Raw genomic sequence first — 1153433 nt, forward strand, 5'->3', positions numbered from 1 at the left:
CAGGAATACCCCATCTGTTGTGCTGCTGTTTGGACTATGGGAAAACAGATTATCTACATAATCCTCCATTCTTATTCAATCCCCAATGTTAGGCTGCATCTACAACATGCACCCTGAATGTTGCCAAACTCCAGGATCAGTGGAGTGTAGCTGAAGGAAATTTTATATTTAATGGCCATAGGGTACAGAGGGAGACCATAGGGGCCATTCGCATGGAGTAAAGTGGCGCTGATTCTGGCACGATAACTCGCGGAAGAATCAGCGCTGATAAAAAGACTCCCATTTAGTTCAATGGGTTTTGTCTTCCGCATGGAACACATTGAATTCAATGGGTTAAAAAGCCCCCCATTGATTTAAATGGAAATCATTTATCAGCGCTAATTATGCCGCGAGTTATCGTGCCAGAATCAGCGCTACTTTACTCCGTGTGAATGCCCCCTTACTGTCAAAGCGAAGCAGACTTGTTTCTCTTGAGGCCCAATCACAGACCTCACTGATGACCCCAGGGCACTTGACATCAGATGCAGGCTGGAGGAAGCCTGACGAGGATGTCGGGGTTCACTGGAAACCCAGGAGAAGTGGGTATACCTACTTATTGTTTTCACTCACTTCCCCTGGTGCACACAAGTTCGGGCGCTACCCATTGAATAATTCCAACAGGTAGTAACTCATGTTTTACTCACTGATCCCGGCTCCTGTGGAATAGGGATTGGTGAGTAAAATATCATTGGAATAAACCAATAAGTAGTAGACAATTAGAAAAATGACACCCCTCAGTTTATGCCAGGGGGTGCTGCGTTAGTCTGTAGCCTCAGGTCACCTCATGGCGAGTGCGGCACTGAATATAAGTCAATAAGCTGAAATCTACTCATTAGTTTAGGAGTCTATTATTTCATTTATACATTAGCAGATAATACACTATGCTCCTCTGTTACTATTTTTTGGATATTTATACGACAGATGTTACTGCTCTGTCTGTATGTGTACCCATCTCTGACATGAAAAATGGAATAAGTGAAATAAAAACATATGTATTGATGTTTTATTTATATATTTTGAGGAAAAATAGTATTTTTCACAATGAAACCGTGTAGTTGCAATGCAGTAAAAGAAGTGGATGCAAACTGATGCCAACTGTGCAAGTGTTTCATTCAAGGTAACAAAAAAGATTGGAAAATTGATTGATGAACCACTCTACAATGATGGCAACTAATAGCAGTGTACGCTTTTGTTCTGTGGTTTAGTTTTTATTGGTAAGACAATTCACTCATTTGTTTACTGAGTCTGCAACATAAGAGCAAGTATTTAAAGCCTAGAGATACACAAGAAAAAGGAAGACCAAGCTTTTATTTCAGCCTCTTTTTTATAGCTTATAGCCTCATGTCAATCAATGACTTTAACCAGTTTTTTTCATGTCACACAAAAATGATCTGATCATACAGTATTCACCAAATACAGATGGGCGAACTCATTAGTTCTGAATTGGGTTCAACATGAATATTCCAAATTGTTTGTTTTTTAACAAAACTGAATTGGGGATTCACCTCAGTTGAATTAAAATGGCCTGGTGACAGGCATTGTGGTAAATTATTATATCTGGGGTAGACCCTAGATTATAATAGGAGGAAGCACAAGGGAGGTGAAAAAAAACCCCAAAAAAAACATTTATACTCACCACGCCTCTTCTGAGCCTCCTCAAGTGTCTGATGCTGTCCTGGTGATGTCATGCGCTCTCGGTCACCACTGAGGCCTGTGATTGGGACACAATGGTCACATGGGCATGCTGAGTGTCATAACTTTGTATTTTTTTACACCTTTCCTGGGTCTCCACCTATTATACTCTGGGGTTTGAAGAAACCACAGAGTATAATCATTTTACTTCCAGTTCTCTCTGAACTTTTTCAACCCAAAACAAATCAGGGATCCATCTCTGCAACCAAATCGTCTCTATGACAAGAGCTTTCTAAAGGAAACAGGATTCATTGCAGTCGCAGAAAACAATAAACAAGATTTCAGATGATGTATCTGGGGTGCTGAGCCCGTAAAGATGTCATGATGCAGGGCAATTACTTTAGTTTCACAGTGTGACAGAATAATAAGGTGCGAATGAATTTATGTTACATAGTTAATATTTCCAGATTGAACAAGTTACATTTACAGTGGTGTATTATTTGTTCTATGCTGTTTCTCAGAAAACAATCAGGTTAGGCTTAGAGACAATTATATTGGAAAAAAAACCTACCATGGAGAGGGTGTCATGATAACCACAATGACCATTGCGAGGAGAATTGTTTAAGTTTTCCCTCTCGACAAGCAAGCATGTGTTCCTGTATACAATTGGTTGAAATAATAGATAAGAGTTTGGTAAGGGATGAGATGTGCGAAGATTTCCAATGTCGGGCAATTAATAGGCGGGCGGCATGGAGAAAGTGAAAGGTAAGGGTCCGATGGTGAGGAGGAAATTTGTGAATTCCCAACAAAAGAAGAGCTAGAGGGGCAGACAGAGCAATTGTGTATTGAATATAGTAGTTGAGTGTGTTGAGAATGGCATGCCAAAATGGATCTATATGGGGACAGCTCCAAAAACAGCTAACAGGATACCTCTACTTTTTGTTACGTTCGTGTCTGAGTCCAGACCCAGATTCCAGATTGCAGGTTGCACCGCTAAGGAAACAGGGGAGGGAGACTATCCCTGGCACTACGGTGGCTAGCTAGGCCCTGCCTACGGGTGGTGGTCAGCTGTCCCCAAGCTAGTCTTGGCCCCGACAACTCCTGGCTCTCTAGCACGAAGACCTAGCAGACAGATAGGGAAAGAGCTATAGGAGAGCTAGGGACTGGGGTTTCTAAAGTGGTGACCCCTACAGAAACCAGGTGCAGCTGCAGACAGACAAACGGGCTGGGAGGTGCTGGACAACAGACACGCAGCACAACACAAAACAAAACAAGAAAATGAGGAGAGGGACAGTGGAGAGGTGAGGAAAGGGTAAACACAGGACTGGGGAAAACACTGGAACCCAAAACCTCTCAAACCACAAGAAAGTGCCAGGCAAACAGAGCAGAAGGATAGGGTGGAGATGAAGTGTGAGGGAACAAACCAGATACACACAACAGGCAACTCTCACACCACTTCCTAATCAGTTGGAACTTTCACCAAAAACAATCCTATAAGGTGTAAACCACAAAAACCGGCAACATGTGGGGCCAGCCCTCTTCCTTAAAAAGGACCCAGAATCCTCCCATAGGATGATGGCAATATTAAACACCTGAGGTTCGATTCCTGGAACCTCAAGTATGCTAAGAGGACTGACCCCAATACCAAACCAGATGGTCCAGTGGCAAAGCAACCACCAGCAGAAAATAGGAGCCTGGATCAAATCCCCAACCGAAACAAAATACACAAACAACCAGGTCATGACACTTTTCAGAGTTTTCCATAATCCTCTACAATGCACTTGACGACACAGAACACTCACTATAATAACTTGCTTGTCTGCCCCAGCAGGTTGTTCCCTTCGATTCTCCCCCACCCTATTACTCCCTTCATGTGTTTTTTCCTTACCTCTCTTGGCCACATGATATATATACTGGTATCTATATATTGATGTGTAATAAACGTCTTCATCGAGAGACGCCTGTCAATAACAAATATTTATAACATTTCTGCTATTACGGTCCTTCATATGACCTTCTGTTATGTAATGTTTTGTATTTTTATTTTGAAAAATTCAATAAAAATTATTCAAAAGAAAAAACCTACCAAGAAAAAATATTGTGTTACATGTAAATCTGTACAAACATTATTAATCACAATCAGGTTTTATATACTCCGAAGACCGTGTTAGTTACCTGTCCAAGATTCACCGCTGTGCACTGACTTCTCCTTTCCCTCCAGTTGCCTATGCTGGGCTAAGTGTTTCCACAGCGGTCTTTTCTGCAGTGTTCTTTTTTGCTTCAGCTCACAATGTAGAGCCTTAGCCTTTGTACATCCCCAATCAATTGAACAGTGCAATGTTGTAATTCCCAAAACAGGGGGAAATTTACTAGCCCATTTATACCAGTTTTCTGGCATAGATGAGAGCAAATGTAGCACATCTTTAGCGCTTATCCCTTTCTTGCGCCAAACAAATAAATTTCCCACAATACATGGCTGAGATCACCACTGTGCAAGGTAAGACTGTAAAGGGGAATGCAACAGTCAAGCAGCGTCGCTTCATTCTCAGGATCGTGAGGGTCCTAGCTACTGTATATGCCATTACTTTCTGTAATGTGATGACCCTGTGCGAGATTAATAAATTCTAAGAGTTTGGTCATAAACCATAATCCATATAACTTCTGCAGAATATCTGAATTGTAATGACTTTTTTTATTTTTGTCAAAGCTTACATATCCCTGTAGAGTGCTCAGGAAATAAAAGCTGACATGTTGGGAGAAACACAACTACAGTACATGTTCAATGCTGCTGCTAAACTACAAAGGCATCATTATATTACATGCTCTATTTGTTGTTCGGCGATCCTTTAAGTCCTGTGTAAAGCCAGTAACACATACTTATAAAAGGTGTTCCTGAGTCAATGTGAATCATCTATAGCTATAAAACTAGGGCAGCAGGCGTAGTAAATAAAAAGGAGTATATTTCAATATTATGGCAGCATCATGGATTTAGCAAGGTGACAGGGTTATGTTGTTATTGATACATCTGTAGGCCACATACCTAAAAGGGCTAGCTACAATAGTTTTTGGCAAGGCCTTCATGTTGGAAGCTTCCCCTGATGATAAGCTGGTAACATATGTTGCCACTCTGCTGCTAGGAAATCACATTGCATTTTTGAGAAATGTAGAATGTCAATTTTAGCTTCGGAAATGCAAACATTTTGGCTATAAGTTTAATAAAGGAAGAAAAACTACAAGGAAAAACTCTGTGATGAAAAATGTGATGCATTTTTGCTATGTTTTTTTTTTCCACAGCATTTTTAATTTGGCTATGTTGGGGCCTTACCCTAAGGGTAAGTTTACACGGGGATTTTTGGTCAGGATTTTGAGGTCGTTGTGGAAATGCAATGGGAAACAAACTGCGTTTTACAGTACCAGTAAAGTGAATATCATTCTGCTTAAGCTCATCCACATAGTGCAGTCTAAAGAGCTGGGAAAAAGCTGCATTTTCAAAAACACGTTTTGTTTTGTTTTTTAAAAAAATACAGCATATGAATTTTAGCAGTGGAATTGCAAGTGTTTTCCCTGTATATTGAATGGAAGAAAAAAAAGCAGAGAAAAGCACAGCAAAAAGTCAATGCCAAATGCTGTGGGAAAAAAAACATTTATCGTGTATTTTCCTTATGTTTCTTTTTCATTGTGTTTTTTTAGCTGTCCTTCACTATGTGGGGCATTAACCAAAAACATGTGGCCATTTGTTATTGCCAGGGTTTTAGTCGCATGAGGCATCGATGCCTGTGGTCTTATAATAATCATAAGGGTTTTATACTGAGGTTTTGTTAAGTAGATATTATAAATAGTACAGTAATTTTACATTTCAGTGGACTCACCATATATACTAACATTAGGTTTCTTCTGTATAATTTATTTTAATAATTTTCTTGGCATCATTGATATTAAAGTTTTAAGGAATTGTGGTCATAAGTAATATTCCTAATTAAAGCCAGAAAATAAACACAATGTAATTTTATGTTTTAGTGATAATGATATCTTGATTTTAAATGAATTATGGTTTTGTAGTGTAGTTTCTATTTCATTAAGCAGAGAGCGTAATAATACAATTTATCTCATTAACATTGTAATCTGATGTAGTACTAAGAAATTGATTGAGAACTTTTAAGTAGATTGCTGCTGATGAATTAAATGAATCACTGTGACAGTCCTGCAGCTTCAGTATATATGTCCTTAAACCAACACTGACTAGCTGATAGACACAAACTAATGGTAGTTAAATAAATACTATATATATATATATATATATATATATATATATATATATATATATATACTAGCTGGTACCCGCGACTTCGTCTGCGGTGATTGTAGAAGTGGGTATATACAGGCATGGGTAAGGTTTTCGTACTGTGTATAAGGTATGGGATATGAAATGTAAGTTTGTATCTTATTTTTGCTGTAATTCAGACAATACATGAGACTTTTGTGTTGAAGTTAATTTGTATTTGAGCTGCTATACGGTGTTGTGAGAAACTTTACATAGTGACTTTGGGACAGAAGTATTTGAAGTTCCCGCCGATGGCATTTTTTGATTTTCGTTTTTGACTCCCCTCCCTCTAAACCCCATAACTTTTTTATTTCTCTGCTCCCAGAGCCATATGAGGTCTTAATTTTTCCTGGGACAAGTTTTGTTCATGATGCCACCATTATTTATTCTATATAATGTACTGTGAAGCAGGGAAAAAATTCAGAATGGGGTGGATTTGAAGAAAAAATGCATTTCTGCGACTTTCTTACGGGCTTTGGTTTTACGGCGTTCACTGTGCAACCAAAATGACATGTCCCCTGTATTCTGTGTTTCCTTTCGATTCTGGGGATACCAAATTTATATGGTTTTATTTACATTTTGACCCCTTAAAAAAAATCCAAAACTGTGTTTAAAATTTTTTTTTTGAAAAGTCGCCATATTCCGACAGCCGTAACTTTTTTATACGTGCGTGTACGGGGATGTATAGGGCGTCTTTTTTTGCATGACCGGGTGTACTTTGTAGTTCTACCATTTTTGGGAAATGTTATTGCTTTGATCACTTTTTATTCAAATTTTTATCAGAATCAAAACAGTGAAAAAACAGCGGTTTGGCACTTTTGACCATTTTTCCCGCTACAGCGTTTACCGAACAGGAAAAATATTTGTATAGCTTTGTAGAGCGGGCGATTTCGGACGTGGGGATACCTAATATGTATGTGTTTCACAGTTTTTAAGTACTTTTATATGTGTTCTAGAGAAAAGGGGGTGATTTGAATTTTTAATCCTTTTTATTTTTTTATTTTTATTTTTTTTTACTTTTTTTAAAAAAAAAATTTTTTTGCATTTTTTAGACTGTTTAGGGGTATTGACATGGGTGGGGGGTGTCGTGGATTGTCAGAGCGGTGGGGGTCGGCAAACATGGCTGCTCCGGAGCGTTAAAGAGAGCCTCCTGGAGTATCGTTAAGGTGAGGGGCAAAGTGGTAAAGTATATGTATATGTGATTGTGTGGGGTTAGGGGCGAGGCTGCAGAGGACAATATGAATTTTGTGGCTTGCTATGGTCCAAAGTGTGTGAGATTGCAGAGATGGTGGTGTGAGTTTGGGTTTTGTGGGGGTCCTGGCACAAACGTATGTGCGCTATTGTGACGAAAAGTAGCCTATTGTTTAATCGGGTGTATTAGCTATGTTTGTGGAAAATTTCAGCCGAATCGGTCCAGCGGTTTTTCCGTGATTGAGGAACAAACATCCGAACATGCAAACATCCAAACACACAAACCCACAAACTCACAAACTTTCACATTTATAATATTAATAGGATATATATATATATATATATATATATATATATGTATATATATATATATATGTATTATATCCATTACTAAATAGGAAGTCATAACAAGGAATAAAATCATATTATTATTCTACAATATTGGTTGTGAAATAAATTAGGGCAGATTTACTAGTTAATGCACCAGAATTCTGTCCTAAGGCTAAGGTCACATATTACGGAAAAACTACTATTTTGTCACAGATTTTGCTGCGTTTTTTCGAGCCAAAGTCAAGATTGGGTTTAACAGAAGGGAAAAGTATAAAAGCTTCCTTTACATTTCCCAATTCTTTAAAACCTGACTTTGGCTCAAAAACTGCAGCAAAATCAGCAACAAAAAAATCAGGCTTTTCCTCAACGTGCGGCCTTAGCTTAAAGAGGACCTTTCACCACTAGGGGCACATGTGGTTTTATATACTGCTAGAAAGCCAACAGTGCGCTGAATTCAGCACACTATCGGCTTTCATGTTCTGTGCCCCGGGTGAAGAGCTATCGGTGCCAGTACTGTAGCTCTTCACTGTCAGAAGGGAGTTTTCACAGCAACGTCTATTCCCCTGTACTGTGAGAGAGATGAAGCACCCCCCCCAGTACTCGTCTATGGATGAGCACTATCCGGAGGGGAGGGAGAGTCTGTCAGCAGGAAAATCAGTATCAAACTAAGGACACTACCTGTAGGGTGACTTGTACACTTTCCAAAGAAAGCAGCTGCAATTTCATGAAAATCAGGATTTTATATTTATGCAAATTAACTGAAAAGGGCTTTAGGGTGTTTCTTCAGCCACCAGGGCTTTGCTCTCTGCTGTAGATAACTGAATCTAACTGCAGGCAAAGCATGACAAAATATAAGGTGTCACTCAAGCACTACGGGTTTGGTAGTTAGGGGCAGGAGCAGAAAGTGAAGCTCCAGCAGGAGAAGAAACACCCCTAAAGCCCTTTTCACCTTATTTGCCTAAGAATACAATCCTGATTTTCATGAAATTGGAGGTGTAATGCAGAATAAGCAAGGCATCTTTGGAAAATGTATAACAGGGGTAGGCAACCTTCGGCACTCCAGCTGTTGTAAAACTACAACTCCCAGCATGCGCACTTGCTTTTCTTTTCTTGAAACTCCCTTGGAAGTGAATGGAGCGTGTTGGGAGTTGTAGTTTCACAGCAGCTGGAGTGCCCAAGGTTGCTGATCCCTGGTGTAGAAGCTGCCTTACAAGGTGTTGTCATTCATTTGGTATGGATTTTCCTACTGAAAGATTCCATTTAGAGAGAACCTTTCACATCCTCGGGGCACATGTGGTGTAATACACTGCTAGAAAGTCAACAGTGCACTGAATTCAGCACACTATCAGCTTTACCGTTCTCTGCCCCCGCTGAAGAGCTATTGGTGCTGTTACTGTAGCTCTTCAGTGTCAGAAGGGCGTTTCTAACAGTCTGTCAGGAACGCCCCTCCTCACAGTAGCATCTTTTGTGCTGTACTGTGAGAGGGAGCATTCCTTACCACCCAGCCATGACGCTGAGCAGTGAGGAATGCCCCCCCCCCCCCAGTACTAGTCTATGGATGAGTACTATCAGAAGTAGGGGGGCATTCCTCACTGCTTAGCATCATCACTGGGCAGTAAAAAACACCCCCTCTCACAGTACAGCGCAATAGATGCTACTGTGAGGAGGGGAGTTCCTGACAGACTATCAGAAACGCCCTTCTGACAGTGAAGAGCTACGGTATCGGCATCGATAGCTCTTCAGCGGGGGCACAGAATGGGAAAGTCGATAGTGTGATGAATTCAGCGCACTGTCGGCTTTCTAGCGGTGTATTACACCGCACGTGCCCAAGGACGTTAAAGATCCTCTTTAAAGAGTTAATGTTAATAAAATAAAGATGATGTGTATAAAAAAAAACTATGTACAATTTATTTGTTTCATTTAACAACAAGGAAAAAGATGTAAAATCTGAATATATTAAAAGTTGTTAGTCAATTCCTAGTGGTCATTAAAGAGAAAACACTATATTATTGATGTGACAGGTAACAACATTATAACATATTTCTATTGTAGACAATTTATAAAGGCATTCATTTAAATTCCATTAATCCAGCTTCCAATAATACAAAACAGTAATAATATAGTTATCTTAGCAAATCTGCATTTGTTCACATTGTATATTCTACCCTGGGACATAGTGAAGCATTAATTCCTCACAATGCTTCATTATGTATGGTCTCTGCATATAAATGTTATACAATAGGAACAAAAGCATATTTCTGTTAGTTGAGAGAAACAAATTTTCAATGTAATCATATATTTTACATTGTGTTTCATTCATGTGATGCTTAGTACATAAAGATTTTTTTGTTATATAGCTGTTCATGCTTTGTGACTAATGCTTGTATATACTCCCATCAGGGTTATTTCCTATTTCATTTTGCTACCGTTAGCTTATGTTATTATCGACTGCAAATGTTTGAGATTTTTGTGTTTTGGGGATTTAATAAAGGGAGGTCACTAGGGTGTGAATATAAGTATATCATATAATATCTACAACTGCTTGAAAATGGGGGCGCATCTTATAGTCCAAATATGGGGTGTTTTGGCTGGGGGAGTGGGGTTGCATCATCACCCCACTCTTGCCGCCACTGGCTTCCTACAGCAGGAGGTGTGGGGCGGTGTTGTGGGCCCTGGGCTGAGAGGGTCTCCTAGTGGTTTATCGTTGTACTGTCTGATACAAAAATGTATGGTCACTTTCCAAACCAGTGACCATAAGACATGTACAAAACATATACTCCTATCTCCACTTCTGGAAAGCTCTACATGTCACAGTGGGGAACTAGAAACTATAAATGTTCAGTGTATACTATGCAGGTCAACCCATTGACATCTGCTTGACTTGCAGGTCTTGAGGTGTCAGCATGCATGACATTGGGTTACCCAACCCTGAGCAAGTTATTGTTTGTATTCTTGTTCATTATCTTTTTTTTTTTCTTCTGGATTGTATCTTATTATCTTTTATTTTATGAAAATTATGTAATTCAGTGAAGTGTGGCATTCCTGCTCTCACTATCCTTAGAACTCACCGTTTACAAAGAGGCAACAACCATAGCAGTTACATAAGTGTTACAAGAGTCAACTAGCTTGGTGGTTACAGATAATATGCCAATAATGGCACAGGCTTGACAGGGGCACAGTTTACAGAGGCATATTTCTTAGTAGAGGTGGAAACAGTAACAGTGGTGATGCTATTAAGGAGAATGAAACACTTTGCACCAGATTTCCTGAGAGATTACAGATATAGTAGGTTTCCTGTGATCATTACTATGATTGTTATTAGTGTGAGAGACTACTAATAAACTACTAATTCTCTTAAATTTTTTTCTCCATTCTGTATTTCTGAAATGAGTCCTAGTTGGTTTACTGGAACCATTTATCTTTCCAGTAAATAAATATACATAAGCCTTCTATAAGACTTATTGGAAGCAAAAGTATGAGAGAACCAGCCATTGTAATTTACTTACTGTACAGTGATCCACTGTAGCAAACCCTTATGACATATCCAAGTTCTCTTCTGTTTATATACTTAGATTATATGGAATAACCTCAGTTGAATACATATTACATACTGTATATACTGAATAAATTCCACCTGAAACTGTGTAGGTTTCAATCCCAGTGAATGAGACCTCGCGAGGGGTGTTTAAATGATTAATAATTATAATATAATTATTTAATAATTATGGCGCATCTTACACCAGCTCTGAAAACATCCCTCTTTATGCACCAGCCCCATTTACTATTTACATTTATGAGACTAAAAATCTCTTCCATTATTATAATAATAATAATAAATTTTATTTACAGTCCTATGAAAAAGTTTGGGCACCCCTATTAATCTTAATCATTTTTAGTTCTAAATATTTTGGTGTTTATAACAGCCATTTCAGTTTGATATATCTAATAACTGATGGACACAGTAATATTTCAGGATTGAAATGAGGTTTATTGTACTAACAGAAAATGTGCAATATGCATTAAACCAAAATTTGACCGGTGCAAAAGTATGGGCACCTCAACAGAAAAGTGACATTAATATTTAGTAGATCCTCCTTTTACAAAGATAACAGCCTCTAGTCGCTTCATGTAGCTTTTAATCAGTTCCTGGATCCTGGATGAAGGTATTTTGGACCATTCCGCTTTACAAAACAATTCAAGTTCAGTTCAGTGTGATGGTGGCCGAGCATGGACAGCCCGCTTCCAATCATCCCACAGATGTTCAATGATATTCAGGTCTGGGGACTGGGATGGCCATTCCAGAACATTGTAATTGTTCCTCTGCATGAATGCCTGAGGATTTGGAGCGGTGTTTTGGATCATTGTCTTGCTGAAATATCCATCCCCGGCGTAACTTCAACTTCGTCACTGATTCTTGAACATTATTCTCAAGAATCTGCGGATGCTGAGTGGAATCCATGCGATCCTCAACTTTAACAAGATTCCCGGTGCCAGCATTGGCCACACAGCCCCAAAGCATGATGGAACCTCCACCAAATTTTACAGTGGGTAGCAAGTGTTTTTCTTGGAATGCTGTTTTTTTGGACGCCATGCATAACGCCTTTTTGTATGACCAAACAACTCAATCTTTGTTTCATCAGTCCACAGGACCTTCATCCAAAATGAAGCTGGCTTGTCCAAATGTGCTTTTGCATACCTCAGGCGACTCTGTTTGTGGCGTGCTTGCAGAAACGGCTTCTTTCTCATCACTCTCCCATACAGCTTCTCCTTGTGCAAAGTGCGCTGTATTGTTGACCGATGCACAGTGACACCATCTGCAGCAAGATGAAAGTTAAATCTCTGAGACAACTTTTTGTATCCTTCCCCTGAACAACTATGTTGAACAATCTTTGTTTTCAGATCATTTGAGAGTTGTTTTGAGTAGCCCATGATGCCACTCTTCAGAGGAGATTCAAATAGGAGATCAACTTGCAATTGGCCACCTTAAATACCTTTTCTTATGATTGGATACATCTGGCTATGAAGTTCAAAGCTCACTGAGGTTACAAAACCAATTTTGTGCTTCAGTAAGTCAGTAAAAAGTAGTTAGGGGAATTCAAATCAATAAAATGATAAGGGTGCCCATACTTTTGCACCGGTCAAATTTTGGTTTAATGCATATTGCACATTTTCTGTTAGTACAATAAACCTCATTTCAATCCTGAAATATTACTGTGTCCATCAGTTATTAGATATATCAAACTGAAATGGCTGTTGCAAACACCAAAATATTTAGAACAAAAAATGATTAAGATTAATAGGGGTGCCCAAACTTTTTCATAGGACTGTATATAGGGACAACATATTCTGCAGCGCTGTACAATTTGTAGGGTTCAAATACAGACAGAAAGATACATTACAAAGAAAGTCGATTCACACAATGGGACTGAGGGCCCTGCTCACAAGAGCTTACATTCTTCTGAATATGATTGTGTTGCAGGACAGTACATGAATTTCTGCAAGGTATATTAAGATAAATAAAATTGATGCTTAGTCGTCAAAATTTCTGAAACAAAACTTGGTGTGTACAAAATCTCAAAAAGTCCCTTCAGTATATCCCAGCCTTATGTCAATTGAAGGTGCTTTAAAGGGGTTTCCCCTGTTTCAGCAACTTGCATGCTGTCTCTTCTTCTCACTTCCTGTTTCTCCCCCCTCCCAGAATGCCAAACAGGACACAATGAAGTATCACAATATTCATGATTACTAGATATCTAATATAAATGCTTATCAGATAATAAGCAGATGCTTGTACATAATGGACTCAGTGTTATCTGTGTGTTTACATAAAGAGATAATAGAATCAGCTTTATCAGGAAACTGCAATTAGCTGAACTGATTGTCCTGCTGGCAGAGCTGTAGATAGCGGTGAGAGCATCCAGTGATGTCACTTGTCTTATCACGTAGCTCCTGCGCTATGGAAACACTGTGTAAGCAATAGGAGGAATAATTTCACAAAGCAGGAAAACAAAGCAGCGAAAGCAATGTACTTAGGAAAAGTCTTCAATTTACACAATCTACCAGTATAGATAGGATCCTTGAGATGGGAATACTCCTTTAAATTTGATAAAATGGTGAATAGAGCTGTATTTGTTGTTTGAACACTCCAGGTGGTGCCGAGGAGTTAGTGAAATATTGGTTAGTAATTTACTTTGAATTAATTGTGTTTGAATTTGTATTATAAAATGTAATAGTTAATTAATCATATAATATAACATTTAAATGCTGGCTTGCTTTGGGCTGAATTCTATCCATCTTGACATTCTGCATCCAGTGATCCATGGCAGGCAGTGAAACACATTGCCTGTCATTTGCTAAGACAAGCCATGACTTTATATTAACACTATGAACATATTTTCAATATGAAAATAAGAGAAAACAATATCTGGGTCTCTCTTTATTCTATAAAAATAACAGGTCGATAAATTGAACTGTTCTTTGGTTTATGTTACCTTGACAAATAATGTGCTGTGCCCTCCAAACCAAATGCAACTAATCCATTTATTTGCTTCTTTTATTTGCAATATATATTCACTGAGAAATCCTAGGAGGACTCTGATACACTAGTATAAAACTTAACTTTTAATAAGATAAATAATTAAAAATGTAGTTCAGAACAAAGAGTGGTCAATCTTTCTTTGTCACACTCAAGACCAACATGATTGCCGTAGCAGATCAAATGCCTATGGACTTTGGCATACCACTCCCACTCACTGCACTCGCAGCAACTAGGGGGAATGAAAATTCAATCACAGGGATAGGGATAGGGGCTTTGACCAATAGTCATTAATGTCTAGAGCTAGATATATACTCTAAAGTAGGTACAGACCTCTAGCCCTTTCCTCCCTGTAAATACCATGTCATAGCTAATCCAGTGGGAGTGTGATCAAATAGCATGGGATTCCAAATAAATGATACCGCCTTCAACACAGCACTTGCACCTGAGGATACTGGCCTAATGCCACACCAACAGGACTCATGCCAGATGAAAAGCTGAATTTGGATCCACTAAACTCCCCACAGAGAAGCTATATATGACAAGTAGCTAAATAGCCCTGCCACCATTCAAATGCTCAACGCGTTTCCACTATTCAAAGTATCATCAGGGGCTGTCTCAGGGTTTTTTCTGCAACAGTTGATGCCATTGCTGGGAAATAAATTGTGTAGCGTGACCGCAGCGTGACCGCTCTGATGTCGGCGGTAACCTCCGCTGCAAATGAACCACTATATAAGGCACCCGGCTCCTCCCCTCCTCACACCCTCCTCCAATCCGAGGGCTGGCACAGACGCAACGTCACGCATGCGCGCCAGACCCATCTCGTGCGTCCTCACACTAACTCCGTGCGGGACACTCGCGCATGCGTGAATGAAAGCTCTGCTACATAAACTACATCGGAGCCTGCTACATACACGTCAGCGTGCCTCACACGCATGCGCCACTAAGACCAAAGCGCCATGCCCATGTTGCAGTGTCCGTATGAGCTAAGCAATGTACGCACTAAGGCACTGGTTTACCTCCTTCTCTCAAAGACATGGGGTAGCAGATCAAGGCTATCTCCCCACTGTACAACACCAGATTTCTGCCACAAGTTGCATACCATTCCCCAAACGTACTGCCAATGTGCCAGCAAGAGGATCTCTTGGGGGAGCCAAGTTATAAGATGATATCTCCAGTCCCTATATGGCAGACTTCAATGCTGAAAAAACCGTTACTCAAGAAATGATCAGCTATTACCCTGTAGATGTTAACCCCTACTAGACACACCACCCCTTTTTTTAAAACAGATATATACTCATTTACAACAAAACGTGTGAATGTGGAACCACAATTCACACAGCATAATACCCCTTTTATAGTGCCTTATATAGTGGTTCATTTGCAGCGGAGGTTACCGCCGACATCAGAGCGGTCACGCTGCGGTCACGCTACACAATTTATTTCCCAGCAATGGCATCAACTGTTGCAGAAAAAACCCTGAGACAGCCCCTGATGATACGTTGAATAGTGGAAACGCGTTGGGCATTTGAATGGTGGCAGGGCTATTTAGCTACTTGTCATATATAGCTTCTCTGTGGGGAGTTTAGTGGATCCAAATTCAGCTTTTCATCTGGCATGAGTCCTGTTGGTGTGGCATTAGGCCAGTATCCTCAGGTGCAAGTGCTGTGTTGAAGGCGGTATCATTTATTTGGAATCCCATGCTATTTGATCACACTCCCACTGGATTAGCTATGACATGGTATTTACAGGGAGGAAAGGGCTAGAGGTCTGTACCTACTTTAGAGTATATATCTAGCTCTAGACATTAATGACTATTGGTCAAAGCCCCTATCCCTATCCCTGTGATTGAATTTTCATTCCCCCTAGTTGCTGCGAGTGCAGTGAGTGGGAGTGGTATGCCAAAGTCCATAGGCATTTGATCTGCTACGGCAATCATGTTGGTCTTGAGTGTGACAAAGAAAGATTGACCACTCTTTGTTCTGAACTACATTTTTAATTATTTATCTTATTAAAAGTTAAGTTTTATACTAGTGTATCAGAGTCCTCCTAGGATTTCTCAGTGAATATAGTTTTGATAGGTGGGCACAATATTTTTTGAATTCAGTGAGTTTTTTATTTGCAATATCTGTATATCTAGGCTTCAATTATTGTTTCCTCTGGAGCCATACGTAGTAGAATAGCTGCATGAGGATATGAGGATAAAACCATGATCTGTGAAGCATCAATACATATAGCTTCTGCCAGACAAAAATCAATGTCAGACAAACGTCTTCTGAATAAAAAATTGTGGTCTCCCTCTATCTGCTTTAGTTGAAGTATTATATATTGAGTGGAAATTCACATTAAAACAATAGAACTCCATAATAAGAAATATACATGTATGCCTCCATAAAGGAAAACTTGAGGACTTTCAAAACATGAAATCCCCCCCCCCCAATAATCATCTCTGAAAAGATCACTTTCTAATCCAGACAGATTTTCAGTTCCTCCATATACTATGCATACTGCCTCTACTAAGACTATTAAGCCCTCGTTCACATCAGCATTTGGATTCCATCAGGGGAAGCGCGCATGCGCCCCCCCCCCAGACGGAATACCAAACGCAAGTGCAAGCTCTGGAGTAGTTAAAGCACGCGGACCCCATAGACTATAATGGGGTCCGTGTCCTTACCGCCAGATCTCCGCAGGGATTGTGCGGACAGGAAAGTACGTCATCATTTACTTTTCTGTCCGCATGATTCGTGCTGGCAGTGCACGGAAAGCACATGGACCCCATTATAGTCTATGGGGTCCGTGTGCATTTACAACACTGCACTTGCAATTGCATTTGTATTCCGTTCGGGGGGTCTCCATGCGGTCTCTCCCCGGACAAAATACAAAAGCAGATGTGAACCAACCCTTATTTAAAAGACTATTTTCAGGCTGAGAACATATGTTGTAGAAACTCAGCTTTTCTATTGTAGATTTTGCTGTGAGTTTTTGAGCCAAAGTGGATTGACCAGAAAATAGTATGCTTCCTATATATTTCCCATTCCTTTTGTAGCCATTCTTGGCTTTGGCTCAAAAAACTAGCAAAATCTGCAACAAAAAAGTAGTGTTTCTGCAACATGGGGCCTCATTTTCAAAGTGGTTTTGAGTAGTCGTCTTGGGTCTGGTTCACATCTGCGTTCGGTATTCCGTTCAGGTAGTCTGCTTTGGGACCCCCTTCCCAAAAGAAATTCCAAATGCATTAAAAAGCGGTTAGCTAAGAAACCACACGGACCCCATAAACTATAATGGGGTCCGTGTGTAGTTACTGCTTGCCTGTAGCTCTATTGTCCTGTACTGTAGTTGTGTGTTCAATACAGGACAGTAGAGCCCGGGGAAGACTCTATGATGCTGGATGAACTCACCATTGAGAAGCAGGCTCTAAGAGACTTCACTGTACTAGGGCACAAAACTAGAGTTACAAGGAAACCTCCAGTGGAAACACAACTTTCTATCATCTCTATCAAGTTCTGAAAGTGTTTTACACTATTTACACTGTTAAAGAGGATCTGTCAGCTATCTTGACATGTTTGATTTAGCAAATAATTTTATTATCCATAGTATAATACATTTATCTTGTGTAGTTCCTCTGCTATTCCTTCTCTAGATAACTGAATGAATAAATGAATGAATGAATAAATGAATGAATGCATGCTCTCACACTGTCCAAGTGCTGTATAGACATATCCCTTTGACAATGTTAATGGTAACACACAGTTGTCAATTTATTCATAAATTTCTAGGAGAGATAACAGAAGAGCGACACATGCAGATTTATAACATAAGATTTCCCAAAATTGACATTTCATGGCATATACAGATATTCAATAAAATAGGCAAAGATTCTCTTTAACATCATATTACAAGTTTTTACACAACAGTATAACATATGAAGATATAGTGGTTCATTGCTGAGCAGTGGATACGCCATGTCCATTACCCTACCTGGTTGTCTATTATGTTCTGGACTTTGTCTATGTATAGGGTACTCATTTTCTTTCAGTTCAGACTCTGGTCTGGCTCTGAATAGAAATGTTCCTGAATTTTACCATGATTGTTCTTTTTCTTTGCTTTGTTATCAACTAAACAACACTCTGGTTCACAATAAAGTATCATAAAATGTATATTGCATAAATACATGGTTTCCTCCATTTCCATTAATCTGGTGTGGTTTTTCTCGTTCCCAGTGCTCTTTTTATTTTGGACTTCTGTGTTCACACTGTGCTTTGGTATCCTAGATAAGATAAGATAAAATAAGATAATCCTTTAATAGTCCGACCATGGAGAAATTCAGTGTGTTACAGCAGAATGGATAATACGGTAATATATTACAAGTGAGTACACATATAAGCTCAGGATAGCAGATAGATAAAGATTAGAGATGAGTGAGTAGTACTCGATCGAGTTGGTATTCGATCGAATACTACGGTATTCGAAATACTCGTACTCGATCGAGTACCACTCGCTGTTCGAATGTAAAAGTTTGATGCAGAATCAGAATTGATTGGCCGAATGCTATACAGTCGGCCAATCAACGCTGGTTCTTCTCCTACCTTTAGAAGTCTTCTCCGTGCAGCTTCCCCGCAGCGTCTTCCGGCTCTGAATTCAGTCTGCCAGGCATCGGGCCTGGGCAGAGCCGACTGCGCATGTCCGCTTGTAGTGCGGGCATGCGCAGTCGGCTCTGCCCAGGCCCAATGCCTGGCAGAGTGAATGAAGAGCCAGAAGACGCCGCGGGGACGCTGCACGGAGAAGACTTCTCGGAGGATCCAGCCCGACCCTCACTCGTGGACTTGGTAAGTATAATTTGATCGAATGTTGCCTACCCCTGAAACGAGCATTTTCCCCCCATAGACTATAATAGGATTCGATATTCGATTCGAGTAGTCGAATATTGAGGGGCTACTCGAAACGAATATCGAACCTCGAACATTTTACTGATCGCTCATCTCTAATAAAGATACTAGGAATCATAGCAACTAAGAAGAAAGAAAGACTTCAGGATCATTTAGTTCTCTGTGCGGAGTGATCTCCGCTTAGCCTGTTGTTGATTATACAGAAATTCCCCCTTGCCCTGTGTTGGCCCATCATAATATGCATAGACCGGTCCAAGAAGATGGTGGCCATTTTACAAAAATGAAGAGGAGAGTGAGAGTTTAGCTCAGCTGTTGTGTCTGATTCCAACGTTGTAGACTGTTTCCAATGACAACCAGTAGAATTGTGAATGCAGGTTAAGAATATAGTGAATGCGATGTATTTACTCTGCTGCTGGGCTTATTGTAGAGATAGAAACTCAAGCATAATGCAGACAGCAACATGTAAAAAGACTAGAGGACTAATATTTTCAAATGTATTGTTTTATTCAGTATACTTTGTGAATACATATAAGATATGTTAGATAGAATAGATTTACAAGCGTACAATGCTTACAAGCCTACAGCAAATTAATTAAATCCCATCCATTTAATGCTTAAAAATAGATCAGAGATTTCTTAGAGTTGTGCACAAAAGCTCTAAGGATCACCCACAGAGAAAATTTGTGTTTGCATGGAATACTTCTGCAGTCATATAATAAAGAACAGAAACTTTTTGTTTTAGCCTTAATTTATTTCCAAACCTGATAATTGACATAATGCTATACTTATAATGGAAACATAGTGTGTAGGCAAAGAGGATGAACACAAAAAAAAGTAACCTATTGTATACCAGTGAGGTAGCGGGTGTGAGGTGTTAGGCGATCACCTGACCATATTCTACACAGGTTGGCAAATTGTTTTGGAAATTGTGGCATGTCCGTACAGCGTTTTTTACTGAAAAGTGGGCATGGGATTTGGAAGAATCCCTTCTAGAGATGAGCAAATAGTATTTAAAACTCTAGTTTCGAATACCTCGCTCCATAGGAATGAATGGAAGCGGCCGGCACGCGGCTGGCACTTAACCCCTTGGTGTTCGGCTGCTTCCATTCATTCCTATGGGAGCAAGGTATTTGAAACTAGAGTTTTAAATACTATTCGCTCATCTCTAATCCCTTCCACTTTGCACTTACTATAAAACACTGCAATTTTTCCCACGGTGTTTCCGGCCTAAAGGGGATCTCTCTTTTTAGGCACCACAAAATAGGAGATAGTGTCTGATCACCATGATCTATCTGTTGGGATCCCTAGAAATAAGAACACAGGACCATGAGTTTGGCAAAGTTGGAAAAGAAAAACTACAAATGGTAGTTGGAAACAAAGCACCACAGGCCTAACTAAAATAAATGGAGGAACTTACTGTATGTACCCTATGGAGAAGGCACCAATGTCAACTAGAATTTTCTGTTGGGGCTTTTTGGAAGGCCCTTTGTTATTTGGCTTCACTGTAAGGGCATTACTCTAATTTTGGAAAGGAATATCACTATTATATTATAACTTTTATTATTAGTAGTATCATCGTTATTAATATTATTTTAGTATATTTTTGGAAAGAAATATTATTATTTAACATTATTCTTAATTATTCTTATTATTCTTATTTACAATGGCAAGGTCAGCAATGGCCAATATGTCTTTGTTGATAACCGAATCCCATACCATGCCATAAATGTACCGTATAACCGTGAGCATGGTTGAGCACCATGACATTTATTGACATGTAAAAAAAATAATAGAGGACAACTGTGACAAAGTTACATACTGATACCTTTCAATATTTATATCAATGCAATTTAACCTTAGCAGTAACATTTGTTTCCATTGCAGTGTTGGTAAATTTGTGCCATTAACCTCCCTATAAGTAGTAGAAATAACATTCTCTAATATTATTATAGTAGATTATGAATCACTACAAACTGAAAAACATGTTGAGTACAAAATGAAATTACAGCAAATTCCAAGCAATGTGTATCTACTCTCTACTGCCATCTGGTGACGGATATCATTGCTGCAAATCTCAAGCCCTTTATAAAAGAAAAAAAATGTAACGAGAATCATTCTAGAGTCTAGAATACTAGGAAATGTTTAATTTTCGTAGTATATGGATTAATGATTATGCTGTGCGCTGTTCTATAATATGCTTTTGTCTGTGCTCCTGTTAATTCTGTGTATTAATATATAGCTGCGTTTCCATAATGTGGGACCTTGGCCTAAAACCTATAGGGAAACCTAACTGACATCCTTCGATTTTCAAAAACACGGACGTTTTTGATGAAGTGGCTTTTTTCTGCAATGTGTGGATGGGAATAGCCACAATCTCATTCACTTTGCAGGGAATGTAAAACACTGCGTTTTTGTCCATGTTACACTATGTACTGGAAAACTAGAATAAAACAAGTCTGAAAAAACTGCATTTGCTCCATTATCTTATTGGTTTGGTTTTACAGCATTCACTGTAATGACATGATATTCTGACGTTTTCTGTATAGGTATAATAGAAGCAGGAATAGAAACAGCCTTTTTGTAAACAGTGATGGGGAAAAAAAAATCACAATGTTAAGGCCCTACATTGCAGAATTTCAGCATTTTTGGCTGCTCCTGAATTGCTGCAGAAAGAAAGGATGCATTTTACAGCACCAGCAAAGTGAATGAGATTCTACTTAATCCCATCCACATAAAAAACAAAATACATATAAAACTAGGGGGGACCTGGAGACCCAGCCTTGTCAGGTGCAACTTAGGCACTTTTACCAACATGGGTATGTTGTCTTTACTAGTTTAAAGGGGCTCTATCAGCAAAATTTTGCTGTATGAGCCCCACATATGCGTGAATAGCCTTTAAAAAGGCCATTCAGGCACCGCTAATCTTATTTTAAACTCCGCTCCCGTTTTAAAATAAAACTATAAAAACATATATGTAAATCATACCTTTGCATGCACGGGGGGCAGTCGTGCATGATCCGATGTCATCTTCGGTCCCACCTTCGTCTTCTTTCTTCTTCCAGCGATGTCCTCCTGTCCTGGCTCTTCTCCGCCTTCATCTTCTGTTCTTCTGGAGAGAAGACGTTCGCGAGCGTACTGCGCATGCTCACGTAGTTCTAAGGGATACTTAGAACTACAACAAAAATGGCGCCGGCTCCGTAGGGAGCGCAACTGTGCACGTGCGGGATTTGAATGCAACCCGCCGGAAAAACAGAAGATGAAGGACCAGGGATCGGTAAGTACACAGGACCTGTTACCTGCTGGGGTTACTCCAGCAGGTAATGGCCTATTAAAAAAAAAATGTCCCGGGCCCTGAGGCAGCCGCTACTGCTACTACTCCAGTAGTTACACCCCTGGGATGTTCCATATATCTTCTCTAGAATAAGAACATGATCTAATATCACAACTACTGCTGATGAAGAGATGGCTCCAGTGACACAGTTATAATGAAAACGATGACAGTTCAGCCTTTTAACTATTAGCAGCGCAATTTGAGGCTTTTGGTCCCGAATTAAAATCTATAATGGGTTTCCTAACCATCTGCTACCTATAATATTGTTTTCTTCTGTTGTTGAGAGGCCTTTATGTCACTTCAGGCTTCAGGGCCTTGCAGTGATTGCTACCGCTGCATTCCCTATAGCTACTCCACTGCAAACTATATATGATTATCTACTAATAACTTATACCTGTATGTTGGTTAGCTTTTGAAGGAAATTATAGAGTTCTTCGAGCAGGCAAAGTTGATTCTGGTTTGAGCTGTTTATATGATAGTGAAACATCATGGAACTGATAGCAGAGCAACCCCTTCCTGACATCCACTGTATTATTAGGATGCATACCAAGCCTTTATAGATAGCAGCTGCGCTGAAGCAGAGCTGCCATCATAGCCACTGGGTCATTGCTGTATTGTACTGTGGAGACCCGGCAATAATGCTCAATATCAGAGTTCACTCAGAATGCAGACAATGCATTTACTGGCATCCCTCAAAAAGTAAAAACAGTTGCAGGATGACTCGAGAGGCACAATGTTTCTAAGACATCCAGTAGCCTAATGAAGACTCCCAGGCATGTCACAGGACTATAACTATTGAAGCTGTTCTGTGACCTGCCTCAATAGTTATGCAATTTATCTCCCATAGTCTGCAATACAGTTGTATTGCAGCCTGTGGGACTTGCAAGCAAAAGACTGCAGGTTGCAGACCCCTAGGGGGGGCTGATAAAATAGTTAAAAAATCTAGCATGTGATATACTATTAGTACTACTAAGTGAGGTTAAATTGTTACAAAAATGTATTTTTGTTTGTGTTGTATAAAGGTTACAGTAAGTAGGATTAAACTGTAAATCTAGGTTATACCTGTCCTGTGATTTTTTTTTCCCCAAAGGCTTTATTTTGCTGCAGTGAATCTATGAGATAGAACAAGGTGTTTAACTGTTTAATTGGTCGCCTAGACCTTCTCTATGTAACTCATACTGTTATCAGTAAGGAGAAATTTTGTTATTAAGCTACTTTCCTTTTTTTATTGTATTATTAATAGCACTTTAGTAAGTACCTGTTGGTAAATACTATATTAAGACTTACATAAAGTCTTCATGAGACGGCTTCTTTATTGTATTAATACAAATACATTGTATGATCTTCTGCAGAACTGAGCAGGTGATTCTGTGACTATATTTAGAAGCCGCGTAACATTATACATTACACAGATAGCATATTGTTTGGATGTGGCTGATTTAGATTCAGCCTTCCTCTGGAAACTAGAAAGAGCACAGCCTAAAAAAACTACAGTAACAGATAATCACTATATAAACCTGAAAGGATCTGGTCTGGTGGAAAGGTGTCTAAATGTAGGAGAAATGTAATGGAAATTCAGCTTTGTGAATAACCATAGACTAGCAGGAACCATTATCCTTCTGTGATCTGCACACGGTTTATTCGGATATGGTCATGCTCCTGTTTTCCCGTGTATGTTCCCAGGTTGATATAGTAGCTCAAACAATATAAAAACTCAACAGAATACAATATTGAAGTGAGGAATATAGATGATAATGATTTGGGTTGGAAAATTCAATGTGGAAAATTGAAAAAATAAAATAAAATATGAGCAGTACAAAAATAAGTGTATGTGTGAATATGAAAAATAATGATTCATGATTCTTGAATAAATAGTAAGTGTATTCCTTTTTGCGACTTTTAAAGTTCTTTGCCCACATTTACTTTTAAGCCCTATGTAGCATCCCGCAGCAAAAAAGCGTTGGGGGAAAAGCCGCGGCGGCAACATATCACAGTTCTTCCTGCAACACTTTGCACAGAGTTCACAGAGGTTTCATCTGCAGACTTTCTGCTTCAATTACATCTATAGGGAAACCGCTGGTTTGATTGATGATCAATTTCCAAAAACGCAGCATGTCAATGAAAACAGCAGAATGTCAATTATACATAAAGAAACGCTGGCGTTTTCTGTTTAGGTCTTATAGGGGCAGAAAGTCCGCAGACTATCATAAAGGATAGTACATACCACGATAAGAACCATTAAAAAACTTTTTTTTTCTCCCTAACATGTTGGAATAGCCTTAAGAAAGGCTATTCTTCTCCTACCTTTTAGATGTCTTCTCTGTCCCGCCGCTCGGTTAAAATCCCATTTTCCGCCGGTATGCAAATTATTTTTCTCGCAGCACTGGGGGTGGGCCCCAGCGATCAAACAGCACTGGGGGCATCCCCAATGCTGCCAGTGAACTCTCCAGTGCCGCCTCCATCTTTTTCAGGAATGGGGTCTTCACCGCGTCTTCTTCCAGGAGTTGGCTTCAAACTTCTAGGCCTCGGGTCTAGAGCAAAGCCGACTGCGCATGACCGCCGGCCACAAGAAAATGGCCACTTACACAGTATTGTAAGTGGCCATTTTCTTGTGGCTGGCAGGCATGCGCAGTCAGCTGTCCGAGGCCTAGAAGTTTGAAGCCACCGCCAGAAGAAGACGTGGTGAAGACCCGTTCGTGAAGAAGATGGAGGCGGTTCTCTGGCAGCATTGGGGACGCTCCCAGTACTGTTTGAGCACTGGGGCCCGCCCCCAGTGCTGCGAGAGAACTCATTTGCATGCCGTCGGAAAACGGGATTGTAACCAAACGGCGGGGCAGAGAAGTCATCTAAAGGTAGGAGAAGAATAGCCTTTCTTAAGGCTATTCCGACATTTTAGGGAGAAAAAAAAGATTTTTAATTGTAGAATCCCTTTAAGGCTAAGAGCCCACGTAACAGGCAGTATGCTGTGGGAAAAACCGCTGTGGAAATGAATTGCAATTTTTCCTGCAGTGATTTTGCCAGAAAGTCTGCAGAGTTTTCCTCCAATTATACCTATAGGGAAACCATTGGTGTTTCTGTAGATATAATTGACATGCTGCGATTTCCAAAACCCGCAATGGTTTTAGAAATTGCAGGATTTCCGCTGCGCATGTTTTGTTGCAATGTGTGGATGGGATTCCCTAAATCACCAGTGTGTGAATTATATCTACCAAAATGTTGGCGTTTTCCCTATAGGCGTAGTATGGCCGAAGAGGAAAAGTCTGCGAAAATACAATGAAAAACACTGCGGCAAAAAGTGATGCATTTCTATCAGGTAAGAGTGTTTTGTTCCGCTGCTGCGTTTCACTATATGGAGCCTTAGGCTAAACGATCAACACTTAAGATCCTATAATATATTATCAGTGATAAAAAAAGAAATGTTTCCCTCCCTTTGTGCCAAAAAAGTGAACAGAGAGGCTGCTTTTGATTCACCGGAGGCCAAAATTGTGGACGGAAGCCAAACGAACATAAATGGTATATACAGTACTTGGCAGGCAAAAACTGCATGGCAGTAAATCTTCATTGTGCATTTATGTCAGGATTTGCTGGGTAGTAATAATATGCTACAATGTGTAAAAGAAACGATGAAAGAAATGCTCGCAGCGCTGTTTGCATCTCAGCAGAGTAATTACTGGATTCTCTCACATCAAGGTACCAAGAACGAAAAACATAGAAATCCATGAAAATGAACTTCTCAAAGTGTCTGGGAGTCAAAATGCATATTTGTGTGTAATGAAAAATAAAACCATCGATTGTAGAGAATAAACTAACAATTTTATAAGGTTTAGTATATGTACATATGATTCGGGAAGAGATCCCAGAGCAGAACTGGGATGGCAAGCAGTAACACAGTCTAAGATTATACATGGTATAGTCTAAGGTTGCAGATGGGGCAAAAAAAATAAATAAATAATTAAATGATTTAAAATATAAAAATCCCCTACGTCCTTTTAAAATGCTTAACTATGCATTATCTATTCAGTACAGTGAACACAGTAAAAAAAAATATATAAAAAACATGAAAAAAAATTAATAAAAGTGATAAAAACATTGCATGCACTGCACAATGGTACCAATGAAAAGTATAGCTCTATGGTATAGTAAAACATTTAGACACTTATGGTGCAAATGCAAATTATTATTATTTTTCAAACATGAAAAAAACGATATAGTTATCTAAAGTCGCCTTTTTAGGACCAGCCAATTTTCATTTTTGTCTTTTTCCTTTCATTTCAAAAGTGATATTTTTTCTTCTTTTTCTGTTTTGCAGGACAAATTGGGCTTCACAATGACAATGTTTTATACAATGTACTGGAAATCCGGAAAATTCAGAATTGGGTGCAATTGGGAAAAAAACTACAATGAGGGTAAGATCCCACGTTACGGAAATGCAGCTTTTTTGTTGCATTGTGTATTGTGTTGGTAAAAACTACGATATGGGACTATAGTTACACAGCAAGACCTCGTGTAAACCACTTTCTTTGGGGTACTGTAGGAAAAGATTTTTTCACAAAAGAACCACCAAAAAACAGGTTTCTAGATACCTGTACTATAAAGTTTCTCCGATTTTCAACAGATACATATTCTTTAAATATACATTCATATTGTATTTAGGTTTATACAGATATGACAAATTAAACTTTGCAACTTTGGATATGCTCATATGTTATACATATACAAATTTTACATAGTACATACAAACACAAAAATATACATTTACATACGTGCAATAAAACTTTTTACGTTAGGTGTCCCAGCAAGTGCTGCACCACTAGATGGCAGGATCATTTTATTTTACAGTTAAAATGGACTCTCACCAAAGCCCATGTATGCCTGAATGAGTACTTGTGCGCTGTGAGTAGCAGGATGCAGCAACGTACAAGTGTGTTTCTGACAACCTCAGGCTGCTCAGCCTCAATGAACTAGGCAACAACCACAGTTTTTTAGCTGGAAAAGCCACCCCTGCCTGCAGTAAGCATGAGTGAGTGATGTCTAGTTTGGAAACCCTTGCTTTACTGAGATGGCGCACTCTTATCCCTGATCTCACAGACAATACTTCTCTGATCTTCTGAAGTCAGCACAGATTGTTTCCCCTGCTGCTAATAATAAGCTGATACAAGTTTACATCCTGCATCAAAGCTATCTGACTCATGCACGCTTACACAAAATGGGAGGGTTGAGACACCCTGCGTGCTTGCGATGTACTGGTATATATGCTGATTTTTGGCACATGATCTAGTAGTGTCCAATCATTAAAGGTTTCTGGTCTGAGGTCGTAGGCCTGTTATCTGATGTACTGGGCACTCCGATTCCACTCTTACCTGAAGTATGTTTGCTCAGAGTTTTAGATGAAGAGGTATGGCCGCACCACTCAATTATCTTTTTACAGGAATCGCTTTTCTTATCCAGGAAGGCGATTGCCCTGCAATGGATGACTCCCAGACCCCCCTCCCTCCCCACGTGGTGGAAGCTGGTGAACTCCATTGTCCCGTATAATAAAGTTGTATATAAAGGCAGGGGCTGCCCTCAAAAATTTTGTAAGGTTTGGGGCCCGTGGTGTGACTCTCCCTTGACCTTTCTTTTTGCTCTGCCCTGAATGCACTTGTTCCTTAGATGTTCAAGGGGTGACTCTGGTCCATGCTTATACTGTATTTGGAGTAATGTGTATGTTCCTGTGCATGTTTTTCTGTTGTCCCTCTTGTTTTCTACTCTCGTCCTCTGCAGGTTGGATGGAGATTGATACCTCTCTCGACTTTCTGGATTTGGACTTTCTACTGGATGATTTTTGCAAGCCTTCAATTACTAATATGGACTTTGCAGCATGGTTTTTGGTTCTTGTTCTGTTTGACAAGACTTTTTGGTCCGAGTTTGCTTTGGATTGTGAACCCTTTGCCATCTCTTATGTCTTGTTTTTACTTGTACTGTAATTTGTTATACACTTTCTCAACAAAACGAGTTTAAAAGAAAAGTATCAGTGAGTGAAGAGTCATTTGATTTTGGGTTTGGGTGGTTTGATCCAACAATTTATCTTGGGTCAAATAAGTTTGGTAAAATACAGAGGTTAAAATTAGCTTAAAAGTTATTATATGACACTGTCAGGGCTCTAATAGTTCAATGTACCCCATTTCTTTCTCAGTTAGGGTTAGTTCACATCTGTGCTCTGGGATTCCGCTCCCCATCCCACTTTAAAAATGTAGAGTGAAAAACCTGCAAACAGGACTTTTCTATCTGCATTTTATGGGTGGAAACCCAGCGGACCTCAAAGCCTATAAAGCGGATTGGATTTCAATTTTTCGGGTCCCCAAGCAGAACTGAAGAACGGAAACCCGAGCGCAGATGTGAACCTAGCCTAAGGCAAACACAGCCACAGTAATGTCAAAGTGACAATGGTATGTTTGTCTACTAGAAATTATATGGCAACCAGTGGATATACAGTATAATCCTAGTTTAACTATATACTGTGCTGCCACTCGCTTTTAAACATTTTAACTTCCAATATGCTCCAAATATTAGCCTCTTCCTCTGCCGGAAGGTGCTACCCTTTAGTTTTTAATACTCACATGGCACTTATATTGAAAAAAGTAATGGTTTTACATAAAAATTAGCCCATTTTGGGGACTTGGTGCAACAAGCTTGTTATTTTGGAGAAAAATTTGTTTCACCAACAGTGTGAAATAGAATAATGTGATGAATCAGGCCACAGGACAAGTCTGGTTGAGGGGTGGTAACAGTGGCAACATGTGTGGCATTACAGCATAGAATAGTATGATGGACCAGGCCACAGGACGTGTCTGGTTGAGTGATGGCAGTGGTAGTAGCTATAGGAACATGTATGGAATTACAGTATGGAAGAGGTGATGTCTGGTTATTTAGTAGTAGCAAAAATGAACCTCCATTTGTTTCAGTTTCATAAAAAACAAACAATTTGGGATATTCATGTTGAACCAGGTTAGTTACAAACAGAGTAACCCATTTATACTAGTTATAAAGTCAATCCTGTTAATATACCAATTTTCCTTCCTATTCCCCCGATATGACTTTATAGTGAGGATCTAAAAACATGGCGACCCAAAATTCTTATCTCTGCTTCATGCAAATAATTTTTTTGTCACTGTGTAAGTTGTGAAGCATACAACCTGCCATGCTTGCAAACAAGTGCATGGACCCAGGGACCTGCCATGGTTGGTCTTCTTGGCCACTGTAGTGGTCGTTATCATCATCTTGAAATAAATAAGGGCCAGCCTCCTCTCCTAGTTGTGACTTATCAAGGTCCCCATCTGCATCCAAAGGACAGACTTCTCCTTATAGTCTAGGAGTTCCAGGGAATACTGGAAATTTATCTGCCACTGTAGCCACGAGTGTCAAGACCCCCACCCTACAAGGCTTTTGAATGTTGGTGCTTTGCATTGTCTAGAATTGTTACTATTCCTGTGTTTAAACGAGTGACTACCCAGCCCAAATATGCAGGATTTTGATTGAACATATCTACATTTGGGTCTAATCCTCCAGTGTGGAATTAAGTAGTCCACGCTACACATATTCCAGGCTTGAACTTAAAGGGGTATTCCCAACTCTCCTGTTCACCAACTTGCAGGCTGTGTGCTCTGTTCACTTCCTGGTTTTCTCAGTGAATTGGTGGGCGGGGTTTCACTTGCTGTCTCACAGGCAAAGCAAGCTCTGCTTAGCTGTCTTCATAGCAGTACATGTTTGCAGTCAGTAATGAGGGATGGTTGTAAATAAATTAGCAAAGTATCACTAGAAGATGCACAATATGAAGCTGATGTAGCAGAGTTGGATTTGATAGGTGATGAGAATCCTAAATTTATATGCTACAGGACCAAGAGTCAGCTTGCAATAAACTCAGTTTTAGGTTTGTGCTTACATAGAGGTAACAGACTCCCTGTCTCAGCCCTTATCAGCAAAATTCAATTAGCCAACCTGATAACTGGGAGATAAACATCTCAGAAATACAAGCTGCTCCAAGTCCCGGGCACTCAGTTTCCCCTCCCCTCCTGAGAGCAGGAAGCTACATCACTTGTCCTGGGCGGAGCGATAAGATCATCCCAGGTCCATAGTTATGGAAACACAGTGTAAACAATGAAGTGAGTAATCTCAGATAGTAGTCAAACAAAGCAGTTTTGCTGAAGCAATATATTTATATATTTAGGAAAAGTCTTAAATCCACATAAGCTAGCAGTATGGATAGGATCCTTGAGATGGGACAACCCCTTTAAAGAGGACCTTTCACCACTTTTGGGCACATGCAGTGTTATATACTGCCAGAAAGCCGACAGTGCGCTGAGTTCAGCGCACTGTCGGCTTTCCCGATCTGTGCCCGGTGTAAAGAGCTTACGGTGCCGGTACCGTAGTGCTCTATGGTCAGAAGGGCGTTTCTGACCATTAGCCAGAGACGTCCTTCTGCCTCGCGGTGCCAATCGCTCCTGATAATACTCGTCTATGGACGAACACTACGAGCAGAGGGAGGGGGCGTTCCTCCCGGCTCCACAGCACAGCGCGATTGGCGCCGCGAGGCAGAAGGACGTCTCTGGCTAATGGTCAGAAACGCCCTTCTGACCATAGAGCACTACGGTACCGGCACCGTAAGCTCTTTACACCGGGCACAGATCGGGAAAGCCGACAGTGCGCTGAACTCAGCGCACTGTCGGCTTTCTGGCAGTATATAACACTGCATGTGCCCAAAAGTGGTGAAAGGTCCTCTTTAAGCAAAACCATCTGCCCATCAATTACTGATTGCTACTCACTGCTAATGTATTTTCATTTGCCTGATGAAGGGTGTCCAACCCGAAATGCAATTATAACGCAATTAAAATATAAATAAACATAACCTTTACTGGAGTGTGGTTCAGTTTTATCTTTTTGATATATGCAAAAGAATCACTGTGCCTAATGTTATCATCTTCCTTGCTTTTTTCTGACTTATCATAGCCGTGGGATTCTCGTACACCCTCATAATTTCCACTATCAGGTTTCCCCCTAGTGCCCTACCAGGACAACTACCAGTATCACACCTATCACTACTATCTCCACCACAGACAATCCATGTCTTTCTCTTCCACCTCTGCTTCCTCTTTTTCCCAAAAATGCTGACTGATCTCATCATAATAGTTTTAAAAAAAGTTAGCAAAGTCCTAAACGCACTGAAAAGATAACCTGGTCAGTAAGTATTAGACTTGAACATAACTCACACAGCACTAATAAGCATAGCCAGTAATAAAAAGCATACAGAATAAAGAAAAGGGCTAATGACTAAGGGAATCCTATTAATATTATAAATGTGAAAGTTTGTGAGTTTGTGGGTTTGTGGGTTTGTGTGTTTGGATGTTTGCATGTTCGGATGTTTGTTCCTCAATCACGGAAAAACCGCTCTACCGATTCGGCTGAAATTTTCCACAAACATAGTTAATACACCCGATTAAACAATAGGCTACTTTTCGTCACAATAGCACACATACGTTTGTGCCAGAACCCCCACAAAACCCAAACTCACACCACCATCTCTGCAATCTCACACACTTTGGACCATAGCAAGCCACAAAATTCATATTGTCCTCTGCAGCCTCGCCCCTAACCCCACACAATCACATATACATATACTTTACCACTTTGCCCCTCACCTTAACGATACTCCAGGAGGCTCTCTTTAACGCTCCGGAGCAGCCATGTTTGCCGACCCCCACCACTCTGACAATCCGCGACACCCCCCACCCATGTCAATACCCTTAGGCAGTCTAATAAATGCAAAAAAAAATTTTTTTAAAAAAAAGTAAAAAAAAATAGAAAAAAAAAATAAAAAGGATTAAAAATTCAAATCACTCCCCTTTTCCCTAGAACACATATAAAAGTACTTAAAAACTGTGAAACACATACATATTAGGTATCCCCACGTCCGAAATCGCCCGCTCTACAAAGTCATACAAATATTTTTCCTGTTCGGTAAACGCTGTAGCGGGAAAAATGGTCAAAAGTGCCAAACCGCTGTTTTTTCACTGTTTTGATTCTGATAAAAATTTGAATAAAAAGTGATCAAAGCAATAACATTTCCCAAAAATGGTAGAACTACAAAGTACACCCAGTCACGCAAAAAAAGACGCCCTATACATCCCCGTACACGCACGTATAAAAAAGTTACGGCTGTCGGAATATGGCGACTTTTCAAAAAAAAAATTTTAAACACAGTTTTGGATTTTTTTTAAGGGGTCAAAATGTAAATAAAACCATATAAATTTGGTATCCCCAGAATCATAAGGAAACACAGAATACAGGTGACATGTCATTTTGGTTGCACAGTGAACGCCGTAAAACCAAAGCCCGTAAGAAAGTCGCAGAAATGCATTTTTTCTTCAAATCCACCCCATTCTGAATTTTTTCCCTGCTTCCCAGTACATTGTACAGAATAAATAATGGTGGCATCACGAAGAAAAATTTGTCCCAGGAAAAATTAAGACCTCATATGGCTCTGGGAGCGGAGAAATAAAAAAGTTATGGGGTTTAGAGGGAGGGGAGTCAAAAACGAAAATCAAAAAATGCCATCGGCGGGAACTTCAAATACTTCTGTCCCAAAGTCACTATGTAAAGTTTCTCACAACACCGTATTGCAGCTCAAATACAAATTAACTTCAACACAAAAGTCTCATGTATTCTCTGAATTACAGCCAAAACAAGATACAAAGTTACATTTCATATCCCATACTTTATACACAGTACGAAAACCTTACCCATGCCTGTATATACCCACTTCTACAATCACCGCAGACGAAGTCGCGGGTACCAGCTAGTAGGTTTATAAAATGGTAATATTAATAATAAATAGATACTTACTAGGTCTAGAGGAATGGCATAGTGAACCAAGCAGGAGGTCACTTACGTGAACGCTGGCTTAAATAATCGGCACTAGGTTACTGACACGAGAAACTGCTTGAAGATTAATTATCCATGCACAAACAGAACTGCAGTACAAAATCACAGACATGCAAAATTGGCAAAATTAAGGATATGGGAAACCCCTTATTGAAGAATGGAGGTGAATAATAATTTATAATAACAAACCAAGGAAGGAAAATATAAGTGTATGAACTTTCTATTGGGAGTAATGAAAATGTGGTGAATGAAATTGTGAATAAACTTGTATGTGCTGATGAATTAATGTATACAATGAATAATAGTATAAAATGGGTTAAAGGGGCTCTATCATTGGGAAAAGTAATTTTTAACTAATCACATTCTTACATAGCCTTTAGAAAGTCACACCTACCTTTAGTATGTAGATTGCCTCAGTGGTCTCTGAATAAGTCCGTTTTTATTCATATGCTAATGAGCTTCCAGCCAGCACAGGAAGTTCCCAGCAGCATTAGTCTCTTCTATTATCTCCTATGTGTGTGTGCAAACAGGAAGCTTAGTCCTCCTCATCATCATCAGCAGCCTGTGCTGTATATACCGATATCAGCTTGATAAAGTGCTGAACAGCACGAAACAGCTGTCGCTCTTCCTCACTGAGTGTGTCTCCTCCCATGTATGTGTTTTTACCTGGACATCTACAATAAAGTTTGGACTTTTTAACGCACAGGGTGAGTGCCAAGTTTTTTTCTATTTTTTTCAATACTATTTGGACTTTTTTTTTTCACTTAGAGCACCACCCTTATACAGCGTTTTTCATCACCCCTATCCAGGCTATTGCTCATTCAATAGTGCCACCTCGCTCCATATATGAAAGTCAGACATTGCTTTCCACTTCAACAGAATTGTTTAAAAAATAAATCTCATGAAACAGGCCAGGACAGAAATGATGGTTCCCTTAACTTAATATTTTGTTGCACAAACTTTTGAGGCAATCGCTACAATCACACGATTCCTGTAACTGTCAATGAGACTTCTGCACCTCTCAGCAGGTATTTTGGCCCCTCCTCATGAGCAAACTGCTCCAGTTGTCTCGGGTTTGAAGGGTGCCTTTTCCAGACGGCATGTTTCAGCTCCTTCCAAAGATGCTCAATATATGTTCTATATATGACTTTCATTTGTTCATTTTCATAGAATTTTTATTTATTATTACTTTTGTCAGATTCAAGTTATTTCTGTGAGCATTGTGGTTTTTTCTTTCATTAAACAAGGACTACCAACAAATCTGTCCACGTGTATATACCGTTTTCATTTGTCTCTCCATATTGGTCTGAAAGAGGCCAACCCCTTTAAAGTACATTCACATGAAGATTTTGAAATGGAGGGCCACATTTTTGCATGTTTTTTTTTCATGTATCCATTAACAAGATCTAGTAAATGGATGTAAAAAAACCTGACGTGAATGCACCCTTATTCCATCACTATATGTATAAAGTTGTGTCATTGACTAGCTCAATAAGCTCAATAATATCCAGTATGGTGCTGTATAATATATGGTACTATGGTCAATATATGGTGCTGTGCAATATATAGTGCTATGGTCAATATATGGTGTTGTGTAATATATAGTGCTATAGTCAATATATGGTGTTGTGTAATATATAGTGCTATGGTCACTATATGGTGCTGTGTAATATATAGTGCTATGGTCAATATATGGTGTTGTGTAATATATAGTGCTATAGTCAATATATGGTGTTGTGTAATATATAGTGCTATGGTCACTATATGGTGCTGTGTAATATATAGTGCTATGGTCAATATATGGTGTTGTGTAATATATAGTGCTATGGTCACTATATGGTGCTGTGTAATATACAGTGCTATGGTCACTATATGGTGCTGTGTAATATACAGTGCTATGGTCACTATATGGTGCTGTGTAATATATAGTGCTGTGGTCAATATATGGTGCTATGTAATAATGGTACTATGGTCAATATATGGTGCTGTGTAATATAAAGTACTATGGTCAATATATGGTGCTATTATTTAGTCACCATACTGTAGTATTATTCAGTCACTGTTCAGTTACATAATTCATTCACAGTATGGCAGTACCATTCAATAAATACATGGTGGTTTTGTCTAGTTTTTGGATGTCCATCATACATAGTAAATTCTTGTGCACTTTTCTGGGCCTCCCTATTATGATCAATCCTTTTGAACAGTTACTTGTTCTATTCGGCTATAGGCTCTTAGATTCCATTTCTTTACTGGTAATAGAGCTGATATCTTGTAATTTACATGTCATTTGCTGTTTTTCCAATAGAACGAGGGCACAGATAATTGTACAAAATGTTCCATGCATACAGACTAAACATGTCTGATGTAAAAGGAAATGTACAAATAGACTGCCCAATATTTCTGTGTCTTTTATGATAAATCTTTCTTATTTACAAGTATATATCCCCTCACACCATGGTCAGTTATAGCACAGCTCTGTAATACGGAAATGCTCATATAGATAGCTAGGAAGAAAATTACAGCAGAAAATATTCACTCACAGAAAGGAAAAAAGTTGTTGTGCTGAAAATAAATTGTCTATTTAGCATTCATGTCTTTGCGCTCAAGTTCTGGCTCACTGACCTGAGCGGAAAGGCCAAAAGCATTTTCAGCTGGCAAAAAATAACGGCTTTTGTTTTCCATTTGTGTTTAAAATGTCTATCATGAAACATTGCTCAACTTCTCTACTGCCTCGACTGACAGCATTCCAATAGGAAAAGACAAACATGCATACAGCGATCAACCATAACATCAATGGGGTTATACATGATCCTTAACCTCTTCAAGACCGACCCTAAAAGTACCTAGATGACCAGGCCTCATTTTTCAAATCTGACATGTGTCACTTTAGGTGGTAATAACTTTGAGATGCATTAACTTATCATGGTGATTCTGAGATTGTTTTTTCGCAACACCTTGTACTTTGTGTCAGTGGTACATTTTAGTCAATATGTTTTGTCTTTAATTATGAAAAAAATGGAAATTTGGTGAAAATTTTGAAAAAAATGCAATTTTCAAACTTTGAGATTGCATGCCTTTCATGTAGAATGTCATACTACCCAAATTACTTCATATATTTAATTTACCATATCTCTGCTTTATATTGGCATCAAACTTTAATTGCCCTTTCATTTTTTTCAGATGTTATAAGGCTTACAATTCAAGCAGTAATTATCCAAATTTTTAAGAATATTTTCAACACACATTTTTCAAGGGACCAGTTCAGTTCTGAAGGGGTCTTGAAAGGCCTCTCTAATAGAAACCCCCATAAATCACCCCATTCTAAAAACTTCACTCCTGGAAGAATTCAAAACTGCATTTAGGAAGTTTCTTCACCCTTTCAGCATTTCACAGCAATTAAAACAAAATGGAGGTCAAATTTACAATTTAAATTTTTTTTCACTAATATATTCATTTCGCCCTAGAACTTACACATTCACAATGGGTTAAAGGAGAAAACGCATTCTAAATTCTATTAAGCAATTTCCCCCAAGCATAAAACTATCTCATGTGAGAATGTTAAATGATGTATGGCCACACTGTAGGGTCCAGAACAGAAGGAGCACTATTGGGATTTTGGAGGGCAGATTTTGCTGGAATCTGTTTCAGGCACCATGTCACATTTGCAGAGCCCCTGAAGTGCCATAACAGTGGAACCCCCCTCAAAATGACCCCATTTTGAAAACTAGACCCCTCAAGGAATGTATCCAGGGGTATAGTGAGCACTTTGACCCTACAAGTGTTTCACAGATTTTTTTTACCATTGAGACATGAAAATTTTAAAAAAAAATTCTACTATTATGTCACTTTAGCCCCCAATTTTTCATCTTCAAAAGGGGTTAAAGGAGAAATTGCAACCCACATATTGCTACACACTTTCTATTGAATGCAACAATACCCCATATGTTCTGGTATACAGATATATGGACACATGGCAGCGCCCAGAACGGAAAGAGCGCTAATTGGGTTTTGGAGGCCAGCTTTTGCTGCAATCATTATCAGGCATTATGTCCCATTTAAGAGCCCTCTAGGTGTCGAAACAGTAGAAACCTCCAAATTGTGACCCCATTTTGGAAACTAGACCCCTTGACGTATTTATTGAGGGTTATAGTGAGTATTTTGACCCCATAGGTTTTGAAAAAATTTGCATCAAACAAAAGTTTTGCATATTTTTTTACACAAAAGTGTCATTTTAAAGGCAGCTTTTTTTCCCCATAACACAGCAAAATAAAGAAAAACATCCCAAAATAGATGACCCCATTTCTCCTGTGTTCAGAAAATGTACACTTTGTGGCCTTAATCCTATGTACGGACGCACAGTAGGGTCCAAAAAGAAGGGAGCACCAACTGGATTTCAAGACACAATTTTTGCTTCAAAATGTTTCAGACCCATTGCACATTCAAACAAGATTTGCGTTACCAAAATAATTTAAAACCCCCATAAATGACACCATTTTATAAACTAGACCCCTTAGGGTATTCATTGAGGGGTATAGTGATCATTTTGACCCTATAGCCATTTCACAGATTTTACTAACCTTGGGATGTGTAGGTTAAAAGTTACTAAAATGTCCCTTTATCTCCAAAGTTTTCATTTTCACAAGGGGTTAAAGGAGAAAAAGCCCCCCACAGTTTGTTAAACAATTTCTCATGAATACGGCAATACCCCCTATGTGGCCATAATCTGCTGTATGGGGACACGGCGGGCTCATAATGGAAAAAGCGCTATTTGGCTTTTGGAGGGCAGATTTTGCTGGAATAGTTTTCTCGTGCCCAATGAGTTGCACCCACTTTGTGTCATCAGAGACCTGCACTCATAAAACTATTAAGGGGCCATCCCGGGTAGAAAGAAGTTATATATGTGGGTGTACACTGCTGCTTGGGCACACAGCAGGGCTCAGAAGGGAAGGAGCAGTGGGCTTTTTAGCTTTTGGTGTACAGATTTGGAGGGGTTTCCTGACGCCATGTTGTTTTTGCAGAGCCTTGGAGGTGACAGTAATTTGGAATTACACAACAAGTGACCCCATTTTGTAGGGGAAATTTTAGAGTCTCTACAAATGTGACATGGTGTCCAAAAACCAACAATCTAAATCAGCTGTCCAAAAGCACATATCGCTCCTTCCCTTCTGCGCCCTGCTGTGTACCCAAGCGGCAGTTTATGCCCACATGTATGACACTGGTGTACCCCGAATAACGTACTTAATGCCATATGTGGGTAGAAATGGCTGTTTGGGCACAGCCGGCACAGAAGGAAAGGAGCGCTATATTGGTTTTTGGATAGCAGATTCAGATGTTTGGTATCTGGTTGCCCATGTCAGGTTTGTAGAGCCTATAAAGTACCAGTAAAGTGGAATCCCTTAGAGAATCACCCCGTTTTAAAAACTGCACCCCTCAAAGAACTTATTAGGGGGTGTATCGGGCAATAGTATCCTAAACGTGATTGCACGGCGGATGGTGAATAGTAGATATGTAAGCTGTGCGGACTACATTGGGAACACCAAATTACCTACTATATCCCCAGTAGCTACTATGTTTGAGGGGAGGTCACTCTGGGGTGCAGTTCTGGTTTATTTTCCCTCGTAATCTCTAAATCTGGTTTGTACCCCACTATCCGCTCGCACAGCTTATACATTCCCTTCCTGCCGTAGCCAGTTGTGTTCTTATGATTTGGTGATTTTGGGTTTTTTTGTCTTCACATTGTACAAGCTATAATTTATTTTTTATTTTTCTGGTGATGTGGCCGCATGAAGTCTTGATGTTTGCGGTATGAGATGTATTTTGTTATAACATTTTGGGGTGTTTTTAACATATTGACTTTTATTAACTCTTTCTTGTTGAATTAAAAAAATCCCTATCAATTCTGGTATTGTGTTTTGCCTTTAAATTTCTTTTCTGCAAGGCATATAGCATAAGTAACATGTGACCTTTATTCTGTGGGTCGGTACGATTACGGCGATACCTCATTTATATTCTTTTTTATGTGTTACTAGTTTTGCAGAATAAAAAATCCATTTGGGGACGTAAATCAATTACTTTTGCATCACCAACTTCTGAGAGGTATAACATTTTTAGTTTTCGGTTGACAGAATTGGTTTATGGCTTATTTTTTGCGGGACAACCTGTGCTTTGTATTAGTGCTGTTTTGGGGTACATGACTTTTTCATCACTTTTTATAGCATATTTTGTAAGGTGAGATGGCGAAAAAACATTACTTTTGCGGGTTTTTTTGCGTTTTTTTTTTTCCGGTATTCACTGTGTAGGTTAAATATTGTTTCAGTTTTATTGTACAGGTTGTGACAGACGTGTTGATACCAAATATGTTTTGTTTTTATTAATATTTTGTTTTTGTTTTTTTATATCATTAATTTTATATAAGAAAAGGGAATTTGGGGTTTTTTATAACTATATAAAAAAATTTACACACTTTATTTTTTTACTTTTTATTTACATTTTTTATTTGTCCTATAAGGACACTAGAACCAGCGATCAGAGGGGATCGCTGGCTCTATGCTATAGACTGCAATACAGTGTATTGCAGTCTATGTAGGAAGCCAGCCGATACAGACGTATCGGCTGGCTTCCTCAATAGTCGGCAGGATCAACCAGGTACTGGGGGCTCTTAGCAGCCTGGGGTGACTGGTCAGACCTCAGGCTGCAGAAGGTAAGAGCACCCCCCAATCTCAATCTAACCTTTTCTAAGCCCCTTGGATACGGCGGTGATGTTTCACCGCCGGCATCTAAGGGGTTAAAACCTCTGTTCGGAGACCAGCTCTGAGCGGAGTATATAGAGCACAGTGTTAGCTATAAGATATAGCTAACACTTGCTTCCGATGCCGCCCGCAGGATCATCTAACCTGCGGGCGGCATCGCATGTCAGGATAAGTTTGTTACTGCAACAAACTTTCCCTGACATGGCCACTACATGATCGGGACCTGAATCTATCAGGTCCTGATCATGTCTCCGTGGACCCCAGCAGCTATTAGCGCTGGATCCACGGAGCTCCCGACCCTCGGGGAGACCCGATCCCCATTTTAAAAGGGGCCGTTAATTAACGTTGGCGCGGCACAGAGCCCAAGCCGTGCCGACGTTAATCTACAGGGGCCGGTCGGGAAGCGGTTAAGATACTATAGGCCATCAATTTTAGATTGATGGGGGTCCAACTCAAGAGACCCCAACAGATGAAGTGTTTCCTGAGTGTGCAGCTCTTGGCATTGTCTACTAAATGCTGGGCGCTGAAGAACAGTCCTGTGACGGCCATTTTAAAAACAATGAGACTGAATGAGCGTTCTCACATGTCCGTTTTTTAGATACACTATTTGGACTCCATATATGGAAGACTGTATGAAATAAATGCAATCCCCCAGTCATCCGCTAACTACAATATGCTTATCTATATTAGAAAAACTGTCTAGTGTTATAACCTAAACTATCCTACTAGATAACATTTCAGGAAAAAAAAATCTATACTACAGTAAGAAGCAGATTTATGATTTGCAAAAATGTATTATGTAATATTCATAAGCCAATCAGCATAAGTGGCAATGCCTGGTTAATATTTTAGATGAATATGAATATTTCAGAATTTAATAACAGTAATAGAATGTATTAAGCTGGGCAGCCTGGATTGATTTTATGATGTGGAAGATGTTGTACAAAGTAGGAAGAGTGTTACCAGAAATACTAGGAAGAACACATTCTCCATTACCTGAGAACACTTCAGTAGAAAAGGTCAAGTCTCTAAGGTCCTGGCATTTGTGATCATCAGCTTCGGCATCAGACTTAAAGGGATTCTAGCAATAGAATCCTGTTTTAAGCTAAACCCACGTCGGAATAGCCTTAAGAAAGGTTATTCTTCCCCTACCTTTAGATGTCTTCTTTGCACCACTATCCATATGCTAATCAGTTTTTTCACAGCACTGGGGTCATCTCCAGTGCTGCGAAAAAACTATCCAACGCCACCTTCTTCTTGTTCACCTCCTCCACTTCTTCTTCCTTGTCCCATCACGTCTTCTTCAAAATGCCCCAACTGCACATGTCTGTCATCATTTTCCTGTGGCTGAATGGGAGAGACCACAGAAAAATGGCCGATAGACAAGTGCAGAGGGCTCAGTCAGCCATTTTCCTGTGGGCGAACAGGAAGGAAGAGGCGGAGGCGGTGAACAGAAGAAGGCAGTGCTGGATAGTTTTCAAGCAGCACAGGGGACGCCCCCAGTGCTGTTTGAGTGCTGGGGACTGCCCCCAGTGCTGCAAGAAAACTAATTAGCATATGGACAAAAACTGGGATATCTAAGGAACGGCGGCGCGTAGAAGACATCTAAAGGTAAGGGAACAATAGCCTTTCTTAAGGCTATTCCAATGTGGGTTTAGCTTAAAACGGGATTCTAATGCTAGAATCCCTTTAAGTACAACCTCCTGTACAGAGAGGAGTCCCTGCAGTGAATGCCAGTCCTGATGATTCTGCTAATAATCTGTAAATCCCGTCCTGACATCCGAGCAGTGTCTTCCTTGTGCTAGTCTTTTTACAGATGTCAAAAGGTTGCGTCTGGTGGCTTATTCTGCTTTCCTGTATCCTTTTTACCGTGTTTATACTTTTGATGCTGCATAATCTGCACACCTTGGGCACTTATTCTAAAAGTGGGCATATCTAAAATGTTCATTCCCAGGGTCATATTTACAGCTCACACTGCCCTAGGCGCTAAACCTTAATATGCCCCATTAAAAACCACTTACAGTTGCCAATTATCAGCATTTTTAGCCAGTATTAGGGTATGTTCACACAGAGTTTTTTGCAGGCGGATTTTGACGCGGAATCCGCCTCAAAATCCACCTGCAAAAACGTCTCCCATTCATTTCAATGGGAGTCCCTTGCTTTTTTTTCCCACTAGTGACTTTTTTTCAGCTTGCGGGAAAAGAAACCGACATGCCCTATCTTCTTGCGGATTTCCGCAAGAAACATACTCCTGCTTACGCCCATTCATTCGGGCCTACTCAGAAGCGGGATGCCACGACGGGATGCCAATGCACTGCATCGGCATCCTGTTGCGGCTAGTGATGCAAAAAAGTCACACGGTGGAAAAGGTTTCTGCCATGTGAACAAACCCTTAGGTGTGTACTAGCAGATGTGGGTAATGGGCAATCTACCACTGATTTCTGAGCACCAACTGGGCTTACAGTTTGAAATGAAAAATAATCAATATTGTATTGGCAGTGTGATTGATAAATACTGCCTGTTATAGTCCTGGTGTTCAATGATGTGGGTTGTGTACCCCATGAGTTGTGTCCTATTGGGGAACACAGGACACACTAAGCTGTACCAGAATCTGGAATCTGTACACATAGATCAGTGCCTCTAAATAATAAATATAATAACTAAATTATACCACTATACCATAACAAGATAACATCGTCAATCCATTGCGGATACTGTGGCACAAATGGGGGGGGGGGGCACCGTCAGGGTATGGAAATGATGGCAAGTTTGTGTACACAGAAAAGTGGTGAACAAATCTTCACAGTGGCCTGGGTCTAGATAGAGAAAAGAAATGTAAATGCTGCTAAAATAAACTTATAAACCTTAATGAAGAACTTGCTGTTTTATATACCTTCAGAAAGCCGACAGTGCACTGAATTCAGCACACAGTCGGCTTTCCTGTTATGTGCCTGGGAGATATCAGTGCCGTTAGTTTCAGCACCGATCTCTTCCCGTAGTCAGAAGGGTGTTCCTGTCGGCTTTCCAGTGGTATATAAAACCGCATGTAAACAACTTTTCAGAAATAGTGCAGGTGAAAATAAGTAACTTGTTGTCCATGATCCATAGAATTGTCTATGTGTATCTTTCTCCGTTATTAACACCAGCAGAGGTGTGCAAACTAAAGAACAGCAGCAAGAGCTGATTAACTTCAGAGTGGTTTCTTGTGTTGTCTGTCTGGAATGGATCTCCTGTACAACCACTGTTTCCATAATCTCTAGTTGAGTTCAGGAGTATTTTTTTAATGTATTTTACTCCCTCACCCAATCTCTTTTAACAAACCCTGCTCCATGTTTGAGCAAAACACATTGCAGTTTACTCTGTGCAGGATATTCAGGAAAACTACAGAGATAGCAGTCATGATAAAATGCTCTAACTCCTTTAAAACACGACCAAGATCTTGTCTGTAGCCCACCTAGAGTTTGAGATACCAGTGGTTAAAGCAGATCTGCCTATGGAGTTTTCTGCAGACTTTCTGCCCTCATTATACCTACATATGGTATAATATGCAAATGGGAGTCTGGAGCACCAAGGGAAGCTACATTGCTTCAAATTACTATGCCACACACTGCTTTAACACAAACACAAGAAAAGAAGAAAGGCCTTGCTAGATTTTAGCATAGCTCCCTGGCCCAGTCACTAAAAGAAGGAAGGGGGAAGGAGGGCGTTCTTGGGTAGTGTGGGGCACAGCAGCTTTAAGTAAAGACTCCACCATTGCTCCAGAGAGCTCATTAGTATATTTCAAAATTAATGAACATCTTGGCAATGGAAGCATGAGTTTTCATGGGGAAAAAGGAGTTGCATTCAGGTGAACCTGATCTATCTAATTGTATCGCTGGTGTAAAATGCTTCACCCCTTTGGCAGATTCTATTTTATTTATGTCTTTCCGGCAGCCTGGTTAGGTGCTAGGGGCCATTACTGCTGTTCCCCATCTCAGCACAAGAGTGCAGGTTAGAATGCAATAAATTGCTTTGCAACAAGTTTGGGGTTTAAAGCTGAAGAAATGACAATTCCTCTCGGATGAAGAAAAATGGCTGCCACCATTTGTTTGATCAGGAAATACAGAAGAGACAACTGCAACACCTAACAGCCACTCAGTTAATAGACAGTGAAAGGTGGACACCTCATTGTGTTGATGCCTCATGGACTATATAGGGGGGTGCACTTGTAATCAGGGTCTAGTTGATGTAATGGTGGACATATGAATACATCTATGATTATTATTATTATTATTATTATTATTATTATTATTATTATTTATATAGCACCATTAATTCCATGGTGCTTTACATTTTCGGGTTTACATACAGTACACAAAATATACAAAACATATATAAAACTAACAGTGACCAATGGGTACAGTGGGTTAGAGGGCCCTGCCCACAAGGGCTTACAGTCTATGAGGGAAGGGGGATAGAGACAGAAGGTGAGGGGAGAGAATATTCATTAGAGGATATGGTGGCAGTAGTGCTATTGGGGGTTGTAGGCCTTCCTGAATAGGTGAGTCTTCAGGGCCTTCTTGAAGGCTTGTGATTGTGGGGGTCAGTCTTAAGTGCCTTGGTAAGGAGTTCCAGAGTATGGGGGACGCACGGGAGAAGTCTGGAGATGGTTGTGTGAAGAGCAGATAAGAGCAGAGTGGAGTAGGAGATCTTTGGAGGATCTGAGGTTACGTGAGGGCAGGTAGCGGGAGATTAGGTCAGAGATATATGGAGGGGACAGGTTTTGGATGGCTTTGTGTGTTAATATTAGTGACTTGAACTCTTTTAGGTCAATTATCACTCACTATACTACTTGGTTGGAAGGTGAAATGCACATTGACAGGCTCTGTCACATATACTGGAGAGTCAGTTTGAGCAGCAGTATATGGTGAATGATTACTGTATGCCGTAAACCACAGACACAATGCAGTAGAACAAGATCAGTTGCTGGTTTGCTGCTACCTCAGTCATGACGACTATGATCCGTTTTGAAACATAGTCCAGCTTTTTCAGCTGGCAGCCAGACCTGGAGCACTGATAAGCCTGGAACACTGATATGCATACCCCAAATGTTTCTTGAAATTCTGTCAATTGTCACTCTTCCAATACAATGTTTATGTGGCATTTGCTCCCATACAGAGATAACTGACAGGATCATCTATGATCTATTCTGCCTCCCAAGTGATGTTCTCAGAGTCTTACGGGGTGTTCACACTACCGTCGGTGTCCGACAGCTAGTGTCCACTGCTAATGTCTGTGCAAAATCTTGTGCGGACATTAGCATCGGACAGTAGCTGTGTCCGTGACATTTTGCATTGATTTAAATGGACATCGGGTGTGTTCTTTTACTGTCCATGGGTGTCCTTAAGTGTCCGTTCCCAAAGATGTACGACTTTTCAAGCGGACAGCAAAACCGACATGTAGGTTTTTGTCTCGGAAACAGCTAGTGTCCAATGCTAATGTCCGCACAAGATTTTGCACGGACATTAGCAGTGGACACTAGCTGTCGGACACCGCCGGTAGTGTGAACGCTCCCTTAGAATTGTTTCCATTTCAGAAGCTTTTTTAGCTGTTAGGCCAGACATGTCTCCTTTATCTTCCATTTATTGTACTGCTGTTGATGCTGACTGCTTCTCCTAAAAAGCTACCACTATTCAGCCAGACATGTCCTGTGGCCAGGTCTATTATACTATGCCCAGCTGTACTGCCACACATGTTGCGACAGCTATCACCACTGCCGCCACTCAACCAGACATACTGTATTCTGCAGCCTGGTACGTCATATTATGCCCTGCTGCTCATGTTGCCACAGCTGCCTAAAACCACTGCACCACTCAGGAAGACATGTCCTATAGTTGAGTCCATCATATTGTGCACTGCTGCACTGCCTCACATGTTGCCACAGCTACCACCATTGGCACCATCAGTCAGACATGTCCTGTGGCTTGGTCTATAATATTATACTGTGTTGCACTGCCATACATGTGAAGAAGCCTAAGATAACTTAAGAAAATTTTGCTGATATGAATCTGTTGATAACTTTTTTGATTGAGCTCTATTATAGATGGTCTTATATTTGGGAAAGATGGTAATCCTGCATCAGATATGCCACAGTCACCGTATATGAGGTAAACCAAGCGTAAGGAGACCTATTATGGGACTCCACGGGTCTCAGCTGAACTTGAAGCCATCGCTTGAACATGGTACAATGTCTGAGGGTAGGTGTTTGATATAGTAGAATTATGGTCCGATCTGGAGGGCAAGGACTTTTGTGTGATAGAGACCCTGCGGCTGCTCATAGGTTGGTATAGTCAGAAGTCATGGCACACACCAAGGCTGATACGAAAGAAAGTAGGGGTAACGTGGGCAGACACTGCCATTAGCCCAGCTGCGGAAGCCTAGGGGACATGTTTTACTGATAAGACCCAAACCTTTTAGCTCTCTTTTCAGGTTTTATGACACTGATCTGATGCACCGAAGATGGTCCAGGAGGAAAGGAGACTTGGAAAGAGGATGTACAAGTCCTGGTGTCCGGTGGTAAAAGAGAGTATGTACTGAAAGCACTGTCCCCATTGATGGCATAAGCAGATTATTACTAAGTGTACTGTTTAGAAGTAGCCGTGTGTGACCTGGTGAGCGGAGGATGGGCAGCTGCAGGATTTAGCATCACTATAGTCAGATATATATGTGAGCCCGCATGGCATGTGCTAGGCCAGTGAGCCAGGCCTGAAGCCCTTGTACCTGTTCCAGAGATTGCAGGTTGAGTATATACAGCGAGACGGTATGAGTACGTGCTTGTGTGTAGTTGTCTCCCTTCAGGATGGCTTGGGGCATATCTGGTGAGGAAAAACCACCACAAACAGTCTGTGTACAAAGTCCACTAGTTCCGGGGCAGACGTGTCTATGCGTGTCATTATTGGTTACCTGAATCTATTGTCCATAAGTATGCGGTGTGTTTCACACTAAGTTGAAAAGAGGAAAATTGATATTTAGCCCTGTCTTTGGATTGTATTTTTTATAAATGTTCCAGATGTAATATGTTGTGCTGACTGATTATGTGACGAATCATCAGACGTATATGATTAATGTATATTCTCGAGTTTTTCCCTTTTCCCTCCAGATTCTAAGTCAGTGGAAGGAACTTATAAACTAAAACCCAAGGATTGGATGGTGATAAGGAGATATATGAGATTCAATGGTCACTTCCGGTTCCTGTTGATCGCCAGTACAGCTGTGAGAGTATAAGGAAAACCTTAAACCTTTGCACACTTGATGATGTTCTTAAAAATAAATGGGACAATAAACTGTTAGAGGATATGGACCTTGAGAAGAGAAAATTTGAAGACTGTTGGATCCATCTGAACTTATATTCCTGTTATGTTTCTATAGTTATTATATTCATATTGTTTATAGGTCTGACAATAGTCAATGTATATGCTTTTTATAAGATCTGAAGGGTATTTCCTTACCGTCCGGTAGTGAGAGATAGGGACAGACATCCCACCCTGCATCTAAGAGATGTTGAAATTTAAGAGCCAATGACTGATCGCCAGTGTATTTGGATACAAGACGTATATGCTTACAGCCTGCCGTTATCTTATCTTTCTTGCATTCCTGTATAAAAACTGTAACTTCCTCAATAAACCTCAGTACTGTGTGAGCAGCCAGAGCGCCCATGCATGGACTGGGATGAAAACTGACTCAGTGTGTCAGAATCTATCTTTGTCAGCGCGCACATGCATGATTGATTTGGAGCAGGTGACTGACCACTGGAAGTGACCCGTATTCTGGCGGAGGTCACTACCTCAACAAAACCACTGCACCACTCAGGAAGACATGTCCTATAGTTGAGTCCATCATATTGTGCACTGCTGCACTGCCTCACATGTTGCCACAGCTACCACCATTGGCACCATCAGTCAAACATGTCCTGTGGCTTGGTCTATAATATTATACTGTGTTGCACTGCCATACATGTTGTACAGCTGCCTACCACAACTGCTACCACTCAGACAGACATGCCCTGCAGCCTGGTCCATCGTACTGTGCCCTGCTGCATTGCCACACATGTTACCATAACTACCACCACTCAACAAGACATGTCCTGCAGTCTGATACATGACATTACACTATACCACCCTATTGGTGCCACAGTTTTGGCATAAAAATAATAATAATAATAATAATAATAATAATAATAATTAATTTCACATATGTTCTGATCAAGAAATAATTTTGGTGGCTTTTTTGTTGAAAAGACAATCCTTCATCACCTTTCAAATGGCACACAGCCACAAATATGTCTCCCAAGTAACAACAAGCCTTTAGCACTTCCAAGTCATCAAAACAGGCTATTTATTTTTATAAAACCATTGTTTTTTGCAATATAACTACTATGTGTGTCTAAAAAAAAATGTGTGCAAGAATGGGGTAAAAGTCACCTTGATTGTTCCCAACTCGCTGTACCCACAGTGCCTGTATACCCCCCTCTGGCTCTCCTTCTGTCCTGTCAATCACTTCTTCTGAATATATTAAGTTACATTATTCAACAGAAGCTTTGTTGTTTTTAAAAGTAAAATCCGTAATGGGAGGGGAAAATGCAGCGTCCAGGATATACTGTCAGAGGCAAGGTTATCATCATACAGTGGAGAAGCACGGCTTGTTCTGTCCTCCATTTCCTGTTGGCCAAACAATACCGCCTTCCCCCAGCCTCCATGACATGACATTGCCCCTGCTCCTTCCCCCTCAACTATATACTCCAGTCACTACACCTGTAGTGTCTAGGGGCAAATACACTAGAGAGTTATAGTAACACAAGTCTCCAGTGGAAACAGCACATTTTTTTCATGGGCTTTAAACAAAAGTTCATCTTAAACCTGGTAATTCTGCAACAATTGAAATTGCCCTATATACCATAAAGCATATTGAGGAGAGATTAAATAGAATCTCATTATTCTCTTGTCATTGAATTTCATGTTTTGTTCATGCTATGATAAACATTACTGTACAAATTGGACTTTGGCTTCTGTGTAATGGATTTTAGCAGTGATTCTATGAAACGTATGAAAAGATAAGTATCTACAAGAAGCTGTTCAACCAGATAAAGGGAAGAAAACCATTTTCTTTTCATGATCACTGAACAAAACACTATGAGTTTATAGTATTGGAAGTTGTAAGATACAATGTAAGTGTACTCGGCTAAATGCTGGTAAGCGAAGCATCTGTAATATTGTGGATAATTACCTGACTCCTTCCTTTTTCTAGAAAATGCCTATTACTTCTCTCTGAAAGTATATTACTGAACGTAAATTTAATTTCTTATATAATCGAAACTATTTTTAAATTCACAGACATACAAAGAAGATCATATTACTAGGAAAAGTGTGACCTATAATTATTTGCCATATAACCCTAATGCTGCACCAGAGTGCTACAAAAACAGTTGTGTTATCTGGTTGGTAAAGGAACTGATTGACATGACTCTGCTTCTAGATATCATCTCAACCACCCACTGTGTCTACAGTATATAAAAATAATCTGCACCATTTTTTTTTTTTTTTAAATCTATTTATATGCTTGCATATCTTGATTGAGACATACCTTTTTTTTTGTTTTATAGTAGGCCGCTACCTGCTGGAGTATCCCCAGCAGGTAGCGGCTTATTTACCTACCTCCATGGGCCTGCTCATAGTCTCCCCTCACTTCACCTTCTACTAGTGAGCAAACACACTGCTGCTATTATTATACTCGGGGGGTGTTATGGAATTGCTAGGACAACAATTCCCCAGTAGCTGCTGGAAACCCTGGAGCGGGGCACAAGAGACAGTGAGCCCTAAGCTGAAGCCCCCCACTGTGCCTTCCTATTGCTAGGCCCTATCCTATGTAATAGGCGGCAACTTGAAGACGATCCCTTCCTATATATGTGATACACAAAACGCAGATAAGACAAACAACAACAAAGGGAGGTCAGCTAGCCAGGGTTCGGTAACAGTCGAGCAATGCAGTGCCAAATCAGAGTCCAAAAGAATAGTCAGTAGGGAAAGCCAGAGGTCAAGGATTACAAGTAATAACAGCGACAGAGAAAAGCAAGTACGCACAAGGCAATAGCAAGCACCAGTGTGAATGTGAGCCTAGAATAAATAGGGAGGAAGAACCCGCCCAGAACATGATAGGAAGGCAGGCTGTCAATTACAGGGCAATACAAAAATTAACCACTTAATGGACAGAGGCAACAAGGGCAGAAGACAGGTGTGATGCAAATTCAATTACAGAACTAGAGCCGTGTTCACACAGTGCAACTGAAAACTCTAAGCAAATTATCAAACTGCACACGCCTCCTGCGCCGCAGCATGCAAGCAGAGGGTGGCACAGAGACCCGAACAGGCAGAGATGTTAAAGAGGGTCTTTTCAAATCCCCGAGTATAATAATCGGAGCCCCAGGGCAGGTGAGGGAACATAATAAACAGAGTTACTCATCTCTCCACAATCCAATGTTAATCCTAGCAGGCTTTGGGCCTGTATGGTAATGTTGGAGACATCACGTGGTCTGGGAATATTACCATACAAGTCTGAAGCCTGTGCTAGCAATACTATACAGGCCCGAAGCCTGTACTAGTAGTAAAAGCCTGTTACTGCTAGCACAGGCTTTGGGCCTGTATGGTAACAGGCTGTTACTGCTAGCACAGGCTTTGGGCCTGTATGCTACTGTTAGCACATGCTTCGGGCCTATATGGTAATATCCCAGACCATGTGATGTCTGTGACATTACCATACAGGCCCGAAGCCTGCTAAGATTAACATCAGATCCCGGAGAGGTGAGTAACAGTGTTTATTATGTTCCCTGATCTCCCCTGGGTCTCTGATTATTATATTCAGGGGTCTGAAACCCCCCCCTAGTATAATAATAGTTCATGGGTGTGCACCTGTGGGGCATAATAGTTGTGTGGGAAACTGCGGCGCATAATATAGTTTGAAGGGTCCACTGTGGCCTCTGCAACCTCTATTATGCCCCTATATATATGGGGATTGGGTGCATGGAGAAGTGAGGAATCAAAGATGCCTACGCTGCAAACATGTCACAGCTGGAAGAAGTAGTCATGGCGGTCCAAAGGGTAGAGATGGGAAATGTGGGAAGACATCTCCTGTGAGTATAACTGCACAAAATATTACTGCATTGTATTCACTGTAATGTTACCACTTGCAGCCCTAACCCCCCCTCTCCCCGCTGCCTAAAGCGGACAATCAAACAATGGGGGACATGTTTTGATCGTTCACCTCAGGCAGCAGAGAGGCTAGGTTCACCACTGCAAACAACTACCCCAAATACACATGTCCTCGAAGAGGCGATATGGCCCCTACAGTGCCCTGATCTTAAGATTATCAAGTCTGTCTGGGATTACATGAGGGGAAAGAAGAATAGGAGCAAGCCTACATTCCCAGAAGATCTCCAAGATATTTGGATCAGCCTCGCTGCTGAAATCCTTCAAAAACTGTGTGAAAGTGTAACCTAGAAGAATTGATACTGTTTTGAAGGCATAAGGTGGTCACGCCAAATACTGATTTGATTTAGATTTCTCTTTTGTTCGTGCAGTTTGCATTCTGATAATTGACAATAATAGATTATTAACCTGTGAAAAGCGATGCTGAAAAACCGCAATGCATTTCCACCAATGTTTTTCCCGCATTGCCTTTTTGCTGCCGCTTGCTACGTGTGTCCTTAGCCTCAATTGCTCTTATTAAATATCTTTTCATAATACTTTGGAAGGGATTCACTTGTAATGTCACAAATCCAACAATCCATAAAATATTAATTATACAAGTTTCCAAATTAATTTACAGCAGGGTTTGCTTAAAGCCAGCTTAGTGTTAGCTAAAATAGATTGCTGGTGTATAATTACATTGATTGCTATAAGATGACGAATTTGCTTTCACATGCTTCTTTTCTAATGTTTTAAGTTACCTTTAGTGATGTCAAATGTGTCCTTATCCACCTTATCCTAAAGCAAAGTTCTTCATTTTAACAAATTAAAACTTAAAATAGAATTCACTTGAAATCCAAATTAGCAATAAGGACATCAACATGACACTTCGTAGAATAGTGAAAGGGAGATAACCTCGACGTTACTTCTCATGGACGAGTGTTAAACAAATACAAGAGGAGGCAACACAATACAACATCAATTATTGAAACCCATGTTGCTTGTTTTTTGTCTCATTATGTTACAGTTTCCTTTGATACAAGTCCTTTTATTTAAGACTTGATGTTCTGAGAATATTGAAAATAGGGAATAACGATGAAACAATTCTGGAATATACTTCATGTACAGGCAGAGAGGCTACAATATAAAAGTTAGCTGACTCGCAGACATTACAAATACTTGACACAGATGATTAATTTGTTTTATCTCTCCTCATTAATAATGGATCCCCTTCAGTAGTAACCTTTCAGCTGAAGAATGATGCACAAAAGAAATTGTCGAGTAGGAATGGAAAAGTAAAATATCAATGTCCAGACAATGGATGCATTTCATCTGAAACAATGGACCATACAAATTACAGCTTTAAGAAAAAACACTGAAAGGATTCCTCCAGCCCTTTTAGGCTGAGAGATATCAAGTTCTTATATTATTTATCTTATTTTTATTAAATCAATCAGATTCTGAAATAAAGGGAACAAGAATGTCAGTGGATGCCATCTTTAATAGTACGTTTGACTGTAAAGCGTGGTTGAACTGTCAGATGTTTTATGCATGACATTTGTAATACAAGGCATACAGTGTCAACCTTTTACTGAATATGATGAAGATCTTAGCTGATAGTTTTTTTAAAACCAAAACAGAAAAAAAAAACAAAATCAAAAGGGATATCAAATATGGACGACAAATGACAGTCTTTGGCAGGAATATCGTTTTTTTTGTATTTTTCAAAAACAAATGTAATTTATTATATGATTTTTTTTAACAGGTCTTTGAAGTCACATGATCTTGATTACTTTACCTGGAGGTGGGATATTGTTAGGCCTTATTCACATCACGTGTTCCGTCTGTATGTTTTATGCATTGAATTCAGACACAGGGTGAGAGTAATGTAAAATAAAGTATGATTAAGTAATATGTGCCAAAAAACTGTCTAACGTGATGTGCCCCACATTTATTAAGTATTTTAGACATTTTTAAGACAATAGGGTATGGCTTCATGAAAAGGGGTGTGGTTTCATGGATTTCACATTTTTAGGCAATTTTGTGGCTTAAAACAAGATAACTAATGATTATTGTTGTTCGGATTCCGATCGGCGATCGAGTAAATTTCAAGTTCGCGATCGCAATTCCAATCCCGATCTTTTCGGGCGGGATCGAGATCGGAGGTTATTTCTCACAATGCTTGGCTACTGGCCAATCATTGTGGGAAAAGCTTAGCACCCATAGGAATGACCAGCCGCTTAACCCCCTGCGTGCCGGTTGTGTCCATTAATTCCTATGAATTTACCGCAGCCTGCCACTCTTCTGCTTCATCCATTTTTTGCCGTATACTCAGCTGAATATACGGTAAAACAGGGACGAAGAAGAAGAGTGGTAGGCTGCGGTAAATCACTGTGTGCTGCAGTGCTATGAGGATGACAAGGAAATTACAGTATAATCTATCTACTCGCGAACTTCACTCAACTTACCTGCACAGAAGTGCTGTCGCTGCCCTCTTCTGGTCCGATCCTCTCTCCTTCACAAGCCTTCAGAGCGCCCTGTGCCCCCCTGCCTCCCTAGACTAATATTATAGAGATGCTGGTGGGGCTTGTGGCTTAGGAGAGTGTGGGTGGGTACTGGGAGGGGAGACGTGAGTGATGCACTCACGTCTCCCTGCCCACACTATCCTAAGCCACAACAAGCCCCACCTACTCCCATCATCTCTATCACTAGCCTAGGGAGGTGGTGGCGCTCTGAAGGCCTTTGAAGGAGAGACCAAGACCGGACCAGACCAAGAAGAACTGGGAGCGGCAGCGGATCTGTGCAGGTAAGCGGACACCGGGGGGATTTTTTTTAATCACTACACAGCGTGGAATCCAAAAATTGTTTAAATTTGTTTAAAATCGGAAATCGGATTTTAAAAACGATCCTGAAATTTCAAGATTGGCTCAACCCTACTAATGATGTAAAGCTAGACTAGACAGGCTAAGAAAACAACACATTTCTCAAACAGCATCAGACAGTTTAAGAATATCTAGAATATCTAGTCTAAGTATGCATTGTATAACTTTTAGACACTATAGATTTCAATGCGCTTATTCACATGTCTGTTTTTACTTATAGACTGTAAATCCATAAAATTAAAAAAACAGATATACTGTAGTGTGGTCCATTTTACTTATCAAAAATACACATTAAAATCTATGAGTCATTGTAAAAAAAAGTACAACATACAGATGTCATCTGATTCTGTCCATTTTCACTGATCATTTCAACACCTCAGGGTGTAAGGGATCCTGCTGCTGTTTTCCGCCCAGAGAGGAACCCTCTGCTTAACTCCGTTCCATTGTTAGTAACAGTGGTTGCGACTGTTATCACAACTCCCCAAGGTGAGAGGATTTCTTTACCCGTGTGACGTGTCTTTCCATATCTTATGGTTTTACATTATGGGATGCTCAGCGCTGTTTTCTTGTTTTATCCAAAAAGCACAGTTGGCGTCCCCTGTGTTGTTCAAAAACTCTCCAGCGATCTTCTTCTCCGGACCGCCTCTTCTCCTGCGTCACCTTCATTTCTTTATCTAAAAGCGCCCCATGTGCATGTTCGTTGGCCGTTTCCTGTGGGTGAACAGGAAAGGCCACAGGAAAGTGGCCGATGGACATGCGCTGTCGGCGCTTTTGGATGAAGACGTAAAGGTGACGCAGGAGAAGAGGCAGTCCGGAGAAGAAGATGGACCAAAAGCAGAGAGAATTGGAAGGCCCATAAACCCTCCATATGAATAGAGCACCAGTGTGCTTGCATTATCTGTACTCCATTCATCTCTGTGGGGCTGCCAGGACAGTAATGTCTAGCAGCATCCACAGCCACATAGTAATGAATGGAGTGCTGATCATGCAAGCACACTGGTGCTCTATTCATATGGAGGGTTTATGGGCCTTCCAATTCTCTCTGCTTTTGGTCCATCTTCTTCTCCGGACTGCCTCTTCTCCCGCGTCACCTTTACATCTTCATCCAAAAGCGCCGACAGCGCATGTCCATCGGCCACTTTCCTGCCAATCACAAGGAGGCTTTAGAGGAACTTTCCTCCTGATTACTGGGAGGACCTGGTATTTGGGCCCAGATTGATTGGACACTTATACTCTGTCCTGTAGATAGACACAACCCTTTTTAAGCATGTTATCCACTTTACAATTTATATCCTAAGATAGGCAATTTGTTTTAGATCAGCTGATTTTACGTGACCATGGCTCCCTGCATTGTTTACAGGCTGGGACCTACAGTGCTCTTTTTTTTATAGTGGCGGTTATGTGTACTGCAGGAGTGTCCCATATACTTGAGATGGTGAGTGAGTATTGCAGCTCCTACCAATTTTGCCATTTAGTTTGTGAAACTGCACAATTTACTGTAATATCACAATGTGTCATGATTCTACATATACAGTGAAGTCACTCCAAATGGCCAACTCTTAGAGATCATCTTCATATCCACACCAGGGTTTCTGTGACAGATTTTCAGTTCCACTATATATTATACATACTAGCCATCTTCTTGAAGATGACCCACCCCACAGAAGGTGATGTTTTGATTTGAAATACTGTTTTCAAAACGTTTTAATGTAATTGTATGTAAACCTATTGTAATACTTTATTTTGCCAAGAGGTCCTCAATTATTTCTCCTGACTTCTTCTTTCTCCTATACCTCCTGTCCTGAATGTACTTTGTAATAGGCACAGTTTTCATCTGTAATGAGCAGTGGCATAACTAAAGACCTGTGGGCCCCGGTGCAATCTTTTGTCCGGGGCCCCCTACCTCATCCCTACAGCGAATTCATGATAGTGATGGTTATGGGTGATAAGGAGTTTAATCCTCCTTAGTGTGGTTAGGGTAATCTGTGGGTCTCCTTGGTTTATGGGCCAGATGGAAGCCGTAAACCTCAATACTGATGCCAGCGCTTATGGGCTCCTGGGCCCCAATGCGACTGCACCCCTCAAGTTACGCCCCTGGTACTGAAACCATTGGTCGATCACCTTGTCAATGAAGCTTCATAAAAATGCATTCCTCGTCATTCTGCTCTCTTCTCTCTGTGCCTCATACGTCTAGATTTAGATTTTACATTAAATAGAATACATTCTGACAACCTGGGCTTTGAAAGGTAGAAACATCAAGTAAGACATTTATTATAATGATTTTTTACAGCAAAACCCTACTAAAAATCCCAGAGGATAACTATACTGGATGTTCTATAGCAGTGTCTTCACCACAGAAATTCAGAAAAATGCTTGTACTATATGTGTAAATGAGTGAAAAACTACATGAAAATTTTTCCCTAAGTGTAGATGTTCTGTGCTAGTAAAATCTGTTCTTGTGACCCCAAGTCTTATCTGTGTTTTATTAACACAATGATACCAGAACATTTCTAGTAAGAATATAGTCAAAGATAAAAGTCATGAATTGTGCATTTCTCCATCTGATCCCGCGTGTTTTCCTTCATGTTTAAGTGATATGCTATGTAATCTAATAGCCCAGGTGCAGCACAGGTTGAAACGAGAAGGAGATCAGGCGATAGATCAGGCTGGAGCTGAATGAAGGAACCAGACTGAGAAAGAGAAAGTTGTAATGTGCTCTGCTGTCAAAACATGAAGGAAGTCCAATTATATTAAGCGCAGTTTGTCGAGATAGTGACTTCTGTCTGGGGTCATTCAGTAGAAGACACTCCAAAACATCAAACATGGGGAAGAAAAAGAAGAGTCGTTTAGAGATTATGATGGAGGATGGTAAGTACCAAAGATCCAGTGTACTACTGAATATGTTATATAGATGCATACTCTATGAGAATATATTATCAAATATGCATATTTGTGTATCTATTATGTTTACAATATCATAGGTATTTTTTAAAGTTAGAAAGATCCAATTCTTGACTGTTAGATTAGTATTAGAATAGTTTATGCCTCTGCTTTCAAGTAAACTCTCTAAGTGAAAGGTAAACCAGCCAGACAAAAATCAATATTGTACTGAAATCACTTATTTCATATCTAGCATATATAGTCAGTATTAAAGTGGGTGTTCTAACATAACATCTTAGCACTTATTTACGGGATAACTGTTTAGTTGCAGGAGACTCCCACCATTCATGAGTACGGAAATCCCGTGTCACTTTTTTTCAGTGGAGCGATGGTCACTCGTATGCTGTTGTTCGCTTTCTTTGAGATTGATGAAGATAGAAACATTGTAATATACAATAAGATGAATTTTTAGCCCCCAATGTAACTGTAGGGTGTCAAGACTTCAGGAGAAAATGAACTACTTTTTTATGCACAGGGCAATTCTTGTACTTAGCAATCAATGCACAGTAGACAAATATAGGGAAACTTCTTTAATGTGATGACCCATAATTACATTATAAAATGGTCTGATAAAAGGATCACCCTCACAAAGACCACTAACCATGAATATAATGGAAATGAAAACATGTGAATGGCCCAGATATCCTTATTTGAGGTCAAAATTTCAGAATTTTCCATCCAGTTTGGCCTACAATCCTACAATGTTGATTCAAAACACTCATGCAGTAGAAGCAAATTTTTCACTTTTTTAGGTGCTGCATGTTCGCTTTCCTCGGCCTTCTCCCTCTGTCCACCATACTGTTGTGGGCACTGAGAAAAGTATAAAATTCTTCTGTTTCCAGTCACTCCCCTGCAGTTGTAGCTTATTTAATGCATGTTCCCCTAAAGGATGATGCCTGATCAATAAGGTACCTAGGTTCCTGTGAAGGTGTATTTTTTTTCCTCAGCTTCTTTAACCGACTCTGAATCTGTTCTGTCTTTCCAGAGCTCAGCCTGTTTACTTTGCTGTCTCTATTTCCCGACCTTTGCCTATTTAGCATGGTTATTAACACTGCCTGCCCTGACCTTGACTTGTCCCCTGACCATGTCTCTGTCTGTTCTCTTTGGGGCTATGCACATGTTGGCTTGGTCATCTGTCAACAAAGTGAGACTACTTGTAGGTGTAGCAACCTGAGATTATCTACAGCAAAGGACAAATTCCTAGATGGGGGTTAAAAGGAGAAAACCAACATCCTCAGGAGTAGCCCAAAGTCAGATTAGTTTTTGTTGCACATTGGGTCATCATTGCTACATTAAAATTCTCTCCTGGAAATCACATTAATCCTTGGATCAGTGTAGCAACACCAAAAATCTAACAATTATAACTTGTAATATTACCCTCAAGAGACGCATCTAGGCCTTTCGTGAACACTTTTAGTGAACTCCTGATGAAAACATTCACTGGAAAAGTGTTCATAATGTCACTGCTTTTCCACTTATAACTCATTAGTATGTTATGCAGAAACCATCTTTCCTCCAAATGTAGTTAATACCTTTTGTAACAGTCCTTTGTATGAAAAGACCCTGGAAATGATCATGTACCAACCTTTAATACATTTATTCATAGATATTAGGTTGTCTCTCCATCATCTATTTTGATAATTAAATAAGCCTAGGTTTGATAATTTCTCTAGATCTTGTATTCTACCCATTCTATTTGTTACTGTGATTGTCTATAAAACTGTCACCGAACTAGTACGTGAGCGTTCCTTGATAATACGTTAGACCATGGCCCATTATGTGTTATATCGGATTTAAAAATATGGAATTTATATTTATATATTAAAACAGAAATCTATGCCATAAATGAAAGCAACAAAAAAGCTCTTATAAGCATAGGAAAGTCAACATATTTACATCTTGTACGTCTTTTTTTACAGCTGGCATTGAAATTGATGGATATTTGGGTACAGACTCTGATACTGATGGTGAGTATTCAAAGCAAAATAGTTTTGTGAATGTGAATAATCTGGTGGTTATACTTTAGAGATCTATGCTGATATCAATGACAGACAACTCTGTGGGAGACATCAAGAACAGATGAATATTTCCCACTTAAAGGGGTTTTCTGACCACAAACCGATTTTTCATACTGCTGACCTATCCACAGCAGCCTCATCTATTACAAGTAATACGAGTATCCTAGTAGACCCATTCGCTACATAGACCACTGAAAATATTCTGAAGAAGTCTGAAATATAGCTTTTAATAATAGCCAACAAACTATATGAAGGTAGAATGAATTTAGGAGTGCTCAAAATAAACGAGCTACAAAAAAGAATAATAAAATGATTATGAATAAAGAGATTGATCTGTGCAATATTTGTGGGTTCAGATCGGTCCTTTATATTGACCTTATCAGGGTGTTACAATTGTTCGATATTCTCAGCATGCAGCTATAGTGTAAGAGAAGAACTCTCCTGGAGTTGATGATAATCTCCAAGTTTCTAGTCCATGGGACAATATGGACCAGCCTACTCAGAAGATTGGACAATGTGGGCATTGCCCAATAAAGCATTTCCAGTTATTCCAGGTTAGCGCTGTTCCTTGCCGAATCTTCTGAGGAGGCTGGTCCATATTGTCCCATTGTCTTGACGTCTTCGTGGCATTTGTAAAGCAGCTGTCTTGTCCTACTCATCCCTCCATTATCTTCTATTTTAGTGGTAATACATGAGGATCCACTCGGTGCTGTTCTCTCTGTCTTTGCAAGTTTCTAGGCCCTCACACAAGTACCTCGTGCACCTGCAGAAACAAGTTCCAAATATAAAGACTTTACGCATTTCTAATACTGATATTGTGATCAGGGGTCAGATATAAAGAGATTGTCAGATGTATAGATACATTAGTAGTGTGTCTTCTTTCAGAGTTAGGGACATGCTACTAGTGTGCCTATACATCTGACAACCTTGTTATATCTGACCCCTGATGACAATATCAGTATTAGAAATGCGTACAGTCTTTATAACAGGGACTTCTTTGTGCATGTGCATAAGGTATGACTTGTGTGAGGGTTCCTACATAATCTGGCATATTCTTTGCTAGAAGTAATACCTCTCTGAGGGTACATTCAAATATGTCTTGTGTTATCAGCTTTTCTGTTTTGTCAAAATAACAGAGAAACTGATAAACAGTAACTTCAATGGATGCTTAGGGCTAGTTCACACGGAGTACAATGCTCCTGCTGGGGCTAGCCGCAACTGTTGTGGCTTCCGACAGTCATGGCTTTCCGCTCCGGATTAGGCCCAAATGAATGAGCCTAGTTGGGAGGGAGGTGTCGTGAGGCGGATGTCCGTGGCTGAATCAGCTGCAGAATACGCCTGAAGAAAGGGCAGCTCATGGAAAAAGGAAATGACCGTCTCCCATTGAAATCAATGAGAGCCATTTTTTTTGAGCCGGATTCTGACATGGATTCCGCGTCAAAATCCAGCCCATTTGACTTCATGTGAACTAGCCCCTTAAACTGCTCAGTCGTTCTCTGTTTGCATCCTTCCACAGTGAATCTCTTTTTTGGAGGGAGAAAAGAATTTGTACATGGGAAGCCTTTTTAATTTGACAAAAAAGAACAGATTCATAATGGAAAGGATATCAGATATTTTTTATACATTACAGTCAGTGGTACATGGATACGAATAGAAGGTTGTCCATTTATATCCATCTGTCCGTCTGTTTTTGATAGTATCATTTTTTCTCTTTTGGCTGATCCATCAAAAATGGATTACCAGCAGAGATGTGAGTATATAATGAAGCAAGTCATGATTTATTTTTACGGGCTTTAAAAAAGCAAACAGAGATAAAAGATGAACCCATGGATTTCTAAGGGTACTATACGATGTATTTACAATATGGGTTCGCACACATTGCACATAAGGGCTTATAGCACAACCTGCACTGAGATAACTACATCCCATGTGGCCCCAAAAACACTACATCTCCTTGACCTCCTCTAAGTAGATGTAAATTGTTCAGAGGTACAGTAATTATATAAAATGGCCAATCAAGAAAAAAGTCACAATTTTCATTATATACATTAGTCATAGACATAGTCAATAAACACTTCTTTAACTAATAAGAAAATGAATAATAGGTTTTCTACATAAACCAAATTACTTTCTCTTCTTTAAACAGAACACAAGGTTCTTGCTTGCATAAAACGAGAAAAAATTCACAATTCAGAATCTGATTTTAAATTTACTATGAAAAAAACTAATAAAAGCTGCTAAAATGTTTCATAGCGATTTCTTAAGATGCAAGGATTACCAATGTGTAGTAATAGCAGGTGGTTAGAAAAGACTGGTCAAACTAAACTTTGACAAAAATATACATTTACCAAGTTCTTTGTACTTCTGACTTCTAACAACTTCTAATACAACCAGAGTTCCATGTTGAAAAAAAATTATCCTGCAGAAAATTGCAAATGGTGTTTGATGGTACAGAGCTGAGTTACAGCTCAGGGAATTGCTGTCAGATGTATTCCTTTCAGAAGTTTTCTTAAGATTAATCTGAGATTCCTTACTTTTGCAATTGGAAGACTTTATTACAGAAGCCTGCGGAATTGAATAGGAGGAGAATGAGAATTAAACATGAAAATATCTTGAGAAAAGAATCTGCTCTGCAAGACATTAAAGAAAAAGACATGGCTTTGTGAAATTACTGTTACCAACATTTCAAAATTATTTCTAGGAATATTGTCCCACTATCTTATACTATCTCCAGTGACAACACAGACCCCCAACACACTAAAAAAGACATTTTTTTTTTAATTCATTTTTTAAATTTTGATTATGTATTAATATAATAATTGATTCAGGTTAAGACTGAAATCTCACGTGGTAGAATAATCTAGATCAAGAACAGAGGTCCATCTGTTTGGTGAAGTGGCCGCTTCTTCCTTGATTCTTTACCACGTGTTGACTGGTGGTCACCTCTCCAGATGGGATGGGGAATCTCTGTTCTCAACATAGGTGTGGGTCCCGTAGGCAGGACTAACATCTATCAGACATGTATGCAATAACCTGTGCATATATGACATAAATGCCTTTAACAGGAATACATTAATAATATCCCACCATTTTATACAACCAAATCTTACACAGATCTGTCTGTTCCATTGATGGGATATATATTCAAACATACATTGTGTGTGTGTGTGTGGGGGGGGGGGGTTCATCATTTCCCTTTCACCAGTGTTTCTGCAAATGTGGGGGGTAGGGACGGCCTAAGCAGGGACTGATTTATCATAACTAACAGGAACTTTCTGTTGTGAGTTATGAATGGATTACCAATGTATGCAGGATCTGTAGATCACTTAGATTCAGTTGTGTTCATCAGTCCTTATAACTATGATATATAAAAAAACAAACAGTCAAATACAACAGAATTCCACAATTACTTTATTGCTAAATTTACTGTGTAACATCACAAATATTTGTTTAACATTGTATTATAGATGATGAGGAAGAAGAAGAGGACACATCAAGAAAGGTGACTGGCAGAAAGTTACCCCAAAAAGAATCTCAAAGGAAAAATGAGAGTGAAGAAGAAGATAGCGATGAAGATATATCTCCGAGACCAACCAGAAATGCTAGGAGTAGAGCTAAATCAAGACAAAATAATGATGATGATGATGAGGAGGAGGAAGAAGAAGATGGAGCTGTTAAGAAAGGTTACAGGAACAGGGGAAGAGCTAATGCTAAAAAGGGGGTGAAAGAAGAGAAAAATGATGGGAAGAAGGGAAAGAAAGGTGTGCAACAGAAGGATCAAAAGAAAAATAGCAGGTATTGTTGTGTACTGTAGAAACTACTGAACATACTCTTAAGGGGACATTAAACTTCAAGTCTATCTTATCTCCATTTGTTGCGATTGAATATAATATAATATAATATAATATAATATAATATAATATGTTTTTTGTCCTCAACCTCTTCACTCTAGGGAGACTGACTTATTTAATGATTTTATTGACAGAAGATATAGAAAGTTCTTTGTGCCACAATGTCTCCTTTATCACATATATCCTCACACTTGGGTTGCTTTGGTCCAGATATGCAAAATATGTCAAAACTAATAAATAAGTAAAACTATAAATCTCACTGTACATTAATCATCATGTACAACATTTCTTATAAGACTATGCATAGGTGAAAGATAAAAACTGAAGTTCAGGTGTCCAAATGTTTTTGTTTCTGTTAAAGCTGAGAAATATTAGCCATCAATATATAATCTTATATAATGAACATATTAGTGTAGTAACATGTCAACTATAACAGAACAGGGAAGCAAGAGGTTACATTAATTCATTTCCATGTATAAAGTGTAAAAAAACTAACAATGGGAGCTGGAGAGAAAAATACCTGATAATGGTAAATATGGTAGATATTAATAATAATTAGTAATATATACAGTATGATAAATAGGTTCTCAGGGAATACTTGTTGGTATAGGTAATATTACAGGCACAGCTCCCTAGGTAAAAATAAAGAGAAGGAAGACAATACCCTTTTTTTTGAAGAGAGCTAGTTTATGTAACTCATATAAAATATTACAAATATATAAAATTGCCTGATATAACATGTTAACAGGTTTTGCCTCCTGAACACAAATCCTGTTCATATGATCTTTTAGAGCCTGTGAATGTCATAGAGGACAGTGGCCCCATAAACTATTTGAATGGCCACCTTACAATGCTATTCATTGCCATGCTGGCTTCCAATTTATAAGGAGTTATCTTCATTAAATAATCAGAATGAAACCCATTCACCAGTCTTCATATACCACTAAACAGTATGTCAGTGTGCAAAAGCAGCGCTGAGGAGGTCTGTAGTCATATGTTAGTGATTTGGTCGGTATTTCCAAGCATAAATCAGGGTGTAAAACACAAAACATGGGCAAATTGTTCTATTTTAGCTTATCTCTGAGTAAGGCCTGGTTCACATCTGCATTCGGTATTCCATTCGGGGAGTCCCTTTGGGGATCCCCAGAATGGAATACCAAACACATTGACAAGCGGCGAGCTTATGAAAGCACACAGACCTCATGGACTATAATGGGGTCCGTGTGTTTTCCACATGCTCTCTGTACGAGTCATGCGGAGAGGAAAGTAGTTCATGAAGTACTTTTCTCTCTGCAAGATTCATGCGGACAGTGTGTGGAAAACAAACATTATAGTCTATGGGGTCCGTGTGCTTTCAGAAGGACTGTGGCAGAGTTTTAAGGGGATACTCTATGATAAGATATTGAAAAACAAGGGGCCCACCACCCTCAACAGTCTCTGTTCATCGCAAGCTCATCTGCAATGTTAAATGGTCCACAATGACTCTAATCCTTGAGGGAAGGGACGTGTTGATATGTAGGAGAAGTACATTATTGTTGACCAGTGGCACATATAATATTTGGTAGAAACTGGTCCCCATAGTGGACAAAACTTCAGGCTGTACTATGGGATTATCCAGAGGCATAATATGAAATCACTCCTGACTATAAAGTATTGTTTATAGTACTGGTCTGTTCAAAATGGGAAGAGACACCTTATGGACCCCTATAGTTCCTGAGCCTGGAAGTGACTGCACTTAATAATCTTAATAATGTCATGCTATATACTTTCTATCTATAAAATCCAGTCTAGAAGTTGCTCCATAAGGAGAGTTGAAAAATATAAGCAGGAACCTAAGAGTGGATTCAGCACTCAGATCCCCAGAAGTCACATCTCTACTACATGTCAGCTGTTTTATGAAATTACATTTTCTAATGACTGAAATAAGTCATTGAATCCGATCATCTTAGACCATAGACCTTATGATTATGTGTAAATGTACCCTAATGTACATAAATGTCCCCACATAGAATTGGATGATAGTTATTATATCTATAGTTATTATATCTAATATCCCATAACATAATAATAGCCTAACGGAGAAATAGCGCAGTAGACTCACCTACAGCCAGCATGCTCTATGCTTCTTACCTGATGCTTAACCGGTGCCAGACTGGAGATCCTCATGGCCAGTAAGGCTGGTGCTGTACATTACTGAACTTACTGATATCCAGCAGCAGTCTCATACTGAAGACGTATTTGTTCTTCCAGTAATTGCTGGGATATTAACATGATACTAATTAACATATATTTGCATCACCAGAGACTTCATTAGTTATTAATCCCTAATATCTATCTATCTATCTATCTATCTATCTATCTATCTATCTATATATTAACAATTCTGCATATTATGCTTGTCTATAAATTACAGAAACTGAAGCTAAATTATAAAATAGACACTACCGGTTCCTTAATATTTGTACGCCTTAAATCAAAGATAACAAATGACCCATTTGATTAAAGTACAACTTTGACCTATGTTTTTCACTATATAAAATAGCCCTGAATTACTAATGGATTGCAAAGTTTTAAGTCATTAAATCATATCTTTGGGGTATAAACAAACATGAGATAAATCCTGTATAGGGCATGCACATACTGTATAGCAGGGGTCCTCAAACTGCGGCCCAAGGGCCACATGCGGCCCGCCAAGCACTTCTGTCTGGCCCCACCAACAATGCTGGCAGGCGTGCATTTATAATGAAGTTCCTGGGGAGTTCGGGCCAGGCCATGGAGCACACTTCACTTTACCTATTGGAGGACACTGCTCCCGATGTCTGTGCGATTTGCTCTGCCTCTGGCCCACTATTTAAAAAGTTTGAGGACCCCTGCTGTATAGTCACAATTGCTGCAGGCGGGTCAGGAAGACAGATACTGAACGCTTACCCATATCCTGGTTACCACTTTGCTATTCTGAAAAATCTGATTTTGCTGCCAGCCTGAAAATATTCTTGTTTAATGACAGATGTATTGCAAATAAATGTGATAAGATATTAATTACCAGATCTTTAAGGGTCTATGCTACAGCTGCAATACCCATTGATGTGGAATAACCAGGAGCCAGTTCTGGTTTAGGGGTTCTTGTATTGCCACTGAAATCCGTAAAAGTTACATAAGGCTAAGTATATGTCAAATTATAAAACCACTCTTATAAATGAATAGTTGTTTCCGCTTAGAGGTCTATATAGAAGAGTGAGGGGATAAAGCTGTTGGGAGGGTCTGACCTGCCGCTAAGTTCAGCTGCACTTAGTGACTGAGAGCTCTTTTGGCACGTCTTACTCTGTACAGCGGTAGGGAATTATTTTTCTTATATTCACATAAATTATTCATTCATGAAAAGCCGTTTTATAGTCGGAGGGACTCTCTAAAGGCTTCTTTCTAGGCATTTGTTGTCCCAAATGCCAACCCCCACCGCCATAACACGCATGACATGTCTGACTGACTCTGTAATGTAATTAATCATCTATTAGTTAATATCGAGTACAGTAATTTTATGCTGTTTTACCACCGTTTCCTTCATGTGTTGGGAAGCATTAGTCTTCTATTTTTATATGGATTTATTGTGTTCAGTTGTTTACTGCTGCTCCTGTAATACTGCACAGCATGTAACATCTCAGGGATGCGAGTGACTTATTCCCTCTTAAAAGCTTATTGATTTTCTATTGATTTAGCAGTAGTTTTTATTGATATTGCTGTAGTTTACTGTACTTATTGCTATAGAGTATATTATGAAATATATTCCCTTTTATGTGAACACAGTGATGGCTGGTCTGCAGTTATGGACTGTTAGTTTTTACAAAAAGACGCGTATTATACCTGAATTGAATAACATAAAGCTTATGGGTATGGGGAAAGTTGTAGGTTTGCATAAGCTGAAAAGCCACTAACTAGAGTTTTTACTCTGTATGCACTTGTATATGTCAGTATGTATGGATCAGTATTAATATAAAACAAGGGGACAAGGAAGGCACAAAATGTGAAGGATCATCTGGTGCTACAGAAATGAATGTAGATAATGTATTCCCACAAGAGGAGGCACAACACTCACAGCAACCCAATACAGCAGTAGCTAGTGTTTTGCCAATCCACTTTGGTTATCACATGATGTCGCTTCAATCAGAGGAACAAGAGCGGTAGGGAAGTAAAAGACCAGTACTCGGGCCAAAAATTCTCCAGTGTCAAAAGGATCCAATCCTAGGAAAGCTGACTTCTGTATTGTGCTCCTCAAACAAATACACTAGGGGATCCATATTCTGGCTGAAACATTGTGCTTCACGACACTTCATCAGGTTTATACCAATAAGGTGCTTTTAAGTATCAAACACATAGCTGCTATAAACTATTGATCTAGATATGGTTAATCCCAGTGCATTCCTTTGAGCCATTCCATTCAGCACCCAACTTTCCCAGGATTGGATCCTTTTGACGTTGGAGAATTTTTGTCCCAAGTGTTGGTTGTTTACTTTCTCTACTGTTCTTTCTGCTCTATGCATGGATTGGAGGAGAAGGGATCGGTCATTATCAGTAACCCAGAAAATTCCTTTCAACAGATTGTCCCTTGTCATAGACTCGATTTGATCCATGGATAACATAGAGGGGTTCTCCTACTCACAACACTACATTTTAATAATTCTTCTGCATCTTCCATTTAGCTTATTGTTAGTGGGTCCTCAGACAGAAAACTAGTTAGCATAGATGGATGCCACAATCTGCAAATGTGGGTCTTGCAGCACAAGGATTTGGAAGGGCCATGACAGATTTATCCGAACTCACAATGGTAAGTTACAATGGAAAGATACGGTCAGTTCCTAATTAGCATAGCTGGCAAATCTGGGGCTTGTGTCAAAGAATACAGGTGCGTGTTTTCAACATATAGTGCTGTGCTCATGGATCTCTGGGAACTCCCCTTTGCTCTGAGCACCTAATATCCTTAATGAAGAAAACGTCTTCTTTTTGGCATCCACGGGACTGTGAAACATAATGAAGGTAAGATACGTAAGCATGTCACATGCCTATAGCGCTATGGTGGCGGCTTGAAGGGGTTAAGGAAGGTGATAGACTCCCTTTAAAACTACAAAACACAGATGCCTTTAAAAACAAATTAGCATTCTGATTGTGTTTTATCCAGGTGTTTTTCTTGCGTTTTTAAATGCAAAAAAATGCACTGTGTGGAACGAGCTTGAATGGTTTAGGATTTATTAACTAGCTGAATATAGTTGATGGCTACTCGAATATCTATGGTTTTTGCTTCCATAATGGTAATGTAGATTGTGCAGTGCATTTGACTGGCGTTGTAGCTGATATTCCCATGACTTCCCATGACGCAAGCCTAAATTTTTGTAAATTAGCCTCTATAGAATTATTCTCCTTCACAATCAGCGGCTCCTTGTTTTCTTATTACTGTCCCTGCTGTGCAAACCTTTCTGCAAATATTTAATCAGTTCATGGCAAAGGCCAATTAACTGAAATCTGCGGGATTCTCTCCAGCTCCTGACAATCACAACATATTTCCTCCAGAACTTGCCTTATTTCTTGAGAGCGGAGGACCATTTTATATAGCAAAACAGAAATATAAATATTTAGCGGTTATCATATTTTTATTGTAGCATTAATGGTCCTTGATGGAGTGTAAATGGTTAAATCCTCAAATCAGACATCTGTATAATAACGCTAAATAGAAAAAAGATGGCAAATATGTATTAAAATCCCATTAACCTGAATTATGAATGTGATGTGCAGCAGAGCTGTCAAACAATTTATTGGAAAAATGGAATTTAGTGTGTAAATGTTTAACACCTGTAAATCGAGTACGAGTAACCAATCTGTATACGCTTAGGAATAGAACATTGTATGAATAGGACTTATAGGTTCTCTTCTCATAAACTTATCAGTATGCTTTAACCCCTAATGCAGACGTACATGACGTACATGACGTATCATGAGCATAGCACATGATTCAGCTATATTTGATGCATATTAACCTCTTAGTGATTCTGCCATTTTAACTTTAAGGCCGGGGCCCCACGTTGCAAGGATGCCATATAGGTATAATAGGGATAGGAAGTCGGCAGAGGAAAAGTCTGAGGACTTTTTGAGAAAAGCGCTGGCCATCGTGCATGCATATTATTTTTACTGGGTAGGGGGAACTAAAGATGAGAAAAAACAGCTCACACTGCTGCCCAAGAACAATGGTCAGACAAAACAGTATTGTAATTTTCCTCCTGTCCATGCATGGCCCAATATAAAAAGAAGGAGGGTTAAATGGTAAAATACATATATTTTCAATAACCAAGAATCTACTTCATGAACCCAAACTTTGAATTTGTCTTTTGTTCACATGGTTGTACTATATAACAATCACCATAGAAATCTTAAGCTTTAATTTTGAAGTCTTTATTTGTTTTATTGTACAGTGATGACCATTCTTCTGCTTCCTCATCGGATGAAGAGTCAATGACTGAAGAAGAGATGGAAATATTGATGGAAAAGGTTGAAGAAAAGAAGAAGTTGATCTCTACCATCAGGAATAAGCCATGGCGCATGAAGAAAAAACTTTCCATTTTAAGGTACTATATGAATAACACGTTCTGCCACTTTAGGAGGAATTTTCTCTTTGGCTTTCTTTGAATTCTGTTCCATACATTGCCCTCCTTAGGCCCTCACTAACCATTCATAAAAGTGATACTTCTTAAATACTTGTATGTTCTTACTAAAACTTTTCTACAAACAGTCTCCTCTCCTCCTTGCCTCTTTGTCATAGTTGGGCTCCTGTTAAACTGTTGTAAGGTGTTACCTCAGGAATTTTAAAAGGCCATTGTGCGTCTCAGCGTTCAGCCTGGGAATGAGCATCCTTGAGTATATGAGGCTACCTGAGAACTTCTTTGTGCCTTTGTGTCTTAACAATAATTTCTGAAATCTGCGTGCATTTCACTAGCCCTGGCCATGACTAGAGATAAATAAATTGGTTCTTAGGTAACTGGATTTCACCCAACGTTTGCAAAAAGTTTGGATTTCATGACTGATTCAGTTTGCAACTAACTACAATGGTAGCTGCCATGTAAAAGTATAGAAAAAACAGAGATGAATGATCACATGACTTCTAGGATTAAGTGGGCTTTCCGATAAAGGGTGCATTCACACGGACTAAAATGGAGTGTAATTTGGAGCGTTTACGGAGCGTTTACGGAGCGTATACGGAGCGTTTACGTAAACGCTCCGTAAATGCTCCGTATACGCTCCGTAAACGCTCCAAATTACACTCCATTTTACTCCGTGTGAATGCACCCAAAGATTTACAAGCAGGGACAGCCAGGTAGAGCATATTATACAATGTGTGGCCCATTGTGGAGCATTATTCTTGTGGGGCAATTGTGGATCATTATACTGTGTGGGGCCCCTCTGGAGCATATTATACTATGTGGGGTCACCATGGAGTATATTATACTGTTTGAGATTTCTTCACTATTTACATTATACCCAATCTGTTTTATAGCAGCTTTCCCATGTTATTACAGGCTGAAATTACATAACATGCTCATTATAAAACAGATATAAATAGTGACGGGGTTAAAGCTCTTGCAAAAGCACCATAGTACCTTCAAACAGTTGATCATCAGGTTCCCTGTTTGTTGGACCTCCATTGATCTCTTAGACTATTAGGACCATTGCAGATCAGCTGGTTCCCAGAGCTGTGGTGCTCACCCACCGTATTCTTGATAACTGCAGTTCTGGTTATAGTTGTGTCCATTTCAAGTATCTAAGATATTGCTGCAATAGCCATAGCCATATCTCCTAAGAATATACCATATGGAGGGGTTTGGGAGCTCCTGTCAAAGTTTGCATCGGGGGCCATAAGACTTTAGTCATGCCACTAGTTAGAACTGTCAGCAGAATCAGTTGTGCAATCACAGGCACTGTTCTGGAGATAGTGCCCATGTAACTCTCTGCAGGCAGTTATGAGCTGCAACTTCCAACCTTGACACATACTTCACAAGCTCAATCTTCAGTTTATCAACAAAAAATGCAAACAAAATTAAGAGATGTAAAAGAAACCTACAAAAATAGATACAATTACAGCAACTAGTGCAAAGCATTTGAAACAGCTAAGTCCTGTCTTCCTCAGGCACAGCGTAACCCCTTAAAATGCTTTGAACCAGTTGCTGTAATTTTTATGTATTTTTGTGGAGTTTTAATACATTATTTCTACATCTAGAGTAATGCTTATGATAGCCTTTTTTTTTTTTTGCTACTGGCACACAATGAGGCTCTGTGACATTACAAGGGGGTAATGGGATATCACAATTGAGGAATGGAATGGAATATTAAATGGCATGATTACAAATAGGGCATAATTAAAGTCTTGTGGACCTGATGCGTATTTTGGGCCCTCTACCCTCTCCTTACAGCGTATTTTTCAAAGTGAAGGTTATGGGTACTGCAGAAGTATCTCAGATACTTGAAATGGATGGTCCCACACAGTGTAATATGTTCCACAATGGTCCTACAAGTATAATGCTTCATAGTGGCCCCACACGGTATAATATGCTCCACAAAGGCACCATATAGTATAATATTCTCCATTATGGCCCCTCACAGTGTAACATGTTCCACAATAGCCCCAGACAGTATATTGTTCCACAGTGGCCCCTGGAGCCCTCTTACCGCTCTGTTAACACAAAAACAGAAAAGCTATGACTTTTAGAAGGTGGAGAGTAAAAAAATGGTTGGGAAGGGGTTGAAGTGAACAGAACACTGCTTCCTTATCGGGTATATCTGTAATGTGTTCTATATCATCTATGCTGATAATCTCCTAGAAATCCATTATATAAATTACACTTCGTAGAAGTCACACGGACTGAACTGAAACAATAGAAACCTAAACAGAGATTCAAAATATGTGGTGGACGGGTCTTTGAAACTGGAGATGACGTGACATCCAATGACTTTCTCTTACTGCTATCTAGGCACAGATCACTTTTACTGTTTTAATTAATGGCACACAGGAATGTAATACGGCAATCCTTGTTACCTGGAGTTGTAGATTCTTAGAAAGTCTGCTATACGCATAAGACAAAGAACCTAGTGAATTTGATTGATATAATAAGACATTTCCACACAGCTTTTGTAAAGTCATTACAACCTATTAACTGTTTAATACTGCAGCTTATTTTTTGCATGGTGAGTTGTTTTTAATGATACCATATTGTGAGGAGATTAAAATCTGCAATGTTAGCGTTGTGCTTGTTTTACTGGTGTTCTCTGTATAGAATTAATGATTTGAGGTTTTAATAGTTGACTTTTTTGGATGTAACAATACTCATTGGGGAGATTTACTAAGTACATGAGTAAATACACTAGGATTGTGGTGTCATTCACGCTAAGCACTTTTATGACTTGTACAAAAAAGTGATATGGCTTCATGGGAAAGGGACATGGCTTCACAACAAGTGGGCATAGTAACACATTGTGCCAAGCACTCGCCAACATTTTGAGCATTTACTCATGCAAACTAAGCAAACTGATAGAAGGTGGCAGTCAAGGAAAGGACTTATGTAAAAAAAAGTTTCTTTGAGGGCTAAAGGAAAACTGTTTGGAAGTCAGCGCCCTATACATTAGTGCTTGGCCTTCAGGAAACCTAGTGACATGATCTAGGATTAAAGTCACACAGAAAGCTGTTTCTGGGTGCTTGCTGCACAGCAGTGTGACACAGCTTACTGGTTAATAATGAGAACAGATTTATCATGTAGCATCAGACACGATCATAACTTTGCACTGTCTAAATTTTATATGCACAATGGAATGAATGGGTTGATTTAAAATTTTTCCCTTTTTTTGTATTCTATACACGTGTATTATGCTAAAATGTGCTCGCTTAAACTCCGCGTGCACGGGCCCTAAGATAGTTTTTTTTTTTTTTTTTTTTAAATGTAGATTGTGAGCCCCACATAGAGCTCACAATGTACATTTTTCCCTATCAGTATGTCTTTTTTTGGAATATGGGATGGAAATCCATGCAAACACGGGGAGAATATACAAACTCCTTGCAGATGGTTTTTTGCCCTTGGTGGGATTTGAGCACCAGGACTCCAGTGCTGCAGGGCTGCAGTGCTAACCACTGAGCCACCGTGTGGCCCCAAGGGCCCTAAAATAGTTTTAATGTGGGCAAAAACAGCCTTTATAGGGTTAGACCTGGATCCATGACATTAAAGGGGTTCTTCCATTAAAACAACTTTTTTCTAATTACCATGTCGGAATAGCCTTAAGAAAGGCTATTCGTCTCCTACCTTTAGATGTGGTCTCCGTCGTGCCGTTCCTTAGAAATTCCGGTACTTACCGGTATGCTAATGAGGTCTCGGCAGCAATGGGGGCGTCCTTCTTCTTCATCTGTCTCCTCCCCTTGTCTGTCGTCTTCTTTCTTCGTCATGTCTGACGCCTGTGCAGTCGGCTCTGACAGCCAAGATCCTGTTAGAGCCGACTGCGCATGCTCAGTAAGGTCTGTACAGCCCTCTGAAGACCTTAGAGCAGGGGTAGGCAACCTTTTTTGTTCAGCGTGCCGATTTAAATAAAAAAATCAAAGATGAGGTCCTCGGTGTGCCGGTCAATAATTGTAAAGCTGACGACACCTACACTAAAGTCATATAGCACAAACCACAACATACAGGTGCTGTCATACTGCGCTCCAAGCCACATGCGCTTACCACTATTTGCTTGGATACACATGTTCTTTTCCATTAGAAGCAATGTAACATACGTAACCCACAATTAGAGGTAATGTATGTGACTGGGAACAGAGTGAGGTCATACCTGTAAAGCGCTGACACATAATGTACTTGGATGCTCCATCCAGTCCCTTGGCCCTTCAGTTTTCTGTAAGTGAAACGCAGATTAATTTCAGTCACTTTTAGTTCCTGGTGATGCAGTAACTGCAAAACCCCAGCCAGGAATTAATGGGTGTCACACTTACACCAAAGTGACCGCACTGGTGCCCAGGAACTGGATTTGGCTATAATTGCATCTAGTTACAGTGTCACCACCCAATAGAATCACACTACGGCTAAGGCCCCACATTACAAAAATGCAGCTTTTTCTGTTGCAGATTTAGCTGCGTTTTTTTTCCGTCAAAGCCAAGAATGGCTAGAAAAGGAATGGGAAATATATAGGAAGCTTCTTATATGTCTCCCTTCTGCTCAATCCACTCCTGGCTTCGGCTCAAAAAACACAGCAAAATCTGCAACAACAAAAAAAAGCTGTCTACAACATGGGGCTTTAGCCTAAGGCTGAGGCACAGGGAACACAGCTTTTTTGTTGAATATTTTGCTGCGTTTTTCTGAGCCTAAGGGCTCGTTCACATCTGCGCCTGGTCTCCGTTCTGCAGGTTTCCGTTTCCTGCACAAAACAGAGGCAGGAGACGGAAACCTGCAGGAGTCATTCTCACCCATTCATTTGAATGGGTATGAAAGATGTCCGGCCGTGAGTGGCGGTGAGCATTTTATGCTCTCCGCCGCGAAACCGTTTATTTTTTAAATTGGACACAGAGTCGGACATGCAGTACTCTGTGTCCGATTTTAAAAACCGGTTTCGCGGCAGAGAGCATAAAACGCTCACCGCCGCTCACGGCTGGACCCGGTCTGACAGCTTTCCATCTTCTGCATGCAGAAAGCTGAGAACGGAGACTGAACGCTAGTGTGAACCTAGCGAAAGCCAGGAGTGGATTGAGCAGAAGGGAGACATATAAGAAGCTTCCTATATATTTTCCATTCCTTCTGTAGCCATTTTTAGCTTTGGTTGAAATAAACTGCATCAAAATCTACAACAAAAAATGCAACGCGGGGCCTCAGCCTTACACCTCCTGCACGCAAATGGCACAGATGTGGTTTTCACTGACCTATATGTTAAAAATGAATTGACAAGGCGGAAAATGCAGACAGATATAGGGGATGTATAGGACAGATATAGGGTACGTATAGGACAGATATAGGGTACGTATAGGACAGATATAGGGTACGTATAGGACAGATATAGGGTACGTATAGGACAGATATAGGGTACGTATAGGACATATATAGGGTACGTATAGGACAGATATAGGGTACGTATAGGACAGATATAGGGTACGTATAGGACAGATATAGGGTTCGTATAGGACAGATATAGGGGATGTATAGGACACATATAGGACCTGCTCCATAATTTTTAGCTCTTCATTTTGGCCCAGATACACAGCCACAAAAAATGGCTGTATATATGGGTCAATTGAAATGTATAGGTCTGTACTCTTATCCAAAGTTGTGGATAAAAAGTCCAGTCATGTACATTACAGCTTAGTAACTCCATGGGCCTCATATTAATAGCAGTTAACCCCATCATGTCCCTCACATTAACCCCCTGTGAGCTTTACATATGGGACACTGATATGTGAGATAATAAGTGAATATCTTCATTATGTAGATCCTTTATTAGTACCTCCATATGTCTCACATATCAGTAACCCTTATGTGAGCCACATAGGGGTTAATGTGAGGGACATGATGGGGTTAACTGTTATTAATGTGAGGCACATGGAGTTACTAAAACTAAATTAATAAAACCAAATGCCTGACATTAATAAGAATAGTTAGTAACACACACGTACCTGGTGTTGTGTTTGCTTTCACTTTGTTCAGCTTCCTTTCCTCCTCAGGGCTGCAGACGGCAGGAGCTCCTCCTCACGTGTAGCAGCAGGTCCAGGGAGCCCTTATCCTGTGCATTGAGAGGCTCACCTCTGATTGGTGGCAGTGAGAGAAGGGGGCGTGTCCTACACCTCGGCTTTAGCAGAGCTTCTGAAGGGACGCTTTCTCAATTTAGTGCATGAAGGTTGCAAGCTGGCTGCCGTGCCAGCAAAATATGCCTCGCGTGCCAGTCTTGGCACGCGTGCCAGGGGTTGCCGACCCCTGCCTTAGAGCATGCGCAGTCAGCTCTAACAGGGTCTCTGCTGTCAGAGCCGACTGCGCAGGCATCAGACATGACGAAGAAAGAAGACAACAGACAAGGGGAGGAGGCAGATGAAGAAGAAGGACTCCCCAATTGCTGCCGAAACCTTATTAGCATACTGGTAAGTACTGGTATTTCTAAGGAAAGGCGCGACGGAGACCACATCTAAAGGTAGGAGATGAATAGCCTTTCTTAAGGCTATTTCGACGTGGTAATTAGAAAAAAAGTTGTTTTATTGGTAGAATCCCTTTAAAGGGGTTCTCCCATCTCAGACTTTCTCCAGGCTGTATGCAGCGTCTGCTTCTCACTTGATGAATTTCTCTCTCTCCCCCTCCCTCCTGCTGAACGGAACATACAACACTTCTGTGGGTCAGATAATCTGCAGATTCTTGTACAGAATGGACTCAGTGTTATCTGTGTTTACTTATAGAGATAAGAGACTTGGCTTTATCAGCAAAGTGCAATTATCTCAATGGATTGTCCTGCTGGCACTGAGTAAGTGACGTCACTTGTTCTAACTCTCAGGTCCGTGGTTATAACAACACCGTGTAAACAATGGGAGGAATAAATTCATATACCAGGCAAACAAAGCAGAATTTCTAAAGTAATATATTTGGGAAAAGGCTTCAATTTACATAAGCTACCAGTATAGATAGGATCCTTGAGATGGGACAACCCCTTAACGTTCTCTACATCCGTCTGATTTTGTGGTGTGAGAAATCACAATTAACTAGAAGTAAGTTGATGACTATTACTACTAGATATAATTCGGCACATATAAGATGATCAAGGCCATAATAAAATAGAGGTTTTGGAATAAATGTTGATTATAAACGGTAAATAACATTACTTATCATCAATGTCGGGCTGGGAGCCCTTGGACTTACAATGATATCTTTGTTGTTACTTTTGCAAACTCAAGACTTATCATGAGTGAGAGATATTAAATTATTGTGTTTCTGAATTCAGTCATTTCTGAATGGGGTTGTCATTTGCTAAACCTTTGCGGCCCATTAGAGGGTCCTTTGGTACTCTATTGGGCGAGTACTACCCTTCTTATCATGATTCCTTTCTACTAGGGATGCTCAAAAATTTGTGGAGAAATTTGAAGGTGCACTGGGAAAAGGAAAAGGAAAGAAATTCTATGCATATAAAGTCATGATGCTAAAGGTACGTCTGACTCAAGGGCACTGCTATAAAGCTCACATGTCCTGCTAGGGGCATGTTAATATGTAATATTTTAAACTGTAGTAACTTTTATGTGCAATTGAACACAGCACTGATATTGAGAATATATCTGGTCCATAAATCATGAGGTAAGTGACAGAAGACAATTGTAAAAACTGATAACAATGAGGTTAGGCCAATGCATGCTTTGTAGTGTAAACCCATGTACTACAATTAGGAACATAAACCTTTTCTATTGGTTATATGCAATAACATAGCCTGTACTAGAAGTAAGTATTATTGTTTATTTATATAGCACCATTAATTCCATGGTGCTTTACATTTGGGAGTTACATACAATACACAAAATATACAGGTAGATATAATACTAATAATGACCGACTGGCACAGTGGGGTAGAGGGCCCTGCCCGCAAGAGCTTACAATCTATGAGTCAACAGAGAGTTCCATGCACATATAAAACCATGGCCACAGACTTTTATTTCAATCATGGGTTATAACAATTTTTCTAACATTATTCCTTACAAAATACAACTATGCTACTACACAAGCAGTCTTGAAAGAAAAAGCAGAGACTTCTTATTAACTCCTGCTGTGAGGATGTGAGTTAGGGAATGCCCAGATGATGGGGTCCAGCCATTCAATCCTAGCCATGGTTAGATCAGCCTCAATGCCCCATGGAAAAGCCATTATGTCCTTCAAATGCCACTGCCAGCCACAGCTATAATATGTCTCAGACAGGCAAGAGATGAGCAGTGTAAGGCCCCCTAGCGAAGTACAGCTAAAAAAACGTGATGTAAAAGCGTTTTTTCCACAGTGATTGCGATTTCACAGAGTTTCCCTCTGCGTATTTTCTGCCTTGATAGTACCTATACGGGAAACAGCAGTGATTCCGCGGGTATAATTGACATGCAGTGTTTGAAAATGCTGATTTTCTGCCGCCATGTGTGAATGGGATTAACCAGAGTCCTATCCACTTTTCAGGTACTGTAAAATGCAGCGTTTCATTCATGCTGCACCGTTTCTGCCGCAACAATATGCTGCGATTTCATAACGACAAGTAATGGAAGAGCTTTGTTTTGTTTTTCAGCTTGTTTAGATAGATATTCCAATTTGAAAATAAAAAGAAGTTGCTTTATGGTGCCATTTTAAATGCACTTCCCATTGTATTATCATTTCATAATTGATCCCTAAAGACACTCTAATTGTGGTGAGGGTCAGCGGTGACATGATATACTGGGAAGGTATGGGAAACCAGGCTGAATAAGCTGTGTGATTTTTGTTAATTATGGTAAATCAATATAGAGCTAAATGTATTAACCTTTATTGTTGATTCTCGTCATTAATTAACATACCTGCAAGGAAACAAAAAAGCGCTGATCCACATATAATTGATATTGGTGTATTAGAAGTCGCTGTAAGATCTGCCTAAAAGCTTGCGCGAAGACACATGATCGATTAGAGGCTTTTATCTACATACCAAGCCATAATAAAACATAACCTCACTATGCTGCATTACCAGGCAGAGTGTATGGGAAAAAAAATGGTGAAAAACTTAATATTTTTTTACATCCTTGGATTGCCCCTTTGATAATTTTTTACAACCACTTTAATTTCCCCTCTATTTTATCCTAGTTCTAGCTAAAACATGAAGGCTACATTCAATTGGCATATACATAGTCATTGGTTTCCCTGTATACGATATACGTTGTATATAACGTACAAGACAATCTGCGGCAGAAGTCAGCTTATTGATGATGTAAAGCTCATCAGTGGTCCAGATTAGAGATGAGCGAACAGTGTTCTATCGAACTCATGTTCGATCGGATATTAGGCTGTTCGGCATGTTCGAATCGAATCGAACACCGCGTGGTAAAGTGCGCCATTACTCGATTCCCCTCCCACCTTCCCTGGCGCCTTTTTTGCTCCAATAACAGCGCAGGGTAGGTGGGACAGGAACTACGACACCGGTGACGTTGAAAAAAGTAGGCAAAACCCATTGGCTGCCGAAAACATGTGACCTCTAATTTAAAAGAACAGCGACGCCCAGCTTCGCGTCATTCTGAGCTTGCAATTCACCGAGGACGGAGGTTTCCGTCCAGCTAGCTAGGGCTTAGATTCTGGGTAGGCAGGGACAGGCTAGATAGGAAGGAGAAGACAACCAACAGCTCTTATAAGAGCTAAATTCCAGGGAGAAGCTTGTCAGTGTAACGTGGCACTGACGGGCTCAATCGCCGCAACCCAGCTTTCCCAGGATCCTGAATGGAATACACTGTCAGTGTATTCCCGTATACCCGATATATACCCCGATACCCGTTCCAACGGTGTGCCCCCCCACCTTCACCCCAGAAATACCCTGCAAGTCCCCTAGCAATAGAATTGGGGCTATATACACCCACAATTTTTACTACTGGTATACAGTGCCATTGTCTGACTGGGAATTCAAAGAATATATTGGGAATACAAATACCCTCATTTCTTGCTACTGCCATATAGTGCCAGTGTCTGACTGGGAATTCAAAGAATATATTGGGGTTACGTGCACCCACAATTTTTACTACTGGTATACAGTGCCATTGTCTGACTGGGAATTCAAAGAATATATTGGGAATACAAATACCCTCATTTCTTGCTACTGCCATATAGTGCCAGTGTCTGACTGGGAATTCAAAGAATATATTGGGGTTACGTGCACCCACAATTTTTACTACTGGTATACAGTGCCATTGTCTGACTGGGAATTCAAAGAATATATTGGGGTTATAAATACCCTCATTTCTTGCTACTGCCATATAGTGCCAGTTTCTGACTGGTAATTCAAAGAATATATTGGGGTTACGTGCACCCACAATTTTTACTACTGGTATACAGTGCCATTGTCTGACTGGGAATTCAAAGAATATATTGGGGTTATAAATACCCTCATTTCTTGCTACTGCCATATAGTGCCAGTTTCTGACTGGTAATTCAAAGAATATATTGGGGTTACGTGCACCCACAATTTTTACTACTGGTATACAGTGCCATTGTCTGACTGGGAATTCAAAGAATATATTGGGGTTATAAATACCCTCATTTCTTGCTACTGCCATATAGTGCCATTGTCTGACTGGTAATTCAAAGAATATATTGGGGTTACGTGCACCCACAATTTTTACTACTGGTATACAGTGCCATTGTCTGACTGGGAATTCAAAGAGTATATTGGGAATACAAATACCCTCATTTCTTGCTACTGCCATATAGTGCCAGTTTCTGACTGGGAATTCAAAGAATATATTGGGGTTACGTGCACCCACAATTTTTACTACTGGTATACAGTGCCATTGTCTGACTGGGAATTCAAAGAGTATATTGGGAATACAAATACCCTCATTTCTTGCTACTGCCATATAGTGCCAGTGTCTGACTGGTAATTCAAAGAATATATTGGGGTTACGTGCACCCACAATTTTTACTACTGGTATACAGTGCCATTGTCTGACTGGGAATTCAAAGAGTATATTGGGAATACAAATACCCTCATTTCTTGCTACTGCCATATAGTGCCAGTTTCTGACTGGTAATTCAAAGAATATATTGGGGTTACGTGCACCCACAATTTTTACTACTGGTATACAGTGCCATTGTCTGACTGGGAATTCAAAGAATATATTGGGGTTACGTGCACCCACAATTTTTACTACTGGTATACAGTGCCATTGTCTGACTGGGAATTCAAAGAATATATTGGGGTTATAAATACCCTCATTTCTTGCTACTGCCATATAGTGCCATTGTCTGACTGGGAATTCAAAGAATATATTGGGGTTACGTGCACCCACAATTTTTACTACTGGTATACAGTGCCATTGTCTGACTGGGAATTCAAAGAGTATATTGGGAATACAAATACCCTCATTTCTTGCTACTGCCATATAGTGCCAGTTTCTGACTGGTAATTCAAAGAATATATTGGGGTTACGTGCACCCACAATTTTTACTACTGGTATACAGTGCCATTGTCTGACTGGGAATTCAAAGAATATATTGGGGTTACGTGCACCCACAATTTTTACTACTGGTATACAGTGCCATTGTCTGACTGGGAATTCAAAGAATATATTGGGGTTATAAATACCCTCATTTCTTGCTACTGCCATATAGTGCCATTGTCTGACTGGGAATTCAAAGAATATATTGGGGTTACGTGCACCCACAATTTTTACTACTGGTATACAGTGCCATTGTCTGACTGGGAATTCAAAGAGTATATTGGGAATACAAATACCCTCATTTCTTGCTACTGCCATATAGTGCCAGTGTCTGACTGGTAATTCAAAGAATATATTGGGGTTACGTGCACCCACAATTTTTACTACTGGTATACAGTGCCATTGTCTGACTGGGAATTCAAAGAATATATTGGGGTTATAAATACCCTCATTTCTTGCTACTGCCATATAGTGCCATTGTCTGACTGGGAATTCAAAGAATATATTGGGGTTACGTGCACCCACAATTTTTACTACTGGTATACAGTGCCATTGTCTGACTGGGAATTCAAAGAGTATATTGGGAATACAAATACCCTCATTTCTTGCTACTGCCATATAGTGCCAGTGTCTGACTGGTAATTCAAAGAATATATTGGGGTTACGTGCACCCACAATTTTTACTACTGGTATACAGTGCCATTGTCTGACTGGGAATTCAAAGAGTATATTGGGAATACAAATACCCTCATTTCTTGCTACTGCCATATAGTGCCAGTGTCTGACTGGTAATTCAAAGAATATATTGGGGTTACGTGCACCCACAATTTTTACTACTGGTATACAGTGCCATTGTCTGACTGGGAATTCAAAGAATATATTGGGGTTATAAATACCCTCATTTCTTGCTACTGCCATATAGTGCCAGTTTCTGACTGGTAATTCAAAGAATATATTGTGGTTACGTGCACCCACAATTTTTACTACTGGTATACAGTGCCATTGTCTGACTGGAATTCAAAGAATATATTGGGAATACAAATACCCTCATTTCTTGCTACTGCCATATAGTGCCAGTGTCTGACTGGGAATTCAAAGAATATATTGGGGTTACGTGCACCCACAATTTTTACTACTGGTATACAGTGCCATTGTCTGACTGGGAATTCAAAGAATATATTGGGGTTATAAATACCCTCATTTCTTGCTACTGCCATATAGTGCCAGTTTCTGACTGGTAATTCAAAGAATATATTGTGGTTACGTGCACCCACAATTTTTACTACTGGTATACAGTGCCATTGTCTGACTGGAATTCAAAGAATATATTGGGAATACAAATACCCTCATTTCTTGCTACTGCCATATAGTGCCAGTGTCTGACTGGGAATTCAAAGAATATATTGGGGTTACGTGCACCCACAATTTTTACTACTGGTATACAGTGCCATTGTCTGACTGGGAATTCAAAGAATATATTGGGAATACAAATACCCTCATTTCTTGCTACTGCCATATAGTGCCAGTTTCTGACTGGTAATTCAAAGAATATATTGGGGTTACGTGCACCCACAATTTTTACTACTGGTATACAGTGCCAATTTCTAACTAGGAATTCAAAATGCGCAAGGCTCCCGGAAAGGGACGTGGACGAGGCCGTGGGCGAGGTCGGGGGAATGGTTCTGGGGAGCAAGGTAGCAGTGAAGCCACAGGGCGTCCCGTGCCTACTCCTGTGGGGCAGCAAGCATTGCGCCACTCCACAGTGCCAGGGTTGCTTGCCACATTAACTAAACTGCAGGGTACAAACCTTAGTAGGCCCGAGAACCAGGAACAGGTCTTGCAATGGCTGTCAGAGAACGCTTACAGCACATTGTCCAGCAGCCAGTCAGACTCTGCCTCCTCTCCTCCTATTACCCAACAGTCTTGTCTTCCTTCCTCCCAAAATTCCGAAGCTTTACAGAACAATAACCCAAACTGTCCCTGCTCCCCAGAGCTGTTCTCCGCTCCTTTCATTGTCCCTCAACCTGCCTCTCCACGTCACGATTCCACGAACCTAACAGAGGAGCATCTGTGTCCAGATGCTCAAACACTAGAGTCTCCTCCATCTCCGTTCGATTTGGTGGTGGATGACCAGCAACCCACCCTCATCGACGATGATGTGACGCAGTTGCCGTCAGGGCATCCAGTTGACCGGCGCATTGTGCGGGAGGAGGAGATGAGACAGGAGTTGGAAGAGGAAGTGGTGGATGATGAGGACACTGACCCGACCTGGACAGGGGGGATGTCAAGCGGGGAAAGTAGTGTGGATGTTGAGGCAGGTGCAGCACCAAAAAGGGTAGCTAGAGGCAGAGGCAGAGGTCAGCAGCTTAGGCGAAGCCAGGCCACACCCGGAATCTCCCAAGATGTTCCAGTTCGTACCCAGCCCCGAAAAACTCCCACCTCGAGGGCACGTTTCTCGAAGGTGTGGAGTTTTTTCAAGGAATGCGCCGAGGACAGATATAGTGTTGTCTGCACAATTTGCCTCTCGAAATTGATTAGGGGCTCTGAGAAGAGCAACCTGTCCACCACTTCAATGCGCCGTCATTTGGAATCCAAGCACTGGAATCAGTGGCAGGCAGCAACGGCAGGACAAAGGCCGCCTGCCGTTCACGCCACTGCCACTGCCTCTGCCACTGCCTCTGCCTCTGCCACTGCCACTGCTGACTGTGCTGGCGATGCACTCCAGAGGACGAGCCAGGACACCACTTCATCTGCCTCCGCCACTTTGTTGACTTCTACCTCATCCTCCCCTGGTCCTGTCTTATCTCCTTCTCCTGCACCATCAAAGGCACCATCAGGCGTTTCTTTACAACAACCCACCATCTCTCAGACATTGGAGCGGCGGCAGAAATACACTGCTAACCACCCACACGCGCAAGCCTTGAACGCCAACATCGCTAAACTGCTGGCCCAGGAGATGTTGGCGTTCCGGCTTGTTGAAACTCCCGCCTTCCTGGACCTGATGGCAACTGCGGCACCTCGCTATGCCGTCCCTAGCCGTCACTACTTCTCCCGGTGTGCCGTCCCCGCCTTGCACCAGCACGTGTCACTCAACATCAGGCGGGCCCTTAGTTCCGCGCTTTGCACAAAGGTCCACTTGACCACCGACGCGTGGACAAGTGCATGCGGACAGGGACGCTACATTTCACTGACGGCACACTGGGTGAATGTAGTTGAGGCTGGGACTGCTTCCCAAACTGGCCCGGTGTACCTCGTCTCCCCGCCTAACATTCCTGGCAGGGACACGAGAAGAACACCCCCCTCCTCCTCCTCCTCTACCGCCTCCTCCTCCGCCACCGCCTCCTCCTCCGCCACCGCCTCCTCCTCCGCTGTTAGATTGACCCCAGCTACGAGTTGGAAACGTTGCAGCACTGGCGTTGGTAGACGCCAGCAGGCTGTGCTGAAGCTGATCAGCTTGGGGGACAGACAGCACACTGCCTCCGAGGTGAGGGATGCCCTCCTCGATGAGACGGCAATATGGTTTGAGCCGCTGCACCTGGGCCCAGGCATGGTCGTTTGTGATAACGGCCGGAACCTGGTAGCAGCTCTGGAGCTTGCCGGACTCCAACATGTTCCATGCCTGGCCCACGTCTTCAACCTAGTGGTGCAACGTTTCCTAAAGAGCTACCCCAATGTTCCAGAGCTACTGGTGAAAGTGCGGCGCATGTGCGCCCACTTTCGCAAGTCGACAGTAGCCGCTGCTAGCTTAAAATCTCTCCAGCAACGCCTGCATGTGCCACAACACCGGCTTTTGTGCGACGTCCCCACACGCTGGAACTCAACGTTTCAGATGTTGAATAGAGTGGTTGAGCAGCAGAGACCTTTGATGGAATACCAGCTACAAAACCCTAGGGTGCCACAAAGTCAGCTGCCTCAGTTTCACATCCATGAGTGGCCATGGATGAGAGACCTTTGTGACATCCTACGGGTCTTTGAGGAGTCCACAAGGAGGGTGAGCTCTGAGGATGCGATGGTGAGCCTTACAATCCCGCTCTTGTGTGTTCTGAGAGAATCCCTGATTGACATCAGGGATAACTCAGATCACACAGAGGAGTTAGGGATAGCATCCGATCCGTCACAGCTGGAGAGTAGGTCCACACATCTGTCCGCTTCACTGCGTTTAATGGAGGAGGAGGAGGAGGAGGAGGAGGAGGAAGAAGAGTTGTCCGATGATGTGATGGTGATACAGGAGGCTTCCGGGCAACTTCGAATCGTCCCATTGTTGCAGCGCGGATGGGTAGACATGGAGGATGAGGAGGAAATGGAGATTGAACTTTCCGGTGGGGCCAGAGGAGTCATGCCAACTAACACTGTGGCAGACATGGCTGAGTTCATGTTGGGGTGCTTTACAACCGACAAGCGTATTGTCAAAATCATGGAGGACAACCAGTACTGGATCTTTGCTATCCTTGACCCCCGGTATAAAAACAACATCTCGTCTTTTATTCCGGTAGAGGGGAGGGCCAAGCGCATCAATGCTTGCCACAGGCAATTGGTGCAGAATATGATGGAGATGTTTCCAGCATGTGACGTTGGCGGCAGGGAGGGCAGTTCCTCCAGTAGGCAACCAAGTTCTCACCGGTCCACACAAACGAGGGGCACACTGTCTAAGGTCTGGGACACCTTGATGGCACCCCCTCGCCAAAGTGCCGCCACGGAGGGTCCTAGTGTCACCAGGCGTGAGAAGTATAGGCGCATGTTGCGGGAATACCTTTCCGACCACAGCCCTGTCCTCTCCGACCCCTCTGCGCCCTACACGTATTGGGTGTCGAAGTTGGACCTGTGGCTTGAACTTGCCCTATATGCCTTGGAGGTGCTGTCCTGTCCTGCCGCCAGCGTCCTATCTGAGAGGGTGTTCAGTGCAGCCGGTGGCATCATCACTGACAAGCGCACCCGTCTGTCAGCTGAGAGTGCCGACCGGCTCACTTTGATAAAAATGAACCACCACTGGGTAGAGCCGTCATTTTTGTGCCCACCTGTGTAAAGCACCCCAACATGAAACTCCATGTCTGTACTCAACCTCTCCAATTCCTCCGCATCCTCATACTCATCCACCATAAGCGTTGCACAATTCTGCTAATACTAGGCTCCCTCCACCCTGATTTCCCCCAACTCTGCTGGTTAGAGGCTCCCTCCACCCTGATTTCCACCAACTCTGCTGGTTAGAGGCTCCCTCCACCATGAATTTGCCCAAACTGGGCTGTTTAGAGGCTCCCTCCACCATGAATTGGTCCAAACTGGGTTTTTTAGAGGCTCCCTCCACCATTAATTGGTCCAAACTGGGCTGGTTAGAGGCTCCCTCCACCATGAATTGGTCCAAACTGGGCTGGTTAGAGGCTCCCTCCACCATGAATTTGCCCAAACTGGGCTGTTTAGAGGCTCCCTCCACCATGAATTTGCCCAAACTGGGCTGTTTAGAGGCTCCCTCCACCATGAATTGGTCCAAACTGGGCTGGTTAGAGGCTCCCTCCACCATTAATTGGTCCAAACTGGGCTGGTTAGAGGCTCCCTCCACCATTAATTGGTCCAAACTGGGCTGGTTAGAGGCTCCCTCCACCATGAATTGGTCCAAACTGGGCTGGTTAGAGGCTCCCTCCACCATGAATTTGCCCAAACTGGGCTGTTTAGAGGCTCCCTCCACCATGAATCTGCCCAAACTGGGCTGTTTAGAGGCTCCCTCCACCATGAATTGGTCCAAACTGGGCTGGTTAGAGGCTCCCTCCACCATTAATTGGTCCAAACTGGGCTGGTTAGAGGCTCCCTCCACCATTAATTGGTCCAAACTGGGCTGGTTAGAGGCTCCCTCCACCATGAATTGGTCCAAACTGGGTTTTTTAGAGGCTCCCTCCACCATGAATTGGTCCAAACTTGGCTGTTTAGAGGCTCCCTCCACCATGAATTGGTCCAAACTGGGCTGGTTAGAGGCTCCCTCCACCATTAATTGGTCCAAACTGGGCTGGTTAGAGGCTCCCTCCACCATGAATTTGCCCAAACTGGGCTGTTTAGAGGCTCCCTCCACCATGAATTTGCCCAAACTGGGCTGTTTAGAGGCTCCCTCCACCATGAATTGGTCCAAACTGGGTTTTTTAGAGGCTCCCTCCACCATGAATTGGTCCAAACTGGGCTGGTTAGAGGCTCCCTCCACCATTAATTGGTCCAAACTGGGCTGGTTAGAGGCTCCCTCCACCATGAATTGGTCCAAACTGGGCTGGTTAGAGGCTCCCTCCACCATTAATTGGTCCAAACTGGGCTGGTTAGAGGCTCCCTCCACCATGAATTGGTCCAAACTGGGTTTTTTAGAGGCTCCCTCCACCATGAATTTGCCCAAACTGGGCTGTTTAGAGGCTCCCTCCACCATGAATTGGTCCAAACTGGGCTGGTTAGAGGCTCCCTCCACCATTAATTGGTCCAAACTGGGCTGGTTAGAGGCTCCCTCCACCATGAATTGGTCCAAACTGGGCTGGTTAGAGGCTCCCTCCACCATGAATTTGCCCAAACTGGGCTGTTTAGAGGCTCCCTCCACCATTAATTGGTCCAAACTGGGCTGGTTAGAGGCTCCCTCCACCATGAATTTGCCCAAACTGGGCTGTTTAGAGGCTCCCTCCACCATGAATTTGCCCAAACTGGGCTGTTTAGAGGCTCCCTCCACCATGAATTGGTCCAAACTGGGCTGGTTAGAGGCTCCCTCCACCATTAATTGGTCCAAACTGGGCTGGTTAGAGGCTCCCTCCACCATTAATTGGTCCAAACTGGGCTGGTTAGAGGCTCCCTCCACCATGAATTGGTCCAAACTGGGCTGGTTAGAGGCTCCCTCCACCATGAATTTTCCCAAACTGGGCTGTTTAGAGGCTCCCTCCACCATGAATCTGCCCAAACTGGGCTGTTTAGAGGCTCCCTCCACCATGAATTGGTCCAAACTGGGCTGGTTAGAGGCTCCCTCCACCATTAATTGGTCCAAACTGGGCTGGTTAGAGGCTCCCTCCACCATTAATTGGTCCAAACTGGGCTGGTTAGAGGCTCCCTCCACCATGAATTGGTCCAAACTGGGTTTTTTAGAGGCTCCCTCCACCATGAATTGGTCCAAACTTGGCTGTTTAGAGGCTCCCTCCACCATGAATTGGTCCAAACTGGGCTGGTTAGAGGCTCCCTCCACCATGAATTGGTCCAAACTGGGCTGGTTAGAGGCTCCCTCCACCATTAATTGGTCCAAACTGGGCTGGTTAGAGGCTCCCTCCACCATGAATTGGTCCAAACTGGGCTGGTTAGATGCTCCCTCCACCATGAATTTGCCCAAACTGGGCTGTTTAGAGGCTCCCTCCACCATTAATTGGTCCAAACTGGGCTGGTTAGAGGCTCCCTCCACCATGAATTTGCCCAAACTGGGCTGTTTAGAGGCTCCCTCCACCATGAATTGGTCCAAACTGGGTTTTTTAGAGGCTCCCTCCACCATTAATTGGTCCAAACTGGGCTGGTTAGAGGCTCCCTCCACCATGAATTGGTCCAAACTGGGCTGGTTAGAGGCTCCCTCCACCATGAATTTGCCCAAACTGGGCTGTTTAGAGGCTCCCTCCACCATTAATTGGTCCAAACTGGGCTGGTTAGAGGCTCCCTCCACCATGAATTTGCCCAAACTGGGCTGTTTAGAGGCTCCCTCCACCATGAATTGGTCCAAACTGGGTTTTTTAGAGGCTCCCTCCACCATGAATTGGTCCAAACTTGGCTGTTTAGAGGCTCCCTCCACCATGAATTTCCCAAAACTTGGCTGTTTAGAGGCTCCCTCCACCATGAATTGGTCCAAACTGGGCTGGTTAGAGGCTCCCTCCACCATTAATTGGTCCAAACTGGGCTGGTTAGAGGCTCCCTCCACCATGAATTGGTCCAAACTGGGGTTTTTAGAGGCTCCCTCCACCATGAATTTGCCCAAACTGGGGTGTTTAGAGGCTCCCTCCACCATGAATTTGCCCAAACTCTGCTGGTTAGAGGCTCAATCCACCCTGATTTTCAAAACAAATGTTGGTGCCAACCTCAACTTACTACAAGGGCCAAATTCACTGCTGGTGACAAGCTCTCCTCACTGCAAGTGCCAAATACACATGTTTCAAGGTGTTTTCCTACTGTCAGAGAGGTGGTATTGAGTGTGTAAAGTGTGTAGTTGTTAGGCTGTGATGTTGGGGTAATAGAGGGTCTTTGGTGTGTTAGATGCCCCCAGACATGCTTCCCCTGCTGTCCCAGTGTCATTCCAGAGGTGTTGGCATCATTTCCTGGGGTGTCATAGTGGACTTGGTGACCCTCCAGACACGGATTTGGGTTTCCCCCTTAACGAGTATCTGTTCCCCATAGACTATAATGGGGTTCGAAACCCGTTCGAACACACGAACATTGAGCGGCTGTTCGAATCGAATTTCGAACCTCGAACATTTTAGTGTTCGCTCATCTCTAGTCCAGATGGTCTTTCATGCATAACACTGCAATGGCCCCACAAGAGCCAGGAATACAAATGGCATCTCACGCATGGCAAGTCAACCTACACATTTTTAATCCGAGCTTTGACAATTTCAGGGATTTTTTGTTAAAATGCGATAACAAATAACAATAAGAAAGTCTTGGTGATTGCAGCTGTCATGGAATGTGAGCTTTCTGTATAATTTAGATGCATCCTATCATATTTTAGTTGTTTGATTGTAGTTGGTTTTCTAAGAGAAGTAAATTACATCTTGCTAAGAGCATTGAATTATAATGGATACATGGAGGAGAATATGCTTTACAGCACCGTTAAGTGTATTCATAACTCATTGTTATTCCTTGAGTAATGGAAAATACCAGACAGAAATAAAGTATGGATCGGTACTCACAGTAAGTCACATCCTGAAAATATATGAATTATGGAACTGGTCTATGTGTTTCATTCATATTCAAGGAATAAGATAACAACATGTTAAGAACACAGTGAGGGAATAGAAAGATCAAAGGGTTTCTCCACCAAAAATACTATTATGGCAAATGTATTCTGAGCAGGGAGTTATAACAGTCCTAACAGTTCTGTCTATTAAGTTGCTAGTTCTTCCAGGGTGTGGGGACTGGGGGCTTTTCACCTTTAATGCCACCCATAGCTAATATACACTGCTCGAAAAAATAAAGGGAACACTCAAATAACACCTCCTAGATCTGAATGAATGAAATATTCTCATTGAATACTTTGTTCTGTACAAAGTTGAATGTGATAACAACAAAATCTCACAAAAATCATCAAAGGAAATCAAATTTATTAACCAATGGAGGCCTGGATTTAGAGTCACCCTCAAAAATTAAAGTGGAAAAACACATTACAGGCTGATCCAACTTTGATGTAATGTCCTTAAAGGGATTCTACTAGAGATGAGCGAACACCGTTCGATCAAATAGGTATTCGATCGAATATCAGGCCGTTTGAGGTATTCGTTTCCAATTGAATACCAGGCAGCATACGCTGTAAAAATTTGTATCCCCTCCCACCTTCCCTGGCGCATTTTTTGCACCAATAACTGTGCAGGGGAGGCGGGACAGGAAATATGACAACGTAGGCATTGAAAATTCACTGTTGAAATGCAGTCGGGAATTGATATCTACAGTTGGACCTCAATGCCAAATAGTGTATTCAACAGTGAATCGGTCCAAAACTATAACTTCTATCAGCAAGTGCTAGGTATCATTTTAAAGATGAGATTTTCATCTTTAAAATGAATCTTAAAGCATCCAGATATTTGCATGCAGTCATGAGATATTGGCATTAGTAGGGAGGACGTAGTAGCTACGTCCTCTGCTACTCAAGTGCCACCTTGGAAGCATGTATAGCTACGTGCTCGGCAGCGAAAGGGTTAAAAATAATTTTTTTCTCGTTAACACATCGGAATAGCCTTAAGAAAGACTATTCATCTTCTACCTTTAGAAGTCATCTCCAGCCCAGTTCTTGTTGGTATGCAATCCTCAAACAGCACTGGGGGCATGCCCAATGCTGCGAGAGAACTCTCTCCAGCGACACCTCCATCTTCTTCAGCAAACACCTCTTCGTCTTCTTCTTCCGGCTGGGGGTCACACGTCGACACCTGGGCAGTCTGCTCTGCCATTCAGCGGCCAGCAGAGCCGAGTGCACAGGCCGGCGTCCATTTTTTGGAGGCTGCTTACGTGCGCATGCGCAGTTCTCTCCTGTAGTTCTATGGAGTACTCCTTTTGCATTCTCCTGGTGTACTGGCCTGGTAGTGCCTCCAGCCTCTGGACACTACGCTGACAGACACAGCAACCCTTCTTGCCACAGCTCGCATTGATGTGCCACCCTGGATGAGCTGCACTACCTGAGCCACTTGTGTGGGTTGTGGGTGCTACCATGAGTGTGAAAGCACAACCAACATTCAAAAGTGACCAAAACATTAGCCAGAAAGCATTGATACTGAGGTGTGGTCTGTGGTCCCCACCTGCAGAACCGCTCCTTTATTGAATGTGTCTCGATAATTGCCAATAATTTCCATCTGTTGTCTATTCCATTTGCACAACAGCATGTGAAATTGATTGTCAATCAGTGTTGCTTGGAGTTACATTATGTTACTAAAGTGTTCCCTTTATTTTTTTGAGCAGTGTATATTAACAGCAGAAAACATGTACAGTTGCTCTTTTGGATGTAGCTATATGCTGCAATGTAAAGGGAATCTGTTAGCAGTAAATTGGTCATAAACCTAATCCCAGTATTCTAAACTTTCCAATTATGCCACTATATTATAAACTTTAGCATTATGTCTCTGTTATTCAGCATTGCAGCCCCATTTTCATGTAAATCACTGTTTTAACCATATGCAGATGAGGGAAAAAGTGCTTTAGCTTGACAGAACTTTGGTCTCTGCTCTAGATTCCAAGGTAAAACATGGTTTCAGTCATCTGAAAAATTTACATGAAAATAGTGCTCTGTAGCTGAATAACAGAGATATATTTGGAAAGTGTAGAGATACTGTGAATAGGTTATAACCAATTTACTGCTGACAGATTTCCTTTAAGGGTATCTTCCTGAGACTATATTTATTCTGTATTAACGGGATAGGGGATACGCTTATTGTTTCTCTCTGATGATGTGAGTGAGATCCTGAGTCTCCCAATTTATTTGGAGCAGCAATTACACACGTGTGTGCTTCTGCTGTAATTTACTTTGAGATTCATGTTTATATCTGATTCCTGTACTCACCGATGTTTGTCAGTTCTGCAGCGTTAAATGGAGTGTGCATACGCAGTGTGCATGTGTGATCCTTTTACACAGGTGAGGTAAGGACCATTTTTCTCATGATCAGTGAGGGTCAGGTATCAGTGGGATCCCCGGATATCAGAAATGTATCCCTTATTCTATGGAATACTATAGCTCATTAACAATATTTCACATTATGTACTTTGTTATGTATAGTATATTATGTTACTCTATGTAATATATGCAGATTTTATTATTCATTCTTGAGTAAAGTATGATCCAGTTTTGATAATACACCCCAAGGCATATGTTCACATGGCAGAAATTGTCCCTACAGTTTTCCACTGCCCTTCACAGTGACCTGACATTGCCATAGCTGCAGAAAAAATGGTCACTCCATCATATATTTATGAAAAAAAAATATGCAATCGAGTCCCAGACTATGACACAACGCCTGAAATTTTTTTGTGTTCACTGAACACCTTACATCACTTTCATTACAGTCTCTAGCTCTTGGATTCTATCCCCTTTTACCAATGTCATACAGACCATACAGATAAAATACTCTATAGTGTTGGGGAGCCACAAAACAGTGCTAAAGGGTATGAACAGTGGATCAAACTTTTGTGTTACTGTATTGCTTCATGTTACTGTATGGAACCTAAAACGCATGAACAACCAATCCACGGTGGTCTTTACATTTTAATAAATTTATTATCACTAATATTTTTATTTGCAGAAATGGATCAAATTTAAAAGGGACTTTGAAAATTTTAAAACAGCCTGCATACCATGGGAAATGAAGATTAAAGAGGTGGAAAGTATGTGCCATTCTGGGTCTGATACACACACAAATCACAATACTTTCACATGTATTCTCCAAGAGAATTAGAGACCTTGTCAGATGCAGTACATGTCCCAAGATGATCACACAACATTAAAAGTCTCCACTTTGTGATGAAGGGAAGCAGTTAGGTGCACCATACTGCGGATGTCCTTAACACGGGCAACACGATATGGGACAGTAGGGGGGGATTTTCAGCAGTATCAATCGGAATTTTTTTTAAAAATTACTTTTTAATAAAGACTAATTTTTGTTGGATTCCATTTGATTCTGATAGAAACACATTACTTACATCTTATTTCATATAATATAATCTGTCCCTATGGACTGCTATGAATACTGTATTATAGATCCACACAACTCCTAATACTGCCATGTGAAATATTTCAATAAAAAAGTTATCTATTATTTTACAAAATAAGGCAGACTGGATCAAACATGGCAGAAAACCAGGAGGATGGCCCAGGTGCCAAAGGATTAGTAGTACAGTCTACTGTTCCCAATGCATATCTACTATTAGAGTCATCTGCAACACTGAATATTATGCCTGGGAAGAATATGCAAATCTGTCTCCCATGATGTAAATATAGGGAGACAGTGTCTCAGTCATGCAGCCCACTAGGGGGCACTCCCTTTAACATCATGCCCAGCCTTGCCAGAGGCCTTTACTGCAATGATGTGGTATTTTACCAAGTCAGTCTGGGTTGAGGAAAGCCTAGCTGTGTATGTTTCATGGGGGTCTTACTGTACTATACATCTATAAGCCCCTCATTTCTTACAGTGCAAGTTTTTCCCTATTGGATTTCCTATGTGTCTGAAAGAGAAATGTGCCATGTTCCATCCACCATATTATGGTGGTATTTTCCCTTAAAAACACTGTAGAATAACATGATATGTGCAGGAGGCTTCTCGGTTCTTATTTATAACTTTGTGTAATGATTTTGTACTTAATCTTTTTTTTTTACTTTTTATAAGGTCACTTTGGGTCATCAGTTGCCTCTTACTTTATATTTTTGAGGTGGATGTATGGTGTAAACTTGGTGCTCTTTGGTCTAATATTTGGACTTGTGGTAATTCCAGAGGTATGGACATTTCTATTCGTATTTTCATAAATGAATTTTTACTTGTAGAAATACTCTGTGGTGATCAGAGATGTATTGATCATGGACAAAGGGGGTACGACCGCAAGCAGGCCAGTTCGGGATGATTGGGACCCAATAGCATCTTGACAGTAGTTGGGAAAATGCTGAAACTCAACTGCTGTCTTTCTTACAAAACAAATGTAGCACCAGTAGCAGAGATCGGCACTCATCTCTGCTGCCAGTGATGGTCCCTGTGCTGCACTGTCCAGGCAGCAGAGATGAGTTCCAATTTCTGGTGTACTGTCTTTGCAAGGGAGACAGTGGTTGGATTGTAAGTGTTTTCCCAATCGCTGTTATGAGAATAGAGATTAGAACCCTTAGTGGATTATACCTTTAGACTAAGGCTTCATGTACCAGGTAGTTGTCAAAAAGCGATGCGAGTAAAAACACATTGGGGATACAACACCTGGGCCCCCTGCTGAACAGCTGTTTGAAGGGACTGTGACATTGCATGCCGTCTGTTTTATAGTATGCAAGTATAGTATGTTGTGCAAAGTAATTACAGCCTCATCCTATAGAAGTGAATAGGATGTAATTGCAGTGCACAGTCACTATAAAACAGATGATGTGTATACAGTGAAGGGGTCACATTGCTAACATGAGAGTAGCAGTCTCTTCGAATAGCTGATCACCAGGGGGCCCAGAAGTTGGATACCCTAGTTACCCCACTGATAATGAAAGCCTATAGTACCTAATTCGGGCTGGAAATGGTAATATGAACTTGATCTCTCCAGCAGCAAAACAACATACAAGTTATCTGTTCTGTTTATTTCTACATGTAATTTGCTATCTTCACTTCTAATTAATATTGTTTGTGTTTCTGCTGCAGTTCCTCAAATCAAAATTAGAAAAAATAGTCAGATCTTTGAAAAAAAAAAAAAATCTTTTTGGCAATTTAGGGATAGGCTTGTTACAGGATCATAACACAAAAAATTATATTAATCTGATTATTCAGTATAATATAATTATTAATAGAACAGAAATATAATGTGGCTGTTAGGCCTCATGTTGCAGAAATGCAGCTTTTTTTGTTGCCGTTTTTGTTGCCTTTTTTAGAACTAAAGTCAAGAATGGTTACAAAAGGAATTAGAAATATATAGAAGGTATTTATACATCTAACTTTTTGCTCAATCCACTCCTGGCTTCGTCACAAAAAAACGCAGCAAAATCGGCAAAAAAAGCTTCATTTCCACAATGCGGGGCTTTAGCCTAAGATTTCCAATTTTTAAGCTACGGCACCACGTTGCATAAACACAGCAGAAATTTACAGTAGTGGCACTGCTGGAAAAATGCAGCAAAAACAGTGAAAAACACAGTCCCAAAAATGTTTGCATTTTTCAATGTTTCTCTGTTGCATTTTGCATTTTTGTGTCTCCTCCATATAAATCTATGGGGAAACACCGATTCTGTAAGTCTAGCCTCCTCTTCAATGATGTTTCCACAAAACCCAATACTCAGCATATTCGATAACCTGTCACTCAGCTGGATTCAAATAACTCTACAGATTTTACATTGTCTTGCTCTTTCTTACTAGATTTTAATGGGCTTGCCATATGGCAGTTTACCACGAAAGACAGTGCCTAGAAATGAAGAAAACACTGCCATGGATTTCTCTGTCCTTTGGGACTTTGAGGTATAAAATACTATAAAACATTAAGGGGGAAGATTTTTAAGAAACTAAATTATAGAACAATCACAATGCAGCTTTTATTTCTGCGGTCAGAAGTTAAAGCTACACTGTGGTTGGTTGCCATGGATAACTATAAAAAACAAAAAAAAAAACTTTGCAAGTCTTCAGTAGGTGATACCTTTTTTAATGGCTAACTCATAATGATGACAGAATATGACGTTTCGAAGCTTTCCTCTGAGCTTCTTCTTCAGATATAACTAAAAAACACTCTGTAGAGGCTGCATATTTATAACTGGACACATAGGGGTAGGATTACAGGAGGGAGGGGGGGAAGAGGCTAGTTACTATATACTTATAACAACAAACAATCAATTGCCAGATCCCCCAGTTCTTATCTTAATGGCTGTCTTAATGATGTGTATAAAAAGACATAAACCCACGTGAGATGTTCATCATGGATAACTATGACTGTTGGATTTTTTAAGGGTAAGTCCCCCCTTAGCGGGCTGCAGCAAAAATCTCCCACACCCCTTCTTTACATAAAGTCCACAGAATTTTTCTCTGCGGATTTACTGCTTCCATTATATCTGTAGGGAAAACTGCTGGCATTTCCGTAGGTATGACTGACTACAATGGTTTTGGAAATCACATGTATTTTTCCACAATGTGTAGATGGAACTCACTAGAATCCCATCCACTTTGCAGAGACGGTAAAATGCTGCAGCGTTTATGCCACACGAGTTCCCGGCCTAAGCCAGTTTTTAAACAGTTTCATAAATTTCCCATATTATATGTTACAAATTCTCCACATTTCATTGTTTGTAACTTAGAATTAATTTATAAAATATAAAAAGAAATACATGGTTGATAAAGGTAAGTGATAAAATGTTACATAACTGAAAATCGTTGTGTCAAATGAAGATTATTACAAACTAATTTCTCTTTGTCTCTGAAAATTACAGTAGAATGTAAAACATTAAACAGAGTTGTCTAGTCAGAAAAAAATTATTTTAAACAAAGTTTGGCATAAAGTGCCACTGCCCTTACTGACTCCATATTGTCCTTCCAGTGCTCCCTGGTCCTTTCCTACTGATTTCTACTTCTTGGACCTTCTTGACACAAAGGAGTTGCTCAGCCAATAAGTCATTGCAGCTGTAGAGGCCAAGAAGTAGAGACCTGGGAACCATGGGCAAATGTGTTTATATATATATATATATATATATATATATATATATATATATTTGTTTTTTTGACCCACCCTCCCTTTTTATATTTTTCCTAAATTACCATCTGAGCAACACTTTACAGAATGGGTTTAATTTATAGAAGACTTTTGAAATGATATCCAGATAGTTGTGTAGAATAATCTATTCACATTTTATGTTTCAGGGTTATGCCAAATATTCTGTTTTGTTCTATGGTTTCTACAATAACCAGCGCACAATTGGGTGGCTAAAGTTCAGACTGCCGCTTTCCTATTTCTTGGTTGGGGTTGGTGTCTTTGGATACAGCCTGATGGTGGTTATTAGAACGTAAGTAGCATAACTTGCAGATAATGAGTATATAACATATATTGTTTATATTTACTGTTTTTGGAGCCTCACAACAGCACTGGTCACACTTTGACTCCAGCTTTATCTAAGTGACCACCCCTAGGGACCACCTCCCTAGGGGTGTAGGGATATACACTTTCATAGAATTGTTTAAAAAAAATTTTCCTAATGAAATTGAAACTTTTGTAATTTATCTCTGATGATCCTGTAAAATGGCCTTGTAACATGAGGTAGAGGAGCACAAAGTGTGTGTTTGACCTAGCTGGGCATCATCACATGACAGCCTCATAGTAGTGCCCCCCAGTGAAGTAATAGTTCCCCAAAGGTAATACCCCCCCATTAGTATAATAGTACCCCGACAGTTAAAAGTCTTTCCCATTGGATGATAGTAGGTCCCAATGGATAATAGTGTCCCCCATAAGTAATGCTCTTAAACAGACCTGGGCAATGTACGGCCTGCGGAATGTTATACTGGGGCAGAGATGGAGATGGAACATGAAACTGGGGGGAGATGGGGGGCATGAAACTGGGGGAGAGATTTAGGGGGGCATGAAAGTGAGGGAGAGATAGAGGAGGATATGAAACTGGGGCAGATGGAAGGGGGTAAATGAAACTGGGGGCAGATGGGGGGACATGAACCTGGGGGTAGATGGAGGAGGGACATGAAACTGGGGGCAGATGGGGGGACATGAAACTGGGGGGTAGATGGAGGGGGGACATGAAACTGGGGATAGATGAAGGGGGCATTTAAACTGGGGAGGCATTAAACTGGAGACAACTGGAGGGGGAATTAAACCGTGGAGGTAGCTGGAAGGGGACCTGTCTACCTGTCTGCCTCTAGTTGCCCCCAGTTTAATGTCACCCTCCAGCTACCCCTACGGTTTAATGTCTGCTTCTAGCTTCCCGAGTTTAATGTCCCCTTCTAGTTGTCCCCAGTTTAATGTCCCACTTCAGCTGCCATTAATTTATTGCCCCCCTCAAACTACCCCCACTGTTAATTTTCCCCCTCCAGCTGCCCCAGTTTCAGATCCCCTCTAGTTTCCACCAGTTTAAACTGGGGCACCAGGAGAGGGACTTAATACTGTGGGGCAGTTGAAAGGGAACATTATAATGTGGGGACATATAGTGTACAGGTGACTGTAGGAGGATTATACTTTGTGGGGGCACATGGAAAGATGATTGAGAATGGACAAAGTCAACATATAAGTGGGTGGAGTTACCTTTGCCATGGCGCGGCCCTCTAGAATAGTTTTAATTTCTTATGCGGCCCCATGGGAAAATTTATTGCCCACCCCTACTCTTAAGGCATTATTGTAATAACACCATCCAGCTTCCTTTCCCCAACATAGTTCTATATCTATTGAGGTACTTCATAGTGTCCTGTACATCAAACAGTCAAAGACACACCAGCTTGTTGAAAAATATAGGAAGTGAGAAGAAGAGAGCAGGCAAACTGGTGAGAGAGGAAGATGGGAAAACCCAAGTAATATGATAGGATAAAGGATAAAAAACTTGATTGCCAAGACAACCAGTATCGTGTGGTGCAGCCAGTATTGTGTGATAACTAGGTGCTAGAGAATATATATCCCCAATCCCCCCGGGCTAGGAGACTAATATAACTGCAGTCCTAGTATGGGGTAACCACTAAGGAGGGATATAGGCAATTCCTAGAAGCACCGTCCCAACACACAGCCCAATAATAGGGTAAACATCCACACACTAGCTGGGATCAGTAAAGGACCGATCAGGACCCTAACTGACCACTAACTTGAGGGCCCACATTACTCCCCCAGCCCTAAGTCTCGCAATCACATACATAAAATCAGTCACATTTGGTGACTCAGTCGCACACATAGAAAGTCCCAGTTGTAAGTCTGACGCATTTCTACTGGTTAATATTGCCAGCTCATCAAAGACTGAGAGGACCTAAAGAACGGGAACGGTAATGGTCCGACTCCAACATAGATAAAGCAATGATGCGATACGAGTGAAAAAAACTATAAAAACAGAAAAAATGCAGCAAAAACGCAATGAAAAATGCTGTGTAAAATACCCTCCTCTTTTTCACAACATGCTTTCTGCAGCATTTTTTTTTTTTTTTTTTTTGCTACCTGGGGCCTTAGCTCAAAGCTACACCAACCTAACATTGTACAAGATTTATCAACTAGCATTCCAGACTGCCCGTCTTCATTTATATTGTCTATTAGTAAATGTGATTACCTGTAATATGAACTATGACTAAATATTATTTGTATTTCTATCTAGCGCCATTTACCAATTATCTGATCACGAACGAATAAACCAGAATTAGAAAACCAATCTAATCTTGAAACCAATCTAATATTGCTCTATCACCTTGTTAAGTCATGCAGATTATCAGTGTATGCTTTTGCTCCTGATTTTTGATGAAGTGCTTCGCAAGGTTAACTGGATCATTAGAGAAAATACCAATGAATGAATACAAAGACAAGAGTGGTCAATGCATAAAATACCTTCAAGCACATTCAGTAATAATGTTAAAATAAATGAAACAAAACACCTGTTAAAATGTAAAATTCCGAGTTTTTTTCTCTTCCAAAATGTCAGCAAGCTAGTGGCAATGTGTGACAAATATGGTGCTCAAGCTAGACTATTCTTTTCATCGCAATCCATGTTAGTACAATACTAGATGTGATCCGTGTTTTATAGTAAAGTAAAGAAGTGAAGATTGGGGTATGTCCCTGGGCTTAATGTTTGACAGACTCCTCTTTCCTCTCTTGTTAGTGCCATTCAGCAGCAATTACAACACACTACTCTATTGCACTTATGCAGCACCCCAGAGTAAGACACCTGCAGGGTAGGAGAGGTGGCCAGTAGTCATGGTCATAGTGGTCCTGGCCTTCCAGCCAAATGTTCTGTGGGCGGAAACATCTGAAATGGAAAATTGGGGAAGGAAATTCTGGATACAGTCAGCTTTGTTGGTGTACTGGGGCTGTCATGTGTGCCCTTGATGGTGCAGAGAAAATAAGGAATCAGTAGGTGACGTTGTGGAAGGGGTAGGTGACATTGTGGGAGTTAGCTGGCTGGCTCACAGCTCTGTATTCATGCCTAAAAGTTACATGACCATTCAAATGGAGGCACAATCTCTTAGGTATGCATGTAGTTTGGTAGCTGAGGTAGCACACTTTCTCACTAGCCCTTTCCTAAAGCTACTTCTACTGTAGGTGAACCTCCAGACAAGCAATATTTGGCAGAGTAAGGGCCGGAGAAACTGGACAGGAGACGGAAACCGGCAGACAGTTTTCAAACCCATTCATTTGAATGGGTTTGCAAAGTGTCCGCCTTTGAGCACCCGTGAGCATTTTCTACCCCCCCAGGCGAACACGGCACCAAGCCGATCCTGGTGTAACACCCTAGGTATACGGGAGAACAATGAAAATTAACAGGTGACTACTCACCTGATTTGTTTGTGTGGTACACAACAACCAATACACATGTCAACCAATGTAGCAAAAGAGGACAGCTGCTAGTCACCGTCACTTGAATGGGTTTGCAAAGTGTCCGCCTTTGAGCGGCCGTGAGTGTCTTCTACCCTCCGAGGCAAAATCGTTTTTTTTAACCGGACACAAAGTCAGACATGCTGGACTTTGTGTCCGGTTAAAAAAAACAGTTTTGCTGCAGAGACCAGAAGACGCTCACGGCAGACACTGAATGCCGGGTTTCCTATTGGCAGAAGACGGAAACCCACAAAGCGGAGACCAGGCGCAAATGTGAACCTAAGACTACATTCCTTGACTTCTTCATTACTTCTCAGTAGCTATAGTAACAACTGCGATTGTCTAGATGAATTCTGGTAGAGCAGCCACAGTGCCCTTCTGGCCTTGATGATGATGGTACTCGTGTCTGGCCTATATCTAAAGAGGACTGATCGTTGGAGGCCCCATGGGCAATTACCTCTTCTGCCCTAAATAATTGGACCAAATTAATATTGTGAATATTAGCTCATAAATTTGGTTAAACAACAAAAAAGTGACTTGATAACAATCTGCCCGTATGTGCCATGACCACCAACAGCTGGAAAAGGTAAGGTAAAGCATAGCCTTTTTGAGGATTTTTTTTTCTATAGCGTTCAGTGCTTAGCTTTAATATGAAATAGGACTAAATATTATTTGTATTTCTATGTAGTGCCATCTACCAATTATCTGACCATGAACGAATAAACTAGAATTATAAAAGTAACATTTACTTCTCTAACAGTCTCACATTATTCCCCACAGGTCTTATATCTAGTGACACCGCCGCCGACGTAAATGCCATTCAGATATGAATTATTTATGGCCGCTTATAATGCTACATTCTAGCTGCTATGTAATTGTTTTTTGTTATCGCAACTTATGAGCTTTTAGCTTAAGTAAAAGGGCAAATGTGTTCTCTTGGAAATATCGGTAATGGCCTGTTATTACTTATTGCTTTATTCAAATGTACATCAGGAAGTCTGTAAAATGATGTACACTCATCGGCCACTTTATTAGGTACACCTGTCCAACTGCTCGTTAACACTTAATTTCTAATCAGCCAATCACATGGCGGCAACTCAGTGCATTTAGGCATGTAGACATGGTCAAGACAATCTCCTGCAGTTCAAACCGAGCATCAGTATGGGGAAGAAAGGTGATTTGAGTGCCTTTGAACGTGGCATGGTTGTTGGTGCCAGAAGGGCTGGTCTGAGTATTTCAGAAACTGCTGATCTACTGGGATTTTCACGCACAACCATGTCTAGGGTTTACAGAGAATGGTCCGAAAAAGAAAAAACATCCAGTGAGCGGCAGTTCTGTGGCCGGAAATGCGTTGTTGATGCCAGAGGTCAGAGGAGAATTGCCAGACTGGTTCGAGCTGATGGAAAGGCAACAGTGACTCAAATAGCCACCCGTTACAACCAAGGTAGCCAGAAGAGCATCTCTGAACGCACAGTACGTCGAACTTTGAGGCAGATGGGCTACAGCAGCAGAAGACCACACCGGGTGCCACTCCTTTCAGCTAAGAACAGGAAACTGAGGCTACAATTTGCACAAGCTCATCGAAATTGGACAATTGAAGATTGGAAAAACGTTGCCTGGTCTGATGAGTCTCGATTTCTGCTGCGACATTCGGATGGTAGGGTCAGAATTTGGCGTCAACAACATGAAAGCATGGATCCATCCTGCCTTGTATCAACGGTTCAGGCTGGTGGTGGTGGTGTCATGGTGTGGGGAATATTTTCTTGGCACTCTTTGGGCCCCTTGGTACCAATTGAGCATCGTTGCAACGCCAAAGCCTACCTGAGTATTGTTGCTGACCATGTCCATCCCTTTATGACCACAATGTACCCAACATCTGATGGCTACTTTCAGCAGGATAATGCGCCATGTCATAAAGCTGGAATCATCTCAGACTGGTTTCTTGAACATGACAATGAGTTCACTGTACTCCAATGGCCTCCACAGTCACCAGATCTCAATCCAATAGAGCATCTTTGGGATGTGGTGGAACGGGAGATTCGCATCATGGATGTGCAGCCGACAAATCTGCGGCAACTGTGTGATGCCATCATGTCAATATGGACCAAAATCTCTGAGGAATGCTTCCAGCACCTTGTTGAATCTATGCCACGAAGAATTGAGGCAGTTCTGAAGGCAAAAGGGGGTCCAACCCGTTACTAGCATGGTGTACCTAATAAAGTGGCCGGTGAGTGTATATGTACCTGAATAAAATGGGCTTGTGCAGAAAACATAGGCTAATATAAAGCATTAAATTAAGGAGGACCGCTTACCTCTCCTGACATGTCTGCTTTAATAAATACTTGTATTCCACATGAAACAATTCCAAAGCATCTTCTCTTATAACTGCGCTGTCCTGGTCCTCTGTTATTACCCCTAGAAATTTAGGAATAAATGGACATCTGGTGGAGTAACAGAGGAACAGCACGATCAGGAGTTGTAAGAAAATGCAGCTAAGTTGTTATTTCATGGGGAATACAATTGACGCTAGGTTCACACCTGCGTTCGGGTCTCCGTTCTGTGGTTTCCGTCTTCTGCATGCAAGAAGACGGAAACCACATACCGGGTCCGGCGGTGAGCGTTTTATGCTCTCCGCCGCGAAACTGGTTTTTTAAACCGGACACAGAGTACTGCATGTCCGACTCTGTGTCCGGATTAAAAAAAAAACCAGTTTCGCGGCGGAGAGCATAAAACGCTCACCGGCGCTCACGGCCAGACAGCTTTAAAACCCATTCAAATGAATGGGTGAGAAAGAGTCCTGCAGGTTTCCGTCTCCTGCCCTGTTTTGTGCAGGAAACAGAAACCTGCAGAACGGAGACCGGGCGCAGATGTGAACGAGCCCTTACCTATGAGCCTCATAATAGACTGAGAGTTTTTTTTTTCGCTTGGGAGCACAGTGAGTAAAATATTTTGAAGGGGGGTGGGGCACAGGATAATGTGAAAATTTTTTTAACAGAAAGCCGTGCCCCCTTTTGAAGCTTTTCCTACAGTGCCTTCCAGTCATTCAGAGTGGAGTGGAGTACTCCCTCTAATTCTAAATTAATGTTTCCCCAATATAAACCATGTCTTGTATATTAAATGGCTATTCAACTTTTCTAGTATTTATGCCTATCTTTAAGATAGGCCGTACCAATATTACATCTGCAGGGGTCTGATAGCCAGGTTCCCTGCAGATCAGCTGTTCCAAGAAGGCATGGGTACCAGTAATATTAACATGCCAGGAACTGTGCCTGCCATTGTTTGGCTACTGGCATGTTAACAATACCAGTAGCTGTCCCGGAACAGCTGATCTGCAGGGGTCCTGGCTGTCAGATTCTCAAATATGTAATATTGATGGCCTATCCTAAGGATAGGTCATCAATATTGGAAAGGTGGCTAACCCCTTTAATATTTCCAGACAGGTTAATGTCCCCACAGGATGTTGATCCACATCATCAATAACACAGGATATTGGCCCCTATCATTCCTCAAATACAGTATAATTGCCCCCATAAAGTATTAAACCCCCCTTAAAACTGTCCCCATGAAGTATAATGGTACTAGAATTTCACGTCATGATACTAAATTGACTGAAAAATTAGTGACCATTTAAAGGGGCTGTGCAAGGCTGCATATTGATGGCCTATCATTATCACTTAAATAGGTAATAAACTTTATTAGCTCGGCCACTAGACAGTGTATGGAACCATCTGCTTTCTACTTTGTGCGCTGTACAGACCTCAGTTGATCAGAGGAGATACCAGGTTTTGGGACTTCACCAATCTGATTAATGATCTGTCCTCATAGGCCATCTAAATATAGTCTTGGACAACTTATTTAACAATATATTTTTTAAAGTGTGAGTAAAAGCTAGACAGGACATCTATGCAAGCAGTGAGCTTATTGAAATTGTATACTTACATTTTACTAAAATCTAAGCTTAGTTTTGGAATTCCCATACAGTTACTTCCTGCCTACTGACTTACAGTATTTTAGGCCATTTCCTACAACTTTCATTAACTGACTTTCTCATTCCTATATAGAGGAACAGCAAAACTTGATCCGCAGTGTCTACAAATGTAGCAAATAAATTTTGTTTGTCATCTGTTCCAGTTTTTTGTTTTACCATGAATATTTTAATAGAACTAGAGAGCGTCTTCTGCAGGATGTGAATTATGTGTTTACAGATACAAGTATGCAGTGCATTTAACCGGCAGCAACAGTATGTATCTAAATGCAGATACTTTAGAAATGGCAGCATATTGCATAGACGTCTAAAAAGAATCAGAATCTAAGGGGAAGTTCACACTACCATTGTAAATGTCCGTTGCTGTCTTCTATCATAGGATGACAGCAAAGGACATTAAACTGTCGCAGAGAGAATGTTTCTTTACTAGAGATGAGCGAGTAGTGTTCAATCGAGTAGGTGTTCAATCGAATACTACGGTATTCGAAACACTCGTACTCGATCGAACACTACTAGCTGTTCGAAGTTTAAGGTTTGATGCAGAACCAGTGTTGATTGGCAGAATGCTATACATTCTGCCAATCAACGCTGGTTCTTCTCTTACCTTTAGAAGTCTTCTCCGTGCAGCGTCCCCGCGGCGTCTTCCAGCTGGAATTCACTCTGCCTAGGCATCTGGCCTAGGCAGAGCCGACTGCGCATGCCCTCACATGCGCATTCAGCTCTGCTCAGGCGTCGGGCCGGGCAGAGCCGACCGCGCATGTGCAGTCGGCTCTGCCTAGGCCCCGATGCCTAGGAAGAGTGAATTCCAGCCGGAAGAAGACGCGGGGACACTGCGCCGGGAGAAGACTTCAAGGAGAATCCAGCCCGACCGTCACTCGTGGACTTGGTAAGTATAATGTTATCGAATTTTGCGTACCCCTGAAACGAACATTTCCCCCCATAGAATATAATGGGGTTCGAAATCCGTTCAAACAGTGTCACGGCTGTTCAAATCGGATTTCGAACCTCGGACATTTTAGTGTTTGCTCATCTCTATTCTTTACCTTTGTAATGGAAGATGAAGTCTTGAATGCATCCCTTTATCTTCCATTACAAAGATAAACTAACATGATGAAAACTTTACATTAGTGTCAATGTGAACGGACACAGAATCAGTCTATAACCATTCTCTGTACCACTTTAATGTCTGTTGCTGTCATCCTATACATTTATAATGGTAGTGTGAACTCCCTCTAAGCCTTATAGAAAAAAGTAGTTCAGTGTTATGCACAGACCTTATTTTATTATTTCATTTAATAAAATCAATTTAATAAATTAATTGATTTATTAATAGAATAACAAGACACAGAAGAGAAATGTCAATGGAAAAGTAATACACAAGAAATTGTAATCCTGATATTCTAGCTTCCGGCATCTACCAGAAGTGGTGGCTGCAGATAGATGCATATGATACATTTTAGGTATCATGATTTTCTAAATAGACAATCCTATAATAAGTTTATGTATCTCATTTCTCATGCTTTGATGTGTTTTATGTTTTTTAGGATGGCGAGTAATGCCAATGAAAATACAGCTGATGGAGATGATGGGAATTATAATTTTAGCTTTAAAATGTTCACTAGCTGGGATTATTTAATAGGAAACCCAGAGACAGCGGATAACAAATATGCATCTATAACTACCAGCTTTAAGGTACTAAGAAAAGCCTATTAATCTTGGTGCTTGAGGGCAGCATTACTTAACTTCAATGCAGAACATAATTCACTTTTCTCCATTAATGTATATGAAGCCAACGATTCACTGTTACAATCAATTTTTATAGCCAGTATCCCCATATTTCAATTGAAATGTTAATGTGAACAGAAAAGTAATTATGTTATTAGTGATAAGAGTCTTAGAACAGGATTACGAATTTACACTTAGAAACACTTTCAAGCAAGTATTTCTTTAATGAATCTTTGTGAATGTTTAATAGACACTGGTGAGCAAAAGGGTAACAATGTTTTGAACGTTGGACTCTCAGGCTCCATATCTCACAATCCACTACAGTTTGGAATGTGAGACTACCATCATTATATAGACAATCATCTTGGCTATCTCATACAGAAATTTGACTTGCAACTAATTAGCAAATTTATTATTATTTATTTATTATGCTTACTTATATAGTGCCATCATAATCCGCAGCGCTTTACAGACATTGAAAGTCACTGTCCCATATAGGGCTCACAATCTACAATCCCTATCAGTATGTCTTTGGTGTGTGGGAGGCAGCGCAGCACCTCCCATGAGGCGACCTGAAGCGACCGCTTCAGGCGGCGCTATGCCAGGGCCCCAGGGAGAGCGGCATTTTTGCTTACCTAAGCCAGTCTGAAAAGACCCCTGAGTATAATAATAGCGGTAGTTGGGGTTCGCGGCCTGGGCCCAGGCCTGATGATGGCCACACCCACATCCTATAGCAGAAGGGGAAGTGGGGGCGGCCATGAGCAGGCCTGGGGATAGGTAAATAGGCTGCTACCTTCTGGGGATACTTCAGCAGGTAGCGGCCTATTTAAAAAAAAAAGGTTGTTACTTACCTACCACCACCGCCTCCTCCTTTCACCCGGCAATAAGATGCCTGTGTCTCAGCACAAGCAGCGTGATGATGCTGCTTGCGCTGAGACGCAGAGGTCTAAACCAGCCCAGGATAGGTCCACTTAGTTTGTTTTCACAGCGGCCCTGTCCTGCGCTAGTTTACAAAAAAAAGTTTAAAAAAAAATCAAATTGCGGCGGCACAGCCCCTTCCGAAAGTGCCATGTAAGGCCGCCACCTCATCTCGCCTCATTAGAGGTGCAGCCCTGCCTTAACTATGAAAGTGCATCATTAGCCCCTGATCTAAGGAGGCAGTATTTCAATAATGTAGGGCTGCCTACATGCAGATAGAACCAGGTAAGCATTTGAAAATCAGCAATTGTAGCAGCACCAGAAAAGCTGGGTATCATCCCATAAATGATACAGAAGTAACTCCTCTGCAGCCAAAAGGGCTCTTAATAGAGAAAAACTTATTAAATATATATATATATATATAGAGAGAGAGAGAGAGAGAGAGAGAGAGAGAGAGAGAGAGAGAGAGAGAGAAAGTGTCCATTTATTGGAAAAGTAGTACACCACTTATCAGTTAGATACAATACATTTTCCATCTACACAAACTGCTGGCAGATTGGATTGTATTATATATAGTAATAATCTGCAGGATGTAATTGTCTGAACCCACGAGTTAAAGAATCTTCAGAGGTTCGCCCATCTCTACTAATGGTACTTTCTGTATCAGTAAAATACAAAGCTCTAATGGGATGCTTCTGGGCCCCAATGCGAACTCTGTAACAAGAATATTCACACCTACAATATTCTATTCTACGTATTGATGTCTTTTACTATAGTAAAGGAGCCTCTGGAACACTTGAGGCACATGGGCCGATTTGCCTGCTACTTTTACACTTATTTAGCTACAGTATATTCCTGTGTGGCTCCCTGTGTCTTAATGGTTGGACGATATCAAGAGCCACAAATTGTACATTGTGCACCACTTGCTTTTAACCATTTAAATATGGAGGAGAGTACATGAATTTTTCACTTTTGGTAATTATAAAATGTATTAAAATCCAGTAGACTAGTTACTAAAACTTAGGTATCATGAAGCAAAATTGAAGAAGTTTTTGGTAATATAACATTATCTAGCACAAATTTTACTACATAGCATTCAGAACTGGGGCTTGAACTCACAATTTGCTATTAATGCTATGTATGTCTGACCTACATGACTCAACCACTTAAACTCACCTTCGCATTTCTGTTACTAACATATTATAGAGGTCTTATTACTTTGCTATAATACTATAATATGCCATTTACAGTAATATTTTGTGATCCCTTTCAAGTAATGTATTGATCCCAATTATAGGTTTATTACTTTGTTGACACAGCTTTGTATACACAGTTAATGTTCTTCATGTTCCTTTCAAGAACTAATGACATTCTGTGCTTTGTGTTCTTTCCTTCAGGAATCCATTGTAGATGAAGAAGAAAGCAACAAGGATGAAAACATTCATCTTACTAGATTCCTCCGGGTCTTGGCCAATGTAATGATAATATGCTGCTTGTGTGGGAGTGGTTATCTTATCTACTTTGTTGTTAAGCGCTCACAGACATTCTCCAAGATGCAAAATGTTGGCTGGTATGAAAGAAATGAGGTAATGAAATATTTTGTATAATAAGCTTCTAATTCTTACCAAGAAGACACAATGTTATAGTTATAGCCTACAATGACATAGTTAGCAAACTGCCACCTGCAGCCGGAGCTATCAGGTGCTCACTCCATACAAATGTATATAGTTCTCTCTAAGTATAGCACTTGTTATATAAATCTATATGCAGTACGTTACCCTTAGTGATGACTGCACCCACCCAAAATTATGTCATTTCTCATGTTATAGAACAAAAATTATTCAATTAATCAATACAGATATTTGGAAACAGAGTCATGGAAGTGAACCCTTAATAAAGGTGCTTGGCAAAGCTGTCATTGTTCAGAAGGTTCCATGTTGAACTTTTCGATATATACCCTGATTAAGACAATAGATATAGATATATGTTATTGAAAGGACTTTGTTCGTCTCATGAACATGCAAAGAGAACAATAAAGAGTACTAAATGTTGATCTTGTCCTGACATTTAGTGGTGGTACTTATCCCAAATCTATTGGTTTTTGGAACATGTAGGCATGAATTAGTTTGCAATTAGTTATAGGTATATTGATAACAAAATCAGTAGTTCACAAAAATCTATGTAAATATTATTGGTGTAACTATTTTATTGATATCACCGTCTAAGGGGTTAAACATCCAAAATTAAAGTTATATCTGAACCAGCTGTTAGACAGGACTATCAGCAACCACAAGATATCATGCTGGTAAAATTATTGAGTCTGTGCCATTATCCATATGACTATATCCAAGAAGCACCAGAAAAACAAAATAAGGGTAGGTATATATCCTAAGATCAATCTCCAACGACCATATAATAAACCTTCAAAAAATAGTGGCCCCATAATGTCCCATAGTGGACCCTCCACCCGTTACAATGTTGCATAGCAGGCCCTCCACATAGTATAATGTCCCATAGAATGTAGACTGTGAGCCCTGCATGGGGATCAAAACCTACATTACAAAAATAAATAATGTCCCAGAGTGGCCCATGCACACAGTATAATGTTCCATAGTGGCCTCCATACAGTATAATGTCCTACAGTGGTCCCTCCATAAATTATAATGTTATATAACGGCCCCCCACACAGTACAATGTCCTATAGTGATGGCTCCACACAGTATAATGTCATATAGTGGACCCTCCACATAGTATATTATTCCATGGTGGCCCCTCCACAAAATATTATGTCCCATAGTAGCCCCTCCACATATTATAATGTCATATAGCAGCCTCTCCACACAGTATAATGTCCTAAAGTGACCCCTCCACACAGTATAATGTCATATAGTGGACCCTCCACACAGTATTATGTCCCATCATGACCCCAACGTTTTTCGTTGCAAATATTGCAAAAATTTCGGGGTCAGCAGAATTCAAAATTTTTGGAGTACACTATCCAGGGGAGGTGTCAAACAAAAAAAACCCTGTTACTCACCTCTCCTGGGCTCCAGCGTGACTTCTGGCTGTTTTCAACCCTCTTCACTGACATGACAGACGTAGGTTACATGGGCATCATTATGCACCGTGATGCCAGCCTGACTCACGTGATGTCTGTGAGGCCAAAGCCTGCATTGTGTCATGCTGGAGAGGTGAGTAACACTGGTTTTTATGTTTGCTCACCTCCTCTGGGCCTCCAATCATTATACTATGTGGTCCGAAGTGACTCCAGAGTATAACACCACACAACAACAAAAAAAATTTCATCTGCTACTTGACAAAAACCATTTGTCCTATAGTGGAATCCTATTGTGTGTGGATTCCAAATCCAAAAATTAGAATTGTTGTAACATGTCAGGAAATTTTGCTATGCATAAGTGTGCCTAAATTAATTAAGCACTTGGAAAGCATTGAACAATTTTGAACAGAACGAGTTTTACTCCAACAATTACCTGATCTAAATCAAAGTTTTCATAATAAACAGTGTATGAAAATGTAATGGAATAGCAAAGTTCCAAAAAGTCTCATTTGTCGGTTTAAAAGTCTTACTTGAACAAGGCCCGGGGACTGCTAAAAGTGCTTCAGGCATCTTCAGTGCTTTTGTGTTTGTGAACGGTCATATTTTCCCGTTGCAAAAACCAGCAGTAGTCCCCCATCATGTTGGGATTCCTGCGGCCTTGGTATCTGTTCTCCATTGTAGAAATAACTTTATGGAATTGCTCTCCATGTTCGTGACTCATGTGTCCCAAATTGGGTGGGAAAAAGTCAAGATGGGAATGTAAGAAATGTATTTTCAATGGTATTCAGCAGCCAAGTTGTTCATATGCTGTAAGCCTGTTGTCTACTAATATAGGTTTTGACTGGAGTTTTCTGCTAAATGTTGACAAATCTGTTCACATCTTTTAAAATTGATATATAATATGGGAAAACTAAGAGTTAGCTTTTTCTGATAAGTCTTTAAGAGTTTTAATCTTGGTACTTTAATGTGGTTCTCTGCAGGTTGAGATTGTGATGTCTTTGCTTGGAATGTTTTGCCCCCCACTTTTTGAAACAATTGCAAATTTAGAAGATTACCATCCTCGGGTGGCATTAAAGTGGCAGCTGGGAAGAATCTTTGCTTTGTTCCTTGGCAATCTATACACTTTCCTGCTGGCTTTGATGGATGATGTTAATGAGAAAGTAAGATCGGAATAATCACAATGCTGTCTTTATACATTTATATACCTTAGGATACCTTAGTGCATGTGACTATTTTGTTTTTTATTTTTTGGCAGCTAGCACACGAGGAAGACATCAAGAATATAACTTACTGGACTTTGTACAACTACTACAATTTAAGCACCAACATTAATGGAACTGACACTACGCCACCACCACTGCATCCTGCTGATGTACCCAGGGGTCCCTGCTGGGAGACGAATGTGGGAGTTGTAAGAACAATTATTATCTTATCCTAGTATAATATGCTGTTTCATGGTCTCTATATACTGGCGTTAAACATTGTTCACTTCTGGACCTATTATCGCAATTGTGAGATTTTAAATAATTTTGTGCAACCTGTAAAATACACCAAAGGCAACTCTGAAATGTTGATCTCTGGGCTGAGGACACAATAAGAAATGAACTAATATAAGAAATAGGTCTCATTAAGGCCTAGACTATAATGTGGTCCATGTGCTTTCCGCACAAAACATGCGGACAGAAAAGTACTTCATTATTTACTTTCCTGTCCGCATGAGTCCTGTGGACACCGCACGGAAAGCACACGGACCCAATTATAATCTATGCGGTCCGTGTGCTTTCACTGCTCACCGCTTGCCAATGCGTTTGGTAGTCCATTCGGGGATTACCAATGCAGTTGTGAACGAGGCTTAAGAGTCTATTCACACAGGTCAAACAGAACCTTTAAGATCTTTAAAAAAAAAATAGAATTTGTTCTATTTTTACACAGCTCGGACTATCATGACTGTTTTTATGGACCCGATTCACACATTGAAGTGAATGGGTCTGTGAAAATAATGGCTGCCACATGAATGCTGCTAAAGACACAGTCTCAGCTGTATTGTGTAAATGAGGCATGACACTGAATTTATATGAGAATAGCCTGGGGTTACGTATCACAATTCTTACCTTACATTGATGCTAGAGCATGGGAATGTACTATATAAAAATCCAGACACATTAACATTGTGAACCCTGGTTCTAGTATTATAGCTGCATAGCGCAGTATATTGATATACGAGAGCTTAACCCAAAAGGACTGAAATCCATATGCCTTTATGGCAAACAGGTTATGAGCGTTGAGTATGCTCTTAATAAGGATTATGCCTATGATTAAGGGGTTTCTACTCAAAACACTGTCTGCATAATAACCAACAAGTGTGCTTATGCATTTCAAGTAGTCTGCTCTTGATGATAGTCTATTGTATGTCTTAGTTTTGATGGGATATTATACGCCATTCAATAGATTTCAGCCTGAATAGAATAATTTCTTATCTCTACATTTTACAGATAGAAGATTTTTTTAGACAAATTGAGTAGCAAAAATGTGGTGGAAGATTTTACAGTACTATCATATCACAAGCAGGGAAACATTTGTGTCTACAATGGTAGATCCACTTTACCAAGTACACGCATGTCACAAACAAATATTTCTAGATTTATTTTTAGATTAAAGAGGAGCTTTCACCACCATCTACAACTATCCTTTAATAGGTGCAACTCTACTGATTCCAGTGCAGTTGGATTTTTCTTCTCTAAGCCCTACCATTCCCAAGCTATCGTTTCTATTGGTTTCTCTCGTTTCTATTAGACTCTCTTCTGTCAGGTGGGCTGTCATGGGGCTGGAGCAGACTGTCTTGGATGGCCCACCTGACAGTAGAGAACCTTGGATATTGGGTTCTGAAACTAACAGCACCTAAACAGGATATGATCAGTGCCTTAAAATGACTATGTAATAAATAATAATACTACTAATAATAATAGTAATATGATTATGATGATGGCTTATCTTTGAGGACTCCTGGCACACCTGCCATCAGCCGACTGTAGGGACTATAGTGTTTCTGGTGTGTATTTGAATAGAACTAAACTGGATTCAGCTGCAATACCGGGCATAACCACTACTGAAAGTATAGCGCTGTGCTTGGTATGTAAACAATAAATAGGCTGCCAAGACACTAAGATAAACTTTACTGTATAGATTGATAGGAAAAATGCATTAAAAATAAAATAAGTATCATAAACCTATTACAATTCACTGTAAGTTAGAGTATTTTGAGATAAAAAAGAAACTTTCACCCGCGGGCCTTAATGCCTATACAGACAAAATGTGAAAACATGTAGCGTAAGAACACTTGAAATGCATCGACTGTCATGTACTTTGAACTATGTGAAGTAAAGATATTGGATGTCATCCTTAAAGAGGACCTTTCATGTCCTCAGGCACATGCAGTTTTATATACCGCTAGAATTCAGTGCACTGTCGGCTTTCCATGTTATGTGCCCCATGGCTGGAGATATCGGTGCCGTTAGTTAGACAGTCCTGCTGGGCTGTGATGAACGCCCTCCCTGACAGTACTCGTCCATAGCCTTGTACTTGGGTAGCGTTCCTCATAGCTCAGCATCATCACTGGTTAGTAAGGCTATGTTACAGTACTGTCAGGGGGAGCCATTCCTCACAGCCCAGCTAGACTGTCAGGAATGCCCTTTTGATGGTGGTCAGAGATCGGTGACAAAACTAATGGTACTGATATCTCCAGCCACAGGGCACATATCCTGGAAAGCCTACAGTATGCTGAATTCAGTTCAACTCTCTAGCAGTATATAAAACCACATGTGTAGGAGGACATGAAAGGTTCTCTTTAATAGTGCTGGACCAATGTAAACTTTCCTAGTACATGAAACCAGGAATATGATGTAATTGCATGTTCCAAAGATGTATTTTCCACAATAACACAAAATAACGGATCAATATGCCAAAGAAAGATAATAATAGACTGTATCTTTACCTACAATTCCATGACAATAAATCATAAGGTAACATCTAATAAGTATAGTTACCCAGTTCACATAACTGAAGTACTAAGAAAACACAAATCACTAACTTAGCCATATCATAATCCATTCACAGAATGCTATCTGAAAAATCCATGGTGAAAATCCCATGTTACTATTTTCTTTGGCTTATTGTTCAATTATTATTTCTTTTTCTATTCTTTGTATTTGCTATGCCCAGCACCTTTTTAGACCCATGTTATTACAGTACACGTTGTGTATGTATACTTCTGTGTTTTGTGTATAGGCTTGTACCATACTAGCAAGCTGGTGTCATTTTTATTTCCAATTATTGTGATTTATTGCTTTTTTTTATCACATCTAGTTGAATTCTTTAAATTGTTACCAAACTGGAATGTTATGATACTAACCTATTGTTACACTGTCTATATATTACTGTAGCTGCTCAATATAATCCTACCCATATCAGAAAATATTCTGCTTTATTTTTCAATGCTCGCCTTCCAATTAGGAATTTGTGAGACTGACAGTTTCTGACATTCTAGTGACATATGTCACCATCCTGGTTGGGGATTTCCTCCGTGCCTGCTTTGTACGCTTCATGAATTACTGTTGGTGCTGGGACTTGGAAGCTGGATTTGTAAGTTATTTTATAAGCATAATAATAATAATAATAATATCTATTATATTTTATTGTATGCTAAATTTCTATTGTATGCTAAAATATCTATATTATTTTATTGTATGCAAAATTTTCACACATCTGAATTTTTATTATAATATGTTTCCTTGTACATTGCTTAATAAATTATTATTAAAGAAAGTGCACCGACTTCCAGTCACGGCACTCCGCTCCGGATTAGGCCCAAACGAATGAGCCTAGTCGGGAGGGAGTGTCTTTAGGCGAACGTGAAATGACCATGGAGTCCACCTGAAGAAAAGGCATGCCGCTTCTTTTTTCCTCAAGAGTTTTTTTTGGTCAGGATTTTGACGTGGATTCCGCATCAAAATCCTGACCAAAAACCCCATCTGAACTCAGCCTGTGTTCCAGTCTCGTTCACATCTGATTCGGTATTCCGTGCAGGGAAGTCAGCATGAGGGCCCCCCTCAAATGAAATACTGAACACAAATGCAAGCAGTGTGCCAGTAAAAGCACATGGACCCCATAGACTAAAATGGGGTCCATGTGCTTGCCGCCAGATCTCTGCAGGAAACATGCGGACAGGAAATTACTTCACAATCTACTTTCCTGTCCGCATGATTCATGCAGGCAGCTCGTGGCAAACACACGGACCCCATTATAGTCTATGGAGTCCATGTGCTTTCAATGGCACACCGCTTGCAGTTGCGTTCGGTATTCCCCATGTGGACTCCCCCGGACGGAATACCATCGCAGATGTGAATCAAGCATCAGATCTATCAACTACGATATATATGTGTACTATCGAAGGTTAACAAATGTAGGTAATGTGCTTTTAGACCAATAAACTGTGACAATGACCCTTTTTCACTATAATCTCTAATTTATTCATTTTCCCTACAGCCGTCCTATGCAGAATTTGATATCAGTGGTAATGTGTTGGGGCTAGTCTTCAATCAAGGAATGATTTGGTAATATAATTATGATATAAATGAGTTTGAGTTCCACACTTTTTTTACTTTGTTGTATTCAGGGAGCCATATCTTTGTAGGTATATTTTTTATCCCCATATAGGGATCACAATGTACATTTTTTTCCTATCAGTATGTCTTTGTAGAATGGGAGGAAATCCACGTAAACACGGAGAGAACATACAAACTCCTTGCAGATGTTGTTCCTGCCGGGATTCGAACCCAGGACTCCAGCATTGCAAGGCTATTGTGTTGCCCCTTGATCAGATACATATTTATTGAAAGCTTTACAAACACAGAGTTCAGTACATCAGAAGAACAAAGAGGAAATCAAATAACAATGAGCCCAGAAGAATCCAGTCCAGCTCACTATATGGAATAATATGGGCCTTGGCCTTATGGTAGGCAAGCTATCAAACTAATAATAATTCTGGAACCTCAGTGAGCAGAAAGTTTTCAGCAATAACGTCATGCAATATATTTTAATACTTTAATAATGTAATAATTAATCTTAAAAACGCATTCATTTCTCATTTTAAAAATTTAATAATTTTGTGGCTGATCGGGTTATTAAAATGATTCAGTTATTAAAATAAGATAGAATTAAGATAGAAATGAGATAAAATTAAGATATAATCATAGGATAAAGAGTAATACGGGGTTAAAATAAATTACTTTTAATGTTTCAATTATTTTCTAGCATAAGTGTAGACATTGGATAATGTGAAATTTTGTTAAGTAATTTTTTGTTCTAAAATATTGTTTAGAGAGCAGAAGTACTAGTAGAAGTGATGTTATAAACGTTTTACTTATATAAGTGACAGGTAAACACAAAGCAATAGCAGACCTCCTCCTCCGCCTCAAGTTCTGGTCCTAAAAACCTTGTGTGAACTTAGCCTGAGTCCATTCATACAGAGTTTTTTTGTCGAGGAAAAAATCCACTTCAGAAATTAGGAAATGGCACAGTGTATGGACCTTGAAAAAAACGCTAGCGGTTTTTCCACGCAGTTTTTTGCCAATTCCACGCCCAAATCCACGACGTGGATTTTCCACCTCCCATTGACTGCGTTGGTTTTTACAGGCCAAATCCGCCTGAAGGAAGCTTTTTTTCCGCAAAACCCAACTCTATGGGGAGGCGTTTTTTTTTCCACGTGGATACAGAGCCATATTTTTTTATTCTTTCTTCAAAGTAGCTGAATTTGGTCTTGGCTTTTTTGGAGAATATAATCATACTTTTGTATTGAAATATTTTGGAGTGAATTTACATGATTATTTTGGGGGTATAAAAAAGTGATTCCAAATTGTTGTTTTTTGTTGTTTTTTTTGTTATTTTGATGTTTTTAACCATGCAGTTCACACTTTTTTTTACAGTTTGTAAGAATTGTGGCAAAATCTTATATGTAGATTTTAACACTTTTGCAAAATTCAGCCAACTTTACATGGGAATGTTATTTTTAACAGCAAACGTTTTACTTTTTTAAATAGTTGTATTCAATAATGTTTAAGTCACAACACTTCACAATGCGATCTGCTGAATGAATATATAATGCATTGATATACTGACAATACTAAAAAGTAAGATACAACCTATTACCCCATAACTAATAGGCACTCAGCTGCCATTGCAACCCATTGGTATTTGTGACATTGGGGTAACACGTAACTCTCTTCCTATTTTTAACCAGCTAAATGCTATTGTTGCTTTGGATGGGATCAGAGTTATTGTCAAATCCTTTTGCAGTAAGATATCATCTGTATATTATAGAACCCATTTATGATGGAGCAAGTGCTGTGTCTTTGCAGCAGTGGACCCAATAACTTGTGTTCTAACCTTATTAAATACAGTATACACATCAGCAGTTTGTTACCTTCAGCTGAACTACTAACCTATTCCCTTCTCTTAAACACATGAAGTACAAAATATTCTCATTAAACTAATTGCTATGCTTGTGACTCTTATAGTCAATTCCGAGTGGTAACCTTCGCTGACAAAGCCAAAAGATTGTAAAGGGCAAAAGTGTCTCCGTTCTAACTTTATTCCTGGTCATATCTGTAAGTTCTTTCAAAAGCGGGAGAGCAGCATTGTTTTTGATAAATATATCAGTACAGATGATGTTTATAAAGTCTAATAAAAATATTTTCATTTCCTCACTTTTTGTCACAGTTGTGTCAATGCCCGAGCAACCGCGATACCGAATGCCGCTAGCACCTCTATGGAAATGGGGAAGGAACGCTGTCCCTGGCACTAAGATGGCTGACTAGGCCCTGCCTGAGGGTGTTGGTCAGCTGTACCCAAGCTAAGCTTGGCCCCAACAACTGCTAGCTCTCTAAACATGGAGACCTAATAGACAGATGGGGTGAGAGCTGAAAGAGGCTAGGGACTGGGATACTAGAGGCGGTCACCCCTAATGAAAGGATAAGTGCAGCTGCAAACAATACTAACTAGGATGGGATGTGCTGGAAAACTAACAGGCAGTGGTGGATCCAAGGTTTGCGGGGCCCTGGGCAAATGACTTTGGCGGGGCCCTACTTACTGGGGGTCTCGTACTTCTAACCTGTACTTCCCAACTGTTGAAGACTAGAAAGAGGGAATAAAATGTGCGGCAAATTAGGCCCCGCCCACGTTTATGTTGACTCCACCCATTCTCATTCAATTTTCATGTGATTCCACACAGTATAAATCTCCTACAGTCACCCGTAAATTATATCTCCCCCCATTTTCATATACACCCTTCATCTACCCCTAGTTTCATGTCCCCCCCTCTATCTCTGTCCCCAGTTTCATGCCATTCTCCCCCTTTATCTGCCCACAGTTTCATTTCCCCCCCGTCTCTGCCCCAGTGTCATGCCGTTCTCCCCCCTTCATCTGCCCCAGTGTCATGCCGTTCTCCCCCCTTCATCTGCCGCAATGTCATGCCATTCCCCCCCTTCATCTGCCCCAGTGTCATGCCCTCCCCCCTTCATCTGCCCCAGTGTCATGCTGTTCTCCCCCTCTTCATCTGCCCCAGTGTCATGCCGTTCTCCCCCCTTCATCTGCCCCAGTGTCATGCCGTTCTCCCCCCTTCATCTGCCGCAATGTCATGCCATTCCCCCCCTTCATCTGCCCCAGTGTCATGCCATCCCCCCCTTCATCTGCCCCAGTGTCATGCCGTTCTCCGCCCTTCATCTGCCCGTGTCATGCCGTTCTCCCCCCTTCATCTGCCGCAATGTCATGCCGTTCTCCTCCCTTCATCTGCCCCAGTGTCATGCTGTTCTCTCCCCCTTCATTTGCCCCAGTGTTATGCTGTTCTCCCCCTCTTCATCTGCCCCAGTGTCATGCCGTTCTCCCCCCTCCATCTGCCCCAGTGTCATGCTGTTCTCTCCCCCTCTATCTGTCCCAGTGCCATGCCGTTCTCCCCCTCCATCTGCCCCAGTGTCATGCTGTTCTCCCCCCCTTCATCTGCCCCAGTGTCATGCCATTCTCCCCCCTTCATTTGCCCCAGTGTCATGCTGTTCTCCCCCTCTTCATCTGCCCCAGTGTCATGCCGTTCTCCCCCCTCCATCTGCCCCAGTGTCATGCTGTTCTCTCCCCCTCTATCTGTCCCAGTGCCATGCCATTCTCCCTCCCTTCATCTGCCCTAGTGTCATGCCATTCTCCCCCCTTCATCTGCCCCAGTGTCATGCCATTCTCCCCCCTTCATCTGCCCCAGTGTCATGCTGTTCTCCCCCCCTCCATCTGCCCCAGTGTCATGCCGTTCTCCCCCTCCATCTGCCCCAGTGTCATGCTGTTCTCCCCCCCTCCATCTGCCCCAGTGTCATGCCGTTCTCACGTTCTCTCACACACACACACACACACACTCACCATTCCTCATTCCCCCGCAGCTCTCTCCCTCATACACATATTGTAGCCGCGATGTGATGACGTCACATCGCGGCTACAAATGCCAGAGCTCAGTGTTAAAGCAGGACCTGAGCTGTGACAGCTCCTGCTTTAAACGCCTATGTATTTAGCTCATCGGCGTCCTACCGCCGATGAGCCGAATACATAGGCATTTAAAGCAGGAGCTGTCAGCTCCTGCTTTAACGCTGAGCTCAGTTGGAATCTGGACATGCCGACCGGGACCATTTTGTTATGTCCCGGCCGCGCCGCGGGGCCCCGCTAAGCGCGGGGCCCCGGGCGGTTGCCCGGCTCGCCCGGCCCTGGATCCGCCCCTGCTAACAGGCGCAGCACAACCAAAACAGAAAACAGGAATTTGAGGAGATGAAAAGTGGAGTAGTGAGGAAAGGGTATCACAGGACAGGAGCAAAAATAAACCTGAAGCCCTAAACAAAATCTCACTAATACAAAAACAGTGACAGGCAACCAGAAATGCAGGACAGGGGTTGAGTCTGTTGAGGGTAAAACAGACTCTGACACAAGACAAAACTCACACCACTTCCAAATCAGCTCCTGAGACCGTGCAACTCCACAAACCATTCCTACTATACTGGGCCAAGAATCCTAGCTGGTAACAACAAAAACCGGTGAGGACTAAAGCCAGCAGTCAGCCTTTTACAGACCCCGGAAATACTTGATAGATTGATGACAATGTCAAACACCTGAATCTCGCATCTACTGAGACACCAAACTATATATATATACAGTCCTATGAAAAAGTTTGGGCACCCCTATTAATCTTAATCATTTTTTGTTCTAAATATTTTGGTGTTTGCAACAGCCATTTCAGTTTGATATATCTAATAACTGATGGACACAGTAATATTTCAGGATTGAAATGAGGTTTATTGTACTAACAGAAAATGTGCAATATGCATTAAACCAAAATTTGACCGGTGCAAAAATATGGGCACCCTTATCATTTTATTGATTTGAATTCCCCTAACTACTTTTTACTGACTTACTGAAGCACAAAATTGGTTTTGTAACCTCAGTGAGCTTTGAACTTCATAGCCAGATGTATCCAATCATAAGAAAAGGTATTTAAGGTGGCCAATTGCAAGTTGATCTCCTATTTGAATCTCCTCTGAAGAGTGGCATCATGGGCTACTCAAAACAACTCTCAAATGATCTGAAAACAAAGATTGTTCAACATAGTTGTTCAGGGGAAGGATACAAAAAGTTGTCTCAGAGATTTAACCTGTCAGTTTCCACTGTGAGGAACATAGTAAGGAAATGGAAGACCACAGGGACAGTTCTTGTTAAGCCCAGAAGTGGCAGGCCAAGAAAAATATCAGAAAGGCAGAGAAGAAGAATGGTGAGAACAGTCAAGGACAATCCACAGACCACCTCCAAAGAGCTGCAGCATCATCTTGCTGCAGATGGTGTCACTGTGCATCAGTCAGCAATACAGCGCACTTTGCACAAATAGAAGCTGTATGGGAGAGTGATGAGAAAGAAGCCGTTTCTGCACGTACGCCACAAATAGAGTTGCCTGAGGTATGAAAAAGCACATTTGGACAAGGCAGCTTCATTTTGGAAACAAAAATTGAGTTGTTTGGTTATAAAAAAAGGCGTTATGCATGGCGTCCAAAAAGAAACAGCATTCCAAGAAAAACACATGCTACCCACTGTAAAATTTGGTGGAGGTTCCATCATGCTTTGGGGCTGTGTGGCCAATGCCGGCATCGGGAATCTTGTTAAAGTTGAGAGTCGCATGGATTCCACTCAGTATCAGCAGATTCTTGAGAACAATGTTCGAGAATCAGTGACGAAGTTGAAGTTACGCCGGGGATGGATATTTCAGCAAGACAATGATCCAAAACACCGCTCCAAATCGACTCAGGCATTCATGCAGAGGAACAATTACAATGTTCTGGAATGGCCATCCCAGTCCCCAGACCTGAATATCATTGAACATCTGTGGGATGATTTGAAGCGGGCTGTCCATGCTCGGCGACCATCTAACTTAACTGAACTTGAATTGTTTGTCCAAAATACCTTTATCCAGGATCCAGGAACTGATTAAAAGCTACAGGAAGCGACTAGAGGCTGTTATCTTTGCAAAAGGAGGATCTACTAAATATTAATGTCACTTTTCTGTTGAGGTGCCCATACTTTTGCACAGGTCAAATTTTGGTTTAATGCATATTGCACATTTTCTGTTAGTACAATAAACCTCATTTCAATCCTGAAATATTACTGTGTCCATCAGTTATTAGATATATCAAACTGAAATGGCTGTTATAAACACCAAAATATTTAGAACTAAAAATGATTAAGATTAATAGGGGTGCCCAAACTTTTTCATAGGACTGTATATATATATATATATATATATATATATATATATATATATATATATATATATACATACACTGTATACAATGAGGCAGATACTCAACCACCAAGTGAACAGCTCAGTGGCAAAGAGAATTACCAGAGAGCTACAGGACACCAGCCCAAATCTCCAGATAAACACCACCAGCAAACACGCAACAAGAAACACAACTCAGATCCTGGCGCTTTTGTTTATAAAAAAAAAATGCATCAAAGACAAAAAATACTCTTCCGTTTTTAAACTAGAAATTTTGGAAGATAATATTTTCATATATTTTTTTTTCAAGCTATGCAACTCTTCGGTTATTTCAGTATATTGTCAATAGATGCCAAAATGTTCACTGACAATTGGTTTGCTTTTATTTATTTTTTATTTTATTTTATTTTATTTTTATCATACTGAAACATTTGTTGTTCCTTTATTTCCTCTTGGGGTGGGCATTTCCATATCTGTGTACCACAATGGATAACTAGTTTTTCAAAACAACATGATTTATGATATTCTATCACACTATGCCAATCCTATGGTGCAACCATCCAGTGGTTGTGTTGTCATGAGATGATACATGGTGCTATATGTTTGCGGTTGTTTACTTATCTTTTATGTTTCTTCATTGTAGGATGGGCTCTTTTTATGCTCCTGGACTGATAGGAATCAATGTGCTCAGGTTGCTGACCTCTATGTATTTCCAATGCTGGGCGGTTATGAGTAGTAATGTTCCACATGAACGTGTTTTTAAAGCTTCTAAATCAAATAATTTCTACATGGGACTTCTTCTGCTCATCCTTTTTTTGAGTCTACTGCCGGTAGCCTACACGATCATGTCTCTCCCGCCCTCATTTGACTGTGGACCTTTCAGGTACAATAGCATAAGTGATAGCATATTAATGTTATTTATTAATGTTTTTTGTTAGGATCAGAATTAGAGATTAACGAGTAGTATTGGATCGAATACCTCCCCTGCATAGATATTGGTGTGAAAAAAAGCACCAGGGAAGGTGGGAGGGGAATCAAATTTTTACAGCATTTACCACGTGGTATTCGACCAAGTACAGCAATGACTATGCAGGGGAGATATTTGATCCAATACTACTCGCTCATCTCTAATCAGAATAATATTGTGATTGAGCTCTCTTCACATCTGCATGGTGACTTCCATTATAAACTCAGCACCAGACCCATTATATGATGGATACCAACAGTGTCCGAAATACCTCACTGACTTATAATTGGTCCTGTTCTAGTTCTTTTGTTGTGTCCGTCAAATATAACACTGCACTGCATGCATTACTATTCCTACTGACAATGCTAATGGAATGAGCAATGGTACCTCCAACACTATTGTGAACACAACCTAATACATGGTTTGTAACTTGCTTTAATACAATATTAATTGATTTTTGTTGTCAGAATGGGCAATGTCCACTGATCTACTGATACGGTTGTTTTTATCCTAAAGCTGTATCTTCGGTATGTCTGTATAAAACTAAAATTGACCACAGGCAGTCGGACAACTATGCAAATTCTGTGTTTAATCTGACACAAAGCTCTAGCCCTTTTTTTTTATCTAGCCCTATATTCTCTTTTTACAGTGAAAGTGTTAAAGGATATTTCTTCTAGGGAGCTGCTTGTGATGTTTCTCATGTTCCTCTGTGCTATATATTTAAAGTAACACTTTCTTGCTCCTAGTGGGAAAAAGAGAATGTTTGATGTTATCCAAGAAACAATGGAAAATGACTTCCCACCATTTGTTGGCAAAATACTCAGTTCTATAGCAAATCCTGGACTAATTATACCAGCCATTCTCCTTATGATGTAAGTAGTGATATTTACAACCTTAGCAGGTTTACTGAAAGGATTATTATAGTAAATGATATCAGTTTTGGTGGGGCTCTATTAGTAAATATCCTTTATGATTTGATCATTCATATGTATTACACTGACAGGTTATCAGCACAATGTTTCTGGAACTAGTATTAGTGATATGTTATTTTTGATCCCTTAAAGGGAAGGATATGGGATCCTTCTTAAAGGGATTGTGTGGGGAATATTTTTTTTTTTACTATGCATTCACTGCAATGTATAAACATACTTATTGCATAGGATATGGACCCCCAGCCCAATGATATTTAACTTTGTAGAGTGTAGCAGGTGGAGTCCCTTTCTTCAGCCTCTACTGCAGCAGCTCCGTCTTCCTGTGACACCACCAACTCTGCTTTTCTCCAGCTGCAGGTCCATAGAGTACAGCAGAGTCAGTCATGTGATCAAAAGTTAGAGTGTCAGCAGTGAAGGCTGAGGAATGACACTTCCAACCTCATTGATGCGCTCTGTAATGATAACCATTAGGGCATCAGAGAAACTTCTATACAGTAAGCAAGGTTTTTTTTGTTTTTTTTTAAAAGAAGTTCTTTATTTCCGGATTTGCATTACATGACAAATTACATGGGGATGGCAATGCATCCAGAAGAAAGGATGGGTAAAATAAACAATTCACCAAATTAATAAAATATTTCCAGGGAACAGGCACTAAATGTCACAGTATTCTCACTCATGATACTTGCTATCATTTAGGTCAAACAGAATACAGCATCTATTATGACATACACTGACCGGCCACTTTATTAGGTACACCTGTCCAACTGCTCGTTAACACTTAATTTCTAATCAGCCAATCACATGGCGGTAACTCAGTGCATTTAGGCATGTAGACATGGTCAAGACAATCTCCTGCAGTTCAAACCGAGCATCAGTATGGGGAAGAAAGGTGATTTGAGTGCCTTTGAACATGGCATGGTTGTTGGTGCCAGAAGGGCTGGTCTGAGTATTTCAGAAACTGCTGATCTACTGGGATTTTCACGCACAACCATCTCTAGGGTTTACAGAGAATGGTCCGAAAAAGAAAAAACATCCAGTGAGCGGCAGTTCTGTGGGCGGAAATGCGTTGTTGATGCCAGAGGTCAGAGGAGAATGGCCAGACTGGTTCGAGCTGATAGAAAGGTAACAGTGACTCAAATAGCCACCCATTACAACCAAGGTAGCCAGAAGAGCATCTCTGAACGCACAGTACGTCGAACTTTGAGGCAGATGGGCTACAGCAGCAGAAGACCACACCGGGTGCCACTCCTTTCAGCTAAGAACAGGAAACTGAGGCTACAATTTGCACAAGCTCATCGAAATTGGACAATTGAAGATTGGAAAAACGTTGCCTGGTCTGATGAGTCTCGAGTTCTGCTGCGACATTCGGATGGTAGGGTCAGTATTTGGCGTCAACAACATGAAAGCATGGATCCATCCTGCCTTGTATCAACGGTTCAGGCTGGTGGTGGTGGTGGTGTCATGGTGTGGGGAATATTTTCTTGGCACTCTTTGGGCCCCTTGGTACCAATTGAGCATCGTTGCAACGCCAAAGCCTACCTGAGTATTGTTGCTGACCATGTCCATCCCTTTATGACCACAATGTACCCAACATCTGATGGCTACTTTCAGCAGGATAATGCGCCATGTCATAAAGCTGGAATCATCTCAGATTGGTTTCTTGAACATGACAATGAGTTCACTGTACTCCAATGGCCTCCACAGTCACCAGATCTCAATCCAATAGAGCATCTTTGGGATGTGGTGGAACGGGAGATTCGCATCATGGATGTGCAGCCGACAAATCTGCGGCAACTGTGTGATGGCATCATGTCAATATGGACCAAAATCTCTGAGGAATTCTTCCAGCACCTTGTTGAATCTATGCCACGAAGAATTGAGGCAGTTCTGAAGGCAAAAGGGGGTCCAACCCGTTACTAGCATGGTGTACCTAATAAAGTGGCCGGTGAGTGTATCTCCAGTGTGTATCTAGGAGTATTAGGGTATTGAGTCTGTGTGTCTTTGGTCAGGATGGTAGGGTGTGTTGGCATCATGGCCAAATCGCAGTGGCCAGTAGTCAGGTCTGTTTGAGGATACCCAGGGTTCCCTTGAGGTTTTCAGAGTGATACCAGGAGGTTTGCTGATATTTAGACATTATATCAGGGATCTCATCATTTGTTGAGGTGATGGGTGAATTTTTTGGCCTCAATTCTATCTGTAAATAAGTATTTTTTTTACATCTGTAAATTTATTCAATTTCTAGTAATTATAAGTATTGTGATACTTTGTAGTGTCTTGTTCAGCAAGCTGGGGGGTGTAGTGGTTTTGACTGATAAGGAATATAGGAAGTGAAAAGAAGAGACAGCAGGCAAAGCTGCTGAAACAGGGAGATGGGAAAATACCGATCATATAATATCTACATTCTTCTAGAGAATGTACTCAGTGTTATCTGTGTGTTTACATAGAGAGATAACCGACAGGGCTTTACAGCAAACTGTAATTAGCAAAGATAGATAGATAACAGTGAGAGCATTGAGTGACATCATTTGTGACTGTATTATCACACAGGTCCATCTCTATAAAATTGACCAATAAGGCCAATCAGTGGCCTCAGGAAGAGGACCTGTGATGTCACAGGTAGTCATATTCAGGGCCTTTGCTAATTGGCCACAGTGGTCCCATGACTGCCTTGGCCAATCAGCAGCTTCAGCAGAACTCTGGTAGAGATCCGCTGGAACAGAAGAACTGGGATGCGCAGGAGAACACTGGAGCATCGGGGACAGAGGAGTATGCATTTTTTAAAATTTTTCACTGCCCCTGGCTTTTGTCTGTTTTTGCCTTGGCAACTCCTTTAAATCTATAGGATCCCCTTTCACTGAATGTTTTACTTTATCACACCATTGTTGGTATACTCTTGTCTTGGGACTTTCTCTTGCATCAGAAAGTCCCATGAGTTTGAAATTTCTGAGATACAGTCCCCAAATTGTCTAATACAAATGACCAAAACTTAATTTTATGCTGGACTCCATAGTCATGTGTTTAATTTCCACACAAAACGTGAAAAGGCAGACCATTAGCAAGCCCAAAATGGTGTAATTGACAAAATCCAATTCTTCCTTTAAAAAACAAGTCTCTGTACAGCTATGTAAAAAGAAAAATATTTTCTGTGGTCTTTGTACGTGAACTATGAGAATGTATCCCATAACATTTATAATGTTGATTTATGTATACACATCAAATATATGTCTTCCAGATTAGCAATCTATTACCTCAATGCTGTATCAAAAGCCTATCAGCAAGCAAACATAGATTTGAAGAAGAAAATGCAGATGGTAAGCTCTTATTATATTGAATGATAAATATCCCAAAGAGAGACATTTTTAATTCTAAGAAGCAAAATGAAGACAACTTGGAAAGACAAAAAATCTGCATGATTTTTCTTTCCTCCAATTGAGAAATTAGTCAAGCATTTGTTATTTTACGGAACATTACACAAGGTCTGCCAAAGTCAATTAGGCTTAAATATTTAGCATGTGCCTAATTTAGATGTAATAGATTTTCACATGGAGTTAATAAGAAAAGACCATAACTTCTACTTGTCATATATTTCAGCTGTAATCCTGTTATCTTCTAATTGCACGGAGATCTAACCAAAATTTCCATCCCCAGCAAAGGGAAGAGGAAAAAAATAAGCGAAATAACAATACACAAGCTAATTCTGTTTTGAGAGATCTAGAAGAATTACTTCCCCCAAGTGCCAGAAATGCCATCAGGCTACAAAATGCAGCAACAGGTAAGAAAACCAAAACTGGAGGGTGTTTATGTGCATTTCAGTTGTTGGAACCATGTTTGTTAGATGCATTAATATTATTACAAAACATTCTCATTGCACTGATATACCATGGTAACCTAAACTAAACCTAAACTAAACCCAAACTAAACCGAAACCTGAACTAAAGGGAACCTATCATTCATCTTGGCTTCAGTCAGACTATATGCACAGTTGGGGGAAAGGACCCATCCCACCGTTCTCAGAATTTTAAGGGGTCTCATTGGCCAGACTCCCATCGATTTTGTATTTATCCTGTATATTATGGATAAATACTTAAAGGGGTTTTCCAGGCAAAAAATGTTAAAAAAAATAATAATAATAATCTATTGGTGCTATTAATGGGTTAATAAATGTACCTATATACTTTTTAGTGTGTTTTGAGTGATTTCTGGGGGTCTCTGGGGGCCCTGGTGTCTCCTACTTTTGTTTAACCTTCTGCTTCCTGTTATGTAACTTCCTAACCCCTCTCACCTCTTTCCTCCCTCCCATACACCCCCTCCCTGTCTAGCTATCCTTCCTATCCTAGCTATCCTATGTGTCCTACCTTACCTACTCAGCCCAACCCCCGACCCATATTACATACTTACCTTCTTTCCCATGAGACGGCCTCTTCTCCTGTACTGTGTGCACACTCCTTCTCCAGAGTCATCTGTACTGCCTCAATGTGCCTCAAACACCTCAATGCACACACCCTGCCAGTACAGGAGGAAAACTCATCTAACCAGAAGAATCCATGGATGGGTAAGTATGAGTGGAGTGGATGGGGGGAGTTGTAGTGACACTCTTTTTCCAGAAATGGGGAAACGGATTGTCACTAGATTATCAGAAATTGTCCTGTGACCGCCCAAGGGATATGGGTAAATATAATTTTTTTTATTAATAATGTTATGTAGAAAGTAGGAGGGGAAAGGTGTTTAGATTAGTGTAGGGATTTCAAAATATCCTGGACAAAACCTTTAACAAGGCATAACCCATTTAAGGTAAATTTGCATATGCCAGTCTAGGCCTAGGTTCACAGCTGTGCCTGGTCTCCGCCTGGGGATTCCATACCGATTCCACTTTTCTCTCTACATTTTCTGGCCTTTTCAGGAGGAAACCAAAAGTAACTGCTTCCCCAAATCCCCAAGTCGACCCCCCAAATGGAAATCCAAACGCAGATGTGAACCAAGTGTCAGGTTCTTATAATTTGACTTTTCAAAAACAGAAAGCTTAGTGAGTGTTTCTGCACATGGTGGGACCAGTTTAGGGTGGAATAACCACCTCACAGGTTCTCTTTAAAGCGGGTACCTCAATAAAGAGATCTTACCAGGATATTCCATCAATGTTTGATAAGTGGAAAAGCTGAAGATAGACAGCACAGTAATTCCGGAGCTCTCACCTCCCCCTCCCCTATCTGAGGAGCTCCCTTGCTTGTCAGCCCCTCCCTCCCCCTTGAGAGCAGGCAGCTATGTCACTTGGGAAATGAGCAGATAAGCTCAGTGGCCATAGAAACGCAGTGTCAACAATGAAGTGAATAAATTAAGATAGCGGCCAAACAAAGCAGTTTTGATAAAGCAATGTCTTTAGGAAAAGTCTTAAATCCACATAAACTAGCAGTATAGATAGGATGCTTTTCATGAGACAACCCCTTTAAGCAATGTACCCTTCAGTTATTGAGAGACAAATGTTGTTTGTATAATTACTAGTTATATAAGTTATACTCTAAAAAACCAGATATGAACATTTTAGGACAAAAAGCTAAATAATTGCATTTAACAGAGAAAATATCCATGGATTTTTTAAAACTGTTTTATGTTACTTTAACTCTTTTCCTTTCTAAGAGAACCAGGCTAATTCAGGAAACACAAGCATGTATCCAGGTAATGGAGCAACCTCACCAAGTCACACCGCACCAAGAAGAGATGGTCCAATGATGCCAGCGCCACGCATTGCTGTCACCAGTCCCCCTGTGCCAAGACCCATGGGGCCACACATGGGAGGATCACCACGTTTTCCTCACCCACAGGCTTCACATCCTAGATATTAAAGGATTGCACTTTGTTTCATGTTGTAGCACAAAGCTTCATCACAATGGCACCAACTAATATGCAATAAATTTGGTAAAACTTTGGGAAAATAAATGAACTGTTGCCACAATAAGCAGCCATGGATTGTATTAATGAAATCTTTTTGGGACATGTTTTGGAACTGCTTACTTTGAAAACTGATTTTTACAAAAAAAATGTTCCATTTGCATTTTTTTCACCATTGAAGATAATGATTGAAATCAACACAAAAATTGCATCAGAACCTAAAAATGCACAGATGTTTCCACCCTTACTTTTGGCGAGACAGGTTCATATATTTGTGTCATGAGATGACAGGCATTTCGAAAAATGATTTTGTGATACTCATGAGAAATTGTAATTCTTAACTAATTTTGTGCTAAAATATGGATGAATAATTCTCTACGATTGAGTTTTCAATTACAAATGTGAATTAAATTTTTACATATTTAATTACATTAATGCATATGAGTTATTTCTCACTCCAAAAATACCTTATTTTTCTTCCATGTTTTTATATTTTTTCTCAAAAAAGATTTATTTCTTAAACCTTATGTGCTGCCGCATATTCACTGTATTTTCAAGAACATTGCTTTGTCTCAGAAGCTCTGGCTTGTGCATATATGCACATCTTCAGAAGTTATTAAATTAAGTATATGTCATATGTAGTAACGTTTTCCAGGTCACGTTGAACAAATTAGATGCCTGTTAAATGGCTTAAAGCAAAGGAGTCATGATTTAAAATATTTTATGATCATTTATACTGAATATTCTGGAGCCCTTACAATAAAACCAATGTACTATGGATAAATTAGCTGACTCCGAATGACAAATGTGCACATTATTATAAATGTTAGAAGTTTATTGCTGCAAAGCCAACATAGTGGAAGCAGCCTTATCATGATATAGATAACCATATAGCAATATGACTATTTAAACATACATACACACTGTACTTCTACATATACAAAAGTGCATAGAGACACAAACAACGTGCTTGAGATGGTGAACTCACTATACAAGTCACCTTCACTGCCCCATTTACTACACCACAACTAATAGACCTTATGATGAGCCCGCTTGTTGACTTTGATATTTTGCCTCGATGTCCACCTTTTGGCTTTTGAATGGAAGGACGGACTTCATTTCATATTATTCCAACTGTCATGGCACTGACATGATTTGACAATTTTCTTGGCCGGGAGACTGGTATCTACGACCTTCTTCATGTCTGATCCTTGATTTGAACCAATGACCCTTCACTTGGGAATTAACCTAATAACACACTGATATATTACATAACATGAGAACAGGTTGTAAGTTGTAGTCTACAAGAAGAAACAGATTTTCCACCAACAGGAGCAAAACAATGACAAGAATCTGCATAACTAATCATATGCTAAATAGTTGTGAGTTAAATTTATAAATGATATAGCCAAGATGATTGTCTATAAAATGATAGTAGTCTCACATTCAAAGCTGTAGTGAGATATGGAGCTTGAAAGTCAAAACATTGTTGCCCTTTTGGTCTTCAGTGTACTGGCAATATACATAATATATATGGATTGTTCCTGACAACTCTTAGCCATAGGGTTACTAGGGAAAGAATTTAGATCATGTGTCAGTTTCTCAATTCAGTTGCAATAATTTTAAAGTTACCACGTCAACCTAGGAAGCTTTTGCAGTTTCAGGGGTTCCCTGGGCTTGTCCGATCAGCAGCTGAGGAAGTATATAAAGTACTCCTCCATCCTGACCCAGGTTGCCTACTAATTTGGTTCTCTAGTTTGGCTCTGAACCTGATTGTGTGAATTGGAATGCTTTTCTGACCCTTGGCTTGTTTTTTGGTTACTTTTTTGCCTGCTGATTCTGCTATTGATGTTCCCGTTTGGATTTGACCCTTGGCTTTTTATTGAAAATCGGTTTTGTCTCCTGATTCTGACTTTGATGACTTCTGCTGGTTTTGACCCTTTGCCAGAACAATTATTCTCCCATTTATGGTTAGCTCTGTAAATTAATTGCAGGTTCTGGTTTGGTTTCAGTTAGTGGAGAATTTATTTCCTGTATAGTTTCTGGTGGTGATAATTTGGACACCCAAATTCAGCAAAGCCTATCAGGCCTTTCAGCTGGTACTGATGAAGATGTTTGGGAGTCTGTCTCTATCTCGCAGTTGTGTGCCTTTTTTAAATAGCTTGTTCTTCTCCTCTTTGTTATCAGCCAGTTTCATATCATAAGTGACTATAACGCAGTGACTTCTATGCACATGACCGAATTCAGTCTGGGTACTACACACACATACTGTTTTCTATGGATGGGACTCAGTCATGTGCAAGGGCCTTTAGTAAATGGAACACTGATTAATCACCTCTGTACCTTATGGCCATGCGGTAACAGTAAAACCAAGTGACCAAGTGAGATATAGCTAAAATTAATTGGCGTTTTGCTTACTAAGAAATGAATAGCCTTATTCGAAATGCCTTGTGGCAGCTTCCTTAATCACTAGTATCAGGCTGGTTAAGATCACCATCTGGTGGAGTCCTCAGGGCAATTGATTCATTTGCTCACTCTAGAATACAACCTAGCCCCTGACCACATCTCATCAGTTATTTATGTACCATAATATGAAACTATTTTTCAAATCAATAGTTATAAGCCAAAATTATTTTGTGACCCATTTTATTCAATAACTACGAACATGGTTGAAGTATTTTAATTTCCCATGGCTCTTTGAGACTATAAATTATCTTTCTTTTAGGATCTGTAATGCTGAAAGTCATTTTACACTTCTGTAGTTTTAATTGTGTGGTCAGTACCTAAGGAATAGGATTTTTTTCATAACATTTTACCTATTATCATATTACTAAAGTGTTATGTCAAGCAGGTGTTATTAGGAATTTAACACAGATCAATTCTAAAATGCAGTAACTTCTGTGTATAATCTATACCAGTGGTTCCCAAACTGTGGGTTGCAACTCCCTTTGGAGTATAATTGTTTATGGGAGTCCACAGTGGGGCATAATACTGTGTGCAGGGGCCACTATGGGGGATAATACTGTGTGCAGGGGCCACTATGGAGTATAATAGAGCGCGCAGGAATGCGTAGGAGGGGGTCGGTCGAGGTCTTCGGCATTGGTGTCGGTCGGAAAGGGGGGGCCCCATGTCAAAAGTTCGCCTGCCATTCCTAGTTACACCACTGCATTAAGTGACAACTGGAAAACAGATTATATAGACCCCAATTTATTGCTCATGACTTCAACTGTAAATATCTTAAAGGGGTTGTCCAGGAATTACATTTCTGAGCCAGGAGGCCGGAGAAGGTCTCTTCTTCTGCTTGTTTTGGCAGAATTCCTCGCCAAAACTGACTGCTAAGGTCGATCAGTGTCCTCAGCGGTCACAGGCAAGGAGTCGTATACATCACCAGTGAGGTTCCAGGTCATGTGTGGTGAGGACTTGTTTTTTTTATGTTGCACCTTCCCCAACCTCCTGGCCCAGAACTATAATTCCTCGACAACCCCTTCAATAGTTGAAAACCAATGAACACTGCTACATAAAGTCTAACTGCAGCCCTGGCCTGACATAATCCAAAGCCTTGGATGTCAAAGAGTTTTGCTGTCACGCACATTACACATTCCTATTTTTTTCTTACTTGTTATCATCAATATCTCTTTACTTCTCTGAAATGGCAGATGTGTGTCTACCTACGGAGTATGATTCCTGCTAGCATGATGGGATCATTTCATACCTTACAACTGTACCTAATGAAGTGCTAAGACTTACTGATTTCCCCCTTTGCAGTGTTGGAGGCTACATAATTATAACTGAATTTTCTTCAATATTAAGTTGCATTTGTCGGCACTTTTCCTAGGTAGATTGCATTATAAACTTTTTGCTTCCAGGAGAAACTACATAAAATAAATCAAGACCAATGTCTGCCATGCAGGCCCAGGAGAATCCTTGAGATTGATTTTTGTGACAAACTGCAAGCGGTTAGCATATATAATGTAATGAGGGTAGTGGGAAGAGAATACTAAATCCTACCCGGCTTTACTAAGTTTAATGTATGCTACTGTTTATTATATGTCACAGCTTTATCAGTCAATGACATGCCATAGCCACATTTATAATACAAAAGGGGCAAAAGGCAAAGACAATGAAAAATAAGTCTGCAATTGTAATCATATTATTAAAAAATTCAGTCTATTTAAAGGGGCATCCTGAGATTTTCAAATTGATCACCTATCTTTAAGATAGGGCAACAGTATCAGATTGGTGGAGTTTGACCCTCCCACTATCGGCAGGCTGAAGGTGCCGCAGCACTCCGGTGTAGTGACTGTGACTGGTATAGTTCTATTCATGTGAATGTGAAGGTTCAAGTTACTCGCATAGATGACCTCAGTCACTAAATAGAGACCGCAAGGCTCGCTTGTGATCTGGGACCATAGTCAGCTGATCAGTGGAGTATAAGGTGTTGGACCCCCATTTATCTGATACATATGAGCTATCCTAAGAAAAGGTTATCAATACAAAAATCATTTAATTAATTATTTTGACATAATTGCAGTTGCAATTTTTACCTAGACACACTAGCTTATTTGGTGTTATTTGGAGAGTTGGCACACAATAAAAACTGCAATCCTACGAAATTGTTAAAGTGCTGTAGAATAGTTTTAAAAGAAAAACTTCAGTGCCTCCAAATTCATATTTCTAGTAAAATCTTTGTACTTTCTGAAATATTTAATATTTTAATAACTGATGTCCTGACCTATTTTGAGCTTTGAGATCAATGAGAGGGACTGTATGTAGCATTGTTCCTCACTCCCAAGTTATAGAGGGAGTGACTACTATGCATAACTATACCACTTAGGGCTAGTTCACACGGGGCAAAATGGTCAGGATTTCTGCCGCCTCCCATTGAAATCAATAGGAGCCGGTCATTTCCGTGGTAAAAAGAAGCGAGCCATGCTTTCTTGAGGCGAATTCCGCAGCTGATTCAGTCACGGCATCCGCCTCGCGACACCACACTCCGGACTAGAGCCATTCATTTGGGCCTAATCCGGAGCGGAAAACCGTGACGGGATGTCGGGGCACTGCACCAGCATCCCATCGCGTCAGCCGCGACGGAATGTGTTCACGCGGAACCCCATGTGAGCCAGCCCTTACATATGGAGACAATGCTATTACTATGTGTGATGAAAGAACCCCAATTGAATATGTCTTTAGTGAATTATATTGTTTATGTATGTATCATCATTGAATTGTAGTGTTTATTTATGTATCATCAGTGTATTACATTTTTATGTGTGTATATATGTATTGTCTGGAATTAGTTAGAAGTGAGACAATTATCTTCCTGTGACCACAGGATCAAATCTCCTGACCAGATCTTATGACCAGGTCTGAGCACAGTACGCTCTTTGAAGTCATGCAGAGCAGACCATGTGTAGTGCTATAATGAATTCCTGTCACTATCAGAGGGGGATTGTAACCAAAAATTGACCTTAGAAGTCCAAAGGTACTCAGCCAGGCAGAGATGAAGCAGTTCATCTCTCACCTCATGAAGGGGGAAAAAGAAGGCACTCTTATATGGGTTGTGCCAGAATAGGATCCAGGTGCTCACTATTACAAAGATTGTGGTTTCTGGAAGAACTATGTCACACCTTAGGAGTCAGACACAAGCTGAGTGTGGCCGTCCAATCTGAGATCCTCCAAGCTTCATGAAAACAAAATGATTCTAAGGACTGGTTCACACTAGCGCTTGTATTCCATCTGGAAGGAGTCCGCATGGACACCACCCGAACGAAATACAATTGCAATTGGAAGCGATGTGCTGTCAAAGAACTCGGACCACATAGACTATAATGGGCTCCGTGTGCTTGCCGCTCAATGCTCGCACAAATGATTCGCGCGGCAAGCACACGGAGCCCATTATAGTCTATGGGGTCCGTGTGCTTTGACAGCACATCGCTTCCAATTGCGATTGTATTCCATCCGGAGGGTGTCCATGCGGACTCCTTTCGGACGGAATACAAATGCTAGTGTGAACCAACCCTAACTCACAAGGTGTTTCTGTCTTTTTCCGCCCATTTTGTCACCATTATTTGTCTTGTTTTAGATATACACACTGAACCCTTGGGTATACAACTTAATTATTTGTGTTTGCTTTAGGAACCCATTACCTTTTTAAAGTGTGTTTGCTGAATGACTTCTGTGAGCAGTGAGTGTGTTTCCTGGGATCCTATTGGTCCAGAATACAATAGGTGGTGGCAGCATAAATTTAGGTCGTACAGACTGAGTTGAGGTGTGATTTTTGCTCAATATCTAGTGAAGACTAAGTATAAGATTAAGATAATGCACTGAATTAACCCCAGTGGCACCCACATCACAGGATTGGATGGTCTGTATGTGACACTATGTATGTCAACACTATTTACAAGTCTGCAATACTAACTTTATTGAGGATAGAGGGAGACGGTATTATCTGTGCCTACGTTATTTACAAGTAGAGAAGGAGGCAGTAATATCTGTGCAAACATAACTAACGCTAGGTTCACACCTGCGTTCGGGTCTCCGTTCTGTGATTTCCGTCTTCTGCATGCCAGAAGACGGAAAGCACAGACCGGGTCCGGCCGTGAGCGGCGGTGAGCGTTTTATGCTCTCCTCCACGAAACCGTTTTTTTTTAAATCCGGACACAGAGTACTGCATGTCCGACTCTGGGTCCGGATTATAAAACCCGGTTTTGCGGCGGAGAGCGCAAAACGCTCACTGCCGCTCACGGCCGGACATCTTTCTCACCCGTTCAAATGAATGGGTGAGAAAGCCTCCTGCAGGTTTTCGTATCCTGCTCTGTTTTATGCAGGAAACGGAAACCTGCAGTACGGAGAGCAGAACGCAGTGTGAACGAGCCCTTACAGGGACATAGAGAGAGGCAATACTATTTGCATGTATATCAATTACATGGAGAGACAGTGAGGCAGCTCTATATGTGCTTACAAGCGATGAGTGAACCTCTCAGGAGTCATTTAATTTCTGGTTCAGGTGACTCAAGGCCTAGATTGGTTTTGAGTCAAGCAAGTTGAGTATGAACCAGACCTTAATTTGCTTAAAACATAGTGTATAACTCCAAGGAACCTATCGATCCAATTTCTAGTTTTTTAAGGCAAACACAGCTGAAGTTATGCCAAAGTGAAATTATTAATAGGTGGAGGCTATTCATTCATATTCGCCTTCACTTACCTCTTTTGGGCCCCCTTGTAGCATCCAGCAATCTCTCAGTCTCCTGGTGATGTCATGTGCCCAGGGTCATTGCTGAGGACTTTGATTGGGTCTCAGCGGCGACATGGGCACACCGAGTGTCATGACGTCATGACGCTTGGTGAGCCCATGTGACTGCTGGTGGTACCAATCACAGGCCTCAGCAGTGATCCCAGGCACATTACATCACCAGGAGAGGGCCAAAAGAGGTAAGGGAACATAAACATGAATGTTTTTGATTCTTTTATTACCTCTGCTGGGCCACCACCTATTATACTCTTGGGGTCTGAAGACACCCTAGAATTATTATTAGAGATGAGCGAACAGTGTTCTATCGAACTCATGTTCGATCGGATATTAGGCTGTTCGGCATGTTCGAATCGAATCGAACACCGCGTGGTAAAGTGCGCCATTACTCGATTCCCCTCCCACCTTCCCTGGCGCCTTTTTTTGCTCCAATAACAGCGCAGGGTAGGTGGGACAGGAACTACGACACCGGTGACGTTGAGAAAAGTAGGCAAAACCCATTGGCTGCCGAAAACATGTGACCTCTAATTTAAAAGAACAGCGCCGCCCAGGTTCGCGTCATTCTGAGCTTGCAATTCACCGAGGACGGAGGTTTCCGTCCAGCTAGCTAGGGCTTAGATTCTGGGTAGGCAGGGACAGGCTAGGATAGGAAGGAGAAGACAACCACAACAGCTCTTGTAAGAGCTAAATTCCAGGGAGAAGCTTGTCAGTGTAACGTGGCACTGACGGGCTCAATCGCCGCAACCCAGCTTTCCCAGGATCCTGAATGGAATACACTGTCAGTGTATTCCCGTATACCCGATATATACCCCGATACCCGTTCCAACGGTGTGCCCCCCCACCTTCACCCCAGAAATACCCTGCAAGTCCCCTAGCAATAGAATTGGGGCTATATACACCCACAATTTTTACTACTGGTATACAGTGCCATTGTCTGACTGGGAATTCAAAGAATATATTGGGAATACAAATACCCTCATTTCTTGCTACTGCCATATAGTGCCAGTGTCTGACTGGGAATTCAAAGAATATATTGGGGTTACGTGCACCCACAATTTTTACTACTGGTATACAGTGCCATTGTCTGACTGGGAATTCAAAGAATATATTGGGAATACAAATACCCTCATTTCTTGCTACTGCCATATAGTGCCAGTTTCTGACTGGTAATTCAAAGAATATATTGGGGTTACGTGCACCCACAATTTTTACTACTGGTATACAGTGCCATTGTCTGACTGGGAATTCAAAGAGTATATTGGGAATACAAATACCCTCATTTCTTGCTACTGCCATATAGTGCCAGTGTCTGACTGGGAATTCAAAGAATATATTGGGGTTACGTGCACCCACAATTTTTACTACTGGTATACAGTGCCATTGTCTGACTGGGAATTCAAAGAATATATTGGGGTTATAAATACCCTCATTTCTTGCTACTGCCATATAGTGCCAGTTTCTGACTGGTAATTCAAAGAATATATTGGGGTTACGTGCACCCACAATTTTTACTACTGGTATACAGTGCCATTGTCTGACTGGGAATTCAAAGAATATATTGGGAATACAAATACCCTCATTTCTTGCTACTGCCATATAGTGCCAGTGTCTGACTGGGAATTCAAAGAATATATTGGGGTTACGTGCACCCACAATTTTTACTACTGGTATACAGTGCCATTGTCTGACTGGGAATTCAAAGAGTATATTGGGAATACAAATACCCTCATTTCTTGCTACTGCCATATAGTGCCAGTGTCTGACTGGGAATTCAAAGAATATATTGGGGTTACGTGCACCCACAATTTTTACTACTGGTATACAGTGCCATTGTCTGACTGGGAATTCAAAGAATATATTGGGGTTATAAATACCCTCATTTCTTGCTACTGCCATATAGTGCCAGTTTCTGACTGGTAATTCAAAGAATATATTGGGGTTACGTGCACCCACAATTTTTACTACTGGTATACAGTGCCATTGTCTGACTGGGAATTCAAAGAGTATATTGGGAATACAAATACCCTCATTTCTTGCTACTGCCATATAGTGCCAGTGTCTGACTGGGAATTCAAAGAATATATTGGGGTTACGTGCACCCACAATTTTTACTACTGGTATACAGTGCCATTGTCTGACTGGGAATTCAAAGAATATATTGGGGTTATAAATACCCTCATTTCTTGCTACTGCCATATAGTGCCAGTTTCTGACTGGTAATTCAAAGAATATATTGGGGTTACGTGCACCCACAATTTTTACTACTGGTATACAGTGCCATTGTCTGACTGGGAATTCAAAGAATATATTGGGAATACAAATACCCTCATTTCTTGCTACTGCCATATAGTGCCAGTTTCTGACTGGTAATTCAAAGAATATATTGGGGTTACGTGCACCCACAATTTTTACTACTGGTATACAGTGCCATTGTCTGACTGGGAATTCAAAGAATATATTGGGGTTATAAATACCCTCATTTCTTGCTACTGCCATATAGTGCCAGTTTCTGACTGGTAATTCAAAGAATATATTGGGGTTACGTGCACCCACAATTTTTACTACTGGTATACAGTGCCATTGTCTGACTGGGAATTCAAAGAGTATATTGGGAATACAAATACCCTCATTTCTTGCTACTGCCATATAGTGCCAGTGTCTGACTGGGAATTCAAAGAATATATTGGGGTTACGTGCACCCACAATTTTTACTACTGGTATACAGTGCCATTGTCTGACTGGGAATTCAAAGAATATATTGGGAATACAAATACCCTCATTTCTTGCTACTGCCATATAGTGCCAGTGTCTGACTGGTAATTCAAAGAATATATTGGGGTTACGTGCACCCACAATTTTTACTACTGGTATACAGTGCCATTGTCTGACTGGGAATTCAAAGAATATATTGGGAATACAAATACCCTCATTTCTTGCTACTGCCATATAGTGCCAGTGTCTGACTGGGAATTCAAAGAATATATTGGGGTTACGTGCACCCACAATTTTTACTACTGGTATACAGTGCCATTGTCTGACTGGGAATTCAAAGAATATATTGGGAATACAAATACCCTCATTTCTTGCTACTGCCATATAGTGCCAGTTTCTGACTGGTAATTCAAAGAATATATTGGGGTTACGTGCACCCACAATTTTTACTACTGGTATACAGTGCCATTGTCTGACTGGGAATTCAAAGAGTATATTGGGAATACAAATACCCTCATTTCTTGCTACTGCCATATAGTGCCAGTGTCTGACTGGGAATTCAAAGAATATATTGGGGTTACGTGCACCCACAATTTTTACTACTGGTATACAGTGCCATTGTCTGACTGGGAATTCAAAGAATATATTGGGGTTATAAATACCCTCATTTCTTGCTACTGCCATATAGTGCCAGTTTCTGACTGGTAATTCAAAGAATATATTGGGGTTACGTGCACCCACAATTTTTACTACTGGTATACAGTGCCATTGTCTGACTGGGAATTCAAAGAATATATTGGGAATACAAATACCCTCATTTCTTGCTACTGCCATATAGTGCCAGTGTCTGACTGGGAATTCAAAGAATATATTGGGGTTACGTGCACCCACAATTTTTACTACTGGTATACAGTGCCATTGTCTGACTGGGAATTCAAAGAATATATTGGGAATACAAATACCCTCATTTCTTGCTACTGCCATATAGTGCCAGTTTCTGACTGGTAATTCAAAGAATATATTGGGGTTACGTGCACCCACAATTTTTACTACTGGTATACAGTGCCATTGTCTGACTGGGAATTCAAAGAATATATTGGGGTTATAAATACCCTCATTTCTTGCTACTGCCATATAGTGCCAGTTTCTGACTGGTAATTCAAAGAATATATTGGGGTTACGTGCACCCACAATTTTTACTACTGGTATACAGTGCCATTGTCTGACTGGGAATTCAAAGAGTATATTGGGAATACAAATACCCTCATTTCTTGCTACTGCCATATAGTGCCAGTGTCTGACTGGGAATTCAAAGAATATATTGGGGTTACGTGCACCCACAATTTTTACTACTGGTATACAGTGCCAATTTCTAACTAGGAATTCAAAATGCGCAAGGCTCCCGGAAAGGGACGTGGACGAGGCCGTGGGCGAGGTCGGGGGAATGGTTCTGGGGAGCAAGGTAGCAGTGAAGCCACAGGGCGTCCCGTGCCTACTCCTGTGGGGCAGCAAGCATTGCGCCACTCCACAGTGCCAGGGTTGCTTGCCACATTAACTAAACTGCAGGGTACAAACCTTAGTAGGCCCGAGAACCAGGAACAGGTCTTGCAATGGCTGTCAGAGAACGCTTACAGCACATTGTCCAGCAGCCAGTCAGACTCTGCCTCCTCTCCTCCTATTACCCAACAGTCTTGTCTTCCTTCCTCCCAAAATTCCGAAGCTTTACAGAACAATAACCCAAACTGTCCCTGCTCCCCAGAGCTGTTCTCCGCTCCTTTCATTGTCCCTCAACCTGCCTCTCCACGTCACGATTCCACGAACCTAACAGAGGAGCATCTGTGTCCAGATGCTCAAACACTAGAGTCTCCTCCATCTCCGTTCGATTTGGTGGTGGATGACCAGCAACCCACCCTCATCGACGATGATGTGACGCAGTTGCCGTCAGGGCATCCAGTTGACCGGCGCATTGTGCGGGAGGAGGAGATGAGACAGGAGTTGGAAGAGGAAGTGGTGGATGATGAGGACACTGACCCGACCTGGACAGGGGGGATGTCAAGCGGGGAAAGTAGTGTGGATGTTGAGGCAGGTGCAGCACCAAAAAGGGTAGCTAGAGGCAGAGGCAGAGGTCAGCAGCTTAGGCGAAGCCAGGCCACACCCGGAATCTCCCAAGATGTTCCAGTTCGTACCCAGCCCCGAAAAACTCCCACCTCGAGGGCACGTTTCTCGAAGGTGTGGAGTTTTTTCAAGGAATGCGCCGAAGACAGATATAGTGTTGTCTGCACAATTTGCCTCTCGAAATTGATTAGGGGCTCTGAGAAGAGCAACCTGTCCACCACTTCAATGCGCCGTCATTTGGAATCCAAGCACTGGAATCAGTGGCAGGCAGCAACGGCAGGACAAAGGCCGCCTGCCGTTCACGCCACTGCCACTGCCTCTGCCACTGCCTCTGCCTCTGCCACTGCCACTGCTGACTGTGCTGGCGATGCACTCCAGAGGACGAGCCAGGACACCACTTCATCTGCCTCCGCCACTTTGTTGACTTCTACCTCATCCTCCCCTGGTCCTGTCTTATCTCCTTCTCCTGCACCATCAAAGGCACCATCAGGCGTTTCTTTACAACAACCCACCATCTCTCAGACATTGGAGCGGCGGCAGAAATACACTGCTAACCACCCACACGCGCAAGCCTTGAACGCCAACATCGCTAAACTGCTGGCCCAGGAGATGTTGGCGTTCCGGCTTGTTGAAACTCCCGCCTTCCTGGACCTGATGGCAACTGCGGCACCTCGCTATGCCGTCCCTAGCCGTCACTACTTCTCCCGGTGTGCCGTCCCCGCCTTGCACCAGCACGTGTCACTCAACATCAGGCGGGCCCTTAGTTCCGCGCTTTGCACAAAGGTCCACTTGACCACCGACGCGTGGACAAGTGCATGCGGACAGGGACGCTACATTTCACTGACGGCACACTGGGTGAATGTAGTTGAGGCTGGGACTGCTTCCCAAACTGGCCCGGTGTACCTCGTCTCCCCGCCTAACATTCCTGGCAGGGACACGAGAAGAACACCCCCCTCCTCCTCCTCCTCTACCGCCTCCTCCTCCGCCACCGCCTCCTCCTCCGCCACCGCCTCCTCCTCCGCTGTTAGATTGACCCCAGCTACGAGTTGGAAACGTTGCAGCACTGGCGTTGGTAGACGTCAGCAGGCTGTGCTGAAGCTGATCAGCTTGGGGGACAGACAGCACACTGCCTCCGAGGTGAGGGATGCCCTCCTCGATGAGACGGCAATATGGTTTGAGCCGCTGCACCTGGGCCCAGGCATGGTCGTTTGTGATAACGGCCGGAACCTGGTAGCAGCTCTGGAGCTTGCCGGACTCCAACATGTTCCATGCCTGGCCCACGTCTTCAACCTAGTGGTGCAACGTTTCCTAAAGAGCTACCCCAATGTTCCAGAGCTACTGGTGAAAGTGCGGCGCATGTGCGCCCACTTTCGCAAGTCGACAGTAGCCGCTGCTAGCTTAAAATCTCTCCAGCAACGCCTGCATGTGCCACAACACCGGCTTTTGTGCGACGTCCCCACACGCTGGAACTCAACGTTTCAGATGTTGAATAGAGTGGTTGAGCAGCAGAGACCTTTGATGGAATACCAGCTACAAAACCCTAGGGTGCCACAAAGTCAGCTGCCTCAGTTTCACATCCATGAGTGGCCATGGATGAGAGACCTTTGTGACATCCTACGGGTCTTTGAGGAGTCCACAAGGAGGGTGAGCTCTGAGGATGCGATGGTGAGCCTTACAATCCCGCTCTTGTGTGTTCTGAGAGAATCCCTGATTGACATCAGGGATAACTCAGATCACGCAGAGGAGTTAGGGATAGCATCCGATCCGTCACAGCTGGAGAGTAGGTCCACACATCTGTCCGCTTCACTGCGTTTAATGGAGGAGGAGGAGGAGGAGGAGGAGGAGGAAGAAGAGTTGTCCGATGATGTGATGGTGATACAGGAGGCTTCCGGGCAACTTCGAATCGTCCCATTGTTGCAGCGCGGATGGGTAGACATGGAGGATGAGGAGGAAATGGAGATTGAACTTTCCGGTGGGGCCAGAGGAGTCATGCCAACTAACACTGTGGCAGACATGGCTGAGTTCATGTTGGGGTGCTTTACAACCGACAAGCGTATTGTCAAAATCATGGAGGACAACCAGTACTGGATCTTTGCTATCCTTGACCCCCGGTATAAAAACAACATCTCGTCTTTTATTCCGGTAGAGGGGAGGGCCAATCGCATCAATGCTTGCCACAGGCAATTGGTGCAGAATATGATGGAGATGTTTCCAGCATGTGACGTTGGCGGCAGGGAGGGCAGTTCCTCCAGTAGGCAACCAAGTTCTCACCGGTCCACACAAACGAGGGGCACACTGTCTAAGGTCTGGGACACCTTGATGGCACCCCCTCGCCAAAGTGCCGCCATGGAGGGTCCTAGTGTCACCAGGCGTGAGAAGTATAGGCGCATGTTGCGGGAATACCTTTCCGACCACAGCCCTGTCCTCTCCGACCCCTCTGCGCCCTACACGTATTGGGTGTCGAAGTTGGACCTGTGGCTTGAACTTGCCCTATATGCCTTGGAGGTGCTGTCCTGTCCTGCCGCCAGCGTCCTATCTGAGAGGGTGTTCAGTGCAGCCGGTGGCATCATCACTGACAAGCGCACCCGTCTGTCAGCTGAGAGTGCCGACCGGCTCACTTTGATAAAAATGAACCACCACTGGATAGAGCCGTCATTTTTGTGCCCACCTGTGTAAAGCACCCCAACATGAAACTCCATGTCTGTACTCAACCTCTCCAATTCCTCCGCATCCTCATACTCATCCACCATAAGCGTTGCACAATTCTGCTAATACTAGGCTCCCTCCAACATGATTTCCCCCAACTCTGCTGGTTAGAGGCTCCCTCCACCCTGATTTCCACCAACTCTGCTGGTTAGAGGCTCCCTCCACCCTGCTTTCCCACAACTCTGCTGGTTAGAGGCTCCCTCCACCATGAATTTGCCCAAACTGGGCTGGTTAGAGGCTCCCTCCACCATGAATTGGTCCAAACTGGGTTTTTTAGAGGCTCCCTCCACCATGAATTGGTCCAAACTGGGGTTTTTAGAGGCTCCCTCCACCATGAATTGGTCCAAACTGGGCTGTTTAGCGGCTCCCTCCACCATTAATTGGTCCAAACTGGGCTGGTTAGAGGCTCCCTCCACCATGAATTTGCCCAAACTGGGCTGGTTAGAGGCTCCCTCCACCATGAATTTGCACAAACTGGGCTGGTTAGAGGCTCCCTCCACCATGAATTGGTCCAAACTGGGTTTTTTAGAGGCTCCCTCCACCATGAATTTGCCCAAACTGGGCTGTTTAGAGGCTCCCTCCACCATGAATTGGTCCAAACTGGGCTGTTTAGAGGCTCCCTCCACCATTAATTGGTCCAAACTGGGCTGGTTAGAGGCTCCCTCCACCATGAATTTCCCAAAACTTGGCTGTTTAGAGGCTCCCTCCACCATTAATTGGTCCAAACTGGGCTGGTTAGAGGCTCCCTCCACCATGAATTTGCCCAAACTGGGCTGTTTAGAGGCTCCCTCCACCATGAATTGGTCCAAACTGGGTTTTTTAGAGGCTCCCTCCACCATGAATTGGTCCAAACTGGGCTGTTTAGAGGCTCCCTCCACCATGAATTTGCCCAAACTGGGCTGTTTAGCGGCTCCCTCCACCATTAATTGGTCCAAACTGGGCTGGTTAGAGGCTCCCTCCACCATGAATTTGCCCAAACTGGGCTGTTTAGAGGCTCCCTCCACCATGAATTTGCCCAAACTGGGCTGGTTAGAGGCTCCCTCCACCATGAATTGGTCCAAACTGGGGTTTTTAGAGGCTCCCTCCACCATGAATTGGTCCAAACTTGGCTGTTTAGAGGCTCCCTCCACCATGAATTGGTCCAAACTGGGGTGGTTAGAGGCTCCCTCCACCATTAATTGGTCCAAACTGGGCTGGTTAGAGGCTCCCTCCACCATTAATTGGTCCAAACTGGGCTGGTTAGAGGCTCCCTCCACCATGAATTGGTCCAAACTGGGGTTTTTAGAGGCTCCCTCCACCATGAATTGGTCCAAACTTGGCTGTTTAGAGGCTCCCTCCACCATTAATTGGTCCAAACTGGGCTGGTTAGATGCTCCCTCCACCATGAATTGGTCCAAACTGGGTTTTTTAGAGGCTCCCTCCACCATGAATTGGTCCAAACTGGGTTTTTTAGAGGCTCCCTCCACCATGAATTGGTCCAAACTGGGCTGTTTAGCGGCTCCCTCCACCATTAATTGGTCCAAACTGGGCTGGTTAGAGGCTCCCTCCACCATGAATTTGCCCAAACTGGTCTGTTTAGAGGCTCCCTCCACCATGAATTTGCCCAAACTGGGCTGGTTAGAGGTTCCCTCCACCATGAATTGGTCCAAACTGGGGTTTTTAGAGGCTCCCTCCACCATGAATTGGTCCAAACTTGGCTGTTTAGAGGCTCCCTCCACCATTAATTGGTCCAAACTGGGCTGGTTAGAGGCTCCCTCCACCATGAATTGGTCCAAACTGGGTTTTTTAGAGGCTCCCTCCACCATGAATTTGCCCAAACTGGGCTGTTTAGAGGCTCCCTCCACCATGAATTGGTCCAAACTGGGCTGGTTAGAGGCTCCCTCCACCATGAATTTCCCAAAACTTGGCTGTTTAGAGGCTCCCTCCACCATTAATTGGTCCAAACTGGGCTGGTTAGAGGCTCCCTCCACCATGAATTTGCCCAAACTGGGCTGTTTAGAGGCTCCCTCCACCATGAATTGGTCCAAACTGGGTTTTTTAGAGGCTCCCTCCACCATGAATTGGTCCAAACTGGGCTGTTTAGAGGCTCCCTCCACCATGAATTTGCCCAAACTGGGCTGTTTAGCGGCTCCCTCCACCATTAATTGGTCCAAACTGGGCTGGTTAGAGGCTCCCTCCACCATGAATTTGCCCAAACTGGGCTGTTTAGAGGCTCCCTCCACCATGAATTTGCCCAAACTGGGCTGGTTAGAGGCTCCCTCCACCATGAATTGGTCCAAACTGGGGTTTTTAGAGGCTCCCTCCACCATGAATTGGTCCAAACTTGGCTGTTTAGAGGCTCCCTCCACCATGAATTGGTCCAAACTGGGGTGGTTAGAAGCTCCCTCCACCATTAATTGGTCCAAACTGGGCTGGTTAGAGGCTCCCTCCACCATTAATTGGTCCAAACTGGGCTGGTTAGAGGCTCCCTCCACCATGAATTGGTCCAAACTGGGGTTTTTAGAGGCTCCCTCCACCATGAATTGGTCCAAACTTGGCTGTTTAGAGGCTCCCTCCACCATTAATTGGTCCAAACTGGGCTGGTTAGAGGCTCCCTCCACCATGAATTGGTCCAAACTGGGTTTTTTAGAGGCTCCCTCCACCATGAATTGGTCCAAACTGGGGTTTTTAGAGGCTCCCTCCACCATGAATTGGTCCAAACTGGGCTGTTTAGCGGCTCCCTCCACCATTAATTGGTCCAAACTGGGCTGGTTAGAGGCTCCCTCCACCATGAATTTGCCCAAACTGGGCTGTTTAGAGGCTCCCTCCACCATGAATTTGCCCAAACTGGGCTGGTTAGAGGCTCCCTCCACCATGAATTGGTCCAAACTGGGGTTTTTAGAGGCTCCCTCCACCATGAATTGGTCCAAACTTGGCTGTTTAGAGGCTCCCTCCACCATTAATTGGTCCAAACTGGGCTGGTTAGAGGCTCCCTCCACCATGAATTGGTCCAAACTGGGTTTTTTAGAGGCTCCCTCCACCATGAATTTGCCCAAACTGGGCTGTTTAGAGGCTCCCTCCACCATGAATTGGTCCAAACTGGGCTGGTTAGAGGCTCCCTCCACCATGAATTTCCCAAAACTTGGCTGTTTAGAGGCTCCCTCCACCATTAATTGGTCCAAACTGGGCTGGTTAGAGGCTCCCTCCACCATGAATTTGCCCAAACTGGGCTGTTTAGAGGCTCCCTCCACCATGAATTTGCCCAAACTGGGCTGTTTAGAGGCTCCCTCCACCATGAATTGGTCCAAACTGGGTTTTTTAGAGGCTCCCTCCACCATGAATTGGTCCAAACTGGGCTGTTTAGAGGCTCCCTCCACCATGAATTTGCCCAAACTGGGCTGTTTAGCGGCTCCCTCCACCATTAATTGGTCCAAACTGGGCTGGTTAGAGGCTCCCTCCACCATGAATTTGCCCAAACTGGGCTGTTTAGAGGCTCCCTCCACCATGAATTTGCCCAAACTGGGCTGGTTAGAGGCTCCCTCCACCATGAATTGGTCCAAACTGGGGTTTTTAGAGGCTCCCTCCACCATGAATTGGTCCAAACTTGGCTGTTTAGAGGCTCCCTCCACCATGAATTGGTCCAAACTGGGGTGGTTAGAGGCTCCCTCCACCATTAATTGGTCCAAACTGGGCTGGTTAGAGGTTCCCTCCACCATTAATTGGTCCAAACTGGGCTGGTTAGAGGCTCCCTCCACCATTAATTGGTCCAAACTGGGCTGGTTAGAGGCTCCCTCCACCATTAATTGGTCCAAACTGGGCTGGTTAGAGGCTCCCTCCACCATTAATTGGTCCAAACTGGGCTGGTCAGAGGCTCCCTCCACCATGAATTTGCCCAAACTGGGCTGGTTAGAGGCTCCCTCCACCATGAATTGGTCCAAACTGGGTTTTTTAGAGGCTCCCTCCACCATGAATTTGCCCAAACTGGGCTGGTTAGAGGCTCCCTCCACCATGAATTGGTCCAAACTGGGGTTTTTAAAGGCTCCCTCCACCATGAATTTGCCCAAACTGGGGTGTTTAGAGGCTCCCTCCACCATGAATTTGCCCAAACTCTGCTGGTTAGAGGCTCAATCCACCCTGATTTTCAAAACAAATGTTGGTGCCAACCTCAACTTACTACAAGGGCCAAATTCACTGCTGGTGACAAGCTCTCCTCACTGCAAGTGCCAAATACACATGTTTCAAGGTGTTTTCCTACTGTCAGAGAGGTGGTATTGAGTGTGTAAAGTGTGTAGTTGTTAGGCTGTGATGTTGGGGTAATAGAGGGTCTTTGGTGTGTTAGATGCCCCCAGACATGCTTCCCCTGCTGTCCCAGTGTCATTCCAGAGGTGTTGGCATCATTTCCTGGGGTGTCATAGTGGACTTGGTGACCCTCCAGACACGGATTTGGGTTTCCCCCTTAACGAGTATCTGTTCCCCATAGACTATAATGGGGTTCGAAACCCATTCGAACACACGAACATTGAGCGGCTGTTCGAATCGAATTTCGAACCTCGAACATTTTAGTGTTCGCTCATCTCTAATTATTATGCTTCTGCCATTTTGGTTTGTCCAAGATGAATCTCTGTTTGGTTGGTTTCGTGAAAAGCTTAACTGAAAGAGTTATGCAAGAATACTGTACTGTCTGTGGCTGTATCATTTAAAGAGGGTAGTAATGTTATCTATGCCTGTATTATATACAGAGAGATGATACTATTTGGTGTCTATGTTATTAATAGTACAACATAGAAAACAGTCCAAAACTAGGTCAGATACTGCTGGAAATTATTATTAGTTTAGTTTTTTGGTAGGCAATTAAGCGACAACACCTTTAAAGGGATTGCCCATTACCAGATTGGCTGTTTATCCAGAGACTTGGGAGCTGGACCTATGGTGATCAGCTTATAACTGAAGTGACTCCCAAATAAAAAGGGGTTGTCAGCAATGAGACAACCCATTTAATCAACTGAGACAATAGTTCCCCAGCTCATTCATACACAATGTAGCAAACGTTACATACGTACGTTAGTTACCTGAAAGCACAGTGATACATTTCTGCAGCTCTGCTGTGCTGAGAATACTTGTCATAAACTAAATACAAATCACGTATGTTCCCTTTGCTACAGTACAGGCTCCTGTAGGCGTGCAGGTGACTTCAGGGCACAGAGACAGTGTCATCACACTCACAATGGAGAGCATTTCTCTGATGTTCTACAGTAAGAGCTCTTGTGGGAGTAAAAGCATCTAAAACATAAGATATAGACAAAGCCAGTATAAAATATTCTTCTATAACTGTGATCTGTCATCATATGCTATTTATAATACTGGTTTATTCTTTTGTTACAGCATGACCATTAATCCCCCTAAGACATCAGTCTCCTATCTGTGCATCCCATATAGCCAGAGTCGGACTGGCCCGCCGGGGAACCGGGGAATTCCCCGGTGGGCCCCGAGCCTGACTATTAGTGTTCATTTAACCTATCCAAATGCACTTGTCGTCAGTGACTCGATCGGGATCTTTGGGGCCCGATCGGGCTCCTGACTGTCCCAAAATGGGCCCCTGTACTAATCACTGCGAGTGTGTGAGACCATTAGAAGGTGCGGGGTCTTCTGCTCCCTGCGCTGTACACTGCCGTCATGTAGCAGGATCTGTGCTGCCCCTCCCCCACTCCCCCACACCGATCGGAGTGTGCAGGGGGAAGTCTGCCAGCTGCTGCAAATGAAGCAGAGCTTTCACCACTGCCAGACAGGACAGAGCTGCACATAAGCCTTCATACCCAGTGCACCCAGCAATTCAGCCAAATGTAAGTACATTTTGTGGGTAAAATATGCATATTTAATGTGTGTATATTTGTATAAAGTGTCTGATATACTGTGTGAGTCCTGTATGTTTGTAGATAGTTGTGTATGTATGTATATATATGAATGTATGTGTGTAAATGTATGTTATATGTATTAGGCCTGGTTCACATCTGCGTTCGGTATTCCTTTTCAGGAAGTCCGCTTGGGATCCCCCGAACAGAAACCTATATACATTAAAAAGCGGTGAGCAATGAAACCACACGGACCCCATAGACAATAATGGGGTCCTTGTGTTTTCCGCGCGGTGTCCACACGAATCACGCGGAGAGAAAAGTAGTGCTTGCAGCATTTTTCTCACCACACGATTCATGCGTACACTGCATGGTAAACACATGGACCCCATTATAGTCTATGGGGTCCGTGTGGTTTCTTTGCTCATCGCTTTTTAATGCATATAGGTCTCTTTTGAGGGGAACCCCAAGCCGACTTCCCAAAAAGGAATACTGAACGCAGATGTGAACCAGGCCTAAGTATATCCAGCATATGAGTGTGTTTCTGTTTTCTTCTGTACATGTCTACCATTATGCATACTAGAATTGTATTTTATAGTGTGATGTTCAGTATATTGAGATGTTAAAGGGATTATCCAGGAATTACAGTTCTCTGCAAGGGAAAGGTGACAAGTAAGAAAAAAAGCAAAACCCATACTCGCCTGTCCCCGGTGTCTCCCACATCCGTCTGGTCCAGTGGCTCCCAGAGCATTGTTCTGGCATATGTCATTGCCACACATGACTGCTGAGGCCAATCAGCGGCTTAAGGAAAGGACACGTGACGTCACACGTGACATATGCGAGTGATATCATGGTTTCTTTCCTTAGGCTGCTGAGGCAGATGATTGACTTCATCAGTTACGTGTGGCGAGGACTGAAAAAACTCTCTGGCACCGCTGGAGCGGACAGGGGTAGGAGAATCAGGGACAAGTGAGTGTGGGTTTTATTTTTTTCCCTTCACTGGCCTCCTTGTAGAAACCTGTAATTCCTGAGCAGCGTCTGGTCTCCGTTCTGAGGTTTCCGTTTTCTGTATGCAGAAGACGGAAATCTGTCGGACCGAGTCTGGCCGTGAGCGCCAGTGAGCGTTTTATGCTCTCTGTGGCAAAACCGTTTTTTTTAAAACCGGACACAAAGTCCTGAATGTCCGACTCTGTGTCTGGTTAAAAAAAAAACGGTTTCGCCGCAGAGAGCATAAAACACTCACCGGCGCTCACGGCCGGACACTTTCCAAACCCATTCACCAAAACCATTCCATTTTGAATGGGTTTGAAAAATGCCTGCAGGTTTCCGTCTCCTGCCCAGATTCGGGCAGGAAACAGAAACCTGAAAGCGGAGACCCCTGGTGCAGATGTGAACGAGCCCTTAAAAACACTTTCTACTTTTTTAAGCACACAAGCATACTCTCCTGTTTCCAGTGTCTCCCAGCGCGGTCCAGTCCGGCATGTAACTACCAGCAGAACTGCAGGACCGGAGCACTGGGAACAGATGAGTGTGGGGTTTTTTTTATGTGTACTTTGTTTTTCACCTCACGGGACTAATTATAAACAAAAAAAATAAATTATGCTGGACAACCTCTTTAAAGTGTGGGGCATTCGAGGGGAAAATTAAAGGGGTTGTCCAGGCATAATTTCCTATGGTTTATCGTCAGGATAGGCTATAAATGCCTGATCTGTAGGGGACCGACACCAGCCCTCAGACCGATCAGTTGTATGGAGCCACTTCTGGCACCAGTCCTGTATACAATACAGGGCCAGAAGCAGAAAGCTCTGTCCACTGTATATCAGCCGGCACCTTCTCTGCATCTGGGCACTTATTGAAGTCAGTGGGAGCTGAGCTGCAGTGAATCTGCCAGGCAACTAAACAGCGGGTGCAGCTTTCTGCTTTCAGTCCTGTATTGTGTACAAAACGGGCGCCAGAAGTGGTTCCGTACAGCTGATGGGGCCGCATATCAGCCCCCTAGAGATCAGGTATTTATGGCCTACCCTGAGATTACGCCATAAAAATAATTAAGCCTGGACATCCCCTTTAATATGTATATGTATGAGTGTGTAGGTAACTGTTGCAGTTTTTGGAAATCGCAGCATGTCATTCATACCTACAGAAGCACTTAGTGTCCCTATAGGTATAATGGAAGCAGAAAGTCCTCAGAGGAAACCTCTGTGGAGTTTCTGCAAAAAGCGCTGCAGGAAAAACTGATGTGTCGGCACCAGGGGTTTTCCCGCAGCGCTTTTTTGCGGGACTGCGGGACGCTGTGTTAGGCCTTATCCATATAGTGTGATGTACAGTATATTGAGATGTTAAAGAGGAGCTCTCACCTCCTGGGACACAAGCGGTTTTATACACTGCCAGAGAGCTGACACCGCGCTGTTCACTTTCCATACAGTGTGTAGCAATAGGTTTAGGTAGTGCATTGTTGCACATCGTATGGCGGGTGAGCAGCATGGCTCCTGATATGTTATTACCTTCAGCTGCCCTGTCTTGGTATCGCTGGTTTGCAGGGATCCTGATGGTGGGCCCTTAGAAATAATTCCACTGGTGGGCCCTAGACACCCCAGTCCGACACTGTCTGTCTGTGTTTGTTTCCATACATGTCTACCATTATACATACTATTTTATAATGTGATGTTTAGGCCCGGTTCACATCTGCGTTCAGGTTTCTATTCGTGGAGACTGCTTGGGGACCCCCCCAAACAAAAACCTATACGCATTAAAAAGTGGTAACCTTCAGGAAACCCGCAGGCCCCATAGAATATATTGGGGTCTGTGTGGTTTCCGCACAAAAAATGAGGAGAAAAAAGTGTTGCTTGCAGGACTTTTCTCTCCACATTTTTCATGCAGATAGGGGAACGGAATGGCCCAAATACAGATGTGACCCAGGCCTTTGTATATTGAGATGTTAAAGGGGTTAGCCAGGAATTACAATTTTCTTCAAGAAGGTCCAGGAAGGTGCAAAATAAGAAAAAGAAAACCCGTACTCACCTGTTCCTAATGTCTCCCCCGGCTGTCCGGTCCAGCGGCGGGGTCTTTGTCTGGCAGAAGTCCTTGCCACACGTGACTGCTGAGGCCGATCAGCAGTCAAAGGAAAGGACACGTAACATCACAGGTGACTTATGTGAGACATCCCAGTTCCTTTCTTTAGGCTTCTGTGGCCCCTGATTGGCCTCATTGGTTACGTTTGTCGAGGACTGCCGCTGGAACAAGCCCTGGGGCGCCATTGGACCAGATAGGGGTGCAATGACCAGGGACAGGTGAGTGTGGTTTTTATTTTTCACCTTCCCGGCCTCCTTGCTGAAACCTGTAGTTCCTGAACAACCTCTTTAAGGCTGGGGCCCCACGGGAAAAATCTTGGCATTTTACAGTCAGGGAAAAGTGGATGGAATTAAGAGCCAAGTTACAACTGGAAGAAGTGGTCATGGTGGTCCAAAGGGAAGAGACAGGAAATGTGGGAAGACGTCTCCTGTGAGTATTACTGCACCAAATATTACTGCATTGTATTTACTGTAATGTTACCACTAGCACACCCCCTCCCCCACTGCCTGAGGTGGACGATCAAAAGATGAACACCCACTCCCGATATTCAGTCCGGGGGGGGGAATCGTCTTTTGATCGCCCGCCTCAGGCAGCAGAAAGGCTAGGTGCACCACTGGTGTAGACTATAGAACATCTGCTGCTTATTGACGAAATAATGAGCATGACGTGAATGTGAAAATGTGTAGAATGCTGATCAGTGCTGATTATTTTCCCTGCTACGTGTTGATGGCATTTTGAAAGCCCCATCCACATGTACTACTATATATGTACTGTATATTGCCACAAGGTACCAATTCCACATATACAGTACATATGGACCAGGCCTAAGATATCACACTATTATAGAAGGAAGAAGCCGTATAGTGAGAAATGTACTGAAGTACACAAAACATAAAGCAGAGTGACATGTGTAACTGCGCCCAACTATCATGTGCTATTTGTAATATACGCTAATCACTTTAGCGTATCAATTTAGTATCAGGGCCTGGATGTGACTGCTACCCCTGAATACCCTATAGATAGAAATCTGCCATACAGTGCAGTTTAGTTGTATTGTAGATATGAAAAGTTGTGGCCGACTGTAACTGCTCTATTAACTTTATTTGGGAGTCAGAAAGAGCCTTTAAAATGGGACTCACGTTACACAACCCTCACTCACATCATCTACATTCTGGGTTTAGTTTGTAAATTAAATATTTTCACACACAAATTTTTCACAAACAAAAATAGAATAAATAATGCAGACACAATAAAGAAAGTTAATGTGAAGTTTATTCTATGTATTTTATTCTATCTATTTTATATGTGCTGGTTACCTCCCATCACTCACGAAGAGCGTACAGCAACACTCAGGGCAGGAAAAACCCCCAGTGGAGGAAACCTGCAGGGAAACCATGGCCACTGTATTGCCCCTCCTCTGGGCATACTAAGGGAGGCGACCGCTAGAGCATGTATCAGTGTATATGTGTATGCATGTGTGTGATGATTGTGTGTATGTGCAGTGACTGTGTATAGTGATGTAACGAGTACGTGTGTGTGACCATGGAGGATACTTCTCTCGTTGGTTTAGGTCTTCATCCATCCTGTGTTTTTCTTCTCTTTGGACGTGTCCATCGTGTCTTCTTAGTTCTTCTTCTTCTTCTTCTTGGTCTGGTTGCTGTATATGTAAGTAGAAATGATAGAAAGAAAACTTAAGTAACACATTTATTATAGAATAGAAGCACAGCAATGTTACCAAGCTCTTCTGCATCAACTTCTTATTGAAAAGGTATTTCAGGTCCTACAATATGCCATAACAGTCCCATAGATGTGGTTCCCGACCTCCAGTATGAAGAATAAAGGGGTAGGGGGTCTCTGCAACATTGCCACAGAACCTCATTCTACTGTTAGGGTTTGGCTTCTAAGATTTGTATGTTAGGAGCCATTCACATCACATATTTTCTTTCAGATGTGCAGACATATTTAAATCCAAAAAAAGTCAAAATGTGTTGTTCAACATCCCCATAGACTTCTGTTTGTAAAACAAATGTTAAAAGTATATACTGTACTTCTGACTCAATTATAGCTCCAGTACGTCATATTCTGTTGTATATAATGGACAGAGAAGTGCGGCATACCTCACTTTTCATCATCCTTCCAAACGAACAATGAATAGAAATATATACCGTGGGGACCTCTCAGACCCTAGATTACAATATGTGGAGGCCCAGGGGAGGTGAATGAAAATAACAATCATCTATTCCTCACTTCTCCAGTGGCCTCCTGGCATCTTTTTTGGTCTCTTTTGGTCCCTGGATGATATTATGCACCTCCAGGTCACCACTGAGGCCTGTGATTGGCCCTCATCGGTCACATGGTGTGTGACGTCAGAATGCCCCATGTCACCACTGAGGCCAAAACACAAGTCTCATCTGGGACCCAGGGGCACGTAATGTCATCCAGTGACCGGATGAGGCCAGAATAAGATGCAAATGGACTGTTTGTTATTTTCATTCACCCCCTTGGTCTTATTATATTTTGGGGTCTGAGGTGACCCAAGAGTATAATAATAGCACTTTTGGAAACCATGTGGGGGAGGGGTGAACCTCACGAATATTTGTCAAAAGAAATCTTTTGAGATTTGTCCATGTCTACACACCAGTATTCATGGCTCTGTTCAATCAAACTGATCTGTATTTTAATGTAAAAACGGATGAATATTTGTATTTCTATCCATTTTTACTATTTAAAAATCATATCTGTTGAACAGATCTGCTGAATGGACAGCAGAAATGTCATGTGAATGGCCCCTTACTTGAAGTTCTCTTTCACACAATGGATACACTTACCTGAGATGATTATAGCTGATGTTCCGGGTTCCTCCTCTGCGTCTGTCTGATGATGAGAGTCTTCTGCCTCTTCTTCCTTGCTCGACTCTAGAATGGGGTTACAAAGAGAGCAGGTTGGAAGGGTGGTCCATGGGCCTCTTATGCTGAATTCTGTAAAATCCCTCCTGAACCAGCGTATAGCCAGGCTGTGATGGTCTTCTCTCTGTCTCTTCCATGCCCAGTGGTCGGGGTCTTGTGCCATGATCTAGAATTTAACATAATCTAGAATTATTATAATCATCACAAGCTTTAGTTCAAAGTTTACATCTTTCTGTTTTATGCTACACACCAGATCGCAGGTTTCTTTTTCTACCCAAGCTCTGAAGTCCATCTTGATGAGCATTAGGTCACGAAGGTGAAGCAGCTGGATCCTCTTCATCTTCAATGTCCGTCCAGGGGTCCAGGCGTAGATCTCCCGTTGAAATTCCAGATCCTCTTCAAACTGGTTGGCTAAAAACCTGGAAGAAATAAAAAGTAGGGCAAAGAAATGATAGAACATGTAAAAAGAAGATAATGAGGAGAAGAAGGTGGTGATATCACTAATGTTAAAGGGGTTCCCAGGCAATTAAAATAATTTTAAAAACAGCTCAGTTTTGTAACAAATAACACAAGACGTACTTACCTTATCGATCCCCTCCTGCTCCAGTTGCAATGCTGCTAGGGACCCCACTGGTCTCTGCTGTGCTGCAGCAATGATGTCCTGACACAGGAAGATGTGACCACTGCAGCCAGTCACTGGCCAGAGATAGGGTGCGGTGACATGTTCTGGTGTCAGGATGTTATTGCTAATATACTGCTGGTATGTAGTAGTGTATGAATGGCATGCTATGTTATTAGTATACAGTGCTGTGGTGCACTACATTAACAGCACGCCGATCTATGGTTGTACAATTAATGGCTGTTATAAGCCTATAAAGGGAATTTGACGACTGTCTTCTCTGAAACACATATCATAGGTACAGATAGGGTTAATAATAATAATAGAAACTTACAGAGAAGGAAAGAAATACTGGCGATATTCCTCTACACGTAGCTTGGCTCTTCTGAAGTAGATCAGGACCATCGCCAGGAGATACTAATGGGATAAAAGGAGAGTTAGTAGTTTGTCATAGATTTCCTAATACATAATAGTATGCAGTACAGATATATGAGCTCAGTATATTCTTGTGTATACTGATATCTAGTTACAACCTGACATACATTATCAGTTATATTTCTTTGTATAGTATCTACTACTGATATCAGGTCATAGTTTGCAGAGCTCAGGAATATTTTCTATTCTTTCCCTCTATATAATAATACCTTGTCCGAGGTCTTAAGACATCTGTCCCTGTCTAGGTATAGCTTGATGTCCTCGTCGTCTATCAAAGTAACAAAAATAAGATAATAGGTTAATGTTAGAGATGAGCGAACACTAAAATGTTCGAGGTTCGAAATTCGATTCGAACAGCCGCTCACTGTTCGAGTGTTCGAATGGGTTTCGAACCCCATTATAGTCTATGGGGAACATAAACTCGTTAAGGGGGAAACCCAAATTCGTGTCTGGAGGGTCACCAAGTCCACTATGACACCCCAGGAAATGATACCAACACCCTGGAATGACACTGGGACAGCAGGGGAAGCATGTCTGGGGGCATAAAAGTCACTTTATTTCATGGAAATCCCTGTCAGTTTGCGATTTTCGCAAGCTAACTTTTCCCCATAGAAATGCATTGGCCAGTGCTGATTGGCCAGAGTACGGAACTCGACCAATCAGCGCTGGCTCTGCTGGAGGAGGCGGAGTCTAAGATAGCTCCACACCAGTCTCCATTCAGGTCCGACCTTAGACTCCGCCTCCTCCGGCAGAGCCAGCGCTGATTGGCCGAAGGCTGGCCAATGCATTCCTATGCGAATGCAGACTTAGCAGTGCTGAGTCAGTTTTGCTCAACTACACATCTGATGCACACTCGGCACTGCTACATCAGATGTAGCAATCTGATGTAGCAGAGCCGAGGGTGCACTAGAACCCCTGTGCAAACTCAGTTCACGCTAATAGAATGCATTGGCCAGCGCTGATTGGCCAATGCATTCTATTAGCCCGATGAAGTAGAGCTGAATGTGTGTGCTAAGCACACACATTCAGCACTGCTTCATCAAGCCAATACAATGCATTAGCCAGTGCTGATTGGCCAGAGTACGGAATTCGGCCAATCAGCGCTGGCTCTGCTGGAGGAGGCGGAGTCTAAGGTCGCTCCACACCAGTCTCCATTCAGGTCCGACCTTAGACTCCGCCTCCTCCGGCAGAGCCAGCGCTGATTGGCCGAAGGCTGGCCAATGCATTCCTATGCGAATGCAGACTTAGCAGTGCTGAGTCAGTTTTGCTCAACTACACATCTGATGCACACTCGGCACTGCTACATCAGATGTAGCAATCTGATGTAGCAGAGCCGAGGGTGCACTAGAACCCCTGTGCAAACTCAGTTCACGCTAATAGAATGCATTGGCCAGCGCTGATTGGCCAATGCATTCTATTAGCCCGATGAAGTAGAGCTGAATGTGTGTGCTAAGCACACACATTCAGCACTGCTTCATCAAGCCAATACAATGCATTAGCCAGTGCTGATTGGCCAGAGTACGGAATTCGGCCAATCAGCGCTGGCTCTGCTGGAGGAGGCGGAGTCTAAGGTCGGACCTGAATGGAGACTGGTGTGGAGCGATCTTAGACTCCGCCTCCTCCAGCAGAGCCAGCGCTGATTGGCCGAATTCCGTACTCTGGCCAATCAGCACTGGCTAATGCATTGTATTGGCGTGATGAAGCAGTGCTGAATGTGTGTGCTTAGCACACACATTCAGCTCTACTTCATCGGGCTAATAGAATGCATTGGCCAGCGCTGATTGGCCGAATTCCGTACTCTGGCCAATCAGTGCTGGCCAATGCATTCTATTAGCTTGATGAAGCAGAGTGTGCACAAGGGTTCAAGCGCACCCTCGGCTCTGATGTAGCAGAGCCGAGGCTGCACAAGGGTTCAAGCGCACCCTCGGCTCTGATGTAGGAGAGCCGAGGGTGCACTTGAACCCTTGTGCAGCCTCGGCTCTGCTACATCAGAGCCGAGGGTGCGCTTGAACCCTTGTGCACACTCTGCTTCATCAAGCTAATAGAATGCATTGGCCAGCGTTGATTGGCCAATGTATTCTATTAGCCTGATGAAGTAGAGCTGAATGTGTGTGCTAAGCACACACATTCAGCTCTACTTCATCGGGCTAATAGAATGCATTGGCCAGCGCTGATTGGCCAGAGTACGGAACTCGACCAATCAGCGCTGGCTCTGCTGGAGGAGGCGGAGTCTAAGATCGCTCCACACCAGTCTCCATTCAGGTCCGACCTTAGACTCCGCCTCCTCCAGCAGAGCCAGCGCTGATTGGCCGAATTCCGTACTCTGGCCAATCAGCACTGGCTAATGCATTGTATTGGCTTGATGAAGCAGTGCTGAATGTGTGTGCTTAGCACACACATTCAGCTCTACTTCATCGGGCTAATAGAATGCATTGGCCAATCAGCGCTGGCCAATGCATTCTATTAGCGTGAACTGAGTTTGCACAGGGGTTCTAGTGCACCCTCGGCTCTGCTACATCAGATTGCTACATCTGATGTAGCAGTGCCGAGTGTGCATCAGATGTGTAGTTGAGCAAAACTGACTCAGCACTGCTAAGTCTCTGCATTCGCATAGGAATGCATTGGCCAGCCTTCGGCCAATCAGCGCTGGCTCTGCCGGAGGAGGCGGAGTCTAAGGTCGGACCTGAATGGAGACTGGTGTGGAGCGATCTTAGACTCCGCCTCCTCCAGCAGAGCCAGCGCTGATTGGTCGAGTTCCGTACTCTGGCCAATCAGCGCTGGCCAATGCATTCTATTAGCCCGATGAAGTAGAGCTGAATGTGTGTGCTTAGCACACACATTCAGCTCTACTTCATCAGGCTAATAGAATACATTGGCCAATCAGCGCTGGCCAATGCATTCTATTAGCTTGATGAAGCAGAGTGTGCACAAGGGTTCAAGCGCACCCTCGGCTCTGATGTAGCAGAGCTGAGGGTGCACAAGGGTTCAAGTGCACCCTCGGCTCTCCTACATCAGAGCCGAGGGTGCGCTTGAACCCTTGTGCAGCCTCGGCTCTGCTACATCAGAGCCGAGGGTGCGCTTGAACCCTTGTGCACACTCTGCTTCATCAAGCTAATAGAATGCATTGGCCAGCACTGATTGGCCAGAGTACGGAATTCGGCCAATCAGCGCTGGCCAATGCATCCCTATGGGAAAAAGTTTATCTCACAAAAATCACAATTACACACCCGATAGAGCCCCAAAAAGTTATTTTTAATAACATTCCCCCCTAAATAAAGGTTATCCCTAGCTATCCCTGCCTGTACAGCTATCCCTGTCTCATAGTCACAAAGTTCACATTCTCATATGACCCGGATTTGAAATCCACTATTCGTCTAAAATGGAGGTCACCTGATTTCGGCAGCCAATGACTTTTTCCAATTTTTTTCAATGCCCCCAGTGTCGTAGTTCCTGTCCCACCTCCCCTGCGCTGTTATTGGTGCAAAAAAGGCGCCAGGGAAGGTGGGAGGGGAATCGAATTTTGGCGCACTTTACCACGTGGTGTTCGATTCGATTCGAACATTGCGAACACCCTGATATCCGATCGAACATGTGTTCGATAGAACACTGTTCGCTCATCTCTAGTTAATGTATTTCATCAATACCTTCTGATATGTTCAGAACACCTTTATATCTGTTATATCTATACCAGCCAGATATAACAAGTAGCAGAAGCCTGAAATTATCAGGGTGGGAAAGGTCATGGTTCAGTCCTTCCCAGCCTTATAATAGTAGCCTGCGGCCGTCCCACTATCCAATAGTCTCTTTAGACCAGGGGTCGGCAGCTTTTTTTGTATGGTGTGTCGTTTTAGTTTAAAAATACAAAGATGAGGTACTTTGGGTTCCGCACAATAATTGTGAGGCTGGCGACCCCTATACTAAAGTCATATACCACAATCCATAACACAGAAGTGCTGCCATGAGATGCTTCTGGACGCATGCGCTTACTGCTATTTCCTGGGATAAACCTGTACTTTCCCATTATAAGCAATGAAAGTCCATGTATAGCCCCAATTGGTGGTAAATGTATGTGTCCAGGAGCACCGTGTGGCAGCATCCTTAGACTGGTGACATACTATGTATCTGAATGTAGCTGTAGCTGCATACAGTCTGAGGCCACTGGTACTTTCACTTCACTGTAAAGTTGCATTTACATGGTGCGGTTTTGCACAAAAAATGCATGCATTTTTTACTGGAAAACTGTCTGTGGTTTTCTGAAAAAACAAACCGTCATACAGAATAATGTTCCACAGTGGCCCCTCCACACAGAATAATGTTCCATAGTGGCCCCTCCACACAGTATAATGTTCCACAGTGGCCCCTCCACACAGAATAATGTTCCACAGTGGCCCCTCCACACAGAATAACGAACCATAGTGGCCCTCCACATGGTATATTGTCCCATAGTGCTCCCCTATATGGTATAATGTCTCATAGTGGCCTCTCCACACAGTATAATATCCCATAGTGACCCCACCACACACTATAATGCCCCATAGTGGCCCCTCCTCACAGTATAATGTCCCATAGTGGCCCTCCCCAACATAGTATAATGTCCCATAGGGGCCTCTCCACACAGTATAATGTCCCATAGTGCTCCCCTATATGGTATAATGTCTCATAGTGGCCTCTCCACACAGTATAATGTCCCATAGTGACCTCACCACACACTATAATGCCCCATAGTGGCCCTCCCCAACATAGTACAATGTCCCATAGCGGCTTTGCCACACAGTATAATATCCCATAGTGGCCCCCACATGGTATATTGTCCCATAGTGCTCCCCTATATGGTATAATGTCTCATAGTGACCTCACCACACACTATAATGCCCCATAGTGGCCCCTCCTCACAGTATTATGTCCCATAGTGGCCCTCCCCAACATAGTATAATGCCCAATAGTGGCCCCTCCTCACAGTATAATGTCCCATAGTAGCCCTCCCCAACATAGTATAATGCCCCATAGTGGCCCCTCCTCACAGTATAATGTCCCATAGTGGCCGTCCCCAACATAGTATAATGTCCCATAGTGGGCTCTCCACACAGAATGATGTCCCATAGTGACCTCACCACACACTATAATGTCCCATAGTTGCCCCCTCACATGGTAAAATGTCCCATAGTCGCCTCGCCCACATAGTATAATGTCCCATAGCAGCCCTTCCACGTGGTATAATGTACTATAGTAGCCCTTCCACACAGTATAAAGTTAAATAGTGGCCCCTTCACATAGTATAATATCCCATATTGGCCCCCTCCACACAGTATAGAACCCCCTTGTGGCCCCAACAAATTTTCCAAAAATTTCAGGTTCAACTGAACTGGAAATTTTTGGGGTTTGCCACGGGCTGGAAGGAATATCTTACCCAGGAGTTTGAAGAAAGCAGTCTGTTCTCTCTGCAAGCCGTCATCCATCTTCTTCTTCTTGGATTCCTCCTCGGGGTCAGGCCGTGAACTGTGAGAGAAGAAACAGATATTAATTCCCATGTGACCCATTACAGTTTATCCAAGTTGCATAATATGGTAAAAAAGGACATGTATGGGACAATAGTGGGCCACAACATGGCTATGAATTAATATTATGGCATATAGAGGTTTCTACTATTTATTCTTATGATATCTGAGAGATTGTATACAGAGCCATGTGTCATCAGATGCCATTTTAAGATTTCCTTCTCTTAAATACACTGCATTCATCTAGGAGAATAATCTTCCATTGTATAAAGGGCCCATTCATAGGTACAAGGAGTGCATATGGCTCTGTAGTTTAAAACCCTACAAACTCCAAGTGACAAAATAGGTGAATCTGTACATAAGTCTGGTTTTTGCAGTATAGTATGTGTAAGGTGCAGACACTTAATAACAAAGGGCAACATTCACCCTGGTCTCCTCATGGGTAAATCTTGTATTAAAGTGGCTGTCCAAGATTAGATATCGATGTGCTCTCCTTAGGTTAGGTCATTAATATTAAATTAGTAGCTCCAACATCAGACCGCCCCCTTCCCACATGGATGAGATGGTATGGGTACAGAGTTGGCTCCTTAGATGGCTCCTTAAACTGTGTAGTATCTGTGCTATACGTGAATGGGAGCTGAGCTGCCATAGAACTACAAGGCCACTACATAGTGGATGAAGCCATCTTCTACTGGCTCTGTGTGGAAATTAGATGATGGTGGTGGTGTCAGTTGGCGGACTCTTACTGATCTGATATTGATGACCTATTCTAAGGACAGGCCACCATTGACAGATCTTTGTAATACAGTGATAAACACTATTGCACTTACGACTCCTCTTCATACTTCATAAGTTGTCTCTTCCTTTTCCGCTTCATCTTCTCTTCCTCCAGGGAAATGTAAAGAGAAAGAAAATTATACACAAATACTTGGTAATATGACTTAACAAGACCTTACAGAGAAGTTTAAGCATAAACTTAGGAAAATCTAACACCACAACACCGATCAGTTTACCAATATGGAGGTAGTAGCTTGGTGAGGGGGATGGGACCTACAAGGTCCTGTGGTAGCTTAACATTGAATATTCAGATGACAGACTCCCTTTAACCTCTTAGTGACCAGCCTATTTTGGACCTTAATGACCAAGCCACATTTTGGAAATTTGCCCTGTGTGACTTGATCAGTGAATAATTCTGTAACAGTATAGCGCATCCAAGCGATTCTGATATTGTTTTTTCGTGACATGTTGTACTTTACTGAGAAGGTACAATTAGACTGATATAGCTTGTGTAAATTTATTAAAAAAACTCGCAAATGCTGAAAATTTTGAATTTTTTTCAATGTTTTCCATTTTCAGTTGTGATATCTCACATATGCACAATAATACAGGGCAAAAAAAATTAGTAGTTATATACTTCCAAATGTTCCTTTTGTGTTTCAAGCATATTTGAAATAATTTTAACATATTTGAGTAACTTAGACAATTTACAAGTTTATCAAGTTTATAAGCAAATTTTGGAAATTTGGAGTATGTGATTTTTTCCTGTACCAAGCTATGTTTGCAGACAGGAGTAAGTGGCATAATGACAGAAACTCCCATTAAATGACCTAATTTGTAAAACTAGACCCCTTCAGGTATTCTTTGAGGGGTATAGTGAGCATTTTGATCAAATAAATATTATTTTGCAAGAATTATTACAAATGTTAAAAAAAAATTACATTTTCATTTTCTTCAAATATGTGTCATTTTAAAGCCAGTTTTTTTTGCACACAACACATCAAAAAGAAGAAACACACCCCAAAATATATCACACCACTTCTCCCGTGTTAAAAAATGTCCATTTTGTGGCCTTAGTCCTATATACGCACGTACAGTAGGGCCTAAGAGATAGGGAGGGCCAAATGGATTTCAAAGCACAAATTTTGCTTGCAGATATTTTAGGCCCATTGCACATTTGAACAAGAGCAATTGCAATTGAAAACCCCCATAAATGACACCATTTTATAAACTAGACCCCTTAAGATATTCATTGAGGGGTATAGTGAGTACTTTTACCCCATAAGTTTTTAGAAATGTTGCGTCAAACAAAAAAATTTCATATTTTTTTACACAAAAGTGTCATTTTATAGACAGTTTTTTTGCAAATAACATATGAAAATGAAGAAAAACACTCCAAAGTAGATGACTCCATTTCTCCTGTGTTCAAAAACGTACACTTTTTGGCCTTAATTCTATGTACGGACGCACGGTAGGGCCCAAAAAGATGGGAGCACCAACTGGATTTCAAGACACAATTTTTGCTTCTAAATGTTTCAGGCCCATTGCGCATTCAAACAAGATTTGAGTTACCAAAATAATTTAAAACCCCAATAAATGACCCCTTTTTATAAACTAGACCCCTTGAGGTATTCATTGAGGGGTATAGTCAGTACTTTGACCCCATAGGTTTTAAAAGAATTTGTGTCAAACAAAAAATTCTCATATTTTTTTACACAGAGTCATTTTAAAGGCAGTTTTTTTGCACACAAGGCATGAAAATAAAGAAAAACACTCCAAAATAGATGGCCCCATTTCTCCCGTGTTCAAAAATTTACACTTTGTGGCCTTAATCCTATGTACGGATGCACGGTAGTGCCCAAAGAGATGGGAGCACCAACTGAATTTCAAGACACAAACTTTGCTTGCAGATATTTCAGGCCCATTGCACATTCAAATAAGATTTGAGTTACCAAAACAATTGAAAACCCCCATAAATGACCCCATTTTATAAACTAGACCCCTTAAGGTATTCATTGAGGGGTATAGTGAGTAGTTTGACCCTATAGCCATTTCACAGATTTTACTAACCTTGGGATGTGTAGGTTAAAAATTACTAAAATGTCCCTTTATCTCCAAAGTTTTCATTTTCACAAGGGGTTAAAAGAGAAAAAGCCCCCCACAGTTTGTTACACAATTTCTCCTGAACACGGCAATACCCCATATGTGGCCATAATCTGCTGTATGGGGACATGGTGGGGCTCAGAATGGAAAGAGCGCTATTTGGATTTTGGAGAGCAGATTTTGCTGGAATAGTTTTCAGGTGCCATGTCGCATTTGCAGAGACCCTAAAGCAGCGGTCCTCAAACTATGGCCCGCGGGCCACATGCGGCCCGCCGAGGACATTTATCCGGCCCGCCGCATGTGGCCCGCGCTGTCGCCTGGATCCCCATTAGTGAGCGGATCGCCGCTTTCAGTTGTATGTGCATTTGCACATACAACTGAAAACTGTCAGGGGCCGCCCGACCGCGGCGTACACTGATGGCAGAGAGTGACCTCTGCCCCCAACGCAGGCGCGATGACGTCATCGTTCCTGCAGTCTGGAAGGAGGAGGACGCACCGCGTCGGCTCTTCATGGGTAAGTATGACAGTGTGGGTGTGATTGTACTGATGAGCATATAATACATCATAATACATATGCTCATCAGTACCCTGCCCCCACTGTATTATATGCTCATCAGTACCCCCCCACACACTGTATTATATGCTCATCAGTACCCCCACTATATTATATGCTCATTAGTACCCTCCCCCCACTGTATTATATGCTCATCAGCATATAATATAGTGGGGGGAGGGTACTGATGAGCATATAATACAGTGGAGGCAGGGTACTGATGAGCATATAATACAGTGGGGGGAGGGTACTAATGAGCATATAATACAGTGGGGGCAGGGTACTGATGAGCATATAATACAGTGGGGGGAGGGTACTAATGAGCATATAATACAGTGGGGAGAGGGTATTGATGAGCATATAATACAGGGGGGGTACTGATGAGCATATAATACAGTGGGGGGAGGGTACTGATGAGCATATAATACAGGGGGGGTAGTGATGAGCATATAATACAGTGGGGGGTACTGATGAGCATATAATACAGTGGGGGGAGGGTACTGATGAGCATATAATACAAGGGGGTACTGATGAGCATATAATACAGTGGGGGGAGGGTACTGATGAGCATATAATACAGTGGGGGGAGGGTACTGATGAGCATATAATACAGGGGGGGGGTACTGATGAGCATATAATACAGTGGGGGGAGGGTACTGATGAGCATATAATACAGTGGGGGGAGGGTACTGATGAGCATATAATACAGTGGGGGGAGGGTACTGATGAGCATATAATACAGTGGGGGGAGGGTACTGATGAGCATATAATATAGTGGGGGGGTACTGATGAGCATATAATACAGTGGGGGGAGGGTACTGATGAGCATATAATATAGTGGGGGGGTACTGATGAGCATATAATACAGTGGGGGGAGGGTACTGATGAGCATATAATACAGTGGGGGGAGGGTACTGATGAGCATATAATACAGTGGGGGGTACTGATGATCATATAATACAGTGGGGGGAGGGTACTGATGAGCATATAATACAGTAGGGGGGGTACTGATGAGCATATAATACAGGGGGGGTAGTGATGAGCATATAATACAGGGGGGTACTGATGAGCATATAATACAGTGGGGGGAGGGTACTGATGAGCATATAATACAGGGGGGGTACTGATGAGCATATAATACAGTGGGGGGAGGGTACTGATGAGCATATAATACAGTGGGGGGAGGGTACTGATGAGCATATAATACAGGGGGGGGGGGGTACTGATGAGCATATAATACAGTGGGGGGAGGGTACTGATGAGCATATAATACAGTGGGGGGAGGGTACTGATGAGCATATAATACAGTGGGGGGTACTGATGATCATATAATACAGTGGGGGGTACTGATGAGCATATAATATAGTGGGGGGGTACTGATGAGCATATAATACAGTGGGGGGTACTGATGAGCATATAATACAGTGGGGGGAGGGTACTGATGAGCATATAATACAGTGGGGGGGTACTGATGAGCATATAATACAGTGGGGGAAGGGTACTGATGAGCATATAATACAGTGGGGGGGTACTGATGAGCATATAATACAGTGGGGGGAGGGTACTGATGAGCATATAATACAGTGGGGGGGTACTGAGGAGTATATAATACAGTGGGGGGGTACTGAGGAGTATATAATACAGTGTGTGGGGGGGGTACTGAGGAGTATACTATACAGTGGGGGGGTACTGAGGCCTAGATAATACAGTGGGGGGTACTGAGGAGCATATAATACTGTGGGGTGGGGGCATACTGAGGAGCAGGGGTAAACCTAGCCTTTTTGCCGCCTGAGGCGAAATATTTCGGCCCTCCAGTGTTTTGAGGGACAGTGCTTCCCAAAAATTTATGTACAAAATGAAAATTGAAATTTTGAAAGAAATATGCCATTTCGGTGCCCAATACGTTGCACCCACTTTGTGTTGTCAGAGACCTGCACTCCTGAAACTATTAAGTGGGCCATCCCGAGGGGCCAAAAATTATATATGTGGGTGTAAACTGCTGCTTGGGCACACAGCAGGGCTCAGAAGGGAAGGAGCACTGCGCTTTTTAGCTTTTGGGGTACAAATTTAGAGGGACCCTCTGGGCGCCATGATGTTTTTGCAGAGCCCTGGAGGTTCCAGTAAACTGGAATTCCCCAAGAAGTGACCCCATTTTGTAGGGGCAATTTTAGGGTCTCTGCAAATGTGACACGGTGTCCAAACACCAACAATCTAAATCTGCACTCCAAAAGCACATATCCCTCTTTCACATCTGGGCCCTGCTGTGTACCCAAATGGCAGTGTATGCCCACATGTATGACACTGGTGTACCCTGGATCACGGACTTAATGCCATATGTGGGTAGAATAGGCTGTTTGGGCTCAGCCAGGCACAGAAGGGAAGGAGCGCTATTTTGGTTTTTGGCGCACAGTTTGGTTTTTGGACGTCACTTTTGCAAAGACCCTTAATTGCCAATAAAGTGGAATCTGCAGACATGTCACCCCATTTTGGACGCTAGCCCACTGATGGGATTTATCAAGTGGCGTAGCGAGCATTTTTAACCCTTGAGTGTTGCATTTATTTAGTTTCCAGGAATGAAATCGCAACTGATAATGAGAAGTTAAAAATGAAATTTTTCTAGAGATTCGGAGCCTCCTCCGATGGAGGGTTATGGAGCAGGGTCTTAGGTGTAAAATACAGCTAAGACTTGCTCCAATTACATCGGCACTGACAGGGAATCCTTCCCTGACTGCCCGACGTAGTTTTCCTACACAGAATGTCCCATAGACGGCAATACAGTTGTATTGCCGTCTATGGGACTTGCAATCAAATGACTGCAGGCTCAAGCCCCCTGGGGGGGAATAAAATAGTAAAAAAAAAAAAAAAAGCTTTAAAAATATATAATAAAAAAATTAAATAAGTAAAAGTTCTAAATCACCTCCCTTCCCTAGAATATATATATAACAGTAGAAAATCATATGTCAAACACATACACATTAGGTATTCCTATGTCCGAAACTGCCCGGTCTACTAATAGTTTTCCTGTACGGTGAACGTCAATATCACAATTGCTAAACCGCCGTTTGTTTTTTCAATAAAAGGTGATCTAAGCAATAGACATTCCCCAAAATGGTATAACTAAAAAGTACATCTGGCCCCGCAAAATAAAAACACTCTATGCATCCCCGTACAGCTGCAGGGTCACCTGTCAATGTGGCCTTGCAGCTGTTGCAAAACTACAACTCCCATATATTAAATATTTTACCATTTTTTGCTTCAAAATTTTTTTCCCTATTTTCCTCCTCTAAAACCTGGGTGCGTCTTATAGTCCAGTCCGAAAAATACGGTAATTACAGGGGGGCCCTCACTGTCACATTCCAGGGGACATAAATCCGGATTTTAACAATAAAGTGATGATATCTTACCTCTGGTGACTCGCTATTAGCGGTTCTCTTCGTAATCCGCAGGTGTCGATCAGGAATCTGTAGTAAAAAAAACTGTCGCTTCTGTCGCTTTCTCGCAAGTGGGAGCAATAGGGAGCCGGTCTAATCTCTATAAGAGCAATCGCTGACTGGCACCAACTGACGTTTCTTTTCCAGGTTTGTAGCCGCATGCTGGGATTCTATTGCGGCACATGCCAGGATAAGTCATGCGGCACATGCCAGTGCCAGTTATACTGCAGTAAAATATATTACATGTATTCTGTATCATGAGATCTTGCTAATTAATAGAAATTTAGAAAAAAAACTCAGCATTGAAAGTCACATATAAAAAACATTAACATTAAAGTCATGTCAGGAGAGAAATGTAAAGAGCTTGAAATATAAATATGTTACACATGGCCGATAGTGTGTGCATCTCCATTCTTATTATACAGTAAGGCTTCATGCACACAACCAGGCGCACAGTCAATGTGCTAGCCGTGTTTTTCATGACCCATTTATTTCTATGGCGCCATAGGCACGACAAAGTATTTTCACAGCCTGGTGTATGGGGTCGCAAGTCGTAAGCAAAACTCAGGATAGGCCTTATTTACTTATTTATTACTTGGCAGCACTGTAAGTGACCGTCTGCTTCACCCCAAGTGTGAGAAGGAGCGCTATCGCAGGTCCTTCCTTCCAACCGCGACCAGGCTGTATAATCTACATCAAACCAAGCGAAGATCACTCCGCACTGAGAGCTAATTGATTATGACGATGACCATGAGGTCTTCCTCTGTCTCTTCAGTTTTTCCTTAGCTGCTATGGACTCCTAGTATTTCTTCACAGCATATGTGTGTCTACGTCTGTAATATATTACTGTGTATTATCCTGTACCTGTATTACTATGCTGCTGTAACATGCTGAAAATTCCCCAATGTGGGACTATTAAAGGATTATCTTACCTTATCTTATTCCTGTCCATTTTGTGGACTGTGGTCACTGGTCCCAATGAATGGAGCTGTGGAAGTATGGGTGGTGCAACATGCACCGTCGTGTTTAAGTTGCCTAAAGCTCTGTTCACATTTCCAGCACATTGGGTGCGCCGACTAATACTGGTTGACGCAATGATGTATAATTGATCCTTTAATTTGTTCTTTTGGAGACTTTCATTTAGCATGCAGGCCTGGGAGGCTTGACACACCAAAGTATTTATGACTCTATTTTTTCATTATTAGATTATATTTATTTTTTTTATTATTCTTTTATTTTTTATTTTTTCATTATTTATTTTTTTTTCAATTTTTGTCCGGTCCCTTTATTCATCTAGCCTCCCTATATAGTTTCATTATATAGATCTATACTAAGTGTTTTCCCTCTAATAAACTATGGAGTTTCTTAATCATATATAGTAGACCTTGCTATTTTTTTTAGAGATACAATATCAATTTTAATTTAGCGCTAGTAACTGGCAGTCATCTGCTATTAGTTGGTCATCTATAATTGAAGCACTTACTCACTGCTCTGCCGGCAGGACAATCTGTTCAACTAATTGCTGTTCAACTATGCTGTGGAGAAGGACGTACCTGACTGACTGTCAGGAACACCCTTCTGACTTTAAAGAGCTACGGTACCGGGACCGATAGCTCTTTACCTGGGGCACAGATCAGGAAAGACGACAGTGCACTGAATTCAGCGCACCGTCGGCTTTCCAGTAGTATATAAATCTGCATGTGCCCAAATCGGTGAAAGGTCCTCTTTAAGGTTTTGGACCTCCTTCTCTGTTCCAAGATTAAAAAAAGAATAGAAAGATGATAATAAAGGGCTTGTACATGGACAAATTATTTAGCTTTATCTATAGTTTTAGTCATCTTTTGTGGAAAGGTTAGCACCATGTGAATTAGAATATATTGAGTTTGTACCCAAACCAGAAGTCCACCTTAAAAATGAGAAAATGTCAGCATTCCAATGACTGTAATAAAAATAAATAAATCTGTCATCATTCAGTGCCGCACGTTGACTATATTATTAAATATATTATCTATAGAGTTATGTTGTCAAATTCATAGTCTTAAGCTTCCCATACAATTAGTCCTGCGCATAACATTAATGAAACATCTTTTGGAGAGATTGGCGGGTCTGCTAATGTGTATGGCATTACACCCACAAGGAATCAACTGCTTTCTCTCCGCTCCTGATTCTTCTCTTTGGCACAATGCTGCCATTTCTACTGGAGGGTTACTGTGCGGGAAGTGCTTTGGTGACAGTGGATTCAAAAGGAACAGCGGCTAATCTGGAACCGTCTTGATCGATATTTTCACAGTTGCTTCCACCATTTTCAACCAATCTGTGAGCTCAAGTGCCATCCGATGCAGAGCATCACATTTCATATGAACCGGCACTAGCTGGACCAATCTAGCCACTTGCAATTATCTAGCCACCTGGGGTACATCAGTGTCAATATAGGGATGTGAGTAGGGAGTGATCAAAAAGCACATAGTAGATCAAGCGATATATTCTTGTTAACCAATGCAATCCTACCCAACCAAGACACCGTCAAGGTATCCCAATGGCATGGGTTGTCATAAAACTGAGGAGAGAAATGACAGAAAAGCCTCATAAAGGGTGGTCACTGATAGGGTCATATAGATGCCCAAATAGAGTAATCTCGACTGATTCCACCAAAAGTCAACGTTCAGTTTCAAGAGTTTGACCAACTGTGTAGGTTGAGTAAGAGCTTTAGATTATACAGCATTGATCTCTAAGACAGATATTGGAGAGCTGCAGGGCAGAGCTAGGCAGACTCCCCTATGGCTCACCATACAGAAAAGGGCGCTAGCTTTCCAGGCACACATCCAGGGGAGCAAGCCCGACTCCTACCACCACCAAGCCTGGCTAAGCCACCTGAGCAAACCAGACACCCACCAACCAAACAGCCAACCACCAAACCAAAAACACCAACAGATGATAACCAAGGCCAAAATAAAGGCGACCACAGAGGCAAACAAAAGTACATTGAAGAATGGAGAAATGAAATAAATAACTCCAAGAAACTCACTGTGTACCAATCCCTACAAAGGGTCTACACCATGGCCACCTACCTGGAGAGAATACACCACCCCAAACACAGACAGACCCTGAGCCGGTACAGACTGAATGCCCACAACCTGGAAATGGAGACACAGGGTGACACAGGCAGACATACAAGCCACGGGAGAATAGACTGTACCAGCACTATGACCAGGGGACCCTAGAAGACGAGACCCACTTCCCGCTACACTGCACCAAATACTCAGCTGTGAGGGCCGTCTACTACCAAAGACTCTCTGCCCACATCCCAGACTTCATATCTGTAGACGAGAAGAGGAAACTCTACATCCTACTGGGAGAAGAAGAGGCCACTGTGGAGATCGCTGCCCAATACGTGTCCAGCTGTCACCAAACAAGAGGAAGATGAGACACCACGGACTGTTATACCCCAATACACCCACCCCACCTCCCCATATAGCGGTCACCAACTAAGAGGAATACGAGACTCCACAGATTGTTATACCCCAAAACCACCCACCCCACCCCCCATACCCACCACTCACCCATCCAAATCCAACTCCCCCCCCACACACACACACTTTACTAGCTTTGGCAATGCCAAATATCTATTCGGACTTGCCAATAAAGCTTGTTTGATTGATTGATTGATTGATTGATTGAGCTTTGATATCAGATAGAACAAGTTGAAAAACAAAGTTAAAGGGAACCTCAACAATAAATTGTTAGCAAACAGAGCACATTTATGTTTGTTCCTTCCCACTAAAAAACCTTTAACATTATGGCTGCTACTAGTGGCTCCATTACCAACATGAGTAAAGCAGAGAACAGTAGGCATCCATGCCTGGTCTCTCTAGCTATGGGAATAGTGAAATGTGGTCCAAAGCAACATCTTCTCAGAATGTACTCCATAGCATTGCATAGGGGCCTTCCCAGTTTAATGTCCCCCTCCATCTGCCCCCCAGTTTAATATCCCCCCTTAATCTGCCTTTTAGTTTAATTGCTCCTTACATCTACAGTTCCATCCTCTTGCTCACACATACTCTCTTCTCTCGTCCTTATCTTCCATCAGTCTCCATTCCCGGCAGCTTCCTCTTTCTGTGTAACACCTACCACACTGTCCTGTACAATCAAGAATAGCTCCGCCCACTAAAAGGTATACCCTAGTGAGCTAAAGGACCTTTGATGATGTCATCAAAGGTCCTTTAGCTGACTTGCCATTCAGCATCTAACTTTATCCTGCACTATATGTGAGCTGGTCAGAGGCAGTTAGAGGGCCGAATGTGGCCCGCGGGCCGTACAATGCCCAGGTCTGTTCTAAATTATTCAAGATAGTGACCCTAACCAATTAGTATCTCCCTAACCAGGAAATTGTAATGGGAAACTTCTTTGTGAACTGATTTATCTGAGGAGGTGCTAGTAACTGTTATAAATAACAGAGATACAAGGAGCAGCAAGTAAAATAAAGCCAAACCAAAGCTGAGCAAGGAAACAGTGAGTATTTTGCACTTCTGTGGATGTATTTGCAGATAATTTTTGGAACCTGGATAACCCCTTTAATGCATGGTTTTCAACGAAACCTAAAGCATACTCTGAGAATAATAGCCAAACCACAATAAGTGACTCCTGTGGTGTACCTCTACCGCCGCAGGTAGGGCCGCACCTCTAATGAGGCAAGGTGAGGCGACAGCCTCAGGCGGCATTTTGGAGGGGGCTGCAGTTGGGCCAATTAGATTTTTAATTTTTTTTCTAAACAAGCGCAGGAGAGGGCTGCTCTGAAAACAAACTGAGCAGCCGGGCAGCCCTCTCCTGGGCTGGTTTAGACCTCTGGGGTTCTACTGACCGGTCTCTGCACTCACAGTCGGATCCACCGTATTCTCCTGCTTCTGAGGCTCCGGTACCAGATAGATGCAAACATCGCCCTGAGTATCACAGCACCAGAACTGGCCACATGCTGCAGTGTGTTCCGGACACTTGCTTTCCTTACTAGTTAGCTGTGTTTGACCAACTTATAAAACTGACCTTATTTGTGTACTATTATAGTAGTTTCTAATGTGCATGCATGTGCATGTGTCGGGAGCGCGCACGCAAGGCCAGCGGCATAGAATCAACGTCATCTTACTGCTGGCTTTACATATGAAACCCTGCCCACCAATTGACGCAAGAAAACCAGAAAGAAAGAAGAGTTTACAGCAGCGAAGACTGGTGAGTAAGGGACATGGGAATACCCCTTTAAGGTCCTCGCGCTTCTAACCGACCGACCCGACCTGCGTTTTGTTAGGTCCGGGCAGGGCCGGCTCCAGGTGTTTATGGGCCCTTGGGCGACAGAGCCTCAGTGGGCCCCCTTGTGGAGCAAATCATGTAGCGACAGTAAAACAGCAGGTACCACAGAGATCCAAATATTTTACGCTATACACAGATACGCTATATTCAGCCAGGCTGAGTTCCAAGTGTGGGGAAAAAACCCCAGTCCTCAAACTCAGGGAAGGGGCAGACAGACAACCAAAACAGGCTGAATATAGCAAATTTGTCGTGCTCCTATTAACCCCTTCCCGACGGAATAGAACGCTATATTCAGTAGACTGGGCACTTTCAGACACAGGGATACCTATTGTGTATGTGTTTCACAGTAATTTTGTACTTTGAGGGCCGGTTCACACCACGCCCAATCTCCGTTATGCAGGTTTCCGTTTCTTGCCTGAGAAACTCAACAGGAGACGGAAATCGGCAGGCAGTTTTCAAACCCATTCATGCCGGTGTGCGTCTTCTACTCTCCGCAGCTAAACCGTTTTTTTGTACCAGACACAAAGTCGGACATGCAAAATTTTGTGTCCGGTAAAAAAAACAAAACAGTTTTGCCGCGGAGAGCAGAAGAAACTTATGGGCGCTCACTGGCGGACATTGAATGTTGGTTTCTGTCTTTTCTGCAGACAGAAAATGGAAACCTGCATAACGGAGATCGGGTGCTGGCGTGAACCCGCCCTTATATGTATTCTAGGGAAAGGAGTGATTTACAACTTTTATTTATTTTAAAACTTTTTTTTTTTTCACTATTTTATTAGCCCTCCCTCTAGGGTACTTGAACCTGCAATCATTTGATTACAATTCAGCGCACTGTTGGCTTTCTAGCGGTGTATTAAACCTCATGTGCCCCAGATGGTGAAAGGTCTTCTTTCAGGATTAGGCGCAACAGCGAGATGCAACTAAAAAAAACATTGTGGGAAAAAAATTGCAGTGAATCTCAATATATATAATTAATGTATTAAAAGAGGGGTCAGAGTGTAAAAAAGGGGTCAGAATTAAAGGGATTCTATAATTTAAAAAAAAAAAATATTTAAACCATGTTGCGGTGGTCTCTTACATGAGTCCCACACAAAATGATGACGGAACATGTGCAGTCCACTGTTCCGTCAGCCATTTTGCAGTGGTCTCGTGTCAGAAGAGGAGTGAAGAGGAAGAGACACGTCAGAACACAGAGGCGACGCTGGAAAACTGGTGTGAACCTGCAAAATAAAGGTAAGAGATGAATAGCCTTTCTAAAGCCTTCAGCCTTTTACTGATAGAATCCCTTCAATGGATCTACCAGTCTGACTTTCTGATCTGCCTAATGTTGTCTACACATGGAGGAAATAACGTCACTAAATCTGAAATTCCCCTTTAATGGGGGTTCACTAGGATTTTATTTTTTTTCTAAAAGCAAGTAGTGTGTTAAAATAAAGGATTGCTTAACGATGTTTTCTAAGACTTTATGCTCAAAACATATCTATTGATATGAGGCTAGTATAGGTCCAATAGCCCTATTGATCAGCTAATGTCTGAGCAATGTACGGAACTGTCTGCTTCTGCTGACTGATGGAATAACTACCACTGACCTCATATTATTGACCTATTCTAAGGAGAAGCTACCCATATGAAGTCTTGGACTCCCTTCTAATGTCTTACCTCTCCATTGGTTCCTGCCATTCTTGCTGTGCACTGAAGACATACTGAGCACGTTTGCTGCTGCCAATCACTGGCCTGTGAGACCTGTTGTTACTGCAGGACAAGTTGACAAGACTAGCTGGTATTATGGCGGCACTCAGGTATGTGCAATCTAGTACTTAAACCTCCATCCAAGGGGTTCAGAAGTTGTTGAGTAGATTTTTTCTATCTCTTCTATTGATGCACCCTGCTTATGGCTTTATTATTGAGTTTATAGAAGCCGTATAGTAGCAGCCAAATCTGGGGCTTAAAATAGGCAAAATGACATCACTGAAACTAAAGTTTGTGTGGTGTTCTGCGTGTGACCCCCTACAAAGAATTTATAACCTATTTAGATTAAATGACAGAATTTACTGTACTATTTTCTTCCTGGACCACCTCCATTAACCACTGAACAATTTCAAACTACCTGCAATATTAGATGTTAACCTGTTTATGGCCCCTTATCTGATACATATCTAGATACACATGTGGACGAAATTGATGGACCCCTAGTTTAATGAAAGAAAACCCCACAATGGTCACAGAAATAACCTGAATCTGACAAAAGTAATAATAAGTAAAAATTCTATGAAAATGAACAAATGAAAGTCAGACATTGCTTTTCGCTTCAACAGAATTAAAAAAAAATAAAATAAATCTCATGAAACAGGCCTGGACAGAAATGATGGTTCCCTTAACTTAATATTTTGTTGCACAACCTTTTGAGGCAATCGCTGCAATCATACAATTCCTGTAACTGTCAATGAGACTTCTGCACCTCTTAACAAGTATTTTGGCCCACTCCTGCTCCAGTTGTCTCAGGTTTTAAGGGTGCCTTTTCCAAATGGCATGTTAAGGGCTCATCAAAGGCCACTTCAGTATAGTTCAGTGTTTTCCTCTTGGCCATTCTTGGGTGTTTTTACCTGTGTGTTTTGGGTCATTATCCTGTTGCAAGACCCATGACCTGTGACTGAGACCAAGCTGTCTGACACTGGGCAGCACATTTCTCTCTAGAATCCCTTGATAGTCTTGAGATTTCATTGTACCCTGCACAGATTCAAGACACCAGATGCAAAATGACATCATATAGCAGCAAAGCAGCTACATAACATAACAGAGCCTCTTTCACAGATCCATCTTTCACAGTAGGGACAAAATTATTTTCAAGATATGCTTCATTTTTCCATCTGTGAACATAGACCTGATGTGCCTTGCCAAAAAGTTTGATTTTTTTGTCTCATCTGTCCATAGGACTTTCTCCCAGAAGCTTTGTAGCTTGCCAACATGTATTTTGACAAATTCCAGTTTGTCAGATTCAAGTTAATTCTGTGACCATTGTGGGTTTTTCTTTCATGAGGGATACCAACAATTTTGTCCACATGTGTATGCCTGTATTGTCAGCTGTAATGCTTCGTTTTCTGCATCACTTTCACTTCAAGTGTCTACAATGTGTGCAGAGGTTCTGAAGTCTGGACTATGCCTGCATTGACTTCACAAGTAAAAAGTTCATGTTTTTTGATCTAGGATAAGTCTCAATTCCATGGTCAAAGAATAAATTTCCCAAATGCAGAATCCATTCTCAATTCTTACATATGTCTCTCAAGTCATCCACAGAACACTTGATAAAATATTTCTTATAGTGCCTCATTTCATCTCAGTCTAGCTGCTCACCTATGAGGATGCTGGTCTTCTTATCAGCCATTTATGCATCCCTTGACCCAAAGCTTACATTCACTCCCTCCAAACCAACATCTTGTCTACATAGAGCAGATATCAAGATTCCTAAATAGAGTGATTTCTCTCCCATCACATGTAGAGAATTAATGGTGCCAATAAAGCTGGGCTTTACGCTTTCTTCTAATTTGTGGAACTCAGAGACACCAAGCTGATCCTTTTGGGAGCTTCCAGTTCAGCAGGATCTTCTCTTCAAGCAAGTGTTGCTTTATTCTCATGTCAACCCTCTTCAACTAACTTAAAGGGGCTCTATCAGCAAAATCATGCTGATAGAGCCCCACATATGCGTGAATAGCCTTTAAAAAGGCTATTCAGGCACCGTAAATGTTATATTAAACTATCCCCCGTTTTAAAATAATACCCTAAAAAAGAATGTTATCTACTTACGGATCGTGCACGCTGGGCGGGCATTCAGGGTGTGTCTTCTTCTTCATCCACGCCTCTTCTTCCTCCGATGTCCTCCTGTCCTGTCTTCCTCCGGCGCTCACGAGTGGACACTGATATAAACAAAATGGCCTGGGCGCATGCGCAGTAGCATGCGGCTTCTACTACAGTTACTGCGAAGGCGCCCAGGCCATTTTTTTATATCAGTGTCCGCTCGCGAGCGCCGGAGGAGGACGGGACCGGAGGACGGGACCGGAGGACATCGGAGGAAGAAGAGGCGTGGATGAAGAAGACAGTGCACCCTGAATGCCCTCCTACAGTGCATGATGCGTAAGTAGATAACATTCTTTTTTAGGGTTACTGTACAAAGATACTGGGGCTCAGTATCTTTGTACAGTCCATGGTCAACAGTTCCAGATTCATCTTAAAGCCATGCTTTACATCAACATCTTGACCAGAGTTATCGTAATTCATGTTTCTCAGTTCCTGTAGTTCGGAGGCAGCACAATATACCCATCCTTAATTATGTTTTCATTACATACAATACAAGTGCGGTGTTGTCTCTCCAGCGTTATATAGGTTATATAAATTAATTAATTACTGCTTATTTACCCTTTATCTTTTAATTGTACCCAGGGGGTATTAACCTATTGTGTGCCGCCCCTGGACTACAGGAAATAAAAATTTTGGTAAGTAAAATTTCTCAATATGTATTATAGCTGTTTGTACTGTGGGTACTAACTGATATGTCACTGTGTATCTGATTTTACTGGTTATGACTTGTGACCTTAGCTTATAACTATACATACACTATAGGCACAAGTTTTATTTTAGATATACAACTGACAATTATAATATGTATTGTGCTGGGGACATTCATTATTCTACATTGGGCCTTCTGTTTACTGTATAAGTGCCTGATAGTAATTACCATGTAGTATTGTTTTTCTGACTCACCTAGAACTACTTGTGACCATATAGTAGACACTTATGAAGTAACTAGTCCATGGAAGAAACATGACATTACACTATCATGTTCACATCTATAATTGCTTCCTCGCACTTTTGTAAATTGCTCCTTTTCTGTACGCGGAGTCCAATTATAGCCATAAACAGTAATTCACATCCCTGTTATTGTACTCGCTGTTCCATTTTCCTGCTGGGAGATAATCCACCAATTTATTAGCAGAACGTATTTGTAAATAGATACCGACAGATACACACATCTCTTATGTGTACCACAGTTAAGATGGCTTCCTGTCCTAATAATATTAACCAAATTAATTTATTAGAACTAAATTGGATTTTTCTAACCTCTTTTAATTGGATGCATTATACTAATATTCTTTCAAGGTAGGAACTAAATGAGGTTGTAAATGTATACTGCCTGTCCATTGTTTCATTTATTGTTTTTTCTTTTTGCAACAGCTCCACCATGTGGCCACACAAGTCATTTTATAATGACTACTAATTCTACAAAAACTATTCTCTTATATACAGGATATCTACTCTAATGAGACATTATATATAAGCACTCGAGTTTTGAAAGAAACTTTGGCTTTAGCTGCACCATCTGTCTCTCTTTATGTTCCCCTTGGGAACTGCTCACTCTTTTCCATTTAAACTGTCATCATTTCTGACGTAATGTTGTCTCTTTTGTCTCTACTTGATACACTGTTATCTGAATCCATCAGTTTCTGCACTTAACAATCGTAGACAATACGTTTTAACTGTTTTAGGGCGGGTTCACACCTGTGCCTGGTCTCCGCTTCGTGGGTTTCCGTCTTCTCCCGACAGGAGACGGAAACCCAGCATTCAGTGTCCACTGGTGGGCGCCTGTGAGTGTCTTCTGGTCTCCACGGTGAAACCTGATTTTTTTTTAACACAAATTCCTGCATGTCTGACTTTGTGTCCGGTTAAAAAAAACAAAAAAAAAACAGTTTCGCGCGGAGAGCAGCAGATGCTCACGGGTGGACACTTTGCAAACCCATTCTAATGAATAGGTTTGAAAATTGACTGTCGGTTTCCGTCTCCTGTCCAGTTTCTCAGGCAGAAGACGGAAACCTGAAAGCGGAGACCGGGCGCAGGTGTGAACCCGCCCTTACTGGCAAAAATCAGGATACACAGTGTAATGTACGGGGGATTCAGAAGCTCTGGTTTGTTTCCCAACAGCAGTCTTTATTGCAGCAGACAAGCTTACAGGTACAGGTAGTGCTGCTCAGCATGTCAAAACAAACAAATGAAATTAAAGACCTACGCCTGTCCGGCGGCTTACTAAACTTGTTATTCCCTCACTAACCAGGGGGTCAGCCTACTGCTGACCTCCTAACAAAAAAAGGTTTACAAGTAAACTAGGGGTAAATATACCCGGCACTTTAACAGTGTCCTTTTTGGCAGAGTTTTCTCTCCGGCTGGTTGACTGTGTCAGTGTTTCAGTCTCTCTCCTCTCTCTCACTAACCAGCACACCTGTGCTACTTACAGAGCTCTGCTGGTCTGTTTCCAAGCCTGGAATAGATGGCCCTGCAGGACTGGCCTGAACTTTACTCCAGTCTGGGACCTATAAGCTAAACACCTGTGCATTCTGCAACAGTCTTGGGGAAAAATAGCAGTTCTCCCACACTATACCCCTCTCCACTTCACAACAGAATAAAGCAAAGAAGGCAAGAGTCATTGACTCAAACTACTTGCTGCAGTGTTTACAGGTGAGCATGCCAACTTTGGTTCTTGCAGACTCCTCTAAACTAGCCTGCCTATGACTCTATTGAAGCTACTTGGTCACCTTCCTCACTGTCTGTGAACTAAGCCTTGTGGTGTCATCTGGCAGAGGTCTACACTTCATGGATGAGTAACATCATCTCTAGAAGTAGATGGAGTTTCCCATCACTGAATTGATTTGTTGTACTGTTTACAATGGTTCCTCATTTGAGTGTAACTAACTAGCATCTATAGGATAACGCTACTAAGTGTTTACAAAGATTCATTTGGAATTGTAAAAATCACACTCCTTTAACTGTGTTATATTTGGACTTGTTCTTGATATATTTTGAGACACTTTTGCTAGATTCCACAACCTTTGGATGTACATTACTGTTGCTCAACTATACTAATAGGTATTGATGGAACATGATTACATGTGCAATATTTATATTAACTGATGAACCTTTTTACTTCTGCCGTACAGTACAAACCAAAAGTTTGGACACACCTTCTCATTCAAAGAGTTTTCTGTATTTTCATGACTATGAAAATTGTAGATTCACACTGAAGGCACCAAAACTATGAATTATCACATGTGGAATTATATACTTAACAAAAAAAAGTGTGAAACAACTGGAAATCTGTCTTATATTCTAGGTTCTTCAAAGTAGCCACCTTTTGCTACTTTGCTACAGCCTGTAAACAAAAGTAGGAGACACTAAGGGCCCCCAGAGACACCCAGAAATCACTCAAAACACACTAAAAAATATATAGGTACATTTATTAACCCATTAATAACACCAATAGAAAGTAAGTAGTGAGACTGTAAGATTAGGATTATATATACAGACATTACAGATTTATAAGATTGTAGACGTCTCATAGTAACAGATGAATAATTTATTATAAGTGGGTAAAGAATTTTCTTTGCTTTCGGATTTCTTAAGGCCAAGACGTAAATGGTGGAGACTAAACTGTTGCAAAAAAAAAAAATAGAAGAGCTGAGGACAAAAAGATGTGAGTATTTTAACCGATTTCCACAAATAAACAAGCCTTTATCTCCTAATTTCTGTCTTCTAGAATATAACAGAATCTCCTAAGGATCCCACGGGCAATAAAGCTGTGATCATGCCAACCAAATTGGCATTGCCACAGAGAACCCTCTGTCTGGTCCTATCTACGAATAGGACAGGTGATAAGTGTCTGATTAGTGAGGGGCATCTGGGTCCCCCAATGCTGATAAGAATAGGGTCCTGTGAACGGAGTGGTGGTGATTAGAGTTGGGTGAGCTGATTCGTTCCGAGACAGATCTGACTGCAATATCCCAAATTGTTTTTTTATGATAATAAACAATTGGGAATTTCGCTATAACAAACCATCTTGGCTTCTGTGACATGCATTGCAGGAAATTATACTCTTCAGACCCCAGAGTTAAATATGTAGAGGCCCAGGAGAGTTGAAAGAAAATAAAAACATTCATACTCACTTTCCATGATCTCTTTTGCGCCTAAGTGCTCTGCTGGTGACATCATGCGCTTAGGATCACCACAAGGCCTGTGATTGGGTCATAGTGGTCACATGGGCACACTGAGCTTGGTGACATCATGAGTATAAATGTTTTTTCACACTTTCCCTGGACCTCCAACTATTATATGCAGAGATATGAAGAGACCCCAGAGTATAATAAATTCACATTTGGTTCATACCAAACTTTCTAGACCCAAGAGGAATCAGGGACTCGAGCCACACAAACCTGAAACAAAACAAATCTTGAGAGTTTCATCCATCTCTACTGGTGAGCAAGTCCAGTATATGGGACTGCAGAAGAGAAACTCAGTGCAGCGCTCACATATCTATTTTTTGCCCAGAAAACCCCTTTAAGAGATATATTATGTAGATGACATTTTCTGTAGATTTCCTAATCTCACTGATTCTAACAAAAACTATATTTGTTTACAGGCTGATAAGAATATACACTGCTGGAAATCTGACAGTGCGCTGAATTCAGCACACTGTTGGCTTTCCCAATCTGCGCTATCGGTCCCGGTACTGTAGCTCTTTACAGTTAGAAGGGCATTCCTGACAGTCAGTCAGGTACGTCCTTCTGCCCAGCAGCGCCTATTGTGCTGCACAGTGTGAGCGAGGAGGAATGCCCCCTCCCCTTCTGAAAATACTCGTCTATGGATGAGCACTGTGAGCAGAGGTAGGGGGCGTTCCTCCCCGCTCACACTGTACAGCGCTATAGGCGCTGCTGTGGAGAAGGACGTACCGGACTGACTGTTAGGAACACCCTTCTGACTATAAAGATGTATGGTATCGGGACTGGTAGCGCTTTACCCGGGGCACAGATCGGGAAAACAGACAGTGCGCTGAATTCAGCGCACTGTCGGCTTTCCAGCAGTATATAAAACTGCCTGTGCCCCAGACCATGAAAGGTCCTCTTTAAATCAAACATTATTTTGTCAGGGTCGTAATCGACAATATCGGGTCAATTAATCAGTCCAAATTAGTGAGAGCATGTGTGCACGTTCGCTTTAAGAAATGAGTCAGACACAATCTGCTTCAGAACTTAGATCATACTGTTTTGCCTCGGGCTAGCACTGAACTGCCTTTATTTCACGCCCCCATACCCTAGTCTATAGTCTCTCACTCTGCTAAATCAGTATCCCTACACTATGCTGAGGATGGCCCAATAGGCCGAAACAGCGCTGTCCATAGTTGGGAATCTGTTCCTTTTGGGACAGAAATACTGATTTAGCAATTAAATCCACATTATGATTAAAAGACTTTATAACTGAGTCGTTCATGATGTTAAGGATGCCGCCCTCTATAGGGTGGTGTACAGAGTGCACTCTGTTCTCCTAATTCCATCCAGGAGATTAGATTTGCATATTTTTTACGTCACACATAGTTATACAGGAAAGGAAATGGTTAATGCATAATATAACATGAAATTCTTCTGACCTCCCAGAACTGCACACTCATGATTGGCTCTTGATCTTGACGCATAACAGGTTGTAGTCTTGGTTACAATCTAAGGAATTCAGCAAACCAGGGAGTCACCACCATCTTAGATACACTCTTTGTTCCAAAGCTGATTTCTTTAGTAGCAAGGAAAATTAGTATTTCAAACATACCATAAGGATACATGTACATAAAAAATATAGAAGTATAAATCCAGTAATAAGGTGTTAGCGATTGTGACCTGAGATCTGACAATTTATTAATTATTACAGCAGATCAATTAATTGTAATGTCCTTATTACAATACAAAAAAGCAAAAGGTACAGTTTTAAAAGGATTCCCATATGGACAAGAGTGGTTACCTGCCCCCCTGCCTTGCCATGAGTGGAGAGGTGACAGCATGTGTGTCACTTTCCATTCACTTGTATGGAAGTTTAGAGAATATTGCTTGATTACACAAGTCAACAAATTAGATTTTTTTTCTGTATCTGGTTTGTAAATGGGCGAATTTAACTAATTTTGGGCTCCTGGATTCAGTGGTGAAATCAGATTTTTTTCTATCACATCACGTTTAATAAATACACAGCAATTATCAAAGAACCATTTCTGCTATTCAAAGGCAAAAAAAACATTCATACATGAAATTACATGTTACAGATTGACTAAACTAGAAACTATAGCAAACCAAAGATTATATGAAACACATTATACATGTATTTATAAAGTTTACAGTCAATTTCCTTTAGCAAAATATGATGAGGAGGCTTTTCTTTTGTAAAGTATTTCATCAGTCTGTCTCAAAAGAAACCAGCCGTAATCCCTCATCATTGCAGAGTCCCGGTGTCCTTGGTAGTGTTGCTCAATGTCAAGAATGTCTTGGTGAAAGCGTTCATGCTGTTCATTACTCACAGCACCCAAGTTTTTGTGAAAGAAGTCAATGTGGGAGTGCAAAAAGTACATTTTCAGAGACATTCTACAACCCATGTTTTTGTAGATCTCCAGTAGACTTGTGACTATGGAAACATCTGCGCCCGTACTCCGTTCTGCAGGTTTCTGTTTCCTGCACAAAACAGGGGCATGAGACGGAAACCTGAATGGGCTTCAAAAGTCTCTGGCCGTGTGCGCTGGTGAGCGTTTTATGCGCTCCGCGGTGAAACCGTTTTTTTAAACCGGACAGAGAGTCGGACATGCAGTACTCTGTGTCTGGTTTAAAAAAAAACGGTTTCGCCGTGGAGCGCATAAAACGCCCACTAACACTCACGGCCGGACTCGGCATGACAGGTTTCCGTCTTCTGCATGCAGAAAACGGAAACCTGAAAACGGTGTTCAGGCGCTGGTGTGAACCCAGCGTCGGCATGTTTTCTGTTACCCAAAAAGCCATGAAGAATTGCTTTGAAGGAGGACCAGGCTGCTAACTCAAGATTCTTTAGCTTAGCATCAAAATTCGGATCTTTCAACAATTTTCTTATTTGAGGCCCAATAAATATGCCCTCCTTTAGCTTTGCTTCACTTAAACTGGGAGTAGGGTTAAGCCGATCTTGACTTTTCAGGATCGATTTTAAAATCCGATTTCCGATCATTTTTCATTCGAACCCAATTCCGATCCCAATGCAAGTCAATGGGAATTTTTTATTAATCGGAGATTGGATTTTAAAAGCAATCCTATTCACTATACAGCATGGAATCTAACAATTGAACGCTTTAATTGTTAGAATCCACGCTGTGTAGTGAATCACTAAGTAGCCAGAGGATTTTTTTTTTAATCCTCTGGCTACTTAGTCCCCCCTGGTGTGCACTTACCTCCAGAGATGGCTGCTCCGCTGCTCCAGTGTTCTTCTCACTGACACTCCACGCTGCAGTCTTCTTTGCCTTGCTGCTCCCTGCCTCCCAGGTTAGGAGAGTGTGGGCGGGTTAGGAGAGTGTGGGCGGGTACTGGGAGGGGAGACGTCATGTCTCCCCGCCCTGTACCCGCCCACACTCTCCTAAGCCACAAGTCCCGCCTTCCTAACTCTTTAAACACTAACCTGGGAGGTGGGGCAGTGAGGCAAAGAAGACTATAGCGTGGAGTGGCAGCAAGAAGAAAACCGGAGCAGTGGAGCAGCCATCTTTGGAGGTAAGTAGCTACGAGACATGTTAGTTTAGTCTCCCTTTAGAACGAATGGAGGCAGCCAGCGCGCAGGGGGTTGAGGCTGTGTGCCGGCTGCTTCCATTCATTCCTATGGAACCACAGCAGAGCCTTCACACTGAGTATACACTATATACTCAGTGTGAAGGCTAAGGGGAAATACTGGGGAAATAATCCTCGATCTCAATCCCACCTAAATATATTGGTTCTACCAACAGAGTATTTTTCACATTTTCTTTTCCAACAACAAACGATTTTCTCGCAGGCCATTTCTTCACTTCATAGTGGTTCTTGCTGTCTCAACTGTCCCACAAGCAGAAAAAACAGCAGAATTTTGTCCACCCACCCTGAAAACCTAATAGTAATGCAACAACTTTTAAGTCATAGAAAATCTGCCACTCATGATCTTTATATTTTATTTCCTCAAGCATTAAAGTCATGTTGTCATAAGTTTCCTTCATTCCAAATGCATAAGCCAAGGGCACTGATGGAAGTGTGTTGCCATTATGCAACTGTACTGCTTTCAAACTAGTTTTATATGCATCAATAAAGACTCTCCACTCCTTTGGATCGTGCTGAATACCTAGCTGACTCAGCAACCAAACTTTCTGTCGAAACAACAAATCTTTCTGCAGACTCACCAACCAATCTTTCTGCTGACTCAGCAGTCACTATTTCTGCTGGTTCAACAACCTAACTTTTTGCATCTGGTGACTTTATGATGTCTTTCACTGCACTTTTCATCCAAATAATTATATCACACCATTAAAATTCATTTAGTTATTGATTTAGCATTTCACACTGAAGACTGCAGAAGGATGATATTTTAGGCCAATATTTAGAAATAAAATAAAATATTTCAGAATATCTCAAAAACCCGATGTGATAGAACAATTCTGAAAGTAGATTCGGATTCTACACACAAAAATACATAAAAATGTATGTATTACAACCCACATGCAAAATCACTGTTGACTAGTGTTATTCTTGGAACCAAGTGGCTTGGAAAGTATAAAAGTAGTTTTACAAAAAAAAATTTGCTTATTCCATCACTTCCATTTTTGCAATGCCTGAAAGATGAACTTCATCATGACCATCAGCAATACCAAGAGTCTTAGCAGCTGCATACCTGCAAATAATATATAACAGTATACATTAAACAGAGTTCCCACTAACGATTCATATCACATCTATTCACATTTGAATACTGTGTAGCCTCTCAGGGTGGGGCATAACGTTGCGAATAAAACAATACATTTTGTATTACCTGCAGAGACGATCGGATTCTGGCTACATATTGTAGAAAAAAATATACATTGGAGAAGCTGCGATTTCAAAAACGCTCACATTTTTGCTAATAGCATCAGCAATTATACCAATGGAGACGCTTGTGTTTTCCATACAGGTATAATAGGGGCAGAAAGTCTGCAGTGGAAAACTCTGCAGACATTCTGTAAAAAAAATGTTGCGTTTCTGCACGGTCTTTTCCACACAATTTATTCACTGCAGCGTTCTACATGGGGCCTTAGCCTTACAGAAGATTTTCTCTTGTTTCCTCCAAGTTACACCAAGGAGAAAAGAATACTTGTGTTGGCCGTATGCTAAGCAACACACTTTGATCACACATTGCATCCGTCATAAGACTTTAGCCAAAGTAAAATGAAGAAAAGAAAATGTCCACAGTCAGCTGTTCATGACCTACAGAGAACAAAAGTAATTGCTGAATGAGGCTCAAACAAATCTAAGAGTCAGAAGGACTAACCTGAATATGCTTAAAGGGGCATTCTAGAATTCATTTCTTACAGTTACTCTTCATACATTTGGAAATCATAGAATTTACAAATATACATTCATTTAATATTCTACTCAAATGTTATCAGTACAGTAAAATTGTATAACTAGAGGCGTAGCTAGGGGTTCAGCACAGGCAGTAGGGGGGAGAGTATTTTTAATTTTACAATGCCCTTATGTGCCCCTTTAATTAATAATTAGAGATGAGCGAGTACTGTTCGGATCAGCCGATCCGAACAGCACGCTCCATAGAAATGAATGGATGCACCTGGTACTTCCGCTTTGACGGCGGCCGGCCGCTTAACCTCCCGCGTGTCGGCTACGTCCATTCATTTCTATGCGAGCTTGCTGTTCGGATCGGCTGATCCGAACAGTACTTGCTCATCTCTATTAATAATGTCCCTCAATAGATAATTCCCCTTAATTAACAATGCCCTGTGTAACACTTAAATCAATAATGCCCTTAAGAGTCACCTAAAATTACTAATACCCAATTCCTTTATTATTAATTATACCCTCTAATGTCTCCTTGTATAATTTATGCCCGATTCCCTTTTACATAATTATTACACCCTAATACCCACAGACTCGCCTTCTAAACCCTATAACACTATAACATGTGTTACTTTTCTGCTCACAGAGCGATATGAGGGCTTAAAGGGGTTGTCCCATCACAAGGATCCTATCTATACTGCTTGTTAATGTGAATGTAAGACTTTTCCTAAATACATTGCTTCAGCAAAACTGCTTTGTGTGTCCACTATCTTACTTTATTCAATTCATTGTTGACAAAGCCCTGACTTATTTGCTCAAAAGTCAAGTGATGTATCTGCCTGCTCTCAGGGGGGAGGGAGGAGGGGCTAAGTGTTCGGAAGCGAGCCTGTGTCTCTAGCTATTCCTGTGTAGGGGGGTAGTTCACACTTTTGGGGGGAAGGGGCTGCCAATACAGACCTGGCATCCGCTGCAATAGAGAGGTGGATGCCAGGGAGGGTTAGACGACAGCACAGGTGCCGAGGCCTGCGACATCGCTACGCTCCTGCCCTGCATGAAGCCAGCAGCGGCAGGAGCGATGCTGCTATTCCGGAGGGGGGGGCAGAGGAGTGGAATAGCAACATCGCTCCTGCCGCTTCTGGCTTCATGCAGGGCAGGAGCGTAGCGATGTCGCAGGCACCTGTGCCGGCGTCTAACCCTCCCTGGCATCTGTCTTTCTATTACAGCGGATGCAGGGTCTGTATTGGCATTGTGAAGGCTGGGGAACTGACTGGTCTCACATCTATTCACTGTATGTCCCTCGGGAGCGCGCACGCAAGGCCAGCAGCATAGAAGCGAAGTCATCTCGCCGCTGGCTTTGCATATGTAACCCCGCCCACCAATGACGCAACAAAGCAGGAACAAAGAAGATCTTACAGCAGCGAAGACTGGTGAGTATGCAACGTGGGAATACCCCTTTAATGTTTGCAAGACAAATTGTTCTTTATACTGTTACCGTTTAATACTCTGTATGATGTACTGGGAAGCTGGAAAAAAATTCAGAATGTGGTACAATTGGCGAAAATCTGCATTTGTGTGAATGTTTTTATAGCGTTTACTGTGCAGCCAAAATTATAGGTCACCTGTATGGGTCACTATGATTCTGGAGATACCAAGTTTATAAGTTTTAACTCCTTAAAAAAATCTAAAACTTTGAGCAAAAGAAAAGCCATATTCTGACACCTGTAACTTTAACCCCTTCCCGACATGCGCCGTAATAGTACGGCGCATGTCGGGTCTGTAACTATGGTGACCTCCCGGAAGCCGGGCGGCCGCCATAGCCGCCGGGTGTCTACTGCATTAAGCAGTAGACAACCGGCTCTAATGCCTCCGATCGGTCCCCGGATCGATCGGAGATATTAACCCCTCCGGCGCCGCGGTCAAAGGCGCCATGGGCGGTCATGGGCGCCGCCATTTTGTCCAGGATCGCCAGCTCCTGGAGCATGCTCCAGGGCCGACGTCATGTTGCCATGACAGCCGGGAGCCTGTACAAGGCTCCCAGGCTTGTCTGCAAATTGTCTCTTTTGCAGGCTGCTCTATGCAGCCTGCAAAAGAGAGGATGATTTTTTGCAATGCATTGCAATGCATTAGCATTGTAATGCATTGCATTATTGATCAGACCCCCTGGGGTTCAACACCCCTAGGGGGTCTAATAAATGCAAAAAAATGTTTTTAAAAAAAGTAAAAAAAAATATAAAAAAATATAAAAAGTATTAAAAGTTCAAATCACCCCCCTTTCCCTAGAACACATATAAAAGTAGTTAAAAACTGTGAAACATATACATGTTAGGTATCTCCGCGACCGAAATCGCCCGCTCTACAAATCTATAAAAATATTTTTCCTGTTCGGTAAACGCCGTAGCGGGAAAAATAGTCAAAAGTGCCAAACTGCCGTTTTTTTCACTGTTTTGATTCTGATAAAAATTTGAATAAAAAGTGATCAAAGCAATAACATTTCCTGAAAATGGTAGAACTAAAAAGTACACCCAGCCCTGCAAAAAAAAGACGCCCTATGCATCCCCGTACACTTACGTATAAAAAAAGTTACGGCCGTTGGAATATGGTAACTTTTAGAAAAAAATTTTTTAACACAGTTTTGGATTTTTTTAAGGGGTCAAAATGTAAATAAAACCATATAAATTTGGTATCCCTGGAACCGTACTGAAACACAGAATATAGGGGACATGTCATTTTGGCTGCACAGTGAACGCCGTAAAACCAAAGCCTGTAAGAAAGTCGAAGAAATGCATTTTTTCTTCAAATCCACCCCATTCTGAATTTTTTTCCTGCTTCCCAGTACATTATATAGAATAATTAATGGTGGCATCATGAAGAAAAATTTGTCCTGCAAAAATTAAGACCTCATATGGCTCTGGTAGCGGAGAAATAAAAAGTTATGGGGTTTAGAAGGAGGGGAGTCAAAAACGAAAAACGAAATTCAAAAAATGCCATCGGCGGGAAGGGGTTAACATCTAATGTTAACCCTCTCCTTAGTTGCTGTAAAATAAAAATATTCTGACTTAATTGAGACACAACTACATAAAGAAGAAAATTCTTAAGTTTTTAAACTTTTTCACAAATGAAATGATTTAATGGGGCACATGACACTGACAGGCCCACTTTTAGAAAGCGATTTGGCAAAATTTATAGCATGCGAGTGATATTGGATGTACTACCTTTTAACAAGTCTTAATCCATTTTCAGCCAAAGGTTCAACCATGTCAGCAAATCTGCTGCCATTATTTTCGCTATAATTTCCAAGTAGGAACTTTGCAGAAATTACCTGAAAAACAAACACTTGAAATACAATATAATAAAGTTAGAGAATGCACAAGTTGTTACACAAGGGTCCCGACTACTCACATAAATACTCTCCTCCATTAAGAAGGTACTCCTCCACTAAGCAGCTCCTTTCAGCTAAAAGAGTGACATGTAATAAAATATCTTCTTTGAAGAGGAAATATGGGGCAGCTTATCAGTATCTTATCAGAGACCCCACTTATAAAAGGGTAAACACGTTTTAAACAAGCCTATAAAGAAGGCTTTTTTATGTTTTTTATGTTCAACATGTAGTTTTAGAAGGATTTTATGTTCAACATGTAACAGATCCTATAGTATTACGTACAATGGAGCCAACAATTTTACACACTTGTGCATTAAAAATGGGGCAGGTTTATTATGCCTTGTATGCCAGGCAATGAATAAAGGACAAGGAAAAAAAAATTCTTGAATTCTGCACAAAAAATTGTGCCTTTCTTTGTTTCCCCAAAAACGAAAGGCAGTGGGTGAAGCCAACAGCCCCTCCAGTTATACCATCATATATACCAGATTTCTAAAACCCGGCTTATATTTCCACCCCGAGGTGCACAGATCGGCAGAAAGTGACCCTCATTTAAGAGGATGTGTTTCCCCCCATTTATAAGGCACACCTTCTGCTATTTCCAAGGATATGAAGAAATGCGTGAGTACACCAGTCTTCATAAATATGCCCCAGTGTTTCTATAGCACTCACAGCAAATATTCATCAGGATTACAAGATAACCAACCAGGAGGAAAAAACTTCACAACTTTCCTGCTAGATTTTCTGCATGTTTTATAGCAGTTCTATTAGTTGGATTTGGTTATTGGGACAGGAGAACACTTACTATTACTTACTATTGCTTGTACTGGATTAGATATTAGATATATTTTTAACTATTCATCACTTCATTTTAATCTTATAAAACGTTCCTTGATCTACTTTGGAATCGCTTTGGCTGAGAGTTGCTCTGCTTCGTTTTGGAGGATGAAGATGACATATACACATGAAAGCATAGGTATAGTGTTTTACTGTCCTTACCTGTAACATTGCAGCCATCTTAAAAAAAGTAAGTGCAAGAAAATAATTCCAGTCATGCACTTGTAATGAAACACCTCGACATCGACTATAAATATTAATCAGATCCTCAAATGCTGGAATTCCTTGCAAAAGACAAAAATATGCTTTATACCATCATGTCTTCTAAGTTGTTATGTAAATTCAGACAGTAAAGATGCATTACCAATTGTTCTTGCTTTTCTATGTGATCTTATAGGTGTCTGTACATCACCCAAGTAGGTTGGTTTTAATGACTGTTCAAAATTGGTTTTGTAGTCAGTTTTTGTTTTATTGAAAGGACAGAAAACCTTATAATAATTGATCAATTTAAACACCCATTGAATTCAATGGGTATTTAACCCCATCCCACCACAGTTATTTTATTTAGAATTTTTAGTCGATGCCTTCCAAAAGCCATATTTTTTTTTATTCTTCTGTTCACAGACTTTGTATGGAGGGTGTTAATTTTTGCAGGACAAATCGTACTTTATAATGGTACCATTAAATATTCCGTATTGGCAAGCTATAAAAAAAATCAGAATGGAGTGGAATTAGGGGAAAAACTGCATTTGCATGACTTTCATTTAGGTTTTGTTTTTATGGCATTCACTGTGCAGCCAAAATTACAAGTTACTTTTATTCTGTGGGATGATACAATTACGGTGATGCCAAATTTATTTTGTTTTTGCAGTGTTTTAACACCTGTAAAAAAAAATTATAATTTGAAAAAAAAATTCTTGGAGTTGCTATGGTCTGACATTTTTTTTTATTTCTGTATATGAGGCTGCATAAGACAACCTTTTATTATGGGGTGTACTTTTTATCTATACCGTGTACTCAAGCGTAAACTCCATGTGAAGGCTCACTAAAAGCGGTAGATACCTGCCATACCCCATTATAGTTTATGGGGTCTGCAGGTGTCCGTGGGCAACTGCTGTTTTAGCAGAAGCAGCACAAGTGTGAACCTAGCCTGAGCCATACTTAAAGAGGACCTTTCACCATATCTGGGCACAGGCAGTGTTATATACTGCCAGAAAGCTGACAGTGCGCTGAATTCAGCGCACTGTCGGCTTTCCCGATCCATGCCCGGTGTAAAGCGCTATCGGTCCCGGTACCGTAGCGCTTTACAGTCAGAAGGGCGTTTCTGACCATTAGCCAGAGACGTCCTTCTGCCTCGCGGCGCCTATCGCGCTGTGCTGTGGAGCGGGGAGGAACGCCCCCTCCCTCTCCTGATAATACTCGTCTATGGACGAGCGCTGTGAGCAGAGGGAGGGGGCGTTCCTCCCGGCTCCACAGCACAGCACGATAGGCGCCGCGAGGCAGAAGGACGTCTCTGGCTAATGGTCAGAAACGCCCTTCTGACCATAGAAGAGCTACGGTACCGGGCCGTAAGCTCTTCACACCGGGCACAGATCGGGAAAGCCGACAGTGCGCTGAACTCAGCGCACTGTCAGCTTTCTGGCAGTATATAACACTGCATGTGCCCGGATATGGTGAAAGGTCCTCTTTAAGTATGTTCAGTTACCAATTGAGCTACCTTCACTAAACCCTACTCACTTATTTTACCTAGATTTAGGCAACAGGATAATAATTAGGCGTAAAGAATAAGAAGATGAGTAGAGACAAGATACAAAACTTTACCATGTCTATCTTCATTACATACCTTCAATATCCCCAAAGGATTTGTCACTAGTATGTCCAGACAGCAAAGCATTCGGAGGCCAAAAATAAAGTGCAGTAAAGTAAGTCAAGTCAGACATAGGATGTCCAATAGAGGAGAGTTCGAAATCAATAAGAGCAATGACACGAGCCTGCAGAGAATTGTATAATGTTAGATCATATAGATCTACAGAGCTGCATTCACATTTTGTATTGGAAAGGACACTCCTAATGAATGTGAAGTCCAAAAGAAGTTCAACTAAAAGCAACTTTCTTCAACAGTATGGCATCATAGAGTACAGGGAAACGTTAATACCCCTTACTTCATCTTACCACACAGTTGGGGTACAGCAGTAGACCCAGTTACAGAGCTTGTCCAGCCTGGAGGACTGTCTCCACTTCTCATATGCACCAGCCCCATATACTACTCTTTCACACCTTACCATCAGAGGTCTTCAGTTACTCCTAAATTTTGTACCCAAATCTAGTTGGTTAAAAAAAAAACAAAAAAAAAAAAAAAAAAAACCACACCTATTTTTACTGTGGCATATTTTTTCCAGGATCTACAGTATGTCACTGAAGTGAGCTGCCTTAGTGACACATACATATCATGCAGGACTTTTCCTCCTGGACTATTACACCAGATACACTTTTTGCTGAGTAGACGGCTCATGTAAGAGACACCTACTGACCACAGGGAGTTCCATCAACCAGCCTCAACTTCATGGTTTATCAATATTGTATAACGTCTGCTGGTATAGGAAATTCAATGACATTAATTAACATTGAGACACAAAATGTTATTGTTTTGTGAGCAGAAAAAGGAACCCATTGAAGTCAATGGGAGGCTTTTCTTCCGTGCGGATTCTGACACGGATTTCGTGTGAAAATTGGCAAAAAACTCTGTGTGCATTGACCCTTAAGCACTTGGAGTAATTCAGCTTAATGTCTAATAAGAGGTGTCCTATGTGATTACACAAACACAGAGAAGAAAGTATTCTGGTTAAAGTTGGTTTTATACTGTGTAGAGCTGTATGTACTGGCCTGTATGCTATCTACGATGCTAGGAGAACAGGCCAATAAATCCAGCGTAAACAGACCGTCTCATGTCTGACTGTGACTAGTAGGATATTGGGGGTGGGAGGGGGATAACAGGAAGGGTTGCCAACATTTCTCCAACACTTTTTGTTCCAGAGCTTACCAAGACTCCTGCTGGTCTCCATTGCCTGGTCCCTTTGCATGCACAGAAAGCTACATTCAGCAACTCGCTGACTGCGGCCACTAAATGGCTGAATGGAGATTTCATGTGTGTCAATATGAAGCAGAATGTAAAAATTGGCAAGAGATCAAACATTGTCATAACGGGGAATGTTGGGGATTTGGTGAGTATGGCTGCTTTTAATTATTTCACTTTTTCTTAGCTTCTTAAGAACAAATTTATCCATTGGACAATCCCTTTTATATCAGAACTAGCAAACAAAAGTAAAATATTTGCATCAAACATCTGGTGGTGAAGATATACTTCTTCATGAGCTTAAGTAAAAAAACAAAGAACTACCTCAGTTTGATGGAAAATTACATTATCAATCCTGAAGTCTCCATGGATCAGTCTCTTCATTGTCATTGCTTGGCACATTGCTGAGTAACCAGTTTGCCAGCTGGTTCATTGCAGGTATATCTCTATGGGCATCCCTTTCATATTGCTTCTTCCATGTAGAGATCTATCAGATATAATAATTTACACAAATGGAACATGATGGAAAGTAAAATAAAGGTACCACACACCAAATAACATGAACAGACATTGAAGCATGGGTGAATTTTGTTCTTGGCCAGTGTATAGTTGACGGAGAGTTTGAAGAGGAGATGCATGTAAATACTTTCATACTGTAGGTCATAACTGCAGACAACCTACATATATATTATATATTACTGTACATATATCCCCTTGATGCACTACAGGCAGATTTCCGTCTCAGCACAACAATTAACAGAACATAATTAGGAATAGATGGAAATTGAATAGGAACAAGTTGAAAGGGGTGCAAGTGTCATAAAAACCAAACAATTTGGGATATTTGGGTTGAACCAGGCTTGTAATGAAGTGGTTCACCAATCTCAAGTCACTGGCAAGACTGCCCAGCTGCACTTGGAAGAGCCATCCAGTGGGATACTTGTTGCAGAACACAGCGTAGTGCCTCCTTCATTGTGTGGCTATGATGCACGCTCATTAATTGTAGAATCGCATGGCAGCGCTATACCTTACACCCATGAAATGAGGGGAGATGAGCAGCAGTGGAAGCAATGCCTTGTCCTGGAGAAGATGGTGACAGGAAACAATCCAGAGAGGAGAATCCAGAGAAGGTGGATGTGCCCTGCATGGTCTTGGAACCAGGACTGCAGAAATGGGGCTGAACTAGCACCTGGCCTTGTTGCATTTCTGGACTGTTGCTGCTGCCGCACAAGACATTGACCCAATGGGCCATGAAAGCCTTATCTTGCCTTTGCTGGGCCATAAATGCTGCTCCACGTGTCCATGGTGACGTCTACCTTTCCCCAGACTGACATATACTGACAGAGACAGCTTTCCTACAGAAATAATGGCAGCTGCGTATCCACCACCAAGGTTGAGGGCATGCCAATAGTTGGCAAATGCAGTGGAATACAGTAAGTGGTATGGCAGTGACTGTGTAAGCCGTGTACCGAGGTGGGCTCCCCAGGATACAGCGAAGTCACGAACAAAGGAAGTGAGTCCAATTCAATTTAACCAAGATAGGACTTTACTTAGTTTAGATAACCTCTCTTGTCCAAAAGAACACTCCCAGGTATTACATTTACACAGCCTGGAGGCTGGGACCCTGGTGTTATACAGCACGGTGCCCACTAGTGTGGCCTTCAATATACTCCAAGCTTTTACCTACATGCAGGCTGCGCCTATGCAGCTGCCTGTTACCTGTTATTACCCTATTACACAGGAATAGAGATGAGCGAACACTAAAGTACAGCACGGTGCCCACTAGTGTGGCCTTCAATATACTCCAAGCTTTTACCTACCTGCAGGCTGCGCCTATGCAGCTGCCTGTTACCTGTTATTACCCTATTACACAGGAATAGAGATGAGCGAACACTAAAATGTTCGAGGTTCGAAATTCGATTCGAACAGCCGCTCACTGTTCGAGTGTTCGAATGGGTTTCGAACCCCATTATAGTCTATGGGGAACATAAACTCGTTAAGGGGGAAACCCAAATTCGTGTCTGGAGGGTCACCAAGTCCACTATGACACCCCAGGAAATGATACCAACACCCTGGAATGACACTGGGACAGCAGGGGAAGCATGTCTGGGGGCATAAAAGTCACTTTATTTCATGGAAATCCCTGTCAGTTTGCGATTTTCGCAAGCTAACTTTTCCCCATAGAAATGCATTGGCCAGTGCTGATTGGCCAGAGTACGGAACTCGACCAATCAGCGCTGGCTCTGCTGGAGGAGGCGGAGTCTAAGATCGCTCCACACCAGTCTCCATTCAGGTCCGACCTTAGACTCCGCCTCCTCCGGCAGAGCCAGCGCTGATTGGCCGAAGGCTGGCCAATGCATTCCTATGCGAATGCAGAGACTTAGCAGTGCTGAGTCAGTTTTGCTCAACTACACATCTGATGCACACTCGGCACTGCTACATCAGATGTAGCAATCTGATGTAGCAGAGCCGAGGGTGCACTAGAACCCCTGTGCAAACTCAGTTCACGCTAATAGAATGCATTGGCCAGCGCTGATTGGCCAATGCATTCTATTAGCCCGATGAAGTAGAGCTGAATGTGTGTGCTAAGCACACACATTCAGCACTGCTTCATCACGCCAATACAATGCATTAGCCAGTGCTGATTGGCCGAATTCCGTACTCTGGCCAATCAGCGCTGGCCAATGCATTCTATTAGCCCGATGAAGTAGAGCTGAATGTGTGTGCTAAGCACACACATTCAGCACTGCTTCATCACGCCAATACAATGCATTAGCCAGTGCTGATTGGCCAGAGTACGGAATTCGGCCAATCAGCGCTGGCCAATGCATTCTATTAGCCCGATGAAGTAGAGCTGAATGTGTGTGTTAAGCACACACATTCAGCACTGCTTCATCACGCCAATACAATGCATTAGCCAGTGCTGATTGGCCAGAGTACGGAATTCGGCCAATCAGCGCTGGCTCTGCTGGAGGAGGCGGAGTCTAAGGTCGGACCTGAATGGAGACTGGTGTGGAGCGATCTTAGACTCCGCCTCCTCCAGCAGAGCCAGCGCTGATTGGCCGAATTCCGTACTCTGGCCAATCAGCGCTGGCCAATGCATTCTCTTAGCCCGATGAAGTAGAGCTGAATGTGTGTGCTAAGCACACACATTCAGCACTGCTTCATCACGCCAATACAATGCATTAGCCAGTGCTGATTGGCCAGAGTACGGAATTCGGCCAATCAGCGCTGGCTCTGCTGGAGGAGGCGGAGTCTAAGGTCGGACCTGAATGGAGACTGGTGTGGAGCGATCTTAGACTCCGCCTCCTCCAGCAGAGCCAGCGCTGATTGGCCGAATTCTGTACTCTGGCCAATCAGCGCTGGCCAATGCATTCTATTAGCCCGATGAAGTAGAGCTGAATGTGTGTGCTAAGCACACACATTCAGCACTGCTTCATCACGCCAATACAATGCATTAGCCAGTGCTGATTGGCCAGAGTACGGAATTCGGCCAATCAGCGCTGGCTCTGCCGGAGGAGGCGGAGTCTAAGGTCGGACCTGAATGGAGACTGGTGTGGAGCGATCTTAGACTCCGCCTCCTCCAGCAGAGCCAGCGCTGATTGGTCGAGTTCCGTACTCTGGCCAATCAGCGCTGGCCAATGCATTCTATTAGCCCGATGAAGTAGAGCTGAATGTGTGTGCTTAGCACACACATTCAGCTCTACTTCATCAGGCTAATAGAATACATTGGCCAATCAGCGCTGGCCAATGCATTCTATTAGCTTGATGAAGCAGAGTGTGCACAAGGGTTCAAGCGCACCCTCGGCTCTGATGTAGCAGAGCTGAGGGTGCACAAGGGTTCAAGTGCACCCTCGGCTCTCCTACATCAGAGCCGAGGGTGCGCTTGAACCCTTGTGCAGCCTCGGCTCTGCTACATCAGAGCTGAGGGTGCGCTTGAACCCTTGTGCACACTCTGCTTCATCAAGCTAATAGAATGCATTGGCCAGCACTGATTGGCCAGAGTACGGAATTCGGCCAATCAGCGCTGGCCAATGCATCCCTATGGGAAAAAGTTTATCTCACAAAAATCACAATTACACACCCGATAGAGCCCCAAAAAGTTATTTTCAATAACATTCCCCCCTAAATAAAGGTTATCCCTAGCTATCCCTGCCTGTACAGCTATCCCTGTCTCATAGTCACAAAGTTCACATTCTCATATGACCCGGATTTGAAATCCACTATTCGTCTAAAATGGAGGTCACCTGATTTCGGCAGCCAATGACTTTTTCCAATTTTTTTCAATGCCCCCGGTGTCGTAGTTCCTGTCCCACCTCCCCTGCGCTGTTATTGGTGCAAAAAAGGCGCCAGGGAAGGTGGGAGGGGAATCGAATTTTGGCGCACTTTACCACGCGGTGTTCGATTCGATTCGAACATGGCGAACACCCTGATATCCGATCGAACATGTGTTCGATAGAACACTGTTCGCTCATCTCTACACAGGAACAATTCAGTGTGTGTGACACAGGCATCCGGCGGTGTAACACCAGGGTTTACAATCTTATCACAATACTACTAAATTCTCCCCAAACCAAGTACAACTAAGCAAGTATAATAGTTGGTTAGCTTGCAAGCCAAACAGTGTAAAGTTAAACTAAATGTTGCTCCCAGACTTCCTTAAAAGTCCCTCTCTGGGAGATATAACTCTGTAGAAATCCTCTGTGACTTAGTCCTTTTATCAGACAGGTAGATAGTTCACCAGTATTGCAGCCTGGGGTGATGATTATACCTAACTAACTAACTACAGGCTTTTTACTCAGTCCCAGCAATATGGTGCAAAACTTGCAGTGTGGTGCGTGCACGCTTACTTCTGTTGGGTACCTTTTAGTCTCTGTTAGCATCAGGGTGAAGAGGAGCTCCTCGGACAGCATGCGGTCTCACTGACAGTCTCACTTCTCAGCCAAGTCTCTGACAGTAATCTTCTCCTTAGGATGGTGTCTGGACAGACTCTGAAAGTCTCAAATTCTCAGCTATTCTTGCTATGGCTTCTCCCTCCAAGGACCCTCTCTGCACAGTGATGTCTCCACAGCTCTCTCTTCTCCTCTAGAGTCCAGCACACTCTGACTCAAAATGGCTCCTAGAACCTTCCTACAACGATCAGGGTCTCCACATCAATCTTCCAGGGGCATACAGCCTTTTTCCTTTTACTTGTTATCTCGCAACAGCGACCTCTTGTGGTCAAACAACAAAATGTCAGGTTATGAAAACACCAACTCAATTACACATTGCACATTCACTACACAGGGGCTGTTTCACCCTCTTACAACTGCACCACCAGCAGCTTGGCCAGGTGCAAGTTAAGTTGCAAAACTGCCTAATGACTGGGCAAATATTGCTGTTTCCTGGACACACATTCTCTTATAGTTGACTGACGTTGGCGTTTAAGAGAAGGAAACAGCTGATAATGATGATGCCCATGAACATGTGTAGCCTGCCTACATGGAAGGTCACAGGGAAAGGAGTAGGATGGGCTTGCTCACTTTCCGGTGCCATTGCCAAGTCTATTTTCCCAAATAAGCTGATGATGCCTTCTAATGTGAGTGTATATGGATATACTATCTGCACAACCACTGTTAAATCCTTGGCAATGTGCAATGCAGAAGCTTATTGTTTGGCAAAATGCAAACAAATTTTTATTAATGGGAGATAACTGAATGTAGTTGCTGCCACCAACACCAATTGCAATAGAAACATGTTACCACCAATGCCTCTGCCACCACCACACCCCTCCAGTTTTCCCTATCTTTGCCCCAGGCAGGCTTTGATGTTGGGGCGGCACATTGGCTGGGATCACCATACCACCATCCTCTTCCTCTGATATCACCTTGTCACCCTGACCCAGTTGCCTGGTCCTATCTGCAAACAAATCATCATTGGCAATGTCATCATCTTCCCCACTTATTTGACTCAACATTGTCATGGCATTACTGCACACCCTCATGATTTATACCTCCAGATTTACCCCTAGTGCCTCTACCAAAATGACTAACAGAACTACAACCCTGCCACTATCACCTCTACCACCAACCTCTGACTCCACTAATTTAAAAAAAATGCTGACTGTTCTCATCCAATTCATCAAAAAGAAATGAAAGATTGCACTGACTAGGAGAAATAGCTTTCTAAGGAGGTGCCACATCAATAGGAGGGATCTGAGTCATTGAAGAAGATAAATAAGACATGGTTAAAAGTCCAGAAAGGACTTACAGTAAATTACATGTTACAACATTAGAAGAAGAGGAACACACAGAAGCCTGACACAAGAACAAATCACACTTGGATGCAATGTTCACCAGTGACTGACCCTTTGTTCACATCTGCATTCGGTATTCCATTCGTGGAGTCCACATGGAGACCCCCGAATGGAATACTGAACACAACTGCAAGCGCTGTGCAGTGAAATCACACGGGCCCCATAGACTATAATGGGATCCGTGTGCTTGCCGCACGCTGCCCGCACAAATTATGCAGACAGGAAAGTAGATTGTGAAGTACTTTCCTATCCGCATGATTCCTTGTAATTCTAGTAAGACAATGGGTTCTTTATTTTTATTCAAGTCTGTGGGTTGGGTCTCTATACCCACGGTTTTGAGTATTATAGCTTCAAGATGTAGTATTTTTTGTCATTCATTTGTATTAGTTTATGAAATTTTAACAAATTTATATTAAAAGTTATGTCATTTTATTACTGAACAACTTGTTAGATTTGGATACTTCCTTGAAGGGATCATTTTTAACGGCTTTTTGTTTTGGAAAGTCGCATCTTCTTCCATTTTTCAACCAGACAGAAAGCTACAAACATTTCTCCAAAATAGCAAGCCTATAGTACAAGTCATATTGCAACACTCAGGAAGGCCAGGGTTGGTATCACGGGTAATATCAGATGTGGCCGGTATTCTGCCACAGATGCATGTTAGAGAAATCTCTGAAGATGTGAGATTGTAATTCCCGTATGTAAGCTAATGGCAGATAGCAGAACGCGCTGACATTTCATTCCCTGCGTTCCCAGGTTGCATGTGGAGAGATGCAATGGAGTTGCTTCAGGTAGTTTATTTGTCTTTACCTTGAGAGATGATATGCCATACGGTCAAAACACAATTCCTTTCTCAGTTCTACAAGATGGTTGCTCAGTGGTTACAGACTGAATAACACATATCCAGGAAGAAGATGCAACAAGAAGGGAGGAGTAACAGAAACAGAGAATTATGGGAGAAAACTACTTAAAGAGCCCTGCACACAATATCAATGTCTATGCACCAGCATTGCACAAGATATGTAAAAACACTGTATGAAAGTCAAACAATCAAGCATGAATGATACAATATGAACAAGAATCATTACTTCAGCAATACCCCTGCTGTAACAGCATACTCCCCGTCTGAAATCCTTGGATTTCACTACTTAACATAAATGTCCATCTGGTATATTCTGGAACCCTGAAAGACAAAATGCAAAAACAAGGAAAAATAACAATAACTGTGAACATGTATTCAGGAACAGTTGAAAATATTGAATGCGTCAAATGCACGGTATATCGCTGTTCCTGGGATAGTCCAGTGACGAGTCAACTGAGTCAATGTACTTGCAATGTTTTTTGCTTGACTCATTCCTCGACAGGTAACAGGAGGACAGTCTCAGATACAGGTCTGATGAATGTCTTGGAGTCACCTTGTCGTGTGATGGTTACTTCCACCTTACGGACTCTACCATCCTCGCTGGGAAAGATTTTTGAGATGAGTCCCATAGGCCATGCATTTCTTTCCACTTTCTGGTCCTTCATCAAAACGACATCTCCCACCTGTAAGTTAGGTTTAACCTGCTGCCACTTTCTTCGTCCTTGAAGAAGAGCCAAATACTCCTTTTTCCATCTGCTCCAGAAGCAATTGGCCAGATGCTGAACGTGTTTCCACTGTTTCCGATAGATGTTTCCAGATGAAAGTTCTTCAGGTGGACTAGGAACAGATCCGAGCTTCTGAGTGAGGAGAGTCGCTGGAGTAAGAATAGCAGGAGAATCCGGGTCCACAGATACGGGAACAAGAGGTCTAGAATTGACAATAGCGGAGACCTCGGTTAGGAAGGTAGTTAAAGTCTCATGGGTGAGCCTAGAGGAGTTTGAGTCCATAAGCATACAGTCCAGTATTTTACGGGTAATGCCTATCATCCTTTCCCATGATCCGCCCATATGAGATGCATGAGGAGGGTTAAAGATCCATGTACAACCGTTGTCGGCCAAGTAGTTCTGAACTGGCTCAGAGTTGATTTGCAGTTCTCTGCAAGCTCCTGTGAAGTTGGTTCCACAGTCGGATCTCAATTGCTTTACTGGTCCTCTGATGGCAAGAAAACGTCTTAAAGCATTGATAAAACTCGAAGTGTCCATGGATTCTATAACTTCAATGTGTATGGCGCGTACACTCATGCATGTAAATAACACTGCCCATCGTTTGCTCTCAGCATGACCACCTCTGGTTCTACGAGCAGAGACTGTCCATGGCCCAAAAACATCCAGACCAACGTAGGTAAATGGTGGCTCAGTGCTGGTCCTGTCAGCTGGCAAGTCAGACATTTGCTGTTGCTGCAACTTTCCTCTAGACTTGCGACATAGCACACAGTAGTGAATTAATCGAGCAATCTGCCTTTTTGCACCTACTATCCACAGGCCTGCAGCTCTTAAAGCTCCCTCAGTGAAATGTCTGCCCTGATGCTTGACTTTCTCATGATAATGCCGTATGAGCAATGTAGTAACATGGTGGTGAGCAGGAATAATGAGAGGATTCTTTTCAAATGTCTCTAACTCGGCCTTGTTCAGGCGACCACCTACCCTTAGCATACCATGTTCGTCAATCACTGGCTTTAAGTTGACAATAGGGCTGTTTTTAGGAATGTCCAGTTTGTCACGGAGACATTTCAGTTCCATGTGAAAGGCACTCTGCTGTACATTACGTATCACTAATTTCTCACTTAGTGTAATATCTTCTGCAGAGAGGGGCTTGTGACAGATGTGCCAACCATGACATTCAGAGTTATCGTTCTTGGTGTGAAAACACTGTGCAATGTGAACTAACCTTGCGATGGTGCGTACAAGCTTCAGCCATCTAGAAAAGCGTTCAAAGCGGTGACAGTCAAGGCCGGACCTCCTTACAGACCTGGTGATGAGGGTACTCACTTCAGGACGAATCTCAGGATCATTGTCAGGATCTTGAAGATTGAAGACGTCTTGACCAGATGTTTCTTTTCCTTCGTTCAGCAAGAATTCTGGACCTGTTAACCAAGAGGATTTAGCAAAGGCACTGACCGATGATGGTCTGGTGGCACAATCTGCAGGGTTGAGATGAGATGGAACATAGTGCCACTGCTCAGGTTTAGAGGATTTCCTAATCCTTTCAACGCGGTTACTAACATAGACGTAGAAGCGTTTTGTCTGGTTGTTTATGTAACCCAGGACAACCTTGCTGTCTGTATAGAATTGAACATCGTCCACATGAATGTCCAGCTCATACTGTATAAAATCTGCGATCTCTACAGCCAGTACAGCGCCACAAAGTTCAAGCCTCGGGATCGTATGTTCAGGTTTAGGGGCTAGTTTAGCTTTCCCAAACAGAAATCCAATGTGAGCTTTAGTGCAGTTGTCGATTACCTTCAAGTAGGCAACAGCTGCGATAGCCTCAGTCGATGCATCCGAGAATATGTGGACTTCCCTTCTCTGGCTTGTGGTGAGAGATGCTGGAGTGTAGCAACGTGGTATGTGAGTTCTGTCCAAGGCATGTAGGGATTCTTTCCAGGACTCCCACTTTGGCTGCTTGTCATGTGGCAGTGGAGCATCCCAGTCCTCAATCGTCTCTGAGAGCTGCCTAAGTAGGAATTTGCCCTGTACAGTCAATGGTGCTACAAATCCCAGTGGATCATACAGGCTATTCACCACTGAGAGAACTCCACGCTTAGTGAACGGCTTGTCTGCACAATTAACCTGGAAGCCAAGAGAATCGTTTAACAAGTCCCATCTCAAACCCAGACTTCTCTGCACCGGAGGATCGTCTATGCCTAGGTTTAAGTCTCTGAATTCTGTGGCATGATCGCTGGGCTGGAAAGCTTTCATGACAGCAATACTGTTGGAGGCTATTTTATGCAACCTCAGACAGGCTCTGGACAGCATACCTTGAGTCCTTCTCAGCAAGTCTATGGCTTCCTCAGCAGTGGGCAAGGACTTGAGTGCGTCGTCCACGTAGAAGTCTTTTTCAACAAAGTGACGAGCATCCTTTCCAAATTCTGATTCACCATCAGAAGCAGTCCTTCGTAGGCCATATGTTGCAACCGCAGGTGAAGGACTGTTGCCGAACACGTGCACTCTCATGCGGTATTCAATCATTTCCTTGTTGGTATCACTGTCTCTGTGCCACAGAAACCTCAGGTAATTCCGGTGGTCTTCTCGTACAATAAAACAATGGAACATTTGCTCAATGTCAGCTGTAATGGCAACTGGCTCCTTTCTGAATCTCATTAGCACCCCTACCAGGTTGTTGGTCAGGTTTGGACCCGTGAGGAGAACGTCATTCAGAGATACGCCATGATGTTTGGCACTTGAGTCGAATACCACCCTGATCTGCTTGGGTTTTCGTGGGTGATATACTCCAAAGGAAGGAAGATACCAGCATTCTTCATGCTCTTGCAGAGGTGGAGCTGGCTCTGCGTGATTGTTACGGAATATCCTTTCCATGAATGCCACAAAGTGATCTCTCATCTCAGGCTTGTTTCTCAGCGTACGTTGCAAGGAGATGAATCTAGATAATGCTTGTTCCCGGTTGTCAGGAAGTCTGGCCCTCCCAGTCCGAAAGGGTAAAGGTGCAACCCAATGGTTAGATTGATCTTTGAAGCATTCACTGTCCATTATTTTGATAAAGTCTTTATCTTCCATGGATAAAGCTACTCTGTTGTCATCTTGTGTTATGTAAAACACTGTGGCTCCTAAGTCGTCATAAGGTGTAGGGACGATGTCTGGTGCCCTTTTTAAGTTAGGAAGATGCTCCTTTGCCTCATAGTGATGAAGGCATGGCTTGAAGTAGGTTGTGCGTCCATTGTTGAGCACAAAGGTTTTAAAGGAGTTCACTTGAGATGACATGAGACTCTTATCCTGACATACATTGCCAATGATTACCCAACCTAAGTCAAGTCTTTGTGCATATGGGGCATCATGTGGACCATTGCATTGTTGACGTACCTTATGTACTCTGAGAATGTCTCTTCCGAGCAAGAGCAGGATGTCAGCATTCACATCCATAGGAGGAATCTCCTTAGCCAGGTGTCTCAAGTGGGAATGATGATATGCAGCTTCCGGCGTAGGAATTTCTTCCCTATCATCAGGCATCTGGTCACATTCAATTAACGTTGGTAGGGATATGTGAATATTCCTGTTAATTGGAGAGATAACGTATCCAGTGGCTCTCCTGCCAGAAGTCTCTATGCGACCAGAACAAGTGTTAAGAGTGTATGGTATTGCTTCTCCTTCTATACCGAAGATCTCGAAGAACTTAGGCTTTGCTAGAGACCTGTTGCTTTGTTCGTCTATTATGGCATACATCCTTATGGCCTTTTCAGATTGCCCTTCTGGGTAGACATTCACCAAGCACACCTTGGCACAGCACTTGGGACCATTATCCTTGCCACATACTTCCATGCAGGAGGAGGAGACAGTGGTAGTAGCTGAAACTTGAGCCGATGGCTCCCCGCCATGCGCAGTGACGGCTTTAGATGCTGCTTGAGGATGTGAGTTGTCAGATGAAGAAGTAGGATGCATGGCTGCGACATGTTTGTCGCTACTGCATTCAGTACACTTGATGACAGCCTTACAGTCTTTAGCAAAATGTTTTGAAGAAGCACAACACTTGTAACACACTCCTAGCTCCTTGAGCATGTCTCTGCGTTCTTGCAAAGTCTTTGCCCTAAGTCCTCTACACTCTTTCAGGGGATGAGGCCTTTTGTGGATAGGGCACGTACTATTAGGGTCTTTATCTCTAAGGACAGGAGTGTCCTGTTTGGTGGTGCAGAGTGCAGCGATTGGGACGTCTGTCTTCCTAACAGATACTGTTCCCCTTAAGTCTCTACGTTTGCTTGTTTCATACCTTGAACATGATGATGAAGCTGGTAGAGAGGATTCTGTGAAGTCAAAGCTGGGATCATTCTTTTTCCGAGCTTGGTCACTGATAAATCTGGAAAAATAAGAGAAAGGAGGGAAGGACACATTGTGGTCTCTTTTGTATCTGGAACCTAGGTCGGCCCATTTTTCTTGCATGACATATGGTAGTTTGGATACCACTGGATTAACACCATGAGATGTGTCAAGGTAACTCAGACCTGACAGACGTGGGTCCATTTTGGCTAACTCTAATTCCTTTAGTAGGTCGCTCAGATCTTGAAGCTTGCGGCTGTCCTTGTTGGTGATTTTTGGGAACATATGAAGTCTCTTAAATAAGGCACTTTCTATAGCTTCAGAACTGCCATAAGTCTGTTCAAGTCTCTCCCATGCCGCAGCAAGACCTTCCTCTGAGTGGCCCGCATGAACTGCTCTCAATGTCTTTATACGTTCTGCAGAATCTGGGCCTAACCAGTTAACAAGCAAGTCAAGTTTTTCTTTGGCAGTGAGGTTAAGATCACTGATCACTGCTTCAAAGGTGGATTTCCAGGCTCTATAATTCTCAGCATGATCATCGAACTTTGAGAGACTATTGTTTATCAGCTCCCTGCGTATCATATATCTGGCAAAGTCCGACATGTCTGATCTCCCACCTTGTGTCACCAGATTAACTTGTGATATCCCTGGGACGTATAAATTCTCTGGCATATGGGGCCGAGATGAATCGGGGTGAAATGATGTAGCATAAGGGTTGAGCTGTGGTTTAGTTTCTGGAGGATCTGCATGTGTGATGCTGGAAATTACCTTGCTCTGGATAGGTGGCATCATCTGATGCTTCACAGGTACAGCCATGTAGTCGGTTTGGAGTGGTGCTGGTGCATGTAACTTAGCAGGCGGTGCAGGAGATGATTGCTTCAGCACATAATTGGCAGTGCGGTCAGCTGGGTCTTCCACTTCTGCAGGGATGGAGCAGTCTAGGTCGGCGTCTTGATCTAATGCTTGTTCAAGAACCTTTAGCTTGGCTAAGGCAGCTGCTTCCTCCCTTTCCATTTGGAGAATTTTTAGTTGATCTTCTGTCTCTGCTTCCTTCTTCGCCATTTCAGCTTTTGCCTCTGCTTGCCTTTGCGCCATTTCTGCTTCCTTCTTCGCCATTTCAGCTTTTGCCTCTGCTTGCCTTTGCGCCATTTCTGCTTCCTTCTTTGCCATTTCAGCTTTTGCCTCTGCTTGCCTTTGCGCCATTTCTGCTTCCTTCTTCGCCATTTCAGCTTTTGCCTCTGCTTGCCTTTGCGCCATTTCTGCTTCCTTCTCAGCAAAGGACCGTCTGACACTGGCCTCCTCTGCGTCAGCACGGATCTCAATAAGCTTATCGTGTAATGCTGACCTTCTGGAACGAGAGGATCTGGAGGATGACAGCGTATGTTTGGATGAAGTAGACCGATGGGACCTTACTTCTTGTAGGTGTGCGATGCGGAGTTCTGCCTTATCTCTGGCGCTTTTCACTGCGGCATCTTTCGTTTGGAATAGGTTCTCCCTCTCAGTTAGCTCTGCTATAGCATCATCAAAATCAGCGTTACTCAGGAATGTGACGTATTTTGCAGACAGTCGCTGATGGCGTTCATAGGCGGCAGATAAGCGGTTTAGTGTGGTGACCAATTTTGCTGCGTCACTGTCATGGCGTGAGAGCGCTGCTATATAGTGTTCAGTTCTTCGCCATAATTCATCAATATTATCACAGAACTCTTCTTTAGTTATTTCAAAGTTCTCTCTAATCTTTTGCGTGGGTTTACTGACACGTTTTAATCGCTCAATTTGTACATCCTGAAACATGGAGTCTGTTTCCTGCACATCTGAGTCCCTGATAGCAGGATGCACTGTCCCAGATGCAGTGACAGGGGAATCCACATAGCTCCTTGTGGACATGGTACCTTTGTGTGGAAAATGTCAATAAAGATGGCGCTGCCCCTTATTTCACTGTGGTGAGGAGAACATGTGCTCAAGATGGAGGACAGCTGTGAGCTCACCTGCAGGCTGTGTGGCGTGCTGCAGATTATGCTGTATTCTCACTGTGCTTGCTTGCAGGCTGTCTGTAGATCCTGCAGGAGCTGCAGATATAGCTTGTTTTAACTAGAAAGTTGTGTTTTGACTATTCTGCCACAGATGCATGTTAGAGAAATCTCTGAAGATGTGAGATTGTAATTCCCGTATGTAAGCTAATGGCAGATAGCAGAACGCGCTGACATTTCATTCCCTGCGTTCCCAGGTTGCATGTGGAGAGATGCAATGGAGTTGCCTCAGGTAGTTTATTTGTCTTTACCTTGAGAGATGATATGCCATACGGTCAAAACACAATTCCTTTCTCAGTTCTACAAGATGGTTGCTCAGTGGTTACAGACTGAATAACACATATCCAGGAAGAAGATGCAACAAGAAGGGAGGAGTAACAGAAACAGAGAATTATGGGAGAAAACTACTTAAAGAGCCCTGCACACAATATCAATGTCTATGCACCAGCATTGCACAAGATATGTAAAAACACTGTATGAAAGTCAAACAATCAAGCATGAATGATACAATATGAACAAGAATCATTACTTCAGCAATACCCCTGCTGTAACAGCATAGCCGGATTTCAGGGGGTCCCTGGGTCCCAAATGTGCACAAAATTTCCTTTTTGATGTCCCCGACTACCCGCCCCCACTCTGATATCTGACAGTGACAACAGACAACCAGGCTTCGGGGGTAATCGTTGCTCTTTTTACTAGCAGGACGAGTTGATACAAATATACAGATGACGGAGTGATTCTTCACATACAATACAGCGATCTTTTTAGACAGTGTCCACTTAATCAGGTGATGGAGCTTTGAGCAAGAATACCTTGGGCTTGGTTAACTCGTAGTTGCTTTGGAAGTTAAACTTGTATATACTTGTAAGGATGGCCTGTATCCAGGGGGTTAGACCTCAACAAAGCTGGGTACACGTATATAGAAGAGGAGATACAAGTTGTCGACGGCGGGGGACCCTCAATTTCCGTCGGACTAGCTATGGGCTCCTTAAATATAGATTTGTCCCAAAGACTTACTTGAATAGAGAGATATGTGTGGAGTTCCCAGATGTATGGATAACAGGACGGCCTACTCGTAGAGATGTGGAGCTTCAGAGGAAAACACTCTCTGAGGAACATCTTGGAGGCAGAGGAAAAGACATCTCTTCTTGGAGATTCAGAAGAAAGTATTATCTGAGAAGAATCTTGGGTACAGAGGAAAAGACGTCTCTGTTACAACTTCCTGGAGACTTAGCTGCCATTTTTACAGCTTCCCATGTGCTCAGCTCCACACCAAAGACAAAAGACCAAAAAGTTCCCAACCCCCTCTCTAGAGAGGGCAGTCACTCAGCTCCGCCTCCAGGCCAGCCAAGCTGTTACAACTTCCTGGAGACTTAGCTGCCATTTTTACAGCTTCCCATGTGCTCAGCTCCACACCAAAGACAAAAGACCAAAAAGTTCCCAACCCCCTCTCTAGAGAGGGCGGTCACTCAGCTCCGCCTCCAGGCCAGCCAAGCTCCCTTGAGTGGTCCTGGAGGTCACCTAATTATAATGGACACTCCCTTTACAGTGCCAGCTCAAATTACATTGCAATGGTAAATATAGGCAGGTGTAATACACAAAAACATCCACAAGATGGCGCATTAATAGACCCCCCTGTGTGCTGGCTCTGGAAAAATAGAAATGAAGGAATGAAGGGGGAGTAAACGCTTTACTTTATATGCAAATGTCCATATCATCTCGGCCTGAAAGGACTATAAAAGGGAATTGGACTAGCAGTACCGGGACATTACAACATGGTGAGAGCCATATATGAATCACTGTCTGAGAATATTGACAATACAGTCATTACTACCTTAACTCTTCCTAGATCTGCTGCGACTTTTTCCTTTCTTCCTTGCTTTTCCTCTGCTTCCTTCCATTCCTTTACTCATCCCCTACCTTAAACATCTTTTATATACTATTATATAATTGTAAGGCTGAGCTCATATGTAACCCATTGTTTGATATATATCACTGCATGCGGTCTTACTGACATGTAATTCATGGTCTCTGTGCGCTTATCTTTCAATAAAAATATTTAGAAACTAAATATGAATTTTATCTTACCTGCCCCAGGCAATATCCTTTTCCTTTATCATATCCGGTAAGATTTAATGTGCGTATGTTAAATGAATGGAGCCGGGCAAGAGTTTCAGAGAGGGCAGTGTACAAGGCTGACCTTTCTGCAGGGCTGACATCTGGCAGTCTTGAATTTCGGAAAATGCGTCCCTGATAAAAATAAAGGTAACCAATTAGTCTGTAAAATATAGAAACACAAAGTGTAACTATAAGGGTATGTTGACACTGAGTTTTTTTGCAGGTGCCAGCAAAATTGGATCCCATTTACTTCAAAGGGAGTCGCTTGCTTTTTTTTCCCACTAACTAGTAGTGGAAAAAAGAAGCGACATGACCTATCTTACCGCGGATTCCGCAACTGAGTCGGCTGCAGTGTCTGCAGCTTGAGACACTCTCCTGTTTAGGCCCATTCATTCAGATCTAATCAGGAGGGGGATGCCATGATGGAATGTCGATGCACTGAATATGCTATACAAAATGTTGATTCTTCTTAGAATACTTTACTATTTGAGTATCCCGATACCCACTGTTTTCCGGGAATTCCAAAAGAAGATGATGTCTTTTTCTATGGAATGTCTGTAAACCCAGAGTGGCCCTACACACACTCTTCAAAGCAAGGGACAATGGAGGTATGGGAGTACTGAATCTGTATCACTACCATTTAGCCATTGCCTTGGGTCAGCTTAAATTCTGGTTTTCATCGACTCATGATAAATTATGGCCGGCTATGGAGGAGATTAAGTGTTGGGAGGATTTCTTGTTATCACTCTGATCCTCCATACATTTGCCCACCTCTGCGCCACCGGCTACTGCTCGGGCTTGGCGTGCTTTCTGTGCTGTTTCAGACAGCGCTATCCCTAGGGTCTCCCTGAACCTGCCTCTTACAACACTACCGCACGTGGTCCCACTTCTCTCCCTAGATGTGTGGAGCAGCTGTGGGATAAGATATATGTCTGACCTATACAGTGGTGGTATTACCTACAAATGAAAAGTTTACTTATACCAGGTTGGTTTCATATCTGTCTGAGTCTCCCTCAACTCAGGTACATGTGCTGCAACCTGCTGCTGACCTGTTGCACCCGCTAACTTCCCCAGCCACATATCATACTAAAACTCTGTATCATACTGTAAACTTAGATTCTACTTTTCAGAAAACCAAGCAAATATGTTTCTGGGAAGACAACTTAGGCAGAAGATTTCAGGCCAACTGTTGGCGGGAGGCCATTAGGTGGACAAAGAAGTCCACCATGTGTGCCTCACATTGGAAGCAATATAGCAAGTTTCTGCTACTTTGGTACTACCCCCCTCCCCTGTAACCCTGTAACTTGCTATATTGTGTGGCATATATGTGCTTGTATATGATACAGCCTTAGCTTCAAGCAAAACATTAAGAAACAAGATCCTGCTCCTCTGAGCAACTGAGTAAACAGTAATAAACCAACTATATGTGTTGCTCACTAACAGCCTCACAAACGAATGAACACAACACTGTCTCAGCAAACTCAGAATAACAGGACAGACACAGACGCCTCCCTTCACTCCCTAGATCTGCCCTGCCAATCTATTGCCTTTGCACGTCACTTCTGGTTTTCCCCGGAAGTGATATAACATACCCCCTTGCAGCGCCTCATGTGTGTCTTATGCTGTGAATGCCAGATAAATAGATAGATAGATAGATAGATAGATAGATAGATAGATAGAGTGAAAGGTGACAGGCAAAGTCCCACTATATCAGCCCCAGGTTTCTGAACTATGTTCGGTCCAGGGTGGGTCTGGAGTAGTCTTCAGCCCAGGTGTGGTACTAGCTAAGCTGTTTCCTACATGTCCCTCTAGTTGTTGGAGAGGCTGTGGAGGAGTTGGCTCACTATTTCATGTTTTTGCACTACCCACTCATGGGTGGGCAGACCACTCAGCCCCATTAGTCATTATAGGGTGGCCCGATTTTCATTAGGCCTGTTTGTTTTTTCCTTCTTTCTTCTCCCCGCTTGTTGAGAACTTTCCCCTCACGGCCACAACTTGGTGATTGCACCTTCATACTTGCTATGTTTAGCTACTTCTTGTATCTCTGGATTAAAATGTTATTGGAGTACATCTCACTATGTATTCATCTATATACTTGATGTTCATCTCAAATATTTTGTACTCTATACCTATGTGGATTGTGATGCCATGAACATATCCTGTGTATCTTGTTTGACTTTCTGTATTGTATTCATGCAAAATTTAATTTAAAAAAACTATTGACATAAAAACAAAACCAGAAGAAGATTGTAAACTGGGTGTCTGTTGGACATAAGGGGGCCACTAGAAGAAATTTCACATTAAACATCACCGGGTGAAGAGACTGCCCCAAAAAAGGCATGCAATGGAAGATTCTGAAATGTGCAGGAATTTTAGAGGCTCTAAAAAACAAAATTTTAGGCTGCACTACATCAGGTAAACATGTAGAAGAACACTGTCTAAAGCAGTGGTTCTCAACCTTTCTAATGCCGTGACCCCGCAATACAGTTCCTCATGTTGCGGTGACCCCAAACCAAAAAATAATTTTGGTGGCTACTTCATAACTGTAAGGGCTAGTTCACACAGGGGGCGGTATAGCGGATCTATAGCGGATTTAGGCACTGAGAGTGACGCGGGGAGCCGTGTCACTCTCGGGTCAAAACACGCTTGCCACGACTGTCGCGGCTCCCCCCCCGGAGTCGGCTCAAATTAATGGGACGACTCGGGAGGTTGCTACCGCCAGGCGGACGCCACGGGTCACCGAGCTGTGGAATCCACCTGAAGAAAGGGCAGCCCACTTTTTTTTTCTGTGAGCGTCAGCATGCCGCTCACACAAAAATCAAGCCTGGTGGTCTAAATAGACCTCCATTGTGAGAGGGCGGATTATGACGTGGATTTCGCACCATAATCTGCTCCCTCTGTGCCTGTGTGAATGGGCCTTAATTTTGCAACAACCCATACCTCCCAACTTTTGAAAAGTAGAAAGAGGGCTAAAATGTGCGGCGCGCACAGCGCGCCGTGACAATTTGGCTCCGCCCACTTTTATGTTGACTCCGCCCGTTCTCATTCATTTTTCCCGTGCTCCCACACAGTATAATCCTCCTACAGTCACCCGTAAATTATATGTCCCCCCCTCCATCTCTCCCCCAGTTTCATATAACCTCTTCATCTGCCCCGTTTCATGTCCCCTCCATCTCTGCCCCCAGATTCATGTCCCCCATCTCTGCCCCCAGTTTCATGTCCCTCCATCTCTGTCCCCAGATTCATGTCCCCCCTCCATCTCTGCCCCCAGTTTCATGTCCCTCCATCTCTGTCCCCAGATTCATGTCCCTCCATCTCTGCCCCCAGATTCATGTCCCCTCCATCTCTGCCCCCAGATTCATGTCCCCCATCTCTGTCCCCAGATTCATGTCCCCCATCTCTGCCCTCAGAATCATGTCCCCCCATCTCTGCCCCCAGATTAATGTCCCCCCCATCTCTGCCCCCAGATTCATGCCCCCATCTTGCTCACACACAGCCTGAACCCCACTATTATGCTGACACACAGCCTGAAACAACCCCATCTTGCTCACACACAGCCTGAACCCCTCTATCATGCTCACACACAGCCTGCATCCCCTCCTATCATACTCACACACTACTTGCATCTCCTTCCCACCCCTTGCTTACACATACTGTCTCTTCTCTCCATCTTACCTTCCAGTCTCCACTCACTGCAGCCTTCCCTTTTTGTGTAACTCGGCACTGTACTGAATAGCTCCGCCCACACCAGAGTCCGATCACATGGTCATGACATCATCACAGGTCCTTTACCCCACTAGGATCTACCCTGCTGCAAAGGCAGCGCGGCTTCTCAGCGGCTAAAGCCATCGGAAATATGTATTTTCCGATGGCTTTAGGCGACCCCTGTGTTTTGGTCGTTCGACCCCTGCCGGGGTCACGACCCACAGGTTGAGAACCGCTGGTCTAAAGAGTTATTCTGATTTTTATTTTCTAATGATAGGTATATATTTGCCACATACAGTCCTATGAAAAAGTTTGGGCACCCCTATTAATCTTAATCATTTTTAGTTCTAAATATTTTGGTGTTTATAACAGCCATTTCAGTTTGATATATCTAATAACTGATGGACACAGTAATATTTCAGGATTGAAATGAGGTTTATTGTACTAACAGAAAATGTGCAATATGCATTAAACCAAAATTTGACCGGTGCAAAAGTATGGGCACCTCAACAGAAAAGTGACATTAATATTTAGTACATCCTCCTTTTGCAAAGATAACAGCCTCTAGTCGCTTCCTGTAGCTTTTAATCAGTTCCTGGATCCTGGATAAAGGTATTTTGGACAAACAATTCAAGTTCAGTTAAGTTAGATGGTCGCCGAGCATGGACAGCCCGCTTCAAATCATCCCACAGATGTTCAATGATATTCAGGTCTGGGGACTGGGATGGCCATTCCAGAACATTGTAATTGTTCCTCTGCATGAATGCCTGAGGATTTGGAGCGGTGTTTTGGATCATTGTCTTGCTGAAATATCCATCCCCGGCGTAACTTCAACTTCGTCACTGATTCTTGAACATTATTCTCAAGAATCTGCTGATACTGAGTGGAATCCATGCGACTCTCAACTTTAACAAGATTCCCGATGCCGGCATTGGCCACACAGCCCCAAAGCATGATGGAACCTCCACCAAATTTTACAGTGGGTAGCATGTGTTTTTCTTGGAATGCTGTTTCTTTTTGGACGCCATGCATAACGCCTTTTTTTATAACCAAACAACTCAATTTTTGTTTCCAAAATGAAGCTGCCTTGTCCAAATGTGCTTTTTCATACCTCAGGCAACTCTATTTGTGGCGTACGTGCAGAAACGGCTTCTTTCTCATCACTCTCCCATACAGCTTCTATTTGTGCAAAGTGCACTGTATAGTTGACCGATGCACAGTGACACCATCTGCAGCAAGATGATGCTGCAGCTCTTTGGAGGTGGTCTGTGGATTGTCCTTGACTGTTCTCACCATTCTTCTTCTCTGCCTTTCTGATATTTTTCTTGGCCTGCCACTTCTGGGCTTAACAAGAACTGTCCCTGTGGTCTTCCATTTCCTTACTATGTTCCTCACAGTGGAAACTGACAGGTTAAATCTCTGAGACAACGTTTTGTATCCTTCCCCTGAACAACTATGTTGAACAATCTTTGTTTTCAGATCATTTGAGAGTTGTTTTGAGTAGCCCATGATGCCACTCTTCAGAGGCGATTCAAATAGGAGATCAACTTGCAATTGGCCACCTTAAATACCTTTTCTTATGATTGGATACACCTGGCTATGAAGTTCAAAGCTCACTGAGGTTACAAAACCAATTTTGTGCTTCAGTAAGTCAGTAAAAAGTAGTTAGGGGAATTCAAATCAATAAAATGATAAGGGTGCCCATACTTTTGCACCGGTCAAATTTTGGTTTAATGCATATTGCACATTTTCTGTTAGTACAATAAACCTCATTTCAATCCTGAAATATTACTGTGTCCATCAGTTATTAGATATATCAAACTGAAATGGCTGTTGCAAACACCAAAATATTTAGAACAAAAAATGATTAAGATTAATAGGGGTGCCCAAACTTTTTCATAGGACTGTATTACATTGCTGATATATAAAACAAACCTGAATGTGTTCCATTACGTAAAATTCAGTACCAATAATTGTCACATCTGAGCAGTACAGGAAAGGCCTTGGAACAGAAAATCCATTGAAAAATAAAGCTTTCTGCAACTCGTATTCTCTTTCAAGCTAAGGAAAAATACAAGATGTTATTAGATTTTATAACACACTATAACATAACAAATCATCAAAAGAAACAGTATGGAAACAAAGGGTTTTGAAACTTTTGATTTATATAATTTATGGAGACACATAACAATTTTTCTTGTCTCTGATTTTCATGGCCTATGCTTAGGACACGTATCACATTGGTTGTGATGCGACACCAAGAGTAGGAAAAGTAGAGCAAAGTTTAGTCAGATTTAATCAATTACAGGGGAGAATATCTTGTGCTGTGAGCCAGACTGCTGCAGTAATGAAGACAAAGAACAGGTATCCTCTTTATTGCCAATCTATTTTTTTTTTAGCCAAAGCCAAGAGTGGATTGAGCAGAAGGTAGACGTATAAGAACTTCCTATTTGTTTCCCATCCCTTTTGTAATCATTGTTGGCTTTGGCTCAAAAAACTGCAACAAAATCTGTAACAAAAAATGACTGCTTTTCTGCAAAGTGGGGTCTTAGCCTTACATTGTTTTCTAGCCCGAACATTTCAAATTGCTTTGTTTTTAATGAAAACATTCTACCATCACCTGACAGCCAATAGTCAGTGGTAGGTGGACACCCTACAGTGCCGATGTCATATACAGAGTATAAGGTGCTGTAGGCAGGAACACAAGGCATTTCAGTGATGGTGGAAGTAGGGAATGGATGTGTTATTCATCACTGCATGTTCCAAAGCTATGAATCCATTTTCTTAAGCAATACACCACTTAGTACAGCATAACTTGTAATACAGCTAGAGGATCTTAGGAGTAGGAAAATTAGAGCAAAGTCAGATTTAATCAATTACAAGCAACTTAGTGATATAAATCATAGATAGGAGTGAGGGAGAATATCTGTTCTATGTAAGCCCTACTGCTGCAGTAATACAGACACACAAAAGAAAGTTAACCTGTTCATTGCCAATAATCTAATATTGTCTATATCTGTTTTACAATAGAGCAGTTTAACATGTGATTGTCCGCAGAGTGTTTAACATAATTTTGTTTACTGACAGTCAGTCCTGTTAGTGAAGAATCTTTCTTAAGAGTTTTCTGGGGCAATAATTTTTTTCCGTTAAATACATACAAACTGTTGTTCTAACGGCAAAAAACTGATACTGCCTGCACTAATGTAAGGTCACAGAGAAAATGGTGTTATAATAGGGAAAAAGTGTAAAACCTAACTTTTATTAGATGACCAATAAAATCAGTGTATTCAATATATAGATGTCCATGAATCAACAATCATATGCAGGCATGTAGGGCAGTGGATAATAACATATACATATTGGGGGGTAACTCCTGTTTGGGGAGAAACACCTATCATTCCCCTACTAAATTCACTCCCATAAACACAAATACCCCACCACAGATACAAGTCCGCCACCAAACTTAAAGAGATCGGGACACAAGTTTTGTTGGTTAGCCAATGTTGTGGTTAAAACCACTCACAGTGTACATGATAGATATAATTGCTAAGCCCCTACAGCTTGTATGAGTGCTTAGCTGGTGTCAACACTTACACCTAATGGCCAACTCACAAAATATACAGTCCTATGAAAAAGTTTGGGCACCCCTATTAATCTTAATCATTTTTAGTTCTAAATATTTTGGTATTTGCAACAGCCATTTCAGTTTGATATATCTAATAACTGATGGACACAGTAATATTTCAGGATTGAAATGAGGTTTATTGTACTAACAGAAAATGTGCAATATGCATTAAACCAAAATTTGACCGGTGCAAAAGTATGGGCACCTCAACAGAAAAGTGACATTAATATTTAGTAGATCCTCCTTTTGCAAAGATAACAGCCTCTAGTCGCTTCCTGTTGCTGTTAATCAGTTCCTGGATCCTGGATAAAGGTATTTTGGACAAACAATTCAAGTTCAGTTAAGTTAGATGGTCGCCGAGCATGGACAGCCCGCTTCAAATCAACCCACAGATGTTCAATGATATTCAGGTCTGGGGACTGGGATGGCCATTCCAGAACATTGTAATTGTTCCTCTGCATGAATGCCTGAGGATTTGGAGCGGTGTTTTGGATCATTGTCTTGCTGAAATATCCATCCCCGGCGTAACTTCAACTTCGTCACTGATTCTTGAACATTATTCTCAAGAATCTTCTGATACTGAGTGGAATCCATGCGACCCTCAACTTTAACAAGATTCCCGATGCCGGCATTGGCCACACAGCCCCAAAGCATGATGGAACCTCCACCAAATTTTACAGTGGGTAGCATGTGTTTTTCTTGGAATGCTGTTTCTTTTTGGACGCCATGCATAACGCCTTTTTTTTATAACCAAACAACTCAATTTTTGTTTCCAAAATGAAGCTGCCTTGTCCAAATGTGCTTTTTCATACCTCAGGCAACTCTATTTGTGGCGTACGTGCAGAAACGGCTTCTTTCTCATCACTCTCCCATACAGCTTCTATTTGTGCAAAGTGCGCTGTATAGTTGACCGATGCACAGTGACACCATCTGCAGCAAGATGATGCTACAGCTCTTTGGAGGTGGTCTGTGGATTGTCCTTGACTGTTCTCACCATTCTTCTTCTCTGCCTTTCTGATATTTTTCTTGGCCTGCCACTTCTGGGCTTAACAAGAACTGTCCCTGTGGTCTTCCATTTCCTTACTATGTTCCTCACAGTGGAAACTGACAGGTTAAATCTCTGAGACAACGTTTTGTATCCTTCCCCTGAACAACTATGTTGAACAATCTTTGTTTTCAGATCATTTGAGAGCGGGCTGTCCATGTTCGGCTACCATCAAACTTAACTGAACTTGAATTGTTTTGTAGAAAGAAATGGTCCAAAATACCTTCATCCAGGATCCAGGAACTGATTAAAAGCTACAGGAAGCGACTAGAGGCTGTTATCTTTGCAAAAGGAGGATCTACTAAATATTAATGTCACTTTTCTGTTGAGGTGCCCATATTTTTGCACCGGTCAAATTTTGGTTTAATGCATATTGCGCATTTTCTGTTAGTACAATAAACCTCATTTCAATCCTGAAATATTACTGTGTCCATCAGTTATTAGATATATCAAACTGAAATGGCTGTTGCAAACACCAAAATATTTAGAACTAAAAATGATAAAGATTAATAGGGGTGCCCAAACTTTTTCATAGGACTGTACATTGCAGTAAAAATCCACAGATATATGGCCGTCATATCTGAGGTTGATAGAAATGCCTATGCAGCATGGCTAAGAAAATGTTATGTTACATAGCAATTGTCAAGTGGCCATCAAAAAATGAATGAAAATGGCTCACAGCATAGGCATACTGAAGGAATGTCAATGTGAAATAGCCAGCAGAGCAGCGTGGCTTACAGCATGTTCTAACTCAATGCATTTCCCCTGCATGTTATCAGGTTCATCAGGAGTCTAGCTCAGAATTGTCCCTGATAAAAATATGCAGACCTCAATAAGAAAAATAACAAATCTGCAGTGATAACTGCAATTCCCGACAGGATCTGATGGCAGCCTCTGATCCCTGTATCTGCCCTGAAATAGAGGCTCTTCAGCCTTTTATGGGCCAGTAATGAGTCTATGACCCACACCTGGGCTGAAGCCTACTCTATACCTGCCCTGGACCACACGTAGGCCAGAAACATGGGGCTGATATAGCGGGACCCCCGCACTTTGCCTGTCACCTTCTCACTATATATATATATATATATATATATATATATATATATATATATACTGTATATATATATATATATATATATATACTGTATATATATATATATATATATATATATATATATATATATATAATTCACGGCATCGTAAGCCACACGCAAGGTGCTGCGAGGGGGTATGTTACATCACTTCCAGGGAAAACCAGAAGCCCCATTTGGCCCCATTGTAAAGACAATGGGGCCAAAGTTGCTGGGGACAAAAATAAAAAATAAAAATTAAATGTAACGATAAATAATAATAAAGTACATTACTAAAAATATAGTAAACTAGCCTCGTCTAACTTCGTCTGCAGGTTGTTGGCGTCAATGATCCACCTATATTCAGAAAATTGCTGCCATCGTTAGTTTGCCTGCTCCGGCATTTCGGTAGCTCTCAAGCTGTCCTGCTGCTGACCTTGTTCTTCAAACTGTGCCTGTGATTGTTCCGGCATCTCGGCAGTTCGCTGGGATGCCACATAATGAGCGTGCTGTTGGTGTTGATGATCCGCCTGCTCCGGCATTTCAACAGTTGTCAAGCTGGCCTGTTGCTGAATGTGTTCCTCGTGCTGTGCCCGTGATTGTTGCTGTATCTCAGCAGCTCGCTGGGACACCATATAATGAGCATGTTGTTGGCGTTGATGATCCGCATGCTCTGGCGTTTGGTAGCTCTCAATCTGGCGTGTCGCTGAACTTGTTTGTTGCACTGTGCCTGTGATTGCATCTCAGCAGCTCACTGGAACGTCATATAATGAGTGTGTTGTTGGCGTGGATGATCCGTCTGCTCCGCTGCCACTGAACTCATTCCTCGAGTTGTGCCCATGATTGTTTCGGCATCTCAGCGGCATGCTGGGACGCCATATAATGAGTGTGTTGTTGGCATCGATGATCTCCCTCAGCTCAGATTGAGGAGAACTCTGTGACTTCTGTCTTCCTTCATAACTCTCGTTGTTTGTGACAAATTAGATTTTCTTTTTCCGGGCATGTTGAAAATTGACAAAACTGCCAATTTGGATTAAAGGTGTTTGCCCATGTCAGTTTTTCAGCAGTGCCTGGAGCAGATCAGTTAATATACAATTGTGTGAACACTGAGGGTTAGTGTGTGATTACACAGAGAGATAACAGCCCTGGCTTTCTCAGAAGCTGAGATAAGAGCAGTGTAATATAGTATGTGAACAAAAATTCATAACAGTCATGAAGCCATGTAATTTATCGGGATAAAAAGTAGCCTATGTTTTAATTGAGGTTACAATCTATCTATGTGCCAAATTTCATCCAAATCCGTTCAGCCAATTTTGCTTGATTGAGGAACAAACATCGAAACACACAAACATCCAAACATTTCATCCAAATCTGTTCAGCCATTTTTGCTTGATTGAGGAACAAACATCCAAACACACAAACATCCAAACATACAAACTTTCACATTTATAATATTAGTAGAATTAGATTACGAAAAGTATACAGTGGTACATGAATGGTATAGTTACAATGAGCTAGAGAGGGACCAATTCCTTACTCATCTCTTGCAAATGTATAGTAAGGAGTTTCACAATTCACTGCATTTCATGCTTCAGTAGGAGTGCTTTGAGGTCACCACCATGTCTCGAGACATGTTCCTGATCAATGACCTAGAACCAGAGTTGTTGTGGTGTCTGGTTGACTGGTAAAGTGGTAGGGGATAGGGAGGTCATTTTGTTCCTTACAATGGACTTTCAAAATCACTGTGGAGTTATTACTCAAGTCTACAAATATTTCACTAAAAGGAGTAATGACTAAACTAAAACATAACCTTTACTGAGTTAGAAATTAAAATAAGGAGTTCCAGTGGACAAGACAAACAAACCTATAAAAGGTTCTCTGTGAACCATATGTTGCTCACCAGCCCAATAAGCCACGAAATGGAATAGAAATATTAATTATAAAACATAACTTTTAATAAATATGCATTAATAACAATCCTAAAAGGTCATCTGTTGCCACCTCATAGTCACTAAGGTTGGTACAATTTCTGCGGAGGCAGGGCTGGTGGGAGAGGGAGGTGGTCTTCAGGGACAGTATGGAAAAATGGTCAACATCCATGCTGTTGTGGGTCAGATTTATTGATGATGTTTTGCTGATCTGGGGAGGTACAAAACAGGAATTTGCTGAATTTGTGGATGCTCTTAATATCAACAACTTAGGGCTTTTGTTCACATCGGAAATCAGGGATGAATCCATCACTTTCCTCGATTTGACTATCCATAAATCACAGTCAGGCCTCTTAAGTACAACTATTTTCAGAAAAGATACTGCCATCAATAGTTTGTTGAGCTGGAACAGTTGGCACCCGCTCCCTTTGCATCGCGGGATACCAAAGGGGCAGCTCCTGCCCCTCCGCAGAAATTGTACCAACCTTAGTGACTATGAGGTGGCAGCAGATGACCATCGTAGGAGGTGTAGAAACCGTGGATACCCAGATGGGGTTTTGAGAAAAGCACATCAGGAGGCCCTGTGTCGGGATAGATCATCCTTACTAAAACCAACAGAAAAACAGACCTCGAGTGATATGATAATAGTAGCAACCTTTGATTCAGCTAATAAAGAGGTTCTGCAGGTCCTGAGGAATACTTGGGAAATTCTTAGAGCTGATCCTGACATTGGCCCCCAGATTGGCGATCACCCCATGGTTACATACAGGAGGGGACAAAATCTACGGGATAAATTGGTGAGGAGCCATTTGGCACCTGTTGAAACCGACAACTGGTTAGGTAGGCATGCAAAAAGACTGGTGGGCACATATGCATGTGGCTCATGTAAGGCATGTGAGTCTATTAAACCTGGGAAGAGTTTTACTAGCAATGTCACCAAAATGTCATATATAAACAAGAACTTTATTAACTGCAAATCGCAGGGTGATCTATCTTGCGACATGTTCCTCCAGGAGGATCAGAGATCACATAAATGACATAGGTAGATCCCAATTGCTCGACATTTTTGTGAAAAACATGGGGGTGATTCTACATTATTAAAGTTTCATTGGGTAGAGTTGGTCTATCCAGCCCCTAGGGGTGGAGATTATGATCGGAAGGTGCTGCAATAAGCTGCATAATATTTGTCTTTAGGCTAGATAGGTGTTATCAGCCATAGTGTGGCTGGAGCACTTAATGTGATAGCTGCAGTTAGCTTTGCAGCTGTCAGTAAACACTGGAGTCAGGCTGTGGGACTAGTGCAATAGCTGTCATAAATCAATACAGCTAGATACTTTAACCCTATCATTTATATGTTAGCCCTCTGCTGCAAGAGTTATACATCAGAACCAGCAGCTGAGCTTTTAACCTGATTATCCAGATTTTTGTATACCCTTGGGGATTTTTTTGGTCTCTATATTGACTTCTTGCCATATATTAATTAGAGCTTTACAATATATCTCTTTGACATGTTAGTCAATTGCTACTGAGTGAGGTCACTCAGTTTTGGTGGATTTTTATCCTATCATTCACCTGGGTTTGACACTTTATCCTATAGTGTGTCTTTTTTAAACGATTTTCTAATAAAGTTTATATTTTAAACGTCCCCTTATAGTTCACTCACCTATAATAATTTTCCTTGCTTTTTCTTTGGTATTCTTGGCAGCCCTAAGGGTAGGCAAACTAGTTCCTCAGAGTGCCAAGTTCTGATGTGTTTGCCATTCAAAGACCAATTAGCAAGCAAGGGATCAAATAATTATTTCTTTCACAGTATGCGCGTCTCAGTAAAGTGGCACATTGCAGAAAAGAAAATAAATACGCACAGCAGAAATGGTGCAATTTCTTAAATTTTCCAAAATTATTGCATTGGGGCTCAAGATGTTGGGGCTCATGGTGGAGGTGACACCTGTACCTTGGCTTACTGTTTGTTCTGGGTATGAATTTTGCTCTATATGAAATTATTTGTATTTAATCATGTCTTTCTCTATATACACACTTACACACGATCACAATGTTATAATTATTTTTGTAGATCTATGCACAATTATGCTATTTCAACTTTTACTATTTAATTTGATGAATTTAGTGTATTTGTTGTTTTATTGGGATATGTGACTATAATTGTTGATATATACACTCACCGGCCACTTTATTAGGTACACCATGCTAGTAACGGGTTGGACCCCCTTTTGCCTTCAGAACTGCCTCAATTCTTCATGGCATAGATTCAACAAGGTGCTGGAAGCATTCCTCAGAGATTTTGGTCCATATTGACATGATGGCATCACACAGTTGCCGCAGATTTGTCGGCTGCACATCCATGATGCGAATCTCCCGTTCCACCACATCCCAAAGATGCTCTATTGGATTGAGATCTGGTGACTGTGGAGGCCATTGGAGTACAGTGAACTCATTGTCATGTTCAAGAAACCAGTCTGAGATGATTCCAGCTTTATGACATGGCGCATTATCCTGCTGAAAGTAGCCATCAGATGTTGGGTACATTGTGGTCATAAAGGGATGGACATGGTCAGCAACAATACTCAGGTAGGCTTTGGCGTTGCAACGATGCTCAATTGGTACCAAGGGGCCCAAAGAGTGCCAAGAAAATATTCCCCACACCATGACACCACCACCACCAGCCTGAACCGTTGATACAAGGCAGGATGGATCCATGCTTTCATGTTGTTGACGCCAAATTCTGACCCTACCATCCGAATGTCGCAGCAGAAATCGAGACTCATCAGACCAGGCAACGTTTTTCCAATCTTCAATTGTCCAATTTCGATGAGCTTGTGTAAATTGTAGCCTCAGTTTCCTGTTCTTAGCTGAAAGGAGTGGCACCCGGTGTGGTCTTCTGCTGCTGTAGCCCATCTGCCTCAAAGTTCGACGTACTGTGCGTTCAGAGATGCTCTTCTGGCTACCTTGGTTGTAACGGGTGGCTATTTGAGTCACTGTTGCCTTTCTATCAGCTCGAACCAGTCTGGCCATTCTCCTCTGACCTCTGGCATCAACAACGCATTTCCGCCCACAGAACTGCCGCTCACTGGATGTTTTTTCTTTTTCGGACCATTCTCTGTAAACCCTAGAGATGGTTGTGCGTGAAAATCCCAGTAGATCAGCAGTTTCGGAAATACTCAGACCAGCCCTTCTGGCACCAACAACCATGCCACGTTCAAAGGCACTCAAATCACCTTTCTTCCCCATACTGATGCTCGGTTTGAACTGCAGGAGATTGTCTTGACCATGTCTACATGCCTAAATGCACTGAGTTGCCACCATGTGATTGCCTGATTAGAAATTAAGTGTTAACGAGCAGTTGGACAGGTGTACCTAATAAAGTGGCCGGTGAGTGTATATATATATATATATATATATATATATATATGTATTTATTGCTGGTTTGGGAATCGAAACGCGACCTTCATCTCTTTTTATTGTTTTTACTGGATGTCTGTTAGTCCTATTTATATTACAATAACATATTGGTCCTTTTGCTTTTTAGTTATTTTTCCTTGGGATTACATATATAGGCTGTGTTTGTAAATTATTGTTTCAGTATATAAAATGTTGGGTGTTTACATGACTAAACTGCACCCCCAATCTGTGCAGATACTGTAAGCTGTTTGGTGGGGACGTCAGGTATAGGACCCCCTCCAATCTGATAGTGATGACTTATTCAATTGATAACTTCTTCAATACAGCACAAGAAAACCTCTTTACAGCTAAAGTCCCATGTTGTGGAAAAGCTGCTTTTTAGCAAATTTTGATGTGTTTTTCTTGGGGGGGCAGAACCTAAGAGTAGCTAAAGAAGAAATGGGAAATATCTAGGAAGTATTTATACTTCTCCCTTCCGCTCAATACACTTTTGGCTTTGGCTCCATAAAACACAGCAAAATCTGTAACAAAATAAGCAGCTTTTCCGAAATGTGGGGTCTTCGCCTAAAGCTAAGGTGCCACAATGTGGAGAAATGCCAACAGAAACTTTTTTTTTTCTCACTACATCTATCCAAGTGGAATTAAATGATAAATGTAGTTTTCATACTTTGTCCCTAGATGTCAGAAAATACCAAGTAAATAAAGAAGAGGAGCTCGTATTACGGCCTATGGCACTGATGGCGAGTCCGAGTGTCCAAACTGCAACCAAAATTCCCAAAATTATTGCAAAGTGCCAACATGGCAATTTATCCTTAAAGAGGACCTTTCATCAGATCGGGCACATGCAGTTCTATATACTGCTGGAAAGCTGACAGTGCGCTGAATTCAGCGCACTGTCGGCTTTCCTGATCTGTGCCCTGGGTAAAGCGCTATCGGTCCCGGTATCGTAGGGCTATACAGTCAGAAGGGCGTTTCTGACACTTAGCCAGGATCGTCCTTCTGCCCAGCAGAACAGACAATGACTGAAGTTTAAATAATTCATTCTTAATTTAAACAGAAGCCATCCGATTCACATTTTTCTTAACTAGAACATATACAAAAAACATATACAAAGAAAAAAAGATGTTTATATCGGGGGCATCCTGAGTGTACTTAATTCACCTCTTACTGACCATGTATTCAAAATCCATCAAAAGGCATACAGAACTGAGAATAAACCCAGCCCCTAATGTTTATTCTCAGTTCTGTATGCCTTTTGATGGATTTTGAATATATGGTCAGTAAGAGGTGAATTAAGTACACTCAGGATGCCCCCGATATAAACATCTTTTTTTCTTTGTATATGTTTTTTGTATATGTTCTAGTTAAGAAAAATGTGAATCGGATGGCTTCTGTTTAAATTAAGAATGAATTATTTAAACTTCAGTCATTGTCTGTTCTGCTGAGTTTATATATAAGTATAAATACATCTTACTGTTATCGAATTCTAAATATCATGAAGGCTAGTATATGATCAATCATCATTAGAATTATGCCTAACAATTTAGGCTTAAATGTCTCCTAAGAAACTTTGATCAGGTAATGCTAACAGGTAAAGACAGGGGATTCGTCATAGATATTAAGAATTAACAATGGGTAATAAATAAACATAAAATTTGTAGCTTAAATATGCTTATATATATTCATACCTGATGTTAACAATTTACAAGACTATCGTTATAGTCAGAACAAAAATATTGTATAAAGCTCTGTTGTTTGACAAATGCAACTTTATTGTACTCCAACCTGTTTCACTTTGCATGCGAAAGGGCAATTATGCATTACACCTGTGTATAGCATTTATAAGTCCGCAGACATTGTAAGGTCAACATGCTATGACTAAGGGGGTAACCCCGAAACGCGTAAGCGTCTTTTTTTAACGCACCGTGTGTTTTTCTGATGGACACTTTCTGTATACTATCTTTTAAATCTATTATGGAATAAAGAATCTGATATTTTAAGGCTCAAGAGTGTCAGCAGACCATCTCTCCACTTGATCCTCATCAGCTGATTTCCTCTTTCAGTCCAGAGGCAAGGTCTTGCACCTCTAACGAAGCCATAGAAAGTGGTAAGACGCAGCTCCTTTTATTCTATATATATTACTGGTAGCTTATGTAAACTGAAGTTTATTCCTAAATATATTGCTTTTGCAATGCTGCCTTGTTTTCCTGCTATGTGAAATTATTACTCCCATTGTTTACATAGCGTTTCCACAACGTCAGACCTGTGCAGTAGGACAAGTGACATCACTACTGCTCTCACTGTTATCTACAGCTCTGACAAAGGCAATCAGTTCAGCTAATTGCAGCTTGGTGATAAAGCCCTGTTTGTTATCTCTATATGTAAACACACACATATCACTGAGTTCATTCTCTACAAGCATTATCTGACCTGCATTTATATTAGATTTCTAATGTAATAAGATAATCTAATAATCAAATATTGTGTGCATGCTAACAGAGAGGGCGCTGCGTGTCTCCTCTGGCACACGCGCCATAAGTTTGCTATCATGGGCCTATGGCAAAACTATATTATATATTAAAAGCACATGATGTAATTTGTAGAGAAGTTAATCTTTTATTAGGAAGCTAAATTTGTAAGCTATTCTCTTCCTCTTTGCAATAGCACTCCACTTTCCACAGTGAAGATTTATGAATACTGATATATTCAAGTGTACTGATAGATAAATCTGGCACACCCTCATGTAAATTACAATAAATCTATTGTGCTCCCTATGCCATGCCTCCATCAATAAAAATGTTGTGGGCAGCAAAAAGAGTTGCAAAAGTTTGGGAAAAATCTGATTTGTGCAAAAAAATAAATAAAAAATTGCTAGATAATTAGCATGCATTCAGTGGCATAATTAGGAATGGCTGGGCCCCATGGTGAACATTGGACATGCCCCCCTTCCCCCAACCTCAACTAACCCACCCCCAGCTCACAAACGACTTTCCCACTATGCACTATTCACCATAGTGGCCCCTGCACACAGTTTTATGTCCAATAGTGACCCTGCACACAGTATTATGCCCCATAGTGACCCCTGCACACAGTATTATGCAACCATCGTGAACAATCTATGAACAATTATTATACTCTGAGGTCTTTTCAGACCGCAGATTATAATGATTGGAGACCCAGGGGAGGATACAAACATAAAAAAACTTTGATACTTATCTCTCCTGGACTCTTGTGAACTCCCTGCTGACTTCCTGTCCACCCTTAAAGGGGTTGTCCCATCACAAGGATCCTATCTATACTGCTCGGTAATGTGAATGTAAGAATTTTCCTAAATACATTGCTTCAGCAAAACTGCTTTGTTTGTCCACTATCTTACTTTATTCATTTTTTTTTTTTGACACATCCCTTGACTTATTTGGTCATAAGTCAAGTGATGTATCTGCCTGCTCTGAGGGGGGAGGGAGGAGGGGCTAAGTGCACGGGAGCGAGCCTGGGGGGGGGGTAGTTTACCCTTTGGGGGGGGAAGGGTCCGCCAATACAGACCCAGCATCCACTGTAATAGAGAGGCGGATGCCAGGAACGGTTAGACGCTGGCACAGATCCCTGCAACATCGCTGTTGGCTTCATGCAGGGCAGGAGCATAGTGATGTTGCAGGCATCTGTGCCGGCGTCTAACCGTCCCCGGCATCCGCCTCTCTATTACAGCGGATGCCAGGTCTGTATTCACATATGCAAAGCCAGCAGCGAGATGCCGCTGGCCCTGCGTGCACACTCATAGATGGTGAGACCAGTCTAGCCCTCACAATGCGAATACATACCCGGCATCCGCTGTAATAGAGAGAGGCGGATGCCGGGTCTGTATTCGCATTGTGAAGGCTAGACTGGTCTCACCATCTATGAGCGTGCACGCAGGGCCTGCGGCATCTCGCCGCTGGCTTTGCATATGTAACCCCGCCCACCAACGATGCAACAAAGCAGGAAGACAGAAGATTTTACAGCAACGAAGACTGGTGAGTATGCGACGTGGGAATACCCCTTTAAAGCACTGTATCTGAAGAATCCTAATACTGGTCATATGATATGTTAAGGACCAGAAGGCAACAGATCACTCACAAATATAGCTAGTGGATAAAAAATTACATTCACTGCAACTTACATTATGTACCCTTTTAGCAGGCCAGAGAATATTTTTTTTTGTGTGTGTGATTGCTTCTTTTATGCAATGAATGGTACATTACCCGATCAGCTCCTGGCAGCAGGGGACTGTGTGGCGTCTTCCTTAGAACACATTTTTTCTGATCTTTTTGCAGGAAGAGTGTAGAGTTGGACTGTCCAAATCTATAATATTTATAATGATAAAAAAAAAAAAATAAGAATTTTAAATTATTAATTTTAGAAATCTATAACAATGGATTTATAAAACAAATTAGACAAAATAAGTCACTGCCCCTCATTCTGGAGCCAAACTAGACAAGGGGGTTTGAGGGGACTAAACTATAGGCAAGTTGTAGTGTAACAGAGTAAATGGAGTGAAAATGAAACACTGTTGAACTCTGTTTGGTCCATTTCCATTAAAGTCTATGGGCAAGTCAGCATATTTGTCTGAATATGGTTTTAGGCTATAGAGACATATACACTTGGCAGACAGAAAAAAAACAGGTATGTAAAACTGAACTATTACATTGCTGTTCCTTTTTATTTGTTTCTCTTGAGTAAGTGCCATGTTAATGACTGATCAAGATTTACATCAGTTTTACAGTTAAACCAGTGGTTAAATAATCTACTATGCATTTTCAGTTCACCTTCATTACTAAAATAACCTCTTTCCCGACATGTATACTTTACATGTTATACAGGTTTTACTTGACTGCTCACAGTTGTGGTATTAAATCCATAAACCTTTGTGATTATGTGGATCTGTAGCTATTTTTTTCTTTCTTTTACCTGACTAAAGATGGGCTAACCCCAGAAGATCTGTTTTGTCCTGGTTTGGATGAAGTGAATCCCCAGTTCGGTCCAAACTTGTTCGGATAAAACAGGAAGGGAAATTATTATATTCTGGGAATTCTTCAAACCTCAGTGTATAGCTGGAGGCCCAGGGAAGGTGAAAAAAACCCAAAAACATTTATACTCCCCTTCTGTTACCATTTCTGGGCCTTCTCGTTGCATCTGGTACTCTGTGTCTTCCTCATCAAAGCGTCTGGGTACATGACCTCACAAAAGGGCCCCAGATGCCACAAGAAGCCACACAGATAGCCAGATGCTGCAAGAAGGCACAGAAGAGGTAACAAAAGGCAAATATAAATTTTGGTGGCCGTTGTAGTTCCTCCAAGATGAATTCCAAATTGTTTGGTTTTGATAAAATAGAGCATTAGAATATTCCGGTCGAATCTACTTATGATGGGTCCAACTCCTGCTGCCGAGAAAATTCCCAAAACCAAGACACTTCCTTCTCCACCTTACACTGTCTTGAATTCTTTATACACTTTGGGTTCAGTCTTTTCCCAGTTTGTCGACGAACATAATGTTTCCCATCAGACCCAAATAAATTCAACTTACTTTCATCACTAAAATGAACTCTGGAGCACTTCTCATCTGTCCACACAACATGCTCCACAGCAGAGGTGAGTCTAGCGTTGGTATTCTTTCTGCTATGAGAAGTCTTGGTCACGTCTTTCAGTCTAAATGCTCTTAAACATCGAGACACTGTATGACCAGACAGATCCTTACCCTGTTCAGTACTGAACTGGTGAGCAATTCCAGCTGCAGTTTTGAATCGATTACCCATGGAGATTCTCAATTATCTTGTCCTCTCTGGCATTTGTCTTTCGAGGGCGACCAGCCTTCTTGGGGGACTTGAATTAGTTTGTGATGTTGTGAAGATGCAATATTCTAGCAATCACAGTGTAAGGGAATTGCTAGGACAGCAATTCCCAGTAACTGTTAAAACCCTGGGACGGGGCACAAGAGACAGTGAGCCCTAAGCTGAAGCCCCCAACTTTCCCTTCCTATTGCCAGACCCTATTCTAGGTAATAGGCGACAACCACGAAGACAGTCCCTCCCTGAATACGTGAAACACAAAACGCAGACAAGACGAACAACAACAAAGGGAGGTCAACAAGCCAAGGGTCAGCAACAGTCGAGTGATGCAGTGCCAAATCGGAGTCAAAAAGAATAGTCAATGAGGAAAGCCAATGGTCAAGGATAATAGTATAAGCAAAACAGGGACAGTAAGAGCAGGTATGCACATGGCAATAGCAAGCATTGGTGTGAATGGGAACCAAGGCTAAATAGGGAGGAAGAACCCGCCCATGGAGTTGACAGGAAGGCAGGCTGTCAATCACAGGCAAGACATATTAACCACTTAATGGACTGAGGCAACATTGGTAGAAGACGGGTGTGGTGCAAATGCAATCACAGAACCAGAGCCGAGTTCACACAGTGCAACCAAAAACTTTAATCCAAGAACCAAACTGCACCCGCCTCCTGCACTGTAGCACGCGAGCAGAGGGTGGTGCAGTGACCCGAACAAGCAGAGATGTTACAGTACCCCCCCTTTTATGAGGGGCCACTGGACCCTTACTAGATAAACCAGTTCTAGAGGAATTCAGCATTTTCTCTGCCTTGTATTTACCATCTGTTTGAACAACACCTGACGTTTTTGACACTGTTGGGTTTTAAGACTGGAGGGACGGTCCCAACTTTTAGTCGCTGAGACCTTCCCCTCACTGTCACAGTCTAAGGAATGCAATGCAATACATTGGGATGAGCACTGATCTCCCCACTTTACCAACTCCTTTTTACCCCAATCAAAAATAGGGTTATGAAGCTTCAGCCAGGGGAACCCCAAAATAACATCAGCAGACAGATGCTCCATAACAAAAAGGCTTATGACCTCTGAATGTGTAGAACCCACTTGCAATGGAATTAAGGGGGTCTTATATTGAACCTTACCCCTGGCCAGTGGGGCAAAGTCTGCTCCAGTAACAGACAGAGGGGTATCAAGTGGCAAAAGATCAATGCCCAAAGATGAAACAAACGAGTATTTAATAAAATTAGCTGCAGACCCAGAGTCAACTAGGGCCTTACCAGAAACAGATCTGTCCCCAGAGGACAAAGACACAGATAACATCATCTTATTGTTATTCCCCCCAAATACCTGGTTGCCTGAGTGGTTCTTCTGATTACCACTCAAGCACTGAAGTTTTTTCACTGGTGTCAGGGGTTTGATCGAGCAGTCTCGGATGATATGACCAGAGGAACCACAGTACAGGCACAGGTTATTCCTGAGACGATGCTCTCGTCGTGTCTTGGCGTCCATAGCTCCCAGTTGCATGGGTTCCTCACCAGAAGTGATGGGAGGAAAGGCGAGTTTTTCAGGAGAGAGAGAGGAAGAGACAGAAAACGTGGAAGAAACAAGTCCTACTCTCTCTTTCAAATTTTCCCGGATCTTACGGTCAATACGGACCGCCAAAGTCATGGCCTGCTCAAGTGTAGGGGGATCTGGGTGACCAACCTAGAGCTCCTTAACACGATTACACAAGCCTTGCTTAAAGTGAGCTTTTAGTGCTGACTCACACCACCTGCCATTACACTGTACTTACGGAACTCTGCGCAATACTCCTCCACAGAGCGTTTTCCCTGCCACATGGTGAGAAGTTGAGATTCCGCAAGCACAATGTGGTCTGGTTCAGCATAAATAGAGCCCAGGGACTTAAAATTTTTTTCCACATCAGACCACTCATCAGCATCAGGAGGGAGTTTAAGGGCCCAAGCTTGTGGATCCCCCTGTAGCAGAGATATAACCACTCCCACCATTTGGGCCTGAGTCACATGTGGATTAATCCGAAAATACAAGCGACAAGACTCCCTGAAAGTTTCAAATTTTGCACGGTCCCCTGAGAAACGGTCCGGGAGTAGCATCTTGACCTTATAAGGTGCCGAAACAGCTGGGGATGATGCAGCAGCCTCAGTTAGGGTCTGAACCTGTTTAGCTAGCTCAGCTATCAGGCCTGTCAATCCCTCCAACTTTGCTGCAAGGCACTGAATAGGATCCATGCTATCTGTAGGGAAGCAATGGATGTAGGTTTTTGGGCTTGCTATTATGTAAGGGAATTGCTAGGACAGCAACTCCTCAGTAACTGTTAAAACCCTGGGACGGGGCACAAGAGAGAGTGAGCCCTAAGCTGAAGCCCCCAACTTTCCCTTCCTATTGCCAGACCCTATTCTAGGTAATAGGTGACAACCACGAAGACATTCCCTCCCTGAATATGTGAAACACAAAATGCAGACAAGACGAACAACAACAATGGGAGGTCAGCTAGCCAGGGTTCGGTAACAGTCGAGCGATGCAGTGCCAAATCGGAGTCAAGAGAATAGTCAATGAGGAAAGCCAAAGGTCAAGGATAATAGTATAAGCAAAACAGGGACAGTAAGAGCAGGTATGCACACGGCAATAACAAGCACTGGTGTGAATGGGAACCAAGGCTAAATAGGGAGGAAGAACCCGCCCATGGAGTTGACAGGGCAGGCTGTCAATCACAGGCAAGACAAATTAACCACTTAATGGACTGAGGCAACATTGGTAGAAGACGGGTGTGGTGCAATCACAATCACAGAACTAGAGCCGAGTTCACACAGTGCAACCAAAAACTTTAATCCAAGAACCAAACTGCACCTGCCTCCTGCGCCGCAGCACGCAAGCAGAGGGTGGTGCAGTGACCCGAACAAGCAGAGATGTTACACACAGACTTGGAACAACCAACTTCTCTTGCTATGGCTGATAGGGTCAATCCTTTGGCCTTTATATGGACAACCTGCTTCAAGAGGGTTCCAATATCTTTGGAAAGGCACACCATTTTTGCAGTCAGGGAGTCAGGGAGCCTTCACATGGAGTTTACACTCCGCTCATTCTGAACGTAAACTCGTTCAGAGTGAGCGGCTTAAAAAACAGATTTCATTGACTTGAATGTGTGCCGGCATACGCATGCTCCCCATTGAAATCAATGGGAGGCTTTTTTACCTTTTGCTTTCAATGTGATATGCGCATAAACTCCGTGTGCAGACTACCTTAGTGAAAACTGGAAAGTTAGGCTGCCAGTTAAATAGGGTTTGTCTGATAATTAAGGAAATTAGTGCACGGTGCAAGATTAACACCAATAACTTGCAAGCATCTGAAAGTGTTCTCTAATTTCGATCAGTTCTTTTTCAATAATCTCATTTACATTTTTATTCTGTGCTTTAGAATAAATATAATTTATGAAATAACCTTATAATACTGCAATTTTACTTATGTTAGGATATATTCACATAGGACTACACAATGACCTTGACATTTAGTAAACTGTGTGCTGTTCTCCCATTATGATCCCCAGTGTAGATCAGTAACGTATATGTGTTACTGATTGTAGCTAAAAGTTAACTAGAAACATATAGACGACTTCTATCTAAAAAGTGATTCTAACTATTCTACCTATTAGAAAAAAAAACATGTGCCGAAAAAACTGAACACAAATGCTATCAGTAACGTATGTGTTACTGACCAGCACAAAAAAGACTTGGACAATAAAAAAAAAAAGTTTGTGCTGAATCTTAATTAATATGTATTTACAAACTGCAAAGTAAAGGAAGAGCCAAAGAAAGTGTAGTCTTTTCCAAAAAAAGGAATAAGGACAGACCCCTGGGCTGTACACGAAGGAGTGATCCGACTGTACCACATGTCCATGGATTAATAGTTTTATAATTTACTAGCAGAAGGACCTGACTTCACATGGGTACATTTCATTTTTTGTTTGTGTAATGGGCCCCATAATAATTGCCCAGTTTTGCACTGGTGTATTTTGTATGTTGTTTGTGTGTCCATAACGTCATGTGATCATGTGGTATCTCAGTTTGGATATCAGTGAAAAACCTGCGATCAGTTGTTATGGAGACCTGGAGTAAAGCTGTGTGAATGTGAGTGAACTTGTGTAAAAGTGTCATCCACAGCACCCTACCCCTTTAAAGCTGACATACAGCAGTGAAGAAAAATGGCAGGGTTGCTATGGAAACCTGGAGTAAAGCTCTGATGTGTGATACTGTGTGCTGAGCTGTGTATCTAATCCTCCAGCGTGTGGTACTGTTTGCTGAGGTGCGTATCTATAGCTCCAACGTGTGGTATTGTGTGCTGAGCCACATATCTAATCTTCCGGCATGTGGTACTGTGTGCTGAGCCGCTTATCTAATCCTCTGGCGTGTGATACTGTGTGCTGATCTGTGTATCTAATCCACTGATGCGTGTATCTCAGTTTGGATATTAGTGTTGGATTGTGCATGTGGAGTGACCGTGTGTATGGCAGTTGGAATATGGTTATTTTGACTCTTTTCATGACTTTTTTTTCAGTTTCAGCAGCTTCTAATAGAAGAACAACAGCACGCTGTGTAATATGCATAACATGGGTCATAAGACACTGGCATTGAAAATGTAGGTGACAACCCAGAGGTAAACCAAGCCGATCTCTCTCACCTGTATTTCCTGACTGTCAGTGGGACATTTGGACTGGTGCTGAAGCCTGGCAAATGGCTGGATAAGTAGTCGTCTAATTTGTCCTCGTCAAATTTGTGCACATCTCCAACTGCAATGGTGTCTGCTTCTAGGGCTGCCATCTCTGCATAAAGACAACAGAGGCTATATAACGCTGTGTCTAGAATAGTTTTTTTCAGGTGATATGAGGTGATGAGAAGAAGTGAAGCCTCTGAGGAGGGGCAGAGTCTACAATTTTGTGCTCAATACAGTAAGCAGGAGCTGCAGCTGAAGCTGGTAGAGAGGTATGAGGTATTGCATATGAGATAGGGCTAAAGGGTCAGGACTCAGGAGTGATGTACTTTACATGGGACTGTATGATGGAGGGGCTGAAGGAAGAGGGGCCAAGTTTATATGGTGGTGCAGGTCGGAGGTGGGTGATATTAGTTATATGGTATGATATTGGTTCTGCATATTTGAGGAGCTACAAGAGTCATTTTGTTCACATGGGACTATATGTTGGAGGGGAGGGGGATTACTTTTTACATGGGGGGAAGAGTTTTGTTTTTTTTCATATTTGACAGTGTGTTGGAGTAACCTGAGGAGAAAATGGTGATATATACATGTTGTAGGAAAGTAAAAATAAAGTGTGATCCCAAATCCTCTGGTCCCATAAAGTGTGATCCCAAATCCTCTGGTCACTCTATTCGCTAATCGCATTTTCTTAAGGTCTGGGATCTGCTGTGCTCTAGTGGACGATTGGTTCGAGTTCCGGGCCCTCTGACTCCCCTCTTTGATAATCTCATGTTCCCTCCAAGGTGCTCCTTGGATAGAGTTCTCTGCTGGAGGGGCGATGATACTCACCTCCAACAGGTAGCAGGAGGCTCTCCTCTCCTTCTGTTTGCTCAATTATGCCTCTCTCATCCTGGCCTCCACCTATCCTGTCTGGAGCATAGTCAACTTTCATCCTTCCTGAGGAATTTTCCCTCCCACCCCAGCTTTCCTCACCCTTGTTAGCTCTGTAGTCTATCCTCGAGTGTGAAGACCCCCCCAGCATCCGCTCTGTATGACATCCACATGGATGGCGGAGGACGCCGATGAGTTGAAATCGGGACATACCTCCCACCGACCGGGACCGCGGGACAGGACACCAAATTTGTGAATGTCCCGCGGAAATCGGGACGGTTGGGAGGTATACAAAGATCTGGAATTTGTGGCCTATTAATTTACGCTCCTTGTAGGATACTGGAGAACAAGAACATGAGCCTTATAAAATTCTGATCTGCTATATCTTTTTACATTGATCCAGTACTTAAAGGGGCTCTATCAGCAAAATTATGCTAATAGAGTCCCACATATGCGTGAATAGCCTTTAAAAAGGCTATTCAGGCACCGTAAATGTTACATTTAATCCCGGTCCCGTTTTTAAATAAAAGTATTAAAACATATATGCAAAACTTACCTCAACGTGCACCATGGGCGGGGATAAACGATGCGACGTCAGCTTCGGGCACGCCTGCCTCTTCTGTCTTCTTGGAGCGACGCCCTCTGGTTCCGTGTCTTCCGGCTTCTTCTCATTAAATCCCGCACCTGCGTAGTAGCGCATCTCTCCGAAGCACTACTGCACAGGCTCACTCACCATTTTATTTAATGGCAGTTCACGAGTGAGCCTGCACAGTAGCGCTTCGGAGAGATGCGCTACTACGCAGGCGCAGGATTTAAAGAGAAGAAGCCGGAAGACACAGAACCAGAGGGCGTTGCTCCAAGAAGACAGAAGAGTCAGGCATGCCCGAAGCTGACGTCGCATCCTTTATCCCCGCCCATGGTGCATGTTCAGGTAAGTTTTGCATATATGTTTTAATACTTTTATTTAAAAATGGGACCGGGATTAAATGTAACATTTACGGTACCTGAATAGCCTGTTTAAAGGCTATTCACGCATATGTGGGGCTCTATTAGCATAATTTTGCTGATAGAGCCCCTTTAAGTACTTATCCAGTTTGTATTTCCTTCAAAGTTCTTTTCATCCTTTCCACTATGCCTGTGTTCCCACACCTATAGCATTTTCAAGGAACTTTGCCCTTGTACTTTAAAACCTCAGATATTTTCTTTTGAGGTTTGCTGTCATGAACATTCTCCTGAATACAGTCTTTCCATATTTTCACAAAGACTTGATCTGAGTTTGCATTCCTTAAAGCAACATTTGTTGTATTTGTTGTCTAGTCAACAAAAGCGCATTTGTTATCCATTAAATATATAAAACTGCTGTCATCAGGAAGCATGGCAGGACAATTATAAGTAGAACAATACAGTTTTTTTTTTTAATCAGGCTTGCAGAGGTGAAAAAAAAGAAACAAAAAAACCCATACTCACATGTCCCAGTGTTTCCATGCCTCACAGCGCGGTCCAATCCTGCTGGCCCATTGTCTTCTAACGGAAGTCCTCACCGCATGTAATTGCTGACACCAATTAGCGGCCACAGGAAGGAACCTGAGACATGTCCTTCACCGAGGACGCTAATTGGCCTCAACAGTAACGTGCAGTGAGGACATCTGCCATAAGTCGACAATGGACCAGTAGGACCGTGCTGGGAGGAACCAAAGCACATGGGACATGTGAGTATTAGCATCGGGAGAGGTGATAAAAAGAAAATTCACCTTTCATATTCACCTTTCCCTGTTGCTCCGGAGTCTCCACAGCACGGTCCGGTCCTGCAGCTCAGGTGTCTTGAAGTGAAACTTCTCACTGGCTGTGACATCCCGAATCCCTTCCGATAAAGCAGTTTTTTTTGCCTGGACAACCTGTTTAAGCTCAGCAAACAAACCTCGAACAGGAGGCTGTAACATTTAACAGTGCTAGGGATGGGAGCCACACAAAGTAAAGCACATGCATCCCTATTATTCACGTTATATTGTGTAACCACTGCTTTCAGGCTATTGTAAAGACTAATGGTTGAGGCACTTGTAATTTCCACAATATCTGACATAGTTTTGTTTTATCTTGTATGGAGAGTTCTGTGTGTGTGTGTGTGGGGGGGGGGGGGGGGCATGACATCTACCATTGACTTGTGAACTGTCCCTTTATTTGTCTCTTCCCTCTGACGTGGGAGTAAAGAGAGAAGAACCCTTTTTGGGGTTGATTTTAGACCCCCTGGCATACAGATGGGTTGCTCTTTTCCAATCTCTTTTCTCTTGGTCAGTAGCTTTATATGAGGGATAGTGTCAAATGCCTTTGCAAAGTCCAGGAACCCTACTGTATATCCACAGCCCCCCTCTGTCCCACCTTCTACTCACCTCTTCATAAAAGCAAATCAGGTTAGTCTGACAACGTCAGTCTTTAGTAAAGCCATGCTGTCTGTCACAATGTTACGTATAGTCACACACTCCTGTATATAGTCACTTAGGAGCCCCTCAGTTTCCCCACAATGGATGTTATACTCACCGGTCTGTAATTATCTGGAGAAGACCTACTGTAGATTCCTTCTTGAAAATAGTCACCACAATAACCTTGTGCTTCTCTTGGCACTGTGCCAGTCACTGGAGAATCCCTAAAAATTAAGAATAGGGGTACAGCAATGGCAGGACTGAGTTCTTTAGTACTTGTCTGTGTAATCCACCTGGACCTGGAGCCTTACTCACATTTGTTTTGTTGGCTTGGCCCATTTCTGTGTTCATCCAGTTTAGTATATTAGTTGATGTATTACCAGGATTGGTGACACCCACATCACCTACTGCCTGTTCTTCTGTATACACAGATCTTAAAAAAAACATTTAGTCTCTTCTTTTTCTTGATCCCTGGTGACCAATTCTCCAATACCATTATTTAGAGGACCTACTTGTTCTATTTTTTTTATTTTTTTTTGCATTAACACCTTGTCACGGGATGGTTAGAGTCTATACTATAGGCAATGTGTAATATATATTTCATGTGGAATGTATTCTCTAACCTGTTATATACATCAATGTGTAGTTGGCTGATTAGGGTCTAGTGTGTTAGCACATTGTATGCAAATCCCTCTAACTAGTGAGGACCAGTGAGGACAATGGGTGGAGATAATCTGATCAGTGTCTCCAAGAAGATGTTGGACGGTGCATTGTCCATAGTAGACAGGGAGTCTGCTCTCCTTGGTATAGGTGAGGGGGGAAGGATCTGTGACTCAGCCCTTCCCACCCACAGATAGAGGAAGTAACAGTTTAGTATATAGTTGTAGCTTGCAGTTAGTATGTGTTAGCCGGCCTGTGCACAGCTCTGCAGAGAGCCAGGACTTAGTTACAGGACCAAGGAACCAAAGTTATCATTGGATTGTGACTTCTGTGGACTTATTGTTATTACGGTTGATGTGACCGCCGCCGGCTACTAACTTTGTGGATTACAATAAATTGCTGTTGTCTCCCGACCTCTTGCGTCCGTGTTGATTCAAAAGACCATCCGGAGGAAGACGTATACCTTTGCTCCGTGACAACTGGTTGGCAGCGGTGGGATCAACAGCGGACAGCGAGATGGACTACAGCAGCCCAGCGATTAATGGAGCCACAACCTCAGAATACAGGAACTGGACTATGGCACGTCTACAAGTAAGGGCCCGGGAACTAAACCTGAGTTACCAGGGAAGAACGAAAGATCAACTGATCGAGGCACTGGAGGAGATGACCCTGCAAAGCGACCATGAGGAGGGCTGCCCCCAGGAGACTGGAGAGATACGGGAGTGGCAGGTACAGACCCAAAAGAGCAGATGGGTTGTTTTGTATGAGGAGGAGTTGGCAGTGCTGGGGCTAGGAGCAACTGCAGAGCAAAGGAGTAGAGCATTACAGAGGGCTCAGGAAACGGAGAAGGAGGAACAGAGAATGGCGCATGAAAAGGAAAGAATGGCGCATGAAATGCGAATGGCTGAGATAACTACGCGGAATTATAATCAAACGTCGGCCCCCAGCCCAACAGTGAGAGAACCACCATATGTCTCCCATAAACACTTCAAGACCTTTGATGAAGCGGCTGGGGATGTTGATGGATATTTTCAGGACTTCGAACACCAGTGCCACCTGATGGAAGTCCCAGAGAAGGATTGGGTCCGGTATCTGGTGGGGCACCTACGAGATGGGGCTGCGGAAGCTCTCAGAGCCATGGACCCTAGTGATCAGCGGGACTATGAGGCCATTAAAAGAGCGGTGCAGAAGTATTATGCCGTCACTCCAGAGACCTACCGAGTTCAATTCCGCTCTTTGTCTTACAATGGGGGAAGCTCCTTCCACATGTTCGCCCACAAGTTGAAGCAAGCATGCAAGCGCTGGCTAGAAGGAGAGGAGGCTGTCACAGTCGATAAGATCCTCCAAGTCATACTTAAGGAACAGTTCTTTTCCCAGTGCCCCGCTGAGATCCGTGAGTGGGTGCTGGAACGGAACCCAGCCACAGTGGAGCAAGCTGCTTCCCTTGCAGATGAGGGCCTGACCATCAAGCCGCAGTGGAAGAGGTTGTTTGCAGAGGAGCGGAAAACTACCACAGTCCGCCAGACACCCTTCATCCAGCCACCCACCTTTCGTGCCCGGCCTCAGGATTACAATTCCCCCTCTACCCCTGCCCCAGCCCATCGGCCTCCAGCTATGAACAACCCTGTCCCTAGACAACGACCTACTGGAAGAATGCTAGAGCGCAGATGTTTTGGGTGCGGGCGGCCTGGACATTTGCAAGCTAGTTGCCCTGTTAACATGGGGGCACGGGCCACCGTGGCATCCCGGCCTATTCACTACCTGGGAACCACCCCTAGGACTGAAAGTTTGGCCCCATTTCCAGATGACTCCATGAATGACCCATCTGTTCCACCTCCAGGGGTCTATGGGATTCAGCCTTCCGCCACACATCCCGCAAACCTTCAGCGGAAGCACTTGCAGGAGGTCCTACTGGATGGCCGAACAATTGTTGGATTCCGGGACTCGGGAGCTTTCCTAACGGTAGCGGACCCCCGAGTGGTTCGACCCGAGGCCCTAGAGGAGGGCCCTGGCCTTTCTATCGAGTTGGCAGGAGGTACTCGGAAACGTATTCCTAAAGCTACCGTGGAACTCGACTATGGTTATGGACCAAAACGATGCACAATTGGTGTGATGAGCGGGCTGCCGGCCGATGTTCTGTTAGGCAACGATGTTGGAAATCTACAGTGCCACTTTGTGGGAGCAGTGACCCGAAGCCAAGCTCAGAGAGACGCCAACATGGATCGACCGGATTTTTTGCCAGATGCCAGCCCTTCAACTCTACAACTTTACCATTCAGTACCGCCGAGGGAACCAACACCAGAACGCAGATGGGTTATCCCGGCAGGAGGACATATGAGCTATAGAGACTGATGTGCATTCCCCAATTTACCTGTGTAGGCCAATTGTGTCATGCACATGTTTTGAGAGGGGGAGGGGTTGTCACGGGATGGTTAGAGTCTATACTATAGGCAATGTGTAATATATATTTCATGTGGAATGTATTCTCTAACCTGTTATATACATCAATGTGTAGTTGGCTGATTAGGGTCTAGTGTGTTAGCACATTGTATGCAAATCCCTCTAACTAGTGAGGACCAGTGAGGACAATGGGTGGAGATAATCTGATCAGTGTCTCCAAGAAGATGTTGGACGGTGCATTGTCCATAGTAGACAGGGAGTCTGCTCTCCTTGGTATAGGTGAGGGGGGAAGGATCTGTGACTCAGCCCTTCCCACCCACAGATAGAGGAAGTAACAGTTTAGTATATAGTTGTAGCTTGCAGTTAGTATGTGTTAGCCGGCCTGTGCACAGCTCTGCAGAGAGCCAGGACTTAGTTACAGGACCAAGGAACCAAAGTTATCATTGGATTGTGACTTCTGTGGACTTATTGTTATTACGGTTGATGTGACCGCCGCCGGCTACTAACTTTGTGGATTACAATAAATTGCTGTTGTCTCCCGACCTCTTGCGTCCGTGTTGATTCAAAAGACCATCCGGAGGAAGACGTATACCTTTGCTCCGTGACACACCTGCTTTTCCTTATGCATTTTAGCTAATTTTATTTCCCTTGTACTAATTGTATCAAGTGCTTTGTAATTCCCAAAGGCTGCAGCTGGCCCTCTGGATTTAAACAATAAAAACAGGCATTTAAAAAAATCTATCGCCCTATTAACCAGAGTTATAAGCCATGGGGGGTTTCTTTAAGGTGTTATACTTGTTCCCTATGTGTATACATTTTGTTATGTACTTGCTCAATGTAGATTTAAATGTCTCCCACTTAATCTCTATATCACTATTTGACAATAGCTGCTCCCAGTCTATAAATTGGTCTGAAGAGACTGCACAGTATAATAAGAGCAGTTTCAGCAAGGACTCGGGTTCTCCCTGCTAGGGAAATAACCAAGAATTGCACACGCGTCGGGGGTTGCCGATCCCTGCCATGGACTATAATAGGGTCCACCTTGTGTCCGCCATTTTCATACTGAAAGGTCCTCCATGTGGGAATTTTCTCCCCACTGATTTCTGGCAGTTTCTGTTTGAAGATTCAGTGCAGGTGTGAACTTAGCCTAAAATGGCAATACCTTCTGCCTCTGCAGACTAAACAGAATGGAATTACAGATAACAGTTATTATATGACAGCAAGAACAAAGCTCTGGAACACTTTAATCTTTCATACCAAAAGTAAAAAAATGTAATAACTTTCATCTGTCTTATTTGGTTGATATTAAACTAATGCCATCACTCCCTTGAAATTCTTGTGGAAATCCCCACATATCACTGAGAGATATATTTCAGATGGGTTAAATATTATTGGCACCGTGTAACTCTCTATTTATACATGGCTATAGCTCTTTGGAATTTCTACTAATTTCCACCAAAAAAAAGCAAAAGAGAGATGAAGGATAACCCAAACTACTAAAAGAAACCCAAATTGCAAGGCGGAGGGCCTAATAAATCAATACTAACGGAGGGTTAGTATTGATTTATTAGGCCTTATTCACATGACTGAATACCGGGTTTATTATTTTTTTGATGGACTGTGTTTCATTTTTGTCCGTTTCGAGCCATTTGAATAGACTCCAAGATGTTCATCGGATTTAAAAGGGCTGTGTGATTGCAGTTTGAAAAAGGCCACCACAAGGCGGTTATTCATTGTCATGTGAATAAGCCTCTTCAATGGACTTCAACAGACCAATAGCGCTATTTTTCAATAATTTTAAATATGTCTCACAGTCTCAATTTAGTATCAAAAAATATAAATTTATTGACAAATGCAAGAGAAAACACATTACAATGGATGCAATCATCAGAGGTATAGACAAGAATTACAGCATCCAAGGGATTACATTCCAAGGCAAAATATTGCAAAATATACAGTAGTACAATGGTAGAAAAATAGTCAAAAGATGGCGCAGCCCCCCAAACCTCATTGAATTCATCCACTGTGATAAAACGGATAGAATTCAATTTCTCATTAATCATGATATCAGTAACCAAGACAACAACTGCCAAGTATCGTACGGACGGAGAGTGCCATTGGGAGGTAATATGGATCGTGGCAGTAGTATAAATTGGGTAAGACGGAACTCTTTGAAACGGTCTGTCGTGGGGTTTAAAATCCAGGAGGCAAAGGGATGGAAGTTTCAGGCATTGCTGATGAGTTACTGTCCGGACAATCCTTAATACTACATCCCAGTACTGGTACACCAGCAGGCGTGACTACCTCAAACACAAGGGAGAGAGAGCCGGTGGACAGATGGCATGTAGTCTTGTCGGGACATAATATGAGTGATGGAGGACTCATAGGGAATTCTCCATCAGCTAGGCCTACCAACTGCTGCTGATAAGGTCATAGTCGCGTTTATGACTAATTGACCAATAATCTCAGGTAACTGTCGTCATCCTAATTAATAAGGCTGAGGGCCGGCGGTCAAGAAATCACACCACTCTATGTATTGGTATTCATTCAGTAGGTATTGCACTGCTGTCGCATAGATTTCGAAGGGACAGTGCTGCAGTACCTACACTCACTGCTACAGTTTGTACACCGAGTGAGCAGCGCGGCTTATGGTATGTAAACAATACCGTGAACATCGCTGTTTAGTAACCGTTGACCTGATGTCCCAGATGTCGAAGCTCCACAGATCTAATATTGATGGTCTAAGTAGGATAAACACAACATGGCAGTCCAAACCTGATAATGCAAAAATAGTTTCCGACCATACTATGAACAAAAGATGTTGATTCACAGTTTGGGACTGGCTGGAAGGTTCAATACTGGTCACCCGACTGGGGTATGTGTGAGGCAGTTTGGAGTTACAGGGGGACTAATCAATGGTTTCATTCTTGGCAGGGTCAGTGTTTACAATCTTGCTGGAAAAGCTGTACGTAGAGTCATGGTGCAGAATCCCATGAAATCCCCACAGTAGGAAGAACATCTTGGGCGTACTGTAATGTGCTCTCTGTGTATGTATGGGAGTTCAGTGGAGGGAAAACAAAAGCCCCCAACTGTACAAATGTGTTCTCTCTGGGATGCCAAGTAAATAGGCCGGAGCTGTTGTCTTCTCTCCAGTGAAGGAACCAGGTTAGAGGTTGTAGGTTGACGTGAGACGGCATCCTGGGTAATACAGTAAGGTTACAGACAGCTGCTAGGATGGGGTCCATTACCTAATAGTGGAAATGGAGGATGGCATCTTGGAGAGTATCCAAGTTGCGCAGGCAGACCAGGGCCTGGTTTATGTGGTCAATGTATAACAGCTCAGATGGACTCTATGGAAGGAGGGCATGGAAAAGGGTAGTAATGGTGTTCTTCAGCATTGTGATAGTCTGCGGGAGACCTCTAATACATACAGTTAGGGCCAGAAATATTTGGACAGTGACACAATTTTCGCGAGTTGGGCTCTGCATGCCACCACATTGGTTTTGAAATGAAACCTCTATAACAGAATTCAAGTGCAGATTGTAACGTTTAATTTGAAGGGTTGAACAAAAATATCTGATAGAAAATGTAGGAATTGTATACATTTCTTTACAAACACTCCACATTTTAGGAGCTCAAAAGTAATTGGACAAATAAACATAACCCAAACAAAATATTTTTATTTTCAATATTTTGTTGCGAATCCTTTGGAGGCAATCACTGCCTTAAGTCTGGAACCCATGGACATCACCAAACGCTGGGTTTCCTCCTTCTTAATGCTTTGCCAGGCCTTTACAGCCGCAGCCTTCAGGTCTTGCTTGTTTGTGAGTCTTTCCACCTTAAGTCTGGATTTGAGCAAGTGAAATGCATGCTCAATTGGGTTAAGATCTGATGATTGACTTGGCCATTGCAGAATTTTCCACTTTTTTGCACTCATGAACTCCTGGGTAGCTTTGGCTGTATGCTTGGGGTCATTGTCCATCTGTACTATGAAGCGCCGTCCGATCAACTTGGCAGCATATGGCTGAATCTGGGCTGAAAGTATATCCCGGTACACTTCAGAATTCATCCGGCTACTCTTGTCTGCTGTTATGTCATCAATAAAGACAAGTGACCCAGTGCCATTGAAAGCCATGCATGCCCATGCCATCACGTTGCCTCCACCATGTTTTACAGAGGATGTGGTGTGCCTTGGATCATGTGCCGTTCCCTTTCTTCTCCAAACTTTTTTCTTCCCATCATTCTGGTACAGGTTGATCTTTGTCTCATCTGTCCATAGAATACTTTTCCAGAACTGAGCTGGCTTCTTGAGGTGTTTTTCAGCAAATTTAACTCTGGCCTGTCTATTTTTGGAATTGATGAATGGTTTGCATCTAGATGTGAACCCTTTGTATTTACTTTCATGGAGTCTTCTCTTTACTGTTGACTTAGAGACAGATACACCTACTTCACTGAGAGTGTTCTGGACTTCAGTTGATGTTGTGAACGGGTTCTTCTTGACCAAAGAAAGTATGCGGCGATCATCCACCACTGTTGTCATCCGTGGACACCCAGGCCTTTTTGATTTCCCAAGCTCACCAGTCAATTCCTTTTTTCTTAGAATGTACCCGACTGTTGATTTTGCTACTCCAAGCATGTCTGCTATCTCTCTGATGGATTTTTTCTTTTTTTTCAGCCTCAGGATGTTCTGCTTCGCCTCAATTGAGAGTTCCTTTGACCACATGTTGTCTGGTTACAGCAACAGCTTCCAAATGCAAAACCACACACCTGGAATCAACCCCAGACCTTTTAACTACTTCATTGATTACAGGTTTACGAGGGAGATGCCTTCAGAGTTAATTGCAGCCCTTAGAGTCCATTGTCCAATTACTTTTGGTCCCTTGAAAAAGAGGAGGCTATGCATTACAGAGCTATGATTCCTAAACCCTTTCTCCGATTTGGATGTGGAAACTCTCATATTGCAGCTGGGAGTGTGCACTTTCAGCCCATATTATATATATAATTGTATTTCTGAACATGTTTTAGTAAACAGCTAAAATAACAAAACTTGTGTCACTGTCCAAATATTTCTGGCCCTAACTGTATATTGGCTCTAAGTAGACCGTTCTCAAGGACCTCCAGTTTAAGCTTGAGGGTCTCAATCTGGTTGATGTGTTCTAAAATGTTGTGTCTATCAGTCTCAAGAATCACTATCACTCCATCTATCTTGGTCTATAGGTCACACAGTCTCTGGCCAAACTCCTGCACTTGATAACTAAACTGTCATAACTTTTGCCAACTCATCTTGAAACATCTTTTGTGTGTTGTGGAACACTTCAGAGGAAGAGAGGTGAGTTCCTTCCACTATTGTGGCCTCCTGGCTGTAATCCTGCACTAGGCCATGTGGTGGGATAGAGGTAAGTAGAGAATCATCAAGCACCATGATGGCCAAGGCACCGGAGTGAAAAATCTTGTTTAGTCTACGAGAAGGCCATAATAGCAACGTAATCCCAGCTTGTTGAGTTGACACCTGCGCTATAGATGGCATTTTCAAGTGAGTGGCATGGAGCTGCTCCTGTGTGCTGTGCCTCTGTGCCCTGTCAACGTCGCATTTTGCCTATACATGAACCCTATGATTTGTAAATGCTGCAGAATATGCTGATGCTGTATAAATAAAAACATATTATTCTAAATGATGTACAGACAAAATTGTGAGCAGACGTTGGCTATATTACTTCCATTAAAGCAAGTTACTATACAGTTGCATTAAGCAAATTTGGAGAGTGACAGTGAATTTTGGTCATGTAGCCTCTGTATACCAACTCAATAAATCTAGAACAAAGCCATCAGGGAGTGATGGAAGTCTATACTATTAGCTTTAATTTTAAGGGTTTAATAAAATATTTCTTTGAAGCTCAGTCGGTTTGAGTTCATCTGACAGACTTGGCCATTAAAGCATTTTTCTTTGCTTTAGCAAGCTGTTGGGTTACTATAGCAGTGTTTATTGGGCCATTACCCATCGGTATTATGAAGCACTGAGCTATCAGTTTTAGAGCATTTAAATAAATAGGAGCAGAATGTATACACTGTACACTACAGACGTTATCTTGCTATTGTATTTCTACTGACAGCCATGTCATCACTGAACACCATTGATCATTGGAAATGCATCAGATTTGAGCCTTTGTCTACTTCTCCATACTGTTCTCTTCCCATCAATCTGGTATAAATTTATCAAGTCCAAATGAACTTTTTTTTTTTTTTAATGTAGATTGTGAGCCCCATATAGGGCTCACAATCTACATTTCAACCTATCAGGGAGTATGGGAGGAAATCCACGTAAACACGTGGAGAACATATAAACTCGTTGTAGATGTTGTCCTTGGCAGGAATTGAATCCAAGACTCCAGCGCTGAAAAGCTGCTGTGCTAAACACTGAGCCATCGTGTTGCCCTTAGTCCAAAGGATTATATGTTGGGTTCCATTTAACCCACTTTTCACTGACTTTGTCCTCTTTTGCTGGGATGTGTGGCTTTTCTCTTAACAGAAACTACACTTATATATATGTATGTACTAGATATATAGAGTAGCATTATAAAGTAAAACCATGCAAGTTGTAAGAGCAATTCTTCAGTTTTATTTAAATATTACAAACATTTATTAAATCCAGTATTAAGTACATGGAGAATCAGTATTCAAGCGCAATAGAAAGGCACATAGAGAGAATAGCAGTCACCCCACCTGTCTGGCCAATGTGGGTGGAGAAGTGACAGCGGTGGCTCTCTCCAGTAAATTGTATAGAATTTCAGAGATTAGTGGCACCTGCTACTTCACGATTTTTGAAAGTGCCACAGAAGTGAATGGGGAGATTCGCACACGTATAGTCACCTCTCTGCTCACTGTGGCTGCGAGACAGGGGATCCTGGAAATCCTTATTTAATTTTGACAGTGTTATAAAAATCATTGTATAATTAATAGCAGCGTAATAATAGATACAAATATAAAGCACATTACAAAATCTACTACAGTGAAAGAAACTAGTATTCTACTGAGAGATCAATTTCTAAATGAGTTCACTTTTTTTTCAAATGAAATGGAAAAATGTCTAACTTTCATCTTCTGATATGTGATTTATTGTGAATGAACTATGGTTATATGAGATTTCCAATCATTGCATTTGTTACAGTGTACCTACTTTTTTGGGATTGTATACATTTATATATACCGTATTTTTCGGACTATAAGACGCACCTAGGTTTTAGAGGAGGAAAATAGGGAAAAAAAATTTTGAAGCAAAAACTGGTAAAATATTTAATGTATGGGAGTTGTAGTTTTGCAACAGCTGCAAGGCCACATTGACAGGTGACCCTGCAGCTGTACGGGGACGCATAGAGTGTTTTTTTTTGCGGGGCCAGAAGTACTTTTTAGTTATACCATTTTGGGGAATATCTATTGCTTAGATCACCTTTTATTGAAAAAAAACCCCGGTGGTTTATGATATATGATTTTCTACTTTTATATATATATTCTAGGGACAGGAGGTGATTTAGAACTTTTATTTATTTCATATTTTTATTATATATTTTTAAAGCTTTTTTTTTTTTTTTTACTATTTTATTCCCCCCCCCGGGGCTTGAACCTGCGGTCACTTGATTGCAAGTCCCATAGACGGCAATACAACTGTATTGCCGTCTATGGGACATTCTGTGTATTAGTATTACAGCTGGTCATAGAGACCAGCTGCAATACTAATATATAGCAGGGACAGGCCGGGGAGCTTCATTAGGCTCCCGGCTGTCACCCGAACAGGTCGGCTCCTGCGAAGGGGAGAAGGGGCCGCTGATACTGACCCGGCATCCGCTGTACTAGAGAGGCGGATGCCGGGGAGGGATAGACGCCGGGGCCTGAGACATCGCTGCCCTGCATGAAGCCAGCGGCGGGGGGACGGAGGAGCGGAATAGCAGCATCACTCCTCCCGCTGCTGGCTTCATGCAGGGCACAGGAGCGCAGCGATGTCGCAGGCCCCGGCACCTGTAATGGCGTCTATCACTTGCCGGCTTCCGCCTCTCTATTACGGCGGGTGCCAGGCGCCACATTCGGCCTATAAGACGCACCCTTCTTTTCCCCCCAAATTTTGGGGGAAAAAAGTGCGTCTTAGGGTGAATTCACACTGAGTAAACGCTAGCTTATTCTGAACGTAAAACACGTTCAGAATAAGCGGCGTCTAAAGCAGCTCCATTCATTTCTATGGGAGCGGGGATACGAGCGCTCCCCATAGAAATGAATGGGCTGCTTCTTTCACTCCGTGCAGTCCCATTGAAGTGAATGGGGAGTGCCGGCGTGTACGGCTCAGCATGAGCAGAGCTTGCCGTATACGCCGGCACTCCCCATTCACTTCAATGGGACTGCACGGAGTGAAAGAAGCAGCCCATTCATTTCTATGGGGAGCGCTCGTATCCCCGCTCCCATAGAAATGAATGGAGCTGCTTTAGACGCCACTTATTCTGAACGTGTTTTACGTTCAGAATAAGCTAGCGTTTACTCAGTGTGAATGCACCCTTATAGTCCGAAAAATACGGTATGTGTGTGTATATAAATGAAAAATCAGTCAGCACCTTAGTCTTGGTCCCGAATCTTAGCTAAAGATCTATTCTATTAGGAAATATAGGTTCTCTTCTCTCCTACCGGCAGCAAAATACGGAATATTTCTGCTGTGCATACTATTAGGAGAGATGGAAATTTTACTATTTAATTCAATTAATCAATTTTACCCACACCCTAAAGCTATGATTTTTTTTTCTGTCCTGTGTCTACAGGGAACAGTTGGGATTCTTGACACTGTTGTATTGTGTCACCCTTTTTCTCCTTATTTCTACTTATTTTCCTCTACTTTATGCGCACAGTTCCATTACACCAGATTTGTTAAGCAGCCTCTTGGATTTAAATGTAATCTTTGTAAACCAATATAGGGTGAATTCCCGACTTATTGAAGCCACCGCCTTTGGATAGTCATCATTGAATCCTATAACTCAGGAGAACGCTCGCAACAGGAAAAGCAGACACTAGTTCCCCATTCTTGCTACTTCCCCATATTGTTACTGGTCAGACATAAGGGAAGGGTTGATTTCTAACGTTATCTGTATTCCTTTAGTCCAAACAGCAGCACAAGTCTCCCTCCCTTAGTAGTAAGATTAATCTTTACAAAAGCAGATAGTGGGTGGGGTTTAGTCCCTACTTATAGGATTAGTGGGTGGGTAAAATTGATTCATTACATTAATTAGTCCTACCAGTACCAAGGGGCATAAATATCCCATATTGTGCTGCTGTCAGAACTAAGAGAAAACAAATTAAAGGGATTCTACCATTAAAACCTTTTTTTTTTTTGGATAACACGTTGGAATAGCCTTTAGAAAGGCTATTCATCTCTTACCTGTAGACGTGGTCTCTGCTGCGCTGTTCCTTAGAAATACCAGTTTTTACCGGTATGCAAATGAGTTCTCTCGCAGCGATGGGGCGGGCCCCAGCGCTCAAACAGCAAAGAGGGCGTCCCCACTGCTGCCAGAGAATTGTCTCCAGCGCCGCCTCCTTCTTCGTCCACAGCGTCATCTTCAATGGCTTCTTCTGGTGCAGGCTCGTAACTTCTAGGCGTCGGGCCTTGAGCAGAGCAGACTGCGCAGGCGTACAGGCCACGGAAAAATGGCCGCTTGCACAGTATTGTTAGCGGCCATTTTCCTGTGGCCTGTGCAGTTTGCTCTGCTCAAGGCCCCACGCCTAGAAATTACGAGCCTGCGCCGGAAGAAAACATTGAAGATGACACTGCGGATGAAGAAGGAGGCGGCGCTGGAGACAATTCTCTGACAGTGGTGGGGATGCCCTCATCGCTGTTTGAGCACTTGTGCCAGCCCCCATAGCTGCGAGAGAACTCATTTGCATACCGGTGAAAACTGGTATTTCTAAGGAACGGCGCGGCGGAGATCACATCTAATGTTAAGAGACGAATAGCCTTTCTAAAGGCTATTCTGCCGTCTTATCCACAAAAAAAAGGTTTTAATGGTAGAATCCCTTTAATGTTTGAAATCAATGCTAGTTATTGCAAACATGCAGGGTACAACTTAAAAACATGCATGCAATATATGTAAATGAGCCATTCAACCTTATGGGCTGACAGGTACAACATGGTTCCAGATATGGCACTTTAGTGCTTTCTGGAATTGTGACTGGAGCCACAAGGTGCCTCACATCCAATCAGGTTGTTTGGTACAGTATTTTCCATATTGCAGACACTTTACATTGCCACCAAAGTGCAGAGATTTGGCATGTCTATCAGTAGGTAAACAGAACTCAATAATGTACTTCCTAAGACTGTGCCCTTACAAGGACTCCTTTACTCAATTTTGCTTGGAAATAAACATAGGATTTACATTTTAGCAAACAACTTTGCTTGTTCCATCAATTCCATTTTTGCAATGGCTGAGAGATGGACTTCATCAGGACCATCGGCAATGCGTAGAGTCCGGACAGCTGCATACCTGCAAACGATATGTAATATTATACATATGTAATATACATAAATTACACAGAATCCCAATGCTTCATCTCACTTCTATTCACATGTATAATAACTTGAAGCCTTTTTTTTTTTTTTTTTTTTTTTTAATAGATTTACTTTTTATTCTCTTCAAGTGTCACCCAGGAGAAAAGAAACTTATTTTTATCATATGGCAAAACCGTGCTCAAACCTTGAACCTGCAATAAGACTGCAACAAAAGTAAAAAAAATAATAATAATAATTTAACAGTCATCTTTTTATGATCTACAGAGAACAAAAGTGGGCGTGTGGTCACTTCCTTTTTGTACTGTCTCTGGTGGTATTGAATCTGGTCATGCTGTGCTATTGTTCTGACGTCCCACTTCTGAGACGATTGACAGAGCCCTCACTGCACCAAGTAACTCACTTCCATATGGAATAAAAATTGATTTAAGGCTTGGCTCCCCACATGCTGTAAATGCTGTGAGACAAAAAAAAAAAAAGCAGCGTTTTACAGTCACCGTAAAGTGGATCTCATCCACACATTGCGGAAAAATATACGCAGTAGACATGCTGTGATTTCCAAACCATTGCTTTTGGAAGGTTAGATTCAATTTACCAAAGTTTCTTAACCCCTTTCGGCCATCCGTCAAACTATTACAACGGATGTGGCATATCTAAATATGGCAGCCTCTTAGTATCAGTGCCCGTATTGATAGCAGACATTAAGGCCACTAGGCCTCAATCAAAACTGGCCAAGTGCCATGTTCCCGTCGGCGCATGGTCACCAATATTTTGGGGAGGATCGTCCCTGAAACAAGATCCAATGCAATTCGTTGCTATGACAGACGTAAGCCTATTGAACGCTCCCAGGCTTGTCTTGGTAATTTTTATACAACAAGCTCATCTATGCAATCTCTAATACAAGTAATGGTATTTTGTAATGCATTGAATTAAAAATTAAACTCACACCCTTTTCCATAGAACACACATAAAAGTTAAAAAAATAAATAAAAATGCTGAAACATATTAGGTATCCCCGTGTCCAAAAACTTTTTACCGCCCCTTATTGAAGTCCTAGTGGGATGGAGTACACAGTACACTTAAGACAGTCTTTTGAATTTCAATATCAAACAATCCAGCCATCTTTTTACTATGTCACTGAATATTAAGTGGTATCATTATAAAAATCTATTTATCCCGCAAACATTAAACCCTCATATGGCTTTGTGAACGCAAAAATAAGAAAAGTTATGGGGTTTTAAAGACAAGGAGTAAAAAACGAAAATCGCTTGCAATGGGAAGAGGATAAAAAAAGAAGAAAAAGAAAAAGCAACAAGAATACAAACAGGACATTCACATTTTGAGCTGTATCTATCTGTGTATAAACAATTTTACATTAACAGAAACAACCACTTACATGAAAGCCAGTGGAAAATCCTGAGATACTCCAGCTCCTCCAAATACTTGGATTGCCCGGTCAGCGACTTGGCATGCCATTCTAGGTGCCACAACCTTAATCATTGCAATCTGCAAGGGAAAAAAAATCTTACGTACATCAGAAAACTAGAGTATATGAACACAATAAGACATTTAGGATGTACTAGTGTTTTTAGTGTTTCATATGCAGAACGATTTCATATGAAGAACGATTTTTAGGCATGGATACATTTTAGGGTCCAGACAGCTAGCTAATGTCTTAGGGCCTCCATTTCTTATATGATCCCAAGGATGGACTGTTGGACTGAACTGTAACCAAGAGGACAGAGAAAATACTTTTTATCTGGATAACCTCTCTTGTACACCTAGAATCCTGTCCACCATAGAAAGAACTGTGTGGCTTTTAGGCTAAGTCCCCATATTATGGAAAAACGCTGTGTTTTTGTTGCAGATTTTACTTCATTTTTTTGAGCCAAAGTCAAGAGTGGAATGGTAGAACCTCCTCTATGAAATCCATATGTCCATATGTTGTAATATGACATATGGTAAGGGGTTGTTTTTGTGTCATGTTAACTTTTTTTTTCATTTATCCAGTACAATTTGTAATATTAACATTATTTAGAGCAGAGTTTATATAACTATAACTTTTACCTCTTTCCGAGCCTTTGCACTACCAACTGTGTCTATGGCTTTTGCTGCTCTCAGAGTGAGCAATCTGGCTTGTTCAATTGCGATGCGACTCTCAGCTATCCAGTGTGCGACCACTTCCTGCATGAAGAGAAACACAAGGACCACATTTGTTTATCTATGTGAATGGCCTTCCTGTAAACCATGTTACAAAAGTCAATATAAATTACATGACTGGGAAGTGAACAACATGCTGCTTATTACAGGAAACAATAATGTACGACCTCGACATCACGTCATTTACCATGCCATCCCATCTCTCTACCTTTACTGATTCTATAATGCTTTGTACACACCATACATCTAAATTAACCCACTTGCCCTCAAAGTTTCTATTGTATCTACCAATAAGCAAATTGTAGAATATTGTTTGCTTATTTTTATAACCATCTACCACATACTCATATTTCATATAGGAGACTAAAATCTATAATCCTATTTCAGCATCAGCAAGAGGAAAAAGTGTTTGAATCCCATTGAATTGATAGGGAAGCAGAGTATTTGTGGTTGTACACCAGAACATTTTCCTTGGAAAATATGTAAAAGAAATTCACTTTATATGGAATTTACACCAGGAAACAATAATAGTGTTTCATTTCAAGGTATTCTGCTTAAAAGAGGTTGTAAAAAAAGGGGCCACATGCTGCAGAGCTGGTGTCCTCGGTTGAAATCCTGCCAGGGACAAAAAAACATCTGCTTTTGTTGGTATGCTCTCCACGTGTGTGCATGGATTTAAAAAAAAAAAAAAAAAATTAAAAAAAGACTTACTGATAGGGTAAAATGTACATTGTGAGCGCTATGTGGGGCTCATAATCTACATAAAAAAAAATAAAAAAAAAAGTAGTAAAAAAAAAACGACAAAAACAAAGGAGGGGTATTTTGGAATCTTACACAAGCAATGCCCTTCAGATAGTGTTAGCACTCATGTCCTGGTGTCTGCTTAATATTACTTTGACTAATTTATTTTCATGAGTTGTAACCAATTCCACTAACCTATAATAGGTCCTTAACTTGTTATTGTGCTCATAAGTAAGATTAATACTAGAGGAACTACAGCCTTATGCAATACTAGCAAAAGTACACAGTTTTTCCATAGGAAAAAGTGCAGAGGATTCCATCGAAGTCAGGAAGACCACCTGGGACTCACCGCCACTCTTCAAAGGTTATTACTGAAGACTAATATGTGCTGAAAAAGTAAAAAAGATTTAATGGGGAATGATCTAAAGTGGTGGAGGTTGGTCCAGTGATTTGGCCATGCATAAAAAAAGAGAATTATAAGTGGTGCTTCTATACGATTAGCCCATGTATACTCTAAAAATTACAACACTGAAATTCAGTTCTCCTTACATGATGATATAGTTTTTTCCCAAAAGTTGTTCTTTGTGCCGCTCTGGCACACATAAGCTGAAGAGCACTCTCAGCTGCTCCAATGGTCCTCATGCAGTGATGTATGCGGCCAGGACCAAGACGACCCTGAGCGATCTCAAAACCTCTTCCCTCTCCTGGAAAGGAGAAAATGTTATTAGATTACAAATGTTATTGCACAATGCAGGGTGGCATAAATATAGTCTAATGTAGCCAATACTGAAGAATATAGTGAATCTTACACAATATCTCAGAATGAAGGTCACCGCAGTAATAACCCATTTAAAGAAATAATAGTTGGCATAAATCTTGCGCATTGAATACCAATATTTTGTTAAACATAGCTTATTCTCAAGTTTAGACTGGAACTTTAAGAGAATAACATATATAAATAAAATGCATACAAATACGGTCTAAGAAAATAGATAACGTACTATCAACGTAGGCGGAGGAATGAGACTTATGATCCCCTGTCATGGTCTGCAAAACATCAGGACAACAGGGGATGCCACTTTTGCCAATGATAGAGCTCCTTTAACCCCTTCCAGCTACAGCCATTTTTCAATTTTGTTTTGACTCCCTGCATTCCAAGCCCCATAACTTTTTTCATTTTTCTATTCGCAGAGCCATATGAGCCCTTAATTTTTGCGATGTACTAGACAGGTGTAAAAAAGATTCAGAATGGGATGGAATTGGAGAAAAACTGCCTGTCTGACTTTACAGTGTTCACTATGCAGCCAAAATGATAGGTCACCTGTATTATGTGGGTTGGTACAATTCCAGGGAAAACAAATTTTATATACTTTTTTTTAAACCCCTTTAAAAAAAACAACAAAAAAACTTTGCAAAACAAAAAATTGTTGGAGTAGCAATATTCTGATATCTATAACTTTTTTAATTTTGTATTTTAATAGAATAGATGCAAACTGTTGCCAAAGGTAATACTAAAATCATTACCATTTTTTTGGCTCTTAAAGAGAACATAAAAACAGCTGCCAGATGGAAGTATGAACAGATCCTCATAAAGTTGTTTTTATTGTTTTTTTGCTACTTTTACCCAATAAACTCTTAGAAAAGAAAAATCTGTGTTTGTATTATATATTCTAAGAGTCATAAAATTTTAATTTTTCCATAGATGATGCTGTGTGAGGGCTTGTTTCTTTGAGGATAGACTCTAATTTTTATCTGTATACTCTTCAGGTCTATAAAACTTTTTGATCATTTAAATTCTGCTGTTGGGGAGATGGCTGTACATGGCTGTTGGATAAAAAAATGGCTAAATTTTATATACTGTATGGTATTCTTATTTATTTTTTACCCTGCTCACTGTGGGATTAAATAAAATAATCATTCTTTAGCTTGGGTCTTTTTTTTTTTTTTTTGCTGTATTATAGCAAAAATTAAAATACTAACGTGGGGGTGGAGGCATTTTTTTTTACACTTTTCTAAATGTTTTTTTAACATTTTATTGAAACTATTTTTACATTTTTAGAAGTCCCACTAGGGCACATGAAAATGCAATCACAGGTATAATACATTGCAATATTTCTGTACTGCAATTAACAGGACCTAATGAGCGTCCATAGCTGGCAGACCTGGAAGCCACTGTTAGGGCCCGTTCACACAGGCACAGAGGGGGTGGATTATGGCGCGGAATCCACGTCATAATCCGCCCCCTCACAATGGTGGTCTATGGAGACCACTAGCGTTCTTTTTTCTGCTAGCGGCATGTTGGTGCTAGCGGAAAAAAGAAGTGAGCCGCCCTTTCATCAGGTGGATTCCGTGGCTCGTGGAGCCGCGGCGTCTGCCTCGCGGCAGCAACCTCCGGAGTTGGCCCATTCATTTGAGCCTGCTCCAGAGAGAGAAGCCGCGACTGTCCGAAGCTGCAACAGTTATGGCAGGCGGATTTTGGCCCGAGAGTGATGCGGCTCCCCGCGTCACTGTCGGTGCCAAAATCCGTCCTTTTGCCCCCCGTGTGAATGGGGCCTTAGACCTCTAGAAAGTGCACAATTGTGACACAAGGTGGCAGAGAGGCTGACAGATGGAAATGTCTAACACAAATGCTGTGGGTGCTTTTGATTGCTACATCTAAGGAGTTAAAATGACCCTGGAAGTTGCGTCAATGTGAATTAACCAGATTCCTGTAATTGTTCTTGCAGGTGCTGTGGCAGTACCCATGAGATCAATATGATAGAAATATCTATTATAGAGCATTAAAATACTCATGAAGAACAGATCCATCATATAGCATTAAAGGACTTACCATGTATACTCGAGTATAAGTCGACCCGAATCTAAGTCGAGGCCCCTAATTTTACCACAAAAAACTGGGAAAACTTATTGACTCGAGTATAAGCCGAGGAGGGAAATGCAGCAGCTACTAGAAAATTTCAAAAATTAAAACGGTCGGCGTTTTTGGGTGCAGTAGTTGCTGGGTGCTGGGAAAGGGGAGTGGGTGTTTTGGTTGTCTGTCTGCCCCTTCCCTGAGCTTGAGGACTGGGTTTTTTACCCCCACTTGTAATTCAGCCTGGTTGAATATAGGGTATCTGCAGTGTTCCTATTAACCCCTTCCCGACAGAACAGGAGCACTGCAGATACCCTATATTCAGTAGACCGGGCACTTTCAGACACAGGGATACCTAATGTGTATGTGTTTCACATAAATTTTCTACTTTTGCATGTATTCTAGGGAAAGGAGTGATTTACAACTTTTATTTTCTTAAAGCTTCTTTTTTTCCCCCACTATTTTATGGGAGATTCTATACATTGATATTGCAGCTGGTCATAGACTCACCCCCTCCATAATTCTTTTTTTGCTGACTCGAGTATAAGCCGAGGGGGGCTTTTTCAGCACAAAACTGTGCTGAAAAATTCGGCTTATACTCGAGTATATACAGTAAAAGGTTTTCTGCCATCACTGTGTTCTTTATGAGTATTTTATTCAGAATTTTGTGAGACTACTTTTGTATACGATGTCAAATAATCCAAAATGAGTTAATTTCCTGAAAATTATATAACTTGACCATATGCGGAATGTTTCAGAATAGTTTCTATCTACAACACACCCATATACTAGGGATACTATGCTGGTTTTACTTGTGTTGACTTCTGTTTTTCCTATATGAATGGGAATGACTAACACTAAAAACGCAAAACACATGAGTATTTTCTTAAAATGCATGTGCTAACGTAAGTTAAAAGGCAGATGTGTAAGCTAAAGGCATAGTTGGGGTTGCACAATTATACACACAAGGGATTCAGAAGAATTTTTAGTAATTCCAAATTGACAGATACAGTCACATCTCGGCTGACAGTGTGTTGGAGATGGCTTTTAAACAGGGGAGTGCGACGGGTCTAATTCCAGTCCTATATGGTGACTTAGCTTCTGCGCTCTTAAAGAACTAACCCATTCTGGTACAATCAAAATGTCACAGGATTTTCAGTTATTTCGAGGCTTGTCTGTTAGTGAGTCACAGTGCTTGTCACAATTATTCTCAGTGCATATAACACAGCAGAGGTCCATTTATTACATGTGGTGCTTACTTGGGGCTCAAAACAGATCCCATTCATTTCAATGGGTTGTTACAGGCGTATAACGCATGTCATTTTGCATGCATAATTTTGTGGCCTCAAAATTATGCGCATTATACGCCCGTAACGACCCATTGAAATGAATGGGATCTGTTTTGAGCGCTCACATTCTGACACGCATATACGTGCCAGAATGCGAGCGTGTTAACTCCGTGTGAACTGGCCCTAATCCTACACAATGGGCCCGTTCCATCCGCTTAGCTTTATTCAATTCCAGGGCCTGAGGCAAGTCCAATTCACAAATACACTGTAAGGCCTGTACTGGCACACTCTCTCCGGTAAGCCCACCATGTGCAATTTGTCACATCAAGAGCGGTTTTCCAGATCCTCTATGCACTCAAAAACATGTGAAATCGTCGACTCATGTCTGCCACTAGTATCGATCTCATCCTCCACATTGGAAAGGTATTGTTCATCCTCTTTTAGAAATCCCTCATGTTGTTTGACCATAGTCTGGAGGAGACTTAAAGTAGTTTGTACTGTCTGAGACAGGGAGGAGGTAAGATCAAGGACCAGTAGAGCAGCAACCTCAGTGCCAAAAATTTACAGAAACTTTCCTCAACCAATGGAGCCAGTGCAGACTTGTCCAGGCTCACCTCAGGTGCTTACTGCAAATGTGGTGTCATCAAGGAAGAAGGGTTCTTCATTACTGTACTGTCCATATCATCCATGAAATATAGCGATCCATCAATTTTGCACCCACAGGCAACAGGGAACCAGCAATCTCAATTTTAGAGGCAAAAGGGGTGATATGATAGGTGCAGAATGTGCTGTCCAGGCCAAGAAACCAGAACATGGGAAATATACCTCACTGTATATCAACGCTGGAACTGGAAGTCCCGATTCAACGTTTATATTTTGTATTGGGGGGGGGGGGGGGTGAAATGTGTGTAGTTTGTTCCACACTTAGGTTCCAGGTACTCTATAACTCATCCAAAACTAGTTTTTATGTGTGTGAATTTTCTCTTTATGCAAATTGCAATTCCTTTAAATGCCATCATCATTTCTGTGGAAGTCACATTAACATGTCTATTAGGTTTCATTTCAATAAGGATGTTACAAAATCTACAAATTAAAAAGTGAAAGCAATGGCAAGCAAAAGCATGTGTGGGAAACTGGCAAAGTCATGCCATTTACAGGAAAGACTTATTGAAAGGTTTACCAAGGTACACACGAATACCATTAGAACAAAGCAATACAATACACATACTGTATATACACAATATATAACCAGCAACCACAAGGCTACGTAGTATATCAGAAGGCACATAAAACAACACGTTCTTCCGTTAAGTACTGTTTTGTTATTTGGCAGAGACGATGAGAAGTGAAAAATAAAATTAACAAGGAAATAGGACTACAAATACTTAAAAAGTCCCTCGTTGTCTGGGCCCAAGGTTCACACGGAGTATTCTGGCTCGTGATTTGGTACGTAGATGCTTTGGACAGGAGCTTTTGCGGGCCATATACGCGGCGCTATTTTGCGGCCGTGAATTTGCGGCGGCCGCAAAATAGCGCCGCGTATACGGTACCGGCTCCCATTGAAAACAATGGGAGGGTATACGGCCCGCAAAAGCTCCCGTGGCGTCTACATACCAAATCATGAGCCAAAATACTCCGTGTGAACCCGGCCTAAGGCTTTATGCACATGAATGTGTGGAGTGTATGAGGCTGAAACCCCCCCCTCCTCAAAACAAATGGCATATGGATTAATATGTCAGTACCATCTGTGTTTTTCACTGACCTTAACAAATAGACGGAGCTGCAAAAATGAACATGAATAGGACGTTGTCCATATTTTGAGGCTCAGACATATTTCTGTTAAAACTATTGATGTGTGTATGGGGCCATAGAAATGAAAGAGTCCATATATTAAACCTGTAATTGTTGATAATATACAGCAACAAAATATGGTTCTGTGTATGGGGCAGCACTGCATAGTGTACACAAGATTATTGGGGGTATTTAATATGTCTTCATGTGTACTTATAAAAGGTGCAGTGTAACTTTGACTTAGGGTACAAAAATGGAATTTATCTGAGTAAGGGCTAGTTCACACGTGAGTATAAGGGGAGGTTTTTGACAGCGGATTTCGCGTCCAAAACCTCCCCTTAATGGTGGTCTATGGAGACCGCCGGGCTTCTGTTCTCCGCTAGCGGCGAGCTGCTGCTAGCGGAGAAAAGAAAGGACATGTCCTTTCTTCAGGCGGAAGCCGCGCAGGCTCAGCCGCGCGGCTTCCGCCCCCGGCAGCTCCCTCCTATGTCGGCTCATTCATTTGAGCCGACAGCAGAGGGTTAAGCCGCGACAGCGATGGTCGCGGCGGGCGGGTTTTGACAAGAGAGAGACGCGGCTCGCCGCGTCTCTCTCTGTGTCAAAACCCGCGCGGGCAGTTCACGTGTGAACTAGCCCTAAGGGTACCTGGTTTTGAACTACTGGTCTAGAGAAGTGGAGGGTTTAATGTCACTAGATTTTTGACTCTGGTCTTCTCCAGTATTGTCCAATTCTTCAAAGGAGTTAGGGATTCTCTTCTATAAGTCAGACTAAAGAGTGTATCCCATTCTGACAGACATTAGACATCCTTAAAGGGATTCTATCATTAGAATCCCATTTTTTAAGACTAACATGTAGGAATAGCCTTAAGAAAGGCTATTTTTCTCCTACCTTTAGAAGTCTTCTCTGTGCCTCTGTTGCGGTGATATTCCCAGTTTTCTTCTATATGCAAATGATTTTTCTCGCAGCACTGGGGGGCATCCCAATGCTGATTGAGAAATCTCCAGCGCCGCCTCATCTTCTTCTGGAATGCCTCTCCGCCACGTCTTCTTCCGTCCTGGTCTTCAAAATCCTAGGCATGCGCAGTCAACTCTGCCATCAGCTTTGGGCAGAGCTGACTGTGCATGTCTGTGGCCATTTTATTGTGGCAGCTTACACAGTCTGCTTGTGTCCAAAAGCACTGACTGCGCATGTCCGTCGGCCATTTACCTGTGGCCGAATGGGAGAGGCCACAGGAAAATGGCAGACCGCATTCGGCGCCTTTAGACCTAGAGAAGAGGAGGGTGAGAAAAGAAGGCAGAGGCGGTGAAAAAGACAGGCCAACGCTGGAAAGTTTTCAAGCAGTACTGGGGACGCCCCCAGTGCTGCAAGAAAACTCATTTGCATAAGGAAGAAAGACGAAATTCCTCAGGAATGGCGGCGCGAATCAGAATAATTAAGGTAAGAGAAGAATAGCCTTTCATAAGGCTATTCCTATGCGTATTTATTGTAAAAAGGGTTTCTAATGATAGAATTCCTTTAAAGCCTGCTTGGTCCTAATGAATAAAGTGAGGTGAGTGGCGAGGATCTTAGAGAATAATTTTAAGATCAACTTTAAGGAGGGAAATATATTTAGAAGCTATAGAGGGGTCCTTGCCCTCTTTCTGAACCTTATAATACCTCAGCAGCTACAGAATCTCTTTTTGGAAAGTTACAGGAGTCCCTCCGCACGGATTGAGTGATATGAGATGACTATATTAGAGCATTGTTACTTGCAAAAACACCACCACTTGCTTTAGAGAAGAGATTTATGGCAAGCAAAAGATAATACAATCAGATTTTAGTGTCCGGTTACATCATTGGGTGTATTTTGGCGGAAACTACATTCCATCAGTCTGTATTGTAAGATATGCAGAACACAAGTATTTTTAATATCGCCACTTAACAATTTGGCTCTAGCTTCCTTTCTTCTTCATGAAAGGGGATTTCCAGAATTAGTCTGTGACTTGGCTGACTTCTCATGCAGAATTGCTAATAACTTCTACAGCGTTAAAAACTTCAGCACAAACAAAGCCAGCAAAACAATTATAACAGCTTTGTTCCAATGGAAAAAAAAAAACAGAGCACGCTCTAATTTCTCGCTACATAATAACTTACAACTTACCCAGAATCAGGTTATTTACGGGAACTCTCACATTATTGAAGTGTACTTCAAAGTGTCCTCCATGTGGTGTATCTGAAAAAATATACATGTTAAGTGCCGCAAAACAGAACTAGTGAGAAAACAAAGACGCAACAAGTCTCAGTGTTGGCTGAATCCATTATGTAATGGGTGTGGAGTGATAAATTGTATTCCCAATAGGGTGCATTCACACTACGTAACGCCAGCGTGTATCACAGCCGTACACGCCGACGCTACAGCAGGGCTGCCGAACACTTCCCATTCATTTCTATGGGAGCCGGCATGCGAGCGCTCCCCATAGAAATGAATGGAAAAAAGCAGTCCATTCATTTCTATGGGGAGCGCTCGCATGCCAGCTCCCATAGAAATGAATAGGAAGTGTCCGGCAGCCCTGCTGTAGCGCTGGCGTGTATGGCTGTGATACATGCTGGCGTTACGTAGTGTGAATGCACCCTAAGTCAGGACATTTAGACCTATGTGATTGTAACTTATGAAACATGAATTTAGGCATTGAATTAAAATATTATATTCCTATTATAATAGCTTCCTTTACAAAAGAAGCAAGTCTGGTATTAACCTTTCTGTGAAGACATTAATATCTTTGCCAGTGCCCTGTAGACCCTTTCAGCAGAATATAGGCATTATTTATGGCAGTGTGCAATGGGTAAAAGAATCTGCCCAGATTGACTTTTGTAATGATGGAAACTGAACCTTAAGGGCTAGTTCACAAGTAGTTATTTGGTCCAGATTTTGACGCGGGAAGCTGTGTCAGAATCTGGACCTGAATGTGTCTGCCGCGGCTTCCGACAGTTGCAGCTTTCCGCTCTGGACTAGGCCCAAATTAATGGGCCAAGTCCAGAGGGATTATCTTGACACAGACACCACGGAATCTAAGTCAAGATAGAGCAGGAAAAAGGAAATGACCGGCTCCAAATAACTACGTGTGAACTAGCCCTTAACTATCATTTTACTTCTAGACTTACTGTTAAAGGAGACATAGATCTGATAATTATTGGCACTAAACAAAGCATCAGAACCACTCTCAGGTTCTATAGCAACAAAATAATGTGAGCAATTCTATCATTTTCATCATTACCTTCGTATCCAAACACTTTCAGCGCTCTGACAATCTCTACACCTTGTGTGTTCATGGGAACAAGGATCATGCTGTGCTTCTTATATCTGAAAAATAATACTATTTGAGGCACAGTATGATGTAACAGAAGACATTGTACAATTATAAATGTTATAGTTCAGACTAAATTGAACTACCTCCTTAAACCTAATAGCATTATTAGACCATAGTCATGTTTATGTGATACAGGTACTAGACCAAGTTTGAGAGAATCTTAAAGGGTTTCCCACCAATGACATTTATCCTCTATACACAGAACAGAGGCCCACGAGTTCTTTCAAATGCTCTACATGAATAGGACACCATAGTGCATAGGTGCGGGCATTACGGTACTCTGTTAACCTCTACAAGAATGCCGGAGATTGCCAACTCAGAATTTTGCCAGAAGTATTAGCCATTTACAAGTGCCAGGCACCACTTAGCGAAAGCAAAGCATATTACATTATTTGCAAAGTGGATGGGATTCTGCCTAATCCCATCCACACGTTGCAGAAAAGAAATCCACAGCGGAAATTATGCGGTTTTAAATAATGGCATGTCAATTATACCTACAGAAACGCTGGTGTTTTCCATATAAGTATTATATAAGCAGAAAGTCCGTACAGGAAAACTGTTTTGATTTTCTGTGGAAAACACTGGGAAAAATGCAATGCTTTTCTGCTGCAATCTTTTCTGCAGCATTTTTTTTTGGCTGCAGCTCGCTACATGTGGCCTTAGCCTAAAAGTCTGTTTACTTGGTCGACTACTTCAGTTTCAATACGCTTAACCAGATACTGACCGTCTATTGACTATATATGTCCAGGCAGTTGGCATCGGACGCTGCAAGGTCGTGGAGCTGCAGGAGCAGGTTACATGATGCAGCATCCCGTCCAGATTATGTGATCTGCATGACCTCCTGAGTTATATCAGCTATGATCATCTGAAACAGGGCACTAAGACCTGAAATCTGCACCTTGATGGTAGATAAAGCTAAACCCTTGTCCAAACCGTTTAGTAAAGTGTAGACAACTTTGTCAGACAGATGTCCATGTTTTAGGAAAGACCACTCAGTATCCGTGCTGAGATATGTAAATTCTTTACTTTCAATGGTAAACTGGGCCCTAGGACAGAAGATCCTTTTGCTACAGGAGAAGTCATGGATCTGCAACCAATATCTTCTGTAACCAAGTTGAATCATGCTCTCCTGGGCCAAAATCTGTATGACACTTACTGTTGTCTCTATTTTTCTTTATGACTCATGGTAACAGACCAAGGAGAGAAGGCATATGCCAATTTCCAGTTTCAGTTTGCTTGTGCTGAAAACAAGCCTATTTCTGGCATGTCCCATAATCTTGTGATCTTGTTGAATATTGTCTTGTTTAAGCACCATTCTGCTTGGGCTGGCCTGAACCTGCTTAAGTAGTCCACTATCTAATTGTTGCATTCTTTTAATTAAAGTGCCGCCAGGAAGGAGCGGTTCTGGTCTGTTATCTGAAATATCTCCAGAGTTATAGACAGTGCAGAATTTCCTCTGTTTATGTGGGAAACTACTGTAGTGTTTTCTGAAAACACTCTACATTTCTTCCTGTCAGCTTAGGAACAGATGTTAGCAAAACTGTTTTGATGCTCATTAGTTTCTTTGGATTTGAAGACAGTCCTCTTTCGGTCTGACAGCATTGACCTTGACAAAAAAGGTCTTTCACAATACCTCTCCACCCCCCTGGACTGGATCCAGAAGGGACCACTATTAGTCTTCCACCAGAGTAAGGACAGAACTGTTTGAGAGAATAGAAATAATTTCTTGTCCAGAGATAGGGAGTCTCTGTCCCATTTCTCAAGAATGTTCATCTACAGAGTCCTGGTGTGGACCTAAGGCCAGGCCACAGCAGGAGTGCATGCTGTAAGAAGACCGAAGGCTGACACTGAAGACCTAAGGGACACATTTGGGTTCTGTGGCAGTGTTACACAACAAAAGATATAATGAAGACAAAAAAACCCCATGTGCATACACAGCGCCCGGCTCACGCGTTTCGGAGATGATCTCCTTAGTCATAGCCTGACACTCAGAACTTCCTGTTGCCTTATAAAACCACTTAATCAAACAGACACGTAAGACCCATATTGACCCATTAAGATACAATAAATGGGACAAAAAACAGATGTCTTCATTGTATCTTTTGAGTTTTGATTAGTTATATTGTGTTTTTTGTGTCTGTTATTTGTCACATTTATTGTATCTTAATGGGTCAATAGGTTGTTGTTCAGCGTTTTCACTGAGGTGTTTTTTTGATTAAGTGGTTTTATACGGCAACAGGAAGTTCGGAGTGTCAGGCTATGATTAAGGAGATAATCTCCGAAATGCGTGAGTCGGGCGCTGTGTACGCATATGTTTTTTTTTTTCCTTTTTTTTCTCCCATATTTTTTAGCTTTTGTAAGATGTTGAATTAATAAAAAATTATGTTTTATTACCGGGAATGGTCTTTTGCTGGATATCATCCTTCCTGTGGTTATCTCGCCTCAAAGCCGATGAGTTCCTACAAGTCCGTGCAATAGTCATCCCGGATCAAAGGTGTTACCATGAATTACGACTGAGTGGGTGGGCTGTGCTTTTCCCTTCCCTTTCCCTATTTGTTGGCTGTGGTTGGGTTATGCTAGGCTTTAGGTACCACATGAGACAAAATTTGTTTTCCTAATGATAGGTGAGGATGTCAGCTGTGTGATATTTATGGGATGTATGTAATATTTTTTAAAGTTACGGTAAATTCCTGACCCCTTTCAAAATGTTTTCTTTCCATAAACATGTTTATATAGAATAGATACAACAATAGGTTTCTATTAATATGTACCTGGAAGAGGAGCCATTTTCTGTTTTACCCATTACAATTGCTATTTTGCAATTGGGGTTTCCAGCACCTATAGAAAAGGGGAGAAAAATGAAAATGAGGCATCAAAATGAGTAACCGAAATATATGAAGACACTGGGGTGGATTTATTCAAATGGTCTAAAAGCAAAAATGTCTTTGTTGCCCATAGCAACCAATTGCAATGTAGCTTTAATTTTTTAAAAACAGAAAACAAAATGAAAGCTGTGCGGGGATTGGTTGCTATGAGAAAACTTAGAAAGTTTTGCTTTTAGACCATTTTACTAAATCTGTGAAGCTAATTTGATAAAAAATGTTCTAAATAATTTACCTATAATATTTTTGATGAAACCTTTACACTAATAAACATCATAAGGGCAAGTTAACTATATTATGTTATAATTGTCACGATTTTTCGCTCTACTTGTGGTCCTTATTCTCTGTATGGGGTGTAAGTGGACAAGTCAAATGACACAAATTATATTTTATATGCCTGTATTATCATTATTTATTTTTAGACCACCATTAATGCAATGGTGCTATACATAACATGGTGCTTTACATAAAATACACAAAGCAAGTAAAATACCAACAGTGACCAACAGGAATGGTGGGATAGAGGGTCCTGCCTGCAAAGCCTAGGAGTAGGAGTAGGAGGTCTTAAGAGGATCAGAGGTTACGTGTGGACATGTAGAGAGACAGAGAAGGTCAGAGATGTATGGAGGGGACAGGTTGTGGATGGCTTTTTATGTCAATGTTAACATTTTAAACTCTATTCATTGAGCAATGAGTAGCCTGTGAAGGGGTTAGCTGAGGGGAGCGGCTGATGAAAAACAGTGAGAGGTGGATTAAGTGGGCAGCAGAGTTTAGGGTGGACTGGAGGAGGGGGCGAGAGCATTTGCTGGGTGGCTATGGAGAAGGAAAAATTTAGTACATTGTGGTCAAAGAGCATGGTATGAGAGTTAGAAAGGTTGGATAGAGAAAAGGAGGCAAGTGAAGATGAGGTCCAGTGTGAGTGTCCCTGTGTGAGTGGCAGAGGAGGAGCACTGAGAACAAGGAGGAAGTAAGACCAAAGGAGTTAGAGAGAAATAGCAGTTTTGAAGCAGAATGGTGGTTTGAGCCAATAGAGATGATGAAATCGCCCATGAGGATGATGATGATAGTGGAGGTGTCAGTGGAGAGGAAGTACATTAGCTAAGTGGTGAAGTGATCGATGAAATTAGTGGCAGGTCCTGGCGGTCAGTATATGATGCCCTCTAATCTCCAAATGACACTTCAAAAAAGAGGGCAGGGTGAGAGCAGGTAGCGGTTGGATTGGGGTGAAAAAGCACTTGTCAGACAGGGGAAGGCCAACACCTCCACCAGTTTGTTGTTGGGGTGGGGAGTGTACGAGAACTGGAGAACACCATAGAGGAACAAAGCAGGTGAGGCAGTCTCTGAGGGTGTCAGCCATGTTCCTTTGATCCCAATAAAAGAAAGTTTGTGAGGAATAAAAAGATTATGGGTGTAATAGAGTTTATTACATATGGAACAAGCATTCTATTACATGTCTCAATTAATCCTTCCTTTTTACATTTGCTTTTCATAACAGATTTTTTTTGCTATAAATTCATTTCTGACCCCTTTATTCAAGTTAAAAAAACAAAACAAAACAAAAAAAAACTAAATTTGATATTAAAGGTATAGGTGGTTGGAAAGATTTTTTTCCCTGCAACTGGACAATTAGAATTCCCCAAGGCATCTCCGGGCAATGTCAAAATATTGAAGCCAGTAGGGAGTTTACACAGTTCTGGTAAATGAGAAATGACTGTTACAAGACAAAAGCCAGATTTCCGAATGTGTACACATTCCAACATTACACAGGGCAACTGATGGCAAAAGGAAAAGTCTATGGAAGGGAGTATTACTAGTCCAACAGTTTATCTACTAAGGAGAAATCTGATTTCTATCTACACTACTAACCAATGGTAATTGATCACAGTTTTCACTGCATTTGTATTGGGAAAAAAATAACAGAAACATAAAACAAACCAGATGTGAGGCGTAGTCTGGTTATAGTTGGGAAAATACATATATTAAGCATTTCTTTTAAGTGAAATTTTGCTTCAAGCATACTGGAATACTAGATGAATAAACAATTGTAATTACATTACACTGTTTCCGTTATGTGAACTTTGTGATGTCTCAAATTAGTTTTCTTTAAAGGGAACCTGTCACGTGTGAATTGTAGTGCGATCTGCAAGTAGCATTTTATATACTGCTCAAAAAAATAAAGGGATCACTCAAATAACACATCCTAGATCTGATTGAATGAAATATTCTCATTGAATACTTTGTTCTGTACAAAGTTGAATGTGATGACAACAAAATCACACAAAAATCATCAATGGAAATCAAATGTATTAACCAATGGAGGCCTGGATTAGGAGTCACCCCCAAAATTAAAAAGTGGAAAAGCACACTACAGGCTGATCCAACTTTGTTGTAATGTTCTTAAAACATGTCAAAATGAGGCTCAGTAGTGTGTGTGGCCTCCACGTGCCTATATGACCTCCCTACAACGCCTGCGCATGCTCCTGATGAGGTTGCGGATGGTCTCCTGAGGGATCTCCTCCCAAACCAGAACTAAAGCATCTGCCAACTCATGGACAGTCTGTGGTGCAACGTGACGTTGGTGGATGGAGCGAGACATGATGGATATAATATACTTGAATTGATGGAGGTGGTGAAAGGTCACTAAGGGCTCGTTCACATCAGCGTTCATCTGTCCTTATTGCAGGTTTCCGTTTCCTGCATAAAACAGATGCAGGAGACGGAAGCCTGCAGGAGACTTTCTCACCCATTCATTTGAATGGGTGAGAAAGCTGTCCGGCCGTGAGCGGCAGTGAGCGTTTTGCGCTCTCCGCCGCGAAACCGGGTTTTAGAATCCGGACACAGAGTCGGACATGCAGTACTCTGTGTCTGGATTAAAAAATCCGGTTTCGCGACGGAGAGCCTAAAACGCTCACCGCCGCTCACGGCCGGACCCGGTCTATGGTTTCCGTCTTCTGCCATGCAGAAGACAGAAACCGTAGAACGGAGACATGAACGCAGGTGTGAACCTAGCGTCAGTATTCTTTTCTATATTTTTAACTTCCTTTCCCCACAAAACACCTTTAATATGGTGACTGGGACAATTACCCTGATACCATATATACTAATGGATATTCCAACTATTTACAATTATCCTCTATAACCAGGACTGGTAATATTTTGCTGATCGATAGGGTCTGACTACTGGAACCCCTGACTGATTATAAGAACACAAGTCCAAATACTCCACTTGAATGCTGCCTTTTTATCCTAACATTTTTCTGTAGGTCAATATGATTATGGTTATGCAAAATTTATATAGTTTTTGTGACGTTTCACTACTTGCTACTAGAGATGAGCGAACAGTGTTCTATCGAACACATGTTCGATCGGATATCAGGGTGTTCGCCATGTTCGAATCGAATCGAACACCACGTGGTAAAGTGCGCCAAAATTCGATTCCCCTCCCACCTTCCCTGGCACCTTTTTTGCACCAATAACAGCGCAGGGGAGGTGGGACAGGAACTACGACACTGGGGGCATTGAAAAAAATTGGAAAAAGTCATTGGCTGCCGAAATCAGGTGACCTCCATTTTAGACGAATAGTGGATTTCAAATCCGGGTCATATGAGAATGTGAACTTTGTGACTATGAGACAGGGATAGCTGTACAGGCAGGGATAGCTAGGGATAACCTTTATTTAGGGGGGAATGTTATTAAAAATAACTTTTTGGGGCTCTATCGGGTGTGCAATTGTGATTTTTGTGAGATAAACTTTTTCCCATAGGGATGCATTGGCCAGCGCTGATTGGCCGAATTCCGTACTCTGGCCAATCAGTGCTGGCCAATGCATTCTATTAGCTTGATGAAGCAGAGTGTGCACAAGGGTTCAAGCGCACCCTCGGCTCTGATGTAGCAGAGCCGAGGCTGCACAAGGGTTCAAGTGCACCCTCGGCTCTCCTACATCAGAGCCGAGGGTGCGCTTGAACCCTTGTGCAGCCTCGGCTCTGCTACATCAGAGCCGAGGGTGCGCTTGAACCCTTGTGCACACTCTGCTTCATCAAGCTAATAGAATGCATTGGCCAGCACTGATTGGCCAGAGTACGGAATTCGGCCAATCAGCGCTGGCCAATGCATTCTATTAGCCCGATGAAGTAGAGCTGAATGTGTGTGCTAAGCACACACATTCAGCACTGCTTCATCACGCCAATACAATGCATTAGCCAGTGCTGATTGGCCAGAGTACGGAATTCGGCCAATCAGCGCTGGCTCTGCTGGAGGAGGCGGAGTCTAAGATCGCTCCACACCAGTCTCCATTCAGGTCCGACCTTAGACTCCGCCTCCTCCAGCAGAGCCAGCGCTGATTGGCCGAATTCCGTACTCTGGCCAATCAGCACTGGCTAATGCATTGTATTGGCTTGATGAAGCAGTGCTGAATGTGTGTGCTTAGCACACACATTCAGCTCTACTTCATCGGGCTAATAGAATGCATTAGCCAATCAGCGCTGGCCAATGCATTCTATTAGCGTGAACTGAGTTTGCACAGGGGTTCTAGTGCACCCTCGGCTCTGCTACATCAGATTGCTACATCTGATGTAGCAGTGCCGAGTGTGCATCAGATGTGTAGTTGAGCAAAACTGACTCAGCACTGCTAAGTCTGCATTCGCATAGGAATGCATTGGCCAGCCTTCGGCCAATCAGCGCTGGCTCTGCCGGAGGAGGCGGAGTCTAAGGTCGGACCTGAATGGAGACTGGTGTGGAGCGACCTTAGACTCCGCCTCCTCCAGCAGAGCCAGCGCTGATTGGCCGAATTCCGTACTCTGGCCAATCAGCACTGGCTAATGCATTGTATTGGCTTGATGAAGCAGTGCTGAATGTGTGTGCTTAGCACACACATTCAGCTCTACTTCATCGGGCTAATAGAATGCATTGGCCAGCGCTGATTGGCCGAATTCCGTACTCTGGCCAATCAGCACTGGCTAATGCATTGTATTGGCTTGATGAAGCAGTGCTGAATGTGTGTGCTTAGCACACACATTCAGCTCTACTTCATCGGGCTAATAGAATGCATTGGCCAATCAGCGCTGGCCAATGCATTCTATTAGCGTGAACTGAGTTTGCACAGGGGTTCTAGTGCACCCTCGGCTCTGCTACATCAGATTGCTACATCTGATGTAGCAGTGCCGAGTGTGCATCAGATGTGTAGTTGAGCAAAACTGACTCAGCACTGCTAAGTCTGCATTCGCATAGGAATGCATTGGCCAGCCTTCGGCCAATCAGCGCTGGCTCTGCCGGAGGAGGCGGAGTCTAAGGTCGGACCTGAATGGAGACTGGTGTGGAGCGACCTTAGACTCCGCCTCCTCCAGCAGAGCCAGCGCTGATTGGCCGAATTCCGTACTCTGGCCAATCAGCACTGGCTAATGCATTGTATTGGCTTGATGAAGCAGTGCTGAATGTGTGTGCTTAGCACACACATTCAGCTCTACTTCATCGGGCTAATAGAATGCATTGGCCAGCGCTGATTGGCCGAATTCCGTACTCTGGCCAATCAGCACTGGCTAATGCATTGTATTGGCTTGATGAAGCAGTGCTGAATGTGTGTGCTTAGCACACACATTCAGCTCTACTTCATCGGGCTAATAGAATGCATTGGCCAATCAGCGCTGGCCAATGCATTCTATTAGCGTGAACTGAGTTTGCACAGGGGTTCTAGTGCACCCTCGGCTCTGCTACATCAGATTGCTACATCTGATGTAGCAGTGCCGAGTGTGCATCAGATGTGTAGTTGAGCAAAACTGACTCAGCACTGCTAAGTCTGCATTCGCATAGGAATGCATTGGCCAGCCTTCGGCCAATCAGCGCTGGCTCTGCCGGAGGAGGCGGAGTCTAAGGTCGGACCTGAATGGAGACTGGTGTGGAGCGACCTTAGACTCCGCCTCCTCCAGCAGAGCCAGCGCTGATTGGCCGAATTCCGTACTCTGGCCAATCAGCACTGGCTAATGCATTGTATTGGCTTGATGAAGCAGTGCTGAATGTGTGTGCTTAGCACACACATTCAGCTCTACTTCATCGGGCTAATAGAATGCATTGGCCAGCGCTGATTGGCCGAATTCCGTACTCTGGCCAATCAGCACTGGCTAATGCATTGTATTGGCTTGATGAAGCAGTGCTGAATGTGTGTGCTTAGCACACACATTCAGCTCTACTTCATCGGGCTAATAGAATGCATTGGCCAATCAGCGCTGGCCAATGCATTCTATTAGCGTGAACTGAGTTTGCACAGGGGTTCTAGTGCACCCTCGGCTCTGCTACATCAGATTGCTACATCTGATGTAGCAGTGCCGAGTGTGCATCAGATGTGTAGTTGAGCAAAACTGACTCAGCACTGCTAAGTCTGCATTCGCATAGGAATGCATTGGCCAGCCTTCGGCCAATCAGCGCTGGCTCTGCCGGAGGAGGCGGAGTCTAAGGTCGGACCTGAATGGAGACTGGTGTGGAGCTATCTTAGACTCCGCCTCCTCCAGCAGAGCCAGCGCTGATTGGTCGAGTTCCGTACTCTGGCCAATCAGCACTGGCCAATGCATTTCTATGGGGAAAAGTTAGCTTGCGAAAATCGCAAACTGACAGGGATTTCCATGAAATAAAGTGACTTTTATGCCCCCAGACATGCTTCCCCTGCTGTCCCAGTGTCATTCCAGGGTGTTGGTATCATTTCCTGGGGTGTCATAGTGGACTTGGTGACCCTCCAGACACGAATTTGGGTTTCCCCCTTAACGAGTTTATGTTCCCCATAGACTATAATGGGGTTCGAAACCCATTCGAACACTCGAACAGTGAGCGGCTGTTCGAATCGAATTTCGAACCTCGAACATTTTAGTGTTCGCTCATCTCTACTTGCTACTAAAAAACAAAGGCATAAATGTATGGCTACCATATCTCTAAAAATGAAATAGAAATGAAAAAAAAAAATCATGTAATCATACTGATCCACAGAATAAAGATTACATGATATGATATAAAACCTCATAAGTAATGATGGAATAGCAGTTTATCATCAACAATCACCACAGAAGACCACCACTCCAATGTTATGTGGCAAATCCAGGGTTTGCACCTCATCTATCATACATACAACCAACTATTGAAGAAAACAAAAGAAATTAAAATCTGCCCCTAAAATGTTTTTATATTAAAAGACAATTTATAAAGCCAAGGAAGAAAGATTTCATTTGTCCTGCAAAAACAAAGCAGGTCTTATAATCTGTCCAAACTTCACACCAAAGGAACATAATTGTCATTTCATAAAAATGAGAACGGTTTCCAGAAATTCCCGCTAATAGCTTAGTATGTTAGTTAGCATATGTTAGCAAAGAATATATCTGAAAGATATACTGAAGACAAACAACGGATTATTACAATGTTTTTTTTTTTTAATAAAATGTTACTGTTAGTTCCTTTACAGAGATTTTTCTACTACTTGTCTGCAGTGACATCATAGCAGATAGTCTCCACGTACCAGCTCAACTGAGAATTAGAATTGGATTCTGTAGAGTGGAAAATTGTTAGGGAGCGTTCGCACTACCGTCAGTGTCCGACAGGTAGTGTCAGATGCTAATGTCCGTTCAAAATCTTGCACGGACATTAGCATTGGACACTAGCTGTGTCCGTGACCTTCTGCATTCATTTAAATGGAGATAGGGTGCGTTCTTTTACACTCCATGCCTGTCCTTAAGTGTCCGTTCCTAAAGATGTCCGACTTTTCAAGCAGACAGAAAAACCCGACATGTAGGTTTTTGCTGTCCGCTTGAAAAGTCGGACATCTTTGGGAACGGACAGTTAAGGACAGGCATGGAGTGTAAAAGAACGCACCCTATCTCCATTTAAATGAATGCAGAAGGTCACGGACACAGCTAGTGTCTGCTGCTAATGTCTGCGCAAGATTTTGAACGGACATTAGCAGTGGACACTACCTGTCGGACACTGACAGTAGTGTGAACACTCCCTTAGAAAATGCAGAACGCAAGTCATAAAATGGCCAGAAAATGTAGTACTTCTCATGTATACAAATAACCCTGAAAATTTGTCAAAAGGATATGTATACTTTAATCTCCTCCTCTACTATATTGACCTGTCACAAAGTAGAAAATGCTAAAATTCAATCAAAAGATATTTCCCCTGAAGGTTACATGTACAGTTAGGGCCAGAAATATTTGGACAGTGACACAATTTTCCCGAGTTGGGCTCTGCATGCCACCACATTGGTTTTGAAACGAAACCTCTACAACAGAATTCAAGTGCAGATTGTAACGTTTAATTTGAAGGGTTGAACAAAAATATCTGATAGAAAATGTAGGAATTGTACACATTTCTTTACAAACACTCCACATTTTAGGAGCTCAAAAGTAATTGGACAAATAAACATAACCCAAACAAAATATTTTTATTTTCAATATTTTGTTGCGAATCCTTTGGAGGCAATCACTGCCTTAAGTCTGGAACCCATGGACATCACCAAACGCTGGGTTTCCTCCTTCTTAATGCTTTGCCAGGCCTTTACAGCCGCAGCCTTCAGGTCTTGCTTGTTTGTGGGTCTTTCCGCCTTAAGTCTGGATTTGAGCAAGTGAAATGCATGCTCAATTGGGTTAAGATCTGGTGATTGACTTGGCCATTGCAGAATGTTCCACTTTTTTACACTCATGAACTCCTGGGTAGCTTTGGCTGTATGCTTGGGGTCATTGTCCATCTGTACTATGAAGCGCCGTCCTATCAACTTGGCAGCATTTCGCTGAATCTGGGCTGAAAGTATATCCCGGTACACTTCAGAATTCATCCGGCTACTCTTGTCTGCTGTTATGTCATCAATAAACACAAGTGACCCAGTGCCATTGAAAGCCATGCATGCCCATACCATCACGTTGCCTCCACCATGTTTTACAGAGGATGTGGTGTGCCTTGGATCATGTGCCGTTCCCTTTCTTCTCCAAACTTTTTTCTTCCCATCATTCTGGTACAGGTATGATCTTTGTCTCATCTGTCCATAGAATACTTTTCCAGAACTGAGCTGGCTTCTTGAGGTCTTTTTCAGCAAATTTAACTCTGGCCTGTCTATTTTTGGAATTGATGAATGGTTTGCATCTAGATGTGAACCCTTTGTATTTACTTTCATGGAGTCTTCTCTTTACTGTTGACTTAGAGACAGATACACCTACTTCACTGAGAGTGTTCTGGACTTCAGTTGATGTTGTGAACGGGTTCTTCTTGACCAAAGAAAGTATGCGGCGATCATCCACCACTGTTGTCATCCGTGGACGCCCAGGCCTTTTTGAGTTCCCAAGCTCACCAGTCAATTCCTTTTTTCTTAGAATGTACCCGACTGTTGATTTTGCTACTCCAAGCATGTCTGCTATCTCTCTGATGGATTTTTTCTTTTTTTTTTCAGCCTCAGGATGTTCTGCTTCACCTCAATTGAGAGTTCCTTTGACCGCATGTTGTCTGGTCAAAGCAACAGCTTCCAAATGCAAAACTACACACCTGGAATCAAAGACAGACCTTTTAACTACTTCATTGATTACAGGTTTATGAGGGAGACGCCTTCAGAGTTTATTGCAGCCCTTAGAGTCCATTGTCCAATTACTTTTGGTCCCTTGAAAAAGAGGAGGCTATGCATTACAGAGCTATGATTCCTAAACCCTTTCTCCGATTTGGATGTGGAAACTCTCATATTGCAGCTGGGAGTGTGCACTTTCAGCCCATATTATATATATAATTGTATTTCTGAACATGTTTTAGTAAACAGCTAAAATAACAAAACTTGTGTCACTGTCCAAATATTTCTGGCCCTAACTGTAAATTAACCCTTATTCTCCAAGTGGGTGGCAATCTTCTTTGTAGAATAAGAGAGAATTTATTTATTTACTAGCTGGTACCCGCGACTTCGTCTGTGGTGATTGTAGAAGTGGGTATATACAGGTGCGGGTAAGGGTTTCGTACTGTGTATAAGGGATGGGATATGACCATTTTTCCCGCTACGGCGTTTACAGAACAGGAAAAATATTTGTATAGCTTTGTAGAGCGGGCGATTTCGGACGTGTGGATACCTAACATGTATGTGTTTCACAGTTTTTAACTATTTTTATATGTGTTCTAGGGAAAGGGGGGTGATTTGAATTTTTGATCCTTTTTATTTATTTTTTTATATTTTTTTTACTTTTTTTAAACTTTTTTTTTTTGCATTTATTAGACCGCCTAGGGGTATTGACATGGGTGGGCGGTGTCACGGATTGTCAGAGCGGTGGGGGTCGGCAAACATGGCTGCTCCGGAGCGTTAAAGAGAACCTCCTGGAGTATCGTTAAGGTGAGGGGCAAAGTGGTAAAGTATATGTATATGTGATTGTGTGGGGTTAGGGGCGAGGCTGTAGAGGGCAATATGAATTTTGTGGCTTGCTATGGTCCAAAGTGTGTGAAATTGCAGAGATGGTGGTGTGAGTTTGGGTTTTGTGGGGGTCCTGGCACAAACGTATGTGCGCTATTGTGACGGAAAGTAGCCTATTGCGCAATCGGGTGTATTAACTATGTTTGTGGAAAATTTCAGCCAAATCGGTGGAGCGGTTTTTCCGTGATTGAGGAACAAACATCCGAACATCCAAACTCACAAACCCACAAACTTTCACATTTATAATATTAATAGGATTCTGCTAACATATATAGTGCCATCATATTCCACAGTGCTTTGCAGATATTCTCAATACTAATTTAGATACAGTGGGGCAAAAAAGTATTTAGTCAGTCACCAATAGCGCAAGTTCCCCCACTTAAAAAGATGAGAGGCGTCTGTAATTTACATCATAGGTAGACCTCAACTATGAGAGACAAAATGAGAAAACAAATCCAGAAAATCACATTGTCTGATTTTGTAAGAATTTATTTGCAAATTATGGTGGAAAATAAGTATTTGGTCAGTAACAAAATTTCATCTCAATACTTTGTTATATATCCTTTGTTGGCAATGACAGGTCAAACGTTTTCTGTAAGTCTTCACAAGGTTGGCACACACTGTTGGTGGTATGTTGGCCCATTCCTCCATGCAGATCTCCTCTAGAGCAGTGATGTTTTGGGGCTGTCGCTTGGCAACACGGACTTTCAACTCCCTCCAAAGGTTTTCAATAGGGTTGAGATCTGGAGACTGGCTTGGCCACTCCAGGACCTTGAAATGCTTCTTACAAAGTCACTCCTTCGTTGCCCTGGCGGTGTGCTTTGGATCATTGTCATGTTGAAAGACCCAGCCACGTTTCATCTTCAATGCCCTTGCTGATGGAAGGAGGTTTGCACTCAAAATCTCACGATACATGGCCCCATTCATTCTTTCATGTACCCGGATCAGTCGTCCTGGCCCCTTTGCAGAGAAACAGCCCCAAAGCATGATGTTTCCACCCCCATGCTTTACAGTAGGTATGGTGTTTGACGGATGCAACTCAGTATTCTTTTTCCTCCAAACACGAAAAGTTGTGTTTCTACCAAACAGTTCCAGTTTGGTTTCATCAGATCATAGGACATTCTCCCAATACTCTTCTGGATCATCCAAATGCTCTCTAGCAAACTTCAGACGGGCCCGGACATGTACTGGCTTAAGTAGTGGGACACGTCTGGCACTGCAGGATCTGAGTCCCTGGCAGCGTAGTGTGTTACTGATGGTAGGCTTTATTACATTGGTCCCAGCTCTCTGCAGTTCATTCACTAGGTCCCCCCGCGTGGTTCTGGGATTTTTGCTCACCGTTCTTGTGATCATTTTGACCCCACGGGGTGAGATTTTGCGTGGAGCCCCAGATCGAGGGAGATTATCAGTGGTCTTGTATGTCTTCCATTTTCTAATTATTGCTCCCACAGTTGATTTCTTCAATCCAAGCTGGTTGCTTATTGCAGATTAAGTCTTCCCAGCCTGGTGCAGGGCTACAATTTTGTTTCTGGTGTCCTTTGACAGCTCTTTGGTCTTCACCATAGTGGAGTTTGGAGTCTGACGGGTTGAGGGTGTGCACAGGTGTCTTTTTATACTGATAACAAGTTTAAACAGGTGCCATTACTACAGGTAATAAGTGGAGGAAAGAGGAGACTCTTAAAGAAGAAATTACAGGTCTGTGAGAGCCAGAAATCTTGATTGCTTGTAGGTGACCAAATACTTATTTTCCACCATAATTTGCAAATAAATTCTTACAAAATCAGACAATGTGATTTTCTGGATTTGTTTTCTCATTTTGTCTCTCATAGTTGAGGTTTACCTATGATGTATATTACAGACGCCTCTCATCTTTTTAAATGGTGGAACTTGCACTATTGGTGACTGACTAAATACTTTTTTGCCCCACTGTATAACCTTCCCTAGCTTAGATCCATCCACCTGTATCATGAATGGTGAAATGATGTATGTCATTTAGCATTTTCTACTTGGTGACAGGTCCTCTTTAATTATTATTAAGTCCTGCCATTAGGCTAAGCCATACTCTTCTGTTTCTCTTTTTGCTGAGGAGTGGATGGGGGAGAACAGCAGGAAAAACACGGGGGAAAAATTTATCTCCGGCTTAATATTGTCATTTATTTCTAGGCTTAGTGTTCCTTTAAGCAGTAACTGTCCAGCCTATGCAAAGGTACTGAAATTAAACGTAACCTCTGATTCTGTAAATAATCTGAAACACTGTACAAATAGTCTTTATATAATCTAATATTGTAAACTATGTGCGCAGAATAAAACAAAAATCTCCTACTCATATATATTTCCTGGCATTGCAGGAAAGAAAACAAGGAGGGAAAGCTTTATCTAACTTTCCAGAGAAGGGAGGGGTATTGGCTGGACGACAAAAAAGGCTTGTAAACAGACAGACATTCTTATAGTCCTGCACACACTACAGAAAAGGAAGACTCCATGGCATAGAGGTGAGTGGTACTCTTATTTGCCTTGTAAATGTTGCCCTATTTGTAATGCAGTTACAGATCAGCCAGGCTGATATATAATAACAGAAAGTATTAGGATGACTATATCTACTGCAACTACTGACATCTGTTTTATATTGTATGACTTAATGATCTTGATTTATTACCATAGACCTCGCCTAGAATATGAAGACACTGTTTTGCTTGTCTACTTAAATATTACTGATATGTATAGGGCTAATATGAGGTTTATACAATGTATGTCATGAATATATGATACAAGTCTATAAAGCATACAAGAAGAAAAGAGAAGGGAGCAGAGTAAAATATCCTGCTGTAAAACTTGTCTGAAGCTATAGCACAATCTGTTTCTAATCCACATTTCCATGTGTTGTACTGTTTAACCTTCTTCACTGCGGGAATGGAGCCAATGAGTCTTTTAGGAAGCTGTTGTGCACTTGATTTGTTGATACAATTCCATCTAAACTGACAAGTGGGTCATTGTGTTCTGATGAAAAAATGTAGAAAGGACAGAGCCAAAACCAAAAAGAGGACCTAGGGAAGTCTTAGTGTCTGTCTGTTAAAGTCAATTCACAAAACAAAAAAAGTTTCCAATTCATTATAAACTTCTGAATGTGACGCTTATAGTGTTGATAGATAACCCTTACACATTAGTTGGCTCATGAGAGAGATTATATATAGAGAGAGAGAGAGAGAGAGAGAGAGAGAGAGAGAGAGAGAGAGAGAGAGAGAGAGATCAACATTCTAACTAAGAAAGATAAAAAAGGCTAATTTATTGGGGCACATAAAAATAAAAAGAAAGTTGCAATGAATCACAAATGCTGCACACACACACATAATGTATATATATATATATATATATATATATATATATATATATATATATATACATAAAAATAAAAAGAAAGTTGCAATGAATCACAAATGCTGCACACACACACATAATATATATATATATATATATATATATATATATATATATTATGTGTGTGTGTGCAGCATTTGTGATTCATTGCAACTTTCTTTTTATTTTTATGTGCCCCAATAAATTAGCCTTTTTTATCTTTCTTAGTTAGAATGTTGATCTCTCTCTCTCTCTCTCTCTCTATATATATATATATATATAATCTCTCTCATGAGCCAACTAATGTGTAAGGGTTATCTATCAACACTATAAGCATCACATTCAGATATATATATATATCTTTGATATATATATATATATATATATATATATATATATATATATATATATATATCTCTTTGATGGGAGGGCAGGGTGCTGATACTGTATGTACAAAGGACTTGCTCTTCTCCTGATTTGTTAGAGCGTGAATGTTCTACTAAACTAAATCCAAGTCTGAGACAAATGAGTACTTGCTGGTACAAAGCTGAAATGAGGCGCAAAACATGGATTTACATATAGGACATTCATTAGTAGAATGAAAAGCCTTGACATATGTGCCCTCTTGTCACTTCTGACTGGTGTGGAGGGATCACTGAATATGTATGTAACACACTTCATTATAGCAATTGTAACGGCTAATAGTAAAAAAGAATCATCTCTATTTATATAGCGCCAATATATTCCACAGCATAGCATTAAGTATTCTGGAATAGGACACGTGCTAGAACCCAAAATGCTATACCAGTGGTTCTTAACCTTGTTTGAAGTACAAACCCACCAGTTTCATATGCACATTCACCGAACTCTTCTTTAGTAGAGATAAGCGAGTACTGTTCGGATCAACCGATCCGAACAGCACGCACGCATTGAAATAAATGGAAGCACCTGGTACTTCCGCTTTGACGCCGGCCGGCCGCTTAACCCCCCCGCGTGCCGGCTACGTCCATTCATTTCAATGCGTGCTGTTCGGATCGGCTGATCCGAACAGTACTCGCTCATCTCTATTCTTTACTGATAAATTTTTTTCAAAATTCAAGACAAAGGTATATGTTTTTTACTGGTACTTGAATGAACCGTGCATATGGCCTAGGGTTCAGAACCACTGTGCTAGAGCATAAATTGATCTGTGCCTCAGCTTTATGGACATGTCGTTGTACTCAGGAATTACGTAATAAATGTTCTAATACACTCAGTACAGCAGGAGAGGCACCAAAAAGACATTTTGTCTGTAACCCAAAATACACACTCTAGTATATGAGAACCAGGGTTTCCCTAACATAGGCTTCTTTTTTTCAATGTAGGGGATCTTCAGCTTTCACAAAGATTCTGGGCAAGAGATAGACAAGGCTTTCAAGTATAAGAGACAGATTTCTGACATCAGAGGCACCAATTGTCAGTATTAGCATATCAGTTAGTGCGTGTTTAGTACATTCATCATACTGGATGGGCAGAGTTTGCATACTGTCAGCAGCATATCCTGCTTTACATGGGGGCTATGCTGCTGACAAATAATTTTATACCAACATAAAATATACAATCAATGGAAAACACGCTTTCAGAAATTGGTGGGCATGTGTACGAGGTACAATGATCATCCAAACATTCATTTGTCCGGACTGCGTAGAAGAACCCTGAAGCAACTGTGGCATTCAATTTATTTCTACACTCCCATCTATTCCCCTAATATAGTTAATTCCATGAGTATTAACTTATTTATAACATAATCCTTTAATAGTCCCACCATGGGGAAATTCAGTGTGTTACAGCAGCATGGATAATACGGTTATATATTATAAGACAGAACACATACATGCTCAGGATAGCAGATAGAAAAGATACTAGGAGTCATAGTGACTAAAAAGAAAGAAAGACTTCAGGATCATTCAGTTTTCTGTGCGGTGTGATCTTTGCTTAGCCTGATGTTGATTATACAGCTATTTCTATCTAAAAATAATGGACAGGGGCCACACGGTGGCTCAGTGGTTAGCACTGCAGCCTTGCAGTGCTGGAGTCCTGGTGATCAAATCCTGCCAAGGGCAAAAAAACATCTGCAAGGAGTTTGTATGTTCTCCCCGTGTTTGCATGGATTTCCATCCCATATTCCAAAGACATACTGATAGGGAAAAAAATGTACATTGTGAGCTCCATGTGGGGCTCACAGTCTACATAAAAAAACAAAGAACAAAACAATGGACAGAATACACACTTATATAGTTAGGTGGCTGGGCTGTGAGCCTCTTCATTATATTTATAATTCCTTAGAAGAATATAGAGAGGAGGATAATCTACATTATCCTCAGCGGGCAGAACTGGTACTGTCTCTAGCTCCCTAAGTGATGCAGCGCTGAGGCTAAATCAGATTGATAGCAAAGCACAAACAATGAGAAAGTGTAGAGTGTGAAAGACAGTCAGGTTAGGGATGCTGGAGTAGTGCTTCTTTAATCTATTTAAAGGAAGTCTGTCATATCAAAAATGTCTCTCAATTCTCAAATCAATAATAGTGCCATGTAGGGCCATTTAAAGGGGTTGTCCTATAACAAGGATCCTATCTATACTGCTAGTTTATGTGGATATAAGACTTTTCCTAAAGACACTGCTTTATCAAAACTGATTTGTATCTTAATTTATTCACTTCATTGTTTACACTGTGTTTCTATGGCCACTGGGTTTAGCTGCTCAGTCCCCAAGTGGCGTAGTTTCCTGCTCTCAGGGGGGAGGGAGGGGCTGAGTGCTGGGAGCAGCCCTGAGTTGTGCATGTCTGACAAGTAACAGAGCTCCTCAGATAGGGGAGGGTGGAGGTGAGAGCTCTAGGACTTCTGAACTCTTTTATCTTCGGCTCTTCCACTTATCAGTCGGTTTAATTGGATTTTAATTGAATTTGGCTGATAAGGGCTGAGATAGGGAGTTCGGTACCTCTGTATGTATTACAAACTGACTGAAATCCAGCTCTGCTACATCAGCTTCTACATTAGATTCATAATGTGGTAATTCATTTACAACCAATCTCTCATTACTGACTGCAAACAGCATATAGCAGAGCAAGTGAAACCCCGCCCATTAATGTGCCAAGAAAACCAGGAAGTGAAGAGAGCACACAGCCTGCAGGTTGGTGAACAAGCGTTATGGGAATACTCCTTTAATAAGTGCAGAATTAAATCTGTGGCCACACATTTAGGAATCAATGAAGAGATAATCATCTTTTATACATAGATAGATATAGATATTCAGCTGGTAAATGCATCACTATTGGGGCTTTATTTGCCAGAGGTGCCTAAAAATCTCTGCATGTACCCTGGTTCTCCCTAGAAATAATGCCCTTATCAGCTGTGATTAATATTTTCAGCTTCTGTCTGTGTCATGGATGCCTTGTAGGCAAATCTGGCACACATAATGCACATGTCGGCTGATTTGCAAATCTATTAAAAAAAATGACTCACTCTGCATTGCTTCATCAGTCTGTGGTCACAAAAATATGTTTCTGCTCCTATTAAAGGCCACTACAAGGCCTTTAATCCCTCTTGTGCCCTCACCCAGTCTCTAATGCTGCTGAAATAAGTACAACGCAAATTGAAGAAGAAAAACTAATAAATGTGCAATATTCTGGTGTATTTTGTGGCAAAAAACTAGTGTACATGCTTAACACCTCATTTTCTGTGTGTTTTAGAACACATTATAACAGTATGTGTGTCTCATACAACATATGAGCAGGGTTTGTTGAAAAGTGGGTGGCTTAACATGCTAAACGTTGAGCCAGAAATCAAGGCAAAATCTCAGGCACTGTGCCAAAATTGGCAACTTTTTGATCTCTCACAATTCACTTTAAGTTTCAAAATTGGGTGGGAAAGTGGGTAATGCTAGCCTGTCTATCAATCCGTACTCCATAGTTATCAACTGTGACTTTTAAAAAAGGTTTAAAATTGTTAGAAACTCACTTGGTCAGTGGGTGGGTGGGGTAAATATAATATATAATAAATATATAATATAATACTAATAACTGAGTTATGGGGATCACTCCTTAAGGATAGAGCACCTTTGCAGGCATATGGAGACTTACAAAGCCATTTTCACTCCACTGGGGATTATGGGAAATATGCAAATCTGTTGCTATGATGTGGGGTTTAGGCAAACCAATAAATTTATTACAAAAGGAAGAGAATCCCAGCTGTGGACAGCGCTGTTTCGAGCTGTTGGATCTCATCAGCACAGTGTAGGGAAAACTGATACAAACAAAACATAATCTGCTATATACAGAGCTGTAAATGTTGTTGTCGGATTCGCAGGACAATACAGGGAAATCAGTTAATATAAAACTATTTTCTGCTTTAGACTTCTACATATTAAATATCGGTAATTAAAATGAAAGCAAATAATTCTCTAGTAATTTGCTTTTTTCCTATTTCACAAAATAGTTTTCTGGTGAAAGGTTTAGTAAAAACCTAAATAATCTAATGTGACTTATCGTATATATACAATAAACATGAATTTGTACAGGCTGGTGGGAAGTATGCTGAATAATGCAATTAGTTAATATAAGGTTTTTCACACCTACATGCCATTACTACCACTTTATGCTTGCTATAGACTAAAGCAGCCCATAAACATTAGACTTCTGCTTGCTGGTAAATCTCTACTCTATTGTGTATTGGGACCTATTGACAGTCCACCTTGGTCAGCTGTAGGAAAAAGAAAGATTCAATATTATGACACTATAAATTTGCTACTTAATAAGATTAAAAAACCCCCAAAACAATGAATTTATTGATATTTAATCCCTACCTTTCTTTTGATCATTGCTGCATTTTAGTGCCAGGTAAACCTTGAAGGACTGTATAAAGTATCATATTATGCATTTATCCCATGATTTTGCAACTTTTACTTAGTTTAAAACGATAAGCAAAGCTCGAAAATAAATTCTGTGAAACTGTCCTTTCCACTGAATGGCATGTAGCATCTGGAGGCTTAGGTCATGTGCATAGTATATAATAGGAAACACTGATTTCCTATAACACGTCCCTGATCCATGGAAAGTCATAAAAACAAATGGTGATTTATATCCTGCACATTCTAGATAATTTTCAATGCCAGAAACACTGGATGAGAATGTAAGTTTTGTCTTTAACAGCTATTTGGCACAATTATTTATATATACACAAAACAGTGCAAATGTTTCAGGCAGGTATGGAAACAAAATACAATGTAACAATGTTTTAAAAAATAGAAATGTGATTTTATTTTACTTTTGCTAAATTATTAAATTGCAAAGTGAATTAACAAAATAGAATTCTAAATCAAGTAAATATCTGATAACTGGCCAGTGTAAATGTACAAATGATCACCTGGAAAACAGGCAAAACACTTGTCAGATGATAGCATTGCTTATAATACGTAAATGATGCAAGATTGTTGTCAGCACATTGGTGCTCTGGGGGTCATATCTAGAGATGAGCGAACACTAAAATGTTCGAGGTTCGAAATTCGATTCGAACAGCCGCTCAATGTTCGTGTGTTCGAACGGGTTTCGAACCCCATTATAGTCTATGGGGAACAGATACTCGTTAAGGGGGAAACCCAAATCCGTGTCTGGAGGGTCACCAAGTCCACTATGACACCCCAGGAAATGATACCAACACCCTGGAATGACACTGGGACAGCAGGGGAAGCATGCCTGGGGGCATCTAACACACCAAAGACCCTCTATTACCCCAACATCACTGCCTAACAACTACACACTTTCCACATTCAAAAAAACCTCTATCAAAGTGGGAAAATACCTGGAAACCTTCTTTACTCCCCAAATGGATGGACACAAACCCCAATTTAAGCTCAACAAACAGTAACAACCACCCCTTTAAATCACGTTCCCCATGACAACCACAAATGGAATAGGCAATGGGAATTCCAAAAGCCCTCACCCTTAACTGTCATTTTGAGTGTGTGTGTGTGTGTGTGTGTGTGTGTGTGTGTGTGTGATGTGGTAAGACCTTCCAAAATTCACTTTTCTAGCCCTTAACATGAGCCCTTCCAAACAAAGTTACATGACCTTAAGCTGAGCTACCAGCAGAGATTGAGGCCCTTGGCATGAGTAGAGCCTTGCACCAGCAGTGTTTTTGGCACTTAGGGTGAGTTGAGCCTTGTACCAGCGTGTGTCCCTTAACATCAGGCGGGCCCTAAGTTCTGCGCTTTGCACAAAAGTTCCACATTAACTAGGCTGAATGGTACAAAGATTAGTAGGCCCGAGAACCAGGAACAGGTCTTGCAATGGCTGTCGGATAACGCTTAAAGCACATTGTCCACCAGCCAGTCAGCCTCTACCTCCTCTTACCCAACAGTCTTGTCCTCCTTCCACCCAAAATTCCCAATCTTCTCAGAACAATAACCCCAACTGTCCCTGCTCCCCAGAGCTGTTCTCCCTTCCTTTGACTGTACCGCAACCTGCCCCTCCATTTCGCGATTCCACGGACCTAACAGACGAGTATCTGTGTCCAGATGCTCAAACACTAGAGTCTCCTCCATTCCATCTCCGGTCGATTTGGTGGCGGATGACCAGCAACCCACCCTCATCGACGACGATGAGACGCAGTTGCTGTCAGGGCAGCCAGTTGACATGCGCATTGTGCAGGAGGAGGAGGCGAGACAGGAGTTGGAAGAGGAGGTGGTGGACGACGAGGACACCGACCCCACCTGGACAAGGCAGATGTCAAGCTGGGAAAGTAGTGTGGATGTTGAGGCAGGTGCAGCACCAAAAAGGGTAGCTAGAGGCAGAGACATGTCCAGAGGCAGAGGTCAGCTGCTTTGCCGAAGCCAGGCCAGACCCGGAATGTCCGAAGATGTTCCCTTTTGTACCCAGCCCAGAAAAACTCCCCCATCGAGGGCACGTTTCTTGAAGGTGTAGAGTTTTTTCAAGGAATGCGCCGAGGACAGATATAGTGTCGTCTACACAATTTGCCTCTCGAAATCGAGTAGGGGCCCTGAGAAGAGCAACCTGTCCACCACTTCAATGCACCGTCATTTGGAATCCAAGCAATGGAATCAGTGGCAGGCAGCAACGGCAGGACAAACGTCGCCCGCCGTTCATGCCACTGCCTCTGCTCACAGTGCTGGCGATGCACTCCAGAGGACGAGCCAGGACATCACTTCATCTGCCTCCGCCACTTTGTTGACTTCTCCCTCATCCTCCCCTGTTTCTGTCTTATCTCCTTCTCCTGCACCATCAAAGGCACCATCAGGCGCTTCTTTACAACAACCCACCATCTCTCAGACATTGGAGCGCCGGCAGAAATACACCGCTAACCACCCACCCACGCAAGCCTAGAACGCCAACATCGCTAAACTGCTGGCCCAGGAGAGGTTGGCGTTCCGGCTTGTTGAAACTCCCGCCTTCCCGGACCTGATGGCAACTGTGGCACCTCACTATGCCGTCCCTAGCCGTCTCAACTTCTCCCGGTGTGGCGTCCCCGCCTTGCACCAGCACGTGTCACTCAACATCAGGTGGGCCCTTAGTTCCGCGCTTTGCTGCAAGGTCCACTTGACCACCGACACTTGGACAAGCGCCTGTGGTCAGGGATGCTGCAGTGCTTATCTTTAATGACAGGCAGGGTGAATGTGGTGGAGTCTGTTCCCCGGGTGCAAACTGGGGTGGCCTATCTCCTCTCCCAGGCCAAAATTCATGGCAGGAGTAGACTGAAACCCTACGACGCTGCAACCTCCACCACAGCTACTAGCGGCAAACGCTAAAACACTGGTGTGGGGAGACGTCAGCAGGCGGTGCTGAAGCTCATCAGCTTGGGGGACAGACAGCACAGTGCCTCCGAGGTCAGGGATGCCATCCTGGCTGAGATGGCATTTTTTTTTCCCTGCTACACCTGGGGCCTGGCATTTTTACGCCTGTGATAATGGCTGGAACCTGGTAGCGGCTCTGGAGCTTGCCAGCCTCCAACACGTTCCATGTTTGGCCCACGTCTAACCTAGTGGTGCAAAGTTTTTTAAAAACATACCCAAATGTACCGAAGCTACTGTTGAAAATGCGGCGCTTGTGCGCCCACTTTTGCAAGTGCACAGGAGTCGCTGCTAGCCTAAAAACACTCTAGCAAGGCCTACATCTGTCCAAACACAGGCTGTTGTCCGTCATTCACACACGCTGAAACCCTACAATACCATATCTTGAGCAGGGTGTGTGAGCTGCACAGACCTTTGATGGAGTTCCATCTACAAAACCCAAGGGTTCCTCAAAGTCAGCAACCAAAGTTTCTGCACCATGAGTTTCCAGGGGTGGCAGAGTTATGGCTAGGGGAAGAGGCATGGATAGGGATGATGTCTAGGGGCAAAAGCAGTGTGGATGTGGAGGCAAGCTAAGCAGGAAAAACTGGGGGTACAAGCTAAGGCATGGACTGGGGTGATGTCTAGGGGCAAAAGCAGTGTGGATGTGGAGGCAAGCTAAGCAGGAAAAACTGGGGATACAAGCTAAGGCATGGACTGGGGTGATGTCTAGGGGCAAAAGCAGTGTGGATGTGGAGGCAAGCTAAGCAGGAAAAACTGGGGGTACAAGCTAAGGCATGGACTGGGGTGATGTCTAGGGGCAAAAGCAGTGTGGATGTGGAGGCAAGCTAAGCAGGAAAAACTGGGGGTACAAGCTAAGGCATGGACTGGGGTGATGTCTAGGGGCAAAAGCAGTGTGGATGTGGAGGCAAGCTAAGCAGGAAAAACTGGGGGTACAAGCTAAGGCATGGACTGGGGTGATGTCTAGGGGCAAAAGCAGTGTGGATGTGGAGGCAAGCAAAGCAGGGAAAATGGTGGCTAGAGGCAAAGGGATGTCCATAGGCAGCAAGGGCAAAGATGCAAAACTCTCCCGTTTCAAGAATTTTCCTGACTTGTTTCCCCACAAAACATTCCTGGGAGGAGGGCTGAAACACCACCCTCCTCCTCCTCCGCTGTTAGATTTACCCCAGCTACGAGCTGAAAACGCTGCAACACTGGTGTGGGGAGACGTCAGCAGGCTGGGCTGAAGCTCATCAGCTTGGGAGACGGACAGCACACTGCCTCTGAGGTCAGGGATGCCATCCTGGATGAGATGGCAATTTGTTTATCCCCGCTGCCCCTGGGGCCAGGTTTTTTAGCTTGTTGGAGGGCTCTGGAGCTTGCCAGCCTCCAACACGTTCCATGCCTGGCCCACATGTTCAATGTAGTGGTGCAATGATTTTTAAAAACATACCCCAAATTAGCTGAGCTAAGGGTGAAAGTGCGGCACTTGGACACCCACTTTCCCAAGTCTACAGTACCTGGAGCTAGCCGCAATACACTCCAGCAAGGCCTACATCTGCCTGAAGCACCTACTGTTGTGCGAGGTCACCACACGCTCTAACCCTAGATACCGTATGTTCAGCAGGGTGTGTGAGCAGCAGAGACCTTTGATGGAGTACCAGCTACAAAACCCAAGGGTTCCTCAGAGTCAGCTCCCTCACTTTCTGCACCATGAGTTTCCATGGGTGGCAGACTTATGGCTAGAGGCACAGGCATGGATAGGGGTGATGTGTAGGGGCAAAAGCAGTGTGGATGTGGAGGCAAGCTAAGCAGCAAAAACTGGGGGTACAAGCAGCCGGTGACATCATCACTGACAAGCACAGCTGTCTGTCAGCTGACAGGCTGACTTTCACCAAAATGAACAGACAATGGATAGACTCATCATATACATGTCAGTTACATGACAAATTTAGTGCAATTTGCAAGTCCAAGATGGTTTGGAGATCTGCGGAGAGGAATCTCACCACCTCTTGCGGGTGCCATCATTTGGAAGGCAAGCCCTGGGCTCAGTGGGTGAGAGCAAGCGCAGGATAATCGTCGTTTGGCCTGGCGGCCACTGCCTCTTCCACTGTTGACAGGGCTGGCGCTGCAGTCCAGACCAGGAGCCAGGACACCTCCACATCTGCCTCTGACACTTTGGGGAGTTCACCCTTATCCTCACCTTTTCCTGCCATTTCTCCTTTTGCCCGCGCCATCATGCGCCTCTTCCCAGCAACTCCCCATCTCCCAAGCCTTTCATTTCATGCTAAAGTACAGCGCAACCCACCCACATGCCCAAGGCTTCAATGGCCTCATCTCAAGAAATCTGGCCCAGGAGATGTTGGAATCCCGGCTGGGGGACACTCTGCCCTTTTTAGGCAGAGTGTCTACTGCGCCACCGCACTGTGCCGTCCACACCAGCACTTTCTCCCAAACATGAGGCGGTCCCTAAATTCAGCGCTTAGCCCTAAAGTTCCATGTGACCAGTTACGAATGGACAAGTGCATGCGGACAGGGACGCTACCTTTCAATTTGGGCACAGTGGTTGAATGTAGTTGAGGCGTGGACCGGGTCGCAAAATGTGGTGGCCTGACTTGTCTCCCCACACAACATTCCTGGGAGGAGGGCTGAAACACCACCCTCCTCCGCTGTTAAATTGACCCCAGCTACGAGCTGGAAACGCTGCAACACTGGTGTGGGGAGACGTCAGCGGGCCGTGCTGAAGCTCATCAGCTTGGGGGCCAGACAGCACACTGCCTACAAAGTGAGTCATGCCATCCTCGATGAGACGGCAATGTGGTTTTTGCCACTGCACCTGGGCCCAGGCATGTTGTCATGTGTGATAATGGCCGTAACCTGGGATTGGCTCTGTAGCTTGGCAGCCTGCAACATATTCCATGCCTGGGCCACGTTTTTAACTCATTGCTGCTAATCTTTTGAAAAAGGTACCCCAATGTTCCTGAGCTACTGGTGAAAGTGTGGCGCTTGTGCGGATAGTTTTTAAAGTGTATAGTTGCCGCTGCTAGCCTCTATGCACTCCTACAACGCCTGTACCTGCTGGAACAACGGCTGTTGTGCGACGTCTCCACACTGCTGGCACTAAACATATCATGTGTTGAGCAGAGTGTGTGAGCAGCACAGACCTTTGATGTAGTTCCAACTCCAAAACCCTCGGGTTCGTCAAAGTCAACTCCCTCAGTTGCTCAACCATGAGTGGCCATGGGTGGCAGACTTATGTGAAATCCCATCCCATCCATTGCACTGGACACGAAACATTAGCATGCGCTCAGCACAACTTCGGATATGGCAGATGCGTTAAGCAGGGTGCAGGGTACAACACAGACCAGGCCCGAGCACCAGGAACAGGTGTTAGAAATACTGCAGCATCTGCCATTTCCTTCCAATTTTGGGGTTTTGGACCCGCCACCGACTTGTCTGGACCTAAGTGGGGATCATGAGACACAGTTGCCATCAAGGCAAGCTGTGGTCATGTGCGGTTTGCAGTAAGGAGGCAGTGCGCAATTGGAAGAGGAGTTGGTGGATGACGAGGCCACCGACCCCACATGGACAGGGGTGATGTCTAGGGGCTAAAGCAGTGTAGATGTAGAGGGAAGCTAAATCAACAAAAAACCTGGGTAGAAGCAAAGGCATAAACTGGGGTGATGTTTAGGGGTGAAAGCAGAGTAGATGTGGAGGGAAGCTAAGCAGCAAAAACAGTGGGTAGAAGCAAAGGCATGCAAAACTCTACCCTGTTGGAAGACTTATTCCTAGGTCTGGAACACGTTAATGGCCCCCCTGGACAAATTACTGCCACTCAGGGGCCTAGTGTCACCAGGAGGGACAAGTATAGGCGCATGTTGTGGGAATACCTGGCCGACACCAGCTCTGTCCTCTCCGATCCCTCTGTGCTCTACAGCCTAAACTTATTTTCTCATCTTTTTTTCTGAACTGCACATCTCTTGCCTGCTTCCTTTGGGATCTTAGAAATGGTGGTCCACTTCCACAGATGGTAACTTCAATAGACAGTGTAACGGGAGTAGCTGAGGGATCGCTGTCTTAACCACTTTTTGGCACAAAATTAACTTCCAAAGCCAAATATGGTGCAAGTATATGATGCAAGGACACCTACACACCTATCTCTGACACATTGGGGAGTTCACCCTCATGCGCCCTTTTGGCCTGCACCATCATGCGCCTCTTCCCAGCCACTCCACATTTCCCAAGCTTTTCATTGCAGGCAGAAGTACAATACAACCCACCCCCATGCCCAAGCCTGTAACAGCCTCATCGATAAACTGCTGGCCCTGGAGATGTTGGTGTTTGTTTATGCTTCTGGAGACCCAGGCCTTCCGTCAGCAGATGGCAGCTGGGGCACCTCCCTATGCTGGGCCTAGCCGTTACTACTTCTCTTGGTGTGCTGTCTCTGCCTTGCGCCTGCATGTGTCCCATAACATCAGTCGGGCCCAGAGCTCTGCGCTTTGCTGCAAGGTCCACTTGACCACCGACACATGGACAAGCGCCTGTGGTCAGGGATGCTGCAGTGCTTATCTTTAATGACAGGCAGGGTGAATGTGGTGGAGTCTGTTCCCCGGGTGCAAACTGGGGTGGCCTATCTCCTCTCCCAGGCCAAAATTCATGGCAGGAGTAGACTGAAACCCTACGAAGCTGCAACCTCCACCCCAGCTACTAGCGGAAAACACTGTAACACTGGCATGGGGAGATGTCAGTAGGCCGTGCTGAAACTGATCAGCTTGGGGGACAGACAGCACAGTGCCTCCGAGGTCAGGGATGCCATCCTGGCTGAGATGGCATTTTTTTTTCCCTGCTACACCTGGGGCCTGGCATTTTTGCGCCTGTGATAATGGCTGGAACCTGGTAGCAGATCTGGAGCTTGCCAGACTCAAACACGGTCCACGCATGGCCCACGTTTTCCAACTTGTTGGTGCCATGTTTCTTTGAAACCTACACCATTGTGCCTGATATACAGGTCAAAGTGGGGCCATTTTCGTAAGTGAGAACTAGCCTCTGCTAGGCAGAAAACATTCAGAGCACACTCCTCTCATCTTCGCACCGTTGGCTGGCGGAGGAAGACGAGGGGGTTGGAGTGGCATCTGATGTCCCTATCCCACACGAGGCTAGAGGGTGCACTTCAGTGCATCCCATTGCTTCACCACAAATGGTGTGAAGGGGAGTGGAAAATGGAGGAAATGGAGAGTGACCCTTACAGTTGGGGCCAGCAAAGGCATGCCAAGTAACACACTGGCACACATGGCTGACTTCATCTTGGGTTGCTTTTCAACACATATTTCACATCATGAAGAACAAATAATACTGGATTTTTTCAAGCCTCGAACCCCGGTCTAGGTCTAATGTCTGTTCCTTTCTTATATTAGGGGAGAGGGAAAAAAAATTACTTCAGTGATATGTTTAGCGTACATAGACTGACTATTAATGTGTATCCCACTTAGTGTTGTTAGGGTTACACACCGTCACAACCTGGCTAAAGCTTCTATAGCTGTTAATAAAGTCAACATAACTTTACGGTATCCAAAAAGACAGCTGGTACCGACAGAGAGCAAGACAAATGTCACCCAAAGCTGTGAGCTCTGAACACCCATAGTGACTTTGGCGTCATCATCATTATAAGGGAGCGGGTGGTAATAAATAACTTGGCAGTGCCTAAAACCCAAAAAGCTTATACAACTATATTTACATTAAGATACACAAATGAAACTTTTCAGTAGCATGTCATGAGACAAGCTGATAAGCTCTTCCTTTGTGCAGTGCTATTTGAAAGTTAAACGCTGCCTTTATTTTAATTCTGGAGAAGGTGCAGACATTAGATTTAGAACATGTTGTCTTCATTGTCCAAATCCTCTATATAGGTAACGTGTTTTTCGGGCCGAGCTGTCTGGGAACGAGCTGGTGCAGCACTGACAACCTGGGTGAATATGGCAAGAGCCTGAGATGTAGGGTGAATGAATCCCCAAATTATTTGTGGAATTCCCAGTGAGACAATGGCACTGTATACCAGTATTAAAAATTGTGGGTGCACATAACCCCAATATATTCTTTGAATTCCCAGTCAGACAATGGCACTGTATACCAGTATTAAAAATTGTGGGTGCACATAACCCCCATATATTCTTTGAATTCCCAGTCAGACAATGGCACTGTATACCAGTATTAAAAATTGTGGGTGCACATAACCCCCATATATTCTTTGAATTCCCAGTCAGACAATGGCACTATATACCAGTAGTAAAAATTGTGGGTGCACATAACCCCAATATATTCTTTGAATTCCCAGTCAGACAATGGCACTGTATACCAGTATTAAAAATTGTGGGTGCACATAACCCCCATATATTCTTTGAATTCCCAGTCAGACAATGGCACTGTATACCAGTATTAAAAATTGTGGGTGCACATAACCCCCATATATTCTTTGAATTCCCAGTCAGACAATGGCACTGTATACCAGTATTAAAAATTGTGGGTGCACATAACCCCCATATATTCTTTGAATTCCCAGTCAGACAATGGCACTATATACCAGTAGTAAAAATTGTGGGTGCACATAACCCCAATATATTCTTTGAATTCCCAGTCAGACAATGGCACTGTATACCAGTATTAAAAATTGTGGGTGCACATAACCCCCATATATTCTTTGAATTCCCAGTGAGACAATGGAACTGTATAGCAGTAGCAAAAATTGTGGGTGCACGTCACCCCAATATATTCTTTGAATTCCCAGTCAGACAATGGCACTGTATACCAGTAGTAAAAATTGTGGGTGCACGTAACCCCCATATATTCTTTGAATTCCCAGTCAGACAATGGCACTATATACCAGTATTAAAAATTGTGGGTGCACATAACCCCCATATATTCTTTGAATTCCCAGTCAGACAATGGCACTGTATACCAGTATTAAAAATTGTGGGTGCACATAAACCCCATATATTCTTTGAATTCCCAGTCAGACAATGGCACTGTATACCAGTATTAAAAATTGTGGGTGCACATAACCCCCATATATTCTTTGAATTCCCAGTCAGACAATGGCACTGTATACCAGTATTAAAAATTGTGGGTGCACATAACCCCCATATATTCATTGAATTCCCAGTCAGACAATGGCACTATATACCAGTAGTAAAAATTGTGGGTGCACATAACCCCAATATATTCTTTGAATTCCCAGTCAGACAATGGCACTGTATACCAGTATTAAAAATTGTGGGTGCACATAACCCCCATATATTCTTTGAATTCCCAGTCAGACAATGGCACTGTATACCAGTATTAAAAATTGTGGGTGCACATAACCCCCATATATTCTTTGAATTCCCAGTCAGACAATGGCACTGTATACCAGTATTAAAAATTGTGGGTGCACATAACCCCCATATATTCTTTGAATTCCCAGTGAGACAAAGGAACTGTATAGCAGTATTAAAAATTGTGGGTGCACGTAACCCCCATATATTCTTTGAATTCCCAGTCAGACAATGGCACTGTATACCAGTATTAAAAATTGTGGGTGCACATAACCCCCATATATTCTTTGAATTCCCAGTCAGACAATGGCACTATATACCAGTAGTAAAAATTGTGGGTGCACATAACCCCAATATATTCTTTGAATTCCCAGTCAGACAATGGCACTGTATACCAGTATTAAAAATTGTGGGTGCACATAACCCCCATATATTCTTTGAATTCCCAGTGAGACAATGGAACTGTATAGCAGTAGCAAAAATTGTGGGTGCACGTAACCCCCATATATTCTTTGAATTCCCAGTCAGACAATGGCACTATATACCAGTATTAAAAATTGTGGGTGCACATAACCCCCATATATTCTTTGAATTCCCAGTCAGACAATGGCACTGTATACCAGTATTAAAAATTGTGGGTGCACATAACCCCCATATATTCTTTGAATTCCCAGTGAGACAATGGAACTGTATAGCAGTAGCAAAAATTGTGGGTGCACGTAACCCCCATATATTCTTTGAATTCCCAGTCAGACAATGGCACTATATACCAGTATTAAAAATTGTGGGTGCACATAACCCCCATATATTCTTTGAATTCCCAGTCAGACAATGGCACTGTATACCAGTATTAAAAATTGTGGGTGCACATAACCCCCATATATTCTTTGAATTCCCAGTCAGACAATGGCACTGTATACCAGTATTAAAAATTGTGGGTGCACATAACCCCCATATATTCTTTGAATTCCCAGTCAGACAATGGCACTGTATACCAGTATTAAAAATTGTGGGTGCACATAACCCCCATATATTCTTTGAATTCCCAGTCAGACAATGGCACTGTATACCAGTATTAAAAATTGTGGGTGCACATAACCCCCATATATTCTTTGAATTCCCAGTCAGACAATGGCACTATATACCAGTAGTAAAAATTGTGGGTGCACATAACCCCAATATATTCTTTGAATTCCCAGTCAGACAATGGCACTGTATACCAGTATTAAAAATTGTGGGTGCACATAACCCCCATATATTCTTTGAATTCCCAGTCAGACAATGGCACTGTATACCAGTATTAAAAATTGTGGGTGCACATAACCCCCATATATTCTTTGAATTCCCAGTCAGACAATGGCACTGTATACCAGTATTAAAAATTGTGGGTGCACATAACCCCCATATATTCTTTGAATTCCCAGTGAGACAAAGGAACTGTATAGCAGTATTAAAAATTGTGGGTGCACGTAACCCCCATATATTCTTTGAATTCCCAGTCAGACAATGGCACTGTATACCAGTATTAAAAATTGTGGGTGCACATAACCCCCATATATTCTTTGAATTCCCAGTGAGACAAAGGAACTGTATAGCAGTATTAAAAATTGTGGGTGCACGTAACCCCCATATATTCTTTGAATTCCCAGTCAGACAATGGCACTGTATACCAGTATTAAAAATTGTGGGTGCACATAACCCCCATATATTCTTTGAATTCCCAGTCAGACAATGGCACTGTATACCAGTATTAAAAATTGTGGGTGCACATAACCCCCATATATTCTTTGAATTCCCAGTCAGACAATGGCACTATATACCAGTAGTAAAAATTGTGGGTGCACATAACCCCAATATATTCTTTGAATTCCCAGTCAGACAATGGCACTGTATACCAGTATTAAAAATTGTGGGTGCACATAACCCCCATATATTCTTTGAATTCCCAGTGAGACAATGGAACTGTATAGCAGTAGCAAAAATTGTGGGTGCACGTAACCCCCATATATTCTTTGAATTCCCAGTCAGACAATGGCACTATATACCAGTATTAAAAATTGTGGGTGCACATAACCCCCATATATTCTTTGAATTCCCAGTCAGACAATGGCACTGTATACCAGTATTAAAAATTGTGGGTGCACATAACCCCCATATATTCTTTGAATTCCCAGTCAGACAATGGAACTGTATACCAGTATTAAAAATTGTGGGTGCACATAACCCCCATATATTCTTTGAATTCCCAGTCAGACAATGGCACTGTATACCAGTATTAAAAATTGTGGGTGCACATAACCCCCATATATTCTTTGAATTCCCAGTCAGACAATGGCACTGTATACCAGTATTAAAAATTGTGGGTGCACATAACCCCCATATATTCTTTGAATTCCCAGTCAGACAATGGCACTATATACCAGTAGTAAAAATTGTGGGTGCACATAACCCCAATATATTCTTTGAATTCCCAGTCAGACAATGGCACTGTATACCAGTATTAAAAATTGTGGGTGCACATAACCCCCATATATTCTTTGAATTCCCAGTCAGACAATGGCACTGTATACCAGTATTAAAAATTGTGGGTGCACATAACCCCCATATATTCTTTGAATTCCCAGTGAGACAAAGGAACTGTATAGCAGTATTAAAAATTGTGGGTGCACGTAACCCCCATATATTCTTTGAATTCCCAGTCAGACAATGGCACTGTATAGCAGTATTAAAAATTGTGGGTGCACGTAACCCCCATATATTCTTTGAATTCCCAGTCAGACAATGGCACTGTATACAAGTATTAAAAATTGTGGGTGCACATAACCCCCATATATTCTTTGAATTCCCAGTGAGACAATGGAACTGTATAGCAGTATTAAAAATTGTGGGTGCACGTAACCCCCATATATTCTTTGAATTCCCAGTCAGACAATGGCACTGTATACAAGTAGTAAAAATTGTGGGTGCACGTAACCCCCATATATTCTTTGAATTCCCAGTCAGACAATGGCACTATATACCAGTATTAAAAATTGTGGGTGCACATAACCCCCATATATTCTTTGAATTCCCAGTCAGACAATGGCACTGTATACCAGTAGTAAAAATTGTGGGTGCACATAACCCCCATATATTCTTTGAATTCCCAGTCAGACAATGGCACTGTATACCAGTATTAAAAATTGTGGGTGCACATAACCCCCATATATTCTTTGAATTCCCAGTGAGACAAAGGAACTGTATAGCAGTATTAAAAATTGTGGGTGCACGTAACCCCCATATATTCTTTGAATTCCCAGTCAGACAATGGCACTGTATACCAGTAGTAAAAATTGTGGGTGCACGTAACCCCCATATATTCTTTGAATTCCCAGTCAGACAATGGCACTATATACCAGTATTAAAAATTGTGGGTGCACATAACCCCCATATATTCTTTGAATTCCCAGTCAGACAATGGCACTGTATACCAGTAGTAAAAATTGTGGGTGCACATAACCCCCATATATTCTTTGAATTCCCAGTCAGACAATGGCACTGTATACCAGTATTAAAAATTGTGGGTGCACATAACCCCCATATATTCTTTGAATTCCCAGTCAGACAATGGAACTGTATAGCAGTATTAAAAATTGTGGGTGCACGTAACCCCCATATATTCTTTGAATTCCCAGTCAGACAATGGCACTGTATAGCAGTATTAAAAATTGTGGGTGCACGTAACCCCCATATATTCTTTGAATTCCCAGTCAGACAATGGCACTGTATACCAGTATTAAAAATTGTGGGTGCACATAACCCCCATATATTCTTTGAATTCCCAGTGAGACAATGGCACTGTATAGCAGTAGCAAAAATTGTGGGTGCACGTCACCCCAATATATTCTTTGAATTCCCAGTCAGACAATGGCACTATATACCAGTAGCAAAAATTGTGGGTGTATATAGCCCCAATTCTATTGCTAGGGGACTTGCAGGGTATTTCTGAGGTGAAGGTGGGGGGGCACACCGTTGGAACGGGGATTTGGGGTGTATATATGGGGTATACGGGAATACACTGTCAGTGTGTTCCATTCAGGATCCTGGGAAAGCTGGGTTGCGGCGATTGAGCCCGTCAGTGCCACGTTACACTGACAAGCTTCTCCCTGGAATTGAAGTTATATGTAAGCCCAATATATTCTTTGAATTCCCAGTGAGACAATGGCACTATATGGCAGTAGCAAAAATAGTGGGTGTATATAGCCCCAATCCTATTGCTAGGGGACTTGCAGGGTATTTCTGGGGTGAAGGTGGGGGGGCACACCGTTGGAACGGGTATCGGGGGTATATATCGGGTATACGGGAATACACTGACAGTGTATTCCATTCAGGATCCTGGGAAAGCTGGGTTGCGGCGATTGAGCCCGTCAGTGCCACGTTACACTGACAAGCTTCTCCCTGGAATTTAGCTCTTATAAGAGCTGTTGGTTGTCTTCTCCTTCCTATCCTAGCCTGTCCCTGCCTACCCAGAATCTAACCCCTAGCTAACTGGACGGAAACCTCCGTCCTCGGTGAATTGCAAGCTCAGAATGACGCGAAGCTGGGCGGCGCTGTTCTTTTAAATTAGAGGTCACATGTTTTCGGCAGCCAATGGGTTTTGCCTACTTTTTTCAACGTCACCGGTGTCGTAGTTCCTGTCCCACCTACCCTGCGCTGTTATTGGAGCAAAAAAGGCGCCAGGGAAGGTGGGAGGGGAATCGAGTAATGGCGCACTTTACCATGCGGTGTTCGATTCGATTCGAACATGCCGAACAGCCTAATATCCGATCGAACATGAGTTCGATAGAACACTGTTCGCTCATCTCTAGTCATATCATTACAAAGATTCAAGATTTGGAGTAACCTCTGGACTTGTCTGGGTAAGAGAAAGGAAAAAATTTGTTTTCTCCCAGGTTCCTTTCTGTCACAAGGCAGAAGACATGGACAATAAGTGGCCTCAGCGGTTGCTGGAGTTGGACCGGTGATGTCACCGATTCCTTAGCAGTGACCCCTGAGCTTCATGGCTTCTGGCACTGTGAGTCTCCAATGCACAACAGTAAAGGGATTGGAGAGATGAGTATGTCTTTATTTTCTTTTACACCCACCCCAGACACTACAGAGGCTGCTCCAAATCCTGGACAACCGCTATAAACAATCCCAACAATTCCAAACATACAACAAATGTCATTAAGAAAAATAAGGAGCCCTGTAAGTAATAATATGGCCCACACACAACTCTGATCTTAAACAACATGAAAACTGTCTGGGATTACTTGAAGAGACAAAGATTTGAGCAAGCCTACATCCACAGAAGATCTCTGCTTAGTTCTCCCAGATGTTTGGAACAAATGGAAATGGAAGTGTACAGAGAAGACAAAAGGTGTTTTGAAGACAAAGGGTGGTCACATCAAATATTGATGCAATTTAGATTTCTCTCTTTTTTATTCTATTTATTTTGTAAATAGACAAAAATAAATCAAGACTTCTATTTTGAAAGAATTCTTACTTTACAGCCTACCTACTATATATAGTGTTAGACTAAAGTTTACAGAAGTGGTTATGAGACATTGACAATTCACCACATTCTGGAAATCCAACCTACAAATGTTTCTCAACTATGATTCATTTCTTCCAGTTATGTGTGCCGTTCCCATAAACATAGCTTAGTCAACTCTTGTACACTTTTTCTTCATTAAACATACAATGGTGCAAACTCAGCAAAGACAACTGGACTTGAAGGGCGAGGATGCAGCACATCTAAACTTGTACAACTGTAATCATTATAGTTTAATACAACAGAATAGGATAGAAAGACAATAAACTAAATAACTGTACAAAGTTCCCACAGTAGCCAATTCTTGATATCAAAAATAGAAAAAGAAGCTGCCAGGAAAGTAAAGAAGATAGTAGAGTAAGGGAAGACCTGTAACATCAAGCCTGTTTGGTACATTGCATGAAACAATCTTGAAGACTTGGCATCAAGATGTTTGCCCTATAGAGATCTGGATGGAACATTTAAGAGGACAGTATGGGGTATGAGGTGAGAGAGGGGAGAAATATATTTTACATGAATTTTCAGCCTGAAGCTAGAGGAGAAGAAAGTGTAGATAATTACAGATAATTTTGATTTATAAGATCTTTAAAGGGGCTCTATCATTGGGAAAAGTCATTTTTAGATAAGCACATCTTTGCATAGGCTTTAGAAAGGCTATTTCAAACATTCTTTTTGTATGTAAATTGCCTCAGTAGATTTGGAATAAGTCAGTTTTTATATATATGTTAATGAGCTTCCAATGTGCACCGGAAGTGTCTGTGATCACAGTCTGCTCTATGTGTATGTACAGCAAAGAAGAGTCATCAGCACAGTGCACAGTGACACTTCCGATGCACGGTGGAGGTTCATTAACATGTGAATAAAAACTGAATTATTCCAAATCTACTGAGGCAATTTACAAACAAAAGATATGTGTGAAATAGCCTTTTTAAAGGCTATGCAAGGATGTGCTTATCTAAAAATGACTTTTCCCAATGATAGAGCCCCTTTAAGCAAATCCCCTCACCATCCCATTGAGTTCCCAGCTAACCATTCCATATTTGTGTCCCATCCAAATGATAATACAAATAAGATAAGATAATCCTTTAATAGTCCCACCATGGAGAAATTTCAGTGTGTTACAGCAGCATGACAATAAGCAGGGTTGAGCGATCAGCATCGGAAAAGATCGGATCCCAATCGGCGATTGAGTAAATTTCACGATCGCAACCGGGTTCCAATCCCACCTAAAAAAGATCGGGAACGGAATTCCGATCCCGATCGCTCAACTTACCTGCACAGATCCGCTGCCGCTCTCCGTTCTTCTTGGACCGGTCCTCTCTCATTCACATGCCTTCAGAGCCTCATGCGCACCCCCACCTCCCTAGGCTAGTGTTAGAGATGATGGGAGTAGGCAGGGCTTGTGGCTTAGGAAATTCCTATGCTTTATTTTCTTTTACTTAAGAATTGCTTCATTAAAAACTGCCAATTGTAATAAAAAACAAATAAAATTATTGAGGCACGGTGTATGACTTTTTACGATCTACTGCAGTAATGGTTAGAAATTAATAATCATAACTTGCTAGTTTCCATTTGCATGTTAAATGAATGTTTACAAGGACATTATCAAATTGATAAATAAATGTTTTGCCGGTTTGTCAGGTGATGATTTGGACAATTATAATGGCCTATTATCAGGATAACTGCTCCATGATAAAGGGCATTTAACCATAGACTGCTACAATAAAAGGTTTGTCCATGGACTGGAGCAAACCGTGCGGAGGCATAACATAAAAATAACGTATTCCTACATGTCCCCAGCATTGCTTTGTCCACCTTTGGTGTCTGATCGGTCTTGTACCGATGCATTTATGCTGGAAGTCCTCAGGCTCACATGTCTGTTGAGATCAGCGGCCTCAGTGGTCACTGGCAAGGATTCGGTGATCTATGCGAGTCACGTCACTGGTCCCTCTCCAGCGACCGCCCATTGGTCTAAGGTCACATGAAATGAGGGCTTCCAGCATTGATGTACCGACATGGAACTGAACAGACACCAGTGGCGGACAATGGAACGCTGAGGACAGGTAACTATGCTTTATTTTTTATTGTACACCTCCTCCGGCCTCCAGAGAGGTTGTTCTAATCTATGTACAACTCCTGTAAAAGGTTTATGTGGTGTGGAAATCCTATTATCATACCTTGGATCTTCACTGAGAGACCAAATGCAGTTGATCTTGACATAAGAAGACTGACAAGTCTATGGAAGAGTACTGTGAGGGGCAGCGTTCCTCATAGCCCAGTGATGACACCTTTCTGACAATGGAGAGATGTCATGCCAAAATTAATGATACCGATCTCTCCAGCACCAGGGCTCATACTGGGAAAACTGATTCATGACACTGTTGTCTTTCTAGCGGTATGTAATACTGCACATTGACTGCCCCAGGCATATGGGTACATATATATATATATATATATTTTTAAGGGGAGTGTATTAGAAGTTAGCCGGGGGAAGGGGGTTTAGCTTAGGGATAAAGTTTTAATTTATCCTGGACAACCCCTTTAACAGGGCATATTAAAAATCGTTGTCTTATTAATTTAACCATTGTTGGTCACAAGTTGCTTTTCATATGTTTTATAGTGTTTTTGATGCCTTCCATATGGAAGTGTTATATCTTTATTTATTCATCTCTTTATACACTTCTATACTTTTAGAATAAAACATTGTTGTTGCAATTCTGGAAAATTTACAGAATGGTTCCCTTGCTGTATTCCCCATATTAGTAACATTTCTACAGTGTTTCTCAGAATTCACTGCAGTGTTTCAATAAAGACTGAAGATCCCTTTTGGTTTCTGTTTTTTTTTTTTCCTTTTACTGATAAAACCCCACTGTGGTCTTTGTTATTTTTTTATTTATTTACACCAAACAAAAAAACAAAACTAGTTACAGCTCTGGCAGCGGCTCCTCTATTACGAGGACAAAGGATCATACAAGCCTCGACATCAGCTATTGGGAAAGAGACAGCACCCATTAAATAGACAGACCGTACATCCAAAGTCAGCCATCTGGTCAAGGTTACTATAGTGTGTTTGGCCACATTAAAATAAACTTGGCAAATAGGCAAGCGCTCTCCCATTCCTAATACCATCTGTCTTTGGCAACGGAAAAGATGGGAGTCTAGGCTTAGCTAAAGGAAGCAGGAATTAAAGGGAGCCTGTCAGCATGAATATTACTTACAAACCAGACACAGTCCTACAAGCTAGTTTACACAGATTCCAATGATATATTTCTTAAAGGGGTAGTCCCATCACAAGGATCCTATCTATACTGCTTGTTAATGTGGATGTAAGACTTTTCCTAAATACATTGCTTCAGCAAAACTGCTTTGTTTGTCCACTATCTTACTTTATTCATTTTTTTTTGACACATCCCTTGACTTATCTGGTCATAAGTCAAGTGATGTATCTGCTGCTCTGAGGGGGTAGGGATGCCGGGTCTGTATTCGCATTGTGAAGGCTAGACTGGTCTCACCATCTATGAGCATGCACGAAGGGCCAGCAGCATCTCGCCGCTGGCTTTGCATATGTAACCCCACCCACCAATGACGCAACAAAGCAGGAAGACAGAAGATTTTACAGCAATGAAGACTGGTGAGTATGCGACGTGGGAATACCCCTTTAATACTATTTTTATTAGTTTTATAGACTTCATTTAAACAACAAAATCTAAAAGGTCAGCGAGAACACATTCTCCCATAATAAATGAGAAGAAAATGAATACAAATATACATAAATCAAATAATAACTATCTAAAAAGTTCAATGGCACCTTTTTACTATTATCCAATGATTTAATGCTGAGAAATTCAGGTTTTTATAAATATGCCTATGAGTCCCTAAGTGCTACTTGGGGCATTCTTTGAGATTCAAGGTCTCTGGGATCTAAAGAAATGTCCACAGGTAGTACTTGGGGATTCAATTGTAGATTTATAAAAACCTGAACTTCTAAGCGTTGGAAGCATCAAATGACAATTGTGAAGATATCAATGGAAGTCCTACAGTATGGTGTGTCTAGTTTATATGTGATAGCTTACAGACTCCCTTTAAGATAGTCATATACAACAGAGAACCAGCAGAAGTAAGAAGTAAAACAACCCCCTCCCTTTCCACTCCATTATAATCCAGGCTTCTTCTGGTGAGACGGCTATTCCTTCTGTACTGATTTGGCAGGGTGCACGCTCTTCTCCAAGCAGTGTGCGCGCACTACTGCTGGTAATTCACTTCTACTGTGCATGCATGCGCAGTAGAGGTGGATTGTCGCTGGAGAAGACTGAATCAGTACAGGAGGGCCATCTCATAGGAAGGGTAAGGGTAAGTATATACTATGGGTCAGTGGTTGGGCTGAGTAGGTAGGGAAGGGTGGGATAGCTAGAGAGTCAAGGAAGGGGTGTATGGGAGGGAGGGGAGTGAGGCAGGAGGGGGGAGTAAGGTGAGAGGGGTTAGGAAATTACATAACAGGAATTAGAAATGTAAACAATAGCAGGAGATACCAGGGGCCCCAGAGACACCCAGAAATGACTCAAAAAGGTATATGGGTGCATTTATTAACCCATTAATAGCACTAAGACACTTTAAAAAAAAAAATTTCCCGGAAAACCCCTTTAATGTGTCCAAGTGTATTCCTATGGGTTACGGCTGGTCGCAGTACAGTTTCAGGCCCAGGAGCTTCAGGGGCCTCAACCACAGATGTGAGAGTCACCAGTCCAAAGATACTGACCCCGTAAGGCCCCTACAAGCTGTCCCTATGTCCCTGAAATTGCTCCAACCTTAATAAGGCAGTACCCAGGCTTACCCTAAAAAAAGATTGGCCCTGATGCACCCTATCCCAATATACATTTTATCCTGGACCCACAGGACTCCTTAGTGTATGTAAATGCTATGGGTAACAAAGCGAGACAATCACACACTTCATAGGGGATCCCCCCTCCTCCCTGTAAGGTAAGGGTGTACTGCTTATTGGCGAACCCTGTTGAAGGCACAATGCAGTGTTCTGTCAGCACTGTTATGGCTAGAAGAGCTGTTCACTACAAAATGCTATGTGGAGTCTATTTTGAATCCACATGGTGTACTTTCATTGTAACTTCAACAGGATTTCCCAATAAGTAGTACACATTACCATACATGGAGGGGGATACCCTATGAAGTATGTAATTATCACCCTTTGTTGCCCATATTTCTTACATCCAGGAGCATTTTGCGTTTTGGTTGGGTCCATGTGAATACTAGGTGCTAGTTTATTGCATTTTTATGAAATGGTATATTTTCTTTTTTTATTGGTATACTTTTTTTACTTACTCTGGAGCAGACTAGAATTCTCCATAAATGTTGTTGCCTAACATAATTTTATGAGAAATAAAACATCCACATGCTTAGAGGAGAAATACTGTTCCTAAGATATAACAATATTCTCTATTTTCCTCACCAGAAACAGCAAAATGACTCAACACTTGACCATGACAACAGTGACAACAACAGAAATCTATGAAGATTACAACCACACTGCTTTCGACTATGATAGTTACGAAGAACTGTGCATGAAGCATGACATCCGGAAATTTGCTTCAGTTTTCCTCCCAGCATTCTACTCTGTAACATTTGTGGTTGGCATAGCTGGCAATTCCTTAGTAGTTGCCATTTATGCCTATTATAAGAAAATGAAAACTAAGACGGATGTCTATCTGCTGAATCTAGCCGTAGCAGATCTCTTGCTGCTCTTCACGCTTCCATTTTGGGCCGTAGATGCTTCCATTGGTTGGCAGTTTGGAAAAGCAATGTGCAAGATAACCTCTGCTCTGTATACTGTAAACTTTGGCTCCGGTATGCTATTCCTGGCTTGCATTAGCTTGGACAGGTATTTTGCTGTGCTTAAAGTGACGACCAATCAAAATTTCAGAAGAAGATGCTGGGCGATTTGCCTTTTTGTATGGATCACTTCAGTGTTGCTGAGCATCCCCGATTTACAATTCAGTGAGGTAAAGAACCACAATGGAAAGCCAGCCTGCCTACCAACATACCCTAAAGATTCGGTAAAAGAGGTCACTGCCTTCATTCAGATTCTGGAAACCGTGTGCTGCTTTGTCATTCCTTTCATTATCATGCTGTTCTGCTATTCTTCTATGGCCAAAGTCCTTATTAAAACCCCAAACATCAAAAGATCTCGCTCACTGAAGGTCTTATTGGTCGTGGTGGGAATGTTTCTTATAACGCAGCTGCCATATAATGCTATCAAATTCTGGAGGGCCATTGATATTGTATACGCCTTGATAACAAATTGCCAAATCAGCAAAACTATAGACATAATGATGCAGGTGACAAGCAGTATGGCCTTATTTCACTGCTGCCTCAATCCACTACTATATGCTTACATGGGGACCACATTTAAATCCTACGTTACTAAGACCGTGAAAAAGGTTGGCTCTTGGAGAAGACAAAAAACTCAAAGTGTTGAGGAGTATTCATTGAATTCGGACAATCATGTAGAAGAAACAAACAGTTTTTCTATCTAAAACTCTGTATTCCACTTTTAGGCTACACATACACACGTGTGTAATATAGGGTCTGTGGGAAAATGGATTGAGAATAACGGTGTGCCACCTATGTGGTTTACATACCCATACATTTACTGCAGTGACTCAAGCCGAAAAACTGACAGCCTGTTCTAAGTCATATGTATGCGGCCCTACAAAATAATGGGTCAGTGTACTAGCTGTTAAAAAACACGGCTAGCACACTGATAAGGCACATGTTCATGTGCACAGAACCTTAGACATGCGGCATTCAATATCTTTTCTGTAACAGTTATTGTGTTAGGATTTATTCACATCTGTATACTACTGTTCTATATTAATTTAGTTTTTTACTATTTCTATTTCTTATATGGCCATTTTTATGTGCAAGGTATTTTCTTCAATATACAGCATGTTCCATTGGATCAATATATATACCATTGTTAGCCTATAGTCAATGGGTTGATTTTTAATAAGGGAAATTCCTTTTTTGGTACAGTAAATGTGTCGGATGAGTAGGCCTCTGAGCTCCATACCTTGCTAATATCATTTTTTCTGGTCAGCCAATAAAGTTATTACTCTTATAATAATTGTGTCTATGTTGACAACAGTATTTCATATCACACATCTATTAGACTATTAGACATTTAGATCTAAAAAGTGTACCATTTTCTATAAAAAGGAAAATATAGATCTGGATGAATCTCCAAGGGCTCCGTCTCCCTGTATGAAATTCCCCCCTATTCACTTGGTTGACAGCTTCTTCCTACCCTACAACTGTGAGACTGCACATAACATTTTCCAGCTGGGAACCTTGGAGGCTCTAACACATTATTTATATGCTTCTTAAAACATGTCAATCATAGAAATGGTCCCCTACAATGCACTGAGACTGGCTTGTTTTCTGACAGACTCCCTTTGTCTGTTTTAGTCTATTATTTTTTGCAGAGATTTATGAAAAAACTGATAACTGGGGACTAGCAGGGACGTAAACATTCTGATATTGTTCAATCAGTGCAGACTGTGCAGGAAAATAGTAACCCCCAGTGAGGTTACAATGAGGAGGCAGTACTGGCCTACTAACGCTATGGCCACAACTGCATTGTGATTTCTGTTGTTCTGGTCCACTGAAGGCTGAAACGACAGACAGGTGGACTGCTAAAACAGTGGACCTCCATTGACCATAATGAGATCGATCATTGTCTTCAATTGAGACCGCCAGACTTGCAGCACTTTCTCATCCGGCAGTTTTCAATGGCTACTCTGATGCCGATGTGAAACTAGCCTGATCAGTGCAATTGCCAGGAGTTGGACATCTGATAGTAAAAACCTATGTTAATAAGTCAGCAATATCAAAATCCTAGAAAAGTCCGAGCAGACATGTACTTAGTTTCAAGAATGAAGAAGAGAATTGCTGTTACACTGACAGGGTGTTATAAATAATATATGGTATGAAAGGCTCTTTCCTCTGTTCCTATTTAAACCATTTATAACGATATTTAGTTTTGTAGCATTGTTGTATCACGTATAATAAAATATATATATTATTTATTTAATATTATTTGTTTTTAATATTATTTTTCCCTGGTTATTATAAATCTCTTCAAAGAAATGTTCTTACATGTGCAGGCACATCAGGTCTAATGCTTTCGACAACTGATCTTCATGACCTGTAATGTTATCCTCAAACCCGTAAGTCAAACAAGTACTGTATATTTAAGTTGGATTTTAGGAAAGCAAACAGTGATTTCACAAGAAACAGAATGCTGTGGTGAACTGACCAAGAAAAATACAATAATATTATCTCAGTGACCCTATATCTATGTAAAATGCCTCAAATATTCAGTGACGCTCACACAAATGTCAACGCAATAGTAAGGAGTGGAAGCAATCATTAAAATTTGCCGACATGTGGCACATAAGTGTAAGGCTCCATTCACACAGAGTAACGCCAGGCGTCATTTGTGTGTAATTTGTGCATCTTTTACGGCCGTCATAAAACGTTTACATAGAGTTCTATAGGAAAAGACGGCCATCATTTACGGCCGTCATTTACGGCCGTCATTGTAATGACGGCCATAAATTACTGTCGTCTTTTCCTATAGAACTCTATGTAAACGTTTTATGACGGCCGTAAAAGACAAACAAATTACACACAAATGACGCCTGGCGTTACTCTGTGTGAATAGAGCCTAATACACAAAGGCAAATGAAGATTTATTCTTTGTACCTTTTAAAGTAAGGCAAAATTATTTGGGTGAGATGCACTAATAAGTCTGAATGCCTTGTTATATACATTACTATATGACACCTATGTGATCTATATCTTTGTGCTGCATATTATCATTATATATATATTAGATAGATAGATAGATAGATAGATAGATAGATAGACAGACAGACATCATTACTATTCTGCTTGAAATGGCATAGACATTGCACTTGAGATCATTTTCACATTTATATAAAAAAAAGTGTTGTTTTTTTTTTAAGGAAATCTATTACACTATCTAAGATATGGTGGTGCTCAGAATAATGGCCTCTACAATGTTCTGTGACTGATTTGATATCTAATAGTTCTCTGGTGACAAAATCCCTTGGTTATTCAAAAAAAAAAGACAGAAAAGAAAAAGAAATAGACAGTATAGTCAGATAGTAATATGACATGCTACCAATACTAAGATAAGTTGAAATGAGTGCTTGACCTGAAGATTTATTTTAAGTGATGTGGACAAAGCATACAGAAAAGGGAGTTCTCTACATATGTGACTTTTATGTCTTGAAAAAGCTAAAATAAAAAGATTTATAACAAGCGCAGAGATCTTACTGAAATGTAATATAACAGCATTTGAAGTTTGTCTGGAAGTATTTAAGTGCAACCAGTTAGTTGTCAAAGTTAAAGCTTTTACAATGAAAAGGTCAGAACAGGGGGAGGTCTAAACATTTACAGCACAAATATCCAAAGGAAATCTTTACCACTTGCTTTATCTATCTGAGATAGTAGATAAAGGTTATGGAGCGAGAACATGTGGACGCCTTCTAATATGCCTTATCTACCTTAGAATGGTATATTTAGTGCCACTTAAAGTTTTTCCACTGCACACCTTGCTAGTATATCATATGCCACTGAAACATTTGGTTCTCATAGTCAAGGGCTGCAATGAAGACAAGTCCTTTAGGGAAAAAAAATCAGTTTTTTATAGTACCTGCAATGTGGATGGTATGCTGGCCAATCCCATACACACTTTGCAGGAAAAAAAAGTCAGGTATAATGCGGAAACACTAGCGTTTTCTGTATAGGTAGAACAAGGGCTTGAAAGTCCACAGAGGAACAACGCTGTGGGTAAAATGTGGGGTCTTGGCCTTAATCTAGAGTTCCTCTTTTGGATATGTCCAGATAGATGAGAGTCACAACACGACTAGCTTTTCAAAACAACTTAATTTTGCTATACTCTTGTGGTCATCCAGTGCTTGTGGGCATCATGGGTTTTACGATCATATTAAGATAAGATATTGTATTGAGTAGGTTTCATGAGAAACTGAAGTCCTTAAAGGGGTTATCTACTTTTCTAAATATTGATGCTCTAGCCTTAGGATAAGCCATCAGTTTTAGATATGTGTGGGTCTGATAGCCGATTATCTCTTTCACCATACACAAGCAGAGGTAAGGGTGGACACAGTTTCACATACTGTACTAATTTCTTACAGTACACAATAGATATTTCCATCCTGTAGTCTTAAAGCTGCTGAAAATTACAACTCCGGATACTACAAGTTGTAGTATTTCTAATTGGAATATTATCTAAGGATGTAATGACTCCCAAGAGTTAAAAGCAGAAGGATTTCTTGGGAATAACATGACGACATAAATTTCAAACAAGTTATATCCGGTTCTGAAATAAGGAGGAATAGGGTGGAGAGACATCTATTCCCATCCAGGAATACACACAAAGACTACATATTAGAGACTGAACATAGTGACCATTAAAACTGCAAACATTTGCCTAACAAGAGAAATGAAATAAAGTAGTTAGTCCCTTATGTGAACTTTACAATGTTTTCTAATAACTAAGGCTGTGTTCACACCAGCGGTAGCTCTCCGTTCAGAGATCCTATTCTTTCACATGAAAAATACGGAAAGAAAAGCACTGCAAGCACCATTTTTCTCTCTGTATTTTGCGCCCTTTTCTGGCAGGTTTCCTAAGGTAACCGCTTTTTAATGCGGACCTCCCAAACGGAAACCCGAATACAGATGTGAACCTAGCCTAAGTTTCCAATGACTGGATAATAAATATTTGAATATGTCTATATAGGATGTTTATTAAACAATATACACAGTACGCATTATATGTTGCCTCTTATTAGGGTTAGAAGTGATTGTGTCTATTTGCAACTATGTCAGTATTTCATTGTCTGTCTGCTGATATAACTGGTAATAAAAAGGAGGAGTTTTTATATTTATTTATTAGGTGTAAAGTTTCTATAATAAAATGTTAAGAAGAAATCATAGACCTAGAGATATGTGCACAAACATGTAAGATGCAGATGTACACAGAACGGGAGCGCCCGTGCATATGGCACTGTAATGTCTACCACAGCGCCACTTTCCGGCAATATGACAAAACCGCTTTGAACATGACAAAAAGTTGGAGAAGTTAAATATTGGACATATGGGTATAAAAAGGGTGAAGGGCTGTAACAGTAGATTTTACAAAATGAAATTAGATTTGGGGGCTACAAAGAGGGAAGGAAGTATAATGTTTTTGTTTACCATGAGCATATTGCTAAAATGATTCACTTTATGATTTGATATACGGTATATAAAATGTCTGTCTATATTTGTATAGGCCTTTTAGTAAATGAAGAATGAGTTTTGCTCACCACTGCTCCACCACTTCTTCCCATTGACTATGTAGCTATCTCCATCTCTGTTGATGCTGCACTCCATGTTGGTGGCATCACTGGAAGCCACATCAGGCTCTGAATAAGGAAAATATAATGTACATTTAGAGTCATGCTGATAAAGCTTGGTGAAAGATAGACTATGAGTTCAAAGAACCTATACCTTTCCTCTATGTGACACTGCTTTTTTTTGTTTGTTTTTTTCCCTTTAATGTTGGCACTAGTAAAGGGGTTGTCCATATTAAGACAAATATTGAGAGGAACATTTTATTGTCTGTACAGTGAAAAGTTACACAATTTTCCAATATACTACCTGTATGAATTCCTCATGGTTTACTAGATCTCTGCTTGCTGTCATTCATTCTCTACCCCAAATAGATAAAAGTCCGTCCATGGACACATAGGTGCACAGCTCGTTACCAGGCAAGTGTCTGATTACTGTGCTGTGACTGTAACGAGCAGTGCACCTGTCTGTCCATCACATGACCATGGACTGTATATCACATGACCATGGACTGACATTGATACACTGGAAGTAAGCTGAATGAATGAAAGCAAGCAGAGATCTAGAAAATCATGGGGGAATTGGTATAGAAAGTAATTACAGAAACAAAAACATTTTCTCAATATTTGACTGAAACTGGACAGATCTATAAGAAACAGGACCACCAAGGTATGATAGTTGGAAAAAAGATGGTGCCTCCCTCGCAAAAAAACAAATTACCTAAAAGAACGTTTCTGAACACTTGTGTTTGCCTCGAACACACAAGTAAGGTAACCAAAGTTGATTCTTTTAATAATGAACGCCATCTTGTGGTGAATGAGGGGTTCACATTTTACAAAATAATTCAAACAAGAGTGAGGAACCTGCACACAATGTATGTGGAAATAGGGGGTGACACAAAAGATAACTATATGGAATATTAGTAGAAGTCACCAAGAAGCTATCCTGTCTCATACTGACATTGGGTAAGGGATATCTAACTGTAAGGTATCTGATGAGTATCGCTGATATGCTGCTGTGGTATTGTGTAACATATAAATAGGGGGCGTGGAATGTAAAAAGGGGAATGTCCTAAAATATTTGTTCATTAATTGAAATTGAGGCAGAATGTTCAATTAATCATGATTTTAATAAAGGTCATTATCATCAAGCCCATAGCAAGGCACATATTAGATTTGTCTCTTGTGGTAGAGGTTGAAACGGGAGGAGGAATTCAGTAAGAGCGATTTTAACTGATCCTTTCTGCTACATGAGATCAACAGTGTCTTCCTCGCTCTGCTCATGTTTGTATAATCGTCATGTTTTGATGTCTAGATTAATGATATATATCCCAGGACATTTATTTCACAGTGTCACAATAGAAATACCTTATACAGTGTAGGCCAAAAGTATTGGCACCCCTGCAATTCTGTCAATACTCATTTTCTTCCAGAAAATGTTTGCAAGCACAAACTCTTTGGTATTAATATCTTCATTTATTTTGCTTGCAATGAAAAAACACAAAAGAGAATGAAAAAAAAGTCAAATCATTGATCATTTTACACAAAACTCCAAAAATGGGCCGGACAAAAGTATTGGCCCCCTCAGCCTAATACTTGGTAGCACAACCTTTAGATAAAATAACTGCGAACAACCGCTTCCGGTAACCATCCATGAGAATCTTACAAGGCTCTGCTGGAATTTTAGACCATTCTTCTTTGGCAAACTGCTCCAGGTCCCTGAAATGTGAAGGGGGCCTTCTCCAAACTGCCATTTTGAGATCTCTCCACAGGTGTTCTATGGGATTCAGGGCTGGACTCATTGCTGGCCACTTTAGAAGTCTCCAGTGCTTTCTCTCAAACCATTTTCTAGTGCTTTTTGAAGTGTGTTTGGGTCATTGTCCTGCTGGAAGACCCATGACCTCTGAGGGAGACCCAGCTTTCTCACACTGTGCCCTACATTATGCTGCAAAATTTGTTGGTAGTCTTCAGAATCCATAATGCCATGCACACGGTCAAGCAGTCCAGTGCCAGAGGCAGCAAAGCAACCCCAAAACATCAGGGAACCTCCGCCATGTTTGTAGGGACCGTGTTCTTTTCTTTGAAGGCCTCTTTTTTTTCCTGGAAACTCTATGTTGATGCCTTCTCTCAAAAAGCTCTACTTTTGTCTCATCTGACCAGAGAACATTCTTCCAAAATGTTTTTGGCTTTCTCAGGTAAGTTTTGGCAAACTCCAGCCTGGCTTTTTTATGTCTCTGGGTAAGAAGTGGGGTCTTCCTGGGTATCCTACCATACAGTCCCTTTTCATTCAGACGCTGACGGATAGTACGGGGTGACACTGTTGTACCCTCGGACTGCAGGGCAGCTTGAACTTGTTTGGATGTTATTTGAGGTTCTTTATCCACCGTCCGCACAATCTTGCGTTGAAATCTCTCGTCAATTTTTCTTTTCTGTCTACATCTAGGGAGGTTAGCCACAGTGCCATGGGCTTTAAACTTCTTGATGACACTGTGCACGGTAGACACAGGAACATTCTGGTCTTTGGAGATGGACCTGTTGCTTCCTCACAATTTTGCTTCTCAAGTCCTCAGACAGTTTTTTGGTCTTCTTTCTTTTCTCCATGCTCAATGTGGTACACACAAGGACATAGGACAGAGGTTGAGTCAACTTTAATCCATTTCAACTGGCTGCAAGTGTGATTTAGTTATTGCCACCACCTGTTAGGTGCCTCAGGTAAGTAACAGGTGCTGTTAATTACACAAATTAGAGAAGCATAACATGATTTTCAAACAGTGCCAATACTTTTGTCCACCCCCTTTTTTATGTTTGGTGTTGAATTATATCCAATTTGGCTTTTTGAGAATTCTTTTTGTGGTTTTCGTTTGAAGACAAATTAAATGAAGATAATAATACCAAAGAATTTGTGATTGCAATCATTTTCTGGAAGAAAATGAGTATTATCTGACAGAATTGCAGGGGTGTCAATAGTTTTGGCCAACACTGTACACAGATGCATTCTTCTCTATTCAGTTAACTAGCATACATATCCATTAAGCAGCCTTACCTGTCATGCAGAAACAAGACTGGATCTTCCCTTCAAGCAAAGGCTCAAGCCATTGCTTCTTTTGTTCCTCTGTGCCATACATATGAAGCACCTCCATGTTACCAGTGTCTGCAAAAACAGCACAATACAGTATATAGTTAGAAAAACTATCTTTTCAGACATAATTTTTTTACATACTTTTTTTTATAGTACACTTATACTTCATATTAGTGTTGTGGCTTTCATTTATACAGGAACCACAATGCAGTGCTGGATCTGTTGTACAGAAGCTGATGGACCCCATTCATGTACAAAAGTGACTATTAAGGTTCTGCTGCAGTTTGTATTCTCAGCTTATACAATGCCAGTGTACAATGGTTTTCTGTTATGTACCACATATGGGTCCTTCATGATGTGCAGTATAACTGCTGGTTACACATACCTGGTGCTTGACAATTGAAAACTTCTGGAGCAAAGAAAAGTTTCCCAGTTTCTTCCGCAATGAATGCATAGTCTGTCTGGCTAAGACCACTGACAGCAGGCAGAAACAAATTCCACAATCCTTCAGCTTTTGCCAGTTCCTAGTAATAAAGGAAATTCTCAAATACATTTTTTTTCAAACAGATTGTTAGCATTTAAAATGGTGGCATTATTGTCCACGGACCCTGTCTAATATTGCGTCATTGCTGGGCTGTGAGGAATGCCCCCTCCCCAGCTGCACACGTGCATAGATTTGTACTTGGGGGGGATGTGTTTCTCAGAGCTCAGCGTTATCGTAACGAACACCCCCCCTGACATTACAAGGCTATGTTAGAGAACTGTTTGGGAGGGGGGGAAGGGGCTGCTTTCCTCACAGCTCAACCGTAATGCCAGACTATCAGGAATGCTCTTCTGACAGTGGGGAGATATCAGTGCCAAAATTAACATCACCGATATCTCCACCCCCGCGACACATAATGGGAAAACCGACATATGCATGAGGACATGAAAGGTCCTCTTTAAAAATCAAAAAGACCTAACCATGTTCTGGCATGGAGTTAAAATACAGCAGTACTTGGATACCCACATTAGTATGTTTGCATATATGTTACTATTTACCTTAAGCTTCTCTATGACCAATGGTTTCTTCCATCTAAGAGGTGAGTTTTCATATTTTGTATAATATTCTAAAACTTCCTAAAATTACATAAAACATATCAGCTTGAAGAAAAAAATTGCTGACAAAAATGACACTATAACATGAAGCTACACACAACAATATACATATTATATGTACAGATTTGTATGATGAACCTCCTACCATTAGATACATCTTGGGCATATTGATCATCTATGCCACAAACATTTCATTTTTGGAATCCAACTACTTGGGCCCCCACAGATTCCATGATGTTGTTTGCACTGTAGAGGGCTGCAGGTTAGCAGCATCTTTTGCTCAGTCATTTGAGTTGTTTAAGGGTCAAAGTTAAAGGGGTTGTCAAGGAATCAGAAAAACTCATGTGAAGGCCACATTGTAATATAGTAAAAAAAACCCAAAACAAATAAATTTAAAAAAAGCATACCCATGCCCACGTCTATTGTCTGCTGCCAATGTCTGATTGATCTTGTGCTATGCCCTGGACAACCCCTTTAACAATGTACTTACTTTAACCATTCACCTTACTTCTCAAGATTGCCACAGAACTTCTGCACTGAAGCACTTGATATAAAAAAGTGGGCCCTCAGTGAATGATCCCCCTCTATGATGCCCCTATACCCTAATAGGATATATGGACAGGGTTTGTGTCTTCCTGAGAACAATATGGAAGTGATCTCTTAACCTCCTTATGCCAATTTTTAATGGTATAAAAAATAATTCACATGTTTTGCACAAGCAGTTATTCCAAACAGTGGGAATGGCACAGATATGTATGTCCTAGTGATAATTTACTATAACTTACACCAGAAACTGATGAAAGTATAGCTCAAATTTACTCGAGCTGGATGTATATCACATTGAATGCTGTAAAACAAATAAGAAATCTAACCTGTTGTGCAGGATATATGTGTTGCTGCATGAACTGCTTCACTTGCAGCAAAACTCGCTGCCCTTTAGCACTAAGCAGGAACAGTTCACCAGGAGAGTTGGACAGCTCAACAGCCTTTTCCCTGGGAAGTATTAAACAGAGCAAATTATATCACAACAAATAAAACAGAGAACTATGTGATATCATGTATGTGGTAAGCTCAGAATTTACATTTATATACATGTACTTTCTTACAGTGTGCGTGCGGTTTCAATGTTGTAAGCTGGTAACTAAAGGCAAGATAAGACAACATCCAATAATCTGAGCATCCTGTTGGTGTGGTAAATAAGACAAGATCTCTCCAGTTTTCACACCTTCAGTAGACACAGATGCATCCACTACCATGGCTACAGCTTATTAGGCTATTCTTCATTTGTTTCTTCCTTATAAAGTACAACCCAGATCTATGACACGCTACAGGTCAAATGACACTGAGTAGGAGTATACAGCATATTTAATATGTGAAAAAGATAAAAGAGAACAATAGAAAAACTAAATAAAACACCAGGTAGGTAGAAAAATCTGGTATGTTAGAGGTAACGCCGACCTCATGAGTAAATGTATATTAGTTCTTAATGGGGCACGTGACACTGATGGCAAGCCCACCTTTACAAACTGGAGGGGTACCATTTATAGCATACATGAGATCCTTAACATACTACCTTTTAGCGAGCCTTAACCCATTTTCTGCCAAAGGTTGAACCATATCAGCAAATATGCTGGCATTCTCCCCACTAGAATTTCCAAGTAGGAACCTTGCATGAATTCCCTGAAAAACAAACATTTCAATAAAAATACAAGTTGTAGAGGATGCACAAGTTTTTACAGGAGGGACCTGCTCTACTTGTAAAGACAGGCTCTATATTTAAGAGGGTACTCCTTTATGCATCTCCTTCCAACTGAAAGGGTTACATGTAATAGAATATCATCTTGAAGGGGAAATGTGGGCAGCTTAAAGGGATCCTATCATTTAAACTCAATTTTTTGTGACTATCATGTAGGAATAGCCTTAACAAAGGCTATTCGTCTCCTACCTTTAGATGTCTTCTCCGCGCCGCCATTCAGTATATAATCCGGTTTCTGTCGGGATGCAAATGAGTTCTCTCGCAGTACTGGGGGCGGTCCTCAGCGATCAAACAGCACTGGGGGCGTCCCCAATACTGCGAGAGAACTCTCCAGCACTGTCTTCATCTTCTTCAGGAACAGGTCTTCATGTGTATTATTCAAGGGGTTCAAACTTCTAGGCTTTGGGCAAAACCGACTCCGCATGCCCACTGGCCACAAGAAAATGGCCGCTTACAATACTGTGTAAGTGGCCATTTTCTTGTGGCCAGCGGGCATGTGCAGTTGGCTGCCCGAGGCCTAGAAGTTTGAAGCCACCGCTGGAAGAAGACGCGAAAAAGACCTGTTCCTAAAGAAGATGGAGGCAGCACTGGAGAGTTCTCTTGCAACAGTGGGGAACGCCCCCAGTGCTGTTTGAGCACTGAGGACTGCCCCCAGTGCTGCAAGAGAACTCACTTGCATACTGATGGAAATCGGAATTTCTACAAAACGGTGGCCTGGAGAAGACATCTAAAGGTAAGAGATGAATAGCCTTTCTTAAGGCTATTCCTACGTGATAGTCACAAAAAATTGAGTTTTAATGATAGGATCCCTTTAACACTAGCAATGGGTTGGAGAAAGCCTGCTTTTAATGGAAGATGGATTTACTGGAATAATCTTTATGGGGTATTTACAACTATATTTAAATTTGTAGAGAACTAAAAGTTAAACATTTTTGCAGATATAGATAATTTAAAAAAAAATTAGGAATTTTAAAGACTTTCTCTAACCATCTGAGGCTGCATTCACACTGAGTAACGCTGGCGTTTTTTGTGCTTATTTTTGCACATAGCGCCGCGTTAACGCCGGTCAACGCCACCGCAAAATAGTGCGGCGTTAACGCGGCGTATACGCGGCGCTATGTGCAAAAATAAGCACAAAAACGCCAGCGTTACTCAGTGTGAATGCAGCCTTAGTGGTGACTTCTTATTTTGGTTACCAATGTCTAGGTGATGGAAATGACCAGTGATGATTTTATTGTGACCAGGTTATCATCATTACATGCATGAGAAGATAACCTGGACACGATAAGGATATCATGGCTAGGTTTCTGATTCTGAGCAGTCTGATCCCGTCCTAGATCATAGAAGTTCCCAGTTCCTGAAAACCATAAAAACTCATGGTTATATCCATTGGCAATGTATCAAGAAAAGACAAAAAAAATGTTTAGCTTTTAATTGCCTACAAATGCTCAAGGGAAAACCCTTTAAATTATGGAACAGATGCTAAAGTACTACATGTAACAGTGTTTAACACACTTGGTTGGCTACTTAACAGTTATAGTCGCAATGTTCAGAAAATATAATGTTCTGCCACTGCTCATACACAGCAAATGTATTTCAGGATTAAACGGCAACAACCAACCAGAAAGGTAAAATAGCCAAACTTGTCTTCCATCGTGTCTGGTTGGATTTCATTGTTTAGAACAGAAAGAAACATCCTATTGCTTGTATTGGATTAGATATTAGATGCATTACCTATCTAGGGGACTATTTATTGTAAACTATTTTAAGCCCTTCACTGTTATGCTTTGGAATAGCTTTAGTTGAGAGCTGCTCTTCTTAGCTTTGGGGGATGAAGACGACATATGAGCTCGGAAGTAGATTGTAGTGAATCACATATAAAGAATCATCCTTACCTGCAATATCCCAGCAAGCTTAAAAAATGTAAGAGCTAGAAAGAAATTCCAGTCATGCACTTGTGATGATATACCGCGACAGCGGCTGTAAATATTAATCAGATCCTCAAAATTAGGCATTCCTTGAAAAAAGAAAAAAAATATGCTTTATATTTCTATATTTCATTTCATTCTCAAGATAAATATAGTCATGTGGTGTTTAAATGGGTTATAAGGGGAGAAATAAAGCTTACCAATGCATTCCCTGCACCGGACAAGCTTTATTAGTAATATAAACCAGGCCCCCACGTCACCAATTATTATCTTTGCAGAGACCAGTGGTGGTGGCTTGAAGTCTCGTTGTTCTAACCCTTTTGAGTGAAACAATGGGGGAAACTTATCAAAAATGGCATTAAATATGCCAGTCTTGATCTCCTATATGTTGGAGAGAGATGCACCTCATTTATAAAAGGAACAGAACTCTTGACTCTATCCATTGGGGCCTGACCATGCTACTTTCAAAATTGGAGACATACTCCACCATTTGCCTGATCAGTGAGTCTGAGTGGTCAGACTCCCACTGATCTGCAAGTTATCCCTTATCTTATGGACAGGGATTAACTTTTTTTAGATGGAATACAACTTTAATAAATTAGGCAGATCTCTAGTCCATTATTAGCGAGAAAATGAAACCCATACTGAAACTCAAATTATTTTTTTTTAAAGTGATGTAGTAAGAGAGGCACAGACCTGCAAAAAGTTGACCATTTTTCGACAAAAATGTGCAACTTATATGGCAGAAAATCGGGAACATAGAAAATATTGTCGAGTATTTTATATGTATAGATGCAGTTTCTCTGTAGTAGCTAGTGCCAATTCATGCTGTACTTATCTTGTATTGTATCCCTCTACCTCTGACATTGAGCTGCAGGATATAAAATGAAAAGGAACAAGATATGTACAGACAAGATGTAAAATAAAACTTATGCCATGCCTTCATTACATACCTTCAACATCTCTAAAGGATTTATTGCTAGCATGTCCAAGGAACTGCACATCTCGTGGCCAAAAATAGAGTGAGGTAAAGTAAGCCAAGTCAGACATAGGATGTCCAATAGTGGAGAGCTCCCAGTCAAGAACAGCAATGACACGGGCCTGAAGAGAATTGGATTATTTAGCAGGGATAAAGTAAAGATATTTTACAGTTACATTCAGTTTATACAAGAAACTGCAGTCAGGTTACTGCTTTGTCCAGAAACTAGCTAAATAGTCATATGTGTCAAGAGGGACCAAACAGTAGAGACCAGCAGGGGGCCCAGAATTGTCAGACTAGGAAATGGTGCTGTGGGAGTGATGGGAGGAGGTTTTTTTTTAACTCATTCTAAACCTTTATTAAAACTTTTACCCATTTCACAATCTTTTTAATATTTAAAAACAGATAAAAGGAAAATATTTGCATCAAACATCTGGAGTTGCACTTCTGCATGAGTTGAAGAAAAAAAAAAAAACAAAGACCTACCTCAGTTTGATGGAAAATAATATTATCAATCCTGAAGTCTCCATGGATCAGAGTCTCTTCATTGTCATTGCTTGGCACATTGCTGATTAACCAGTCTGCTAGTTGGTTCATTGCAGGTATATCTCTATCTGCAGCCCTTTCATATTGTTTCTTCCATGTTGTGACCTGTCAATTATATAGGAGCAAGATAGATGAAGCAATGTAATGGGTAAAACACTACAAGCTTAAGCTACAATTTTAAATTTGATCCTGGAGATGGGGAAACCAAAATCACTGCCAAACTAGAACAAGTGTATAATTCCTGAATAATCAATATTCACTGTAAGGGGTATCTCACCAGGAATTAAGAAATAAAACTTCACTTTTATTTGATTATATAGATAAAAATGCCATAGTAGGCTATATTAAAAAATGTACATAAGACCCGCTGTGAAGCAAGGCCAGAACCCCCACACTAAATCCCAGGGGGAAGGAAGCCAGGAAGTACAAATGTATGAACACTGATCCTACCTCCCTAGATGTCAAACAATGAGATAGCAAACACTGACTCTCATGCCAGATAAATGTATGACAAACATCTCCAAATAATGTAGCTGGGCTGCCGCACACAAGCCGTTCTGTGCGGTTAATGGCCTAACGCCACGCCAACACAGAAGAGACAAGTGTCAAACCGCCCCTATGGAGATAGATTAGTGGCTATGAGAGTCAGGCTGCGTAGCCAAACTAGAGTCCCTATGCGTTTCGTCCTTCATGGATTCATCAGGGGCTAAATAGCAAAGTAATTGTAGCAGTAACAACTGCTAAGATAACACGGTGGCAGGTCCGCCAAATTGTCAGCGGCCGTGGTCAGACCACACCACCGTGTTATCTTAGCAATTGTTACTGCTACAATTACTCTGCTATTTAGCTCCTGATGAGTCCGTGAAGGACGAAACGCGTAGGGACTCTAGTTTGGAGATACAGCCTACTTGCAACAGTGTTGACAATATCTCTTTAGAAGCTCTTCAGAATATGATGGCGCTAAATAAATAATACAGACAGTGTGCTGCCTCCATACAACCTTCCTATAGTAACAAATAGGAAACAATAAATGCGAAATAGGAATACGTTCACATTACCTGTCTCCGGCAATATCCTTTTCCTTTACCATATCCAGTAAGATTTAATATATGTATGTTAAATGAATGAAGTTGGGCAAGAGTTTCAGAAAGGGCAACATACAAGGCTGATCTTTCCGCAGGGCTCACTTCTGGCAGTGTGACATCTCGGAATATACGTCCCTAAAAAAGAAGAGACAAGTTAGTCTATAAGTTTATAGAATATGGAAATACAAAGCGTATTCATTTCAGATGAATATAAAGTGTCATATGGTACTGGATAGGTTGAGCCACAAAAACATTATTGTACATCGCACAATAATGCTCCCTATGTGCAATAGGGAAAGGCAGTCAGGATCTCGTCAATGTAAATCTAAGGGACTGAAGGACACTGGGAAACTTTCCCCCTAACTACCAGGATACTATGATCACTAGAATTTTCCAACGCCAACAGCTAGTCCCAAGTCGCTGCTGTGTAGTATAACCGAGAGCTGAAAGTTATGCTGCAGGCAAAATGCCTATGCAGGTGGCATGAAAACACTGTACTATCCCAGCACAGAGAGGGAAAGGGTTAAACTGCTCTGGTAAAACAAAAGCTGAACTCTGTTAGGTTGATATTGGCAAAGACAATTTCACTGTAGACAGTTCTGATGAATAAGTGTTCTCTTGTACAAACCACACAAGGGCTTCTTTGGCCACATTATTATTAATATCAGTACATTATATTTCTTTACACAGTATATTCATAGTTATTGTTTGGTATTGGTTGAACCGCATACCTGTGCATTGTATTTTAGTATTTTCACATTTCCACAATTAGTTTTGTTGAATTTTTATACTGGTATATTTTATATTGTATTAGATTTATTACATCAGATTTATTGTGACACATTCTTTGTAAATACAGCAAGTCATAAATACTTTAAGAGGCTATTGGCCTAAGAAGATGTTCATGCCTATTTACTTGCTGCTTCATATTGGAAGTATAAGTAACCAGATAAGAGAACACTTGGAAATGAGATTTCCAGCTATCAAATCCTTTGCAGCTGCACTTAGGCAATGGATATTGTTACTTGAGAAGTTCTTTTCAATAGGAAAGCAGCGCTCATATACCTGCCAAGTGCAAACCATTCAGAGACGAGGTCAGTTAGTGTCAGAACCATAATACAGTAATATACATGTGAATGTTTGTTATATAAATAACCTGTAGTGAACCACTAGGAAGAAAAAAAATATTCTGGGCTACCCTGCCTTTACTGCTATAACTTATTTGTGCCATGACTTTTTTATAGTAGGATATTCTGTTATATCTGAAATGTTTACATGTAAAATGCAAAACTGATTTACATGTTTGATGTTTATAATCATTTTATTCATGCTGTAAAAGAAAACAGCTATCTGTATACTGACATCCCAGGAAGCTTGTGTATACACAAGATAAAAGAACAGAACTATCAACTAAGGGGTCAGAAATATAAAAAAGACAGAATGTGGATTATTGCCTACCATAGAAATTACATGAAACTCCCTCACCTTCTATCACACACATCCCCCAACGACAGGTTTAATAGCTATTTACATATTCATAATCCTCCTAAACTTGCAAGGTGGACACATTTCTCTCTAAAAGTAGGGGAAGTGGGTGAGAGAAGTAACAGAGCAATATAGTAGTGTCAAGAAGCTCCCTTCATGTTGACTGCTAAGAGAGCTGGCTCTGTCGAATGTAAGGGCCATTGGAAAGTACTTCTGAGTAAGTGTAGACATCACAGGAGTAAGGCCCTGCTCAAAGAATAGGTAAGAAATTCTAAGGGGGCGTTCACACTACCGTCGGTGTCCGACAGGTAGTGTCCGCTCAAAATCTGGCACGGACATTAGGAGCGGACACTAGATGTCCGTGACACCTGTCATTTATTTAAATGGGCATCGGGTGCGTTCTTTTGCACTCCGTGCCCTTCCTTCCCTGTCCGCATGTAAAGATGTCCGACTTCTCAAGCGGACAGAAAAACCCTACATGTCGGGTTTTTCTGTCCGCTTGAAAAGTTGGACATCTTCACTTGCGGACAGGGAAGGAAGGGCACGGAGTGCAAAAGAACGCACCCGATGCCCATTTAAATAAATGACAGATGTCACGGACACAGCTAGTGTCCGCTCCTAATGTCCGTGCCAGATTTTGAGCGGACACTAGGAGCGGACACCGACCGTAGTGTGAACGTCCCCTAACAGAAACATAAGGCATGGGATGGGATGAAAGAAGACTTCACATAATTCCAGACTGCACTACATGTAATAAATATGTAGAGCTACATAAGGCTTTAGTGTGATATTTACTTTCTGTTGATAGGTAACTGTCCTACATTAAGCTATAAATGAATAAAAGTAACCTGGACGTGTTCCATCACATAAAATTCAGTACCGATGACCGTCACGTCTGTGCAGTATAGTAAAGGCCTAGGCACAGGAAATCCATTGGAAAATAAAGCCTTCTGCACCTCATATTCTCTTTCAATCTAAGGAAAAAAGCAAAATGTTTTTAGCTCGTACAACAGGCTATAACATAAGAAATCAGAAGATGAAACAGTAGTGGTTTTGATTCCTATATTTAGTGGTTACACATAGTAAAAGCTATAAATTAATGTGGTTTTCCAAGATAAAGACAGATCACTAACACCAGATTGCACCTTGTGTCAGATGAGTCTTTTATTAAGACTGGCATAGGAAAGACCAGCCCGAAGTTAGGTTCATACTAGCGTTTGAGTCTCTGTAGTCTCTGAGTCTCCGTCCCAGATTCCTCTTACAATAAACAGAGAGAAAAGTCCTGCAAGGAAGACTTTTCTCTTTATTGGTTTCAGTATAAAGAAAAAAGACGGAAACTCAGCGGACCACTTCATAGTCTATAGCAGAGGTTCTCAAACTTATTTTGTCTACCGCCCACTTTGAGAATTAATTATTTTCTAGCGCCCCCCCAAATTTTTTTTACTTTACTACATCTTAAGAATCACAATCACAGTCATTATGTTAATATTGGAGCTTACCGCCATCTATGGTACAGTTTGACAACTTTTGGACAGGAAATAGTTACTGTCTAGTCCCCTAGATGGCGTTGCACGAGGAAACGCGCGTTAAGCGTAAAGGAGCAGTAAAGTTTGTGTTAAAAGCAAAAAAAACAATTTTAAAGGGGTAGCCTCATGAAGCTTGATCTGCCTTCTAAGCTGCCAAAAAATCTTCTTTCTTCCTGTTTGCTCGCGTCAATTAACCCCGCCCCCAAATTAGAGTGTAGCTCCATCCACCACATAGCGTGATCCTATGGGATGACTGAAGGTCCTGTGATGTCATCAAAAGGTCCTGTAGACTTGGATTTACCTTGTACGGAGTTTCCTAAAGGACCTGGCTCCTCTGCCCACTAGCAGCCTGCTCTATATAATAAAGCTTTATCCTAGTGAACAGAGAGACCAGGTCCTTTAGCCCAGTAGGATTTAGACTGCTTTATATAAGAAAGCAGCACTTATTCCACCCCCTCTATCTCACAGCAGGGAGCTAGGTGATGTGTATGTGATGTGTATGTGTGGTGCAGACACAGGCTGGCTCCGTACACTCAGCCCCCCCTCTCTCCCCCCACACAGCAGGGAGCTACATCATGTGGCTCCCTCAGCAATGAGCAGGGGGCCAGGTGCTAGTGTCCATAATGAAGTGAATAAAGTAAGATAGTGGACAAACAAAGCAGTTTTGCTGAAGCAATGTATTTAGGAAAGTCTTAAATCCACATTAACAAGCAGTATAGATAGAATCATTGTTATGATACCACCCCTTATTAGCCATCGCCCCCCAATCTTCTCTGTGCCCTTTACTGCCCCCCTATAGGCCTCCAGCGCCCACAAGGGGGCGTTATCGCCCACTTTGAGAAAGACTGGTCTATAGCATCCAAGAGTTTCCGCTTTTTAAGCAGACAGGGTCTCCATGCGGACTCAAAGGACGGAAAGTCGAACACTAATGTGAATTATCGAATTCCACCAGCATCTTATGTGTGGACAGGAAGTCAGTTTCTCTATCCTTTCCCATGAAACTCATGTCAAGGATCTCATAGGAATGAATAGAGAAACTGACTTCCTGTTCACTGTTGAAGACTCTCATTGCTTTTAACATGACACGGCTGAGGATTTAAAGCAAAAGGATAACTCACAGTCATCAGTAAGTTAGATTTCACTCACTATAATTTACACCTTAAATTTGTTTGGGTGATTGCCAATTTAATGCAATGAATTACCCGATGAGCTCCAGGCAGCAGAGGGCCATGTGGCTTCTTCCTTAAAACAAATTTTTTCTGACCTTTCTGCAGGAAGAATGTAGGGTTGGACTGTCCAGATCTATAGTCATAATGAAAAGTGTCAGAATTTTATTTAACATGAAATTTCTAAAACATTTTTTTTTCTAGAAAAAACATATGTAGACATAAAGGACAGAGCATTTCTTGTAGAAGAATTCAGAGTGCATAGGGTGCTGATACAGTAAATGGGAAGCACAAGGGAAAAAGAGAACTGTGAATCTTATTCAGGGGGGCTGGAATTGTATCATGTAATTCAAGTTTGACATAAGTTTCAGTTTTTAAAGACATCTATTAAACATATAATAACACACATATGTTTGAATATAGTTCCTTTTTTTATGTAAAGAAATGTGATTGTATTTTTTTTTTTTGTTATTATTTAGTTTTCTTTCAGTTAAAGCCGGAAAAATGGAAAAGGAAGCAACAAAAAATAAGCTTCCAGGTCACTGGTCCTTGTTATGGTGTCTAAAGGGAGAGATTGAGGGGAATAAACTATGGGTGGGTTGTGGTGTAAGACACCAAATAGAGTCACAATGAGACACATCTGAACTGTTGTTCAGGCTAGTAAAGTCTACGCCCATGCACGCATATATGTCTAAATACAGTTTTCAACCATTCAATAACATACCCTAAACAGAAAGGAAAAAAAATTAGGTGTGAACAGGCCGTCTAGACTAATATGGGAGCCATACAGAATATGAATTATATAACCATTATTTTTGCAGAACCAACCAATATAAATCCCTTGCTCTCTCTTCTATCATGAATTGCGTCCCTTCTACATATACTGTTTTGCTATGTCAATGCATTCTATGCTTTCCATCTGCATTCTGTTTTCTGAAACGACAAGAGGATCAGTCGCTCATTACTTATTTGGTTACCTTCCATTATCTTTCTCTAATACTGCTTATACATATAATGAGATTTTCTTTTGGTTTATGTCTTTGTAGTCTGATGAATAGTTTTCTATAACCCATTGCACAGATTTCTGCACTAAAATGATACTTCTGGATGGATTCTATGTAGTTCATAGTAATGCCTATATTACACATTAATGTACTGGCATGATGTTCCATTTTTCCCTCTGAAACGATCTCTATGATTTTAGTGACTGATCAAAATTTACACCAACTAACATGTAAAACGTATTTTAAGTGCACTATCCTCACTAAACTAACCTCTGCCCGACAAGTGAAGGTAACACATTATGAATGTTTTGCCTGCGCACAGTTCTGTTAATAAATCCACAGACCTTTGTGATTCCATAGGTCTGTAGCCATGTACTTTATCATTCTATTACCCTTGACCATTGTTTTATAGATAATGAAAACTTACAGCATAGTATTAGGTGATGTGAAAAACGTATGCTGTATGTAAGAACTATGAAATTATCTACGTTAGGTGTAGTGCAAAAGAAAGTATCACATATGAAGAAATAAAGGTTTCCACCAAAAACTGGCCATACATATTCCTTTAGGTTTACACTTGTGCTCGGGTTTCCGTTCTTTGGGTCCACTTGGGGACTCGAAAAATGGAAATCCAATCTGCTTACAAAGCTATTACCTGCAGATCCCATAAACTATAATGGGGTTTCCATCTAAAAAATGCAGAGCAAAAAGTGCTGCTTGAAATACTTTTCTCTCCTCATTTTTCAAGCGGATTCAGGGACAGAATCCCCACATGGAACCCAATCACTGGTGTGAACCCAGCCTTATACAGTTAGTTATTCCTTCCAATGCCTCATATTCACTGAGGAGAGGAACTGCTTATGTGTTCATAAGCACAAAGGATTGGGTAAGTTGAAACTAAACTTTTATTTTATAAATTAATAGTTCAGGTGATTGTAACAAACTTTGTAAAATATTTAGTTAAAAATCCAGGTACGGTAACTTCTTCTATTCTCCATCTACACACATTACATTCAATTATTATGCTGCCAACACTCATATCAGGTCCAGACTAAGGGCCACATTTACAATGTTTCACAATCCAGTCCTAATAAAGGCTGTGATTGTCACAGGACATAACTTCATAAATCAGTCACATTCTCGTGCGCCTAAATGGAGATCAATAGCAATCTTCTGCCATAGATCTGCGTGAAAATATGCACCATAATATCATCCCTCTACGCCACAAAACTGGCGTAGAGGGATTAAAGGGGTTGTCCCATTTTAAGGATCAGATCTATACTGCTAGCTTATGTGGATTTAAGACTTTTCCTAAATAAATTGCTTTATCAAAACTGCTTTGTTTGGCCGCTATCTAAGATTCTTCACTTCATTGTTTACACTGTTTTTCCATAACCACGGACCTGGGGATGATCTTATCTCTCCGCCCAGGACAAGTGACGTAGCTCCCTGCTCTCAAGAGGGGAGTGGGAGCTGAGTGCTCGGGAGCTTGTATTTCTGAGCTGTTTATCTCCCTGCTATTCCAGTTATCAGGTCGGCTAATTGAATTTTGCTGATACGGGCTGAGACAGGGAGTCTGTTACCTCTGTATGTAACACAGACCTAAAATGGAGTTTATTAAAAAGCTGACTTTTGGTCCTGTAGCATGTAAATTCGGGATTCTCATCACCTATCAAATCCAGCTCTGCTACATCAGCTTCATATTGTGTATCTTCCAGTGATACTGAGCTAATTTATTTACAATCATCCCTCATTACTGACTGCAAACATGTACTGCTATGAAAAGAGATAGCAGAGCTGGCTTTGTCTGGGGACAGCAAGTGAAACCCCACCCACCAATGTATCGAGAAAACCAGGAAGTGAACAGAGCACACAGCCTGCAAGTTGGTGAGTGGGCGGGTTGGGAATACCGCTTTAATACATTTTCCCCATTATCTCTGGCACAGACATTGTTGCTCCACTATCCAGAGTATTTGAGTCACTAGCAGCTATAGCCTACTTCTTAGCCTCCTACTTTCTCAAACTCAATATGGAGAAAACAGAGTTCATCATCCTACCCCTACCTCACACAATCACCCCATCTGACCTACTAAAGCTAATGGCTCCACATTTACCTCAAAAACGCTCTCATAATAAATAGAGTTTAAAAGGTTTACATTGACAAACAAGGCAAACCACAACTGGTCCTCTCCATACATCTCTGACCTATAATCTCCTGCTACCTCCTCACTCATAATCTCAGATCTAACCAACTCCTTCGCTCTCTTCTTACCTGTTCTTCACACAACCACCTGCATGATTTATCCCATGCCTCCCAATATTCTGGTATTTGCCCCCACAATACGTAAGACTATCCCCCACAACCTTCAAGAGGACCCTGAAGCCTCACATCTTCAGGGAGGCCTACAACCTTGAGTAATCCCTATTGCTGCTATACAATCACCTCAGTTTCTACGCCTTCCCTTATAGATTGTAAGCCTTTGTGGGCAGGATTCTCTCTCCCTCCTTACCAGTTGGCCACTAAGTTAGTCTAGTAAACTTGTTTGTGTATTATGTAATAACACTTTTTCATATGTACAGCCCCATGGAATTAATGGTGTTCTAAAAATAAATCCTAATAATATATTTCATTCTTCTGGCCCCTAATAGGTTCACACTAGGTAATGTGAAGAATACAAAAAGAAAAGTCAATAATTAGACGTATTGGGTCTGTGGTCTTCCTCAGGATCACACACTACCCACTGAACCTTTACGGTATTAGGATAGAATTAATATGGCTGAATGGCCAAAAACGGTGGTTGCCAATGCCTGGAAACCAGCCGTCACCGTAGACAAACACTGTGGACTGTTTGAAGAATCCACCAACGTGTAGAATCTGAAGTGTACCACAAAAACCAAACCCGGTGGTCGCACGCTCCCTCAGTAGCAACAACTGAAACCGGAAATAGCAAAAGGTTCCCACTGGGTTTGGTTTTTGTGGAACACTTCAGATTCTACAATTTGGCTAGGTTCACACTAAAGTTCAGGTCCACTTGGGGATCAGAAAAAACAAAAACCCTATCTGCTTCAAAAGTGATTACACGCAGAAACCCATGAAGCCCATAGACTATAATGGGGTCGGCCAGGTGTCTGCTGAAATCTCCTCCTTGCAGGACTCTTCTCTCCACCAATATAAGCGGAATGTTGTCTCATACGGAGACGCCAGCAGGAACCTAGTGTTATAGCTGCAGGAAACATAAGGATGGAGGAGGGCGCGTGCAATACCGAAAACAGCAGCATGTTAAATCTAACACATGTAACGGGAATAAAAACACAGGAGAACAGTTTTCACTGCAATCTTTTTTTCCACAAAATAGTTTTGCTGCATTTCACTGTGTGAACTGCCCCCTCTCACCTGTACTGCCTGACAGTCAGAGGGGCACTTGGGCTGGTGCTGAAGTCTGCCAGTTGGCTGGTCAGGTAGTCATCTAACTTGTCCTCGTCAAACCTGTGCTGGCCCCTGACTGCGGTGGTGTCTGCTTCTGGCGCTGCCATCTCTGCTCAGAAGAATGCAAGGTGTGTAAAGTCCAGTCCTGCAACTGCACCCTCCACTTCGTTACCTTTGACACATTATTGTCATTGTTCTCTTTTTAGTTTGTTAATAAAGTTTAGAAACATAAACACACATTGGACGTTACACTCCCATTCGCTACATAAGGAGGAAGTAGTGATGCGCTGCAGCGGCCATATTGGAAAGTGGCAAACTCCTCAGTCTGAAGTATTAAGAATGTGTATTGTAGTTCTTGGCGTAGTAACTAACATGGCAGCACTTTTAATACACTTTGTCTTAGAAGTCCCAGAACACTTGTGCACGAAGGAAACTACACTGAAACTCCCGGTGCTGCTCCAGCAAAACTACCACTCCCAGCATGCCATGACTGCCTGATACACCGCAGGCATGCTGGGAGATGTAGTTTAACACTTCATGTTGTCTCCGGGCCCTCCTCTTCCTGACTGCAGACGTGTCTCTAACAAGCGGCAGTGACTAATTCATAGTATCACTAGCCAGTACTGCCATACCCTGCACCAGCTGACTGACAGTGCTCTGCCATGGCTACTGACAGGCTGGTGAAGGAGCTGCAGGCCCGGGTCAAGGAGCTAGAAGAGGAGCTGGGCAGGGTCACGAGCAGGCATGACACCCACAGAGCTAAGATTGAGAAGATGAGTGCGGAGGTGGTGGACTCCAACCCTTACAGGTACAAGCACCCAGCTGCTAGCTAGCCATGGTGGCCATAGGTGGTGTTGTATAAAAAACAAGAGACACCGAGCACACTATATAGTGTAGAATGTCTGATAAATTTTGGTGGAAATAACCAGAAGATTTAAAAGGACCAAATGGCCTCTCACCTGATGAGGTTGTGACAATCGCTCACAACTACGTTTGGGGTTTACCGTCAGGTGGAGGAGGCAGCACGTCTGATGGACACCGGCCAAGGCCAGGGAAGATAGAGTTTTCAATGAAATGGAAAGACGGCACTCTCAGGTCACAACAGGATTTTATTCAAAAAGACAATGATGCACAACGCTAAAAAATCGCCGCGTTTCGGGCACACCTGCCCTTTCTCAAGTGCGTAACTTCACACAAAGCTCGGTCAGTCTGGAAGATGTATACAAATTGTATAGGTGGTGTTGTGGCACACTGAGGCAGACACATGCGGGCACTGCCAGCTCTGCTACATTACAGTGCAGTGCTCTGGCCTCTCTATTGTCCTGCTCCTTGTCTCTGAAGAGCCATGACTGGGCATGCTATAGAGTATGTGACTGCTGTGCCCGTCACTATGTAAAATGGCGCAATGTAGTGAAGATCGGGGCAGACACAGGTCCCAGAGGCGTATCTAGGGGGGGGGGGCAGACACAGGTCCCAGAGGTGTAGCTAGGGGGGGGGGGGGGGGGGCAGCAGACACAGGTCCCAGAGGTGTAGCTGGGGAGGGGGCAGACACAGGTCCCAGAGGTGTAGCTGGGGGGGGGGGGGCAGACACAGGTCCCAGAGGTGTAGCTGGGGGGGGGGGCAGACACAGGTCCCAGAGGTGTAGCTGGGGGGGGGGGCAGACACAGGTCCCAGAGGTGTAGCTGGGGGGGGGGCAGACACAGGTCCCAGAGGTGTAGCTGGGGGGGGGGCAGACACAGGTCCCAGAGGTGTAGCTGGGGGGGGGGCAGACACAGGTCCCAGAGGTGTAGCTGGGGGGGGGGCAGACACAGGTCCCAGAGGTGTAGCTGGGGGGGGGGGCAGACACAGGTCCCAGAGGTGTAGCTGGGGGGGGGGGCAGACACAGGTCCCAGAGGTGTAGCTGGGGGGGGGGCAGACACAGGTCCCAGAGGTGTAGCTGGGGGGGGGGCAGACACAGGTCCCAGAGGTGTAGCTGGGGGGGGGGCAGACACAGGTCCCAGAGGTGTAGCTGGGGGGGGGGCAGACACAGGTCCCAGAGGTGTAGCTGGGGGGGGGGGGCAGACACCGGTCCTCATTTATCAAAACTGAGACAAAAGCATCCTTGTTTCTATAGCAACCAGAGCCTCACATTCTCCCCCCTACCCCCTTAAAAGCTGTTTTGTCATTGACTGTTATGGCCACTTGTTTTAATCCACACCGGGACATATTTATTATGAATCCTGCCGCCTTTAAAGTTAAAAAAATAAATAAATTTGCAAACCTCGGTTTTGAGATTTTCATCTTTATGACACTAAGATTGTAGTTCTATCAATATACTGTCAAGTTGAAAACCCAGTCGGGATTGGGGCCAGCTGCAGTTGCAAATAAATATGACAATTTCTACTGTGTTTGCAACTAGTAATGTCTCATAAACCAGTGTTGATCTGGGGTGCCCAGTGAGTTTGGGGATCCAGTATTAAGCGACGTGAAAATGTTACCGGACATTCATTCACAAATTCCTAAAATGTTACTAAGGCAAATGTATTTTCCGCTAGTAGCTTGCTCCCTAGCCCTTGCCTGTTTCTGGCCTGGGGTCCTGTCAGTAGTCTTCCGCCTGACACTTGCTTTGAACTAGCGTCTTCTTAGCAATGTGATCCAGGAAGATGCCGCAGGATGAATCTTTACTGGGGCCCCTGCAGTGTTGTTCAGATGATGGGGCTCAGGGCACAAGAATACTGTTTGGCCTGACTGCACCTAGATGCCATATCAGCCACCCAATGTGTCTACAGTATATAGAAATAAACTGGTTTCATAAATAGTCTAGCCAGTATATTATACTGACACATTGCCTGGCTGAGATACTGAAGAGTATCTGTATGAAATACAGTGTATTGTGCCATACTAGGTGAGCTGGGTCAGTCCAAGGCTGGGTAGAGGTGTTATACACAGCGGCCTGTCATGTGTTGTCCTGAGGAACGCAGAGTATAGTATAGTAGCAAAATGGCACAGCATTCATTGTGGCATTTTGGCTGTTAGTAATACATGCCTCTAGCTGTAATCTTCTGTCCTTAGGCAGCACATTAAAGGGTTATTCCAGCTTCAGCAAATGACTGTCGAGATGGGAGTGATGGCTACTACGTTCCGACAAACAGAACAGGAGTTACAGAAGCAGCGAGCAATACACTGTTCCCACACACTTTCATAAAGATGAATGGCAGCTATGGCTACATTTATGCTTTCTCTGTAACTATGGAGCTACAGAAACAGCATAGCGTTGTAAGGGCCAGATCACACGGGGGTCCGCTCCGCGTGAACACATTCGTTGTGACTGCCGTGATGGGATGCTGGTGCAGTGCACTGGCATCCCGTTGTGGCTTTCCGATCCGGATTAGACCCAAATGAATGGGCCTAGTCCAGTAGGTGGTGTTGCGAGGCAGACGCCGCGGCTGAATCAGCCGCGAATCCACCTGAAGTAAGGGCAGCTCGCTTCTTTTTTTCCGCTAGCGGGAACAAACCGTTCATGGAAAAAGGAAATGACCGGCTCCCATTAATTTCAATGGGAGGTGGCAGGATTCCGCGTCAAAATCCTGACCATTTTGCCCATGTGAACTAGCCCTTATGGTATACTGTTTTTGTAGCTCTCGTTCACCTCTACGAGAGGTACAGAAACTGCGTAGAACAGCACTGCTCTTCCTATAAATCCTGCCTTGGGGCATTGCTTTACCAAGATGGGAATAATCCTTTAAGCAGTGGTAGATTTAAAGTTGTCCACACACATTAGATTTTCATCTGCCAAAAGAAGATTGGCTGTGCTAGGTATTTTCAGTTATCAGTCAGCTAAAAATATCATGCATTAGCCAACTTGTGTAGACTCAGTGCACTGTTTGTTTTCTAGGGTTTTTCATTTTTAAAAAAATTGATTTACTTTAAGCTATCCCCTTATTAATGTTGATGGTGGGATCAAATGTATGGCTGCATGATGGCCATATAACTCCCCCTTTTTTCTTTTTTGGAACATAATAAATGTAATAGCGGGCATATTCCCAATGTACGCAGAACCATTACTTATCAGATGTGGTCGCAGTCGGTATGTTCTCATGGCTCATCCAGATAAGGGCTGTGTTTTATCACACCTGTTTAGATGTATGACGTTTACTGCATAAATTAACAACAAGGGGGAACAGTATCCCTACCGATAGTACTGACACTCTGCACACTGTAGGGGCACACCTGCATCTGGTAACGCCCAACTGTCAGTATATTCCTAATTTTGTATTAGGAATAACAGAGGAGCAGCAGTACACAAAGATTTTACAAATCTGATTCAGAATTGACGTATTATAATATATGTTATATGTATTCACTAAAATAGATATTTTACATTTTATTTAGCCCTTAGAACAGGTATAATCCCCTGAAAAGTCACGTGGGCACTCTCTCCATCGGGAGACAAAAGGTTTAATCTACACAGGCAGCAAAGCTCTAAATAGATCACTATTGTAATGAGGCGGATTTTGAGGCGAAATCCGCCGTCCAAATCCGCCTCTTTGCCCCTGTGTGAACTAGCCCTTACAGTAAAATTGAAGTTGAGTGTCTGCAGATCTCTAAAACACATTTTATGGCCAGCTCACCCTATTAAAATTAGTGAATTTTGTGATACACGCCTAATGTACATGTATATTTACATCTTTTCAATGTTTTTATTAATGCCTTTTTTTTTTGGCTTGTTTAAGCCGCTTGATGGCCTTGAAGCGGATGGGAATTGTACAAGATTATGAAGTAAGTGATAAATCTAATAAAGATACATTCTGGTGTGTTCTTTACAGTATGAAGATGAATGTATAGTGTTTAGTTAAGTTTATGGACTTAATGTAAAATTATTTAACTTCTGACCTAGAAAATCCGTACATATAGCGTGGCAGTAGTGGGTGTTGGCGGTGTTGGCAGCGTCACTGCAGAGATGTTGACAAGATGTGGAATTGGTAAGGTAATACAGATTTTTCACCATTCTCTTACTTACATAATTTTTTATTATTAATATGTAATACAAATGCTATGAATGTAACCAGTCACTTTTTTTATTTTTCCTGGGTAAAATGGCATTTAGTATCTGAGGCCTTAAGTACTGGGCATGATGTATTACCCCTTAGGGTTAAAAAATAATATCCAAAAATGGTTTGGCTCTGGCGTTATAATCTATACAGTGAATTCTTGTTAAATTACGTTGATCCAAAATTACACAACTTCATACAATATTATCCTGTGGTCTTATTGAGACATTGATGTATATGGGCTTCTACTTTTCAATGGCACGTATTCACATTGAGTCTCATATGCAAAGTACAGCTCACCCAGCAGAAAACAAGTACCCATGAAGCAAATCTGAAATTTAGATCCAGCAGCAGGATCTGGTCTTGAGAGCTTGACAGGATTATTAATTGAAAACCTATCCTTGGGACTCCTGGGATTTCCAATGATCAGCTGTTTGAACAGACCGAAATGCTGTGGCCTCTTCACAGAAAACCGATATACATTTGTATAGCGTCCATACTTGGTAACGCAGCTCAGCCCATTCACTTGCATGGGGACTGAGTTGTGAACAGACTATATTACTAATGAATGACATGTCACATGGCCTGTGATGTAGAAGTGTCTAATTTCAAAAAGCTGAATCCTGGGGGTTCCTGGTGTCAAACACCGCTGATCTTCCATTACTGATCTATCTGAAGTATAGAATGTTAATAAAGCGCAGAAAACTCCTTTAGAAAAAAGTACAGCAGGAAAAACCCGCAGCGCAACGCATCCCGCTTCATCCTGTGGACTTTCTATTGCAATTATACTTATGGAGAAACCATCGGCATTTCCGTAGGTATAATTGACATGCTGCGATTTCCAAAACTGTGACGTGTCCGCATGCAGTATTTACAGCAAAGTGGGCATGGGATTCGCTAGAATCCCATGCACTTTTCCCATACTGTAAAACGCCGCAAATTTTACCATGGGGCCCCAGCCTTAAAGAGGAGCTTTAATGTCCTCAGGCACATGCGGTTTTATATACCCCTAGAAAGGCAACAGTCTGCTGAATTCATAGATGTTCATAGACGAGTACTGAGGGGGCATCCGTGACCGCTCTGACAGTACAGAGGTATGGACAGTACTGTCAGGAGGGGTGTTCCTCACAGCCCAGTTAGACTGTCAGAAACGCCCTTCTGACAGTGAAGAGATATCGGTAACGGCACTGATATCTCTTATCCCAGGGCACATAACAGGAAAGCTGACAGTGTGCTGAATTCAGCGCACTGTTGGCTTTCTAGCAGTATATACAACCGCATGTGCATGAGGACATGAAAAGTCCTCTTTAACATAAAGCTACTGCTGATTTCTTTAAGAGAGACTTGCATGTAGAATCTAAACAATATAAAATATATGTAAATTAAAATGAGGTAAAAAGGCATTATTTCTCCCCTTAAGGCAATATGCCTATACCTTATGTGTTTTTCTTATATTGTTTTAACCAGGGTTACCTACAATTCTTTTTTGTTTTGTTTTTTCCAGCTGCTGTTGTTTGACTATGATAAGGTGGAGCTGGCGAATATGAACAGGCTTTTCTTCCAGCCACATCAGGCAGGACTTAGCAAAGTGGAGGCTGCTGAGCACACACTCAGGTAGTTCTCTAGAAATACATGCACTTATTCCTGGTTTAAATTTTAAGAAGCTCCATTTCCTATGAAAATGTAAAGGAGTTGCCCTCCACAGGGCAGGTCATCAGTATCTACCGGTGGGGCCTGACACCCAGAGACCACACAGTTTCTGGGTCCAGGATTCTGCTTCTATTCAGGTAAATGAGAAGAGAGCTGCAGTTACCTGTAACCATTACAGGGACATACTCTGTAGTGGTGGCCAGGGAACCGCAGCACTGCTCTCATTTACTTGAAGAGGAGTAGATTTGCTACAGACCGAATATACATTGTAAACCGTTTCCAGCAGCTGGACCAGCTGATCAGTGCGAGGTCATCAGGGTATCACCCGCCAATCAAATACTGGCGGGCTTGGACAATCCCTTTAATTTAAGGTCTGTCTACAATCATAAGAGCAGGCATTACCTGATATATGCTTATTTTCTCACTTGCAGGAGTATAAATCCTGATGTCCAGTTTGAAGTACACAACTATAACATCACAACTATAGACAATTTCCAACACTTCATGGATAGAATAAGGTACTTTTTTTAATGTGTATTTCTAGACCACGCGCAAGTGTTTCTCTCAACTGAGTGTTATTGTGCAAACTCCATTCTATTTAAATTTGTTCTCACCATTTAAATAAAATCTGGTTTCTGAAAATTCACTATTTAGGAACTTCAGGATATAAGAACTTATGAATATGACAGGCTCAAGGCTTAAAAAGGACCTTTCACCACCTCTGCCAAGTCCAACTCTTTGCATTATTTTATAGGTGTTATTCCACTGATTCCAGCGCAGTTGTTGAATTTTTTTTTTTTAGCCCACACCGCTCCTGAGCAATAAGTGCTGTTAATTTTGATGTCTCATGTGCTATTTAGGATCTTTACTGTCAGAAGGGCAATTGGCAGGCAGGAGTAGGCATGGAGTGTGATTGTGAGTTCTGACACTGGCTGCTTTTGATCGGAGCTCTAAATCGCACCCTTTTCTTGCTCCTGCCTGACATTGCACACCCGAAAGTTCAGCGGTATCAGGCCCCAAAACTAACAGCATTGATTGCTCAAGAATAGTGGGTGCTAGATAAAAAATTCCAATTGTGGCAGAATCAATGGAGTAGTGCCTATTAAATGATGTTTAGAACTGAAGTTGGAGGTGGTGAAAGGTTTTATGTGTGTGTGGGTTTTTTTTTGTGTTAACACATTTCAGGATAGGCCATTTCCCTGGTTCAGGCCTGGAAGCAATTTCAGGATTTTTTTTGTACATGTCGTTTTGGGGGCTATGACATTTTCTTCCTTTGGGTTATTCAAATAATTTTTTTTATTTTATTTATCTACCTTTATTTATTCATTTTTTAATTTTCCATTTTCTTCCATTTTTTTTTTTTCTTTATTTTATTATCTGAGAAAATGTAAAGGAAATGGTGGGGGAATGTCTGTTTTATTTTTTTACATTTTTCATATTTTTGTATTATCTATATCGATATATAATCTATTATAATATAAATTTCTTTGCGATATTAATAGTGGACCGCCTGGACATAAAAAGTCAACGGGTGGTCTTGAAGCAGTTGAACGCCTTTTCTAGGCTAAAAATATTGATGACCTATCCCAAAACTAGGTCTTCAATATCATACTGATGGGGGTGTGACACTCTGCACTCACACTGATTATTCTCAGAAGTTGAGGAACACAGAATAGGGGAAGAAACAGACGGCTTGGTTCTCTGTGTAGTTGCCAAACCACATGAATGAGAGACGAGCTCTAGTGACCTGGTTCTGCCACTGCATAGAGAACAGAACTGTCTGCTTCCTGCCCCATTCTCTGTTTATTACCTGCATAGAACAGCTACATGTTGAACCCCCACTAATATGATATTGATGACTTATTTTTAGGATAGGACATCAGAAACCTAATTCCACAGGGATTGGGTCTGTGATGAGATGTCCATGGTGGACTCAGCCACAGTGGGAATGAGCTGAAATCTGCTCGTTGATGCTATGGCTCACATGTGGTTAGCCCAAGTTTTAATCCACTGACATTTTGCTTTGCAGTTTAGTTTATTTTTTCTTTCTGCAGTGTGTGGATGGTATTTATTTAAATCATTTGTATTGTACTTTACAGTACAGCGTACTGTGTAAGTGTAGCTGGTGGCAATCCCACTGAGGCAGACTCGCAGCATGTGGCCTTAGATTTAAAGGAGTTTCCAAAGTGAGGCGAATAGATGTTTCCCCCCCCCCAACAGAAAGAGCACCACTGTTGTCTATTGGCATTTTTAGCCCCATTCACTTAGACAAGAACAGTACTTTTCTTGGGGGTTAAAAAAAAAAAAAAACAGACATTCTTTTTCTTCATTCTGGACAATCCCTTGAAAGTTTCCTTTTTTTTTTTCCAATTTCAGCAAAGGAGGATTAAAAGAAGGAGAGCCAGTAGATCTAGTACTTAGCTGTGTTGACAACTTTGAAGCACGTATGGCGATTAACACTGTAAGTAGATATTTTTCATTTTTACGCTAGGTTCACACCTGCGTTCAGGGTCTCCGTTCTATGGTTTCCGTCTTCTGCATGCCAGAAGACGGAAACCATAGACCAGGTCCGGCCGTGAGCGGCGGTAAGAGTTTTAGGCTCTCTGCCGCGAAACCGGTTTTTTAAATCCAGACACAGAGTACTGCATGTCCGACTCTGTCCCCGGATTATAAAACCCGGTTTCGCGGCGGAGAGCCTAAAACGCTCACTGCCGCTCACGGCCGGACATCTTTCTCACCCATTCAAATGAATGGGTGAGAGAGACTCCTGCAGGTTTTATGCAGGAAACTGAAACCTGAAGTACAGAGTGCCAGCGCAGATGTGAACGAGCCCTGACAGTGATTTTGTAATACAGAAAATAAAAAGTTAGAGGGCCTTATACCACCTGTATGTTTGTTTTTGTTTTTGTTTTTTGCCTCTACCTCCCATCATTCCCAATCGATCAGTGCTGTCAGTTTTGGTGCCTGATTGAGACTCTTTCAAAAGGACGGTGACAGGCAGGAGCAGGCAAAGGGGGCATGATTCAGAATTGGAATTAGAACAAGGCAGTCTCAAAGCTCAGGACTCCTTCCTTGCCTTCTCTTACCGGACAGTGTCTAAATAGTAGGGCTGGGCGATTATGACCTAAATCAGAATCTCAATTATTGGGGCATTTTATGTTGATTATGATTGTCAATTATGTTGGCCATGCCCCTTAAATACGCTCTATTTCAAATATGTGTTGGGGAAACTAGGAAATTCGCCTTGCCCCAAACTACTACACTTGTGATAGACATAATTTGGCTTAAATTTTCTTGTTCCCAGAGTGTGTAAATTTAGGACAAAACTGCTGCCTAGAGCGCTGTATATGTGTTCATAGAAGTGAACTCTCAATTTAAGGATACGTGAATGTCTGTTTTTGTGGATGAAGCTTTGTTCATACCTGTCAGTGATCTCATATTTTATGAAATGTACTGATTACCAGTTAGAAAGTTGTAGGATTGATGTGCATATACAATCTTGCAACCACTTTTATGCCATTGCTTCAGTACATCTAAAAAGTAAAAAAAAATTAAACTGACGCTAGGTCCGCACTAGCGTTCGGCAGTCCGTTCTGCATGTCCGTCTCTGTGTCCGGTTTAAAAAAACGGTTTCGTGGCGGAGAGCATAAAACACTCACCGCCGCTCACGGCCGGACATCTTTCAAACCCATTCAAATAAATGGGTATGAAAGAGTCCTGCAGGTTTCCGTATCCTGTCTCTGTTTTTGTGCAGGAAACAGAAACCTGCAGAACGGAGACCGGGTGCAGATGTGAACGAGCTCTGAGTGGAAAAAAAAAGTGTTAAATAAACCTATGCATTTCTATGGGTACAGACTTCAAACAAATATTAGAGACTTGTTAGAAGTTTATCTTATGTGTGGAGAAGTTATACTCTTTATCACTGACCAGCATAACACTAATGTGCATTCATTGTGCCATTAATAAGATGTTAAATTAATTACATTTATGTATTTTTGTGTTGTAATTTGTCTTCTGATTATTCTTTTTTTCTTTGTCCTAGGCTTGTAATGAACTGGGGCAGATCTGGATGGAGTCTGGAGTCAGTGAGAATGCAGTGTCAGGACACATTCAGCTTATTAAACCTGGGGAAACGGCCTGCTTTGCGGTATTTCATTCTCTCTGTCCACGTCTTATAATCAGAGGATCTGTAGTTAACCGTTTCAGAAAGAAACCTTCCCCCTCTGAATGTCCTTCTCTAGCCATTTGCTTGATAAAATCCAAAGGAGCCAGTGATTATCTTCATGGTGTTAGCTGTGGGTGTAGCTGATATGAATTTGATATGTCATAAATTACTTTTCTTGTACTTTTGCTTTTAGAATTTTTTTAGCTATTACTTGAGAAATAACTCTTTTTATCAAGCACTATGTACTAAAGGTTTTCTCCAGGCTAAATAATTGAAGGCCTGTGCTTAGGATAAGTAATGAGTATAAGATATTCAGGGCTGTGATACCCGGGCCATCCAAATGCTGTGGCCTCTTCAGCACTTACCAAGCACAGCACTATACATTTGTTTTGCTGCTTAGTCCATTTACTTGAATGGCACTGAGCTAAGATCAAGGCCATGTGACATTGTATGGCCTGTGAAGCAGAAACAGCGCTCAGGGTGCTTCAAACAACTGATCAACTGTAGATTTTCAATGGGTGACCTAGCCTATGGAAAGGTCATCAATTAAAGGGATTTTACCATTAAAACACTTTTTTTTTTTTTTTTAATTATGTGTAAAGCTGAAACTAAATATCCTATATCTGATTTGTCTTCTGCAGTGTGCACCACCTCTAGTGGTTGCTGCAAACATTGATGAGAAGACTTTGAAGAGGGAAGGAGTTTGTGCTGCCAGTCTTCCTACCACAATGGGAGTTGTAGCAGGAATACTTGTACAGAATGTGCTCAAGTAAGTGATGGGAGAATTCACCCTAAAAATGTAGGACATGCACTTTAAAGTATATTCATGTTTGAGGACTGTGGATTACTGGTATCAATGACCACAATGTCTGTACATATAATAGATGCAATAGCAGAGTTCTAGGCGAAGTTGTGCCTAAAAGTGGAACATCAATGGTACACATTAGAAGTAGCAAGTCATTCGGGCGTTTACTGCATAACGTAAAGTGACAGGTGCTAAAAATAAGAATGTTTAAAAAGCACATTAGGTGAGCTCTCTTCAGAAATCCATCCCCTTTCCACACCAGATTTCTGGTGGCATTTTGAAATCTACCATACATGGTGTACACTCACCGGCCACTTTATTAGGTACACCATGCTAGTAACGGGTTGGACCCCCTTTTGCCTTCAGAACTGCCTCAATTCTTCGTGGCATAGATTCAACAAGGTGCTGGAAGCATTCCTCAGAGATTTTGGTCCATATTGACATGATGGCATCACACAGTTGCCGCAGATTTGTCGGCTGCACATCCATGATGCGAATCTCCCGTTCCACCACATCCCAAAGATGCTCTATTGGATTGAGATCTGGTGACTGTGGAGGCCATTGGAGTACAGTGAACTCATTGTCATGTTCAAGAAACCAGTCTGAGATGATTCCAGCTTTATGACATGGCGCATTATCCTGCTGAAAGTAGCCATCAGATGTTGGGTACATTGTGGTCATAAAGGGATGGACATGGTCAGCAACAATACTCAGGTAGGCTTTGGCGTTGCAACGATGCTCAATTGGTACCAAGGGGCCCAAAGAGTGCCAAGAAAATATTCCCCACACCATGACACCACCACCACCAGCCTGAACCGTTGATACAAGGCAGGATGGATCCATGCTTTCATGTTGTTGACGCCAAATTCTGACCCTACCATCCGAATGTCGCAGCAGAAATCGAGACTCATCAGACCAGGCAACGTTTTTCCAATCTTCAATTGTCCAATTTCGATGAGCTTGTGTAAATTGTAGCCTCAGTTTCCTGTTCTTAGCTGAAAGGAGTGGCACCCGGTGTGGTCTTCTGCTGCTGTAGCCCATCTGCCTCAAAGTTCGACGTACTGTGCGTTCAGAGATGCTCTTCTGGCTACCTTGGTTGTAACGGGTGGCTATTTGAGTCACTGTTGCCTTTCTATCAGCTCGAACCAGTCTGGCCATTCTCCTCTGACCTCTGACATCAACAACGCATTTCCGCCCACAGAACTGCCGCTCACTGGATGTTTTTTCTTTTTCGGACCATTCTCTGTAAACCCTAGAGATGGTTGTGCGTGAAAATCCCAGTAGATCAGCAGTTTCTGAAATACTCAGACCAGCCCTTCTGGCACCAACAACCATGCCATACCACGTTCAAAGGCACTCAAATCACCTTTCTTCCCCATACTGATGCTCGGTTTGAACTGCAGGAGATTGTCTTGACCATGTCTACATGCCTAAATGCACTGAGTTGCCGCCATGTGATTGGCTGATTAGAAATTAAGTGTTAACGAGCAGTTGGACAGGTGTACCTAATAAAGTGGCCGGTGAGTGTATACTTCTCTAGAAGACCTCTTTTCAAAGTCATTTTAAATGGTGATCTCAAGAGTATTTGTTTTAAAGGGATTCTATCATAAAAATCACTTTTTTTTTTTTTTTTTTTTTTTTTTTTTTTGATCACACGTAGGAATAGCCTTAAGAGAGGCTATTTTTCTCCTACCTTCAGATGTCTTCTCCGCGCCGCTGTTCGGTAGAAATCCACAGGCCACAAAAACATGGCCGCTTACAGCAGCTTACCGTGTAAGCGGTCATTTTTCTTGTGGCCGCGGGCATGTGCAATCTGCTCTGCTCGAGGCCTAGAAGTTTGAACCCAGCTCCGGAAGAAGAAGCGCAGAGAGGCCGTTCCTGACGAAGGTGGAGGTGGTGCTGGAGAGTTCTCTCGTAGCATTTGGGACATCCCCAGTGCTGCAAGAGAACTCATTTGCATACAGACAAAAACTAGGATTTCTACTGAACAGCGGTGTAGAGAAGACCTCTAAAGGTAGGAGAAGAATGGCCTTTCTTAAGTCTATTCCTACGTGTGATCGAGAAAAAAATGGGATTTTAATGATAGAATCCCTTTAAATGGCACATAAGGCAGTAGAGAGGTGTTATTACCAACAATTCATTGGGCAAGATTTATCAAAATGGATGCAAAAGTAAAGTGGAGTAGTTACCCATAGTAATAAATCAGGTTACATGACAATACTGTAGTTGTATATGGCATATGTTAGTGGAAAGTATGAAATGGTTATATACAAGAACCTGGAGTAAATAACACAGATACTTTAAAAGGATAAATGATTCTTATTTTGTAGATATCTGTTACATTTCGGCACAGTCAGTTACTACCTGGGATACAACGCTATGCAAGATTTTTTTCCTACTATGGCCATGAAGCCTAATCCATCATGTGATGATAAATACTGCAGACAACAACAGGAGGCGTACAAGGTAAAAGTCTGTCATTTTATAACCCAAATTAAAATATATTGTCAGATAGATCTAGCAGGTCTCAAAAACAAATAGTTGCTGAAAGCCTGTTGCACTGACTGGGACTGGAGCTAACTTCATTAACCACTTCCGGACCGCCCATAGACTATAAACGTCCAGGAAGTGGTTGCCTTATTCTGACAGGACGTACTGGTACGTCCAATCAGAACACAGCAGCTGCACAAGATCGTGCAGCTGCTTTCACTGGGAGCCGGCTGTAACTTCAGCTGGAGCTCCAAGAGAGAAGACAGGGAAGGTTTATTCCCATCCCTGCCTTCTCGATCACTGTGTATACAGCACTTAATGAGCGCTGTATACACGGCTATGGGTGCCGCCATGATGACCCGGCAGTCACGTGATCCTACAGGACCCAGATCAGCTCTGTATACCGTATATAGCAGCGTGCAGAAGGCTGTATTCCTAGTGCAACTGAGGCTAAATGTACCAGCCTCAGTAACAGGAAAACAGCCTCCCTAACAAAAAAAAAAGAAAGTGATCAGATGTCCCCAAAGGTCTCTTATGACCTTATGGGGACACCATCTGAAAAAAAAAAATATTAAAAAATTAATAAACATTTTTTTTTAAAAATTGAAAAAATAATTAAAAAAATAAGTAAAATAATACGCCAATAAAATGACGTTATTAAAGGTTATAGCCCCACTCCCGATGACACCATATAAAATAAAAGTTATCGTAATCTAGAGGAAAAACTATTTTATAAAGTTTTTCAGTAGCACTTTGTGTTATTAAATAAAAAAAGAAAGAAGAGTGAAAAACAAACACAATTTCCCTCCTATTTTGTTTATATTTTCCTGGATATATATATAAAAAAAAAAATTAAAACACATTCGAAAATAAAAACATAAAAACAAAGTCCTATGTTTCCCCGAAAAAAGACGCAAAAATTAGTTGAATGAGACGTATGGGAAAAATGTTACAGCCCTCTAAACCGCACATACAAAATAAACAGAAAATGTGTCTGGGCCTGGACCACAAAATGGCCTGGTACTGAAGTGGTTAAAAGAAGTCTACTACTACCATAACCAATTGGCCTCTGGCTACATGGCAACTTTGGTCAAGACTTCCATCACATGACTAAAGGTTGCTGTATCGCTCTAGGACTCCTTGCGAATGGATTTGCATTATGACACCAAGAATATTGTGACTGCAAATTCTGGAATTGTTTGCAACTGGAAGTTGCAGCACCAGCACTCTCTGGATTGCATTGAAACTCCATTCACATACATTAGTGTAAGAGTTGCAGAGTGACATGGTCATGGCCAAAGTCACCATGTAGCCCTTCATGTGCTGTTGTAGGGTCTGTTAATGGCATAGTGAAAATGCCTCTTCATTCTTTCATTTCTTGTGCAGATAAGCTAGGCCACACCTGCTGGAGCTCCATCTCTTTTGTGTTCATGGAAGCATAAGTCTGTATTGAGGGTGGCACAGGGTGGTGACCACAAAAGAAATGGGCAGCTCTGACCCCACCTTGAGTGCATAGAACAGCTTATTTGTATATGGAATAAAAGTTGAATTTCTCAGCAGCAAGATTTCACTTTGACACAAGAAAGGGATGTTCAGTATGTCACAAGACGGCCTTACAACAACATATAAGGGCACGTTCACATTGGGCAAGAGGGGGAGGATTCTGACACCGAATCCACCTCAGAATCCGCCCCACTCACAATAGAGGTCTGTTCCGGCTCAAGGAATGAAGGAACGAGCTGTCCTTTCTTCAGGTGCATTCTGCAGCTGATTCAGCCCCGGCGTCTGCCTCGCAACAGCACCCTCCGGTCTAGGCCCATTCATTTGAGCCTACTCCGGAGGGGGAAGCCACAACAGTTGTGGCAGGCGCATTACCGCATCAGAATCAGGACCAAAATACACCATTCCGTGCCCCGTGTGAACTAGCCCTAAGGGGGCTAAAATTCTGGGAATAGTATACTCTATTTAACCCCAACATTGCCTTAACATATTGAGAGTTGTATTGTTACGCACATACTGACTCCCCGCAGTATGATTATGGGGTGCTGAAGGATTGTTGCAGCAGTTGATGGCCCAATTGAATGGCCTCAGGCCTTTGTACATAATTAAGCTCTTCCAGAGGAACACTAAGCAATGCATTTCCCAGGAGCAGTGTTTTTTCAATAAGGGCTGCTGATGGACATATCAGATGTCTTCAGCAGCAGCCGCCATGTTTTACATGTGCTACCATAGACAACATGTGCTAACTCTGTTAATGGGGTCACTTTGATAGGGGGGGACACTGAAGCTGAAAACCCACAAACTATTCCACTGTAGGTTGGCCTTGGTCAAATGCGACTGAAGCATCTAAATGACAACTGTGTGTTAGCGTTGCCATATTGGTTCTTATCGCCATTTAAAGCACTCATGCCTGTTATTATTAAGCTTCCAAGGACTTGTTCACATCAGCGTTAATATTCCGTCTGGGGGAGTCCGCATGGAAACTTAAGAGCTTCCTTTATATTTTCCATTCCTTCACAAGGTCAAAAAAACCCCACTGCAAAATCTGCAACAAAAAACACTGCGTTTGTACTGTACAATATGGGGCCTCAGTCTTAGTCATAAATACTGAATTTGCAGAGCCATTTTGCAATGGATGCCATTTTTATGTTGGTAATTGAAGGCTGAATCAGGCGTACCTTATACCTGTACATCAATAGATCAAAAAACTAAATCCTAATATAGTGAGTTCCCCACAGGAACAGCTCAAGGATGTCTGAAGTTTAAAAGTAGGACATCCCCTTCTCATGAGATACAATGTTTCAATATAATCCAAGTACCTGTAACTAACAATATTATTTTTGTGATTTTTAGCTCAGAGAAGCTTCAGAACCAAAGCCTGAGGTAGTACCTGTAGAAGAATCACCAGTTGTACATGAGGAAAATGAATGGGGTGAGTGAATGCTATCTGAAAAAAAAAACAAATTTACCAGGAAAATGCCACGCTAGGGATGCAGCATCACTTCATAAAGATGTTCAGCCTTCAAATACACAAGTTATTCCAAGGCATATTTCAGTAAAGGATTTCTTTGGACCCAGATAATAATCCAAATCTTCCATTACTACTACTGGCCTTCTAGTGTGTCCTAGTCCTTATTTAATATATAATCTTCCAAAGTGAAGCACCAGGGACGAACCTGCCCCTTTTGCCGCCCGAGGCGAACTACAGAAAGCCGTACCCCCCCCCCTGCCGAGGAGGGGGCGTGGCGAAGTGCAGGGGGCAGGGCTTATCGCAGTTCGCAGGCACGGAGACGACCTGCTCTCTGCCTGAGCGTGAGAGGAGGCTGCTGGAGCAGCACTGCTCCAGTGGCCTCCCCAAACCACCGCTCGGTGCTAAGCCAGTCCAGGACAGCTTGTCCTGGACTGGCTTAGGTAACCAAAAATGCCGCCCTCCCTGAGGCCCTGGCATAGCGCCGCCTGAAGCGGTCGCCTCATGGGAGGTGCGGCGCTGTGAAGCACTTTAAGAATTTCCTAATGATATTCTGTGTGTTTATATGTGCATAATAAATATGGTTTGTTTAAGGCAGGGGTAGGCAACGTACGGCTCTCCAGCTGTTGCAAAACTACAACTCCCAGCATGCATACTTGCTTCGCTGTTCTTGGAACTCCCATGGAAGTGAATGGAGCATGCTGGGAGTTGCAGGGTTCCTCTGTCCGCTTGAGAAGTGACAGATTTTGAGCGGACACTACATGTCGGACACCGACGGTAGTGTGAACGCTCCCTTTGCAGTTTAATCCTTTTGTAATGAATGGAGCTAAGCTGCAATACAGCCCGCTGTAATGTATGGAAAATTGAAATTCAGTGAAGCTGCAGTGCTCCCCCAAATGTTGTGGTCTCTTCAAACAGGGATTGATGACCCATCGCAAAGCTAGGTCACCAATATGTAACTTCTGAGAAAAACCCTTTAATGTGTTTCATGTATGAATTTCTTAGGTATTGAGCTGGTGTCTGAGGTTTCTGAAGAAGAGTTAAAAGAAGCTTCTGGACCTGTCCCTGAGCTGCCAGAGGGAATTACAGTGGCATATACAGTCCCTATAACGGTAGGAGTGAAACGTGTAGATTGACAATTTAGAAGGATTTTCTGGTTCTTGAATTTGAAGAAATATCTTTGGCCATCAATATATCATTGAGATATGTGTCTCAGGTAATCTGCTGTTTCCAAAGACCATGATGCTGCAGTGGGCGTCAGATCCCATTCAAAGTTTACCAAATGTTGCTCCATACTTTATCAGCAATTCGGTACCGCTTTGTTCCATTCAACTGAATGGGACTGACCCATAGCCCCAGGTATAGCTGATACTAAAGGTATAGAACTGTGGTGAAGTGTAAAAAATAAAGGCATCGTAGATCTCACAGCAATGCTGCAGCCCCTTCAATCCTGATTTGTGGAGGTGGAGAGAGGTACCCCTAACTGACTTTAATAATGATGAAATATCCTAAGGATAGGTGATATTAAAAGAAAATCCTATAGGATAGCTGTTGAATGATTAGCTGTCCCTTTGTGCCAAAGACTTGGCCTACGTGCTATGCGCAGTATTTAATATACATTTTGGCCTTTTGACGTTGCCTGATAAGGGGGGGGGCTGGCTTTGCAAGAAAGGGTTAAGACTTGATAACATGCACCAGAACTCTACCAAAATTCTGCCAAAAGGCAAATTAATACTAGACCGTATAGAGCTACACTTTGCCTGATGCTGAATGATAGACCAAATGTGATGAATGTCACTAGACGTTGAAATGTCTAGTATATAGTCTAAAAAAAAATTGTAAATTTGCCTTCATGTGTATATACAAAATAATAAATCAACTGACAACATAGGTCTAATTGATTTTTTTTTTTTTTTTAAGAATGTGTTATTATACCGATGATCTAATTGGGGCCTGCTATCAGTATATCTATCTCCTATTGTGAACTGAAACACATTTCCAAATATAAAGCCTATGCACCTACATAGTAGCATGAAACCTTTCTAATAGTTGGTTCTTTTCACAGAAACCTACATCGGGCAGTACAGTAGAAGAGACAGATCAGAGTCTGGAGGATCTCATGGCACAGATGAAAAATATGTAATATGCCGAATGTTTATTGTTTCCACGCTATATGAGAAAGATGTCTATCATTCCCATGTGTCCTAGTGTAATACATTGTCAGTTCTGCTTGGCTCTTTTGAAACTGAACTAAAGACATTAGTTGTCAGGCTTTACTTACACTGTACTAATAAATGGCAGCATTATTTAACTATATATATATAGTCTCTTTAGTGTTGATATTTATAGCACCGATGCAATGAAATTCGCCACCATGGATTCTGTTTCCAAATGCAAAAATGGTTCTAGAAATCTGTACAATTTGCTATTAAAAGTGTAGTTTCTTATTCTCCTTTTCAGAGCATATCTATCAGGTTTTTTTTTTTTCCTTAATTGGAGCAAAAAAAAAAAACTTCCTTGTTCCTCGTCACCAGTATTCCCGTCACCCTCCCTCTCCCCTAATCAATACTTGCATGTCTTCCCGTGTCCGGAACGGCTCCTCCTCTATTACAGCCCCTGAGCAGTTTGGAGGAGAGTTCAATTTGGTTTCCGCCATATGAACATATCCTTAGGGGTTTAAGCCAGTATTGCCATTACAGTCAACAATACAGACATTACATTCTTTCATTTGAAAACTTTACTAGCAATGTGTATGTATAAGAGACACAAAATGGTGAACAAATACAAAATTGTTTGTTTTCCATTTAAGAAATCATTCTCACTATTAATAAATATAATGTAGCATAGAAAATATATAAAGGCTTTTTCATTAACAATAACATATACCGCTTAAAAACATTACAATCCAATTTCAGCTTCAAGTATATGGAATGTATTTTTACTGAAATCTAATTTGCTTTAATAGCCGTACCACTGAATACCAGTTTGAGTAGAATTCATGGAAATTATATATTCTGTATCATTTTCTGACACCCCTAAACAGCATTGTCTGCCTTGTCAGAGCTCAACACACTCAAATTGCAATAAAATCAATATGTGCAGCTCTGAAAATCCTCATTCTGCAGGCACAATTGTACTGAGTGCCCATCAAACTGCAGTCGCTCAGAATGGATCAAGATACCGTTTAATGGTCAGAGACACCACATGTAATAAGAGAAGAGGGTTGGGTACAGCACTGAGCAGAAAATGTGAAAAGCCTTGCAAAAGTTTGGCTAATACTAATGGGGTTTGCATATTGTGGTTGGCACTGTAATTGTATATTTACATGTGGCAGATTTGCAGCAAAAATATGACCCTGCTAACACTTTCTCCATTTGTATGAAGTTTGCAGAAATCTATGTATGAACATTTGCATGTATAGACTGGGTGGAAATCCGTGACTTTTATATTGATGGCCTACCCTTAGGAGGCTCTGACCACTTGGAAACACATTAGTGTGGAAAAGGAAAGACGACATCCGCTTCCTGATGGAGGGCAAGGGATAGTCAAGGTGAAGCCATTATTCCTTCAAGATGTGGTCAAACGCACCATGGTTGGAGAAGACTGCACAGATGTGCTCCTGTGTAGCACCAGATATAGATGTGCCTAGCTAATGTTCCTCATCGGAGTCAAAAGCATTTTCAGAACAAACAGACCGTGCAGGGGGAGACAAGGTTCTGTCTGTTAGAGTAGAGACATGAGCTTTGGCCTTATCCAGGGAGTGTCACTAATCTATAGGAAGATTTCCTAGTCCTCTTGCGCGGACAGGTCCTAGAGCTGGAATGAACGCAATGAGGGCACCCAAGGAGGGGGCCTAGAAGCCACCAACTGATCAGTAATCTGGAAAGACAGCCATTCTAGAATTTCCACCACAGACTGGTTAAGTTTGGTAAGGTCCCCTATGGACTGGATAAGGGAAGCCAACCAATCAGGAGGAGAGTCTCTCAGAGAGGGGCCAATAGGAGCAACAAGAATGGAACCCTCCTGTCAATACCACTGTAGAGACTAAAGGGAAATCCAATTATTGGTAAGTATAATCTTCATCTTTTTAGGTTTATTTGAAATATACTTATTTGTATTTACTATTAATGATGGTGTTTAACCACCTGCGGTGCTGCCATGGAGGGTTTTCCCTAGAATCTAAATTACTGATAAAAGTGATGAAAAATAAATCCGAGTTAAAATTTATGCTATAAGGTTTTTTTTTATTCACTGAATAATATTTACTCCGACAATGACTCAATGCCTGCAGTGAAGAAAATAATCCAATTACAAAAGTAGGTAGTGCAGCGGTAGGAACGAGGTGGAGAAGTAGTTTAATTTCACCAAGTATCTGGTGCCCAGAGGTGTACTTGTTTTTTTTGTTTTTTTTTTAAAGAGTGGGACAGCTAAATTTCTGTTGCATTTTATAAAGAAAAAAAAAATCAATATAAAGAAAAAAAAATCAATGTAAAAAAAAAAAAAAAAAGTAAATCACACAAATAGTTAAGAGAACACATTATCAGTTTGGTCCTTGCTACACATCTCAAATAACAGTAATCTAATAGTAACAGCAACTTAGATGATCGTAGTGATCGACACAGACAAACATGCAGAAAAAACCTCAGACTGCATCTTCTCTGTATGTCTCCAAGCCTCCTCTGCTCAAGGAACCCCTGTGATGTTATAAGTGATGCCACAAAGTTCCCAGGCAGCTGCTCAAATGCAGAAGCAGCACACACAATGCTCAATATGAGTATTATGTTCAGGGGGCTTTCTGTGACCGAGAACTGAATATTTTCGAGTTTCCCGACATCATGATCCTACAGATGACATCAAAGACAACACACAAATTATCAGTCTGCAGACACCAGGACTAGTTTCCTTAGCCTGCTCATTTCTTCGTGTGGTTGTGAAGGGGTTAAATAAAAGGAAACCCTTCTTATCAAATGATAAGTATTAACATGTATTTCGCTTAGTCCTGTGGGTATAGATACATTATGGATATCTTGTCACGAAAGGCTCCAGTAAGAAATGTAATACTGATTTGTTGATTTGAGACACTTTACAGGGAAGCAGGACCAGGCTTGGTTCACAACCCTAGAAGCATAGTTGGGGCCTGTAGTACCTGCGATGAAGAGGTCCGCATTGTGTTTGAGATCTTCTGGCTTGTAAGACCAGATCATTATTCTGTGAATGCATTGACAGGTAAAGTGTTCCTGAGACTGTAAGTGTCTCCTCCGCTAGATGAATGGCCTGAAGGAGCCTTAGCTCCTAATACAGAGGTGTCCGCTTCTTTGATTTCCATTGCTCTTTTATAAAGCTCAGCTGCTTTTTCAAAATCCCCTTCTTCATACCTGTTATAGCATGTAAAAATCAACTTATATTATTAATGTCACTATAATGTTATAAGCAGATCAATAGCCATGTATACAAAAGTCTATTCTCATCAACAGGTCATGGATGAAAATAAATGGTGGTGTAGATCATATCTGTACAAAATAGCAAATTCTGTAGTAAACACAGCCCAGCACAATGTTAAAGGCAGCCTGTCGCATGCAGAGTCAAAATACTACACAATATACAGATAATTATTATAGAAGAAGAGTAGATGTGCATATTGATAACAGTTTTATGAGAACTAGTATTATATACATTTAAATCCCTCCTGGTTTGGGAGTGGCAGTCCTGTTCATAAGTAGGACCGCCTACTGGGCTCCTAATCTCAAAAAGAGAAGGCATTCAAATGAGAGGTAATATGGAATATTTCCCATAAAGATAGATATCAATCTGCTCAGCTTCTCCTGCTCTATAACATTCACAGGCAGATCAGAATACATGTTCAGTGTCACAGGTTCATTTATTTCTTCTTACATTAAATAGCTATTCCTATCTTAGTCTGACAGGTGTGTTTTCCAGAAGTAGGGACTGATATACATCTTCAGACCAGCAGTCCTTTGACCAGTGTCCTGTCTCGTAAGGCTTCCACTGTGAATAGAGATGTGTCTGTACATACATAGCTCTATTCACTTCTATGGGAGTTACAAAAGCTACCATGTAAGATCTATCATGCATCACACAGATCAGATGTACTGATACAAGGTGCTCAAAATATAAATGCATTACTGATATATATTTAAAAAGGGGGTTGTCTCGCAAAGAAACCCCTCGTCAAAGGCAAAAATTGTTCATTTAAAAACGGTCTGTTAGTGCCATTAATGGATTAAGAAGTGCACCCGAATACCTTTAGTAGTGCTTTGAGTGATTGTTGGGTTTCTCTGGGAACTCCTGGCATCCTCTGGATTTGTTTACAAGGTCTAGCTTCCTGCTGTCTCAGCTAATGCATCATGGTACTCGTAGACTGGACTTGTAGGCTGACTCGCATCTTCTCCCTCTCACTACCTCCCCCTCTCTAGCTACCCTGCCCACTACTAGCCCTTCCCAACTAACTCAGCCCACCCCATCATACTAACCTGTCTACCTCCCTCTTTTCTGACTCTGCTGGCACGTAGAATTGTCTCGACGCTGCACAGAGCAGTGTCCGGTCCACTGCATGTGTTGCACTGGAGTCAGAAAAGAGGGAGAATCTGTCCCACAGGAGGACGTCTGAATGGAAGACAGACAAGTATGATGGGGTGGAGTATTAGTGATGTTCCGTTTCCGGAAACAGGCAAAACGAAAAACATCACAGGGTAACCCGAAAACGTCCCTGTGGCGGTCACATGACCGCCTACGGGATATGGGTGAATATACATTTTTGATAAATTATGTAATTTAGGAAGTAGGCAGGACAGTTTAGATTAGTGTAAGAATTACATTTTAGCCTGGTATTTCAGACAACCCCTTTAAGTAGATGTTTGCTGACTGACCTTGGTCATCTTCTCTATCTCCTGGCCACATCTGACCACAGTTTTTGTTTTTAATGGAAATACAACATTACCATTCATTTGATGCATGGACATCCCAGATCCATGACAGCAGTGGCCACTTTTACAAAGGTCTTCTTTTTCTATTCTGACCTACTCTATGATGTCCATTTTCCCATAACTGGGCATATTGCCATGGATGCTTTTCTGATACGCACACTAGGACACATGGCTAAATTTGGCCTCCGTCCTGAAGCAGAGCGGACACACTAGCTGCCAGGTGTGCACCGTTTCAAACAGCAGGGACCTGGCAGCAGGGACTCTGATTATGGGTATTTAGCCACTCATAATGCCGTGGTCAAATGCAACCATGGCATGAGTGGCTACTTTCACTTTCTATGTTATGATTTTTTTTTTCCCTTCAAAATTTAGTAGCAAACTGTGGTACTGCAATTTTTTTTTCAATTCCACCTCATTCTGAATTTTCTTCCAGCTTCTCAGTCCATTGTACAGAATAATAAATGGTACCATTTTGAAGTACAATTTGTAATGAAACAAATCAAGCCCTCATATGACTATGTAAATGGAAACATTAGAAAGTTATGGCTTCTTTGAATGCAGGGAATAATAAACTAAATACAAATGTGAAAAATGTCTGAGTCTGTAAAGGTTAAAGGGGCTTTCTGAGCAAATTACATTGATGACCTATACTTAGGATAGTTTGTCAATATTAGATTGCCGGGGGCCCGACAACCAGGATCCTTGCCGATCTGATGTTGTCACCACCTATAATACAGATAACAGAGTAAAAAGCAGATAGCTCTAGCTGTAATGTCTGTACTGTAGTTACCGCAGCTCAGCCCCTAAAGCTCAGCTGCAGTAACTCAGCATAGCCACTACATGGAGAACAAAGCTACTGTACCCGCTTCCATGCATCTGATGAGAACAGCTTATCAGTAGAGGTTGTAGGTGTTGGGCACTCGCCAATCTAACAGTGGAGGAGTTCTACACAGAAAGATCAGATCAAACATAATAAAATATACCAAAAACCAATACATTACCTTAATAAAGCAAGGTTTTTCAGAGTTTCTCCAACCCTGGGGTGCATCCGGCCAAGACTATCTTCATAAATCTTCATGGCACGCTCATACAGAGGTAAAGCTTCCACTTGTTTTTTCTCAAATAATGAAAACAGGTAACATAATAAAAAACTACATTGAGTCTTATTTCATTCCTTACAAACTACATTAAGAAAGATTATTCATATTCACACTCTCAGATGGATGCACACTACGCACACGGACAAACAGAGCACATGCGTACCCACACACAACTACTGCATGCATGGACACTTGCACTGCGTAAGCACAAACACATGGAGCACATACACGTATACATATACACGGACCACACACGTGCATGCACACATGCATACATACACATGGATCACACGCATGCACACATATACACACACGCACTGACAGAACACATCTGGTATACTTAGTGTCTGCTTGCACACTACAGTATTTTTCACAGGCCCCTAGGCCTTGGATTTGCCAGTTCCATAGGCTTCTTTGTGCACAAAACTGTGAATTTTGCAGGCTCCATAGAGGTCTGTGGAGCTGTAGAATCCATGGCCCGGAGAAGAACAAGGTCAATCACTTAAAGTATTTGGCATTAATTTGGAGAGCCCGTGTTTTTCACATGGGCAGTTGTATGTTGCTTGCTCTAGAGTGGGTAACCCCAAAAATCTTTTCATATATGCACCTGAAGGTAAAACCGTAAACATTGTTACCAAAAAGCAACTACAATAGACAGTTGTGTAACTGTAAACCAATTTTACTCTGTGAACTACTTATAGATTACACTGGAGGGAGGGGGGAAGGGTTGCACTATGTTGTTAATTGGGTGTAATTGTTTTATATGTTTGTGTAAGGGGCAAAAATTAACATTTTTGATAAAAAATAGTTGTAATATGTATTGAATATGTAAAATCAATAAAAATGTTGAAATTGAAAAAAAAATTTGTTGTTCACATCAATGTTACAACAAATTACTAAAATGCCAAATAACAATTTAAAGTGGAAAAAAGGTTTACTGTAGCGCTCAGAAAATGTCAATTTCAGTGTGACACTGAAAATTTTACTTTAGCATAACCAACAATGTAACATATTTTCCGTGAGCGTAGCCACGTGTATTCTATTAGTACTTTATATAGGTGACATAAGGAGTTGCATTACTCATGTGATATTAACACTGAGTTTATAGGCTGCAACTCAAAAGAAGAACAAAAGAAGAAATGTAATGTATCTATGAATAACTTCTGAGTGTACAAGGAATCTACAAAAGGCTTACCATTTGACAGTACAATACCGCAAGATTAACCAAGGCAGTAGCAACACTGGGGTGCTTTGGGCCAAACGACTTCTGACGGATTTCTACAGCCAGTTCATAAAGAGGTACTGCCTTATCAAGCTTTCCCTGGGGGTAAAGATAAGACACAAAAGTAAAAGCCCAATGCACAATAATCATTACACTTTCATAAGTAAAAAAGATCTGGTCATTTCATACCATTCTTAAGCTGGCCATACACATTAGGCTTTGTAGAATCCGTTCAACAACCTTAAATGTATAGGGATGGCTCCAAGGTCCATTGGAGGGAACCAAATGTCAGAACAGGTCTTATTCTTTAAATTGTACGAATATAAGTGCAGCCAATGATATCCCTCAGATGCTTATCTAAAAAATTTTACTATTGTGAATAATATGTCAGTTTGGTAAATTGAAAGGATACTTCTGGGGAAGAAGTCATATTCACGGCGATTTCATGTGCATAGCACAGTAAGGGCTCGTTCACATCTGCACCCGGTCTCTGTTCTACACAAAACTGAGCAGGAGACGGAAACCTGCAGGAGTCTCTCACCCATTCATTTGAATGGGTTTGAAAGATGTCCGGCCGTGAGTGGCGGTGAGCGTTTTATGCTCTCCGCCGCGAAACCGTTTTTTTAAACCGGACACAGAGTCGGACATGCAGTACTCCGTGTCCGATTTTTAAAAACCGATTTCGCAGCGGAGAGCATAAAACGCTCACCACCGGAACCGATCTGACAGGTTTCCGTGTTCTGCATGCAGAAGATGGAAACCACAGAACGGACTGCCGAACGCTAGTGTGAACCTAGCCGTAAGAGTCATCCAATTCTCCAATCAGAAAGCGTACAGTCACCGAAGAATCTGAGTGTGGACAGTCACTATTTTTATATCTGAAGTCAATGTGCCTGAGCCATAATATAAAACATAGCTCATTTTGAGATCACAATATATCATCATCAGTTTTCCAAATCCCCAGTTCTTAATAATATTTCTGCACTGAGAAAGTGTTTTTTATGCTGAGGTGGTTAAACATGCATGCTGGCACTCCATGTACACTCAGAGTTATGGAAATACAATGTGAGAATATCTAATACAGAACGTACTTTTCTTTTGTAGAGCACAGCGAGATGCTTCACAGTATAGGCCAGTGATGGGTGGTCTGGAGAAAGAGCCCTCCTCCTGATGTCTAACGCTCTCTCGTACAATTCCTCGGCTTTGTCGTACTGCTTTTTCTCATTATAAAGAGCCGCGAGATTATTCAATGACTGGGCACAGTCGGGGTGTTCTGCACCAAGCACACGTTCCCTCATTTCCAATGATCTCTTAAGAAACATTTCTGCTGTTCTACAAATATACAGATACAAAGAAACAGATAGAAGTTACTACAACAGTACTGTATACAGGTGACTTATCTCTAGTTTATTAGATGGAGTAACCTACAGTATTAGGGAACTGTAATATATGGGAATCTCTAATATGTATTTATTCTGTGCTAAAGCAAATTTCAGCTAAAGCTGGCTAGCTATGGGGATACCAGATTAATCCACCAGTCATCCATAGACTGGTGGATTAATATAATTATTATTTGTCTATAAATTAGACTTGTAAATATCAAGCTATATGGAATTTGTCAGGGCCTATCAATGAAAGGTTGTTTTCTCCACTGATGTATTTATCTAGCAAATAACTAACATCAGCTTTACCTAATAAAAGTAGCGTCATCTGGGAGTGCTGGGGTCAATCACACAACAGTCTGTGAAATGCGGTCTGTGCGCCATTCGCACTTCCCAGATGGACCATGGCTGTGCGAATGGACCCACTAGATTATAGTGTTCCTGAATGGCTAGATGACTACAGTATTGAAGTAACAGAAAGCTCTGATATCCATATAGTGCTCCGGCTGACATCAATATGATTGTGGTCAGTTTGGGAAATGCAGCTGGCATACGGACGTGACAGTATCTCACACTTGGGTGAATGACCCCTAAAGGGAAGCAACATGAGTAAGGAATGCTAATGTTCTCCCAATTGCTTATTTGGATTTCCAAGAGTGAACTTGGGTGTGTTAGACTTTAAGCCCCACTGGGGAGCGGGTCTGATATAAACTATTACATTTTACAGTATTCGGCACTGCCAAATATCTTGTGGCTACATAAATAATGGGTTTAAAAAATGAGTCATCTGTGTATCCTTGAGCTGAACAATACATTTAGTAGAAACAGATTTCTGAACCAAAGTTTTAATATGAAGAAAGAAATTCTAAATATTTAATAGACTGTTATAATATTAATAGACTATTTTCCTAAGGCCTGGTTCACATCAGCATTCAGGTTTCTGTTTGGGGACTCTGTTTGGGGAGTCTTCCCCCCCGAACAGAAACCTATACGCATTAAAAAGCAGTTACCTTAGTCTCCACTTTGCAGGTTTCCGTCATCTGCCCGAAAAACTGGACAGAAGATGGAAACCGTCAGTCAGTTTTTAAACCCATTCACTTGAATGGGTTTGCAAAGTGACCGCCTTGTGCCTCTCCGTAGTGAAACGTTTTTTTTTTCACCGGATACAAAGTCGGACATGCAGGACTTTGTGTCCAGTTAAAAAAAAAAAAACCTAACGATTTGGCTGCGGAGAGGTACAAGACTCTCATGGGCGGACACAAACTGCCGGGTTTTCGTCTCCTGTCCAGTTTCTCGGGCAAAAGATGGAAACCTGCAAAGCGGAGAACGGGCGCAGATGTGAACCCGCCCTTACTATGATGTGAACCGGGCCTAACATAATGCATTAAAAAGTTGCATAAATAGTGCAAAACTAGCAAAACCTGATTTAGAGATAATACAACTAACAATACACAAAATGTAGTCAGTATTAGTACTCACTCCAGGTTGTTCTGCAAATAATACAGAACTCCCAGTTCGTTCAGGGTTCTGGCATTATCTGAAGTGTCTTTGCCCAGTGTTAGCTCCTCCAGCTGAAGAGCTCGACGCCTTAATAGAGCAAATCCATACTAACAGAAAATAAAAGAAAAAAATACAATGAGATTCTAAAAAACACTTTTCTTTAATTTCCTTGTGAAACAACTCGGGAGCATCTTTTCTTTGAATTTCACAAAGATTTCAGTTCCTCTGTTGTTCCTTCTGGAAATACATGAATGACTTGCACTGTGGGAGATACCATTTGCCTTGATAATCGGGGGAATCACTTCACGGTCAGCACTGACGGTCACCTACCAGACTGTGTAGAGACGCACCATTTTGAAAAGGGCAATGTACATATCAAATGTCACTTAGATTAGCTGGGGATCACCAAATCTGAACCCCTTTGTGCAAACACTTTCAGACCCGTTGTATTACCTTGCTGTTCAGGATGATTCTGACAAAGCTTTTTAAACCGTTTTATACAGGAGTGAAACACAGAATTCTAAAATGAGATCCCTCACGCATCAATATCTTGTGTAAAGTAACGGCCTAGAGCAAGCCAATGTCTTAAAGATTAATGGTAGCATTACCACACTCCCTTTCCTTCTTGCAGCTTTCTGCCGAATTTTGAATGATCTTTTCCTCAGTTGTTCTGCTTGTTCATATCTGTACAAAGGAAAAATAATCACACGAGATTCACATCACAATGTCTTTAATTAAAATGGCTGATCAACAAAGGAGCTTGGGCAATTTATGGGCTCTTAAAGGAGTTTTCTGGCCCCTCAGGACCTCCACAGGATAGGTCATCAGTATGTAATCTTGGCGGTATGATAACTGGCTCCAGGACAGCTGATCTGTGCAGGGTCTGGATGTCAGACCCCCACAGATCACATTTTGATAATCTATCCTTTTGGGGCCAGACAACTCCTTTCAGGGGATTAAGATGGTTTGCTCCAATCTCTAAAAGATTGAGCTATGGATTGTTACACTAAGCTGTGATAATAATGCATGCGTGTGTTAGTAGCCATTCCATGCAATAGTAGTAGAAGTACGTTATAAAATCTTGGGTGTATTATCTTACTTGTTTTGCTTCTGGTACAACACAGCTAATGCATCAAGCTCCCAGGCTACTCTCAGGTGTTCGCTACCATAGGCATTTTCACTTATTTCTAGGGCTTGTTTATAAAGCTGTTCTGCATTTCCAAATTTCTTAGATTGTACATAGACTCCTGCCAGCTGGTGCAGGGACTGAGCCACACTGGGGTGATCCGGATCTAGGGCAGTCTCTCTGATCTCTAATGAACGCTGGAGAGGAGTCACTGCCTATACATTAAAACAAGTGTAAGACTAATGTACGGCAACTATATACCAGTTCATGCAGAAGAACAGAAACTAAGAACAAGGGCAGATTCATTCTTACCATCTTAAGACAAGTCATTTTTCAACGGTTCAGACACTGTCTAGTTCTGGTTCTTAACCTGTGGTAACGTGCACCTAGGGACCCTAGGGGTACACCCCACCCCTAGTAGTTCGCTCTATATGGACAAAAGCACTGCTCTGGAGATATGCAGGTGGGGGCTCCAAATAAAGCCTTATTTTGTTAACATGTATAACTATTCCCTGCATTGAGGGTACTTAGTAGGAACTTTTTCACTATGGGGTACTTTCATTTGAAAAAGGTTTTGAAAAATGGTCTAGAACACAAGGTGCATAATAATAATGGTTGGATAGGACAAGAATCCCCCCCATCTCCATTTTTGCAATAAACAGCAGAGCCATGCTTAATAGTTTGCTAAGGTTACATTGGTCAACCACTATAGTCAAAGTAGAGATGGGCTACATAAACCACATCTTCCCATTCTCTGCTTCATTAAAGGGGTTCTCTGGACCCTTCATTGTACTACTCATACACAGCTGCAACGTGCGGCCCTGTACTTGGTAAACAATGAAGAGGCAACAGCACCCTAGCACCCTGACTGGTGGAAGTGCTGGGAATCGGATAAGTCATTCATCTGAGTTAATGTATTGGAACACTAGAGTAGAGAAACTTTTTAATATAAACTATATCAATACTAACATGTTGCATAAAAAAAAACTCTTGTCTTTGAGGAACATTATCAAGATGCAGTTACATCACAGACAAAAATTTGGTTTAGCAACTTCTATTCATTGCTCTGCTTGAGAAAACAATTTTTTGTAATAAGCAGAAACAATGCCAAACTGTTCTGTGTACCTTGTGGTATAGTGAATCCAGTCAGGTTAGAGAATATGCTGACGTCACTTGGTTGCTTTTGTTGTCTTCAGCTTATAACCCTTTATACTCCGCAAAAGACATTCCTCCAGAAGGAGGTTTACTATGCATGTATTTATGGTTTACGCCACAATAAAATAAAGATCATTAAAGCGCTTTTCCCATGAAAGCAAATTACCTTTTATCCACAGTATAGGCAATAACTTGGGGATCCAACCACTTAGACCCCCAACTGATCAGCAAAACAGGGAACTTTCACTCCACGTTCTGAATGTTCTGTGATCAAGCAACGTCCACAACCCACCATTTATTTCAATGGGAGTGCAAGCAATGTACTTTGGCTATCTCTGGCACTCCCATTGAAATGAATGAACCATCACTCTGTTCTGAACCAGGGATAAAAATCCCCCATTCTCTTGATTAGTTGGGGTCTGAGCGGATGGACCCCCTGATCTGGAAGTTATCCCCTATCCTCTGTATAGCAGATAACTTGCTCTCATGGGAATCCTCCTTTAAGGGCAGCTTGATATAAGAATTACTGATTTCTAAATGTATGAATAGGAGTAGGTAAGAAGCAAGAGACCTGACTAAGGAGTCCCAAGTCTTTGAGAAAACGCCCCAGTGTTTCATACAGGTCTGCCAAACAGGTCATGCTCTCCTCTCCTTCACAGCTTTTTTCGTATTGCTTCAGAGCATCAAAGTATTCTGTAGCCATTGAGTTCTTGTCTTTCCCAACAAGTTGCCAGTAATTGAGCAATTCAGCAAAGTGTCCCCTGAGAACAAATGAAGATATTTAATAATGCAAAAGTTGTGGAATTTATGTTAAAGAAGATGACATGATTGTGATGAATGTTACAGTAAGACAAACCTTTTGTAAAGATTCTGCGATACAAACAAGTTCATGAGACATTGATGGAGCTTCTGTTTCTCCCCTTGTTGCTGGAATAGCCACGTAAGCTCATCTGCACTCCTCCATGTTACTCTGTCTCGACTATGATTAGTAAAAAGAAGGTCAAAGTGAGCAACGTAATTATATAATTGTACAATCTTCCTTGTTATATAGTGGACTGTTGCACTGCTATTTTGGGCATTACTAAGGATGGAATAACACAAGTAGTTTTTAATACAGTTTTCAAAGGTTTTCCAGGACTTACATTTTGATCACATATATACAACCTAGGACCCCCACAGACTAGCTGCTTGCCATCAGGCCTCACAGGCCAGTAATGTCGCATTTATGTGCCATGTGGTGTATTGGATTGGTACTCAGTGAAAAGGCTGCATCTCTAACCCAAATCCTGAGGTTTCTTTAAAATAGCTGATCTATCTGGTCTGAGGATAAATTGGTCCAAATCGTCATATATGCCCCTTTCTGCACGGCCGCCAATAGGTGGGCATGGTATATTTACGGCCTTAAGATTGTAGACACTTGTAAGTATTTGGGAATTCACATCTCTACTGATCATAAACAATTCCTGGGTCTCAATGTATTCCCACTCCTTGGTCACTTTCGGGGCAAGTTTCAGGTGTGGCGAGGTTTGCCTTTGTCAGTGGCTGGGCGGATAAATCTAATCAAAATGATGGTTCTTCCAAAATGTCTGTACGTTTTAGAACACGCGGCTGTACCAGTGTCGTGGCGATTCTTTAAACAATTGGACTCCTTATTTCTTCCCATTATATGGGGTAATTCAAGATCTAAGGTACGCCACTCCACTCTACAAAGGTCTAAAGCAGGGATATGGAACGTACGGCTCTCCAGCTGTTGCAAAACTAGAACTCCCAGCATGCATACTTGCTCTGCTGTTCTTGGGACTCCCATGGAAGTGAAAGGAGCATGATGGGAGTTGTAGTTTCACAGCAGCTGGAGAGCCGAAGGTTCCCTACCCCTGGTCTAAAGCTATGGGAGTCTTGGGTGTCAGACTCCTACCAATCTGATACTGATGACCTATCCCAGGGAAAGGTCATCATGTAAAATATGTAAGCCCTGGAAAGGCCCTTTGAACCAAAGTCAGGACTTCTAGTTCTCCTATCTGCTGGATCTATCTGGCTAAAAAGTGCATCAAAAGCTCCATATGTATTTCCAGCCTAAAGAAAAATAAAAGCGTTATCAGCAATTCCTCCTTTAGGCTGAGGCCCCACATTGCGAAAACACAGCTTTTTTGTTGCAGATTTTGCAGCGGTTTTTTGAGCCAAAGCCAGAAGTGGATTTAACAGAAGGTAGAAGTATAAGAGCTTCCTATATATTATCCATTCCTATTAAAGCCATTCTTGGCTTTGGCTCAAAAAACCGGAGCAAAATCTGCAAAAAAAAAAAAAATATCTACGTTTCCGCAACGTGGGGCCTAAGCCTTAATCTTTTTTTTAACATAGAGTGTCCAATATGAGATATTAATCCCCTATCCTAAGATAAGTCATGATGTCAGATCAGTGAGGGATAGACACCTAGCACCACCACTGATCAGCTGATAAAGCAGCAATCTATGAAGCTGAACGCAGAAAGCTCTGTACACTATGTAGAGAAGAAAATGCACTATTGCAGCTCAGCTGCCATTTACTTAGGCTGTGAAAAATCATCTCTTCAGATCTGAAAAGTGTTGCCTTACAGTTACTTCTTTTGTTTAATCAATGGTTTTTGACATATATTTTTGCCCTACTTGTGTTGCCTTTATGGACTTTTAACATATTGTGTGAATAAAGTTTTCATGGTTTTACGCAAAAGTACTGGTCTTTCTGTCTTTATTGGAATTCTATTAAGTTTGGAACATCTACGAACTGTTCTCTGGTGGGATGAGATGACAATTTTACTTTTGTACCTATAAATTTTCCAACTGAATTTCCAAGAGTACAACAATTGCAGTCACTTACCTCAATATACAGTACCTGGGGTATAATAAGTTTAGTAATAATAGTAGACTGGTACCTTAATTGCGTGGTGAAGTATTGTATGAGCTTCTCTCTGTACTCCGATACAATATTGTGCCCTCCTTGCATATACTCCAGTCTCACAGCTTCCCATGCCTGGAAGGAGAAGGAAAAAAGATGGTACTAATCTTTAATGGTACAAAAGTAGACAAAAACCTCGGGAAGTGCCCATATCTCTATAAATAACATATGTGCCTTAACCCATCTATTATCAACACATGAACAGTCTGGCTGTTGCATGTCAATGAATGCCTACCCACCTGCAGTGGAGAATTGTCAGTATGTGGCAGCCGGACCATGTGTCCTTGCTTTGATGGGGACAATTCCACGTCTCACAGTTCTACAACCAGTGTTCCCAAATCAAAGGATACAATACTGTGTATTTCAAACACCACTATTTTGAGCATTAGATTTCATCTTCATGTTTCTGAGAATCATTTTAAGGTCTAAACATAACAGAAGTTGAAAAAGACACATAATGTACCTGGAGATGCTGAAACTGAAGTAGTCCACAACTGTATCTAAGTACAACCATCTTATGAAGGTGATGTATCAAAAATGTCAATATTGGCCACGTCAGCCCAGCGCAGAGCTCCATCAGTTCACATTCACTTACTCCATTATGGCTTACACTAATGAGACAAAGAGTCTATAGAATTAAAAAAAAAAAAAAAAAAAGAAAGTTAACAAACACATCAATAATGTAAATAAGATAAGATAAGATAATCCTTTAATAGTCCCACAGTGGGGAAATTTCAGTATGTTTCAGCTGCATAGTAATACAGATACAGGATAATACACAGTAAATATTACAGAAGTAGTAGACACACATATGCTGAGAAAGATATACTAGGAGTCCTAAGGAACAGAGCAGCTACGGAACAGAGAAGAAAGAAGGAGGACATTCATAATCATTAGTTCTCTGTGCGGAGTGGTCTCCGCTTGGTCTGATGTAGATTATACAGCCTGGTCGCGGTTGGAAGGAAGGACCTGCGATAGCGCTCCTTCTCACACTTGGGGTGAAGCAGACGGTCACTTACAGTGCTGCCAAGTGCCATCAAGGTCCCATACATGGGGTGGGATTTGTTCTCCCGCATGGAGGTCACCACGGACAGTATCCTTCTGTCACCCACCACCTGTACTGGGTCCAAGGGGCTCCCCAGGACAGAGCTGGCCCTTCTGATCAGCCTGTCAAGTCTATTTCTGTCCCTGGTTGATATACTGCTCCCCCAGCAGGCCACACCGAAAAAGATGGCTGAGGCAACCACAGAGTTGAAGAAGGCCCTAAGAAGTGTCCCCTGGACTCCGAAGGCCCTCAGCCTCCTGAGCAGGTAGAGTCTGCTGTGGCCCTTTCTGTGCAGCGCCTCCAGGTGGTCAGCCCAGTCTAGTTTATTATTGAGGAGCACACGAAGATACTTATAGGTCCTGACTATCTCAATGCATGTTCCTTGGATCTCCACCGGGGTCGGAGCACCTCTCCGTTTGCTAAAGTCCACCACCATCTCCTTGGTCTTCCCAGCATTAATCCTGAGATGGTTCTGCTGGCACCATTCAACAAAATCCCGGTTTAAGTCTCTGTATTCCCTATCATCGCCATCAGTGATAAGGCCTACTATAGCAGAGTCATCGGAGTACTTCTGTAAGTAACAGCTGGAGGAGTTGTGCCTAAAGTCAGCAGTGTACAGTGTGAAGAGAAATGGGGCAAGAACTGTACCTTGAGGTGCCCCCGTACTACAGATCACAGTGTCAGACACACAGTCCTGGGCTCTCACATACTGAGGGCGGTTTGTCAGGTAGTCTAGGATCCAGTTGGACAGGTGATGGTCCACACCACCAAGGTTCAGCTATTCCCTCAGTAGCCCTGGCTGAATGGTGTTGAACGCACTGGAGAAATCAAAGAACATTATTCTCACAGTGTTCCTGGGTTTCTCCAGGTGAGAGAGAGCTCTATGAAGAAGGTGGATGATGGCGTCATCTACCCCAATGCCCGGCCGGTAGGCAAACTGGAGGGGGTCCAGAGCGGAGCTCACTAGGGGGCGTAGGTGTGTCAGGACCAGTCTCTCTAGGACCTTCATCAGGTGGGATGTCAGTGCTACAGGTCGGTAGTCATTGTAGTCCATCGGGTTGGGTTTCTTTGGGACTGGTACCACACAAGAGGTTTTCCACAGTTGAGGTACCACTCCCAGCTTCAGACTCATATTGTAAATGACCAAAGTGATACAAAGAATCATTGTATACACTCACAAACTCAATACGTCCAAATATTAGAGATAATAGAGATGTATAGGTAAGTGTAAATTATCCTCTGTAACTTATTTTACAATGTGCTCTCAAAGCAGCAAAAGGTCATAGCAGAATATATATTTATATCTAATATATCGTACATAAATGACAATCGCTATATAGCACAATGTATAACGTAGTGATGCGTAATGTTATGTCTAGAGTAAAAATTAGCATTAAAATTATTAGTCCTAACTCCACAACATAAAACCTATGCACCTGGTACCATACATAAGAAATTATTTCAGTCTTTAGGTCCTGTAGCTTGGATTTCTTACCTCTCTCATGAGTTCCTTGTCTTTAGCAGTGGGCAAGTACTCCTGGACTGTGTGGAGTGCAAGACGATACAATGACACTGTATCCTGACACTGTAGACAAAGCTGCAACACATCTGCCACTTCCCCCATGTTCGCAGCCCTATATATAATACATATTTACATTACAAATACTTGTCAATATAAGTGTGTCTTGAAGCACGCCTACAAAACTTTTTGTAGTCTTACCCATTAGAAAGGTCTATTATGTAAACTGCAATGGATGTAATAATCTTACTGGTGGCTGTATTTGTGTGTTACCCATTCCTTTCTGGTCCTCAGATGTGTCAGGTGACTGACAAATCTTAAATGTAGATAGGATGCCAGTTTCTCTGTTTATTGCTATATGAACTTCAATATCATTGGAATGAATACAGAAATGGACTTCCAGTCCACAAAATTCACTGTCAGGTCCTATTTTCAGTCACATGACAGAGCTAAGGACCAGAAGAAGTGTACCAATACAGCAACCAGTACATAGATTATGTTTACTGTAATTTACATCCTGTACCTTTCTAATGGGACGGAGATTAGGAAATTTAGGAGTGCTATTTTAACTATACAACACGTGAATGCACCAAACCATTTTCTAGAAGTAAACAAACTGTATATTAGAAAATGCCTTGGTTTATATCACTACCTGGGAGATAAAAAAAACAATAAAATAAAAATCATTCTGAGTAACATTCTCATAGACAGCACAAGTACTGTATATACTCGAGTATAAGTCGAGTTTTTCAGCACGGTTGAAAAAGCCCCCCTCAGCTTATACTGAAAGTCTGTGTGTGTCTGAAAGTGCCCGGTCTACTCAATATAGGGTATCTGCAGTGCTCCTGTTCCGTCGGGAAGGGGTTAATAGGAGCACTGCAGATACCCTATATTCAGCCAGGTTGGATTCCAAGTGGGGGGAAAAAAAACTCAGTCCTCAAGCTCAGGGAAGGGGCAGACAGACAACCAAAATACCCCCTCCCCTTCCCCAGCAACTACTGCACTCCAAAAGTTTTCCCAGTTGTTTGTGGTAAAATTAGGGGCCTCGGCTTATATTCGAGTCGGCTTATACTCGAGTATATACAGGTATGTTTAATACACATTTATGACATACTGTTCAATCCTTTATTGGTCATGCTTTACTGATCCACCTACCAGATCAGTAGTCTAGCTAACAAAGTTACATATAAAGGATTGCAGGTTGTAGCGGACCGGCAATGTCTCTCTAGTTTTCTCTCCTGTAAAAAAAAACATAGAAAAGGTTGCTTTAACCAAGCGGCAAATAATCCACATTTCTTATAAAACAGAACATCATTTTCAGAGCTGTCAGGCATTCTGGAGTACTGAAGAAAGTAACAAGACACCACATTTCAGTGTAAAAAAACAAGTAGAGTAGAGGAGATTGACACGGTAGAGACCAACATGTGACAAGTCTCACTAAAGACTCATATTGTACCTGTTCTTTGGTTAATAAAATATTGGTTGCACCACATTCAACATTTATAAGAGATTTCACATCCTTTGGGTTCAGTGGGTCCAGATGGAGGGTTGGCCACAATCTATAATCAAGCATATAGGTTATATAAATCAATAGTTACATAGTAGATGAGGTTGGATGAAGACATCAGTCCATCAAGTGCAACCTATATCCCTATAATCCCTACAGTGTTGATCCAGAGGAAGGCAAAAAAAAAACAAAACAAAAAAAAAAAACATGAGGCTCATGACAATTGCCCCATTTCAGGGAAAAAATTCCTTCCCAACTCCAATCTGATAGTCAGTATAAAACCCTGGATAACTGGATCCTAAAATCTAGAGTTATTATATGCTAGATACTGTATATGTGGCACTCTGGGCATGGAAAACTCCTGTGTGAAAGCTGCCAATGGATTTTTTTTTCCTGCAGATTCATTTTCAGTAATCTAATGGTTGCTGAAGTGGTTGGACAGGTTGGATGTCATCTTTATTTAAAGGGATTTCCAATAAACATTATCGTACTCACATTTGTACACAATTAAAGTTTTTTCTAAATCAATTAATTAAACATTTTGCAGAGTTTTAAATATTAGCGGTGACAATCTTTGCTCTTGATCGGATGCCAATGGATACGACTATGAATGCAGGAACATTCTGAAGTCAGATTTCTTTACAAGGCAAGGACAGACAAGGTCGCCATCATGGCTGGGTTTCTGACACTGTGTCAGATCACAGAAAGTTCCCGCATTCAAGGTTGTATCCATAGACAACAGATCATCGGATTCTCTTCACTAAGATGAACAAAGATGATATTTAAAACTCTGAAAAATATTAATTCTTTATATTTGCAAAAATGTTTAATTTTTAAAGAGGACCTTTCATCAGATCGGGCACATGCAGTTTTATATACTGCTGGAAAGCTGACAGTGCGCTGAATTCAGCGCACTATCGGCTTTCCCGATCTGTGCCCGGTATAAAGCGCTATCGGTCCCGGGACCGTAGGGCTTTACAGTCAGAAGGGCGTTTCTGACACTTAGCCAGGGACGCCCTTCTGCCCAGCAGCGCCTATCGCGCTGTACTGTGTGAGCGGGGAGGAACGCCCCCCTCCCGCTCCTGATAATACTCGTCTATGGACGAGCTGTGTGAGCAGAGGGAGGGGGCGTTCCTCCCCGCTCACACTGTACAGCGCGATAGGCGCTGCTGGGCAGAAGGGCGTCCCTGGCTAAGTGTCAGAAACGCCCTTCTGACTGTAAAGCCCTACGGTCCCTGCTTTCCAGCAGTATATTAAACTGCATGTGCCCGATCTGATGAAAGGTCCTCTTTAATTGTCTGCAAATTTATACATGGTTATGTTCATAGGAAAGCATCAGATAAGCAGCACTTGAGGGGCATGGCAGCTGCTTGTCACCCCTGATAACTGATACAGGACTGGCAATAATTGTGTATTATTTTAATCTGCATTTGGTATCAAGTTTAAATTCAAAATTTTGCTGGATTCTTGTAACCACCAATAACAAAAAAAATAAAAAATAAAAAAATACAGGTGCCCGATCTCTGACTACAAGTCTGAAGTCCACTATTCTCTTTTAATACTGAACTGGTTTTTTTTAACAAATTTTGAAACATAACCTACTTTAGTCATCTGAAAGCTTTGCTGCATACTCTGTGTATACTCAATAGAACTGGTTGTGGATACTACAGGGGTGTCCCATAAACTTGAATGGAATTTTGTTGCAGTACCCAAAACTGTCTCTTGTAATAAATCCTGCAAGCAAGCAGAACAGCATCTGGTATACAAACTGTGGCAGAAGTTGTGTGCCTAGGAAAATAGCCGATCTGGTGGGGTCTCGACAGTTGGCCCCCAACGATCTCAGAGATAGGCCATCAATTTAGAAAAGGTGGATCAAAGGTGGATGAGGCAGTAAAGGCAGATATCTATGTAGGTTTGATACTCCATTTCTAAGGTGAGATATACCAGCGGTGAACTGCACTATAAAGTTACTTACCTCCATGCTTGGGGACAAGTTTCAACATTTACAGAGACGATTACACGAACATTCACTGGTAAGGGATCAATCAGCCATTTCATGTGCTTTTCTGACTGCTGGAAAACATATACATCAGCAATCCAGGGAAGCAGTGGCGACACTTCTACTTTACAAATTTAAAGAGGACTTGCTAGCCCAATAACATACATCCTCTGAAAGGCACTGGGTATTTTGGCATTTTGTTTATCCAAATCATTCAGCCAATCCAAACATATAAGCCCTTTCTGTGTTGATGCAAATTAGGGCAGTGGTGCCCAACCTTTTTTGCACCAGGGACCAGCTTCAAGCAAGACCATTTTTCCATGGCTCAGCAAGGCGGGTCATATGGGGTAGGCTTATGGAGGGGGTTGGATTTTAGTGCATACTTATCATTTATAATGTGAATATGACTCAACTTACAATAGGTTCAGAATAAATGGGAACACTGAGAGGGTTTCCCTGGATCAGTAGGAGCACTGGGCTTGTTTTCCTGCAACGAGATGGTCCCATCTAGGGGTGATGTGAGATAGTGACGCCCAAAGTATGTTTCTTATGTCCAGTCTATAGGCGGACGGGAAGGCTCTATGCTGGGATGCTCTGCGGGGCAGGCGGTGCGTAGCACAAGAATCTGAGCGGACATGGCGAATAACTAGACCACCGAAGCTGGATACTTCACGCAAGGCCACGTTGCGATGGTGATGTGTAAATTATCAGGTAGTACGGCATCTTCAGCAGCTACTGGATGCCGCGCTACCCGATAGTCTAATCGTTACCATAGTAACATGGCCCAGCGCGAAGTATCCAGCTAAGACTGGGGCCCCGCAGACTGGCAAAAAAAAACAAAAACACAGAAGGGTGGTTGGGGACCCCTGAATTAGGGTACACTAACAAAGTGGGCGCTAACACTGCATGACACAGAGTATACACAGACACCACCTCCAGAAAAACCACAGTGTCACCACCCACTTAGCTAGTAAACCCTATTTTACATCAACACTTCTAGGGAAAGACTAGACATGGATAAAAAACCAATACGTTAGCCTTTATAATACTGTACTGAAATATATTAGATGACCATACAATTTGTAATTCCCTACTATAGAATGATTTAGAATTGCTCCATATGTGTGGAGTCCCTAGAAGGTGTACACATTCATTACATCAGTTGTATAGTAAGGCTACCTTAATCAAAGCAGAAGCCTTGGTGAATGTTCACAGGAGGGTTTTTTACTGGTGAATTTGAGACGGAATACTCTTCAATAAACGCATCCCAACTCTACCTTTCACTTCAATGCGAGTCAGTAGTTGCTTTATTTTTTTTCCTCTAGCTGATTTTTTCAGCAAAAGGGAAAAAACAAAACATCATAACCTATCTACAGGTGAATTTCCACCTTGCAAGACACTTGACAATTCTTTTGCTATGGTTTTTGCCAAAAATGTGGCACAAAAGCGTTGCAGTTTTTTGCCCTTCGTATTCATTTCAATGAGCTTTGCAAAAATCTGCCACTGAAATGAATATAAGAGTTGAGAGTTGTTTTTTTGAGGTAGAGAATATACCCCCATAGAGACTAGTCCTGCATCCAGTTCTGCATAATACATGTGGTTCATGCTAAAATACTTACCTAAAATTTAGCTCATTCTCACAAATGCATTCCCAAAATGGGAGGTAGCACCAACGCTATATAACAGTCACACTGCACACGAACATCACAGCGCTCAATCTAATTTAGATGTCACAATTAAAATGTTCCTTGAAAGTGGCAAATATCTCTGGATTCTTAAACATTAATAACTTTTAACTGAAGTGACTGAAAATGTTCAGTGTAAGAATACAATCATGTAAAACTTTGGCACTCATGTATACCTCAATTTGATCAATGGAGTCAATGATTATGATGATATTGCCTTGATAGCGACTGGAAAGTTTCTCAAGCCAATGAGGAAATTCTTCCAAAAACTTGCTCGGATCCATGGAAAATGAGGACACGGACCAAGAATGTTGCATTAGCTTAAGTTAAACAGAAAATCATATAAATATATTATTAATATGCACAGTGGGGGAAATGATTAGAGATGAGCGAGTACTGTTCGGATCAGCCGATCCGAACAGCATGCTCCATAGAAATGAATGGATGCACCTGGTACTTTCGCTTTGACGGCAACCGGCCGCTTAACCCCCAGCGTGCCGGCTACATCCATTCATTTCTATGCGAGCGTGCTGTTCGGATCGGCTGATCCGAACAGTACTCGGTCATCTCTAGAAATGATCATTTATTGTGTGCTAATTGCATTATAGTGCGAGGGGTGCACCCAGCAGATTTAATAGAATTTACACCAGAGTAAACTATAGCTCAAATCTAATTTAGCTCCAAACTGGCGTAAAGACTGCAGGAGAGTCACCTCATTTATAAAGAGGGCCTTTTCAACTCCAGAACACAGGAGATCAAGTAAAACGTCAGTCTGATAAATCACCCCAATGACTTCAAATATATATGCACACACTGTATTTTTCAGAAATAATAATAAATTATTTGCCAAAGAATGAGAGTCTGCTAATAAATGTAAATTTTGAGCATAGCGCTGCACCAAAAGGTCAGGATAAACATCTCTATTTATGAAACACATTTTTACTTTCACAAAAACACTGGACAAAAATGATGCCATGTGTTTTGCCTAGTGCAAGAGTCTAGTGGGGAGGTGCATGACCCAGGAACTCAAAGAAGACCAAAGACAGAAATATTGATGTCATATTAAATCCATAGGTCCTGGATGAAATGCAACACAATGTATTAGTTTAGTGTTGACTAGTGAATACTTATGTGCTATCACTGTAGCACTTTGGTTGTGAAATTACTCAACATGGGATAAAGAGAACATTACCTTGAGAGTCAGTCTCTTTATGATCAAAGCTGGCTCAGAGCTGGTTGACATTGGTTTTCCAACAAAGTGATAGAGCATAAGAGTGTTTGGGGAATGTTTCTGTTGAAGTTGAATCCTGCATATAGAAAACATTGCCATCATGCCAACCATGCACTGGAGGCCTGGTTATTACTACTACTCACACTATAAACATACCATACACCACTGACGAAAAGATAAAATCCCACACCGTTCTTTAAATCTTTAAAACCCCACTACATTGTATTAGAACGGATTACACCACCGGAAGCTGAAAAGGTGTGGTTCACATATCTATACTTATGTTTTGTTTTTGTTTTTTAAATGTAGATTGTGAGCCCCACATAGAGCTCACAATGCACATTTTTCCCTATCAGTATGTTTTTGGAATATGGGATGGAAATCCATGCAAACACGGGGAGAACATACAAACTCCTTGCAATGGTTTTTTGCCCTTGGTGGGATTTGAGCACCAGGACTCCAGCGCTGCAAGGCTGCAGTGCTAACCACTGAGCCACCGTGTGGGCCCCCTACTTATGTTTAATATTGATTGTGAAAAAAAGTCCATTATAGTGGCCCACACTCAATATCTATACTGTATGAAGACTTCACACGTGTAGTTCCAGTCTATGAAGTACGCACCAGATATTGACCATAATTCCTGTGACCCAGACTCCTAGCATCATAGTCATCAATAATAAGAGTCCTTGTAATCAGGTTTTCAGTACAGGACACTAAAGCCATGAGGAATATAGACTATAATGCTGGGAGAAAGGGTCCTGGCCCAGGGTTCAGTCTAGGAAATATGGCCAACATCTGGGTCAATGCCTCAATGTCCCGACCCAGTTGCGACCCATGCCAAGGAGTGACTAGCTTTGATTACTTTGCAATTTCCTTCACACAAACTCTTTTTTTTTTTTAATATTATGATGCCAGTCTCAAACTTACCTCCAGTTCTAAACAACATTGTATAAATGAATAGTGCATGTGAAAATAAGAAACTTTGTAATATAACTAGTAAAATATGTCTCCTCCTCTACATTTCAGATGTTTTCAGAGTTGCTTTCTATATACAAGTCTACAAAGAGGGGAAGGGAGGGTGGAGGATCCTGGGAAAGACACGCAAGTAATTGCTGTTGCTACGCTCTGCTACTCTGTGAGAAAGGGAGAAAATACTGCTATATGTTCTAGACAAGAGAAGACACTACAAAGCACAGAAAGAAGCAATAGATCAATTAAAGAGGACCTTTCACCATCTGGAGTACATGCGGTTTAATACACTGCTAGAAAGCAGACAGTGCACTGAATTCAGCGCACTATAGGCTTTCCCTCTCTGTGCCCCTGATGAAGAGCTATCGGTGCCAGTTCACGTCAGAAGGGCGTTTCTGACAGTCAGTCAGAAATGTCTTTCCTCACAGTAGCGTCTATTTGCGCTGTACTGTGAAAAGGGGCGTTGCTTACCACCCGCCGATGACGCTGAGCAGTGAGGAACGCACCCCGCAGTACTCGTCTATGGATGAGTAATATCAGGAGAGGGCGTTCCTCCCCGTTCTCACAGTACAGCGCTATATACACTGCCGTGAGGAAGGGCGTTCCTGACTGACTGTCAGAAACGCCCTTCTGACAGTGAAGAGCTACAGTAACTGCACCGATAGCTCATCACCGGGGGCACAGAACATGAAAGCTGACAGTGTGCTGAATTCAGCGTGCAGACAGGAAACTGAGTCAGGTAATGACCAGAAATAATGTTACTCCTTATGTACCCACAGCAGCTTATCCTGGAAGGTCGCCTGAAATGCCAGGTATGCTTTAAAGATCAATTTCAGAACTCAGACCTGCATAACCGTATGTCAACTTCTTCCATAAACAAGCATAGCTAAGGATATGCACATATGATGAAACATCGGATTTCTTGATGCATGTCACTCAAAATAACATTTCTGACTTTTTGCTTAAAATAACAAATAAAAATAGAAGATGTAAAACTGAATCAAAATTAATTTTTACATTTTAGTTTAAGGAGTTAGAAAGGCCTGAAAATTAACATACCATTTTGAAAGGAGAAGAGACTTTCCAGAGCCAGGCCCTCCTGATATAAGCAGTGGTGGTATGGGCGCAGGGGCAGCTACCAAATCATTCAAGCGGTCATAGTACTAACAAAACAGAATAGACAGAATATATCGAGATAAATATTTGTAAGAGCATTGACTTAAAAGGTTTGAAATGAAAAGCTTTCGGAGTATTTGCATCTGATTTTTTTTTTTTTTTTTTTTTTTTTTTAAATAGTGGTCCAGTATAAAGTTTTCCAAAAAGACAATCGTTATTGAAGTTACATCCAAAAAAGAATTATTACAAAGATATAACATAGCATTGTATAATCTAGTCTGAAAATCTATTAAGGAAAGAAGGTCGTAAAGGCATGGGAAAATATTGTTCCCATCTGTCTTGGTCAAATTTTAGACACTTATTAAAGGAGTAGTCCAGTTTTGGGCAAATATTGCGAGAGAAATGTGTGTATAATGAAAAATGATACAATTTTCCAATATTCTTTCTGTATCAATTCCTCATGTTTTTCTAGATATCTGTTGCAATGTTTATTCTGCTTAATTCTAGTGGATACAAATCAGTCTATGGCCACGTGATGGACTTACAGGTGCACTACTTCTTATAGTCACAGCACCGCAAACAGACATCTGCCTGGAGACCGCACAATTATCAATATTCAAACAATTATATTTGTCTCAAACTGGACAACCCTTGAGAACTTCTAGGCCATCATACAGCCTTAGGTGTGCAGAAGATCAAGTTTATAGGAACTAAACACATCCTTAGGTCACATGCACACCAATGATAACATTGTAGGTTCCAGGGGAATACTGCATGGATGACACGTGGGTGATATCCCTGTGTTGACCGTACCCTTCACAGACCTATTAATAACCAGCAGTGAGCCTTGGCCACAAAAAGGACCTGTCCTGAGTTTTGTCCCTGGATTTGCAGCCCCCTATAATACAGGCACGTGTATGGGGATATAGAGCCTTAGAAAAGTATTGGTTTACAGCCCTATATCCCTGGTTGGGACATGAAAATCCTCTGGTGCAAAGATGAACTATGCTAATGATAAACTGGGAATATTATAATAGGTTACTTGTAAACCTCTAGTATTTTAAAGACCTCCAAACCTTTTCTATCATTTGTACTTACTTTGTCAAACCCCAGCTCACACGTAGACTGAGATGCATGCTGAAAGGCCTCCATTTGCTCTTGCTCGTCATGAACATCCCATAAAACATCCCCAAAGTCATCATCATCTTGAACTGTAGGATCATCTTTGGCATCAGGGTCAGAGAACTCAGCACCCAATAAGTCCTGCAAAGTAAAAAATATATGCTCAGACATTAGTCTTTAAAAAACCAAGAACATAATAAAATCAGCAAGAGACTGCACATAGTAACATCCAATAATTTGTAAGCATGCACATTAACCCAGATGGTCATAGTGGTTGAAGAGCTGCTGCAGCCTAGTCACACTGTTTCCTCCTAGTCATGATGCACATCTCCCTCACAGTTCCCTCGAGACCCCCCGAACGGAATACCGAACGCATTGACAAGCAGTAAGCTTTTGAAAGTACACGGACCCCATAGACTATAATGAGGTCCATGTGTTTTCCACGCAATGTCCGCACGAGTCATGCGGAGGGAGAAGTACTTCATGAACTATGGGGTTCATGTGCTTTCATTGCTCACCGCTTGTCAATGCGTTCGGTATTCCGATTGGGGGGTCCCCATGCGGACTTCCCGAATGGAATGCCGAACGCAGATGTGAACCAGGCCTTAGGATAATTTGTATATGACTATTTATGCTTTCAAACTTTTAGAACTTGACCTTATTGCAAAAGGAAGATTACAGATGGTACTTATGGAAAGGGAATTACTTAATCCTGCATATGTGGTGGCCATTTTATGGAGGGAAAATCATCTGACCTGTTCCCTTCATCTTTTCATGACTGTGTTGTCCAGTTACTGCAGACCACAATGATATTTCAGCTATAAGGGTGTAACATCACACAGCAGTTACTGGCTTACATGGCTGCAGTATGTCAATCACTATGGATAGAATCTTATTAAAGATTTCAGTCCCCTAATGCATTTTTCTTCCTGATAACCTATGGGAGCAGACTGCACACGTTCCCATCCATTATTGCAGCTTCTGGCACCTGGAGACTGCTAAAACAACTGATCTGCATGGGGTCCAAGTGTCAGACTCCCACAGATCAGATAGCGATGACCTATCCTGTATAAGTATATACACGAACACATACCTGTTTTATGATTTGCTCAACATGACAGTAGGTTGTATAAGCTCCTTCTTCCGCCTCTCCATTGTGTTCAATAACCTGAAAGATACAGAATGCCTTCATGTTAAAAGATGGCGGTAGAATGAAATGGAACATTATTTTAGTATAGCTTAACCAGATTTGTATGAGAATATTGATGGCAATATAAAGTCCACCAACTTTCACATATCCATTAAAATACATAACACACATATTGGCATATTTACTCCTACCTTAGTTTTATTTGCTTTATTAGGGTCTTCTTCCACAAGCTGCTGGATGCAGTCAGAGCTTCTTGCACCATCATCTATCTTGTGATAAACAATCCTCGGCTTGGCCTCAGTGTTTTTTAGGAATGCTTCCTTACAGTCTTCCCAGACAGAACTGCATTGTAAGCTAGAAACAAATATTCATTTAAAAAAATGAGTCTAAACAGAGTATATAGCCATGATGGCGAACGTATGGCATGGGTGCCAGAAGTGGCACTTAGAGCCCTGTCTGTGGGCACCCATCTGTGGAACAGATTATACTGTGTGGGGGCCACTGTGTAACAGATTATACTATGTGGGGGCCACTGTGTAGCAGATTGGACTGTGTGGGGGTCACTGTGTAACAAATTATACTATGTGGGGGCCACTGTGTAGCAGATTGGACTGTGTGGGGGTCACTGTGTAACAGATTATACTATGTGTGGGCCACTGTGTAGCAGATTGCTCTGTGTGGGGGCCACTGTGTAGCAGATTGGACTGTGTGGGGGTCACTGTGTAACAGATTATACTATGTGTGGGCCACTGTGTAGCAGATTGCTCTGTGTGGGGGCCACTGTGTAGCAGATTGCTCTGTGTGGGGGCCACTGTGTAGCAGATTGGATTAAGTGTGGACCCTTTACTATTTATATCACACAGTAACTGTTTTATAGCAGATGTGATATTATTACAGGTCATAATAACTTTGCCCGGTCCTATAAAACAGATATGTATGATGTAAATAGTGAACATTAATTGTTCATAAATATACCAAATGCATAACAAAGTCGTTTGTATAATTGAAAGCTTGTAAAGCCCCATTCACACGGCCGTATTTTGTGGGTCCGTAAGTGTCCGCAATTGTGGATCTGCACAGTATTAAGATTAAATTTCCATGTTGGCACTTTGTGATAATTAAGTGGGTTTTGGGTTGCAGATTTGGCACTCGGTCCCTAAGAGGTTCGCCATCACAGGTATATAGGCTAAATTCACATCTGTGTCAGAGGCGTTGTCAGGGCCCTTCATAGCAGATTCTGTCAAAAAGGCAGGAACAAGTAGTGCAGGATGTTACAACTTTTGACAATGATTAGACCTATTCAGTGGGGTCAATCATATTGTGGCCGCTAACCGCGGTTTCAAAGCTGTATTTGCTACTAAATACAGTAAGATTAAGCCTGATATGATTTGAAGCGTTTTCTACACTGGCTCCATGTGAACATACTCTTACTGTGTACTGTTACAAGTGAGTTTAATACACATTTATGTGTACAGATAACACTGTGGGTCATACACAGATCAGATAATGTAACTAACCAAGGACAGAGACATTAGGTCCAGAGCATTACCATTCTCTGACATAAAGTCTTACCTATTGAAGAAGGAGGACATAAATAATATCACCAGGGAACTTTTTTCTATTTCCCACTTCCGTACAGCAGCATAGTAGCTTTCACATTCCCCAGGAAAATGCACCACTTGAAAAAAGTAGCCCAAGGTTTCACACATCCTCTGAAGCTTTGGTGAGTATTCCTACGAGACCATAAACAACAGTTTATGGATCAATAAGACATTTCTAATCACTTCTAATCTGCTTTTGGAAATGTTCTTACCCTCAGAAAAACATCCACTTCAGCCTGAGTATCCTTAGTGTTTATTAGGTAACACCGCACGGTATTGCTCCACAAAGCCTGAGAGAAGAGCGGTGTGACTTGTAGCAAGCTGGCCACTGCCGCATCCCAGTCATCTAGAAAATGCCGTAAAATGAGGGAGATCAGTCATTACTATCTAATGTGCCTAACACAAGCACTCATCTGCATTAAGTAACTGTCTGTTTACCACCAGCAATATATTTTAAGAATATGAAGTACATAATATAAATGAAGAGCATTTACCTCTGTTAACATTCGCAAATGGACCCTCAACATCTATAGAACTGTGAGCAAACTCCGGGCCCCGGAATGACTGCTGAAGTTGCATCATACTGCCCATAGAGGGCTCGCTGCCCAATACCCCACTGGTCCAGTAGTCGCACTGCGTTCCAGGGACTTTATAGAATATAGACACACATTACAAATGTATCACAAAAAAAAAATAATATACAAAAGTAAAACAGCACAGAATGTCTGAAATGTACAGACAAGCAACAATTTCCAAAAGTAAGAGGTTAGTTTTATTGTAAGACTGCGGCACATTCTCCATGTGGATTTGTGTACGGTATAGTAGCAAAAAAAAAAAAAGGATAAAACTTTAAAAAATGTTATTTATGTGCATAAATTTACAATGTCAACTCCTAATGGAGATTTTCACTTGCCTTTTAAAACAGAGGGACAAAATCTGTTGTGAATTTTGCTTCAAATTTGTGGCAGATTTTTACACAGCATGCAGACCCAACCCACTTCTGCCACATTTCTGAGATCATTTTATGATTGCAATGTCTAGACCTCCTGCAGTTATAGCTGTAAGTGTTAGCACCCCTAAAATTTTTCCAGAAAATTAAGTATTTCTCCCAGAAATGTATTGCAGTTACATATGTTTTGTTATAGGCCCGGTTCACATCTGTGTTTGGTAATCCGTTCAGGGAGTCCGCATGGGGATCCCCGAACACATTGACAAGTGGTGAGCAGTGAAAGCACACGGACCCCATAGACTATAATGGGGTCCGTGTGCTTTCCGCATGGAGTCCGCACGAGACATGCGGACAGGGAAGTTGATTAGAAAGTATTTTTCTGTCCGCATGTTCTGTGCGGACGCCACGCGGACCAGGTCATACACATTTTTATTTCCTTTTTTTTTATTGGAACAATAGAAAAAAATAGAGGGAAAAAAACAGGCAAATTGGACATAATTTCACACATAAACCCAAAAATGGGCCAGACAAAATTGCTTGCACCATTTTCAAAATAACTTTGTTTCAAGTATGTGATACTTGTTCATACTCATCTGTGGCTAGTAACAGGTGTGGGAAATATAAGCATCACACCTGAAACCAGATAAAGGAAGAGAGATTGACTCAGTCTTTGAGTGAGTTACACTAAGCATGGAGAACAGAAGGAGGATAAGAGAACTGTCTGAGGACTTGAGAACCAAAACTGTGGAAGAATATCAACAAATCTCAAGTCCATATCCAGAGATCTTGATGTTCCTTTGTTCACAGTGTGCACAATAATCAAGAAGTTTACAACCCATGGCAATGTAGCTAATCTCCCTAGGCATGGATGGAAGAGAAAAATTGATAAAAGGTTGCAACGCAGTTTAGTCTGGATGGTGGATAAACAGTCTCAATCAACTTCCAACAAAACTCAAGCTGTCCTGCAGGCTCAGGGTACGTCAGTGTCAGCACAAACTATCTCTCGACATTTGAATGAAATGAAAGACTATGACAGTACCACCCCACTGCTGACACAGACATAAAAAGCTTGCCAAAATGTATGTGAGCCAAAATCCTTCTGGATTTTGTGGACAGATGAGATCAAAAAATAGCTTTTTTGGAAAAGCACATTACTCTACTGTTTACTGAAAACTGAATGAGGCCTACAAAATAAAGATCATTCAAATGGAGGTGGAGATTCAAAGAAGTTTTGGGGTTGTTTTGCTGCCTCTGGCACTGGGTGCCTTGACTGTGTGCAAGGTATCATGAAATCTGAAGATTACCAAAGGATTAAGGATCTCAATGTAGGGCCCAGAGTCATAAAGCTGGGTTTGCGACCTAGGACATGGGTCTTCCAAAAGGACAATGACCCCAAACATACTTCAAAAAGCACCCAGAAATGGATGGAAACAAAGTGCTGGAGAGTTCTGAAGTGGCCAGCAATGAGTCTGGATCTAAATCCCTTTGAACACCTGTGGAGAGATCTTAATATTGCTGTTGGCAGAGAGCACCTTTCATATATGAAACACCTGGAGCAGTTTGCAGAAGAAGAGTGGTCCAAAATTCCAGTTGGGTGGTGTAAGAAGCTTGTTGATGGTTATAGGAAGCCATTGATTTCAGTTGACTTTTCCAAAGGATGAGCAAGCAAATACTAAGTTGAGGGTGCCTGTAATTCTGGCCGGCCCATTTTTGGAGTCTTGAGTGAAACTATATCATGGGGGGGGGGGGTTTCCCTCTATTTTTGTAGTTGTTCCAATACAAAATAAACAAAACGTGTAACTGTAATAATTTTCTGGGAGAAACACTTCATTTTCTGGAAAAATTTCAGGAGTGACAACACTTATGGCCATGAATGTACCGTATTTTTTGGACTATAAGACACACCTAGGTTTTAGAGGAGGAAAATAGGGGAAAAAGATTTTGAAGCACAAAATGGTGCAATATTTAATATATATAGGAGTTGTAGTTTTGCAACAGCTGTAAGGCATTTTTTTTGTGGGGCCAGATGCACTTTTTACTTATACCATTTTGGGAAATGTCTATTCCTTAGATTACCTTTTATTTAAATCAGAGGCAAAACAGTGAAAAAAGCCCGGTGGTTTGGCACTTTTGATATTAGTAGACCGGGCATTTTCGAAGACAGGGATTCCTAATGTGTATGTGTTTCACAGTAATTTTCCACTTTTATATGTATTCTAGGGAAAGTAGTGGATTTAGAACATTTATTTTATCTTTTCATTATATTTTTTTAAAGCTTTTTTTTTTTTTTCCCTTTAAACTATTTTATTAGCCCCCATCATTAGCAATTCAAGTGAATTGCTGTCTATGGGAGATTCTGTATATTACTATTGCAGCTGGTCATAGACCAACCGCAATAGTAATTTAGCTAAGATAGGCCTGGGAGCTTTCAGTAGGCTCCCGGATGTCATAGAAACAGGTTGGCTCATGCGACCTCGCTGTGCAGGAGCCAGCCTGCAACTTTAAAGGTATGGGGGGCTATTTTTAAACTTTGGGGGGGCTAGTTTACAGCGGAGACCTGGTTGCTATGGCGACCGCTCTGCAGCAGAGTGGCCGCCATTATTTACAGACCCAGAGGTAATTTACATTATTTACAGAACGGAGAAGGTTCTAGCTGCCGGCACAGGTGCTGGGGTCTGCAGCATCACCGAGCTCCTGCCACTACAGGAAACCAGCGTCGGTAGGTAGTGGGGCGATGCTGCAATTCCGCTCCTTCTCCGTCCAGATTTGGACTATAAGACGCACCCTCATTTTCCTCCCAAATTTGGGGGAAAAAAACTGCGTCTTATAGTCCGAAAAATACGGTATATTGAATAGGATTCAGGTAACATGGCTGCAATTAGGCTACATCCATACTACATCTTTGACCATAAATCCTATTACGTGACCAAATATTGACATATCACTTTGTTATTCTTTCACTAATCTAAGTGAATGGGACCAAACTATAATCTAGAGGATGTTGCAACAGAGTATTCTACTTACAAAAAACCTCCCCTAGGTTGCAATTTAACTCCATTCACTTACATTGATGAAGGAGTCTCGGGGCGACACAGCAATCTTTAGTCACACAACATGAGTTCCAGCCTAAGACACTATGTAGCCTTAGGGTCTTGGTGCTAACAAGTGTCCTCAGTATACAGCTATCTAAATCCAGCCGAAGGTAAACATTATGTCGCCAGTTACACATAGGAATAGAGATTATAACTGCTAGGTCCTCAGTGACATCTGCACACGGTACATCAGTGTGTTATCTACTGTGGCTAATGTTGTACTACTACACACAGGGGAATGCTACAACTTCAGTTTAGCTCCACAAGAGTAATTACCTGTCACTTCTGTGTCATTGTCATCAGAATCAGATTCACCAGGGTCAAACACTTGTATTCCCTGGGCTTGGAGTCTTTGAAATTTGGCCTCAAGGTCTCTTTTGGCTCTGAGTAAGTCTTGGATTTCTTTCTCTTTGGTCTCTCTAAAGATCTGTTAAGACGTATTACAATCAGCTTTTTACCACTTTTATGATGAGAATTGTTCATAACATATAACGTCTATACAATGAATGTACATAATCCATCATCTGTTACATTTTAGATAAATAAGACTCATATTTGATTTCTTGTTTTGTTAACAGTAATTCTGTACGGCAATACTTAATTAGGGTTTTCTCAAAGTCCCTGATCTCACAGGTAAGTATCTATAAGATCGGGAAGGAGAGATGGGGTGGAACTCTGCCTACAATCACATGACCTGGGTGTCAGGATAAGGCCAGAATCCCCAGGGCCATCATCAAGAGTTTGCCGGTACAGGTAAGTGATTCTACACTCCCCAGACAACCATTTACTAATCTAATAGACTCGAAAGATTTGAGCTATGAACAATGGTCACTTCAAGAATAGTTTTTTATTTAGATGTGGTGCTCACCACATCTGGTAGAACTGGTATGGGGAAATGCCTCCCCTACCAGACATAATGGCCTCTACCGATTATATTCTGATACATGAAGAGACCCCCAAAATATAATAATTTCAATTCTGGTTTAACCGAACAAATTTGTTCTGAAGTGAATGTATGGGTCTGACCATCTGAACTCGAAACAAAATGAATCTTCAGAAGTTCGCCCTTTTCTATTTATCACCTATTTACAGGATATGAGAAGAGTATCCTTATGTCTCTATGGGACTGTCAATGATAGCAGTAATGGATGTGGTACACAGAGAACAGAGAGCAGGCTGGCACACAGCGGAAAGAAAATAATGAAGGTGAGTAACTATGTTTATTATTTTACCATGATCTGAACTTCCTACATCTCAGGTTCCCTGGAAAACATCTTTAATTCTACTATAAGTCATACATGTATATTAATAATAATAATAAATAAATAATAATACATGCCTATACTGTGTTATGGTTGCCATATACATCTAAGCACTTCCTCTGCAGCAGACTATTACTCACCTTAAACTGTCTTTTCACCTTATCTCGGTCATGTTCAAAGGTAGCAGCTCTCTCCATAGCCTGATATTTGGCTTCAACTGCACTTTCCTTCTCTCTTAATATCTTCTGGTATGTCTTCTGAAGTGCCTGACATAGTAAGTGCATTTAATTAGTCGCACGTATTGAGAGTTTTCCTATTAAAAAGCATCACTGATCAAGTCTGTGCAGAAAACGTACACAACAAAATAAAACTATATTTACTGATTCCACTAACACCCAAATATCAGCAGCATCAATTTAATTTATGTTTTAAATAGGACCTTTTACTACATTTAGCAGCTCCAACACTTTGCATCCTTCAATAGAATTCTGAAGCAGCGAGAATTTCTGTAGTCCACGCCGTTTCTGAGCAATCACTGCTGTTAGTTTCATTAGTTAATATATTCATTATGCTCTCCGCTGTCAGGTGGGAAGCCCTGGGCTGGAGCAGAATGACAGAGACCACTCCCCAGATTGCAGACAGCGGAACTGTGCTGAAGCTATCAGAAAGGGTGGGGCCATAGAAAAAAAAAAATCCAACTTTATCAGAATCAATGGCACGAAATCTACTGAAAATTGCACTGTTGAGTTGGTGGAGGTGGTGAAAGGTCATCTTTAAGTAATAATATTTATGCAGACATATTAAAGAGGACCTTTCACCACCTCCAGTTCTTGGCATCTGCTAACAGTTGCTGCTCCACTTATTCTGACACAGTTGGAATTTTTTCTGTAGCAATGAATGCTGTTACTTGTGGTCCCTGATGTGTTATTTAGACTCTGTACTGTCAGGAAGGCAGTGTCAGACAGGAACAGGCAAGGGGTGTGATTCTGAGCTCTGACACTGACCGTCTCCGATTGGAGCTCTGAATCACACCCCCTGCCTGACAGTACTCTTTTGACATTACAGAGCTTAAATAGCATGGCATCATAACTAACTGCACTTGTTGCACAGGAATGGTGGGAGTTAGAGAAAAAATTCCAATTGTGCTGGAATCAGTGGAGCAGCGTCTATTAAAAGATGCTAAGAACTTTGACTGGTGGAGGTGGTGAAAGATACTTTTTAAAGTGGTATCACTTGGTATCCCTTAGAATATATATCCCTTAGAATCCCTTTGCCTTTTCAGACACCCTAGTTCCCTGTACAGCCGGTAGTCCTAAAGCACTGCTGCACTGGGAAAATTATTCTATGTCCTCTACATTCTCAAGATCAGTAGGGACCCCACAAGTTGGACCTTCACTGACCAGCGAGCTATGGCACAACCTCTGAATATGCCATCACTATAAGTCACCATGCCGATATTATAAGATGTTTATCACAAAATTAATGTTCATAAGTCAGAGTGTTTTTTTTTCATTAAAAAGTCAAAAATACTTTCCAAACCAATAAGTGTGCCATATAGAAGCAGAAATATATCTGTGACCACAAACTGATGAATCAACACAAAAATAAAATATCTTTTTATGAATGTGCAAATCTGCCTGCAACATCATAGGGGTAGGGCCCATTCCCCAGATTTACCTGCAGAAAGTTAGTTAGTTATCGGAGCCAGTTTTAAGTCCACTAATGCCCCGATTCTCCTCCCCTTTAGCTATGATTGATATTTTCATCACAATTGCCCCGTTGTAAATCTAGCAAATCAGATCCATCCCTGATGCACTTGCAGGCAGGTTTTGCTATACATAAAATGTTTGTAGTCAAAAATGTATGGTGCTACTCATTTGAAAGGCCCCTAAATGACATTATTAGTTTGGAACCTGACAGAGTCTTAAGAGAATCTATTATCTATGTATTAATCTTCAAATGTAATTTGTTTTTATATCCTAATTGTACAGGATTATTGGGCAGCCATCTTACCCAAAATACTAGTCTGCTTTACAGTGGCCACATAAACATAGGAAACTATTGTCTGAGACGACTCATTGACTTCTATCAGAGAGTTGTGTAATCTGTGCATGGAGGGTCAAGAGGTAAACTGTGACCATCACCTATTGCAAATAGTAGGATCCAGTATTGTCTGTGATAACAATAAGATAACTGCTTAAAAGTGTCAAGATATAGATAGATATTAGATAGATAGATAGATAGATAGATAGATAGATAGATAGATAGATAGAGATAGGAGATAGATAGATAGAGATAGAGCAACATGGAAAATCACAAAAACAAATATTTCATGTTTTGAACAATAGGACATATTCTGACATTCCATACTGAAAACAAAAACAAAACTGCTTTCTATAAAGAAAAAAGCAACTCACCAAAGAAGGCAATGTTCACAACTGCATCAGATTTCTGTTAGGAGCCTTTGTCTTAGATTACATAAAAAATATATAAAGAAATAATTCTGCACAAAGAACCTTTTCAGCCAAAATGGTGGACAATGACGGGATCCACTGTAATTGGTTTGATGTTTATTACATGACAGATTCATCCCAGTCAGGATTTCTCGTTTTCTGTCCCTTTCGTGGAACAGAAAGACACAAATCCCAAACTGTGATGTGCACATAGCCTAATGTTTAAGGTTTCTCTCTAGCCCATACAAAATTTCCAGGCTTAACATGAAACCAGCTAAGACTGCACAAAGTAGCCATATATCAGTAAAAGTGCATGGGAAATCCCAGAGTCATGTCACGGATATAAGCTTTACATACCTGTAACTCTGCTCTTAGCCGTTTATTCTCTTCATCCAGTTTCAACTCTTTCTTTTGCATGGAAGCAATCTCATTATTCTTGCTAACCCGAAATATCTCATATTCCTTCTTAAGCCGTTCATATTCAGCAGCGTATTCCAGGTCCACTGATGCAGTGGACTTAAAACTGGCTCCGATAACCCTGGGTCCACGTCTGAAGGAACTGCGGAGAAGGCGCGCCTTAGGCTTTACTTCTACAGGAATTTCACAAGCCTCCCCACCTCCACCACCATATGTATCTTCAATGACTTCTCCAGGGCTCACTAGGGAAGACGCTGTACCCATTGTGGTATACCTGGATCTCTGAGTGTTTCTGCTAACTCACCATCTCAGGGGATTCTAAAGAAAAGAAAACATAATAGGCATAACTGTAAAAAAAATAAAAAAGTAATATACATTTATTGTGAAATCTGCTGTGGATATTCCCTTTAAAGGGAGTCACCAGAACAGCCCTTGATCTGTAAGCACATACAGACAGCCATGTTCACATGAATAAAGTACTAAGACTACTCCAGTACCCCTATGGTCTACTGTATATGATAGGAACAGTAGTCAAAGACTGGGTTAATGCCCCTAGTAGCCAAGAGAGAACTGAGGCTTTGACAGTTTTATTTTTTCTCAGTTTCATATCCCCCTTTATTTTCCCCATTTCTTCCCCCCCCCCCCCTCCATCTGCCATCTCTGCCCTAGTATAACATTCCCCTTCCATCTCTGCCCCTAGGTTACTGAGACACACACACATATATACAGTATATAGACAGACAGACATAGACAGGCACACATATAGACAGACACACATACAGACACATATAGACAGACACACATATAGACACACACACTAGACACACCTCCCTAGTTAAAGCTCTGCGGGCCAGACTGAATCAGTCAGAGGGCCGGACTTTGCCCAGGTCTGCCTTACGCTGGGTTCACACCTGCGTTCAGGGTCTCCGTACTATGGTTTCCGTCTTCTGCATGGCAGAAGACGGAAACCATAGACCGGGTCCGGCCGTGAGCGGCGGTGAGCGTTTTAGGCTCTCCGCCGCGAAACCGGATTTTTTTATCCGGACACAGAATACTGCATGTCCGACTCTGTGTCCGGATTATAAAACCCGGTTTCGCGGCGGAGAGCGCAAAACGCTCACTGCCGCTCACGGCCGGACACCTTTCTCACCCATTCAAATGAATGGGTGAGAAAGTCTCCTGCAGGCTTCCGTCTCCTGCATCTGTTTTATGCAGGAAACGGAAACCTGCAATAAGGACAGATGAACGCAGATGTGAACGAGCCTGTAGCTACACGTCGATTTTAGCCATAACTACCTTGTCCTGCAACTCTTTACCTGGTGTGAATGGAGTAACACAGCAACCCTGAGGATAATTCAACCACAATGGCTAGCAGTGCTCCTGGTTATTCTATGGCAGCACCCTCAGGATCACAATGAGATTCATTTACATTACTGGAAGTCACAGAGACAATTGTAGTGTAGCCAGGGCCTTAGTGTCACTAAGATTAGCAAATGCTCTTTCATTTGATGGAAAAACTGTGGTGTATCCTAAAGTCCCACAGAAAGGTTGTTAGATCACATGACTGACAACAGACAAGACCTAACCTGCTGACTGTTTCCAATGGCGACAAGCAGAATTGTGAAAGCAGCCTCATCTATGAACAGAGCAGAAGCCATTCAATGGGAGTCCTACAACCAGCAAAGTATTTGTAAAGTTGCACAAATTTCATAAAGAAAGTGAATTACTGAAAATAATGTGAATTACAATAAGATGTCAGAAATGGCCACAATAACAAAAGTGAATAGTTGTGTAGAAGTGAGGGAGCAGCTACAATCTACACCCCATTGTACACATGCACGCCTGTCCGCCATATACTGGGATCCTGTAACCACTACACACTGCGGCTCACTACTGAAACAAAGGCTACAACAACTTACTGTTTGGTTGCCACGGGAAAGACTGACTCCTATCAACAGTAACGGCAGGTAAGGGGCATTGCTCACGAGCAATAAAGTTTTTTCGCATTCGAAAAAAAAATGGAATGCAGAAGCTACGAATCGGCGTCACTTTCACTAAAGAGGCGTGGTTAGATGATCCGCCTTCCGGTTGGTTGCTAAGGAGCTGTCTGAGCGGCCTTGGTAACCGTGTACGGGGATAGAAGATCGGGATTCCCTGTACATTGACCTTCCATCGGGAATGGCCGCCATGCAGATCAAGGATGGGGAGTTCACGGCAACGATCTATAAACTGGTGAGAGCCTCCCTGTCTGCATCACAATGGCGTCTGCCTGGTATAGCACAGTGGGGTAGGAGGCCTCCTCATCCAGAGTCATGGGCGGATGTGGTGGCCCAGTCCTTCTCTTCTACAGCCATAGGAGGGGAGCAGACTGGCCACAGAGTCTTCACATAGTCCATAATAAATGAATTGGGCCAGTTATTTAACCCCTTGGGCACACAGTCTGTATCCGTGGAATTTTTTTTATTTCATCTCTTCAGTTAAAAATAAATAATTTTTTTTAATTTCCATTCAAATAGTTTTAAGAGAGCTTGTAATTGTCCGAATGGTCTGTGGCAATTGGCGCACGCATTGTCCGTGATTTCACAGACCCATAGATCTTAATAGCGTCTCTGTTCTTCCACAGACCATTGGCTTTTAAAATAAAATCCGTAGTGGCTATGCAGTTTATAACTAGCACTGAAGTGAGGTGGAGAGGCGCACATAGCTTGAACAGTCGGACTGGTTGCACACGGAAGGGTTAAACTCCTGTCCCAATGGCGCCTGTTAGAGTACGGCACACACAGAGTTAACCAAGCTATTTTGTCACAAATATGATATGTGTTGTATGATACATTATAATATACTTTATACACGCTCAGGTTGGTGCAGGTCATCTTGTGGGCAGTGTTCTGGTACTTTAGAGAACCGGATCTCACAATGATTTCTTGTAAGTGGAACAAAGTTGCACCCATGAGTTGCACTGCAGGAGAAGTTGTGTCTTGCTCTCCCGTGGTACTGCCTATACTATTACCATGGACGTCACGCATTACCCCAACTACCAAAGGTGGAAAATAGCTTCCTATTTAAGGCTTCTTCTGCGCTCTGTAGAGGGTATTGCAGAAGGTATTAGAGAGTTGCTTGGAGGAGTTAGAGACTTGCTTGGAGGAGTTAGAGAGTTGCTTGGAGGAGCTTGCAGTAGTCTGCAAGATTAGGTGAGGTGGGAGAACCCTATGAGCTACTCGCAACGAGGGAAGAGACACCAATGCTAGTACGTCAGTGGTACTTTGAACCAGCTTATTTTCTGAGCCACCTTGTAAATGGGAGCCTGGGACAGGCAGTGGCAGGCTGTCATTCACCCGCAATAATGTAAGTATAGTTTTTGCCCCCAACAGCTGCCCAAGTTACTGTTCTACCCTTCTGTGATAGTTGTCCTTGTACTTTGCCATGTACAATAAAGAAGTATCCGCAGAGTGAACTATGTGTCCGGCGGTGTGTATCCTTTTCTTGGCAGTGGGGCTCCAGGGGATCTGCAAGGGGGTGGAGTGACTGTTTCCCATGCGGCATTCCAGGATTTCAACCTTTTTCAAAGTTTCTTTCTTGGCAACCCCTCCAGTTAGCTGTTGGAAGGGGCTGCAAGTGCCTCAGTGAACACTGTGTCCTCCTCATTGTTTTGTTTTTTTTGTAAATGTAGATTGTGAGCCCCACATAGAGCTCACAATGCACATTTTTCCCTATCAGTATGTCTTTGGAATATGGGATGGAAATCCATGCAAACACGGGGAGAACATACAAACTCCTTGCAGATGGTTTTATGCCCTTGGTGGGATTTGAACACCAGGACTCCAGTGCTGCAAGGCTGCAGTGCTAACCACTGAGCCACCGTGTGGCCCCGTGTCCTCCTCATTGTTTACCAGTCACAGCTCCATACTTTTTGTAATGGCAGTGTCTGGTATTATGACCTACTACAGCTCTGGGGTATTAAAGGGGTTGTATGATAGGGTCAAATTTTTTATAAAATGAGCAGAATAGGCTACTAAAAGTAGCATTACGCACCTCACCGATCCCTCGCGCATTGAGGGTCTCATTCCTGGTTCCCCTTAACACAAGAAAAATACTGCTAAATAAAACACTGAAGTGTCAGTCCATCTGTAGTAGATCAGTGTGTAATGCTTCTTTTATTTTTTTAACATCCCATTCAGTCCCCTTATTATATTAAAAAAAAGAGTATTTGTTACAGACAACCCTTTTTTAAATTGAATTGGACCGAGATTCAATTCCCGGGACAGACATAAGTAAAAGTGCAGAGCCTGGCATACAATGAAAGGGGTGAGCCATTTTCCAGAGTGTCATGCCCCCTGCAATCATCTGATTGGCATTGCCAAGAGTCAGATCCCCAAAGATCTATTATTGATGACTTAGTTTAAGAATAGGCATTCAGTTATAGCGAACTGAATAACCCCTTTATTGAAAAGATGTACACGCCTGTCTTTATACCTCTGTTGTCTAGTCAGAGCTTCTCAAACCTTTACAATTTTTTGACCTGAGCCTCACCAGTAAATCTGTTGTGATGCTGAGACCTACCCAACAAACAAATGCTGCCGGGAAGTGCCAAACAAATGCCGCTGTGCTGTGATCATAATACACTCACCAGGGCCAACCAAATACCACCGTACATCACAGATAATACCTGTAGCCCAAGGTTGCACAACACTTTTTCCAGAACAGATAAAATACTCCTCTTAACATCCTTGAGGAGTATTTATAGCCAAGCAGGAGAATGAAAGTTGCAGTAATACTAGTAAGTAATACATGGGCATACATGATGTTAAGGTTAAGAGGAAACGATTTCTGAAGAGGGCCATTAGTAGAAGTGTTTCCAAGTGTTGCCATAAGTGTGTGTCAGAAAGGGAATGGCGTGGTACTTGTGGCGTAATTTTTGCATTTTTGTGGCAATAGCAATAAAAACCACTATTTCTCTGCATGTCCTAAATATATCTGCCCTAAGGCAAGGTTCACACAAAAATCTGCTGAGATTTTATCCTGTGGGATTATTGCTTATTATCTTCATTCAGTGGGGCCGGCCTCGATGTTTGAGGAACATTCGCCTAGTGCCTCCAATTCTTGTTTCCTTATGGCCTATGGCCACTGGTTTCTTTCGGTGTAGCTGAGACATTGTATACTGGTGGCAACAGAATTTAATAAGTAAGACTTGTGAACAGCCACAGTGGTGATGTCAGTAAATATGAAATAAGAGCATTGTGGTCATTCTTTGTTAAAATACTGAATCAAATCACAGAAATCTATATACGGTACTTGCCCTCAGTTACAGTAATATAGGTGACCTGTCAGATATGGACAGCTTTATGTAATACATTCCTGTCTCTTTGGAAATAAAATGTGTCCACAGGGTTTATCTCATCCGTTATAGATTATCAATAGACAATTAATATTTGTATCTTTTCTTTTGCAGATAAAAGAGGGACGATATGGCGAAGCTGTGCAAATACTCAGCATTGAACTGCAGAAACAATATCGGGTAATGTGATCCTTACTTAATATTATAAATTTGCATGTTTTTGAGTTTGGATGTTTGTTCCTCAATCGCAGCCAAACGGCTGAATGGATTGGTCTGAAATTTCACAAATGCCTACAGATTGTGCAGGAAGGAGACATAGGCTACTTGCCATCTTGCACAGTCCCCCAAACTCGCGACCGGCTAAAGTTGTGTCTGGCTCCGCTGCAGGACCTGATATGACGTCAGCACAGCAAGCCGGCGGGCCTCCTATTGGTGCACGCCGGTGTGTGGGTGGGCCGTGGGGACAGCACAGCGTACCCATACGTTGCCGGGGAAGAGTGGGCGAGGCCAATCATCCAGTGCGCGACGAACATCATTGCGGCTGCCCGCAGCTTCAGCCCGCCGCTGCTATGCCAGCTGGGTGAACGGGGCCCGAAGCCGACGTAGTACGCGGTCACACTACCACCCGTGTCGCGGAGAACACTCTATAGCCTGTCGAACAGCCGTCTGTGGAGGGACAAGCTCATGCCGGCTGCTGTGCTTTGGCACGGCATGCATGCCTCCCCAGCATGTACATGATGTACATGGTGAGTCAGCCTACACAGTCTCCACACCCTATACCCTCCAGGACCCTAGGCCGTGGTGGGGCCGGGATCACGGCTGCCAGGGGGGAAAACGGGGGGGGGGGGGGGAAACGGGGCGGGGAGGGGGGCCTGGGTGGGGGGGGCCGAGGTCACGGGGGAAAGAGGGGTAGGCCAGGGGTGACGGTGGAGGAGGACAGGGGGGAGGAGGCCAGGGGTCCCGGGGGGGTGGAACGGGGGGAGGCCGGCCTCAGAGAGGGAGGAAGTGGGGACCAGGCTCGCGAGGGGTTGGCGTGGAAAGCTGGCCTCACAGTTGGGGGGCATGGGGTTGCGGAGTCCCATTTGGGTGAAAGGGAGGTTGGGAGGCCAGGGGCTTCTTTCAGGAGGTCAAGGCAAGTCAGGGTGGCGAGTGAGGTGTGCGAGGCTGTGGGGGAAGCGGGTTCCAGGTCGCCCGTGGGTAAAAATGGGGGGACCGGGTACGCGGCTGCCGCAGGGCTGGCCCGCACTGCAGGTATTTTGCCTAGGGGGGAAGGGGGCCGCAGACGAAGTCGCGGGTATTGCTAGTACTAAATAATCTTTTCTATCATCATACTATTTATACTGTAGATTTCATGCTATCCTGAAAGATATGTCATGTATACAGGAGACCTCTGTCATGTAGACAATGGGGTAGATGTATCATGAGCAGACAGTCAGTTTGGCCTTAGTCTGTATTTGTGTGAAATGTTATAAAAGGTGTCATAAATTTGACATATCTATAAGGGTAAGTTCACACTATCGTTATTAATGTCCATTGTTCTCATCTGTCATATGATGAGAGCAACAGACTTCAATGTCAAAGAACTGACTGAAGCTTTCTTTTTTCATATTTGGTACTTTTTTTGATGGAAGAAAAAGTTATACATTTAGCAATTTTTCTTTTATTACAAAAGTAAACAAATATGATGGAGGACGGCTTATGTTGTGCTTTATTTTTACATTAGAGTGCTTGGAAAGGGACAGCAGACTAAGGGGGCATTCACACTAGCGTCGGTGTCTGACAGCTAGAGTCCGATGCTAATGTGCGCGCACAATCTTGTAGGATTTAGCTGTCCGCTTGAAAAATCGGACATCTTTGCAAACGGACACTTAAGGACAGACACGGACAGTAAAGAACGCACATGATGTCCCATTTAAAATAATGCAAAATGTAACGGACACAGCTAGACACGCAAGATTTTGCACATACATTAGCATCGGACACTAGCTGTCGGACACTGACGCTAGTGTGATCCCTGCTTAAAGAGGACCTTTCATCAGATCGGGCACATGCAGTTTTATATACTGATGGAAAGCTGACAGTGCACTGAATTCAGTGCACTGTCGGCTTTCCCGATCTGTGCCCGGTGTAAAGCGCTATCGGTCCCGGTACCGTAGGGCTTTACAGTCAGAAGGGCGTTTCTGACACTTAGCCAGGGACACCCTTCTGCCCAGCAGCACCTATCGCGCTGTGCTCTAAGACTAGGGAGGAACTCCCCCCTCCCTCTCCTGATAATACTCATCTATGGACGAGCACTGTGAGCAGAGGGAGGGGGCGTTCCTCCCCGCTCTACAGTACAGCGCGATAGGCGCTGCTGGGCAGAAGGGCGTCCCTGGCTAAGTGTCAGAAACACCCTTCTGACTGTAAAGCACTATGGTACCGGGACCGATAGCGCTTTACACCGGGCACAGATCGGGAAAGTCGACAGTGCGCTGAATTCAGTGCACTGTCAGCTTTCCAGCAGTATATACACTCACCGGCCACTTTATTAGGTACACCATGCTAGTAACGGGTTGGACCCCCTTTTGCCTTCAGAACTGCCTCAATTCTTCGTGGCATAGATTCAACAAGGTGCTGGAAGCATTCCTCAGAGATTTTGGTCCATATTGACATGATGGCATCACACAGTTGCCGCAGATTTGTCGGCTGCACATCCATGATGCGAATCTCCCGTTCCACCACATCCCAAAGATGCTCTATTGGATTGAGATCTGGTGACTGTGGAGGCCATTGGAGTACAGTGAACTCATTGTCATGTTCAAGAAACTAGTCTGAGATGATTCCAGCTTTATGACATGGTGCATTTTCCTGCTGAAAGTAGCCATCAGATGTTGGGTACATTGTAGTCATAAAGGGATGGACATGGTCAGCAACAATACTCAGGTAGGCTTTGGCGTTGCAACGATGCTCAATTGGTACCAAGGGGCCCAAAGAGTGCCAAGAAAATATTCCCCACACCATGACACCACCACCACCAGCCTGAACCGTTGATACAAGGCAGGATGGATCCATGCTTTCATGTTGTTGACGCCAAATTCTGACCCTACCATCCGAATGTCGCAGCAGAAATCGAGACTCACCAGACCAGGCAACGTTTTTCCAATCTTCAATTGTCCAATTTCGATGAGCTTGTGTAAATTGTAGCCTCAGTTTCCTGTTTTTAGCTGAAAGGAGTGGCAGCCGGTGTGGTCTTCTGCTGCTGTAGCCCATCTGCCTTAAAGTTCGACGTACTGTGCGTTCAGAGATGCTCTTCTGGCTACCTTGGTTGTAACGGGTGGCTATTTGAGTCACTGTTGCCTTTCTATCAGCTCGAACCAGTCTGGCCATTCTCCTCTGACCTCTGGCATCAACAACGCATTTCCGCCCACAGAACTGCCGCTCACTGGATGTTTTTTCTTTTTCGGACCATTCTCTGTAAACCCTAGAGATGGTTGTGCGTGAAAATCCCAGTAGATCAGCAGTTTCTGAAATACTCAGACCAGCCCTTCTGGCACCAACAACCATGCCACGTTCAAAGGCACTCAAATCACCTTTCTTCCCCATACTGATGCTCGGTTTGAACTGCAGGAGATTGTCTTGACTATGTCTACATGCCTAAATGCACCGAGTTGCCGCCATGTGATTGGCTGATTAGAAATTAAGTGTTAACGAGCAGTTGGACAGGTGTACCTAATAAAGTGGCCGGTGAGTGTAGAACTGCATGTGCCCGATCTGATGAAAGGTCCTCTTTAAGGTTTCTGACTGATAAGAGAAAAAAAACATTTTTAACAGTAGTGCAAACATCGCCTTAGTCTTAACACTATTGTCTTGAGATGTTACTCCACTTTCTATACCATCCTGTCACTGGAGTGAGAATGCAACCATTTTTTGACTATTACTTTGCAACAACCTCCATTTGATAAATCCGAAAGACAGATGGCTAGACAGGATAACCACACCTGGTGGAGTGAGTTGCTTATGTGGTGTACATATACTAAATATAGCAAAAAAAGGTAGTGAGTCCCAGCACCATACATTACTATGGTGCTAGGAGTTCATGCCGGGAAATCCAGCCAGTGTTTGAACTAGATTTTTGCACAGATTCCACAATGAGCGTGGAGCCTCAAGGTTTGACAGATGTTATATTTCTTCCAGTCTTTCAGATTTTACCTTTAGAAGATGTAATAAAATAATGTGCATTATCTTGTTAAACAGTACTTTTAGATATTATATATATCTTTAGGTATCTGATGTATATATATTTATATTTATTGTTATGCTCTGTTTCAGTCTAGAGCTGGTCTCTCTCTTCTGGGATACTGTTATTATCAGATGCAAGACTTTGTCAATGCCGCAGATTGTTATGAACAACTCACGCAGATAAACCCTGAAGTTGAAGAGTACAAACTGTATTATGCTCAATCTTTACACAAGGCATGTATGTACCCAGAGGCCATGAAAGCAACTTTTCTCTTGGATAGTCCTGCATATCAGAGCAAGGTACGGGCATCAGATCATTGCATTGCACTTTCTTTCCTACCTTATGTTTCAGCAGTAACCACCTCCTACCATGTCCACCTTTAAACGGCTATATCTTGGGCTTTATAACACATAACAAAGAGGAGAATCTCATCTTTCTTATGATTCTAAGGATGCAATTCTACCTGCATGATTTCCAGCGATATGTCTGGTTGAAAACACAGTCAGGATTGAGATATCTGTTAGCAGCTGCATATAAATATCCCGATCCTGACAGTGACTAGAGACCATATCTGGAAATCATACAGGTAGAACTGCATCCTATGACATCAAAAGCAAGTTTCTACATTTTATAAAGCCCGAAATATAGCTGTTTGAAGTGACCCTTCCTCACTCTCATTTTCTATTCACTTTGTACATAATGAAAATCTAGGTTGTCTGAAAGTTTAGTTTAAAATGGCAACTGTCAGACAACAGTTAACCAACAGTTAATGTTTATGGCCAGCTACAAGGTGGATCTACTTTAAGGGTATGTTCGCACGGAGGAAAAGGTGGTGGAAACGTTTTCCGATGTGTGAGCTTTCTGGGATGCCAATGCAGCTTCTACATTCCATCACAGCATCCCGCTCCTGATTATGCCCCAATGAATGGGCCTAAACAGGAGCGTGTCTCGAGCCGCAGCAAGATAGGGCATTTCACTTCTTTTTTCTACTACTAGCTAGCGGGGAAAAAAAGCCAGTGGCTCCCATTGAAGTCCGGCGGATTTTGCAGGCGGATTTTGAGACGGATTCTGCGTCAAAATCTGCCTGCAAAATATTCTGCTTGAACATACCCTTAAGAGGATCTTTCACATCCTCAGGCACATGCGGTTTTATATATCGCTAGAAAGCCGACAGTGCGCTGAATTCAAGGCACTGTCGGCTGTCCCAGTATGTGCTGCAGGACTGGAGATATCTGTGCCGTTATCTGAAGGGAATTCCTGACAGTCTAGCTGGACTGGAAGGTACGCCTCCCCTGACAGTACTTGTCCATAGCCCTGTATTTTCAGAGGGGGGCGTTCCTCACCGCCAACGATGATGCTGAACTGTGAGGAACGTCTTCCTTCCCAGTACAAATCTATGGACAAATACTGTCGGGGGTACATTCCTTACAGCCCAGCTAGACTGTCAGGAGCGCCCCGGGCACATAACGGGAAAGCCGACTGTGCTAAAACCGCTTGTGCATGGCAACATGAAAGGTCTTCTTTAAATGTTACAATGGAGAATATCAGATATAGCAGGTACCTGGTCAAATTACTGCAAATGCTTTACAGCTTGATGGAACTATTAACCTGTAGTAACGGTATATATTTACTTGCCACATATAGATGTAAGGCAGCGTGTGATAAACTGCTACCCAAATAAACACATATATAAAGCTGTCATTATACTTTTTTCTTTGTTTCTCTTAGGTGTTAAAATTACAAGCTTGCATTAAATATGGGGAAGAAGACCAGTCAGGAGCGAAGGTATAAAATCAATATAAACAGGTCTTTGATATAAAAATGACAAAACTTGTAAAAAATACAATTCCCACTATTTTTGTGTACACTGCATTCCAAATTGTATTTTTCTCTGATTTTCCTAAATTGTTGATGCAAATGAGTTGAGTGAGTTTTTGGATAGTTTTTGCTTGAATTTCTTTGCATTTGAATTTCTATTTCAATTATAGCTATGGGAAAACCACTGACGTTTCCATAGATATAATTGACATGCTGCAATTTCCAAAAACGTACCCATTTTGGAAATCGCCGCATGTCCACAGAGCGGATTTTATCGCAAAGTGGGCATGGGAGTCACTAGAATCGCATCCACTTTGCTCTGACTGTTTATGCCACATGGGGCCCCGGCCTTAAGTAGATTTCCTTTAAGTGGGTTCACCTGGCAAATAAATACATAAATTCTATTGGCATAAATGCCCAGGAATTGATTTTTAAAGGTAGTAGCTCCCCTACTGGTTAGTATCAGCATGTGCTGCAAATATTACCAGAGCTATTCCTTTCAGATTAAAACCAATCCCCAGGGAACAATTTTGGATTATAGAGTGAAACCTTGATCAGGGCCCATGGGCAGATGTTGCTGAGATGGGACGCCCCCTAGATTACTTGCCATCCAATAGGGCCAAGTCCCAGTAATGTTTTTCCATATTTAGTTACACAATTTGTGACCCCTCCTGGAAAGAGTTGAAGTTCTTACTGGGTCATCAATGTATACTCCTGGACATCCTCAATTTTTCTCAGGGGATATGCATTAAAAGTCCATCTAGGGAAACCTTGTACATTGTATATTTCTTATTTCATTATGATTGAGAAGTGAAGTTCCGATTCTAAACTTTTTTCATAACTTATAATAAGCATTTCTTTTGATATGCTCTCCTAGAGTCTGGTAGAACAGATCCCTTCTGAAGATCCAGATAGTGAAATTAATTTGGGATGTTTGCTGTACAAAGAAGGACAATATGAAGAAGCCTGCAAAAAATTCCTCACTGCCATGCAAGTTGTTGGATATAAACAAGGTAAAAAAAAATATTTTCCTGTTCATTTTGCTCCAAAAATGTTACTGTTTATCTGAACTACAGTACATGCTATATATCTTGTGGACCTCTATACCACGAGACGTAGACTCCGGCAACCCAAGGCAATCACCAGATCCCTTAAAGACTGCAAGATAAGTTGTCCTCGGGATGGGCCCAAACAGTTTTGGCATGGCCTACTAGAAGGTGATCATCCAGTAGGCTCAGGTACTAACACAATAATGTTCTTGCAGAAGATGCCCAGACTTGAAGACAACTGTGTTCCTTAGGGTTGTTGGAGGGTGGTCCTTCAGAATCATTTTATCTAATGGACCCAAGGAATCTCTTACACTGGCTCCAATACCTTACAGATGCCTCAGTAGTGCAGTACTAGATGGAGAAAATCTCCCTTTTAGCCATGTCATTATCACAAACCTGACAAAGTATGGATGCCAAATCGATAAAGAACAGACTTTCTGAACAAAACTGAAAAAATGTACATCCTTTAAGTAAGAACTGCCAATGGTGCAAAATACCAAAAGTTGTAATTACCCATATTACCAATCTCACGTATCCCCTGTACCATCGCTTCCCTGTTCTTTTTCTAGTCTCTGATTACCCACCTCCAGTGGTATTATGGTGTTATACTTTCTCGTCTCTTGGCCCCTGCATCTGCCCTGCAGATTTTGACAAAACAGTACCCAACCAAAACCCTTCCTCTCCCTATAACCACCTCCTTAGTCTGCCTTGAAGGATTAGTAACATCTCCATGAAGCAGTCTCGATGCAGAGGATCACACTTTATATCAAACCATGAGTCCAGTCAGGGACGATCATCGCTAAATCTAAGGATTGGCTGTTGTGGTCACATGCCCACATGGCACAGACTTTGGTGAGGAGAGACTGGCGGAGTACCAAGGAAGTGTCAGCGTAGCAGGAGCAGTAAATTGGTAGAATGAGTGTTACTTCTTTTGTTATTTTATTCAGTTGGCAGCAATTTGTAAGTTCATGGGGTTGAAAATCCCCTTTAACCTAGTGTTCATACTCCGTGTAAATTATTACTACCGACTGTAAGGTTTTCAATAAAAAATTCAAGATAAAAGTATAAATAATTGGACAATCGACTAGGCACATTGTAATAGTAAAGGTAGACAAAAAGAACTGTATATTTATTTGCATTATATTGTCAACCTTATTATTCTCTCAATTTGTTTTGTAGACTTATCCTACAGCATTGCCTTATGTTACTACAGCATGAAGCAATATGTTCCTGCTCTAAAATACATTTCAGATATTATAGAACATGGAATTCGAGAACATCCTGGTAAGTAGCAATGGTAGAACTATAGGTTATATTTTGAATAACCTAATAAATATTTATGTCAAATTAAAGGTCATTTCAAGCATAAGACATTGGTATTGAGCAATGTTCTAGGAGCTTGTAAATTTGTACAATGCATTGTATTCATTGCTTGCAAGAATATTTTAGAGTTTACGGTATATATGTGTACATGGTTCTGTCAGGCACTGTCAGAGACATTAACTATTTTTCACAGTTTTTTGGTATTTCATTCCAGAGCTTGGTGTTGGCATGACCACAGAAGGCATTGATGTCCGTAGCGTGGGTAACACATTGGTACTACATGAAACTGCACTGATCGAAGCATTTAACCTAAAGGCTGCCATTGAGTATCAGCTAAAAAATTGTAAGTCCACATTTGTCTTAGATTTTCTCCTATTGTTTAGTGTTCGTAAGACGTGTGAAATATACAGTGCCAGAGTCATTATTTCCTAGACTGTCTACAGCAGGGGTGCCCGATCTACTGGTCGATCGCAGTGGACGTATGGGTCGATCGAGGGATGCAGCCAGGGATCCCTGGTGTGTGCTTGTTCACAGTGCAGGCTGAGAGTCGACTCTCAGCCTGCGCTGTGAACAAGCACTCCGGACACTTGCAGGCCGCTCTTAGGGACGGAGGGGGCCGGGGTGCTGCTTGTTCACAGCGCAGGCTGAGAGTCATCTACAGACACTGGCAGGCAGGGCTGCCGCAGTTCCAGCCTGCCGGTGTCCAGAGATAACTCTCAGCCTGCGCTGTGAAGAAGCAGACAGCGGGGATGCCTGGGCGGCCACAGAACGCCGCTGTCTCCTGCTCTCACGCTCCGCCCACCCACGCCCACATACCCGGCCCTGCCCACAGACACCCCGCCCACAGGCCCGGCCCGCCCACAAGAAGTGGGTAGTAGATCTTTCGACTTGGTCATGTTATAAAGTAGCTCACATGCTGACAAAGTGTGAGCACCCCTGGTCTACAGTAATTCGTGGTTTGCTGGTGTAGGGGTGATAGTTGACAATTATTACATTAGGTCCTCAAAACCAGAGCTCAGAAACTGAGTTCTAACACTGAGTAAATTTAGGCCTGCAATATATTGTTACTGATATATTATATAATAGATGAAGCTAAAGAGCACCGTAAATGTTTCCCCAAGTATATGCTATTTTATTTCTTCTTGTAGATGAAGCAGCTCAAGAAGCTCTGACAGATATGCCTCCACGATCAGAAGAGGTATGGCTATGGTCTGGATGTAGTACAAATAGTAGACTATTATAAAACCAAAATGTTTTCTCAAATGGAATCAATCACAATAGCATCATGAGTGTTATTCCATTTAAAGGGGATTTCAGAAGATTTAAAAATTTTTAGCAGTGGGTCAGAATGGGTTACAAAGAAACAAGAGACTGAATTCTCACCTTACTGTTCCTCTCTACTCTTCCACTGAGTTCACTGCTAGTGTCTACTTCTTGGTCTGTCTCATAGGAAATGACTGCTTAGCCGATCACTGACTCAAGTGGGGACCGGCCTCAGCTGAGGGTGTCTGGCTAAGTGTCATTTCCTGTGTGTCAAGAAGGATCAGGAGGTAGAGATGAGCAGGAGACCCAGGCATTGTCTGAATAGGGACAGCAGAATGTCGGTGAAGTGATTGCATCTTTTCTTATTCCTTTCTAAGATATTTTTACCTTCTGGACAACTCCTTTAAAGCCTAAGCACAATAAAAACAATGGCTAAATCCCTCCTTATATATCCAAACCTATTACAAACCTAGCTTTGCTTTAGCGCATCCTTTGTTGCTCCCTAAAGATCAATGCCTGTTTTTCCAGAAACCTGGGATTATAGTCAAGTCAAAATGAAGAGAGACCCATCCACAGAGAGCTGTGTCAATAGTGTTACCTGTCATCAGTGCCAAATGGGGAAATGGCAGGCTGAGTGAGAGGACGTAGATGTGGGTCAGAAGGGGTCTTATACAGTATTATTGACCAAATAAGACCCTGCACATTACAAAGGTTCTTAAGGAGACTTAGTACCCCTTCTGATTTAATAGCCCAGCGCATAGAAATGCTTTATCTTTGTTACCAAACCATCATCAGAATGAAGGAAGATGTCAGCAGGTGACAGGGAAGCCATTGAAAATTGGTCAAATCACTGATGGGTAATGGGAACACTTCAACATGAGGGTGATTTCAATATTGAAGGGGTTGTCCAACAGTCTAAAAAGACAATATGTGTTAAAAAAATTTAAGTAAGCATTACTTAACCTTATCAAGCAAAGGGTAACATGCTGTATGGGTAAACAGCACTGGGGGTGTCCCCAATGTTGCAAGAGAACTCTCCCGTGCCGCCTCTATCTTCTTCAGGAACGGGGTCTTCTTTGCATCTTCTTCCGGCGGAGGCTTCAAACTGCTAGGCCTCTGGCCTTGGGCAAAGCTGACTGCGCATGCTCGCCGGCCACAAGAAAATGGTCGCTTATACAGTACAGTAAGCGGCCGTTTTCTTGTGGCCGGCAGGCATTCGCAGTCGGCTACCCGAGGCCTAGAAGTTTGAAGCCACTGCCGGAAGACCCGTTCCTGAAGAAGATGGAGGCAGCAGTGGAGAGTTCTCTTGCAGCAATGGGGACTCCCCCAGTACTGCGAGAGAAATCATTTGCATACCTACAAAAACTAGATTATATACTGAACGGCGGCGCGGAGAAGACATCTAAAGGTAGGTGAAGAATAGCCATTCTTAAGGCTATTCCGACGTGTTAGGCAGAAAAAAAATGAGTTTTAATGATACGATCCCTTTAAGCCTTTACATGTCCCAGAGATATAGCTAGTTGTTATACCTTTGAAAACTACAAGCAATCCAACCTCCCCACAGAAAAAATAAGGAGATGCGACCACGATAGTGAAGTATTGTGTATCAAATGGGTCACAATGGCATTTATTGTACTTACAAAACATTAGTCCTGCGTGTCAAGCATAAATTAGTTCATCAACGTGAGACACACAAATTGAGTTTTACTATAACAGTTCTGGGGCATGCTAAATGCAATATTGAACATATAGTATACACTATGCTAAGCTTGGCTGTCTTTACATGCATTTTCAACAGGGAGAGGGGAAGGGAATAGGCCATTGCAAAAAACCTCTAGTTCTCTCCTTGTCTCCTGTGGGGAAAAATGGATCAAGCATAAAATCCAACAAAGCGGTTCCTTCTTTTATCCCAACATCTGCTTCGTCGGGGAAAGTTGGAACATCCTATACACAGTATATGGTGGACCGAGCCTACCAGAATCAGTGGGTTAGCTGACATCTATGCGTGTGGCCACCTTAATACATTTGGTAATCTGTTTATTGTGGTAATTTCTCAGATTGTGATAGTTTCTGATTTTCACAGGAACTTGACCCAGTTACTCTTCATAATCAAGCATTGATGAACATGGAAGCCAAACCCACTGAAGGCTTTGAAAAGCTACAGTTCTTGTTACAGCAAAATCCTTTTCCTCCAGAGACATTTGGAAATCTCTTACTTTTATACTGCAAGTATGAGGTATTGTATACCTATTAGATTGTACATGAATCCAGTTGTATTGTTCACTATACACTGACTAGACGTTGCCACTTGAATGTTTTAAAAGAGTTATCATATGTATAAGATTTATGCCCTATCCACTTTCATTTGTTCATTTTCATAGAATTTTTATTTATTATTACTTTTGTCAAATTCAAGTTATTTCTGTGACCATTGTGGCTTTTTGTTTCATTAAAAAGGACCTTTCATGGTCCGGGGCACAGGCAGTTCCATATACTGCTGGAAAGCTGACAGTGCGCTGAATTCAGCGCACTGTCGGCTTTCCCGATCTGTGTCCCGGGTAGAGAGCTATCTGTTCTGGTACCGTAGCTCTTTACAGTCAGAAGGGCGTTTCTGACAGTCAGTCAGGTACATCCTTCTCCACAGCAGCGCCTATAGCGCTATATACAGTATATGAGTATTATCAGGAGGGGAGGGGGGCGTTCCTCCCCGCTCACACTGTACAGTGCGATAGGCGCTGCTTTGAAGAAGGACGTACCTGACTGACTGTCAGGAACGCCCTTCTGACTGTAAAGAGCTACAGTACCGGGACCGAAAGCTTTTTACCCGGGGCACAGATCGGGAAAGCCAATAGTGCGCTGAATTCAGCGCACTGTCAGCTTTCCAGCAGTATATACAACTGCCTGTGCCCCGCACCATGAAAGGTCCTTTTTAAGCGAGGGGTACCAACAATTTTGGCCACTTGTGTATATATGACGAAACAGAAACCTTTTTCAGCAGATCTTTATTGTGGGTGGTGTAAAATAGCTCCAACAAGCCCTTTATGTTCTAACCTTATTCTGTCACCAGTAAGGCTAAGTTTACATGTGCGTAGGGCATACGGTCTATGCACTTGAGACATAAATCGAGGGACAAAATGCTGCGAGCCCAAATTTTTGTCTGGTGATTTCAGTTAAATAAAACGGATACCATTATAGTCAGTGGGATCCCTCGGGCTCTGTTCTTTTGTGTCACAAAACGGATCCATTTTTGTCTATTTTTCCTTTATTTTGATCCTTTACAACACCAGAAGAACTTGCAAAACGATATTGATGGGAATGTAGCGTAATGCTTCTTGTTTAGCTCCATTTTACTCTACCACACACACAAAGTATTACGGTTAAATGGCCACTTCCCTTTTTTACCTGATCCCAGCAATAATAGGATCCTAATCATTACTAAATAGGATCATAACTAGAGATGAGCGAATAGTATTCATAACTCTAGTTTCGAATACCTTGCTCCCATAGGAATGAATGGAAGCAGGCGATCTTCAAGGGGTTAAGCGCCGGCGCGTAGCTGCTCCCATTCATTCCTATGGAGCGAGGTATTCGAAACTGCAGTTTCGAATACTATTCGCTCATCTCTAATCATAACCACACATAGGGCTGCAGTTTGTATGACTCGAAATTTAGTTTTAGAGCAGAATATAATTCATCACAAGTTGTAGGCTACAGATATACCTTGTCTGGTTCTATTGTCTCTGATGGGCTCTTATTTCATAAAGAAGTGTGACCTTTTGGGAAAAACTAACTTGTGCATAAAATACATGTTAGTGTTGCCCATAAAAATGAATCATATCAGCAATCATTTGGGGGAATTTAATAAGTCCTCCTGTCTGTTGTTGATGTTTATGCGGCAAAGAATTGTTTAAGACCCCCAGATGCAACAAAATTCCAAACGTTGTGTTACTGAAATTTGCATCAAACTTATCAAACATTGAACTAACTCTTGCAAAGCGGACTTCCTCTTATGATCAAGCTCCCCTTTTTATTCATAATTGGTTGCAATGAGCAGCATTGATATTCCTACAACAGTATTTTTGCATGGTAATAGGTATGCTGTATAGCTGTATATACACCCCCTGATAGGTGCTGTATATGCAGCTACACAGCAGCCATCCGTAGATCACTGCCCTAAGACGGGTCTGCCTCCCTCATAAATACACTGGACTCATAGCTAGGTGTCGAGTGAATTATTTGATCTCTCCTTTAGAGATGCATTGTAACACTGCCTTGAGTTATAGCCTGAACCAAGTGAATTGTATTGTGAACCTGTTTAATTTGCCCAAAACTGATTTATATAAAGTTACGTTATGTGATAGCAAGCTAGTGGCTAGGATCTATTAATGTGCTACTCCTGTTTATCTCTCTTTAGTACTTTGATCTTGCAGCGGATGTACTGGCTGAAAATGCCCACCTAACCTACAAATTTCTGACTCCAGTAAGTAAGAATTTTAGATACAAACACCCTTTGAAAACATGTGGTACGTGTAGTGTAGGCAGCCTGTATGGTACACACTTTACACACTGTGTATGGCATGGCAGACATGGAGACTTTAAAGGCATTTTTTTTAAAATAAAATATAGCCAAATCAGTTAATAAAGCATATTACAGAAATGTTCCTTATATGTTATGCTTGAATGAGAAAACACAAGATAGTAAATGTATGTGATATAAAATGCACAAGGTTGATGGCCTGCTTATAGGACATATTGTACAAAATGATTTTGTAATCTAAGTATTTCTCCTGTTCTTTTATTTTTCAGTATTTGTATGACTTTCTGGAAGCGCTGATAACGTGTCAGACAGCCCCCGATGAGGTATGGTATGCTGAATACCATTGTGATATTCTTCTCTGGTTGTTACGATATACATACGTAGAACATTCACATTTATATTTAGAAGCACCACTCATTTCTGTACGATTACCATGGACATCTATGGACAACTCACTGGAAAGCTTTCTTTGATATGTATCATAGTGTTATTATGTATTCCTCCTTTTAGAAATCTTCAATAGAGCACTTTCAGGAAGCTCAGACAGCTCAGAGAGGTAGATTTATTAGAACATTTAGTATAAATTCTTTGTTTTTAATGTTTTTTTAGGCTTTCTTAAAGCTGGATGAACTGGCTGGGATGCTCACAGAACAACTGAGAAAACGAACAAAACAGGTATACAGTATATTCTGTCTCTTTAAAGTGGATTTCCGACCCCAAATTGATATTTCATATAAATGACTTATCTTCAGGTTAGGTCTTCAGTATGTGATCTATTGGGGTTCAGGGTCCAACACCTGGGACCCCTGCAGGTGATTTGTTCCAGCAGCTTCTAGCTGCAGCCCTCTCCTCTATATAGAAATGGTTCTGGAGAATTGCATCACCACCCCTATTAGGTGGCTGTGCATACACTCAGTGCCCACTAGCAGACTCCAGCACCTGGAAACTGCTAGAACAGATCATCTGTACAGGCTCCGGGTGTCGGACCTCCACAGATCACATACTGAAGACCTGTCCTGTGGATAGATTATCTGTATGAAAAATCAATTTGGGTCCAAAAAGCCCAAATTAGCCCTTTTTTGGAGTAAGACTGATGTGATTAAATACCTAGCTGTAGACATACCAAGTATAAAATTCATGGATAACATAAATATATATATTGCCTTCTAAGTTTAATGGTTCTCTTTTTCTTTACCCAATTTACAATTTTAAGGTACAAGAAGCAAGACTAAATCGGGATGATGAAGCAGTTAAAAAGGCAGTGAGTGAATATGACGAAGCCCTGGAAAAGTAAGATGAATCCATAGCATTGTTTCCTTCTAAAATAAAGCAGAGCTTTCATTTTGTGAACCAGGGAAGAGTCCACATTTTGTCTTTTTATTTTTGGTTGGGAAGAGGGGCAGGTTAGATCAGCTGTAAAATTGCAGCAATAACCTGAAACTAATTTCTGCAAATTTAGTTAAGGATTTATATTTCCTTTATACAAAATCAGTACTTCATAGCAGTATGACAGGTTGTATTACACAACACAACCACTGGGTGGCCCCACATATACACATATAACATGTTTCCAAATAATTTGTCTTTCCAATGCTGGTCATATTGCACCATTCATCTTGTGATATGGCAAGTTGATAACAAAGGTAAGGAAGAATACACCTGTAAAAATGAAATGTTGCCACATATATCTATGCAGCGCAGGTGAATAATAAGGTGGTCATGGTGAAGAGCAAGCGTCAAGCTGCACTCCTTTAGGCTGCAGTGTCGCCCTGTACACAGACTGTCATATAATATATGAACCTATATCAGCAGGAGTGTTAACAGGAAAGCACTGATACAGTGTGACGGTGTTTGGTTTAACTATTTTATTTATATAGAAAATTAGACGTCAACAATACACAAAAATATATATTTGTCCACAAGGCGCATCAAGAGAAAAAAGGAGTTGTACAAATTAGATAGAAAAATGTTACGAACCAATGAGGCCTAAAGTGAGTAGGTCATCAAGATACACTAAAAATACATAAAAATATACACATAATGAAAAAGAAACTCCCAATCAAACGATCAACGCAAGACACAGATAGGGAAGGAGAGAGAAACAGATCGCAGGAGGTGGGAAACTAGTAGCGAGGCATTTCTCAGTACTAGACGGGTGGTCAAGAACCCTCGGGATGATCCCATGTCAGTTGAAATTTTTCCAAGGAATCATGGAGAGAGGCAGTGAGATGTCCCAGTGTACAGGAAAGTCATCAAGAGTAAGGGGAAATGATTGTTTCCATCTACCGGCTATCAAGGTCTTGGCTGAATTGAGAATATGTTGGAACAACGTAGCTGTTTTTCCATAGTTCTTTGTTCAGCACATACTGGAGAGGATCCAACTGGACGTGTGATTGCATATGTAGAGTCCTTAGGACAAGGGTTCTCTCTTCAGCAGTCTTTATTGCAAGTGCTTTACCTCATATTGACCGTATTCTGCTTCTTCTTTTGTTATAAATACAATATGTCAATTTGCTTGAAAGGGATGTATTGTCAGTTTAGTTATTTATTAAAATTAGATGGTGAAATATATCAATATTGTTCTATTTTCTGTACAGGAGACTGACATCTTGCCTGAGCTTGTCCTCTGCTCTGTTAACAACATTTAGCAACATGCTTTACCACATAGTCATGAAGTCGACTCCTTAAATTCTATGGGAAAGTTTTCTAGGCAAGGACGGGGAGTAGGATGGTGTTGTTGTCTATTGTAATGGTTTTTGTCTTGTCTGTGATGTAAATGAGGTGGTTGTTGAAAATAAACTGAAAGTATCAGTCTATTATTAGGCTTAGTGGCCAGAGTGAAAATCGCAGGGTATAGAACTGTGATACATAATGAATAAAAATAAAAAATTTTAAGTATGTTTGACATAAAAAACCTGGTTTAAAAATAGCTTATTTTCTGCTAACACGGTCCCTTTAAATTCAACTCCCCATAGATAGTAAGATGGTGTGAATAGCCCCGTTTTACAAATCCTTTTTATTTTTTCTCATTTTTAACAATTCTTTGCATTTAGGTATATTCCTGTTTTAATGGCCCAGGCGAAAATATACTGGAACATGGAGAACTATCAGATGGTGGAGAAAATCTTTCGTAAATCGGTGGAGTTTTGCAATGAGCATGATGTATGGAAACTGAATGTGGCCCATGTCCTATTCATGCAAGAAAATAAATACAAGGAGGCCATTGGCTTTTATGAACCCATAGTTAAAAAGCACTATGACAATGTGAGTAGTATCTTTATCATTACACCTATGTTATTAATCTCTTACTTTCCAGAGGTTATTTCACTGTTCAATGTGTCCGGGCTTATGATCAACATAAAAGAAAGCTATTTGATTGTTAGCTGTAGACAGAGATTTCACCTTCTACCTGGACTAGTTTTTTACATATCACTCAGTGTACATATTGAATTTAGTTTCTTTCTCATTGACGTATTGATCCATTGGTCAAATGCCATGGTAAAGTTTTATTCCATTATAATAATGTGATCAGGTTTGTATAGGATGACCTATGGACCACAAAAACAATGATATTGGGGCATTATCTAAATAGCGGTTCCCTAATATCATATGAGAGGCCCTTTATGTGTAGGAGTATTACAATAATAACTTGTAAGGCTGGGGGATATACCAAGTAGACTTACATAAAAATTGTGATTAGGAAATTACTTCCTGTCTGTAATGCACTGAGTGAATACAGACTACTGTAAGTGGTGGCCAGCACTGTGCTGACATATTGCACAAGGCATATTAATGACACTTAACCATACACTTTGCTATTATTCTCAAACTCCGACTTGTGACTGTAGGTAAGTATAGAAATGTACATAAACACCAATGTGTTAAGATACAACGTGGCTAACTCTAGGTTCTCACCTGTGCCTGGTTTCCGTTCCCCAAGTGGACCTGTAAAACAGAAACCCAGTCTGCTTAAAAAGCGGTTATCCACGGAAACTATAATGGGGTCCACGGTTTCCTTCTGAAAAATGCCAAGAAAAGAATCATGCTTGCAGTGGAATTAGAGGATTTAATCCCCGAACGTAGATTGAACACTGGTGTAAATCCAGTTTAGGGTATGTTCACATGGCAGAAAATGGATTCTTCGTGTGAAAATACCGCGCGGCTAGCCGCGACAGGATGCCAATGCAGTGCACTGGTATTCCGCTCCAGATTAGGCCTGAATGAATGGGCCTAATCGGGAGGGAGTCTCGCCCTGCAGATGGCGCAGCTGAGTCACCTGCGGAATCCGTGGCAAGATAGGTCATATCACTTTTTTTTTCACTACTAGCTAGTGGAGAAAAGAAGCGAGCAGCTCCCATTGAAGTCAATGGGAGCCATTTTGGTAGGCAGATTTTGAGGTGGAACCCACCTCAAAATCCACTGCTAAAAAAATAGCCCTCAAACATAATCTTTTGCACAACAAATGACCAGTGATACCGTCTTCCTGCAGCGAATCCTCTGCTCTGTCTAGACAAGCTTCAACTGTCCAAAAATGATAATAACACTTTCACCTGTATAGAAGGTCCCCATACCCTTTAGGTGAATGGGACCAGTCGATGAGCTAATGTGTAAGAGGTTGTCTTATCCCTCCCAGTGGCAGATGTGGGAGGATGGAAGGATTTGGCATGCTAGATCTCACTTGAGACAAGCTGCCACCAAAGATGTTTGCCAGTGGCTTATTTCCCTTCTCTGTACACATGAATCATGCAATGCATTGGTTCTTGCTGGCCTTGCAGAGATAATATGACATACATAATTCATGTAACTACTGGAGTCACTAACCTCCGCAGTAACACCTAGTGTATACAGTAAGTGATGGCTGAGACCAGTAACTGACTACAGCAGTCACATGAATGATGACATAAATGGGTGGGTCATTTTTTTTTTTTTTTTTATGTACCATTTCTTTCCTTTAACCCCTTAGCGACCCTTGACGTAACTGTACGTCATGGGTCGCATGGGGATGTATGGAGCGAGCTCACACGCTGAGCTCGCTCCATACACGGCAGATGCCGGCTGTATAATACAGCCAGGACCTGCCAATAACAGCAGCGGTCGGTGCCCGAGCCGATCGCTGCTGTTAACCCTTTACACACTGCGGTCAAACGCGACCGCAGCGTGTAAACAGCACAGGCAGCATGGGCGCCGCCATGTTTCCCCGATCGCCGCCCTCCTGAACGTCACATGAGGGCGGTGATCGGTTGCTATGACAGCCGGAAGCCTATTGAAGGCTTCCAGGCTTGTCTCTGCACTAGATCTATTAGACGATGCCAGAGGCATCGTCTAATAGAAGTGCTGCGATTTTCCTATTCACTGCAATACTGTAGTATTGCAGTGAATAGTATGAGCGATCAGACCCCCTAGGTTTCAAGGTACCTAAGGGGTCTGATCATAAATGTATAACAAGAAAAAAAAAAGTTTTTAAAAGTATTAAAAAAATAAAAAAAATATAAAAGTTCAAATCACCCCCCTTTCCCTAGATTAGCTATAAAAGTAATTAAAGAACATTAAACATATTAGGTATCCCCGCGCTCCAAAATGCCCGAACTATTAGAATATTAAAACATTTATCCCGTACTGCGAACGGCGTAGTGGCAAAAAAAATAAAAACAGCCAAAAAGCGTTTTTTTCAACACTTTGCCTCCTATAAAAAATTGAATAAAAAGTGATCAAACCATCAGATCTTTCCCCAAATGGTATCAATAGAAACGTCATCTTGTCCCGCATAAAAAGACACCACAACCAGCTCCATACATGGAAATATGAAAAAGTTACAGGTGTTAGAACATGATGACACAAATTTTTTTTTCTATTTTGCAAAGTTTATCATTTTTTTAAAAGTATCAAAACATTTCAAATACTATATAAATTTAGTATCACCGCGTTCGTACTGACACGTAGAACACAGGTAACATGTCATTTGTACCAAACAGTGAACGCTGTAAAAATTAAACCCATAAGAAAATGGCGCAAATGCATTTTTTCTCCAATTGCACCTCATTCTGAATTTTTTTCCAGCTTCCCAGTACATTGCACAGCATATTGAATGATGCCATTACAAAGTACAATTTGTCCCGCAAACAATAAGCCATCATGTGACTCTGTGAACTGAAAAATGAAAAAGTTATGGCTCTTGAAATGTGAGGAGGGAAAAACGAAAATGCGAAACCAAAAAATGGCCTGGTCCTTAAGGGGTTAAGCAAATTTCTTACAGTCCTTAACAACCCTGATAGAGCTCGTCTTCAACAACTTTTCTTAAGTGTATGTATCTTAATTTAAAAAAAATGTTTCTATCTCGACATTTATCAGAAAGATTTTCCCCTCCTACCTTCACTCAGTCTGTTGTCACTAATGAATTAAACAATACAGATGTGAACACACCCTTAACAATGTACAATGTGTCAAAAAGTTTATATAAGGTATCATTTTAAGAAAGTTTAAACTGCTAAAAATTAGACTTTTAAAGTGAGATATCATACAGGCCCATGTAATGTTCCTCTTTTATAACAAATCCAGATACCTTCTTTAACCTTGATGTTCAATCATTAAAATATCATATTAGACTCTTAGTTGGTAAAACTTTTAGTTAGGGTGGGTTCACACCAGCGCTTAAAGGGAACATATCATTTAAACTTAATTTTTTTGTCCCTATCACGTCGGAATAGCCTTAAGAAAGGCTATTCTTCTCCTACTTTTAGATGTCTTCTCCGCACCGCCGTTCCGTAGAAATCCCGGTTTTCGCCAGTATACAAATGAGTTTTCTCGCAGCATTGGGGGTGGGCCCCAGCGCTCAAACAGCACTGTGGGCGTTCCCAATGCTGTGGGAGAACTCTCCAGCGCCGCCGCCATCTTCTTCAGGAACATCGTCTTCATGCGTCTTTTTCCGGCGCAGGCGGTGAAACTTGTAGGCCTCGGGCAGAGCAGACTGCGCATGCCCACAGACCACAAGAAAATGGCTGCTTACTTACAGTGTAAGCGGCCACTTTTCTTGTGGCCGCAGGCATGCGCAGTCGGCTCTGCCCGAGGCCTACAAGTTTCACTGACTGCGCCTGAAGAAGACACATGAAGAGGATGTTTCTGAAGAAGATGGAGGCGGCGCTGGAGAGTTCTCCCACAGCATTGGGAACGCCCCCAGTGCTGTGAGAAAACTCATTTGTATACTGGCGAAAACCGGGATTTCTACGGAATGGCGGTGTGGAGAAGACATCTAAAAGCAGGAGAAGAATAGCCTTTCTTAAGGCTATTCCGACGTATGATCTACAAAAAATTAAGTTTAAAAAATAGGATCCCTTTAAACGATGTTCACGGTTTCCTTCTCCACTTAAAAAAATGCAGAGAGAAAAGTCCTGCTACCAAGTCTATGGGGTTTCCAGGTTTGCTCAGGTATCCGCTTTTTAAGCGAGTTAGCTTTTAGTTTTTCGGGTCCCCAAGCGGACTCGAAGAACAGACAGCTGAACGCTAGTGTAAACCTAGCATAAGAGTTTCTTACATCATTTGACAAATGCTCTATTCACTCACTGTTTACTGAAGCATACACATCATCTCTGCACCGTTTTTTTCCTGTGTGTCTTAGCTGGGACAGTGTAACATTGAAGAATGTCCTTGCAAGAGAAAAGTTTCGGTAAACTGAGCGTTTGTCTCTTTTGTCTTTTTTTATGCATTTTTTCCATTGCTTTGGTTGCATGGAGTTCCTGAGTGCTTGCCTCTATATTGTGTGTTGATCTGCCTCCACTCTCCAGTTTTCACTGTGTATCCTACCATAGTGCCATGCATTATCAGCCTTCATAGTTAATTGTTAAAGAGGACCAGTCAACAATGACAAATCTCATCTGACAGGAACTGGCACCCTGAGTATTTTAATGTATTGCTTATCGAAATCTGTTCAGCTATTCCAAAGATATAAGCCCTTTTGATGCAAATTAAGTTATACTAGCAAAGTGGATGATACCACTGTGGTTTCTCAGGAGGGTTCTCTGTGTGCTGTATGTTCGGCAGCGTTACCGCCCACCTGGCTAGTATACCTTAATTTGCATCAATATTAAATTAGCGTATATCTTTGTAACTTCTGAACAGATATGGGTAAACAATACACCAAGATACTCAAGGTGCCAGCACCTATCAGATGGCATTTGTCATTGGACTTTTAACACCTGGTGACAGGTTCCTTTAAAAGTATATAGTGGCATCTATATATGAAACTAGAATAAAAAGTCACATCAGTGCAATCTCAGTGCAGTAAAAGACTGGAGGAACTACATTTTTCTTTCTTTTTCTTCTTTCAACCATGATTGAGAAGTATATAAGTAAGAAGTTGCACTTGCGGTTTTACAACATAATGAATTTAGAGTGCTGCTGCATGGGGTTTTGAATTGGCTATAGCCAAATTCAGTGGTGGGGCTGTTGATGCTTTCACTTAAAGGGGTTGTCCCATCTCAAGGATCCTATCTATACTGATAGCTTATGTATATTGAAGCCTTTTCCTAAATATATTACTTTAGAAATTCTGCTTTGTTTGCCTGCTATGTGAATTTATTTCTCCTATTGTATACTCTGTGTTGCTATAACCACAAACCTGGGAGATAGGACAAGCGTTCACTTACTCAGTGCAGGCAGGACAATCCGTTCAGATAACTGCACTTTGCTGATAAAGCCTGGTCTGTTATCTCTCTAAGTAAACACAAAAAACTTGAGAGTCTTCAGTAGATGATACCTTTTTTTAATGGCTAACTCATAATGATGACAGAATATAACGTTTTGAAGCTCTAGGCTTCTTCAGATATATCTAAAAACAGTTTCTGAAGGATGCATATATATGTACAATAGGACACTAGGAGTAGAATTTTAGGAGGGAGGAGGAAGAGGGGAAGAGGCTTATTAGTATATACACGTAAACAAATCCACAGTTCCCAGGTTCTTATCTTTATGGCTGTCTCAGTTCAGTGATTTCTGTAGGATGCCATGAACCCATGTGAAAGGTTCATTCCATTCTCCAAAGTGTCAAATAAGGTCATCAGCTTGTACTCATAAATCCATCTGTTCTTCTTGGATTTAAAATTCCCTCTTAAAACCAACATTTTCATGTCATTGGCTAGAGAAAAATTCCAGCTGTGCTGGAATCAATGGAGTGCACCTGTTCAAGCATGTGAATTGTTAACATTGGTGGCGGTGAAACACGGATTAATTACAGCTATATATCATTACTGGATGAGTAGTTTTGCTGTTGATGCACAGCTATTAGGCTAAGGCCCTATGTTGCGGAAACACAGCTTTTTTTGGTTGCAGATTTTGCTGCAGTTTTTTGAGTCAAAGTTAATAGTGGTTTGAAAGGGAATGGAAAAATAAACGAACCTCTTAAATGTTTTCCTTATGTTCAATAAACTCTTGACTTTGATGAAGCAAAGTCTGCAAGAAAAAAAACGATGGGGCCTTAGCCTTAAAGAGATATAGCTTGAATTAATCGTTGTTTCACACACTTAGAAGTGAAAGCACCGCAGCCCCTGCACTGAATGCAACTGTAACCACATTCAGATCCCTGTCTGGCACCATCTCCATGCCTTGAGCATGCTGGAGGCATCTTATCTATGCGCACTCTCATTTAGAAGGTTGATGTCCTTGTGATAAGCATGTAGCTGGTATTACAGATGAGTAGTAGATATTTTTCTATCCATGCATTCCTATGGAATGTGAATAAAGAGCTTCCATCGCCGCTCATGAAGAGTATATACAGTAGGGTAACATACACATTAGATTAATGGTGGCCAATTTCAGTGGGACCATCTGACTAATGGGTATTGGTCTGTCTCAACTTGTATATGAAGATTCAGGATTTTGGATTTCAATATGCTGAAATCTTAAAGGAGATAAACCTCCACCAGAGATATGCACGGTTGGCCGAATCAAACATGTATACGTATTAAAGGGCTATGGCTGTCAGGATAATAGCTGAACTACTGTATGACCAGCCTTGTAGTCAGGAGACAAGTAGAAGTTTTGTTGGGCATTTTTTTTTTTTTTTTTTTGCAGTGCTTTTAAGTCTCTAATGTGGTCTGACTATATACAAAACTGAATAAATCATTATTTGTTCATGGCTGTGTGTATAAGCCCAATCCTTATGTATCAGCATCTTCCAGTTGTAAGCCATGGATACAGGTGAACAGCTGGAATCCAATGTAAATCTATTACAGGGCTTTCATACCATGACACTTCATTTATAGTACTGGTCTTTCATAGAGGACTGAGTATGACCCGGCCAGTTCCAAGTGAACTGTCACTTGTCACTAGCCCCTGTTCAAATCATACTTGTGATGTATGTTTGCCATGCACATGGGGAACACTTTCTGATATATACACCATTATGTCCATAGATTTTTACTAGTCAAGTGTATTGGAAACGTTCGCCCTTTCCTCATATGTTTGTATAGGCTGGTGTAGTGTTTTCTATAATACCTATTGAATAACATCTATGACTGCACTTTCCACTACAAGAAATACTATATGTACTATGTAGTTTATGGGTTTTACAATTGGATCCAATGACAGACAGGGAAATGTGTATGCCTAAAGATACATACATCTAGTGTTTTTTGTATTGTTTTTTAAAGGGGCTCTATCATTGGAAAAAGCCATTTCTAACTAATCCCATACTTGCATAGCCTTTAGAAATGCTATTACACTCCTACCTTTAGCATGTAAATCGCCTCAGTAGTGTTTGAATAAGTCCAGTTTTATTCATATGCTAATTAGGTTCTCGGTGCACAGGAAATTGTCACCAGCTTGTGTCCGTTGCTAAAATCTTGTACGGACAATAGCCACGGACACTGCTGAGCGGACACCAACAGTAGTGTGAACGCCCCCTAAGCCGAGGACACCCACGGACCCCATAGACTATAATGGAGTCCGTTGGGTGTCGGTCAGATTTACACTGATTTTAGATGGAGTCTCCTACGAGAACTCCAATGCAGATGTGAACGCTGATGTTTATACTTGACTCCAGTTATTTAATATTGATATACTGTATAAGATCATAATATATAGGTCTAATGTGTTACTTAGGCCTTACCTTTGGATTGACGTACTGTTGTTTCTTTTGCTTGTTTTTGTTTTTGTTTTATCTACTCGGTTTATTAAAGTTTTTCAAATAAAACCCATATAATGAACAGTAAAGTGAAGATATAGCATGCCCTGGAACAAACAAGGAGAATATCAATAACTACAGACAGAAGTAAACCAGCAGTAAACAATATATCACTCCCATGTTGCTACCTGCAATCTGAGTATGAATCAGTTATATCAAAGGAATAGGTTGTCAGCCATGTAATAATCCCAGGGAGTACCACGCCGTATATATAATACTGTTAACATATCTTTATGCAAAGCAGCGTTTAACCAATTCATGCAAAATAGATGCACATTTGAGATAACCAACGTAAAAGGTACTGGGGTGGCTTTTGTCCAGTGCTGGAGAATACTTTCCCTTGTCACACTGGCCTATATAAAAAGCGTAGACTTAGATGTAGAAAGGCGACTTCCATCAGCCTCTGGCGGGATATTAAAAATAGCCCATTCTGGAGTCCGGTCAAAAGGAATTTGGAAGTTCTGAGAAAGCTAACCACAAACCTCTGCTCACCATATCTGCGTCTGGCCGCAGCTCCAATAGTTATGAATAGCAGAGTATAATTGCTAGCATTCAGAGTACTGTCATTTTTATAGAGGACCTGTCACTACTTCTGACATGTCTTATTCAGTAAATCCTTCATAACATAACAGCTTTTCTTATAGCTATGCATTGTGTTATTCCTCTGTTATTCTGTCTGTATACTTACAGATAAATTGACAACTGGTTGTTACCGTTTCCATTGTTAACGGTGCGTTCCTACACACACTGATACTAGACAATGTCCGAGTATATAGGGACACATCCAAAAATGTAATCCTAAATATCTAGGGGAAATAACTGAGGAACAGCGTAACTAAGAGTTCTAAGAAAGTATGCTCCAGAATTGTTATAATAGATAGATAGATAGATAGATAGATAGATAGATAGATAGATAGATAGATAGATAGACAGACATAATTTGTAGAGATGACAGGTCTTCTTTGGTACTTGGCGCATGGGCTTTTAATGTTTGCATTTATAAGATTATGGTATGTTTAGTTTTGGCAATATGTGTGTGAAATATTATTTGCACCCATTGATTGTGTTAAGAGAGACACGCTCCTCCACCGCCTTCACTGGTAGTAGACATTGGAATACATCCGCTGTATGTTTATCCATTAAAGCCTTGGCATTCATTATAAAGTAAGTTACATTTGCTTTGTTTTTTTCTAGATCCTGAATGTCAGCGCCATTGTTCTTGCAAATCTGTGTGTGTCTTACATCATGACCAGCCAAAATGATCTGGTAAGTTATCCCTGATGAGAGAACCCTTTTCATGGACTACTGGGAACGCCCAACTGGAGATCTAAAGGGATAAGCAAATAGAGGTTTAAGCACATATCAGTCAGTGGTTCTGCAGCTTATCTTATATCAGTATCTTAGCATTGTAGTTATTAACGATAAACCATCAGAAACTGGAAATGGTCCTCCATTTCTACATATTCCCTGCTTTCTTCTCTTGGGGGAAAAGAGGGAGACAGAAACAATAGTCAACCATATAAGTTCGGTAACAGACTGCACCCAAAGAGTGGTGAGGTGATGTAAGGAAGACAAACATAGGGGGAAAGGCAGCAAGAAACAAGGTGGTGGAAGCAGTGGCCCACTCCCGTTCCCACTACCCATGCTCCAGTTTATGGGGAGCCTTGGAAAGGAGTTCTGGGCAACCACAGTAAGAGGAAGCCTAAATACAGTCCTATGAAAAAGTTTGGGCACCCCTATTAATCTTAATCATTTTTAGTTCTAAATATTTTGGTGTTTGCAGCAGCCATTTCAGTTTGATATATCTAATAACTGATGGATACAGTAATATTTCAGGATTGAAATGAGGTTTATTGTACTAACAGAAAATGCGCAATATGCATTAAACCAAAATTTGACCGGTGCAAAAGTATGGGCACCTCAACAGAAAAGTGACATTAATATTTAGTAAATCCTCCATTTGCAAAGATAACAGCCTCTAGTCGCTTCCTGTAGCTTTTAATCAGTTCCTGGATGAAGGTATTTTGGACCATTTCTTTCTACAAAACAATTCAAGTTCAGGTAAGTTTGATGGTCGCCGAACATGGACAGCCCGCTCTCAAATGATCTGAAAACAAAGATTGTTCAACATAGTTGTTCAGGGGAAGGATACAAAACGTTGTCTCAGAGATTTAACCTGTCAGTTTCCACTGTGAGGAACATAGTAAGGAAATGGAAGACCACAGGGACAGTTCTTGTTAAGCCCAGAAGTGGCAGGCCAAGAAAAATATCATAAAGGCAGAGAAGAAGAATGGTGAGAACAGTCAAGGACAATCCACAGACCACCTCCAAAGAGCTGCAGCATCATCTTGCTGCAGATGGTGTCACTGTGCATCGGTAACAATACAGCGCACTTTGCACAAGGAGAAGCTGTATGGGAGAGTGATGAGAAAGAAGCCATTTCTGCACGTATAGAGTTGCCTGAGGTATGAAAAAGCACATTTGGAGAAGCCAACTTCATTTTGGAAACAAAGATTGAGTTGTTTGGTTGTAAAAAAAGGCGTTATGCATGGCGTCCAAAAAGAAACAGCATTCCAAAAAAAACACTTGCTACCCACTGTAAAATTTGGTGGAGGTTCCATCATTCTTTGGGGCTGTGTGGCCAATGCCGGCATCGGGAATCTTGTTAAAGTTGAGGGTCGCATGGATTCCACTCAGTATCAGCAGATTCTTGAGAATAATGTTCAAGAATCAGTGACGAAGTTGAAGTTACGCCGGGGATGGATATTTCAGCAAGACAATGATCCAAAACACCGCTCCAAATCGACTCAGGCATTCATGCAGAGGAACAATTACAATGTTCTGGAATGGCCATCCCAGTCCCCAGACCTGAATATCATTGAACATCTGTGGGATGATTTGAAGCGGGCTGTCCATGCTCGGCGACCATCTAACTTAACTGAACTTGAATTGTTTGTCCAAAATACCTTTATCCAGGATCCAGGAACTGATTAAAAGCTACAGGAAGCGACTAGAGGCTGTTATCTTTGCAAAAGGAGGATGTACTAAATATTAATGTCACTTTTCTGTTGAGGTGCCCATACTTTTGCACCGGTCAAATTTTGGTTTAATGCATATTGCACATTTTCTGTTAGTACAATAAACCTCATTTCAATCCTGAAATATTACTGTGTCCATCAGTTATTAGATATATCAAATTGAAATGGCTGTTATAAACACCAAAATATTTAGAACTAAAAATGATTAAGATTAATAGGGGTGCCCAAACTTTTTCATAGGACTGTATGTATCCATAAAGTTCCTTCACCACTAGGTCATCTATACATTTAATATCTTTAAATGCCTCCATTCATGGGGGAGCCAGTGAATAAGGTGTCAAGTGGCTACTCCAAAATGCCTTAGAAGTCCCTTGTTAATGGAGCCCAGAATCTTGAAAATCTGGTTCCAGAGAGCTGGCTATGAAAGTATTGAACTGCATATTGTATAATGTCATTGTTAAAGGGATTGGCCACTTTCAGACCAATATTGAGAGGCAAATGTTATGGTTTGTATAATAAAAAGTTGTACAATTTTCCAATATACTTTCTGTAGTAATTCCTCACGGTTTTCTAGATCTCTGCTTGCTGTCATTCATTCTGTTACTTCTAAAGGATAAAAGTCTGACCATGGTCATGTGATTTACAGTCCATGGTCATGTGATGAGGACACAGGTGCACAGCTGATTACCAGGCAGATGTCTGATTACTGTGCTGTAACTATAACAAGCAGCACCTGTGTACTCATCACATGACCATGGACTGTACATCACATGACCATGGTAAGAGTTATATCCACTAGAGGTAACAGAATGAATGACAGCAAGCAGAGATCTTGAAAACTGTGAGGAATTGATAAAGAAAGTATATTGGAAAATCGTACAACTTTTTATTATACAAACCATAACATTTGTCTCTCGGTATTGGTCTGAAAATGGCCAACCCCTTTAAATCATGTAGACCCCAAACCAGGGGCATTCAAATTACACATGGTGCCAAGAGTGTTGGAACATTGCCAGCACAGGTCAAGTACTGAAGGATTAATGCGGTTCAGGCAATAGGGTTTGTGTACCATTGGAAAAGCATTTTATAGTTTGTTTTGTTTGTTGTTGGCAGGAGATAGAAAGGTTTTGAGTGCAAAGTAGTTTTGTCGCATTCTTAAGAAGAGAACGTCCTATCTGACCCTGTTTACCACTTTCTCAAGGGAACCACATCAGTCTGTACTTAGGAGAAACCTATAGATCAAAGTGGAATGCACCTAAAGGGATACAGAGTCATTGGAATTAAGTGGGTGTACATGATAGGGCGAGAGAGAATGTTTTTAAAGGGAACCCTCTACTGTGTGACTAGAAGGAGCTGCTCCCTGACCCCATAACTAATTAAGGTAAATTTGCATATGGCAACTTCAGGCTTTAGAAGCTTATAACTTGACTCTACTGAGAAGCAACATAAGAAAGGTCACAATTTGATGTTACACCTGCTGGGACTAGTTTAGGGGGGAAATCCCTTTTAATAGGAGGCATGTCAGTCATTGACTCCTCTAAGTGTTCTTGGCAAGCTATCATGCAGATACAGTGATTGGAGGAGAGCCACTGACCGAGAGAGCGCCACCCACATGTCACATACAGGCTGCTACTGTATATAGCAGGGACTCAATATGGGATTTTTATGTATGACCATCTTTAATATGCAACTTGCACTAATATATCAAACTACAGGCTTTTATTTATTACTTTCTGCCCTGTATTCAACCAGGCTGAAGAATTTATGAGGAAGATTGAGAAAGAAGAAGAGCAGATTGCTTATGACTACCCGGATAAGAAAATATACCATCTTTGTATTGTTAACTTAGTTATTGGGTAAGCGGACATAAAATATTTTCTCTTAAAGGGTTTTTTCATGTGGAAAACCCCATGTATGTTATTTTAAATAAAGAAGAGATATTCACTGATGCCCTACTGTGGCCTAGTCCCTATAATCTACCTTTACTTCCTCATGTGTCTCAATACACATGATATATATGCCCACTTACACTAGCTTCACACCTGCATTCAGCTTTCCGTCGTTCCTCAGGTCTGCTTGGGGACACGAGAAACGGAAACCTAATTCGCCTAAAAGCGGTTAACCATGGAAATTGACTGTAATGGAGTCCACTGGGTTTCCAGCCAAAAAATGTAGAGAGAAAAATTCTGCTTGCTTTTCACTCACCCTATATGGTCTGGACTTGGAATGGTGTAACCTTCTGATATGAAGCCTGTCCAGATTCGGCTGTCTGGTACAGCTGAAATGGTGGGTCTTCCTTATCTGTGATGTAGATGCAAGTAGCATCCATGTAGAAGAAAATATACTTAGCAAGAAAACCTTTACATACAGTAAGATTTTTATTTTCCAAGCATGCCATCATTGTCTCCTACAAACAGTCCGTAATAGTGAGTTGCCAGCAGAGAGTTGGGCTCCGATTTCATCTCGCACTTTTATGTACGTCCCTTGTAAAGCTCCTCTCGGCATCTGATATATTTAGAGCACTTACTGATGATTTATTTATGTTTTCTCTTTTTCCACAGAACTCTTTACTGCGCCAAAGGGAATTATGAATTTGGCATATCACGAGTTATCAAAAGCTTGGAGCCATACAACAAGAAGGCAAGTCTGAATATTTAAAGTAGACCACTGAGGTTTAGTCTTTAAGGGTATTATAAGATCATAAATTTGTAAAAGTAACTTTGCTTCATACAGTTTGTGCAAATATAAAATGGATTACGGCTGCCTCCCTTGCATATCAGATGTTAATAAACAAAGTGAGGTCCTTAAAGGAATATTCCCAAATTGAACATTAATGGTATAACTGCAGGAGGTAACAGGCTGGAGTGGAAACACATCAAGTAGCTGTATCTCAGGCTGTATATCACCTACAATGGTGATTCTATATTTGCAGCTCCCATGGCTCTATCTCAAGTTGTATAATGAATATAGACAGGACCAGCACCAAGATTAAGTCGAAATATGCCTGTGGCCACTTGCATTGCCAATCCAAAGAACTAATATTGTAACAGGAAAGTCACAGTACCATAGAGGCTTGCACCAGGTGAAAAGAAGTCTTATCTTTATTCAATCACAGTGGGTGCATCACAAAGTGCATATCGTGCAACAATTCAGCACGAATATCTGCCTTTTATCAAGCATTTATATAATGGCTAGAATCATAATCCCCAGATTTATTATGACACTGAAATCTATCTAGGTAGTATACAGCTTGAGAAAGAGCTGTTGGTAGGACGGACCTTTCTCATACATCCTTGGCTACTAAAAGTAGGAAGTATGACATATATCCATGGAAGTGGATTTATAAAAATTCAGAGTACTGTTCATTATATAGCAACAGCCTGTACATTGCATTGTCATTGGCTTTACCCACATGTTTCACCATCTTCAGTATCAAGCACCTGTACATTTGCCAGACTGTGGAATAATAATTTGATTTTCTTTGCAATGTCTATTAATTTGGTTTACAGCTTGGAACAGATACTTGGTATTATGCAAAGAGATGTTTCCTATCCTTGCTGGAAAACATGTCCAAACACATGATCATGCTCCAGGACAGTGTCATCTATGAATGTATTCAATTTCTGGAACATTGTGAAAGTAAGTTATGAAGGTTTATTCATCAGGGTTGCGTAGGTGGTTTCAGATCAAGAAGTCAGCATATACACACATGGACAAAATTGCTGGTACCCCTCATTTAATGAAAGAAAACCCCAGAATGGTCACAGAAATAATTTGAATCTGACAAAAGCAATACATAAAAAATCTATGAAAATGAACAAATGAAAGTCAGACATTGCTTTTCGCTTCAACAAAATTTTAAAAAAAATTAAACTCATGAAACAGGCCTGGACAGACATGATGGTTCCCTTAACTTAATATTGTTTTGCACAACCTTTTGAGGTAATCACTGCAATCAGTCGATTCTTGTAACTGTCAATGAGACTTCTGCACCTCTCAGCAGGTATTTTGGCCCCTCCTCATGAGCAAACTGCTCCAGTTGTCTCGGGTTTGAAGGGTGCCTTTTCCAGACGGCATGTTTCAGCTCCTTCCAAAGATGCTCAATAGGATTCAGGGCTCATCGAAGGCCACTTCACAATAGTTTTCCACTTAGCCATTCTTGGGTGTTTTTAGCTGTGTGTTTTGGGTCATTATCCTGTTGTAAGACCCATGACCTGTATCTGAGACCAAGCTTTCTGACACTGGGCATCACATTTCACTGTAGAATCCCTTGATAGTTCAGAGATTTCATTGTACCCTGCACAGATTCAAGACACCCTGTGCTAGATGCAACAAACAGCCCCAGAACATAACAGAGCCTCCTCCATGTTTCACAGTAGGGACAGTGTTCTTTTCAAGATATGCTTCATTTTTCCATCTGTGAGCATAGAGCTGATGTGCCTTACCAAAAATTTAGATTTTTATCTCATCTGTCCATAGGACATTCTCCCAGAAGCTTTGTGACTTGTCAACATGTAGTTAGGTTATTATTACTTTTGTCAGATTCAAGTTATTTCTGTGGCCATTGTGGGTTTTTCTTTCATTAAACGAGGGGTAACAACAATTTTGTCCACGTGTGTATGTGCCTTACCCATGTTGTAAAGCAGGCATTAGAAACCTTTGGCACTCCTGTTGTTGTGAGACCACAACATCCAGTATAAGAAATTTTGTATTATATCTTACAACAGAAAATGCATCTTTTTATACTAATTTATTTCATCTCGTGTTCTACACTATCTTGCTAAACTGCACAATTCACTGTGCATATGTCTTAAGTGAAGACTGGTTGGAACTCACAGACAGGTATATAGAGTCTATGGAGGAGAGATCTTTATCATTTTTATAGCACTCCTTTGTGGTACTAACCTTTATTTTTCCAAATAAAGCTCTGATACTATGGAGCTCTTACTGTTATCTGCAGCAGGACTTTCACATTTCTTATTTTTGTCTGTGATATTATGAAAAAGAATTGAAATGGTTATTGTGTAAAGCCTTACTTTAGATTACACAAATGCACCCACTTGATGCTCGCACCACCCTAGAGACCAGAATGAACCCATTAGTTTAATCCCCTCCCGCCAGAGGCATTTTTGATTTTCAATTTTCGTTTTTGACTCCCCACCTTCCAAGCCCCATAACTTTTTTTTTTAATTTCCACTCACAGAGCCACATGAGGGCTTAATATTTGCGGGACAAATTTTTCTTCATAATGATACCATTTATTATTCTGTACAATGTACTGGGAAGCTGGAAGAAATTCACAATGAGGTAGAATTGGAGGAAAGTGCATTTATGTGACTTTCTTACTGGCTTTGATTTTACGGCATTCACTGTGCAGCCAAACTGACATGTTACCTATATTCTATTTTCCGGTATGATTCCGGCCATACCAAGTGTATATAACTTTATTTACATTTTAAACCCTTAACAAATATCCAAAACTTAGCAAAAAAAACTTTTTTTTTTTTTTTTTAAAGTTGCCATATTTTGACACCCATAACTTTTGAATATTTCTATGTACGGAGATGCATAGGGCTTCTTTTTTGCCCTATATATGTATGTACATGTGCATGGATTTGGGTGGTGTCTGGGCAGCCCCAATCTTCTCCAATAAAATTAGCCAGATGTCATAATAGATTGTATCCACATTATTTTAGATAGCTGTATATACAGTATGTAAGAATGGTGCAAAAGATTTGTGTCATTGTAGCTTTCAATATACTAACAGAAGAATGCACTAAACTTACTCTTTTCCCTTGACAGTTTATGGTAGAAACATACCAGCAATAATTGAACAACCCCTGGAAGAAGAGAAGATGCACATTGGCAAGAACACCGTTACATATGAAGCAAGACAGCTGAAAGCGTTACTGTATGATATAACATCCTGGAACATATAATGTACTGGAAATCTAAATATTTTTGTGTTTTTTCCCATAATACTAGAAATGTAAATGTCATTTTGTAGTGTTATAATTAAATTATTTTCTTTAAAAAAAAATTGAGATCAAGAATTTGCTTCTGTGGTTAACACCATGTTTACAGCATCAGTACCATAGGCTGATGTTGTAATAACACATCATTTTGCAAGTTGTTTGGGGTTCCCCTAACTATGATATAGTTTAGTGTTACAGCTACGAGAATATAATCATGCCACAGTAAGGAAATTAAGGCCAGGTTTCTTGTACGTGCAAGACCATAGAAAATTCCTACATTGATGGTTACATTGATTGGCAACCTATTTAGACAAAAGGTACCACTGTACCAAAACTTTTTTTGTACATTTTGTTGCACTGGCCCTGTGTATAAGAAAGCATAATATGATGCTCTATCCCATACAGCTGGAAGAAAGGATTAACAACATATACTATCCCATTGGAGGCCAAAAGTACACTCCTCTGTCCTACAGCTAAGAAATGGTGCCTATAAGAAGATGACAGGCAGAGTGAAAAAATGAGTGTATGTCTCTTTAAAATTGTTCAAATTGGGTTTGCCCGCCTCCGAAGCACCATATGTGGGGAAGTTAGCTCAGTAAAAGCAGCTATGTGGACCCAATCATTCAGAGACAGGGACACAAATCTTGCAGCAAACTGGTTTATTTAAGGGAGCGTTCACACTACCGTCAGTGTCCGACAGCTAGTGTCTGACGCTAATGTCCGTTCAAAATCTTACATTTTTCATTGATTTAAATGGACGTCGGGTGTCCTTAACTGTCCGTTCACAAAGATGTCCGATTTTTCAAGCGGACAGCAAAAACCTACATGTAGGGTTTTGCTGTCCGCTTGAAAAATCGGACATCTTTGGGAATGGACAATTAAGGACACCCACGGAGAGGAAAAGAACACACCCGATGTCCATTTAAATCAATGCAAAATGTAACGGACACAGCTAGTGTCCGATGCTAATGTCCATGCAAGATTTTTCGCGGACATTAGTATCGGACACTAGCTGTCGGACACCCATGGTAGTGTGAACGCTCCCTATAGAAATGGCAAAATAAATAAACCTCTGTGTCAGGCACAAAAAATAATCAAAATAAAATACAGCCTTAACTTCAGGCAAAACAGAGTGAATCAAAATCCTGCTCGTCTGAGCACTAACTAAACAAATAAATACTAACGGTATGTGTGGCTTACTACCAGCCACACGGTTCAAACAAAAAAAAACAATACTTTCTCAGCAGATGTACAATGTCAGGAGAGACCCAGGTGCTCCCTCTCGCTGCCAGAATCTGCCATGAATTGTAGGCTCTTCAGCTTTTTATGGGCCAGTAATGAGTCCAGATTCTACACCTGGGGTGAGGCCTACTCAAGATATGACCACACATATGTCAGAAACCTGGGGCTGATATATCTAGACTCCAGCACTCTACCTGCCACCTTCTCACAATACATTTGATCTATAGCCAGGGGCTATTTCTTGCATAAAATGTAGCTTACTTGGTCATTCTAACATGATTGTGTCTTTTCGTTGCTTATGTTCCATGCAGAGGGTTAGATATACATTAACGCTATGGACATGTAGACTGGAAATGAATTATAATAGTGTCCTTGGAAGTTGTCAAGTTGGGGTGAAGGGTGATAAATAGGTATGGAAGGTGGCAGCCAGACCATACCTACAGCCATGTCTTATTCCACCATGCACGGTGCAGACAGTTTTACACAGCATTTGATGACTTGCTTCCTTTAATGGATCTGAAATTGTAGAATAGCCTGGAGCTACAGACGTCTGTCCATGGCTCGTGAATCACATTAACACTCTGTACAGCACATAACTGGAATAACTCCAAAGCAGAGAAGTGAAAATAATAATGGTCTAAAGGTCTGACAAGTAATCATATGAAACATGGATATCAGGATGCCCTATTCGACCCTAACAGGAAGCTGAATTGGAAGGCTCCAGATTGAAGGTGTGATTAAATTGCCGTAGTATGCCGGAGCTGATTATACTTCAGCAGCTTTGTCACAATCAGCTGTGACATATCAGAGCAAGAAATTCTAACTCTACATGCACAAAGCACAAATTCAACAGAAATGGGCGGCGAAATTGCTTTTCATTTCCATTGTACTGCAGATTAATAGCCAAACATTGCAGGATTGCTGCTAGAAAGTCTTTTTTTTTTATTGCTTCACTATTTCTTGGTATAGGCCTCAAGTATGTTTGTGTTGGTGATGTTTTTTAATTATTTTTTTATGGTTTCCTTCTCTTAGCCCATTATTTTAAAATCCCAGACAACCCATTCAAACAGAAAGTGTCCGTGATCTAGCGTTTTAACATTAGATTCTTGGGTGAAATTGTTGGGCTCAGTCAACATACACCTAATGTGAATGGCCAGTTCAAAGAAGACCTTTCACCATCTTCACCAACTGAGTGCTTATCATCTGTGAATAGGTACTGCTCTAGAGATTTCAGCGCACTTGGACTTTTTTCTTTAGCTCCCACCATTCCTGAGCAACGGGCACAGTTATGTATGTTATGTTATGTTATAAACTCTGTGATGTCAGGAAGGGGGGTGTGATTCAGAACTCCAAACAGACTCAGCCAGTGTTACACCCCTTGCCTTCCCCTGTCTGACACCACCCTCTTGACAGTACTCTTACCATATGCGTCTTTTTACGGATCATATTCAAATATACATTAAAATGTTTCACCCATGTGTAGAAAAGAACACCAAACTGTTCTTTAAAGATGGGAAACCACTGAGTTTTAGTGAGGTCGTTGAGGCCAGAAGTAAGTTACTGCTGCTGTCATTTATCACTGCCCATGGCTTGAAGAAGATTACAGGTACTTACTGTAAACCGCAGTATAGCCATCAAGTCAAGAGGATGTTGTTCAGAATATCAAGACCCTGGAATGGATGCTCCTTAGCAAGAAAGAAGGCTGAGGTTAATCCAAATATACTGTATATGACCAAAGTTCATTGACATAAGCTTTCTTCCAATGCCTGAATGCTTGTTTTAGAAACCACATTAAGAATAAACTTCAATTCTAGGTAATAATAATTTTAATATGGACACATACTGTAAGTACAGACTCACTGTGGTAGACCCTTCTAGGTTCTCTGTAATCTGAAGTGGTTACTGAGTTTCAGGCATCATGTTAGCTGTTCCCACAATGATTGGCCAGTAGCCAAGCATTGGGGGAACATAACCTTCAACCTCGATCCTGCCGGAAAAGATCGTGTTCAGAATTCCGATCACGATCGTGAAATTTACTCGATCACCGATCGGAATCCGATCTTTTCCGAACCCGATCGCTCAACCCTAGTGGTCACCAATGTCAGGGTTAGAAAAGGTGACGGTATCCAAACTCATTAGTAGCAGGGTTAGAAGATGAATTATAATAGAGGGACATATTGAATGAGGTGTGTTAAAATGAAGACTCGACTACATCATTTAGGCCATGAGGATAAAGGGTAGTAAGGCGATAAATCCAGAAGGATTCCCTTTGTCTCAGATGGAGGAATCTATCGGGGACAGAGCTGGGAATGTGTTCAATTGGCATGATTTTAGTGCCATTGAAATTGCCGTTATGAACTAGACCAGGCATGTCAAACTCAGGGTACACCAAGCGCCACATGAGTAACAAGAGGTTGTTGCGAGGGCCGCACACAGCAGCTAATGGCTAGGGCCTAGGGGACTGATCGCTAATACCATGCATCGCAAAAATCCGGCATTTCTATTGCAGGCTACATAGAGTAGCCTACAATAGAAAGTATAGAATGACAGGCTGGAGCCTCACAAGGCTCCCGGCTGCCATAAAAATGCACAGAGGCCCTGAATCTTGCTCCGGGTGCCTGCGATTGCCGGTAAAATGGCACCTCAGTTAAAGCTGGCAGACACCATTATTGTGTTGGAGTGCTGGGGGGGGGGTGCTGGGGAAGGGAGGGCTGGGGGAGGGGGTTCTTCTGGATGTCTGGCCCTTCCTTGGGCTTGAGGACTGTTTTTTCCCACCCACTTGCAATTCTTGCACTTGGGGGTTAATAGGAGCACTACAGACTGTAATGCTCCAATTAACCCCCCAAGTGAAAGAATTACAAGGTGGGTGGGAAAAAAAACCAGTCCTCAAGCCCAAGGAAGGGCCAGACAGACATCAAAAAGTCCCCCTCCCCCAGCACCCCAACCCTTCCCCAGCACTCCAACCCCCCCATCATCATAAATCTAGTATTTATCCCCTATCCATAGGATAGGGGTTGAATACTTGAAAAATCACAATTTCTTCTGCAGAAGCTTACCTGCTTCTGCTCTTCAGCCTGCGCAGCGGTCTTGTGAGACCGCATAGGACGCAGGCACACGTTGGGTGCGGGCCTGATTACCACCCAGCGTGTGGGGCGGAGTGGAGGGAGGAGGGAGCTGAGGGAGGAGGGGGCGGAGCGGAGCAGGCAGAGAGAAGGCAGGGAGACCTGCTCTCTGCGAAGGGTGAGGGTCGGCCGCTGGAGCAGCGCTGCGTCCAGCAGGATCGCCCCAATCCACCGCGCACTTTCCCTGTCGAGACGGTGACACTAAGCCAGTCCAGGACAGTTTGTCCTGGACTGGCTTAGGTCAAAAAATGCCGTCCCCAGCCGGGGCCCCGGCATAGCGCCGCCTGAAGCGGTCACTTCATGAGGGGTGCGGTGCTGCATATCCCTGCATATGACCTACTTACGTGAACAGCAGCCGCTGATCACGTAAGCAGGTCATATGCAGGGATATGGGCCAATGAATGAAGAGCCGGAAGTGCTGATTGTGAGTTTTGTACATCTGCGGCCCGCACAAAAGTCTCAAACTTTGTCTCTAAAGTTTAGAGACAAAGTTTGAGACTTTTGTGAGGGCCGCAGATATGCCTGTAAAGGGCCGCATGCGGCCCTCGGGACACATGTTTGACCAAGGTCGGACTGGGGTGTCTAGGGCCCACCAGTGGAATTGTTTCTAGGGGCCCACCCCCAGGACCCTGCAGATCAGCGGTACCAAAACACGACGTCTAAAGGTAATAACATGTCGGGAGCCATGCTGCTCACCCACTATACCATGTGCACTACCTAAATGTATTGCTACACCTTGTATGGCAAGTGAACAGCGTGGCTCCTAGAAATGCTACTATTCCCTGTAGCTGCTTGGTCCTGGAAAAGGCTGATCTGCAGAGGTCCTGGCTGTTGTATCATCGTAGATGTAATATTGATGGTCTATCCTGAGGACAGACCATCAATATTAGAAAGATGAATAAAACCTTTAGAGCTAGTTCACACAGAGATACATGAACTCTGCATGTGAACATTCTGTTGCAGATGCCAGGCATCCCGTCGTGGCATTCTGCTCCGGATTAGACCCAAATGAATGGGCCGGAGCCTCGTGCCGCAGATGCTGAGATTGATTCAGCCGCGGAATCTGCGGCAAGATAGGGCAGCTTGCTTCTTTTTTCCGCTACTAGCTAGCGGAAAAAAGAAGCGAGCAGCTCCCATTGAAGTAATTGGGAGTCATTTTTGGCAGCGGATTTTGAGGCGGATTCCACCTCAAAATCCGCTGCCAACTTCCCCGTGTGAACTAGCCCTTAAAGTGGTTGTCCAGGAATTGGAGCAACTCATGTCCCGGGTGGGAAGTGTAAAATAAAAAACAAATAAATAAAAAAGCCTACTCATCTGTCCCCGTTACTCCGTTGTGCGCTGCCAGTGTCCATTCAGTCTCGTACTGGCGCCTCCTTGCTGGGAGTCCTGCACCTCATGTGATCGCTGAGACTAGTTAGGTAAAGAATTTCCAGAAATGAGACCGTGAGACCGAACAGACACAGGCGGGGACAACGGGGTGCTGTGGACAAGTGAGAATACTTTTTTATTTTATTTTTTTTTTTTACACCTCTACTGCATGTATTTTTCTGCAATGTGTGGATGGGATTGCACACACTATATACCTACACACTCAGGCCTGGTTCACATCTGCGTTCAGTAATCCATTTGGGGAGTCCGCATGGTGGCCCCCGAACAGACTACTGAACGCATTAGCAAGCGGTGTGCTGTGAAAGCACATGGACCCCATAGATTAAAATGGAGTCCGTGTGCTTTCCGTGCGGTGTCCACACGGAACATGCGGACAGAAAAGTACTTCATGATCTACTTTCCTGTCCACATGTTCTGTACAGAGACCGCGCGGAAATCTAATCTATGGGGGCACACAGTATTTTCCCCTATAATGGCCCCTGCACACAGTATTATCCCCCATAGTGGCACCTACACACAGTATTATCCCCCATAGTGGCCCCTGCTCACAGTATTATCCCCCATAGTGGCCCCTGAACACAGTATTATCCCCCATAGTGGCCCCTGCACACAGTATTATGTCCCTTACTGGCCCCTGCACACAGTATTATGTCCCATAGTGGCCCCTGCACACAGTATTATGTCCCATAGTGGCCCCTGCACACAGTATTATGTCCCTTACTGGCCCCAGCACACAGTATCATCCCCCATAGTGGCCCCTGCACACAGTATTATGTCCCATAGTGGCCCCTGCACACAGTATTATGTCCCTTACTGGCCCCTGCACACAGTATTATGTCCCTTACTGGCCCCTGCACACAGTATTATGTCCCATAGTGGCCCCTGCACACAGTATTATGTCCCTTACTGGCCCCATCACACAGTATTATCCCCCATAGTGGCCCCTGCACACAGTATTATCCTCCATAGTGGCCCCTGCACACAGTATTATCCTCCATAGTGGCCCCTGCACACAGTATTATGTCCCTTACTGGCCCCTGCACACAGTATTATGTCCCTTACTGGCCCCTGCACACAGTATTATGTCCCTTACTGGCCCCAGCACACAGTATTATTCCCCATAGTGGCCCCTGCACACAGTATTATGCCCCATAGTGGCCCCTGCACACAGTATTATGTCCCACTGTGGACACCCATAAACAGTTATTATACTCTGGGGTCTTTTCAGACCCCAGAGTATAATAATCGGAGACCCGTGGGAATAAAAACATAAAAAATTACTGTTTCTTACCTGTCCCCGACTCCAACGCTGTCTTCTCCGCTGCCATCCTTCTGAAATGACGTCAGACGTCACATGACCCGGGACGCAGGCCGGGTTCATGTGACGTCAGAGACGTCAGGAAGGAGGCCTGGCAGGATCGTGGAGAGGTAAGTAACAGTGTTTGTTATGTTCCCTTACCTCTCCCGATCCGCCGATCATTATACTCGGGGGTCTGCAAAGACCCCCGAGTATAATGATGGTATTTATGGGACCCGCAGTGTCACTTACCGATCCCAGCCCAGCCAGGATCGGCAAGTGAATAGGGCCCGTAACAGCCTATTTAAAAAAAAAAAAAACGCAGCGATATCGGCTGTCACCGGGCCCCCTAATGGCCCGGGCCCTGTGGCAGCCGCCTCCGCTGCCTCTATGGTAGTTACGCCCCTGATACCATATATGTCATATATATACTTATATGAATGTATGAATACTATATATACTCACATATATACATACATACACTCACCCATAAACATTATTGTAGTATACTGTATACATACCTGTATACAGTATACATACCTGTATACAAAGATACAGTACTCACACAATATACAACACACATACAGTACACATATATACATATTACATAGACAGATTTTACCAAAAGGATATACTTACATTTTCCAGAAGAGCACAGCATTGCATGAGACTGCTCCTGTCTTCCCCACACGATCCGATGTGAGAGACGACTCACTGTGAGGGGAGGGGGAGGGAAGCAGGAAGTGCGGGCAGCACAGCAGGTCCTCACAGGAGAGCAGCAGCTCAGTGACAGGAGTACGAGCTGCCATTATAGCTGAGGCTGAAGCTGCACACGTGTCCTCCGGTATATACTTTCCCTATATACCGGGAGGACACTATGTGCAGCTTCAGCATCAGCTAATGGAAGCCCCTGTGTTCTGAGGCAAATGCAGATGCATTGGTCAGGTGCTCGATTGGGGGCCCCGACCAATGTATCTGCATTAGTAAAATGAGGATTTAACAGTCGGGGCCTGGGGCCCACCGGGGGATTCACCGGTACACCGGTGGGCCATTCCGACCCTGTGTTTGACATGCCTGAACTAGACTATAGTGTGCAGACACTGTGTGTTTCCGATAGCCTTTGCTTACATTGGCCCTGTGGCCGTTGACCCTGCGGTGAAATGGCTGGATGGTTCATCCAACATACTGCAATTTACAAGGAGATTCAAGTAAATAAATTACGTAATTGGTCGTACAGTCTAACCTGGTGGATACATTAAATTTTTCTTTAGTGATGTTTGATTCAAAAAAGCTGGTCTTATGGCTGATGCTTTTGCAGCACAAGCAACATGCATGGCCACATTTAAAAAAAAAGCCAAAATTCAAGTTTTCCCAGCACGAAGCACTCCACAATGGTTGTTTGTATAAAACTTAACTTTTATTCTGTATCATCATACAGCCAATAAAAGAATTCCTGCCACCATGATGTTTGAGTGGAAGAGGGTCCGTACCCTTACGCCTACGCGTTTCGGAGGATGACCTCCTTATTCATGGCATGAAAACAAACTAAACAAATATCCTTAAATAAAATAAAACCATAAAAGGAACCCAACCTCTTCCGTTTTCATGATCACGGAAGCAGCAATTACTATAATTGTATGCAAATAGCTGAGAGGAAAACAGGTTAACGCAAGAAGCTGTAGAAAATATGGTAGAAGATAAATCTACAACGATATAAAACTTTAAGAATGAGAACACATATGTAAACATGCATATATTCTGATGTATAAAAATTCCATTGTGCAATAGAGGAGGTGGTTGGAACAAGAGCACTGAAAGACTTAAATACCGCATAGAAACATTATACATAAAGACGGGGCTGTGTCTCCGTATGTTTTAAAATAAAAAGGCTGATGGGGAGTATACATCTAAGTTTGTATGACCATACATACCAAATTGCCTTAATTCCCTCGTTCAAGATGGTGGCAGTGCAGATAAAAATGCAAACTTTATGTATAATAATGAAGAAGAAGAAGCAGGGGCGAAACGGTCCGTCGGGGCTCAGAGTGGAGGTCGCAGCTGGTGAGCAGTGGTTTATGTATATGCTTTACATCTTTTGTCCTATGTAGGTTGGCTTATGTAATACTGGCATGTGTGTGTAACTTTACATTGGTTCTGTTACCTTATATGCTCTTACTATATAGTGGTTATGTGGGTATGATTTTTGCAATGCTACAGATATTTTTCAATTAAGTGCCCTGATCTTGTGATATTGTGGGCAATAGGAGCCTATTTACATTTATATATACAAAATACAGGGCCTTTCTATACACACATTAATTGTGGCTGTTTTCATCCCCTACACCACTAGTGAGGCTTTTTTCTAGCAGATTATGCACCTGCTGGAGCTGCTCAGTCCAATGCGACCTCCACTCTTGTTGTTTGACATCTGTTGTTTTTAAATGTTTTTATGTTTTCCTGATACCAATATTCTTTACATTTAAATATGATTTAATATATGATATTTAAAAATGATACTTAGTTGGTGCTTTTAATTATTTTTATGGTGTATTCTCAGGGTAGGCTATAAATACCTGATCGCTAGGGGGCTGATATGCGGCCCCATCAGCTGTACGGAACCACTTCTGGCGCCCATTTTGTACACAATACAGGACTGAAAGCAGAAAGCTGCACCCGCTGTTTAGTTGCCTGGCAGATTCACTGCAGCTCAGCTCCCACTGACTTCAATAAGTGCCCAGATGCAGAAAAGGTGCTGGCTGATATACAGTGGACAGAGCTTTCTGCTTCTGGCCCCGTATTGTGTACAGGACTGGTGCCAGAAGTGGCTCCATATAGCTGATCGGTCTGAGGGCTGGTGTCGGCCCCCTACAGATCAGGCATTTATAGCCTATCCTGACGATAAACCATAGAAAATTATGCCTGGACAACCCCTTTAATTGTCCTCTTGAATGCCCCACACTTTAACCCCTTCCCGACATGCGCCGTAATAGTATGGCTCATGTCGGGTCTGTAACTATGGCGACCGCCCGGGAGCCGGGCGGCCGCCATAGCCGCCGGGTGTCTACTGCTTTAAGCAGTAGACAACCGGCTGTAATGCCTCCGATCGGTCCCCAGACCGATGCTCCAGGGCCGACGTCACGTTGCCATGACAGCTGGGAGCCTGTACAAGGCTCCCAGGCTTGTCTGCAAATTGTCTCTTTTGCAGGCTAGTCTATGCAGCCTGCAAAAGAGAGGATGATTTTTTGCAATACATTGCAATGCATTAGCGTTGTAATGCATTACATTAGTGATCAGACCCCCTGGGGTTCAACACCCCTAGGGGTCTAATAAATGCAAAAAAAAATTAAAAAAAAAATATAAAAAAATATAAAAAGTATTAAAAGTTCAAATCACCCCCCTTTCCCTAGAACACATATAAAAGTAGTTAAAAACTGTGAAACATATACATGTTAGGTATCCCCGCGTCCGAAATCGCCCGCTCTACAAATCTATAAAAATATTTTTCCTGTTCGGTAAACTCCGTAGCAGGAAAAATAGTCAAAAGTGCCAAACCGCCGTTCTTTCACTGTTTTGATTCTGATAAAAATTTGAATAAAAAGTGATCAAAGCAATAACATTTCCCGAAAATGGTAGAACTAAAAAGTACACCCGGCCCCGCAAAAATAGCCGCCCTATGCATCCCCGTACACTTACGTATAAAAAAGTTACGGCCGTCGGAATATGGCGACTTTTAGAAAAAAAATTTTTTAACACAGTTTCGGATTTTTTTTAAGGGGTCAAAATGTAAATAAAACCATATAAATTTGGTATCCCTGGAACCGTACCGAAACACAGAATATAGGGGACATGTCATTTTGGCTGCACAGTGAACGCCGTAAAACCGAAGCCCGTAAGAAAGTCGCAGAAATGCATTTTTTCTTCAAATCCACCCCATTCTGAATTTTTTTCCAGCTTCCCAGTACATTATATAGAATAATTAATGGTGGCATCATGAAGAAAAATTTGTCCTGCAAAAATTAAGACCTCATAGGGCTCTGGGAGCGGAGAAATAAAAAAGTTATGGGGTTTAGAAGGAGGGGAGTCAAAAACGAAAAACGAAAATCAAAAAATGCCATCGGCGGGAAGGGGTTAAAGAGGTTGTCCAGCAGAATTTATTTTATTTTGTTTATAATTAGTCCGGGGAGGTGAAAAACAAAGCACATAAAAAAAAAAAAAAAAAACACACACTCATCTGTTCCCAGTGCTCCGGTCCTGCAGTTCTGCTGCTAGTTACATGCCGGACTGGACTACGCTGGGAGACACTGGGAGCAGGAGAGTATGCTTGTGTGCTTAAAAAAAATAGAAAGTGTTTTTAAGGGCTCGTTCACATCTGCACCCGGGGTCTCCGCTTTCAGTTTTCCATTTCCTGCCCAAAACTGGGCAGGAGACAGAAACCTGCAGGCATTTTTCAAACCCATTCAAATAAATGGCTTTGGAAAGTGTCTGGCCGTGAGCGCCGGTGAGTGTTTTGTGCTCTCTGCGGTGAGACCGTTTTTTTTTAACCAGGCACAGAGTCGGACATGCAGGACTTTGTGTCCGGTTTAAAAAAAAAACGGTTTCACCGCAGAGAGCATGAAACGCCTAATCCTTGAAGGGGTTGTCCAGGAATTACAGGTTTCTACAAGGAGGCCGGTGAAGGAAAAAAAATAAAACCCACACTCACTTGTCCCTGATTCTCCTACCCCTGTCCGCTCCAGCGGTGCCAGAGAGTTTTTTCAGTCCTCGCCACATGTAACTGATGAAGTCAATCATCTGCCTCAGCAGCCTAAGGAAAGAAACCACAATATCACTCACATATGTTACATGTGACGTCACGTGTCCTTTCCTTAAGCCGCCTCAGCAGTCATGTGTGGCGATGACATCTGCCAGAACAACGCTCCGGGAGCCACTGGACCAGACGGATGTGGGAGACACCGGGGACAGGCGAGTATGGGTTTTGCTTTTTTTCTTATTTGTCACCTTTCCCTTGCAGAGAACTGTAATTCCTGGATAACCCCTTTAACCCCTTCCCGACATGCGCCGTAATAGTACAGCGCATGTCGGGTCTGTAACTATGGCGACCGCCAGGGAGCCTGGCGGCCGCCATAGCTGCCGGGTGTCTACTGCTTTAAGCAGTAGACAACCGGCTCTAATGCCTCCGATCGGTCCCCGGACCGATCGGAGGCATTAACCCCATTAACCCCATTAACCCCTCCATTATCCCCTCCATTAACCCCTCCAGCGCCGCGGTCAAAGGCGCCGGAGGCGCCATTTTGGCCGGGATCGCCGGCTCCTGGAGCATGCTCCAGGGCTGACGTCCCGTTGCCATGACAGCCGGGAGCCTTGTACAGGCTCCCAGGCTTGTCTGCAAATCCTCTCTTTTGCAGGCTGGTCTATGCAGCCTGCAAAAGAAAGGATGCTTTTTTGCAATGCATTGCAATGAATTTTTTTTAGGGGTCAAAATGTAAATAAAACCATATAAATTTGGTATCCCTGGAACCGTACCAAAACAAAGAATATAGGGGACATGTCATTTTGGCTGCACAGTGAACGCCGTAAAACCAAAGCCCGTAAGAAAGTCGCAGAAATGCATTTTTTCTTCAAATCCACCCCATTCTGAATTTTTTTCCTGCTTCCCAGTACATTATATAGAATAATTAATGGTAGCATCATGAAGAAAAATTTGTCCCGCAAAAATTAAGACCTCATATGGCTCTGGGAGCGGAGAAATAAAAAAGTTATGGGGTTTAGAAGGAGGGGAGTCAAAAACGAAAATCAAAAAATGCCATCGGCGGGAAGGGGTTAACATCTCAATATACTGAACATCACACTATAAAATACAATTCTAGTATGCATAATGGTAGACATATACAGAAGAAAACAGAAACACACACATATGCTGGATATACTTAGGCCTGGTTCACATCTGCGTTCGGTATTCCTTTTCGGGAAGTCCGCTTTAGGTTCCCCTGAAAAGAAACATATATGCATTAAAAAGTGGTGAACAATGACAACACATGGACCCCATAGACCATAATGGGGTCCATGTGTTTACCATGCAGTGTCCGCATGAATCATATGGTGAGAAAAGTGCTGCAAGCACTACTTGCCATTCAGCATCTATCTTTATCCTGCACTATATGTGGGCCTGTCAGAGGCAGTTACAGTGCCCAGGTTTGTTTTAAATTAAACAAGATAGTGACCCTAACCAATTAGTATCTCCCTAACCAGGAAATTGGAATGGGAAACTTCTTTGTGAACTGATTTATCTGAGGAGGTGCTAGTAACTATTATAAATAACAGAGATACAAGGAGAAGCAAGTAAAATAAAGCCAAACAAAAGCTGAGCAAGGGAACAGTGACTATTTTGCACTCGTGTGGATGTATTTGCAGATATCATCAAAGGTCCTTTAGCTCACTAGGATGTACCCTTTAGTGGGCGGAGATATTCTTGATTGTACAGGACAGTGTGGTAGGTGTTACACAGAAAAAGCAAGCTGTCGGGAATGGAGACTGATGGAAGATAAGGACGAGAGAAGAGAGTATGTGTGAGCAAGAGGATGGAACTGGGGGCAGATGTAGGGAGCAATTAAACTGAAGGCAGATGAAGGGGGGACATTAAACTGGGGGGCAGATGGAGGGTGACATTAAACTAGGAAGGCCCCTATGCAATGCTATGGAGGTACATTCTGAGAAGATGGGGCTTTGGACCACATTTTACTATTCCCACAGCTAGAGGGACCAGGCATGGATGCCTACTGTTCTCTGCTTTACTCATGTTGGTTATGGAGCCACTAGTAGCAGCCATAATGTTAAAGGTTTTATAGTGGGAAGGAACAAACATAAATGTGCTCTGTTTGCTGACAATTTATTGTTGAGGTTCCCTTTAACTTTGTTTTCCAACTTGTTCTATCTGATATCAAAGCTCTTCAATATCTGTCTTAGAGCTCAATGCTGTATAGTCTAAAGCTCTTAATCAACCTACAGAGGTGGTCAAACTCTTGAAACTGAACGTTGACTTTTGGTGGAATCAGTCGAGATGACTCTATTTGGGCATCTATATGACCCTATCAGTGACCACCATTTATGAGGCTTTTCTGTCATTTCTCTCCTCAGTTTTATGACAACCCATGCCATTGGGATACCTTGACGGTGTCTTGTTTGGGTAGGATTGCATTGGTTAACAAGAATATATCGCTTGATCTACTATGTGCTTTTTGATCACTCCCTACTCACATCCCTATATTGACACTGATGTACCCCAGGTGGCTAGATAATAGCAAGTAGCTAGATTGGTACAGCTAGTGCCGGTTCATATGAAATGTGATGCTCTGCAGTCAGATGGCACTTGAGCTCACAGATTGGTTGAAAATGGTGGAAGCAACTGTGAAAATATTGATCAAGACGGTTCCAGATTAGCCGCTGTTCCTTTTGAATCCACTGTCACCAAAGCACTTCCCGCACAGTAACCCTCCAGTAGAAATGGCAGCATCGTGCCAGAGAGAAGAATCAGGAGCGGAGAGAAAGCAGTTGATTCCTTGTTGGTGTAATGCCATACACATTAGAAGACCAGCCAATCTCTCCAAAAGATGTTTCATTAATGTTATGCGCAGGACTAATTTTATGGGAAGCTTATGACTATGAATTTGAAAACATAACTATATAGATAATATGGGGGGCGTGGCCTAGGCAAGCTTCAGTACAGACGCACATTCCAGGAGCTCCCGGACCCCAGCAGCAATATATAACTTTACCGGGGCTATTTTCACTCACCGGCGTCTCCCCCAGCGATGGTACGTCGGTCTGGGCGCAAAACTTCCTCCTCTTCCCAGCTGGATCCACATATGGCCCGTTTTTTACTGCCGGCAGTGCGGCCTCTCCAGCGTCTCCAAGATGGCGCCAACACGTGCTGCTGCTGCGGAGCTCCGAGACCCGCCGGCAGCGCTCACAGCTTCCCTGCCTCAGCCTCCTCTGCACTCTACATTTCAGGGACCAGATGGCTGCACTCAGATGGCTTCTGCTGCCAAGAACTCTGCTCCTCCTGCTGTACAGGTACCGATGGCCTCTCTCCCTGGCTCTCATAATGGCTGCTCCACCTCTGCTGCCCCTCTCCCTCTTCCCACTGCCCGGTGCCCTTCACCTGTAACCTCCCTCTCCTTTGTGGCTGCTCCTGTACTTCCTCCTCCTGGATCCCCTTCAGTGATGCCTGCTCCAGTGATGTCTAGTGAGTCATCCTTGCTGCCTCTGGTGCTCTCTTCTGTCCCTCCTCACAACTCAGCTCCTCAGTTATTCCCAGCATGTATAGGGGACATTTCTAATATGGGCTATGGGACTGGGGTGCCTATCCACCCCCCTGGCCCTGACTCCTTCAACGCCTCCCTGGGGGTGCCAGCCTTGACTTGTATCTCTTCGGATTCTCTGTTCCCTCCCGCGGGGTCTCAGCCTCCTCTGCAAGTGAATGCTACCTCCACAGCTGCTGCTGCCTCTGGTCAGGAGATGGACTTTTCTTCTACTCCAGCAGTCCTCCGCACCCCTCCGGCTTCTGATTCTTCTCAGCAGAATGCGTCCGCGGTGTTCCGTTCCAAACGTCCTAAGCTGTCCGATATCTGGCAGCTCCTTTACACCATGCCTACTAAAAGCGACCTTGAGGGATTGGTTCGCAGGGTTGAGGAGAGACAGGACAGGTTTTTCTCTGAGTTCAAGTCCGAGCTTCAATCTTTGGCTGAGCAAGTTGCCGTGCAGCAGCACAATACCACCTCCATTGATCACCGCCTGGCGGCTGTTGAACGTGCTTTGTCTACTCAACAGGAGTTTAATCGGCATGTCCTGCTCCAAGTCGACGACCAGGAATACTGGGGTCGCCGGAATAACATTAAGCTGCGTGGCATCCCTAATACTGTCCCTACTGCGGAGTTGCATTCTGCTGCTTCCCTTGTCTTCAACACTGTGCTATCCCGCCCGATTGACACGGAAATAAAAGTCGACAGAGTGCACCGAGTTCTCGGACCCCGTCGGGCTGCTTCCACTGAACCTCGAGATGTCCTTTGCCGAGTGCACTTTTATAAAGAAAAGGAAGAGATCCTTCAAGCGGCTTGGCGGCATGGCCCGCTCCACTTCATGGACGGCCAGATCTCTCTTTTCCCTGACGTCTCCCGCCGCACTTTGGCCATGAGGCGGCTCCTGAAACCTGCCCTGCAGCTGATTCTGGACTCGGGCAGTACATATAGATGGGGCCATCCCTTCCACCTGCAGGTTTGTAGAAATGGTGCAGTATTTGTTCTACACTCCCCCGATCAAGCGGCCCAACTGGCGTAGTTTCTGGACTTGCCTGATTTATCCCTCCCGGACTGGCTTGAGTACCCACTGCCGCCTCCTCCACCCCTCAATCCTCCCGCCTCTATGACGCGCAGTCGGTGCCAGGCGGAGGGCTCCCTGCCTGTCTCCAAGTGATGATCCGAGTTCCTGGGGTTTTCTCTTCCTGTACTGTTTGAGCTCTGCTTACTGGACGGTCATGTGCCTTATATATTTTTCATAGTCTTGGATTTCATTTTGTTCTTTTTTCAGGTGGTCCTCTTTCTAAAAGTTTTCCCTACCCCGTTGGTGGGCGTCTCGTGGCTCAGCTGCCTGACGCCCCCCTCCGGCATGTTGCGCCCCCAGATTTCTCTCCTCGTTGGGCTGGGGTGCCCCGTGGCCTGCGGCCCCTCGCCCTCAGTATCATGCTCGTGCGGGGTCCCCTTGGTCTTTTGTCCTGGTCCTCCCCCTTTTCCTCTCCAGGTCCGCTGGCCATGGTACATCTTTTGGTCCTTTGGGCCTTTCGTTTATGGTTATAGCTCCCACTATTGTTTATCACTTGTTCCATTTGGTTTTGCTGCTTGGGGAATGGGTAGCTTCGGACATCTGAACTACCTCTCCCCCACTGTTAGATAAGCTTGGCAGCTCTCAGAGTACATACTGCGGTGTGCCTCTGCGACCTGCTGTAGTGGGTATTCCCCACTGTCTATTGTTTCTCGATCCCGGATTAGCTGGGTGCGGTTACATTGTATTGTCTGTTTATTTGTTTTCCTATCTGTGTCTTCTTCTCCCTTCATCTCCCCCCCCCCCCCTTTTTTTTTTTTCCCCCTTCTCTTCGTCTTCTATCTACTCTCCTTCCTCCAGGGCCCCGGACACCTGCCATGGATTTTCTTATCTTCTCATCCATTGCTGCCAATGGTCTCGATATTCTGGAGGAACGGGCCTCCCTGCTCTGGGGTAAGAGGACTCCTGCGGAGCCAGACCTCCCCAATCTGGGCTCGCGGCAAGCTTTTTAACTTGTCCGTTTTCTTTCTTCATCGCCTGCTCCCTCGGGATTTGGTGGGCCCCTTACGAAATCCGAAGTGGCCTGTTTAGGCTCGGGCCCGCTCAGTCACTCCCTCTCTGACTTTTATTTGCTTTTCCTCTGCACTCCGCATATCTTTTCCATGTCATATGCTCATTGCGGCCGGAGCCTGTATCCCGGCCCTTTGGAAATCTTCCACACACACCCCCTCCCTCCACCATTGGGTTCATATAGTGGTAGACATCCGGATCATGGAGGACCTCACGGCCTCTCCCAGGGACGCTCATGCGGCCTACATGGCCGCCTGGATGCCCTGGCTTCTTTTTCAGGACACTCAATATTAAAAAGCTTTGTTGGGTTGAGACCTCTATTGGCAGTTGGCGTGGCTTTTGGTCTGGTGCCCTAGTTCTCTTCTTTCTCTCACCCCTCCCTTCCCCTTCTTTTTTTTTTTTTTTTTTTTTTTCTTTTTTGTTGTTGTTTTCGCATTGTCTAGTTTTGTTTAATGGCTTAAATTTCTCTGTTCCCTTCATTTGTTTTTGACGTACTCATATATTTGCTATGGGCGGGTGGGGCTGGTGCCTCTGACCTCACCCTGCCTCCATGTTGTACCTGTTCTTGTTTTCATTTAAATAAAGAATTTATTTTAAAAAAACAACTATATAGATAATATATTTAATAATATAGTCAACGTGCGGCACTGAATGATGACAGATTTATTTATTTTTATTACAGTCATTGGAATGCTGACATTTTTTCATTTTTAAGGTGGACTTCTGGTTTGGGTACAAACTCAATATATTCTAATTCACATGGTGCTAACCTTTCCACAAAAGATAACTAAAACTATAGATAAAGCTAAATAATTTGTCCATGTACAAGCCCTTTATTATCATCTTTCTATTTTTTTTTTAATCTTGGAACAGAGAAGGAGGTCCAAAACCTTAAAGAGGACCTTTCACCGATTTGGGCACAGCCAGTTCTATATACTGCTGGAAAGCTGAAAGTGCGCTGAATTCAGTGCACTGTCAGCTTTCCTGATCTGTGCCCCAGGTAAAGAGCTATTGGTCCCGGTACCGTAGCTCTTTACAGTCAGAAGGGCGCTCTTGACAGTCAGTCAGGTACGTCCTTCTCCACAGCAGCGCCTATCCCGCTGTACATTGTGAGCAGGGAGGAATGCGCCCTCCCCTCCTGATAATACTCATCTATGGACTAGCACTGTGAGCGGAGGGAGGGGGCGTTCCTCCCCGCTCACACTGTACAGCACGATAGGCGCTGCTGTGAAGAAGGACGTACCTGACTGACTGTCAGGAACGCCCTTCTGACTGTAATTTGTTATCTGTGTGTTTACATAGCGATAGGTTTATCAGCAAACTGCAATTAGTTGAACAGATTGTCCTGCTGGCAGAGCAGTGAGTAAGTGCTTCAATTATAGATGACCAACTAATAGCAGATGACTGCCAGTTACTAGCGCTAAATTAAAATTGATATTGTATCTCTAGAAAAAATAGCAAGGTATATTATATATGATTAAGAAACTCCATAGTTTATTAGATGGAAAACACTTAGTATAGAGCTATATAATGAAACTATATAGGGAGGCTAGATGAATAAAGGGACCGGACAAAAATTGAAAAAAATAATAATAATAATAATGAAAAAATGTAAAATAAAATTATAATAAAAAAATAAATATAATCTAATAATGAAAAAATAGAATCATAAATACTTTGTTGCGTCAAGCCTTCCAGGCCTGCATACTTAATGAAAGTCTCCAAAAGAACAAATTGAAGGATCAATTATACATCATTGCGTCAACCAGTATTAGTCGGCGCACCCAATGTGCTGGAAATGTGAACAGAGCTTTAGGCAACTTAAACACGACGGTGCATGTTACACCACCCATACTTCCACAGCTCCATTCATTAGGACCAGTGATCACAGTCCACAAAATGGACAGGAATAAGGCCTATCCTGAGTTTTGCTCATGACTTGCGACCCCATACACCAGGCTGTGAAAATACTCTGTCGTGCCTATGGTGCCATAGAAATGAATGGGTCATGAAAAACACGGCTAGCACATTGACTGTGTGCCTGGTTGTGTGCATGAAGCCTTACTGTATAATAAGAATGGAGATGCACACACTATCGGCCATGTGTAACATATTTATATTTCAAGCTCTTTACATTTCTCTCATGACATGACTTTAATGTTAATGTTTTTGATCTGTTTTTTATATGTGACTTTCAATGCTGAGTTTTTTTCCTAAATTTCTATTAATTAGCAAGATCTCATGATACAGAATACATGTAATATATTTTACTGCAGTATAACTGGCACTGGCATGTGCCGCATGACTTATCCTGGCATGTGCCGCAATAGAATCCCAGCATGCGGCTACAAACCTGGAAAAGAAACGTCAGTTGGTGCCAGTCAGCGATTGCTCTTATAGAGATTAGACCGGCTCCCTATTGCTCCCACTTGCGAGAAAGCGACAGAAGCGACAGGTTTTTTTTACTACAGATTCCTGATCGACACCTGCGGATTAAGAAGAGAACCGCTAATAGCGAGTCACCAGAGGTAAGATATCATCACTTTATTGTTAAAATCCGGATTTATGTCCCCTGGAATGTGACAATGAGGGGCCCCCTGTAACTAGATAATAGAAATGGTTTACACTGTGTGAGATATAGTAGATGGCTTGGATGTACATGGATAAGCCTGGGAGACTACAGGGGAAACGTAACTGAATTGGGTGCTCATGGTGTAATGTGGGGAATATTGGACGCTTATTGATGATATAGAGAAACATGGAGGATCATTCCAGTCATTCCTGACATAATAACTGTTACAGAGATTGTATGGAATTAGGAAAAGTCTCTTTTATTAGACACACTGTTACTCCCTATCCAGTACATGGTGCTGAGCTGAGATAACAGACAAACCATTAGCTGACATTGTTTCCAAAATAGCAGATCCTTTTGGTTAACATTTCATGTCTGTCACTAATAAAAACTTATATTTTTATGAGACATCTTTAAAGGGAGTCTGTCATCTGAATATTCAATGTTAAGCTACCACAGGACCTTGTAGGTCCCATCCCCCTCACCAAGCTACTACCTCCATATTGGTGAACTGGCCAGTGTTGTGGTGTTAGATTTTCCTAAGTTTATGCTTAAACTTCTCTGTAAGGTCTTGTTAAGTCATATTACCAAGTATTTGTGTACAATTTTCTTTCTCTTCACATTTCCCTGGAGGAAGAGAAGATGAAGCGGAAGAGGAAGAGACAACGTATGAAGTATGAAGAGGAGTCGTAAGTGCAATAGTGTTTATCACTGTATTACAAAGATCTGTCAATGGTGGCCTGTCCTTAGAATAGGTCATCAATATCAGATCAGTAAGAGTCCGCCAACTGACACCACCACCATCATCTAATTTCCACACAGAGCCAGTAGAAGATGGCTTCATCCACTATGTAGTGGCCTTGTAGTTCTATGGCAGCTCAGCTCCCATTCACTTATAGCACAGACACTACACAGTTTAAGGAGCCATCTAAGGAGCCAACTCTGTACCCATATCATCTGATCCATGTGGGAAGGGGGCGGTCTGATGTTGGAGCTACTGATTTAATATTAATGACCTAACCTAAGGATAGCACATCAATATCTAACATTGGAGAGACACTTTAATACGAGATACACCCATGAGGAGAATAAATAGTAAAAACCTCTATATCCCATAATATTAATTCATAGCCATGTTGTGGCCCATTATAGTCCCATACATGTCCTTTTTTACCATATTATGCAACTTGGATAAAGCGTAATGGGTCACATGGGAATTAATATCTGTTTCTTCTCTCACAGTTCACGGCCTGACCCCGAGGAGGAATCCAAGAAGCAGAAGATGGATGACAGCTTGCAGAGAGAACAGACTGCTTTCTTCAAACTCCTGGGTAAGATACTCTTTCCAGCCCGTGGCAAACTCCAAAAATTTCCAGTTCAGTTGAACCTGAAATTTTTGGAAAATTTGTTGGGGCCACAAGGGGGTTCTATACTGTGTGGAGGGGGCCAATATGGGATATTATACTATGTGAAGGGGCCACTACTTAAAGGGGTATTCCCACGTCACATACCAGTCTTCGTTGCTGTAAAATCTTCTGTCTTCCTGCTTTGTTGCATCATTGGTGGGCGGGGTTACATATGCAAAGCCAGCGGCGAGATGCCGCTGGCCCTGCGTGCACGCTCATAGGTGGTGAGACCAGTCTAGTCTTCACAGTGCGAATACAGACCCGGCATCCGCTGTAATAGAGAGGCGGATGCCGGGAAGTGTAGCAGGCATCTGTGCCAGCGTCTAACCCTCCCCAGCATCCGCCTCTCTATTACAGCGGATACCGGGTCTGTATTGGCGGCCCCTTCCCCCCAAAGGGTAAACTACTCCCCCCTCCAGGCTCGCTCCCGTGCACTTAGCCCCTCCTCCCTTCCCCCTGAGAGCAGCAGATACATCACTTGACTTATGACCAGATAAGTCAAGGGATGTGTCAACAGAGAAATGAATAAAGTAAGATAGTGGACAAACAAAGCAGTTTTGCTGAAGCAATGTATTTAGGAAAAGTCTTACATTCACATTAACAAGCAGTATAGATAGGATCCTTGTGATGGGACAACCCCTTTAACATTATACTGTGGAAGGGCTACTATAGTACATTATACCACATGGAAGGGCTGCTATGGGACATTATACCATGTGAAGGGGCCACTATGGGACATTATAGTGTGTGGTGAGGTCACTATGGGACATTATACTGTGTGGAGAGGCCGCTATGGGACATTATACTATGTTGGGGAGGGCCACTATGGGACATTATACTGTGAGGAGGGGCCACTATGGGACATTATAGTGTGTGGTGAGGTCACTATGGGACATTATACTGTGTGGAGAGGCCACTATGAGACATTATACCATATAGGGAAGTACTATGAGACAATATACCATGTGGAGGGCCACTATGGTTCATTATAATGTGTATGGAGGCCACTATGGAAAATTATAGTGTGTGAAGAGGCCGCTATATCACATTATATCACATGAGGAAGGTGCGGTAGGCTGTTGTCTTGTGACTACTTCACTATTTTAATATGAAATACAAATAAAGATTCAGAAAGATTTTTTTATTCTACTTCGGATTTGGCATTCGTTCTTCTGGTTGAGGCGAATTTTACAGTTGTTATATATCACATTATACTGTGTGGAAGGGCCACTATGGAGCATTATTCTGTGTGGAGGGGCCACTATGGATCATTATTCTGTGTGGAGGGGCCACTATGGAACATTATTCTGTGTGGAGGGGCCACTATGGGACATTATACTGTGTGGAAGGGCCACTATGGGACATTATACTGTGTGGAGGGGCCACTATGGAACATTATTCTGTATGAAGGTTTGTTTTTTGAGAAAAACATAGACAGTTTTCCAGTAAAAAATGCATGCATTTTTTTGTGCAAAACCGCACCATGTGAATGCAACTTTCAGTGACCTAAGACTGTATGCAGCTATAGCTACATTCAGATACATAGTATGTCACCAGTCTAAGGATGCTGCCACACGGTGCTCCTGGACACATACATTTACCACCAATTGGGGGCTATACATGGACTTTCATTGCTTGTAATGGGAAAGTACAGGTGCATCCTGGGAAATAACAGTAAGCGCATGCGTCCAGAAGCATCTCATGGCAGCACTTCTGTGTTATGGATTGTGGTATATGACTTTAGTATAGGGGTCGTCAGCCTTACAATTATTGCACGGCACCCACAGTACCTTATCTTTGTATTTTTAATCTAAAACGACACACCATACAAAAAAAGTTGCCAACCCCTGGTCTAAAGAGACTATTGGATAGTGGGGCGGCCGCAGGCTACTATTATAAGGCTGGGAAGGACTGAACCATGACCTTTCCCGCCCTGATAATTTCAGGCTTCTGCTATTTGTTATATCTGGCTGGTTATGAAAAACTGCTTGGACCCCCATGTCATTTATATTAATTATTAATTCAATTAAATATTTGTTTATTTTTTAAACAATGACATGGGGTAGGTATTCTTTTGTAGCCTTGTACTGTCGGGAAGATGGGGGGTGGGTGTTCCTCACTGACCAGCTATGATGATAGGCTGTAAGGCCCAACTTTCTGACAGTAAAGAGATATTGGTGCCAAAACTCATGACTAATATCTAATATCTCCAGTACCTGGCACATACCGAGAATGCCAACAGCGTACTGAATTCAGTTGTCGGCTTTTTAGCGGTATGTACTACCGCACATCTCTAAGGACATGAAAGGTTCTCTTTAAAAAATCTTATTTTGCACATGTGAGTATTTCCGAGGATTATATTGAGGTTGTTCTTTTTTCTACAATTTCTCTTATTGACATATTGTAATAAATATCCTTTGAAGCAATATCCCCCGCTATTCTTCAGGAAAGTTACTGTTCACCCTGCAGAACTGCTGTGGAGTTTATTATGTATATTCATTAAGTTTATTATTATTACAATGTCTTATATTATGGAGATTTAGTATACTTATATACAGAATATAGTATAGTATATAGAATACAATATATCAGTAAAAGTATACACAAAGATAAAGCAGTTTGTTCCTTTGCTGTAGATATAAAGGTGTTCTGAACATATCAGAAGGTATTGATGAAATACATTAACCTATTATCTTATTTTTGTTACTTTGATAGACGACAAGGACATCAAGCTATATCTAGACAGGGACAGATGTCTTAAGACCTCGGACAAGGTATTATTATATAGAGGGAAAGAATAGAAAATATTTCTGAGCTCTGCAAACTATGACCTGATATCAGTAGTAGATACTATACAAAGATATATAACCCTAATCTATGCGGCGGTCAGGTTGTAACTAGATATCAGTAAATACAAGAATATACTGAGCTCATATATCTGTACTGCATACTATTATTAGGAAATCTATGACAAACTACTAACTCTCCTTTTATCCCATTAATATCTCCTGGCGATGGTCCTGATCTACTTCAGAAGAGCGAAGCTACGTGTAGAGGAATATCGCCAGTATTTCTTTCCTTCTCTGTAAGTTTCTATTATTATTATTAATCCTATCTGTACCTATGGTATGTGTTTTAGAGAAGACAGTCATCAAATTCCCTTTATAGGCTTTTAACAGCCATTAATTGTACAACCATAGATCGGCGTGCTGTTAATGTAGTGCACCACAGCACTGTATACTAATAACATAGCATGCCATTCATACACTACTACATACCAGCAGTATATTAGCAGTAACATCCGGACACCAGAACATGTCACCGCACCCTATCTCTGGCCAGTGACTGGCTGCAGTGGTCACATCTTCCTGTGTTAGGACATCATTGCTGCAGCACAGCAGAGACCAATGGGGTCCCTAGCAACATTGCGACTGGAGCAGGAGGGGATCGATAAGGTAAGTACGTCTTGTGTTATTTGTTACAAAACTGAGCTGTTTTTAAAATTATTTTAATTGCCTGGGAACCCCTTTAACATTAGTGATATCACCACCTTCTTCTCCTCATTATCTTCTTTTTACATGTTCTATCATTTCTTTGCCCTACTTTTTATTTATTCCAGGTTTTTAGCCAACCAGTTTGAAGAGGATCTGCAATTTCAACGGGAGATCTACGCCTGGACCCCTGGACGGACATTGAAGATGAAGAGGATCCAGCTGCTTCACCTTCGTGACCTAATGCTCATCAAGATGGACTTCAGAGCTTGGGTAGAAAAAGAAACCTGCGATCTGGTGTGTAGCATAAAACAGAAAGATGTAAACTTTGAACTAAGGCTTGTGATGATTATAATAATTCTAGATTATGTTAAATTCTAGATCATGGCACAAGACCCCGACCACTGGGCATGGAAGAGACAGAGAGAAGACCATCACAGCCTGGCTATACGCTGGTTCAGGAGGGATTTTACAGAATTCACCATAAGAGGCCCATGGACCACCCTTCCAACCTGCTCTCTTTGTAACCCCATTCTAGATTCGAGCAAGGAAGAAGAGGCAGAAGACTCTCATCATCAGACAGACGCAGAGGAGGAACCCGGAACATCAGCTATAATCATTTCAGGTAAGTGTATCCATTGTGTGGAAGAGAAATTCAAGTCAGGGGCCATTCACATGACATTTCTGCTGTCCGTTAAGCAGATCTGTTCAACAGATATGATTTTTAAATAGTAAAAATGGATAGAAATACAAATATTCATCCGTTTTTACATTAAAATACAGATCAGTTTGATTGAACAGAGCCATGAATACTGGTGTGTAGACATGGATAAATCTCAAAAGATTTCTTTTGACAAATATTTGTGAAGTTCACCCCTCCCCCACATGGTTTCCAAAAGTGCTATTATTATACTCTTGGGTCTCCTCAGACCCCAAAATATAATAAGACCAAGGAGGTGAATGAAAATAACAAATAGTCCATTTGCATCTTATTCTGGCCTCATCCGCTCGCTGGATGACATTACGTGCTCCTGGGTCCCAGATGAGACTTGTGTTTTGGCCTCAGTGGTGACATGGGACATTCTGACATCACACACCATGTGACCGATGAGGGCCAATCACAGGCCTCAGTGGTGACCTGGAGGTGCATAATATCATCCAGGGACCAAAAGAGACCAAAAAAGATGCCAGGAGGCCACTGGAGAAGTGAGGAATAGATGATTGTTATTTTCATTCACCTCCCCTTGGCCTCCATATATTGTACTCTAGGGTCTGAGAGGTCCGCACAGTATATATTTCTATTCATTGTTCATTTGGAAGGATGATGAAAAGTGAGGTATGCCGCACTTCTCTGTCCATTATATACAACAGAATATGACGTACTGGAGCTATAATTGAGTCAGAAGTACAGTATACACTTTTGACATTTGTTTTACAAACAGAAGTCTATGGGGATGTTGAACAACACATTTTGACTTTTTTTGGATTGAAATGTGTCTGCACATCTGAAAGAAAATATGTGATGTGAATGTATCCTAACATACAAATCTTAGAAGCCAAACCCTAACAGTTGAATGAGGTTCTGTGGCAATGTTGCAGAGACCCCTACCCCTTTATTCTTCATACTGGAGGTCGGGAACCACATCTATGGGATTGTTATGGCATATTGTAGGACCTGAAATACCTTTTCAATAAGAAGTTGATATAGAAGAGCTTGGTAACATTGCTGTGCTTCTATTCTATAATAAATGTGTTACTTAAGTTTTCCTTCTATCATTTCTACTTAAATGTACAGCAACCAAACCAAGAAGAAGAAGAAGAACTAAGAAGACACGATGGACACGTCCAAAGAGAAGAACAGCACAGGATGGATGAAGACCTAAACCAAGAAGAGAAGTATCCTCCATGTCACACACACATAAACACACTCGTTACATCACTATACACAGTCACTGCACATACACACAATCATCACACACATGCATACACATATACACTGATACATGCTCTAGCGGTCGCCTCCCTTAGTATGCCCAGAGGAGGGGCAATACAGTGGCCATGGTTTCCCTGCAGGTTTCCTCCACTGGGGGTTTTTCCTGCCCTGAGTGTTGCTGTACGCTCTTCGTGAGTGATGGGAGGTAACCAGCACATATAAAAATAGATAGAATAAAATACATAGAATAAACTTCACATTAACTTTCTTTATTGTGTCTGCATTATTTATTCTATTTTTGTTTGAGAAAAATTTGTGTGAAAATATTTAATTTACAAACTAAACCCAGAATGTAGATGATGTGAGTGAGGGTTGTGTAACGTGAGTCCCATTTTATAGGTTCTTTCTGACTCCCAAATAAAGTTAGAGTAGTTACAGTCGGCCACAACTTTTCATATCTACAATACAAGTAAACTGCACTGTATGGCAGATTTCTATCTATAGGGTATTCAGGGGTAGCAGTCACATCCAGGCCCTGATACTAAATTGATACGCTAAAGTGATTAGCGTATATTACAAATAGCACATGATAGTTGGGCGCAGTTACACATGTCACTCTGCTTTATGTACTTCAGTACATTTCTCACTATACGGCTTCTTCCTTCTATAATAGTGTGATATCTTAGGCCTGGTCTATATGTACTGTATATGTGGAATTGGTACCTTGTGGCAATATACAGTACATATATAGTAATACATGTGGATGGGGCTTTCAAAATGCCATCAACACGTAGCAGGGAAAATAATCAGCACTGATCAGCATTCTACACATTTTCACATTCACGTCATGCTCATCATTTCGTCAATAAGCAGCAGATGTTCTATAGTCTACACCAGTGGTGAACCTAGACTTTCTGCTGCCTGAGGCGGGCGATCAAAAGATGACTCCCCCCCCCCCCCCGGACTGAATACCGGGGGTGGGTGTTCATCTTTTGATCATCCACCTCAGGCAGTGGGGGAGGGGGGAGTGCTAGTGGTAACATTACAGTAAATATAATGCAGTAATATTTGGTTCAGTAATACTCACAAGAGACGTCTTCCCACGTGTCCCGTCTCTTCCCTTTGAACCGCCATGACCACTTCTTCCAGCTGTGACTTGACTCTGAATTCCATCCACATTTCTCTGACTGTAAAATGCCAAGGTTTCAGCAAGGAGGCCGGGGAAGGTGAAAAATAAAACCCACACTCACCTGTCCCTGGTCCTTGCACCCCTGTCTGGTCCAATGGTGCCCCAGGGCTTGTTCCAGCGGCAGTCCTCAACACAAATAACCAATGAGGCCAATCAGCGGCCACAGCAGCCTAAAGAAAGAAACTGGGATGTCTCACATAAGTCACCTGTGATGTTACGTGTCCTTTCCTTTGAATGCTGATCAGCCTCAGCAGTCACGTGTGGCAAGGACTTCTGCCAGACAAAGACCCCGCCGCTGGACCGGACAGCCGCAGGAGACATTGGGAACAGGTGAGTACAGGTTTTCTTTTTCTTATTTTGCACCTTCTCCAACCTTCTTGCAGAAAACTGTAATTCCTGGATAACTCCTTTAACATCTCAATATACAAAGGTCTGGGTCACATCTGCATTTGGGCCATTCCGTTCCCCGTTCCGTATTACAAAGATGGATAAACCCTTTAAAAATTTGTCCAGGAATTGGAGCGACCCATGTGGTGGGAGGGAGGTGTAAAATAAAAAAATAAATAAAAAGCGCCTTCACCTGTTCCTGTTGCTCCGTTGTTCGCTGCCAGTGTCCATTCAGTCTCACGCCGGTGCCTCCTTGCTGGGAGTCCTACACCTCATGGGACCACTGAAACCAATTAGATACAGGATTTCCAGAAATGAGGCCATGACACCTAACAGACACAGGCAGGGGACAAAGGAGTGCTGGGGACAAAAGCTCAATGAAACACACTGTGGAAAAAATATATTGAGATTCACTGCAATTTTTTTCCTACAATGTTTTTTTAGCTGCATCTCGCTGTTGCGCCTAATCCTTAAAGAAGACCTTTCACCATCTGGGGCACATGAGGTGTAATACACTGCTAGAAAGCCAACAGTGCTCTGAATTCAGCACACTATTGGCTTTCACGTTCTGTGCCGGTACCGTAGATCTTCATCGTCAGAAGGGCGTTATGACAGTCAGTCAGGAACGCCCTTCCTCACGGTAGCGTCTATAGCACTGTACTGTGAGAGGGGTCGTTGCTTACCAGCCAGCAATGACGCTGAGCGCCTATAGCGCTCTCACAGTACAGGGCTATAGGCGCTGCTGTGAGGAAGGGCGTTTTGGACTAACTGTCAGAAACGACTTTCTGACAGTGAAGAGCTACAGTACCGGCATCGATAGCTCTTCACCGGGGGCACAGAATGGGAAAGCCGAAAGTACGCTGAATTCATTGCACTGTCAGCTCTCTAGCAGTGTATTAAACCACATGTGTCCCAGGAGGTGAGAGCTCCTCTTTAACATCTCAATATACTGTACACCACACTATAAGGATAAGGCCTAACACAGCGTCCCGCAGCAAAAAAGCGCCTTGGTGCCGACACATCAGCTGTGCATTTGTTTCAGTCAAGGAGGATTGTTGGCAGCGGATTAATCTTTGCACTATCCAGGTGTTCAACAGTAAATATCTATTTATTCAGGAACAAGGATAATACATGTTACAAGTTGTATTTAGTAGCTTAGTATCTCAGCTTCTTGTCTGAGCTTTCATGTGCTCTGCTTTTGCTGCAGTTATAATACACTGTTACAGTTCTGTGTATATATATATATATATATATATATATATATATATATATATTTTAAACGACAGAACCTCTAGTCTGCAGAACACTGCAGCCAGGTCCACAGACCCAGTGGGTGGCTGTGTGTCTGAACTTAATGTGAAGAGTGCAACAAATACGGGCAGTGGTGCGGTGCGGTACTCAATGTGAACAGGGTCTGAAACAAACAAGGCTGCCAAGGGTTAACTCACCCCAGGTCAGCAACAAACATGCTCCTGCAACAGCTAGGAGTTACCAAGTAAGTTTGACAGTATAAACAGGCTATCTCAGAGTCCAAACCTGCTGCAGCTCCACAGGCTGGAACAGTGTCTACTGCTCCTAGCCCTGGTGCAGAGCTGACAGTTCAGAGTTTACAGGTCCTAACTAACAGCACCCAGATAGAAGCAGAGGTAACCCCAGAGGTATATGTCAGTGTGCTTCTGACATATACTTTCCCTATTAGGAAGTATATGTGTGAAGCACACTGTGTACCTGCAGCATCGGCTAACAGAGAGCAGCCAGCGCAGGGAGCTGCAGCTACTGATAGAGGAAGCACCACTCAGCGATCTCAGGAAGCTCCTCCTCACCCCCCTTCTCTGGCTGCCCTCTGTCAACCAATGAGAGGGTGAGGAGAGCCTAGGAGGCGGAGCTTATCGCTGTACAGAAGATCCCTGCCATCCTGCATCTTGCATACATGAGAGGGAGAAGAGGAAGCTTCAGCAAAGTGAAAGTAAAGAAAGAACACGCAGGTACAGGCTGGAGGGGGGAGGGGGTTACTATACCTATTAATGTCAGGTATTTGGAGTTATTCATTTAGTTTTGGTAACTCCATGTGCCTCATATTAATAGCAACTAACCTCATCATGTCCCTCACATTAACCCCCTGTGTACTTCACCATAAGGGTTACTGATGTGTGAGATATATGGGGTACTAATCATGAAGATACTTCATTATTACCTCCATGTCTCTCACATATCAGTAACTCTTATGTGAGGCACACAGGGGGTTAATGTGAAGGACATGATAGGGTTAATTGCTATTATTATGAGGCACATGGAGTATCTTAGAGGGCGTTCACACTACCGTCAGTGTCCGCTGCTAATGTCGTTCAAAATCTTGCACGGACATTAGCAGCGGACAGTAGCTGTGTCCGTGACATTCTGCATTCATTTAAAGGGGCTCTATCAGCAAAATTATGCTAATAGAGCCCCACATAAAAAGGCTATTCAGGCACCGTAAATGTTATATTAAACCCCGGTTCCATTTTTAAATAAAAGCATTAAAACATATATGCTAATCGTACCTGAACGTGCACCATGGCCGGGGATGCACAATGCTACGTCATCTTCGGGCCACGCCTGCCTCTTCTGTCTTCTTGTAGTTACGCCCTCTGGTTCCATGTCTTCTCTCGTCTTCTTGTCTTCAAATCCCGCGCCTGCGTAGTAGCGCTTCCCTCCGGAGCACTACTGTGGAGGCTCACTTGCCAGTCCCCGTAGAACTACATGAGCGTACTGCATGCTTGCAAACTGCCATTAAGTAAAATGGCAAGTGAGCCTGTGCAGTAGCGATCCGGAGGGAAGCGCTACTATGGAGGCGCGAGATTTGAAGACCTCAAGCCGGAAGAAGACCAATAGGAAGCCGGCAGAAGAGACGGGACCAGAGGGCGTCGCTCCAAGAAGACAGAAGAGGCAGGCGTGCCCGAAGATGACGCGGCATCGTGCATCACCGCCCCCGATGCACATTCTGTAAGATTTGCATATATGTTTTTATGCTTTTATTTAAAAACGGGACTGGGGGTTAATATAACATTTACGGGGCCTGAATAGCCTTTTTAAAGCCTATTCACGCATATGTGGGGCTCTATTAGCATAATTTTGCTGATAGAGCCCCTTTAAATGGACATTGGTTGCATTGTTTTACACTCCATGCCTGTCCTAAAGATGTCCGACTTTTCAAGCAGACCTACATGTCGGGTTTTTGTATTTAGGGCCCCGCCCCAGTCAATTGCCCAGGGCCCCGCAAAGCCTGGATCCGCCGCTGATGTCATTTAAATCTTAATACCACTACCAACACGTTCATATCTTCCTTAACAACCCCCTCTGAGGAACCCAACCCTTTACCCATCTCTGTTGACGTACACCCGATTTCTGACTTCAACCCTACTCACCATAGAGGTCCAGCTATTGAGACCTTTTTTGCAAAGGTGCATAAGGACCAACAAGACTTAGCTACCAATCACCAAACTAGCAGTCACAATCTCACTCCCTCTGAACTCAGAGCCCTAAAAGAAACTGAAGACAAATAATGAGATTGTTATCTGCTCTGCAGATAAGGGTGGTGGAATAGTTCTCCAGAACACTGTGGATTACAACAAAGAAGAGGCCTTACGCCTCCTTGATGACCCTGTGTTCTACGAGTGCCTTTCCATTAATCCTTTACACAGCTACACCATCGAATACAAACTTCTAATTTCCGGAGCTAGGGACCGTAACCTACTCAATAAAAAAAAGAGGTCAAGTTCCTGCAAATCATAGAACTACCACTCCCCTTTTTCTATCACCTTCCCAAAATCCATAAATCTCTCACTTGTCCCCTGGGCTGTCCAATAATTTCTGGAATAGGGTCACTGACTAGCAATCTATCTTACTTCATAGATCTTCATCTTCAACCGTTAGTTCTCAATTATCCACCTTATCTCAAAGACTCCCCTCAGCTAATCAAGGAACTCCACAACCTCAACAGTCACCATACTCCCGCCATACAATGGACCCTACTTACTGCTGATGTGTCAGCTCTATACACGAACATCCCACACCATAAAGGTTTAACCACTATCGTCCATTTTTTATCTTCTAACCCTGCCATGCCCATAGACCAAAAGCAATTCCTACTGTCCAGCATTGAGTTTATTCTCACCCATAATATTTTTTCATTCCAAAACATAATTTATAGGCAAACTAGAGGTTGTTCTATGGGGACGCGTTTCGGACACTCATACGCCAATCTCTACATGGGGCTTTTTGAAAATATACACATTTATCAATCAGGCTACTATCAAACACATATTGCTTTATTCAAACGATACATTTATGACCTTATTTTTATATGGAAAGGCAACAAATCATCAGCCCTTGACTTCCTTGCAACCCTAAACAATAATGATTTCAGCCTGACATTCACTCATCACTTCTCCATCAATACAACAGAATTTTTAGATTTGCTAATCTCCATCACTCCCATGGGTTCGTTGTCCACGTCCACCTTTTTCACTAGTTGACAATGCATACCACCAAGCCTCCCAACTCGGTCAATCTACACAAGCCATACAGCAAAAGTTTCATTACCACCTTCAATTCAGACCATCAACACCATATGACCACTGAGGCCAATCAGTAACTTCTGAGGAATTCCGGGAGAGACTCAGGAGAAGCTGCCAGAACAGAAGAACCAGGACACATGGGAGGACACTAGAGCATTGGGGACAAGTGAGTCTGCATGTTTTAAATTTTTTTCAATGCCCTCAGCTGATTTAAAAGATAAAAGGGTTGTCCCTTTCTGCCTGGATAACCCCTTTAATATTAAACATTAAAAATTGATCCAGTATTTTCCTTCAATGATCTTTCTTTTTGAATGGAGAAAAAGTCCTGCAATTATGGCTTTTTTCTCTTTCACGAAGACCGATCCATGACAAAAAGGATGCATATGGACCACAACTAATCATTTTAAACACACATTAAAAATCAATGGAAGTTTTAAAGTATCCGTTCCAGTATTTTTTTCAGAATTTTTGAGAACAAAAAATTTATGCCACAACACAGATGTGAATGCACTCTTATACTGTCCATAGCAAAGCATTACATAAATGTAACACTTTTTTTAAATATACTCATAGAAAAAAAAAGTTCTTTAGGCTGAGGCCCCATGTTGTACAAACACAGCTTTTTTGTTGCAGATTTTGATGGGGGGGGGGGGGGGGTTTGAGCCAAAGCCAAGAATGGCTACAAAAGGAATATGAAATATACAGTATAGGAAGTTCCTATATTTCTCCCTTTAGAAATATAGGGTCAGTTCACAGAGAGTTTTTTGGCAAGGATTTTTTTTTTTCAATTCTGATTCTTGGCAAGGATTTTGAGGCTGAATCCGCCTCAAAATCAGTCTCCAAAAAAAGCCTCCCAATAGAGTTCTATTGGGAGGCTTTTTTTGGAGGCTGCTTTTGAGGCGGATAATCAAAACATGATCAAAATATCAGACATTCCACAAATGTATACACATAAATACCTTAAACATATTTGTACAAGGAAACATAAAAAAATTACATATTTCGGATTCTGACAACTAAAATTATTTTTTGCATTTCTTAAAATTTAAAACGTAAAAAAAATTATATAAATTTGATATTGCTGTGATCGTGCAGACGTAAAGAATATAAGGAACGTGTCATTTTTACTGCACAGTGAAAGCTGTAAAAACAAAACCTGTAAAAAAAAAAATGGCGCATGTGCAGTTTCTCTAATTCCACCCAATTCTGGATTTATTCTAGCTTCCCAGTATATAATATGGAATAATAAATGGTAGTTTTATGAGCAGACAATTTGTCCTGCAAAAAATAAGCCCTCATGTGGGTCTATGAACAACAAAAAAACATTATGGCTTTTGAAAGGTGGGATATAAAAAAAATGAAAAATGGCTGTAGTCAGCGGTTAATGAAAAGTGCTAATATTGTACAAAAGTAGTAAAATATTAAAACAATATATATACACTGTCTACCAATTATTTGGACACCCATGCAAATGAAGATATCTGTGGTCATGATGTACGTCACGCCTTCCGCTGTTAAATAGGAAACAGCATTGGCATTAGTCGCATGCAAGATGTCACGAAGTGCAGAGTTGTCAGATTTTGAGAAGGAGGTAATTGTGGGGTACCACAGAAATGGTCGATTCTTAAGGTACATAGCAAGTGAACTGAATTACCCAAAATCGACAGTGGCCTATGTGATTACGAAGTGGAAGGTGAATGGAGATTGTCGGAATGTGCCCCGAGTCAGCAGACCCCCGAAATTGGAAGACAGAGACCGATGAGTGCTGGCCAGAGAAACCGCACCCAACCGATGGCTCACATACACCAGGAGTTTCACCAGGCATCCGGGAGTATTGTGTCGATCAATACCATCTATAAGGAAGCATCTGCTGGGTTCTACCTACTATTGAATAGAAATAATTGTTGTTTTTTCATTCTACCACAGGTGGCCAAACACTTATTGGTAGACAGTGTACATGCATATATTCCAATAATTGCGCCAACTCACAGAACTCTGTTATTTATGCTGCATGGTAAATGGAACATATTTAAAATTTTGTGAAGTTGCTGTTTTTCCATTCTGTTCATCAAAAAAAGCTAGTAAAATTAAATCAATACCCTAAATGAACCATGAATTGGTGCCTTTGAAAAATAAAAAAGAAACAAACAGCTACATTAATGGAGAAAATAAAAAGTTATGGCTTGGAAAGCAGTAATAATAAAAATAATAATAAAAAATTCTTACTACTTCTTTCTCGAAGAGAACAATATTAGGGGTTATGGACTCTAGATTTTAAGGACACATTGATCCAGGGTTTTTATACTGACTGCAGATTGGAGTTGAGAAGGAATTTTTTCCCCTGAAATGGGGCAATTGGCATCAGCCTCATGGTTTGGTTGTTTTTTTTTTTTGCCTTTCCCTGGATCAACACTGTAGGGGATTGTAGGGTTATAGGTTGGACTTGATGGATTGATGTCTTCATCCAACCTCATCTACTATGTAACTACTATGTAACCATGTACTAAAAACTTAAACTAGACTAGTCTTAGCTCGGGCCCCCCAGTGACGTAAATGCTGTGAAAAAAACTGCGTTTTACAGTCCCTGCACAGCGAATCCCATCCACAAATAAGCACAATGGACACGCTGCAATTTCCAAAACTAAGCTGTTTTGGAGATCACAGCATGTCAATTATGCCTTACGGAAACCCCGGCGGTTTTTCTATAGGAAACCTCTGCAAACTTCCTGTGAAAAGCGCTGCGGGAAAAACAGCGATAGGTTGCTGCCATAGGGCTTTAGCCTTAAGAAGCTTAAAAGAAGTCCCAATATATCAGTATTGCAGATACAGGCTTTGGAATTGTAAAATATCTTGCCACCAGTCTTGACTTGGCTGCTTATGAAATCCACCAGGACATTGCTGAATGTAAACCATGTATTCACTTTACATAGCAAAGAATATCTACATTGCAGCGTACCATTACTTCAATTTGATAATTTATTACCAGTTAACAAAATACTTTAAGCATCAAAGGAAGGCCGGAGCCAGTCATACTATTTAAAGCCAGTTAATTTCTTTTAATGATATAAAACATGGCCTTTAGGAACAAAATGAAAGGCTTAGCTCAGTCATGTTTAATGTAAGTCATTGACTGTACACAGTCAGTTCAAACAGCAGGCGACGCTCAGCACTAAATCATGCAAAAGACTCATTTGTACTGTGTAAAACCTCCGGAGGACTGAACTAAATGTGTAAATAAAGTGAAAAAGAGCCAACTAGCGTTCCAAATGCAGAATAGAAAGTGTGAGAAATAGGCAATAACTAGCCAATGCAACATATATGAGTTGCTTTTGCTGCTTGTTCTGCATTTATTATGTAGGTCTGTTCACATTTCATTTTGTGAATTCAAAAATGACCCCAGACGGACGCCTGTACAGTTAAATAGATCTGTAACCTGTACTCTTTTTGTCAGAGTTTGGCACCTGGTGTATTCACAATATACACTTCTGATAAAAGAAAGAAACCTTTCGTCGTTCACATCTGCATTGGTAATCCGTTCAGGGGAGTCCACATCAGGACCCCCGAACGAACCACCTAACGCATTTGCAAGCAGTGAAAGCACACAGATCCCCATAAACTATAATGGGGTCCGTGTACTTGCTGCGAGATCTCCGCAGAGAACATGTGGACAAGAAAGCACTTCACAATCTACTTTTCTGTCTGCATGACTCGTGCAGAGATCTCACGGCAAGCACACGGACCCAATTATAGTCTAGGGGGTCCATGTACTCTCACTGCACACCACTTGCAAATGCATTTGGTAGTCCGTTCAGGGGGGTCAGCATACAGACTCCCTGAACAGATTACCAAACGCAGATGTGGACCAAGGGTAACATTGCAGAAGTATCTCTAGTCAGAGCAGGTTAATGAAGCATACATCATTTTGTGTATACAAGTATTCCGGCTAGACTAGAGGGCTGAGAGAAGACAGAGGTAGATAGAGAATACTTCAAAGGGAAGGCCCGCAGAGCTCTGAACTTGCAGCTACATAAGCAGACATGTCAGACTCAGAGACAGGAGTACAAAACACATATGAGGCAATATAGAATCAGCCTGTAAAAAAATATATTCTGAATCTCTCTAGGAAATAAATTGTAAGAATAAATTGTAGAATTTAGAAACTTGTCAAGACGACTGTACTGTTCATGCATCTTTGTATTTTAAGGATTGGTTCATTTATCACACCGCTTTAAGTGCCCGAGGGTAGACTTCTGTAACTGATAAGAAATGCCAAACTGCTGCTCCACAGTATACTTACAGTGTGTTACATCGCAGACACTTAGACTTGTAGTCAAGATGCATTTTCCAGTTGAACGCATCTCCAGCTGACGATTTCTACAAGATCCCCTGGCAATATCTAGATCACTTACTGCATGGCAAATGGTCTTTTACCTCAGCGTAGATGATCTTAATGGAAATGACATGTACTTGGCTTCAGAGCGCTTAGTACTATTAGGTTGCAAGGATGGTATTTTTATGATGCTTGCAGCTAGCAGTGTCACTTACCTGTTTCACAATATGTACGTAACACATTCAATTATATTACTAGACTGAATACTACGTGATAGATTCCAATGCATATATATATATATATATATATATATATATATATATATATATATATATATATATTGCTATAAATCTGATAGATCAGGTCTTGTTGCACTATTTTGTCCAATATTTTTGAAGGAATCTGCTGCTCCTGACCGACATGAGATGTGCAGATGTGAGCGCAGGTGAGAAAAGTAGTATTATACTATAAAGAGAGAATAGGATCTAGGAGTAATATACGTTTCTACAAGAATTCTTGCTGTGCAATTGCTATATAAGAAATCAATGATCCTATCCCTTACTTTCGGCAATTGCCTTATCTAACCAAAACTTAAGATTAGGGTTCGTTCACACTTGCGCTCGGTGTGTGCATTCCGCCAGGTTTCCATCTTCAACCCCGGCGAAACTGGACAGGGGACGGAAAACCGATGGTCAGCTTTAAAACCCATTCACTTCAATGTGTTTGTAAAGGTGTCCACCTGCAGCCTGTCCACGGGGAAACCATTTTCTTTTTTACCAAACACAAAGTCCTGCATGTAAAAGAAAAAAAGAGAGGGACAGCACCGCGCTGTATATAGTGTAGTAAGTAAAGTGAGAATAAAATCCAGTTTAATGGTTATTCTCACCTGGCCGGGTTGTGAAGGATCACAACCACCATATAGGTTTTGGAACCGTTTACTAGGGGGTTCCTCTCTGGGGGTAGTGTGAGCTGCAACGTCCAATCACCAAGGTGTGAGGATATGAAGTCAAGGACCATCAACAAGGACTGCGCTTTACTCGTAGAATTTTTGGAGAACTGTATTTTTATTGAAATTCACACACGACGCGTTTCGGGTCACACGACCCTTTTTCAAGTGTATAGAGACTTAAAGGGGTTTTCCACGTAAAAAATGGAGGAGTGAGGTGAGAGGGAGTTAGTGTGGAAGGTTCATAGCAGGAAGCATGTACCCTGTAAACCAATGCAGAAGTTGCCAGGAGCTTCCAGAGACGCCCAGAAATCACTCAAAACATGGCTAAAGGTATATGGGTGCATTTATTAACCCATTAATATCACTAACAGACCTTTTTTTAAAAAAACAAACAAAAAAAAACAAAACATTTTTTACGTGGCAGTAAAGCGCAGTCCTTGTTGATGGTCCTTGACTTCACATAGTCCTGCATGTCTGACTTTGTGTCCGGTTTAAAAAAAAACAAAAAACTGTTTCCCTGTGGACAGGCCGCAGACGGACACCGGTGGTCACCTTTGCAAATCTATTCAAGTGACTGGGTTTTAAAGCTGATCGCTTGGTTTCCGTCCCCTGTCCAGCTTCGTCAGGGCTGAAGACAGAAATACACACACAAGACACCGAGCACAAGTATGAACGAACCGTCACTCCAAATCCTGAGGTTAAAATATTCCGTGTAAGTGTTTGTGAGGAAATGCAGCAGATAAAAATGCTGCGTTTTACAGTAACAGGAAAGTGAATGAGATTCTAGCTAACTCCAAGCAAACATTGTTGGGAAAAAAATGCTTTGAAAAGCTGCGTTTTTGAAAAACACAGAGTATGAATGAGTACTTGTGGAAACAATTGCGTTTTCCCTATAGATTAAATAACAGAAGGAAAACCAGAGAAAAATTCTGCAAAAACGCATAGAGAAACAGTGCGGAAAAAATTATGATTTTTTTTCCACATCAGTTATTGGCTGCGTTCCGCAACATGGGGCCTTAGCCTAAATGTAGTGTATAGTGTGTGGGAGGTTGGCTCAGGGGTAGCAGCAGCGGACCCAGACAGTCAGAGACAGACACCAAAATCAGGTTCCAAAGGGTTGTAAACCTGTGCGTTTATTTTGCAAAAAATAAAAGGAATTGGCAGACAAAATAAACAGGCCTTAACTTCAGGCAAAAATAGTCAACACAAATACCTGCCCGGCTGGGCGACTAACTAAACAAGAGCACTCTACCTATACGTGTGGCTTGCTTCAGCCACACGGAAAAAAACAACCAAAACAGAATCTATGGTACACACTGGTCTCACCAGATATAAGACTGTGTGGCCAGGACCTGACTCCACCACTCTCCCCCAGGAACTGCTCAGGACTGAGGTCTGGTCAGGCTTTATAGGCCTGTAATGAGGCCCAGCTCTCACCTGTGCATGCAAGTGCCTTCCTGCAGTGGAATAAGAAGGGTTAAACTCACAGGTGAGGTTTTGATACAGCCATGTGAAGACCTCACTTACCACACATAAGAGAGGAACCTAGGGGAGATATACCGTCCTTCCAGAACTTTTTTTTGTCATTTTCTCACAATAGAATGATTAGTTTTTGCATTCTTGAACTGTAATTTTGGAGTTTTATGTTGCCATATTAGGGTACGTTCACACAGAGTTTTTTGCAGGCGTATTTTGAGGAGAAATCCACCTCAAAATCTGCCTGCAAAAAAGGTTCCTATTCATTTCAATGGGAGCCGCTCGCTTTTTTTTCCCCCACTGGCGATTTTTTTTTCAGCTAGTGGGAAAAAGAAGCCTTATCTTCCCGTGGATTCCGCGGCGTCCACAGCTTGAGACTCACTCCCGATTAGGCCCATTCATTCATGCACTGCATCCCGTCGCGGCTAGCAGCACAGAGAAAAGGTTTCCGTTGTGTGAACTAGCCCTTTGACCGGTGTTTTCTTTAATGTGTTTATATAATATATAATTGATAGTATTGCTTGTTATGTTTTAGGTATGTGTCTAATAAGGTCATTGTGTAAACTGATAATTCTGTACACTAGGTGTCTCCAAATTCCCTTATACCACATAGACATCATTATCCAAATGTTGTAGCCTTGTCCTTAGTAGATGATGTTACAGTAATATATACCGGAAATTAACATATAACATCCTACATGCAAAATTGCACACAGTATACTTGACATTGATGATTTCATTCACAAGATTTAGCATGTGGTTGTGTCATTGTGAATTCATGATTTTTATTGATTTTCTTTGTAAAGGAAAAAAGGGAGAAACATTGCAGCCCAATTTTGACTTTTGTTACTAGATTATCTGCATTCAGAATTGAACGCCACCATATACTCAATAGTTACCATTTTATTATGGAGAAGTCAGGAGAATAGAAGTGGTACTCAAATCTAAGATGATATCTGGGAGTTTCTGTCTGCCAGAATTGTGCTCTCCGCAGAGAACAAAGGAGACATGCATCATGGGAATGGACTATATTACTTTAGCTTGGTTTCTTTTTTTTTTTTTTATAATGTAGATTGTGAGCCCCAGATAGAGCTCACAATGTACATTTTTCCCTATCAGTATGTTATTTTTTTTTGGAATATGGGATGGAAATCCACGCAAACACTGGGAGAACATACAAACTCCTTGCAGATGGTTTTTTTGCCCTAGGCGGGATTTGAACACCAGGGCCCAGCGCTGCAAGGCTGCAGTGCTAACCACTGAGCCACCGTGTGGCCCCTTTTAGCTTGGTTTCTGTATGGGGTCCACTAAGAGAGATTGTTCTGTGTGGAGATCACTTTAGGGGGTATTACACTGTGTAAGGAACACCTTAGAGAGCATTATATTGTGAGGTAACCACTTTAAGAGTCATTATACTCTGTGTGGACACCATACTGTGTGGAGGATACTTTAGAGGTCATTATTCTGTTTGGTGGACATTTAGGGGCAATACACCGCATGGGAGCATTATGGGGGCATTATTTTGTTTGGGAGATACCTTAGGGGCATTAATCTGTTTAAGGAACACTTTAGAGGCACTATACTGTGAGGGAGTGCTAATGGGGCATTATATTATGTGGGGCACTAAGGGAGCATTAAACTTTGTTAGATACTAAAGGTGCATTGTATGTTGTAGGACATTTAGGGACATCATACTGTGTGGGAGTAGTTAAGGAGGTCTCATCACAGTGTGCTACACAAAGAAGGGCGCTATTATTATGGAGGGGCACTGGGAACTGGGTATATGCAAAAGAATAGGCAGAGTTAGGGACATGTCTAAACAGAGTTGTCCCTCTTTGTGTTCTCTGGAAGTTGGGAGCTTTGCCTAAACAATGGAAGGTGGGAGAGGCTCACTTATGAAAACTTTGTAGTTGGCCCACCATTATTTTAAAGAGGTTATGTCCCAAAAAGTATTTGTCTCTAGGTAGAAGATAAATGGCTGTTCATACAGATTCTGACCACTAAGACATCCGCCATTCCTTAAAATGGGTTATGTTTTCACCCATTGTGAATTCAGCCTAATTGCAGCCAGCCCGAATATAGGCATGCAGAACTGGATGCATCTACATTCCATTCACTTCAATGGGAGCACCAAGGATAGTCAAATTACAGGACTTGGCCTGTGAATAATTTCCTGCCTGTGGGTAAGGTTCTGTGTGGCTTCAGTCACCACTAGGGACTTACTACGTTCTATTTATAAATGAGTACAACGTATACAGAGAGAACTGTATCATTCAGTATGTCTATGCAAGCGATGTTGAGTTTTGTATCAATAAAAGTGAGCTCTAACTGTTCTCAAAATACAAGTTAGTCTGAATGCAATATACAGTGTTCAAGTGTGGGTTTTTACTTCCCAATAGAGTCCGTAACTATGTGATTTTTGGGGAGTTCTAGTTATTATTATGGTTATACCTTACAGAACACATTTATCTGGAGACCTTTAATCACATTACAGTATAGACTTTAGTACACTTGTCAATATCCATTGTTACTCTATGCATTTTGAAATACAGTATTATCAGATTTTGTTATATGGTTTTGAATTGTAAATGGAACTGGACAGCTAAAAGTGTTCATACAACTTCAATAGCTGTCAGTTGACCGATAGCTATTCGTCCTAACCACATTATTATTATTATTATTATTATTATTATTATTTATATAGAACCATTAATTCCATGGTGCTTTACATTTGGGGTTTTACATACAATACACAGAATATACAGGTAGATATAACATTAACAATGAACGACTGGCACAGTGGGGTAGAGGGCCCTGCCCGTGAGGGCTTACAATATATGAGGGAAGGGAATGTGAATGAGACAATACTACAATATCTAGCGGCAGCATGGTAGCTCAGCGGTTAGCACTGCAACCTTGCCAAGGACAACATCTGCAAGGAGTTTGTATGTTTCCCCCATATTTGCATGGATTTCCTCCCACGCTCCAAAGACAAATAAATAAAATGCTGCAATACCCAGAATATAGCCACAGTCAGAGTGTTGAATGGCATCCAGACCAGATGTGAGCAACCAAGAGACTGTAGACCTCCTTCAAGCACCATGGCTCAGTGACAAGGATGCTGATAGTCAGACCCACACTGATCTAAGGATAGACCGTCAATTTCAAAAAGTTGGGTTAACCCCTTGAAGGCTGAGAGCATAATTGTTTTTGCAAGTTCAACTTCTACATTCATTATTATTTCACACTAGGAATTAAGTGTTTTCCTTCTATAGTGAACTTTTATGAGAAAAAAAACAAGACAGTAAGAAAAAGTTTTGTATTTGTAGAGATTTAAAAAATTGAATCAGAGCACAATATTGAGATCAATTAAGATGTCAGAGTACAAGAATATATTTGGAACAGCGAGATCTGAACTTTCATAAGGAGAAAAAAAAAAACTCAGCGGCTTGAACAGTAGGTTCCTTCAGTCTTAATCTGGATAATTGTGTTTTGCCAAGAAGACGTTGATCTGAAAACACAACAATGTGCATTTATAAACGTGTTATTTTCCTGACAGTTTTCATCCTTGAAAATTCCCTATTTTTTTTTCACCAGAAATAAGCTAAAAGTAAGAACATTTCATAAACAAGTTCTACTAAATGTTAAGGGCTACTATGACGTACTCTTCTAGTACAGCAGGAAGATAGTACAAGCCGCCATACTGTTATGCAGAAGAGATAGCGTATGCACCAACGCTTGGAAGTGTCAGCTATATTATATGGGTGACACTGTATACCATAACGCTGATCCTGGCCCTGTAACCCCTTAGGTGCTGCAGTCAATCTCAATGCTTATAAAGAGGAAGATGGCAAAAATCCCAACAGACACACTCCAGAATCTTGTAGAATGACCCAGAAGAAGTTTTTTTTAACTGCAAAGGGGGAGCTAACTCATTGTCAGTACCTATGGATATCATATGGGATGTCATAAAAACTCCAGTAGGTGTAATGTGTAGGTGTCCTAATACTTCTGTGCATATAGTATATATAAGGAATTTAACTAACATAAAATATGGGTCTAAAACAACACGCTAATAAAAAGTGAAAACTCACATTAAATGCTAAAGAAAAAATAATAAGCTTTCCTCAATGAAGCATTGTATGTGCCATTATCTGAAACTGTGTCACCATGTCTATTAACCCCTTAGCGACCTTTGACGTACTATTACGTCATGGACGCGAGGTACTTCGCGCACCATGAAGTAATTGTACGTCATGGTGATTCCGCCCGCTCACTAGCTGAGCGGGCGGAATCGGAACTGGGTGATGGCTGTTACTGACAGCTATCACCCTTTTCCATAACCTCCGGTCGGTACTTTTACCGATCGGAGGTTTTAACCCTTTGATTGCGATGGTCAAACATGACCACCGCAAACAAAGGGTGCCGCGATCTCTCCCCCCCCCCCGCCGGCACCCCCCGCGGCGAGATCGGGGGGTGCCGGTATCTGTAATATGTAGTCTGGGGTCTGGTTAGTGACCCCAGACAGCCCTGAGCACTCACTTACCTGGTGATGCTCCCGGCATCTTCTGGAAGTGAGTCTGTGCCGTCCGCACAGCTCACTTCCTGTTTCTCGAGTGAGACACGTGCAGGCTGTCACTGCAGCCTGTGTCTCATTCTATAGTAGAGAATCAGTGATGCAATCATCACTGATCCATGTGTCCCATAGGGACACAAGAACAAGTTAAAAAAAAGTGTAAAAAAAAAAATAAAGTATTTGAAAACAATTAATAAAGTTATAAAGTCCCAAAAATCCCTTTTTTCTATAAAAAATGAATTATGTAAAAAAAACACAAAAAATTAATAAAAACAATACATATTTGGTATTGTCGCGTCCGTAACAACCTGTAAAACAAAACTGAAACAATATTTAATGTACACAGTGAACGGCGGTAAAAAATAACGGAAAAAACCCGCCGGAAGTAGTGATTTTTCGCCATCTCACCTTACAAAATGTGCTATAAAAAGTGATCAAAAAGTCATATGCACCCCAAAATAGTACCAATAAAATGCACAGGTTGTCCAGCAAAAAATAAGCCCTCAACCAACACTGTCAAGCGAAAAATAAAAATGTTACGCCTCTCAGAAGATGGCGATGCAAAAATCACTGATTTATGTCCCCAAATGTGTTTTTGTTCTGCAGACTTAGTATCGCATAAAAAAATAACATAAATGAGGTATCGCCGTAACCGTACCAACTCGCAGAATAAAGGTCACATGTTACTTATACTGTACGCTGCATGGCGAAAAATGTAAAAGGTAAAACTCAATACCAGAATTGATTTTTTCTCTTTTAAATCCAGCAAAAAAAGAGTTAATAAAATGTAATTAGTAAGTTTTAGGCACCCAAAGATGGTGTCATTACAAAATACATTGCATCCCGCAAACAACAAGCCCTTATATGGCCACGTCAGCAGAAAAATAAAGAAAATATAGCCTCTACCAATGTGAAGACAAAATCACGCAAAATTGCCAAATCATTAGAACACAACTGGGTGCGGCAGGCAGGGAATGTATAAGCTGTGCGAGCAAATATCAGGGGACACCCCAGATTTACAGCTTATGAGGGAAAAGACACCAGAAGTGACCCCCAAAGTGACCCCAGTGTGACTTCCCCAATCATAGGAGCTACTGGGGGTACAGTAGGGAATTTAGTGTCTGCAATGTCCTCCGCACCACTTATATATTCCCTCTTCGCCATCCGCTGTGCAGTCACGCCTGAGATACTAATACTCACTACACCCCCTGATAAATTCTTTTAGGGGTGCAGTTTTCAAACTGCGCTCACTCCTTTGGGGAATCCACTTTTCTGGTACCTTACAGGCTCTACAAACATGACATGGCGTCTAGATACCAAACATCTGAATCTGTGCTCCAAAAGCCGCATCGCGCTCCTTCCCTTCTGCCCCCTGCTGTGCGCCCAAACTGCAGTGTATGCCACATGTATGACACTGGTGTAACCGGGGTAATGTCATATGTGAGTATAAACTGATATTAGGGCACATATATGACACTGGTGTACCTGGGATAACATATGTAATGTCATATGTGGGTATAAACTGATATTAGGGCCCAGCCAGACACAGAAGGGAAGAAGGTTATTTGGTTTGGTTTTTGGATGCCATGGCACTTTTGCAGAGACTCTAAAATTTCCCCTACAAAATGGGGTCACTTCTTGGGGAATTCCAGTTTACTGGCACCTCCAGGGCTCTGCAAAAACAACATGGCGCCCAGAAAGTCCCTCTAAATCTGTACCTCACAAGCTAAAAAGCGCAGTGCTCCTTCGCTTCTGAGCCCTGCTGTGCGCCCAAGCAGCAGTTTATACCCACATATATAATTTTTTTGCCCCTCGGGAAGGCCCACTTAATAGTTTTAGGAGTGCAGGTCTCTGACAATACAAAGTGGGTGCAATGCATTGGATACCAAAATGGCATATTTCTTTAAAAATTTCAATTTTTGGGAAGCATTTTTAGTCTCAAAATCATAATACCACTTGATACATTCCTTGACGGGTGTAGTTTCTAAAATGGGGTCACTTTTGAGGGGTTTCTATTGTATTGATACTTTAGGGGCTCAGCAAATGCGACATGGCACCTCAAAACTACTCCAGCAATATATGCCCTCCAAAATCCAAATAGCGCTCTTTCCATTCTGAGCCCCAACATGTACCCATACAGCAGATTATGATCCCATATGGGGTATTGCCGTGTTCAGGGGAAATTGTGTAACAAACTGTGGGGGGCTCTTAATTCTCTAACTACTTGCAAAAATTAAAAATATGGCGCTAAATGGACGATTTATTGGAAAAAAAGTAATTTTTCATTTTCACATCTCAATGGTAAAAAAATCTGTGAAACACATGTAGGGTCCAAGTGCTCACTAAACCCCTTGATAAATTCCTTGAGGGGTCTAGTTTTCAAAATGGGGTCGTTTTTTGGGGGGGTTTCCACTGTTCTAGCACTTCAGGGGCTCTCCAAATGCAACATGGTGCCTGAAACAGATTTCAGCTAAATTTGCCCTCCAAAATCCCAATAGCGATCCTTCAGCTCTGGACTTTACAGTGTGCCCATAGATCACTTTACATCCACATGTGGGGCATTTCTGTAGTTGGGGCAAAGTGCTTGACAATTTGTGGGGTGCATTTTCTTTTTTAACCCCTTGTGGAAATGCATAATTTGGGGTTAAAGCTACATTTTATAGCAAAAAATGTCACTTTTCCTTTTGTTGGGCCAATTCTGTTACACTCCTGTAGGGTCAAAGGGCTCACTAAACCCCTTGGTAAATTCCTTGAGGGGTATAGTTTACAAAATGGGGTGACATTTTGGGGGTTTCCACTGTTTTGGCACATTGGGGACTCTGCAAAAGGGACATGGTGCCTGAAAAGTATTCTAGTAAAATCTGGCCTACAAAATCCAATTAGCGCTCCATCCGCTCTGAGAGCGACCGTGTGCCTGTACATTAGGGTACCAGCACATATGGGGTATTGTCGTGTTCAGGAGAAATTGTGTAACAAAATGTGGGGTGCAGTTTCTCCTTTAACCCTTTGTGAAGATGAAAAATTTGGGGCTACAGTGACATTTTATTATAAAAAAAAGTAATTTTTCATTTTCACATCTCAATGGTAAAAAAATCTGTGAAACACCTGTAGGGTCCAAGTGCTCACTATACCCCTTGATAAATTCCTTGAGGGGTCTAGTTTCCAAAATGGGGTGACATTTTGGGGTTTTCCACTGTTTTGGAACCTTGGGGGCTTTGCAATCGGGGCATGGCGCCTGAAAAATATTCTAGCAAAATCTGGCCTACAAAATCCAATTAGCGCTCCATCCGCTCTGAGAGCGACCGTGTGCCCGTACATTAGGGTACCAGCACATATGGGGTATTGTCGTGTTCGGGAGAAATTGTGTAACAAAATGTGGGGTGCAGTTTCTCCTTTAAACCTTAGTAAATGTGTAAATTCTAGGGCTAAATGAATATATTAGTGACAGAAATTGAAAAATGTAAATTTGACCTCCATTTTGTTTTAATTGTTGTGAAATGCTGAAAGGGTTAAGAAACTTTCTAACTGCTGTTTTGGATTCTTTCAGGAGTGCAGTTTTTAGAATGGGGTGACTTTTGGGGGGTTTTATTAGAGAGGCCTTTCAAGTTCCCTTCAGAACTGAACTGGTCCCTTGAAAAATGTGTTTTGGAAATTTTCTTGAAAATTTGGAAAATTACTGCTTGACTTGTAAGCCTTAGGGTGCATTCACACTGAGTAAACGCTAGCTTATTCTGAACGTAAAACACGTTCAGAATAAGCGGCGTCTAAAGCAGCTCCATTCATTTCTATGGGAGCGGGGATACGAGCGCTCCCCATAGAAATGAATGGGCTGCTTCTTTCACTCCGTGCAGTCCCATTGAAGTGAATGGGGAGTGCCGGCGTATACGGCAAGCTCTGCTCATGCTGAGCCGTACACGCCGGCACTCCCCATTCACTTCAATGGGACTGCACGGAGTGAAAGAAGCAGCCCATTCATTTCTATGGGGAGCGCTCGTATCCCCGCTCCCATAGAAATGAATGGAGCTGCTTTAGACGCCGCTTATTCTGAACGTGTTTTACGTTCAGAATAAGCTAGCGTTTACTCAGTGTGAATTCACCCTTATAATATCTGAAAAAAATGAAAGGGTGCTTAAAATTTGATTGCTACATAAATCAGAGACATGGTTAATTATATTTATGAAAAAATTCGGGTAGTATGACTTTCTATTTGAAAGGCTTGCAATTTCAAAGTTTGAAAACTGCATTTTTTTCAAAATTTTCACCAAATTTCCTATTTTTTCATAATTAAAGACAAAACATATCGACGAAAATTTACTACTGACATGAAGTACAATGTGTTACGAAAAAACAATCTCAGAATCACTTGTGTAAGTTAAAGCGTCTCAAAGTTATCGCCATTTAAAGTGACACATGTCAGATTTGAAAAAAGAGGCCTGGTCCTTAAGTCACTTTTGGGCTGTGTCTCTAAGGGGTTAATCTAATATCCCTCCAGTCACTTGTTCTGTTATTAGAAGTATTTTAGGCAATGGCTTCTGTTTTCTTATATGCTAGTATAAATGCATGGGCTGTGGCTCCTGTCACTTATTCCAAGTAAAATGGGAGAAGTCACTAGTACCAGGGCAGAGCAATATGGCTGCTCTGTTGTGGCCAAAACTGTACCTCTCCACAGTTGATGTTCTGCTGTATCCAGCCTGTGTTCTTTCGAGCTGTTGCCCAGATATCATTACTTGCAATTCACCTGACGCCACCCAGTAGCGATAAAGAACAGTCACACTCACCAAAGTACTCTGTACTGAGGTCAATGTCAATATACAAAGTATATAGCATTTCAGTGTTAAACAGTTTATAGATGCAAACTTAGTTGTAACTTGTAACTAGTTCATAAGATCGTAGATCACATCAACACGCAGCACGCTTCCGAATTTCACCAACAGAGAGCAAGAAACAACTTCTGCTACATTACAAGTCATAGGTGCAACTTTGTTGTATCTCTGGTGAACTGTGCACAGTACGGCTTCCAGAAAGTGCTAGAACACTGACTGCGCCATGACCTGCACCAAGTGATATTAGCATATAACAAAACACATGCAAGTAATTCATAACCGGACAATAAACTGTTCTGTGTGCCTATATGCTATGCTAAACTCTGCTAAGGCCTCATGTGCACGACTGTGATGTCATCCATATGCCATTCAATGACATCCCAGTGAAATGAATTACGGTCATATGTGTGTTGCCTAATACTGTGCTTTCATTATGACTATTTATGTGGATGGGACAAGGGCTAAACCATTCTCATACTAGAAGCCATATTACAGATTCACTCAAGTTGTAGCTATATTTTAAAAATAAACTAAAAAGTTTGGTCTAAACTTTCAGCATGAAGAATTGTAGGACATAGAACGATTACCCATTGTCTTTCTTAATGTTCTTGATCTGCTCCTGGCGACATCCAGTCCCAGCTGTTCCCAGCATATAATATTCTGCTTTCAGAAGGTCAACATCATTTCTTGGCAAAACGAAATTATCCAGATTAAGAATGAAGGAACCTACTGTTCATGCCACTGAGCTTTATTCTCCCTGTGAAAGCTGGGAACTGGCTGTTCCAGATACAATATGCACCCTGAGGTCTTAATTGATCTCGATATTGTGTTTGGATCTTATTCTCTAAGAGCTACAAAAACATTTTATTTTTAACAAAGGCCCTCATGGAATCGAGTTCTCGTAGATCCTTATGTGAAACTAAAAATTACGTGTACCTGTCATTTCATTTACCTTTCCAGAATAATTTTTTTTATGCATGCGCATGAGGAATAACATTATTTCGGGTCAGGATATCATTTATATTCAACAATTTTAGCAGTTTTTGAAAAACAACCAAAGCAGCATTTCCCATCCTCCACCAAACTTTATAGTTGGCACAATGCAATCACCCTGGTAATGCTCCCTGGCATTTACACACCCAGACTCATCCATTAAGCTGCACAGTTTTTTGCTAATGTTAATTCTAGAAGCGGTTTAGAGCGCTGCAGTTATTGACTCAGCACAACATTGGCAGTTATTATGCACTAGGCACTCAATGCTGGGAGTCCCAAATTTACTCCTTTACCACCTCACATGGAAGACCCAAAAGGTGCAGGATAACCTCCTTTAGGCTAAGGCCCCATGGGACGTCCTGTATTAATAAAGCGCTGCGGGAAAAACCGCAGCGGGAACGCATCACGGTTCTTCCTGCAGTGCTTTAAAATTTTCCTCTGCGGACTTTCTGTTGCAATTATACCTATGTGGAAATCACCAGCGTTTCCGTAGGTATAATTGACATGCTGCGATTTCCAAAACCACGCTGGTTTTGGAAATTTTGGAGTGTCCACATGGCGGTTTTTACTGCAAAGATGTAAAGGACAGAGTGTCTTTTTGGATTCACTGACTGGGGGTATTGACCCCTTTGGGTTTATTAGGGAATGGGAGTTCTATATTTTCAGAAGTGATTGCATTTTTGTACATGTATTTTGTTACATCATTCCCAAGAAGACTCATGGCTGTACTAGCTCAAAAGGGTGCAAATACTCAATATTGAGCAAAGGGTCTGAATACTTATGACCATGTGATACTTCAGTTTTTCTTTTTCATTACATTTGCAAAAATATCTACAGTTCTGTTTTTTCTCAGTCAAGATGGGGTTGTGAGTGTACATTAATGAGAAATAAAATGAAATGTTTTGCTTTTAGCAAATGGCTGCAATGAGACAAATTGTGAGTGAAAAATTTAAAGGGGTCTGAATACTTTCCGTACCCACTGTATACGGTATCTAGTGTAATATATTTGATAATGTCTAACTTTCTATATTATTTCTTGTGTCAGAGTTTTTGGCTTTGCTTTGGTAGTTGTAATACTGGTTTTATAAATACATGGGTTCATATTGTGAGTTATATATTGATGGGATTTGCTATTTATCAATGAGCAGGTACATATTTGTACATAGATAGATAGATAGATACTGTATAGATCTATCTATATCTAGATAGATCTATACAGTAGATAGATAGATAGATAGATAGATAGATAGATAGATAGATAGATAGATAGATTTATAGAGTATGTTATTATATTGACTATACTGATTAGTGGTGGATAGATTTTGGTATATTTTTTTGTATATGTTTTTTTAAATGTTGTTACCTGTATTCATTATATGTTCTAGATCCTTGCTGATGAATGTCAGGGGTTGACTGAAAAGTTCATAATGTATATGGGATGTGATGATGTCATCCACTGTGACTAATGATTTGCATCATCCAGGCGAGCCATAGATTAACCCCCCTTACTCTCATAATTACATCCTGACCTTTAGGATTACCCATGGAAGATTTGATGATGAAAGACCCATTTGCCAGGTCAAACCAGACTGTGAATAAATGCACGGCCGCAAACTAGCGTGGCGCATACGATCCCCGCTCCCATTGAAATCAATGGGAGCGTGTACGGCACGCAAAGGGTCCCACGGCGTACACGTGCCACATCACGCGGCACGTTACACCGTGTGAATGCGGCCTTACACTGACTCCTTTCTAGCCTTTTTTGAATTATTTTTAAGTTCTGTTTTAATTTATGCCTATGTATAATATGTTCTACTTAATACTTGTTACTATGTTCTATGAAAGTTGAAAATTTCCAATAAATACAAGTTAAAAAAAACATATAATGCAAAATGTAGGTTAATTTGTTACACTTTAAATATTTACAGTAAATAAATAAACATGCCCATTTTTTGCTCCACTTATACCAACTGGTATGAATAGAATAGGCAAAATTACTTTCTATTGTCACAGGACAGATGGGGACCAAGGAAACACAGTGTAAACAATGGGAGGAATAATCTAATATAGTAGGCAAATGAAGGAGCATTGCTAAAGAAATGTATTTAGGAAAATTCTTGAATTTACATAAGTTAGCAGTGTAGATAGGATCTTTGAGATGGGACAACCCCATTAACCTCTTCCAGACCACCCATAGACTATATACGTCTAGGCGGTCCCTCTCTTGTTTTGCACAGACTTATCAGTACACAGCTATGGGCGCTGCCATGATATGGCTCCCCTCTGACCACGTGGGTCACGTGATCCACCGAAAGAAGAATCTGTTATAGCTGATAGGTCCTACATGACCTAGATCAAGCTCTATAGTAATGTGCAGGAGGCTATATTCTGTATTCCTCATAAACTAGGGCTAGTTACAGTTACAGGTGAAATCAGCCTCCCTCCCCCCAAAAAAGTGATCAGATTTCCCAAAAGGATCAGACCCAATCTGTATTTAAACCAGAAAATGAAGAAACAAGATGCACTCCTAATGTGAACCCAAGTGGTGCAATCTATCCTAAATGGGGATGTCCTACTATATACACTTATCCCCTCTCCACAGGGTAGAGAATAAGTGCTTGATTTCTGGAGAGCTGACCAATGGCTAAAAATGCATCCGCAAGTTATTTTAACCACGTTTATATAGGACTGCCGTGAAAGTGATTTCTGGCAGCCCTATACAAGTAGTTGCAGGCCCTTGTAGGACCAACAGCAATTAGATACATGTATAAAGTAAGAGAACCCATTCAACAGGAACAGGGATTCCAAGTTGAGCCCGACCTCTCAGCTAGCAAAACCCTTGACAGACTTCAATCAACAACATGGCCACTTTTGCAAAAAGTTGTTCTTCTCATGACCCATATATCTGGACATGTCGAGAAAGCTAACAAAAACCACATGTAAACACAATTGTCAGAGAAAAACACAAACATTTCCTACTATAGAATTTTTTATTTTTTTTATGGGAAAAACTCCTAATGTTATGGGAAATACACTGTATGTTGTGCATAACCTTCATGTTCCAAGTGAAGTACTCCTTGCTACGGCCAGCTTCACATACTGCGGAGTGTCTGTTTATAATTATGTAATATTTTTGCATCATAATAAAAAAAAAATTAAAAGCAATTTACATGTTTTACAAAATTACTTTGCTTGTTTTTTATTATCTCAGATTTTCATTGCTTTCAATTATAATACGGATTTTACTGCAAGGCGACTGTAAATGAATCTGCAGACATCTGCCCTCACATAATGCTAATGAATATTAATTTCTTTCATGACGGAGATTATTTATCTTTATTTAGGAATACAAAGATTCACGAGGAGTAAATATTAATGTCCAGAAACAGTCTTCTCTTTCCTTTCTTCCAAGGCTTTGTCTCACTATCGACTTCCACATATTGAGTCTTGGTGTATTGTTTTTGTTTGCTAGAACAGATGAAAATCCAGCTGGTGGAAGAAAATAATTTGTGGAAATCGGAACATTCTTGGAGTCACAGTTTGAATTTATTTGAAGACTAAATTAAATAATGTCTCGTGCTCGCTGCCAATCCTATGAATGAATGTGAGGCCTCCACGCACCATATGGCAAAGGGAGGGGGAGATCCGAGTTGCAAAATGAAATAGGCTTTTGACTTTTTAATGATATGTCTAGCCTTCGTCGAGACAGGCTTTCATGGACTGCTGAGTGAGCACTTTTTAGCCCAACAGATTAGAGGTTTCTACGGCAACCGCATATGACTGAAACAGATATATTCACTATAGGGTCTATGCTGATAAATATTTAGCAATTCATTAACCAAAAATGCTCTGTTATTGAGCCTTAGTCCAGAAAATGAGTTTTTTCCTCATTTATGGGGAGTAATTACACAATTGAAGATAGTCTCCCCATGGTGTTGAACAGACTCGCTGATTTTAATAATTATCTACTTGATTGGTTTAATACAAAACTAATTTTCCCATCCCTTAAAAAAAAAGTGACTCTCCAATCCCCAATAAATACATACTAAATAGGTATAAAAAGATTAGGCAGGAAGGTACCAGGTATTTTAGCAGCTCCTCTTTATTTTTTCCTTATTTTTGTAAAATAGACTTCATTTTCTCAGACTAATTTTCGTGCAATACCGCAATATTCTGGCCAGCTGCTGTTCCCCTGACCAAACCCCAAGTAAAAAATTGAGTTGTAGTCATGTCAGAAGGAAAACCTCAAGATGCTCCTTTAGGCTATGAACCCATGTAGCAAAACCTAGCTTAAAAATGCAGCGAAAGTATGTTGCATTTTTTTCTGCAGTGTTTTTCATTGCATTTTACTGTGTTTTACTTTTCTTCTGCCTTTTTTTCTGTCCACTTTAAATATATAGGAAAAACAGGTTTTTTTTTTATTCCTGCACTGTGTGGATGAAATTAAATGAAATCTCATCACTTAGCCGATACTGTAAAATACCCAATTTTTTTCTGCAGCATTTCCGCAGCAGCCAAAAATGGATTGTTACAATGTGGGGCCATAGCCTTACTTTAGTAATCTTGAGTATAGGCTCAAAAGACAAGTAATGTAGCCTGACAAACTGGTTTCCCTATTTTGCTGATGTGATTTGCTAAAGAGGATCTTTTGGCACTAAGGCCAGCTCTTTGCATCATTTAATAGGTGCTGCTCCGGTGATTCTGGCACAGATGGAAATTTCTTTCCTTGCTTGCACCGATCTTGAGCAATAAGTGCTGTTAGCTTTGATGCTTAATATGCTATTTAGAATTTACAGGTGGGCATTGCTAGCTAAGAGCAGGCAAAGTCTTCAATTCTGACCATTGACACTGCCTCTTCTGAATCACATTCTCTTTGCCCTACCCTGCCTGACACTACCTACTTGAATGAAGAGAATCTAAAGAGCATATCAGGTGCCAAAACGAACTGCATTGATTACTCGGAGATGGTGGGGGCTAGCAAAAATCAGTCGATCAGCGCCCATTGACAGATGCTTAGAACTGCATTTGGTGGAGGTGGTGAAACATCCTTCTTAAGGTACCAGTATTAGTCAATCAGATGAAACATTTGTACAACAGCCTTATGATAATATACTGTTAATCTAGTGTGCTGACAGGCTTTTGATTTTCTCAATGTCTTGTTTTAGATACCAAGTTAGCTAATGGCCATGTTTTTGGGCATATGTGAGCCAAGTTGGGACACGGGGCAGCCAATGGTGGAGTAGTTTCCCGGGGGTTCAACAGAAAAGGCATCTCAGACTATGAAAGAACAGTGTGCATAGGGTAGTCTTAGATGCTGGTAGGAATTTTATGTAAATGAAGAGCGGAACTAGAAATTTTAGGAAGATTAAAATGAGGGGACCAGGTATTTTAGCTATGCATTTTGCATTTCTTGTGATTTTTTTTCTTTTGAAGAATTGCATTTGACAAAGTTTGAGAATAATCTGCTAGATGATCAATGAAGATAAATGATGTGATTTAATGTGACACTTTACTCGATATTTCATGGCCTCTGCTTTTTTTGTTGCGGATTTTGCTACATTTTTTTAAGCAAACTTTGGTGTGGTTACAGAAGGAATGGCAAATATAAAGAAGGTACTTACAGCTCTGCCAAATCCTCTCCTGCCTATGACTCAAAATACTGATATTCTGAGGTCACTGGCACACAGACATACACAAATGAAACATCTTAAGGGTGCATTCACACTGAGTAAACGCTAGCTTATTTTGTAGAGTAAAATTACACTTGTAAATTTTGCTATCCCATTGACTTCAATGACATTTTACAGGCCTATTTTTACAGGCGTATTTTTTACAGGCGTATTTTTTACAGGCGTATTTTTACACTTGTAAAAAAATATCATTGAAGTCAATGGGATAGCAAAATTTACAAGTGTAATTTTACTCTACAAAATAAGCTAGCATTTACTCAGTGTGAATGCACCCTTACTTCTGGAGAAACTGCAACAGCTACAACAATACCTGACCAAGTCCAAGAGAAGAGTGAAAACTGTACAACATAAAGGGGTATTCCCATGTACATAACCATTTTTAAATTTATAGATAATTAAAAGGTAAGCAGTTTTGCAAATATAAATAATTAAACATTTTGCAGAGTTTTAAAGGTTTTCTCTAAATATCTTGTGGTGACAGTCTGTTATCTTGATCAGTTGCCAGTGAATACGACCATGAATGCAGGAACTTTCTATGGTCAGAGAATCAGCCATGATTTCCTTATTGTGGCCAGGATATCTTCTCATACATGTAGTGTCCCTGCCTTATAAACCGCCCACAATAAGTAAATCATGGCTGGGTCACAAGATTGCCACTATCATATGAGGGGTGAGGAGGAAAAAAACTAAAAACCTTTAACCCTTATTAAAAAATACTTTCCCTCCATGGATGAAAACATCACGGGGAAAGCAGGTATATTTTTTTAATCTCATAAACTCATCTACATATCCTACATCTTGCTCAAATCTGCAGCAGAACATATGGAAAAATGTTCTGGTAGGTCAGTTGTCTTCCCTGTATTCTTCATACTATAGGCTCTTACCATGTTCACATTAAAGCACTTGGGCCCTAATTCACAATCTGAAAGAGTCCAGCACCCCCCCCCCCCAATTATTTATTATGTTGGGAAACTGTTGACTCCATTAAGCTACACCCTTGACCCTGGCCAAGACCGAGTGGCATATTGGCCTCTCCGAGCACCCAACATACGTTCCCCTAAATCATACACACACAGTATCTGCTTGTCTCTATATCTGCCTACATATTCACATAAAAGAAAATACACAAAGACTAAAAAATATTGCTCTTCACCCAAAAAGATAATAAATAATTAGTTAACACTAAGGAGCTATTAGTTATGGCTACGGATACCCACGCGTTTTAACCTCAGCTGTATATAAAGGGACTGCTACTGTGTCTTAACTTACTTTTTCTTGAAAGTCAAAGCAAAATCATCTACTACAGAAAGCATCTGTTTGGCACTATATCCATTATAAATATACAAAATGTATTTGCGGTAGTTGCTAAACATTGAGATTTCCACCTGTTCATTTCCCACCTGGGATCCTTCAGTGCAGTTGTGTGCAGCTGCACTATACCCACTGGTAAAATCTGTTACTGTACATTATTTTGTTATTTGCCTTAACTAATGAAGTTTTTGCCTTTGGGAGCACTGACTGCTTCTTGTTTGACGCTAGTTTGTAACTTTTTTTATTACTTTTATACTTGGGTATGCATCATTGCATTATACTCTGTTACGCTTCTCATAAGTCTGCGTCTGTGACAGTCTCTCGGCCTAATTTATCACGGTAGGAGTTTTTCAAAGATAACTCGACATTTTCTTGTAATAAAAGTCTTAACTATAATTTAGCAGTTTGTTGTTAAAGGGAATGTATCGCTTATTTTTGTTAACATATAAAACCAGATACTGATGAATATTCCATTTCTCTAACTCTTTATATTTTATGATGGTTTTTTTTAATTTGTATTTTAAGCACATGGATATTTAAACAGCCTTCTTGCCTGAACTTTCAAATACATTTAGAGATAGGATTTGCAAGAGACACATTATCACCATCAATGGGAGTGCTCTCTAGGCATGCTTTGTCACCTATGTACAGGTCATTCTGTGTGAGGTGGAGGAAATAAACTGTGTCCATCACTTATTGCCAGGGGTGCTTTCCTGTGTTACTATATATATAGGCGATAGCGTTCAATCAGAGGCATAGCTAGGGGGTTTAGTACAGGGGGGCAAACACGTCTAAGTGGGCCCCCAACTCATGTACAGTGTTGGCCAAAAGTATTGGCACCCCTGCAATTCTGTCAGATAATACTCAGTTTCTTCCAGAAAATGATTGCAAACACAAACTCTTTGTAATAATATCTTCATTTATTTTGCTTGCAGTGAAAAAACACAAAAGAGAATGAAAAAAAAGTCAAATCATTGATCATTTTACACAAAACTCCAAAAATGGGCCGGACAAAAGTATTGGCACCCTCAGCCTAATACTTGGTAGCACAACCTTTAGACAAAATAACTGCGCACAACCGCTTCCGGTAACCATCAATGAGTTTCTTACAATGCTCTGCTGGAATTTTAGACCATTCTTCTTTGGCAAACTGCTCCAGGTCCCTGAGATGTGAAGGGTGCCTTCTCCAAACTGCCATCAAGAGATCTCTCCAAAGGTGTTCTATGGGATTTAGGTCTGGACTCATTGCTGGCCACTTTAGAAGTCTCCAGTGCTTCCTCTCAAACCATTTTCTAGTGCTTTTTGAAGTGTGTTTTCGGTCATTGTCCTGCTGGAAGACCCACGACCTCTGAGGGAAACCCAGCTTTCTCACACTGGGCCCTACATTATGTTGCAAAATTTGTTGGTAGTCTTCAGACTTCATAATGCCATGTACACGGTCAAGCAGTCCAGAGGCAGCAAAGCAACCCCAAAACATCAGGGAACCTCCGCCATGTTTGACTGTAGGGACCGTGTTCCTTTCTTTGAAGGTCTCTTTTTTTTTCCTGTAAACTCTATGTTGATGCCTTTTCCCAAAAAGCTCTACTTTTGTCTCATCTGACCAGAGAACATTCTTCCAAAACGTTTTTGGCTTTCTCAGGTAAGTTTTGGCAAACTCCAGCCTGGCTTTTTTATGTCTCTGGGTAAGAAGTGGGGTCTTCCTGGGTATCCTACCATACAGTCCCTTTTCATTCAGACGCCGACGGATAGTACGGGTTGACACTGTTGTACCCTCGGACTGCAGGGCAGCTTGAACTTGTTTGGATGTTAGTCAAGGTTTTTTATCCACCATCCGCACAATCTTGCGTTGAAATCTCTCGTCAATTTTTCTTTTCCGTCCACATCTAGGGAGGTTAGCCACAGTGCCATGGGCTTTAAACTTCTTGATGACACTGCGCACGGTAGACACAGGAACATTCAGGTCTTTGGAGATGGACTTGTAGCCTTGAGATTGCTCATGCTTCCTCACAATTTTGCTTCTCAAGTCCTCAGACAGTTCTCTGGTCTTCTTTCTTTTCTCCATGCTCAATGTGGTACACACAAGGACACAGGACAGAAGTTGAGTCAACTTTAATCCATTTCAACTGGCTGCAAATTTGCTTTAGTTATTGCCACCACCTGTTAGGTGCCTCAGGTAAGTAACAGGTGCTGTTAATTATTATATTATTATATCCAATTTGGCTTTTTGACAATTCTTTTTGTGGTTTTCCATTGAAGACAAATTAAATGAAGATAATAATAACAAGAATTTGTAATTGCAATCATTTTCTGGAAGAAAATGAGTATTATCTGACAGAATTGCAGGGGTGCCAATACTTTTGGTCAACACTGTATATCGATATTATCATTATATGATGACTGTATATACTGGCTCTACACAGGACTGTAAAGACCATTTAAGTAAATATAGTACAAGAAAAATGTAGTAACTTACAGGTGACGCCACTCACTGAGATCGTTCACATTTCTCGTCTCTCCTATCTGGACCGCAATGACCACTTCTTCCAGCTGTGACTTGTCTCTGTAAAGTTTGCAGCACAGACATCTTTGGCTCATCATTATTCTATGCTCCCAATCCATATTGACCTTCTACCAAAGTCCCAATCTTGCAGGTACATCAGTTTTAAAATTTGTAATCTAAAAATCCCCAGAAAATTAATAATACCCTCATGTGCACCATTAGATAATAGTACCCCTCAATGAATAATGACCCTAATTAATAATGTCCTGTGTAACTCCTTAAATCATTAATGCCTGAGTGCCACCTGAAATCAAAGGGGTCCAGGATAACCACTTTTTTAATATGAGGTTGAGGAAGGGGAAAAAAAGCCCCTGCAGACACTGATACAGTTAATATGTAACTTGTATTGCAGCGGTCCCGATGTAGGGCCCCCCAGTGGACCCGCCGCCCTCTCTGCCCCCCAACTAGCTGCGCCTCTGCATTCAATGTATTATGAAAGGCATAAAGTTAACCTATGGCTATGGAATAACATATATAAAAATTCTTTCTAAAATATTATGAGAATTGTGCATTTTAACAGACAGTAGTTTAATGGCTGCAGGAAATTCAAAGTAATTCATGCTTGTCTTGATCATATTTTTTAACCAGAATATAAACTTATGTTTATGACAACCTGTTAATACTATTATGCAATAGTATTATTCTTCGGTTATTATAGAATGGAATAATTAGATAATTAGTTGCATATTTACTGTCATACATATTCAATTATCTTTTTTTTTGTTTGTTTAATTGTAATTCATTCAAGTTTAGAAAGAGAAACAAATCATCCAAACATACAACGGATGTACAAGCCAACAAAATATTGGGGTAAAAGTAATAAGCATGGAAAAAAACAGTGATCATCCAGAGAACCTTAATCAGATATGGTGGAAGACACAGGACATGGATCATATAGAACGGAAGGGAAGAGAAGAAGTGCAACACCACACTACTGCTTCTAAGCTTTGACTGACCATGGTGGTCATCCAGTTATGAAGGAGTCAAAGTCACAGCAGGAGTTAAAGTCGAAGTCAGGCTATGGAAAAATGGAAGAGCCAGAGTCAATGGTTTGGCCTACCAACTCCACAGACTTGGCAGCAAAGCTTACACACAGTAAGACCAGCCCTAACTAGATGTACAACAGCCTGTATTTACTGTACAGTGCACAGACAGAATCCAGATGCCATAGTCTTCTGTTGCGTCTCACAGAAGGAAGTCTATTAAGGAAATGCCTCATATATTTAATCATGAGCGTTTTTGTTTCATTAATTAGATGTAAATCAGTCGAGAATAAAAAGGTTTGTTTCTTGACTTATATATTGTAGCGATTTCAATTTAATTAAAACAAATTCCCTGGAGGGGTCCATATTGGGGGACAAACTTCCTTCCTTTGGTACAGCGTAGCAGGGTGTATGCTTTATGGCAGCTGAAATTAATGTGAGATAATGTAAGAAATGTCGTCCTATCTCTTTAATTAGGGATTAGCATGGGAGATGGATACAGAGCCTTATCTGAACATATTATGTATAATGCTAAGGTTCCTAAGCACCTTAAAGGGAGTCAATCATTGGGAATTTCCTTTTTCAAGTAAGCTTTAGAAAGGCTATTCTAGTTCTACCCCTATTTCTTTCATGGTCTCAGCCGTTTTTGAAATATATTGTTTTTGGCAAATATGTAAATAAAACTCAATGACCACAAAGAACGTTCCCCATGTGCTCCAAGCACCACAGAGTCATACTAGTGATGCCACCTCCTGGGCCATTCCTTCATGCAGATTAGCTCTTCTGTTATCCTCTTCATTGCCTAGCAGCTACCTCTGTCTTCAGCGGGATCAAAATCCCACGCATGGACTGTACACGCAGCCACTTCAGATTCAGGTTAAGCGTACAGCGCATGCTCCGCTGGCCATTTTTATAATATTCCTACAGGAGTGAACGGCGCATGTGCGGGATTTGGATTCCGCTGAAGACAGATGTGGCTACTAGGCAGTGAAAAGGATAGAAACGGAACACAGGCCCTAAAGCTTGCTCCAGGTGCCAGCGATTCCCTGGAATATGACGGCACCCATGTACCGTCGGTAAGATTGCGCCTCGTCAGCTTTAACCAAGGCACCAAAGGAGTTAATGCCTGCGATTGGTGCCTGCATTAAAAGAGCAGACACCTGGTAGCTATGGCAGACGCCCGGCTCCCGAGCGGTCTTTAACCACCCAGCATCTGCCGTACTAGTACAACGGATGTCAGGAAAGGATTAAAGGACACACATATTCTTCTCCCTTCTGTTAAGTTGATTCCTGGTTTTGCCTCAAAAAATCATAGCAAAATCTGCTCTAAAAATGCAGTTTTTCTGCAATATATGGCCTCAGGCTTATAGAGGAAAAAAAATGTGCTTTTTACTAATACCCTGTAATGATGAACATACCGGGAGCTGGGCAAATTATGATAAACTTTTAACTTTTACTCTATTTTTCACTCTTAACATTATTTTAATGTTTTTACCTCCTGGCTAAAAGTAAATATCTTTAGACTTAAGCATGTTTTGATCTAAGTATAGTTACAGTATGTACTTATTTTTATCAAATGATGCCGAGAAAAATATTTATTCATTAATTTTGCAGAAAAACATGTCACCAAGATAAAACAGCATAAAAATACTTGTACTGCATATATAATTTAGATGTAACTAATATTTTTTCAGAGGGAAAGTTTGTTTTCATTAAATATATATAGATAGCGGTTCCCTTAACCCCAGCAGACTGCAAGGTAAAAAAAAAACCCAAAAAAAACAGACAGCATTGTATACGGAAAGTAAAGCTATATTCACACAGATGTCACAGAGCAGCATTAAATTCTATGCAAGTGAATGGGGGTATTGACATTACCATCATATTGATGGTTCTTTGTAATGAGCTGTCAAAATATACTGTAGGTCATATTCTAGTTTTGTCTTTTTTTTTTTTATGGATGCCTTTATACCCTCAAGTGCATGGCGGATCCTTGAAAATGGGTGCCCCTCAGGTATAAGACAGCTGTGAAAAGTGGACGTTTACACGTCTGTTTTGTACCTCAGTCATGAATTCTGGATAAGGGTTGGCCATATTCTAAATTTATATTAAGTTGGTCCCTATGATTGAGAGCTACATACATAAATGGTATGCAGCATCCAACCTAAGGCCATTATGGGGCATAATACTGTGTGCAGGGGCCACTATGGGGTATAATAATTTGTGCAGGGGCCACTATGGGGCATAATAGTATGTGTAGGGGCCACTATCGGGCATAATAGTGTGTGCAGGGGCCACAATGGGGAATAATACTGTGCGCCATTCCTAGTTACACCACTGGATAATAATATACTCGGGACTAAGACATCATCACAAATGTGCACATTCAAACAATACAATCCAGTGGTAATGTATACAAGTAGGTTTCTTTCTTCATAGGTTGACTTTCATTTAGGGGGTCCAGAATTGTCACTGTTATGGGGGTCCTGTGTTTATCAATATTATGGGGCACTTAGATTATAATGTTGTGGGATCACTATAATGAAGCTACTGAGGCTGATACTGTATTGGGGCTGCTGTGGCTGCTACTTGAAAGGGGTCTTGTCTAGAGATGAGCGAACAGTGTTCTAACGAACACATGTTTGATCGGATATCAGGCTGTTCGAGATGTTCGATTCCATACGGACATCACGTGGCAAACTCCAAAAAAATTTGATTCCCCTCCCACCTTCCCTGGCACTTTATTTGCACCAATAACAGTGCAGGGGAGGTGGGACAGGAACTACGACACCGGAGGCATTGAAAAAAAATCGGAAAAAGTAATTGGCTGCCGAAATCAGGTGACCTCCATTTTAGACGAATAGTGGATTTCAAATCCGGGTCATAGGAGACTGTGAACTTTGTGACTATGAGACAGGGATAGCTGTACAGGCAGGGATAGCTAGGGATAACCTTTATTTATGTGGGAATGTTATTAAAAATAACTTTTTGGGGTTCTATCGGGTGTGTAATTGTGTTTTTTGTGAGATAAATTTTTATCCCATATGAATACATTGAGCAGCGTTGATTGGCCGAATGAGATACAGAAGACGTCATTCGGCTAATCAGCGCTGGCTCTGCCAGTGGAGGCGGAGTCTAAGATCGCTACACACCAGTCTCCATTCAGGTCCGACCTTAGACTGCACCTCCTCCGGCAGAACCGGAGGCTTAGCAAGCTCAACACACACATTCAGCTCTGCTGCATCACCGCATAGGAATGCATTGATCAGCGTTGATTGGCCAGTCTACAGTATTCGGCCAATCAGCGCTGGCTCTGCCAGGGAGGCGGAGTCTAAGGTCGGACCTGAATGGAGACTGGTGTGGAGCGATCTTAGACCAGAGAGTGTAGTTGAGAGTTCATTGCATTGCCAAGTCTGCTGAGCCTCTGCACAGCAGAGATGAGTGTGTGCGCTGGCTCTGCCGGAGGAGGCGGAGTCTAAGGTTGGACCTGAATGGAGACTGGTGTGGAGCGATCTTAGACTCTGCCTCCTCCAGCAGAGCCAGCTTGTCAAAAATCGCAAGCTGACAGGGATTTCCATGTAATAAAGTGACTTTTATGCCCCCAGACATGCTTCCCCTGCTGTCCCAGTGTCATTCCAGGGTGTCGGTATCATTTCCTGGGGTGTCATAGTGGATTTGGTGACCCTCCTGAGACGGATTTGGGTTTCCCCCTTAATGAGTATATGTTCCCTATAGCTATAATGGGGTTCGAAACCCGTTCGAACAGTCGAACAGTGAGCGGCTGTTCGAATCGGATTTCGAACTTCGAACATTTGGGTGTTCGCTCATCTCTAGTCTTGTCAGTGCACCAGAGCTGACACTGTCCTTTACATTGTCTCATGGTGTCATTTGGTGTTGGGATTTATTGGTGCATTGACAGACATATAAAAGGATGTATTATTGACAGCCCTTGGATAATGTCTTACCTCTGAGACTTTAGATGTGTTATATAGGAGCAAAATCCTTGGGTAACCAATCTTTGTGTGTTTTATGTCATATTTAAAACATGTATCAGCTAATTTCCCAATCTCTCTGAAATTATACTGTTTTATCCTGGGAGAAAGTACTTTCATTAGTTGTCTATGTATAATTTAGCGCCTTGGATCACTGATCTACTTATTATTCCATTTTGACCTTCAAAGTTAAAATATTTGCCTACACATATGAGAGGCTTATTTGAGGAGCCCTCTCCGTGCAGATAGGTAAAGGCGGTCAGTCACATCTGTGCACTCATTTCTTTTAGTTGACACAATATATTTTATTAGTTGTTGGTGGCCTTTTCCGGCGTGCGTTGTTTGCATTAAATATGCATAGCAGCAGCTGACTGTACAATGTTCTCTTACATAGAATTAGAAATAGAAACCTGCAATTCTTGGAAGAAGAATATTAGCTGGATTCATTTGTTTAAGATAACATTTGTTCTTCATATGCAGTATATTAATCGTACTTGGCTGCACGTCCGATAGAATAAACCGGGTGCCGGCTCATTTTACGTTTTTATTGATGTTGTAATTGGCAGTCCTTTTTTATTTATATTTCATGAAAACAGGAAATTATGTGAGTGTTAGTTATTCTTTGGTAACAACATTGTATCCCTGCATATTAACATTTAATACCGCAATTGAAAAGCTGTGCCTATTAACTGTTATGCCAAGATGCTGAATGGTCTTGTGGAAGGTAAAACAACTGAGAGAAATCAATAGATAGTAGGTCAGCACATGTGCATATAGTTTGAAAATTGGTAGAAAATTAGAATTGTTTACTGCTATTTTTATTATTACCAGTACCATGATGATGAAATAACATTGGAATATTCTGTTTGGATGATGTCACAGTAGAGTTTGCTTTGTCCCTACGCTGTTTTTTATTGTGATTATATCACGATATTATGCTGATATATGTTGGTTGTGTTCCATTGTAATGATGTCAGAGTATTATTTGTGTTTATACCTTGTTTGTACATATTCTATTCTAATGATGTCATACCAAAGTTTGTGATATTCCTTGGCTGTGTTTTATTTGTGATGATTTCATAAGATTTTAATGGCATTATTTGGTTATGTATAAAAGGTATTGTGTAGAGCTATGAACTTTGTTCATTTGTGTATCTAGTTATGGTTTCCATTAATCCCCTTCTACAGATCAGCATATAGATCATTAATTAAAGCAGGATATTAATTCAAGGTAAACATCTGACTAATTAACAAGTCTATGTCCAGTCTGGAAGCATGCCGGACCAAAAATGTGAACCAAGAAAGAAATATGACATGAAAGACAAGGGTGTCATAATTCATGTTTAATAATCATTCATTTGCCAAAATATGGCCTGGGAACCCCTACTAGTCAGTGACGTTAACCATCTGGATCTTCAGACACGCCACACTTGAACCTAACAGGCTGAGATAGCGAAGACCGGGTCATAACAATGATTTGATCTTTGTGTTTGTTATGCCTAGACGTAAAAATAAAATATTTGGCACCAACTGACTGGCATATCATACCTATATATGGTACACACCCATAGTTATGACATATTCTCAAAGTATAGAATATGTCTCTGGATTAGGTGAATGTAATTAGCCATCCCCAATCACAGACGAGGCTCCAAAAGGGGGTTAGGTTAGAGGTTCTGCAAAAAGGGTTATACACAAGACCCCCTGGGTCAGATACTTGGCGCCTACCTGTAGATCTATCCAATACTTCCTGCAAGCACAAATATTTTATGAATGCGATTTGTGTCATAGCATAGCCCATTATATATTTTTGTAATGCTTTTATTTATACTGTGGTAGATCTTTATGATTCCAATGTTATCTAACACTGCCCAACAGTGTAAAAATGTCAGATACAATGAATCTTGTAATTTAATGTGATGGGCCCAGTTATGTTTTTTGTATCTAAAGCGAATAAACTCCAGTTTTAGAAAATACAGATTAAGTCAGAGATCTTTTTGGGGATAATTACCCTTAAAATGCGAACTATGGTAATATTGATAGCAGAACATGACTAATATAGTAGCACAGTCTATGAAATATTACCCAATAGGGCTGAAGGCAGGGGTAGGGAACGTACGGCTCTCCAGCAGTTGCAAAACTACAACTCCCAGCATGCATACTGGCTCTGCTGTTCTTGGAACTCCCATGAAAGTGAATGGAGCATGATGGGAGTTGTAGTTTCCCAGCACCTGGAGACTCAAAGGCTCCCTACCCCTGGCTTAAGGCAACAACAACCATAATGCAGAATGCATTAAAACACTTGATGTTGGTTCCATGTATTTTTATTACACACTGCTATAATATTTCAACCTTGATCAGTAAAATCAAGCCAATATCAGATTTATTTTCAAGTCATTGGATCTAATTAGACTAAAAATAACATAGAAACCATTTTCCTCGCCATCAGTTCTATATGAAATGAGTTGCCTGAATCTTTATAAGGCTAAGGCCCCGCGGGCCGTAATCACAGCGCTAAAGCACTGTGGAAAGAACCACGGTGTGAACGCACTGCGGTTCTTTCCACAAAGCTTTCAACAGAAAGTTCGCAGAGTTTTCCTCTGCGGACTTTCTCTCAACATTATATCTATGGGAAAGCCGCCGGTATTTCCATAGATATAATTGACATGCTGCGATTTGCAAAGCTACAACAACTTTGCAAATCACAGCGTGTCCGCTGTCAGGATCTGAGGTTGCTAGGTGGGGTGGCATAGATGCACAAGTCCAGAATTTTAGTCCAAACAGGTAGAGTTTTATTTTTACTCCACAAGAAACAGTGCAACAACACAAAAAGGAAAAAAAAATATACAAAATAAATACCTGCCCGGCTAGGCTCTAACTACACACATCAATAGGTTACCTCACCTATGATGGCAGATTCAATGGCAAAATTGAAGGGTACAAGACACAGTTCCCACAGTGTGACCTTCCACGTGGCCCTGCAGTCCAGCTCTGTCCAAAGTCTTGCTGCTGGAGCTGACCTTTTAAACCTCACTGATGAGGACAATCCACAGCAGCTGACACGCTGCAGAAACATTCACAATGTGTGGACTGGAGGGGGTGTGGAATGACAGGTCCCATTGGCAATCCTACCTGCCATTCCTAAAAAATCCAGTCCAATACTGAGCATGTAACAAAAATGCTCAGCAGACAAAAGCTGTCTGCTGAGAACAAGTCATCCCTGGACTTTCTCTCATCTTGCCCACCTGAGTAGTCTGGGCGAGATGTACACCCCCTCCATTATTTTGTCAGCCATCGGCTTACACTACGCTGTAATCTTTTCCGCAAAGTGGGGATGGGATTCGCATGGCAGCGTCTCTGCTGCGGTCAAATCGCGGCATTTACGTCCTGTGGGGCCCCGGCCTAAAGGTAGCACAGTCATTTTATAGAGTATGTTTCTTGCCAGGATTATTGTAAAAAACAGTTCTTAGTAGAAATGTAGTTGTCTTATTGTTTTATGACATGTTGCTTTTCCCTTCAGTAGCACATTCTGTCTGAAAAGAACTAATCTTTTTTTTTTTTTTTTATTCCTGTAAAGCCTGAATGATTTCACTGTCCCCATTTCCACTTTTCTAACCACAGTTGTGCTCCATAGTCCGGTAAGTAAACAACCTACAAGCATAAATTTGATTTTATGTCAGCAGGTTCCACATTGCTGGTAATTCTCTTACAGTTTAGTTTTCTTAGCAGTACTGTAAATGTCTATTATTTTTATTGTCATTCATTTTTTATGTTTTAAATTAGACTAGTTTAAAATTATATTATGCAAAATTCAAGCAACAAGTTGATGAACATTTTAGACAGATTTCCTCATCATTTTAAAAGATGCAAATATAAAATAATACCAGTATGAATATCTAAGTATAATATACTTTCTAAATACGATTACAATGAAACCTGTTTGATATAACTACCCTAATTGTTTTTAAAAGTAGACTTTTAGGTGGGTGGTCTTCTCAAAGAAGATGACTGATAAGCAGGACATGTTATAGACCTGAAAATCTGCAACAGGAAATACATTTAAGGTAAGGAGCTGCTCTTCTTAAAGAGGTGGTCTGTTACTTAGAGAGAACCTTTCACCACCTCCAACAAGACCAGCTGTTTACATCAATTAATTGTTGTTTTGACTTTTTTTCTTAAGCCCTCACCATTCCTGAGTAATCTATGCTGTTAGTTGTGGTGCTTGATATACCATTTAGACTCTGTACTGTCAGGAGGGTGGTGGCTAGAGATACAACTGCGTCATAATCAGTGGGGTGGTAGCTATTACCAGATGGAAAAAACTTCAATTGGAGGAGGTAGTGAAAAGTCCTCTAAGTTTTTCCTGTACCAAAATTTTAGATATATTTACCTAGACATGTTGAGTAAAATGTATCAAGACTGGTATTTTGTACTCTACAATAAAAATTTTCCTAAATCTGTCATACGCTCCGGCGTCAAAATTTCCTACCCGCCATAGATTTCCATTCAAACTTATGCCAGTAAACTGGAATGAGTTACAATATATCAGTTGGACTGAGTTTGGGGATGCATTGACCTGTCCTGATCCTCGCTCCCTTTTTTTTAAAAATGTAGATTGTGAGCCCCATATAGGGATCACAATGTACACATTTTCCTTACTAGTATGTCTTTGTAGAATGGGAGGAAATCCACACAAACACAGGGAGAACATACAAACTTCTTGCAGATGTTGTTCCTGGCAGGATTCGAACCCAGGACTCCAACGTTGCAGTGCTAACCACTGAGCCACCATGTGTTATATCTGGCAGGATGTATTAAAAAACCTAAATAATAAATCCTGCGGAACCCACTGGACTCTGAACCTCAGGGCACACTGGTGTGAACAAGGCCCGACATTTAACTTCACTGCCAGGCTACTCCACCAACTAAAGTGCTTCTTTGATAACTTCTCAGAGAAGTTCCCACTACAGAATAAAGCAGCCGCTAAAATGAATTATAAAGTCTTAGCAGTTTCTGCACTGCAAAACAAACACCAACCAAACTAAGATAGTGTGCTCCGAGTAGCTCCCTGGGCCACAACCACACCACAGCCACCTGCAGCTGTAGTACCTCTGGTAGCAGACTAGCTAGGTAGGAGATTCCCACAATTCTAGCTAAGGGAAAGGGTACCCACAATTTATCCCATAAAGGGGACACTCTCCCTACCTGCCTAACTAAGGCATTACTCTGCCAACTAAGGTCTGCACAGACTTGCACACAACTGAGGTTTGAGGCTAGCTAGGTGGGAGTTCCCTGGGCAATTACTATGGCAAAAATTTTATCTAACGTCCTACCTTGCTAAGGCAGCTCACTGCCAAACTAAGTCTTGCACAGCCATGAACAAGGTGGAATTTGAGACTAGAGCACCTGAAGGCCCAAATCTGCCTTCTTAAATGGAGGGAAGGCGGGACCAATCAGCTCACCCAGGTGCTCAAGCCAGATGCCAATAGGCTGACACCAGTGTCAGTCAGCAGATCGACCACGCCTATCGGCTGCAAGGGGATTAATCCCATGCATGCTGGACCGAACAGATCCAGTGGAACAGGCTGCAACGCTAATACCACGGCCGCACCGGTCGCACAGTCCTAACACTGTGTTGCCCCTTAATCCTCGCTCCCTTCTGTCCACATTCATAGAATGTAGTGGGCATGGCACGGATTGGGGATTGTGGTGCACATTTAATACAAGAAAGGGCTTTGTGCCAAATGAGCTCCTCAATATCATCCCTCTGCTCCAGAAAACTGTTGTAGAGGAAATGATAAATTCTCCCTATTGGATCAAGTTCATTAAGAATTTGCTCCATATCCCTTCCTAACCTTCTTCAGACCCTGAAATCCTACAGCGACCTTTCGCGTTACAAGGTTAACCCAACTAAAATGGAGGCTTTACCCCTTAACCTTCCTGACTCTGACCTGCAGTTATTACGGGCTAATTTTGACTTCCAATGGAGGGACCGCTCCATCTGATATTTGGGAGTCCAGCTGTCCTACTCTTATTCAACGCTTTATTTGGTTAACTACCCTAGTCTATTTGCTGAATTGCGATCCCTTCTAGAAAACTGGTGTCCTCTCTGCATTTCCCTCCTGGGCTGTATTGCCGCGGTTAAAATGTCCCTCCTTCCAAAGCTTCTTTACTTCTTTGAAACATTCCCTATAGCAGTTCCCCGGGGTGAACTCCGAGCGCTTCAAAAGTCGATCTTCCAATTCATATGGGATGGCAAACGCATCGCATCCCCCGCTCGGTTATGCTTGCAGGTAAGGGGGGGGGGGGTGCTAGCGGTCCCACATTTGTTGTACTACTATTGGACCTCCCATTTACAGTGTATTCCGTTTTGGGCTGCCACCCGAACATAAAATGAAATGAGGTAGAAATTGAGAAACTTTGGCTGGCCCCTGTGCACCCTAATGCCCTCTTGTGGTCCGGCTCTCCTCCACCTCTCCTGGTCCCTCTCCTCAGCCCTATCCGCTTCACGCAGTCTATTTGGGCTACCTGCTTGAAGCTTTTCCCTCTGGCGGTCCCTTGCTCGTCTATGCTCTCCTTTCTCTATACCGGAGGGCCTCTCTGCAGGAATGGTTAGTTGGATCTTTTTCATATCGCAGATTGGATAGATCCCTTGACTTTGGAGCTCAGGCCCTTTGATCATTTTACATCTGTACTACACTTGCCTCCTTCGGAATGGTTATACTACAGGCAGATTGCTCATTTTATGGTTTCTCAGTTTGGTTCCCTGAAGGTCTCCCTACCCACAGCTTTTGAGATGGTTTGTAGGCCGACACGTCCACAGCAGGATTGATTTCAGGTATCTATCAGCTTCTTGTTTCCTCGGGTACTAGTGACCCTCCCTCCCATAAGTATATGGACCGGTGGTCCAGGGCATTGAATAGAAACATCTCACCTGGCCAGTGGCAGGTTATCTGGTCATGTGCTGCAAAGTCCTCCACATGCATTATTTTTCGGGAGACCCAATACAAATTGTTAATGCATTGGTATCTCACTCCCGCCCTGCTTCACTCTCTTAATCCTAATATTCCACCTTCTTGCTGGCGTTGTGGGTCAGGACTGGGTACCTTATGTCATATCTTTTGGGACTGACTGGGTATTCGCCCCTTTTGGCGATAAGTGCAGTATCTCACGGAAACCCTCTTTGTTCAAGGGGTTCCGTTGGACTCTCTCACATACCTGCTCAATCTCCCTCCTCCTCTTTTGGGTAAGCATACCTCTAAGTTGTTTTTATACCTGTGTACGGTAGCCAAAACCCTCATTGCCTTGCACTGGAGACGCACTTTGCCTCCCACTGGCCCTGACTTAGTAGCACGCCTGAAAGATGTGCGTAGTATGGAATTTTTGATGGCCTCTCTGAACCATACCCTAGAGGCATTTCAGGTGGTTTGGTCATCCTGGGACTATTATTGTGCGTTGAACAGCCTATAACTCTATAAAACTATAAAAATTTTCAATAAAAATTACAGTTGAAAAAAAAAAAAAAAAAAACTGAGAATTTGCTGCACTGTTTTGGCATAAAAATGTTCCAAGCCTTAGATTTGCAAATCTTTAATACCACTTGTGACTATTTTTTTCATAATACCCTCTATGAATCCCCCATATTCTCATAGTTTTTAAAGCTGCATTTATCAAATACAGCCACATGAATGCAGTATCCAAACAATGCCAGCACATAATGGCCCAATTAACATGACCAGATAATGCCAATACAATACTGTCATTCTATGCCCTAAAAGCCACTTTTCAATCTCCATAAAACTTTATGTCCAAAATAAATTGCCTAAATAAAGCTTGCATGATGTATTCACATAACCCTGGCAGTGCAGATGATTTTACAGCCGCACAGTTCTCACAGTTACTACTGTAGGCACAATACTCAGCGTTACTAACTCTCAGGTTTCTTCTGGACATCGTGTCCTCAGGGTACCATATAAAGTAGGGTGAAAGTTGGTGAAGAGAGCTTCAAGAGACCTCCTGTAGGCAGAAACTAGTCACATGCATTCCTCAGGTGTGATTTTGGCGCAGTCTTCCACATAAACTCTCTTCACACCCTTAAGGTTCGGTGGGTTCCTTCTATGACCTCTGAGCTTTAGTTCTTTCCATAGATTTTCTACTGGATTCATGTCAGGTGATCTGCTCGGCCATTCTAGCAGATTTATTTTCTTTCGCTGAACCTAATTGAGAGTTTCCTTGGCTGTGTGCTTGGGATCATTGTCTTGCTGAAATGTCCACCTTCGTTTTACCGTTGTCATCCTGGTAATTGGCCGCAGATTTTTATCAATAATGTCTCGGTACAGACAGTGTCTTATGCTGAAAAACAGCTCCACTCCATGGTGTTCCCAATTCCAAACTTCACGGTTGGTCTGGTGTTTTGGGGTGATATTCAGTTGCCTTTTGGCTTCCAAACGTTGTGTGTATTATGGCATCCAAAGAGTTCACATTTGGTCTCATCTGACCAGACTATATCCTTCCAGTATTTCACAGGCTTTTTTAAATGTTGTTGAGCAAACTTTAAACATCCTTGAACATGGTTTTTGTTCAGCAATGGAGTCTTATGTAGTGAGCGCGCATACAGGCCATGGAGGTTGAGGCCATTACTGATTGTTTCCTTTGATACAATTGTACCTGTGGATTCCAGGTCTTTCTGTAGCTCTCCACATGTGGTTCTTGGCTCTAGGACAACTATTCTGATAATTCTTTTTGCTCGATGTTTGAAATCTTGCAGGGAGCAAGGGATTAGGGATTTTAGCCCCAACAGTGCTCACTGGAACATTCAGTAGTATAGAAACTCTTCTGTAACCAATGCCATCAGTATGTTTTGCAACAATAAGATTGTGAAGGTCTTGAGACTGCTCATTGGTTTTACTGGCATGAGATGTTTCTTATGTGCACCTTAGTAATGAGGCTCCTTTTTATAGGCCATCATTTGATCCAGCTGACATTATTTTTCACTAAGTGGCAGGATTGCTTTCTAATTCCTGATAGATTTCAGCGGGTGTCAGGATTTCCCATGGCTTTTTGCGCCTCTCTTTCTTCATGTTCTAATTTCTTTGCCTCTGTGGGTTCTTGTTACTAGAGATGAGCGAGTAGTTAAATACGAATCGAATATCGAATCCTATTATACTCTATGGGGGAAAATGTTCGTTTCAGGGGTAGGCAACATTCGATCAAACTGAACTTACCAAGTCCATGAGTGAGGGTCGGGCTGGATTCTCCCAGAAGTCTTCTCCGCGCATTGTCCCCGCGTCATCATCCGGCAATGAATTCACTCTGCTAGGCATCGGGCCTGGGCAGAGACGAATGCGCATGTCCGCACTACAAGAAAATGGCAAAGCGGCCATTTTCTTGTACCGCGGGCATGCGCAGTCGGCTCTGCCCAGGCCCAATGCCTAGCAGAGTGAATTCAGAGCCAGAAGCGGCGAGGAGAAGACTTGTAAAGGTAGGAGAAGAACCAGCATTGATTGGCCGACTGTATAGCATTTATAGCAATTGTTCTATGGTTAAAAAGGACATTTCACCACATCCAACTACTCCATTCCTTTGCATCCTTTAATAGATTCCATTTATTAGTTTTAATGTAGTTGGAAATTTTCCTCTAGCTCCCACCGAGCAATCAGAGTAGTTAGTTTTGGTGTCTGATACGATTTGTCTCTTTAGTGTCAAGTAGGTGGTCTTAGGCAGAAGCAGATAAGGGGACATTATTATGAGCTCTCTGACACTGTCTGCCTTTGATTGACAGCGTCAGACTTGTGAATCACACCTCATTGTATGGTGCCAGATCACCCACATGACAGTAGAGAATCTAGCTAGCACAGCAGGCAACAAAACTAACTGCACTGATAGCTTGGAACGGGAATCAGTGGAGCAGCACGTATGAGAGGATGCAAAGAGCTGGAGATGGTGGAGTAGATGAAAGGTCTTCTTTAAGAATTACACTTGGGGGCCACATGGTGGCTCAGTGGTTAGCACTGCAGCCTTGCAGCACTGGAGTCCTGGTGTTGAAATCCCACCAAGGGCAAAAAAACATCTGCAAGGAGTTTGTATGTTCTCCCCGTGTTTGCATGGATTTCCATCCTGTATTCCAAAAAGACATACTGATAGGGAATAAAGGTACATTGTGAGCTCTATGTGGGGCTCACAATCTACATTTAAAAAAAAATAAAATCACACAAAGCACTTTCTTAACTGGAATATTTTATAACTGCTCCTCTTGCTATATATTGATTTTTATAGTTGCTATGTTGTTCCCATTATTTATTTATTCCCTCCTATAACGTCCACCTAGTGTGCCCAGCGCTAGTGAGAAAAAGTGACATCTACATCTCTAGTGTTTATTGGCTGTCCTGTACAATAGTGCAAATCATTCTGCAACATCAACATAATATGAAGGACACAGTAAATGTACTCAGTAGTAACATCTATAAACAGGAGCATTTACAAAGACAGTCCAATTAAAAACGTTGATTTTTTTTTTTTTGTGATGTAAATGAGTGTTAAATATTATATATTTACAATATTCTCTAGCAGACATGGGGTTAACACTCTATTGACATCATAGTCTTATATTTTGGGTGCATGGGTGCGGTTAGAGTAGACCATTTTAGAAATCTCCTTACATAGCTACAAGATGGAAGGTAACACCCACTCTCATGAATATAAATGAGGAAGAAATACACATGTCTGGGTCTGTCTTTGGGAAGACCAGGGGAAGACCAGGAGGTCTGTCTTTGGGAACACCAGGGTGGGTGGTCCAGGCAGATGGACATCCATGGACGTCGTAACCAGCCCAAGTCCACCAACCAGATGACAAGCATGAACCAAGCTGTAACTACAAGATATCCAGATGATTTAACTTCTCTGAAGATGTAAGCTATTGACAATTGACTGATATTTGTGTTATTTGGACATTTTCCCTGTTCCTGTGTTTTCCTTCAAGATATTAATAAACCTCTACACTGATTTATAACAAGCTGACTTCTTCCTATCGTGGACAAGGCCAGGTCCGGATATTTAACAGTGGACACAAGTCTCACCGGCAAATACAAGATATTTAACAGTGGCGAGCCAGCACGGTTGGTTTTTTCCTGTTTTTCTTGTTCCGTTCACTTGCAATTAAGGGGGAAGAGAGGAGTATTTTGCAAGTTGTATGAATTGCAAGATTCAGGAAGACTTCGAAAAAGAACTTATATTGGTGAGATACAGATGACTGTTGTACGTGTTATATGATACGGAAGCCTGTGTGAGGAAAGCCTGTGAGGAAACACAGAAGGACCACAAGTGCCAGACGTACTGAGACGTTCTGATGACAGGGACCAGCTGTTCCAAGGACAAGCTAAAGGTGAAGCTTTCTACAGTGGTGAGTAAAGATTTTACTTTTAAAGTATGGAAAAATTAGAGTCATTGTCTAAAAAGTGTAACGTTGAGTTTAAAATTGTGTCTAGTGACAATTTAGCGAGTATATGGCAAGATTTGTATACACAATGTGAACAGGCAAATTCTAAGATTGAAAATAGAATTTGTTCTACAAAAGAGAAGCAGGTATTTAGGAATATTGCTTCTTTGGTAAAGATTTTTAATGACGTGGTAACAGAGAAGAAATTAAGCAATAGTATGCATAAATCTGTTCAGACAGATAATGAGAAATCTCAATATGTTGACAAAGAGCACCACGTGGCAGTAATGGCCATAGATGGTGAGGAACAAATGATACAAGAAACTAAATTGAAATTAAAATCTCAGGAATATTTGATCAATCTGAGTAAAGCCATTCTCACATATGATGTAAAGATCCATGTGTGTAGAAACTCAGAAATTTTTGAAAGCCATGCAGAGAAATTTGATCTAAATATTGAACAGAGAAATAAACTGTTTAAATTATGGCTTCCTATTGATTTTACAGAACGTTTGTCTGCAAAAATGTCTTATGATAATGAGTCAGATGAATGGTTAAAAGACAGTGATGTGGAGAGATTAAAGAAATTAATCTGGTGCACTAGAGGTGACAGCATGCCAACACCTGATATACTGAATGAGATAAAGATTGGCAGAAAAGAATGTACATATGCATTCATGTCTAAATTTGAGAGAACATACAAAACTGTCATTCAAAAGGTGAACTCTTCATCTATGGTGAAAAGTTTTGTTAAAAAGTTCAAATTCTTGGATGCAGTCACCCTTGCCAGTGCCTCAGATAAGAAGACTTTATTTGAAGCTGCTAGTTTATTGGACATGGCCAGAAGACATCAGAAACATATGTCAAATGTAAACCGAGTATGTCCAAAGCAAAAAACAAAGCCTATTAAGAGACATCTGTCAAATCAGGTTAAAGTGTCCCCTATTTATAGGAGGGAAAGTGACAAAATCTATGAGAAACGTAGGAAATTACATGTTGCATATAAACCATATGCCATGCAAGAAAATCCACAAATTGAAATTCCAGTATTAACTGAAATTAAAGAATTGCAGCCAACCAAATCTATTGATAGTCAAAAAATTGTATCTGGGAATGTACCAGTTGTCTCCAAAATGTCAGATCTTTTCAGTAACCCAATGGCATCTGACCTGTCTTATATTCTTAGGAAAAGGGCAAGCTTGGCATTCTCTCATGACCTGGCGAGGCTATTATGGATGGACGTGTTGACAGGAAGTTCATGGGTTTAACTTAAAAATATATATCTGAAAGGAGTTCAGGGGTCGAATTTAAAAGTATCTCTGAAGGAATGACTATCTATTGAGTTTTACTTATGTACTATCTGGCTATGTAAAGAGAAATCCCTTTTATATGAGGAGAAGTCCAATGATCAGGTATAATCCACATGATTATGTGATGATGTTCATAAATAATCCTAATTATGCTATTGTGAATAATACTATGGATCATAATCATTATATATATACACACACATATAGGAGGAGAGCCTGATGTGTGGTGACAGATTTTTGTCATAGTCCACTCTCTGGATGCAGAGAGAGGAGGAACATGTTATGTACATTATATGAATATGATCAAATAGTACTAGGGATCCATAAAGTTATTAAATTTTCCATTGGTTAAAATCATTATTGTATTAATTTGGTTTTTGCTAAAGTTTATCTATTTTTTCTCATCAGATATAGATATATGGAAAAATGGATCAGTTCAATCAGTGATGTCCATTCATTCATCATTCTTTCCTTATAGCCAAAAGAATACATGGAGTGTCTAACTATTAATGAGTAAACTAATTTCACATGGTGTGACTAATAACAATGCATGATAAAGTGATAGAAGTTCTAACTTACCTCAAGCATGTTTTTCAATAGTTTCATGTAAAGTCCATGTTTTTAGGATTTTCAAGTTATAATCCATTTTGTTTAAAGGCATGCAACTAGGCATGGAGTTCTTACAGTGAATCAATGTCCGTTCATGTGGTCAGTTGATTGACAGCAACACACTGTGACCTGTGACCCTGATGGGCTGGTCAGTATAAGTGTTATGTGTGTTATGTGTCCACTGGTGTATACAACAGATCTGTGACATCACAAATAGGCCTAAGAAAATCAGGATGCATCCAACAAGGAAAAAAGGAAAATATATCCAACAAAGAGACGTCTATTTTCTTTCTATTTTCTATTTCTTTCTATTTTCTATTTCTATTTTCTTTTTCTATTTCTTTCTATTTTTTATCTTATATGATCCTCTATATTAAATTGGGAAATTAGCAAATATATGTGAAATCCATTGAAAGGAACCTCATATGTTTATACCTACAGGAAAACCAAGTGTTTAAGTCACATGAGCTGAGAGAAAAGGTGACAGCTGCACTACAAAGCAAGGTTATTTTAGGTGAACATTCTGTAGGAAAAAGTAGCTTTTGAGAAGATACAGATAATCTTCAATATATTTGTTCAAACCTGACAAATAATAAAGGTTTATTGTGGTAATTGGATCATGGGATAATAAATATATTAGTTATGGTGGGAAAATCTAGTTAGCTATAGCCAGTATTGCAGTATTGATTTATTGTATTATTATTCATTATGTATTCTTACATGTACACACACACTTGCATACACTTACACACATCAACATCTACAAACATTGGGAAAACAAACATTGGGAAAACAAACATTGGGAAAAATATGTCTTATATGCAAATGAGATAAGCTAATCATCTTCATGAAAGGAGAAGCATAATATCATCAAAGGATATGGGATATCAAGAGAGATAGTCTCTGGTTTATTCTTCAAACTTCTGATTATAGGATGTGACATATTTTGAAAAGTTTATGTTTATATACTTATTTCATATATATGGTATTCATATACAGCCAGTACACAAGAATATATACAGTTAAGTTTAAGACAGAGACAAGAGTGTGTTGGCACAAGTGTTGTCTCTATTCTTGGTATTGGAGGTATCTGAAAGGTTAAGAAGGTCACAGGAATCTGTGAAGAGACGAGGTGTTAAGAGGAAACTTTAGGCACATACGTTTTTATGAATAAAGGTTAATATTGTGTCTCAGATAAAGAACACAATGATATTTAATAAATGAATGTTTAAAATAAAATAATATCTTATTAAAAAGGAAATAAAGTGATTAAACTTTAGAAAATGTATGATAAGTATGATAACATAATCATATAGGAACATATGTTTAGTATAATTGGTGAAAAGTTCTAACTAAAGAATAAATATTGTGATTGTCTATAGAATGGTAATTAATAATCACATTATATTTCAAAGTCGTGTTGCAATTTGTCATCACAAGTAATGTATTACACATATATATTCATACATATAGATATAAAGATATATATGTTGATATATGATGTTTATATAGATTATTGTATCCAAAGTACTATTATCTGATAGTTTGATAAATGTATTGAATATCAATATTTTAATAAGTCAAATATAAATATTGATACAATATAAAGAGAAGTATGATATATAAATGAGTGGTATGGTACACTGTGATATTATAGTTTAGTCAATTGCCTAATTTGGCTTAGTTATTAGGGAAAGAAAACTTATCTTCAATCAAGTCCAAGATTATGATAAAGTTTGATATCAAATGTTAATAAAAAGACTTTAACAGTTACAAGAAGAAGATGTGCGGGAAAAGACAAAATCTGAAGGTATGATGCTATATGCTTAAGCTTATGCCAAGGACTGTGTTTAAAAACTATTACTGGAGTTTGGAACCTTTGATCAGCGGATGATTGGACAGATATAAAGACGTCCTCATCAATGTTTGGTGGAATCCTCTCTATTTCAAGACTTTAAGTTGTTTGATGAGCAAAAGGGTTATGAATGATAGAACCCGAACACAGATATTGTGTATCCAAGAGACTGAGATTCCAGGACTGAACCTTACTGACAAGCAGCAGGGATGATGTCAGAATTCACACTTGCCTTGCTTTTGCAGTATTGCTCCAGAAGTGTCACATGATTTTACAGTGACAGGTGGTCAAGGTAATTACAGAAGGAAAAACCCCTCTACAGTCTATGTCTTGGTGAAGTGAAACATAACATATGGACTTTGCTGTTATATCAATATCTTCACAATATGAACTTTAATGGACAATGTTATAATATCTGCACAACACGGAGGAAATCTAAAGGACTTTAAGTCAAGAACTACATTTGTGGTAATAAGCCTTCTATTATGACGGAAGAAGAGATGACCAGAAGACCAGACGATGAAAGAAGAGCCTTCATCAGGTGTAGGTTAGATAGTGGATCAAATTGTTTCCATCTTTGATCACAGTTTACCATAACATACCATAACGTTTACTAATGTCAAAATGTATCGCAAATTGATGAAATTATTATATGGACAATTAATGAAAATTAAGTTCCAGTATTCAGCAAAGAAGAAAGAAGATATAATCTAATTGAATGAATATTGTTGTATGGTATATCTTGAGAGTTCAAACAGATATTTCACTCTCAAAAGGGGGAAATGTTAAATATTATATATTTACAATATTCTCTAGCAGACATGGGGTTAACACTCTACTGACATCATAGTCTTATATTTTGGGTGCATGGGTGCGGTTAGAGTAGACCATTTTAGAAATCTCCTTACATAGCTACAAGATGGAAGGTAACACCCACTCTCATGAATATAAATGAGGAAGAAATACACATGTCTGGGTCTGTCTTTGGGAAGACCAGGGGAAGACCAGGAGGTCTGTCTTTGGGAACACCAGGGTGGGTGGTCCAGGCAGATGGACATCCATGGACGTCGTAACCAGCCCAAGTCCACCAACCAGATGACAAGCATGAACCAAGCTGTAACTACAAGATATCCAGATGATTTAACTTCTCTGAAGATGTAAGCTATTGACAATTGACTGATATTTGTGTTATTTGGACATTTTCCCTGTTCCTGTGTTTTCCTTCAAGATATTAATAAACCTCTACACTGATTTATAACAAGCTGACTTCTTCCTATCGTGGACAAGGCCAGGTCCGGATATTTAACAGTGGACACAAGTCTCACCGGCAAATACAAGATATTTAACAATGAGCAATGCAATATTAGATTGTTTAACAACTTTTCTATTAAAATTCTCTAACAATGTGTGGAGTGCAAGGGATAAGCAGGGGAGAATAAGGTTGTAGTAAGTGTGTAAGGTGAATGGAGTCAGTAGGAAGGGGTATTGGAGAAGGACGGAGTAGAGTAGTAGAATATGTCCCATACAAGTCACACTTTCTGATGAGTACTGTCGTCCGGCCTGAGTTGCGAGACTAGATCCTTCGTATGCCTCAGATAAAGGATCTCTTGGAGCCAGGCTGATAGGGTAGGAGATGAGGTGGACTTCCACAGCCTGAGTATGATGGACCTGGCCACGATGAGCAGGACACCGATTAGTTTACGGATGTGATTTTGGCGTTAATAAGGGAAGATAGGTAAGAAGAGAGAGGCTAGGTCATCCCTCAACGCAACACCAGTGACAAGTTTGATAATTCTATGAACCTCATGCCAGAAAGGACAATTCCACCAGATGTGTAGCACCATGCCCCAACCATCAGGGACATCTCCAAATATGACATTTTTTACCTCGGGATTTACCATATGTCCTGGACTCCCCCTTAGGTGTGTAATAATTGTTTACATGCAAACCAAAAGAGAAAGATGCATCCATAAGGATTCATGTGTCTTGTCTATAAGGATTTGGTACATGGAAAAAGATGGTACATGACTCAGAGAGAGTAATGCAAAACAAGGGTAGATACTGTGAAGAATATTGTGAATTTTACCGGGGCATAACAGAGTTATTTTCTTATTTAAGGCCAGTCTATATTTTATTATTATGAATTATATTTCCATGTCCTGTAAGTACCAAAAGGCTTCTAAGTTGTTCAGTCAGGTATTAAAGAACTGAAGATGTACAATATATGTGTCAGAGTGAACGGAGATCACTAGGTCAATAGGGAAAATACATTATTACAATGACATGTAAAAACAGAGAATTTTTACAGTGAAGGAACATAAGAGCCAGACAGAAGAAAACACATCTGTTACTCTATAAACCTATCACCTTGCTGATGTGAAATCAGTCACATAGGCGCCCTGTAATCTCCAGAACAGATGGGAGCCATTTCCTATCAAAATAGACTTTTTATTTTAAAATATCCAGATCTTACTGTCAAGATTAAAAGGTTTACTGATATTGGATGTTTTTTGCAATTTATATTCCTTTACACTAAACTGTTTTTCATTTGTAACAAATGAGGTTAATAGAAAGGATTCACCTGGTTTGAACAGAATGTTCTCCTATAGAAGCCATAATGTGTATAAGTGCAGTATTGTCTGTTATTTTCTACTACTAAAGTCCTAAGCCATATAGGCAGAGTTTGGAGATAAAACTATGACTGTTTACAGACATCTCTAGACAGTGCTTAAGAACTTCTTGCATTTTGAGTTTAATGGGGAATATTCAAGAAAATTTGTTCTCAGATTCTTTTTTCAAACTATAGATGGGCAGCCTTTAATCTAAGAGATACAGTTCATTGTCAAGCGCTCCGCAGTATGTCCTGAAGTCATAGCGTGTGAGTAATATTCATGTAACAGATCCTAAACCTCAGATTATTTTGGTCAGGATTTTGAGGCAAAAAAACATTGCTCCCATTGAAAAAAGAAGCGACATGCTCATTTTTTCTGGCGAATTCGCCTGAACATACTCCCTCCCAACTAGGCCCATTCATTTAGGCCTAATCTGGAGCAGAGTGCGCGACTGGATGCCAGTGCACTGCACTGGCATCCAGTTGCAGCCAATCATATTTTGTTCCGGAACCTGAGGCGGCCTCTGCCTCACGTTCTGTACCAAAAACCCCTGTGTGAACCCGGCCTTATAATGACCAGCAGCTTGAACTGACAAATGGAAAATGATCCATATATGGCCAGCTATTGCCCAATCTTATCTATACATATATACCTGGCTCATATTTATGTTTCTGTCTTTGGTATGGCATTTTGCTGGTAAACTCACTTGTTGAATCTATCAAAACAAGAGTTTCTGACATCTTGTTGAAAGGGTTGTGAGTCCTTGGCTCATTACTGGGCCAGAAAAAGGCTGCAGATCCTGCACTCCAGGGGAGATCCATGAAGTGAAAGGAGACAGCTGGGTGTGTCCTGTAACCCTGAGTCCGGTGAGACATTGTTGTTCTTGTTTTGTTTGTGTGGCTGGTAGTAAGCCACGTGTATAGTTAGGTTAACATTTCTGTTTAGTTAGTTGCTCAGATGAGCAGGATTATATTTTGTTTTTACCTGAAGTTAAGGCTGTATTTTGTTTTGCTCATTTTTGTGCCTGAAGTGAAGGTTCATTTATCTTCCTGTTTTGGTTTTTTTTCCTAAATAAACCTATTTGTTGCATATTTTATTTCCTTGACTTTGACTGTTTTGGTCTACACCACTGCTTCTACCGAGCTAACTTCCCCACAATGTGTACTGTAAAACCATCCTGCGATATGGAGCCATAACCGAGGAGGAAAGACAATATCAATTAGTGCATCAGCTAATAAACTTGAGAAACAAAAGTCATGGCACTTGGAAAGCTACAAATGATAGGCAGGGCCCTACTGCCCCTGGAGCTGACAGTTCCCAACCTATATGGAACATACTGTATGGTCACATTTATGTCCTCATCTATCAAGTGAACTTATGAAAAAAAAACATTATGTATATAGAAGGAGAGTACGGCCAGTTATGTGATTGATAAAAATACTACAGGCACAGCCAAGACTTTACTGCTTTTAGGTCTGATGTCTGACTAGTTTGTTTTAAAGGGGTATCCAGTAATAACTTTCAGGGGTCTGACTGCTGGGCTGTACAACAATCACGAGAACTGTGGAGTTTTGTACCCCAGTTTTAATAGAGCTGCAAGTCAGAATTATTTTCCACCACTCTATTCATATGCATGGGAAGCTCTGTAGATAACTGAAGTACAGCCCTGGGCTATATCTGGTGGATACCAATGAAATGAAGTGACAGCACACATTTCTGACCATCTGCTTCATTCAAAGTGGGAAGTAAAACACCCTAATTCTCTGTGATTGGGGTCTCAGTGGTCAGACTCCACTGATCAGTAAGTTACCTCCTATCCTTTTGCTGGTTTACTATTTTAAGGTGCCATGTGACCGATGAGGCCAATCAGCAACTGGGACGTCACAGTCGGTGAGGAGTTTCACTTCAATAAGACCACAGAGCAGCTGGACCAGACCACACTGAGAAGAAACAGAATCATTAGGAACAATGAGTATGATTTTTTTTTTTCACCTCCCCAGCCTATGTAAAAAAATATTTTTTTTGCCCAGACAAATTCTTTAAGTATTTTAATGGAAAATGAAAAATGTGACATGTTCTCTTTAACTCTTAAAGAAGCTTTTAAATGGGTTTCTTATGACTTATTAATTATCTTTAGTATGGGTGATCAACGGAAGATCGACACCGATCTAACAGTGGACAGTGGATCAGCTGTGTGAAGCATAGCATTGCCCCTATGAGCACCAGTTTGGCTTCATAAACCAATTTACGCCATGTACATCAGTCACTTGGCCTCAGGTTTCATAGGACTCTAGAGACAAAAGCTTAATTGACCATTAAAGTTTAACTGTAGGCCTTAAATTCTCAGTTCTATGGCTGCTTTACAATCTCATGTTCATTGTCCTGGATACTAAATGTTAATCCTATCCTACTAATATTATAAATGTGAAAGTTTGGATGTTTGTGTGTTTACATGTTTGGACCAACAACACGTTCATTATGTGGCTTCCTAGCGAGCTGCTGAAATGCTGGAACAATCCCGGGCACTGCGCAAGGAACACGTTCAGCGACAGATCAGCTTGAAGGTTGTCGAAACGCTGGGGCAGGTGGATCATCAACACCAAAAACACGCTCATTATATGGTTTCCCAGCGAGCTGCTGAGATGCCAGAACAATCACAGGCAGTGGCACGGTGTAAGGAGCAAGTTCAGCAGCAGGACAGCTTGAGCAGCCAAAACGCCGAAACAGGCAAACCATCGACGGCAGCATTTTGCTGAATATAGGCGGATTATCCACTCCAATAACCCGCAGGCGAAGTCGCGGGAAGAGCCTAGTTACTTATAGAGATGAAAACACAAAGACCGAGCGGCACATAGCGTGATACTGTATTCACAGATAGTGGGGTGGCTTAATGTAAGGGACAGGATGCCTTTAAAGGTTTCTTTGGATGTTTAGGTTTCTACATACAAAATACAGGGGACATTTACCTGGCTCAGAATAAGTAAACATTACCAGAAAAAACGGTAATCTCTTTTATGTACGAAGGTTAAGAGCTCAAGCATGTGGAATTTGCTTATAATCTTACAAATAAGATTACCAGCCAAATGACAAAAATACTTAAGATTTACAATGAGATTTCATCATGAGACATTCATAACCATCGCTTTTACAACGGATTAATAGCAAATATTTTGGGCATGGCAGTTTCCTGCTGCACAATGTGTGTCATAAAGCATCTGTTAGAAACATAATCCAGCCAAATATTACATTCATTTTTCTACATTGAATCCTTGTTCCTCAAGCAAATGAAGTCAACACCAGCTGGGAGCAAAGACTTCAAATGACCCATAAAAAAGGCTACAGGACATGGCTGCACTAAGTATGATTACAGTACATTATATGTGGCAAATGGCAGGTTATCTCCCCACGTGGGCCACATATTATCCATGAACACGCTGCTAAGTCTTATAAGAAAGTCAAAATGATGTCAAGCACAAGTGCTTTATGGTTATGGTGCCATTTCAACAAGTCAAAAGTGGAGAAATAGAACCTGATAGACCAATACTAATCCTTATCCTCAAACCTTCTTCTATATCTAAGCAGTAAGATTAGAGCTGGTTTTTATAGGAAACTGTCAACAAACTTATTGACAGACACATATCTAAAACTATTTCTAGATTTTGCACAGCTAGGAGTCTGTTCCTTTTGGGATAGATATACTAGTTTGGCAATAATCCCACATCATGGTATTAGGCTGTCTGAAAAAGCCATGCATGATGTAAGGGGGCTGTCCTAGAGGCAGCAAGCAGAGGTATTGTTTTCCTAATTACATCCTGGAAAACAGATTTACATATTCCCCAGAATCCCCCAGTGGAGCGAGAATGGCTTGTAAGTCTCCATACGCCTGCAAAGGTGCATTGTCCTTAAGGAGTTTTCTTAGTCCCTGAACCTAGATTTTGCACAGTAAATTCCAATTAAAGGTTCAATACCTGTGAATGGGATCTTCAAACCCCATCAACCACATAAAAGACAGAAATGACAAAAACACATTGCATTAGTCAGAATCCCATCCACTTTGCAGGTACTTTAAAATGCTGCGGGGTGTGCCGCATTGTTTCTGCCACGGCAAAATCACTGCATTTTCGCAATGTGTGATCCTGGTCTTACAGTAAATCTGCTAGGACCGTGTTTCCCAGCCCAGCTCTATACCCACAAAGGTGTGGCCAGTTTTCTCAAAAGTGCCATCAGGTCAGATGATAAAGATAAAGCAGTACTTTTTTTTACACTAACCCATAAAATGGCCTTGCCCTGTAGTGCGCAGGAGATAAATTTCAAAATTCTGACCCAGTAAGGGGCTACAAGGTGGCTCCGTGGCTAGCACTGCAGCCCTGCAGTGCTGGAGTCCTGGTGTTCAAATCCCGCCAAGGGCAAAAAACCATCTGCAAGGAGTTTGTATGTTCTCCCCGTTTTTGCATGGATTTCCATCCCATATTCCACAAAAAAGACATACTGATAGGGAAAAATGTACATTGTGAGCTCTATGTGGGGCTCACAATCTACATTTAAAAAGAAAAAAAATAAAATCTGACCCGGTGGGATATATATATTATAGCAAGAAAACTTGTCAAGATAAAAAGAAAGTGTGTCAGAAGACTACATGTCCATGTGCTTAGTTTGTGGGCGTTCACACTACCGCTGCTGTCCGCCCAGGGGTTTCCATCCTAAACTCCGGGGAAACTGGACAGGGGACGGCTTGCCGATGGTCAGCTTTAACCCTTAAGTACTATCATGGTGTTTATCATAATGATATGTGTATGATAGTGGTGTATGATAGACATCATGATAGTACTTAAGGGTTAAAACCCATTTATCTGAATGGGTTTTTAAAGGTAACTGCTGGTGCCCGCCTGCAGTTTATGCGCCTGGAAACGTTTTTCTTTGCACAGACACAAAGTGCTGCTATACGACTTTGTGTCCATGCAAAAAAAATGGTTTCCAGGCTGAAAGGTTGTATATGGACACGGGCGATTCGCTTTAAGAACCTATAAAAATGAATGGGTTTAAAGCTGACCGCCAGCAAACCATCCCCTGTCCAGTTTCCCCGTGGTTTAGGGCGGAAACCCCTGGCAGACAGCGGCAGTAGTGTGAATGCCCCCTTATACATTGATATTTCCACTAGTCTGTTAGGTAAATATTTCTAATTACAAGGAACAGAAATGATTGGTTTTTGCTTATTTTTCTATTTCTTTATTCATATTTACATATTAACATTGGTATTTTAGTTATTTTAAGAACATTTCTCTTTCTAATTATTCATCATATTGCTCAGATGTATTAAATGCTTATAATTTATATGAAAGTCAAAGCACTGTACATGTTTACCAGACAGATGGTATAAAGAACATAATTTCATTATTCTTCAATTTCGAGACACGTCTAAGATGATTGAAATGTAATTAGCAATTACAATTCTAACAACGGGGGCTTCGAAATCATCTATATTGGTATACGGATTGAGGAAAATCCTGTTTAGAATCTGATGGGTTTTTTTTATAATAAAAATACATTCAAGCATTTAATTGAAATTAAAAAGAGTCTCTTTGTTGCTATAGAAACATTTCCCGGGGCCATTGCCTTAAATTGTGACTGTACGTTGGGGTAAAGAAATACTTGTAGTAATTCCTTGTTATAGGATTAATTAATGTATAATGCTTGCCAAAAGACTACTATATCATAAAAGCGGCTGACTAAGCTGTGCCCTCCAAATGAGCCAATTCTTTTGCTGTTCCTTTATTTTCTTGTTCTTTCCATTTGCTGTGACCCTAAACAACTAGTAAAATATTGCTAGCTTATTTTTTTGATACATGTCTGTTATCCCTGCTGTTCTGTTCGTATTTGCTATACACTTGTACTGTTCCTGGGTCAATATGACCCGACCTATTAATTCTTGATTTTTAGCTACTCTAATTGATTTATTTGAATATTTTTTTCATTGAAATACTGTATGTGAACATGTTTGATCATAAACAAAAGAAAAATTTAAATTTAAACTTAATTATTATTATTATTTTTCATAAAAAGGTTACACAGGCTTTTTGCAATTATCTTTGATTGTTGACATTCTGCACACAAATAATAAAGAAGCTTTACATTACTATTACTAAAACATGAAATTTAACTTTTTGAAAACAAATTTTATAAATCAACAAATTAAAAATCATAAAAACTTCAACCATTTTAGAAAGAAAAAAGAAAAAACTGAACATGTTCATGCGCTTTTACACTGAGCACAATAATAAGACCCATGTCCTTTACACAGATATTTTGAACATCCAGCACATGTCAGATTAGTCTTATTGTCACAGGAAGATGGACAGAAGCTCCATCTCTTCCTTTGTTTGCTGGTAGCTGTGCTGGTGGAGGCCGTGGATGTGGAGTCTCTTTCTTGAGCATGCTGGACACTTTTTACAATGGCTGCTGCTCCCTCACTTCTGGGGGTCACTTTTCTGCTCTCAATATATGGCCTCACCAGGGATTTTCCCAATTCCTCAAGAAATAATCTTCTTTTATGCAGCTTATTCCGGTTCCAATCGGGGTCGATTTCTCTCCATAAGACAAATGCATTGTATGCAGAAACGTCCAGTATGTTATAAAATAAAATCATTGGCCACCGATTGGTTTTGCGTTTGCATGTATATGTTGATATTACTTGGTCTAAAGTATCAACTGCTCCCTTTGTGACATTATAATCCAAAATAATGTCAGGCTTTCTGTCTTCTCTATTACTTACGGCATTGTCATGGTGCATTGTGCTCATGAGAATTACCTGTTTGGTTTTTTTCGGAACATAAGAAACAACAGTTGTATTTCCAGAAAAATAAAAAGTTGAACTGTACACCTCTCTCTTGCTAAGGATACCTTGCGGTAGTTCAGGTTTGTTTTTTCTCATAGTACCCAGCATGGTAAGTTGCTTTTTCTTCAACATCTGGCCTAGTTGATAGGATGTAAAAAAGTTCTCTCATGTGACATTTTGTCCTTTCAGTTCATGAGTCAAATCTAGAACAACACGCATACCCTGATTTTTTTCAGGTCTCTCATCAGGGGCTTTTCCTGTATACACTTGAACATTTAGAGCATATGAGCTTTTACTGTCGCAAAGTGTCCAGATCTTGATGCCATATTTTGCTGGCTTACTTGGTATATATTGTCTGAATGGGCACCTACCTCGAAATGCCAACAGTTGCTCATCAACAGTTACATTTTCACCACTGTTATACAATTTTGATAATTAATTTTAGATAATTACTTGCTTACTGATAAGAAAAGTGAAACCACCACCATTTGGAGATGAAGAACACATAAAAAAAACATAACTTTTGCAGTCAGAAGTAATCAGAGACCTGTAGAACAGTATAAAATGCTATCGGGTCATATTGACCCGAACAGTACAAGTGTAACAATCAGCGTGTAGCAAAAAGTAAACAAAAAAACAGAACAAAAACAAAAAAAACATGTAGAGCTCCACAAATGAGGAAAAGTCAAGGAACCACTAGTTTCAAATCCTCATTAAAAAAAATCTGCAGGGTCTCAAAAATCATTTCGGGTCATATTGACCCGAACAGAACAGCAGGGTTAAGTTATCTAATTTAGTGTACAATACTATAAGAATGCAGATGCAGGACTAGCAATGTACCAACCATAGAGGCATCTATGGGACCCGCTATATGACAGAGCCACTAACTTAGGCAGGGTTCACACTACAGTTGGATTCCGTTATGAAGGTGTCTATTAAAAAAACAAAAAAAACGGACACCTATCATAACAGACATTAACGGACACTAACTGATGTTAATTAGAGATGAGTGAAAACTAAAATGTCCGCACACTGTTCGGCTGTTCGAACGGATTTCGAACTCCATTATAGTCTATGGGGGGAAATGCTCGTTTCAGGGGTACGCAAAATTCGATAAAATTATACTTACCAAGTCCACGAGTGACGGTCGGGCTGGATTCCCCTTGAAGTCTTCTCCCGGCGCAGTGCCCCCGCGGCGTCTTCTGGCTGTAATTCACTCTGCCTAGGCATCGGGGCCTAGGCAGAGCCGACTGCGCATGCGCGGTCGGCTCTGCCCGGCCCAACGCCTGAGCACAGCCTAGGCAGAGTGAATTCCAGCTGGAAGACGCCGCGGGGACGCTGCACGGAGAAGACTTCTAAAGGTAAGAGAAGAACCAGCGTTGATTGGCAGAATGTATAGCATTCTGCCAATCAACGCTGGTTCTGCATTGAACATTAAACTTCGAACACTACTCGCTCATCTCTAATGTTAATGTGTTTGTTTTTTTTAACTGATCCATTTAATGGACACACTAGCATCAGTAAGGGAGCGTTCACACTACCATCATTGTCCGACAGGTAGTGTCCGCTGCTAATGTCCGTTCAAAATCTTGCACGGACATTAGCTGTGTCCGTGACATTTTTCATTCATTTAAATGGCGATCGGGTGCGTTGTTTTGCACTCCGTGCCCTTCCTTAACTGTCCATTCGTAAAGATGTCTGACTTTTCAAGCGGACAAAAAAAACCTACATGTCGAGTTTTGCTGTCCGCTTGAAAAGTCGGACATCTTTAAGAACGGAGTGCTAAGGAGCAGCTCTCATCGTAGGTGACCTGTCACGTCTTTGCAGTACATAGGCAACCTTTGTCACATATGTATCAAATTCTCCATATTTGTTGTCAGTAGTGTAATGCTACTGTCTATTCAGTAGTGAAATCTATCAAGCAGAACAGATTTTAGCACACGGTTTTACTATTTTGGTTTAGATTTTCCATTATAGGTAATTTTAAAGACCCATCTTTGAGCCTGTTTGAGCTTTGTGTGTATGTTTCTATTATCTAGTAGTGTAGAGTGTCATTGCAGCAGTCAGTAATAGCGTGTTCACTCAAGTATCATTATAGGGAGGCTGGCAATCACGCTTATCACCACTTATCCCAGTACACCACAGAATTCACTTTCTACTTCACGATTTTATAAACCTCTGGATAAACAGCTGTTATCATGTACAAGTAGGTTTCCTATCAGGAGGACATGGCACAAACTACTTCAGACTTTGGTTAGAAACCACTGTATTTAGCAGCTTTACACTGGACAGAATTTTTGCCCGTTATTTGGTAGAAAACAGCATCAACTGAGTGGTGGGTTTCCTCCGCCCAAATTGATCACCTCAGGTCCTTTTGTCTTAGTTCTATTGGATTAATGTCAAGGTGGCCATTACAAAATTGTTATTCTATTCTTCTTCATGCATTCTTTGGTAGAACAACTACTGTGCTTAGGACCATTGCCTGGCTTCATGACCCACAATGTCTTAAGATTGAGATCACGACAGATGTCCTGACTTTTTCCTTTCAAGTTTGCTGGTATAATTCAGAATGCATTGTTCTATTAATGATGACAAGCCGTCCTATATAGATGAAGGAAAATAGGCTCAAACCATAATACTAATCACTACCTTGTTTCACAGATGGTATGATGTTTTACTTTATTTTAACCAAAAATCTCTATTTTGATCTCATCCATCCATAAGACTTGTAAATTGTTCAAGTGATCGTTGGCAAACTGAAACGGGCAGCAATGTTCTTTTTTGAAAACATCGTCTTTCTCCTTACAGTCTTGAGATCCTTAGAATTCTCTTGTGTTCACACCATGATACACTTCCATAAATATGCTCTAATATCTTTGCCTGTTCAGGTCTCTGCACCACCCTCCACTCTCACGCTGTTATAATTACTCGCTTTAGTTTCTTGTTCCTCTTTCTGAACACTGCTCTATTCCATCATCTCTGTAACTGATTTTCCACCACACCTATCTCTAACATCTTTGTTTCCCTCTGCTCCTCTAAGGACCCATGCACACGGGCACAGAGAAGGCGGATTATGGCGTGTAGTCCACGTCATAATCCGTACCCTCACAATGGTGGTCTATGTAGACCACTAGGCTACTTTTTTCCATGATCGGCATGCTGCTGTTCACGGAAAAAGGAAGTGGGCTGCCCTTTCTTCAGGTGGATTCTGTAGTTCAGCGAGCCGCAGCGTCCGCCTGGCGGCAGCAACCTCCGCAATCGGCTCATTCATTTGAGCCAACACTAGGGGGGGGGAGGCCACGACCACGACAGTCGTGACAGGCCCCCCACGTCACTCTCGGTGCCAAAATACGCCCCCCCGTGTGAACTTAACCTAATAGTTAATCTTAACCTTACCTGTGTTATTGACAGCCTATATGCTAATCAAGCCTGGGGCGGGTTCTAGAATACCTATAAACAGGCCATCAATCCACACATGGTTGCTGGCTATTGTGATTCTGACCTTGCTAAGCATTTCTCCTTGCTCTTTATTGTATTTAGTGACCATTTCCTGACTATTTATTCCACTTTTTGGCATTTGACTTGTCTTTTGGATTACAATTTGGTACTGCTTTGTCTCTCTGGTATTTTTTTTTCTTCTAAATGTAGATTGTGAGCCCCATATAGGGCTCATAATGTACTTTTGTTTGTCCTATCAGTATGCCTTTGTAGAATGAGAGGAAATCCATGCAAACATGCGGAGAACATACAAACTCCTTGCAGATGTTGTTCCTGGCAGGATTCGAACACAGGACTCCAGGGCTGCAAGGCTGCAGTGCTAACCACTGAGCCACTGTGTTGCCCCTTTGTCTCTATGGCTTTGACCCTTGGCTTGCTTACTCCTCTACTGTGTTGTGTTGTCTTGTCTGCGTTTAGAGTTTACACTTATTCAGACACTTGTTGCCCAGTTGTCCCTGTCATTAGGACAATTGTGGCAAGTATGTAGGGACAGGGGCTGGGTTGAGTTTAGTACTCACTGTCTCTTTCTTTTCCTTCCTCCCAGGGTTCAGCAGCAGCACTGGGGAATTGCTCAACTAGCATTTCCCTTACACATACATTATGAAGATCAGACTTTGGTAGATCCCTGTCCCACAGATTGAAGATACCTTCAAATGGTGCTAGTCTTAAAAGTGCACATATTTTGCACTCCCAGATACATGATTTTGGATGTTTTTCTGCTATAGTTAAGTTACCAGTATTTTTAACTCCTTTGTCTGATTTGGTTCTCTTTATTTACTTTTAGGACTTCTGTGAAATATATAATCTCAGTTACATAAATTTACACATTCCCAAATTTGCGTGTACCTGGAGTCCTCCAACAGAAATACTGCTGCCATATGGGGATTGGTTCAACCACCTTACATTACATTGAGTGTACTGTGAGATGCAGGAGATGGGGGCTGATCTGGGTTTAGGAGCTTACTGAGGAAATTCGCCTGTTTCCTTATGGCCTAGTCAAAGCCTGATTCTTGTTCTCCAAAACTATGTAATGTTATAACACACTCATTATTGTCCCATCTCATTGGTCATTTGTTGACCATTTTGATATGTTACATCCTAATACAGGCATCCTTAAAATAGGACTGTTAACCCCAAGGGGACCGTTAGATGATGCATCCACAATGTACAGAGGGTTGAAAAATAATAATAATGAAAATAACTAAAATAATAAAACCGAAGTTAACAAAAACAACAATAAAAGATGATTGTAACATCTCTGCCTGTTCTGGTCTCTGCGCCACCCTCCGCTCTCACACTGCAGCACAGGAGGCGTATCCAGTTTGATTCTTTGTTTAGTGTTTTTCGTTGGGCAGTGTTCACACTGTGTAAACTCTGTAATTGAGTTTCCACCACACCCGTCTGCCTTCACCTTCATTTCCCTCTGCTCCTCTAATAGTTAAGTTTAGCCTTGCCCTGTGATTGACAGCCTATCAACTTCAAGGCGGGTTCTTCCTCCCTATTTATTTTTGGTTCACATTCACATTGGGGCTTGCTATTGCCTTGTGCGTGCTGGCTTTTCTCTTGCTGTTTGTTCTTGTATTCTGATTCTTGAACTCTGGCTTCCCCTATTGACTACTCTTTTGGATTTCGAATTTGACACTGCATTGCTCGAGTGTTACTTACCCCTGGCTAGCTGACCTCCCTTGTTGTTGTTTTCTTGTCCGCGTTTTGTGTGTCACGTATTTAGGAAGGGTTTTGTCGTCCAGTTGCCACCTATTACCTAAGATAGGACTGGCAAGCAGGAAGGGAAGTGGGGGGTTTCAGACCAGGGCTCACTGTCTCTTGTGCCCATTCCTCCGGGATTTCCAGCAGCTACTAGGGAATTGCTCCTATTTCAATTTCCTTACAATGGTACTATAATAAGATGTAATATATTTAGGTGGAGAACTTCTTTAGTTATGAGAAATCCAAATGCCTTAATTTCTTTAATTTGTCGGCATGAGTCCAAATTTTATATATAACCTATAAAAAGAAGGGACAAAAAGCTATCTAATCCTATTAGATACCTCGCTGGCATGCGCTGTGCATATTCAATACTACTGAGGGCATATTATTCAACAAAGACGCATAGAAATGACATTTGGTCCCTTTACTGAATGAAACAAATGTATCAAAACTGTCTGGATTCTGCAGAAAAAATTGCCATGTGCCTTGTCAGTCTGCTCTGTATTTGTATTTGCAATAGGAAATAATCCTATACAGCACTGCGAGATACTTTGGTCAGATTTCAGTATGTCTTATAGAATCTTTAGACAAAGAAGATCCCCACAATGAATGTGCACATACAGAGAAAGCCAGGTTTGAGTTGCATGCTTACTTATTCCAGACGTTATGCACACCTCCCCCAACAATATCCTTTCTACTGTGTTCCAGGAGTATATCTAGTCATTGTGTGCTGTTGGGATATGTGAGATTGCTTGGACACAGGCTAGATTCTTTACCTCTCTATGTAATATACTGTATTTATTGCTCATATATACTGAGAATGTTCATTAATATACCTTAGCCTATGCTGTGAATAGCTATTGTTGTACAGTGACTCTTAAATAATACAGTGATAGTAATTTCTACCTATGTGTATATACTATAAGTAATATCTGTAGAAGTCGAGTTATCAGATAGAGTTGCTTTTCATCGCTGATCTCAAAAGCACTATAGTTTTTACTCTAGTCATGAGCACTATGATGGACATTTTATTTATTGAAGGGGGCATATTGTTACTACAGCATTATAGGACACTTTGGTTGAACCCTTTATGGGTCAAAGTATATGGAATTTTTTTCTGGGCGGATTTAAGGCACAACTATTTTCAGAATTGCTGCATCCATCTTTTTGTATTTTCCTCTGCTTTTGGGTTTCCGTCTTCTGCCGAGAGAAACTGGACAGGAGACGGAAACCGGCAGTCATTTTTCAAACCCATTCACTTGAATGTGTTTACAAAGTGACCGCCTGTGTGTGTCTTGTGCCTCTCCGCGGCGAAACCATTTTTTTTAACCAGATACAAAGTCCTGCATGTCTGACACTGTGTCCAGTTATGGCTCGTTCACATCTGCGCCCAATCTCCGTCTGTCGGGTTTCCGTCTTCTGCAGACAGAAGACGGAAACCCTACAGACCGTGTCTGGCCGTGAGCGCCGGTGAGCGTTTTGTGCTGTCTGCAGCTAAACTGGACAGAAAGTCCTGCATGTCCGACTTCGTGTCCGGTTAAAAAAATGGTTTCGCCGCAGAGCGCACAAAACACTCACGGATGCTCACGGCCGGACACTGTCCAAACCCATTCATTTGAATGTGTTTGAAAAATGCCTGCAGGTTTCCGTGTCCTGCCCAGTTTCAAGCAGGAAACAGAAACCTGCATAACGGAGGCCGGGACGCAGATGTGAACCTGACCTTAAAAAAAATGGTTTCCCAGACAGGCACAAGACCCTCAGGGGCGGTTACTTTGCAAACACATTTAAGTGAATGGGTTTGAAGACTGACTGACAGGTTTCCGTCTCCTGTCCAGTTTCTCGGGGCAGAAGACAGAAACTCGAAAGCGGAGACCAGGCACAGGTGTGAACCTGCTCTCATTCAGATGTAGAGTAGGGATATAAACATTACGTCCTACAGTATGTATGCATCCTGCCAATACATGGAGGCAGTAAAACAAATGCACCCTCCGTACATGGCCATGATATCTGCTTACAATGTGATCCGTCCTTTTTTCTTTTTATGCATTGTTTTACTTTATTTAAGACAATGGTGTTTGATAGAGCCACAAGTAGAGCTGTATTTCGGATGGAGAACATAATAAATACATCATCCTGCAAGAGCTTTGTCTGCCCTATTGATCTTACAAGATGATTCTCAGTCAGGGGTGAGAAATATTACAATGCTCACATTCTTCTCAGCAATAGCAAAGGCTTTGAAATCCATCATGTAAAAGTATAAAGAATACACTGAATAGACTGACTACAACATGGTTAGTTATATGTTATAGGATTTGCTTGGTAACTTTGTTAAAGTAGAAGTCCTGCAAAAAATGTTATTCTCTAGAACTCTAGCTGGTTTGTAGTAATGATATCTTTAGTAACCAGCAACTATGTTTGGGAGTTATCCACTATGTCACATGACTCACACCCTGATTCTCCAAGTGATAGGAAAGAAACTGGCACTAAAAAGTTGAAGACTGGGAGTTTTTGACTAGAGATGAGCAAATATTCATGAGGTTCAGCCCGCCGGTTTGTTTGGGGCTGGACTTGTTGGATAGAACCACAAGTGCTATTATAATAGTCAGAGTATAATAAATGGAGGTTCAGGTAGGTGAGGAAAAAACAAACACATATACTCACTGTGCCGCCTCTCTCCTGGGCAATTTTTGCTGCATCCGCCAGTCTGTGGGCATCCTAGTCAGGCATCTTCTGGATGACATCACGTGACCTGTGATTGAGTCTCGGCAGTCCCATGGGGCCCATTGATGTCATGATGCTAAGACACAGCGTAAGCTGGAGGCCAGAAGGGGCTTGAAGAGGATACCGAGAGACAACCAGACACTCATGAGAGGTGAGACAAGGTGAGTAGAAGTGTTCATTATTTTCCCTCACTTCCTCTGGTCTTCCACATGTAATACTCAATAGTTTGAGGAGACCCCAAAGTATAGCATTATAGTCTATGTGGTCCACGGGTTTCCTAGTTTCACTTTGGGGGGTCGCAGATGTGAAACTAGCGTAAAATTGGAGTAGTGACGCCCATTAACTTTATTAGACATTCTTTATAGAATTAAAAAGATATCCTGATGTGGTTGCTATTAGTAGCCTTTCAGATTTTAATAACTGTTGTATGGTATGCATAGCTTGGCTAGTACTTCACAGAGGTCAGTACAATATAGGTAATTCTCCAGCAGCCTGAGAGTCCGCACATTGCCGGCAATACTGCTGGCACTACAGAATATCTGCAGAGTTTGGCTGGTGAAGGGAAAATAAAATGTGCTGCAGCGCGGTGTCAGTGCCATGGTGCGGGCAGAGAAGGGGACTATTTTAATTAGGCTCCTGAAAGTAGATGGCAGATTTATGCAGAAAACTGGTCATGAAAACAAATGGGAAATGATTTAACAAACAGCGCAGCAGAACGGCTAGAACAGGAAGAATTCCCTACTGATTCCATGGGGATAATATTTCTAACAATTAGATGATTACCTAATAAGACTTTAATGGCAGATTTGCAGCTGTTAAACGCCAATCAATAATGCCAGTGCTAATTGATTTCTCTGGGGTTCATAACAGTGGTGGATCAGACCCCTATGTTATATTACACACCAGCTGTACAAAGGCACACACTAGGAAACATACTAAAATAATATGGTAAATCTGCCGAACTTGTGGTAACATAATACAGTGTACACTCAAAAACATAAGAAATGGATCAGTCAACATCAAAAGTATAAGACTTATCAACTGCGTCCATTCCGTTCTGAGTCAGCATCAGCGAAGAAAAAGGTAATTCTTCCATTGTATGGTCCATATCTGAAAAAACACATTGAAATAAATGGTTATATATAGTCTCTGCAAAAAATGTGGATGTTAAGTGTACATGCATGAATGAGGTCTTAGTCAAATTCAACAATTACACCTAAGGCCTGGTTCATACCTTCATTCGGTAATCCATTCAGGGAGTCTGCATGGGGACCCCACCGAACGGACTATCGAACGCATTGGCAAGCGGTGTGCAGTGAAAGCACATGGACCCCATAGACTATAATGGGGTTCGTGTGCTTTCCACACGTTCTCCACATGGAACATGCGGACAAAAAAGTACTTTACGATCTACTTACCTCTCCACATGACTCGTGCGGACACCGCGTGGAAAGCACACGGATATCATTATAGACTACACACCATTTGCCAATGCGTTCAGTAGTCCATTCAGGGGGGTCCCTAAACAGATTACGATCGCAGATGTGAAGTAGGCCTAAGGGTCCATTCACATGTATGAAAATGGTGAGGAATTTGGTGTGGAATTTTCCATGTGGAAAAAAAGCCTCCCATTGATTTCAATGGGTTCTGCTAGCTTTTTTTCTCACTAGCTGAAAGGTGAGCTTTAAGCTAACATAATATCAATCATCAATTCATTTATAAAAAAAAAAAAAGGTAAAAATTAAAAAATGTGGGAATTAAAAAATATTCTGTCAGGGGAAAACAAACAAAAATTAGACTTTACACTGGTGTTTCATGGAGAACCTTTTTTTTTTTTTTGAATGTGGATTGTGAACCCCATTTAGGGCACACAATCTACATCTTTCCCTATTAGTATGTCTTTGGAGTATGGGAGAAAATCAATGCAAACACGGGGAGAACATACAAACTCCTTACAGATCTTGTCCTTGGAAGGATTTAAACCCAGGACTCCAGTGCTGCAAGGCTGCAGTGTTAACCACCGAGCCACCGTTTGCCCCCTGTTCCCTGGGAAACCTTGTAGCCTCTGGTTGTAACATAGTCATACTTGGCTTAACACTGGGTCAGTTTATTCAATGATTCTTTCTCATTCAAGGATAAAATCGCTTCATGCAGGTAAGAAGGCATTAGAACCAAACGATAGAACTTTTAGGCTGGAGACAATCTTATGTGCCAAAGATATTTTAGGATTTTGTGTTCATGCAGCTGTAGGAATGATATTTGTGGCACTAGAGGAAATTTATCAATAGTGTCTAAGGTGCATTGATTCAAAAGTCTGCAAAAACATTACAACTACACCAAACAAGCTTAGTAACATCCCTTTTAATAGATATTTAATAAACTGTCAGTTTTTATGTGCCTAAAATTCCGAAACCAATAGTAATGCCATGTAGGGATCTTTAAAAGCACTTCAAACATTTTGTGGACAAATCAGGTCCGTCCCAAATATAAAAAGGCTCTTAGAAGCTACTTTTTGGTAGTGTACCTGTTGGTGAAAGACTGCTAAACATGCCTTTACAACACACTCTATAACATGCCCAGTTGACAGGCAGTGGGCACATTATTGACTGAGAGCAGATGGTTGTTTAGACAAATTGCCCACAATCTTTACTGTTCTGACCTAGCTGTTAGAAGGTGTTAGGAGCACACACACACCGGACAGGGTCCAACATGACCAGACAGACCACCAGTAGAGAGAATTGTTTGATCTGTCACCCCTGTCTGTGCCTGGATCATTTCCAGACACTTAGCAGAAGGAAATTTGCTTTCACCGTGCCCATTACTTGCCCTGCAATTGACAGCCAGCCACTGTTGCCTTTGTTTGCTAGACCACTACGAACTGGAGTCACATCATCTTTAGAGATGAATCCAAGCTCTTTTTTGGATCTAATAATGGATGTGTTGAATGCTTTCTGACTTTGCTGTGGAGCAACACATCCCAATTGGGTATTAATACGACCAGTTGGGACACTAATTATGGCAACCTACAAGTTTGCAGGATCTACAGTCCTAGAAGCAATATCTGTAGACAAATGTGCTTACAGGATACCATACAGAAGCTGAATGTCTCCAAATCCAGCTGTATCTCATCTTGTATTCAGGCTGAAATGGTACAAGAGCTTCCCTTCAATTGCACGTTTTCAGCCAATAAACGTATCCTTTCGCTCTAATATCTCAATCACTTACATATATCATCATTACATTCATACACATTCATACACAATCTTTATTTTTTAGTAAATGAGTGTATATTCAGTAGTCTTTTTCAGGTCATCCCAAGCACATTATTAACCTAATTTTGTGTACACAATGTACTCCACTAAATTTGCACCTGTAACTTTTTACTATTTGTGTATACAAGGCTGCATAAGGCATCTTTTTGCAGGGCCAGATGTACTTTATGTTTATACCATTTTGGGGAATGTCTAATGTTTTATTAAAATTTTTATATGGGAGATGAAACAGCGAAAAGACGACTGTTTGAGAAACATATTTTGATAAGTTTGCATTCGTGAACACAGAGGTGCCTAATGTGTATGTCTTTTACTTTATTTATTTTTAGATGTGATTTAGGGAAAGAGGGATGATTTCAACTTTTAATACACACACACACACACACACACACACACACACACACACACATACAGTCCTATGAAAAAGTTTGGGCACCCCTATTAATCTTAATCATTTTTAGTTCTAAATATTTTGGTATTTGCAACAGCCATTTCAGTTTGATATATCTAATAACTGATGGACACAGTAATATTTTAGGATTGAAATGAGGTTTATTGTACTAACAGAAAATGTGCAATATGCATTAAACCAAAATTTGACCGGTGCAAAAATATGGGCACCTCAACAGAAAAGTGACATTAATATTTAGTACATCCTCCTTTTGCAAAGATAACAGCCTCTAGTCGCTTCCTGTAGCTTTTAATCAGTTCCTGGATCCTGGATGAAGGTATTTTGGACCATTTCTTTCTACAAAACAATTCAAGTTCAGTTAAGTTTGATGGTCGCCGAACATGGACAGCCCGCTCTCAAATGATCTGAAAACAAAGATTGTTCAACATAGTTGTTCAGGGGAAGGATACAAAACGTTGTCTCAGAGATTTAACCTGTCCACTGTCCATGTTTCCACTGTGAGGAACATAGTAAGGAAATGGAAGACTACAGGGACAGTTCTTGTTAAGCCCAGAAGTGGCAGGCCAAGAAAAATATCAGAAAGGCAGAGAAGAAGAATGGTGAGAACAGTCAAGGACAATCCTTAGACCACCTCCAAAGAGCTGCAGCATCATCTTGCTGCAGATGGTGTCACTGTGCATCAGTCAGCAATACAGCGCACTTTGCACAAGGAGAAGCTGTATGGGAGAGTGATGATAAAGAAGCCGTTTCTGCACGTACGCCACAAATAGAGTTGCCTGAGGTATGCAAAAGCACATTTGGACAAGCCAACTTCATTTTGGAAACAAAGATTGAGTTGTTTGGTTATAAAAAAAAGGCGTTATGCATGGCGTCCAAAAAGAAACAGCATTCCAAGAAAAACACTTGCTACCCACTGTAAAATTTGGTGGAGGTTCCATCATGCTTTGGGGCTGTGTGGCCAATGCCGGCACAGGGAATCTTGTTAAAGTTGAGGGTCGCATGGATTCCACTCAGTATCAGCAGATTCTTGAGAATAATGTTCAAGAATCAGTGACGAAGTTGAAGTTACGCCGGGGATGGATATTTCAGCGAGACAATGATCCAAAACACAGCTCCAAATCGACTCAGGCATTCATGCAGAGGAACAATTACAATGTTCTGGAATGGCCATCCCAGTCTCCAGACCTGAATATCATTGAACATCTGTGGGATGATTTGAAGCGGGCTGTCCATGCTCGGCGACCATCAAACTTAACTGAACTTGAATTGTTTGTCCAAAATACCTTTATCCAGGATCCAGGAACTGATTAAAAGCTACAGGAAGCGACTAGAGGCTGTTATCTTTGCAAAAGGAGGATCTACTAAATATTAATGTCACTTTTCTGTTGAGGTGCCCATACTTTTGCACCGGTCAAATTTTGGTTTAATGCATATTGCACATTTTCTGTTAGTACAATAAACCTAATTTCAATCCTGAAATATTACTGTGTCCATCAGTTATTAGATATATCAAACTGAAATGGCTGTTGCAAATACCAAAATATTTAGAACTAAAAATGATTAAGATTAATAGGGGTGCCCAAACTTTTTCATAGGACTGTATATATATATATATATATATATATATATATATATATATATATATATATACTTTTATTTTTTAACCTCTCAGGTGTCTTGAACCCCAGGAATTCTGCTTACTAAAACAATACACTGCAATTGTTATGAATTGCAATGTATTGCATAATTCAGAGCATTCTATTACAGGCTACTTACAGCAGCCTGAAATAGAACCAAACTAATGAAAAGTCTGGGAGCCTTCAATAGACCCCCTGGCTGTCATAATAACAGACTGCTGCTCCTGTATCTTGTTCCAGGGCAGGGAAAATGGTGGTGCTCTTGTACTACTAGTAAAAAGATTCCTTGTTCATACACTGCTCAAAAAAATAATGGAAATACTCAAATAACGCCTCCGAGATCTGGATGAATGAAATATTCTCATTGAATACTGTGTTCTGTACAAAGTTGAATGTGATGACAACAAAATCGCACAAAAATAATCAATGGAAAATAAAACTTATTAACCAGTGGGAGCCTGGATTTGGAGTGACCGCCAAAATTAAAGTGGAAAAACATACTACAGGCTGATCCAACTTTGATGTAATGTCCTTAAAGGGGCTTTATCATTGGAAAAAGTCATTTTTAACTAAGCACATCCTTGCATAGCCTTTAGAAAGGCTATTCCACACCTGACTTTTGTATGCATATCGCCTCAGTGGTTTTCGAATGAGCCCATTTTTATTCATATGCTATTTAGCCTGTTGGTGCACCCCGGAAGTCTGATTGTGCACCCTCTGCCTATTCTTTCCTATGTATGTGTACAGCACAGGCTGCTGTTGCTGATGACTTCTTGCTTCCTGTTTGCACACACAGATAGGAAAGAAAAGAAGAGAGAAGTTCTCCTGGGAACTTCCTGTGCTGGCTGAAAGCGAATTAGCATATTAATAAAAATGCGCTCATTCAAAAACCACTGAGGCAATTTACATACTAAAGGTAGGTGTGAAATAGCCTTTCTAAAGGCTATGCACGTGTGTGCTTAGTTAAAAATGACTTTTCCCAATGATAGAGCCCCTTTAAAACATGTCAAAACGAGGCTCAGTAGTATGTGTGGCCTCCGTGTGCCTGTATGATCTCCCTAGAACACCTGGGCATGCTCCTGATGAGGTTGCAGATGGTCTCCGGAGGAATTTCCTCCCAGACCTGGACTAAAGCATCTGCCAACTCCTGGACAGTCTGTGGTGCAACATGACATTGGTGGATGGAGCGAGATATGATGTCCTGGATGTGTTCAATCGGATTCAGATCTGGGGAACAGGTGAGCCAATCCATAGCTTCAATGCCTTCATCTTGCAGGAACTGCTGACACACTCCAGCCACATGAGGTCTGGCATTGGAGAAACCCAGGGCCAACCACACCAGCATATGGTCTCACAAGGGGTCTGAGGATTTCATCTCGGCACCTAATGGCAGTCAGGCTACCTCTAGTGAGCACATGGAGGGCTGTGCGGCCCTCCAAAGAAATGCCACCCCACACCATGACTGACCCACTGCCAAACCGGTCATGCTGGAGGATGTTGCACGCAGCAGATTGCTCTCCATAGCCTCTCCAGACTCTGTCACGTCTGTCACATCTGCTCAGTGTGAACCTGCTTTCATCTGTGAAGAGCACAGGGTGCCAGTGGCGAAGTTGCCAATCCTGGTGTTCTGTGGCAAATGCCAAGTGTCCTGCATGGTGTTGGGCTATGAGCACAACCCCCATCTGTGGATGTCAGGCCCTCATACCATCCTCATGGAGTCAATTTCTAACTGTTTGTGCAGACACATGCACATTTGTGGCCTGGTGGAGGTCATTTTCCGGGGGTCTGGCAGTGTTCCTCCTGTTCCTCCTTGCACAGAGGTGTATTGTATCCTGATTGGTTGTTCTAGACCACGTGGTGTTATAGTATATGAATGAAGTTCCGTAGGAATGATCAGGAACAGACGTTAATTGGTCAATCTATGTAACGTGACCTTAAAATCTTTTATGAATGGGATCTCTGTCTATCAAAGTTTCCCAAGCAACACTACACCGGGGCTATATAAAAAATGTGTTTGGAGTGACATGTTACATGCCATTTTAGATTTGCCTTTGAGGATATAGGACCATGATATTAGGATTAGCTTAGTCAAATATTTTGAGTTAAGGGGATATTGAATCATTCTGGTCTGTCTGTGTTCGTTTTTACAACTGGCATAATTGAATATATGTCTTTATTTAGGAAATATGTGTACTTGTTAACATCGATGTCTAGTGTTAATTTTTTCCAGCTATTTAAGAAAAATTAAAAGGTACACGGTTAAACTTCATTTTAAAATAGATGGAATAGCAGCAATATACGGTATATACGGTACATACATCATTAATTGTTTAATCAATTACTGCTGTGTATGTGGATATTTAAAGCATGTCAAACTAAGTCTCTCCAGAGCATATTTTTCACCAGCAATGCTATGACTAAGGGATCACGCATCCCGAAACACGTTAGTTAGTTAGAAAGTCTTATATTTTATGGAAGCCGGGTGTTGGAGAAATCCATTTTTCCTCTTTCACTTCGTTATACAACAGCTTTGCAAGTCCCAAAGCGGAGATCTCACACTTCGAAGACTTCCACACTGAATGGTGAGTTGTAACCATCTTTTCCAAATTTTAATAACCAAACAACCCCAACATGTCCCCATAGCCCACATACTTTGCTCACTGCACTGGATGCCTCTAAATTGGAAAATAACATTTAAAGTTTGCTTGATGATCTTCAAACCCATAAAGAATTCAGGCCCTCGCTACTTAAGGGCCCGTTCACACGGGCACAGAGGGGGCGGATTATGGCGCAGAATCCACGTCATAATCCGCGCCCTCACAATGGTGGTCTATGGAGACCGCTTGCGATCTTTTTTCCACTAGCGGTATGTTCCCAGTTGCCGCTAGCGGAAAAAAAGAAGCGAGCTGCTCTTTCTTCAGGCGGATTCCGCGGCTCGTTGAGCCACAGCGCCCGCCTCGCGGCAGCAACCTCCATTCATTTGAGCCGACTCCGGAGGGGAAAGCCGCAACTGTCGGAAGCCGCGACAGTCGTGGCAGGCGGATTTTGGCCCGAGAGTGACGCGGGGAGCACTCTCGGTGCCAAAATCTGCCCTTCCACTCCCCGTGTGAACGGGGCCTAAAAGAACTTTTGAATTAATTCTTGCTGACCTCTCAGATTAGCAGGCACAAACTGTCCATCCCCAGCATCTACCTTTAGCAATTTGTCACCAGAAACTTCATACCATGCCGCCCCCACTCTCTGGAATACATTACACAGACCGATCAGAGAGATCTCCTCCTTGAACAATTTTAAATCAAGACTCAGAATTCATCTCTTCAGTTTTGCATTTGAGGGTAAATGATAGCCCTGGTATACATAGTATACTGCAAAATACGGTTTAGATAATCACTAGACTGCGCTTTGAGTCAGCTGTGGGAAAAGTGCATTACAACTGTTTATTGCTGTTGTTGAATGTGGGTGGATGAGCTGCCAGTAACCAGAGGAGTGTTGTACTTAACAAGAATAAATTAGTTGGCACATTCATCTCAGCCACATGAGGATATTACATCTGAGAGTAATGCTGCGTGTATAACTGTGAGTTAGTCTTCTGTGTGTTCCTACTCTACTGTTATAACTGTTGGGAGTAGGACTGGAGCCTCCGCAGCGCTGTGCGGAAACTGATGGCCCTCTCTTTGTTGCTCTCCCAAGTCCCTGCTTCCGGGTGGTAGGCCGGAACCTCTGCAGGGATGTACAGGGTTGCCGATCTCCTCCTGAACCGGAAGCGGAAGGGGCCTTTGGATTTCCCACTGTACTGCGTTGCCCTCTTGTTGATGACCGTAGGACTACACGTTAGTCTCTGCTGCCACCTGTTGACCACCTGCCTTCAGCCTTCAGCCTTCTGGATCCTTGGACCTACACTGCTACCCAAAACACCTGCTGTTAAGAGATCTCAGTGTTTGGTTTACTGTGATTTGTGGTTCAGTGTGTTTGGCGTTTTCCAACTTAGGACTAGGATCTTTCTAAGGGACAGTTTGGTACTGCCATTGTCAGGGCAGGAGAAAATGTTAGGCCAACAGTAGGGTTAGTCCTGGTCTCCCTGTGGCGTCCCCTTTACCACTTTTTCTCCTGCCTTCAGTGATTGGTAAGACCGTTTTAAATCATTTATTCATACCATATATCTTTTTTTTTAAATGTAGATTGTGAGCTATTTCCTATCAGTATGTCTTTATAGAATGGGAGGAAATCCACACAAACATGGGGAGAACATACAAACTCCTTGCAGATGTTGTTCTTGGCAGGATTCAAACCCAGGACTCCAGTGCTGCAAGGCTGCAGTGCTAACCACTGAGCCACCACGTTGCCCCACCATACATCATATTTCTGTGACAGACTAGAAGTTTACACCGTATGGTACCCCTCTTTTTGGTGAGAATTACCTATTTATTACCATTTTGAGTATTCCTTCCTGAGTTATAATTCTTCTGACTACCACTGTAGGACACTGATTTTTAATATTATGTGTGTTGTTGTATGGATTTTATAAGGAACTTTTTAACACAGATTATTAAATGTTAAGTTTTATATTTGCATCAGTGTATGGGATTACTTCCTCTATTAGCCCTTCCATCTCATGCCATTTCATTTGTTGGGGCTCAGCATTTTCTAGTTACACCTATGGTAGTCAATATTTACAAAGGGTTATCTATTTATAGGTATATTTATATGGGTACTGCCAGTGACGTAACTAGGAATGGCGGGGCCCAGTGGCAAACTTTTGACATGGCTCTTCCTTCCCAAAGATTCCGACTGACCGCACCCCCCCTCTCACATTCCTGCATGCACTATTATGCCCCCTTGTGGCCCCTGCACACAGTATTATGTACTGTAATACATAATATTTACTGTAATAAGTTTGCTGCCTGTGGAAGAAAGGGTTACAAGTGCCACATTCAGTGTCAGTGAAGAGGGTTCTCACAGTTATCACTTAAAGCACTCTTCACAAACACCAAATGTGGCACTTGTAACCCCTGATTCCCCAGGCAGCAAACTTATTATAATTATTGGGAAGGAGAAAGAACCGCAGACAGCTGCCAACACAGTACAGTGTGCTGTACAGTCTGCCCTGCATGCATAGGTTCACCTCACCAGTCTCCTGTGCTGCTTACTCCATAAGATGAATCCCCTGCACAGCTATCTTCTTCCTGCGCAATGTCTCCGCCCCCCACACCATTGGCAGGAAACACGCTGAGTCCCTCCCCCACCCGGTACCCGACACCTTAGGGGGCCTCGAGCCTCAAAAAGTCAAATTCATTTTTTATTTATTTTTTGGCATATTAACTAGTGAGGGTTCCTGGGTTCCCTATAATGTCGGGCCCTGTGGTAGCTGCTACCACTGCTACCTCTGAACTTCCACTGCTGAGAAACTGTTTGAAACATTAATGGAGTCCCTTCATGGCCATTTGATGATCCTACTCAGCGAGAAATAGATGAATGTGGTTTTCTCCTTTTAATTGTTGTCTCATGACACGTATCTATCTATCTATCTATCTATCTATCTATCTATCTATCTATCTATTAGTTCAGAGTTCAGAGAGCCAAGCTTGCATGAAGTAAGATGCCTCCCACTCACAAAGACTTTTGCCTAGATGCTTCCATAAACCTTAAAGGGTTTATCTTATTCCCTTATCCAAATAGTTTGTTGAAGGTACTCTGAGATTTGGGCATGCACTATGGACTCCGTGTGACTGTGTTGTTTTTTATTGGCTAAAAGGATTCAATATTTGTTACAGGGAATGTAAATATTACCAGGATTCATCACTGAAAAAGTGTAAGCTCTAGGAAACGCTATACATTCAACAAGTCATTTACACCTAACAACGGACTACGAAGCAGTATTAATAGTATCTCTCATTGAATGGTATTATCACTGGCACAAATGACTGCTGGTATCAGCAGATGCAACTCAGCTCTACCAAGAGACTGCATCTTGTAATCTAGTCCAAACAAACGGGGGCGACAAAGCCCCTGCTCCCAAATGTAGCAGTGTAGGATGTCAGCATCTCCCTGGGCTGCTGTAGTCAGGATTACTCTGTGCCATGATTGGCCGCAGCCGCTATGTGATTCATCCCAGACTGCTGGAGCCATTGGTCTCCCTCAGTAGCAGACTCTGCTGGGGGAGGTACAGCCTGTGCTGTGCTGGATACAGAGCAGAGCCTCATACATAGAAGGACAGCAGCTCACATACTGGAGTGGCTTACTGACTGTTTGGAGAGCTTGCGTTTCATGAGAAAGGTAAGATTTTCAATCATAAGTCTTAACATAAATCCTTGCATGGGAAGCATGCATCTGTCAATTTTTACATAGGAGATTATCTGTTATAGGATTACTGTCTATGGAGGAATACCGTGCTGATATCTGGTAAAGCATCAGGTTAATAAAGTGACATTAGTTGCGTGGATTCAGACATTACAGATTACATCTATTACAATGTCTTAAGCATTATCTGATGTCTAGTGCAGCTGTAATAAATTCTATATTGCATGAAATGGTATTTTTAGAATAAGCACTTCGGGTATAGATGAGCCTAGCTATAGCTGTCCGTACATATTGAATTCAGAATGCAACAATGGTATTTTATGACCTCCATAAGAAACCTGGAGGATGGCTATCACGTAACTCTTCCTGAGCATACAAGGGCCTGAGAGACTTTGGATATGTTCACAAAGCATTTTTTACTAGCAGAGAAAGATTGATAAACCAGGTAGAAGTTATATGTAGATATAATCCTCTAACCAATGACATATACATAAATCTGGGGACATTTTCATTTACAATAATCCGCTGCCTACAGTCCCTAATATTGCTATACTGTTGCATGCAGGCTGCACCAAAATTGACGTACAGCTTGGTATAGTTAAATTTCTGGAATGACAAACTACGGCATCAATAGTCAGCGGCAACCAGAATCTTCTCCATGTGTTATTATGAGAACAGATGTCACATCTTGGAAGCTGAGCTCTTAAATTAACCAAGATACATTGACATAATCCTTAAGGCATAATGCCACTGCTTGGTGCTAGGCAAAATACTCCTTTAGTAACAAGGCCATTGGTAAGTGATGACAGGATTTAGGTGTAAACCATTTAATGTAGCCAAAGACAGAAAGGGTGCTGAGAAGAAAGGGTTAAGGGTTCTTTTTAAACACTTCACTTGGTACAGATTATGTATGCTAATATTATTCTGTCATAAATTATCCCTTTACCCGCTGGCGGATGGAGGAGGTGGAGGTGTGGTTGTAGGGTTGTATAGGTGGCAGTGTAAGTAAAGGGTTTGCAGTGGAGACACAGCAGCATAGGATAGAAGATTCAGCACTGGAGCAGTGGACAGCTCCTCTCTATCACCCGCAAGACAGAGCAGTCAGACAGACAGACAGACATGCATGCTCACATACATACCCAGTCCTTGGCCCCGATCATATTGACTAAAGGAGGGGGCTGGGTTACCAAGGTGATTTCTAGTCATTAGAAAGCCAAATAGACAAAGAATGGGATGTTAATAAAGGACACATCAACGATAATAGAGAGTTCCGCTTAATAAAGGCCACATCAACATTGGATCAGTCATCGCAATTTACATGGCAGTGACTAAGTGACCTTGGGAATGCCATACTACTGGATGTGCCCAGAAGACATTCTCAAACACCTGCTCACTATATAGTCCAATACTCTAGAGGTGACCATACACAAAGTACGTGCAAGATGTGAACTACAACAAGTCTCTTATCACAAGACTGTTGTCGAAAGGGGAAATGTCTTCAAATGTAACTGTTTCTATTCATGTATATCTGCCCCTTATGATACTCTTATCTTACAGAGACTTCAATTCATTAAATGAAAGGCAGCAATGCTTATGATATTTGGCCTTTGCAACGTAAAATGTTTATAACTCCCAATAACTTTAGGTATTGGCTAAGGCCGCTTGTCTAAATCAGATGGAGCAATAACATTTGCCCACAAGATGAATGACGGATTTCCAATATGATTGCATGGAAAGCTATGAAGCTATTGTAACGTCTCATTCACACGTGTGCAAACGATCCACACAGTTTTTTTCAATATTTTCTGACAGAGCTCTCTTTGTCTGCTACAGAAGTCTGATACATTGCTTGCTCACATAAATACCAGTAAAAATCTATAATAGATCTGTAAAAAGTCAATAAATCAATACTCATTTGTACATGTACATGAGTCATTCCTCCTTTTGTATATGAGAGCGATTTCATTCACCATCTCCAGTCTGCCTTTATAGTGAAGGGAAAGACATTTTGGCTGCAGATTAGGAAAAATATAAAATATTTGCAGTTAGAAAGACCACAATGGCAAAGTCTGGCTCATGGATTACTGTACGTGATACACTACAATAAAGATCACTTTGCAGAAAAACAACCTTTCATAGACAGAATTGCTGTTCTACAGGTGGCTGTACATCTATTAATAGCTGTCAGCTATAGGTCCATCGAGGGTCATAGGTCAACAGCTATTCCTGAAAACTCCTATATACACATGCATGCTTGGTTTAACCTCTAGTGATAGCTTATCTTCCCTGAGAAGAATAGGATTGTGCATTGGCATTCAGTTAGCCAAATATTCCTTCCCCTATCATTATGTGTGGAGAGTTGGGAGGCCCCAATACACATAAGATCCCACTGAAATAACCAGGTTTACTCTTATGTGCATGGGATCCTTTGGACAAGTTAATTAGAAACACATGAATGTGTAACACATCATGCACATCCCCGATTGAGATATATATAAATATGTATATATATATATATATATATATATATATATATATATATATATATATATAAAACTCAAAATCTGTAGTAGTCTGCTGTATACAAATCCACAGTTCTTGCCCGATTTCGGTGAAATTTGGCATGCCCCTTTTCCACCCACAGGAGCAGAATATTGCGCATGTTACATCTCTCTAGCGTCCCCCCGTCATGAGATTGGGGCCCCCAAAGTTAGGTTCTATACATATAATGGGGAAACGTGAAATTGAAGCTCTGAGGGGAAAACAACAGTTGTGACTGACAGGGACGGATTATAGCGACAGCGCCAAAGAGTCGCTGCTAAAGGGGCCGCACCACCACACACAACACACCATACACAAACACCATATAAGCATCACATAGACAGCACACATACACCAACCCACAGGCACAACACCACACAAACACCAGAGCACTCTAGACACACATAACACAAACACCACCCCACAAATACGACAACACCACCACATAAATACCACATGCACACACACGCAGACCACACACACACGCAAACACACTCAGATGGATGTAGACTACGACACAGATGAACAGAGCACATGCGTACTCACACACAACTACCACACGCATGGACACTTGCACTGCACACGCACAAACACATGGATCACATGTGCACATACACGCATACATATACATGGACCACACTTGTGCATGCACACATGCATACATACACATGGATCACTCGCGTGTACACACATACATGCATGCTCTGACAAAACAAGTCTGATATCCTTAGAGGCTGCTTGCACACTACAGTATTTTTCACGGGCCTCCAGGCCATGGATTTGTCGGTTCCATAGACTTCTTTGTGCACAAAGCTGTGAATTTTGCAGGCTCCACAGAAGTCTATGGAACTGCACAATTTGGAGAGCCTGTGTTTTTCACATGGACAGTTGTAAATTGCTTGCTCTAGAGTGGGTGACCCTAAAAATCTTTTCATATACAGGTATGCACCTGAAGGTAAAACCAGAAACATTGTTTAAAATAACATAAGATAATCCTTTAATAGTCCCACAGTGGGGAAATGTCAGTATGTTACAGCAGCATAGTAATACAGATACAGGATAATACACAGTAATATATTACAGATGTAGGCACACATATGCTGAGAAGAGAAGATATACTAGGAGTCCATAGCAGCTAAGGAACAGAAGAAGAAAGAAGGAAGACTTCATAATCATAATCATTAGTTCTCTGTGCGGAGTGATCTTCGCTTGGATTGATGTAGATTATACAGCCTGGTCGCGGTTGGAAGGAAGGACTTGCGATAGTTCCTTCTCACACTTGGGGTGAAGCAGACAGTCGCTTACAGTGCTGCTAAGTGCCATCAAGGTCCCATACATGGGGTGGGATTTGTTCTCCCGCATGGAGGTCACCACAGACAGTATCCTTCTGTCACCCACCACCTGTACTGAGTCCAGGGGGCTCCCCAGGACAGAGCTGGCCCTCTATTTCTGTCCCTGGTTGTTATACTGCTCCCCCAGCAGGCCACACCGAAAAAGATGGCTGAAGGAACCACAGAGTTGAAAAAGGCCCTAAGAAGTGTCCGAAAAAGGCCCTAAAAAGCAATACAATAGATAGTAGATAGTAGACTGCAACAATATAGCTTTATTCCTATCTCATGCTGGTGGACATACAAAAGAAATATAGCAAAATGTGATGAGGGAATCAAGTTCAAACGCAGTCTATGTCTATATATACTAAGGAGGATAGTGCTATATATAAATGGTTAGCTGTACCCAAATTATACTGATCAAAATATGGGCTGCAAAAATAGAATATTATTCCTATCACAAGTTATTGGCTATACAAAAAAAGTTCAGCAGAGTGACTATGCAAAGGCATCAATATAAATATACCATAAATAGGCATGAAATAATGCACAAACATTTGCTCCCCTGAGGAATCAGGGTATGCGGCCCATAGAATAATATGCATAATACAGTGCTAGAAGATAGAATAAGTAGAAGAATACAAGTAGGAACATTTATTTTGCTAATGTGACTAAGTACAGTAGAGGGGAATCCCTAGCAAAATGTTCTTCCAAAAATAGGTCCTGCCTTCAGAAAATTTGGCAACCATTGATCTAAGGGTTAGTGATTGTTTTGACCCCAGTGTCTTTGAATATATTAACAATTGACCAGGGAAATGAATTTAGTCCTGATCTTTTAATTTCCACAGGGTTAACAGGAAAAATTGCTTTACAAATGATGGGATGCTTTTTCTTCTGATTACAGCAATAGCTGATATGTGGTATGATTAGAATAGAGGGGAGGTGCATAATACGTTTTTAATACAGCCAATACTCACCCTATTCGTATTTTTGTTTTTACACACATTAACACGTGTTTAGTGATACCACACATGTTTTGCATTTTTGTTGAGTGTTCATCACTTTCATTGGTGTAGAAAAAACAGCAGTGTAATAGCAGCCGATACCTCTGTTCTGATTACCAATACTGAGTCTCTATGGGCCTATTCTGCGCTAATGAAGGAACATCTGTTATATATTATAATGTTTATTCCTTGATTTATGCAGAAACTTCTAATGGTGTCTTTGTTGCTATGGCAAATCCAAACTGTCATCCCCGAGTTTTGCTTTGATGTTCTTTCAGAAGTAGTGCTACTATAAAGGTTTGCAAAACATATCAAGTTGATGTCTTCCCTTATGAAAGCATTAATGATTTCCACTGTGATCTGTATAGTTTCAGCAGGTGTTGATGTTCAGAAGTATTACTAGTGTATCCAGTCTGAGATTAGAGTATTGCTTTCATTAAGAACTTAAAAGGATATAGCAATCTAGAATTAATATAATACAAATAAAAAGGGGTATTTAAGCATGAGCCTGAAACATACAGGGTTGTAATCGTCTTCTATACAACACATACCATGGAGGATACTTTATTCCTGCTCCTTTTCACTATAGTCCTGCTATCAACCAAGGAGTGGGGCTTAGCAGCAGGTGGGAATTAATATCTGAAAAGAAAACTGTGTTGGGGGGGGGGGCTCCTTCTGAAGCCAGTTGTCTTACAGCTAGACTGTGATTTGTGAGATATATGCACTTTCTGCTATGGTTCTTTAAAGAACACTTCCATTAAAAGCTATGTAACAGCACAGACGGGGATGAAGCAGTAGAAAAGAATGTAAACTTTACTTAGTAAGTAATGTGGTCCTGGACACCTTATCTAATGCCGGAGCTCTACTGTGATTGTGTGTCCTACTAAACCTAATGGATCACATATTAAATAATTCCATTTATGGCAGCTACCCACTATCTTATTTTACTCATGCAACCATTGTGTACCTCTGCTCTAGTCCTATTGTTGTGAAAGGGAGTCTGTCACAATAACCCTGCATATCAACCTAAACCAAGGACCACCTGAATCAAACACTGTTTTCCCCTTGTGCCTGTTTTGTCAATGGGATTGTGGGGTTGGGTTGATATGCTGCGTTCTGGTGACAGACTGCCCATAACTGCTTCTTATTCTAGTATTGACCAATGTGATGGATACCAAGCCAACACACGCCCTTATGTATACGGTTCTGAGTTGAGTTGTGCTTGGACTTCAGAAGACTGACTGCACAGACTTTCAACAGGCTGTCTCCTTACTTTGCAGCAAGGCATACGGGAACAGAGGTTATGTAAAATGCACAGCTGCTTCTTCTGAGCAGCTGCTACTGTCAACGCTTGCTGACTACTTGGCAGCACTGATATCTTTTTCCATTCTTCCCATTTTCTCCCAAAATGTAGAGGACACACAAAAATCCCATCCTAGACCCTTCTGCCCCTTCTTTGCTCCAGATGATTTATCTGTTCCTACAACATACCAATATTAGACCAGATACAGTTCCTACATGGACATGCTGCCTCTTCCATTTTTAGTCATTTATGAGTAAAGTCTATAATAGGATACATAAGGTATGAACAAACATCAAGTCTTCAGCTTAATCTTTTTGTATGGCACTAAATCTCTGCTCCCCTCATTGGTATCACAGCTCTTCAGCTTTATGGCACTGCTGCACTGAGAAGGCTCCATGTTGGAGAACTGTTGATGGCAGTCTGTGCTGTTTGGGACAGTTTAATCACTATAGGATATTCTTCTACATTATATTTAATTTGGTTTGCTTGTTGAAGTGTAGCTTAGTGCACACGAATCCTCTGTATTACTCTGAGCAGAATTTCTCCATGTTACTGGCCAGTTATGTCATCATGGGCTCCTACTGAAAAAACTGCAATATACTTCCTTTACCAATTCTGCTGTGGTCCCCTGTTGTCAGTCTTGGACATTTTGTGACATTCTGGTTGCACCTCTGTGCATTCTAATATGAGCGCCATGTTTACCATGTTACCATGTTTACGCCATGTTACCAGTTTATGGCAGTAAATCTGGAAATCTGTACATAGGGGCGTCACAGCTGTAGCCATAGCCAAGCCATTGTCAGCTGTCAGTGTCACCATGAGGCCACCTTAGTGCAGATGACCAGGAACACCAGAGAGAATCCATAAGATAAATATATTGCATAGTTTTTATAGGATTATGTTGCCACTTTATAATATTTTAACTTGTCAGTGATGTCTTCAAATTGAATTAAAATGATGTAATTTTCTGTCAGTAAAAGTGTGCCTTTCTGAAAAGACTGCAGATGTCTTGCGAACACTGTGTACACCTGGCAGAGGAATAGATGTAGGCCAGTACATCACAGCTGAGAAAAAAATAAGACTTCTGCCTGAACTCATTGCTTTGGTGACAAAATAATGAGAGATATGCAGGACAGCTAGTCTACATGGTGCATAAAACCCCTGGCCCAACTACAAGGACGACATGTGCAGTAAAAAGTAATAGTCCTGCCTTAGGTATCCTTACTTCTTTCAGGGTCTAGATATTCATATATGACTGCAAAACCTGCTTTTCTACTCCCTTCATGTCATACTCACAGGTCTGTAGTAAGCTGGGATCTAGGATCTGTTTTGGAGGGGTCTTACACAATTGAAATACATTGACATGACATGACATGACGTTACTGGCCACTGGCAACACTATAAATATTTTAATGGGAGCTTCACATCACTCAAATGAATTGGCGGGCAGCAACTTCCTCCTACCCCCACATACCCTCCAGTCTACAATATATATATAAAAAATCATTGTATAAAATCATAGCAGACCCCCAGCTGCTATTAGCCATTGTGGCCCCATAATGATGTATCCCCGGTGCTATGACACTATAATGTCACAGTACAGGGATAATAAAAACATTGGTGGCAGAGGTTAAAAACCAAAAATCCTAGTGGAGTGGCTGCCATTATTGCCGATGGCGGCCCCTCTATACGGTAAATCTGCCCTTTACCTATTTGATTTGGCACAGCAGGTACTTGGCACTAAATTCAAATAAGCCAATCACAGAGCTGCTGTTGCTAAATTCAAGTGCTCAAAGATCCCATTTATAGTGGGGCCACCACTGGTAATAGTCACCACTGCCATTGGTACCAATGTTTTGATTATTCCTGTACTGCATCATAGTTTTATAGCACATAGATATGTCCTAGTAGTACATCTGTCGCTATTACCAGTGGTAGTCTTGCTATCACAGAGCTAATCATCGCTATTGAATTTAGCAATGGCTCTTCTGCAATTGATCCATTAGAACTTAGTGTCCCAGCGCCTGATTTTGGGGGGCAGCTTTTTTGTGTGACAACACACCTCCACATTCCCCCTTTCCCTATAGCATTGGAATATGACTTAAAGGGGTTGTCTAGTTTTAGACCAATATTAAGGCTAAGGCCCTACGGGCCAGAAACGCCGCGCTGAAGCGCTGCAGGAACAACCGCGGTGTGAACGCATCGTGGTTCTTCCCACAGCGCTTTGAACAGAAAGTTCACAGAGTTTTCCTCCGCTGACTTTCTGTTACAATTATATCTACAGGAAAGGCGCCAGCTTTTCCGTAGATATAATTGACATGCTGCAATTTTCAACCGCGACGGTTTTGGAAATCACAGCGTGTCCGCACTGCGATTTTTTTTCTGCAAAGTGTGCATGGAATTCGCATGAATCCCATCCATTTTGCATGTACTGTAAAACGCTGCGGCGTTTCCGGCCTAAGAGATAAATGTCATTGTTTGTATATTAAAATGTTACACAATTTTTCAATATACTTTCTGTATAAATTCCTCATGGTCATGTGATGGACACACAGCTGCACAGCTCGTTACTAGTCAGATGTCTGATTACTGTGCTGTGACTATAACGAGCTGTGCACCTATGTGTACATCACATGACCATGGACTGATTTTTATTTACTGGAAGTAAACAGACTGCATGATAACAAGCAGAGATCTGAAAACCGTGAGGAATTGCTACCAAATGTATATTGGAAAATTGTATCATTTTTCATTATGCAAACACTTATATTTGTCTCTCAATATTGGTCTGAAACTGGACCACCCCTTTAAAAGTGAAATATATTGATGTTTAGTACAGAACGCAGTCAAATCTGAGGGTCTAAGTGGAATTACACAATAATACATTTTTCTTTTTAACTTGCAGTATTTCCTCCTTAGACAGAATTTATGCATCATACTAATGTAGGGTTTTCAGACAGTGGAGAGATTTATCAACGCACCTCTGCAGTTTTCTGATGTAGATGGGTGATTATTATGTGAAGAATGTTTAGCACCAAACATACACCACCTCCCCTCTTCTGCAAGACGCTCGCTTGATCAGCACCATTCATCTGGGGCTGATTAGCAAATGAAAATTATGGCGGAAAACCGAAGTTCTGTTTTGTCTTTCTGTTGCGGGGAGCCATAAGGCGTAAGTCAACTTCAATGCATCTTCAATTCCTTATAATACGATGATTATAATCATCTGAGACTTTTGAATAGCATTTCCCTAGAGCAGCGGTTCTCAATCTGTGGGTTGTGACCCTTTTGGGGATTGAGCGACCCTTTCACAGGGGTCATCTAAGACCATTGGAAAACACATAGGAACCGAGACACTGCTCTTCTATCCGTCTCCAAGAGGGTCCACCTACATACAGATATGCTCACATGGGAGTACCCAGCGTGATGACATCATCGCGCCAACCCCATCACGTACAGCCCATACAAATACAGGTGTGTGTGACATGGCCGGCGCCATAATGTACTAATGCGGACCAGTCGCACGTGTGTAGAGAGTGGCTATTGTGTTTAATGCAGCTACTGTTAAAGGCAGCAGTAGTGGAGGTAAAAAAAAATTATGGTTGGGGGTCATGACAACATGATGAACAGAATTAAAGGGTTGCGGCATTAGTACGGTTGAGAACCAGTGCCCTACAGGGTTTTTCTCCCCATCTGGGATTTTTTCTCCTATAGTCAATCCCACTAGGCTCTCCAGTAGTTTTCCCCCGTGACTACTAGTTTTGCATTAAAACTTGTTCTAGTGAAGGGTTTGCTTTGTTAGATGTAACACTTGGTAAATTTCTCATCTGCTCTCAACATCCTCATGGTTTTGTGGATTATCTTTTTGATCCATACACATGCTCTTTAGATGTGATAGCTTAAGGTCATATTTCTATGAGAGGAGTTCTCATCGCAAAGTCTCAAAGCTGCCAGTGGATGTGTTTCCAGTTTACAGTGTATTAGTCCTCTCTTTTAAAGTCATTAAAAAGTGTCTTTGGGGAATATGATAGTTATTTCAATAGCAGCTTTCTTCCAGTACATCTATAAAAGGTTTATAGTACCTACAGTACAGATAACAGCATAAGTTTTATGGCATTGCTAGAATATGTGTATAGTTATTTTAAAAATATAATGACTTATGACTGAAGTATTTTAAATACTGACATCCTAATTACATCATGGAAGTCAGATTTGCATATTCTTCCCATGTATTTTAAATACAAATACTAAATATTTCATCCCAAAATATTTTAAATAGAAATACTAAATACTACTTCAAAAGTATTTTAAAAATACTAAAATACTTGAAAATTTAAACAAAAAATTTAATAAAAACTAGAGATTAGCGAGTAGTATTCGATCGAGTATGTATTCGATCGAATACTACGGTATTCGAAATACTCGTACTCGATCGAGTACTACTAGCTGTTCGAAGTTAAGATTTGATGCAGAACCAGTGTTGATTGGCAGAATGCTATACATTGCCAATCAACGCTGGTTCTTCTCCTACCTTTAGAAGTCTTCTCCATGCAGCTTCCCCGCGGCGTCTTCCGGCTCTGCATTTACTCTGCCAGGCATCGGGCCTGGGCAGAGCCGACTGCGCATGTCTGCTTGTAGTGTGGGCATGTGCAGTCGGCTCTGCCCAGGCCCGATGCCTAGCAGAGTGAATTCAAGGCCGGAAGAGGACGTGGGGATGCTGCGCAGGGAGAAGAATCCAGCCCAACGCTCACTCATGGACTTGGTAAGTAGAATTTGATCGAATGTTGCCTACCCCTGAAACAAGCATTTCCCCCCATAGACTATAATGGGGTTCGAAACCCGTTCGAACAGTCGAACAGTGTGTGGCTGTTCGAATCGGGTTTCGAACCCTGAACATTTTATTGTTCGCTCATCTCTAATAAAAACAGAAAATGTAACAATTGAACATAGGCTAAAACAAGCTAATTTACTGTATTTCATGACATAATCATACAGTAATATATTCCCGATCGGATACTTTTTTAAAAAAACAAGTAAATAACATGTTAAAAACGTAGAAATTGTTCATTTTTATCATTAATAAATTAACGAGTTAACGCAGCGTGGGCGAGATTCTCGTCAATTCTCGTGAATCTTGGGACACATGAGAAAATTCTTTGAACATATTTTACTTTTTTTTAAAAAAAGGATATTAATTTTGTTTTTTATATTTTATATAATTATATTTAATTTTTAATTTGAAAAATTTATTAAAATTTTTAATAGTGTGAAAAATAAATTGTGTGTAAAGAACCTCAAATAAAGTGCATATTAATTCAACATTCTGAGGAGTAGCGCAGTATCCTTTCCAACCACTGGTCATCCTTTCCTGTAAAAAATAAATTGTCCCAAAAAAAAAAAAGGAAAAGGCTTTTCACTTTCAACTCACGCACCCCTAAACTGTACGTCCCGGTTTTAAAAATTTGCTTCGGGGTTGGGGATTGTAAAATAAAAACCAAACCATGATGTAATTAAATAACTTACCCTTAAGTGCTTAAGGAAGTTGGACGTTGAGTTTATTTGACCCGTGAGTAACTTGTTTGGACAGGCCTTGCAGTAAGCAGACACTTTTTGTCCTGCCCCTGCCGCTTCGGATTTAGTCTTGTTAATTTTGAAAAAAGTTCCATCCAAAATTGCAGGGAGATGTGGGTCTTCGAGATCTGAATCATTGTCGGTTGCGTCCCCTTCACTGGTATTACGATTTTCCTACATTTTTGAAGTAATTTTACGGAATGGATTACGCGATCAGGATAATTAAAAACTAAAAATAAATCACGCTTCACTACAAGGCGGACTTGCGTCGCTGGAATGCACTGGAATTTTCCCTCCTCTCGTCGCACCTCACATGAGATACAAAAAAAACACATTACAGAATATGTTGGTGCTATATACGGTAAATGAGTAAAATAATAGAGCTCAATAAGGTACCCATGTTCGGTCTTCAGCTACCTCTCATCCCGACAATCACAAAATTTTAAAAAGATTCATTCTGCAGAGTGTGTATGAATGGGACACAGGCGATAAAACCCTCTTGGACACTTCTAGCAAACATTTATTTCATTGCAGAACAAAGTATCTGGCGTTTTGATTCAGAAGATGACCTTTCCTTGTTCCCTTGTCTTGTGTTATCGGGAGGCCCCTGTTATTCCATTCTGTATGGGAAGTTTAAGGGTTAGGGCATACTTACGCACCAGTATATTATACTTAGTATTTGGCATCAGTATTTTTGTGTTAAAAACAGAAAGAGGGAATCTGCAGAGAATTTATAATGGGAATATTTGTACGACATCTGTGCTTTGTACCCGCTTCTGGTTATGACTTACAAATAATAGCATGCAAAATACTGAGCAGAATACTGCCATGTGAATGAGGTCTTATGCATAAAGATATGGTCTAGCTACAATGAAACGTTTTATCTCCTCTGCTACCCTGGTCGAACATTGTCAAACCACACAATATTATACAGTGTGCAACCATGACAGTGGTGTGGTCAGTGTTGTGCGTCAGTATTTGTATGCACCTCTCCATTATATTTATTATCTGATGTTTTTGCCCCACTGCAGTTTTGCGGATCTTGTTTGCAAATACCAATAGAAAACAGTGACCACCTTACAGAAGTGGCATGTCTCTCCATGTTCTGCATGCTTCTCTAGTATGAACAAAGAGGATCAGTTGCTTCCTAGTCACTGATCAGATCCTGGAGCCCACAGAATATGTCCACAAAGTAATACCAAATGTTAATCTAGGATTAGCTAGACATACAGGTCATTTATGAGACAATGACACCATCTAGTCACATTACTAAACTATTCACTGTGGAGAAACTGCAATTGGGATAGAAAGAAAAACATTTGAAAGCACTTTTTATCTTCTCTGTCTTGAACCTTGGTTTTGGCTCAAAAACACACCATAATCTGCAACAAAAGCACCTCTTTTCCTCTACGTGCGCACTCAGCATTAGATTGTCTTACTATAGATTTATTTAAGTGAATATTGTACAATGTATCAACAGGCTTTGTTCATATTTCTGCCATGTTTTGCATTATTCTTCTCTGCTTAGGAACAGAAACGTGGAAATTAATGGACGCTGTAAAGCACCTATTATATTTAGTAGATTGATATGCCATCAGTTCATCTTCAGTTTGTATGAGTTTTTAACAGATATCTGTACGGCTCGGTTCACATCTACATTCGGGCTATTCCGTTCCCCTATCCGCATGAAATATGCGGAGAGAAATGTCCTGCAAGCAGCACTTTTTTTCTCCCCATTTTTTGTGCAGAAACCAGGCAGAAACCACATGGACCCTATTATAGTCTATGGTGCTGTGGCTTTCCTTAGGTAATCACTTTTTTATGCATATAGGTTTCTGTTCAGGGGGTCCCCAAGCATCCTGCACCATCCTTTCAAAAAAAGAAACAACAGCACCTAATGGAAAGGTCCTTTCCGTTGTTCTCCACCAATGACTTTAGGCTGAGGCCCCACATTGCGGAAACGCAGCTTTTTTAGTTGCAGATTTTGCTTCCTTTTTTGAGCCAAAGTTAAGAATGGCTACAAAAGGAATGGGCCATATAAAAGAAGCAGGCACAAGTATAAGAAAAGTTCTGAATATTTGGTACATCTGATCAGTACTGGACTGGCCCAACATCCAAGAATCAGTATAAACAAAGCCTCTAAGGGGACATTCACACAGAGGAAGTTGGCGATGATTCTGCGGAAGAATCAGCGCTGAAAAAAGACTCTCTGCGCGGAAAACGGAACCCATTGAAGTCAATGGGAGTCTTTTTTTCAGCGCTGATTCTGCCGCGAGTTATCGTGCCAGAATCAGCACCAACTTCCTCCGTGTGAATGCCCCCTAAGGTCTAGAGTAGGTCAAAGGAGAAAACCAGTTATCACGTTTATCATGTCTTTAGGTTATAGATGATGAAGTGACATCTGTGCTGAATTTACAATGAATATGTATATGTTCTGTATGGATATTTTTCTGGTGGGCTCCAGTTACCACATTGCTTCATAAAGACACTTCTAGGGTTTCTTCTGTATAGATAGAAGTTATCTCAATGACAAATAGTGACAAGGATTTCTGTGAACTTAGTATATGGACCATTGAGCATAACAGTCCTATAATAGCTTCTGACCTCAATGACCTAATTACCTTGGTTTTCTTCAGCTTGAAGAATCTCTAAACCTTAAAAGATCCAGATTATCACTAGCCTATGTTTTCTCTGTTAGCGGAGCAAAGGTTTATAAAGCCTGAAGATTTCTGCACTTTTAGAATTCATATTGGATACATTTAATATTTTACAGTAAAGTGGATAAAAGGTACATACATGTTAATGCTTCCAATAAATAAGACCAAAAACATAAACTTTTCTAAGCTATGCATTAGGTAAAAAGTATAACTCAATGAAAATCTTTGCGGATTCATGTATTAAAAATAAACATGATACATTAAAACATGGAAAGAGGTAAAACTATATGCACACAGAAAAACAACTTTAAAGATGTCCGTTTTCCATCAGCGTGCCACTTATTTTTCATCAGTTTTTGGCCACGTGTCAGTTTTTAACATCCATTTTGCATCGGTTTTGTATCAGCGTTTTAACTTCATGGGTCTTTTTTCACCCAACACACTCATCCGTTTCTAACATCACTGAAACTGGTACGTTACTAAGAAAATGGTTGTTAAAACTGTAAACTTGTATTGGTCCGTCCAGTCGGAAATAAACATTTGTTATACATCCATTTTTCAATACAAGGGGGCCTAAATGTTCATAATTCTTAGGGTTCGTGCACACACACACACACACACACACACACACACACTTTTACAATGGGGTTGAAGACTTGTAATTTGTTTGTTACTAACATTTTTTTAATGTTTGATACGCCAGAAAAAAAGCCCCATACTTAAATGCATACTGTGTTTTATAGATCACAAAAAACCCTAGGGTTGTCAGGGCTTTTTTTATGGCCTATCCTTAGTATAGGCCGTTAGTATATAATAAGTGGGGGCTGACACCTGGCCCTTAGAGCAATCCTCTATATGAAAAACTTCTCCTGCCTGTCCTGTAAACAATATGGGGCTGGAAGCAGAAAGCTCCATTTTCTGTAAACGGCCAAGAACCTTTACAGTCAATGGGAGCTGAGCTGCAGTGAAGACGTTTGGGCCGCTATAGAGGTCCTTTTCCTGTTCTTTTTGTCCAGGCTTTAAGAATGAATGGGTCATTGGAAGGAGATGGCATAGATGGCATAGTTGGCACACAGATATCATCCATGCACCCTATGTGCTGTTTTACCACAGATTAACAGGTGCACACATTCGTGGACATATAGCCTAAAATTAATCTGTGTCCCCAATGACTTTCATGAGTTGCCATATCAAAGGAGGAAATAACTCTACTTCTAAAACTGTCAAGTCTTCTAAGAGCTCTGCCTTAGCATTATATATGTAGCTTTTGATTGTATCTCAGGCCTCGTAAACTTGAGCTACCCCAATAAACATTTACTCTGAATATAATTTTCTCCTTTTCATCCTGCACAAAGCTCTGGCTACTCCAGATAGTGCCAAATATTCCGATTAATGACCAAACGTCATCAATCATCTTGACGTCGCCATTTCCGCTTGTCTTTCTGTGCTTTTGTGGAGGCGTAGCAGTAGATAATAGTTTATAGGCAGAGGAAGTCTGGCAACAAAGTATAAAAAAGCTCATAATGAATAAAAGAATGCATGAACAAACCCAGCATAATGTGTAGTCGTACGCGAAACCATCTGGGCAAGAACCATTGAAGATTTTACAGTAAGACAAGTGTAAATCCATTGCACATAACTGATTATAACTTATTATATGCAAACAAACATTGGAAAACCACATCAAGATTTTTAAAGAAGTACAAAATGGAAAACACTAGAAGAATACATAATGTAAGAGAATTGCAGTACATAGAGGAAGACCTTCATGAAACTCTTCTAATACAAGGCATCAAAGTTGACCTGGTAACCAAATACCTTATAATAACTCCAGTTTTGTAACAAATTGACCTAGACTAAATGTATTTTTAGAAGGTAGCTGGAAATACATGGAGAACATACAAGTTGTTTCCATATTCTGATGCATTTTAGCACATTATTGGGATTTGTTCAAAGGATTCATAAGTGGGACCCCACCACATAAAAAGTTATTCTCACCTTACCCCATCAACTCCCATGGAGTTGTCTGCAGGCTGTAGTGGTGTCTCTGGATTGGCACTCATCGCTCCTTCCTGTTACAGACATCATCAGTGGACGCCTGAATGATGGAGCCACTGCTTTCAACTTTATCTGCATCCGAAGGATGAAGATAGAGTTCACAACGGTACAGTGGGACAGCCCTACTCAATCCAGATGACTAAGGGACACCATTACCATAGGGCCCGGTGTAGATTTAGCATTTGCCCTATGGTTAAAGTGGCCTTGTGCTGGCGTTGTCAGAAATAAAACCCATGACCCTAGGAGCTATGCTTCCCTCTGAACTTCTGTGCCTCTCAATTTCATTTATTTGTAAGAAATAATAATTTAATACTATAATACTTGAATTTATTTTTCAGGCTCCCTGTTCAAATACTCTGGTCCCATCCCCATCATTTCTGATCACAATCATTAATATAGTAGCTTTCATCCTGGTTACATAAAAATGAGAACCTCAGAGCTTCCTTAAGGCTAAGGCCCCACATAGCGTCTCGCAGCAAAAAAGTGCTGATGGAAAGACTATGGCGGCAAAGCATTATGGTTTTTCCGGCAGTGCTTTTCACAGAAAGTTCACATAGGTTTCCTCTGCGGACTTTTGGCTTCATTTATATCTATGGGGAAACCACCGGCATTTCTGTAGGTATATGTGACATGTTGCGATTTCCAAAACCAAAGTGTGTCCACAGTGTGTGTTTTTACACTGTGTGTGGATGCTGTAAAATACTGCATTTGTTTCCACAGCTTTTCCGTCTCGGCCAAACGGTGATGTTTACGCTATGTGGGGCTCTGGCCTCACAGTGTAAACCACTGTATCACTAAGGCCCCGTTTACACGGCACGCGGATGGAAGATTTTGATCCTGATTCTGATGTGGGAAGCCATGTAAGAATAGGGCCAAAATCCGCCTGCCGCGACTTCCGATAATCGCGGCACTCCGGTCCGGCTTAGGCCCAAATGAATGTGCCTAGCGCTGAGCGTGCTGTCTTGAAGCGGACGCTGTGGCTGAATCAGCCGCGCAATCCACCTGAAGAAAGGGGCCGCTCACTTCTTTTTTCCGTGAGCAGCATGTTGCGCTAGTGCTAAGGAGCGCTAGCGGTCTACGTAAACTGCTATTGTGAAGGGGCGGATTATGGATCCGCACCAAAATCCACCCCCCTCTTGCCCCGAGTGAACGGGGCCTTAATATTTGCTAGCCCCGTGCATCCATTAGGGCTAGTTCACACGGAGTTTTTTGTCAGCGGATTTTGACGTGGAATCCGCCTCAAAATCTGCTGCCAAAAATGGCTCCCATTGACTTCAGGGGGAACTGCTTGCTTCTTTCTTCCACTAGCTAGTAGCGGAAGAAAGAAGCGAAATGACCTATCTTGCTGCGGATTCTGAATCAGCTGCGGTGTCTGCGGCTTGAGACACGCTTCAGTGTAGGCCCATTCATTCGGACCTACACAGGAGAGGGATGGAATGTTCACATGGCGGAAAAGATTTCTGCGACCTTTTCCTCCATGTGAACATACCTTTAGAAAGCCAGCCACAGTGGCTTCAGTTTACATAGTCAAAGTATCCCTTTATTCCAGGGAACTCTTTGATAAAGCTAGTATACTACATTACTCATCTATTTCATGCCCCAGATTCTACAGCTGGAAAGAATTTCCAAGATTTTTCCTTTGAAAAAGCTCTATAAACCACTCTTGCTATAGCTACATTGTGCACTGTGTTGCAATTTCTTTACAATGAATGTCCTCCAGGCCTCTTTATTCACAAAGTCTTGGAGAAGCTCCTTTGTGTACAACAAACAGATCTGCTCCATCGAAGTGAATAGAGATGAAACCCAAGCACATAACAGAACATCCACTGTGGAAACAAATGGATCCTGTAAATAGGTTATCACTGTCAGCTGGAAACAAAACACAAAAAATGGAAAAGCAAACAACACTAGGAAATGGAACTCTTCTATAGAATGAAAGAGGCGCATGTGTAGAAATGAAATATAACCTGTGCAGATTCAAAGTGTCTAAGAAAAGGCATTGAAATTCATTAAAGAATGAACGAATGCATGGCTGGGAGGGAGGCCTAACAAAGGACTCAATCCATTACACATATTTTGTAAAAAAAAAAAATTAAAGAAAATAATAAGAAATTGTTCACACATAAATCAGTTAACACCATCTCTATCTATGTTGCATGCCTTATTAAAAAAAATGGAAGGCTATGTTCACGTTTGCCTCGGTATCTCCTTTTGCAATGTCTGTCTGAAATTGATGGACGAAAAACAACAGGCACCCAGGAGACCCCATTATAGTCATTGGGTTGTCACAGACTCCATATGTAGCTGTTACTTTAGAGGTCCACCTTAGATTTACCAAAACAAGAGACAGCTGGCACCAGTGTGAACTTACACTGTAGTATCTCACAACTGCTGGAAGAGCTATGTTGTTGTACTTAATATGATATGGTTTGGAAAACAAAGTATTCTAGAGGGGTGCCAACGAATTACATTAACAACACATTTATTTCACTCAGCACTATATGGTGCTCCAGGAGAATTGAACGTTTTCTGGCGGTGCTACCACGGATTATAGCTGATCACTTGGGATCCCAGTAGTGAGAGACCCCATATCATCATCTTAAATAAAACAAACCCTTCAATGGATGCAAACAGATGTCAGACTGAATGGCATGGATGTTACGTAAAGCTAATGTATTAAAAAATAAGATCTGTTGCTCTTCTTTTCCTGTCCAGCAATTTTTTTTTTTTTTTTCACATCGAACTCTGTGTAAAATAGATGAATCCCATTGGCATTTTTCTGCATCCATTTTTAATGTATTTGTCAGAATAGAGCAGGAAAGAGAGAGCTCCATTTTCTGTGCATTGGCCAGCCCAGGTTACAGCAGTTCAGATTGACTTGACTTGAATGTTATCTAAGCTGCAGTGACTTGGATTAGCTACTGCATTGAGAACGGTGCTGTCTGCATCCTGCTCGATTTACTGTGCATCAAATGCTGAGAGCAGCTGATCGATGGGGGTTCTATGTGTCAGCCCCCACTGATCTGATATTGATAAACTGTCCTTAAGATAGGTGATCAGTATTTTTAGCATGGGAAACCCTTTAAAATATGCTAATTTTATTGACATGTGAGACAATGGCACAACTGAGACAGCTGTGCATATTGTACTAAGATGTTGGCCAACTTCACGTACTTGAACAGGTCTGATCACTCAATCTGAAGCCATCATATCTTCTAGTAGCACAAAAAAAAATGCTGCATCTTACATTACTTACAAAGTGGAAGGGTTTTTGGCTAATCCCATCCACACATTGCAGAAAAAAACTGCAGCGGAAATGTTGCGATTTCAAGATGAAGATCCAAATAAATATTTACAGCAAGTTACATTTTAAAACTTGTATATGGGGCTCTCAGATCTGCAGACTGCTCACTTCAGCAGTGAATTTCAGAATTCATTGCAAACTAAAATAAATTTGCTGGTCCTTTCTGCTCCGGACATCTGTAGTGTGTGGATGGAGAACAGACTACGGAATTAGTAGTGCACCCTCCTGTATCTAGGAATAGGTGACCATCCTTCTAATTGGTAGATATTTGCATTAAAAATGATATTATTCTAACTGTAGCAATTGTATGTGTATTAACCTAGAGATCTTCACATCAGCAGACCTTTAGTCCTAAATATGAAATTATGAATCTGACAATAAAGACAAAGAGATGAAACGTTGGTGTCTCATAACTGAGCAGATAGCCGTCACATGAATGGATTGTGGAGCGTCGATGGAGATAAAGGGAAAAATAGGAAAGAAATCTGCAGCTGGTCAAATGTAATGAAAAATCACTCAGCCCAGTTGGGGGAGTAGAATGAAGGAGAGAAAGAGGTTGGAGGAGGGGAGAGGAGGTAGACAGAGGAGGATTAAGCTTATGACTTAGCTTTAAACAATAATGGTGGAGAGGGTCATTTTCAGTACAGGCTCCTATTATAATTTTAAGGCTTATTCATATTAGCTTGTATGACATCTGGCATGTTACTATATAGGATAGGAAATAGGATTTGGAAACATTCACACCATGCAGCGTTATGTTATGAAGCATGTTCTACATTAGCCTCTTTGAGAAATAGATGGTAAAATATCCTAGAAACTGTGCACAAAACTTGTATGCTAGTGCTTAGAGGCTGTGTGACTCCTTAGTATGGATCTGCATAGCCTCCCTTCCCAACCATACAACTTCCATTGGACTCCATATGTACAGAGATAAAATATACTATGTTCTAATGAAGAATATGTCAGTATCTACTAATTCAATGGGGCAGGCCACAGGTTTTTTTCCTGCCAACCTCAGGATGCCTACATATGAAGCTCAAAGTAGGGTAGGGTAGGTCCAAAGGCCCGCTATAGGTGCCATGTAATAGATTATTACAATATGAAGACCCGATATGGTCTTGTGTATGAGATCTTAAAAGTAAATCTTATTTTTTAATAGAAACCAAGCTTCATTTTGCCCTTTTCTTACTGTTTTGTGCTTTTCAGACATTGTGTAAATAGGAAACAGATTGTTTCCTTGCATTATAGGCTGGCCATTGTGTACAGTCTCGAGCCTCCTTTTTATCTGACTCATCTTCCCTTTGGTTTTACCATGAGAGATGTTTGAGAACCTTTGATGATCATTTCAATAAAAACAGAGCAAAAGTAATAAGTCTGAACTCTTCAGAAAATGAAATATGCCGCTCCATCTGCCTTTTTTTTAGCTCGGAAGTCAGTCTTCGTTATTTAGAGATAAGAGAACAAATGAGCTTGTAAGACAATGGATTGGGGTAGAGTTGGGTTCAATGTAACTAAATGATATTTTTTAATACTCTAGCACCTACTGGGCTGTGAAATGGAGGAAGTAAAACCCACCAGTAATAGATGAAATGAGATCAATGGATTATGCAAATATAGCCAAGCTGGACACTTTCTATACATCTCACTCCAAGGTAAGATCAATACCCTCATAAAAGCATTAGCTTATCTGAATGTATCTGTTCTGAAGTGTATTGGCGTCTTTAAGGATATTATAAATGATGGCTTAAAGTAATAATAAATGATAAATTGCTCAAAATGTTGAAGCTTCTTAGCACCTGGAGATGTTACCAGTGGACGTCATCCTCTTATCACCCAGTATAATAGCAGGGGGTTAGACCACATATTGATATTTTCACCAGTCCTTCCCACTCCTGCAATTTCCAGGGAGAAATACCCTTTTGGAGACCTTTTAGTTCTTAATTATCTTACTGAGGAGTTTGTATAGCCCATTTTCTAACATCTAGTCTTATACTGCTTTCACTACTGTGACAGACAAGAGTGTTTTAGCTTATACAGCAGGAGAGATGTGAAGAGGAAGCCAATATGGGAGTGAATAATCTATTGAGACCGGTTGAACAATCTTGTGAAGTAGTTTGCTCTTCTTGCAAGAGTCCTTCTGTTGTGTGCTATTACATCTGAAGGATTTACTGAATATATTGTACTAAATATATTTAATGCTTACATGTGCAATCCTCCAATTATTGTCATTAAAGACATCTTCTCCAATTCCTCACTTTCTTCCCTCATTCATAAAACTAACCAAAAAGATCTAAAAAATGTTCTCCATTGAAACCAATAAGTTAATTATCCCCCAAGAAATCTGGAAAGTGACTGCTGGAAAATGACAGTGGTCAACACTGACAAATTTGGCATACAATCTAGAGATGAGCGAACAGTAAAATGTTCGAGGTTCGATATTCGTTTCGAGTAGTACCCCCAATATTCGACTACTCGAATCGAATATCAAACCTTATTATAGTCTATGGGGGGAAAATGCTCGTTTCAGGGGTAGGCAACATTCGATCAAATTATACTTACCAAGTCCACGAGTGAGGGTCGGGCTGGATCCTCCGAGAAGTCTTCTCCGTGCAGCGTCCCCGCGGCATCTTCCGGCTCTGAATTCACTCTGCCAGGCATCAGGCCTGAGCAGAGCCGACTGCGCATGCCCGCACTACAAGCGGACATGCGCAGTAGGCTCTGCCCAGGCCCGATGCCTGGCAGAGCGAATGAAGAGCCGGAAGACGCCGCGGGGAAGCTGCACGGAGAAGACTTCTAAAGGTAGGAGAAGAACCAGCGTTGATTGGCCGACTGTATAGCATTCGGCCAATCAATGCTGGTTCTGCATTGAACTTTTCCATTCGAATAGCGAGTGGTACTCGATCGAGTACGAGTATTTCGAATACCGTGGTATTCGATTGAATACCTACTCGATCGAGTACTACTCGCTCATCTCTAATAAAAACCATTATCTGTTGATGACTTAAAATATGTAATAGCGGTGACTTAATGCTTACCTCGTGGTTCTGGTGACTTTTCGGGAAAGCTGATATATGTGTTCATGAGGAGTTAAACTATTTCTGTTCATTATATGACTTTCCCCTTTGAATGATGTATCTATAGTTAGCATTTCTCTTTGAGCTGGCAGGTGGAGGCTAGCTTCCATACTCTGCACACAGTAAGCAGAGGAGAATCTCCTCTGTAACTGTCTCTCTCAGAAACAGCCCCATAAACATACTGGGCATATATGTAGAAGTAACCATACAAGTAAATAGAAGTGACAATCTGTACTGATCTGAGTGAAGTTCTTTGGATGTGATAGAAAGCTTCTATTTATTGTCATTCTCTTCTTTATCTCCTGTACTTACTATTCAATCTCCTGTTCTGTCTGATAAGATGTATTACAAAGTTTATTATAACCATCTGCCCTATTTATATGCAATGGGAATGTTTATAGAATAGTCAGTTCCTATATTACTGTAGTTAAAGGGAACCTAACATTAGCTCTATGCTGACCAAACCACGAGAGGAAAATATGAAAATGAGCATACCATGTGGCTTCTCCTTGCCCATGCTCAACTTGACTGACACATTTCTCCCTATATGCAAACAAGCCAGAAAGAAGCTGCACAGCGGAGTCATCTCCCCCTAACTAGAGGTATATTATTATGCACTCAGCATGTTTTTAGAACTATATTTCCTATGGAACACCACTGCCTGTCTGAGTGAATCATAGCTCTCTGTCATAAGGGACCCTGGTGGGATTTCATGCTGTCCGTAGTCTGGGCAGAGTAAACCTGATCACTGGTTCCCTTTGAACTACATTAAACAAACCATTTTATTATTCATGTGTGGAAAAACCTAAATACATATTTTAAGCTTTCATTGTTATGACTAATATAGTTAATATGTGTGCATAAATATTAAATAAATTAAACTGAAGCAGAATTGCAGCACTATGCAATGTATTCCTGGATGTAACTACCAGGGTAGCAGATGTAGCATCTATGGGGACCATATCATTGAGATCTTTGTGATAACTATGGATGATGAAAGTGATTGTGGGAAAATTGAATGCCCCTTCCATACTTTATTGGGACATCATAATGTTTGCGACATAATGTGACATCATTATAATTACTTTATTCATATGCTGTGATGTCCCAGTGTACACAGTGATCTTTTGTGTGTGCATTATCACTGTGCTATGATGTCATAATCAACGTTATCCCTGTACTGTAGCATCACTGATTATATTATGTCTGTAATGTGACAATATATAATTCCTGCACTATGACATCATGTTACATATTATTCTTGTACTATGACATCAGTGAGTGCAGTATCCTTGTGTTGTCACATCACTTTTTTTATTACCTCTGTACTGTGACATCACTGCATTATCCTGGTATTGTTACATAATTGTGTGTGCATTATCCTGGTACTGTGACATCACTGAATTATCCTGGTATTGTTACATCATTGTGTGTGCATTATCCTGGTACTGTGACATCACTGCATTATCCTGGTATTCTTACATCATTGTGTGTGCATTATTTCTGTACTGTGATATTACAGTGTGCATTATCTCTACTGTAAAGTTCTGAATGTGCATCTTAAGGTATCATGGTAGATGGGGCCCCATTACAAGTTGTGCTACGGTTCCCCATAGTTACTTATTACACCCCAAATGTACTATTACAGTGCAGGGTGGGGAAGGGTTAATCCTAACTTCATAAGCAGTGTTGGGTTGCCTTCGTTTCAGGCCAGCTCACTCCATCATATCAAAGTTACTGTAGGGATTTTTTGTGATTTTCATTGAAACAATGATAAAGAATGAAGAAAAGCTGAGTCATGGATTTAGTTGCAATTTACCAGAATTTATAATAAAATGTAGAGAACAGTTATATCTTTTTTTTTTCCATATGATACATTGGTTTCGAATAAAATGAAAGAAATGGGAAGAAACGTGATGTAGTATCTTATTTAATATAATGTGTACTGATAATGAATATTTTACAACACTGCGCAGTACAAACTAAAGCAAATAAATGCAGAATAATAAATTAAGAGCAAACATAGACAGGCAAGAAACCTTATAGAGGGACCAACGTTTATCTTCAGTAGCCTTTGTCAGTTTATAAACTAGCACGCACAGCTTCCATACATCATAACATTGTAATATTCTCCCGTTACGTTACAAGAAAAAATAAAGTGTCCTCCACAAGGATCTTAAGACATGAACTTGAATGATGCAGAAGGAGTGAGCACCAGTTCTGTCTCATTGTAACTGACTGACTTTAGCCCGCAGCAAAATGACTTGTCCTGATAAATGGAAGAAGCGATTGGCCACATTTATCCTATAGTTCCTGGCTTGTTCTACATTTTCCAGAGCCCTGTTGTATTGGCAATTTTCCTTCCATGCAATGGCACTGACCACCTTATTAAAAAATGGAAAATAATCTGGGTTACATGGATATAAAAGAGTTGTCCACTTCCAGAAGTCTTGTACCTTCACACTTTACATAAAATCTGATATTAATAAGAGGATACGAATAAGCAGATAACAGTCTTTGGATTTTCTGTATTTATTAGAAGGGTTGTCTCCGAACAGACACAGATTACATTAGGATATGCCATTAGTGTACGATCTGCCTTTGTCTGCTGATGTCAAGCACAATGTCATGAGATATATTTCATGTGACAACCCTTTTAACATGGAATTCAGGTCAAATTTTTATAATTAGTAATATGGATCAGGGTTATAAAACACCAGGGCTGCTACTTATTTCACAAAGATTCCTTTAATGCAAGATTACAGGGAAATGTACAGACATAGCTAGGGGGTTTAGCACAGGGGAGGGAGTTGGCTCCCAGCCCAGGTATAGATAGATACTGGCTCTGAAGATGATTCAGTGACACTTTGATGATGTCCCTTCATCATTCACATTTTCCATCTGACCCATGTGTGCCACCATGACCACTGCTCCCAGTCTCTGTAAAGTTTATACCACATACATCTTTGGCTCCTCACTTTTCCAGGTACTCAACCCACATTTTCCTCACCTATACAAAGTTCCCATTCTACTGCCACCCTCTTATAAAATATATAATAAAATATTCCCTTAGTAATATCCCCGAGTACATCTTTAATTTAATAATACCTCCTCTGTTCCCATCTAAAATTAATTCCACTCAATTAATAATGCCTGCTATGTAATGCTGAGTACCCCTTTAAATTAATATTGCCCAATTCCCAAGATATTAATACCCCTTAATGCCCCCTTATAATAATATGTCTCTCATGCCTCTTTACATTAATACTGGCCCCTAATGCTCACCTTATACAAATAATTCCTCCTAATCACCCCTTTGTATTAACATTGGCCCAATGCCCCCCAAATAGGCCCTGGTTCCAAGTACAACCTGCTAAATGACATTTCATTCCCTGTATGCCTCTGAACAATTTGGTATTTTGTTTTAAAACTGTCGATCTATTCAATAGACATGTCCCGTGTGTGAATTAGCTCTTATTCACTAAGTGACCTTTGGTGAAGTAACCTTTTCTTTTTATCAGAGGAAATAAAAGGGTATTGCCCACGGAGAGAATAAGAGTTAATTCACATATATCCTATTGTGGGCTATACCTTTTGAACAGATGGATAGATTTAAAAAAAAAAAAAAAGCCAAAGCGTACAGGGGCACCGCGGCAATAGAATGAGATTATTTAGCATTTTGTACTCAGTGACAGGTCGCCTTTACCAGCACAGGTAATAACAAAATGGCATTAATGGAGAGGTGGCCAAAACTATGTCTGCTTTATGAGCATCACTTACAGCTTCACAGCTCTTGGCTATAGATGGAGCTGACTCACAGACTCTGCTCTTTCATCACCTTGAGTTACCCTTCACATATGGCTATTCATTATTTATTTATTAAATATATATTACAATATATGCAATATGTATTACAAAATAGATCACATTTTTATTGCATCTTGTCTGAGCTACTTCTCTGTACTGTTAAAGGGATTCTATCATTAGAATCCTGCTTTTAGCTAAACCCACATCGGAATAGCCTTAAGAAAGTCTATCCTTCCCCTTCCTTTAGATGTCTCCTCTACGTCACCGTTCCTTAGATACCCCAATTTTCAAACAGCACTGGGGGCGTCCACAGTGCTGCGAGAAAACTATCCAGCACTTCCTTCCTCTGTTCGCCGCTTCCGCCTTTTCTTTCCTGTTTGACCGCAGGAAAATGGCTGGCTGTGCCCACTGTGCATGTCCTTCGGCCATTTTCCTGTGGCTTCTCCCTTTCGGCCACAGGAAAATGGCGACAGACATGCGCAGTCGGCGCTTGTTGAAGAAGACGTGACGGGACAAGGAAGAAGAGGTGGAGACCAAGAAGAAGGCAGCGCTGGAGAGTTTTTTCGCAGCATAGGGGACGCCCTCAGTGCTGTTTGAGCCCTGGGGACCGCCCCCAGTGCTGTGATAAAACTAATTAGCATATGGACTGAAACCAGGATATCTAAGGAACAACGGCACAAAGAAGACATCTAAAGGTAGTGGAAGAATAGCCTTTCTTAAGGCTATTCGTATATGGGTTTAGCTTAAAACAGGATTCTAATGATAGAATCCCTTTAACAGCTGTGGGGAATCGCTCAGGTAGATGCTTGTAGAAGTGCAGGAAACAGGGACTCGGACACTGGATTGCACACAAGTTCAGGCTTTATTCACTTGTAGTGCATTAACTGCCTTTGCAAAGGCACAAATGAACAAAACAAAAACCTTCTCGGCTGAGAACTAACTAAACATAAGCAAACCGTTCCCTGACTATCCAGGAGACTGGCTACCAGACTCCAGCCTTGGCAACAACAATGGGTGGCACAGTATCTGCTTTGTAGGTTTGGACTGGACAGGTCAGCTCTGTCAGTGTGGTGCCACGCTCCTACACACAGACTATATCAGGCCTTGATTACACAGCTGACCTCCCTGGTGTGGGCCTTTACCAAACATCCTTTAGCTTCCTGGCTGGAACATACCTGTCCTCCCAGACCACAACCTTCACTCTCTCACACAGCATACAGTGATATGCTTTACAGAATAGTCATGTCCGTAGGCAATAATATTCTGAAACAACTCATTGAGGTCTATAGAAGAGTTTTCCTGCACATTCTCTGTGCTTAGAGTTGAAGTAGGTAAACTGTGACATCATCTATTTCAGTAGTGGATCCAATAATGTCTCAATGGTATCTATCTATAAAGGGTTTTATCTTCAGTTGTAACGTTACCTTTCATGTCTATGATGTAAATTGGCAAGTGTCTATCTATTAACCAGATTAGTGGGCAGAGTGAAGTTTGCAGGTTTTAGTGTGGTTTTTTTAACATCATTAAAATGTCTTATAAAATATGTCTACATAAAAGACTTGGTTGAGAAAATAGGTTATTTCCTGATGACATTTTCCCTTTAATACTGAGTATTTTCTGCTCACTTTCAATTAATTCCTATTGCTTGCAGATACAGGAGATTAAACAGAGCAAAGAACTTTTTATTTGACCAATATTATGTTTGAAGTGAATGCAGGGATTGGCAGCAGGAAGTTTGTGAGGTATAGCATCAGTCAATAGCAATACAGCAGGAAGTGTCAGAAAAGGGGGCATAGGTTTGGCGCCTTTCACTAGCCACATTTTTTGCTTTGTTTTTTATTTTTTTGTTAAGGAAATATGGGATAAAGAGAATCTTGAAAACTTGCACTTGAGGGAGGAGAGTAAGGCTTTATTTGCCAGTGAAAGGTATGGATGGCAATTCACATGGCAGGGAATAATGGCCACACGACGAATGTTTTTGAAATGGCTGTCAAATGGCTTTTATAGAGCCTATAAAATTCAGTGGGTCTGTTCACATAGCCCTATCTATGTATGTTTTGTCATAGAATTATTGTATGACATGGAGGTGGATTTCAGACCCCAGGCACTGATAAACGTAAAAGGTGTCTATCACCCCTTCAAGCTGCCACCATAGCACTGTAGGCACTGTGACAAGCTTCCATATCATACCTTTATTATGCATCACAGTCTTGTGGATGCTTGAAGATGTTTTCTTTATTATGAAACTTGGGTGCTCGGAGCACAGGGGGCATTCCCAAAGATCTCCAAGTACATCTTTCTCTGATAACACACCCCTGTATGCTTTTGTTCCACCCCCTGGCCCTTGGGAAATAATAGTCCCATGTGATGTCATTGCCTGCTCAGTTCCCACCGGCTAATGGGTGGAACCAAGCATAGAGGGGCGTGTTTTTGTGCACATAATGAAGGTATGATATGGAAGCATGTCATAGCGCCTACAGCACTATGGTGGCAGCTTGAAGGGATTGAGGAAAGTGATAGACACTTTTAGTAATATCTAAAATCATGGCTGTCCTACCATGTTCTAACATGGCAGTATAAGTCAAGATTTTGATATATCTCTTGGGGTCCATTCACATTATACTTTTTTTACATACATTTAGCAGATCCATTAAACAATTGCAAAAAGAAAGGTTGCAAATGGATGGTCATAAAGAATATCATTGTAAAAAGAATAGACATGTTTTGTTCTTTCTGATGATACAAAATTATAGTATATTACGTTTTGGTGTCCTTCAAAAAGCAAACATAGACAGAGCAGGGATTTTTTTTTACATTGATCTCTGTCTAAATGTCTGTCCATCTGTTTGCATCTGTTTTATGGATCCGTTAAACGACCTGCTAAACAGATGTAAAAATATGCTGTGAATAGAGACACATTTTTGGATGCATTATTGGCAAATTTCCTAAGTAACAATTTGCTAATATAATATACACACTTGAAACATCACTTGGTCTGTTGTTCTGATCTGACTGCTGGGAAAGTTCTAATTGTCTGCAGTTACTCTCTTAAGCTTCATTCACAAGACCGTGATAAATGGCCATGTTAGGTCCATTTTTTTAATGGACGTCACACGATAGCATTGAATTCAATGTCAATGAACGAGGGCTATTCACACGACCATTATTTGGATGGTCTGTTATACTCACAGGTTGATTCTGAGAACCAAAGTGAACATTTCCTGTATTATTTAAAGAGGACCTTTCACCACCTCCAGCAATTCAAGTTCTTGGCATCTGTTAATAGGCACTGCTCCACTGTTCCAGCACAGTTAGAATTTCTTCTATAGCACCCACCATTCCTGAGTAACAACTGCCGTTAGTTTTGATGCCTAAAGTGCTATTTAGACTCTGTAATGTCTGAAGGGCGGTGTCAGACAGGGGTGTGATTCAGAGCTCAAATGAGAGGCAGCCAGTGTCAGAGCTCAGAATCACACCCCTTGTCTGCCCCTGCCTGATACTGCCCTCCAGTACAGAGTCTAAATAGCACATCAGGCACCAAAACTAACAGCATTGATTGCTCGGGAACAGCGGGGGCTACAGAAAACATTCCAACTACACCATAGTCAGTAGAGCAATACCTATTAATTGAAGTAAAGAGTTGGAATTGTTGGAGGTGGTGAAAGGTCCTCTTTAAGCAATTTACTAAAATTGTATCTAAAAGTAGGTTACAAGTTAAAACTATGATTTGATAGAGGTTGTTTGGTTAAGGTTCAGACGAATGAGGAGCTCCATCTATTGGCTAGAGTAGAGAGTCCTCAATGGGGGATATTTTCTAATCAAAGTGTGACAGAATTTTGGCATACATGCTGTTAAGGAATTAAGGAATCTCATAGTGCAGCACTGCTCTCTGCTATTGCCTTAAGATTGCTTTGCCAATCCCTTAAACTAGGGGGTGCAGAGGGTGCAGTCGCACCAGGGCCCAGGAGCCTTAGGGGCCCCATAAGCACCTGCATCAGTATTGAGATTGGAGTAGGGTTGAGCGATCGGGATCGGAAAAGTTTGGATTCCGATCGGCGATCGAGAAAATTTCACGACTGCGATCGGAATTCAGATCCCGATCTTTTCGGGCGGGATCGAGATCGGGGCTTATTTCCCACAATGCTTGGCTGCTTGCCAATCATTGTGGAAAAAGCTTAGCACCCATAGGAATGAATGGAATCGGCCGGCCGTTTAACCCCCTCCGTGCCGGGTGCATCCATTCATTCCTATGGATTTACCACAGCCTGCCACTCTTCTGCTTCGTCCCTGTTTTACCGTATACTCAGCTGACTATACGGTAAAACAGGGATGAAGCAGAAGAGTGGCAGGCTGCAGTAAATCACTGTGTGCTGCGCTGCTGTGAGGCCGACGAGGAAAGTTCACGAGTAGATGGAAACTACTGTACATTGACTTGTCTATCTACTAGACAAGTTAATGTACAGTAATATCTATCTACTCATGAACTTCGCTCAACTTACCTGCTCAGAAGTGCTTGCTGCTGTCCTCTGCTGGTTCGGTTCTCTGTCCTTCATGTGGCTTCAGAGCGCCCTGCGCCCCGCCCCCGCCTCCCTAGACTAGTATTATAGAGAAGGCGTGGCTTAGGATAGTGTGGGCAGGTCCTGGGAGGGGAGACGTGAGTGATGCACTCACGTCTCCCAGCCCATACTCTCCAGTCGCACCAAGCCCCGCCTACTCCCTGCATCTTTACAATACTAGTCTAGGGAGGCAGGGGGGGGGGGGGCGCATGGCGCTCTGAAGACATGTGAAGAACAGAGGAACGGACTGGACCAAGAAGAACTGGGAGTTGCAGCTGTGTAGGTAAGCGGACACCGGTGGTGGTGGTGGTGTGGGGGTAATCACTACACAGCGTGGGGTCCAAAAATTTAATCAATTTTTGGACTACATGCTGTGTAGTGAATAGGATCGTTTTTAAAATCTGATCTCCGATTATTTAAAAAATCCCAATTGAAATTTCAAGATCGGCTCATCCCTAGATTGTAGTTTTCATCTGGCCCATAAGCAAAGGAGACGCACAGATTATCCTAACCAAACTAAGGCTGATTAAACTCCTTAGCACCCATAACTATCACTATCAAGAATTCTCTGTAGGGATGAGGTAAGGGGCCTGGACAAAAAATTTCACCATGGCCCACAAGACTTTAGTTACACCACTGGTACACAGTCTAACACTATGCCACAGAAACCAGCTGAACAAAACAGTTTCTGTGGCTTTTAGAACATGGTTTTATTTCAGCCGAACAAAAAGTATCCTATAGCGAGTTAATCAGCGCAATAAAGTAGGAAACCAATGGCTGCTAGGATGTCTGATAGGCTTTGAGAAGACACTATTGCAAGCAATAAACTCATTCCGAAGGCAAAAACAAAAAGTACTTTGTGCTTCCAGGGGCTCAAAACTAAACAGCCTGATAAATGTCAAATCAATTGTTGAAAAGCCTTTGACTTATTTACTTTAGTCATTTACTATAAATGAACTTGGCTGGAGAGGAAAGCTAGTCACTTCTGGCAGACATTTCATTTTTAGCATGTGTAGCATTTTCAAAAGGTGTTTTTCCGAATTCCACACTTTCTGTGTTCATTTTACTAGCTGCATTTTAAGATAGTTCTCTACTTTTTATTAAAAAAAAAAAAAAAACTATCTTAAATCTACCAAATTGAAGATCTCCTATGCCAGGCTGTCTCCCCAGTGTAGATGAGTATGAAGTCTACAACATCTGGTGATGTAAAGGTCTCATGATCCTTAACTTAGCTTTCATGTAAATAGTAAAACATGATTGTATTTTCAGGCTGACAGGTCCAAATAATTTCCTAGGTTGTTTTTTGACCCTGTATAATGCAATTCCTTCTCTATGTATATTGTGGGGACTGATACAAATATAATGGACATGTGCAATATTTTCTCTACCATTGATGATCTCTTAAAGGGACAAAATGGATGCACTTGTTATGCCTGGTACAGAGCTGAGTCTTATCTGAGAGTAACTTTTTATGTCAGATGACATATTAACATACATTTTACGGTAGGTTCACAACTGCGTTTCCATTATTCGGTCCGTTTAGGGACCTGAAAAATGGAAACCCAATCCGCTTAAGACTGAAGCCCCACATTGCGGCGGAAACGGAACTTTTTTCATTGGCCAAAAATGGCTACAAAAGGAATGGGAAAGATATAGGAAGTTCTTGTACTTCTCATTTCTGCTCAATTCACTCCTGGCTTTGGCTAAAAAAAATGCAGCAAAATCAGCACCAAAAAAACTGTGTTTTCGCAACGTGCAGTTTCCGCCTTAACGATGCAAAAGTTTGCTTTCAGGACTTTTCTCTCTACATTTGTCAAGCTGAATGGGGGAGCGAATCTCGCAAGGGAGACCAAGCACAGGTGTGAGTCTAGTCTAAGGCTCCGTTCCCACGGAGTAACGCGCCGCGCATTCAGACATGTATACACGTGTCAGAGTGTGAGCGCTCAAAACAGATCTCATTCACTTCAATGTGTGCCAGCTCACGTGTGCTACACATTGAGATCAATAGGTTAAAAAGCCTCCCATTGATTTCATTGTATAGCGCCCATAAGCCAGCACACATTGAAGTGAATGGGATCTGTTTTGAGCGCTCACACTCTGACACGTGTATATGTGTCTGAATGCGCGGAGCGTTACTCTGTGGGAACGGAGCCTAAGACTCCTCTGAGGACTTTCTGCATCAATTATACCTATAGGGAAACCACCAGTATTTCCATAGATATAATTGACATGCTGCGATTTCCAAAACTGCGAAGGTTTTGGAAATCTCAGCATGTCCACTGCACGTATTTTACCACACTGTGGGGATGTGATGGACACAAGCCTTACTCACTGTAGTTTGGATTTGAATATCACGCATATGAGGTCATTGTGAATACCCAGAATAACAAAGCGAACATATCTTACGTTTATAGCATTCACACTGGTCTCAGCTATTAAAGAGAGGGCAGATTGACAAGAGTATTCATACAAAAGATCAAACACAACCTATTTCCATTAAACCGATCTCCGGCCTGCATGCAATTTTAAATACAAAATGTTTGACACCTCTGCTGTAATCCAATATAAAATGATGAATGACTATAGGAAACACAACAGTCAGGTTATAGCAGTTTTCCCATTACTATAAATTGGCAGCTATAAGCTTTTCCATTCCAAACCTGTTGGCAATGAGCTCAAAAGACAATACCTCTTATATCAGCACAAAGGCAATTTAAGACCATACACTCAGTCTAATAAACCATGCAAATAAAGCTCCACAAATCCACTTTCTATTTTATCCCCATTGACAAACCTTCTGCCAAGTATTACAATCATATTGGCATAAAGAGAAAAACCACAACAATCAATCATATGATGAACTGGAAAATAACACCATAAATCAATGTATTATAAGTAACAATAGGCTAAAATTTCATCAAAATTCTATATTTACCTAACTATACATTTTTTCATTCTCACACTCCAAAAGCCATAACATTTTTATGTATTTTTTTGTCGACTTGATTGCTTTTTTGTGGAACATCCATTTCAGAATACATATAACATTAAAAATGTTCACTATTTTGGGGGGGATGAGGGCTGGGAATTGGAAAAACTTTGCAGTTTTTTGGGTTTCATTCTTATGATGGTGTACTGTCGGCAAGTATGATAAAAAAAACAAATATTTTGTTTTCGTGTTACGATATTCAGCAAGTCATCCATTTTTTACATTTCTGTCTCTGATGGAGCTTGAGTTGCAGGTTGAGTTGATATTTTTATTGGTAATATTTCAATCACTTTTCCATCATAATGCTCCTCATTTTTCTGGACAAAATGATGCAGCATGCTGTGCTATTCTGTCTAGAATTTTTTTTTTACAGAATCTCCAATGGAGGCTCCTTACCTGTTACATTACTTATTTCCAGAAGGGATTGAGAGCTCTATAGAGCCCTTTATCTGTGAAAAAATTAGTGTTCTGTATTTTCAGCATCCTAGGGAGTATGTCTCAATTACTACAACATATAACAGTATAAGCTCAGCGCATTACTCCACTTCTGTATTTTTACATTGACAAATCTGTCAGTGTTAGTCGATGTCAGCACAGTTGGGACTAAAAAGCCGCATACCTTCATCATTTTCTTTTGAGATTCAGGATTTTATAGTGCCATAGGTGTCATGAGATTCTTCCAAGAATGTGTTAACTATTTGACAAATATGGAGAGTAACCTAAGACAGTTTCCAGGACTCTAGCTTACAGTATGTTTCTCGGAAAATAAGATAGGGTCTTGTGTTATTTTTTTTTCTACCAAAATAGGGCTAGGGCTTAGTTTTGGGGTAGGTCTTATTTTTTAGGAATCAGAGTGAATCAGAATCTTTTCTGATTCGCTCCTAACAAGTCTTGTAAAATGGTTAGCATTAGTAACCTTAACCCTAGCTTACATTCACAATTGATAGCGCAGGGTCAGTGGGTCTTAAACAAATTTATTACCACTCTCTCTCTAAACAGTTTGTGTGGCAGTGACCCTGTGCCCTCTTTATCTCCTCTCCTTTATGCTAAGTGGAGTGGCTGCATATGTGGGAGTGAGCAGGGGGGGCACTTGACTTCTGGTCACGTAGCTAGCCAAGCCCATAGTCTAGTAGCGGCCGGGAAGCAGGAACCGGGGGTGGACTCGGGAGGTGGCACTCCGAAGGTGGACTCGGAAAGCATACTCTGGAGTGGGTGAACGGATTGTGCCTTGCCATTGTGGGAGGTAGTGGGGCACTTGTCCCTTTATTTTTGACGTAGGGTTTATTTTTGTAGAAAGAAGGTAGTTTTCTATAGCACAGTATATATTTATTTGTTTTGCTTATTTCTATAGCACCATCATATTCCGCAGCGCTTTATAGACGTTGTCAATCACTTTCCCATATAGGGCTCACAATCTACATTCCCTATCAGTATGTCTTTGGAGTGTGTGATAAAATTGGAGTACCCAGAGGAAACCCGCGCAAACAGTAATAACAAGTACTGTCTTCTTGTTTGTTATATTCCACTTTGACTTATTTCCTTTCCTTCCACCTCCCATCCCTTCATTAAGATGTCATTCTAAATTATACTAAATGAAGAGTCAAATGAATATTAAATAATGAATTAATGCCCTTAAGAGCACAAATTGTCATCCAAGTCCCCCGTTGTCGTTCTTCTCCATGTCTCCACCCATAAATTACTAATTCTGAATATGCATTGTCTAAAACGGGAACAGGAAAGATGCCAAGGCAAGAGAGCAGTAAATAGGATTTTGCATTTAAATAGCACGACTCCTGGTTCATATCTTGTACATGCTGTGTCAGATTAAAGGATGCTTCTGATTATATCCCCCCTTTGATGCAACCTTCAATTCCTTTGGAAGTCTGTCGTACACAGTTGAGTCGCAGCAGTAAGTCTACATAATTCATTTTTTATTGGGATAATACAACTTGCAATGCATTGTTCTCCAGCCCCACTCCTCACCATGGTGTGTAGTGCACATCATTAATATTTAGTCTAAGTAAATAATATCAAGCCAACCAGATAAAGTGGCCTACCTGATGGGAAGCTATCAATGAGACATTGCTCAGCCGAAGATTTTTGTTGTAAAAGAGGAGACATCTGCTAATATATATATATATATATATATATATATATATATATATATATATATTTATATATATGCACATTCTAAACATGTATTTATGGATTTGTATGTATGTGTTTTATGTATAGATAGCAATCTCTAGTTTAATTGATAGCATTATTGGAGTCATTTGCACCTTCTTATGCTGCTGGGTATAACTTTATAACTATGCTTTGTTCCAGAATATACATATATCTTGTAATTTATCACACGTAGAATTCCATGAATCTACCGTATTTTTCGGACTATAAGACGCACCCAGGTTTTAGAGGAGAAAAATAGGGAAAAAAAATTTTCAGGCAAAAAATGGTAAAATATTTAATGTATGGGAGTTGTAGTTTTGGAACAGCTGCAAGGCCACATTGACAGGTGACCCTGCAGCTGTACGGGGATGTATAGGGCGTTTTTTTTGTGGGGCCAGGTGTACTTTTTAGATATACCATTTTGGGAAATGTTTATTGCTTAGATCACCTTTTATTTAATTCAGAGGCAAAACAGAGAGAAAAACCCGGCAGTTTAGCACTTTTGATTTTGACGTTCACTGTACATAAAAATATTAGTAGACCGGGCATTTTCAGACACAGGGATACCTAATGTGTATGTTTCACAGTAATGTTATACTTTTATATGTATTCTAGGGAAAGGAGGTGAACTTTTATTTATTTTATTTTTTATTATATTTTTTTTAAGTGTTTTTTTTTTTTTTTTTTTTTTTACTATTTTAATATCCCCCGCCTAGGGGGCTTGAACCTGCAATCATTTGATTGCAAGTCCCATAGACGGCAATACAAGTGTATTGCCGTCTATGGGAGATTCTATACATTACTATCGCGGAGGGTCATAGACCAGCCGCGATAGTAATATATATCTATGACAAGCCTCGGAGCCTTCATTAGGCTCCCGGCTGTCATCGGAACAGGTCGGCTCCTGCGGCCTCGCCGTGCAGGAGCCGGCCTGCATCACTAAAGGTATGGGGCCGGTGGGGGGGGCTAACTGACTGCCGGGACCTGTGGAGGAGGAGTGGATTTGCAGCATGGCCGCGCTACTGCCACCACTGGTTTTCTTCAGCGGCAGTAGCGTGGCCCGGCAGCTAAGACAGTCCCCGGCATCTGCTGTAATAGACCGGCGGATGCCGGGGAGTGTCTTAGCTGCCGGGGCCTGCAGTATTGTCACACTCCTGCCACTGAAGAAAACCAGTGGTGGCAGTAGCGCAGCAATCTGCAGGCCCCGGCAGCTAAGACACTCCCCGGCATCCGCCGGTCTATTACAGCAGATGCCGAGGACTGTCTTAGCTGCCGGGGCCTGCAGACTGCCGCGCTACTGCCGCTGAAGAAAACCAGCGGTGGCAGTAGCGCGGCCATGCTGCAAACCCACATTCAGACTATAAGACGCACCCTCATTTTCCTCCGAAATTTGGGGGAAAAAAAGTGTGTCTTATAGTCCGAAAAATACGGTATAATGTTTTTAAGTATGCCTAGGATTTCATCTAGACCAATGGTTTTTATTTTAAACAAATCCAACAGAAATAAATTGTGTCATATTCCACCATATTATGGAGTTATTCAGCACTAAAAGCTCTGTATCTAGGGTAATACCATTACCATAAGAAAGCTGTAAGGTGGTACATGGAGTTCTTACAGTTTTTGGTTCTGAGTAGGGTTGAGCGATCGGGATCGGAAATGTTCGGCGATCGAGTAAATTTCACGATCGTGATCAGAATTCCGATTCCGATCTTTTCCGGCGGATCGAGGTCAGAGGTTATGTCCCATTATGCTTCGCTACTGGCCAATCATTGTGGGAAAAGCTATAGTATCAGATGAGCGAGTACTATTCGAAACTCCTGTTTCGAATAGCACGTACCCATAGGATTGAATGGAAGCGTCCGGCACGCAGACTTTGCCGGCGTCTGGCCGCTTAACCCCCTGCGTTCCGGCTGCGTCCATTCATTCCTATGGATTTACCGAAGCCGGCCACTCTTCTGCTTCGTCCCTGTTTTACCGTATACTCAGCTCTGCTACATCTGAGATGTAGCAGAGTCCAGTATATGGCACAGCAGGGAGGAAACAGAAGAGCAAATAGTATCTATCTACTCGCAAACTTTGCTCAACTTACCTGCACAGAAGTGCGGCCGCTCCCCGTTCTTCTTGCTCCTCTTCTCTCTCATTGACATGCCTTCAGAGCACCCTGCGCGCCCCCGCTTCCCTAGACTAGTGTTAGAGATGCTGGGAGAAGGCGGGTCTTGTGGCTTAGGAGAGTGTGGGCGGGTACTGGGAGGGGAGACATGAGTGATGCACTCACGTATCCCCGTCCACACTCTCCTAAGCCACAACAAGCCCCGCCTACTCCCATCATCTCTAACACTAGCCTGGGAGTTGGGGGTGTGCACGACGCTCTGAAGGCACGTCAATGAGAGAGGACCAGACCGAGAAGAACGGGGAGCGGCAGCGGATCTGTGCAGGTAAGTGGAAACCAGGGGGCTAAGTAGCCGGGGAATTTTTTTTTAATCACTACACAGCATGGAGTCCAAAAATTGAAACAATTTTTGGATTCCATGCTTTGTACTGAATAGAATCGTTTTTAAAATCTGATCTTCGATTATTAAAAAAAAATCCCATTGACTTGGGATCGGAAACGGGTTCGAATGGAAAATGAGCGGAAATTCGGAATTTTAAAACTGATCCTGAAATTTCAAGATCGGCTCAACCCTACTTCTGAGTCATAGAACTTCAATTTGCACTATACAGAGTATAGTAATATATACAGTATGGAACTGAAGCTGTTTTAACCCCTTCTGGTAAAAAATCATGTGTCATTACATCCTAATTGGGTTTTCTTATTGCTATAGAACCCAATAGTATAGTACATCAAACAGTTGGCATAGACACAATCTTATCATAACACTTTAACTATACTGTAGCACAGAATATTATTTCACCTTCTCCAATAACTTTTGTTAAATTGTTTTTGTTTTTTTTTTGTCAGGTAAACTTTGAATCACCTGTAAATTTGGTATTGGCATAATTCTCCTATTCATAGAATAAAAGTAATACATTATTTACACAATATAGTTCATATAACTCTAAAATGATGCCAATACATATTACAATGCATCATGAAAACAATATATATATATATATATATATATATATATATATATATACAGGGTGGGCCATAAATATGGATACGCCCAGATATAATGGAAGTGGTTGCTGATTTAACCTCACCATTTGTGGCATATTAGTACAAGGGAGGGGGAAACATTTAAGGCCGGGAGATGCCCATGGGGGCCATCTGCAGAGCCGCCATTTTGGATTCAACTTCATCAATGGAAACCTAAATTTCATTGGGTATCTGCAATTGCTACGTGATGATGTGTTACCCTCTCTGTGTGTATCCATACTTATAGCCCACCCTGGGTGTACTCATACTTATGGCCTACCCTGTATTTCAGTTTTGCAAGAATAAGCAAGTTATTGCTTTTGGAATGTGTAAATGAAAAAAATATTTGGTCCTAAAAGCCCAAAAGAAGAAGTTGAAGGCTTTTCCCCATGACTAAATATTAATTTGCTCTGTTACTCAAATTTACCTTTACTTTACTCTTTCAGGGAAACCTTAACTTTTCAATCTAAATTGTGTAAAAAAAAGCCCTCCTTTATTTCGATATCAGATACTGGTCATAGTGATCCCTGGTGTTCTATAGATCCCCTCTTTGATTTTTCATTTAATATATCTAGTGTTGGTGAGAAGGAGCCACTTCTAGTGCCTTAGCAATAGAGATGAGCGAACAGTAAAATGTCCGAGGTTCGATATTCGTTTCGAGTAGCCCCTCAATATTCGACTACTCGAATCGAATATCGAACCCTATTATAGTCTATGGGGGAAATGCTCGTTTCAGGGGTAGGCAACGTTCGACCAAATTATACTTACCAAGTCCACGAGTGAGGGTCGGGCTGGATCCTCCATGCAGTCTTCTCCTTGCAGCATCCCCGCGACGTCTTCCAGCTCTTCATTCACTCTGCCAGGCATCGGGCCTGGGCAGAGCCAACTGCGCATGCCCACACTACAAGCGGACATGTGCAGTCGGCTCTGCCCAGGCCCGATGCCTGGCAGAGTGAATGAAGAGCCGGAAGACGCCGCGGGGAAGCTGCACGGAGAAGACTTCTAAAGGTAGGAGAAGAACCAGCGTTGAATGGCCGACTGTATAGCATTCGGCCAATCAATGCTGGTTCTGCATCGAACTTTTACATTCGAACAGCGAGTGGTACTCGATCGAGTACGAGTATTTCGAATACCGTAGTATTCGATCGAATACCTACTCAATCGAGTACTACTCGCTCATCTCTACTTAGCAAGCAACACTTTACTGTCTACATACAAGAGAATCTATGTGGTCTGACTGAGCTACTGAACATGTGTGACCACCAACATTGGATGTATTATGTGGATGTGCTGAAAGGGGTCAAAGATCCCTGGGGTTTCCATGACAGCACCATGTAATAGCAATATTTTTAAGTGATTTCAATTGAAAAATTGTTCTGCTTTGTCTTATCTAACAATCCATTTAAGAATTCTATTACTGAACTATCTTTTCAGCAATCCCATAATGTAATACTATATTTCAGACTCACTCTCCATAAGTTAGAGGAATATAATAACACCTTGGAGGTACAGATAAATGCAGTATCACTTTTGTTCTATGAATTGACTCTACACACTGACTGCCACATGGACACAGAAGGAATCTAGAAAACGAATCCCCCGAATAGTAAGAGATTTTCTTTCACAAAGATCTTCCCCATGCACATGAAGTGTTATATGTGAGGAATCCTTAACACATAGAAATTTTCCCAAGGACCATATGTGTTATTTACGGTTAATGGCTGCTCTGCTTTATCTATGAGAGATAGAGCATGAAACCTGCTCTTAACTCTAATGTACAGCTATAAAGCAGATATTCAGCAGTTCTAGGAAGCCAAGAGGCGGATAATTGAATGCATTACTCACATCTTTAGATAGAAGTGAGAACACAGACATATCAGCTCTAAAGTATCTTTGTTTTCATTGCTCTAACACTCCAGGGACTTGTGGTCATGTAATAAGACAGTAGTTTAACTGAGGCGTCTTACAATTCAAGGCTGACATTTCTCATCCTTTTTTAAACTTTTCTTGATATTCAAGTAGATTGTGAGACTTTGTGTAATGACTTTCTATCAATGTTACATATGTTGTAATGTGATAAAACTAAACAGAAATTATGTATTTCTAATGAATTTAATGCTTCCCTCCTTCCTTATCATCACATATTGACCACCAACGTGTATTTCCTTTATAGATAAAGATTACAATGATTATTCGCACCTTTGCTACCATTTTAACGCTTTCATTCATAATACAGGACAGGGTTTGGAGCCTGTAATGCAGCAGATGTAGACCCACTGATGTGACTGAACTATTTCTGAGCTAAGTTCACATCTGCACTTGCTCACCCATTGGAGATTAGGTTTCTGCTCGAAAAATGCAGAGAGAAAAGTTCAGCAGCAGGACTTTTCTCTCCGCATTTTTCGGGTGGGAATTGGGTGGAAACCCGGTGGACCCCATTATAGTCTATGAGGTCTGTGGGTCTCTGTGAGTAACTGCTTTTTAAGCAGATTGGGTTTTAATTTAGGTGTGAACCTAGCAAAAATGGTACCCTGGTTCTCACCCATTAACCTCCATATGGGGACCTGGACTTTGCTGCAGAAAACTATGGGGTTACTATGTCTAAAAATAGCCTCAGTTCAATGGTTGCTATACCAGGAAGGTTAATAGATGCCAGTGTGCTATACCAAAGAGACAGTCAATGTACAAGCTGAGGTCTGGGCATGGAGTTCATTTATCACAATGTTGAGACAAGAGATCAGAGATGGCAGAACAGGCTGAGGGCGGGTTCACATCTGTGCCCTGGTCTCCCCTTTCAGATTTCTGTCTTCTGCCCAAGAAACTGGTTCAAAGTTCAGGTAGCATCGCCTGCTTCACCCATAAGGGTAAGGCGATGCATATGCACTGCACCCTATGGTAGTGGGGGGCCCCGCAGCTGAATCTGCATGTTGGGCCCACTTCTATGTTAAAGCTTACTTCAGACATAGAGAATTGGAAAAAAATGTAGATAGTTTCTCAGCAAAGAGATCTATAGTAATATAGTTATTTGTGCAATTAATATATTACAGTAAGATACAAATTGATGTCCGTGCATTCTTGGTTTGTAAAAATCTTGGTTTGCGTTATAGCCAGGGGTGGTGTGGCCATGTGGTTGATTTGTGTTGGTTGTTTCCTTACGTGATATTTTCCATTATGTTATGTAATTGGCTACAGCAATGGGACAAAGTAGTGTACTTGTGTAGCCTTTGCAGCCAGGCCTGACAATCTTCCAGCGACCACAGGCCGCTTCTTGCTGTAGCTGTGCGTGCTGATTAATATGTCCTTCAGCCAGATGATGAAGTTAGACGACTGTACAAGCTGATAATTACAGCAAGTCACTTGACACATGGAGCATGTCATCTGATAAACTCAGCTTACAGGATGGAAAAATAGCTTTATGTATTGAGCTGTCATTAAGTCTAACCTCCAGGAACCTCAAGGGATAACATCACACTAGACTATTAAAGTGGACTTTACAGCGCTCCGACTTGCTAAAATCTTTTTCTCTTGCTTTGCACATTATGTTGTATAACTTAGAGAGTGTGCCACTTATTGTAAATGTCTTGAGAAAATGAACAAAGTATTTGTAGGGCACAGCATGTCGTATGATTTATGTACCTCGCTGTGATGGGTGTAGAAGTGACATACTTGCGATATATAGGCACCATACACACAAACGTACCGTACTTTGTAGTGTGCTAGCCGTGCTTTTCCAAACTCAGAACAGGTGCTATATCTGTCCATTTTATGGGTTGGGTCCACTGAAGGAAATCAATGGGTAAGTGGAGGCACAGGTAGCAAGTGGACATTTTACCATGGATCCAGCACATGGACATGTTTGTGTAGATATGGTTTTACAATGGTTCTCTCCTCTTATCTATTCACAATCCATTCCATATCACAAACTAATAGCGAGATATCATTCAGGAAGAAATCTAAATAATAGTGACGCAACTATAAGGGGTGCAGAGGTCATCTGCCATATCAATGGTCCAGAAACAAGTAACACTATAAATGACACATGCTAGTCCAGTGTCTAGGAACTTTTGATAAAAACCTTGTGTGTATCCTTTCCCTAATGCTGTGTCTGCAGTAGAAGTCTAATCCTGCCCTTCTCTACATGGTGTTCATGGAAAGATCTGTCAATCAAGTCTAGCCAGGCCAGGAAAAGCTTAGTGGACTCTTCTCCCCATATTCCACTAATTTCAAAACCATGTTTTCTCTGAAACTCTGCCAAATTTCAGAATATTTTTGTATTAGAATATTATTATAATTTTTGTAATATGGGAATTGGTTATTATTTCATTCTGCCAGTGGATAGAGAGGTACAAACCTACTGGCAGGTTCTCTTTAATGTGCTTTCCAAGGGAACCCGAGCAATCACTTCATTAAAAGTTCCGCAGCCGTGCCGTCAATAACACAGGTCCACTCACTTTGCAGTGGCCCGGAATGGTATTGCTGCTCTCTCCTATACACTGTAATAGGACCGCATTGAGCTATTGATAGGTCCTGGAAAACTCCATTAAGTCATAATCAGGTTACATATACAATTGTAGGTAAAGACATTTGTGCAATAGAATATTGATATGAGTATGAAAATAAAATGAAATCCACATTCACACAACATGAATCCCTCTATACAACTGTTCATAATAAATGTGCACCATAGAGTAAAGGCAGAAGTAATATACTATTAGTCACCTGTGTCTACATGATGACACCATGCACTCCCACAGCAGGATACCAGAATGTATTGTAACATAATTATACTACTTAGTAATGCTGCCCTGCTGTTTGTAACAACATCTGCTTTGCCTGACACTAAATCTGTGTGAAAAGTATCTAAAACCATACAGAATTATGTATCTAAAACCATACAGAATTATGTGTTTTCTTGACTTCCAATAATGGTAAAACCTATAGCACAACTGCTGATCCTGATTTGTTTCTTATGGAATTCTATTCAATTTTATTATATTATAAATTTAATCACAGTATCAGTATAGTGAGAATCATAACCACTGAGCCATTACATTAGATAAACCTACAAGGAATGACATTCTTATGATAAATAATCACCAGAAAAAAATTATTACAAAAATACACAATTTTTAATAATCATATATTTAAGAATGAAAAAATATATACATTACAATACATGCCTGAGTATTGGCTAATACCTGGCTCTTCCCAGGACTTCTGGTGGTGGTGGGTAACAGAGTAATAATTGGGGAAGGGTTTAGTATTAGCCTTCTTGCAGCCTTACTCTAATCAGCACCTAGTAATGCCATTGAATTGATGGGTGTGACTATTACTATTATTAAGACAGTAATAAAGTATTAAAAATCCATGGAGATGCAAGAAAAGTTTTGTCCATTGAGGTAGAAATTCCCCTTCACTCCCCTCTGCCAATTTTTTATGTAAACAAATTTGATCATTGGAGGAGTCCAAATGATCCTGCAGAACCTAAAAGACAAAAAATAAAAGTTATCAGCATTAATAATTATACTGACCTAAAATCTGTCTCCTGTCATTAAAGGGGCTCTATCATTGGGAAAAGTCATTTTTAACTAAACATATACTTGCATGGCCTTTAGAAAGGCTATTCCACTCTCTCTGCTATGTGTGTGTGAGAGAGGAGCAGGGAGGTGAGTCATCAGTAGTAGCAGCCTGTGTTGTACACACAGCAGATAGTGCTTGCTGAGACTTCCGGGTGCTCATTGGAGGCTAATTAGCATGTGAATAAAAACAGACTCATTCAAAAACTACTGAGTCGATTTACATATAAAAAGGTATGTGTGGAATAGCCTTTCTAAAGACTATGCAAGTATGTTCTTAGTTAAAAATGACTTTTCCCAATGATAGAGCCACTTTAAATAGAAACTGTAGGTCAGTAACTGCAGAAGAAGCCACAATCATTATCTCTGGTACATCTGGGCAGTATTTGCATCAAAAAATGAAGCTAGTGCAAGGACTCTTAAAGTTATACAGGAGTCCCTGCACTAGTTGTGTAATTGAGTTACTTTTGATTATATTGAAAGTAGATCATTCATCCATTTTCAGTGTGACCTGAAGTAACTGAATCACACTGAATGGCAGGATGAAACAGGGGCTATTCAGCTGTTCATTTAAATTGATGGCCAGCTCCTGCACTAAATTGTGGAGCAATCCAGGATTGAATCATTGTTCCTACTTCACTACACGTTTGTCAAATCAAATGTCTTGTTTTTATGCTTAAGTGTGATAATAGGGCAGTTTACCAAATAATTAAACCTGTTAAAGAGGACCTTTCATGGGTCTGGGCACAGGCAGTTTTATATAACGCCGGAGAGCCGACAAGGAGCTGAATTCAGCGCACTGTCGGCTTTCACGATCTGTGCTATCGGTGCCAGTACCGTAACTCTTCACAGTTAGAAGGGCGTTCCTGACAGTCTGTGAGGAACATCTGTGAGATTGGGGAGGAACACCTCCCCCAGTACTCGTACATAGACGAACACTATCAGGAGGAGAGGAAGGCGTTCCTCCCTGCTCACACAGTACAGTGCTATAGGTGCTGCTGTGAAGAAGGACGTTCCTGACTGACTGTCAGGAATACCCTTCTGACAGTGAAGAGCTACAGTACCGGGACCGATAGCTCTTCACCCGGGGCACAGATTGTGAAAGAAGACAGTGCGCTGAATTCCAGTGGTATATAAAACTGCCTGTGCCTAAACCCATGAAAGGTCCTCTTTAAGAATATTGTATATTCCATTAATAGCATATCAGGGTTATCCAAAGGGTGCATCAAAAAGGGTTTAAAAGGGTTCATTATTAGGAGGGGCTTGTAAAGGGTATAGCCTATGTGACCACATTTCACTATACAGATAATTTCACATATAGGAAGTTGACATATAGGACTAGCATTAGGCAGCATTAATGGCAATTTTTTTAAATAGATTATAGCAACTTTAGGAATATGCTTGGTTCATTATTTTTGTCTCATCAAAAGTGTATGAGTTACTAGACATGGAACGCCTAGGAAGATCACCAAAAATAAAATTCTAAAATAATTTTTTAAAATCTTTTCTTTAGCTCAATTTATAGGTTCATCATTTGTTGTATTGTGGTAGCTATGGGTTTTACCCTCAGCAAATAGAATTAAAATAACATTAACTAGCAATTATTTTACAAGAGACAGTTCTATTTTCTTTGTTTCAAAGCTAGCCTACTATAGTTGAGATAAAAAATTTAAAAAAAAGTGAAGTAGAAACATTTTTAAATTGTGACCCCGGTTACAGTATACATCTACATAGCTCATTTATTCTGATATCCAATTGAGAACAAGGTATCTATGTATGGCATATGATGTACTATAATTATGAATTTAGTTCTTCTTACATGGTATTACAATTTGTTTTTTTCATTTTTAAATGTCACTTCAAGGTCAGAGACAAATGGAGGGATGTACAATAGTAGTGCAGTGGATGGGATTGAAGCAAATCCCATTCACAAACTCAAAAAAAAACCACAATGCCTTTACAATGCATAGGTTGAAAGATAGGCCAATTACCTAAGAACATTAGCTAAAAGTCACTGCAAAAAACTGCCAATTGCATCTGGTTTTTGCTGTGGCTAGGTCAGCTACAGGATGCCACAGCGGACCTGTCCCGTGTGACCTGTTCCATGCCTTAAAATTTTAATGTTGCAGTTTTTACACTGAGAGCTTACATTAGTGTAACATTCCTTTAATTTTCTAGTATTCTGGATAGTCTGGCAGGGGCGGCAGTAAATTATTTTAATCAGGAAACAGTACAACAAAGAAAAAAAAATCTTATTCCTTCTAATGCTCCAATATGCATATAGGCTTGGTTTAACCAGGCTTAAATGTGTTCTGCATTGGGAAATAGGAGTAGCCTCTGCCAGTCATCTCTGGGGTTACCATATCTACTGTATTCAACATGCTCTTCCTTCGTTCTCCCAATATCATCCATTGGGGAAGAGTCAGGCGGCTAGGTTCACATCCGCATTCGGGTTTACACTTAGAGACCCCCTGAACAGAAACCTAATCCGCTTATAAAACCCACAGGCCCCATAGATTATAATGGAGTCTGCCAAGTTTCCGCTTGGTTTCCGCCCGAAAAAGGGTGAAAAATGCAGAGAGAAAGGCACTGCTTGCAGCACTTTTCTGTTCGCATTTCTTCAAGTGGAAAGGGGAATGGATTTACAGCGCTGGTGTGAACCCAGTCTTAGTTGGCCTCTATACATATAAAATAGTTGAGCAGAATTTTCCAAGCTGGCAGGTTTGACTGTGGTGGGGGGGAGCCTTTAAGACCTGTATCATAAAGCTGGCGTAAGATACAGCAGAATGATACTTTACAATCCCTGCACAGTGGCCTTTTAATATAGAAAGAACATGTCCACAACTGTCCCTTATTCTCTCTGAAAGTGTTCTTGTAAGAAACTTATAATCACATGAAGAAAATAAATGACAACTATGCTGAATACCATAAAAAATTGAAAGCAGATACAAACAGGGTTTTTTTGTTTTTTTTCATTATATAGCTTAAATTAGTAAAAAAAAAAAAATACATTACATAATAAATTAAAATCTACTGTAAAAAGGAAAATTGTCCATCAACTAAATCTTCTGATTGAGATTTCTAATGTTAATTACAGTTAATTACACAAAGAAAGGATTTCATTCTCTACTAATGTCCTTTATTCACCATGTATGTATACAGAATAAAAACTTTTACTAAATCTTTAGCTTTTACACCGAGAAAACGTGTTCAAAGGGAATGCAAATGTAATCAGGGGCATATGCAATCTGCATGTATGAACATCAGGGAAATGTTAAAATGTCTTTTTCTTTACTGAAATGTTACCTGTTTGCAAACACATGTAATGACAGCATATTTGCAATAATGTACAACACTAAGTACGATAAAATTCACAAATCCAAAAACAAAATTTCTGTTTCAAAAGGTGACATATGCCAATATTTAATAAAGAGTCTACACTTCTATATAAACCATGTTACAGAATGTATACATAGTGCACTGGTGTACCTCTGTAGGTCTCTGGGTTCATACAGCAGAGGTTTGTCCTGTTGGGCTGTGTGTAAATTTAACAGAAGAAAATTTGTGACATGTTTTTTTTTTGTTTTGATCCAGAGAGAACATTGGTGCTTCTGGATTGTGCTTTGCATGACATAGCTTTAGCTTGCATTTGTGGATTGCCGAGTGAACTGTGTTCATACACAATAATTTCCAGAAGTATTCCTGAGTCCATACAGTGGCAGATTCATACCTGTTTTTAATGCAGTGCTCGTAGCTCATGAGCATCCGTTATTGATTATCTTTTTGTGTACATGGATTCTCCAGATTGTATTTGTATCTTTTGATGGTATTATATACTGTAAATGGTGGTATTTTTGAATTATTTTTCCTGAAATTGTTCCACAATTTCGAGATGCAATTCTTTGCAGATTGGTGAACCTCTATCTTTATCTTTAACCTCTATCTCAGCTTCTGACAGACTCTGCCTCTTTAACATGCTCTTTTTATATACAATCATGTGACTTAGTTGAAAATTAACCCTCCAGCTGTTTTTCCATTAGTGCCACTTACATTTTCAGCCTTTCTTAACCTTGTCCCAACTTTTAGAGATGTGTTTTCACAATTAGTTAATTTTTTTTCTCAAATGAGTTGGAAAACTAAAAATGGAAAAAAGAAGAAAATAAAAACTTTCAACTTCTGATATGTGTTCTTTGTTCTATCGTGAACAAAATATAATTATATGAGATATACAAATCATTGCATTCTTGCTTTGTAAACAATTTGCACAGCATCTCAACTTTTTTGGAATTGGGGTTGTAGACACTGCATATTTATAGGGATTATTTAGACATTGAAGCCCGTTTGTTGCGATTGCTTATTGAAGATTTCTAAAAGGTATCTATCTATATCTAGTGAGCGAGATTTAATCGACCCTTTACAGGAGCCCAGGTTCTGATATATAAGGCTCATGATATCCATTAAAAGAATATTAAAAGCATATTGCTGCCATCTAAGAAAATCCCATCTGCAGTTGTTGAAGGGGTGCTCGGCTCCAGGTACATCAAGTTACCACCTGTCCACTGGATAGGTTACAACTTCTAGATCATTGGGAGACCACTTATGACCACCATTCTACTAATCAGAAAAACCTAAGCTATAAGAAGTTTAATAAAATGGTGGTTGCATATGTATATTCAAATCTATGGGACTGCTGAAAAGAAGCAGAGAGCAGGGACAGATTATCTCTGGCAATACCAGCATAGGAAGTAAAGTATTTCATGATGTCTATTCAAATCAATGGACTGTTTTTTCGCAATCCATGCATGTGTTGCATTCTGTAATAAGGGCCCTATCTTATTATTCCTTGCAAAGCATTTCAAACAAATAAGTTCCTCTGAACTAGAAAGCTCTGTTAAAGTACATGTAGTAGAGCAGGAAAAAGTGTGATTTTCCGATGGGGCTGATATGTGTTAGGGACTCATGTTCTAGTACAGGGGTAGGCAACCTTTTTTGTTCGGCGTGCCGATTTAAATTAAAGAAATCAAAGATGAGGTCCTCGGAGTGCCGGGCAATAATTGTAAAGCTGACGACACCTACACTAAAGTCATATAGCACAAACCACAACATAGGGGTGCTGTCATACTGCGCTCCCAGCCACATGCACTTACCACTATTTGCCTGGATACACATGTTCTTTTCCTTTAGAAGCAATGTAAGTACATGCGTAACCCACAATTAGTGGTAATGTATGTGACTGGGAGCAGAGTAAGGTCATACCTGTGGCAGTGGACACTAGAAGTGGACACTAGCTGTTGGACACCGACGGTAGTGTGAACGCTCCCTAAGTGAAACGCAGACTAATTTCAGTCACCTTTAGTTCCTGGTGGTGCAGTAACAGCAAAACCCCAGCCAGGAATTAATGGGTGTCACACTTTCAACAAAGGAACTGGATTTGGCTTTAATTGCATTTAGTTACAGTGTCACCACCCAATAGAATCACACAAAGGCTGAGGCCCCACATTACAAAAATGCAGCTTTTTTTATTGCAGATTTAGCTGCGTTTTTTTTCCGTCAAAGCCAAGAATGGCTAGAAAAGGAACGGGAAATATATAGGAAGCTTCTTATAGGTCTCCCTCCTGCTCAATCTACTCCTGGCTTCAGCTAAAAAAAAACCCAGCAAAATCTGCAACGAAAAAAAGCTGTTTCTGCAGCGTGGGGCTTTAGCCTAAGGCCCCGCGTTGTTGGAACAAAGCTTTATTTGTTACATATTTAGCTGTGTTTTTCTGAGCCTAAGCCAGGAGTGGATTGAGCAGAAAGGAAACGTATAAGAAGCTTCCTATATATTTCCCATTCCTTCTGTAGCCATTTTTAGCTTTGGTTGAAATAAACCGCATCAAAATCTGCAACAAAAATGCTGCGTTTCTGCAACGTGGGGCCTCAGCCTTATGCCTCCTGCATACAAGTGGCACGCATGTGGTTTTCACTGATCTATATGTTAAAATAAATTGACAGGGCTGCAAATGCAGACAGATATAGGGGATGTATAGGACACATATAGGACCTGCTCAATAGTTTTCAGCTCTTCAATTTGGCCCAGATACACAGCTACAAAAGAATGGCTGTATATATGGGTCAATTGAAATGTATAGGTCTGTACTTTATCCGCAGTTGTAGATAAAGAGTCTGGTCATGTGCATTGCAGGTTAACAACTCAATGTGCCTCATATTAATAGCAGTTAACCCCATCATGTCCCTCACATTAACCCCCTGTGTGCTTTATATAAGGGGCACTGATATGTGAGACATATGGAGGTAATAAGTGAATATCTTCATTATATAGGTCCTTCATTAGTACCCCATATGTCTCACACATCAGTAACCCTTATGTGAGCCACACAGGGGTTAATGTGAGGGACATGATGGGGTTAACTGCTATTAATGTGAGGCACATGGAATTACTAAAACTAAAGTAATAATCCCAAATGCCTGACATTAATGAGAATAGTTAGTAACACACGTACCTGGTGTGTTTACTTTCACTTTGCTTCTCTCCTCAGGGCTGCAGACGGCAGGAGCTCCTCCTCATGTGTAGCAGCAGGTCCAGGGAGCCCTTATCCTGTACAGTGAGAGGCTCACCTCTGATTGGTGGCAGGGAGAGAAGGGGGCGTGTCCTACACAGCAGCTCTACCAGAGCACTGAAGGGACGCTCTCTCTCAAAGTGTATGAAAGTCGTAGGCTGCCTGCCGTGCCAGCAAAATATGCCTCGCGTGCCAGTCTTGGCACGCGTGCCAGGGGTTGCCGACCCCTGTTCTAGTAAGTAGATCCTTTTAATTTTAGGTCACCTCAAGATTAAAAGAAGATGCCTTTTTCTTGACATGATCGCAAAGCAAACTGAATTGCATAAGGTACAGTATATAGCTAGAATATAGCTGGCCAAGCAGACCTTGGCTGGGTGACAACCTAATATAAGCTGCATGTGGAACAGATGCATCTAGTCTTCTTGTAGGAAGCAATTACCTATCTTCTAACATATGGCTGTGCAGTGCAGCCTGGATGTGTAGAAACAAATTCACACCCAACAAAAGATGATGATTATGTGGTTTAATGACAGTACACAGTGGTGTTCACAGATGTGCCATGATCACATAGCAGAATGAGATGAGAATGAGATCGCTTATTATTCCTAATAATTATAATAATAAATTTGGAAGATTTTATAGAAGGAACATTAACATTTTATAAGACAACAAGCCACATGTGCTTGTTTAGAATAACACAGAACAACAATGCAGGGCTTTATGTGCTCTAGACTCCTAGTCTTCTGTTTTTTTTCTATGACCAAAAAAAATTGAGATTTATTTGGGTGAAAATCAGAATACAAAACATACATTCATGTCTAAATCGAAAACTAGACAGAGGCGGTTGAAACTGTATAAGTGTTAGGTTGCGTCAACATGTACCCCGGATGCTACCAGGGACAGGGATCAGATAAATGTATCTGAGCGCAATTCTATTTTTAAGGGCTATGGGGGTTCTTCTTTGTGAAGCAGGCTCCATAGTTGTGCCAGAAGTAGGCATACACCGACCACACTATATTGGTGACCCCTTGCTTATGGGAAGACAAGTTAAAGAGGACCTTTCACATCCTCAGGCACATGTGGCTTTATATACCACTAGAAATCTGATATCGACTTTCCCGTTATGTGCCCCGAGGCTAGAGATATCTTTGCTGTTATAACAGCAACGATCTCAGCTCACTGTCAACAGGGTGTTCCTGACAGTCTAACTGGGCTGTGAGGAACACCCCTCCTACAGTACTCGTCCATAGCCCTGTACTGTCAGAGAGGCTGTTACTTACCGCTAAGCCATGATGACAAACTGTGAGTAAATCATTCGTGCTGGCAGTGCGCAGCAAGCACAAGGACCCCATTATAGTCTATGGGGTCCGTGCGCTTTGAAAGCACAGCGCTTGCAATTGCGATTATATTTAAGCTGGGGGGTCTCCATGCAGACTCTCCTAAGACAGAATACATACGCTAGTGTGAACCAACCTTTATATTCCATTTAGATTCTCTTTATTTAGTTAAGAGGCCCTGAAATTTTAGCCTGGTTGGGGCTAACAATCTTCAGACAGCCCAGGGCCCATGTAGTCTAATCTGTTCCTAACAAGGAGGTTTATCTTTAGAACAAAAGTAATAATATGTTAGTTATATGAAAATTAAGTTGGGAATATAGAATGATTTTCTATAGTAATACTAGTGCTGAAGTGGAAAATCTGATTAAATAAATATTATAACACAATGACCTGTTGTAGGTTTAAGAAGTAAGTAAAGAAAATCTGGCTATATTGACAAGTCACTATCTGGTTCCCAATTAGCACAATAATTTTAGGGTCCATGAACACAGCAGAGTCTATGTGCAGTGTACAGGGCACGTACCATTCTCTAGTGTGTCGGATGGAAATGTATATTCTCTCCTAGAAGCAATGCTTTCATGGAAGAATACAATACCCTGTGTAGTGGAGCATGCTACTTTTTTCTACTGAAGTTGTATGAAGTTGTGATATACATAGACATACAGCATAGGCCTCTTGTACTTATCCGTTTACAGCTCCATATTATGGGCATGTGCATGTTTCCTAATTCTACTTCTTCGCACTTTAATAAAGTAAACTGTTAATCTGTGCTTATGTGTGGACTCCCTTTATATGTTGGAATGCATACTTAAGAAGTTTTAATAAGTTTTCCGTTTTGTCCAGATGGTTGCAGTGCCAAGTTAATTTATTTAATGCAAATAAAATGAATCCCGGGAGGCGAGCAGACAATGAGAGAGATGGAGCCTGTATACAAAGTTATTTAGTTAAGCTTGCTAAATCTTAAAAAGGAGAAATACCAACCTAAATGTTATTCAGCTCTGGAGCTTTAGATTTATATCCCTTTGGTATTTGCCATGCTTGAAAGAGATTTTTTAATGGTCTCTAATTAAGGCGACCCCAAAAAAATTCCATTCTTTTCATTTGGGACTGGAAGCCAAAAAGGAAAGGTCAGGAGTGAAATCTAGTTGTTAGAGGAGACAGCTGTTCCTATTTCAGAAGCAGGCCTTGAAAATGTCTCCTCAACACAGCGCTAAGCAGAACATCCTAAAGGCTCTCCTGGAGCAAGTCAACTCCAATCCATAAAAGCTTCATTATAAAAACATTATCAACACCCTTTGAGGTGTCTACATGAAAGGGAATTCATGTTTTACTTGAGTCTTCTAGCAAAGATTTTCCAAGGAATTTTTGCTCCTAAGGATATTTGAAGGGTAGATTCAAAACAAAATGATATGAAGGCGCTAGACCGCCATCTCCAAAGACATAAACCAACATGTCCAGTGGGCAGGAATCCATTCATTCATAATTATGGAACACTCTTCACTACCGAGATGTCTGATTTATAGTGGTTGTTTCAGATGCCCCATGATGTCTCTACTGGCATAAATGTTCCCATATGTCCACATATCGCCCATATGTCCATATATCCCGGCAGATTGACTAATACTTTGGCTGTTATATTGGGGTGTGTGTGTGTATGTCTTTTGTATTGCAGTGTGTACAGGATTCAAGTTTGCATATTGATTTTATATTGGTGGTTCAACACTTTTACTTTTCTTTGGCATGGTATACGGTATGTATAATGTAGTGGCCTTACTAGTGTTTGCAACAATTGGTGGTTGGGATGTGCTGGCTTTTGTTTATGTAAACTCAGAGTAGGGGAGTATAACCTACCCAAAATGGGACGTATTAAAATATAGCCTTTATTGGTTCATTTAAAATACCCAAAGGAACAAACAAACAAAAAATTCCCCATTAAATTTTTAATTTTTAATGGGGAATTTTTTGTTTGTTTGTTCCTTTGGGTATTTTAACTGAACCAATAAAGGCTATATTTTAATACGTCCCATTTTGGGTAGGTTATACTCCCCTACTCTGAGTTTACATGATAAAAATTTTTGGGTACGCTACAAGAATATTGTTAATCTAAAATAAAATACTGGCTTTTGTTTAGACTTAAACCAGATTCATTAATACTGTCAAAGGTTAACGCTCCATGTAGCGGACCACAGTAAAAAAGCACCACTGGGAAAAACAACAGCAGCAATACATTGCAATTTTTTCCCATAGCACTTTTCACAGAAATTCCCCAGAGGTTTCCTTTGCAGATTTTCTGTTTCCATTATACCTATAGTGAAACCGCCATTGTTTCAATATGGTATATATAGGTATAATTGACATGCTGCAAAACTGCAACGATTTTGGAAATCGCAGCGTGTCCACTATTAGCCTGTTTTAATAGAAGCCAATAGGAGGCTGTATAACGTTGTCAAAAACCTTGTCAAAACCCTTTCAAAAATGCATCAAAATACTCGCCATTACAAAAACTTCATCCAGAGACTTTGTTGGAGGATTTTTCAAAGCGGGTTTGTCTGCTTTAAAAACTCTGTGTGAACATATTATCATTCACAGTATTATGAAAGAAATTATTTTTTTTTATTGAACAAAATAATTCTGAAAAAATGAATCAAGAGGCCGATTAAAAAGAATTAGAAATATCGAATTCAAATGAAAAGTTCACCAAAAATAATGTCCTACGTACATTAACATTAGATAAAATTATATTATGGTCATGCAAAAGCAAAAAGAAAATACACATACAACTAAAATAGCCCAATAAGAAAAAAGATACAATGTTTCACCTGCAGGGTCATTTTCTTTGGCTTTTCTTATTTTATTACATTCCAAATTATTATGCAAATGATAATTTTCTCTGATTTTCTTAAATGGTTGATATGAAATGACAGTCAGTACAATTTTCCAATCTTCAACTGTTGGAGTATAAATCACATTTATTTGGACAAATCTCCCAATAACTTTTTTTCACAAATTAAAAAATCTAAATCCACTGTTCCAAATTATTATGCACAAATAGAGTTTCTAAACTTTTTCTAGGTTGTAATGAATCAAAAATGGTCATTTGTTGAATTTTCAGCATTAAGAGGTCACATTTACTGAAATCAAAAGCTATTTCAATCAAAAGTATCTTAACAGACAAAGATAACTCTTAAGTACTATCATGGTGTCTATCATACACCACTACCATAGATATATCATTAGGATAGAAACCATGATAGTACTTAAGGGTTAAATAGCACCCCTTCTTTGATATCACCTTTACAATTTTTACTTGTGAAGTTGTTAAAGGGGCTTTTAGTGACATGGTGTTTTACAGCGCAGTCCTGCAGCTGAGACAATCACATTGAATCTTTATGTCGATAAACTATTTGACACACTCAGGATGTTGCAAAAATGCCAAAACACTTATGGTAGCCACCTAGCACTGTATCCTCACATAAAGATTAGCAGGTACTAAAAAATGCAAAAATGGGTGCTTCAGCACAAGGGCCCCAAAAAAGTCATTTTCATATGGATTAAAGTTGACTGCACTTTGACAAAAAAAAACCATAAGTTCCTTAGGTCACTAAAAAGGTGCTACTATAGTGTTTAAGTTTAGAATTGATTTTGTTGTTGGTAGACAGCGTTTATTAATAATAATCCTATCCTATCCTATGTTTGTTCCTCAATCACGCAAAAACGGCTGAACGGATTTGAATGAAATTCAGCAGATAGATAGTTTGTAACCTCGATTAACACATAGGCTAAATGAGACGGCTTCACAACTGTTATGAATTTATGTTCACATACTATATTAAACTGCTCTTTGCAGCATCTTATCTCAGCTTCTGATAAAGCCAGGGCTGTTATTTCTCTATGTAAACACACACTAACCCTCTGCTCCAGGCAGTGCTGACAAACTGACATGGGCAAACAACGTTAATCCAAATTGGCAGTTTGGCCATTTTAAACAAGCCAGGAAAAAGAAAATCTAATTTGTCGCAAACAACAAGAGATATGAAGGTAGCCAAAAGTCAACAGAGTTCTCCTGAAGCGGAGCTGAGGGGGATCATCAATGCCAACAACACACTCATTATATAGTGTCCCAGTGAGTTGCTGAGATGCCGGCACAATCATGGACACAGCACAAGGAACGAGTTCAGCGGCAGGCCAGCTTGACAGCTGTCAAAAAGCCAGAGCATGCGTATTATCAACACCAACAACACGCTCATTATATAGTGTCCCAGCGAGCTGCTGAGATGCCAGAACAATCACAGGCACGGTGTGAGGAACAAGTTCAGCAGCAGGACTGCTTGAGAGCTGCCGAAACCATTGATGGCAGCAATTTGCTGAATATAGGCGGACCATCGATGCCAACAACTCGCAGATGAAGTTGTGGGCAAAGGCTAGTAATAATAATAACAATAACTATAATTTTATTTAGCGCCAACATATTTCACAGCACTGTACAAATCAGAGGGTAAATGAACAGACAATATTTGACATTATAATAAACCAATGAATTACCATATCAAACAATAGGTGTAAAGCCCCTTTAACCATTTCACTGCCAAGGACGTAGCTCTACGTCCTTACTTCTAATGCCCATATCTCTGGTCTTGTTTGGGAGATATCTTGTATGAAGATAATTTAATTTTTGATTCATTTTAAAGATGAGAATCTCTTCTTTAAAATGATACCAAGTTCTTCACGTTATTCCTTACTGTGCCAAAGTGATTCACTGTTGAAAACGCTATTGGAGATTCTCATCTTTAAAATGAATCTAAAATTATCTTCATAGGCCAAACGAGTCCTGAGATACAGGACTTTAAATGTCCCCCCCTCCTGTCTCAGGAAGCATTAGTGAAACAGGAAGGTGGGAGGAGAAGCAGCGTGCACACAGAGACAGAGAAGCATTTTCTCTGTCTCTGTGCACAACCTGCATGTGACCCCAGGAGGGAGGGAGAAGGGATTCAGTCCCTATTTCCCCCCTCCTGTCAATCAGAGAACATACTGTACATTTGCTGTCTGATTGTCACATACAGGTATAATGTAATTCCCCCCTGAACTTCACTAGTGGGGTACTCTTTTGTTATAACCCCTGAACATAACAAGGAAGTTTATTGGTGCTGTGACCCAGACATTTACCATTGTCCAGGTTGCAGTGCCAAAAAGAAAAGTCGCACCAAACACTTACACAACATATACACAAAATCATGAATAAAGTTTACATTTCACCCAATCCCTGTCCTGTATATCCCTGAGCTTTCGAGAGTATAACACGCCTCTAGCGATATCCGTTACACGCTAAAATAATAGTAATAACGATTTTCAATAGAGATGAACATATAGATTGCTAAAATATTTATAGGTGGATGGAAAATAATATTTTGAGGTAAAGTCCTATTTAATTTACATGCACAAAATGGGTTGGTGCATTTCAGCGATTTTGGCGATTCTTTAACACCCGCCCCTGTAAATATATACATGTGTGATATGTATGAACTCCTCACATATTGCAGTTTTCTAGAAAGTATAGCTTTTTAACATATTAGTAAATAACAGCAAAATCCTGCCTGTCTTCTGTATCAGTGTTTTTGGGAGTCCGAGCTCTTGTTGTAGTTGATGTTTGCTCTACATATAGTATATATACACATTGTATACACCATAAGCTATTATTTTAAATGTATTTTGTATATGAATGTGATATTGAAGATGAATTATAAGTAAAAAAATGTGTTTTAGTGCATTTTTTCAAAACATTTTTGTGTTTGTCACAAAGTTGCATGAAGGTGGCTGTGGCTATTGATGACCCATTGAGACATATGTAATCTTCAGGTTGTCTACTTTCAAAAAATATATAGGGTTTAGGGGTTCACTTGCTTTTCACGGTGTGTAATCCCTACATTTTATAGGATGATACTTTTTTAACATTTCTAGCTTCAAAGCAGATTTTTGTTCCTTCCAGTTCTAGCGATTTTCTGAAGAGACGTACATGCGGGTGTAGGCCATAGTTATATGAATGAACTCTGCACATGTTGAACTCTTATTTTTAGGAAGTTTTGTGCATATAATTTATTGGTTGGTTTCCACTTTTAATAACAAATATACATTTATTTGCATTTTTTCATAAAACATTCACTTTAAATCAAAATTGCATGAAGGTGCCTGTTTGTATACAGTACCAAGTGGCATTCTGACAATGCTGCAGGTGTCTACTTTAAGAAAATCTATAGGTATGGGGGGGGGGGGGTTGGATGCTTTTTTAATGTTACAATTTAGCTTTGATTCATCCATCTCAAAACTGTGAAAATTGTTCTGGCTACTGGAGGTGCAAAATTCAGAGACCCTTGGCAGTGAAAGGGTTAATGCAGCATTCTTTAAAAAAAATTGTTTATTCTTTAGCCCATCAGAAAGCTACATGATGAAAATTGTAATGAAGGTAATTTTCCTACCAATGGCTGTTTCCGAGATATCCACACTCTTCTGGTCCTCAGCTGTGATGACACTTTGACCATCCAGCTTCTGTATTCCTTTCTATGAGAGTTACATTGAGCGAGAAACGTATAAATACTGGTTGTTAAACACATGCTAAGGCTGAGGCCCCACATTGCGGAAACGCAGCTTTTTTTGTTGCAATTTTTGTTGTGTTTTTTTCAGCCAAAGCCAAGAATGGCTAGAAATGGAATTGGAATTATCTAGGAAGTTCTTATACTTCTAACTTCTGCTCAATCCACTGCTGGCTTTGGCTCAAAAAACCACAAGAAGATCTACAAGAAAAAAAGCTGTTTCTGCAACGTGGAGCCCCAACCTAAAAGGGCTAATATTCATTAGCAATAAATGTTGTGAGACAGTCATATATAAAATACACCCAAAAGTAAAGCACACAAAAATGATGTACCTAATCCCATACATCTTTATTAGGAAGTACAAAAGACAAGATAATTTCACAAGGAGGACTTTTTGTTATACAAAAGAAAACATTTATCTTGACAATCCCTTTAAGTTTAAAGTAAATTTATTAATGAATGAGTTTAGTAGTGAATGGATATACCAACAGTTAAAATTACTGCAAATCTAGCTAATAAACCCAATTTTAGTCTTACATTCCCATCAAATGGATCCACAAGCAGACAAGCAACTTGTGTTAATTTAACAAAGTGTCAGGGTCTGGGGTTGCTAGGTGGGGTGGCATAGACACACAAGTCCAGTTTCTTTAGTCCAAAACAAAGGTAGAGTTTATTTTCACTCAAAAAGGTAGTGCAGCAACAAAAGGAAATAATACAAAAATAAATACCTGCCCGGCTAGGCTCTAACTAAACATAGAATAGGTTACCTCACCTAGAATAACAGAACTCCAAAAGCCAGAGGGGCCACACGGTGGCTCAGTGGTTAGCACTGCAGCCTTGCAGCGCTGGAGTCCTGGTATTCAAATCCTGCCAAGGGCAAAAAAACATCTGCAAGGAGTTTGTATGTTCTCCCCGTGTTCTCATGGATTTCCATCCTATATTCCAAAGACATACTGATAGGGAAAAATGTACAAAAGCCAGGAGAATGATTCAGGACACAGCTCCAAAAATATGACCCATCCCTAAAGTGTGGACTAGAGGGAGTGGAATGACAGATCCCACTACCAACCTACCTGCCATTCCTAAAAATCCAGCCCAATACTGAGCATTTACCAAAATGCTCAGCAGACGAAAGTTGTCTGCTGAGAACACACATTCCTTCTGGAGTTTTCTCATGTCACCCACCTTAGTAGTCTGGGTGAGATGTACAGTCATTGCCAAAAGTTTTGAGAATGACACAAATCTTATATTTTCACGTGATCTGCTGCCCTCTGGTTTTTATGTGTGTTTGTCAGATGTTTTTATCACATACAGAAATATAATTGCAATCATATTATGAGTAACAAAAGCTTATATTGACAGTTAGAATGAGTTAATGCAGCAAGTCAATATTTGCAGTGTTGATCCTTCTTCTTCAGAACCTCTGCAATTCTCCCTGGCACGCTCTCAATCAACTTCTGGAACAAATCCTGACTGATAGCAGTCCATTCTTGCACAATCAATGCTTGCATTTTGTCAGAATTTGTAGGTTTTTGTTTGTCCACCTGTCTCTTGATGATTGACCACAAGTTCTCAATGGGATTAAGATCTGGGGAGTTTCCAGGCCATGGACCCAAAATCTCTATGTTTTGTTCCCTGAGCCATTTAGTTATCACCTTTGCTTTATGGCAAGGTGCTCCATCATGCTGGAAAAGGCATTGTTGATCACCAAACTGCTCTTGGACGGTTGGGAGAAGTTGATCTTGGAGGACATTCTGGTACCATTCTTTATTCATGGCTGTGTTTTTAGGCAAGACTGTGAGAGAGCCGATTCCCTTGGCTGAGAAGCAACCCCACACATGAATGGTTTCAGGATGCTTTACAGTTGGCATGAGACAAGACTGGTGGTAGCGCTCACCTCGTCTTCTCCGAATAAACTGTTTTCAAGATGTCCCAAACAATCGAAAAGGGGATTCATCAGAGAAAATGACTTTACCCCATTCCTCAGCAGTCCACTCCCTGTACCTTTTGCAGAATATCAGTCTGGCCCTGATGTTTTTTCTGGAGAGAAGTGACTTCTTTGCTGCCCTCCTTGAGACCAGGCCTTGCTCTAAGAGTCTCCGCCTCACAGTGGGTGCAGATGCACTCACACTTGCCTGCTGCCATTCCTGAGCAAGCTCTGCACTGCTGGTAGCCCGATCCCGCAGCTGAAACACTTTTAAGAGATGGTCCTGGCGCTTGCTGGTCTTTCTTGGGCACCTTGGAGCCTTTTTGCCAACAATGGAACCTCTCTCCTTGAAGTTCTTGATAATGCGATAGATTGTTGACTGAGGTGCAATCTTTCTAGCTGCGATACTCTTCCCTGTTAGGCCATTTTTGTGCAGTGCAATGATGATTGCAAGTGTTTCTTTAGAGATAACCATGGTTAACAGAAGAGAAACAATGATGCCAAGCACCAGCCTCCTTTTAAAGTGTCCAGTGGTGTCATTCTTACTTAATCATGACAGATTGATCTCCAGCCCTGTCCTCATCAACACCCACACCTGTGTTAATGGAGCAATCACTGAAACGATGTTAGCTGGTCCTTTTAAGGCAGAGCTGCAATGATGTTGAAATGTGTTTTGGGGGATAAAGTTCATTTTCTAGGCAAATATTGACTTTGCAAGTAATTGCTGTTAAGCTGATCACTCTTTATAACATTCTGGAGTATATGCAAATTGCCATTAGAACAACTGAAGCAGTAGACTTTGTAAAAATTAATATTTGTATCATTCTCAAAACTTTTGGCCATGACTGTACACCCCCTCCATTACCTCACCAGCCATCAGCTTACAATAGCCATTCCAATAAATAATACAATATATGTGTGTATGTATGTATGCCAGTTAAGAGTAAATGTGTTTAATATGTACAAAATTCAATTCATAACAGATCTGTTTCTTAATTGATTACTTGAGACTCGCTATGCTAATTTTTAGCACACATGGGATGTTTAGTACAGTAAATGAATTCTGCCAGTTTAGCGTCTGTGAATGTTCAAAAACTGTTTAGCAATTTTGTGCCTTCTCCGGCAATTATCGGAGAATATGTCCTTCTGAAAGAGAATGGGGAATGAGTAACAGCTTCTTAGAATTGGTGCTTTTTTTCTTTCATGTGGTGGCATGAAAGGTTTGAAAGCAATCTTACCAGATTTAGAATTAAGCACATTTGCATATGTAGCAATCAGAAGTAGTTCATTAGCCATGCAAATATTAACATATTTCTGAAGTACTCAGTTTTCTTCTGATGTTGTATTGATATGTCTCTACAAAATAAGAGTTTGTACATAATATAAAATACATTTATTTTACCTTTGCACAAAAATTTGGATTTCAAACCAGGAACCTCCCAGTAAGTACCAAGTTACTTTACTATTTGTAGGATGGCAGTGTAAGTGCTTGAGCAAACCAAATATATAAAGCTCCTTTTAGAGCCCTATTCATAGGCAGTTCCAGTTCAGGAAATATGGTCCATATATTGGATGTATTTCCCAGACTGCACTGTGTCCAGAGACTCAAACTCTCAATATCTTAGTTTTCTATGATGCTGTGAGTCACAAAGTAAAAAAGGAGTGTACGCAGTGGCATAACTACCACCATAGCAGCAGAGGCAGCTGCCACAGGGCCCGGGACATTAGGGGCCCGGTGACAGCTGCTACCGCTGCTATCATTATACTCGGGGGGTCTTTTCGGCCCGGGAGAGGTAACCTGGGCCAGCGTTAGGGGGAGGGGGTGGGCAAACTTGGCTATTGCCCAGGGCCCCAGGACTTGCAGGGGCCCCCTGTTGGTCAAATACTTTCCATATTAATATAGGGAAAGTATATGTCCGAAGCTGCAGCAACGGCTGATACACAGGAGCCGATGCAGGAGCTGCAGGTCTGACTCCTCTCAGCGCTCTCTGAAGCTTTCTCTCCCCCCCCCCCTTCCTTTCTCTGGCTGCCCTCCGCCCACCAATGAGAGGGCTGAGGAGAGCCCTGGAGGCGGGGCTTATCCATATACAGAAAATGGACCCCTGCCGAGCTCCTGCCGTCCTTCACACAAGAGAAGAAGCAGAAGTAGCTCCAGGAAAGTGAAACTAAAAAAAGAAAACACAGGTACACAGGACATACAGGGGTTACTATACTTATTAATATCAGGCATTTGAGGTGAATAATTTTGTTTTAGTAACTCCATGTGACTCATATTAATAGCATTTAACCCCATCATGTCCCTCACATTAACCCCTGTGTGCCTCACCATAAGAGTTACTAATATGTGAGACATATGGGGGTAATAATAATGAAGATACTTTATTATTACCTCCATGTCGCTCACATATCAGTAACTCTTATGTGAGGTACACAAGGGTTAATGTGAGGGACATGATGGGGTTAAATGCTATTAATATGAGGCACATGGAGTTACTAAATTGTAATGCACACGGCCAGACTTTTTATCCACAATTGTCCTGGTATAGCGGTCAGTGAGTGACGTGACAGTATTTAGTCCTGTAGGGGCCACTGAGGGACATAATACTGTGTGGAGGGGCCACTAAGGGACATAATACTGTGTGGAGGGGCCAGTATCGGGGATAATACTGTGTGGAGGGACCACTGAGGGATATAATAGTGTGTGCAGGGGCCATTATGGACATAATACTGTGTGCAGGGGCCACTATGGGGCATAATAGAGTGTGCAGGAATGCGTAGGAGGGATTTTCGGAGTCGGGGGGGGGGGCATGTCAAAAGTTCGCCACGGGCCCCACCATTCCTAATTACGTCACGGAGTTACGCAAACTATTGGCTATGTAGTATATATGTTACCGAAAGGGATTGAAATCCAGCATTCTATACAATGCCTAGTTGAACTACCTTTGCAGACAAAATAAAAATGACTTCCTTATCGAGCCTCATGTAAATTGTCTGACAGGCATTTATTAGGTGTTGACAGACCAGGGACATGTCCTTCTACTTCATCTTTACTGATGGTATAACATTTCCATATGTTGTCCTTTGAGCCATTTATTTCATGCATTCTGGAGGTTACACATACACAGTAACTTCAATGGATTTCAATGAGTTAAGGTCATGACATTAATGATGAAAAAAGGAAATGCTAGACCATTAGTCAAGATTAAAGGGGAGAGATGGAGAAGGGTTTATTGATAAGACACAGGACACCTCTATGGCTTGCCAATACCCATTAGATACATGCTTGCTAATTTACATAGGGTACCATTCACAAATACATTTTTCCCAGCTATGCTATTATAGGTATGTTTATACTTATTTTATGTCCATTATCCTGTGATTCTAGCTATTTGGTAGGCTAAATTATTCTGGCAGATTCCCCGTAGGACATACATGGTTATGGCCACTCATAACGCCCATTCATATCCTATTTTTATTCACAATGCAGCCCATTCTGTGGCATGTATGTGCCTGGTGACATCATCTACACATAATGATAGTAATTGCCTGTGTGATTATGATGTGCATCAGAACGAGTGTATTTATGGAGAAATCCTTCTTCTATTTAATACACTTCTCTATTCGCAGGCCACTAAATTACAATACTTAGTGGGAAAGCAGGATGCTCCTATGGGAACGTTTCACATTGCATGAATTCTTATTAATTGCCAAGGAAACAATTTTCCTTTCCATTCTACTTTTTTTTTTTTTTATCTGACTGCAGCTTAGCCGAGAGTTGCAAAGCCAGGATATAAACAGCACATTCTCCCTCAGACAAAAAGGTTCCCTATTACCAGCTCCTTTTGGTCTCGGGCCAACAACTTCATCCATTTGTTACTGCTTAATAAAGGACTGGTAAGTATTGACTTTTTTTGCACAAGAGCAGTTTCTATTCCGGTCGATGCTCTTAGCCAAACTGCTTGTCTTAAAGGCAGCATCATGGAAATTTCAGTTTATACAAGAAAATATTCATGTCCATGGTGTGCTGTTCTGTGTATTGAACAAGTTTTATCCTGATGTTTGTACATTGTTCTACCTGTTTGCGTTGAAGGGGTTTTTGACAAAATGTTCAACTGATGATATTATAATATAACACATGAAGTAATATCTATCTTATCAATCTTTGCCCTCTGTGCCAACACTTCCTACATCTGTCTATTTCTACTACAGCCAGCCACAATATCTCAATGCCCCTGAAGTTACTGCACTGACCAGTGACGTCATTATGGACACAATATTACTATAGCAGGGGAACAAGGAAGAGCTGGGGTAGAAGCAGTAGAGTATTTGTTCAGTATTAGTCATTTTTATGGTTGGGTATTAGTTTTTTATTTTATAACATTGTCATAAATTTTAATAAATATTCATGTGAAGACCTCTTTACAATAATGTATTAGGTCTATGTGAAATCGTGTGTAAAGCCACATGTAGTATCTGACAATGGTCAAAACTATTTGTCCCAATGTCTCAATCCTTATAAGGCTCTGCATAAATCACCATACATCCTTATATTGGATATATATGGCGGGCAAAGTTACAAACATACTGTAAGGGTGTTCATACCACAGCCTAAGAAACTGGACAGGAGACGGAAAACTGTCAGTCAGTTTTCAAACCCATTCACTTGACTGGGTTTGCAAAGTGACCGCCCGTGAGCGTCTTATGCCTCTCTGCGGCAAAAACATTTTTTTTTAACCAATCACAAAGTCGGACATACAGGACTTTGTGTCTGGTTAAAAAAAAAAACAGCTTCTCCACGGTGAGGTACGAGACGCTCACGGGTGGTCACTTTGCAAACCCATTCAAGTGAATGCATTTGAAAACTGACTACTGGGTTTCCGTCTCCTGTCCAGTTTTTTGGGCAGAAGACGGAAACCTGCAAAGCAGAGACCGGGCACTAGTGGGAACCCGCCCTATTTGTCAAATATATAGTCATGAGAAGAACAAAGTCCATCCTCTGTGAATTCTGTGGTTTTACTTCTCAGGACATAATAAAAAAAATAAAAAAAAACATCTGGTCCTTAGAAGGTCTTACAATTAGGTAAATACAACCTGACTTGCTACTTTGTATTACTTTAACACATACAGTTTAAAAATCATTAAACTGATATTACACAAAAGTAGTCACGGTTACATACTGTATGATAGTTGTGAATACTCTAGGCATGGTTTTCTACTTTGACTACAAATATTTGAGTTCTCGGTGCTTCATTCTATGTCGTATGTGTCATGTAAATTAAAGTGGATGTTATAGAGAAAGATAGAGACTAATGGACAACAAATTAATGAGAATTTCCAGCCGCATCATTATAATGACATGACACTTCTATAATAAATAGCTATTGAGGTAGCAGTCAAGTAACCATTTAGTCATTTGATTTGTTGATCTACGGTTGCCCTTGTAAGTACAGCGATTCTCTAAGCATGACCACGTTCAATAATCTATTTAGCTTCTGTTCCCCGACACCATAGTAGGTAGTCTCAGGGATTGATTGTCTATTAAGGAGCAAACCATGTAAAATCAACTCAATAACATTAAAAATGGCCACATAAATCTTGTAACCTGGCTCTTGTATGAGCTAGTAAGATGATTGTCTTGGTAAAGAACTTGTTCTACTTCTATTTTCTAGCTAAAATAAAATGTTTATTTGGAGATTATTTATCTTGAACGCAATGATGTCATTTATTGATTTTTCTTAATAAATAAATCAATACTTATTCCTTTTTCTTTTATTGATTCTGTTTTTATTTCTATACCCTCTACTATAACACTCATCATCTTATCTTAGGAAGTAGTTCCAAAGTAAGAAGGAAACAGAAATACAATATGTATTCTGCCTGTAGGCAAGTCTTACCCATTCAGAGTCCTAACTCTAGCGTTCCTTGAAACCTGGTTTAGGCTAAGGCCCCACGGGCCAGAAACGCAGCGCTTTATAGCGCTTTATATGCGTTCACACCGCGGTTGCCCCCGCAGCGCTTTATAGCGCTGCGGGGGCAACCGCGGTGTGAACGCATCGTGGTTCTTCCCGCAGCGCTTTGAACAGAAAGTTCACAGAGTTTTCCTCCGCGGACTTTCTGTTACAATTATATCTATGGGGAAGCTGCTGGCGTTTCCGTAGATATAATTGACATGCTGAGATTTTCAAAACCACAATGGTTTTGGAAATCGCAGCGTGTCCGCGCTGTGATTTTTTTCTACAAAGTGGGGATGGATTCGCATGAATCCCATCCACTTTGCAAGTACCGTACTGTAAAATGCCCTGATTTTTCCTGCAGCGTTTCCGCTGCGGGTAAATTGCAGTGTTTACAGCCCGTGGGGCCCCAGCCTTAGGGTACCATTGTACACAGCAACATCTGGTGTGATCACTTTTACAGCAGGTAAGCATAGATGTAGGGTTTCTTTAATAATGTAGGAAGTAGTTAAGTATAAGACCTCATTCAGACAGTTATACTGAAATAAATAAAATAAGAGGTCGACTTACATAGCAACGTATAGTAGCAATACAGGCAAGGACAGTTCCTTTGGGAAGCAGACCTCAAAATATGATGCATTGACTGATTTTATATATGGGGCTTTCTGGGGAGGTGGGATAAGCTATTCTGTGGTATATGGCAATAACAATGAAACATTCTGTAAATTCTGAAAGTGCCAATAGAAGTGATGCTGCTACTTCATTTCCTTGACTTGTATAAGTAAGGGCTTAGTCATACGTCCACAATTCACGTAGATATTGCGCCCACATTTGCGCAATTTAGTTCAATGTATGTCTGCTTCACAACAAGACCAGTCTGAGTCCATGATAAAAAAAAAAAAAAAAAAGATAGAATACGTGTTCAACTGTTTTGAATGCACCCAAAGGCATTAACAAACATATAAGTACTTGGAGGAGTGATCTATTTTTTATAGATGTGAAACCAGATCAACCACAAACATTACATGGACAAGGATCGCATACTGTCCATCATTAATACGGGCATCACATGTTCACAAAATGTGAATAAGCCCCAACTCCTTTTCCATCGTATTAACGTGTGTCTCAAAGTTTTAAGCAGGCCATAGACATAATGAAGCTAGAGGTTGGCTAAACATTGTACAGTAGCAGACAGCTAGCTCTCCGTACTTCTCCACCACTAGAATGTACATGAATGGGCCATTTCTTATAAAGTCTAAAGATCCCAATAACTTGACTGATCCATTATAAGTCAGTGTGGTCTATTAGACCCCGCCAGTGTTCATTGTGTGACAGATGAGGCACTTCAGGAGTAATAGATTGTCAAGACTCCATGTTCAATAGTGTTAAACTATACAGGAGGTGAATAAAAGAGCTGTATATCAGGAATTTGGTGTGTTGCTTCTTTGTATTAATCTGGACTGCATGATCCTAGTCTTTATGGAGTGTACCTGGTATTCATTTTCCTATACTGCGCTGCCTTTTCTGAGTTTTGTTGCATCCAGGACGGTGTTGTAGTTTCCATTAGAGACAGAAGCCACAACACACTGCTGAATATGTTACATAATGGATAGAAGATATGCCCAATGTTAAATCAGACGTTCTGGCCAAACTTCCTTTAATGTGTATAGACACGTTTAGTCATGAGGTTTTTTTTATCGTATTTCTAAGTGGACTATCTCATGATCCTAAAATCACCAAGGGCCAGCTAACTGTTGGCCTATCATTAATCTAGTCTCTCAATATTTGATCAGTAGGGGTCCGACTCTAAATTGTTTGAAGGTGACCAGAGGTCTTTCTCTTTTTTGGTTATATCAATCTGTCTACCTGAACAGCGTATACTTAGTAGTTGCAGTGCATACTTTTACTGCTGGGTCCCATTCACCCATCAAGTATATGGTGTGCAGGTAGACAAACCAATGTTAACAGGAAGGAGTGCAGTGTTTGTCCAGGGGCTGCCACTCCGCCAAACAAATTATGTTATTTGATCAAGAAATATAGGAATAAATTCACACAAAGAGACATTGCCATTCTTCTTGTCACTGGCAATGTCAAAACTAGTGGGAGAATGTCAAGAATGTCTCTAGAGAGAGAGATAGTGAGTCTGTCAGTGGATAGACACCATCTATTGCAAGGGTAGGCAACCTTCGGCAGTGCAGATGTTCTACAACTACAACTCCCAGCATACATACTTGCTCTGCTGTCCTTAGAACTCCTATGGTAGTGAATGGAGCCTGTTGGGAGTTGTAGTTTCACAGCAGCTGGAGTGCAGAAAGTTTATGACCCCTGATCTATTGTATAAGATGCCTTAACAAAGAGGTGACAGTGGACACTCCTGTAATGTGAAATAAGTTCAGATCTCATGATCCATTGGACAAAATTCCACCGACAAACTTATAACATAAAAATATTAGAAAAATGTGAACTGTGACCTAAGCCTTAAAATTTCTTTTGCATTTTTTTTTATAATTAAATGTTGTGAGTATTTCAAGGGCCATTAAAGGAGTGGTGGTATAAACTTGGGTGTTTGGGGAATTTTTATTATGCAATTGTACAATTTGTGCCTAATGCTTGTTTAAAATACAAAACTGTGTACCTGGCATTTCCTAGAATAAAGGTGACTTTCCTATAGTAATTATCACAAGCTGAAAATAGACTGATGTTCAATTTTCATGTCTTCTAGACAGTATGACGAGTAAACTAGAGGACACGAAGGAGCAGATGATACCATGAAGAGAAGGTCACAGGCCCTCTGTTGCCATCTGTTTAGTAAGTAAAGATTGAACTCATTGACAGCATGTTTACTTTCATTAATCTTTTTATAGATCCAGAACAACAGAAGCTTTCACAGCTGTAACTAACCCACTTGACTTAAAACATCCACTTAAAGTTGTCAAGAGAAAGGTCTCAGTGTGCCGCCATAAAGGGTCTAGGCGTTCACCATTACATTGCATTTTCTAACATGTTAAAGTAGAAAATAAGAGTTTATATAAGATTATCTTATTTAGTTATAGTTTCCAAATATGCCTTTGTTATATCTCAGAAAATTGGGTAGTACACATAAGTAGAGATGAGCGAGTAGTATTTGATCGGGTAGGCATTCCATCAGCATTCGATACTACGGTATTCAAAATACTCGTACTCGGTCGAATAACACGCGGTAAACGCAGTAAATATTCGATTCCCCTCCCACCTTCCCTGGCGCTTTTTTTAGACCAATAACTATGGAGGGGAGGTGGGACAGGAAGTAGGACAACGTAGGCATTGGAAAAAAATGTATACAGTGATTGCCTGGTTAAATCAGCAGCATTAATAATAATAATAATCCTGGGACTTGGGTGTGTTAGATGCACCCAGGCATGAGTCCCCTGCTGTCCCAGTTGCATTCCAGAGGTGTTGGCATAATAAAACGAAGCCGCAAAGTATCAGTTTTACCTGCAGTACTTTTCACATAAAGTGCTCCAGGAAACCTTTGCAGATTTTCAGCTTCCATTATACCCACAGGTAAACCACCAGCGTTTCCGTAGGTATAATTGACATGCTTTTATTTCCTAAACCACAACGTTTTTGGAAATCGCAGGATTTCCACTGCACGTATTTTTCCCACAATATGTGGATGGGATTCACTACAGTGCTTTGCAGGGACTGTAAAACACCCCATCAAAATGCAGCATTTACGCCATGTGGGGTCTTGGCCTAGATCGGCTTGACAGACCACTCCTTACCTCTGCATTCTGTATGACAGACCACTCCCCCCATCTCTTCTGAGTTATAGTACTATACGTTTATTAATTTTCACCCATAAGCATCTACAATAACCAAACCTGGGCTTTGAGCCAGAGCATTATATTACACTAAATTCCATGTTTTATTATGGCTTTGTAAAGACTAACATTAAACTATTTTCCTATAATGAAAATGCCATTATGTATATAATTAATTTGCTTTCCCTATTGCTGTGGCTACTTCACATTCTGTGTATGGCTTAGAATAGATTGTACCTGCAAGGAATATATACTTGGTTCATGCCTATTACATTCTATGCAGGAAATGGAAGGTTTTTTTCCTATTTCAAAGAATTTTAGAGGGATTGTCTGATTTTGATTGCTGTATTCTCCTCACTACCTAGTAAGCACAGTGCTGTACATTGTATACAGGTTGCGCTTGGTATTGCAGCTCTGCCACATTCAATTGAATGGAACTGAGCTGCAGCATGGTCTTGTGACAAATGGACATGAAGTCAATGGCCTGAGAAGAGGAAGTGAATATCATAGTTTCAGACAACCTTTTAGTTACTGTATGTAGCATCTCATGTCTGCATGCCACATGTGTCCTTCCCTTAGTGGAGCCATCATGGCCTGTGACTGATGTAATATAAAATGATATTTCTTTAGTGCTGCTCACATGGATTAAAAGTCACATAGATAAGATGCTGGTGTGTTTTGCTCCAAAGCTCTTTGTCATGAAAGTCCTAGACCATAGAAAGTTTTTGCATTAGTGGTCGTATCCATGGCAACCGATCAAGATAAAAGACTGTCACCACTAAGAAAGTTAGAGAAAATCTTTAAAACTCTGCAGAATTTTTAATTACTTCTATTTGCAAAAATGTTTAACTTTTAATTATGTACAAATATAGATATGATTATGTACATTGGAATACCCCTTTAAGGGTAGACAAGATACCAATATACCCACACAACTCACAACTAACACGTAAAAAGGTAACACTGCTGAGCGCTAGTTGCTCTATTCGGACTTCTGGGGAATGTTCTAAACTCTAGATTTAATTTACACAAAATATACAGTACTTTTACAGTAAAAAGATGGAATAACAAAAAGACATACAAACCAACAATGAAAAATAAAAATTGGGGAAAAAAAGTGCAGACCTGTTTAAGTCTGGGATGGAGCACCACAGAAGGAGGATATAGAATCCATGCTAGATGTGGCTCCAAAGAATCCTGCATTCCCTCACATTTATGGACCCCCAGGTCTCTCCACTTTCTGTAGCCTCCCACCTGTAATGGCATAATTTTAATTTGTTCACAATTTAGAACTTGGATTAGCAGGCTCCCAGATCAGCCGGTGTCACAAGGTCTGCTACGATCAGCACAACTGATTTGCTAATTAGAGTGACTTTCTGTATTGAATGCAATGCCTGGGACTTATTGGCCACCTGTCTCCTGGATTGTGGATTGAAATTACCATACAAATTGGAGTTACCAACACAGGAAGGTCTGGCACCAACAAATTCAGAAAGGTCCAATCTCCTAACTAGAAACCATAATTATAAGGAAATTCTTAAATAAACACATAATTCATAATAAATAGATAGATAGATAGATAGATAGATAGATAGATAGATAGATAGATAGATTATTACAAGCCTGAAACAAAGCGTCAGGTTTGACCAAATGTACTGTATGGTATTATTGTTAGATGATGTAAATCAGTCATCCGCCTCCAGTATTGTGCATGCTCTACAAATCTTGCGCCCACATTTTTAGCATATTAAGTTTATAGCCATATTTCTAATTTTTTTTTTAGCCTGTATGACACTCTGTCCTATTATCTGCACATTTTTGTGGAACATCCTTATACCGACCTTCACCACATCATTTAAGTTTACATCCTGACACAAAATGGCTTCATTCTTCATAACAATATCTCAATCTTATGATTAAACTGCCTTGTAAAGGGCATTGTAAACCCATTTAACATTTTTGTGTAACAGGTTTGTTTCAGCATATTGGCCCTGGACCTAAATCACCCAAATCGGGTAACATTGCTTTGCCAACTTACATACCATGCCATCAGAAAAATTCCTTCTGGTTGTAACTAATTCACCAATTGGGATGGCTTTCTCGACATGTTTAGGGTGGGACGGTTCTCAAGCTGCCATGCACCTTTGACTAATAAAAAAGACTAATGTGTATATTTCTCTATTATATTATTATAATTATTATTTATTCATTATAAATTAATTTGGTCTTTTTCCCTAATGGGTCAAATAACTTCAATGGAATTTCTTTGTTCTTTGTTCCCATAGATAATTGGATGTTTTATTGTATCTTTACTGTTGTGTTTCAGCTTGCTTGTAATAGTATTGATGGTAAACTAGTACATAGGTATATTAATCAGTAATAGAGATGAGCGAGTAGTACTCGATCGAGTAGGTATTCGATCGAATACTACGGTATTCGAAATACTCGTACTCGATCGAGTACCACTCGCTGTTCGAATGTAAAAGTTTGATGCAGAACCATCATTGATTGGCCGAATGCTATACAGTCGGCCATTCAACGCTGGTTCTTCTCCTACCTTTAGAAGTCTTCTCCGTGCAGCTTCCCCGCGGCATCTTCCGGCTCTGAATTCACTCTGCCCAGGCCCAATGCCTGGCAGAGGGAATGAAGAGCCGGAAGATGCCGCGGGGACGCTGAAAGGAGAAGACTGCTCGGAGGATCCAGCCCAACCCTCACTTGAGGACTTGGTAAGTATAATTTGATCGAACGTTGCCTACCCCTGAAACGAGCATTTTCCCCCCATAGACTATAATAGGGTTCGATATTCGATTCGAGTAGTCGAATATTGAGGGGCTACTCGAAACGAATATCGAACCTCGAACATTTTACTGTTCACTCATCTCTAATCAGTAATAACTACATACCGTAGCAATAAAATCTTATAGCATCAGGGAGGAAGCTCGAATGCAGATAGTAAATCATTCTCTGGAATAATTTTTAAAAAGCAAACATGGAAACACCAAATATCAACATTTTGTAATATCTGTGAACTGAAATGTGTTCTTAGTGAGTGTGCAGGAATTGCCCTGGCAGAGTTATCTCTATACAGCACAGTGGCAGACAGTCTTCCAGACAGCTCACAGCAGGCACTAATAACACGCCCTGTCTGCTCTCAGATTTAAATTAAAGACGCTCATATTCTCTCCGGCAAAAATAGCACTTCCCCCAGGGACATGTCAATTTCCGCCTTTGTAGATCAGCGCTCCAAGGTAATGTTGATCTTTATGTAATGTTATGTCACTAATTACAGTAATAGAATATTGAGATTTATTAAAAACTCATGGTGGTCCGTCGTATTAAAATATTTCAGTATAAAACCAAAGAAGTATCTTTGGATAAAAAAATTTGGAAAGTAAGAAATGAAAAGTAAGCATTGCCACCTTTCACAACAATTACAAGCTTTCATCTTTACAGAAATATCAGCTTTGCATATATGAGTACTGGAGATTCTGCCATTCTTTCATGTAAATCTGCTCAGACTCTGTTAAGTTACAGTAGATGGAGTTCACAAGGATACAGTTACTTTCAAGTTCAGCTACAAAGTCTTAAAGAGATTGCCCTCTGGCCTTTGACGTTAACATTTTCTATATTATTTCTGTGTACCTTTAGTTTAATGCTTGGGCTCTACACATGCTGGAAAATAAGACTTTAAAGTTATAGTTCTTCATGCCAGGTTTTCCTTTAACTTTTTGTTATATTTTGGTACATTGACCAAAAGGTTTGGTCTCATTACCATTGCCATATGTATTTTGGAACACTTGTTGCAAAGATCAAATTTAGTTTTTAACAATAGCTTTCTACTTGACACATGTATATAGAGTTGTCTTTGGTAAAGTACTGTGTCCACTCAACATTTTTTATATGCACAGTCCTTGCGCCTGAGCCATATTAACTTGATTCCTGGGCAATGGTGTAACTAAAGTTTTGTGGGTCTGGTGCAATCTTTTGTCCAGGACCGCCAATCTCATCCCTACTGCAAATTCTTGATAGTGATGGTTACGGGTGCTAAAGAGTTTAAACAACCTGAATTGAATATCGAACCCTATTATAGTCCATGGGGGGAAAATGCTTGTTTCAGGGGTAGGCAACATTCGATCAAATTATACTTACCAAGTTCATGAGCGAGGGTCGGGCTGGATCCTCCGAGAAGTCTTCTCCTTGCAGAGTCCCCGCGGCATCTTCCGGCTCTGAATTCACTCTGCCAGGCATCGGGCCTGGGCGGAGCCGACTGCACATGCCTGCACTACAAGCGGACATGCGCAGTCGGCTTTGCCCAGGCTCGATGCCTGACAGAGTGAATTCAGAGCCGGAAGACGCTGCGGGGAAGCTGCACGGAGAAGACTTCTAAAGGTAGGAGAAGAACCAGTGTTGATTGGCCGACTGTATAGCATTTGGCCAATCAATGCTGGTTCTGCATCGAACTTTTACAGCAAAAAGTAAAGAATATCCAGCGTCTCCAGAAGGTAAAAATTAACTTTTATTTCCGCATTAAAAAAATATAAGCATGACAGGTAAGTACACCCAGCGTACAGAGATTGTTTAAGCTACGCGTTTCAGAACCTTGCTGGTTCCTTCATCATCATCGAATTTTTACATTTGAATAGCGAGTGGTACTCGATCCAGTACGAGTATTTCGAATACATAGTATTTGATCGAATACCTACTCGATCGAGTACTACTCGCTCATCTCTAACCATTACCACTTTGGTCCATACACCTACATCCATGAACACTAGAGGTATGCCGTAAATGTAGATTTTTTGATTACTTGGTAAACAGACATGTTACTGTATATTCTATTATTGACATTGGACTGTGCAGCAATGGATTCATGCCTAAGGCTTTATACCTAACCAACAGCGATATTTAGCTTGTTCTGCATAATTTCGCCATATCGCCAGCTGTTTGCCTGCGTTTTTTCCATTATCCACACAGTGCACAGTGCTTTTTCTTTTTTTCCCACCAATGCTTTAACATCATATATCAGCAACATGAAACTCTTTAAACATAAATTCCCAGCTTGCAACTACTATGCAAACATTTTACCTTTATCTTTCAAATGGTATTCATCTATATACAGTATTCATGTCCTTGTATGGGTGTGTAGAATAGGTTGCTATGCTACACAAAGTGGACGCAGTGGCATTTAAAGCCACCATATTGTAAATTACAAAGGATAGTAACAACTGAAGCAACATACTGAGACAAATGCATGGTCTGACATTTTACTAAAAACCATTCTGTACATTTTTCTAGCAGAATAAATCTGTAATAACAGTAGCCATCACTTTACTCACTTTCTGTAGATTTGCAAATTCCATTTGTGCAGTTGTCAAATTAGATATTTTAGCCAAAGAGTGGAACAAACAGGGCATTCGCTTAGCCTCTTGTTGTTAAGATTTAGTCATCTGTTACAAATGGATTTTGCATCGTAAGAGCTCTAAAGAAATGTAGAATGTTGTGTTTGTGAGTACATAAGTTGATAAAGGTATTTGATTTTGTATCATGCAATTTTATGCTTCCAAATCTGAAGTCATTTCCAAAAGAGAACCCACTTAGCAATGAGAATGCTCCAAATGTTATTATGGTCCATTTCCGAAACGTGAATGAATAGGTAATGTTCCATCAGCTGAGATTATTCCCAGTGATACGGATATTGTGCTGTATGGTATTGTACCTGTGGAGGAATATGGTTTAGAGCCAAGGGCAATAGGAGTGCTGTTAGCCAAGTCTACCTGCTGGTGATGTGTTGAGGTGGTACAGGTCACCATGTGGTAACACTTCCAATATTGGTTAATTGATATGGACCAGCTGGCTGATATAGTATTCTCACAATATGTACAATCAAGCTCATGTTCATGTGAAAAATTAGCAATGCTACTGGCACACATAGGTTGGTGCTTCTGTTTCCTTATTTTTCTGTGTCACTTCCCCTCCTTAATGTGTATTAGGTAGACTGGCATTTAAGAGGTTGATATAGAGTAAAAATTGGCAAGTGGTAAGAACGTGTTACTCATACAGTATATGTCATTATACATTTGTGGGGGTTTTTTTACTTTCTGTAATTGTGCATTTATATATGTTACACTGATTTATGTGACATGTATATGATCTTATATCTCAGACTGTCTCTGAACCTCATTTGATCACCATCACTTTGGTATTTGTAGATATGTAAGGCAGATATGATTATTGGTGGAATTAATTAGAAAAAAAAAAAAATCAAGTATAGTTATTGACCCGAGAAAAAAACCCGAGAGCCATATCACAGCTCTATGATATTTATAATGGAGTTCCCTATGCCTCTCTACGGCGAAAGCGGTTTTTTTTTAACCAGACACAAAGTCGGACATGCATGACTTTCTGTCCAGTTAAAAAAAAAAAAAACGGTTTCGCCACGGAGACCAGAAGACGCTCACAGGTGGACACTGACTGCCAGGTTTCCGTCTCCTGTCCAGTTTCTCGGGCAGAAGACGGAAACCCAGGCGCAGATGTGAACCTGCCCGAATTCTGAATAATAATAATTCTGGTATTCCACTTTATAATAATGTAATGGAAGTTTATGGTCACAAAGAGCCATCATACAGGTAGTTGTACTGCAATATGTAAGATGACGTAATACAGAGGACTAGGGTTACCTAGGTACTAGGGTCCACCAGCCTTCTACCAATAAATGGCCACATGCAAATAGTCCAACCTTTCCTTCAGCCCTCTGGTGATACAGAAACTGAGAAAGGTTATATATCAGAGCCGCCACACACCTCAAACCTCAAAGAGTTATAATGATAAAAGTTAGCAAAGTGTTTAGAACCCGAAGACTCCCATTCTCATTTACATAAAAAGAAAGCTTTTCTTTACAAAGGCTATAAAGTGATCCGGAACAGTAACTGCATAGAGAAGACGCTCATGAAACGCTGTAGTGACAGGCGGGCAGCCTAGCAAAGAGATCTAAGAACCGTCGCACAGAACAGTAACACAGCAGGGGTGCATGGATCTGCAATTTTGTGTGTCACTTAAAATGCTGTTATGTCAAAGCGCTTGGCTCATAATTTAACAGGACAGCCCCACACATTTTCCCACATAAGACCTTATTTTACAGTTGATATCACCTTACTAGCCGCTCTTAGGTGGAATTGTGTGGATACACATTTGTACTATTAACACAGCTTCCTATAAGGAGTGATTTGTGATAATGAGACTCCCGGCTTCTCATGAGAATAGAAATATGAGCAGCAGGCATACATTTGCTGCAGATAACACAATGAGGCTTCTGTCTAGAAGACAATATATTTGCCTTAAGTACTGGTTAAAGTTAAACCTTTCTTTCAACTCTTAAGCATTAAGACAATAAAATAATTGTATAAATGGGGAGGACAATAGTAATATTTTCTGATCATGTAGCGCCATTTACAGCTACTACATATCCCATGAAGCCTCCAGAGGTATGCACAGATCAGACTGGAGACATGGGAGCTGAAGCAGAGGGCCAAACTGAGTAGCTGAGGTGTACAACACATAAAAATTGGGGGAACACCACATCATACAAAGAAGGATTTGTGGCTGTGGCCAGGTGACCACAAATAATAGGAATCTGAGATGAAAATCCAGAAATGTGAAACAGCTAAAAGCTGTCAATCTGGCATGTATACACGTGCCAGCAGATGACGCGCTGAAAATGCACCCATTCATTTCAATGGGAGTTAGGACCGTATACGCCGCGTTATTTTGCAAAATAACGTGGCTTTCTGTCTGTCAGCCAGGTGTGCAGATATTTTTGATCCCATAGTGTATATAGACCCATCCTCTAAGATGTTTGCAGCATGCCTGGCACTGGCCTAGTACGGATGGTAGGATATGTATGGTTTTGTATAGTACATGGATAATGAGAATTGCCTTCAGCTTGCTCGCTGAGAGAAGCAGTTCGTCTAGGTTGTATAATGAGCGAGGTATTGTATTGTACATGGTGAATACTAGTAGAATATGACAGATGTGTCTTATGTCACATGTGCTGCAGGGAGCCTCAGCTTAGATGAAACTCCTCAAGAACACTTGCTGTGAAGTTCCTACCTTTGATTCACATCACAATTTTACATCAGCGTGTTATATTCTAAGTCTTTTGTCATATTTTATACGAAACCTGCTTGTTTTACATATTATCAAAATTAAATATAGCATATTCTTCAGAATTTTAGAGTTGCGTTTGTCAGCGTTTTGATGCATACGATATAAGAAAAGATAACTCTGCTATTTTAGTGTCTGATGTTCGCACACCTGTGAGCAGACTGTGCCCCTTGGTGCATAGGCAAGCAGTGAAATCGCTGTTCCATTTGATGCCATGGACTGTGCTCAGCTATTTTTGACTTATTATCACAAGTTTTCATAGCCGGCTTGTCATATTGTCCACAAACATGAGTGGTGTGTTAGCAGACAGCGGTGATGTATGACAGAGTATAAAGCTACATACACATGACCATATGCATAGTCACATTTAACAGATCCCACACTGACTTATTCTTTTGCTAAGTCTCTATACACATGACAGTCTATTATCACAGATCTGTGTGCAAGTCCAGTGAGTCGAGAGGCAAAATTCTAGACAGATCCTATTCCTGTACGTTTAGTAGTCCAGGCTCATTAATGGATATTAATTAATTGGGTCCATGGAAGGCATGGGCGGTACATAGGTATTATCCACGTGCTGTCTCTGTGGATTTCTCATGGTTCTATAAATGCTTATCTGATTTTTGCTCTTGAGTAGTTTTGTAGATTCTCTCCTTCTGCGTCCTTTTGCTGATTTTATGGGTCACCAGTATGCTGTCTGCTGTAAAATGTCAAAGAAGGGATCCTGGCCAGTGGCGTTACTAAAGTCATGTGGGCCCAGGCAAAATCTTTTGTGCGGGGCCCCCTACCTCATCCCTACAGTTAATTCTTGATAGTAATGGTTACAGGTGCTAAGGAGTTTAATCAACCTTAGTGTGGTTAGGGTAATCTGTGGGTCTCCTTGACTTATAGGCTAGATGGAAGCTGCAATCTTAATACTTATGCCAGTGCTTATGGGCCCCCTAAGGCTACTGGGCCACAGTGTGACTGCACCCCCTCAAGTTACGCCCCTGACCCTGTCCACCTTTGTTTCACAGCTGACTGTGCTTGCCTGTCCTTGCCTATGGTAAGGCCTCTTGCTTCTTGGCCAATCCCAGCAGTAAAATGCTTTGTGCAAACATTACCACTAGGACCTTTGACTGGCTGAGGCAGTTATATGATGATGATGGATGGATGGATGGATGGATATGATGATGATGATGATGATGATGATGATGATGATTGATGATGATGATGGATGATGGATGATGATGATTGATGATGATGATGATGATGATGATTGGACATCATCACTTCAAGACTGGCAAAGACAAGAAACATGGGGGTCCAGAAAAAATAAGTCAGACATCCCCTTTATATTCTTCTTGGACTTTCTGATCCTCTTGTGTAATAACTTAAAGTATGGCATAGGATTTGCTTCATTTACATTGTTCTCCTACATACAGTATGACACCATGAGAAACAACCTATTCTTTTAAGAGAAAAAGCATAAAATGTTTTAGAGAAATCCATATATAATCATAACTGAAGGGTATATTGAGTGTATCAACCTGCTGATAGACCGTACATGTATTAACTGTTAATGCAAGTATCACAATATTTCAATTCCATTCTGATGTCTTTTACCAATATGAAGACATTTCTAACAAGTCATAAGACGAAATCTTCTGAATCTTATCATTGCCAAAAATACATGCATATTAGACAGACCTATACCTTGTGTGGTAACAACTGAAAATACTGATTAATTCTGAATCTTTTAATTATCACTTATTAATCCAGTGGTTAACTACATTAAATTTACATAAATACTGTAGATGCCTCACCGTTGCCAAGTAAACATAAATGAGTTAATACAATGGAGCTTCTGCAGAATATAACAATGCTTTTCACCTTTTGTATTATCTTCTGTATTATTGCGGCGCGTTCCTCAGACTGATGCTTTGTGGTCAGTGTTGGTAACTAAGCTACAAGCATGATTTTAGATCACCTTGGAAACCATAATCAAAGGGATATAGTGCATTTCTTTTGTTATAGTATATAACTCAGTCTGATAAGTAGATGTGCCCTGGAATATAAAGGATCGTCCAATCACTCTCAGGTTTCCTAGTTCCATTCCCCATCTTCTGTATTAAATCATATAAAACATATGCACATCCACTCTTATGGTAGTCCTTGTTGTTACCATTGTAGAGATAGGATACATCATGTATTAGATCTATTATACATCTTATCAGCCCATATAACATAGACCTTAATGATTGACATCACCCTTCAGTTTGACCTGGGGGCTCCTGTTGTATTATGGGTTATTGTTATGTCCATAGGATACAAATGTCTGATGGCCAAGAATGGGATCCCTCGACTAGACTGATAAAGTGACCACTGGTGGCTACAAACAGCTAGAAAATGAATGGAGAGATGGCTGCTAGAGATGAGCGAGTACTGTTCGGATCAGCCGATCCGAACAGCACGCACGCATTGAAATGAATGGAAGCACCTGGTACTTCCGCTTTGACACCGGCTGGCCGCTTAACCCCCCGCGTGCCGGCTACGTCCATTCATTTCAATGCGTGCGTGCTGTTCGGATCGGCTGATCCGAACAGTACTCGTTCATCTCTAATGGCTGCACATACCTGTAGCTCTCCATTCAGCTCCATATATATGCAGGGTTCTGGATATAGCCTGGGGGGCACAGCTTAAAATTTTTTTGAAAACATAAAGGATTATCTATAATTTTAAAAAATAGCTTCGGTAAGGTCAGCAGTTTTTTTCTCCTTTTCGACCATGCCATACACTGTATTTTTCCCTTCCATGGTATATTTATTATTCTTTATCCATGCTTCTGCATTAATACTAATGGAATATTTTTTTAATTATTCACGTAAGTAAAATGAGGGAATCGCTTCGCCAGATTTCAGAATCGGAGTCAGTTGCTTTATTTTACTCCGAATAAATCGAGAAGAGAATGTTACAGAATTTCGTCCTCCTTACATAGAAATGTGTTGTGGTCCTTCCACAAGCCATTCATGGCTATACTACAAGGTATTGTATTCTTCCAGCACGCATAGCCTTCCCGAGCTTTTCCCTTCCCGCTGCTCGGATTGCCATGGTTACTGGACGCGATGACTCAGGGAACACGATGTTTGACCACCCTTTTCATTTAGTAGCCATAGTAACAATGTGAAGTGGTAATAAAAGAAGAGCACAAAAAGACGAGCAAAACCTTTACTGACTGTTATTCCATGTTACCTCATTCTTTAGGGGACTAATCCAGGATTGTTGCATCATGAAATATGTTTTCTCATTTGTTCCGTTCCTTGTTGTCACCCTCAACAAATAGAGATCTGGCATATATTAACCCATACCTCTCCGATAACAGGGGGCCTTAAAGCTATGCGCTTTCTTTGGTCTTACTACGGTACTGTGGTGTGGTCATATGTAGAGCTGAAAGGTCAGTAAAACTGTCCTCAAACACAACTAATTTCTCAATTGTTTCTACAGAATCTAAGAAGATAGATCTCACTGTGAAAAACATAAGAAATTAGATGCATTATTATTGAAGCCCATATGTCAGGCCCATAGCAAAACTTAAAGGGATTCTACCACTAAAACGCTGTTTTTTGTGCTTTAGACGTTGGAATAGCCTTTAGAAAGGCTATTCGTCTCTTACCTTTAGACGTGGTCTCCGCGGCGCCGTTCCTTAGAAATACCGGTTTTGACCGGTATGCTATTGAGCTCTCCACAGCACTCAAACGGCGATGGGGGCGTCCCCACTGCTGCCCGAGAACCGGCTCCAGCGACGCCTTCTTCTTCAGCTGCACCCTCCCATTCTCTGTCGTCTTCCTTCTTCGTCAGCTCTGACTCCTGCACAGTCTTGCCTTGCGGCCTCGAAAATATGGCCACCGGCCGGCATGCGCAGCACAGTCGGCTCTACTAGTGTCTCGCTGGCAGAGCCGACTGTGCAGGTGTCAGAGCTGACGAAGAAGGAAGACGACAGAGAAGGGGAGGATGCAGCTGACAAAGAAGGCATCGCTGGAGCCGGTTCTTGGGCAGCAGTGGGGATGCCCCCATCGCCATTTGAGTGCTGGGGCCCGCCTTCATTGCTGCAGAGAACTCATTAGCATACTGGTAAAAAACGGTATTTCTAAGGAACGGCGCCGCAGAAACCACGTCTAAAGGTAAGAGACGAATAGCCTTTCTAAAGGCTATTCCGACGTCTAAAGCACAAATAACAGCGTTTTAAAGGAGATGTCCCATTACAGAGACTTATTCCCCATGCCGGGACTGCAGTCTCCATAGAAGAGAATAGAGATGGTCATGCAAGTGCACTGATGCTTCATTCACAAGGAGGATGCAGGGAAACTTTCAGTCCCCAGTTCTCCTGATCGTGGTTTGCAGCTTTGACCAGCGCAAGTTCACATGTTGACTAGGACCAATAATTTCAATGCCATTTTTCTTGTGAAATAAAACTAGAATAGATTTTCATTAGTATAGATATAGGTATCAGGAATCCTAGGGCAGCATCCCAGAGTGAGCTGCTATATGTTTCATGTTTGTCACTTGTACCCGCGGGTTGTCTTGTTTGTCCTGTCTTTTATATTCTATGTTAAAGGTAAAATGATGTGCTATTTTCTTAGTGGTTTCATCTTCTACAGTTTGAATACTGCCTTACTACCTCATGGCCAATCACAGGCCACTGGGCGGGGTTGAAAGGAGAGTTTATAGTACCCTTTTGGGAGTTGCACAAGTCAGTCCAGAGTAGTGTTGCAGCCTATCTGAGGTTTCATCTTGCATGTGCCCTGCTGTGCGGAGCAGAGGGAGAACTCAAGGTAGATGCTATCAGACACCAGTTCAGCCTTTTGGAGGAAGTCTTCTTATACCAGGTTTGTTCAGAGACATCCTCTGAGATAAGGAGAAAGTTTTGGTGCATCTCTGAGTATCCCAGTTTCAGCCAGAGACAGCCCCTGAGATAGGAAGAAAGTTTGGTGTGTTTCCAAGAGACATCTGTCGCTCGTGCCAGTAGGAGCAAGAGAGGTGCTTGACAGGAGTATGTCACCTGGGCCTAGTTTTTCAGGTACTCAGGTCTCTATCAAGACTCTTTGCCCCACTTCAGCCCCTATCTACTGATGTTGGGAGTGGTACGAGAGAAGGAGTAGGCGAAGTGTATTTCCGCAGAGTCTGTGTCAGCCCTGGCAAACCTTCTAAGATCAAGGCTTTGGGGAATTAGAACTGTATTTGTACCCATGTGCAAGCTGCTGGTGAATCTGTTGAAGCTGTTCAATAAAAGAGTTCTTTGGTTTACCCTACAACACTGGACTCCTGCGTCGTTACCTGCATCAACATCAAGGGCCCTTCTGAACACCATCACACCGGCTCAGCTAGGAGAGGTCCCCTCTCCCAACTAGAAGCGCCCTGGGGGAAACAGGACCACTATCAACTCCTTCAGGTAGTGCTGCAGGACCCCCCTTGGCTGCGCACAGCCCTGGAGAGGGATTGGAGTGAGAATGGAGCATCCCTGGCCTAGCAGGTGGCACAGCCAGTGTCATCTTTACTCTCACCCTCCGGTCTCCTCCACAGGGTTGTACGCTGCACTAGTATCCTAGCTCATGTTAGCTGTCACTGCCTTAAGGTTGCCATGACCATTGAACAAACAACTATGCTTGGGTCTGCAAAGACTGTCAGAACTTTAGGGCATGGACCCAATCAGAGATCTGCCTCATCATCACTTAAGTATAGGTGGGGTATTAAACCTCGCTGAACCTCAGTCTTTGCATGTAATTGTCTAGTGCAAGTAGACTCATTCTTTGCTGAAAGAGACTACTTTTCCTCTGATCTCCTGGATCTGACTGCTGCTATTTCTTAGAGTTTACCCGCTTGGCTTTGACTTCTTAGATTTAACTTTTTGTTTTGGAATTTGTCTATGCTCTGATACTTGTTATGACTACTATTTACTCTCCTAGTATGGCCTTGGCTAGTTTGTTATTTACTTTGTCCTCTTATAGGTACCTGGTTTTGTCCTTCATTTGGCTAGTGTACCGTTGTCTGACACTTCTTGATTTTGTGACCTGGGTCCATAACGACCAAGTCCATTCTGCCTTACAGCGAGCTCTGGTGAAAACACCAGGGGTACCTTAGATTACACACTCCAAAATAGTGTTGGGCAACTAGTAGCCATTTACTAGTAGAATTCAGACCTATCTCTTCTTACAACTCCTTAAAATAAGGATAGTTTAAAAGGGTATTAACTAGAGATGAGCGAGTACTGTTCGGATCAGCCGATCCGAATAGCACGCTCCATAGAAATGAATGGATGCACCTGGTACTTCCGCTTTGACGTCGGCCGGCCGCTTAACCCCCCGCGTGCCGGCTACGTCCATTCATTTCTATGCGAGCGTGCTGTTCGGATCGGCTGATCAAAACAGTACTCGCTCATCTCTAGTATTAACATAAACTAATGATGTTCACCCAAACCAACCCCCATGTCGGTCCTTTCGACACGCCATGGGGAAGCTAGTCTCTACTTCCTGCTGTCTCTCAATACATAAAAATGACCTAAAATGCCCGATCACTGTCTGAGGCAGGTCACTGTTACGGTGAATGATTGTGCAGGCATTTCGCATATGTCAAGAGACACCAGTAAGTTGCAAAAAGCAGGTGCAGGGATCAGTGAGGGAGAGTATGATATTTTTTTATGTTAGAGCCCCCAAATTCACTGGAAACCCCCTTTAATTTAGTTTACCATATGACAAAGAAACACAAACAATAAGACTGATTTTTGATTAATATTGGACCTTTTCCAAATGCACAGTCTTGCTGGCATGGGTGCTGACAAATACGATGGTGAAGTGTGCCACAGATGGCTAGAAAAGAAATATATACCATCAAAACATTTTCCTTCAAGCATATTTGGCAATATAAGCAGCATTAATGTCAACTAATTTTGCCAGTGTAATACAACAATGATTTCCTAATGTCATCTACACTAATTAACCACAGGATGATTCACATATTCTGTTGGCCCTTTGGGTTGTACGCACCATCTGTTCTTATGTGCTATATCTGCTCAGCACCGCCACACAATTAAAAAGATTATATGAATCAATTTGTTCAGCGTCTACCAGCTTGTACTTGTAGGTATCTAATCCAGGCTATACATTTCCATACACAGCTTACCTATCAGCCTAGATACTTGCCTGGCTTTCTTATGGCTTCTTATATCAATTCTCTCAGAGGTGTAACTAGGATCTCTGGCTTCTTTGTAAAGATCCTATACCTGCTCCCTCTCCTTGCCAACAACGATGAAGATGTGACAAAAAGGATCTTCTATATGTTCTGCTATCACATATTAGTTGCCCATGAAGACACATAGATATATACTGTATATAAAACCTATATCTGTATATAAGCACATAAAAAGCTATAATAATCATAAATTGGTGTGACAGTCTATAATTAATCTATAATTTCAATTAAAAACTACCAAAAAAACACAATCTTGTGAAAGTCAATATCAATCAGTATCTGAAAATCTGCTATAATCTCAAATCCTGCAAATACTTTTTCAGTGTAAAAAGTAAAAAGTGTTGTACATATTATTTTACCACAGATGACTGACAATGGGGGAATATAGTAATGTGGGTATGCTAGTTTTCTGGCACAAAAGTGGCAGTAAACAACTATGCATCACTTTGTTCATTTTTGAGCTTCTGATCTCCATTGAGAAAATTGGGCAAAGAAGGTTGGGGATCAAGGAGGACCAGGCAGTGGGGATCAAGGAGGGCCAGAGGGTGGGGATCAAGGAGGGCCAGGCAGTGGGGATCAAGGAGGGCCAGAGGGTGGGGATCAAGGAGGGTCAGGCAGTGGGGATCAAGGAGGACCAGGCAGTGGGGATCAAGGAGGGCCAGAGGGTGGGGATCAAGGAGGGCCAGGCAGTGGGGATCAAGGAGGGCCAGAGGGTGGGGATCAAGGAGGGTCAGGCAGTGGGGATTAAGGAGGGTCAGGCAGTGGGGATCAAAGCAGGCCAGAGGGTGGGGATCAAGGAGGGTCAGGCAGTGAGGATCATGGAGGGTCAGAGGGTGGGGTTCAAGGAGGGTCAGGCAGCAGGGATCAAAGAGGGCCAGAGGGTGGGGATCAAGGAGGGCTAGAGGGTGGGGATCAAGGAGGGCTAGAGGGCAGGGATGTCTCAGGCTAATAGATTTACTGCAATTCATGCCAAAAAATGTCTTGTTCCTGACTGGTCAAAATTTAAATTTTGGGACCTCCCTTGGTACATCAAAATTCACATGACAATGGTTTACAGATTTCTAAAATGTCGCTAACATATATATATATATTATTATTATTTATTTTACAGTAGTAGTTTGCTGTCGAGCCCTTGTCTCTCATGGTTTCTATCTTGGTGGCCTTCAGTAGCTTGCTGCCTGGCCCTTGCTTTGAGCTAGGACCCTGTTAACTCTGTGGGTCAGTCCCAGCCTTGCCAGAATTGTTAAGAGGTCAGAGTCTCTTAATATTTCTGCTGCATCTGCCACATCTTCCATCAGCACTCACAATATTAAGACCAACATACAACGCTCCAGTCTTAATACATTTCCCATGATATATTGGTATCTAGCCCTATATTTATTATGCTGTTTGAGAATGAGGGTAAAGGTGATGCTGAAGAATAGAAATAACATAAAATGAAATTACAATAAATATTTTAGTATTTTATTTATATCTCTGTGATTTGCCCCCAAAGTGGTGACCTGCTCATACATACTGTATGTACAACCTATGGGACATGGCCTAATATGTTACACATAAGTGTAACTCTGACCTACTACTTCATATCCTCTAGGGAGGCAAATAAGTAAAATTAAAGGGGTTTACCATGTTTAGAATTTTAATGAAACAAAAAGTCTCCCAAAAAATAAATAAAAAACAAGTGTTTTTTTAAAAATAAATAAATAAATAGGTTACCACTTAATATATACATTTGTTATCTTTGCAATTGTAATAACCAATAGAATAAAATTGATTTGTTATTTTTACAGTACAGTAAATACAAGAAACAATGACAGGATTGCTGTTTTTTTTGTTTTTTTTTTCATTTACCACCAAAAAATAATAATGAGGGCTTCTCAATAACTTATTTGTACTTCGAAATCAAAATAGTGACGTAGCTTGTTCCATAAAAAATAAACCCGCATAGAGTCACATCAGCTGAAAAATAGAAAAATTTGTGACTCTTGGAATATAATGAAAAAAAAAAAAAACATGCTTGGTCGACCCAAATTGGACTGATCCTTTAAGGGATTCAATTGCTTTTATGCATTATTTAGTCCCATCAATAACCTAAAAAGACTGCTACTTATTTTCTGCCAAAAATAATCATTGACCCTTATTCTTGACAGCTTTTTGTGCTAACAGTGCAGGAGGTGAGAAGACGCTGAATGTTAATTGCTTTCACTTTTATTATATCAGCAGCTTAGTCTCCTGCATTGTGTCCTTAAAGGGATAGTTTGTGTTTCTTTCTATGTGTAATATAACCTCCTCTGTCAGACGTTTCACATTAGGTTAGACTATACCTTCTGGTAGTCAGCAGCTATTTGTGAAATTATTTGTCTGAATAAATGACCTGACTTTAATCTTTTCATCTATAATTATTTCTCCTAATCCCATAAATCTGTGATCATCTTCTTCAGTTCATAGTTCTCATGGGAGTAAAGTCTTAATAAGAATTTGGGATTAATGTGTTTGCTGACAAAAATGAAGAAATGTTCCGGCTTCATACTGTATATTTTATGTCATGTAAAAGTTTTCAATCACAGAGAGGACGATACTAAGTAAATGCGGGGAAGAAGGAAAGCATTAAAGGGTTTGTACGTTGTCTGCCACTATTGCATTCAAAAAGAGTCTGTCACCAGAAATGGGGCATTTGTTGGACTATATAACTAAATGATGGTGCTCAGTATAATGTACTTGGACTCAGTAAATGGATGCTCCAGGGCCTGCTATAAACGGCTACTTCTATACCTGCTACACCTCTGCCATTAGTAATATGTCTTCAGAAGGGCTTAGTAGATTTAACCAACCCAGCACAAATCTCCCATGTGTCTGGCCCTATGTACTATACACTCTTATTTTGCTTTCCGTTTTTCCCATTTTTGGACGGATTAGGTCTGCTAATTACTATGGAGGGAGGATACCGGTGATAGATGGATTGCTTCTGTGAATTAGAATAGGATGGTGAGCAAAATAAAAACTGGCACAAAACCAGTTACATGTGAGACTTGTCTGCCGTCTGGATTTCACTCAGGAAAGATTACTACCTACTGAGACCAGTGTAATTTTTTTGCCTCTTCGGATTGATTTCATGGTTGAGTTGACAAAGGCACGTGTAGGTTAATCCAAGAGCTGCCTAATGGGGCAAGGCTATAATAGCATTGCCTGAAGAGTAAGGAAAAGATAACCCACTTCTGTTCTAAAGAAAATAGTGTTTATAGCATTCAGCAGTAAAATACAAGGTCAACACATGAAGCATCCACAGTGACATCCGTAAACCTGGAGACCATATGTATAATATAGTGTGGTCTTGTAACAGCTCTATTTGATACATACATTTTTTATATTTACTTTTATATTTTATAGCTATTAATATGCACAGAAACCTGTAGATGAATTCCACCCCTGAGAAGTCAACATAATGACCTCACCAGCCACTTTACTACATTTATGGGCCGTAACATACTATAGAGGGGAGGCCATGTGGGTACTGTAGGGCACGACCTGGGCTGGCTCTATTCTGTTTCCAGAAATGTTAGGGTGAGTTCACACGGTGTAACGTTCCGTGTGATGTGGCACGTAGACGCCGCATGAGCTTTTGCGGGCCGTATACTCTCCCATTGATTTCAATGGGAGCCGGGATCGTATACGCGGCGCTATTTTGCGGCCGTGATTTTGCGGCACGTTACTCCGTGTGAGCCCTCCCTTAGCGTTTCAAGAAGGAACTGTCCAAAGGGATATTCAGTCCTTCTAACTGAATGTGAATGGAAGAAAACAAGAAATACAAAGCTGTCATATTGCATAATGGTGGAATTTTGTGGCAACAACCAGAATGGGGCCCTCATATATAATTATATTATGGGCTTCCTGTTGTATGTATTGCCATTGGTCGGCTCTATAGGATTTACTAACATCAACCATAGTGGTGTGGGTTATTGTACCAGTGCTTGTATGAAGAATACAGTAATCGAAAACCAATAATCAGTTCCTTATGGATCTTGAAATCAAAGCAAAAATAAGTATGGATCCTCAAATACAGAATATCTTAAAACGTAACATTTAATTGTCAATTAAAAAACTGATCAAACCCAAAATGAAGATAGTGCAGTGAAACAGAAGAAAAGGAACATTCTCTCCAGTTCCAGATGATGGTGAAAATCATACACCTTAGGGCCACATAATTCCTAAAGGCAGAGGGAACAAAACAGGTGCAGGAGAATTAACCTTATAAAACCCTGCCAGAGCAGAAAACAAATTCCCGCCCTAATAAGGACGGTCCCACTGCTGGCCCTAAATTGCCCTAATTGTGTCTCCTTTCCAGACGCATTTCACATCGCCCAAGTTCAAGCCCTGCACCAATAGTTCCCATGTCTTGCAGGTCTCTATGTTGAAATAAAAAACATTCACTCAACATCACTTAATATTATAAATCACATCTGTGAAAAAGGGTTACATTTACCTGATATTAGGCGAAGCAATGGCTCATAGCAGGCTGCAGACAGGTCCAAGTAGTACACTGTAACTTCTAAGTTTATATAATGTCTAAATTTACACATTCTAACATCATTTAACTTAATTTTAACAAATTTACCCCCTTGATTTTAACACTTGCTGCCAATCCATATAACCAACAGATGGGCATGCATGTGTATACAGAAACAGGTCAAATCAGAACAATTCCCAAGTTCTTACTTTAGGAAACTCATTGCTACTGAGAGTACGTACATTACAATTTGTGTGCCCCTGTTTTGCTGTGGGTTAAATAAACCCTATGACAAACCCTACTAAAGAGAGTCTATTTGGTCCACAATGCCTCCCAAACAAATAATGGTGCAGGTAGGGGGTTTTAATAGGAGCAGAAACACAAATAAATGGCTTGTGGCCACAAATCAATTATGGATATGTAAATAAACCTCCAAATATCTCGGGGGTGGACCTTATTTTTCAAACTTGCAACACAGCTGTTTGTAGGCAAATTGGGTTGAGCGATTGGGATCAGGAAAGATTGGATCCCAAACAGCGATCGGGCAAATTTCACAATCGGGATTGGCTGGAAAATGATCGGAAATCGGATTTTGAAATCTCAAGATTGGCTCAACCCTACTGTATATATAATATACAATTAGGGTTGAGCGATCGGGATGAGAAAAGATCGGGTCCTGATCGTTGATCGAGCAAATTTCACGATCGGGATCGGCTGGAAAATGATCTGAAATTGGATTTTAAAATCGATCCTGAAATCTCAAGATTGGCTCAACCCTATAGACAAATCGACACTTAGACACTTGCAGGCTGATTTGCATATCCTGAAAAATATTATCTGTGTATTGGTTCATCAGTTTGTGGACAATAAGGTTTCTGCTTCTTTTCAGACCCTACATGGCACAGTTGGTTTGGTTGGGAATCGTCATACAGTTCAATCTGTAAGCAGCATGATATAATGCACAAGCAGATTAATAAGTATAGTCTTGAGGGAGAAGATTGTTGAGATGTCAAGGATGCGGTCGGTCCTTGCAGTGACTGTCAGCCTCCCCCTATGACTAATAAAGAGATGTCATCACTGATAGGACCGCCTTCTTGACTTCTAAGCATAGAAGGAGCTGATATTTCAATGAATAATTTAATAGGTTATACTAAATCTTATATATCAATCTCTGTAGCTCCTTCTGCTCTATAACAAGATACAGAGTTCCTTTAAAATAACTAAATGGTCTTTGAGATAAAATACATTATATTGTATTACATATACATATGATATCTGTGAACAACAAGAAGGATACATATATCTACTACTACTGTTTCCCTGTATTACTATATTATTATTATCCTCATACAGCCGGATATTGTCAGTAATATCTGTTTTGGCTCCATGTGCATTTTAAAGTGAAGACCTATTATTTAATAGTAATAGAAGCTGTAAATGACCCGGTGACTGATGTTACAGAAGAGCATATGGAGGTCCGCGCCACTGTGTGAATAATTACTTATGAAATTAGGGTCATGCCTCTATTAAACTGCATTAAATGTTTATGAGGCGGCTAAAAACATCTGTCTATTCTACTGAGCACCATGCTTGTGTGTGCTATTTATCATGAGCAGCCATAATGTATTTCTTGCACAATCTGCTTATTCACAATACTGACTAATGCTATCATAGGAGAGTAGGTTCACTTAAAGAGGACCTGTCACAGGTAAAAATTGTTGAATAACCAACTTCAGCTAGCTCTTATTCACCAAGTCGGCGCACAACGTTGTGGAGGTTCCGGCCAGCCTCCTGAGACCTGGAAGTAAGGGACCCGGGAGTGCAGGAGGAGGAGGGCCGGCAGTCTCTGCATGGCGCCATGGAGGCTGCAGCCCTGCTCCTGACATATAGCTTAAAAGGATAAAGTAATATAGCCAAGGGCACAGCTATAGCAGTGGCAGAGGTAGCAGTCACTAATGGACCCAGGAAACTGAGAGGGACTCACATGTTCCTCCACCACATAAAATATACCATTACTCTAAACAGCACAAGGTAAGTAGGAACCCAATTACAGAACATTGAGACCCATAAGCTTCAAGCTATGCTTCTGAAAATTTCATAAAACAACTTTTAATTTTAATACAATAAAAAGCTATACATAGTGTGATTGATACCGTGTATAAAAGCAGCAGCTAGACTTCAGAATAATGTGTTACACACCAGAGGAGGGTATATTGCCATACCAAGGGTACACTTGGCATCCTACTAATCGTAGACCCATGTACGATAATGTCCCTCTGAAGTCTGGATGCTGCTTTTATACACGGTATCAATCTCACCGAATATCTTTTTATTGTATTAGCATTAAAGGGGCTCTATCAGCAAAATCATGCTGCTAGAGCCCCACATATGCGTGAATAGTCTTTAAAAAGGCTATTCAGGCACCGTAAAAGTTATATTAAACTACCCCCTCCCCCCCCCCCCGTTTTAAAATAATAACCTAAAAAAGAATGTGCTCTACTTACGGATTGTGCACGCTGGGTGGGCATTCAGGGTGTGTCTTCATCTTCTTCCCCGCCTCTTCTTCCTCCGATGTCCTCCGGTCCCGTCTTCCTCCAGCGCTCGCGAACAGACAGTGATAGCCTGGGCGCATGCGCAGTAGCTGTAGTAGAAGCCGCATGCTACTGCGCATGTGCCCAGGCCGTTTTTTTATATCAGTGTCCGCGAGCGAGCGCCGGAGGAGGACGGGACCGGAGGAAAAAGAGGCGTGGATGAAGATGAAGACACACCCTGAATGCCCGCCCAGGGTGCACGATCCGTAAGTAGAGCACATTCAGGGTGTGTCTTCATCTTCATCCACACCTCTTCTTCCTCCGGTCCCGTCCTCCTCCGGCAATGAGCTGTAAATGAAATGTAGAAGCTATATAAGATTTTCTGTGACGCTTCTCGCTACATTTTTCAGTGCACTCAAAGCTGCCAACTGGTATCTTGTATAATTATATGTAAAAAAAAGGAAAGAAAATAATCTTTAGTCCTGAAAGTTTTATTTTTCTTACCATTACCATAGCCTATAATTTATACCCATTAAGACCGCATGTAGTGTGGACTGCAACAAAAAAGCACCGCAGGAAAATCTGTGGTAGAAACGCATCACGTTTTTTCCTGCAGAGCTTTTTACAGAAAGTCCACAGAGGTTTTCTCTGTGGACTTTCTGCTTCAGTTATACATATACGGAAACTGCCAGCATGTCTTTGAGTATAACTGACATGCTGTGATTTTCCCTAAAACACAATGGTTTTCGAATTCACAGCATTTCTGCTGTGGGTATTTTTCTGCAATGTGTAAATGGGACTGTAAAAAGTCTGTGGTTTTTGCTGCGGCAATAATGCCATGTGGGGTATCCTTAAAGTACATTAAGTACATAGAAGTGTAATGTTTAAAAGTAGTGTAGCACCACCAAAATCACTTCTGAACCACTTACATGCTATTGTGAGGCGGTTTATGATATGTTGGACATATCTTTCTTGTGTTAAAGTACATACAGTCGCCCCTTCACTATTCCCCCATACTGTGGCGAACTGTACAAGGGGGGGGACCAGTGTATGGGGGGAAATAATGAAGGGACCACTGTATGGGGGGCAGGTGAGTTGGCCACTGTATGGGGGAATAGTGAAGGGGCCACTGCATGGCTAATAAAGTAGCCCCTTCACTGGTCCCCCCTATGGCAGCATTAAGTCAGTACTTACCTGTATGCTTCTGGTCCCGCTCCTTCTTGCTCGGGGCGCACTGATGTGAAATCATGTGCACCCAGAGCATGAAGAAGCAGGAGGTGCTAGAAAACAGTCAGGTAAGTATTGGGGATTAGCTTGTAGGCCACAAGCTCAATGGGTCCTGTGGCCTACAAGCCTGTGAATGGTAGAACAGGAAGCCTGTGGCTTTCTGCTCTAGTAGTGGCAGAACCGGGTCGGCGGCGCCACTTCTCCCCGGTTTTGCAATACAGTTATTAAAACCAGATCGCTAAACTGAAGAGAATCTGGCGGCATCCCTTACCTCTCCCAGTCCTGCTTGCGGACTCTGGTCAGGAGTGTGGAAAGGTAAGTGGATAGGGGTCTTACCACACCTCCACTGCCTATTAAAAAAAAGTAGTGGAGGTCCGATAGGGCCCCATAAAGGTACGGGGCCCACTAAGGGATACACCAGTCTCCTGGTGGTCCAGTACAACCCTGGCAACAACCACAAAAGAAGATGGTGTTCTGGCAGGTGTGGTCTGCCCACATGGGCCATTATATTGATGGATGGCTGTCATGGCACCGTTATAAACAGAAGTCATAATGTCAGTGTGAAAAAAATAGCCTAAGGTTAATGTGAATCTTGTTTTGTACATGGACAAGATTTTTAGGGGAATGTAAGAGACACCAAAATAAAAATTGGAGAAGGCAGATCTAGAAAAAACTCATGCTGTGTTTATTAAAATGTACATTACTTACTAATAGCCCATATCATTTTCCTAAATTGCATGTGGAATATCATAATTACATGTTGTATTGCATTTGGAAAATATTCTCATTTTAGTGTGCGGAATAATTCATGTCACATGTTCGGTTCTACAAAATCTGCATTTGTCTGTATTCCCTAAAGGGAAATGTCTAGTACAGCGGTCCCCGGAGCACTGATTCGGGACTTCTCATTTTTAATTAGCCTTCTAAACTTGTAAAGTGTCTCCTCCATCAGTAGAGAGTGATTGTAATGCACAGCTGCCTTCATTAAGTTGTCATATCATATTTGTGGAAGTGTCTGCTTAGTGCTTCATACTGTCTGCAGATTGTGATGAGTGACAATTTCGCTTAAATGAGGATTAAAATATCGTTACAGCAAGCATTTTACTTAAGACATCCACTACTCTTTTGCTAGCTAAAGATATTATTACTTTCATCAATTTTTGCAGTTCTTATGTAATGTCATTGTGATTTCATTGCTAGGTTGATGAAGGAAAAATAATAGAAAAGGAATATGCTTTATAACCTTAAAGGCAATGTCCACCTTTGAACACAACTTTTAAAATTTAAGAGGTTGTGCCATTAAGAAGACATATCCTTACTGCAAACACCTACAGTATATAAGAATACATGAAAATGAGGTTCTTGGTTAGCGTTTTGATCAAATTATATAAGCCCATGAGTCAGCGACAAGGTGACCTCTGTAAATGGGACCCTACATTACAATGACTCATCTCTCTCTGGACATTGGCCTGCAATGACCTAAGGGCAAGTTTATTTCAGGGACATTATGCTTAGTATTCACCACAAAGTCTCTTCTCTTTGGACCTGGATCTCCAAATGAATTTAGCAGTATCATTCAAATCTAATTAAACTCAGATTTTGCCATGTGGGTAACATGCACGAAAAAAAGGAGCCAGCCATACCCCCAAAATGCACAATGCAGTAAACACAAAAAATAGTCAACACTGCCAAACAATATGAACTTTATGTGCATGTGCATAATGCCATAGTTGTAATAGAAATGCAAACCCAAAAACTTGCAACAAATCATATAAACTCTGCCAACGACAAGGCAACTTCTTTAGATTGTATCCTACACCTCTCACTGGGCCTTGGCCTCCAATGAATTAAGCGCCAATATAAATTCAGCCATATTATGCTTAGCATATATTGCAAATAGTCTTACCTCTCTGGACATGGGCCTCCAAAATGAGTTAAGGCAAAGTACAGTTCTTCTATAGTATGCTCTATTCTTCTTTAGGACATTCATGGGCATACAGTAATTCTTCTAGTAGAAGCTGATATGAGGCAAGGAGTGGTGAACAAACAAGTTGGAAACTGTCTACTGACACTAGGTTCACACTAGCATTGCCTGTCTGTTGTTCTGGTGTGTCAGAGGTCCACAAAACACCCAGAGTCTGATGGACCCTATTGACTAAATGGGGTCTTTCAAGTATCCATCATGTAGGACTTTTTCATTTGCTGATTTTCAAGCAGACCTTGGCGAGAGAGTCAACTCCAGCACAAATGTGACTGCAACCTGGCATTATCATTAAACAAGCTAGGGGGACTATTTCCAACAATCAATATATATTCTAGTTATATTCATGTGAACATATATCCATTCTACTTGTATCCAGCATGAAGACATGACACAAAGACATTAAAGGGGTTTTCCGGGCAGAATTTTTGGTGTGTTAGTGCTAGTAATGGGTTAATAAGTGAAGTGATTTCTGGGTGTCACTGGTTGCTTCTGGTGTAGCTGCTACACTAATTCCCACTCATAGCTCCCCCTTCTCTCTCACTCCTACACTACACTCCTCCCTGTCTCACTAACCTGGCAATCTGGTCCATTACTAGCCTCTCCCCTGTCTCTCTTTAGCCTAGTGATCCCGCCCATTAGTAGGCCCTCCCACCCTCCCCCTGTCTCCCTAGCCACCCACTACTAGAAGACAGGAAGAGGGGAGGAGCTGTTCTGGACAGAGGAAGGCTTGGTAAGTATTGATGTGGATAGGGGAGGGGAAGAGTAATGGTGATGTTCCTTTTCAGAAATGTCAACGGATTATCAGAAAGAGTCATGTGACTGCTCCAGGGATATGGGCAAGTATAGATTTTTTTAAATTGAAGTAAATTAGAAGTTAGGTGGGGGGATGGGGTTTAGTTTAGGGGTTAATTTTTAATTTATCCTAGACAACCCCTTTAAGCTTATAACAGTTCTTTTAGTCCTAAAATATAAACTTGTATATGCATTTAGTATGAGAGATAAGCAAGTAAGTACATGCTCTTGTTTCACACCACAAATAGAATTGCTTGTAGACTGGTACAATCTGTGATTTGCGCTGCATAAACCAAGTCATTATAAATTCTACTTCTGTGCTTGTATTGTCTTCTTGCCCAGACTTGCCGTGAGACTTAACATTCGATCTGTCAGGATTGTGCAAGTGTAAACTAACTGAAAAAAAATAAAATATGCAGGAGCACCAGAAATGTGGAAGCTGCAGTATAAACGTATTATATCCAGTGATTTTAATGTTGGATTTTATAGTTCTGCGTCTTTTATTGTGCAACTGTCCTGGGTACCTAAAGGGCAAGAGGAGGCGCTATTGCTTTTAGTTTTGTAATACTGAGATAGCTAATACACTAATATAATGGGTTTGCCGTTTGCTGATATTTATCTGATTTATGATCAGGGGAATTTGTGTGGATTAATGGATAAGAGACTAGAACAAATACATAGCACCAGTTACAAAAATCTGTTTATTTGCTGAAATGTAAAATATACCATGGATACTCAATGGAGCCCAAATTATTACATATTTAAATAAAACGGACCTTTTATAGTGATGCCTTGCTTTAAAATGTCTTTCCATTTTGGAGATCTCTGGTGTTTGAAACTCAATGAAAACATTCATTCACAGCATGGAAACATCAGTTGGGCCTGATCATAACAAGTTTTCATCTTTATAATATAGAAAATTGGAGATTCATTGGAGATACAACACCTGGCACCCCCATGATCAGTTTCTGCAGCTGTCAGATCTGCACAGTGTACCCAGCCAGAAGCACACGAGTCTGTATACTGTTTTTTTTTTTTTTTTTTTATGTAGATTGTGAGCCCCACACAGAGCTCACAATGTACATTTTTCCCTATCAGTATGTCTTTGGAATATGGGATGGAAATCCATGCAAACACGGGGAGAACATACAAGCTCCTTACAGATGGTTTTCTGCCCTTGGTGGGATTTGAACACCAGGACTCCAGTGCTGTAAGGCTGCAGTGCTAACCACTGAGCCACCGTGTGCCCCCGAGTCTGTATACTGTGTAGCGGCCTTACCAGGTTACTGCTACCCAACTTTCTCTCACCTGCCTCTGGCTCCATACACTGTATAGCTCTACCCCTGAGACCTCCCCAGATCAGCTGATTTGTGGAGGTGCCAGGTGTTAGACCCCTATGATCTAACATTAATGACTTATCAATAGAAAATGCTGGAAAAGTCCATCAAAATTGTTTTTTGGGAGTATGACATACATGACCTATCCTTAGAATAGACCATAAGTATTAGATTAGTAAAGTTCAAAACCTTTGAACCTGTTGATTGCCTGTTGATTGCTTGGGGTGCTTGAGTGAGCTTCACTTCTATTCAGGCCAGTGACATCATGTCCATTGTCCACATGGCCACACTACAGCTTATTCTCATTGAAATAAATGGAGATGAGCTTCAATACTAAGCACAGCCACTATACAGTATAAAATACTCTGCTTGTTAAAGGGGTTGTCCCGTCACAAGGATCCTATCTATACTGCTTGTTAATGTGAATGTAAGACTTTTCCTAAATACATTGCTTCAGCAAAACTGCTTTGTTTGTCCACTATATTACTTTATTCATTTTTTTGTGGCCACAGCTCTGACCTAGCTGCTCCTGAGTCAAGTGATGTATCAGCCTGCCCTCAGGGGGAGGGAAGAGGGGCTAAGTGCAGGGAGCGAGCCGGGGGGGGGGGGGGGGGTAGTTTACCCTTTGGGGGAAGGGGCCGCCAATGCAGGGTTAGACGCCGGCACAGGGTTAGACGCCGGCACAGGTGAAGCCAGCAACATCGCTATGCTTCTGCCCTGCATGAAGCCAGCAGCGGCAGAAGCGATTCTGTTATTCCGGGGTGGGGGGCGGAGGAGCTGAATAACAGCACCGCTTCTGCCGCTGCTGGCTTCATGCAGGGCAGAAGCATAGCGCTGTTGCTGGCTTCACCTGTGCCGGCTTCTAACACTCCCCGGCATCCGCTGTAATAGAGAGGCGGATGCTGGGGACAGTTAGACGCCGGTACAGGTGAAGCCAGCAACAGCGCTATGCTTCTGCCCTGCATGAAGCCAGCAGCGGCAGAAGCGGTGCTGTTATTCCGCTCCAGGATCACATATGCAAAGCCAAGCGGCGAGATGCCGCCGGCCCTGCGTGCACGCTCATACACCAGTCTAGCCTTCATTGTGAAGGCTAGACTGGTCTATGAGCGCGCACGCAGGGCTGGCGGCATCTCGCCGCTTGGCTTTGCATATGTGACCTCGCCCACCAATGACGAAACAAAACCGGAAGACTGAAGATTTCAAAGAAACGAAGACTGGTAAGTATGCGACATGGGAATACCCCTTTAAACTCCTTAGCACCCGTAACCATCACTATCAAGACTTCACTGTAGGGATGAAGTAGGGGGCCCTGGACAAAAGATTACATGGAGGCCCACAAGACTTTAGTTACGCCAATGCACATGCGCATGGGTCTCCGTCATAGGAACAGAGAGCCAAACCGCTAAAACAGTCTTTACTTGCAGCCTTCGGAATGTAACCAGTCTACTCCATCAGTTACTTTGTAACTTTCTATGATCAAGCAAATAAAAGCTATATTTTATATTTACTCCTGAATCATTAAGGATCCTTCCTGGTAGATGCTGGATTTTATCTCCTTTTCTATTTGATCGCTCATCTGAGTCCTACAGCAGTCCGTGCTGGGTTCTCATTGGTTTCTGTGGTGGAGTTTTCAACGTTGCAGAAACATAGCGTTTTTCCTGCTGTGCTTCCACAACAGAAAATAACACTGCATTTTACTGCAACATCGAAGTGCATGAGATTCTGGCTAATCCCATCCCCACATTGTGAAAAAAAAAAACGTGGAACATGCGGCATGTTAATTTTACTTGTAAAAATAGTCGCATTTTCCAGACAGATTTAATAATGCAAGAAAAACCGCAGATAAAAATGCAGCAAAAACACAATGATAAATGCTGCGAGAAAAAAAGTGATGCGTTTTTTTAGCTACATTCTGCAAAGTGAGGCCTTAGATTAAAAAAGCAGACACCAATAGTGCCCCGCAGACCCTATTGAATAGAGGGTGTTCTTTTACAATTAAACCAATGGACGAAAAAGTTGAACCTTCCACTGAATCTCCAGCGCAGATATGAACTTAGTCTTATTTGTACAGCAGGGCTTAGAGCATTAGACCCCTGCTGTACCATTACCTGTGGGAGAAGTGGGAACCCCTGCTGCTTCCCCCCATTGCTGTTAATTTGAGTCCGCCACCTTTTATCATGAGTTCCATAGAGCTGTATGGTCGGCCTCTATGGTGTACAGGTTTGTGGATTACAGCTATTATTGATAATGGGAGATATAACCGGACTATGGCACATATATATATATATATATATATATATATATATATATATATATTTATATATATATTTTTTTTTAATGTAGATTGTGAGCCCCACATAGAGCTCACAATGTACATTTTTTTTCCCTATCAGTATGTCTTTGGCATATGGGATGGAAATCCATGCAAACACGGGGAGAACATACAAACTCCTTGCAGATGGTTTTATGCCCTTGGCGGGATTTGAACACCAGGACTCCAGTGCTGCAAGGCTGCAGTGCTAACCACTGAGCCACCGTGTGGCCCCACGGACTATGGCACATATATGAACTCGGCAAGCCCAAATTAACATACGTGCCACGGCAGTCTATTTTGCTGGAAGTCTACACCTTGTAATTCCCATTAACCTCTGTGCTGCTTTATTGTTCGTCAGTCAGCTGGAAATGATAAAAATAATTTATTCAAACCTCCTCTGATTTTCTTTTTTTCTGAGAAATTAAAATACACAGGAGACAGGTAGTTCAATCTGTGCACCGCATGCGGCAATACTGATATGGTTGCATGGCAACCAGCAGAGGCTTCCATGGAGTGACCGCGAGATCCGACAGGATTAACCCATTCTTTTCTGGATCCTATAAATAGGATCAGGAAATGCCAACTGTGCTTATTAGTGAAGCTTTAGAGGGCATTGCATGAACACAACACGCCTTTAATAAAATCACATTAATTCCTTTGTGAGGTTGTTTCACAAATACATGAGTACAGCGACTGCATGAAAACACGAGAGTGCAAGCAACCAAAGCAAGTTATTTGTGTAGTGCAAAATATCTCATGAGAGTAATACTAGACAATGTTATAAAATGAGAAAATTACTACCTAAAGAGAACTTGTCTATTTTAAAAAATACTTTTTTCCCAACAACATAAAAAGTGTTAGAGAGACAGGAATTGAGACAAACTTTTGCCTCAGATTGCCCTCCATGTACGGATTTCCGCTGTGGCTTTAAATGGCTGATTAGCCTCAGAAACGTGACCGATCAGCAGAGTGTCTTGTACCGCAGGTGCTGTGGACTACGGAATTCGTGGCAAAGATCGAGCAGGACACTTATTTTTCAGTATCCTGCTTTGATCTCTGCCTACCAGTGAATTCAGTAGGGAGGAGATTCAGGGCAGAATTTGCCCCTGATTTTGAGGTAGAATCCACCTAAAAATCAGCATCAAATACCCATGTGTGAAGATACCCTTAGGCTAAGCCCCCCCCCCCCATTGTAGAAAAGCTGCTTTTTTGTTGTTGTTTTTTTATTTTTAGCCAAAGCCAGGAGTAGATTGAGCAGAAGGGAGTAGTGTAAAGGCTTTCTATATATTTTCCATTCCTATTCCTCCTAGAAATGTATGACAAATAGTTGTTATCATCCCCCTTGTCAAAGAGCTGTGTTCCACTTATTGAACAGTGTCACACTAGGTATGCAATGGAAAGAAAGCAAACCATAGAACTAACTTAAGGATTAAGGCTTAAGGATATGGAAAGAAAAAGTTGCACAGACAAGTAGAATAGGGAGCAAGATTTACTCCAAAGTGGGGGGAGGGGAGTAGAATTTGAATCACATTTAAACCCCTCCCAGAATAGTTTATCTGTTTTCAAGGTGATCTGGGATATAATACCCAGTTGTCAATTTAATCATATAACAGAAGTATGAGCTCTAAGAAAAGGCACACTAACATTGGTATTTTACAGAGAATACAAGTATTTGATAAATACTGTACTCATTTTCTAGCTGTGCTAGGGGCAAGTTCTTCCAGGTGTGAAGCCAGAACTGTGTGCCCTCACCAGTCAGCAGCCTTTCTCCCTTGCTGCTTTCCTTCCCCTCTCACAGCATGATGCTCACACAGATATGGAGACAGAGAGACTGGGATAACCCTCACTGTCAGCAGATACTAAGGAAGAGATGCTTCCTTATACTAGGTAAATTATTTGGCAACAGAAGTAAAGAAAGGGACAGTGGCTCAGTGGTTAGCGCTGGAGCACTGGGTTTGGATCCTGCCAAAGATCACATCTGCAATGAGTTTGTATGTTCTCCCCGTTTTTGCGTGGGTTTCCTCCGGTTTCCTCACATGCGCCAAAGGCATACTGAGAGGGAATGTAGATTGTGAGCCCTACATGGGACAGTGACTGTCAATGTCTGTAAAGCGCTGCGGAATATGATGGCGCTATAATAGTAAGCATAATAAATAAAGGGATGTACGAGCACTGAAAGTAAAGATATCAATTTCCACTAGTAAGATAAAATAGAAAAATGTAGCCATAACTACAGACTAACTGGCAGAAGGGTAACAGCGTTTCTAAACTTAATTATAGTCAAATCATAAATCAGACAAAATAGGTAAATAGAAAAATAATATTTGTGTATGTTAAGCCGGTGGTATATTCACAACTTCTTTGCTCTAACAGTTTTGGGATATATTGACACATTGTAAAAAGGGATACTTATTTTCTGCATAAAATACCTGTACAGGCAAGCACAATTTCCTAACCCCTTCCTACATGCACGTTGGTAGTCAGATTTTCAAAGATGGCAACTAGCTCAGGAACTGAGCGGTTACTTTCAGTTTCACATTCCATGTGGCAGCTCAAACAGCTCCGTGCAGCTTCCCCGCGGCGTCTTCCAGCTCTGAATTCACTCTGCCAGGCATTGGGCCGCTTGTAGTGCGGACATGCGCAGTCGGCTCTGCCCAGGCCCGATGCCTGGCAGAGTGAATTTAGAGCCGGAAGATGCCGCGGGGACGCTGCAAGGAGAAAATGTCTCGGAGGATCCAGCCCGACCCTCACTCGTGGACTTGGTAAGTATAGTTTGATCGAATGTTGCCTAAACCTGAAACGAGCATTTTCCCCCCATAGACTATAATAGGGTTCGATATTCGATTTGAGTAGTCGAATATTGAGGGGCTACTCGAAACGAATATTGAACCTCGAACATTTTACTGTTCGCTCATCTCTAGATTCTATCTTAGGCCGAGTTCACACAATGTATTTTGGCACGTAATGTGGCACGTAGACGCCGCAGGAGCTTTTGCAGGCTGTATACACTCCCATTGATTTCAATGGGAGCCGGGACAGTATACGCGGCGCTATTTTGCGGCCGCCGCAAAATCACGGCCGCAAAATAGCAACGCGTATACGGTCCCGACTCCCATTGAAATCAATGGGAGTGTATACAGCCTGCAAAAGCTCCTGCGGCGTCTACGTGCCACATTACGTGCCAAAATACATTGTGTGAACCCGGCCGTAGTGAAAAAAAAAAAGGCTATTTACCTTATTATTTGCCTCAGACTCATTTTTACAAATTTGTCATGTAACATTTTTGATTTAAAGAGTAATGAGGGGGCATAAAGTCAATGAGACAACATTTTAAATCCAATCACAAGTGAAACATGAATTATTTTTGTTTTTAAAGATGGTTATTTCACATCACTCATCCAGGGAAATATTGAGAAAAGTTAAAGTGTGCCTAAACTTTGGTACAGCTTTTGATTTTGTAAAAGTATTTGTGACATCAAAGGGCTTATCCAGGGAAAAAAGTAATTTTTCAAAAAGGTCTATTAGTGCTATTAATAGGTCAAGTGCACCCAAATACCTTTAGCAGTGTTTTGAGTGATTTACGGGTTTCTCTGTGAGCTCCTGGCATCTTCTGCATTTGTATACATGGGCATCCTTCTGTTCTGTTTTCCAACAACTACCATGATGCCTTGTGCTTCACTCAGAGCTGACTCCCTCCCTCCCCCCACTCACTCCCTCCCCCTTCCTCTCATTCATACCCGCTCAATTTCCCTAGCTAGCCCACCCACTACTAGTCCTTCCTAACTTAATCCCACCCCATCATACTTACCTGTCTTCTGAGCAGGATCTTCTCAGCACGGGTCTTCACTTGTTTACCTGCTCAATAGTGTCAGCATACGCAGATGAAGTGACATCCCGTGCCAGAAGATCCGGACTGGAAGACAAGTAAGTATGATGCGGTAGGGTGGTGGGTTAGTATTGATGACATTCTGCTTACCCCCTTCCAAAAACAGAATGTCAATGGAAAATCAGAAAATGTGCCTGGGGTGTTCACATGATTGTCCCGGCGATCTAGATAATTATAGATTTTTGGTACAGTAAGTAATTTAGAAGATAGATGGGGAGAGGGGGTGTTTAGCTTAGATTAGGGAGATCAATTTACCCCAGACAGCCCCTTTAATAAATCTTAATCTTTTATAAATCCAGTACTGAAACCCACTTCTTACCTGTCTGAATTCTTTGTGTTGTTGCGATCACTGACTTCACAGTATGAGGACATATGGGCTCTGATAAATCAGGGAAAGTAAGTCTGGGGGGTCACTTTAAACACTTATTTCTAGGCCATTATAAAACGTTTGATGTCATATGACAGATGAGAAACACAGTCAGGATCATGAGCAGCTGCAGCCCCATATAATTATGCCAATCCCAACTTTATGTTTGACTGATAATATCTCTGGAAATAACACAGATAGAACTGCAATCTTATCTTTGTCATCTGTCATGTGACAGTTTGTTTAAAGTGTCCTCTCTGCCTTAGGGTTGGTTCAGACTAGCGCTTGTATTCCATCTGCAAGGAGTCCGCATGGAGACCCCCCCCCGAACGGAATACCAAAGCTAATGCAAGCACTGTGCAGTTAAGCACACGGAGCCCATAGACTATAATGGGCTCCGTGTGCTTGCCGCGCACTGCCCACACAATTCATTCATGCGGGCAGTGCGCAGCAAGCACACGGAGCCCATTATAGTCTATGGGCTCCATGTGCTTTGCAAGCACATCGCTTGCAATTGCGATTGCATTCCATCCGGGGGGTCTCCATGCGGACTCCTTGCAGACGGAATACAAGCGCTAGAGTGAACCAACCCTTAGTTTCCCTGTTTTATCAGAGCTTGTACACCTGTTCTCTATTGAGAGGCAATGAGTATAATAAGGGAAAAAATGCAGAAGTGACAGAAGTGGATTTCAGCACAGACGTTTATAGAAAGGAGCCAAAATCTGTTAATACAATATATTACGATATTTATTGTTGTTACAAATGCTGCCAGAAAATTGTTCAGGCATTTTAGTTATACCTTAGGGAAGGGCATATCTGTAAATGAGTCCGTTTGCACCATGTGCATTGTTTATATATTATAATAGAAATAATAGGCATTAACGGAAACAGATGGCATATATTCTAGAATGGAAAGAATACCAATACTCGCCTTTTCAATCCTGTGTGGCTTTGGTGGTCCCTGCCAGTCTGTATTTCCTGTAGCAATGAGGTCATACTCATTCACATGACTGCTCCGGCCAATCACTGACCTCAGAGCGGATTCTTAGCTGTGCAGCATTGACCATTAGCTCCAGCGGTCATATGGTTGTTCGGCACATCATCACGGCAAAAAAGTAAACAAGAAACCAACAGGGACCAAAGAGAATCAGCAATTTTCCTTCTGTTACCCAATTTCTTTAAATCTGAGGCGATACCTGCTGAATTATCATAATACAATATATGTAAATTATATTTTGTAACAGTTTTTGGTTTATTTTTCTAATCCACATATGTATCTTTTTGTCTCATAGGTATTCTACTTGTTCTGGTACAGACAGAGAGAAAAGTATTTGCAGTGAAAGAACAGTATTTGCAGTTAACATCCCCGTCTTATCACTTATTGAAGGAAACTAATACAAATGCAGCAATGGTGATGCCAAGCGTCAGTTCTGGACTTATTAGGAAGTCTGCAAGGCCTGGAACAAGGCTGCCTGTAAAACCGTCAGGCGTTGTGCCTCCTCTTCACAGTAAAGGTGTTGATTTCAGCGACAGGCTTATGGCAACACCATTTGTCAATATTCAGGGTGTTACAATTTCAGGAAATGCACACAATAAAAGGAAAACTGTTGAAAATGTGACAGATGCGTTGACTGGATCCACTGAAACTTACCTCAAACCAGAGCTCCATTCAAGCTTTCCAATGAGGACTACAACCACCACTCAGCATACTAGCAGTATTCTTGCATTCCTTAAAGACGCTTATCATGTTGGCACTTTGCAAAGCCTTTCCCAGGAGGAGCAGACCAAGGGTTCACTAACCGTTACCAATGCTATGTCAAAGAACACTGAATCAGTGTCAGTGCCTTTTAAGCCCCATCATTATAAACTATGGGATGTATTAAATAGAAATGGCTCTTTATTCTCTGTAAGACAAGTGAATGGAAGTTCACTCACTACCATGAGAATAACTACATCCCCGACATTTCCAGAGACCTCTTCAGTTTCAAAGACCACTGCACTGGTGCAAGGGGCCACAAGGAATACTCTTCTAAAACAGCATACTGTACCAGATAATACCACCACGGTACCATTGATTCTGTCTACGGATGCAACTACTAGGAGTTCCATGACCATGTCTACAGCTGGGTCCACCGCAACTGGAAATTTTCTAAATAGACTGGTGCCTGCAGGAACATGGAGACCTGGGGTTCCTGGCAATATTTCCCATGTAACTGAGGATGGCAGTGAACCCCAACACAGAGAGACCATTTGTCTAAGCAAAGTGGATATTGCTTGGATATTCCTGGCTATTAGCGTTCCAATATCATCCTGCTGTAAGTATATGCATGGCATTCTTTACCAATATATATGTTATTCTGTTGTCTGTGTCTATTGAAGAATAATTACTAGTACAGTGATAGTCTAAGGGTACTGTACACCTAGCATTAGTATACTTAATAGTGAAAAACTGCAGCAAAACTGGGAAAATGGTTCTTAACACAATGCATTAAGGAAGTACAACATGTACAAGTTACACCCAGTAGTTTTACCAATAAACTACATTTCTACCTAACTAACACTAGGTGTATGGGTACCATAACAATTTAAGCTAACTAAAATTAATAACCAAAAATTCATAACCAAAAATTTAGGTTTTTCAACTTTACTTACCTTTTATGTGACATTTTTTAACAGTATTTTCATGCTCTAAGTTGTATTTTTCTCACCCTGTTTTAAGGTCATTTTATTTGTCTGCATGTTTTTAACCCTGTATAAACTGTGATGTAACATGTCCAAGATATATATTTACTGACATTTTTCAGTCATTCTTTTTCCTCTTCTATAAGAAGTAAGAAAATATATGATTTATGTAATGGATGTATGCAGGATGGTCAAGGAGAAGCAGAATACAGGAACACTATGTCTAGTAAAAGACACTCGAATTATGTTTTTGGATACCTATAGCAAAATGAGTAACAAGGGAGTAGGACAAGGTAGAAGAAGTGCTTAAACCCATCCATGAAGTATTGTCCATTGGACAAAGCCTTCTGTGACTGACAACTATCTTGTCTGACTCTCCTATCCACATGCACACTTGGCCAAGGGGTGCAGATATACTTAAGTGAGACAAGGGAGAAAGCAGGGGTGTAACCTGAGGGGGTGCAGAGAGTAAAGTTGCACTGGGGCCCAGGAGCCTTAGGGGGCCCATAAGCACTGGTATCAGTATTGAGATCGCAGCTTCCATCTGCCCCATAAACCAAGGGGACGCACAGATTTCCTAACCACACTAAGGCTGATTAAACTCCTTAACATCTATAACCATCACTATCAAGAATTCGCTGTAGGGATGAGATAGGGGGCCCGGAACAAAAGATTGCATCGGGGCCCACAAGACTTTAGTTATGCCACTGGGAAAAGTCACTGCCAGCTAAAATCCAACTGTACAATTCTTATCTCCTCCAACATCTGCTATAGGGAGATCCTCAAGAAGATGAACAAAACCATAAGAAATTGGCAGGTTCCGTTGAAAGACATCTAATGTATAAAAGAATAATAGAGCTCTATTCCTAAAGATATACATCATGGTGTTAATGTGTTTTTTGGGGATTTAAATACTGATGGCCTATATTTAAGATAAATATCTGATTGGTGGGGGTCCAACATCCTGGACTCCCATACCTAGGCACAATACTCCCATAATACAGAGCACCATAACAGTGCCAAACATGGCTCCTCCATAACACTGCTATACAGTCCCATTGCCCCTTTAACAGTGCAGAAAATGATAGTGCTTCAACATGGGAGATGATAGAGGGTCACATGGACATCAATCTGATATTGCTAACCTATCTTAGATTTTAGTTTTACATGAAAGCCAGCACTTGGAGCTTATAAATGATCCAATATGTAGTACAGCTCACGCAGCCATGACTCACTCAGAAGTTCCTTACAGTATCTTCCCTAAAGAGGTTATCCAGGATTATAAAGCAGAATCTTATTTTCTTTCTCAGGACTCTAAGGTTATTACTGTGTCTGGCATTGCTGTTCAGTCTCATTCATTCAAAGACGATAAACTGCGATACAATATATAACATTTAATAGTCATGGCACTGTTTATGAAAAATAATTTTTTTAATCCTGGGCAACCCCTTTAAATTTTCTTCTACATTACACTTTTTGCTGCCCATAACACAGTAGTCGGGACATTTTTCTTCATGCCCCCGGGCCAACATTAGCTAGTGCCAACTCTAGTCAGTTTTAATTTTCACGTCAATGATTTCCATATGGTTCATTTTATACCGGTTAAAGGAAACATGCTTTTCACGTGCTGAGCAAGACTTTATTTGTATAAAGCAAGTCTTGCTGAAAGCATCATATGCTTGATGTATTTCTGACATTCCATCTGAGTAAACAGCCCTGGTGTGAGCTAAATGTGCATGCAAAGCATATTGAATGTAGTGCACGTGGCATGTGCCATCACCCACTATGAGAGGATACTACAGCCAGATAATTGAGCAGATTCTCAGTTTTATTATATGGAGTTCTAACTTCTTACATTTTGTCAGTGCCAGTTTTTATACCGAGAGCAGAACACGGAAAGCAAATGTTATTTCTTACATTAGAAAGTTAGCCTATGTAAAGGATTCTTATATGCTGAAGAGGTGTTCCTCTGTCATATATACACACCACTGCTTAGAAAAAAGAGAAACTGCACCTGCATCCCCCTCTTCGCTCTTCTTCCTATCTACTAATTACAGACAGATTTTTGCAGTCGGTGGAGGTTACTAAAGAGGTCAGGAAGAGGGTGCCTATGAGATTCTGAAAGGTGACAAAGTGGTGGTTACGATATACAAAGCAAGAAATGAACCGTCTATTATGTTGTCAATAATGATTCTCATATATTGCAAATGTCTTAATCCAAATGCCAACCATCAGGGAATATGTGAGAGGTAAACTGAGCCGAAAATTCACTATTCTATAAAGGGGTTGGCCATCCTTACTTTACTATCCAAAATGTGCTGGAGGCAGCATATCAGGTAACGATGGTGGAGAAGCTGTCTGACATACGTCCTAACCATCCCGGATTCTGCGGGACATTCCCGGATTTAGGGTCATGTCCCACAGTCCGGGTCAGCAGGATGTATGTCCCGGTTTCAACTCATCTGCGTCCGGATACTGAATACAGTATTGAAGGAAGCACAAGCTGTCGGCACAGCTCCTGTTTCAGCACTGAGCTCTGGCTCCGGGCGTGAAGTGAATGACGTTATCACATTGCGCCCGGAGATCAGCTCTGATACTGCAGACAGAACAGCAGGGGATCGAGGAAAGGTGAGTATCAGTGTTTTTATGTTATAAACCTTGACGACAAATTGAGGAGGAACATTAACCTAGGGGCAGATATGGAAGGGAAACATTATACTGGGGGCAGAGATGGAGGGAGGACATTATACTGGGGGTAGAGATGGAAGGGGAACATTAAACAGAGGGCAGACAAAAGGGAGTCATTAAACTGGGGGCAGACATGTGGGGACATTAAACTGTCGGAAGATGAAGGGGGGATATTAAACTGGGGACAGATGAAGGTGGCAATTAAACTGGGGGGATTAAGAGGGACATTAAAATGGGGACAACTAGAGGGGGACATTAAACAATGGGGGGTCACTGAAGGAGGACATTAAACTGTGGGAGTAGCTGGAAGAGGGATCTGTTCCCCCCTAGTTGCCCCCAGTTTCATGTCTCGCTCCAGTTGCCATTAATTTATTGCCCCCCTCCAACTACCCCCACAGTTTAATATCCCCCCAGCTGCTCCAGTTTCATGTCCCCTTCTAGTTCCGCCAGTTTAAACCAAACTGTGTGACTTAATACTGTGGTGAAGTTGGTAAAGAATATTGTAATGTGGGGGACATATAATTTATGGGTGACTGTAGGAGGATTATACTGTGTGGAAGCACATGAAAAATGAATGAGAATAGGCGGCGTCAACGTAAAAGTGGGCGGAGTAAAATTTACGGTGGGACGCACACACATTTTGTCCCTCTTTCTATTTTTCAAAAGTTGGGAGGTATGTGTCTGGTCTCCTCATGACCACTGATGGACAGGACAGGTCACATGATCCTTCAACAGGGCCTATGTTGGAAATACTCTTAGGGGGATAATGTGACTGTATAACGGTGTTATGGCTGAGCCACATGATCCATGGGTGAGGTCACATGATCCTTCATCAGGGCCTATGTTGCAAATACTCTTAATAGGGTAGTGCCACTGTATAGCAGTGTTATAGGTGAGCCATGGCTGGCACAGCTATGGGGCACAGTGTCTAGGTACAGTAAGAGTGTAACGTCTTTTGGGAGCTTTCTACACCATTCTTCAGTTATAACACCACACTGGACAATGTATAAGAAATGAACTCGGTTGTTCAGGGGTTGAATGAAATAGGTCCCTTGTTCTTTCAGAGAAAAGAATGAGTTAATGAAGTACAGGACTTGTTTCTATAAAGATAAGTGTTAGGAGCTTTCACAAGTGTAAGTGCATTTCACACTTTTGCAGGATCTCTTGAATAAATTACCATAATGTTAGAACGTTAGAAAAAGACTTTGTAAGTCAATAGCTCTGCGTTATTTCAGACAATTGTAGCATCAACGATCATATTAAGAAATGTATGTGCACCAATGCATAGAAAAATTGCAGCAGAATTTTCCACATATAAACTAGTCATTGCGGATATCTTACACTGCGTTTCCCATTCTTGTATCCTGCAGGCATAGACTTCTTCACATGAGAGTCTTAATATGGTTGAAGTACAGCAATAAATTTGGATACAGAATTAAGCTACGTCTGTATTGATCTCTATAGTATTGTGATATAGATTTTTCTTACACTCCATTTTATGTTAGTATTTATGTCAGATGTATTTCTCCTACTAAATGACTACAAATATAAACTGAAACATAGACATTAATATGGGCCACAAATAGAGAAATGCCAATAGATAGACATAGTTACCTAGCTAGTGCATAAAGACACATAGTATGTATAGTATAGGATGGGAAAGGATATGGCTGAAGGGAAACAAGAAACCTGTACATTTACATAACTATCAATGCTATATTGCTGTAAGAAGACATCTGAGGCCTGGTTCACATCTGCGTTCGGTACTCCGTTCAGGGAATCTGCATGGGGACCCCACCCCCTGAACAGAATACCGAACGCATTGACAAGTGGTGAGCAGTGAAAGCACACGGACCCCATAGACTATAATGGGGTCCGTGTGTTTTCTGCACGGTCACTGCACAAGTCATGCGGACAGGAAAGTAGGTTGTGAAGTATTTTTCAGTCCACATGTTCCGTGCGGACACCGCGTGGAAAACACACAGACCCGATTATAGTCTATGACATACCTCCCAACCGTCCCGATTTCCGCGGGACAGTCATGATTTGGGTGACATGTCCCGCGGTCCCGGTTGGAGGGAGGTATGTCCCGATTTCAACTCAGATCTGCGTCCAGAGGACGCAGATCTGAGTTGAACACATATGCGGCTGAAGGAAGGAGCTGACACAGGTCAGCTCCTCGCTTCGCCGCTGCCCGCGTCTCTCCCTGACACATGCGGCTGAAGCGAGGAGCTGACCTGTGTCAGCATCTCGCTTCGCTTCTGCCGCCGGCTCCTGGCTTGTAGACGCGATGTGACAAGCCAGGAGCCGGCGGCAGCGGCGAAGCGAGGAGCTGACACAGGTCAGCTCCTCGCTTCAGCTGCATGTGTCAGCGAGAGAGACACGCAGCGGCGAAGTGAGCACGCAAGCAGCTTCAGCCGCATGTGTCAGGGAGAGACGCGGGCAGCGGCGAAGCGAGGAGCTGACCTGTGTCAGCTCCTTCCTTCAGCCGCATGTGTCAGCGAGAGAGGCGGGCAGAGAGCGACGAGGGAGCGGAGGAGAAGGTAAGTTTAATGTGGAGGTGGAACGTGAATCTGGGGGCAGATGAAGGAGAGGACGGTATGACAGTGGGGGCAGAGATGGAGAGGACGGCATGTCACTGGGGGCAGAGATGGAGAGGACGGCATGACACTGGGGGAAGAGATGTGGGGACATGAATCTGGGGGCAGAGATGGAGTGGACATGAATCTGGGGGCAGAGATAGAGGGGACATGAATCTGGGGGCAGAGATGGAGGGGACATGCATCGGGGGCAGAGATGGAGGGACATGAATCTGGGGGCAGAGCTGGAGGGACAGGAATCTGGGGGCAGAGCTGGAGGGACATGAATCTGGGGGCAAAGATGTGGGGACATGAATCTGGGGGCAGAGATGGAGGAACATGAATCTGGGGGCAGAGATGGAGAGGACATGAATCTGGGGGCAGATGAAGGGTGTATATGAAAATGGGGGAGAGATAGAGGGGGAACATATAATTTACGGGTGACTGTAGGAGGATTATATTGTGTGCGGGCACATGAAAAATTAACGAGTGGGTGGAGTCAACACTAAAGTGGGCGGGGCTAAATTTGCCACGGCGCGCGTAGCACATTTTGTCCCTCTTTCGATTCTTCAAAAGTTGGGAGGTATGCTATGGGGTCCATGTGCTTTCACTGCACACTGTATATCAATGTGTTCAGTATTGCTTTCGGGTGGGTCCCCATGCCGAACGGATTACCAAACGCAGATGTGAACCAGGCCTGAGCCTTGTTTGAAGATGTCAGCTGTTGCCGTTGTGACCAGCTCCTGGGGTAGGCTATTCCACAGATTTGGTTCTTATAGCCTGATCTCCTCTGGAGATTGAACATTCTTTCCTATAGGGACCTCTGTGTTTTTTTGAGAGGATTTTACATGAACAGTTTTTCACTATTTTCTTTGTTTGTACCATTTAAATAGGTTTAACATGTTCCTTAGACTTCTTACTGTAAATAAATCGAATTCTTTGAATCTATCCTCATATCCTCCATGCCTTTCATCAGGTTTTTGGCTTTTCCTTGTACCATACTTGCCAACATTTTACATGAGCTGTCTAGGAGAACACTGTCCTGCAAACGCTTTTGGGCAAGAGCCATACTACACCTCTTTTCTTGCAAAATGGGCATGTAATGTGTTGTTCACAGTCCTTTTTCAGACACGACTGGCACATAAAAGGCCCAAGTCACACATGAAATGCTGGGCCTAGGAGATCTTCCTGCACTTCTGGGAGACCGGGGGTCACTCCTTTTCCGTGAGCCTTCCAGACATTCCAGTAGAGTTGGCACGTATGCTTTGTACCTTTCTAACTCCTGGTCATCTCTCTATAAATTGATGTCTGAACTGAACAAGTAAATGGAAGTTTATATGCAGTATAAACACTGCACAGTAGACAGGGCCATCGGCTACTGGCTCCATCCACTGTGTATTTCCACCACCTGCTGCTGAGAACAACTGTTTGGTATAGGTGAAGGTTGCCAGACCTTTGTAAGACTATGCCATAAATGTTTTTTGTGGTACAACCCCATTAGATTGGCCCCATCTACATCATCTACCATGACCATCAGCAGCGCTTTTTTTTCACCTTTACCTTTCGCTTTCATATTCCAATTTCCTTCAAAATACTGTTCACAGGGGCTACAGCATTTGTGGTCTCCTGAGTGGTATCATTAAAAATTAATGCGATTTGTAGATCTCCAGTGGCCACCAGGCAAGCAATAATGATCCTTATTGACCTACAGGCAAGAAATAATGCTACGCAATAGCCCTTGGACAAGAAATAATGCTCCCCAGTGGTCACCAGATAAGAAGTAATGTTCCCCAGTAGCCCCTGGACAAGAAATAATGCTCCCTAGTGACCCTCAGACAGGATATAATGCTCCCTAGTGGTCCCCTCAAGCAAGAAATAATGCTCCCCACTGACCCCAAGACAAACAGTAATGTTCCCCAGTAATACTTACGTTACGTTAGGTTCACACTAGTGTTTGGGTTTCCGTCCTTCAGATCCCCAAACAGAAACATTATCTACTTAAATAGTGCTTAGCCCCATAGACTATAATGGGGTCTGCTGAGGAGATCAATGGAGATTAAAGTCCTGCTTGCTCCTATTTTAAGCAGAATGGGGGAACGGAGTTCCCGAACACTGTGAACCTAGCATGAACCATCTTTGTTCCCCCTACAGCTCTCTCCTGCTCTGTTCTTATGGTCTACAGATCGATGCAGCAGGTCTGAGACATCACTAGAAGTTGCCTAAATGGTTGAAGTTGCCTAAAGGCTCTGGGCTCACCAATGTATTTAACTATATCCACCCCTCGTAGTTTTCCATTGCACCCCAGTTGGGAATGGCTGTTGTAGCAATCAATGCTAGGCCCAGCAGCCTCATAATAAGACATCAATATTATAGATACTATATGGAGGATCTATTACATATTTTTTGCATTGGGACCCTGGAACCAGTGGCGTAACTACCACCACAGCAGCATAGGCAGCTGCCACAGGGCAGCTGCCACAGTGGGACATAATACTGTGTGCAGGGGCCATTATGGGACATAATACTGTGTACTGGGGCCACTATGGGGCATAATACTGTGTGCAGGGGCCACTATGGGGGATAATACTGTGTACTGGGGCCACTATGGGGGATAATACTGTGTACTGGGCCACTATGGGGACATAATGCTGTGTGTAGGGGCCACTATGGGGGATAATACTGTGTGCAGGGGCCACTATGGGGGTAATACTGTGTACTGGGGCCACTATGGGGGATAATACTGTGTACTGGGCCACTATGGGGACATAATGCTGTGTGTAGGGGCCACTATGGGGGATAATACTGTGTGCAGGGGCCACTATGGGGTATAATATTGTGTGCAGCGGCCACTATGGGGCATAATACTGTGTGCAGGGGCCACTATGGGGGATAATACTGTGTGCAGGGACCACTATGGGGTATAATATTGTGTCCAGGGGCCACCATGGGGGATAATACTGTGTGTAGGGGCCACTATAGGGCATAATAGATCGCGCAGGAATGCGTAGGAGGGGGTCGGTTGAGGTTTTCGGCAACTGTGTCGGTCGGGAGAGGGACCCCATGTCAAAAGTTCGCCACGGGGCCCCACCATTCCTAGTTACGCCACTGCCTGGAACTTCAAGTTATGCCATTGATCTTTAGGATACAACATATAAATATGAGAACGGAGTTAGTCCAATGTGCTACAGCTTCCCCACTCAATAATGGGGGAATGACCCCATGAGAGTTGGACCCCCTCTGATCTCCTATTTATCGCCTATCCTGAGAACAAACCATTAGTTTAGTCTGCCTGGAAAACTCCTTTAAGATTACCTAAAAAACATTAACATAAAATACTCTTATATAAAAAAAAAAAAGAGCTATGAGCATGAAAACAGTGAAAACACTACTGCAGTCATGTGGTGAAGCTTTCCTTTAGACTGTGAGCATGTATATGGTTAGTCTTTATATACTTTATCACATAAATTACATAATTTATTAAATGTCTTTATTTTAGATTAATATTAAGCTCCCTCTGGTGAGACTGAAACAACTAAATCATCAAGAAAAAATATCGCTGGTGCTGCTGCTGCCATCTAGTGGCCATCGCAGTATTTGCTGCATAAAAATGTAAATTTCCTATATCCATTTGCGGTTATTTTTAGGAACTTGATTAGTAATTGTTCACCTTACGCTTCAGTGATGAGTGGAAATGTCAGAGCTATAAATCACTGTCCAGTAATGAGACGCTCTTGTAAGCTGCAAATTGAAGCCTATGCCATGATTGATAGATGATACAATTTTGACATCTGTTCTTAGAATTACACGCTCCAACAAAAGCTAACGACTACAGACTTAACCAGTTACTGGACAAGGGGGACTTTGGTAGGGCAGCTCACTACACAATTTACATCAAAAACCTTTACATAGGGTGGTGCTGGTGGTTACTGGTGGCCCTGGTAATTCTCTTATATTCCTGGTGGTTGGGGTTTTCCCATCTCATTGTTTCAGCTTTGTCCGCAGTCTCTTCTTTTCACTTCCTGTATTTCTCCTCCCCCCCTCCTCCCCCAGCTTACAGAACAGTATCAAAATACTTATACAGATCAGATAATATGCAGATGCTTGCAGAAAATGGACTCCGTGTTATCTGTGTGTTTACATAGAGAGACTTGGCTTTATCAGCAAATTGCAATTAGCTGAACGGATTGTCCTTCTGTCCGAGCAGTGAGTGACATCACTTGTGCTATCACACAATTCCATATTTATAGCAATGCTGTGTAAATAATGGGAGGAATAAAAAAAAAGAAGAGGTATCTATTCACATTATCCTTGGTCTTTAGCATTGATTTGTAGATAATTAAAGAGATTCTGCCTCAAAACTTATATATCCTCTGTATATAGGATATTGAATAATTAGTTGATTGGTGGAGGTCCAAAGGCTAAGGGGCCAACCAGTCCTGAGAATGGGAACGCTGAAGAACAGCACTTGGCCATCTATGGTGTTATCAAAGAAGCAAAAGTCCCAAATGCATTTTGACCAGTAGGATCGATGGGGGTTTCAGGAGTCGGACAGCCAAGATTAACTATTTATACCCATAAGGGATACAATAGTGTGCACCCCCTTTTGTTTTCTTCTCTTCTCATTTGCGGTACATCTAGGTTTGCAGTGGGGGGGGGGTTATAATGATGTTGGTAATATAAGGAATTTACTTATTATATTATTCAAAATATGTTATATACTGTAATATCTTATTATATAATCATTTTAGAGTGGTCACAGGAAACTGATTTTATTTCAAGAGTGTGACATACATCAGCCTTCCTGCAGTAGTGAGGGCCATGCATAGGGAGTTTTACAGCTTCCATTGAACTCAGTAATAAATTCACAAGCAATGAACTCTCCCTAGTGGGGGCAGAAAGAATTACACCCTTCAAGTGATTTATTTTTCCATTAATGGGGTTATCCAGGTTTTAAAAAAGATGGGTCAAATAACAGGATGGATAAATACAAAACCATTCCTAATATATATACTGTTTGAATCTACACTATTTAACATCTACACATTTTTAACATCGTTGACCACAGCTGTGTCATTTTACAAGCTCACTACCCTTCCCTGTGAGGAGTTCAGCCAGCAAATTAAACATCACAGCATCATATGATCTCCTTGCTGCTTGAAACTGCTTATAGTGACCTCCGATATGGGAATGGTTTATTACTTGGTCAGATATGCAGAAATAAGTGGTGCTGCATGGATTGAAGAAGAATTTATTCCAGAGGAAAGTTGAGAAGGTAGCAGTAGGGGTACACAGAGAGTGAGAGTAGGAGAATGAATCATTGGATATGCAATCTGTCCTCCGATTCATTGCTATAAATAACAGTCATACAAGGCGCAGCAAGTGAAATAAAGCCAAGCAAAGCGTGAACAAGGGCATAGTGGGTATTTAGCACTGCTGTGGATGTATTTGCAGACAATTTTTTGGAAGCTGGTTAACCTTTTCAACTGCTCAGTGCTGGGTTTCCAGGTGCTAGGAGCCCTTAACTGAGCTCCTGACACCATATGTTAGTGAAGAAAGCTGGAGAGCATTGGATACAGAGAAGAGGAAATATGTGACATAAGAGGAAAAGAAATCAAAGGTTTTTTTTAAAAAAACTAGCATGTCACTGAAAAATCCTGGATGAGAGTCTAGGCAAGTCAATTACGTGAAGCTTAACCACTTCACTTCAGCAAATTTCTGGTCCAGACACATTTTAGTTTTTTTTTTTGTATGTGCAGCTTTGAGGGCTGCCACATTTTTATCATATGTGTTATTCAACTAATTTTTGCGTCTTTTTTCGGTCACAAATAGGGTTTTGCTTTTATGTTGTTTTTATTTTTGTATGTGTATGAATTGTTTTATATCCAGGAGAATATAAACAAAATAGGAAGGAAATTGTGTCTGTTTTTCACTTTTTTTTAATAAAATAGTTTTTCCTCTTTGTTACGCTAATTTTTATTTTGCATGGTGTCGTCAGAGGTGGGGCTATAACCTTAAATAACAGCATTTTATTGGTGTACTATTTTATTTATTTTTTAATTATTTTATTTACTTTTTTTTACTTTATTATTTATTATTTTTTAAAAAAATTAACAATGTTAAATTTTTTTTTAAAATAATAAATAATAAAGTAAAAAAAAGTAAATAAAATAATTAAAATAATGTCCCAATAAGGTCATAATAGACCTTTGGGGACATCTGATCACTTTTTTTTTGTATTGGAGACTGATTTCCCCTGCAACTGGGGCTGGCACATTTAGTCCCAGTCGCAGGGGGAATACAGCCTCCTGCTGTTGTTTTTATTATTATTATTAATTATTATTATTATTTATTATTATTTATTTATATAGCACCTCTAATTCCATGGTGCTTTACATTTGGGGGTTACATACAGTACACAAAATATACAGGAAGATATAAAACTAACAGTGACCGACTGGCACAGTGGGGTAGAGGGCCCTGCCCCGAGGGCTTACAATCTATAGGGGATGGGGGTAGAGACAGAAGGAGAGGGGGAGACAGTTCAGATGGTGGTGCGGTGATAGTGTTATCGGAGGTTGTAGGCCTTCCTGAATAGGTGAGTCTTCAGGGCCTTCTTGAAGCCTGTGATTGTGGGGGTCAGTCTTATGTGTCTTGGTAAGGAGTTCCAGAGTATGGGGGATGCACGGGAGAAATCTTGGAGACAGTTGTGTGAGGAGCGGATGAGAGCAGAGCAGAGTAGGAGGTCATTGGCGGATCTGAGGTTACGTGTGGGCAGGTAGCAGGAGATTAGGTTGGAGATATATGGAGGGGACAGGTTGTGGATGGCTTGTTTTAAGACTAATAGAGCTGGTCTGGGTCTTGTAGGACCCAGCAGCTCTTAGAAGATGCTGAGCCTGGCAGATCACGTGACCTCCGGGTCATTGAGCGCTGTATACAGAGCGATAGAAAAGGCAGGAAAGGTAATAAATCTTCCCTGCCTTCTCTCTGGGACCTCCGGGTGAAGTTACAGCCAGCTCCCTGTTTCAGCAACTGCATGATCTCGTGCAGCTACTGATTTCTGTTTGGACGTACCGGTAAGTCCTTGCACAACAACAAAGCCACCTTCCGGACATATATACCCAATGAGTGGTCCGGAAGTGGTTATAGGGGGTCTATCAGCAGTAAATTTGTTCTAATCCTAATGCCAGTACCTTGTATAGGTGATTCTACAGTTTACAAATATGCCTCTGTTATTCAGCTTTTGAGCAAATATTTTGGAGGGAGTGAGGAGATGGGATAAATAATGTACGTAGCACGCCACACATTTTTTTTTATAGAGAGGGTTACATTCCCTTTTGGAGCCCCCTATTTTTTTCTCTGTCCCCATAATAAAAATTTATGAGTTCGTATATTATATGGGTTATCCTCCTTTCTAATATTGTTTGCCTATCAACATTACATCTGCAGAGGTCTGACAGCCAGAATCCTTGCAGATCAGCTGTTCTAAAGTCATGCTGCTCACCCACCTTTCGATGTGCACTGCTACATTGCCTACACCCTCTGCTACACATTGAATGACGAGTGCTCAATTTCACTACGAGCAAGTGTATACAACCAGTCACAAGGCTGTCCCAGAACAGCTGATTTGTGGGGGTCCTGGCTGATTCAGAATCCTGCAGATTTAATAGGCCATTCAATTTAGAAAGGTCCATATGGCAGAAAAGGAAGAGGAATTTGAGGCAGACATCTGCCTCAGATTCCTCCTCATCTTCTGCTCCCACATGGCAGAAAGGCAAATCTGAGAGTACTTACCTCTGCTTGCACCCTGTACAGACACTTTCTCTGCTCCGGGAGCATTGCTGTAACATGTCGTGTTTGCCTGGAACAGGAGAAGCTACAGAGAATAGAATTAAAGTACTCCACTAATACTTAGCTTTTGCTGCACACAGCTTGAAAGTGGTCAGCAACAGAACCAGACTTGGGGTACCTCCTATCTCCATGTCTGTGATTGATTATAATTTTAATAACTGGATTGGCAGAATCGGGGAGAACTGGCTCCATCCCATCTCCGAGCGTGCCTAACAAGCTTTGTCTAAATCAGTAATCCAGTGTCTTTTGGGTAGACTGCACTAGTCTTATGTCGGTCTATCCAAAAGATTGTGCAGGGTAGCTGGCCCCTATTGTACCAGTTCTTAAAGAAGTTAGGCCGAATAAGTCTACACACTGGCAGATCTTGTTGTCACCAGTAGGTTAATGAAGCAGCATTCGTTCGGAAACAGCAGCTGCACAGAACGCAGACAACATCTGTTAATACATTGTCAGAGTTGCAGTTCCCCAGGAGCACACAGCAGCTTTACTTCTCACACAGGAGACGGACTCAGAGCTCACAGGTTCTGCTACTCCAGGGTCACAATAAGGTTTACGCGGGTCAGCATATTACGGCGTTATTGTCAGTCTGGTATGTCCATGTGAATCCTCATTTTAAAACGCACAATCTGGTTTTGGCTCAATGTCTTGTCAATGATTTTTATTTTGGACTACATGTTCCTATTTATTAAAAGCTAAGTTTTACTTTGGACTAATTGCCATGCTGGATATCCTTTTTCCGTGATTTTATCCATATTGCCTGTGCCCAGAAGGCTATATCCTTGCATGGTGGTGTCTTATATATAGACATTACATTGGAGCCTATGGCTGTGGACTGTTCAGTGTTGGTATCCAATTTTAAAGGGGCTCTATCACTGGGAAAAGTCATTTTTAACTAATCATATCCTTGCATAGCCTTTGGAAAGTCTACTCCACACCTACCTTTAGTATATAGATTGTCTCAGTGGTTTCTGAATAAGTCCGTTTTTATTCATATGCTAATTAGACTGTTGCACGATACATCGTGCACACCTCTCCTGTTGTTTCCTATGGGAGACTGCTGATGATGATGATGACACAGCTTCCTGTTTGCCTCACACACATAGGAGATAATAGAAGAGAGGAGGCTGCTGGGAACTTCCTGAGCTGGCTGAAATTTCATTTGCATATTAATAAAAACGGACTTATTCAGACACCACTGAGGCAATCTACATACTAAAGGTAGGTGTGGAATAGCCTTTCTAAAGCCTACGCAAGCATGTGTTTACATAAAAATGAATTTTCCCAGTGATAGAGCCCCTTTAAAGCCCATTTCAAATTTGTGGTGCTCTAAGCCCCTGGGTGGTAGGCCATCAGTGACACTGCCTTCAGAATGGTCAGCTGATGTGTTACATGTAACATATGGTGACTATAGTTCTGAATGTTTAAAAAAAAAACATATCACACAAACTTATACAAGGCTGAACAAAGACAACTTAGGGCCCCTGTGCAAAAACATTTATGGGCCCCCTGTTTTCCAGTATCTCAGCAAAGAACACCCCTGTATGTCTCTCTAACAATCCACCAGTAATTCCGCTGGTGGAAAAAAAAGCTAGCAGAACCCATTGAAATCAATGGGCTTTTTTCAGCATGGAAAATTCCACACCAAATTTCTCACCATTTTCCTCCGTGTGAATGAACTCTAATAGACTGTAGAGAGCAGCAGATAAGGGGATCGGACCCTTACCTAGGGCCCCACTGCAGTTGCTCAGGTTGGATGGATCCATTTTGCATGTGCCAGGACCATTCGCAAGACTTACACCAAATGTGGGGCAACACGGTGGCTCAGTGGTTAGCACAGTAGCCTTGCATTGCTGGACTCCTGGGTTCGAATCCCGCCAGGAACAACATCTGCAAGGAGTTTGTATGTTCTCCCCATGTTTGCATGTTTTTCTTCCCATTCTACAAAGACATACTGATAGGGAAAAAAGAAAAAAGTACATTGTGAACCCTATATGGGGTTTACAATCTATAATGGATGTTCTGTGATGAACTGGGGTCATGCACTATAGAATTATCCATAATGATTCATAAAACGGAAAAAAAAAAATCAATTGGTAAAAGTGTTTAATGGAAGGAGCAAAAAGTCCTCTCTGCCATTGTAAATTATGAAAATATCATTTATTACCTTTACTATGGTAAAATATATATTATAATGGTATAAATAATGAGATTACATCAGTTATGTACCATTTGCATTACACGAATCTGTTATATTGTATAAAACATGCAACGAATGATATGAAACAAATGAATGTGCCTTTATCACTGTATTGTACAGATATCACCAGACAGGTTCCATGTATCTCTATTATAAATTCACTATAAGAAATATTAAAACGTTAAAATTCATGACTGTAAGAACACAGTGTAAGGATGGGGAATTGTACAGTAACTATAGCAACCCGATCAAATGTAGAATAATGGCAGGAGTAAATAATAGAAAGCTATGAGTCAGATGCACAGCAGCACATTCATTTCATTAGTTGTGCTGATGTCAGAAAACAGACAACGTGCAGGGCATGGCGACTGGGAGAACGTCAGCAAAACCCGCAGATAAAAAGATTGCCCTAGAGTTGGCATTACTGACTGCTACCACTGAAAAGTTGTGCTTTAATAGCAGTAATGATGAGTACAGTTCAGGGCATCCAGTGCAGCATCTGGTCTGGGAATGTGTACAATGGGAATGGAATACAGTATTATACAATATATAATAATATACAATACAACAGGACTGAGCTGTAATATTACATTAAATACAATATAGGCTTGTTATTCATGTGAGCAATGCATTTTACAGTAAATATCTATTCTACTACTTAAAATCAGGAAACTTATCAGCTCCACTTGTAGCGATCAAATGTTCAGCAGAGAAATGGGAAAAGGTTTAGATTCCTTCATATCTGAAGTTTTTTTTTCAACCATTATATTTTCATATGACATATATCATGTCCCTTTTGTTTTATCCTTTGCAACATGCAAGAGCTTGTGTATAGAGACAGTAACTTGTTCTCCTTAACCTGGAGCCCCATATTGCGAAAGTGCCTCATTTAGTGGAAGCACTGCAACAAAAAACCGCAGAATTTTACAGTACCTGCAAAGTGGATGGAATTCTAGCTAATTGGTTTTTGTAAATCGCAGCATGTCAATTACACGGAGAAAGAAACCATGGAGTCTTTCTGTATATGTATAATAGGGACAGAAAGTCTGCAGAGAGAAACTCTGCTCACTATCCGTGAAAAGTTCAGCAGAAAAAATGTGATGCGTTTCGCCACAATCTTTTGCACAGCACTTTTTGGCTGTGACTCACTACACAGGGCCTTAGCCTTAGTCTTCTACTTATATTTCCAGCAAATGTGTGACTGCTAAGATTTGTAGCTACAGCCTCAAGTAGTTGGCCACAGCAACAAACCTCTGTGGACTTTTTTTTGAAAAACCACGATGCATTGCATGTGTTGAGGTTTCCTCTGCAGACTTTCTGCTTCAGTTGTACCTATAGGGAAACTTCCATCATTTCCATAGGTATAATTGACATGCTGCGATTTCCAAAAACTGTTTTTGAAATCGCACCGTTTCCACTTTGGAATGGGATGTGTGGATGGGATTCGCTAAAATGTCTTGGGAGTCTCTAGAATGTCTTGGAGATTCAAAACAGACCAAATATAAAAAAATATGGGATGACAAGTGGAAGCTTGTTCACCAGTAAGTACCTAGTCTGTCTAAAGCAGTGTTTCCCAACCTTTTCAGACTTCGAACGGCACCCCTGGAGAAAAACAATCCTGGGGGAATCCTTACCAAATTGTTTTTACCAAAGGACAAAAAAACATCCTAAGGACGTAGATAATATTGTGTGAAGGCATACCAACCAGAGTGTTGTAGCCCCCTGGCAGGTTTCCCTGGGTGTCACGGCACCCTTGTTGGGAATCACTGGTCTAAAGGCTGGATGGGTGAAATATTGAAGGTGAACAACTTGTCACAGCTCAGTAATCAGAGCTCTGTGTAGTAATGAGCTGTGTATCCACCATATGTCATGACCATGGACTGGACGGTATATCATATAATCATGAACTGATCTTTATCCACTGGAAGTAAACAGAATAGGTAACAGCAGGCATGTCAAACATGTGGCCCGCGGGCCGCATGCGGCCCTTTACAGGCATATCTGCGGCCCACACAAAAGTCTCAAACTTTGTCTCTAAACTTTAGAGACAAAGTTTGAGACTTTTGTGCGGGCCGCAGATGTACAAAACTCACGATCAGCACTTCCGGTCTCCCTGCCTGCTCCGCCCCCTCCTCTCCCCCCCCTCCTCCACTCCGCCCCCTCCTCCCCCCCCCTCCACTCCGCCCCCTCCTCCCCACATGCTGGGTGACGTGGCCATGTAATCAGGCCCGCACCCGACATGTGCATGTGTCCTACGTGGTCTCACAAGACCGCAGCGCAGGCTGAAGAGCAGAAGCAGGTAAGCTTCTGCAGAAGAAATTGTGATTTTTTAAGTATTTATTGGATAAATACTAGATTTATGATGATGGGGGGTTGGAGTGCTGGGGAAGGGTTGGGGTGCTGGGGGAGGGGGTGCTGGGGGAGGGGGGCTTTTTGATGTCTGTCTGGCCCTTCCTTGGGCTTGAGGACTGTTTTTTTTCCCACCCACCTTGTAATTCTTTCACTTGGGGGTTAATTGGAGCATTACAGTCTGTAGTGCTCCTATTAACCCCCGAGTGCAAGAATTGCAAGTGGGTGGGGAAAAACAGTGGGAGTGCTGGGGAAGGGCCAGACATCCAGAAGCCCCCCCTTCCCCAGCACCCCCCCCCCAGCACTCCAACCCTTCCCCAGCACTCCAACACAATAATGGTGTCTACCAGCTTTAACTGAGGTGCCATTTTACCGGCAATCGCAGGCACCCGGAGCAAGATTCGGGGCCTGCGTGCATTTTTATGGCAGCCGGGAGCGTTGTGAGGCTCCAGCCAGTCATTCTATACTTTCTATTGTAGGCTACTCTATGTAGCCTGCAATAGAAATGCCGGATTTTTGCGATGCATGGTATTAGTGATCAGTCCCCTAGGCCCTAGCCATTAGCTGCTGTGTGCGGCCCTCGCAATATCCTCTTGTTACTCATGTGGCCCTCGGGGTACCCTGAGTTTGACATGCCTGGGTAACAGCAAGCAGAGATTTAGGAAATCATAATGAATTGATGTAGAAAGTATATTGGACAGTTTTTTACATTTTCATTATACAAACAGAAACATTTATTCGTTGAAACTGGACAACCCCTTTAAGTAAATATGAGCGATTTCCAACCCTTGGAAATTTGCCAAGAGGTCACAATACTCTGGTTTGGAAGATGACTGCATATCTTCATTAAACATTATGTGCATCCTTAAGATGTTTTTGTCTTTTGGTGAAAATTATTTGGTAGTGGTGTGCCAAGGAAATTTCTTTTACAGGGGCACCGTTAGTCTGAAAAGGTTGAGAAACACTGGTATATATAAATCTTAATACAAGGAATAAAACAAATGGTTAAATGGCTCTATCACTGATTTTAGTCTATAGTATAATAAAAGCAAATTTTCAGTATTTCGCTATATTCCTTACTGATTCCAAATGTGTTTAATTCTACATCCCTTTTACAACAAACAGCTAGATTGGTGTGGATCTGATCCCTGGATCCCCCATAGATCACCAGAATGAGGGTCCTGTCTCATTTATTCCCTACAACTGCAAGACTACTGCATGGAGCAGCATTCAAACATGTGCACTGCTACTACATGCAAGCATAGCATCCAGCTATCTTCTTCAGTGCTATTGAGTTTGAATGAAGCAGTAAACATGCCTGGTGTGCCATTGAGCTTCTCTCTGTCCTGGGATCCTACATTGGCTAACATTGGTTGTCCCAAACTATGGATCCTCACGATTTAGTGGTTGTCACTTAGCCACAGGACAGGTGAAAAAATATCTCTGGAATAACTTTTTTATGATCATGATGCAAGAACGTCCCCCATAATTTTATTCTTAGTGGTTAAACTGACTTATTGACAAGGGAAAAAAAATGAATTCTCCATTTTGTTTGGGGTTTCAGTGAATATGGTGGTCAGGATTGAATTTAACAAAAGCCTAAAGAGGCCATCTTCTATATCTTTTGGCTAATGCCTACATTACTGTTATGTGATAGTAGCGTATCATACGTGGAAACAAGCAGAAACTTGACCAACTGTACTAGTAGTCAACCTGTAACATTTCTGTTATGTTTCATTTATAGCTGTATTACTGACTGTATGCTGCATGAGACGGAAGAAGAAGGCTTCTAACCCTGAGAATAATCTAAGTTACTGGAATAATGCAATTACAATGGACTATTTCAACAAGCATGCTGTGGAGTTACCCCGAGAGATCCAGTCTCTGGAGACATCAGAGGTAATGAACTAGACAGTACAGCTCTCCATAGATTGTGGTATCAACCCAAGAGGAGTATGGTCAAGGGTCTCTTCAACCTTGTTTTTGGGTCATTCTTCAACATGATCTAGCTTCGCATTTTTACAAGTTAATTTTATTTTTTGGTTTTTGGGTTTTTTTTAGTTGCATTGCATTGATTTTTTTAAATACATAACTATTTTTATCTTTTTACATTGAGCTCTCTATTTCCTTCTCCTCAGGACCATCTCTCAGAACCACGCTCTCCAGCCAATGGTGACTACCGAAACAGTGGAATGGTTCTCGTCAACCCATTTTGTCAGGAAACTCTTTTTTCAGGACATGAGCAAGTTTCTGAAATATGATGATGCCTGACCGATGAGATATTCAATACTATGTTTTACATCCAGAACATCAACAGCCTTGAATAAAATGGACAACTTGTAACCAAACATTAAAGACAGTAAAAGCTCTATTTCTTCATCTACAGTAGAAACTGGATAATAGATGGTTTAAAGTTTAGTTGGATTTAGTTAAAGTTACAGCCATCCCTCCAAAGTACCCTAAAAGCAGATCATACACCTATATCATATAAATATGCTTTGTGTACCCCTACTCCTCCAATAACTACAATGTTTTCGCTTGTTTTTCCTAAGAATTGTCATCTTTTTACAATTGTGGTAAGACTTTACAGAATAATCTGTGGCTTTATAAATAAAGTTATTTATATGTAAAACTGTGGTTTTTGTTAATAAAATATAAATAGAAAATACATAAAATGTGCTGTATTTCAGTTGAGAACCTATATGAACATTCATATTTGATGCAGTTTTCCAATCGCTACTCACGTGGACTGGACATGAACATGCTATGACTAAAAGTCAACCACAATGGTCTGTCTCCACCTTAATCCTAAGAGCCAATGATGCCTGGTTGGTCTCCCTGGAAGTCAATGCAATGCATGTATAATCACTCTCTGATAAAGTATCTCGTATATATCAAAAAATAACAAATATATGTATAAGCAAAAATATATGGGTAAAGGTTTAAAGGGTATGTTCCGTGAACATAACCATATTTAAAGTTGTTGGCAATGAAAATATAACATTTTTGCAAATAGAAGTTATTAACAATTTTGCTGAGTGTTAAAGATTTTGTCTAATAATTTCTGAGAAGCGCCTGATCACAGAAAGTTTCTGCATTGATGGTTGTATCCATTGGCAAGTCAAAAGAACTGTCAGTATCACATTGAAAGCAATAGGGAAAAAAGCCTCCCATTGATTTCAATGGGGAGCGTACGTATACCGGGACCCATAGAAATCAATGGGAGCTGGTTTTTACGCGCTCATTCTGAACAAGTTTTACGTTCAGAATGAGCGGAGCGTATACTCTGTGTGAAGGCTCCCTAAATTGTCTCCAAATTTAAATATGGTTCTGTTCATGGGAACATCCCTTTACTTGCTAATGTCACTGATCTAATACTAGCAGTCAAAGAAATAGATGGCAGCCCTTACCAGTAGATAAACTCAATCTCTTACTCCATACTATTGTTTCATTCTTTGGGGCCATTAAATATCCAGCATGCTGTTATGCAACTGAGGTTAGGGTTGAGCCGATCTTGAGATTTCAGGATCGTTTTTAAAATCCAATTTTCAATAATTTTCCAGCCGATCCCGATTGTGAAATTCACCGATCGGGATCCGGTCGTTCCAGATCCCGATCGCTCAACCTTATTTATGATATATACATGAATAGGGTTGAGCCAATCTTGAGATTTTAGGATCATTTTTAAAATCCAATTTTCAATCACTTTCTAACCAATCCCGATCGTGATCATGAAATTTGCTCGATCGCCGATCGGCATCTGATCTTACCCGATACGATTGCTCAACCCTACTGCCTGCCACTGCAATGTCTAGAAAATTGTAGTCCACAGATGTGTATTGCACCTGCTGAAGTAGAGGTCAGTACACCTTGCTTCACTGCGCCCATTGAGTGTGCTACTATGGAGGAGGCTGAATGTTGTCTGTTGTCATATGCACATCTGTATTGATGACAAAGAGTCTGGCCAAATGGGGGCAACATTAGAAATATCATAAATGAGCATTTATGAGTAAGATTACCCTCATTACAGTAATGGTGTGGTCACGGATCTGAAGACAGTTAATACTAATTACCTATCCACAGTACCCAATCAGTCGGGGTCCAAAATCTGAACCCTGATCCAATCAGCTGATGCAGCTGCCACAAACCATATACTAAGTATATAGCTGTAAGTACCTGAATACAAACAGGTCTGCTCTTCAGTGTTTGGGTGTCAAACCTTGACTGATCCTGTGGATCGACATCAGTATCTTAAATATCTTCAGCTCCCGGACAACCTCTTTAACATTTATCAGCTTAAAGAATTTAAAGATTTAAAATCGTCATGTCTAAAATCCTCTGCAAGCTGCTGTACTGACGGGTAAAGTGTTTATTATGTCACTACATTTAGAAATCCAAGTTATTTAGCATTCAGCAGTTTTCTAGAATAAGTCTAAGTAAATAAATTGCTGCCCCTGAAGTGCTCGGTAATGTCTTGTAAGTAATTATCGGGCTCATGTACTCATAAGTGCTAGTTCTGTCCTTATCCATGAAGAGACATTATGGAACATAAACACCTGCAGCGACATTACAGTAATAACAGATATTCTCCAGCTGCCTGTGCCCAAAGCATACCAATGCCTAGGCCGGCATGAAAAATGACTAGTAACATACTCACCTAGCCGCAGTACACAGGGTGTTAGTTAAGAAAATATAAAAAAAGAAATAACATGAATTTTGATTAGTTAAATGTATACTTGTATACCTGAAAGTGGAAACAGATGCCAGCCCTGACCCTATATATCCTATCTTACACTAATGTACGAGATAACTGTGGCACCACCATGAATTATCAGAACTGTATAGCAAGCTATTATTAAATCTTATGGCTATGCAATATATTTTACTACATTATTTTATCTTTTTGTCTATTTTTAGAAGCTTCTTTTTATTTAATAGGATACAGTCCTATGAAAAAGTTTGGGCACCCCTATTAATCTTAATCATTTTTAGTTCTAAATATTTTGGTGTTTGCAACAGCCATTTCAGTTTGATATATCTAATAACTGATGGACACAGTAATATTTCTGGATTGAAATGAGGTTTATTGTACTAACAGAAAATGTGCAATATGCATTAACCCCTTAGAGACACAGCCCAAAAGTGACTTAAGGACCAGGCCTCTTTTTTCAAATCTGACATGTGTCACTTTAAATGGCGATAACTTTGAGACGCTTTAACTTACACAAGTGATTCTGAGACTGTTTTTTCGTAACACATTGTACTTCATGTCAGTTGTAAATTTTCGTCGATATGTTTTGTCTTTAATTATGAAAAAAATAGGAAATTTGGTGAAAATTTTGAAAAAAATGCAGTTTTCAAACTTTGAAATTGCAAGCCTTTCAAATAGAAAGTCATACTACCCGAATTTTTTCATAAATATAATTAACCATGTCTCTGATTTATGTAGCAATCAAATTTTAATCACCATTTCATTTTTTTCAGATATTATAAGGCTTAGGGTGCATTCAGACTACGTAACGCCGGGCGTGTATGAGAGCCGTACACGCCGGCATTACGGCAGACTGCCGAACACTTCCCATTCACTTCAATGGGAGCGCTCGTAACAGCGGCGTTTACGAGCGCTCCCATTGAAGTGAATGGGAAGTGTTCGGCAGTCTGCCGTAATGCCGGCGTGTACGGCTCTCATACACGCCCGGCGTTACGTAGTCTGAATGCACCCTTACAAGTCAAGCAGTAATTTTCCAAATTTTCAAGAAAATTTCCAAAACACATTTTTCAAGGGACCAGTTCAGTTCTGAAGGGAACTTGAAAGGCCTCTCTAATAAAACCCCCCAAAAGTCACCCCATTCTAAAAACTGCACTCCTGAAAGAATCTAAAACAGCAGTTAGAAAGTTTCTTAACCCTTTCAGCATTTCACAACAATTAAAACAAAATGGAGGTCAAATTTACATTTTTCAATTTCTGTCACTAATATATTCATTTAGCCCTAGAATTTACACATTTACTAAGGGTTAAAGGAGAAACTGCACCCCACATTTTGTTACACAATTTCTCCCGAACACGACAATACCCCATATGTGCTGGTACCCTAATGTACGGGCACACGGTCGCTCTCAGAACGGATGGAGCACTAATTGGATTTTGTAGGCCAGATTTTGCTAGAATATTTTTCAGGCGCCATGCCCCGATTGCAAAGCCCCCAAGGTGCCAAAACAGTGGAAAACCCCAAAATGTCACCCCATTTTGGAAACTAGACCCCTCAAGGAATTTATCAAGGGGTATAGTGAGCACTTGGACCCTACAGGTGTTTCACAGATTTTTTTACCATTGAGATGTGAAAATGAAAAATTACTTTTTTTATAATAAAATGTCACTGTAGCCCCAAATTTTTCATCTTCACAAAGTGTTAAAGGAGAAACTGCACCCCACATTTTGTTACACAATTTCTCCTGAACACAACAATACCCCATATGTGCTGGTACCCTAATGTACGGGCACACGGTCGCTCTCAGAACGGATAGAGTGCTAATTGGATTTTGTAGGCCAGATTTTACTAGAATACTTTTCAGGCACCATGTCCCTTTTGCAGAGCCCCCAATGTGCCAAAACAGTGTAAACCCCCAAAATGTCACCCCATTTTGGAAACTATACCCCTCAAGGAATTTACCAAGGGGTTTAGTGAGCCGTTTGACCCTACAGGAGTGTAACAGAATTGGCCCAACAAAAGGAAAAGTGACATTTTTTGCTATAAAATGTAGCTTTAACCCCAAATTATGCATTTCCACAAGGGGTTAAAAAAGAAAATGCACCCCACAAATTGTCAAGCACTTTGCCCCAACTACAGAAATGCCCCATATGTGAATGTAAAGTGATGTATGGGCACACTGTAAAGTCCAGAGCTGAAGGATCGCTATTGGGATTTTGGAGGGCAAATTTAGCTGAAATCTGTTTCAGGCACCATGTTGCATTTGGAGAGCCCCTGAAGTGCTAGAACAGTGGAAACCCCCCCAAAATGACCCCATTTTGAAAACTAGACCCCTCAAGGAATTTATAAAGGGGTTTAGTGAGCACTTGGACCCTACAGGTGTTTCACAGATTTTTTTACCATTGAGATGTGAAAATGAAAAATTACTTTTTTTCCAATAAATCGTCCATTTAGCGCCATATTTTTAATTTTTGCAAGTAGTTAGAGAATTAAGAGCCCCCCACAGTTTGTTACACAATTTCCCCTGAACACGGCAATACCCCATATGTGGCCATAATCTGCTGTATGGGTACATGTTGGGGCTCAGAATGGAAAGAGCGCTATTTGGATTTTGGAGGGCATATATTGCTGGAATAGTTTTGAGGTGCCATGTCGCATTTGCTGAGCCCCTAAAGTATCAATACAATAGAAACCCCTCAAAAGTGACCCCATTTTAGAAACTACACCCGTCAAGGAATGTATCAAGTGGTATTATGATTTTGAGACTAAAAATGCTTCCCAAAAATTGAAATTTTTAAAGAAATATGCCATTTTGGTATCCAATACATTGCACCCACTTTGTGTTGTCAGAGACCTGCACTTCTAAAACTATTAAGTGGGCGATCCCGAGGGGCAAAAAAATTATATATGTGGGTATAAACTGCTGCTTGGGCACACAGCAGGGCTCAGAAGGGAAGGAGCACTGCGCTTTTTAGCTTTTGGGGTACAGATTTAGAGGGACTTTCTGGGCGCCATGTTGTTTTTGCAGAGCCCTGGAGGTGCCAGTAAACTGGAATTCCCCAAGAAGTGACCCCATTTTGTAGGGAAAATTTTAGAGTCTCTGCAAAAGTGCCATGGCATCCAAAAACCAAACCGTCTAAGTCTGTGCTCCAAAAACCAAATAACCTTCTTCCCTTCTGTGTCCGGCTGGGCCCTAATATCAGTTTATACCCACATATGACATTACGTACGTTATCCGGGGTACACCAGTGTCATATATGTGCCCTAATATCAATTTATACTCACATATGACATTACCCCGGTTACACCAGTGTCATACATGTGTCATACATGTGGCATAAACTGCAGTTTGGGCACACAGCAGGGGGCAGAAGGGAAGGAGCGCAATGCGGCTTTTGGAGCACAGATTCAGATGTTTGGTATCTAGACGCCATGTCATGTTTGTAGAGCCTGTAAGGTACCAGAAAAGTGGATTCCCCAAAGGAGTGACCGCAGTTTGAAAGCTGCACCCTTAAAAGATTTTCTCAGGGGGGTGTAGTGAGTATTAGTATCCCAGACGTGACTGCACAGCGGATGGCGAAGAGGGAACATATAAGCGGTGCGGAGGACATTGCAGACACTAAATTCCCTACTGTACCCCCAGTAGCTCCTATGATTGGGGGAGTCACACTGGGGTCACTTTGGGGGTCACTTCTGGTATATTTTCCCTCATAAGCTGTAAATATGGTGTGTCCCCTGATATTCGCTCGCACAGCTTATATATTCCCTACATGACGCAGCCAGTTGAGTTCTAATAATTTGGCGATTTTTGCGGGTTTTTGTTCTTGCATTACTAGATGCTATATTTTCTTTATTTTTCTGGATTTAAAAGAGAAAAAATCAATTCTGGTATTGAGTTTTACCTTTTACATTTTTCGCCATGCAGCGTACAGTATAAGTAACATGTGACCTTTATTCTGCGGGTCGGTATGGTTACGGCGATACCTCATTTATGTTATTTTTTTATGCGATACTAAGTCTGCAGAACAAAAACACATTTGGGGACATAAATCAGTGATTTTTGCATCGCCATCTTCTGAGAGGCGTAACATTTTTATTTTTCGCTTGACAGTGTTGGTTGAGGGCTTATTTTTTGCGGGACAACCTGTGCATTTTATTGGTACTATTTTGGGGTGCATATGACTTTTTGATCACTTTTTATAGCACATTTTGTAAGGTGAGATGGCGAAAAATCACTACTTCCGGCGGGTTTTTTCCGTTATTTTTTACCGCCGTTCACGGTGTACATTAAATATTGTTTCAGTTTTGTTGTACAGGTTGTTACGGACGCGACAATACCAAATATGTATTGTTTTTATTAATTTTTTGTGTTTTTTTTACATAATTCATTTTTTATAGAAAAAAGGGATTTTTGGGACTTTATAACTTTATTAATTGTTTTCAAATACTTTTTTTTTTTTTTTACACTTTTTTTTTTACTTGTTCTTGTGTCCCTATGGGACACATGGATCAGTGATGATTGCATCACTGATTCTCTACTCTAGACTGAGACACAGGCTGCAGTGACAGCCTGCACGTGTCTCACTCTAGACACAGGAAGTGAGCTGTGCGGACGGGACAGCTCACTTCCAGAAGACGCCGGGAGCATCACCAGGTGAGTGCTCAGGGCTGTCTGGGGTCACTAACCAGACCCCAGACTACATATTACAGATACCGGCACCCCCCGATCTCGCCGCGGGGGGTGCCGGCGGGGGGGGGGGGGAGAGATCGCGGCACCCTTTGTTTGCGGTGGTCATGTTTGACCATCGCAATCAAAGGGTTAAAACCTCCGATCGGTAAAAGTACTGACCGGAGGTTATGGAAAAGGGTGATAGCTGTCAGTAACAGCTATCACTCAGTTCCGATTCCGCCCGCTCAGCTAGTGAGCGGGCGGAATCACCATGATGTACTATTACTTCATGGTGCGCGAAGTACCTCGCGTCCATGACGTAATAGTACGTCAAAGGTCGCTAAGGGGTTAAACCAAAATTTGACTGGTGCAAAAGTATGGGCACCTCAACAGAAAAGTGACATTAATATTTAGTAGATCCTCCTCTTGCAAAGATAACAGCCTCTAGTCACTTCCTGTATCTTTTAATCAGTTCCTGGATCCTGGATGAAGGGATTTTGGACCATTCCTCTTTACAAAACAATTCAAGTTCAGTTAAGTTTGATGGTCACCGAGCATGGACAGCCCGCTTCAAATCATCCCACAGATGTTCAATGATATTCAGGTCTGGGGACTGGGATGGCCATTCCAGAACATTGTAATTGTTCCTCTGCATGAATGCCTGAGTCGATTTGGAGCGGTGTTTTGGATCATTGTCTTGCTGAAATATCTATCCCCGGCGTAACTTCAACTTCGTCACTGATTCTTGAACATTATTCTCAAGAATCTGCTGATACTGAGTGGAATCCATGCGACCCTCAACTTTAACAAGATTCCCGGTGCCAACATTGGTCACACAGCCCCAAAGCATGATGGAACCTCCTCCAAATTTTACAGTGGGTAGCAAGTGTTTTTCTTGGAATGCTGTTTTTTGTGGACGCCATGCATAACACCTTTTTGTATGGCCAAACAACTCAATCTTTGTTTCATCAGTCCACAGGACCTTCTTCCAAAATGAAGCTGGCTTGTCCAAATGAGCTTTTGCATACCTCAGGTGACTCTGTTTGTGGCGTGCTTGCAGAAACGGCTTCTTTCTCATCACTCTCCCATACAGCTTCTCCTTGTGCAAAGTGCGCTGAATTGTTGACCGATGCACAGTGACACCATCTGCAGCAAGATGATGCTGCAGCTCTTTGGAGGTGGTCTGTGGATTGTCCTTGACTGTTCTCACCATTCTTCTTCTCTGCCTTTCTGATATTCTTCTTGGCCTGCCACTTCTGGGCTTAGCAAGAACTGTCCCTGTGGTCTTCCATTCCCTTACTATGTTCCTCACAGTGGAAACTGACAGATTAAATCTCTGAGACAACGTTTTGTATCCTTTCCCTGAACAACTATGTTGAACAATCTTTGTTTTCAGATCATTTGAGAGTGGGCTGTCCATGCTCGGCGACCATCAAACTTAACTGAACTTGAATTGTTTTGTAAAGAGGAATGGTCCAAAATACCTTCATCCAGGATCCAGGAACTGATTAAAAGCTACAGGAAGCGACTAGAGGCTGTTATCTTTGCAAAAGGAGGATCTACTAAATATTAATGTCACTTTTCTGTTGAGGTGCCCATATTTTTGCACCGGTCAAATTTTGATTTAATGCATATTGCACATTTTCCGTTAGTACAATAAACCTCATTTCAATCCTGAAATATTACTGTGTCCATCAGTTATTAGATATATCAAACTGAAATGGCTGCTGCAAACATCAAAATATTTAGAACTAAAAATGATTAAGATTAATAGGGGTGCCCAAACTTTTTCATAGGACTGTATATGTGCAGATTTGTATGCCATTTTTATTCTGTGGTTTGGGTAAATATCCAGTAGTCTTTCAATTGGAAAAGTCACACAAAAATATGTTACGCATCACGCCACACAACAATCATTCCCCTTGGTCCATTTATACAGCTAATACTTCTAATACCCCCATGTACGTAAATACATATAGAACTATGTTATCTAATTCTAATATTATAGCTCCATACAATGCCAAAACAATTATAATAGTGAATCTAAATCCCCTTGATGCAGAAATAATGCCTCCTATATAATATCAGTACCATATAATAACTGCACCATATAATGCTCAAATGATACAGTCATAAAGTACATAATGCTGTTATGGAGCACAAGATAGGTCAGTAGTAAGTGATCTATGGAGGTCCAGCACCCAAACCTTGCATATATCAACTGTTCTGGCAGCCTGTGAGAGCTGAAAGCAGGTGCAGTGGATGGGGAGCACATGCAGGCCGCTCCTATTCCAGTAATAGAAGCCACACTGCAATTTCCCAGAACCACCGCTATGCAGCCGGCAGGGTTGCTGAAGTACTCCAATTACTTATACATATACATATTGGAGAAACCTGCTGCTGAAAGGTGTTGAAACAGCTGATCTATGGTGTCAAATCCACACAGGTCCACATGTCAGAACCCCACAAATCACATTTGGGGCTAAAAAATCTATTTAATGGCTATATCCATAGGATATGCCATAAATAACTGATACAGGTACCATCTCTACCTTCATGGCTGCATCTGCCATGAGGTGAGAAAAATATCTCCCCGCGGGCAGCAGATTGTCAAGACCCTGAGGGGTTGGCACTGACAGTATTTGTTGGGTGAACTGGCCCAGCAGTTTCGATCATATCAACAACAACTGAAACAAAACTTCTATTATACTCTGGGTTCACTTCAGTCCCCAGAACATAATAAAATGAAGCCCAGAAGAGGAAACACAAGAAACAATGATACTCATCTCCCTTAGACTCTGGTGCAGCTCCCTGTTCTCTTTGGCACTTCTGCCTGATGTCAGGGAGCTCTGAGCCTTTGATTGGGTCTCAACAGTCACATGGGTTATGTCGGCATCATTATGCATCATGACGCTATTGAGGCCCATTTATTAGCAGCGGCCAAACTACTTATCCTTCCTAACTGAAAAGCCACAGCCCTCCTTCTTTTTGACAATGGATCCATAAAGTAGAAAAACTCTCTAGACTAGAATAGTTACATCATTGGAACAACACAACCAGACTAGATGTCCTAAAAACATGGTCACCTTGAGTACAAAAAACCCACAGATTTACTATTGTGGTTCCAACTCTACACTGGAGCATCTGTGGCACAATAGGGCAATCTAGTTTAGGTTAGTTTCTGAATTTTTAGACAGGTGGGTGTGGCATCTCACAAAAAGGATGTGGGTTAAAAAGCCCCAAAATGTACCAAAAATGCGCCAAGATTATGCTAAAAAATTCTGGCTCCAAGTAAGCCAATTAAAAGGTGTTATAAATTTACACTGCACTGCATAAAGATGCTCCAGACTTATCATCCAGCATCAATCACTGTGATAAATGTAATTTACCTGGAACTTGCCTACTGGGCCGCTCCACTGACTGATTAGGCGGCAGCTCTCACCCTGCACAGATATATACAGGAGGATTTGTATGCTCTTGTGGCAGGACCTACAAGGACAATAAGGTTCAGCAGTCACAGCAACAAGAAGACTCCAGCAATGGAGAAAAGCCTGAGGAAGGTAAAGTGTGAAGTGAAGTGTGAGTGTTGGGTTTGCATCACTGTGTGTGTCTGAGGCTACGCTAACATCTGCAGTTGGGTTTCCGTTCTTTGGGTCTGCTATGGGACATTATACTACGTGGAGGGGCTACTATAGGACATTATATAGTGTAAAGGAGCCACAATGGATCACTATACTGTGATCCCATATTACTATGGGAACTTATTCTCTATAGTGTTATGTTTTTGCACGAAAAAAGCAGGTAGTTTTCCAATGTTGTCCCGTATACTGGTGTAATTCTCAGTATCTGCTCTCATTCTGTATATGAGGACAGTGCACAGGCCCATTTCTCTTGTCCTGTATACTAGTGTAATTTTCAGTATCTGCTCTTATTCTGTATATGAGGACATGAAGCCATGAGGAAGGGACACGCTTTGTCCGGAAACGCGTAGCCTCTTCAATGCTTTGACTTTTTGTCTACTCCATGTTACTTTGTAACATTTTTATTTTGGACCCAAGAATAAAAGCTATGTTTTAAGAAGTTGTCGTCGTGCTACCTGGTCTGAAGCTGGATATTTTACTCTTATTATCTCCATTATTTACTGGTTAAAGTCCCACCAGTTTTCCGAGCTTCCTAGGAACACGGTAATATGCAACATTTATATATGCTTTTTTGGTGAGCTGAATCTATTGCAACTTTGAAGACCACCACAGATGAGCTGGCAAATGTCTATAATAATCTTGGTTAATTCCTTAAGTCTATAAACTGTATAAACTCAGCATATGCCAACACTGACAATTCCATATTTTTGATATTTTTTTAAAAAAAATGCCAATTAACGTTCCAAGTTTTAGAACGGATTAAGGCCTGGTTCACATCTGCGTTCAGTATTCCGTTCAGTGTGTTCACTTGGGGAACCTCCAAACGGAATACCAAATGCATTAAAAAGCAGTGAGCAATGAAAGCACACTGATCCCATAAACTATAATGGGGTCCGTGTGTTTTCCACGTGGTGTCCGCACTAGCCATGCGGAGAGAAAAGTACTTCAAGAACTACTTTTTTCTCTGTATGATTTGTGCGGACACCGCGCGGAAAACACACGGACCCCATTATAGTCTATGGGATCCGTGTGCTTTCATTGCTCACCGCTTTTTAATGCATTTGGTATTCCGTTCTCCTCGAACACAATACTGAATGCAGATGTGAACCAGGCCAAACATCTATTAGGATAAGTGATGACATCTACATTTAGAAGACTTTGTTAGGCCGGGGCGCCATGGGCTGGAAACACCACGGGAAAAATTGCGGCATTGTACAGTACTTGCAAAGTGGATGGGATTCATACGGATCTCATGCCCACTTTGCGGAAAAAAATCGCAGACCAGACACACTGCGATTTTCAAAGGTCGCGGTTTTGAAAATCGCAGCATGTCATTTATATCTACGGAAACACTGGCAGTTTTCCCATAGATATAATTGTAACAGAAAGTCCACGGAGGAAATCTCTGTGAAGTTTCTGTTCAAAGCGCTGCAGGAAGCACTGCAATGCGTTCACGCTGTGGTTGTTCCCGCAGTGCTTTGGCGTGGCGGTCCCGGCCCGTGGAAACACTTCTTTTTTTGTTGTAGGTATTACAGTTTCTGCTGCATTTTTTTGAATCAAAGCCAATAATGGCTACAAAAGGAATGGGAAATATATAGGATGTTCTTATACGTCTACCTTCTGCTCAATCCAGTCATGGTTTTGGCTCAAAAAACGCAGCAAAATCTGCAACAAAAAAGCTGCATTTCCGCACCATGTGGCCTCAGCCTTCAGAAAAAAAACGCTGCGATTTACATTACCTGCAAAGTCAATCGCTGTGAAAATGCAATGAAAAACGATGTGGAAAAAAATGTGATGCGTTTCTGCTGTGCTTGATACCACAGCATTTGTTGGCTGCGTTTTGCTACGTGGGGCCTGAGCCTTAAGCCGGGGTCCCACGTTGTGAAAACACAGACTTTTGGCACAGTGGAATCAGCGAAGCAAAAACTGCTGCGTTTTACATTACCTGCAAAATGGATGGGATTCTGGCAAATTCCATCTAAAGATTGCAGAAAAAAACTGTAGCGGAAAAGCTGCGATTTTAAAAAGCGCTCGTTTTACCTCTGTGGACTTTCTGTGAATAAACATGATGCGTTTCTGCTTTGGTCTTTTCCGCAGCATTTTTTAGCCGCAACTCACTACGTGGAGCCTTGGTCTTGAAGGTTTTTTTTCTAGTTTGTATTTTCACTGCCATGAGTCACTACATCTAGCCTAAAGCATCACCTTCAGAAGGAAATCTTAACCTTAGAAAGTCATATAGAAATTTCACCTATACACTGGAAAGCAATCATATACAGTATATCTACATCAAAGTGTAACATATATGGTACTCCCCCATAGAGCTAATAGTCCGAAACCTGCTTTGTATGGTCCTAGATTACTTGTGACAGGTGTCAAATGGTCATTTATTCACTTTCACTGCTTTTCATTGGACAGGCATTTACAACAATCAGATTATTCCTGAAATGAATTGCTGAGCCTGTGGAAGCCGTAGAACAATGAGGCAGAACTCTCCATGACAAATAGTACAAACACCATGTTCCAGAACGGCATATGACAAGATGTAATCCCAAAAATTCAACAACCAAAAAAAACAAACTAACGTTGAGAAGGGAATCCAGAGAGCTAGAGCGAGGACAGTGTGGAGAGAGCCTCCTGCAGCAATGCCTTTACCAAGGCGTAGGTCATCTATTTTGGGGCAACAGCCCCCTTTGTCTTCTGCTGAGTGTTCTGGGGTTACCAATCGTAGGGTCAGCATTGGAAGTGCAAGTAACCTTCCCAGGCCACCAGGTGTGTATGTAGGAAGCGTCCCAACCGGAGGTGTAAGTAGCCTTGGCACTCGGGTATCTCGACGAGCCCTGGGCATCAGCAGTGTTTTTATGCAGGGACTTCGCAGTTCTGGCCCACCAGTTCCTTTTACCCAAAACTTGGAGAGAGGAAGAGCCCCCACATTTGAATCTTTGAATGGCTGCTTGGTGGAGTACATAGATAAAGTGAGAGCCTTAGAACAGGTGAACCGCGAGTTGGAAGAACACATCAGGGTTTATCTGGACAAAAAAGCATCAACTGTAAGCAGTTGGGGATCGCTCAGGGACAACTGGGAGAATATATACCATCAGGTAAGTGACATCCAGTCTGATTAGTAGTCTGTAAGTAACATTTGCATTTTATTGCATGACATTCTTCTATTGAAGCACAACCATGGTTGCCAGCCTCATATTTTATAGGGGGGGGGTTCTGTTTTTTTGACAGCTGAAATTTTTATGGAAACATTGGAAATCTATAATGAATCTTAAAAATCATATCTGTATTTCAGACCAATATAAGTATATTAGTAGCATGTTCTGTGAACTGTAAAGTGATAATTCAGTCTGAATAACCCACAAAAGCTCCTCCAATATAAAATAAATAAATCACCACTACAGCGATTTTACTGCAGCGGAAATGCTGCCGCAAATAAATGGGTTTAAGGCTGGGGCCTCACATTGCGGAAACGCAGCTTTTTTTGTCGCAGATTTTGTTGAGTTTTTTTGAGCCAAAGTCAGGAGTGGATTGAGTAGAAGGGAAAAGTATAAGAACTTTTTTTTAGAGTACCCATTCCTTTTGTAGCCATTCTTGACTTTGGCTCAAAAAACCGCAACAAAATCTGCAACAAAAGAAGCTGCGTTTCCGCAATGTGGGGGCCTTAGCCTTACAGTGCCTGCAAAGTGAATGGGATTCTGACTAATCCCATCCACACAATGCAGAAAAAAATCTGCTGCGGAAAAGCTGTGTTTTCATACACACCCACGTTTCTGACAATTGAGGCATGCCGATTTTACCAGCGGAAACTCTGGCGTTTTTCCCTATAGGTTTAATAAGGAAAGGAAATCCGCTGAGAAAAACTCAGGAAAAACGCAATGAAAAATGTTGTGGAAAAAAAACGTAATGCTTTTCTGCTGCAGTTTTTTCTGCAGTGTTTTGTAGCTGCATTTCGCTAAATGGGGCCTTAGCTGCACATCAAATTTTATTTTTTTTATATATACTAGAAATAAGTTCTTATTTTATGGACTGTCCAGGAAATCATAGCTGGCAGCCCTGGGGACAGCCCACTCATTGACACATACAACATTTAGCCTTGGGCTATACAGGGATTTGTGATAGTAAATTTTGAGCTGCCAGTCACAGTCGATGATAGAGAATGTTAACACATAGAAATCCAGCAAGTTTGGCTTTCTGCTGAATATTGAGGACATGACAACTTGCCAGTCACAATGTGATTACACTGATGGGTGAGATCCCGTTGTTTCTGACATTATACGGTCAGTGCTCCAGTATTTACCTGGATATCCCACTAATGTTACACAACTGTAGTAAATCTATGCAGGGATGACAGATATATCAGCTTGGGCAAAATGTGACTGAGATGTGACATAGCCTTAAACTTTGATGCCATGCCACCTCTTTATGATGTCTACACAAAAAAAACATACCAACCACATTCCTTTTTGTATGGTGCCCACATCACGTACAGAAAGAACTAGTGACCTGTCGATACAGAAGCTTTCTGCCAAGCCTAAGAGAACACTAGTCAGTGGGGTCCGCTGATATTGGGTGGGTGACTAATATTTTAGTGGTCCGTTGTTCTTGTCCTCCAATGGACCAAAACAACAGACTGGCTACACTAGTGTGAATCTATCATAAGGGACATTTCATTTATAATAGACTTTTCACAATGTTTTAGATTCGATAATTGATTAAATGCACCAACAATCCAAATCCGAGTAAAAATTCATAGAATTTGTCACAAGATGGCAGTAGATGCTCAACATAACTATTATTGAACATCCAGTCTGCTCCATGTGCTCACTTTTTACATTAATGTTGTTTATGAAAATTTCAATTGGTGGTCAGGGATTTTCATAAAGCACCCAAGTACCATACCTCACTTTTTCAATCCCTTCCGGCTCCATTGCTGCCCCTTTTGTGGTCCTGATCTTCTTTGCTTATGTGTCCTTTAGTGATGATGTCATATGATGATGTCATGTATAGCCATGATAGACAATCACCAGCCACAGATTATAAAAAAAAACAAAAAAAAAACTTGGACAAATGCTTTAAAATAAAGCATATTTCTCATGACTACAATAAAAAAGACCAGGATATAAGTCAGTGGATATATAGTGAAACTGCCAAGGGGTATTTGATGAAACGTATATCGTATATTCTCAAGAAGACATGTTACAGCACTTATCATTCCATAATGGTTTATCTTTACTTAGCCAACAGCTGGCCACAATTATCCAGTATGATCAATATGCTTTTGGCAAACTAATTTTGCCATTGGTCAGCCATGAATGATTGTTCGTTCATGGCATTAAGGCCGGGGCTCCATGTTCCGAAAATGCAGTGTTTGGCTGCAGCGGAATCTCTGCAGAAAAAAAGGCAAAATTTTACGCTACCTGGATGGGGTTCTGGCTAATCTCATCCACACATGGTATAAAAAAAAAATCTGTAGTGGCAGCAACACGGTGGCTCAGTGGTTAGTATTGCAGCACTGGAGTCATGGGTTCAAATCCTTCCAGGAGCAACATCTGCAAGGAGTTTGTATGTTCTCCCCGTGTTTCTGAGGATTTCCGCCCATACTCCAAAAACCTATTAATAGGGAAAAATGTACATTGTGAGCCCCATATAAAGCTCACAATATACATGTAAAAAAAAATCGCAGCATGTCAATTATACCTACGGAAGTGCTGGCATTTTCCATATAGAATGTCACAGGAAGTGAGAATAAAATATACCTTTTAATTAAATAGCCTAGACCGATATAGCAAATGTAAAAACAACTATAGCTGCGCTTAATGGTGACACAATGTGAACAAAGAAACTAGGTGTAAGGACTAGAGATGAGCAAGTAGTGAAATATGCGAGATTCGATATTCATTTCGAGTAGAGCCTCAATACTCGACTACTCGGTCGAATATCGAATCCCATTATAGTCTATGGGAAAAAATGCTTGTTTCAGGGGAAACCGCTATTCGACTAAAAGAGAGTCACCAAGTCCACGAGTAGCAGGAGGAGAGTGTTTAGGAGGAGCCAAGTGCAGTTGAGGAGTGTTGAGGAGGAGCGCTGTGCAGTTAAAGTGCATGGACCCCATAGACTATAACGGGGTCTGTGTGCTTGAAGTGCACTGCCCGCACAAATGACTCCTTCCAGATGGGATGCAAGCGCTAATGTGAACTGGCCCTAAAAGCAAAGTGGAAGGAGTAGAACACGGCATGGGGAGAATGATAGACCCGCAGGATAGTATTGCAGCATCCCTCCTGCAGAACCAGTGTTGATTGACTGAATGCTATACATTGTATAGCATTCGGCCAATCACGGCTGGTTCTGAAGCAGGCTCATCTTTGCTAGTTGGGAGAGCTGACAGCTTGCGGTTATGCGCGAGCTGACTTTTTCTCATAGGAATGCATTGACCAGCATTGATTGGCCGAATGCTATACAGTGTACAGCATTCGGCCAATCAACACTGGTTCTGCCGGAGGCTCGTCTGTGACGAGGCGGAATCTAAGATCGGACCACAATGAAGACTGCTGTGGTCCGACATAGTACTTGCAAATGTATTTGGTATTCTGTTAGGTCCCCATGTGGACTCCCCGAATGGATTACCAAACGCAGATGTGAACAAAGGGTAAGCCATCACCCTTTGAGCATAGAATTTTGTTTGGTGTTCAACCACATTGCTAATTTCATTAACATGAGAGTGGTGGTCTGATCTCCACTATCTAGTAGTAATAGCTTTGGTGTTATGAGTACATGGGCAGTAATAGAAATAGCTTCTCTTGGTTTTTGCCATTGATGATGGGATATTTTGTTCTTAATGTCTGATTATGAGGTCTGAGGTCTGTTATATTGTAGTAAAATAATGTCTTTGGACTTACTTAGTAGAAAATGTACTTAGAAAAAGTAATGTAACATTTCTGAGCTGCGGTTTTGTACATCGCAGTATGTCAATTACACCTACAGAAACGCCGCTATAATTGTTACTTAATCCATATTGTTCGGTTAGGTATGTGAATTTTAGTTCACCACTCCGTTAAGTGAAAAAGAGTAAGAATTCCTTTAGATTTCCATGGAGAGAAATCCAAATCAATTCTAAAGTATCCAAAAAGCTCTAGTGAAATGAATTGTGGTGGGATTAATGTATCATTCTCTAAGTTCTTTCTATATCAACAGCTTATATGGTATATAGGTAACTACACGGAAATGATGAATTTTTTTCATACCCAATTGTTACCCATATAACTTGTATAGTGAAAATCCATTATCTTAATAACATTAATTATTGTTAATTACATCTGAGTGAGACGGATCTAAGATCTGAAAGTTATCAATTCCTAGTGACACTGTAATAGTACAATCTATTCTGCGTTTTAGGGTACGGTTCTAGAGGAGGTACAGTACAGACCAAAAGTTTGGACACACCTTCTCATTCAAAGAGTTTTTTTTGTATTTTTATGACTATGAAAATTGTAGATTCACACTGAAGGCATCAAAACTATGAATTATCACATGTGGAATTATATACTTAACAAAAAAGTGTGAAACAACTGAAAATCTGTCTTATAGTCTCGGTTCTTCAAAGTAGCCACCTTTTGCTTTGATTCCTGCTTTGCACACTCTAGGCATTCTCTTGATGAGTTTCAAGAGGTAGTCACCTGAAATGCTTAGCTCTAGAGATGAGCGAGTACTATTCGAAACGGCTGTTTTGAAAAGCACGCACCCATAGGAATGAATGGAAGCGGCCAGCACACAGAGTTTGCCGGCAACCAGCCGCTTAACCCCCTGCATGCCAGCTACGTCCATTCATTCCTATGGGTGCGTGCCATTCAAAACAGCCATTTCGAATAGTACTCGCTCATCTCTAGTGCTAAGCATCACTGGGAACTCCTTCAAGACTGTTGGAAGACCATTTCAGGTGACTACCTCTTGAAGCTCATCAAGAGAATGCCAAGAGTGTGCAAAGCAGGAATCAAAGCAAAAGGTGGCTACTTTGAAGAACCGAGAATATAAGACATATTTTCAGTTGTTTCACACTTTTTTGTTAAGTACATAATTCCACATGTGATAATTCATAGTTTTGATGCCTTCAGTGTGAATCTATAATTTTTATAGTCATGAAAATACAGAAAACTCTTTGATTGAAAGGTGTGTCCAAACTTTTGGTCTGTACTGCATATAGAATTACAAGTCACCTGTTTTTTTTATACCAATGTCGCTGGGTTCACACCAGCGTTCGGTGTCCGTATTAGGTTTCCATCTTCTGCTGGCAGAAGACGGAAAGCTGTCATGCCGAGTCCGGCCGTGAATGCCGGTGAGCGTTTTGAGCTCTCTGCGGCGAAACCGTTTTTTTTAAACCGGACACAGAGTACTGAATGTCTGGCTCTGTGTCCGGTTAAAAGAAAAACGGTTTCGCCGCGGAGAACATAAAACGCTAACCGGCGCTCACGGCTGGAGACTTTGAAAGATGCCGGCAGGTTTTCGTCTCCTGCCCTGTTTTGTGCAGGAAATGGAAACCTGCAGAATGGAGTCCCGGGCGCAGATGTGAATGAGCCCTGAATTGTATATATTTTGTAATGATACGTCTGACAATATCTGTCATCTGATTATGTGATTTCTCTCTATTTAATATATTTGAAGTATTTTTTATCAATGAAAGATACAATTGACCATTTATTGTTACATGTACAATTTGCTGGTGTCAAAGAACGGCATATATGAATTTTTCATGTTCCCTTTTTAAATGTCTTGCACCCCACTTCTATACAAGTGGATATCACGTGCGAATTACACAAGCTTACAATCTATGGGATTCACGCTGAGCCCTGACACATGAAACTGGATATGTATATTCATATATCAGTGTTCAGTGTGCTTCACATTTTTTCGGGGTTTTTTTTACTGAAGGGAAAAACTGATGCCATCCAAGTGCATTCACATCTATGGGGGCTTCAAATGCATTACTTTCCAATGGCACGGATGATTATAGAACAGGTCCTACTGTTCCATGTCATTGGAACAGAATGGATTGGAAGCCGCCATAGATTGGAGTGCATAATAGAATACATTCTGCTACAAACTTGGCCCCACCCTCGGTTGTGTGTATGGGTCTATATGGTAGTGTGCATTTATGTGTATGTGAGAAAATGATCCATACATTTCAGGAAATGAGCCTGGAGTTTTGCATCTGGACTCACAAACCCTCACACGGACCCATAATAGTACACAGTATAAGACCATAGAAAAAAAAACTATGGTTGTGTGCATGTAGCCTAAGACTGAGATCACACATTGCAGAAAAGCAGCATTTTTTTGCAGATTTTTCTATAATTTTCTGAGCCAAACCTAGCAGCAGATTTAGAAGGTAGAAGTATAAGGGTTTCCTTTATATTTCCTATTTCTTTTGAAGAAATTGTATTTGCTCAAAAATAAGCCAAAAAACCCCACACAAGTCAAAAAACTGAAGGATCTCTGAAGACTGAACACTGATGGCTGTGTCTTTTTTTCACTGATCCGTTGACATGCTGAGATTTTCTCCGCACAGATTGGCAGTGAAAACAAGTGACATAAATATACTTGCAGTATGCACCATATTATTTGTGTCACATGTGGCGATACCTCTACTAGCAAAAATCAGACGGTAGAATTAAAGATTTTCTGATTCCCAATATCCTACTTACTAAAGGCATTGTGTGAAGACCTCTGTCCCCATTATGGTTATATCATGCATGACATGAAAATATGACTGACTGCCAAATCGTCCACATTTGAATAAACTCTTACAATTCTAGTTTAGTTCTTCTCTAGTCTTACTTTATTTGCTCTTTTTGGCCGGAAACGCCGCGATTTGGCTGCAGCGGAAACGCCGTGAGATAAATTGCAGCATTTTACAGTATCTGCTAAGTGGATGGGATTCATGCGAATCCCATGCCCACTTTGCGTTTCAAACCATAGCACGAACACTCTGCAATTTACAAAATCGGCGCGGTTTTGGAAATCGTAGCATGACAATTGTATCTACGGAAGATTTAATGGTAGCAGAAAGTCTACTGAGGAAAACTCCGTGAACTATCTGTTCAAAGTGCTGTGGAAAGAACCGCGATGCATTCCCTCCATGGGTTTTCCCATAGCACTTTAGCGCTGCGTATCGTCCCGTGGGGCCTTAGCCTTTAAGAGGCTTAGGCTTTTCTTTGCACAGATCTTACACCATAGAAAGGATATATTACTGCTTCTTATAGAATTTTTTCACATTTCAGACTGGGGCGGAGATTTTTTTTTTAACGCAATGTATTCAGAAAAATATGTATTTTTTTTACTTTTAAATATATAAAGTTATCAGAAATCATAAAATGACCCGAATACTTAATTTATTTTGCATGATTGCCTAATTTTACAGGTGGGAGATGCTGTTTTGGAGAATGCTCGGCTTATGCTGCAGACAGAGAACATACAAGCATGTGCAGAAGATTTTAAAGAAAGGTATTTGTATGTCTATCAAACATGTAAAACCCAATGATATTTTATATTGCTGTTGTTGACAGGTCCCACTCATAGTAAATGATGCCTCTATGAGAGCCAGTGGGCAGGACATTTAGGGACCTGGACACTATTGGTGGAAATAAAACACCACCATATCGTACCCAAATAATTACTGAATGGTGATGCCAAGCGAACCGTAGATTCATTAAGACCTGGACTATAGTCTAAAACATTACCCATTCATGCTTGTGGACATGTAGACATGTAAAAATGAACCAATAATAGCATAAACTGGGGTGCAGTCTTGGGCTAAGGCCCCACATTCCGGAAATGCAGCTTTTTTTGTTGCAGATTTTGTTGCGATTTTTTGAGCCACTCAGAAGAGGATTGAGCAGAAGGGAAAAGTATAAAAGCTTACTAGATATTTCCCATTCCTTTTGAAGCCATTCTTGCCTTTGGCTAAAAAAAAAAAAATCAGCAAGATCTGCAGCAAAAAAAGCTGCATTTCTGCAACATGGAGTCTCAGCCTTATGTTGGTTTTCTATATACTGCTTCCTAATAACCATATATCCTCCAGATACACAGTGATAGATAATACTTACAGCTTCCATATAATTTGTCTTTCCAATGATCTATGGGGTTGGTGTAGAGTTGTAACATCCCTAGTGGTCTTAGCAATTAAGAGGATAATGGTAATAATAACCCTATGGTCTATGGAAGTGAATGAATTAATCCCTTGTGATAGGGAAATTGAAGGCTTAATGGAAACCTACCTGCTGGTCTAGAATAGTACAAAAGTTTATGCTCACTAGTTATTTGGTGTGGGACTGAGGCCCAAGTTGCGCAAACACAGCTTCTTTTGTTGCAGATTTTGTTGTGTTTTTTTGAGCCAAAGCCAAGAATGGATTGAGCAGACGGGAGAAGTATAAAACTTCCTATATATTCTCTATTCCCTCTGTAAACATTTTTGGTTTTGGCTCAAAAAAAACCGCAGCAAAATCTGTAACAAAAAAAGCTGTGTTTTTACAATGTGGGGCCTCAGCCTTACATACTTTTTCTTATCCTCACTGAACATACTGGATATGGAAAGGAAGTCATTGCTAATTTTATTAATATTAATTGATCAGATTCATTCCATGAACCTTGTTTGTAGTTAAAGGTTTAGTACACATTCACAATCGACCTTTGTACCTACACACACACCTTGTGTTACACATAATTCTGAAAGACATACACTCATGAGAAAAACAATTCTATATCTTTGTGTATAAGCACATAATAAGAAAACATCTGGTCCTTAAAAATTTTTAAATTAGGCAAATAAACCTCAGATGAAAAACAACACAGAAACACAAACTCCACTGTTACTATAGTTATTCAACAAAAAAACAAAAAAAAAGAAAAAACCATGTGTGATAAACCAAGTCCACCCCATGAATCAAAATCTTGTAGATACACCTTTAGCAGCAAAAACTTAAAGGGATTCTACCATTAAAATCTAATTTTTTGTCCCTAACACGTAAGCATAGCCTTAAGAAAGGCTATTCGTCTCCTACCTTTAGATGTCTGCGTCCACGCCGCCATTCTGTAGAAATCCTGGTTTTCGCAGGTATGCAAATGAGTCCTCTCGCAGCACTGGGGGCAGGCCCCAGCGCTCAAACAGCACTGGGGGCATCCCCAGTGCTGCAAGAGAACTCTCCAGTGCTGCCTCCATCTTCTTCAGGAATGGGTCTTTTTCACGTCTTCTTCCAGCGGTGGCTTCAAATTTCTAGGCCTCAGGCAGCCAACTGTGCATGCATGTTGCATGTTTGCCTGTTGTCAAACGCTTTTTCAAGCCTAGTATGCCTAGTACGCCGTCTACTGATTGGTGAGTGCCCACCCATATCTCTCTTTATTTTTTTATATCTGCAAACTGTTGTTCTAAGGGTTGTGAGCACCACCGTTCATCAGAAGTGTTTCCGATCCACAAGGACTTATCACTAATCAGTGGATTACTATTTTTGCCTACATTATTGGAGCGAGCAGAGCCGTCTACTTTCGTCCTTTGTTTCTTGCCAATTTTATTTATCATGTGTTGTTCATCTTAAGCTGTATCTAGCTATTCTTAAGAGCTTATAAGGACTACTTTTTTTTTTTATTATACATTATATTATATAAAACCCAACAATTGAAAGAGAATGGACTTTGCGTTTCTCATGACATTCAATGGAAGGTCCAAAGGATCAATCTATGGAAATTGTATTTGTTGTCTTTTGTCATGGCCTTTTAATGTCAACATTACTGATCTGGGGCAGTTAAGTATTTAGACTGGGTTCAGACGGAGTTTTTTGGACCAGATTTTGAGGCGGAGGCCACCTCAGAATCCGGTCCAAAAAATGGCTAGCCGCGACTGGATGCCAGTGCAGTGCATACAGTGCACCGGCATCCAGTAGCGGCATTCCACTCCGGCTTAGGCCCAACTGAATGGGCCTAGTCGGGAGGGAGTGTCGCGAGGCGGACGTCCACGGCTGATTCAGCCACAGCATTCGCCTGTAGAAAAGGCATGTCACTTCTTTTTTCTATGAGCGGAAACAAACTGCTGGCGGAAAAAGGAAATGACCAGATCCCATTGATTTCAATGGGATGCGGTTTTTTGAGCCGGATTCTGACGCGGATTCCGCATCAAAATCCGGCGCAAAAAACCCTGTGTGAATCCGGCCTTAAGGTTTCATACTTGGTGTCTAGTAGTTTGCACACTTGTCTGGGCTCCACCATCCCTCTCTTCCTCCCTGTGATGGTCTGCAACTTCTTCATCCTACAGAGATCAGTACAGGCAAAGAATAGATGAGAAACAGAAGTATACAGTAAATGTATCTTATTCTAACATAAAATGCAGCTGCAACTTTTTTTCTATTAACTAAGAATAACAGTGGAATGTATAATGATATGGTGGTGTAATAGGCCTGGCAACGTACATGAACCTCAAATTACTTAATCCTGAAATTATCTGATCTCATGGAGTCACTAATTAAATGAACTTGTCAGCCAGCAATTGTTTTAATAATGGAACAACCATAAAGAAATGCTAAGGAAACTGTCCTGCGTACAATAATCTGAATAAGCACCAATAGAAAGCTGAAATTGTAACACAGACATTAAAGAGGATCCCTAACTTAATTAAAGGGAATGTATCACCTATATTTGTTTATAAAAAAAAAAAAAACAGATAGTGAAACATATTACTTGTTTCAAATATGTTTTTATTTTCTGATTTTAGATGGTTTTATTCAATTTTTTATACAGGTTTATAGGGGGGTAACCATCTTGTCTGTACTGCTAACAGCATTTAGGCTGAGCCCTGACATGGAAATGCAGCTGCTTTTGTTGCAAATTTTGCTGCGTTTTTCTTTTTTATCCAAAGCCAAAATTGGTTACAATAGGAATGAGAAATATAGAAAGTGCTTATACTTCTACTTTACAGTACCAGCTGTCAGGGTCTGGGGTTGCTAGGTGGGGTGGCATAGACACACAAGTCCAGTTTCTTTAGTCCAAAACAAAGGCAGAGTTTTATTTTCACTCAAAAATATAGTGCAGCAACAAAAGGAAACAATACAAAAATAAATACCTGCCCGGCTAGGCTCTAACTAAACATAGAATAGGTTACCTCACCTAGAATAACAGAAATCCAAAAGCCAGTAGAATGACTCAGGACACAGCTCCAAAAATACGACCTGTTTCTTTGGCTCTCCAGCCAAGCTCTGTCCCAAAGTCTGCTGCTGGAGCTGGCTTCTTAAGATCCCTTGACGAGGAGACTCTCTGCAACTGAGTCACTGCTGGAACATCCCCAAAGTGTGGACTGGAGGGAGGTGGAATGACAGGTCCCACTACCAACCTACCTGCCATTCCTAAAAATCCAGCCCAATATGCTCAGCAGATGAAAGTTGTCTGCTGAGAACAAACATTCCTTCTGGAGTTTTCTCATCTCACCCAGCTTAGTAGTCTGGGTGAGATGTACACCCCCTCCATTACCTGGCCAGCCATCGGCTTATACAGCATAGTGAATGAGATTCTGGCTAATTGGATCCACACACTGTGAAAAAGAAAACCCGCTAGGTGTTAATTTTACTTGCAGAAACTCCTGAGTTTTTTATAGATTTATTAGGGGAAGAAAAATCACAAAGAAAAACACGGCAAAAACCCAAAGAATCCCATCCATCTATTGCAGAAAAATAGGCACAGCAGAAATCCTGCTATTTCCAAAACCATTGTTTTTTGGCATTTTCTTTATCGGTATAATTGAAGAAGAAAGTCTGCAAAGGAAAATTCTGCGGGCTTTCTGTTTAAAGTGTTGCAGTAAAAACTGTGATGCGTTTCCTGCAGCAATTTTTTGCTGTGGCCCGAGGTTTAAAGGGAGAGTTTGCTAGCCTGCCATGTGATATGGGAAGAGGCCATTGTGAAGGGGGACGGGGATAGAAAGTGAGCTGAGTTATCAGTATACAGATAATATCTGTCATTATAATACTATGCTAATAATGAGGTGAATGCTTCAAGCTAAGGCCCCACATTACAGAAACGCAGCTTTTTTGGTTGCAGATTTTTGAGCCAAAGTCAGGAGTGGATTGAGCAAAATGTACAAGTATAAATACTTCATATGCATTTCCCATTCTTTTTTAAACCATTCTTGACTTTGGCTCAAAAAAAGCAACAAAATCTGCAACAAAAGCTGCATTTCCGAAACGTGGGGCCCTAGCCTCAAAGCCATTTCCTACAAAATAAGAAGTATCAGCCTATTATTATGCCAAAGGTGTAGCAAGAAACACATTGATTGCCTCTTGTATGCATCAGCCTTATTACATAAACTAAATGGGGATGAAGGCTCTCTACTGTGATCTTTCCCCCCCCCCCCATTCAGATGCATGGATTATTGGCATCACTGTCCTGGTTATAGGGGGCGCTGTACTGCTGGTCATTGCCATCTCTTAACCTGCTTAAAGTATGCAATCAGCCAACCAGCAAGTGTTTATTGGTTGGTCAGCTGATAGACACCACCTTTAGATCATCTAACAGGGACTTTAGTGGACTGGGGGAAAACTTAAGGACATTCCAATTTTTAAAAATATAGATACTGATATGAAAAATAAAAAAAATCTTGCAAAAAGTTTTTGCATAAAAACAAGGTCATTTTCTGATCACACATTCCCTTTATAAAAAGATGGACACTGTATATATTGTGTACAAAAGAGTGGGTGACTTACAAATAGCGAGTGTTCTCTAGTACTGATGCACTGCCCACATCCAGATCTTCTCCAAGTACATTCTGACCTCTCCCAATCTGAAAATGGCTGCTAATGGAAGAATATCTGATGCAACTCTTTCTAGTCTTTCCATTATAATGCACTGCAGCTGTGTTTCTAGATGCTCAACTACAGATGGAAGCCCGGTGTAGCACTTATATCTGCACTCGCAAAGTAGGAAACTAATATGCATGTGGTGTGTTAGATCAGCAGACGCCGACGGACAGGGATGCATTACATGCCCCTACACAATCAGCAATTTTTAAGATATCCTTGATATTGAATGAATGAATGAATGAATGAATGAATGAATGAATGAATGAATGAATGAATATATATATAAATTTATAAATATATAAATTTAATAATAAAAAGAGATAAAACCTCACTATAATAATTTTTTACATAGTTTTTTCTTTCCCTGAATATGTATCTATCTATATATATGTATAAAACTCAAATTCTGTAGTAGTCTGCTCTATACAAATCCACAGTTCTTGCCCGATTTGGGCGAAATTTGGCACGCCTCCTCTCCACCCACAGGAGCAGAATACTGCGCACGTTACATCTTGTTAGTGCCTCCCCCCCACCCCATCGTATGATTGGGGCCCCCGAAGTTAGGCCCTATACATATAATGGGGAAATGTGAAGGTGAAAGTGCTGAGGGGAAAACAACAGTTGTGACTGACAGGGACAGATTGTAGCGATGGCGCCAAAGAGTGGCTGCTAAAGGGGCCGCACCACCACACACAACACACAACACCATATAAACATCACACAGACAGCACACATACACCAACCCACAAGCACAACACCACACAAATACCACAACACACCACACAAACATCAGACCACTCTAGACACACAAAACACAAACAGCACCCTACAAATACCACAACACCACCTCATAAATACCACACACACACATGCATGCAAGCACCACACACACATGCGAACACACTCAGATGGATGCACACGGACGAACATAGCACATGCGTACTCACAAACAACTACTGCACACATGGACACTTGCACTGCGCATGCAGAAACACATGGATCACATGTGCATATACACGCATACATATACACGGACCACACACGCATACAAACAGGTGGATCAGACATACACATACAAATGCACGGACCACATACGCACATGCACACACACATACATACACATGGATCACACGCGTGCACACACATACACGCCATACACTGACAAAACACATCTAGTAATATATAGAAAAATCTTTTTGTATTTCAGTACATTATATGCTTAGAAAATCTATATTACACATACAACATATTGTCATATAGACATCCCTCTATAAACCAAAATATTATGTAGGCACAATACAAATACTATTGCAGTCTGGTATAAGAAAAAAAACCTCTGCTGAAACTAATAGAGCTTATGGCTCAGTTACTGGAATAATATCCTTGCTGAACCAAACTAACATCCTTGGGTTCAATTCCCATCTAACACCATAAAAATAAATAAAGTTAAACTTTAAATTGATGGAGGATGTCACAGCAATCTCCTCATTAATATTCTGCACTGAGGTGATGTCAACCGGGTGAAATAGACTATTCATTGGGAGAGGAGGCCTCAATCCTAGGTTAGTGGACATGTCTAGACCTTGACAGTCTTAGGGTGCATTCACACTACGTTTCCTGAAGCTTATTCTGAACGTAAAACACGTTCAGAATAAGCGGCGTATAAAGCAGCTCAATTCATTTCTATGGGAGCCGGCATACGAGCACTCCCCATAGAAATGAATGGGCTGCTTCTTTCACTGCGAGCAGTCCCATTGAAGTGAATGGGAAGTGCCGGCATATACGGCAAGCTCTGCTCATGCCGAGCCGTACACGCCGGCACTTCCCATTCACTTCAATGGGACTGCTCGCAGTGAAAGAAGCAGCCCATTCATTTCTATGGGGAGTGCTCGTATGCCGGCTCCCATAGAAATGAATGGAGCTGCTTTATACGCCGCTTATTCTGAACGTGTTTTACGTTCAGAATAAGCTTCAGGAAACGTAGTGTGAATGCACCCTTAGGGTCTAAACAATCATTCGTGCGGGCAGTGTTCTGCAAGCACACAGACTCCGTTATAGTCCATGGGGTCCATGTGCTTTAACTGCACAGCACTTGCAGTTGCGCTTGTATTCCGTCCGGGAGGGTCCTCATGCGGACCCCTTCTGAATGGAACACATAAGCTAGTGTGAACCAGGCATAACTCTGGATAGTGATTTCAGTGGCAATGAAATGTTAGCAATGTGGCCAGTGACTTATTGCCATGGTCAAGATGCCACATTATCATTGGCTAAATGTAAGAAAACAGTAAGCCTACATCCACACAAACATTGAATCCATTCACATGAACGTTCTTTTGAGGGTGTGCTTTAACTCATTATCCTATTTTTACGCATTTTCATGGATCCCTCAATAGATTAAATTCTATGAGGATCCATAAAAAGATGATAACTCTCAGATGCAAAATGGCCATGAAAAATGTCTACTTTGTCAAGACTGTTTTAACCATCGTTCATGTGTATGAAAGCTTATTGATATGTGAGCAGGAAAACAATAGCAGGAAATCAGAAGGAAAAAAAAATTCTTGTAAATTTCTAAATAAATAGATAAACAATATTAGAACATTTTACTAAGTTTTTTGGACTTGAAACCCCTAAAGCTTCATAGTTTATTCTCTATAGTTCCATTAAACACGATACCATCATCTTTTTTTACCTTTCCATATATTTACTCATGAATGTGGTCTTGTCCTGCGAGTTTGTTGATGTATAAAAACACACCTATAACAGTATAGTGTATTCACACTCATGGGAATGTAACAAAAATCATTATATTGAATCAGAGGCTCCTTGTACTGGAGAACAAGGAAAGTTTTCTCTTGCATAAAAGTGCCAGAAATTCCCAGCAGGAATTCAGCAGGTAATCCACTACTAGTTCATGAAAACACATTCATTTCTACACTGAGTTACTTCTTCGTTTTTCATTTGTGGTATAAAACACAGATATTCTTTTTGACTAAACTTTTAAAAAATCTTAATATGTAAAATTAATAGTGCATATATAGGAGTGTTTCAGGGGCGGTTTAGGGGTGGTGATGTCTGATGTTACATAGCTTATCCATTGCAATCTAACCCTTGTGTATAGTGATGTGAGAATGTAGCTCTCTATAGTCCTGGTTCCACAATGTGATAACATCCATACAATGTATATTAGTGATATTGTAGCTGCATTTTTTACTTTTACTGTAATTTAAAGGTTGTAAATAGTTCATTTTCTGTGTAGTAAATTAGCAATAATTGTTTTTCTACACACAGATGAAAAAGATATAACCTTTATTTGTACATGTGCATGATAACGGGTTGCTGCTTATTTATAGTTTAAGGCTAAGGGTGCATTCACACTAAGTATACGCTGAGCTCATTCTGAACGTAAAACACATTCAGAATCAGCGCGTACAAAGCAGATCCCATTCATTTCAATGGGTGCCGGCATACGCGTGTATCACATTGAAACCAATAGGGAAAAAAGCAGCCCATTCACTTCTATGGTGAGCGCACGTATGCCGGCTCCCATTGAAATGAATGGGATCTGCTTTGTACACGCTGATTCTGAACGTGTTTTGCGTTCAGAATCAGCTCAGCGTATACTTAGTGTGAATGCACCCTAAGGCCACACGGGCTGGAAACGCAGCGCTAAAGCACTGCGGGAACAACTGCGGCGTGAATGCATTGTGGTTCTTCCCAAAGCGCTTTGAACAGAAAGTTCACGGAGTTTTCCTCCACAGACTTTCTGTTACAATTATATCTATGGGGAAGCCACCAATGTTTCCGTAGATATAATTGACACGGTGAGATTTTCAAAACCGCAACGGTCTTGGAAATCGCAGCGCGTCTGTGCTGCGATTTTTTCCACAAAATACTGTAAAACTCCATGATTTTTCGGCGTTTCTGTTGTAGGCAAATCGCAGTGTTTCCGGCCCATGGGGCCTCGGCCTTATTTTCACACGGAGTAAATGCGCGTGTATTCTGGCAAAATACACACGTAAAGATAAGACTCCCATTGACTTCAATGACATTTTTTTAGACATGTAAAAAAACACGTCAAAATACATGTCAAAATACACGTGTAAAATGTCATTAAAGTCAATGGGAGTCTTATTTTTACACGTGTATTTTGCCAAAATACACGCATGTTTACTCCGCTTGAACGGGCCCTAGGCTGGCTTTACATGCCACTCGTAATTCCCAGACTAAACCCAGAATTGCAGCATCATAGTCCCTGCCTCACTGTAGCTCTATTGTCTCCATACCGAAAACATAACTACAGTATGGGGACAGTAGAGCCTGGGGGGAGAGGGAAGGTCTTGTGATGCTTTTCAGACAACCAGAGGATTTATAGTTTATGTCAATCACACATTGTAAAGGTAAGCAGGGTCTTGAGGCAATGTTGAGCTCCCTGTTGGTTGTTTTTCCATTTCTTTTACCATGAACACTAAATGAAGTATTGATTTTCCAATATAACAATGCTTTTTAATTTGCAGATATGAGAATGAACAACCTTTCAGAAAAGCCGTGGAAGAAGAGATACGTTCATTGTATAAAGTTATTGATGATGCAAACTTGACAAAAATGGATTTGGAAAGTCAGATAGAAAGCATGAAAGAGGAGCATGCCTTACTGTCCAAAAATCATGAGGAGGTAAAATAATACAAGGCCTCACTTTAGAACAACAAGAATTTCACACAGAGTATATGACAATACACAGAACGGTTCTTCATGGAATAATCTGTCCAATTGATTCAAGCCATAAGACTTGCTGTCACTAGACTAGACTAAGGTGCCTGACACCTCTGTGATATATAGTTACATAGTAGATGAGGTTGGATGAAGACTTCAGTCCATTAAGTCCAACCTATAACCCTACAGTCCCCTACAGTGTTGATCCAGAGGAAGGCAAAAATCCCCGTGAGGCTCATGACAATTTCCCCATTTCAGGGGAAAAAAAATTCTTCCCGACTCCAATCTGGCAGACAGTATAAAAACCCTGGATCAACGTGTCCTTGATGGTCATCTATAGGTACGTTCACATCTGCACCGGAGACTCTGTCGCAAAGTCTGCCAAAAATTGGCAGAGGAAAAGGTCCTGCACAGAGAACTTTTCCTCTACTGGTTTGAGTTTAGAAATGCCAGACACCTGATGGATCCCATTATAGTCAATGGGGTCCTTTGGGCTCGGTATGTAACCGCTTTTTTAGCGGTCTGCTGCCAGTGTGAACCTAGTGTAAGTCAATATCCTACTGACATGAGTTTACCAATGTTTGACTTATATTAGAAAATTTGCCCACAAAAACAGAAGATAGAATTAACAACATATATTTTCATAAATAGATATAATCTACTGTACATACAAATGCTAGTAACTTTATAAATCCATTGCTTTGCATACCATATGCTAATCTAGAACTGTCCTTAGACACCTTCACATTTCTGCTGCTTGTCAACAGACACAGAACTTGTCAACTGGCACAGACCTAATAGTTTAGCTGAGTTCTTATAAAGCGTTGAGCTGATAAATTACTCCTTTGTGTTACTCCTAGTATGGAGATCACATCTTAGCTTAGCTCCCTGGCCCTGTCACCCAAAGAAGGGAGGAGGAGGGCGTATTATAGCAGTTATCGCAATGGAGCTCCAGACTCGCATTTGCATATTGTGAAATAAATTAATATCTCAGTAATGGAGGCATAAGTATTCATGAGGAGAAAGGCATTGCATTCAGGTGTGTCTGACCTATCTGTGTTACTGGTTTAATATACTGCACTCTGATGATAAACTCCCTTTATTGGGTATAATTAACATAATAATTTGCCATTACCAACATTAAAGGGGTTGTCCAGGCGAAGGAGGGTGAAAAAAAAAAAAAAATACTCACCTGTCTCCAGTGCTCTGGTGACTACCCAGCGCAATCTGGTCCTGCTGCTCTGCTGTCTTCTTTTGTGGAAGTCCTCGCCGGATGTGACGTCCAGGGGCCCTTCCACTGAGGCCACTGATTGCCAATCAGCATCCTAAGGAAGGGACCCAGGGACATCACAGGTAGTGACATTCCCAGGTCCCTTCCTTAAGCCACTTGGACCGCAGATTGGCCTCGGCGGTCATGTGCATCAGGGATTTCCACGAGAAGAAAACAATGAAGTTGCAGGACTAACTGCGCTGGGATACTCTGGAGCATCGGGGACAGGTGAATGGGTTTTTTTTTATTTTTTTTTTCACCTCCCCCAGCCTAATTAAAAAAAAAAAAATCAATTCTGGAGAACCTCTTTAAGTTAGCCATAGAGTCCCTCTAGTCAAGGAAAAATGGTTCACATGAAAGGGTAAATCTTGGGAGCAGTTTAATATGTCAATGTTTATGATAGCATTCTGAAATTAAGCAACTTTTCAGGATGTAAAGATGCTATACAAACAGCTGGCAGGATCTCAGCTTGAAGAAGTAGATACTCCTATTGGCACCGGACTTGATGATATTTTGGAGACTATTAGGATTCACTGGGAGAAAGACATTGAGAAGAACAGAGCGGAATCTGGTGCCCTTCTTCAAGCTAAAGTAAGTACCCTATCATTACTTTTATGCGTTGTGCAGTTTATATCTAAGTTGCTGTTACTCTGTTTCCCTGTAAAAAAAATGACAATCTCAGGCCAGAGTAAGTATAGGAAATCCAATTTACTGAACATGACTAAAGGTACAACACACCATGAGCGTAAGTTCAGACGGGGTTTTTTGGACTGGAACCTGAAGAGGAGGCCGCTTCAGGCTCTGGTCCAAAAGATGGGTAGCCGCGACTGAATTCCGGTGCACTGCACTCCTCTCCGGATTAGGATCCGATGATGGGCCTGGTCGGGAGGAGGGAGTGTCTTCAGGCCGAATCGCGAGGCAACTCGGCCTGAGAAAAGAACATCTCGCTTCTGATACCTGAGTGGCTCCCATTGATTTCAATGGGAGCCGTCTTTTTGGTCAGGATTTTGAGGCGAATACTCAGATGTCGTACAAACTCATCTTGGTTTCAATTACACACAAGATGGTGCTATTATTTACATGTTGCAAGATTTAAGTGAACAATCTGTAGCAAAGTACTATGATACAACTTTCCATCTCTCACTCTTGTTTACTTCACAATAGTTTCACCTATTAACTATTATTTTACACAGGCCCTACTATTTCTACACCTCTCAAGTTAGGTTCACATCTGTGTCCTGTCTCCGCCCGGGGATAATGTTCCCCATTCCGCTTCGAAAAATGTGGAGAGAAAAGCGCTGCAAGCAGCATTTTTCACCCTTCTCAGGTGGAAACCCGGCGGACCCTTTATAGTCTGTGGGTTTCCGAAGGTAACCGCTTTTTTAAGTGGATGAGGTTTCCGGTCAGGGAAGGGGTTTCCAAGTGGCTTCCCTGAACGGAAACCCGAACACAGATGTGAACCAGGCCTAAGTGACAAGTCTGCTCAGTTCTGCAATATTTGGCAACTAAACTAAATAGGCCATGCCTAGGGCCCCTAAGCAACCAGACTTCTGCTATAGTTGCAATCTAGTTCAAGAGTTGCCATGCTGGATATCAAAGCCCAGACTAGTCCCAGCTACAGCTTCTCCGAGTTCAAACCCGGCAACATTTTCCAAACTAAGCCCTCCTCAGGCTGATGTTGTACTTCCAGCTACAACAGACTAATTTGTCCCAGAATAGCAATGTTCCTTTTCTATATTGCTTGTTCCCCCATGGTTGGCCCACCATGGCCCAATGTCACAAGATATATCTGAGTTAGATCTCAATAGGTTCCCGTGGTGACTCGGTCTTGGTTAAGAAACAACAGAACCACTTCCATTCCCCTTTATACACCAAGTATCCCTCTTTACAGCCTTCCATAGTCTTAAATCACATCTCCAGCCTTCAGTGCACCTTCCTCTGATATAGTTAAGCCTTTTCAAGCCCTGTGTATGCCACACTCCTCTAAGGTAGAATAGGCCCCAGTCTATTACATAGACCATCAGTAGCATATACCTTTTCCATTAGCATGCGCCTCTTTTAGTGCCTTTAGTACTTACATTGCTCCACTGTGAATAAGTCATTCCTACAGCTTGTTATGATGTTGAGGCAGGACAACCAGACCTACCATTTATACAATCTGCAAAGATCTCTATGTATATATGAAATGTCCCCCTAACAGGAATGTTTTATCACAAGTTCAGAGAAATTACAGAGAAATAATAAAACTCTTCATGTAGGAGTAATGTGGGTGGTGTTCCAAGAATTACTCTCAGACACTTAATCTCTAGGGCCTTGAAAATGAAGTTAACTATCACATGGAGCTAATTACTCTGGGACTAAAATAATGTGGAATGTATTATCTAAAGCAGCCAACATCTAACTTATGTATCCTCTACTCAGAATGTATCAACCTTCTTAGTAATAAACATACCCATTATTGTATGGCATGTAAGAAGTTAATTATGTTATTAATAATCACCTCCTTAGACGTGCTCATAGTGAAAAGGGTTCAGGACAGCACGATCCTGCTCCTTTCCGGAGTCTTTGGCAATTTCATTTTGTTGCATTTAGGGTATATTCACATGTCGTTCTCCACTGCTCAGATGACAGCTTTGCTGTATAGACCTGAACAGGGTCAGCAGAGGTCGGTGGAATTAATGACATCTCTATTGTACTGCTGGAGGCCTAGATAAGGCTGTATGGCAAGACTATCTCTATCTGATTAATTGAAGTTGCCATAAAGCACCCCCCCACCCTCCCTTCCCCCTGTAGTACTGCCTACATAGAAATGCATGAAAGAAGTGGGGACTCTAGAGATGCAGAGAGTCCTTGTGAATAAACAGTATACTCTATATGGAATCTTGTTCTCCAGTCATTTATAACAGCTCACCATCACATCTGATCAGCAATCCTAGATCATGAATGTCATTACATCCCTGCTTTACATGTAAAATAATAGACAGTAGGAATATATTTTTAAGACTTTGGTCTCCTTATCTACTGGTCATATGTACATCTGCACATATAGAGCATATGGTTTGCCTGATCTGTTCTCATTTTCAATAGATCACTATAGGGAGGCCAAGTCAGACAACATAACATTAGCATTATTTCTTTTCTGCAGGCTGATATTTAATGAATAACATAAAAATTGAAATTCTGGCAAAATATTTATTTACAAGTTGGGTTTACCCTTAAAATTTGGATTTGATGGGGATTAAAGGTTTGGGTGTTTTTTTGTTTTTTTTTAAAAAAAAGGTCTTTTAGTGCAATTAATGGGTTAGTAAATGCAACTATATACCTTTAGCAGTGTTTTGAATGATCTCTTGGTGTCTCTGGGAGCCCCTGGTATCTCTTGCATTTGTTTACAAGGGTCAGCTTCCTGCTTTGTAACTTCCACACTAACTGCCTCATCTGACTACCCACCTTCATCTCTCCCTCCCTCCTCTCTCCCCCCTCCCTGTCTCTCTAGCTATCCCACCCACTACTAGTCCTTCTCTGCCTACTCATCCCAACCCCAGACCCCATTATATATTATACATTCTTTTCTGATTATGCCGGTGCACTCTATTCTCCCAGCGCTGCTCTGTACTCTGCAGTCGACAATCCACCTCTACTGCACAGGCATGGGAGCTGCACAGTAGATATGGATTATCAGCTGCAGGGACTATAGCATTTGCTGGCAGTCAGAAAAGAGTAAGGAGTCATCCCGCAAGAAGAAGCCTAGAAGGAAGATAGGTAAGTATGATGGAATGGATGGGGAGGGGAGTAGTAATGATATTCTATTTCTGGAACAGGGAAAACCGATCATCACTGGATAACCAGCAAATGTCCTTGTTCACGTGAACACCCCAGGGACATTGGTAAATATACATTTTTGATAAAATTATGTTATTTAGAAAGGAGGAGGGTGTTTATATTAGTGTAGGGATTAGTTTTTATCCCAGACAACCTCTTTAAGGAGTGTGTTCTGCACCCCCACAGTCATCGAACCTTCTTAAATTCTGCAGGAAATGCAAGCAGATGAAATATTTTATATCCTGGTAAAAATCTGAATGGAAGGAAAATAAGTAATCTGTGTGGCAACACGGTGGCTCAGTGGTTAGCACTGCAGCTTTGCAGCGCTGGAGTCAAATCTCACCAGGAACATCTGCAAGGAGTTTGTATGTTCTTCCCGAGTTTGCATGGATTTCCTCCCATTCTACAAAGATATACTGATAGGAAAATAAATGTACATTGTGATCCCTATATGGGGATCTCAATCTACCAAATAAATAATCTGTGAAAAAGACAATAGGGCTAATATTCCAAACCACCAGCACATGTCCTGCAGAAATCAGAGATCTTTTTGGAAATGTTCAAACCCTGAAAATGTGAACACAGAACACCCAGTGTGAGCAATGTCAGGAAGACAGAAAAAGATCAGTAGACAAATCTTCCCTGAAACATCTGGTCAATGCGGCCAGGGCCTGCATTCCTGCGCTCTGGAAACCTTCCACCCATCCCCTCGCAAGGTAGAGGAAATCCTGAGCATAGAGGATCTCACTGCGTGCCTTTGGAACCTCCATGAGTCCTTCATTTCGGCTTGGACACCATGGATCCTTTTCCAGGGTTCGCAGTATTATAGAGACCTTGTGCACTAAGCCATATTGTGTGGATTTTGCCTCCACTGGTGAGGCTAAAGGAACCCCTTTCTTCCCTCACTTCCCTACTCTACTTTGGGACTTCTCCTTCTCCCTTCTTCCTCCTACTGCTTATACATCTACCCCTCACTGTGAATCAATATGGCTGTCCCACACCTTATGGACTTTAATATGGTTTGTATTTTTGGGGAGTTGTCGGGATTGAACAATATAAAAAAAAAATTATTAAAAAAAATCTGTAAAAATTCTATTCATGCCGTTATTTACAGACCTCATTAATATTAATCTTACAATTCTGGTTATCACAGAACTGAAGCGTGTAAAGCCATATACGTCTGATAGAATCTGTATGATACTTAGATTATCTCCCTCTTTTCTGACCACAGCAGTCCGCAGTGATGCCAGCATTGCAAAGCCAAGAGGAAGAAGTTGTGGAGAGTCTGAGAGAAGAGTTTCATGATACAGCTTGCAAAATCCAGAGCCTGCAGGCTGAGACTGAATCCCTAAGGACACTGGTAGGCTTATAGGTCACGAACAAACACATGCAATAACTTCAAACTGCCCCAGATTCAATTGGACCGTCCTGGGTTTCAGGGACCTTCCACCTCCCCTGGGCATGGGGCAACATATCCCGACTTTAAGTTTGTCTGTGTCCTCGTCAGCCATGTACTTTCTGTTTGGACACAGACAGACAAAATGTTGAGGTTCATCCAACCCTCTAAGAGTGTGGATCTGTAAACAGCTGTAGGGTAACAGAGCGAGATGAGTGGTTTTTTGGGGGTTGAGGTTACTGTGGAGCATATTGTGTGTGGGCCACAAGGGGATTATACTGAGTGTGGGCCATAGGAGCATTATACTGAATAGAGACCACTCGGGTGACATTATACTGTGAGGGGTCTTAAAAGAAGACATCATATTTTGTGGGGGCACAAAAGGGGCATCATACTGTGTGGGGGCACTATGGAGGTTATTATACTGTGTGTGGGCCTTTAGGAAGCTTTAGCACAATATTATGGTATAGAGGAACAAAGTGACTGGGTGGAATTGAGTGGGGTCAAAGGGGAATGGATGAGTATGAGTGGAATAACTTACAAATACATTTATGTATAAGCAGAGCAAGGGTTATTTTTTGCCTTTGAATTCCACAGTAAATGTCCATAATACTGAAAATTTAGGTTGAAATTTAATTTTAATGTAATGTAATGTAACCACCTCAGTGAAATTGCAGATACAAAGAGCCTTTGATAATAATACAGATAATACTACAGATTCAAAATATGGTTACGCAGGATATGTGGATATGTTTGACTATAGTGTAAGGTGGTGTGGGCGCACTCTTTTACTTAGGCTAGGCTGTTGTGCAAATAGGCAGGGGAGGGTTTGAGTTTCCATGGCAGGAAGTGTCTAACCTCCAGTTATAAACAATGTTTCATAAATGAATAGTGCAGGTTAAGATATGAAACTTTGTAATATATCTAATTACAGAAATTATTCTCCACTTTTCAATTCCTTTTTCCATATTAGTAAAGAGAGGAGGGTGTAGAAAAGACACTCGAATAATTGCTACTTCTTTTTTGTACTTTTGTATAGTATTAGTACTGTATTCCTTAGAACTACACAAGTGTACTGCACCTGCGCAGTACACTCATTGAGACACTTGTTGCTGCAGAAGCAGAAAAGAGGATGACGAGGAGCATTCATCTGCATAGAGAGGGGCGTGAAAGAAAGGGCCACGAAGTGGCAAGCAGGGTATAATGCTGCTGTGCTCGGAGCACAGGGGTAATGCCCCCGCTGCTCTGTGAGTTTCATTAGCATAAACCAAAAAACTAAATTCAAAAACGGCTGGGAGAAAAAAAAAAAGAAAGGAAGGACTAGAATAGGGTATATCGAATGATAGACTACCTTTTAAATGTACTTATTGTTTTGTCATATTTAAAATAAATCCAAAGTGATATGTTGCCAAATCATAATTTTGTCATACTGATTGGACCTAGTGTTAAACGATAACTCTTTAGGCCGCCTACTGTTACCACCAGGGGGAGCTATGATAATTCATGAAGAAAGATTTGATATTAAATTCAATAAGATATATATTATATTATTATTAGAACATATAAATGGGAGGAAAGTTCAAATCACATAAATAGTGCAACAAAGACTCAGGGCCAATGTAAAGACATACAAATCAGGTAAGAATAGTAAGCCATGAACCATGTGAATACAAATAAAGTGACCAGTGCACATACATAAAGTAATTGAACATGGAATACTAATAGAGATGAGCGAGTACTGTTCGGATCAGCCGATCTGAACAGCACGCTCGCATAGAAATGAATGGACGTAGCCGGCACGCGGGGGGTTAAGCGGCCGGCCGCCATCAAAGCGGAAGTATCAGGTGCATCCATTCATTTCTATGGAGCGTGCTGTTCAGATCGGCTGATCCGAACAGTACTCGCTCATCTCTAGATACTAACTATACCTGAATGAAAAAAATGCATATGTCCCCGAGTGAAGATTGTGCCCCAACATGCGTTTTGCCTGATGGCTTCTTCCGGGGGAACACAATTCATGGGATTTCAATTGGAGTTCAACGGGAGTTTAAATATGACTTTAGTGCACTCCTGCTATTAGCAGGACCAGGAAGTCAGCATTAATTGTATAGCCGTGTCAGTAACCCTGCCATCTATCTAATGCATAGTCATGCGTCAGTGGCGCCATCTCCCAATTCTGGATGTGGCTTCCCATTTCTGGATTCAAATGTATTGTAGGATATGTTCAAATTTAAGACTTATCTGTGTTTGCAGAAAAGAGGTCTGGAGAACTCATTGCATGACGCTAAACACTGGCATGACATTGAGCTTCAAAACTTGGGCTCTGTGATCACTAAGCTGGAAGCAGAACTGGAGGAAATTAAAAGTGAAACTGAGCAGCACCAGCGAGACCGAGAACACTTGTTGTCCCACAAGTTGCAACTAGAGAAAGAAATAGCAGCATATCACTCTATCCTAGATGGAGAGGAAAACAGGTAGGTGTACAATATGGCAGCAATGATCCATGTATGCTTATGTCTTTGCTATGATATGCCTTATAGTGGTCTGGCAGCGGTATTATAATAGAACTAGTAAACAAATCACATCAATACATATGCTTCCAAAAAGGACCAATAAAAGCCAGCTCTTAATTTTTAATCTGAAAAAGAGCATAAGGCTACACGTAACATAAAGCAGCAGTATCATTCTATTAATAGGCTTAGTGGAAAGAGTGAAAATTACAGGACATAGTACTTCATTAAAGAGGACCTTTCATGTCCTCGGGCACATGCGGTGTAATACACCGCTAGAAAGCCAACAATGCGCTGAATTCAGTGCACTATAGCCTTTCCCGTTCTGTGCCCCAGGTGAAGAGCTATCGGTGTCGATACCGTAGCACTTCAGTGTCAGAAGGGCATTTCTGACAGTCAGTTCCTTACCACCCAGCCATGACACTCAGCGGTGAGGAACACCGCCCCCCCCCCCAGTACTCGTCTATGGACGAACACTATCAGGAGTAGGGGTGGGGCATTCCTCATCGCTCAGCGTCATGGCTGGGTGGTAAGGAACACCCCCTCTGACAGTACAGCGGAATAGACACTACTGTGAAGAAGGGCGTTCCTGAAAGACTGTCAGAAATGCCCTTGTGACACTGAAGAGCTACGGTACCGGCACCGATAGCTCTTCACCAGGGGCACAGAACGGGAAAGCCAATAGTGCGCTGAATTCTAGCGGCTTTCTAGCGGTGTATTACACTGCATGTGTCCGAGGACATGAAAGGTCATCTTTAAATATAGATAGCAGCATGGAAAATTTTAAAATAAATATATCAAAAACCAGATTAGTACTGCAGTATTTTCTATCAGGAATCAGAAGATCACATAGTCTAGTTATCTAATGGGATTTTACAACAGTTCATTAAACATTTTTTTTAAATGTCTTTTATTATATAAACAATCAAAATAGTATGTTTAGTATCGTATGTTTGTGCTACATAATTTACCCAACAAGCTAAAAAAAACAATGTTATGGCCAAATTAATGGGTTTGAAAAGTGTCAAGCCGTGAGCGCCGGTGAGTGTTTTGTGCTCTCCGCGGCAAAACCAGTTTTTTTTAACCGTACACAAAGTCGGACATGCAGTACTCTGTGTCCGGTTTAAATAAAAAACTATTTTGCCGCGGAGAGCATGCAGAAGATGGAAACCTCAGAACGGAGACAAGACGCTGGTGTGAACCCAGTGTAAGAAATGTATTTTTGGTCACCACAATACACAAAAAATTTTTTTAAAAAAGATTGAAAAATCATATGTACCCCTCAAAAAATTATAGCTCATCTCAAAATGAAAAAAAAACCTCAACCCATTCCATTGATGAAAAAATAGAAAAGTTATGACTTTCTGAATCATAACAAGAAAAACACAAGAAAACTGGCTGCATCCTTAAAGAATGTCACCACGAAATTGCTGTGTAGTCTGCAGGCAGCATGTTAGAGAACACAAGGAGACGATAGCTAGATAGATAGATAGATAGATAGATAGATAGATAGATAGATAGATAGATAGATAGATAGATAGATAGATAAATAGATAGATAGATACGGAGTAAATGAGTCCAGTGGGTTGTCCTATCAGTGATTGACAGCTGTTATTCACTGGACAGAATTAATCAATTAATACATGACAAGTTATACTGAATCTTTTCCCATAAATCTGCTCAGCTCCGCTACTTTGTAGATTAGACTTCAAGGAGATTTAACAAAAAAAAAAAACCCTTAAAATTAATAGACACTTCAGTGAAACCTCTGATGGATCAGAACAATGGAAAAGAAGAAAACTGTAGTGTGAACATACCCTTATAACTGCATGGTGTGTAGTGATAATATGAGGATTCAATCCATTTTGTTCTATTTGCAGATGATGTTTAATACAACAGTCCTAGATAATTGATCTTACAGTCAAGATAAGGATTCATGATACGCACCTGTGAAATGGAATGGTTCTGTGATATATTTGGATAAGCAAAACTCGGCCTGGTTTGTGTGTATTCAAGTTTAAGACTGAAGCATTATTCACCAATGTAGCAAAGAGAAAGTGATTTGACATAGTTCTAATATTTTCACCCTTTAAAATGAAATCTGAATCTAATAAAAAGAAAAAAAAACCAGACTACTCGTTTCTTTTCTGATTTATGGATTTTTTTTTCTACAGCATTAGGAAATGTTCCACCTGTCAGAAACTATTTCAGATCATTGCCGTGTGTTACAAATTGATTCCATGTTAATAATGTGTATTTTAGCTACACTTGTAATACTGTCAATTTTTATTTTTTTTTTAAATGTAGTTTTTATTGAACATTTTCTAAGATAAATAATGTCAATTTTAAAGCTCTATTGAAATAATGTAGGACAGAGTAGCATTTTTGTGCCACATGGTAACCACAAAAATTATGATCACATGGTGCAGTCATGACATGGCTGTGATCAAGGTGCACAAGAAAAGAGGACAGTCATGCCCATTGCAACAGTATGCAGCTTAGATATGCACCTTAAATAGCAGCTTAGTTTTGCAGGTTACCACATAGCTATTAGCTACAATCACTCGGCTTGTAATAATTAATGGAATACTGCGGTATTTGTCATGACATCTACTTTTTGACAGCATCATGACCATGTCATGACTGTGCTGTGTGAATGCCCTGACTACCTAACATTATTGGAAAACAGTCTGTCAATCACACAGGCAAGACTAGAATTAACCATTTCATGAACGTAGGGAAACAAGGTGCAGGAGATGGGTGTGGTTCAATTACTTAGATACAACAGTGTTCACACAGTGCAACAACAAACACTAAGCAATGAATCAAACTGAACATGTCTCCTGTGCTGCAGTGTGTGAGCGAAGGGTGGCACAGAGACCTGAACAGGCAGAGATGTTACACTGAGATCTAAGGCTAAGAGCTGTGTTACATTTCTCATGTAATACTGTAATACATTATGGAACAGTTTTAGTGCCGCCATAATATAACTTGTCACAACAGTTACCATTGTTATATTAGGACAAACACAACAAAATATAAACCATACTGGATACTTACTTCATAAAGCACCCCTGATGATGTAGAGGGGTGAAGATCGGGCAGCCTCGGGTGACTGACACATTGCTCTAACCATTCCATTCACAAGACTGCTCATGTCCGATAACAGTCTATGGAGGAGGATTAGACTGGTGCTCCTAGTGTCCCATATATCATTCGACGTCTCACTTTGTAGACAAGTAAGCATATTTATACAAGACTCACATGATAATACTGGCTTCAAGCATACGATCACCTCAATAACCCCTAAAATTACATCACTGTGAGGGTAGAGAAAGACAAGTCAGATACTGACCAGTCTGTAAAATCTAAAGTAAAAGCTGTATAACCTCTAACTCCTCCACACTACATTTATATCAGAAAGGGCTTGAACAAAGAGGAGTTCTGAAAGAACAAAGTAGCCGCAGGTGGAAATCTCAAGGCACCTTTAGTAAAAGAAATTCTGTATTCTCACAAGGTGAATCATTTCTCAAAGCCATTCTGCACTGGAGGATGACTCTTTGGAGGGCCAATTTAACATTGAGAAATAAACAAGATGAAGATATGTATGATGGAAAGTACCATTAAGATAAGAAATTCTTTTTGGAGTATCTCAAATCCTCTTGAGTCGGAGTCACATGATGTTCTTGGACTGAAGACAAGTCTATTAGTACTTATACTTGTAAAATAATGACCTTGAAAATCAATAAAATGACAATATGAATGTAGTCAGATGTGAAAACGATATATTGAAGTTTTATGTCCCAGTTTCCAATATAATGAACCTCAATAAAAGGTGTTCTAGTTCACACTTCTCTGCTGTTTAATAGATCTAGAGGCCAAACTAAGGGCGGGTTCACACCTGCACCCGGTTTCCGCTTTGCAGGTTTCCGTCTTCTGCCCGAGAAACTGGATAGGAGATGGAAACCGGCAGTCAGTTTTCAAACCCATTCATTTGAATGGGTTTGCAAAGTGTCCATCCGTGAGCGCCCGTGAGCGTCTTCTGCCTCTCCGCGTTTTTTTTTTTTAACTGGTCACAAAGTCGGATATGCAGGACTTTGTGTCTGGTTAAAAAAAACTGGTTTCGCCGTGGAGACCAGAAGGCGCTCACGGGCGGACACTGACTGCCGGGTTTCCATCTCCTGTCCAGTTTCTTGGGCAGAAGCAGGAAACCTGAAAAGTGGAGATGGGGCGTAGGTGTGAACCTGCCCTGAGAGGGTCTTTATGAAATAACAGAGATTTGGATCCATTTTATTTGGACCATGCTGGAATTTAGTTATTTTTCTACACTTTTCCTATTCAGATGTTGTTTCAATTTGGGTTCTTATTCTCACAAAAACTAACTAGTAATTTTCCATGATGTAATTAATGAGAGAAACAGATTCCAAAAAACTAAGAGGTAAATGTCCTGCAGAGAACAAACATCTCAGCAATGTGTCACTAAGTAATATTGGGCACAAACTTGGGCATCACACTGGGTATTGGCACTTTCAATGGTTTGAACAGTTTTTTCTAACTTAAAGTAGTTTTCAGCATGGAGACTGGCATGGAGAATATTGCCTAGAAGGTTACTGTAAAAGTCACAACCAATATCATGGCAATCTAGTTGTCACTTTTGCAAACATGGAAGCTGTAAGCAAATAGAAATATTCTAAGACATCGCTATTTTTAAATTGTCAAGAGAAATTATGTAAATCCAGCCCAGAAGGTGAAAGAATGAGCTCCAATACTAGCTCAGCTCTGCTGTTCCTTTATGGTTTTTCCATGCACAATCTCACTAGTATTCACCTACTGTGTAAGGAAATACAACACATGAATGGAGCTGTGTAGCAGTTCCCCAGACAGTGTGTGGATTACCACTGTAAAACAAATCTGCCTAAAGCTTAACATACACATTAGATTATGACTGCCCAACCCTGACAATTACTGACAATGTGTATGGGAATTGTCCAGTGGTGTAACTACCGGGGTAGCAGCTGCCACAGGGCCCGGGACATTAGGGGCCTGGCGACAGCAGCTATCACTGCGTTTTCTTTTATTTCTTAATAGGCCGTTACCGGCTGGAGTTACTCCAGCCAGTAACAGGCCCTATTTACTTACCGATCCTGGCAGGGGCCGGGATTGGTAAGTGACACCACGGGTCAAACAAACACTATTATTATACTCGGGGGTCTTTTCAGACCCCGAGTATAATAATCGGAGGCCTGAGAGAGGTAAGGTAACATAAAAAATAGTGTTACTTACCTTTCCACGCTCTGGGCATGCTTCGGGCCTACTACTGTGAGGTCCCTGACGTCACATGACCGGGGCCTGTGTCCCAGGTCATGTGATGTCCGATCGTCAAGGAAGATGGCCGACACCACCGAGGACTGCAGTGGAGCCGGGGATAGGTGACAGTGTTTTTTTTATGTTTATATCCCCCCCCCCCCCCGGTCTCCGATTATTATACTCTGACCCCTGAGTATAATAATTGTTCATGGGTGTCCACAATGGGGCATAATAGTGTGTGTAGGGGCCACTATGGGACATAATACTGTGGGCAGGGGGCACTATGGGACATAATACTGTGTTTAGGGGCCACTATGGGGCATAATACTGTGTGTAGGGGCCACTATGGTGCATAATACTGTGTGCAGTGGCCCCTATGGGGCATAATACTGTGTGCAGGGGCCACTATGGGGTATAATACTGTGTGCAGGGGCCACTATGGTACATAATACTGTGTGCAGGGGCCACTATGGGGCATAATACTGTGTGCAGGGGCCACTATGGGGCATAATACTGTGTGCAGGGGCCACTATGGTGCATAATACTGTGTGTAGGGGCCACTATGGTGCATAATACTGTGTGCGTGCAGGAATGTGTGTGTGGGGGGGTCGGTCGCTGGGGTCTTCGGTGTCGGTCGGGGGGGGGGGGGGGGGCATGTCAAAAGTTCGCCACGGGGCCGCGCCATTCCTAGTTACGTCACTGGAAGTGTCCTCTGTTTCCTTGACAGGTGATGGTAGAGGAAAAAGTGACGGGTACGATGAATTTCAATATCCTCAATCATTCGTTCTCGGGTAGGATATGCTACCACAAGAGGTGTCTAGTAGCAACTTACTTTCTTTTACCTATTCAGAACATTGCAGAGTCCAGTGTGTACGCATTTGGTAGGATAAGAAGAATAGATACTGGCCAAATAAGTTTTCAGCTGAAAATTATTGATTCCCCAGTAAGTAATGAGTGCTGATATATCCTAATAATATGCCATTATTTTTTTTAGATGGGAGAAACTTTTCTCTCTTAGGACTGAGCCCCATGTGGTGCAAACGCCACAGTTTGGCAACAGCAGAAACTTTTACTGTCACTATAGAGTGGATGTGACAGCGGTAAAATACAGGCAGTGGATATGCTGCGATTTCCAAACACTGTAAATTCTCCAAAATTTAGTAATGGCGGTGTACGTATTATGTATCCACTTTGCGCATGCGTGAAAAAAGTCACAACCAAGCACATGCACACAAACAAGATTAATCAACTACATCAGAAAGTATATAGAACATGTATATAACGCAGATTATGTATATAATACAGATATATATCTCCTACTTATAAAACTGACCATGCAAAAAATGAAAGAAGCAATTGCTGGACACAGTGACACAAACATGAAGATGCCCCCAGTCCAAAAGTCACACTTGCACAGTACATATATATCACCATGTGCAAGCGTATACTGAGAGGGTAATGGACATTGTGTTATCATGTAATAACTGAGCGCATGTGCAGAAGAACACACAGCCCTAATGGATGGAAACATGCATAGTAGGATTATTACTGAAGATGAGAAACATATAAATTAAATAAAATCAGGTACAACTGAAATATTAATAGCTAAATTAACTAAATCAATACATAAATTGTGAATGAAAAGCCAAGTGAACAGTGAAATCAAAAACACACATATATGACAAATATTTATCTATACATAATAAAGTTTAAAATAAAATTGGAAGAAAAAAGACCAAAAGTGTATAATGTGAATAACAACCTACTAGTGCTAAAAATTCTATTCTAAATTATATATATGTCTGACTTTCATTTGTTCATTTTCATAGAATTTTTACTTATTATTACTTTTGTCAGATTCAAGTTATTTCTGTGACCATTGTTGGTTTTTCTTTCCTTAAACAAGGGGTACCAACAATTTTGTCCACGTGTGTATATAATAATATAATCATATTCCACAGCCATATCTTACAATATGGGTCTGTATTTTGTCTTCATAGCATTTCATCTCTCCACTGTCAAGGGTGGTATTGATGCAGTGAATTCTGATACAGAATCTCTTGGTTAAACCTCAGGTTTACATGTATGTGTGACATGTTATGATAAACTGGAATTGGGAATCAGGGTCGGCGTCAGCGCACGGCATAGTCGGGCAAGTGCCGGGGCCCACAGAGCCTCTGGGGGCCCAACGGCACTTGCCTGTCACAATTTCAGCTCATCGGCGTCCGTCCGCCGATGAGCTGGAATACATACGCGATGCAGGAGCTGTGAGATCAGCTCCTGCTTAGCTCCGGCCCGGCTTGCGTGTGTGATGATGATGTCATCACATCGCGCCTACACACGCAAGCCGGGCCGGAGCTAAGCAGGAGCTGATCTCACAGCTCCTGCATCGCGTATGTGACTGGAGTGAGAGAGAGGAGCGTCGGGGGAACGATGGAAGGTGAGTGATGGAAGGTGAGTTTAAGTGTTTGTTTTGTATTGCATATTAAGGTGGAACATAATGAAGGGGGCCCATGAAACTGGGGGCAAATGAAGGGGAGGGGGGGAACGGCATGACACTGGGGAAGATGAAGGGGGTGGGGAGAGAACGGCATGAAACTGGGGACAGAGATGGAGGGGGCCCAATGAAACTGAGGGGGCAAATGAAGGGGAGGGGTGGAACAGCATGACACTGGGGCAGAGACGGGGGACATGAAACTGTGGGCAGATGAAGGGGGAGAACGTGATGAAACTGGGGACAGAGATGGAGGGGGGGCATGAAACTGGGGACAGAGGAAGGGTGTATATGAAACTGGGGGAGAGATGGAGGGGGGGCATATAATTTACAGGTGACTGTAGGAGGATTATACTGTGTGGGAGCACATGATAAATGAATGAGAATGGGTGGAATCAACATAAAAGTGGGTGGAGCCAAATTTGCAGCGGCGCGCAGAGCGCGCCGCACATTTTGCCCCTCTTCCTACTCTTTAAAAGATTGGGAGGTATGGCGTTGGTGACGCCACACTCCTGCATGACGTCACTCGCTTCATCTGCAACGCACAGTGTCTCGACTCCCCCACCTCCTTTACAAGAGGGCCCACTGAGGCTCTGTCGCCCAAGGGCCCATAAAAACCTGGAGCCGGCCCTGTTGGGAATACTGTGTAACCATACTGATCCATCTTACTATTCATTTCTGTATGTACCAAACCCTTAGAATAACCTCTAACCTTAATTAGTGGTTTAAGTACCAGGTAACAGCTGTAGTGGCTGCCACAGGACCCAAGACATTAGGGGGCCCAGCGGGCCCCTGATGCTTTTTTTTTTTTTTAAATAGGCCATTACCTGCAGGAGTAGCCTTGGCCCTATTTATGTACCGATCCCCGTTCCTGCTCATGGCCGCCTCTATTTCCCCTTCTATATCCCATATCACGTAGCTGGGGCCTCTTGGAGAGCACAAGGAGAAGGGGATGTGGCTGTGAGCACATAATAGAGTATAATAATACTGCTATTATTATACTCTCGGGTCTTTTCAGAAACCGGAATATAATGATGTCTAGGGGAGGTGAGAAAAACCAATGTTATTAACTTTTCCTGTGTTCCAGCATAACTTCCTGCAATCTTTGGGTAACTTTAGTGACGTCACAGACGTCATGTGGCCCAGGCCAGCATCATTATACATTGCGACACCGGCCTGGCCCACATGATGTATGTGCCAACACTGAAAAGGGCCGAAAGCAGCAGGGAGTGTGCCGAAGTCCAGAAGAGGTAAATAACACTGGTTTTGATTTTGTCACCTCCCCTTGGCCTTGATCATTATACTCTGAGGTCTGAAAATATTCCAGAGTATAACAATAGTTTGTTGGTGGTCCTCTATGGGGCATAATACTGTGTGGAGGTGCCACTATGGGGCAGAATACTGTGTGGAGGGGCCACTATGGGGCAGAATACTGTGTGCAGGAGCCACTGTGGAACCTCATACTATTTGCAGGGGCCACTGTGGGCACGAGCAGATCATCTACATACTGCAACACAGCTGCTAAAACTTTTCCAATACTGCAGCCATCCTCTTATGGAATGTTGTTGATGAATTATGTAGTCATATTTATGCGTACTGTTGATCCTTCCATAAGAAAACCAATTTGTATTGTGATTGCCTAGTGTGAAGAATAATTTTGTTTTGGAAGGAAGTGAAAAAAAAATATTACAGATTCACATTCTCTCAATATTCTTTGCTCTAACAGTTTACTGTATTTAATGCTGATTTTGGAAGAGGTTACTGCTTTTGGGACTCAAATGTTCTCCTTGAAATAACTTCCTTCCCCTTCATTATGCCATATATTCATACTCCTGTATTATCTTTATACACCCTTACATCATCATGACTTGGAAGTAAGAAGGCCTTCTGTTTCTTATTTGCAAACACTACAGGGGAATCAGAGACAACACAATACTTTCCATTATCACGAAACTAGATCCTTTCATTTGCATAGTCAACAACAACTACATGTTGTCCCAAGAAATCCGAAACTAAAACAGACACAGAATCAGGTAAATTCATGAAATATGTCTTCAATTGAAATTCATGACTGTCTATTCCTAAGGCTGCGTTCACATCTGCGTTTGGCTCTCTGCATGAAATCAGTTTTTGAAACCATTGAAAAATCCTCAAAAGCTGATTTAGAACGGTTCATTTTAAAACTCATTGATTTCAATGGGTTGTAAAGAACCTTCCGCAGGTGTGCGTTTGGAGCATTTCTGTCTGGTATCCACTCTTTTAGGCAGAGAAAAAAGTTAGGCTTGCAGGACTTTTTCTCCGTTCAAAAAAGGATACCAAATGGACAGCAACCAATAGTAATCTGTTTGTGTCCATTTTCAATTTCGTTCCACCCTCTGCGCATGCTCGGAATGAAGAATGGGGAAGAAAAACAGACACAAACTGACACACATTGAATGGACACCCAATGACTAATGCAGCATCCTCACTAGTGCCACTGTCTGACCTTTGGGTTTCCGCCTAAAGCCCCGGAAAACTGTATAGGGGACGGCTGGCCAGCAGTCAGTTTAAAACCCATTCATTTCAATGGGCTTTTGAAAGCAAACTGGCGGTGTCCATATGCAGGCTCTCTGCGGTGAAACAGTTTTTTTGCATGGACACAAAGTCCACTGCGTTTTTCCAGGGCTTTAGGCGGAAACCCAAAGGGCGGACAGCAGTACTAGTGTGAACACCGCATAATCTGTCTAAACAGATGAATTCGGGTATCAAACAGTTTTTGGTTTTTTTAATGGTTTGCAAGTGGGCAGATACCATGCGCTTGTGTGAACCTAGCACAAGGGTCCATTCACATGGGTTCTGCTAGCTTTTTTTCGTGTGAATAGACCCTAACACAGTCTATTTGGTTCCTATGGCCAAAGCAGGGGATACCTGAAATGCCTGTAAATTGAGTCTTCTTCTTGTAGACAAAGGCTGAATTTGTGGTTGAGGGGCATACATAACTCTGGTATCAATCAGCATTGTGTACTGTGTGCTTTTCTCCACTGTGGCAAATAATCTTGGCCTATTACATCCATTGCTCCTGAACTCCACTACAGTAGATAGAGGCAACAGTTTCATAGTCTGAACTCCTGGGATGAGAATTAGTAATGAGACTTTGACAACAATTGGTTACATTAGCTCTCATCATTTGACCCACAGTTTGTATTGCTTTCAATTTCTCATTTTATTTATCAGCAGATGATCTAGGTGCTTTTGCTTGTCTGAAGGTAGATCTGACCCACCTGAGTAGCAAATTATGGCTTGTTCCTTCTCAGAGTCCCTTAAAATATTTGGAGGGCCTCCTAACTACCTTCTCCCAAGGGCCAGGCCCTTCAACAGAAGCCACTCTAGCTTTGTGCCAAATCTTGTTCTTTGATCGTTGCTTCAGCCCTCTAAAAGCAATGAATAATTTAGGTGTAAGAATTCTAAACAGCCACATATATCCCAACTCGCTGCTTCATCTCTGGTAATGTCCTGTTGACCAATATACTCCTATAGATATCATCACTTTGTGAGCCTTGTGTACCAGCTGACAGTAAAAATAAACGATCAGCAAAACTTTGGATAGACTCCCTTGGTCTCTGTGTACAGCTCCCAAAATGAGTGTGATTGTTTCCTCAATGCCCAAAACTTTCAGGATTTCATCAATTAAATTTGTTTACCCAATGAATCTACTTATTTTTTTCACCCAATTAATCTACATGACTATCTGTGCTGATCTGAGCCATTTTAAAGTTATAATCCTAATAATCATCCACCTTCTTTTCTTCCATTCCACGCCTGTCCCCACCATGTTTGCACAAAAGAACATTAAAGGGGTGTCCGGTTTCTAAAATTGATAGCCTCTCCTTAGATCTGTGGGGGTCCTATAGATTTAATTGGTACAGCGCTGCAATACCTACAGTTGCTGCTATAGTTTGTGTGGCAAGTGAGCAGCGCGGTTCGCCGCATGTAAGGAATACCAAGAGTCGAGCTTTCTGAGTAGTGATGATCTGCAGGGTCCGGTGTCCGCTTTTCTACTAGTTTCTACTGTTCAATGCACAACTCGTAGTTTTTCCTCTATGGTTTTCTGATGACCCATACCCAATGCAACTGCGTTCTGAACTGTAATATACAATGAAGAGATACATTGTTCTATTCTTTCACATGAATCTCCCAAGGTTACACTTGACTACGAGGTTAAATTTACAATGACTTGCTGCTGGGCTCCCTTTCAGCCTTGGGCCTGGGGCAACCACACATTTCACCATTATAATCTGCCCCTGGCAACATGTCGACTACATGCAGCTGTTCTATATGAGCGAACACAGTTATGATGCATTATAAGCTATCAGAATCAATATTAAAAATTCTGTGTATGTATTTCTCAGAGTAATCAGTAAAAATAATCAAACGTGGTGTGCATGAGGCCTAAGGCTCTGTGCACATGAATGTGTGCTTTGTCATATTAATCATGGATAACACTGACCCATTATTTTCAATAGTCCCACACACATGCACAGGTATTATCACATGTCTATGTAAGGGGTCATGAACCCACTGCAAAATTCAGAACATGTTCTATTCCTGTCTATTTTGTGGCCCAAGCTAACTGCATGAAATAAAAGGATCCATTTGTTTTATGTATAGGGACCACCAATCTCATGCACATACTACATACATGTAGTAAGTCCATATCTACCCTGGACTCAGGGATGCCCTCCTCAGAACTACTGACCCCATCTATGGTGCAAAAGAGGGGAGGGGGTAATTCACAGTATCCTCCTGAGGCACCAAAACGCCCTGTCCCACTCCTCCTTGCCCTGGTCACATGTAAACTACACTGCCAACTCCTCTACGCATTAGGAGTCTGCTATAGAGTGGCATCAGGCCAGCCAAGATGACGTTATAAATAAAGTTATTGAAGAAAAAAATTAATAAATAATCTAAACCCAAGTGGCCAGACACGTTCCATGTTGAGTAAGTTACAGGCAGAAAGGAGGGCGATACCACTTTAATGAAAGGAGGGGGTAAGAGGAGACACACGTGACCTGTACTCCCTATACAAGCGGCAAGGTATTACATGTTCCACCCCCTATGAGTGAGCTAAGGATGGTTTGTTCCCGGGTGTGGGCAGCGCTTCCGGCCTCACAGCTCCACTCAGTTGGTGTGACCGGTGCGTGCAGCGTTCAGTGTTCACCGTCATAGACGCAGTTACCGCCGCGTGTGCCAGGTGTCGCCAACATGGCCGAGCCCGAGGAGAGGAGCCTGGACGACTTCTTTGCCAAAAGAGACAAGAAAAAGAAGAAAGATAAGGGAGGCGGCTCGGCCGTGAGCAAGGGGGCAGCGAAGGCGACGGACGGGGCACAGTCTACTCTAACGTCACTGAGTGGGCTTGCCAAGGTCTCCAAGAAAGACAAGTCTAACAAGAGTGAGGCGCAGGACACGCAGCAGGAGAAGGTAGATAGACCGCGCACGAGCTTGGCGCTGTCACTGTGGGTGTGCAGCGGGGCCGGCTCCGACTACACGTGTGAGCACACAGCTGCGATCAGCATGTATGTCACCGCCATGATCACTGCTGCATCACCGGTGTGAGGCAACTCTTATCCGGGAGTAATCCATGTAGTAGTGTCCTATTGTTAGAGGTGATCTCCAGTCTGGCTGCCGGTACCACCACACATTGCCCCCGATCTCCGCTTCATGCCATGTATCTGCCTGAGAATTGAGCGCTGAGGGCATTCCTCATTCTGTGCCTATTTAGCAAAATGGTAGTCGCTATTTCGTTGTGGGCTTCAAGTCAGTGGCCCATGACAGCCAGACTTACCCCATCAAACAGCTCCAGCTATCTGAGCTACCAGAGCCATTGTGAAGGGTTAGAGGTGGACTAGGCCTTACTTGGATGTTCAGCGCAGCGATTGCGGTTTATAAGGGAATATTCACATTGTGCCTTTTTTGCACTGAAACTGTATCTTTTCTGGCTGCTGTTTCAGAGTAAAAAATGGTGGCCGCAGAATGGCCTCAATGAGTGGGACTTATCAGGGTTCAGGACTGTGCCAGGTCAATATGGGAGACCTCAGCAGAAATTCAAGTTCAGACCTGGATTTCTATCTATTTCCACTGTGTGAACATACTTTAACAGGTTCATCTGTTCTGGCACGTGCTAGAAAGGGGTGAGGAGGGTTCTTGTAGTGACTCGGTTATCTGCTCTAGAGGCCCTTGATATTCTGTGCTACACAGTCATTGCTGCTGGGTACGTGTGACACCCCCCCCCCCCCCCCACGTACTCTTGGCTTATCCTTCAGTAGTCCTACGTGGTACATCTTGTACATTATTGGCCATGAAGATATGCAACTGAGTTATCAAGTCTTCATCTAGTGTGAATGTTCACACATCCTTGTATGTCTTGTGAGTACTAGAAGTCTCCATATCTTAAGGCCAACTGTCCCCATGCTGACAATATAATTACTTATAGAAGCTTATGGTCTGTGGGCCTTGGCAAGTGTAGGAAGTTGGATAACGTATGTAACTCCTTGAAAACCCCTTTAAAGAGGACCTTTCAGGACCTCAGGCCCATGTGGTTTTATATACCACCACCGAATTCTGTGCACTGTCACTATCCCATTATGTGCCCCCGGGGCAAGTGATATCGGTGCAGTTACTGATCTCTTCACTGTCAGAAAGGTGTTCCTGACAATCTAGCTGGGCTGTAAGGAACTCCCCTCCTGACAATACTGTCCATAGCCCTGTACTGTCAGAGGGGGGCGTTCCTATCCGCCCAGCCATGACGCTAAGCTGTCAGGAACGCTCACCCAATACTAATTTATGGACGAGTACTGTCAGGAGAGGGGAACATTCCTCCCAGGTTAGCGTCATTACTGAATTGGGTGCACTGTCCGCTTTCTATAGATATATAAAACCACATGTGCCCAAGGACATCAGAGGTCCTCTTTAAAGGGGTTTGTCTGGACAGCGTAATTGTACTCAAATGTGCCAGGATTTTCTTGATGTTAGACCTGGGGGTTCCCAGCTGGTTTCGACTCAAGGTCATGGTATCAGAACCAGCCCTCATCCCTTGGGTCTCTTTCCTGCTCAGCCATTTTCACTCCGTTACCAATGCTTTGCGGGCTGGCTTTTCTATAGTCAGCCAGCCCCCACTGCACAGGTTAACTATATGTGAATAAAGTAGATGATGGAGGCAGAAGAGCTACCGGGCACACTCGGGCCGGTTCTGATCACAAAACCCAGGGTTGAAACTAGTTTGGAACTCTCAGGTCTAGCAAGAAAACCCTGGTGCATGTAAGAACAATTACACTCCGTGGGGAACCCCATTAACAGATATGGTAAGCACTTTGGAGTGCCTACATTTTGCTTGTGTATAGATTGTAGGGAAGATGCTTTGCACAATTCAGGTAGGTTGACATGTATATGTTTTACCTGGGCTTCACCTTTCCAGTTCCAAATCCAGCTTGGACTTCTCCATAAGTGACTCATGCATGATGATTTGTAATAACAGGTTTACTATAGTAAGGAGTAATACTGCATATATTTCTATGAAGCCTGAGTTCATACAGTTGAACTCCACAGCCCTGTGTTCCATGATGCGTTTAGATGCACAATAATCCGTTATATCCCTTCTGTTACGTTGAAAGGGATGAAATCCATGGTGAAAATCCACAATAGTCCCTTTTAAATGGGTTACAGGGTGATCAATTAAAATATTTCATGGGCATTCCTTTTTCCGGTTTTACATGCCAGCAGGTGAAGTTTGTACCAATTAATAAATACATGGTGGGGTCTGAGTTTTCTTCTCCCTGGATTTTGTATGCGGTGTATCTGCCCTCACATGTATCCATGTGACCTCTTACTGTGTCACTGTCACCGAAGTCCCCACAATGTACTGCTGTCTGGTAACCCGGAGCACTGTACAATGTGACCTTCTGATTGGTGGCAAAATAACATCAAGTCAGTACCAAAGCAGAATATTTGTAAGTGTAAGGGATATTACAAAGAAATGAAAAGGGAATTGGAACCACAGACAGCATGAAATCCTGACAGTCCGCCTTCTGAAAAACCACCATCTTCTAAAAGTGTGCCTGGAGGGTTATTGGGATGGCTTTCCCACTGGCTTCTTCCTGCCTTGCTCTTACGAAATAGACTGGTCTCTCCTTATTTTTGTGGAAAGACCTGTCAATCCAGCTGAACCAGATGGAAGGCTCAAATTTCTTGGCTAGAAAAAGGCCCAAAAGTATAATTAACTTTCATTTAGAACTTTTATTTTCTGGCAGAATTTGTCACTTTTTGTAATATAATTTTGGCTCCTTTCTGTGAAATCCTGCATTTTTATTTTTGTTTTAATATTCTTTCCCTTGCTTCGGTCTTGCAAGTTGTACCCTGTCTGTGTCTCTCTATGTGAGCAGCCTGTAGCAAAGAACGAGGTGAATTTAGGGCTCATTCACACGAGGGGCATCGGGATGGATGTTGGCACAGAGAGTGATGCGGGGAAGCCGCGTCACTCGGGTCAAATCCCACCTGCCACAACTGTTTCGGTCGTGGCTTCCCCCTCCGGAGTCGGCTCAGATGAATGGGCCGACTCTTGCTGCCGCCAGGCGGACACTGCGGCTCAGCATGCCGTGGAATCCGCCTGAAGAAAGGGCAACTTGCTGCTTTTTTCTGTTAGCGGCGACATGCCGCTAGCAGAAAAAAGAACGCTAGTGGTCTCCATAGACCATCATTGTATGGAGGCGGATTTTGAGGCAAAATCTGCTATCAAAATCCGCCTCCTTGCCCCTGTGTGAACTGGCCCTTAAGGTGGTTTCTACCTTGTGACTGTGTACTCCATTCTTCTGGTCTGTACACTCATTGTACATTACACTTAGTACATTTCCTCTGCCCTCCCATATAGGAGAAGCTGTTCGTGTCTTATAGAGTCTCAGGTGGAAACAATGGTCTAACACAGCCACCAGCGTTGCATGGGGAGAAGTTTTGGTGGCAGCCGTGGTCATGGCTATCGGTGTAACTGTGCTAGTGCCTCTTTACGGTTGAACAGTTTAGCCTCTGGAGTTTGTGGTTTTCTGGGTCCTTTACATCAATGACTAGGGAGCAGTCAGCCTGTTTAACATTAAAGCAGCTCAGAGACCACTGGTGCAGTAAAAATAAAATCTTATTGCTGTTTGTGCTGCTTTAATCTCCATTGCTGCCTTCTGTTCTGACTGAAGATCTTTTAAGAAAGGGCCAAGTTTTCTACAAAGTGGTAATGTCTGGATTTAGGGAAGGGAAGTCATAAAGTGCATCTGTATCAGAGAGCTTAGCTTCCTGTAAAAAATGATTTGACATGGTGTCCAAATGTAAAATGATCCATGTGATCCCTGACACTGCCCAATTCCCCAATGAACTGTCAGAGGATCATGTGACTGCAGCAGCCAATCCCTGCTTTGCTTTAGTTTGTGCCTAAAAGCAAGGGGAAGTTTTTTCCTTAAGCATGGAGATGTCATTTACCACCCTATACCAGGAATTGGCAGGCCCTGGCACTATATGTATGGATTTGGTCAAGGAAAAGACTAGCTGGGTAAGGGGTTTTGTCTGCCCTATACAAGGCATGCTCACTGCAGACTGCTGAGTCCTGTGTTCAGCCAAAAATTGTATCCACCAGAGAAGAATCATCTTTGGCAAAATGAAATGTTTATTCAGCTATTAATAATTAATCTAATTAAACTAATGAATGGAATGTTGTAATGGCTTGTTTTATGACTTTTCTGTTGGGATTTTTTTTCTTTTTTCTTTCTTTTCTCTAAATCATCCCATGACAGAAATTCTTTTTCTCCTCCCTGCAATACGGGCAAAGGTATTTAGTCCAGGCAGATTTTTCTCTTTTGGCCTTCATTAGATGAATGGGATCCTGTGAATACATTGTGGATCTGCACCAGGAAAGTTCCTGACTCACATCAGCTGTAGAGATGAGCGAGTACTGTTCGGATCAGCCGATCCGAACAGCACGCTTCATAGAAATGAATGGATGCACCTGGTACTTCCGCTTTGACAGCGGCCGACTGCTTAACCCCCCGCGTGCCGGCTACGTCCATTCATTTCTATGCGAGCGTGCTGTTCGGATCGACTGATCCAAACAGTACTCGCTCATCTCTAAAATTCAGCTGTACTTTGCAGTATGAATGCATCCTAAACCTTCAGTACTACATAGCAGTGTAGGAGACACGACAGTAACCTCAAGCACTGAACCATTGACGCATAATATTGTTCGATGTTCTAGGAGTTTTCTGGTTTGTCCTTTCTTGATCATGTATGAAATGGCTGGATATCTGTAAATGGCTGGATCTTTGAGACCACGGTTTCTGGAGTATAGACAGATAAAGGGGCCCATCTGTTTATATTGTCTAGGTATAGACTGGGCTATGTGTGCAATAAGCAAGAACATTTATTTTATTTTCTGGAGAGGAAATGGTTGTCTACTACGGTACTGCAGAAATTGTACAAGCCTTCAAAACAGAGTAAAAAAAAATTCTGTCCAGGTCTTCCTGACCAAAAACGGCAGGGACCACACTGTCCATTTCCTGGTCTCATATGCCTGAAGGTGTTATCTAACTCTTAACACAAATCATATTATTGTAGCTTTTCTCCTTGCTTACACCTATGAGTCTAAGTGGCTACCCTGTGAGCATATAGAAATACATATGACAATGCTTACATTATGCTGATCATGGAGCGTAGCTTGAAAGCTTTTCGGAGGCGCAATCTATTCAGAAACCTGCTCTTGTTAAAGCCGAGAAACAAGAATGTAGGAGTTAATTGTCTAGTGGGAAATGTTACTGCCTGCTTAGAGCAGATTTGATGTGAGTTACATACACAGTCTGGTCATCGTAATATAGCCTGCTATGGGGCTGTGAAAGGGTACCAGGCCCTAATACTGCCCTCCCCTCTGGACATCATCTTGTAGTTGGCTGTGACCATTGCTCTGTGAGAGTCTTAGGTGACACCTGAGGGGTGGCTTCACACTGCTGCTTTTGTCACGCTTCAAAAAGCAGCTAACCGGTCATAATTTAAGAGTTGTTGTGGTGTTGCCGTCAAAATCCGGCTCAAAACACTGCATCCCATTGGGTTCAATGGGTTCCTATTTCCACAAGCGGTTTGTTCCCCCTCATGAGAAAGTGACTTGCCCTTTCTTCAGGTGGATTCCATGGCGCGACACTCCCTCCTGACTAGGCGCATTCATTTGGGCCTAATCTGGAGCGGATTGCCGCGACAGGATGCTGGTGCACTGCATCGGCATCTAGTAGCGGCTGTTTTTTTGGTCCGGATTCTGAGATGGCCTCCACCTCAAAATCCGGTCCAAAAAAATCCCCCATGTGAACCTGGCCAAAACCTTTTTTTTTTTTTTCTTCTTCTTCTTTTTTTTTTCTCTTCCCCACGTCCACCTTGCACATGAGGGGCATCAATTTCCACAGATACCCCATACTTTTCAATGTATGGAGGGATTTGTTTAAAAGGCCAAAAATAGGACCTGAGCTATATTTCGACAGTCTGTGAGAACAGATGGTCAAAATAACAGCCATGTGAATAGCCCCATTCACGGTCATATGAATGTAGTCTAAAGCAGGCTGCTTTATTTCAGCTAGGTGACTCCGTTGAAATTAATGGAACAATATTTCAGATGTTTTTGAGGCTGAAAAGCCTTAATCTCTCTAAAAGAGGCAATTTGGATCCACGCTAATGGAAATAATAAAATGGGATACACTAATGATATGCAGTAAGAATTTTGTAAAACCATTTAAATTCATGTCCTTTTGTCCAGGTTTTTAGCGAAGGGGCACTGTTCTGAGGATGGGTCCTAAAAACCTTAACCCCAGATGACCCTTCTTAAATGATATTCTGTGCTGCTTTTTTTTTTTTTTTTTTTTTTTTTTTCTCTCCTCTCTCAGATAGTGTGAATTATTGACACAGACTAGTGTTGCCACCACATTGGGTATATTGGCATGAGACACCACTGCAGAAATCTGAGGCTCAGCATTTGTCATCAAATGTACTGCAAATTCGCAATAGATTTTTTCTGACTTTTATTTGCCTGTTGTTAGCACTCCCAGAGATACTTGGAAGTACTACGTAGTGTGGTTTTTTTTTTTTTTTTTTTTTTTTTATTTAATTTTTTGCAGTGCCCTAATGTGTACAATGTCTGGGTTTTTCTTCTAGGAAGACGATGAATGGAAAGAGTTTGAGCAAAAAGAAGTTGACTACAGCGGCCTAAGAATTCAGTCACTGCAAATAAGGTAGAAACTTGAAGATCTTGCTTTTTGTTAACCCCTGATTGCATATATGAGCGAATCATCGATAGAACGATCAGGATTTTATGCTGTAACGCTGCATGCAGAAACTCATCTGAACAGCTTCATTGCTCCTAACTGCTACACCCCACACTACTAGTATGCCCCCCCCCCCTCCCCTCTTAACTAACAGGGTGGGGTGTTGATTTTGTAAATGGTATTGAGTCAAATGGCAGTTTTTACTATCTGTTTCGTAAGCTGGTAGCCTTGGTAAAATGGTGTCAGATCACTTGTCACTGCAGTGGTAGAGTAGCAACTGGGCCGTGGAACCATGGGGGGGGGGCTCAGGAATTTCATGTTAGGCCACTAGTTGTCATATCCCTACATACAGTATATGCTAAAAACAATGACTAGCAAAACAAGAAATGGGACCTTAGAATAGTAGTTAGGAAGCTGTTGCCTTTCTATAAATCCCATGTAAGATCACATTACAATGTGGAGCCCAAAACTGCAAGATTTGTAATAAGTATACAGAAGGACTAAAGAGGGCTCAGAAGTCACTTTTACACTACGGTCCATAACATACATGTCAGAAGGACTGTATTGACTCGGGGTCTGTTGGTGTTCCTATTGGGAAGAATAGTGTGGTATTGGTGCTATTTTTGAGGTTGAGTATAACAGCATTTATAACTGGTTCCAGTGGAAGCCTCATTGAATAGAATAAAAAGTCCTAAATTGACAGTCTTGAAAAATTTAACTACTTCACCGGTGGGAGCGCTGTTTTTTTTCCAACCTATGTAGTGAATGATTCTGTTCTTCACCCAGTTCACATGCAGAGTATTAAAATCTATTTACAGTGTGGGTTGCTTCTCATAGACATAATGTAGACAGTCACAAAGAGTGGACTGTAGTTCTGATTTCAATGTCCCAATATGAGCGTATCCTGTGTTTCTCTCCTACATCTTGATTTTTGTTTGTAGCAATGAAAAGGAAGATGAAGAAGGTGAGAAAAAGGAAGAACAGGGTGTGGATTGGGAAGAGGCTGGAGGCTGTGGATCAGACAAGACATCGGGTCCCTGGAATAAAAGTGCTCCTGCTCCAGCTCCCATAAGTGTTGGTAAGATATAATCCTCTGTAATAAAACATGGATGTACAGTGTGAATATGTCTGTAGGAGTGTAAATGTTCTGGATTATCTGTTACTGGTAAGAACATAGGCTGAGAGCAACCAGTTGTAGCTTTGTTTTCTAGTGCTGGTTTTGGTTTACTAAAGGCATCTGTTCTCTTATGCTCTATGCTAGTTTTGACTATGCCCTATTCTTTATGCTAGTTGATTTTGACTAACACTTTTATTTTTTTTAGTTACAGAAGCCCCAGAGCCTGCACAGCCGACTGGTGTATATAGACCTCCTGCTGCCAGAATGTCTGCTCCACAACGAAAACCACAAGGGCCACCAGAAATCTTTAGTGATACCCAGTTCCCATCTCTACAAGCCACTGCCAAGCATATAGAATCCCGCAGGCAAGTTAAAAGTGCCTCTTTGCATCTTTTTATTTTTACTTGTATATTGTGCATATATACAGTCATGTATATGTATGTATATACACACATGCAACTTATATTAGGGCTGGGCAAGTATTCGCGAGCTTTAACCTGCAGTTTTTCGGAACAAAAACGTACAAATAGGAACTTGTTATACAGTCTGGTCTCTTCAGACCCCAGTGTGTAATTAGCAGAGACCTAGGGAAGGTGAGGAAACATTAAAAAAAACAAAAACCCATACCTGCCCTAACTTCAGGCTTCTGGTCTCCCAAATAGCATCAGGGACTGCTGACACAATACACCAGTATGATTTATGTCTGTCATGTCACATTACCCTGAGGTCATTTAAGAGAAGAGGATCAGAAAATGTGTTGGAGCCTAGGGGAAGTGTATAACGCTATTTGCTCACCTCCCATGGGCATCTGCTTCGTATGCTGAGGAGTCTCAAGAGACCCCAGAACATAATGGCATTATTGGTTCGAAACAACATTTTTGGTTCAAATGAAACCACCAGTTGGGCCTTGCAGGGTTTTTCCAATACATACTCAAAAATGGATTCTGTATTTAACCCCTTCCCGCTGATGGCATTTTTTTGATTTTTGTTTTACGTTTTTGACTCTCCCCCTTCTAAACCCCATAACTTTTTTTTATTTCTGCGCTCTGAGCCATATGATGTCTTAATCTTTGCGGGACAAATTTTTCTTCATGATGCCGCCATTAATTATTCTGTATAATGTACTGGGTACCTGGAAAAAAATTCAGAATGGGGTTAATTTGAAGAAAAAGTACATTTCTGCAAATCTCTTACAGGCTTCGTTTTTACAGCGTTCACTGTGCAGCCAAAATGACATGTCACCTGTATTCTATGTCTCAGTCCGATTCCGGGGAAAAATCCAAAACTGTTAAAAAAATTATTTTTCTAAAAGTCGCCATATTCTGACAGCCATAACTTTTTATATGTCCGTGTACGGGGCTGCATAGGGTGTGGGTTTTTTTTTGTTTTGTTTTTTTTTGCAGGGCAGGGTGTACTTTTTAGTTCTACCATTTTCGGGAAATGCTATTGCTTTTTATTCAAATTTTTATCAGAATCAAAAAAAACGGCGGTTTGGCACTTTTGACTATTTTTTACCGTACGTACGGGAAAAATATTTGTATAGATTTGTAGAACGGGTAATTTCGGACACTGGGATACCTAACATGTATGTGACAGTATTTAAGTACTTTTATATGTGTTCTAGGGAAAGGGGGTGATATGAATTTTTAATCCTTTTTTTAAAAACTTTACATATATATATTTTTTTTTTTTTTTTTTTACTTTTTTTTGCATTTTAGACCCCCTAGGGGGTCTTGAACCCCAGGGGTCTGATCACTAATGCAATGCATTACAATGCTAATGCATTGCAAAAAATCATAATTTCTTTTGCAGGCTGCATAGACCAGCCTGCAAAAGCAAATCACTGCAGACAAGCCTCCCAGCTGTCATGTCAACGTGATGTCGGCCATGGAGCTTGCTCCAGGCACCGGCGATCACCGGCAAAATGGCGGCGCCACTGGGAAAATGGCTCCTTCAGCGCCTTTCATCGCGGCGCCGGAGGAGTTAATGTCTCCGAGACATAAGCGCTGGTTGTCTACTGCGTAAAGCAGTAGACACCCGGCGGCTATGGCGGACGCCCGACTCCCGGGCGGCTGCATAGTTACACACCTGGCATGCACCGTAATAGTACTGCGGATGTTGGGAAGAGGTTAAGGAGGTGTTGCCTAAATGGCCATTAATTATGTCCAGTAAAATTCCAGGTTAATTGCGCTCTTGATTTGGGACATAATTTCCCAGCTCCTATCCTCAGGATAGGTAATCCTATCAGATTGGTGAGTGTTGGACACCCAGCGACTCCACTGATCAGATGTTTACAGCAGTCTCTAGTACCTGAACTACAAGACTGAGACCCACAGTATGACCTCGTGCTCTATCGGGGCATATGGACAAGTGATGCCTTTATAATCCTCTTGATGTTTTGTGATCTACATGGGGAATTATCATCATTGTGCCTATATGAAATGTTTATCTACCTTATGCCCTGCATCTATGCCGCCTTTCACAACTGTCCTGATTCTTATTTATTTTTACTAAAACTAGGGATAAAGATATGGAGAAGACATTTGAAATTGTAAAACATAAAAACCGCGCCAGAGAAGAAGCAGCAGCAAAGAATCAGGCCGTGCAGCTCCAGTTAGACAACCAGTACGCAGTTCTTGGTGAACAATAAAGCTGCAAAAACATTTACCACAACCTTTGTAAACTTGCCCATAAGGAAAACAAACTACAGCTGTTGGACTTGAGATCATCTGAACTGTCTGCTCTTCTCCGCTTTGCACTGGATGAAACAGATGACTGGATCCTCCAACGTTCCAGATTTAAATTCTTTTTTTTTTTTTTTCTCTTGCTACATCCACCTCCTCCTACCCCCTCTCACTTCTTTGTCTTTGAATATGGGAACACGTGAGGCTGTGAGATTGGAACAAGAATTCCTATTGTTGTTAACATTACACATCTAAGTGGAGAATGACAAAGCAGCTTTCAGTGGTTATTAAAATCTTTTTATGCTGAGCCTTCACGAAGGTTGACTACCTCAGTTTTGCTATGCCCATAGTAGACACCACGTGGATGGCCATTGCTTACACACAACCAGAGATTGTACGTATCAAATAGCTGTATTGGGACAGGGAGTGAAGGGATTACTCGGTCCCCTCTTCTGTTTTGGTACACCTACTGAGACGAGATCACTTCACCTCTTTACATTGTCGTCTGCTTCATGTGTCATTCAGTTAAGTGACCTTAAAGGGATTTAGTCTAGACCATATAATGGTTTCTTTAGGTTTTCTGTAGATGGGTAATTGATACACGGGTCTTCTTAGAATATAGTGCAAAGCTGTAGTTTGTTGCCTTATTAGAGGGGTAAATGTATTTACTAGAAGCAAGAAAATGACAAGTCGGCCTACTAAACATAATAGGAACTCACATGATAAATTTGACATTTTGTCCCTTCGGCTCTATAGTACCTTTTATCAAGTTCCAATACAAAGTTTCTTTCGCTTGAACATCTACAATGTAATGAGACTCACTGACTTGTCTGTACTACACAGTGGCTAAAAGGGAGTTGCAGGGTGCCATGGACCCTTAACTAACCTATTTTGGTCTTCAAACTTGATGCCGTGGATTCCACATAATACTGGTGGTCTTCCTCGGGATGCGCTATCAATAGAACAGTTAGTTAACCCCCTTTAAATTTTCCCTTCTAATTTTGTCAAACTTGCACACCACCTAAATACTTGAAGTATGTGAGATTGGGATTTCCAAGATCAACAATTTGCTCATTTTGCGACAGGTCTGTTTTAAAACCCATCCTTTTTCCTGTTTAATTTTGGCCAACATCTGGAGTTGTCTACATGACAGGGTGTTTAGATTTAAAGGGACTGTCCACTTTCAGATATCTACAACAGACATGCATTCTGCGTGCTCATACAGTGCTAATATCAACTAAAGGTGGCATAAATGCACCTTTTAGAAGGATTGGGGTTGTGTCCAATAATCTAACATGATTCCTAATTATACCATTGCTCTTTCTGCTGTACTTGAGTACATCTAGATTGGTGATATAAAGCCATAGTCTTCATCACAAGTCAGTCTTTTAACTAGTTGGCCTCTCCAGCACTGTCATTCTCTGGAGCTGTATACCTGGTGTTGGTAGCACTTATTTGCGGCATCTTCATGATAGGACATCTGCCACTTTCTGCGGGTCACCCTGTTGGGTGCTTCATTGTAGAACTGAATCCATTGTAGAACTGAATCCATTAGATTCCTTCCTCCTATAGTTGGTTCACTTCCTAAAATCCCCAAAGAAATCATGTTTTTCTGTACAGTTCTCACACATTGCTTGACCTTTGACTATACAAAGATGTTACATTGTACATGGTAGACTCTCGGTCAAGGTTTTGCCATGTGGTTGAAGAACTATTGGAAATTGTTTGACACAAGCTTTTTTTTTTTTTGTTTTGTTACGGAAGAGGCTTTTCTAGCAGGAAAAAAAATTGGCTGCAAGCGGTTCAGTGGAATAAAAATGATAGATTCCTTTCCTGCCACTGTCCTGGTGCAGCCCCAAGTCCCTTCTGTTCTCTTCTAGACAGCAAATGCCCAGAAATAACATCTCATCCAATTGTTGCACACAGCAAAGGATTGGCAGTGAGTGGGTATGTGTCAGGAGGGGAGCCAGAGGGGCCTCAGTAACTGATGAAAGTATAGCTTTGGGGATTGGCAAGGTGAGTATTTATTAAACCCATTCTGAACAAATTGGCTTTTTTAATATAATATACATACTACTGGAAAAAACCTCTTTAAATGGGTTGTCCAGTTTTGTTTTCTCTATTGCATGGACATTAATGGAAGATCATTGTGCTCTGACAACTAGCACCCCCACTGATCAGCTGCTTCACATGTCTGCATTGTGAAATAATTACAGAATCCTCCTGGGATGAAGCAAGTCTGTAATTACATCGCATGGACACTATCAGATACCATGCCAGGTAGTGAAGGGGTCATGGTGCTTATGTCAATGCCGTGGATCCTTCAAGCAGCTGAGCAGGGGTCGTGGGTGTTGGATCTCAGTGTTTCCTAAGGATATCCCCTTTAATTCTTCACTGGATTCTTGGTTCTACAAAGTTTAGTATTTGAACTGTACAACAAATACATGACAGGATAATGCAGGGATCAGCAACTTTTGGCACTCCAGCTGTTCTGCATATACAACTCCCAGCATGCTCCAGCCACCTCTGATAGTTCTAAGAATAGCTTTTGTAGAACTACACTTCCCAGCATGCACATTTGTTCAGTTAGAGTTCTGAAAGGTTGCAGAGTCCTGGCATAATGTATGGTCACCAGTCTGCACCAGCAAACATTAGCTCTTTAAAGCCGGACTATAATTTATATAAAGGAAGCTGAAAGGGTTATTTATGTGGATGTGTGATAGACTGCAATAGCTTTTTCTTTCCTATGGTATATTTCAAGCAACAAACAAAAACTTTTTTTTTTTTTTTTTTTCATCCAGTTCTGGTCCTATTTTAGAAAAATTGTTACAAAACGTGAATCTATAGGGTTTTTATGATAACTGTGAGATGGGTAGTTGGACTGTCCATAAAGAGGGTCTTGGGCATGGACTGGGCAAAAAGATGACCTAAATAAAACTATGATTAAAATATTCCGTGTCTCGTGTGATTTTAAAGGTAATACATGGCACTATCGTGTCAACAAGGCCTTGACTATCTATATTGGGGGAGTGCTGCAGTCCACTCCATTGCTGGACATATATCATGGGGCTTTTTTTTTTTTTTTTTTTTTTTTTTTTTTTTTACACCTGACCCAAAATCGCTGCATGGAATAGTTTTTATTTTGTGCAGCATAGAACGAACTGCCCTGAATATTCATAGCGGTTTGGGTCTGAGTGCAAGACATTAAATGTAATGTGAAATCAGTTTCCGGGTATTTCCTGTACTTACCTGGCAGATGCTTGCAGAATATTACTGCAGCTGAATGGGGTTTTTCTCTAGCATGTGCATTGATATCTACAAATCCACTGTGATGCTGCAACTAGTATCTGTTCCATATAACTGTAACTTTGCAATCTTAATCCTTCACCCATAAATGGCAATACATAATCCTACATCAGACAATGACTAGCACAGTACAACCAATGACTTAAAGATGTTGTGTGTAGTTGCTATCAATTGCATGATTCCTCAGCACCGCATTACATGGGTAGGTAGATGGAGCGCCATCTCTGCTTGCCGGGGGACAGTGTACTTGTCTATCTATATTCTCCACAGACTTGACTGGCCTTCTGGGATACCAGAGTAATCCATAAGGAAGCGGCCTATAAGGGGCACTTACTGCATGGGGGCTTGTGAAGATGATGGTTACTAAATGGTGATCACTAAAGTGGGAGCTTACTGCATGGAGGGGGGGGGGGGGTGCAATAAAGGAGCCAGTAAAGGGTTGAATGGTGGATGAAGCGCTGCTTGGCTTTCTGTTGTGGGAAGCCGAATGGCCCCTTACTCTTCCCTGACTCGCTTGAGAACTACAACCCCCAGGACCTGCTAAGGGTTGTAGTCTTACTCATGCCAACTACACCATTATACTGCCTGCTCTAATTTAACCCCTCAGATGCCACAATTTAATACAGACAGTGGCACCTCTGAGTGATATAGAACATATCAGGGCTGGTTTAGTCTATCTGCTGGAGATTGTTCCTAATTTATAATGAAGTGCACACCTCCTCATAACCTAGGCACATCCTCCGGGTCCGTGCACCCGCACAGATCACCACACCAGCTCTTTACTAGTCTACAATTCTGGCATTATGCCAGAAAACTGGTGTAAATAATGATAAATCTGAATGGGTGAGGAAAGTGATGTGACTTTAGGGCCTGTAGACCTCCCAGTCCAACGCTGATTCTCTTAAATAAACCAAGAAACTATAAGTACAGTCACAGGGATTGCACTATTATATTATGATCCGCTATAGCTGTGTTGAGATGTTTCTGGTGTGACTTTTGCAGGGAACAGGAAGTTGTTGTTCTCAACAGGTCCGAATGAAACTACATGACTGAACTGAATAACTTTATAACTGCAAAAGACAAAATTTACCTGGTGTGCTCCATTCTTCTCCTGGTGCCTCCTTTCGGTTAGTTACAGACAGCATCCCTGAAGAAGCCAGCAGCCATTTTGTAACAGACCACCATGGAGGAACCAAATGGAGGGTAACAAGTATGTTGAATAATACATAGTCAAAATTTAAGAGGGTCACTTTAAATCTGCTTAGCTTGAATCATGGCGATCCCAAGTCTTGCTATTGTAATACATCTTAATGTAACTTAAGACTCCTATACAAACATATTACAACTCTATGCATGAGCTGTAAAGTTAAAGCTAAGGATGGCATCAGATGCTCTGAACGTGTCATTGTCTAAGACGTTATTTCATTGTTTTATTACCTTCAGAGGCTGACCCTCTTCCTGACTCATTTCTGCTATTTCACATCTGTTTGTGTGTAAGCAACTTTCCTTCCGTCATGCATTTATTATTTATGTTGCTCTGTGGTTAAGGGTTAATTGATTTAATTCTTCTAAGCTTCATGTAAGGTATGAAACCAATACCCATGATGTTGCCGAAAGACATTAAGGAAATGACAATTAATATTATTTACAGAATTATTACAGAAAGGTCCCAAGTGTGAGGCCAACAACTACCCACTGCCAAACAAATCACATTGACTTAAGGCCGTATATTACAAGTGTTTGTAAGCGCTGTCTATACTGGTCCCTAGGGTATCTTATTACTGCAGGCCTAACACTACTCTAACATCTAATACATATTATGCCTTGATTATGTATTGATAGTCTAGAAGTGCCATACATTTGTAAGTGGTAAAAAGTGGACTATTAGGCACAAATTTTAGGTCTTGATAATAGACCCTTATATATTTCCTTAGAATCTACCATGCTTCACCTCCTAAACATTCAGGAATTTCTTTAAATAAGCCAATCCTGTCATACACGTAGAGGACCTCTCACTAGGTCTAAAAAGTCCAATGGCATCCATCTGATGTCACATCATGCATGGTCACTCTGAGCATTTTGGTGTGTTATTTATCCAAATCTGTTCCACTTGGAGCAAATTCACATGGGGTTTTTTGACCAGATTTTGATGCTGATTTTCCGCGAGCGGGAAAAAAGAAGCGACCTGCCCTTTCTTGCAGCTGTTTCTGGATTCCTGACTAGGCCCATTCATTTGGGCCTAATCTGGAGCGGAATGCCACAACTGGATGCCGGGGCACTGCACCAGCATCCAATCGCAGCTACCCGTCTTTTGGACCAGATTCTGAGGCGGCCTCTGAGTCAAAATTTGGTAAAAAAAAAACTAAAAAAAAAAACCCGTGTGAATTTGCCATAAGATTATTTTGCAATACTCCATAATGCTTTATCTAAGACGTCTTCCTATCCCCTTTGTCTCCACTCACTCACAACCTTGAATTCCTTATCAGTAGAAATGAGCGAGTACTATTCGTAACGGCCGTTTCGAATAGCACGCACCCATAGGAATGAATGGAAGCGGCTGCGTCCATTCATTCCTATGTGTGCGTGCTATTCGAAACGGGAGTTTCGAATAGTACTCACTCATCTCTAATTATCAGCTTACAAACCTTTGTGTTGCACATTATTAGGAGTTTAGTAAATGTGTGCGATTTAGTATCCGGATATAGATTCGTGAGTACTCAATGAATTGTCAAGTATGGACTACCAAGAAAATTATATGAACAGACTGTAGCCAGCTTCCGACCTCCTTCTACAACCAACCTCTTGAGAGTCAGAAGAGATGCTATATCTAGTTTCCAGGCCACCTTGTGGTAAAAGGACTTATAGACCATACATGCCTGCAAAGGATTCTTAGAAAAGAATATGCAAATAAATTCTTGGTGAAAAAAGGGGCACTTGTTCTAGCACCAACTTGGCAAATTTTCCTTTTTCCACCAAGTAGAACATGCTTATATTTTCTTGTTCCAACGTCTTTCCAACCATTTCAACAACATTTTCTAAAATTTCAACCTTCTTTCTTCACATTGCCACATTTTTCCACAGGTGGTGTGTGGTATAGCAGCTCTGTTTGGGTGAATGTAACTGGGCTGCAACTGCAGGTGTAGCAGTGTATCTGGTTTAAAAAAAAAAAAAAAAAACCCTCAGCCATCTCTTATTAAAATGAGTAACATCCCTCCTCATCCATAGCCTTGTACTGTCAGAAGGGGTGTTCCTTACTGCCCAGCGATCACGGTATGAGCGGTATGTGCCCCTGAGTTCAGCGCACCGTCATCTTTCTAGCGGTAAATCAAACCACTTATGTATGAGGACAGGAAAGGTTCTCTTTAATACCGATATCTCCAGCCGGAGGACACATCCCAGGAAAGATGACTTTCTAGCGGTATATATAACCACACAGGATAATAAAATAAAAATGTGCTGACACTTCCCTGCATTCTCCCCTCTGTTTCTGTGCTGGGTCGCCTGTCACCTTCACTGCTCTTGTACACGGAGCGGCTGTAACAGTGACATCAAGCTAATGGGAGCTCTACAGCCAATCCCTGCGCTCAGAAGTACAGAAGCATAAAGTGCTTGGCTGCCCATGGTCTTGTTCACATCACCAGGATGTCTAGGGCCCACTGCCAGGACCCCTTCAGATCAGCTGTACTGAGACAGGGCGGTTAATAGTACTAACATATCAGGAACCATACTGTTCACGATACTGTACTGTATACGATGTGCACCACTGCACTACCTAAACCCAAGAAGGAATGGGACTGTGGAGCAGACTGGTAAGTATTGGGGCTTAGCTTGTAGGCCACAGTCTCCTACAAGCCTGAGAGTGGTAGAGCAGGAAGCCTGTGGCTTTCTTCTCTACTAGTGGCACAACCGGGTTGGTGGTGCCACTTCTCCCCAGTTTTGCAATCTGGTTATTAACACTGGATAGCAAAACCATGGAGAACCTGGCTGCATTCCTTACGTCTCCCCTTTCCTGCCCGCGGCTTCTCTTCATGCTTCAGCCTGGGCTCTGTGCGCTGCACATCACATCACAATGATGCAGCCTGGCCAGGAGCAAGAAGAGGTAAATGAAGAGGGGTTGTTACCACATCTCCACTCCCTATTAAAAAAAAGCAGTGGGTGTCTTAGGGCCCCATAAGACCAAGGGGCCCACCGGGGGATTCACTAGTCCCCCAGTGGGCAGTCTGACCCTGGACTGCCAACCCAATGCAGGTAAAGAGGAAACGATATATTATCACCCTCCCCTACTGCCTGCATTAAAAGTTATGATCTAGAACAGGGGTCTCAAACTCGTGGCCCCCCGAACAATTTTGTGCGGCCCGCACAAGCCTAGGGACGCTGGATCCAAGTTGAATCCGGACGTTTCACCATTTTGCCCACAGGCAGTTTTATATACTGCCGGAAAGCTGATAGTGCGCTGAGTTCAGCACACTGTCGGCTTTCCCGATGTGGGCCCAGTGTGAAGAGCTTACGGTCCGGTACCGTAGCTCTTCTATGGTCAGAAGAGCGTCTCTGACACTCAGTCAGAGACGTCCTTCTTCACAGCACAGCCAATCGCACTGTGCTGTGAGAGCCGGGAGGAACGCCCCCTCCCTCTGCTCGCAGTACTCGTCCATAGACGAGCATTATCAGGGAGGGAGGGGGCGTTCCTCCCGGCTCTCACCGCACAGCTCGATTGGCTGTGCTGTGAAGAAGGACGTCTCTGACTGAGTGTCAGAGACGCTCTTCTGACCATAGAAGAGCTACGGTACCGGACCGTAAGCTCTTCACACTGGGCCCACATCGGGAAAGCCGACAGTGCGCTGAACTCAGCACACTGTCAGCTTTCCGGCAGTATATAAAACTGCCTGTGGGCAAAATGGTGGAAGGTCCTCTTTAAACATTGAGGTGGAATGAAGGGGTTCATGACACTGGGGGCAGACGAAGGGAGGGGGGAGAACGGCATGACACTGGGGCAGAAATGGAGGGACATGAATCTGGGGGCAGAGATGGGGGGGACATGAAACTGGGGGCAGAAATGGAGGGAAATGAATCTGGGGGCAGAGATGGAGGGACATGAAACTGGGGGCAGAAATGGAGGGACATGAATCTGGGGGCAGAGATGGGGGGACATGAAACTGGGGGCAGAAATGGAGGGACATGAATCTGGGGGCAGAGATGGGGGGACATGAATCTGGGGGAAGAGATGGGGGGACATGAATCTGGGGTCAGATGAAGGGTGTATATGTAACTGGGGGAAAGATGGAGGGGGGACATATAGTTTACGGGTGACTGTAGGAGGATTATACAGTGTGGGGGCACATGAAAAATGAATGGGCGGAGTCAACATAAAAGTGGGTGGAGCTAAATTTGCCGCGGTGTGGCCCGCCGACTGGCTGGGATCTTACTCTGCGGCCCACATGCTGAGTTGAGTTTGAGACCCCTGATCTAGAAAGACACCTTTAAATTAAAAGTGCCCATCAATTAATAATGTGCCCTGTGTTCTCTATGTGTTCTACATGTTTCCTCAAAGGGGTTGACCAAACCATTTTTGGTCAGAGAAGGTAAAAAAGAACAAAAACAACATACTCGCCCGTGCCCAGTGTCTCCCACTGCAGTCCAGTCCTGCTGCTGCCCTGCTTTTTTTTTCCAGTGGAAGGCCCTGCCGTACTTGACCGCTGAGTCCAATTATTGGCCTAAGGAAACATGTGATGATATAGGTGATGTATGCAAGTGTAGTTCCAGTTTCTTTTCTTAGGCCGCTGATTAACCTCAGCGGTTATGTGTGGTGAGGACTTCCACTAGAAGAAGCATTGCGGTGCTTCTAGACTGGACTGCATTTGGAGACTCCGGAGCTCTGGAGACAGGTGAGTAAGTTTTTGGTTTTTTTCCACCTTGCCAAAAGCCTTTAAAAAGGTTGTCCAGGAATTTCAGAAGTCAGGGAGGAGGTTGCGGAAGGTGAAACATTAAAAAAAATAAAATAAAAATCATACCTGTCTCCAGTGTCCTGGTCCAGCACGTGGCAAGTCTTTGCCGGCAGAAGTCTTGCGCCACATGTGACTGCTGAGGTCAATCAGCAGCCACAGGAAAGGAACTAGTGACGTATGCAAGTGACCTTTCCTTTGGCTGATTGGCTTCAGCTGTCATGTACAGCGCAAGACTTCTGCCAGCAAAGGCGAAACATTCACTGGACTGGATAATAGCGACAGACAACGGAGCACCGGAGACAGGTTATCCTGAAACTCCTAGAAACCCCTTTAAATCAATAATGTTCACCTTAAATTAATATAGCCCAATACCCCATAGATTAATACTACCTTACATAAATACTGCTTCCCAATAACCCCTTATATTAATAACACCCCGTTATATCATTATTGCCCCCTAATATTAAGCTAATCCCCTGCCCCAATCAATCAATATATAAATAATACCTGCCTTCAATCCCCTGATGCATGGACTTTTCACCATCACTTCATCTCTACCTGCTCCAGGTACCGTCAGCGCCCCAGCTTCAGGAGGGACAGTATAGTGATGTCATTGCACCCTTGGTCAGGACACCTGGAGGCCTCAAGCTCTTAGAGGCCTGCGACCTCCAGGTTAACAGAATGGTAGAGCAGAAGGCTGCTTTTCCTGCCCTACTAAGTATTTAAAGAGGACCTTTCACCATTTTGCCCATAGGCAGTTCTATATAGTGCCGGAAAGCTGACAGTGCGCTGAGTTCAGCGCACTGTCGGCTTTCCCGATGTGGGCCCGGTGTGAAGAGCTTACGGTCCCGGTACTGTAGCTCTTCTATGGTCAGAAGGGCGTAGCCAGAGACGTCCTTCTTCACAGCACAGCCAATCGTGCTGTGCTGTGAGAGCCGGGAGGAACTCCCCCTCCATCTGCTCGCAGTACTTGTCCATAGACGAGCATTATCAGGGAGGGAGGGGGCGTTCCTCCCGGCTCTCACAGCACAGCGCGATTGGCTGTGCTGTGAAGGACGTCTCTGGCTAACTGTCAGAAACGCCCTTTTGACCATAGAAGAGCTACGGTACCGGGACTGTAAGCTCTTCACACCGAGCCCACATCGGGAAAGCCGACAGTGCGCTGAACTCAGCGCACTGTCATCTTTCCGGCAGTATATAGAACTGCCTATGGGCAAAATGGTGAAAGGTCCTCTTTAAACTGTATCGGTGTACTGGAGACACCAATACAAATTTAATATCTTTGTGTTTGTGGTGGCTTCTGAGTGGGCCCCACAAGGTTAGTGGGCCCAGGGCTGACACCCCCTCTGCCCTTCCACTAGCTATGATTCTGCCCCCAGGAGTAGCGATCACTCATAAAGCTTCACAAGCTTCATAAGATAAGAGCTTCAGTGAACAGTTATGTAATGCCCTCTTCAGTGCCCCCGCATGCAGTATAATGGTTCCATCAGTGCCCCTGCATGTAATATATGATGCTTAAGGAGCAGGTTATAAGCTTCATTTACTACTTACCAGCTTGCTCCATGCTTCCTCTGAATACTTGTGGGAATATCTAACTAGTGTGCGAGTCATGATTTACGATGGAAGATTTTGGAGAAAAGGAAGTTCTTCTGCTCATACAATATAAGCCACTGTTAGATGTGTCTAGCAACTGTTTTTTTTTTCTCTATCCATTGTGTGTGATTTTATTATGCGTGAATTTATGAGATGTCCATTTCAACTGGTAAACATTGTTCTTGTGCAGCATCCCAGAGTGCTGCTGCTTTAAGTGTTTGTCTTTTGTGCCTCTGGTTTGTGTTGGTAAGTCCCATCCTATATGTTCTATGTACACTGTTATTCAGCTTTCCCTTGTTATTTTCTCCCTCTTTGTTCAACCCTTATCCTTGTTTCAGTCCTGGCCAATCACAGGCCACTGGGAGGGGCTGTAGGAGACCTAGGTCTTCAGGGTGTCCATTGAATCCTCAGTTCAGTAGTAGCAGTGATTCTGTGCAGTCTATGTTGGACTGTACAGGAGGAAGTGCTGCTTGGTGCCAGAAGAATGAAGATGGACAAGTATGAGAGGGGGGGGGGGGGGGGGAGTATTGTTGATGCTTCGTTTCTGGAAATGTGGAAACGGGACGTCACCGGATCGTCAGAAAATATGCCTTGGTCATTTGAGCACCCCAGGTATATAGATAAACATAATTTTTTTTTTTTTTTTTTTTTTTTTTTTACTGAAGTCAATTAGAAGTTAGATGGGGCTCTGATTAGGAACAGATCTCTCACTTCAACTTTCTCTGTTTCCTTGATCCCCTGAGTGCTATTCTTTACATGGAAATCAAAGGAGGTTCTGGAGATTTATCGGGGGGTCCTAATGGACTCTCCCCCCCCCTCCCTCTTTATATGTCAGATTTTGTCTCTCCATATTTACTTTGAATTGTTATTGTGTTGCTGTTGTTTTGTCGATTGTTTGATTTTATGTAAAGAAAAATTTGTTAATAAAAATTATCTGATTAAAAAAAAGAAGTTAGGTGGGGGGAGGTGGTTTAGTTTAGGAGATGATTTTACATTTATGCTGGACAACCCTTTTAAGGTGGGTTTTCTTTGGCTCACCTGTTAATCTTAAACATAATATCTGTTTAATAATTTGAAAGTAAGCTGCAGTCATAAAGCGCTGTGGGAAAAACAGTGGACGAAACACATTGCAGTTTTTCCTGCAGCACTTTTGACAGCAAATCCATTTTCCTTTGCTGATCTTCTGCTTCTAATATACTAATAGGGAAACTGCCAGCGTTTCTGTAGGTATCGCTATGCTGTAATTTACGTATGCAGTGGAAATGCTGTGATTACAAAAATTCTGGGGGGTTTTGTCTGCAACATGTGGATGGGATTAGCCAGAATCCCATCCACTTTGCGGGGACTGTAAAATGCCAAAGTTTTTGCTGTGGCATTTATGCTATGTGGGGCCCCGGCCTAAGGGGGTTTTTTTTGTTATCCAATATACATACAAACTGCTCCCATTGTAACAGCAGAAAGACAAGCTGACTGACGTAGTTCTAGTCTAATAATCATTGACACGGTCAGTTGTAGTGCTTTGCTTTTTTTATTGAAAGAGTTTTTGGTAAAAATAAATAAATAAAACAAGGACATACACGCAGTGTCAGAATTGTTGCCAATCACTATTATAAATTAAGCAGTGTGCAGTAAAATGACAGGAGGAAAAAAAAAACGGCATGGGACAGGTAAAAGGAGGAAGAGGAGGAAAAACTTGTGTAACTACCACCAATAAGAATGTAGGTGGCGGACGCGCCAGGGTTACTTGCTATCTCCACTGATATTTGCATTGTATATACAGCCATTGGCCTCCCGGATTCCCTGTAATCCCGATATTGCTGAGGTGAAGGTCAGAGACAGAGAGTTTAACGTTAGCCTCTTTGCAGATGACGTCCTCCTGACCCTTACCACTCCCCACACAAGCCTTCCCAACCTCCTCTGTGAACTGAAATCGTATGGTGCCCTTTCTCGCTACAAAGTCAACCCTACCAAAACAGAGGCCCTTCCTCTTAACATCCCTGATACGGCCCTAAGTCGTTTGAAATCTAACTTTGATTTTCAATGGCGTACCCATTCTCTTCACTATCTAGGGATTCATTTATCTCCGTCATACTCTACCCTTTATTCAGTTAATTATCCCCGTTTGTTCGGGGAATTGTGTTCTCTCCTAGATAAATGGCGCCCTCTCGGTATATCTCTCATTGGTCGTATTAATGCTGTTAGGATGACCCTTCTCCTGAAACTCCTGTATTTCTTCGAAACCCTTCCAATAGCAGTCCTGCGGTTGGAGATGCGTGCTCTCTAGAAGGCAATTTTCCAATTTATATGGAATGGCAAGCGTCATCGTAACCCCCACTCAGTGATGCTTTCCGGCAAGGATGAGGGGGGCTGGCCCATCCCAATGCATTCTTGTCGTCACGCTCTCCCCCCCCTTCCCATGGCCGCCCTCCTAGGCCCTACTCATTTTACACAAGCTTTATGGCTTTCGTCTTCTAAACTTTTTCCATTGGCATCCCCATGCTCCTCTATGATCTCCTTCCTGTATAGTCCGCTCCTCCCTGGAGGAATTGAAACGTCTATGGTACAACCTTAGAGTGTGCGTGGCCTTTTTCATATTCCGGACTTAATTGATCCGTTGACCTTGGAACTCAGGCCTTTTGAATACTTTGTCTCCACTTTGCAGATGCCGGCTTCGGAGTGTCTTCATTATCAGAAGATTGCTCACTTTATCTTTTCTCAGTTTGGCTCACTTAGGGTATCTACACCTACTGCCTTTGAGAAGGTTTGCCGGGCAGGTACTTCCATGGCTGGCCTGATCTCTACTATTTATAGGCTCCTCTCTTCTATTGAAGGAGGATCCCCCATTTCACACAAGTATATGGCCAGATGGTTGGGGGCGTTGGGCAGGCAGATCTCACCCGGTCAGTGGCAGATAATGTGGTCTCAGGCTATTAAGTCTTCTACTTGTATCTCACTTCGGGAGACCCAGTTTAAATTACTCATGCATTTGTATCATACCCCTGCCCTGCTTCATTCTCTTAACCCTAACATTTCCCCTCTCTGCTGGCGCTGTTAGTCAAGTATAGGTACATTGTGTCATCTCTTCTGGGACTGTACCTGTGTTCCTCCCTTCTGGTTGGAAGTCCAGTCCCTTACCAATGCTCTTTTTATTCAAGGCGTTCTGCTTGACCCCTTGATTTACCTGCTTCCCTGTCGTCCTCAACAGCGGCACAATGTGGGGTATTTCTGCCCCTGTGTGCTGGTAGGACAGGCGGATATTTAATTAGCCAATCAAATGCGTGGCAGGCCCTATAAGAGGGCACAAGAACCTCCCCTCTGCGTGTTTTTTTCTGTCCTGTGTGGACAGAGGACAGGTGGGAGGACTTGTGTCCTCTTTGAGAAGCTCAGCAGGATCACTCACCTCCTGAGCGGTTGTTTTCTTCTTGTCACCTTCTGTGCCCTGCGGGGAGAAGGTGCTTGTTAGCCATGTGTGGCTACCCCCCTCTATCCCCCCTGCCCCCCCTCTCCTCCGCTGCCGGCGGGTGGAACCACACTGTTGTGTATCCTGTTCCCCGCCGGCCGCTGTAAGCGCGCACTTCCGGTTTCGCCGGAAGTATCATAGCGCCATGGCAACGGCCTGGCGCTGGCGGCCGCTCACTCAGGGAAGATTCAGGCCTTATTAAAGGCCGGAAAAGACGGGGAGATGTGGGGGTAAGTGCCCGTGTTAAGGGCCTCTTGGTGGGGGGGAATGTATATCTTTGCAGACCCCTGATTACAGGGTTAGTTGTCTGGGCAGGTTGCCTCACCTGCTTTGATTGTGGCTCCGCCCACTTCCAGCCGGCCAGAATTAAGAGGCTGGCTGGCCTGGTGTCAGAGACCTTCCTGCAGTATCTGCTGAAGGCGTGCGATTGTGGTGTTCATTGATCTTGAACTCTTTTCCAGTTTGCAAACTTTATTGGGAACCGGCTGTGATGGCCGAGTGGTTAAGGTTTTGGACTCGAAATCCAATGGGGTCTCCCCGCACAGGTTCAGATCCTGTTCACAGCGCCAGCCCGGCTAGCTCAGTCGGTAGAGCATGAGACTCTTAATCTCAAGGTCGTGGGTTCGAGTCGCACGTTGGGCGCCAAGTCACCTCGCTGTCCGGTCTACTGGACCTGGTAAGATTTACCCTTTTTTTAAAAGCTGGTATGATGTCATGGTGACAGTGTTGCATGGTCTATTATCTCTCTCTGTAGGATATGTCATCCTCTACTACCCCTCCTGGGGATGGTAGGAGGAAAACCTCTTCCAAGAGGAAACATCTTTCCTGCTTCGATTGCGACACACCGCTCCCTGATGGTAGGTAGCGGCTTGAAAGGTTGTGCCCTGCGGGGTACTACTGGTCCTATAACTTGCCTATTTTCAGGCTATGAGTGGGCCCGTTGTCGCGGGTGCAGAGGTCCTCCACCTGTGGAGCCCTCTCCCAGAGATATGATGGCCTGGGTCAAGGAGATGGTGAGTTTGGGCATCGCTTGGGTAAATAGTTTTTCCCTTGCTTGTACTCTCCTTTTTGTTTTGCAGGATGATTCCCTCAAAGGGATCCATTGCACCTTGTCTCAGCTCACCAGGAGACCATGCTCTGAGCTCCGTTCCTCGTCTCTCCCCCCCCCCTTGTAACACCTGCGGGTGGCAGAGGATGATTCCTCCGAGGACGACTCAGTTATTCCAGCAGAACTGCGTTCCATTATGAACAAACGGGCAGGCTGCTGAAGTCCATCCGGTCTACAGTGGGCCGAGATGTTGACGGGGAAGCCTCCACGTCTGCCTCTGGGGGACATATTGCCTTCCATGCGGACGCCACGCTGACCGACCTTATGGCGCAGCAGTGGAAACAGCCAGAGAAAGGACATTCGCTTTCCAGGATCTTCAAGAGTTTGTTTCCTATTAACACTACCCAGTGGGATTCCTGGGGGCCTCCCCCGAAGGTGGATTTGGTCGTAGCAAAGCTGTCCCGCAGAACCCTGGTGCCCTTGGAAGATGGTTCAAATCTTCAGGACCCTCTGGATCGTAGGGCGGACTCCGTTCTGAAGAAGGTCTACTCAGCTTCCTCCGCGCAAGCCTCTGTGGCCATAGCCTCCTCTATGGTTGGTGACTTTTTGCGCAACCGCTTAGCCGCCTTGGAGCGGGATATAGACTTGGGCGTAGACAGAGATGAGATTCTGGCCTCTATGAAAAGAGTTCATAGGGCTGCAGATTATTTGGCGGAATCCTCCTGCCATCAATTAAAAATCTCCGCCAAATCTATGGCGTTGTCTACTGCGGCCCGTAGACCCCTTTGGCTAAAGCCTTGGCGGGCAGATTTTGCGTCTAAAGCAGCACTCTGTGCTCTCCCCTTTGAGCCGGGAAGGGTGTCTGGCCAAAGCTTAGACGCCATTATGGAGGGATTAGCTGAAGGTAGGGGAAGGTCCCTACCTCAAGCATCCAGGGGCAGACGTGCTCCCTCTAGAGGCAGAGGTTCTTCCTCTAATTATAGACGCCCTTCCCAACAACGGCGTTTTAGATATCGCCCTAGGGGAGCTGGTCGTGGCGCTTCCAAGGAGGACACCAAGAGGAAGCCTGAGTTTTGACGTGGGGCAGCTCCCTGTGGCCCCCCTTCCTGGGAGGACGTCTTTCCTCCTTTTCCAGAGCATGGTTCACCCATATCCAAGACCCATGGGTGTTGAAGATCATACAACACGGGTATCACATCGACTTTCATCTTCCACCTCCAGATCGGTTCGTTTCCACCCAAACTCTTCCACCTTCTCAGCAGGCCAGTCTAGAAGCCTTGGTTGCCGAATATGTTACCAAGGGCGCCCTGGAGAAGGTACCAGCCTCAGACCTCAGTCTGGGAGTCTACTCCCCCGTCTTTCTGGTCCCCAAGTTCACCGGGGGCTGGAGGATGATAATAGATCTGAGGTACCTCAATCGGTTTATCAGGAAGAGGTCATTTCGAATGGAAACCGTGGATTCCGTGGCTGTGTTTCTTCAGCCAGGAGAGGTGATGGTTACCCTCGATTTGAGGGACGCCTATCTACATGTCCCCATTGCTCATTTCCACAGGAAGTTCCTCAGGATTGCCGTCGCTATGGCCGGCCACAGGGAGCACTATCAATTCACAGCTCTGCCATTCGGCATCACATCCGCCCCACTGGTATTCACCAAGGTGATTTCTCCGGTCGCCGCGGCCCTCAGACTTCAGGGTCTTTTCATCGTCCCTTATCTAGACGACTGGCTACTGAAAGCTCAGTCTCCTGCTGCCCTCCTCCAGCAGCTCAACCTTGCCATCAACTTCCTACAGGAGTTAGGATTATCAATTGGGAGAAGTCCGAAATCGTTCCATCCACCTGAAGAAAATTCCTCGGATTTATAGTGGATTCAGAAGCGATGCAGATCTTCTTCTCCAGTCCAAGGAAGGAAAGAATCCAAGCCAGTGCACGATTCCTATTGCGCACTTGGCAGGTAACCATCCGGACCGCCATGAGAGTCCTGGGCCTGATGTCATCCTCGGCCAGGGTGGTGCCTTGGACTTTATGGCATTTGCGTCCCCTGCAGATGGAAGTGTTGAGAACCTGGAACAGGTCTCCACGGGGATTGCACAAGAAGATCTGCCTTTCTCCCGCTACCCGTCTTTCCCTCAGATGGTGGATACACCTGAAAGACGGAAGGTCCACGGTCCCGACAGTGTGGACCCTGTTGACAACAGATGCATCCCAGTGGGGATGGGGAGCCCATTGTCAAGACAAAACTGTACAAGGACGATGGAGATGTCCGGAGCTGGGGTCATCCAATCTCAAGGAACTCAGAGCAGTGTACCTGGCCCTAGTACACTTTGCCCCAGAATTGAAAGGCAAGTCTGTCAAAACCGGTCAGACAATATGACGGTGGTAGTCTATATAAACAAACAAGGGGGCACCAGGTCACCAACCTTGCTGAGAGAGACGAATCTCATATTTGCCTAGGCGGAGAAGAATCTGGTCCAGTTATCCGCTGTTCACATAAAGGGCTCCCTGAACATAGTAGCGGATCAGCTGAGTCAGGGTATTACCGTATCAGGAGAATGGTCTCTCAATCCAGACGTATTTCAACAGATCGTCCAGAGATGGGGTCTCCCGGAGGTCGATCTTATGGCTACCCGACTCAACGCCAAGGTGGGGACCTTCTGCTCTCTGTACCAGGAGGACAATCCCTTGGCGGTGGATGCCCTGTCCATCCCATGGAGGTTCAGGCTGTTTTACATATTCCCTCCAATTCCAATCATACCGAAGGTATTGATAAAAATAAGACAGGACCAAGCCTCGGGAATAGCCATAATCCCGTTCTGGCCAAAAAGGGCTTGGTTTGCTCAGCTCATACAAATGAGTCAGGGCATATATTGGAGGCTTCCCCCACTCCCAGACCTGGTAACCCAAGGAGAGCTGAGATGCCAGGATCTGAGGAGACTCAACCTGACAGCCTGGAGGTTGACCAGTCCCTATTGAGAAATAGAGGACTGTCACAAGCCGTCTTGAAGACCCTATCCAGCGCCAGAGCAGATTCGACTAACAGGAACTACCGTCGAATAGGTAACATCTTTAATGCCTGGTGTCTGCAGCATCAAGTGGACTCCACCGATCCCCCTACGGAGGCGATCCTGGACTTCCTTCAAGACGGACTAGACAGAGGTCTTGCTGCGGCCACACTCAAGGTACACGTAGCGGCCCTGTCCGCCTATCTGGGGAGGCGTTTGTCTCAGGATCCTTTAGTGAGCACCTTTATTAAAGGGGCAACTAGGCTGAGACCGGTGGTAAACACCCCTGTCCACCAATGGGACCTTATTCCGGTCCTGAACGCCCTATGTGGCCAGCCATTTGAACCTTTGGAAGAGGTCTCCCTCAAGTCGCTAACCGGCAAAATGGCGCTGCTATTGGCAGTCACACCTGCCAAACGCGTTAGTGAACTACAAGCTTTGTCCGCTGAGGAGCCATATACCACCTTTTTCTCTGACCATGTACAGCTTAGGTTCCTCCCTGGGTTTCGTCCCAAGGTGCCATCTGCTGTAAACAGGAACCAACTGATTTCCCTTCCAGTATTTTTTCCGTTCCCTTCTTCTGCTGAAGAAGAAAGATGGCACAAGCTGGATGTGGTTAGATGCCTGCAGATCTACTTGCAGCGCACTCGCCCCTTTAGGTGGACTGAAAACCTGTTGGTCAGCTACACGGGGAAAAACAAGGGCGCCAAAGCCGCCAAAGCTACAATATCCCGGTGGGTTACCGAGACTATTAGAGTCGCCTATACCGCCCAAGGGCTGTCGGCTCCATCTTTCCTTCATGCCCATTCAACCAGGGCAGTGTCCACTTCACGGGCAGAAAGAAGTGCTTTGTCTGTGGACCAAATATATGCAGCTGCCTCTTGGGCATCTGAATCCACCTTCATTTGGCATTACCGCCTGAAGGACCAAGTGGCAGATTCCACTGCCTTTGCCCAGACCAGTTTAAGTTCGGTCATGGGTTTGTCCCACCCATCTTGGGGACCTGCTTGCTATATCCCCACATTGTGCCGCTGTTGAGGACGACAGGGAACGAGTGATTATGAAGATAATCTTGTTTCCCTTAGTCCTAACAGCGGCACAAGATTTCCCACCCTGGGAATCATATCTTATGTATAAAACTGTATATAAATGTAATGGAGGTACTTTTGTATTTACACGCAGAGGGGAGGTTCTTGTGCCCTCTTATAGGGCCTGCCACGCATTTGATTGGCTAATTAAATATCCGCCTGTCCTACCAGCACACAGGGGCAGAAATACCCCACATTGTGCCGCTGTTAGGACTAAGGGAAACAAGATTATCTTCATAATCACTCGTTAATCTCCCCTCTGTACATTTAGGCAAGCAAACCTCTAAACTGTTTTTATATATCTGCACTACGGCTAAGACGCTTATAGCCCTCCATTGGAAGAGGTCCTCTCCTCTTTCGGGTGCAGACCTTGTTGCTGGGATAAAAGACATCCGTAGTATTGAATATTTGATAGCATCTCTTAACCACACCATGGATGCCTTCCAGGCTGTTTGGTCATCCTGGGACTCTTATACTGTGCTCTTCGTGGTCTATGACTCCACCCCCTCCCCTTCTCGGCAATGTTCTTTGCTGATTTGTTTAAACAATGATATGTTTCACAATTGTTTTGCTTTGTTTTATTTGAAAAACGTTTCTTACAAATTACAGTTAAAAAAAAAAAAAGAATGTAGGTGGCAACACAACTCCTGGTTTTTGGGGGGAACAACAGTAGCTGCAGGATTGTTGCACTTCCTGAGGATGAAAATATTGCATCCAGAGTCATTCTTCTGTGTGTCCCTCCTCTCATTCACATAATTTACCCCAGGTACTTTCCGGACTGTCAACCATCTTCTTCATGGACACAGATCCCTCATTCAGCTCCTCTGTACCCTTCCTCTGGACCATTCCTCGCCACCACCTTCACCAGGACAAGGCATCGCCAACTCTACAACCGGGTGGTATTGCCAATGAATAAAATGCATAAAAGTGAAAAAAAAAATTTAAAAAAAAAGTGGCAGCGCGTTGTATTGTTAAATTTGGAGTTTGTATCCACTGCTTACCATCCGTTTTTCTAAACATATAAACTTTGGTTGTGATCTAGAGATCTAGAAAATGGATAGATAGGTTACAAGAGCCATGGCAGTGTTATTTACTATGTCTTACACTAAACTTAAAGTCGTGGTTCATACTGAATTTGCTCAGGCCAAATCATCTGAAACTAATCTTGAAAGTGTATGTGTGAGTCTAATGTTTATCTGTATAGTTGTGGGTGCCAGAGGAATTTTTCGTTTTGACTCCCCCCCCCCCCCCCAAATCTCATAACTTTATTTTTCCAATCTCAGAGCCTTAATGTTTGAGGACAAATTGTTCTTCATGCTGCCACCATTAATTATTCTGTACAATGTACTAGTAGGCTGGAAAAAAATTCAGAATGGGGTGGATTTGAAGAAAAAATGCATTTGTATGACTTTCTTACGGGCTTCGTTTTTACGGCGTTCACTGTGCAGCCAAAATGAAATGTGACCTGTATTCTGTGTTTCAGTGCGATTCTAAGGATACCAAATTTATATGGTTATTTACATTTTAACCCCTTAACAAAAATCCAAAACTGTGCCAATTCTTTTTTTTCCCCCCCTAAAAGTCGCCATATTCTGACAACTTTTTACACTTCTGTGCACGGGGATGCATAGGGTGTCTTTTTTTGCAGGGCCAGGTATACTTTTTAGTTATACCATTTTGGGGAATTGCTTTTGCTTTGATCACTTTGTATTCAAATTTTTATCAGAGGCAAAACAATGAAACATCGGCGGTTTGGCACTTTTGATTTTTATGTTTTTTTCCTGCTACAGCATTTACCAGGCGGGAAAGATATTTTTATAGATTTGTAGAGCAGGTGTTTTCAGACACCGGGATACCAGTATGTGTTTCACAGAATTTAATCACTTTTTATAAGTGTTCTAAGGAAAGGGGGGTGACAAACTTTATTTCCTTTTTTTTTTTTTTTTTTTGCATTTATTAAACCCCTAAGGGGTCTGATTGCTAATGCATTGCAAAAATAAATAAATAAATAAATAAATGGCTTTTCTATTGCAGGTTGCATAGAGTAGCTTGCAATAGAGACTAATGAGACACAGTCTGGGAGCTTACTCTGGGTGTCGGCGATCTCCGGCAAAATGGTGGCACCCACACACCGTCGGTAAAATGGTTAATTCTTGCAATTAGTGCGGGCACCAATCAGGGGCATTAGTGCCGGGTTGCTGCTGTGCGCCATCCGCCATACCATTATGGCGGATGTTGGGAAAGAGTTAATGCACTTTTTGGGGCAATCCAGGTTTGGCATTTTCCATATTGTATTGTGATTTGTATTTTGTATATCTTTTTAATATTGTATACACAGAAGTATCTATTACATATAGCATTTGTGTTCAATAATAAACATTTTATTATTCCTACACTGAGTGCTGTGAATCTCTGTATAGCTAGTCATATTGTAGAAAGGAAATCTGTGTAAATTTAAAAATAATAAATATATGCTATTAATATAGTGATTAAATAACCCATATTAAATTCCTCTAACATTGGTAGGAGACAGTATGGATATTAATAATCCTTTAACAATAATGCACCCTTTCCTAGCCCCCCACATGGCATAACATACCCTTTACTGGATCCCACAGGACACGCTCCATTTTAGGCCCATTCATTTGGGCCTAATTAGGAGCAGGCTACTGCGATGGGATGCCGATGCAGTCGCAGCTGGCTGCGTGGAAAGTTCACACGCCGGAAAAGGTTTCAGTGACCTTTTCCTCCATGTGAACATACCCTTACTGTTCTCCCAAACACACCATAATCCCTTTATTGGCCCCGATGAAGTAAGTGTCCACATTTGTGACCACCATACAGTAATTGCTTCCTTTACAGACCCCTATAGAGTAAGCTTCACCCAATACTGTGGCTTTAGGCTGCTTTTCACTTACCAATCCCAGCTCCTCCGCTTCCCCTTCCCATGGGCCCTGTGCACTGCACATTACATTCTGATGCTGAACAGCATCGGGGACATCCTGTCATAATATACATCACATGGAGCCCCTAGAGGCTGTTGTGGGAATCAGTAAATTAATAGCAGCCTTTACTGGATGGAGTAATCCCTTAAAGAGGTTGTTCCATCACAAGGATCCTATCTATACTGCTAGTTTATGTGGATTTTCCTAAATGCATTGCCTTATCAAAACTGCTTTGGCCGCTATCTTAAATTTATTCACTTTGTTGTTTACATTCCGTTTCTATGGCCCTTGGGATTATCTGCTCATTTGTCAAGCGATGTAGCTGCCTGCTCTCAGGGGGGAGGGAGGGGCTGGCAGCAGCTCTGAGCTGTTTGTGTCTTTTAAGTAGCGGAGCTTCTCAGATAGGGGAGGTGAGAGCTCCGGGATTTCTGAGCTCTTATCAGTCGGTTTAATTGAATTTGTCTGATAAGGGCTGAGATAGGGAGTCCGTTACCTTGGTATGTAATGCAAACTGACTCAAATCCAGCTCTGCTACATCAGCTTCACACTGTGGTAATTCATTTACAACCAATCCCGTGCAAGTGAAACTCCGCCCACCTATGTGCCGAGAGAAGCAGGAAGTGCAGAGAGCACAACAGCCTGCAGGTTAGTGAACAAGAGTCATGGGAATACCCCTTTAAGTAACAAACTATTAAAAAAGCTGTGGGGTTGGCTGGGTCGCCTAAAAAGGTGGGGCTCACTAGGGGGTATTCACCGCTACCCCAGTGGGCCTGTCAGAGCCTGCCTCTTTAATAAATATAGAGATACAATGGTAATTTCATGAATGCATTTCATGAGAGAAAAAAAAACATCAATTTCATGTTATTCTTAATAATTTCTATGCAAATGTGTACCTATAGAAAATTGTAACAAGACAACTTTAAACAAAGCATTAAAAGTTTTATTGTGTAGAAACTGAATTTACAAACAGGTATTTTTTTGTTTTTACTGTGTTCTAAAAAGTAAAAAAAAACAACAACATTTTTAGAGCACATTTCTGAGGAAGTATCAAAAATTAATACCAGCACTATCAAAAAAGTATTACAAAATTAATTCTGACATTATCAAAGTGTATCAATGAGACAATGTGCCTGAGGATTCTCCTACAATCTCACTTTGTGTATAACATAAGAATATCTGCTGAGACATGTACAAGGATCTGGTCTATTCTAATAACGTTGAATAAATTATTTTTTGGGTCACAAAAGTAAAAGGAATGATGTATTATAATACAAAGGTAGCACAGCTACATCACATTTTATTACAGAAATCCAACAGGACATAACTGATAAAACCACATATAAATTAGACTTAACATGACATAAAAATTCTGTATCTTAGTACAGTCTAGATCTTTTCACATCAGACGATTCTCCAGCGGTTTTCCTCTTGCGGGATAGTGTGGTGTTTGCAATCTGTAGATGGGGGGCAGCATCCGGAAGAAAGTAATTGGTGGGAGAAGGAAGTGGCTCCTAGGAATATGAAGAAATGGGAAATAAGACCATACAGGAAAAATTCATTTGTAATCCATTAATATTTTGGTTATTACTAATTTTTGGCTGTGATATTTGTCAAATTAATTTAGAATTGCCAAAAAAAACCCCCAAAAAACATGATATTCTAATTGTCTTCAGAATTGTAAAATTGCCATTAGCCCAAACCCAAAGTTCTATACAAGCTTCCAATTTCTGCCACAAACTATGACCAACAGTTTCTTCATTGTTGTCAGTAATTGGCAGATAGAACAAGGACCTCATGTAATAGATCTGACTCCTCCCCATTTCTTTAAGCAAAAACACGAAAATTGAGAAAGGTCCTTTAATTTAAAAAATAAAATAAAAATAAACCTATTTTTAGGCAAAAAACAAAAAAAACACCCTGCCCTAATCTGGAGTGATATAAAGAGATACTGTTTTGGACATAGGTACTAATAGTTGTCATAAAATCAAGCTATATTTTAGGTTAATAGCTCGTCATCATGATACTGTATGGGGACTTATTATCTAAAACAGACAATTTGGGAGAATTTTTCCTCGGAACTCTGCCTAGTGCCATTCCTCTGTAATTCCTACCAATAATACATGGATACATTGACAGCCAGTTGTGATTGGATGGTGAAAGCTGCGTAGGTACAAAGCCCACTAACAAGGGGAGTATCCAAAATTTTGCTATATAGCCATTACCTAAGATTTATTAGAACAGACATGTTAGTAGAGCTAATAACCAGAGCTCCTCATCCTACAAACCTTCATTAGGTAATCTGCGATGTACTCTGGCTTTAAACAGTTCACCCCTTGTGCCGCGGCTTCAGAAATATTGACTCTAGCATCTTCAGGTTTCAGCTTACTAAAATCTGCAAACAAGTGAGTTGTTTCCTTAAACAGGGAGGGGGAATGGCCAGCGAACACCTAGGAACACATAAAGGATAGTAAGAGAAAAGAGCGCAGACATTTTACAAAAGACTACTAGCATGTGATAGCCCGGCTGCAGCCAGTTTTAGCCACATATGTTTTTCAAGTGTGCATATACAAAGCAATAAAGTTTAACACAAATCTGATTAAAAAAAAGTTACTTGCTGCGACTATTTATTTAAACTATTTGAGCATCAAGCTACACTTGGCTAGATCCGTGTATATATGTACACATATTACATAAAAAACAACACAAAGCTGTCGTGCTAACACATCAATTTTACCACAGAACTGAAATTGAAACTGGTTGTAGAAAAAAGGCACAGGAAAAGGAAACAGCTTGGTAGTATATGTATATTACAGTGCACATAAAACACTTTACTAATGTATTACTGCCATGGAATCCATTCTACTGGACTGTAAGATATATGACTGGTATATTTCCATTACATTTGCTTAAGGGACTATGCACTTTTTGCTCAGATTTTAGAAATGCCATACACTGATGATCAAATGTAAAATCTTTTAGGGTTTACCTTAGCCGACACAGTGGTCCCCACAGGTAACACACAAACAAACTGGTGTCCAAGACGCAGCTGCATCCTCTACTGTACACACACCAAGTGTTTGGCACAGATTCACACATGCAGCAGGGTTTCCTGTATCGGTGCTGAATGGTAGAGGATGCAGCTGCCTCCATCTTGGAAAACTATGAAAGCTGATTATTTCCATGCATTTTTAGCCATTCTTTTGCCATAACACGTCAGTGTTTAGTATTTCTGCAGAAAGTAGACAGACATTCTCTACTTAGCAATAAGTAATAAAATGAGAACAAGACTATATGTCTGGTCTTTTACATACTGAATACTGGGATCAATAGCTCACACAAGGATATCACTTTGTAGAAGTGTGGAGTTTTCCATATACTTCTTTATGTTCAGATTTCCCCCTCTCATTTCTCCCTTGATGCCAATATTCTGTAAATACAGCCTGTGTTTCTTGACAACTATTAAAATTTTACCTCGGAAAACTGTTTTTGAAGGTAATGTTATACAACAGAAAAGCAGTAGGCAATAAAAGAGGACCAACCTTTGCCCCTCCAGACTGCAGAAGGCGTTTAAAGCCAGGTTCTTTAGATTGGTCGACATTTAATATAACTCTCCATCCACTAAAAGCTCCCTGAAAAAGTTTACAACACAATTTTTCAATACCATGACAAGTGTTTATATACCATAAGAAGTGACAAAGTACAACTTAAAATAATGGAAATGCGAGTACTTCAATGGTCTGACACTATCTGATATACACAGATTAAAAGTATTGTTCTGATCATCACAGGAGAGGAAGAGCAGATGGTAAATTTACAGCAGCGTCCTATACATGGAAATCTCAGGCTCTACTCACAATTGTCTGATGGAAACCTAAGATCTATATGCAATGGATTTCAATGAGTGGGATCTGTTACACAGAGACTCAATTTTTCCTTTGGAATAAACAGTCTGCTGTGCCATTCCATGTTGTTAAAAAAACAAACAAAAAAGCCAAACTACTGGGTAAGTAGATAGATAGATAGATAGATAGATAAACTAGCCACTTCTGGCCTCTGATGAACAGGAACCTATGCCATACAATTGCCACAATCATTTTATTTTTGCCATTGACTTCAACAAGATAAAACCATACAAAAATCTAAACTATATCCTATAACTACAATAATTATGGTAATAAAATATATATATATATATATATATATATATATATATATATATATATATATCTCTCCATATTTCATTTAATTCAGGTCACACAATTCAGATGTGGTTCCATGTGTAAACTATACCTCCACACTGCCAGCATCTTCCTTTATCCTCTGTAGCTTCTTCCTCCATCTCATTGCTGCCTGAGCCAGCACACGTTGCTGGGGATTAATGCCGCTAAGAGCATTCAATACTAAGGCGCTTCCCCATTCATAGTCATCTTCCTGGAAGAACACACACCAATTGATACAGCCATCGACAATGTAAGAAAAGGCAGATGGGCACAGGAAGGTTTCTGTGATGTGCATTTTTACCCTTTTACCACAGTTTACCAATTTTTTTTTTTTTTTTTAGGCTACGTCCTCATTTACGTTGGAGTCTCCATAGGAGTGTCTGCATATTTATTGTCTGGTCCTCCAGTGGCGAGACGATCATAATTTTCATTTAACTTTCATAACCTTTCAACTGGACAAGTCATAATATGACGACAGTTCTATACTCCGGGTATTCTCACATTTGGGTGGATTCAAACTACAGAATGTGATTAAGAAATTGCTGCAACTGAAAATCTGTTCGTTCATATGAACAGGGCTTTCATAGGTCAAGCACATGCAGAAATAACCTCATTCAAGTTAATGGAACGGATTTTCAGTTGCAGAAATGTCTGCAAGAAATCTACTCTGTGTATATATCTCCAAGGAGCATTTATGGCAGGGGTAGGGAACCTTCGGCTCTCAAGCTGCAGTGAAACTACAACTCCCAACATATTCAATTCACTTCCATGGGAGTTCCAACAACAGCAGAGCAAGTATACATGCTGGGAGTTGTAGTTTTGCAACAGCTGGAGAGCCAAGGTTCCCTACCCCTGCTTTATGGAAACCTGTCACCATGAAAATGCTGGGGTAATTTTCAGGCAGCATGATGTAGACTAGTAGGAGTTGATCAGATTGATATGTAGGTTTGTGGCAAAAGATTCATTATAAAATGTCCTTTATCCATTTATTTCTTTATTCATTCTTAGTTAAGTCCAGTGGGCTGTGCTAAGAGTGATTGACAGCTGTCTCTGTAGGACCACCCACTGGACTCAATTCCTACTTCTACAGTCATGGCCAAAAGTTTTGAGAATGATACAAATATTAATTTTTACAAAGTCTACTGTTTCAGTTTTTCTAATGGCAATTTGCATATACTCCAGAATGTTATAAAGAGTGATCAGCTTAACAGCAATTACTTGCAAAGTCAATATTTGCCTAGAAAATGAACTTTATCCCCCAAAACACATTTCAACATCATTGCAGCCCTGCCTTAAAAGGACCAGCTAACATCGTTTCAGTGATTGCTCCATTAACACAGGTGTGGGTGTTGATTAGGACAGGGCTGGAGATCAATCTGTCATGATTAAGTAAGAATGACACCACTGGACACTTTAAAAGGAGGCTGGTGCTTGGCATCATTGTTTCTCTTCTGTTAACCATGGTTATCTCTAAAGAAACACGTGCAGTCATCATTGCACTGCACAAAAATGGCCTAACAGGGAAGAGTATCACAGGTAGAAAGATTGCACCTCAGTCAATAATCTATCGCATCATCAAGAACTTCAAGGAGAGAGGTTCCATTGTTGGCAAAAAGGCTCCAGAGCGCCCAAGAAAGACCAGCAAGCGCCAGGACCGTCTTTTAAAAGTGTTTCAGCTGTGGGATCGGGCTACCAGCAGTGCAGAGCTTGCTCAGGAATGGCAGCAGGCAGGTGTGAGTGCATCTGCACGCACTGTGAGGCGGAGACTCTTGGAGCAAGGCCTGATCTCAAGGAGGGCAGTAAAGAAGCCACTTCTCTCCAGAAAAAACATCAGGGACAGACCGATATTCTGCAAAAGGTACAGGGAGTGGACTGCTGAGGACTGGGGTAAAGTCATTTTCTCTGATGAATCCCCTTTTCGATTCTTTGGGACATCTGGAAAACAGCTTATTCGGAGAAGACGAGGTGAGCGCTACCACCAGTCTTGTCTCATGCCAACTGTAAAGCATCCTGAAACCATTCATGTATGGGGTTGCGTCTCAGCCAAGGGAATCGGCTCTCTCACAGTCTTGCCTAAAAACACAGCCATGAATAAAGAATGGTACCAGAATGTCCTCCAAGATCAACTTCTCCCAACCGTCCAAGAGCAGTTCCGCGATCAACAATGCCTTTTCCAGCATGATGGAGCACCTTGCCATAAAGCAAAGGTGATAACTAAATGGCTCAGGGAACAAAACAGAGATTTTGGGTCCATGGCCTGGGAACTTCCCAGATCTTAATCCCATTGAGAACTTGTGGTCAATCATGAAGAGACGGGTGGACAAACAAAAACCTACAAATTCTGACAAAATGCAAGCATTGATTGTGCAAGAATGGACTGCTATCAGTCAGGATTTGGTCCAGAAGTTGATTGAGAGCATGCCAGGGAGAATTGCAGAGGTCCTGAAGAAGAAGGGTCAACACTGCAAATATTGACTTGCTGCAGTAACTCATTCTAACTGTCAATATACAGTAAGCTTTTGTTACTCATAATATGATTGCAATTATATTTCTGTATGTGATAAAAACATCTGACAAACACACATAAAAACCAGAGGGCAGCAGATCATGTGAAAATATAAGATTTGTGTCAGTCTCAAAACTTTTGGCCATGACTGTGAGTACAAAAAGAACAGAGAAATAAATTAGCTGCCAACTTTTACTGAATATAACCCCATTATCAATCTACTTACCTCCTCCAGCTCTATTATATTTCATGCTGTAAGCTGGATAGCTGCTCTGTGGACTATGACTGGCTATGCACAAGATGCCCCAATGTTTAATGTTCGTTTACCAGCCACCCATCTCTCCTGATCCCTAAACACAACGCATACTTGGTGAGAATGCATGTGTTCTGAATACATGAGGCAAACCACTGACAGACAGAAAAAAAAAGCATTGGGCAGATTATAGCCCAACAAGCCTGGATCCTCATCTTCTCCTATTCCCCATCTGCTGGGGAAAATGGGCCATTGTTCAGATAAATCACACATACACATTACATACACAGATGGAGCCGTTTAGATTTTCATATCCAGGATGGGTCTGACTGAACAATCCATTTTGGGGATTGTGAAGAGACTCAAGTAGAGTAGTAGAAAAATATTCCAGTCCGCACTCCTGAGATTCACTTAAAAATTAATCTTTAATTGTCCATATAAAAATGGGTAAATCCAATCTAAAAATTATATGTGACAGTGATAAACACAAAAGTGCATTTAAAAACCCAAGAACTGGCTGACGCGTTTCTGGGTATGCTGTACCCCTTAGTCATAGCCTAATACTACACTGGTATCCTAGGTTTTAAATACCCTTCACACTTGCAAGAAAACACCTGAACTGAATAACTTTGTTGTTGCCTGCTATCTCAATATCGTATAGTACAACGTACAAATCGGACTAATAATCTATCAACATCCAATAATATTAAACATCTTAATCATTAAACTTTGAACAGTACATTATTATAACACATACCTTTACAATATTTCAAAAAACCGGAACTTTATAGACTCACAAGAGTGCCGTAGTTCTGTAACCTTCTACTAGGATGTAACCAAACCTTCTTTTTCTGAATGAGATAGTCACGTGACCTAAAACCACCAATGAACAGCACCCGCCGCTCATAGGCTGTCTGAATCACGTGACCAGCATTAACCAATGAAAAAGTCCTGCCTATATGCAAGTTAAATAAACGATCCTACCGTGTCTGACGAATCCTAAACAGGAAACCTACAGCATGTCAGTATGGTAGATTGTTGATATAGTATATAGTGGAAAGGTTTAATAAATGTACATAAGATCCGATCTTAAATTGAGCCCATATGGACTCCGACTATTAAATTTGAAAATATAAAACGCTTCTCTTTCCAAGAGGAGTTTTCTACAGTTGCCCCCCCTTGCTGGTTCTTTGATTTCCTCTAATGCAAAAAAACGCAGCGACTCAAGCTGACCCTTGTGTACAGACGCAAAGTGTTGTGCTGCTCCCGATATGTTTTCCGTGCCAACTTTAGTACAATCCCTTAGATGTTCTGATATGCGAATTTTTAGTTTGCGTGTAGTACATCCAATATAATCTTTATCGCATATAATACATCTAATGCAACAACAAAGTTATTCAGTTCAGGTGTTTTCTTGCAAGTGTGAAGGGTATTTAAAACCTAGGATACCAGTGTAGTATTAGGCTATGACTAAGGGGTACAGCATACCCAGAAACGCGTCAGCCAGTTCTTGGGTTTTTAAATGCACTTTTGTGTTTATCACTGTCACATATAATTTTTAGATTGGATTTACCCATTTTTATATGGACAATTAAAGATTAATTTTTAAGTGAATCTCAGGAGTGCGGACTGGAATATTTTTCTACTACTCGACCTTTCGTCTTTCCTTGGAGTCCGGGATCATTCAGCCGTGCACCCTGAAGATTGGTGAGCCTATGTTTTAAACTTTTTCTTTTTGCTTCACACGTTTACTGTTTAGACTCAAGTAGAACCTCTGAAAGCACTCCTAAGTTTGAGGCTAGGACGATTGCACCTTGAAAGCAAACAAGCTTAAATAGCTTTAAAATACATTCCCTGAAAAAGGTTGTGTCTTCCTCTTACGGAGACCAGGCTAAAAAGGATTAGTCTAAAACTTGTGAAGAGTGTAACCCTATCATCCCAGGTGGAGCCAACACTTTTTACATATCTACTGTCAAGGCCTTTACCTATGGTGAGAATGCGAACAAGAAATCTGTAGGTTTGGTAAGAAACATCTAATAATGCCATTTCCATTACTATTACAATATCAACCTTAAGAAAACGCTTTGCAGCTCGGCAGGCCTCCAAGTAAGATCGATGAAGCACCCATTTCCCTGCTGCCATTGAAGCAAGGTACTTCTCATTCCGGAGCGGATGTCCAACAATGATGTGTGTACAGCTTGGGTCAAAACACTGCTTGTCTAATACTATTCCACCTGCAAGCATACAAAACAGGTTATTATGTATTTTTACTCAGTATCTAGCATGCCACATTTCTACAATTAGCTAAGTAATGGAAAGTGAAATACAAGTGAGGGAAGCTTGCTCCATTTTGATACTTGTGTCTGGATGGTCCACGCTTAAGCGTGCAAGGACGTACATATATACAGTACGTACTTGCAAAGTTAAACAGCTGCACGCAACCGTGCAGTTGTATGAACAAGGTGCTAGCTGTTACTATAGCCACACCTCCTAGAGAAGTCAGGGATGGTTTATTACTGTCCCTGTCTTCTCCAATTAAAGAGTATAGATATCCATGTATGGGACCTACTATGATTGACTCCAGTTCCTGCCTGGTGGCCATATGATGACCAGGGACCAGGAGCTGAGTTAGCATCCAGGACAGCGATGCAGTATACCTTAGGAAGCTGCATTCCTCCTGCAACTGGGGCTAAAGTATCAGCAGAAAAAAAAAAAAATGTTGAAATGCCCCCTAAGGCCCCGTTCACACGGGATGGCGTATTTTGGTCCTGATTTTGATGTAGGAAGCCGCGTCAGAATAGGACCAAAATGCGCCTGCCGCGAATGTCCGCTCCGGAGTAGGCCCAAATGAATGGGCTTAGACCGGAGGATGCTGCCAAGAGGTGGACGTCGCAGCTGAATCAGTCACGGAATCCGCCTTAAGAAAGGTCAGCTCGCTTCTTTTTTCCGTGAGCGGGAACATACCGTTCACAGAAAAAAGGAAGCTAGCAGTCTGCATTGACCTCTATTGTGAGGGGGTGGATTCAGCGCCAAAATCCACCCCCTCTTGCCCTGTGTGAACAACAACAACCCCCCCCCCCCCAAAAAAAAAAAAAAAAAAAAAAAAAGAAAATAGGTATTTCCCTTCCTTTTTTTGTTTACATTTTCTCAGATATTACACTAACAAGAAAAAAAAAATAGGTCTGTGCCACGAAAAAAAACAGGGTTAAGATTGAATAAAATAATCTGAACGAAAACAACCGCTGCAGCCTTCAAAACCGCATGTACAATAAAAACCTGAGAATATGTCTGGTCCTAAACCAGGGAAAACAGGCTAGCACTGAAGTGGTTAAGTACTTCCCAATTGTTCACTTGAAGTGAAGCAGCCAGTGATTCAGAGATTACAAGCTCATCTAGATTCTCTGTGACTCAAGAAGTACAGTGCAGTAAAAATAGGGGAAAATCTATAGCGGAAAGCATTTACCTAGCTCCTCAATGAGCTGGCAGTAATCAATTCTTTCCTGGGGATTTAAGGAAGAAAGCTGGAATCGGCGTTCTTTATCTTTCTCTTCCATCACTTTGTTTTCATTCTGTAATAAGATGTCGAGAACGTTCAGAATTTTAACACAATGAATACATATGTGCCAACATTACAAGTAGTTAAAGCAATTAAAATATTTAGTTTTTCATAGTGCAGGTGAAGGGAAAATAATTTTGCAATATTTCACTAAACAAAGTGCCTGTGTCTTTAAATGTTACTCCAGTCTTTGCTTGTGAACTGAATGATTTTGGACTGTACCCCACATACAAGTAGTGCCAGTTTACAATGTAGTCTATGCAGAAGGGAAAGGGAGAGAGGGGGAAAAACATATAAGGCTGTCTACAGCATTAAATGACTCATTTCTGTGAAGAGAAAGCTGGAAAGTAATTCCTGATAATCCTGCTGTGTTCTAAAAGAACTAAAAGATGACTATAGTGCAGAGGACTCTCTCCTTTGAGGAGCTCTCTTCTTGCACTCTCCTTCCCGCTTCATAGACTTCTATTGTATAGATTTGATTCAGTGGCAGGAGGTGGCAAATAAGTGAAGACAGGCACATTTCTTTAATAAACTACATTTTTACTTGCACTTTAATCTATTCTACATTAGTAAATATAAATTGAATTCCGATTAGATATTTATTGTTGCAGACAGGCTTGCTTAATATCGAGTGATCTGTAGCTCGTGCTAAGACAATTAATTAAATTGATTCTGCCAGATTTCAGTTCCTCCGTTCTGAGATCAGGATATGATAGGAGGAGAGAAGCTGAGCTCTGTAATCCTGTATATAGGTTTTATCCGATTTACAGCAGGATGTATGAGCACACAAGTACACAGAAGTTTTGCACTCAGAGATCCTGCTCCAAGTTGTATAAACCTGCATATCACAGAGCTCAGCTTCTCCAACTTTGCTCTCAGACAGGGCAGCAGGAATCACCTGGCAGGTTCACTTGTCAAACCACATAATGGAAGCAACTTGGTATATAGCATGGAGCAAAACAATTCATGTGAATCCTGTAACTCATGCAGAGCTCTGAACTCACAATATTAGTCAAGCAGTGGTTTCAGGACTTAACCAATTCCTGCCCACCAGGAACATAACTAGGAAAGCCTGAGCCCCAAAGCAAACTTTTGGCCATCACCCCCCCCTCAATTTTCTAGCTCAGACAGGGGGGTTGATAGAGGATAATCATGGATTTAAAGGGATTGTCCAGAAATTTGGAATAAATATCTGCCCCCTTCCTCCAAAAAAAGAACTAGGAAGAAGTCCCTACACACAGCCTATGCAGTAATGCCACCAGCTTGCCCACACATATATCCTAAATAGCAGTGGTTCTCAATGCACAGTGTGTACCCCTGGGGCATATCAAGGGGAATATGCAGTGGTCAGAGTCCCCCACTCCTACGTTATACAGCATGAAGGGCCGCTATAGGACATAATACAGCGTGGAGGGACGCTATGGGACATTATTCTGTTAGAGGGATCTTTGGCATGAAAGGGGAAGGGAGGGGCATGTGCTTTCTTAACAGCCTGAAGCCCATGGTACCCTTAATCTGGTCCTTAAACATCACTTAACATGGAGGCCATTTTATTATACATCTGGCATACTTTGGGATTTACAATTTTACATAAGGAGGCCATTATATTACATGTGGGGTACCGACGGGCTCATTATACTGAGTATGAAGGCACTGATGTTGACATTCTACTGAAAGGGGCGAAGGGGGCCTTATACTACATTAACAATTGTTAACGAAAACTCCAAGCGAAGCTTTATTTTATCAACATTTATAAGTGAATACTATTTGGGATGTTTTCTCACTAGAGGGTACTTAAATACTTTTATATAGTAATGCCCCCCTCCAACACAGCCTATAAAGTAATGCCCCCTCTCCCTCCCAGAAGGGTACAGTGGGGGCCCCTAGCATCACAGACTCCACAGTTGCTGCTACAGTATATGGAGCCAATGATGTAAGAAAATCTGCACAAAGACCAATTGCAGCAGTTTGGTATAATGGATCCAAACTAACCAACTAACCATTTCCTTGGGCTGTGGAGCCACCATTGGCTTGGCTAGTGGGAAAGCGATACTGGGAGCCTGTGGAGTAGGGATTAGCTGATCATCTTTAGATGGAGACTGGAGATCTTTCCCTTTTCTTAGGGTTTCCTCAGCTGCATTGTTATCCATTTTACAGGTCTCTGAAACACAAGATTTACATAAAACAATTATTTTTAATTTGTATTTGAAATACAGTTGAAAAATTAATGCCAGCCTCCTGGAGTATCTGTTTTAAAGAAAAGAAAGCTATCTAGTGCCCGCTATCTTCTACAGCTCATGTAGGCGCACACATTAGACATTCTTACCTATATTGGCTAAGTCTGTGTCCGTTAAGGAGTCCTTAAACTGAGTTTGATCATCATTTTCGGTCTTCAGATTAGGTTGAGGAGGTTCCATATACTGGGAAGGACTATTGGGCCATTGCAAGTTGCTGGCTAGTTTAGCTCTCTCCTCTCTTGCCGTGGGATCATCCCAAATAATCTGCTCATATTGTGATGGCTCTGTATTTAGATCTGCTGTTGGCTGGTTAGAATTTCTAAAAGTACAGCACAACAATCATATTACAACATAATCATACCGCAAACATAATACAAGCAGATAAGTAAATATGACTTGTCACATTATATATTGTTCAGTATGGATACTTTAGATCATTATAGTAAGTAAATACTAAGAAAGAAAGAAATCTCTTGAAGTACCTTCTTGCTTCCAGTACCCGACTGCGGCCATTTCTAGTCGAACGAGCACCTTCTGGAGTGCAAGGAGAGTTATCATATCCTGCCCTGTTTAATGACAATCTACGTCCTTGTGCCTTCACCATTGATGTTGCTGACATTAGCTCTTGCAACTGTCGCTGGAAATTTTCCCTCATCTCTAAGGTCTGTGTAAGAGCTGGAAACAGGAGCATTCACGAATAATCACATAAGACAACTTAAAGCTACCGAAAAGCTGCACTCTGTACCACTAAACATAAAATAACTGACCAGCCTTCTAGAACATTGTCCTCCAAATTGTAGAATTATAGAAACCCATTTTGATGCCTATTTTTATAGTTTAAAACTCCTCCTGGACAAAACTACAATGTAAGCAATGTATATATTTACCTCCTTTTAATTCACCTTCCTCATGTCTATCATTTACAGTGTTTGGTTTTTTTGGTGAAATTTCAGTTAATTGATCATCTTCATCCATTTGTCCATCTTTCTGGAGAAAAAAAATAAAAAAACATTTTAATAGGAGAAAAAAACCATTTGTAGTCACAGAACAAAAAAAAAAAAGTAATGGAGATAATAATTTCAGTGGGCTGAAAGGTATATACTGAACACAGGTTATTTTGCTGCACATGACTTCCAACATACCTTGTCTTGTTTGGAGACAGTCGTTGTAGAAAGCTTACTACTACTGGGCGCTACATCTTGTACAGCACTGATGTCAAGACTCATTTTTGGATTGTATGTATGAGGGTAGAGAGACTCCGGGACTCTTCTTTGTTCTTCTGCACACTTCAGTCAAAAGCAAAATGAGGTGGATTAATATGGCAAACACAAAAAAATATAAGAAGAAGAATCTACTCAATTAACAAAAGGGTGAGTACCCTTTTACAAGAACCAAAAGACATTCCTACCACAAATTCATGACTAGATTAATAACTGGGTGTTACCAGTTGGAGTGGGTCTATGCACATTCACATTGTCTAGTGACTGCTTCCAGTGTCAGACTGTTTAGGGATAAGGAAACGGCAACACCCAGTTGTCAAATCACACACAAATTTGTAGGAGAAGTAGCAGGAACTGCACAATTCTGAATTATTGTTATTTCATGGAGAATGCAATTGTTTACTAAAACAGACATGTGAAGAAAGGTGATGGGACGTCTTTAAAGTTTGTAGACTATTGTATTACACTTACTATTTATCTACTGGAGAGTGGAGTAAGTAAAATTTACCAAGTGTAATTGCTACAGATATTTAAAGAGAAAACAGAATGTTGATACATACAGACAAAAGCCAATGTTCAGAAACTATGTGGATGCCAGTCCTTTCCTTCGCAGATCTGAATTCTCGGTTGGTGTCATTCTGCTTTCCTTGATAAACAAAGTGAGTTACACTTTCATCAAAGCACCACCTAAAATAAAAGAGTTATATTTGTTAACACATACCGGAACTTTTGGGCTAAGGCCCCATGGGACGTCCCGCAGCAATAAAGTGCTGCGGGGAAAACCGTGGCGGGAACGCATCGCGGTTCTTCCCGCAGAGCTTTAAAACAGAAAGTTTGCGGCGTTTTCTTCCACTTTGTTACAATTATATGGGGAAACCGCCAACATTTCCGTAGTTATAATTGACATACCACGATTTCCAAAAATGCATCGGTTTTGGAAATTGTGGCATGTCCACATGGTGTTTTTTTACCATACAGTGGACATGGAATTTGCTTGAATCCAATCCACTTTGTCTGTACTGTAAGACGCTGCATGGGGCCCCGGCCTTAAGATAAAAATTTATCAAATCAATAATACAGGTGTTAATAATAAACTTTGTAATAGCACTTATTAACCCCCTTCTGCTAGGACTGAACCTAGCCTCTTTGCTGCCTGAGGCGGACTATAGAAAAGCAATATTTCATTAATATGAATCACTTACTTCATCTACCTCAGCTGAAGAAGCAGGCCAACAGTGGCACAGGGACAAGAAGCTCGCGGAGGAGCCACGCCACGTCACGTCAGTTCAATATACCATCAGAGCAACGTCACCTGAAGTGACGCACACAGCCCAGCATGGGGGCAGAGAGCGTTTGCTCCGATCGGATATTTTAACCCTTTGAATGCCACAGTCAAACATGGCCGCTGCATCCAAGGGGTTGCACAATAATAATGGCCCCTATGGCACCACCCACAGTGAGATCGAGGGATGCCGATATCTATTCTCTGCAGCCTGGATTCTGGCCAGTGACCCAAGGCTGCCTGGAGCCCACTTTACCTGGTTGATCCTGCCAGACCTTGGGAAGTCAGCCTATGTGTCTGCATAGGCTGACTTCCTCTATAGACTGCAATTCATGTGTATTGCAGTCTATTGTACTGAACCAGTGATCAAAAAAATAAATAAATTATAAAGTGTGTGAAAAAAAAATCAAATCAGTAAAGCCACAAAATGCCCTTTCCCTACATCAAATGAATTATATAAATTTTTTTTAAAAAAAAAACAAAAACCAATGCATATTTGTTAGCGCTGCATCTGTAAAACTTGTACAATAAAGCTGAAGCAATATTTAATACTTAACCTACCAAAACAAAAACACCAGCTTTTTGCCTTACAAAATATGCTATAAAGAGTGATCAAAAAGTCATATGCGCCCTAAAACAGCACCAATAAAAACCACAGTTTGTCCCGCAAAAAATAAGCCCTAAAACAACTCTCTAAATTGAAAAATAAAAATGTTACGTCTGTCAGAAGATGACAATGCAAAAATCATTGCTTTAGGTGTAAACTGAATTTTATTGAAATTTTAAAAAACAAAACAGGAAAAGTCACAAAATATTACAACAATGTAAAAAGGGAACAACCCAGGGTAGAATCCAATATCCTGAAAACAAGAAAACAGCGCCCGAAGTGGGCCAAACAGGGCTAAACATGTGCCGGGAGCAAACAACACTGAACAGCACAAAAGGAACAACTGCAGACACAGCACAGCCCCAAGAACGGGACTAACACAACGCAGAACTGAGGGAAGACTACACACCACAAGGACAGGAAACAATAGGGAGAGAGGAAAACAACAGCTGACATAGAAGTAAAAGGAGGGACAAAAACGCCCATAAACCCCCTAGGGGGGACAAACCAAAAAAGTTAGGGGAAAAGGGAAGAAAACTCAGATGAATGCTGAAACATGATCCACGGAAAATCATTGCTTTATGTCTTCAAATAGTTTTTTGTTTTGCAAAATTAGTATTGCATAAAAAATATAAATGAGGCATTGCTGTAATCGTATCAACCTGCAGAAAAAAAAAATCCACAAAAAAAAAGATAATAAAATTAATTAAACTAAGTTAATTTAAGGGGTTGAAGAAAAATGCTTCTTTCTCCTATTTCTCTCCCATGATCACCATTTCAGAAGTCACTGTACAAATCTGTACTGAACAGCCCACTCAAATCTATGGGAAAGGGGGGATGGGGGCTGGGTGATAGAGAGATAACCGCTGTGACTGTAGCTTGAAAGTGAGGGTCTTATTTCCTCACAGAGCTATGGAGTACAAAACTATCCAGTTCTATGGAGAGATATGACCCTCACATTTTCCTCTGCAGTGGTGAGAAGTGATCTCTGTTCACTGCTCACCATTCTCCTTCCCTCTCTATAGACTTGGATGGACTAAGCTGTGTATGGAATTGAATAATGTAATTAAAAAAAAAACAGACATTGGAGGGAAAAGGGGGAGGGCAACAAAAAAAAGGATTTTTGTTCAATAAAATTGATTTGTGACATTTAACAAATTTCATATTCAGGAATATTTGCATTCCAAATAAAATAAGAATTCTGAGGCATCTTTAGAAACTGACAATTGGGTGTTACTTTTCCTCAAAGAGGTTTGACTCTGACAAAGCGAGGCCACACCAAATATTCATTTCATTTAGTCTTCTCTTTTGTTCATTTATTTAACTTTGTTAATTCACAAAAAATGTATTAAACTCTTCTATTTCTGAAAGCAGCATTTTTCTAAATTGTCTGTTCAGTTGATGGTATATAATACCTGTATTCTGCTCCAAGTGATGCTGCTATACCGTTGAGTTCCCCTTGTTTCTTGCTGAGCTTCTTGCTCACACATATAATTACATCTTTAAGGATTTTGGGTTCCTGATCCACCTGAACACAAAATACAAAATGAAGATTTTCCTTTTATTAATATCGCTACATATTTCTATAATCTATCACATTTTCAGTCATAATTTTATAAAAGCCAAAGCAGAATGCTACATATGTGGGTTTGTATGTTTTTGGCTAGTCTCACTGTAGGTCAAAGTTGTCAGCATGGCACATAAAACAATATATACAGAATAGAGTACTTACCAGTTTCTGCTCCGCAGGCTTCAGCTGAGGGCTCGCAGTGATGGCAGCAGTTTGTCGATTACTGTTTGCAAGAGCCAGCTGCAAATTTCTGCCAATTACTTCTGACAAAGGAGTATTCTGGGCCCTGTTCTTCTGGTTGGCTCCACCTGGGGTTTCCAGTGCAGCAAGGGCATCCTGCGGGATCATTTTGTAATGTTAAGAGGAAATTTCTGAAGCCTTAATAACTAGGCTCTTTAGATGCTATTATTCCATATCATGTCCATTAGCATCATACCCAGACCAAAGAAAAATGGCACAGGTTAATAATGAACAGATTAAAATAACCACTAAAGACTCATGAGAAAGGGTAGTGGTGGTGTTTACTAGTTAAAAGGCACATTCAGGTCATAACTGATCAGTTGCAGCCTGACTTCTGGAACTACCACCTACTGCCGTAACAAAAGTCTATTGCCCCTGGTTCCCCCCAGTTGCAAAGCCAGGACTAGCTAAATGGAGTTGCAGTCATTTATGCGCCTTGCTTGGGGATGGCTTGCCGGCAGTCAGTTTAAAAACCCATTCACTTCAATGGGTTTTTAAAGCAAACCAACAGTGTCCATATGCAGCCTCTCAGCCGTGAAACAGTTTTTCTAGCAGTAATCTGTCCAGTGGATATCCCTTTAACATACTTCCTAAACAGGACTTTATATACGGTACCTTAACATCGAATGAGGGCTTGAAGAGTTTGTCTTTACAAAGAAATTTGGATGGTGTATCAAGATGCAAAGACGGTTCCCTTGCAGGCAGTTTACTTTCTCCACCAGGGGTTGGGACTTTTCTGGTGTGCCGGGACAATACAGACTGGAACGCCTTGCTCTGAAAGCGATTCATATCTAATGGCGTTACTGCTGCCTTTTTCAAGGCTTCTGGACAATTTACTTGACGGTCGGGTGTATCTAGTGTCATTTCGGTTTTTGTTGATCTATAAGTTTGACTTACAAAACTTTCTTCTTTATCTACAGAAAAAGAAAATGCATATGCATAAAATACATGTTGACACAATGGAAAATTCAGGGTCTGTCTCCTAACCCCCCTGTGAAACTAATGGTGCCGTGTATGCTTGGCCACAGCTCCATTCATGGTTTTTGTCAGTATGCAAAAGAGTTCTCTCGCAACACTGCAGGCAGGCCCCAGTGCAAAGCAGCAAGAGAAATCTCCAGCGCCGCCTCTATCATCTTCAGGAGCGGCCTCTTCACGCGTCTTCTTCCAGAGCTGGGGGTCAAACTTCTAGGCCTAGGGTTGAGCCAACTGCGCATGCCCACAGGCCACAAGAAAATGGCCGCTTACTTACTGTGTAAGTGGTCATTTTTCTTGTGGCCGCGGGCATGTTCAGTCTGCTCTGCCAGAGGCCTCTAAGTTTGACTCCCAGCTCCAGAAGAAGACGCGTGAAGAGACCGTTCCTGAAAAAGATGGAGGCAGCGTCGGAGAGTTCTCTCGCAGCATTGGGGACGCCCCTAGTGCTGTCTGAGCGCTGGGGCCCAACTCAAGTGCTGTGAAAGAACTCATTTGCACACCAACGAAAACCAGGATTTCTATTTAGGCTATTCCTATGTGTGACTGGCAAAAAAAAATTGATTTTAATGGTAGAATCCCTTTAACCCCTTCCCGCCGATGGCATTTTTTGATTTTCGTTTTTGACTCCCCTCCTTCTAAACCCCATAACTTTTTTATTTCTCCGCTCCCAGAGCCATATGAGGTCTTAATTTTTGCGGGACAAATTTTTCTTCATGATGCCACCATTACTTATTCTGTATAATGTACTGGGAAGCAGGAAAAAAAATTCAGAATGGGGTGGATTTGAAGAAAAAATGCATTTCTGCGACTTTCTTACGGGCTTTGGTTTTACGGCGTTCACTGTGCAGCCAAAATGACATGTCCCCTATATTCTGTGTTTCGGTACGGTTCCAGGGATACCAAATTTATATGGTTTTATTTACATTTTGACCCCTAAAAAAAAATTCCAAAACTGTGTTAATTTTTTTTTTCTAAAAGTCGCCATATTCCGACGGCCGTAACTTTTTTATACGTAAGTGTACGGGGATGCATAGGGCGTCTTTTTTTGCGGGGTCAGGTGTACTTTTTAGTTCTACCATTTTCGGGAAATGTTATTGCTTTGATCACTTTTTATTCAAATTTTTATCAGAATCAAAACAGTGAAAAAAACGGCGGTTTGGCACTTTCGACTATTTTTCCCGCTACGGCGTTTACCGAACAGGAAAAATATTTTTATAGATTTGTAGAGCGGGCGATTTCGGACGCGGGGATACCTAACATGTATATGTTTCACAGTTTTTAACTACTTTTATATGTGTTCTAGGGAAAGGGGGGTGATTTGAACTTTTAATTCTTTTTATATTTTTTTTAACTTTTTTTTTTTTATTTTTTTTTTGCATTTATTAGACCCCATAGGGGTGTTGAACCCCAGGGGGTCTGATCACTAATGCAATGCATTACAATGCTAATGCATTGCAAAAAAGCATCCTTTCTTTTGCAGGCTGCATAGACCAGCCTGCAAAAGAGAGGCTTTGCAGACAAGCCTGGGAGCCTGTACAAGGCTCCCGGCTGTCATGGCAACGGGACGTCAGCCCTGGAGCATGCTCCAGGAGCCGGCGATCCCGGCCAAAATGGTGGCGCCCATGTGTCGCCGGGAAAATGGCGCCTCCGGCGCCTTTGACCGCAGCGCCGGAGGGGTTAATGCCTCCGATCGGTCCGGGGACCGATCGGAGGCATTAGAGCTGGTTGTCTACTGCTTAAAGCTGGTTGTCTACTGCCCATGTGTCGCCGGGAAAATGGCGCCTCCGGCGCCTTTGACCGCAGCGCCGGAGGGGTTAATGCCTCCGATCGGTCCGGGGACCGATCGGAGGCATTAGAGCTGGTTGTCTACTGCTTAAAGCAGTAGACACCCGGCGGCTATGGCGGCCGCCCGGCTCCCGGGCGGTCGCCATAGTTACAGACCCGACATGCGCCGTACTATTACGGCGCATGTCGGGAAGGGGTTAAAGCATAAAAAGGAGCCAGGGTTGAAAGACCATGTGAGGATTTTGGAGCTGTTATACTTGCACAATAACCAATGCCATACAAAAATGGCATTGTGTGGAAACTACATCCCAGAGATTAAATACATGAACAAGAGCTTGCGTTAAGAGGTTTTAAAAACATTTTAAGTGTGTAGAAAGCAAAATAAAAGACCTTACCATCTTCACAGACATTGTCCACAAGAAAACGGCTTTCATCTGCTTTTTTGCCAGTACTGGCACATTGAAGAAGCCATGCCACAGTGACTGCAGGCAGATTCCACTTCTTAGCTGCCTCATATTTAGAGCCCTCAGGTTCGTGGAGAACGAGATGAGTACTGGCAAACATGCCTTTTTTAGGGATTGCCTTTCTTACAAAAAATTCTTGAACCCTGCAACATTCAACATACCAAACATTACAATACATTTTTGCCGCAGTCTAGCCACGACGGGATGCCGAAGCAGTGCATCAGTATTCTGCCATTGTATTCCGCTCCTGATTAGGCCCAGATGAATGGGCCTAATAAGGAGGGAATCTCGAGCCACAGACACCGTGGCAAGATCGAGCAGGATCTCTGGTACGTTCTCTGTCTCCCCATTAAAAACAATGGGTGACTGATTCTGGGAAGAATTTGCTCTAGATTCTGGGGGGACGAAATCCGCAACAAATTCCTCCATGTGAACAGACCCTTAATGTCACATGGTTATCTCTGGATTAACATACAGAAATAACAAAGGAGCTGATTAGGGGACTATTCTAGCCCTCATCAGGGCTCAGCAGCTAAATTAAATTTGAAGATCTGACAGACTGCTCTATAAGACCTCACAGAGAAAAGAATAGAGATAACTGGGAACAGGGAGTGGCAATCACCAGCATGAGCACTATAGCTAAAGGGTCACTGTGGTCTGAAACCTAGGCATTGAGTTGTAAACACTGAGGAGATATTTTCTGCACATCTGACACACTGAGCAAGATAGACAAAGCAATGTAATGGCAATATATAAAACACATCAGCCAGCTTAAGCTACAAGTTTAAATATGGTCCAGGAGATGGGAATACCCCTTTAATGTTACGACTGACAAGTGCAATGCCATACTAGATAATACCAATGGCCTCAAAACTTGTTCTACAGCCAGAACATGAAGCATGCCCTCCCGGTATGCTAAGATTCACAGTTGTAGAAGCTTAGGATAGAAGTCGCCATTCTACACCATTCAACGGACACTGAATCAGGAATTCGTATATCTAGTCTACATAAAGCTTATGGTGAATATAATCATTTGCAGCCATTTAGTCAACAAACCATATTACTACATAAATTAAACATGTCTGAAAGTAGAAGGAGTATACAAAATAGCAAACATACTTTGCTCCAAGGAGCTGTGCAAGATAAACTAGTGAATCCCTCTCGGCACCTGTAAACTGGCTCACAGAAAGGACACAGCCTTTAAGTGGAGTGCTGCCCTCCATATGTACCACTGGTGTGAAGAGAGCATTGGAATGAGGATCCAGGAGCTCTTCCTGTTCGATGCACATTTTCTGAAAAAGGAAGGTAAAAAAAAAAAAAAAGTCAGAAAAAAAAACACAAAAAAAAAGTTTATACTGGATACACAGTTAAAGTGGTTTATATACTTCGTAAATTACACAGTATGAAGGATCCACAAAAAGAAAAAAGAAGAAAAAAAAGGAGGATGTGTGCTCCCCCGTAATAAATAAATAAATATATATAAATACAGTATATCATACCAGCACAGCTCATGTAAGAAATATGTCAACCTCCTGTGCTAATAATCTTATAGGAGTTTTTCAGATCTCTAATAATGATGACTTATCAATAACAGATTGCTGGGGGTCCAACACCAAGCACAGTGCCTTATACTGTATAGAAGTTGTGCACGGTACTGCAGTGTAGTCCCCTCCACTAGGAATGGAATAATCTGCAAATAAGTCATGTGACCGAAGAACATGACATGGAAGAGGCACTCACTTAGGCACTGGGACTGCTTAAAATAGTTGATCCACAGCGGTGCTTGACACACAGCAATCCAATGAGTTATTGTAAGGATACGGTAGTTCATTATTACTCCAATTCTGGAAAACCCCTCTAAATTTAAGTAGCCGGCAAAGTCATATTGTGGCTGAAATTAGAGGTTGTATTTTTACTAACTTTTGGGGGCAGAGTGGTAACCACTGCAATACACCGTTACCTAGCTGATCCTTATGTTATTCAGTGAGTGACTCAAAGCAGCATCTTAACAAAGGCCTGATGTTGCAGATTTCAACTGCTGCACAATGAACTTGTCCTTTACCATTTATTCTACAGACTCTGCGCTCTTTTGCCACCAGTTTATTATTGCTCCTTTACAAGTAGTGCTCATACTATTGTGTTCACAGGTAATATCTGGATCCATGGTTACAGACTACAAACAACCCATGTTGTCTTACCCTGAAGTTACAGTGACCCCACTTACCGTTAGCATTATTTATAAATTAATACTATTTGCAAAGTTGCTTTAATTTTTTATTTTAGTGTTTTAGTTGTATTTAAAGTGGTTGTCCAGCTTTTAAAAATTATCTGCAAATACATCCACAGCAGTGCTAAATTCACACAAAGCCCTTGTGCATTCTTTGCTTGGATTTATTTTATTTGCTTCTCCTTGTATCACTATTATTTACATGCAGTGAATCTGTGGACAAACTACATTTCCCATGATTCATCTGTGAAGGTTAAAGGGGTTGTCCTATCACAAGGATCCTATCTATACTGCTAGTTTATGTGGATTTAAGACTTTTCCTAAATGCATTGCTTTATCAAAACTGCTTTGTTTGGCCGCTATCTTAATTTATTCACTTCATTGTTTACACTCCGTTTCTATGGCCCTTGGGACTATCTGCTAATTTGTCAAGTGATGTAGCTGCCTGCTCTCAGGGGGGGAGGGAGGGGCTGGGAGCAGCTCTGAGCTGTTTGTGTCTTTTAAGTAGCGGAGCTTCTCAGAGTGCTTCGGGATTTCTGAGCTCTTATCAGTCGGTTTAATTGAATTTGGCTGATAAGGGGTGAGATAGGGAGTCGTTACCTCTGTATGTAATGCAAACTGACTCAAATCCAGCTCTGCTACATCAGCTTCACACTGTGGTAATTCATTTACAACCAATCCTGTGCAAGTGAAACCCCGCCCACCTATGTGCTGAGAAAAGCAGGAAGTGAAGAGAGCACAACAGCTTGCAGGTTAGTGAACAAGCGTCATGGGAATACCCCTTTAAAATGTAATGTGTGAAAAACATTGTTATCCTTAAAAGCTGAATGCTAGATATAGTTGCTTATGCTTAAAACTGTGATAATTTTAAATGATAAGATGGCGTCTGTATCCAAGATGGGTGAAATAAAAACAAATGCTTGGCTTGCTGCCAGAAGACAGCTCCCCAGGGTTACCACGCAGGAGCGGGAGCAGCTGGCTATATATGGAACTGCTTAAACTTTTTCTGTTTGATCGAGATGTACCATACCAATCAGGAATGAATGAAATCTTACGTTATTTTTATAATCACTTCCTTTCTCTGCTACTATATAACCCCTGTGTTTTTAATAAAAAGTGCGTCAGCACACATTCCTTAGCTGAGAAAAGAACCAATACCAACATATAGAGTGGTGTGACTTCTTTACTGCCTGCCACTCAGCTTAATTAATTAGTATGACGACAGTTACCCAGGATTATTGGTCAATTAGTCATAAACACGACTCTGGCCTTATCAGCTACCTGCTCTCACTCTGTTTGCTACTCACTGGAGGGGTAAGGAGAGAGAGAGTATGCTTGCAAACAAAACATCATAGATGCACCTCACATGTAAGAGTGACTTATTACCTGTGATTTCATTGCAGGGGAGAGTGGAGAAGGGAGGAGTATACAAAAAAGAGAGATGCATCATGGGAAATGTAGTTTGTCAACAGATTCAATGCATGTAAATAACAGTGATACAAGGAGGCTTAAGTAAAATAAAGCAAACAAAAAAAAATGTAAAAGGCAACAGTGTGTATTTAGCACTGCTGTGGATATATTTGCTTTTGTAAACAGGATAATCCCTTTAATATATACTAAATCATAACAAGGGTTGTTCAATGAAGAAACATTGCAATATACCTAGTTATGGGATTCTGAGCTGGAGTTTGTAACCAGAGTGGAGAAAAAGTGGTTACACTCAGCATCTTTATACCTGTACTGTAATACACAGATAATCCAGGGATTAGTTCATGCTTCAAATGTGGTGCTGTCAGGAAAAGTAACGCTGACTGCTAGGTGTACCGCACAGATTACAGCTGATAGTCTGTGGGGTAGGGGTAAACTTAACCAGCATGAGAACATTGTGTGGTCAGTTTATTGTCAGATAACCCCTTCTAAAAGCAAATAACTCCATTAAGAATATTGGAAGTCACCTTGTTTTTTGACCTGTACAGTCAAGCTCTTCAGTGACTTCTATCTTGCTTATCATTTAGGGTAATAGCACATAAATAGCAATAAAGTAGCCACAATATAAAGTGGCACTTAACACTTAAACAACATACGACACATTAAAAGAGGAAACAGAATAGAAGAGATTTACAAAGATAACTGCACACACAAAAAAAAAAAAAGTTTTGTACATTCTTTGCACCACTTTTATTATGCATTAGCAAGAAAAAGGGAGTGGCTTAAGTGTCCCAACAATTTGGTGCAAAGAAAGATGAATTAAAAGGTACCGCTAAACAAAAGTGTCTAGAAAAATATACCAAATTTATCATCGGCATGAACCAACTAAACTTTTACTGACTAAATATTAGACAGAATTAGTTAATCATCCCAAATGTGTTCAATCCATATTTGACAAACGTGAAAGATAAAAAAAAAAATCTTTCTTACCAGCCAGGTATCAGTCACAACCTCTCCAACTGTAGCCTCAACCTCGCAGCCCAGTAAAGGCACCACAGCATAATCCGCAACGAGTCTCTTCTGCGCAGATAATACTTTACCAGCATTCTTCTTTATTTCGTCTATTATGCACCCTTCATTCTCCTCATCAAAGCCCAACACCAAAAATCTTTTCTGGCTGAATAAGCCACCTTCAATGAACGTAGATGTTTCTTCCAAACCAACCTGGCTGTTGTAAGTATTGTTGCATGCTACACTTAATAAGGATATATTATTCTGAGTTGAAGACTCATTGCCCTTTGGATCTACTGGAATATATAACAAAAAAAAAACAAAAACCCACAGAATAGTTAGTATGACTGGCAAGTAAAGATTGGCTTTAGTTGAAAAAGGTGTAAGGGAAAAAAAAGAAAAAGGCAACTTTATGGAAAAGCTGATTTTTTATTTTGCTGTTACAGATTTTGCTGCGTTTTTTTTTTTGAGCCCAAGCCAAGAGTGGATTTAACAGAAGTTGGAAGTATATAGGAAGCCTGGGCTAAATTTACTCCAGGCGTTGGCTCAAAAAACTGCAAAAAAAAAAAAAAAAAAAAAAAAAAAAAAAGCAGCTTTTCTTCAAAGTGGCGCCTTAGCCTTAAGATATCTTACTTCGGGTAGAGTCATTTTCTGCGTACTGAGACAGCAGGTCTTCATCAGCTTGATAATTCACAGTCTGGTCGTCTGATTTTAGTGGGAATTTACTGCTTGTGGTACGAAAAGAGGAACTGGCAACAGGCTGAACTGGTGCTTGGATCTCAGCAGGCTTATATGAAGAGTGAAAGTAAGGTTCCTCAAGTTGGAGGTCCCCCTTTGAAAAACTGTCTAATAACCACTTTACAGTAAGAACATAAGGTCTAAAATAAAAAACAGATGAAGACAACTATAAGCAGTGTGAGAACTACTACTTGGTAATCCAGAAATTTGACCAAAGCTATAAAACCTTTACAGAACGTAACAGCACAGCACAAATCAAATGTTTGGTGCCAAGTTGTAATAATAATGGACAATCACTTGGTTTCAATTGCATCAAAATTGAGATATTTTGGGGAAGACTTGGGTAATACAGTAATTCAGGCAATGTATTACTTTAAACTGATATTACTTACAAAAATATTGTCCTGTGGTATAGCAAATGTACCACGATAGCTGAGAAGGTAAAGGACGATTTGGTTTATTCATCTATTGTGAAAAGTGCTAGTGGGTGTTCTGGTAGTATGCAACAAACAGCAACATTGAATGCTATTATTTGAGAGGAACTCTGTGCAGACCAGCAAATCTAGGGAAAGTGTTAATCTGCCCAAATATTTTAAAAAAACCCTACTTTTTACTAGCAACCATTCACAACACAGCTTTTATTTTCAAGACCAGAACTTGTAAGGCCTTGTTCACATCTGCGTTTGTATTCCGTCTGGGGAAGTCCACATGAGGACCCTCCCTCTGAACGGAATACTGAACGCAAATGCAAGCACTGTGCCAGAGAAAGCACACAGATCCCATAGACTATAATGGGGTCCATGTGCTTGCCGCCAGATCTCTGCAGGGATCATGTGGGCAGGAAAGTAGTTCACAATCTACTTTCCTGTCTGCATGATTCATGCGGGCAGCACGCAGCAAGCACACGGACCCCATTATAGTCTATAGTCTTCGGTATTCTGTTCGGGGAGGGGGGGTCCCCATGTGTATTCCCCAAACAGAATACCGAACGCAGATGTGAACCAAGCACAATTAAAACTGTGTTGCAATTGGTTGCTACAACGAGTTTAATAAATCTCCATTTGACTACTGCAGGGTCTGATGTGCACTATGCACAAAACAGGAATTCTTTAGAGCACATTTATTAAAATGGTCTTAAAAAGTAAATGGCCTCAGTTGCCCAATCACAGCACAGCTTTCATTTTCCAGAAGCAGAATAACAAATGAAAGCTGAGCTGTAAATGGTTGGTATGGGCAACTAAGACGATTTACTTTTAGACTATTTTAATAAATCTGACCCCCTCTCTGAATCTTTGTTTCATGCACCGACTCTTGTAGAACTGGCCTAGCCAAAATAAATGCCAGATCCCACCTCAAGCAGATCCTAAGGAACCACTGAATTATAATGGGGGCACATCAGGGTTCTAAGCACTTTTGACGGTTGTTATTGTTGTAAATGATAATGGAACCCCTGAACCCAAGAACACTACAATAAATAGTGTCAGACATTTTTCTCCAGACCTGTGATCATTCTTGTCTAAAAATTGCTTCAGTTCCTCATCATTTTCTCCTACGATAACATGGGTGACATCACCAGTCAGCTGATTAAATCGTACTCCTCCTCCACTGTTAATAAGCCTCCTCAGCTTGTCTAGCTTTCTTCCTCCAAAACCACACACGTATATCTGTAGATGAGCACACGGAAATTACAGACAAAACAAAAACTAACCGTAATAGCTGCCGTGCAATAATGTATATGAAAACTGGTGGGAAAGGGAGATGGGAAGCCAACTTATTTTCTTAACAAAAAAAAAAAAAACATTTGGGAGGGTTTCAGCTTTCATGTGAGGCATTTCTTAAACCAATAGATGAATTTAAAGGGGCTCTATCAGCAAAATTTTGCTGTATGAGCTCCATATATGCGTGAATAGCCTTTAAAAAGGCTATTCAGGAACCGCTAATATTCATCAGAAGAAGACGTCGTATCGTGCACGACCGCCCCATGCATGCAAAGGTATGATTTACATATATGTTTTTATAGTTTTATTTTAAACCGAGACGGAGGGTTTAAAATAAGATTAGCGGTGCCTGTACAACCTTTTTAAAGGCTATTCACGCATATGTGGGGCTCATACAGCAAAATTTTGCTGATAGAGCCCCTTTAAAGTCAGGTTATAAGCTTTTGATTCCACAACATGGATAAGCGACAGAACTTCTGTCAGGACTGTATGATGCTGTAATACACTGAATTTCCCCATGGTGGGACTATTAAAGGATTATCTTATTAGTCCTTTGAAAAATGGGTTTTGAAAATTTGAATATTGTTGTTTGACTTGTAAACCCTATAATGTAAAAAGTAAAGGGCTGATTAAAGTTTGATGCCAACAAAAAGCAGAGATCAGGTACGTTAGATTTACGATATAATTTCAAACTTTTTAAAATGTACATTTTAAAATTTCCATCAAATTTCCTATTTTTTTCATAATTAAACACAAAACATATCAACCAAAGTCTACCTGTAAGGCAAAGTACAAAGTGTCACAAAAAACAATATCAAAATTACTTTGGTGAGTTAACATGTTTCAAACTTATTACTGCATGAAGTGACATGCCAGATTTCGAAAATCGAGCTGTCAGGAAGTCAAAAACTCGCTTCGGCGGGAAGCGGTGAAAAGTAAAAATACCGCCAAACTATAAATTGACAAAAGATATTGATAAACACTCACCCTGCAGCCATCAAGCAGATCGTCTGGAGCCTGTAAAGAACTAATATCCAAGTTTTCAAGAGTATCCGGTGGAGGATCCAATCTTATACTCATCACAGAATTAAAAGCAGATTCATTCACACAGCTGGAGGTGATGTTAGAAATATGGCTGACATCAGACAATGCCCGATCTGAAGGATACATAAGTATGGAAACCTTACTGAGGATACTAATTTGCTATATTACAAACAAAAATAAATAAATGGTACAAGAAAGGCCATCTAAGTCCTCATAGACTAAGACGTGCCAAACTTCATAAAAGTGCAACTATGTAAAGAAGATTCTACCCAATTTACTTACTATCCAGTTTGTTGCTTATGCTTGTTGGAGTTGATGTCTCTGGGATAGTCTTAGAGGATAACACAGGCTCCAACTTGTACATGCTCTCATCCTGGCAAAAGCCTTTCTCAATACTGTCAAAGAACCACTGGATTGACACACAATGCACGTTCCATTTTCGAGCACACTCGTACTTTTGACCTAACAAAAAAAAATAAATAAAAATGTAAATATTAACACACTGTATTGAAGCTTTGACACAAATTACACATGTAGTATAAACTGATAACAGATTTACCGAGCTTTATCCAAGTTTAGTTTGAAACTACATATTAATGGGGTTTTCCAGGCAAATTTTTTTAAAAAAATTTTTATTAAAAAAAAAAAAAAAAAAAAAAAGCCTGTTAGTGCTAGTAATGAGTTAATAAGTACACCCATATACCTTTATCAGTGCTTGAGTGGTTTGTGGGTGTCCATGGGAGCTCCTGGCATCCTCTGCATTTGTTTACATGGTGTATCTTTCCTACCGTGTAGCTTCCTGTTAGTCTTCCACACTACCTCCCTGTCACTGCTCCTCCCCTCTTCTCTCACTCAGTTAAACCCCCTTCGCTGTCTGTGTAGCTAAGTTATCCCCGCCCACTACTAATTTCCCCCCCTCCTTGTCTCCCTAGCTAAGCTATCCCACCCACTACTACCCCCCCATCCCAAATTGCATCATACTTACCTAGCTTCCTCTATGGGACACGACTCCTCCTTTCTTCTTTGTACACAGGCTGGAGTCGCAGGCTCCTGCAGACTGGGCGCATGCGCAGTAGCCGTAGTAGAAGCAGCATGCTACTGTGCATGCACCCAGGTCATTTTTTTAAGCAATGTCAGTTCGCGATCGCCGGAGGAAGACGGGACCCAAGGACATCGCAGAAAGAGGAGGCGTGGATGAAGAAGACGGCGGACCCTGAATGCCCGCCCACCGTGCACGATGGGTAAGTTGATCACATTCTTTTTTAGGGTATTATTTTAAAACTGGGGGGTAGATTAATATAACTTTATTGGTGCCTGAATAGCCTTTTTAAAGGCTATTCATGCATATGTGGGGCTCTATCAGCATGATAGAGCCCATTTAAGTGTTTGGAGTGATTTCTGGGTGTCTCTGGCAGCTGCTGGCATTCTCTGTGTTTGTTTACCTGGTGTTAGTTTCCTGCTGTGCAGTTTCCTTTGCAGCTGCTGCACTAGTTCCCTCTCACTCATCCCCATTTCCTCCCTCACTTCTACACACCCCCTTCCTGTCTCACTAACCAAGCAATCCTGTCCTATTACTAGCCCCTCCCATTTCTCTCTTTAGCCTAGCGATCCCACCCATTACTAGCCCTCCCACCCTCCTCCCTGGCTAACCTATTCTGCCCACTTCTAGAAGACAGGAACAGGGGAGGAGCCGTCCCGGACACAGGAAGGCTTGGTATGTATTGATGGGTATCGGGGAGAGGGAAGCGTAATGGTGACGTTCTGTTTCGGAAGGGTGAAACGGAATGTCACCGGATTATCAGAAAGTGTCCCTGGAGCCATCGCATGTGACTGCTCCAGGGGTGTGGGCAATTAAAGATTTTTTTTTTTTGTTAATTGAAGTAAATTAGAAATTAGGCAAGAGGGTTAGCTTAGAGGTTAATTTTTAGCTTATCCTGGACAACCTCTTTAATAATCAGGACCGTAGGAGGCAGACTCCCGACACCACTACCAATCAGCTGACTGAAGGGCCATGGGACACTTCTCCTTCACCATTTACCAGGAACAGCTTTCTGTTCCTTAAGCGTTATACAGTCAAATCACGATAACATTCTTAAAAGATCCCTCAAAAGAATGAAGTCTCCACTGATCCCAAGGACAGACTAACAATTTCAAATTTATGTAATATCCCTTTAAGTTTCATATAGCATGCTATGTGTAGCTTTCCGTAAAATTATTCTACCAAGAAAGATAAATAACAGCTGGTGTAAAGTAAATGTCTACTATTAAAGTTGTTTTTTTTTTTTTGTTTTTTTTAAAAAAACAAGTACCATATATACTCGAGTATAAGCCGACCCGAGTATAAGCCGACCCCCTAATTTTACCACAAAAAACTGGGAAAACTTATTGACTCAAGTATAAGCCTAGGGGGGAAATGTAGCAGCTACTGTAAAATTTCAAAAATTAAAATGGTTTTTGGGTGCAGTAGTTGCTGGGTGCTGGGAAAGGGGAGGGGGTGTTTTGCTTGTCTGTCTGCCCCTTCCCCGAGCTTGAGGACTGGGTTGTTTGTTTGTTTGTTTTTTTATTTCCCCCACTTGGAATTCAGTCTGGCTGAATATAGGGTATCTGCAGTGCTCCTATTAACCCCTTCCCGACGGAACAGGAGCACTGCAGATCCTATATTCAGTAGACCGGGCACTTTCAGACACAGGGATACCTAATGTGTTTGTGTTTCACAGTAATTTTCCACTTTTATATGGAAAGGAGGGATTTAGAACTTTTATTTATTCTATTTTTTTTTAAAGCTTTTTTTTTTTCACTATTTTATGGGAGATTCTATACATTACTATTGCGGCTTAAAAATTCGGCTTACACTCAAGTATATACGGTAATATTCATTGTGGGGCAACATGGTGGCTCAGTGGTTAGTACTGCAGCCTTGTCGCACTGGAGTCCTGGGTTCGAATCCTGCCAAGGACAACATCTGAAAGGAGTTTGTATGTTCTCCCCATGGATTTCCTCCCATACTCCAAAGACATACAGATAGGGAAAAATGTGGATTGTGAGCCCTGTATGGGGGCTTACAATCTACATGGAAAAAAAAAGAACATTCATTGAGGCTCCAAAGTGAGAAACTATATATGACTCAAAGCAGAAAAAGCTGATCACATAACCAATGAGTATATAAACAATAATCCAAAGTATAAATGGGAAGCGCTCGCGTGTATGGCTTGCTCGGCTCATTCCGAGCTGTACACGCGAGCACTTCCCATTCACTTCAATGGGAGCACTCGTAGAGAAAAAAGCAGCCCATTCACTTCAATGGGGAGCGCTCGTATGCCGGCTCCCATTGAAATGAATGGGATCTGCTTTATACGCGCTGATTCTTAACATGTTTTAACGTTCAGAATCAGTCAGCGTATCTGTAGTGTGAAGAGGCCCTAAAATAAGAATGTCAGGAAATAAACACCAATTTCCTAATATAAGGCCATAATCATAAAAAACTATGAAAGATTTGGGTTTTGTGACTACACCCATAAATCTGTCAGCAGAATACAGGCCACAAATGTACACTGTTGTGAAAACTCTCCTCATTCAATAACGTAGCCAAGTGGGCTCAGAATGTCGTTTTAAGTTATATTAAGTTCACGTTGGCTACCCGTAGTTCTGGTGCGTTGATGGGTAGGCAAACTACTAAAATAGTGGTTGCATATGGAGCCTGACGAATCCCATTAACTAAACCCATCCATTGACATAATAAATTGGAAAACACTGGACGAAAAGGACTCGCATGCAGGACTTTTCCATCCACCAATTTCAGACGGACATTGCGATTGAGTATCTTAGAGGAAATTGTGTAATACTTAAACAGCATGCATATATGTACATTGCCCTGAGAAAAAACTATTCATGTTTAGTAGCAAAAGCTTGTACCTTTAGCCTCCTGCACAATGAGATGTGTGGACTCATTCATCTTCAGCTGACCAGTATATTGACCCCCATGAAGAGAAGAAAGCCTCTGAACTTCCTTTCTATCTAGACTACTTAATCCGGTCACGCAGATGGTACAGCCGAGAAAGATGGGACATAAATATTTTTCAATGTCAACATCTGTGTGGCTTATAATCCTTTCAAAAAAACAATAGTGTTATAAATTAAAACAGACAAAACAAAAAAAAGACAAAAAACATATCATGGATAATGTACCAGCCATGTCTTGATGTTTACCTTTGTTGTGACTCCTCCCACAGAACTTTTACCCATGAAGGCAGTAGAATGGGTTTCTTGAGGCTGGCCGCCACAAGATATTTTTTGCTGCCAACCTCACCAGCAATTAGATGGGTGACTGAGACATTAAGATCCCTGTAGACAAAACCACCCATCAACTGCACATGCTGATGAACTTCTTCCTACAAACAGAGTATATTATTATTAAGATAACAAAAAAAAAAAAAAAAAAATTCCTTTTACTCTAATCTAATACATAAAGCAAAACACAACAAAAGGAGTTTTCCATTCACTACCTCTGCCGACTCCAACTCTTTTCATCTTTCAATAGATGCAGTTCCACCGATTCTGGTGCAGATGGAATTTTTTCTCTATCCCCCACCACTACCAAGCAATCTGTGTTAGTTTTAGGGCAACTATGCTCTCTACTGTCAGATAGTCGGTCCCAGTCATTCTGCTCCAGTCCAGGACCTGACAGTAGAGAACATACATGAATCCTACAGCACTAGGAATGGTCGGGGGTAGAGCTAAAATTCAAATCATGCCAGAATATGTCGAGCCGCACTTATTGAGAATGCAATGAGGTGAAGTTGATAGAGGAGGTGAAGTTGATGGAGGAGGTGAAAGGTCCTTTTTAATAACTTATGACCTATTCTCAGTAGAAGTCCTCAATTGAAGATCAGCAGGAATCCCACAACAGAGACCTGTGCAGATTAGGGTGGGTTCACATCTGCGTCCCGGTCTCCGTTTTTAAGTTTCTGTCTTCTGCCAACAGGAGACGGAAATCCGGCAGACAGTGTCCACCCATGAGCATTTTGTGGTCTCTGCGGTGAAACAGTTTTTTTTTTTTTTTTTTTTTAACCATACACAAAATCCTGAATGGCCGACTTTGTGTCCGGTTAAAAAAAAAAAAAACGGTTTCACCGCGGAGACCACAAAACGCTCACAGGAGGACACTTTGCAAACGCATTCGAATGAATGGGTTTGAAAAGTGACTGCTGGTTTCCGTATCCTGTCCAGTTTCTCGGGCAGAAGACGGAAACCTAAAAGCGGAGACCGGGCGCAGGTGTGAACCCGCCCTTAGCTGTTTGAAGCACAGCTGCTATAGACATGTATGGTGCTGCTTTTGGTAAATAGTAAAGAGGCTGCAGTGCTCACCAGATCGCTGTGGCCTCTTCAAACAGCTGATCAACAAGGGTCCAGGACCCCCAATGACTTCAACTGATGACCTATCCTAAGGATTAAGTCTGGAAAAACCCTTTAACTGAAAAAGGTTTAAAACAATGGCTGAATGTGACACTTACCCTGGTTTCCTTATCAAGACTTGTGCACGAAATCGTGATATCAGCCATGGCCATGTTGAAGACAGGGTATTCAGCTCGAGGAACACATCTTTGGTGTTTCACGCAGAATATAACAACCTGGGGTCCAACTATTCTACAACCAAGCTGAAACAACAATTGTAACTAGAATCACAGTACAGTTTCGAAATCTAGAAATACTTATTAAAAGGGGTTTCCACCGAAAACAAATTATATATAAAAAGTCTCCACTGGCCATATAAAAAAAACCACACTTACTTCATAGCTCATCAATGACACCCTCTCCACTGCCTGGTATCCACCATGGTAGCGATATCCCAATGTTGACGTTAACATTGGAAGTACAGAGTACCCATGAACCAGGTAGTATGGGGGGGGGGGGGTGTCCCTGAGGGGAGAATAACTTTTTTATTTTTATAAGCAGGCTAACACTAGGTTTACACTAGAATTCGGCTCTCCATTGTTCGGGTCCGCATGGGGATCCAAGAGACAGAGAGCCCGCTTAAAAAGAGGTTACCCTCGGATTCCATAGACTATGCGGTCTTTCAGGTTCCCACCGATTTTATACTAAAAATAGAGAGAAAAGTCTTCTTTGCGGCGGAATCTCCTACAGAGACTCCAACACAGATGTGAACCTAGCCTGAGACTTTTTTTTTTTTTTTTAAACAAGTTTGTTCAGAGCAGAAAACCTCTTTAAGAACATATAATCAGCAATAGTCCTAAGGAAATACATAACAGACAAGAGGTTGCAGGTTGACAAACCTTTTTAAGATGGTTAAAAGCAGGACCACTAAATGGGTCACATATGTAAAGAGACTTGTCTTTTTGTTTTACACTGAGCGCTTCTTTTTCATCAATCAAGTGGAGATATTCATCAGACTGAAAGGCTTTGATTTCCTACAACAATAAAGAAATATAGTTTTGAGACACATAGTATGTTCCCAAAGTAGGGTCCTACATCCAAAATCGTGTCTATACCACAAACTAATAGAGAAAAAACAAAGAAATAGGTATACAGACACTCAAAATAGTGAGGTCAAAAAGAGACCAAAACTCGTAATAGGAATATACAAACTTTAATAGTATCACATTAAAAAGTTATACAAAATATATGATGCAAGTAACACAGAGATAAATGTACAAAAAATAGCACAGCAAAGAGTCCAATACTGCCCAGGATAGTTATTAAATGTAGTTAAATGTAAGTGGTAAACAGAATATATATGTACCACATGAACCAGCAAGGTAAGCTAAAGCATAAGGCCAGATTATACAAATGCTACCAAAAGGAGGCCAAATTTATCCTATAGTATATATAGTGCAAAGTGCAATAAGGCAAAAACACAATTAAGCTAAAAGTAAACTAATATAACAACATGTAAGCATTGAGTACTTATAGACAAGAAAAAATGGCTACTAAGTATATTGTAAGAGACTTAATCAGCGGCAGCAGAGGTTACACAGCAGGTCTATCATATCAATAAATGGAAGTACAGCTTACCCGGGTAAATTTGGCCTCCTTTTGGTAGCATTTGTATAATCTGGCCTTATGCTTTAGCTTACCTTGCTGGTTTATGTGGTATATATATATATCCTGTTTACCACTCACGTTTAACTACATTTAATAACTATCCTGGGCAGTATTGGACTCTTTGCTGTGCTCTTTTTTGTACATTTATCTGTGTGTTACTCGCATTATATATTTTGTATAGCTTTTTAATGTGATACTATTAAAGTTTGTATATTCCTATTACGAGTTTTGGTCTATTTTTGACCTCACTATTTTGAGTGACTGTATACCCATTTCTTTGATTTTTATCAATTAGTGAATAAGAGTACAATGGTGCAGTACCATGCAGCTACAACACGTTATATGGCTCTGTGCCTGATATTCAATGAAGAGATCACAGAGCTCAACCCAGCGCTGCAACCCATTCAACAGCTAACTGCTAAAGCTGTCAGGAGTTAGGCCGCCATCAGGTCATCAATATTTATGTTCCAGGAAACCTCTTTAAACAAAGAGAGAGTCACCTAGAGAAGCCAATATTTCAGTATACAAATCAGAAAGCACAGGGTGGCTTATGCTAGTATTTGCCAACAATGAATACGTACTAGACCAGGGGTCAGCAACTCTTAGCACGCATGGCATATTTTGCTGGTACGGCAGCCAGCAAAGGACCTGCAGGTACTAAATGAGGAGGGAGCGTCTCTTTAGTGCTCTGCTACAGCAGAGTTATTGGACGCTCCCCCTTCTCTTGCTTCCATCTCTGCCCACCAATGAGAGGGGTGAGGAAAGCCCAGGAGATGGAGCACATCACTGTACAGAACACAGACCATGCCTGCTACAGTGATGAGCTCCTACCGTGTGCATCCTGCAAAGAAGAGAGCTCCGTTCAGCAAAGTGAAAGTAAAAACATCTCAACAGTGAAGATAATTACCTCCTCTATGTCCCTCACTTATCAGTAACTCTTATGTGAAGCACATAGGGATTAATGGAAGGGACATGATGCGGTTAACTGCTATTAATATGAGGCACAGGGAGTTGCTAAGCTGTAATGCACACGGCCGTACTTTTTATCCACAATTGTAGATAAAAGTATGGGCTATTATATTTCAATGGGACCATACGCACAGCCATTGTTTTTTGCAGCTGTGTGTCTAGGCCAAATTGAAGAGCTGCAAATTATGGAGCAGGTCTTATCTCTATCTGCATTTTCAGCCCTGTCAATTCATTTTTAAAGTATAAGCCAGTGAAAACCACATCTGTGCCATTGGTGTACAGGAGGCTTAAAGCTGAGGCTCCATGTTGTGGAAACGCATCATTTTTGTTGCAGATGTCGCTGTGTTTTTTTGATCCAAAGGCAAGAATGGCTACAAAAGGAATGGGAAATATCTAGGAAGCTTCTTATATGTCTCCCTTCTGCTCAATCCACTCCTGGATTTGGCTCAGAAAAATGCAGCAAGATCTGCAACAAAAAAAAAGCTGTGTTTCCTCAAAGTAGGGTTTCTTTTCAGGTGGTGACACACTGTGTACCCAGATGCGGCTATAACCAAATCCAGTCCCCGGCACCAGTGCTGTCACTTTTGTACGAGTGTGAGACCCATTAATTCCTGGCTGTGGTTTCTGTTTCCACACCGCCAGGAATTAAATGTGGCAGAAATTAATCTGCATCACTTACAGAAAAGTGAAGGTACTGGCAGCCGGGGACGGGATGTAGAATCCAGGTATACAGTGTGTCACCATCCTACAGGTGTTACCTCTACCAGTCATATACATTTACCACTATTGTCGGTTACACAGTACTTACATTGCTTCTAAAAGTAAAGTACAGGTGTATCCAGGCAAATAGCAGTAAACGCATGTGGCTGGGAGCGCAGTATGACAGCACCCCTTTGTTATAGTTTGTGCTATATGACTTTAGTGTAGATGTCGTCAACCTTGCAATTACTCATCTTTGATTTTTTAATTTAAATCAGTGTGCCGAACAAAAAAGGTTGTCTACCCCTGACCTAGGCTAATGAAGGGCAACTTACTTAGAAGATTGAACCCATGAGCACTTTACAAAGCATCATGCTTTGAGGTATCAAAATCAAGTTGTATCATCATGTACCATATGTAGCTTTACATGGTTGTCTTCAAGCGCAACCAGTTTTTAAACTTTCTTACCTCATGCGCTTCACAGAAGAAATCTGTATTGTCTGGCGTCTTTACAAACTTCACAAAGAATGGTTCATCGTCTCCTTTTGCCATTATTAACTAAGGGGAAAAATATATATATTATATATTTTGAAGAGCGAAAAATAAATTTATTTTGCAAAAGCCTACTGTTTTGCTATATTATGTTATAACGGGATTTAAAAAGCCAAAATAACTTTATTGGAGAATACAGATATTTCAGTCTATTTGTGTTCACCTAAAGGGCTCTGTAATCTCATAAAGACTGATACAGCCACACAGAAAACTCAACAGACTAAGGATGCATGCACATGACCACAGCAAAAAACATCCATATTCAAGAAAAAAAACAAAACACTAAAACCAAACATATCCACATTGCCTCTGTAATCATTGATCCTCGAAAAAAGACTGATAAGATCCCATACACATGTAGGGGCGAGTCTGTATTGCAAATATGGACAGGAATAGGACCTGGTTCATATTTTGAGGATTGTTTCTATGGCCCAGACGCTGATCTGCAAAAATACTGACGTGTACAGAGCCAAATAAGAAGTTCTGTATAGTATTTGCAGTTTTGTAATTGTAGACTACATATGTAAAATAACTATGGCCATGTCAGAGGGGGCCCAGTGTCCTTACCTAGGCTAAGAAAGCAGCTAGCACAATACGGCATAATTGTACAGAGTTAGACAAACCCTTAAAACTTGTTAAGAAATATTCCAGAGGATATCTTGAGGATTGATAAGGGTCCCATTCTCATGATGATCATGACTGACCTGCTGCTCCATTCAGACATGGCACAGGATACAACAGTGACAGCCCCAGTGATCAGACCCCTTACTATCATAGGATATGGGGGGCAGGCTGAACTAGTCACTACACCCCTTTAAGGAAGCTGCCATACCCAATATATCCACAATCAGTATCACAACATCAACAAGCATCATTTTATCTTTTTCTATTATAATCACATATTATGGTCATGCGTCCCCTGAACTTCACATATGATCGGCCATGAAGAACTTATTTGATAGAGGATAGAAGTAGCCAAGTTATAGAATTCCTGCAGCAGTCTGGAGAATCCAGGCAACCAGTACTCCGAAACTAAAGGGACTGCAGCAATATGATGAGGCCCCATGGGCAGACCCCAGACCCTGCTGCCTACTCTGGGGAGCAGCGAACTGGACAGGAGTGGTTGTTCTCTTATACTGCTCCATTCATAAAGCCATTGTCCCACTTATAAAGTGCCTTGGCCAGCTGCTCCATAATAAGGTCACCACACAGCTGGTCTGTCCCTTTTATTAGTGAATCCTGGAGCAGCACTCATACAGGTGAAAGGCCATATAACATTCAGCCACATTACTGCAGAAGGACAGGGCACCCTCAGAGAAATAAGCAGAGCCATACAGGAGGGGGAAACCACAACACCGGCCACCACCTACTAATCCCGTCCACGCATGTGTCATGTAGTGAGGAGCTCTCCTACCTGCTCAGAGCCCACTACAATGCCGGCACACAGCTGTACTAGGAGACAAGACCCTGCAATACACTGCCCGGCTACATTCAGACCCGCCAAGCGCCACACAGCGGACCAGTGGGCAAAGCGCTCGTATCCACCAATGGCAGCGCCGCTCACAACCGCTTCCTGTTCGAAGTCTATGGAAAGGGCTTTGTGATTGGTAGCTAGAGAGGAGGTATTGTATCCTTGTGAGCATGCGCGGCCAGGCAGCGGCGGGAGATGTGAATGTAGTAGTGAGGAAGATGGATCGGGATGTTCGCTGCTCTGTCATGTTATTGGTATTGTCTGCAGGCCGCCTCATAGAGGGTTCGAGATACAGTCATTATGGTCTGAGAGGCCTAATGGTTGTTAGGATATGGTCACATGTAGCGTTTAGTCTGCATTTAGAGCCTGTGTCTAATATGACATCCTATTAATATTATAAATGTGAAAGTTTGTGAGTTTGGATGTTTGTGTGTTTGGATGTTTGTTCCTCAATCACGCAAAACCCGCCCGACCGATTTGGCTGAAAGTTTCCACAAACATAGTTAATACACCCGATTGCGCAATAGGCTACTTTTCGTCACAACAGCGCACATACGTTTGTGCCAGGACCCCCACAAAACCCAATCTCACACACTTTGGACCATAGCAAGCCACAAAATTCATATTGCCCTCTGCAGCCTCGCCCCTAACCCCACACAATCTCATATACATATACTTTGCCCCTCCCCTTAACGATACTCCAGGAGGCTCTCTTTAACGCTCCGGAGCAGCCATGTTTGCCGACCCCCACCGCTCTGACAATCCGCGACACCGCCCACCCATGTCAATACCCCTAGGCGGTCTAATAAATGCAAAAAAAAAAGTAAAAAAAATATAAAAACAAATAAAAAGGATTAAAAATTCAAATCACCCCCCTTTCCCTAGAACAAAAAGTAGTTAAAAACTGTGAAACACATACATGTTAGGTATCCCCGCGTCCGAAATCGCCCGCTCTACAAAGCTATACAAATATTTTTCCTGTTCGGTAAACGCCGTAGCGGGAAAAATGCTCAAAAGTGCCAAACCGCCGTTTTTTCACTCTTTTGATTCTGATAAAAATTTGAATAAAAAGTGATCAAAGCAATAACATTTCCCGAAAATGGTAGAACTAAAAAGTACACCCGACCCCGCAAAAAAAAAAACGCCCTATACATCCCCGTACACGGACGTATAAAAAAGTTATGGCTGTCGGAATATGGCGACTTAAAAAAAAAATGTTTTAACACAGTTTTGGATTTTTTTAAGGGGTCAAAATGTAAATAAAACCATATAAATTTGGTATCCCCGGAATCGTAACGAAACACAGAATACAGGGGAGATGTCATTTTGGTTGCACAGTGAACGCCATAAAACCAAAGCCCCTAAGAAAGTCGCAGAAATGCATTTTTTTGTCAAATCCACCCCATTCAGATTTTTTTCCCTGCTTCCCAGTACATTATATAGAATAAATAATGGTGGCATCATGAAGAAAAATTTGTCCCAAGAAAAATTAAGACCTCATATGACTCTGGGAGCGGAGAAATAAAAAAGTTATGGGGTTTAGAAGGAGGGGAGTCAAAAATGAAAAACCAAAATCAAAAAATGCCATCGACGGGAAAGGGTTAACTTCAAATACTTCTGTCCCAAAGTCACTATGTAAAGTTTCTCACAACACCGTATATATAGCAGCTCAAATACAAAGTAACTTCAACACAAAAGTCTCACATATTCCCTGAATTACAGAAAAAACAAGATACAAATTTACATTTCATATCCCATACCTTATACACAGTACGAAAACCTTACCCACGCCTGTATATACCCACTTCTACAATCACTGCAGACGAAGTCGCGGGTACCAGCTAGTTATAGATAATTCCTTTCAGCTCGGGGCTTGTTATCCATTGCAGTGGTATCTGTAACAATATTAGTTGTGCAGTCTGGGTGGTACCTATCAGGTAGGTCCATGTACTGCTAATTTACCGGTTTTCTACCATTGGGCCATGGTTTCTTAGTAATTTGCATTATCTTGGCAGAAAAAAAACTGCACTGTAATGCCAAACTAGACGCTGATCAATGTGAACAGAACAAAAATTCTCTTTCAAGGATTGTGTGCAGCAGTGTGTGCAGTTCCCATGCATCCTTAGTGCCCGTTCACACGGACACAACGGGTGCAGATTAAAGGGATTCTACCATTAAAAAACTTTTTTTTCTAGGTAACACGTCGGAATAGCCTTTTAGAAAGGCTATTCGTCTCCTACCTTTGGAAGTGATCTCCGCCGCGCCGTTCGTAATACCAGTTTGTACCGGTATGCTAATTAGTTCTCTTGCAGCGATGGGGGCGGGACCCAGCACAGGTGAGATGAGATGGGGGTGTCCCCATTGCTGCTCGAAAACCAATTCCAGCACCGCCTCTGTCTTCTGCATCCTCTCCTTCCTTCTTCGGCATCCGTCGTCAAGCCGAAGAAGGAAGGGAAGGATGCAGAAGAAGACAGAGGCGGCGCTGGAGTCGGTTTTCGAGCAGCAATGGGGACGCCCCCATCACATTTCCTGCGCTGGGGCCCGCCCCCATCGCTGCGAGAGAACTAATTAGCATACCGGTACAAACCGGTATTTCGAACGGCGCGGCGGAGATCACTTCCAAAGGTAGGAGACGAATAGCCTTTCTAAAGGCTATTCCGACGTGTTACCTAGAAAAAAAAGCATTTTAATGGTAGAATCCCTTTAAAGTGCGAAATCCACATCATAATCCGCCCCCTCACAATGGTGGTCTATGGAGACCGCTAGCATTCTTTTTTCCGCCTCGCAGCAGCAACCTCTAGAGTCGGCCCATTCATTTGAGCCTACTCCGGAAGGAAAAGACAGTCATGGCAGGCATATTTTGACCCGAGTGTGATGCGGCTCCCCACGTCATTTTCGGTGCCAAAATCCACCCTTCTGCTCCCCGTGTGAACGGGGCCTAAGTATGTCTAAGGCCCACGGGATGACCCGCAGCAATAAAGCGCTGTGGGAAAAACCGTGGTGAAAACATTGCGGATCTTTCTGCAGCGCTTAAAAGAGAAAGTTTGCAGAGTTTTCCTCTGCGGACTTTCTGTTACAAATATACTTATGGGGAAACCGCCAGTGTTTCCGTAGATATAATTGACATCCTGCGATTTCCAAAACTGTGCTGGTTTTGGAAATTGCGGCATGTCCGCACCGTGGTTTTTACTGCAAAGTGGGCATGGGATTTGTTACAATCCCATCCATTTTGCAATTACTGTAAAACACTGCGATTTTTTTTTTTTTCTCCATGGCATTTCCGACCTGTGGGGCCCCGGCCTTTAAAGGGTTGTCTAGGTAAAAATGGACAATCCTTTTAACTTTTAAATCAGCTGAGAGCATTGAGAAAAAAATTAATAAAAAAAAATCACAAAACAGCTGAATGGGTTTGAATGAAATTTGGCACAAATAGTTTGTAACCTCGATTAAAACATAGGCTACTTTTTATCCCAGTAAATGAATTCATGTTCACATACTATATTAAACTGCTCTTGGCTTTCCTTAATTTTGTATTGTATATGCACTCTCTTGACTGTATCATTTATTTTGTTATATCTTCTTCAATAAAATGTGTTTAAAAAAACCCAAAACAACTTCTCTTGGCAGCAGCTTATCTCAGGTTCTGATAAAGTCAGGTCTGTTATCACTCTATGTAAACACACAGCTAACCCTCAGTCCATTCTGTACATGCATTTGCATATTATCTGCTCCAGCCAACATGCTGACAAACTGGATGGGAAAATACCTTTAACCCCTTCCCGACATTCAACGTAATAGTACGGCGCTGCCGGGAAGGGCTTCCCGCAAACCGCCGTACTATTACTGCGGATGCATGGTGCGCACACAGAAACTGTGCGCGCACCATGCACTGCGGGTGACAGCCGTAATACACGGCTGACAATGCCCCGTGACACCCGCGGTCGGAACCAGGTCCGATCGCGGGTGTTAACCCCTGATATGCCGGCGGTCAACATGACCGCCGGCACCTCCGGGGTTTCGCTTCAAAATGGTGCCGATTGGCACCCCCGCGCCGGTGTTCGTAGGGGGCAGCCCGGGGTCTGATCAGTGACCCCGGGTCTGCCCCATCACTTACCCCCTTCACGTACCTGGTTGATCCTGCCTAAAAGGAAGCTGTCAGCCTGTGCGTGTATTGCAGCGTATATGGAGTGAAGCGGTGATCAGCAGATCACTGCTTCAATCCCCCATGGGGACAGAAAAAAAAAGTTAGAAAAAAGTAAAAATAAAAAAGTTTAAATAAGTTTAAAATAAAATAGAAATAAATAAAGCCCCAAAAATCCCATTTTCCCCATATAAAATGTTTTATTATGTAAAATAAAGAAAAATAGAAAAAAACATTACATATTTGGTATCGCCGCGTCCGTAATAACCTGAACAATAAAATTAAAACATTATTTAACCCGAACGGCGTAAAAAAAAAAAAAAAAACGTAGAAAACCGCACAAAATAATGATTATTCACCACCTTTCCCTTACAAAATGTTCAATAAAAAGTAATCAAATGGTCAGATGAAAACCAAAATGGTACCAATAAAAAGAAGAGATGTTCCCGCAAAAAATAAGCCCTCAACCAGCTCTGTCTAGCGAAAAATAAAAATGTTATGCCTTTCAGAAGATGGCGATGCAAAAATAATGATTTTTTTCCCTAAATTGAATTTTATTCTGCACAAATAGCAAAGCATTAAAAAATAATATAAATGAGATATCGCCGTAACCGTACCGACCCACAGAATAAAGGTAACATGTTACTTATGCTGTACGCTGCGCGGGAAAAAAAATAAATGCTAAAAAGCAATGCCAGAATTGATGTTTCCTTTTACATCCCACCCAGAAAGAGTTAATAAAATGTAGTCAATAAGTTACAGGGCCCAAAATAGTGGCATTGAAAAGCACATCTAATACCGCAAACACTAAGCCCTCATATGGCCACATTGCCAGAAAATAAAAATCTAGCTTGTACAATGTGAAGACAAAAACCCTAAAAGTCGCCAAATCATTAGGACATAAGTGGCTGCGACTAGAAGGAAATGTGTAAGCGGTGCGAGCGTTTTCAGGGGACCCCCCATATTTAGAGCTTATGAGAGATAATACAGCAGCGCTGATCCCCCAGAATGCCCCTCTTCCCTGTCCATGTCATAGGAGCTAGTGGGAAAATAGAATGGGATTTGATGTACCCAATTTACTCCGCACAGCTTACACATTCACTTCGGGGTTACTAATGCTCACTACATCACTTGATAAATTCTTTGAGGGGTGCTGTTTTCAAAATGGGGTCACTTTCTAGAGGTTTCCACAGTTTTGACACCTCAAGGGCTTTATAAATGCGACATGGTTCCTGAAACTGATCACAGCCAGATCTGCCCTCTAAAAGCTCTTTGGCGCGCCTTCCCTTCTGCGTCTCACTGTGCGTCCATATATTAGTTTACACCCACAAGTGGGGTACTATGGTAGTCGGGAGAACTTGCATAACAAATTGTGGGATGCGTTTTCTCCTTTAACCCCTTGTGAATGTGAAAATTCTAGGGCTAAACGAAAATATTAGTAAAATAAATTCAAATTTGAAAATTTCACCTCCATTTTGTATTAATTCCTGTTAACCACTTATAGGGTTAAATTACTAGGTATATGTTGTTTTGGCTTATTTAAGGGGTGCAGTTTTGAAAATGGGGTGATTTATGGGGGGCTTTAATACAAGGGTCTTTCAAAACCCCTTCATAACTGGATTAGGCCCTTTAAAAAATGGGTTTTGGAAATTTCTTGAAAATTTTGAATATTGTTGTTTCACTTGTAAATCTTATAATGTCCGTAAAAATTAAAAGGGTGACTAAAGTTTGATGCCGACATAAAGCAGAGATCTGGGACATGAGATTTATGATATAATTTTGGCGGTCTGACTTTCTGTATGTAATGTACATCATTTCAAACTTTATAAAATGCATATTTTTCAAAATTTCCACCAAATTTCCAATTTTTTCCTAATTAAACACAAAACATATCAACCAAAATTTACCACTAACATGAAGTACAATGTGTTACGAAAAAACAATCTTAAAATCACTTTGGTAAGTTAAAGCGTTCCAAAGTTATTGCCACATAAAGTGACACGTCAGTTTTGAAAAATCGAGCTTGGTCAGGAAGTCAAAAAGTGCCATCGGCGGGAAGGGGTTAATCCAAATTGGCAGTTTACTACTTTTAACCCTTTCCTGACATCCGCCGTAATAGTACGGCACATGCCGGGTGTCTACTGCTTTACACAGTAGACAACCGATGCTAATGTCTCCGATCGGTCCCCGGACCGACCGGAGGCATTTACTCTTCCAGCACCTTGGTCAAAGCTGACTGAGGCGCCATTTTCCCGGCTGCGCGTGGGCGCTGCCATTTTCTTGGTGATCGCCGGCACCCGGAGTACACTCTGACGTCACGTTACTATGACAGCCGGGAGCCTTGTGAAGGCTCCACGGCTTGTCATTACATTGCTTCTATTGCAGGCTATGCTACATAGCTTGCAATAGAAGTGCCGATATTTTTCAATGCATTAGCATTGTAATGCATTGTATTAGTGATCAGACCCCCTGGGTTCAAGACCCCTAGGGGGTCTAATAAATGCAAAAAAAAAAAAAAAAAGTAAAAAAATATAATTTTTTTTTAGAAAGTATTAAAAATTCAAATCACCCCCCCCTTTCCCTAGAACATATATAAAAGTAGTTAAATACTGTAAATCACATACCTGTTAGGTATCCCCGTGTCCGAAATCGCCCGCTCTACAAATCTATAAAAATATTTTTCCTGTACGGTAAACGCCGTAGCGGGAAAAATAGTCAAAAGTGCCAAACCGCTGTTTTTTCACTGTTTTGATTGATAAAAATTTGAGTAAAAAGTGATCAAAGCATTTCCTGAAAATGGTAGAACTAAAAAGTACACCCGGTCCTGCAAAAAAAGACGCCCTATGCATCCCCGTACACGGATGTATAAAAAAAAAAAGTTACGGCTGTCAGAATATGGCGACTTTTATAAAACATTTTTTAACAGTTTTGGATTTTTTTAAGGGGTTAAAATTTATATATAAAACCATATAAATTTGGTATCCCCGGAAGCATACCGAATCACAGAATACAGGGGAGATGTCGTTTTGGCTGCACAGTGAACGCCGTAAAACCGAAGCCCGTAAGAAAGTCACAGAAATGCATTTTTTCTTCAAATCCACCCCATTCTGAATTTTTTTCCAGCCTCCCAGTACATTATACAGAATAATTAATGGTGGCATCGTGAAGAAAAATTTGTCCCGCAAAGATTAAGACCTCATATGGCTCTGGGAGTGGAGAATGAAAAAAGTTATGGGGTTTAAAAGGAGGGGAGTCAAAAACGAAAATCAAGAAATGCCCTCGGTGGGAAGGGATTAACCAGTTAAGGACCGGGCCCAAAAGTATGTTAAAGACCAGGCCTTTTTTTTTCAAAACTGACATGTGTCACTTTAAATGGCAATAACTTTGAGACGCTTTAACTTACACAAGTGATTTTGAGATTGTTTTTTCCTAACACATTATACTTCATGTTAGTGGTAAACACTAATCAATATTTTTGTATTTATTTATAAAAAAAACTAGGAAATTTGATGGAAATTTGAAAAAAATTGCAATTTTCAAAATGTGAAATTCTCTACTTTTCAGGCAGATAGTTATACCACCCAAATACATAAATAAATATTATCTCCCATATCTCTGCTTTATATCGGCATCATCTTTTGATTGTCTTTTAATTTATTTTGGACGTTACAAGGCTTACAAGTGTAACAGCGATTTTCCAGATTTACAAGAAAATTCCCCAAACCAATTTTTTAGGGACCACTTCAGTTCTGAAAGTAATTATGAAGGCCTATATAATAGAAACCCCCATAAATCACCCCATTTTCAAAACTGCACCCCTCAAATTATTCAAAACAGCATTTGGGATGTTTGTTAACCCTTTAAGCATTTCATAAGAATAAAAATAATATGGCAGTGAAATTTAGACATTTCATTTTTTTTCACTAATACATTCATTTAGACCTAAAATTAACACATTCAAAAAGGGTTAAAGGAGAAAATGCATCTAACAGTTTATTGTGCAATTTCTCCCGTGCACAGAAATACCCCACATGTGGGTGTAAACTGATTTTTGGGCACACAGCAGTGCATGGAAGGGAAGGAGCGACACTGGGTGTTTGAACAGCAGATTTTGCTGGAATAATTTTCAGGCACCATGCCTCATTTGCAGAGACCCTAGAGTACCAAAACAATGGAAACCCCCCAAAAGTGACCCCATTTTAGAATCCACACCCCTCACAGAATTCATCAAGGGGTATAGTGAGCATTTTGACCCTACTGTTGTTTCACAGATTTTACTAACATTGGGATGTGTAAATGAAAAATTACTAAAATGTCACTTTATCTCCAAAGTTTTCATTTTCACAAGGGGTTAAAGGAGTAAAAGCCCCCCACAGTTTGTTAAACAATTTCTCCTGAACACGGCAATACCCCATATGTGGCCATAGTATGCTGAATGGGTACATGGCGGGGTTCAGAATGGAAGGAGCGCTATTTTGCTTTTGGATGGCAGATTTTGCTGGAATTATTTTTAGGTGCCATGTCGCATTAGCAGAGCCCCTAGAGTACCAATACAGTGGAAACCCCCTAAAAGTGACCCCATTTGGGAAACTACACCCCCCACAGAACATATCAAAGGGTATAGTGAGCATTTTGACCCTACAGCTGTTTCACAGATTTTATTAACATTGGGCCATGAAAATGAAAATTTACTTTTTTTCCAATAAACTGTCAATTTAGCCCCAAATTTTTAATTTTCACAAGAGGAGAAAGGAGAAAAAGCTCCCTAAAGTTCGTTACACAATTTCTCCTGAACACAGAAATGCCCCATATGGGGTCATAATCTGCTGTATGGGAACATGGCGGGGCTCAGAATGGAAAGAGGGCTATTTGGCTTTTGAAGGGCAGATTTTGCTGGAATATTTTTCAGGTCCCATGTCGCATTTGCAGATCCCCTAAAGTACCAATACAGTGGAAACCCCTCAAAAGTGACCCCATTTTAGAAACTACATCTGTCAAGGAATGTATCAAGAGGTATTATCATTTTGAGCCTAAAATGCTTCCCAAAAATTAATGTACAAAATGAAAATTGAAATTTTTAAAAATATGCCATTTCGGTGCCCAATACGTTGCACCTACTTTGTGTTGTCAGAGACCTGCACTCCTAAAACTATTAAGGGGCCATCCCGGGGGTCAAAAAATTATATATGTGGGTGTAAACTGCTGCTTGGGCACACAGGAGGGCTCAGAAGGGAAGGACCACTGTGCGTTTTAGCTTTTGGGCTACAGATTTAGAGGGACCCTCTGGGCACCATGTTGTTTTTGCAGAGCCCTGGAGGTGCCAGTAAACTGGAATTCACCAAGAAGTGACCCCATTTTGTAGGGGCAATTTTAGGGTCTCTGCAAATGTGACATGGTGTCCAGAAACGAAGAATCTAAATCTGCACTCCAAAAGCACATATTGCTCCTTCACATCTGCGCCCTGCTGGGTACCCAAATAGCGGTGTATGCCCACATGTATGACACTGGTGTACCCAGGATAACGTACTTAATGCCATATGTGGGTAGAAATGGTTGTTTGGGTACAGCCGGGGACAGAAGGGAAGGAGCACTATTTTGGTTTTTGGAGCACAGTTTGGTTTTTGGACGTCATGCCACTTTTGTAAAGCCCCTGAATTGCCAATAAAGCGGAATCCGCAGACATGTCACCCTATTTTGGACACTACCCCACTGATGGGATTTATCAAGTGGCGTAGCGAGAATTTTTAACCCTTGAGTGTTGCATTTATTTAGTTTCCAGAAATGAAATCGCAACTGATAGAGAAGTTAAAAATGAAAATTTTCCAGAGATTCGCCATTTTAGTGCCCGATATGTTGTGCCCGACTTATGTCAGCAGAGATACACACTCCAAAAACTGGTAAGCGGGTATCCCGGGCACAACAGCTTTTAGAGCGTTCATCTCTGATACAAGGCGGGCACAACATATTACGCACAGAAATGACGGGTTCCTGGAAAAATGGTCATTTTCACCTCTCACAATCAGCTTCGTATTCATTTATGGATAATAAGTTATAGCAACACTTGGGGGTTAAAAATGCTCTCTGTACCCCTGGATAAATCCTTCAGGGGTGTAGTTTCCAAAATAAGGTCACATATCAGGGGATTCCACTTTACTGGTGTTTCAGCTCTGCAAAAGTGTCATGGCATCCAAAAACCAAACCGTCTGCTCCAAAAACCCAATAACCCTTCTTCCCTTCTGTGTCCAGCTGTGCCCTAATATCAGTTTATACCCACATATGACATTACGTCCGATATAACGGGTACACCAGTGTCATACATGTGTCATACATGTGGCATAAACTGCAGTTTGGGCACACAGCAGGGCACAGAAGGGAAGGAGCGTGATGCGGCTTTTGGAGCACAGATTTGGATGTTTGGTATCTGAAGGCCATGTCATGTTTGTAGAGCCTGTAGGGTACCAGAAAAGTGGATTCCCCAAAGGAGTGACCCCATTTTGAAAACTGCACCCCTCAAAAAATTTATCAGGGGGTGTAGTGAGTATTAGTATCCGAGACGTGACTGCACAGCGGATGGTGAAGAGTGAATATGTAAGCAGTGCGGAGTACATTGCAAACACCAAATTCCCTACTATGTCCCAGTAGCTCCTATGATTGGGGGAGTCACTCTGGGGGTCACTTTGGGAGTCACTTCTGGTGTCTGTTCCCTCATAAGCTGTAAATCTGGGGAGTCCCCTGATATTCGCTCGCACTGCTTATATATTCCCTACATGACGCAGCCAGTCGTGTTCTAATGATTTGGCGATTTTGCGGGTTTTTGTTTTCACATTGCTAGATGCTATATTTTCTTTATTTTTCTGCTGACGTGGCCATATAAGGGCTTGTTGTTTGCGGGGTTAGGTGTATTTTGTAATGACACCATCTTTGGGTGCCTACAACTTACTGAATACATTTTATTAACTCTTTCTTGCTGGATTAAAAAAAAAATAAATCAATCCTGGCATTGAGTTTTACATTTTAAATTTTTTGCCATGCAGCATACAGTATAAGTAACGTGTCCTTTATTCTGTGGGTCGGTACGGTTACGGCGATACCTCATTTATGTTATTTTTTTATGCGATACTAATTCTGCAGAACAAAAACACATTTGGGGACATAAATCAATGTTTTTTGCATCGCCATCTTCTGAGAGGCGTGACATTTTTATTTTTCGGTTGACAGTGTTGGTTGAGAGCTTATTTTTTGCGGGACAATGTGCGCTTTTTATTGGCACTGTTGTGGGGTGCATATGACTTTTTGATCACTTTTTATAGCATATTTTGTAGGATGAGATGGCAAAAAAATCATTACTTCTGGTGAGTTTTTTCCGGTTTTTTTTTTCCGACGTTCATTGTGTACATTAAATATTATTTCAGTTTTATTGTACAGGTTGTTACGGACGCGGTGATACCAAATATGCATTGCTTTTTTTAATTTTTAGTGCTTTTTTTATATAATTCATTTTGTATAGAAAAAAAGGGATTTTTGGTCTTTATAACTTTATTACTTTTTTCATACACTTTATTTTTTTTTTTTAAACTTTTTTTTTACTTTTTCATGTGTCCCTTTAGGACACTTGAATCTGTTGATGCTTTGATGAAAGCACCAACTGATACTGTACAGTAGCAGACAGGACACGAGCAGGACACGAGCCTGCTCGTGTCCTGTAAGCTACAGAGGAAGTGAGCTGCATCGCTCACTTCCTCCATCGGTCGGCAGGATCAACCAGGTAAGTGGGGGCTCCGGTAGTCTGGGGTCACTGGCCAGACCCCAGACTAACTTTTACTAACATCGGCACCCCCCGAGCTCGCCGCGGGGGGTGCCGATCAACTTCAATTGCCGGCGGATCCCTTTCAATCGCGCCGTGAAACATCACAAAAGGGTTAACACATCCAGTCGGACTCAGTTCCCACTGGACGTTGTGGAGGAAGGGGTTAGGTGTTAGTAACACTTATCCCCTGCCCCCCCCCATCCCTCCCCCTGCCAGGAAGGTACCTAAAGGCCGGACATATTTCGGCAATAGTCCGGTCTTTAGGTACCAGCACATGAGGCCGTAAATTTACGTACGGCAGTCCTCATGTGGTTAAAGGGGTATTCCCACCTCACATACTCATCAGTCTTTACTGCTGTAAAATCTTCTTTCTTCCTGGTTTCATGCATCATTTGGTGGGCGGGGTTTCACACGCAACCTGACGTTTAGCTCCGCCCCAAAATTTGTGTGTAGCTCCACCCACCCATATTGGACTATGAAATACAGGCAGCAGCAACTCCATTCTGTGTTACATACAGAGACTGCCTGTCTCTGCCATAATGAACACAATTGAATTAGCTAGCCTGATAACTGGGAGAACAGAAGAAATGAAAGCAGCTCCTCTCCCCTATCTGATAGCAGGACCTAGGTCGCGTGGTGTAGACACAGGAATAGCTAGATACACAGTCTCGCTCCCTGCACTTATCCTCTCCTCCCTCCCCCCTCAGAGCAGGCAGATACATCACTTGACTCATGAGCAGCTAGGTCAGGGCTGTGGCCACAAAGAATTAAATAAAGTAAGATAGTGGACAAACAAAGCAGTTTTGCTGAAGCAGTGTATTTAGGAAAAGTCTTACATCCACATTAACAAGCAGTATAGATAGGATCCTTGTGATGGGACAACACCTTTAAGTTTGATGGTCGCCGAGCATGGACAGCCCGCTTCAAATCATCCCACAGATGTTCAATGATATTCAGGTCTGAGGACTGGGATGGCCATTCCAGAACATTGTAATTGTTCCTCTGCATGAATACCTGAGTCGATTTGGAGCGGTGTTTTGGATCATTGTCTTGCTGAAATATCCATCCCCGGCGTAACTTCAACTTCGTCACTGATTCTTGAACATTATTCTCAACAATCTGCTGGTACTGAGTGGAATCCATGCAACCCTCAACTTTAACAAGATTCCCGGGGCCGGCATTGGCCACAAGCCCCAAAGCATGATGGAACCTCCACCAAATTTTACAGTGGTAGCAAGTGTTTTTCTTGGAATGCTGTCTTTTTTGGACGCCATGCATAACGCCTTTTTGTGTGACCAAACAACTCAATCTTTGTTTCATCAGTCCACAGGAGCTTCTTCCAAAATGAAGCTGGCTTGTCCAAATGAGCTTTTGCATACCTCAGGCGACTCTGTTTGTGGCATGCTTGCAGAAACGGCTTCTTTCTCATCACTCTCCCATACAGATTCTCCTTGTGCAAAGTATGCTGTATTGTTGACCGATGCACAGTGACACCATCTGCAGCAAGATGATGCTGCAGCTCTTTGGAGGTGGTCTGTGGATTGTCCTTGACTCTTCTCACCATTCTTCTTCTCTGCCTTTCTGATATTTTTCTTGGCCTGCCACTTCTGGGCTTAACAAGAACTTTCCCTGTGGTCTTCCATTTCCTTACTATGTTCCTCACAGTGGAAACTGACAGGTTAAATCTCTGAGACAACTTTTTGTATCCTTCCCCTGAACAACTATGTTAAACAATCTTTGTTTTCAGATCATTTGAGAGCGGGCTGTCCATGTTCGGCGACCATCAAACGTAACTGAACTTGAATTGTTTTGTAAAGAGGAATGGTCCAAAATACCTTCATCCAGGATCCAGGAACTGATTAAAAGCTACAGGAAGCGAGTAGAGGCAAAAGGAGGATCTACTAAATATTAATGTCACTTTTCTGTTGAGGTGTCCATACTTTTGCACCGGGCAAATTTTGGTTTAATGCATATTGCACATTTTCTGTTAGTACAATAAACCTCATTTCAATCCTGAAATATTACTGTGTCCATCAGTTATTAGATATATCAAACTGAAATGGCTGCTGCAAACACCAAAATATTTAGAACTATAGAATATATATTTAGAACTTAGAATATATATATATATATATATATATATATATATATATATATATATATATATATGTTTTTTTGAACCTATGTCAGATGGATCTTCCAACTACTTAGTTAATTATTTAATGTAAGTACTTTGTTCATCATTTTACCAATTATTAAAAGTATTGGAGTTTATTTCAGATGCTTATCTTCTGAATTCAGTTTGTATCCCTGGAGAATATCAGACAGTCCTGCATAATGAAGCAGAGTCCCTACTGAATTATAGTATAGCAAATCTTCTTTATATACATTACTTGGACTATGGTTTTCTATGAAGTCTAAATATCAATGGTTCGTTTCTTTCAATCATCTCAACAAGAAAGTGTGTTGGAGCTGAATTTCAGTAGTTATGTCCAAGACTATGCTACCAGGATTGTGACTGGATGGTAGGTATATCCAGTCGTCTTTGTGCCCATCACTTGGGTGGTTCTTTAGGGTGGTCCTGATGTTAGTGAGCATTGGGAGTAGTCTCATTATTGAATTTACTCATTTACTTCATTCTGGCCTTAAAGGGGTTGGTTACCCTCAGACCAATAATTTACAAACAAATGTACAATAAAAAGATATACAATTTTCCAATTTTCGGCTTGTTGTCATTCATTCTGTTACTTCTAGAGGATAAAACTCTGACCATGGTCATGTGATGAGTACACAGGTGCACAGTTGATTACCAGGCAGATGTCTGATTATTGTGCTGTGACTGTAACGAGCGACACCTGTGCGCTTATCACATGACCATGGACCGTAAATCACATGACCATGGTCAGAGTTTTATCCACTAGAAGTAACAGAATGAATGACAGCAAGCAGAGATCTAGAAAACCCTGAGGAATTGATACAGAAAGTATATTGGAAAATTGTACAACTTTTATTGTACATTTGTTTGTCAATATTGGTCTGAAAGTGGCCAACCCATTTAAAGTTGTAGTGGCCGAACTTTGTAGATCCAAAACATCTTTTTGTCTTTCTGTCTGCCCTCTCATATCTGTCTAAGGAAGCTGGAAACATGAGCGGAGACTTTGCAAATGAAGTTTAATGTAGACACAGGTAAGGTTATGCATTTTGGCCAAAGAAATAAAATGTATGATTATGTACTTAAAGAAGACCTTTCATGTCCTCGGGCACATGCGGTTTTATATACCGATAGAAAGCCGACAGTGAATTCAGCGCACTTTCAGTTTTCTTGCGGTATATAAAACCGCATGTGCCCGAGGACATGAAAGGTCTTCTTTAATAGTAAATTACTGGGTAAGACTGTCAATGAAAAAGACTTGGGGATTTGGTGGACAGTAAGCTTACCTTTAGTGACCGGTGTCAGATAAAATTATGGGATGCATCAAAAGAGGTCTAGATTCTCATGACAAGGACATAGTTATGCCTCTATACAAATCACTGGTACGGCCACACCTAGACTATTGTGCGCAATTTTGGTTCCCAGTTTATAAGAAAGACTTAATCGAACTAGAAAAAGTGCAAAGAGCGGCAACCAAAATGATTAGGGGAAAGGGTGGACTGGAGTACAACGAGAGATTAACAAACTTGGGGTTATTCAGTTTAGAGAAAAGACGTCTATAAGGAGATCTAATAACAATGTACAAATACATGAAGGGACAATACAAAGAACTTTCTAAGGATCTTTTTACTCCTAGGCCAGTGACAAGAGGACATCCTCTACGTCTGGAGGAGAGAAGGTTTCACCAGCAACATAGAAGGGGATTCTTCACAGTAAGAACAGCGAGGCTCTGGAACTCTCTGCCCCAGGAAGTGGTGATGGCGGATTCATTAAACAAGTTCAGATTGGGCCTGGATGCCTTTCTTGAAGAGAACAATATTACGAGTTATGGACTCTAGATTTTAAGGACACGTTGATCCAGGGATTTATACTGACTGCCAGATTTGGAGTCGGGAAGGAATTTTTTCCCCTGACATGGGGCAATTGACATAAGCCTCATTTTACCTTCCTCTGGATCAACACTGTAGGGTCTTACTATGTAACTATCATCTTTGTATCTTTCATATATATATATACTGTATATATCTCCTATATATATATATCTCCTTCGCTCTCTTTCTGTCCCTTTCTCTTATCTGTCTCCCTCTCATTTATGTGTTGCTCTCATCTATTTCTTTCTTCTATCTGTCTTTTACATTTTTTGCTCTGTCTCCTCTCTTATGTCTCTACATATTTTACTCTCACTCATATTTTTTCACTTTTTTTTTTTTTTTTTTAAAATTTCATAGCGGTCTCATGTTTCTAGTTCTCACTTATCTGTGTCTATGTCCCTTTCTATTAGCTTTGTATTTCCCATCTTTTTTCTCTCTCACATCTGTATTTCTCCTCCATTTCAATCATTTATGTCTCTTCCCCCTCAAATCTGTCTGTCATTTGTCCTGTTTCATCCTCATGTCTCTATCTCTCACCACTCCTTCTCCCGTATCTTCCATCTGTCTTTCACCAATCTATCTTCCTCTCGTCTGCCTCTATTTTACACCTCCCTCAATCTCTCACATCTTTCTCTGTTGTGTTATTCTCTTTATGTCACACATCTCTTTATTTTAGATTTGTCTCTTTCATATCTGTCTCACTTCTCTTTCTCATATGCACCTACTCTATTCTAGCCTTCACTTCCAGTTTAATGTGCAGCATGTTAGCCTTTGAGAGCAGTGGCATGAGGGCAAGGCAACACCTGGATGTCATGCGTAGGCCATCTGATGGCTTATGTCAGCATTACAGCGGAGACCCAGTAGGTATAGCAACTGTTCTGCAGCAGAGTGGCTGCCATTATCTTTACAGACATGGCATCTGCAGTAATAGCACAACGGATGCCAGGATAGGTTCACACCTCTGGCACACCCTCTTAGCCTAGGGCCCACAGCATTGTCTGATTCCTCCTGCTGCAGGAACCTAGTGGCAGCAGGTTAGGGGCAACCCTTGTCCCCCGTCAAAACACCCCACATTTGGACTATAAGAGGCACCGCTATTATCCTCCCAAATTTAGGGGAAAAAAGTGTGACTGATAGTTTAAAAAAAAAATACGGTATATGTTTTTACACAGAGGAATACACAGGTGGACACTGGCTCAGTTTTAAAACATATACAAAAATAAATTCACACATTTACTGAGGCACATATATACACACATACTGTAACAGTCTGTTCATATATACTCAAGAGGCATGCTCTAACTCATACATACATACATATACACACATATCCTATAAGACACACAAACTTATACAACCACCGCAAAAATGTGTTTCCATACCTACAGTACATGGGGGCATACAACTAAACCTCTCTCCTCATTGTTTACAGCTGCTTTCCTAGGTTACAGAACTATCTGCAAATCAGATGGACGACTGTCCCTGCTCCCAGGCAGATAGGGGGAAATACTAAAGAATCCAGTATGTCTTTGGAGTGAGGGAGGAAACCCACACAAACACAGGGAAAATACAAACTCCTTGCAGATGTTGTCCTTGACAGGATTCGAACCTAGGACTCCAGCGCTGCAAGGCTAACCACTGAGCTACCATGCTGCCTAGGTTCTCTTCTTTCTACCTACCATTTTCATTTTTGAGTTCTGATAAGGTCTAGATAAGTTTCTTAATAAATGCTTCAGATATCGGAGTATGTAATTCAGAGATAACTGTGTCTTTTGCAAATGGGCTGGAATTAACTGAAAGCTTGGAAGTGGAGGGGAGAGGAGACAGGAAGGAAGCTGAAACCCTGAGATGAGAAAACTCCTTGATTCAAAGACTTAAATTTCTCCTGCTATCTGGTAAAAGTTTGAGTCTTGCAAGAACATACTGTCTGATACATGAGTATGAGATCACAGTGTCTGAAAAACCTTGCACAACACAGTCAGGCCAGATTCACACCTGCGCCTACTCTCTGCTCAGGGTTTCCATCCTCAAATCTGCTTGAAAAATGCAGTGAGAAAAGTCCTGCAAGCAGAATTTTTCTCTTCACATTTTTGGGTTGGAAACCCAGCAGACCTTATTATAGTCTATGGGCTCCACGGGTAACGGCTTTTTAAGTGGATTAGGTTTCAGCCCGCTTAATTCATTTCACCCCCTGTTCTTCATCGGCTGCTCCCTTCTGGCAGTCCCTCCACTGGCTACCTATAGCCCAGCAAATTGAGTTCAAGCTATTAACGTTAACATTCAAAGCGATCCACAACCTGGCCCCTCCATATATCTCTGAACTAATCTCCTGCTACCTGCCCACACGTAACCTCAGATCCTCCAACGACCTACTACTCCGCTCTTCTCTCATCCGCTCCTCACACAACCGCCTCCAAGATTTCTCCCGTGCATCCCCCATACTCTGGAACTCCTTATCAAGACACATAAGACTGACCCCCACAATCACAGGATTCAAGAAGGCCCTGAAGACTCAACTATTCAGGAAGGTCTACAACCTCCAATAACACTATCACCGCACCACCATCTGAACTGTCTCCCCCTCTCCTTCTGTCTCTACCCCCTTCCCCCATAGATTGTAAGTAGAGATGAGCGAGTACTGTTCGGATCAGCCGATCCGAACAGCACGCTCCATAGAAATGAATGGATGCACCTGGTACTTCCGCTTTGACGGCGGCCGGCCGCTTAACCCCCCGCGTGCCGGCTACGTCCATTCATTTCTATGCGATCGGCTGATCCGAACAGTACTCGCTCATCTCTAATTGTAAGCCCTCGCGTTCAGGGCCCTCTACCCCACTGTGCCAGTCGGTCACTGTTAGTATTATATCTACCTGTATATTTTGTGTATTGTATGTAAACCCTGAATGTAAAGCACCATGGAATTAATGGTGCTATATAAATAAACAATAATAATACACAGAAATCTGATTGCTAGTGTCACTTACTGTATCAACTTCTAGAAAGTTCTGTAAAACTCACCAGAGAACCGATCTTGAGGAAGCGTCCAGAAGCAGCTGCCATGAGGGATGAAGGCTATAAAACCAAACCCTTGTTGGGCAGCTCAGATGCTACTTGCTGCAGCGATATTAGATAAGTCAATATGTAAAGCCAGCTCCCTCCTCTAAACCCTCTCATTATTCTGTGAATCACTTTTGTACGAAAGGTCCAGAAATACTTTGAAATAGCGGTTATAACAAAATTTGAAATGTTTCTAGCATAAAAATACCCCCTTTTTTCTTCCGTATTCTCCCCATGTTCACTTGTGCTACTGGGGGTGTGCACTGGATAGGATCAGTCTCCTTTCCCTCCCCTGCAAAAGGAGTCCTATCAGCTTTACTAGCATGCTACTGTCATGGCTCTGGTCCTTTCCTGACTAGCAGGACAGAAAGCGATTTCTTTTGGCTGCTTTGCAGTGAACAAAGGATCACTATACAGAGAACTGGCTGAGCATCTACCAGCCTTTAGTTAGGTGTCTGTGCACATTGGTAGTTGGATCTTCTTTCCTTGTAACTTCACAGTTTTGATCTTGAAGTCAGTTCTCATGGTGGAGATGGTGATGGTGTTGAAGGCATCATCCGAGGAGCAGAAGAGGACGCAGGTCTTTACACTAGCGTCCTTACCCTATCAGATCATGTTTTATTTATTTATTGTTTCTGCAAAGGCATATTTAAAGAGGACCTTTCACCATATCTGGGCACATGCAGTTCTATATACTGCCGGAAAGCTGACAGTGCGCTGAGTTCAGCACACTGTCGGCTTTCCCGATCTGTGCCCGGTGTGAAGAGCTTACGGTCCGGTACCGTAGCTCTTCTATGGTCAGAAGGGCGTTTCTGACCATTAGCCAGAGACGTCCTTCTGCCTCGCTGCGCCAATCACGCTGTGCTGTGGAGCGGGGAGGAACGCCCCCTCCCTCTGCTCACAGTGCTCGTCCATAGATGAGTATTATCAGGAGCGGGAGGGGGCGTTCCTCCCCGCTCCACAGCACAGCGTGATAGGCGCCGCGAGGCAGAAGGACGTCTCTGGCTAACTGTCAGAAACGCCCTTCTGACCATAGAAGAGCTACGGTACCGGACCGTAAGCTCTTCACACCGGGCACAGATCGGGAAAGCCGACAGTGTGCTGAACTCAGTGCACTGTCAGCTTTCCGGCAGTATATAACACTGCATGTGCCCAGATATGGTGAAAGGTCCTCTTTAAGAAAGTAATAAAATCGCCAGTAGGAACAAGTTTTAGACTGGACACCCACCTTAATAATACGTATGAGGCGTCACATAACATTATGGACCAAACCCTCATGTAGCAAAGGATTTTTATATGTGGCAATAAATACTATATACAATGGAATCATAGTTTTAATATAAAAATTTGTAGGCAATATGGCAGCATCTGACAGATGTTCCAGTAAGGTCATTACTTCCCTTTATTTTTTTTTTAATTTTCTGTACAGGGATGAATGATCTGTATAATATACATTCATAGAAAGCTGTATATACTGGGGAATAATGGAGGAATCATGTCACTATTACACTAGGTTCTTACATAACAAGCTGACATTTTTGATATTCACTTTTATTTATTATTTGGTAAAGCTATGCTGTACACGGGAATATCATCTTCTCTTCAGTCTTGAGAGGATAGAGTTTATGTAAAGGACACAGTTCACGGACTGAACATTTATGGAATTCCATAGTTCTTAGTGAGCCCAACCACTTCCAACATGGCAGAGAACGGCAACATGAATGCCCCTTCATTTTTAGACCACGGCTTTGCCTATTCTTGGAGTATAAAACTGGAGAACAGGGATATTATTAATAATCTGATTCACAGTCTTGTAAACAAATACAAAAGGAACAGAATGCGCTTAGATACAAAAGGAAAGACAACAGAACAGGTTGTGTGACCAGACCGCTGATTCACAGAGTGCTTTTTGTGTGCATGTTACATAGAGATTCTTCATCGGGATTACATCTCCAATGTATTTTTCTTTTGTTTTTATCCCTAAATAAAAATAGATTTATTACAAAAACGAATAACACTTTGTCTTAAAACAAGGAAGGCAGAAAATAAAGTCCTTTGAATCAACCCTGGGGGTGGGGGGGGGAGGAAAAGGTTTACAACTCTTTTACTCGTGCAACAAGAAGCAGTTCCTCCTTTTGAGACTTCATTAGTGTAATCTCTGCATTGACTAGCCAAGCTCTCCTACTTCATGGTCCACTGGTGGTGGCACATTGGGCATAACTGTAGATGAAGACCCTGCAGTAAGGTAGCCAGCAACTCCTGGTCCTGAGAAAATTAGAAAGACAAAGTTAGTCTTACGTGTCAATGGTTATTGAAAAAACAAAAAACATCCTATAAAAATATCCATCTAATTTGCTGAGGTGAGATTTAAAGGGGTTGTCCCATGAGAACTTCTCTCTACTGGGGTCCCATCAAAACAAAGATTCCGCTGGTCAAGCATGCCCATTGCTGAACCATTCAACTCCATGGGACTGCTGAAGATTGCTGAAAATAGCAAACAGTGATCTACGGGTGCCACCTCTATTCTTGACATTGGTGCAAGTCCCACCAGCAGTCGGGGACTTGTTCCCTATTCATAGGATAGGGAACAAGTGTTTATGGGACCAACTACTTTAATGTTAGCCGCAATAGAACCCTAGCCTTAATTTCACTGTGTCTCTATAGGAAATAAAATTGAAAAATTCAACAAAAAAATCCAACTGAATGAAAGTATAAATAACTCCACCTAAAACCTGAAAATGTAGGTCAAACCATAAAAGCTTTTCTTTCCATGTCACACTCAAAGAGGGAGTAAGAAGATGAAATGTGGAAAGCTGTATGGTGGCGTCCTTTTGCTGCTATGGCAGAAATACATGTCAACTACAGAGTGAAATTTTGCTGCAGAAAGGCAAGGAGATTCTCAATTCTATTCTCCCTATAACAAAAAAGTGAATTCCTTGGAGTAATATTCTTCTTGTAGCGTATAGCTACACTTTTTCTATTCTCCCTGTAATACAAAAGTCCATTCCTTGGCATTGCATTCTACCTGTAGCGTATAGCTGCACTTGTTCTCTTCTTCATGTAACAAAAATGTCCATTCCTTGGGGGTGAGATCTTCTCGTAGCGTATAGCTACACTATTTCTCTTCTCCCTGTAACAAAAAAGTCCATTCCTTGGGGGTGAGATATTCTCATAGAGTATAGCTACACTCTTTCTATTCTCCCTGTAACAAAAAAATGAAATCCTTGGAGTTATATTCTTCTCATAGCGTATAGCTACACTCTTTTTATTCTCCCTGTAACAAAAAAGTGAATTACTTGGAGTTATATTCTTCTCGTAGCGTATAGCTACACTTTTTCTATTCTCCCTGTAATACAAAAGTCCATTCCTTGGCATTGCGTTCTTCTGTAGCGTATAGCTACACTTGTTCTCTTCTTCATGTAACAAAAATATCCATTCCTTGGGGGTGAGCTCCTCTCGTAGCGTATAGCTACACTATTTCTCTTCCCCTGTAAAAAAAAAAATTCCATTCCTTGGGGGTGAGATCTTCTTGTAGCGTATAGCTACACTCTTTCTATTCTCCCTGTAATAATAAAAGTCCATTCCTTGGTCATTCATTCTTCTCGTAGCATATAGCTACACTTTTTCTCTTCTCCCTGTAATAAAAAAAATGTCCATTCCTTGCCCCAAGTGAGGGTAAGAACCTGGAATTCAACGCTGTAGGAAACCGTAATAAAGAATTTTACTACTTTGACGCACAACAAATTGGTCAATATTCTGAACCATCAGGCACAGTCAAATTTATTTAACAACATGAATGCAGGCCTCAGGACCAGCACCCAAGGTGTATAAATACGCAGCCTCCTCCATCCCCATTAGCTGCCCTAACCATCACCAAAATTATTGCAGTTACTCACAATAGTTCTTATCATATACTAATACATAAATGATATCAAGTAACCTGATGGTCCAGAAAGTTTGAGAAACTAAAACGCAAAAACTGTGATGCCGTTTTCCTCTGGCATCAGGTCATTCTCTTGGACCAAAAAAAGAAGCGATATGTGTCTTCTTTTCTTGGGCTGAGCAGAAGATGTCAGTGAAAAGGGGTCAGACACTAAATGCAGACATGCAAAGCTGAGTCCTGCATCAGTGAACAAAAAAGTCTGACTCTATGACGAACAATTGGATCGAGCTATTACACGCTTAAGGTGATACGTGAAAGAAAAGTGACCCACCTTTGCAACAGTTGATCTTTCATGAACTGGTCAACTTATAAAGCATGTTGCATGCAAAGATGTGAGGTACACCGAATCGTACGTATGACGTTGCAGATTCCAACAGTTGTGGATAGCACAACGATCCGATTTAGCCATTGAAGGTGCATTCTTCAGTTAGCATATAGCTACACTATTTCTCTTCTTCCTGTAACAAAAAAGTCCATTCCTTGAAATTATGTTCTTCGAGTAGCGTATAGCTACGCTCCTTCTGTTCTCCTAGTAACAAATAAGTCCATTCCGTGGAGATTTGTTGTTCTGGTAGCATATAGCTACACTCGTTCTTTTCTTCATGTAACAAAATTGTCCATTCTTTGGAAATGAGATCTTCTCGTAGCGTATAGCTACACTCTTTCTATTCTCCCTGTAACAAAAAAGTGAATTCCTTGGAGTTATATTCTTCTCGTAGCGTATAGCTACACTCTTTCTATTCTCCCTGTAACAAAAAAGTGAAATACCTGGAGTTATATGCTTCTCGTAGCGTATAGCTACACTTTTTCTATTCTCCCTGTAATACAACAGTCCATTCCTTGGCATTGCGTTCTTCTGTAGCATATAGCTACACTCGTTCTCTTCTTCATGTAACAAAAAAGTCCATTCCTTGGGAGTGAGATCTTCTGTAGCGTATAGCTACACTCTTTCTATTTTCCCTGTAACAAAAAAAGTCCATTGCTTGGTTGCGCATTCTTCTCGTAGTGTATAGCTACACTTTTTCTCTTCTCCCTGTAATAAAAAAAATGTCCATTCCTTGCCCCAAGTGAGGGCAAGAACCTGGAATTCAACGCTGTAGGAAACCGTAATAAAGAATTTTACCACTTTGACGAACAACAAATTGGTCAATATTCTGAACCATCAGGCACAGTCAAATTTATTTAACAACATGAATGCAGGCCTCAGGACCAGCACCCATGGTGTTAAATACGCAGCCTCCTCCATCCGCATTAGCTGCCCTAACCATCACCAAAATTGTTGCAGTTACTCACAATAGTTCTTATCATATACTAATACATAAATGATATCAAGTAACCTGATGGTCCAGAAAGTTTGAGAAACTAAAATGCAAAAAATGTGATGCCGTTTTCCTCTGGCATCAGGTCATTCTCTTGGACCAAAAAAAGAAGCGATATGTGTCTTCTTTTCTTGGGATGAGCAGAAGATGTCAGTGAAAAGGGGTCAGACACTAAATGCAGACATGCAAAGCTGAGTCCTGCATCAGTGAACAAAAAGTCCGCCTCTATGACGAACAATGGGAACGAGCAATTACACGCTTAAGGTGATACGTGAAAGAAAAGTGACCTACCTATGCAACAGTTGATCTTTCATGAATTGGTCAACTTATAAAGCATCTTGCATGCAAAGATGTGAGGTACACCGAATCGTACGTATGTTGTTGCAGATTCCAACAGTTGTGGATAGCACAACGATCCGATTTAGCCATTGAAGGTGCATTCTTCAGTTAGCATATAGCTACACTATTTCTCTTCTTCCTGTAACAAAAAAGTCCATTCCTTGAAATTATGATCTTTGAGTAGCGTATAGCTACGCTCCTTCTCTTCTCCTAGTAACAAATAAGTCCATTCCGTGGAGGTTCGTTCTTCTGTAGCGTATAGCTACACTCGTTCTTTTCTTCATGTAACAAAAACGTCCATTCCTTGGGAATGAGATCTTCTCGTAGCGTATAGCTACACTCTTTCTATTCTCCCTGTAACAAAAAAGTGAAATACCTGGAGTTATATGCTTCTCGTAGCGTATAGCTACACTTTTTCTATTCTCCCTGTAATACAACAGTCCATTCCTTTGCATTGCGTTCTTCTGTAGCGTATAGCTACACTTGATCTCTTCTTCATCTAACACAAATGTCCATTCCTTGGGGGTGAGATCTTCTGCAGCGTATAGCTACATTATTTCTCTTCTCCCTGTAACAAAAAAGTCCATTTCTTGGGGGTAAGATCTTCTCGTAGCGTATAGCTACACTCCTTCTATTCTCCCTGTAGCCAAAAAAGTCCATACCTTGGTTGCGCATTCTTCTCGTAGCGTATAGCTACACTTTTTCTCTTCTCCCTGTAATAAAAAAAATGTCCATTCCTTGCCCCAAGTGAGGGCAAGAACCTGGAATTCAACGCTGTAGGAAACCGTAATAAAGAATTTTACAACTTTGACGCACAACAAATTGGTCAATATTCTGAACCATCAGGCACAGTCAAATTTATTTAACAACATGAATGCAGGCCTCAGGACCAGCACCCATGGTGTTAAATACGCAGCCTCCTCCATCCCCATTAGCTGCCCTAACCATCACCAAAATTGTTGCAGTTACTCACAATAGTTCTTATCATATACAAATACATAAATGATATCAAGTAACCTGATGGTCCAGAAAGTTTGAGAAACTAAAACGCAAAAACTGTGATGCCGTTTTCCTCTGGCATCAGGTCATTCTCTTGGACCAAAAAAAGAAGCGATATGTGTCTTCTTTTCTTGGGCTGAGCAGAAGATGTCAGTGAAAAGGGGTCAGACACTAAATGCAGACATGCAAAGCTGAGTCCTGCATCAGTGAACAAAAAAGTCTGCCTCTATGATGAACAATTGGATCGAGCTATTACACGCTTAAGATGATACGTGAAAGAAAAGTGACCTACCTATGCAACAGTTGATCTTTCATGAATTGGTCAACTTATAAAGCATCTTGCATGCAAAGATGTGAGGTACACCGAATCGTACGTATGTTGTTGCAAATTCCAATAGTTGTGGATAGCACAACGATCCGATTTAGCCATTGAAGGTGCATTCTTCAGTTAGCATATAGCTACACTATTTCTCTTCTTCCTGTAACAAAAAAGTCCATTCCTTGAAATTATGTTCTTCGAGTAGCGTATAGCTACGCTCCTTCTGTTCTCCTGGTAACAAATAAGTCCATTCCGTGGAGATTCGTTGTTCTGGTAGCATATAGCTACACTCGTTCTTTTCTTCATGTAACAAAATTGTCCATTCTTTGGAAATGAGATCTTCTTGTAGTGTATAGCTACACTCTTTCTATTCTCCCTGTAATAAAAAAGTGAATTACTTGGAGTTATATTCTTCTCGTAGCGTATAGCTACACTCTTTCTATTCTCCCTGTAACAAAAAAGTGAAATACCTGGAGTTATATGCTTCTCGTAGCGTATAGCTACACTTTTTCTATTCTCCCTGTAATACAACAGTCCATTCCTTGGCATTGCGTTCTTCTGTAGCGTATAGCTACACTCGTTCTCTTCTTCATGTAACAAAAAAGTCCATTCCTTGGGAGTGAGATCTTCTCATAGCGTATAGCTACACTCTTTCTATTTTCTCTGTAACAAAAAAAGTCCATTTCTTGGTTGCGCATTCTTCTCGTAGCGTTTAGCTACACTTTTTCTCTTCTCCCTGTAATAAAAAAAATATCCATTCCTTGCCCCAAGTGAGGGCAAGAACCTGGAATTCAACGCTGTAGGAAACCGTAATAAAGAATTTTACCACTTTGACGCACAACAAATTGGTCAATATTCTGAACCATCGGGCACAGTCAAATTCATTTAACAACATGAATGCAGGCCTCAGGACCAGCACCCACGGTGTTAAATACGCAGCCTCCTCCATCCCCATTAGCTGCCCTAACCATCACCAAAATTGTTGCAGTTACTCACAATATTTCTTATCATGAATTATATCAAGTAACCTGATGGTCCAGAAAGTTTGAGAAACTAAAATGCAAAAAATGTGATGCTGTTTTCCTCTAGCATCAGGTTATTCTCTTGGACCAAAAAAAGAAGAAGCAATATGTGTCTTCTTTTTTTGGGCTGAGCAGAAGATGTCAGTGAAAGGGGGTCAGACACTAAATGCAGACATGCAAAGCTGAGTCCTGCATCAGTGAACAAAAAGTCCGCCTCTATGACGAACAATGGGAACGAGCAATTACACGCTTAAGGTGATACGTGAAAGAAAAGTGACCCACCTTTGCAACAGTTGATCTTTCATGAACTGGTCAACTTATAAAGCATGTTGCATGCAAAGATGTGAGGTACACCGAATCGTTCGTATGTTGTTGCAGATTCCAACAGTTGTGGATAGCACAACGATCCGATTTAGCCATTGAAGGTGCATTCTTCAGTTAGCATATAGCTACACTATTTCTCTTCTTCCTGTAACAAAAAAGTCCATTCCTTGAAATGATTTTCTTCGAGTAGCGTATAGCTACGCTCCTTCTCTTCTCCTGGTAACAAATAAGTCCATTCCGTGGAGGTTCGTTGTTCTGTAGCGTATAGTTACACTCGTTCTTTTCTTCATGTAACAAAAACGTCCATTCCATGGAAATGAGATCTTCTCGTAGCATATAGCTACACTCTTTCTATTCTCCCTGTTACAAAAAAGTGAATTCTTTGGAGTTATATTCTTCTCGTAACGTATAGCTACACTCTTTCTATTCTCCCTATAACAAAAAAGTGAATTACCTGGAGTTATATTCTTCTCGTAGCGTATAGCTACACTTTTTCTATTCTCCCTGTAATACAACAGTCCATTCCTTGGCATTGCATTCTTCTGTAGCGTATAGCTACACTTGTTCTCTTCTTCATGTAACAAAAAAGTCCATTCCTTGGGAGTGAGATCTTCTGTAGTGTATAGCTACACTCTTTCTATTCTCACTGTAACCAAAAAAGTCCATTCCTTGGTTGCGCATTCTTCTAGTAGCGTATAGCTACACTTTTTCTTTTCTCCCTGTAATAAAATAAATATCCATTCCTTGACCCAAGGGAGGGTAAGAACCTGGAATTCAACACTGTAGGAAACCATAATAAAGAATTTTACCACTTTGACGCACAACAAATTGGTCAATATTCTGAACCATCGGGCACAGTCAAATTCATTTAACAACATAAATGCAGGCCTCAGGACCAGCACCCATGGTGTTAAATACGCAGCCTCCTCCATCCCCATTAGCTGCCCTAACCATCACCAAAACTGTTGCAGTTACTCACAATATTTCGTATCATCTACTAATACATAAATGATATCAAGAAACCTGATGGTCCAGAAAGGTTGAGAAACTAAAACGCAAAAACTGTGATGCCGTTTTCCTCTGGCATCAGGTCATTCTCTTGGACCAAAAAAAGAAGAAGCAATATGTGTCTTCTTTTCTTGGGCTGAGCAGAAGATGTCAGTGAAAAGGGGTCAGACACTAAATACAGACATGCAAAGCTGAGTCCTGCATCAGTGAACAAAAAGTCCGCCTCTATGATGAACAATGGGAACGAGCAATTACACGCTTAAGGTGATACGTGAAAGAAAAGTGACCCACCTTTGCAACAGTTGATCTTTCATGAATTGGTCAACTTATAAAGCATTTTGCATGGAATGATGTGAGGTACACCGAATCGTACGTATGTTGTTGCAGATTCCAACAGTTGTAGATAGCACAACGATCCGATTTAGCCATTGAAGGTGCATTCTTCAGTTAGCATATAGCTACACTATTTCTCTTATTCCTGTAATAAAAATGTCCATTCCTTGAAATTATGTTCTTCGAGTAGCGTATAGCTACGCTCCTTCTCTTCTCCTGGTAACAAATAAGTCCATTCCGTGGAGGTTCATTGTTCTGTAGCGTATAGCTACACTCGTTCTTTTCTTCATGTAACAAAAACGTTCATTCCTTGGGAATGAGATCTTCTCGTAGCGTATAGCTACACTCTTTCTATTCTCCCTGTAACAAAAAAGTGAATTACCTGGAGTTATATTCTTCTCGTAGCGTATAGCTACACTTTTTCTATTCTCCCTGTAATACAACAGTCCATTCCTTTGCATTGCGTTCTTCTGTAGCGTATAGCTACACTCGATGTCTTCTTCATCTAACAAAAATGTCCATTCCTTGGGGGTGAGATCTTCTGCAGCGTATAGCTACATTATTTCTCTTCTCCCTGTAACAAAAAAGTCCATTTCTTGGGGGTGAGATCTTCTCGTAGCGTATAGCTACACTACTTCTATTCTCCCTGTAACCAAAAAAGTCCATACCTTGGTTGCGCATTCTTCTCGTAGCGTATAGCTACACTTTTTCTCTTCTCCCTGTAATAAAAAAAATGTCCATTCCTTGCCCCAAGTGAGGGCAAGAACCTAGAATTCAACGCTGTAGGAAACCGTAATAAAGAATTTTACCACTTTGACACACAACAAATTGGTCAATATTCTGAACCATCAGGCACAGTCAAATTTATTTAACAACATGAATGCAGGCCTCAGGACCAGCACCCATGGTGTTAAATATGCAGCCTCCTCCATCCCCATTAGCTGCCCTAACCATCACCAAAATTGTTGCAGTTACTCACAATATTTCTTATCATCTACTAATACATAAATGATATCAAGTAACCTGATGGTCCAGAAAGTTTGAGAAACTAAAATGCAAAAACTGTGATGCCGTTTTCCTCTGGCATCAGGTCATTCTCTTGGACCAAAAAAAGAAGAAGCAATATGTGTCTTCTTTTTTTGGGCTGAGCAGAAGATGTCAGTGAAAAGGGGTCAGACACGAAATGCAGACATGCAAAGCTGAGTCCTGCATCAGGGAACAAAAAGTCCGCCTCTATGACGAACAATGGGATCTAGCAATTACACGCTTATTCTATTAATATACCCACAACTGCGCTAAAAACAACACAGAGTCAAAGGGCCTGGGGCAGCCGCACCCTCTGCCCTACCCCCGCTAGCCACGCCGCTGACTATAGTTATAAAGTAGTCTGTGGTATATGAGTATGAACAGCGTCCAACTCTCAGGAATCACCTGCATACACAGCACAAAAGAAAAATTCTACACTCTATGATGTGATCTGCAGGTATAAAGCAGACATGATGTCCAAGACTGGAATAATACAGAAAGTCATGTCCAACAGAAGTTATAATGTATACAGCATAACGTACAATATGGCCACATCTAATAGTACACACCCTCGTATATCTGACGGGAAATGGGCTCCATGGAAAAATAGAGACTATATCTAAAATGTCTAATATAATATGTTCTGGTATTTAACCCCTTCCCGACATCCGCCGTACTAGTACGGTGCTTGCGGGGGGTTAACTATGGCGAGCACCATAGCCACCGGGTGTATAATGTTTTATACACTAGACACCCTGCGCTAATGCCCCGCGTCGGTGCCCACACCGATGGGGGGTATTCACCCCTCCGTGCCACTGGGAAAATGGCGCCTTGATCATCTTTGACCGAGGCGCTATTTTCCCGGCAGCAAATTGGGTATAAGTATAATTAACATGCTGTGATTTCCAAAACAGCTTCTGTTTGGTAATCGTAGCATACCTACGTAAACGCCAGTGGTTTAGATATAATTGAAGCAGTTAGCAGTTTTGAATATATTGCAATGCAATATTGAATATATAGCAAATATATATATATTGAATATATAGCAAACTGCTATACAGTATATTCAATGCAGAATTGAATATATAGCAGTTTTTGCAATATATTGCAATGCATTAGCATTGTAATGCATTGCATTAGTGATTAGACCCCCTGGGGTTCAAGACCCATAGGGGGTCTAATAAATGCAAAAAAAAAAAAAAAAAAAAGTAAAAAAAAAATAGTATAAAAAAAATTAAGAAGTATTAAAAATTCAAATCACCCCCCTTTCCCTAGAACACATGTAATAGTAGTTAAATACTGTGAAACACATACACATTAGGTGTCCCTGTGTCCGAAATCCCCGCTATACAAATCTATAAAAATAGTTTTCCTATCATGCAGGGCGCAGGAGACCAATTTCAAGATACTTTCCAGATGGTATCGAGTTCCAGCCCTCCTGCATGATATTTACCCCTCCACCTCTGATAGGTGCTGGAGATGTCTATCCGACCGCGGCCCGATGGCACACGTTTGGTGGGGATGTCCTCTTTTACGCCCTTTTTGGACTGGAGTCAGACAGGTTATTCGGCAGGTGACGGGGATTGACTTAGAGGATGACCCGGCCCCGCTTCTTCTTTCTCTGTTCTCCCGCACGTTTTCTAAACCTACCCGTAGACTTCTTGGATTTTTGTTGGTGGCAGCTCGCTCTGTCATTCCCAGGTTATGGAAGTCCACAACCCCTCCCTCTCATTTGCTGGCTGAATGAGGTTCTAGCTCTTCGAACGATGGAGACCCTGGTTGCTGAGCTCCGCCAAGATGATACTAAGCATCGACAGACTTGGCTCCTTTGGAACCATTTTTACTATTCTGCCGACTTCCGTTCCCTTTTCCCTTCTGTGTCTCCTGTGTAGTGGCCCCCCCTGTGTGTTTTGTTTCCTCAACATGTTCCTATTTCCTCTGATACTTGACTTCCATTTGTTGTGAGGTTTTTGCATATGCTTTGTTTCTCGGCTCTGCTGCGCCAGAGCATTTGCCCGTTTTTTTTTGTTTTTTTTTCTTTTGTTCATTTTCCACCGTGTAACCCCCCTTTTTCCCCGCCCCCCCCTCCCTTCACCCCCAAGTTACGCCTTTATTTGACTCCTATGTTCGTTATTTCCCCTCCCTCCCCCCCCCTCCTACCCCCCCTCCCCCTCCCCTGGTTTTGTAAAAATTTGTAAAACTTTCAATAAAACTTTTAATGTTGAAAAAATAGTTTTCCTGTACGGTAAACGCCGTAGCGGGAAAAAGAGTCAAAAGTGCTAAACCGTCATTTTTTCATTGTTTTGCCTGATAAAAATTTGAATAAAAAATTATCAAAGCAGAAGCAATTCCCCAAAATGTTAGAACTGAAAAGTACACTCGGCCCCACAAAAAAGACACCCTATACATCCTGGTACACAGAAGTCTAAAAAAGTTACAGCTGTCAGAATATGGCGACTTTTAGATATAAAAAATTGGCCCAGTTTTGGATTTTTGTTAAGGGGTTAAAATGTAAATAAAATCATATAAATTTGGTATCCTCGGAAACGTACTGAAACATAGAATACAGGGGACATGTCATTTTGGCTGCACAGTGAATGCTGTAAAAACGAATCCCGTAAGAAAATTGCAGAAAGGTACTTTTTCTTCAAATCTGCCCCATTCTGAATTTTTTCCAGCTTCGCAGTACATTATACAGAATAATTAATGGCGGCATCATGAAAAACAATTTGTCCCACAAACATTAAGACCTCATATGGCTCTGAGAGCGGAGAAATAAAAAAGTTATGGGGTTTGGAAGGGGGAGAGTCAAAAACCTAAAACGTAAATCAAAAAATGCTGTCGGCGGAAAGGGGTTAATATATGAAATATATAATATTCTATACATGTATAATGGGGTCTATAGGGATTCACCAAATAATAGATCCATCTCCCGCTTACTTTCCATTTCTCTGTTCCTAGAACACAGGTGTGAACTCAGCCTAAATGATCAATGACATATAACTATTTATCTGGTGTGTGTTATTGGTTTCCTGGTTACTGTGGCTCTATCTGTACTAAAAGAAGACAGTCAGCATGCAGGATTTACAAAACGTATCGGGAAATGATAGAGAAATACATGAACAAACTGCAAATAATAGTTTTAGAATAGTTTTCCCAGGACAGTCTGCCACTGGTGGGGGAGGGGGATACTGTCACATTGTAGCAAATGTTGGTAATGACCTGGTTACATCGCCCCCTATAGGACATCTGTGCTGACAGTTTATAACACTCCATTCCTCCAACCTGAACATTTACTTGGTAACTGGTTCCCAAAGCTGTCATACTACACAGCGGCCACTAGATGGAGCCGCTGCCTAACATTACGCTCTCCAATACCTGGAATAGCAGCTCCGCATCCTCCTGGCTGGATTCTCCTATCAGTGGCTGAGCGCTCTCCTCCTGGGTGTAGGTTCTTCTCCTGTGGGTGATCTCCTCCTGAATGTGGCTCCTCCTTCTGTTGGGCGCTCTTCTCCTGTGGGTGATCTCCTCCTGAATGTGGCTCCTCCTTCTGTTGGGCGCTCTTCTCCTGTGGGTGATCTCCTCCTGAATGTGGCTCCTCCTTCTGTTGGGCGCTCTTCTCCTGTGGGTGATCTCCTCCTGAATGTGGCTCCTCCTTCTGTTGGGCGCTCTTCTCCTGTGGGTGAGCTCCTCCTGAATGTGGCTCCTCCTTCTCCTTCTGGCAGTTGCCACTTCTTCAGGGTCAGACTGTCGCCACCTGCACTTTCCCTTGGTAAGTATTCCATACAGCTCGAGCTCTGACGTCCCATTCTCTGTGTGACTGAATAAAAAGGGGCGGAGCCTAGAGCACTGGCCGTATATACTGTGCTGTACTGCCATGTGTTATGTGCTGTATATATGTATATATATATATATGCTCATCAGTCAGTGATGGTTACTGTATGGCACCATATGGCAGCATTCACATGGCTTCTGTATAACACTGTGTATATGGGCAGTGTAAGATGTGGCATCTGGACTCTATATGACATGTCTGACACCATAAGTACAAGTAGTATTTATATAGGCATTGTATGGTACGAACCATCTATCACCTACATGGACATTGTATGAGTCTTATATGGAATACATGTATATAGCGCATTCTATCACCTACATGGACATTGTATGAGTCTTATATAGAATACATGTATATAGTGGATTCTATCACCTACATGGACATTGTATGAGTCTTATATGGCATACATGTATATAGCGGATTCTATCACCTACATGGACATTGTATGAGTCTTATATGGCATACGTGTATATAGTGGATTCTATCACCTACATGGACATTGTATGAGTCTTATATGGCATACATGTATATAGCGGATTCTATCACCTATATGGACATTGTGTGAGTCTTATATGGAATACATGTATATAGTGGATTCTATCACCTATATGGATATTGTATAACCGTTTTATACGGTGTACATGTATATAGTTGATTATGTCAAATATAGGGACATTGTGTGACTTTTTATATGGTGTACATGTATACAGGGCCGGCGTCAGCACCTGGCAAAAACAGGCAAGTGCCGGGGTCCCAAGCTCCTGAGGGAGCCCACAGGGCTGCTGGGTGCTGATATAAACTAGAGCCAATATCACTCCATTTATAGCACCACAGCATATATAAAGCATACATAGCATATATGTGCATGTCTTTGTTTGAGGCCTACAAATCTTCCTGAAAAGAGGGACATACTAAAAAGAATGAAGAAAAAGAATAAAGAAAAAGAATGAACATTATTACCAATGAGGAAAGAAGTAAAATAAAGATTTAGTGATCTTTCTAGGTTTAAAAGAACTGGAATGAACAGGATATATCTGTAGTGTATAGTGGAATGAACATATACTCCATAGAAACAGATGTATAACACTTTTCCTGTGCTAGATACACCAGGAATGAACAGGATATATCTGCAGTGTATAGTGGAATGAACATATATTCCATAGAAACAGATGTATAACACTTTTCCCGTTCTAGATACACCAGAAATGAACAGGATATATCTGTAGTGTATAGTGGAATGAACATATACTCCATAGAAACAGATGTATAACACTTTTCCTGTGCTAGATACACCAGGAATGAACAGGATATATCTGCAGTGTATAGTGGAATGAACATATATTCCATAGAAACAGATGTATAACACTTTTCCTGTGCTAGATACACCAGGAATGAACAGGATATATCGGTAGTGTATGGTGGAATGAACATATATTCCATAGAAACAGATGTATAACACTTTTCCTGTGCTAGATACACCAGGAATGAACAGGATATATGTGTAGTGTATAGTGGAATGAACATATATTCCATAGAAACAGATGTATAATAATTTTCCTGTACTAGATACACCAGGAATGAACAGGATATATCTGTAGTGTATGGTGGAATGAACATATATTCCATAGAAACAGATGTATAACACTTTTCCTGTGCAACATACACCAGGAATGAACGGGATATATCTGTAGTGTATAGTGGAATGAACATATATTCCATAGAAACAGATGTATAACACTTTTCCTGTGCTAGATACACCAGGAATGAACAGGATATATCTGTAGTGTAGAGTGGAATGAACATATATTCCATAGAAACAGATGTATAACACTTTTCCTGTGCTAGATACACCAGGAATGAACAGGATATATCTGTAGTGTATAGTGGAATGAACATATATTCCATAGAAACAGATGTATAACACTTTTCCTGTGCTAGATACACCAGGAATGAACAGGATATATCTGTAGTGTATAGTGGAATGAACATATATTCCATAGAAACAGATGTATAACACTTTTCCTGTGCTAGATACACCAGGAATGAACAGGATATATCTGTAGTGTATAGTGGAATTAACATATATTCCATAGAAACAGATGTATAACACTTTTCCTGTGCTAGATACACCAGGAATAAACAGGATATATCTGTAGTGTATAGTGGAATGAACATATATTCCATAGAAACATATGTATAACACTTTTCCTGTGCTAGATACACCAGGAATGACCAGGATATATCTGTAGTCTATAGTGTAATGAATATATATTCCATAGAAACAGATGTATAACACTTTTCCTGTGCTAGATACACCAGGAATGAACAAGATATATCTGTAGTGTATAGTGGAATGAACATATATTCCATAGAAACAGATGTATAACACTTTTCCTGTGCTAGATACACCAGGAATGAACAGGATATATCTGTAGTGTATAGTGGAATGAACATATATTCCATAGAAACAGATGTGTAACACTTTTCCTGTGCTAGATACACCAGGAATGAACAGGATATATGTGTAGTGTATAGTGGAATGAACATATATTCCATAGAAACAGATGTATAACGCTTTTCCTGTGCTAGATACACCAGGAATGAACAGGATATATCTGTAGTGTATGGTGGAATGAACATATATTCCATAGAAACAGATTTATAATGCTTTTCCTGTGCTAGATCCACCAGGAATGAACAGGATATAGCTGTAGTGTATAGTGGAATGAACATACAGTATATTCCATAGAAACAGATGTATAATACTTTTCCTGTGCTAGATCCACCAGGAATGAACAGGATATATCTGTAGTGTATAGTGGAATGAACATATATTCCATAGAAACAGATGTATAACACTTTTCCTGTGCGAGATACACCAGGAATGAACAAGATATATCTGTAGTGTATAGTGGAATGAACATATATTCCATAGAAATAGATGTATAACACTTTTCCCGTTCTAGATACACCAGAAATGAACAGGATATATCTGTAGTGTATAGTGGAATGAACATATATTTCATAGAAACAGATGTATAACACTTTTCCCGTTCTAGATACACCAGAAATGAACAGGATATATCTGTAGTGTATAGTGGAATGAACATATATTCCATAGAAACAGATGTATAACACTTTTCCTGTGCGAGATACACCAGGAATGAACAGGATATATCTGTAGTGTATAGTGGAATGAACATATATTCCATAGAAACAGATGTATAACACTTTTCCTGTGCTAGATACACCAAGAATGAACAGGATATATCTGTAGTGTATAGTGAAATGAACATATATTCCATAGAAAGAGATGTATAACACTTTTCCTGTGCTAGATAGAACAGGAATTAGCAGGCTATTTTTTTCAATATGGCCAGGTAGACCCCAGGTGAAAACAAAAACATCCACTCCCCACCGTGGTTCCAGCGCTGACTGCTAGATTCTGCTGCTCTGGTCTCCATCGTTTCCTGGTCTGAGATGGGTCCTGGCATGTGACACAACAGGTCTACTCAGGCAGTCAATGGCAGAGGTCGGACACCACTACAACCGTTTTAAGAAATGCCCAGTCCTGAGTTCCCCTTTCGATTATGTTCTCACTTGTGAACATTTCAGTGAAAGGCGGTCGTCTCATTATAGACAGCCACAAATAATGATCATTATTTGTGGTCGTCCATATAAAAACATAAATAACAAAAAAACATGCCATAATGGAAAATAGGGGAAAAAAATCCACTATAGCCACATGTGGCTATAGATATATACAGATATATCCTATTCATTCCTACTCTATTTAGCACAGGAAAAGTGTTATACATCTCTTTCTATGGAATATATGTTCATTCCACTATACACTACAGATATATCCTATTCATTCCTACTCTATTTAGCACAGGAAAAGTGTTATACATCTCTTTCTATGGAATATATGTTCATTCCACTATACATTACACATATATCCTGTTCATTCGTGGTGTATCTAGCACGGGAAAAGTGTTATTCATCTGTTTCTATGGAATATATATTCATTCCTCTAAACACTACAGATATATCCTGTTCATTCCTGGTGTATCTAGCACAGGAAAAGTGTTATACATCTGTTTCTATGGAATATATGTTCATTGCACTATAGACTACAGATTTATCCTGTTCATTCCTGGTGTATCTAGCACAGGAAAAGTGTTATACATCTGTTTCTATGGAATATATGTTCATTCCACTATTCACTACAGATTTATCCTGTTCATTCCTGGTGTATCTAGCACAGAAAAAGTGTTATACATCTGTTGCTATGGAATATATGTTCATTCCACTATACACTACAGATATATTCTGTTCATTCCTGGTGTATCTAGCACAGGAAAAGTGTTATACATGTGTTTCTATGGAATATATGTTCATTCCACTATACACTACAGATATATCCTGTTCATTCCTGGTGTATCTAGCACAGGAAAAATGTTATACATCTGTTTCTCTGGAATATATGTTCATTCCACTATACACTATAGATATATCCTTTTCATTCCTGGTGTATCTAGCACAGGAAAAGTGTTATACATCTGTTTCTATGGAATATATGTTCATTCCACTATACACTACAGATATATCCTGTTCATTCCTGGTGTATCTAGCACAGGAAAAGTGTTATACATCTGTTTCTATGGAATATATCTTCATTCCACTATACACTACAGATATATCCTGTTCATTCCTGGTGTATCTAGCGCAGGAAAAGTGTTATACATCTGTTTCTATGGAATATATATTCATTCCACTATACACTACAGATATATCCTGTTCATTCCTGGTGTATCTAGCGCAGGAAAAGTGTTATACATCTGTTTCTATGGAATATATATTCATTCCACTATACACTACAGATATATCCTGTTCATTCCTTGTGTATCTAGCGCAGGAAAAGTGTTATACATCTGTTTCTATGGAATATATGTTCATTCCACTATACACTACAGATTTTTCCTGTTTATTCCTGGTGTATCTAGCACAGGAAAAGTATTATACATCTGTTTCTATGGAATATATGTTTATTCCACTATACACTACAGATATATCCTGTTTAGAGATGAGCGAACACTAAAATGTTCGAGGTTCGAAATTCGATTCGAACAGCCGCTCAATGTTCGTGTGTTCGAACGGGTTTCGAACCCCATTATAGTCTATGGGGAACAGATACTCGTTAAGGGGGAAACCCAAATCCGTGTCTGGAGGGTCACCAAGTCCACTATGACACCCCAGGAAATGATGCCAACACCTCTGGAATGACACTGGGACAGCAGGGGAAGCATGTCTGGGGGCATCTAACACACCAAAGACCCTCTATTACCCCAACATCACAGCCTAACAACTACACACTTTACACACTCAATACCACCTCTCTGACAGTAGGAAAACACCTTGAAACATGTGTATTTGGCACTTGCAGTGAGGAGAGCTTGTCACCAGCAGTGAATTTGGCCCTTGTAGTAAGTTGAGGTTGGCACCAACATTTGTTTTGAAAATCAGGGTGGATTGAGCCTCTAACCAGCAGAGTTTGGGCAAATTCATGGTGGAGGGAGCCTCTAAAAACCCCAGTTTGGACCAATTCATGGTGGAGGGAGACTCTAAAAACCCCAGTTTGGACCAATTCATGGTGGAGGGAGACTCTAAAAACCCCAGTTTGGACCAATTCATGGTGGAGGGAGCCTCTAACCAGCCCAGTTTGGACCAATTCATGGTGGAGGGAGCCTCTAAACAGCCCAGTTTGGGCAAATTCATGGTGGAGGGAGCCTCTAAAAAACCCAGTTTGGACCAATTCATGGTGGAGGGAGCCTCTAATTAGCCCAGTTTGGACCAATTAATTGTGGAGGGAGCCTCTAACCAGCCCAGTTTGGACCAATTAATGGTGGAGGGAGCCTCTAAAAAACCCAGTTTGGACCAATTCATGGTGGAGGGAGCCTCTAAACAGCCCAGTTTGGGCAAATTCATGGTGGAGGGAGCCTCTAACCAGCCCAGTTTGGACCAATTAATGGTGGAGGGAGCCTCTAAACAGCCAAGTTTTGGGAAATTCATGGTGGAGGGAGCCTCTAACCAGCCCAGTTTGGACCAATTAATGGTGGAGGGAGCCTCTAACCAGCCCAGTTTGGACCAATTAATGGTGGAGGGAGCCTCTAACCAGCCCAGTTTGGACCAATTAATGGTGGAGGGAGCCTCTAAACAGCCAAGTTTTGGGAAATTCATGGTGGAGGGAGCCTCTAACCAGCCCAGTTTGGACCAATTCATGGTGGAGGGAGCCTCTAAACAGCCCAGTTTGGGCAAATTCATGGTGGAGGGAGCCTCTAAAAAACCCAGTTTGGACCAATTCATGGTGGAGGGAGCCTCTAATTAGCCCAGTTTGGACCAATTAATTGTGGAGGGAGCCTCTAACCAGCCCAGTTTGGACCAATTAATGGTGGAGGGAGCCTCTAACCACCCCAGTTTGGGCAAATTCATGGTGGAGGGAGCCTCTAACCAGCCCAGTTTGGACCAATTAATGGTGGAGGGAGCCTCTAACCACCCCAGTTTGGACCAATTCATGGTGGAGGGAGCCTCTAACCACCCCAGTTTGGACCAATTCATGGTGGAGGGAGCCTCTAAACAGCCCAGTTTGGGCAAATTCATGGTGGAGGGAGCCTCTAACCAGCCCAGTTTGGACCAATTAATGGTGGAGGGAGCCTCTAAACAGCCCAGTTTGGGCAAATTCATGGTGGAGGGAGCCTCTAACCAGCCCAGTTTGGACCAATTAATGGTGGAGGGAGCCTCTAAACAGCCAAGTTTTGGGAAATTCATGGTGGAGGGAGCCTCTAACCAGCCCAGTTTGGACCAATTAATGGTGGAGGGAGCCTCTAACCACCCCAGTTTGGGCAAATTCATGGTGGAGGGAGCCTCTAACCAGCCCAGTTTGGACCAATTAATGGTGGAGGGAGCCTCTAAACAGCCCAGTTTGGGCAAATTCATGGTGGAGGGAGCCTCTAAACAGCCAAGTTTTGGGAAATTCATGGTGGAGGGAGCCTCTAACCAGCCCAGTTTGGACCAATTCATGGTGGAGGGAGCCTCTAAACAGCCCAGTTTGGGCAAATTCATGGTGGAGGGAGCCTCTAAAAAACCCAGTTTGGACCAATTCATGGTGGAGGGAGCCTCTAAACAGCCCAGTTTGGGCAAATTCATGGTGGAGGGAGCCTCTAACCAGCAGAGTTGGGGGAAATCAGGGTGGAGGGAGCCTAGTATTAGCAGAATTGTGCAACGCTTATGGTGGATGAGTATGAGGATGCGGAGGAATTGGAGAGGTTGAGTACAGACATGGAGTTTCATGTTGGGGTGCTTTACACAGGTGGGCACAAAAATGACGGCTCTACCCAGTGGTGGTTCATTTTTATCAAAGTGAGCCGGTCGGCACTCTCAGCTGACAGACGGGTGCGCTTGTCAGTGATGATGCCACCGGCTGCACTGAACACCCTCTCAGATAGGACGCTGGCGGCAGGACAGGACAGCACCTCCAAGGCATATAGGGCAAGTTCAAGCCACAGGTCCAACTTCGACACCCAATACGTGTAGGGCGCAGAGGGGTCGGAGAGGACAGGGCTGTGGTCGGAAAGGTATTCCCGCAACATGCGCCTATACTTCTCACGCCTGGTGACACTAGGACCCTCCGTGGCGGCACTTTGGCGAGGGGGTGCCATCAAGGTGTCCCAGACCTTAGACAGTGTGCCCCTCGTTTGTGTGGACCGGTGAGAACTTGGTTGCCTACTGGAGGAACTGCCCTCCCTGCCGCCAACGTCACATGCTGGAAACATCTCCATCATATTCTGCACCAATTGCCTGTGGCAAGCATTGATGCGATTGGCCCTCCCCTCTACCGGAATAAAAGACGAGATGTTGTTTTTATACCGGGGGTCAAGGATAGCAAAGATCCAGTACTGGTTGTCCTCCATGATTTTGACAATACGCTTGTCGGTTGTAAAGCACCCCAACATGAACTCAGCCATGTCTGCCACAGTGTTAGTTGGCATGACTCCTCTGGCCCCACCGGAAAGTTCAATCTCCATTTCCTCCTCATCCTCCATGTCTACCCATCCGCGCTGCAACAATGGGACGATTCGAAGTTGCCCGGAAGCCTCCTGTATCACCATCACATCATCGGACAACTCTTCTTCCTCCTCCTCCTCCTCCTCCTCCTCCATTAAACGCAGTGAAGCGGACAGATGTGTGGACCTACTCTCCAGCTGTGACGGATCGGATGCTATCCCTAACTCCTCTGTGTGATCTGAGTTATCCCTGATGTCAATCAGGGATTCTCTCAGAACACACAAGAGCGGGATTGTAAGGCTCACCATCGCATCCTCAGAGCTCACCCTCCTTGTGGACTCCTCAAAGACCCGTAGGATGTCACAAAGGTCTCTCATCCATGGCCACTCATGGATGTGAAACTGAGGCAGCTGACTTTGTGGCACCCTAGGGTTTTGTAGCTGGTATTCCATCAAAGGTCTCTGCTGCTCAACCACTCTATTCAACATCTGAAACGTTGAGTTCCAGCGTGTGGGGACGTCGCACAAAAGCCGGTGTTGTGGCACATGCAGGCGTTGCTGGAGAGATTTTAAGCTAGCAGCGGCTACTGTCGACTTGCGAAAGTGGGCGCACATGCGCCGCACTTTCACCAGTAGCTCTGGAACATTGGGGTAGCTCTTTAGGAAACGTTGCACCACTAGGTTGAAGACGTGGGCCAGGCATGGAACATGTTGGAGTCCGGCAAGCTCCAGAGCTGCTACCAGGTTCCGGCCGTTATCACAAACGACCATGCCTGGGCCCAGGTGCAGCGGCTCAAACCATATTGCCGTCTCATCGAGGAGGGCATCCCTCACCTCGGAGGCAGTGTGCTGTCTGTCCCCCAAGCTGATCAGCTTCAGCACAGCCTGCTGACGTCTACCAACGCCAGTGCTGCAACGTTTCCAACTCGTAGCTGGGGTCAATCTAACAGCGGAGGAGGAGGCGGTGGCGGAGGAGGAGGCGGTGGCGGAGGAGGAGGCGGTAGAGGAGGAGGAGGAGGAGGGGGGTGTTCTTCTCGTGTCCCTGCCAGGAATGTTAGGCGGGGAGACGAGGTACACCGGGCCAGTTTGGGAAGCAGTCCCAGCCTCAACTACATTCACCCAGTGTGCCGTCAGTGAAATGTAGCGTCCCTGTCCGCATGCACTTGTCCACGCGTCGGTGGTCAAGTGGACCTTTGTGCAAAGCGCGGAACTAAGGGCCCGCCTGATGTTGAGTGACACGTGCTGGTGCAAGGCGGGGACGGCACACCGGGAGAAGTAGTGACGGCTAGGGACGGCATAGCGAGGTGCCGCAGTTGCCATCAGGTCCAGGAAGGCGGGAGTTTCAACAAGCCGGAACGCCAACATCTCCTGGGCCAGCAGTTTAGCGATGTTGGCGTTCAAGGCTTGCGCGTGTGGGTGGTTAGCAGTGTATTTCTGCCGCCGCTCCAATGTCTGAGAGATGGTGGGTTGTTGTAAAGAAACGCCTGATGGTGCCTTTGATGGTGCAGGAGAAGGAGATAAGACAGGACCAGGGGAGGATGAGGTAGAAGTCAACAAAGTGGCGGAGGCAGATGAAGTGGTGTCCTGGCTCGTCCTCTGGAGTGCATCGCCAGCACAGTCAGCAGTGGCAGTGGCAGAGGCAGAGGCAGAGGCAGTGGCAGTGGCGTGAACGGCAGTCGGCCTTTGTCCTGCCGTTGCTGCCTGCCACTGATTCCAGTGCTTGGATTCCAAATGACGGCGCATTGAAGTGGTGGACAGGTTGCTCTTCTCAGAGCCCCTAATCAATTTCGAGAGGCAAATTGTGCAGACAACACTATATCTGTCCTCGGCGCATTCCTTGAAAAAACTCCACACCTTCGAGAAACGTGCCCTCGAGGTGGGAGTTTTTCGGGGCTGGGTACGAACTGGAACATCTTGGGAGATTCCGGGTGTGGCCTGGCTTCGCCTAAGCTGCTGACCTCTGCCTCTGCCTCTAGCTACCCTTTTTGGTGCTGCACCTGCCTCAACATCCACACTACTTTCCCCGCTTGACATCCCCCCTGTCCAGGTCGGGTCAGTGTCCTCATCATCCACCACTTCCTCTTCCAACTCCTGTCTCATCTCCTCCTCCCGCACAATGCGCCGGTCAACTGGATGCCCTGACGGCAACTGCGTCACATCATCGTCGATGAGGGTGGGTTGCTGGTCATCCACCACCAAATCGAACGGAGATGGAGGAGACTCTAGTGTTTGAGCATCTGGATACAGATGCTCCTCTGTTAGGTTCGTGGAATCGTGACGTGGAGAGGCAGGTTGAGGGACAATGAAAGGAGCGGAGAACAGCTCTGGGGAGCAGGGACAGTTTGGGTTATTGTTCTGTAAAGCTTCGGAATTTTGGGAGGAAGGAAGACAAGACTGTTGGGTAATAGGAGGAGAGGAGGCAGAGTCTGACTGGCTGCTGGACAATGTGCTGTAAGCGTTCTCTGACAGCCATTGCAAGACCTGTTCCTGGTTCTCGGGCCTACTAAGGTTTGTACCCTGCAGTTTAGTTAATGTGGCAAGCAACCCTGGCACTGTGGAGTGGCGCAATGCTTGCTGCCCCACAGGAGTAGGCACGGGACGCCCTGTGGCTTCACTGCTACCTTGCTCCCCAGAACCATTCCCCAGACCTCGCCCACGGCCTCGTCCACGTCCCTTTCCGGGAGCCTTGCGCATTTTGAATTCCTAGTTAGAAATTGGCACTGTATACCAGTAGTAAAAATTGTGGGTGCACGTAACCCCAATATATTCTTTGAATTCCCAGTCAGACACTGGCACTATATGGCAGTAGCAAGAAATGAGGGTATTTGTATTCCCAATATACTCTTTGAATTCCCAGTCAGACAATGGCACTGTATACCAGTAGTAAAAATTGTGGGTGCACGTAACCCCAATATATTCTTTGAATTCCCAGTCAGAAACTGGCACTATATGGCAGTAGCAAGAAATGAGGGTATTTGTATTCCCAATATACTCTTTGAATTCCCAGTCAGACAATGGCACTGTATACCAGTAGTAAAAATTGTGGGTGCACGTAACCCCAATATATTCTTTGAATTCCCAGTCAGAAACTGGCACTATATGGCAGTAGCAAGAAATGAGGGTATTTATAACCCCAATATATTCTTTGAATTCCCAGTCAGACAATGGCACTGTATACCAGTAGTAAAAATTGTGGGTGCACGTAACCCCAATATATTCTTTGAATTCCCAGTCAGACACTGGCACTATATGGCAGTAGCAAGAAATGAGGGTATTTGTATTCCCAATATACTCTTTGAATTCCCAGTCAGACAATGGCACTGTATACCAGTAGTAAAAATTGTGGGTGCACGTAACCCCAATATATTCTTTGAATTCCCAGTCAGAAACTGGCACTATATGGCAGTAGCAAGAAATGAGGGTATTTATAACCCCAATATATTCTTTGAATTCCCAGTCAGACAATGGCACTGTATACCAGTAGTAAAAATTGTGGGTGCACGTAACCCCAATATATTCTTTGAATTCCCAGTCAGACACTGGCACTATATGGCAGTAGCAAGAAATGAGGGTATTTGTATTCCCAATATACTCTTTGAATTCCCAGTCAGACAATGGCACTGTATACCAGTAGTAAAAATTGTGGGTGCACGTAACCCCAATATATTCTTTGAATTACCAGTCAGAAACTGGCACTATATGGCAGTAGCAAGAAATGAGGGTATTTATAACCCCAATATATTCTTTGAATTCCCAGTCAGACAATGGCACTGTATACCAGTAGTAAAAATTGTGGGTGCACGTAACCCCAATATATTCTTTGAATTCCCAGTCAGAAACTGGCACTATATGGCAGTAGCAAGAAATGAGGGTATTTATAACCCCAATATATTCTTTGAATTCCCAGTCAGACAATGGCACTGTATACCAGTAGTAAAAATTGTGGGTGCACGTAACCCCAATATATTCTTTGAATTCCCAGTCAGAAACTGGCACTATATGGCAGTAGCAAGAAATGAGGGTATTTGTATTCCCAATATACTCTTTGAATTCCCAGTCAGACAATGGCACTGTATACCAGTAGTAAAAATTGTGGGTGCACGTAACCCCAATATATTCTTTGAATTCCCAGTCAGAAACTGGCACTATATGGCAGTAGCAAGAAATGAGGGTATTTGTATTCCCAATATACTCTTTGAATTCCCAGTCAGACAATGGCACTGTATACCAGTAGTAAAAATTGTGGGTGCACGTAACCCCAATATATTCTTTGAATTCCCAGTCAGAAACTGGCACTATATGGCAGTAGCAAGAAATGAGGGTATTTATAACCCCAATATATTCTTTGAATTCCCAGTCAGACAATGGCACTGTATACCAGTAGTAAAAATTGTGGGTGCACGTAACCCCAATATATTCTTTGAATTCCCAGTCAGAAACTGGCACTATATGGCAGTAGCAAGAAATGAGGGTATTTGTATTCCCAATATACTCTTTGAATTCCCAGTCAGACAATGGCACTGTATACCAGTAGTAAAAATTGTGGGTGCACGTAACCCCAATATATTCTTTGAATTCCCAGTCAGAAACTGGCACTATATGGCAGTAGCAAGAAATGAGGGTATTTATAACCCCAATATATTCTTTGAATTCCCAGTCAGACAATGGCACTGTATACCAGTAGTAAAAATTGTGGGTGCACGTAACCCCAATATATTCTTTGAATTCCCAGTCAGAAACTGGCACTATATGGCAGTAGCAAGAAATGAGGGTATTTGTATTCCCAATATACTCTTTGAATTCCCAGTCAGACAATGGCACTGTATACCAGTAGTAAAAATTGTGGGTGCACGTAACCCCAATATATTCTTTGAATTCCCAGTCAGAAACTGGCACTATATGGCAGTAGCAAGAAATGAGGGTATTTGTATTCCCAATATACTCTTTGAATTCCCAGTCAGACAATGGCACTGTATACCAGTAGTAAAAATTGTGGGTGCACGTAACCCCAATATATTCTTTGAATTCCCAGTCAGACACTGGCACTATATGGCAGTAGCAAGAAATGAGGGTATTTGTATTCCCAATATACTCTTTGAATTCCCAGTCAGACAATGGCACTGTATACCAGTAGTAAAAATTGTGGGTGCACGTAACCCCAATATATTCTTTGAATTACCAGTCAGAAACTGGCACTATATGGCAGTAGCAAGAAATGAGGGTATTTATAACCCCAATATATTCTTTGAATTCCCAGTCAGACAATGGCACTGTATACCAGTAGTAAAAATTGTGGGTGCACGTAACCCCAATATATTCTTTGAATTCCCAGTCAGAAACTGGCACTATATGGCAGTAGCAAGAAATGAGGGTATTTATAACCCCAATATATTCTTTGAATTCCCAGTCAGACAATGGCACTGTATACCAGTAGTAAAAATTGTGGGTGCACGTAACCCCAATATATTCTTTGAATTCCCAGTCAGAAACTGGCACTATATGGCAGTAGCAAGAAATGAGGGTATTTGTATTCCCAATATACTCTTTGAATTCCCAGTCAGACAATGGCACTGTATACCAGTAGTAAAAATTGTGGGTGCACGTAACCCCAATATATTCTTTGAATTCCCAGTCAGAAACTGGCACTATATGGCAGTAGCAAGAAATGAGGGTATTTGTATTCCCAATATACTCTTTGAATTCCCAGTCAGACAATGGCACTGTATACCAGTAGTAAAAATTGTGGGTGCACGTAACCCCAATATATTCTTTGAATTCCCAGTCAGAAACTGGCACTATATGGCAGTAGCAAGAAATGAGGGTATTTATAACCCCAATATATTCTTTGAATTCCCAGTCAGACAATGGCACTGTATACCAGTAGTAAAAATTGTGGGTGCACGTAACCCCAATATATTCTTTGAATTCCCAGTCAGAAACTGGCACTATATGGCAGTAGCAAGAAATGAGGGTATTTGTATTCCCAATATACTCTTTGAATTCCCAGTCAGACAATGGCACTGTATACCAGTAGTAAAAATTGTGGGTGCACGTAACCCCAATATATTCTTTGAATTCCCAGTCAGACACTGGCACTATATGGCAGTAGCAAGAAATGAGGGTATTTGTATTCCCAATATATTCTTTGAATTCCCAGTCAGACAATGGCACTGTATACCAGTAGTAAAAATTGTGGGTGCACGTAACCCCAATATATTCTTTGAATTACCAGTCAGAAACTGGCACTATATGGCAGTAGCAAGAAATGAGGGTATTTGTATTCCCAATATATTCTTTGAATTCCCAGTCAGACAATGGCACTGTATACCAGTAGTAAAAATTGTGGGTGTATATAGCCCCAATTCTATTGCTAGGGGACTTGCAGGGTATTTCTGGGGTGAAGGTGGGGGGGCACACCGTTGGAACGGGTATCGGGGTATATATCGGGTATACGGGAATACACTGACAGTGTATTCCATTCAGGATCCTGGGAAAGCTGGGTTGCGGCGATTGAGCCCGTCAGTGCCACGTTACACTGACAAGCTTCTCCCTGGAATTTAGCTCTTACAAGAGCTGTTGGTTGTCTTCTCCTTCCTATCCTAGCCTGTCCCTGCCTACCCAGAATCTAAGCCCTAGCTAGCTGGACGGAAACCTCCGTCCTCGGTGAATTGCAAGCTCAGAATGACGCGAAGCTGGGCGTCGCTGTTCTTTTAAATTAGAGGTCACATGTTTTCGGCAGCCAATGGGTTTTGCCTACTTTTTTCAACGTCACCGGTGTCGTAGTTCCTGTCCCACCTACCCAGCGCTGTTATTGGAGCAAAAAAGGCGCCAGGGAAGGTGGGAGGGGAATCGAGTAATGGCGCACTTTACCACGCGGTGTTCGATTCGATTCGAACATGCCGAACAGCCTAATATCCGATCGAACATGAGTTCGATAGAACACTGTTCGCTCATCTCTAATCCTGTTCATTTCTGGTGTATCTAGCACAGGAAAAGTGTTATACATCTGTTTCTATGGAATATATGTTCATTCCACTATACACTACAGATATATCCTGTTCATTCCTGGTGTATCTAGCACAGGAAAAGTGTTATACATCTGTTTCTACGGAATATATGTTCATTCCACTATAGACTACAGATATATCCTGTTCATTCCTGGTGTATCTAGCACAGGAAAAGTGTTATACATCTGTTTCTATGGAATATATGTTCATTCCACTATACAATACAGATATATCCTGTTCTTTCCTGGTGTATCTAGCACAGGAAAAGTGTTATACATCTCTTTCTATGGAGTATATATTTTCATTCCACTATACACTACAGATATATCCTGTTCATTTCTGGTGTATCTAGCACAGGAAAAGTGTTATACATCTGTTTCTATGGAATATATGTTCATTCCACTATACACTACAGATGTATCCTGTTCATTCCTGGTGTATCTAGCACAGGAAAAGTGTTATACATCTGTTTCTACGGAATATATGTTCATTCCACTATAGACTACAGATATATCCTGTTCATTCCTGGTGTATCTAGCACAGGAAAAGTGTTATACATCTGTTTCTATGGAATATATGTTCATTCCACTATACAATACAGATATATCCTGTTCTTTCCTGGTGTATCTAGCACAGGAAAAGTGTTATACATCTCTTTCTATGGAGTATATATTTTCATTCCACTATACACTACAGATATATCCTGTTCATTCTTGGTGTATCTAGCACAGGAAAAGTGTTATACATCTGTTTCTATGGAATATATGTTCATTCCACTATACACTACAGATATATCCTGTTCATTCCTAGTGTATCTAGCACGGGAAAAGTGTTATACATCTGTTTCTATGGAATATATGTTCATTCCACTATACACTACAGATATATCCTGTTCATTACTTGTTTATCTAGCACGGGAAAAGTGTCATACCTCTGTTTCTATGGAATATATATTCATTCTACTATACACTACAGATATATCCTGTTCATTCCTGGTGTATCTAGTGCAGGAAAAGTGTTATACATTTTTTTCTATGGAATATATGTTCATTCCACTATACACTACAGATATATCCTGTTCATTCCTGGTGTATCTAGCACAGGAAAAGTGTTATACATCTGTTTCTATGGAATATATGTTCATTCCACTATACACTACAGATATATCCTGTTCATTCCTGGTGTATCTAGCACAGGAAAAGTGTTAAACATCTGTTTCTATGGAATATATGTTCTTTCCACTATACACTACAGATATATCCTTTTCATTCCTGGTGTATCTAACACAGGAAAAGTGTTACACATCTTTTTCTATGGAATATATGTTCATTCCACTATACACTACAGATATATCCTGTTCATTCCTTGTGTATCTAGCGCAGGAAAAGTGTTATACATCTGTTTCTATGGAATATATGTTCATTCCACTATACACTACAGATTTTTCCTGTTTATTCCTGGTGTATCTAGCACAAGAAAAGTATTATAAATCTGTTTCTATGGAATATATGTTTATTCCACTATACACTACAGATATATCCTGTTCATTCCTGGTGTATCTAGCACAGGAAAAGTGTTATACATCTGTTTCTATGGAATATATGTTCTTTCCACTATACACTACAGATATATCCTTTTCATTCCTGGTGTATCTAACACAGGAAAAGTGTTACACATCTGTTTCTATGGAATATATGTTCATTCCACTATACACTACAGATATATCCTGTTCATTCCTGGTGTATCTAGCACGGGAAAAGTGTTATACATCTGTTTCAATGGAATATATGTTCTTTCCACTATACACTACAGATATATCCTTTTCATTCCTGGTGTATCTAACACAGGAAAAGTGTTACACATCTGTTTCTATGGAATATATGTTCATTCCACTATACACTACAGATATATCCTGTTCATTCCTGGTGTATCTAGCACGGGAAAAGTGTTATACATCTGTTTCTATGGAATATATGTTCATTCCACTCTACACTACAGATATATCCTGTTCATTCCTGGTGTATCTAGAACGGGAAAACTGTTATACATCTGTTTCTATGGAATATATGTTCATTCCACTATACACTACAGATATATCCTGTTCTTTACTGGTGTATCTAGCACGGGAAAAGTGTTATACATCTGTTTCTATGGAATATATGTTCATTCCACTAGACACTACAGATATATCCTGTTCATTCCTGGTGTATCTAGCGCAGGAAAAGTGTTATACATCTGTTGCTATGGAATATATGTTCATTCCACTATACACTACAGATATATTCTGTTCATTCCTGGTGTATCTAGCACAGGAAAAGTGTTATACATGTGTTTCTATGGAATATATGTTCATTCCACTATACACTACAGATATATCCTGTTCATTCCTGGTGTATCTAGCACAGGAAAAATGTTATACATCTGTTTCTCTGGAATATATATTCATTCCACTCTACACTACAGATATATCCTGTTCATTCCTGGTGTATCTAGCGCAGGAAAAGTGTTATACATCTGTTTCTATGGAATATATATTCATTCCAGTATACACTACAGATATATCCTGTTCATTCCTTGTGTATCTAGCGCAGGAAAAGTGTTATACATCTGTTTCTATGGAATATATGTTCATTCCACTATACACTACACATTTTTCCTGTTTATTCCTGGTGTATCTAGCACAGGAAAAGTATTATACATCTGTTTCTATGGAATATATGTTTATTCCACTATACTCTACAGATATATCCTGTTCATTTCTGGTGTATCTAGCACAGGAAAAGTGTTATACATCTGTTTCTATGGAATATATGTTCATTCCACTATACACTACAGATATATCCTGTTCATTCCTGGTGTATCTAGCACAGGAAAAGTGTTATACATCTGTTTCTACGGAATATTTGTTCATTCCACTATAGACTACAGATATATCCTGTTCATTCCTGGTGTATCTAGCACAGGAAAAATGTTATACATCTGTTTCTCTGGAATATATGTTCATTCCACTATACACTACACATATATCCTGTTCATTCCTGGTGTATCTAGCACAGGAAAAGTGTTATACATCTGTTTCTATGGAATATATGTTCATTCCACTATACACTACAGATATATCCTGTTCATTCCTGGTGTATCTAGCACAGGAAAAGTGTTATACATCTGTTTCTATGGAATATATGTTCATTCCACTATACACTACAGATATATCCTGTTCATTCCTGGTGTATCTAGCGCAGGAAAAGTGTTATACATCTGTTTCTATGGAATATATGTTCATTCCACTATACACTACAGATATATCCTGTTCTTTCCTGGTGTATCTAGCACAGGAAAAGTGTTATACATCTTTTTCTATGGAGTATATATTTTCATTCCACTATACACTTCAGATATATCCTGTTCATTCCTAGTGTATCTAGCACGGGAAAAGTTTTATACATCTGTTTCTATGGAATATATGTTCATTCTACTATACACTACAGCTGTTCATTCCTGTTCATTCCTGGTGTATCTAGCGCAGGAAAAGTGTTATACATTTTTTTCTATGGAATATATGTTCATTTCACTATACACTACAGATATATCCTGTTCATTCCTGGTGTATCTAGCATGGGAAAAGTGTTATACATCTGTTTCTATGGAATATATGTTCATTCCACTATACACTACAGATATATCTTGTTCATTCCTGGTGTATCTAGCACAGGAAAAGTGTTATACATCTGTTTCTATGGAATATATTTTTCATTCCACTATACATTACACATATATCCTGTTCATTCGTGGTGTATCTAGCACGGGAAAAGTGTTATTCATCTGTTTCTATGGAATATATATTCATTCCTCTAAACACTACAGATATATCCTGTTCATTCCTGGTGTATCTAGCACAGGAAAATGTTATACATCTGTTTCTATGGAATATATGTTCTTTCCACTATACACTACAGATATATCCTTTTCATTCCTGGTGTATCTAACACAGGAAAAGTGTTACACATCTGTTTCTATGGAATATACAGTCCTATGAAAAAGTTTGGGCACCCCTATTAATCTTAATCATTTTTAGTTCTAAATATTTTGGTATTTGCAGCAGCCATTTCAGTTTGATATATCTAATAACTGATGGACACAGTAATATTTCAGGATTGAAATGAGGTTTATTGTACTAACAGAAAATGTGCAATATGCATTAAACCAAAATTTGACCGCTGCAAAAGTATGGGCACCTCAACAGAAAAGTGACATTAATATTTAGTAGATCCTCCTTTTGCAAAGATAACAGCCTCTAGTCGCTTCCTGTAGCTTTTAATCAGTTCCTGGATCCTAGATAAAGGTATTTTGGACAAACAATTCAAGTTCAGTTAAGTTAGATGGTCGCCGAGCATGGACAGCCCGCTTCAAATCATCCCACAGATGTTCAATGATATTCAGGTCTGGGGACTGGGATGGCCATTCCAGAACATTGTAATTGTTCCTCTGCATGAATGCCTGAGGATTTGGAGCGGTGTTTTTGGATTATTGTCTTGCTGAAATATCCATCCCCGGCGTAACTTCAACTTCGTCACTGATTCTTGAACATTATTCTCAAGAATCTGCTGATACTGAGTGGAATCCATGCGACCCTCAACTTTAACAAGATTCCTGATGCCGGCATTGGCCACACAGCCCCAAAGCATGATGGAACCTCCACCAAATTTTACAGTGGGTAGCATGTGTTTTTCTTGGAATGCTGTTTCTTTTTGGACACCATGCATAACGCCTTTTTTTATAACCAAACAACTCAATTTTTGTTTCCAAAATGAAGCTGCCTTGTCCAAATGTGCTTTTTCATACCTCAGGCAACTCTATTTGTGGCGTACGTGCAGAAACGGCTTCTTTCTCATCACTCTCCCATACAGCTTCTATTTGTGCAAAGTGCGCTGTATAGTTGACCGATGCACAGTGACACCATCTGCAGCAAGATGCTGCTGCAGCTCTTTGGAGGTGGTCTGTGGATTGTCCTTGACTGTTCTCACCATTCTTCTTCTCTGCCTTTCTGATATTTTTCTTGGCCTGCCACTTCTGGGCTTAACAAGAACTGTCCCTGTGGTCTTCCATTTCCTTACTATGTTCCTCACAGTGGAAACTGACAGGTTAAATCTCTGAGACAGCTTTTTGTATCCTTCCGCTGAACAACTATGTTGAACAATCTTTGTTTTCAGATCATTTGAGAGTTGTTTTGAGTAGCCCATGATGCCACTCTTCAGAGGAGATTCAAATAGTAGAACAACTTGCAATTGGCCACCTTAAATACCTTTTATCATGATTGGATACACCTGGCTATGAAGTTCAAAGCTCACTGAGGTTACAAAATCAATTTTGTGCTTCAGTAAGTTAGTAAAAAGTAGTTAGGAGTATTCAAATCAATAAAATGATAAGGATGCCCATACTTTTGCACCGGTCAAATTTTGGTTTAATGCATATTGCGCATTTTCTGTTAGTACAATAAACCTCATTTCAATCCTGAAATATTACTGTGTCCATCAGTTATTAGATATATCAAACTGAAATGGCTGTTGCAAACACCAAAATATTTAGAACTAAAAATGATTAAGATTAATAGGGGTGCCCAAACTTTTTCATAGGACTGTATGTTCATTCCACTATACACTACAGATATATCCAGTTCATTCCTTGTGTATCTAGCGCAGGAAAAGTGTTATACATCTGTTTCTATGGAATATATGTTCATTCCACTATACACTACAGATTTTTCCTGTTTATTCCTGGTGTATCTAGCACAGGAAAAGTATTATAAATCTGTTTCTATGGAATATATGTTTATTCCACTATACACTACAGATATATCCTGTTCATTCCTGGTGTATCTAGCACAGGAAAAGTGTTATACATCTGTTTCTATGGAATATATGTTCTTTCCACTATACACTACAGATATATCCTTTTCATTCCTGGTGTATCTAACACAGGAAAAGTGTTACACATCTGTTTCTATGGAATATATGTTCATTCCACTATACACTACAGATATATCCTGTTCATTCCTGGTGTATCTAGCACAGGAAAAGTGTTATACATCTGTTTCTATGGAATATATGTTCATTCCACTCTACACTACAGATATATCCTGTTCATTCCTGGTGTATCTAGAACGGGAAAACTGTTATACATCTGTTTCTATGGAATATATGTTCATTCCACTATACACTACAGATATATCCTGTTCATTACTGGTGTATCTAGCACGGGAAAAGTGTTATACATCTGTTTCTATGGAATATATGTTCATTCTACTATACACTACAGATATATCCTGTTCATTCCTGGTGTATCTAGCGCAGGAAAAGTGTTATACATCTGTTTCTATGGAATATATGTTCATTCCACTATACACTACAGATATATCCTGTTCATTCCTGGTGTATCTAGCGCAGGAAAAGTGTTATACATCTGTTTCTATGGAATATATATTCATTCCACTATACACTACAGATATATCCTGTTCATTCCTTGTGTATCTAGCGCAGGAAAAGTGTTATACATCTGTTTCTATGGAATATATGTTCATTCCACTATACACTACAGATTTTTCCTGTTTATTCCTGGTGTATCTAGCACAGGAAAAGTATTATAAATCTGTTTCTATGGAATATATGTTTATTCCACTATACACTACAGATATATCCTGTTCATTCCTGGTGTATCTAGCACAGGAAAAGTGTTATACATCTGTTTCTATGGAATATATGTTCATTCCACTCTACACTACAGATATATCCTGTTCATTCCTGGTGTATCTAGAACGGGAAAACTGTTATACATCTGTTTCTATGGAATATATGTTCATTCCACTATACACTACAGATATATCCTGTTCATTACTGGTGTATCTAGCACGGGAAAAGTGTTATACATCTGTTTCTATGAAATATATGTTCATTCCACTATACACTACAGATATATCCTGTTCATTCCTGGTGTATCTAGCGCAGGAAAAGTGTTATACATCTGTTTCTATGGAATATATATTCATTCCACTATACACTACAGATATATCCTGTTCATTCCTTGTGTATCTAGCGCAGGAAAAGTGTTATACATCTGTTTCTATGGAATATTTGTTCATTCCACTATACACTACAGATTTTTCCTGTTTATTCCTGGTGTATCTAGCACAGGAAAAGTATTATAAATCTGTTTCTATGGAATATATGTTTATTCCACTATACACTACAGATATATCCTGTTCATTCCTGGTGTATCTAGCACAGGAAAAGTGTTATACATCTGTTTCTATGGAATATATGTTCATTCCACTATACACTACAGATATATCCTGTTCATTCCTGGTGTATCTAGCATAGGAAAAGTGTTATAAATCTGTTTCTACGGAATATATGTTCATTCCACTATACACTACAGATATATCCTGTTCATTCCTGGTGTATCTAGCACAGGAAAAATGTTATACATCTGTTTCTCTGGAATATATGTTCATTCCTCTATACACTACAAATATATCCTGTTCATTCCTGGTGTATCTAGCACAGGAAAAGTGTTATACATCTGTTTCTATGGAATATATGTTCATTCCTCTATACACTACAGATATATCCTGTTCTTTCCTGGTGTATCTAGCACAGGAAAAGTGTTATACATCTGTTTCTATGGAATATATGTTCATTCCACTATACACTACAGATATATCCTGTTCATTCCTGGTGTATCTAGCACAGGAAAAGTGTTATACATCTGTTTCTATGGAATATATGTTCATTACACTATACACTACAGATATATCCTGTTCATTCCAGTTCTTTTAAACCTAGAAAGCTCACTAAATCTTTATTTTACTTCTTTCCCCATTGGTAATAATGTTCATTCTTTTTCTTTATTCTTTTTCTTCATTCTTTTTAGTATGTCCCCTGAAAAGATGTCAAACTCTCCCTCCCATTTATTTCAATCACGGTGGCAGTTTTTTTTTTCCTCTCAAGCTAATTTTTTTCAGCTAGAGGAAAAAAAAACACCTCACACGGTATCATCAGGTGGATTCTGACTAAGGTTTGGTTCACACTAGCGCTTGTATTCCGTCCGCAAGGACTCCGCATGGAGACCCCCCTGGACGGAATGCAATCGCAATTGCAAGAGATATGCTTGCAAAGCACATGGAGCCCATAGACTATAATGGGCTCTGTGTGCTTGCCGCGCACTGCACGCACGAATGAATTGTGCGGGCAGTGCGCGGCAAGCACACGGAGCCCATTATAGTCTATGGGCTCCGTGTGCTTAACTACACAGCGCTTGCATTAGCGTTGGTATTCCCTCTGGGGGGTTTCCATGCGGACTCCTTGCGGACGGAATACCGCAGCAATATGCTGCTGTTTGCATTTCTCCATCTATCCAGATGTGCATTGGCGCCATTGCTGTGATTGGCTACTGTAGTAGTGGTCCTGCCTCCTGATCGCCACTATTGGTTAGTCACTGACTACTGACCAATAGGAGTGATCAGTGATGTCACAGAACTGCTACTACATCTTGCAACCTCCTCCATCTTCTCTGTTGGGTTTAGCCAGTAGTTGAGAGAGGTTGCTAGTGGTTGCTGTGCTGTGCTATTTTGAGATATATTCAAAACTCTGTTCCTGTGTGTTTGTGCCCACTTCTGTGTACCACCTGAATTTCCCTCTCTACCCACTTCTGTGTACCACCTGAATATCCCCCTCTGCCCACTTCTGTGTACCACCTGAATTTCCCCCTCTGCCCACTTCTGTGTACCACCTGAATTTCCCCCTCTGCCCATCTCCTTATTGCACCACCTGAATTTCCCCCTCTGCCCACCTCCTTATTGCACCACCTGAATTTCCCCCTCTGCCCATCTCCTTATTGCACCACCTGAATTTCCCCCTCTGCCCACCTCCTTATTGCACCACCTGAATTTCCCCCTCTGCCTACCTCCTTATTGCACCACCTGAATTTCCCCGTCCGTCCACCTCCTTACCTGTGTCCCATCTTTGTCTGTTTGTCCTTGTTTTTTTGTGGGTTTTTGTGTTTTGTTTTTTATATAATAATAATAATAATAATAATAATAATAATAATAATAATAATTATAGTAGTAGTAGTTTAGTGTTAGGAACCCGTCACCTTAGTTTTAGTAATAGGGACTAGTTCAGTGTTAGTTAGGTGCGTTTACCGTCTGTCTATCCCCTGCGTCTTGTCTGTCTATCTTTTTTTTTTTTTTATAGTCAGTGTCAGGGAATTTGCAAAAATTTAGTTAGGTTAGTTAGGTTTACAGAAATGGCATAGATGGTTTGAAAATTGCAATTCTCACTCTGCACCGCCTGCTATGCAGTATCATTTAGAAAAGCCTGTGGGGTCAATATGCTCACTATACCCCTAGATGAGTACCTAAAGGGGTTATGCTTTTAAAATGGGGTCACTTTTGGGGGTTTTCCACTGTTATGGTAGCTCTAGGGCTCTGCAAATGCAACATGGCACCTATAAATCATTTGTGTAAAATCAGAGCTCCAAAAGAGAAATAACACTCCTTTGCTTCTGAGCCCTCCTCTGTGCCCAAACAGCGTTTTTTTGACCACAAATGGGGCATTTCTGTATTCGGGAGAAATTGGGTAACAAGATGGGCTACTTTATTCCCTGGTAAAAGGGAAAGAAAATATGAAAAAGTGCATATAACTGTAGAAATTATCATTTTTTTAAACTGACGGCCAAATTCAAAGAAGTTCAGTGAAAATTCTGGCCGTTCAAAATAGTCATATGACCCCTAGATGAATTCCTTAAGGGGTCTAGTTTCCAAAATGGGGTCACTTTTGGGGTTTTTCCACTGTTATGGTACCTCTAGGGCTCTGCAAATACAACATGATGTCTAAAAACTATCCTAATGAAATTGCTGCACCAAAATCCTCAAAGATGCTTTTTCATTTCTGAGGACTGTTTTTGAGTCAACTTACACAGAAGGGCCACATATGGAATATTTCTACAAACTTCAGAATCAGAGTAATAAATATTATGGTATGTTTTGCTATTAACCCTGTCTTTGTTACTGGAAAATCTAGTTTGAAATGGAAAATGTGCATAAAAAAGTGGCTTTTGGAAATTTCACCTCCATTTTGCATTAATTCCTGTGGAACACCTAAAGGGTTAACAAAGTTCCTATATACAATTTTGAATAGTTTGAAGGCTATACTTTCTAAAATGGGGTCATTTATTGGTGTTTTCTATTATATAGGCCCCTCAAAGTCACTTCACAACTAAATAGGTCCCTAGAAAACACAATCTTGAAATTTATTTGAAAATTTGCTACTAAAGTTACAAGCCTTCTAACTTCCTAGAAAAGTAAAAGGACATTGAAGAAACAATGCCAATATAACGTAGACATATGGGAAATGTTAAGTAGGAAGACTAAGACTTGTGTAATCTGACTGTCTGTTTTTTTACAAGAATATCAGAAACTTTCAAAATTGATAATTTTATGAAATTTTCAGTACATTGTCCTTTTTTTAAAAAACAAACACAAAGTATAATGACCAAAATTTACCACCAACATAAAGTAGAAGGTGTCACAAAAAACAATCTTGGAATCACCTGGATAGGTAAACGCAATAAGAAGCTATCCTCACATAAAGTAAAAGATGTCATATTTGAAAAACAGGGTCTGAGCCTTAAAGGGGATGGCCACCCTTAAGCTGAAAAAATTAAAGTGCCCCAGACAACTTAAAAATATGGTTATAGGACAAATGTGCTATAAAAATGATTTTTATCTTACCTGTTCCTCATTAAAATGAGATTTTACAGTGTAAGCTCAGCCGGCCTGTGTGGGCGGGACAATCAACAAACTGAAAGTAAAACTCCTGCCTGCATTCCATTAGTGGAGCTGAGGTCACATGACAGCTCTGCATCTTTCCACACATAGGATGTGATCACACAGCTTTATTCACTTCAGCTCCTCCACAGACAGTGACAGAAACACTGAAAATGGTAAGATTCCTCCAATCTAAACACTAGATAATGTTTATTACTAGAGATGAGCGAACAGTAAAATGTTCGATATTCGTTTCGAATAGCCGCTCAGTATTCGAGTATTCGATCGAATATCGAACCCCATTATAGTCTATGGGAGAAAATGCTTCGCTACAGGGGATCCTACCATTCTACTGAGGAGAGTCACCAAGTCCACTAAGACACCCCAGGAAATGATGCCAACACCCTGGAAAGCAACTGGGACAGCAGGGGGAGCATGTCTGGGGGCATCAAGTACCTTTATTATGTCGGGATCCCTGCCAGCTTGCGATATGCCGGAGCTGACTTTTCCCATAGGAATGCATTGACCAGCGTTGATTGGCCAGTGTACAGCATTCGGCCAATCAACGCTGGTTCTGCCTGAGGAGGCGGAGTCTAAAATCGGTCCACAGCAGTTTCCATTCTGGTCTCCTAAGCCCCGCCCCTATCCCCGACTAGTATTATAGAGAAGGCAGGGCTTAGGAGAGTGTGGGCGGGCACTGAGCAGGGAAACATCTCCCCGCCCAGTACCCGGCCACACTCTCCTAAGCCCCGCCTTCTCTATAATACTAGTCGGGGGAGAGGGGGGCAGGGCACTCTGAAGACTGGACAGAGGACCGAACTGGACCAAAGAAGAACAGGGAGCTGGAGGTAAGCGGACACTGGTGGGGGGAGGGGGTTAATCACTACACAGCGTGGGGTCCAACAATTTGTGGACTACATGCTGTGTAGTGAATACGATCGTCTTTAAAATCCCAGCATCGCCCACTTAGTAGTGTCCGAACTGCACACTCAGCTCAACTATTCTGGATGTAGCAGAGCTGGACTGCTAACATCGGCCAGCTCTGCTACATCTCTGGTGTAGCAGCTCTGCACTACTCCCAACCATCCCTCCATCTACTCCTCCTGTCACACACATCTCATGTGTAGCAGAGCTCAGCACACACTCAGCTCTACTACATCTCTACAACAGAGTGTAGAGATGTAGCAGAGCTGAGTGTGTGCTGAGCTATGTTACACCAGAGATGTGTGTGACAGGAGGAATAGCTGGAGGGATGGTTGGGTGTAGCAGAGCTCTTTCAGGAGTAGCCGAGCTAACCGCACAGCTAGCTCTGCTATATCTTGCCTTAGGAATGCATTGACCAGCGTTGATTGGCCACTGTACGGGCATTCAGCCAATCAACGCTGGTCAATGCATTCCTATGGGAAAAAGTCAGCTCACGCATATCGCAAGCTGACAGGGATCCCAGCAAGATAGAGCCCCAAAGAGCTGGGTGAGTGACATTCCCCCCTAAATAAAGGTTATCCCTACCTAACCCTGCCTGTAGATCTGTCCCTGTCTCACACTCGTATAGTTCACAGTCCCAAATTAAGCGAATGGTAAATCCACCATTAGTCTAAATTGGAGGTCACCTGATTTCGGCAGCCAATGGGTTTTTTCAATTATTATAACTGCCTCTGTTGTCGTAGTTCCTGTCCCACCTCCCCTGCGCAGTTATTGGTGCAAAAAACGCGCCAGGGAAGGTGGGAGGGGATACGAATTTTTACTGTGTTTTCCTCGTGGTGTTCGATTCCAATCGAACACCTCAAAGGGCCTGATATTTGATCGAATATGTATTCGATCGAACGGCATTCGCTCATCTCTATTTATTACCCATCTGAAGCTATATGTATACATTCAAACATATACTGTGTAATGTATACAGAATAATAATATATATATAGCTGTACTAGCATCTGTTTGCGACTCTGTCTGCAGGTTGGCGTTGGCGCTGAGCCACTTCTATTTAGCCAAGTTGTGTTGGTTACAATCCGCCATGCGCCCTCACCTCCCTTGGCCCTCGCCGGGCTGCGCGGCCTCTCTATCTACCGCCTGCTCCTGCCTTCCCCCCTGTCCCCTCGCATCCGCCCCCTCCCGTCCCCGCGCCTATGGCCCTTCTTCCATTGGTGCCCCTGGCCCCCCTTCTGTGTCGCGTGCCTCTGGCCCCCAACCTCTCATCCCGGGGCACCCCCTTCACAGGCACCATTTCCCTCATTCCCTCAGCAGCCCCCCACCCCAATCTTGCGCCCCCTCCCCCGGGCTCCCTGCCAGCGTCCCAACTCCCAACCTCCCCTCCCGCGGGCCCCTGGCCCCCCCTTCCCGCCCCCCTCTGAAGGTACCCACCAGCCCCTCTTCCCCCGGGGCCCCCGCCCCATCCACCCTGTGTGGCACTCCCCGCCCCACCTCCACTAAGTCCCCTTGCGTTCGCTTCCGCAACCCGCGCCCCTTGCCCCCCCTTCCCCCGTGGCCCACGTAAAATTACTAAAGAGGCCTGAAGACATACAGGATTCCAGAGGGATCATTATATTTACTAGTATAATAATAGTAGTTTCAGTTTGAACGTCTTTGGTCTGAACAGAACCACCAGGCAAATCTTATAAAATACATCTCATGGGGTTTGCTGTGGGCTCATGACCTTACTGACTGATCCCCACTCCTACTTCTGCCCGCCTCTGCTTCCCCTTGTTCCCTTCGGGGGCCCTGTGTGTCCCATATCATGTTGCTGTCAGCACATGATATGAGGGTCACAGGGCCCCATGGAGGGAACAAGAGGAAGCAGAGGTGGCTGTGAAGAGGAACGGGGATTGGAAAGTAAATAGGGCCAGTTACCTGCTGGGTTAGTCCAGCAGGTGATGGCCTATTACAAAAACAAACAAAAAAAAAACAAAACACAGAGGCCCATGGAGAACCCTAAGGGTATGTTCACATGGCGGAAAAGGTACAGCATTGGCATTCCGTCGCGGCATCCTAATTAGGCCCGAATGAATAGGAGCGTCAGTGCTGTAAATGCAGACAATTATAGCACATACACATAGATTGTAAGGACACACAGCTGCAAAAAATGCGATTGTGTGTCTGGGCCCATAAAAATGCATGTGTCCTTACTGTGACAAGACATTGAACCCAATTTCCCACTAGCTACTATAACACTGATTCGGGGGGGAAGCACTTGTGTATTCTTTCTCATAAGCTGTAAATCTGGAATGTCTGCTGATATTCGCTCGCACAGCTTATACGTTCCCTTTCTGACGCAGCCAGTTGTTTTCTAATGATTAGGTGATTTTTGGGTTTTTTGTCTTCACATTGTATAAGCTAAATTTTCGTTTGTTCTCTGGCGATGTCGGTGGCCCGGAGACCACGTCTAAAGTTAGGAGACGAATAGCCTTTCTTAAAGGGTATCTACCATTAAAAAACTTTTTTCTGTGGCTAACACGTCGGAATAGCCTTTAGAAAGGCTATTCGTCTCCTACCTTTAGATGGGATCTCCGCCGCGCCGTTTCCTAGTAATACCGTTTTTTTACCGGTATGTAAATTAGTTCTCTGGCAGCAATGGGGGCGGGCCTCATTGTTGAAAATGCGAGGGTGTCCCCACCGCTGCCAGAGAACAGGATCATGCGCTGCCCCTATCTTCTGCCGGATCCTCCCTTTCTTACTTCAGCAGCGTCACCTCTGTCGGCTCTTACACTTACACTAGCTCTACTAATGTAAGAGCCGACAGAGGTGACGCTGCTGAAGAAAGAAGGGGAGGATCCGGCAGAAGATAGAGGCGGCGCAGGATCCTGTTCTCTGGCGGAGATCCCATCTAAAGGTAGGAGACGAATAGCCTTTCTAAAGGCTATTCCGACGTCTTATCCACAGAAAAAAGTTTTTTCATGGTAGAATCCCTTTAAGGCTATTCCGACGTGGTCATTAGAAAAAATGTTAGTTTATTGGTAGAATCCCTTTAAAATAAAATAAGTCTTTATTTTTCATAATAAAACATTTTATATGGGAAAATTGGATTTTTGGAGCTTTTTTTATTTATCATTTTTTTAACATATTTTTAACAAGTTTTTTTTTTTATTTTTTTATTTTCTGTCCCCATGGGGGATTGAAGCAGTGATCATCTGATCACTGCTTTAACCCCTTCCCGCCGATGGCATTTTTTGATTTTCGTTTTTCGTTTTTGACTCCCCTCCTTCTAAACCCCATAACTTTTTTATTTCTCTGCTCCCAGAGTCATATGAGGTCTTAATTTTTGCGGGACAATTTTTTCTTCATGATGCCACCATTAATTATTCTATATAATGTACTGGGAAGCAGGAAAAAAATTCAGAATGGGGTGGATTTGAAGAAAAAATGCATTTCTGCGACTTTCTTACGGGCTTTGGTTTTACGGCGTTCACTGTGTAGCCAAAATGACATGTCCCCTATATTATGTGTTTCGGTACGGTTCCAGGGATACCAAATTTATATGGTTTTATTTACATTTTGACCCCTAAAAAAAATTCCAAAACGGTGTTAAAAAATTTTTTTTCTAAAAGTTGCCATATTCCGATGGCCGTAACTTTTTTATACGTGCGTGTACAGGGATATATAGGGCGTCTTTTTTTGCGGGGCTGGGTGTACTTTTTAGTTCTGCCATTTTCGGGAAATGTTATTGCTTTGATCACTTTTTATTCAAATTTTTATCAGAATTAAAACAGTGAAAAAACGGCGGTTTGGCACTTTTGACTATTTTTCCTGCTACGGCGTTTACCGAACAGGAAAAATATTTTTATAGATTTGTAGAGCGGGCGATTTCGGACGCGGGGATACCTAACATGTATATGTTTCACAGTTTTTAACTACTTTTATATTTGTTCTAGGGAAAGGGGGGTGATTTGAACTTTTAATACTTTTTATATTTTTTTATATTTTTTTTTACTTTTTTTTTTACTTTTTTTTTTGCATTTATTAGACCCCCTAGGGGTGTTGAACCCCAGGGGGTCTGATCACTAATGCAATGCATTACAATGCTAATGCATTGCAATGCATTGCAAAAATTCATCATCTCTTTTGCAGGCTGTATACACCAGCCTGCAAAAGAGAGAATTTGCAGACCGGCTGGGAGCCTTTAACAAGGCTCCCGGCTGTCATGGCAACGGGGGGTCGGCCCTGGAGCATGCTCCAGGAGCCGGCGATCCCTGCCAAAATGGCGGCGCCCATGCGCCGCCGGGAAAATGGCGCCTCCGGCGCCTTTGACAGCAGCGCCGGCGGGGTTAATGCCTCCGATTGGTCCGGGGACCGATCGGAGGCATCAGAGCCGGTTGTCTACTGCTTAAAGCAGTAGACACCCGGCGGCTATGACGGCCGCCCGGCTCCCGGGCGGTCGCCATAGTTACAGACCCGACACGCGCCGTACTATTACGGCGCATTTCGGGAAGGGGTTAAAAAATATATGCTGCAATACACATGTATTGCAGTGTATAGGAGGCTGTCAGCCCGTGCAGACACATGGGCTGACGGCCTCCATTCCTGGCAGGATCGACCAGGTACGTGGAGGGACACATGGAGGGCAGACCCGGGGTCACTGAACAGACCCCAGGCTGTCCATTAGAGACACTGGCACCCCCCGAAACCTTCGCGGGGGGTGCCAATCGGGACCCCAGCACATACAGAAACCCCCTGAGATGCCACAGTCATGTTTGTCGGGACCCAGTTCCGACCACGGGTGTTGAGCACAGTGTCAGCCGTATCATACGGCTGACAGCTGCAAATGTATAGGAGGCTGTCAGCCCGTGCAAACGCACGGGCTGACGGCCTCCATTCCTGGTAGGATCAACCAGGTATGTGGAGGGGAAGAGATAGGGCAGACATGCCGGCATCTCAGGGGTTAACACAAATCAGGAGAGCAGCGCAGGCGCGCACAAAGTCACATGACATGGTCAGACTATGTCACATGCCCCTCCATGTCACGCGCATGGTGGTCAAGGGAGGCATGTTAGAGGGGGCGTGGCTTTAAAAATAAAGGGACAGAAGCAAAAATGAAAATGAATGTCTATTAGTAAATTTATTATTTATCTTTGGGCTACACATTGCAGAGTTTTAGCACCCCTTTAAACTACTCCTGATGAACGGTCCGGGTACAGGACCCGGGAAACACGTACATAGGACTCTGATGGCCTTTTGGCTATATGCATAGCAGTGAGCGATAGGTAGTCTCACTCATCATGTTTTATTTAGTGTGAGGTGTTGTGCAGACTGGCTCTGGTATCTAAGTGGCTACAGTATCAAAGTCACATGCATGTTATTTAGTCTGCCCCCCTACACACTCTTCTAGGACTAGTCATCCAGTAAATCATTTTAACTGATCTAATAAAAGTTACTTTTTAGGTACTCCTTCAGTGAACTACTTTGAAAATAGAGTAGCAACCTGCAGTGACTTGTGAACACCTACCATGAGCAATCTATAATGCTGCTGTCTAATGTGGCAGAGATACTCCTCTGAGCCTGGGGTGTGACTGATACCCCTTAGGCAGGGGTGGGCAATTAATTTTCCCATGGGGCCACATGAGAAATTGTAACGGTTCTAGAGGGCCATGCGCACAGTGGCAAATTTAGCTCCACCCACTTCTCCGCTGACTCCACCCATTCTCAATCATTTTTCCACGTGCTCCACAAAGTAAAATCCTCCTACAGTCACCCTAACATTATACACCCCCCACATTATAACATTTCCCTCCAAATGTCCCACAGTATTAAGTCCCTCTCCTGGTGCCCCAGTATAAACCAGCAGAAACTAGAGGGGACATTAAACTGGGGCAGCTGGAATAGGGACATTAAAGTGGTGGCAACTAGAGGCAGACATGTCCTCCTCCAGCTACCCCCCATGGTTTAATATCCTCCTCCAGCTGCCCCAGTTTAATGTCACCCTCCAACTGCCACCTAGTTTAATGTCCCCTCTTCATGTGCATTCAGTTTAACTGCCCCCCCTACATCTTCCCCTAGTAGTAGTAGTAGTAGTAGTAGCCTCCATTGCCGGCAGCTTGCATCAAGCACACAGTCCCGTGTGGCTCCGCCCACTAACAAGTCATTGCCTATCCTGGTGATAGGCTGTGATGACATCATCATAGGTCCTTGAAAAAACTTCAACTAGCTATGCGGGCCAGATAGAAGCAGTCAGAGGGCTGGATGTGGTCCCTGGGCCAGACATTGCCCAGGTCTGCCCTTAGACTAAGTTCACATGTGAATACCGTGTGGCGTATTTTGTTCCGGAAAAAAAACGCTTTTTAATTAGGAAGCGGTTTTTGGACCTTGAGGCGTTTTTTGGAGCGTTTTCTTGAGCCAGGCGTTTTTTTGCTCCCGGACAGTGAATGGACCGTAAAAAACCGTGTCGTGTTTTTTTGGTCGTGATTCCCCCTCCCATTCACTTCTATTGACTTCTGAGGCAGAATACGCCTCAAGAAAGGTCATGACGCTTCTTTTTTCCGCTAGCAGCAAAAAGCAGAAAAACGAACGCTAGCGGTCTCCATAGACCACCATTGTGAGGGGCGGATTATGACGTGGATTCCGTGCCATAATTCGCCCCCTCTGTGCCCGTGTGAACGGGCCCTTATAGTTACACTTGTATATCTACCTGATTATTTCATACCTAAATACAACATATGTGATATTAACCAATATTATTACCTGGGATTATTACATGTAAACTGCGTGCAGATGTGTATATCTAATCCTCTGGTGTGTAGTACTGTGGGCAGAGATTCTTATCTAATCCTCCTGCTTGTGGTATTGTGTGCAGGCGTGTGTATCTAATCCTACAACGTGCATAACTGTGTGCAGACGTGCATATCTAATCCTCCGGCGGGCGATACTGTGTGCAGAGGTGCGTATCTAATCCTCCCCCATGTGGTATTTTGTGAAGACATGTTTATCTAATCCTCAGATGTGTAGAACTGTTAGCAGACGCGCATATCTAATACTCCAGCATGTGGTACTGTGTGCAGACGTGTGTATCTAATCCTCCGGCATCATGTGGTACTGTGTGCTGACCCAAGTATCCAATCCTCCAGCGTTTGGTACTGTGTGCTGACACAGGTACCTAATCCTCCGGCATGTGGTACTGTGTGCTGACGGGCGTATCTAATCCTGCGACGTGTGGTACTGTGTGCAGACGCGCGTATCTAAACCTCCGGCGTATGGAACTATGTGCAGATGCGCGTATCTAATCCTCTGGCGTGTGGAACTGTGTGCAGACACTCGTATCTAACTCTCCGGCATTTGGTACTGTGTTCAGAGGTCCGTATCTAATCCTCCTGACCCGTGGAATACAGGTAACATGTAATTTTTAAGGGGTAAAAATCTAAAAAATTTTCGCGGACAGCCCCTTTTAACTAGCAAGTACTGTATCCAAAAACCACAAAACCGCTTTGTATTCTATTGCCTGAGATGAGATGAAAGGGTTTGGTCATTTCTAAGGCTTAACAATTCCAACCTACCTGAAGTGTGTAGCAATGGCTTCAGACACCAGCAACTTAGTCCCATTTTCATGTGAAGAGAGATCTGCCGACCGTCACACATTCCTTGAAATCCTTCTTCGGTTCTCCTTCTCCCACTCCTGGCTGTGTGCAGATCTGTCTTTGTAATCTTTTGTATTTTTCAGCTTTGTATTAATGTTCTCAGCTGGATCTGTATATTGTCATAGCTCTGGTACATGGGGGCTTTGCTGTGCTCTCTGAATAGTATACTGGTTTTGGATTGCAGTCATCTGGAGGTGGAATCCCCCATTAGGGGTAGTTCACATGGAGTAAACTAGCGTGCATTTTGGCGTGTAATTTTACACGTGTAAAAAATACATGTCAAAATACACGTGTAAAATTAAATGTGAATGTGAAATCAATGGGAGTCTTATTTTACACGTGTAAAATTACACACCAAAATGCACGCCAGTTTACTCCGTGTGAACTACCCCTTAGTATGACTGATGGCGGCATTACCGGAGTCTGCAGCTTTTACTAGTCATTTATTTAGACTGTGTTCGAGGAGATCTCAATGTGGAAATGTATGTTGGCTGATATAACGTCATACGTGATGGCCTGGGACAGATAGATATACCAGTCTTAATAAAGGCCTCAGCTGACGCTAACTGTGCCTGAATGAAGACGTTCCGGCTGTTAATAAATCAGATGCCCGTCCCTGCGCCAGAACTGAAATCTCCACTAGTCAGGAAACTGCGCAGATTTCCTGTAAAACTCAACTGTGTTTCCTGTAGTGAGTTACAATAAATGTCGGCGGAGGTGTCCCATCTTGCACCAGTCTACCTATCTGACCAGTGGTAAGCGAGGTGCTATACAAGAGATGGGGTGTATCTTTGGTGCAAGAAGGGGCAGTGGGCCAAAGATGTGCCACTATTACATCCATCTGTGTCAGAAAACTGGCGTAAGTGGGTTGATAAATTCCATTAATTGATTTCAAATGTCCAGTTATTTTATTTTATTTATTTATTTTTTCTTTCAGAGTAAGTCCCCAGTATTGAGTTTTCCTCTGCAGACTTATACCTATACAGAAAAGGTTTTTTTTTTCCTTCTTCTTCAAGCCTTATTCACATGTCAATGATTTGCATGGGTAATTGTAGGTCGAAAGACAAAGTAGGTACATTATTATACCTTTTCTCTGTGTAGTCTGTACTCCTGGTTTTGGCTTAAAGGGATTCTACCATTAAATCACATTTTTTATCGTTGACATGTAGGAATAGCCTTAAGAAAGGCTATTCTTCTCCTACCTTTAGATGCCTTCTCCGTGCCGTCGTTCTGTAGAAATCCCGGTTTTCGTTGGTATGCAAATGAGTTCTCTCGCAGCACTGGGGACGGGCCCCAGTGCTCAAACAGTTCGCAAACTTGTAGGCTTTGGGCAGAGCTGACTGCAGCCATTTTCTTGTGGCCTGTGGGCATATGCAGTCGGCTCTGCCCAAGGCCTACAAGTTTGACCGCCTGCGCAGGAAAAAGACTTGTGAAGAGGACGTTCCTGAAGAAGATGGAGGCGGCGCTGGAGAGTTCTCTCGCAGCATTGGGGACACCCCCAGTGCTGCGAGAGAACTCATATGCATACTGATGAAAACCGGGATTTCTACGGAACGGGGGCGCGGAGTTGGCATCTAAAGGTAGGAGAATAGCCTTTCTTAAGCTATTAGGCTATTCCTACATGTCAACGATAAAAAATGTGATTTAATGGTAGAATCCCTTTAAAATAACTAAACAAAACACTAGTGTGTGAATAAGGCCTAATTGTTTTGAGCCACCTAATGTCTACATCCTGGTGCTCAATGGGAATTGTTACTTTTTCTTATCTGTAGGACATAAATCTGCTTTATATATATGGCCAATCCACCCCATAACACCTAAAATGTGCCGTGGGCCCACAATCTCCCTTACTGATCCTACTCACAGCCGCATCTGCTTCCCCTTCTGCCCTCCAGTGATCCCAGCGGTGTGATATGAGATGCAGAAGGTTAGTAGTGGGGATTGATAAGTAAACAGGTAATGGCCATTTAAAAAAAAAAAAAAAAAAAGCCCCTAAGATCCCGGGCCCTGTGGCAGCCACTACTGCTGCTACCGCGGTACTTACACCACTGACCTGTCTCTATACTTTGTCACTAGGGACCATGAAAATGAGGGTTATAACACACATGTGGATATCTGAATGTTGTGTAATGGAGAAATAAAGGAGACGACACAAAGTTACTGTCTAATAATAATTAGTGATTATTTATTTCTAACAATTAATATTATTACAATCACTACTCCTGTCACAGGGAAAAATAACGCTAAACTACATCCCTATCCCTAAAGCTGTTGATCCAGAAGAAGGCGAAAACCTCTGGACACGTTCAGCCAATTTGTGTCACAGGGGGAAAATTCCTTCTTGACCCCGGGAAAAGGCGATCAGTCCTAAGACCCCGGATCAAAGCTGCTGAAGTTTATTATAATTTATTACTATACTTAGTTATCCTACATACTGATATAATATTTTTGTTGCTTTTTAGATTATTATTATTACAACATTCTATTAGTACTCTTAGTATTTTATCTTATGTATATATTTACTACTATTTTATTATTATTACTATCATTACTAATATTTCTTTTATAATTCTACTATGATCTCTAAACTACATCCCTATTCCTAAAGCTGTTGATCCAGAAGAAGGCGAAAACCTCTGGACACGTTCAGCCAATTTGTGTCACAGGGGGAAAATTCCTTCTTGACCCCGGGAAAAGGCGATCAGTCCTAGGACCCCGGATCAAAGCTGCTGAAGTCTATTATAATTTATTACAATAATTAATTATCCTACATACTGATATAATATTTTTGTTGCTTTTTTAGATTATTATAACATTCTACTATGTTTACTTTTATTACTATTCTATTAGTACTCTTAGTAAATTATCATGTATATATTTGCTACTATTATATTATTACTATTATCATTACTAATATTTTTTTATAATTCTACTATGAACTCTAAACTACATCCCTATCCCTAAAGCTTTTGATCCAGAAGAAGGCGAAAACCTCTGGACACGTTCAGCCAATTTGTGTCACAGGGGGAAAATTCCTTCTTGACCCCGGGAAAAGGCGATCAGTCCTAGGACCCCGGATCAAACCTTCTTATTCCTATTAAAAATATTATGTGTATTAAGCAAATTATTATTTTCTTATTAATAACTAGTACTATTTTATTATCATTATTACTAATAATTCGATTGATACATTACTATAACTAGAAATTATGGAAATAATATTAATATTTTATGTTAAATTCTAATTATTGCTATCAATATTACTCTAATTATATATTACTCTATCTATAAATTCAGTCTGCTACTACTACTACAGTTTTTTGGGGGTTTTGCTATTATTATTTGACTACTTTTATAATATTACTGTTATTATTGCTATTCTATTTTTTGGGGGATTTTTGTAAATTATTACTCCTAAAATTACTGTTTTTATTGCTCTAATAATACATTAAGTCCTATCCCTAAAGCTGTTGATCCAGAAGAAAGCGAAAACCCCTGGACATATTCGGTCAATTCATGTCACAGGGGGAAAATTCTTTCTTGACCCCGGGAAAAGGCGATCAGTCCTAGGACCCCGGATCAAAGCTGTTATAGTTAATAGCTAATTAACCTTAATTATGAAATTATTACATACTATTTTATCTAAGATTATTATTATACTATTACTATTATGACTATTCTATAATTGGGCTCTAATTACTATGACTTATTAATGTGACTATAACTAATATTGGTTTAGGTGCTGCTGGTATTACACCTTGGAGGGCTTATACATTACCTGCTCCAGGGATAGAAGAGAAGGTTTCCTATTATATTCTTCTCTCCTCCGAGCCTCGTGTGGATATAGTGGAGAAGGGAATGTCGGTGAGTCACTGCTCTTCTTTCCTGACTCTGGTCTTGGGGTTTCACGCTGGTCTCTCCCTCATTCCTTGTCTCTTCATCTTCCTTCTTCTTCTTCCTCTTCATCTCTTCTTCCTCATCACTGGACGTCTTAGGGGTCTCCTCCTCTTCCTTTTCTAAATGCTTCCTCTTCATCTGACACTTTTGTCCTTCTTTTTGCATCTTCTTTGTCTCTTCCTCCTTCTTCTTCATCTCTTCTTCCTCATCACTGGACGTCTTAGGAGTCTCCTCTTCTTTTTCTACATGCTTCCTCTTCAGCTGACACTTTTGTCCCTCTTCTTGCATCTTCCTTGTCTCTTCCTTCTTCTCTTTGCCCAACTCAGGTTCTTCCTCATCCAGGAACGTCAGGAACATTCTGTAATAAGTGAGGATTTGACCCTCTCTTCGAATCCTTTTTGGCTCTTCTTTCTTCTCTTTGCGCAGCTCAGGTTCTTCCTCATCCAGCGGAAAGGGCAGGTATTTCTTCTGAGCTTTGCGGTTGGTTGGGCTGAGGCGCTCCTGCTTGAAGAGAGGTGACGGGAGGAACCTCCTGGAATAGTCGAGGATTTGTTGATTTCTCTGCTCCATTTTGAAGGTAAAAGCTGAAGAGAGAACAAAACCAGATAATGGGATCAGTCATAAGATATACAGTAACTTTTATGCACAAAAAAATTACAGCAAAATTTGTTTAATCCACCATCAATGCAGCCTGCTAGGTGCTGGATTATCAGATATGCTGGGTTATAGGATTGGCATTAAACACATATAAATAATCAGTTTCATCAATGAAATTATGGAGCTAAAAATACTCACATGAGAAGGGTCCCAGTCCATATACGCGCTCCTGGCGGCGGTAGATGTACTAAGGAGAAGAGAATACAGTAAGTGTCATTTATCAGGGATGGCGCAGAGGACAATAGGACAAGGGATCAGGTTATAATGAAGACACTAACTTCCATATATCTGCGATCCATATCTATCCAATCCGTTGCAAAATCTGTAAACTCAAAAACAGACTTAGTCACAGATCTGATAAAGACTCAAACACTGAAGCTTTCCTCGTGTCCTGATAGGGGTGTATGTTCAGGTGTAATTCTCCTCACTGCCTTACAAACACCTAGAAATACTCCTCAGTGGCCCACACACACCTAGAAATACTCCTCAGTGGCCCTCACACACCTAGAAATACTCCTCAGTGGCCCACACGCACCTAGAAACACTCCTCAGTGGCCCCCACACACCTAGAAATACTCCTCAGTGGCCCTCACACACCTAGAAATACTCCTCAGTGGCCCACACACACCTAGAAATACTCCTCAGTGGCCCACACACACCTAGAAATACTCCTCAGTGGCCCTCACACACCTAGCAATGGCCCCAGTACAGCTCCGCAGTGGCCCCTAGATCATATTAGGACACAGATAATGTTGAATTAAGACATGCGTCCATCTTCCCACTAGGTTGCTGCGGCACTGTTTGGAAATCTCTGATTTAACTCCATGTCACTGCAGAAACATAGTGTATAGTCTAGTAGGATGGGAGCCAGGGCCGCACCTCTAATGAGGTGAGGTGAGGCGACGGCTTCAGGCGGCACTTTGTAGGGGGCGGCAGCCAGGGCAATTTTATTTTATTTTTTCTAAACTAGCGCAGGAGAGGGCTGCCCCGAAAACAAACCGAGCGGCCAGGCGGCCCTCTCCGTGTTAGTTTAGACCTCTGCGGCTCTCCTGTCCGGTCTCTACAGTCACAGCCGTATCCACCGTATTCTCCAGCTCCTGAGGCTCACATGCTGAAGTGTGATCCGGACACTTGCTTCCTTGGATGGGACTGCGCTGCTGAGCCGCTGCCTCTTGTAACCAGGGCACACACTTGGCAAAGAAGCCAGTCCCATACAAGGAAAGCAAGTGTCCGGATCAGGACTAGATCGGCAGCATAAATCACTTGCAGATGGAGGGGCTGCCGATGGCTGCTTGTAAAAGTTTCCCCGCACTGAGCAGCTTCCTGTTCCGCCCCTCAGGATCGGAGTGTGAGGGGAGACATCATCTGCGATTAGATGCTTTCTCCACTGCCAGGAAGAGCTGCACAGGAGCCTTCTACCATGTCTTGTGCACCCATCAAGACACCCAAATGTGAGTACTTGTATTTGTGTACATTATGTGTTTTATATACTGTGTGAGTCCTGTATGTGTGTAGATAGGTGTGTGTGTATATGTTGTATATGAATGTATGTGTGTGAATAGGTGTGTATATGTGTAAGTTTATACAGCATGTCAATGTCTGTCTGTCTGTCTATCTATCTATCTATCTATCTATCTATCTGTCTCCTATCTATCTCTCTATCTATGTTTCCTTCCATACATGTCTACCATTACACATACTATTTTATAATGTGATGTTTAGGCCCGGTTCCCATCTGCGTTCAGGTTTCCGTTCATGGAGTCTGCTTGGGGACCCCCCAAACGGAAACCTATACACATTAAAACCAGTAACCTTCAGGAAACCCGTGGGCCCCATAGACTATAATGGGGTCCATGTGGTTTCCACACAAAAAATGTGGAGAGAAAAGTGCTGCTTACAGGACATTTCTCTATACATATTTCATGCAGATAGGGGAACAGAGTGGCCCAAATGCAGATGGGAATCGGGCCTCTGTATATTGAGATATTAAAGGGGTTGCCCAGGAATAACAGTTCCCTGCAAGGAGGTTGGGGAAGGGGAAAAATAAGAAAAAGTAAACCTGTACTCACCTGTCCCCGATGTCTCCAGCGGCGTGGGCTTTTTCTGGCAGAAGTCCTTGCTGCACGTGACTGGTGAGGCCGATCAGCAGCCAAAGGAAAGGACACGTCACAGGTGACATATGTGACATCTCAGTTCCTTTCTTTAGGCTGCTGTGGCCCCTGATTGGCCTCATTGTTTAGGTGTGGTGACGGCAGTCTCTGGACCAGAAAGGGGAGCAAGGACCAGGGACAGGTGAGTGTGGGTTTTATTTTTCACTTTCCCCGGCCTCCTTGCTGAAGCCTGTAATTCCTGAACAACCTCCTTAATGCTGGGGCTCCATGGGAAAAATCTTAGCATTTTATAGTCAGGGAAAAGTGGATGGAATCCCGTGGCCACTTTGTGGTGCGGACACGTCGCGATTTCCAAAACTGGCGTGGTTTTGGAAATCACAGCATGCCAATTATACCTACGGAAATGCCGGCAGATTCCTCATAGGTATAATTGTAACAGAAAGTCCGCAGAGGAAACATCTGCAAAGTTTCCATCCAAAGCGCTGCAGGAAGAACTGCAATGCATTGCTGCCGCGGTTTTTGCCGCAATACTTTTTTTTGCTGTGGGACGACCTGTGGAGTCTTAGCCTAAGGATTAGGCCAAGCACAGCAAAATACTGCAAAAACAACACTGGAGAAAAAAAGCTGTGGAAACATAGGTTTTTTCCCGCAGTGTTTTTCATTGAGCTTTTGCTGAATTTTTCTCTGCCCCATACTTCCCCTATCAAAATATGTGGTAATGCCGCAACTCCGCAGCTAAAATTAACCTGCTGTGGATGAGATCAATGATTACATTTTGTTCACGCTGCATTTTCGTAATGTGGGGCCCTGGCCTTAAAGAGAACCTTTCACCACCTGGGGCACATGCAGTTTCACATACTGTTAGAAAGCCGACAGTGTGCTGAATTCAGCGCACTATTGGCTTTCACATTCTGTACCCCAAGTGAAGAGCTATCGGTGCCGTTACTGTAGCTCTTCACTGTCAGAAGGGCATTTCTAACAGTCAGTCAAGACTGCCCTTCCCAACAGTAGCACCTATAGCGCTGTACTGTGAGAGCGGTGAGGAAGGACCCTTCCCCTCTTGATAGTACTTGTCCATAGACGAGTACTGGGGGGGGGGGGCGTTCCTCACTGCTCAGCGTCATCGCTGGGCGGTAAGCAACGCCCCCTCTGACAGTACAGCGCTATAGACTCTACCGTGAGGAATGACGTTCTTGACTGACTGTCAGAAATGCCCTTCTGACAGTGAAGCGCTACAGTACCGGCACCAATAGCTCTTCACTGGGGGCACAGAACGGGAAAGCCGATAGTGCGCTGAATACAGCGCACTGTTGGCTTTCTAGTGGTGTATTACACCGCATGTGCCCCAGGAGATGAAAGGTCCTCTTTAAAGGGGTATTCCCACGTCGCATACTCACCAGTCTTCGTTGCTGTGAAATCTTCTGTCTTCCGACTTTGTTGCGTCATTGGTGGGCGGGGTCACATATGCAAAGCCAAGCGGCGAGATGCCGCTGGCCCTGCGTGCGCGCTCATAGACCAGTCTAGCCTTCACAATGCGACTACAGACCCGACATCCGCCTCTCTCTATTACAGCGGATGCCGGGTCTGTGTTCGCATTGTGAAGGCTAGACTGGTCTATGAGCGTGCACGCAGGGCCAGCATCTCGCCGCTTGGCTTTGCATATGTGAACACAGACCCGGCATCCGCTGTAATAGAGAGGCGGATGCCGGGTAGTGTAGACGCCGGCACAGATGCCAGCAACATCGCTATGTGCCTGCCCTGCATGAAGCCAGCAGCGGCAGAAGCGATGCTGTTATTCCGCTCCTCCGCCCAACCCCCCCCCCCCCCCCCCCGGAATAGCAGCATCGCTCCTGCCGCTGCTGGCTTCATGCAGGGCAGAAACATAGCGATGTTTCTGGAATCTGTGCTGGTGTCTAACCCTCCCCAGCATCCGCCTCTCTAGGAACACTCTAGTAAACAGCAGTGATAGGCAGAGCAGTACATCAACTTAACAATATGATTATGTAGTAGGTACAAAATTTAAACATTTGGGGCCCCACTTTTAATTTTGCCCAGTGCCCCACTTTGTCTAAAACCGTCCCTGCATATATGTCCCAAAGGAGGAGGAGCCACATGGCGGTCCAAAGGGAAGTGACGGGAAATGTGGGAGGACGTCCCCCTGTAAGTATTACTGCACAACATATTACTGCATTGTATTCACTGTAATGTTATCCCTAGAAAGCCCCCCACCCCACCACCGCTGTCTGAGGCAGACGATCAAAAGATGAACCCTCCCCCACAGTATTCAGTCGAGGGGGGGGGGGGCGTCTTTCGATTGTCCGCCTCAGGCAGCAGGAAAGCTAGGTTCACCACTGATGGGAGCAATATCAGTACATATACAGCTAGCTCCCCCTAGTGGTGACGTATGTCATGGCCCATATTTTAAACTACTGAAGTCCTCATCAGGTTCCTGATCATGTGAATGAGGCCTCATGGGAGATAAATTAGGGCCCGTCCTATCAGATGGTGTCAGATCTTACCTGCGTCCGGCATCTTCACTTGCGGTTGTCCTGTAATAGACTGAAGGCAACTGGCAGTTTTTTTTTTTTCCCACTCTTGTCCAGCGATCCCATTGGCTGCTGACCAGTGATGTAACGTTAACCCTTTAATGGCCAGACACTTTTCTAGCATTTCTCTGCACATGGTGGTTTATTGGCCCTTTCTTATTGCTTAGGCTACCAGAATAATACTTGCATCACATTTTACGTGACAAATACCTTATTAAAATAATTATTTCTCTTTTGTTTTATTTGGGGATAACTGTAAAAAAGTTAGAAAGTATCTTCTTTGTCATTTTATTGAACTTTAATGTTTTATATTTGAAAATTGTCACTAAAGTAAAGTATTCAGTATAATTATATGGTGATTTTTATATACAGGTATGTATAGTTCTAGTTAAACAAGGGGCTATACATATCACATTTACATTGATTTCATGTAGTTGGTGCTTTATTCCCTTTATTTGTTTCTCATATATTTTATTACAGTATATAATATGTCCCCATGAGGTTATAAAGATCTATGGGGGACATTTATAATAATAATCTATGAGGCAGAGGGGGGTGACACAAGAGGTAGCAGGGGCGGCATTGCTTATACAGAGGTCAGACAATGTTGTAACAGAGGTTACTGCCATTACACAAACATAAGACTTTGAGCCGTCACTAGTCATTTCCTTTAACATGTGGATGGTGCTTGGACATATAAAGTTAGCCTGAAATGGCATCATATCATGTGGGGTAATGTGGGAGTGGGGACAGAGGAGGGTTAAATTTTGGGGATTCTAATTATAGTACGGAAGGGTTTACATTAGAAATTGTGATAGGCCTGTCTGAAAAGATGTGTCTTTAGTTTTCGTTTGAAGCTGTAGAAATTGGGAGTTAATCTGATTGTCCGGGGTAGAGCATTCCAGAGAAGTGGTGCAACTCGGGAGAAGTCTTGTATACGAGCGTGGGAAGTTCTGATAATAGAGGATGTACGTGTTAGGTCATTAAGTGAACGGAGAGTACGGATTGGGCAGTAGACAGAGATGAAGAAGGAAATGTAGGGAGGTGCGGCATTATGGAGAGCCTTGTGGATGAGGGTGATAACTTTATATTGTACTCTATAATGAATAGGCAGTCAATGTAGTGACTGGCACAGACCAGAGGCATCGCTGTAGCGTCTAGCCTGATAGATGAGCCTGGACGCTGCATTCAGAATAGATTGTAGAGGGGAGAGTTTAGTAAGGGGAAGACCGATTAGTAAGGAGTTACAGTAGTCAAGGCGAGAGTGAATCGAATCAGAGCGACAATAAGTGTCTTTAATGTATCCCTGGTAAGGAAAGGGTGTATTCTGCAGATGTTTTTGAGGTGGGGGTGACATGAACGTGCGAGTGATTCAGTATGAGGGATGAAGGAAAGGTCTGAGGCAAACATGACCCCGAGGCAGTGGGCCTGCTGCCTAGGAGTTATAGTAAGGCCTGAGACTGCAATGGATATATGAGGGACAAAGCTATTAGATGGTGGAAACAGTAGTAGTTCAGATTTATTTTGATAGAGCAAAGACATAATATTTGAGACAGCAGAAAGACAGTCACTAGTGTTCTGTATTAGTGCAGGGGTGATGTCACGGGAAGATGTGTATAATGGGTGTCATCAGCATAAAGATGGTACCGGAAGCCAAATCTTGCAATGGTTTGTCCAATGGGGGCTGTGTAGAGAGAAAAGAGCAGGGGGCCTAGGACCGAGCCTTGAGGAACCCCAACAGCAAGGGAAAGAGGGGAGGAAACAGAGCCCGCAAATGATACACTGAAAGTGCTGTCTGAGAGATAAGAGGAGAACCAGGAGCAGTGTCGTTGAGGCCGACTGAGTGGAGCACAGTGAGGAGAAGTTGATGGTCAAAAGTGTCAAAAGCTGCAGAGAGGTCCAGAAGAATAAGAACAGAGAAGTCACCACTTGATTTAGCCATTAGGAGATTAGTGGAGATTTTTGTGAGAGCTGATTCAGTAGAGTGCGGAAACCAGATTGTAAGGGGTCAAGCAGAGAGTTAGCAGGGAGATAGCGAATTAAACGAGAATAGACCAGGCGTTCCAAGAGTTTAGAGATGAAGGGGAGGTTAGAGACGGGTCAATAGTTAGCAGCACAGGATGGGTCCAGGGAGGGGTTTTTCAGTAGCGGGGTTTTAACAGCATGCTAAGTCGTGACAGCAGGCGACAGAGAATGGAGAAGGTGTGAGGGGAAGGGGTCACTACTAGAGATGAGCGAACACTAAAATGTTCGAGGTTCGAAATTCGATTCGAACAGCCGCTCAATGTTCGTGTGTTCGAACGGGTTTCGAACCCCATTATAGTCTATGGGGAACAGATACTCGTTAAGGGGGAAACCCAAATCCGTGTCTGGAGGGTCACCAAGTCCACTATGACACCCCAGGAAATGATGCCAACACCTCTGGAATGACACTGGGACAGCAGGGGAAGCATGTCTGGGGGCATCTAACACACCAAAGACCCTCTATTACCCCAACATCACAGCCTAACAACTACACACTTTACACACTCAATACCACCTCTCTGACAGTAGGAAAACACCTTGAAACATGTGTATTTGGCACTTGCAGTGAGGAGAGCTTGTCACCAGCAGTGAATTTGGCCCTTGTAGTAAGTTGAGGTTGGCACCAACATTTGTTTTGAAAATCAGGGTGGATTGAGCCTCTAACCAGCAGAGTTTGGGCAAATTCATGGTGGAGGGAGCCTCTAAAAACCCCAGTTTGGACCAATTCATGGTGGAGGGAGCCTCTAAAAACCCCAGTTTGGACCAATTCATGGTGGAGGGAGCCTCTAAACAGCCCAGTTTGGGCAAATTCATGGTGGAGGGAGCCTCTAAACAGCCCAGTTTGGGCAAATTCATGGTGGAGGGAGCCTCTAAAAACCCCAGTTTGGACCAATTCATGATGGAGGGAGCCTCTAAACAGCCCAGTTTGGACCAATTCATGGTGGAGGGAGCCTCTAAAAACCCCCAGTTTGGACCAATTCATGGTGGAGGGAGCCTCTAAAAACCCCAGTTTGGACCAATTCATGGTGGAGGGAGCCTCTAAACAGCCCAGTTTGGGCAAATTCATGGTGGAGGGAGCCTCTAAACAGCCCAGTTTGGGCAAATTCATGGTGGAGGGAGCCTCTAAAAACCCCAGTTTGGACCAATTCATGGTGGAGGGAGCCTCTAAAAACCCCAGTTTGGACCAATTCATGGTGGAGGGAGCCTCTAAAAACCCCAGTTTGGACCAATTCATGATGGAGGGAGCCTCTAAACAGCCCAGTTTGGGCAAATTCATGGTGGAGGGAGCCTCTTAAAACCCCCAGTTTGGACCAATTCATGGTGGAGGGAGCCTCTAAAAACCCCAGTTTGGACCAATTCATGGTGGAGGGAGCCTCTAAACAGCTCAGTTTGGGCAAATTCATGGTGGAGGGAGCCTCTAAAAACCCCAGTTTGGGCAAATTCATGGTGGAGGGAGCCTCTAAAAACCCCAGTTTGGACCAATTCATGGTGGAGGGAGCCTCTAAAAACCCCAGTTTGGACCAATTCATGGTGGAGGGAGCCTCTAAACAGCCCAGTTTGGACCAATTCATGGTGGAGGGAGCCTCTAAAAACCCCAGTTTGGACCAATTCATGGTGGAGGGAGCCTCTAAACAGCCCAGTTTGGGCAAATTCATGGTGGAGGGAGCCTCTAAACAGCCCAGTTTGGGCAAATTCATGGTGGAGGGAGCCTCTAACCAGCCCAGTTTGGACCAATTCATGGTGGAGGGAGCCTCTAAAAACCCCAGTTTGGACCAATTCATGGTGGAGGGAGCCTATAAACAGCCCAGTTTGGACCAATTCATGGTGGAGGGAGCCTCTAAACAGCCCAGTTTGGGCAAATTCATGGTGGAGGGAGCCTCTAACCAGCCCAGTTTGGACCAATTCATGGTGGAGGGAGCCTCTAAAAACCCCAGTTTGGACCAATTCATGGTGGAGGGAGCCTCTAAAAACCCCAGTTTGGACCAATTCATGGTGGAGGGAGCCTCTAAACAGCCCAGTTTGGACCAATTCATGGTGGAGGGAGCCTCTAAAAACCCCAGTTTGGACCAATTCATGGTGGAGGGAGCCTCTAAACAGCCCAGTTTGGACCAATTCATGGTGGAGGGAGCCTCTAACCAGCAGAGTTGGTGGAAATCAGGGTGGAGGGAGCCTCTAAACAGCTCAGTTTGGGCAAATTCATGGTGGAGGGAGCCTCTAAAAACCCCAGTTTGGGCAAATTCATGGTGGAGGGAGCCTCTAAAAACCCCAGTTTGGACCAATTCATGGTGGAGGGAGCCTCTAAAAACCCCAATTTGGACCAATTCATGGTGGAGGGAGCCTCTAAACAGCCCAGTTTGGGCAAATTCATGGTGGAGGGAGCCTCTAAACAGCCCAGTTTGGGCAAATTCATGGTGGAGTGAGCCTCTAACCAGCCCAGTTTGGACCAATTCATGGTGGAGGGAGCCTCTAAAAACCCCAGTTTGGACCAATTCATGGTGGAGGGAGCCTATAAACAGCCCAGTTTGGACCAATTCATGGTGGAGGGAGCCTCTAAAAACCCCAGTTTGGACCAATTCATGGTGGAGGGAGCCTCTAAACAGCCCAGTTTGGGCAAATTCATGGTGGAGGGAGCCTCTAACCAGCCCAGTTTGGACCAATTCATGGTGGAGGGAGCCTCTAAAAACCCCAGTTTGGACCAATTCATGGTGGAGGGAGCCTCTAAACAGCCCAGTTTGGACCAATTCATGGTGGAGGGAGCCTCTAAAAACCCCAGTTTGGACCAATTCATGGTGGAGGGAGCCTCTAAACAGCCCAGTTTGGACCAATTCATGGTGGAGGGAGCCTCTAACCAGCAGAGTTGGTGGAAATTAGGGTGGAGGGAGCCTCTAACCAGCAGAGTTGGGGGAAATCAGGGTGGAGGGAGCCTAGTATTAGCAGAATTGTGCAACGCTTATGGTGGATGAGTATGAGGATGCGGAGGAATTGGAGAGGTTGAGTACAGACATGGAGTTTCATGTTGGGGTGCTTTACACAGGTGGGCACAAAAATGAAGGCTCTATCCAGTGGTGGTTCATTTTTATCAAAGTGAGCCGGTCGGCACTCTCAGCTGACAGACGGGTGCGCTTGTCAGTGATGATGCCACCGGCTGCACTGAACACCCTCTCAGATAGGACGCTGGCGGCAGGACAGGACAGCACCTCCAAGGCATATAGGGCAAGTTCAAGCCACAGGTCCAACTTCGACACCCAATACGTGTAGGGCGCAGAGGGGTCGGATAGGACAGGGCTGTGGTCGGAAAGGTATTCCCGCAACATGCGCCTATACTTCTCACGCCTGGTGACACTAGGACCCTCCGTGGCGGCACTTTGGCGAGGGGGTGCCATCAAGGTGTCCCAGACCTTAGACAGTGTGCCCCTCGTTTGTGTGGACCGGTGAGAACTTGGTTGCCTACTGGAGGAACTGCCCTCCCTGCCGCCAACGTCACATGCTGGAAACATCTCCATCATATTCTGCACCAATTGCCTGTGGCAAGCATTGATGCGATTGGCCCTCCCCTCTACCGGAATAAAAGACGAGATGTTGTTTTTATACCGGGGGTCAAGGATAGCAAAGATCCAGTACTGGTTGTCCTCCATGATTTTGACAATACGCTTGTCGGTTGTAAAGCACCCCAACATGAACTCAGCCATGTCTGCCACAGTGTTAGTTGGCATGACTCCTCTGGCCCCACCGGAAAGTTCAATCTCCATTTCCTCCTCATCCTCCATGTCTACCCATCCGCGCTGCAACAATGGGACGATTCGAAGTTGCCCGGAAGCCTCCTGTATCACCATCACATCATCGGACAACTCTTCTTCCTCCTCCTCCTCCTCCTCCTCCATTAAACGCAGTGAAGCGGACAGATGTGTGGACCTACTCTCCAGCTGTGACGGATCGGATGCTATCCCTAACTCCTCTGTGTGATCTGAGTTATCCCTGATGTCAAGCAGGGATTCTCTCAGAACACACAAGAGCGGGATTGTAAGGCTCACCATCGCATCCTCAGAGCTCACCCTCCTTGTGGACTCCTCAAAGACCCGTAGGATGTCACAAAGGTCTCTCATCCATGGCCACTCATGGATGTGAAACTGAGGCAGCTGACTTTGTGGCACCCTAGGGTTTTGTAGCTGGTATTCCATCAAAGGTCTCTGCTGCTCAACCACTCTATTCAACATCTGAAACGTTGAGTTCCAGCGTGTGGGGACGTCGCACAAAAGCCGGTGTTGTGGCACATGCAGGCGTTGCTGGAGAGATTTTAAGCTAGCAGCGGCTACTGTCGACTTGCGAAAGTGGGCGCACATGCGCCGCACTTTCACCAGTAGCTCTGGAATATTGGGGTAGCTCTTTAGGAAACGTTGCACCACTAGGTTGAAGACGTGGGCCAGGCATGGAACATGTTGGAGTCCGGCAAGCTCCAGAGCTGCTACCAGGTTCTGGCCGTTATCACAAACGACCATGCCTGGGCCCAGGTGCAGCGGCTCAAACCATATTGCCGTCTCATCGAGGAGGGCATCCCTCACCTCGGAGGCAGTGTGCTGTCTGTCCCCCAAGCTGATCAGCTTCAGCACAGCCTGCTGACGTCTACCAACGCCAGTGCTGCAACGTTTCCAACTCGTAGCTGGGGTCAATCTAACAGCGGAGGAGGAGGCGGTGGTGGAGGAGGAGGTGGTAGAGGAGGAGGAGGAGGGGGGTGTTCTTCTCGTGTCCCTGCCAGGAATGATAGGCGGGGAGACGAGGTACACCGGGCCAGTTTGGGAAGCAGTCCCAGCCTCAACTACATTCACCCAGTGTGCCGTCAGTGAAATGTAGCGTCCCTGTCCGCATGCACTTGTCCACGCGTCGGTGGTCAAGTGGACCTTTGTGCAAAGCGCGGAACTAAGGGCCCGCCTGATGTTGAGTGACACGTGCTGGTGCAAGGCGGGGACGGCACACCGGGAGAAGTAGTGACGGCTAGGGACGGCATAGCGAGGTGCCGCAGTTGCCATCAGGTCCAGGAAGGCGGGAGTTTCAACAAGCCGGAACGCCAACATCTCCTGGGCCAGCAGTTTAGCGATGTTGGCGTTCAAGGCTTGCGCGTGTGGGTAGTTAGCAGTGTATTTCTGCCGCCGCTCCAATGTCTGAGAGATGGTGGGTTGTTGTAAAGAAGCGCCTGATGGTGCCTTTGATGGTGCAGGAGAAGGAGATAAGACAGGAACAGGGGAGGATGAGGGAGAAGTCAACAAAGTGGCGGAGGCAGATGAAGTGGTGTCCTGGCTCGTCCTCTGGAGTGCATCGCCAGCACAGTCAGCAGTGGCAGTGGCAGAGGCAGTGGCAGAGGCAGTGGCGTGAACGGCAGGCGGCCTTTGTCCTGCCTGCCACTGATTCCAGTGCTTGGATTCCAAATGACGGCGCATTGAAGTGGTGGACAGGTTGCTCTTCTCAGAGCCCCTAATCAATTTCGAGAGGCAAATTGTGCAGACAACACTATATCTGTCCTCGGCGCATTCCTTGAAAAAACTCCACACCTTCGAGAAACGTGCCCTCGAGGTGGGAGTTTTTCGGGGCTGGGTACGAACTGGAACATCTTGGGAGATTCCGGGTGTGGCCTGGCTTCGCCTAAGCTGCTGACCTCTGCCTCTAGCTACCCTTTTTGGTGCTGCACCTGCCTCAACATCCACACTACTTTCCCCGCTTGACATCCCCCCTGTCCAGGTCGGGTCAGTGTCCTCATCATCCACCACTTCCTCTTCCAACTCCTGTCTCATCTCCTCCGCCCGCACAATGCGCCGGTCAACTGGATGCCCTGACGGCAACTGCGTCACATCATCGTCGATGAGGGTGGGTTGCTGGTCATCCACCACCAAATCGAACGGAGATGGAGGAGACTCTAGTGTTTGAGCATCTGGACACAGATGCTCCTCTGTTAGGTTCGTGGAATCGTGACGTGGAGAGGCAGGTTGAGGGACAATGAAAGGAGCGGAGAACAGCTCTGGGGAGCAGGGATAGTTGGGGTTATTGTTCTGTGAAGCTTGGGAATTTTGGGAGGAAGGAGGACAAGACTGTTGGGTAATAGGAGGAGAGGAGGCAGAGTCTGACTGGCTGCTGGACAATGTGCTGTAAGCATTCTCTGACAGCCATTGCAAGACCTGTTCCTGGTTCTCGGGCCTACTAAGGTTTGTACCCTGCAGTTTAGTTAATGTGGCAAGCAACCCTGGCACTGTGGAGTGGCGCAATGCTTGCTGCCCCACAGGAGTAGGCACGGGACGCCCTGTGGCTTCACTGCTACCTTGCTCCCCAGAACCATTCCCCCGACCTCGCCCACGGCCTCGTCCACTTCCCTTTCCGGGAGCCTTGCGCATTTTGAATTCCCAGTTAGAAATTGGCACTATATACCAGTAGCAAAAATTGTGGGTGCACGTAACCCCAATATATTCTTTGAATTACCAGTCAGAAACTGGCACTATATGGCAGTAGCAAGAAATGAGGGTATTTGTAACCCCAATATATTCTTTGAATTCCCAGTCAGACAATGGCACTATATACCAGTAGCAAGAAATGAGGGTATTTATAACCCCAATATATTCTTTGAATTCCCAGTCAGACAATGGCACTATATACCAGTAGCAAGAAATGAGGGTATTTATAACCCCAATATATTCTTTGAATTCCCAGTCAGACAATGGCACTATATACCAGTAGCAAGAAATGAGGGTATTTGTAACCCCAATATATTCTTTGAATTCCCAGTCAGACAATGGCACTATATACCAGTAGCAAAAATTGTGGGTGCACGTAACCCCAATATATTCTTTGAATTACCAGTCAGAAACTGGCACTATATGGCAGTAGCAAGAAATGAGGGTATTTGTAACCCCAATATATTCTTTGAATTCCCAGTCAGACAATGGCACTATATACCAGTAGCAAGAAATGAGGGTATTTATAACCCCAATATTTTCTTTGAATTCCCAGTCAGACAATGGCACTATATACCAGTAGCAAGAAATGAGGGTATTTATAACCCCAATATATTCTTTGAATTCCCAGTCAGACAATGGCACTATATACCAGTAGCAAGAAATGAGGGTATTTGTAACCCCAATATATTCTTTGAATTCCCAGTCAGACAATGGCACTATATACCAGTAGCAAAAATTGTGGGTGCACGTAACCCCAATATATTCTTTGAATTACCAGTCAGAAACTGGCACTATATGGCAGTAGCAAGAAATGAGGGTATTTGTAACCCCAATATATTCTTTGAATTCCCAGTCAGACAATGGCACTATATACCAGTAGCAAGAAATGAGGGTATTTGTAACCCCAATATATTCTTTGAATTCCCAGTCAGACAATGGCACTATATACCAGTAGCAAGAAATGAGGGTATTTGTAACCCCAATATATTCTTTGAATTCCTAGTCAGACAATGGCACTATATACCAGTAGCAAAAATTGTGGGTGCACGTAACCCCAATATATTCTTTGAATTACCAGTCAGAAACTGGCACTATATGGCAGTAGCAAGAAATGAGGGTATTTGTAACCCCAATACATTCTTTGAATTCCCAGTCAGACAATGGCACTATATACCAGTAGCAAGAAATGAGGGTATTTGTAACCCCAATATATTCTTTGAATTCCCAGTCAGACAATGGCACTATATACCAGTAGCAAAAATTGTGGGTGCACGTAACCCCAATATATTCTTTGAATTACCAGTCAGAAACTGGCACTATATGGCAGTAGCAAGAAATGAGGGTATTTGTAACCCCAATATATTCTTTGAATTCCCAGTCAGACAATGGCACTATATACCAGTAGCAAGAAATGAGGGTATTTATAACTCCAATATATTCTTTGAATTCCCAGTCAGACAATGGCACTATATACCAGTAGCAAGAAATGAGGGTATTTATAACCCCAATATATTCTTTGAATTACCAGTCAGAAACTGGCACTATATGGCAGTAGCAAGAAATGAGGGTATTTGTAACCCCAATATATTCTTTGAATTCCCAGTCAGACAATGGCACTATATACCAGTAGCAAAAATTGTGGGTGCACGTAACCCCAATATATTCTTTGAATTCCCAGTGAGACAATGGCACTATATACCAGTAGAAAAATTGTGGGTGCACGTAACCCCAATATATTCTTTGAATTCCCAGTCAGACAATGGCACTATATGGCAGTAGCAAAAATAGTGGGTGTATATAGCCCCAATTCTATTGCTAGGGGACTTGCAGGGTATTTCTGAGGTGAAGGTGGGGGGGCACACCGTTGGAACGGGGATTTGGGGTGTATATATGGGGTATACGGGAATACACTGTCAGTGTGTTCCATTCAGGATCCTGGGAAAGCTGGGTTGCGGCGATTGAGCCCGTCAGTGCCACGTTACACTGACAAGCTTCTCCCTGGAATTGAAGTTATATGTAAGCCCAATATATTCTTTGAATTCCCAGTGAGACAATGGCACTATATGGCAGTAGCAAAAATAGTGGGTGTATATAGCCCCAATTCTATTGCTAGGGGACTTGCAGGGTATTTCTGAGGTGAAGGTGGGGGGGCACACCGTTGGAACGGGGATTTGGGGTGTATATATGGGGTATACGGGAATACACTGTCAGTGTGTTCCATTCAGGATCCTGGGAAAGCTGGGTTGCGGCGATTGAGCCCGTCAGTGCCACGTTACACTGACAAGCTTCTCCCTGGAATTGAAGTTCTATGTAAGCCCAATATATTCTTTGAATTCCCAGTGAGACAATGGCACTATATGGCAGTAGCAAAAATAGTGGGTGTATATAGCCCCAATTCTATTGCTAGGGGACTTGCAGGGTATTTCTGGGGTGAAGGTGGGGGGGCACACCGTTGGAACGGGTATCGGGGGTATATATCGGGTATACGGGAATACACTGTCAGTGTATTCCATTCAGGATCCGCGGAAAGCTGGGTTGCGGCGATTGAGCCCGTCAGTGCCACGTTACACTGACAAGCTTCTCCCTGGAATTTAGCTCTTATAAGAGCTGTTGGTTGTCTTCTCCTTCCTATCCTAGCCTGTCCCTGCCTACCCAGAATCTAAGCCCTAGCTAACTGGACGGAAACCTCCGTCCCCGGTGAATTGCAAGCTCAGAATGACGCGAAGCTGGGCGTCGCTGTTCTTTTAAATTAGAGGTCACATGTTTTCGGCAGCCAATGGGTTTTGCCTACTTTTTTCAACGTCACCGGTGTCGTAGTTCCTGTCCCACCTACCCTGCGCTGTTATTGGAGCAAAAAAGGCGCCAGGGAAGGTGGGAGGGGAATCGAGTAATGGCGCACTTTACCACGCGGTGTTCGATTCGATTCGAACATGCCGAACAGCCTAATATCCGATCGAACATGAGTTCGATAGAACACTGTTCGCTCATCTCTAGTCACTACTGCAGGTTGTAGGGCGAGATGAAGAAAGTAGCTGGGAGACTTCCTCTTCTGTAACAGATTCAAAAGATGAGAATAGACAGTCTCAAGTGCGGTTGGTGAGGGGATCAGTACTATGGTAGGTGATGGGATCAATGCCACCTGGGGCTTGGGCAGTTATTTCCTGACGGATCTTATCAATTTTATCATGGAAATAAGTGGCCAGGTCATCATCACTAAGGTCTGTGAATGGCTTCTGCACCTTGGGTGTGAGTAAGGAGTGAAAAGTTTCAAAAACCTTTTAAGAGATGAGAGCAGTGAAATAGTCTTGTTTGGCGAGGTAAAGGACAGATCTATATGTTTTAAGCATAAATTTGAAGTGGAGGAAATCTGCAGGTGAACATGATTTTCTCCACAGATGTTCAGCACATCTAGAGCACCGCTGTAGAAATCGTGTCTGTGGCGTGTGCCAGGGTTGCTGCCTCCTATGTGGGACTTTACGAGTGGAGGGGGGAGCCACCTCATCCAATGCATTTTTAAGGGTTTCATTATAGTGACTGGTGGCCAGATTGGGACAGGAGATTGAAGAGATAGGCGACAGAGAGGACTGTAGAGTATCTGAGAGGTGCTGGGTGTCAATAGTACGCAAATTACTATATGTGTGATGGATAGGTGTATCTTGTGAAGGGGAGAGGGCACTGATGGTGAGAGACAGAAGATTATGATCAGACAGCGGCAGAGAAGAGTTAGTAAATTTAGAAACTGTCAGGAGTTGATGTTGCCATCTACATGTGTGGCGGAAAAAGAACATTGTGAAAGACCAAGAGAAGTGTTTATTGAGAGAAACTGTGAGGCAGCTGGGGAGACAGGGGTGTCGATAGGGATGTTAAAGTCACCCATGATGAGGGTAGGAATTTTACTGGATAAAAAGTGGGGAAGCCAAGAATCAAAGTAGTCCAAAAATGTACGTTATCCATTTCTTCCTGCTGTAACTGTGGTATTAGTAGTGTCTGCGGTTACAGGTGATATCTGCCCCTGTACTGGTAATGGGGGCGCCCCTCTATTCATCTTCATGTCTTTGAAGCATCATGAACAATGCCAAAATAATGTCATGTGGGTCATGTTGGTGTCTTTTGCGTCATGATGCCAATGTGACTGTTGAGGCCCAATTCCAGGTCTCCATGATATATATGGCCAATCCGCCCCTGAACACCTACCAGATTAGATCAGTTAAAATGTATTTACTGACTGACTAGTCCTAGAAGACTGTGTAGGGGGGCAGACTATTTAAATAACATGCATGTGACTGATACTGTAGCCACTTAGATAGCAGAGCCAGTCTGCACAACACCTCACACTAAATAAAACATGATGAGTGAGACTACCTATCGTTCACTTGTATGCATATAGCCAAAAGGCCATCAGAGTCCTATGTACGCGTTTCCCGGGTCCTGTACCGGGCCGTTCATCAGGAGTAGTTTAAGGACGCCTAATAGAAGCAAATGAGTGCGGTAAAAACCAGAGTTCCCCTGCCCTTGGTGGTAGGACAGTGTACTTATATGTATGCCGCCGACCGCGGCGTCTCAGAGGACTATAAATCAAAGGCCCTGCCTGGGGGCCATCCCACTTCTGACCCGACGCTTCCCTATTCCCTTGATGATGTCACGGACAGGCCGTCCAAAGACTGGGTAATGTATACGCTGTTAATAGATCCCTGTACGATCGCAACGCTGACAAATTGAATGTCAGTTGCGATTTACAAATGTCCGAGGAGATAAACAGGTAAGTATTAGACGTACTAGTAGATAAACAATCGTTATCACGCAAAAAAAAAAAAAGCAGAGACCATTGAGCAACCTGGCTAAGGCAGATGCCGTTGCGTTACCGCCGCGGCATGCAATATGAGACAATGTGGGGGGAAATGGCTAAAAAAGCTATGACGTTACATTACCGCCGCGGTGCAGTAAGATCTATATACTGATACAGGCGGATGTTAGAACAGCTCATAGTTGCAATCAAAACGATAGGAACGTTGACTACGATATTGTGCAGCCCAAAATACACCAAATATGGGTTTATGAAAAATATATTATTATACAAAATATCCACGATCATACCACTGTATCTTATACGCATACCACAGTGCACAATACACCAACAGTCTATATGGGTAACAGTAGCGATCTGCAATGCATCACAATGCTGGCCAGCTAGTATAGTAGCTCAAAGAAAATACACTGATGGTAAATGTGCCAGTCAATTAGTAATGTAGGTTATGCTCCTTTGTTAACACCGCTACATAGCTACTATTCGGGTTAGAAATGGGACGGCCCCCGGGGCGGGGCCTTTGATTTATAGTCCGCTGAGACGCTGCGGTCGGATGCCGCATACATCTAAGTACCCTGTCCTTCCACCAAGGGAAGGGGAACTGTGATTTTTACCGCACTCATTCGCTTCTATCAGGACTCCTTAAAGGGGATGGCCACCCTTAAGCTGAAAAAAATCAAAGTGCCCCAGACAACTTAAAAATATAGTTATAGGACAAATGTGCTATAAAAATGATTTTTATCTTACCTGTTCCTCATTAAAATGAGATTTTACAGTGTAAGCTCAGCCGGCCTGTGTGGGCGGGACAATCAACAAACTGAAAGTAAAACTCCTGCCTGCATTCCATTGGTGGAGCTGAGGTCACATGACAGCTCTGCATCTTTCCACACATAGGATGTGATCACACAGCTTTATTCACTTCAGCTCCTCCACAGACAGTGACAGAAACACTGAAAATGGTAAGATTCCTCCAATCTAAACACTAGATAATGTTTATTACTAGAGATGAGCGAACCGTAAAATGTTCGATATTCGTTTCGAATAGCCGCTCAAATCGAACCCCATTATAGTCTATGGGAGAAAATGCTTCGCTACAGGGGATCCTACCATTCGACTAAGGAGAGTCTCCAAGTCCACTAAGACACCCCAGGAAATGATGCCAACACCCTGGACTGCAACTGGGACAGCAGGGGGAGCATGCCTGGGGGCATCAAGTACCTTTATTATGTCGGGATCCCTGTCAGCTTGCGATATGCCGGAGCTGACTTTTCCCATAGGAATGCATTGACCAGCGTTGATTGGCCAGTGTACAGCATTCGGCCAATCAACGCTGGTTCTGCCTGAGGAGGCGGAGTCTAAAATCGGTCCACAGCAGTTTCCATTCTGGTTTCCTAAGCCCCGCCCCTCTCCCCGACTAGTATTATAGAGAAGGCAGGGCTTAGGAGAGTGTGGGCGGGCACTGAGCAGGGAAACATCTCCCCGCCCAGTACCCGGCCACACTCTCCTAAGCCCCGCCTTCTCTATAATACTAGTCGGGGGAGAGGGGGGCAGGGCACTCTGAAGACTGGACAGAGGACCGAACTGGACCAAAGAAGAACAGGGAGCTGCGGGTAAGCGGACACCGGTGGGGGGGAGGGGGTTAATCACTACACAGCGTGGGGTCCAACAATTTTTGGACTACATGCTGTGTAGTGAATAGGATCGTCTGTAAAATCTCAGCATCGCCCACTTAGTAGTGTCCGAACTGCACACTCAGCTCAACTATTCTGGATGTAGGAGAGCTGGACTGCTAACATCGGCCAGCTCTGCTACATCTCTGGTGTAGCAGCTCTGCACTACTCCCAACCATCCCTCCACTCCATCTACTCCTCCTGTCACACACATCTCATGTGTAGCAGAGCTCAGCACACACTCAGCTCTACTACATCTCTACAACAGAGTGTAGAGATGTAGCAGAGCTGAGTGTGTGCTGAGCTATGTTACACCAGAGATGTGTGTGACAGGAGGAGTAGCTGGAGGGATGGTTGGGTGTAGCAGAGCTCTTTCAGGAGTAGCCGAGCTAACCGCACAGCTAGCTCTGCTATATCTCGCCTTAGGAATGCATTGACCAGCGTTGATTGGCCACTGTACGGGCATTCGGCCAATCAACGCTGGTCAATGCATTCCTATGGGAAAAAGTCAGCTCGCGCATATTGCAAGCTGACAGGGATCCCAGCAAGATAGAGCCCCAAAGAGCTGGGTGAGTGACATTCCCCCCTAAATAAAGGTTATCCCTACCTAACCCTGCCTGTAGATCTGTCCCTGTCTCACACTCGTATAGTTCACAGTCCCAAATTAAGCGAATGGTAAATCCACCATTAGTCTAAATTGGAGGTCACCTGATTTCGGCAGCCAATGGGTTTTTTCAATTTTTTTAACTGCCTCCGTTGTCGTATATATATATATATATATATATATATATATATATATATATAGCTGTACTAGCATCTGTTCGCGACTCTGTCTGCGGGTTGGCGCTGAGCCACTTCTATTTAGCCAAGTTGTGTTGGTTACAATCCGCCATGCGCCCTCACCTCCCTTGGCCCTCGCCGGGCCGCGCGGCCTCTCTATCTACCGCCTGCTCCTGCCTTCCCCCTGTCCCCTCGCATCCGCCCCCTCCCGTCCTCGCGCCTATGGCCCTTCTTCCATTGGTGCCCCTGGCCCCCCTTCTGTGTCGCGTGCCTCTGGCCCCCAACCTCTCATCCCGGGGCACCCCCTTCACAGGCACCATTTCCCTCATTCCCTCAGCGGCCCCCCACCCCTATCTTCCACCCCCCGGGCTCCCTGCCAGCGTCCCAACTCCCAACCTCCCCTCCCGCGGGCCCCTGGCCTCCCCTTCCCGCCCCCCCTCTGAAGGTACCCACCAGCCCCTCTTCCCCCGGGGCCCCCGCCCCATCCACCCTGTGTGGCACTCCCCGCCCCACCTCCACTAAGTCCCCTTGCGTTCGCTTCCGCAACCCGTGCGAAAATTACTAAAGAGGCCTGAAGACATACAGGATTCTAGAGGGATCATTATATTTACTAGTATAATAATAGTAGTTTCAGTTTGAACGTCTTTGGTCTGAACAGAACCACCAGGCAAATCTTATAAAATACATCTCATGGGGTTTGCTAAACATATTCTCATGCTGTGGGCTCATGACCTTACTCACTGATCCCCACTCCTACTTCTGCCCGCCTCTGCTTCCCCTTGTTCCCTTCGGGGACCCTGTGTGTCCCATATCATGTTGCTGTCAGCACATGATATGAGGGTCACAGGGCCCCATGGAGGGAACAAGAGGAAGCAGAGGTGGCTGTGAAGAGGAACGGGGATCGGAAAGTAAATAGGGCCAGTTACCTGCTGGGTTAGTCCAGCAGGTGATGGCCTATTACAAAAACAAACAAAAAACAAAACACAGAGGCCCATGGAGAACCCTAAGGGTATGTTCACATGGCGGAAAAGGTGCAGCATTGGCATTCCGTCGCGGCATCCTAATTAGGCCCGAATGAATAGGAGCGTCAGTGCTGTAAATGCAGACAATTATAGCACATACACATAGATTGCAAGGACACACAGCTGCAAAAAATGCGATTGTGTGTCTGGGCCCATAAAAATGCATGTGTCCTTACTGTGACAAGACATTGAACCCAATTTCCCACTAGCTACTATAACACTGATTTGGGGGGGAGGGGAGCACTTGTGTATTCTCTCTCATAAGCTGTAAATCTGGGGTGTCTGCTGATATTCGCTCGTACAGCTTATACGTTCCCTTTCTGCCGTAGCCAGTTGTGTTCTAATGATTAGGTGATTTTTGGGTTTTTTGTCTTCACATTGTATAAGCTAAATTTTCGTTTGTTCTCTGGCGATGTCGGTGGCCCGGAGACCACGTCTAAAGTTAGGAGACGAATAGCCTTTCTTAAAGGGATTCTACCATTAAAAACCTTTTTTCTGTGGCTAACACGTCGGAATAGCCTTTAGAAAGGCTATTCGTCTCCTACCTTTAGATGGGATCTCCGCCGCGCCGTTCCCTAGTAATACCGTTTTTTTACCGGTATGTAAATTAGTTCTCTGTCAGCGATGGGGGCGGGCCTCAGTGCTGAAAATGCGAGGGCGTCCCCACCGCTGCCAGAGAACAGGATCATGCGCTGCCCCTATTTTCTGCCGGATCCTCCCTTTCTTACTTCAGCAGCGTCACCTCTGTCGGCTCTTACACTTACACTAGCTCTACTAGTGTAAGAGCCGACAGAGGTGACGCTGCTGAAGAAAGAAGGGGAGGATCCGGCAGAAGATAGAGCCGGCGCAGGATCCTGTTCTCTAGCAGCGGTAGGGACGCCCTCGCATTTTCAGTGCTGAGGCCCGCCCCCATCGCTGCTAGAGAACTTCACGGGGGGTGCCAATCGGGACCCCAGCACATACAGAAACCCCCTGAGATGCCACGGTCATGTTTGACTGTGGCATCTCAGAGGTTAACACCCACGATCGGACCCAGTTCCAACCGCGGGTGTTGAGCACAGTGTCAGCCGTATCATACGGCTGACAGCTGCAAATGTATAGGAGGCTGTCAGCCCGTGCAAACGCACGGGCTGACGGCCTCCATTCCTGGTAGGATCAACCAGGTATGTGGAGGGGAAGAGATAGGGCAGACCCAGGGTCACTGATTAGACCCCGGGCTGCCTATTAGGAATACCGGCACCCCCCGAAACCGTCACGGGGGGTGCCGATCGAAAGCCCAGAATGTAAGAAAACCACTTTGTGCGCGCCTGCGCTGGCTCTCCTGATTCGTTTTAACACCTGAGATGCCGGCATCTCAGGGGTTAACACAAATCAGGAGAGCAGCGCAGGCGCGCACAAAGTCACATGACATGGTCAGACTATGTCACATGCTCCTCCATGTCACGCGCACGGTGGTCAAGGGAGGCATGTTAGTGGGGGGCGTGGCTTTAAAATTAAAGGGACAGAAGCAAAAATGAAAATGAGTGTCTATTAGTAAATTTATTATTTATCTTTGGGCTACACATTGCAGAGTTTTAGCTATAAAGTGGCCAACCCCTTTAAGGCCCAAAGTACCCTGCGTCCTTAAGGAGTTAACTAATCACATCCTTGCATAGCCTTTAGAAAGGCTACTCCACACCTACCTTTAGTATGTGAATTGCCTCAGTGGTTTTTGAATAAGTCCGTTTTTATTCATATGCTAATTAGACTCTTGGTGCACCATTGTGCACTCCTCTTTGTTTCCGATGGGAGTATACAGCACAGGCTGCTGCTGATGACTTTCCGCTTGCACACACACATAATAGCTAATAGCAGAGACGAGTGCTGCTGGGAAATTCCTGTGCTGGCTGGAAGCTAATTAGCATATTAATAAAAACGGGCTCCTTCTAAAACCACTGAGGCAATTTACATACTAAAGGTAGGTGTGGAATAGCCTTTCTAAAGGCTATGCAAGGATGTGATGAGTTAATAATGACTTTTTCCAATAATAGCGCCCCTGTAGGATTACAGATACCCAATTTATATACCGTATTTTTCGGACTATAAGACGCACCTAGGTTTCAGAAAAGAAATAGGGAAAAAAACTTTGAAGCAAAAATTGGTAAAATATTTAATATATGGGAGTTGTAGTTTTGCAAAAGCTGCAAGACCACATTGACAGGTGACCCTGCAGCTGTACGGGGACGAGTGCACAGGTGCACAGCTGATTACCAGGCAGATGTCTGATTACTGGGCTGTGACTATAACAAGCAGCACCTGTGTGCTCATCACATGACCATGGACCGTAAATCACATGACCATGGTCAGACTTTTATCCTCTAGAAGTAACAGAATGAATGACAGCAAGCCGAAATCTAGAAAACCGTGAGGAATTGATACAGAAAGTATATTGGAAAATTGTACAACTTTTTATTGTACATTTGTTTGTCAATATTGGTCTGAAAGTGGCCAACCCATTTAAAGTTGTAGTGGCCGAAATTTGTAGATCCAAAACATCTTTTTGTCTTTCTGTCTGCCCTCTCATATCTGTCTAAGGAAGCTGGAAACATGAGCGGAGACTTTGCAAATCAAGTTTAATGTAGACACAGGTAAGGTTATGCATTTTGGCCAAAGAAATAAAATGTATGATTATGTACTTAAAGAAGATCTTTCATGTCCTCGGGCACATGCGGTTTTATATACCGATAGAAAGCCGAGAGTGAATTCAGCACACTTTCAGTTTTCTTGCGGTATATAAAACCGCATGTGCCCGAGGACATGAAAGGTCTTCTTTAATAGTAAATTACTGGGTAAGACTGTCAATGAAAAAGACTTGGGGATTTGGTGGACAGTAAGCTTACCTTTAGTGACCGGTGTCAGATAAAATTATGGGATGCATCAAAAGAGGTCTAGATTCTCATGACAAGGACATAGTTATGCCTCTATAAAAATCACTGGTACGGCCACACCTAGACTATTGTGCGCAATTTTGGTTCCCAGTTTATAAGAAAGACTTAATCGAACTAGAAAAAGTGCAAAGAGCGGCAACCAAAATCATTAGGGGAAAGGGTGGACTGGAGTACAACGAGAGATTAACAAACTTGGGGTTATTCAGTTTAGAGAAAAGACGTCTACGGGGAGATCTAATAACAATGTATTGTCCCTTCATGTATTTATACAAAGAACTTTCTAAGGATATTTTTACTCCTAGTCCAGTGACAGTGACAAGGCGACATCCTCTAAGTCTGGAGGAGAGAAGGTTTCACCAGCAACATAGAAGGGGATTCTTCACAGTAAGAACAGCGAGGCTCTGGAAGTCTCTGCCCCAGGAAGTGGTGATGGCGGATTCATTAAACAAGTTCAGATTGGGCCTGGATGCCTTTCTTGAACAGAGAATATTATAGGTTATGGGTTCTAGATTTTGTTAAGGATGAGTTGATCCAGGGTTTTATACTGATTGTTAAATTGGAGTTGGGAAGGAATTTTTTCCCCTGACATGGGGCAATTGACATAAGCCTCATTTTACCTTCCTCTGGATCAACACTGTAGGGTCTTACTATGTAACTATAATCTTTGTATCTTTCTCAGATATATATATATATATATATATATATATATATATATATATATATATATATATCTCCTTCGCTCTCTTTCTGTCCCTTTCTCTTATCTGTCTCCCTCTCATTTATGTGTTGCTCTCATCTATTTCTTTCTTATATCTGTCTTTTACATTTTTTGCTCTGTCTCCTCTCTTGTGTCTCTACATATTTTACTCTCACTCATAGTTTTTCACTTTTTTTTTTTTTTATTTCATAGCGGTCTCAAATTTCTAGTTCTCACTTATCTGTGTCTATGTCCCTTTCTATTAGCTTTGTATTTCCCATCTTTTTTCTCTCTCACATCTGTATTTCTCCTCCATTTCAATCATTTATGTCTCTTCCCCCTCAAATCTGTCTGTCATTTGTCCTGTTTCATCCTCATGTCTCTATCTCTCACCACTCCTTCTCCCGTATCTTCCATCTGTCTTTCACCAATCTATCTTCCTCTCGTCTTCCTCTATTTTACACCTCCCTCAATCTCTCACATCTTTCTCTGTTGTGTTATTCTCTTTATGTCACACATCTCTTTATTTTAGATTTGTCTCTTTCATATCTGTCTCACTTCTCTTTCTCATATGCACCTACTCTATTCTAGCCTTCACTTCCAGTTTAATGTGCAGCATGTTAGCCTTTGAGAGCAGTGGCATGAAGGCAAGGCAACACCTGGATGTCATGCATAGGCCATCTGATGGCTTATGTCAGCATTACAGCGGAGACCCAGTAGGTATAGCAACTGTTTTGCAGCAGAGTGGCTGCCATTATCTTTACAGACATGGCATCTGCCGTAATAGCACAACGGATGTCAGGATAGGTTCACACCTCTGGCACACCCTCTTAGCCTAGGGCCCACAGCATTGTCTGATTCCTCCTGCTGCAGGAACCTAGTGGCAGCAGGTTAGGGGCAACCCCTGTCCCCCGTCAAAACACCCCACATTTGGACTATAAGACGCACCCCCATTATCCTCCCAAATTTAGGGGAAAAAAGTGTGACTGATAGTTCAAAAAAAATATGGTATATGTTTTTACACAGAGGAATACACAGGTGGACACTGGCTCAGTTTTAAAACATATACAAAAATAAATTCACACATTTACTGAGGAACATACTGTAACAGTCTGTTCATATATACTCAAGAGGCATGCTCTAACACATACATACATACATACACACACAAATCCTATAAGACACACAAACTTATACAACCACAAAAATGTGTTTCCATACCTACAGTACATGGGGGCATACAACTAAACCTCTCTCCTCATTGTTTACAGCTGCTTACCTAGGTTACAGAACTATCTGCAGATCAGATGGACGACTGTCCCTGCTCCCAGGCAGATAGGGGGAAAGACAAAAGAATCCAGTATGTCTTTGGAGTGTGGGAGGAAACCCACAGAAACACAGGGAAAATACAAACTCCTTGCAGATGTTGTCCTTGACAGGATTCGAACCTAGGACTCCAGCACTGCAAGGCTAAACCCAGAGAACTTTCCTGCGAACTGATATATATGTGTTTTTTATTTTAAAACTGTTTATGTTCTGTTTCCATCTATTTTGCATCTAAAACTACAGTTCTCTGTATATATATGCCTACCTTCAGACATTGTGTTATACCATCCTGATGAAGGGACCTTTATAGTAGTCCCGAAAGCTCGATATGTCATCAAAAAACTTTTTGAGTTAGCCATTAAAAAAGGTATCAACTACTGAGGACTTCTCTCAGAAAATTTCTTTCATTTCATATCCACTGGCTAACACGGTACAAGGATATATATTTTTTCTATTCTCCCTGTAATAATAAAAATCCATTCCTTGGTTGCGCATTCTTCTCGTAGCGTATAGCTACACTTTTTCTCTTCTCCCTGTAATAAAAAAAATATCCATTCCTTGACCCAAGTGAGGGCAAGAACCTGGAAATCAACGCTATAGGAAACCGTAATAAAGAATTTTACCACTTTGACACACAACAAATTGGTCAATATTCTGAACCATCAGGCACAGTCAAATTCATTTAACAACATGAATGCAGGCCTCAGGACCAGCACCCATGGTGTTAAATACGCAGCCTCCTCCATCCCCATTAGCTACCCTAACCATCACCAAAATTGTTGCAGTTACTCACTGTCACGGGATGGTTAGAGTCCGGCAATAGGCAATGTGTAATATATATTTCATGTGGAATGTATTCTCTAACCTGTTGTAAACATCAGTGTGTAGTTGGCTGATTAGGGTCTAGTGTGTTAGCACATTGTATGCAAATACCTCTAACTAGTGAGGACCAGTGAGGACAATGGGTGGAGATAATCTGATTAGTGTCTCCAAGAAGATGTTGGATGGTGCATTGTCCATAGTAGACAGGGAGTCTGCTCTCCTTGGTATAGGTGAGGGGGGAAGGATCTGTGACTCAGCCCTTCCCACCCACAGATATAGGAAGTAACAGTTTAGTATATAGATGTAGCTAGCAGTTAGTATGTGTTAGCCGGCCTGTGCACAGCTCTGCAGAGAGCCAGGACTTAGTTACAGGACCAAGGAACCAAAGTTATCATTGGATTGTGACTTCTGTGGACTTATTGTTATTACGGTTGATGTGACCGCCACCGGCTACTAACTTTGTGGATTACAATAAATTGCTGTTGTCTCCCGACCTCTTGCGTCCGTGTTGATTCAAAAGACCATCCGGAGGAAGACGTATACCTTTGCTCCGTGACACTCACAATAATTCGTATCATCTACTAATACATAAATGATATCAAGTAACCTGATGGTCCAGAAAGGTTGGGAAACTAAAACGCAAAAACTGTGATGCCGTTTTCCTCTGGCATCAGGTCATTCTCTTGGACCAAAAAAAGAAGAAGCAATATGTGTCTTCTTTTTTTTGGGCTGAACAGAAGATGTCAGTGAAAAGGGGTCAGACACTAAATGCAGACATGCAAAGCTGATTCCTGCATCAGTGAACAAAAAAGTCTGCCTCTATGACGAACAATTGGATTGAGCAATTACACGCTTAAGGTGATACGTGAAAGAAAAGTGACCCACCTTTGCAACAGTTGATCTTTCATGAACTGGTCAACTTATAAAGCATCTTGCATGCAAAGATGTGAGGTACACCGAATCGTACGTATGTTGTTGCAGATTGTAACAGTTGTGGATAGCACAACGATCCGATTTAGCCATTGAAGGTGCATTCTTCAGTTAGCATATAGCTACACTATTTCTCTTCTTCCTGTAACAAAGAAGTCCATTCCTTGAAATTATGTTCTTCTCGAAGTGTATAGCTACGCTCTTTCTCTTCTCCTGGTAACAAAAAAGTCCATTCCTTCAAATTATGTTCTTTGAGTAGGGTATAGCTACGCTCCTTCTCTTCTCCTGGTAACAAATAAGTCCATTCCGTGGAGGTTGGTTTTTCTGGTAGCATATAGCTACACTCGTTCTTTTCTTCATGTAACAAAAACGTCCATTCCTTGGAAATGAGATCTTCTCGTAGCATATAGCTACACTCTTTCTATTCTCCCTGTAACAAAAAAGTGAATTCCTTGGAGTTTATTCTTCTCGTAGCGTATAGCTACACTCTTTCTATTCTCCCTGTAACAAAAAAGTGAATTCCTTGGAGTTTATTCTTCTCGTAGCGTATAGCTACACTCTTTCTATTCTCCCTGTAACAAAAAAGTGAATTACAGGGGCCACACGATGGCTCAGTGGTTAGCACTGCAGCCTTGCAGCGCTGGAGTCCAGGTGCTCAAATCCCGCCATGGGCAAAAAACCATCTGCAATGAGTTTGTATGTTCTCCCCGTGTTTGCATGGATTTCCATCCTATATTCCAAAAAAGACATACTGATAGGGATAAATGTACATTGTGAGCTTTATGTGGGGCTCACAATCTACATTTAAAAAAAAAAAAAAAAGTGAATTACCTGGAGTTATATTCTTCTCGTAGCGTATAGCTACACTTTTTCTATTCTCCCTGTAATACAACAGTCCATTCCTTGGCATTGCGTTCTTCTGTAGCGTATAGCTACACTCGTTCTCTTCTTCATGTAACAAAAACGTCCATTCCTTGGGAATGAGATCTTCTCGTAGCGTATAGCTACACTCTTTCTATTCTCCCTGTAACAAAAAAGTGAATTCCTTGGAGTTATATTCTTCTCGTAACGTATAGCTACACGCTTTCCAATCTCCCTGTAACAAAAAAGTGAATTACCTGGAGTTATATTCTTCTCGTAGCGTATAGCTACACTTTTTCTATTCTCCCTGTAATACAACAGTCCATTCCTTTGCATTGCATTCTTCTGTAGCGTATAGCTACACTCGATCTCTTCTTCATCTAACAAAAATGTCCATTCCTTGGGGGTGAGATCTTCTGCAGCATATAGCTACATTATTTCTCTTCTCCCTGTAACAAAAAAGTCCATTTCTTGGGGGTGAGATCTTCTCGTAGCGTATAGCTACACTCCTTCTATTCTCCCTGTAACCAAAAAAGTCCATACCTTGGTTGCGCATTCTTCTCGTAGCGTATAGCTACACTTTTTCTCTTCTCCCTGTAATAAAAAAAATGTCCTTTCCTTGCCCCAAGTGAGGGCAAGAACCTGGAATTCAATGCTGTAGGAAACCGTAATAAAGAATTTTACCACTTTGACGCACAACAAATTGGTCAATATTCTAAACCATCGGGCACAGTCAAATTCATTTAACAACATGAATGCAGGCCTCAGGACCAGCACCCATGGTGTTAAATACGCAGCCTCCTCCATCCCCATTAGCTGCCCTAACCATCACCAAAATTGTTGCAGTTACTCACAATATTTTGTATCATCTACTAATACATAAACAATATCAAGTAACCTGATGGTCCAGAAAGGTTGGGAAACTAAAACGCAAAAACTGTGATGCCATTTTCCTCTGGCATCAGGTCATTCTCTTGGACCAAAAAAAGAAGAAGCGATATGTGTCTTCTTTTCTTGGGCTGAGCAGAAGATGTCAGTGAAAAGGGGTCAGAGACTAAATGCAGACATGCAAAGCTGATTCCTGCATCAGTGAACAAAAAAGTCTGCCTCTATGATGAACAATTGGATCGAGCTATTACACGCTTAAGGTGATACGTGAAAGAAAAGTGACCCACCTTTGCAACAGTTGATATTTCATGAACTGGTCAACTTATAAAGCATCTTGCATGCAAAGATGTGAGGTACACCGAATCGTACGTATGTTGTTGCAGATTCCAACACTTGTGGATAGCACAACGATCCGATTTAGCCATTGAAGGTGCATTCTTCAGTTAGCATATAGCTACACTATTTCTCTTCTTCCTGTAACAAAAAAGTCCATTCCTTGAAATTATGTTCTTCGAGTAGCGTATAGCTACGCTCCTTCTCTTCTCCTGGTAACAAATAAGTCCATTCCGTGGAGATTCGTTCTTCTGGTAGCATATAGCTACACTTTTTCTATTCTCCCTGTAATACAACAGTCCATTCCTTGGCATTGCGTTCTTCTGTAGCGTATAGCTACACTCGTTCTCTTCTTCATGTTACAAAAAAGTCCATTCCTTGGGAGTGAGATCTTCTCGTAACGTATAGCTACACTCTTTCTATTTTCCCTGTAACAAAAAAAGTCCATTTCTTGGTTGCGCATTCTTCCCGTAGCGTATAGCTACACTTTTTCTCTTCTACCTGTAATAAAAAAAATATCCATTCCTTGCCCCAAGTGAGGGCAAGAACCTGGAATTCAACGCTGTAGGAAACCGTAATAAAGAATTTTACCACTTTGACGCACAACAAATTGGTCAATATTCTGAACCATCGGGCACAGTCAAATTCATTTAACAACATGAATGCAGGCCTCAGGACCAGCACCCATGGTGTTAAATACACAGCCTCCTCCATCTCCATTAGCTGCCCTAACCATCACCAAAATTGTTGCAGTTACTCACAATATTTCGTATCATCTACTAATACATAAATGATATCAAGAAACCTGATGGTCCAGAAAGTTTGAGAAACTAAAATGCAAAAACTGTGATGCCGTTTTCCTCTGCCATCAGGTCATTCTCTTGGACCAAAAAAAGAAGAAGCAATATGTGTCTTCTTTTCTTGGGCTGAGCAGAAGATGTCAGTGAAAAGGGGTCAGACACTAAATGCAGACATGCAAAGCTGAGTCCTGCCTCAGTGAACAAAAAGTCCGCCTCTATGACGAACAATGGTATCGAGTAAGTACACGCTTAAGGTGATACGTGAAAGAAAAGTGACCCACCTTTGCAACAGTTGATCTCTCTTGAGCTGGTCAACTTAAAAAGCATCTTGCATGCAAAGATGTGAGGAACACCGAATCGTACGTATGTTGTTGCAGATTCCAACAGTTGTGGAGAGCACAATGATCCGATTTAGCCATTGAAGGTGCATTCTTCAGTTAGCATATAGCTACACTATTTCTCTTCTTCCTGTAACAAAGAAGTCCATTCCTTGAAATTATGTTCTTCTCGAAGTGTATAGCTACGCTCTTTCTCTTCTCCTGGTAACAAATAAGTCCATTCCGTGGAGTTTCGTTCTTCTGGTAGCATATAGCTACACTCGTTCCTTTCTTCATGTAACAAAAACATCCATTCCTTGGGAATGAGATCTTCTCGTAGCATATAGCTACTCTTTCTATTCTCCCTGTAACAAAAAAGTGAATTCCTTGGAGTTATATTCTTCTCGTAGCGTATAGCTACACTCTTTATATTCTCCCTGTAACAAAAAAGTGAATTCCTTGGACTTATATTCTTCTCGTAGCGTATAGCTACACTTTTTCTATTCTCCCTGTAATACAAAAGTCCATTCTTTGGCATTGCGTTCTTCTTGTAGCGTATAGCTACACTCGTTCTCTTCTTCATGTAACAAAAAAGTCCATTCCTTGGGAGTGAGATCTTCTGTAGTGTATAGCTACACTCTTTCTATTTTCCCTGTAACAAAAAAAGGCCATTTATTGGTTGTGCATTCTTCTGTAGCGTATAGCTACACTTTTTCTATTCTACCTGTAATACAACAGTCCATTCCTTGGCATTGCGTTCTTCTGTAGCGTATAGCTACACTCGTTCTCTTCTTCATGTAACAAAAAAGTCCATTCCTTGGGAGTGAGATCTTCTCGTAACGTATAGCTACACTCTTTCTATTTTCCCTGTAACAAAAAAAGTCCATTTCTTGGTTGCGCATTCTTCTCGTAGCGTATAGCTACACTTTTTCTCTTCTCCCTGTAATAAAAAAAATATCCATTCCTTGCCCCAAGTGAGGGCAAGAACCTGGAATTCAACGCTGTAGGAAACCGTAATAAAGAATTTTACCACTTTGATGCACAACAAATTGGTCAATATTCTGAACCATCGGGCACAGTCAAATTCATTTAACAACATGAATGCAGGCCTCAGGACCAGCACCCATGGTGTTAAATACGCAGCCTCCTCCATCCCCATTAGCTGCCCTAACCATCACCAAAATTGTTGCAGTTACTCACAATATTTCGTATCATCTACTAATACATAAACAATATCAAGTAACCTGATGGTCCAGAAAGGCTGGGAAACTAAAACGCAAAAACTGTGATGCCGTTTTCCTCTGGCATCAGGTCATTCTCTTGGACCAAAAAAAGAAAAAGCGATATGTGTCTTCTTTTCTTGGGATGAGCAGAAGATGTCAGTGAAAAGGGGTCAGACACTAAATGCAGACATGCAAAGCTGAGTCCTGCATCAGTGAACAAAAAGGTCTGCCTCTATGACGAACAATTGGATCGAGCTATTACACGCTTAAGGTGATACGTGAAAGAAAAGTGACCCACCTTTGCAACAGTTGATCTTTCATGAACTGGTCAACTTATAAAGCATCTTCCATGCAAAGATGTGAGGTACACCGAATCGTACGTATGTTGTTGCAGATTCCAACAGTTGTGGATAGCACAACGATCCGATTTAGCCATTGAAGGTGCATTCTTCAGTTAGCATATAGCTACACTATTTCTCTTCTTCCTGTAACAAAAAAGTCCATTCCTTGAAATTATGTTCTTCGAGTAGCGTATAGCTACGCTCCTTCTCTTCTCCTGGTAACAAATAAGTCCATTCAGTGGAGATTCGTTCTTCTGTAGCGTATAGCTACACTCATTCTTTTCTTCATGCAACAAAAACGTCCATTCCTTGGGAATGAGATCTTCTCGTAGCGTATAGCTACACTCTTTCTATTCTCCCTGTAACAAAAAAGTGAATTCCTTGGAGTTATATTCTTCTCGTAGCGTATAGCTACACTCTTTCTATTCTCCCTGTAACAAAAAAGTGAATTACCTGGAGTTATATTCTTCTCGTAGCGTATAGCTACACTTTTTCTATTCTCCCTGTAATACAACAGTCCATTCCTTTGCTTTGCGTTCTTATGTAGCGTATAGCTACACTCGATCTCTTCTTCATCCAACAAAAATGTCCATTCCTTGGGGGTGAGATCTTCTGCAGCGTATAGCTACATTATTTCTCTTCTCCCTGTAACAAAAAAGTCAATTTCTTGGGGGTGAGATCTTCTCGTAGCGTATAGCTACACTCCTTCAATTCTCCCTGTAACCAAAAAAGTCCATACCTTGGTTGCGCATTCTTCTCGTAGCGTATAGCTACACTTTTTCTCTTCTCCCTGTAATAAAAAAAATGTCCATTCCTTGCCCCAAGTGAGGGCAAGAACCTGGAATTCAACGCTGTAGGAAACCGTAATAAAGAATTTTACCACTTTGACGCACAACAAATTGGTCAATATTCTGAACCATCGGGCACAGTCAAATTCATTTAACAACATGAATGCAGGCCTCAGGACCAGCACCCATGGTGTTAAATACGCAGCCTCCTCCATCCCCATTAGCTGCCCTAACCATCACCAAAATTGTTGCAGTTACTCACAATATTTCGTATCATCTACTAATACATAAACAATATCAAGTAACCTGATGGTCCAGAAAGGTTGGGAAACTAAAACGCAAAAACTGTGATGCCGTTTTCCTCTGGCATCAGGTCATTCTCTTGGACCAAAAAAAGAAGAAGCGATATGTGTCTTCTTTTCTTGGGATGAGCAGAAGATGTCAGTGAAAAGGGGTCAGACACTAAATGCAGACATGCAAAGCTGAGTCCTGCATCAGTGAACAAAAAAGTCTGCCTCTATGACGAACAATTGGATCGAGCTATTACACGCTTAAGGTGATACGTGAAAGAAAAGTGACCCACCTTTGCAACAGCTGATCGTTCATGAACTGGTCAACTTATAAAGCATCTTGCATGCAAAGATGTGAGGTACACCGAATCGTACGTATGTTGTTGCAGATTCCAACAGTTGTGGATAGCACAACGATCCGATTTAGCCATTGAAGGTGCATTCTTCAGTTAGCATATAGCTACACTATTTCTCTTCTTCCTGTAACAAAGGAGTCCATTCCTTGAAATTATGTTCTTCGAGTAGCGTATAGCTACGCTCCTTCTCTTCTTTTTTTTTTTTTTCTTTTTTTAAATGTAGATTGTGAGCCCCACATAGAGTTCACAATGCACATTTTTCCCTATCAGTATGTCTTTGGAATATGGGATGGAAATCCATGCAAACACGGGGAGAACATACAAACTCCTTCCAGATGGTTTTATGCCCTTGGCGGGATTCGAACACCAGGACTCCAGCGCTGCAAGGCTGCAGTGCTAACCACTGAGCCACCGTGTGGCCCTTCCTTCTCTTCTCCTGGTAACAAATAAGTCCATTCCGTGGAGATTCGTTCTTCTGGTAGCATATAGCTACACTCGTTCTTTTCTTCATGTAAGAAAAACGTCCATTCTTTGGAAATAAGATCTTCTCGTAGCATATAGCTACACTCTTTCTATTCTCCCTGTAACAAAAAAGTGAATTCTTTGGAGTTATATTCTTCTCGTAACGTACAGCTACACTCTTTCTATTCTCCCTGTAACAAAAAAGTGAATTCTTTGGAGTTATATTCTTCTCGTAACGTACAGCTACACTCTTTCTATTCTCCCTGTAACAAAAAAGTGAATTACCTGGAGTTATATTCTTCTTGTAGCGTATAGCTACACTTTTTCTATTCTCCCTGTAATACAACAGTCCATTCCTTGGCATTGCGTTCTTCTGTAGCGTATAGCTACACTCGTTCTCTTCTTCATGTAACAAAAAAGTCCATTCCTTGGGAGTGAGATCTTCTGTAGCGTATAGCTACACTCTTTCTATTTTCCCTGTAACAAAAAAAGTCCATTTCTTGGTTGCGCATTCTTCTCGTAGCGTATAGCTACACTTTTTCTCTTCTCCCTGTAATAAAAAAAATATCCATTCCTTGCCCCAAGTGAGGGCAAGAACCTGGAATTCAACGCTGTAGGAAACCGTAATAAAGAATTTTACCACTTTGACGCACAACAAATTGGTCAATATTCTGAACCATCGGGCACAGTCAAATTCATTTAACAACATGAATGCAGGCCTCAGGACCAGCACCCATGGTGTTAAATACGCAGCCTCCTCCATCCCCATTAGCTGCCCTAACCATCACCAAAATTGTTGCAGTTATTCACAATATTTCGTATCATCTACTAATACATAAATGATATCAAGTAACCTGATGGTCCAGAAAGTTTGAGAAACTGAAACGCAAAAACTGTGATGCCGTTTTCCTCTGGCATCAGGTCATTCTCTTGGACCAAAAAAAGAAGAAGCAATATGTGTCTTCCTTTTTTGGGCTGAGGAGAAGATGTCAGTGAAAAGGGGTCAGACACTAAATGCAGACATGCAAAGCTGAGTCCTGCATCAGGGAACAAAAAGTCCGCCTCTATGATGAACAATGGGATCTAGCAATTACACGCTTATTCTATTAATATACCCACAAATGCGCTAAAAACAACACAGAGTCAAAGGGCCTGGGGCAGCCGCACCCTCTGCCCTACCCCCGCCGCTAGCCACGCCGCTGGCTATAGTTATAAAGTAGTCTGTGGTATATGAGTATGAACAGCGTCCAACTCTCAGGAATCACCTGCATACACATCACAAAAGAAAAATTCTACACTCTATGATGTGATCTGCAGGTATAAAGCAGACATGATGTCCAAGACTGGAATAATACAGAAAGTCATGTCCAACAGAAGTTATAATGTATACAGCATAACGTACAATATGGCCACATCTAATAGTACACACCCTCGTATATCTGACGGGAAATGGGCTCCATGGAAAAATAGAGACTATATCTAAAATGTCTAATATAATATGTTCTGGTATTTAACCCCTTCCCGACATCCGCCGTACTAGTACGGTGCTTGCGGGGGGTTAACTATGGCGACCACCATAGCCACCGGGTGTGTAATGTTTTATACACTAGACACCCTGCGCTAATTCCCCGGCTCGGTGCCTGCACCGATGGGGGGTATTCACCCCTCCGTGCCACTGGGAAAATGGCGCCTTGATCATCTTTGACCGAGGCGCCATTTTCCCGGTGGCAAATGGGGTATAAGTATAATTAACATGCTGTGATTTCCAAAACAGCTTTGGTTTGGTAATCGTAGCATACCTACGTAAACGCCAGTGGTTTAGATATAATTGAAGCAGAAAGTACACAGAGGAAACCTCTGAAAACTTTCTGTAGAAAGGGTTGCAGGAAGAAACGCAATGCGTCACTGCTTTTTTGCTGCAGGACACCACATGAGGTCTCAAACTTTATTGGTAATTTATCTTCAGAATAAATCATCAATAAGAGATCAGTGACTCCCCACTGACCAGCTGTATGAAGGGGCTACGGCGCCTGTTTATATCACACCGCACCGATGGGGGATATTCACCCTTCCGTGCCGCCGGGAAAATGGCGCCTCGATCATCTTTGACTGAGGCGCCACTTTCCCGGCAGCAAATGGGCGTGGCCATTTTGCCGATGATCGACGGCACCTGAAGCAAGATCCAGGGCCGACTTGACGTTGTCTGCAGTGATTTTCTTTTGCAGGCTGCTCTATACAGCCTGCAAAACAAATGACGATTTTTTTGCAATATATTGCAATGCATTAGAATTGTAATGCATTGCATTAGTGATTAGACCCCCTGGGGTTCAAGACCCATAGGGGGTCTAATAAGTGCAAAAAAAAAAAAGTAAAAAAAAAAAAATAGTATAAAAAAAATTAAAAAGTATTAAAAATTCAAATCACCCCCCTTTCCCTAGAACACATGTAATAGTAGTTAAATACTGTGAAACACATACACATTAGGTGTCCCTGTGTCCGAAATCCCTGCTCTACACATCTATAAAAATAGTTTTCCTGTACGGTAAACGCCGTAGCGGGAAAAAGAGACAAAAGTGCTAAACCGCCATTTTTTCATTGTTTTGCCTCTGATAAAAATTTGAATAAAAAATTATCAAAGCAAAAGCAATTCCCCAAAATGTTAGAACTGAAAAGTACACTCGGCCCCACAAAAAAGACGCCCTATACATCCTGGTACACAGAAGAATAAAAAAGTTACGGCTGTCAGAATATGGCGACTTTTAGATATAAAAAATTGGCCCAGTTTTGGATTTTTGTTAAGGGGTTAAAATGTAAATAAAACCATCTAAATTTAGTATCCTCGGAAACGTACTGAAACATAGAATACAGGGGACATGTCATTTTGGCTGCACAGTGAACGCCGTAAAAACGAATCCCGTAAGACATTTGCAGAAATGTACTTCTTCTTCAAATCTGCCCCATTCTGAATTTTTTCCAGCTTCGCAGTACATTATACAGAATAATTAATGGCGGCATCATGAAAAACAATTTCTCCCGCAAACATTAAGACCTCATATGGCTCTGGGAGCGGAGAAATAAAAAAGTTATGGGGTTTGGAAGGGGGAGATTCAAAAACGTAAAACGTAAATTAAAAAATGCTGTCGGCGGAAAGGGGTTAATATATGAAATATATAATATTCTATACATGTATAATGGGGTCTATAGGGAAATGATAGAGAAATTTATGAACAAAGTGCAAATAATAGTTTTAGAATAGTTTTCCCAGGACAGTCTGCCACTGGTGGGGGAGGGGGATACTGTCACATTGTAGCAAATGTTGGTAATGACCTGGTTACATCGCCCCCTATAGGACATCTGTGCTGACAGTTTATAACACTCCATTCCTCCAACCTGAACATTTACTTGGTAACTGGTTCCCAAAGCTGTCATACTACACAGCGTCCACTAGATGGAGCCGCTGCCTAACATTACGCTCTCCAATACCTGGAATAGCAGCTCCGCATCCTCCTGGCTGGATTCTCCTATCAGTGGCTGAGCGCTCTCCTCCTGGGTGTAGGTTCTTCTCCTGTGGGTGATCTCCTCCTGAATGTGGCTCCTCCTTCTGTTGGGCGTTCTTCTCCTGTGGGTGATCTCCTCCTGAATGTGGCTCCTCCTTCTGTTGGGCGTTCTTCTCCTGTGGGTGATCTCCTCCTGAATGTGGCTCCTCCTTCTGTTGGGCGCTCTTCTCCTGTGGGTGATCTCCTCCTGAATGTGGCTCCTCCTTCTGTTGGGCGCTCTTCTCCTGTGGGTGATCTCCTCCTGAATGTGGCTCCTCCTTCTGTTGGGCGCTCTTCTCCTGTGGGTGATCTCCTCCTGAATGTGGCTCCTCCTTCTGTTGGGCGCTCTTCTCCTGTGGGTGATCTCCTCCTGAATGTGGCTCCTCCTTCTGTTGGGCGCTCTTCTCCTGTGGGTGATCTCCTCCTGAATGTGGCTCCTCCTTCTGTTGGGCGCTCTTCTCCTGTGGGTGATCTCCTCCTGAATGTGGCTCCTCCTTCTGTTGGGCGTCCTTCTCCTGTGGGTGATCTCCTCCTGAATGTGGCTCCTCCTTCTGTTGGGCGCTCTTCTCCTGTGGGTGATCTCCTCCTGAATGTGGCTCCTCCTTCTGTTGGGCGCTCTTCTCCTGTGGGTGATCTCCTCCTGAATGTGGCTCCTCCTTCTGTTGGGCGCTCTTCTCCTGTGGGTGATCTCCTCCTGAATGTGGCTCCTCCTTCTGTTGGGCGCTCTTCTCCTGTGGGTGATCTCCTCCTGAATGTGGCTCCTCCTTCTGTTGGGCGCTCTTCTCCTGTGGGTGATCTCCTCCTGAATGTGGCTCCTCCTTCTGTTGGGCGCTCTTCTCCTGTGGGTGATCTCCTCCTGAATGTGGCTCCTCCTTCTGTTGGGCGTCCTTCTCCTGTGGGTGATCTCCTCCTGAATGTGGCTCCTCCTTCTGTTGGGCGCTCTTCTCCTGTGGGTGATCTCCTCCTGAATGTGGCTCCTCCTTCTGTTGGGTGCTCTTCTCCTGTGGGTGATCTCCTCCTGAATGTGGCTCCTCCTTCTGTTGGGCGCTCTTCTCCTGTGGGTGAGCTCCTCCTGAATGTGGCTCCTCCTTCTCCTTCTGGCAGTTGCCACTTCTTCAGGGTCAGACTGTCGCCACCTGCACTTTCCCTTGGTAAGTATTCCATACAGCTCGAGCTGTGACGTCCCATTCTCTGTGTGACTGAATAAAAAGGGGCGGAGCCTAGAGCACTGGCCGTATATACTGTGCTGTACTGCCATGTGTTATGTGCTGTATATATGTATATATATATATATGCTCATCAGTCAGTGATGGTTACTGTATGGCACCATATGGCAGCATTCACATGGCTTCTGTATAACACTGTGTATATGGGAAGTGTAAGATCTGGACTCTGTATGACATGTTTGACACCATAAGTACAAGTAGTATTTATATAGGCATTGTATGGTACGAGCCATAAGACATTATATGGGCCAAGTGCTATGTCACTAGTATATATGACACTATTCACATGGTGACGTATATTAGTTATTTGGCTGCTGTGTGACATTATTTCTGGTGCTGTGCTGTAGGACACATGATCCGAACTATATGAAGTTATTTATATGGACATGGCGGGACTTTTTATATGATATACATATATATACTGTAGTGGATTCTATCACCTATATGGACATTGTATGAGTCTTATATGGCATACATGTGTATAGCGGATTCTATCACCTACATGGACATTGTATGAGTCTTATATGGCATACATGTGTATAGCGGATTCTATCACCTACATGGACATTGTGTGAGTCTTATATAGAATACATGTATATAGTGGATTCTATCACCTACATGGACATTGTATGAGTCTTATATAGAATACATGTATATAGTGGATTCTATCACCTACATGGACATTGTATGAGTCTTATATGGCATATGTGTATATAGTGGATTCTATCACCTATATGGACATTGTATGAGTCTTATATGGAATACATGTATATAGCGGATTCTATCACCTACATGGACATTGTATGAGTCTTATATGGCATACGTGTATATAGTGGATTCTATCACCTATATGGACATTGTATGAGTCTTATATGGAATACATGTATATAGCGGATTCTATCACCTACATGGACATTGTATGAGTCTTATATGGCATACGTGTATATAGTGGATTCTATCACCTATATGGACATTGTATGAGTCTTATATGGAATACATGTATATAGTGGATTCTATCACCTACATGGACATTGTATGAGTCTTATATGGCATACATGTGTATAGCGGATTCTATCACCTACATGGACATTGTATGAGTCTTATATAGAATACATGTATATAGCGGATTCTATCACCTACATGGACATTGTATGAGTCTTATATAGAATACATGTATATAGCGGATTCTATCACCTACATGGACATTGTATGAGTCTTATATGGCATACATGTATATAGCGGATTCTATCACCTATATGGACATTATATGAGTCTTATATGGAATACATGTATATAGTGGATTCTATCACCTACATGGACATTGTATGAGTCTTATATGGCATACATGTATATAGTGGATTCTATCACCTATATGGATATTGTATAACTGTTTTATACAGTGTACATGTATATAGTTGATTATGTCACCTATAGGGACATTGTGAGACTTTTTATATGGTGTACATGTATACAGGGCCGGCGTCAGCACCCGGCAAACACAGGCAAGTGCCGGAACCGCAAGCTCCTGAGGGAGCCCACAGGGCTGCTGGGTGCTGACTGCGTGTTTTTTTTTTTTTGTAAATACTCAGGGCTCAGCTGCCCTGTGCCCACCCCGGCGCCGCTATTGATACATCTTCTGCTTATAACTAGATCGGTTGATCGGTGTCTGTAAACATCAATCTAGTTAAAATGCTTCCAGCAACTTGTAATCGGAAAGGCACATGAGGCCTGCGGTTTACAATCCTGGGAGAACGCAGACAGACGTCTGCTTCTCAGCATGGGCGCCGCAATGACGTCATAGCAATGCGACACAGCCATCTTGCATGTGGACACAGACAAGATGGCAGCTCCGTTCATCAGGATCGCAGGTAGGTGGCTAACTTATTTTTGTTTTGTTTTTTAGCATAGTTATGGGTATTTTAATAGTATAAGGGAGGAGGGGGAATTATAAATATAAGGGGGGGGGTTGTTTATATCAGCGTTATTAGGGGGTATTATGAATTTAAGGGGGAAGTTATTTATATTAGGGGGCATCATTTATATTAGGAGGCATTATGAACATAAGGGGTCATTAGAGGCGCAGTATTTATGTCAGGGGGAATCAGGGGCATAATATGAGGGGGCAATTTAAATGAGGTGACACTTGGGCTTTATTAAGACTAAGGCCACAGCTAGCGGCTGCAACAAAATAGCGTTGCAGGAAAAACTACAGCAATAACATATTGTGGTTTTTCCCCGCAGCACTTTTCACTTTCTGCTTCCATTATACCTATAGGGAATCCGTCGGTGTTTTCGTAGGTATAATTAACATGCTGTGATTTCCAAAACAGTTGCAGATTTGGAAATCGTAGCATATGCAAAGGAAACCTCTGCAAACTTTCTCTACAAAGGGTTGCAGGAAGAAACGCGATGCGTCACTGCTGTGGTTTTCCCGCAGCACTTTTTTGCTGCAGGACGCCACATGGGGCCTTAAGCTTTATTGATAATCTATCCGCATAATAAATCATCAATAAGAGATCAGTGACTTCCCACTGACCAGCTGTATGAAGAGTCCATAGCACCTGTTTATATCACACGCTGTCTGTTTATAGTGACCATGTGATGTAATTCCAGCCTTGTCACATAGACATGTATAGGATGAGGCTGTAGTTACACTACATGGCCGCTATGAAATATATTATACTGTATAAACAGGGAAGCCGTCATGGCGCTTACACAGGTACCACGGTTCATTCAAACTGCTGATCCTGGGGGTCCTGGGTATTGGAACCCCACTAATTCTTTTTTACATTTTACCTTTTAATTAGGAAACACCTGGGGCATTATTAATAAGGAGCACTATTTACAGGGGGTACAAAGTGAAGTTATTAATTTAAAGATGCGCTTAGGGGTATTATTCATTATGGGGGTTATAGTATAGTATATATTTTATAATTGGGGGTAGCATTAGGATGGGTGTGCAGGTGAGGACAATGTGGGTCAAGTGGCTGTAAGTCACTAAATGTTACTGCACTGTATTTTATTCACCTAAATCAGGGGTCTCAAACTCGCGGCCCGCTGGCCAACTGCGGCCCTCGGGACAATAGTTTGCGGCCCACAGTGGACATCCCGACATCCGCCTTAATAGTACGGCGCATGCCGGGTGTGTAACTATGTCGACCGCCCGGGAGCCGGGCGGCCGCCATAGCCGCCGGGCATCTACTGCTTTAAGCAGTAGACAACCAGTGCTAATGTCTCCAATCGGTCCTGGGACCAATCGGAGGCAATAACGCCTCCGGTGCCACGGTCAAAGGCGCCGGAGGCGCCATTTTCCCAGCGGCGCATGGGCACCGCCATTTTGCCGGTGATCGGCAATGATGATTTTTTTTCAGTGCATTGCATTAGTGATCAGACCCCCTGGGTTCAACACCCCTAGGGGGGTCTAATAAATGCAAAAAAAATAAAATAGAAAAAAAATATAAAAAAAAATATAAAAAGTATTAAAAATTCAAATAACTCCCCTTTCCCTAGAACACATATAAAAGTAGTTAACTACTGTGAAACACATACATATTAGGTATCCCCGTGTCCGAAATCGCCTGCTCTACAAATCTATAAAAATATTTATAAATGCCGTAGCGGGAAAAATAGTTAAAAGTGCCAAACTGCTGTTTTTTCACTGTTTTGATTCTGATAAAAATTTGAATAAAAAATGATCAAAGCAATAGTATTTCCCAAAAATGGTAGAACTAAAAAGCACACCCGGCCCCACAAAAAAAGAGGCCCTATGCATCCCCGTACACGGACGGCGACTTTTATAAAAAAAAAAAAAAAAAAAAACATGGGGAAAACCTGATGCGGCCCAGCCTCACCCAGACTCTACCTCCAGTGGCCCCAGGGTAAATTGAGTTTGAGACCCCTGACCTAAATCGTCTGCAGAGCCCTGTGTAGAGACAATATGTACCACTATACGGTCACCATTTAATGATAATATCGGTATTCCTAAGTTGGAGGACCCCTTGGACATGTCTGCCTAAAATTCCTCTTTACTATCTGATGTCCGAACAGGTTCTATCTACTTATATGATATGGATATTATACTCCAGTAGGTCCACCTGAGCAAAAAAAAAAAAAAAAATTGCCCAATTGCACATGGGTTGCTCCAACAGGGGTTCACTGAGCCTCTGTCGCCCAGGAGCCCACAAAAACCTGGAGTCAGCCCTGTATGTATATAGTGGATTGTATTATCTATAAGGGCATTCTATGACTTTTTATATGGTTTATATTTATATAGTGGATGAATGTATAGGCAAGATTTTTAAGTTTCCTTTTATTACTATTGTTATTACTATTGTTAGAGATAATCCTCCATAAGTAGTCCTCCATTTTATATTCTAATCCATATGCTACACAGTGAGGTCATTCTGAGTGTGACCAGATGTAGGCACAGACTGGCTGTAAGTTATTGTTTGTTATCTTGAAGGCTGCATTCTAAGAGTTGTCTGGCACCTAGCATGTCTCCTTATCTCGCTTTCCATGATATATATATATATATATATATAATACATACACAGTACAGACCAAAAGTTTGGACACACCTTCTCATTCAAACAGGTTTCTGTATTTTCATGACTATGAAAATTGTAGATTCACACTGAAGGCACCAAAACTATGAATTACCACATGTGGAATTATATACTTAAAAAAAGTGTGAAACAACTGAAAATATGTCTTGTATTTCTCGGTAAGAAAAAAGCAGCTAAGTAAAGAAAAATGAGTGGCCATCATTATTTTAAGAAATGAAGGTCAGTCAGTCCGAAAAATTGTGAAAACTTTGAAAGTGTCCCCAAGTGCAGTTGCAAAAACCATCAAGTGCTACAAAGAAACTGGCTGACATGAGGACCGCCCCAGGAAAGGAAGACCAAGAGTCACCTCTGCTGCGGAGGATAAGTTCATCCGAGTCACCAGCCTCAGAAATCGCAGGTTAACAGCAGCTCAGATTAGAGATCAGGTCAATGCCACACAGAGTTCTAGCAGCAGACACATCTCTACAACAACTGTTAAGAGGAGACTTTGTGCAGCAGGCCTTCATGGTAAAATAGCTGCTAGAAAACCACTGCTAAGGACAGGCAACAAGCAGAAGAGACTTGTTTGGGCTAAAGAACACAAGGAATGGACATTAGAGCAGTGGAAATCTGTGCTTTGGTCTGATGAGTCCAAATTTGAGATATTTGGTTCCAACCACCGTGTCTTTGTGAGGCGCAGAAAAGGTGAACGGATGGACTCTACATGCCTGGTTCCCACTGTGAAGCATGGAGGAGGAGGTGTGATGGTGTGGGGGTGCTTTGCTGGTGACACTGTTGGGGATTTATTCAAAATTGAAGGCATATTGAACCAGCATGGCTACCACAGCATCTTGCAGCGGCATGCTATTACATCCGGTTTGCGTTAAAGTTGAACCATCATTTATTTTTCAACAGGACAATGACCCCAAACACACCTCCAGGCTGTGTAAGGGCTATTTGACCAAGAAGGAGAGTGATGGGGTGCTACACCATATGACCTGGCCTCCACAGTCACCAGACCTGAACCCAATAGAGATGGTTTGGGGTGAGCTGGACCGCAGAGTGAAGGCAAAAGGGCCAACAAGTGCTAAGCATCTCTGGGAACTCCTTCAAGACTCTTGTAAGACAATTTCAGGTGACTACCTCTTGAAGCTCATCAAGAGAATGCCAAGAGTGTGCAAAGCAGGAATCAAAGCAAAAGTTTAAGTGGATTAGGTTTCAGCCCGCTTAATTCACCTCACCCCCCGTTCTTCATCGACTGCTCCCTTCTGCCAGTCCCTCCACTGGCTACCCATAGCCCAGCGAAATGAGTTCAAGCTATTAACGTTAACATTCAAAGCGATCCACAACCTGTCCCCTCCATATATCTCTGAACTAATCTCCCACTACCTGCCCACACATAACCTCAGATCCTCCAATGACCTCTTACTCTGCTCTTCTCTCATCCGCTCCTCACAAAACCGCCTCCAAGATTTCTCTCGTGCATCCCCCATACTCTGGAACTCCTTACCAAGACACATAAGACTGACCCCCACAATCACAGGATTCAAGAAGGCCCTGAAGACTCACCTATTCAGGAAGGCCTACAACCTCCAATAACAATATCACCGCACCACCATCTGAACAGTCTCCCCCTCTCCTTCTGTCTCTACCCCCTTCCCCCATAGATTGTAAACCCTCTACCCCACTGTGCCAGTCAGTCACTGTTAGTATTATATCTACCTGTATATTTTGTGTATTGTATGTAACCCCCAAATGTAAAGCACCATGGAATCAATGGTGCTATATAAATAAACATTAATAATAAACAGAAATCTGATTGCTAGTGTCACTTACTGTATCAACTTCTAGAAAGTTCTGTAAAACTCACCAGAGAACAGATCTTGAGGAAGCATCCATAAGCAGCTGCCATGAGGGATGAAGGCAGGGGCGTCGCTATAAAACCAAACCCTTGTTGGGCAACTCAGATGCTACTTGCTGCAGCGATATTAGATGAGTCGATATGTAAAGCCAGCTCCCTCCTCTAAACCCTCTCATTATTCTGTGAATCACTTTTGTACGAAAGGTCCAGAAATACTTTGAAATAGTGGTTATAACAAAAGTTGAAGTGTTTCTAGCAAAAACAAACAAACAAAAAAAATAACCCTTTTTTCTTCCATATTCTCCCCATGTTCACTTGTGCTACTGGGGGGTGCACTGGCTAGGATCAGTCTCCTTTCCCTCCCCTGCAAAAGGAGTCCTATTAGCTTTACTAGCATGCTACTGTCATGGCTCTGGTCCTTCCCTGACCAGCAGGACAGAAAGCGATTTCTTTTGGCTGCTTTGCAGTGAACAAAGGATCACTATACAGAGAACTGGCTGAGCATCTACCAGCCTTCAGTTAGGTGTCTGTGCACATTGGTAGTTGGATCTTCTTTCCTTGTAACTCCACAGTTTTGATCTTGAAGTCAATTCTCATGGTGGAGATGAAGGCATCATCCGAGGAGCAGAAGAGGACGCAGGTCTTTACACTAGCGTCCTTACCCTATCAGATCATGTTTTATTTATTGTTTCTGCAAAGGCATATTTAAGAAAGTAATAAAATCGCCAGTAGGAACAAGTTTTAGACTGGACACCCACCTTAATAATACGTATGAGGCGTCACATAACATTATGGACCAAACCCTCATGTAGCAAAGGATTATTATATGTGGCAATAAATACTATATACAATGGAATCATAGTTTTAATATAAAAATTTGTAGGCAATATGGCAGCATCTGACAGACGTTCCAGTAAGGTCATTGCTTCCCTTTATTTTTTTAAAATTTTCTGTACAGGGATGAATGATCTGTATAATGTACATTCATAGAAAGCTGTATATACTGGGGAATAATGGAGGAATCATGTCACTATTACACTAGGTTCTTACATAACAAGCTGACATTTTTGATATTCACTTTTATTTATTATTTGGTAAAGCTATGCTGTACACGGGAATATCATCTTCTCTTCAGTCTTGAGAGGATAGAGTTTATGTAAAGGACACAGTTCACGGACTGAACATTTATGGAATTCCATAGTTCTTAGTGAGCCCAACCACTTCCAACATGGCAGAGAACGGCAACATGAATGCCCCTTCATTTTTAGACGACAGCTTTGCCTATTCTTGGAGTATAAAACTGGAGAACAGGGATATTATTAATAATCTGATTCACAGTCTTGTAAACAAATACAAAAGGAACAGAATGTGCTTAGATACAAAAGGAAAGACAACAGAACAGGTTGTGTGACCAGACCGCTGATTCACAGAGTGCTTTTTGTGTGCATGTTACATAGAGATTCTTCATCGGGATTACATCTCCAATGTATTTTTCTTTTGTTTTTATCCCTAAATAAAAATAGATTTATTACAAAAACGAATAACACTTTGTCTTAAAACAAGGAAGGCAGAAAATAAAGTTCTTTGAATCAACCCTGGGGGTGGGGGGGAAGGAAAAGGTTTACAACTCTTTTCCTCGTGCAACAAGAAGCAGTTCCTCCTTTTGAGACTTCATTAGTGTAATCTCTGCATTGACTAGCCAAGATCTCCTACTTCATGGTCCACTGGTGGTGGCACATTGGGCATAACTGTAGATGAAGACCCTGCAGTAAGGTAGCCAGCAACTCCAGGTCCTGAGAAAATTAGAAAGATGAAGTTAGTCTTACGTGTCAATGGTTATTGAAAAAACAAAAACATCCTATAAAAATATCCATCTAATTTGCTGAGGTGAGATTTAAAGGGGTCGTCCCATGAGAACTTCTCTCTACTGGGGTCCCATCAAAACAAAGATCCTGCTGGTCAAGCATGCCCATTGCTGAACCATTCAACTCCATGGGGCTGCTGAAGATTGTAGAAAATAGCAAACAGTGATCTACGGGTGTCACCTCTATTCTTGAGATTGGTGCAAGTCCCACCAGCAGTCAGGGACTTGTTCCCTATTCACAGGGACAACTACTTTAATGTTAGCCGCAATAGAACCCTAGCCTTAATTTCACTGCGTCTCTATAGGAAACAAAATTGAAAAATTTAACAAAAAAATCCAACTGAATAAAAGTCTTAATAACTCCACCTAAAACCTGAAAATGTAGGTCAAACCAGAAAAGCTCTTCTTTCCATGTCACACTCAAAGAGGGAGTAAGAAGATGAAATGTGGAAAGCTGTATGGTGGCGTCCTTATGCTGCTATGGTAGAAAAACATGTCAACTACAGAGTGAAATTTTGCTGTAGAAGGGCAAATAGATTGGCAGCAGGAATCCTATAACATCTAGATCATATCCTTAATCGTCTGCTTAATTTAATAGTACTGTGTTTTTGAGCTGTCCATGTACCTACCTGAGACACTAAGGGCGCATTGTGAATGCAGATGATTTCTTTCCCTGACCCTACAGAGCCACCATTGGTTCATTAGTAAGTAAAAACAACTCCATGTCTCAAACAGCTCTTTATTGTGAGGTCTGCACCAAACAACTCTACACATCTCCATTTTCTGGATCCCAAGGAGTGTGACATGAGGGTTAGACATAACTAAGCACATTGCACTGACAGTACATAAATATTACTCTTAGGATAGGTGATAAATATGGGGCTGAGTGCAGGTATTCCTGCCAATGGGCTGTGAACGGGTGACTGTCTCCAGAACATGCACCGACGCCGCACAGCCCTGTAAGTGTAATGTCTGTACTGCAGCAGAACTATTCATGGCCATCATCAGGTATCTGATAATGGTCTAGTGCCTGTTCCAAGGTGCAGCTGATTATTGGGGTGCCAGGAACCAGACCCCACAGATCTGATATTGAGAGTAGACCATCAATAGTCCTGTTCCAATGATATAACGTACACTAGAGTCATAAGGAAACTTTCAAAAGATTCCCAGGAATGGAGAGTTTGAATGTGTTTAAAAGGGGTTATGCCACAAAGAATATGTATCCTCTGTCCATAGAGTAGAGGAGAAATACCTGATGGGCAGGGGTCTGACCGCTGAGTTCGCTACCGATACAGTGTCGCTGTAACCAGTCTGAGTGCAGGCCATACACTTGGTGGACAGATGACTCATTCACATCGATGAGAACACTGGAGATAGCCGAGGTACAGCACATGGTGATCTCCAGCGCCCCCATTGTAGTGAATAGAAGTACAGTCTACTAGATATGGATCCTCTATGGATCGAGGATAAATCTTCTTGGTGACATAAACCCTTTAAGGGCTTATATACTAGACAGTTAAAACATAATATATAATTTCTGAAATGCAATGACGGTGGATGACAGACCAGGAGGATGATGAGAAGCCTTCAGTAGGACAGAGGAAACAGTACATAATATATAAGGCATATATAGGGATTTGGAAAACTAATTTAATCATATGTAAAAGATGCCGATATCACTTTGATAGCCAAACACTGTTGGCATAAAGCTATTCCTTTTGGCTCCCCAATAAACATGCACTCTCAGTTGATTAAGCTTGTATTTACAATGGGTGGGTGGGGGGGGGGTTAAATAGCCACAAGACACCACGGGCAGTGACTTATCTCAAACAGGTAAAAAAAGGATCAAACACGATAAAATTCAACACGCCCGACTCCCAAGATCATCTGCGCGGGAGAGTTGGAGACTTATACACACGCACAAGATAGTCTGTGTGTAGACTTTTTTTTATGCTCATTGGGGGCCTTTGAAGGAGAAAAAATTAAAAACAAGTCAGGGTACTTGCCCCGATAGATGCTTCATACACTTAGTAAGATGTAGGAGCTCATGTACTTACAGGGCATCGATTTTCGCTAGTGCTGTCCTAAGCATAAACTCCATTCTAGATGTGACTACAGTATCAATAGATGATGGTGGAGTAGTACTTCCGTGTTTTTATACAGAGGACAGTACTGGCAGCCATTTAGGGTTTCCCAGGCACACCCCTATAGGCAAAACAAATTCCTACATCTAACTAAGGGTATGTGGGCAGCTATCACAACACACACCATGATGTGTTGTGCTCAGTTCTTGGAAAATCACTACATCAGTATCTGTCTCCAGTGTTCCTTGAGAGCTTGATAGAAACAATGGATTAGATAAGGAATAAATGATCTTGACTCAACACAAACCAATAGGGCGGGGGTAATGTATATACAGTCATGGCTGGAGCACAAGATGCATGAACGCTGCAGGTGCAACAAGCATTGTACCTGTGTTACAGAGCTACACAGCAGTTAGCAAGCTGCCTGGAAGAGAGCATCTAAAGCCCACTTCTGAGGTGAAGGGGGCTGCTACCAGTAAGAAGGGAAGGAGAGACACCTGAAGGAAGAAAAGTAAAAAGCAAGGGAAGAAGAGATTAGGAAGGAAGCAGACAGCAACAAGCATAAGGGAGTACAAGGTCACCATCTTAATGAACACTCACACTCAAAAATATCCTCAGTTGCTCCTCAGCAATAATCATGTTGGTTATGGCTCTCACAAACATCACCAAAATAGGCAGCCCTGTAGTTCAATACAGCCATAGATGTGAATGTCACTTGTTATAATGGTGACACCCATATGTCCGCTAACTGTAATCCTTCCATTGTGACGTGCCATACTGCTGCAGTGGCTATAGCGGTGCCCTATATACCAGTATCACAACATGATATGTAATCAGTGCCACAATAAAATCAGAGACTGGTGGGGAATCTAACAAGTGGGTATGGGCTGTTTTATGAGGCTGCCAAGGGTACGCCAGTTTTGCCAGCCAATTCCATTTTCTATCAATAAAGGTTGCTATGTCCTGAAAATGTTGTGAGTGCCCAATTAAGAAGGAAATACAGGGTTTGTACAGGTAAATACAGGTAAAGTTGCTTGAAGTGGTTTTCCCATTTCTTTAACAATGTATTGGTTGGAAATAACTAGACCCAAGTCATAGCACAGCAGTGTCTCTAATAACATTTTAACATGGTTTAGCCCCAAATAACCCTATCAATATAACCATGCAAGTCATGATTCCTAAAGTACTGACACTGAATGGGTGACCTCTCAAAACTAATCCAAGGGAAAAGTGGAGCTGCTGCCCAAAGCCACCAGTTATGTATTACTGTTATGTTAGAGATCTTGTGTGCGATTGGTTGGGTATAGCCAATGGCTGCCGTTTGCCCTTGCACTAGTTTTAGTTTTTACCAAAGTCAAGTTATATATTGTACTGCAGATCCCTTCTACTGTGGGCTAACCAGGAAAACCACTTTATAGATGCAAGCTCTTGTAACTTTTCACAAATTCTTTAACATTAGATTCTGACCCGTTCCAAAACATTCCACATAAAGGGTTAAGGCAGCATGCCGTGCAGCAGTCCTGAGTACATTCACCTAGAGCTTATAATATGACAAACCCCATCTTTTTAGCTATACAAATACTTGGTGGTGTCGTTTATTTGGAGACTACCACGTCTGGTTCTTTCCGATATAATGCCATATCTTCTGACAAAAAGCTTTAGCAAGCTAGCTCATGTAAATGGCGATTAATAAGTGCAGGTCAACTTGTGACGCCATTTACAGAAAGCCGAGCATGGACATTTTACACGGGAAGATCTTCTAAGTTACTAGAAAGACACGCGCATGCGCAGCCTCTCTCCATTGACCAGGAATAGACGGAGCCTCATTCTTGAGATAGATGAGTGTCCCAGAAGTGGGAATATCTCTTTAATTTATCAAACTTTCTAGGGTAAAATATACCTGGTCACTCTTCGTACCCTGTTGGAACTCATCTTTTACCTTATAGGCAGCTCTAGAAAAATGAAGGTTACATTCTTCCATGGTTGTCATAGGCAATAAGCCAGTCTTATATTAGACCATATTTATAAAAAAAAAAATTTAAGTTAATTCACACTCTTGGAATAGTCTCATATCACTTGGAACACCCACTTCTGCCCCTGTTTGGGCTTTTATGGGATGAATTTGCTGGGATTGTTTCTAAAAAAAATACAGGACAATCCAACCAAATTCAGGACAATTTAGCTAGACAATCATGGTAAGATGAGATCTATTGGGTCATTTGTATTAGTGGCCACATACAGTCCTATGAAAAAGTTTGGGCACCCCTATTAATCTTAATCATTTTTAGTTCTAAATATTTTGGTATTTGCAACAGCCATTTCAGTTTGATATATCTAATAACTGATGGACACAGTAATATTTCAGGATTGAAATGAGGTTTATTGTACTAACAGAAAATGCGCAATATGCATTAAACCAAAATTTGACCGGTGCAAAAGTATGGGCACCTCAACAGAAAAGTGACATTAATATTTAGTACATCCTCCTTTTGCAAAGATAACAGCCTCTAGTCGCTTCCTGTAGCTTTTAATCAGTTCCTGGATCCTGGATAAAGGTATTTTGGACAAACAATTCAAGTTCAGTTAAGTTAGATGGTCGCCGAGCATGGACAGCCCGCTTCAAATCATCCCACAGATGTTCAATGATATTCAGGTCTGGGGACTGGGATGGCCATTCCAGAACATTGTAATTGTTCCTCTGCATGAATGCCTGAGGATTTGGAGCGGTGTTTTGGATCATTGTCTTGCTGAAATATCCATCCCCGGCGTAACTTCAACTTCGTCACTGATTCTTGAACATTATTCTCAAGAATCTGCTGATACTGAGTGGAATCCATGCGACCCTCAACTTTAACAAGATTCCCGATGCCGGCATTGGCCACATAGTCCCAAAGCATGATGGAACCTCCACCAAATTTTACAGTGGGTAGCATGTGTTTTTCTTGGAATGCTGTTTCTTTTTGGACGCCATGCATAACGCCTTTTTTTATAACCAAACAACTCAATTTTTGTTTCCAAAATGAAGCTGCCTTGTCCAAATGTGCTTTTTCATACTTCAGGCAACTCTATTTGTGGGGTACGTGCAGAAACGGCTTCTTTCTCATCACTCTCCCATACAGCTTCTATTTGTGCAAAGTGCGCTGTATAGTTGACCGATGCACAGTGACACCATCTGCAGCAAGATGATGCTGCAGCTCTTTGGAGGTGGTCTGTGGATTGTCCTTGACTGTTCTCACCATTCTTCTTCTCTGCCTTTCTGATATTTTTCTTGGCCTGCCACTTCTGGGCTTAACAAGAACTGTCCCTGTGGTCTTCCATTTGCTTACTATGTTCCTCACAGTGGAAACTGACAGGTTAAATCTCTGAGACAACGTTTTGTATCCTTCCCCTGAACAACTATGTTGAACAATCTTTGTTTTCAGATCATTTGAGAGCGGGCTGTCCATGTTCGGCGACCATCAAACTTAACTGAACTTGAATTGTTTTGTAGAAAGAAATGGTCCAAAATACCTTCATCCCGGATCCAGGAACTGATTAAAAGCTACAGGAAGCGACTAGAGGCTGTTATCTTTGCAAAAGGAGGATGTACTAAATATTAATGTCACTTTTCTGTTGAGGTGCCCATATTTTTGCACCGGTCAAATTTTGGTTTAATGCATATTGCGCATTTTCTGTTAGTACAATAAACCTCATTTCAATCCTGAAATATTACTGTGTCCATCAGTTATTAGATATATCAAACTGAAATGGCTGTTGCAAATACCAAAATATTTAGAACTAAAAATGATTAAGATTAATAGGGGTGCCCAAACTTTTTCATAGGACTGTATATACAGCATATGGATGAAAAGAACATCCTTTATAAGTGGCATATGGTACCATAATTCAATAATAATAATTCCCATACAAGAGTTTGGAACTGTCCCCTTATATGCCATCTAACTATGTTCCTCAACTTCTTCAAAATTCCTTTTTAAACACCTGTCCCCACAGACGCAATGATGACTGCCATCAGTAAGATGCCCTAATAAACTAGTGGACACAATTACTCCCAAAAGCCCCACAATTGCCAAACAGGGGGTCCAAAGTCATGTTATAACAGTTTCGTGCATTGTACTTGTATCGTAGATAAAGTACTGTATATAGTAGAAGATCCAAGGATTGTAGGGTTGAGGTTAGATCTGCAGGAAATCATGCATTTCTGGTTGTCAAACAAGCACCAGGTGAGGTGTAATCCAGTCCATAGTATAGACAGATAATAGATTGCTCACATACTTATATGCTAAATATTTAATTGTCATATTTGTTTCAAAAACCAGAGCAGAGCTTAATAATAAAATAATTTTTTAGGGTTTCTTTACTTTCTTTCTAAGGAAATAGTTTCCCAAAAGAAACGTGAAACATGGACCAAAGGCATGGATTTTCTTTTGGAATGAACTGGTAACAATCTGTTAATACCCAGAATGTGAGGACATTAAAGGGGCTGTCCAGATATTACCACAAAAATCTATTATTACAGTATGCTGTGGATTGCAACACTGGCCACTGCAGATGAAATGTGGTATTACATGGCACCCTTGAAATTATTCTGCACAGGTTAGGCACTGCTCTGTCAGGTTGTGAAAATCCTTTTAACAAGCAGAGGCCACCAGCAGAATTCTGCAGGTAGCTCTGGAGTATAATACAGACACAACATCAGGAATAGTACAAGTGGCAATGTATTTATAAAATGTGTCAATTCTTTATGTAGATGTAACCTAGATATTGAAAAGAAAATTAATTTCTAAGGTACCGAGATGGAAAATTGTAACACGAATGCTTACCGGTGAGGTATCCTGCTGTTTGTGATTCAGAAATGAACAAGTCATGTTTCTGATCTTTAAAGGCTCTCCATACAGAGGATCGAGACAGGATTTCATTCACCTAGAAAATACACACAGCCATTTACATACACTACAACTATAGAAAGGTGCCTATTATTACATTGCTGGGGTCACTACTCACCTGTTCTCCAAACTGTAGGCTACGAGTCATGGACTTCAAAGCTTTAACTATCTGAGCCTTGGTGGCTGCAGGACTTTCTAGGTTCTCAAGGCCTTGACCTTCAAGCAACCTTAGTAGATATGGAACTAGATCTGCCTTTAATGCCTAGAAAATAATGGAAATATTATATTGAATTCTGACCGAGACAGTCATTTGTTAAAGGGAATTTCCAAGAGAGATTTTTTTTTTTTTTTTTTTTTTTTTATAATTTACATAAAGCATAAACCTACATATTATCCCCTAGTGAAAGTAGGCCTGCTATCTGCCTCTCAAATTGCATACGTTTCTTAAGTATGGTGAGCTGGGTGATCAGACTCAAAGTTTTCCATTGATATGACCAGAGATGAGCGAGTAGTATTCAATCGAATACCTCGCTCCCATAGGAATGCGTGTAAGCGGTCAAACACCAAGGGGTTAAGAGCATCAAATATTCACTGCGCTTAACCCCTTGGTGTTCGGCCACTTACACGCATTCCTATGGGAGCGAGGTATTTGATCGAATAATCCTAAAGTCACAAGTTGCTGTAACAAAACCTCTCACCTGTGCCACCAACTCTGTTTGCTCCTTCTGGAACATCCTATTAAGAGCTTCACAGGCTATTCCAATCATGTCGGAGCGTTTTTTCATCCCACACATGAAGGGTCCAATTGTTTCCAGTGAAGCCATTGCCCGAACACATAACTAAGACAAAACAAAGGTTTCATTTAGTAAGGGTCACGTGACACGACAGAGAATTCCATCCCAAGTAATACTGTACCTCATTGTCAGTCATAGTGTGGATGACCCGTATTGCACACTTTGGAATGGCATTGTTTTTGTGGGTCAATGCTTGGAGGATCTTAGGTAGGTGACCCAAAGGTGGAACTTGATCCAACAACTGAGGCTGAGCATTGAACAGGCAGACTGTTGCAGTGGTTACAGTTTCTAGGGTTTCACCCTGTAGGACAAAACACCAGATTTTATTACTTTTGTTGTTTTATTTAAGCCTTAACCCAACATTATTTACTATCCTATGAGATTCAATGCTAACTGTACATTTATATTAAAGGGATTCTAGCATTAAAACTTTTTTTTTTTTTATGTCGTTCACACGTCGGAATAGCCTTAAGAAAAGCTATTTGTCTCCTACCTTTAGAAGTCATCTCCAGCCTGCTGTTCGGTTAAAAAAACTTTTTTTTTTTGTCGGTATGCAAAGGAGTTCTCTCGCAGGAATGGGAGCAGGCCTCCACACTCAAACAGCGCTGGGGACGTCCCCAATTCTGCGAAAGTACTCTCTCCAGCGACGCCTCCATCTTCTTCAGCTACCGTCTCTTTACTCGTGTTCTTCCGGCTGGGAACACTTTGACGCCTGCGCAGTCGGCTCTGCCATCGGGCCGCGAGCTCAGACCGGCAGCCATTTTTTGGAGAATGCTTGCGCACGCATACGCAGTACGCTCCTGTAGTCCATAGAACTACAGGAGCGTACTGTGTACGCGCACGTAAGCGGCCTCAAAAAAATGGCTGCCGGCTTGTGCACTTGGCCCTGTCTGCAGCCGAAGAGGTGGTAGCTGAAGAAGATAGAGGCGTCGCTGGAGAGAGTTCTCTCGCAGCTTTGGGGACGCCCCCAGCGCTGTTTGAGTGCAGAGGCCCGCCCCCAGTGCTGCGAGAGAACTCATTTACATACTAACAAAAAAAAACAGAGAAGACTTAAAGGTAGGAGATGAATAGCCTTTCTTAAGGCTATTCCGACGTGCGAATGTCAAACTTTTTTCCCTAATTTATCATCAACATGTTCTGTGACCCATAACTTTTTCATTTTCCCATTGTTAAAGCTGTCTGAGGGTTTGTTTTTTTTGCTCTATGAGTTGTATAGGTCTTTTTTGTGCAAGTGGAAAACAACAATTCTGCTACTGTTACTTGCATATTTTCCACACGTTTACTATATTTAAAAAAAAAAATACAAATATATATTATTTTTTCTAATGAAAAATAGATTTATTTGCTTATTTCTTTATTTTGATAAACTTTTTTTCTGTTCTGCTAGTGCACTAAAAATAGCAATATGCTGATAGCTTACATAATACTCTGGAATACTTTGTATGCTAATTCATTATTAGGTATCAGTGTAATGCTGTCTTGGTATCAAATAGATTAAAAAGCTTAATGATGAGATAGATAGATAGATAGATAGATAGATAGATAGATAGATAGATAGATAGATAGATAGATAGATAGATAGGATAGACAGACAGACAGATAGATACTGAATCATTCCCAAAATTCTTACATGAACATTATTTTTTTCCAGAAGTTCAGTAAACTTTTCCAGTAAAGCGACAAGGAACTCTCTTGGCTTGCGTAAAACCCAAGCAGGCTGAGCGATAAATATCCTTAGGAAAACGCCACCAACTGATAATTCTCCATGTGCCTCTCCAAACGCAATGCTAAAATCATCTGGTAACTAGAACATACCAAAATACAACTGCTTTTAAAAAGTGAATAGTGGGAAACAAGGACAATAAGCCAACTAGAAATGCAGCTATATAAAAGGGTTTTTAAGAGTAAAGTCATGTAATATGTATACAAAAAAATAAAAATCTTACCCTCCAATTTGCATCAGGATTTTCTACTTGCTGCCTAAAGTGCCTAAAGGTTAAAAGAGCACATTACAATAGGTCCGTGTCATTGCAGATGAGCAGATTGAATAATTATAACAATTGTATTTGTAGTTAATATTCATCATACATAAACGTGTGTCCATTAACTCACACAGAAAGAAATCTGGAGATTTGTACCTGTGTACCACTGGTTTCTGTACTACACATTTGTGGAGTTTAGCCCTCATATGTTTGGTATAGAAGCACAAGGGGAAGCACTGTAACCATTCCCACCAATGTCATCAATGTGCTTACCTCCTGATGGCTGACACGTATCCAGCCAGCAAAAGGAGGTAAGTAACCAGAGCTCCAGGCCATCCAAATTATCTTATGCACTAAAAATATCAGCTTTGACTATACCCTTTTAACTCACTCCCCACTAGAGGGACCTACTCTTTAAACCAACTCCCCGCTAGGGCACTTAGCCAAAAAAAAAACAGAATAGAAAAGGGGGGCACAATAACAGAAATTCAAAGTTTACACTTATTTTCTTCCTGCATGCGTATATGTTGACACCATCTAAATGGAATATGAAATTTTACCCAGGACCAATGACTTAACAAAACCCCTATTATTTGGCAGAACTCATATACAGATATATGTATATTATGACTTGTGTATATTTACCACAATCATATCTATGGATATCTTGACAAACAAGTTAAGGGATCTGTATTTTTAACTTGATATGGAAACGCTGAGATGTGTCTTTGTATTTTGTACCCTTATGTTTTAACAGTTCTTTTACACTTGAGAAAGGGTTGCACGACCCAAAACGCGTTGTGTATGAACCTAATAAAATTGTATAAAGTTTCAATAATTTGACGGGTGAAGCACGGTCCTATTTTCAACGGTCCTTGGCATCCATTTTTATTATGCAAGTTGCTTTACAATTTGTCACCAGGAACTTGCACTCCACAAGGCCTATGATATACTCCTCCCCCTATGACATTAGGTGTCAGGCAGAACCTAAAATATGCATACTGGGGCTGGTGGAGGACCATATGGAGAATACGCCTATATTAATTGGCATGGCCCAAATATTGTACCAGGCCAAAAAAGTAACACTAGCACATTAGATCCAGCAGGACCTTCCTACTGTGAAAGAGCTGATTAGATGCACTTCTCATCCGGATGGCGAAGAGAAGGTGCTCTTGTTTTCAGTGATGTTCAATGGTGAACTTATTCTTAGTGGTCCGTCTGGTCAAAGGAGAAGTCAACTGCACATCACTTATTTCTAAGTAATACCTCCGTTAACGCCATCTTTTAAGTGAACCTGTTCCACTTACTCTAACATCATTTCACGGACTGTTGTTGACACTTTTTCTCTGGAGTTATCATTCCAAATTAGTTCTGGATTTTCATGGGTTCCTTCAAATATATGAACAGCAGCCTCAGCGTTGTCCCTCATTGCATCCATGAATACCCCAGGCAAAAACTTCATAAGTGCAATTCGGACCTGAAGGTGTCCAAAAAGATTTTCATTACCCATAGTTTCATAGAAAATTCAACATAATTATCTGTTTGCATCGCTAGCAATACTACATTTAATGGTCAATTCAACAAATTATGAATTTCCCATAAATATATCCATAGCTAACATACTAAGAGAACCAACTCACCTTAGGGCCAACAAGCTTGTCCGTTGTCATCTTGGCAAATAGTTCTGCTGTTTGTGTTCTGACTTGAGGGTGAGTTGAGTTACAAAACATATCCAATAAGTAGATTAAAGCTCCTGGAAAAAAAAAAAAGCACAATAAAATTAACTAAGCCAAAGTCCCCAAACTCACAAGCTGCTTGCAGATATAAGTGGCGTTGAGCCACATTCCCTATTATAAGTCTATGGTCTGAACCTGCAGTGATATGGTTTGCATCCCAGTGGTGACCTTTAACCATACTCCTATATTGCTGGTGCCACAGGGGTAGAATAGTATCTGCAGAGGATGCCATCTGGGAAACCACATGAAAATGGGCTGGGGGAACAAGGTAATAGGTTATTTGGCCATCAATAAACATTGTCTGCCACATACCTTTGGCCATGGCCTCCTTTATAATTTTTGTATTGGATGTTAAGGCATACAGGGTTGCAAGCACCAGCTGCCGACCTGAAAATAAAACACAAGTCAAATTTCCTTGAAGATTGGTAGTACACCTAAAGCCTTATATCATATACTTTGCAAGCACATTTTACATACTTTTCTACGGTTGTCTCATACAAAACATTACGATCTACTGTTGCTGTATCATGGGTGTCACGGGATGGTTAGAGTCTATACTATAGGCAATGTGTAATATATATTTCATGTGGAATGTATTCTCTAACCTGTTGTAAACATCAGTGTGTAGTTGGCTGATTCGGGTCTAGTGTGTTAGCACATTGTATGCAAATACCTCTAACTAGTGAGGACCAGTGAGGACAATGGGTGGAGATAATCTGATCAGTGTCTCCAAGAAGATGTTGGATGGTGCATTGTCCATAGTAGACAGGGAGTCTGCTCTCCTTGGTATAGGTGAGGGGGGAAGGATCTGTGACTCAGCCCTTCCCACCCACAGATATAGGTGTAACAGTTTTAGTATATAGTTGTAGCTGGAGTTAGTATGAGTTAGCCGGCCTGTGCACAGCTCTGTAGAGAGCCAGGATTTAGTTACAGGACCAAGGAACCAAAGCTATCATTGGATTGTGACTTCTGTGGACTTATTGTTATTACGGTTGATGTGACCGCCGCCGGCTACTAACTTTGTGGATTACAATAAATTGCTGTTGTCTCCCGACCTCTTGCGTCCGTGTTGATTCAAAAGACCATCCGGAGGAAGACGTATACCTTTGCTCCGTGACAACTGGTTGGCAGCGGTGGGATCAACAGCGGACAGCGAGATGGACTACAGCAGCTCAGCGATTAATGGAGCCACAACCTCAGAATACAGGAACTGGACTATGGCAAGTCTAAAATTAAGGGCCCGGGAACTAAACCTGAGTTACCAGGGAAGAACGAAAGAGCAACTGATCGAGGCACTGGAGGAGATGACCCTGCAAAGCGACCATGAGGAGGGCTGCCCTCAGGAGACAGTAGAGATACGGGAATGGCAGGTACAGACCCAAAAGAGCAGATGGGTTGTTTTGTATGAGGAGGAATTGGCAGTGCTGGGGCTAGGAGCAACTGCAGAGCAAAGGAGTAGAGCATTACAGAGGGCTCAGGAAACGGAGAAGGAGGAACAGAGAATGGCGCATGAAAAGGAAAGAATGGCGCATGAAATGCGAATGGCTGAGATAACTATGAGGAATTATAATCAAACGTCGACCCCCAGCCCAACAGTGAGAGAACCACCATATGTCTCCCATAAACACTTCAAGACCTTTGAGGAAGCGGCTGGGGATGTTGATGGATATTTTCAGGACTTCGAACACCAGTGCCACCTGATGGAAGTCCCAGAGAAGGATTGGGTCCGGTATCTGGTGGGGCACCTACGAGATGGGGCTGCGGAAGCTCTCAGAGCCATGGACCCTAGTGATCAGCGGGACTATGAGGCCATTAAAAGAGCGGTGCAGAAGTATTATGCAGTCACTCCAGAGACCTACCGAGTTCAGTTCCGCTCTTTGTCTTACAATGGGGGAAGCTCCTTCCACATGTTCGCCCACAAGTTGAAGCAAGCATGCAAGCGCTGGCTAGAAGGAGAGGAGGCTGTCACAGTCGATAAGATCCTCCAAGTCATACTTAAGGAACAGTTCTTTTCCCAGTGCCCCGCTGAGATCCGTGAGTGGGTGCTGGAACGGAACCCAGCCACAGTGGAGCAAGCTGCTTCCCTTGCAGATGAGGGCCTGACCATCAAGCCGCAGTGGAAGAGGTTGTTTGCAGAGGAGCGGAAAACTACCACAGTCCGCCAGACACCCTTCATCCAGCCACCCACCTTTCGTTCCCGGCCTCAGGATTACAATTCCCCCTCTACCCCTGCCCCAGCCCATCGGCCTCCAGCTATGAACAACCCTGTCCCTAGACAACGACCTACTGGAAGAATGCTAGAGCGCAGATGTTTTGGGTGCGGGCGGCCTGGACATTTGCAAGCTAGTTGCCCTGTTAACATGGGGGCACGGGCCACCGTGGCATCCCGGCCTATTCACTACCTGGGAACCACTCCTAGGACAGAAAGTTTGGCCCCATTTCCAGATGACTCCATGAATGACACATCTGTTCCACCTCCAGGGGTCTATGGGATTCAGCCTTCCGCCACACATCCTGCAAACCTTCAGAGGAAGCACTTGCAGGAGGTCCTACTGGATGGCCGAACAGTTGTTGGATTCCGGGACTCGGGAGCTTTCCTAACGGTAGCGGACCCCCGAGTTGTGCGACCCGAGGCCCTAGAGGAGGGCCCTGGCATTTCTATCAAGTTGGCAGGGGGTACTCGGAGACGTATTCCTAAAGCTACCGTGGAACTTGACTATGGTTATGGACCAAAACGATGCACAATTGGTGTGATGAGCGGGCTGCCGGCTGATGTTCTGTTAGGCAACGATGTTGGAAATCTACAGTGCCACTTTGTGGGAGCAGTGACCTGAAGCCAAGCTCAGGGAGAAGCCAACATGGATCCACCGGATTTTCTGCCAGATGCCAGCCCTTCAACCCTACAACTTTACCATTCAGTACCGCCGAGGGAACCAACACCAGAACGCAGATGGGTTATCCCGGCAGGAGGACATATGAGCTATAGAGACTGATGTGCATTCCCCAATTTACCTGTGTAGGCCAATTGTGTCATGCACATGTTTTGAGAGGGGGAGGGTTTGTCACGGGATGGTTAGAGTCTATACTATAGGCAATGTGTAATATATATTTCATGTGGAATGTATTCTCTAACCTGTTGTAAACATCAGTGTGTAGTTGGCTGATTCGGGTCTAGTGTGTTAGCACATTGTATGCAAATACCTCTAACTAGTGAGGACCAGTGAGGACAATGGGTGGAGATAATCTGATCAGTGTCTCCAAGAAGATGTTGGATGGTGCATTGTCCATAGTAGACAGGGAGTCTGCTCTCCTTGGTATAGGTGAGGGGGGAAGGATCTGTGACTCAGCCCTTCCCACCCACAGATATAGGTGTAACAGTTTTAGTATATAGTTGTAGCTGGAGTTAGTATGAGTTAGCCGGCCTGTGCACAGCTCTGTAGAGAGCCAGGATTTAGTTACAGGACCAAGGAACCAAAGCTATCATTGGATTGTGACTTCTGTGGACTTATTGTTATTACGGTTGATGTGACCGCCGCCGGCTACTAACTTTGTGGATTACAATAAATTGCTGTTGTCTCCCGACCTCTTGCGTCCGTGTTGATTCAAAAGACCATCCGGAGGAAGACGTATACCTTTGCTCCGTGACAATGGGTATTTACTTATTTATGTTCCTGTGTCAATCTATGGGAAGTATAATGCACTGTGAGCTTAATATATCTTCCAAATATTATGAATAGGGAAGGCAAACTTACTTGTTGGCAATGAATGTAACAGAGATAACAGGCTGGAGAGAACCATAGACTCGGCAATGTTATTAACACATTCCTGATTACTGGTGACTATATTGACTACCTGCAACATAAACACAGGAAAATAGAAGGAGATTATATTTGTATCTGTTTTAAATAACTAAATAAAATCTTTCATAAACATGTGATCATCTTTTTTAGGCTAAGGCCCCACGCTGCGGAAAATCAGCTTTTTTTGCTGCAGATTTCGTTGAGGTTTTTTAAGCCAAAGCCAAGAATGGCTACAAAAGGAATGGGAAATATATAGGAAGTTCTTATACTTCTAACTTCTACTCAATCCACTCCAAACTTTGGCTAAAAAAAATGCAGCAAAATCTGCAACCAAAGAAGCTGCGTTTCCGCAATGTGGGGCCTTAGCCTTAAGCAGTTTTACAAAAATTTCCCTAGAATTACTTCTATGATACGCACTAACTATGGTACTTCACGCAAATAACATGATCATGATGACTTCCGCTGCAATACTTTCTGTATTGAAAGGGGTATTCCAATAATATTTCATATAAATGTACTTAACTTCCAATTAGTTGTGATGATATTTTGTAATTAGTTAAATGTGGTTTTTACTAATTAACAGACAGCACATGCGCTATAGTACTGGGCACTCACTTTGGCCATTGTATTGTGGAGTGACTAGGTAATGGTTTGATTTTCTCCCAGTGTTTTTGTGGGTTTACACCAGACACTCGGGTTTCCTTCCACTCTCCAAAGACATACTAATAGGGAATTAAGGTTGTGAGCCCTACTTGGGACAGTGAATGATGAGAATATCTGTAAAGCGCTGCAGAATATGTTAGCGATAGACAAGTAAAATATATAAAATATGGGAGTGTAGATCTCAGAAGAAGCAGCACATAGGAGCGGGGTGAAGTCACAGTTACTGTGTACATGGTTGCTCAAGTTTTATAGAAAATTTTCTTTTAAGAAAACCACTAAGTAAAAATGAAAAAGAAACCAAAAAAGCAAAAGAAACAAAAAAAAACAACAAAAAACAAACAAAACACACACACAAAAGGTTATAGAACAGAATCTGTTCTATAACAGTTTTAACCATTTTTATCACCTAATCTGAAGTTTGCTGAACACATTAGATGTGTATTAGCCTAACCCAGCTTTGTTCGTCTCAGTTCAGTAAACATGCACAGCTCAGTCTTATGTGTATGGGGGAATCAGGTGAGATAGCCGTCGGCCAAAGGAGTTCTCTGGGCTTAAATTATTGATGGCCTATCCTAAAGACAGGTCATCAATATCAAATTACTGGGGGTCTGATATTTTAATTAATTATTTTATTATATTTATATAGCGTCATCATATTCTGTAGCACTTTACAGACATTGTCAGTTGCTGTCCCATGTTGGGCTCACAATCTACGTTCCCTATCAGTATGTCTTTGGAGTGTGGGAGGAATCTGGAGTACCCAGCGGAAACTCACACAAATATGGTGAGAACATACAAACTCCTTGCAGATGTTATCAGGCAGGTTTTGAACCCAGGACTCTAGCGCTGCAAGGCTGCCGTGCTAACCACTAAGCCACAGTGCTGCCATTACAAAGAGAACGCTACTGTTGGCTTCACGCTCCATTCTTTTAGATTTACACTGTCTAAATATTAGGGTATGTTCACACACCGGAAATAGAAGAGGAATTTGAGGCAAACTTGACGATGTGAAAAGCAATACCTTAAAATCTTTATGACTTGCATGTAAATTTCTAGCTTAAATGCACATTACAAATAAGCTGCATAATTTTTCCGTATCTCCATACTTGGAGAACTTCTCAGTATAACAAAGTGCTGTAAAAATTAGAGTATCTATGTAATATCCTACTAAACTGATGCATTTAGTAGCCCGTCCAAAACGTAAAACCCGAAAAGGAAATGGGGAGAAGTTGGAGCCGAAAGTAAAGCACTACCTACTTATGTAGAGTTACACAGTATATCAGATGAACTCTGTCAGCCAGTTAGCAGTCTTTAATATGATCATGTGACATACACCCTATGACACAAAAATGGGGCTCAACCATTGCACCATGAGATATGGTTGAGAGCTGCTACCTGCTTGACGTCATGTTATTCCATACCTAGTCACTTTATTTGCCACTTTGAAAGATGTTCTTTAGGGAAGGATTGTATTTACTAATGTAACCCTTAAGAAATCACAATGATGTGAGTCTATTATAGTGAGAGGTTCCCTCTAGGTGTAAAGGTCTCAATACTTAAAGCATTAGTAAATTCAGTTTTATTGAGCACAGTTGTGAATAGCGACTATTTACCTCCAAAGCAAGTTGTTGAACTTTTCCAGCTCCATGGACTCGCAGCAATGAAAAGATCAACTTGAAATGTCCAATACATTCTGTCTCCGATCCTAGTGTGGATTATAAAAAAAAAAAAACAAAAAAAAAAAACAACATTATTTACTAGAGACATGATGCATGTATATTTTACTTACTACTTATTAAACTTATAAAACAGTGCTGCAAGTCCAACTTTTAAGTCCAGTGGTTACAATATAACCCCGTAACAGTCACAATAAAACAGGAAAAGCCGTCTTCCTATAAATGTTACTTTGTTATTGTAGATTTTTAATTCATGCATCATGCCACGTAACTCAGGTGCCTTAAAGGGGTTGTCCCATTATGGACACTTATCCCCTATCCACAGGACAGAGAAAAGTGAATTATCGCATATGGCGGGGTCAGTAATCAGGAGGATGGGGGATTGTAATTATACTGTGCTTACAGTAAACCTTTTTTGTGAAGTTAAATAAATAGTCCAAAAGGTTCCAGTATTATCTAGTATCTGCCAAATGGCATGTTTTCCATGTGCTACTGGGTAAAAAGAAGTGTCACTACCTATATCTAACAGTAATAAGACAGATATACAGATGATAAAATGATCAAAATCCCAGTCAACAACAAAGACAAAACAAGAAAATGGGAGAGGGGACATAATATGTAACACATATATGGCATAGCTTCTATTTATGCTATAAATGTCTGAGATGGGAAAACCCTTTTGATGCTCGGTATTGTACACACGTTCAGTTCTACCAGTGCCATCAGCCCAGGGAGAGCAAGGACTGAAAAACAAAAAAACAAAAAAATACCAGGGTTGTGCTTGATCACATTCCTCAAAGCTTCAAGGGCCATCTCAACCTTCTGCAACCTTTCTACATGCTGTTCAGACTCCACTTTCCCAGTCTGGGTCATGGCCATGAGTGTATGAAGGTACTGTGCTTGGGATCCAATGTAATCCAGCAGACTAGCAGCAAATGCTTTTGGTACCTGGTATAGAAAATAGAGGCAAAGCACAATTCCAAATTTGTTATTTCAATAATGGTCATCTTATAAATGGATATGAGCAGGGTGCAGAGGAGGGTGACCACAATAATTAAGAGAATGGATTGCACTAAGACAGTTTATCAAAACTTTGGGTTTATCAGTCTGGAAAAAAAAAAAAAAAAAAGACTTAGGATGGGTTCACACTACCATTGTTAATGTCTGTTGCTGTCATCCACCATAAGGTGACAGCAATGGACATGAACTGGGCCAGAGTAGCTGTCACAGACTGGATCTTTGTCTGCTCCCATTGACACTTTATGTAAAACAACTTGACTGACACGGTTTACTTTTGTAATGGAAGAAAAAGTCCTGCATGCGCGCATAACGGAATGACAGCAGACAGCATTCCTCATGTTGTTTACATTAGTGTCAATGGGAACAGACACAGACTGTATCCATTACTCTGCTACAGTTAATGTCTATTGTGGTCATCCTATGATGGATAAAAGTAACGGACATTAACAACAGTAGTGTGCACCCACTCTGTCCATGAATAGACAGTGGAGAGATCTTTCCAATGATCTTTTATCACCTACTGTAGGCCTGTCACCATAACTCAAAGGTGTTCTCTAGGGCTACAGGCAATAAGGTGTCACATCAAAATACACAGGGGAATTACATTTTTTTCCGCTCTCCTTGGTGGGATTACTGGCATCCGTCTCTGGATCAACATGGCAGTAGTATAAATTTAATTGGAGGTTAAATTTGATGACCTTGTGTCTTTTTCAGGGACACAGCCTCATTTTTCACATGACGTGTCACTTTATATGGCAATAGCTTTAACTTACTCAAGTGACTCTGAGATTGTTTTCTCGTGACACACTGTACTTCATGTTACTGGTAAAGATTGATCAATATTTTTGTATTTATTTGTAAAAAAAAAAAAAAATTGGAAATTTGATGGAAGTTTTGAAAAAATTTATTAATTTTAATCGTTCTTTAATTTATTTTGGATGCTAGAAGGCTTACAAGTGTAACTGCGATTTTCAAGAAAATTTCACAAACTAGTTTTTCAGGGATAAGTAACATGTTACACTGGGTTCACACAAGCAACTGGTATCCATACTCAGGTTTCCGTCTTCTGCAGACAGAAGACGGAAACTTGTCAGACCGTGTCTGGCCGTGAGCGCCGGTGAGTGTTTTGTGCTCTCTGCGGAGAAACCATTTTTTTTAAAAAACCGGACACAAAGTCCTGCATGTCCGACTTTGTGTTCGGTTAAAAAAAAAAAAAGGTTTCGCCACGGAGAGCACAAAACGCTCACCAGCGTTCACAGCCGGACACTTTTCGAACCCATTCATTTGAATAGGTTTGAAAAATGCCTGCAGGTTTCCGTCTCCTACCCAGTTTCGGGCAAGAAAAAGAAACCTGAAAGCAGAGACCCCGGGTGCAGATGTGAACGAGCCCTTACTTTTATTCTGTGGGTTGATATGTTTTCAGTGATATCAAATTAATATTGTTTTCTTATGCATTAAGTTACGTATTTTGCAGAGTGATTTTTTTCAGCTAGCGGGAAGAAAAAGCAACACGCCCTATCTTCACGCAGATTCCACGGCTGAGTCAGACACGGCTCGAGACACCCTCCTGCTTAGGCCCATTCATTCATGCCTAATCAGGAGCAGGATGCCGCAACGGGATGCCAATGCACTGCATTGGCATCCCGTTGCGGTTAGCCGAGCAGTAAAGTCACACGGCGGAAAAGGTTTCTGCTGTGTGAACTAACCCTAAGTATTATATTTGTTTTGTACATTTTGTGTACCATATGTAAACCCTCAAATGTAAAGCACCACAGAATTAATAGTGCTATATAAATAATAATAATAATCTCAAAAGCATTCTGAAAAAGAGAAAACTAAAGACATCTACAAATTTATACTACACAATAATATATTTTTCTAATGCGGATGTTCTGTTCACACTAGCATCCATGACGCCACTTATGACACCTACAATAATTTATTTAATAGCTGCTGGTAAATCCCAACAACCCCTCTGTGGGACCCCCTGACGCTTCGGTACTGTCACCGAGAATATCCGGGACCTTACTATGTGTTGCACTTCTAATTGATCAATCACGACTTACCTCAAGCTGGAATGTGGGCTGCTCATTGTACACCCGTACAAAAATCTCCCCCACAATGAGTTCCTTGGCATGATCACTGAACACAAAATCAGCCCCATAACTTTTATCACATTCTCCCTGGAAAAGACAAAGTATAAATCTAAGCATTTTCTAAATCATATTATATATAACACATGGCAATGGGTTTCCCCACTAACTTTTAGAACAAGTGATTTCTTACCCGTCTTGTCATGCTTTCCTGTTCAGACTCAAGAAATTCCAAAAGCTCGGCTCTGGTACCATTGTTCCATATCAGGTAGGGGCTTTCGGTGTTACAGTTCAGCATTTTGAGGATCTGAGTTGTGAAACACCAGAAATATAGTAGTGATATAATGTCACAGTCATTTGTGTGCTCTTACAGTAAATATACTACATTGTTTGCCTAAGACTATATAGCCACATATAGAATAAAAGAGAACAATCTTACAATTGTACAAACTAGTACAGAAACTGGTCTTCTAATAAAGTATTCATGACTGTGTCTGCGAAATGTACAACCTCTAAATTGTATATGTATATATATGTGTATATATATATATATATATATATATATATATATATTCTAAAAGAAAAACATCTGTTTACTCAAAAGCTAAAAGAATTGCCATGATATAATTCAAGTGTATGTTAGTCCCTCCCGAAAGAGATATTACCCCTTCTGACCCCCATTTAGACATCGTACACAGTCAGCTAATACCCTGCTCTGCACTGGTGACAGGCACAAACCATGAAACAGTTGTCTGCGGATGGGACCTTCTTCCTTCTGGAAGACTGTTACTGGTCTGCCTATTATTCCCAGATTAGGCCCTTAGGTTTCTTTGAAAAAATGTTATTAATCTATAGGGAGCTACCTTCCAATAGGTGGCACTAAGAGCAAATTCCTCTTTTTCAATAATGAGGTCTTATTAGCATATTCCATACTACAAATTATTAAAATTAATCTTTGAAATGTAAAGCCAAATGAACTATGGCAGTAATAGCCAATCATAGTGTGGTAGAGGATACTACTGTGAATCCATTGTACTATACCTCTTCAGGAGTTGACACAGAGAGTCTTCTAGCAACATAAGGAGTAAGCATCCCTGCTAAACTTTTCCTTATAGCAGGATTTTCAGGGGTTTCTTGTTCGTCTGTTAAGTATCCCCCTAATCGGCTCAGCGCAAGAAGGCTAAGCTTCGCAAGACTGTTGGCAACTTCCTGTTGAAGAATGAGACAGAAGCAGTAAATCAACACGGGGTGTAATGTGGGTTCTTGACAATCAGAATTATTTCTCAATATCTTTCCAACCTAGGACTTCTGGCAGGCACACAAGAATTACAGGAATTGAGATATCTGATAATAATGGTCCAATTGCTGGGAAAACTTCTAATGCTGAAAAGAAAAGGGCCTGCAGCATTAGGTACATTGCAGCAGCCACATGAGGCTACTTGCAAATGGAAGGATCTAGGCCAAATAATCCAATCCATACATCGGTTGGATTTCCAAGACCGAACCCAGTCAGGAAACTCGGAGTGTTTACATTATATTATGTATAATCTAAAATGCTAGTTGTCCCTAGTTGCAGCGCTACCTTCCATACTGTATACAGTGCAGGACTATGATGCAGTGAATCTCCTGACTTAGCTTCCAAAATAGCACGGACGGTGTTTATGCTGGAGGTGGAGGGGATGATAAGCATCTGTGGCCTCTTTATTCTAGGCACTGGTAGTGGCCCCAATAACCGGGCTCCCAGTTGTCACACCATAATCTTTCTAGATTTTCGCTAAAGCCATTAAAAAACAAAATTACAGAAGTACCACTAACATCTAATACTACAACCAAACTCAAATGTAACTGCAATCTGTAGTTCTGGAGACGCATTGGGTCAAGCACATACCTGCTGATTTGTGTCTTCATTCTTCTGAATACCACTTTCTTCCAATGTAAAGTCATAGTTGAAAGGATAAATAAGCAGATGCCACAAAATCCCTGCATGGAACAAATGTGTTTGCAGAAAGAAATCAATTGCAAAAGAGCTGACGCATTCCACGGCCAATGAAGCCAGTCTCTGGACTTTCTGTGAATACAGAAGGTTTGAGAAGTTTTAAAAAGCAAATTTCTAATGTCTGGAAACTTATTCCACGAGAGGCATAAACATGTTAAACACTCTCCAATGAACATTCAATACACAATAACTCTCTCTAGGTCTACATTCACATTTGTGTTAAAGGTGTTATTCAAGTTCCAAAAATGATCTGCAAATACCTAAACAGCAGTGCTAAATACTCACTTGTTTCCTTGTGCAGTCTTTTCTTGACTTTATTTTACTTGAGACTTCTTGTATCACTGTTATTTACATGCAGTGAATCTGTGAACAAACTACATTTCCCATGATTCTCATGCGTTCTGAGACTCTCTGTGTTTTCAGCATGTGACCTCAGATGTGACTTATTACCTGTGATTTCATTGCAAGGGAGAGTGGAGGGGTACACAGAGAGTGAGAGCAGGCAGATGCATCATGGGAAATGTAGTTTGTCCACAGATTCACTGCACTTAAATAACAGCAATACAAGGAGTCTGAAGTACATTAAAACCAAGAAAAGGGTACGAAAGTGAAAAGTGAGTATTTAGCACTGCTGTGGGTGTATTTGCAGATAATTTTTGGAAGCTGGATAACCCCTTAAAGATATCAGTTTTTCTGTTTCATAGAAAGAAAACCAAAAGTGATAAAAATGCTTTTAATGTTAGAAACTATTTCTCTTTCTCAGTGACAACATAATCTAGGGCTTCCAATTGCAGTCAAGACCCTAAGGATGGCTGTGCCAATAGCCAGGAACATAAAATAATATATATGAGGCAACTTAATTAAAATACGTTCATGCTCTACATTGATTCTTCTGTTATCAGAGTTAGTTTATTGTCTCGGATTAAGGCTTGTGTTTTGGGACAGTTCCAGAATTATTCAGTTTTACAGAATCCTGAATATTTGCTTAGCATAAGATTGGGTAGTCAGAATCTGGATAAGAGAAACACATAGCTTTTCTAGTCTAGAAGAAAAGCTACAGTAAACTAAAAAGTCAACTGTTATATTATTTAATCTGTAGAAAAACAAAAACCATCAATGAATAGGTTTTATCCGGCTTCCATACCACTACACACAGTATAGGTAACATAGCAGGACAGAACTTACCTTGCCATAATACAATACTCTACAGATATCTTTAATGATGTTTGGCATCTCTATGATCTTCTCTCTGCACTCCTCAAACTGAGCCGCCACACTGTAACACTTACATATATGTCCACACACCTAAAAAAAAAAAAATCATGGAAGTTACCATTAACAGGGAAAAAGGAGAGGTGGACGCTTTTCTTGATACCAGTGGCCCAGCGGCCTAACATAAGATCAACAGATCCGTCTGGCTGGAGTCTTTATTACTTAAAATGAAACTTGGCCAAAACTGGGTCATCTCATCTGTTGTCAAAAGGACTTTACATCTTTGTGGGTAATATTTCAGCTATATTGTCATGGAATAAATCACATACTGATTAGAGATGAGCGAACACTAAAATGTTCGAGGTTCGAAATTCGATTCGAACAGCCGCTCAATGTTCGTGTGTTCGAACGGGTTTCGAACCCCATTATAGTCTATGGGGAACAGATACTCGTTAAGGGGGAAACCCAAATCCGTGTCTGGAGGGTCACCAAGTCCACTATGACACTCCAGGAAATGATGCCAACACCTCTGGAATGACACTGGGACAGCAGGGGAAGCATGTCTGGGGGCATCTAACACACCAAAGACCCTCTATTACCCCAACATCACAGCCTAACAACTACACACTTTCCACATTCAAAAAAACCTCTATCAAAGTGGGAAAATACCTGGAAACCTTCTTTACTCCCCAAATGGATGGACACAAACCCCAATTTAAGCTCAACAAACAGTAACAACCACCCCTTTAAATCACGTTCCCATGACAACCACAAATGGAATAGGCAATGGGAATTCCAAAAGCCCTCACCCTTAACTGTCATTTTGAGTGTGTGTGTGTGTGTGTGTGTGTGTGTGTGTGTGTGTGTGTGTGTGTGTGTGTGTGTGTGAGATGTGGTAAGACCTTCCAAAATTCACTTTTCTAGCCCTTAACATGAGCCCTTCCAAACAAAGTTACAGGACCTTAAGCTGAGCTACCAGCAGAGATTGAGGCCCTTGGCATGAGTAGAGCCTTGCACCAGCAGTGTTTTTGGCACTTAGGGTGAGTTGAGCCTTGTACCAGCGTGTGTCCCTTAACATCAGGCGGGCCCTAAGTTCTGCGCTTTGCACAAAAGTTCCACATTAACTAGGCTGAATGGTACAAAGATTAGTAGGCCCGAGAACCAGGAACAGGTCTTGCAATGGCTGTCGGATAACGCTTAAAGCACATTGTCCACCAGCCAGTCAGCCTCTACCTCCTCTTACCCAACAGTCTTGTCCTCCTTCCACCCAAAATTCCCAATCTTCCCAGAACAATAACCCCAACTGTCCCTGCTCCCCAGAGCTGTTCTCCCTTCCTTTGACTGTACCGCAACCTGCCCCTCCATTTCGCGATTCCACGGACCTAACAGACGAGTATCTGTGTCCAGATGCTCAAACACTAGAGTCTCCTCCATTCCATCTCCGGTCGATTTGGTGGCGGATGACCAGCAACCCACCCTCATCGACGACGATGAGACGCAGTTGCTGTCAGGGCAGCCAGTTGACATGCGCATTGTGCAGGAGGAGGAGGCGAGACAGGAGTTGGAAGAGGAGGTGGTGGACGACGAGGACACCGACCCCACCTGGACAAGGCGGATGTCAAGCTGGGAAAGTAGTGTGGATGTTGAGGCAGGTGCAGCACCAAAAAGGGTAGCTAGAGGCAGAGACATGTCCAGAGGCAGAGGTCAGCTGCTTTGCCGAAGCCAGGCCAGACCCGGAATGTCCGAAGATGTTCCCTTTTGTACCCAGCCCAGAAAAACTCCCCCATCGAGGGCACGTTTCTTGAAGGTGTAGAGTTTTTTCAAGGAATGCGCCGAGGATAGATATAGTTTCGTCTACACAATTTGCCTCTCGAAATCGAGTAGGGGCCCTGAGAAGAGCAACCTGTCCACCACTTCAATGCACCGTCATTTGGAATCCAAGCAATGGAATCAGTGGCAGGCAGCAACGGCAGGACAAACGTCGCCCGCCGTTCATGCCACTGCCTCTGCTCACAGTGCTGGTGATGCACTCCAGAGGACGAGCCAGGACATCACTTCATCTGCCTCCGCCACTTTGTTGACTTCTCCCTCATCCTCCCCTGTTTCTGTCTTATCTCCTTCTCCTGCACCATCAAAGGCACCATCAGGCGCTTCTTTACAACAACCCACCATCTCTCAGACATTGGAGCGCCGGCAGAAATACACCGCTAACCACCCACCCACGCAAGCCTAGAACGCCAACATCGCTAAACTGCTGGCCCAGGAGAGGTTGGCGTTCCGGCTTGTTGAAACTCCCGCCTTCCCGGACCTGATGGCAACTGTGGCACCTCACTATGCCGTCCCTAGCCGTCTCAACTTCTCCCGGTGTGGCGTCCCCGCCTTGCACCAGCACGTGTCACTCAACATCAGGTGGGCCCTTAGTTCCGCGCTTTGCTGCAAGGTCCACTTGACCACCGACACTTGGACAAGCGCCTGTGGTCAGGGATGCTGCAGTGCTTATCTTTAATGACAGGCAGGGTGAATGTGGTGGAGTCTGGTCCCCGGGTGCAAAATGGGGTGGCCTATCTCCTCTCCCAGGCCAAAATTCATGGCAGGAGTAGACTGAAACCCTACGACGCTGCAACCTCCACCACAGCTACTAGCGGCAAACGCTAAAACACTGGTGTGGGGAGACGTCAGCAGGCGGTGCTGAAGCTCATCAGCTTGGGGGACAGACAGCACAGTGCCTCCGAGGTCAGGGATGCCATCCTGGCTGAGATGGCATTTTTTTTTCCCTGCTACACCTGGGGCCTGGCATTTTTACGCCTGTGATAATGGCTGGAACCTGGTAGCGGCTCTGGAGCTTGCCAGCCTCCAACACGTTCCATGTTTGGCCCACGTCTAACCTAGTGGTGCAAAGTTTTTTAAAAACATACCCAAATGTACCGAAGCTACTGTTGAAAATGCGGCGCTTGTGCGCCCACTTTTGCAAGTGCACAGGAGTCGCTGCTAGCCTAAAAACACTCTAGCAAGGCCTACATCTGTCCAAACACAGGCTGTTGTCCGTCATTCACACACGCTGAAACCCTACAATACCATATCTTGAGCAGGGTGTGTGAGCTGCACAGACCTTTGATGGAGTTCCATCTACAAAACCCAAGGGTTCCTCAAAGTCAGCTCCCAAAGTTTCTGCACCATGAGTTTCCAGGGGTGGCAGAGTTATGGCTAGGGGCAGAGGCATGGATAGGGATGATGTCTAGGGGCAAAAGCAGTGTGGATGTGGAGGCAAGCTAAGCAGGAAAAACTGGGGGTACAAGCTAAGGCATGGACTGGGGTGATGTCTAGGGGCAAAAGCAGTGTGGATGTGGAGGCAAGCTAAGCAGGAAAAACTGGGGGTACAAGCTAAGGCATGGACTGGGGTGATGTCTAGGGGCAAAAGCAGTGTGGATGTGGAGGCAAGCTAAGCAGGAAAAACTGGGGGTACAAGCTAAGGCATGGACTGGGGTGATGTCTAGGGGCAATAGCAGTGTGGATGTGGAGGCAAGCAAAGCAGGGAAAATGGTGGCTAGAGGCAAAGGGATGTCCATAGGCAGCAAGGGCAAAGATGCAAAACTCTCCCCTGTTTCAACAATTTTCCTGACTTGTCTCCCCACAAAACATTCCTGGGAGGAGGGCTGAAACACCACCCTCCTCCTCCTCCGCTGTTAGATTGACCCCAGCTACGAGCTGAAAACGCTGCAACACTGGTGTGGGGAGACGTCAGCAGGCTGGGCTGAAGCTCATCAGCTTGGGAGACGGACAGCACACTGCCTCTGAGGTCAGGGATGCCATCCTGGATGAGATGGCAATTTGTTTATCCCCGCTGCCCCTGGGGCCAGGCTTTTTTGTCTTGTTGGAGGGCTCTGGAGCTTGCCAGCCTCCAACACGTTCCATGCCTGGCCCACGTGTTCAATGTAGTGGTGCAATGATTTTTAAAAACATACCCCAAATTAGCTGAGCTAAGGGTGAAAGTGCGGCACTTGGACACCCACTTTCCCAAGTCTACAGTACCTGGAGCTAGCCGCAATACACTCCAGCAAGGCCTACATCTGTCTGAAGCACCTACTGTTGTGCGAGGTCACCACACGCTCTAACCCTAGATACCGTATGTTCAGCAGGGTGTGTGAGCAGCAGAGACCTTTGATGGAGTACCAGCTACAAAACCCAAGGGTTCCTCAGAGTCAGCTCCCTCACTTTCTGCACCATGAGTTTCCATGGGTGGCAGACTTATGGCTAGAGGCACAGGCATGGATAGGGGTGATGTGTAGGGGCAAAAGCAGTGTGGATGTGGAGGCAAGCTAAGCAGCAAAAACACAGGCTGACAGGCTGACTTTCACCAAAATGAACAGACAATGGATAGACTCATCATATACATGTCAGTTACATGACAAATTTAGTGCAATTTGCAAGTCCAAGATGGGTTGGAGATCTGCGGAGAGGAATCTCACCACCTCTTGCGGGTGCCATCATTTGGAAGGCAAGCCCTGGGCTCAGTGGGTGAGAGCAAGCGCAGGATAATCGTCGTTTGGCCTGGCGGCCACTGCCTCTCCCACTGTTGACAGGGCTGGCGCTGCAGTCCAGACCAGCAGCCAGGACACCTCCACATCTGCCTCTGACACTTTGGGGAGTTCACCCTTATCCTCACCTTTTCCTGCCATTTCTCCTTTTGCCCGCGCCATCATGCGCCTCTTCCCAGCAACTCCCCATCTCCCAAGCCTTTCATTTCATGCTAAAGTACAGCGCAACCCACCCACATGCCCAAGGCTTCAACGGCCTCATCTCAAGAAATCTGGCCCAGGAGATGTTGGAATCCCGGCTGGGGGACACTCTGCCCTTTTTGGGCAGAGTGTCTACTGCGCCACCGCACTGTGCCGTCCACACCAGCACTTTCCCCCAAACATGAGGCGGTCCCTAAATTCAGCGCTTAGCCCTAAAGTTCCATGTGACCAGTTACGAATGGACAAGTGCATGCGGACAGGGACGCTACCTTTCAATTTGGGCACAGTGGTTGAATGTAGTTGAGGCGTGGACCGGGTCGCAAAATGTGGTGGCCTGACTTGTCTCCCCACACAACATTCCTGGGAGGAGGGCTGAAACACCACCCTCCTCCGCTGTTAAATTGACCCCAGCTACGAGCTGGAAACGCTGCAACACTGGTGTGGGGAGACGTCAGCGGGCCGTGCTGAAGCTCATCAGCTTGGGGGCCAGACAGCACACTGCCTACAAAGTGAGTCATGCCATCCTCGATGAGACGGCAATGTGGTTTTTGCCACTGCACCTGGGCCCAGGCATGTTAACATGTGTGATAATGGCCGTAACCTGGGATTGGCTCTGTAGCTTGGCAGCCTGCAACATATTCCATGCCTGGGCCACGTTTTTAACTCATTGCTGCTAATCATTTTAAAAAGGTACCCCAATGTTCCTGAGCTACTGGTGAAAGTGTGGCGCTTGTGCGGATAGTTTTTAAAGTCTATAGTTGCCGCTGCTAGCCTCTATGCACTCCTACAACGCCTGTACCTGCTGGAACAACGGCTGTTGTGCGACGTCTCCACACTGCTGGCACTAAACATATCATTTGTTGAGCAGAGTGTGTGAGCAGCACAGACCTTTGATGTAGTTCCAACTCCAAAACCCTCGGGTTCGTCAAAGTCAACTCCCTCAGTTGCTCAACCATGAGTGGCCATGGGTGGCAGACTTATGTGAAATCCCATCCCATCCATTGCACTGGACACGAAACATTAGCATGCGCTCAGCACAACTTCGGATATGGCAGCTGCGTTAAGCAGGGTGCAGGGTACAACACAGACCAGGCCCGAGCACCAGGAACAGGTGTTAGAAATACTGCAGCATCCGCCATTTCCTTCCAATTTTGGGGTTTTGGACCCGCCACCGACTTGTCTGGACCTAAGTGGGATCATGAGACACAGTTGCATTCAGGGCAAGCTGTGGTCATGTGCGGTTTGCAGTAAGGAGGCAGTGCGCAATTGGAAGAGGAGTTGGTGGATGACGAGGCCACCGACCCCACATGGACAGGGGTGATGTCTAGGGGCTAAAGCAGTGTAGATGTAGAGGGAAGCTAATTCAACAAAAAAAAACAGGGTAGAAGCAAAGGCATAAACTGGGGTGATGTTTAGGGGCTAAAGCAGTGTAGATGTGGAGGGAAGCTAATTCAACAAAAAAAAACAGGGTAGAAGCAAAGGCATAAACTGGGGTGATGTTTAGGGGCTAAAGCAGTGTAGATGTGGAGGGAAGCTAATTCAACAAAAAAAACAGGGTAGAAACAAAGGCATAAACTGGGGTGATGTTTAGGGGTGAAAGCAGTGTAGATGTGGAGGGAAGCTAAGCAGCAAAAACAGTGGGTAGAAGCAAAGGCATGCAAAACTCTACCCTGTTGGAAGACTTATTCCTAGGTCTGGAACACGTTAATGGCCCCCCTGGACAAATTACTGCCACTCAGGGGCCTAGTGTCACCAGGAGGGACAAGTATAGGCGCATGTTGTGGGAATACCTGGCCGACACCAGCTCTGTCCTCTCCGATCCCTCTGTGCTCTACAGCCTAAACTTATTTTCTCATCTTTTTTTCTGCACTGCACATCTCTTGCCTGCTTCCTTTGGGATCTTACAAGTGGTGGTCCACTTCCAAAGATGGTAATTTCACTAGACAGTGTAACGGGAGTAGCTGAGGGATCGCTGTCTTAACCACTTTTTGGCACAAAATTAACTTCCAAAGCCAAATATGGTGCAAGTATATGATGCAAGGACACCTACACACCTATCTCTGACACATTGGGGAGTTCACCCTCATGCGCCCTTTTGGCCTGCACCATCATGCGCCTCTTCCCAGCCACTCCACATTTCCCAAGCTTTTCATTGCAGGCAGAAGTACAACACAACCCACCCCCATGCCCAAGCCTTTAACAGCCTCATCGATAAACTGCTGGCCCTGGAGATGTTGGTGTTTGTTTATGCTTCTGGAGACCCAGGCCTTCCGTCAGCAGATGGCAGCTGGGGCACCTCCCTATGCTGGGCCTAGCCGTTACTACTTCTCTTGGTGTGCTGTCCCTGCCTTGCGCCTGCATGTGTCCAATAACATCAGTCGGGCCCAGAGCTCTGCGCTTTGCTGCAAGGTCCACTTGACCACCGACACATGGACAAGCGCCTGTGGTCAGGGATGCTGCAGTGCTTATCTTTAATGACAGGCAGGGTGAATGTGGTGGAGTCTGGTCCCCGGGTGCAAACTGGGGTGGCCTATCTCCTCTCCCAGGCCAAAATTCATGGCAGGAGTAGACTGAAACCCTACGATGCTGCAACCTCCACCCCAGCTACTAGCGGAAAACACTGTAACACTGGCATGGGGAGATGTCAGCAGGCCGTGCTGAAACTGATCAGCTTGGGGGACAGACAGCACAGTGCCTCCGAGGTCAGGGATGCCATCCTGGCTGAGATGGCATTTTTTTTTCCCTGCTACACCTGGGGCCTGGCATTTTTGCGCCTGTGATAATGGCTGGAACCTGGTAGCAGATCTGGAGCTTGCCAGACTCAAACACGGTCCACGCATGGCCCACGTTTTCCAACTTGTTGGTGCCATGTTTCTTTAAAACCTACACCATTGTGCCTGATATACAGGTCAAAGTGGGGCCATTTTCGTAAGTGAGAACTAGCCTCTGCTAGGCAGAAAACATTCAGAGCACACTCCTCTCATCTTCGCACCGTTGGCTGGCGGAGGAAGACGAGGGGGTTGGAGTGGCATCTGATGTCCCTGTCCCACACGAGGCTAGAGGGTGCACTTCAGTGCATCCCATTGCTTCACCACAAATGGTGTGAAGGGGAGTGGAAAATGGAGGAAATGGAGAGTGACCCTTACAGTTGGGGCCAGCAAAGGCATGCCAAGTAACACACTGGCACACATGGCTGACTTCATCTTGGGTTGCTTTTCAACACATATTTCACATCATGAAGAACAAATAATACTGGATTTTTACAAGCCTCGAACCCCGGTCTAGGTCTAATGTCTGTTCCTTTCTTATATTAGGGGAGAGGGAAAAAAAATTACTTCAGTGATACGTTTAGCGTACATAGACTGACTATTAATGTGTATCCCACTTAGTGTTGTTAGGGTTACACACCGTCACAACCTGGCTAAAGCTTCTATAGCTGTTAATAAAGTCAACATAACTTTACGGTATCCAAAAAGACAGCTGGTACCGACAGAGAGCAAGACAAATGTCAACCAAAGCTGTGAGCTCTGAACACCCACAGTGACTTTGGCGTCATCATCATTATAAGGGAGCGGGTGGTAATAAATAACTTGGCAGTGCCTAAAACCCAAAAAGCTTATACAACTATATTTACATTAAGATACACAAATGACACTTTTCAGTAGCATGTCATGAGACAAGCTGATAAGCTCTTCCTTTGTGCAGTGCTATTTGAAAGTTAAACGCTGCCTTTATTTTAATTCTGGAGAAGGTGCAGACATTTGATTTAGAACATGTTGTCTTCATTGTCCAAATCCTCTATATAGGTAACGTGTTTTTCGGGCCGAGCTGTCTGGGAACGAGCTGGTGCAGCACTGACAACCTGGGTGAATATGGCAAGAGCCTGAGATGTAGGGTGAATGAATCCCCAAATTATTTGTGGAATTCCCAGTGAGACAATGGCACTGTATAGCAGTAGCAAAAATTGTGGGTGCACGTAACCCCCATATATTCTTTGAATTCCCAGTCAGACAATGGCACTATATACCAGTAGTAAAAATTGTGGGTGCACATAACCCCAATATAATCTTTGAATTCCCAGTGAGACAATGGCACTGTATAGCAGTAGCAAAAATTGTGGGTGCACGTAACCCCCATATATTCTTTGAATTCCCAGTCAGACAATGGCACTATATACCAGTAGTAAAAATTGTGGGTGCACATAACCCCAATATATTCTTTGAATTCCCAGTGAGACAATGGCACTGTATAGCAGTAGCAAAAATTGTGGGTGCACGTAACCCCCATATATTCTTTGAATTCCCAGTCAGACAATGGCACTATATACCAGTAGTAAAAATTGTGGGTGCACATAACCCCAATATATTCTTTGAATTACCAGTCAGAAACTGGCACTATATAGCAGTAGCAAAAATTGTGGGTGCACATAACCCCAATATAATCTTTGAATTCCCAGTGAGACAATGGCACTGTATAGCAGTAGCAAAAATTGTGGGTGCACGTAACCCCCATATATTCTTTGAATTCCCAGTCAGACAATGGCACTATATACCAGTAGTAAAAATTGTGGGTGCACATAACCCCAATATATTCTTTGAATTCCCAGTGAGACAATGGCACTGTATAGCAGTAGCAAAAATTGTGGGTGCACGTAACCCCCATATATTCTTTGAATTCCCAGTCAGACAATGGCACTATATACCAGTAATAAAAATTGTGGGTGCACGTAACCCCCATATATTCTTTGAATTCCCAGTCAGACAATGGCACTATATACCAGTAGTAAAAATTGTGGGTGCACATAACCCCAGTATATTCTTTGAATTCCCAGTGAGACAATGGCACTGTATAGCAGTAGCAAAAATTGTGGGTGCACGTAACCCCCATATATTCTTTGAATTCCCAGTCAGACAATGGCACTATATACCAGTAGTAAAAATTGTGGGTGCACATAACCCCAATATATTCTTTGAATTACCAGTCAGAAACTGGCACTATATAGCAGTAGCAAAAATTGTGGGTGCACATAACCCCAATATATTCTTTGAATTACCAGTCAGAAACTGGCACTATATAGCAGTAGCAAAAATTGTGGGTGCACGTAACCCCAATATATTCTTTGAATTCCCAGTCAGACAATGGCACTATATACCAGTAGCAAAAATTGTGGGTGTATATAGCCCCAATTCTATTGCTAGGGGACTTGCAGGGTATTTCTGAGGTGAAGGTGGGGGGGCACACCGTTGGAACGGGGATTTGGGGTGTATATATGGGGTATACGGGAATACACTGTCAGTGTGTTCCATTCAGGATCCTGGGAAAGCTGGGTTGCGGCGATTGAGCCCGTCAGTGCCACGTTACACTGACAAGCTTCTCCCTGGAATTGAAGTTATATGTAAGCCCAATATATTCTTTGAATTCCCAGTGAGACAATGGCACTATATGGCAGTAGCAAAAATAGTGGGTGTATATAGCCCCAATTCTATTGCTAGGGGACTTGCAGGGTATTTCTGGGGTGAAGGTGGGGGGGCACACCGTTGGAACGGGTATCGGGGGTATATATCGGGTATACGGGAATACACCGACAGTGTATTCCATTCAGGATCCTGGGAAAGCTGGGTTGCGGCGATTGAGCCCATCAGTGCCACGTTACACTGACAAGCTTCTCCCTGGAATTTAGCTCTTATAAGAACTGTTGGTTGTCTTCTCCTTCCTATCCTAGCCTGTCCCTGCCTACCCAGAATCTAAGCCCTAGCTAACTGGACGGAAACCTCCGTCCCCGGTGAATTGCAAGCTCAGAATGACGCGAAGCTGGGCGTCGCTGTTCTTTTAAATTAGAGGTCACATGTTTTCGGCAGCCAATGGGTTTTGCCTACTTTTTTCAACGTCACCGGTGTCGTAGTTCCTGTCCCACCTACCCTGCGCTGTTATTGGAGCAAAAAAGGCGCCAGGGAAGGTGGGAGGGGAATCGAGTAATGGCGCACTTTACCACGCGGTGTTCGATTCGATTCGAACATGCCGAACAGCCTAATATCCGATCGAACATGAGTTCGATAGAACACTGTTCGCTCATCTCTAATACTGATACTTTTTTTTAAATTTTTTTTAAGAAGTGTTCACATCAGAAACAGTTCCCATGTAGAGACAACAACACTGATGTGAACATGGCCTTAGCTGGTTTAATTTTCTGATGATATAGTTTTTATTCTATTTTCATAACAAGACTAAAGGGCATCTATACTGCCTGAGCTGTTTTGGTCTGAACAGTAGGTTACAGATTTGCTTTATAGCATCCGTATGGACAAATTAAACCTATAGTATGGATGTGGTTCTAAACCTTCTAAAAGCAGGCTCTGTGACCTGTGCAAAAGTGACTGTGCAGCAAAGGTAGAGGATGTACTGTAAATTGTGACCATATAAATGTTACCCTTTGCTGTAATCTTGCCTATGAATATAATACAACAAATAATGACAAATGATCTCTACAGAACAGGAAGCAGCAGCCTGTTATGAGGCTCTTTGGTGAAAACTACCAGATCTGACATTGGGCAGGGAAGACATCACTGAACACTTACTGTTGGGACAGTTACTGTTCCATATATAGCGAGTATTGTGCACAGGTACCATTTCTTAAAGGGGTCTGTCAGCAGTAAATTGGTTATAAAAATAATCACACTGCCATGTACAGGGGATTCTACAGTTTACACATAGGTCTCTGTTATTTAGATCCCCATTTTCATGGAAATGGTCAATCTATTCATATGCAAATGAGGGAGAAGTGGTATGGGTGTACCTTAACTTGTCTGGGCTTTGGTCTCAGCTGTAGATTACTGGGCAAAACTTTTTCCCCTCATTTGCATATGACAATTTACATGAAAACTGGGTTTCACTATAACAGAAGCAAATTTGGAAACTACAGGTTACAAATTTACTGCTGATAGACTCCCTTTAAAACAAGGCCCATGCACAATACTTACTGGACTTCAGGTGCGAGACTATGCCTTTACAATCCCTTCTAAACACGTAGTGATAAAGAAATTCAATTAAAAAATCCCAAAAAACCAGCATAAAATGTTTACATCAAGAACATGTCACAATTGTTTAGGAGATTTGGAAACAGCTATAAGGGCTCATTCACATCTGCGCCCGGGACTCAGTTCTGCAGGTTTCCGTTTCCTGCACAAAACAGGGCAGGAGACGGAAACCTGCTGGCATCTTTCAAACTCATTCATTTGAATGGGTATGAAAAGTGTCCGGCTGTGTGCGCCGATGAGCGTTTTATGCTCTCCGCAACGAAAGTCCAGACACTGGTGTGAACCCAGCGTAAGCAACTCATACCCACTGAAAAAAATTTACTTTACAGATGCACGATCTTACAGTAACATGGTCGCTAAGAGTGGAGGTGTCCAAGAATTCAAGAATTGCTTAGTTATTCATTGGAGAAACCTCCCTTACAGAAGCACTAAATATAGGCAGGGTGAATCCTAGGCACTCCACCTTACAGTTGATCCAGAAGATATTAGATAAGGTGAAGGGGATACTAGTGCTAACGGGCTACACTTTTTCCCCTATTTAGGACAATGTCCACTATCCAGAGTTCTCTAGGCTTGAGAGCTAAAAGTCAACAGGCCTTAGACTTATTTCTCAATTATTAGTGCACTCCCACGTTAAGGCGGATAGGAGTGGGATAGAGGGGGGGGGGTGTCATTTGCGGTTTAGGAACTTGTTTTCCATTCTGTATATGAAAAACTATATGATCTCAAAAACTATATGATCAGGGGGCAACACGGTGGCTCAGTGGTTAGCACTGCAGCCTTGCAGCGCTGGAGTCCTGGTTTCAAATCCCGACAAGAACATCATCTGCAAGGAGTTTGTAAGTTCTCCCTGTGTTTGCGTGGATTTCCTCCCATTTTACAAAGACATACTGATAAGGAAAAATGTATATTGTGATCCCTATACAGGACTCAAAGTCTACATAAAAAAAAACAAAAAAACAATATGATCAAAAAGCAATGGAGGCGTCCATACAGAAACAGGAACACAAATAGAAGTATTTAGGTTGATATTAAAGGATTAGACATTGTCCCCTCTACGGACTGAGCTGCCCCTATTACAAGATGATGTACCTGCACAGGCATATCTTCTGGCTTACTTGACCCAGTTAACACTGAGACACAGCGAGAGAAAGCTTCTTGTAGCACCTAAAACAAATTAGAGACTTGGTTTATGCCAAAATGTAACCTACAAGAACAAAAAGTTTAACAAGCATGTAAAAATATCATTAACACTCTTAAGATAAGGGCTTACAGGGCTGTAAGAGGATTAGGCAGGTGGATTTAGGCAGACTGCCAGATACTACTTGTGTTACAAATCTCTAACGCTATTTTATGGTGAAATAGAAGGGATATGTGAAGTTTCTCACGTAGAAGGTAAATAAGAAATTGGTACCTCTATGCCATTCTCTCTCCTCAGCTCCTCTGCGTTAAGTGCTGAGCAATTCACCGTGTGAAACGCCAATTCAGTGGCAGCAGGAAGAAGGGAAAGCTTGGAGAAAAGCTGATCATCGGAGGTCTCCATGGTAATCGTTCTGATCAGCATAGGGTAGCCGGCATACTTGTAAGGCTGTAGATCTATTTAAAAAAAAAAAAAAGAACATTTTACTCTACTTTTCTGTAAAGATTGTCTAGACAGAACAATGGGGCAGATTTGCTAATAATATTGACTAAATTTTTACACAGTGCAAGCTTAGACAAAACTGTCTCAGAACGGATCACATATAAGCATGGGTTGTCGTTCTGGGAGTCGGGAAAACTTAATCCGCACATAAATGTCGTTACCTTTAGGAAACATGCGGCCCGCATAGACTATGATGGAGTAAAAAAAAAAAAAAAAATGTGGAGAGGGGAACAGAAAGGCCCAAATGCGTATGTGAACCAGGCCTTAGGGTGAGTTTAGATGGTAGTATTTGGTTTTCATTTAGAGCATCAAATTCCAGCCATTGCTTTCAACGGGATGGAGAGATCAGAGCAGGACGCTGAAAAAATAAGCGCCCTGCGGCTCATCAGCTCCGCTTTGGCGAGCAGTAGGGCAGGAAAATGAAGGGGAATCTCCAGTAGAAGTGCCAGATTTATCAGAATATCTAAAGCTGTTTGACAAATTCTTCATATCATTACACTGTCTGGTAAGCACTTATTATTTGGCTTGTAGCAACAAAAAAATGAGCCAAAATTTTAGCAAATGGTGTTGCAACTTAGGCCATACCCACTTTGCAATAAGCCACACTGCTTGCAAATGTATTTAAAAAGTGTCACAAGGTATGTTGCACAATTTGCACCTATAACCCTGGGATCTAAAGCTCCATTCTGCATTCGTCTTGAGTTCATCTTCATCTAATACTTGGTCACAGTATTTCTATCCCTGTCCTACATTAATGTTCAAGATTATTTCCTAGATATTTCCTAGATATTGTTAATGTCTCTATATCATTTTAACCTGTTTATATACTCAACATGTGAAGTACGGTATATATGCTAAAGAAAACTACTGTGTGTTGTAATCTTTGCATATTTTCTCAAACAAAATGCTTTAGATCAGATCTGTGTATATTTTATATGATGACAATCTAAATCTATACAATGGTCTCTAGCTTTGTACTCCTGTTCTCTGTTGTCACAATCAGTTGGCAAGTAATTAAATTAGTATCTATTGAAACTCTAAGGTAGGGTTCACACTATTGTTGGTGTCCGCTCAGAAGGTGTCCGTTAAAAAAAAAAAAAAAAATTAAATAAAAATGGACACCTATCATAACGGACAGTAACTGATAGCTACACTATACTGTAGGACATGCATGATGAAATCTCCCAATATTCTTAGCAGTCTCAAAATTGTCCTCTGGTGGTATGTATTCTGGAAAGTGCACTCTACACATCTGCTTAGATATAGAAATCTACTGGTATAACTACACATTGCAATAAAAGACTTCAGCTAAGCTACTCAGGACTTGAAGCTGGTGTACTGTTTCCAGTGGTGACCAACATTTGTATAGCTCTTTGGATTTCTCAATCAATACAAGATAAATTGTGCAATGGACTTGCCAAGTGATTCAACTTTTAAACAGATAATACTAAAATATAAACTGAAAGATGATTTTCAAAGATGGACATATAAAAAAAAATAAAACAACCTTTCAGTCTTCTAAATGAGTGGATTAAGAGAAAACAAGGAGCGCAGCGTAGTAAACAGATGCATATAAAAAAACACAACTAAAATATAAATCTACATTTACCTTCCTTGTGCCGATTAAATAGAATGCTCTGAGTTTTAAGAATCAAAATGATATTTTCCGGATCTGGCCCATCGACAACCTTAGTTGACTTTGTACATAGGAACTCATAGGCTTTGTTTACTTTTTCAAACATATCCTAGAAAAGAAGATAAGGAAAGTAACAACTCAGAACTAACCTCTTGAATACGGTACTGCAGTATAGATTTACATATGAACTCAGCCTATGTACTGGAAGAGATTAGCAACTACTATTGTAGGAAAACACTTTTTACTCCTTTGTTGTATAACTATCAGAGTCAATGCTATAGGTTGCCAATGAGATTTTTAGCTGATCAATTAGCATAGGAATGGATCACAGGTTCCAACCACCTATGTAGAGTGCACCTTCTTACTACTAGGAGCACCTGGTGAACTCTAGTCTTAACTCTCATAGAGACCTTGTGATGGAAAAGCTGATTTGGTGTTGGATCCCCACTAGTAGTCTGTACAATGCACGCCTGGGCATTCCCATATAAAATCCCACAGATCGGGGAGGACAGCTCCACACTTGGCGCAGGTTATGTGATCCAGGTTAGCTAGAACTAGGAGATTACCAAGGCCATTCAATGCTAAATGCATAGGTTTAAAACATTTTTGTTTTAAACCTTTGCTGCTTTTTGCTGCTTTTTTGAGCCAAAGCCAGGAGTGGATTTAACAAAAGGAAGTATTATTGTTTCTTTTATATTTCCCATTGCCTCTGAAGCCACTCTTGGCTTTGCCGTTACAAAAACTCCCCCAAAACAACAAAATACACATCTGCAACATATGATGGCCTCAGCCTTCAAAGTAGTACAGACCCTACAGTACCATAGAGACTGTGTGCTACTATTTAGGGTCAGAGTACATACAGTAGTTTGCTATGTGTATGCTGCACACTAATCTGTCATAATACAAAAAAACCTGAATGATCCCAATTATTTTCAAGTCATATACACAAATTTAGATATATTCATATGACTGATGAAAAGTGACACCGATGGTGAACACTGAAGTGTTTGAATCAACTTCTTTTAGATGGTACTAATGTGCAATGAATACAAACCCTTCCATCTGGATTCTTGTCTGGATGGTATTTCTGAGCAAGTCTGAAGTATGCTTTCCTTATCTTGCTCTCTTCTTGCCTTAGATAAAAAGAAAAAAAAAAATCTGATATATGCAGAACAGAATCCCAGAAAGGGCATGGCGTGCTAGAGATTGAAGCTGCTTAACAGCCTAAGAGATATACTTCATTGAAGTTTTGATATGTAAATTCCTTTCGCTTTCTTTAGTTTACAAAGTGTAAATCTGCACACAACATCAGAGCTAATTCTCCAGGATAGTGTTTCAGGCCATAAAAGCTCATAAATTCAATGCATAGCAGGAAGAAAGAGCGACTGCTGAAAAACACAAATTAGTCAATGTCAAATGAATGTCAAAAGGAATGAAGTATCGCTCCTTTACTTTGCGTTAAAAGGTACACAACATTTAAAGGGGGTGGCTAGGTTTATAAAATATCTCTGTGCTAATAGATGAATCAAAAGTTTAGGTGAGCCTCCGAGGTACCCCTTACATGACCCTACTACTGGGCCAGTCATTGGGAGTAAGTATTCCTAGGAACGTTTTTTTCTCTGAAAAAAAACCCAAAATTTGTTGAAATGGCCATAAATATGCAAAAGATCACCCAACAAATGAGCTAGATAGACTGTCGACATCACATCAACCCATGTAAATGTGCAGCCAACAGATGCAAATGGGATGGGGATGAATAATCTGTTCATTCCCACACAGTAATGATGATCTGCTACACGTTCTTTACCTCAAACCTTTACTTTGACATTGGGATATAACAAAAGGATGTACACAGACCACAACATACTTTTTTAATTCAATAAGATTTGTTTAGTCAATAGGTTAGATCAGTATTCTTTAACTTACTGGCCCTGTCCTTTAGGAAGACCAAGAACTTCGTATGCATCATCAATAGACATACTTGGAGGTTTCTTCTCCACTTCCCGTTTCCATGCATCCAAAGTATCTTTCAAAAGTTTTACCTAACAAGAAAAAAACACCACAACTAATATTCTATAGATACATTGTTAATCCATAATGCTGCACCTCCCTACATTTCCTCCCTCATCTCTGTCTACCACCCAACCCGTGCTCTCCGTTCACTCAATGACCTAACACTTACATCCTCTATTCTCAGAACCTCCCACGCTCGTGTACAAGACTTCTCCCGAGCTGCACCACTTCTCTGGAATGCTCTACCCCGGACAATCAGATTAACTCCCAATTTCTACAGCTTCAAGTGCAAACTAAAGACACATCTTTTCAGACAAGCCTATCACAATTCCTAATGTAAACCCTTCCATATAGTAATTAGAATTCCTAAAATTAACCTCTGTTCCAGCTCCCACATGATATGATGCCATTTCAGGCTAACTTTATATGTCCAAGCACCTTCCACATGTTAAAGGACACGACTGGTGATGGCTCATAAAGTTTTATGTTTGTGTAATGACAGTCACCTCTATTACATATTGTCTGACTTCTGTATAAGTAATGCCGCCCCTGCTACCTCTTGTGTCACCCCCTATACCTCATAGATTGTAAGTTCTTGCGAGCAGGACCCTCAGTCCCATTGTGTGAAATGACTTTCTTTGTAATGTATCTTTCTGTCTGTATTTGAACCCTACAAATTGTACAGCGCTGCGGAATATGTTGGCACTATATAAATAAAATCTATTATTATATATTAATGCACACAAACAACAAAACAGCAAACATCTCTCTCTCTATAATATATATATATATATATATATACACACACACACACACACACATACATACACACACATATATATACACACATATACATATATAAATTGTGACTTACAGGATCCTTAATAGGCCAATTTGGGAATTTTAATGTGTCGCAGAAATGTTTCAGATAGTAGATGTTACAGAACAGCTCGTTCTCCAGTTGAGGATAATTGATGGCTGGGATGGGACAGTACTGGTAAAGTGCCCTGGTGTTACTTTGGAGTCGGGGGCTGAAATCGGCCAAGTGGGCGGCAATCTTTTCGATCATGAGGCGCCTAAAATGTGTCAACAATTAAAAAAGCAACAAAGATCTAGAGCAAAATGTATAAAACCATAAAAACCAATATACTATAAATATAAAGTTAAGCAAGAATGCAATATTCCAAAATGGAAGCATCTACAGCTAACAAAATGGATTAACCAAAAAATCCAAATTCCATATGTACAGACTATTGGTCTGACGACTTTTCAATAAAATTATGACCACAATGACTATACAATTGTGTGCTATGCAATTGAAATTTCACTGTAGTAAAATGGATATGGATATGAATATGGTTGTAGAGCATTCACAGTGATACATACCTCATTTCACTGCTCCAAATAGCTTCTGGAGTATCAAACTCTCCAAGAAATATCTCGGAAAATTTCTCTGGCTCATAGTTTTCCAGATAGCATACCATAGCTTCAGGGAGAATGTGACCAAGGATGCTCCGCTGAAAGATGTCAGTTCCTTTGTTCTGAGAAAAAAAAAAAAAGTCAGTAACAAAATGCAAGTTAAATCCTTATTAATTTATAGATATGCAAATCAGTCAGTAAATGTATAGGAGTCACGCTCGTCCCTGATGTACCTTATGGCTGATTTGCATACCCATATAGATTATCATCTGTAGAGTGATTGTGATCATAAAGTTATGTATCTGTGCCGAGTTAAGGCCTCTACATGACATTAATAATAGTATGGTAGGCATTCAGAACCTGACAGACTCTCGAACACAAAACTACTAAACAAAGCTAAAAATATTAAACCTATAAGAATCGGAAATCAGGAGCTGCTTATTTAGTTTACTAGAGGTGGCGCTTCTAAAATTTTCACTAGAAAGGTATGGAAGGATCGCACATTGAGATTAGGAGACTACAGTTCCAGATCGATAAAGTTCTATTGGCTTGTTTCTCATCTGGTTAGTATAAATTGTGAAAAAAAAACCCCCCTCAGATTAACCCTTATGTTCTCCCTGACCGTTTATTTTGCTCGTTTTCAGATGGTTATCGGCTCACTGTAGAAATCCAGATCCCACGCTGTTTTTGGTTTTCGCTTCCATTCACAAATGGCAACCCACCAGAATACAACAGTGGGCATCAGGTTAACAGACCCCTATCACATGGTAAAGGCACAATGTGTGCCACTGTATACGGCATATAGCGTCATACGTTGGCAATAGCTTTTTTTTTCTTGCAGCTGCCACTACATAGGAGAAAGCAGCAGACTACTCTTTCCTATTAAGTAGACCAACAAAGGCCAAAACGACACTATTGTAGTCACTGACAGGTAAGTGAGGGTCATGGGTTAAGTTTGAAGCATGTGCCAGGAGTTTGCCTTGTACATATGCTAAATGTGCTAGGAAAATATAGTGTGAACTGAGTGTTACCGAAGGAAAATTTTGTTAAAACATTTATTAGCCACTAAACCCCTGTAGATAATAGGAGGCTTGGTAGTAAAGACTACTTTAGCAAATCGTGTGTGCACTTAACTACAGATGTTAGTATTACCAAAGACTGTGCATACCTCTTCTGATCTGAAAGCCTGTTTAGTATGAGTATATTTGAGAAATCTAGAAAACAAATAGAACAAAATTAAAGTTACATTTCACAATCTTTTTTTTTTTTTTTTTTTTACTTTGCATACTGTGATTTTACATCCATATAGGATATGTAATGGTATTATATGCTAGCTGTAAATTCCGGAAAACAATTACTTGCCAGGTTCATCTGGCATTAATCTAATGTGTGTGACAACCTTAGGAAAACAGACCAATGATGTGTATTTTAAGAATCCATAAAAATTGCATATGTCTCTGCCTTCAAACAATAATGTATACCAAAGTGTATTCTGCCACAGAAGGAAAATCCACAAACTACCACATTGAGGACATGCTACACTCTAATATGCATCCCAGAAAAGGTTGATCATGGGTAAGAAAACTTAGGATATACACATCTAAAGAGGTGAAATTTAATGTTCTATTCAGTGTACTAATTCTAAAACATAACACATCATCTGTGTAAAACAAGGCAAGTTATAGGACAATTTCCCATAAGTTTTATGGGAACACAAGCAATAAGTGCTGTAGTAGCGGTTCATTGACTCCTTACCTGGCTATAGGAAGCACGTTGGAACCAGTGTACATCATTATAAAGAAGAACACTCCAGTGAGATAGAAACGAGGCAGCTGTGGGTTGTCTTGCATGATGTGATAGAGCAATATGGAAACCTTCTCTACCAGGATGGGGTCAAACGTCAGCAAAAGCTGAGGAATGAAATGGAAACACAACTGCATTCAGCCAAAGCAAATAGACCACAGCAGTGGCTTGAAGGGGAAAATTTCAATGGACGGTGAAAAAAATGTTTAGAGCCAGTGAATATTTCTAAACCTTTTTTTCGTTGTTTAGCATTTCATGTATTGAGAAATGAAGAAATAAAAATGTAGATGGGGAGAATACAGCCCAAAAAGAAACCATAACAACTGTAGGAGCCCAGTCGTCAAAATAGGTAATGTTACTGACCTGTGTGATGTGAGGAAGGCAAGTGTTATCTGACAGCAGTCGCTTTATTTTAGGCAGTGGTCTAATAATGGCATTGTCTTGGTCCCTGGAAAAAACAAAACAAAAACAACTTTAGTCATCAACCACCTAAAAACATGACTATTTTACCAAGCACATATACACTCTACAATGACCCTGCATACAATGGCATACACTGATACCAGAGATAATTCATTAAAAGGTGAGAAGGTCCAGCGTACAAGCATCTGATCTACAAGGTCTGGGAAAATTATACCAGCAGAATGGAGGCAGACGAAGTAATACGTTCTGTTAAAGAGTACGTTCTAAAAGTGCACACCCTTGTTGGCCAACTGCTAGTTTAACCATCAGCTTTTTATTCTGACTTTTTTTTTTTTTTTTTTTTTTTTTTTTTTTTAACACATACAAGATTGGTTCAGCCAAGTGTACATATGTTTTCAATGGGGAGAAAGGGGTAAACCCATGTCAGACATCTCTATTGGCAATTTTCCATGTAATAAAGGAACAGGCATATTAAGAGTCATCATGCTTCATTCTTTCTTCCCCCAGCAGGAGTCTTGAGCAACCACATCCAGACATTCTAAGTAACGTGTATGACCCCTTTTGTGAAGCATATAGAAGGAAAAGTGTCAAGTATTCTTATGATAATTAAAGATTATGTAATAATACAGAAAAAACAAAACACGAAAATAAACAGAGAAAGTTCACAATAAAAAAACTGGTTAGGTGAAAAGTTGACTATGGATTTTAACATGTAATCCTTTTTAGTCCATTGTTAAACTGGCTGCATCAACAACATTTAGGCCCGCTTCACATCCCCAAATGGAATACCGAACGCAGATGTGAACCAGCCCTTAGTCTGAGTAATGCCATGCTTTAACAAAATGTATAAGACCTCAGTTTTTAATCAGCTGCAAGCAACACATCTATGGGAATAAACTAGAGGAAAAACATGACTTCCTCTCAAAGAAAAAGGGTAAAAAAACCCAAAACAAAACAAAAAAAACGACCATATACTATAGGCCGGTAACATTACATTTTACTTTAGTAAGGATTAAGGAGCAAGATCCTAATACAATATGTTGTATTTTAGAGGAATTGTGAATTAGAGAGCATATAAAATGACTTGCCTGCTGGGAAAGTATCCACACATGGTTATAAGCATATTTAAGATAAGGGTGGCCAAATCAGTTTCATTCAGGACAGCTTGTCCGCTTGCAAGCAGACACCATTTTAGTTGAGGAATGACTTGCAGTGGGCGCCAACCATCCATGCCTTGGGCCCAGCAGCGAGTTTTGGGACTTAACACTCCCTTGGCCCAGAATTCTTGCATCTGCCAAAAGAAAAAAACGTAATGAAATTCTGCACTCATGATTACTGAGGATTTATCTTTGTACAGTACATAAAAAAAAAAAAGAATTATGCACATAAAATGTGAAATTGTTACCCAAAATAAGCAATTCTACCTCCAGAAAGCTGTATGGACCACTCCGTTCCTTGTCGGCATTGCCAAAATACCATTCCTTCTCACTCTCCCTCTTCATATCAGGAGAGGCTTCAATGACATTGCTCTAGTAAAGGAATCATAGATACAATTTGCATAGATACAATTTTTTTTATTTTACATGACGTTGCTTTGCAATTATTTTTCACTACGGATACAAATAAGTGATCTAGAGTATGTACTTCCTATGTATAGATATAAAAAACTACAAGGTTATGTAATACTACATCAATACTGGTGACATAATGCTATTAGGAAAGGGTGAATATGAAAAATAAAAATATACCAACATTTCCTCTATTAATCTCTTCAATTCAGTTTAGCTTATTTTGTCTCATATTACAATCAGAACTTAAAAGATATATAAAGAAACCACCTCTATAGTATTACTGTTTAACCTCATTCAATTGGGGGTGTGGTACAGCTGAAATATTGACTAAAGCCAATGGAGTAGAGAAACACATGATGTTGGGAGGTGGAGAAGGCAGGGGGTAAAAGAGGACGGTAAATATTCATCTCAGGTTGGAAGTAGCAGCTATCGGCCGGTTGAGTGTTTGGCTGACAACTGTTGAAGGTGTAAGGCTCCCGCTCACACGAGACAAGAGGGGGCGGATTTTGGCGCGGAATCCACGTCATAATCCGCCTCCTCACAATGGTGGTCTATGTAGACTGCTAGTGTTCTTTTTTCCGCTAGCAGCATGTTGCCGCTAGCGGAAAAAAAGAGACGAGCTGCCCTTTCTTCAGGCAGATTCCATGGCTGAATCAGCCGCGGTGTCCACCTCGCGACAGCACCCTCTGGACTAGGCCCATTCATTTGGGCCTAATCTGGAGCGGAAAGCTGCGTCGGGATGCTGTGCAGTCGCGATGGAATATGCACACGCATAATTGCGTGTGAACTAGCCCTAAAGGTTTTGCACACTTTTGTTACGGTATAACTACAGTAAAGCTGTATGGCGTAACTCACCTGAAGTGGAACCGTGGCTCTGCTGGTGTGAAGATGTGCTAAGGTAAGAAGATCAACCAGGATCCTTACTCCATTGGAGTCCATGACATCTTTCACATTTTTCTAGAATATTTTAGAAAACATTTTTGTTTTAGCTTTTCCTTCCAAAACATACATTCCTCTTTGTATCCAAGTTATTGAGAACAGAGGGCGACTTCAGCGCTACTTACCTTATTAAGAATCAGCTTGTTTAAAAATAAGATGAGCCTGTCCCTTTCCAGTCTGTCAGTGCACTGAAAGAGAGAAAAGGAAACGCCATTGAAAAGTCTAGTTACAGAGGATCGGCACGCTTTATTTAATAGTCAGAAGCTCACTCTACATGATTTAGAAGTTATTCCTGTCATGGGAAAATACTGCACTAAATAGAGATAAACCTCCAGACTTTATCCAAGATATCTTCATATAGGCCTTTGACAAGTTGTTCTCCTGGGCCTCTCCACAGACCTTTATCTAATATTTGTATATATAGCATTCATACATCTTATCTATAACTTTATATGCAATATAAGGGTCTGTCCCACAACAACAATTTATTAACTCATTATAAGATCTCTGGGGGTGCCTTCACAAGAATAAGGGTCTTCTTGTCCCCTGTATGAATGGAGGGAAGGTTGTAGATATGTGCTATAGCACTGCGCTAGCTTCATCAGTCTTAAAGACTTTAACTGGAGCTGCAAAGTGCATGTGGGAACCTTATTGTCATTATTGGTACGAGTCTCAGGGGTCATATATTTTGCATGTATACCGTGCATAGGTAAAAATTTTGTATTCTGGGACAACCCTTTAAACTCTAATCTAGCAGCAGGAAATTACTGAAAACACTGCTACATAAAGGTAACAAGCATAGAAACACTGGTGAATGCTGTAGTAATACTTCACTTCTTCCTATAAGATCTATAGCATATAGTAATAAGAAATATGATACCCTCTCAAGCATTCCAACAATGTACTTGGTATCTGTGAATGCTCCTATTTCTTCATGGCACCTGCCATAGACAATTGCCAGGGCTTGTAAACATAAACACTTCATGTTCACTTTTGGAGTGAGGAGAAATCGATGGTAAAGTTCATTGAAGAAGTCATACCTATAAGATAAAAAAGAAATTATATATATACACATGACTAAACTGATGTAATCTAGGTCTGAATACAACGTCATAAGAAATGGTTCCTTACGATTGCTTTATTACACTGTTTTCCTCATTCTCATCTTCCTCCAAAAGCAATCTTAGGTAGTAGTCTCCTATTTTTATCTCATCAGCCAGACATTCATATTTCACCTTGAACAAAAGACAGAACACATGTGAGATAAACAAGAGAAGGTAACAGAATACCGTACAGAAACTTCATAAGCCTCTTTAAGTGTGAATTATGGTTCATATCCATAAAGCGCCCAAAGAACCACAAAAAGAAGCATTAAAAAGACCAAATATTAAAAGTCATATGATCTAATGATGGTTCTTGTATTTCCATTACAAAACAACATATTGCCATTTTTCTTGTCAGCTATGGCTGAATTTATTTTTGGTTTACCATAAGTGGCAACAGAAAGTGAACTTACATATCGGTTATTACTTTTAAAATGGATTCTAAGCAACACATTACACACACATATAATATTATATATATATATATATATATATATATATATATATATATATATATATATATATATTACAGATTAAATCGCTCTCTCTATACACACACACACATAATATTACGCTCTCTCTATACACACACACATATATATATATATATATATATATATATATATATATATATATATATATATAACAGATTAAATCGCTCTCTCTATACACACACACACACACATTTACAGCCCACTTAGAAAGCTTATGTTCAGATAACCAAAGGGTATTCTTTCCCTGGCTTGCAAATAATTACCAGTAATTTTTCCCAAAATTGGAACATGGGCTTATGGCATTAATGCCATACCTCCCAATTTTGAAAGGACAGAAACAGAGACGGGATTAGTTGAAAATTAACCCTGTCTACTTCTAATTTCACTCCGCACGTTCTCATTCATTTCTGTTTGTGCCCCATTATCAGTCCCTATAGTCAGCCTAACATGATATGCCCTACACTATAATGCTCCCTCCAATTACCTCATAGTATAAAGTCCCCCTGCAGTTGTCCATAGTTTAGAGTCTCCCTCCAGTTGCCTTCACTTTAGTGTCCCCCTCCAGTTGCCCCCAGTTTAGGGTTCCCCTCCACCTGCCCCCACAGGTTAAAATCCCTCTCTTGTTGCACACCATAGTTTAATACCCCCCTCCAGCTGCCTCACAGATTTAGGTCTTCCTGCAGATGTCCTGAAAATATTATGTCCCTTTCAAGAAGTCTGTCTCAGGTGCTTGGAAAACAATTTTTGACAACAGACAGTGAATAGTAAGTTAGACAGAAATTCTAAGCATAGTGCAGACCAAGCTTTACTCTGGGAAAATTACAATGACAAACGTTGTAATGTTTATGTGAACGTTCCCTCCACTAGCACTCGAAATCTGAAATGTTCATACAATGATGGAAACAAGTTTATGTAGAATACAAGTAAAAGTTGTTGCCCTCCAGCCATACCTCAAACTCCTGATAATTCCAGGAGATCACCGTTGAGCTGCCAAGTTCTCGGTCAACGTTAAATGCTCTCATCTCTGCCTCTAGCGTGTCTCTTAACTCCTCCCTGGTTTTAAAGTTCCAGATCAAATTTGATCGAGCGTGATCCTGGTGGAATCTTCAAAAATACAAGCAATTCAGGTAAAAATTATTACCGAAAGATAAAATCTGTAGTTGGCTATGATGGTATTAAAAGTAGCTGAACATTTCTGGCTAATGTAATCTGGTTAGAGTAGACTCAAGGTTCATTGTGCTATTCATTGACATGGGAGTGGATGGTAAGATCTTATATGGTATACACTCACCAGCCACTTTATTAGGTACACCATGCTAGTAACAGGTTGGACCCCCTTTTGCCTTCAGAACTGCCTCAATTCTTCGTGGCATAGATACAACAAGGTGCTGGAAGCATTCCTCAGAGATTTTGGTCCATATTGACATGATGGCATCACACAGTTGCCGCAGATTTGTCGGCTGCACATCCATGATGCGAATCTCCCGTTCCACCACATCCCAAAGATGCTCTATTGGATTGAGATCTGGTGACTGTGGAGGCCATTGGAGTACAGTGAACTCATTGTCATGTTCAAGAAACCAGTCTGAGATGATTCCAGCTTTATGACATGGCGCATTATCCTGCTGAAAGTAGCCATCAGATGTTGGGTACATTGTGGTCATAAAGGGATGGACATGGCCAGCAACAATACTCAGGTAGGCTTTGGCGTTGCAACGATGCTCAATTGGTACCAAGGGGCCCAAAGAGTGCCAAGAAAATATTCCCCACACCATGACACCACCACCACCAGCCTGAACCGTTGATACAAGGCAGGATGGATCCATGCTTTCATGTTGTTGACGCCAAATTCTGACCCTACCATCCGAATGTCGCAGCAGAAATCGAGACTCATCAGACCAGGCAACGTTTTTCCAATCTTCAATTGTCCAATTTCGATGAGCTTGTGCAAATTGTAGCCTCAGTTTCCTGTTCTTAGCTGAAAGGAGTGGCACCCGGTGTGGTCTTCTGCTGCTGTAGCCCATCTGCCTCAAAGTTCGACGTACTGTGCGTTCAGAGATGCTCTTCTGGCTACCTTGGTTGTAACGGGTGGCTATTTGAGTCACTGTTGCCTTTCTATCAGCTCGAACCAGTCTGGCCATTCTCCTCTGACCTCTGGCATCAACAACGCATTTCCGCCCACAGAACTGCCGCTCACTGGATGTTTTTTCTTTTTCGGACCATTCTCTGTAAACCCTAGAGATGGTTGTGCGTGAAAATCCCAGTAGATCAGCAGTTTCTGAAATACTCAGACCAGCCCTTCTGGCACCAACAACCATGCCACGTTCAAAGGCACTCAAATCACCTTTCTTCCCCATACTGATGCTCGGTTTGAACTGCAGGAGATTGTCTTGACCATGTCTACATGCCTAAATGCACTGAGTTGCCGCCATGTGATTGGCTGATTAGAAATTAAGTGTTAACGAGCAGTTGGACAGGTGTACCTAATAAAGTGGCCGGTGAGTGTATATTCTGGTATACAGGCAGACCAGATGGACCACGTAGTGTCTACCATAAATATTCCATGATTTTGCTATGTTATAGGTGAAGAAAATTCTAATGAAAATTACAAACCAAGAATAATGTAAAAAATTTAGAAAATATGGACACAAAAAAAATACTTTTTTTCTGATATCGAAAGTTTGTAGAGAAAGGCAAAATTCAAACATTTGTCATATTTTGTTCTTCACCTGTAGTAAAACAGATCCCAGTTGGCCTCTATTTTAATCCTTTGTCGCCTTTTTCGAAGGATGACAGGTTTTTGGTTTAGATTCTGAAATAATAAAATAACGGGTTTGTCACAAGTAATTTAGTACATGGCCACTATCCATAGATCCCACTCCCCAAGTAGGCCCCAGAGGCCTTCAACAGAATAGTCTGCACATGAATTATAGCCCAAAAGATACCTATCAATATACCTAAAATCTGGCTGATGCCATGCAGGATACATTACATTTACAGTATTAACATGTGGCTACAAAGCACACAATGGAGCCTGCGGGTCTATTCAGCCAAATATATGTAGAACTTTGGTAAACTGAATTATATTCTATACAAAAATAAGCCACCAGCGTGATGGTCTGCTATATGGAAGACTAAGATACTGTAGGTCTGTTTTATATGCTAGCTAGATTTTAGGACTGTGTAGTTTACACTTCATACATGGTATTTTTAGGACTATTACATCGGTGGGGGTTGAATACCAAAACATCCTTCTCAATATAACAAATGTGAATTAGAAGACATTAAAAATAAATAATAATATCTTCACGTTTGCAGACAGGAGTGGGTGCCATATTTGAAGACCCAACATCTGCCAGTGTGGTTGCCTTAGGACTAGGGTTGAGCGATCGGGATCAGAAAAGATCGCATTCCGATCGGCGATTGAGTAAATTTCACGATCGCGATCGGAATTCCGACCCGATCTTTTCCAGCGGGATCGAGATTGCAGGTTCTCTCAAGATTGGCTCAACCCCAAAAGTGACTTTTCCCATAGAGAAGCATTGACTAAGGTTGAGGATCGGAATCGGAAAAGATCGGATTCCGATTGGCAATGGAGCAAATTTCACGATCGGAATCGGCTGGAAAATGATCGGAAATCGGATTTTAAAATCGATCTTGAAATCTCAAGATCGGCTCAACCCTACTTAGGACCCTCACCATGTATTGCTGGCCTTGAACTTTCCAAGTTCGTAAACTTTTGGCATACCGTTTTTACATAGAAAAACAAGGTATTCATTTCATTTGGTTTACGACAAAAGGTAACAAGAACAAGCACAGAGGCAACTCCAAATAACCCTGGGATGCAAGCAATACATGCAGATACTGTATTTTAGAGAAATAAATGAAAAAGACCATTCCTTGGACAAAGTGCATGCATAATAAGAAGTCACCAAAGAAATTCAGGCTTTGCTTGTAGGAAATGTGAAACCCTTGCACCACTTTATACCCTTCACCACTTACAGTAAAACATAGAATACATCTGCTCATATTTCCCATAAGAAAAACAATGAACAGAGTCATAAAGGGAGAAGCAGTGCAAACAGGGAAGACAAAGACAAACTCACCATATTATTTCTGTCCTGATAAGGGATGTAGGGAAAATAAAAACAAGGGAAATAAAGATTTAGAAAGAAACCTGATATATAGACTGTACATGGCTTGTCAGATGCTGTCAATAAGTCACAACATTTAAGTTTAAATGTGATTTAAAGGGAAGGTTCACCTTTAAATATCTACTGATAGGTCTGAGATATGCAAGAACAAAATAATGTAACCAGAGTCTTCATGCTGTACACCAATATATCTGTGTGCCTGGTTGGAAAACACATTCACTGCACATGACTGGAAAGCGTACGTTCCTACATTTTAATTTTCGAGTCATCGAGAGAGATCCCATGACATCATCTGAGAATTCTCAGTAATACGTAGGAAGATTTTTAAAATGAGAAATGTCCCTTTAAATCTACTAGTGAAGTAACATGAGGTCAGTTCAACAAACAAAATAGCGAATGTGACTTGACAAGTTTACAAATCAAAAAGGTTTTTAGATTCATTTCCACGATAAGAGATACAGACGTAGGTAGAAAAGATTTAGAGCATTCAATAAAATGGCTCTCATGAACTTTTAGGTCGTAACTTCAAAAAGGTGCCCAGATATCTCACTACGTAAAAATACCAGTAATGCTGGGTTCACACCTGCGTTTGGGGTCTCCGTTCTATGGTTTCCGTCTTCTGCATGCCAGAAGACGGAAACCATAGACCGGGTCCGGCTGTGCGCGGCAGTGAGCGTTTTAGGCTCTCCGCCGCAAAACCGGATTTTTTTATCCGGACACAGAGTACTGCATGTCCGACTCTGTGTCCAGATTATAAAACCCGGTTTCGCGGCGGAGAGCCTAAAACGCTCACCGCCGCGCACGGCCGGACATCTCTCTCACCCATTCAAATGAATGGGTGAGAGAGACTCCTGCAGGTTTCCGTATCCTGCCTGTGTTTTAGGCAGGAAACGGAAACCTAAGTACGGAGTGCCGGGCCGCAGATGTGAACGAGCCCTAAATAGAAAAAATTGTCATGCTTTCTGGATATCATAAAATCTCAAGCCGTCTCCATATGAAATAAAGGACTGATATAATGAGTTTTGTTACTATTCACGCTTAACTTGAAGGCTGCCAGTCCCGTTACCCTTCGTTCACATCTGCGTTCGGTATTCCGTTCGGAGAGTCCACAAGGGGACTCCCCCAAACGGAATATTGAACGCAACTGCAAGCATAGTGCCAGTGAAAGCACATGGACCCCATAGACTATAATGGAGTCCGTGTACTTGTCGCGCACTGCCCACTCGAATCATGCAATCAGGAAAATAAATTATGAATTACTATCCTGTCCGCATGATCCCTGCGGAGATCTGGCAGTAAGCACACGGACCCCATTATAGTCTATGGTGCATTATAGTCTATGGGGTTCATGTGCTTTCACTGACACAACGCTTGCAGTTGCGTTCAGTGTTCCATTTGGGGGGATCCTCATGCAGACTCCCCCGGACGGAATATCAACGCAGATGCGAACGAGTTATGTGCTGTACAAATGTTGCATGCTCTGTCTACACAGATGTCAAGCTACCCACATATCACAGTGGGCTACCATCCGTGCAGACGGTAGGTGCCACATTTTGTATTTAGACGCTAGTTGCTTTTTAAAGCTAGGGCAAATTCACACACAGAATAATTGTTTCAGAGATTTCAGGGACTGTCCTATTAATCTGAACTAGGGTGCAGTAATCGATACACTTGTCTCCACACACAACCACATTCATATGAATAGAACAGATTTTTGCTAAGAAATTTCAACAAATCGGCTGCACATGAATACACCCTGAAGACTTGCTTCAGGCTGATGCCCGACACAGTGAATCTCTGCCAAAAAAACACTGCGAAAAAGACTGCAGCAGCAATATTCACAGATATTTTGCCTGTATTATACATGTATTGACATGCTAAGATCTAAGCAGCCTTGAGCTTTTGAAATCGCGGCATTTCCACTGCAGAGTTTTTAGTCCAACTATGAGTAAATTGTTTAGTCCACAATATGTCAGAGGCTTTTGTTTTTATTCCATGATGTGCATACATTATTTTCAAATGGATCTTCAGTAAAGCCTTGGATTTTACAGGCTTGGTCTTGCTTTTGGAAATCCATGGCAACATTTATGAAAGGTTTTGAAACATACCTAATGTTTCATCAAACTTTACATGCATCAATATTACCGAGTGTAACACTATTTCTGCCCATTATATGACTAAAATTCTGCATATTTAGTAATTTTCCCAAGTGTTGTCTCTAATTTTCAGTTGTCTGAATATTCCACCATAAAATGCACACAGAAAGTAGAGGACAATCTGCTCATGTAAAGCTGCCGAGACATGGAATTATTTACTGCTTAAAATGACCAATTTAGACTCAAGACTAAAGTTTGTTTAAAATAAAATCTTGTTGGATTTTTCATCCATCTATATGATGTGTATGAGATAGTTTGGCAATATGTACTAGGGAATAGAACCAAGTTAGGAAGTTCGTTTGCTTTTTTTTTTTTCTTTTTTCTTTTATTCTGTTTTATGTGCTCACAACGTGTATGTGTATTGACCACAAAGTTTTATGTCATTTGATTTGCCTTGTTTCCTTTACAAACATTCAACTTTCATCTAGATTCACTGCACATTTCTTGGGGTCCATGGATGACAGTTTTTAAAGCGCAACAATTTTTTTTTCCATAAGTAACATAGTGCATGAGAAGATAGTAAATTATGCAATATGCTTTATTAAAAGAAAAGTGTCTGTGTCTTCACTTATTTGCCTTCTTCTACTACTGATCAAATCCATAGATAGAAGTAGATCTGTAAATAGAAGTCTATGGAGAAGGGAGGGGGAGTAGAGGAGAGCCCCTCAAAGCAGAACTATGGAGTTAGGATCAATTTTGGGTGGAGTTGAGAAAAAGGTTACTGAATGCAGCTAAAATAAAGTGATTATTTTTAATTATATTATACAATGTTTAATATTGTATAATTGATTAGATGCATAGTTTGTTGCATATTTACTTTTATAGGAATTCAATCACTGACTTGTTAATGAAATACAGGATTTTTACTGCTTCTGACTGACCATTTAGTTGGCGAATGAGAAAGATTGAGAAAAAACAGAGACAGTGGTTTAGCCTATTGATTCTATAGCACTGTGTAAAAGCAGAGACATCTGCACTATAGAGAGCTTATTTTTACAAAAAAAAAAAAGCTGAATAATCAGGAATTACTATCCAGCCTTCTCCCGACAAAAATGACTCATTTAATGCTGTAGACAGCCTCATATCTCTGTCTCTCTTCTCCGCCCTCCCCTTTCCATAGAACTACTTGTAAACTGATCTGCTTGCGTACAGACCAAGATCAGTCAGGTAAGAAGAAAAGTCTGAAGTAACAGTTAAGAGACATGGGGACTTTTCTTTAGTGAAGTATATTGCCAAGTTTGTTCCCTTCACCTGCCCAACTGATTTACAAAAAATAATACAAGTTTACTTACACTTTAAGATCTTTGCTGTTTCTGTATTTGGGATAACTGCTCTTCTGAATGATCCAACAAATGACTATGTGGCCGACCATTAAATGACAAATCTTAAATGTATGGACAGCTTAAATCTCTCTATTTTATTCAGAAGCATCAGCTTCCGTCACTGCCAGTATTCATGTGAAAAACACACTTGAAATGCGATATAAAGTTTAAAAACTGTGAAAAACCTGAACGTGCGTCCTTACCCTTGAGCACAAGGAATTAAAGGGGTTGGCCACTTTCAGACCAATATTGACAAAAAAATGTATAATAAAAAGATACACAATTTTCCAATATACTTTCTGTATCAATTCCTCACGGTTTTCTAGATCTCTGCTTGCTGTCATTCATTCTGTTACTTCTAGTGGATAAAAGTCTGACCATGGTCATGTGATTTACGGTCCATGGTCATGTGATGAGTACACAGGTGCACAGCTGATTACCAGGCAGATGTCTGATTACTGTGCTGTAACTATAACAAGCAGCACCTGTGTACTCATCACGACCATGGACCATAAATCACATGATCATGGACCGTAAATCACATGATCATGAACCGTAAATCACATGACCATGGACCGTAAATCACATGATCATGAACCGTAAATCACATGACCATGGACCGTAAATCACATGACCTTGGTCAGACTTTTATCCTCTAGAAGTAACAGAATGAATGACAGCAAGCAGAGATCTACAAAACCGTGAGGAATTGATACAGAAAGTATATTGGAAAATTGTATATCTTTTTATTGTACATTTGTTTGTCAATATTGTTCTGAAAGTGGCCAACCCTTTTAATGGTTAATTATCAAAACAGATTGTCCACCACTAAAAAAAAAAAACTAGGTGGTGGAGTCCAATGGAAACATATTCATGTTGTCTTTTCTGCACAAGTGACAAGTAGGTTAAGTGACTGACAATTTCTGTAAACGCTGCAGAATATGTTGGCGCTATACAAATAAGAGAAAATAAAGTAAAACATTTTACAAAAATGGCATACTTCCAGGAAGGATTGTTTCACAGGGGGATAATAGTTTGGTTCAGCTGGAGGGGGGTTAATATAATAAGTACAAGTGACAGACTCCATTTAAGCAATGAAAAGAGTAACTTCAGTTTCAGATGGGTATATGTAGTCTGTAGTCTACAGTGAGGAAGTGATGCATCATCCTCTTTGATAACTTATGATAATGTGAGACTGGGTCACTACCTGGCCTAAAAGGGAGCGATGAAAGAGAAATAGTATCAAAAGGTCAATAAAGGAGGAAGCAAAGAAGAGAAGAGAAGCCATGTGACTCTGGAATAAAACTATAATATATTGTCAATCATGGAGACCTGCTGAAATATGTAGGAGAACAATTAAAATTCAAGAGATTCTTCTCCGTACCTCTTTCTGTGCAATTCCCATCCTATCCCTCCAGTGCAACAAAACCAAGTCAACTTTTTCCTTGGCAAATTTTTCAACTTCTTTAGCAGCTTTACCAGCTAACCTTTGCCATTCCGGAACTTTGTTAAATTTCCCGTACTGGTCCTGTTCAAGGAGAATCATTAATACTATTAACATATTAGGTAAAACAAGAAAAAACAAAAAAATAAAGTAATCCACGTAAGAAAATGGAACCACCAATAACCAGTTTTGGGTATTTGCAGCTTGCAGGTAAAGTGCCATTCCAAAGTGCCATTGCTGCTGCCATCAATGGGGATGACCAGTGTGTGGCCAGTCATGTATTAAATTCATCAACGGATCATCACAGCAGACTCAATGGGACAGTGTGGGCATTTTTTACATGGATTTTGTGCAGAATCCTAATCAAGGAACTCTATGTGAACATTTCCATTAGCACATAGGTTGTTTGCCTTCATGGAATGGGGTGTTCCCGCACTATTCTTAGACACATGAATGGCTGCCTTCCATGGCTTTGCATCAGCTTGTGCCCAAAATGTACAGAAAGAAATAAAGAAACTCGCAAATACTTACAGAAGCAATTTTCAGATTATCCCTGATGTGCATTCGATCAATATCTTTTTCTGGAACAGGATCCTTACTATCCAGGTATGCCAGCAAACCTGGAGGCTGGAAAAAAAAATGTAAGCTCTGTAGTGCGTTAACCACAATCATGAAATTACTAATCAGTTTAATTCACTTTAGACAAAATAGTCTAAGGATGGGTTCACACTACCATCATAGTCTATTGCTCTTATCCATCAGAAGATTAAACCAATGAATTTAAACAGTGATAACGTAACTGATAGAGATGGAGCACACTCAATCTGTTGTAAAAACACAATGGATGCATTCTTCTGTCATGTTTGTTTACTTTTGGAATGGAAGAAAAAGTTATACCTGCAGGCCTTTTACTTCACTTTTATCTGGTGCCCCACAGGCCGGAAACGCAGTGGGAAAAATCATGGCATTTTACATTACTTACAAAGTGGATGGGATTCATGCAAAACCCATGCCCACTTTGGGGAAAAAAAAAATCACAGCATGGACATGCTGCGATTTCCAAAACCGCCGGTGGTTTTCCCGTAGACATAATTGTAACAGAAAGTCCAGAGGAAAACTGCGGTTGTTCTTGTTCTTTAGTGCAGCGTTTCCAGCCCATGGGGCCTCTGCCTTAAAGAGGAACAAACATGATGGAAGAAAGTTTCCATCAGGTTTTCTACATTAGAATGAATAGGAACGGACAGAGATGGAGGGGGCTCCATTGGCATCAACCCCCTCACAGAAGCTGCAAAGTTTGTTTCCTTCACCTGCACTGATGATTTGAGGTTTTTCGAGGCTTAAAGAGGACCTTTCACCGATATGGGCACAGGCAGTTCTATATACTGCTGGAAAGCCAACAGTGCGATGAATTCAGCGCACTGTCAGCTTTCCCAATCTGTGCCCCGGGTAAAGAGCTATTGGTCCCGGTACCGTAGCTCTTTACAGTCAGAAGGGCGTTCCTGACAGTCTGTCAGGTACGTCGTCCTTCACAGCAGCGCCTATCGCGCTGTGCTGTGTGAGCAGGGTGGAACTCCCCCTCCCCTCCTGATAATACTCGTCTGTGGACAAGCACTGTGAGCAGAGGGAGGGGGCGTTACTGTACAGTGCGATAGGTGCTGCTGTGGAGAAGAACGTACCTGACTGACTGTTAGGAATGGCCTTCTGACTGTAAAGAGCTACGGTACCGGGATCGATAGCTCTTTACCCGGGGCACAGATCGGGAAAGCCGACAGTGTGCTGAATTCAGTAATAAGCCTCTTCCCCCCTCCCTCCTGAAATCCTATCCCTGTGTCCAGTTATACATAAATATGCAGCCTGCAGAAAGTGTTTTTCGATATATCTGAAGAAGAAGCCAGGAAGCTTCAAAACGTTATATTCTGTCATCATTATGAGTTAGCCATTAAAAAAAAGTATCACCTACTGAAGACTTGCAAGTTTTTTTGTTTTTTTATATTTCGAAACGAATAGGGTGATAGATAGAATATGTGCCCTGTGCTGAGGAACAGCTGATAAAAGAGGTAAATAAAAAAAATACAAGAAGACTGAAATAGGAAAGTAAAAAAAAATGGTTATGAACACCATCCCATACCTAAAAAACTCTTCTAATTTATAACTTACCAAAACTCGCTTCAACAAATGTAAAGATGTCGTGTTATCAGCAGTCCAAAGGCCAACTAAATGTCTACTCAGCTGTCTGGAATAAAATTAAATCAATATTTTCAATTAACTTGAAATACATTTTCATTGCTTAATTTTAAGTCACATACTGTAGATGTGTAGTTGATGTTTGGTCATTTTAATTTACATTGAAAACAAGGATATTGACCAATTCGTGATTAACACAGCAGTTGACAGATTTCTGTGTGTGTGTGTGTGTGTGTGTATACGCCAATCATGGTGTGGGCGGAGTAAGCAGGACTTTCACAGTCTCTTCTAAGGCTGGCTCCACACAGGGTATTTTGGACCGGAATTTGACGCGGGGGCCGCCTCAGATTCCGGTCCAAAAATGGCTAGTTGCGACTGGATGCCGATGCAGTGCGGCTTTCCGCTCCGGATTAGGCCCAAATGAATGGACATAGTCGGGAGGGAGGCAAATTCGCCTGAAAAAAAAAAAAAAAAAAGAGCATGACAGGTTCCCATTGATTTCAATGGGAGGCAGTTTTTTGGTCTGGAATCTGAGGCGGCCTCCACGTCAAATTCCGGACCAAAAAACCCTGTGTGAACCCGGCCTAAGAGTCCTGTCAGGCTTTATTCTACCTTTAATCAAAAATCCTGTTCCAAATCATATATACTTCTATACCACTCAGCTTTTCTCTCTGTATCATATCCAGCTCTCTTATAGATCAGGAGAGATCACTAGACAGGTACACATAAATCATGATGGACATACAAGCACAGTCTCACCTGTTTGTGAGCATTCGTTGATCAACACTTATTGTAAACATTGCGGAGTGCAAGTGTCGCGGTAAGGCACCTTCACTGAGAGCGAGCTCCTGCATTTTTGTTGCGATTTCTTTGTCTGCTTCCTAAACAAGGACAAGGATATAATATCAGTCTCTTACCACATTCTTAGCCATAAGTATTATCTTGGCACTAACAGAAAAGAGAACGTATTTGCTCCAAATAACAATGCTGAAGTGCCCAAATCTAAACTCCGCTTCTCTGCAGGGGATATGTAGCCTTAGCTGCATTAATTCAGGTAAATGACCATCCATATAAAGGTTATTTCACATATACCATTGTGATGTAGTTTTTAAAAGGCAAGACTAGGAAAGGACTGGGTGCAAGCAAAATTCCCTCCCTTCACAATGCACTCCAGGTATTGGCTTTACAAACAGAATTAATTTTTATTTTAAATATGATTTTTATTGAAAAGAAGAAAACTTTTACAATATAATAAAAAAGCAATTACAAACATAAGAAGAATCGGCATAAGTCCAAGCAGTAGAATAGGAATTGTAAACTGGAACTTCGGGCTGCAACCCAAATACATGGATGGCACCAACATGACCAAACATACAAAGACCAAAGGACCAGATATACAAACGCTACAAAGACAAAGACAGGAAAGGAATGAAAAGGGGAACACAACCAAAAGGGAACAGGAAAGAAACAAGAAAAAGAGAAATAGGGGAGACGGAATAGGAACAGAAAAGAACGAGAAAACCAAACAGTGACAAACAACATAACCACATACCTGAATACAATACCAAAGAAACACAAAATACATCTGAAAAATCTCTGCAGGGGATATGTAGCCTTAGCTGCATTAATTCAGGTAAATGACCATCCATATAAAGGTTATTTCACATATACCATTGTGATGTAGTTTTTAAAAGGCAAGACTAGGAAAGGACTGGGTGCAAGCAAAATTCCCTCCCTTCACGATGCACTCCAGGTATTGGCTTTACAAACAGAATTAAAGTGGCAACTGTAAAGCACTTTAAGGAAACACATTGGATGACGTGCAGTTAAAAACTGCTGTGGGGGAAAAAAAGTGTATAGAAAACACAGCACCACCTTGACCTTTCTGTGCCCTTTCAGCTCAATTGAACCCTGACAAATTTAGGAAACACAGTCTTAATTTCCTCCCATTGTTTCTTAAGCCCTGGCATGGGGCTTAACTCACTATTGGTTTTGTTCAGAATGCAAGCCTACTACATATTAGATTAGGCAACAATAATTTTTCTGGTATACTATTCAAACGTTTACGTATTTAATTTGAAGGGTTAAAGGGGTTGACTGGGACTATGATATTGAATGTTATGGCTTCGTTGCCATGTACCAAGCACAGCACCATACATTGTATAGTGGCTGTACTTGGTATTGCAGCATAGTCTCTTTAATTTGAATGGAACTGAAGCTGCGGCATGGCCATGTAACCAAAGGGCATCAGGTCACTGGCCTAAGAAGAGGATCTCAAAATCAGAGTTTCAGACAACCCCCTTTAAATGTAACTACACTGATATACTTACTTCTATAATAGCCTTCATTACCAGACCAGCTCCTTTTACAATTGCCATGGAAGGGTGCTAAAATAAAGATACAAGAGGTCAGTTTAACAGTATTCAAAATTTACAGCCAAAAACATTTGAAGGATGGAAAAAAGAAAATATGTCTTAAGTAGAAAATATAGCAGTCTTCATTGTAATTTACTGTGTATATTTAGAATGAAAATCATTCATTCATTCATTCATTCAAGAGATGATCGCAAGAATTAACCCAGTTAGAGCGGAATTTTCCTAGTGATGCTTTTTTGGGGTGACTTGCTGGCCCTGGAGTTAGACTTAAGGGCAGCAATCTGTTACTCTGACAGGCGGGAGCCTATTGAAGGTTCCCAGGATTGTCTTCTATATGCTTCTATTACAGGTTTTACTAGACATTCAGTAATAAAAATAGAAGGATTTCTCAATATACTGCATTGCATTAACACTGAAGTGTACTGAATTGGTGATCAGAGTTCAAGACCCCTAGGAAGTTTAAAAATAACAGTTTTGGGGGAAAAAAAGTAAAAAAAAAATAATTTTTTTTTTTAAAAAAGTTCAAATCACCTCCCTTTCGCTGTATTAGATATAAAAATAGATAACCTAAAACACATTCACATTAGGTATCCTTGTGTCTGAAAATGCCCAATCTACAAACTTATAAACTTTTACATCGCCAAATACCGGTACTTGTATGACAGGCTGCATATTAAAAGGGGTTGTCCAATTGCTAACCAATATTGAGAGACTAATGTTATGTTTGTATAATAAAAAGTTATGCAATTTTCCAACATACTTTCTGTATCAATTCCTCACGGTTTTCTAGATTTCGGCTTGTTGTCATTCATTCTGTTACTTCTAGTGGATAAAATTCTGACCATGGTCATGTGATATACAGTCCATGGTCATGTGATTTACGGTCCATGGTCATGTGATGAGGACACAGGTGCACAGCTGATTACCAGGCAGATGTCTGATTACTGTTCTGTAACTATAACGAGCGGCACCTGTGTGCTCATCACATGACCATGGTCAGAGTTTTATCCTCTAGAAGTAATCAGAATGAATGACAGCAAGCAGACATCTAGAAAACCCTGAGGAATTCATACCGAAAGTATATTGGAAAATTGTACAAATTTATAATATGCAAACAATAACTTTGATCTCTTAATATTGATCTGAAAGTGGCCAACCCCTTTAAATAACCCACTGCACTTTTACGGCGGAGTGAGTTTCTGTTGGGGGGGTCTCCATACACATTTACAAGTTGGTTGGTGAAACTAAAATATGTTCTAATGCATAGGTGTCAAACTTTTGGCCCACAAACCAAATAAAAACAGAATACCTGAAAGAGTTTGAAAAGCGTTCTACCATTTGATGCTACCATCTCCAGCAGCATATCAAATTGCTGCCCCTCTGTTGTCTCGCTGTAGGGTGCACAGAGAGCGAAAGTGAGAAAGTCCAAGAGTGAACTGATAACCAAAGCTCCAGTCCCATAATTCTAAAAGAGTAAAAGAGATGTTCAGCATTAAATACATAAAAGTGGAGAAGGAAACGTAAAACAATAAACAATACAGCTACTCATGCTTTGTAGGTAGCGGAGAGGCAGCCAACAGATAATCCTCCTGATCCCCTCCCCACAATTCCTACCCATACACATTCCCCTTGTGAATCAGTGCCTCCACTGCAGAGATATCACTGCTGTCAATATGTAAATGAGCTGTTTGGAGCAATGATGGCATTGTAAGTGGAAACACCATCTTTGCTCTATACAGCTCATTTAAATATTGACAACACCAGCAATATCTCAGCAATGGTGCTGTTTTTTAATATACACTTGAAAAAGGGGTACACACCCAGAAACACGTTAGTGTGCTATTTCAATAAAAGACTTTTGGATTGTATCACCTCTGGGTCAAGCACGGTTCCTGTACACCTGACCCTTCCCTTGGGTCAACATCGGTCCATCCTGTATCTCAGCAATGGAGGCAGCAAGAAGAAAACACTTTTTGATTTAGATGCCCCTAACCTATCTGTGTGGCTGCGTTAATATTCTCTTTAAAGATTCTGTCATTGTTCAAATCAGTACTTAATGGCATAATGGTAGGTAACTTAGTTGCACCCAACCAACCTCATACATTTAGTTTTCAATTTCATTGTCACAATCCTTAAAAATATATTTTTAGGAAATTTTGAAAATTAGATTTCTGAAGTAATGAGGGAATGATTTCCAAAGTCTGAGAACCATCTCTCACTCTGCCTCATCGACCCACTCACACTTGGATGACAGCTTATAATATCCCCCAGGTCAGAACTAATGGTGACCAAAACCTGTCATTCAAAAACGAGGACGAGTGGACGAGGCAGCGAAACACAGTGCGAGATCAGGCCAGGGAATCCATGCCTTCGGGGATTACCGTATATACTTGAGTATAAAAAGAAGCTTTAAAAAATATATATTATAAAAAAATAAATTAAATAAAAGTTGTAAATCACTCCTTTCCCTAGAATACATATAAAAGTAGAAAATCACTGTGAAACACATACACATTAGGTACCCCTGTGTCTGAAAGTGCCCGGTCTACTGAATATAAGGTATCTGCAGTGCTCTTGTTCCATCAGGAAGGGGTTAATAGGAGCACTGCAGATACCCTATATTCAGCCAGGCTGAGTTCCAAGTGGGGGGGAAAACCCCAGTCCTCAAGCTCAGGGAAGGGGCAGACAGACAACCAAAACACCCCCTCCACCCTTTCCCAGCAACTACAGCACTCAAAAATTCCGACCATTTTAATTTTTGAAATTTTCCAGTAGCTGCTGCATTTCCCCCCCAGGCTTATACTCGAGTCAATAAGTTTTCCCAGTTCTTTGTGGTAAAATTAGGGGCCTCGGCTTATATTCGGGTTGGCTTATACTCGAGTATATACGGTAAATATAATAAAGCTCCAAGGCATTATGACTGGTGTAACAGAGAGACTGGCAGAGTAAGGACCTTATTCACACATGTTCTGTATAGACATGTGATGTCTGTGTTAATCAGACACTGTATGGTAAATGTTCATGAAAAAATGACTTCTTGATGAGAAACAGTCATCATGTGGACATTTTAACATCCAAGAAAGTCTCTGAATATATTCACACATCCATTTGTTTTTTTTTAAACAGTTAAGACAGACATAGGTCTGAAGTCAAGTTTTCTGACAAACAGTTTTTACTGCCCATAACAATGTCACGTGGCTGTTTATGACTGTAGTGTGAATAAGGCCTTACCCAGATAGATAAAATCAAATGTTTTCAGTCCAAAGTTGCTAAATGCACTCACTGGTGTAGATAACAATCACCATCCTATAGCAAATGTCAGAGCGTTGCTTAGAATACATGTATGACTTATCAATCATTAGTAAGGTATTTTTTATATATAGGACTTATACTAACATTTGAGGTCTAGTGATATTTTAACAGATATAACTTACCACGTGGGAGTTAAATTTTTCTAGTAAGTTTTCCAGAAACTTTTTGGAAGAAAGAAGGGATGCTTTGTTCAGTTGCTCTTGCCTTAAGTCATAGTCATCATGCATTGGCTGGAAAAAAAAAAAAGAAAAAGGAACATTGGATGGAGTCTATAAAGAACATTTAGAAAGAGGAAAACATTCAAGAACCAGTATCAACTATGGAAAGCCCACACCTAAAGTCAAACTGTATGCAGGGGGTAGCCAGCAAATCTAATAATGTATAATACTATACTTGTGATCTCTTAGTGCTTGTCTGGAATTTGGTTATTTCACTTTGTGCAGTGAATGCATCTGTTTTTTTTCGCAGACTTTCTATCTCAAATTACACCTATGCAGAAAGTGTCAGTATTCCCATAGGTATCTTGGACATGCTGTGATTTTTTTTTTTTAAATCACAGAATTTCCGTTACAAATTTATTTATTTTTTGCAATGTGTGGATGAGATTAGCAAGAACCCCTTCCACTTTGCAGGTACTATAATATACAGGGGGATTTGCAGCCAAAACGTATTCTCAACATGGGGTCCTGGCCTAAAGTGGTTGGTCCATTAATAGGAATACCAACAATGTTTTAATTATTAAAAAAAAAAATATATATATATATATATATATATATATATATATATATATATATATTAAAATTATCTTGTAATAGTAACCCCAGTATTCAAAATGTACAAGTCTGTTCATGTTATTCTAGTACAGGGGTCGGCACAGACAAAAAGTTGGACAGGCAAGACTTTGTTTATGTGCAACCCCCCCCCCCCCCCCCCAAAAAAAAAAAAAAAAAAAAAAACCAAACAAACAAAAAAAACGGTTTCATTGCGGCATACGGACACCCATTGAACTGAATGGATTTCTAAACTGACCACCGGCAAGCAGTCCCTATGCAGACTTTCCTGGCTTTTCGGTGGAATCACAAAGGGAGGACAGCGGCACAAGTGTGAACACCCTCTTAATGTGTTGAGTTAATATGGGGATGCTGACTAACTGATGGTACTGTAAAAATCCTGACTGCTGACAGTTTCTGTTTAGCTGCTGCTGATGGATCTTACTGAGACCTCTTTCTTTTAATTATGGCTTGTGTAACATTAACACATGGGTAGCCAAAGAGCCAACAAGATCGACAGCCTATTACCAACAGCACACCAACATGAACTAAGGCCATACACTATCTAATAAAAAAGATGCTTGCTGGATATAATCTGTTTTTAGACAGATTTTATCCTTGGTTAATATTGACTATGTATTCAGCAAGCATAGTGCGGCACAAGAACCACATAAAGAAACCTACTTTTAGCTTCAAAGGGATAATTTAGTAACTTAAAAAAAAAAAAGACACAAAATGCTTCATATGGTAAAATGTGATCTACTATACATATCACAAGTTACTATGAATGCAACACTTTTCGTGAGAATCAGACGAAAAGATAAAACTAATTTCCATGCAGTGTCACCAGTTATAAACGCTCCATCACATGTCATTACACATTACGTAAGAATAAACACATGTAGTATTAGTAATAAAAGTCCAACTGCAGGCTCTGTGCACAGTGATACATTGGAGCCATGACAGATAAGATGGATCCAGTTAAACTTATATCATGAGATAAGATTCTCTCAAGCAAAGACATTTTTTGTTTTATATTTTATTATTCTATGCTGCTTATCAAAGACAACTGAAACCTATAAAAACAGTATAGTCTTATAAGACAGAAGAAGATACCTTAAAAGTAACATAAAACCCCCCAAATTGCACACTTTAAATGTGATCTAGTGATTGTAGTCATGAACTGTTCACAGTATACCACAAGCAGAAATTTAGAATTGTTCATCAAAATTATTCAATCAAGTAACGTTTGCAGTTTTCACAAAAGCATCATGATGTAGCCTGTATTAAAGGAGTTTTCTTAGTGTGAATTCACACGGTGGAAAATGGCGCTGAATTTGGTTTGGAATCCGTGTCAGAATCAGTGCTGAAATAAAAAGCCTCCCATTGACTTCAATGGGTTCCTTTTTCTGGATATGGAATATAACCAATACTCCCCCCTTCACCCAAACTTCCCTTCATCGGGGATGGCTCCTCCTCTTCTTTGACTCTACCGGTGCGTGCACGATAGTCTCGGCCTTGCACTGTAGCCAGGCACTCCATCTTTACGGCGCAGGTGTCGGAGGAACCTCTGGCCTACACACACGCCGGCACAGTCAAAGAAGAGGAGGGTCTGTTCCCGAAGAAGGGAAGTCTGAACAGGAAAACATGTAAGTATCGTGGGATAAGAGGTGGGCTGAGTTAGGTAATTGGGAAGGACTAATAGTGGGTGGGATACCTAAGGAGACAGGGAGGATGTGTGGGGGAGAGAGGAATGGGGAGCGAGTGAGAGGGAGGTACTCCGAGTCAGCCTACAACTACCATGATGCATTGCATTAGCTAAAACAGCGGGAAGCTAACAAATGCAGAGGAGCTCCCAGAGAAACTCAGAAATCACTCAAAACACTGCTAAACGTATTTGGGTACACTTATTTACCCATTAACAGACCTTTTTTAAAAAAAAATAAATAATAATTTTGCCTGGAAAACTCCTTTAAGTAATAGCACTGATTTCTCAGGAATGGTGGGGGGTGATTAGGGTACAATAGACCACCAATAATAATGAAAAACAGGGTGTTCAATAATAAATAGCTGTTATATGAAAAGTCACACTTTTTGAAGTTCAGTCGTCTAAAAACAGTGCTGAAAGTAAGCAACTGTTATATTAGCATCAAATATGAGTTAATGCTCATTCTGCTCTAGAACATGGTATCAGACATATCAGACATACCCTTTACCACCATTTCTACAAACTGTATTCTAGCTCACCACAAGGCTGAACATTTCAACACTTACACACATAAGCGCACACAGCATGTCAATAGCAGCATGGGTCACACCATCATTGTTCTTCTTTAGCGCCTTCACTACTTTTACTCCCAGACGTTCCCGAAACCTTAAAGTAAAAGGAAATAAGCATTAACAGAAAAGCTACCAATACAAGAGGATACATACATTATACTTCAAGGTAAGGTCATCAGTACTCCACCAAGACAAAAAACAAAAGGCTTCAATAACCCTTCTGAAAGTGTATGGATAAATCTCAATAACATTCAAAGCAGATGGTTGGAAATAAAATGAGACCAGATGATTTACTGTAAAATCACATGTTAAGTCACAATGGATGCTAAGCATGACCATCAGAAGTATTTCACTGCGCATTAGCAAAATTAAAGTTTTATTTAAAAAAACAAAACAAAAACAAATATAAAAAAAATGTGAAAAAAGCCAATCAATACATATAAAAAGCAAATACAAAAAAATGAACACACATTCAATAATTCTCTGTCTGGACTACATAAATAAAAAACTAAACGATCACATACAGTAACTGCTGTGGTGGTGGAGGGGAAGGGGTGGGGGTGGGGGGACGACCGGAAGCCTGAAATGAAGTTTATTACACAAATTCACATCTCAAAAAACAAAAAGCGGGAAAAATGGCTGCGGCAGTAAGGGACCAAACTGGTGAACTAGACAATGTAGCATTACGGCGGATGTCAGGAAGGTTGGTACTCCAGCCTGAAGTATTTGTCAACTATCCACTAGACAGGTAGTAAATGCTAGATCGCTGAGGAGCCAACCATTGGAACTCCCACCCCCTGTGTCGGGGAGGAATTTGGCGTTCCGATTAGATACTTCACGTGCTTTGCCCAGTGTTGGATCCACAACAAACAGACATTGATCACTGAAAAGGTAATAAAAGCTCCAGTCTGGAATACCACTTTACATGTTTTGGCCTATTTTTTCCCCCACACACGTCTAAATGAAAAATCAGTTAAGCAATAATGCATAAGCAGGCAAATTTATCCTAAATAAGCCAACATTTAGAAGAAGAGAACAGAAAGGGTTATTACCATCTCAGCAAATGACTCCCGAGATGGGAATATCTATTATTCCCAACCATCAGTGTGAAACTGATGGAAACAGTCTTGCAGTACTGCTCTATTCCATTTCTATAATTCATATACAGGTGAATGAGAGCTGCAGAAACAGCATAGAACATCTGAGTTACACTGTTTCCATAGCCCCGCAGTTACAGAAACGCTGCAGCAAAATGTGCCATGCCGTTTACATAGCTGCCAGTCACCGCTATGGAATACAGTGTAGAGCAGCACTACTTGGCTATTATCACAATTCCAACCCTGGTGGATGTAACTTAGAAGAAATTATTCCCATCTCAGTAGTGACGTGCTGAGAAGGGAGCACCCCTTTAAGGATGTGGAAGATGGAAATCCTCTTTAGGCTAAGGCCCTACGTCGTTGAAAAACAGCTTTTTTATTGCAGATTTTGTGGTGGTTTTTTTGAGCCAAAGCCAAGAATGGCTACAAAATGAATGGGAAATATAAAGAAAGTTCTTAAACTTCTCCCTTTTGCTCAATCCACTTCTGGCTTTGGCTTGAAAAACCTGCAACAAAAAAGCTGTGTTTCCACAACGTGGGGCCTTAGCCTTAAATAGCTTTCCCATATAATCTACACCCATGTTACATGGCCAAATCATGTGAACACTCTGTCCATGACCCTGCAAAAACTAAATGCTGCTCGGTCAGTATTAGCACAGTAGGGAGATCTCTGAAGAGGAAGAGATAGATAAACCCCTGTAAAATATTAATCTGTGTAAAAGTCCAAGTAACATGTCTGACTGCATGTGAGGCCTCGGGCCGCCAGCACAGCAGCAGAGGACAGATTCTCATTGTGATATGCGGCTTACTTTGGTAGCTGAGTGAAGGCCAGAAATCCGGCTTTTGAAGCCACTAATCTCCTGACTGCCTGGAATTGGCTTTCCAGCTCTGCATTAGATGCGGTCAGCTCTCCTTCTTGGGACAGTAAGGATGTTATGGCATTATTAATTAACTTCTCCTTGTTTTCAGAGAACAGGCCCTGTACAGGAATAGACAACATGTCAGCTATGTGCAAATGGACAGTTTTCTCTTAGCATTCCATTACTTAGGAGAAAGAAAAAGCAAACTTAAGTGCAAATATCATACTACTCTATATTACAGCACTGGTATGATGTGCTTTACACAAGAGTGTCCATCTAACACAAATACTCAAAAACTAATGGGTGCTGCTATGGGGTCCTACTACACAGCTTAGATTTTAGAATGGCTTATGCTCTTGTTTTTTTTCTTGCTATATATACACAGCATTCTACATAGTATAAGAATGCCATGGACCCAAATACTGTAAAGTGAATAAAAATACCTATTGTAAAACAACAGCTTGGCCCTTTACTTTTTGCCAATTAAAAAAATTATAATAATAAAAATGCAGATGAAAACTCTGAAAGGAAATGAAATTTTTTTGCCCCTCTAAGAACACTATATATAATACCACCTTACCATTTGATTTGATGCACAGTATATGGAAGCTTTACAGTGAGAGCTCTTAGCGCCCATAAACTGTAACCCCTTATGGTCAGCTCATCTCCCTTCCAAAACAAGCATAACCTAATAGAACTCCATACAACTATGTGCTGGGCATAGATCGAAGCATACAAAATTTAGATCCACTGAAACAACAATCTGAAGATGGAGATGGAACAGACAGTAGTGTCATATGTACAAGAATCAGGAATATCAGTAGTACACAAACATATTTATATAAAAAAAAATAAAATGACAATTAATGGACTTTGCCAGTTTCATACATACTCCTGGTTTTGCTTTTTGTAGTGTATTTATGCATAGGGGTTTTTTGGTATGTTTTGTTGGGGGTATTTGTAGGTTGTAGTAATATCATATGTTTCAGAATTTATAATTATGTTGAAATATGATCATTTACCCACAAGCATGCAATATCAGAGCTGGAGCACGAACTTCATTAATATTAATGCAGTATATTTTGGAGATCACTACGGGAGTTGAAAAGGTTGTGTAAGATTAGATAAAGGGATTCAGTTTTATTTACTGAGACTGCGCCACTGTATGTAGGCGCAGGGACTAAAGCTTAGTCCCATGTAATAGAGAGTGGTAATGTTTACAGGGAAAATGAAGATCTTTTACTCTAACCTTAGATAACCCCTTTAAGAACCACTTGACTTTTAAGATAAGATAAGATAATCCTTTAATAGTCCCATCCTGGGGAAATTTACCACAGAGTGCCTAAGTTCTCACTTACTGTTCGTGCAACTTATTCTGATTTTAAAAAAATCATGTGATTCTGGGCCAAAATGTAATGCACTTATAAATGTTGCAGTTTTCTGACTGAAATGTTCCAAAAGTTCCTGCCACAAGGGGTCTCCCTCCAAGTTAATAGGGAAAGTCAGTCTTTAGAAAACAATGCTTAAGAGAGGAACACAGAACGTGGAGGGAGCTGTCTCTTCACAGCCTCTGTATGTTTCCACACAGCTTTTCTTGCCTATATACACTGCACAGATAGGAGTTTGCAGCTTCTCACAGCTCTCAGTGGGTGTAGAGAGTCTATTTACTTCTGACTAGCTGCTTGTGTTATTGATAATAAAATGCTAGACGGCAGGCAGCTTTCCTAAATAATATCCGGTAACCAAGCAATCTAGCACTATGAATTTAGCAACTATAAATCGAATGGAAGACCCTGTGGAGTTTTTTTTGTTCCTTTTGTTTCCATTGTAAAGCATGGACTCAAGACCTGATTCAGCTGGTTTCCACATGTGCCTGTTACCATCCCCCCAGCTAGGACAGCATGGCTCAACATGCGGCATGGAAGAGAAACCTACATGGAAATGCGGACTTCTTCGTTCAAGGAGATGATTTCTGGCGTCAATTGCTGATGTGTGAAGATGCTACAGCTGACTGGTATTTCTTTCTATTACTGTGGACACGTGGGACACTGTTACAACCTGGGAACCTACCATCACCCACCTACCCCAGGAGTTATGGAAGCTTGGCAAGAGAGCAGCACCATGTATACCTGGATGGTCTCTGACTTCCTTGGGGCAGTAGAACACTGTGGTAAGGAGGAGGAGGAGGGCTTGTGATGAAGGACATTTGGGGCATTTTTTGTGGTTAAAAGGACAATAGTGCTGATGCAAGATACCGAACTATCAGCTGTGAGCAGGAGATCTCACCACCTACCAAAGGAACTGCCACATGTTATCATGATAGCTGCTTATGTCCCCCACCTCTGCAAAATTTCTGCTTGTTATATCCACATGCTGTGACCCCCCTCCTCGTGTCCTACAACCAAGTCGGCTGTATTATTATTATTATTATTATTATTATAATTATTATTATTATTATTAACATCAATCTGCACAGAGAACTAAATGATCCTGCAGTATGTCTGTGTTTCTTTCTTTTTTAGTTGCTATGATTCCTAGGATTTCTCTATCTGCCATGAGCTTCTATGTGTTTCTCTCTTGTTATATACTACTGTACCATCTATGAAACTGTATCACTGAAATTTCCCCATTGTGGGACTATTAAAGGAATATCTTATCTTATCTTAAATGTGCTCTCTTTCTAAGTCAGGGGTCTTTGTAGCTGCATTAAAACCTGTATTTGCAGTGTGTCATGTTTTCTTGGGCTTTTATCAGCTATTTCTTTGCATTTTACAGTTTCTCTTGTCAGTAAATAAACCGAAGTAGTAACAATGGATGGGGAAGGGACTGACTGCTCTCTACTGTACAAGCCCTTCGCCTTAGAGAGAAATGTAAATGTGCTATTAGCAGCAGAGAAATTCATAGGACACCATATATGAAAACTTATACAGCCAAAGACCCAAGCAAGACCCTGCAAGTATTTCAACTTCTGCTGAAAATTCAGGTACCCTTTAACGACTTCAGAATTGGGCCATTTCCCCTGTTGCAGGACCAGACACAGGTTTTTTGCAAAAGTGATTTTGAGTTATTCAAATAATTCTTGTGTATTTTTCAGTGATAAATAGTACTTTATTTTTTACTGCTGCATATATATTATTATTTTTTTTTTTTTTAATATTCAGGAAAACTAAAATAAAAGGAGGAAAGACAGGTCTATTTTTCATATTTTTTTTAATAGCACAAAACTTTTACAAAAAATATTTAAAAATAGTTTTCTTTCCTCATTATGGTAATTTTTATGGAGGGCGCACATATAGTTGTGCTTCTGGGGCAAAGCTATAATGTGTGATGTGGGGGTGGTAGCAGCATTGTTATTTATTTTACTATTAATTTTTAAATACATTGCACCCCCCTCATCAGAAGGTCACAATAGATCTTGCTATTTTTTCTTTTTGTCCAATTTCCCCTGATATATTAGCCAGAGTAGCCTAATCCCTTTAATGTGGACAAAGCTGCAGTACAAGAGCACAACTGTTATATGGGGCACGAATCCTTCTGCTTTTGGTTCCATCCCCTGTTTAGGTTTTGGCGCTGGAAGATGCCAAGAATAGCTAATCAGTAAAGTGTTTGTGCATTGAACCCTCAGCGATATCGTACTGATGACCTATCAAAAAAAATAACTTTTTAAATGATTTTTGGGAAAGAAAAAAAAAGGCCATATCCAATAAATGTACCAAGAAAGCATTAGATGATTTCTTCATATACTAATGGTGGCTTTTACTTTACTATACCTACTGCATGATTTGTACACTACTTTTTTATACCAGATGTTTGACATTCAGCGTAACACTGCCTTCATAAAACATTTTTTTTTACTTCATGATTCGAGTACAGCATATCTGTAACATCACTATTGTACATAAGGAAATATATATCGTTTACAGAGTTAGCCAGTGGATATGAAATATAAAAAGTGGGAGTCTTCAGTAGTTGATACTTTTTTTTTAATGGCTAACCAAAATGATGATCTTTCAGAAATTGTGTTATACCATGGGGCCTTAGCAGCCTTGAAAGCTTGCAATCTGTCAACATTTTAGTTAGCCATTAAAAAAAGGTATCAACTACTGAAAACTCAATTTTTATATTGTACATAAGACTAGAAACAATCAGGACATCAGGCGGTCATGTTTCTAATAAAAAAAAGCTAAGTCTGATAATAAAACATTAATATAAAATTCACATGACGGCTTGCTCAACTCTATGAAAGATTGATCATGCCGATCAATGCAATATGTCCTGCTGCTAAATAATGCAGGTCACAAGGAGTACTTTACCAGCAAGTCCACTTCAGTTGTGGAATATCCAGAATATTTTTATCGACACAATATTACACCATAGCAATACACAGAACATTACGTATGTGTACTAAGAACACTTTTTGTCTACTGATCATAGGAAAAAAACAAAGCAATGCTGTTCCCTGTCCTTGTCACCCTACATTATATAATATCTCGCCCCATATACAGACATAGGGTTTAAAGGACTGTTCCTCCTGACTTAATAAAAAATCCTTTACTAACTGTAGCTCCTTATCTTACAGTCTCACTCTGTAAATGCTTAGTTTATTTCCCTGAATTATACTCTGGTGATCACTGGTTATCCCTAATACTTTCCTTATCTAACCTTATTCTTCTTCTGCTTATAGTATGATAAGTAGGGGCAATTAGTTAAAAAAAAAAAAAAATAATAATAATAATCGTGGTGAACTTGTTCCTATCAAGTATTTTGCATCAATGCCGTACTGTCTCTCACTGGCATTGGCTAAAGGATACGTTACCAACTGTACTCAGGCAGGATAATATGTCAAATGCGAAATGGAAATAATGAAAACCAAAATCCAGCAGCACATAAAAAGGGGACTGTCCTAAAATAATCCTTCATGAACTGCAGGCAAGGTAAAATGTTCAATTAATTGTCCAGCCCTAATGATTTGCTTCATAAGACCTGATGTAATTATATTCATTTTATGGCTGCTTAATTTACATATATCTTTCAGGTACGAGACATGAAACGTGGAATAAGTGGTCCTAAAATGTACAAAGTTACTATTCAAACCCAAACAGTTGCTAAACCTTACTTTGTGACTTTGATAACTACTCTGGAGTGTAGGACTTGATAACTACCCCCTTCCTAAAGTTCTGATAACAAAGAATAAACCTGTATATTATTAATGCAGCTCAACAGGGTTTTCCACCCAAGCAACACACACTGAATAGGGCCATATAAAAACAGAGAAAACTAAATAAACTATATCTCATATTATAATACACGTACATCTTGTGTTACTGCATGCAGAACTCCACTGTAAGAGATATTAGAATTAAACCTAAACACGGCATCTGCAAACACTCCATCTGTAAAAGAGTAAAGAAAACCATTTGTTATGTCAAATTAGAGCGTAAAATGATCAATTAAGTAAAAACACCAACATGTTCTTAGGTATATCAGACGCAGAGCAGACTGAAATTTCCATCCTCTGCCAGTTTTTCTAAAATATATTCCCTTGCCATGCTTACTGACTTGTTGGGAACTTCTGTTACCTTTCTGACGTGTCATGCCATGTCATTACGTTGTGGAAACGCAGTGGATTTTCAAAACAAATTTTACCCCTTCAATATTTTGGAATAAAATCCACAGCACAACCTACAATAAAATCAATACAGCAAAAATCTGTGGATCCACCTCGGATTTGTTGTAAGATCTGCGCTAGAAAATTTTACCAGGTATAGATCTGCCCAGCTCAATCCCTTGCCTTCCAAACAATGTTTTATCCAAGATTTTTTTTTTTTTTTTGGAAAGCTAAGGCCTCAGTCACATGACCAAGTGTGCAGGCAGAGTTGGTCCTGGGTGCCTTCTGTATTATATTTGTTTCAATGAGCGATTCCGTTCTGTTCAGAGTTGTTTTCATGGAGCTGGACAAGACTTGTTCCATAATTCTCGAAACAGAACAGAGGATCGGAAGCCCCCTCTTACGCATAAGGCCTAAGGAGAACAACAGGCTGATCATGAAATGTATTATAAAGTTTATTAATGTATACACAGAACCCGAAAAATACTCAAAACAATGACTTCATACTTCAGTTATTAACTAAATAATACTATAATATATACTACAATGTAATTACCCATTTATGCCGGAGGTCATATATTTTTTCAGTTCCAATAATGGAACTCTAGGCATAAATGGGTTAAGCACAGAGATTATTATGTGTACTTACTTGGAGGCGTAGTAAGAAATCTCAGGTGAAGACTTTCCACCTCTTCATCCACAGGTACACTCATGAGACCCCATCGCTGGCCTCTTTGTGTGGGAGTCATTTTGACACAGACATCCCTATTTCCGGAAGCTCTGACCCCATCTAATAGGCTCGCCAACAAGGAATCTCTGAGAATAAATATCTTTACAATGAATTTCAAACCTTTTTAAGTTCTTTATCTTCATACTGTATTAATTTACAGAACTATTCCAGTTATAATACCTTCTTAGAAAGTGATTCATACACTAAGGTGCTATTACTTTGCTAACATTACAAAGGAAGGCTCCATTCTGTACCAGTAGATACTTAAAGTCACGTCTATAATTTAGAAGAGCTCAATTTGGAACCAAATAATCCACATTTTCATTACTTACAACCTAAAAATAAAAAGGAGGATACCTTTCAGTTGAAGAGTATTTCCGAATTTGGCCTTTAATAAACTCAATAGTAAAAATTTGAGGACTTTCTGGGTCGTACACAAGTGCAAAAATCTAGACAAAAAAACAAAACAAAAACTATATAAGGTATGATTATAAATATTTATCACCCTCAAACACATTTTATAAGTGGAATCATTTTTTTTTTTCCTGTTTGACTGGTCTGCCCTTTGGAAACCCCTCTGATGCCAAGAACAGGGAGCACCACACAGTAGAAAATTTGGCGCCGATTTTGAGGCGGAATCTACCTCAAAATCAGCACTAAAGTTTCGATACATGAACGGGACCGTGAATGGGTATTCTCACCTCCAGGATCGTATTCAAACTTGTAGCCTAAAGCTATGGTCATACTGTAGCCCGCTAAAAATATGCGGAATATACCGCAAGCAGAACTTTTGTCTCTGCCGATTTCGGGCAGAAACCTGGAGGATCCCATTATAGTCTTTGGGGTTTGTGGGTTTCCATGGATAACTGCCTTTTAAGTGGATAGTGTTAACATTTTTTTGGGTCCCTAAGAACGGAAACCTGAATGCCAGTGTGAACTTATGCGTAAGCTAACTGAAGTGTTTTATACATCGCTCTATCTATCGATAGATGGGAGTTAACCTGAACAACTGCAATTCGTGAAACGGCTACAGTATAAAATTTTATCACAGAAGACAAAAAAAAAAAAAACAGAAAATGAAATTGCCATTATGCACACATTTAAATAAATAAAATATATATGCATAACAATAAAAACATTAGTAGCATACGTTGAGATCATGCCTGTGACATCCGCTTTGAAGCCTGAATCCCACCAGATTGTTCAGTCCCACCCTAAGCTTCTTGTAGAATGAAGAGATATTTTATTTGCTCACTGACAGTTCCAAGCATTTCCCAGAGCTATGAGCTAAGGTTTATGGCAGATGACCAAAACTGCATCACTTGCTTGAAGGAATATAAGCTAATCTCATACAGAATCTAATAAATCCTCAAACCCCCATCTAGACTCACCTCTCCGAGTGGTTTCAGTGTTACGATGTTGTAGGTCGCCGGATCGCGCTCCACCAGACAAGTTTCAGTAAGTGCTAATAATCTTTTCACTGGCTCCTACAACATAACACACAATTCAATTATGGCATTTCCACAACTTCCTCCTAATGAAATTCTAGAAGACAAGATATTTCTGGAATATTACAACTCAATTATCGCTCTAACAATTCTGGTAAGTTTCCAAAGTACGAGTATTGTTTAAAGGGAGAAGACAGTGATATTATTCTTAAGATATGATATTGTCTGAAAGACTATCCCTTCTAATGGTGATCTCTCCTCCCAACATGATCAAAGTGTTCTGTTTGTTTGGGGTTTTTTTTGCCTGCAGAACTTATTGAGAACTACCATGTGACCTCAGATACATTATAGAGTACTGTCTTCCCTTTTCTCTCCCATAGCTCATTTGTGAAAATATCTCCATGCTCTTCTTCTGCCTCTCAGATATTGCCCATAGTCCGTCCCCCACCTTCCTCAAATTCAGGTCTCCATGCCCCAACTATCATCTCCAGTGTAGAAGTTTGTGCAGATTTTATAATCTGTGGTTTTAGATATAGTATCCTCATACTCTAAGGTCCTGACAGGTATATAGATAGAAACAGGTATAGGCGTGGGTGACAATATAACAATAGCAGATGTTTAATCTTCTTCCATGACTATCTTTAGTCCTTAAAAATAAAAAACACTAAAACGGGTTGTCCAGGCAAAACTTTTAAAGTTTAAAAGAACCTAGGGGCAGTGAAAAAAATAGAAATAAAAAAGCACACTCACCTGTCTCCATTGCCATCCCGAGCCTCCCGCTTCGTCTGCTCTTCCGGCATTGTGCTGAAGCCGCTGATCAGAGGCCTCAGGAAAAGGACCCGTGATGTGACAGGTAGTGACATTCAGGCCCTTTGCTGATTAGGTTTAGTGGTCACGTGACCGCTGAGGCCAATCAGCAGCTTCATCACAACACCGGAAGACGCCACTGGAGCAGATGAAGAGGGAGGAGCGGGAGGACACCGGAGCAACGGGGACAGGAGAGTATGTTGTTTTTTTATTTATTTTTTTCAGTGAGCCCAGCTTATTTAAACTTTAACCCCTTCCCGCCGATGGCATTTTTTGATTTTCGTTTTTGACTCCCCTCCTTCTAAACCCCATAACTTTTTTATTTCTCCGCTCCCAGAGCCATATGAGGTCTTAATTTTTGCAGGACAAATTTTTCTTCATGATGCTACCATTAATTATTCTATATAATGTACTGGGAAGCAGGAAAAAAATTCAGAATGGGGTGGATTTGAAGAAAAAAATGCATTTCTGTGACTTTCTTACGGGCTTTGGTTTTACGGCGTTCACTGTGCAGCCAAAATGACATGTCCCCTATATTCTGTGTTTCGGTACGATTCCGGGGATACCAAATTTATATGGTTTTATTTACATTTTGACCCCTAAAAAAAATTCCAAAACTGTTAAAAAATTTTTTTTCTAAAAGTCGCCATATTCCGACGGCCATAACTTTTTTTTATACGTAAGTGTACGGGGATGCATAGGGTGTCTTTTTTTGCGGGGCCGGGTGTACTTTTTAGTTCTACCATTTTCGGGAAATGTTATTGCTTTGATCACTTTTTATTCAAATTTTTATCATAATCAAAACAGTGAAAAAACGGCGGTTTGGCACTTTCGACTATTTTTCCCGCTACGGCGTTTACTGAACAGGAAAAATATTTTTATAGATTTGTAGAGCGGGCGATTTCGGACGTGGGGATACCTAACATGTATGTGTTTCACAGTTTTTAACTACTTTTATATGTGTTCTAGGGAAAGGGGGGTGATTTGAACTTTTAATTCTTTTTATTTTTTTTATATTTTTTTAACTTTTTTTTTTTTTTTCTTGCATTTATTAGACCCCACATAAACACATGCACATAAACACATGCACATAAACTTACCGTATGCCTTGGTGTGATCTTCTGAACAATGAACTCTGCTAGTGAGGTGATAGATTCATCATTGCTATATTTCCCCAAACGAAGGTTCAGAAAGTGCTCAAACTCTATGGGATCTTTCCTTGTCCTCAGGGAGATTCCTATGTAGTTGCCAGCATGCTCTATGGCACTTTTAATTATTTCATCTCTTTGTTCTGTAGCAAATAAATGCTAAAAAGTAAACAGAATAAATATCATGAAGTTATGCTATACAAATGTTGCCCAAATATGATCCATATAACACATAACAGATTAAAGGAGCCCAGCTGACTGAAGACTCTGCAGTACCGCCATAATTGATTATTAAGCACATTGCTGTTCATGTGATAGTTACTGTGCCGCACTGTAGCTCACGGTGTTACAGTAGAATTTCATTATATTTCAAAAAAAGGAACTCCAACTCATTGTCTGTGAGCGCTCAATTCTTAAAGAGGACCTTTCATGTCGTCATGCCCCAGTGATGGAAATATCGATCCCTTAAGTTTCAGCACCAGTATCTCCCCACTGTTAGAATGCTGAGCCTTACAGCCTAGGGTCAGTGCAATGACATTAAGTTGTAAGGCCCACCTTTATATCAGTGGGGAGATACCAGGGACGAAATTAAAGGCGCCTATATCCCCAGCCCAGGGGCACATACTTGGAAAGCATTGAATTCAGCGCACTGTTGGTTTTCTAGCAATATACAATACCGCACTTTGATCAGGACATGAAAGGTCTTCTTTAGTACACCCTTGGGGTAATTTCATCTGAATAAGAGACAGACACACATTATCAATCGTATGTGCGTGCAATCCCTAGCGTGACCCCACAGTCATCTGTTTATTTACAGTGTCAGGCCTTACAGTTCTATCCAGGTGACACCGTGTTCAAACAGAATTGTTGTACTATATCAGACATACATAACCATATAGCATATCCCTGATGCACACAAAACACTGACATTTCACTATGAACAACAGAACTAGTTATCAGCGATTGTTTTCAGCATATGCAGAGCGAAGTTAGAGATGGTCAGCATGGTAAGATTAAGGTTTAATCCTTTTATGCTTAATGCTCTTCAATCTACCATGTCAACTGCTTCAAGTGAATGGGACGGAGATGCAATGGTTTACTGGAGTAGATTGTGGGGGCGCCAGGAGTAGGCACTATAAATATACAACATATAGTAACAAAAATGTGTAGTTGTACTTTATAAATGGTTCATGGCATTGAGGGATGATGTTAAAGAGAACCTGTTATCAGATACAAAATGCTAAATAACAATCATCATCCAATTGCCACTGTGCCCCTCATCATCTGACCACTTTTTCTAAATTTGTCCATAAAGTCAAATAATATGTCCCCTGGAAGTTTATATGCGAGCTAGCTCTTCTCCAGGTGGGTGGAAATCTTTTGATTTTCACAGAAAAAATAAAGGTTACCGTCCACTAGAGGAATAAGAGTTATTTTATATATCACCTTCCGATGGGGCCATATCTTTTGAACGGGTGTATGGATTTAGTAGAAGCGAATTCCAAACTGTTCAGGAGCACAGCGACAATCAAATGAGGTATGGGATTTAGCATTTTGTACTAGCCGACAGACAGGTGAAGCCCAGCAATGCACATACAGCTGTCCACTAGTGGCCGCATGTGCTTACCACTAATTGGAGGTTATGGTTGATATAGCCTCAAATGAAAGAGTCCAGCACCCTGGAATTTAACACATGGTTGATGTGGCTGGGACAAAACAGCTATGGCAACCCTTAGTGGTGAATGGTTTTCAGACAAGTTCCACTGGAATACAGATATGATCAGAGACTAAACTATGTACAGGGTGAATGATAATATGATGATAGTTTTAAATCTAGCTCATATATGAGCATTGCAAAGGCTGAAGCTTTGTTCCTGCCCACACTTTGTATGGTGACGCTTCCTATTCAGCACAAGCCCTTCACATATTTACTACGAAGGAAAAAATAAAAACAAAAAAAAAATCAACAATCGTAATATAAGCCATTACATTCATAGGGCCCCTGAATCCATTTACCATCAATATTATTGCTGGGTAACTCACTGAAATATTTTTTGTGCACATCCAATTGACATGTTACAAACCCCCTTTAAGTTTACATTTCTATACATACTTACCAACCGACTAAAGCCTCCATACAAGATGCAGAAGCCTCCTTGGTAATCTGACAGTTCTGCAAAGCCTTCAATATTCCGATAGTCATAGGAGCATAGGACACGATTGTTCGTTGGATCGATTTGGTCTATTCCCCCAGGCGTCACTTCCAGAGTGACCAATTTTCTGCTATCGCTCCAGTGATGCTTATAGCAGTTGTACCTCTGAAATAAAAGAGGAAACTTAGCAAACCAAGAGTTCACGTCTACACCTTTAAAAGTAACAAGTCAGAGCAATTCAACACTCTCATCCATATTAAACATTGTGTATCAGAAAAAGGAACAGGGTTTTCTCTTCAATTGTCATGTATCCACAGAATAGGTGACAAACGTCAGATCACTGAATTTACCACAGATAACCCCCCCCCCCCACTAGTCACAAGAATAGGATCCCACAAAGGAGGGTTTGAATGGAGTAGAAGTCAAGCATGTGTGCCTTCAATCTTTTAATGTATATGGGATCAATAGTGATACCCAGGGTACAGTGCTGTATAGTTTAAAGCAATACTGATGTATTATGGCCATGAGACATGTTTAATGCTATTAGCTTTTACATTTGTTGATATTTTAGGATACTTGCCCTTCCAGTAATCTTCCCTTCAGAAAAGTCTGTCCTGAAACGCTATTGGAAACACAAGAGTACAAATAAGCAGTGTTTACAATACAAAAGCAAAGTAAGGCTCAAAACAAACATAGAGACGAGTAAAAGCATAAATTACTAAAAACACACATATATGCAAACATAAACACGTATTCCAAGATGGTGACATATGAGTGGCAGCCTCGATACAGAGCTCCAAGCTGAGAGCAACCTTTATCTTTCCTTTTCACTCTTTTTGTCTATCTTCAAGAATCCTCTAACCAAGCAACCTAGCACTAAGAATTAGCAACTATAAATTGAATGGAAGACCCTGTGGAGTATTTTTTTTTCTTTTGTTTCTATTGTTAAAGCATGGACAAGACTCAAGACGTGATCAGCTGGAGTTTCCTGTGTGCACATGTACCTGTTACCATCCCCCGACGAGCTAAGGACAGTATGGTCACCATGAGGCAGACAAAGCATGGAGGAAAAACCTGCGTGGAAGTGTGGACTTCTTCTTTCAAGGAGATGATTTCTGGTGTCTATTGCTGATGTGTGAAGATGCCTACAGCTGACTGGTATATCTTTCTTTTACTGTGGACACGTGGGACTCTGTTACAACCTGGGGACCTACCATCACCCACCTACCCAATGAGTTTATGGAAGCTTGGCAAGAGAGCAGCACCCTGTCTACCTGGATAGCTTCAGACTTCTTTGGGCAGTAGAACACAGTGGTAAGAAGAAAGGAGGAGGGCTGTGATGAAGCACATTTTTGTGGTTAAGGAAAAATAGCACTGATGCAAGATACCGAACTATCAGCTGTGAGCATGAGATCTCACTACCTACCAAAGGAAATACCACATGTTATCATGATAGCTGCCTATGTCCCCACTTGTGCAAAAAATGTTTCTGCCTGTTATATCTACATGCTGTGACCCCCCTCCTCGCGTCCTCCAACCACAGTCAGGCCGTATTATCAATGTCTATTCACACAGAGAACTAAATGATCCTGCAGTGTGTCTGTGTTTCTTTCTTTTTAGTTGCTATGATTCCTAGGATTTCTCTATCTGCCATGAGCTTGTATGTGTTTTTCTCTCTTGTTATATACTACTGTACCATTCATAAAACTGTATCACTGAAATTTCCCCATTGTGGGACTATTAAAGGATTATCTTACGTATTCACAAATGTGCATGGAAATCAATGCCTTTCAAGAAGGCTGAACTGTACACTGTGCAAGAAAGGCCAATTTAGAAACATCTTACCAAGGCTTCTGTCAGAAGTTCTGTTCTGTGTTCTGTAGAAAACTTTAATGTTTCTGATTTCTTGCCACTGCCCTTCCGAAATGTGAGGGCAAATTCTGAGCCTTGCCCTTTACCCACAGGACTGATGCTGCAAATATCTCCATAAGGCCACTGAGAAAAAAAAACAAGGCATGACACAAAACAGAATATCAGCAGGGAATATACCAAGAAAAAAACCACAACCACTATAAAGACATGTAGTTGGGGGCCTCCAACCTGTAGGAGGGACCACTCTGAATGGACGGACTCCAGTAGCAGCAGCCAAACCTCTGTAACGCCAACCACTGGTGTGGACGTCTAGAACATGTAAGGGTATACAAAGAAGTAGGCAGGAGGCGTGCTGGCCCAAGTCAATTCATTTTATTTAAATTAAAGGAACTTGGACCAGCGCACCTCCTGCCTACTTCTTTGTATACCCTTGGATATCAGCAGGGGATTTCTTTTCCTATGGCCCAGTTCACATCTGCGTACGAATTTCCGTTCGTGGGATCCGTTTGGGGATTCCCTGAATGGAAACCTAATCCACATAAAAAAGTGGTTACCTTAGGAAACCTGCCAAAAACTATGATGGAGTCCGTGTGGTTTCCAACCGAAAAGGATGAAAAATGCGGAGAGAAACAGAATCCCTGAACGTAGTATACATATGCTGGTGTGAACCCAGCGTTATATTGTTTGTTTTAAATTCTAAAAAAAAAATATATATATATATGAAGAGCTCAACGGAAAAATGGCCTAAGTCCAAAAATTAATATTGTGAGAAAAACGAAATTTAAAGTTTTAGCCTAAAGCAAACGGGCATTATTGTGGAATATATCTATCCAATGTAATCAGCTAATGAACACCGTTAATCCTAATCATAAATTGTATTATTTATTAAAAAAATTGCAGCTTCATGTATAAATATTATTTATTTAATATTATTAATTAATTACTACTATTATTAAACGATGAAGAATAATAATTACCTGCCTCCCTTTTCGGCGCTAAATATGTGCAAAAGTCGATTTAGAGCCTTTTAAACAATAAGACAAAGTTTTTACACTAATATAAACAACAGACCGGAAGTCACGATTTCAATGAAAAAATGACCAACGAGAGTGAAGTAAGTAAGTTTGTATTGGACCTAGGCCATTATTCCATTGAATGTAAATTCTTCTGCATTGAAATATATGGACTTAGGTCATTAATCCTAGGTACCTTGTAAACCCAATGCATAGAACGAGGTACAAAGAAGCTTTCTAGGTAATAATTTGAAATATGACAAAATGTGGACTTAGGCCATTTTTCCGTTGAGCTCTTCATATATATATATATATATATCTTTTTAGTACTGCCACAAAAAATGTTTTAAAAGATCCTTTCTTGTGGTTCATGAAGTCGAAGTGCATTCTGCAGTCAAAATGTTATAGAGCAGATTAATGCGTAGTTTCTTTTTTTTATAAGTTCTTTACTTATAAACAAATGAACAGAAGAAGAAACAGTTCGTAATATCAATCAAATGATTAACGGAACAAAAAGGGCCCAGAATAACAACAAAGGCCCAAAAACTCAGAGCAGAACATAAAATACGGAGACAGGACCTCTCGATAACCAACAGACAAGGAGAGGCACCATCACTGCTTGAGAATACCAGAGGGTAGGGAGAGCAAAGAAGGGGCGAGGGGAACAAAGGGGAGGGGGGGGGGGGGGGGCAAAAGAGAAGGAAAGAGAAGAGAAGAGGGGGGGGGCAGGTTCAGACCAAAAGCCAATCCTCAAGTCTGGCCCATGATGTCCCTGTACAGCTGGGACCCCTGGAACAAGATCCATGGAGTCCAGGCCCTCAAGAAGGCCTCATGCTTGTCTCGAAGAGACGCCGTGAGGTCTTCCATGGATTGGATGTCCTCCACCTTACGGAACCAATGGCGAAGAGACGGAGGGTTGGGGGATTTCCAAAGAGCTGGGATACAAGCTCTGGCAGCGTTAATCATGTGCCGAACCGCCGATAAACGGTAGGCCCGGCGGGGGATATTGGAAAGGTGTAGCAGAAAACAAGCCGGGGTATTGGGAAGGATAGTCTAAAAGTAATACGTAGTTTCATGATGAAAAATGTAACTTGTCATTTATTTATTTATTTATTTAACCCTCGCTTGTTCTACAGTTGGGAGTCCAGTGGGTAGTCCTATTTGATAATCCAAATGGTCAGCTATCTCTGTATACAAAGGCATATAGGACCAACCCCTGGCTATATATAGCAGAAATACAAGGCCCAGTTCTAGGTGGGAGAACAGGAACAGGCAGATAGGAAACAGAAGCAAAGTTGTTTTTTTTTTTTGTTTTTTTTTTTTTATGGCAGAGCCATATAGATAGCTGCTTTAGCAATAGACATACAATTCCTGTTTTAATACCTGATTCGTAACTTCAAGGGTGTTGGGGTTGTATGTTGTTATGGCGTGGGTTCCCACTGAAAATACTCTTTTATATCTGGGTAAAGGAAAAATAAAATGACATTAAAAAGATATATAGACAATCCCATAAAAAAGTAACAACTTTCACAAAACCGCATAATACAACACATAATAGTCTGTCTCATTCATGCAGTACTAAGCAGGGAACTCCAAAACTTACTAACATCAGAGACAGGTAAAGGTGAGGCCCTGCCAGTTTTTTCCGAAAATCGCAAAAACACACTACAACCAAAACGTGTGGCCTAACGCTATAGTTCAGCCGAGTATTGGCTTATCTATCACTTTGTCTAAGAAAACAAATCAGAACTGTGAAAGCCTAATAAAAGGGCTGCATCAGCTAAAGTTACTATATAGACACATTTAGGGGTGTCTTCCTTGGTCAGCAGTAAAGGTCATCATGTAATTTGCTTTCCTTGAAAAATATGCTTACATTAGAGATAAGCTGACAAAGCATAGAGCTGAAAAATGAACACTGTACACAACAGGAAAGAATAGAAGGTTTTGTTACAGACTTATCTTCTGCAGCAAAGCCAAGCGGATGAGGGATCTGAGCTACAGACAAGACAGGCAAATATAAACCACTGCCACTGACGTTCCTTATATTATAAAATGTCTAACTATTAACATAATACAGCAATTAAATAATCCAGATCTAACAATATATAAATAAGGATTGAATCATTTATTTTGACTCATGAAAAATACACAAATTGAACGTTCATAGAATTGCAGATTGTAAGTGGATTTGATGTGAATTTCAGTGTCGGATCTGCACAGATATTGGTCTCGAATCCACAGTGTGCAACATTAAGGTAATAATATGGAAGTGTCAGCTGGATGCTTATCCTGGAACCTCGGATCCAGCAGTCACTTACAGAGAGAGCAAGAAGGAAGTGTTTTATGGATTTCAATATTTGCTCAGTCACCAATGACTGTGGTATATACCCTCCAAAATGGCTGACAACGTTTAACACTTGCTCTACCGGGTTAAAGGATTGGAAGCCGGAATTACTCCGTCCCTGACCCTCAAACACTGGAGGCTTTCATTACTATGTGTACACCATGCTGTCAGCAGACTGTCAGTGTCAGGGCACTCCCTCCATATACACAGATATTAGCTTAGTGTTGGTAAAGTAAATACATACCAGCTAGAACCTGTAAAATATAGAAATCTACCTCTCTGCTATTCTTCATGCATCAAGACATATCTTGCCCATTCTCCTGTGCAGCCAAAAATCTAGCTCAAAATATACTATACCTGCCTACAACAGAAGTTTATTAGTTACTTGGACCTATTGCGGCCACTACAAGAAAAATGCATGGCGACCACAACATTTAAATTTTTATTTTTTTTTTGACAGGGAGACAACATTACAACTTCTATACCCATATCACTCTATAGGCACGAGACTACTATTGATATCACCATGTATGTGACCAGGTGAACATTGACTCATTGCCTCTTCTCCTAGTCCTACACGTGCCAACAATGCTAAGAATAAACTTGTGGTATGCAGAGATAAACAGCAAACCTTCCAGGAATGTACCAAGTTATCAGACAGAATTTTTATTTTCAAGTGAATATAGTTCAGAGCAGAAGTAATATATAGAAGAAAACCCCATCCATTCACTACAGTCCGCCCCTATATTTTTAATATTAGCATTGTAATAGGAAAAAAACACTAATGCCTTATTTTTTGAATAAATATATGGAGTTAAGTCACTAGACAGATTTGTCATTCAAGAATCAGAGAAAGCTGTATTCCAGCCACTTTCATAGTGACAATGGCAGCCATATTGGTTGTCACCAAGCTTTCACAAAAACAGGTTTAGGGCCCTTCTACGAAAGCCCATGCCTGGCCACAATCGGCATGGACTGACATGATATATTTTAAATATGATTTTTATTGAAAAGAAGAAGACCTTTTACAATATAATAAAAAAGGAAACTGTTACAAACATAAGAAGAATCGGCATAGGTCCAAACAGTAGAACGGGGATTACAAGTTGGAACGTCGGGCTGCAACCCAAATATATGAATGACACAAACATGACCAAACGAGCAAAGACCAAAGGGCCAGACATACAAACGCTACAAAGACACCAATTCTACGAGAAGACAGGAAAAGAATGGACTGACATGATATAGCAAGTCAACTGGAGAGAATTTATTGAGTCTTTTACACTGCACCGTAACAAAGGATCACTAATATGATCATTCATCCTCATACGCTTTGTATCCTCTGTTTACACAATGGTGTGCTGCCAACAACTATCTTTAGGCCCGAATAAAAGATACAAACCAGTCGACAAATGAGTATTTATGCTCATGTTTACACTGGCTATGATCAAGAAGAGCGTTCATAAGGCTTTGTTCACATGGGTTAAGAGCCTTAAAACAGTTGGATACATTATTTATAGGCTCCCACTATAATCACTAGAGATGAGCAAGTAGTACTCAATCGAGTACCACTCGCTATTCGAATGTAAAAGTTTGATGCAGAACCAGAATTGATTGGCCGAATGCTATACAGTCGGCCAATCAACGCTGGTTCTTCTCCTACCTTTAGATGTCTTCTCCTTGCAGCGTCCCCGCGGCGTCTTCCGGCTCTGAATTCACTCTGCCAGGCATCGGCCCTGGGCAGAGCCGACTGTGCATGTCCGCTTGTAGTGCGGGCATGCACAGTCGGCTCTGCCCAGGCCCAATGCCTGGCAGAGTGAATTCAGAGCCGGAAGATGCCGCGGGGACGCTGCAAGGAGAAGACTGCATGGAGGATCCAGCCCGACCCTCACTCGTGGACTTGGTAAGTATAATTTGATTGAACGTTGCCTACCTCTGAAACGAGCATTTTCCCCCCATAGACTATAATAGGGTTCAATATTCAATTCGAGTAGTCGAATATTGAGGGGCTACTCGAAACGAATATCGAACCTCGAACATTTTACTGTTCGCTCATCTCTAATAATCACACCTAAGTAAAGATATGCCAACAAATACTAAGCCATTGTATACACACTAATTCTCCATTTATTTCTATGGGACCCCCAAATATAAACAAAGTACAGGTCTCAGCCATCTCCGGTAGTCCTATAGAGTGAATGGAGATGTGATGCATCTACCTCTTAACCAACATACAAGGAACTCCTAATGTCATGATAGGTGAGCATTCCAAAAAAAAAAAAAAAAAAGAAAGAAAAAAAAAAAAGAATTGTGATAATTGTTAAATATGTAGCCCTTTACTAGATGAGACAGGGCCATGAGAGCAGCAAGTAATTCAGTTTAATTCTAGAATAAACTAATTCTTTCCCTATTGTGAAATATTAAAAGAAACGTTAGTCACCTCTGGAGAAAAAGAGAAAGCAATTCTTCCTTTCCTGCTACACTTTCCACATTGCGCTTCCTCATTTCTTCAACAAATCTAAAAGGCCATTGCAGTGCTAAAACAGGAAAATAAAAGCCCACGTGCTACAAAAACGTAACCAGAAATTCACAGAAAATATACGGGAACTTGTGTTTTAAGAGGTTTCACCATTCCTGAATACGTGTACTCCTTAAACAGGAAGTCTTCTCGCTAAATTCCTTCTTTTCCAAATCAAGTTTTTAAAGTAAAACATATTTTTAACCATTTTAATTTTTTCTTCTTCTTTTATATTTTTTATGACCTTTCTAAAAATCCTGTAAGTTTCACACTTGTCAATAAAGGGCTGTTTATATCACAATTTGGTCTCTTTTTAGCTTCCTATTGTGGGATAAGCCATATAGACATAGACATTCCCACTCCTCCTCTAATAAGACCTTTGTATTATAGTTCTGGGCATGAACCAACCAAACCACCATAATGTGGTATAACATTATAGTAAAAACACATGTCCCATACAGTAACCCTTTCTCAACCTTCATTCTGTTTCACAACAGCTTCAAAACGCACAAGCCCATTAGAAGGAGATAAAAGTACAGTCCAATACATGATGGTAACTCCACAAGGCAATGCACAGATAAAAGGCACTAAGACAATAAAAAAAAAGCTGAATTTATGTACCAGGCAAAATGCTGGATATAGCAGCAGTATGTGAGTGGCAAATTATCCAAAACCATCAACGACTCAGACAAAATATCATCATAAAATTCAAATTAATTCACTAAAAAGTAGTATAAACATACAGTACAGAAAACGAGGATATAGAACAGAGACCACAATGTTGTGCACGATATAGGACCCAATATAAAGGTGTTGCAGTACATGGGTTAGAAGCAATATAGGTAGAATGACGCTTATCGCACTGCAGGCAGTATAATAATGTGTACTTGGTCTAATAACAGCCTAAGAAACCTTTAGAGTATAGTAACCAGGCCACCAAGGAGACAAGTTATGAGTAAATGCCAGAGTGAAAAAGTGTGGCACTGGGCTCACTTTGGGATACATTGTATATAGTTGTGTCATACAGTGCCACACTTGTTCACTGATGCATATATTCATGGCCTGTCTCCTTGGCGGCCTGGTTACTATACTCCAAAGTCTGCTTGCCTTATGTGAGGTTTTTTAAGCCAAGCACACATGATTATACTGCTTGCAATAGAATAAGCGTTGTTCTACCTATATTGCTTCTAATCCAAGTATTACAATGTATTTAGTTTGGTCCCTATACCATCGTTTTAAAGAGGACCTTTCACCATATCTGGGCACAGGCAGTGTTATATACTGCCAGAAAGCTGACAGTGCGCTGAATTCAGCGCACTGTCGGCTTTCCCGATCTGTGCCCGGTGTAAAGCGCTATCGGTCCCGGTACCGTAGCGCTTTACAGTCAGAAGGGCGTTTCTGACCATTAGCCAGAGACGTCCTTCTGCCTCGCGGCGCCTATCGCGCTGTGCTGTGGAGCCGGGAGGAACGCCCCCTCCCTCTCCTGATAATGCTAGTCTACGGACAAGCTGTGTGAGCAGAGGGAGGGGGCGTTCCTCCCGGCTCCACAGTACAGCGCGATTGGTGCCGCGAGGCAGAAGGGCATCCCTGGCTAACTGTCAGAAACGCCCTTCTGACCATAGAAGAGCTACAGTACCGGACCATAAGCTCTTCACACCAGGCACAGATCGGGAAAGCCGACAGTGCGCTGAATTCAGCGCACTATCAGCTTTCTGGCAGTATATAGGGATATGGTGAAAGGTCCTCTTTAAGATGCACAATATTGTGGTCTCTGTTCTATATATCCTCGTTTTATATACTGTATATAATGTCTATACTGCTTGTAAATGAATAAATATGAGTTTTATGATGATATTTTGCCTGATGAGTCCTATGGTTTTGGATCCATGTACTGTATGCAAAACAGTGATCCCACGCTGAACCACTACTCCATCAGTATAAAACCATAATTACGAATCCCTTCATATTGCATTAAAAGGACCTAAAAAAAAAAAGCCATTCTAACAAATATTCTAAACCGGACCGGACCGGACACTAAAAGGGATGATTTTATGAAGACAACCTTTGTGCATATGCCCACCATACGGACCCCTTCCTATCAACCAGAATGGAAAGTTGCTGTGTATGAGAGTCTCCCATTCCACACGTGATCTATGTATTGTATTGTATTTATGGAATGGACCCTGTGTAAAATATTATATCCTCTGCAGTAGCTGTTGCATATTTAGTATCTGCTGGCAGCTTCTTACTCTGGTAAAATTAGCTTCTTGATAAGGCTTCCAGGAGAAGGACCCAGAGAATTTACGGTATATACTCGAGTATAAGCAGAGACCCCTAATTTTACCACAAAAAAAAAACTGGGAAAACTTATTGACTCGAGTTTAAGCCGAAGGGGGGGGGGGGGGGGGAGAAACCACCATTGCAGATAAAAAGTCTGGTCATGTGCATTACAGCTTAGTAACTCCATGTGCCTCATAGTAATAGCAGTTAACCCCATCATGTCCCTCACATTAACCCCCTGTGTGCCTCACATAAGAGTTACTGTTATGTGGGACATATGTAGGTAATAATTAGGTATCTTCATAATTAAGGTCCTTCATTAGTACCCTCATGTGTCTCACATATTAGTAACCCTTAACATGAGGGACATGATGGCGTTAACTGCTATTAATATGAGGCACATGGAGTTACTGAAACTATGCCTGACATTAATAGGCAGAGTAACTAAAGGAAGGTCCCTGTGTGTGTCACGTTACTGGAGCTTCCTCTCCTCCATACAACAGACATCTTTCATAAGACACAATGAATCCTGGTCACTCATCTGCAGGGTAGATGCTAAATCCTAGTGTGCTAAAGGACCTCTGATGACGTCATGACCATGTGATCGGACTCTGGTGTGGGCGGAGCTACTAGGATTTAGACTCAACCTTATCTGCAGATGTTACATACCAGTGGCTACAGGACCTTTGATGACATCACAGTCACGTGACCTCATGACAAGCCAATCACAGAGCAGTAGCACTAAAGGACCTCCCCCTTCCAGTTATCTGTGCTCCGTGGACGCTGACTCGTGTATAAGCCGAGGAGAGCTTTTTCAGCATGAAAAATGTGCTGAAAAAGTCGGCTTATACTCGAGTATATGCGGTAACAAAATATGGTGTTAATGAATCACTCAAGATTAGGAAATGACAAATCACTTACTTCCCCCGCCAGGAATGTTTTGTTGTATAGAAACAGGCTAGATCCTTGTTCTCTCGAATTATATTCATTTTGCATGGAGACCTGGAAAATAAAGAAACATATAGGACGTAAAGAAATTATCACAAAAACAAGTAAAAAGCAAAACAATTTAGTACAAAATGAAAATTTGTTATTTACATAGAGTAGCCTGTCATTCATTGTTTTCTAAGGACAGCTCTGTACCCTTTGCCTGGTTTGGCACCTAAACGCAACTCCATCTGATTCAAGTCAGTGGCACTGCAATACCAAACACAGCCACAACAAAAAGCATGGAGCTATATCTACTTGGTAAATAATGAAAGGGACATGCAGCTCAATCAGTTGATTAGTGAGGATCAGTTGGTCCATCACCATTTTGATATTGAAGGGGTTTTTCAGGCTCAAAATATTGATCTATACAGAAGATAGGTCACTAACATCAGGTCGGTGGGAGTCTGACACTCAGCACCTTCATCCATTAGTTGTTCTCAACAAAGAATGGAAAAGGACACAGACAGCTCCGGGGGGTGAAACTAAATCAATGCAACCTAGGTCCAAATGAATGGGAGTTAATGTACAGTATATCACTGCTCAGACTCCTATCATATGCTGCCTGTGCCACCTCATGCTGTGATAATGTATCACCCATCCCACTTAGCCAACAAGAGTGGGGCTCTCAGTGCTGAACGCCCAGCCCCCATCCCCACACCAACTACACAAATTGCCTTATTTGCACAAGACTTCAAAAGTTGCATTTCTCCAAATCTCCAAAAGTGACATATATAACAGAGGTATGTTTATTACTGTAATGTGCTCTGTAATATGAAGGTTTAATATTATTTGTGGAGGCGATAACTTCTTTTAATAATATTTCCTAATCATCTAGTCTAGTTCTAGAATGGTTGGTTTTGGTAACTGACAATTTCTCTCCTCCTCATATTCTTTCAGCCCTTTTCCTTCCTATTTTTTTTTTTTTTGCTTTATTCTTAGAATTTATTCAAATATGTAAATTCAGTTCTTTAAACAAATAAATGTTCTTATCCTCTAAGACCCAGCTAAACGCTACAAGCAAAGCTATCTGCGCATCTTGGCACATTTCAGCAGAAAATTCTGATTATTACAGCCACCCTATCCTCATTTAACTCAGAAATCCTAATCCATTCTGTAAGATGAGGTTTCTAAACTAGACCTATTTAGGTCCCTCACACAAAGGAAACTAGAACACAAAATCCAGTCCGTACATCGGCCAAATTTCCCAGCCTGACCTTAGTCCAAAGACCCGGACTTCCTGCATCATAGTGATACAATTGCAGAATATTCCACTTCTTGGCCTCACAAACTCCTGGGTTGCTTTCGCAGTACATTTTGGTCATTGTCCATCTGTATTGTGAAGTGCCATTCAATCAACCTTGCTGCATTTTGTTGAATCTGAGCAGAACGAATATCCCTGTATATATCAGAATTCATCCGGCTGCTTCATTGCTCTGTGCATGGACATTGATGGTCCTTAATGTTTGTTTGGTGTGAACTATAATATCAACCATTACTGTTCAGCACAGTCTAGAGCAGGCATGCCCAAAGTCCGTCCCAAATTTCCACCGACTCGCCAGCACTGTTAGGGGGCCCTATCAGATCTCTACTGCTTGTTCAAAAGGTAGTGGGGGTTTAGAAACTTACCAAACCCCCACTGCCTTGGCCCATATTAACTGACCAATCCCACTCAAGCTTGCGGCCTCCTCTTCTATCAGCAGCCACCAGGGGGTCCCCATATGCCGCACATTACATCATCGCGACCTGATTGGTTCTGTCCATCCAGTTGTTAAAACTGGATCGGCAGAATTGGTGAGAAGTGGCGCAGCCAACCCAGTTATGCTACTGGTAGATCTTGTAGGCCACAGGCCATATTGAGCCTTTGGTCTACAAGCTAAGTACCAATACGGTCTACTCTCCAGTCCCTCCCAGTTCTTCTTACTTGGACAAACATGACATCACAACAGTGCACCCCAAGCGGGGAGACAGAGCACGACCAGGGAGCAGGCAGGTAAGTAATGACTCTATACTGCTGTATGGGAGGGATCAGTGAAGGGGCCACTACATAGCCCATACAGTGGCCCCTTAGCTACCCCCTCTCCTTCTTCTGTGGCCTCTTCACTGGTCCCCCATACAGTATATGCCTGAGGACTAGTGATAGGGCCATTATGTTGTGTGGGGGCAGAGACAGGAGCTAATTTTTGAACTCTGTGTGAAGAAATTAAAAGTATGCCATTTTCAATAAAAATTTCACATAATAGTTCATTTGCATTTAATTTTAATGTTTAATGTATTATATACCAATAGAAAGCAAACAGTTTAGGAAATTCAGATCTATGAGGATGTGAAAGGTTCTCTTTTACTGTTTTTTTTTTTTATAAATTCTTTATTTATAAACACAGATACAGTAGAAACCGAGCAAACTGTAAAAAACAGGCAAACGATTGTCATAACAACAAAGGGCCCCTGGGACCCAGGAACCGAACAAGACAAGAAATGCGGAGACGGTCCGCCACAACAATCAATGGGCGAACAAACCAGACCAAGGGAAGGGGGAGGCGGAGCAAACAGAAGGAGAGGGGGGGCGTGAAAGAAAAAAGGAAGGGAAAGGGACAAAAGGGAGAGGAGGGGAGCAGGAGGAAGGGGGGGGGGGCCCAAGCCCAGGAACAGGTCTCAATCCCGTCCCAAGGTGTCTCTATAAAGTTGGTATCGTGGAACCACGAAGCAAAGGAACATCAGAGTGACGGACAAAGAAGTAGTCTAACCTGGAGTAGACATCACGGGGATGAGAATAGAAGGAGTAGTCCCGAGCGTCAGGGTGAACCGCGCGCCACGTGTCAATCAACTGATGGGAGTGAAGAAGCCTACGGACCCGACATAGAGCCTTGACAGGAAGGTACGATACGCCCCGAGAAATGTCAACAGATGGATCTAAAGCAAAATTGAAGTCCCCTCCCACCACTAGAGTGCCTTCAGAAAAATCCGACAGCTTATCAAGGATGTGGTCAAGGGCGCCTACCTGGCCAGTATTAGGAAGGTAAAGATTAGCAAAGGTAAACAAGGTGCCAGCCAATTCCCCCTTAACAAACAAGAACCTACCAGAGTCGTCCGACATAGCAGCCCGGAATTTCCAGGCCGCGGAGCGACCGATCAGAATGCTGACTCCCCTGGACTTGGACTCAGAGAAGCAACCATGATAGACGTCCGGAAAACGAGGAGAAGAGAGAGAGGGGACAGAACCTTCCCGGAAGTGCGTTTCCTGTATAAACGCCACCGTGGACCTCTTGCTCCACAGCAAACGCAAGAGAGAGGACCGTTTTTCGGGTGTATTAAGCCCGTTAGCATTAATGGAGGAGAAGGTCAGGGAATCCATGTTCCGGGGCCTGGGACCCACCCCGGGGGGACGAGGGGGGAGAGGAGGGTGAGGAAAAACAAGAAGAAAGGGAGGGGAGAGGGAAGGTCAGGGAAGGGAAAGAGGGGGAGGGACCGAGAAAGACGAGGAGCAGGAGTGGGAGGGCAAAGACAAATAGGAGGGGGAGGAGCAAAAGCAAAATCAAGTAAGACAGACTAGGACGAAACAATATGTACTACAACAGAAGCCGAACCCAGCTAATCCAGGTACGGAAAACACAAAACAGTGGGACAAACCCACTAATGCAAGTCTCAGAGGCACACCGCGGTATGCGCTCAGAGAGCTGCCAATTACAACTAACCGGGGGAGAGGTAGAACAAGAAGAAACCCGAGCTACCCATTCCCACAGCGGCAACTCCTAACAAACAGTAGAAAAAAAAAAGAGAGTGAAGGGGTCACAGCCTAGAGCAAACTTCCCAAAGGCCGTGATCTCTCTCAAACTCGGAAACCACCAGATCCCAGGGAGCCGGAACGTCCCGCATCCAAAAGAAAAACAAAGAACAAAAACGATAACAATGTGACTGTCTGCAGTCCCAGGGGCAGCGCCCCCAAATAGGGGAGCCCCACCACCAGGAGCAGAGAGAGAGAGGATGCGAGGCGCCCCAACCCGCCCAGGAGACTGAGGGGGGGCGAGACTCACCACGGGCAGGCGGCGCAGACCGAAGTCCAGAACCGCCCACACGCGGGGTGCAAAACTTAGCTCTATGCAAAAGAGAGAAAATAAAGCATGAAACAAATTCAAACAGTGGAACAATACGTTTCAGAGGGAAAGCGGATTAGCGACCAGCAGGACCGACCGGCCCAGGAAAGTTCAAGGGACCGTAGGAGGCACCGATCCTTCGGGAGGAACCAAAGGGGAGTCTACAGCTCGGAACCCCTGGCGTGGCAACGGCTGGGAGGAGGGCCCGGTGACAGGCGGAGGGGCAGGGAGAGGAAATTCCAACCAGTCCGGTAGGGATAGGTCCGGGACATCCAGGAAATGGGCCAGGGCCTCCACCTGATCCGGAGAGTGGAGGGTAAAGGTGGCGCCATTGCGGCGTATTTGCAAATGAAATGGGTGACCCCAGCGATAAGTGGCGCCAGAATCCAGGATGAGGCGAAGAACGGGCTTTAGGAGGCGCCGCATAGCCAGCGTGCGGCGAGAAACGTCCGGGAGAAGAGTAATTGAACCATCCAGGAACGGAACCGGGCCATGACGCCACGCAGCTTGGAGAATGTCTTCCTTTTCTCTGTAATAGTGGATACGGCAAAGAACATCTCTGGAATCGGAGGAGGAGGCCCTCCCTGGCCCCAAGACACGGTGGATCCTGTCAATATGGAGGTCAGTGTCCGTCGGCTTAGACAGAACAGTGTTGAAGACGGAGATAGCGATGGAGCGGAGTTCTTTAGTAGGGACAGCATCAGGGATACCCCTCAGTTTAATGTTGTTCCGGCGTCCCCTATTTTCCTGATCATCGACCTGCAGCAGTAGGTGACGGTTAAGCGACCGTTGGGTAGTTAGGGTTTGCTCCACCACAAGTAGACGCTGATCAAGGGAATCCGTGCGGAGTTGATGGGATGAGACTTGAGACGACAAAGAATGCAAGTCCGCCTTGAAGCCGGAGAGAATTTGATCCTGTCTTTCCTCAACCCTGCGGACCATTGCCTCCATGTCCATTTTAGTAGGCATAGTACGGAGCAATTCCATAATATCTGACAACTTAGGGCGTTTGGACCGACTCCGGGATGGTGAGGTACAGGAGGAAGAATCAGAAAAAACAGGAACCGTGGGGGTCCGCAGGGTAGTGGGAGTAGCAGAGAAATCCATGTCAGGATCAACCTGAGGCGTGGGCTGAAAGGGGTCGCCTCTGGCAGGTGGAGACCACTGCAGTCCTGGGGAGACAGATGAGGAAGGAGCCACCTGGGATAGGGCCCCCGGTGTCCCATAGGATGTAATGGGAACCAGAGAAGAGGACACAGCAGTGGGGGCTGGGGGGGCATCAGATACAAGACCTTGGGAGGAAGGGACCAAAGGTATCAGCAGGGGGGGCACCTCACCCAAGTCCTGGGAGTGAGGGGGGGGCTGAGTCCTGTGCAAGTCCTCCATGAAGTGGTATAGAGCAGGTAGAAACAGCCTGGGGAGGGCCAGGAGGGGAGCTGCCGGAAGAAGAGGGGGGGAGGGGGGACGCCACGAGGTCCGCTCCACCACCATACTGAAGGCCGGGAACCTGAGCAGTAGTGTGCCGGGGAGTCCCCACGTCGGGAGGGAGAAGAGCCGGTGCCGGAGGACGCAGAGAGTCGGCTGGGTCCAAAATCTGGAGCGGAGGGGACAGCTTCTGCAGCATCGCTGCCTCCGAAGTTCCGGCAGGAGCGCGCGCCGGCGCCATTTTGGAGCCGCCAGGCATGGGGGCTGAGGAGGCCGCAGACAGGAGGAATCGTGCCAGGGGAGGATCGATCCGGGCCGAGACGGTGGACTTGCGGCTCGCACGTCGCACCATACTGGAGCGGGGAGCAGGTAGGCTCTGTGACCCGAGTAATCCGGGGAAATTGCCGCTGGAGTCCGGGAGCTCTGGAGGACCACGTCTTCACGCTGCCATAGCTAGGCCACGCCCCCCGGTTCTCTTTTACTGTTAAAAGAATATCAGGCTGAATGGTCAGCCCCCACAAATTTTCACCTCACCAAATCTGGCCCTCTTGGCAAAAAGTTTGGACACCCCTTGTTTAGTGAAAATTCATATACACGTTGTTCTTCCTTTCAATAACAGGGGAGGATACAACTCTATATAACTAAAACTGATGCCATCCCTGAAATTGCTATTTTTGCTTTTTTGCTGCAGATTTAACTGCGTTCTTTTATGCTCTTTCTTTTGGGGGGGGGGGGGGGGGATCCAAAATTAGTAGTGGCTAAAGGAGGATGAGGGATATCTAGGAAGATCTTATACCTCTCTCTGCTCTGCAAACCACTCCTGGCTTTGGCTCGAAAAACTGCAACAAAATCTGCAGCAACAAAACAAAAAAGGTTTTTCTGCAATGTGGGGTCTTAGCCTCTGTCATCAAAGGGAAGTACACCCTAGACTTCCACCCATAATATTTAAGACAAAGAGACATTGTACTAACACCAGACAACCCAAATGTCCCAACAAACCCACAAAGCATAAACATTAACTACATATAATCTTAAAGAATAACCATACTGTGTATGGTCGCTCAGTTAATAAATGTACACACAGAATTACTAATTGATAATGTTCTGGATGGAGACGGAAGACACAAGAGGATCACACATGACTATTTTCACAATCACATAAATGATGACCACAGAATGCGGAGATGGAGGCAGACGAGCCTTTTCACTACTGTAAAAGATACAGAAGCCATAGTAACATATTACTAGGATGGGTTTTGGAAAATTAAAGGGTTTTGCGGGATCACATTACAGATGGTTAGATCAGGTCATCAATATCAAATAGATGAGAATCCCACTCCTGGCATTAATGCCGGTCAGTTGTTGCTCAGTCAAAGGCTTTGTCCCCTCCAGTATTTATATCAGTCCATCTACCCACACCCTTTTACCTGGCAGTGGCATCGCAGGGTATTACAGCTTTATCCTATTCATTTGCAAATACAAAACCCAAGATAAATAATAAGCAGATGCTGCATCTTCAAACAGCTGTCACAGTACACATTACGATGAGCACCATAATACCAATGCACCATTTTCTTGAAAATGCAGTGAGGGTCAAGTTCAATAGGTCATGTCAGAGCCCCCAAGACTCCAGTTAGGACACATCAGGTGCATGTGCAGGAATGTCATAGGTGTACGGTACGAAGAAGCTGGAACCAAGTGTACATGGGCAATGAACCAAGGGTACTTGGGTGATGAGCCGAAACTGTACAAGGAGTCCTTGTAAGTTCTGACACACTCCCAAGGGCAGTACGGTGGCTCAGTGGTTAGCATTATTGCCTTGTAGCATTGGAGTCCTAGGTTCCAGTCTGCAAGGAGTTTGTGTGGATTTCCTTGGGGGTACTCCAGTTTCCTCCCACACTCCAAAGATATACCGATAGAGAACATATATTCTGAACCATATTAAGGACATTGTTGGTAATATCTGTACATTGCTGCATATGACGACACTATATCAGTAAACTAAACAAATAAATCACACAAAATGGTATGAGATTTTAGTGATTATTAGCAAAGTTGTGTCAATTTTTACTTTAGATGCATTGAAACAATGTAACAATGTCAGGGCTCGTTCACATCTGCGCCTGGGACTCTGTTCTGTTCGTTTCCTGCACTAAACGGGACAGGAGACGGAAACCTGCCAGCATCTTTCAAACCCATTCATTTGAATGGGTTTGAAACATGTCCGGCCGTGAGCGTTTTATGCTCTCTGCGGCAAAACCGTTTTTTCTTTTAAACCGGACACAGAGTGTCCGGTTTAAAAAAAAAACGGTTTTGTCGTAGAGAGCATAAAACGTTCACGGCCAGACTCGGCATGAAAAGTTTCCGTCTTCTGCATACAGAAGACGGAAACCTGAGAACGGAGATTGAACGCTGGTGTGAACCCAGTGTCAGCTGTAATGTGGTCATAGCATTTAAAAGGGATATTCGGATTCTGAAAAAAAAAAAATAGCCACAAATACTACAAGATAAAAAGCAACAATACTATTCTCTTAATAATTCTGTTTATGGCATATGTAGCTTATATAATTCATTTCATGAAAGATTCCCTCCTAAATTATAAAAAGTAGAGCAAATTGGCTCAAGATATAATATTTCCTAACCTTGGGCAGGTGTTACTCATATCAGTGGTATGAAGGTGGTACAAAGTAGAGCTAATCGCTTATTTTTTTCATAATAATCTTTACTTCCCAAGGATTATTACCTGGAATTTCTTTTTACATTGGCGCTTGCTGCTATTGCAGCTGATGTACTAGTTTAGAGCCTATAGGGATATTCATCGACTGAAAACCTAGAAGTGCCCACAGGGCAGCACAGCAGGTGGTACCTCATATGGAGGGTATGGGATAAAGAGACACTTCAGTACTTTGTAATACCAGATAGGCTAATGACAGCTGTCTACACATAAACCTGCTCGTATCACTAGTGTTACATATGATGTACCATGAATAATGCGTCACACAATCAATTATTTTTTAAAAGAAGTGGACTAACATCCTTCAAACCCCAGGAAAGTATTTGTCACTTGGAAAGACTTAATCCTGACACAGTAATCTCTTAGATGGAAGTAAGTCAGATGGAAAATCCACTTATAAGATTCCATAGCACCTGCTGTCTGTGAGAACAGGCGTGAGGGTGTCACACATACATCCCAAGCCAAGATAAAGCAACCCGAAAAGCTCTAACCTTATGCAGGAACACAACCAAAGATTTAACTGAGAAACGTTAAGTAAGAGATAAAAGAATTGTTTAACACGACAGATAATGTGCTACATATCAGAGGATAGAATTGATAGCTGGGTCACATGTACTGGGACTATGGTGTCCATATACTATAACCGGAATATATATTCACTGAAAAGTAGTGCAACCCCATTCAAAGAGCTCAATGTATCCCCTTGGTTATGGCCATACACTGTGCTGCATAATGATACTTGGACTACGTGCCCTCGGCTTACAGGGACTAATCCAACACAAACATTTAGGCCCTACACAAAGGAAAGGCGATACAAAACAGTCCCAAACCTTCCGCTCTCGAAAAATGTGAATGGAGAAGTTGGACCTAACATATAAACTTCATGCAGACGTTGTATACACTCCAGGATCATTGCTAACCACCGAGCCATCTTGTAGAAATCTTTTCACCATCACTAGTGCTTTTATTCTGTATTGCAATGTGGTAGCGTTACATCATTTGGTTATTCTATGGCAGGGGTAGGGAACCTTCGACTCTCCAGCTGCTGTGAAACTACAACTCCCATCATGCTCCATTCACTTCCATGGGATTTCCAAGAACAGCAGAGCAAGTATGCATCCTGGGAGTTGTAGTTTTGCAACAGCTGGAGAGCCGTACATTCCCTACTCCTGTTCTATGGCAATATGATTGAACAACATACTAAATAGCCTACCATTTTGTGTACACAGCTCCTACGCAGACTTATGGGTCTCTTCCATATGTCCCCTCAGTAATTTACAGTGGATGGTCTTAACAAAAATCCTAAATCAATAAACCATTTCTATAAGATAAGATTTTATAAATCAATGCCCCAATGGCATTTATAGTTATGTTAAGGCCGCATGAATATTGTATTGCTACGCATGAGAAAGCACAGAAAATGTGCTGAGTGTTCACAACGGCACATGTGCCAGGTACCAAGTTGTCATTTTCCATACTGGTACTATTGTTGTCACCACGATCATTGAAGAAAAACATTATTCATTAACACAATGACACACAAATGTCAGGATGTGCAACACGCCTGTGCGAAGATCACGAGCAGGAAACACAAGTGGACTTTAGCACTTTCCTTCAAGGTGGGGATGAGACACTTTGCCCTGTGGCCACTGTAATAATGGTTATTGTTCTAATATGTTCAATGGCAACATAAATTACATCAATTGCCAATATACATTTGGAACGGGTAATAAAAAGTAACAGTCTTCATTTATTCTTATGTGATTCTTCTGGCAGTAACACATAAACCTATTAGATAACTCATATAGATAGGCAGGCCTGGGAGACGATTCACAGTGGATACCCCGATGTCCCATGTAACAACAGTTCCTAGACAATAAAAGATAAAATCCATGCTAACGGAATAAATGGATACGCCACATCTAAGCCACAGAGTATACACCATCTTCTATCTGCATTATGTAAAAGCATCATTGTCTTTGGTGTTAAAGGGATTGATCCAGGTTTTAAACTTATCACATATGCATTTGTCGCTCCATTCATATCATAAAGAGCCTCCAGCCCCATAGCTGAAATCAGTAGATGTTTTAGCAATGTGACTCCTACCAATTACATATTTATCCCCTTTAAAGGTTTGAAGAGTCCAATGACATAAATCATCCGATTGGGGCTGTCGCCCTGAGCAATTCTATGCTTTGTTTATCCAAAACCCAAAGATTTAAGCCCTTTTGGTATCGATGCAAATAAGGAAAAACTAGCCAAGTGTGCGGGGTCTGAGTGCGCTGTATATCATGCAGTGTTATCAGCCAGATAGTATCATAGGACTTTTTAGACCTGCTGACTGGTCCTGTTTAGGCCAACCAGTAACCATTCACAGTTACGATAGTTGCAGACGTAGTGAAACCTGGCAACACCAACCCCTTATTCAGACCAGAACTGTAGTGAGAGATTTTTCGGTTTTACCATACATCCTACCTGTTGGCCATCTTCTTAAGATTATTTTCTAGGGTGGTGATGAACCTTTCAATGTGATTTTAGGTAGTTCTTTCAAAGAGATTTAACTGTTTTACTTCAACATATATCCAATTTATTAGAGGCTAGAGCAGAAGCGTCACATGATAACGGTGGCATACAAAAAGTTGAAATGATATAAGTCATAAGATCAGTATGCGTAAGCCCAAATGTGATGCGAAGCGTGCCATGACCACGTTATAAATGGATACTAGTCAATCTTTTAGAAAAGGGTACAAAGGTCTACAATAAAGGGTACAAAGGTCTACAATAAAGGGTACAAAGGTCTACAATAAAGAAATCTCCATAGGCCTTGGAACAATAATCTTCAAGTATTCCTAACTTGTCAACTTTAAAGCCTCTGAATGGAAAGATAAATGTGTGTCGAGTTCTGGTGTTTGCTCGGTGTACGGTGTGAATGGAACATTCCAATATACGTTTTTATTTAAATGAGGCAAAAATAATTGTGTGCCGAGGAAAAGAAAATTCTTCAAAACTCGTAACTGCAAAAAGTACCTGCTAGGCTTAGTGTAAACTGTGTCCATTGCACTCAGCCTAACATGGGGCTGGGCGACTATTACCGAAACCTAAAATATTTGTTCATTAATCCTAAGCAGGGTAAAAAGTTCAGTTTACTGTCATTTAGGACACTCTTCTTTTTGGTTATTCCCACATGAGCACTCCTGACTGGAGAGTAGGCCACGTATCCTTTAGCCAATGGCAATGTAAGACAGGGTGGCATGGGTGCAAGATAATTGAAATAATCAATGTGAGAAAATTCATATTGATTGATGGAAATGACTTTCAATTTTGGTTATTTTAAGATTAATTGCCTAGCCCTGGCCCAATGTATATTCCAGCAAAAGCCCACCACTCACCAGATGTCATGCCATCATGCATTCTTTCAATTGTAGGACATCAATGCTAGAAGACTCGTACATGTGGTACAACTCATAGATTTTGCTGCAGGTTCACAGACCTTTGGCAAAGCTAAAGTTCCTCTGTATGTGAACAGAGCCCAAACCTATATAAGAATAGAAGATAAAGGTCTCTCAGCCATGACAGCTGAACAATGCTGCATTGGGTGCCATACGTATTAGAAGAATGATTTCTAGTAGAGGATAGTGCTGTACATGACTTGCATTATTTACCACATGCCCTGAAAGACTGTAGTCAGATATCGGAGAGCCTGCTAATAACAATCGCTGTAATCCTCAATCGTACATCTCTACCAATGCCCGCCACGAAACGCAGGCTCCTTCCCAGGATGTTCATGAAAAAACATGCACAGCTCCAATTAGCTCGGCAGTGAACCTGATGTTTTACAGTGTGGCGGTTTGTTTTCTAGTACATATCAATGCTTCGATTCTCCATAAATTGAAGAGAGCTGTATAACAGCACGTCTTAATGTCCACAGATGGATAACACATGGACGGCTCCTGTTCCAAGCCAACTACAAGAAATCTAAATGGAAAGATGATTTCATCAGCCTTAGTCAGGAAAACGATTCAGTGATTCGGGATTAACTGCAATACCAGACACAGCTCATGGACATCAGTGACGCACTTTTTACAAAACAGATCTTTTTGTTTCTAATAGATCATCAATAATAATACATCATACATCAAAAGGGTTGTCTGGTCATGACAAATCACCCTCAATCCACAGGATAGTTGGAGATCTAACCGCCGGGACCTCCGCCAATCAAAAGACCTGGGATGTTATGCACCTTTGTTTGAATGGAGCAGGCGGTCAGAAATGCATGCTGCCCTTACATTCATTTCAAAGGGACCACCAGAGATAAAGAACGGTGCTCGACTATCTCCTGTGGCTCTACTGAAATGAATGGAGTAGCAGTGCACATTTCTTTAGACGTTAGCACTGAATTCCTTGGTTCAATACTAGCCAAGGACAAAATCTGCATAGAGTTTGTGTTTACCCCACATTTGCGTGGATTTTTTCCACATTGTGGGCCATATTTTGCCAGCACTGACAATATCAATAAAGCACTGCAGAATATGTTGGTGCTTTACAAGTACGAAAAATAGTAATAATACTTACTAGCCACCCTATTCAAACAGGGGTGCAAAACACCCCAGTTTTTATGATCACTAGGCCCCAGCAGTTGGACCTCCACTGACCAGCCAGTTAACCGCTATCTTGTGGATAGTGGATAACATGTTATGAGTGTTCAAGAACAGCAAGTTACAGTACTTTCTATCCTGTTTATAGTAGGCCCATTTACATTCACGTCTGGTATTCCATTCAGGAGGTCCACTTGGGGACCCCCTGAAGGAGACCTATATGCATTGAAAAGCAATTAGCTAAGAAACCACACGGACCCCATAGATTATAATGAAGTCCGTGTGGTTTCCACACGAAACGTGGAGAGAAAAGTGCTGCTTGCAGGACTTTTCTCTCTGCAGGATTAGTGTGGGCACCGAGCGGAAACTACACAGACCCCATTATAATCTATGGGGTCCATGTGGTTTTTTAGCTAATCACTTTTCAATGTTTCCATTCGGGGGGGGGGGCGGGGGTTCCCCAAGAGAACTCCCCAAACGCAGAAGTGAACTAGGCCATAGTTGCACAAAGATATGGGCAAACTACTGTCAAACATTTAGGACCATGACCTTATAATAGACCTTGCTCAACTCCTGTACAACGAATGACCTGAATCCAGATTATCATCACGTGTTATAATAATGTATGTTGTAAATGTAAAGCCACTTCCTTTCTGCTTGCTCCCTGACTCAGCAGTCTTTAGTCTTACGTCGCTGCTACAAGCATGTTACCAGACACAGACAAGTTGGAAACACTTACTACACATCCTTTCTCATAGCTTCAGAGTAGAACGTTTCAATTAACTCTATAGCCGACCCATCACCATTATTAGTTTCAGTGGAATAAGAAGAATTCCACCTTTTCGGACATATAATTCTAAAATACTAGCTATATTTTCCTACAGTGTAAATAGTTTTATAACTACTCATTTCTGTCCATATAGTCTAAACCTTTCATCATGGGCAGCTGGGTCACGTGATCACCAGTAAAGAACCCACTCTTGTATGTACAGGAGTTAGGCATTTACCCTGCGGAGCTGAATTTCTGTTAAGTACAAGATAATATCATCACCTACCAAATTCTCTCCAGGCAACACTCACCCACACCTCCCTTTTCTACCAAGTGCCACCCTCCATGATCCCGATGCAGGGGATGCTCTTGAAGATAGACGTTAGGAGAACAATGATGGGATAGAAGAGTCCTTACAATGATTTGCCTCCCCTGACTCTCAATGCCCATCTCTGCTATCTGTGTGTGCAGAATCTCCAGATATATATGTATGACATGCAACTTCACACTGCTTTCCCTGCCTCCTGCTTGTAAGAGATGACAGAGAGAAGCTATCACAAAGCAGAAGGCAGGAGTGACAGGCTTAGTCCAATTGGATGGTGATGTCACAAATTGTTACGTAGCACATCTAGCAGGTTAGTGATTGGTCTGTGATGCCACAGATTAACTAAAATTATGACAAACAGTATAACAGCAGATTAATCTATGAAAGGATAGCCAGCTCAAGGTTTATCTAGCAGTTTGTATGTACCCTATATACTGAAGTATAAGCTGACCCGAGTATAAGCCCACCCCCCTAATTTTACCACAAAAAAAAAAACTGGGAAAACGTATTGACACGAGTATAAGCAGAGGGGGAAATGTAGCAGCTACTGGAAAATTTCAAACATTAAAATGGTTTTTGGGTGCAACAGTTGCTGGGTGCTGGGAAAGGGGAGGGGGTGTTTCGGTTGTCTGTCTACCCCTTCCTTGAGGACTAGGTTTTTCCCCCCCCTTGGAATTCAGCCTGGCTGAATATAGGGTATCTGCAGTGCTCCTATTAACCCCTTCCCAACAGAAGAGGAGCACTGCAGATACCCTATATTCAGTAGACCGGGCACTTTCATACACAGGGATACCTAATGTGTATGTGTGTCACAGTCATTTTCTACTTTTATATGTATTCTAGGGAAAGGAGGGATTTAGAACTTTTATTTATTTTATTTAAAGCTTCTTTTTTTCCCCCACTATTTTATGGGAGATTCTATACAATACTATTGTGGCTGGTCATAGACCACGCCCCTACCCAAAAAAAATTTTTTTTTTTTTTTTTTTTGCTTGACTCGAGTATAAGCCGAGGGGGGCTTTTTCAGCACAAAAACTGTGCTAAAAAATTCAGCTTATAATCGAGTATATACGGTATTTGGTGATAAAGCAAGCAAGCACATGCTGCCATACTGCATGATCTGAAAGTTATACGCAAATGAAAGCTGAATTCAGTGCACGAGTATAACGCGATCAGTATATCTCTCAGCTTATGTATGGTGAGTGCCAAGGTGTCACTCTGTAGATCCAGCAGATTAATCACTGACTGGACAGTGATGTCACAAAGCAAGAAGATCAATCACTGGTCGGATGGTGATGTCACAAAGTATATTCAGCAGGCCATCCTGTCATAAAGTGCGATGTCACAGAGTCAGTGCTCAAGACTGCCACACAGCATATTTATGAGAACATGTATTGACTGCGTGGTGATGTCACAAAGTATATTCAGCAAGTAAGTCTGTGACAAAATACTGATGTTACAAAGTGAGTGCACAGCTGTCGCACAGCGTATCCGGAAGACCAGTTACTGATTGGACATTGATGTCACAAAGGGTCAGCTGCAGGCCAGTCTGTGACACAATGCTGATATCACAATAGATGTATAATGCCTTGTCTGCCGATGGATGATGTCATAGAGTAGATGCTAAGCTTTAACTCCATATACCCAGAAGATAAGTTACTGATGTGACTGTGATGTCACAGAGTGGGTACAGCAATTTCTCAGTTTATCCAATTGGTTACTTTATGAGGTCACAGTGCATTACTGACTAGTCTGTATTTGGACTTATAAAGAGATAAAGATAGTGGTGCACATTTGTTTTATTATGGAATTATTATCATAGTAAACTCTGCATGTAATAAGTTATGAGCAGGCTGCTACAGATCATAGATGTAATAGTTTCTTTGGTGGTTGAGACTACAAGCGTCAACGCTGGATCTTTACAAGAGATTAGGTCCTATGACACAATGGCTGTCTTTTGTAACCAAGCAGTATTCAGAAAAATCCAGTCAGCTGCCGTCTATAAAACTATTTACAGGATCATCTAAAAGACTGCACCAAACTGTGTGGAGGGGTATTTTATTTAAACTGACATTTCCCCTTAAAGCAGCTCCAAGGGTGGAGCTGCGGAAGAAGAAAGAAGTGTCTTACATTGGCACTATAACAGGACCAACTGCATCTGGAAATGAGATTCAATTAAAACCGATTATTTTTAGAACCAAATTGCAATTCAAAGCCGTGTACTAGAGAGGATGAAACGGATCTTTCCTGTGATTCATGATCAGAAGCCACGATGATGAGCAAGATCAACCCTTGTATCAGGAAGACAGCCCTCCAACCGAAAATTCTTAGGGACGACATTGCCACTTAACGATTTCTTCATCTTTACTTAAGAAATTTGTACTGAAGGTTCTTTATATGAAACTAAGACTCTGTTTGCAAATTAACAAGAAAATAATGGCATTGTCAGATTCATTACTTAATGGACACTAATGGATGGACCCCACTGACTCTAATGGGGTCCAAATTTCTGTCATTTTACAGGACAAAACTGCATGCCAAGTACCCGAAGACATGTTTTTCTTGGCTACTGAAGTCTATGGAGACTTCCTCATGCATACATAAGGAACGGTTCCTTACGCTTATGGAGAACAAACATCACTGATGCAGTGTGAACACAGGCTTGCAGATTTTGATAGGCCTGATCTGTTAGATGGACCTTCCCCTTGGTTTTTGTATACTAAGCCACTGCTGTGTTGTTATAATGCTGGGGTTTAGTGGCCTTACATCATTACATCTAAGTGCAATGCTACTTTCTGGGGAAAAAAATGCATAGCACTCGGTATAATGGATACTTGCATGGACAAACCTACAGCAACTGGATACACACACAGCTCCTTATAATCTGCATGCATTAACATATGGAATTACATTACAACAGATTAGGAGAAGTACATGGCACTTGGAAACGTGTGTCAGAATATGGATTGAAAAATTACATTGCTATACATATATACCGTATATATATATTTTTTTTTTCGCAACATGTTAGCAAGATTTATCAACCCATTCACATGCATTTTGCTGCAGACTTTCAGAGGGGATCAATGTGTCCTTATAGCTTCCTGTTCTCAATTTTCATCCCACAATTAAACATCATATTCTATTCCATCAAGTACTTCATAACTGTTTATAACCAGCTTGTATCAGGCAGTAGAAGACTAGCCCCTCTACCATAATAGTTACACGAATGCAGTCACAGCATTGCCCCATGCTTTTCCCATCACTACAGAGCCTGTGGCCTTTTCACCAGCAGTAACAACAGCCCCATTCACTAGTAGCCAAGCAGGCATCCACTTGCCCCTGTGGCTACAACATTGCTGCCCTCCTTTCCACTAATACCAGCAGGAACAGCCCAACAGGTATTGTCCAGTCCTGTTCTACAGTACTTCATCCAGAAACGGCCCCACTGCTGTCCATGCATATTGCAGTTCTTTACCTTCATTGCAGTCCAACATAACATCGCTTTGTAAGTGTGATCTCTCTCTTTATATCTTTTTCTTGACAATTTGTGACGTTTAACTCAAAAGGATTATCTGCAGACCTTCAGAAAACCGGAGATAACACGTCATGGCATCACAAGCTGTGTCAAATTGCAAACTTGGCTACATCAGTATACATAATACTAACTGCTTAGGCTATGTTCACATCTGCGTGAGCCGGCATCTCATGAGTCTGTCTAAAATTACGGTAGAAAAAGTCCAGCATGCTAAGACTAGCAAAGCAAGAAACACCATGACGGATACCCAACAGACCATATTATGGGATCAGATCTGGTCCGTCATTAGGTGGGCCAGTTTTGTATCACCCTTTTCATTTTTCTATTCCTCGGACAGCTCAGAACTAAGGCAGATGTGACCTTACCCTGACAGAAGGGTATATTACTATATACCACACAGACTTACTAGTGGAACATGAAAAGTGGAGCTGAGGTGTAAATGAGCAAACACCAAGCTCTGACATTCCCAGAATTATCGAAAGACATGTTACCCAACTCCGAGCTGATGTTCACTTATCTCTTCTGCCTACAAATATGTAGTAACTGGGGAATAGGAACAACCCAAAAAGAAGCACAGTGGTAGAAGTCTAGATGCATAGGCTACCTGAATCTAGATATTATCACACCCCAACTCAAAACCTACCAAGTGGAGATGCAATATATTGTGTCCTATACAATAAATAGCATATAAGGCTATATATATATTACATCATTTACATATTTCAAGTAAGGGCAGGTTCACACCTGCGGCCGATCTGTGCTTTGCAGGTTTCCGTTTCCTGACGGGGAAACTGGACAGGAGACGGTAACCGGCAGGCAGTTTTCATTTGAATGGGTTTGCAAAGTGTCTGGCCGTGAGCGTCTTCTGGTCTCTGCGGCAAAATCGTTTTTTTTTTTTAACCGGACACAAAGTCGGACATGTAGAACTTTGTGTTCGGTTAAATAAAAAACGGTTTCAGCGCGAAGACCAGAAGACGATCACGGGCGGATACTGAATGCCAGGTTTCCGTTTCCTGTCGGCAGAAGACAGAAATGCACAAAGTGGAGATCGGGCGCAGGTGTGAACCCGCCCTAAAGTTCTATGCAGAGTTTAAGGCTACATCCACACAGGGCATACAGCGGAATAGGACTTGCCAGTGACTAATATGCTGAGATATAAATGTAGCAGAAAAGTGAATAATTAGTTATGGGATTACAATGATATCTGTATAGACACCTGTATAATACCTAAGAATACTTTCTTTGGCTGCTTGGCTGGTTTTACATTTTTGCCACTGGTAAACTACAACCAAACTGTGTGCCCATGGCCATAAGTGTAGAGCTATGATTATTCCCCTAATCTAAACTTCAGCCCATTCCCTCACAAGCATAATATGGGTGTATTGGGGCAGTTTTATTAGGCATTGTAAGATAGTTTCCTGTTGTGTTGTGAAATATTTTGTACAAAAAAAAATAAAAAATAGCGACATTTGTGACCCATCTTCACCACTTTTCTGAAATGGAGGCAGGGCAGGGCATGGAGGGGGCACGATTTATTATCATTTACAACAGCTGGCATAGAATTCCAGCAATGTGCTGAGGTAGATTTCCCTACAGGTGCACATGTATAAGATGCACCCACCGAGGGCACAGGGGTTGTAAATGAGTGTCCTTACAGTTTGGCTCTGGTTGTGGTGACTGACTGCTCAGATTCTCCTTACGAGGTTCACCCATCAATTTTGTCCAGACCGAACATGGCTGAACTAAAACTGCTATTACTTTAATATGGGGTCTCTTTAGACCCAAGAACATAATAAGCACGGGGAGGTGAGGAAACATACAAAACAGTGTTACTTACATCTCTGGCGCGACTCCCTGCTGTCTGTTGCTTCTTATGCTAGGTTCACACCTGCGTTCAGGGTCTCCGTTCTATGGTTTCCGTCTTCTGCATGCCAGAAGACGGAATCCATAGACCGGGTTCGGCCGTGAGCGGCGGTGAGCGTTTTAGGCTCTCCGCCGCGAAATCGTTTTTTTCAATCCGGACACAGAGTACTGCATGTCCAACTCTGTGTCCGGATTATAAAACCCGGTTTCACGGCGGAGAGCCTAAAACGCTCACTGCCGCTCACGGCCGGACAGCTTTGTCACCCATTCAAATGAATGGGTGAGAAAGCCTCCTGCAGGTTTCCGTCTCCTGCTGTTTTAGGCAGGAAACGGAAACCTGAAGTACTGAGTGGAGAACGCAGATATGAACGATACTTTACTGACATCACTCCTAAATGTATGCATCACAACAGCACGTGACACTGAGGCTCAATCTCTGACGTCAGCCAGAAAGGCCAAAGACTGTGGAGTGGCACCAAAGCGCAGGAGAGATAAGTAACACAGATTTTTAGGTTTCCTCGCCTATCATGGCCCTCTGCTTATTATACACAGTCACAGCATTTGGCAGTGATAGACTTGGGCTAACTTTTCAAGGTCTATGGAAGAGTAGAGGAAAAATAAAATTTGTCTGACTCCCATTGAAACGAATGGGAAAGTTGAGAGGCACACTCAGACAGATTCTGCCTCAAAAATTCGCTTGCAAAAGACTCCATGTGAATTTTCCCTAAGAAGTACAAAGTACACAATGGTTAACACGACTGTCAACTGCGTAAAAGAGGTTCTATAAAAGAGAACTAAATATGGGTCAGGGGTTAGCAAATAGCCTACATACCACTTTCCGCCTCATTCCAGGACATCAAGAAGAATATTAAATGGTATCATCAGACGGAGGGGACGACATCTGCATCATTCACTCATGACCTCGGGCACACGCAGTTTTATATACCACTAGAAAGCCTACTGTGCTCTGAATTCAGCACACTGTCAGAATTCCCGTTATATGCCCCGGGGCAAAAGATATCGGTGCAGTTACTGATATCTCTTCACTGTCAGAAGGGCGTTCCTGGCAGTCTAGCCGTGCTGTGAGGAACACTCCTCCTGTCAGTAGCTCTGTACTGTCAGAGGGGGCGTTGCTTAACCACCCAGCGATGAAACTAAGCTGTGAGGAAGACCCCCTTCTCTCCTGACAGCACTCGTCCATAGACTAGTATGCTGGGCGGTAATGAACACCCCCTCTGACAGTGAAGGGCTACAGACAGTACTGTCAGAAGGGGTGTTCCTCACACCCTGGCTAGACTGTCAGAATCACCCTTCTGACAGTGAAGAGATACTGGTAACTGCACCGATATCTCTTGCCCAGAGCACATAACAGAAAAGTCGACGGTGAACTGAATTCAACACAATGTCTCCTTTCTAGCGGTATATAAAACCGCGTGTGCTCGGGGACGTGAAAGGTCCTCTTTAAAGAGGACCTTTCATCAGATCGGACACATGCAGTTTTATATACTGCTGGAAAGCCGACAGTGCGCTGAATTCAGCGCACTATCGGCTTTCCCGATCTGTGCCCGATGTAAAGCATTATCGGTCCCGGTACCGTAGCGCTTTAGTGTCAGAAGGGCGTTTCTGACACTTAGCCAGGGACGCCCTTCTGCCTAGCAGCGCCTATCGCTCTAAGACTGGGGAGGAACGCCCCCTCCCCTCCTGATAATACTTGTCTATGGACGAGTCTGTGTGATCAGAGGGAGGGGGCGTTCCTCCCCGCTCACACTGTACAGCACGATAGGCGCTGCTGGGCAGACTGGCGTCCCTGGCTAACTGTCAGAAACGCCCTTCTGACACTAAAGAGATACGGTCCCGGGACTGATAGCGCTTTACACCGGGCACAGATCGGGAAAGCCGATAGTGCGCTGAATTCAGCGCACTGTCAGCTTTCCAGCAGTATATAAAACTGCATGTGCCCGATCTGATGAAAGGTCCTCTTTAAGTTTGTTGCTCTCATCCTATGACTGTTGAGAGCAACTGTCTGTAATAACGGTATTGTGAACTTTACTAAATCTGTCATTCATGAATTCTATCTTCACACAAAGCGACACTAAACAGATCTGACCGACTAAACAGAATTAAAACTGGTGAGTGACTGAGAATACAGCAAAGAACTGAGCGCCCATCTCCAGCCCTGCGGCAGTGAAATGTGATCCCGTCCTGAGGCGAGGAGGATAAATCCCATACAAGCAGATGCAGTCTTTATGCAGAGGAAGTGGCAAAACACAATATAATCCAGAAAGAGAAAAGACAAGTATGTAACATTGCTGGGAATTGTTTCCTGCATCAGTCGGGGTAGGTGCTGATATCAGCAAGAGTCAGCTGATGGCAGGAAATAGTGCTGGACATGTTTGCTGAAGCAGCCGCACAATAAGTGGTGTAAAATGAAGCATATTCCTGAGATTACATCAAACAAACCTTGCATGGTAAAAAAAACAGCGTAGAGATTCTCAATTATTACAGAGAATCTCTGCAAAGTGTCATCTACACAATCTATGCAGCAATGTCTGCTTAGAGCAATGGGCAACGTGGTAAGAGATTAGGTCTGGCAACATCATCATGATACAGTGGAGAAAAGCAACACATTCACTTTAGATCCTTGTTATGTCTATTGGGATTGCTTTACTGTCACCCAGCAGGATTAGCCAGACTCCTAGCTGTTACTTCTCCATAGAGGGAGTCTGCAGAAGAAGAGCATTAGATGAATATATAACGTTAGAGCACGGCCTTTTACACTGTGTCTCCACTCTTCAGACCATTGTGATAAGCTGACATATCCCAGAGAGTCATTATTGGCACAGCGCTATAGTGCAGCAGAAATAAAGCATTAGACGGCGTCTATTTAAATCAATGGACCGCCTGTGTAAGGTACAGACAAGCTGGGCTCCGGAGGGCGAGATGCTCTTCAGAGAATATATACTGAATGGCCACTTGATTGAAGACACCCACCTTGGACCTCTGTTGGCTTACAGAACCAGCGTTGTCAGAGTACACACCGGTATTATCCATGGGTGCGAGATGACCCAAACTGAAGCCATTCCACCAAATACCATTACTCCCCCTCCACCAGCCTGAACCGTTGACACCTGACAGTAAGGATTCATTGATCCATGCTGCTTGCGCCAAATTCAGACCCCCCCCCCCCCCTCCCCTTATCACGGTAACACAGAAATCTGGATTAATCTGACCAGGCAATTTTTTCCACTGCTCAGTTATCTAATTTTTGCTTTTTTTTGCCTTTATGTTTCTCTTAGACAACAATAACACTTAAAGTGGCAGACTTCTATTAAAATCCATTTGTGGCAAGGTACAAGTTGTACACACTGTCACATTAGGGTGTGCTCGGATCTGCGTTGCTTTATCCATTCTTCTGTTCCATCGTAGGAACATAAGGATGGATTACACAATAGCGATGGATCTGTCTAATGGGGGACAACAATGGACCCTAAGGGAGCCCATTGACTATAATAGGGTTCATTAGGTGTCCGTTGCAGTTGTGGGAATAAGTCGTTCTTGCTGAACTTTTATTGTCATCAATATCAGACGGAGTCTCCAACAGAAATGCGAATATATAGCGGTATATTGAATCGAAATTTACATGACTCTGCAAGGTCTGTTTATTAGAAAAATTCTAGACATCCTCCTCTGACCCTTTTTGTCAACTAGTTATTTATATCCACAGGATCCCCTTTTGCAGGATGTGTTTCTCTCATTCACACTATTCTCAGCATAGTCTTAACACAGTTGTGTAAGAAAATACCACAAGGCTGGCAGCTGAAATACTGACCCCCGACTAGTATAGCACATACAACCAACCCTTGCTCAAAGTCACTGCACAAGACTGCAGATTTTCAGGATCTAATGTGGATTCCAGCTCAATATGATCCAAGGAAACTTGCTGACTTTTATGCTGTCCTTCAGGGTCACATGCCTAATTTCCATACATGAAAGATCCAATCATGAAAAGGCCAGTAACTGTAATAAAGTGGCCATTTGATGTATAAACAATTCCCAAGTGAGCCACTATTACATCCACAAGCCCTAAATGAAAATATAGTACGGGATTATAATATAGAGAAAAATGTAAAGCTCTGAAACTCACCAATACATTTTCCGAGTCCAAAAGGGGTGCACGATCACATATCCTGGGTCTCAAGGATAAACTCCAAAATGAAAAAATTTTTTTCTTCAATAAAATGGATCCGCACTCCTAAAGTCTCGTATTTTTCTTAAAACTTAACTTTTAATCATCCATAAAAAGGTATACAGTCCAAAACAAACATAGACAGTGAAAAGAGTGGAAAAAACTAAGTGTCCATAAAAAACGCCAACGCGTTTCAGGGAAGAAGAAACCCCTTATTCATGGCATACATACAACATCTACAACTGCAGTTCCTTATATATGATTTTAATTACCAACCTATGTTACACCTGATGCCTCTGACGGATCCATTTTATTGAAGAAAAAAATTTTTTCATCATAGTACGGGATTGTCTGAAGTCCTTTAAATGGGTTGTTTGATGGAACATAAGGAAAATAAAGTGCATACCATAAAATAAACTCATAGGATAGACGACATGCATGATAAGTGGGAGATCAACTGTTGGGAACACCTTTTATAAAGAGAACCTGGGTGCCCATGTAGCTCAGTCATGTGTGTTTGATGCTGACCCCCACCAATCAGACCCTGTGGATAGGGTATATGTTTAAAATTGTGGTGCAACCCCTTTAAAATACATAAGAGAACTGTACATTATATTGAAAGTAGCTTTCAGCATTTAATGGCTCATTCTCGGGATCTGTGGTAGTCCTGACTGTGGCGACCACCTATCTAGCCAAGGTGAGTGCAGACATCCAGCGCTGGATTAGAAATTGGTCAAAATATTTTGTGTTTCTAAGCCCCCATTATTCCTTAGTAAATAGGTCCTCTATCAAAATCTTTTTCAAATACAACATGATTAAAGTGATATTCATAATTAAAGGTATGGTAGGGTCCCACATAGTGGCCGCCTCACACTGGCACATTTTTCAAATGATTGATTATTAACAGGTTATTGATTTTACCCAACATGATGCAGCCATCCACAATCAGTTCTCCCTTATCTACAAGTAACGCCCACTTGTGGCTTTTGGCCACATTACACCTGCGTCTTCACCACTATGTAGGAGTCCAACCTCAAAGGACGCACCCAGTTGCCAATTTATTAATACACTTCCAGGGGCAATTGTAGGACTAACACAATGTACAGTTCCAAGAAAAGCAATTCCAAAAACATTCCTGGCAAAATCTCCTTACCCTCTGTAGAGCTGAAATATGGATGTTATCAGTAAACTTGGACAGAATGGCTCCTACAGAAAAAACCTAATGAAAAACTCTAAAAATGTAACACACTATATATATATATATATATATATATATATATATATATATATTTCCTATTAAAAGGAGTGCGTCACCAGAAAATGTTACATCCAACCAGTCACAGCACATTGTAGGGGACATTACCCTTTACAACCACCCTTTACAAGCTGTTTTTAGAAATATCCAAATGAAGCTCAAGTGCAATGGGCAAACCAGCGTATTTTGTCTAAATACAAAGCCCTTCCAGGTCGCGGCACACTCAATCACACTTGAGCCTCATTTGTATATGACTAAAAATGACTTTTTCAAGGAAATGGCGCATGTATTGGACTGTCTCAAGGTATGGTGGTGCACAGTATAATGTCCTCTACAATGCACTGTGGCTGGTTTGATATAGAATGTAAGATTTCCTTAAGAATAGTAGTAAATTCCACATGGAAGATAAGACATTATAGGGGATCTGAATTAATGCACAGAATAATAGCCTGTAGACATTAATGGGCGTGCTCAGTCACATATAATATGGCGTATCATATACCTGTACAACAACAAACCAAAAAATATAACCAGTCGCAGCTTACGCTCATCCGACAAGATGGCTCAGAACTATTACTTATATAGGGTCGTACATTACATTGTGAGGAACATGACACCGTGCCATAGATTTAACCAATATGGCAATGCCCCATTCCAATCACTGTCACTACTAGTTATACATACACGCACCATCCACAGGATCACTACAAGGTATATATGGCAGCTGATACCCATGTATACATCATTTGGTTATTTCAACCATCACTTTCTATTTTTGCTCTTGGTCTTACAGTTCATACACTAGTAGGTACTGGCTACATGAATATAATTGGGGTAGTAGTGCCCAGTAAGGCTGAGGTCATACAGTTCATACACTAGTAGGTACTGACTACATGAATATATTGGGGGTAGTATTGTCCAGTAAGGCTGAGGTGTTACGGTTCATACACTACTAGGTACTGGCTACATGAACATATTGGGGGTAGTATTGCCGAGTAAGGCTGAGGTGTTACGGTTCATACACTAGTAGGTACTGGATACATGAACATATTGGGGGTAGTATTGCCCAGTAAGGCTGAGATGTTACAGTTCATACAATAGTAGGTACTGGCTACATGAATATATTGGGGGTAGTATTGTCCAGTAAGGCTGAGGTGTTACGGTTCATACACTACTAGGTACTGGCTACATGAACATATTGGGGGTAGTATTGCCCAGTAAGGCTGAGGTGTTACGGTTCATACACTAGTAGGTACTGGATACATGAACATATTGGGGGTAGTATTGCCCAGTAAGGCTGAGATGTTACAGTTCATACAATAGTAGGTACTGGCTACATGAATATATTGGGGGTAGTATTGTCCAGTAAGGCTGAGGTGTTACGGTTCATACACTACTAGGTACTGGCTACATGAACATATTGGGGGTAGTATTGCCCAGTAAGGCTGAGGTCTTATAGTTCATACAATAGTAGGTACTGGCTACATGAACATAATGGGGGGTAGTAGTGCCTAGTAAGGCTGAGGTGTTACGGTTCATACACTAGTTAGTAGGTACTGGCTACATGAACATATTGGGGGTAGTAGTGCCCAGTAATGCTGAGGTGTTACAGTTCATACACTAGTAGGTACTGGCTACATGAACATATTGGGGGTAGTAGTGCCCAGTAAGGCTGAGGTGTTACAGCTCATACACTTGAAGGTACTGGCTACATGAACATATTGGGGGTAGTAGTGCCCAGTAAGGCTGTGGTCATACAGTTCATACAATAGTAGGTACTGGCTACATGAACATATCGGGGGTAGTAGTGCCCAGTAAGGCTGTGGTCATACAGTTCATACAATAGTAGGTACTGGCTACATGAACATATTGGGGGTAGTAGTACCCAGTAAGGCTGAGGTGTTACGGTTCATACACTAGTAGGTACTGGCTACATGAACATATCGGGGTAGTATTGCCCAGTAAGGCTGAGGTGTTACGGTTCATACACTAGTAGGTACTGGCTACATGAACATATCGGGGGTAGTAGTGCCCAGTAAGGCTGAGGTGTTACAGTTCATACATTAGTAGGTACTGGCTACATGAACATATTGGGGGTAGTAGTGCCCAGTAAGGCTGTGGTCATACAGTTCATACAATAGTAGGTACTGGCTACATGAACATATTGGGGGTAGTAGTACCCAGTAAGGCTGAGGTGTTATGGTTCATACACTAGTAGGTACTGGCTACATGAACATATCGGGGTAGTATTGCCCAGTAAGGCTGAGGTGTTACGGTTCATACACTAGTAGGTACTGGCTACATGAACATATTGGGGGTAGTAGTGCCCAGTAAGGCTGAGGTGTTACGGTTCATACACTAGTAGGTACTGGCTACATGAACATATTGGGGGTAGTAGTGCCCAGTAAGGCTGAGGTCATACAGTTCATACACTAGTAGGTACTGGCTACATGAACATATTGGGGGTAGTAGTGCCCAGTAAGGCTGAGGTGTTACGGTTCATACAATAGTAGGTACTGGCTACATGAACATATTGGGGGTAGTAGTACCCAGTAAGGCTGAGGTGTTACGGTTCATACACTAGTAGGTACTAGCTACATGAACATGCCGGGGGTAGTAGTGCCCAGTAAGGCTGTGGTCATACGGTTCATACACTAGTAGGTACTGACTACATGAACATGCCGGGGGTAGTAGTGCCCAGTAAGGCTGAGGTCATACAGTTCATACACTAGTAGGTACTGACTACATGAATATATTGGGGGTAGTAGTGCCCAGTAAAGCTGAGGTCATACAGTTCATACACTAGTAGGTACTGGCTACATGAACATATTGGAGGTAGTATTGCCCAGTAAGGCTGAGGTCATACAGCTCATACACTAGTAGGTACTGACTACATGAATATAATTGGGGTAGTAGTGCCCAGTAAGGCTGAGGTATTACAGTTCATACACTAGTAGGTACTGGCTACATGAACATATCAGGGGTATTACTGCCCAGTAAGGCTGAGGTCCAATACTCTGCAGGCAGTGATGCAGCATCATGATCTAGACCCAGTAGCCCCATCAGCACAGAAGAGCGGCCTGTCACGTGACCGCAGCCACATCTACAGCATCTATATACCTGCACTTCTAGTAGTCAGCTGCACGTTACCAGCAGGCAGCCGCGATGTACCCGGGACTCCAGTCCCGCCCCTTCCCGGCTCTAGGGGCGCACAGTCCCTCCTCCTTCTTCCCTGACTGCGCGGTTATCACTGTCCAGGAATGGCAACTCTTTCCTTCTCTCCGGTCTCTATTACTGCACCGTTTTCTCTGCCTGACTCAAAGACTGGCACTGGACGCCGCCATGTTTACTCCCCTCCCCGGTGCTCCAGTCTACAGCCCAATAGCGGCAGCGCGCATGCGTATTCAGCGCGCTCATTCTCCCCACTCCCTAGTACCTGTCAGGCGACTGTCAGCTGACTGCCTGTTTGACGTGATGACAGCAGGAAGTGATTGCTGTTTCATTGCGGCCATATTTGATATGGGCAACAGTATTTTTGATCCTGTGTTAGGTGATGGTTCAGTGAAATGTTAGTGAGAATATACAAAAGCCTAGCGGAACTATATAGAAGGAAGAGTATATAAACGGGGACTTCAGAAAGAGGAAAATACGCGCAGTGTGTATTATTACACGTAAAGGCCTCAGGGTGGGAGGGAACAAGTGTTAAGTATAACGTTATGTCCAGGTCTCACAGAGGGAGGATCAAAAAGGACCCAAAGATCACAGAGAAGTAGTTACAACCAGTCAGAGCACTGCTTCCATTTCCTAAAGCGACGTTGAAAAATGAGAAGAGAAAAATGATTGGCTGAAGCTGACAAATCCCATCCCTCCCAGCCTTCAAAGAACAGAAAGAGGGACAAACTGTGCAGCCCGCTAGGTGTGGCTAGGCAGGCTTAGCTCCGCCCACTTCTGTGTTGACTCCACCCATTCTCATCTATTTTTCTTTGCGCCCCCACACAATATAATCCTCCTACAGTCACCCGAACATTATATGCCCCGACATTATAATATTCCCCTTCAATTTTCCCACAGTAAGAAGTCCCTCTCTTCGTGCCCCAGTTTAAACTGGGGGAAAATGGGGGGGACATTAAACTGAGGCAGCTGGAGGGGACATTAAACTGAGGCAGCTGGAATTTCATATCCTCCTTCATCTGCACCAAGTTTAATGTCCCCCATCCATCACTTCCACCAGTTTCATGCCCCTTACATCTGCCCCCAGTTTCATGTCCCCCTCTTCACCTCCCCCCTTCATCAGCCTCCAGTTTAATGTCCCCCTTCATTTGCTCCTAGTTTCATGATCCCCCTCAGTTAGCACCCAAAGTTTAACATAAAAAACACTGATACTCACTTCTCCTCGCTCCCCTGCCACTCTGTCAGCAGTCTCTTCTCCCGAAGTTTTCTAGGAGCTGTAGGTGCGATGTCAGTGACATCATCACATTGTGTCTGCAGCTCCCAGTGCATGAGCAGCACAGCGCATGAGCTTCACTATTGAAGTCAACTCATCTGGATCCTGGTCCTCTGGATGCAGATGAGTTGAATCTGGGACATACCTCCTGCCGACCGGGACTGCGGGACACGATCCACAATCCGGGACTGTCCTGCAGAATCTGGGATGCTTGTGAGGTATGGACATGTATATATGTATACTCCAGACCTCAGTACATGACATCAGGGGCATAACTATCGTAGAGGCAGCGGAGGCAGCTGCCACCGGGCCATTAGGGGGCCCGGTGACAGCCGCTACCGCTGCGTTTTTTTTTCAATAGGCTGTTACGGGCCCTATTCACTTGCCGATCCTGGCTGGACCGGGATCGGCAAGTGACACCGCGGGCCCCACAAAGACTATCATTATACTCGGGGGGTCTTTGCAGACCCCCGAGTATAATGATCGGCGGACCGGAGAGGTAAGGGAACATAAAAAACTGTTACTTACCTCTCCACGATCCTGCCAGGCCTCCGTCCTACTTTGTCTGACGTCTCTGACGTCACATGAACCCGGCATGCTTCCCGGGTCATGTGACGTCCGACGTCATTAAAGAAGGACGTGAGCGGCGGTCGACAGCGTAGGAGCCAAGAGACAGGTAAGCAACAGTGTTTTTTTTAAAATGTTTTTATTCCCCTGGGTCTCCGATTATTATACTCTGGGGTCTGAAATACTGTGTGCAGGGGCCACTATTGGGGTTAATAGTGTGTGCAGGGGACACTATTGGGGTTACTTACTGTGTGCAGGGGCCACTATTGGGGTTAATACTGTGTGCAGGGGCCACTATTGGGGTTAATACTGTGTGCAGGGGCCACTATTGGGGTTAATACTGTGTGCAGGGGCCACTATCGGGGTTAATACTGTGTGCAGGGGCCACTATTGGGGTTAATACTGTGTGCAGGGGACACTATCGGGGTTAATACTGTGTGCAGGGGCCACTATTGGGGTTAATACTGTGTGCAGGGGACACTATTGGGGTTAATACTGTGTGCAGGGGACACTATTGGGGATAATACGGTGTGCAGAGGCCAGTAAGGGACATAATACTGTGTGCAGGGCTTACTAAGGGACATAATAGAGTGCGGAGGAGGGGGTGAAGCGAAGCTGGGCAGGGCTAAGCGGCGTTTGCAGGCAGGACCTGCTCTCTGCCTGAGCGTGAGGGGAGGCCGCTGGAGCAGCGCTGCTCCAGCGGTCTCCCCAATCCACCGCTTGGTGCTAAGCCAGTCCAGGACAGCTTGTCCTTGACTGGCTTAGGTAAGCAAAAATGTCAGCCGATCCGAACAGCACGCACCATAGAAATGAATGGATGCACCTGGTACTTCCGCTTTGACGGCGGCCGGCCGCTTAACCCCCCGCGTGCCGGCTACGTCCATTCATTTCTATGCAAGCGTGCTGTTCGGATCGGCTGATCCAAACAGTACTCACTCATCTCTATATGCCATCACTCGGTTTAATGGGTTCAGTCTGTAAAGAAAGAATAAATAATTGAGTTATCAGCTGCTAAAATGTGCACTGCAGCTCACAATTGGTTCTGTGTAGTTGGCGCTGGATCCATGGAACGGACACTGGTACCCACTGCATCCCATAAATGCTCTATGGAGTTGAGGTTGAGCAAGCGGGCAAGCCAATCAAGGGTTGTGGGGTCACTGGTGTGTTCATTAAGCCAGTCCTGTGCCACCAGCGAGTCATGACATGTTGCATTGTCCTGTTGGTGCACAACATCCCCATCAGGGAACTCCAACATTAGAAAGGGGTGCAGATGGTCTGCCATAAGTTGCACATATCGAGCACCGTTCTTTGATCCCTGCACCCAAACAATAGGGCCCAATTGTGACCATATGAACACGTCCTAGACCATGACGGAACCCCCACCGAAATGGACACGTCTCTGTTGGCATGCAGGATCCATGGCTTCATGGGGCATACGCCACACTCTCACACGCCCATCGGCTCTGTACAACTGGAACCGTGATTCATCAGACCATGCCACATACCGCCCCTGTTCTATAGTCCAATGACGATGGTCGCGGGCCCATGCCAGTCTTCAAGCTCTGTGTTTGCGGTGTCAGCAAAGGGACATGGGTCGGGCGTTGACAGTTGAAGCTTATGCGGTGCAGTTCTCGGCGCTCCACGTTCAAATCAGCAGCAAAGAAAAAGTTGCAATTTTTCATGCAAAAACCCAAAATTGCGACTTTTTTTGCCTTGCACATGGAAAACTGTTCAGCACATATTGAACTCAGTGGAAGATGAGTGGCAGTGAAGGTGCCAGGCTACTATGCAGTGGATGAAGCTTTCTGCCCTGCATTGTGTACAAAACTGGCGCCAGAAGTGGCTCTGTACAGCTGATGGGGCTGTGTATCAGCCCTTTATCTATCAGGTATTTTTGGCCTATCCTGAGGATAAACCATAAAAAATTAAGCCTGGACAACCCCTTTAATATGCCCCACACAATTTAATGTCCTCTCCACAGCATGTTAGCTCCCGTCACTACCCCCACACAATATAATTGCCCAATCACTGTTCCCCATACAATATGGGGGCCCAGTGAAGATGCCACTGTATGGGGGAACCAGTAAAGTGTCCGTAAAAAAATTGGCCCAGACAACCCTTGTATAAAGAGGTTGACTCTAATTTGAAATGAACCATGTGACGGCAACGGAGGTGTAAAAAAAAAAAAAAAAAAAAGCATACTCGCCTCATTTCTGGAAATCCTCTACCTAATTGGTCTTAGCAGTCACATATGGTGCAGGACTCACAGGGAAGAAGGTGTGAGACTGAATGAACACTGGTGGTGGGCAGCGGAATGCTGGGGACAGATGAGTATGCTTTTTTTTATTTTACACCTCTTGCTCACCACATGGGCTGCTCCAATTCCTGGACAACCTCTTTAACGGATGTATCCATCTTTGTAATATTAATGACCTGTCCTTAGGATAAGCCGTCAATATTACATCTGTGGGGGTATAACAGCCAGAACCTCTGCAGACAAGCTTTTCTAGGACAGTGCAGCTATAGGTAACAATTCCAGAAGCCACGCTGTTCACTTGTCATACAGTGGTGGGTTTATGTAATGCAGTGGTACACATCATATGGTGGGTGAGCAGCATGGCATTATTTACCTGTAGCTGCGCTGTCTCAGTAGAGCTGATCTGCCAGGGTCCTGGCGGTGGGCCCCTAGAAACAATTCCACTGGTGGGCCCTAGACATCCCAGTCCGACACTGCCTATACCATCATTATATAAGTATACACTATACATTATATAAGTATCACACTACGTGTCACTCAGCGTTGTCTCTCCTCTTTCTTTTCTGTAGTACTTTATACAGTCACCATTGAACACAATAGGTCCTTTAAAATTCTATTTGCACTGAAATACCCCTAATAGTGACTGCTAGAAAAAGCTATTTACATTGTGAATCTAATGGAATAGTAAGAACCGAGCAAATAAATATGTCACAATAGATAGAAATTTCCCTTCTCATGCCTCCTATTACTCGAGTATAAGCTGAGTTTTTCAGCACAGTTTTTGTGCTGAAAAAGTGCGCCTCAGCTTATACATGAGTCATTACTGTAATTCAGCAATGTTATAGTTACATACCCGGCATCTGGACCCGGCATACAGACACCGGGGCGGGTTCCGGGCCTGCAGCATCGCCACGCCCCTGGTAGGGGCATGGCAATGCTGTTCATTTCAAACTGCAGAAGTACTTACGGTACTTCTGCTAGCAGGCCCGGAACACAGACCCCGCCCCACCTCCACTGCTCTATCAGACGCAGGGTGACGTGGCCACGTAAACTCAGGCCTGTGTATCTGCGTTCCGGACCTGCTAGCAGAAGTACCGTAAGTACTTCTGCAGTTTGAAATGCCAGGAGCGTGGCGATGCTGCAGCCCGGCACCCGCCCCAGTGTCTGTATGCCGGGTCCGATGCCCTCCTTGGGTGGAACTTGAACGCTCTGAGGGGAACCGCTATGGGGAGGTGGCAGGCACTGCCATGCCCCTGGAGAGAGGAGGGAGCGGGTGCGACCGCTCTCTCAAGGGCCGACCTGAAGCGATGAGGGAGATCCCCTGCTGCCGGTAGGAGCGCTGAGGGCGGACCTGAAGGAAGACCTCGGCTGCTGGACCTGAGGGGGAACTGCGTCGCCAGTGTCCGGAGATGACTCTCAGCCTGCACTGTGAAGAAGCAGACAACGGGGATGCCTGCATCTCGCGATCGACCCATACGTCCTTTGCGATCTACCAGTAGATCGCGATCGACGTATTGGGCACCCCTGCCCTACAGTGTTGATCCAGAGGAAGACAAAATACCTGATGAGGCTCATGCCAATTGCCCCATTTCAGGGGAAAAAATTCCTTCCCAACTCCAATCTAGTAGTCAGTATAAAAACCCTGGATCAACATGTCCTTAACCACTTCCGCACCGCCCATAGACTATATACGTCCGGGAAGTGGTTGTTTAGTTCTGCCAGGACGTACCTGTACGTCCACCAGAACACAGCAGCTGCACGGAGATCGTGCAGTTGCTTTCACTAGGAGCCAGCTGTAACTTCAGCCGGAGCTCCCAGAGAGAAGACAGGGCAGATTTATTACCTCCCCTGCCTTCTCGATCGCTGTGTATACAGCGCTCAATGAGCGCTGTATACACGGCTATGGATACAGCCATAAATCAGCTGCCCTCTGACCCGGCAGACACGTGATCCGCCGGGCTCAGTGTCCTGCCAGAGCTGCTGGGTCCTACAGGACTCAGATCAGCTCTGCATACTGTGTATACAGTGTGCAGGAGTCTGTATTCCTCCTGTAACTGAGGTTAAATGTACTAGCCCCAGTTATAGGAGAAATCAGCCTCAAGTACAAAAAAAAAAAGTGTTCAGATGTCCCCAAAGGTCTCTTATCACCTTATGGGGACACAATCTGGAAGAAAAAAAAAAAATAAAAAAATAATAAAAAAGTTTTAAAAAAAGTAAATAAAATAATAATAAAAAATAAATAAATAATACGCTAATAAAATGCCGTTGTTAAAGGTTATAGCCCCGCCCCCGACGACACCATACAAAATAAAAATTACCATAACGGAGAGGAAAAACTATTTTATAAAGTTTTTCAGTGACACTTTGTGTTATTAAATTTAAAAAAAATTATAAATTGAAAACCAGACACAATTTCCCTCCTATTTTGTTTATATTTTCCTGGATATAAAAAAAATTAAAACACATTTGAAAATAAAAATAACATAAAAATAAAGCCCTATGTATCCCCGAAAAAAGACGCAAAAATTAGTTGACTAAGACATACGAGAAAAATTTTACAGACCTCAAAACTGCACATACATAATAAACCTAAAATGTGTCTGGTCCTGGACCACAAATTGGCCCAGTACTGCAGTGGTTAAAATCTAGAGTCCATAACCCATAATATTGTTCTCTTCAAGAAACGCATCCAGGCCCTCTTTGAACTTGTTCAATGAATCCGCCATCACCACTTCCTGGGGCAGAGAGTTCCAGAGCCTCGCTGTTCTTACTGTGAAGAATCCCCTTCTATATTGCTGGTGAAACTTTCTCTCCTCCAGACGTAGAGGATGTTCCCTTGTCACTGTCCTGGGAGTAAAAAGACCATTAGAAAGTTATTTGTATTGTCCCTTCATGTATTTGTACATTTCTATTAGGTCTCCCCGTAGACGTCTTTTCTCTAAACTGAATATCCCCAACTTTAATTTATCATTATACTCCAGTCCACCCATTCCCCTAATAATTTTGGTCGCCGCTCTTTGCACTTTTTCAAGTTTACTTATGTCTTTCTTGTACATTGGGGCCCAAAATTGTGCACAATAGTGTGGCTGTACCAGTGATTTTTATAGAGGCATAACTATGTCCTTGTCATGAGAATCTAGACCTCTTTTGATGCATCCCATAATTTTATTTGCCTTGGCAGCAGCTGCCTTTCACTGGTCACTAAAATCCCCAAGTCTTTTTTATTGGCAGTCTTACTGAATAATGATATTGCATTGATTCTTGTGTAAGGTATTTGTAGTCACTCATTTATAATGACATTTCTTATTTTCAGCTCCTCCTGAAAGATCCTACCAAGTGTTTAGGAGTGAATGGTAACATCCGTAGCCATCGGTTCTTCAAGCATATTCATTGGGTCTCTGTGGAAGCACTCCGGATGCCCCCACCACACATCCCTGTACCATCTGTACCTCATCCCCGTGCCAGACGTTTCCACATGGGCAGAATGGAGGCAGAGGAGGCCAACAAGACACCTATACCACCGAAAGATCAGACCATATTCAGGGGGTTTTCATTTAACACCTTTCAAATCCTCTGCAAGACACCAGCTCTAATATCACCAGAACAACATGTCCTCTGAGCTCCTGGCAGAAGACCACCAGGCAGACTGAAGAACAGATCCTCCTGAGCGCACACCTGCGATTGGCACTGGACAGAAGACAAACATCTTTAGGAGGAGGACGAGGTTAACACCGAAGACACCTGTCAACAAAGATAGCTTCTGAACCGGGCTAGAAGACCAGCCAGATGTAAGTAGGAGTGCCATAACATCAGTGCACCCATGCAGTCATAGGCATGTGCAATTGATTGGTAAGTAGATTTTCTCAATTTCATGATAGCGCCACCTTGTGATGCTGTCTTGGGTTGGAGAAAATCAAGAAGTGTGTGATGGCAGCGGAGGCATGCATGCTGTTCAGCTAAAAAACCAAGATCTGAAGAAGGGGTGGAATAAGCTGTTTGATTCCTATACCCCGAAACGCGTCATTCAATTAAACAAATACTTACCTTTGTTGAAGCTACCAGTGTTGGTCCTGAGTGAGCGGGATCAACTAACATCGTTAGTTGCCAAAATACTCGGTACATCAATCTGAGCATATATGCTTTTGTGACGTAAATATCATCTGTTCTTCTGAAGATCCGCAAGAAGCGCGGTTTTTCTTTTTCACTCTTCCAATTCAGCACTTCCACTGGTAAGGTCATCTCGTAGGGAGGGTGGAATGAGAATAGGCAGAATTTGAGATTTGGAAGGATATACTTTATAATAAGATACTTTTCCAAATTTTTCAAGGATGGTAGTAGCAGCCCGCAGAGAGGAAGCAGGGGAGGTCAGTGCTAAAATGACATAGTCTGCGTACAAACCTATTTTATGTTGTCTCTGGCCCACAGTGATGCCTCTGATGTCCCCATCCATTCTAATGAATTCCACCAGCGGTTCTATCACTAAGGTAAGATGATGGGGGAAATGGGGCAACCTTGGCGAGTGCCATTAGAAATGGGGAAGGATTCGGACAGGAAACCCGAGGACAGCACAAGAGCAGATGGACAGTAATATAAGGCCAATATCGCAGACTTAAAGAGGACCTTTCACCACTTTTGGGCACATGCAGTGTTATATACTGCCAGAAAGCCGACAGTGCGCTGAAATCCCGATCTGTGCCCGGTGTGAAGAGCTTACGGTGCCGGTACCGTAGTGCTCTATGGTCAGAAGGGAGTTTCTGACCATTAGCCAGAGACGTCCTTCTGCCTCGCGGCGCCAATCGCGCTGTGCTGTGGAGCCCGGAGGAACGCCCCCTCCCTCTGCTCACACAGCTCGTCCATAGACGAGTATTATCAGGAGAGGGAGGGGGCGTTCCTCCCCGCTCCACAGCACAGCGCGATAGGCACCACGAGGCAGAAGGACGTCTCTGGCTAATGGTCAGAAACGCCCTTCTCACCATAGAGCACTACGGTACCGGCACCGAAAGCTCTTTACACCGGGCACAGGTCGGGAAAGCCGACAGTGCGCTGAAATCAGCGCACTGTCGGCTTTCTGGCAGTATATAACACTGCATGTGCCCAAAAGTGGTGAAAGGTCCTCTTTAAAGGCAGGGCCTATGCCGAACTTATCTAGTAGGCTGTCCAGGTAGTGCCAGTGGACCCTATCAAATGCCTTTTCAGCATCTAAGGCAAGGAGCAGGGACGGTGCCCCATCACGCTCCGCTTTTTTAATGAGGTCAATGAATCTGCGTGTGCCGTCCGGGGCCTGCCTACACAAAAGAAACCCCACCTGGTCAGGTTGAATCAGCTGAGGAAGGAGGTGTAGTAGGCGCTCAGCCAAGATTTTGGCATATATCTTAACATCCACATTCAATAGTGAAATAGGACGAAAGTTAGCGGTTGTGGTAGGGGACTTGCCTGGTTTTGGGAGAGTAACAATAGTGGCAGTAAGCATCTCTTCTGGAAACCGCTGGTCGATCCACGGCTCTCCTGAACACTCCCATGAGATAGGGGTATAAAATGTCAGAGAATTTCTTATAATAGATCCCGGAAAAACCATCGGGGCCCGGGGATTTTAATGGCTTCAACACAGAGATAGCCTCTTGGACTTCCAGTAAAGTGATGGGTGAAGCCAGAGACTGGTCAGGAGAGAGGCGGGGAAGAGCCACTGATTGCAGAAACTCATCAATCTCCACTCTAGTGGGCTATGTTCCCGAGTCACTTCTAAGGTTATATAGGGAGGTGTAATAAGAACGAAACTGTTCAGCAATAAGACGTGGGTCAATGACTTTATCTCCATAGTCATTCAACAGATAGGCTATGCGTGTCTTGGTCTGAACCTGTTTAATTCTCCTGGCCAGGAAAGCGCTGGCTTTGTTGTTGTGCACATATGCCTGGCACTGAAACTTTTTAAAAGCCAAATCCTGTTGGTAAGACAGTAAGCTTTGGAACCTTAGCTGGCATTTTCTAATCTCAGTGGAAGTGGCGGGAGTAGAATTGGATTTATTAGTCGCAGACAGAGAGGCCAAAGAATGGAGTAAAGCATCAACCTCTTTGGACTGCTCCTTCTTAGCTCTCGCACAGGCCTGTATAAGCACTCCTTGCATATAATCCTTATGAGAGTTCCACAGAGCATGCGGGTCAGTAGCAGAGGGAACATTAAGGGAAAAGTATTCCACTAGGGCCTCCCGAATGCGGCTACTGTAGGAAGGGCGATCTAGAATATAATCATTCAGATGCCACCGGGAAGGTAGCGCTGTAGTAAACCGTTCGCGGAGAGCCAGGGACACCGGGGCATGGTCTGACCAGGAGATCAGCCCAATGGAGGATGACTCCACCTGCATGAGACCAATTTTATCTGTCAAGAAGAAATCTATCCTGGAGTATGAGGACGAGGAGGAAGAGAAAAAGCTATAGTCCCTCTCGCTCCCATACTGACACCTCCAGACATCATATAGCCCTTGCTCAAGCAGAGAGGAAGCTAGGGTAGGGGAACGTCTGCAGGGATTAGAAGTGTCCAGAGATATATCTACCAGGCAGTTAAAATCCCCCCCAATGACTAGCATCCCTGTAGCAAAAGTACGTATCTTAGTGAGTACAGACCTCCAATATGATATTTGGGAATGGTTGGGGAGATACACTGTGACCAGGGTATACTTAACATTATTGACCGAGCAATTAATGCCGAGATATCGGCCTTTAGGGTCTCGCAGAACAGATTCCAACGTAAAGGCTACCGAGTCTCGGATAGCTATAAGCACTCCTTTACGTTTGGCAGTACAAGAAGCTTGGAAAATGTGAGGAAATGAGGGGTTTGTAAATTTGGGGCTTTTATCTCTATGGAAGTGGGTTTCTTGGAGCATGAGGACATCGCATCGGAGACGACACGCCTCCCTCCAGACCGAACTCCTTTTGTAGGGGCTATTCAAACCCCTAACGTTCATAGAAGAGATGTGAAGTACCATTTTTAAAACTTAGGGTGCATTCACACTATGTTTCCTGAAGCTTATTCTGAACGTAAATCACGTTCAGAATAAGCGGCGTATAAAGCAGCTCCATTCATTTCTATGGGAGCCGGCATACGAGCGCTCCCCATAGAAATGAACGGGCTGCTTCTTTCACTCCGAGCAGTCCCATTGAAGTGAATGGGAAGTGCCAGCGTATACGGCAAGCTCTGCTCATGCTGAGCCGTACACGCCGGCACTTCCCATTCACTTCAATGGGACTGCTCGGAGTGAAAGAAGCAGCCCATTCATTTCTATGGGGAGCGCTCGTCTGCCGGCTCCCATAGAAATGAATGGAGCTGCTTTATACGCCGCTTATTCTGAACGTGATTTACATTCAGAATAAGCTTCAGGAAACGTAGTGTGAATGCACCCTTAGAAAGGATAAAGTGGTACAGTGTAGCAGATACCATAAACCAATACAGCCCTAGAGTCATGCAGAAATACAGATTCAAATTGAGCAGTATGCCAAATAGCGTGTAAAAACAAACAAAATAAGTAATACAAACTGAAAATCTTGGTGTCAAAAAACACCGAATAAGCTATGTAAGGGGGGGGGGGGGGGAGAATCAAACATCAGCTTATGCAATAGGAACACATGCAAATATTGTAAACAAATCGCCCGGACATGTCAACAGAGAAATCTGAGGGACCTTGAATTTTCTCCATCAGCGTGGGCTAACCCCTTGCTGTGAGCTGCCTGCGATCTGCCAGTCCTTGGACACGTGAGAGATGGACAGAGTTCCCCACCTCAGGAGAGGGAGGGTTGTCAGAGATCTTATGTAGCAGAGACATCCCTGTGTCCACTGAAGGTACCGAGTTGATCACTCCATTCCGGGGTACTGGAAGCTTGGTGGGGAAACCCCAGCGGTACCTGATGCCTTTGTCCCTAAGGATCCTGGTGATAGGTGCGAGGTCACGCCGTGCCTGCATGGTAGCTGCCGACAGGTCTGGATACAGAGAGATTGCTGGGAAAGGAGCAGGAAGTGTACCACTCCTCCAAGCCTCTGTAAGGATAGTGTCCTTAACATGGTAAAAGTGAACCCTTGTCAGAACGTCCCTGGGGGCCTCAGCGGGCGCCGATCCTGCCTTAGGTATATGATGAGCTCTGTCCAATGTAAGATCAAGCTCAGTGAGATGAGGGAGAAATTTTTTAAACAGGCATTTAATGTAGGCCGGTAAATCTTCAGACGCAATATCCTCAGGAATACCGTGCAGCTTTATGTTGTTGCGCCTGGAGCGGTCCTCAGTGTCAGCAGCTTTGATTTTCAACCAGCAGACCTCCGCCTCAAGAACATTATGTGCATCAACTAATTCATTATGTGCAGTAGAGAATTCTCCCATTTTATGCTCAATGTGGTCGGTCCGCTCCCCAAGGGCATCAATGCTCCTCTGCAATTTGCCAACCAGCGAGGAAACACTCTTGTGGATACCGGATTGTAGAAGAACCAGCATTACCTTCAGAGTATCGCATGTGACTGGATCTGAGGATGCTGGAAAGTCCGAGATATCAGCATGATTAAGGAGGGAGACCCCATCAGAGGCATCAGTTGCGGCGTGACCATTTTTTTTTGCGGGCCTAGCCTTTACTTGCCGGTGACCCTTGGGGAGACAGGCTCAGGCCTCTCTTACCCCCATTCCCCTGTGAATGCCGAGAGTCAATAAGCTGGGAATTCACCATCTCTGGGATTTCAGTCTCTCGGATGGAATGCAGACTCTCAGTGGGGGATTGGGAGGAGCTTCCTAGGGAGATGGACTTGTCTGCTGGGGCATGAGAGAAAAACTCTGAGTTTCTTGAGTACTCTGGAGGAGGAAGGCTTCCTTCTAGTCATGATTAAGAACACCAGGGGTCTGTACTGGGAAAGTCACAAGTGAGGCACCACAAAAAGGGGATACAAGGACCCTTTTGATATATGTCAGCAGAGGAACGTAGGATGGGAAATGTTGCAGTTTTCAAGGCAGCTGTGAGCCGCAGCGGGCGAGCATGTTACCAGGTCATTTGCTCATATCAAAGAAATAGGAATAGGCCATCTAAGCATAGGGTAGGGAGTTTTTGATGATCCTACAAGCTCAACCAAACAGTCCAGCTGCAATAGGGGTGAGGAGCCCCCCCTGATGTTGGCATAGGGGCTCGGCATTCACATATAACTTAGCCCACCAGGTACCAGGATGTAGGAAACAGTTCCAGCTGGGGGGAAAGGCAAGGAGTTGATGATATAATAGCACAATATCTCCTATAACTTGTATGGTGCACTTCCAGGAGGAGTTATCCAAGAAGCTGCAAACAGGTGAAAGGGGCCAGAAGCTCAGTACAGGGAGGGTGACGAGTCCCCCTGATGGTTGTGTAGAGGCACTCCCCAGTAGGCAGCAGCAGGGCAAAGTCACTTGATGCCAGGAGGCACAACTGAGGCCAGTGCCAAAAACAACAACACAGTCCCTCTAGAATGGTGTAAAGGCCTAGTTAGGCCGCAGGCACTCTCACAGGTAGTAGTGAGCTGCTTGAGCAGCAGTCTTTTATTGTGCTTCACTTACTTTAGGGCCTAGGATCTGGATGCAGCCTGTTGAAGATGGCAGCTGGGATGAGGATGGAGGGTCCCTGTGTAGGAGACGCTTCATCTACAGGCTTGGAGGTGAGTATAGGAAGACCCTTAGTTGTCAGGGTGGCAGGCACAGTGTCCTTGCTCTGTGTCACGCTGGTGAGCTGTACTCCTCTTACAATGCAGCTGAGGCCTAAGGCTGGGTTCACACGGAGTATCCTGGCTCGTCATTTGGTACGTACACGCCGCGGGATCTTTTGCGGTCCGTATACGCTCCCATTGTTTTCAATGGGAGCCGATACCGTACACGCGGCGCTATTTTGCGGCCACCGCAAAATCACGGCCGCAAAATAGCGCTGCGTGTACGGTACTGGCTCCCATTGAAAACAATGGGAGCGTATACAGCCCGCAAAAGATCCCGCGGCGTGTACGTACCAAATGACGAGCCACAACACTCCGTGTGAACCCGGCCTAAGATGGCAGGCAGCCTGAGTGTGTGAGTAGGCCCAGAAGTGCAGCTCTCTATGGTTTGGTGACTCTGCAGCAAAAACACCCCCGAGGGGTTCACTGAGTCCTGGGAGAATGCCTCCGGGTGTTTTTAAGAGTTTGTAGCTGTGGATGGAAGAGATAATTAGCGGATTATATGCTGTAAACAAATGTGAGCAAATGTGTCGAGGTGAAGGATCACCAAACCGAACTGCCTTGGTCTTTGCTCAGATCTACCCAATTTATGCAAAGGTAGCAAGTGTGCAAAAAGTGCCAAAAAGTAGCATTTTTTTTGCACAAAAATAGTATGTTCCAAAAACCATGGCTTTTGTCATGTCTTTGACATGGTACAAAAGTGTGATAAATTGGTCTATATAAACTTGATTAAATCCTTTGGGATACATTGCTCCCATTCAAGTGAATTACTAGAATAGTTTTAGCTGATTAACAGAAAGTGTTTTGAGTTTATCTCCTCATCCCAGTCTACAGTCTTATTTTTCAGTTTGCAATATGGGTGGAGTTCATGAAAATTTCCATTTAGAGAAACGCGTATATACTATTTTGGGTGTTCCTGTGTCAGGCCAAAGCAGGACTAACATGTTGTGCAATTCTGGATTGCAATGCTTAGAGATATGATCTTATTATTCTGTGATATTGGGATAGTACAGTGCTGGGAGAAAATAATTGCATCATTTCTGATTATTTTTTCTATATTTGTTAATTTGTCAAATTTAAATGTTTAAGATGGAACCAACTAATTTTAATGTAAAATAGTGACGACAATAAACACAAAATGCAGCTTTTAAAAAAATAATTTCATTTATTAAGAAAAAATATTTATTGAATACCTACGTCACTCATGTGAAATGTAATGCCTAGTAAATGTAATAACTGGTTGTGTTACACCTGGGCAGTAACAGCTGCAGTCAAATATTTGTGAGAACTTGAGTAGTTTTTTTTACATTACTGTTTAGGAATCTTGGCCCACTCTTCTTTGCAGAATTGTTTTAATTTTGCTACATTGGAGAGATCCCAATCATGAACTACCTGTGTAAGGTCTAGAGCAGTGGTTCTCAACCTTTCTAATGCCGCGACCCCGCAATACAGTTCCTCATGTTGCAGTGACCCCATTCAGTTTGGAACGTGCGTCCATAACGGTGTGCGTTCCAGCTGAATAGTGTTGCTGCAGACAGTAGCGCGGCTTCTCAGCGGCTAAAGCCATCGGAAATATGTATTTTTTGATGGCTTTAGGCATACTTCCCAACTTTTGAAGATCAGAAAGAGGGACAAAGTGTGCAGTGTGCGCAGCGCGCCACAGCAAGTTTAGCTCCTCACACTTTTATGTTGACTCCGCCCATTCTCATTCATTTTTCATGTGCTCCCACACAATATAATCCTTCTACAGTCACCCGTACATTATATGTCCCCCCGCCATCTCTCCCCCAGTTTCATATAACCCCTTCATCTGCCCCCAGTTTCATGTCCCCCCCTCCATCTCTGCCCCCAGTTTCATGTCCTCCCATCTCTGCCCACAGTTTCATGTCCTCCCATCTCTTCCCCCAGTTTCATGTTCCCCCATCTCTGCCCCCAGTTTCATGTCCTTTCATGTCCTCCCATCTCTGCCCCCAGTTTCATGTTCCCCCATCTCTGACCAGAGTTTTATGTCCCTCCATCTCTGCCCAGAGTTTCATGTCCCTCCACATCTGCCCCCAGTGTCATGCCCCCCCTTCATCTGCCCACAGTTTCATGTCCCTCCATCTCTGTCCCCAGTGTCATGCCATCCCCCCCCCCCCTCATCTGCCCCAGTGTCATGCCCATGTAAGGGGCTTATGGAATAACTGTGTCATTTGTCTGATCTTCTGCTGCCATCTACTGCTGAAAGACTAAATTGCAGGGCAAATCTATTCACAAAAGAACCCCCCCTACAGCTCAGAGAAAGATGGTATGTTCCAGAGAGGAAAAGGTGTGAATACAGGAAGCTGCAGGCAGAAGGGGGACACATGTTGTGCTAAGAGGACATGATGCAGGCTGCTTTGCCCATGAAGGACTTTCCTTTGCTGAACAAGGACCCTGAGAGACTTCACTATTCCTGCCTTGTGTCAGCTTGTAAACAGAGGTATGTTGGCGTGTGAGTAGAGTGAGGGGCCATACAGCTCGGTCAAGCATTAAAGCAGCTTTGTGTGCTGGAAGACAAAGCAGGCCCTGCCTGGAAGATAAAGCAGGCCCCTGCCTGGAAGATTAATAAGGTGCACCTTGTTACTGACTTACTTTAAGAGAGGCTTCTCCTAGTCAATGCATGCAGGTTCTAACTAAAGACACTAGAGGGGTAACTACCACTATTTGTTGTGCCCACTGTCATATTGAAGTTATATGTTTTGCTTAGCTACTGTATACTTATTTCTTACCTTCTCTCCTGCTCTCATCCCCCTCCCCTCTTTTCCTTATTAAACTGTTATATATTGTTATTCCGTGGCTCTGTGCAGTTACTGCGTATATCATCACTTGCTCCCCATTACATTTCTGGCGTAGTCGGCAGGATACGCAGTCTATATTGAGGCATGGAAGGACAGGGGAATGCTGTAGATGGGAATGCACTAGTGCAACCAGAAGGGGATGCACCAAGGCAACCAGATGGGGGAATACCAGTGAGACCTTTATCCCTGGGTGCAATGTTGACCCATATACCAAAATTTAAAGGAGATAATATACCGCTGCATGACTGGGCACAGCGTATGAAAGGCATGTTAAGGGTGGCAGGAGTAACTACAGAAAATCAAGGTGAAATATTGCTCATGGCCCTAGAGGGGCATGCTCAAGATACTGTATTGCTGCGTCCTGAGAGTGAAAGGAGGACACTGGAGCAGGTGGTGAAGATTCTTGAGAGAGTGTATGGTGGGAGACCTGAAACAGGTGATTTGCAGGCACAATTGTTTCATAGATTACAATGTGAGGAGGAAGGGTTGCCACAGTATGCCAATGCACTTCAGAGAATTATGAGGCGAATTCTTGCCGCAGAGCCAGAGCTAGCACAAACTCCCGGATATGCCGATCGCACCCTGCGAGATCAATTTCTTAGAGGACTATACAATCCACTGATTAAAAGCGCCCTCCGGGAACAAATCAGAGTAGAGAAAAAACTGACTTTCCAAGAGATATTAGAAGAGACAATCTCACGGACGCAGGCTGAAGACCATGACCCACCGAATAGATGGAGTGAGGTCCGGACGCATAGGGTTGTCCCGAGTGAGGGGCCCAGAGAGCCAAGTCGGCTGAAAAAACAAGTAGATCTTCTGCAAGAGACTGTATTAGCCCTTCAAGAGCAGCTGAAGCTTATGCAATTACAAGCCAGAACGCCAATGACTGAAGTGGTAGCAACAAGACCAGCGGCCGCGCAGCCAAACACTCGCATAGCATCAGAGCAAGAAAAGAGAGACCGGTTTGATCAAAGGCGACAGAGACCCGCTAGAGAATATCAGTGTTGGGACTGTAGAAGGTGGGGCCACATGGCAAGTCGCTGCCCTGAGAAGAGGGGACCCCAGGGGACTCTGACGTTAAACTAGAACCTCCCTCCATAGTTGGGCGTATGGCGGGAGGACAAACGGACAGTATGGGAGATAAATGCCCTGAAGATATAGCTGCAAACACTCCAACGATTACGGCTGAATTTGAAGGGAAGAAAGTGAGATGCCTGCTAGATACGGGGTCTCAGGTGACCACGATGCCAGAACAATTCTTCTATCAACACTTTGGACGGACCATGTCCATTGACAAGAGAGCCCATATAAAGCTGATGGCCGCTAACAATCTACCTATTCCAGTAGTTTTCAATGAAATGGAAAGACGGCGCTCTCAGGTCACAACAGGATTTTATTCAAAAAGACAATGATGCACAACGCTAAAAAATCACCGCGTTTCGGGCACACCTGCCCTTTCTCAAGTGCGTAACTAATTAGAAAATAGATAAAACAAGTATTCACTTCAACGTTTTTTTGGCCAGAGAAGCACTTAGGCCTAAGTTAAAATATACAATGAATTCAAAAAATAATAATACATGATTTATAAAACAATAGTAAAACAAATCTCATATACCAACCTTATCATTTAAAATATAAAAAAAATCTATATATACATAATAACAAGTAAATGTGCCAAATCATCTCAATCTCATGATAGAAAGCCATTGCATATCAAACACTGATCGTTAGCATGCATCATTGTGTTGTTATTTATATCAATGTGGCTACCAATAATCCCTAGTTTACAACTACAGCAAAAAAAGGGGGAGCATAGAGAGTCTTACCTTCACACAAAGCTCGGTCAGTCTGGAAGATGTATACAAATTGTATGCCGTGTGCTCCTAGGTTTAAATATAGTGGAGCTCATTTGGCTCCCTACATTCCTTGGAGTGTTGCCAGATGGTGCGATTCAGGTTGGAGAACATATATGTCCGCGCAAAATATTAAAGCTACACAACAATGTGCTCTAAGTTGTAGCGCATATGTGACTCACGCGTGCGTGGTATATTTAGCATTACTAAGCGCATAGCTAAGTGCTCATACGTGATATGCATATTCGTGGTATGATTACCATTATACATCTTCCAGACTGACCGAGCTTTGTGTGAAGGTAAGACTCTCTATGCTCACCCTTTTTTTGCTGTAGTTGTAAACTAGGGATTATTGGTAGCCACATTGATATAAATAACAACACAATGATGCATGCTAACGATCAGTGTTTGATATGCAATGGCTTTCTATCATGAGATTGAGATGATTTGGCACATTTACTTGTTATTATGTATATATAGATTTTTTTTATATTTTAAATGATAAGGTTGGTATATGAGATTTGTTTTACTATTGTTTTATAAATCATGTATTATTATTTTTTTAATTCATTGTATATTTTAACTTAGGCCTAAGTGCTTCTCTGGCCAAAAAAACGTTGAAGTGAATACTTGTTTTATCTATTTTCTAATTAGTTACGCACTTGAGAAAGGGCAGGTGTGCCCGAAACGCGGCGATTTTTTAGCGTTGTGCATCATTGTCTTTTTGAATAAAATCCTGTTGTGACCTGAGAGCGCCGTCTTTCCATTTCATTGAAAACTCTATCTTCCCTGGCCTTGGCCGGTGTCCATCAGACGTGCTGCCTCCTCCACCTGACGGTAAACCCCAAAAGTAGTTGTGAGCGATTGTCACAACCTCATCAGGTGAGAGGCCATTTGGTCCTTTTAAATCTTCTGGTTATTTCCACCAAAATTTATCAGACATTCTACACTATATAGTGTGCTCGGTGTCTCTTTTGTTTTTAATTCCAGTAGTGGGAGTCGTGTGGATGGCGGTGCGTGCTTGTGGCCAAGACTTAGGCCAGAAGGGGATTATATTAACGGAAGGACAGTACAACAGGGTGGTGCCAGCCATCATGGGCATGAATATTTTGAAGGAGCTGGATCAGCTGCTTTTCAACAAAGAAGGACCTGATTACTGGAAGCAGACCGCTAATGACAGACCCACGCAGAAAGTTTTCCAGCACCTTATCCGCACCAGCGGTTTGAGGAGGAATGGCGGGAATCAATATCCAGTAGGAAAGATCCGCGTACCAAGGCGGACCAAGATAACTTTACCACCAAAACGAGAGACTGTCCTCACGTTATCTGTTGGGGCGCACCGGAAGCTAGATGATATAGAGGTTTTGGTGGAGCCCATATTCCTCGACGAGGATAGAGTTGATCCATTGGTGGCACGAACTTTAGCCACGGTGAGAGATGGAAGAGTCCCTTTGCGGTGTGTGAATACAAGTGATCAAGCCCTCACGCTCACACCGGGTGTCGTCTTGGGACATGTTTATTTGGCGCCTGAAGAAGTAGCAAGTACTGAGACAATTGAGCTGAAACCAATAGAGGGAGAAGCCTGGGCCTTGTCCGTATCCCTTGAAGAAAGAGAGGATCCCACTGAACAGTGGAACAGCCGCATTATCCTAGAACAGATGGGAGCAGACCTCACACCCTTTACTCCTGTAGAGGCCAAAACTATAGAAAATTTTATCAGGGAAAATCAGGCCACGTTCTCTCGACACGAAGAGGACTTCCGTTGTACCGACAAAATTCAACATGAGATACCCACTGGGGAGGCTCCCCCCAGCAGAGAGAGATATCGACAGATACCCTCAAAGTACTATCAAGAAGTAAAGGAATTGCTTGCGCAGATGCTGAAGAGCGGGGTGATACGAGAAAGTCAGAGCCCTTGGGCTGCCCCGATTGTGCTGGTTAAGAAAAAGGATGGATCCACTCGGTTTTGTGTCGATTACCGCAAACTGAACAGTTGTACAATCCGAGATTCTTACCCGGTGCCCCGTATAGAGGAGTCATTGACCGCCTTGGGAAAAGCCCGTTACTTCTCCTCTCTGGACTTGGCCAGTGGGTATTGGCAGGTCCCTGTGGCAGAGAAAGACAAAGCCAAGACTGCATTCATTGTGCCCATGGGGCTCTTTGAATTCAACCGAATGCCGTTTGGACTGAGTAATGCCCCGGGGACCTTTCAGCGCCTTATGGAAAGCTGTCTAGGAGACATGAACTTTGAAGCTACCCTGATATACCTGGATGATATTGTGGTATATTCTGCAAGCTTTACACAACATCTAGACCAGTTAGGCCAAGTGTTCCGATGCCTGCGGGGACATGGGCTTAAACTCAAGCCTAAGAAGTGTCGAATCTTTCAGAGAGAAATCGAATATCTGGGGCACAAAGTGTCCGAAGCTGGAATACAACCTTCAGATGACAAAGTGAGAGCAGTGCAACAGTGGCCCACACCGACCACATTGAGGGAAGTTCGTGCATTCCTTGGGCTAGCGGGTCATTGTCGCCGCTTTATCAAGCACTTTGCGAAGTTGGCAGAACCCTTGCACAAATTACTCAGAGCGACTGCGAGAGGGCCGAAAACACAAAGGATCAACTGGGGACCTCGACAAGCGGAAGCTATGGACAAAATAAAAGAAGCCTTGACCAGCGCCCCTATCCTCGCATATGCAGACTACAATCTTCCCTTCCGGTTATATACCGACGCAAGCCTTTACGGACTAGGCGCAGTACTGTCACAAGTACAAGAGGGCGTTGAACGTGTAATTGCTTACGGCAGCCGTACGTTACGAGAAACAGAATGTAATCCTGTGAATTACAGCTCTTTTCGCTTGGAACTGCTGGCATTAGTGTGGGCAATCACTGAAAGGTTTGCCGAGTACCTCGCTGGAGCCCGGATTGAAGTATACACGGACAACAACCCCCTGGCACACATCACCACTGCCAAGTTGGGAGCCATGGAGCAAAGGTGGATAGCACGTTTATCCAAGTACGACTACCATGTACAGTACTGCTCAAAACATGAGAACCAAAATGCTGATGCGCTTTCTCGAGTCACCTCAGAAGTTCCTGTGGGAGAAATAGATGAACAATTGGAAGAAGATGAAATTCCAGATTTCCGCAAGTTCACCTCAAAGGTTGTAGAGGCTTGGATTTTGGAAATAGCAACAGGAACATCTTCACGGCTACTGGGCCAATCCAGAGAAGAATGGATCAAAGTGCAGTCTTCTGACCCAGAGTTAGTCAGGGTGAGGGAATGGGTGACTCAACAGAGGAAACCAAGCAAGAAGATACAGGAAGAATTATCACACGAGACCCTCCAGATTTTGAGCCAGTGGGAGAAGTTGTCTATGCAAGAGGGGCTGCTGTATCGCAGAGTGTACTTGGCGGCTGAGCTAGAGGAGCGATGGCAGGTGGTGATACCGCAGAAAATGGCATTACCCCTGGCTCAGGAAGCTCATGAGAAGGGGGCCCACTTTGGACCGGATAAGACGTACGAATGGCTGCAAAGGATAGTATACTGTCCCCAACTTCTCCGGACAGTAGAAAAAGCCTGCAAGTTGTGCCGTGCCTGTGAGCTAAGCAAGTCCCTGACACAGAGAGCGCCAACGCAAACCATTGTTACCAAGGAGCCATTGGAAGTGCTTATGATTGACTATCTGAAGATTGGACATTCACATCGGGGCTATCAGTACTGTCTTGTGATGACGGATCATTTCACCAAGTTTGCAGTGGTGACGCCCACTAAAGATCAAACGGCTGCATCAGCTGTGCAAGCCATCAGTGAAAACTTTATCCAAGTGTATGGCTGTCCCAAACGAATACACTCTGATCAAGGGGCCTGCTTTCAGGGCAGTGTCATGAGGGAGCTGCAGGGAATCTATGGCATGCAAAGGTCAAAAACCACTCCGTACCATCCACAAGGAAACGGAGCCTGTGAGAGGTTCAATCGGACTCTATTACAGATGCTACGCACATTAGAAGATGATCGCAAGAGCCACTGGCCCAATTATGTAGCAGAATTGGTGTGGACTTACAATAATCGCGTTCACTCTACCACCGGCTATGCCCCATATGTTTTGTTGTTTGGAAGAACTGGGAGGGGCATCGAGGAATTGAACCTGACTCCCCCTGGGGATAGTGAAAGTCAGAGTGTGGGCTCCTGGATAGACTGCCATCGCAGACGACTGGAGACTGTACATCGCATTGCCACCAAGCGACTACAGGAAAAGAAACACCTGCCACAAAAACCTGCACAAGAGGTTCCATTCCAACCAGGTGACAAGGTTCTAGTCGCTGAGAAGCGTCCACAACATAAATTGAGTGAGCGCTGGGAAGTAGAACCCTACATTGTAGTCAGAAGAACCTTCCCCCATGGACCAGTTTATGAAGTGAAAAATGAGTGAGGGGACCGTACTCGCATTCTCCACCGAAATATGCTAAGGCCCTGTTATTCTGAGGCAAGACCGACTGAAAGCGAAGCTGAGAGCACGCCTGCATCTGTATGTGTCCCCACTGAGGGGGGCTTTGAAGATGAAGAATGGTGGCAGCGTCCAACCAACCCAGTCGACTGGGAAGCATCGCCTGACAGAGAACCAGAAGATGTAAACCTTGAAGACAGCCTCCTTCCTCCATCTAATCCAGATGCAGGTGCCACCCCTGCAGAAGATGATCTGACCTTTGCCAGAGCCAGCAATGAGAATGCTGTGACCCCTGATATGGCTCAGACCACGAGAGAAGTGGCCATGGCTCCACGTAGAACTGAGAGGGCCAATGCTGGTATTCCCCCTGAACGGTATTTGGCAGATGAGTTTGTGTATACTGTTAATAGGGTTGATTATAAAGTATTGACCCCCAAACGCCAGGTTGGGAGGCCGAGCAGAAGGTGCTTTCGCATGACCCTATGTAAGGCGTCCAAGGAAAGTATCAACCGGGACGGCCGATGTCAAAGAGGGGGGGCATGTAAGGGGCTTATGGAATAACTGTGTCATTTGTCTGATCTTCTGCTGCCATCTACTGCTGAAAGACTAAATTGCAGGGCAAATCTATTCACAAAAGAACCCCCCCTACAGCTCAGAGAAAGATGGTATGTTCCAGAGAGGAAAAGCGTGTGAATACAGGAAGCTGCAGGCAGAAGGGGGACACATGTTGTGCTAAGAGGACATGATGCAGGCTGCTTTGCCCATGAAGGACTTTCCTTTGCTGAACAAGGACCCTGAGAGACTTCACTATTCCTGCCTTGTGTCAGCTTGTAAACAGAGGTATGTTGGCGTGTGAGTAGAGTGAGGGGCCATACAGCTCGGTCAAGCATTAAAGCAGCTTTGTGTGCTGGAAGACAAAGCAGGCCCTGCCTGGAAGATAAAGCAGGCCCCTGCCTGGAAGATTAATAAGGTGCACCTTGTTACTGACTTACTTTAAGAGAGGCTTCTCCTAGTCAATGCATGCAGTGTTAGGAGTATTTAGGTTCATTACTTTCTATTTTTCTTACCTGGGGAGTTTTTGGCTGCGCAGTGTCTGGGGTGGCATCCTGGCGCTGCGGAGTTGTTCTGTCGTAGGTATTGGTGCACACCTTCTGACTTGCACGCGCGCACTGCTGGTAGGCAGCTTTATTTCCTGGTTGATTAGTCTGTCCTCCCATTTGCACCTGGGAGGAGTGGTCTCTACTCTGTATTTAAACCCATGCCTCCCATGGTTCTGTGCTGAGTGTCGCTTTTACAGAGCTAGGCCTTAGCAGGAGGAGTAGGTGGTTATCTTGGATAGAGGAAGTTCCGTGGTTGGTTTTTGGGAGGTTTGGGTGAACGAGTTGGTTTGTGTGTTTTCCCTTCTGTGTTCACCAATCCTCCCTCTGTGTATAATTGACTGTGTGAGTGAATTGCCTTATCCTTTGATTTCTACTCAGTTTCCCTGTGTTTGTTTCCTAGTGTAAGGTTCCTTCCCATATTGGTTTGGGGGAATCCTTTCCCACATTTTTCCTGTGTGCTGCTTGTGTTGTTAGTCAGCGCACACCCTTGTCAGTCCCTGTCAGTAGCAGCTTCACTTGTTCGTTAGGGGTGACCCCCTTTAGTCTCCAGTCCCTAGAGATCTTATAGGGCATTCCTTCTCCCCCTTCCCTCTAGGCCTACGGTATCAGTGAGCGAGGAGCTGTCGGGGTCAGGCTTAGCCTGAGTACAGCCGACCCACACCCGTGAGGCAGGGACCGGGATAGCTAGTGGGAGATAAGATAAGATAATCCTTTAATAGTCCCACCTTGGGGAAATTTCAGCGTGTTACAGCAGCATAGTAATACAGATACAGGATAATACAGAGTAATATGTTACAGACGTAGACACAGATAAGCTGAGAAGAGAAGATATACTAGGAGTCCATGGCAGCTAAGGAAAAACAGAAGAGAAAGAGGAAGACCTCATGATCATCCTCATAATCATTAGTTCTCTGTGCGGAGAGCTCTTCGTTTGGTCTGATGTAGATTATACAGCCTGGTCGCGGTTGGAAGGAAGGACCTGCGATAGCGCTCCTTCTCACACTTGGGGTGAAGCAGACGGTCGCTTACAGTGCTGCCAAGTCCCATCAGGGTCCCATACATGGGGTGGGATTTGTTCCCCCGCATGGAGGTCACCACAGACAGTATCCTTCTGTCACCCACCACCTGTACTGGGTCCAAGGGGCTCCCCAGGACAGAGCTGGCCCTCCTGATCAGCCTGTCAAGTCTATTTCTGTCCCTGGTTGATATACTGCTTCCCCAGCAGGCCACACCGAAAAAGATGGCTGAGGCAACCACAGAGTTGAAGAAGGCCCTAAGAAGTGTCCCCTGGACTCCGAAGGCCCTCAGCCTCCTGAGCAGGTAGAGTCTGCTGTGGCCCTTTCTGTGCAGCGCCTCCAGGTGATCAGCCCAGTCTAGTTTATTATTGAGGAGCACGCCCAGGTACTTATAGGTCCTGACTATCTCAATACATGTTCCTTGGATCTCCACCGGGGTCGGAGCACCTCTCCGTTTACTAAAGTCCATCACCATCTCCTTGGTCTTCCCAGCATTAATCCTGAGCTGGTTCTGCTGGCACCATTCAACAAAATCCCGGTTTAAGTCTCTGTATTCCCTATCATCGCCATCAGTGATAAGGCCGACTATAGCAGAGTCATCGGAGTACTTCTGTAAGTAACAGCTGGATGAGTTGTGCCTGAAGTCAGCAGTGTACAGTGTGAAGAGGAATGGGGCAAGAACTGTACCTTGAGGTGCCCCCGTACTACAGATCACAGTGTCAGACACACAGTCCTGGGCTCTCACATACTGAGGGCGGTTTGTCAGGTAGTCTAGGATCCAGTTGGACAGGTGATGGTCCGCACCACCAAGGTTCAGCTTCTCCCTCAGTAGCCCTGGCTGAATGGTGTTGAACGCACTGGAGAAATCAAAGAACATTATTCTCACAGTGTTCCCGGGTTTCTCCAGGTGAGAGAGAGCTCTGTGAAGAAGGTGGATGATGGCGTCATCTACCCCAATGCCTGGCCGGTAGGCAAACTGGAGGGGGTCCAGAGCGGAGCTCACTAGGGGGCGTAGGTGTGTCAGGACCAGTCTCTCTAGGACCTTCATTAGGTGTGATGTCAGTGCTACAGGTCGGTAGTCATTGTAGCCCATCGGGTTGGGTTTCTTTGGGACTGGTACCATGCAAGATGTTTTCCACAGTTGAGGTACCACCCCCAGCTTCAGGCTAATATTGTACATGTGCGTTATAATACCACACAGCTGGTCACTGCACATTTTAAGAACTCTTGCGCTTATACCATCAGGTCCCCCCGCTTTGTTCGCTCTAATATTCTTCATTTCCTTACACACCTGAGACTCCTGCAGGATCAGATAGTCAGATTGCAGTTGACCGCAGGTCGGTGGGGGTTGGGTCTTGGTGTGTGAGGGGAGGGCGGTTAGCTGACATGCTGGTGGGGGGAGCATTTGCTTGGAGTCGAATCTATTGAAGAATAGATTAAGCTCGTTAAGCCACTTCCTGTCCCCTACTGTTCGGTGCCTTGTCTTTTTCTTGTGTCCTGAAATTGCCTTAAGGCTGTCCCACACCTCAGAGATTCTACCCTCCCCCATCTGTAGCTCCATCTTCCGTCTGTAGTTGGCTTTCCCTTCCCTGATCAATTGTCTCAGCTGTTTCTGAACCGCCCCCAGGCCATCTTTGTCCCCAGACCTAAAAATTCTCTTTTTTTGCTTGAGGAGAGTTTTAATCTCAGAGTTAATCCATGGTTTGTTATTGGAGAAACACCTCACCTTCCTAGTTGGTACCGTGCTGTCCACACAGAAATTAATGTAGTCCGTTATGCAATGTGTGAGTCCCTCAATGTCCTCTGGAAATGAGTCTTGAAACACTTCCCATAAAGTTATATCAAAGCAGTCCCTTAGAGACTCGACACTTCCCTCTGACCAAATCTTCACGGTACGGGTAACCGCCGGTTCTCTGCGCACCAGTGGAATGTATGTGGGTCGCAGATGTACCAGGTTGTGATCTGATCTGCCTAGGGGTGGTAGGGCAGATGAGTTATATGCATCCCTTACATTGGCAAAGAGCAAGTCCAGCGTCTTGTTGTCTCTTGTATGGCAGGTTACATACTGTGTGAAGCCTGGTAGAGTGGATGCTGAGACATGGTTGAAGTCTCCAGACACTAGGAGCAGGGCATGGGGGTGAGATGATTGCAGCTCACTCACAACAGCATGGAGGACTTCACAGGCAGCGTCAGCTTTAGCAGAGGAGGGGACATAGGCAGCTAGTACAATAACATGTGATAGTTCCCTTGGCAGGTAAAAAGGTCTCATGCCCACGGCTAGCAGTTCAATATCCTTTCCACACAATTGTTTCTTAACCACAATATGTCCTGGATTACACCATCTCTCATTGACAAATATTGCAATTCCTCCGCCTATTCGCTTACCGCTCTCCAGTGTTCTGTCCGCCCGAAGAAGTTTGAAGCCCTCCAGGGAGGCAAGTATGTCCGGAGTGATTTCAGTAAGCCAAGTCTCTGTAAACAGCATCATACTGCACTCACGAAACTCCTGTTGATGTCTGGTCAGTGCTGTCAGTTCATCCATCTTATTCACAATTGATCTCACATTCCCCATAATGATGGACGGGATCACATGCTTTTTGCGTTTTCTTCCTTCGCGTCTCAGTATGCCGGCTCGTTTTCCGCGTTTTCTGCGTTTTCTAAGTCTCCTTATTAGTTCGTGGGGGATGGTAAGAGCATGCTTGTCCAGCTTGCCCTGCAGCATGCTTCTAAGGTGTAATAGTGTCTCCTTAGTGTAAACCAGTCTTCCTTGTCTGTGTGGAGGCATGCTTCAGACAAAAAGGCTCAAGTAGTGCAGGGCGAGATTCTCTACTACTATTCCTTAGCCCCGTTGCAGCTACCTGGACTGACATAACAGTACACTCAGCCGGTAAAAAAAAAAAAAAAAGGTTTGTTTGCATTATGACGGACCTGAAACAGTTGTACCAGGCGGTGCAGCAGATTTCCACTGAGATGGAGGTGATCAAGCTACGAATGGATGCCATCCAAGCTTCTGGCGTATCTCAGTTACAGCAGTTGGCTCAACACACAGCCTCTCAGGTGGAGGGCATACAGAGGCAGGTGAGTAGCGCCCATGTGGGTCGGCCTCTGGAGCCAAAAGTCAGCTTACCTGAACCCTTCCGAGGTAAGAGGTCAGATTTTTTCCGATTTCAAAAGGACTGTCTTTTGTATTTCCGGCTACGGCCGTTTTCCTCCGGTTCTGAGGTACAGAGAGTTGGGATTATTATTACTTTATTGAGAGATGATCCCCTCATCTGGGCACATTCGTTACCAGCCGACTCAGCTTGCTTACTAACTGTAGAGGCATTTTTCTCCACAATGGGGTTACTGTATGACGACCCAGACAGGGTACGCACGGCTGAGTATAACCTACGACGTGTGGTGCAAGGGGATCACGCTATAGAGAAATATTGCACAGAGTTTCGTAGGTGGGCAGCAGAAGTACACTGGAATGACCCCGCTCTACTTAGTCAGTTTGAGACAGGGCTCTCGGACCAGGTTAAAGACCATCTAGTTTCTCACCCTGTTCCGGGAGATCTAGATGAGGCCATGCAGCTGGCAATTAGAGTTGGACGGTGCCTCCGGGAGTGTGGAGACAAGAGTCCTGGGGGGCTTAGCCCTCCTCAATTCTCTGTTTTTAGAGAGGACCCGGGGGACCAACCCATGCAGATTGGGGCCACTCTGCGAAGTGCTAGACCCAAGAGTGAAGGGTCCCGCACAGTATGCTGTTTTGTGTGTGGAGGGATGGGACATGTAGCAAGGGTATGCCCCTCCAGAGAATGGTTCGCCAAGGAGAGTAATAACCCCAGGTCTATTGAGGGTAAAGGGAGAAAACCTACTAAGGAGGGAGGTGTGCATGTTTCCTGTACTCAGACTGCCGGGTTGACCCTTGATGGATGGGTAAATGGGCAGAAGTGCCGGATTTTGGTTGATTGTGGTTCGGCAGTCAACCTTATTGACTCAGAGTTTTGTGAGCAATTAAGGGTGAGTCCTTTGGTCTTGAAGTCTCAGATACCGGTGTGGGCTATTGATAAGACCCCTCTACAGCAAGCTGTCATCTCCAAACAGGTGGAGGGTCTGGAGTTTATTGTGGGTGGCCACAGGGAAGAGATTGACTTGTTCTTGTTGTCTAAGTTACCAGCACAAGTAGTGTTGGGGTGGCCCTGGCTGAAGCAGCATAACCCTATTATCAACTGGGAGACCGAGTCAGTAGTTTCTTGGGGGCAGGGGTGTAATGGTCGATGTCTGCCCATATCCGTTATGTCTTTGTCTATAGACAATTTGCCTCAAGAAATATGTGAGTTCAGGGAGGTCTTTGAGGAAAGGGCAGCCAAGACATTACCACCACATCGCACCTATGATTGCTCGATTAAATTTATACCAAATGCAGTGCTACCCAAGACACGGTTGTACAATCTCACTATTCCGGAGAGGGAGGCGCTCAAAGAGTATATTGAGGGGAGTCTAGAGGTGGGGCATATTCGCTCATCTAAGTCCCCAGTAGCAGTGGGGTTTTTCTTTGTAAAGAAGAAAGATGGAGGGTTGCGCCCTTGTTTGGATTTTAGGGAGATTAACAAAATCACGGTGCGGAATCCCTATCCCATTCCGTTGATCTCGGATCTATTCAGCCAGATTACGGGAGCCCGCTGGTTTAGTAAAATAGATTTACGTGGGGCATATAACTTGCTGAGAATCAAGAAGGGGGATGAGTGGAAAACAGCGTTTAACACACCCCTAGGACACTTTGAGAATCTTGTGATGCCTTTCGGTCTAACCAATGCGCCTGCGTTTTTTCAGAATTTTATTAATGATGTACTAAGTGCCGTCATAGGGAGGGGGGTTGTGGTCTATCTGGACGATATACTCATTTACACCCCGGATTTGGAGACTCATTGGGAGAGAGTGAGAGAGGTTTTAGATCTCCTGAGGGTTAACCAATTAAGTGCTAAGCTGGAGAAATGTGTGTTCGCGGTCAATAAATTATGTTTCCTTGGCTATATCCTATCAGAAAAGGGATTCGAGATGGACCCTGAGAAGGTCAGGGCAGTCTTGGAGTGGCCGCGACCCGAGAACCTAAAGGCGGTCCAACAGTTCTTGGGGTTCTCCAACTATTATCGCCAGTTTATCAAGGGATTTTCTGAGGTTGTGAAACCTATCTCGGACTTGACTAAGAAGGGGGCTGACTGTGCTAAGTGGTCGCCAGAGGCGCTAGCTGCGTTTGAAGAACTGAAGAAGCGATTCTCGTCCGCTCCCATTTTGAGACAGCCGGATGAGAGGTTGGCCTTCCGAGTGGAGGTGGATGCCTCCTCGGTGGGGGTGGGAGCAGTACTTTCTCAGGAGTTCGAGGAGGGTACGCATCCCTGTGCCTTCTTTTCTAAGAAATTCTCTGCCTCTGAACGGAATTATGACATCGGAGATAGGGAACTACTGGCAATAAAACTAGCGTTCGAACATTGGCGTCATTTCCTGGAGGGGGCCAGAAGGCCAGTCCAGGTATTTACTGACCACAAGAATTTGGTTTATCTTGGGTCGGCGAAGAGATTAAATGCACGGCAGGCCAGATGGGCTCTATTTTTTGCGCGGTTCCATTTTACCGTGACTTATGTGCCGGGTTCAAAGAATGTTAAGGCTGATGCTTTATCCCGGTATATGTCGACTGAGGAGGAACGAGAGGCGCCTGCCACTATTCTTGGGGATGGAGTGGTGGTAGCAGTATTGGGCGCGAAATTGGAGAAGGCCTTGATCGAAGCGCAACACGCTGCACCTTCCAAGATACCTAGAAACAAGCTGTTTGTCCCAACTACTCTCCGACAAAGTCTCCTGAGGGAGTGTCACGAGTCGGTTCTTGCTGGTCACCCGGGGGTTTCAGAGACCATGAGATTGGTGTCTAGGAATTTTTGGTGGCCAGGGTGGAGTAAGGATGTCTTGCAGTTTGTTCAAAATTGTTCGGTCTGTGCAAGAGCCAAAGCGTCGCATACCCGTCCCCACGGTCTTCTACATCCATTGGAACCTCCTAAGGCACCTTGGACTCATCTGTCTATGGATTTCATCACGGGCCTTCCAGTGTCTAAGGGTTTCACGGTCATTTGGGTAGTCGTTGACCGCTTCACGAAAATGTGCCATTTGATCCCGTTTTCCAGGCTGCCATGTGCCAAGACACTATCAGAGGCGTTTATTAAAGAAATTGTAAGGTTGCATGGTCTTCCTGAGGAGATCGTTTCGGACAGGGGACCGCAATTTGTGGCTAAATTCTGGCGGGCTTTTTGCAGCAGGTTGGGAGTTACACTGTCGTTTTCCTCCGGGTTTCACCCAGAGTCTAAAGGACAAACAGAGAGGAAGAATCAGGATGTGGAACAGTTTTTGAGGTGTTTTGTTCGAGAGAACCAGAATAATTGGGCTGCCTTTCTCCCCCTGGCAGAATTTTCCCTAAACAACCATGATTCCAATGCCACAGGTACCACACCTTTTTTTTTGCTCCGGTGGTAGACATCCTGTTTTCGGAGTATTTTCTTCCATTTCTTCCCCAGTTCCGGAGGAGGAGCTATTTTCTAAAAAGCTGCAAGGGGTATGGTCCCGTATCCGAGAGAATCTGGTGCGGGCGTCGCACCAGGCTAAGGTCCAGGCGGATCGGAAGAGAGGAGAGTTGCAGTTCTTCCCTGGTGAGATGGTTTGGTTGTCCACCAAGAATATCAGGTTGAAGGTTCCTAGCAAGAAGCTGGGTCCCAGGTTTGTGGGTCCTTTTAAGATCATCAAGATGGTAAATGAAGTGGCGGCGCAGCTGCAACTACCTAAAAGGTGGAAGATAAACCGGGTGTTCCATGTCTCCTTGTTAAAGAAGGCCAAGAAGGGAACGTCTCCAGTTAAGGTTCCACCAGTTTCTGAGTCCGGGGAGTATGAGATATCCCGAGTTCTGGATAGCAAATATGTTCGCGGGAAGCTACGGTATCTGGTGGCATGGAAGGGATACGGTCCTGAGGATAATTCTTGGGTCCTGGAGTCGGATATGTCAGCCCCCAGACTCGTGGAGAAATTCCACAAGGAGTTCCCGAAGAAGGATGCTCCTAGAGAATCCGGAGTCTTCTCCTTGAGGGGAGGATCCTGTTAGGAGTATTTAGGTTCATTACTTTCTATTTTTCTTACCTGGGGAGTTTTTGGCTGCGCAGTGTCTGGGGTGGCATCCTGGCGCTGCGGGGTTGTCCTGTCGTGGGTATTGGTGCACACCTTCTGACTTGCACGCGCGCACTGCTGGTAGGCAGCTTTATTTCCTGGTTGATTAGTCTGTCCTCCCATTTGCACCTGGGAGGAGTGGTCTCTACTCTGTATTTAAACCCATGCCTCCCATGGTTCTGTGCTGAGTGTCGCTTTTACAGAGCTAGGCCTTAGCAGGAGGAGTAGGTGGTTATCTTGGATAGAGGAAGTTCCGTGGTTGGTTTTTGGGAGGTTTGGGTGAACGAGTTGGTTTGTGTGTTTTCCCTTCTGTGTTCACCAATCCTCCCTCTGTGTATAATTGACTGTGTGAGTGAATTGCCTTATCCTTTGATTTCTACTCAGTTTCCCTGTGTTTGTTTCCTAGTGTAAGGTTCCTTCCCATATTGGTTTGGGGGAATCCTTTCCCACATTTTTCCTGTGTGCTGCTTGTGTTGTTAGTCAGCGCACACCCTTGTCAGTCCCTGTCAGTAGCAGCTTCACTTGTTCGTTAGGGGTGACCCCCTTTAGTCTCCAGTCCCTAGAGATCTTATAGGGCATTCCTTCTCCCCATTCCCTCTAGGCCTACGGTATCAGTGAGCGAGGAGCTGTCGGGGTCAGGCTTAGCCTGAGTACAGCCGACCCACACCCGTGAGGCAGGGACCGGGATAGCTAGTGGGAGTAGTGCAGGGCGAGATTCCCTACTGCTATTCCTTAGCCCCGTTGCAGCTACCTGGACTGACATAACATGCAGGTTCTAACTAAAGACACTAGAGGGGTAACTACCACTATTTGTTGTGCCCACTGTCATATTGAAGTTATATGTTTTGCTTAGCTACTGTATACTTATTTCTTACCTTCTCTCCTGCTCTCATCCCCCTCCCCTCTTTTCCTTATTAAACTGTTATATATTGTTATTCCGTGGCTCTGTGCAGTTACTGCGTATATCATCACCTGCTCCCCATTACACCGTCCCCCCTCCTTCATCTGCCCCCAGTTTTATGGGCCCCTTAATTATGTTCCACTTTAATGTTTAAAACAAAAAAAACCCACTTATACTCACCTTCCAACACTCCCCCGCCGCTCTCTCCGCAGTCTCGCTCACTCATATAGTTGTAGGCGCGATGCAACGTCATCACATTGTGGCTACACATACAGAAGCCGCAGCGCAGCGTTAAAGCAGGAGCTGAGCTGTGACAGCTCTTGCTTAAATTGCTTGTGTGTTCAACTCTTTGGCGTCCTCCGGGCGCCGATGAGTTTAAACCGGGACATACCTCCCACCAATCGGGACGGTTGGGAGGTATGCTTTAGGCGACCTCTGTGTTTTGGTCGTTCGACCCCCGCCGGGGTCGCGACCCACAGGTTGAGAACCGCTGGTCTAGAAGAAGCATCTCAATGGGATTCAGTTTATAACTTTGGCACAGCTACTCTAAAACCAGATTGTTTTTTTTTAAGAGGACCGTTCATGTCCTCCTGCACATGCAGTTTTATATACTGCTAGAAAGCCAACAGTGTGCTGTATTCAGCGCACTGTCAGTTTTCCCGTCATGTGCCCCCGGGCTGGAAATAACAGTGCCGTTAGTTTCGAACTTTGTCCACCATCAGAAGGGCTTTAGTGACTGTCTAGCTGAGATGTGAGGAACGCCCCTCCTGACAGTGTTCGTTCATGGCCCTGTACGGTCATAGGCAGTGGTGAACCTAGCGTTTGTGCTGACTGAGGCTAACGATGGAATGATGGTATTCAGTCTGGGAAGGGGGGGGATGCTAGTGGTAACATTACAGTGAACACAATGTAGTAAAATTTTGTGCAGTAGTACTTACAGGAGACACCTTCCCACATTTCCCATCTCTTCCTTTTGGACCGCCATGACCACTTCTTCACAACCCCTATATATATATATATATATATATATATATATATATATATATATATATATATATATATGTCTAAATATATATAATTATGCCCCACAGCGGCCCCTGCAGCCTACATTATGCTCCACAGTGGCACAATAGACTGTGGGGCATAATGGAGGTTGCAGGAGCCATAGTGGACCCTGCAACCTCTATTTTGCCCAACAGTTGGCCACCCAACTATTATGCCCCACAGTGGCCCACTCATGAACTATTATTATACTCAGGGGTCTTTCAATATAATAGTATGAAGCAAGAAAAAACAAAGTCCACAGCCCAATATATTTAAAGTGCAAGGATAATGAAATAATCCTGGGCCTCTTGCTGTACGAACAAAACACCTCCCGGTATAGGCAAGTTGCAACACGTGAAAAAAAGACAAAGTCCAGCAACAGATGGTGCACGTGAAAACTAAAACTTAGCTTTTAATAAAATTGGTAAAAATTCATAAGGGTGGCACCAGATACAAAAATACAAAATGTGTGGATGAGAAGACTTACAGAGACATGATGGTAGTGAACAGCACAAAAGAAAATACATTTCTGGCACTCAAAGAGGTAACTTCCACCAGAATTTTTATTTGCATCTGACAATCAAATTAAGACGTTTCGGTCTAAGGCAGACCTTCATCAGTATGTCGGTCAGTGTGAAGCAGAGGAGAATAGGAAGCTCAGGTAAGTGGAAGGTTGGTGTCCAGATATGAGGTAGGACTACCTCCACTACACATTTCCCATTCCTGCGCAGTACAGGTGGATTGATCCTGTAGAGAACAGAGCAGCGCTGGGAGAAGAGCGCGCCTGCAGAATCAGTAAAGAAGGAGGGGCCGTACCACATAAAGTAGCCTGGAAGGAAGAGAGGTAAATATATAATGGGGTTGGGCTGAGTAGGTAGGAAAGGGCTAGTAATGGGCAGGGTAGCTAGAGAGATAGACAGGGGATGTATTGGAGGGAGAAAGAGACGAGGGGGGAGTAAGGTGAGAGGTTAGTGTGGAAATTACATAGCAGGAAACTGAACCACCTAAACAAATGCAGGAGATACCAGGAGCTCCCACAGACACCCAGAAATCACTCAAAACATGGCTAAAGGTATATGGGTGCATTTATTAACCGATTAATACCACTAACAGACTTTTTTTTTTTTTAAAGCATTTTTTGCCAGAAAACCCCATTAATACAAATATCAGTAAGTGTAGGAATGTTTATAAAATACATAATATAGTAGAAAAGCATAACATTACTAATGAAGAATTACATTGTCAGTAGCTTTATGCATATGGAGCACAGTGTTCGTAAATACAGTGTGTTGTAATGCATAATGTGTCTTTGTAAATGGAACATATCTGTAGTACAGTACATTCATTTCTCTACAGATTGCACACTTACATTTTACTCTAGCTTTTAAACTTCATGTAGTAATAATATTAATCTTTATAAATATTGCCGGGTCATTATAAATTACCGGACAAAAAAGTGCTAAAAGCTCAACTTTTTCATCCAGTGATTTCAGTGTTAAAAAAATGAACACCCTGTGGACCATGGGGTCCTGTCTGTGTCTGTCAAATAACCAATCCATTACTGTCCGTTTTTCCATTTTTATTAATGCCTACTTGTATAGCACCATCATATTCTGCAGCGCTTTACAGCCAGTCAGTTACTGTCCCATGTAGGGCTCACAATCTACATTCCCTTTCAGTATGTCTTAGGAGTATATGGGGAGAATATACAAACTCCTTGCAGATATTGCCCTTGGCAGGATTCGAACCCAGGACTCCAGCACTGCAAAGCTGCAGTTCTTTTACTCCTCTGACAGAAGAATTACAGACAAATGTGAATGTAGCCTTAATTTAGTGCCAATATATTACACATCATTTTACATTTGTACGGATAATTTACAATTGCAAATGAGGTTTGAGGATTTCCATTTTATCAGTTCATGTTGACATTCTTAAAGGTGTCAGCGGTCACAAATATTAGTTACCTGAGTCACACTGTACTTGGTCTTTGATTTCTAACACTGCACATCATCTCTTGGTTCCACAGAAAACATATTTGTCTGCTCCGTCACTGCTCCATCCTATACTGTATCATAGTTTAATGTTTTTTTTCTATAGCGACAACATAAGGTCAGTAGAACAAGGACTGCTATACTCAGGAAGACCACAGCAATGATCAGTCCAACAACAGGACCTGAAGAAGAACACAAAATTGTTTAAGACAAAAGTACATATACCGCACTAACAAAGTTTAACTTGACATCTATTCATAGTGTTAGCTTGACTCTTTCAATAGCTTTTATTACCTTTTTTTTTATCACTGTGCAGAAAGTTACCACGCTAGAAAGATACATTAAAGGGGTGTTACAAGACATTTTTTAAAAAATTTTTTATATTGCTACTAGTGGACCAATAAACATAACAAACAAGTACTCACCTCTCCGGGCATCTGTCTCCACTGACAGCAGGTCCAACCATTTGCATATACTGTAGGTCCTGTTCTCAGCAGTGACCTCTTTACAAACAATACATCATAGCACTCATATGCCATGTGTGAAGTTATTGCCACTTGGCACAGAGGTTTGGGGAGAGGTAAGTACTGTTTATTATATTTGGTGGGCCAACAGCAGCAGTTTTAAATAGTAAAAACAAAGACTTAGAACACCCCATTTAACTTTGAATATTTATATGACATACACTACCTGATGGATTGTTTAGAATCCATTTACTCAATAAATTGAACTACTATGGTATGTTCACAGCTGAATTTTAACTAGCTTAAAAATTTCAGCTTCCAGAAATAATAATTATTATTATCATTATCATTAGCATCTGCCCACGACTTTGTCTGCGGGTCGGTGTTGTTTCTGAGCTGCTCCTATGTAGCCAATTGCTGGTGCAGATGAAACACTTGCTCGCGTGTGTCGGCTCTGTTACATATCTCTGTAACTGCGCTATATACCCAGGTGTGCCCTGGACCCCCCAAAACCCACCTTGGGTGCAGTCTCCCCTCCCGCTACGCCCCCACTACAGGGATGGTAAGTATCCTATATTCTATATTGGCCGGCATTCTATGTTTGTGTGAAATTTGAGAACAATCCATGCGGCGGTGTTGGCGTGATTGAGGAACAAACATCCGAACATCCAAACACACAAACTTTCACAGTTATAATATTAGTAGGATTATTATTATTATTTGACAACTTTGTGGGCTCAGGCTCTGCAGAACCTTGTAAAAGCCAAAGAAAATTAAAAAAGTCAGGCAAATAAGAGGCGCTTACCGGGTCCTGATTACAAGGTGGGAGAACAGGTTGGCTGTCCACAAAAAATTTGCGCCTGTTACATATTATTTACACGGTACTGAAAATATCACAATCCTACCTGAGCTTTTATTACTGTCTACATCAGCTCCACACTCTTTCTCCCAGTCTTCTGCAATTATTGAAGATGTCAGCTCAGTAAACTTTGTTAGAGGACATGATGAAGAACAGCCTGGCAGAGTGATCAAGTATGGCTTTACTGAGCTGTCATTCCGGTAGTACATTTCAATAGTGTATTCCCTGGAGGATTGAAATAGCATGTTATTAATTAGATTTGACCTATTAAGTTACAATGTAACTTATATGCATTTTTATCTTTATCTTTTATCTTTATATACACACATACCTCCCAACTTTTGAAGAACTGAAAGAGGGACAAAAATGTGCGGTGTGCGTGTCGCGCTGCGGCAAATTTAGCCTCGCCAACTTTTATGTTGACTCCACCCATTCTCATTAATCTTCCATGTGCCCGCACACAGCATAATCCTCCTACAGTCACCCGTAAATTATATGTCCCCCCTCTATCTCTCCTCCAGTTTCATATACATCCTTCATATGCCCCCAGTTTCATGTCCCCCCTCCATCTCTGCCCCCCCTCCATCTCTGCCCCCAGTTTCATGTCCCCTTCTTCTTTGTCCCAGATTCATGTCCCCCATCTCTGCCCACAGTTTCATGGCCCTCCATCTCTGCCCCCCAGATTCATGTCCCCCCATCTCTGCCCCCAGATTCATGTCCCCCCATCTCTGCCCCCAGATTCATGTCCCCTCCATCTCTGCCCCCAGATTCATGTCCCCTCCATCTCTGCCCCCAGATCATGTTCTCCCATCTCTGCCCCCAGATTCATATCCCCCATCTCTGCCCCAGTTTCATGTCCCCCATCTCTGCCCCCAGATTCATGCCCCCCATATCTGCCCCAGTTTCATGTCCCCCATCTCTGCCCCCAGATTCATGTCCCCTCCATCTCTGCCCCAGATTCATGTCCCCCCATCTCTGCCCCCAGATTCATATCCCCCCATCTCTGCCCCCAGATTCATGTCCCCCCATCTCTGCCCCAGATTCATGTCCCCTCTATCTCAGCCCCCAGATTCATGTCCCCCCATCTCTGCCCCCAGATTCATATAACCCCATCTCTGCCCCCAGATTCGTGTTTCCCCATCTCTGCCCCCAGATTCATGTCCCCTCTATCTCAGTCCCCAGATTCATGTCCCCCCATCTCTGCCCCAAGATTCATATAACCCCATCTCTGCCCCCAGATTCATGTCCCCCCATCTCTGCCCCCAGATTCATGTCCCCCCATCTTTGCCCCAGATTCATATCCCCCATCTCTGCCCCCAGATTCATGTCCCCCATCTCTGCTCCCAGATTCATGTCCCCCCATCTCTACCCCCAGATTCATGTCCCCCCATCTCTGCCCCCAGATTCATGTCCCCTCCATCTCTGCCCCCAGATTCATGTCCCCCATTTCTGCCCCCAGATTCATATACCCCATCTCTGCCCCCAGATTCATATCCCCCCATCTCTGCCCCCAGATTCATATCCCCCCATCTCTGCCCCAGATTCATGTCCCTCCATCTCTGCCCCCAGATTCATGTCCCCCATCTCTGCCCCCAGATTCATGTCCCCCCATCTCTGCCCCCAGATTCATGTCCCCTCCATCTCTGCCCCAGATTCATGTCCCCTCCATCTCTGCCCCCAGATTCATGTCCCCCCATCTCTGCCCCCAGATTCATATCCCCCCATCTCTTCCCCCAGATTCATGTCCCCCCATCTCTGCCCCCAGATTCATGTCCCCCCCATCTCTGTCCCCAGATTCATGTCCCCCCATCTCTGCCCCCAGATTCATGTCCTCTCCATCTCTGCCCCCAGATTCATGTCCCCTCCATCTCTGCCCCCAGATTCATGTCCCCCCATCTCTGCCCCAGATTCATATCCCCCATCTCTTCCCCCAGATTCATGTCCCCCCATCTCTGCCCCCAGATTCATGTCCCCCCATCTCTGCCCCCAGATTCATATCCCCGCATCTCTGCCCCCAGATTCATGTCCCCCCATCTCTGCCCCAGATTCATTTCCCCCATCTCTGCCCCCAGATTCATGTCCCCCCATTTCTGCCCCCAGATTCATGTCCCCCATCTCTGCCCCTAGATTCATGTCCCCACATCTCTGCCCCCAGATTCATGTCCCCCCCATCTCTGCCCCCAGTGTCATGCTGTCCTCTCCTTCATCTGCCCCCAGTTTCATGTTGCACCTCAATGTGTACACATTACACTTACCTACTCCTCGCTCCCCCACCGCTCTTTCCGCAGTCTCTCTAACATAGTTGTAGGCGCGATGTGACATCATCACATCACGCCTACACAGCCACTAGCCGGAGTGCAGCGGCGAAGCAAGGAGCTGAGCTATGACAGCTCCTTGCTTTAGCCGCGTATGTATTCAACTCAGATCTGCGTCCTCATATATATGATTTTCTAAATTCTGTAAACCAGTATTGGAGGTAACAGAGATTATAAAGTGCCTTTAGGCTAAACTCAAGCTTACATTTTTTTTTCTATCCACACTAGCCTTTGATTCACAAAAATTGCAGCAAAATCTGCAATAAAAAAAATGCTGCTTTTCTGCAACAAAAAATGCCTTAGCCTTACTATCATATAAGCCCAGCAGTTTTCCTCTGTGGACTTTCTGCCCCTATTATACCTTTAGAGAAAAACACCAGCGTTTCCGTAGGTATAATTGACATGCTACGATTTACAAAAATGCAGCTTTTCTGCTGCCAATTTTTTTCTGCAATTTGTGGATGGAATTAATAATAATAATGGAATCCCATCCACTTTGAAGGTAATGTAAAATGCAGCATTTTTTGCCGTTGTGTTTATGTTGTGGCCAAAATGCTGTGTTTTCACAACATAGGGCCATGGCCTATGTATGTGACTTTTCCTTATGTTAATTTTTCCCCTTGTCCTCATTCCTTTGTTAATGTTGGCATGTAGTCCATTGCTTAGAGACTCTCTGCTATATCAGCTATTACCAGCAGGTGGCAATGCCAGAAAGAGATGACATAGAAGGGAGCTGGCAGCAAGAAGTGAAGTCAGTGTAGCGCAGGCCATTTGTGCATTTATTGCCTCTTGCTGTTGGTGTTAAAGCAGTAGTGAGCCTTGCCCATCCCACTGTGAATCTGTTAGGGAGTTGCTACTTTGCGAAATGCTTTGAAGACAAGCTGGTGCCTGAACTGTGTCTTAGTAGGACCATACCTCCCAACTTTCTATGGACAGAAAGAGGGGCAAAATTTGTAGTGTGCATAGTGTGCCGTGGCAAATTTAGCTCCTCTCACTTCTAAATTGGCTCTGCCTATTCCCATCCATTTCTCTTTGTGCTCCCCACACAGTATAAAGCTCCTACAGCCACCCTAATATTATATGCCCCCATATTATAATGTTCTCAAATTGACCCCACAGTATAAAGTCTCTTTCCTGGTGTACCAACAGCTTAATGTCCCCCCTCCAGCTGCCTCAGTTTAATGTCACCCTCCAGATGCTCCATAGTTTAATGTCCCCCTCCAGTTCCCTAAACTGGGGGCAACTAGAGGGGAACATTATCTGGGGCAGTTGGATAGGGACGTTAAACTGGGGCAATTGAGGGGGACATTAAAGGAATCCTATCAGTCAGACACAATTTTTTCTAGGTATCACGTCGGAATAGCCTTAAGAAAGGCTATTCGTCTCCTACTTTTCGTCGTCTTCTCCGTGCCGCCGTTCGCCTACAATCCCGGTTCTTGTCCGTATGCAAATTAGCTCTCTCACAGCTCTCTCATCCTCAATGCTGCCAGAGAACTCTCTCCAGCACCGCCTCCTCTTCTTCAGCAGCGTCATCTTCAGCCTCTTCTTCCGGCGGTGGCTTGTAACTTCTAGGCCCTGGGTCTTGGGCAGAGCAGACTGCACATGCCCACAGGCCATGAGAAAATGGCCGCTTACACAGTATTGTAAGCGGCCATTTTCTCATGGCATGTGAGCATTCACAGTCTGCTCTGCCCAAGACCCGGGGCCTAGAAGTTACAAGCCACCGCCGGAAGAAGAGGCTGAAGATGACGCTGCTGAAGAAGAGGAGGCGGTGCTGGAGAGAGTTCTCTGGCAGTATTGGGGACGCCCCTAGGGCTGTTTAAGTGCTGGGGCCTGCCCCCAGTGCTGCGAGAGAGCTAATTTTCATACCAACAAGAACTGGGATTGTAGGCGAACGACGGCGCGGAGAAGACGACGAAAAGTAGGAGAATAGCCTTTCTTAAGGCTATTCCGATGTGTTACTTAGAAAAAATTGTGTCTGACTGATAGGATCCCTTTAATGTCCCTCTCCAGCTACCCCCAGTTTAATGTCCTCCTCCAGTTACACTCTATTTTAATATCCTCCTTCAGCAACCCCCTCCCTCCCGGTATGATGTTCCTTTCCAGTTGCCCCTAGTGTAATGCCCCTTGCATCTTCCCCAGTTTAATGTCCCTCTTCATCTGCCCCCAAGGTTTAATGGCCCCCTCATATGCCCTCCAGTTTAATGTTCCTCTTCATATGCTCCGCAGTTCAATGTCCCCCTCATATGCCCCCCTCCATCTGCCCCCACAGTTTAATGTCCCTCTTCATCTGCCAAAGTTTAACATAAAAACACTGACTCTCATCGTTCCCTTGCTGTGAAGTCTGCAGTCTCTAGTCCCAGGAGCTGCAGGTGCGATGTGAGTGACATCATCACATCGCGCCTACAGCTTCCAGAGCTGGAGCACGCAAGGATACAGTGGTGAGGCAGGAGATGACACAGATGAGTTGAATCTGTGACATACCTTCCGTCAACCTTGACCATGGGAAAAGATCTAAAACCCGGGACTGTCCTATAGAATCTTTGATGGTTGGGAGGTATGTTAGGACTGCGAAACTATAAGGCCTCCTGCACACGATTATAGTTGATTTATGGTCCACAAATACTGATCAAAACAAAACCATGTACACATTGCATCATTATGTCATCCGCAATCACAGATACCGTATGATTTCCTACAATGGTCCATGCTGCTAATGCAGCCAAAAATAGGAAACGCTTCATAATTCGTGGTCCTTGAATACGGTGTGGACACATGGCTGCAAAGATAGTGTCTGGCCTATAAAAATCAATGGGACCACACTTTTATCTGTAATAGCAGATAAAATCTACAGTTATGTGCACAAGGTTTAAAAAGAGTGACCAAGTGTGGGGGCTGGAGAATAAGGATTTCCTGCTGAAATCATTATGGTGCCACTGGAGCCTGCTCAGGGGGCAACCAGGTCAGAGTTTAGCCACTTTGGAGTACATCAGTGGGCTGCAGAGTGGCAGGGAGCCTCGGAATCCTCCTCAAAATCCACCTGCAAAAATGGCTCCCATTGACTTTAATGGAAGCCACATGCTTTTTTTTCCCCCACTAGCTAGTAGTGGAAAAAAGAAGTGACATGACCTATCTTGCGGCAGATTCTGTGGCTAAGTCAGCCGTAGCATCCGCAGCTCGAGACACACTCCTGTTTAGACCCATTCATTCGGGCCTAAACAGAAGCGGGATGCTGCGAAAGGAATGCCAATGCTGCATCTGCATCCCGTCGCGGAAAGTTCACAAGGTGGAAAAGGTTTCTGCCACCTTTTCCGCCATGTGAACATACCCTAAGGAGAACTTTTTAGCAATTGTTTCCCACAAATATGTAACCTAGTGTCGTTGTTTGTCACTTACCCATCATCACCTTTGTAAAGTTCAAAAATGTGGCAAGCAGCATAAGGGGCGTTTTTTCCATTGGAGACGTTCAGAGCCATATGGAGAGCAGCTAGCGTAGTGTCATGCTAGGGAGGAAAGTTATATAAATGAAAGACTTGCACCAAAGGAACATGAAAAACTGCTTCTTCTACAGCAAAAGATAAAACTATGTTTAGCCGCTGAATATCTTTAAGAACGTGCCCACGCGCGTATCACATTGAAACCAATAGGGAAAAAAGCAGCCCATTCATTTCAATGGGGAGCGCTCATATATCGGCTCCCATTGAAATTAATGGGATCTGCTTTGTACGCGTTGATTCTGAACGTGTTTTACGTTCAGAATCAGCTCAGCGTATACTTAGTGTGAATGCACCCTAATGGCTTTTGGTTGTTGCCAAATGTTGCAATAAATAACTGATTCATATGAAATAGAAAATGTACTTTAAAAAGTATTACTCAATTTTTTACTTTACATTCTAACCTTTGGTGACAACCCTCCTATGCTACTCTATAATGCCTTCACAGAATACCTTTGCAATGTAGAGCATATGTCCCAGTTAGGACTACATAAATAGACTATATACATATATTCACTATATAGACTATAATCAAACTATTGTAGGCAATCACATTCTGTAGCCTCTATTGTAAGCAGCTCGGACTGGGAAATCTAGGGCCTATCAGTGGAATTGATTCTAGGCCCATTGCCCACATCCAGGACTCCTGCAGATCAGCTATACCTGTAGCCGTGCTGTCTTAGTAATAACAGGTCGAAAACAATATGATGTGCAGCATTGTGCTACCTTAACCCACCACTACACACTGTATGACAAGCGAGCAGCATGCTACCTAGAATTGTTACCATTACCTGTAGCCGCACTTCCTTGGAAAAGCCGATCTGAAGAAGTCCTGGCTGTTGGACTCCTTCAGATATAATATTGATAACCTTTCTTAAGGACAGGCCATCAATATTAGACATGTGGTTTAAAAAGTTGTCCAGGAATTGGAGCATTCTAATTCAGTCTTGTGCCTAAGATATTCAGTCTTGTGATTGAGATATTTTTAAATAAAATCAATAAGCAGGAAACCTTCTGAAAAAAGCTAAACTACATTCACCTCTTAAATGTCCTGCCACTCCAGCACCAATGGTCCAATACCCATTGTTTCCAGTCCTCACCTTCCACAAGTGATAACCAACAGTAATGTGGGCCATATGTGGACAGCCTGGCACTAATTATTGATGTAAACTAAAAACATATTCATTTTAACATACCCCAGAATACATGATTAGCTTTAGTTTGCTGGCTGGGTTGGTCGTAGCATTTGTAAAGCTTTTTAAAATGGAACCCACAAGGACTCCTGCAAATGACAAAGAAGAATGTTAATAATAATAATAATAATAATAATAATAATAATAATAATAATAATACAAACATTATAGTAAGAATTAGATCAATAGTAAAGGGTCATTATACTATGTAGGGGGCAAAAAGGAGCCATTATGCTCTGTGTGGAGGCAAAAGCAGGTCATTATACAGTGAGTGGGGACAAAAATTATATTGTGTATATGGGAAAAATAAGCCATTATACAGTATATGGGGAAAAAGAGGGCGCTGTACTATGTGTGGGGGCAATGGAGTTGATTAAACTGTGTGGGAGCAAAACGGAACCATTAAAGATGACCTTTCACCGATTTGGGCACAGGCAGTTCTATATACTGCTGGAAGCTGACAGTGCGCTGAATTCAGTGCACTGTCGGCTTTCCCAATCTGTGCCCTAGATAAAGAGGTATCGGTCCCAGTACCGTAGCTCTTTACAGTCAGAAGGGCGTTCCTGACAGTCAGTCAGGTACGTCCTTCTTCAAAGCAGAGCCTATTGCGCTGTATACTGTGAGTGGGGAGGAACTCCCCCCTCCCTCTGCTCACAGTGCTCGTCCATAGACGAGTATTATCAGGAGAGGAGGGGGCGTTCCTCCCCGCTCACACTGTACAGCGCGATAGGCGCTGCTGTGCAGAAGAATGTACCTGACTGACTGTCAGGAACGCCCTTCTGACTGTAAAGAGCTACGGTACTGGGACTGATAGCTCTTTACCTGGGGCACAGATCGGGAAAGACGACAGTGCACTGAATTCAGCCCACTGTCAGCTTTCCAGCAGTATATAGAACTGCCTGTGCCCGATCTGATGAAAGGTCCTCTTTAAACTGTGTATAAGCCATAAGAGGCTACGAAGCTGTGTGTGGGGCAAAGGGAACCGTTATACTGTGTGTGGGCAAAAGGGGGCCATTATATGGTGTGTGGGGTAGCTAACAAGGACCATTATAACATGTGAGGGGAATAGGGGGGCATTATTGTACGTGTGGGGACAGAAGGGGCCATTATACAGTGGGGGGGGACATAAGGGGTCATTTTACTGTGTGTGGGAATAAGGGGATCATTGTACTGTGTGAGGGTAAAAGGGGGCATTATATGGTGTGTGGAGTAGCAAAAAGTGACCATTATACTGTTCGGGGGATGGGGGGGGGTCTTATTGTGTGTAGGGACAGAAGGGGCCATTTTGCTGTGTGTAGGGGAATAATGGAGTCATTGTACTGTGTGGGGACAAAATGGTTATGCCACTAACTCACCATCAGCTAATCCACTGCATCTACAGTAGCAGCACTGTGGGTGAGATTTCTATAAATCTTATTTCTATGCGGAAACTAAAAGCACAGCAGTTTTACCCCCACAACATATCAATTACTGCTGTAGTATTGCTTGCTCAATGCAAAGGCTGAAAACTATAGAAGACGTACAGCAAGTCCAGCAGGGGTTGTTGCAGTAACACCATCCAATTTCAGGTGTTTTTGCTGCAGCGACTTCTATCGGAACACACTGCTGGCATATGAGTTGCTCCACAAAAGGCCCCACTGAGTCTCTATCGCCTAAGGGCCCACAGAAGCCTGGAGCTGCACCTTCTGGTCCCTATATAGGTTTTGGTGTCAAGGGCTGTCTGGAATAGCTGAACTGTGTGGGGTAAATTGTCAGACCCCCACAAATGTGATAACCTATCCTGAGAAAGGGTGATCAAGATAAAAAAATGTTCCCAGGCATGAAAACCACTTTAAAATCAACAAGTGATTGTGCCCTAATACTTTATTCTTCATTACTATTTAATACTCAGTTATTTATGACATACAGGATTGTATATGATACAATAGCCAGCACAGTATGTGTTACAGAAGCGATCAGGAAGTCAGGAATAGTTCCAAAAATAAGGAATGCTGATACATCCTCTCTCTTTTGTATTCACTTCTGTCCTTACCCAACAATCTGCATGGAAACTACCACAAAACAGCATGTATGACTTGTGCCTCAGAGGATTCAAAGAATATATCCTCTCAGATTTATAGCCCCAAGTAATCCCTCTAAGAGCGTTTTGAAATTGCCAAATTTCAGTGTAGAATTCGGTTTGTCTGCAGGTATACTTTATCCCACATTTTTAATGGACATCTTTAGTTCACAATACACAGAATATTTCATGTGCTGATTTGAAATTATCACTGGGGAAAAAGAATTTAGCTGAGAGCGGGTTCACACCAGCGCCTGGTCTCCGTGTTCGGCCATGAGCGCCAGTGAGCGTTTTGTGCTCTCTGTGGCGAAACGTTTTTTTTTTAACCGAACACAAAGTCCTGCATGTCCGACTCTATGTCCAATTAAAAAAAGGATTGCTGCATAACGGAGGCCGGGGCGCAGATGTGAACCTGCCCTCAGCCTTGGATATCTGTCAATGGCATACCTACCATAGAACCAGGGATAGGCGGTGAAAAATCCAAAGTCCTTAGGGACAATTAACTTAGTTTAATTAAATTAGTTTCTAGGGACAATTAAGGGACAAGTTGTGAATACGCAGCATTTTGGAAAACAGTATTACAAAGTGGATGGGATTTTGACTAATCTCATCCACACATTGCAGAAACAAATCCACAGTGGAAATTCTGTGATTTTAAAAACCGTAGCATTATTGTAAATTGGAGCATGTCAATTATACCTATGGAAACCAATCTACTGTGTTTATTTGGGAAACCAAAATGTTAAAACCATTGGCGTCAATAAATGTGTTGAAAACTTGGACATGGTTTTAGACAGTTCTTGAGATGTGAGATTCCATTTAGATCTTAAATGTAACCCAACAGTCCACATCCGAAGCATACAGCCCCTCAAGCCTTTCTCTTCATACTACATATAGCAACTTACAAACAACAAATGTATTTTCAGCTGTCTTGATGTTGAGGTCTGATGAACCCAGAAAACTTTAATATAGAGCTATGAAAATTAAATGGAACAACATCCGTCTAGCTTACCTCCTTGTAGCCTGGATTTCTCATGATGTTTGTATACATCAAATAAAGTTGAAAAGCCCATGTCAGATAGCTGAGACAGTTTCTCCATAACATCTTTGGTTGCCCAGTTTGGCAGTGTATAATTGTGTATTTGCTATAACAAAACAAACCAACAATTTATATATATTTTATCTTAGTTAGTCCTCATTCACACATCTCTTTGTAACCACACTGGACATTGTTCTATGCTGGGGCCTTTCAGTTTTCGTAGAATGACATTGGTTCCATATTCTGCATGTCGTCCGTATGAATGGAATATGACTATAACATATGCAGGTCTGAATGAATCCATAGACAACAATCAGCTGTGAATACCATATACCCCTGCCCTCTGTTTCTCCAACTCACACTCTGAGGATTCAAATAGCTTAAATATAGGGAACATTATAGTGGGGGTCTAATTTTCATGACTAACATAATTGTCAGACCTCAGGACATGAAAGGTACATAAAGAATTCCATTACATACAGCCAGGCCATTAGATATCATCACATATGTTCAGACCCTGCGGATAGAGACGAACACCTTGGAGGCCTCAAAAACACATTCTTGAGGCAGGGTTACCATCCAAGAACAATTGATAACCAAATCACCAGGGTCACCAGAATACCTAGATCAGATTTATTAAAATACAATACCAAACAGGAAAACAATCGAGTGCCCCTTGTCGCATATAACCCACACCTGGAGAGGCTGAGAGGAATCACACGTAAATCACATCCACTACAGCAAAAAGACAACCGTCTAAAATCCATATTTCCAGATCCCCCTCTCCTGTGCTACAGACTGCCACCAAACCTCAGGAATATGGTTGTCAGCAACTCACTGTCACCTCCAACATTTCCATGTGGACAGAAAAGGTGCAAAACCTGCCCCCACATACTGACCACTGACAGGATAGAGATCCCAAACTCTAACAGAGAATATAAAATCCCAGGTACGTTCACCTGTAACACACCTAATGTAGTGTATTTGATCATGTGCACCAAATGTTCCACTGAAAATCTATATGTTGGAGAGACCGGACAGAAACTCAGAATGAGAATCAATTCCCATCGCCATACAATTAACCCCTTAACGCTAAATCACGTACCTGTACATCAGGGAATGTGGTTAGTTCCCGCATTCCCACGTGCATGTACGTGATGGAGATCGCACGGGCTCAAAAGCAGAGCCCGTGCGATCTCCATGGGAGGCCGGCTGTATCTGACAGCCAGGCTTCCCCTGTAGCAGCAGGGACGGTGATTGCACCGACCTCCCCCTGTTTAACCCTTAAGGTGCCATGATCCATAGTGATCATGGCACCCTAGGGCTTTGGCCGGCTATAAAGCATGCTGCCGGCTGCATAAGGAGTCTGTGTTAGCTGTAATTTACAGCTACACGCTGCTCCTTAATCCCTCCCCCCATCGGAGCGAGCTCCGATGGGGGGGAGGGTTAACCCCTTGGATGCCAGGACGAGAGGAAGCTAGTCTATGCATCTGCATAGCTAGCTTCCTCTATAGACTGCAATACACGTGTATTGCAGTCTGTAGTTAGTATAGAACCAGTGATCCTCTCTGATCGCTGGTTCTAGTGTGCTTGCAGCACAAATAAAAAAATGTAAAAAAGGGGTTTTTTTAAAAAAAAAATAAAGTGTGTAAAACAAACAAAAAAACAAACAGTTACATTTCTTGTAAATCTGGAAAATTGCTGTTACACTTGTAAGCCTTGTAACGTCCAAAATAAATTAAAATACAATCAAAAGATGATGCCGATATAAAGCAGAGATATGGGAGATAATATTTAATACTGTATTTGGGTGGTATAACTATCTGCCTGAAAAGCAGAGAATTTCACATTTTGAAAATTGCAATTTTTTCCAAATTTCCATCAAATTTCCTATTTTTTTAATAAGTAGATACAAAAATATTGATTAGTGTTTACCACTAACATGAAGTATAATGTGTTACAAGAAAACAATCTCAAAATCACTTGTGTAAGTTAAAGCGTCTCAAAGTTATTGCCATTTAAAGTGACACATGTCAATTTTGAAAAAATAGGCCTGGTCCTTAACATACTTTTGGGCTGTGTCCTTAAGGGGTTAAACAACAGAGAATAGACCTTCACGTGCCAAAACATTTCTGCCAGGAAGATCATAATATCACCAGTGACATGAAAATTTTGATTTTAAGAGGGAACTTTAAATCAAGAAAACAGCGACTGATTTATGAGTACAATTGCATGACCCTATTCAAGTCTCTGGACAGTGGTTTGAACACATCACGTGGATTTATGTTTTTTTATACAAATCTTTGAACTAAGACAGCCATAAAGATAAAGACTCTGGGAACTGGGGATTGATTATTTGTTTTTATATGCATATAGTAATAAGCCTCTCCCCCCCCCCTCCTGTAATCCTATCCCTGTATCCAGTTTTATATATATATGCAGCCTGCAGAAAGTGTTTTTAGATATATCTGAAGAAGGAGCTCAAAGGAAGCTTGGAAACATCATATTCTGTCATCATTATGAGTTAGCCATTAAAAAAGGTATCACTGAAGACTTGCAAGTTTTTTGTTTTTTGTATTTCATAACCACTGGCTAACACGGTACCAAAACAAACATTTTCCTTATACCATGTATTGTCTTCATTATTGTGAAAGATTCGGTAGAGAGTAATACTGCCATATTGTTCCCAGGTAGTGCCACCATTAAATGCCTGCAAGCAATAACAGTAAAACTAACAGTGCTAGACAATGAATAATACTACTGTTAGTTTTGTAACTGGTTAGTCTAGTATTAGGAAAAAATATCTTTTTGTTTCCAGAAACAATGACACATATGTCCATGGGTTGTTAATGACATTGGAGTTCAACCCCATTCACTTAACCCCTTCCCGACATGCGCCGTAATAGTATGGCGCATGTCGGGTCTGTAACTATGGCAACCGCCCGGGAGCCGGGCGGCCGCCATAGCCGCCGGGTGTCTACTGCTTTAAGCAGTAGACAACCGGCTCTAATGCCTCCGATCGGTCCGACTAATCGGAGGCATTAACCCCTCCGGCGCCGCGGTCAAAGCCCCTCCAGGGCTGATGTCCCGTTGCCATGACAGCCGGGAGCCTTGTACAGGCTCCCAGGCTTGTCTGCAAATCCTTTCTTTTGCAGGCTGGTCTATGCAGCCTGCAAAAGAAAGGATGCTTTTTTGCAATGCATTGCAATGCATTAGCAAAATTAAATTATATATATATATATAATGAGTTTCTATCTGTCTGCCTCTATCAGCTCAGCCCACAGTATCATACATCAGAGGATTAGATACACAGCTCAGAACACAGTATCACACATCATAGGATTAGATACACAGCTCAGCACACAGTATCACACATCAGAGCTTTACTCCAGGTTTCCATAACAACCCAGCCATTTTTCTTCACTGCTGTAGGTCAGCTTTAAAGGGGCAGGGTGCTGAATATGAAACTGTACACAAGATCACATACACAGCTTTACTCCAGGTCTCCATAACAACGGATCACAGATTTTTCACTGATATCCAGACTGAGATAGACATGATCACATGACACTTATGGACACACAGACAAACGACATACAAAATAGACTAGCGCAAAACTGGGCAATTCTTATGGGGCCACTACACAAAAAAAAAAAAAAGAAATATACCCATGTGAAGCTGGGTCTTCCTGCTAGTGTCATATAAAATATATATAAAAATATATAGAAAATATATTTGCTGAAATGCACAGCATTATGCACTCTCAGCCACTACTAGGGTGTCCAATATAGGTAAACATTAGAGATGAGCGAACAGTGAAATATTCGATGTTCGTTTAGAATAGTCCCTCAATATTCGACTATTCAAACGAATATCGAATCCCATTATAGTCTATGGAAAAAAGCTTTGTTTCAGAGGAAACCACTATTCGACTCAGGAGAGTCACCAAGTCCACTATGACACCCCAGGAAATGATGACAACACCTCTGGAATGCAACTGGGAGAGCAGGGGAAGCATGTCTGGGGGCATCTAACAAGCTCAAGTCACTGTATTACGCTACTAATAATGCGGGAGCTGACTTTTTCCCATAGGAATGCATTGACCAGTGTTGATTGGCCGAATGCCATACAGTGTACAGCATTCGGCCAATCAACGCTGGCTCTGCCGAAGGAGGGCGAAGTCTTAGATCGGTCCACAGCAGTCTCCATTGTGGTCCGATCTCAGATTTAGCAGACTTCAAAGCACAGCTCTGCTACATCTGAGATGTAGCAGAGCAGTGCGCTGAACTCTGCTACATCTGAGATGTAGCAGAGCTGGCTGTGCGCTGAACTCTGCTATATCTCAGATGTAGCAGCGCTCAGCACACAGTCAGCTCTGTGTTCAGCGCACAGCCAGCTCTGTGTTCTCAGATGTAGCAGAGCTGGCTGTGCGCTGAGCACAGAGCTGGGTGTGCGCTGCTACATCTGAGATGCTAGGTTTATAAGTTGGACTTGTATCTTTATGCAATCTTACCAACTACAGTAGGTTTATATGCTACTTATACTCATATACTCTCCAATATTGTAACACTGCTTTCTTATTGGTTGGAGCCCCAAGATGCTGGGACCAGGTTGCATTTAATCAACCCCCACACATATACATATGTCATCTCTATAAATATAGTTGTTTTTTTCACTTTGATAACTGTATAAAATATGATATGGTTAAAGTGAGACTGTTTTAAAATATAAGAATATGGGGATGGAATTAATAATATATGTATATATAGATATTTTATAATAACTTTAAGTGTAAATTGATATACAATACATAATATATTTACCTCACAGAGCAAGGCGTCATATACTATCCACCATTTGTAACCTTCATTCAAGTCCTTGACTGAGTAACCAGTGTCATTTTGTAAACTATTTATAAACTCCTGTAAGATAAAAGCGAGTAAGATGTCGAGATAATATTGTCCTCTATATATTAGGCCTTAAACTCAGACTTTGTACTGTAGCTTCTTTGTTATCTCTGATCAATCCAAAGTATAATGGGGGATATTTCTGGCATAAAAAAAGTCACAATCTTTTTGCCTAGGCTCCTCCACCAACCATTTTCTGGTCTTAATAGACAGCATACAGATATAGTATAAAGAATAACTGCGGAACAATAGCTCCAAGAAATTTCACACAGCATCTCAGTAAGTACATTAATACTGCAACAACTGCACTGTAACATCTATGGGACTGCATTTTTTACATGTGGTTTTCCTACAATATTGTGCAGACTAAATGTGTGGGACATATTCAATAATACAGCGTTATTATGTGTACATGCAACACACCAGCATAATTCTGGTGTCTGGTTCCACTTTCCCGTAGAGAAAACCTTAATAAATAAGTTAAAGTGAGTGCGAAATGCAATCTACAGTTCCCTTTTCTGACACTGAGAAATAGTGTTACGGGTTACATAAATGGGGCATTACCGTACATATGGGCACCATAATATCAAATGTAATTGTAGCAAGACAGAATTGATAAATAGTGGATGCCCCAGTATGTTCCTGAAAATGGAGCTCTCATTACTGAAGTGTATGAATGTGATTATCCCTTTTCCTACAAAAACATGTAACATATACATTTGGCATAATATCACAGTTTAAAGAACCCAGTGTAGCTATGTGATTGCTTCCTATAGTATATGAAGTTTGGAGATAACCCCACAGTACCCATACTGATACATATAAGGTTCCCTCCAAAGGCTAGTTTCATTCTAGAATTGTACTGTCTGGCAGAAGATATGTTTGTCAGTTAAAACTTAACGCCAAAGGAAGGAACCTTAACATTACATTCAATGAAGACGGATACAAATGTAAAGTGTGGTATTTGTATCCACTATTATGGCAATTTTAATGGTCAATGTTCTGATTCTCTAAAAGACATTACAAAGCTAGTGTGAAACTAGCCAGACACAGAAACATACCTAATGGACTAATGTAACATTTCTAAAATGCAAAAGTGGAAGCAAAATTATTGTGTTCCATGAAGTGGTGATATTATATAACTTACCTTATATGGCTTTATAAGATTGTAAAATTCCTTGGATAAATATGTGTCTTTTCGTAGTTTGTTGTACTGAGGGCAATTTTTTAGAGGAAAGGAAAGCAACTAGAATAAAACAAAATCACATACATTACAACTATCTGCTTACGATATATGGCATGATTTTCTGATGTCTCTAAATGGAGGTGGTTAGGTTAAAGGACATTTATATTTTAAAGGGGGCCTACCACACGTTAACTGCAGTGTAAATTGCAGGCATGTCAAACCAGAACAAGGTGAGCAAACTGATAGTTTTATGCAGAATATTCAGTACAAGATCTTATTCACACGTCTGTATTTCACTTACAGTGTTGTAAGGGAATTGCTAGGACAGCAATTCCCCAGTAGCTGCTGGTGAACCCTGGGGGGAAGGGCGCAAGAGACAGTGAACCCTGAGGTGAAACCCCGGTGTCCCTTCCTGCTTGCCGGTCCTATCCTATACGTAATAGGCAATACGACAAAGCCCTTCCTATATATATGTGTAACAACACAGAACGCAGAAAAGACAAACAACAACAAAGGAAGGTCAGCTAGCCAAGGGTTCGGTAACAGTTGAGCAACACGGTACAGAATCAAAATTCAAGAGAATAGTCAGAGGGTAAGCCAGAGGTCAAGAATAAGAATACAAGTAACAAACAGCAAGAGAAACGCCAGCACGCATGAGGCAATAGCAAGCACCAATGTGAATGCAAGCCAAGAATAAATAGGGAGGAAGAACCTGCCACGGACTTGATAGGAAGGCTGGCTGTCAATCACACAGGTAAGTCTGACATGCCTTAAGTGTGAATATGCCTTAACTTTGTTTTTGCATCTGCTCATATTGGGCTTAGTAGTCATGGAACTGCCCTTTCATTGATTTACAAAATTTTGCCAAGGAATTCTTAAACTCACTTTGTCCTCATTGAGTGGCACTGTATGCACTGGAATTGGTTTCCATGCAATATTTTTATTCCAGATTTGCCTGCCAACAGGTGGATATAAGCCAGCGAGGTTTGCCTGGGCACTCATTAAGGTACGATCCATATCTGTACTTCTCACGTAAACCTAAAAGCAGAATATATCATATGTCAGAATACCCCACCACTCTGCTTTACATACATGAAAACGGTGCACTGCCAGAGCTGGGGCAGTCTGAAGCATCGGTCCCATTCAGCAAGGCAATGAATTTATTGCAACACAAAAATAATTTTGGTAGGTTTATGTTATTGCTAGGTTTACTCTATAGCCAGGGATAGAAATAGACTTGACAGACTGATTAGAAGGGTCAGATCTTTACTGGGGATCCCCCTGGACCCAGTACAGTTGGTGGGTGACAGAAGGATACTGTTCGTGGTGATATCCATGCTGGGCAGTACTGTCAATGACCGACTGCTTCACCCCAAGTGTGAGAAGGAGCGCTATCGGATGTCCTTTCTCCCAGTCGCGGTCAGGCTGTATAATCAACATCAGGCTAAGCAAAGATCACTCCGCACAAAGAGCTAAATGATCCTGAGTCCTTCTATTCTTCTTAGTTGCTGTGACTCCTAGTATCTTTTTGTATATGCTATGAGTTTGTGCCCTTGTCTTGTAATATATTACTGTATTATCCATGCTGCTGTAACACACTGAATTTCCTCATGGTGAGATTATTAAAGGATTATTTTATTTTATAATCATTAATCCTTGTGAGGAAAGGGTGGTACTGTATGCTACCATAAAAGGTCTCTTGCACTTGGCAATTGGCTTTTCAGTGTCTATCAGCCCTCATATATTGAATTGCTTGGATCTCTTCCTTGATCCTTGCTGCATGCTGTGGAGAAGACACAGTAAGAACTGGTTGTACCAACCTTTACATAAGGCTATGAAATACTTTTTTTTCACTTTCTATAATTCTAACCCTTTTTTTAAATTCAGAATTGCTAATTCAGAATGATTGTACAGAAGCTCCTCAGTCTGACAAACATCCAATAACTTTATCAGATAATAGCATTATACTCCATATGACCCTTTACACCTCAAAATGTGGCTGCTTACTGTTTCTGTCAAATGGTACACATAGGAGATCAGTAAACGGGAGCAAATGGTGTTAATGGGGCATCAATTGATTACTAGAGATGAGCGAGTAGTGAAATATTCGATATTCGTTTCGAGTAGCCCCTCAATATTCGACTATTCGACTGAATATCGAATCCTATTATAGTCTATGGGGAAAAAATGCTCGTTTCAGAGGAAACCACAAAACGACTAAGGAGAGTCACCAAGTTCACAATAACACCCCAGGAAATTAAGCCAACACCTCTGCAATGCAACTGGGACAGCAGGGGAAGCATCTAATACGCCCAAGTCCCAGGATTACCCCACTATCATAGCCTATCAACTAGACATGCCATATCTTCTGCTACTCTCCATATAGATCATATCTGATGAAGGTCCAATGACCGAAACATTATATTTTGATCTATTGTTTTCCTTTTTTGCCTATTGCGATATGCCCATGGCACAACGATTGTCAAATTCATGTAAATAAACCTTTTTACACCTTCAACAATTCAGTGTGTGCAGCAGTATCTTTTGATTGTTTGCTGGTGGGTCGAAGGATCCATTACTGCTAGCACCATGCTACAGATCATTCTGAGTGCGCGGCACCATTGCTTTTCGTATCCCTATCTAACTCCAAACTGCATCTGACACAAATATTGCTGCCACTATTCTTATGAATCCGAGGTCACCTTATTTAGCCAACCAATGACTTTTTCCTATTTTTTTTCGATGCCTATGTTTTCCTACTTCCTGTTCCACCTCCCCTGCAAAGTTATTGGTGCAAAAAAGTGCCAGATAAGGTGGGAGGGGATTCAAATTTTTACTACGTTTACCGCGTGGTATTCGATTGGAATTGAATATCTCGAATACCGTGATATTCGATCGAATACGTTCTCGATCGAACGGTATTCGCTCATCTCTATTGATTACCCATAAGGATGCATTACAGCTGTCTCTTGCCTGTCCTGGTCACTTATTAGAATGGCCTACATGTCAAGGTGTATTCTAGTTTTAGCAAATAAAGGTAATTCTTTTGACCCTAAAAGTTGTACATTTTCCAATATACTTTCTGTTTCAGTTCTTCACAGTTTTAAAGATCTTGGCTTGCTGTCTTTCATTGAACAGGACCTTCATTGTTGACTTCTGGCAGGTATCAGCCCTGGCCATATGATGACCACACAGGTATAAGGCTAGGGATACAGCTCTGATACCCATACTATAACTGAAATGCGTAGTGCCCTCATGTGTCCATCACATGACCAGGACTTCTTTTTTTTTTTTCCCACTGAAAGTTAATAATTAAGATTCCCATTAAGGGATGTAAAAAAAAGATTGTGAGGAATTATGATTGCATCAGTATTATCATGCTATTAATATTATATCAATATTTGCACTCATAGGGGGAGAATAATCAGGCCTTGTATGTCTGTTCTGGCCTACAGGGTGTGAAAAAGTCACAGAATTTTGTGCAAATTGTTTTTTGTGCAAAAACTTGCAAACTTTTTCAATTTTGCACCACCCTTATGAAGGTGACAAGGGGTGTGGCTTAAATGAGCTGGCGTAGATTTCAGTGCAGGTACATGGCCCAGCAGAGAGTGCGCCTGATTTATGAGGATTTGTGCAGGGAATATGAAGGCTGGTATTGGAAGTGTCAGTATTTAGAAATTTACACCAAAGACATTAAAAAAAACCCTCCCATGGTTATTTGGGGAATTCTGGGAAAAACTGATATATTTACCTCATTTCGGCTATAAGTGTCATTCAGAAATCCAGAATATCTCGTCCTCAGATACTTTCCCAGCTCATACTGTTGCTCCATGCCAATCTGAGAGAAACATAACATTCAGATAAATGCTTGATCCTCATAGTTGTTATTATGGATGAATGATGAAAATAGAACCATGAACAACACAGATAAAACTTTTATTACAATGTAACAACTGTTTAAGCTAGTAACAGTTTGTAAATGTTGAGTTTGAAGAGTACCTAAAGCCTGGTTCACATCTGCATTTGGTGTTCCGTACAGGGTGTCCGCAAGGGGTCCTCCCAAACAGAATACCGTACACATTGACAAGCGGTGAGCAATGAAAGCACATGGACCCCATAGACTAGAGTGGGTTCCGTGTGTTTTCCGCGTGGAGTCCTCGCAAGTCATGCAGAGAGGAAAGTAGTTCAGGAAGTACAAAACACATGGACCCGATTATAGTCTATGGGTTCCATGTACTTTCATAAGTTCACCGCTTGTCATTGTGTTCGGTATTCCGTTCAGGGGGGGGGGGGGGATCCCATGCCAGCTCCCTGAATAGAATACCGAACGCAGATGTGAACCAGGCCTATGGTTTAAAAAAAAATTTGATCTGGCATAGTGACGTAACAAAGGATTGATTTGTAGGCATTCAGGTGCTGAGACCCCAGAAATCACCAATACAAAGGGGCAGAAGCACTCAACTTTCTGGTAAGGTCTTCTCATCTCTCTGTGGAGAGCCAAGAGAGTAGTGTAAAGATTTGTATACTCTTTATGGATCTGTATACCTTTCACTGCACTGTACAGGGAGTGCTGAAAAGAACTGGTAAGAATGCAAAGGGCTGAGTGTTTCTGCTCCTACAATACCCAGATCCTCAAAGACCAAAATAATGAGGTCACTATGACATATGAAATTATTTGAAAGTGGTAGGTGGTTTAGCAGTACTACAGTGTGGATTTGCAAATGGTGCCACATCCGGTATAAACCCCTCTGGCTTTACAATGCTATGTCATAGTTAGCAAGTCATTTCCACAAACCATCATATTGTTATAACACAGAAATGTTGTGGTCACAGAAGATGGAGTGGAATTCTGAGCTCAGTTCTTGGTTTCATTCCTTGGATACTGCACTTATTAGCGACCACAAAAAGAGGAAGGGGGTCGATGGATTACCATTAGGATTGAGCGATCGGAATCCAAAAAGATCAGCGATCGAGCAAATTTCATGATCGTGATCGGGTTTGCCTGGAAATTGATCGGAAATCGGGTTTTGAAATCTCAAGATCGGCTCAACCCTACTGTATATACTATATAATATACAATTAGGGTTGCGCACTGGGGAAAGATCGGATCCCAATTGGTGATTAAGCAAATTTCACGATCGGGATCGGCTGGAAAATGATCGGAAATTGGATTTTAAAATCGATCCTGAAATCTCAAGATCGGCTCCACCCCAATTACCAAAGTATCTGGAGGCCTCATAAAGCCATAAGTACATACCTATTAGAGTATTATAAAAAGACAATGCTTTGGAATAATTTTTTGAAATGTACCTCAGTGAGTTGTTCAAAGCCATCAGGCCAAGAGTCTTCTTGATATTTGTCCTTAGGATATGTCATAATTGGACTTCTATCGCCATGACGGAATATCTGTGAACAGTGTATAAATAGATACTGTTTACTTAATGGAATACATAAAACTATAATTATAATATCATCACTTGCAATAAAATATTCTAGGCAGGATTAACAAAGAATCGACCCAACCATGGCATTTGCTATTGGACACTATTGAATGCCATTTTGCTGTCTATCATGTCTGTCTGTAGCAACTAAGACCTCCATCAAGTTTGGGGTACTGTCTTTGTTATGTCCATACCTGGTTCCTCTCCTGAGAAATTAGGGACCAGGATTCTGTTGTACTTGAGACTGGATTTGACACTTTCATTACTAAGAACAATATGGTTGACTAAGACTAAGATTAAAATAACGGTCTGCGTCTTCTTCCTCCAAACAGCTACTTTTTGTTCATGTCTTGTGTCTGGTATTGCAGCCTACCCTGGGCACAGTCATGGACAAGAGGGCTGCTCTTTCTGATCAAAAAAGACCCCTTTTCATAAAACAAAACCTCTAATCATTTCTATCTTGATCTGTAGGTAGCTCTTGTAACATTGTGAACCTTTTTTTTTTTTTTAAATGTCAATAAAACTTCAAACAATTTTGGATTTGTGTCATTAATAAATTTTGCAAAATACTATATTAACAAATTTTGGCTCCTTTCTGGGAAATCCTGCATGTCTATGTTCTTTCACTTGCTTTTCTTTTGAGAGTGGTCCCCTGCTCCTCACTGCGTACTATGTATGGACTTGTGTATATAATGGAGAGAATATTAGGGTGGGGTAGGGTCAATTCAAACAGTTACATCTCTAACATTATAAAATGTTGAAACGTGATATTGGTGTCATATGACTGTTCTATCTGTATTAGGCCCTTTGCAGATGGCTTCTGCAGTCGCTGCTCATTGAATTGAATGGGGCCACCATAGTATGGCCGCTGCACAGGCGGTACACGTGCCATTCAATCATGGCCAGTGGTGACCCCCACATTGTCTGCAAGGGGCCTTATTTCTAGAGGTCATCAGTTGAAAACACACTTGTTTGGATTGGTAGTAGCTGAATGTCTTTCATACAACATCAGAATCATATTTCAACATTTTATAATACTGATCCTCATTTTCTCTTCATTACATACAAGCTTCTACAAAGTACGCAGTGAGGAGCAAGGTACAGCTGTCGGAAGAGAAGCAAAGGAAAGAATAAACAGATGCAGGATTTCCCAGAAAGAAGTGAAAATTTGCTAAGAAAATATAACAACAATGATATATGACACAAATACTGACAGAAAATCAAAAGGGGAAAGACGGTGGCTCAGTGGTTGGCACTACTGCCTTGCAGCGCTGGAGTCCTGGGTTCAGATCCTGCCAAGGACATCATCTGCAAGGAGTTTGTATATTCTCCCCGTGTTTGCATGGATTTCCTCCAATACTCCAAACACATATTGATACAATATGGGGCTCACAATCATAAAAAAATCAAACATCGTTGAAGAGTTTACTTGTATTAAACTCCTTTTATTAGACACACACGACTACATATTAAATACAATTATTACAATAGTACATGATGTAAATTACAAACATTGTCTTTATTTCCTTTATAAAATAGTATTATCTATTGAAAAATGTAATAGCATCTGGTTAACAGAATTGCACAACCAAAACTCTGACAATGTCCAGTTTGTTTCCATGAATAGGTTAGTGGTTGACATACAAGTTTCAATATAATTGTGGTGGAAACCATAAACACAATATAAAGCCGCCTCACAGTTAGCCAAATAAAAATTAAGGAGCGGTATGTTTTTGGGTGGAGATATTTCAGGCAAGACAGTGCAGGACCTAGCGTATTTTTGTTTGCAATTTCATCTTACATTAAGTAGTCATTACACAGATATAACAATAGTTTGTTATACTTGGTGACAGCTTTCTTACAAATCCAATGTTTTATGAATACCTTCTGTTAAATTAAAAGAGAACTTGTCACATTGTTAATGAGCAGAGGTGAGAGAGATGAGTAGATTAACACATAGTCTTATGTAATAGGATTCATTATAAATTGCTTCTTCTGTGTTTTGAGTCCGGTACATGATCCTATACACAGTGATATAACTAGACTCTCTCGGACCTGTTATTGGGCTTTAGCAGTCACGTGTGGAACGTTGACTCATGACACTTATGTAAAGCGTCCTGAAGACTCCTGATATTGGTAAACCCCATATGAATGTTGAGACCTGTGATTTGTGATCCATAACTTTACAGAAGGGGCTTGAAAAGGGCTGAATATACTAGGGAACCCGCACTGGATGCTGTGAAAGAGCCCAGAAGAGGTCAAGGAAGATGAGTTTCACTGGGCCTCTACTTATTCTACTATTATTATTTGAAGCGACCCAAAAGTATATACAGTATCATTTCCAGTTCAGACAGAACAAGTTCGGTCCAAACCAAAATTGGTAGGAGAATCTTTCAAATATTTGCAAAAAGAATCTTGCAAGGTTTGCCCAGCTCTAGTCATGAACTTGTTTCCAGATTATACTCATGTCTCACCTTATAGGATCCATTCACACGGAGGAAAATGGTGAGGAATTTGGTGTGGAATTTTTTTTTTTTTTTGCTAATTTTCCCTTTTTCTGTTAATAGGGCAATATGTCCCTGGATGCATTAGATGAGCAAGATGGAAAGGCAATGAGTTGAAGGGGGAGGGGTTTTCTCTCTTTACACAGTGAATGCAGATGGGAAGGGCTGATTCTACTCACAGCCTCACACATGGACTGAAAATTCTGCAGCATCTCATAGCTTATAATGTAAGTAAAAAGTCTTCTATGCACTTGTATGCACTTCTGGCTGCTTGTGGAATTACATTTGGGATACTATAACTATATGAAGGGTTATACAATCGTAGAACAGGGTAGATGCTAGAATGGAATGGGTAAAATCAGGTACTGTCTGGTATGCTGTGGATCCAGTAGGTAGCGCTGCCTCCTTTGACTGGTTATGGTTGCATATAGGGAAAGCATAGTTATCCTCTACTTCAACAATTCACCACCAAAAATTCAAAAGCTCTAAGGGTGTTACCCTGCCGGACCGCACAACATTCCCAGGCCCTACTGGATCCACGACAACCTGATTTCAACCACTTTTCATGAAAAGTCAGGTAACCTTTAACAACCACTTCTACAGAGAAGCATGTGTGACCACTGCAGGGGATTCCTGGTTTTATAATAATATCATCCAGAAAAGGAAATAAAGTCATTTTTATTGAATATTTCATCTATCACTGTGCCAAGGTGCCACTTAGTAAAACATCTCTTATTAAAACTGTGAAATCAGATGGCAACGTTTTTGGACGACAAGACTACGCAATCAAAAATAATTTAAAACAGGTAGAGGAAATAAAACCTTTGCTATTAACTATCACATTGCTAATCTCTTAAAGAAGATGCCCCCTAGCATTACAAGTCTATGGAAGAGTACTGTAAGGGCGAGGATTTTTCACAGCCCAGCAATGACGCTAAGTTGTAAGATGTGCCTTTCTGACAGTGCGGAGATATCGTTGCCAAAATTAACAGCCCTGATATCTCCAGCATCAGGGCGCATACCAGGAAAGCCAAAGTGCACTGAATTCAGTGCACTGTTGGCTTTCTAGCGGTATATAATATCTATGAGGACATGAAATGTACTCTTTAAGGACTCATGTACAGAAAAGCTGCTCTTTTGGTTGAAGATTTTGCTTAGTTTTTTGTGAGCTGGGGGTCTGATTATTAATGCAAGGCGTTTTTTAAAAAAAAAAAATCAAATGTAGATTGTGAGCCCCACATAGAGCTCACAATGTACACATTTCCCTATCAGTATGTCTTTGGAATATGGGATGGAAATCCATGCAAACATGGGGAGAACATCCAAACTCCTTGCAGATAGCTTTATGCCCTTGGCAGGATTTGAACACCAGGACTCCAGTGCTGCAAGGCTGCAGTGCTAACCACTGAGCCACCTTGTGGCCCGCAATGCATTTACAATGCTATTGCAATGCAACTTATTAGCATTTCTATTACAGGCTGCCTAAATGACCAAGATTAACATCCTCTGTTATCAGAACCTCCCACCCCCATATTCAAGACTTCTCCCGAGCTCTACCACTACTCTGGAATGCTCCACACCGGACAAACAGATTAACTCTCAATTTCTACATCTTTAAGCATATTGTAAAGGCAAATCTTTTCAGACAGACCTATCACAATTCCTAATGTAATCCTTTCCGCAATTAAAATCCCTAAAACTAACCCTCCACTGTTCACGCTCCCACATAATCCCACAAGACATGATGCCGACTGTAACCTTTTATGTACAAGTACCATGTGCACAATAAAGGACCCTGACTGGTGACGGCTCACACAGCTTTATTTATATTTGGGAAACTAAGGCCTAGCAGAGAACAAGAGAGAAGAGGAGTGAGTTACCTAGCATTTCATTTATTTCACTTGCCTCATTCATCCCAGTACTGATGCATCCTGGGATGTTAAATGTCCCTCTTGGTAAGTATATATTGTACTTTATGTGAAAAAAATCCATTCTATGCCTTGTAGAATGCCCGTATACTTTATGTTAGATAGTGTTAGATGCTTATTCAGCTAACAGCTACTCTCCTGTCTTCTTTAAGCACATGCACACTTAAATCGGCCAAGCATACATATGTATATACAGTATATACATCTCTGGCAATAATTTATCACCTTTCAAAATCAAAGGATTGAGCATGTTGATTGTCACCTTCACCAAAATCTGCTGAGGAAGATTCAGGAGGCCTCCTACATATTAAATCAATAGAATTTTTATTTTTTAAACTTATTAAAGGGATTCTATCATAAAAAAGCTATTGTTTGTCCCTTACACGTAGAAATACCTTTAAGAAAGGCTATTCTTCTCCTACCTTTAGATGTCTTCTCCGCACTGCCATTCAGTAGAAATCCTGATTTTCTTCTGTATGCAAATGAGTTCTCTCGCAGCACTGGGGGTGGTCCCCAGCACTCAAACAGCACAGGGGGCGTCCCCAATGCTGCGAGAGAACTCTCCAGCGCTGCCTCTATCTTCTTCTGGAACGTGTCTTCTTCCAGCGCTGGTTTCAAATTTCTAGGCATGTGCAGTCAGCTCTGCCGTCAGGCCTCGGGAAGAGCCGACTGCGCATGCCGAGGCCATTTTCTTGTGGCCGCTTACCCTAGCTTACTATGAAAGCAGCCATAAGATAAATGGCCGCTTACACCAGTTTACTGTGTAAATGACCACAGGAAAATTACTGCAGACATGTGCAGTCGGCTCTGCCCGAGGCCCGACAGCAGCTTGCTTAGAAGAACAAACAAGAACAAACATTTTTCTTATACTAGAAGTTTGAAGACAGTGCTGGAAGAAGTCACAGGGAGAGGCCGACAGCATTGGGGATGCCCTCAGTGCTGTTTGAGCGCTGGGGACCGCCCCCAATGCTGCGAGATAACTCATTTGCATACATAAGAAAACCAAGATTTATACCGAACAGCAGCGCGGAGAAGACATCTAAAGGTAGGAGAAGAATAACCTTTCATAAGGCTATTCCTACGTGTTAGTGAGAAAAAATAGCATTTTAATGATAGAATTCCTTTAATGTATATATCTTATTGCTGCTGCTTTACCCCAGAATTGAATGGATGACATATTTTTAGACGTGATATCTTCTGTATTATTATAGTGGATGTTGGGAAGGGGTTAAACTTAGGTCAACTCCTTTAAGTTTGCCTAGCATTACAACTTTTTACCTGGTTCCTTGGTTACTAGGATACATTAGTGAATCAATATGGCCGTTTTTTAGTTCAGCTCTTGGATGTCTAGTGATTTTAGAAGCATTGTAATATATCTTATCAATGGAAAACGCTTCTACCTCCTGTCTGCAAAACTGCTCATTTCTTTTATATCCTATGTACCACCAAATTGACAAATTATGTGCATTGATTCACTCACCCACTTACATTTCCTACGTTTGTAATAAATATTTCTATACATGTAGCTACATGTACAACAGACGTCATAGAAAGTCCCATCTGCAATACCAATATTTTGTAAAGCACAGTTCAGCAGGTCTCTGCCTGTCTCTTACCATATCTTCTACTATAGGTGACAGAATAAGAAGACCAAAGAAGGAACCATACATCTTCAGGACAAAACCAAAAACAGGAGGAAAAAGTGCAATACGGTGCAGCTGGTTTAGAAGATGTTGGTATTCAATAACCTTTGTTATTGAATACATGAATACAGGTGTGGTGCTTTGGTAGCATACGACTTAGGGTGCATTCACACGGAGTAACGTGCCGCGTGATGTGGCACGTATACGACGTGTGAGACTTTGCGCGCCGTTAAAGCTCCCATTGATTTCAATGGGAGCCTGGATCATATACGCCGTATTATTTTGCGGCTGTGATTTTGCGGCCGTGATTTTGCAAAATTACGGCCGCAAAATAACGCGGCGTATACGATCCAAGCTCCCATTGAAATCAATGGGAGCTTTTATGGCGCGCAAAGTCTCACACGCCGTATATGTGCCACATCACACGGCACGTTACTCCGTGTGAATGCACCCTAAGTCGTATGCTACCAAAGCACCACACCTGTATTCATGTATTCAATAAAAAAGCTTATTGAATACCATCATCTTCTAAACCAGCAACACCGTGTTGCACTTTTTCCTCCTGTTTTTGGTTTTGTCCTGAAGATGTATGGTTCCTTCTTTGGTCTTATTCGCGTTCAAAGCAAGTCAATGGGAGTTGGTTTTTCCTGCTCGTGTTTTTTTGGTCAGAAAACTGAAACAGAAACGCCAGGCGTTTTTTAAATATAATTCATGACCACATCCCACATCTCAAAAAGAAACGGATCAGGAAACTGCTCGAAACGCACCTCAAAAAACACTTCAGGAAACGCTTCAAAAGGCAAAAAACGTCCCAGTAAACTTCTCACGCATTTTCCGGTCCGGTTTTGACAATGGCAAAACCCTGACCAAAGAGCTCCGTGTGAAATTACCCTAAAGCCCCATGTCATGAAATGCAGCCAAAAAATGCTGCAGAAAAACTGCATCAGAAACACATCACTGTTTTTTGACTTTCTGCCCTTGTTATACATAGAGGAAAAACAGCAGCATTTCCGCAAGTATATTTGACATTGTGCGATTTTCCAAAACTCAGGTTTTCCCCTGCAGATTTTTTGCTGCAATGTGTGGATGGGATTAGTCAGAATTCTGTTTACTTTGCAAGTACAGTAAAATGCTGCATTTTTGCAACGTGGGACTTCAGCCTCAAAGTTATGGTCATTAGGTAACTACAAACCAATATCAATATGGGCACTTAAAGAGATTATCCGGGCTTAGTTCTTTTTTAAAATTTTGCTAGGGAAGGTGAAAAAAGAAATAACCATACTCACCTGTCCCAATGCTCTGGTGTTTCCCAGTGTGGTCTAGTCGAGCAGCTCCATTGTTTTCTTCTGGTGGAAGTCCATTGCCACACGTGACCGCTGAGGCCAATGAATGGCCTCAGAGAAAGACACAGGATGTCACATCTGGTGAGGACTTCTGGCAAAAGAAAACAGCTGAGCAGCAAGACTGGACCGTGCGGGAGAACACTGGAGCACTGGGGATAGGTGAGTATGTTTTGTTTTTTTTCAAATCCTCCATCTTAACTAAAAACAAACAAAAAAAACCCCCACTCTTTAAGGCAATACAATTTATTGAGTTTTACACTTGCTTCCCTATTAGGCTAGTGTCACACTGCCTTTCCAGAGTACACTTTGCATATACACCAGAAAAGCTTCTGAAGACAACGCTAAAGATTTCAGTGGTGCTTCACCTATCTGACAAACATGTATTCAGTAAATCAGTATACAGTCCTATGAAAAAGTTTGGGCACCCCTATTAATCTTAATCATTTTTTGTTCTAAATATTTTGGTGTTTGCAACAGCCATTTCAGTTTGATATATCTAATAACTGATGAACACAGTAATATTTCAGGATTGAAATGAGGTTTATTGTACTAACAGAAAATGTGCAATATGCATTAAACCAAAATTTGACCGGTGCAAAAGTATGGGCACCCTTATCATTTTATTGATTTGAATTCCCCTAACTACTTTTTACTGACTTACTGAAGCACAAAATTGGTTTTGTAACCTCAGTGAGCTTTGAACTTCATAGCCAGATGTATCCAATCATAAGAAAAGGTATTTAAGGTGGCCAATTGCAAGTTGATCTCCTATTTGAATCTCCTCTGAAGAGTGGCATCATGGGCTACTCAAAACAACTCTCAAATGATCTGAAAACAAAGATTGTTCAACATAGTTGTTCAGGGGAAGGATACAAAAAGTTGTCTCAGAGATTTAACCTGTCAGTTTCCACTGTGAGGAACATAGTAAGGAAATGGAAGACCACGGGGACAGTTCTTGTTAAGCCCAGAAGTGGCAGGCCAAGAAAAATATCAGAAAGGCAGAGAAGAAGAATGGTGAGAACAGTCAAGGACAATCCACAGACCACCTCCAAAGAGCTGCAGCATCATCTTGCTGCAGATGGTGTCACTGTGCATCGGTCAACTATACAGCGCACTTTGCACAAATAGAAGCTGTATGGGAGAGTGATGAGAAAGAAGCCGTTTCTGCACGTACGCCACAAATAGAGTTGCCTGAGGTATGAAAAAGCACATTTGGACAAGGCAGCTTCATTTTGGAAACAAAAATTGAGTTGTTTGGTTATAAAAAAAGGCGTTATGCATGGCGTCCAAAAAGAAACAGCATTCCAAGAAAAACACATGCTACCCACTGTAAAATTTGGTGGAGGTTCCATCATGCTTTGGGGCTGTGTGGCCAATGCCAGCATCGGGAATCTTGTTAAAGTTGAGAGTCGCATGGATTCCACTCAGTATCAGCAGATTCTTGAGAATAATGTTCAAGAATCAGTGACGAAGTTGAAGTTACGCCGGGGATGGATATTTCAGCAAGACAATGATCCAAAACACCGCTCCAAATCCTCAGGCATTCATGCAGAGGAACAATTACAATGTTATGGAATGGCCATCCCAGTCCCCAGACCTGAATATCATTGAACATCTGTGGGATGATTTGAAGCGGGCTGTCCATGCTCGGCGACCATCTAACTTAACTGAACTTGAATTGTTTGTCCAAAATACCTTTATCCAGGATTCAGGAACTGATTAAAAGCTACAGGAAGCGACTAGAGGCTGTTATCTTTGCAAAAGGAGGATCTACTAAATATTAATGTCACTTTTCTGTTGAGGTGCCCATACTTTTGCACCGGTCAAATTTTGGTTTAATGCATATTGCACATTTTCTGTTAGTACAATAAACCTCATTTCAATCCTGAAATATTACTGTGTCCATCAGTTATTAGATATATCAAACTGAAATGGCTGTTATAAACACCAAAATATTTAGAGCTAAAAATGATTAAGATTAATAGGGGTGCCCAAACTTTTTCATAGGACTGTATATTTGTAAAGTGCTGCAGTTGCGTTTTGCTACGGATGGAGAAAATGTTATCTTGTCATGTTGAATATTAACTTGGCATTTAATGCCTTCCATACTATAGGTCATGTTTGTCACAGACGTATGCAGATGTGGATCCACTGGGGAAAATTTATTAAGACTGGCATTTTCTTTACCGCTCTTAATAGAGTCCCTGATTGGTACATTCGGCTGCTGAATTTTTAGAGTGTGTCCAGTTTCAGCAAATAAATGTTATTTTTTGTATAATGAAAGATATGTAACGTTCTAATATACTTATTCCTCACACTTTTTTTTAGACTTCTGTTTGTTGTCATTTTTTGTTAACTTCTGATGGATAATAATCAATATATGGTTATTCAGCGCCGCACCTCCCATGAGGCGACCTGAAGCGACCACTTCAGGTGGTGCTATGCCAGGGCCCCGGGGAGGGTGGCATTTTTGCTGACCTAAGCCAGTCCAGAACAAACTGTCCTGGACTGGCTTAGGGTCACCGTCACTGAGCGGTGGATTGGGGAGGCCGCTGGAGCAGCGCTGCTCCAGCGGCCGCTCCTCATGCTCAGATAGAGAGCAGGTCCTCTCCTTGCATGCTCTCTGCCTGCTAAAGACGCTTGCTCTGCTCGTCCCCGCCCCCTCCGCTCGGCCCACACCTCCTCTCGGCCCCACCCTGCCCCTTTCGCTCGACCCCGCCCCCTCCGCTCCACCGAGGGGGGGGGGCTTTCTGACGTCCGCCTCAGGCGGCAGAAACTCATGGTTCACCCCTGTATGTGATGGACAGACTCCTGTGCCACAAAAATGAAATCTACATCAGTCAGGAACTAGCATGGATTTCATGTATAACTCATGGCAGTTTCATGGAATGAGTTACAATAGATTTTTTGGGCCATGCCATCCCTGGACACCTTGCTCTGACAAAGGAAGGACAGCAAAGATGTTGCACATTAATACCCAGAGGACTGGAGAAGATGAATTCAGACTAAGGGCCCACGTTTCGGAAACGCAGCTTTTTTTGTTGAAGATTTTGCTGCGTTTTTTTGAGCCAAAGTCTAGTGGCTACAAAAGGAAAGGGAAATATAAAAGAAGGACTTATATTTCCATCTTCTGCTCAATCTAGTCCTAGTTTTGGCTAAAAAAAAAATAAAACACAACATAAAAATCAGCTTTTTTGCAATGTGCGGCCTTAGCCTAATACATTTCTCTCACTGTTTTTTAACATATTTGAATTGCGGTTAAACCTGGGAGAGGAGTCAAGGAGGTCATGGTATTCACACTGTAACCCAGAATCTGAAGTGGTGTTTGTCTAGTTGGTTACAGCAACAGAAGAACACCCTTGCACAATAAAGGGACCTGGAAAGACCTTATTGCTTAGGCAGTGGAGGGTGGCCAGGGTCCAAAGAAAGCCTTTGATGGTTGGTCATTGTTTGGTCAAATGTGCATGTGCACGTTCTGCGTGAATGCACATGGGAGACAGCAGGAGATTTTACGCAGAGAAGCCAGTACAGCCCCAATACAATTGGTGTCATGACTCAGCAATGAGTATAAGAACATGACAAAGTTACCATTACAAAGTAAAAAGTACTGAATTCCTCTGCATGTAGACATGTGAGTGACACCTGAACCTGTACAGGTGTATTGTATGCTGCATAGTGTAAGAGTGACTGGGGCCCTATAGGAATTTGAGTGCTGCTGTAATGTTAGGAGGCTACTGATATTTCCCACCATATGATATGTATTGTAATATGGGACTTATGATTTAATGCTGTCATAGGGGGCGTTCACACTACCGTCGGTGTCCGACAGGTAGTGTCCGCTCCTAGTATCCGCTGAAAATCTGGCACGGACATTAGGAGCGGACACTAGCTGTGTCCGTGACACCTGTCATTCACTTAAATGGGCATCGGGTGCGTTCTTTTGCACTCCGTGCCCTTCCTTCCCTGTCCGCAAGTGAACATGTCCGACTTTTCAAGCGGACAGAAAAACCCGACATGCAGGGTTCTTCTGTCCGTTTGAGAAGTCGGACATCTTCACTTGCGGACAGGGAAGGACAGGCACGGAGTGCAAAAGAACGCACCCGATGCCCATTGAGATGAATGACAGATGTCACGGACACAGCTAGTGTCCGCTCCTAGTGTCCGTGACAGATTTTGTGCGGACACTAGGAGCGGACACTACATGTCGGACACTGACGGTAGTGTGAATGCCCCCATAGATTTTTCTCACACATTAGTAAACATTTTCTGAAATAAAAAAAATAGTAATAGTATATATTGCTGCATTTACGCATCCACATTATGGTTCCCACACTGAGGTTTTACTGACGTGAACTTATGTCCCCATAGACAACTATCATAATAATAGTTCACCTACATGTCAAATCATGTAAGTCACATTCACGATCACACCCTATTCCGTACTGCTGCAGACGTAGACAATAGGCAGACTGTAACTCAGCTGTAACTTTGTATTTCAACTTTACTTTTAGCAAGAGGCCAAGGTTTACAGGACAAGCTTCAGTCTCTCAGCGCAGGAAACAGTGTGAAGGTTGCAGTCTTTCATAGTCTTCTAAAAGTAACCATGCAGTTGCCCCGTACATGAAGGCGTTTTATCCGATGCATCCTATTACATGCCTGCTTATGTGTTGGTCCTGCCTTCTGCCAATTTAACTTACCTATAATATGGGGTCACTTTCAGGCTATTTTTCAATTCGCCCCGTTGGCATCTAGTGATGTAATATATATGTACTAAAGCTGAACTACATGTATGCAAAACATGCAGTATGGAAGCATGGGATAGTAGATGAATATGGCAGATATTACCATAGTCATATGACAAAACACTAATGGCACAACACATATGCTATCTGTAGTTTTATATGGGACTGCAGTAAAACCGACTGCGTTATCTTAACATAGTTATACCAGTGCACAAACAATTCAACTCCAAAAAGTGAAGTGACTGATACAGCAATGTATACATGTAATATTGCAGATTGTATATCTGCTGTAAAACAACCACAATTTGTATACTCACCACAACAGCAAATTTCAGTTCTTTCTCTGCATTTGTTTGGCCGAATACCAGAAAACAAATCGTAAGAAAAAAATAATGTAGTAAAAAGCATCTTGTGCGGCTCACGTGTTCTCCAGGAGACATAGTGCTGCTATAACCTTGCTGAACAGGTAGATCTAGCAGAGTGATGAAACAGTACAACATACACTTACAGGGAGCTGGGAGGAGCCGGGTGTTTAATGCCGAGGGGAAAGAAATTCCCAAAGAGTTGTTTCACTTAAGTCTTTCCGGCATAATAGTGATTGTGATCTCCTCCATAACACACTCCAGGTATTGCATAATGAGCGAAGTCTACAAACTTACAGGAAAAGCACTGTTGTCATTATACAGCTGTGTTATGATAGCAATGATCTCTAGTACTAAGCTAAAAGGGTATCACAGCAATTCTAAATGTTGATGCAGGAATTAGCTCTGATAGGACTGCCAGAAAAATGTAATATACAGATGACACTCAGCTGTATAACCCGAAAGATAACTCCAATACAGGGTGTTAACTCCTCAGATGCCACGGTCAAACAGTATACCAATAAACACTACGATACATGAGTATTTCAGTGTATAATAGTGAAAAAGTGATCAGATAATTTGCTTGTTCAAGTCTCATAGTTATTAAAAATGCATCTTGATTTAACCTTTTTGACTTCAGATTGAGCAGATATTGGGTTTAAATCTTCTCCTGTGGAGAACATTAAACCGTGGGGAGATTGGAGGGGGACATTAAACTGGGGGCAACTAAAGGGGAAATTAAACTGGGGCAGCTAGACAGAGACATTAAACTGTGGAGTTAGCTGGTATGGACATTAAACTGGGGAAACTGGAGGGGAACATTAAACTAGGCCCCAAGGTTTAATGCACCCCTCCAGTTGTCCCTAATGGTTTAATGTCCCCCTTCAACTCCCCCCCCCATTTTATGTCCTCATCAAGTTGCCCTCAGTTTTATGTCCCCCTCCAGTTGCCCCAATTTTAAAGTTCTCCTCCAGCTACGACCCCCTGGGGTTTATTGTCCCCCTTTAGTTGCCTCCATTTTAATGCCCCTCCATCTGGCCCCAGTTTAATGTCCTTCTTCATCTGCCCCCACAGTTTAATGCCCCCTCTATCTATCCTCAAAGATTAATGCTCCCCTCGTATCCCCCCAGTTTTATATCCCTCTTTATATACCCCCTCCAGTTTAATGTCCCCATCACATGCCTCCCCAGTATATTGCCCCACATCTATCTGCCCCCACTGTTTAATGTCCTTCCCTCTTCATCTGCCAACGTTTAAAAAAAAAAAAAAAAAAAAAACACTGATACTTACCTTTCCTCACTCCCCTGTCGCTCTCTCTTAGGTCTCTTGTGGAGCTGAAGGCGCAATGTGAGTGATGTCATTACATCGCTCTACAGCTGCCGGTGCTCATAGGGAGGGGAACAGTGGTGAGGCGGGGGCTGTCCGTTCCTGCTTCACCACTATATTCAACTCCTCTTCGTCCTCTCCAGATGCAAAGGAATTGAATCCAGGACATACCTCTCACCAAATGGGACCATGGGACACGACCCCGAATCTGGGACTGTACTGCAGAATCCAGGACGGTTGGGAGGCATGCAGAAGGGAATTTGGGCTATTTAGCTTTTGGAGAATGGATCTTGGCTAAGGCTCCACATAGAGGGCTGCAGCAAAAAAGTGGGAAAAACTGCGGTAACAAACAATGCATCACGGTTTTTCCCGATTGTTTTATACAATCCGCCAGATGTTTAGAAATGTGTATTTTTGCTAATCTAATGGAATACCATCACATAAACAATGGTGGTTATTGTAGTTCATAAATACCTGAATCTTGAATACAGAGGAAGCTTTCCTTCCTTTCTGGGCCTTGTCTGCCCAAACAGCATTTACACCTACATATATTGTATGATATTGTTGTGCCGTCCAAAAACGGTTTCTGTTATTCACACTATATCATAAATAATATGTTTGTCATTAGAATCTTCAGTTCATCCATTTTATTTGTCTATTGACTACTTGCATTTGCCAGAAGACATTTCCTAACATCCGTCATAATGGTATGGATGTTGGGTATTAAATATGGCTGCTGCTCAGGAAACCCTGCAACAATGCCCGCAATCACTTTCAATACTGATTGTAGTCATTTACCCTGCCCCTTGACAGCTTTGACCGAGGCACCAATTTCCTAGAGGCGCATGAGTCGCTGGCCCCTAGAACAAGATCCAGGACGGGGGCCAGCATCCTATTACCATAAGAGCCCTATTGAAACCTTCCAGGCTTGACTGGCATTACCTTCTATTGCAGGCTGCGGAGTTTTTGCTTCCACTGTACCTATAAGGAAACCACTGGCATTTCCATAGGTATAATTGACATGCTACAATTTCCAAAACCACAACAGTTTTGGAAATCGTAATGTGTCAGATGCACAGATTTTTCCGCAATGTGTGGATAGGATTCAATAGTAACTGTAAAACACTGTGGTTTTTGCCATGGTGTTTCCGTCACTGCCAAACTGCAGTGTTTACGCCATATGAGGCCCGGGCCTTAAACAGTGTTTTTAAAAAGGACATTTCACACTCTCGGGTACAAGCAGTGTATACACCACTAGAAAGCTGACAGTGTGCTGAATTCAGTGCACTATCGGCTTTCCCATACTGTGCCCCCGCTGAAGAGCTATCGATGCCGGTACCGTAGCTCTTCAGTGTCAGAAAGGCGTTTCTGACAGTCAGTGAGGAACGTTCCTCCTCATAGTAGTGACTATTGCGCTTTACTGTGAGAAGGGGCGTTCCTTATCACCCAGTCATACCACTCAGCGTCATCGCATAGACGCTGCTGTGAGGAAGGGCGTTCTTGACTGACTGTCAGAAACGCCCTTCTGACAGTGAAGAGCTACAGTAACTGCACCGATAGCTCTTTAGCAGGGGCACAGAACGGGAAAGCCGATGGCTTTCTGGAGGTGTATTACACTGCCTGTGCCCTGAGGATGGGAAAGGTTCTCTTTAAGGGTGGCCTTTACATGTTGCAGATTTTGTTGTAGAAATTTCAAGTGAAAGAGGCTTACAAAAATCCATTTGCTTGCTGCTGAAACAACCCCTTTGAGATGAATGGAATAGATTTTCAGTTGCAGAAATTTCTGCATCAAAATCTGTCTTTTGTGAAGGTCCCTAAGTGAATGAGATCACAGAACAGGTTTAGTAACTTTCTGTGGCAAACACCCTGTTATGTAAATGTCTATTTACTGCCTCAGGTCTATTGTGATGATCACCTGAGATTTCTATTCTCCAGCATTCTTGTACTTTGACACTTCAGGCACCAGCACTGTGTAAACTCAATATCTTTAAGAGGAAGCAAAAAAACAGTAAAGAAAACCAGATACGGTATACAGAAAACATATGTGCAAATACAAAGCATAACTTAGTGAAGTTTACAGCATAGTCCAAGACGCATCTGTCAGGGCTATCTGAGAACTGTAACTATGCAGCCAATGTGATACAGTTTTCCGGGGGTGACATATAATCAGGATTTTAGAGTCTGTTCACAAAATGTTTTTTGTCTCTATTTAAAGGAGTTTTCTGACCACTTAATGGTAAAGACCCACATAGCGAATTGCAGCAGAAGAATACTGCAGAAAAAAATGTTGCATACACACTTTGCATTTTTTCCTTCAGTGTTTTCTATTTGTATTTTTGCAGTTTTCCGCTCCTGACTTCTGCCCTCATTATAGCTAGATGGAAAACGCCAGTGTTTCCGCAGGTATAATTGACATGCTGCGATTTTGAAGAACTCAGCTTTTACAATCTTATTCTGCAATGTGTGGATGGGAATAGGCAGAATTCCATTCACTTTGCAGGTACTTTAAAACGCTACATTTTCGCAACATGGGGCTTCAGCCTAAAGAGGACCTTTTACCACCTCCAGCAACATGAACTCTACATCCTTTAATTAGCTCAGATCTACTGAGTTCTGCACAGTTTAATATTTTCTCTAGATTTTGCCATTCTTAAGCAATCAGTGTTGTTAGATTCAGCTCCCAATATATTAACTGGGCTCTGTCAGGCCGGAAGTCCGAGGGTGAAGCAGACATCCCAGGACCGGCCACCTACACAGTAGAGAGCTTAATTAGCATATTGGGTGCTGAAGCTAACAACACTGATAGCTCAGAAATGGTAGAGTTATATTTTTTGCTTACCTAAGCCAGTCCAGGACAAGCTGTCCTGGACTGGCTTAGCGTCACCGTCTCGGCAGCCCGACACGGGAGGCCCTGTGGATGCAGCGCTGCTCCAGCGGCCTCCCCTCACACTCAGGCAGAGAGCAGATCCTCTCTCTGCCTGCTAATGCTGCTCCACCACGCCCGCTCGCTCCGCCCCCTTCGCTCCGCCCCCTCCTCCAAGGGGGAAGGGGGCTTTCTGTCATCCACCTCGGGCGGCAAAAGAGGTAGGTTCACCCATGATTGTATGTACTCGTATTGTTCTATGATCCCAAGAGATAGCATTGCTTTTAACATCACAAGACATTGTGTGATAATCTTGTGTGACACATTCTTTTTTTTTTATTGTAGATTGGGAGCCCCACATAGAGCTCACAATGTACATTTTTTCCCTATCAGTATGTCTTTTTGGAATATGGGATGGAAATCCATGCAAATACGGGGAGAACATACAAACTCCTTGCAGATGGTTTTATGCTCTTGGCGGGATTTGAACGCCAGGACTCCAGCACTGCAAGGCTGCAGTGCTAGCCACTGAGCCGCCGTGTGGCCCCTATTGTGTGACACATTCTTATCCATTTCTTTAACTTGCACTCAGTTTGTACTGAAGGAATACAAGCTACCTCCAGGCTCAACGTGTTAGGATTGCAACATATGCAAGAACAAATTTCACTCTTATTGACAACTTAGATATTTGTCAAAGATTTGACATTCTTTTTATTCACACATTTTTTAAATGGGTTGTCCCATTTCAAGGATCCTATCTTTACTGCTAGCTTATGTGGATTTAAGACTTTTCCTAAATACATTGCAGCAAAACTCCTTGGTTTGGCCGCTATCTGAGATTATTCACTTCATTGTTTACACTGCGTTTCCATAACCACAGACCTGGGGATGATCTTATCTCTCCGCCCAGGACAAGCACTATATAAGCTATATAAGCTATATAAGCACTCAGCTCCCTGCTCTCAGGAGGGGAGGGAGAGCTGAGTGCTTATATTTCTGAGCTGTTTATCTCCCTCTTCCAGTTATCAGGTCGGCTAATTGAATTTTGCTGATAAGGGCTGAGACATGGAGCCTGTTACCTCTGTATGTAAACACAGTCCTAAAATGGAGTTTATTGCAAGCTGATTCTTGGTCCTGTAGCATGTAAATTTGGGATTCTCATCACCTATCAAATCCAGCTCTGCTACATCAGCTTCATAATGTGCATCTTCCAGTCATACTGTGCTAATTTATTTACAAGCATCTCTCATTACTTACTGCAAACATGTACTGCTATGAAGAGAGCCAAGCAGAGCAAGTGAAACCCCGTCCACCAATTTACCAAGAAAACCAGGAAGTGAACAGAGCACACAGTCTGCAGGTTGGTGAGCAGCCGAGTTGGGAAAACCCCTTTAAGTATTATGACCTTTTCTACTTTGTTCACAAAGAGCTTCATATCTCATTATGCTTGAATTATTGAACTATTAGACTCAGGCATTGTTCACATCTGCGTCGGTAATCCGTTCAGGGGAGTCCGCAATGGGCCCCCCCGATCGGACTACTGAATGCATTTGCTAGCGGTGTGCAGTGCACACGAATCCCCATGGACTATAATGGGGTCCGTGTACTTGCCGCCAGATCTCCGCACAGAACATTCGGACAGGAAGGTACTTCACAATCTACTTTCTTGTCCACATGACTCGTGTGGAGATCTCCCAGCAAGCACACAGACCCCATTATATTCTATTCTTTCACTGCACACCACTTGCAAATATATTTGGTAGTCCATTCGGGTGGTCCCCATGCGGACTCCCCAAATGAATTACCAAATGCAGATGTGTACCAGGGGTAAGGCCCCACATTGTGGAAATAAAGCTTTTTTTTTGTTGCAGATTTTGCTGCAGTTGTTTGAGCCAGAGGTAGCTGACTTTGGCTCAAAAAACTGCAACAATAAAAAAATACATTGCATTTCTGAAATATGTGATCTTAGCTTTCGACACATTTTTTCTTCTTAAACCATGCAGCAATTGGCATCTAATATTCCGAATGCATGCAGCAGGAGGAGGGGGGATTCCTGGCAGGGCAGTGCACAGAAATGGAATGTACTGGATTGTGATGTGTGAACAGTTCAGTCTTAAATAAAAACATCTGTAAATATATGACTGTTTAGTGACCAAATATCAGAGATTTGAACAAGCAATACATTTGCAGTACATAGTGAATTAGGCTCACACGGGTTCAGCATGCCTGCTTGAGGGAGCTCCATCCCTCCAAAACCCCTTAGATGTTACTCCAACTAAGGCAGCGATTCCCAACCAGGGTGCCATGAAGACCTCCCAGGAGTGCCGTATCAATCTGGAGGGGAAGTGTTTGCATGTCCCCCTTTTAACTACACCGGCATGCTTAGGATCTGTCATGCAGCAGTACAGCTCCTGGAAACGAGGATGGGTATGATTTTTTTTTTTAATCTATATGATACTACTTACTTGGTACCACTGCGGAGCATTACTACCTGCCTGTGGGCCACTGGGGAGCCTTTTACGATGTAGGTTAGTTGGTACGTTACTGATCAGAGACCCTTTTCATATTTTCCTTCCCTGCATTGAAAAATCAATAACTTTTTTTTTTTTTCTGTTGACATAGGTAAATCAGGGCATATTCTTTGCAAGAGGAGTTGTACTTTCATTTGGCACCATGTTGGGGTACATATAATATTTTGATCATCTTTTATTAACATTTTTTGAGGATACATCCTAAAAAAAACACAAGTCTCATAATTTTTTACATTTTGTTTTTATGGTGTTCACTCTGTATTAAAAATGACATGGTACCTTTGTCCAGCAGAACATTACAATTAAGAGAGTACCATATTTAGGGCTAGTTCACACGTGAACTGCCCGCGCGGGTTTTGACACAGAGAGAGACGCGGCGAGCCGCGTCTCTCTCGTCAAAACCCGCCCGCCGCGACCATCGCTGTCGCGGCTTAACCCTCTGCTGTCGGCTCAAATGAATGAGCCGACATAGGAGGGAGCTGCCGGGGGCGGAAGCTGTGCGGCTGAGCCTGCGCGGCTTCCGCCTGAAGAAAGGACATGTCCTTTCTTTTCTCCGCTAGCGGCAGCCCGCCGCTAGTGGAGAAAAGAAGCCCGGCGGTCTCCATAGACCACCATTATAAGGGGAGGTTTTGGACGCGAAATCCGCTGTCAAAAACCTCCCCTTATACTCACGTGTGAACTGGTTTTATTATGTTTTACCTCTTTTACAAGTAAAATGTCACTTTTTGAAAATGAAAAATTTCCTAGAGTCTCCGTATTCTAATGCTGCGGAAAGTTGTTTTTGTTGCAGATTTTGTTGCATTTTATTTTTTGAGCCAAAGCCAGGAGTGGATTGAGCAGAAAGTAGAAGTATAGGAAGTTTGTAGATATTTCCCATTAGGAGCAAATGCTGGATGTGAGTGCCCAGCCCCCATGTATTACAGTGAGAGATCCTGCATTATTCCACCACAACTGATGTAGAAAGTCAGTTGCAGCAGAATATGGTGCATTACTAACCGAGGTAGAAAGTCTATACTGTTCACTAATAAGTGAAAGGTAACTTGTTAGGTGACTTTTCTACCCTAAGCTGGTTCCAGCGTGTGTAACATCACATAATGACCTTTCCTATGGTGACCATCACTAATCTTCCTGTTGTTATGAGCTTTGAAAACCTCAAATGACATGTCTCTTACATCAGCCTGACACCTTACCTAACTGCTGGTTGCACAGGTTGTAATCTACACACTGCAGGTTCAAGTGCCCTGTGGGGTGGGGTTTAAAACTTATTTATATATTGTAGGCAGGCAGAGGGAAAGGTTGTGGAGGGAAGATACTTCCCATTAAGATGGCTCCTCTCCACTATGTAATGGACTGGAAACCATGTCCAGGTTTTGGGTTTGAATATAGACCCAGGCTCAAGGTTATGGTCCTGGGTTTTGTTACAGCAGCAGTTGGAGCCTTAACCCTGTCCAGATAGGGGGGTGGGGCTCACTCTCCTTCCTGCTTCTGACAGTGCAACCTGAGTACTAAACACTGACTGTGTGGAGAACTAAAAGTGGAGATAAAGTGCCAACCTGGTGAGCTGTGGGACAGTTTCTAATTACAAAGACTGTGTTCTATCGCTGGACTTTACTGTCACGTGTCTGAGTTAAGCCGTTTTGTTTTATGTTCCACTGACTATTTATGTTTGAACTTTGCAAATTGCACCCAATAAAAAGCACCACTGTGAATTTGAAGACAACCCTCCATGTGTTTTTACTTGCTTGATATCCAGCCCCAAGGTCCCGAAGTTATAGATAGATAGATAGATGCGAGTTTCACACCTGTGCCTGTTCTACATTTGGGGTTTCTTAAAAAATGTGGAGAGGAGAGTCATGCAAGCAGGACTTTTCTCTCTGCATTTTTCTGGCGGACCTAAGAAACAGAAACCCAGGCAAAGGAGAGAACCTAGCATAAGTGTGCAAAAATTCAAATGAACTCCTTTTTACAGTTTCAAAATATTTTTTTCTTTTTTACTGACATGGCAATGTTTAAAACTTTGCACAATGGGGCTTCTTATCTTCTGTGTCCTACTTGCCACTCTTTAAAGGGGTTCTATCAGCAAAATTATACTGATAGAGCCCCACATGTGCGTGAACAGCCTTTAAAAAGGCTATTCAGGCATTGCTAAAGTTATATTAAACTACCTCCCACTGTTTTAAAATAAAACCCTAAAAAAGAATATGTTAAACTTATCTATCGTGCACGGTGGGTGGGCATTCAGGGTCCGACGTCATCTTCAGCCACGCCTCCACTTCCAGCCATGTCTTGGGGTTCCGTCTTCCTCCGGCACTTGCGAACTGCCATTGATAAAAAAAAAATGGTGCGGGTGCATGCGCAGTAGCAGTTCGCGAGCGCTGGAATAAGATGGGACCCGAAGACTTCACTGGAAGAGGAGGCGTGGCTGAAGATGACGTCGGACCCTGAATGACCGCCCACCGTGCACGATAGATAAGTTTAACATATACTTTTTAGGGTTTCATTTTAAACCAGGGGGGTAGTTTAATATAACTTTAGTGGTGCCTGAATAGCCTTTTTAAAGGCTATTCACGCATATGTGGGGCTCTATCAGCATAATTTTGCTGATAGAGCCCCTTTAAGATGCATTGAGAGGGCAAGCATGTAAGAGGGGGTCAGAGCAGGGACACCTCAGCTCATTAGATTTACTATAAGGCTAGAACTACATGAAGACTTTGTCAATGTCAGTGCCTGTTCCTTTAAACAGACCTCGGAGCACAACTAGAGTGTAAGCCAAATCAGGCACTCATTTGTTTCAGTGTGTACCGATGAAGGATAATCACTAATAGAAGTCCTCTATGCATCAATGTTACTGCTCAGGAACAGTGCAGAGTAAAAATGCAGATAAGGGCTCGTTCACATCTGCGCCCGGTCTCCGTTCTGCAGGTTTCCATTTCCTGCACAAAACAGAGGCAGGAGATGGAAACCTGCAGGACTCTTTCAAAGATGTCCGGCCGTGAGCGGTGGTGAGTGTTTTATGCTCTCCGCCACGAAACCGTTTTTTTTTAAACCGGACCGGTTTCGCGGCGGAGAGCATGCAGAAGACGGAATCCACAGAACAGAGACCCGAACGCTAGTGTGAACCTAGCGTAAGAGATGATGTACACAGCAAATGGAAATATGGAACCCCATAGTAAAACTTAAATTGGTTCTCACAAAAAAAAACTTGTAACCCCTTTTAAAAGCATTTTTCTTGTAGTGCCACATCGTACCACAGTCTGGGGAAACTGGTATGTATCTACTCTCATTATCCCATTGTACGTATATGTAAACATAGGTGTCTGTGTCAGGCCTCAATAGTTATATAATGATTTCCCAATAGAGTGCAATATAGCAGGATTGCAGTTATTTTGCAAGCAATCTGAAGACTGCATGTTTGGAAGCACCAATGGAGCAGACCTAACCAGTCAGAGACAGGGACACAAAATCTGTAGCAAACCGGTTTATTTAGAAAATATGGAAAAATAAATAAACCTTCACATCAAGCTCAAAATTAGCAAAATAAAATCTAAAATACAGCCTTAACAAAAGAATGTCAAACATAAACCCTGCTCTTCTGGTGTGGGGGGTGTAGGGTATAATAGTCTTTGGGGTCTCGTCTTACACCAGTGATCTCCACAGTCGACTCCTCTTCTCCCAGTAGGATGTAGAGTTTCCTCTTCTCATCAAATTATATTAAATCAGAAGAGCTTTATTGGTACCAAAGAGAGCAGTTGCTATGGCGGGGGTTGGGTTGGGATGTATGGGTGATTAGAGGGGGAAGCAATGGGACATCCAGGGGTGGATGGATGATTAGAGGGGGTGGTAATGTCCAGAAATGGATGGGTGATCGGAGGGAGTGGTGATGGGGTATAACAGTCCATGGGGTTTCATCTTCCCCTCATTTGGTGACAGCTGGACACGTATTGGGCAGCGATCTCCACAGTGGCCTCTTCTTCTCCCAGTAGGATGTAGAGTTTCCTCTTCTCATCTTCAAATATGAAGTCTGGGATGTGGGCAGAGAGTCTTTGGAAGTAGACGGCCCTCACAGCTGAGTATTTGTTGCAGTGTAGCAGGAAGTGGGCCTCGTCTTTTAGGGCCCCCTGGTCACAGTGCTGGCACAGTCTGTTCTCCCGTGGCTTGTACGTCTGCCTGTGTCACCCCGTCTCCATCTCTAGGCTGTGGGCACTCAGTCTGCACCGGCTCAGGGTCTATATGTGTTTGGGGTTGGGTATTTTCTCCAGGTAAGTGGCCATGGTGTAGTCCCTTTGTAGTGACTGGTACACTGTGAGTATTTATTGTGCTTCTCCATACCTTGATGTACCGGTCTAATGTTCCCTTACTGCCATCCTATAGTATAATGGTCCACTCACACAATATTTTAGCCCCCTCAGTGCTCTCACACACAGTTTAATGGTCCCTTCACTGCCCCCACATTCAGAATAGTCCTGTCTGTTTGAATTCAGGTTGAGACTTTAAACGACTGATGCACATACTGATTGTATACTGACACCTTATGCTGATAGCAAATGCTGTCTGTACCCTAGAGGACAGATAAGGGGATTAAAAGTAGCAGTTGTAAACAGAATAGAGATAAGGACATATAATAAATGCCTTATCTCTACTCTGTTTACAATTTTCTACTTTTAATCCCCTTATCTGTCCTCTAGGGGACAGCATTTGCTATCAATCATTAGCATTGAGGGATTTGGGGTATCATTGACCTTAATTTCTACACCTGGCCTAAGCTATTTTACACCCCCGGTGTAGAGTGTATCACCTGGGGTATACTATGGCCTGGGCCAGACTATAACAAGGTTTCACATCTTTGTACACACATTTGCGCAAACTGTGAATTTAAATTGGCCTAGGCTAATTTATACTCCGGGGTATAAATTAGCCTAGGCTGATTTGATCACAGGTGGGTATAATATGACCTGAGAGGTATGAATTGACCTAAACTCATTTATACTCCGAGATATAAATTGGCCTAGGCCAAAATAAACCCAGGGTTTATTGTAGCCTAGGCCAATTTAACCCTGGTTATAGTCTGGCCTGATGGTATACTCTGGCCTGTTACAGTTTGGCCTAGGCTATTTTACACCCCGGGGGGTATAATATGGCCTGGAGAGGTATACTTTGGCCTAGGCTATTTTATACCCCGGGGCATAATTTGGCGTAGGCCAAAATATACCCAGGGTATAATCTAGCCTAGGCCACTTTAACCCCGGGTATAATCTGGCCTGAGGGTATACTCTGGCCTGTTACACCGGGTACTCACAGGTGAGGCTTCCTCATGGCTATTACTGGGGAAAGAAGCCTAGTAAAGGAGGGCTGGTACTGACACAGCCAGAGGGTGAGAGGAAAACACTCCTGGCACAGCTTGTGACGTTTTGCTGCTACATCTGCTGATGTGTGTCACGACCTGCACTAGGTTAGTAAGGTACGCCAAGTGTATAGCTAGGGCCGGACAGACCTAGGTTTTCTTTTGTTTGTTTTGTTTGCCTGGTGTTTTTTTTTCTGAATAAAACACACCTGGATTTTAAACCTACTGTCTGTCTGACCCGTCATTGCCATACCCCAACTGTGTGAGCTGGATCCCCTTCCACTACTCTTATCCCATTATATATATATATATATATATATATATATATATATATATATATATATAAAAACATTTATGTACTTATACAATATACAGTCCTATGAAAAAGTTTGGGCACCCCTATTAATCTTAATCATTTTTTGTTCTAAATATTTTGGTGTTTGCAACAGCCATTTCAGTTTGATATATCTAATAACTGATGGACACAGTAATATTTCAGGATTGAAATGAGGTTTATTGTACTAACAGAAAATGTGCAATATGCATTAAACCAAAATTTGACCGGTGCAAAAGTATGGGCACCTCAACAGAAAAGTGACATTAATATTTAGTAGATCCTCCTTTTGCAAAGATAACAGCCTCTAGTCGCTTCCTGTAGCTTTTAATCAGTTCCTGGATCCTGGATAAAGGTATTTTGGACAAACAATTCAAGTTCAGTTAAGTTAGATGGTCGCCGAGCATGGACAGCCCGCTTCAAATCATCCCACAGATGTTCAATGATATTCAGGTCTGGGGACTGGGATGGCCATTCCAGAACATTGTAATTGTTCCTCTGCATGAATGCCTGAGGATTTGGAGCGGTGTTTTGGATCATTGGAAATAAAATGTGTTTTTAGATATTTTCTGTTAAAATTGTCAATGCCACTTCTGGCTGCCATGTCTCATCTTTTCTAATTACTTAATAGGCCAAAGACAACCATGATTATATAAGTTCTGGAAGTTTAGTAAATGAACATGGCTATGGCACAGCGCATTGTGTACACACTGGTTGTAGAAGAGTGACACCTTGTGGACATGAGAATGAACTGTTTAGAAAATACCTTCAAATATTAACTTACTTTGTATTGATAAAGTGGGCATCATTGTTTTAGGTTTCTTGTTATTTATTTATTCTGAGAAGGGGTGAGCCTGCAGTCTGTATAAAGCACATTCTGCATTTCTTCAATGGGTCTGGTTCGGATCATATCTATAGGGGTCTATATTCATTTTGATTGTCTGATCTGGAGTCTACATTTATTTTAGGAGTCTGGTTTGGGTGCCGAAATGTATTTTGATACTATTTGTGATTCCAATTCTGTAATTAACAAAAACATGAAAACAAAAACATTTGCAGTGCACTGCTTTGTACGACTCCACTGATTCTCTGTGAAGTTACTACTATATGATACGGCACGTGTGGCACCAGAATTTTTTTTTTATTGCCAATTAACCCCTTCTCAGCGTAGCCGTTTTTTTTTTTTTTTTTTTTTTTAAATTTTCCATCTTCCAAAAGCTATAACCTTTTTATTTATTTTCCTGTATTCTGTATACCATATGAGGGCTTAATTTTTGTGGAACAAATTCTACTTCATATTGGTACTATTTAACCCCTTCACCTGTGCTGTACTATCACACTGAATGTGTAGTGAAAGGGATTCTAACATATATGAATAGCCTTAAGAAAGACTACTCTTCTTCTACCTTTAGACGTCTTCTCCGTGCTGTCATTCGGTAGATATTCCCAGATTTCTTCAGTATGCAAATGCATTTTCTTGCAGTACTGGAGCGCGTTCCCTGTGCTGCTTGAAAACTCTTCCTCATCTTCTTCTGGCACGCCTCTTCCTGTGGCACTGGATTTCTAAATCCCAGGCATGCACAGTTGGCTCTACCATCGGGCAGAGCCGACTGCGCATGTCTGCGGCCATTCTCTTGCGGCCGCTTACACGAGCGTACTGAGTAGAATCCCTTAACGCTCAGCACTGTAATAGTACAGCGATGTAATGCTGCAGGTACAGAAGTTGCATTACTTCCAGCAGGTGATCCAAAGGCAAGAACACTCCCCTCTCCCCAATCCCTCAGATCCCCCCCCCCCCCCCCCCCCGATAAGATTGCAGGGCCTCAGTTTGCCATGGCAGTTACGAGGCTGAGAAACGGCCTTCTGACTGCCTATACACATTCCACATAGTGAGCCTATGTGTGATCGGCTGCAATACTATATAGTACAGTAAATTGCACTTAGGAGCTGGGATCCCAAGTTCAATTCCATTTGTGGCATCGGCAAAAAGTAAGAAAATAAAAAAAAGTTGACAAAAAAAAATCTTTACTCATAGAAAACACAAAACGGGGGCCACATGGTGGCTCAGTGGTTAGCACTGCAGCCTTGCAGCGTTGGAGTCCTGGAGTTCAAATCCCACCAAGGGCAAAAAACCATCTGTAAGGAGTTTGTATGTTCTCCCCGTGTTTGCATGGATTTCCATCCCGTATTCCAAAGACATACTGATAGGGAAAAATGTACATTGTGAGCTCTATGTGGGGCTCACAATCTACATTTAAAAAAAAATCATAAAAAACAAAACAAAACAAAAAAAACCTTTTAGAACCATTTGTGTATAACTCCCTACTATCCAAAATAGTATTAATTATCCCCTACAGTGAACGCCATAAAACAAATAAAAAAAATACTGCAATATGCAAAGTAATGTATTTTGGCCACCTCGCTTTCCCTGAAAAATAGCAATAAAAAGGAGATCAAAAAGTCATACGTACAAAATAATGGTACCAGTAAAGTAGAGCTTGCCCAGAAAATAAAGACTTGACATATCGCCGTCAATAAAACAGTAAAAAAAGTTATAGGCCTCAGAATACGAAAACTGTTCTTTTTCAAAACGTGGCATTTTATTTATAAAAGCACTAAAACCAATATAAATATAGTATTGCCGTAATGACCTATGAGACAGTTGTCATTTTTAAATGCAGAATAAACGCGGAAAAAACAAAATGCAAAAAAATATGATAGAATTGTGTGTTATTTCACATGGACCCCCCCCCCCCCCCAAAAAAAAAAAAGTTACTAAAAGCTCCTCAAACATTTTATATAACCCAACTCATCACCAAAAGAATAAGCCTTCACATAGCTATGTGGCAGGAAAATAAAAAGTAATGCATTTTGGAAGGTGTGGAAGGAAAATATGAAAAAAGTCACTGAGCATTAACATGTAAACAATAGAGGTGAGCGAGTAGTATTGGGCCGCTTACACGCATTCCTATGGCGGCAAGGTATTCAATCGAATACTACTCGCTCATCTCTAGTAAACAACCCTGTGTCCTTAAAGAGCACCTTTCATGGTTTGGAGCACATGCAGTTTTATATACTGCTGGAAAGCCAACAGTGCGCTGAATTCAGCACACTGTCGGCTTTCCCGATCTGTCAGGAACGTCCTTCTTCAAAGCAGCGCCTATAGCGCTGTACTGTGTGAGCGGTCCCCTCCCTCTGCTCACAGTGCTCGTCCATAGACGAGTATTATCAGGAGGCGCTCCTCCCTGCTCACACAGTACAGCGCGATAGGCGCTGCTGTGGAGAAGGTCGTTCCTGACAGATTCCCTTCTGACTATGAAGAGCTACAGTATTGGCACCGCTAGATCGGAAAAGCCAACAGTGCGCTGAATTCAGCGCACTGGCTGCTTTCCAGCAGTATATAAAACTGCATGTGCTCCAAACCATGAAAGGTCCTCTTTAAAGGGTTAATATTCCATATATCTTGGAGTCACGATATTCTGACACCCATAACTTTTTTATATTTCTGTATATGGGGCTGCATGAGGCGGACTGAATAAGTCAGAGGGCCGGATATGGCCCGGGGGCCGGACTTTGCCCAGGTTTGCCATATCATGTCACTGGGGCCCCCTGGAGGGAAGAAGTGGAGGCGGCCGGGAGATGGAGTGGGGATCGATAAGTTGGGTTGGGGGCTACGATAACAGTATTTTTGGAGGGTAATCTCCAACAAATACTGCTATTATTATACTCGAGGGTCTGAAGGGACATAAGTATAATGATCGGTGATCTATGTGACATTATACTGTGTGGAGAGGCCGCTATGGGACACTATATTGTGTGGAGGGGCCTTTATATGACATTATACTGTGTGGAGGGGCCGCTATTATACAATACACTGTGTAGAGGGGCTGCTATGGGACATTATACTATGTGGAGAGGCCGCTATTAGACATTATACTGTGTGGAGGAGCCACTATGGGGCATTATACTATGTGGAGGGACTGCTATGGGACATTATACTATGTGGAGGGGCTGCTATGGGATATCATACTGTTTGGAAGGGCTGCCATGAGACATTATACTGTGAGGAGGGGCTGCTATATGATATACTGTCGGGAGGCCACTTTGAGATATTGTAGTGTGCGTAAATGGATCATTATTCTGTGTGGGGGCCAGGAAAGAGGCGCTATACTGGAGGGGGGGGGCCCCCATGTAAAAAGGTTGCTATGGGGCCCAGTCTTTGTGAGTTAAGCACCTGTGTTTTTATTTATTTTTATACCTCCTATGAGGTCTGATAACTAATACAATGAACTAGACTGGTTACATTGTGATTTCATTGTGAACTTTATAAACATGTATGCAGTAAACGCCCTCTTGTGGAGGCTGCTGGAATTTCAGTACTTAAAGCGGATGTCCAGTTGTAGATAACAACTGTCCATGTGCAGGGTATATGTTTAAAAAAAAATAAATTAAAAAAAATGTACTTGCCTCTTGTATTAACGCCAGCTCTAGTGCTATGTCCCCAATGCTCCCTATTGCTGGTTGTTGGCAGGGCTGCAGTGGTGATGTTGGGTCAAAAACAGGTGACTGCAGGTTTCAGTGATCACTTGCTGTTAGACGATGTGGCTTCACTGCTGCCGCCAGTGGTTGATCGTAGTAGTCACTGCTACTGACTGCGAAACCAGCAGGGAGCAATGGCGCACTACAGCAGCAGGGAATTCTGGATGTAAGTAATGGGAGCAGATTCAGGAGATCTACACATTATGCAAGCCTTGATTAAATATGCCATGTAGGCTTCAATATTTCATGGGTCAGTTTATTCCAGCCTAAAGCAGTTTATTCAGTGTCTAGTTATACTGTCAGCATCCTTACAGCGGGATGTTGCAGTATATATGAGAATAGAAATGATGTCTGCATACAGTGAATGTAGTAACATTTGTATGACACAAGCATTTATACAGAACTTGCTGTGATTCCATGACTTAACACGTTAATACATATATATTAGAGCAGGACATTATACACATGCAGAGTTTCTGCACCATTAGTCTGCCTCCTGCACGCTCAAAGCATTTTGCTTACGTAAATAGAAATAGCTGTAAGAATATATACCCAAATGCATATTCTGTTTTCACTTTATGTATATGATCATCCATGATGAAGATCAGAACCTGTAGAGGTCCAGAAGTTAAGAGAACAAAATTTAGCAAATTGTTCACTAAGGACAACACGGACACAGGTCTGTATCGGCCAGACTGGAGTAAGCAGGAGCAGGGATTTTTTAAGGGCTATAAGTAGAGATTGGTGAACCTCTCAAGATTCGTTTCGGATTTAGGGCTCAGGTTCCCAATTTGTTTAGGGTCAAACAAGCTATGTATGAACCACATCTTAAATTGACTTACAGCATAATATATAATACTGTCAGGACTCTGAAGAACCTACGGTATGTATCCAATTTCTCACTCTTAAGGCAAACACAGCCGAAGTTATGTCAAAGTTAAAGTGACATGTATGTCTATGAAAAAATGGAGTGTAGGCAGAGGATGCAAAATCCGAGTTTAACCATACACTGTGTGGACACTGCTTTTAAGCATTTTAACATTTATAATGATCCAAAAATTACCCTTTTATTAGGGAAAAGTGCTAGGTTGTGGATTAGGCAGGACATAATATGATGTACCAGGCTGCAAGACATGTGGCAGTGGTGGTAACTATTTAGGATTAGCAGTCAGCATCAGCAGTACGGTGATGGAACAGCTGATGCCTACCACACAGGCATCAGCTGGAGGTAGGGCTGGGCTATTATGACCTCAAAGAAAATACATTTTACCTCAATTACAATTAATAGTGATGATTTAGGCAATTCCCCTTAAACACGCCCCTTTTCAGATATGAGTATGTGCTGGGCGAACCTCACAAGATTCATCTCACAAGGTTCACCTGTTTTGTTTGTTTTTTTTCTTCGGACTGAACATATTGGAACCGGAACTGCTATTATACTCTGGAGTCTCTTTAGACACAAGATCATAATTAGTGGATGCCCATTGGAGGTGAGCAAAAAAAAAAAACAATGTTACTTACCTCTCCTGGGTTCAGGTGCTGTTCCTGGTCTTCTTCAGGCCTGCTGAATGACATTATGGACAACTGAGGCCTGTAGTTATGATTGTGTCTTTGCATGTCACAATGCCACATAACCTGCTGAAACCCAATCACAAGCCTCATCAGCCCCTGACCTTATTCAGGAGCCCAGAAGACGAAGAACGGCGGCGAAGCCCAGGAAAAGTAAGTAACTCTGTTTGTTATGTTTGCTCACCTCCGCTAGTGAGGAACCCCCAGAATGTAATAATAGCAGTTTTGGTTCAGATGTGTGAAGTCCGAATGAAACTGCAGCCAAAGATTTGCAAATAATGTAATAGCCGAACCCAAATAACTGATGTGCACAAAATCACTTGTGATTGATTGTTGATTTGATTACTTTCCTTTCCCTTATCGGAAGTATTTGAAGATCCTCATAGATCCATTTGTGTTTCATTTTTTGACTAACGTTTCTTCCACTTCCAAATGAAAGTTTTGTTCTTTTAGGTGTAACATGCCACTACTCTTGAGGCTGGACAAGATAAACTTTCATGGCAAATTGGGACAGCTCTTTCCACTGCTTTAACCTTACTGCCCTAGAATTACATTGGGTCTCAGTTATCTGTTAAAACTCCAGGTACGGTTGTACCTGTTGGTGTCAGTTGCCTGTTGTGGCTACAGTCAGTCCTGGGAGCTTAAAAATTATGTTCCAGATACTGTATTGGGCCTGGCTGCTGCTGCTCTAAGGGCTCGTTCACACGGGGAGCAGTGGGGCGGATGTTGGCACCGAGAGTGATGCGGGGAGCCGCGTCACTCTCGGGTCAAAACCTGCCTGCCACGACCGTCGCGGTCGCGGCATCCCCATCTGGAGTCATGTGTGTGCTTAGCTCAACTACGCCGGTGGAGTAGTTCAGCTAAGCACACACATTCAGCTCTACTTCATCGGGCTAATAGAATGCATTGGCCAATTAGCGCTGGCCAATGCATTCTATTAGCGTGAGCTAAGTTTGCACAGGGGTTCCAGTGCACCCTCGGCTCTGCTACATCTGATGTAGCAGAGCCGAGTGTGCACACTCGGCTCTGCTATATCAGATGGGCTGACCGGCACATGGTGTAGTTGAGCAGAACTGGCTCAGCACTGCTAAGTCTCTGCATTCCCATAGGAATGCATTGGCCAGCCTTCGGCCAATCAGCGCTAGCTCTTCCGGAGGAGGCGGAGTCTAAGGTCGCTCCACACCAGTCTCCATTCAGGTCCAACCTTAGACTCCGCCTCCACTACACCGTGTGCCGGTCAGCCCATCTGATATAGCAGAGCCGAGTGTGCACACTCGGCTCTGCTACATCAGATGTAGCAGAGCCGAGGGTGCACTAGAACCCTTATGCACACTCGGCTCTGCTACATCTGATGTAGCAGAGCCAAGTGTGCATAAGGGTTCTAGTGCACCCTCGGCTCTGCTACATCTGATGGGCTGACCGGCACACGGTGTAGTTGAGCAGAACTGGCTCAGCACTGCTAAGTCTCTGCATTCCCATAGGAATGCATTGGCCAGCCTTCGGCCAATCAGCGCTGGCTCTGCCGGAGGAGGCGGAGTCTAAGGTCGGACCTGAATGGAGACTGGTGTGGAGCGATCTTAGACTCCGCCTCCTCCAGCAGAGCCAGCGCTGATTGGTCGAATTCCGTACTCTGGCCAATCAGCGCTGTCCAATGCATTCCTATGGGAAAAAGTTTATGTCACAAAAATCACAATTACACACCCGATAGAGCCCCAAAAATTTATTTTTAATAACATTCCTACCTAAATAAAGGTTATCCCTAGCTATCCCTGCCTGTACAGCTATCCCTGTCTCTTAGTCACAAAGTTCACATTCTCATATGACCCGGATTTGAAATCCACTATTCGTCTAAAATGGAGGTCACCTGATTTCGGCAGCCAATGACTTTTTCCAATTTTTTTCAATGCCTCCGGGGTCGTAGTTCCTGTCCCACATCCCCTTCGCTGTTATTGGTGCAAAAAAAGCGCCAGGGAAGGTGGGAAGGGGAATCGAATTTTTTTGGAGTTTGCCATGTGATGTTCGATTCGAATCGAACACATCGAACAGCCTGATATCCGATCGAACATGTGTTCGATAGAACACTGTTCGCTCATCTCTAACTATAATGGGGTCTGGTGGTTTCTGCACAAAACATACGGAAAGAAAAGTGCTGCTTGCAGAATGCAGATGTGAACCAGACCTTTAATGTTAACAAGCAGTCAGATAAGGAGCAGGAGAATAGCTTAAAAAGTGCTGAAGGAAACAGATCTCCTTAATAAGATATTACAAATTATATTTAAAGGCACTACTCATGAAAAGCTGTTTATAACTGGAGATATACTTTAAGAGCAGGGTGCACATATGGGGCCAATGGTAAGATTCACATCTCAGATGCAAGTTTAGGACTTGGAAGTGGTTGTTTAAATGTATTTTCCATGTTACAAAGAAAAGGTTTGTTGAAAAATTAAATGCAAGTCCATTCAGGTAGGTCAGTATAGAGCAGTTCAGCACAAATTAGTGAAATATGGAAGCCACACTCCTTGCAACCAAATAGCAGGCACCTGGCTGAGGAGAAAGAGGATTTAAATATGCACCTTCAGCTGCTAAGTGGATACGCCAAGGAGAATTCTGAACCCTGCAGAAGCTTCAAAGATCGACATGGTAACCTTAAAGCAACAGCAGCTTAACTGAGATAACCAGAACATTTTATGTCGTGTCACAAAAAAAGGGATGTGATAGGCAAAAAGGGGACATGTCTTTGCCCAAAGAGGCAGACTCTTCCAAAGAAGGCATGGCCACAGGCTTACTTTCACCGCGTGTCTTGCATAGAGGGTCTCCTGAACACCATTATGTGAATGTTGCTGAGTATGACTTAAAGGGATTTTACAGTCAGCAAAATGATGGTCTGTGCTGCACGGCCACCAATCATCAATAGTGACTGTGCATAGTATGACAGTGCAAACACCATAGATTTCATTGTACATGCCACTTTAGGAAGAACAAGCGAAGAGTCTAATAAGTGGAGAAAAACATTTTCTTGGGCAGGGTTAAAATGAATGTATTGATTTGATTGGTTGCAATCTTTTTAATTCCTTTTCATAAGTCAGCCAGTATCATGACTGAGGTTTTCTAGGTGTCTAGCTTTTTTTGCTAAAACTATGAAAAAAGAAATTTGTTATTTCTCTTGTGAGCGCACTCTCCTTTCCTTCTTATACTTTAGGGATCTGTAAAATGTAAGTGATTGGATTTTGCCTGATTCTACGCGAGCACAATTGTTCCCAGATGGCATTTGGTTCTCTTGATTGAAAGTGCTATTCTGATTGCTATGAAAAATCACATAGGGAATCTGTAAGATAATAATGAAATCTGGCATGTGCCATGCTTATAAAGGTATGAATGTGTTCTATTTGATCATTTCCCTGCAATCTATTGAGCTTTTAGAGCTTTATCAGGTGACCCTGCTGCTGCTGAACTATTTTTTTTACTTCATATTTTGATTTTTAAATGATTTTTTCACACCTGTTTCGTATTATGCCTTCTTTGCATATTTTTACATGGCAATTCTTTCTGCATTTTTTTGCCTCTTGAGGCAAATTTTCAATTTGCATCTGTTCAGAAAAGGATCCTACTAAAAAATGCAGTCTTGATCTTAACCCTTAACAATATGGTCTAGTGTGAGTCTCAAGGACACAACTTTTTTTCAATTTTTTCATGTACGCGTTCCAAAAGCCTTAACATTTTCAATTTGTTCTCAACATATGAGAATAACCTATTTTTTAATGCTCCTACTTTGAGAGACAAATAATGTATTGGAAAATGTTTATTATTTTTAAGGAGGGGGAATAAAACATAAGAATAGAAAAAAATAATCCCTAGGCCCCAAATTTTAAATGTCTTACTGTACGAAACCATTTGATGAGGATAGAAACATCAATACTACCTAGGGTCTTGTCTTTTGTCCTTAAAACCTAACTTAGAATTGTTTTCCTGGACCAAGGATCTTCATTTATTTGTCCAAAAACTAAAATGGAGAAAGATTTTCAAACTTGATGATAAATGTAGATGGTTAGTGTTGGATCTGAATGACGATTTATCAGTTTTTAGTGGTAATATTGAAAGAAGGTCATAGAACCATCAATGTTTTCCTAAAAGTTGCCATTGAAAAATTAGGACAACTAGAAGGTAGAGATACATATCAAAATATGTTGTGGGCTGAGAAAAAAGCACTGGGGGTATTACAATCAGATGACTCAAGCATTCTCAAGCCCTCAGATAAGTGGGGGAACTTGGTAGTGATGGACCAGGAGACATACATCAGCATGTGCTATGCAATACTAAATAACAAAGAGTGCTGTGGATTATTACCATGAAATCCACTTGATACATATGCTAACATATTGAAAGAAACTCTGGAAACAGCAAAAGTTAATCAACTTATTTACAATACTGGATATGTCTTTCTATTACCAACACACCCAGTACTGGCCGTCTTCCATGCAGTGCCCAAAATTCACAATATACCTCCCCCTTGAAAGGTCAGCCAATTCTATTCGGTATTGATAGCTTAACCAAAATATTTGTATTTTGTATATATTTGTAGACAAGATCCTGCGTCCATTTGTCTTAGCTCTCTTAGCCCTCTTATGTAAAACTCATGATGGACCCCCTAAGAGCCCCTTCACAGGGCGTAAGCGTGGCGCTCATTTAGACCCATACACGTGAGCGCTTCAAAACACATCCCATTCACTTCAATGGGCAATTGGTGCTGATCGAGTTCTGATACAGGCAGATTCTTATAGTTCTTTGCTGATTGGAGGTTCCTATAGAAATGGGGACACTTGGTATAGAGTCGGAGGAGGAGGTGGACTTGAATAGATGGAGCTGCAACAACATTATGCATCATATGACATGATGAGATCAGAGTGGCTGTGATGGTGGCGAGTCCTGCCTCAAAGGAGTGGATTTATGCAGATAAATAGTTTGCGTATTAGTGGCGCCTCAATGGTAACACATCAGTGCCTCCCCTGGGCCTCCGAGTATAGAGACCCTCTGAGTATGATTGTAGTTTGTGTGTGATGAACCCCATGAACTACCATAAGGGGCAGGGGGACTCTCACTGCAGTGCAAACCCCCGGGAATAGTTGGATGTACCCCCAGGGGAACACGTACCGTGCATTGAGAGCCACTGTTCTAGATAATTTGTTTGTCATGGATGCCTTAGAGATCATCCCTCCACTGAAAAAAGAGCATTTTACTGCCACATGTTGGCAATTCAAAGCCCGACACTTGATGGCAAGTTATTGATTTAAGAAACCTCAACAAGACCAGAAAATAGTTCAGAATGAAGACTCTAAGATCAGTAGTGGCTCATATTTAAAAAGGGGATATAATGGCCAAACTAGACCTCAGGAACATACCTCCCAACTTTTAAAGGACAGAAAGAGGGACAAAATGTGGGCGTGCTATGCATGGCATGGCAACATTAGCGCCACCTACTTCTAAATTGACTCTGCCTATTTCCATTTCTCTTTGGTTACACCCTGCACCCCACATTGCTCCCCCCACGGTACACCCATGCACCCCACATCTCTCCCCCAACACAGTACACCCAAGCACCCCACTTTTCTGCCCAACATTGTATACCCTGCACCCCACACCTCTCCCCCCACACAGTATACCCTGCACCCATCTCTCTCCCACAGTGCACCCTGCACTCCACATCTCCCCCCACAGTACACCCTGCAGGCATAACGGGACAAGCGGTAAGCCATCCAGGATGGTGGGACAGTAGTGTAAAATCGGGATTATCCCACCAAACCTGGGACGGGTGGGAGCTAAGCAGGAATGCCTACCTGCATGTGTAAATCTATGCTAGCCACAGGACGTTCCTCAGAGTCGCTCATGTCAAGCATGGTCACATTCACTGCAGTTCACCTCCCCTAAAAAAAACAGCAAAGTGATAAGATTTCATTTAATCTCATCCAGAAATTACTGAAGAAAAGCTGCAGTCTCAAACACATACATGTCAGTTTTAGTAACGGAATCGCAAGCGTTTTCCCTATAGATTTAATAGGGGGAAAAAATGCAGAGGAAAATACAGCAAAAATTCTGTGAAAAATGCTGCACATAAACATTGTTTTATTATTTTTTTTTTTTTCCGAAGTGTTGATTGGCTGTGTGGGGTATTAGCTTTAAAGTTACTTTTCAATAAAAGAAGTCAATTGTCATCTATAGGGTACACTTGAAATACAATTTAATAGAAGCATTACCTCCTAGAAGGGTCATTCTAAAAGTTAATATTTCTACGTGAACCACTTATGGTCTACACAATTTTTGTTGTTAATGAGCATTTGTATGTCAGTGGAAGCCTATACCTCCGCCATAAATAACTGCTTCCCACGTGTGGACTTGATGTGGTTTGTTAACAACAACTCACTAGGTCATTAGGACCTACAGCAGAACTACATAATGGAAATTAATGAATCACTGACTTCCATCTTCAGGCCTTTATTATTAGACTGCCCTTGTTGCATTCCATAGTCATTTTGTTTTACAGCAATTCACTACAAACTTTCATTATTTGGTCACCGATGTTTTTTTTATAACTTCCCGTAATAATCTTGGAAAAAAAATGATTAGTGTTTATTGATAGATTTACTACGAATAGTTCATGCCTCGGTGAGCAGCAATTACTGTAATGTATTGTATGTACGTTGCTAACAATTTTACATTATGAAATAAGCCACAATGGTAAGTGGTCTGCAATAATCACTAAACCAAAGAAAACAGAAATTATAAGTTTGAAGCATTAAATATATTTTTTGAATTTCATACCTGGCATGTTCATGCTGTCAGCAGTGGGAGTCTCGAAATCTTTTCTGGCAGGCACAGTAAAAGAAAGAAATATGAACTGATCACGTGCTGAGCATTCTCACCCACAGGATTTATTCTACAAGATAACAAAAACATTTCAATATATCGTTTGGTTTTGATTTTTTTGGTATTTGTATAAGATCAATATCTAATCTGTTATTCAAAATAAGTCGTTTAGAACAAGGCTAGTGTCCGGTTAGTTGCAGAGGTAGTTTGGAACTCAACCATTAATGTATACTCCAAACCAAGTTAGTCCTCTGTGGCTATAGTCAGTATTTTTTTTTTTTTTTTTTTTTAAATGAACTGTAGAAGTCAAGAAAATAATGTGAAATGTGAAACAGAAGTGTGTCAAGGTAGCATGTCCATATGTACACAACAAGGAGCATGGTTAAAGAAATATATACATTTATTGTATGTAAAGACCTGCTTCTGAGAATAGCATTTGCGTTGGCACACTATACATAAGAACACATGGTATACAAAGCAAAGCCATGCAGAAAAACATTGATGTCTGCATTCCCTTTGGAACCATTCCCAGGACTAACTACCTATCTATACCGTTGGCTTTTTCGCTCGGCTAGCCAAGTGCATCGGCATTCCGTCATGGCATTCCACTCCTGAATAGGCCCGGATGAATGAGACTAATCAGGAGGGAATCTCGAGCCATGGACGCTGCGTCTGACTCAGCCGCAGAATCTGCAGCAAGATGGGTCACGTCGCATTTTTTTTCCTGCTAGTTTAAAAAAATCGCTAGCAGAAAAAAACTGTGAGTGACTCCCATTGAAATGCATAGGAGGCGTTTTTTGAGGTGGATACCGCGTGAACTTACCCTCTCTGTGTAGAGTTGTAGTGAGGATGCAGGTCTTCTGGAATAACTCCACTATGAGATGGTTACTCTTGTAGATCAGAACACTTTATTCCATGCTCCATCATGGCTCCCTGTCTAACAATTCCTCCCCCTAAGCTCAGCTCCTCCTCCATTACTACCTCACTGTTGCTAGGCAGACAAAGCAGAATAAGTAAGCAGAACAGAACATACAGAACATACTTATAACAACATCACATCTCTCCCCTTCTTATAAAAAAAAAAAAAAATAAAATGCAAACATTATAAATGAACAATAAATAAAAGGTCCGAACTGAAAAGAAAATTTTACTGCAGAACATAGTCCCTGAGGTGCGTTGGTGGCCTTCGACTTATCCTTGTCGGGTAGCGTTGAGACATCTCGTTATCAGAAACAGTCTGTGAATTTTCGGTATCTCTTGTTGGTGTTGCTGAACCAGTTGTACCTGGTGAAATTTCCTCATCATCTGTCTCCTCTGCACTTGCTCCTGGGTTGTAGTCACAAAGCTTTTTAATATGGGAGATATTTCGTGTCACTTGATGACCCTGGCGTTGAGCAGTAACCATGGTACCTTTGACGTGTGTGACTTGAAAGGGTTCTGGATGATAAGGGGATGATAACTTGTCACTGGGTCTCAGCCTTTTAACGAGGACCCAGTCTCCCACATCCAGCTGTTTGAAGCAACAACTTCTCTTATCTGCATATCTTTTCATCCTGCCTTTGGCAAGGGAATCATTGAGGACCAATGGAGTCTGGACGTGAACTACTGGGGTTGTTTGGAAGCTTAATGCGCAAAGGCCTGCCGAAAAGCGCAGTCGCTGGCGGAGTTCCTGTAGTAGAGTGTGGGGTGGCTCTGTACTGTCTAAGGAATCTGTACAATTCTTGCTGCAAATCCTTGTGTTCCATGGTAGCAATCCGAAGAGTTTTGTTGATTGATTGCATGAAGCGCTCCACTTCACCATTGGCTTGAGGCCAGTAAGGAGTTATTTTCCTGTGGTTAAAACCAAGATAAGTTGCAAAAGACTGAAAATCTGCACTATTGAAAGGTGGCCCATTGTCAGTCTTCACTGTTTCAGGTATGCCATATGCAGAGAAGATTTTGTCCAGTTTTGGTATGACAGCTCTTGCAGAGGTGGTGGAAACGGGTTCAATGACTGGAAACCTAGAAAAATCATCTATGACAACCAGTAAATAGGAATGATCTGGCAAAGTGCAGAAATCAACACTCACAGCAGTCCATGGATTGTCTGGCAGAGGTGTCATTTGTACTGGTGCTCGGCTATGGTCCACCGTAGTTGCTTGGCAAGGTATACATGTGGCAATAAGTGCTTCCACTTGTTTATCTAGTCCAGGAAACCATACTTTCTCCCTAAGTAATTGCTTTGTTTTAACTATACCTTGATGGGCCTCATGGGCCAGATCGATCACTCTACTCTGAAGTTTCTGAGGAATGACCAGGCGGTTGTCACGTAGTAGTATGTTTGAGTCAGATACAGAAAGAGAGTGTCTTGCATTAAAGAAGGCCTGTAAATATGCTGTTTGGCCCTGCGATTGAAGACGAGTGTCAGCTAGAAAAGAGTTCCAGTTCTTAGACCGAACAGTGTCAATTACCAACTGAAGTTGGGGATCAGAATCCACCGCATGTTTAATTTTTTCGAGGGTCATTGCTCTTGGCACAGAGTGTGTAACAATGAAATTTACATGCTCCTCAGCTAAGACAGTGGCAGGCAAGTCATCTTTGGTAGACTGTGGTGAAGGGTGTCTTGAAAAATAGTCTGCAGGGTTCCCAGCTCCTGCCTCATATCTCAAGTGAAAGCGATAGTTCTGCAGGCGGAGTAGCCAGCGTTCAAGTCGTGGGGGTGGCTTTGATGAATGTTTATTGAAGATTGGAATGAGTGGTTTATGATCACTGACCACTGTGAATGGACGACCAAAGAGGTAAAGATGAAAATGAAGGCATCCCCATACAACTGCGAGAGCTTCCCTCTCAGTTTGAGAATAGCGCTGTTCCGTTTCTGTTAAAGCTTTGCTCACATAGGAGACTGTGGAGATACTGCCAGTTTTGGACACCTGAGTTAAAATTGCACCAAGGCCTACAGGACTGGCATCCACAATGAGCTCAGTAGACTTTAGTGGGTCAAAATAGGCCATGACCGTGTCACTAGAAAGACTGGACTTTAGTGTGTCAAATGCTGATTGATGTTCAACTGTCCATGACCAAGGAGTATCCTTTTTAGTGAGTTGTCGTAGGGGTTCAGAAACAGTAGCCAGATCAGGTATGAATCGTCCACAGTATGTGACCAGACCAAGAAAACTTCGAACATCTGAGACATTTTGTGGCTGGCTAGCAGAGGTTATGGCTGCTACTTTCTCAGGGTCTGCAGAAACACCATTTTCAGAAAAAATGTAGCCAAAAAAATTCAATGACGTCTTGTTGAACTCGCATTTTGATGGATTAACAGTTAAATTGCAGGTTTGCAGTCTCTGAAAGACTTGTTCTAGGTGATTGTCATGTTCCTCTTGGGTTGTGCCAAAGATAAGGATGTCATCACTAACATTGAGGACTCCAGGTATTCCTGAAAGAACCTGCCTGATAACATTCTGAAAGATTTCTGCAGCCGATGAAATGCCAAAATTCAGCCTCTTGAACCTTCTTAGACCGACATGAGTGCTAAAAGTTGTGATATATCTGGAGTCTGGATGCAATTCAAGCTGATGATAACCAGATTTTAGATCAATTTTTGAGAATACTTTTGCACCATTTAGATCTGTGAGAATATCATCAATGGTAGGCGTAATGTGCCTTTCTCTTTGAATGGCTCGATTGGCATGTCGCATATCCACACATAACCTGATTTTACCAGGCTGCTTAGGTTTAGGCGCAACAACAATTGGTGAGACCCAGGGAGTTGGGCCCTCGACACGTTCAATAACATCATCTGTCTCAAGGTCTTGTAGCTCTTTCTCCACTAGCTTGCGGACATGGAATGGGATGCGCCTGTGAGGTTGAACTGACGGCTGGACTGACTGGTCAATGTGTAATTTCACTTGAAAGTCTTTCAGCTTTCCTATGCCTTGAAAGAGTTGAGGATATTTCTGCATAACATTTTGGACAGAAGAGTGTGTTACGCTGTTTGCCAGTTTCACTAGGCCCAGAGATACCGCACTATTGCAGCTAAGAAGAGTGTCTGCAGAACACTCCACTACATAGAAAGTGTCCGTGATGGATTTCCCATCAGCCGTTAGTAATGCCTGAAATTTGCCACATAGGGGTAATGCAGTAGCTGAACCATAAGGATATATCTTCAGGTTAGTACATTGCAAAGCAGGTTTGTTCTTTAGCTGGCTATAAGTGGCATGACTAATAACATTGACAGACGCCCCTGTATCTACCAGTGTCTCCACCGGATTGCCATGTATTAAGATGACTTGTTTGGGATTAGACATTGCATGCACATTGCGAGACCCCTCAGTCACTGAGAATAAGTAGGTGCTGCTGGGCTCATCAGCAGGGGACACTGACTGCACTGCCTGAACTTTCTGTGGCAAGGCTTGTTTAGCAGAGAGAGAAGATTGTGATTTTGATCTGCAGACTTTTGCAAAGTGATTTTGTTTCCCACAGTTATGACAAGTTACTCCCTTTGCTGGGCATGGTTTCTGATGAGGATAAGGACCTCCACAGTTGTAGCAGGTTGCAGCCTGTGTGTGAGGCACATGTGGCTTCTGAGTGAGCTTTGCTACAGAAGATGGCTGCTCTGGTATACAGTCTGTGTTCTCTATAAGTTTAGCTTGATTCTCTGCTGCATCATGAATACGTGCAATGTCCAGTAGCTTTGTTAAAGTCATGGTGGGATCTCTGAGTGCTTGTCTCCTTAACTTAGAGGACACACAACCTTGTATGATTTGCATCAGAATTTCCTTGTCTATATCTGCAAATTCACAGTAAGCTGCAAGTTGTCTTAAGCGGACATGATATTCATCAATGGTTTCTGTTGCTGACTGTTTTGACTGTCTAAACTTGAAAATTTCAAAAGCTGCATTTATGTATGGAGAGAAATGCTTAGTTAGTGCTGCTTTGCTTAGATCATAGTCACTGTCCTCCCCTGTATTGGGCAGAGTTGTGAAGATATCATAGACTTGCTCCCCTGCATAGTGTAACAACATGGCTTTCTTTCTTGCATTATCAGTAATGTTCATTGCTTGCAGGAATATCTCAAAGCGTTTCAGCCATTTATTCCAGCATGCTGCTAAGTTTGCTTGGGGCTGGTGCACATCAAATACAGCAAAGGAGGGTAAGCAGGCCATGGCTGGTGCTAGGATTGCAGTCTTGTACACAGTTTTCTGTAGCAGTGAAATACCTTTAGCTGATGATTCTTAATCCTCGTCGCCAATTGTAGAGTTGTAGTGAGGATGCGGGTCTTCTGGAATAACTCAACTATGAGATGGTTACTCTTGTAGATCAGAACACTTTATTCCATGCTCCATCATGGCTCCCTGTCTAACAACTCCTCCCCCTAAGCTCAGCTCCTCCTCCATTACTACCTCACTGTTGCTAGGCAGACAAAGCAGAATAAGTAATCAGAACAGAACATACAGAACATACTTATAACAACATCACACTCTGGTACCAAAAAGAGACCAGAACTATGTAAATACACACAATGGGTGCAAGCCTTAAGTCAATGGCAAAATGGCCAAAGTAGCAAAGTAACAAAGAGTCAGCACTCCAAAAATGATCCAAAAAGGGAACTTTATTAGCCCAGTGGTGCAACCTTTCAATGCAATATGAACCGATTGAGAAAGGTTAAGGTTGAACCGAAACGTTGCAGCACCAGACTAATAAAGTCCATTTTTTGCAGTGATTTTGGAGTGCTGACTCTCTATCTATCTATCTATCTATCTATCTATCTATCTATCTATCTATCTATCTATCTGTTAGAGATGAGCGAACACTATTCGAAACAGTCGTTTTGAATAGCACGCTCTCATAGCAATGAATGGACGTAGCGGGGTTAAAGCGGCCGGCTGCCGGCAATGTCTGCGTGCCGGCCGCTTCCATTCAGTTCTATGGGTGAGTGCTATTCGAAACGGCTGGTTCGAATAGTGTTCGCTAATCTCTACCATCTATCTGTCTATCGTTGGAGGAACACCCCAGGGAGTACATGCTGTAGGTTCCAAATTAAAACAAAATGGCTGCTGAGCTTGGGGAACACAAAGGCACACGTACTCAGACACTGTGTATCAAAGTGTTCTGACATTTATTACATGTTACTTAGCTTTTATAGAGGAATAATGGCTTTATATACAAAAAGAGAAAAACATGGCCCGCACATCCCAATCTTATACATTGATCTAGTAGTGCTTCTCAGCAAATTCTACAATACTGAACATGAGGTTCTTAGAATACATATTGATCAAGGTGTATAAGCCCACTAGCCACTTCACGGCGACCTCTTTATAGTGGGTCCCTACTCTACTGGGTGTGGTGCCGCACAGCGACCGCCACAACCGCAACACGGCGCCCACAGGGCGAGCGACCCAGCGGTCCGGCAACACCCCTGCCACCAGACCAAGCCCCCAGGGCTCCGGGCCGCGCCGCCCCATGGGCACCGCACCACAGAAGCAGCAGACACCACGCAACACCACACCATGTGAACAGATCTCAAAAATTCACCTTACCATGTTGCCCCAGTCAGAGGACTGAGAGCTAGTAGGTGGGTCCCTTTTTGCAGTCTCCTGCTAATTAAAAACACCTGGGCAAAATGGGGGGAGTGCTGGTACCAAGGCAAAACAAAAAAAATGGTGAAGGAAGAAACTTACCGGAAATATACAAAAAGAGAAAAACATGGCCCGCACATCCCAATCTTATACATTGATCTAGTAGTGCTTCTCAGCAAATTCTACAATACTGAACATGAGGTTCTTAGTATACATATTGATCAAGGTGTATAAGCCCACTAGCCACTTCACGGCACCACACCCAGTAGAGTAGGGACCCACTATAAAGAGGTCGCCGTGAAGTGGCTAGTGGGCTTATACACCTTGATCAATATGTATACTAAGAACCTCATGTTCAGTATTGTAGAATTTGCTGAGAAGCACTACTAGATCAATGTATAAGATTGGGATGTGCGGGCCATGTTTTTCTCTTTTTGTATGTTTCCGGTAAGTTTCTTCCTTCACCATTTTTTTTTGTTTTGCCTTGGTACCAGCACTCCCCCCATTTTGCCCAGGTGTTTTTAATTAGCAGGAGACTGCAAAAAGGGACCCACCTACTAGCTCTCAGTCCTCTGACTGGGGCAACATGGTAAGGGTGCATTCACACTGAGTAAACGCTAGCTTATTCTGAACGTAAAACACGTTCAGAATAAGCGGCGTCTAAAGCAGCTCCATTCATTTCTATGGGAGCGGGGATACGAGCGCTCCCCATAGAAATGAATGGGCTGCTTCTTTCACTCCGTGCAGTCCCATTGAAGTGAATGGGAAGTGCCGGCATATACGGCAAGCTCTGCTCATGCTGAGCCGTATACGCCGGCACTCCCCATTCACTTCAATGGGACTGCACGGAGTGAAAGAAGCAGCCCATTCATTTCTATGGGGAGCGCTCGTATCCCCGCTCCCATAGAAATGAATGGAGCTGCTTTAGACGCCGCTTATTCTGAACGTGTTTTACGTTCAGAATAAGCTAGCGTTTACTCAGTGTGAATGCACCCTAAGGTGAATTTTTGAGATCTGTTCACATGGTGTGGTGTTGCGTGGTGTCTGCTGCTTCTGTGGTGCGGTGCCCATGGGGCGGCGCGGCCCGGAGCCCTGGGGGCTTGGTCTGGTGGCAGGGGTGTTGCCGGACCGCTGGGTCGCTCGCCCTGTGGGCGCCGTGTTGCGGTTGTGGCGGTCGCTGTGCGGCACCACACCCAGTAGAGTAGGGACTCACTATAAAGAGGTCGCCGTGAAGTGGCTAGTGGGCTTATACACCTTGATCAATATGTATACTAAGAACCTCATGTTCAGTATTGCAGAATTTGCTGAGAAGCACTACTAGATCAATGTATAAGATTGGGATGTGCGGGCCATGTTTTTCTCTTTTTGAATAATGGCTTTATGCTAATTTAGGCATAACAAACTACATCACATAGAAATATGAATTATCCTTGGTCAGAGTATAGAATGGGCGTTTACAACTGATAAATACATGCATAAGCAATTCATGAGTTAACACATGATTGTCCGTGTCCACCATTTTAGTCTTATATAAGTATTTGCACAGACTGCTAAAATGGATTCTGTGACCTTCATAGTTAGGGGATGCTACACAAAACAAGAGATTAGAACTGGTTTAATATTTTGTGAACATTCTGCGTCTTGTTTTTTTTTTTTTAAACTGTAATTTTTATTGAAAGGATTTTTGTAAAATACAATACAACACAAGAGTTGAAAACATAAAAAACATGAACGTGAAGCAATGCATATACCGTCAAATAGACTGGGAATGTATACACATCACAAAAACCTGAGCATGGAAATGAGGGGGTGGGGGAGGAAGGGAAGGGGAAGGAGTCAGAGATCATTCAAAATACAGTATGCTGCATCTTGTTATGGAACATGATATACTTATGAACATTTTAACCTTTTCTAACCAAAATAAAATAAGAGCAGAATTGCAAATCTGAAGGTTTAAGCAAGCACAACAACTAAAACAACTAAAGGAAAACAACTAATCTCTTTCTTTACACAGATATTTTCCACTCACTCACTCTATCTATTATAACATGAATTCAAATATTACTAATGTTATACACTAGAGATGAGCGAACACTAAAATGTTCGAGGTTCGAAATTCGATTCGAACAGCCGCTCACTGTTCGAGTGTTCGAATGGGTTTCGAACCCCATTATAGTCTATGGGGAACATAAACTCGTTAAGGGGGAAACCCAAATTCGTGTCTGGAGGGTCACCAAGTCCACTATGACACCCCAGGAAATGATACCAACACCCTGGAATGACACTGGGACAGCAGGGGAAGCATGTCTGGGGGCATAAAAGTCACTTTATTTCATGGAAATCCCTGTCAGTTTGCGATTTTCGCAAGCTAACTTTTCCCCATAGAAATGCATTGGCCAGTGCTGATTGGCCAGAGTACGGAACTCGACCAATCAGCGCTGGCTCTGCTGGAGGAGGCGGAGTCTAAGATAGCTCCACACCAGTCTCCATTCAGGTCCGACCTTAGACTCCGCCTCCTCCGGCAGAGCCAGCGCTGATTGGCCGAAGGCTGGCCAATGCATTCCTATGCGAATGCAGACTTAGCAGTGCTGAGTCAGTTTTGCTCAACTACACATCTGATGCACACTCGGCACTGCTACATCAGATGTAGCAATCTGATGTAGCAGAGCCGAGGGTGCACTAGAACCCCTGTGCAAACTCAGTTCACGCTAATAGAATGCATTGGCCAGCGCTGATTGGCCAATGCATTCTATTAGCCCGATGAAGTAGAGCTGAATGTGTGTGCTAAGCACACACATTCAGCACTGCTTCATCAAGCCAATACAATGCATTAGCCAGTGCTGATTGGCCAGAGTACGGAATTCGGCCAATCAGCGCTGGCCAATGCATTCTATTAGCCCGATGAAGTAGAGCTGAATGTGTGTGCTAAGCACACACATTCAGCACTGCTTCATCAAGCCAATACAATGCATTAGCCAGTGCTGATTGGCCAGAGTACGGAATTCGGCCAATCAGCGCTGGCTCTGCTGGAGGAGGCGGAGTCTAAGGTCGCTCCACACCAGTCTCCATTCAGGTCCGACCTTAGACTCCGCCTCCTCCGGCAGAGCCAGCGCTGATTGGCCGAAGGCTGGCCAATGCATTCCTATGCGAATGCAGACTTAGCAGTGCTGAGTCAGTTTTGCTCAACTACACATCTGATGCACACTCGGCACTGCTACATCAGATGTAGCAATCTGATGTAGCAGAGCCGAGGGTGCACTAGAACCCCTGTGCAAACTCAGTTCACGCTAATAGAATGCATTGGCCAGCGCTGATTGGCCAATGCATTCTATTAGCCCGATGAAGTAGAGCTGAATGTGTGTGCTAAGCACACACATTCAGCACTGCTTCATCAAGCCAATACAATGCATTAGCCAGTGCTGATTGGCCAGAGTACGGAATTCGGCCAATCAGCGCTGGCCAATGCATTCTATTAGCCCGATGAAGTAGAGCTGAATGTGTGTGCTAAGCACACACATTCAGCACTGCTTCATCAAGCCAATACAATGCATTAGCCAGTGCTGATTGGCCAGAGTACGGAATTCGGCCAATCAGCGCTGGCTCTGCTGGAGGAGGCGGAGTCTAAGGTCGCTCCACACCAGTCTCCATTCAGGTCCGACCTTAGACTCCGCCTCCTCCGGCAGAGCCAGCGCTGATTGGCCGAAGGCTGGCCAATGCATTCCTATGCGAATGCAGACTTAGCAGTGCTGAGTCAGTTTTGCTCAACTACACATCTGATGCACACTCGGCACTGCTACATCAGATGTAGCAATCTGATGTAGCAGAGCCGAGGGTGCACTAGAACCCCTGTGCAAACTCAGTTCACGCTAATAGAATGCATTGGCCAGCGCTGATTGGCCAATGCATTCTATTAGCCCGATGAAGTAGAGCTGAATGTGTGTGCTAAGCAGAGCCGAGGGTGCACTAGAACCCCTGTGCAAACTCAGTTCACGCTAATAGAATGCATTGGCCAGCGCTGGCCAATGCATTCTATTAGCTTGATGAAGCAGAGTGTGCACAAGGGTTCAAGCGCACCCTCGGCTCTGATGTAGCAGAGCTGAGGGTGCACAAGGGTTCAAGTGCACCCTCGGCTCTCCTACATCAGAGCCGAGGGTGCGCTTGAACCCTTGTGCAGCCTCGGCTCTGCTACATCAGAGCCGAGGGTGCGCTTGAACCCTTGTGCACACTCTGCTTCATCAAGCTAATAGAATGCATTGGCCAGCACTGATTGGCCAGAGTACGGAATTCGGCCAATCAGCGCTGGCCAATGCATCCCTATGGGAAAAAGTTTATCTCACAAAAATCACAATTACACACCCGATAGAGCCCCAAAAAGTTATTTTTAATAACATTCCCCCCTAAATAAAGGTTATCCCTAGCTATCCCTGCCTGTACAGCTATCCCTGTCTCATAGTCACAAAGTTCACATTCTCATATGACCCGGATTTGAAATCCACTATTCGTCTAAAATGGAGGTCACCTGATTTCGGCAGCCAATGACTTTTTCCAATTTTTTTCAATGCCCCCAGTGTCGTAGTTCCTGTCCCACCTCCCCTGCGCTGTTATTGGTGCAAAAAAGGCGCCAGGGAAGGTGGGAGGGGAATCGAATTTTGGCGCACTTTACCACGTGGTGTTCGATTCGATTCGAACATGGCGAACACCCTGATATCCGATCGAACATGTGTTCGATAGAACACTGTTCGCTCATCTCTATTATACACACATGACAGAGCCGACAGTGGTACAATATCTAATACATTAGACTCATAAACTCCTCTTATTTACTAGCTACACTGTTTGAAATTATCTAAACACATTTTTTTTTTAGTATACCTATATTTTATTTATTTATTTTTTTACAGAACACACATGTCATATTGTAGGGAGTTATCCACTATGAAATCGCCTGCAGTTAATCCAATATGAAGTACTTTCGCAGTGTAGTGGATGGGGTGTAAACAAAAACTTACTGTGCAGGTTGTCTTGTGCTACAGTAGTTTGTCAATTACTGCCGTGTGTTTGGTTGCGAATTTCAACCTTTGCAATTCAAAGGTTGAAAGTTGGTCCAGCTGTCCGGGAATCGCAGCAGAAAGTTGTGAGAAAAAATATTCAATTTTTTCAAAAGACTATAGCTGTATGACCTTGAGCTGTATGACTAAAGAGGTTACTCCAGGATTTAAAATATGGCTGCTTTTATCCACATCTACCTATGATCAAAACCTAGTCATGTATATCTATTGTTTGTGTCTTATGGCAGCATTGAAGTGAACGGTGCCTAGCTGCAGTGTCCATGTAGCGGTATGGCATTGTTTCTGTTATTTTCTGGGATAAAGCAGATGTGGTTTTCTTATCATGGAAGTACTCATTTAAGTCTTGGACAAATCCTTCATCATTATTGATGTATTTGAAGAAAACTCCTCCAGAATTATAATCATGCCTACTAAACTTTCTAGGTTATGCTGCTATGGTTGGCTTAGACAGTATTGGCTTCTACATTTTATTCTGGATAAGACCATCTTTTTTGTTTGAAGGACATGTCTTCCACCAGTTAGCAGGTATAGCAAGGGGGAACCCAGCTGTGCTGATCTTTGCCAACCTACACTATGGCTTTTGGGAGGGCACGGTTGTTTTTTTTTAGAGAGTTACTCTAGATGGTTACCATCAATAATGTTCTGTATTAGGTATATCAATGATATCCTGCTTTTTTGGTCATCAACAATACAGGAGGTGGAGGTATTTGTTGCTGATTTTCTGGTCACTGATCTAGGCCTTAGATTTAGCAGTGAGATTAGCACCACATCCCTGTCATTCTTGAATCTCAAGACCATCAAGTCTGAGAGGGGCAAGATTAGTCCTATGTAGCTAATTAGTAATTTATTTTTTTTAATGAACTGTAGAAGTACCAGTACCAGTCCATGGAAATGACATGCCAACAAATAGTCTGTTACCGTGGAACAACTGTCTCTCGACTCTCCTAAAAAGGTATTATACCGAGAGGTCAATTTCTCAGACTGCTCCATTATTGTAGTTCTCCAAAGAGAACTACAATAATGGTGTGTGGGCTCCGAGATGTAGCACACACTGAATGGAGCGGTACATTGGTGATGGGGTGCACACTGATAGGCCGAAGCCCCGGGACCCAACCCCAAAGGAGGAGGAAATTTGCGTTAAAAGCCTTGGCATAGTAAGTAAGTGTCCCACTGTGATCAATGTGGACATAGAGTAATTATTTAAAAATTGAAAAACCTTAGGATAAACTTATATTTTTGAAACACATAGGGTCTCTGACTATACTTATAGAGAGTCAATTGTGCAGCAGTGGAGTTGTCTATGCGCTGAAGTTCCTGACCTGGGACCCTGGATTAGCTGGGGTATGGTTTACAGAAAGTTCCTTTCCCAAGATAAATGGGCATCATTGTGACCCAATGAGCAGTTTGATATTCTCTTCCACCCAGAGTTGATAGAGGTTTCGGGTGATCAGCTTAGTAAGTATTTTGGCTGGCATTTTTGTGGTGTTAATAATGGAGCACGACTGTAGATTAAAATTGTGTTTCCCCATCTCAGAAATGTAACAGAGCTCTGAAATTTCCTGTGAAATGTATGGAGTGGGAGCATGCCTGTCTGACCAACACTGCATAAAATTACTCAAATTCTTGTGATCAATGGAGCCCCATGAATGTTGTGGATAGGGGCTAACTCACTGAAATGGGGACTGATAACACATTGGGCAAGAGTCTAAAAACTGAAGTCAGAGCAAGGCAGGCGTGCAGCCTTGTAAGTGACAGGTCAAATTTACTTATGTTAATAATTCATAAAATAAACCAAATGCAAAGAAAAAAGAAAAGAACATGCATTATCTTTTTTATATTAGAAATGAAACAAAGTATTCAATATTTGGTTTTGGTTGAACAATTGCCTAGTGAGTGAATTGGTGAGTAGCCCAAAGTCACAATGAGAGCTGACATTCATTTCTTTTCATTATGGTATTTCTATGAATTTAATGTGAAGGAAGGTTTAATAATATTTTAACCACCAGCTGTTAAGTACCTTTCCTTAAACAAAGACCTGGCATGAATCCCCAGTTTCGATTAACATCTAAGAACAAAATACATATGATCTATAAATAGTGGCATGTGTCTCAGCGAAAACATTTAGAAAACAATGTCTAAAACAGAGAGCAAAAAAATGCCAGGCCATATTAAATGTGGATGAGGCATTAACTATTTATATGTGACATTTGTGGTCTGTTAATGAAGTGAACAATTTTCTTAACAGCAGCAGAGCTGCAACTCCACACCGCAGAAGCCGCGTAACACGGCATTAAGTGAAAACAGGTACTTGGAATATTTGCTAAATCAAACAATCCCCCGTTTCCTCTGAAAATGTCTCATGGGGACTAAATTGTGTTGTAAAGCTTTATTTGTAGACAAAAACAAAACCAACCAAACAAAAACAACAGAAAGATAAATACTGAACACCGTAATGAAAAACCAGCTAAATATACCTTACGCTAGGGTCACACATGAGTTTGAACTTCCATTTCGGGGTCCGGACCTCCAATACAAAAACCTAATCCGCTTAAAAAAACGCTTACTTTCGGAATCCCACGGGCTCCATAGACTATAATGGGGTTTGCCAGGTTTCCACCTAAGAAGGGCGAAAAATGCAGAAGGAAAAGTGCTGCTTGCATCTGCATTTTTCAAGTGGAATGAGGAACAGAATCCTCAGGCGGAGTGCAGACGCAAGTGTGAACCTACACTTAGACTTAAAGGGGTATTCCCACGTCGCATACTCACCAGTCTTCACTGCTGTAAAATCCTCTTCTTCTGGTTTCTTGCGTCATTTGGTGGGCGGGGTTTCATGCTACCTGCCATTTAGCTCTGCCCCCAAATTAGTGTGTAGCTCCGCCCACCGGATAGAGTGATCCTATGGGGCGGCTGAAGGGCCTGTGATGTCAAGGGTCCTCAAACAACACTATATGCACAATACTGAGTGTCTCTGCCATGATTAACACAATTAAATTAGCTAACCTGATAACTGGGAGAACAGAAGACGAGTTCAGAAATGAAAGCAGCTCCTCTCCCCTATCTGAGTGCAGGATGCTAGGTCATGTGGTGTAGACACAGAAATAGCTAGAAACACAGGCTCGCTCTCTGCACTTAGCCCCTCCTCCCTCCCCCCTAAGAGCCGGCAGATACATCACTTGACTTTTGAGCAGATAAGTCAGGGCTGTGTCAACAATGAATTGAATAAAGTAAGATAGTGGACAAACAAAGCAGTTTTGCTGAAGCAGTGTATTTAGGAAAAGTCTTACATCCACACAAGAGGTATAGATCACAAGCATCCTTGTGATGGGACAATCCCTTTAAGAGATAGACAGACACTCAGGTAGACAAATGTGTTTGTTTAGGCCTCCCTATGTTACCTACAGTTGGATATTTGGAGTTAGATTGACCAGAGAAAACTTTCATGGGCCCAATTTTGACACATTAATTGAATTTGGCTATTCAGCAGTTGGTGTATTTGGAGGTGACTTTAGAGCTAATATCTTGCTGCAGGTTGTAAAGCAGATTAGGGCTCCATGCATACTGCCCCCCCCCCCCCCCCCCGTTTACTATATACTCCAGGAATTCTCCTTATGCATGCCTTAAAGGTGCCCATAGTCTCTAATTATCCTGAACAGAAGCCAAAAGAGTGGGTAGGTAGTCTTCTGTCTCTATACATATACAGTCCTTCTTCATATATGCTTAGAGCAAAGGGAAAGATGGAGAAAAAGGAGCAGTGTAAGAATAAATAAAACCTAGCTTTTATTGTACTATACTATTATCCCCTTAACACAACAGGCATTTTTTGATTTTTGTTTTTGACTCCCCTCCTTTCAAACCCCATAACTTTTTTTTTATTTTTCTGTTAACAAGGCTGTTCAGGCAAAATTTTTATATGTTAAATAGGATGGGGAAGATGGAAAAAAAAAATTATAATTATATTCACCTGTCCCTGATGCTCTCGAGTCATCCCAGCATGGCCCTCCTGCTGGATGTCTTCTCAAAGTGAAACTGCTTGTCGGCTGTGATGTCCCGGATCCCTTCCGCTGAAGCTGCCTATTGGCCTCAGCGGTCATGTGATCGCTGAAGCGAATCAATGTTCTCAGGGAGAGACCCCGAGACATCACCAGTAGTGACTTCACATGCTCTGGTCACATGTGGTAGGGACTTCTGCTGGAAGATAACAATAAACTAGGAGGACTGGACCGCGCTGAGAGGCCCTGTGGAAAGGTGAGTGTGTTTTTGTTTGTTTTTTTCACTTCCCCCGGCCTAGTTAACATATAAAAGTTTTGCCTGGACAACCCCTTCATGTGATGATTTAATGTTTGCGCAACAAATTGTTCTTCATAACAGAATAATTTATTATTCTGTATTCAGAACTATTTATTATTCAACTCATCTGCATCCTCTCCGGGCCAGATGAGTTGAATCCGTGGCATACCTCCTGCCGACCGGGACCGCGGGACACGACCCGAAATCCGGAACTGTCCCACTAAATCTGGGACGGTTGGGAGGTATGGTGTTACACTTACCACAAAAGAGAAAGCGCTGGCGCCGGGAGACTTGATTTGGCATACCTCCCAACCATCCTAGATTCAGTGTGACAATACCGGATTCCGGTGTCAATCGGTGGGAGGAATGTCTCAGTATCAACTCTCTGCTTCCCGAGGAAGCAGATGAGTTAAATACAATGGTGAAGCAGTAGCCATCCAAAGACAACCCCTGCTTTACCATTGTGTGTGAAGCACATGTGCTATGGGCCCTGGAGCTGTAGGGGCAATGTGATGATGTCACTCACATCGCACCTGCAGTTCTCTGAACAGTCCGGGAGAAGACACTTGACAGAGTGGCAGGGGAGAGAGTAGAGGTGAGTATCAGGTTTTTTTCTATGTTAAACTGGAGACAGATGGGGGGGGGGAATTAAACTGCGGAAGATGAAGGGGGGGCATTAAACTGAGGGAAGATGAAAGGGAAAAATTAAGCTGAGGCAAATGAAGAGGGGCATTAAATTGGGGGAAGATGAAAGGGGAAATTAAGCTGGGGTAGATGAAGGGGGGTATTAGACTGGGGGCAGATGAATAGGGACATTAAACTGGGAGCAGATGGAGGGGGGCATTAATCTGGGAGCAGATAAAGGGGGGGACATTAAACTGGGGAGGCGAAGAGGAACATTAAATGGGTGACATTAAAATGAGAACAGCTGGAGGGGGACATTAAACAGTGGAGGGCCTCTCTTTAAGGGGACATTAAACTTGCGCAACTGGAGGAGGACATTAAACTGTGGGGGTAGTTGGAGGGGGACATGTATGCCTCTAGTTACCCACAGTTTAATGTCCTCCTTTAGTTTCCCCAAATTTATACTGGGTCACCAGAAGAGGGGACTTCATACTGTGGGGCAATTGGAGGGGAACATTATAATGTAGGGGTATAGAATGTTTGGGTAACTGTAGGAGGATTATACTATATGAGGGCGCATAGAAAAATGGATGAGAATGGGCAGAGTCAACTTAGAAGTGGGTGGAGCTTCATTTGCAGCGTTGCACTATATGCGCTGCACATTTTGTCCTTCTTACTGTCCTTTGAAAGTTGAGAGGTATAGATTTGGCTATAGCCATATCTGGGTACAGAGTATATCACCACCTGAAAAGAAACACCCTTAGGCCTCCTGCACAGAAGTGGCACAGATGTGGTTTTCATGAATGAATTGACAGGGCCACGAATGCCAACAGATATAAGATCTGCTTTACATTTTGCAGCTCCTCAGTTTGGCCCAGACACACAGCTGCAAAAACGATGTCTATGTGTATGGGTCCATTGAAATGTATGAGTCTGTACTTCTATCCACAATTGTGGATAAAAAGTAAAGTCATGTGCATTACAATTTAGTATCACCATGTGTCTCATCTTAATAGTAGTTAACCCCATCAAGTCCTTCACATTAACCCCTGTGTGCTTTACATAAAGTGTCCTATACCTCTACTGTAAGATCTTCATTTAATTCTTGCAGGTCTGGTGCTGGTTGACACGCCAGAAAAATATGCCACACGTGCCAAGAGTTGCTGACCTCTAACTTAGGGCATAACGCAGCCTGTCATACAAATCATTGCAGACAAGTGTGGGAGCCTTCAATAGTCTCCCGGCTGTCATAGCTACAGATCATTGCCCCTGGATCTCATTCCATGTACTGGCATTCCTACCCAAAATGGTGGCGCTTACCAGGAAGATGGCACCTCAGTCAGCTTTGACTGAGGTGCTGGGAGTATTAATGTCTGGGATCAGTGTGGGTACTGTGGGTTTTGTGTATAATACAGCAGTGGCCCCATGGCTATGGCAGTTTCTAAGCTCCCGAGCGACCACCATATATAAATACCCAACATCTGGCATATTATTACAGCGGATGTCAGGACGGGGTCAAGTATTGAATACAGCAACTGAAGTTCTCTATTATGGAAATCTCCTCATTGAACCATTGACACAGTATTGCAATAAAGCAACCCCTAGTTCATCCTATTGTAATTAAAGGGGGCCTGTCTGCAACTACTTATATCTACTACCAATAAAAATTCTAAAAAAATAATTTCCTGTGAAGCCTCAGGAGGAAATCTATTGATTGATATTGATATATAGGACTGCCTTTATGAGTTTATGATCTGGAATGGGTATCCAGTTAAATAGTGAGGATCTACTACATTTATCTCATGTAGATGGGTGTGGGATTCAATATTTAATACTATCTAAATGAGTAGTAGTGAGACAGGCACTTCTAATAAACCAATCTATAACTGATATATTACAATCAATATACAGATTGAAGGATAAGCAAATGTTAAAGATAATAGCATTATATCTCATACACATTAGGGAATACTGTGCACAGAGCCTGTACACCAGTCCTTAGTATAGAGTCATAGAACCAATGCACACTTCCAAACAGGGTTGGTCAGGTGCCATATTTACAATTCAAAACCTTCAAAACCTTTCACTTGTTTTACATTTTATGTTGCAGCTTTATGGTAAAATAAAAATCCAATTTTCCCGCATTATTTTACAATGAATAGCCCATACAGACAAAGTGAATACAGAATGTTAGACATCTTTGCTGAATTTATAAGGAAAAACGCTTTACTCATTACTGTAGTTGAAGCATCCACTCTTCTTGGGTATGATGCCACAATATTATTACACCTTGATTTGGAGATTTTCTGCTATTCTTCCCTGCAGATCCTGTCTAGCTCTCAAGATTGCCATGCAGAAGGTTCACAGGGCAGAAAAGGTTTCTGCAACCTTTTCCTCCGTGTGAACATACCCTAAGATTGCCCGAGAGAAATATCCTGCAAGTAGGAGACTTTTCTCTCCACTGGTTAGTCTAAAAACAGCGGAAATCGGGCAAAAACCAGGCGGAGCCCATTATAGTCTGAGTTCTGCAGGTTTTTGAGTGTAACTGCTTTTT

The 1153433-nt window shown here is 42.0% G+C and overlaps 13 protein-coding genes, 1 non-coding gene and 1 pseudogene across 22 annotated transcripts; 9 read left to right on the forward strand and 6 right to left on the reverse strand.

The window, feature by feature from the left end:
* Positions 1-56848: 56848 nt before the first annotated feature.
* TMC2 (transmembrane channel like 2) lies at positions 56849-130158 on the forward strand. The gene is made up of 22 exons (XM_075271995.1): positions 56849-56894; positions 57952-58110; positions 58886-58933; positions 60615-60734; positions 62452-62779; positions 69291-69443; positions 76926-77016; positions 92989-93070; positions 94069-94175; positions 95770-95868; positions 97255-97397; positions 106424-106571; positions 108920-109108; positions 111561-111740; positions 111836-111991; positions 115090-115218; positions 116122-116189; positions 123066-123305; positions 124136-124261; positions 127554-127632; positions 127970-128093; positions 129953-130158. Exons 1-22 carry the CDS (start codon positions 56849-56851, stop codon positions 130156-130158), a joined length of 3021 nt encoding a protein of 1006 aa, XP_075128096.1.
* A 24134-nt stretch (positions 130159-154292) lies between these two features.
* On the forward strand, positions 154293-669417 carry TMEM108 (transmembrane protein 108). Of its 4 annotated transcripts, none has more exons than XM_075271283.1 (6): positions 540782-540895; positions 562223-562337; positions 611071-611156; positions 647770-648792; positions 668565-668719; positions 668959-669417. In XM_075271283.1, exons 3-6 carry the CDS (start codon positions 611117-611119, stop codon positions 669079-669081), a joined length of 1341 nt encoding a protein of 446 aa, XP_075127384.1. In that variant the 5' UTR covers positions 540782-540895; positions 562223-562337; positions 611071-611116; the 3' UTR covers positions 669082-669417. The 4 variants fall into 4 exon arrangements, with proteins under 4 accessions (XP_075127387.1, XP_075127384.1, XP_075127385.1 ...); XM_075271284.1 differs by having other exon boundaries at positions 611075-611156; XM_075271285.1 differs by lacking the exons at positions 540782-540895; positions 562223-562337 and adding an exon at positions 606181-606291.
* On the reverse strand, positions 188127-237938 carry LOC142201097 (acyl-CoA dehydrogenase family member 11-like; annotated as a pseudogene).
* ACAD11 (acyl-CoA dehydrogenase family member 11) lies at positions 254547-334950 on the reverse strand. The gene is made up of 20 exons (XM_075272234.1): positions 334726-334950; positions 330364-330463; positions 328484-328609; positions 326124-326285; positions 325006-325170; positions 324494-324641; positions 323508-323629; positions 321430-321536; positions 320729-320849; positions 319800-319877; positions 319144-319282; positions 318723-318830; positions 315656-315754; positions 269660-269726; positions 266796-266881; positions 265682-265753; positions 258160-258314; positions 256777-256893; positions 256106-256215; positions 254547-254686 (listed from the first exon to the last, which is right to left on the reverse strand). Exons 1-20 carry the CDS (start codon positions 334863-334865, stop codon positions 254575-254577), a joined length of 2334 nt encoding a protein of 777 aa, XP_075128335.1. The 5' UTR covers positions 334866-334950; the 3' UTR covers positions 254547-254574.
* ACKR4 (atypical chemokine receptor 4) lies at positions 282602-312293 on the forward strand. The gene is made up of 2 exons (XM_075271268.1): positions 282602-282670; positions 309694-312293. The coding sequence occupies exon 2, from the start codon at positions 309704-309706 to the stop codon at positions 310772-310774; it is 1071 nt and encodes a 356-aa protein (XP_075127369.1). The 5' UTR covers positions 282602-282670; positions 309694-309703; the 3' UTR covers positions 310775-312293.
* Positions 335309-354161, forward strand: UBA5 (ubiquitin like modifier activating enzyme 5). 3 transcript variants are annotated; one of them, XM_075271269.1, is made up of 12 exons: positions 335309-335566; positions 339471-339516; positions 339635-339724; positions 341293-341402; positions 341870-341956; positions 343815-343899; positions 345481-345585; positions 346245-346372; positions 348739-348874; positions 351752-351830; positions 352872-352978; positions 353932-354161. In XM_075271269.1, the coding sequence occupies exons 1-12, from the start codon at positions 335421-335423 to the stop codon at positions 354007-354009; spliced, it is 1197 nt and encodes a 398-aa protein (XP_075127370.1). In that variant the 5' UTR covers positions 335309-335420; the 3' UTR covers positions 354010-354161. The 3 variants fall into 3 exon arrangements, with proteins under 3 accessions (XP_075127370.1, XP_075127371.1, XP_075127372.1); XM_075271270.1 differs by lacking the exon at positions 339471-339516 and having other exon boundaries at positions 335425-335566; XM_075271271.1 differs by lacking the exon at positions 339471-339516 and having other exon boundaries at positions 335425-335566; positions 339635-339719.
* Positions 356385-394323, reverse strand: NPHP3 (nephrocystin 3). Of its 2 annotated transcripts, XM_075271272.1 has the most exons (28): positions 394263-394323; positions 392284-392661; positions 389614-389739; positions 388488-388638; positions 384665-384817; positions 384383-384516; positions 384142-384302; positions 382761-382923; positions 382513-382587; positions 381396-381560; positions 380241-380344; positions 378174-378288; positions 377158-377301; positions 375273-375370; positions 373247-373349; positions 372946-373028; positions 371767-371905; positions 369690-369854; positions 369204-369301; positions 367152-367274; positions 366867-367056; positions 365114-365355; positions 364623-364698; positions 363994-364121; positions 362224-362464; positions 361106-361231; positions 359812-359927; positions 356385-357241 (listed from the first exon to the last, which is right to left on the reverse strand). In XM_075271272.1, the coding sequence occupies exons 2-28, from the start codon at positions 392605-392607 to the stop codon at positions 357070-357072; spliced, it is 3915 nt and encodes a 1304-aa protein (XP_075127373.1). In that variant the 5' UTR covers positions 392608-392661; positions 394263-394323; the 3' UTR covers positions 356385-357069. The 2 variants fall into 2 exon arrangements, with proteins under 2 accessions (XP_075127373.1, XP_075127374.1); XM_075271273.1 differs by lacking the exons at positions 356385-357241; positions 359812-359927 and adding an exon at positions 359987-360517.
* Positions 394442-432065, forward strand: LOC142200720 (intraflagellar transport protein 70A). 2 transcript variants are annotated; one of them, XM_075271279.1, is made up of 20 exons: positions 394442-394575; positions 397793-397858; positions 401987-402196; positions 403626-403682; positions 404593-404728; positions 405944-406048; positions 406302-406430; positions 407236-407285; positions 409434-409586; positions 411765-411830; positions 412157-412210; positions 412497-412562; positions 413101-413177; positions 414941-415151; positions 419500-419547; positions 424255-424326; positions 427851-427954; positions 428660-428738; positions 429608-429737; positions 431901-432065. In XM_075271279.1, exons 1-20 carry the CDS (start codon positions 394522-394524, stop codon positions 432035-432037), a joined length of 2004 nt encoding a protein of 667 aa, XP_075127380.1. In that variant the 5' UTR covers positions 394442-394521; the 3' UTR covers positions 432038-432065. The 2 variants fall into 2 exon arrangements, with proteins under 2 accessions (XP_075127380.1, XP_075127382.1); XM_075271281.1 differs by lacking the exon at positions 419500-419547.
* Positions 669418-682372: 12955 nt separating the features above from the next.
* On the forward strand, positions 682373-711517 carry BFSP2 (beaded filament structural protein 2). Its single transcript, XM_075271288.1, has 7 exons — positions 682373-682937; positions 690254-690336; positions 700184-700340; positions 702079-702240; positions 706700-706828; positions 709118-709338; positions 711255-711517. Exons 1-7 carry the CDS (start codon positions 682482-682484, stop codon positions 711256-711258), a joined length of 1212 nt encoding a protein of 403 aa, XP_075127389.1. The 5' UTR covers positions 682373-682481; the 3' UTR covers positions 711259-711517.
* Positions 711518-722271: 10754 nt separating this feature from the next.
* Positions 722272-736232, forward strand: CDV3 (CDV3 homolog). Its single transcript, XM_075271274.1, has 5 exons — positions 722272-722632; positions 729371-729447; positions 730422-730558; positions 730803-730962; positions 733118-736232. The coding sequence occupies exons 1-5, from the start codon at positions 722417-722419 to the stop codon at positions 733245-733247; spliced, it is 720 nt and encodes a 239-aa protein (XP_075127375.1). The 5' UTR covers positions 722272-722416; the 3' UTR covers positions 733248-736232.
* Positions 736233-748066: 11834 nt separating this feature from the next.
* TRNAS-CGA (transfer RNA serine (anticodon CGA)) lies at positions 748067-748148 on the forward strand. The gene has a single exon. It is a non-coding gene; the product is annotated as a tRNA-Ser (tRNA).
* Positions 748149-756735: 8587 nt separating this feature from the next.
* TOPBP1 (DNA topoisomerase II binding protein 1) lies at positions 756736-794021 on the reverse strand. The gene is made up of 27 exons (XM_075271276.1): positions 793936-794021; positions 791031-791165; positions 790251-790394; positions 788947-789128; positions 788653-788846; positions 785023-785202; positions 784684-784853; positions 783479-783642; positions 781874-782118; positions 781220-781536; positions 777694-777866; positions 776506-776717; positions 773969-774267; positions 773276-773449; positions 772959-773071; positions 770215-770341; positions 769577-769720; positions 769322-769421; positions 768917-769109; positions 768524-768753; positions 768198-768358; positions 766105-766210; positions 764712-764875; positions 759953-760093; positions 759202-759291; positions 757948-758109; positions 756736-757173 (listed from the first exon to the last, which is right to left on the reverse strand). Exons 1-27 carry the CDS (start codon positions 794017-794019, stop codon positions 757039-757041), a joined length of 4539 nt encoding a protein of 1512 aa, XP_075127377.1. The 5' UTR covers positions 794020-794021; the 3' UTR covers positions 756736-757038.
* A 120778-nt stretch (positions 794022-914799) lies between these two features.
* DNAJC13 (DnaJ heat shock protein family (Hsp40) member C13) lies at positions 914800-1037549 on the reverse strand. Of its 2 annotated transcripts, XM_075271277.1 has the most exons (57): positions 1037301-1037549; positions 1009331-1009411; positions 1002651-1002726; positions 1000228-1000377; positions 998963-999004; positions 998347-998547; positions 996182-996388; positions 994218-994313; positions 993184-993275; positions 992746-992912; positions 991802-991881; positions 986438-986607; positions 984526-984625; positions 981604-981711; positions 979479-979634; positions 978125-978181; positions 976554-976675; positions 975768-975843; positions 974142-974237; positions 973551-973694; positions 968641-968655; positions 967264-967346; positions 965485-965638; positions 964069-964172; positions 963818-963977; positions 963063-963125; positions 962854-962955; positions 961852-961956; positions 961516-961718; positions 960368-960452; positions 959957-960111; positions 959370-959415; positions 958169-958323; positions 957657-957858; positions 956696-956811; positions 955824-955902; positions 954743-954878; positions 952906-953087; positions 952584-952658; positions 939695-939814; positions 938402-938581; positions 937555-937722; positions 936707-936820; positions 936487-936603; positions 934171-934348; positions 933338-933429; positions 931014-931113; positions 927574-927648; positions 927166-927278; positions 926833-927002; positions 925490-925532; positions 925174-925347; positions 923665-923844; positions 923448-923588; positions 922868-923011; positions 922687-922786; positions 914800-915708 (listed from the first exon to the last, which is right to left on the reverse strand). In XM_075271277.1, exons 2-57 carry the CDS (start codon positions 1009396-1009398, stop codon positions 915611-915613), a joined length of 6735 nt encoding a protein of 2244 aa, XP_075127378.1. In that variant the 5' UTR covers positions 1009399-1009411; positions 1037301-1037549; the 3' UTR covers positions 914800-915610. The 2 variants fall into 2 exon arrangements, with proteins under 2 accessions (XP_075127378.1, XP_075127379.1); XM_075271278.1 differs by lacking the exon at positions 968641-968655.
* Positions 1037550-1051018: 13469 nt separating this feature from the next.
* On the forward strand, positions 1051019-1060250 carry LOC142201168 (uncharacterized). Its single transcript, XM_075271996.1, has 3 exons — positions 1051019-1051097; positions 1056808-1059337; positions 1059938-1060250. Exons 1-3 carry the CDS (start codon positions 1051019-1051021, stop codon positions 1060248-1060250), a joined length of 2922 nt encoding a protein of 973 aa, XP_075128097.1.
* Positions 1060251-1072695: 12445 nt separating this feature from the next.
* On the reverse strand, positions 1072696-1109080 carry ACP3 (acid phosphatase 3). Its single transcript, XM_075271287.1, has 11 exons — positions 1108937-1109080; positions 1096329-1096424; positions 1094770-1094856; positions 1091904-1092056; positions 1090980-1091078; positions 1089749-1089847; positions 1084899-1085031; positions 1081831-1081916; positions 1080537-1080643; positions 1074872-1075050; positions 1072696-1073684 (listed from the first exon to the last, which is right to left on the reverse strand). Exons 1-11 carry the CDS (start codon positions 1109057-1109059, stop codon positions 1073572-1073574), a joined length of 1275 nt encoding a protein of 424 aa, XP_075127388.1. The 5' UTR covers positions 1109060-1109080; the 3' UTR covers positions 1072696-1073571.
* Positions 1109081-1153433: the final 44353 nt, after the last annotated feature.

The sequence above is a fragment of the Leptodactylus fuscus genome, chromosome 4 (genome assembly GCF_031893055.1).
Source record: "Leptodactylus fuscus isolate aLepFus1 chromosome 4, aLepFus1.hap2, whole genome shotgun sequence".
In the NCBI taxonomy this organism is placed as follows: domain Eukaryota; kingdom Metazoa; phylum Chordata; class Amphibia; order Anura; family Leptodactylidae; genus Leptodactylus; species Leptodactylus fuscus.

Excerpts from the sequence above, each read along its gene's own strand:
- TMC2 (XM_075271995.1), top strand. The coding sequence starts at position 56,849 with ATGGGGAAGAAAAAGAAGAGTCGTTTAGAGATTATGATGGAGGATG. Across the intron at positions 62,780-69,290 it reads GATCAAAAGAAAAATAGCAG|TGATGACCATTCTTCTGCTT; the intron begins GTATTGTTGTGT and ends TTTATTGTACAG. Across the intron at positions 116,190-123,065 it reads TTCAATCAAGGAATGATTTG|GATGGGCTCTTTTTATGCTC; the intron begins GTAATATAATTA and ends TCTTCATTGTAG.
- ACKR4 (XM_075271268.1), top strand. The coding sequence starts at position 309,704 with ATGACTCAACACTTGACCATGACAACAGTGACAACAACAGAAATCTAT.
- ACAD11 (XM_075272234.1), bottom strand. The coding sequence starts at position 334,865 with ATGGCAGCGCCAGAAGCAGACACCACCGCAGTCAGGGGCCAGCACAGG. Across the intron at positions 326,286-328,483 it reads ATGTGATGGAACACGTCCAG|GGACGTATATTCCGAGATGT; the intron begins GTTACTTTTATT and ends CTTCTTTTTTAG. Across the intron at positions 256,894-258,159 it reads GGAAAAAACTATATCATCAT|GAAGTGGTCGCACACTGGAT; the intron begins GTAAGGAGAACT and ends CTCTTCATGCAG.
- UBA5 (XM_075271269.1), top strand. The coding sequence starts at position 335,421 with ATGGCTACTGACAGGCTGGTGAAGGAGCTGCAGGCCCGGGTCAAGGAG. Across the intron at positions 339,517-339,634 it reads GAATTGTACAAGATTATGAA|AAAATCCGTACATATAGCGT; the intron begins GTAAGTGATAAA and ends CTTCTGACCTAG. Across the intron at positions 341,957-343,814 it reads CACTTCATGGATAGAATAAG|CAAAGGAGGATTAAAAGAAG; the intron begins GTACTTTTTTTA and ends TTCCAATTTCAG.
- NPHP3 (XM_075271272.1), bottom strand. The coding sequence starts at position 392,607 with ATGGGTACAGCGTCTTCCCTAGTGAGCCCTGGAGAAGTCATTGAAGAT. Across the intron at positions 382,588-382,760 it reads ATAAAGCAAATAAAACTAAG|GTTATTGAACACAATGGAGA; the intron begins GTAGGAGTAAAT and ends TGTATCTTTCAG. Across the intron at positions 364,122-364,622 it reads CAAGAAGGAAAGGGAGTGTG|TATGGATTTGCTCTATTAAG; the intron begins GTAATGCTACCA and ends ATTTTCTGTTAG.
- LOC142200720 (XM_075271279.1), top strand. The coding sequence starts at position 394,522 with ATGGCCGCCATGCAGATCAAGGATGGGGAGTTCACGGCAACGATCTAT. Across the intron at positions 397,859-401,986 it reads AACTGCAGAAACAATATCGG|TCTAGAGCTGGTCTCTCTCT; the intron begins GTAATGTGATCC and ends GCTCTGTTTCAG. Across the intron at positions 415,152-419,499 it reads TTAAAAAGCACTATGACAAT|CTGGGACAGTGTAACATTGA; the intron begins GTGAGTAGTATC and ends TGTGTGTCTTAG.
- TMEM108 (XM_075271283.1), top strand. The coding sequence starts at position 611,117 with ATGAAGAGAAGGTCACAGGCCCTCTGTTGCCATCTGTTTA. Across the intron at positions 648,793-668,564 it reads CGTTCCAATATCATCCTGCT|CTGTATTACTGACTGTATGC; the intron begins GTAAGTATATGC and ends TTTCATTTATAG. Across the intron at positions 668,720-668,958 it reads AGTCTCTGGAGACATCAGAG|GACCATCTCTCAGAACCACG; the intron begins GTAATGAACTAG and ends CCTTCTCCTCAG.
- BFSP2 (XM_075271288.1), top strand. The coding sequence starts at position 682,482 with ATGCCTTTACCAAGGCGTAGGTCATCTATTTTGGGGCAACAGCCCCCT. Across the intron at positions 690,337-700,183 it reads GCAGAAGATTTTAAAGAAAG|ATATGAGAATGAACAACCTT; the intron begins GTATTTGTATGT and ends TTTAATTTGCAG. Across the intron at positions 706,829-709,117 it reads CTGAATCCCTAAGGACACTG|AAAAGAGGTCTGGAGAACTC; the intron begins GTAGGCTTATAG and ends CTGTGTTTGCAG.
- CDV3 (XM_075271274.1), top strand. The coding sequence starts at position 722,417 with ATGGCCGAGCCCGAGGAGAGGAGCCTGGACGACTTCTTTGCCAAAAGA. Across the intron at positions 729,448-730,421 it reads ATTCAGTCACTGCAAATAAG|CAATGAAAAGGAAGATGAAG; the intron begins GTAGAAACTTGA and ends TTTTGTTTGTAG. Across the intron at positions 730,559-730,802 it reads TCCAGCTCCCATAAGTGTTG|TTACAGAAGCCCCAGAGCCT; the intron begins GTAAGATATAAT and ends TATTTTTTTTAG.
- TOPBP1 (XM_075271276.1), bottom strand. The coding sequence starts at position 794,019 with ATGGCAAAAGGAGACGATGAACCATTCTTTGTGAAGTTTGTAAAGACG. Across the intron at positions 777,867-781,219 it reads TTGTGACTGATACCTGGCTG|AAAATGTGCATCGAACAGGA; the intron begins GTAAGAAAGATT and ends TTCCTTTTTCAG. Across the intron at positions 759,292-759,952 it reads AAGATGCTGGCAGTGTGGAG|GGAGCTTTTAGTGGATGGAG; the intron begins GTATAGTTTACA and ends AAACTTTTTCAG.
- DNAJC13 (XM_075271277.1), bottom strand. The coding sequence starts at position 1,009,398 with ATGAATATAATTCGAGAGAACAAGGATCTAGCCTGTTTCTATACAACA. Across the intron at positions 961,719-961,851 it reads GTCCATACAGCTTTCTGGAG|ATGCAAGAATTCTGGGCCAA; the intron begins GTAGAATTGCTT and ends TTCTTTTGGCAG. Across the intron at positions 923,589-923,664 it reads ACACTATGACTGACAATGAG|TTATGTGTTCGGGCAATGGC; the intron begins GTACAGTATTAC and ends GTTTTGTCTTAG.
- LOC142201168 (XM_075271996.1), top strand. The coding sequence starts at position 1,051,019 with ATGCAGCCTGTTGAAGATGGCAGCTGGGATGAGGATGGAGGGTCCCTG. Across the intron at positions 1,051,098-1,056,807 it reads CTTCATCTACAGGCTTGGAG|TAGTGGGAGTCGTGTGGATG; the intron begins GTGAGTATAGGA and ends TTTTAATTCCAG. Across the intron at positions 1,059,338-1,059,937 it reads CACTTTGGACCGGATAAGAC|AACTGGGAGGGGCATCGAGG; the intron begins GTACGAATGGCT and ends GTTGTTTGGAAG.
- ACP3 (XM_075271287.1), bottom strand. The coding sequence starts at position 1,109,059 with ATGTCTCCTGGAGAACACGTGAGCCGCACAAGATGCTTTTTACTACAT. Across the intron at positions 1,092,057-1,094,769 it reads ACACTTATAGCCGAAATGAG|GTTTACGTGAGAAGTACAGA; the intron begins GTAAATATATCA and ends TTCTGCTTTTAG. Across the intron at positions 1,075,051-1,080,536 it reads CTTTACAAAGGTGATGATGG|GGAATACACTATTGAAATGT; the intron begins GTAAGTGACAAA and ends TCAATCCTCCAG.